At 42.1% G+C, this 1153433-nt stretch overlaps 10 protein-coding genes, 1 long non-coding RNA gene and 1 other non-coding gene across 29 annotated transcripts; 6 read left to right on the top strand and 6 right to left on the bottom strand.

Moving 5' to 3' along the window:
- Nucleotides 1-8440: 8440 nt before the first annotated feature.
- On the top strand, nt 8441-138902 carry tbc1d12b (TBC1 domain family, member 12b). Of its 5 annotated transcripts, XM_041210269.1 has the most exons (15): nt 9029-9162; nt 48779-48858; nt 49458-49485; nt 82465-82588; nt 108588-108703; nt 116328-116410; nt 118213-118330; nt 118772-118878; nt 119858-119938; nt 128440-128534; nt 130668-130739; nt 132586-132714; nt 134411-134520; nt 134799-135057; nt 137068-138902. In XM_041210269.1, exons 5-15 carry the CDS (start codon nt 108603-108605, stop codon nt 137134-137136), a joined length of 1224 nt encoding a protein of 407 aa, XP_041066203.1. In that variant the 5' UTR covers nt 9029-9162; nt 48779-48858; nt 49458-49485; nt 82465-82588; nt 108588-108602; the 3' UTR covers nt 137137-138902. The 5 variants fall into 5 exon arrangements, with proteins under 5 accessions (XP_041066201.1, XP_041066202.1, XP_041066203.1 ...); XM_041210267.1 differs by lacking the exons at nt 48779-48858; nt 49458-49485 and adding an exon at nt 99460-99516 and having other exon boundaries at nt 8441-9162; XM_041210270.1 differs by lacking the exon at nt 49458-49485.
- Nucleotides 138903-158935: 20033 nt separating this feature from the next.
- On the top strand, nt 158936-226759 carry noc3l (NOC3-like DNA replication regulator). 4 transcript variants are annotated; one of them, XM_041210530.1, is made up of 21 exons: nt 158936-159173; nt 165970-166177; nt 169974-170100; nt 175103-175260; nt 177181-177243; nt 179440-179582; nt 181881-182042; nt 186496-186589; nt 198133-198308; nt 203252-203380; nt 216638-216769; nt 216904-216984; nt 217939-218039; nt 218226-218298; nt 218413-218476; nt 218648-218719; nt 223236-223417; nt 224582-224710; nt 225220-225317; nt 225671-225755; nt 226140-226759. In XM_041210530.1, the coding sequence occupies exons 1-21, from the start codon at nt 159165-159167 to the stop codon at nt 226266-226268; spliced, it is 2415 nt and encodes an 804-aa protein (XP_041066464.1). In that variant the 5' UTR covers nt 158936-159164; the 3' UTR covers nt 226269-226759. The 4 variants fall into 4 exon arrangements, 3 of the variants coding, with proteins under 3 accessions (XP_041066464.1, XP_041066465.1, XP_041066466.1); XM_041210531.1 differs by having other exon boundaries at nt 226143-226759; XM_041210532.1 differs by lacking the exon at nt 165970-166177.
- Nucleotides 226760-228693: 1934 nt separating this feature from the next.
- On the bottom strand, nt 228694-647424 carry plce1 (phospholipase C, epsilon 1). Of its 5 annotated transcripts, none has more exons than XM_041209226.1 (34): nt 647266-647424; nt 571960-573612; nt 404170-404455; nt 360249-360565; nt 327378-327523; nt 324806-325064; nt 320530-320738; nt 316720-316764; nt 312569-313250; nt 308886-309068; nt 308674-308791; nt 301327-301486; nt 299163-299285; nt 298841-298977; nt 297091-297323; nt 295305-295366; nt 294558-294723; nt 293254-293361; nt 293035-293151; nt 292786-292944; nt 289441-289570; nt 276813-276961; nt 275462-275579; nt 272681-272794; nt 268910-269206; nt 263326-263486; nt 260898-261159; nt 257350-257468; nt 257092-257220; nt 252878-253087; nt 249125-249295; nt 245797-246015; nt 244345-244556; nt 228694-231701 (listed from the first exon to the last, which is right to left on the bottom strand). In XM_041209226.1, exons 2-33 carry the CDS (start codon nt 573232-573234, stop codon nt 244380-244382), a joined length of 7041 nt encoding a protein of 2346 aa, XP_041065160.1. In that variant the 5' UTR covers nt 573235-573612; nt 647266-647424; the 3' UTR covers nt 228694-231701; nt 244345-244379. The 5 variants fall into 5 exon arrangements, with proteins under 5 accessions (XP_041065160.1, XP_041065161.1, XP_041065159.1 ...); XM_041209227.1 differs by having other exon boundaries at nt 647271-647352; XM_041209225.1 differs by having other exon boundaries at nt 647237-647344.
- On the top strand, nt 449283-449407 carry LOC121290281. Its single transcript, XR_005945755.1, has one exon. It is a non-coding gene; the product is annotated as a U6atac minor spliceosomal RNA (small nuclear RNA).
- A 46400-nt stretch (nt 647425-693824) lies between the features above and the next one.
- Nucleotides 693825-737933, bottom strand: slc35g1 (solute carrier family 35 member G1). Its single transcript, XM_041210091.1, has 3 exons — nt 737566-737933; nt 705745-705925; nt 693825-700221 (listed from the first exon to the last, which is right to left on the bottom strand). The coding sequence occupies exons 1-3, from the start codon at nt 737819-737821 to the stop codon at nt 699438-699440; spliced, it is 1221 nt and encodes a 406-aa protein (XP_041066025.1). The 5' UTR covers nt 737822-737933; the 3' UTR covers nt 693825-699437.
- Nucleotides 737934-800751: 62818 nt separating this feature from the next.
- Nucleotides 800752-838365, bottom strand: lgi1b (leucine-rich, glioma inactivated 1b). 2 transcript variants are annotated; one of them, XM_041210387.1, is made up of 9 exons: nt 838330-838365; nt 832935-833052; nt 832492-832563; nt 827953-828024; nt 827789-827860; nt 815392-815463; nt 805472-805641; nt 803263-803427; nt 800752-803175 (listed from the first exon to the last, which is right to left on the bottom strand). In XM_041210387.1, the coding sequence occupies exons 3-9, from the start codon at nt 832554-832556 to the stop codon at nt 802355-802357; spliced, it is 1437 nt and encodes a 478-aa protein (XP_041066321.1). In that variant the 5' UTR covers nt 832557-832563; nt 832935-833052; nt 838330-838365; the 3' UTR covers nt 800752-802354. The 2 variants fall into 2 exon arrangements, with proteins under 2 accessions (XP_041066321.1, XP_041066320.1); XM_041210386.1 differs by lacking the exon at nt 838330-838365 and having other exon boundaries at nt 832935-833406.
- Nucleotides 838366-839257: 892 nt separating this feature from the next.
- On the top strand, nt 839258-928523 carry fra10ac1 (FRA10A associated CGG repeat 1). Of its 3 annotated transcripts, none has more exons than XM_041210453.1 (14): nt 839258-839354; nt 842060-842139; nt 843745-843840; nt 844187-844232; nt 849730-849806; nt 852815-852898; nt 853736-853820; nt 854926-854971; nt 858182-858295; nt 858762-858804; nt 861171-861280; nt 862131-862178; nt 864778-864862; nt 926096-926180. In XM_041210453.1, exons 1-14 carry the CDS (start codon nt 839319-839321, stop codon nt 926148-926150), a joined length of 1005 nt encoding a protein of 334 aa, XP_041066387.1. In that variant the 5' UTR covers nt 839258-839318; the 3' UTR covers nt 926151-926180. The 3 variants fall into 3 exon arrangements, with proteins under 3 accessions (XP_041066387.1, XP_041066388.1, XP_041066389.1); XM_041210454.1 differs by lacking the exon at nt 926096-926180 and adding an exon at nt 928431-928523 and having other exon boundaries at nt 839266-839354; XM_041210455.1 differs by lacking the exon at nt 926096-926180 and adding an exon at nt 867791-868521 and having other exon boundaries at nt 839266-839354.
- Nucleotides 881654-914734, bottom strand: pde6c (phosphodiesterase 6C, cGMP-specific, cone, alpha prime). 2 transcript variants are annotated; one of them, XM_041210450.1, is made up of 22 exons: nt 914239-914734; nt 907474-907626; nt 907291-907380; nt 905833-905973; nt 905627-905701; nt 905459-905523; nt 905299-905365; nt 897280-897327; nt 895976-896125; nt 894155-894298; nt 894005-894070; nt 893746-893892; nt 893023-893130; nt 892798-892907; nt 890902-890989; nt 890674-890774; nt 889330-889437; nt 889173-889236; nt 885669-885743; nt 885294-885377; nt 884035-884188; nt 881654-881934 (listed from the first exon to the last, which is right to left on the bottom strand). In XM_041210450.1, the coding sequence occupies exons 1-22, from the start codon at nt 914713-914715 to the stop codon at nt 881852-881854; spliced, it is 2598 nt and encodes an 865-aa protein (XP_041066384.1). In that variant the 5' UTR covers nt 914716-914734; the 3' UTR covers nt 881654-881851. The 2 variants fall into 2 exon arrangements, with proteins under 2 accessions (XP_041066384.1, XP_041066385.1); XM_041210451.1 differs by having other exon boundaries at nt 881852-881919.
- On the top strand, nt 928434-954978 carry rbp4 (retinol binding protein 4, plasma). The gene is made up of 5 exons (XM_041210456.1): nt 928434-928571; nt 928651-928784; nt 928914-929020; nt 933519-933731; nt 954792-954978. Exons 1-5 carry the CDS (start codon nt 928449-928451, stop codon nt 954803-954805), a joined length of 591 nt encoding a protein of 196 aa, XP_041066390.1. The 5' UTR covers nt 928434-928448; the 3' UTR covers nt 954806-954978.
- LOC121290191 (free fatty acid receptor 4-like) lies at nt 954979-969351 on the bottom strand. The gene is made up of 3 exons (XM_041210452.1): nt 968472-969351; nt 960250-960378; nt 954979-955857 (listed from the first exon to the last, which is right to left on the bottom strand). Exons 1-3 carry the CDS (start codon nt 969009-969011, stop codon nt 955444-955446), a joined length of 1083 nt encoding a protein of 360 aa, XP_041066386.1. The 5' UTR covers nt 969012-969351; the 3' UTR covers nt 954979-955443.
- A 22203-nt stretch (nt 969352-991554) lies between these two features.
- cep55l (centrosomal protein 55 like) lies at nt 991555-1029646 on the bottom strand. Of its 3 annotated transcripts, none has more exons than XM_041209058.1 (8): nt 1029409-1029646; nt 1022414-1022692; nt 1018880-1018933; nt 1017055-1017181; nt 1011347-1011663; nt 1006301-1006372; nt 995952-996077; nt 991555-994219 (listed from the first exon to the last, which is right to left on the bottom strand). In XM_041209058.1, exons 1-8 carry the CDS (start codon nt 1029577-1029579, stop codon nt 994031-994033), a joined length of 1335 nt encoding a protein of 444 aa, XP_041064992.1. In that variant the 5' UTR covers nt 1029580-1029646; the 3' UTR covers nt 991555-994030. The 3 variants fall into 3 exon arrangements, with proteins under 3 accessions (XP_041064992.1, XP_041064991.1, XP_041064993.1); XM_041209057.1 differs by having other exon boundaries at nt 1017022-1017181; XM_041209059.1 differs by lacking the exon at nt 1006301-1006372 and having other exon boundaries at nt 1017022-1017181.
- Nucleotides 1029647-1030105: 459 nt separating this feature from the next.
- On the top strand, nt 1030106-1048834 carry LOC121290083. Its single transcript, XR_005945698.1, has 4 exons — nt 1030106-1030164; nt 1044207-1044374; nt 1046627-1046743; nt 1048571-1048834. It is a non-coding gene; the product is annotated as an uncharacterized LOC121290083 (long non-coding RNA).
- Nucleotides 1048835-1153433: the final 104599 nt, after the last annotated feature.

Raw genomic sequence — 1153433 nt, forward strand, 5'->3', positions numbered from 1 at the left:
TCGCTTGGGAGGGAGCGGCCAGTTCCATGGCTGGCATCTCTCCAGCCACCGCAGCCTCATCTGATATGACGGTCCTGGCAGAGGGATGGAGGAGCTGCAGCCGACATCCAGAGTGCCCCGAAGGAGCCTGCAGAGACAAAAAGCACCTCGTGTGAGGTTGCTCTGGTCCTCTCCGCTCACCACTGATGGATGGGCACCTAGCTGAGAGACTGGTCCTCTCATCCATCTCCTACACTGTCACTGACCACCTGAGGTCAGTGCCTGTGTTAGGGCTTGCAGGTCCGAGCGCAGGAACCCCAGGAACCCCTGATTCTGTCCTTGGAGCTCCCTTTCTGTCAGAGTCGCCACTCTCTTGATGGAGGGAGCAATGTGCTCAGCCATGAGGGTCAGTGCAGTGCTCATGCTCCGCATGGACTCCTCCACAACGAAGACCACAGCATACAGACCCTCATGGATCTCTGCCAGATACTCCTGCACATCCCGATGGGCATTAAGCATCTGCCACCTAAAGGACAATTCCAGAAGCACATCATCTGCCTTTGACTGAGCATCGGCCTGGTCCCCAGCATTTCTCCAACTGCTGGCACCCTGGGCACTCTGCCTCCGCCTGCACCTCAAACGAGTGTGAAGTGCCTTCACCAATGTGCACCGATTTTCTAGTCACTGCTCTAATGCCCACTGAGGTGCTGGTATCTGTGCTGGTGCCTGGTTCAGAGAGCGGGTGTGACACAGGTATAAGTGAAGCCTGGTGGTTATCCTGCATCAGGGGTGGCCCTTCGAGGTCCAGAGAGCGAGTGCATGCTGGTGAACCTAAAAGGCAGAACAAGGACATGTCAATAGTTAAATGATGCCGCACACTGGCACTGTGCATGCCAGGCACCCTGGTGAGACAATGGAGATCTGCATCATGGTGCCATCATCTTTCAATGATCAATGGGGACTCCAGGTTTAAGGCTCCCATCAATGAAGAGACTACACTAGAATCGTTGCACAATCTGAAAGTCTCACCTCAGTGCACTGTGCTCTTACCTTTGTCTGGCACTCCCGCCTCTCCATGCCCAGTTGCACATGGTGCATATCGGCTCTTGAGTTCAAGGGCGTCCTACTTGCGCCTGCTGAGCAGCAGCAGGTTGGGTGGGCCTCCTCCTGTATGTGCCCTCTCTGCTTGGTTATGGCTTGTCTTCTCCTGATAGGACAGAGGAACATTGACTAGTCCACTCTCTACCTGCTGCGCCATTACAGCCTGGCCAACCCCAGCTGAGGAACACCTTGCAGGGCAAATCCAAGTCATGGCCCTCGACCTGCAAGGCACTCAGTCCAAGCAGCCAGGGCTCACCCTCTTGGCCAGCTCTGGCGTCATTGACAGTCGTCAGTCAAACCCTAGCATCCTAAGGTCCAAGGGGTGACGGCCACACCTTCACACTTCCGCACACTGACCATGCCAACACAGTACTCACCCTTCCTGAGCTCAGCAGGTCACTGAACTACTTCCAGCACTGCACCGACTTGTGCTGCACCGCATCATGGCTGCTCACCAGCACTGCCACCTCCTCCTATGCCCTTTTTGTCAGGTGCGGTGGACTCTTCCTTCCATCTCTGGGGACAAGGGTGTCTCTTCTGGCAGCCACCTTTTCCAGCAGAACTGTGAGGCACTCATCCGAAAAGCGAGGTTGTGGGGGGGGGGGGGGGGGGGGGGGGGGGGGGGGTGGTGGTGTGGCCACCCAACCTGCCTTCCCACCTGAAGACTCCATCAATTCAATGCAGAACAGGCGTCCTTCCATGACAGCCTTTCTTGGGCTGTCTGGGCCATTTTTAAACCGGGTCGCCCTTGGACCCGGCGGCTGACAGGCCCCCCTCCCGCTTGGTTCTTCCATACCAGTGAGGAGCCACGTTTTATGCTGGGCATGTCTTAATTGGCCCGCCAGCATGAAATCGTGGAATCGGTCACGGGCCAATCGCGGGGTATCGGGCCATTTCCTGGCCACTCCCGGTCCCACCAACTGCGTCCACCTGCTGGCCTCAAAATGCTGCCCTATGAGTTTGATGCACATTTTGTATCAACTGTATTGATAGTCAACCAGGTAGCATTAACAGAAAAAAGCAACTGCACTGCTTCATATGAGGCAAAGCCACCTATACGAAATGCTTTCACTTCACCCATAACTATAAGATGTCTAGTAAAAATAGAATGATAGATTCATAGGATGGTTACAGCATAGAACAGGACATTAGGCCCATTGTATCTGGCTCTTTGCAAGAGTGTCTGAGCTATACCCACTTCCCTGCTCTTTCTCTGTATCCCTGCAATTATTTTCCTTTCAGTTGCTTATCCAATTTCATGATTGAATCTGCTTCCACCACACACTCAGGCAGTGAATTCCAGATCCTAACAACTCACACTGTAAAAACATTTTTCCTCATGTTGCTGTTGGTTCTTTTGTATTCATCTTGTAGCAAGCCCTCTAGTTCTCAACCCTTCCAAAGTTTCTCCCTATCCACTCTCTCAGACCTCCATTGATTTTAAACACCTCTCTTAAATCTCCTTTTAACCTGCTCTTCTCTGAGGATAACAATCCCATCTTCTCCAATCTATCCACAAAACTGAAGTCCCTCATCAGGGAATCATTCTTGTAAATCTTTATCCACCTTCTCTAAGGCCTTCACATCCTTCCCAAAGTGTGAAGTCCATATTAGAATGTTCCAGCTGAGGCCAAACCAATATTTTATAAAAAGTTTCATCTTAAACCTTTGCTTTTATATTCTACGCCTCTATTTATAAAACCCAGGATCCTGTATGCCATATTAACTGCTTCCTCAACTTGCCCTGCCACCTTCAATAATTCGTGCGTTAATTGACTAGAGATGAGATTCTGCCCCTCATTCGGGAGTATGTCTCATCTCAAACAGCTGCCAGCAAATCTGATTGACCAGCAGCTCTATAGCCTTCAGATTCTATGGGCAGGGTCTTCTGGTCCCACTTGCAGTGGGAATCATCGTAGGCGAGGTGAAAAATTTGACAGACCAGCACAAGGTCCACTTACTTCAGGCGGGGATTTCAAATCTTGGTCTATGTTTCAGAGCCATGATGGAGGTAAATGTGTGGGTCCCACTAGCCCCCTAATAAAATTGAGGACAGATTGGGGGTGGGCAAGAAGGACCCACACCCTTACCTCCTCCAGAAAGGCCATCCAGAGAACTTTACGGATCTGCCTGCCTGCAAACCAACCAATGGGGGCCTGTAAAGTTTCGCCTGTCAATCATTGATTCCAATTTGCCTGGACCAGATTTATTCTCACCCCACTGAAATAGGTCTTCCTCCAAATAATTATTTTTATTCAAGATTGCTCCTTGTTCTTTCCATGGCTAACCTAAACCTGATGATACAATAATCACTGTTCCCTGTATCATAATGCTTGGCATATGATAAAGAAAGTTAGTTTCTTCTGGAAGTAATAGGGAACTAACAAAGTGACAGTTTGCTTTCAGAATATATACTCTGGTACTGTACGTCATTGTTATTATAAATATTCTCAAACAGAATAAGATGATGTTAATATATGTGTTAATACAACTCATTTAAATGGATTACAAAATCAGCTAAGATGATGCACTCTAGAAATTTAGTCAGGAGCTGGTGGAGACCAGAGAGGTCCATGCTATAGATTTCAGAAATGGGATTTAGGCTTGATTTTAGCCCAGTGATTAAAGGGACAAGTGGTGTAAGGAAATTGCATAACAAAAACAGAATTACCTGGAAAAACTCAGCAGGTCTGGCAGCGTCGGTGGAGAAGAAAAGAGTTGATGTTTCGAGTCCTCATGACCCTTCAGCAGACCAGGAAATTGCATCTTTGCTTCTGAATACAGTAACTGGTTAACACACAAAACTGTCTTCAGATATTGCACACTGGTGGAAGTAAAAGCGAACGTCCATATTTAAAAAGTAAAACAGATTAGACAGGTGGAAATAATTATATGAATTGTCTGCTATCTTCTAAATGCACTGATATGTTAAGGCACTGAAAGTCATGCATAACTGTAAAGAGCAATGAGCTTGTTAGGAGTTGCCTGTAGGTGAGGTGGTTGTTGTCATGTGGAAACTATAACCTTCACTCACCTCTTTTGAGAACTGCTCATAGCTGTGAAATGAACGTATATAAAATCGAACATAAATGTCACACTCCTATTACAATTAGAATTTTGGCAAAAGCATTTACTTTGTGGGAATTTAGAAATATGCCTGTGAAAATCCAAAACCAGATCACTGCTGTAATGTTGTTGCTTATGTCGGAATCGAACAGAGAACAATCAGTGCAGTATGACCTCCAAATGTAAGAGCATTAGAAATTTATCTGAGTCTCCACTGGAGGCACATTTCCACAGCATCTCAACCCACAAGAAAAGTCAATTTTGGTTGTCCTGCCTTACTGGCAATAACCCTCGAGTAAACTCTAGGAAGAGGTAGTTGTAGATAACTGGGTGGGTTGGCGGAGGATCCTGAGCAGGACATGATTACTATCTGTCTGTTGCAACCACAGCTGGTGTTAATTGCTGGGCAAACCAAATCCCAGAGGGAGACTTGGCTTATGGGCCATGCCTCTTTTTATGCATTCTGAAAAAAAGATGATGTACCGACCTCAGCAGTAAGAGGTCCAGTATACTTTTGGGATTTTAAAAATTAAAAGTAAAAATTTTATTAACAAGAATGAAAGAAAAATTAAGCACATAAGATTACAGTTGCATAATTAAGGTTAGTCTTACAAAACTTTCTCCAAAAGACACTCTACCCACAAGCAGACACCTTCAGGCAACACTCCCTCATAGGCAAAAACAGAATTACCTGGAAAAACTCAGCAGGTCTGGCAGCATCGGCGAAGAAGAAAAGAGTTAACGTTTCGAGTCCTCATGACCCTTCGACAGAACTTGAGTTCGAGTCCAAGAAAGAGTTGAAATATAAGCTGGTTTAAGGTGTGTGTGTGGGGGGGGGGGCGCGGAGAGAGAAAGAGAGAAGTCCACTTCTCTCTCTCTCTCCGCAGCCCCCCCCCCCCCCGCCCCCCCCACAACACTTGACTTGAAACGTCAACTCTTTTCTTTTCCGCCGATGCTGCCAGACCTGCTGAGTTTTTCCAGGTAATTGTTTTTGTTTTGGATTTTAGCATCCGCAGTTTTTTTGTTTTTACTCCCTTATAGGCGTTAACTATAGACGAAATCCAGTAATATTACACAAGTCAGATTCCTGTAGCTCCAATAAAGGCATACCACATAACCTCTACTCTCATCCACCCTGCTGTGGAATCCACTTCAGAATAGAACTGCTTGTTGCAGCCTGAGACTTTTCTGGTTGATTCAAACTGCACCACACCCCCCCACTCCCCCGCCCCGCCCCACCCAGTCCCCAGTCTAGAGCTAACAATTTCCAGCTCAGCTCCAGCTATCCCTCAACAGCTCTAGCTATCCCTCCACAGTAACTCTAAAAGACTTTTTTCCCTTTCATCTCCAGTTGCATTATTCCCACATCTCTTTGAAACTCAAATCCTTCCAAATATAAAATCTTTTATGTCTCTATCTTGTCTTTGCTTTCAGGTCAATAAAATATAATATCCCCATTGCTATTTACCTATGGAATTCCTGCAAGATGTAAACATGTTTCTTGTTACCTCTGACTGCCTTTTGATATTCAAACAAACTCTCAACTTATCTAAAAATATAATTATTTGATCTAACCTATTTACTTGTACCTCAAATTTAACACATCTATCCTTTTCATGTTTTAAACTCCCCAGACAACCTGACCCCTATTAAACTCTGCCCAGCTTAATTAAAACACACACACAAACAGCCTTCTTTACAGAATAACACAATATTCTCCAAAACATGTAAAAACATATTTTCTCACACTGCCCCACACATAGATTTACAGCACAGAATGAGACCATTCGACCCATCGTGTCAATCATTAAGTAATCTTGTTGGAAGGTCTTTCCACAGACATTGATCCTCTTGAATATATTAACACATAGAAGCAAGATCCCAAAAAGTGGGTCCCACCAATTTAGTAGTGGAATCAGGCAGTCCTAGTGCTAAAATGGTGTGCTTTATATCACAATGCATACCATTTTCTATCCTAGTGTATTGAAACTTGGATATTACTCAAACAGTACAGGCTAACAGTAAACCAGGCTGGAACCTTTATGAGGTGGCACTGAGTGCACATGTTTCAACTGGTGATACGTTTTTTAAGCTTTCAGTACTCCAGTTTAAAAATCACTGCAATACAAAAAAAACCAATAATGTCAGCATCCTTTGATTATTTCCATGTGGTTATGTATGTTTTGCTTAAAAAGCAAGAAGAATGAGAAGATTAACTTTGAATTAAATCAGTAGTCACTTTGTAGTACAGAACTTGAATGTTGTTGAAAAGAGAGACATGTTGTTGAAGCTTTTTCTCTTACATTCATTAGGACAAATACAAGAATGCCAAATTTCAAATGATCACAACAATTTATACCACAGGAGAAAAGGGTGCTAATTGATTGGCAAATTAAAACTGATTGGCCAGGCTATTGCCATGGAGAAAGCAACAGGAAACTATAGGCTCCCCAAGCTCCTAGGTAATTAAAAAAAGGTGCAAGGCTTGAACATATTCCTCCTGTTTGCAGAAAATTGGTCCCTGCTTATGAATGTACATCACTTCTAGAAAAATGTTATGGAACTAATTGTAATGGTGTGTGATTTGGAGGAGAACTGGAGATGACAACGTTCCCATGATCATACTGCTTTTCTCCTTCTCAGTGGTGTGCATTTTGGAACTGGGTACTGCTGTTGACGTAATCTTGGTGAGCTGCATTGTGCCTTCAGTAGATGATACATACTCCAACCACAGTGTAGGGCCGGTGAAGGGTTGGATATTAAACCAGTGGCAGCAAGACTGATTGTTGTCAAAGAGGACAGTGTCTCGATCTGGGCACAATAACCCCTTGATAAATTACCACCCTCAGAGGAGGAGAGAAGCTTAATAAAGCAGAATTTTTACTGCTGTATATGGTTGAAAAACGCCACTAAAGTAAAACAAAGTTCCTGCATTAAGATAGCAGCGTCTAACCTTAAGATCAGGTAACATTCCAAACCATCTTCTGCTGCTTCAACAGCGACCTTCCTTCCATCATAAGGTCAGAAGTGGGAACATTTGCTGATGATTGCACAACGTTCAGTAGAATTTGCAACTCCTCAGATACTGAAGCAGTGCGTGTCCATATGCAACAAGACCTGCACAACATTCAGGCTTGGACTGATAAGTGGCAAGTAATATTTGTGTCAAACAAGTGCCAGGCAAAGGCCATCTCCATAAGACCATAAGACGTAGGCCATTGAGCCCACGGAGTCCGCTCCACCATTCAATGAGATCATAGCTGATCTGATAATCCTCAACTCCATTTTGCTGCCTTGTCCCCATAACTCTTTATTCCCATACTGGTTAAAAATCTGTCTATCTCAGCCTTGAATATACTTAACGACCCAAGAGATGATCATCTCCATCTAACCATCTCCCCATGACATTCAATGCCGTTAACATTGCTGAATCACCCACCATCAACATTCTAGAGGTTACCATTGGCCAGAACCTTAACTGGACCAGCCAAATCAGAGCAGGTCAGAGGCTGAGAATTCTGCGGCAAGTAACTCACCTCTTAACTCCCCAAAGCCTGTTCACAACAAGGCACAAGTCAGAAGTGTGATGGCTCCACTTGCCTGGATGAGTGTGATTCCAACAACACTCAAGAAGCTCAACAAATCCAAGACAAAGTGGCCCCCTTAATTGCCAACTCATTCACCACTATAAGCCTTCCCTCCCTTCACCACGGATACACAATAGCAATAGTGTGCACTATCCACAAGATGCACAGCAGCAGCTTGCGAAGGCTTATTCAATCTCTACCACCTAGAAGGACAATGGCAGCAGATGCATAGGAACACCACCACCTGCAAATTCCCCTTTCAAGTCACACACCATCCTGGCTGGAAGTATATTGCTGTTCCTTCATCACCATTGGGTCAAAATCCTAGGACTCCCTTCCTATCAGCACTGTGGGTGTTCCTGCATCAGGTGGACTGCAGCAGTTCAAGAAGGTGGCTCACCACCACTCTCAAGGTCAGTTTGGGATGGGCCGTGAGCGGGCGCTGCTCTCCATTGATGCTCACATCCCAGGGAAGAGTTAAAAAGAGTGGAGCATAAGCCATAGCATGGGATCGCCTCCGGGAAAGAGCCTCAGCGAGAGGGTGAATAAATACGAGCCGCCGACAAAAGTAAACAATCGCCTAAGGTGCTCCCTCACAGACAGAGGAAGCGCTATGGTGCCAAGCTGAGGAAGGGGGGGCGGGGCTCTTGTTTCAATCACGTGCCCGCAACGGCGACTCCGTCATGTGACGGCGGGACCCGCCTCCCCTTGCGTCTCGCTCCGGTTTCCGGCTGGAGGGAGCAAGGGAGCGGGCCCGGGCGGTAGGACCCGGCTGTAGCCGAGCCCAGTGCGGTGGGTGCAGCGGGCGCTCCATGTCGGGAATGATCTATCTCCACAGTAACCATGAGAGCTGCCTGCGGGGCCCCGACACACCGAGAGCGGCCACGGCGCGCTTCCACAGCTGCCCCGAGCCGGCCTTAGGGGACCTCTTCAACGGTTGTTGCTCCATGGGAGAGGCAGCCAAGCGGCGGGAGGCGGGCGCTGCTCTCCAGGCCGGCCCGTCGGGGGCTGTGCGGAGCGGGGACTTGGTGTCCAGCCCGCTGGCTCCGGGCGGCGGCTCCGGATCCTCCTCGGCTCCGAGGGAATCAAACACTAACACTCCTGTCAGCTCTACCTCGGCGCCCGATGGACTCGGCAACCAGGAGGGCGACTCTCCCACTGCTCCTTCGCCGGGGCCCCGGGCCGATGGGAACAGCGGCGAGGAGACGAGCAGCCCGGAGCCCGAGGCGGCCGATAGCCCCGGCCCCGCTGACACTAGGGTGCTGGAGTTCATGGACGTCAGCCTGAATTCGAGGAACTCCTTCGAAGTGAGCCGGCGGCAGAGCGCACCCGAGCAGCTGGCGGACGGGCTCGACTCGCCGGCACCAACACTAGGCAGCGAGCAGGGGGCCAAGCCCAAGAAACTGGGCATCGCCGACTATATCAGCAGGTAAATCTGCAGCTTCACGCACACATACAGAGAATGGGACTCTTTCCCCCATCACTGTAGAGCTGAGGGTGAACCTCTCTCCCACCCTCTCACACTGGCATCACCAGCCCTTTCAAAGTTAATACTTGGACCTGCAGTTAACAACCACACAACCTCTTGTCAGTTCAACAGTATTGAGTTATTACAACACCTACCGGGCATCAGAAATGCTTAAAGAAAACTAGAGAGACACCTCGATGATTTTAAATTAATGATGCGCCAGTATTTGTTTAATTGTACGTCTGAAATAAGGGGAACTTGAACCCCGTGCTTTTCTTGTGGAAATATCTAATGTTTGTTTCAAATGTTAATTTTTTTGTCTTTTCTATAGATAAATCATAGATTGTAGTTCTGTTTGCTTAATTGTAACAATGAAGGTCAAGGTGAGGTGCACAGGAATTTCAAACACCCAAGACTCTTGTTTTCAAGATTGCGTATCTCAAACCTCAAATTACGGGAAAAACACCTTTCGGAGTCACTTTCAGCCCGATATTTTCACGATGATGTAGAATTTGCCTTTTGGCAATGCTGTGTGAGGTGCATTGTCTGCTCTTTCCCCTGTGTACCAAGTGTTTTTTTTGGTTACTTCCTTTCCAAAAGTATAATGTTAAATATTAACAATGGTGTGTCTAAAGCATCACCCCTTCCGTCAGCAGTGCATTTTATATGCTCTGGTTAAAGAAATACGGTTTATAGATGCTTCTTTGTAACAAATTGTTGAAAATATTCTTGGACATATAGAATAAGGAGAGAGGTTCTTTAAAATCCAGTTATTGCAGGTTTTTAAATACTTTCAAATGTTATTTGAATATTATTGAATTGAACTTAGACATTTTATGAACGTATATCTTTTAGTATATATATTTTTAATAGAAACATAATGTGATGCAGTTTGGAAGGAAAAGTGAGGAAAGGCAGTGTGAACTAAATAATACAAGTTAAAGTGAGGAGAAGGATTTCATCTGCCCATCTGTTGAATTTGCTGTGCCCATGTGGCAGCTTGGTCTCGCACAAACTGTCCAGGTCGATAAAATAGAGGCACATGCTCAGATAGATTGATCTTAGGTACTTTATGTACCAGTCGTGTGACAGCGATCTTCATGCCCCAAAGCTCAAAACTCTACAACAAGGAGAGTTAAAATTTGTACTAAGTTCAGAAAATCCCTTATGCAATCTCCCCAATTTCAGAACTGGTTAACTCCACTATGCTCAGAGCAATCAAGGAAACTCAGAAGTTCAACTGACTTCAACCCTGTAAGATGCAGGACAGAAAGGTACTGATATAGCCCTATTCCTTACATGATTGGGGTCTTCAATTCAGTACTTAAATGGTGAAAGTTATATGTATTCCAGTGGCTGTTATGTAGAAATTGTGTATTGTTTTTTAATTTTGATATAATTTTAATTTAATTATACTGTTTTAATATCCTGCTAAATTTTTGTCTATTGTTGCTCCCCGATTGCTACATGTTTGCATGTTTTTAACCTAATTACTTGATCTGTATTTTAATTTTTTCAGTGTAAACTACACTGCAATTCAGGCTTTTTGCTGTGAATGCGCTTCTTGAGTAAAACACCATTATCATGTACGCTTAAGAAAAAAATGTAAATACCTTGGAGAAGGTGTATCCGAGACTCACTGAATGGCACCAGAAAAGTGGGGTTTTGGTTAGGTGGAGAGACTAGAGAATTTGGGACTTAAAACAGAGGTTGAGGGGAAAACTTTTAGAAGTGTTCAAAATTGAGAAGTTTTGATAGAGTGGATAGAGGTAAACTGTTTTCTGTGGCATATGGATTGGTAATTCAAGGATGCAAATTTAAAATAATTAGCAAGAATTCCAGGAGATGAGGAAAAATATTTAATTCAGTTAGTTATGATCGGGATTGCATTGCCTGAAAGCAGATTCAATAGTAATCATCAAATGGGAATTGGATCGCAACTCAAAAGAAAATAAAATGAGGGATTGTGGAAAGATGGGGAAGAGGACTGAGTAGTACCTCTGAGAGCTGGCATGATGCCACCTCCTGTACTGTTGAATTTTATAAAAGATTTTCAGATGTATTTTAATAAATTGACTTGAAAGTTGTTTTTTAACTGGCATCCTGACAACTTTTGCAAGGGCTTAGGTTTTCTATCCCAGTTTGCATAACAGACATCACTGGGTGAAGAATGTTTGTTCTTTGCTGTGTCACTAGATGGAGCATTTTGTGGGACCACCTTATGGTTGGGAAAACTGAGGATCCAATCTGTCCGGCATAAGACATGTTGGAAAGCTATGGAACAGTTGTGCAGCTTGTTGTCTTCTGTCATTTGGAAAGGAACTATTCATTAGGTTTAAGTGCCTTCTAAATATGCATTTTCTCATCTAGGATGTTAAATGGTGGTGCAGTGCATGAAGGCCACGGTGTGTACTGTTTGAGTAGCAGACATATTGGCTGTGCTGTTGGGAAGATGTTAAGCAATTGTCAGATACATCTATACAGGAAATAGAAAATTAGAGCTTGTCACTCAAATCCATGCTCTTTAGTACATGGCTTGAAGGGCACCAGTAGGTGCAGATTAAAGACAAGTTATCAGCTCCTCACCTGGTGAGGAAAGGTATACGATTCAAGAACACAAAAAGGGGAAAATGTTTAGTATGTTTCAATAAGGTTAGTGGGCTCATTCTGTGTAAGGAGCACTGGTTAAAGATGTATGTTACAATGCTATGTATTCTGTGTACACCAGGGAAAGGATACTTATTTTAAGTGGTGAGATCCTTTGGGAAGCACTTCTCTTTAATGTAGACATAACCGGTCACGAAGTAGGCTCGCCACATTTGATCTCCAAGTAAGTGAGTGCTTCGTGATTTTTCTTTATTTGGTGTAATCTGTCAGGGAAGCAGATCTCAGAAAAATGAAGATGCTTGCCAAAGCAAATTCTTATGCCTTTATAATGAGTACAGTTTAGCGCTCTCTGCCTATTTTGTTTTATTCTGTTTTTCAATTGAACAACAATTGAGCATTTTTTGGAGCAATGATCCAGATGAATTTAGCTGCCATGCACAAATAGTAATCTGTTTTATTTGTTTATAGTTTTATGACCACACATTCCAGTACCCACCTACTTATTAACTACAGTTGTCAAAACATTTCTTTTCCCAAACTACAGTGAAGTGAAGATAATTATCTTCCACATCATCGTTTTTGTAAAGCAGCTGACTTATAATTACAGGACATCAGTTTTGTTTCCACTAAATGTGAAAATAGTTGTCCTTCCTTCATGCACCATCACTGACTCTACCATAATGGAAGAAAATTTGCCTGCAGTTTGAGTTTGTTCATCAAAGATAGAAGACTCTATCATTAGTAGAGCAATAACATTTGGGAAAAAATGGTTAGAAATGAGCCCTCCACAAAGTGTAGTTTAAGATGTTTGTTAACTCAGGCTTCACTAAATGCTGAAAGATTGTTGCTCTTCCAATCCATTGACATTGGAGTGTGGCAGTGGTGTAATTGTAGAAGCAGAGGATCTAGCCTCGCTACTCAGTATTTGAACAGAGAAGCAAAGCCTGATATTAAGGCTTGCAATCCTATATCGATTATCAAACATTTAGTAGGCCAAAAGCTACAGCTCCAAATTATTTATAAATTGCAGTAATTGGCATTTGGAAAAACAAAAAATTGGCAAATCTTTGAAATTAAAATACACGTACTATCTTTGAAAATGGATTCTATATTCTAGGTTACTTCATTTTTATTTGGATTGTGGTGTGATAGTTTTTGAAAGGCAAGTTCAATCAATTCCCAACTTTTTAACTATTGATTTCTTAGCAGTTTTGGATATTGCTAATTATTAAAATATATGTAAACATATGTAGTATTAGACGGGAGTGGTGAGAGACTATTCCTTCTGACGACTCTTCCTCTTCTCCACTCCAAAGTCAGGTTAGATTTGAAGACTGAATATAGTGTATGGTATTGATCCTTCAATTGCCAGGCTTGGTGTGTGTTATGCTAATTGTATTCCATTGCATTAGATTAGAACCTTAATACTTTCTTGGTTGTGCTTGATCAAATTTCGTATTTAGCATTGGCAAACTCAACATTGGGAGTATGACGCTGATGGATTACTGAATGTGTTCCAAAGTATATTATGTGCACTGTACATTGGTTTGCAGTAAGTTTCTTTACTGTTTTATAAGACATTTGTCTATAAAGTACTGGAAATATTTTTGAGTTTTATAATGGGCCAGTGCTTTTTTTGCTGCAGTGTCAAGCCTCTTTATCAGCTGTGAAAAGTGTAATTCTGTTTTTACTGCAGCTGTCACTGTGCAAATACCTGGATTTAGGGTAAATAGTTCCCAGTCGTGCCAGCAGCCAAAAGGTATTCTATTTATAAGCTGCTAATAATTTATAGTACACATTTTTTCCCTCCCAAGTTTGAATCTTCTTGAAAATGGGATAATTTTTACCTTTTACAGGGAATATTCATTTATGTGGGGCATTAAAAAGTGGGGTTGTGTCCTCTAACATGATCCAAGCTTTTTAACTGAAATATTTACACACAAGCTTAATTTTCATAAGTTTTAAACAAAACTGATTTTTCTGACCTAAAATTTTGTTTCCTGCAATCCTGTGTTCAAGATTGTTGGAAAATTTTTGCTTAAGCCAGCATGTATTAATATTCTTCCATTTTGTGAAATACATTCAATTCATTGCTTCAAATCATTCTATTCAACTTCATATTATACTTCTCAAAAGGTTGTCCTGATACTGTCTGGGCAAAATCACTAATTGTTGTAATATCATTGTAAGGTGTGTAGTCTAGATAGGCATTCTGTGGAAGATGTGAAATCCTAATAATTACACTGCGATAAGCTAAAAATGGGCAATAGCTGTCTCCTACTTTTTCTGTAAATGCAAGCCATTTTATTTATTTTCAAAATTATATGTCTTGATTTTTTATTTTCTTGCTTTAACCAGTTTTTGCCGTAAATGTCTGGAACTTGAAAAATTTATTAATTTTGCTTCCAATTTCCACCCCTCCATCATTTTCACATGGTCCATCTCTGACACTTCCCTTCCCTTCCTTGACCTCTCTGTCTCAATTTCTAGTGATAGACTGTCCACCAGTATTCATTACAAGCCTACCGACTCCCACAGCTACCTCGACTACAGCTCACACCCCGCTTCCTGTAAGGACTCCATCCCATTCTCTCAGTTCATTCGCCTCCGTCGCATCTGTTCTGATGATGCCACTTTCAAAAACAGTTCCTGTAACATGTCTTCCTTCTTCCTTAACCAAGGTTTTCCACCTACAGTGGTTGACAGGGCCCTCAACCCTAACCGGCCCATCTCCTGCGCATCCACCCTCACACTTTCCTCCCTCCCAGAACCATGATAGGGTCCCACTTATCCTCACTTATCCCCCCACCAGCCTCTGCATTCATAGGATCATCCTCTGCCATTTCCACCAACTCCAGCATGATGCCACCACCAAACACATCTTCCCTTTACACCCCCCCTTCCCCCCCGACGGCATTCCGCAGGGATTGTTCCCCCTGGGACACCCTGGTCCACTCCTCTATCACCCCCTACACCTCAACCCCCTCCCACGGCACCTTCCAATGCAACTGCAGAAGGTGCAACACCTGCCCCTTTACTTACTCTCTCCTCACAGTCCAAGAGCCCAAGCACTCCTTTCAAGTGAAACATCATTTCACTTGCGCTTCCCTCAATTTAGTCTACTGCATTCGTTGCTACCAATGCGGTTTCCTCTACATTAGAGAGACCAAACGCAGACTGGGTGACCTCTTTGCAGAACACCTTCGGTCTGTCCGCAAGCATGACGCAGACCTCCCTGTCGCTTGCCATTTCAACACTCCACCCTGCTGTCATGCCCACATGTCCATCCTTGGCCTACTGCATTGTTCCAGTGAAGCTCAACGCAAACTGGAGGAACAGCACCTCATCTTCCGACTAGGCACTTTACAGCCTACCGGACTGAATATTGAGTTCAACAGTTTTAGATCATGAACTCTCTCCTCCATCCCCACCCCCTTTCCGACCCCTCCTTTTTTTCCCAATAATTTATATAGATTTTTCTTTTCCCACCTATTTCCATTATTTTTAAATGTATTTCCATCCATTGTTTTATCTCTACCTTTTAGCCTATTTTGATCCCTTCCCTTCACCCCACCCCCACTAGGGCTATCTGTACCTTGCTTGTCCTGCTTTCTACCCTTAATTAGCACATTTCTTAGATAATATCACCATCTTCAATACCTCTTTGTCCTTTTTGTCTATGACATCTTTTGGCTGTCTCCACCTATCAGTGGCCCTCTATCCAGCTCTATCTGTCCCACCCCCTCCTTAAACCAGCTTATATTTCACCTCTTTTCTATTTTTACTTAGTTCTGTTGAAGAGTCATATGGACTTGAAACGTTAACTGTGTTCCTCTCCGCAGGTGCTGCCAGACCCGCTGAGTTTTTCAGGTACTTTTATTTTTGTTTTGGGTTTCCAACATCTGCAGTTTTTTGCTTTTATCTTTGCTGTAAACCTGTTGGATACACAGTGGTGGTGTTGTGCAATAGTTTTGTTCCAAGAAATCGAAATGTTTTAGTTTTGTGTCCATTCCTCTTCATTTTTTATTAACAACCTAGATTTGAGAGTAGGTAAATAGCATTATAAAAAATCGTAGATGACTTGAAACTTGGCAAGGTAGTAGATAGTGGTAAGGGTAGTTATAGACTTCAGGATCTCACAGGATGCTGAAATGAGCAGAAACGTGACAAATGGAGTTCAGTGCAGAAAAATGTGAAGTGATAACTTCTGGAGGAACATGGAAAGCCAGTATACTATAAATGACATGATTTGAAATGTAGAGGGGCAGAAAAACCTTGGTGTCCATGTACACAAATCCTTAAAAGTGGCAAGGCAAGTCGATATTGGTAAAAAAGCATATGGATTACTTGGCTTATAATTAGAGGCAGGGGCGGCCATGCGCCCATTCTTGCATTGAAACCCCCCCCCCCCAGTAGGTAAAGATGTTCTGACTTAGGAATCCTGCTGATAGCAGCATCAAGCTCCTCATAGAACTGGTATTTTGCTTCTGTTGGAACACAGCATTTGAGCATAGATACTGATGAGGTTAACTGGCCCTGTTTGAGCTGAAAACGCAATCTGAACCATTTGTGTAGGGCTCTGTCATCAAGAGTAGCAAGTTCCTTACAGCAAAGCCTACACTTTGCTCACTTGTTTCCTCTGAATTCTTCCACTGGCAGATGAGCGTCTAATATTTTTCTTCGTGACCTGCTCTCGGCAAGCTTAGTCTCTTGTAGGGAGTCAGTGACAATGTTCAGCTTATCAGGTTCCATGTGCATCACAACTGTCTTGCATGTTATCAACCAGCTGCAATTTGTCTATCAGTCCTGTGCACCTGTCGTTCCAGCTTGCCAGCCGAAGATTTGGCATTATCTTTCTTTTCGTTTGTTTGCCTGGTGTGATGGATTCTGTCCATTTGTTGAGCAGAGACTGTTAAATTCCAAGCAATCGTTGAAGCTGCTTGATCAGCACCTTAGTAGTCAAGGGCTGCCTGACTTAAATTAGTCTGTGGCTGACATGACAGCCCCTCCCACCATTGGAGACAGCCCATAGTAAGCATTATGTACACCAATTGAATTAAGCTTATCATTCATAACTATTGTTTCCCATATTTTAACACTTTTCAGGGTAACTGGAGAAACTAGGTAAAAGCCTGAGGAAAATTTATGGAGTTCCTCGGCTGCCCAAACGCCAGGGTCTCCCTCTCGACCTCTCCAGTTGTCCAAAGGAAAGCGCAAAATGCTACATTTGGCACAGGCTTGAATGCAGGATTTGTCAGAAAGATGATATATTTAGACATCAGCCCACCTTTGGGCTCCACTTTTAAGGATTTGTGTACATGGACACCAAGGTTTTTCTGCCCCTCTACATTTCAAATCATGTCATTTATAGTATACTGGCTTTCCATGTTCCTCCAGAAGTATCTACTACCTTGCCACACATTTGTCTCTGTCTTTCAATTGGCTGAAAATTAGAAGCAAGATAGCACACAAGCAGAAAGCACGCTGATTCTCTTCATCCACCTACTAGACACATCACAGTGACCTGTTAGACACACGAACATTCCAAGCTGGCATTCAGCTCTCTTGGGGTAGCTGCAAAGCATTGGAGCTATTCGCCCAGAGTTGGCAGTTTGGTTTATGAGTGTCAGGGCATGTCTGCGTGACTATGGGCTTGCACACTGCATATTTGTGGGCCAAACCACCTCAGTTCCCCTGAAGCTTTAGCCAGGGACCCAATTTCCATGAGTTGCCATGAGGAAGCACAGCTGAGCACTTGCCAATGGAGAGGCTCTGTACTGATGGAGAGATTGACACATTTGTCTCTGTCTTTCAATTGGCTGAAAATTAGAAGCAAGATAGCACACAAGCAGAAAGCACGCTGATTCTCTTCATCCACCTACTAGACACATCACAGTGACCTGTTAGACACACGAACATTCCAAGTTGAATTGGCTGTTTGATCATGAACTGGGCACCATACCTCTGTTACAAGGACACCTGCAAACAAGATATGAAGATGGCGGATGTTGACATTGACAACTGGGAGACAGTCGCTGATGGCCATGACCTCTGGAGGCTGACTGGAAGGGTATTGGAAGAGGTGAGCAGAAATGAAAAGCTCAGTGAAAACAGAGGCCAGCGACTTGTGCATCTCCTCAGTCCGCTGTCTTCCTCTACAAAAAATGGGGTGCAGACTTCCATGTCAGAGTGGGACTCGTGAACCACATCAGGCAATGCTTAACAGAGTTGATCACCATGGCACAAACCATCAACTTACAGCAAAGCTGCCATAAAATAATTAGGGGAATAGAATATAAAAGTGAAGAGAACAGGCTATTCTTTATAAATCATTGGTTAGGCCTCAGCTGAAGTATTATGGCCAATTCTGGTATGACACTTCTGGAAAGATATAACACCTTAGAAAACGTACCTTGGAGATTTAACATGATGTTGCACAGGACGAGGGACTTCAGTTATGAGTTGAAAAAGTTAGGATCTCCTGGGAACAGAGACGGTGAAAGGCTGACCTAATGGTGGTTTTCAAGGTAGATTTTTGATAGGGTAGATTGAAAGTAAAGTATTTCATCTAGTGAATGAATGCACATCATAGCAAAAGTTCAAGGGGGGATGAGAATTCCTTCACTCGGTTGTCAGGCTCTGGAATGCTCTAAATGAAGAGGTGCTGGAAGCTGATTCCATTTAATTTGAAATGGGAGTTCGACCCATGCTTGAGGGTGAGGACCTTACAGGGTCAGAAACAAAAAGCAGAGATATGGCACTAAGAATGACTGCTTTTTCAGAGAACTAGCGCAGGTGCAACAGGCTAAATGACCTCCTCCTGTGCTCTTTCTATGATCCTATGATATGGATTTAGGGCCTTTTGACGAGATTCTGATTTGACTTGATTATTGTAGAGAAATAAAAGCAACCGGCCATTGTAAGGTCAGAAGTGGGGATGTTTGATGATTGCACAATGTTCAACATTTGTGATGACTCATACTGAAGCAGTCCATGTCCAAATGCAGCAAGACCTGGACAATATCCAGGCTTGGGCTGACAAGTGGCAAGTAACATTCGCGCCACACAAGTGTCAGGCAATAAGAGAGAATCTAACCATCGCCTCTTGATGTTCAATGGCGTTACCATCGCTGAATTCCCCATTGTCAACATCCTGGGGGAATTACCATTGACCAGGAACTGAACTGGATTAGCCATATGAATATTGTGGCTACAAGAGCAGGTCAGAGGCTAGGAATCGTGCAACAAGTAACTCACCTCTTGATTTCCCAAAGCCTGTCCACCATTTACAAGGCAGAAGTCAGGAGTGTGATAGAATACTCCCCACTTGCCTGGATGAGTGCAGCTCCCACAACACTCAGGAAGCTTGACACCGTCCAGGACAAAACAGCCCGTTTGATTTGTACCACATCCACATACATTCGCTCCCTCCACCACTGATGCACAGTAGCAGCACTGCTACTGCTACGAGGTGCACTGCAGGATTTCACCAAGGCTTCTTCGACGGCACCTTCAAAATCCACGACCACTATCATTTGGAAGGACAAGGGCAGCAGAAAGATGGGAACACCACCACTGGAAGTTCCTCTCTAAGTCACTCATCATCCTGACTTGGAAATATATCACCGTTCCTTCACTTGCTGGGTCAAAATCCTGGAATTCCTTTCCTAACAGCACTATGGGTGTACCTACACTACATGGACTGCAGCGGTTCAAGAAGGCAGCTCATCACCACCTTCTCAAGGACAACTAGGGATAGGCAATAAATGTTGGTCCAGCCAGCGAAGCCCACATCGTGTGAATGAATTTTTTAAAAAGGCCCACCTCGCTGTCTACTGCATTCGCCGCTCCCAATGTGATTTCCTCTACATTGGAGAGACCAAACACCTTCGGTCTGTCCGCAAGTATGACCCAGACCCCCCTGTCACTTAACAAAAACAGTATTACCTGGAAAAACTCAGCAGGTCTGGCAGCATCGGCGGAGAAGAAAAGAGTTGACGTTTCGAGTCCTCGTGACCCTTCAACAGAACTAGGTGAATCCAAGGAGAGGGGCTCCCTGTCACTTGCCATTTCAACACACCACCCTGCTCTCATGCCCACATGTCTGTCCTTGGCCTGCTGCAATATTACAGTGAAGCTCAACGCAAACTGGAAGACCAGCACCTCATCTTCCAACTAGGCACTTTACAATCTTCTGGTCTGAATATTGAGTTCAACAATTTTAGATCATGAACTCTCTCAATCATCCCCACCCCCTTTCCGATCCCCCCCCCCCCCCCCCCCCTTCCAATAATTTTATATATATTTCTTTTCCCACCTATTTCTATTATTTTTAAATGTATTTCCATCAATTGTTTTATCTCTACCTTTTAGCCTATTTCAATCCCTTCCCCCCACCCCACCCCCACTAGGGCTATCTGTATCTTGCTCGTCCTGCTTTCTATCCTTTAATGTCACCATTAGCACATATCTTAGCTAATATCACCACCATCAACATCTCTTTGTCCTTTTGTGTATGACAACTTTTGGCAATCTCCACCTATCACTGGCCCTCTATCCAGTTCTACCTCTCCCCCCCCCACCCCCCCAACACCCCCACCTCCACACGCCCAATCTGCTTATATTTCACCTCTTTTCTATTTTTCCTTAGTTCTGATGAAGAATCATTCGGACTCGAAACATTAACTGTATTCCTCTCCGCAGATGCTGTCAGACCTGCTGAGTTTTTTCAGGTATTTTTATTTTTGTTCACTTCGTTATACTGTCTTTTGCAGAAAGATGTCGCTGTCCCTATGGTGAGAAATGATTTTACTGTCATAAGGTGAAATATTTTCCTGCGTTGCAACCAGCAACAACATGTCACTTATATGTGGTTATGGCCAGATGAAGTGCAAATGTCACTATGTTGTGATTGGATGTGCAGGAGTTTTTTTTCTACCTAAAGAGTTTCTGAATTGATGCCCATTAATGCTAAAATTGAGTGTTTTTTCTGCCGTTGACTAATGTACAATTGGTAGCTACATCGGCAACTGTCCAAAGACTCTTGAATCTCTTCCACTATTGGATGTTTGTCATGAAATCAATTATTTTTTTTTCTCCATGCTTTGTAAGCTAGCATCTGTGGAGATTGTAACATTCAAGGCACAGGATATTCTCATACTTGATATACTTGATCCTGCATAGAAACAAGGGTGGAACCCTATTTGGAGTGTTTTGATAGGCCACCCAGATCAGTTCAAGGGTCAGTCAGTTTTAGTTGGATTCAGGAGCAAGAGAAGAAGCTCCATGTAGCTGAATACTGTTAGCTTTGAGGAACTAGGTTGACAGGCTCCAGGCAGTGAGGTCTCAGGAGAAGCCCTGGAGAACTGAAAAGGCAATGGAAGGCCTTGACTCCATGTTGCGGAATGTTGGGGCAAAGGTAACCCTTTGGAGCAGTGGTATTCTGCTTGGTGTGGCTGAAGAGCTGGAGTTATATCCATGAGTGGGTGCTGGAGCATAGGCTTGGGAGATGAGATTGAAACCTTGGAAGGTGAGTAGTTGTTGGGGTAGTCAGAGTCTAAGCGGCTTTGAGGGAATTTGGAGACTTAATCCTCGAAAGTGAAAAGTTTGGAACCCCGTGAGGGAAACAGATTTAATGAGATTGTGCAACTCTCAGTGGATGCTGACACCTCGGTGGGTTCCTGAGAAATCCGTGGGATCTACCTTTGTTACATTTGCTATTTAATGTGCAATGTGGGTGTTCAACCACAGTTTGCCTGTTAATTCACATTTACCTCATGTTAACCCTGAATGTTAAGAGTATAAGATGGATGTTATCAATTGTTTTACTCTTCTAACTTTGCATAGTAAAGTTTATTCTGTTTGTTCAAAAACTGTGGAAGTTTGTGGCTTTATTCTTAGTAGCTGGGTTCTCAAACTCTGTCTACTTTAAACAAAGGTTTACTGGTCCCTAACCAGATGAAACCAAAAATTTTGGAGTCTGGTCCAGGATCATAACATGTTCATTATTTTTTTCTTTATGTAGTCCCCACTTTTGGTGTGGTGTCTTATTTCTCCTGTGACATCTTGTATGTCACTGTGTAAATGCAAGCTACCATCTGATCTTTGTAAAGGCGATATACTTTTTGTCTACCTGGACTATGGTGCTATTTTCAGTAGGAAGATTTATTCAATAATAAACTTTTCAGTGTTGACAACATCTGCCTTTAATGTGCCAGGAATTGCCCTAAGACAATTGTTTAATTGGAAAGCAGCTGCTAGCAAAAACTGGTTATTTCAGTGAAGCTTTGCTCCATGAACACTTGGGACTCCCGACTCTAAAAACAGCTCTTTTATAAATAACTTCAAAACCCCAAATTGAAAGAGTTGTGATTTTTCCATTTAAAAGGAGAAGTAAAGCTATGTGCTGATAAATTGTCTGGGGGTAACTCATCAGCTGAATTTGCTCCCTCCATTGGCAATCCAATAGACTCCAAACTTTTACCACAAAGTAAATTACTTTGCTACAGATGAAGTGACATGTTTGCACAATGTGACCTAATCATTTCAAAGCTGTAAGTAGTAGGTAAATCAAGTCATTTGTCTTCATAATGCACTTTTTTATACTTTCAGTCAGAAATTAGGTATGTTTAATTATAACTATGGTGCAGCATGTCCTTTTATATTATCGATCCAGTGCATTTTAAGCTGTGTGAATGCTTGTTCAACTGTATGGGGTGGGTGTAGAACGTTCTATGTTATCTTCAGTTGTTTTTTGGAGTGGCTAATGCCTGAAGGGTTTGTTATTGAGAGGATTTCCCAGTAGAAATTGTCTTAAGGCAGATGTACATACACCTACAGGTCCAAAGTTAGATCACATCTTCTGATCTGAAGGTCCACTTAGATGTCTTATCCAGCTATCTGTTACTGAAATCATTACTATACTTTTTTCTCCTGAATGTTCTTGCAGTGCATGTGAAGGACCCAGAACAAGTAGGATCAACACCTAGTCAGTGGAAGCTCTTTGACATGCATTTAAATGCTGCACTTTGCATCCTAGTGCAAGGATGCTGATCCTTGCTTTGCTCAGCAGCAGTCATGCATAGAGGGATTTCATGGATACATTATTTTTAGACAGTTTCACTTTGGAGAACAGGTGCAAAAGATATATTGAATCACTTTTTAATCTTAGGCCTTGTTTCTCTTTTCCTTCACTTAAATGTATGACGTGACTGTTTAGTAACTTAATCTTTCTTAAAAACGCCTAACACTTTGATAGCATTCATATGAAATACTGGTTTGCACATATTGATTCCTATAACTTTAAATATTAGGATTGAAAATTGTTTAGTTCTGAAATGAAGTAGTGTATGTCAGTAATTTAAGTTTGCTTTTTATAGAATCTTTATTATCAACTCCTATACTGACTATTTACTCAACATCCTTATTTTTGTACTTGTCAGTTCTACTCAGTTTGGGCTTGACCATATAAATTTAATTTTCCTCAAAATAAAAATTGAAATTGCCCTAATTTTAAAAGATCAATGTTATGGAAAAGATATTGCCATGTCTCCCTGGATATTACATTTTACTTGCGCTCCTTTCCATTGTGCTTTTTTTTGTTTAAAAGAAAGTGTTCAAGCTGTATTTGATGTACCAGATTTTCATTTAATTTTTGGGTCTTGAAAACATTGGATCAGTAGTGTAATCGATAATGGAAGGTCACAGTGGTGAACCTAATATATCTTTATACCCGCATGCACATTTGCATAAATAACTTGAAGAATGATTGTGGTTCGCTCTTATGAAATCAAATTCTAAGCTCTTGTTTTGTGTTTTTTTTTAAAAACTGTCATGAAATTTTGCATATATCAACAAAATACTATATTTTTCCCTACTTTGTAATATTACATTCAATAGTGTTAAGTATAATTTATCAAGATTTATTTTATAATTGAGATGAAAGAAGTGACTGATTTATTTCAAGATTATATAATTTTGATGTTTTCAGTGCTAAGTGCAATGAACTAAATGGACCATAAGAGCAAAGAAGACATTAAGTTGGACTGCGCATTATGAAAGTATTGTATTTTAATGGATGGCTAATTTTTTTAATTTTATGTATTACAGTAGCTGTTCTTTTTTAAATTTACTCAGCTCTTAATTTGCATTGCCCTGATAGCTTATTTAATGACATGAGGCTTGGCCAGAAATACTGGATACAACACATACTCTAATATGTTATCCTGATCGAGTGCCTGGAAGAAAACTTCCAAAGCAAAAGCATACAAGATTACAGTCTGAATTCATAAAAGACAATAAATGTTGGAATTACACCAGCTTCAGCAGCACCTAAAAAGAGAAAAGTGCCAATAGGTAACATCTCGGGTATAAGCCAATGTCGGAGTTCCAACTTTTTTTTTCAGTTTTCTATCATTAGCTGTTTTGTAATTTCAATTTATAATTGAGCAATCAGTGTTTTCACCCTGCATTGATTTTCTTTGTAATATGCTATTAATGTACATCAGTCCAGATTTGTTTTACTTGCCGGACATTTCACATGGATTTCACCATTAATGCAGCTTAAAAGCCAATTTCTGTCTTTATTCTCAGCCGAATCAAGTTAGAGAATGTTTCCCATCTCCCACTATAAAATTTTTGACAATGCTGTACTACTTTTCTCTGTCCTCTGCATCACAGTTGGCTGAAATGCTTGACTGTAAACACTGTACATTATTCTTGCTGAGAGTATTCAACATATTGTTCTCATTAACATAATACAGCTGATTATTGTTCAATCATTTCTGGAATTTTAATAAAATGGTGTAATTGGTGGTGATTGTAATGAGAACAATGTTAATGCCAGTAGTTGAAAGGTAGCAGGTAACAAATTTACCAAAGCTGTGCAGTCTGCTATTAGCACTGGATAACCAAGTGTCAAATTCTGCATTTAAACTCCTGTGTACACGTGACAGACTTCTAGCTTGTTTAGAAAGTAGATGTAAAAGATATAATAGAGCTTTTGAAAGGATGCAGATCGTTGCGAAGCTGCAGCAGCTTTTGTATACTGTATCTAATATAAACCTGGAAGGCCTGGCTTAAATGCTTAACTAATTGAAGCAGTATCATCATCTTATGAGAAATGACAGCATTAGTGTAGTATACTTAAATGCTCCCTACTAAAAACCCCCCCTAGCGAAAACCTAAATTTGAAAGGGTAAACGCTGCAATCGTGAGCTGAATGTTTTTATTTAATGATCTTGAGTGTCCGTTGCATGAAAGCTTTACACAAGCATTGTGATTTGCTCAAGCCCTGGTTATAACATTGATCATGTATATTTGATTATGAAGTCGAACAGTTGAATGTTGGTGATTGAAGGAAGCTGGCAAATATTGTAATTTTGAATTTGGAATTTGTCAATATAATGGTTTTTCTTGAGGTACTGATTTGCTGGTTTGGTATTTAGCTGCTGTCATTATTGAGGCTGTTTTTAAAAAGTGCTTGAATTTCAATGTTTTGAGAGGCTAGGTCGTTCCAGTTTTGTTAATACATTTGCTGGGAGCTGACAGGGCCTAATACAATGTGTCTAAACACAAAGCTGGGCGAGTCAGATTTGCAGTTACGTCATGCAAGTACAGTACTGCTAGCTAGCCTAAGAGATATCTATAGCTTATGATATTTTTTTTTCCAGTTACATTGGCGACACCAGTCAATATAACCTCTTGTTTGCCATCAGCTTCTCACCACCAACCTACCCTATCCTACACATTGCTCCAGACTGCCTCGGTCTCAAACTTTGCCTGTTGCTACACCCTAGCTGAAGGGCTATTTCTCCATGCTGTAACTATTTGTGCTCTCCTCTCAGTAAAGTAATGGGCCCTTTTGGTTCTTGATTATTGTCTTGTCCTCATTTCAATGTTACAGTGTGATGATCAAGCCTAGGCTCAAGCTCTTCAATCAGTACCATATTATCAATCAAATGATCCCTCTTTACAGATTGCAATCTCCCACTTATTTCCCTAAATCTCTAGGGTTAGTTACAATGTAATACTTTATATGATTCATCACCCTTTCTCTTATGCTATCCTCAACAGTCTCAGCCACTCCCTGTTTTGGCCCGAGGTAAATGAATTTTCAAACTTAATTTAATCAATTGCTGAGTGCCTTTGTCTTATAATTTGATCTCTCATATCATATGTCTGAACTCTTTTCTGCTCATTATTAATTTGACTTTTTCCTTCCCATATCTAAACTCCCTGCTAGATTGTACTGGTTTGCTCTTCCTCAGCCTGTGATTTTCAATATTGCTATATTGCAGTGGTTACCACTCTGCTCTATCCTGCTCCCACAGTACTATCAAATCATCTCTTCACATTTTTCTGGACTTTTTCTGGTCTGTGCCTGGCATGATCTGTAGTTACGCCCCATCCCTCCCTTGCACAATGCCCGACAGAAGTTTTTTCTCTTGCAGGAAAGATTTTATTTGAGACTTCATCTTTCAGGAGCATACCAACATCTTGGAGCTAGCAGCGCAACTCCTTTCCCTTTATTGTAGTGCCCCACCTTGCTTAATGTTCCACCTCATCTCTTATCTATGCAGTAAGTCCTCTCATAAAGTTGTGGCTGCATTCCTGAAAATCACGACTTTAAGTGAAACGTTGATTCCCATGAGAATCAGTGTTAAAACAGTAGCTTGGTTCGGTAGGACCTTCTTTATTAGAAAAAAAATGAAACATTATACCCTCTAAGTTAAAATATTTTACATTGCTGAATTCCTACATTGGTAAATGAAAAAACTTTTAAAATAATAAAAGAAAAACGTCACTTCCTGCTTAGTGCCTCCTGCTCAGCATGGATCCTGCTTCCCGAACGTCCTGCTCCCTGATCCTCCTGGTTCCTGCAGATCCTCCCCCTCTCTGATACTCTAAGTTGTGGCCTCTCTCCTCTCCCCGACCACCGGGTTGCTGCCTCTCCCCCTCTCGCCACTTCCCTCTCCTGAACCTGCATTCCTGCTAAAGAACCAGATCTGAAGTCAGCTCCAATGTTGTGGAAGTGCGAGTCAAAATGGTGCAGATGTGGAGATGCTATTATGTGTTTCCTTCCAAATGCTCGTGTCTCGCTGCTCTTCTCCTGAGCCCAGGAAATACTGAGAAGGTGAGTCAGGGAGCAGGAGGTCGGGGAGGCGGGTGGGTAGCTGCAGCTTGGAGTTTAGGGAGGGAAGACCGCAACTTGGAGGTCAGGGAGCGGGGCGAGGCCGCTCCAAAATGGCACCAGTCGGAATATACAAGAAATGATGTTAAAACGAATCTTGTGGCACTCGACGAGATTACAATCCCATTAAACTACCAATTTTAAAATAAAACAATGTTAAACAGGAATTGCTGCATTATGGCATTAGTGGTTTAGCAATCATTTTTTTGATTCTAGCTTGACTTCGCTTATTCTTCTGGCACCTTCTCTATATTTGAATAACTTTCATTTTGCCCTTCTAACTTCTCTTTCAAGATGATCAGTTTACATTTCAGATCTGTGACCCTTCATGGAAACTTGATGAAAGATCACATCTGGTTCTTTTTTTTTTTATTCTTTCATGGGGTGTGGGTGTTGCTAGCTAGACTAGCATTTGTTGCTTATCCCTAATTGCCCTTGAGAAGGTGGTGGTAGGTTGCCTTCTTGAACTGCTGTGGTCCATCTCCTGCAGGTACACCCACACTGCTGCTGGAAAGGGAGTTCCAGGATTTTCATCCCATTGACAGTGATGGAACTGGGGTTTAGCTTTGAGTTAGGATGGTGGGAGGCTTGGAGGGGAACTTGCATGTGGTTGTCTGCTGCTCTTGTCCAAGGTTGTAAAGATTGTGGGTTTGGAAGGTTCTGATGAAGGAGCCTTGTTGAATTGCTGTAGTACATCTTGTTATTGTACACACAGCTGCCGGTGGTGGAGAAGTGAATGTTTAAATTGGTGGATAAGATGCCGATCAAGCTTTATTCTGCGTGGTGTTGAATTTCTTATATTGTTGGAGCCGTAGTCGTTCAGACAAGCAATGTATTCTATCACGATCCTGACTTGTAGATGGTGGCCAGGTTTTGGGGAGTCAGGAGGTAAGTTACTCACTGCAGATTTTTCAGCCTCTGACCTGCTCTTGCAGCTGCAGTATTTATATGACAGGTGGAATTCAGTTTCTGGTTAATGGTAACCTCCAGGATGTTGATAGTTGGGGGTGGAGGGGTGCGTCCAGTGATGGTAATGGCATTGAATGTCATGGGAAGATGGTTAGATTCTCCCTTGTTTGAGATGGTCATTGCCCAGCACTTCTGTGGCGTGAATGTTACTTGCCACTTAGCCCAAGCCTGAATGTTGTCCAGGTCTTGCTGCATGTTGTTACAGACTCTCAGTATCTGAGGAGTTGCGAATGGTGCTGAATATTGTGCAGCCATCAGCAAACATCCCCACTTCTGACCTTATGGTGGGAAAAACCTTGATGAAACAGCTGAAGATATTACGTCCTAGGAGACTATCCTGAGGAGCGCCTGCAGCAATGTCCTGGAAATGAGATGTTGGCCTCCAATCCCACAGTCATCTTGCTTTGTGCTGACTATGACCCCAACCAATGGAGAATTTTCCTCCTGATTCCCATTGTCTAATTTTGCAAGGGCTTCTTGATACCACACTCTGTTAAATGGTAATCACTCTCACCTTCCCTCTTTAGCTCTTTTGTCCATGTTTGGACCAAGGCTCATATGAGGTCAGGAGTTGAGTAGCCCTGGGCAGAACCCAAAGTGAGCATCAGTGAGTAGAAACAAAAACAGAATTACCTGGAAAAACTCAGCAGGTCTGGCAGCATCGGCGGAGAAGAAAAGAGTTGACGTTTCGAGTCCTCATGACCCTTCAACAGAACTTGAGTTCGAGTCCAAGAAAGAGTTGAAATATAAGCTGGTTTAAGGTGTGTGTGTGGGGGGTGGAGAGATAGAGAGACAGAGAGGTGGAGGTGGGGTGGTGTGGTTGTAGGGACAAACAAGCAGTGATAGAAGCAGATCATCAAAAGATGTCAACGACAATAGTACAATAGAACACATAGGTGTTAAAGTTAAAGTTGGTGATATCTAAACGAATGTGCTAATTAAGAATGGATGGTAGGGCACTCAAGGTATAACTCTAGTGGGTTTTTTTTTATAATGGAAATAGGTGGGAAAAGGAAAATCTTTATAATTTATTGGAAAAAAAAAGGGAAGGGGGAAACAGAAAGGGGGTGGGGATGGGGGAGGGAGCTCACGACCTAAAGTTGTTGAATTCAATATTCAGTCCGGAAGGCTGTAAAGTCCCTAGTCGGAAGATGAGGTGTTGTTCCTCCAGTTTGCGTTTGGCTTCACTGGAACAATGCAGCAAGCCAAGGACAGACATGTGGGCAAGAGAGCAGGGTGGAGTGTTAAAATGGCAAGCGACAGGGAGGTTTGGGTCATTCTTGCGGACAGACCGCAGGTGTTCTGCAAAGCGGTCGCCCAGTTTACGTTTGGTCTCCAATGTAGAGGAGACCACATTGGGAGCAACGAATGCAGTAGACTAAGTTGGGGGAAATGCAAGTGAAATGCTGCTTCACTTGAAAGGAGCGTTTGGGTCCTTGGACGGTGAGGAGAGAGGAAGTGAAGGGGCAGGTGTTGCGTCTTTTGCGTGGGCATGGGGTGGTGCCGTAGGAGGGGGTTGAGGAGTAGGGGGTGATGGAGGAGTGGACCAGGGTGTCCCGGAGGGAGCGATCCCTACGGAATGCCGATAAGGGGGGTGAAGGGAAGATGTGTTTGGTGGTGGCATCGTGCTGGAGTTGGCGGAAATGGCGGAGGATGATCCTTTGAATGCGGAGGCTGGTGGGGTGATAAGTGAGGACAAGGGGGACCCTATCATGTTTCTGGGAGGGAGGAGAAGGCGTGAGGGCGGATGCGCGGGAGATGGGCCGGATACGGTTGAGGGCCCTGTCAACGACCGTGGGTGGAAAACCTCGGTTAAGGAAGAAGGAGGACATGTCAGAGGAACTGTTTTTGAATGTAGCATCATCGGAACAGATGCGACGGAGGCGAAGGAACTGAGAGAATGGGATGGAGTCCTTACAGGAAGCGGGGTGTGAGGAGCTGTAGTTGAGATAGCTGTGGGAGTCGGTGGGTTTGTAATGGATATTGGTGGACAGTCTATCACCAGAGATTGAGACAGAGAGGTCAAGGAAGGGAAGGGAAGTGTCAGAGATGGACCACGTGAAAATGATGGAGGGGTGGAGATTGGAAGCAAAATTAATAAATTTTTCCAAGTCCCGACGAGAGCATGAAGCAGCACCGAAGTAATCATCGATGTACCGGAGAAAGAGTTGTGGAAGGGGGCCAGAGTAGGACTGCAACAAGGAATGTTCCACATATCCCATAAAGAGACAGGCATAGCTGGGGCCCATGCGGGTATCCATAGCCACACCTTTTATTTGGAGGAAGTGAGAGGAGTTGAAGGAGAAATTGTTCAGCGTTAGAACAAGTTCAGCCAGACGGAGGAGAGTAGTGGTGGATGGGGATTGTTCGGGCCTCTGTTCGAGGAAGAAGCTAAGGGCCCTCAGACCATCCTGGTGGGGTATGGAGGTGTAGAGGGATTGGATGTCCATGGTGAAGAGGAAGCGGTTGGGGCCAGGGAACTGGAAATTGTTGATGTGACGTAAGGTGTCAGAGGAATCACGGATGTAGGTGGGAAGGGACTGGACAAGGGGAGAGAGAAGGGAGTCAAGATAACGAGAAATGAGTTCTGTGGGGCAGGAGCAAGCTGAGACAATCGGTCTACCGGGGCAGTTCTGTTTGTGGATTTTGGGTAGGAGATAGAAGTGGGCCGTCCGAGGTTGGGCGACTATCAGGTTGGAAGCTGTGGGAGGGAGATCCCCAGAGGAGATGAGGTCAGTGACAGTCCTGGAAACAATGGCTTGATGTTCAGTGGTGGGGTCATGGTCCAGGGAGATCAGTGAGTAGGCTATTGTTCTGTAAGTTCTTTCTCCATTGTTGTGGCCTGACCTGAATATTTCTAGCATTTTCTGTTTTTATTTCAGATTTCCAGCATTTGCAGTATTTCGTTTTTGTCTCTTTTAAGATACTCTGTCTGCTGTCCAGCTCCTGAGTCTTTGCCTTGCTGCTGTCCGACCTTAATCCTTGTACAGAGCAGACTCACATTGGTGAAGACAAACCTCTACCTGAAAATGCCTACTTCCACCTCTTTTTTCTGCCTTGTTCTGTTTGTCTCTCAGTTTGCACCATAACTATGCTTGTCATCGTACAAATCTAACTTTTTTTCCTCATTTGACATATGACTGAGACTTTCAAGGTTTGTATAGCTGTTGAGATCCTCCCCCTCTAGCTAGTTTCTCAATTCTTCACCTCTGATTATCTGTTTCAGACTCTTTTATGCACTCAGTTTTCTTCATGGGGGAAATGAAACAATTCTTTTACATACACATCCTCAATCCCTCAATTTCTAACCACCCATTTCTTCAGTCTGCCACCTGCTATTTTCACTGCAAGGGCCTTATACACTTCATGTCTAATTCAAGGCCATTCCTTCAACCTGCCACCCTCCACAGATTACAAATTATTCAGAATACCTTGGCCTGTTTCTACATCTGCATCAGATTCTGCAATTTCACCCTTCCTTTCCCATCCCTTCCAAACTCTTCTAGCTCACAAGCCTTAGTGAATTGACTTTGGGGGGAGGCGATGGCATAGTGGTTTGTACTAGTGGACTAGTAATTCAGAGACCCAAAATAAATGCACTGGGACTCAGGATCGAATCTCGCCGCGACAGATGGTGGAATTTGAATTCAATAAAAATCTGGAACTAAAAGCCTAATGATGACCATGAAACTATTATCAATTGCCATAAAAACCCAACTGGTTCACTAATGTCCTTTTTTGGAAGGAAATCTGCTGTCCTTATCTCGCCTGGCCTATGTGTGACTGCAGACCTACAATGTGGTTGACTCTTAGATGCTCTCTGAAATGGCCTAGCAAGCCTCTCCATTGTATCAAACTGGTACAAAAGTCACAAAAAAAGGAATTAAATCAAACAGACCATCCAGCATCAACCTAGGCACTGGAAACTAAATGGCAATCTCAGCCCAGTCGCCCCTGCAAAGTCCTCCTTACTAACATCTGGGAGCTAGTGCCAAAATTGGGCGAGCTGTCTCACAGACTAGTCAAGCAACAGCCTAACAGTCATCCTTACGGAATCATATCTTACCGATAATGTCCCAGGCACCACCATCATCGTCCCTGGGTATGTCCTGCATCACCACAGAGGTGGTGGCACAATGGTATAAAGTTGGGAGGGAGTTGCCCTGGGAGCCCTCAACATCAACCCCAGACCCCATGAAGTCTCATGGCATCAGGTCAAACATGGGCAAGGAATCCTCCTGCTGATTACCATGTACCCACCCTCCCTCCAGCTGATGAATCAGTGCTCCTCAATGTTGAACACCACTTGGGAGGAAGCACTGAGGGTGGCAAGGGCACAGGCACAGAATTCTGGGTAGGGGACTCACCAAAAGTGGCTCAGTGGCACTACTACTGATGGAGCTAGCTAAGTCCTAAAGGACATAGCTGCTAGACTGGGTCTGCCGCAGGTGGTGCGGGAACCAGCAAGAGGGAAAAACATACTTGACCTCATCCTTACCAACCTGCCTGCTGCAGATGCATCTGTCCATGACATTATCAGTAGGAGTGACCACCGCACAGTCGTTGTGGAGACGAAGCCCCGTCCTCACATTGAGAATACCCTCCATTGTGTTGTGCGGCACTAGCGCCATGCTAAATGGGATAGATTTCAAACAGATCTAGCAACTCATGAGGTACTATGGGCCACCAGCAGCAGCAGAATTGTACTTGAGCACAATCTGTAACCTCATGGCCCGACATGTCCCCCACTCTACCATTACCATCAAGCCAGGAGATCAACCCTGGTTCAATAAAGAGTGCAGGAGGGCATGCCAGAAGCAGCACCAGGCATACCTAAAAGTGAGGTGTCAACCTGATGAGCCTATAAGACAGGACTACTTGCATGCCAAACAGCATAAGCAGCAAGTGATGGAGCTAAGTGATCCCACAGTCGATGATCAGATAAGCTCTGCAGTCCTGCCACATCCAGTCATGTATGGTGGTGGACAGTTAAACAACTCACTGGAGGAGGAGGAGGCTTCACAAATGTCCCCATCCTCATTGATGGGGGAGCCCAGCACATCAGCGCAAAAGTTAAGGCTGAAGCATTTGCTACGATCTTCAGCCAGAAATGCAGAGTGGATGATCCATCTTTGCCTCCTCCAGAGATCCCAACATCAGATGCCATTCTTCAGGCAATTTAATTCACTCCACAAGATATCAAGAAACAACTGAAAGCACTGGATAATGCAAAGGCTATGGCCCCTGACAATATTCCGGCAATAGTACTGAGGACTTGTGCTCCAGAAATTGCTGTGCCCCGAGCCAAGCTGTTTCAATCTGGCTACAACACTGGCAAGCACCCTGCTATGTGGAAAATTGCCTAGGCATGTCCTGTGTACACACAGCAGGACAAATCCAACCTGGGGTCAATCACCGCACCATCAATCTACTCTCAATCATCATTAAAGTAATGGAAGGGGTCATCAACAGTGCTATCAGGCGGCACTTGCTTTGCAATTATCTCACTGACGCCCAATTTGGGTTCCGTCGGGGCCACTCAGCTCCTGACCTCATTACAGCCTTGGTTTAAGCATGGACGAAAGAACTGAAATCATGAGGTGTGATGAGAGCCCTTGTCATCAAGGCCGCATTTGACCAAGTGTGGCATCAATGAGCCCTAGCAAAATTGGATTCATTGGGAATCGGGGAAATTCTCCACTGGTTGGAGTCATACCTAGCACAAAGGAAGATGGGTGTGGTTGTTGGAGGTCAGTCATCTTGGCTGCAGGATATCACTGCAGAACATAAGATCAGTTTATAGCAGTTTGTCTCACAACCCTATGCTCTAAGGGCAAAAGTAGAGCAAGAGCTGAAAACACTTGAGCCCGAGAATATAGAACAGAGTAATTAGGCTTCTCCCATAGTGGTCAAATGGTAGTGTAAGAATATGTGGTGGTTATAAGGTAACTGGGTACTAGAATGTAATTCATCCGGTACTTTGAAAAACATCTGGCCCCCGAAAACATTGTGAACAGATCCTCCATTTTTGACAAAGTTAGATCTGACAAATGCCTATGTCTACCTTGAATTAGATGATGAGTCAGTCTTTTTTTTTTACTGTTAATACACACATTTAATCTAATTCAGTTTCATAGGCTGTCATTTGGTGTTTTTCAGCCCTTGGAATTTTCCAAGGGACAGTGAACTAAATTTTGCAAGTAATTCAGGGAGTAGTGGGCTATTTGGATGACATACCTATTTCATGACAAAAGCTAAATTGGGACAAGCTTTCTCATGTCAAAGCAAAATTTACATTGCAAGACGATGTGATTGACAAGTACCCTTAGGTATTTAGTGAAACCAGCTCTTGTAGCCACAGTATTTATATGGCTAGTCCAATTCAGTTCCTGGTCAATGGTAACCCTCAGGATGTTGATAGGGGGATTCAGTGATGGTAATGCCATTGAATGTCAAGGGGCAATGGTTAGATTCTCTCTTCTTTGGAATGGTCATTGCCTGACATTTGTGTGCCACAAATGTTACCTGCCGCTTGTCAGCCCAAACCTTGGTATTGTCCAGGTCTTGTTGCATTTGGACATGGACTGCTTCAGTATCTGAGGAATTACGAATGATGCTGAACATTGTGCAATCATCAGCGAACATTGCCATTCTGATCTGATGATGGAACAAAGGTCATTGATGAAGCAGCTGAAGATGGTTGGGCTAAGGACACTATCCTGGGGAACTTCTGCACCTACTCTAATGCCTTCAAGTCCTTCCTAAAATGTGATGCCCAGAACAGGACATGATACTCTAGCTGAGACTGAACTATTGGCTTGTACACATTCAACATAACCTCCTTGCTTTTGTGCTCTCTGCCCCGTTAGTAAAGCCCAGGATGCGCTCTCAACCTGTCCCACCACCATCAATGATTTATGTACATATACACCAAGGTCCCTCTGCTCCTGCATACCCTTTGGATTTGTGCCCTTTATTTTATATTGTGTCTTCCTACCAAAATGAATCACTTCAAATTTCTCTGCATTGAACTTCATCTGCCACCTGTCCGTCCATTCCCTCAACTTGTCTATGTCCCTTTTGAAGTTCTATACTATCCTCCTCACAGTTCACAACGCTTCCAAGTATCATATCGTCTACAAACTTTGAAATTGTGCACCCTATGCCAAGGCCTAGCTCATTAATATATATTAGGAAAAGTAAGGGGCGCAACACTGGCCCCGTGGGGGGACTCACTACGAACTTTTCAGCACGAAAAGCATCCACTTCTTAACCACTTCTGTTTTCTGTCGCTCAGCTAATTCCGTATCCATGCTGCTATTGTCACTTTTATTCCATGAGCTATAATTTTGCTCTCAAGTTTGTTGTGTAGCACTGTATCAAATGCCGTTTGAAAGTCTATGTACACCACATCAACAGCATTGCTCTCATCAACCCCCTCCGTTAACCTCTTCAAGAACCTCCAGCAAGTTAAATATAATTTTCCTTTAAGAAATCCATTCTGGCTTTCCTTAATTAGCCTGTATTTTTCCATGTGACTATTCATTTTATCCCGACTTATTGTTTCTAGAAGTTTCCCCACTACTGAAGTTAAATTGATTGGCCTGTAGTTTCTGGGCTTATCGTTACACACTTTTTGAACAATTCTCCAGTCCCCTGGGACCATCCCTGAGTCTAAGGAAGACTGAAAAATTATAGCCAGTGCCTCTGCAATTTCCACTCATTTCCCTTGGTACCCTTGGATACATCTCATCCAGTCTCAGTGCTTTATCAACTTCAAGTACAGATAATGTATCCAATACCACCACCTTTTCAATTTTAAATCCGTCTAGTGTCTGAATTACCTCACCTTTGACCATGGCCTGGGTAGCATCACCTTCTTTCGTAAAGACAGGTGCAAAGTATTAATTTAATGGCTCAGCAATGCCCTCTATCTCCATGTGCAAGTCCCCTTTTTGGGCCCTAATGGACCCTACTCCTTTTACCACTATTTTACTATTTAAATGTCTCTCGTGCTCAGGATATCTGCGCTCAGATCTTTTTTGCACCTAGTGAATTGCTACAGTAAATTCACACAAAATTTGGCAACCTTGTATCCATTGAATGATCTCTTGAGGAAGGGTGCTCTGTGGAATTGGACAAAGTAGTAAGGCAAAGCATTCAAATTGTGTACAGTGTTTGTATGTTACGATAAGCTAATATTTGATGCTTTTCTATAGAGAGTAGGTGCTGTGATCTCATGTTGGATGATTGTGAGGAGGGACCAGTGCATTTGCCCCACACCACCTCAGTCCCAGAGCGAAATTATGCTTAGAAAGTGAAGCATTGTCTTTGATTTTTGAAGTTAGATTTCATAAATACTTATATGGTTGTAGTTTCACAATTGAAGCTGACCATAAGCCACTGAATCCAAAGTCTCCTGTACCTGCTATAACTATAGCCCGAATGTAGAAATGGACTTTCATTTTTGTCTGCTTATCAGTATGACGATAAGTACAGACGATCGGAAGATCATTGTAATGCAGATGTGATGTCGAGATTACCATCCCCATCCGAGGGAGAGCCCCATAGAAAAGATGGTATTTTTCTTTTTGCACGTAGATGAGTTGCCAGCCACAGCAGATGAAATTGATAGAACGACTTGTAGAGACCCTATATTGGCAAGGAAAAACAGCAAATGTGTGGCTAACACAGATACTGGATTTCGACATCAAGCCATTTTTGTGTGTAAGAAGGAGTTGTCTGTTGATAAAAGTTGTGTTATGTGGGGAGCAGAGTGGTAATTGCTGAAAGGTACAGATCGCAGTTGCTATATGATCTTCGTGATCTACTTACATTTGGAGATGAGCTTGACAAAGAAGCTAGTGAGAAGTTATCTTTGGCCAGGTCTAAGTAAGAAAATGGATGCATCGCTTGTCAAGCTGTAGAAAAGAAACTGCCATCGGTACCTTTATAATCTTGGAAATGACAAGCTAGAGTGTGACGGAGGTCTCAAATTTTGCAGAATTCGAAGCGCAACAGCAATTCGTTGTCATAGCTATTCGAAATGGGTTCAGTTTTCGATGAGTCTAACAACAACCAGCAAAGCGCTAGATATTCTACATAGTTTGTTTGCTGCTTTTGGATTTCCAGAGGAAATTGTGCCCCAACAATGGACCTTAGTTTTGTTCAGAAGAGTTTGTAAAATTCGTGAGAATGAACGGCGTAAAACACACTATAGAGTTTGATTGTATCATCCCTGCTTCAAATGGAACAGGAGAGAGCACAGTACAAATTGTGTGCTCTTGTAGCCAAATGCTAGATACAAATTGGAAAAAAACATCAGTTATCTTTGAATCACCAAACCAGTGATTTTTTTGTTATCGTAACACACCTCATACTACTACTGACAAAACACCAACTGAATTGTTTCTTTAAAAGACAGCCTAAGAAGGAGGTTTTCATTGCTGAAGCCAGATTTAACACAGTCAGTAGAAGAGTAACGATTCAGGCAGAAAGAGAGCCATGATAGGGATAGAGTGAGAGAAAGAAGTCTGAAGTTGAAGTAGAGGCTTAAGGTGAAAGATTATCATCAGTTTAAGTGGCTACCAAGAAGAGGCGTGGTCCTCGCACATATTTAGTCATGATGTTTGGTAGTCTAATGGTTTGTTCATAAAGAACACATTTTACTGTCAAGGGATTCATGAAGGAGGAAGTTGGGAATAATCAAATGAGTCTGATGAATGCATAGTTGGGATATGAGTAGAGTACCAATAGTTGCTTCAACACAAGTTGTGCCTAGTTCAGATCCAAGTCAGTCAAGCGGGCATGTTTGATGAAGTGGAAAATTTAGTTGTAAGTCAAGGGCAAAATCAGTCTTGAGAGAAAACTTCTCTTCAGACTAAGGCCAAGATTGATCAAGGTTCTTCCCCAAGTTTTGAAAGTTTGGGTCAAGAAAGGAGGTATCCTCTTAGGAACAGGAAACCAGTGGTTAAGTTGTATTTGTAAATAAATGAAAAACAAATGCATATAAGTTGAATAGAATTTGAACTTCTGTGTTACCTTTTCAGGAGGGAGGTGTGTAATAGCACCTTGTGTGACCATTTGTGCATATGAGTGTATATAATCCAAAGTTAGAACAAACTAGTTCAGTTGGAGTTAATAGTACTCTTTGTGTATGCAGCAGTGTTTTTGTCCAACCAAGATATCACACTACCCTGACTGTCTTTTGTGCTCCTTCAGCACTAGTGATCACTATTAACCAGTTCCCCTCTGTCCCCTGAAACTCCTCTTGATCTTACATCCACCAACTTGCTTTTATATAATGTCTTTACATAGAAAATAGGAGCAGGAGTAAGCCATTCAACCCATTGAGCCTGCCCCGCCATTCAATATGATCGTGGCTGATCCTCTATCTCAATGCCATATACCTGCCCTCTCCCGATACCCCTTGATGCCTTTAGAGTCTAGAAATCTATCTATTTCCTCCGCAAATATATTCAGTGACTTGGCCTCCTGTGGTAGAGAATTCCACAGGTTCACCACCCTCTGAATGAAGAAGCTTCTCCTTATCTCAGTTTTAAATGGCTTACCCTGTATCCTAAGACTGTGAATCCAATCATTTCCCTTGATATTCAATGGCATGATCATCGCTGAATCCCCCATAATTAACACCCTGGAAGTTACCATTGACCAAAATTTGATCTGGGCCAGCCATATAAATACTGAGGCTACAAGAGCAGGTCAGAGGCTAGGAATTTTGCAGTGAGTAACTCACCTCTTGACTCCCCAAAGCTTGTTGACCATCTGCAAGGCACAAGTCTGGAATGTGATGCAATACTCTGTACTTGCCTGGATGTGTGCAGCTCCAACAACACTCAAAAAGCTTGACACCACCCAGGCCAAAACAACTTGCTTGATTGGCACCCCATCCACCACCTTAAACAGTTCTTCCACCATTGATGCACAGTATCTGCAAGATGCACTGCAGCAACTCACCAAGGCTCCAGCAACCTCTACCACCTAGAAGGGCAAGGGCAGCAGATGCATGGGAACACCATCACCTGTAAGTTCCCCATCAAGCCACACACCATCCTGACTTGGAACTATATCGCCATTCCTTCACTGTTGCTAGGTTGATCCTGGAACACCCTTCCTAACAGCACTGTTGGACTGCAGTAGGTCAAGAAGGCGGCTCACCACCACCTCCTCAAAGGCAATTAGGGATGGGCAATAAATGCTGGCCTAGCCAGTGGTGGCCACATCCTGTGACTGAATGAATAAATAGAAAAAAGATACCCTGGATACGATTAAATAAATAAAAATGGAATCAGGCAAGTGGAGTCCCACCCAGCTGGACGACAGTGGAGAAGTATTAGAGGAGAATGGTCTGGTTTAGTGGAAAAAGGGTCAAGGGAGCTGGAGGCGAGTCTCAAGAATAAGCTTTAGCTTGAAGAGAGCATGAGAGGCAGTAGGAGAGGAACTAGAAAAGCTTAGAACTAGGGCAGGGGTAACTTTCGACGAAGTTAATCCCAATGAGTATGAGAGAACTACCCTAAGCTGCTGTATAATGCTTTCTCCCCATTTTCAAAAACCTCCTCAGAACCCTCTTACCAAGCCTTTAGGCACCCCTTAATTTTCAGTTGCCCTTCCCTCCAGCCCCGACCTCCAGCTATTAGCTACATTCCTAATGCTGCTTTCTGTACTTAAGTACTAAAGAAATGTTTCCTATGGCTCCTGAGAATAGATTTGTGCTAAGGGAGACTAGCAGTTGACACACAATTGAATATGCCAAGAGAACCTAATGATTCAACTATTGTGCATTTTCAGTTGTCTAACCACTTTGGTCTTTTTGAATGAATATATGTATCCCTGGGTAGCCCAGTTGTATGTCTGTTGAATTATTAGTCCCTTGCATATTGAAAATAGCGCCCTGAACAGCTATGAAGCTCCAAATTGAAATCTATTGATGTTTTGGATTGCATTGCATTTAACTGATTTGAAACATAAATTATAATGCCTCACATTCCAGTCAAAAATTGCTGAGTTGTGACTTTCTCTGTTTCACACCTGATTTTTAAAATAACATACAGCATTCTCTCCTTACACTCCCCCCTTTAAAAAAAAACACATCCTGGTTCATTTTAATATTTTGTTTCTTGTCCACCTTTGTATTTATAAAGTGAATGGGACTATGGTCCTTGCGCTTCATTTTGATGCAAAGCCAAATTTTCTTCTGCAGCCTGTACTTAAATGTTGCAACTGTTTTTATTTTATAATGTTGTACAAAGGCAGCAGTGTAGTTGCAGCTTGTTTAGTGTTTTATTTAAATAGAGAATTTACGACATTAACACTGAACACTGTTCCTCTTTTTGTGGTGTTTTGCTCTTTGTTCACTGTCAAGCTGAACACAGTAATTTATATAGAACTATACTTGCTTACAGCACAGGAGGCTGTCATTTGGCCCATTGAGTCTGTGCCAACCCTTTGCTAGCAGACTTTTGCAGAACTACTTCCTCTACCCTATATTTTCCCCATGGTACTGCATCTTCCTCAGCTTTAAATATTTATCTAATTTTCTCTGAAAAGGTATAAAGGTCTCTACCTTAACCACTCTATGGCAAATCATTTCAAATTTCAACAAGCCTCCACATAACATCTCTTTCTAATGTTTCTCAGTCTCTTCGTGACCATCTTAAATTGATACAACTTTGTCGCTGACTTCACAACCAGAGAATGTTCACTTTTGCAAAATCCTTCATAATTTAAAAAAAAACTTTTTATTACCCCTCCCCATCCGCATTAGTGTAAATAGCCCAGTGGAGTCTGTTTTCCATCTCTGATATAATCCTGCTGAATCTGTTCTGCATGATCTCTGTGGCTTTAATGTCCATTTTATACTGGGGCATACAATTAAAACATTATTGTAGCCTAAGCTCTTAATTATAAAACTCCAAATGTTGTGGCCTTAATGAGTTTTTCAACTTGTCTTTGAGTTTGCAGCCTTCAGCATCTTCCCTGCCATTCCTTGTAATACACTTTGGAAGGAAAAACCTCAACCTTATCTGCACAATATTATATTTTTCACCCATTTGTTCACGCTGCTAACCAGCCTGTCTTCCTGAAGTCATTTGCAGCTCTTGTCAATGTTTGCTAAGTGCTAGAGCAATGCCACAGAATGTCTACTGCTGTATGACATTGGAGAGTATTTAGAAATGCATGGGTTAATCAGGGACAGCCAGCATGAATTTTGCTCTCTATGCCCAAGATCAAATAAATAAATAAAGATTCAAAAATGGATCTAGCACTGAACCATGTGGTACCCCATTTCCAATCCTTTGCCACTCCAGCCAGTGCACATTTGTCATGTTCCTGTCCACCGACCAACCCTCCAGCCATACTGCAATCTTTTCCCTTATTACATACACCTCAGTGTTTTAAGCAAACCTTTGAGTCAACGTATGAATCACATTCTGAAAAATCATGCCCACCACAGCCACGTTCACTGCATCTATCTAATTGGTTGTCTCTCAAGCCTCTGATTAAATTTGTCAGACAAAGATTGCTTGCCTTCAGTAGATTTGTGCTGGTTGTCCTTGATTAATCCACACACATCTAAAATGCTCACTAATTATACCCTATTTGATGATGTGATGTTGCCTATTGAAGACAAAGCCCAAAAGCATGCTTTTGTTTAAATTTTTATTTTTCCCATTGTATTTATATTTGTATTTCAAACATAATTGTTCCAGATTTTTTTGCACCTTTTTAAAATTTAAATTCTGCCTCATCATTTGCAATGCCCAGAGTCAGGATTAAAATACTGTATCAACCTGGACCCATGGCTACTTCCCCTCAGCAGCAACACAAGAATTCTCATGTTGAACTATGCAGTTCACTCCATTTTTATTTGATGGCTTAAACATGTTAAATTGTATAAATTTTCTGCAAATTTGACAGTACACTCTGGGTATTCCAGTTTTCAGCCTGTTCCTATGGCACAACATCTCCCAAGGTACATCGTTCACAGATGGAGAATTATCAACAGCAGCTGGAAATTGCATCTCCAAGGCACGAGTGGAACATCCACTCGGTTCCAAATGGAGAGGCAAGCCAATGTGGAGGAAGATTGGCCATTTATCTCATTAATTGCTGTGGGACTTTTGCTGTACGCAAATTGATTGCTGCATGCCAACAGGGACTTCACTCACTTGGTTGCAAAATGCTGTAGGCATTCTGAGGATATCAAAGGCATTACAAAAATAAAATCACTTCCTTCTTTGTATTTGTTATCCACAGTTGTATGGATAGTTCTAGTGATTTTCTTCTTTCCCCAGAAACAGCATAGTTGTCAGAATCGCACATGGTCCAAGCTATCAGCATCCAAATAAGCACCTTAAAAATCTGATGAGACCATTGTAGATGCACCCTGCTCATCCAAAACAAAAGCAGCGGCAACTCTGAAGATTAAACATTTCTGTGAGCTGCATTTGATACTTGATTTGAGAACGAAATGAATGCTAATAAGGATTGTCAGAAATATTCGATCCTTTTGTTCCAGTCATATCATTTGTGATGTTTGCTGGAATGAGATTTTTTTCTTATAATTCTACCCAAAACAAAATCAAGCAACATGTAGTAATTTGAAAGCAATTTTATTTGTAACATTTTAGTCATCTGGTTGAAGTAGAAACACGAATAATAAGGTTTCCAGACCAGAAAATGTCTATTTCAGGACCAGTGCATAGTTGTGGTTTTGAAGGCTCCTCGTTTGAGTGAATGGGCTTGTATTTCAGCTGGAACTATAGACAGATTGGACCTTTGAAATAAATTGAATTGCGCAAGAAGCTTGAATTTAATTAATTTGTCTGTATAATCTCATCTCAATACTACGAACAACAGTAATGCATCGCTCTTGGAGAAACTGCTATAGCCTGCAACATGCATGTTTATTTTTCTCTGCCTGGCTTGCAGCTGTTTGTATTCCTTTTGATGTACTCTAATCATTTCCTGTGTCTGATTTCAAGGCCCGTGGAACAGTGTTCCAACTTTCCAAAGCCTTTGTTTTGAGAACCTGTTTCTATGTCTCAAAGTTCAGCTTCTTGACTATTTCTTCAGAACAAGTTTTTTCACTTAGTGATGTCTGCTCACTGTTATGTTATGTTCCAGTTCTTAATAGTCTTTTATAAGTATTGTCTAATGTTGAGCAGCTGCCTAGTTTGTATGATTTCACACTTCAGCAAATGCTCTTTTCTGCATTCCTATTGATTGCATTTTCAATATTGCAGATCTTTGCATTATTGCAGAAAGGCCATGTAAGGAAATTGGTGCGTAATGAAGCAGTAGCAAAAACAAATAGTTCTAGGTCTCAAAATTGATATTTGAAGTTAAAAGGAGAATATTTTTTTCCAGGAATGATGGTGAAATTGCATTTCTGCAAAATGTCTTTGTTCAATGTCATTATTTTTGTTTTGAGTATTGTGTAAGTGAAGATATGTAACAATTTTTGATTTGTATGTTTTGTAAACTATGGCATAGTACTGTGTTCTCCTTACTGATTAATTGAAGAGACAGAAAAGCAGAATTAATTGGCTTCTTTTTCAGTAGAACTATTTGCAGATTTTTTTCATTCTTGTGGGTAATATAACCAGCTGAAGTATGCTGGTCTAAGGTCTGTTTGTCATTTTCTTTGAACAGGAAATAAAATTTTGGACTAGACACTTGTAGCTACTATGAATAAATAAGCATATTAAAAATTGTGTAAGAAAGTGTTCAGTCTTGCAATGCAGAGCAGTGCCAATGTATATGCACTACTGCCATGTGAAGGAATAGTCACTCAGAACCAAATAAAATAAATGAAACGAAAATGTTGACTTTCAGGAAGATTTGCAAGATGTCTGCTTTCTGAGTACACACTTTAATTGAGTCAACTTAAGACATTACAGCTCTCTGCAAGTGTCTGTAACACTTGATGGGCTCAACAACAGCAAATCACAGACCACAACTTCAAAATGCAATCAAAATGGGATAAGTGGGAACAATTCACCATTGCGAATCTGCTTAAGGCACTGAACAAAAAATCAATAAGTATTAAAGTATACCAGTGGAGAGAAGAACACTGAAGCTAGTAAAATCACCGAATATTTTTGGGTTTTTTCTGCTTTTTTACTTCTTCACTAAGCTAAGAATATGTTTTGTAGCATAAACTGAAAAACCTTCAAAAATGATGATATTTGCCTTTGCAAAAATGTCATTTGAAATGCCTGCAGTGTTTTCCATCAGAAGCTTGTGCTTCTGAGATGCCTGAACTTAGTTCTTGAGGCTATCAAGTTTTCTGTAGTTGTCAGTTTTAAAAGATCCAGCATGCATTTGTATTTAAAGATCCCAGAACTTTATTGATTGAAAGGAATATGAGTTTGTTTTATTGGCTTATAAATTGGCAAATACCTCACTGTGTGAACCATACATTTTCAGAGTTAAGGTCATTTTTGAGTAGAAAAATAATTTGCATTCTAGAGATCGCTAGGAGTGTGTTTATTTACTATTTCAAGGATTTTCCAACCCCAGTCACACACCTTTACCCTCTTTCAGGAACGCCACAGGACTTGCTTACAATTTTATTCCCAATAAAGGCAGGCCTCTGCAGGTGTTTTGGAGTCTTTTTGGACATTTTGCATTCTCGTTCAGATTGATCAGGAAATGAACACATTGACCATTTACCACTATGCAGTTACATACCACACTCCAGTGGATGAAAGAATTACCCAACTACAAGATTTTGAGCCACCCTACTTCTCCACACCTTCTGAGGCTCACTGCCGTTTTCCTGTCTTTTCCTACTTCAGCTACCCTTTCAGTAACCTATTTCCATTGCATGGAGGATAGTTAATACTTTTACTATCTTGTAATACGCTTTATATTTACTCCTCACAAAATATATATAGTAGCATTTTTACATTACTAAGGAAGAAGATATATTGGTGAACAAGATTGAAAATTTCTACCTATTGTGCACAATCTGTGCACATTACTTAATCTCAACCTCCTGAAAGACAAATTAACTGTAGAATTCTCCGCCGATGCTGCCAGACCTGCTGAGTTTTTCCAGGTAATTCTGTTTTTGTTTTGGATTTCCAGCATCCGCAGTTTTTTTGTTTTTATAACTGTAGAATTGTTGCCTGGATGGAATGGGCTTGACAGCTTTTTACCTTCCTTTTGCTATGTAATTTTACTGTATAATTGGGCTTGAAACTAGTACTTATTAATGCAGTTCATATATCTAACCTATACCAAATGCTTTACGATAGGGTGAGTTAAACACCATAAGTATTGTTATAAAAACAAAAAAACTGCGGATGCTGGAAATCCAAAACAAAAACAGAATTACCTGGAAAAACTCAGCAGGTCTGGCAGCATCGGCGGAGAAGAAAAGAGTTGACGTTTCGAGTCCTCATGACCCTTCGACAGAACTTGAGTTCGAGTCCAAGAAAGAGTTGAAATATAAGCTGGTTTAAGGTGTGTGTGTGGGGGGCGGAGAGATAGAGAGACAGAGAGGTGGAGGGGGGGGTGGTGTGGTTGTAGGGACAAACAAGCAGTGATAGAAGCAGATCATCAAAAGATGTCAACGACAATAGTACAATAGAACACATAGGTGTTAAAGTTGGTGATATTATCTAAACGAATGTGCTAATTAGGAATGGATGGTAGGGCACTCAAGGTATAGCTCTAGTGGGGTTTTTTTTTATATTATATAATGGAAATAGGTGGGAAAAGGAAAACCTTTATAATTTATTGGAAAAAAAAAGGGAAGGGGGAAACAGAAAGGGGGTGGGGATGGGGGAGGGAGCTCACGACCTAAAGTTGTTGAATTCAATATTCAGTCCGGAAGGCTGTAAATTCCCTAGTCGGAAGATGAGGTGTTGTTCCTCCAGTTTGCGTTTGGCTTCACTGGAACAATGCAGCAAGCCAAGGACAGACATGTGGGCCAGAGAGCAGGGTGGAGTGTTAAAATGGCAAGCGACAGGGAGGTTTGGGTCATTCTTGCGGACAGACCGCAGGTGTTCTGCAAAGCGGTCGCCCAGTTTACGTTTGGTCTCTCCAATGTAGAGGAGACCACATTGGGAGCAACGAATGCAGTAGACTAAGTTGGGGGAAATGCAAGTGAAATGCTGCTTCACTTGAAAGGAGTGTTTGGGTCCTTGGACGGTGAGGAGAGAGGAAGTGAAGGGGCAGGTGTTGCATCTTTTGCGTGGGCATGGGGTGGTGCCATAGGAGGGGGTTGAGGAGTAGGGGGTGATGGAGGAGTGGACCAGGGTGTCCTGGAGGGAGCGATCCCTACGGAATGCCGATAAGGGGGGTGAAGGGAAGATGTGTTTGGTGGTGGCATCATGCTGGAGTTGGCGGAAATGGCGGAGGATGATCCTTTGAATGCGGAGGCTGGTGGGGTGATAAGGGGGACCCTATCATGTTTCTGGGAGGGAAGGCGGATGTGCGGGAGATGGGCCAGACACGGTTGACGGCCCTGTCAACGACCGTGGGTGGAAAACCTCGGTTAAGGAAGAAGGAGGACATGTCAGAGGAACTGTTTTGAATGTAGCATCATCGGAACAGATGCGACGGAGGCGAAGGAACTGAGAGAATGGGATGGAGTCCTTACAGGAAGCGGGGTGTGAGGAGCTGTAGTCGAGATAGCTGTGGGAGTCGGTGGGTTTGTAATGGATATTGGTGGACAGTCTATCACCAGAGATTGAGACAGGTCAAGGAAGGGAAGGGAAGTGTCAGAGATTGACCACGTGAAAATGATGGAGGGGTGGAGATTGGAAGCAAAATTAATAAATTTTTCCAAGTCCTGACGAGAGCATGAAGTGGCACCGAAGTAATCATCGATGTACCGGAGAAAGAGTTGTGGAAGGGGGCTGGAGTAGGCACTCTGACACTTCCCTTCCCTTCCTTGACCTCCCTGTCTCAATCTCTGGTGATAGACTGTCCACCAATATCCATTACAAACCCACCGACTCCCACAGCTATCTCGACTACAGCTCCTCACACCCCGCTTCCTGTAAGGACTCCGTCCCATTCTCGCAGTTCCTTTGCCTCCGTCGCATCTGTTCCGATGATGCTACATTCAAAAACAGTTCCTCTGACATGTCCTCCTTCTTCCTTAACCGAGGTTTTCCACCCACGGTCGTTGACAGGGCCCTCAACCGTATCCGGCCCATCTCCCGCGCATCCGCCCTCACGCCTTCTCCTCCCTCCCAGAAACATGATAGGTCCCCCTTGTCCTCACTTATCACCCCACCAGCCTCCGCATTCAAAGGATCATCCTCCGCCATTTCCGCCAACTCCAGCATGATGCCACCACCAAACACATCTTCCCTTCACCCCCCTTATCGGCATTCCGTAGGGATCGCTCCCTCCGGGACACCCTGGTCCACTCCTCCATCACCCCCTACTCCTCAACCCCCTCCTATGGCACCACCCCATGCCCACGCAAAAGATGCAACACCTGCCCCTTCACTTCCTCTCTCCTCACCGTCCAAGGACCCAAACACTCCTTTCAAGTGAAGCAGCATTTCACTTGCATTTCCCCCAACTTAGTCTACTGCATTCGTTGCTCCCAATGTGGTCTCCTCTACATTGGAGAGACCAAACGTAAACTGGGCGACCGCTTTGCAGAACACCTGCGGTCTGTCCGCAAGAATGACCCAAACCTCCCTGTCGCTTGCCATTTTAACACTCCACCCTGCTCTCTGGCCCACATGTCTGTCCTTGGCTTGCTGCATTGTTCCAGTGAAGCCAAACGCAAACTGGAGGAACAACACCTCATCTTCCGACTAGGGAATTTACAGCCTTCCGGACTGAATATTGAATTCAACAACTTTAGGTCGTGAGCTCCCTCCTCCATCCCCACCCCCATTCTGTTTCCCCCTTCCCTTTTTTTTTCCAATAAATTATAAAGATTTTCCTTTTCCCACCTATTTCCATTATATAATATAAAAAAAACCCACTAGAGCTATACCTTGAGTGCCCTACCATCCATTCTTAATTAGCACATTCGTTTAGATAATATCACCAACTTTAACTTTAACACCTATGTGTTCTGTTGTACTATTGTCGTTGACATCTTTTGATGATCTGCTTCTATCACTGCTTGTTTGTCCCTACAACCACACCCCCCACCTCCACCTCTCTGTCTCTCTATCTCTCCGCCCCCTACACACACACCTTAAACCAGCTTATATTTCAACTCTTTCTTGGACTCGAACTCGAAGTTCTGTCGAAGGGTCATGAGGACTCGAAGCATCAACTCTTTTCTTCTCCGCCGATGCTGCCAGACCTGCTGAGTTTTTCCAGGTAATTCTGTTTTTGTACCATAAGTATTGTGTTGTATGATTTAACAATCTCAAAAGTTTCAACATTTCTGCACTTCCAGTAGATTTTACTGTAAATTCAGAAATATAATAGTTTATTGGATTACTGGTTTTGATCTTACTGGTGTATGATAAATAATAGTTACTGGAGAATATTCCTTTTAAATGGTTGACAAAACTAGATGAAGGGCTAAGGCCCAAGTACAGAAGACCAAGTATATTAAGTACTATTTATTTGGTGGGAGGGAGAGAGGATTGAGAGAACTATGGAGCTTGACAGATTTAAGACCCTGGAAACAAATAAATGTTCATAATTTCAAACTCTGTAGGACAATATTTTTGAGCTGAAAAGGTATAGGAAAGAAAAGTTGAGAGGAGCAATAAGCATAACGGTTTTGACTAAAGCAGATCAACTTGAAAGGCAGTGACTACTGTAAACTTATTTGAACTTGTTCTCCCACAGGAAGCCTTGCAATTCATTTGAGGCAATTTGAGCCATCTTTGATACATGCCAAGATCCTAAAAATTGATTTGGCGAATAAGGTACATTTTTGTTCATGCATTTAGGAAGTCTGTGGGTATTTTGAAACATTCTTGAAATTTTCTTGCAGTTTTCCCAATATTGTACATACCACAAATCTCAATGCTTTGAAATTATGTTGGACAAATCTAGAATGCCAACATATTTATAGATAATTTCTGTCTATGTTGACAGTGGGATTACCCTGTCCAGCTGAAATGGATTAATACTTTATAGAATAGGGACCAAAGAAATTGCATGTATGGTATAAATGTATAATTTCAATTTAGGGATTGATTTACTAGATAATTTATATCTGAGACACTGGTAAAATAAGGAATTTGATCTTATGCAAGTATAATTTGATTTTAAAAAGCCCACAAAAAGCAAATATGGAGCATTCAAACATCTTTAATGTGTCTTAGGAACTTGATTGGCTCTAGAACAATGCAGTTTTCCTCAGCCTTTATCAAGGCTGCCCTTTATGTGATAACTGCCTCCAGCCCCCACCCACCATTCGTGCCTATATAAGAAGCCAAAGATTTGTGTAATAGCTAATTCTTTTTGATCTTTAGTTGTACAAAATTTCTTTAAACTAGCGTTGTTGCTTTTTGACTTCCAGAGTCAGGCCTGCTGTTTCATTAGAAGAGGTAAGTACAGTTTTTAAGCTATTTTAAGCACTTGGTTGTACTCCTTCTACTTGGTCCTTTGTGTGCACCCATACTTTGTGAATTATGTATTCCTTCCTATTTCTTTTGCTTCTGGTGTCTCTTTAAACTAATATGAATTGAGTTGTCTATTTGGAGCACTAAATCCACTGTTCTCACACTCAGTACTAAGTCCTTGTTTGTTCTGCAGGCCTTATCCATAAAGCAATAAATAGATGGGATTTTCTGATAAACTAGTGGGCTTTTGGTTACACAATATCTCTGGAATATAACAGTTTTTAAAATTTAAAAAATGTTCACTTTGCCTCAGCAGTGCTGACATTCATTGGATAATACCCCAATTTGATGCGTCATCATAAGGGAAAGAAAAATCATACAGATTAAAGAAAAAACTATAAAATTAGATTAAGCTTAGATGTTAGCTTCTTTAGTTTATCAAGTGGCAAAATAATCTCTTTAACAGACTAGCTGTCTAACATTTGTAAATGTACATTGCTTGCAACAGCGACTATATTTTCAAAGTGCTTAATTGGCTGTGAAGCACCGATAGAGATTGACCTGAGGTCATGAAATATGCAATATAATTAAGTTTGGTCATTAAATAATAGTGCTTTGTACAGAATATATGTATGACTTTCAGCATGGTGTGTTAGGAAGAAAAAAATTAGCTTTTTCACTGTGACTGGAAGTTATTTATATTAATTGCTCAGATTGGTTAATTGGCAGCACTGAAGACTTAAATGTTATCTTCCCACAGTTTAACACTGCACAGACGTTTTTCAGATAAGCTGATAGTTTCTTAGAGTTGTGATTAATTGAATGCTCATTGTGTTTTCTTAAATTAAACAGCAATCTGATAAAAGCACATTTTAAAAAATCCTCAGAGGAACTTCTTGAAGGATGGCTGATAAGTGTTCTGATACAAAAGTTCATTTTCTTATTGTTGTAGAAACCGCTTTAAGATGTGGTACTTTCCTATTGTGAATAATTTAGCAGGTTTACTTGACCATCCCTGTCACTGCATTTGCAGAGTTACTCGTTCTTGAAAATGAGGAACAGTGAAGCTGAAATGGTTAAGAGTTCTATTTCATTTACTGTTTTACTACATGAAGACAGCAGTCTGCTGGTTTGTGGTCAAGTTGTAGGACGCAGTAATACTATATAACAGTGAAGAATGCATTTTGGCCTGTTTGCGTGCTTGCTTGGAGGGGTTACACTGCTATTGTGGGATAATTGAGAATTGAGCCTGCACCATCTTTGTTAAAGTGGTCAGCATCCAGAGAGGAATTGGGAAGGTGTCACTTTAACAGTAGGGGTATAATAGATTGCAAACCCAGTCACGTCCGCTTAAGTATAAAATTCACTCTCCCTAATTCCTGTAGGTCATACGTTGAGCATTTTACTTTTTTAAAAATTAGTTACATTGCAATTATTTTTATTTCCAGTGCAAGAAAATAAACATTTATGACAGTCAAAAGAGCATCATATATTAAAATTCCTGTTTTTTGTAATAACTAAAGGTCAAAAATTAAGGTGATTTTTTGCTCTACCTGGTAGTTAAATGGAGAAAACTAACCAATTTATTTTAGGCAAACTCCATTGATAAAGTAGATAAATCTTATGCATTCAGCATTTATCTGTTATCACCAGAAATTTCTATCCCCATGTTGGAAATGTGTCACAGCTTGATCACCTGAAAGAGAAGGCTGATTACGGTTAACCACCTTCATAAGAACTCGCTTCTAAGGTTCAGTTAGTGATATTACTGCAAACTCTACTCTAATTTTTTTTCCTCCTATAAAAATGACCTGATGTTGAGTATACCTAGTTTGACAATTTTATGACAAACATGTGCTCCACTGCTCTTTCATTCTAGCTCCTTGTTTTCACATGTCATTAAACCTATAGCTATGGCTGATTTTAAACTGTAAGCAATTTGGTGGCAATGTCAGCTTTGAAGCTGTGGGCATTTGCCAGTTTCCTAGGTTATAATGTCAGAGTGAATTTGGATATCTCAGTTGCTCCTTCATATAATCTTAGCTGCTCCATCATGCGGTGCAGCCTAGTTACTGTTTACTTAGTATCTATAAAAATCAAGAAAATTGCTGTGGGTATGAGGTGTGGAAACAGCATTTGCAGCACCATCAGTGATGGTGTGGCATTACGCTGCTAAGAATTGCTTCAAGCTTAGATTTCAATCTTAATTTGTTTACAAGGTGTTACAGATTATGACAATTTAATATTCCCTTATGACCTTTACCCCTTCAAATTTCACTTACCCAATTAAAAACTGCCTGGCCAATTTGAATTTTGTGCATTACACTGCAGCTGAAGTGTTCAAAGTGATCAGAGAGCATGTGGTTATCTTGTAAATGTAAATTTATAGTAGTGTTGTATTTTGTCTTTTTTAAAATAGGCATATCAAAGTAAATAAACTACAAAAGTGTTTCTTGCATAAAGCATTTAATATTATTCCTGATACAGGCAGTCCTCAACTTTACGATATTTGAGTTACGACGAATGACACGACATTTATAAATTTCCCATGTTGGTTTTAACTTTACGACGCCACGTCAGTGAACAACTTCAAACATTCATATGTACACATAGACGTTCTGCGCCACTCATCTCCCTGACTCCAGATGCTCAGTTGCTTTTCTGACGCCATTAGTACAGTACTGTACTATATTTCTATTTATTTTTGGCTTGTGATTTTTTTTATATCAATGTGATTGCTATTTACAACATAAATACATAAATTTTGCTGTGTTACTTGTCTATAATTGATTAAGTACAAAATTCTGGGTTATTTTGGTGAAAATAGACAATCAGGCCTTGGTTCAGGAACGAATCCCCCATTTATAATGTTGTTTTCTTATGGGAAAATCGGTTCCGAGTTCAGATGTTTCAACTTAAGATTTGGTTTTCAGAAACCAATTGTGTTGTAAGTTTGAGGGCTGCCTGTATCCTTACTCAAGCTGCCCAGACCCTAAACTCTGGAATTCCCTCCTTTAATGCTTCTGCCTCTTCATCTCACTCTCTCTCCTCTAATTTGCTTCTTAAAATATACCTCTTCGACCAAGCTTTTTGTCACTTGGCCTTGGTGTCAAGTTTTTGCATGATAATGCTCCTGTGAAACACCTTGGAACATTTTACAGTGTTAAAGACACTATATAGATGCAAGCTGTTATTGAAATTGGGTTATTTCATTAAAGCAGATTTTATTGTGAGGCACCAGAAGAGAGGTGTTCAGACGGAAACACTGGGCCGGTGAGAGCTGTTCTTTTAACAATCATCTTGTAGTGTGCTGTTGGTCTCTCCTAGACATGTGAAGGGTCAGGAAATAAGCTTAGCTAATTTACCATTATTTCGCAGCAATGATAGTTCACTTTACCAAATTATCAGTTTGTTGCTCTGATTAATAGTTCTAAATAGACAATGAATATGAGGGGTATGCAGGAAGGTGTAGTTAAGCCACATCGGATCAGCCATGATCTTCGGTGGCAGAGCTGATGAAGGGCTAAATGACCTACTATTTCTCATTTTCTTATACACAATGGATCCGCCTAAATCTGTTTTCTTTTTAAGACATTAGCCCGTAAGTTCCGAGCTTCGGGGCATTGTAGATGTGCTAGGGATGCCACCCCCACCCCCCCCTCCCAACCAGAAGCTCCCAGGCCATGTTTGCATGGCAATTGCCTTGGAATTGCTGATGGAGAATTTCCCTGCACTGGAAACCACCTGAAAATGCGATTTTAATCGCAAACTTCGGATGGTTCTGACTGTATTAAGCCAATTTTTCCCAGAAGAAAGTTAAAAGAAGTAAAAGCCACTTCTAGTTTCTATTTTCTGGGTGGCTGCTGTACAAACCCACATTGACACCCAGGGGACTCCCCCAATCACCAACCCCCCCCCCCCCCCCCCCAAACACACTTTCCTACTTTCCTTCCATCCCCAAAACCCTGACTATTCCCCCACAGGATTCCCTCCCAACTAACCTCCCAGTACTGACCCACCACCCTGCCAACTGTGTGACCCTCCCTCGACTGTCTGCCACAAATTTTAAGCACTTATGTGATAAACCTACCTTCTCCCCGGCTAAACCTTTAAACCTACCTGATTTCTGGCAGCCAGAGTCATTTTAAAACAAGGGGGTCAGCAACGCTCAAATAAAGGCCTCCAGCGTGCTGCCCTGCACAGCTCTTGAGTCAGACGGTTGGGTGAGACAGGATTGAAAAGATTCCAGGGTAAAAAAAAGTGGGAGTGGAGCAGCAAGCTGACCCTGCTGCTCCGCAGGAGCTCATGCCAATTAATACTTCAAATGCAGATCCTTTGTCCAAACATACTAGTTTTAAAGATTTCCCTATTGAGTCTCTGGTATTTGAGTGCCTAGCTACCAAAAGCCACTCTTATAATGGCAAAACATCTGTGCCATGTTTGTCAACTATATTATAACAAAAAGCGGATAAACTCCATGCTTCTGCACCCCTGTCATAGCTTTCAATTTACCTCAGGGTAAGCTGTTGGAAATATGGCAAACTCACTAGGTTTTTGCTGGCCCTCCCATGGATATCATTGAAAAGAGTAGCAATGCTTTATGCTCATCTACTATTGCAAGTTGTTTAGTTGAATATCTAGTGTTCCAAATAACTAGGTTCTAGCAGAAATATGGAAATAATAATGGGAAATTCTGGTCAGTGTTCACATTTCTTGAGCATAGGCAGTTGGTATTTTTAAACTCTAAATGGTTTTATCTCTTTGCATAGTATTTCTGTACTAATTGGATATTCTAGGATTTTTATAAATTTAATGATTTGCATTTTTAACTTAGTAAGTGCATTCTCCATCGGAGTCGACTGGCCGGCCAATGGGAGTCGACTGGCCGGCCAATGGGAGTCGACTGGCCGGCCAATGGGAGTCGACTGGCAGGCCAATGGGAGTCGACTGGCCGGCCAATGGGAGTCGACTGGCCGGCCAATGGGAGTCGACTGGCCGGCCAATGGGAGTCGACTGGCCGGCCAATGGGAGTCGACTGGCCGGCCAATGGGAGTCGACTGGCCGGCCAATGGGAGTCGACTGGCCGGCCAATGGGAGTCGACTGGCCGGCCAATGGGAGTCGACTGGCCGGCCAATGGGAGTCGACTGGCCGGCCAATGGGAGTCGACTGGCCGGCCAATGACCCCAGAGCATTAGCCTGAGCCCCTGAGCCCAATGACATTACCACTACACCAATGTCTCTCTCGAAAACTGAAATAGCTTTTGAGACTTTGTGGTTTCTCCCTTTCCTATCCCAAAGTACAAAACCATGTTGAAATTGCTGACTAGTCCACACCAACAAACTGATGCAAGAAGTTGGTTCGTGACCGGTATTCCCTCATTTTGCAAGTTCTTAGTCATGGCTGGGCACAAGCTCAGTGGGTGAATGGATTTCCAAGTAGCAGGTTCAACCAAAGGGCCAAAAAGATCTGAGACCATAGTTAAATATTGTATGCCAGATTTTTAAAAATTCATCATGGGTTGTGGGCTTCGCTGGCTGGGCCAGCATTTATTGCCCATCCCTCATTGTTCTGGAGAAGATGATGGTAAGCTGCCTTCTTGAACCGCTGCAGTCCATGTGGTGTAGGTACACCCACAGTGCTGTAAGGAAGGGAGTTCCATGATTTTGTCCCAACGACATCGAAGGAATGGTGATACATTTCCAAGTCAGGATGGTGAGTGACTTGGAGGGGAACTTCCAGGTGGTGGTGTTCCCGACTACCTGCTGCCCTTGTCCTTCTAGATGGTAGTAGACATGAATTTGGAAGGTGCTGTAGAAGGAGCTTTTGTGAGTTCTTACAGCACATCTTGTAGATGGTACACACTGCTGCTACTGTGTGTCGGTGGTGGAGGGAGTGAATGTTTGTGCATGTGGTGCCAGTCAATTGGGCTGCTTTATCGTGGTGGAAGCTGCACTCATCCAGGCAAGTTGGGGGGAGTATTCCATCACACTCCTGACTTGTTCCTTGTAGATGGTGGACAGGCTTTGGGGAGTCAAGAGGTGAGTTACTCCTGTAGGATTCCTAGCCTCTGACCTGCTGTTGTAGTCATAGTATTTATATGGCCAGTCCAGTTCAGTTTCTGGTTAATGGTAACCCCCAGGCTATTGATAGTGAAGGATTCAGTGATGGTAATGCCATTGAACACCAAGGGGCGTTGGTTAGATTCTCTCTTTTTGGAGTTGGTCATTGCCTGACACTTGTGTGGCACGAATGTTACTTACCACTTGTCAGCCCAAGCCTGGATAATCCAGGCCTTGCTGCATTTGAACACGGACTGCTTCAGTATCTGTGGAGTCACGAATGTTGCTGAACATTGTGCAATAATCAGCAAACATCCCCACTTCTGACCTTATGATGGAAGGAAGGTCATTGTTGAAGCAGCTGAAGATGGTTGGGCCAAGGATATTACCCTGAGGAACTCCTGCAGTGATATCCTGGAGCTGAGATGATTGACCTCCAATAACCGCAACCATCTTCCTTAGTGCCAGATATGACTCCAACCAGCGGAGACCTCCCTGATTCCCATTGACTCCAGTTTTGATAGGACTCCTTGATGCCACACTTAGTTAAACATGCATTACTTAGAAGCTGCAATTGTATAAATATCCTGTACATAACAGTTTATATGTGATTATGCAGTTTAAAAAAAACTTTAGATCATTGTTCATTTGTTTAAAAAAACATTCACAACTGGATGGGGCAGGACTGTAGAGCTTAGACCTGATTGGTTGTTTGTTGGGTCGCTTAGCTCTATCATTTGTTGCTTACGCTGTTTGGCACGCTGGTATCCCTGTGTTATAGCTTCACCAGGTTGATGCCTCCTTTTTAGGTATGCCTGGTGCTGCTCCTCACATGCCCTCCACTCTTCATTGAACCAGGGTTGATCCCCTGGCTTCATGGTAATGGTAGAGTGGGGGATATGTTGGGCCATGAAGTTGCGGATTGTGGTTGAGTACAATTCTGTTGCTGCTGATGGCCTACAGCACCTCATGTATGTCCAATCTTGTTTCTAGATCTGTTTTATTTTAGCACGGTGGTCGTGCCACACAACACGATGGAGGGTATCCTGAGCCTGACAGCAGGACTTCGTCTCCACAATGACTGTACTGTTGTCACTCCTACTGATACTGTCATGGACAGATGCATCTGGGACAGGCATCTTTTTCCCTCTTACTGGTTCCCTCACCATCTGCCGCAGACCCAGTCTAGCAGCTATGTCCTTTAGGACTCAGCCAGCTTGGTCAGTATTGGAGCTACCGAGCCACTGTTGGTGATGGACATTGAATTCCCCCTCCTAGAGCGCATTCTGTGCCCTTTCTACCCTCAGTGCTTCCTCCAAGTGGTGTTAGCATGGAGGAGCACTGATTCAACAGCTTGAGGGAGGGCAGTACATGGTGATCAGCAGGAGGTTTCCTTGCCCATGTTTGCCTTGAGACTTCATGGGATCTGTAATCGATATTGAGGACTCCCAGGGCAGTTCCCTCCCAACTGTATACCACTGTGCCACCACCTTTGCTGGGACGTTATCTGTAAGATATGATTCAGTGAGGATCATTGCATAACTAGCCTGTTAGTAAGGAGGACTTTGCAGGGTCACCGAGGCACCAATTAATGGCCAACCAGCGTGAAAGGCACGCTGAAATGCTCAGTACTGCTGGGGTGGGAAGAGGGCAGGCATTGACATCACCGCGGGTGTGGATGAGCGCTGCGATAGAGCTCCCTGAAGGAAGACAGCTGCCTTAGGGAGCTGCAGACCTGCAAATATTGAAATAAAGCTGCAAAACATGTCCATGCATCACAATCAAGCACTTGAAAGATACCTCATAAAAATCAGTCCACAGATATTTATTTTTATTTTATGTCTAAACAGAGATTTCATCCTGCCCTTGGATGACGTTTGATGAAAAATGTAAAGGCTGCCTGGCCAATTCGCCTATCCAGCAACCAACCATCATCGCAGGCAATTGTGCCGTTAATGGGCTTAATGGCTCGCTTAATTGTTGGCGGGCACGCTTCTGACTTTCATGCACAATATTTTGCTTTGCAGGAGGGCAAGTGCGCGATGAAGTCAGGACACATGCCGAACATCAACTTGTGTGATTTACGCCTGATCAGGTTGGGTGCGTGCCTACCCACGGGATGTAAGATTCTCCCCCATGGGATTCTGCTGCAAAGCAAGATAACAATCAGTGGCAGAAAAATTATTTAGGACATTGGAATCACCTACGTTCAGTGTGTTTTTGAAAGATGTTAAAATGAGGTAGCTTCTGTGCCTTACTATCTGCTCCACTGTATTAACATTTGCACATTTATACATTTGGTCAGGCATGCAAATAAGCTTTTTCCTTGAGGGACACTCTATTCATCAACATGGGGAACAATTTTTTCTATAACTGTTGTAGATTTCATGCGAATTTTTTATTTTTCCATTCGTATTTTGTAAAAGTGAGTTACACACAGTTGTACTTTGAAAGGTATGCAATTTCCTTTGACATTGTGTTTGCTGCCTTCATATTCTCCCATTATAGCCACCAACAAAAATCTCTAACCACTTTCTATTTGGAACACTGCTGCACACAATCTGTTGAGATTTCTGGGTATTCACCAATCCGTTATACAGGCTAGTCCAAAATGATTGGCAGCACCGAAGTAGATAAAACCATTCTGGAATGAAAACAGAAAATGTTGGAAATAATTGAGTCAGGTAGTGTCTGTGGAGGGAGAAAAATAGAGTTAACATTTCAAATTGCTAATCTTTTTGTTAGAACTGGAAAAAGTTAGAGATGTAACAGGTTTTAGGCAAATAAAGAGGCGGGGGGGGGGTCAAAGGACTAAAGGGAAGGTCTCTGGGTAAAATGCAGGCAAAATTAAACATCAAAAGGGTTGATGGTGCATGGGAGATGCTATTGAGCCAATTAAAGAAACGAGATGGGTCTAAAGGTGGTTTAAATCATCACCAACTGTTGCCATCCAAACAAAAAATGGGTAATGAGGTTATGACCTGAAACTTTTGAAGCCAGAAAGCTATAAAGTGCCTAATTGGAATGAGGTGCTGTTACTTGAGCTTACGTTGAACTTGGAACAGTGTGTTAGGCAAGGAAAGGTCGGAGTGGGAATGGGATAACGAATTAAATTGACAACAACCAGAAGCTTGGAGACATGCTTGCAGACGGAATGGAGGTGTTCTGCAAAGTGATCACTCAATCTGCGTTTGGCTTCTCTTAAGTAGAGGAGATCACATCATGAGCAGGAAATCCAGATAAATCGCTGTTTTATTTGGAAGGAGTATTTGGAATTTTGAACAGTGGGAAGGGAAGAGGTAAAGGGCAGGGGTGCAGTTCCTGCACTTGCATGGCAAGGTACAGTGGAAAGGAAGAGGCTGTTGGTGATTGAAAGGTGAACCAGGGTGTTGCGGAGGGAACAGCCCCTTGGAATGTTGAAAGGAGAGGGTAAGATGTGTTTGGTGATGGCAACACATTGGAGGCGGTGAATGATGCATTAAATGTGGAGGTTTGTGGGGAGGAAGATGAGCACAAGGAAAATCAGATTGTGGTTCTAGGAGGGACTGTTTTGGTACTTGCATTCCATTTGTTGTAGGCAATGTCACCCAGGCTATTGGGTCTCTGCCAGACAACCAATTGCCTAATGGTAATTTATAAGAAATACACATTGCACTATGTTACAAATTTATGTTTTCCATAGATATCTTCAATACCATCACTCATTACTGTAAGTGGATCCCAAGTCCTTTGTGTCAAAGTTGATTCACATGGTCTAATAACTTGTTGCGCAACAATGCAGCCTAGCCGTCCCTCCTTGTTATTTGAACCAGTTAGCCGTGACTTTTGCATGTGCCTGCACGTGCTTTTCTAATCTTTTTGAATGCAAATGGTGAAAATATTTGCTAAGACAAGGCTAAATGCAAGTTAAGCAGCTTTACTTAAATAAACGTACAGAGCAACAGTTAAGAATCAGACTCACTTAAATCAATCAGTACAACTTGTGTCTCAATATATTGAACACGCTGTGTTTTTTCACATTAATGGGTTGCCTTCCTTGACTTAAATGTTGTAAGTTCCAACATTGTGTGCCCAGTGAAAGCTTGACTTTGTGGCCTTCTGGTTAAACACCTGACTCTGTCTCCATATCTGTTTTAAAATCTCCATTTGTTCATAAACATAGGGAGAAGTTATTCTCGGCAAATTGTGTCACATGCCTTAGACCAAGGGCCTCCCAAAAGAATGAGTGCGTGCGGTATTTGTTGATACTGAGATTGCACCTTTTGGGAAAATAATTTTAAAGCTTAATTTATTTTAACAGCTTTTGTCTTTTTTGAAAACTTGTTGCAATACACTATCTTTAAAACATGGTCCTTAACGATAAGTTTTTCCCACAAATAGTTTCTGTGGATTAATGATCAAGAGTATTCTGAAGCATAACTAATACATCCTTTTTTGGCAGAGGGAAGTACTTTGAGCAGAAAGTATTCGGAAGTACTCCTTTAGTGCTGGTTAATATTTTAGCTTGCCTTTCAGCTCGTATTCTAATGATTTGACTGATTGCACAATGAAGGGAAAACTGTAGTACAAAATAATTTTTATGGACATCTTTGCTCTGTTACCTCATTTAGTTGCTTGCTTTCCAAGGTGTGAATAAGGTTTTTATAATAGCTAGTGCACATGGCTAAGATAGTATTGCTGTAGCCATGCTTGTGGCTATTCAACAATGGGGTATTCAGATTTTATACAAGACTGAAGCTGACCATGTTCATGAAGTATATGAACTTGATTAAGTGATATTTCTAACTTCCTTGTGATGTCATGACAAAAGGATAGAAGACTACAAACACTTTGAACATTTGACAAAGCCTGTGATCTTCTAAAGAGCTTTGAACACTGGCAGTTTCCCTGGTCTTTGGAATACTGGTGATATAAAACCAGCAAGCAATTTTAGAGACTCCTGTTAACATTGCCCAAAAGATAAAATACTGCAGATGCTGGAAATCTGGAATAAGGGTAGAAATTGCTGGAATAGTGGGGAACAGAGGATATCAAGGTGAAAGCAGCGAGTACTGTTACATTATTGCGGGACGGGGAGAAGGCAATGGTGCATTTAAGAAGCGAGTGCCACTGACTGGAGCACAGTGCGGGATGGGGAGGGTTGTGATATTGTCCAGGTTGATAAAGCATTGTAAAGCATATTACTCATCTGCAGTCTTAAGCGCTCCAGCCAACTATAGCTATTTTGAGGAGTTTACATCACCTTATGGCTCTAGCTATTCCAAAAATTGGGAGTACCTACATTTTTGGTGCAGCAACAGCAGCCCTTTAAATTTTTTTTACTTCCTAGCCTTGCCTAACATCACCTCCAATCTAAGGTTGCCTGTCGTGAAGCTATTAATGTATATAATATTATTGGAAAATATTTTTCTTTTAAAATAGAGGTTTAGTCTGTGGGTGTGTCTTAACTGGATTAAAGCCAGCTAGTCTGGGTGCTTTGTGTACTAGTTTTGATCTGTAAGAGAGATAGTGTGCATTTGCATTTTTTGAATATATCATCCAAGAAGGGTGAAAACTGACACCTATCTAACAGATACCAAGCAATATGTTTATATTACTAATAAAATTGGTACTATGAAAGGGGTTTTATTGTTAGAAAATGCTGGTGACACAATGAGAATTTACATTCAGTGGGCGGTGGTAAGTATAACTTCAGTGTTGTATGTGCAGAGCAGAGGCAATGTGAGATCAAAAGGCAGCTGTAAGCCTCCAACTGTCTGCACAGGAACCAAAGTGAAAAGAACCTCATTTTGAATTCATACAGTGAAAATGCTTTGCCTGGTGTCTGGTTAAGTGTATGGGTTGCTGTTGCCTTGATGGAGATTAGTTTGGGAATTTGTTAAAAGTTATGATCATGGTAATTTGTAGCCATTTGTATATATATTTTAATAAAATGTTTAATTTAGTTTAATGTTAAACCATGAACTGGTGGTCTGATTCCTGAATTTAGAGTCACATCTCAAACATAACACTTAAAACTATAGGTTATGACAGTTGTTTAAAGTTTCCCTCTAGGATTTTTAAATAACTCAACTTTACCAACTGTATCAGTCATAAAATTGCCTTTGCCATTATGTAAATGATTACTGGGCACTGCTGAGCAAATTAGTTTTTCCTTCATATCCCCTTCCATCAAGTTTGTTATATGCTGTACCACATGGCATTTATAATGCCATAATTTCTGTACTGAACTAAGTGTGTGGTGGCAGCTCTGGAATTCAGGCTAACAATTAGAATGTGGGAGTTGGTCTATCAATTAAATTATTTTTCGATTTGAGCCCTGTTTGTACTGGTTGCAGCAGCATGTTTTGGTAACTTGAATTTTATTGGCGTTTGCAAATGAAGAGTAGAAACTTTTTTTAAGAAATACAGAACATACCCTCTAGCCATACAAACAGTCCCAGTAATCTGATTAGTTCATTCAGTGAAGCTTAGAAGATAGCTTGAATGTGGTATAATGATTGACAGATTTTTGGGTCAACTAGGTTTAGATATTTAACATATCTTGATCTGATGCTCTCAACCACCCATCTGGTTCAGTAATGTCCTTTAGAGAAGGAAATCTGCTCTCCTTATCCATTCTGGCCTACATATGACTCAAGGCCCACAGCAATGAGTTGAATCTTAACTTCCATCTGAAATGGCCCTGCAAGCTATTCAGTTATATCAAACCAATACAGAAAAGTTAAATTATAATGGTTGGGCTTTTTAAGCAAAGAAAGTGAACATTGCAAGCTCCCCTCTAACCATGCTCGCAGACCCTTGTAGTTCCTCCTTTGAGCACTTCTAAGCTAAACCCACTCTCCTCCCCAAGCTCCAACCCTAGACTGACCACTTGCTTCTGCTGTATCTTCAACTCCTTACTCTTACCTAACCCTCTAATTTTTTGCTTGTTCATGTTTTTAGCTGGTTCAAAATCCTGGATCCCTGACAGCACTGTGGGTGTGCCTACAGCACGTGGACCGCAATGGTTCAAGAAGGTGGCTCACTGTTACCTCAAGGGCAATTAGGGATGGGTAATAAATGTTGGCTTTGTCAATGACGCACATCCCTTAAACGAATGAAAACAAATGGAGAGACCATGAAAAAAGTGTAACCAACAAAGGGAAAGACATGGAAGGGTGAAACAAAGGCAGAGAATGATGCAAAGAAGAGAAACCATTACAAAAGGCACTTTTTGTCTATGGTTAGGATGCAGCAGTGATAGTACTGTCATACAAAGTGATACCTAGAGTATGCTTATTTAAGTATATAATGTACAATATATCTCCTGCAGGTAGGAAATAGCATACTATAATTGATACTGCTTGCAAGTGAGACATGGGCATTGAATGTGAAACATAGGCACTCTTTATTTCCAAACAGCAATGCAGGAAATCAAATAGGAACAAATGAATTATTTGATGAATATTTCCATGAGTGAAGTAAGTACAATGAGACACAAATTATTATGCATTTTCTTGAGCAAAACAAATATATTTTTGACAGATGGTTATTGCATTTATTTTTCTTTCTAAGTGGAAGTATTAAAAGTGAAGAACACTCTTGACTGCCTCCATTACATCGACAATTGTTATACAAATGTTATTTTTGGGAGACTTTCCAGTGATGGGGAAGGAAATGCTTTTGTGTTTCAGCTTTACTAGCCGGTGTATAAAATTAGATATCTCCAGTTCAGATAAAGTTTGACTTGGCTACAGTAATTTGCTTTAGAAAGCCGCCTGTTAACTTGACCAGTAGGAATTTACCCTTTTTCAGAGCAGCAAACATTGTGGCATCTAATTCAGACTGGGCAGTTTTATGCTATTGACTTACCTGATCTTATTTCTTGTATGACTCTTACAGTAGTAGAGAAAACTGCAAATGTTGGAAACCTAAAATGTGAACACAAAATGCTCACAGTAAATAGCTGGTTCATTACCTGAAAAGAGAAATATGGTTTCACATTCTGTCCTGACCAAAGCATTATACCAAAAATTTAGCTGAAGATGTCGACGGAAAAGCCTGTTACATATTCGTGTAAAAGTTGATCTCGTAAATATCGGTGTTTGGCTTTCAGGGATCAAATGGTGTTGTGATTATTAATTACATACCGATAATTACTGTAGTTCATTAATTTAAAGGCATGTGCAGGAACCTTTAAATTTTGCCTCCGCCAATTCTAGCAGCAATCTTCCAGCCAATTGACAGGACTAATGTGTACTATGTGATCTTTCACAATGCCTTCGAGAAAGAATAAAAAGTTTGCAGTTCAACTTAAATTGGAGAAAAAAGTGACAGAATGGATTAACAAACTGGCAAAATGGTCATTATCACATGCAGAGCCACCTGACTCTGTCAACAGAGAAATGAAGAAAAATGGCATCTCAGGATTCAAGGCCAGTGCTAGGTGCTGCACAAGATTCATGAAAAGGGGCAATTTGTTAGCATTCCGCCAGAAAATGAAAATTTCACACCACATCTGCCATTTGAACTCTGCAATCAAATCATCAAATTCCACTGTTTTGTCATCTGACATTGAGACCAGAATTCATATCGATTAAGCTCTATTGGAAATATGGATGAAACAGTGATGAACTTTGACATGCTGGCAAACAAGGCCACTCCCAAGATTGGTGGAAAATATGTCCTTGTAAAGACAACTGGCCACAAGAAGACGCAGTTCAGTGGTTCCATCTTGCATGGCAAGCGGCACAAAATTAAAGCCAATGTTGATATTCAAGCGCAAAGCTCTCCCCAAAGAGAAATTTTAAAGGTGCTGTCATCCATGTTCGTGAGAGAGGCTGGATGGATGAAAGTAGCAAGAAATGGATCAAAGTGCCAGGTGGCCAGGATGAGTTGTGCAAAGAAAAATGGTTTGCTCATTTGGGACTTGTCAACAAAGTGGGGTTTGAACAATGTAGTTCGTCATGTGAGATCAACCAACACCAATGTGGCAATTATTCCCGCTGGTCTCATAAGTGTTGTCTAGCCCTTGGATGTGTGTATAAATAAATATCTCAAGGACAGTATCCAAAAGATGGGGAACAACTGCATGTTGGAACGAAGAAAAACATTCATTAAAGGCAGAAATCTGTGAACACCAGCAGCATTGTCCCGATGGGTCATAGCTGCATCTCAACATTGTCAAAAAAAAAACTAATTTCCAAAACTTGGAATAGCAAATGTGCTAATCAGCACTTGGAACAATTCCTTGTGGAATGAAGTTGCTGACGTTACCAGTAATACCAATGATTATGATTAAGATGTGGAAGATCCATATGATCATATACAACCTGGCTATTGGGACACATTGATATAAAAGCAAAATACTGCGGATGCTGGAAATCTGAAACAAAAACAAAAATACCTAGAAAAAATCAGGTCTGACAGCATATCTACGGAGAGGAATACAGTTGACATTTCAAATCCATATGACTCTTCAAAACATCAGTTCTGATGAAGAGTCATATGGACTCGAAACATCAACTGTATTCCTCTCCGCAGATGCTGTCAGAACTGCTGAGTTTTTCCAGGTATTTTTGTTTTTGTATTGGGACACATTGGTGATTCAGATGGTGTTCAGTGATTTCAAAGGACTTGAAGTGAAGTGTTGTAGTTATTTCATTATGCTATATTTTTATATTGTGTTGGATGAAATGCACCACATTTATGATATATCATTACAAATGAGATAAATGTTAGAGAATGAGCTCTTTATAGTGTTGCTGGTTTTTATTTTATTGCAATGGCCTTTATTGGCCCAAATCAAGTATGCATGTCAGTCCATCAAAAACATCACCCATGTAAAAGTCAACCCCATGAATTTTGATCTAAAATATTGGTGTCTCAAATTTGACTTTTACACTAGTGTATATGGTATTTCTAACCAAGAACTTGAATCAATTGGACCAAGATTCCAAAGGTGAAAAGATAATGTATTGGGTAAATATGCCACCCAGACCTTAATACCTCTTATCTTTTTAAATGCTCTACAGAGCAAGTAAGTTGCAATTATGCACTCACCTTGGCCCCCGAGTACTGCTTATTTCATTTGCTTACTCCTGAATTTAGTGTGATTGTTTATTCAAGTTATATTTGTAAAGCTCCATTAATGTAATAAAACATCCCCAGGTGCTTTACAGGAGCATTTTATAGCAAAATTTGACACCAAAACACAAGGAGATATTAGGGTAGATAATCAAAAGCTTGGTCAAAGAGTTAGGTTAAATTTAAGAGTATCTCGAAAGAGAAAAGTGAAGTGAAGAGGTTTAGGGAGAATATTCTAGTGCTTCGGGGCGCTGGCAGCCGAAAACATGCCCACCAATAGTGGGGCAATTAAAAACAAATTTATACATTGCTGCATTGAAATAAACTTGGATTTACAACATCAGTTCAGTACAGAAGCCTGCCACCCAACTGAGTACTCCAGATGTCTAAGCTTTCTCCAACTGTCTAGAGAAAAGAAAGGCTAGGGAATATTTTGGTTGTAGGGGGCAAGTGGAAAAGGATTTTGTTTCAGTCCTGTACGGTATTCTATAAACCCCATGCAGTCAGAAAAATAGACCTTTGCTAATTGGGGCATTTTCCACCTGTTGAAAATGAATTTTGGCAACTAATAAATGTCTGTGGAAGAATTCGAAACTTTTTATTTCCATATTTCTTGCATTCTCTTCTGAAGTTGCTGAATCCTGCTGCAGCACAATTCTGTAGGAGGAAATGATTCCCTGGTATATTATACAAAAGGTCATTCTTTAACTTTGAGCCTACACAAGGAATGGACTTGCATTTCTCGAGAGCCTTCTATATCTTTCGGAAGTCCCAACATATCTGTTAGTCAGTTAATTAGCTTTGAAGTATAGTCACTGCTATTTTGTGGATAGTCATTGCAGTCAGTTTGTACACAGATTGCACAAACAGCAAATTAAATAAATGGCTAATCTATATGTGGTTGTGTTGGATGATGGATAAATGATTAAGATACCAGAAAAACTCACCTGTTCTTCTTTAAAATAGAGCCATGGGATCTTTTGTGTCCATCTGATAGGGAAGATGAAGATTTAGTTTAACATCTTGTCCAAAAGGCAGGACTTCTGACAGTGCAGCACTCCCTCAAAGCTGCACTCACTCGTGAGCTTTTCATCAGTGCTCAAGCCCTTTACTGGGGCTTGAACTCTTAAATTTATGACTAAGGCGAGAATGCAATCCAATGAGCCAAAACTGACACCAAGTATATTGGATTATTTGTCTATGAAAGGTGTTGAGTCTGTTCTTGTTCTCTCCATCATTCACACAACTTTGCAGCAAAGGATATTTTTTTTCCTCCACCCCGGTCCGGGGATTAGTTAGGTCTGAACAGTTGCCCCCATAAACTTGTGTTTACAGGGAATCAAATTTAAGACCTAATCTTTTTGATATAGCCATAAAATTAAACAGTTGCTGAAGCCCTCATGCTGGAAATTGTATAAATTGTTCTGGTCTGTTGTGGCTGGTACCAATTCAAACTGTGTTGCTAACCACATTTTTTATTAATGTAGTGCCTCTAATAGAATAGGATGTCCCAAGGTGCTTCAAGAGTGCAGTAAAACAAAATTTGGCATTGTGTTACATAAGGTAATATTAAGGCAGATGATCAAAAGCTTGGTCAAAGAAGTAGGTTTTAAGAGGAAAGAGAGGTAGGGGACCAGGGAGCTTTAGGTAGAGAAATCCAGAGCTTGGGCTTTAACAGCTGAAGGCACGGCTACCAATAGTGGAGCAAGTAAAATTGCGAATGCTCAAGAACAGAATTATATGAACACATACATCTCAAGGGATGTGGGGCTAGAGGAGATTGAGAGATGGGTAAGGATGAGGCTACAAAGAGACTTCAAAACAAGAATCAGAATTTTAACATTGAGGGCTTACTTGACTGGGAGCTAATGTAGGTAAGTAAGCACAGGGTGATGATGATCAACTTGGCATGTGTAAGAAGTGCGCAGCAGAACTTTGAATGACGTCAAGTTTATGGAGGATAGATTGTGGGAGGCCAGCCAAGAGTCGGCTGGAATAGCGAAGTCTAGAGCTAATAACAGCACGGATGAAGGTTTCAGAAGGGAATAAGCTGAGGCAAGGAAGAGATAAGCATTCATGGTGATGACACGAAAATGGTATGTGGTCATAAGCTCATTTCAGGCTCAAAGATGACACCAACGTTTCAAACTGTGTGGGTCGACCTCAGACTGTTGCCAGGGAGAGCAATGGAGTCAATAGTAGGGATTGGAATTTGTGGCAGGGGCTGAAGACAGTAGTGTTCGTATTTAATTGGAGGAAATTTCTGTTCATCCAGTACTAGATGTTGAATAAGCAATCTTGGCAATAGTGGAGGAGTGTCATGAAGAGATATTTTCTATAATTTATTTTTTGAAATAGAGTTTAGTGGTGTGTGTGTCTTAATTGGTTTAAAGCCACCTGGTCTAGAGGCTTTGACGTATAGAAAGAAGTAGGTTTGAAATGGTAATTAGATACACATGGAGAAATTTAGAAACATAGGTGTCAAGGGAGCAATTTGCATTTTTAAATAAAGCATCCAAAAGAATGGGTGAAATCTTGCACCTAGCTAGAAGACGTCAAGCAATATTTATTTTTTTCAGCTTAATAATAAAATTTGTGGAATGAAAGGAAGTTATTGTTAGAAGAGGTAAAATTAAAAGCCTATTGATACAATGGAAAATTTACATGTAAAGAGAAAATAATTATAAAGGAGATTGTGTATAAGAGATCCATCAAGTGTGAGAAGCCTCCAGCCTGTAAACCTCAAGTCTCTGCAAGGACCCAGAGCTGAAGGAAATTGATTTTGAATGCGACAGATTTAAAGTGACACCTGGCAGAGCACAATCTAGACTGAGTTTTAGTGTTGCCTTAACGGGGGTATAACTGGGAGTCAGATTAATTTGGGGATTTTTGTAGTTGTTATGGTAATGTTGTAGATGTATGTATGTGTTTACAATCTTCCTTGTATTAATAAATGTTTAAGTTTTATAAAACTCTCAAGACTTGGTGGTCTTTTTACTACTGAATTCAAAGCCTGCATCTCGAAACATACAAATTGCAAAAATGGGTTATGACAGTTGTTTCAAATTTTCCTCTGGGATTTGAACAACTCAGGCTGTGCCATAATAATTGGGGGCTCATCCGGAATATATTTGTAATTCCTTGGGTTTTTTTTTGAATCTGTGAATCTTAAGGCTGCGAGTATGCAAAGCACTTTGAATTCCGGAGTGGGTGTGAGTTATTTTTGAAGTAGTGAGACTGCAAAAATGGCTGTATCCATGGCTAAATCTTTTTTGGAAGTAGAAGATATAATTCTGGTTGGGCTACAAAAAGTATCCATGAGTAATTTAACAGTTGGTGGTTAAATTACAATTGGGGTTACCTGCGGAGGCTAGGAAATCAGACATAATTGAAGTGATAGCACAGCATTTGAAATTAGAAGGAGTTCCTGAGAGATGGTTCTCCAAGGGGTGGTTTATTGGAATGGGCTCAAATTCAGTTGGAAATATTGAACTGAAAAAAATGAAAGAGGGCAGTCAAAAAGGAACAGGCAGAAAGGCAGGAGAGAAAAAGAAAACAGGAAAAGGAGTTAGAAATTGTGAAGATAGGGAAGGAGGAAAGAGAGAGAGAGAATTCCAACTGAAAATGTTGGCAGTTAAAGAGACTCCAGGAGGTGAGGAAGGACTTATCTCCAGAGTAGGAACTATTGGGAGATGTTTAAATTTGTACAAGCTCTTCCAAAGTTTTAGGAAAAATATATTGAAACATTCTTTATTTCATTTGAGAAGACAGCTAAACAGATGAAATGGCCACAGGAGAACTGGACATTATTGTTACAATCCAGGTTGGTGGGTAGAGCGCATGAGGTATATGCTTCACTTTCAGAAGAAATATTGGTGAATTATGATGTGTTAAAAAAAGGCTATTTTGAGTGTCTATGAGTTGGTTCCTGAAGCATACATGCAGAAATTTAGGAATATGAGAAAACAGCCTGGGCAAACTTATATTGAGCTTGAAAGAGTAAAACAAAGTAATTTTGATCGGTGGATATGGGCATTAAAAATAGAGACAACATATGCAGCTCATAGACAAGTAATTCTTTTGAAAGAATTTAAAGATTCAATCCCTTCATTAGTGAGAATTCATGGAGGAACGGAGGATTAATTCTGTAAGGGAAGCAGCAGAGCTAGCTGGAGATTTTGAGTTAATGCATAGAGCTAAACCTTTTTCTCATCATCCTTTTAAATCCAATAAGGATAGAAAGTGGGAAGGTGAAAAGAAAGTAGGTAGTCAGGGAAGAGGAGGAGTAGCTGGAAATTCCCAGGAAGTTTTTTCTCAGAATAAAAAGGAAGGTGCTGAGGGTAGAAGTGACACTTGAAAGTTGAGCCACTTTTATTATAATAAAGCAGAGCACATGACGTCAATATGGTGGAAATTGCAGAGAAAATCTGTTGGAATTATTGGGGTGCAGAAAAGTTCTGGAAGTATAAGTACAGTGGGTTCTGAGGTTCAGGCACAGGAAAAACCAGTTTGTATACAAATAAAACAGGGAATCAGTGATAGGTAAAGAAGTAGGAATGTGTTCACAATTTACACAAGGGAATTCTGAGGAGCAGGTTGCAGAAATGTTTAAAGATTTTGTGTGTGAAGGAAAAGCCTTTCCATGTGTACAGGATGGAGTAGGTAAAGATGTTAAAATTTTAAGAGACACGGGCTAGTCAATCCTTAATGTTATGGGATAGTGATATTTGTTCAGAGGGAGTTTTGCAGGAACAGGTGATAATAAGTACAGTTCATGGAGATGCTAAACCTATTCTATTATGGAAGGTAAATTTAAAGAGTAAGTGGAAAACTGGCGAAGTGACTGGGATGGTGCAAAAATTGTCCATTGCAGGGGTTCAATGTATTCTAGATAATGATATAACTGGTAAACAAATGAGGCTGATGCCTACGGTAGTTGAGTAGCCTGTAGAAGTGTTTTCAGCAGAGGTGTCACAGAGAGCATCTTGTTTCCAGATTGTGTGATAATAAGATCACAGGTTAAAGCAAGAAAAACAAGGAGGACAGGCATTTCAAAGGCAGGAAGAAGGTATTGAAATCCAATTAGCAGACACTGTGACAACATTGTTTAGGGAGAGACACGAGAGGATAATTCGGCTGAAGTGTTTAACTCAAGGCAGTTAATTGAGCTGCAGCAAAAGGATTTGCAGTTAAAACAGTTATATCAGACAGCTTACTCAGAAACAGGCAAATGCATTCCAGAATGTTATTACCTTGAGGGTGATATTTTAATGAGAAAATGGAGGCCGGATCATGTCTCAGCAAATGACAGTTGGAGGGAGGTACATCAGATTGTTATCCCATTAGGGCGTAGAAATGAGATTCTGAGGATTGCTCATGAAATTTGGATGGGGGGACATTTAGGAATTAGAAAGACGCAGGCAAAAGAACAGAAACATTTTTATTGGACAGGATTACATAGGGATGTAGTCAAATGCTGTAGAACATGTTGCACATGTCAGGTAATAGGGAAACCGCAAGCAGTGATTAAGCCGGCACATTTAATCCCAGTACCAGCATTTGAAGAACCTTTTGCTAGGGTCATGATTGATTGTGTAGGACCCCTCCCTAAGACTAAAAGTGGAAATCAATACTTACTATAATGGATGTGTCTACCAGGTTTCCCGAAGTAACACCTTTAAGAAATATTACCACTAAGAAGATTGTGGAAGAGTTAACAATTTTTTTTATGAGATATGGTTTACCTAAGGAAATACAATCAGATCAGGGTTCAAATTTTGTGTCACAGCTGTTTAAGGAAGTAATGATCGATTTGGGGATCAAACAATTTAAGTTAACAGCTTATCATCCAGAGTCTCAAGGGGCTTTGGAAAGATTGCATCAAACTTTAAAAACTATTTTGAGAGCGTACTGTCAGGATAATCCACAGGATTGGGATAGGGAAATTCCATTCTTCTTGATTGCTATTAGAGACCATCCTAATGCGTCAACTGGATTTTGCCCTTCTGAACTAGTTTGTGGTCATGAAGTGAGGGGATGACTGAAATTGATTCATGAGAAATTGTTGGGTCAAAATCCAGAAACTACTCTTCTGGATTATGTATCAAACTTCAGAGAGAGATTAAACAGAGCATACGAATTAGCTAGGGAACACTTAAAGATATCACAGCAAGTGATGAAAATGAAGGCAGCAGTTTTATTGCTGGAGAGAAAGTGCTAATTCTGTTACCTGTACTGAGTGACTCATTAAAGACAAGGTTTAGTGGACCTTACAGGATTAAAAAGAAATTGAGTGAAGTAAATTATTTAATAAATATTCCAGATTAGAAGAAAGAAACAGTGTGTCATGTAAGTATGCTTAAAAAGTATTTTGATAGAGAAGATGATCAAAACGAGGTGCTAGTGGTTGTAGATAATGAGAGAGGCAGGACTCTGAAATTGATTTTCCTCTAATCAAATTGGATAATGAGGGGGTACTTGAAAACTTAAATGTAGTATTGAGTTACCTTCCAGACAAGTGTCATAGTGATTTGGAAAACAATTGCAGTCACACAAAGCTATCTGTAGGAATAAGTTGGGGAAGACAGATTTAGCTATACATAAACAAAAATACCTGGAAAAACTCAGGTCTGACAGAATCTGCAGAGAGGGATACAGTTGACGCTTAGCTATACATGATGTCTCTAACAGTTTCATCTTCGATAAGGCAACATCCTTATAGATTAAATCTGGCAAAGTTATCACAAGTACAGAAATAAATTGATTTCATGCTCCAAAATGATATCATCGAGTCTAGTTGCAGTAACTGGAGTTCACCTATTGTACTGGTACCAGATGGAACACAGATTGTGTGTGAACTATCAAAGGTGAATGCTGTGACAAAAGCGGATTCATATCCCATACCACGGTAGAGGATTGTATTGAGAAAGTGGGACAATCAAAATTGCTCACAAAGATTGACTTGCTAAAAGGGTATTGGCAAGTACTGTTACCATAGAGAGCAAAGAAGAATATAGGCTTTTGTGATGCCAAATGGACTTTATCAGTTTAAAGTTATGCCATTTGATATGAAGAATGGACCTGCGACATTTCAAAGACTGACAAAGCAATTGCAGTTATAAGCAGTTGTGCTATTTATATCTATAGCTTAATAGTTTTTCAGTCAAATGCAGGAGGAGCATTCTCAGCACCTGGAATAACTATTTACATAATTACAAGAAGCTAATTTGATGATGAACTTGGCTAAAAATGAATTTGCAAAAGTGCAAGTTACTTATCTAGGCCATACCTTTGGACATGGTAAGGTGGCTCCAAGAGGTGTGAAAGTCAAGGCTATCATGGATTTCCCAGTGCCTACAACAAAATGAGAAGTTTTTAGATTTCTGGGTTTTATCGGAAATTTGTACGAAATTTTAGCAGTGTGGTTGCTCCATTGACTCAGCTATTACAAGAGCAAGAAGTTTCAATGGACACTGGAGTGTCAGAAGACATTTGATAGTTTTCAAACTGTTTTAATCACAACAGTTTTGGCAGTACCCAATTATGCTAAGCAATTTAAGTTGGCCGTTGACATAAGCGATATAGGCATTGGGTCTGTCCTGTTACAAGAAGATGACACTCGAATTAAAAAATCAATAGGGTATTTATCACGGAAGTTGAATGCACAACAGAGAAAATATTCAACGATTGAAATGTTGGGTTTGGTGTTAGCATTGCAGCATTTTGACACCTATGTGGCAAACAATTTGTCAGAAACAATTGTTTATACAGACCACAATCCTTTAAAGTTTGTGGACAAATTTCAAGACGAGTGCAAGGCTATTCAGGTGGAGTTTATTACGACAACTGTTTAATCTACAGGTAATGCATGTTGCTGGACGAGAGAACTTGTTTGCAGATGTGTTATCAAGAGCCTGAAGTTTAAAGGAAAAATTGGACATTTTAAAACCTGGACACTGAACTGGAATGATTTCTGCTGATACCAAGGATTTGGATATTTATTAATGCATGGATCTGCTAATGTAATAAGTAAGAGAGTAAGATGGGTTAATAAAAAATGAAGCCGTCTTTTAACATTATGAAAGTTCATTACTCGATGAGGGGAGTGTCATGAAGAAATATTAATGCCTATAATGTTGGAAATTAATTTTTAAAAGTTGTGGAGTCTGTATCTGTATGTGTCTTAATTGGATTAAAGCCAGCTGATCTAGAGGCTTTGATGTATAGAAAGTAGTATGTTTGAAATAATAAATAAACATGGGGAAGTTTAGAAAGGTGTCAAGGTGGCAATTTGGATTTCTAAATAAAGCATGCAAAAGAATGGGTGAAATTTTACACCTAGCTAGAAGACACCAATCAATGTTTTTTTTTTTAGCTTGCTAATAAAATTGGTGGGTAGAAAGGAAGTTATTGTTAGAAGAGGTAAAATTAAAAGCCAAGTGATGCAATGGAAAATTTACATTCAAAGAGAATAATATGTATAAAGGAGATAGTGTGTGTATAAGGGTGAAGCATTTTAAGATTCATCAAATGTGAGACATCTCAAGTCTGTCTGCAAGGACTCAGAGTTGAAAGAAACTAATTTTGAATGCAACTGTCCAGGATGTGCTCTGCCAGGTGCCTCTTTAAACCTGAGTCTAACTGTTGCCTTAACAGTCAGATCTGAGTCAATCTGAGAGTCAGATTAATTAGGGGATTTTTGTAGTTATGATAGGAGTAACTTTGTAGATGTATGTACATGTTTACAATCTTTCTTGTAATAATAAATGTTTCATTATGTTTCATAAAACCCTCTTGAGACTCGGTGATCTTATTACTACTGAATTCAAAGCCTGCATCGTGAAACATACAAGTTGCAAAAATGGATTACGACGGTTGTTTCAAGTTTCCTCTGAGATTTGAATAACTCAGCCTTTACCATCGGCTGTGTCAGAGGAAGAAGTCATAGAATCATAGAAAGTTTATGGCACAGAGAGAGGCCACTTGGCCCACCGTGTCTGCACCAGCTGAAAAATGAGCCACCCTGCCTAATCCCACAGAATTTGTTCCATAGCCCTGTAGTTATCGCGCTTGAGGTGCATATCCAGTCACTTTTTAAATGAGTTGAGAGTTTCTATCTCTACTACACTTTTGGGCAGTGAGTTCCAGAGGCCCACAATGCTCTGGGTGAAAACGCCTTTCCTCATCTCCCCTCTAATTTTTCTACCAATCACTTTAAATCTATCGCCCCCCCTAGTCACTGGCCTCTCTGCTAAATTAAATGTGCCTTTCCCATCCACTCTATCCAGACCCCTCACAATTTTGTACATCTCAATCAAATCTCCCCTCAGCCTCCTCTGTTCCAATGGGAATAACCCCAGCCTCTCCAATCATTCCTCATAGCTGCAATTTTCCAGTCCTGGCAACATCCTAGTACAACTCCTCTACCCCAATTACGTCTTTTCTGTGATGTCATGTGACCAGAACTGCACACAGTACTCAAGTTGTGGCCAAACTAATGTTTTATATAGTTCCACCTTAACCTTCCTGCTCATATTTTATGCCTTGGCTAATAACAGAGGTTTTTAATGTCTTCTTAACCACCTTATTAGCCTGTCCTGGTACCTTCAGGCATCAATGGACATTCACTCCAATGTCCCTCACTTCCTCTACTCCTCTCAGTATCCTTCCATTTATTGTGTGATCCATTGCCTTGTTTGACCTCCCTAAATGCATCAAGTCATACTTCTCTGGGTTGAATTCCATTCGACATTTTTTTACCCAATTGACCAGTCCATTGATATCTTCCTGTCATCTGCAGCAATCTTCCTCACTATCTACTGCATGGCCAATTTTTTTGTCGCCTGCAAACTTGATCATTTCCCCTACGTTTACATCCAAGTCATTAATATATATCTCAAAAAACAGGGGGCCTAGTACTGAGCCCTGCAGGACCCCACTGGAAACAGCTTTCTAGTCACAAAAGCATTCATTAACAATTGCCCTTTGTTTCCTGCCACTAAGCCAGTTTAGTATCCAGCTTGCTACATTCCCCAGGATCCCATGAGTTTTTTTTAACCAGTCTGCCATGTAGGACCTTGTCAAAAGCCTTGCTAAAATCTGGTGTAGACCACATCAACTACACTGCCTTCTTCAATCCTCCTTGTTACTTCCTCAAAAAAAAACATTAGCCAGACATGACCTTCCTTTAACAAATCTATGCTGATTGTCCCTGATTAATTCATGCCTTTCCAAGTGACAGTTTATCCTGTCGTTCAGAATTGATTCCAATAATTTTCCCACTACCGAAATTAGACTGACTCGTTTGTAATTATTCGGGTTATCCCTCGATCCCTTTTTAAATAAAGGTACAACGTTAGCAGACCTTCAGTGCCCCGACATCTCACTTGTATCCGGTGAGGATTGGAAAGTGATGGTCAGACCTTCCACTATTTCCTCCCTGGATCCTTTTAACAGCCCAGTGGTACATTTCATCTGGCCCTGGTGATTTATCCACTTTCAAGGATGCTAATTCCCTCTTAATACTTCCTTTCCCCCAATGTTTATCATATCCAATACTTCATACTCCTTCTTCTTAACGACAATATCTGCATTGTCCCCTTCTTGTGAAAACAGGTGCATAGTATTCATTTTAAGAACCATACCCTCTGCCTCTACACAGGTTACCTTTCTAGTCTTTTATGGGCCCAACTCTTCATTATCCTCTTACTTTTAATGTATTGATAAAACATCTTTGGGTTCTCATTGATTTTGCTTGCCAGTATTCATTTTTGCCCTCTTGGCTTTCACAATTTCCTTTTTCATTTCACCTCTCCTCTTTCTATACTCCTTGACTTTCCATAGTATTGAGCTCCTGGTGTCTGACATATACTTTCCTTTTTGCCTTATCTTACCCTGTAAGCTCCTGGACATGCAGGGGGCTCTAGATTTGGCCATCCCACCCTTTTTCTTTGTGGGTACATGTTTCCTCTGAACCTCTTGAACCTCCCCTTTGCCTCCCTCTGCTCTGATAATGATTTACCTTCAAGTAGCTGTTTCCAGTCCATTTTTGCTAAATTACTCTCGGATTAGTAAAATTGACCTTGCCCTAGTTTAGGACTTTAATTCCTATTTTATATTTGCCCTTTTCCATAATCATGTTAAAACTAACTGAATTCTGATCACTATCACCAAAATGCTCTCCCACTGTCACTGCTTCAAGAGAGGTAGAGCTGGGTGTTGTCGGAACACGTGAAAACTGATGCTGTGTTCTTGGATGATGTTGCCGAGGGCAGCATATAAATGAGAAATAGAAAGGGGCCAAGGATAGTTCCTGGAGGGACACCAGAGGTAGCATTATGGGAGTGGGAAGAGAAACCAATGCAGTTGATTCTTTGGCTATGATTATATAAGAATGGGACCAAGCAAGTGCTGTCCTATCTAGCTTGCACAACAGTGGCATGAGGCCTTGGAGGGGGGATGTTTTTTTTTCCGCATTTGTTCATGGAATGTGGGCATTGCTAGCTAGGCCAGCATTTATTGTCCATCCCTAATTACTCTGAAAAGGTGGTGAGGAGCCACTGCAGTCCATCATGCAGTCCAAATGTGTAAATGCAAGGAATATAGCAAATAAAGCTGAGGACATAGGCAGATGTGCGACAACATGATATTGCTATAACGGAACCTTGGCTTAAAGAGGGGCAAAAATGGCAGCTCAACATCCCTAGATATAAAGTTTTCAGGCAGGATAGAGAAGGAGTTAAAAAAGGTGGGGGTGTAGCATTATTGATTGAAGAATCAATTACAGCTGCGAGGAGGGATGATATACTAAATGAGGCCTCAAATGCGGCCATGTGGGTTGAACTCAGAAATAAAGGGGCAGCCATACTGCTAGGAGTGTACTGTAGACCCCCAAATAGTGAAAGGGCATTAGAAAAGGAAATATAGAAACTAGGAGCAGAAGTAGGCCATTCGGCCCTTCGAGCCTGCTCCACCATTCATTATGATCATGGCTAATCATCCAACTCAATAGCCTGCTCCTGCTTTCGCCCCATACCCTTTGATCCCTTTCGCCCCAAGAGCTATATCTAACTCCTTCTTGAAAGCATACAATGTTTTGGTCTGCTACTTTCTGTGGTAACGAATTCCACAAGCTCACCACTCTCTGGGTGAAGAAATTTCTCCTCATCTCAGTCCTAAATGGTCTACCCTATATCCTCAGACTGTGACCCTTGGTTCTGGACTCCCTCACCATCGGGAACATCTTTCCTGCAACTACCGTGTCTAGTCCTGTTAGAATTTTATAGGTTTCTATGAGATCTCCCCTCATTCTTCTGAACTCCAGTGAATATAATGCTAATCGACTCAATCTCTCCTCATATATCAGTTCCGTCATCCCAGGAATTAGTCGGGTAAACCTTCGCTACACTCCCTCAGTAGCAAGTACATCCTTCCACAGATAAGGAGACCAAAACTGCACACAATATTCCAAGTATGGTCTCACCAAGGCCCTGTACAATTGCAGCAAGACATCCCTGTTCCTGTACTTGAATCCTCTGGGTATGAAGGCCAACATACCATTTGCTGCCTTTACTGCCTGCTGCACCTGCATGCTTACCTTCAGCAACTGGTGTACAAGGACAACCAGGTCTCGTTGCACATCCCCTCTCTCAATTTATAGCCATTCAGATAATAATCTGCCTTCCTGTTTTTGCTATCAAAGTGGATAACCTCAGATTTATCCACATTATACTGCATCTGTCATGCATTTGCCCACTCACTCAGCTTGTCTAAATCACATTGAAGTATCTCTGCATCCTCCTCAGCTCTCACTCCCACCCAGCTTTGTGTCATCTGCAAATTTGGAGGTATTACATTTAATTCCCTCATCTAAATCATTAATAAATGTTGTGAATAACTGGGGTCCTAGCACCAATCCCTGCGGTACCCCACTAGTTGCTGCCTGCCATTCGGAAAAAGAGCCGTTTATTCCAACTCTTTATTTCCTGTCTGCCAACCAGTTTTCTATCCATCTCAGTACACTACCCCGAATCCCATGCACTTTAATTTTACACGCCAATCTCTTATGTGGGACTTTGTCGAAAGCCTTCTGAAAGTCCAAATAAACCACACCCACTGGCTCCCCCTCATCAATTCTACAAGTTACATCTTCGAAAAATTCCAGTAGATTTGTTAATCATGATTTCCCTCTCATAGATCCATGCTGACTCTGCCCGATTCTGCCACTGTTTTCCAAGTGCTCAGCTATTAAATCTTTTATAATGGACTCTAGAATTTTCCCCACTACCAATGTCAGGCTGATTGGTCTATAATTCCCTGTTTTCTTTCTGCCTCCCTTTTTAAATAGTGGGGTTATATTAGCTCTCCTCCAATCTGTAGAAATTGTTCCAGAGTCTATAGAATCTCGGAAGATGACCACCAATGCATCCACTATTTCTAGAGCCACTTCCTTAAGTACTCTGGGATGTAGATTATCAGGCCCCGGGGATTTATCGGCCTTCAATCCCATCAATTTCCCCAACACCATTTCCCTACTAATACTGATTTCTTTCAGTTCCTCCCTCTCACTAAACCCTGTGTTCCCCAACATTCCTGGTATGTTATTAGTGCCCTCCTTTGTGAAGACAGAACCGAACTATGTATTTAGTTGGTCAGCCATTTCTTTGTTCCTCATTATAAATTCCCCTGTTTCTGACTGTAAAGGACCTACATTTGTCGTCTTCAATCTTTTTCTTTTCACATACCTATAGAAACTTTTACAGTCAGTTTTTATGTAGGCAAATTTCTGAGTGCAAAAACAATAGGGCAGTGATAGTTGGTGATTTCAGCAACCCGAATATCAGTTTGGATACAAACAGTATGAAGAGCACAGAGGGCACAAAATTCTTGAATTGCATTTGAGAATTTTTTTTAGCCGGCATGTAACAAGCCCAATGAGAGGGGGCAGAATTCTAGACTTAGTCTTAGGAAACGAAGCTGGGCAAGTGGATGAAGTAGCAGTGGGGGACCGTTTTGGAGATGGTAACCATAATAGTTAAATTTAGCATAATTATGGAAAAGGACAAAGGTTTTTAGTTGGGGCAAGACAAATTTTACAAAGCTGAGAGGTGAACTGGCGAAAGTTGACTGGATACAGCCACTAGAAGGGAAAAGTGTAAAATCAGAGGGAGGCATTCAAAAGCGCGATTCTACGGGCACCTTTACCTTTCATCTTATGGTTCCCACAGACGAGCTGTCTTTACTAACCTCCACCCACCCCCGCCTCCCCCCCAAACCACCACCAATTTAATTAGTCAACACACAGCCTTCTTTACAGGATACCACCATATTCCCAAAAATATTATTCAGATTCACATAGAGCAAAGCAGCTTGAATGACATCCCACCTTAAGATTCACTGCCTCCACCACTGGCACACTGTAGCAGCAGTGCGCACATATACAAGATGTGCTGCAGCAACTCACCAAGCCTCCTTTGACTGCACCTTCCAATCTTTACCACTTAGAAGGACAAGGGCAGCAGACGCAAGAGGCACCGCCACCTGGAAGTTTCCCTCCAAGCCACACACTATTCTGACTTGGAACTATATTGCTGTTCCTTCATTGTTGCTGGGTCAAAATCCTGGAACTCCCTTAACAGCACTCTGGTTGTACCTGCATCACATGGACTGCAGCAGTGCGGAAGGTACTCACTATCAACTTCTCAAGGGCAGTTAGGGATGGGCAACAGATAATCACATCCTGAGGACGAATAAGAAAAAAAATGACTGTGGGGCATTTTGCCTCATAACACAGTTTTGAGAACATATTGCAAAATTGGTAGAATCTGCACTCAAATGTAATTTAATAAAATATCTAGGTTTGATATCCAAAATTTTTGTAGTTATTTTTGGGGTTTAGTCGCATTGTTTATACTAGTTATGTTCTTGTTTTCTCCAGTGTGATTCCATGTATGATGGCAGCTTGTTCAATTGGCAGTTGTGTGTTTGGAGTCTGGAGAGTGAATCTTGATGGCGTTATTCAGTGAAGGTGGAGAAATTCTTGTTGCAATATCGTGGTCAAGCCAAATCATGATGTCAACGTTTGCATAATTTGAACAAGTAACAAATTGAGTAGTGTTCAGGAATGGGAACTTTAATATTTCTCCGCCCACCCTCTCCCCAAAATAAACCTGTGGATAAATATGGTCAATGTGTTTCAATCTCACTGCTGAGTCAGAAGGTCATGGGTTCAAGCCTGGTTCTAAACATTGAGTACAACATCTTGGCTAACACTTTAACTAGTGCAGTACTGGGAGCTGTGAACTACTAAGTAGAGAATATCTGACCAGTCATGACGTTGTTCCTAGGGTTTTGTTGTGTACAACTTGGCTGCATCATATGCCACCACAGTGACTATGCTTCAAGATAATTCATTGAATGAAATTCTTGGGCTATCCTGGGGATATGAAAGGCATATAAATGCAAGTTCATTCATTTTTTTAAATTGTCACTTTGGAAACTTCATTGGCTGAATTCAGCTATGGCAAAGTGAAACTTTTCTGTCTGCCTTATAAATATCCATCTTGTGCTGTGCAAGCTGTTCGAGTAGTTCCCTTTATGTTCAAGAATCTTGAAATGGATATAGAGTAAATGAAATTTAAAATGCCTCAATGGCTTGTTCTGTGTTATAGCAGAAAGCTCTACAATGAGATTGTGATCTCATTCAGCTGTACCTCTTTGAGGGCTGTGGTAGAATTTTTGTATTATACTGTTTTATATTTCTAGGAAGTATCGACACTAACTACTCAGTATGCTCCTTTGGTTTTCTTTTCATTCCAGTTCTGTAGTAATTCACAATATTCATAGTTTAAGAGAAACATCCTGTGTTTGAAAGCTGCAGTGGATCTGACTACCTGGTAGATTGGTTGCTTGATTGAATATATGTAACCAAATGACTTGTTGATGCATGTGCATAAAACAAAAACTTACAACTTTTAAGTGATAAATATTACCATTAAAAGTGTAGCACGTAGACTTCACCTTGTTTAAGCGTGTTTGCATGTCTTGATGCTCAAATGAAGACAGTGTCATTGCAATTGAACACAATTACAGCACTGTATGAACATTGTTACTGAATCCAATGATTTTATACTTTATATGTATTTGACCACTGTCCCGTGTATTACTGTAACTATGATGAAATATTGCAACACTTCATGAACTCTGTAGGGCTTCACCCATGAAGGGTCTACAGTCGCTAAGATAATATTTGCCCTTTCCTGTAGAGTTCCTCCTAATCTTTTAATTATTCAACTGAGAGCCCAGATCCTGATCAGAAACATAACATTCTCTTAAACTGATGTGCAAATAAATTTGCCTTTATACTTCATTGATACTGGCTGTCCAGAGTGATGCAAGATTCAGATGCTGCCCTTTGAATCAGTCTTATTTGAACAAAATCTGTTCTGTATCCAAGTGAAACTTTGTCATCACTAACTTGAATTGTTCTGCTGGTTTGCTTTTCCTTGTTATGTGACCTCTACAACAGTTGTCAAAACCTAGTGCTATATGAGTGGTTTGATATGTTTAGATTTCCTTAACAGTATAGTCATCAAGTAATATGACATTTCTTTGTATTCTTGATATGTACGTCATTGGTGGGGCCAAAGACATAAACTAATATACATCCATTATTTAAAGAAATTCTTACAGGGTACAAAAGATACGTGGAACTGTGTTGAAACAATTTGATATTGCCTTCTACGTTTGTTAATGTAGAACAAATCTGAAATGTTCGCTAATACTTTTCTGAAGTGAGTGAAATCACTGATCGGTGTTTCCTTACTCTTGTTTCTTAGAAGCTTTTTTACCAAGAAGACAAAGGAACCCATTCCTTCTGCTTTTAGTGCTCCCGGCTGGAAGTTATTTGGGAAAATTCCACCAAGGGAAAATTCACAGAAGGATTCCAAAACAATACAACAGGTATACATTTAAAAGAAAATTCTAAGTGTACCAATGTGTCTTGCAGAGTATACCTGCTTAGATTAAAGATGTTCTGTTCGCTGCCTGGCCTGTGGTAAATAGCTTTCAGTAATTTGAAGTTAATCTGTTAATCTGTTGGTTACACGTGCTTTCATTACAAAACATGTGATCTGCTGTAGCAATGACAAACGTAAATGATAAATATTTTATATGAATAACATCAAACGTTTTAAAAAGTATGAATATTAACAGAAATTTGTATAGATAGAAACATGAAGCATGAAAAGTTAAAATTGTAAAGTTAAAAACAAAATCATTGGAATAAGGAGCAGAATTGTTAATGGGTAAATGGAGACAAACTGCACAATTTGCCATGTAGCTAAAAGACCCATTGGTAAGGAAACAATAGAAATTGAATTCCAAATGTGCTGTAAGGCTTTTTCCATAATGTGTTGCACTCGTATAGTGGAATTCTTTTACATGGCTACAAGGGTTGATTTATCTGAAGTCAAAGTGGTGTAAGATGGTAGCAGCTGATCTTTCACAGCAATGATTCTTCATCTTGCACTGAGTGCTTTAATTCCAATGCTGTGAGGTGTACTTGAGTTGTTTCCAGATCACTTATCCTCATAGTTCTGTAGGTGGAAAGGTTTTAGTGTTATCTCCATGTTTCTGTTTTATTTGATGGCCATTGGCAAAGAAGTTGGGGAGGAGTTTCCACTTTGGATGCAGTTAACAATCTGGGCACAAAGTCCATCCACTTTGGGAAGTTTTTTTTTGTTTCTGCTCAAACTTCTTTGTTTATCCACAAACTCAATTTGCTATGAATCAGTGCATTTTAAAGCCTAATTTCAAAAAATATCCTTCATATTTAATGGCAGTAAACTTGGTAAAGTTGATCCATTCTGGATGCATGGCCAGTTTCGTGGGTGGACCGGCTTCTAGCGCAATGTTTTAAATTAGTGCAAAAAATTATGGAGACTCAATTTCTATTGAATGCAATTTGCACCTAAAATTTCATATCTTTTGATTTTTTTGATTTTGGGGGAAATTGCCCTGAAAAATGGAAGTGCGACTGAGTGGAAAACTACACGCTGTCTTTAGCCTAATTGGAGCCGAAATAGCATTTCCTTCTTCTGACTTCTGAAGAATATTAATTAATTTTACTAAACAGGATTAGAGAGGTAGCATTTCTTTTTTTTTCATTTCTTAGGAAGTGAGTGTCACTGGCAAAGCCAAAACTTTGCTCATTCCTAATTACCCTTGAGTCCGTGGTGGTGAACCACCTTCTCGAACTACTGCAACGCATGTGATATAGGTACAACACAGTGCTGTTAGTAAGTGAATTCTAGGTTTTTCATCCAGTAACAGTGAAGGAATGCAGGTGTGTTCCAAATCACGACAGTGTGGGGTTTGGAGGGGAACTTGCAGATGGTGGTGTTCCCATGAGACTGTTGCCATTGGCCTTCTAGGTGGTAAAGGTCATGAGTTTGGAATGTGCTGTCAACAGGGAATGGCAAGATTCTGGCTTTGATGATGTTTAATCTGTCCAACTTTCCAAAACCCGCATGTAAAGTCTGTGTGTGGCTGGTACAGTGATAGATTAATAGAGGACAGTCAGTGAATTTGGGTTTACTGTATGCAGTAGAGTTTAACCCACCCATTAGTGACTTATGGGCCTTGTTCACTTCTTTGAGTTTGGCAAATATGTTACTTATGTCTTGTTGGAGCATTTTATTCTTTTCTGTGTAGAATTTAGTTACACACTTAGTCACGTAGAAGTCACAATTGTACAAGAGAGGGAAACAGTAGCAAGTATCGCGTTCAGGTGAGGATAATTTCATTATGGAATCTAGTTCATCAGTTATATTTGATCAAAATCTAATTTTCTATCATATAAAATGTATTGCTGTATGTAAAAATGGATGACTTTTTAATTGTGCTATGCTGTCTGCTGCAACATAAAGCTGCACCATGTTTGGAAAGGTCCAAAATATGTTCTTTCGTCTGCTGCATATCGAGCTTTTCTGCATGTGCTTCCCTGTGCCCTTGATTTGTATGATCTGCTAGCTCCTTTTTTTTTATGCACAGAAATCGTTCTCATGTGCTACCCGTACGCTTTGTCTGTGTACGAAGGTTGCAAGGGTGGAGGAGGTGATGGATGGCTAGCACATGGAAGCGCTCACTGGACATAAGGCACAAAACAAAGGATACTGCATTAGTCGTCAGTGATACTACCTCTAATCACAGCTGAGCTTGACAGCACTGCGTAATTATACAATTGAAGCAGTCAATCAGTTATTGCAACACAAGACCACATGGTGCACATGACTTCATGCAGCTTCTATGAACCTAAAACCCATTGATATCATTTATGAGATTGGCGACTGTATTACTTCAATTATACAACTAAAGTAGTTTACCTATAAATTGTAGCATTGAGTTATAAGCGCACAGCTTATCAAAAGCAGCTATTCTAGTGTTTGTGCTTGTTTTGCGTAAGATGCATCCAAATCAGTGGCCTTGACGGAGTGAGCAAGAAAGAATGAGAAAATTGGGAATTTATAATTTGGCAGAATTTGGGATTGGAAGGCAAAGGCCCCTCGGCACCCAGAGAATTGTGCCTCAGATAAAGGATGAGTAGGCAATCCAGAATTGTTTCCTAGGGTGGAATGGTGACAGCTTGTTTGTTAGTGTTACCACCATATGTTATACCTTACCTGAACTTTGGGAATTGTTAGTGCTGTATATTCTCTGAACGAGGGAAAGCACTGGCAGTGTGTAATGTCTAAACTCGAGTGGTACTGTTCACGGTGTGTGTTGTCTGAACTTGGGTATGCCTGCACCTTAAATATATGTTGGTAGCTAGCTCTGTATTGTAAAGCAGGGCTTGAGTGTTTTACTACCTGCCTCTTCTCTGACACTGGATCAAGTTACACATTCCAGCCAGAATTCTAGGTAGCTGGTGCCCAATTTTTTTATTTGTTCATGGGATGTAGGTGTTGCTGCAAGGCCAGCATTTATTACCCCTGAGAAGATAATGGTGAGCCATCATCCTGAACCCCTGCAATTCATATGATATAGGTAGTACTAGAGTTTTGGATTTTGACCCAGCGATAATGAAGAAACCATGAAATATTTCCAAGTCAGGTTGATGTGAGTCTTAGAGGAAAACTGCATCTGCTGCCCTTGTTCTTCTAGGTGGTAGAGACCATGGGTTTAGAAGGTCCTGTTGAAGGAACCTTGGTGAGTTGCTGCAGTGCATCTTATAGATGGCACATTGCTACCACTAGCCTTAGAGGGAGTGAGTGTTTAAGTTGGTGGATGGGATGCCATTCAAGTGCGCTATTTTGCCCTGGATGGTGTCAAGCTTCTTGAGTGCTGAAGCTGCACTCATCTAGGCAAGTGAAGGGTATTCCCTCACACATGAGTTGTACCTTGTAGATGGTGGAAAGGCTTTGGGAAGTTGGGAGCTGAGTCACTACCTGTGGAATACCCAGCCTCTGACCTGCTCCTGTAGCCACAGTATATGTGTGGTTAATCCAGTTAAGTTTCTGATCAATGTTGACCCCTAGGATGTTGGTAAGGGATTCAGCAATAATACTATTGAATGTCATGGAGAGTTTGTTAGATGGTGGGAATGTTGCTCGGCACTTGCCAGCCCAAGCCTGAATGTCCAGATTTTTCTGCTTATGTGCTTAGACTGTTTCATTTTCTGAATGCAACTGAACACTGCAATCATTAGCATGCTTCACCACTCCTGCCCTTATGATGAAAGAGCGATCATTACTGAAGCAACTGAAAACGGTGGGGCTTTGGACACAGTCCCAAGGACTGAGGTGAGCCCACCACAACGTCCTTTTTCCTTTGTGCTAGATATGATCCAGCCAATGGGGAGTTTTTCCCCTGATTGACTTCATTTTGCTAGGGCTTCTTTATGTGACACTTGATCAAATGTTGCCTTGATTTAAGGGCAATAACTCACTCTCACCCCTGGAATTAAGCTCTTTATTCATCTTTTGAATCAAGGTTGTAATGTGTTGTGTAATCAAGTTTGGCAGAACCCAAACTGATCATCAGTGAACAGGTTATTGGGTACCAAGTGTCCCTTGATAATGTGTCAACAATGCCTTCCATCACTTTAATTGAGAGTAGACTGATGGGGCAGTAGTTGGCTGGATTGGACTTGCCCTCTATTATGGACAGGACATAGCTGGGCAATTTTACACATTGTCTGGTAATGACAGTGTTGTAAATGTACTAGAACAGCTTGTCTGGAGGCGTGGCTTGTTCTGGAGCTTAAGTCTTCAGCTGAAGATGGGATATTGCCACCTTTGTTGTACCCAGAGCATTTAGCTATTTCTTTATCAGTTGGAGTGAATCGAATTGGCTGAACACTGGCACCTGTGATGTTGTGGACCTCAGGAGGAGGCTGAGATGGATCATCCAATTGACACTTCAGGCTGAAGATGGTGCAAATGTTTCAGCTTTGCCTTTTGGACTCACAAGTTGACTCCACGGGGAGGTTCATGGAACTCCCTCAACTATTTGCAACTGTATGTGGCAAGACATCAGAGTTTTTGACCAGATTATTGGTTGTGGAATTACATAGTTTGTCTAGGGCATGATGCTTCCACTGTTGAACATGTATGTAGTCCTGCATTGTAACTTCACCAGTTTGGCACCTCAGTTTTAATTATGTCTGCTACTTCTGCCATGTTCTCCTACGTTCTTAGTGAGCAGGGTTGATCCCCTGGCGTGACTTTGGCAATGTGAGAGATATACCAGGCCATAAGATTACAGATTGTGCCAGAATGCAATTATGCCGATGGCCCCCAATGTCTCATGGGTGCCCAGTTTTGAGCTGTTAGATCTGTTCTGAATCTAACCCGTTTGGCACGATGATAGTGCCACATAACACAAATGGAGGTTGTCCTCAGTGTGAAGACAAGACTTCATCGCCACAAGGACTATGATACAACTGAGTGGCTTGCTAGGCTATTTGAGGGCAGGTGAGAGTTACCCACATTTCCATGGGTGTCAAGCTGCATATAATCCAGACCATCTAAGGTCAACAGATTTTGTTCCCTAAAAGTCAATAGTGAATCAAATTGATTTTTACGACAATCTCGGAATTTCTTGATCTCCAGATTCAACAATGATTTTCAAAAGGGAATCGGATAATTATCTGAAGAGAAGTTGGCAGGTCTACAAGGAAAGGGCTCAGGAGTGGGACTAGCTGAGTTCTCTTGCAGAAAGCCAGATCAGACATGAAGGGCTGAATGGCTTCTTTCCGTGCTGACTGTACTTGCGTTGCTAAACGCTCCACTTCCTGTGTAGTCTGCACAGCTGTCTTGTTTGTCTCATTCTTCCATGATGTGTTTCAGACCTGAAATGTAACTATTGAAACAAATTTACATTGTCTAACACTGTCTGCTTTTGAGTAAATTATCTCCACAGACCAAAGAATAAACAGAATCAAACTTTTGTGGATCTGTTACTATAAATCTTTGACTTTTCCTTCCTGCAATTCTCTGAAATATACAGTATTCTTCCTTTCAACTTATTTGATTGATCACCATTTAAGTGAGTTTTTTTTAAATTCATTCATGGGATGTGGGCATCACTGGTTAGGCCCATTCCTAATTGTCCTTGAGAAGGTGGTTGTGAGCTACCTTCCTGAACTGCTGCAGTCCATGTGGTATAGATGCACCCACAGTACTGTTAGGGAGGGAGTTCCAGGATTTTGACCCAGCAACAGCGAAGGAATGGTGCTATATTTCCAAGTCAGGATGGTGAGTTACTTGGAGAGGAAATTTCAGGTGTTCGCATGTATCTGCTGCCCTTATCCTTCTAGGTGGTAGCAGTCGTGGCTTTGGAAGGTGCTGCCTAAGGAGCCTTGGAGTTCCTATAGTACATCTTATAGGTGGTGCACACTGCTACCTTTATGCGTCGGTAGTGGAGGGGGTGAATGTTTGTGGATGGGGTGCCAGTCAATGGGCTGATTTGTCCGGGGTGGCATCAAGCTTCTTGAGTGTTGTTAGAGCTGCACTCATCCTGGCAAGTGGAGAATATTCTATCACACTTCTGATTTGTGCCTTGTAGATGGTGGACAGACTTTGGAGATTCAGGAGGTGAGTTACTCGCCGCAGGATTCCTAGCCTCTGACCTGCTCTTGTAGCCACAGTATTTACATGGTTAGTCCAGTTCAGTTTCTGGTCAATGGTAACCCCCAGGATGTTGATAGTAGGGGATTCAGCGATGGTAATGCCGTTAAATGTCAAGGAGCGACGGCTAGATTCTCTCTTGTTGAAGATGGTCATTGCATAGCACGCATGATACTTGCCATTTGTCAGCCCAAGCCTGGATATTGTTCAGGTCTTATTGCATTTGGACATAGACTGTACAATATTTTTCAAAAATCATTTCTCCCCTGAAGACTCTGACCACTGCTGAAGTACAACATCACAGATACACTTTCTATACTTGTTTCCCATATGCTGTATGATGTGCCCTTGCTTTTACCCCTGTCTATACAATGACTTTGGGGCCAATTTTATCCACAGACTATTCCTGTACTGTCTCCCCATTATTGTCGTGAAGTATAGCCAGTTGATCCTTAGGCTTGGCATTCCTCTGTATGAGTAGCACAATTTCTCAAGTGTTCATTCATCAGCCATGAACATACCATGTGCAAGAGACCCCTTTCTAAACTGTGATTTTCCTAAGGCTCACTTTATGCCCTCAGGAGTGACTACATCTTCCACCCAAGCCAATATTTCAGGCTAAACTGGACTGTGGTCAACCTTGCTGTCCTATTCCACATGAGTTGAGTTTCAAAGTCCATATTCTCCTGTCACCTAGACTGTCTGCTCCTCCCTCTGTAACATTGCCTGTCGCTGACCATACCTCAGCCCTTCTGCTGCTAAAAGCTACATTCATGTAAACTATTGCAGCACTGTCCTGTGCAGCCTCCCATCTTCCAGCCTGCATAAACTTAAGCTTGCCCAAAATTCTGCCAGTATTCTAACTCTCACAAAGTCATGTTCACCCATCACCAATGAATTAGTTGGCCTACACGGCTCCTGGACCACCAATGCCTCCACTTTAAAATACTCCATCTTTATGTTCAGATCCTGCCACGTCCTTGCCCCACCCTATCTCTGTAACTTCCTTCAGCATTCCAACTCTGTGTTCCTCAAGTTATGGCCCATTATACATTCCCCAATGCCTTCAACCATTAAAGCTCTTAGATCTGGAATTCCGCACCTCTACCTCTCTCTACCCCTTTAAGCTACTTAAAACCTACCTCTTCAACAATCTTTTGGTCGTCTGTCCTAATATCTCCTCCTTTGGCTCAGTTACATTTTTATATAGCACCTTAAATGTAGTAACTTAATACCCCTAAGACATCATGTTCTTCTCCCATCAACCTAATCGTCTACTTTTGAACCTAGACCTGGGTTGAAATCTATGGTTCCCCATCAGGTGTTCAGGACAGTTTACTTGAAACAATTTTGTGACCCCCACTGAGAAGATTCTCCTGGAGTGTAAGATACCTTGAAAGAAAGGTGAAGACAAACACAACATCAGCAGGGTAAAACTAAACTCATTTAATTTTCATTTCTGGCTGTAAACACTCCTAAATGTGGCTAGGTCCACTCAGTGCTTGAGGAGGAAGAGTTATGTGGAATGCATGACTCTTGATGGGTTGTTTACGTGCAAAACACAGTGACCTTTAATAACCATGCTTTGTTACTGTTCAGTCAGTTCTCTCGTGTGGTATTTCATGCTACTTTTATGACAGGCAAGGAGACCAAGTTCTTGCTTTGTATTATTATTACATTATTATTTTGACTTTGATTTTAAATGAAACTGCTGCCTTCTGTAGATATCATTACAATTGGGGTGCTTCAGAAAACAAAGTTATGCCTTTGGGCTGAAATATTTAATTTCGTCAACACAAGCATGTGATTCAATTACATCTGTTATACATTTTTCTCATTTCACTGAAATCTTGAGAGTTAAAGTTTTTTTTAAATTCTGATGGGAAAACCATTCCAATAATTAAACATTAATTTTTGTATTTTCTTGTGGCACTAATTTTTTTAAATTCATTTATGGAATGTGGGCATTGCTGGCTAGGCTAGCATTTATTGCCTATCCCTAATTGCCCTTGAGATTGTGGTGGTGTGCTGTTGCCTTGAACCGCTGCAATCCAGTGTAGGTACACCCACTGTGCTCTTAGGAAGGGAGTTCCAGGATTTTGACCCAGCAACAGTAAAGGAATGGCAATATACTTCCAAGTCGGGATGTTGTGTGGCTTGGAGGGGAGCTTCTAGGTGGCGGCGTTCCCGTGTGTCTGCTGCCCTTGCCTTTCTAGATGGTGGTGGTCATTGTTTTGGAAGGTGCTGCCTAAGGAGCCTTGGTGAATTTGTGCAGTGCATATTGTAGATGATGCACATTGCTGCCACTGTTCATCAATGGTGAAGGGAATGATGTTTGTGGAAGGGGTGCCAATCAAGCGGGCTGCTTTGTCCTGGATGGTGTCAAGCTTGAGTAGTGTTGAAGCTGCACTCATCCAGACAGCTGGAGAGTATTCCATCACACCCCTGACTTGTGTCTTGTGGATAGTGGACAGGCTTTGGGGAGTTAGAAGGTAAGTTAGTCACTGCAGGATTCCTAGCCTCTAACCTGCTCTTTTAGCCACAGTATTTATATGGCTAGTCCAGTTCAGGTTCTGGTCAATGGTAACGCCTGGGATATTGATCGTGGGGGATTCTGTGATGGTAATGCCATTGAATGTCAAAGGTTGAAGGTTGTATTCTGTCTTGTTGGACATGGTCATTGTGTGGTACTTGTGCGGTGCAAATGTTACTTGCCACTTGTCAACCCAAGGCTGGATATTGTCCAGGTTTTGCTGCATTTGGACATGGACTGCTTCAGCAAGACCTGCTGACAAGTGGCAAGTAACATCTGCGCCACACAAGTGTCAGGCAATGACTACCTCCAGCGGGAGAATCTAACCGTCACCCTTTGACATTCAATGCACACTGAATCCTCCACTGTCAACATCCTGAGTGTTACCATTAACCAGAAACCAAACTAGCCAGATAAACCTCCAGTCAAAGTACAGTATCTCTCAAAAAGAAAACCTTGTCCTTTTTATTGAAGCTAATGAAGGAACTATGGAAGAAACCACAATGTAATTTATTACAGATGTAGATTATAGCACTGTCGGTATGACTAGTCGTGAGCCAAGTTCATCATAGGTTTGGATACATATAAGTCTAAAATATTGAGCAGGTAATTTGCTTTGAAAATTGGATGTGGCTGAAGATCTCATACTTTGTGTAAACTGGAGCCTTTGCTTTAGGTCTCAATTGAAAGATATGGAGCGTGTCTGCGAACCTTAGCAAATGGAAATTTATTTACCAACTCTTTAGAAACTTTTTTATTCATTTTAGGGCAGGTTTAAGGTTAGAATAGTTTAAAACAAATGCCTAGGCTGAATTGTTAAGATTGGCTTTACATATTGTGTGTCTGTAATTTACAATAAAAGCTGTTACGAGAGGTTTGGATGTGATATTTTGTTGTTCTGATTGCTTACACCTTCCTCCAGTTGCCAAACACTACAAGCACAGGCACCATATTGAGCAAATCTTCACCTTTAATGTTTGGTTGCAAATCTCCAGATACTGTCAGAGCCTAAACTTATCAGTCTATAAAACATTTTCCCTGTATAGTTTAGTCAGAGAATCAACTTTCTCAATGGACATATTGTTGTCAGTTTTCCTTTTGCATGTCTCACCAATAGCTGCCACTACCTACTTTTCATGGCTGCATCATACATGCAATCTTAAACAAGCACCAGCTGATCACCAACTTCAAAAAAGCTGAAAACTCTACAGTAGCCTTGAATGTAAGATTGACATTTGAAAACACTTAATTGCACTAAAGTACAGCGGGGCATACCTAAGCTGTACATACGCCAAAATTCCTTCACATATTTATGGTTTATTTTGACCAGTGCATGAAAACCTGAAAGAATTCACGTGTATGAAAGCACAAGGTTTAATGTCTAAAACTGTAAGGGCTAGTAGCTAAATACGGCTTTTGCAAATTGCTGTGGCACTTCCGACCACTTAACAAGGAAACAATTTTAAATCTGATGGCAATCCTTCTCTCTCCTGCAATCTAGGTATTTTTTTTTAGTTATCTTATATAAGCATTATGTGCATTATTCCATTGAACTATTATCTGCATGTGAAGCCACTAACCATTGTTGCAGTTATACTCTAGGCACATTACTACACATCTGGAATGCCAGCTTGTATCAGATCTTCTCAGTGACCTGCAGCAGGTCTCTACAAATCAATCCTCTGACTCAACTTGCAGTACAAAAATAAGCATTTTACAAATACTTAAAAAATGTGTTTAGTTGGAACTCACTTGTTTGAAAATTCCAATTGGATTTTTAAAAATGTCGCTGGCTAGGTTACCATTTGTTTCCCATCCCTAATTGCTCTTGAGATGGTGGTAGTGAGCCACCATTTGAACCGCTGCAGTCCATGTGGTGTAAGTACACCCACAGTGCTGTTAGACAAGGAGTTCCAGGATTTTGGCCCAACGACAGTGAAGGAACAGCAATATGTTCCAAATCAGAGTGGTGTGGGGTTTGGTGGGAAACCTGCAGGTAGTGGTGTTCCCATGTATCTGCTGGCCTTTTTCTAGATGGTAGGGTCGTGCTTTTGAAGGAGCCTTGTTGTTGTACAATTAGATCATTTTTTTTCTTTGACTTCATTGCAGCAGTAAATTAAAAATTAGAGCCTTCAGAGTGTGAAAAAATCATACACTGATTGCTTTCCTTGTGATAATAGCAAGATGGAAAATTCCACAATTGCCAGCTATTATCTCGTGCATTCTTTTGACTCCTTTGTGCAAGTTGAGTTTAACTTCTGTCTCACTCTTAGTGTAGTGCACTCCAGCAGTCAATTTAATATGACCATTCTACAGTGAGATTTATTTACACTGATCTTTACTAAGTTAAATGGCGGAGTAATATAAACTGACACCTTGATGTTGAATGTATTCCTCTTGATTGCCTTGTCAAATGTAATTAAATTCATGAGAAGCAGACAAGTAATGTTTCCCATGTATTTATATATCTTTCAGTTGTGTTAACATTCAAAAAGTGGGGGCATTGTATTGAAGTCAAAAACAGGAGGGAAAAAATGGTTCATTTTGAGTACCTTTTGTCTGAATTTAATGCCTGAAATATCCAATTAAAATGTATAATTAATCTTGTACTGAGGTTCTTAGAAGCATAATTTTTTAAACTTCTTGGAGAAGAAAAGGTTGAGGCGAAATTTGATAGAAGTGTTCAAAATCATAAGGAATCTAGACAGAGTGGATAGAGATAACCTGTTCCCATTGACAAAGATTGAGAATCAAAGGACATAGATGTATAGTGATTGGTGAAAAAGCCAAAGAAGAAGTGAAAAAAAATTTACATAGCGAATGGTTGTGACCTGGAATGCACTGCCTGTAAAGGTGTTGGAGGCAAATTCAATCATGATTTTCAAAAGAGAATTAGATAAGCACCTGAAGGGGGGAAAAAGTTTACAGGGCTATGGGGAAGTTGTGGGAATGAGACTAGCTAAATTGTTCTCGTAGGGAATGGCCATGGGCTCAATGGACCGAAAAGCCACCTTCTGTGCTGTAACCATACTATGATTACAAAATCCAATTTGGCCTGACAGGGTTATGTTGTGAATAATAGGAAGATCTAATGTGTTTGTCTGCTGGCCATTCGATTCATACCTTCCCTACAAGTCCATGTGAAGATACAGAACCGTGAAAAGCACTAAAAAAAATGAATAATAAAGGACATTTGAAGCTTCATTTCCCTAATGACATCATAACGCTATCCTTGTGTTATCTGTTATGGTAACTTTTAATTTGGAAAACAAGGTGCAATGTGCAGAGCTCAAACAAGTTTAACAAAAATAAGAGATGATCAGCTAAACCAGGAAGAAATGTTAGGAATTGGCAAGCCACGGTTTAATAGCCGGAGTACCCTAGAATGAAGCAAAAATTGAGGGAGGCTACAGTTTTTTATTTATTTGTTCATGGGATGGGCAAGGCCAGCATTTATTGCGCATCCGTAGTGCCCTTGAGGTGGTGGTGAGCTGCCTTCTTGAACCACTGCAGTCCATGTGGCGTAGATACACCCATATGCTGTTAGGGAGGGAATTCCAGGATTTTGATCCAGCGACAGTGAAGGAAAAGTGCTATAGTTCCAAGTCAGGCTGGTATGCGGCTTGGAGGGCAACTTGCAGGTGGCGGTGCTCCCATGTGTCTGCTGCCTTTGTCCTTCTAGGTGATGGAGTTCACTGGTTTGGAAGGTGATTTAGTTAGTTGGTGCAGTGCCTCTTGTACATGGTATATACTGCTGCCATTTGCTTGGTGGTGGAGAGAATTAATGTTGAAGGTGGTGGATGGATGCCAGCCAAGTGGACGCATTGGCTTGACTGGTGTCAAACTTCCTGAGAATTGTTGGAGCTGCACTTATTCAGGCAAGTGAAGAGTATTCCATCACATTCCTGGTTTATGGCTTGTAGATGATGAACAGGCTTTGGGAGGTCAGGAGGTGAGTTACCCTCTGCGGAATTCCCAGCCTCTGACCTGCTCTTGTAGCCACAGTACTTGTATGGTTGGTCAACTTCAGTTTCTGCTCCGGTGGTAACCCGAAGGATGTTGATAAAGAAGGATTCAGTGATGGTAATGCCATTGAGTGTTAAGGGGAGATGATTAGATTCTCTCTTGCTTTAGATGGTCATTGCCTGACATTTGTGTGGCACAAATGCTACTTGTCACTTTTCAGCTCAAGCCTGGAATGTAATCCAGGTCTTGCTGTATACAGACCCAGAATGCTTCAGTGTCTGAGGAGTCGCAAACAGCGCTGAACATTGTGCAATCATCTTTATCCCACTTCTGACTGTATGGAGGGGAGGCCAGTCATGAAGCAGCTGAAGATAGTTGTGCGTCGGAAATGACCCTGAGGAATTCCTGCAACGATGTCCTGGGCGGAGATGATTGACCTCCAACAACCTTAGCCATCTTCCTTTGGGCTAGGTATTACTCCATAAGTGGAGAATTTTCCCCTTGATTCCCCTGGACTTCAGTTTGTTAAGGTGGCTTGATGCCACACTCTGTCAAAGGCTGCTTTGGTGTCAAGGGCAGTTACTATCATCTCCCCTCCTGAGTTCAGCTCTTACTGGACCAAGGTTGTAATGAGGTCAGGAGTTGAGTGGCCCTGGCGAAACTAAACAGAGCTTCAGTGAGTAGGCTATTGCTAATTGAGTGCCATTTAACAGTACAGTCGATGAATCCTTCCATCATTTTGCTGATGGAGTGTAGACTGATGAGATAATTGGCCAGGTTGGATTTGTCCTGCTTTTTGTGTACAGGACATACCTAAGCAATTTTCAACATTGCCTGATAGAAACCAGTGTTGTCATTGTACTGGGACAGCTTGGCTAGGGATGCAGCTAGTTCTAGGTTACAAGCCTTTAATACTATTGCCAGAATACTGTGAGGGCCCATAGTCTTTGCAGTATGCAGTACCTTCAGCCATTTGTTGATATCACATGGAGTGAATCAAATTGGCTAAACACTAGCAACTGTAATGCTGGGGACCTCAGGACGATGCCGAGATGGCATTTCTGGCTGAAGATAATTGCAAATGCTTCAGCCTTGTCTTTTGCACAGATGTGCTGGGCTCCCCCATCATTAAGAATGATGATATTTGTGGAGCTACCTCCTCCAGTGAGCTATTTAATTGTCCACCACCATTCACAACTAGATGTGACGGGACTGCAGAGCTTAAATCTGATCCATTGGTTGTGGGATCACTTAGCTCTATCGTATGCTGTTTAATTTGTTTAGCATGCAAATAGTCCTGTGTTGTAGCTTTAGTAGGTTGACGCCTCATTTTTAGGTATGCCTCAGTTGCTCCCAGCATACCCTCCTGCACTCTTCATTGACCAAGGTTGAGCCCCCGGCTTCATGGTAATGGTAGAGTGGGGGATATGCTGGGCCATGCATTCCAAACTTTGTGGCCCTGCAAAAGAATTTAGTTGGAGCAGCTGTCCATGTAATAAATCCTGATCTAAAACAGTGAGAAAAGCTTGTAGGGTGGTAGATTTGGTGCCCGAAAGGGGCGAGAGAGAGAGATGCATTGAAACCCCAGCCCATATCATTGATAAAAATTAAGAGTGACAAAAAGAGATAGGGGAGGAAAATAGAGGCTCAACATCAAGCTTTGTTGTGTCCAAGAATGTGGGTAATGAGTTTGAGACTCTCCAATATAAAGTATTATTCATGTTGTGATCAAACCTGAGCTTTAGATAGCAGCAAGGGAAGAATTTGAAAAGCGTTTCTTAGAGGGAGATTCAGCATTATAGATGTGAGAATCCCATTTGAGGTAGGAGGTAGTGAGGTTACGGAGGTCATTAAGTTGTTTTGATTAAAGAAACATAAGCCTTCATTGAATAATTGAAAGAAATTTGATGTTGATACTCATTCAAGGAGCATGGCGAAATCCAGACCACATGATTCAGCCATTGCATTGAGAAGGGACCTGGAGGATGTGTACAGTGGCCTTTGAGTGGAATAATCAGCAAAGGACTGGGTAGGTTTGGATGATCGATAGAAAAAGTCATGACCTGAAAGAACAGAGTGGGAGAGAGGATAATGTTCAGTGGAATTAATTGAACAAGAACCAGAGAACAGTAGAGCAACTTGAGATAGCGATGGATATAATTTGGTAATGGACCATATGGTAACTTGTTCAGAGTGCGCTGGGTCAGATCTGAAGATGCCCATCACATTGACCAGGGGGTACCTCTAACATAAGCAGTAGAATTGTCAGTGAAGTAGTCATACCATGAAAGTGGAAATTACTGCTGCAGCAGACTATTATTCTAGCTTCAAGGCATGTTATTAGATTAGAGTAGCAGAGCTTTGCTTTGGGCAAAGCCAGGCATGTTAACTGATTTGGGAATTCCTGATGCTGGGCGGCAAGATGGGATAAGTGTTCTCCTCTCAGTACTTGCATGCTCCCCTTTGACATCTACAAATTCACTGCCCATCATTTAACTCCAATTGTCTTAACCATTTTAGAGCAGTGGTTTTTTTTAAACATTTGGGTAACGACCCCTGCAAATATTGGTGTAATTCTGCAGACCTTGTGTCCCAATTCCCAAAGATAGTATTAGTAGCCCAAAGGTGAACAGAGCTGCCTTTGCACAAAAAGACTTGGCATTAGTGCTGGTAACAGAAACAATGTTTGACAAACAAAAGAGTACAGAAAAGACATTAAATGTAAAATTCTCAAGACATGCTGGTTCAATTGGGTACAGTTGTGCTGTCAGTGGTGAGATGTGCATACTTCACCTTGCTTGATAATCCTTGGGGCACTGACTGACTATGGTAGCAAATCAGAGTTAATTTTTTCAGTATTATCAGAAAAGCTCATAATGATCATAGTGGCCCGGCCCATACATAACTGGCAGTCTGTGTGACCCATTGCCGCCATTATGGATTTTATCTTGCACTCCAGGTTTTATTTTTATAGGCTGCTTTCTTCACAGCAGGATCATCAACAGGCACTGGAAACAATTTAATGCATATACAAAAATAAGTAATTTGCAATCCTAGCCATCAGCACAATGCCTAGAATAATACACAACTTTAGCACGAAACACTGTTTGACACCATTTCAAATTGGTTCCTAATTGTTTTCTGTTCTGCAGTGTTCTTGCACATTGAGATATTTAACTTAAGTAAGATTCTCTCCGCCTTGTTTCCAACGTAGTACTGAAATAAAGAATTAATTTAAGAAAACTTAACAAAAGGAATTGTTTTAAAAGTATTGACCAAATCATTTAATCAATTTGTAGCCCAGTGGTGATTTGAGCTAGGTCTCCATACGGTGAAGTACAGTGGTATGGAGTTTACAGATTCAGAGCAATTCACTTATTCAAAAAAAAGGCAATGATTTTAACACCAAATGTATGCTGAAAGCAGTGATTGTTTATTAGGTCCAATTTCACATACTTGATCTTCTCTTGAGCCATAGGTCAATGTGGGTGTGCTGATTTGTACTGTCAGCCAAGGCAAGTGGTCTCCCAAGCGCCTGAAAAAGGGGTTGGTGGTGCCATTTGTCCTAGAGTGCTGAATGGCAATATTGGCAAATTTCACCCTCTCCCCACCCTCAATCAAATTGGTAGATAATATGAAATTACCTGAAGTGCTTTTTGAAAATCTGATTTAGATGAGTTAACATTGCATTTTGTCTTATGCCTATTGTGTGCTTTAATGAATAAGGATGAATTAATACATTTTATAATCTTTATTACATTTTAAAGATTATAAATTATGCAGAAAGTAGAAATATTTAGTGTGATGTTGCCATTCTATGATAGAATCATTGCGTGGATGATACAATAATCTCGTCAGGTAGCCTTTCGGGAAGGCTGCTTAAGTCTGTGCTTCAGAATTGTCTTTTGGGCTGATTTGGGCAGTAGCGGGTCACGCTTAAAGATCGAATAAAAACAAAAAATGTAAGTAAAGCTGTGTTTTAATTATACACATTTATGGCTATTTCATGAATTCTTTTTATGGACACTTGGTCGTTTTAGATTGATTTGTAATGAGTCATCCTGTTGTAAAATGGACTTTTAATTCTTGCAGGATTTTAAGAACAATTGCATTTTTATTTTTAAAATTATATTTTTTGAACTTTGATTGTCTATCTGTATTTTTTGTTGTTGATGACTAAAGTTGGACTCTGTTTCTTTCATCAGGACAGCTATGGTTGCAGTCTTACGTCAGTGTCTGCACCTAACCTGTTCAGTACAGGGGTATGAAATTACTACATTTCCTTCCAGTCAATTTTGAAACCATGCATGACACTATGTTGACCTGTGCTTGTCTTTCACCTGTACATCTTTTTATTTGAGCATGCTGAGCACAATTCATATTACTGTACTGACATTAGAACGTTAAAACACCCATTTGATTGCAATAAGGGAATGCATTTGAACTCTCACTTGTCTTTAATCCCTAAAGCACATTTACCCAGTCATTTAAGCGCTTTGCATTCATAGCAGAATAGTAGATCAAATATTCCAATGAGACCTTTTTAAAAAATGTTTATAATTTGCCTCAAGTTGGTCATTATAATTTTGCCAATGTTTAGAAAGTAATTACATTTAACTTAAAGGTAGATTTTTACATGACTATTACAAACTGAATTGGGACAGCCCAAACTCATTTTCATTTACTGGGCTCATTTGGTGTATTGGTATAAATATGCTATAGGAAGTGTTATATTTAAATTGGTGCACTTTAGATGTTCCAGTATCTTTCTTGTGTGAGCTTTTGATTCAGAAACAACTCAAGCTTGGAAGAGTTAATTCAATAAGCTAATTGGAGTACTAGATTTTTTTTCCTTCAATTTAGCATGAAAATATCTTCATGTACCATCAGAATTTGCTAATATTCTAATGGCAGTGCAGTGTAGGATTCTGTCTGCCATTAAACAGAATAAGGAGACTTTCATCCTATCAGTTTATGTTGGATATGAACCCAGGTTCCAGAAATGAAAGCCCACTGTCTAACCTCCTGTATTGCTCAGTAACCACAAGCTGCTGTCAATTGTAGCTCCTTTATCTGCATAAGTACAGTAATAATGAAATTTTCCCTGCTGATGGGAAGAGAGCAGTTCACTTTCCCACCTGCTACTTTAGCTTGAAACCACACTTGTTAATTTAATTTATCAAATGCAGTTGAATGAGCTTTTCTTGGATGTTGGAGATAATATTTCAGCTTGACTGCATTACTCCTAAGTAAAATCTACACAAGGGTTTGCATGTGCTATCATTCTGTGTAATTGTACTACATCTTAAATTTAATTTACAAAAAAAATCTCATTCGCAAAAAATAATCCTCAGTAGTGCTAATTAGTGAAGTTAAATGCCCAATCCCATCACATTTTATGGCAGACCATTCAACATAGCTGTTAAAGGCGCACAGTGGCTCAAGATGAGCCATTTTGACATTTAAGGCTTTTTTTTGTTGAACAGAAATTTGAAATGAGTTCTTGGTGTTTAACAACAAATCTTGTTTTCTAATTCCAATTCTTTAGCTTGGGATTAATGACCTTTGGCCTACCAGTCAAGTTTAGGTCTCATTCTACTGAGCATTAATACATACTAGCAGCTTCTAATTCGAGGTCATCAGCTTTATTTTGTCTTGCTTGCAAATTATTCCAGATTCAGAATGTTGAAGAATATTATAAATGTATTTATATTAGAAAGGTGTTTTATATTATAAATCCATACTTAAAATAGAATACACCAGGCACAGAAGGTTCCAGGAGCATCCGTGTGTATTTTTGCTGATGTGTTTATTATGTAAATACAATATTGTTTAGGCTATATTATTGGAATTTCTCAGCTAAGGTTAGAGGAAAGCATGATACCTAGTAACTCTTGAGCTGAAATTCCATTGGAAAGATTTCTGGCATATATCTGGTTTAACCATCCATCACCAGAAATTGCTAGACCAAACGTTAGTTCAGGGTCATCCTGGAAATTAAATATACCTTCCCCAGCTCCCACCACCCCATCTTCCCCACCCCCCACAAGCTTCTTCACTCCACAACCACAACTGTCTTTTTTTAAATCCCTTTTCCATGCTCACTTCCAACATTAGGTACTCAAGGACTTATTTGTCATTGATTAAATTGCCTGCCCCTTCCCCTCTTCCCCATGCCCAGAAAACCAGGGCTAAGCTAAGATTCCCCTTGTCCTAGCCTTGAAACTGCATAATCTTCTCTCCCATCTCCATTTATGCCCTCGCCTTGTACAGGCTCTCATGCCCCCATTCTCATTAATTTTTCAACTGTTGGCCTTACCTTTCTAGCAGGTATTATAAATGCTTCTCTGCTTTTGGGTACTGTTCTTTTCCCTTTCGAAAATATCATATTCACACACTCCTCAAAACCATCAATTTCTCTCTCCTTGCAAACCACTCCCCATCTAAAACCTCCCTTCCCTCCCAAACCCTTGAATGCTTTGTCGCCTTCCATCTTTCATGCCGCCCCAATGTTTGAATATCTTCCATGAGGTTTTCATCCATACCTCAGCATTGAAGAAGCCAGATTCAGTCACAAATGACAGCTTCTGACAGTGACAGTGTACTGTATCCATTCTTGACCTTTCTGTAGCCTTTGTCATGTTCAATCACCCTCTCCTCCTTCAGTGCCTTTCCTCTGTTGGCCAGTCTATGGGACTGCCTTTCCTTGTGTCATGACCATGGATCATAGCCCTGAATTACTTACGGACATATTGAACTTTTAAGTAAGATGTTTTTTTTTTAAATAAGGACATACAAGCAAAAGCTGGCTGAGATTGTAAAGTAACCACTTTCTGGAAAATTCCTATGTGGATTACACTTGACCAACTAGTCCAGAGAATGGAATGTCACATCTAAAAAGGTATCAAGGCCTACTTCAGATAGAGACACTTCAAAGGAAAAGATGTAATGCAAAAACTGAACGTAATCTCTTGTGGTTGGGGAGATAATGAAGGCTGATTACCATCTCAGCAGGAACCATTTCCTGTGAGATTCTAGACATGATGCAAGTTGAAAAGGAAGCAGATCTAGGCAAAAGACATGTTTTTTTCCCTTCCAACAATACACAAGAAAAGGGGTTAAAAAGCAAACTGCAACCCTAGTTGTATGTGCTGGTTTTGGTGTTCCAGGCCTGGTGTGCGAGGGTGTGCTGGGAAGGTCACAGCTGAAGAGCATCAACCAGGCATCCCTGCACTTGCCGGTAAAAAATTCTCTGCCTGATTGCTGGAAGCAAGTCACAAACCACAGTCAAAAAAGGAAACAGGACAACTCCTTTCAGCTAACCTGCAGAACCAAGAATATCCAATTGCCCAAAGTCAGCTGTTCCAGAATCATCCAATTTAATGGCTTGCAACATTTCATCATCTACTCCTCATGGATCAGCCAAAGACTGATCGTATATCTTTTTAACTTTTATTTCTGGACTCACTTCTCATATCTAATCTGTGTTTTTATTTTTTTTTCTCATGTTTTAGTAACTGATAAACTCACTCTTTCTTTAACTCAAGAAAGCCTGGTTAAATTGGCTCCTTTTAAAAACAAATACATTTAGACTGGGAAAAGGTATGCACAAGGGAAGGGATCCTTTTTGAATTAACCTTGTTGTGACCAACCAAGGTAGTTGAATAAAGAAGGGGAGCCTGTTTGCTTCACCCCTCACCTGATAGCATAACAATTTTGGGTACCTTGCCTAGGATCATAAATTGGGGGAACCTGTCCTGGGGACTGGTCATAACGCTTGGTTCCACTCTTAGCTATCCAATTGTAGCCAGAACATCTCTTGCAATGGCTTCTCTCACCCTTGCACTGTTACCTCTGGAACTAAGGAGCTATCTTTAGTTCTGCCTTTGACCAAGCTTTTAGTCACCCCCCTCCTAATATCCCTTCCTTTGACTCGGTGTCTATTTTTGACCGGTTGCCCTTTCGTGAAGCACCATGGAACTTTGTTCTACATTAAATTGTTTTATCATTGTATGTTGTTGCTTTGTGTCTCTGCGGACCGATTTTAGGATCTTCAACATTTTGCCATGCATTGTTTCTAAATTTACAGGCAAATAAAGCCTGGTCACAATTTCCTAGACGTTAGCATATGCTATGCTGAATTATATACCAATTTCCTTGATGTTCAGGATGATTATATTATGTAGGAACTTCCAGTATTCGTTGTTTAGCATTGGTCTGAGCAATTTAACTTTCAGTCTAGACATGCCATCTCACTGCTACTGAAATTGTGCCATTATGTAAAAATACAGCCTTAATTTCAGCTATCTGTGCAGTCATTCCTTTAGAGATGTTTTAGTATTAATTCGAATGTTTCAAATGGATAATAGACCACAGATGTCCATTGAAATACTGCAGTTCCAGTGCCCCAGCTGTCCAATTGTCACATTTAGTAGTTTCTCTCTCCTGAATGGTCTTTTGACCTGTATTTATGAGGCTTCATATTAGGAAGTATAAAAAAAGTGTAATTTTAAAAGCTGTGCTGTTTTCCATTGAATGGAAGTGAATAGTAATCACCAGCTGACTGGCACCGTACGCTATAATGCGACTCAGTTATTGTGCCATTGTTCAAAATGCTGTTCGTCACATCAAATCATGCTGGTATTTCTGTTTTTGAATAGTTCCTAAATGGCATTATTATTTTAACTATTCATCTACAATAGCTAGTAGGCTTTTTTTGAGGTAAGTCTGAATGTAGAGACAATATTATTCCTGCATTTTTCTTTCAGCTAACTTGACCGTTAGTTCTCTGAAGAGTTTAAGTGTTCATAATATTAACTGTTTAATACCAATTAATATTTATAATCTGTGTATATCTAATTTATAATTTATTTTAGTATATCTTGTAAAACAAACCAGAAAAACTTGCTCCTATATGCTACGTTGAGTGATTCAAGTTGTTCATTTTAAAATTTCTTTGATCAGACCTCTTAATTGTGTAATCACACCAAACAGTGCTAGTAAGCTTTTTGTGATGTATTCTAAATTGTTGCACTGGCTGTATTTCTTCAGTTTGATTTCAGATTTCCAAAGTGATCAGGAAAACAGTAGATGCATATTAAGAGGGGAAAACTCAGGTGTTATGACACAGCAGTTAGCAAAGTCTGAGTTGTTTAAATCCCAGGGAAATTTAAACAACTGTCATAACCTATATTTTCAGTTGGTATGTTTGAGTTGCAGCTCTGAATTCCGTAATAAGACCACCAAGCCTCGAGAGGCTTATTTTATATGAAACTAAATTAAACATTTATTAATTTAACAGCTAATTAAACACGCACATGTCTACAAATTACTACCATAATAACTTCTAAACAAATTCCCAAATTAATCATTCCAAGGTAAATCTTCATTAAGGCAACAATAACCCATAGAATTTAAACAAACACTAGGCAAAGCACATTTGATCTTACGAATTCAAAATGAGGTCCCTTGCAATTTGGTTCCTTTGCAGACAATTGTAGGGTTTCAGGCTGGTTAGATGTTAAATGCCTCTGACCTGCACACACACAACTCCTTTCGGTTTATACCTAACTTCCCCTATGAATGTAAATTTTCCATTGTTTTACTCATTCTTTTTTTAATTTTACATCTCAAGAATCCTTTCATTCCAATTTTATTGGTAATATAAACACATTGCTTGGTGTCTCCAGTTGGGTGCAAGATTTTACCCATTTTTTTGAATAATTTATTCAACAAATGCAAATTGCACTTTACCTCCTTACATTTATCTAATTAACATCTCAAAACTATAATGCATCAAAGCACTCGGACTAGCTGGCTTTAATCCAATTAAGCCGCACACAGACGCACCTGTACACACTGACCCTACTACATATCCAATTTAAAAATAATTTCCAATAATGTTATACACATTAATATCTCTTCATAACTCAGAGAAGTACTGTTATTATTCAGGCTTAGAGGGAAATTTTAATGAAAAATCCTGAATAAATAACACTAAAAATTGTTAAAGTAATATTTTCTACAGAAAACCATTCTTTATATACACTTCATGACCTTCAATATAAAAGTCACAATCTAACAAGGTAAATGGTAGAGAGTTGAAACCTCATGTTACTAAGGGTTGCAATCTCAATAAGGGGTGGTCCCATTTAATTAGGACTGAAATGAGAAATTTCTTCACTCAAAGGGTTGCGGATCTTTGGAATTTTCTATCCCAGAAGGCTGTGGGTGCACAGGTATTTAATATATTTATGACAGTGCTTTGATAAAGGATATGGGGAAAGTGCAGTAAGGTGCGGTTGAGGTAGATAGTTATTATTGTGTTGAATGGTGCAGCAGGCTCAAGAGGCTGATGCCCTACCTCTCCTGTAACTTATTACAATGCAGCATTACAATGATGTGAAAGTGGTTTGCTACTGTGTCATTAAAACGTTTTAATATTTAATGATTGTTAGCACCTTAACATTACTTCTGTGCTATCAAATGAAAAGCATTATTGGGGAGAGTGGAAAAATCTACTGATTTACTCTAGCTCAAATGAAACAAAAATAGTTGTTCCAATTGCTACAGCCACTACCATATTTCAACCAGGCATGGCAAATATTGGAATCTGCACAAAATAGTATCGTTCTTTGCAGAGATAAAGAAAGTAGGCTTATAATTGCAACTGTCTTGGGGCCAGCATACCGTGCTTGATTGACTACTGTCAGAACAAATGTCTTAAAATATTAATCCTTTTTAGTCATCCACGGCTATTCTTTGTGGCAAGTAGTTCTCTTCCCCCTTAAGGGTATAAACTGGCTCTGTATCACAAATTATTTTTGAACACCTAGAATTGATCACCTGTCATTTTGCCCATTAACAGATTTGTTCACTTTACTTTGGGCAGTCTGTCTCATCACATTGAAGTCAGCCTTGTCTAAATCTGAAATCTTGGTTTTGCATTTCTTTCTTTCAAAGAATACATTGAACTTGAACATGTTATGATCACTATTGATAAATGTTCATGTAATGGTAGGTTGTTCAATAAATCTGGCTCATTATTCATTGCTAAATTAAATCTGCAGATTTATGGCTTGTTCCCTTGTTCATTCTAGGATATATTGTTGCAGAAAACTAACCAGAACACACAAGAAAAAGCTAGTCTGCTTTTCCCAATCTATATGCAAGTTAAAATCCCCCATTAAACCCATTCTGTTTTTGCTCTATGCTTATCTAATCTCTGCATTTCTACACTGTACCATTTCACAGCAGCTACTGGGAGTCTGTACATAATTCCCACTATGGTCTTAAATGCTTTTCTATTTCTGTTTTTTAATTCTGTCTGTAAAGTTTGCTTCCTATTTATTTCTGAAGATTTATAGGTAAGATGGAAATGACCAAATAGTATAACAAAGCAGTGCATCACAGCAAAAATTAGGAGGAAACATGTCATAGTATGTCAGTGATATCACAAAACATGCAAGCATTGGTACTAGGGCAAAAGTCACCACCAATTAACATGGCACAAAGAGATTTCCTTGGATTCATTTGATGTAGAAGAGAACTAATTCTGACAACTCCCGAGTATACTTACAATGTAGCTCAGTACATCTTTTAACCATGGAGGCTAGCTCATCCTGTTGTCTAAAAGAAGCACTAACCCAAGGGTTTAAAATCCCTTAAAAGTTGCACCCCAAAGGTAAGAGACAGCCTGCATGCCAAGGAAGAAAGATCAAACAGAACCTCATAAGCACTATATTGTAACCTGATCACGGAAATTTCCCAACTGACTGCCCAGAACTCCATCACAAAATCATAGAAATCCAAAGATATTTTTCATAATTCAAAATGTGTCAAACATCAATTGTTTTGCATTGACTATCTATTTTCTGCGTTAATTATGAGGAAGTACTAAACATAGAGTTGAGTTTTTTCTCCTACTTTAGTAATAAACCTGGTCTTGACTTGCAGTGCAGACTTGCTGTGAGAGAGCCTAGGCTCTAACTTTGCTCAAATGATAGATATGGAATCAAATAAACCCACATTCCTATCAAGACCATGAGAATCGGTTAATGGTTACAGCTGTTTGATGTGGCTTGGAATTTGATTATTTTAAACAAATGCAGCAATGTAACTTTCACTTTGTTTGAATATTCTTTGTAAGCCTTTCCTATATTATTCCTCTCATTTTAAAAAGAAAAGGTGAATCTATCTTGACTCTACAAAATGTCTATCCAATGTAGTTCTCTACCAATCTCCACCATTCTGTTCTCTCCAGGAAAATACTTATGCTTTTTGTCATTATGTGTATGCTTGCATGTTTTTCCCCATTGAACCTGCTTATGTTTCCACTTTTCCCATTTTTCTTGTTGATTTATTTTGCTAAAATTCACATTGGGAAGTTGAATATTAGTAATAACCTGTTGAAGGAATGTCCAAAAACAAAACAAAAAACCCAAGTTATTTCCTATATTCTGTGTTCTGCAGTTTTCTTTAAAATATAGCTTCAAGCTTAAGGGTTGAAAAATAAATCGTCAATCTGAAAAAACACTGCCTTATTCTCATATATATCTAATTAGAGTCTACTCTGGATTGGAAAATTTGTACTTGATTCATATTGTTACCTAATTTAGCCAACATAAATAACACAACATAATGTAATCACTTAAAAAAATACTTAATTCAAGGTTGCTTAATTCTAATTTAACAGGATTGGCCTTGGTGTATATTTGCAGGTTAATAGAAAATTGAAGACGAGCAAAATATTTTATGAAGCACGTTAAACAGATCACATTACTTTCTGTTTTTGAATTATTGCCCAAAAAAACGAACACAATGAGTTATCTGCTAAAATGTCCCAAAGAGAGCACCATTAAATTTAGCATGCTCTTGTGACGATTCAAAACACAATTGTGCTATAATCAGTGGAATTAAGACTGACTCAGAGTTATGCTGCTGAACAAAGAACATATATGCCATAATTATTGTAGAAAATTTGGGGCAGGGGGTGATGCTTCTTGAATTGGATATTTTTCCACTTTCAAATGAATTTATTTTAATGAATGCACCTTGACTATTCATTTTCAGGATACATTTTATCAGGAAAAAATAACGATATGTCCTGTTATTGAAAGAATGGTACCTTAAGACAAAACTACAGAAGTGATTACAAATTTTGACTGTGACTGTCAGAAATTACTGGTCAAACTTTTGGTCAATTTTTCCAAGTCCATGGTTGTTTTCATTTTCTTTTATTTTAAAGGGGGGAGCTAAGCTCTTTGATCAATTTGTATTAAATTGTTAAAGGTATGTTTTCAATGTGTTGATTTCTTCTTTCTGCTGAAAATAGGAATATGAAGCCCGAATGGGCCGAATGACCAAAGCTCCACTCCAATCTGCACGGCGGCGAAATCTTGAATTTGAGCCACTGTCTACTACAGCACTTATCCTAGAGGATCGACCAGCGTAAGTAAAGTTTGGTATACGGCCTGCAAAAATGATTGGTGCAATTAATTCACGTTTGGGCTTGTATTCCATAAATGTTGCCATATAAACTATGCTAAGGCTCTGCATTTTAGTATCTAATCCTGTTATCACTGTATCTACTTTTACAAGACTTTTTCTGGGAGAGGATGTCAATTCTTGCAAATCTCAAACTTGACATTACTGTGAAAATGTGGCTGTGTTCGTAGCATTCAATCCAGATTCTATTCAATAGTTATATATAAAGAACCTATTTCATTCATTAGTTGGTTCATGGAACACACGCCATTTTAATGTCTATCCCTTTTGGGTTTTGTTTCTTTTTTACGCATACTGCTCACCATATACAACAAGTAAGCAGAACCTCATTCCAAGTAGCCTTGTTATGATTTTAGCTAGGGACATCCTTACAACTCTGCACAATCTTAAAACTTTGAAGACTTTCCATCTTCCTCCGCTCCAACTATTCTGAGGTAAAATTTTCAATTACCATCTCTTGACTGTGGATCCCTCAGTCCCTTGGTTCAGGTTACTTTTCCAATACTTCCAAGCTAGCCTGATGGCTTTCATTGCCACAAGGCTCTGTGGAGGGACCACTGTAGATTCTTCCACTAGGTTCAAACTAGGCAAACTTGCAACTTCTGTTCCCTTACAAAATTCAAACTGAGATCAAGCCTTACTCGCATTCCACATGGCAAACAATGAACTTACTTTTTTTACTCTACTTACAGTGCAGGTCTATCTAACTGTCATTTACCTTGACTATCTTCTCTGTGAGCTGCAGACTGCACACACCAGTTCCAAGCTGCAGCTACTACTTGATGGCTTTGTGTCCATTTATATGGCCATAACTAGTTTCAGTCTGCCCACAAGTTTTGGTTTCCAAAGCTCAGGTTCAGTTTTAGTTTCCTAAGTGACTGGGAGGGTGAGTTTCCTTACTATGTTTCTCTTTTCTGTTTCCAGTTAGGTCATGCATTGTTTAAGTTTCTCCTCTTGTTTTATAGCTCTATCTCTCCTACTCTTACCTTTTAAGTGTAATAATCTTCCAACTTGTTTATGTTGTATTGATCTCATTTTCTACAATTATACTAAAAGGTATATTCTGAAACACACAAATCATGAGCTAGATATTTGGAACAACATCATGTCAAATGGTATGAGTAATTATAACAGACAAACTATTTGCATAAATAATCTGAGTACAATTCCTCTGTACAAACGTGCCTTGGTAATTGGCCCAATTAATATGGAAATTTAGCCCTGTCCTGGTTGTATTTACTTTAAAGGACTACCTCAAGATGAAAGTTGTGCTGGATTTTAAAACCACAGGATGGAAGCAGTTTGCTTTAATTTCTGTACTTTTTGATTAAGCTAATTTAAAGTAAAGTTTCTTTTATAACAGCCTGTTTAAAATGCTAGTGTTGTAAAGTACCAATAGTCTACCAATGCATTAATAACTTTATAGATTGAACCATTGTATTATAAAAGTATCCGTCAACTATCTCTAGTGGCCAGCTCCTATAATACTGAATTTTGATCTTGGAAAAATGATGGATATGTAAGAAGACAATACAGCTTTGTTACTTTATCTGTTTAACTAAACTTGATGCCTTCAGAGAAGCAAGCATTTTGAGCTCCATGGGCTCATGTTGACCAAGTCAGAAGAAAGAAGCTCCATAACACAAAACAATCTTACATTATTTCCATGGTACAGGACTTGACACAATTGAAAATATGTTGCAGTTGTGTAAGCTTTAAATGAAGGATGTCTAAAAGTTAGAAGGGTAAATTATCCAAATGTGGACTGTTTCTACATTGTACAGTATAATACTTCATACCTTTGCTTTCGTAAATTGTGAATAAAGTTGAATATTTTAGTCCACACAAAGTGGGTTCAGACTCCACCTTCCAGACTGACAGACCAACAGCTTTGCAGTTAAGTAGGATCACTGGTAACCCTGAGTTATGCAACCAAAGATGCAGACTATTCAACCACAAAGGTTGTGGTTGCTTACAACTATTGAAATAAAAATACTTTTTAAAAACCCCAACAGTACAGCAAGTTTAACTTGTATATGAAAAAAGGTATCAACCTGATGTGGGAAATGAAGGGTTAATATGATTACTATGAGTTACGCTCATGAAGCAGTTTCACTGTAATTTTCCATAACCTTAGCTTATACACTTGGCCTGCCTTTTCAAGATGTGTTTTGCTAGAGATGAAGTCACTGTAACCAATAAGCCGGAGCTGTTTTCTACATTTCATGCTGTCGCACTAGCATGCTTACCTGTGAGAATATGATCGGACATGTTTACCTGTGATACATGGACGGCCACGAGCAGACAAAGCACGTTCAGGCATATGGCCAGCTGAAGTTGAATTGTGTATAAATGTATGTTACTGTAACTGCTCTTTGAGAGATTCAGCAGCTTGAATCTTCCCTGCATGCTTGTAAAAAAGCATCTGACTTTAACCATCTCTGTTGTGCCACAACAGAACCTATGCATCCACTTTGTGGAAACAATAATAAAATGACATGCTTTACTAATAATTGTCTTGAGGACTTATTAGATAATGCCATCAGCCAATAAAACTTGGCTTCTTTTGCTTTTTGGTGCCCCCATGGTCTTTTGGCCAAAGGAAGAAGATGCTTCCCAGTTGAATTGGCCTGGAGATTTTCATCAGCATTCACCAGATAGAGAAAAAAAATCATGTTTGACTCTCAGTTTATGAATTAGCAATCTGTTATTTAAGTCATCCATGGGCCTTTCAAAAAATGTATGAAAATGGAATTTAAAAAAACACACTTCCAAGGGTGTATGTTTTTTCATATTTTTCATTTACAATCATTTATGGGCCTGAATTTTGCAGTCAATGATGCAACAAGGGTGCTCACCACTGACCTTGTTGAGAGCTGTCCACAAAGATCTAGTGATCTGAATTGTGTGGGTTTCCCTAAACCCATTGGCATTAAATTGGCAACCCCATTAAATGTGGTACCAAGACAAGGGGATACCTTCATGTACAACAGCAGTGATGTCAGCAAGCAAGTAAGCAGCCAGTTGCATTGAATATTCTCTCACAGGAAACCACAAAGTTAAGAGCACTTAATCTCCTTCACTTTTGATTTATATTTTCAGAGAGTGAAATAAATAATTCATTAGATTAAGATAGAAGTTTCAATAAACTTTTGAAAAAAGAAACTTTTAAACAAATATATTTTACCATTATGGAAAAAATTGACACACTACAAATGTAAAATTAGATTTTCAGGACCAGTGAGGATGTTTAGCAGTAATTAGGAAGTTGGTAGGCTATTAAAAATTCAGTTACACCTCATTCCATAAGATGTAACTTTTTCAAGGGATTTAACAGCGAGACTAACAATGCAAGAGTGGAAGTTCTTGTCAAATCAATGGTTTCCATTGAATATATTCTGGGAGTGCCTCAACAGTGACCTTCTGAAGAAGCATAGAATCACTGGCTGCAAATTCTGGATTTCTGCATTATTCCGCACAAGTGTGGACTCCCGAAGCTGCAGTTAGTTTCAATGGAATAGTGAGGCGGCTGATAGTTTCACTATCATTATCACCATGCAAGGCGCCCAGTAACTTTATTGCTTTAGCCATTGAATTTCTTCTTGAAATTTACAAAATCAAGATCATCCTGCATTACGAAATACATCCAGATTTAGCCTTATTGATGTATGTAAGTCCTTCTGAAGCCCAAAGCTGGTTGAAATTTGGGCCTGACTAAACCTGTGCAATGAAGTTTATAGTCATAAGTCCTATTATATGTAATGAATAGCCTGATAACCACAGTTTCAGAGCCTTAGGTTCTCAATTAATATTTACATTTTGTATCTTCAAGGATGGGGAAATGACTGTTCAGCTTAAATCCAGCCCTTCACAGGCTTGTGTGGGATTCATAATCTTAGGGGAATAAACAGTAAGCATGGAATGCAGAAGTTTATTTGGCCCATCAAACTTACTTGATGGATTCAGAATTCAGACAACTCAGAAAATTTTTCTCCTGACCAATGAATTCTCCAGAATATTAATATTTATATGATTCAATCCTGTCAGTTTGCTTTATCCAGAAGACCATTCCCATGATCTTGGCAATGGAAAAACCATCACCCATTTGTGAATAACTTGAAGCAATCACTATTCACCTTCAGTCACATTCCTAATATTCCAAATATTCAGTTGTTTTAATAAATTAATTGATGCAGCATTAACTATATTTGTACTTATTCCACACATACACATGTCTGTGAGGTAAGAATTATCTAGTCTCATATATCTTTTTTAAACCTTTTTATTTTTATACTTGTCTCTCCTAGTCTTGCATCCACAATAAAAGCCAGGGAGCCCACTTGTGTATCTATTATCTATGCTTCTAATCATTTTTAATAACTATATTCCCAATTAGTCATATTTCTAACAAAGAAAGGGTATTATAATTTTCCCCTTAATTTGCAGCTATCGTTAAGCCATGAATTCACCCTCTCCTCTGAACCGTCTCCAGTGCATCCTTGTTTTGACAACAAGGAGCCCAGAATTGCACAGTATTCTACATGTGGCCTCAAAGATATTTGCAAGATTAAATATTAAATATTGAACTTCATTAACATCATTAACAGATTTATACAAGATCCTGACTGTTAATAATCAATAATAATACCCAAATCATACTTTGCCTTTGCTAACAGACGTATTTTGTGTTCAATTTTGGTGTGGATTATTTCACATTCAAAACTAAAATACCTTAACTTAAAATAATTGAATAAATTCAATTAACTGACCCAGATCTTATCCCTTTCAAAGTAATGCAAGAAAAATAATTGCAGATAAAGTACATCTTAAAAATAAAACTCAGTGGATGGTGCAATTATACATTGGAATGCTAACTTTTCCTTGCTTGGTGCTTTAAAACCCCTTCTCCCCCACAGTGAGTGTTATTTGAGAAAGTGCGCTGACTTTCAATCTTTTAATGGGATGCACTACAAAAGTAATAGTTTTTACAAAATATCTGCATCACCTTTGTAGTGGACTTCATTAAAATATTTGGTGAGAAAATACTACCTATTTCAAAACTCTTCAATTGAAAAAAAAACTGCCCATGTTCAAGTACCGAATTGAAGATGATAAATTGAGGTACCGACTGGTAGAACATATACATCACTTAGAAAAGTTGTGCTATGCATTTTTTTCTTTTTTTGCAGGCTAACAAATTAAGGCAGAGCAACTATAAACAAAGAAACTTAGAGTGAACAGGTGCATTTATATGAATCTAGCTTACTTATATAGAAGATAATAAAACTATCAGTTGTGGAATTTTAAGATATTTCTTAAGATGTTTCTGCTTGTAGAGAGTCCAAATTTATTGGTCAGAAGTATAAGACTGTCACCAATAAATCCAATTGGGACTTCAAGCGCAACTTCTTTATTCAAGTGGCAAGGATTTAGAATTTGCTACCACACTGGGTAGCTGAGGTAAATGATATTGATGCATTTAAGGGGTGATAGGAACATGAGGGAATTGAAGGATATGTAGATGCCGTGAGATGAAGTAGGGTCGGAGGGTCCCGTGGAGCACAGGCTCTAGGCACAGATCATTTAGGTCAAATAACGTATCTCTGTGCTGTAACTCCACCTAATAAGGAAAATTCACAGGAAGTTTGGAATCTATCAATATGGACTTTCCCTACCTAAAAGCACTAATGCCAAACTGATAGAGTTGTTACCAACTCTATTCTAAAACTCAGCCAGCAGGAACCTGGGTAATACCATTTGTGCCAGTGTGCTGCCCAAGCAGTTCATGGTGCACTGCCAGCTGCTGCCTGATTGTGACTGACTTGATGGATATAATACCTGGTGAATAGAAAGGTCAGCTGAAGAATTCATGAATTAATTGGAGGCAAAGCTTCTTCCTAAAACCCATGACCCCACCTAGAAGGACAAAGGCTACATGCATATGGGAACATTATTACCTCCTTCCCCTCCAAGTCAGGCACCGTCCTGACTTGGACATATATTTTCCTTTATGGTTGCCAGCTTAAATTCCTCGACCTCTACCTAAGAGCATTGTGGGAGCATATTTACTGTATAGACTGAGTGGTTCAAGAAGGCCCGCCACTTGGGATGGGTAATAAATACTGGCCTTGTCAGTGGCACCCTAATCCCAACAATGCATTTTTTTAAAAAACTGCCAGTGGCTGATTTCATTAACCAAGAAGCTGGAAAATATCACTATCAAACCTGATCCAGTCTTGTTATCTATGTGCAGCCCAACGATATTTTCTGCAAAGGACATTGAGCTTATCTCATGAACAGCAACAATTGATTAAACAGTTACCAAAATGTTGCAGAAATTTATGAAAGTGAGTGAAACTGGTACAGTTCAAATATTTAAATCACCAACAAAATGTTGATGTGTTCATTTGTAGAGTATGTGCAGCCTGACTGATGAAATGTTGCTTACCCTGATGTGGGAAGTAGGGATTGAACCTGATAAATGTATGATGCATATTTAAATTACTAATATTGTGCAGCCATGTAGCTTTGAAATGTTGTGGAAATGAGTCCTATTCCAAATGTGCTTGAGTTTGAGGCAGTAATTTAAAATCCAGCTCAATTAAATGCTGTTTATTTTCATTTCGCATCATACTTGTTATGCTGTATGTCACATTGCCAGGGCGGGGAACAATATCCATGTACTTCAGGTACTGGATGAGCAACATAGAAGCCCTGTTCACGTGGGAGATACTGGAACCTATATAAAAATAGTTGTGAGGAGGATCTCCCACTCCTTGCCAGGTGCCATGACCAAGCATGTGGCCTGACTTGGAGATTTTTATTGTTTAGTCCACAGCTCTATTATGAAGTTATATAGAAGCAAAATTATAATTTTTTGCAGCATTATCCAATTTTATGGAATTCTTAAGTGAATTTTGACAAGTATTTGACAAATTTATTCTATCAGAGTTGCTAAGACTCCATGTTTGAAATAAAATTTAAAATTCAAGGGAATGTGCTCATGTCTCAAGTACTTATCTAGGTCCATGCCCCTGGTGAGATAAGGTGGTGTTTGAATGCATTGTGACACTGTTGTTTTGTTTTTGTTTTGGATTTCCAGCATCCGCAGTTTTTTTGTTTTTATCTTTGTGACACTGTTTGACTGACTATTTGGAATACAGTTTGAGCCCCTTCCCCAGCTATTATACTTAATGGTAACAAAAGCATGCCTGTGACAAAGTGCATGCAGTCTTTTAGAAATAGCTTGCCTCTCATAAAAGGTTCAATTGGTTTGAAAGAGGCACTGTCCCAGTAAATGCTTGTATAACTTATACTTCTAGCATGTAGACGAGCAGCAAGGTTTGGATATTGAGGCCAGTTTTATAATTTAAAAAAGTCAGGTCATGGGTAGATTTTGTATAGCAGGGAGATGAAATTCTGAATGTATGTAGGTGATTTTGAAGAAGTTTCTGTTCTGTAATTGGAGGAAATTACTGTGTATTTATATGTGGAGCGCTTCTCATCCTAGAATTTGACATTCAAATTTTTACTCCTGTGCTTACCAGAAACACTTTTTTTTTTGCAGCCACCTACCTGCCAAGTCTGCGGAGGAGGCTCAACGGCACCGACAAGAATATGATGAGATGGTGGCAGAGGCAAAGAAACGAGGTGCTGTTGTTGATTACTGGATTACTTTACTGAGCAAGATGTAATGAGATATGTGAAATAACCTGATTCATCCTCTACTACTAAATGCAAATACCATACAAGAATATTCTTAGGTTAATTTTGCAAATGACCATCATATCTGCACGGTTTGTTTTGTCATCTTAGATTTCTAATCAACAAGCATTTGCAGCCAATAAAAATGACCAGGCCTTGGTAATTTTGTCATTGCACATTGACTGAGTACATAATTGAGTTATCATAAAATTACATCAATTAGTGGTTAGTAGGTTGATGCCCTGGAGCTTAGCCACAAAGGTCAGAATTTACTAGATTTAATCCTTAGCCTATAGTGAATTAGCTCATCTCATTCAGAGTAACTGGTTTCCGTTTTCCTGGGTTTGGGCAAGAAAATTGAGCAGAGCTTTCCTCTTTTGGGGGTAACAAACTAATTAAACAGGTTGATACGGCAGATGATCAAAATAGACTTTGTGTAAGCACCAGCTGAGAATTGCAGTGATCTTATGACTTTAAAGGAATAACTGTAGAGCACCAATAGTCAGTAATTTGGATGGGTAAAATGCAAATTCAGCTCTTGATCCAAGCCACATTATGCCTTGTGAAGACAACTGTCTGCCCATGGTTAGGGGATGGTGACAGATAAGGGAGATCAGAGGGAGGGTAACCTCATGTCTCCTCTTGCATGGTCAAGATGAAGGAACTGAGGGCATCCTGGCTAAGTTTGCAGATGATACAAAGATAGGTGGAGGGACAGGTAGTTTTGAGGAGGTGGGGAGGCTGCAGAAGGATTTGGACAGGTTAGGAGAGTGGGCAAAGAAGTGCCAGATGAAATACAACGTGGGGAAGTGTGAGGCCATGTACTTTGGTAGAAAGAATAGAGGCATGGACTGTTTTCTAAATGGGGAGAGAATTCAGAAATCTGGAGTGCAAAGGGACTTAGGAGTCCTAGTCCAGGATTCTCTTAAGGTTAACTTGCAGGTTGAGTCGGTAGTTAGGAAGGCAAATGCAATGTTGGCATTTATTTCGAGAGGACTAGAATATAAAAGCAGGGATGTGCTGCTGAGGCTTTCTAAGGCTCTGGTCAGACCACATTTAGAATATTGTGAGCAATTTTGGGCCCTGTATCTCAGGAAGGTTGTGCTGGCCCTGGAGAGAGTCCAGAGCAGGTTCACGAGAATGATCCCAGGAATGAAAGGCTTAACATATGAGGAACATTTGAGGACTCTGGGTCTATACTCGATGGAGTTTAGAAGGATGAGGAGGGATCTGATTGAAACTTACAGAATACTGAAAGGCCTGGATAGAGTGGACATGGGGAAGATGTTTCCATTAGTAGGAGAGACTAGGACCCGAGGGCACAGCCTCAGAGTAAAGTGAAGACCTTTAGAACAGAGATGAGGAGAAGCTTCTTTAGCCAGAGAGTGGTGAATCTATGGAATTCATTGCCACAGAAGGCTGTGGAGGCCAGGTCATTGAGTGTATTTAAGACCGAGATAGATAGGTTCTTGATTGGTAAGGGGATCAAAGGTTATGGAGAGAAGGCAGGAGAATGGGGTTGAGAAACTTATCAGCCATGATTGAATGGTGGAACAGAGTCGATGGGCCGATTGGCCTAATTTCTGCTCCTATGTCTTATTGGCTTATGGTCAAAGGTGGAAAAGTGTCAGAGCTCTGAAAACAAATTGTTTGAACCCTCAAGGTTACGAATCTATTTAAATGTACTAGAAAAATTTGTCACTTATGAACAGTAATTAGAATGTTTTGGGAATTTTGATTTAATTCAGAGATAAAAGAAGCACAACGAAGAAAAAAAATTATGAAGGAGCGATTCAGACAGGAAGAAAACATTTCTCATGCTATGATCATTTGGAACACTGATATTCTTCCCAACTGGGAGACCATGTAAGTAGGTTATTATTGAAAAGCAACTACAGTTGAGTATCCTTTATCCGTAAATCCGAAAACTGAACACATCCAAAAACCACACTTTTTTGAACCTTATCAACCTTTAGCATAGGAAGCCTAGCTGTTTGTCTTCACTCTTTGCCTTGTGATTTTTTCAAATTCAAATTCACATTTCAAAAAGAAAGTTATTACAGGTACCCTGTATTTATTATTCAGTAATACTTCTTACTTTTCTCGCCATTTTATTTACTTTAGACTATAGGTAACTTAGGATTAGGCTATTGTAATGTAAGCTTATACATGGCATCCGAAAACTGAAATTATCTGAAAACCAAAATGGAGACAGCCTGAGGGTTTCGGATAAAGGACGCTCAACCAGTACTTTATAATTGTGATAGTTGTGCATGTCTATAACACCTTTTTGTTTCTTGTACTTAGTCGAAATACGCGGAAGGTGCGTGAATTGTGGTGGCAAGGTATTCCGCCAAGTGTTCGAGGAAAAGTATGGAGCTTGGCTGTTGGTAATGAACTGAATATTACTCATGGTATGTGCACTGCCTGAATCTTTACATAAATTACTTTGTTAATGAAAAGAAAGAAAAAATGTTCTGCTTCAAAAATGTTGTGGCAATTGCACTTTTCTGACACTTATTGCTTATGTAAGCCTAGTGAGTTTGGCAGGCGATGGACTGAATGTGACAACAATGGTCTAACTGACTCTGACCTTGCTTTATTCCAGCAGGGATCACTGAAGTTAGACCAGGAAAACAAACTCTTGCTGATTGTCTTCCCCAATAATTTCAGGGATCTAAAATGAATTATAATATTCCTGCTGCCACCCCAACCGAGATCCTCTATGTCGGTGCAGATCAAGATTGAATCTGCAACGGCTATATGGCTCAGAGTCCAAGGGAAGAGGTTATTAATTAATTGAGCTGCTTATAGTTAGTGATTACTGAATTAAATATTGGTGCTTTCATGGTTACTATCTTGTGCCAGCATTGGATATGTTACAAAGTCCGCAGACAACTATGAGTAAGATTTATTAAGGAAGTAAATGTAGTGTCAGTCACTTCTCAGTATTACAGAACATAGTTGTGCAGCTTCAGAAATTATTACAACTACACTAGATTTAATTTTAGCCTATTTATAAATACCACTAGACAGTGTTTAAGAAATTAAGCTCTTTCAAATTGAACTAGATTCAGAAGTGATCTAACATTCCCTTCACAATATTCAGATCTTTTAACTGAAACGGCAAGCAGAAAAAAACGTAAAATTGAAGCTTTTGTTCCCTCAGGTAACTAGCTCCCGATTTCAACTATACTACTGGGGCGATAGTAAATGGAGGGCCATGGCTTCCCCAAGGAACCTCTTCTGGGCCACAGTCACACACATCCTGTAGTGACGTTTTTAAAATAGTTTTTGTTAGCTATCCATGATCAGGTTGATTCAGTTGGAAAGGGAGAAATTAACGTTTTTTTCAAATACCTTAATTGTTTATAGTGTCTTTCCATTTCATAGAGCTTTATGAAATCTTCCTGTCTAGAGCTAAGGAGCGCTGGAAAAACTTCAGTGAGATTGGATCAGAGAATGAGACTGAAGGTAAATTGACTTTTGAATTACCTCTCATGGAACAAATCATTAAATTGTCAATGCAGAAAAGCAAAGCGGTCCTCTTCACTCTGGTTGGTATTAAGTTCTTGAATGTTGTTGGAGCTGCACTCATCCAGGCAAGTGGAGAGTATTCCATCCCACTCCTGATTTGTGCCTGGCTTTGGGGAGTCAGGTGGTGAGTTACAGGATTCCTAGCGTCCGACCTGCTCTTGTAGCCACAATATTTATATGGCTAGTCCAGTTTGGTTTCTAGTCAATGGTAAGCCCCCCAGGGTGCTGATAATGGGGGATTCAGTGATGGCAATGCCATTGAATGTCAAGGGTCGATGGTTAGATTCTCCCTTGTTGCAGATGGTTATTGCCTGGCACTTGTGTGACACGACTGTTAAATGCCACCTGTCAGCCCAAGTCTGGATATTGTCAAGGTCTTGCTGCATTTGGACATGGACTGCTTCAGTATCTGAGGAGTCATGAATGGTGCTCAAGCTTGTGCAATCATCAGCGACCATCCCCACTTCGGACCTTAGGATGGAGGGAAGGTCATTGATGAAGCAGCTGAACATGTTTGGGCCTAGGACACTACCCTGCAGTGAGGTCCTGGAACTGAGATAATTGACTTCCAACAGCCACAACCATCTCCCTTTATGCTAGGCATGACTTCAACCAGTGGATAGTTTTCCCCCAATTCCCACTGACTCCAGTTTTGCTCTGGCTCCTTAATGCCACACTCGGTCAAATGCTGCTTTGATGTCAAAGACAGTCACTCTTGCCTCACCCATGGAGTTAAGCAGCATTGTCCATGTTTGAACCAAGGCTGTAATGAGGTCAGGAGCTGAGTGGTCCTGGCAAAACCCAAACTGAGCGTCAATGGACAGGTTATTGCTAAGCAAGTGCTGCTTGAAAGCACTGTTGATGACCCCTTCCATCAATTAGAATACAAGAAATAGGAGCAGGAGTAGGCCATTCAGCCCTTCAAGCCTGCCCCGCCATTCACGAAGGTCATGGCTGATCTGCCCCAGGCCTTAACAACTCTTTCATGCCAGCTCCTCATTGCCCTCAACTCACCAATATTTCAAAAATCTATTTACCTTCTCTTTAAGTACTTTGTGATCTAGTATCCACAGTTCTCTTGGGTATAGAATTCCAGACATTCACTAACCTCTGAGAGAAGAAATTCCTTCGCATCTCAGTTTTAAATGGGTGCCCCCTTATTCTGTAACTATGTCCCCTAGTTCGAGATTCCCCCACTAATGGAAATATCTTCTCAATATCTACCCTGCTAAGCCGCCTCAGAATCTTGTATGTTTCAATAAGATCACCCCTCATTCTTCTAAACTCTAATGAATAAAGACCTAACCTGTTTAACATTTCCTGATAAGTGAACTCCTTCATCCCAGAAATCAACCTAGCGAATCTCTTTTGAACTGCCTCCAGTGCCGGTATATCCTTTCTTAAGTACAGCTACCAAACTGCACAGAGTACTCCATGTAAGGCCTCACCAATACTCTGTACAGTTGTAACAAAGCTTCCCTATTTTTAAACTCCAACCCCCTGGCAATGCATTCCATTTGCCACCTTAATTATTTGCTGCACCTGCATGCTAACTTTTTGTGTTTCATGTACAAGAACACCAAGTTCCCTCTGTGCTGCACTTTTTTGAAGAGTATGTCCATTTAAATAATACTGTTTTTTGATTCTTTCTACCAAAGTGCATGATTTCACACTTTCCTACATTTAAACTCTATCTGCCAAGTTTTTGCCCACTAACTCAACCTGTCTATATCCCCTTGCAGATTCCTTATGTCCTCATCACAACATGCCCTCCCACCTATTTTTGTATCGTCAACAAATCACACTCTGCCCCCTCCTCCAAGTCATTAATATAGATATTTAGTAATTGAGGCCCTAGGACTAACCCTTGTGGCATTCCACTAGTTACGTCTTTCCAACCTGAAACACACCCAATAACCCCAACTCTGTCTTCTGTGTGTTAACCAATCCTCAATCCATGCTAATACATTACCCCCAATACTGTGAGCTCCTATTTTGTGTAATAACCTTTTATGTGGCACCTTATCAAATGCCTTCTGGAAATCCAAATACACTACATCTACCAGTTCCCTTTATCAACTTTGCTTGTTAAATCCACAAAGAACTCTAGCAAATTTGTCAAAGATGATTTCTCTTGCACAAAACCATGTTGACTCTGTTTGACTGCAATAACTTTTTTAAATGTCTTGCTATTTCTTCCTTAATATTGGACTCCAGCATTTTCCTGATTACAGATGTTGAGCTGACTGATTTATAGTTTCCTGTCTTTTGTCTCCCTCCCTTCTTGAACAGGGGCGTCACATTAGTGGTTTTCCAATCCATTGGGACCCTCCCAGAATCCAGAGAGTTCTGGAATATTTCCACCAAAGCCACTTCTTTTAGAACCCTTGGATGCAGGACAACAGGTCCTGGTGACTTGTCTGACTCTGGTCCCATTAGTTTGTCAAATACTTTGCCCCTTGTGATAGAGGGGGAACAAGATCTTTCCTCCCATTAGCTCCTTGCTTATCTGATATCTTTGGAGCGTTTATAGTGTCCTCCGATGCAAAATATTGGTTTGAATTATCTGCCATTTCCCTGATCCCTGTTATCAATTCTCACTTTAGTCATGCTCTTTTTATATACCCATAGCTCTTGCTGTTTGTCTTTATATTTCTTGCCAATTTACTTCCTTAATCAATTTTCCCCCTCTTTATTCGCTTTTTAGTCATTTGCTGCTGTTTCATTAAAAAATTCCCAATCCTCTGGCCTACCACTAGTTTTCACCACTTTGTATGCCTTAGTTTTTGATCGGACACTCTCCTTGACCACTTTTGTTAACCACACGTGGTTCATCCTTCTTATCAAGTCCTTCTTTTTGACTGAGATAAATTTTTGCTGAGCGTTATGAAATATCTGCTTAAATGTCTGCCACTGCTCATCCACTGACCTTCCCCTTACTTTAATTTCCCAGCCTGTTTAATTCCCAGCTTTAGACAACTCTTTCTTCATACCTCTGTAATTGCCTTTGTTTAAGCTGAGGACGCTGGTTTGAGACCTGAGTTGCTCGCCCTCAAATTGAATTTGAAATTCTACCATGTTGTACTACCCCCAGAGGATCCTTAACTATGATAGCTCTTACTAATCCCGCCTCATTGCACATTACTAGGTCTAAAATAACCTGCTCCCAGGAAGGTTCTGCAATGTATTACTCTAAGAAACAAAACCTGATACACTCTACAAATTCATCTTCCATGTTATCCCTGCCAATCTGATTTATCCAGTCAGTATGAAGATTAAGATCACCCATGTCAATTGTAGCGCCCTACTTACACGCCTCCATCATTTCCCCATTTATACTTTGTCCTACAGTAAGGCAACTCTAGAGGGGCCCACCGGTGACGTCTTCCCCTTGCTATTCCTTATTCCCACCCAAACTAATTCCACATAACAATCTATTGCAGCTATATATCATTACTCACCGCCACACTGATGCCTCCCTTTATTAACAAAGCTACCCATCCTTTTCCTTTTAGCCTATTTTTCCAGAATGTCGAATACTGAGTTCCCAGTCTTGGTCACCCTGCAATCACGTATCTGTAATGGATATCAAGTCATTTATTTCTATTTGTGCCGTCATCTCATCTATCTTGTTACAAATGCTGTATGCATTGAGATAAAGAGCCTTAAGCTTTGACTTTTTACCATTATTACTCATTCTGGTTCTAATTTCTGCACTCTTCTGCTTATATTTTCTGCCCCTTCCTGTCACACTTTGATTATTGTTCACCTCTTCACTACACCACATCTCTGTTCTTTCGTTTCTTTTTGACTTTTTAAACTTCCCTTCAATTGAACCCTCCCGTCCACTAATTACTTTAAAGCCCTATCTACAATCCTAGTTATATGATTCGCTAGGACACTGGTCCCAGCATGGTTCAAATGAAGCCTGTCCCAACAGAACAGCTCTCTCCTTCCCCGTACTGGTGCCAGTGCCCCATGAGTCAGAACCCATTTCTCTCACACCAATCTTTGAGCCACACGTTTACCTCTTTAATCTTATTTACCCTACGCCAATTTGCACATGACTCAGGTAGTAATCCGGAGATTATTACCTTTGTGGTTTTGCTTTTTAATTTAGTCCTGAGCTGCTCGTAGTCCCTCAGCAGAACCTAGTCCTACCTATGTCATTGGTACCTATGTAGACCATGACAACTGGATCCTTCCCCTCCCACTCCAAGTTCCTCTCTAGCCCAGAAGAGATGTCGTTAACCTTGGCACCAGGTAGGCAACCCAGCCTTTGGGACTGCCTGCCTTTGCTGCAGAGAACAGACCTATTCCCCTAACTATGCTAACCCCTGTTTACTACTACATTTCTCTTTTCTCCCCCCACTTGAATGGCGCTCTGTACTATGGTGCTGTGGTCAGTTTGCTCATCCTCCCTGCAGTCTGTGCCCTCATCCACACTGGAAGCAAGAACCTCTTACCTACTGGCAAGATCACTGGCTGAGGCTCCTCCAAAGCTAAATTCTGGATCCCTATACCTGCCTCGCTTGCAGTCACACCCTCCTGTCCCTGACCATGGTCCAAATTTGATGTAATTAATCTAAGGGGTGTGACAATGTCTAGGTAACTCTCCCCCTCCCTGATGTGTCACAGTGTCCGCAGCTCAGTCAACTCTGAGCCGAAGTTCGTGGAGCAGCCAACACTTGCTGCTGATGTGGTCACCATGGATCGCACTGGCGTCCACCAGCTTCCACATACTACAGCTGTAACACATCGCCTGCCCAACTTTACTGATGAGGGAGGGTAGACTGATGAATCGGTAATTGGCCAGGTTGGTTTTTGTGTACAGGACATATCTGGGCAGCTTACCATATTGCCAGGTAGATGCCAGCATTGTAGCAGTACTGGAACACCTTGGCAAGGGGTGTGGCAAGTTCTGGAGCATGAGTTCTGGAGTGCGAGTTTTCAGTACTATTGCCAGAATGTTGTCAGGGCCCATAGGTTTTCCAGTGTCCAGTGCCTTCAGCCATTTCTTGATAGCACAAAGTGAATCGAATTGGCTGAAGACTGGCATCTGTAATGCTGGGGACCTCTGGTGGAGGCTGATATGGATCATCCACCTGGCACTCCTGGCTGAAGATTGATGGAAATGCTTCAGCCTTAGCTTTTGCACTGATGTGCTGGGCTCCCCCATCGTTGAGGATGGGGATATTTGTGGAGCCTCCTTCTCCAGTGAGTTGATTAATTGTCCATCACCATTCATGACTGGATATGGCAGGACTGCAGAGCTTAAATCTAATCCATTGGTTGTGGAATCACTTGGCTCTGTCTATTGCTTGCTGTTTGGCACACAAGTAATCTTGTGTTGTAGCTTTACCTGATTAACACCTCATTTTTATGTATGCCTAGTGCTGCTTCTGGCATGCCCTCCTGCACTCTTCATTGAACCAAAGTTGATCCCCTGGTCTGGTGGTGATGGTAGAATGGGAGATATGCCATGCCATAAGGCTACAGATTGTGGTTGAGTACAGTTCTGCTGCTGATGTTGACCCACAGTGCCTCATGGCTGCCCAGTCTTAGTTGCTAGATCTGTTTCAAATCTGTCCCATTTAGCATGGTGGTAGTGCCACACAACACGATGGAGGGTATCCTCAATGTGAAGACGAGACTTTGTCTCCAAAAGAGCTGTGTGGTGGTCACTCACAGTGATACTGTCATGGGCACATGCATCTGTGGCAGGCAGGTTGGTTAGGATGACGTTAGGTATGTTTTTCCCTCTTTTTTGTTCGCTCATCGCCTGTTGCAGACCCAGTCTAGCAGCTATGTTCATGGGACTCGGCCAACTTGGCCTGTACTGGTGCTACTGAGCCACTCTTGTTGATGGACATTGAAGATTACCACCCAGGGTCAGTTCTGTGCCCCTGCCACCCTCAGTGCTTCCTCCAAGTGGTGTTCAACATGGAGAAGCACTGATTCATCAGCTGAGGAGGTACGTTACATGGTAATCAGCAGGAGGTTTCCTTGCCCATGTTTGACCAGATGCCATGAGACTTCATGGCGTCTGGAGTCGATGTTGAGCTCTCCCAGAGCAACTCCCTCCTGACTGTGTACCACTGTGCTGCCACTTCTGCTGGGTCTGTCCTGCCAGTGAGACAGGACATACTCAGGAGTGATGCCTGGGACATTGTCTGTCAGGTATGATTCTGGGAGTATGACTATGTCAGGCTGGCTTGACTAGAGTGTGAGGCAGCTCTCCCAATTTTGGCACTAGGCCCCGGATGTTATTGAGGAGGACATTGCTCGACAGGGCTGAGATTGCCGTTATCATTTCTGGTGCCTAAGTCGATGCCGGGCGGTCTATCCGGGTACATTCCTTTTGGATATTTTAGTGGTTTGATACAGCTGAGTGGCTTGCTATGCTATTTCAGAGAGCACTTAAGAGTCAACAACATTGCTGTGAATCTGCTGTGGAGCCACATGTAGCCAGACCAGGTAGGAACACCAGATTTCCTTCCCTAAAGGACATTATTGAACCAGATGGTTTTTTACAACAATTGACTGGTTTTATGGTCACCATACGACTTTTAATTCCAGATTTTTATTTAATTTAAATTTCACCATTTGGTGGGGTTTGAATCCGTGTCCCCAGAGCATTACCCTGGCCCTCTGGATTACTAGTCCAGTGACAATACAGCTACACCACCGCCTCCATATTTTATCTTTCATTTTTCCATTGTTTCATATTTTATTTTTCCTACTATTCAGGGGAAAAAGTGAAGGCTCTAGATGAAAAACTTGCATAATCTTTGGAAAGTAAGGGAACCTTGAGCACTTGTATGGGATTAACTGAAATTTATGCATTATTCAAGCACGCACTTTTTCTTCAAGTGGTTTGTAACTGGAAATCACTGACTTTTCAGTACAGCTTGGGCAGGAGTGCACATATAAACCTTTCTGACATGTAACTGAGAATCTTCACCAGAAGTGCTGAAGCCAGCAACTGACTGTATGGATCCCTGTCCTTGCACATATCTTGCCATGATCTATAAGAGGAAAAGCAGCTTCAAGCAGAGAACATAACCAGGCCAGATCTGGCAACCCAGATCTGCTTGTTAATGATGCTCCTGAGATGCCACCTGAAGTTTAAGAACTTCTGATTAGCAACGGAGGCACTCAAAACCTTAGAACTTGCAGCTAATGTCAGGTTGTGGGGAACATGGAAAATGGAGTGAAGAATCAAGATCTGATCATGAAGTCCACAGGTTAACTACTTGGCTTCACCATGCAGCAAAAAAATAGGAGGCACTGAACCACAGCATAATTTCATATAGGTGCTGCAGCCATGTGCTATATAAAGGGAAGATGAAGTGACATGCAACTGGAGAAGCTATCCAAACATGCAAGAATAGCTTCAACTCACTCCCTAACACTAGAGGCCATAGAGTGGATGACTAATTTGGATGTCAGTATTTAACCTTGCTTTTCAGCCTGCAATACCAAGCAACTACAGCATTGGGCCTTTTTATTTAAACATTAAATATGTTGGTAGTGCATTTTAAACAGTAAATTAAATCAGACCAAACCAAAGGATAGATAATCAACACATCAAGCATTTTACTCAAAGCTGTTCAAACTGTTGGAACTGCTCCATTTCCTTTTTATAATCCAGTAGTGATTAAGAATGGTATTTAATATCCATGTTTAGTTGAGTTATTGTTGCTTCTTCATTAAATAATTTCTGTTTTTTATGTACTAGAATGTAACATTCTGTTCCTATTATGTCTTGATGTTTTAAGCTATTGTGTAATTATATATCATTATCTTTAAAGGTTTTGAAAGCAAATTATACCTTTGTATGATTCAGAACTGTGGGTAGTGAACCATTATTGACTTGTTCTCCTTGATTGTGCATATAATGTCATGCTGGCTTATCTGGTTGTTTTAGTCTTATATGTGGGCATTATCTGTGCAGTATCATGATTTTGCATTTTCCTCTGGTGCATGGCAGCAAATGCAAAATTAAATATGATCACTGTCATCTGTAATCTGTTTCTGCTGTTGTGTAAATTTAGGTTGATTTTATAAAATGAAATTTCTAGTGAATACTGCTAGTAATGTTCTATCTGCTGCAGATACCAGGATTCCATGTGGCAGATGCTGGAGCTATGACAAAGAAAATAAATCCCTCTAAGTCAAATATAAGCTGTAACCTAAGTAAATGTTTCCTTTTAGCATTTTTGCCATAAGTATGAGAAAATAATTCAAAGACCTGGGAAATTGTGCACATATAGAATATGATGATCTAATTAAAATAGGCAGCCAACACATTTTTGACCATTTTACCAACTTCATGTAGAAAAATGCCATCACATAAAATAAATTCTATTGTCAGTTAAGACATAAAGTGCAATGCCAGCTACAATCAGTAATGATTTATTACTGCTGATTTCCAGAATCTGGAGCACCACAGGCTGATCGAGAGGCCAGTCTTGAACTGATAAAGCTGGACATCTCCCGTACATTCCCTTCTCTCTTCATTTTCCAAAAGGTTTGCAAATTTTACTGAGTATAATAATGACAATAACTCCCAAGTTGTATTGTTACAAGCCAGCTTGAAATATAGCAATTGACTGAAAATAATTTGCTTATTAACCAAACAGGATGTTCCAGATGTGTGTACATCTGTCAAACAGTTAAAAAGTACATAAAGCCTCATAACCTTCCTTGTAGCAGCAGCTTATGGTTAGGGATTTGCAATGAAAACCAACTGCTGGATAATTATTTTGACATTAATTCAATATTTTAGTGAAAACTATTTTGAGTAAATTGTCTGGACAAAATGTGAATATTAGACTGATTCTGAAAGAATGCATTCAAAGAGAACTAAGCACATCAGTTAAGATTGAACTCAATTTGTCAGACCTCATTTTTAAAAGTAGATTGTTTTTAATCAAATTAGGAAGGACTTGCACCACAATTCCCTATCTTTGTAATTTTCTGTAACTGTCAGATATAATATGCAAAGTAAATGAAATATGGAGAAATGATTTCTGATTAGAAAAAGGTCAATTCAATTTCCAGATAATTCTGACACAGGAATGGTTTGTTTAAATGGGCACTATTTTCATGTGAATGTGTTGGTAAAATCTCTTTGCAGTGGAAGAGCTAAAACAGTACAGCCACACAATGATAGAAAGAAAGACTTGTATTTCTGTAGCACATGTCACAATCTCAGGGCATGTCACAGCGCTTTACCATCAATGAAGTACTTTTGAAGTGTAGTCACTGTTGTAAATTGGGAAATCTGGCAGCCAGTTTACACATAGCAATCTCCCATAAACAGCAATGTGACAGTGCCTGGATAATCTGGTTTTGTGATAGAGATTGACAAATAAATATTGGCCAGGACAAACCCACCTGATCTTTGAAATAGCACCATGGAATCTTTTACTTCTGCCTTAGAGAGCTGACTGGGTCTCAGTTTAATGTCTGATCTGAAAGATTGTATCTCTTGTGTGTAGCACTCCCTCAGTACTGCACTGGAGTATCAGCCTAGATTTTTATATGCAGAGCTGAGTGTGCTATGGCTGAGATACAATTAAATTGGTTTACATTATATCATCACTCAAGGTTAATCATTGATATCTCCCTTATAAAATCATCAAAAAAGTAATTGATTCTGTAATTTGGCCAACAGTTTTTTTTCTGTTAAACTGTGAATGATAATCCTGTGAAAGAAGCCTTGTAATTGCATATTCCTGTCCCCAGGGAAATGAAAGTGAAGAATACATTCTACATTGCCAGTCTGATTCCAGGGCATTTCAATTCGATCTTAATCACAATTCTTTGGACTTTTGATGAAAGCGTATTGTGAGATATTTTTGAATTTGAAAAGTGTTCACTGTGCAAGTCATAAACATCATAAAATGGCAAGCACCAATATAGCAGTTAAGCCATGTTGAAAGACAGAGAGAATTCACGATGGTGAATTCACAACAGGGGAATGCCTATTTCTTTAATGTATCGACAAAGCAAAAGAGCAATCGAAGTATCAAACTTGGGATGTTGCAACACGGAAACAGGCAATTTGGCCCTCTAAGACTTTGGCAAAATTTTTCTCTCAGCCATCCAGTTCAAGCCCACATTCCAGCTCACTTCCCAAGCCATTTCGTATTCATATTAGGTTGAATGTTGTTTAAAGTTAAGCCTTGCAAACTTTTAGCTTCCATAAATCTAGCAGGCTGGCTGAATTTTTTTGACATTTATGGCGTACTACTAGCCAGCTTTTTGTAGCTTTGCACATACATCGTCGAGATCAATTTGAATTATTTTTCAAGTCAAATAGAGAGGTGGGGGGGCAGGGAGGGATAGGGTAGAAGAGGAGGAATGGAAGAGAAGGGCACAGGAGGGCATGCTATCTCTGGTTGCAAAATCCTTGCAATTAATTTGGACGTGCCAATGGCTGCCAGTATTGGGAGAGTGAGGGGCGAAGTTGCTGAGAGAAATTCAAATCAGTAGTCATGGTATGATTGAGGCATGAGCCAGCCATTGGGGAGGGTAGTGTCAGCCAGTTTCAGGGAGGGTGAATGGGAGAATTTTACTGTACCAAAGAAATAGTGTTTGTTGTATTTTTCTGTAATTCATGTTAATAAGATCTGAAAGCCTTGTGTTATATTTGAAGGGTGGACCATATCACGATCTCTTGCATAGTGTCCTTGGGGCATATACCTGCTACAGGCCTGATGTGGGATATGTAAGTATTTGACCTTTTGCAATAATATATTTGTATTGGTTTACAAGTCACACCTATTTGTAAAGCATTCTCCTATTTGTTAAAATAGAGCTTTAGTGAAGCAGTGGCATTGGTACGCATACGTTTTTATTTTGAGGACAAACTCAAGCACAAAGGTAATATTTGCAAACCACTTTTGTACCATCTAAATTCCAACTAATAGAATGCAAAGATTTTGATATTTTTGATCAATTCTAAAGATCCGTGGCCTTTAGAAACCATTGCCATATTATTATGGTTTTGTAAGGCTTCCTTAATATATTATTTATCATAACTAGAATGTTGCTAGTAGACCAGTGAAGCTGCTTGTTACCAGCTTATTGTTTACCCCTCCATGTGTTCAGAGGCACCAGCTACCCCTGGTCAACTCCTTTATAAAATAACCCATGAATCTTGCATTCTGGAATTAATTCACTTCTACTCTTGGAGTCGTATAGTATACCCTTGACATATTGTAAACTCGTATGAGTTCCTTTAATCTTTTGAGAAGCAAAACTTATACTTATTTTCATTTTTATTCATTTATTCCTTTTTATCCCCTTTTTTTACCCCCCTTTTCTATCCCTTTTTTACCGTTTCCGCACCACCCCCCCCCCCCCCAAAACGGGCCATCTGCCACTCGTTCTATGTTGTTGTTTCAGAATGCTGATCCTTGTTCTGCTATTAACACATTCTGCTTTCGTACCTTTATGCCACTATCAGCACCTTAAGTCGTCTTCATGACCATTAACACTTCCTTTGTCTTCTATCCATGACATCTTTGTCAATCTCTCCTTAGCCCCCACCTATCACTGACCTATCCTGCTTTACCTGCTCCGCCCCCTTAAACAGTATAAATTCCATCACATTTCTACTTTGCTTTAGCTCTGAAGAAGAGTGATAAGGACTTGAAACATGAACTCTGTTTCTCTCTCCATAGATGCTGTCAAACCTGCTGAGTTTTGCCAGCATTTTATGTTTTTATTTCAGAATTTCAGCATCCGCAGTATTTTGCTTTTAACCTTTGTAATAATATGGGAATGGAATCACACGTGGACCAAACCAGGTAGAGATGCAGGTTCCCTTCCATGAAGGATATTACAATAATCTGGCATTTCCCGTGATCATTTTTTTCTGGTGCTTGTCCACAAATTGCCATATTTATTGAATTGAATCTGACAATTTTCTGTGGTGGGATTTGAATTTGCCATCTCTGGGTTGCTAGTCCAGTACCATAGCCGTTACTCTGCCATATCTTGAAGAACATTATTGTAAAATGAGTCTGATGGTAAATCATAAAAGAACTGGTGAATTTTGCTGAATGGCTGAACATAAGCAACAATTCTTAGTACCAAATCAACAACACCATGCTATGATATCCTGAGGAGCAGGTGGAATATTAAGGTCTTAATTTGATGACTTTTCAGGTCAGCTGCGTCTTAATTCTTAAATAGAGCAAGATCTGCCACCTTACAGCATTTGTTAGACCTAACTGACCTTGAACATAGCTCTGCACTGTTGCTAGATTTTTCTCAAAGGCACTGAGATATTCCCTGTGACTATGAATGGCGATTACCTCCCTCCAGTCTGTAACTCCCGTTGTGTTCCCCAGGCTAGGAGAAAACAGACCCTTGGCTGCCTGTTGCTGGAACAGATTATAAGCTACTTTGTAGCAGAAACATAAAGGGAAATGCAACTGGTGAAATCATCTATGAAGGAAGGAAAGTGATTGCATGAAATTCTGTACATTACCAGCAGTGCAGAAGCCAGCTCATAAGTTCATAAATTTTAATACAACAATTAATCATAAGCATGCTATTTCCTGCAGGTCCAAGGAATGTCTTTTGTTGCTGCTGTGCTCATCCTTAATTTGGAAGAAGCAGATGCTTTTATAGCTTTTGCAAACCTATTGAACAAACCCTGTCAGCTGGCATTTTTCCGTGTGGATCATAGCATGGTAAGGGCATTGCAGTGCACAGATGTCTGAAACAGATGACAGGATTACATGCTATTTGTCTGCATGTGGAAAGACTGATGCAGCATCAAATCAACTGTGGAGCTACTGACAACTGGTCTATGACACCAGAGTTGTGTTTGTTTCAGAAGTACTATAGGAAAAATGTCTGCTTAAGCTGTAGAATCTTAATAGTTGTAACATGCACAGTTGGATCAGTTTAAAATGGCATTTTAAGCATCAGTGTCTATCCTTTTTCTTAAAGTTACAATATTCCTTATCCATTCCCATGTTTCAACAAATGTCTTAAAATAGTCAAGTGTGTAAGTCCAGCAGCGGGACCAAACAGCACCACAATTGATAATTCAGAAGAATTTATTACATGTCTTACTTGTGACATAATTGTCTGTTAGAAAAACCTGCACTCATTTCTCTGCTGAGGAGCCACAAGGTGCTTTATGCATTTATTGTGCTTTTTCTCATTTGCTTCATCCCTGTGGGAGGAAGGATGCTAATCTATGACTTATTACTGCTGTTGTGATCGGAGGTGCACAGCATGGGAAAACCCACCTGGAAGCACATATACTACATCATGAAAAAGCATGTATTGAACATGTCACCCAAATATTAATGAATTCATCATTTAAAAACTTAATTTGCATGCTGGATATTAAGTGGAGGGAAGGTAAATTGGATTGCAACAGGTCACAGTGATGAAAAATACTTGGGGAAAAATCCTTGAAAATTGAAAGAACATGGCTTCCCTAAGGCTCAATAACAACATATCCAACACAATGAAGTAATGGAGCATTAGAACAAAGAGGTTCCACTTCATTCTTTGTTTATCTTTAAATTTGTAGCTGTTTGCTGTGGTAAAAATGGGGATGCGATAATGACCTATGTATCCCTGGGCTAGGGGGAATCAAAATCAGGTTTTCTTCCTCTTTTTTTTCTACTTCATGACCTCTCCTGGAAAGTATGAGAGAGAACTCCAAGCGGGATCATCCCTCCCATAAGTCAACTAGTGTGACAACACACTTATTGTCTAGGTCCAGTAAAAATTAAGCAAGGCACCTGTGGAAGGATACCTCAAAGAGGTGAACACCTTTGTGGGACAGGAGGAGAAAAGCTGCAGAAAAATAATCCAAGGAATACTCCAAGGAACATTCGCAACTGAATCTTATGATTGTGCACTACTTTCCCAATGTGAACTCTATTCATTTAACGAAATGAACTTCCCACAATGTGTGATTATTGTAAGTGCTCGAGTCAACTCAGTTTTACAATGAACCTGGTATCTAGCATTCTTATGTCATTGTATGTTGTTTTTGTGTACTTGTAACTCTTTCGAGTACAAACACGTTTCCATCTGTTCCTATTCAGATGAAATTACATTGTTTCATAATTTGCCATGGTGAGATTTGAACTCTTGATCTTGGGGTTACAAGCCCAGTACCATAACCACTTGGCTATTTCGGCATTCTAGCTATAATCACCCAGTCTTAATTGGAATTAAAAGCCAAATAAGATAAAGTTTCAAAGCTTGGTTAATGTGAGCTAATGCTGAGTATTCCTTTCGAGTCAAATATTTTTTTAAAAGTATTTTTTTATCATGAAAATGATAAAATTGGTTGACAGATTTTTTTTTAAATATTGTTTACTTCAACAACTGAAATCTTAAAAAAATTCTTCTCCTCAGATGCTGAAATATTTTGCATCATTTGAAGTGTTTTTTGAAGAAAATCTTCCAAAGCTCTTTGCACATTTTATGAAAAATAACTTGACTCCAGATATCTACCTTATAGACTGGTAAGTGCACTAATCATTTGTTTGTGTTTTGAATTTCCAGTAATACTTTTGCAGTTTAAGATCACTGAGTAGTATATTTGTTTACAGATTGATGTCCAGAGTAAAGGTTTAACCTTTGAAATCGTTCAGTGAAACTAATCACCAAATTAGTATACGTTGCCTGCATGCATATATATACAATTTATAATGCATAAAACAGACTACTTCATGTAGCAATTGTTAGAATTGTGACTATAGCAGCCACTGTATTAATTTGGATTCTACTCTTTAAATTATAGGATATTTACACTCTATAGTAAGTCACTGCCTCTCGACCTAGCTTGTCGAGTCTGGGATGTCTTTTGCCGGGATGGAGAAGAGTTCCTTTTTCGAACAGCATTGGGCATCCTCAAGTTGTATGAGGACATTTTAGTGCAAATGGACTTTATTCATATAGCTCAATTCCTTACCAAACTGCCTGAAGATATCACATCAGAAAAACTTTTTGCTTGCATCACTACTGTTCAGATGCACAGCAGTAACAAAAAATGGACACAGGTGAGGAAACGATTAACTAAGAGATGGAATATTAAGTTTAACACTTTTACTAGTACAGAATGCATAATTAATGTGGAAAATGTTTGATATGTGAAGGCCTTTATTTCAGCAGCAATACAGGCTTTGATGTGTCTCAGCAATCGGCAGTCACTTATAACAAACTATAAGAGTAAAACTTAATTTATATATTCTCAAGAACAAGATATGCTACTAGTTTGGAATATATACTATTGTGTTATCTGTTATGACACAGCAGTTGGTAAAGGCTGAGTTGTTTAAATCCCAGAAGGAAACTTGAACAAGTCATAACCTATATTTTAAATTGGCATGTGGAGTTGAGCTCTGAATTCAGGAAGAAAGCCACCAAATCTCGAGGTTTTTTATATAAAACTAAATTAAACATTTAAATTAACAACACATTAAACACATATGCACATTTCTACAAATTACTACCCTAAAACTTTTAAACAAATCTCCAAATTAATCACTCCTAGGTAAATCTTCAAGGCAACGATAACCCATAGATTTAAACTGACACCAGGCAAAGCACATTTGACCTTACGAATTTAAAATGAGGTTCCTTTGCAGACACAGTTGTAGCCTTACAGGCTGATTAGATCTTAGATGCCTCTGACCTACACACACAAACTCCTTTCTGTTTATACCTAGCTTTCCCTCTAAATGTAACTTTTCCGTTGTATCCTAGGCTTTTAACTTCACATTTTCTAACTATAATCCTTTCATTCCACCAATTTTATTAGTAATATAAACACATTGTTTGGCATCTCCCAGCTAGGTGCAAGATTTTACCTATTCTTTTGAATGGCTTATTCAACAAATGCAAATTGCACTTTACCTTTTAGCTTATGTTTATCTAACTAACATCTCAAAACTACTATATACCAAAGCACCCAGACTAGCTGGCTTAATCCAATTAAGACACACACACACACACCCTACTACAAGTCCAGTTTAAAAAATAATTTCCAACATTATAGACATTAATATTTCTTCATGATATGTCTAAATTGTGGATCAATTTCTGAAGTTTTGATGCTGTAGTGAAATCTACATAATATGACCTCACTTCACTTCTATGAACATTAAAAGACCGGCAATCGCTTATGCCACCATTTTCATGCTCCCTCTTAAGGTTTTTGTATCTATGTTCTGCTGGTTAGCTTCTGACATTATTTTAACTCCTTGACAAACTCTTACATCTCTTCTATTAATTGAAGAGGCTGAAATTTCATTTGTAACAAGGTAAATAAATTGCTAACACAATAGAGATACATGGGTATGATATGATAGTCATTAGAGAGATGTGGTTGCAAGGTGACCAACACTGCAAACTGACTATTCGAGGGTATTTGACATTTCAAAAGGATAGGAAGAAAGGAATAAAGAGGTGGAGTAGCTCTGTTAATCAGAGACGAGATCAATACAGTAGTGGGAACTGATCTTGGTTTGGAAGATCAAGATGTGGAATTAGTTTGGTTGGGATAAGAAATAGCAAGGGAGGAAGTCACTGGTGGGTGTAGCTTATAGGACCCCTAACCATGGTTTCACTATAGGACAGAGTATAAATCAAAAAATAATGGGGGTTTGTAAGAAAGATACAGTAATAATTGTGGGTGATTTTAATATTCATATAGATAGAACAAATAAAGTTAGCAAAGGCAGCTTTGAGGATGAATTCATAGAACGTATTTGTGACAGTTTCTTAGAACAATATTTTGTGGAACCAACCTGGGAGCAGGCTCCAATATTGCCTAGGGTAGACTCTAGCAAGGGTTAGACTTTTTTCATTAAGTTCACTGTATTGTTTCTGAGTCTGCTAAACTCAGGATTGACAGAAGGTTTTATCTTCCATTTTGAGTCTGTAAGTACACAATTACAGAAACATTAATGCACCAGTACAGTTCCATTCTCCAGTTAATTTGAAAGTCAGACTCAGAGTTTTGGGTCATTTGTAAATAAAACCTCATTCTTTCCTTTTACAATCTGCAGGTGTTTGCTTCACTGATGAAGGAAAACAAGGAAACTGAGAAAAATCATTGTCCTGCCTTGAAAAGTTAATGTTACTTTGAGGACATTTGATCTTTGTGACAGTCAGCGTGAAAGAGTTTGTTAGAATTAATGGTGTAGCAATACTTTATGGAAATTTCTTCAGTGCATCTCCTTAAAGTTGATGGCTGTTGGAGTTAAGGGACTGAATATTGTTGGACTGTGAATGACCCAAAGATCTGTGTGTGTTATCCCCATTGATGGGAAGAGTGTTATGGTGCAGTTGATCCTTCATGACCTACGTCCAACAAAATGAAGAAATGTTTACACTAGTGTCAGTATTAATGGAAAAATTGAGTTCTGTGCAAAGTAGTTCATTTATTAGTGAATGGAAAACTGATATGTAAAATTTCTGAGCACTTATCTGTACCATGTTTCTGGTGCGCGGAGTACCTCTGAAGCCAGCTGATTCCCAGAAACTACCTAATGTGGACCAAATAGATTTTGAATTACTTTCCTCCATTATGTGTAGCGTTTTAGTGATAGTCCTATTTGGGAAATAGCTGGTTTTTACTACTTAATGTGGTCATTTTGCTTTTTAAGATTCTGAAGTAAAAGGACAAAGATGAGAGAGAGCATCAAAATCAGTACTGTTCTACTTTACAGAACCACCAGTTCTGTTAGCAGCCTTGGAAGTGCTTGGTTTTGAAATATTCCACAGCATCCTCTTTAATATTTCCAGGCATTTCCTGTTTCTTGCAAACCTGAGAATGATCTTTTATATTCAATTACTGAACTGTGGCATTTTTTATTCAACTACTGAACTGTACTACAAATATTTTTATTGACCTTCATTTCAGTAATTTGCTGCTTTTCTGGTGCTTTCAACAATGGGGATAGCAATGTATCACTTCCAGGACTCCAGGGTGAACTGCATACAGAATGGTAGAATGTCAAAGTTAAACTTCCAAATATTGTACTACGACAGTTAAAAGTCAGTGTCTCTCAGCTAATGAAGCCTTTGTGATTGTCCTCAGACAGGTGCTGTGGGCTTGACTTTCGTAACTGTATATGTTTTATGATGTGCAATACAGAAAACTCCAAAATGGCATAGTGCTTTGCACAAGTCTTGGAATGTAACCATGATAACATTCAATAACTTTTATTTCAAATCAGGTGATGAAAACTGATGACAGCTACAAACTGTAGCAGTGTGTACTAATACATTGCTCAGGACTGTTGTCTGCTCACAATGGAAAGATAAAGTGAGATTATTTGTCAGTAATCACAAAAGGGCAGAGGGCTAATTATCAGGCTTTTTTTCTAACCTGACTTGTAATTTCTGCAGTGAATTTGGTGACACATTTGTGTAAATTTGAGATTTGTCTCTGTGTGCAAATTACAAAATATACTTTCTTACACTTCTGTTTCTTTTTTTATTTCAAAGGATTTGTACTTTATTTTCTTGTATTCTTAGCTAAACCAGTTCCTGTATTCCCTGTATTCAAATTATCTTATTGGAGTATAAAAATGAATTGTGTAGGAATTTTTATCTTCTAGTTTGTTTTGAAGTCTCTACTAAAGGAATTGGCATGTTACATAAATAGTGTACTACAAATTGAGTGCAAAATACTTTGAATTATAAGATTTTTTTTTTATTTATATATCCTTTCATTTGATTGAATGAAATTCTTTACCTTGCTTTCTATTGTACAGATTTCATACTGACTACAGATGTAATGTATATGAAAATGAATTGTAAATAGCAGGGAAACAGTCCACAGCTAATACCACTAGATACCAGTTTCATATGTAAATAAAGTATGAAGTCAAGTGCCTTCAAATGTGTGCTTTTTCAGTTTTACTTTACTTTCAATTGGGTCATCTTTTTGATCTCTAAATAGGACACTTCGCATTATATGGGTAAGTGCTCAATAGTTGATCCTGTGGGGGAACAAGCAAATAGACCCAGTTGTCATCAATGTTCCCTTTAAGGTGGGGTAATTGTGTATAATCTAGAACGTAATGCACAATGCCACAAACAACTGTGCACAACGACTGTTCCCATTAAGATACACTTGTGTGGTTGCACAACAATGTTAAAGGGACCTCAGTGCAACAATAAGGTCACGCAAAACAAATAAATTAGAGGGAAAATTGGTTGTCATTCCCACTTAGGGGTAGTGCATTGGCATTTCTTCTTGCCTACATACTTCTCCCCATCTATTTTATTGTGTAGGGTTGATCTATATTTTTAGGCAAATGCTATCAAAAATCAGTAATAATTAATAAAGCTATGTTTCCTTAGTGAATTTTTTACACCTGTGTAGAGGTTTCTAGTGTACTCAACAATGTCTTTGCAGAGCTTTCTGGTGTACTGAACAATGTTTTATTAAAAACCATGTGGCACTGGACGTTTCTTCAATAGCTACCAGCAGACTGTATTGTGGTATGGAATTTCTATTGATTTAGGTATTAGCATAACTCTTTTGTCTAATGAAAGCAGGTGCAATGAATTTTAATTATTTCTTTTTTGGAAACATGCTATTTGAGTCTTTCTGGGCACTCCAGCAGGAAGTATCAGATACATGACCATCCAGCTGTTCAGGCCACTACCAAGTAGACTTAGGGTGATCTGTCTTGGGAATTCCCCTCTGTGCAGGGAAGCCCTGAAACGAACTTCACTGAAGCACCTAATAACTCAACAAAATTCAGCAGCACATAGATATGAATCTGCTTCCTGCCACTGGCACAGCCTGCAGGGATGGGGCATCGGTTCACTGGACTTAAGTGGATCTCCCACAAAATCAAAGCTAACAGCCCATAAGGTCCTGGTTCTTGAGACCTAAACAGCATACAGCTACCTTTCACTTTTCCAGTGACCTTCCACATATGCTAGTCCTTGCTCCAGAATATCCTTGAGTCATGTAAATGACCTAAGTCAGGAAATCCAACCCCTCCTGGAGAGTTATATTGCAGGAAAATCTTGCCTTTAATGTGGATGAATATAGCACATGTGTAATTCTTAAGATGTCACTGGAGTCCAGATGTCCAAACTGTTAGACTTTGTTATAGATGTAAAAAAAACATTTTATACTGGGGTCCTCTGACCCAGATTCACATATTTACAGACAGTTATAATTATTGTGATTCAGACTCTCTTTTCTGGTGCCTGGCATAAAGGATCAAGTCCACAGGTGTACACTTCACATGTCCACATGATTTATGCACTCAAAGTAATCTGGGCGTAATATGTTCAGGGTAATCAATGAATCCTTTATGCTGCTGATGATATATTGTTATATTATTTGAAAAGAGCTAGGAACTAATTGTTATTTAAGTATAAATCCCAGGAGCCACATTGACTGCTGCCGTGCAATAATCTGCTGAGTGACAATGAACCAAAACTTCTGAGGAGTGGCATTCACAGTTGGATTGCCACTCACTCCTTTTTACTTACACTAGAATTCAGCTTCACCTTTCTTGCCCGACCTTCTGACTCGGGCTGGGTGAGAAATATGCAGTGCAGCGGGTTGCAAAGGCCTTCTGTTGAGTGAGTCAGAGGAAAGGAAGCCACGTTCCCTTTTTTTACGGCACTAGCAGCTATAAAGCAGGTACGTTTAAATGCCCCTATCACTTTTGAGAAGCCAGGGAGAAGGTAAGTGGGTAATATGGAGGGAGTTTGGGGTCAGGTGGTTATTGTGGGGGGGTGCAGTCGGGAGGTCAGTGGGGGAGGTAGGATGGGTCAGGAGGGAGTTGTAATTGGGGGATGGGGGCAGTTAGTAGAACTAGGAGCAGGAGTAGGTCATTCAATCCTTCAAGCCTGCTCCGCCATTCAATATGATCATAGCTGATCGTCTACCTCAATGCCATATTCCCGCTTTCTCTCCATACCCCTTGATGCCCCTAATATCTAAAAAAATTATCAATTTATTTCTTGAATATACCCTCTGACCCAGGCTCCACAGCCTTCTGTGGTAGAGAATCCCACAGGTTGACCACCCTTTGAGTGAATTTTTCCTCATCTCAGTCCTAACTGGCCTGCCTTGTATCCTGAGACTGTGGCCCCTGGTTTTGGACTCCCCAACCAGGGGAAACAACCTCCCTGCATCCAGTCTGCCTAGCCCTGTTAGAATCAGATCCCCTCTCACTCTTCTAAACTCTAGTGCATACAGGCCCAATTGAACTAATCTCTCCTCATACTACAGTCCTGTCATCCCCAGTATCAGCCTAGTGAATCTTCACTGTACTTCCTCGATGGCAAGTTTATCTGTTCTTACGTAGGGAGACCAAAACTGCACGCAGTACTCCAGGTGTGGTCTCACCAAGTCCCTTTTTAACTGCAGTAAGACATCCCTACATCTGAACAAATCTTCTTGCAATGAAGGCCAACATATCATTTACCTTCCTAATTGCTTGCTGCACCTGCCTATTTACTTTCATTGACTGGTGGACAAGGACACCCAGATCCCTTTGTACATCCACATTTCCCAATATATCACAATTTAAATAATACTCTGCCTTTCTGTTTTTCACACCAAAGTGTATAACTTCACATTTATCCACATTATACTGCATCTGCCATGTGTTTGCCCACACACACAACTTGTCTAAATCACCCTGAAACCTCCTTGCATTCTCCTCAACTCTCAATTCCGCCCAGTTTTGTGTCATCAGCAAACTTGGAAATATCACAATTGGTTCCCTCATCCAAGTCATTTATATATATATATCGTGAATAGCTGGGGACCAAGCAATGATCCCTTCAGTACACAACTAGTCACCACCTGCCACCCTGAAAAAACCCATTTATTCCCACACTGTTTCCGGTCTGTCAACCAATTCTCAATCCATGCCAGTATATTATCCCCAATCCCATGTGCTTCAATTTTGCCCTTTGCCTCTTATGTGGGACCTTATCGGAAGACTTCTTGAAATTCAAATACACCGCATCCACTGGTTCTCCCTTATCTATTCTACTAATTACATCCTCAAAAACTCTAGTAGATTAGTTAAGCATGATCTCCCTTTCATAAACTCATGCTGACTTTGTCTAATCCTGTTAATGCTTTCCAAGCACTCTGTTACCACGTCATTTTTAATAGACTCTAGCATTTTCTCCATGACTGATGTTAGACTAACTGGTCTGTAATTCTCTTTTTTATTTCTTTCTAGTATAGCTACCCAGGAATTGGAAGTAGCTTTAATTCTTCTAACTTTTCCCGGATAACTATTTTTGGTAAGACAGTCGGAGCCATCCAAAACCCCCAATCCTGATGCAGGGTAATTACCCATCAGAAGTTTGAACTTCCCGGACAGTCCTTACATGGGAACTTCTGGGTGGGCCCCCCAAGCGCATCTCCTGGTGTACCTCCAGGGTACCCCCCCCCCCCCCCCCCCGCGGAGTTCGGAAGTTATGGGCCAAGGTATCAGTCTACCAGTCACATGGAGAGCTGAAAGAAGTATAGTTGATGAAGCTGCGTTTTGAATCTAAAGTGTGATCATTTTTAACTTATGGGAACCAGGAGACACAATAGAGATGCTTTACACACTTGTAATCTTGCCATCTGATGGACAAGTAACAGTAACAGATCATATATTTCAGGCTATAAACTACTAATCAGGTTATTGCAAATTAAAACTAAACAGCTGGTCCAAACACAGATTTCAATAATCACAGTAGAATAATTATTTATATGCATTTCAAAACCAGTTTGCATCTCAACTAGTAATTCTAACTTGGAACCTTGGAAAATGCATCCATGACGAAAAGCTTCTGCTGTATGTCAATTCAGATACTCGCCTATTAACCCTAGCTCATTCAACAACCTTGTGAAGTGATCATTTGTTAAAGATACTGGGCAGTTATAATTCCTTCATTGATATGAAGTCCAAACTGGTGCCAAAATAGGGGTAGCTTCAGAATAATTACAGATATCAATCAAAATAGGATTGAAATGTATAATCTGCATCACTGGTTTTCCTAATAGGTTTACACATGAACAAAGTAATTCTAGGCTAAACAGCAATCTCGAATGGTTGGCTCTATTTTTCTTAGCCCAGTCAGTAATCAATATTATCTGTTCCGGCATTAGGGAAACCCTGAATCTAACACTCGTACAGCCCACCTCAACCAGGGGCATTGAATGTATTGCCTGTAGAACAACTTCATCTAGTCTATGCTGTGTTTAGAATTGTAGAGTTTCCTGAAATGGGCTCTGAAATCTTTTGAGTATTAATAACATTGCTGGAGAACTGTTTTTAAATTTTAACAGCACCTTTACCTCCCTGCCCCCACTTCTATGAGAAAATCAATAGTCACTTGGGCAAATGTGGATTAATTAAGGAAAAGCAGAACAGATTTGTTAAGGGCAAATCATGTTTAACTAACTTGGAGTTTTTTGAAGAAGCAACAGAGAAGGTTGACGAGAGTAATGTTGATGTGGCGTTCATGGACTTCCAAAAAACATTTGCTAAAATATCTCTCAGACTTGTGAGTAAAGTTAGAGCTCACGGCATAAGAGGGACAGTAGCAACATAAATACAGAATTGGCTGATGATGAGAACCAAAGTTGTGGTTAATGAATGTTTTTCAGACTGGAGGAAGATTTATAGTGGAGTTCCCCAGGGGTCAGTGTTAGGACCCCTATATATGCTAATGACCTAGACCTTGACATAAAGGCCACAATTTCAAAATTTGCAAACGATACAAAACTTGGAAGCATTGTGAAATGTGAGGAGGATTGTGTCGAATTTCAGAAGGACATAGGCTGGTGGAATGGGACACAAGGGACAGAGGAAATTTAATACCGAGCATTCTGAAGTTATCGTTTTGGAGGAAGAACATGGAGAGGCAATATAAGGTAAATGATTACAATATAAAATAAATGATTCTGAAGTGGGTGCAGGAGCAGACGAACCTGGGTTCCTCTGTGCGTAAGCCATTGAAGGTGGCAGGACAGGGTGGAAGAGTGGTTAATTAAGTTTGCAGCATCCTAGGCTTTATTAATAGGGGCATAGAGTACAAAACAAGGAAGTCATGTTAAGCTTGTACAGAACACTAGTTCGGCCTCAACTAGAGTAGTGTGCCAAGTTCTGGGTGCCACACTTTAGGCAGGATGTGTAGACATTAGAGAGTATGCAGAAAAGACTCATGAGAATGAAGTTCCTCATCCCCGGAATCAGTTACGTAGGTAAATCGGAGAAGTTGGGACTGTTCTTCTAGGAGAAGAAAAGGTTGAGAGGAGATTTGATAGAGGTATTCAAATCATGAGGGGTCTGGGAAAAATTTCCCTTGGGCAGAAGGATTGAGAACAAGAGGGCACAGTTTTAAGGTAATTGACAAAAGAAACAATGGTAACATGAAAAGCTTTTTAATGCAGCAAGCGGTTAGGATCTGGAATGTACTGCCTGAGAGTGTGGTGGAGGCAGATTTAATTAAGAGGTATTCAAGAGGTAATTGAAAACAAGAATGTGTAGCACTACAGGGAATCGTCAAATAGTGGCACTAGGTAAATTGTTCCTTCGGAGAGCCAGCTCAGACACAACGGCCTGAATGACAGCATCCTGGCCTCAGAGATTGGTCAGGGGCTTGGGGAAGGAGGTGGAAGAGATAGGATAGAGGAATAAGGCTATGGTAGACAGTATTTCCTACAGAGCCAGGAGCAGCAGCAACATGGTGAATGGCAGTGTGCCAAGAGGAGCAGCCAGTAAGGATGAGTAAAACCTGGGCCTTTACTGTGAAAGCAATGAAAGACTGTTTCCACTGCTATGTGAATGGAGAATAAGAGGATGGAAATTGAGGCTGTATGCATTAATTTTATATCGCAAGCTCTGCCCGCCACTGCTCATGTCAGGCTGGGAGATGAGGAGAGGCATGCACAGCATAGGCACAGCCCCATACTCTCAACAATAAACCCCCAAAATAATGGCAGGCCTGACACCTCTGCATTTACTGTCAGAATCCTCACTAAGGATTTCACAGATTTTGTAGTCCAGACTGAGCTTCAAGCATGCAGAACAGCTGAACGATGAGATTTCAGCTGTTTCAGTACAGCTACAACATTATTGCCTACCCATCAATATGGAAAATTGCCCAGGGATGTCATGTACACAAAAAGCAAGCCAAATTCAACTTGGCTGTTTATTCTCAATTATCAGCAAAGAGATGGAAAGTGTCATTGACAATGCGAACAAGTGGCATTTACTCAGCAATAACCTGCTCACTGATGCTCAGTTTGGGTTCTGTCAGGCCCACTCAGCTTCTGACCTCATTACAGCCTTGGTCCAAACATGGACGAAAGAGCTGAGCTCAAGAGGTGAGTTGAGTAGGTAGGCGAGGGGGTAGGGAGTAGAGATCTCCACTGCTTGGAGTCATACCTAGCACAAAGGAACATGGTTATGGTTGGAGTTCAATGATCTCAGTCCAGGGACATGCTGCAGGAGTTCCTCAGGATAGTGTCCTAGGCCAAACCATCTTCAGCTGTTTTATCAATGACCTTCCCTCAATCATAAGGTCAGAAATGGGAATGTTCGCGAATGATTGCACAATGTTCAGCACCATTCACGATGACTCAGACACTGAAGCAGTCAGTGTCTGTTGTAGTTCACCTCGACAAACCATCAGCAAACTCGGGTACAGGCCATGATTGTTTATTAATCATTCAAGTATATGTAGGGAGAGACAGCCTTGGGCAGTCCAAGACCGTACTCTACAAAGTTACATGTGTTCCCTCCTTATATACACTTTGAGTCACATACACATTCTAATCTTGTCAATTTACAATCACATGTCTCTCCAGCCACATGCTTCTCCAGTCTCAGTTACTTGTTTCCCCTGTGTACCTGTATCAAGCATTATTCTCATTCATGCAATTCCACCATATCTTGCTGATTGTGCAGGGGTCTGTGCCTCCCTGATCTCAACACCCACTCCCTGGCCCTGTTCTTTGTTTTACTAGCTTACCTTTCTCATTTCATATCCTGTCTAAATCATCTGCTATTCTCCCATTCTGTTTTTCTGTTTATATTTTATTTTTGCTAAAAGACACTTCTAACTAAAATCGTTTAACCCTTTCAGTGTCCATATGCAGCATGACCCAATCAACAGTCAGGCTTGGGCTGATAAGTGTGGTAAGTGACGTTCGTGCCACATAAGTGCTAGGCAATGACCATCTCCAGCAAGAGAGAATTGAAATATCTCCCCTTAATGTTTAATGACATTACCATTGCTGAATCCCCCACTATCAACGTCCTTGGGTTACCTTAACCAGAAACTGAACTGGACCAGCCATATAAGTACTGTGGCTACAAGAGCAGGTCAGAGGCTAGGAATTCTGAGGTGAGTAACTCACCTCCTGACTCTCCAAAGCCTGTCCAGCATCTACAAGGCACAAGTCAGGAGTGTGATGGAATACTCTCTACTTGCCTGGATGAGTGCAACTCCCACAACACTCAACTCCCACGACACCATTGAGGACAAAGCAACCCACTTGAGTAGCACCTCATCCATCATCTTCAATGTTCACTCCCTCCATCACCGCACAGTACTAGCAGTGTGTACCATCTACAAGATACACTGCAGAAACTCACCAAGTCTCCTTCAAAAGCACCTTTCAAATCCACAAACCCAACAACTAGAAGGACAAGGGCAGCAGATGCATGGGAACACCACCACCTGGAAGTACCCCATCCAAGTCACACACCAGCCTGACTTGGAAATATATCATTATTCCTTCACTGTCACTGGGTCAAACTCCTGGAACTGCCTTCCTAACAGCACTGTGGGTGTTCCTACAACACATGGACAGCAGCGGCTCAAGAAGGCAGCTCACCACCACCTTCTCAAGGGCTATTAGGAATGGGCAATAAATGCTGGCCTAGCCAGCACCTCAACCCATGAACGAATATTTTAAAAAAGTTGGTGAGGGGGAATATTTTTCTCGATTATTTTTGAGTGTCATCTTTGCAGTCATTCATTGAACAGCATCTCACTCTTATGTATTCTCTTGTGAATTGACATGATATTGAGATGATTTGAATATTTTTTCCAAAATCTAAATCAGAGGATTTGATTATTTTTCTCGTGTGCCCATCAATCCTGCATAGACTGCTTAGAAAGTCAAACTAGCCTTTATTCTAGGCTTATTAGATCCAGGTATAAATTATTTTTGGAATAGGTGATAATCTGGATCCTACAGTACTTATTCTAAAGTATGTCACTTGCAGCATTTTGCCTCCTAGGCATTTCCTTTTTATGTTCAATTTGGAAGAGTAAGATAAGGAAAATCACACAGAAGGTCATCTCCGATCACCTCCTTGTATCATCCTCCACATATCCCCACTCCCAACTCCATTTTTTGCTTTGTCCACCCCTTGGGTGAAAAAATCAGTTAAAACTGCATTTTCAAAATCACAACTGACTTTAGCTCTCCATTTGCAATGACGTTTTTGCAGCTATCAATCTGCTCAACTGTATGCTCACCTCCACCTTTGATATCCCAGTCCCCTGTCCTGAAAAAGTCCTTCACCCCTTCAAACAACCACCCATCTCCAATCTTTTCTCTCAAGTCCTTGAATGTGTTGTCGCCTATCAAATCCATTCCCATCTTCTCTTTAATTCAATGTTTGAAATCCTCCATTAGGTTTCTGCCCATGCCACAGTATAAACAACTCTTATCAAAGTCACAAATGACCTTCTATTTGACAGTCACAAAGCTGAACTATTCCCCTCCTCCTCAACCTATCTGTAGCTTTTGACATGTTTGACCATGCCTCCACCCTCCAACACCTCACCACTGTCATTGAGCTGGGTGAGACTGCACTTGCCTGGTTGCATTCTTACCTATCCTGTCATAGCCAGAGAATCACTTGCAATGGTTTTTCTTTCTCCTGAACTGTTACCTCTGCTGTTCCCTGAAGGATCCGTCTCTCCTTGGCCACCTCCCGTATTCCCCTCAGCAACATCATCTGAAAACACATTAGTTTCCACATATATGCTGATAGCACCCATGCTTTACCTCACCACCACCTCTCAATCCCTCTACCCTCTCAAATTTGATGAATGAACAGAAATTTCCTCCAACTGGGAAGATCAAAGCCATTGTCTTCAATCCTCACCATAATCTCTGTTTCCTAGTCATCAATTCAATCCCTCTCCCTCACAGCTGTTTAAGGCTGAAGCAGGCTGTTTGCAATCTTGGTGTCATATTTGACCCTGAGATGAGCTTTTAAGTACACATCCAAACCATTACCAGGACTATCTAGTTCCACCTATGTAACGTTAACTGCTGATACCCTCATCTATGCCTTTGTTATCTCTACACTTGACTATTCCAATTCAATCCTAGCTGACCTCCCAAACTCTACCCTCTATAAGACATTATCCAAAAATCAGCTGTATGTATCCCAACTCTCATCAAGTCATGAACACCTATCTGTGCTCGCTAACCTACATTGGCTCTCTGTTAAGCAATCCCTTGATTTTAAAATTTTAATCCTTGTTTTCAAATCCCATCATGGCCTCACCATTCCCGATTTCTCTAATCTCCTTCAGCCCTATAACCCTCCGAGTGTGGTCCTCCAATTCCAGCCTCTTGTGCATCCCCAAATTTAATCACACCATTATTGACAGCCATGCCTTCAGCTGCCAACATCCTAAACTCTGGAATTCCCATTGTAAATCTCCCAGCCCTACTACCCCCTGTTCCTCCTTTAAGACACATTAAAAACAAGCTTTTGGCCAATTGCTTTAATCTCTCATTATGTGCCTCAGTGTCAAATTTTGTTTGATAACACTCTTGTGAAGTAGCTTGGGACATTTTACTATATTGAAGGTACTATATAAATACAAATTGTTGAGAAGGTTTTTAAAGTAAGTCCATCCAGAAAAGGCTGAGCTAAAACAATTCACTCTTCAAAATAGAAATAAAAGCAGAAAATTCAGCAAATTAATATACGGAATGCTGTAATAGCACTCTGTAATTTGAATGGAAAATTCTGATTTATCAATGATTTTGCTACAACTACATAATTATTGTGACTGTAACTGTGGTCTAGGGGTATCCAAAATGGAACAACTGAAAAATGTGGTTGGAGGAATGACTGTCTTGCTGACTGGAATTTTAATGATACAAATCTGTGAATCTTGGAGATGCAGATGCTTTAATTCAAAATATTTTTATTTTCACCATCTCCTTTACTAATCGTGATGGGAGACTAACAATTCAAAGTTTTAATTTAAAAATATAGTAGCTATTTTTCCTCAGCCGAACTCATGCCATCAATTCACTTGAGAAACAACTACGGTTAGCTTCAGGACTTTTATTACAAAGACCCTAGCTTTTACCAAAAATAAAAAAAATTCATTTCCAACAATTGCCTCCACTGTAACATTTGTACTTCCCCCCTTAATCTGTGCAGTTGATAATCCAAGTCACACTGTGCTAAGTTGGTAAATACTGAGCATTCACATGAATTATTAAATTAATTTCCTATTTTTTTGTGGACATGAAGGAAGACCCACATGCTTGATTTGTAAGCAACTACTTTGCTGAAAGAATACAGCATTCAAAGACAAAATGAAGCAAACCATGGTAAATGATTATTTGTACGTAGGAAAATTACATAAAGATAACATTTCTGAGTTAGCACCATTGTTCAAAAAATACCAATCGATGTTTATGCTTACCATATATGTGTTGCTGCTATTAAGAAATGCTATGGTTTTGGATCATAAGATGGTTTTGATAACAGATATGTTTGGTGCTGTAGATAGCCATGTGGGAATATGATGTTGTGCCAAAAATTGGAGACCTGACTCAAAAAGAACAGATGGTAAATATTCCTGGATACAAGGTGTTCAGAAGAGATAAGGAAAGATAGGTGGTGGAGTAACAGTAATGATAATGAAGATCATTACAGCGTTGGAGAGAGAGGCTTCCTAGAGGAGTCAAGGACATAATCTATTTAGTTAGAGCTAAGAAACTGAATAGACGTATCATTACACTACTGGATATATTCTATAGATCACCAAGTACTGGGAAAAATATAGAGGAATGAATTTGAAAGGGAATTACAGAGAGGTGCAAGAACTATAGAGTTGTGAAAATGGGGGATTTCAATTATCCTAATATGGATTGGGATAGTAATAGGGAATAGGGCAGAGAGGGAGAAGAGGTTATGAAGTAAATTGAGGAGAATTTCCCAGATCAATATTTTCTTGGCCAACAAGGATTGCTGATTCTGGTTCTGGGGAATGAGGTGGGTCAAGTCGATCAAGCATTAGTAAGGGAACATTTAGGGTGCAGTGATCATAGTATCATAAGATTTAGGTTGGTTATGGAAAAGGTCAAAGAGTGATCCAGAATAAAAATACTTAATTGGGGGAGGGCCACTTTCAGTGGAATAAGAACAGATTTGCTCCAGGTAAATTTCAATTAAAAATTACTCAGTAAATATGTACCAGAACAGTGGATTGCCTTCAAAGAGAAGACAGGGTGAGTATAGTTGAGGTACATTCCCACAAGGGGAAAAGATAGAACAAACAAATTCAGAACTCCCTGGATGATGAAAGTGATAGAGAGTAAGATAGAGCAGATGTCAGGTGGATAATACAATTGAGCACCAGGCTGAATCTAGAAAGTTCAGAGCGGAAATGAAAAAAAACTGAGAAACAAAGAGAAGGGACAAGAAAAGACTGACAGCTAACATAAAAGGGAATCCAAAAGTCTTCTTTAGGCATATAAATAATAAAAAGTAAAAGGAAGAGTGGAGTCGATATGGGACCAAAAAGTGGAACCTACTCATGGAGGGAAACAGCATAGCTGAGATAATAAATGAATACTTTGCATCTGTCTTTACTGAGGATGAAGATGCTGCAGAGGTAATGGTGAAAGAGGAGGTAGTTCAGACACTTAAGGGTTAAAAATTGATAAGGAGGAGTTATCGGATAGGCTGCTGCATTTAAAGTTGATAAATCACCAGCCCTGGATGAGATGCATTCAAGGACACTGAGGAAAGTAATGGTGGAAATTGTGAAGGTACTGGCCATAATCTTCAAATCCTCTTAGATACAGTGGTTGTGCCAGAGGACTGGAGATGTTAATGGTACATTCTTGTCCAATAAAGGGTGCAAGGTTAAACCCAGCAACCACTAGCCAGTCAGGTTAACTTTGGTGGTGGAAAAGTTTTTAGAAATGATAATTCAAAACAAAATTGATAGTCACTTGGACAACTGTGGACTAACTAGGGGAAAGCCAACATTTGTTAAGGGCAAATCACTAACTTGCTTGAGTTTTTTGATGAGGTACAGAGTGGGTTAATAAGGGTGATGTGGTTGATGTGGTGCACTTGGATTTCCAAAAGATCACATGAAGTGCCACATAACAGGTTTGTCAGCAAAGTTGAAGCCCATAGAATAAAAAGGACAATGGCTACTTGGGGACGAAGTTTGTTGAATGACAGGAAATGGTGTGGTATTGAAAAGTTGTTTTTCGGACTGAATGAAGGTTTATAGTGTAATTCCCCAGGGGGCTGGTGTTAGGACCAGTGCATTTTTGATCTATATTAATGACATAGACTCAGATTTTCACCACAATGGAGAGCCTCACCATCATTGTGAAAATTCATGAAATGGCCATTTCTCAGCTTCCTGGGAGCAGGACTGCAATCAGGTCGGGGTTTGCACAAGCATGATTCACAGAGGCAGCTGGCCGTTTAAATCACTAAAGTGGGATTTGGGAAGAACAGGAGTTTGGAAAATGGAGTGTGCAGATTAGAACAGGTAAGTTGAGTTCTGAACTATGTGGATTCTTATGGATAGCCAGGATATCCCTTTGGGGAGGTAAGACATCCTTTGGGATTGTTAAAAATGAACATGATTGTGCTCTTTGTAAACACAAACTCATTGGAACTGTCAAGTTGTAAAAGAACTGTTCAGCTGTCCAACAACTGTCTAGCTGTCCAGGAATGGTCCAGCTGTCAAGGATATGTCAAGCAGCTGTCCAGCTGTCAAGGAACTTCCAGCTGTCAAGGAAATGTTAAGGAGTTGTCCAGCTTTCAAATCTGTCAAAGCTGTCTAAGCTATCCAGGTAGTGTCAAAGCTGTCAAAATTATCCAGGAAGTGTCAAAGCTATCAAGGCAATGTCCAAGGATACTAGGTGAGTTGGCATAGTGGGGGTAAGGGCAAAGGATGGCAAGTGGGAGTCATGGATTGGCACTAAGTTGGCATAGCGGCCAGGGGGGGTCAATAGAGGGTAACTAAGTTGGCACAGGAGTGTGAGGACCATGGGGGTGAGTGAGGGCATCGGTTGGCATTGGTCTCCATGGATGGGCCATAGGGAGTGTGTGGGGGTGGATGAGGAGTGACAGCTTGAGGGATGTTTTTGTTTTATTATTATTTTTTATCTATTTCAACACAGTGCCGGGGCACAGAGGCAGGCCTTGCACCCAGCCTGCTTCCTCACCTAGTCAATTTGTTCTGGGGTTGCCTGCCCCAACTTGTTTTCCAGACTCCCTTGACTGAAAATCCAACCTGCAGGCAAACATTTTTAAAGGTTGGGTTCACCAAACCAGGAAATCACCCGGGCATGAAAATCTGGGCCTTAGACTTTGATACACAGGGCACAATTTCAAATTTACGGGTGACACAAAACTTGGAAATTTGTGAATTGTGAGAAGGATAGAGCAGAACTTCAAGAGGACTCAGACTGGTTGGTGGAATGGGTGAACAAGTAACAGATTAAATTTAATGCCGATAAGTGTGAAGTGATATATTTTAGTTGGAAGAACAATGAGGTAATATAATGTAAAGGGTACAATTCTAAAGGGAGTGCAGGAGCAAAGGGACTTGAGAGTATTTGTGCACAAGTCAATGAAGGTGGCAGGACAGGTTGAGAGAGTGGTTAATAAAGCATACAGGATCTTGTGCTTTATAAGTAGGGGCATAGAGTACAAAAACAAGGAAGTTATGATGGACCTGTATAAAACCTTGGTTCAGCCTCAAGGGGAGTGGTGTGTCCAATTAATGCCATGAAGGACAAATTCCTGGAATGTATACAAGATGGTTTTCCAGAACAGTATGTTGAGGAACCAACTAAAGAATGGGCTATCTTAGATCTAGTATTGTGCAATGAGAGAGGGCTAATTAATAATCTCATTGTTAAGGAGCCTTTAGGGAAGAGTGACTGTTAAATGATATAATTTTACATCAACTTTGAAAGTGACACAGTTCAATCTGGAACTTAAAACTAAAGGGTCTTAAATTTAAACAAAAGAAACTATGAAGTTATGAGGGGTAAATTGGCTGTGGTAGATTAGGAAACTACATTAAAAGGTTAGGCAGTGGACAGGCAATGGCTGGCATTTAAAGAATTAATACATGGTTTACAACAAATTTACATTCCATTAAGGCACAAAAACCCAACTGCAAAAGTGATCCAACCACGGCTAACAAGAGAAGTTAAGGATTGTATTAGATTAAAGGAAGAGGCCTATAGGTTGCCAAAATAAGTTGGAAGTCTGAGGATTGGGAGTATTTTAGCAAAGGAGGACTAAGATATTGATGAAGAAAGGGAAGACAAAATATGAGAGTAAACGTAAAAATAGACCATAAAAGCTTTTATCGGTATGAAAAAAGTAAAAGATTAACAAAGATGAGTGTAGCTCCATTGCAGGCAGCGATAGGGAAATTTATAATGGGGAGTAAGGACATGGCAGAGAAATTAAACAAATAACTTATCTGTCTTCACAGAGGAAGATACAATAAACCTCCTAGAAATATTAGAGAACCAAGGGACTAGCGAGATTGAGGACCCGAAAGAAATTAGAATTAGTAAAAAAAAAAGGACTACTGGAGAAACTAATGGGACTGAAAGTTAGTAAATCCCCTGGATCCGATTATCTACTTCCCAGAGTTTTGAATGTGGTGGCTGTAAAGATAGTGGATGCATTGATGATCATTCTCCAAGATTTTTTAGATTCTGGAATAGATGCTGCAGATCGGAAAGTAGAAAATGTAACTCCATGATATAAGAAAGGAGGGAGAGAAAAAACTTTGTTAGGAAAAACAGAAATGCAGTGCATTTCTTAAATGGTGAGAGATTGAGAAGTGTTGATGTCAGGAGTTACTGGATGTCCTTGTTCATAAGTCACTGAAAGCTAACATGCAGGTTCAACAAGCAATTGGCCATTATTGCAAGAGGATTTGCGTTAAGGAATGAATAAGTGTTGTTGCAGTTATATAGAGCTGTGTTGAGACCGCACCTGGAGTATTGTGTACAGTCTTGGTCTCCTTATCTAAGGAAAGATAAACTTGCCACAGAGGGAATGCAATAAAGGTTCACCAGACTGATTCCTGGGATGGTGGGATTGTCCTGTGAGGAGAGATTGAGGAGACTGGGCCTGTATTCTCTAGAGTTTACATGAATGAGAGGTGATCTCACTGAAGCATACAAAATCCTTACAGTGCTCAATAGGTTAGATGCTGGAAGGATGTTTCTCCTGGTTAGGAGGAATTTCTTCACTCAGCGGCTGGTGATTCTTTGGAATTGTCTACCCCAGAGGGCTGTGGAGGCTTAGACATTGAGTACGTTTAAGACAAAGATTAATAGATTTCTACATATCAAAGACATCAAGGGATATGGGGATAGTGTGGGAAAATAGCATTGAGGTAGAAGATCAGCCATGATCTAATTGAATGGTGGAGCAGGCTCAAGGGGCTGAATGGTCTACTCCTGCTCCTATGTTCCTAATTCTGGACACCACACTTTAGGAAATATGTGAAGGCATCAGAGAGTGTGCAGAAAAGATTCACGAGAATGTCTCCAGAATGAGGAAGTTCAGCTACCTGGATTGGGGAAGCTGGGGCTGTTCTCCTTGGACAAGAGATTAAAAGGAGATTTGATAGAGGTTTTCAAAATTATGAGGGGTCAGGACAGGGTAGATGGGGAGGAACTGTGCCCACTGTTGAGAGGGTCAAGAACCAGAGGGCACTAATTTAAGCTGAATGGCAAAAGAAGCAACAGTGACATGAGGAACATTGTTTTTTTACGCAACACTTGGTTATAATCTATATGCTCTGCCTGAAGAGGTGGTGAGGCGGATTCAACCGTGGCCCTTCAAAAGAGAATTGGATAATTATCTAAAGTGAAAAATTTGCAGGCCTAAGGGGAAAAGACAGGTGAGTTCCTCTTGTAAAGAGCTGGTAGACATGAGTCAAATGGCCTACTTCTGTGCTGTAAACGTTCTATGATTTGCTGATGTTCTGACAAAGAATCGTGGAATTGCATGCTAAACCCTGAAGAAATACTGGGGTGCAAATTCAAGCATATGCTAAAGTCTGGGCCCAAGTGTCTTCCAAAATTGGACCTAGGGCCTCACTTCAATGGAGCTTAGCAGTCGGCACCTGTCACACCTCCAGAAGCAGCTCAACTGACTTTCAGAATCAAATTTCTGTCTGCTGCATTGCTGATAAATCATGAAAGGTGGAGGTTGAGAAAAATGCAAAAGATCCCAGCATGGGCTAGCAGTGCCCCAGAGTAATAGCTCTACCAATAGTGAAGTTTTCGAATAAAAAGTTTCCCCACTGTTTATTGAACTATCTAAGCTACTGAAGAGCCAGGAAAATACTAGTCAGGGTTTTTATAGTGCTTGGTTCACCCAGTTTTCACATATTTCTCAGGGTCCTGAAACAGGGCATTTCTTTGCCTATTTAAATTAATGCAACGCTGATTTCAGGCTTGCTATCGGGTATAGCTAGAAATACTGAGGGCCATTATGTCGGCAGCCATGCACTGGTGTAGACTACATGAACCATCTCAAATGTTGGCTTGGATGTGGCGGTTTATATGGGCAAAATGTACACTGATTTATGCCTGTGTCTAAATAATGTTTACTGAATATTGCTGATGCCAAAGGGATCTGTGACATCTGTGAGCAGGACAAGGAACTGAGTGGTTCTTCAGCCAAGCAGATTGGTGAATTCTTATTGAGACACACAAAGGCAAAACCAGGAACTACAAATTAGATTTAAATTGTGTATAAAAAGCAGAATAAAGATTGGAATATACATATGGGATTAAGAGAGATGAAAGAAACGGAGACAGAAAAAGTATTCTTTTATTTTTAAGAGAAATTTCCAACACTAGCTTCTGAAGGAATAAGGCTCCATACTTGTAAAATTAAATTTTCAGAGCCAGAGAGATTATTTCACAGTAATATTTTTTCATTCATGGGATGTGGGCATTGCTGGCTAGGCCGGCATTTATTGCCCATCCCTAATTGCCATTGAGAAGGTGGTGGTGAGCTACCTTCTTGAACCGCTGCAGTCCATGTGGTATTAGTATACTCACTGTGCTGTTAGGAAGTTCCAAGATTTTGACCTAGTGACAATGAAAGAATGGCAACATATTTCCAAGTCAGGGTAGTGAGTGTCTTGGAGGGAAACTTGCATATGGTGTTGTTCCCATGTGTCTGCGGCCCTTGTCCTTCTAGATAGTACTGGTTATAGATTTGGAAGGTGCTAAGGTGGCTTGGTGAGTTCCTGCAGTGCATCTTGTAGATGGTACACACTGCTGCCACTTTGTGGTGATGGAGGGAGTGAATATTTGTGATGGGGTGCCAATCAAGCGGGCTGTTTTGTCCAGGATGGTGTCAAGCTTCTTGAGTTTTGTTGAAGCTACACTTATTCAGGTAAGTAGAGAGTATTCCATCACACTGCTGACTTGTGCCTTGTATATTATGGACAGGCTTTGGGGATTCAGGAAGTGAGTTACCCACCACAGGATTCCTACCTCTGACCTGTTCTTGTAGCCACAGTATTTATTTGGTTAGTCCAGTTCAGTTTCTGGTCAACGGTAACCCTCTGGACATTGATAGTGGGGGATTCAGTGATGGTAATCGCATTGAACATCAAGGGGCGTTGGTTAGTTTCTCTCTTGTTGGAGATGGTCTTGCCTGGCATTTATGTAGCATGAATGTTACTTGCCACTTGTCAGCCTGGGTATTGTTCAGATCTTGCTGCATTTGGACATGGACTGTTTCAGTATCTGAGGAGTTGTGAATGGTTCCGAACACTGTGCAATTATCAGTGAATGTCCCCACTTCTGACCTTATGATGGAAGGAAGGTCATTGTTGAAGCAGCTAAAGATGCTTGGGCCTAGGACACTACCCTGAGGAACTCCTACAGTGATGTCCTGGAACTGAGATGATTGTGGAACAACCACAACCATCTTCTTTGTCCCAGGTATGACTCCAAACAGTGGAGAATTTTCCCCCTGGTTCCCATTGACTCCAGTTTTGCTAGGTTCCTTAATGCCACACTTGGTCAAATGCTCCCTTGATGTCTACCTCAAGTGTTCAGCTTTTTATTATTACTCAATGTATGATGAAAAATTAACTTATTCCTGATGTTCCAGCTCTAACTTTTTCTGTCATCTTTATAAGGCAACTAGTGGGCCATTAATCAAGTTATCGCAGTTCATGCCATTGCATTCATTTCAGTGCCAAGTCTATCAGAGATCTGCAAAGGGAGGACTGCACAAGCATGCTGTGAAGGAGCAGGGTATTTGACAGCAATTTTTCAATGTCCATGTTTGAATACAAATGATTGGATGCTAGAAGTTTGTTGTCTGTTAGCCTCCCTTTTATTCCCCCATGTAAAGTTCCCGCCCCCACACCCCCAGTAAAAGCAGATGAAATTACCGCTTTTGATTGCAAATGCAAAAGATGAAGAGTTTTTGAAATGCCTAAAAAATATACCAATGCTTGGGTATCTGACTCTGAGATATCACAGCAGCACAAATTGTCAAAGAGTAGATTCTGCTTTGTGATTTCTTCCCCAGAGATAATGTCCTGGTGACAGAGCACTCCACTGAGGCAGATGGATCCTGAAGAAGAAAAAGCGGTGTGGATCTCATTCTAAAATTCTAGGTACATCCAACATTAGCTCTGATTTTTTTCCAATAATTTATATAGATTTTTCTTTTCCCACCTATTTCCATTATTTTTAAATGTATTTCCATCCATTGTTTTATCTCTAACTTTTAGCCTTTTTCGATTCCTTCACTCCACCCTCACTAGGGCTATCTATACCTTGCTTGTCCCGCTTTCTACCCTTAATTAGCACATTCCTTAGATAAAAACAAAAAAACTGTGGATGCTGGAAATCCAAAACAAAAACAGAATTACCTGGAAAAACTCAGCAGGTCTGGCAGCATCGGCGGAGAAGAAACGAGTTGACGTTTTGAGTCCTCATGACCCTTCAACAGGACTTGAGTTCGAGTCCCTACTCGAACTCAAGTCCTGTCGAAGGGTCATGAGGACTCAAAACGTCAACTCTTTTCTTCTCTGCCGATGCTGCCAGACCTGCTGAGTTTTTCCAGGTAATTCTCATTCCTTAGATAATATCACCACCTTCAACACCTCTTTGTCCTTTTGTCTGTAACATCTTTTGGTTATCTCCTCCTATCACTGGCCCTCTATCCAGCTCTACCTGTCCCACCAACCCCCGCCCCCTTAAACCAGCTTATATTTCACCTCTATTTTTACTTAGTTCTGTTGAAGAGTCATACGGACTCGAAACATTAACTGTGCTCCTCTCCGCAGATGCTGCCAGACCTGCTGAGTTTTTCCAGGTATTTTTATTTTTGTTTCTGATTTTTTTCTAATCTGCTTTCTGAATGGTCATGGCAGCCGAAGGCAGTACCGCTGTCAAACTTCTTAGGCAGTTTTAAAACGTTGAGTCTTTTGTCATCAGATGTTCCACAAAAAAAACCCGCCTGTTTTGTCTCCGAACACTGGCCCCTTTTTTCAATTGCTTTAAAACAGTTCCTACGCCGAGACATGCCATGTACGTCGGTCCTCCAACGAGAGGCTCTGGTCCTCCGGCGGAGGAGGTGACGTTCGGCGTCGCGCCGCTCTTGGCGGAACTTGTCATTGTTGGCGCCTCCGTGGAGCAGGCGGCACGTGGGATAGTGATTCCAAACCGTTTGTCTTAAGAGAAACTTCCAGAGAGCGGGCGACAGGAATCGAGAGGTTTCCGTGCCGGGCCGCTGGTGGTTGAAATTTGGGAAACCGGCCGAGCGAGGAGAGTCGGTGGATCATGGGGCCGGTAAGGGAGCGAAGGAAGCTGCGGGTCCGGGTCCGGGTCCGGGTCTGGGTCTGGGTCTTCAGTGAGTCCTGGGAATTACAGGCAGGATAACGTGTTGCTGCTGAGAGGGACCCCGGGGACACATCACCGGGTCCGTCCCATATAAATCTGAAAGTTACCGTGTACCAGCCAACAATCCTGAAGCCCAAACAATCCCCATCCACCACTACTCTCCTCCATCTGGCTGAACTTGTTCTCACACTGAACAATTTCTCCTTTAACTCCTCTCACTTCCTCCAAATAAAAGGTGTGGCTATGGGTACCCGCATGGGCCCCAGCTATGCCTGTCTCTTTATGGGGTATGTGGAACATTCCTTGTTCCAGTCCTACTCCGGCCCCTTTCCACAACTCTTTCTCCGGTACATCGATGATTACTTCGGTGCTGCTTCGTGCTCTCGTCTGGACCTGGAAAAATTTATTAATTTTGCTTCCAATCTCCACCCCTCCATCATTTTCACATGGTCCATCTCTGACATTTTCCTTCGCTTCCTTGACCTTTCTGTCTCAATCTCTGGTGATAGACTGTCCACCAATATCCATTACAAGCCTACCAACTCCCACAGCTACCTCGACTACAGTTGCTCACACCCGGCTTCCTGTAAGGACTCCATCCCATTCTCTCAATTCCTTCGCCTCCGTCACATCAGTTCTGATGATGCTACCTTCAAAAACAGTTCCTCAGATGTGTTTTCCTTCTTCCTTAACCGAGGTTTTCCACCCCCAGTCATTGACAGGGCCCTCAACCGTGTCCGGCCCATCTCCCGTGCATCCACCCTCATGCCTTCTCCCTCCCAGAAACATGATAGAGTCCCCCTTGTCCTCACTTATCACCCTACCAGCCTCCGCATTCAAAGGATCATCCTCTGCCATTTCCGCCAACTCCAGCATGATGCCACCACCAAACACATCTTCCCTTCATCCCCCCCCGGCGGCATTCCGTAGGGATCGTTCCCTCCGGGACACCCTGGTCCACTCCTCCATCACCCCCTACTCCTCAATCCCCACCTATGGCACCTCCCCATGCCCACTCAAAAGATGCAACACCTGCCCCTTCACTTCCTCTCTCCTCACCGTCCAAGGGCCCAAACACTGCTTTCAAGTGAAGCAGCATTTCACTTGCATTTCCCCAACTTAGTCTACTGCTTTCGTTGCTCCCAATGCGGTCTCCTCGACACTGGAGAGACCAGATGTAAACTGGATGACTGCTTTGCAGAACACCTGTGGTCTGTCCACAAGAATGACTCAAATCTCCCTGTTGCTTGCCATTTTAATATTCTAACCTGCTTTCCTGCCCACATGTCTGTTCTTGGCTTGCTGCATTGTTCCAGTGAAGCCCAACGCAAACTGGAGGAACAGCACCTCATTTTCCGACTAGGCACTTTACAGCCTTCCGGACTGAATATTGAATTCAACAACTTTAGATCTTGAACTCCCTCCTCCATCCCCACCCCCTTTCTGTTTCTTCCCCCTCCTTTTGTTTTTTCCAATAATTTATATAGATTTTTCTTTTCCCACCTATTTCCATTATTTTTAAATCTTTTATGCCCTGCTAGCCTTTCCACCCCACCCCCACTAGAGCTTTACCTTGAGCGCCCTACCATCCATTCTTAATTAGCGCAATCGTTTAGATAATATCACCATCTTCAACGCCTCTGTTCTTTTGTTCTTTTGTCTGTGACATCTTTTGATTATCTGCTCCTATCATTGCTTGCTTGTCCCTACAACCACACCAATCCACCCCCCCACTTCTCTCTCTCTCTCTCTCTCTCTCTCTCCCCCCTCCCTCCATACCAGCTTATATTTCACCCTTTACCTAAGATTCACTCAGTTCTGTTGAAGGGTCATGAGGACTCGAAACGTGAACTTTTTTCTCCTCCGCCGATGCTGCCAGACCTGCTGAGTTTTTCCAGGTAATTCTGTTTTTGTTTTGGATTTCCAGCATTCGTAGTTTTTTGTTTTTATATGTTTTGATAATCCTGAGGGTTCATTCCTTTAAACAGCAAATAGAGAACCTGGCTAATTGCTCACTTATTACAAACTAACTACACTTCAACACTTTTAGAAATATGTTTCCAGAGGAAAGAAGCCTCCTTTCAACTGGCAAATACTTAATTAGGAGGCTTGCGCCAGGAAGCACATTTTATAAGTTAAAATTAATTTACTTTAACCTGAAGCTTTTTAAAAGTTTAATCCAGTTAAAAAGCAAAATCTTTAACTTTTTAGCACGTTATCTAACTTTAAATATCACTTGTTAATGATTTATGTGATCACATTTATATTTTTAAGCAGTTGCTTTATGCAGTTTTTGGGGTGCAGTGATAGTGAGCCAGGGCCACAGATACCTGCTGTTTTCTGTCCCGCCTACATAGTGCTGCTGGGCCTTGCTGCAGTTGAATCTGGGAGGGATTCTCTCTCCCCCCCTCCCCACCGCCACCATCGACCCCTTTCAAAGCAACCAAAATTCTCATCATGGTGATGTCATTGGATTCATAGAATCATGTAGAATGGTTACAGTCCATCATGTCTGTGCTGACTATTTGAAAGAGCATTCACCTAGTGCTTGTACATTTTTCCTTTTCAGATAATAATTCAATCCCCTTTTGAATGCCTTGATTGAATCTGTCTCCAACACACTGTCGGACAGTGCATTCCAGATCCTAATCACTTGCACATGAAAATGTTTTCTTCATGTTGGCACTTTTGCCACTTACCTGAAATCTGTTCTCGATCTTTCCACCAATTTTGTGAACTTTTCTCCCTATATACTCTGTCCAGACCCCTCATGGTTCTGAATACCTCTATCAAATTTACTCTTAACCTTCTCTCCTCTCAGAAAGACAATCCCAACTTCTCCAATCTATTACATAGACTGAAGTTCCTCATCCCTAGAACCATTCTTGTGAGCCTTTTCTGTAACCTGTCTAATATCATCACAGCCTTCCTAAAGTGTGATGCCCAGACCTGTGTTATATACAGTTTTAACATAATTTTCTTTTGTACTGTATGCCCCTATTGATAAAGCCCCGGATGCTGTATTCTTTAGTAACTGCTCTGTCACCCTGTCCTGCTATGTTTAATGACTTGTGCACATATACACCCAGGTCCCTCTGCTCCTGCACCCCTTTTAGAATTGCATCCTTCATCTTATATTGTCTCTGTTCTTTCTACGAAAAGAAATTACTTCACACTTCAATGCATTAAATTTGTTTTGTCACTTGTCTGCTCGTTCCATCAACCTGTCTATGTTGATTTGAAGTTCTACACTATCCTCCTCACAATTCACAATACTTCCAAGTTTTGTGTCGTCTTCAGTTTTTGAAACTCTGCCCTATACACCAGGGTCAAGGTCCATAATATATCAGGAAGAGCAGTAATCCTAACACCAACTATGGAACTCCACTATAAACCTTCAAGTCTGAAAAATAACTTAACCAATATGCTTTGTTTCATATCACTCAGCCAATTTCATATTGATGTTGCTACTGTGCCTTATATTCCATAAGCTGTAACTTTGCACACAGATCTGTTGTTTGGCACTTTACCTTGGCCTTTTGGACGTCCATGTACACCACAACAGCATTGCCCTCATCAGCCGTCTCTGTCACCCCTTCAAAAAAACTTCAAGTTAGTTAAACACAATTTGCCCTTAAATTGTGTGATAGCTTTCCTTAATTAACCTGCATTTATTTTTTTCTAGAAACATGAGGTTAAACCTGCTGGCCTGTAGTTGCTCATCTTATCTTTACACCCTTTTTTGAACAAGATTATAACATTTACAATTTTCCAGTCCTCAGGCACCGCCCCTGAGTCTAAAAAAAGAGGAAAATTATGGCTAGTGCCACCACAGCCTTCAGTCTCACCTCCTTCAGTATCCTTGGATGCACCTCATCCACTCGTGCCTTATCAACTTTGGGTTGTAACTTCCTAGCTCCAGGGCAGTGTTTGTGGGGGTACTCCAAGATGTGCTGGGGCACCCCATCCCCAAGCGTTTTGAGTGTGTGTAAAAGAAACTAACCCTTTCCGTTTACCCTATCTCGAATTTGCTATGGGGTTATTAACAGAAATTGGATCATACCAAAACTGAGTTGTTGGGAAATAGGTCACTATTTGCAAAGGGAGTAATCAAAAATTTAAAACACCTTTCTGTTTACAGATAAGAGGAGAAATCAGGGCTGTTTAAATTAAGCCCACTCATGTCCATTACTATAAAGATTGCTCAGGCCTCCGACCACCCCCCCAACCCTCCCACAAACACCCACCCCACAACCCTCTTCCACCTCCTCCCTCCCCCAAGGCCTGACCCAACCTGATCCTGATCTGGCTCCCCTCCTCAGGCCCAGCCTGACTCGCCTCCCCCCAGGGCGAGTTTAAACCCTTCAAGTGTCTGCACTTCCTCCTCTTTACCATGACCTGGGTAGCAGCATCTTCCTTGGTAAAGGTGGATGCAAAGTATTCATTTACTATCTCAGACATGCCCCTTGCCTCTAGATGCAAGTCCCGAATCAGCCCCTTTTTTTAACCTCCTTTTTACTATTTATGTGCCTGTAGAAGACTTTTGGATTTCCTTTTATATTAGCTGCCAGTCTCTTCTCATACTCTCTTATTGCTTCTCTTATGTGCTTTTTCAATTCCCTTCTGAACCTTTTCTATTAAGCCTGGTTCTTTGTTGTATTATCCACCTGACATCTGTCATAAGCATTGTTTTTTTTTCTTCATCTTAATTTCTATCTCCTTTGTCAGCTAGGGAGCTCTGAATTTGTTTGCCCTCCTTTTCCCCTTTCTGGAACTATACCTTGATTGTGCCAAAATATCTCCTGTTTGATGGCAGCCCATTGTTCAGTTACAGTTTTTCCTTCCAACCTTTGATTCCAGTTTGTCTAGGTCAGATCCATTCTTACCTCAATTTCCCTTCAGTTAATTATTCTTACTCTGGATTGTTCCTTGTCCTTTTCCAAAGCCAACCTAAAGCTCATGATATAATGATCGCTGTTTCCTAAATGTTTCTCTTCTGACATTTGATCTGCTTTGCCCACCTCAATCCAAAGAACCAGGTCGCTCAATACCTCCTTTCTCGGTGGACTGGAAACACGCTGCAGTAGAAAATTCTCCTGCGCACAGTGTAGGAACTCTTGCCCTCTTTGCCCTTTACCACTATCCTAGTCTGTATTCAAATAATTGAAGTCCCCCATTATAACTACTCCAGAATTCTTCACATCTCTAATTTTCTTGCAAATATATTCCTCTATGTCTTTCCCACTATTTGGTGACCTATAGACCACATTGAGCAATATAATTGCAGCTTTTTTGCTCCTTATCTTTAGCCAAATTGGTTCTGTCCTTGACAGCTTCCACCCCTCTGGGACATTCTCAGTAATCAATACTGCCACCCCTCCCGTTTCCTTCCTATCCTATCTTTCTTGAACACTTTGAATCCAGCAATATTTAATACCCACTCCTGCCCTCTTTGAGCCAGGTCTCTGTTATTGCTACAACATTTTTCTAAGTGACTATCTGCACCTGCAACTCGCCAATCTTATTTACCACGCTCCATCATTCACATCTGTGCAAAGTAACCCCAATTTAGACTTTATTACTTGCCCCCTTATGCTGAACCCACCTAATGCCTTACTGTTTCTATTCTAATACTATCTGTCTCTCCAAGTATTCTTTGCATCTTGGCGTTCCTCTCGAGCAACATATTTAACAAACATTTCAGCAAACGGTAGAAGGGATGGTTAAAGCTCTATCAGTGCTAATGTGTCACCTGCAATCATTTACAATTGCCATTATAAACTGTCAGTATTTTTGCAGGTGTTCTTCCACCCATTCCTTACCTGAAGTTGTTGGATGTTTGATTGGCAGTGTCCCAAGTTACTGTTATATCATTTTCCAAGTAAGATTATTCACCTCTGGACCACATTGACCCATTTTTGGCCGCTGTTTGGCCTCGGCAGGCATCACAGCTGAATTTAATCTGGCTCTCGCACAACACTCAACAGGAGTCACTGAATAGTGATTAGATACATGAAATCTGTTCCCTTTCTCCTTTGTACCTCAGGCATTGAGTGTAGTTTTAGTATCCCTATTATTGCATCGGCTGCAATAAAGTCACTGCACAAAATGAAAACCTTCCTGTTCTGTAAGGTTACTGAGTGAATAAACTTGCTGAGACATCTGTCTGTATGTCTCATTTTTAATCTTAAATCAACCATGACCAGGTCAGGGCAGGCCTGGGCCAGACAGCCCTATCAGGGTTACAAGATGACACCCTTAGACAATGAGCTGTACCAGCATACCAGATTGAACAAGTGAGAACCCCACAATACCATGATCATCGATGGTCACAGCAAGCACACCTTCGCTATTAATGGGAACTGATGCTTTGGATCATGTGCAGTGATTCCACAGGCATTACTACAGTGGGATGTTGGAACCTACAAAGATACAAGTGAGGACAGTCTTGCTCTATTTTACATACTGGAACTCAAAATAGAGATTCTGGTTTTGGGTATGGGTGAAAGAATTCAGAGGCTGTTTATGAAGAGCAAGGGGATTGCTGTGGAGGTACAGAATACGCCAAATGTGCGACCTTCAACTTCCTAACGAGTGAGAAAAGATGCACAGCAGCTGCAGTGATCCCACCTCACTACCTCTCTGGAGAGCAGGTGTAACTCACAGCAATGTCTGAGGAACCTTTCTCAAATTGTACAGAATAATTAAACTGTGTTTGCGTCAAAAAAAATATCTTCTGTTGCAGAGAAAAAACACAAAGAGAGTTCCAAGTTTTCGCAAGCTGCTGAAAACTAGCAATGTGAAGCTTGCAAATAAATTGAAGAATAAGCAATATAAGCAGCAAAGTGCGGCAAAGAAATACAAGAAAGAACAGAAACAGCTTCGACAAGCTGCTCGAGATGTTTCGGCCAAAATGGGAACACCATTGGATCAGCCAAAAAGGAAAAGATCAGGCAAGTTCCATTGCCCCATGGTGACTTATGACTTCAATGCAGCACATAGTATAGGCAGGACTATTGGATTATAGTGGCTGAATAAGTCACGTTCAATTTTTTATTAGTGGTATTGTAGGGTTTACTACTGGGTTGGCAATTATATTCCATGATTCCATCCATGTATTAGTATAAAAAAGCACATATAGAATGACCCTTATCTTTGATCATGTCAATCAATTAGGTACATTTAAAATTGTTAATTTCACTCACTTGAGGATTCAATTCAATCAGTCCATGCTTTTGCTATTTAGTTAGTAGGCGCAATAATATTATACTTGTTGTAGTGACAGCTCTGTTCTCATTTCTTCTTTATCACAAAGTAAAAGTGCAAAGACTCGGTTCCCATTAATAGTGAAACCGTGCTTGCTGTGGCCATCAATGATCATGGTATTGTGGGATTCTCGCTTGTTCACTCTGGTGCACTGGTATAGCTCATTGTCTAAGGGTGTCATCTTGTAACCTTGATAGAAGAACAATTTAGTATAAATTGAACTATACCAATTCATTTGTATGAGAAATAGTTAGTGGGTGTTTGGTTTTTAAATACTGCAAATCGGCATTGTATAACAGTTTCCTGGTTCTATGAAAGCTAAAATAATTTAAGTGAGTTCAGTGAAGAGACTTCAAATAATGATTTTGGTCCTTAGACATAGCAAAGAATAATGTTAGTTATTCAATGGCCTGAGTTCACTGCAGTTAGCAGTGATGGAGCGACATTCACTGTTCAGTACACTTACAGTTGCCCCATAGACTTTTATCGGCCTTTTAAGTAGCAGCTTGTTATCGTTGAGCATTTGACCCAGTATGCGCCCTCTACAGTGGATTTGTGGCATGTATTAACAAAGCATGCAACTGCATGACTGTTGAGTAGGATTGTAGAATTCATACTGAAACAGAGTCTAAATCAGAAAGTAAAAGTTGAAATATTTAATTTGTTGTAAAATAATGTACAGAAGGCAAATGGGAAAGAAAGATGGGGTTACGAGAGAGACAAAACCGACAGAAATGAAAAGAAGTTAACCTGAATTTTTTAGAATATCCATCAATAATTCTGAAGGAATGAGATCAGACATTTGTTAAAAATAATAAAATTTTCATTGTCAGAGAGGCTGTTTGCAACTTACTGAGACTAATCATGGTAGAATTTGAAATTCAGTTTGAGGGCAAGCAACTCTGATCTCAAACCAGTGTCCTCAACTTAAATAAGGGCATTTACAGAGGTATGAAGAAAGAGTTGTCTAAAGCAGGCTGGGAAAATAGGCTAAGAGGAAGGTCAGTGGATGAGCAGTGGCAGACATTTAAGCAGATATTTCATAACGCTCAGCAAAAATTTATCCCGGTCAAAAAAAAAAAGGACTCGATGAGAAGGATGAACCACTCGTGGTTAACAAAAGTGGCCAAGGGAGGTATCCAATCAAAAACTAAGACATACAATGTGACGAAAACTAGTGATAGGCCAGAGGATTGGGAATTTTTTAGGAACTAGCAGCAGATGACGAAGAAGCTAATAAAGAGGGAGAAAATTGATTATGAAAATATATTGGCAAGAGATATAAAAACAAAGAGTTTCTATGGGTATATAAAAGGAGAGTAGCTAAAGTGAGTGTGAGATCCTTGGAGGATGCGACTAGAGAATTGATAACGGGGAACAGGGAAATGGCAGATAATTTAAACCAATATTTTGCATCGGTCTTCACGGTGGAGGACCCTACAAACATTCCAAAGATATCAGATAAGCAAGGAGCTAATGGGAGGAAAGATCTTATAACAGTCTCTGCCATGAGGGACAAAGTATTTGACAAACTAATGGGACTAAAGTCACCAGGACTTGATGGCCTGCATCCAAGGGTTTTAAAGGAAGTGGCTGCAGAGATAGCAGAGGCATTGGTGGAAATATTCCAGAACTCACTGGATTCCAGGAGGGTCCCAGCGGTTTGGAAAACCTCTAATGTGACACACCTGTTCAAGAAGGGAGGGAGACCAAAACCAGGAAACTATAGGCCAGTCAGCCTAACATCTGTCATTGGGAAAATGCTAGAGTCCTTTATTAAGTAAGAAATAAGGCATTTAGAAAAGTTTAACGCAATCAAACATGGTTTTGTGAAAAGGAAATCATGTTTGACAAATTTGCTAGAGTTCTTTGAGAATATAACAAGCAGAGTTGAAAAGAGGAACCAGTAGATGTAGTGTATTTGGATTTCCAGAAGACAATCGACAAGGTGCCACATAAAAGGCTATTGCACCAGATAAGAGCTCACAGTATTGGGGGTAACATATTAGCGTGGATTGGTTAACACACAGAAAACAGAGAGTCAGGATTAATGGGTCTCTTCAGATTGGAAAGACATAACTAGTGGAGTGCCACAAGGGTCAGTCTTAGGGCCTCAATTATTTACTATCTGTATTGACTTGGAGGAGGGGGCAGAGTGTAATGTATCCAAATTTGCTGACGATACAAAAATAGGTGGGAGGGCATGTTGTGATGAGGACCTAAAGAACTGCAAGGGGATATAGACAGGTTGAGTGGGTGGGCAAAAACTTGGCAGATGAAGTTTAATGTAGGGAAGTGCGAGGTTATGCACCTTGGTATGAAAAATCAAAAGGCAGACTTATTTAAATGGAGAGAGACTTCAAAAAAGTGCAGCACAGAGGGATCTGGGTATTCTTGTGCATGAAACACAAAAGTTATTATACAAGCACAGCCAGTAGTTAAGGCAGCAAATGGAACTTTGACCTGTATTGCCAGGGGATTGGAGTTTAAAAATAGGGAAGTCTTGTTACAACTTACAGGGTGTTGGTGATGACATACCTGGTATAATGTGTACAGTTTTGGTCCCTGTATTTAAGAAAGGATATACTGGCATTGGAGGCAGTTCAAAAGAGATTCACTAGGCTGATTCCTGGGATGAAGGGGCTCGCTTATCATGAACAGCTAAACAGGTTAGGTCTTTATTCATTAGAGTTTAGAAGAATGAGGGGTGATCTTATTGAAATACACAAGATTGTAAGGGGTCTTGACAGGGTAGATGTTGAGATGATGTTGCCACTAGAGGAGAATCTCGACATAGTTACAAGGGGACATAGTTACAGAATAAGGGGACACTCATTCAAAACTGAAATGTGAAGGAATTTCTTCTCTGAGGATAGTATATGTCTGGAATTTTCTACCTCAGAGTTCTGGAGGCTAGAGGACTGAAAGTATTTAAAGAGGAGATAGATAGATTTTGGAAATATCGGTGAGCTGAGGGCTATGAGGAACTGGCACGAAAGAGGAGTTGAGGCCTAGGGCAGATCAGCCATGATCTTAGTGAATGGCGGGGCAGGCTTAAAGAGCTGAATGGCCTACTCCCGCTCCTGTTTCTTATGTTCCTATATTCAATCGTGCTTTAAAAAATCATTTAATATTTGAATTACCAGCCCTAACATTTAAGCATGTTTAGTGGGTAACTAGTGGGTAAGTTCAGCAGCTTAGATTTGGCATTGAAATCTAAGCTATCAACAGGCCACTAGAGAAGCAAAGCTTGTGGAAGAGCAGGATAGATTGGACAGCAACGTGCAGATTTCTGCATTTAACTGCATGTGTGCAGACTCTGGAATTTGCTGTCTGATTTCGTCCATGATAACGGTGAGTGCCGTTAACATCATTGTTATTATGCAAGATTCGTGACATTGTCTTGTATACATAGTTCCTGCAAAAATTATCTTGCATCACTGCAAATTATTAACCAGTTGTGTTGTCCATATACATAAATAGATGAAGAAGAAGAAGAGGAAATGGAAGAGGATGTTCTTCCTTTAGATATGCTAGAGAATGATGACTTAGAATATATGCAAAGCATGGGTCAGAGGGCATTGTTTCTCACCAGGGACCTTCATTCAAGGTAAGATTTTTATAGTTTCATTTTTCACAATTTATTGCGCTGTTCACTATATTTCAAAGACAATTGTATGAGCTATTATTGTATCATGAAATTGTTACTAAAGTAAATTGAACATAAACACTGGCAGATTTTTGGGTGCAAATAAGATGCTAGTCCTTCATTTTTAAAGGCACTATTGTGTTTTTTTCTACACTATTTCCGAACTCAATGTATAATCCTTAATCAGGAGATTGGAATATTTCAGTCTGTGCATTTCCACAAACTGTTCTTTGTGTACATCTGACATGATGTCTACTTGAGCAACACTGGAAAGGATCAAGTGCTCAATTGACTTTCCTCTTTTCCTCAGATAATATGGGAAGCACTTTCAAATTTCCTACATCTTTGTAAACATTTATGACTAGCAAGTTAGGATGGTAGAATGATACAGCATTGAAGGAGGCCATTCAACCCATTACATCTCTTTAGAATAGCTATCCAATTAGTCCCAATCCCCAGCTCTTCCCCATAGCCTTGTCTTTTTTTTCCCTTGAAGTATTTATCCAATTCTCTTTTTTGAATGTTACAATTGAACCTCTATCTATCATCCTTTTAGTCAGTTTGAACACCTCTAAGATTAGCAAAAACAAATCTGGGTCCATTACAAGTAGAGTCAGGAGAGTTTATAATGGAGAATAAGGAAATGGCAGAGAGACTAAGCAAATACTTTGTTTCTGTCTTCATGGAGGAAAATATTAAAAACCTCCCAGAAAAGATGGAGAATCAAGGGATTAGTGTAAACAAGGGAACTGCAGAATATTAATATTAGTGAAAAAGAGTACTAGAGAAATTAATGGGCCTTAAAATAGATAAATCCCCTGGACCTGATGATCTAAACCTGAGTGTGTTGAAGAGATAGTAGATGTATTGGTGGTCGTCTTCAAAATTCTATAGACTCTGGAATGGTTCCTGTAGATTGGAAGGTGGCAAATGTAACCCCACTATTTAGGAAAGGAGGGAAAATGGGGAACTACAGACCTGTTAGCCTAACAGTAGTAGAGAAAATGCTAGAATCTATAATAAAGGATGTGATAACAGGACAGTTAGAAAATAATGGTCGGATTAGACAGAGTCAACATAGACCTATGAAAGGAAAACCATGTTTAACAAACCTGTTGGAGTATTTAGATGATGTGACTAGCCAAATAGTTAAGGGGGAACAGACAGATGTTGCATGTTTAGATTTTCATGTTTGCAGATGACGCAAAACTAGGTAGAAGTGTGAGCTGTGAGGAGGATGCAAACATGCTTCAAGGGGATTTGGAGAGGCTAAGTGAGTGGGCAAAAATTTGGCAGATGGAATTCAATGTGGAGAAATATGAGGTTATCCACTTTGGTAGGAAAAACAGAAATGCAGAGTATTTCTTAAATGGTGAGAGGCTGGGAACTTGAAAGGGACTTGTGTATCCTTGTTCATAAGTCACTGGAAGCTAACAGGCAGGTACAGTGAGCAATTAAGAAGGCAAATGGTATGCTGGCCTTTATTACAAGAGGATTTGAGCATAGGAGTAAAGATGCATTACTGCAATTATATAAAACCTTGGTGAGACCTCACCTGGAGTATTGTGTGCAGTTTTGGTCTCCTTACCTCAGGAAAGATATATTTGCCATAGAGGGTTTGTAAGGAAGGTTGACTAAATTAATTCCTGAGATGGAGGGATTGCCCTATGAGGAAAGATTAAATTAGACTGAGCCTTTATTCTCTGGAGTTTAGAAGAATGAGAGGTGATCTCATTCAAACATAGAAAATTCTTATATGGCTCGACAGGGTTGATGCAGGAAGGATGTTTCCCCTGGCAGAGGCGTCTAGAACCAGGGGACAGTCTTAAATAAGGGGCAGGCCATTTTGGACTGAGACGAGGAGGAATTTCTTCACTCAAAGGATGGTGAACCTTTGGAATTCCCTGCCCCAGAGGGCTGTGGAGGCTCAGTCTACATATTAAAAACATCAAGGGGCAGAGGGATAGTGCAGGAAAATGGTGTTGAAGTAGAAGATCAGCCATGAAATCATTGAATGGCGGAGTGGGTTTGAAGTGCTGAATGGCCTTCTGCTCCTATTTCTTATGTTCTTAAATGTTCTCTTTACTTCTCTGCTCTAAGGAGAACAACCTAGCTTCTCTACTCCCTTTACATAACTGAAGTCCCCTCATCCCTGGTATTTTATTAAATCTCTTCTGCACCCTCTACAAGGCCTTGACATTCTTATTAAAGTATGGTGTCCAACATTGAACACACTACTCCAGCTAAGGATTAACCAGTGTTTGATAAAGATTTAGAATAACTTCCTTTTGTATTTTATTCCTCTTAATAAAGCCAATGATCCCATATGCTTTTTTTTATTAACAGACAACTCAACTTTTCCTGCCACCTTGAAAGCTTTGTTTACATAGGCCCCCAGGTGTTTCTGTTCCTGCACTTCCTATAAGAACATAAATCAGAGCAACAGTAGACCTTTGAGTCTGCCCTCAATTCATGACAATCATGGCTGAACTTCGGCTTGAATTCCACTTTCCAGTCCATTCATAACCCTTGATTCCCTGAGAGACCAAAAATGTAACCATTTCAGTCTCAGTCTTAAATATACTCAGCCTTCTGGGGTAGAGAAGTTCAAAGATTCACAATCCTTTGAGTGAAGACGTTTCCCTCATCTGAGTTCCAAATGATTGTTCCCTTATTCTGAGACTGTGCCTCCATGGTCTAACCTGTTTGTCCTGTCAAGCCTCCTCAGAATCTTTTATGTTTCAGTAAAATCACCTCTCATTCTTCTAAACTCCAAAGATATAGATCCAAGTTACTCAGCCGCGAATCATAGGGCAAGCCTGTCATCCCAGGAACAAATCTAGTGAACCTCACCTGTACTGCCTCCAATGCAAGTATATCATCCCTTAAATCTTGAGACCAAAACTGGGCACTGTCCTGCAGGTGTAGTCTTACCAAACCCTGCACAATTGTAGCAAGACTTCTTTATTCTTGTATTCCAATCCCCTTACAATAAAGGCCAACATGCCATGTGCCTTCCTAATTGCTTGCACTACCTGCATGCTAACTTTCTGGGTTCTTTGCATGTGTATACCCAAGTCCATCTGAACTTCAACGTTTACCAAAGTGAATAACCTTATGCTTTGCCTACATTATACTTGATCCATTCACCTAACCTTTTCATATCTCTTTGCAGCCTCTTTGTTTCTTCCTCACAGCTTGCAATCCCTCCTAGCTTTGTATCATCAGAAAACCTAGTTGCATTTCTCTCAATATCTTGGTCTAGGTCATTAAAGTAGCTGAGGCATCAGTGCTGATCCTTGCTGTACCTCACTAATCACAGCCTGCCAAGTTGAAAATGCCCTGTTTATCCCTACTGTTTTGCTTCTTATCTGTTAGCCAATCCTCTCATTAATCTGTGCAGAACATTCTCGGATGCCTTCTGGAAATCCAAGTACATGACATCTACTGGTTCCCCTTTATCTACTGTACTAGTTACATCCTCAAAGGAACTAATAAATTTGTCAAACAGGATTTCCCTTTTGTAAAACCATGTTGACTCTGTCTGATCATACTATAATTGTCTAATTGCTTTGTTAAGACTTTCTTATTAATAGATTCTAGCACGTTTCTAACAATTGAAGTCTGGCTAACCATCCTGTTCCCTATTTTCTCTCTCCCTTCTTACTTGGATAGCAGTGTTGCATTTGCTAACTTCCAATCTGCTGGGACTGTCTAGAATCTAGGATTTTGGAAAATCATAACCAGGGCATCCACTGTTTCTGCAGCTATTTCTTTCAAAACCCTAGGATATAGGCCATCAGGTCTTGGCGATTTGTCAGCTTTTAGTCCCTTATGTTTCTCCAGTACTTGTTCTCTGATTCCGGACTAACTAGGCCAATCCCTTTTTCAACCCACTGAAGTTAGCCTTCCTTCAGTTAAGTAATTTTATGTTTGATTATACCTTGCCCTTTTCTCATAACTGTTCTAAGCTTAGAGATATGATCATTGTTCCCCAAATGCACCTTACTGAAATATGCTGCAGTTGCCCCACTTCAGCCCCCAGAACTAAATCTAGCATCACTCCCTTCTTTATTGGTTTGAAAATACACTGATCAAGAAAGTTCTCTTGTACACATTGCAGGAATTTCTCCCCTTTGTTGCCCTTAACACTGTTGTGATCCCAATTGGGCAATTGAACTTTCCCATTATAGTTACTGTATAGATCTTGCATATTTCTGCCTTGCAAATCCAATCCCCTTTTGCCTTTCTGTTAATAGGTGACTTATAATATATACCCAGTAGTGTAACAATTTCTCTATTGTTCCCTAGTTCTAATTAAATACATTCTGCCTTTGGCCACCCAACTACCTCTCTCCTGTGCTACAATATTTTCTTTGATCGATACTGCCTTGACCCCTCAATTTTTTTTCCTTCCCTGCCTTGCAGCCAGGAATATTAAGTTCCCAATCCTCTCCTTCTTTGAGCCAGGTCTTAGGTCATGGTCCCATGTGGCTACTTTTGTCTGCAGCTTACCAAACTAATTCGCCACATCCATGTATTCACATAACTGTACTGCAAATCCATCTTGGATTGCTTCACATTTGCCCTTCTCTGAACCCTCCTATTTCTGAACAATCCTTTAATGCTATTCGTCTTTCCTCTGCACCTTGTTTCTCTTCTCCCACATTTCATCCAGTTGCCCAACCCCCTACCAAATTAGTTTCAACCTTCCCCCTTAGCAATAGTTAACCCTTCTTTGAGGTTAATTTTATATTCAATAATTAAATAAGTTTAGTTTTTGTAAATATAAAGCACTGAAATTAATACCAAGCACTGTCTATGGAATTCCTTTAACTTAATATATTTAGAATGTTTGTCTTTTTATTGTAAGTGCAAATATTTTGTATTTTCTCCCCAATGCTGTTCTCTCTTTTACACTAAATATTGGCCCTGATTGATGTAATTATTTGTTTTATTGCAGTGAACCAATCCATGTAAAAAAACGGAAGAATGAAAATACAGTGGAACAGTATGAGAAGGTGCCAAGGTATTTACATAATGAACCTGAGAAGGAACTCATCCACCTATTGCCTATCAAAGACAAACGGGGTATAATTCCTCAATCAATAGAGAGACCAAGTAAGAAAGTACTATTTTTATTTGTGCTTCTTTAATGCAAACTTGATAGTGTTGCACTTTATTTTTACTAAGTGCATTGGTTAAATATAGTGATCACTGGCAGATGTAACTCCTGAATCACTGATGGTCCCCAACACTGAGTTCCTTTGTGAAGTATTATTTATTATCATTAAGATTAATATTGTATGGTAAATTTTAGGTAATGCATGATCTTCAAATTAATGGAGAAAAATCCATTAAATTGTAACACGGTATTGCAAGGGAGTAGCTCCAGGACTACTAGATGGATTAACAATGGAAAAATTGCTTTCTTAGTGAATTGTGTTTTGATTGTAAATTAGGATTTATGTTAGTAATGTGAGAAATACTAATTTTGAAATAAAATTTATATAGATCGTAGCATTGTCAATGCTTAAAAATATCCAATGTGCTTAAATTGGACATTGAACCAAGAAGCAGAAATTAAGTGTGGCTAAAAGCTTGATCATAAATGGGAGCTTAAGGATGCTCTGAAAGGAGTTAAGGAAAGAGATAGATGAAGGGGTTTAGAGAGAAATTTCAGAGCATGGGTCCCTTGGTGGCTGAAGGCATGGCAGCCTATGCTGTAGCGAAGAAAGTGGTGGGATGCACAAGATCACAGTAAGGGGAACAAAAGATTGGGGTGAGGTGGTTGTAGCACTGGAGGAGGTTACAAAGATCGCCATGCTGCGATTTAAATATGAGGATGATATCTTTTTGAGGCATTGGGGAACAGGAGCCATTGTAGGTCAGGGAACATTAGGATAATAGGTGAGCAAGGCCTAATGTGAGGTGGGATATGGGCAGCAGAGAATGAGATGACATTTAAGTATGGAAGATAGGAGGCCAGCCACAGGTATTGAAGTAATCAAGCCTAGCAATATCAAAGTTGCATAAGTATTTCAGCAGCAGATAGTCTACCATAGTTTGAAGTAAACTGTCTTTTTGGTGATAAGCATATGGGATCAGAAGCAAAAAAATGACAAGGTTGCTATAATTTATTTCTATTTGTGACTATGGCTGAGGAGGAAAAAGATGGATTGTCAAGATTGAATACATTGATTTTCACATTGTTTTACCAAAGGAAGCTACAGATCATGCAAGACTGGATTTCAGATGAGCACAGAATGCAGTGAATATAGGTGTCATCCACATACATATGGAAGCTGACTTTGTCTGTAGTTGATATTACCAAGGGACAGTGTGTGAAAAATTCAGGTCAATGCTGGATTCGTGGGGGCTGCAGAAGTGATAATACATAGGGTGGGAAGAGATGCAATTGGTGAACATATCAAATTGTAGCTAGAAGAAGATGAGTAATAGTGAGACAAAGCTGGCTGATGACCTAAACAACAGTGGAGAGGCATTGGAGGAAGATGTTATATTCAATCTGTTGAAGGTTGCTCAGAGGTCAAAGAAGGATTTTACACCGTGGCCACAGTCAAGGAGAATTTCAGTGCTGTGGGACTGGCACAAACCTGATTGGAGTGATTCAAGCTTGTAGTTAGAGAGTGGGCACAGACCTGGGAGGTGACATAACTTTCAAGGCCCTTAGAAAAGAAAAGGAGATTGAAATTTGCGCAACAGCAAATAAGACAGAGGGCTTGACGGTGTGAACATTTTAGGAGGAGATAATAGTTTTTGAAATACATGACTAGTATGAGGCTGACCAGAGTTGTCAGGGGATTTGGGAGAATGGAGTCAAAACTTAATATTTTATGTAACACTCACTATTTTGGTAATTTTGCTGGGTCAACGAATATTTGTCTTGTAGTCTACAAGTATTTGTACCACATGATCATTGTGCTTGCATTGCAATGATATCAATGTGTAACCTTTTTTAATATATTCTACTGTGCCTACATATGTTGTGGATACTAACTCTTAATATCCTTTCTCTAGTTTTAATGGAAGAAAGAGAAGAAGAGGAGGAAATGACTGAGGAAAATCAGCAGCATGAGGAAGGTAAAGTGATTTTACAAATCTCTCCTTGTGTGTCAAAAAAAGAATAATTCTGGCGAGTCCAGCGTGTTTCATTTGAACTTCACAAATGCGAAGTGTGTATCACACTGACACTTGATTAGCTTGTATCACATTCCTAAAACTACAACAAATCACAGGAAAGGCTTGCCAAGATATAAATATCGACTCATTTTTATATTACATTTATTGGCCAGGAATTTCTGCTTTGGGAGCAATTGGCAATCTGGGCCTAAATTATGCTCAAAATTATAATAATTTTGCTCCTGTTCCCCTTAAACTATTTTGCATATTGACAAATGTAAACTCTTTCAAGAACCAATCCAATGGGTAAACATTTTGCATTAAAACATCCCTTGATTACATTCAAGAGTGGCAACATGGTGCAGTTTTATTATTACACGTTTATAGGTTTATCACAAATGATAAGTATTTTTAATTGTCCTCTAGTCCAGTATCTGTGTGACCTGATTTTAAATATCTGAAAATTACTTTTAAAAAAAAAAGTCAGACAAAACCATTTAATAGTTACATTGAAGTACAGTAGTCAGTTTCTTAGTAAATTAAAAATAAAAGATTTTTTTTAAAGGTGCCCATTATTGAACTTGCATCAAAAAAGTGCTCCATTTTTAGAGCCTCTTCATAAGCCTTCAAACTAGTGTAATTAACAGAAATTCACAATGTGGTTAATTCAGTCCAGGACATGACCAGTTTCCTGGGCAAGGCTGGTTGCCACCATAATTTTTTTTAAACAGGTGCCAAAGATTGCACAAACTACATTTGCACTTGAAATTTCTCAACCTTTTGCGCTTGTTTGACAATTTTGGGTGAGCTGCTCTAGAAATACCAGTGCAACCTAGCAAAAATGCCAGGTCATTTGTGTTGAAAGAGAAAAGATTGCACCTTGTATATTCCAAAATGCTTCACATGTAAGTAATTACTTTTGAAATGTTTAGAGTTGTTTTTTGGCAGTTGCAGCGGCTGTTTCTGTGCACAGCTAGATCTCTCAAGCAGTAACAAGTAAAATGACTAGTTAAGCTGTTCTTCAATTGTAACCATTAATAAATGGTCACTGGTAGGCTCTTCTTTCAAAAATGTATGGAATCTTTGACATTCAACTGAACCAGCATTTCAAGACAGAGCTCCTGTTTAACATCTTACATGGAGGACACGTGTTAAACACTATAGTCTCCTTACCATAACCAACTGTAAGGGAGAACAGTTAGTACTAGCTCATGAAGTATAGCCCTAGCACTTAATTGCACCACCTACTTTGAAATTGGAACTTGCAGGTCCATCAGATTTCCAAATGCTATTGTAGTCAAAATTCTCTAATGCTCTTCTTGCATCCTTCTGACCTTCTTCTATTCTGGCAGTCATTTATCAGCTTTGGTAGAGAAGATAATTTTCCTCAATTGGGATTTGGTCACATTTTTTTAATAATGATTTGCTCTGAGCTTCAGAGCGGAAGTAGCGTGCGCGCGCACAAACACACCCATTGCTTTGTGACAGTCCAGCCCTGCCCTGATGCAGTTGTGTACATCAAGCTCCACTCGAATCTGCCATTACTGGAAGGACCAATTTCTGACCCGTCCAAATGCTTTTGGCAACCTTCCTTAAATTGAAAGGTGTCTCTGTATATTTATGTGAAAATGATTTGCAACATATATATATATAATATGGATCGCTGATTGCCTTTTTCTTTGGGGGATCTTTCCCTTTTGATAAAACTTGGTCCTGATTGGTCCAAATGACTGTAATTCAGCCTGCCTCAAACGCAATGATAATTCAGTGCCATTTGACTTTCAAATAGTTTTATTTTATCAAATAGCTGAAGCATTTCTACTTGAAAGGAAAATTTCATAATTGTGGATATTTTAAATGTGTGTATGAATGTATACAGATTTTCTTCTAAATCATAGTGTGAGATTGTCAATAACGTGCAGAGATTGTGGGACTAAGTAGTTTTCTTTCATTGCAGAAAATGGGTTTGAATCTCACTCGAGCTTAATTGTTGAAAAATTATTTCGTGTTGCAAATGTTGAACAATGTAAAAGAGAGTTACATGGAAAATTCTGAATTAAGTTTAAATTCATTTATCCTAATCAATTTTAAGACAAGACAAAAATTGCTGGTTACCTGCTGGGGGAAAAATTACAATAAAATTTTTAAAATGTGCAGAAAAGAAAATATTTGCTGGAAAGGGGCCTCTTCAAATATTGACCACTGAGGAGTTGCTACTGCTGAGAAGAAAGACGTTACAAGAGAAAAAGATCCACATAGCCACTTTGGCATCGTCCATCTTGACTGAACCAGATAACAATGTAAGAACGTCTGTGTTTTTTGGCGAATAATCTCAAACTGTAAGCAGATAAGTCAAGTGAGAACTGCTTTTGAAAGTCTGACTACTATCTCAGGAATGTGGGAGTGGTTTGGATAGACTTGGTGCAACTTGAAGCTATAAATATTTGTTTTTTTTTACTTTTATCACTTGATGGCATTGTAAATTAGATTGTATTTGAACTATTGTGTAATGATCCTCTGCAGGAACCTAACATCTAGTTACATCAATCTCACAAAATAATGTAATCGCTTTTATGTTTAACTTGTATAGAACCTGATATTTATGGTCCCTACTTCTGGTCTGCAAAATGAAACATCTGGCGGTATTTAATGCCCTTCCTGTGGCAAGTTTGATGGCTGGGGATATGGGGGTGCATTTACCCACTATCACCCTGATTAAATCCATGGCGGGAGTGCCCATGGACGTCCTCCCTGTACTGCTGCCAGTTGAGGCACTTGAGTGTGCAGATATTGCCTATTTAAGGGCCTCATCCCGCTGCTGCTGTTGCTTGAGGGCTCTTGGGGCTCCCTCGTTCAAAGCCATTTAGTGCCTGATCGACGTACCCAGCATTGGGGGCATAGGGCTCCACTGTTAGCCACCCCTGCCCCTACTGCTGGCCCTCACAACACAATCCCCATCCCGCCATCACTCACCTGTGGACTGTGATACTAGGCCTCGGGTGGGCGTCATACTGGCAGCAGCCATCGCCTTCCTGGTGGTGCTGCCGTTTAATAGAGCTGACTGTCCCTGATTGGCCAACATTTCTCGGCAGGTGGGAACTTTCGTCCCCAAGGCCCTTGCTCCCAGAGGAAAGGCTGCTGCAGTCTGGTTAAGTGCCTGAGTGACACAGGATGTGGTGGGCCTTTCCCAAAAGAGGCAACACGGGTCTCTTACTGGCTCTTCAGATTGAGGATGAGATCTCCTTCACCTCTTAAATGCCATCCTTCTTCACTGTCTGCTCCTATCAGACCTTTTTGTAATTTTAAAAACCTCTTTAAGGTCACCCCTCAGCCCTCTCCTCTCTAGAGGAAAGAGCCACAGAATGTTCAATCTTTGCTGACAGATATACCTTTCAGTTCTGACGTCACTGCAATAATTCTATTTCGTACTTTCTACAGTGCCTCCATTTTTTTTTTGTAATATGGAACTGTTCGGTGCTCCAAGTGGTAGTCTACCCGAGGTTCTATACAAATTAAGGATGCCGTCTCTGCTTTTCAATTCTATCCCTCTATAAATGTTCTTTGTTTGCTTTACTTATGGTGTTATTAACTTGCAATGCTGCTAGTTACACCTGCGGTCTTCAAGTTTATGAATGTCTTCCTGTATTTTGGTGCAGTCCTCCTCCATGTAATACACCCCCCCCCCCCCCCCAATTTGCTGTCATCCACAAATTTTGAAATTGTGTGTCTGATTCCAGACTCCAAGTGGCTTATGTAAATGTTCAACAGTGGTCCCAATACTGATTCTTGTGGAACACCACCTCTCACCCGTTGCCAATATGAGTATTTGCCTTTTAACCCCTATTCTCTATATTCTGTTTTGTAGCCAGCTTGGTCTCCATTCTGCTGTTTGCCTCTTAACTCCACATGTTCTGACCTTAGTCATGAGTCTACAGTGTGGTACCTTATTTAAATATCTTGTGTCTAGTCCGTTGCCTTTCTATTACTTCAAAGAATTCAGTAAGATTGGTTAAGCATGGCCCTCCTTTTTGGAATCTGTGCTGACTATGCTGTATTATATTCTCAGTTTCATAGATGTTTTTCCATTACTTCCTTGAGTAAAGATTCCATTATCTTTCCTACCACTGACATTAAGCCAATCATAGTTCTTTAGATTTGTTTTCTCTCTCTCCCTGCAGGAATCCCATTAGCTATCCAGTAGTCTTCTGGCACTACTCCCTTTTCATCATGATCTTATATATTTTTCAAAGTGCCTCTGTTATTTCTTCCCAACTTTGATTTGCGCTCATCATCTATAAGTTTGATTAGTTTATCAATTAGGATACCCTGTTTTCAGATTAAACATCCTTATCTTTTTTGTTCTCTTTTAATATCTTTACCATGTTAGTCTTCCTGGTAAATACTGAGGTAAAGTAACATTTAATATTTATGCCATTTTCTTGTCATTAACTGAGTTTATTGTGTATATCTAATAATGGTCCTGCCCCTATCCTGATTTTTCTTATGTTTCTTTAAAAAATAAATATACCTTGGAGCACTGTTTAATTAGGTGGACAAGATACCTTAAAATTGATTTAAAGCAGTTTCTCTATTCATAGATTAAAAAGCTGAAGGAACTGCGTTCAATGCTAATGGAAAAGGATCCAAATGTTGCAGTAACAGTGCGAAAACTAGTGATGGTATCTTTGTTGGAGGTCTTTAAAGACATCACACCATGCTACAGGATACGGTCTCTAACTGAAGCTGAGAAAACTACAAAGGTACTGAATAAATTTGGGTTAAACGTTCAAAACAATGCAGCAGTATATGCTTTATGTTGTTGTGACAGCTGTGCTGCTATAGTTTTGGTTAAATCAATATATACTCATAATTAATTAACTGGTATATAATTAGAAATCTCACATGTAGTTTGAATCAGTTGTCTGTGAAAATGTATATCCCACCTAAATCTTGCATGCTAGTGTGTTTTATTTGAACCTCATTGATACAAGTATCATGTTTGTAACAAAACAGGAACCAATCAATGTTAACTAAATAAAGCTAGGGCCTATAACATAACTTAAGCAGGTAGGAGATCTACTAATCGACAAGCAGCAAGCAGGTAGAAAAACCTCCAATGAAGAATTAGTAATCATTTATCAATATAGAACTGGAAAGTATGAGAGAACAAACTGATGAAGTGGTCTCAAAATATTTTGGATTTTTTTTTCAGCTGCCATTTTACTTTGTAATCTGAAAATATAATGCTGAAAAGTAAGGGTTGTAACATAGCATGTATAACAATTTACAAACCTTTAAATGTACTCCTGGAGAACTTGATGCCTTGATCCATCTCTGTCTTTGAATTTTGCTCCTTTTTTGGAATTTTGTTCGGTCAGCTGGAGCATATCCTTTCCAATGTTTTTTCAGGCCTCTGCAAAAATGAAATTTTACACACTTAAGAGTTGCCATTGTCTATAATTTGTGTGCGTATTCTGTGCAACCTTCAAAATTCAGCAAACTATCACTTTTTCCTCCTTTAAAATTTTTGTTCATTCACGGAATGTGGGTGTCGCTGACTAGGCCAGCATTTATTGCCCACCCCTAATTGCCCTTGAGAAGGTGGTGGTGAGCTGCCTTCTGGAACCGCCGCAGCCCATGTGGTGTAGGTACACATACTGCTGTTAGGGAAGAAGTTCCAGGGTTTTGACCCAGTGACAGTGAAGGAGCAGTGATATATTTCCAAGTCAGGAAGCTGAGTGTCTTGGAGAGGATCTTGCAGGTGGTGGTGTTCCCATGTGTCTGCTACCCTTGTCCTTCTAGATGGTAGTGGTTGTGAGTTTGGAAGGTGATGTCTAAGGAGCCTTGGTGAGTTCCTGCAGTGAACCTTGTAGATGGTACACATTGCTACCACTGTGCGTCGGAGGTGGAGGGAGTGAATGTTTCTGGATGGGGTGCCAATCAAGCGGGCTGCTTTGGCCTGGATGGTGTCAAGCTTCTTGAGTGTTGGAGCTGCACTTATCTAGGCAGTTGGAGAGTATTCCATCACACTTTTGACTTGTGCTTTGTAGATGGTGAACAGGCTTTTGAGAGTCAGGAGGTAAGTTACTCACTGCAGGATTCCCAGCCTCTGACCTGCCCTTGTCACCACAGTATTTATGTGGCTAGTCCAGTTCAGTTTCAGTTCAGTGGTAACACCCAGGGTGTTGATAGTGGGGGACTTAATGATGGTAATGCTATTGAATGTCAAGGGGCGATGGTTAGCTTCTCTATTGTTGGAGATGGTTATTGCCTGGCTTTTGTGTGGCATGAATGTTACTTGCCACTTGTCAACCCAAGCCTGGATATTGTCCAGGTCTTGCTGAATTTGGATATGGACTGTTTAAGTATTTTTTTTAAAATGTAGCCCCCTATAGTTTCTATTAGCATCTGATGTGCATACTTTAAAAAAAATTCTTCTCCCTCTCGAAACATTTTAGTATAAAGATTTTGTGCATAAGGGAATTATTCCAGTGCATAAAGTGGAATATCCCTGCTCATAATGTCTCTGACATGTTGTGGTAGTCTGGTATTCATTCAGATTTACCAATACATGTTTGTGTTAACTTTGGACAAAGTATTGAGTTCTGATTTTCAGAAATGTACATATTTTTCAAAGAATAGATAAAAAGAGAAAGTTTATTTAGAAATAAGTTACTTTTATTTTGGGTTTGGGATTATTTGAGCATTCATGTGAGTACTTGTTTCATGAATTGAAGTTTGCAAATACTGTATTGACATTGTTTATGCAAGAATGAATACTTTGCTCTATTCACCATCTAGTGGTGAAATATCAGTAGCTGTTGTGGGCACTATTCTGAGGATGGAACCTTTGCCAGTTTTTAATTGATTGTTTAGAATATGGTTTGCTTAGAGACCAGCAAAGACTCATCTGGGAAAACTTTTGCAGTATGAGATTGATTAACTATATTGAGGGCTGTGAATGAAATTTGTGTAAATCTCAATGTAGGTATAAGTATTGTACAAATTTGGAATTCCTCTTGCTGAACTGTTAGGTATAATGGAGTTTCTTCCAGGAAGTTTAGAGAATTTCATAAGAAAACAGCATAAGTTTGTGATGGATCATTGTTTCAATTTGTTGTCTTTTGAATTTGTAATGGCTGGGGAAGCTCTATAATATAATTGAATAAAAACAAAAAAATGCTAGAAATATCAACAGCATCTGCCTGTCTTGTTTCAGATGCAGATTGTTTTCTGTATTGACAACATTTACAATTATTTCTCTGATGATTGAATTAATATGAAACTGATCTTGAACCCAGCTATTGACTGTAGTTAGCATCACATTACAAGCTCTTTAATGATTATCAATCCAACAATCTATCAACCTATCATATGACCATTACACTGTCACTCTTTTTCTGTCACATTTTGGCTTGGAGCAAAAGAGCAGAAAATCAGAACGCTTGGCCGGACTCTCTCATTTTACCCTCCGTAAACTTGAGGCCATCCAAAACTCTGATGCCTGTGTCTTAACTCACAGCAAGTCCCGTTTCCCTATCGCCCCTGAGCTCGCTGGCCTACATTGGCTCCCGATCAAGCTACACCTTGACAGTAAAATTCTCATCCTTGTTTTCAAATCCTTCCTTGGGCTTGCCCCTCCCTATCTCTGTAATCTCCGCTCATGTCTGCCTAGCCCTCTTGCATAAACAATGTTATTGCAGTATTTGCAAAATTCAGTTCATGAAACAAGCACTCACATGAATGGATAAATAATCCCAAACCCAAAATAAATGTAACTTATTTCTAAATAAACTTCCTCCTCTATCTGTTCTTTGAAAAATTGGTACATTTCTGAAAATCAGAACTTGATACTGAGTCCAAAGTTTATTGGCAAATTTGAATGAATGCCAGACTACCACAACATGTCTCCTCCAAGATGTGTGGCTGCTCTAATTCTGACCTCTTGCTCATTCCCAATTGTAATTGCTCTCCCTTCCTTTGCCCACACCCCAAGCTTTGGAATTCCCTATTTGCACCTCTTTGCTTGCCTATCTTTCTTTCCTCCTTTAAGCCACTCCTTAAAATCTACCTTTTTGACCAATCTTTTGGTCATCTGACCTAATATCTCTTCAGTGTCATATTTTGTTTTATGTTCGTGAAGTACCTTGGGACATTTTATTTCATTAAAGGCATTATATAAGTGTAATCTGTTGTGCTCTAATCAAGATATTTTAAATAATTAAGGAATTTGATTGGGTTTTTTTAAACCTGTTCAGAAGATGAGGACACTGTTGGTAAGATCAGCATTAATTACCCATCCCTAATTGCCCTTGAGATGATGGTGATGAGATGCCTTCTTGAACCACTGAGGTCCATGTGGTGAAGGTACTCCCACAGTGCTGTAGCATAGTGTTCCAGGATTTTGACCCAACAACTGAAGAATTGGCAATTATATTTCATGGTCAGGATGGTGCATGACTGAAAGAAAGACGGTCGTGCATTTCATGACTAGCGCATGTCCTAGCGCCCTTTACAGCCCATGAAGCATAATCATCATTGTAATGTAAGAAACAAGGTAGCCAATTTGTGTTGAACCAGTGCCCATAAATAACAATGTAATAATGACCAGCCAGCCTGTTTTTGTGATGTTGAATGAGGGATAAATATTGGCTAGGACGCTGGAAATAACTCCCCTGCTTTTTTTCAAAATAGTGTCATAGGATCTTTTAGAGGGTAGATGGCTCCTTGGTTTAATGTCTCATCCAAAATACAGCACCTCCAACATTGCAGCTCTCCCTCAGTACTGCAATGGACTGTCAGCTTGATTGTTTTGCATAAGTCCTGAAGCGGAGGCTTGAAGAGGAACTTGCAGATGTTGGTGTTTCATATGCCTATTGCCGTTGACCTCCTAGGTGGAAGCTGTCAGGGTTTGGGGGGTGCTGTCAAAGAAAGGTAGATACAGAGAAACTTCATCTGGTGGGGTGTAATCTTAAAACTTTGAGCTCAGCCATTTTGGAGTGGAACTAAGAAATTATCCTCTGATTGGTCTGAGGAGATTCTGTTTACATGAGTTCGTTATACAATGCCAGTGGAAATCATTTTATTATACTCCATTTAGTTGCAATTCTGACATTATTGCAACAGTTAAAATTGAGTCATTCAGCTATGACCAACACGAGTGGTTGGAAAAAGATTTGCAAGCTATAAAAGTGTTGTATTTTTTATTTTCAGGTTAGAAAAGAAACCCAACATCTGAGGGAATTTGAAGAAGGATTAGTATGTCAGTACAAGTTTTACCTGGAAAATCTTGAACTGACCATTAAAGGTATTTAATGCTTACAATGTTATATATGTTGTGTTTCTTTTTAATTAATAATTTAGGTAATTTTCTAATGAGGCAAAAGAATCATGGCTTAGTTGATGGCATTCTTATCTCTGAATCATAAGGTTCCTGGTTCAAGTCCCATTTTGGGGCTTGAACACAAAAATCAAGGCAACACACTCCAGTACAGCATTGAGGGAGCATTTCACTGTCTAAAGTGGCGTCTTTCAAATGAGACGTTTAAACCAAGGTCCTATCTGCCTCCTTGGGTGAATGTAAAAGAATCCCATGGCACTAATTTGAAAAAGAGCAGGTAAATTATCAAAAAAACAGTTATCTGTTTATCACATTGATATTTATGGAAGTTGGCTGAGCACAAATTAGCTGCTGCATTTTCCAAATTACAGCAGTGACATAGATTTAGATTTAAGGTGATTGGTAGAAGGATTAGAGGGGACATGAGGAAAAGCTTTTTCACCCAGAGGGTGCTGGGTGTCTGGAATTCACTGTCTAAGATGGTGGCTGAGGCTGAAATGCTCAACTCATTTAAAAGGTACCTGGATCTATATCTGAAGTTCTGTAACTTGCAAGGCTACAGACCAGTTGCTGGAAAATCAGATTAAAATGAGTGGCTAGTTTATTTTTTCTCTTTTTGCCTGGCACAGACATGATGGGCTGAATGGCCTCTTTCTGCACCATAACTTTTCTATGGTTCTATTGCACTTCAAAAAGTACTTCATTGGCAGTAAAGCATTTTGAGATGTCTGGTGGTCATGAAAACGCTACATAAATGCAAGTCTTTTCTTTCAGAGAGAGCTGCCCAGGGAAGACTTGTACATTGATTCAAAAATATTGTATACCTAATAGTACTTTTAGACTGAGCAGGCCAGAATCTTGCCATTTGGAACAGAGAGGATATGTGCATCAGGTTAGACAAAACAGAAGCTGAATGAGTTTGGTTCACCTGGAGTTGGCTTACTTGCTCATTTACTATTTTACTGTGATACGATTGGTCCATTGCATCAGTGGTGCGCAAACGTTTTTGGTTGAAGGACCTCTTTTCAAATAGTTCAGTAATCGTGGTCCCCCAATCAAAACTATACTCATTAGGAAAGTGCTAAATGTAAAGAGCGTTTTAATAATGCTTTTAAGGAAACAGGTGTTTACTTAGAGTAGCAATTTAAGGAAAATTTCACTGATGTGATGAGACAGACCAAAGATCAGTGTGATTCCACTGACGCTCTAGTGCATACCAACTGAACTGCTTATAATGTGGTTAGACATTTCCTGTTAAAGGCGTATGTACCCAATCAGTTCACAGATCCGATCCAATACAACAGCTATTGATCAAATCAATATTACAGTAGTCACACCATATTTGGATGTTTTAACAGGTTCAAAGCAAGTTGCAATTTTAATTTAAAATAGATAACCTCCCATAAACAATTTTCCTTCCCTCCAATCCTATGACGGAACACTCAGTTGAACGTAACAGACTCAGGAATATTTTATGGCCTGTGCAAACTCAGCTCAGTTTCTCAGTGTTATTTAATAATTCAAGGAATCTACATCATTGCAACATTGTGGAAGATGTAAATAAGGTAAACCTAGGGCAGAATCGTTCCAGATTTACACTAAGTGCGGTAGCGACGTTTTACCTGCCGGCCATGATGGCAAGTTCGCGCCATATTGTCCCAAACCTGCCACATTATTTATGCATTCCCAGGAAACATGCTGTTTCTATGACGAGCAGGCTCTCATCCGCCCGCCTGCCATCACCTCTCTGCTTCATCACGCAGGGTGCCATATTTAAAGTCCAGCCATGCACATACATCTCAGTGCTTTCAGACCACGGGTGCTGCAAAGAAGACATGGCCCTGAAAGGCAAAAAGACTGCAGACCCCTGGTTCAGTGACACGTCACTGGAATGCATTTTGGATGCAGTGGGGGTCCTACCCCAGCACTGGCCGCAGGGTGGGCAGCAACTTCAATAATTTGGCTTGAGAGGCGATGGCAGTGGTGGTCAGCACCACCGCCCTTCAAAAGAGGACAGCCGTCCAGTGTCGCAAGAGGATGAATGATTATCTCCATTTCGCCAGGGTAAGTCACTCTTCTCATCACTCAACTCACACTCACAAGCCCATCACACATCCAAAAGGATCTCACTCACTGCCAGCTCATGGGATATCACCATTCACTCAGTTATTGTTCCCATCCCGTCCATGGGACCACTCACCACCCATACAGGCCAGGCATACTTATCATCTGGCCTGGCAGGCATCCTGCTTACGCTCTCTCCATTTCTATTCATGCAGGACAAGCTGCCATACAACAATAGGGAGAGGTCGCAGACTGGTGGAGGAATGTTTGAAATCAGGGTCCTCATTGACTTTGAAAACAGAGCCCATCCAGCTGGCCGACGATAATCTGGACCAGTCCTGTGCTGACGGTGAGGTTGGCGGGCTGTATCAAGTGAGGGTCCAGCAGTGCAACATATACCAGACACCTTGCTGTGAGTAATGTGCCTTGTTTCACAGGCCGTTGCCATGAACAAATTATCTCCCATTGCTTCCGCAGGCACGCCTGGGAAACGGCCAAGGGAGTCCATGACTCAGGGCCTCCAATGAAGCCCCAGAGAAACCTCTGAAGAGGAATCTGAAGGCACCCTCCTTGAAATCCTGTCTCAGCGCTGACCCACACCCTCCACCAGCGCAGAGATGCACACCTTGGTGGCACCTAGCTTTAGAATAGCCTTGTGATCACAATCTGGTGAGCACATCACACTGTCTGATCCACAGCATGTGGCAGCAGGGATCTCCCTGGCGTCCAGCAATCAAAAGGTCAGAAATTTGCTGAGCCCGATTCAGATTATGAACCTCTGGACTCGATAATGTCACAGTTGCTGGAGCCTCAGGCAAGCTCGGGAACATCAGGAAGGGATGTCCTCCGCAGTCCTCAGATTGCAAGGCACGATGGAGGAGTCTGTCCACCTTCAGGCTGAGGTGATAGCACCAGCATGCTGACTCACTAAGGTCAACACTGATAGGATGGCGGCCGCCATGGAAACCTTGGTCCAGGACGTCGCTGCTGCATTGCTATGCGGGCTCAACTCCATCACTGACGCCATAGCTGCCTCCAACAGTGTGTACGCAGGAAGGGTGCCGGGCAGCTCAATTTCACTCCAGCTACTCCTTCTCAAAATGTCAGTCTGGGGTCTTTGGGCACCCATAGGGAGGAGGATAAGCAGGTGCACATTCTGGGGCCATCCATCCAGGTGACTCCGTAAGTGTCTGGCCCATCCAAAGCCCCTCTTCCTGTGTCCTCAGCAGCTCCAGCTCCACAGGCCAAGGAGGGTGCCACTGCCACACAGCAGGACCCCGAAAGCAGGCCGGGGCCCTCCAATGAATGCCCGCCAAGGTCACCACAGGCAGGACGGTGCAGTCAGCAGGCTGTCTCCATCTCCGCTGTGGATGTCCGTGGAGCATCAAGATGTAGTGGCAGGGTTAGGAAAGTTAAGGAGAATTAACTCTTGAGTCAACCAATTAAACTAAATTAACAAAATAAGGGATAAAATAAACACAGCCCCTAAGTCAGGTGAGCTCTAAAACCAAGGACAAAGTTTAAAGGAAACTTACAAACATCAAATGAAAACGTGATTAAAGGGGTCGATAAAACACCCCAATCCCTGCGGTGCCCACTGGGCATGGAAGGCTTCGACGGTGCCGGCAGACACCGCGTGCTCCCTCTCCAGGGACACCCGGCCGCGGAAGAGGGCCAAACAATCAGGCGGGACCACCCCCTCGATCGCCCAGTGCCTGGACCTGTTAATGGCCAACTCGGCCAGGCCCAGGAGCAGGTTCACGAGGAGGTCCTCCTCCTTCCCGACCCCCCTCCGCGCCGGGTAAAAGGAGAATTAGATGCACAGCCTGGGCACGGGTGTTAATCACTTGTATGTACTGTTCACTATTGTCAAAAGACTCCCAAGTGTGTCTCCCTGCCTGTGGCTGCTTGTTCTGCTAAGCAGTATCCTTGTCACTCAGATGTGAAACCTTTCTGCACAAGATAAAGGCAGGTCCAGGGCTTCTTCCCTGTGCTCTGTGCAGCCTTCAGACCAAAGTGATGGTCTGGTCTTGCACTCCCTAGAAACATTACTGATGCCTGTAGTGAGCAGATGCCACAGAGTTCCCTCATTCTCTGTGTGCTCTCAGCACCTTTAAGGTGGGGCTGGCCCCCATCTCTTCAGCATCCGTGACCACTGATGCTGTGTACCTAAAGTCTCAGGTGCTGAAGGTGGACAAAGGATCAGATGCTTCTAAAGTTTAATGGCTGTGCCTCTATGAATAGATCCTGATCTTAGAGCCTAAGCGAACTGCCCTCAGCCAAACAGGAGTCAGACATTCTCAGAGGCTTTGTGAAAATCTATGGAGTATCCTCACTGCATGTTGTCATCATCTTCCTGCAATCGAACGACTGTAGAGCCTCCACTGCATCTCCATGAAAGGACAATTCTCACAGAGGGTATTCACGCTGCCATAAGCCAGACTGGAGTCAAATGTTACAGATGCAATGTGAGAATCCAAGGGGGTCACCTCACTGAATGTCGTCATCATCCTCCACAAACCTAGCAACTATGAGGGCTTCCCGAGCCTGCCTACCCCATTTAGCCAGTGCAAGGACCTTGCACCCTCGTCCCTGTCGGCATCCTCTTCATCGGAGGAGACTTCCAACTCCTGTTCCTCCTCCTCCTCAGCCAGCTTGTCTCACCATTGCAGCGCCAGGTTGTAAAGGGCGCAGCAGGCAATGACGCTGCATGACACCCTTTGCGGACTATATTGCTCGGCTCCACCGGACCGGTCCAGGCACCGGAACCTCATCTTCAGCATCCCAGTAGTTTGCTGCACCAAGTTGTGAGCTTCTGCGTGAACCTCATTATATTGTCACTGTGCTGCAGTCTGAGGCTATCGCACAGGTGTCATCAGCCACGGCCTCTGCTGTCCCCGAGGAGCCATCCCTGCAGCTTCTGTGGACCCTGGAAGACTTTGGGGATCTGTAACTGACTGAAGATGTAGGACTTGTGTGCACTTCCTAGAAACCATGTGCACACCTGCAGGATGAGCTTCTGGTGGTCGTACACCAGCTGCACGTTCAGTGAATGGAACCCCTTGCAGTCAATGTAGTCGACCGTGTGTTGTGACAGAGACCTGAGTGCCACGTGAGTGCACTTGATCGCACCTTGAACCTGTGGGAAACCCGAGATCTGGGCAAATCCAATTGCTCTTGCATCCCGGCTGCCCTGGTCCTGGGCGAAATGCACAAAGTTGTGTGCCCTTGCAAAGATGGCATCCGTGACCTCATAGATGCATTTTTGGTGGAGGCTTGAGGTCACCTGTGGAGCCCTGAAAGGAGCCGCTGGCATGGATATTGAGCACCACGGTCACTTTCACAGCCACTGGCAGTGGATGCCCTCCATGCTCCTGTGGCGCCAAATCATGCAGTAGCTGGCAGATGTTCCCTGGACATGCGCAGCCCTCGGCTACGCTGGTTCTTGATCATCTGCATGAATGACAGGCAGCATCTATAGACCCTGGGTGTCGCTAGACGCCGATCAGCGATGGCTCACTGTGGCTCTTGGCAGCATGTGCGGGTGCCCCAGCTGCCCCTTCTTCCTGAGGTTGCTGCTTCTGCCTCTGCATAGCCAGGAGCCTCAGACTCTCTCCTCTCTGTCATTTTCGCTGTCTGTAGGTCATCAGGCATACAGCTAGTTCACCAGGCTCCATGATCCTGATGATGTACTCCTGCAGGATGAAAGAGAGGGACACGTCTTTAGCATGGGTGTACTAAGGACCTGTCCTGGTTAAGTGTGATGGCCCCTTTAATGCTTCCCGGAGAGTGCTGGCCACCACTTGGATGGCCAGAGATTGGTGCACAAAACCCCACCACCTCTGCCCCACTCCACCCAACCGATTGGCGGTAGCTTTGCTGATTAGATTACATGCTGTGCTCTTGGCTCAGGTGCAGGCATTCTCCTAACCCACACTGCAAGGCTGCACTGTTAGCTTCAGCCATGGGGGAGACTGGTCCAAACTGGGATGTTGGCATTGCAAGGGTCTGTGAGCACCTCCAGCAGTGACTGCTCTATGGCCAGCTTTAGCGAGGTGATTGTACAATGTGTACAGTCATTCAACTCTCCTGCAGTCTACTAAAATGCTCATGACTGCAGACTTTGCAGTCTGTGCCAGGTGGGGTGAAAAGCTTTGGAGCATTTAGGGGCACTTTAATACCTCTGCATTGCTTAAATGGGCAGATAAGCTAGAAGCCTGGCTCCAGTCATGTCAATGTGGCTGCACTTGAACTGTCTCATTGTAGAGGAATGGTCATTTTTTTATATAGGTTTCCCTAATTCGTGGCCACTTCCCTCACCCGCCCTACTCCCACCCTGAATGCTTGTATGCTCTATATTCAAAAGCATGGCTGCCCTTGCGCTGCCCCCCCCCCCCCCCCCCCCCCCAAAACCCCCGAGCCACCACATACAAGCTGCCACAACAGCTGGGCTGCCCTTGACCCCAACACCCCCATAAGTTGCCTCAGTGGCTGGGCTGTCCTTAACCACCCCCCCCCCCCCCCCCAAAACGCCTCGCAAACTTGAAGTCCAACAGGTGACCCTGGCGAGTGCTGCATTCATTACTGTGTACTCATCTCAGAGTTCCCCTCAAAGTGCAGGCCACCAAGTGTGCACCTTTTATAGGTTGTTGTGAAACATGTCGGCATGCTTTCTCACTGACGTAGATGGACGATCCAGTGGGGGAGGGGGGCTGGGACCATCCCAGCGGGCTGGCCTAATAATTATATGCTGATGTATTATAATGAGGTTCCCAACGTCCGATGGTGGAAAACGCGGCCCACCATCAGTGGACTGAGTAGACATTCGTTAACAGGTTTTACACCATCGTGAAACTGATTGCGCCATAATGTCCACACACCACCAAACATGCCTGACGCCGGTGGGCAGATAAAATTCCACCCCTAGTGTCACAGCAGCAGAGGGTCTCCCACCTTCCTTCCCCTCCTGCCAAAATTAAATGCGAGACTCACTGCTGAAAGCCATAGCAGCCAAGGTATCCATCACCATGAAGAAGGCCAAATGCTCTGGAGTGGACATTTTGTTAGCTACTCATATGGAACTAACACTAACTCCTGTTAATATATACAAAACAGTCAACTTGCCTTTTTCCTTCCTTCCTCTTTCACCCTTGTATTTTTCTGTCTCTCACTCTCCAACTAGGGAGATTATTTCATGGAGCCCCTAGAAACACTCTCAACCTCCAGCAATTTGTGGATTTCTGTTTGAGAATAACTGCATTACAGACATGGGGAATTGGACTCAATAATAATAGTGTTAGAGAATGAGCAGCATTTCCTAGTCTCCAGAATTCTGGGCACTGATTTTAAAGCTGTTAGAGGTTGAATGTTTATTGTATAACATAAGTCAACGATTTGAAAAAAAAAATCTAATCAGCTGTAGGATATCAGTTCTGAATTTTTATTCCAAAACAGAGGGGGAAAAGAAACAGTAGTGATAACTTATATTTGTGCTGTGCCTTTCATAGAAAACGTCCCTTGGCCCTTCGTATCAGTGAAATTAAATCTCAGCAGCAGTTGAGGAGTTAGGAGGGATGGTCGAAAGTGGTTCAAAATTAGTTTTGAGAATGCTTTTAAAAAGAGAGGAAAAAAACAACTTTCATTTTATATCACTCCTTTCAAGTCCCAAAGCACTTCACAGCTAATAAAATACTTTGACAGTGTAGATATTGCTTAATAGACAAACATGGTGACAAGATGCTCCAAACAGAAAATGGATCAATGCCCAGTTATTCTGTGTTTATTTGAGGGATGAATGTTGACCGGGCCACCAGGAATAGTACTCTTCAAATCGTAACTTAGTGCTTTTACATCCATCTTAACAATCAAACAGGGCCCCAGTTTGATGTCTTATCCAAAAGAGAGTACCATAGATAAATGCAGCTCTCCGTCAGTACACATTGAAGGGGAAGAGAGTGAGTGAAACTAAGTTTGCAGTGAGAGTTCCTGTGAGTATGGCTTAAGACTTCGCCAGTGGAGGGAGCGGGGATATACTAGAGACAAGAGTAAGCCATACGGCTCTTTGATCTTCTACTTCAATTCCACTTTCCTGCCATACTTTTTGATTACCTTAGTATCGAAAAATTTCCTCCATCTTGAATATACCCAGTGACCGAGTTTCCACAGCCCTCTGGGATAGAGGATTTCAAAGATTGAAAGAGTGAAGAAATTTCCACTTGCCTCAGTTTTAAATGGTTGACTGGTTATCCTGTGACTATGACCCCTAGATTTACATTCTCCAGCAGGGGCAATAGCTTTTGGAGAGTACAAACCCATTCTGCTCAGCTCCTCCTTATAGGACAGCTCACTCATCCTGGGAATCAATCTAATGAACCTTTGTTGAATCTCTTCTAAGACAAGTATATTCTCCCTTGGGTGAGAGGAAAAAAACTGTACACTTTGCCAGGTGTAGTTTCACCAAAGTCCTGTATGATTGCAGCAAGACTTCCTTACTCTTATCTCAACTCCCTTGCAATAAAGACGAACATACCATTTGCCTTTCTAATTTCTTACTCTACCTGAATGTTAACTTGTATTTTGCGTGCAAAGACACCCAAATCTCCTTGCATACCAATATCTACCAGTCTCATCTAATTTTAAAAGATCTGCTTTTTTTCATTCTTCCGATGAAAATGGATAATTTCATATTTCCTAGCATTATACTCAATTTACCACCTTGTTGCCTACTTACCTAATCTGTTGCATCACTTTTTAGCCTCTTTGCATCCTTCTGGCAGCTTACTTTTCCACCTAGCTTTAAATCATTAATCATTTTGATACATTACACTTGTCCCCCCCAAGTCATGAATTTAGATTGTAGATAACTGAGGCCCAAACACCAGTTACACCCCAATAGATGTACCTTGCCATCTTGAAAATAATTAATTTTTTTCCTACTTTTAGTTTCTGTGTTCTATGTTAACCTATCCCCAGCCCAAGCTATTATATTACCATCAATCCCACAAACTCTAATCTTGGGTAACAACCTCTTGTGTGACACCTTATCGAATGTCTTTTGGAAATTCAAATATACTGCACCATTGTCAAACAGGATTTCCCTTTCATTAAACTGTGTTGACTCTGCCTAATCATATTATGATTTTCTAAGTACCCTGTAATTGCATTTTAACAGATTCCAGCATGTTACCCATTACTGAGCCAGTCTAACTGGCCATATAGCTCCTGGTAAGTGATTAGAGGAGTAGTTGGGCAGGGCAATTTGTAGAACATGATTTTAATGTGTTGCCAGACAGGTGATCACTGAGCACCAGCTTGATGGACTAGTGCAATTTAAGGCAGGATTGCATTTTCTGTATGGTGAAGCTCAGGAAATTAGCAGAGAACTCTGCAGAAGTCTGAAATTGAAGTACAGGAAGAGTGGATGGTAATTCAGCAGCAAGGGAATTGAGATAAGTGGGGGGGAGTCGCAGACGATTTTGGTGATAGACAGCACTGTTGGGTTTGAAGCTTAGTTCTGTGTTAAACAGGACTCAGGTTCTGTACAGAGATAAAAACAAAAAAACTGCGGATGCTGGAAATCCAAAACAAAAACAGAATTACCTGGAAAAACTCAGCAGGTCTGGCAGCATCGGCGGAGAAGAAAAGAGTTGACGTTTCGAGTCCTCATGACCCTTCGACAGAACTTGAGTTCGAGTCCAGGAAAGAGCTGAAATATAAGCTGGTTTAAGGTGTGTGTGTGGGGGGCGGAGAGATAGAGAGACAGAGAGGTGGAGGGGGTTGGTGTGGTTGTAGGGACAAACAAGCAGTGGTAGAAGCAGATCATCAAAAGATGTCAACGACAATAGTACAATAGAACACATAGGTGTTAAAGTTAAAGTTGGTGATATTATCTAAACGAATGTGCTAATTAAGAATGGATGGTAGGGCACTCAAGGTATAGCTCTAGTGGGTTTTTTTTTAATAATGGAAATAGGTGGGAACAAGAAAATCTTTATAATTTATTGGAAAAAAAAAAGAAGGGGGAAACAGAAAGGGGGTGGGGATGGGGGAGGGAGCTCACGACCTAAAGTTGTTGAATTCAACAACTTTAGGTCGTGAGCTCCCTCCCCCATCCCCACCCCCTTTCTGTTTCCCCCTTTTTTTTTCCAATAAATTATAAAGATTTTCTTTTTCCCACCTATTTCCATTATTAAAAAAAAAACCCACTAGAGCTATACCTTGAGTGCCCTACCATCCATTCTTAATTAGCACATTCGTTTAGATAATATCACCAACTTTAACACCTATGTGTTCTATTGTACTATTGTCGTTGACATCTTTTGATGATCTGCTTCTATCACTGCTTGTTTGTCCCTACAACCACACCAACCCCCTCCACCTCTCTATCTCTCCGCCCCCCACACACACACCTTAAACCAGCTTATATTTCAGCTCTTTCCTGGACTCGAACTCAAGTTCTGTCGAAGGGTCATGAGGACTCGAAACGTCAACTCTTCTCCGCTGATGCTGCCAGACCTGCTGAGTTTTTCCAGGTAATTCTGTTTTTGTCTCAGGTTCTGTACTGTTTGATTCAGACGAAGTGAAGAATGGGGAAGAAGGAATAGAGCTGGACATAAAGATTTGAAGATTTGGAGTTTTTGGCAGGAGTCAAATAAGAGGACTTTGGCCTTCCTAATGGTAATCGGAGGAAATCCTGGATGTGCTGTATCTTGGTATCAGATAGACATTGTAAGGAAGAGGCTGTTATTGGTGATTTTAACGAGGGTGATCCTGGTTGAGTGAATCCAAACTAAATTTGAATAGTGAGTTGTGTAAATTGAGCACACAACTGGAAGGTGACCATATTTCAAAAACCTTGTATTAACATACTCCACACCCAATATCCAATCAGCAGGATTATGTTACACTGATCATTCACCTTTTATGAAATAAGTCTTGCCCATCCCTTGTGTCATGAGTTTGATGGTTTCCGAGTGGCTGATAACATTTCCTCCAAAAATAATAGCCACTAGAATAGGGACTTTGTGAAATGGAAAGTTCAAAATAACACTTTGGAAAGGAGGAATAATTAGTTGTAGATTCCAACCTATATTTTGATTAGAACCAAATTAATGGATGTTGATTCAAAGCTTCAGCTGCGGAATAGTGTTCCAAGGATTTTGTGAATGGATTGTGCATAACTATATAACTCAGATCTTTAGCAGTCAGAGCTTAATTTAGTAAAGGAAAAGCCTCTCTTTGGACAGCATGAGTTGGTGAATTAGTTACTGTTGGGAAAGATGCTGTTTTTAAAACACATCTGGGGACATGTTTTGTACTGTGATATTGGTTGTTGCCACAGAAACTAGAATAGTGAGCAGTAGTATTAATAAAGAAAACAAGCTGAATTTAGCCTTCATTAGCATTTAGCCATTTTCAAATTTAAATTTTCCTTTTTTTTCATCCAGATTGGAAGCAGATGAAGAAAAAGAAGAGTGAAGTTGTTTCATTAAAAGCATACAAAGGCCTTGCAGAAGTGGCTGTAAAATGTCTCTGTGAACTGCTAGTGGCTTTGCCACATTTTAACTTCCATAACAACATTGCTGTGATGATTGTGCCACTTATGAATGATGCATCAAGAAAGGTAAAATCTGCTTTGTATGTATGTTTGATTGAGTCTAGTGATGCCATCATTTATGATTCATCATACATGCTGCACAATTATTAAATTTAAAAAATATATATAAACTGACTGGAAATTCACCTCCATAAAAGTATAGTGTGATTCCCTATTCATTTGTTGTAACTTCAGAAGAACCATAGAAAAATTTTGAAAATGGCCACCTTCCTGTGCTGCTGCAGCTCTTGTGTTGAAGTTACAGTGGGTAAATGATAGAATCCCAGTGGAAATTCACCCTACACTTTTAATAATTTCCAAATGTGTTAGTAGAAAACAAATTTGATTTTTATTATCTCTTATTTTGTCTTTATGACCACTTAATTGATTTACTTATTCATTGCCAGTCATTTATTAAGCAGTATTTATCTTAATTCTATCTGCAACCCTGAAGTAGCTAAACTCAAAATGAGGCTAGACTATCCAAAGCACATTATTTGCTGTGCAGCATTTAGAAGAGTTTGTGCTAATCTTCAAAGGTTATGGTCACAATTTTGTATCTAAAATGTGGAATTCAAACGAAATTTAGTACAGAACATATTAAACTGTTTGTTCCACTGTAATTTTCCTGTACAACAACAACAGCCTTTTATCTCAAGGATGTACAAGCTTTTTTCTTTGAGGGAAACCTAGATGCGTACCACGGAGCCTGGTGCACAGTGTAAATCTATGTTTCCATTAATTTGCATGAATCCAAAGCTGCTTGCCTTGATGTTCTGATGTAGGATTTTTCCACCAGTGAAAAAATTGTGCTTGAAATGGCCCTTTTCCAAATGTAGGACTAAGTTACTTGGACTTGAGGGTTACTTGTATCTCTGGGCCGCAAGTTACTAAACCTCTACTTTTTCATTACCCCCTGTGAAAATCTTGGAAGTTTTTAATTTCCAACTGCTATATCATAGTTGCAGAAAGTTATTTCTGTTGAGTGTTCAGTTAACTCCTTAATCATTTAAATTTACCCAAAAAGAATCGGAAATAAATCAGAATCTACAGGAATATGAATAACAGTCAATTAATTTCAGTCTCATGGCAATTGTTTCATTGATTGTTTGAAACTTTGTTCTCTATATTCTTAAAATATGAAGTATTTCTAATACCTCATTAATGTGCAGTAAACTTTGTGTTAGCTGGTACTCTACCAACAGGAATTCTCTAACTGGAATTTCTGACAGCTCATGGTTTTTTTTTGAAAGGTGATCACTGTGTTCAGATAAAAATCTAATAATGATAGATTGCAAATCTGCAGAAGTTGTTCTCATGCTCTGCATTAAAATTATTAAATTATTGGGCCAGTTTTGGTTATTGTGCCTGAACAAAGATATACCGCACCTTGTCTTATGTCCACTGGCATTATTAACTACCCATTTCCCGAACAGGCCAGATAACAGATTTTACTGTAATACTCATCCTCCAATATACTACTGTCTTGAGCTGGTTTGAAGATAATTTTGCTCATCATAGCTCAGCTACTCGTGCAAAGCTATGAAAACTCAGAATCACAATTGTTACAGTGCAGAAGGACACCGTTTAGCTGATTGCGTCTGCGGCAGTGTTTCAAATGAGCAATTCACTTAGTGCCATTCTCTCACCTTTTCCCTGTAACCCTGCACATTTTTCCTTTTTAGATAACAGTCTAATTCCGTTTTGAATGCTTTAATTGAACCTGCCTCCACCACACACTTAGGCAGTGCATTCCAGACCTTAACCACTTGCTGCGTGAAAGTTTTTTCTCATATCAGTATTTCTTCTTTTTTGGCGATATACTTTAAATGCCTTCCTGCTCTTGATCCTTTCATGAGTGGGAACAGTTTCTCCCTGTCCACTCTGTCCAGATCCTTCATGACCTTGAATATGTCTATCAAACCTCCTCTCAGCCTTCTCTTAAAGAAAAACAGTTCTATCTTCTCCAATCTTTGTAATTGAAGTTCATCATGCCTGAAACCGTACTCTTGAATCTTTTCTGCACTCTCTCTCCAATGCTTTCACATCCCTCTTAAAGTATGACACCCAGAACTGGACTTAGTAGTCCAGCAGAGGTTGAATTAGTGTCTTATACAAGTTTAAGATAACTTCCTTGTTCTTGTCCCTATGCCCCTATTAACAAAGGCTAGGAATCTGTGTGCTTTATACCACTCTCCCAACCTGCCTTGCTGTCTTCAATGACTTATGCACATATACACATGTCCCTTTGCTCCTGCACCCCCCTCTTTAAATTGTCACCTTTTATATTGAGTCGAATCTTCCGTGGAGTGGCAATCGCTGTCTGATTGCCATTCTGCTCCTATTTTCTTAACTTAGTCTGGAGCCCCAGACCTGCTGAGAAACGTGGAGAGTAGCTGCTCCTGGAGGCTTTCAGTGTAGTGTGGAAGCATCAGGACCACAAAGCCATGGCTCCTATTTATGGCTCTAGCTGGTTGGGGGCTGGGAGGGCGTGGTCAGTTACATCGTTCCCAGGAGTTAGAACTGGTTTTAATCCTCCTGACTTTTCCTGGGTAGTTATTTCTGTTAAGAGAGTTGGAACCATCCAAAGTCTCCAACTTTAAAATCAGAGTTTCGGAGTGTTCCAGACAGTGTAATTGCCCGACAGAAGTTGAAACTTGCCTAGCAGTTCCTGTGCAGTCCTTGCATGAGGACTTCAAGCACTACCCTAGCTTATCTTCTGGGAGACTTCCAGGGTGCGACCCTTGGAGAACAGAAGGTCTTCGGCCATGTCTCCATGTTGTTTGTACCAAAATGGATCACTTAACATTTCTCCACATTGAACATCATTTGCCACCTGCCCACCCATTCCATCAACTTGTCTATGTCCTTTTGAAGTTCTACATTATCCTCCTCACAGTTCACAATGCTTCCGAGTTTTGTATCTTCCAGAAATTTTGAATTGTGCCCTGTACACCAAGGTCTATGTCATTATATATCAAGAAAAGCAAGGATACTACCACTGATGCCTGGAGAACTTCACTACAAACCTTCAAGCCCAAAAAATATTCATGAATTAATACTTTGTTTCCTGTCACTTAGCTAATTTCGTAAACATATTGCTACTGTCCCTTTTATTCCATTAGCTAAAACTAGTGAATCTCAGCTTCAATATGCTGAATTAGCTTACCACAGCCACAATAGTAGTGGAGATATTACAGTTGGCATAGGCACACTTGGATTACAATGGAGAAAATTAAGCAGAGTTTTCATGGTTGATTATGCATGAGATATTGGATTAAAAAGGGATCAGGTTGGCAGTCATGTATCCCAAGATCAAGTAGTCTAACACCATTCACTATCAATGGCCATATATGAATATTGTCTATTGGAAATATAGTTGTTATTTCTGAGCTGAACAAATTTTATTTAAAAGTCTTACTCATATTCTAAGTGGGAGTATTATAGTTTGGCCATCCCACTTTCTAACCACTGGCTCTCACCTAAAGCTACCATCTAACAAGCTCAAGTGACGCTGTTGAGTTTGATGCAGGTGTTTCTCTTCAGCTGTAGTTCCAGAGACAGATTGAAGTGAGAGGTAACAACAAAAGATTAAGCAAGAGAAAATAAGAGAAATCAAGTAAAGGAAGAGAGACAAAGTTATGCAGAGTGTCACTGTATCTTATCTGCACAATTTATTTCAGCTTTGTACATCAATCTTCCTCCTCCTCCTCTACTGTTCAGCACCTGCTCTATCATCAGAGGCTATTATTATTTCAGCCATAGCGCCTCTCCCATTTGAAACACTTCCAAATCCAGTTTGCCTGGCTACTGCTGTCCCTTCCTTCAAAAACCTCCCAAATACATGTCTGTCTTTACCTTTGGTCCACTGCAGCATCCAAATCCTCTCAGATATTCTGTTCTTCTGTCCCACTTGCAAAACATTTTGAGACGTTCTGTTGCATGAGGAGTACTACAAAATGCAAAGTTGTTGTCAGACATTGCTTATCAAATGACCCAATGATTGCATGTATATATTGCACATAGGATATTGGGTTTTAGAACATAAAAGCAAAGTGGTAATGTCCAAATCATTGGTTAAGCTGCTGTTAGAATATTACACCTGGTTTTAGGCACCAGTTGGGAAGATGACATGGTTGTGGAGGCAGTTCTGATGCAGAAGACTCCTGGAGAGAGACTTTAATTTTGAGAGGCTAAGGAAATCCCTTTCATTAAGGGGGTGATTAAGAGGAGAGGTATTCAAATTTATGAAAAGTTTTGATAAGATAAATTGCCTTTCATTTATAGAGTACCTTGGCATCCCAAAATGCTTTACAGTGAATTAAACACTTTTGAAGTGTAGTTACTGTTTTAATCTAGGGAAATGCTTCAGCCAGTTTAAATTATTGGAAAGAATTGGGCAAAGAGATAAATGAACCGACCATCTGTTTTAATGATGTTGGTTGAGGGATAAGTATTCTCAGGACACCAGAATAACTCCCTACTCATCTTTTATGGCCACCTAACAGGGTGTGTAGAGATTCAGTTTAACATCTCATGTTAAAAGATGTGCATTGGAGAATCAGCCTGGATTACATGTTCAAGTATATGGAGTGAAGCTTGAACCACAACCATCTGACTCTGAGGTTAGATTGCTACAATGATCTAAGGCTAACATCTTGGTAAACCATGATACATTATTTCCACTAGTCAATGATTTGGTAACTAGAGGCATAATTTTAAGCCCATCAATTAAACACCAAAAACAAAAGTTAGAGGGGTGTTTTTGCACACTGTTGTTGGGAAATAATTCATGTTAGCTTGCAAAAGGAAACTGGATAAATAGTTGTAAAGAGAACTTACAAAAGGCATGGAATGGTACCACAGCGTGATGGAATGAATATCCCGTTCTGTGTTATAAAATTCTATGATGGGTTGTTTTATGATCCTTTGTTATTTTGTTGTGATGTTTGACAGTGATGTCTCTTCAGATTTCAGAAATGTGTTGTGGAACTGTGGAAAAGCTTTTTAAGCAAGACAAAATCGGACGGCCTTCACTTGCTGTGGTCAGAATAATTTCTGGGCTTGTTAAAAGCAGAAACTATGAGGTCAAACCTGAAGTAAGTTCTAATGAATTAAGCAATTGCAAGCTATTGATTGGTATTATTTCAATTACTACATAGTGGGGGTAGAGGAATCATGAGAGGGGAGATGTAATTTTAAGAGAAAGAACAAGGCAGGGTAGTGATATGGTAATGATAAACAGTGTGTGGCAGGAAGGGACAGAGCATATAAACTTAAGACTGCACCAGAAGATAAGGCCAGAATTTGCAAGAATGTTAAAAGGCAAAATTAAAGGCTCTATATCTGAATGTGTGCAGCATTTGTAACAAAACAGATGAATTAAAAACTGAAATAGAAGTAAATATGTATGACCTGATAGCCATTTCAGAGACATGGTTACAAGGTGACCAAGGCTGGGACTTGAATATTCAAGGGTATTTAACATTTTGGAAGGGCAGGAAACTAGGAAAAGGTGGCCAGGTGGCTTTGTTAATTAAGGATGATATTAGCGAGAGAGAACTTTAGTTCAGAAAATCAGGATGTAGAATCAGTTTGGGCAGACTTAAGAAATAGCAAAGGTAAGAATTCACTTATGGGAGTAGTATATAGACCCCTAATAGTAGCTACACTGCTGGATAGAGTACACAAGAAGAAATAATGGGGGCTTGTAAGAAAGATACTGCAATAAACGTGCGTGATTTTAACCTTTATATAGATTGTACAAAACAGATTGGCAAAGGTAGCCTGGAAGATGAGTTCATAGAATGTAATATGAACAGTTTTTTAAGAGTAGTACCCACCAGGGAACGGGCTATTTTTGACCTGGTAATATGCAATGAAACAGGATTAGCTAATGACCTCATAGTAAAGGAGCCTTTAGGCAACTGATCATAAATGATAGAATTTCACATTCAGTTTGAGGGTGAGAAGTTTAGATCCAAGACAGTGTCTTAAACATAATTACAAGGGTATGAAGACAGTTGACTAAAGTGAACTGGGAAAATAGTTTAAAAGGTAGGACAGTGGAGGAGCAGTGGCAGAAATTTAAGATATTTTATAACTTTCAGCATAGATACGTTTAATAAGAAAAAAAGACTCCATGAGAAGAATAAACCATCACCCATGGCTAACTAAGGAAGTTAAGGATAGCATCAAATTGAAAGGAAAAGTATACAATACTGCAAAGATTAGTTGTAGGTCAGAAGATTGAACAGATTTTAGAAACCAGGAAAGAGTAATTATAAAAATGAGGGTGAAATCACCACGTCTGAAAGAAAGCTAGCTAGAAATATAAAAACACAGTTTCTACAAGTATTTAAAAAGGAAAAGAGTAACTGAAGTGAGCATTGGTTCCTTAGAGGGTGAGACTGGGGAATTAATAATGGGAAACAAGGAAATGGCAGAAGCGTTGAACTGATATTTTGTCTGTATTTATTGTGGAAGACACAGAAAAAATCCCAAGAATGTTTGAAAACCCAAAGGTAAAAGGTAAAACAATCGCCTGGGAAAATGGTTAGAACTAAAAGCTGACAAATCCCTGGACCCGATGGCCTACGTCCTAGGGTCTTAAAAGAAGTGACTGCAGAGATATTAGATTAGTAGTGATCTTCCAAAATTCCCCAAGTTCTGGAAAGGTCCCAGTGGATTGGAAAATTGCAAAAGTAACACCTCAATTTAAGAAAGGAAGGAGACAGAAAGCAGGAAACTATAGGCCAGTTAGCTTAACGTCAGTCATGGGAAAATGCTGGAAGGGTAGGTAGCCTGTAGATGTGTTATACTTGGATTTCCAGAAGGCATTCGATAAGATGTCACATCAAAGGTTACTTCACAAAATAAGAGCTCACAGTGTAGGAGGTAACATATTAGCATGGATAGAGGATTAGTTAGCTAACAGGAAGCAGAGAGTGGGGATAAATGGATCATTTTTGGGTCAGCCAGCTGTAACTAGTAGAGTTCCACAGGGATCAGTGCTGTGCTCTCGACTATTTACAAACTGTACCAATGACTTGGATGAAAGGACTGAATGTATGCTAGCTACATTGCTGGTGACACAAAAATAGGTAGCAAGGTAAGTTGTCAGAGGATATGAAGGGTCTACGAAGAGATTTAGATAGGTTAAGTGAGAGGGCAAAAATTTGGATGGAATATAACGTGGGAGGTTGTCCATTTTGGCAAGAAGAATAGAAAAGCAGCATATTATTTAAATGGAGAGAGACTGCATAACTCTATGGTACAGAGGGATCGGTGGGTTTTGGTACATGAATCTCAAAAGGTTATTATGCAAGTACAGCAAGTGATTAGGAAGGCAAATGGAATGTTGGCATTTATTACAAGGGGAATAGAGTATAAAAATAGGGAAGTGTTGCTATCGCTGGTGAAACTACATTCTGGAGCACTGTGTACAGTTTTTATCTTAAAAGATATAATTGCATTGGAAGCAGTTCAGAAAAGGTTTACTTGACTGATTCCTAGAATGAAGGGGCTAGCTTGTGGCAAAAGGTTGAGCAGGATGGGCCTATACCCATTGGAGTTTAGAAGAATGAGAAGTGATCTAATTGAAACATATAAGATCCTGCAGGAATTTGACAGTGTGGGTGCTCAGATGATGTCCCCCAACTTGTGTGGGGGAGTCTAGAACTAGGGCTTGCAGTTTAAAAAAATAGGCGTCCCCCATTTAAAATTGAGGTGAGAAAGTTCCTCCCTTAGAGGGGCATTAACTTGTGGAATTCTCTTTCCTAGAGAGCAGTCAAGGCTAGGTCATTGATTTATTCAAGGTTGAGTTAGATAGATTTTTGATTGATAAGGGAGTCAAAGGGCAGACGGATAAGTGGAGTTGAGGCCACAATCAGATCAGCCATGATCTTATTGAATAATGGAGCAGGCTCAAGGGGCTGAATGGCCTACTCCTAATTCTTGTGTATGTTTGGAAGATTAAGATCCAAATTGAAAGGACACCAACAGAAACATTGTGTTGAATTTTCACTGCCCTTTAGGGTGGGCAGGAGTTTTCAGAAGTAGCAGGAAACCAAGTCTGGACAGTTCTCCAACATTTGTGTTGCGGAACTTTCCCAGAGTTAGGATGGGAAGTGGGTTTGCTCCAGAGAGATGGGCAGCAATTTGCATTGTTAAGGTCCCAATTAGGGACAATTTTGTGGCCTCTGTTATTTTGCCAGTGATGGAACCCCCACCCCCACCCCGCCACACTCCCCATTGTGTGCAGAGGCTGCCAGCTCATTGGAGTGGGAGGGCCCTCCCTGCAGCAGGCCAGGGAGGCGTGGGGGAGCAGGTGGGCCATGGAATCCAAAGGCAGCATGTCCCAATGAAGGGGCTGAATTCATAAAAGGCTACAATTGCTGCCCAGACCAATCCAATGGAGGGAGTTCTCCTCCAACATGATTCATCTGCTGGTTTCCATGTCAGTGATGACGTTTGAAGTGGAGGCCAGCAAGGTCATCTCCACGTTATGGTATCCTCATGGCGGCCTGTCAAGACCCTAGAGCTGCCCTCTGGTTCAGTCAGCAGTATCAGGAGAGCCAACCTTGAACTCAGGCAACCAGTTAGGAGGCTGCCTCCAGGAGAATTGTCAGCCATCTCGCTGCTGGCAAGTGTTGGCTCACAACCTCCATTTGGTTCTGATCTCAGGGCCCTGAAACTCACGGGAAAATCCTGGCCATGAATTTTTTTAAAGAAATTAAATGCCAAATTTAAAGTTGATTTTCATAATGAAAGGATTAAAAAAATTGCAAAACAGTAGCATTTGTAGGCACATAGGAGCAGGAGTAGGCTTTTCTGCCTGCCCTGCCATTCAAACAGATCATGCCTGATCATCTACCTCTACACCATTTTCCCGCAGTATTCCCATATCCCTTGATGTCATTAGTATCCAGAAATCTATCAGTTTCTATCTTGAACATACTCAGTGAATGAGTTTCCACAGCCCTCTAGGGTAGTGAATTCCAAAGATTCACCACCCTCTGAGTGAAGAAATTCCTCCTCATCACAGTCCTAAATGGTCTGCCCCTTATTCTGAGACTGTGTCCCCTGGTTCTAGACTCAATCAGGGGAAACATCCTATCCACATCTACCCTGTCTTACCCTGTAAGAATTTTGTAAGTTTCAATGAGGTCGCCTCTCATTCTTCCAAACTCTAGAGAATACAGCCCCAGTCTCCTCAATATCTCCTCGTAAGGCAATCCTGCCACCTCAAGGATTAGTCTGGTGAACCTCTGTTGCATTCCTTCCATGACCAGTATATCCTTCCTTAGATCAGGAGACCTAAAATGTACATTATACTTCAGGTGCAGTTCAACCAAGGCTCTATACAATTGCAGCAAGACATCTTTACTCCTGTCCTCAAATCCCCTTGCGATGAAGGCCAACATACCATTTGCCTTCCTGATTGCTTGCTGTACCTGCATGCTAACTTTTAGTGACTCAAACAAGGACACCCAGGTCACTTTGGACATCAATATTTCCCAACCTTTCACCAGTTAATAAATATTCTGCCTTTGTTTTTTCTACCAAAATGGGTAATTTCACACTTAATTACATTATATTCCATCTGTCATATTTTCGCACATTCACTGAACCTGTTCAAATCTCCTTGAAGCCTCCTTGTATCCTCCTTACATTCAACTTACATTCCCACCTAGTTTTATGTCATCAGCAAATATGGAAATATTACCTTTGTCCAGTCCCTTCCCACCTACATCTGTGATTCCTCTGACACCCTACATCATATCAACAATTTCCAGTTCCCTGGCCCCAACCGCCTCCTCTTCACCATGGACGTCCAATCCCTCTACACCTGCACACCCCCACTGGGATGGTCTGAGGTTCTCTCCGCTTCTTCCTCGAACAGAGGCCCGAACAATCCCCATCCACCACTACTCTCCTGCATCTGGCTGAACTTGTTCTCTCAGTGAACAATTTCTCCTTAAACTCCTCTCACTTCCTCCAAATAAAAGGTGTGGCTATGGGTACCCGCATGGGCCCCAGTTATGCCTGTCTCTTAATGGGGTATGTGGAACATTCCTTGTTCCAGTCCCACACCGTTCCCCTCCCACAGCTCTTTCTCTGGTACATCGATGACTGCTTCGGTGCTGCTTCATGCTCTCGTCTGGACTGGAAAAATTTATTAATTTTGCTTCCAATTTCCACCCCTCCATCATTTTCACATGGTCCATCTCGGACACTTCCCTTCCCTTCCTTGACCTCTCTGTCTCAATTTCTGGTGATAGACAGTCCACCAATATTTATTACAAAAATAAAAACAAAAAACTGCGGATGCTGGAAATCCAAAACAAAAACAGAATTACCTGGAAAAACTCAGCAGGTCTGGCAGCATCGACGGAGAAGAAAAGAGTTGACGTTTCGAGTCCTCATGACCCTTCCACAGAACTGAGCGAATATAAGGAGAGGGGTGAAATATAAGCTGGTTTAAGGTGTGGTGGGTGGGGGGAGAGAAGTTGGGGGGGGTGGTGTGGTGTGGTTGTAGGGACAAACAAGCAGTGATAGGAGCAGATAATCAAAAGATGTCACAGACAAAAGAATGCAGAGGTGTTGAAGGTAGTGATATTATCTAAACAAATGTGCTAATTAAGAATGGATGGTAGGGCACTCAAGCTACAGCTCTAGATGGGGTGGGGTGGAAAGACTACTGGGGCATAAAAGATTTAAAAATAATGGAAATAGGTGGGAAAAGAGAAATCTATATAAATTATTGGAAAAAACAATCGGAAGGGGGAAGAAACAGAAAGGGGTGGGGTTGGAGGAGGGAGTTCAAGATCTAAAGTTGTTGAATTCAATATTCAGTCCGGCAGGCTGTAAAGTGCCTAGTTGGAAGATGAGGTGCTGTTCCTCCAGTTTGCGTTGGGCTTCACTGGAACAATGCAGCAAGCCAAGGACAGACATGTGGGCAAGAGAGCAGGGTGGAGTGTTAAAATGGCAAGCGACAGGGAGGTTTGGGTCATTCTTGCCGACAGACTGCAGGTGTTCTGCAAAGCGGTCGCCCAGTTTATGTTTGGTCATCCAATGTAGAGGAGACCACATTGAGAGCAATGAATGCAGTAGACTAAGTTGGGGGAAATGCAAGTGAAATGCTGATTCACTTGAAAGGAGTGTTTAGGCCCTTGGACGGTGAGGAGAGAGGAAGTGAAGGGGCAGGTGTTGCATCTTTTGCATGGGCATGGGGAGGTGCCATAGGTGGGGGTTGAGGAGTAGGGGGTGATGGAGGAGTGGACCAGAACGATCCCTACGGAATGCCGCCAGGCGGGGTGAAGGGAAGATGTGTTTGGTGGTGGCATCATGCTGGAGTTGGCGGAAATGGTGGAGGATGATCCTTTGAATGCGGAGGCTGGTAGGGTGATAAGTGAGGACAAGGGGGACCCTATCATGGTTCTGGGAGGGAGGAGAAGGCGCGAGGGCGGATGCGTGGAAGATGGGCCGGACACGGTTGAGGGCCCTGTCAATGACCATGGGTGGAAAACCTCAGTTAAGAAGGAGGACATGTCAGAGGAACTGTTTTTGAAGGTAGCATCATCAGAACTGATGCGACGGAGGCAAAGGAACTGAGAGAATGGGATGGAGTCCTTACAGGAAGCGGGGTGTGAGGAGCTGTAGTCGAGGTAGCTGTGGGAGTCGGTAGGCTTGTAATGGATCTTGGTGGACGGTCTATCACCAGAGATTGAGACAGAGAGGTCTAGGAAGCAAAGGGAAGTGTCAGAGATGGACCATGTAAAAACGATGGAGGGGTGGAGATTGGAAGCAAAATTAATAAATTTTTCCAGGTCCAGACACGAGCATGAAGCAGCACCAAAGTAATCATCGATGTACCGGAGAAAGAGTTGTGGAAGGGGGCTGGAGCAGGTCTGGAACAAGGAATGTTCCACATACCCCATAAAGAGACAGGCATAACTGGGGCCCATGCGGGTACCCATAGCCACATCTTTTATTGGAGGAAGTGAGATGAGTTGAAGGAGAAAAAGTTCAGTGTGAGAACAAGTTCAGCCAGAAGGAGGAGAGTAGTGGTGTTCGGGCCTCTGTTCGAGGAAAAAGCTAAGGGCCCTCAGACCATCCTAGTGGGGGATGGAGGTGTAGAGGGATTGAACGCCATGGTGAAGAGGAAGCGGTTGGGGCCAGGGAACTGGAAATTGTTGAGGTGACGTAAGGTGTCAGAGGAATCACGGATGTAGGTGGGAAGTGACTGGACAAGGGGAGAGAGAAGGGAGTCAAGATAACGAGAAATGAATTCCGTGGGGCAGGAGCAGGCTGACACAAACGGTCTAACGGGACAGTTCTGTTTGTGGATTTTGGGTAGGAGGTAGAAGCGGGCCATCCGAGGTTGGGCGACTATCAGGTTGGAAGCTGTGGGAGGAAGATCTCCAGAGGAGATGAGGTTAATGACAGTTCTGGAAACAATGGCTTGATGTTCAGTGGTGGGGTCATGGTCTAGGGAGAGTTAGGAGGAAGGGACTGCGAGTTGACGCTCAGCCTCCGCGAGGTAGAGGTCAGTGCACCAGACAGTATTTAATACAAGCCTACCGACTCCTACAGCTCCTCACACCCCGCTTCCTGTAAGGACTCCATCCCATTCTCTCAGTTCCTTCGCCTCTGTCGCATCTGTTCTGATGATGCCATTTTCAAAAACAGTTCCTCTGACATGTCTTCCTTCTTCCTTAACCGAGGTTTTCTACCCACGGTGGTAGACAGGGCCCTCAACTGTGTCCGGCCGATCTCCCGCGCATCCGTCTTCACATCTTCCTCTCCCTCCCAGAACCATGATAGGGTCCCCCCGGTCCTCACTTATCACCCCACCAGCCTCCGCATTCAAAGGATCATTCTCCGCCATTTCCGCCAACTCCAGCATGATGCCACCACCAAACACATCTTCCCTTCATCCCGCCTGGCGGCATTCCGTAGGGATCGTTCTGGTCCACTCCTCCATCACCCCTACTCCTCAACCCCCACCAATAGCACCTCCCCATGCCCATGCAAAAATGTAACACCCGCCCCTTCATTTCCTCTCTCCTCACCGTCCAAAGGCCCAAACACTCCTTTCAAGTGAATCAGCATTTCACTTGCATTTCCCCTAACTTAATCTACTGCATTCGTTGCTCCCAATGCCGTCTCCTCTACATTGGAGAGACCAAATGTAAACTGGGCGACCGCTTTGCAGAACACCTGTGGTCTGTCCGCAAGAAAGACCCGAACCTCCCTGTTGCTTGCCATTTTAACACTCCACCCTGCTCTCTTGCCCACATGTCTGTCCTTGGCTTGCTGTATTGTTCCAGTAAAGCCCAACGCAAACTGGAGGAACAGCACCTCATCTTCCGACTAGGGACTTTACAGCCTTCTGGACTGAATATTGAATTCAACAACTTTAGATCTTGAACTCCATCCCCACCCCCTTTCTGTTTCTTCCCCCTTTTGTTTTTTCCAATAATTTATATAGATTTTTCTTTTCCCACCTATTACCATTATTTTTAAATCTATATCTTTTATGCCTTGTTAGTCTCTCTACCCCACCCCCTCAATCCTGTTCGATCCATATCCTGTGCATCTACCCTCACACCTTCCTCTCCCTCCCAGAACCGTGATAAGGCCCCCTTGTCCTTATTTATCACCCCACCAGCCTCCGCATTCAAAGGATCATCCTCTGCCATTTCTGCCAACTCCAGTATGATGCCACCTCCAAACACATCTTCCCTTAACCCCCCCCCCGGCTGCTCTCGGCAGGCATCGTTCCCTCTGGGACACCCTGATCCATTCCTCCATCACCCTATACACCTCAACTCCCTCCCAAGGCACCTTCCCATGCAACCGTAGAAGGTGCAACATCTGCCCCTTTACTTCCCCTCTCCTCACCGTCTAAGGGCTCAAACACTCCTGTCAAGTGAAGCAGCATTTCACTTGTACTTCCTTCAATTTAGTCTACTGCATTCGCTGCTCCCAATGTGGTTTCCTCCAAATTGGAGAGACCAAATGCAGACTGGGTGACCGCTTTGCAGAACACCTTCGGTCTGTCCGCAAGCATAATTGATTTCTTTGGTTAGCCATGGTTGATTTACTTTTCTTGTTTTCTGTCTCAGGAATGTATATTTGCTGTAGACCATGTAATACTTCTTTAAATACTAGCCATTGCCTGCCTACTGTCAAATCTTTGCATGTATTTTACCCAATCCACCATAGTCAACTTGCTCCCTCATACCTTCATAGTTTCCTTTGCTCAGATATAAGAGCCTAGTTTCAAACTTAATATAAAATTCCATCAAACAATGGTCAGTATTTCCTAAAGGCTCCTTTTTAGCAAGGTCATTAACTAACCCTTTCTTATTACATGATGCTAAATCTGAAATTGCCTGATCCCTAGTTGATTCTTCAACGTACTGCCCCAGAATCCATCTCGGATCCACTCCAGGAAGTCATCCTTCACAGCATTAGTGCTGATTGAGTTTATCCGATCTATATGTAAATTGAAGTTGACCGTTATTACTGTAACACCCTTCTTACTTGCAGCTCTGATATCGTGATTTATACCGTACCCACTACAGTTTGGTGACCTATTAACAACTTCCAACAAGTTTTCTGCCCCTTGCTGTTTCTTAGCTCCATCCAAATTGATTCTACATCTTGATTCTTTGACCTAAGACCCCCTCTCACTAATGTACTGCTCTTGCTCCTTATTAGCAGTGCTATGCCACTTTGTTTTCCCTTTTGCCTATCCTTCCTAAATTACAAATATCCCTGAATATTCCGTTCCCAGCCTTGGTCACCCTGTAACTGTGTCTCCATAATGGCAATTAAATCATAACCATTTACCTTTACTTGCGCCTTCAAATCATCTAACTTGTTGCAAATGCTGCTTGCATTCAGATAGTTTCCTTAACATGTCTTTTTAACATTTCTCCTCATTCTGATCCTATTTAATGCCTGCCTTCACTCTGCCTTCTAATTTCACCTACTACTTTTCTACTTCCAGTTTTGAGTTTTGCTTCGCTCCCTATCAGGTTCCCATCGCCCTGCCAATCTGTTTTAAACCCTCCGCAACAGCACTTGCAAATCTCCCTGCGAGGATGTTAACCCTGGTCCTGCTAAAGTGCAACCTGTCCATCTTTCACAAGTCCCACCTGCCTCAGAATCTGTCCCAATGTCTCAGAAACCTGATGCCCTCCGTCCTACATCAGTTTTCCAATTGCATGTTCAATCGCTCAATCCTGCTATTCGTGTGCTCACCAGCACACGGTACAGGGAGTAATCCTGAGATTTCTGCTTTTGAGGTCCTGCTTTTTAATTTCTTTCCTAATTCCCTAAAATCTGCTTTCAGGACTTCATCCCTCTTCCTACCTATGTCGCTGTTATCAATGTGGTCCACAATTTCTGCCTGTTCACCTTCCCCCAGAAGAATGTCCTGCAGCTGGTCCGTGACATCATTGACCCTGACACCAGGGAGGCAAAATACCATCATTGAGTCATGTCTACGGCCACAGAAACGCCTGTCTATTGCCCTAACTAATGAATCCCCTATCAGTGTTGCTGTTCCGCTCTTCTTTCTCCCCTCTTATGCAGCTGAGTCACCCATGGCGCCACAGAATTTGTTCTTGCTACGCTCCTGAGGAACCATTGCCCTCACCAGTATCCAAAATGGAAAACTGGTTAGTAAGTGAGGTCGATTCAGGGGACCCCTGCACTACCTGCCTGGTTGTCTTAGACTGCCTGGCAGTTACCCATTCCCTGTTCGTCTGCATTCTCCTAACCTGTGGTTTGACCAGCTCACTAAATGTGCTTTCCATGTAGTTCTCTGCCTTGCAGATATGCCACAGTGACTCCAGCAGCCATTCGAGTTCCAAAACACAGAGGTCTGTCTTCTGTAGCCAGTGACATTTCCTGCAGATGTGTTTGTCTAGGACACATGGTGAGCCCATGATTTCCCTCATTCCACAGGATGCACATTCCACTCGGCTGAGCTACCCTGCCATTCCTTAACCTTTACAAACTCTTTGTTATAAGTAGAATAACTGATAAGTTATTCACCACTTAACTTTTTCCCCTGCACCAAAGTTAGAAACCAAATACTGGAGGCTGAAAAAAGTAGATCCAGGTGCTGCTGACTGTCTCCAGGTTCTCCCTTCACCCGTTCTTTTGGATGCTGCTGACCGCCTCCAGGTCCTCCTTTCACCCACTCTTGTGGGTGTTGCTGTCTGCCTCCGGATCCCCTCTTCACCCAGTTTAACTGTTTAGTTCAGGTCTCAAATCCATTTTCCTACCTGTTATGTAGAAACAAAAATGTTTTGGCTTTTAATGCAAAAATAGAATATTTACTTAGATATAAACTGAACCGTTTTAAACCTTCAGGTTGTAATTTAGAAATGAAAACAAACTTTTATTTTGACCTCTATGCATCAAACTCTGGTTTAGCCAAACTTACAGAATGAAATGGGTATAAAAGCGGAATGTATATATATATATATGTATATATATATATATATCATTAAATTGACTAAGTCTTGTGTTATAAAGATTGTTGGCTATAATCTTAATGTCTCTATATTACTTGTGCTTTAGAATTACTGTTAGCCTGAGGATTGATATTTTATGTAAAATTCTTCCTCACATCATTTCTATTCTATTCCATTTATTGTAAATGGTTTATTACCTCATTGTTTATTTGTCGAAACATAACTAAAATTTATAAATTCCAAATCTACAGGGGAGTGTTTCACTTTTTTGCATCTTTTTCTTCCCTTCGCAAAAAGTTGAGGGGTTCTCAATTTAGGCCCTTTGGCACATTGAGCAATCAGTTTATCTGTGACAGCGAGGTGAGCTACAGGTTGCACCCTGGGTATGGGTATTGCTAAGTTCCAGGATGGTTCTGTAACTTAAAGATTGCATTTTTTTTTCCTTGTGTCACTTAATGAATTGCTTGATTTTTTTGTTGGGATAATCTGAATACATTATCCAAAAGGCATTCTGGAATTGTTGTAGGCAAATTGAGTTTGAAAGAATAAACATAGTGTCATCCCTATCCTGAAGTGTTTTGTTTATCATAACCTTTTCTGTGTGTGGGGCTAATTTAATTAGACGATTAGACTCCATGGTTTAAATTATCAATGTTGTGAGGTGTAAAACAGGCTTTTGAAATGGAGATGAGTAAAGCTAGGGTGAAATCTCAGCAGAGATGCTGTGAATAAAATTTCCATTTTTAGATAAGTAGGTAAGTGTTTGGTTTTCAGAGGGACAGGGAAAATATTTACAACTGGCAAGATAAATAAGGCAAGGTTATTACGTTGGTTTTTCGCATAAGTGCTGGCCATAATGAGAACATGAAAGATTTTTATATTCTGAGGAAAGTAACTTTTAAAGACAACTGGAAGCAATGGAATTTACAGATCAAAAAAGGAGAAATATATTTAAAGAAGGATGGAAGGCTGTGTAAGGTGTGGCCATGTGAGATCTTGGAAGGTGCACTGTGTGAAACAGACTTGGGAAAAGCCTCTAGCCACCCTGCAGAAGTTCACTGTTCCAGTAGCCAAAGTTGTGTTAAAAGGCTTTGGAAGTCCATTGACCAGTGGGTACTTGTGGTAAAATTGCTGGATGACTATAAATTTGTCACCTATTTGGATGTTGCCTTAAAGTGGGTGAGAAGTAGAGAGCCTGGTTAAGCAGAAATTTAGGAACTGTTATAAATGTAATCTTGTGTGTGTTTAAGTTTGTTCTTCTTTTGTTAATAAACATTTTAATTTAATCTTTAACGGTGGTAGAGGACTCATTACTTCTGACTTCTGTGCATAATAAATACAAATTGTAAAAATCGTTGTGATAGCATGGCCAGGTTTCCCTTGTGGATTTGGTCAGCCTGGCAAATACCACCTGCTATATCATAACAGTTGCATATCAATCTTCACAGCCTTAATGGTCATGGGTGGTGCACAAAAACGAATTTATAGAAATAATGTACTAAAGATATATATATAGTGGATTTCAGTTTGTTTGGTGCTGTCTGGCATCACACAATCCATGATGTAAAATTTATTGATTCACTAGGAAGTAACATAATTGTAAAATGTACAGAAATTTCAAAAGGTCTGGCAACCTTGTTCTCCTTTCCTTTTTATAAACAAACCCACCTACCTGCTCAGCACATCCTCCCATCCTTCGCTCTATAAAGATCCATTTAATTTTGCTGAGCCCATTTGTACTGTTCACTTTCAATGATCTTCCCTGGCAACGTATTCCACATCTTGAGATGCAAAATATCCAAATGACTTTCCAATCAGGTGCACCCTGTTAAAACATAATTATATTTCTCCATTCAGGTGCTGAAGACATTTCTTGCCTTGCGGATTAAGGAAGTGGAAATTAAAAAAGATTCAGAAGAGATCGCCCCTAAAAAACGATTCATGACATGCAAAGAGAAGAGGAAAAATCTTTCTAGAATGCAGCGAAAGGTAATGTTTTCACTATCAAATTCTTGTTGCATTGCCAAGCAAATGTGTGGAAGTGTTCTTTTATTCTGTTAAAATGATTATTCCTAATGCTTTGACAAGTAAATCAATTTGTTTTTAAAATGTGTATTTTTTAGTGGAAAAAAGCAGAGGAGAAACTAGAGAAGGAACTTCTTGAAACAGAAGCTTCAGAAAGTAAAGACAAAAAACTAAAACTGGTATGTGGTTTCTATGTTTCAGTTCTTCGTGCCTCTATATCTCTGGTTTGCACCTAAATAGTGAAAGCACACTACCAAAATCTCCCACGTACCCAAGTCAGAAACTAGATTTACAATAGATCGAAAAAGTACTGAAATCTAAAAAAGAGGCTGCTACTGTTAGTTTTACAAACCACTCACCTGCTGCTAATTTTGGTACTGGAATGAGGTCACCAAGATGAATTTAAAAGAGTGTGAAAAAGTGAAATATATGCCAAGTATATGATACCACAGTAAGATGCTAGAGTGTTTTGAGGAGGAACTGAAAGTTCCTGAACTGATGCGGACAACAAAGATCTAAAACATTAAAGCTGAGCTACAAGTGAAAGGCGGGTGTGTGTATTTAGCAAGCAGAAAATATAAATAATTATCAGACATCTCTGGGGGAGTCCTGTGCATGGTTGAGGGTATGGGGGGGGATGGTGGTCTGAGTCCCCTGGGTGGTTGGGGGTATTCAGTGGGGGGAGGACGTGGGGAAAGAGTCTCGGTGGAGGCGGTGGGGAAGGGGGGGTGGGGGTGGTCAGGGTGGTTCGGTGCTATGTTGCACAGAAGCTAGAAGCGGTTTTAATTCTTCTAACTTTCTCTGGGCAACTATTACTGAATGACAATCAGAACCATCTTAAGTTTGCGACTTAAATCACGTTTTCGATGGTTCCCATTACAGGGCAATTGCCTGAAGAAAGTTTGAACTGCCCAGGCAATTGCCAAGCAATCATAACCTGGCTTCTTCACCCTCCTCCCAGATCTTTGGGTACCCTGCCAGATACACTGCCCTGGAGCTCGGAAGTTATGGGCCAATGTTTATAGTTCTGTACATTATTCTTGTGCAAAATTTGTTGAACTTCCTCAATAGATTCTGTTTTTAATTAGTCCAAAGTAAGATTTTACTCATGGAGTTTTCTCCCTTGCTGACAGCACACAGAAACCCTAAACATTGTGTTTCTGACATACTTCAGAATCCTAAAGAAGGCACAGAAATCTTTACTTCTTCCTGGTGTTCTAGAAGGCCTTGCCAAGTAAGGGAACATTTTTAATTTATTTCTATAATGCAGGGGCACTATTTAAAATGAGAATTCCAGCATCAGTGTTTAAGTTTATGATTTGTCTCTTGCAATTGCCTATCACGCAAAACCACCTATAATCTGCTGTGTTTTCAGTATTCTTTCCAAATGTAGAAGCTAACCGTACAAATGTTCTCTCAGATTTGCTCACCTCATTAATGTGGAATTCTTTGATGACCTTCTGGTAGTTCTGTACTCTCTGATTGACTCTGGGGTGAGTGCAAGTTATTTCAATACATCAGAGATTTTATATTACATCAATCGGTCAGACGGTTTGCTCTTGTAATGATTGCTATAGTTTAGCCTGAACTTCACTTTCTTGTTACAGAGCCTTAATTATAGGGAGTGCCTTCACTGTATTCAGGCTGCCTTTCATGTACTTTCTGGTCAAGGTAGGTCCTTTAAGCAGATATTAAATTCAAAAGGTTGCCATCGTTTCTGTATTTCACAATACACCTGATCATCATTATGTTTCTCCTTTTTCTTAAACTATTCTGGATGAAATTTAAGGCAATTCCGCATCTACAAATTCAATTCTTTCAACTTTCTATTCTGTTCTGCAGGTGATGTGCTGAACATTGATCCAATGAAATTCTACACTCAGCTTTATAAGATGTTGTTTGCACTACATGCTGGTAAGTTAAAGTTTCTGTAATTTTAAAAAATTAGTAATTGATTAACAAGCAGCAAAAATGTGATAGGTTAAGTGCTTCACTTGACACCCAACCAGAATTTCATGAGCTGCATTCCCCAAGAGCGAAATCCAATGTAAAGTGGCTCATACCTCTCGAATTCTAACTCAATGCTTAATAAGGAAATTACATTGGAAGCAATCTTTACAAATTCCCAGAAACTGTGCCATAAGCAAATGAAAAGTTTGTGCATAAATTTTGGAAACTGATTAATGGACTATGACCATTAGTATTTATCCTATTGCATTGTTTATCTGGTTTTGTTTTTCAGGAAAAAATATGGTGGCAAAATTGAGAATGTATGGAGATAAGGGCAACATTGTGATATGGATTGGTAATTATTTAGAAAGTGGGAAGCAGGACATGGATAAAAATTTTGTTCTCAGATTAGCTGGATATCACAAGTAGTGTTCTCCAGGCATCTGTATTAGGGCCTCAGCTTTTTCACTGTGTACATTAATGATTAGGATGAAGAAGAAACAGAAGTATATCCTGGTTTGCAGATGATGCTTACGTTAGCAGGAAGTTGCAAAGGATATATAGACAGACTACTAAGTGAGTAAGCAAAACTATAGCAGATTGAATTCAATTTAGAGAAGTATGAGTTTTGTTTGGATCTGAGAAAGAGGAACTGGATTATTTTCTTAATGGTCAGAGCCTAGGACCTGTGGAGGGGCAGAAGAATTTTGGTATCCATATACACAACTCACCAAAAGCATAGGTACAAAAAGTAATCAAAAATATCTCAAGTGGATTGGTCAGATCCCATCTGCAATGCCGCATTCAATTTTAGATACGAAACCTCAGGAAGATACTACTTTTGGAAAGTGTATGGTACAGATTCACCAGAATGGTGCCTGAACTTTACAATAAACTTGGCTTGTATACCTTTAAGCTTAGACAGTTGTGGGATGATTGAAGAATTTAAAATGATTAGGTTCAGTAGTGTTATGACCACAGCCGTTGATATTTGCTGAGCAAGCCAAATCCCAGAGGGAAACTGGTCGTACTGATAATAACTTTTTTTATATTTTGAAAACTAAGGAAAGAACTACTGTTCCCAGAAGCATTGAATCCCAGTAGCACTGTTTTAGGATTTTAAAAATTTATTAACAAGAAGGAAAAAAACTTAAGCACGCAAGATTAAAGCTAGACAGTTAAAGCAGGTTTACAAAATATCTCCCAAAGAAACCCACTTGGTCAGAACACCATAAGACACAAGAGCAGAAGTAGGCCATTCGGCCCATCGAGTCTGCTCTTTCATTCAATAAGGTCATGACTGATCTGATAATCCTCAAATCCACTTTCCTGCCTTTTCCCCATACCCCTTGATTCCCTTACTGATTAAAAATCTATCTATGCCTTGAATATACTTAACGACCCAGCCTCTACAGCCCTCTGTGGTAAAGAATTCCACAGATTGACTACCTTCTGAGAGAAGAAATGCCTCCTCATCTCTGTTTTAATTGAGCGACCCCTTACTCTGAGATTATACCCTCTGGTCCTGGACTCCCCAACAAGAGGAAACAACCCCTCAACATCTACCCTGTCAAGCCACCTAAGAATCTTATATGTTTCAATAAGGTTGCCTCTCATTCTTCTAAACTCTGAGTACAGGTGCAACCTACTCAACCTCTCCTCATAAAATCCCTCCATCCCTGGGATCAATCTAGTGAACCTTCTCTGGACTGCCTCCAATGCCAGTATACCCTTCCTTAGATAAGGGAACCAAAACTGTTCACAGTATTCTAGGTGTGGTCTAACTACTATAGTATAGCCTTGTATAGTTTTAGCAAGATTTCCCTACTTTTATAATCCATTCCCTTTGAAATAAAGGCCAACATTCCATTTGCCTTCCCTATTACCTACTGAAATTGTATGCTAGCTTTTTGTGATCCGTGCACAAGGACCCCCCAAATCCCTCTGTGATGCAGCTTTCTTCAGCCTTTCTCCATTTAAGTAATATTCAGCTCCTCTATTCTTACTGCCAAAGTGCATAACCTCACATTTTCCCACATTATAGTCCATCTGCCACATTTTTGCCCACTCACTTAACCTGACTATATCCCTCTGTAGACACTGTGTCACCCTCACCACTTGCCTTCCCACCTATTTTTGTGTCATCTGCTAATTTGGCGATTTCCCTCATCCAAGTCATTAATATATATTGTAAATAATTGTGACCCCAGGACTGACCCACTACTTACAGGCTGCCATCCTGAAAATGCCCCCCTTATCCCTGTCTTCTCCTAGTTAGCCAGTCCTCTATCCATGCTAATATACTTATCGTATTAAGTAGTTTTATGTGTGGTGCCTTATCGAACGCCTTTTGGAAATCCAAATATATTACATCTACTGGTTCCCCTTTTATTTATCCTGCTTGTTACCTCCTCAAAGAATTCCAATAAATTTGTCAGACATGATTTCCCTTTCATGAAGCCATGCTGACTCTGCTTGATTATATTATGCATTTCTAAATGCTCTCCTATTACATCCTTTATAATAGACTCTAACATTTTCCCAATGACAGATGTTAAGTTAACTAGCTTATAGTTACCTGTTTTTTGTCTCCCTCCCCTTTTGTCAGTTTTCCAATCCTCTGGGACTTTTCCAGAATCTAAGGATTCTTGGAAGATTACTACCAGTGCATCCACTATCTCTGCAGCTATTTCCTTTAATATCCTAGGATACAACCCATCAGGTTCAGGTGACTTATTGGCCTTTAGCCCCATTAGTTTCCCAGTACTTTTTCTCTAATGATATTTATTTACCCCCCGCCTTTTGTCCCATGATTATTTTATATTTTTGGTATGCTATTAGTGTCTTCTACCATAAAGACTTACGCAAAGTATTTATTCAACTTCTCTTCCATTTCCTGAATCCCCATTATTATTTCCCCTTCCTCATTCTCTAAGGGGCCTATATTGACTTTGGCCTCTCTCTTCCTTTTTATATATTTAAAGAAGCTCTTGCTGTCTGTTTTTACATTACTTGCTAATTTACCCTGAGTTTATTTTCTCCCTCTTTATTACAGGTAAACTACTTGGCAACAGCTCCCATATAGATTTTTAACCAGAAAACACTATCAATATTACCCAATGCAAAACTGCTGTCACTTTAAAGGTATACCACACGACTTCTCACTCTCTTCCATTCTGCTGTGTTAAAAATCCAAGCAAGTTCAGAAAACATACTGCTTTCTGAGACACGTTTCTGGTTTGACTAGATGGCTGTTTCAGATTTCACACCTTTTCTCAGTACAAGGCTGGTCTCAGGACATCTCCCCCACACAGCCAACCACAACTCAACTAACCATCTTTCCTTAAATATCATTTCTTCCCCCTTTCATCTTAAATTTCTTTGTTCTTAAAAGCCTCTAACTCAACTTCTGCAAATATAAAAATCTTTCATGTTTTCCTATTGCCTCCGCTTTTGGGTCAAATAAAATGTAATAACCTTCCCTTTACTTATGAAATGTTTCTAAGTTGTAAAAGTCCCTTGTCACTTCTAAATTCCTTTTTGAAATTTAACAGCTGAAAAGTCAAGTCCTTACCTATCACCTAATGCAAATTTTAAAACCCAACTTATTTTCTTGTAAATCCACTTCACCAGAGCCTGTCATTACAAATGCATACATCGAGCACATTTACCCTTTTATCTATCAATTCTCATAGATAACCTGTCTTTACTAACCTTCCCCCAGTTTTATTAATCATGGACACACACACACACAGCCTTCTTTACAGAATACCACCATATTACCAAAAAATTTTTAAAAAATCCATTTTCAGAGTAAGGATATCAAAAGATGTGGAGCAAAAGTGGGGAAGTGGAGTTGGTGTACAGATCAGTCAGTATCTGATTGAATAGTGAAACAGGCTGGTGGGGCTGAAGCGCCTAGTCTTATTTCTGTGCCATTATGGAGAGCAAATATAGTAGTGAATATTTTTGTTGGACTTTCTTTTTATTTGCAGCATCTTCTGGTGCCCTCCATTACAGTGGTTTGAAGGATCATTTCATGGTTTGACACCAGTTTGAGTTGACTCACTTACAAAGTTCTTTCTTTGATTCCAGTTTTTATGCCATTTCTGAATTAAGATGTTGGTTTATCAATTTGAGTGGTTTGTGCTATGAGCCATATCTAAATATAATCTAGATTGAGAATGCTGATGCTAATTTCTTGGTGGATCCTTTGACAAGATCGAGAGGAAACTGTAATCCAACCTAGCACAAATGAAAAGACAGTTTGGTAATTCCCAACTCCTCTTTCCTGACTGATTACTATTGTCTCTGGGAACAGTCAGTAGTGATTTCTGATGCATTGTATGCAAAGGTCTTGGGGAACAGCAAATTGAAACAGTTTGGCCCTGCTCTCCTGCGTGAATATCACAACCTTAAAGCAGCTCTCAAAATGAATTGCTTTGATAGCTGTTTGAACATTATTAATTCTGTTTTTCAGGAGATACAAATGAAGATGTTTTGATTATGCTGCAATGTATAGATGTGATGCTGACAAAACGCCGAAAGCAAGTTTCTTTACAGCGTGCTGTTGCTTATATAAAACGTCTGACTATTCTTGCACTTAATGTTCTACCCAATTCTGCCATTGGTATCCTGGCAACTAATAGAGTGTTAATGAATGTAAGTGCTTTTTTACTGGGAGAATATTTAGTTATAACTAAGTTGAGTTTATGACCTGCTCTCCACCTAACACCTTAGCCATCTATTCAACTTGTTCATGCCTTTGTCACCGTCAGATGACTATTCCAGTGTTCCTGTCTTGCCTCCTATCCTGCACCCTCTGTAAGCTTCAGCTCATCTAAAACTCTGTTTCACATCCTATCACACATCAAATCTTACTCGCCTATTATCCCTGACTTTGCTGACTTTCATTGGTCTCTAGTTCCCCATTGTTATTTTTATTTAAAATTTTCATCCTTGTGTTTAAATCTTTTTATGGCCTAACTCCTTCCTATCTCCATAATCTCCAACCTTTATAGCCTCTCTTGTTTCCCCCTTCGTCCATTGAATACTCTCTGCCTCTGGTGGATTATGCATCTCCTCACTCTCCTTTCACCTCTACCATGACAACCAAGCATTCCACTGCTTGTCTCCACGTTTCAGAATTCCCTAGTTAATCCCCTTCGTCTCTCCAAAAACCCCTCCTCCTCAAAAGGCCTTCTTAGAACCTACTTCTTCAATTATGGTTTTGATCATCCCTCATAATATTTTCCTCTTACTCAGCATTTGTTGTTTTCTTTTTACCTGTGAAGTGCCTTAGGGTGAATTTATTTTAAGTTGAAAGCACTGTATAAATATATGTTGTTATTGCTATTAGGATATAAATTCTTGAATAGGGTAGTATGCAGTCCTCAATTTAGCAATATTAATAAGTAGATTATTTTTATATTTTTGTCAGGCATTGCTCAGTGAAGGTTTTTGTAGTTACTTGCAAGTTATAAAGTTAGCCATGCTTGTAGGTTCAGCATGATGAGCCCTCAATTAGTTGAAATGTTACCTTTGCCTATGACAGATAATTGAATGCCAGGATTTGCCTCTGAAGCTTGCACTTTGCTGGTATTGTATCCGCAAAAGAAAGATGCCCTTGAACAAAGTAGAAGTTAAAAGCATCACATTGTTGAAAGTGAAAACAAGTGATTATGTTACTGAGAAACCAAATTACATATTAATGGTTACAGTTAGATTGTACTTTATTTATGCAACTCATAACGTGAGAAACTGCTTCCTTATGGAAGGATTAAAGTTGAATTGCACCATATACAATGAAATTTTTATTTCCTCCAGTCATTTCCTAAGACGGATATTTTGCTGGACAGTGAATCCCATGGTAGTGGACTTTATCTCCCAGAGCTTGATGAACCTGAATACTGTAATGCACAGAATACTGCCGTGTGGGAGTTACATTACCTCCAGGTAAACTCATTTTGCATTGTATCTCTTACCACATATTTAGCCCTGTTGCTATCGCACAGGTAGGCAATAAATTGGAAACTTTCTGAAATATGATGCCAACCGTTAAGGCAAGTAGATATCTACATGAGTCATATAGAAAAATTAGATAACTCCTTTTCAATGTAATTTAGCAAAAAAACTATTTTCTATATAGTATATTAAATTTATAGCACAGCATAATTAGGACCCTTAAATATGTTTTATTGTTCATATTGTTTAATCGCACTACAATTAGATTTCTTTTGAAATTTGCATGACAATATTTGGAGTGTTCAGCGTTAAAATTGTTGATTTAAACATGCTATCGTCTGTAATATTTTCAGCTAGTACTGGAATAAATATACTGACACAGGCAAATTATCTATAATCAGTCTGTTAGTCATATCTTGTTAGTGCTGTCAGCATTGCATGTAACCAGAATCCAGGGTCACCACAAAATTTTCACTGACCTCCACCTTTTTCTATTGCAGAGACATTTTCATCCTGTAGTGCGGATGTTTGCAGCACATCTTAGTGTTGGTGCTCCATCAGAGGGTTCTGGAGCCCTGAGGGCAGAACTAAGCAGAAAGTAAGGGATTTTACACCAACAAAATGCAATGTCATTGTTAGTAACTCTGGCTGCACAACTTCAGCTTTGAAAATTGTTGTTTGCAATTAACAGTTAATTTCTCAAGTTGAGCATGTTTTCCTACTGCACACGTCTTTGAAGATGCTAAGTTGCATCTGTTGTCTGCAAATTGGCTGCCACATTTGCCCACATTATGGCCAATGAATTCATTTTGAAATGTAGTTAAGTGCTGGGGTTACCCTGACGACCTTTTAGGCGCTATATAAATTGTTCTTTACTCTTGTTATTGGGAATCCTTAAGTACTGAATTTTTAAGTTTGAGCGTATACTAAATGTATTTGTGTTCGATCCAGGCATGCTACAGAGCTTTTTGAGGAGTTCAGCATGAAAGAGATGACTTTCAATCCTCCAATCACATCTTCTGGATCAAACAAAAAGGTAGACAAACTAAAAATTCCATCTATACTTTATCAAGTTTGTAGCTAACAAAAGCATTTAGCTAGGTTAAAGTGTATACTAAAGTGATAAATTTTGCAATAGGATGAAAGATTTTGCACGCTGCTTCTCCTGCCTTTGGAACATGGTCCTTTACTTACGAAACATATGTTAGCTTTGGCAAATGTGCTGTCAGTATCTCAAGACAATTTCTGCTCAGTTTGCCTACAGTTGCAACAATTGTTAAATGCCTTTTCAGACAGAACCAAATGGCAACAAGAAGCCTCAAAAGTAAAGCACTTTTAGCATTGGTGTGGTGTATGTATTAGTTTGTTTAATAAGAGCATGTTCTTTTAAGAATTGACTGGCACTCACTTGTATTTTCAGAAGACTGCACAGCAGAGTGCATTCCTCGATTCAGATCTACATCACCAAATAAACCGGCTCCTAGAGAATCCCTCCATCACTGCTGATCTCAAATTTGCTGACAATTTCCAAGCAGAATCTCACGCATGATTGAAAAGTAGAAGATTGTTGCGTGTTTATTATGCAGGATAGTTTTCAAATGAAACAAAAATTCTGAACAGAGCAACTTGTTTAACTGAGTATTGAATTACCTGTATCAGTTCATTATTTTTGTGGTTTACTTTACTCATGGTATCCATGGTGAATATGTGTGTATATATGTAAACGCTAGTGGATCACCCATAGCCTTGCTCATAATTAAAGGAAATAGCACAAATAACAGGTTGTAATATTGTTTTATAGAGGTCACAGCACGATCCTGCGTAAAAAAAAAAAAAAAATTATCAGGAGCTACCAACTAATTTTCTTGGGCAAGTTTAATAACTGTGACAACATAACTTGAGTTTTTAATACAAACAGGTATTTGTATAAAGAATCTTGTCTGCTTAAACCCTGAAAATTTAAAATGGGGAGGAAGCTTCCAGCTTGTAATGCTTCAAAATGTTGATTTACTACTTTTGATTAATAAATAATTAATCAAACATTTTATTAGTGTTTCTTGGCTATGAAGTGATTTGACATCGAGGATTTTTATAAGGCACAATACAAATACTAGATTATTCTTTCAAAAGTTACTTAGGACATGAGCCAGGTAGATACAAAAGACAGACCAAATGCAACTGAATAGCATACTAATCTAACAATCATATTCTTTATAGAATACTCGATAATTTCAAGTCATCATTGGTCTGTTATTTTCAGACTGATCATTGTTTAAATATTTCTTATGCATTAATAGGAAACAAGAGGTACTGGGTATTTTCCTTTATAATGTTGATTACATACAAAATTAGAATGGAAAACCTTAATTCTCTTCTTCTTTCATAAACTCTCGAGTCTATATTTTGGTGTAATCAGGCCAACTCTGGAGGTTTTTAAAAACAGTGGGCAGAACCCAATTCCAGGATTCCCATCCCTATTCCTAGTGCTGGCAATTTCACTGGTGCAGGATAAGGGTGCATGTAATGAGACTGCAATCCCTACCTGGCCAGTTCCTTTGCAAGGGGTGGGCCATCTAATACCCAACTGCCCCCCACCCCCCAATTTTCGTGGAGTCCAGCCAACTTCTCAAGGACTGCAGTTCATGGCCCTTTAGAGCAGTTGTGAATCATGGTCAGGAAGCTTTTGAAAGGTAAGATGGAAAAGCTTTGACCTTGGCCCCTCATATCCTCCCATACCCCTTACATATGCCTTCCATTACCTCAGTGCACAGTGGGTGAGGAACTTCATTATGTATAGACTTAATGAGCCATATAATAATAGCAAGTACTGATTAAAATAGTGGATGTTTTATCCAGCTGGTGGTGCTGTGCACCATATAGACTCATTTGTGTTTTACCAGCAGACTGTCCAGTATGAGAAGATTGCACTAACCATATCTTAGATCTTTCCATTTAATTTTTAATCATTTTTAGTTTTTCTTCTGGTGTACAAACACTTTGCATCACCTCTCTTTGGCCAGCCACTAGCTGATGCATAAGCAGTGCAAGAGACACATCTGACTACCCCCCCAACCTTTAGGTTTGCACTCTGCTCAATTGCTCCCCTGTTAAGTACAGGCACAAAGTAATAAGTGCAATAAGTAGCTTAGTATGCTTCCCATTATTCAGGATCCAACAGTTTGTGGTAGCAGCTCAGTTTTTTAGATTCCTAACTATCAGAAAACAGGCCAAATCTTCGAAGGAGTGACAATCACCATTGGATGGCCGCTCCCTTTTTTATATACAAAGCTGGAGCTCTGCATTTCCAAACAGTGGACATCAGACATAGCGCTTACCTGTTCTTGCAGTCCTCGTTCATGGTGCAGGATTGTGGGAGGAAGTCTTTTATGGCACTAGCTGCTGTATTTTGGTAAGACTTCATTCACTAACGGTGAACAGTTTTGGACATTTAAATAGCTTTTCAGTATGTTAGTGAGTGAATGTGAGTGAGGAAGTGGATAGGATGCATGTTGTGGCAGGGTGGGTTGAGGTCAGGTCAAGGGGGAAGTCGGTGTTGGGGGGGGTGGAGTGGGAGAGAGAGATCACTTGTCTTGTTACCCAGGAGTTACACATGATTGGGTAACTGTCCAGGTGGAGTAATTATCCAGATAACTGAGTTGGAGACATTTCAGAGGGTTCTGGATACAGGGAATTTGCCCAGTAGAAGTTGAAACTTCTTCATGGGTAATTGCTGCAGAATCCTTGCGTTGGGACTCTTGAGAGGGGCCCCCAGTGCTACATCTGACCATCACAAGACCGGAAGATCTGGGGCATTATTTATTTTGTGGTTTAAATGCTGTAGGCCATTTTATTAGGGAAGATGGATAGATAAAGGAACCAAACAGTTTGAAACATCTTTGATTTTTGTGCTGAAACATTTCAGTCTGACCTCTATTAATCAAGTAAACTTATTTTCATTCAGACTTGTTCTTAAACATGATCCAATTTCATATTTATTCTGGTCAATTCAACATTAATACACATTTTTAAAGTAAGTTATAGATATAAATACATCCAACATTAATTCACAACACAATTCATATACAATCTGAAAACATGATTTGTATAAAAATGACATTTGGCACAATGTTTCAACCCTTAAAAACATAACATTGCACTGTTAAAATTCTTAGAATACCAACACCTTCAGTAATCAAGACATGTCCTTTGCATATCAATAGAACTAAATACAGTAAAGTTAATAGATGAATTGTGGGTTTCTCTCACACAATTGCTGACAATTGTAATTTACCCAATAGTTCAATCTGATAAATAAAACATTCACTGCAAGGAAAATGCATTATACAGTTCAACTGTAGTATTTACAAAACTTAAGACCATGTACTTATCAGCCTTTATTAAGTGAATGTACTTTGACATCAATCCATGGCACTAATATTTGTGCCACGTGCACAAGGCTCCATTAGATGTATATGTACAAATGGCTAGAGTGTACCATTTAAACTTATTTTTAATTGACGTTCACTAATCTTATAAAAAGGTATGGTTAAAACAACAGACTTAAGAAACAAAGTTAATTTATGAACAGCAAAACGTCTAGAAAAGAAACATAACCAAAATGTAAGAAGCACAAAGCTTCTGTTCAGATCGAGCAGCGGTCAGTTAGGGGAAAAAAAACATTAATCCTATAAACAGATCATGTGTTGGACACAAATGAAACAATGAAATGTTCAATCTCAATGTGGAATATTCATTCAACAACACTCTTCATTTTCTAACAAAAGACAATCTATTAACAGGAATTTTATGATTGTGATAATTGTTACCAATATCATAGTGTGATGTTAACACAAAAAAATTCAAAGAGAAGTAAATAAATAATTACTGCAATCTGTCTGAGGATATGCAAAATCAAACCAACTGAATTAGTTGCAGCAAATAGTGTTTTTTATGTCAAATGCCACCTGGAGATTTCACTTTCCATAACATTTTAATTTCATTTAAACATTTTTTAAAAAAAAGTATACCCATCTCCGAGGAAGAGATAAGACAGGACGGTAGATAAGCAAGTTATATTGAAAGTACAAAGAACTGGTTATATGACATATCTGCCAACTATGCTGATGTGCCAACAACAAAGTTTCAACTAAAAGTCTTGTCTAAATAATTAGTGTAGATGAAAATGGCCCAGTCAGTTAGTTTTTAACTGGGTCTTCTAGCAGAGTTTCTGAGATTATCTAGAGCAGAAATATTAATTAATATTGAAATTCAGCAAAGCAGAAATATCAGCTCTTCCCTTGAGCTTTCTTGATGGCTCTTTTAAACAAGAAAATGTAGGGAGCAAACTATATATTTAGGCTTTTCTTGTAGTTTATAATATATGAATGAAAATGCTGAAAAAATTAAAGCCCTTTAAGAGGCAAGTTCAAACAAAATTTTGAAACAGCTAGTGGCTGTTTCTTGACTTTATTCTTACAAATCTCAAAACAATTTACTTAATGCATACTATTTAGTATTTGTTACCAGTTTAATAAGTTACTGTCATATTCTTTTGTTGTCCAAGCTGCAGAATTGATGATTAGTTATCGCCCAGTCAGGCACATAGAAAAATAAAATAGCAGCTTTCGGAAGCTTTAAGGAGAGGAAGTGTTTTCTATCAGCCTCTGTTGCTGCTGTTACTGTTATTTGGGTAGGTTAGGTGCTTTGTACTTTTATATCATAGTGGGTCTTGTGGTCAATTTTTTGATGTGTCACAGCTGTAGCTCTATTTGAACAGTTGCTAAATGTCTTCTGTGTTTCAAAGTCATAACTCATTTAGTGAAGCGTTTAAACACGACAGCTGCTTAGTCACTCCATTAAGGTAAATTAAGTACACACAAGCTGCCAAACACTCGCAATTTTTTTGCACATTGATGGTATTTTTTTTAAAAGAATTTTGTCCTAACAGCACATAATGCATTAAAGTACATAGTCAACAGTTAAGGAAAAAACAAGGAAATTCTTTTCCTGTTTGATTTCATTTTTCACAAAAATTCAAATACACACACACATATATATATATATATATACACACACAATTATCAGATATGTGCATGAAAGTGGGCAATTGTAAATAAAAAATAATTAAAAGTTGTGTTCTATAGTATCAAAATAAGCTTACCACTTGGAACTTAAACATGAGAATATATAACTGCAAAGTGTTAAATCTCTGCTTAAATAAATAATTCAATCTAACAATTATTTTAATACAAACATGGCACAGTGTTTTACATACCTAGAAATTTACATGATTTCCTACTGCAGTAAAATTACATCATTAGCTTCTATATGAACACTGCTTTTCATCAGATTTTATGCATGGATCCAGCACATTCTATCAAGAATATCTCATTTTACTATCTTGTAAACATCAACAAAATGAAGGAACGTTGTGGGACAATTCAGCTTAATGTTACTACCAAAGCTGGCTTCTAGCATGATCCCAGTTCAGAAAGCATATAGGTACCTTTAAAACCTACAAATCCTTCAAATAAGTAATTGGGAAAGTGCACAATGTTTTACAACTCACAACTTGAAAGGTTCTTCGGGTTGTACCTGCATATTTCCATACCCAGTCTAACTGAAGACTGCATTTCGCTCTTGTCTGTGAAAAAGCCCAACAGTATTGGTGGCCGTTTGTTCACATGCCCTCTTCCTTGTTAAAATAAAGTACATCAAAACGAGCCCAGCTTGTTTGGAACTTGTTGCTGACCCATTTTCCTGTGTATCACCAGATGATCTGTTTCATTTCAATGATTGGATTTTGTTATTTAGAAAAGTTATTTGTGCAATTTCCAGTTTTTCATTAGAGCAAAATACCAGGAGGCAGAGGGAGGACTGACGTTACAAGGTTTCTGGTTTTCTCCAGCATTGGTTAAAAGTTCCTGTGCTTCATTTTGGCACAGTACCACAGAAGAATTATTGAGGTCCATTTTACGACAACCTGTGGGAAAAGGGATTTAAAAAAATGTTAAACTACAAGTAGGAACTAGAAAAAGATTCAGAACCATAAAGAAATGTCAATGAGAACTGTCATAATATGTCAATATACAATTAATGAAATATCTATAATCTGGGTTTCTTTTTTCTCACCCTGAATTTGTACTTTGCGATACATTTGTTGAATTTAAAAAATTATAGCAAATTTTAAGTATCACACTTGTAAGATATTTCAGGTTTTTTTTAATAACATCCTAATTTACAATATCCATTATGCATCACCAATGGGAGGAACAGTCTGATTACTGATCTTGGACTCCTAAGGTGGGTATATGAATGCTAACCATCTTCTGCTGAGTCTGACTTTTTTTTAGCTCAGGCCTCAAACAGTACTTTTGTGGGTTGGGGTCCTCAAAAAGTATGATAAGAATCTGTAAGAGGTGATCCAAAATGGTGGCCTTGGAAGCAGGGGAGGAATAAATGCTTTTAATTAGAACATGTGCTACAATGTGAAGATTTTAAACATTACACAGATAGGGAGAAGTATATTGCACTGAACATACTGTTCATGTTTAAGCTAAAATTTCCATTTGCCAGGAATGTGCAAAGAATAAATACAGTGATGGTCAAAAGCTATTATTGGAAATAATTTATCTTTTGTATACTTACTTATCAGTGCCCTTAACACAGTTACCTACATCATCCTCCTCCAACATCTCTCCACTATTATCCAGCTGAGTGTGACTGCTCTCACCTGGTTCCATTCTTATCTATCTAATCATAGCCAGAATATCAACTGGAATGGGTTCCCCTCCTTTTCTTGCACTGGAGCCACCCAAGGATCTATCTTTGGCCCCTTCCTATTTTTTTATTCATAGGCTGTCCACATCCGAATCCGTAGCATTTTCACATGTACGACACCCAACTCTACTTCAACACCACCACCACCAGGCTCGACTCTTCCGATGAAGTTAAATTATCAGACTGCTTATTCAACATCTATTCCTGGATGAGCAGAAATTTGCTCCAATAAAACATTGGGAAGACTGAAGCCATTGCTTTCAGATCCTGCTCCAAGCTCCATTCCCTAGCCACCAACTCCATCCCTCTCCCTGCAAAAATCTGAGAGTAAACCAGTCTCTTCGGAACCTTGGCACAAATCTGCTCAGAAGCACATCTTGGGTGATAAGATCATATAGGATATATGGCACAGAAACAGGCCATTCAGCCCAGCTCCAAAAGCCGCCTAGCAGCTTTTTTTCCCTAAATCTACCATCATAGCCATCTATTCCCTTCTCCCTTATATGCCTGTCTAGTTTCCCCTTGGAAGCATCTATATGATTTGCTTCAACCACTCTCTATGGCAGCAAGTTCCATATTCCCACTACTCTTTAGGTAAAGAACTTTCTGCTGAATAAATATGACATCATGACTATTGCCACCTATTTCCACATCCATGACATATCATAACCTCAGACCCGTCTCGGTTCATTTATGCCTCTGTTACCACCAGACTCGACTAATCCAATATACTGCTGACTGGTCTCCCACTTTCTACCCTCTGTAAACTTGATTTCATCCAAAATTTTGTTATCCTTCTCATTACTTGCACCAAGTCCCGTTCCTCTATCATCCCTATTCTCACTGACCAACACCGGCTCCCAGTCAAGCAATATTGTGATATTAAAATTTTTATCCGTTTTCAAATCCTTCCATGGCCTTACCCCTCCTTATTCTCTTTAACCGCCTCCAGCCTGTACAATCCTCTGAGATATCTGTACTCCTGTAATTCTGGCCTCTTGAGCATCCCAAGTTTTAGTTGCTCCACCAGTGGTGACCATACCTTTAGCTACCAAAGCCCTAAACTCTTATTCCCTCTCTGCACCTTTCTGCCTGTTTTATCCACTTTTAAGATGCTCCTTAAAACCTACCTCTTTGACCAAGCTTTTGATCATCTGGTCTAACATTTCCTTTGTATTTTATAATGCCTGCTTCTGTGACATTTCATTATGTTAAGGGTGTTATATTAGTTATTAAAAAAAATTAAAAAACCCCACTAGAGCTATACCTTGAGTGCCCTACCATCCATTCTTAATTAGCACATTCGTTTAGATAATATCACCAACTTTAACACCTATGTGTTCTATTGTACTATTGTCGTTGACATCTTTTGATGATCTGCTTCTATCACTGCTTGTTTGTCCCTACAACCACACCACCCCCCCCCCCCCCACCTCTCTCTCTCTATCTCTCCGCCCCCACACACACACCTTAAACCAGCTTATATTTCAACTTTTTCTTGGACTCGAACTCAAGTTCTGTCAAAGGGTCATGAGGACTCGAAACGTCAACTCTTTTCTTCTCCGCCGATGCTGCCAGACCTGCTGAGTTTTTCCAGGTAATTCTGTTTTTGTTATATTAGTTGTTGTTGTAATCTGTGCCAATATAGATTTAGTAGGGATTATATTCTGAGCTTGCTTTGCCAGTGGAGAATTTCACCTGACACTAGTGAACATCAGCAAGTTGTGTGTGCAACTGAAGTTCCAATCCACATTGACAGCAGGAAAAGTTCCTAAGAACATGAAGTCAGAAAACGCTTCCTGTGTACTTCATTGCCAAATTCAGGAGTGGCTACCTGATACATTGGGCAGAATTTAATCCAGGCAATGGGGGTCCCACCAGTCAGCTGCAGAGCTGACGAGAGCCCCATGTCACCTTCTTGAGGGAAGGCCTTTCATATCAAGTGCCAATCCTATCCCCTGAGCGCTGCTGGCCAGAGGCTTGTTGTTAGCACCACCAGGAGCGGTGATAGCTGCTGGCAAGACAACCACCAGGGGCCCAGGATCAGTGAGGGACTCAGGCAATTCGTGAGTGAGGGTGGAATGGGGTAGGGGTCGTGGGATAGGCATTGTGGGAGGAGGGGTTCAAAAGAAAGGGCAGGGGGGTGTAGCTCTCAGCAGGTCCCCTTCCCGATGATGGGTTCCTCAATCAGGCACTGAGTGCCTTTGAATGAGGGAGCCCCTTGACAGCCCACAGGAGTTTGCTTTTCAGGCTCCCCGCATGGTGACTGCCCCACCCACCACTAGTTGAATACCAATGGTGGCAGTATAGGCCCTTAAGTGGGTATTGCCCCCTTAAGGGCCTCAATTGGTAATGAGGCAGGAAGGCCGTCCACAAGCCTCCCACTGCTGGACTTAATTGGGGGCAGTGGCAGGGTCCGCACCCCACACCCTCTCTAGTCCGATTAAATGTACCCCCACCTACAAACTCACCTCAGGGCAGGGTAATAAATTCTGTCTATTTTGTGTTTGGTCTCATCCATTAATTGCCCCACTTATTTTGGAAAGATATCAGCCATATAAACATTGTTTACAAAACAAAAGTATCTTGGGTATCTTTACAAAGACTGTTCCAGTGTTTGCAAGGTTCTTTTTAAAAATAACTATACCAGTGGTACTTAAAATGGCATTTGAGTGGCAAGTTATTTTTATTCGTAGCTGGGAGGCTGTATCGTTTCAATTTGTAAAACAAAAGTATTGAACATTTGACTCAAAAGAGTAAGGGATTCACTGAAGTGAAAATTGCACCCATTTTGGCTGGATTGGGTGGAGAGTATATATTCCCGGTCTACATCATTGAAGGTAAAGCCAGCAGCTTCTTTTCCTGCACTATGAGAAAGTATTTATCTAGTGATTAAAAACATTGAAGAAACATTGCAGTTTTCTTCAAAAACATCAGGAAAAAAATGGACACTAAGCCACAGAAGGAAAGATTAGGTGGGGTATTGGAAAGCTTGATCAAAGAGGTGGGCTTTTGGAAGGCTTTTAAAGAAAGTGCTGGAAGTGGAAAGATAGAGAAGTGGAGAGAGTGGGATCCAGGTGTGCTGCATACATGATGCACAGAGGCAGCTAAGGAGTCAAAAAGATGGTGGAGAGGTTAGAGCTGGATATCATCAGCATACAAATGTAAGATGCACACCATGTCAGATGGTGTTGGCAAGGGGCAGCATGTAGATGAGGAAGAGGAGGGAGACCCAGAATGCATTCTAGCAGCACTCCAGAGGTGAAGTATGGGGACAAAAGATGCTCTGGCTGTGATCACTTAGAAGCGAGTCAAAAGTCAGTCTCGTCTAAATAAACATGCATAAGGGGCATTGATGAAGGATGCTGTGATGGGCCATGTCAAAAAATGCAGTGAGGCTGAGGAGGGATGTTATATTGCAGTCACAGAGATGTGGGAGAATTATGACTGTTTCTGTGCTATGAGAGGGGTGGAAACTTAATTGGCACAATTCAAATGGGAGATGCAGGCATGTACCTGAGGTGACAACATTCAAAGACCAGAGAGAGAAAAGGGAACTATTGAAGAATGTCTTATCAAGCGTTAACAGCCAAATTGTATATTGAAAAGGTGTGAATGAATGGAACACTATCCCTTCGCCTAGAATCAAATTGAGCCATGAGTTCTTAATTAATATAAATAATGAATACAAATTGACTTTGTCTGTGAGATGGTAGGGGTCCCAAATGAACAGAGTTTAAATGAGTGCAAGACAGAAAGCTTCAATAGCCTGTCGTTTTTTTTCAGCAATACTAAATACACATTTGAGTTCATGTACTGGGATCTAACTTAGACTTTAGAAATTATTGAGCATGTGTTCCTGTAACCTCAAACATATTGGCCACATAAGGGATATGAATAGGCTAAGTGAGTGGGTAAAACGTTGGACAGATGGAGTATAAAGTGGGAAAATGCGAACTTAATCACTTTGGCAGGAAGAATAGAAAAGCAGCATATTATCTGAATGGAGAGAGATTGCAGAACTCTGGTACAGAGGGATCTGGGTGTCCTGGTACATGAATCACACAAAATCAGCATGTGGATACAACTGATAGGAAAGCATATGAATGTTGGTTGTTATTGCAAGTGGAATGGAATATAAAAGTAGGGATGTTTTGCTACAATTTTCAGGGCATTAGTGAGACCACATTTAAAGTACTGTGTACAGGTTTGGTCTCTTTATTTAAGAAAGCAGTTCAAAGAAGGTTCACTCAACTGATTCTTGGGATGAGGGGATTAATTTATGAGAAAAAGTTGGACAGACTAGGCCTGTATCCAATGGAGTCTGGAAGAATGAGAGGTGGTCGAATTGAAATATAAAAGATCCTGAAGTCACCTGATAGAGTTAATGCTGAAAGGATCCTTTCCCTTTTGGGTGATACCAGAATTAAGGGATACAGTTTAAAAATAAGGGGTCTCCCATTCGAGACAGAGACGAGGATTTTCTCCTCTCAGAAGGTCATGAATGTGTGGAATTCTCCTCCCAAGAGAACTGTAGAGGAAGGGTCATTGAAGATTTTTAAGAGAGATAGATAGATTCTTGACTAACAAGGGAGTCAAAGGGTATCAGGAGTAGGCAGGATAGTGGTGTTAAGGCCACAATCATATTAGCCAATATTTTATTGAATGGCGGAGCAGGTTCAAGGGACCAAATGCCCTACTCCTGCTCCTAATTTATATATTTGTAAACAAGGTAAAGCATTTTCATACATCTAACTTGAACTATATTTGACCTGGGAATGTTTTGCTGACATTGGGTTAAAAATATTTTAACTAGGCCATTCCAGGCACCATTATCTTCAAAGATTAATTTAAAATGTATTAGCGATGCAATGTGCACACTAAATGAGACCTGTCTTCACCAAAAGAAATGTTTGGTAAACTTTGGCAGAGGCGGAGCCAGTGCCAAAACAGTTGTGTATGACTTCTGTTCAATTTATGCCACTTTCATGTTAGAGCTTTATAAACGAACAAAATAGCCTGTCCAAACAATTTTTCATAATGATTTTGTCATTTGTTACACATTTTCTATTACTAGTATACATTAAATCTGTTCTTCTAACTCTTCTGACCCGAGCTTTTGAAAGAAACCAATCAATTGTTACATAAATCCCAAGCTCAGGGAAGCTAGAAAGAATTTTTCTTTCAACACCCCACAATAAATGAAAATTATTTCAAATACACTACCTAAATAAACAGAGCCTAGTAACAGCTCAGATTTTATTTAGATTAAAAATACAGTCCTAAAACTAAAGGATAATGAATTAATGGATTAGATTAAAATAAAGTGGCATTTGGCATTAGCAGGTTTAATAAAGTATGCATTAAGAACAGATAGAGCAAGAGCAAACAGGAATCATGACAGCCATTCATTGAAAGGAAGGTGGCTCCCATTGTTACACAGCATGAAAGCCCATGTTCAGTTTTTCCTCATCTGTTCTCCTTCACTTTGTGCATTAAAGTGAAAAAGGATTCACACATATCTGTGTTTTATAATGTCATACAAAATTCTAAATGTAAGGCATTACATTTTTGATTATGTGCAATAGAGCTTTTCCATGTATAAAATGGAATGATTAATAATATGTACAGCTTTCAGAGTTATGCAGGTTGGTCAGATACAAACAGCAGCAAACTCAAATATAAAAACAGAAAGTGCCTGAAAAACTCAGCAGGTCTGGCAGCATCTGTGGAGAGAGAAGCACAGTTAACGTTTCAAGTCCGTATGATTCTTCTTCATCATTTTATGTTTTTATTTCAGGTTTCCAGCATCCGCAGTATTTTGCTTTCAGCAGCAAACTTGACCTGTTTTCATTAGATTACACTTGTTCTGTACTTCTGACTGACGTGCCATCTACATGTAACTCCAATCTGAAGTGTTAATGTCCAAAGTGCTTTGCTGAGTGCATGATACTCTTTCTGTACTGTCCAAACCATATTTTGTTAGATTGATGTACACAATTTTGGGCTTCAAATAAACACAAAGGGCAGGATTTTGCCCTTGGCGGGGGCAGTCAGGAAGCCGACTACAGCCCACGGCTGCACTGTGATTTCATGCGGGCTGGCCAATTAAGGCCGCCCCCCCGCATGGATCGCGAGCGGCAGTGCTGAGCGCTTCCTTGAGTGGGCCGGGGGAGGAGGGTGAGCCGGGCCTCGCGTGCAGTTTGCGCATGCGGGAGAAAGAGCGCTTCAATCTCCCTGAGGCACAGATTGAAGCGCTGTGTAAAAAAAAATGAAGAGAATAAAAATTTAATAAAACATGTCCCCTTGTGCGACTCTGTCACATGAGCTGGGACATGTTTTTAATTCAAAAATGAAGTTTTTATTTAATGTTTATTTGCATTAGGAAACCTCATCCCGCTCCTGGATGAGGTTTCCTAAAAAGTGTAAAGGCCGGTTGGCCTTTTCGCCTAACCGCCAACCTTTAGGTTGGACGGGCTGCGTAAATTTGAATTTAATTGGATTGTTAATGGCCTGACTAGGCCTTTTAGTTATTGACGGATGCGCAGCCGACTCTGGCGTGCATCCACCGAATGAAATATCGCGAGACTGCGCGATGATGTCAGGACGCACGCCCGACGTCGTCATGCGTCATTTTACCCTCGGGCATGTTGAGCGGGCACCCGCACACCGAGCGTAATATCCTGCCTGAAAGGTAGAAAGTGTACACAGCATCTACACTTCACAAAACAGTGCAATGGTGCAAAATAACTGACATGATCACAACTCATTAAAGGGCTGAGTTTCAGAAACTTACTATAGTCAGTGGATAGGATTTATTTCAATGTAGCGTTTCAGTTCAAAAGTTTAACTCATGGGTTTAATTTTCCTCTGCTGTTTTTGATTTATTGTTTAATGTCATTGTATAAAATCCTGTCCATGCTATTCTTTTTTGCAGTCTGTTATTTTAATTTAGTTTGTTACAAGTTTGGTTTACAAGTTTTCTTTAGATATCCTATCAGATATAGACCGCTTATAAGTGGTCTGAGTAATTTACATTTAAGGTATCTGGCAGTAGAATAATATAACGCAGGGGCGTAGTAATAATACCTCCTTATGATCTGAACCAAGCATCTACATATTCAGGCTTATCAAAGGTGGACCATGAAAGCATTTGGTGTGATGAGGCCAAATTCAAATTGCTAAGCTGCTTTATTTCATAGCACATGAATGTACAGTGTAACGGATAATCGGATTAATATAGTTCAGCTAGTACGAGTTCTCTTTGAGCTATAGAACAAAATAAACACACTATATTTCCCCATACCTATGTGTTACCTTACTTAAAATGACTCATAACTATCCAACTACATGCTAAATTTCTACACCTGGCCAAAATTTATCTTTGATATTCTCCATTTTAAAAAATGGACTCGCAGTGTTTGCTGCACTACCTGTTACTCAGTCTTTTGTTTTTAATCACCCTTTGTTCATGGCTTTAAAGGATTATAGACTTTCTAATGCAGTGGATGTGAGGTGTTTATTGATTACCAAGACAGCTCACTAATTGTATACTATTTATCGTCAATGGGGAAGTAACATCAAAGTTTGGTTCATTAACATTTTAACCAACTATCTTCTCCATGCATAATTACAAAAAAAACACTTGTGAATACACGTTTTAAATATCCTTTCTATGGGTGAAATGGTCAAAATTATCCCAAAATGTGACAGTGGATTAATGACTGTTAATATAGAGGAGCCAAAAATCTCACAAGAACACTTTAACAATGTGCTTAAAAAGTACAAAGAAAGTTGCACTGCGACCAAATGCTCTGTGAAACGTTGAGATGTTGAGTATTAACAGTGCTGTATTATGTAAATATCACTTCAAAGATAGTTTGCATACCTATACATGCCTAGCAACCATTCATGGCAACCTAGAAAACTAACAAAGGCTAACCAACTGCTAAAAAAAAGTTGATATAACTTTACAAGAAAAGCTGACAGCTCAAAAAAAGCACTTCTGGCACATGAAGACAAGGAGTTCAACTGAAAGATTTTTCATAATTTAAGCTGAAGGTAGGAACACCTGAGTAACATGATTTCAGTCCGCAAAATGGAATTCGCAGTATTGGTGGAATTAGGAATTAAGGGAAGATGAAACTGCTGATAATGTGAGATTCATTTTTCTGGGAGAGGGTTAGTCGACAGAATAATGTGTATAAATTTCAGTGTAATTTTTAATTTTACCTAAAGCTCATTATCATTCTAATCACACACATTTTCATTCCAATTTGGCAATTCTGCAAAGTGAAATTTCAGGAAAGCTCAAATAACGTCGGTTGATGCATTCATACCAAGGACATCATCCTTATCACAAAAAGTAGCTAAAACCACGAAGGAAATAAGCCTTCAAATATGACAATGGCCAGGTATGGCCAAGAAAATCTCAGAAAATGGTATTTTTTAAATTACATTTTAGCAGCTTATGTGTTTTACATAACTTATTTTGAGACAAACATTAAAGCACAAGGTATACTCTCAGAAACCATTATTTCATTTAAAAAGATCTGCCTTAAGTTCATGTGTGGCCATCACTGGGAGAAATTGTAAGTTGTAAATGATTGATTCAGAATAAATCAAAACATCCATAAAGATAAAATACTGCACATGCTGGAAATCTGAAATAAAAACAGGAAATGTTCAAACTTCTCAACAGGTCGGATAGCATATGTGGAGAGAAATAGGCCGGATTTTCAAAGCAAGGTTGAGAACCCCACATCCAGTAGGAATATGGGTCCCCACCCCGAGACACTTAGCTCTTGCAAATTATCTAATTGGCCGAGGGGGGAGTTTGCTGCCCAGTTAGAGGCATCACGTTGCTGGTTACAGCAGGTAGCTCCTTAAAAGGCCAGGAGCTGGAAAACACAGGGTAGTGATTATTCAAACAAGTTTAAAGTGAAACACTAGTTGGCACATTAAATGTCCATTTTAGAAAATAAATATAAAATTTCCAATATCCCTACAATGAACCTGACAGCTGGGCACTAATGTGCAGCAGATTTTTCAGACTCACTGGATTAAAGATAAAATTGCATTCCCAACTGCATATGCCCCTTTACAAGCTCCTTGAGGAGGTTAATGGCTGGATGAAATTGGGGAAGGTGAAAAAAAGAGAAAGTCTGTAATTGGGTGGAAGACAGGAAACATTAAATGACAAAAGAGTTGGTTGTTCTGAACCAAAGGAAGTAGCAATGGGACAAGTAAAGAAACAAATGATTCCAGAGAAGGTGTGAATGGCAGAATGATGAATAACTGCCATCCTAAAGCAATTATGGTGATCTTTCCCCCCATTCTATTTGCTTTTCTTTGCATATTGGTCTTAATCCTGTTTTTATCCTGTTTTGCTTTTGAACGGCAACAGTTCATTATTCTGCCATTCATACCTCCTCGGGACTCACCTTTTGTTTCTTCACTTGTCCCATTACTACTCAACTTTGGCTCTGCCGAACCAACCCTTTTCATGTCTTCCGTCTTCGACCCTATCACAGACATTCCCTTTTGTTCTTTTCTCATCCTCCCCCATTACACCTGCTTAAAACCTATTACATTTCTGATTTTTCTCAGTCTGATGAAAGGTCTCCAACCTGAAATGTTAACTCTGTTTTTCTCTCCACAAATGCTGCCTGATTTGCGGAGTATTTCCTACATTTTCTGAAGCTTTGTAACAATTTGATATAGATTCACATGTGTAATTAAAATACTCAAAATATTAATTATGGATGGTGTGAAAGGATAAATAAACATCGAGTGGCATTTGATATATAAAATATGAATAAAGAAAAGATTGCTTGAGCAAAAAGCTGACACTGGCATAATGGTTCACATTACCTCCTTCTGTGTTCTTTATTTCAATGGTTCTAAAGACCAAGAACAACTAGGAATGTTAACAGCCCGTGTATCACCAGAAGAATTTCTGTCTTTGTTTTATACAGTGATTCAAAATAACAAGGGTTAATATGGAAGTTGGTGCTCCTCAATTGGTTGCAAAATGGAGCATGGGAGATAGGTTATCAATGGAAACCACTCTTTGTTCTTAGTACAAATTAAATTGCACATTGTCAATCTACCTGGGGCCAGGGAAATGAGGCGAAAGAAAAGTCATGAACCTGAGGCAACAGGTCATTTCCTTAGAATTGTCATACTTTGTGCCTAAGGTTCTAGTACACTTAGTGTGGTAGGGTCTCAAAGCAAATCAATGATTCATGTGCTGTCAGTCCATTATATTCTTCACAGTGGTGCTAAATTAATGTATTTTTACTACTTAGTTGTAACCCAACTGCATGGGCTGAATTTTACACCAGTGGGATTTTATGGTCCCGCCAAAGTGGAATTTTGAAGGACTCACCGCATTCTATGGCCCCGCCCCACCACAACAGGGCCGTAAAATTTCCCCACATGAATTAAAATCTACTCTCAGCGACCAATAACTTATTTAAGATAAAAATCTTTCCTCTCAATGAAACAGAGCAAAATAACTGCAATTTTAAAATAGAATAAGCCCTTTTGTTTATTCAGTTGATAAAAGTGACTATTTCTATTGATCAGTGGGTGCAAGATGGCAGATTCAATAGTTTACTAGTTACATTTGGCTTTTTTTAAAAACCAGGCCACAAGCATTTCCAAGCACTGATAGCATCAGCATCTTTTATTCTCAGGTGAATAATACTATTGATATTTTGACAATGCATTTATATTGCAAATCCAATACTTGAAGCAGTTTTGCAATGCATCTGCAGCTCCTGTTACTAGAGAGCAGTTTTGGTTATATCCTGCAGCCATTTCTTCAGCTGGCAAATCACATGCATCCAATTGAATCCCATTATTTGTGATTAGTTTCCAAGAATCTTATGTTCCCCAATTTTGATTTATATTTTTTTCTAAAACACTTCAAAAAATAAATGGCAATATTGTATGACAAAAAAAATGACTTACAGCCAAAAGCCAATGGCAGACCTTTGAGCTATCAGAGGCAACTCTACTGCCAGATGCCTATATCAAGCCTCTTGCTCAGCACTGCCTCCATGGGCACTATTTACTTTGGGAGATGGTTGCCGACTTCAGGGTTAATATCAGCAATGATATATGGACCAACATATCATTAGCATTACAGCAATCATAACACACAAGAGGGGAGATCAGTCACCAAATACTACTGGTTAAAGTGAGGGGCTTGTTAAATGATATGCACTCCAGAACTCGTCATCTGAACTTAATTAAAGTACACACATTTTAACTTCTAGAGCCTTATTTAGCAAAACTGCCTGATTCATCTAATTTCAGTTACATATTGTAAATTTGTTATCTCAGAGTTTATTAAACTTGATAATTCACAGGAGTCCTGTGGAAAACTGTTTTCATAAACAACGGCTTAGCAATGCTTTACATTGCAAATATCTGGAGTATGATGTTACAGGCAAAGGTTCTTTCCCAAAACACAGCCTCACAGAACAGAAGCACAGAACTGGCCCTATAATGTTCAGACCTGACCTTGTCTAGTTAGGTTCCACACACAGAGTGGTGCATTGCAAATTAATCCTTACAACTCCAGTTTTCTGTTTGGGCCAATGAACAGTAGCAGAGGCAAGAGCCTCTTGATCCACAGCAAGAACCTGTCTCACTCAATTTTGAAACCATTTCTGCCAAGCACTGAACACTGGGGGAATGGGGTAGACGTTATTATCAGTATAAATGTGCCTCTTTCTGTTCTGTAGGCTGACCAGAGAGAAAACTTCAGTTACTCACTATTTTGGCAACTAACTGACGTGGTCAAAATCAACAAGAAGTGAAGTGCAAAGCCATACCTGGGCAGTCACATACTGCAATCACGTAACAGGTTTTACTCAGTGATCTCAGCAAATGGCACACTACATGCAGCTTTTTCATCCTTACTCTGGGTGCTTTCTGGGGAGGTTGCCTGAAGTGGAATTGAAAAGCTCCGGCTCTGTTTACTTGATTTTGTGAATCTCTTCAGTTCATTAGCAAAAGAAAGGCCTTTCTTCTTCTCCTGTGCAGCCTGCCAACACATTCCAGAGTTATTGATCATACTGAGCAATTGGGAACAGTATGGGAAAGAAATTAGTCATGTAAATATACACTGTGACATCTGGAGAAGGTCAACAGTTGTGTTATTTAAATAAAAGTTAAGTAGAAATTTTTTCAATTTTTTGGCATGAAAACAAAGAAACAATAGTTATCCAGGCTGCATTTGCAGATGGTACCATTTCTGAATTATCTTAAAAGTTATAGAATAGGATTTAGCATATTGCAGTTTATTGGGAAAATATTACACATAATGCTGAACATATGTAATGTCCTCTCCATTTTTGTAATATACACTGGGTACTGTAATTCTTCTGTATAATCTGAAATACAAATCCCCTTTCCAGGGTGTTCTGGTTTTCTTTCCTGTAACTCTGTTTCTTTGTCATTATTAATATATGTTAAGCTGGCACTTCCTCCTTACTTGCCCAAATCCTTAATTAAATGGACGCTGCCATTTTTAAAACTCAGCAGCAAAGCAAACATATGTTCAGATTTGCTTTCTGGATTTGGCTGATGCTGGCAAGGCTACATTTATTGCCCATCCCTAGTTCCCTGAGAAGATAGTGTTGGACCTTCTTCTTCAACTTGCTACTGTCCTTGTACTGGTTATGCCTCACACAATAATGTTGGGTTAGGATTCCAGGATATTGGCCTAGCCAAGAAGAAGGAACAGTGACATATTGATCAAAATGATCAATTTGATTACAATACAGGGAAGAAATTAGTAATTTTAATATAAACTGGAGAATGTGATTTAAATAAACTTGAATGTGTAGTACAAAATGATGGATAACTATAGTTAAAGTCCTTCAATACTTTGGAACACATGCATACATACAAAATGTCAGCTGTGGCCGAGTGGTAGCATTCATCTTTGAGTCAAAGGGTTGTGGGTTCAAATCCCACTTATGAGGCATGAACTCATAATCCAGATTGGCACTTCAGTACAGTACTGATCAGCACTGGTAAGTCATCTGCCACAACACTATTCTAAAGAAGAGCCGAAAGAGTTCTCCTGTCATCCTGGCCATCATTTATCTCACAATCAACACCTACAACTTAATTTGGTTGTTTATTTGTTGTTTGTGGGAGTTTGTTGTACCCATATGGGTTGCTGCGCTTCCCACATTACCACAATGACTATATTTTAAAAACATTTCATTGGCTGACAGTAATAACATCTTAGACATCAAATATTGCTGGCTACTTACCTGCACTTGCTCTTTCAGCTTGAGGATGAATTTTCCTGCTCCTTTCCATCTGCTCTGAGCTACAAACACACTCTCATGCTCAGAAAGGATCCGAAGAGCAGGCTTCGCCATTGACGATTTCTTGTTTAATGGCTCTTTGATGACCTCCTCCACGAGGACATAGTCACTGGGATTTGGGTTGCTCAGGATGCTGTAGGAATACTTGGCTTTACTTAATGCCTGTAGCATAAATCAAAACAAATTCTTTGTATTTGTAACACTGAATAAATATTCCATGTTGTCGGCATGCTTAAGCCTAAACAGATTCAGCCACAGTCTCCAGTTTTATTGTATCTAGTATAAGCAGAGTATATATGCCATCCCCTTGCAAATCCACTCATGCTCATATTGCCATTATATATGACAAGGTAATGCTAAAGTTACTTCAAACATTATATGAAGATGAATGGAAATGAATTAAAGGAATGTTCCTTTAGCAAAATATAATGGAGCATTCTCAGCATGTTATTGTTTGAGAGTAACGCCATCATGAGCACTCCCGAGTTGTAAATTAATTTTCCATGTCAACATTTCTAATATTGGATTCTCCTGTTAATCTACTGGGGAAAAATTCATAAGAACAGTTGGGCTGATTTTTAAGCTATTAAAACAGGCTATTTTGGCTTGGTTGGAGAGGTTAATGGGCCAGAACTTCCACATAAATGGTAATTACAGTCAGATTGCCACTCTGCTCCTTAGTCTGGAGCTGCATATTTCTTGGCCAGACTGCCACCCTGGCCTAGTGAGGAACATGCAGCATACCTGGTTCCTGAGTCCTTTCTGTGCAGGGCAGTGGCGTTGGGACAAAGGAAGCCACAGCCCCCCAGCTGACTTGAGAAGCCATGGAGAAGGATGTGTGTAAGGTGAGTGCGCGAGAGGTTAGGGTAGTCCGGGGTAGGAAGGGGCGTTCAGCATTAGGTGGTCAGGGTAGTCGAGGTGTCAGGGGTGGGGAGGGTAGTCAGCGTTGTGGGGAGGTTAGTCGGTGGGGGGGTGGGGAGAGTAGTCAGCGTTGTGGGGACGTTAGTTGGTGGGGGGTGGGGAGGGTAGTTGGTGGAATGGGGAGGTAGTTGGGGAATCAGAAATGCAGTCATGAGGTTGGGAGGGTAGTTGGGATTGTGGTGTGGTAGTAGGGGAGAGTCGCAGGGCATTCGGTGGGTTGAATGGGCAGTCCAGGGTGGGGTGTAGTGGGGGTGTGGGTGGGGTAATTGCACTATCAAGTGTATTTGGGGTTGGGGGGGGGGTGGTGGTGGCAGTGGTCGGAGGGGTGGTTGCGGTAACCCCACGTTACCGAAGACTACACTTGGGCCTTGACTCGCCCTGTGTCACAGCAGCTCACCTCGTATATGTTAAATATAACACTTGGACTAAAAGCTCAGTGGAGCTCTTGCTGTTTCCAAAATATATGGTCTGACAAAACTGAGGCCCTGTGTTCCCACCCATCTGTTGTCCACCCTGGTATGGTAACTGGAGGCGGCTGGAAGGAAGTAAGACTAAATGGGTTAAGACCACACTGGTAAAATTACTTTACAATTAATGTAAAATTATTGAAATACACCATAACATCCTTGACCAGAATGAGTACAAAACTCACAAAAAGTGTGAAAACACAAGCAGGATAGAGTCAGCGGGGAACAGATTCCTGCCAATGCTGGCTTCTCCACCACATTTAACACACCAAGGAGCGTTGTTTGGCTGGAGACGGGACTTCCGCCCCTCATTCGGGAGGAAGTCCAACCTCACAGAGCTGCCAGCCAATCTGATTGGCCCAGCTTTAGTCCCAGCAGTGCTAGAAGCAGCAGCGGCCAGGACTGGGACTGCAAGCAGTCCCCAGATTCTTAGTCCCAGAATCCAGGACCAGGTAAGTGGGGTGGTCTCACAGTGGAGTGGGGAGGTGAGACCTGGGGAAGTAGGGAAAGAAAGGCAGGAGTCTTCATGGAGAGGCCAGGTTGGAAGGGAACACACAGTGGGAGGAAGACCTTGTGAGGGGGTGCCCAATGTGGAAAGGAAGTCGTTGAGGGAGGCACATTCCACCAACCGCCTTCCTGTCCGAGGCCTGAGCTGGGTGATTTCCGGCCTCCCCCGTGTTCCTGAACTCCTCCCGCCTGCCTCAAATTTGAGGCTGAGTGGAAAACAATCTTTAAGTTGTCATTAGTTGCCTGCTTTAGGACTTCAATTGAGGCAAGAATGGGTGGGCCAGCCTAAGCCTCACCCATCCCACCTTAAAATTACAGATAGGTTGGGGCAGGCGGGAGGGTGATGGTGGGGGGAGGGGGGTGCGATCTAGTGAATTTTACAGGCCCCACCCATTGTCAGGGGAGTGGAAAATTCTACCCTGTATCCAGTCTGTAAAATATTAGCTTTCTGATGATTAGTTACAAAATGTAGAATTTTCCAATCCCACCAGAAAATCCCATTGAAGTCAACGGACCTTTTGTTGGCCCAACAAATTTTCCATCCCGCCTTCAACAATTCCTGCAGTGGGCAGGAATGGAAAGTCCCACCCAAAGATTCAGATTTACATCACAGTAGCATAACAGCACTAACTTAAATTTATGTAACATCTTTGATCTAATAAATTATCCCAAGGCGCTTCACGAGAGCATTATAAGACAAAATATAACACTGAACCACATAAGGAAATGTTAGATCATCAAGGAGGTTGGTTTTAAAGATTGTCTTAAGGGAGGAAAAGAAAGAGAATTCCAGAGCTGAGGCCTAGGAAATGGAAGGTCCAGCCACCAATGAGGGAGTGATTCAAATTGGGGATGCTGAAGAGGTCAGAATTAGAGGAGCACCAAATCTCAAGAGGGCAGTGGGACTGGGAGGAGATTACGGAGATAGGGAGGGGCAAGGCCATGGAGGGATTTGAAAACAAGGGTGAGAATTTTAAAATCAAGACGTTGCTTGACCAGGTGCCAGCGTAGGTCAGCAAGCACAGGGGTGATGGGTGAACAGAACTTGGTGTGAGTTAAGACACAGGCAACAGAGTTTTGGATGACTTCAAGTTTACGGAGAATGTGGGAGACCAGCCAGGAGTGTGTTCAAATATTCAAATCTAAAGGTAACAAAGGCATGAATGACCGATCAGCAGCAAATGAGCTGAGATGGGGTGAAGTCGGGCAATGGGAGATGGAAATAGGTGGTCTAGTGTGAGGCAACTATGTGGTTGGAAGCTCATCTTGGGTCAAATATGGCAGCAAAGTTGTGAACACCAGCATTGCCAGGGATTGCACGCATATACCCAGAGCTCACCCTGACCCATCATTTTTCTTTTCCTAATTTGACCAACCTGCAGAATAATGTCTTGGGCTGTGCTGAACTTTGAAGCCCTGATGACTGTACGAGGCTGTTCTGGGGAGACATCATGCACCTGAACCAAGAAACTATCGCCTTCTGTTGGAGTGCTGTTGTAACTCAGATCATCACGTTCTTCATTCATGGTGTTCCTTTGATTCAGCTCCTGCAACAGATGTTGAACGTCAGCAGACTTTCTGATAACTGTGTTACTCCACAAATTCTACTAATTATTCACCAGTGCTGCTTCTCCTCTCAGTTTCAAAATACAAAAGAGGTATCACCAACCCCCATTCTCAAACAATGTACGGAAAGTTTCCATAGCAACTCTCACCGAAAATGTTCAGAACTGGTTTCCAGTGTATCCAAGTTCTAGTTTTTCTTTAAATAGCTCTGGTATTCAGGTTTGATTCATTCTCAGCTAAGTATCTGTGCGCCTGAACATACAAGGGTGCTGTTTTATCACTGAGTTACTGGGTTGGATTCTCAATCCAGGGTTGGGAACCTGATACCCGGATTATTTCCGGGTCTCAATCCTCTGATGCTATTTTAACATGCAATGCCCCTCATTTGGCCGGCGGAGAGCTCGGTGCCCAATTACTGACAGCGAGTGCTGCCCTGGAGCAGGAGCTGGCTCTGGAATGCAATGCTCAAAGGTAGGTGGCAGCCATGACTGGGCTTGCTGTTGCTTTGCAGCTTGAAGGCGGGAGAGCAGAGGGGCAGCAGCCTCACAGTGTATACAAGTGGCCAAACAATCAATTGCAAGGCACTTGACCTGTGCTGTTGAAGCGATGCCAAGTTTGTGCCACCATCTGGGCACCTCAGTTTGAATAACCCTTTTTTTCATCACTTTAATTCAGCAGCAATATTAGATAATGGCTACCCGCAGTGTTCCTGGCAGCTGTGCACTAAAGTTCACTAGACTATTAATTCTTCCCTCTCGCCGCTTTGTAAATTTACTTCTAGCTCTCTCAAGGCTGTTGACAAGCTCCTCAACAGGATTAATGGGCAGTTATCGGAGGTGCGTGGCGTGCCAGCTCTCCCAACCCCTCCCCCACTTGCCCGCACTTTGAACATTGCAGTGCATTCCAGAGGTGACAGAAGACTGACATGCCATATGGCGGGGTGCTATTTTCAAAACACGCTCATGCTTGACCTTGCTCCCACAGGTATTTGAAAATCTGGCCCATTGTCTCTATTTCATTGTTGTACCCTACCCACGCACTAACTGCAGTCGAGAGGCCGATTCCCCACATGACCTTTGTCAATACCACTCCGAATTAATTACAAGAGATGCATGAGGAGCATGTGTTCACAATTCAGAAAATATATTTGATTTTTGTTTCTAAACAGCTACTTGCACGTGTTGTTAAGTGAGGGATTTCAAATTCTTGTGTTCCAACCCTTCCATAAGGTGCATGCATCCAAAAATGATGACCCCAATTAAATTCCTCCAATATGACTGTATTTTTGTGGCTCCATTTCTGGCAATGAAGGAACTGAAATTCCATCCCTGGTACCCAGTAGATAGAGCAGAAAAACTGGCTTCATAGTCAGTGCACCAGGTTTCTACTCGTCCCCAGTTTCCTGACGGGGCTTCACTGGTGTCACATGAATCTTGCGATCCAATGGCACAGGCCCCAGTACAGCATTTTTTGGCTGGGTGGTAAGGGCATATTTTCATTGTGTTGCAAAAATATGGTTCCAAATTCATAAGTTTTAGAACATAGACTTTAATTTTTTTTATTCATTCATGGGATTTGGCGTTACTGGGTAGGCCAGCTTTTATTGGTCATCGCTAAATTACCCTTTTTTTCTCCAGAAGGCATTTAAGAGTCAACCACATTTCTGTGGGTCTGGAGTCACATGTAGGCCAGACCAGGTAAGGACAGCAGATTTCCTTCCCTAAAGGACATTAGTGAATAATCGGCAATGATTTCATCATGAGACTTAATTCCAGATTTTTATTGCATTCAAATTTCACCATCTGCCACGGTGGGATTCAAACCCCAGGAGCCCAGAATTTCCAGGTCTCTGGAATACCAGTCCAGTGAAAATACCACTATGCCACAGCCTCCCCTTCCTAAAACTAAAAGTTAAGATAATTGGAAAAACCTGATTAAGAAACTGATTAGCAACCCTTGTGAAAAGGTAAATCAAATAAACCTAAGTTTAACTGACCTTATAAGAGTTGATAGTGAAAAAAGAACTTAAATAATGGGTAACCCATTTCTGGATCTCTTGTTAAAACAAGAGTGTATATCATTATCTCCATAAAATAAGCTAAAAGCTAGCGATTCTGGGAAAGTGTCATAAAATATAAGTTCTTCATATGGGTTACAGAATTGAAGGTAAAATGATTTGTTTAGATTCCTGTCTGAGCCATACCGAAGCATGCCACGTTGCCACAGAGATAGTGATTAAGGGTGGAGCTTTGGTTAGAAGGTTCTTTTGTTTAATTTATGTGTGTGTGTTTACTGAGAGAAACAAGCAGTCCAGTTTGGAGACAGACAGAGGCAGCTGCAACTTTGCATTGGTATAGATTGCATCTCACCAGATTGAGGAAGCCAACAGGAGATGATAGTCAGTTAGACCTGCCCTTTAAGCAGAGAAAATACTAACTTCATTGTTCACCACTTAGAATGTAGATGGGGCTCCCAGTTTGGGTTTCATGAAGGAAAAGCAGCTGTAAGGTTTGCTTATGTATGCAGCTAGTGGAAGAAATCTACAGTGGTCCTCACAGAGCCTTGTGACAGAAAGCAGTCAGCAAAGTTAGCTTGGAAGCTTTGAGAATGTAGTTGGGTATCTGCAAGGGGTTGAGACATCCACAGTCATGAGCCATAAAGCTAATGGAAGGATCCTCATAAAATATTACCCCAGGGAACAACTGGAACACTGAGGAGCATTAAAGTGAATTATAGAGGGCTGTGGCATATCTTTTGGATTGGTCCCTAAAGAAATGAATGAACCTTCAAGATTGTTGTGATATATAAGAGAATTCTTGGGTGGGGGAGGGGTGGTGGGGAGTAAAAAGTAGAACTGAGTTCATAGCATAAGTAATTACAAACCATAGTGTTAACTTAATAGTGTTTGCTTTGTTTAATTTTTATAAACAATAAAGTTTGTTTTTGATTAAAAACATGAAATCTTGTGGCGTAGTTCTATCAGTTGATTGTTGGGTGTTTGCATTCCCCTTTAAATGTTAATGGTCCCTAACGGAATCATAACAGTTGCTGCAGGAATTCCAACATGTTACATCCTTGGCACCAGCCCAGCATTATGTCCCTCCAGAAATTGCAACAAAGCAAAAGGGAATAGGTGTACAGCAGGGGGAAAAAAAACTTAAATCTCATTGTGCGGTTCAAGTGGGCTCACTCAGGAGGTATCAGGGAGATATATATAAATTGATTTCAGAAAGGGCTATCTCAGCCTTTCTTCATTCTAAAATAACACCCACATGGACTGGTTAGCTTCTAATGTATTTTCCAGACTTCTAAATGGGAAAATAGCACTTAATGCATGCACGGATGTTTAACTGGTATGTGCTGATTATGAGTGTGACTGGATATTCAAAATTACCCAGAAATCTCGAGTGGACATTTGTGAATTCAAAAGGGGTTGGGGTTAGGGGGTCAGGTTGCGGTTCCTCCATGATCAGGTTGAGGTGTTACAAAGTAGACCAAAACAAATCAGAAGAACTAATAGCACATTTCATGAAATGATAACTGAGGAAAAAAAATTGACATACCTCCTCTTTGGTTTTGAAGACAATTTTTCCTACAAATCCTTCCTCTGGGAACCAACACAGTGGAATTTTCAGGATCTCCTCCTCTGGACTTATGACTCTCTGGAATGGGGGCTTCTTACATTCATTTTTGTCTTTAGAAAGGGGAGTTTTCTCTTCCAGAAGGAAGTAGTCAGCGGTATCTGCCTCTGAGCCACCCAAAATGACTACAATCTGCAAGGATCAATTAGAGTAATTCAATCTCCAATTTCTTCGCAAGGAGAATGGCTAACATTAAAAATAAAAGACCTTAATCCAGTTTTGATTTTCAAGTGAATACTGCTATAAACCAATGTTCAGATTAGCTAGTTTCCTGTTTAAATGCCCCTTAGGTTGCAAATCATTCATTATGCTCAAATCTTGTTAAAACGTCTTTGATGCTCCAGGTATAATTGCTAATTTGTTCCCAATTGGCCACAGCTCTGGACTTGTACAATACAAATGTATACAGGCTTGGCTTAAATAGCCAAGTGGTTATGGTACTGGGTTTGTAACCCCAAGATCAAGAGTTCAAATCTCACAATGGCAAACTATGAAACAATGTAACTTCATCTGAAACAGATGGAAACGGGTTTGTACTCAAAAGAGTTACACATGTATACAGTTTGATAGCTTAAGTGAAACAAACATGGCTCAGAAGTTCACAGCAAATAGTTCCTCCAGTTTACTGTTCCAGTTTCTAAAAGCATTTGGGAAAATTACATTGGGTTGTACTCTGTTTATCACACCATGTTTCTGGTCTCTGAGCTTGTTGGATAACTTCCAATGGATTTTTTCCCCATGGGATTATCTCTAACAGATTCGCATCTGCTAGTGCTTTATAATAAAATAAACTTAAACAACATGTTTTCTTAGATATGGGGAAGAATTTTCTCCTGTCGGTGGGGAAGTGCAGGAGTGAGCGCATGCATGCGCGCCTCCGATTGGTGCCCCCGATTGAGGGTGCGCCACCGTTTAATGTGGGCCGGCCAATTAAGGCCCATCCAGCGTGACATCCGCCAGGAAGCGCTGTGCGCTCCCTGTGTGTGCTGGGGGAATCCCTCAGCCGGGAGTGTGCTCTTTTGCGCATGCGCACAAAACAGCGTGCTCATCTACCTGAGGCTAAGTGCTGCCTCAAGGAGATCGGCGCCAAATTTAAAAATGGTCAAGGAGCAGAAACAAAATTTCCCTGACATGTCCCCTCATGTGATACTGTCACATGAGTTGGGACATGTCCATCACTTTAAATCAAACTTTCATTAAATTTTTAAAACCTTCATGAAACCTCATCCCGCCCATAGATGAGGTTTCAGGCTTTTTCCAATGCCCACCAGGGTTCTCGGCCTGCTCGCCAACCCTAAGGTTGGACAGGCAGGTCCATTAATTACTTGAATTAGTTTGTAAATGGCCTCAATAGGCCATTGACAGGTCGGCGGGCACACAGCTGATTCGGCTGTGCCCCCGCTGACCTGAAAATTGAAATGACGCATGGTGACATCGGGAGTTCCGCCCAATGTCATCCCACATCGGCAAGTGAACCCCGCTCCCCACCCTAGATATCCTGACCATGGTTCTTTTAGATTTGTCCAGTACCCTCCAAAAATGTAGTGGGTCCCAGTAGATGCAATTTTTGTACAGCTTGGGAATTCAACATCAAATCGCCTGTGACTTTGTCAAATCAGATCTGCAGTGATCCTGCTGTGTATCTTTTGTTTAACTGGTATCTGCAAATTCAACTTGGTTTATCTGAACATCTTTCAAGATTCAAGATGTAACCGAAGTGGGACTGGAAAGGAATAGGACGGTACAATACTGCTCTTTGTCTTCTGTGTTCCAGTACAACACAGGCTGCTAGGAAACTTGTTTCTCTCTGCCAGGTTTATAGGACCTTCATAATGGACACAAAATGTCCACAACATAGCTCAGAAAGGGATGATGTGGGAAGCATAGTGGAGGCCACTCTCTGAGAATGGAGCTAAGGCCCACTTGGGTTAGAGGAGAGGAATCTCCATTCTGCATTTGACTACATTACTTCTGATTATGGAACAATTGTTTAATAAATGCCCTGAATGGCCCAAGAATTCTATTCTCTAGCACTGATATCCCACCTTGCTGAGAAACAAAGAGAGAGTATGAAAAGGGACTGGCAGTATAATATAAAAGGGAATCCAAATGTTTTCCATGGCATATAAATAGTAAAAGCATAGTAAAAGCAGGAGTGGGGCTGATTAGGGGCCTAAAGGAGATTTATACATGGAGGGAACGAAGCAGAGGTCCTATATGAGTAATTTGCCTTTACCAAGGAAGGAGGTGCTGCTAAAGTCATAGTGAAAGAGGAGGCAACTGTTGGGTTGGGTCAAAGATTGACAAAGAGGAGGTATTAGAGAGGCTTGCTCTACTTGTTGATAAAACATCAGGACCAGATGAGATGCATCTAGGATATTAAGGGAAGTAAGGGTGGAAATTGCAGAAGCACTGACCATAATCTTCCAATTCTGCTTAGATACAGGGGTGGTGCCAGAGGACTGGAGAATTACAAATGTTACACACTTGTTGAAAAAAGATGTAAAGATAAACCTAGCATCTGCAGGGCAGTGATGGAAAGGTGCTTAGAAATGATAATTTGGGACAGGAAAACCAACATAGATTGGTTAAGATTGTGCTCAGTTAGCCTGCTTGAATATTTTGTTGAGGTAACAGAGAGGATTGATGACGGTAATGTTGTTGATGTGGTGTAAATGGACTTTCAAAAGGCATTTGATAAGTGCCACATAACAAGCATGTCAGCAAAGTTACAGCCCAAAAAATAAAAGGAAGAGTAGGAGCATGCATATGAAATTATTGAATGACAGGAAACAGAGTCATGGTCAATATTTTTTTTGTACTAGAGGCAAGTATATAATGAGGTTCCAGGGGGGTCAGTGTTAGAACCTCTGCTTTTTCTGATATATAATAATGGCCTAGGCTTGGGTGAACAGGGCACAATTTCAATATCTGTGGATGACACAAAACCTAGAAGCATTATGGACTGTGAGGAGGATTAGTGATAGACTTTAAGGAAACATTGACAGGTTGGTAGAATGGGTGGACATGTGGCAGATGAAATTTACTGCAGAGAAGTGAGAAGTGATTCATTTTGGTAGGAAGACAGCAGAGAGAGAATATAATATAAAGGATACCATTCTAAAGGGAATTCAGGAGCAGAGGCACCCATGGGTCTATAAAGGTGGCAGGACAGGTTGAAAAAGTGGTTAATAAAATAAAGGAGATACTATGGGTGTAATAAGTAGGGGGAATAGAGTACAAAAGCAAGGAAGTTATCATAATCCTGTATAAAATACTTATTTGGCCTCAACTGAAGTACTGCATTCAATTCTGAGCACCACACATTAGGAAGAATGTGAAGGTATCAGAGAAAGAGCAGAAAAAAATCAGCAGAATGGAAGTTGAGTCGATAGATTGGAGAAGCTGCAGCTATTCTCCCTGGAGAAGAGAAGATTGAGGAGATTTGATAGGGATGTTAAAAACCACAAGGGATCTGGACAGAGTAGGTAAGGAAAAACTGTTCCCGTCGTGGAAGAATCAAGAACCAGAGGGCATCGATTTAAGGTCATTGGCAAAAGAAGCAATGGTGCCATAAGGAAAAACTATTTTATGCAGCAAGTGTTTAGGATCTGGAATTTACTGCCTGAGATTGTGGTGGAGGCAGATTCAATCGTGGCTTTCAAAGGAGAATTTGACAATGAAGAGAAAAAATTTCCAGGGCCCTAGGGAAAAAGCGGGAGAGTGGATCTAAGTGAGTTTGTCTTGCAGAGAGCCGCATGGCCATGATGAGCCAAATGGCCTCCTTGTATGGTGTGACCATTCTATGATAAAATAATATAGGAATATAAGTTTAAGAGGTGACCATCATCTTTTCCTGTAGTGAGCACACTTATGTTACAACATCCATGAACTGTCAAACTTGTTCCATCAATCTGCTGCACATCCTTTTGCTAAGATTTCAAATTAACACTTCTATGGAAAAGCACAAAATCTGGATTTCATTTCAGGCTACTATTTAAAAAAAAAGCCTAAATAAATTTAAAAATACACAAATGGATGCCCAGCAAACTTTCCATGCTAATTTTCTGTTCTAAGGCATAACTTTCTATTGGGTCCCTTAACCTTTTGGATGAGTTGACCATACAGTGACTCACTTTGTCCACTAACTGTCCAGCTGTGGTCTTCTCATTGATGGCAAAAACTGTGAATGGTTCAGGACCTGGCACTCCATGAATTGTAACCTGGTAACTGACTCCAGATCTGTGGTCCTCGTTATTAAACAACTGTTCAGAGTAAAAATATTGTTAGCTCTGTCTTGATATATTTCATAATCAAATTGTTCAACTGGATTCCAACTAAATTCTATGGTTCTTGAAGTGACAATTCTTAAGGAATTGGTTCATTCAAATTACCACTGATGAAGGTATTAGGTTCCCAGTGTTGTTTTCCTCCATTCTTCGACTGTAAATGAAGAGACTGGATATCTCCAGAGATTCATTATGAGAGTTTTTAAGTTGTAGATGTCTGTACCCTGAGGAAATTAAATACTAACAAAGTTAAATACTTCAGGTATTAGGTTTTATCTTTGTCATTAAATTTTTTTCATTACAATCTATGACTGGTCCTTCATAATATGAAAACAGAAGACAAATAACTTTCTCTTTGAGCCTTTTCACTCATCTTTCTTGAATCTCTTTAATATACTGACCACCCTAAAGGCTGACCACATAACCTGCCGACAGGCCTTAGTTAAAGCCATACCGAAGCTGGCTTTTGGCAGGATGAATCAGTATGACCCTGTCCTCCGATCAGTGAGTATACCCCAGCAGCAGCTCTTTAACATTTCACAGCATTAAACAATGCTAATTATTTTCATTTAACACAATTCGAGAGGAATTCTGAAGAAAGCAGCCATCAAGACCAGAATGGTTATTTCTGTGCCTGTAATTTGCAGTTCAACAAGGCACAGGCAACCAATTGTAAGGGAGATTAAGTAGTATAACGATTATAGTCTGATTCAGATTGCACATCACCTGTTGGCCTCAGAAATTTCATTCAACCTGAATGAGACAATTGATGAACAAACCATTTTTCACTTCTCCCTAATACATCAAGACAGGGTAAGTCAATACTGCGCCCAGTTTTAACTTTGTGTTAAATGTTGAATGAGTTTTCGGGTCCAATATCTCCAGAAGAGGGAGGGAATTAGAAAAGTAAACATAATTAATGATATTTAAATTATCTTTATTACTCTCACTGCACTCACTCAAGGCAACCCATGGTTAGGTGGACTTGAACAACACACAGTACTCCAAATGGGATCTGATCATATGAAGAAAAACTTTTTCATGCAGCGAGTGGTTAAGGTCTGGAATGCACTGTCTGAGTCTGTGGCGGAGGCAGGTTCAACTGAGGCATTCAAAAGGGAATTAGACTGTTCTTTGAAAAGGAAGAATGTGCAGTGTTATGTGAAGAAGGCAAGAGAATGGCACTAAGAAAATTGCACTTTCGGAAAGCTGATGCATACACGATGGGCTGCATGGCCTCCTTATGCACTGTAAAAGTTCTGTGATCAGCATTTTATTCAGCAATGATGCATCTTCATATGAAGAAAATCATGGGCAGGAAAGAGCAGCAAGCCTCTTTCTTAGATTTGTAATCTCACCCTTTGTTGAGGTGGCCCAGTACAGTGTCCAGCTGATTTCCAACAGACTGGTTTGTCAATATATGCTTCTATCTTTCATAAATGATTGTCCAATTTATCCCTTGCTGAGAAAATTTTATCTTGAGTACTATGATAATGGTTACTGGATTATGAACTACAGATTCCATATGAGGTACTACATACATAACTGCAGCCTATACTGCCAGCAATGTACAGCTGTATTTTGATTCACAGCCACAGAATGACCATGGTCAATAGTATCATTGCGATACAGCAGAGCCCAGGACTCATTTAAATTTGAAATGTGGAGGCAGCTTTAAAATCATTTCCAAGTCTGCCTTTTCTACTCGGCGCAACCAAAATATTCCATTTAATCACATACCTCAGCTGGTGAGCACAGCACATCTATAACCAGCTAAGGTTGCCATAAACATATCTTGCACTTACTGGCATCAGATTATATTTAAACTGGTTGGTCTGGTCCTGGCTGCATCAGTTCAGGCTTTGAGGACTGAGTGGTAAAAGTGAGATGTTTTGTCCCATTGAAATCAACCCTAATGTCTGCTTTAAACCATAGTTCTTACATTGACACAATAGGCAATGGTTTTGCTGTGAATTTGTACATTATAGTCACATTCAATACAGTTACAGACAACTGTGCCCAATGACATGCCAGTTAAAGCTAGGGAGTATGCTAATGATTTCATAGATTTGAGCATTATAACTCCCAGGTCCCTTTCCTGATCAGTATCCATTTAGCACATACTCCCTTTTTATATCCCTAACCTAAGCTTAATTATATTATAGTTATCTATATTGAGTAACCTGCCGCTAATTGCCTCAATTATGTAAAACCTTAAAATCCTTCTAAATCTGGTTATGTTGTTCCTCATTATTTGTTCCGACCTCATTTAAGTATCATTTGCAAACATGGACATGGTGCTTATAATCCCTCATCCAAGTCATTAATGCATATCAATAATAGAAAAGTTCCCAATGCTGATCCTTGAAGTGCCCTGATAATCACTTTCTGGCCTTAAAATTCTCGTTTGTGATTAGCTACCGTTTCCTGTTGCTAAACTAATTTTCTATCCAGCCTCTTGTTATGTAATTCTTTTATTTATCCATTAATTGCTGATACAGAATTTTGCCAAAATCTTTATCCAAGTGTACAATATCAGCTGTGTTCCCCTGTGTCCATGCCAAGAATGTCTCCAAAAAACTCTGGCAGGTTAATTAAACATGACATTCCTCTCCTAATACACACCAACTCTCCTTTAACAAGTTCTGTTTTTTCCAAGTGTCCAATCACCAGAACTCCAAAGAATGTTTCAAAGACTTTTCCTGCAACAAAGGATTGTCTTTTGACCCTTGTTTTAAAAAAAAATTCAGGTTAAGTTAGTTACTTTCCAACCTTCAGTAATTTCTCCTGAATTTACCGAAGAGTAATGGATGAGCTTGAACAGTTACAGGCCTTACATCCTGTATGCCCCAACAGTGTAAGGTAATCCTGAGGAGATATTATGTCTATATTAAGAACCTAAAGTAATATTTCTGTTTTCATACTACCCAGCTCATCCTCTGTTCTTCCTGGAAATATGTTGTAACTTCGCTCCTCTTCCTGGGACAAGATGGAGATGCTGTGACTAGTTATTAATTGTGCTATTTCTTTGTCTCTGGATTCCATCCTCCCATTTTTAGTGGAAATCCTTTTTTCACCCTTTGTTCAACGTTATATAACTTGAGAAACAATGAAGGAGAAATTAGTCTTGGGGAGTAGCACAAAATGTGTGAGAACAAGTCGACAGCTCAAATCTTCTGACCACCAAAGTCCTTTATCCATTTTGAAATCACTATGCTTATTGCTAATGTTACTCTTTGCATCCCTACATTGGTCTCCATTGTTTTTTCACATGGTCTGATTTGCTGGAATGAGATTTGAATGTAGCCTCACTTGCTTAAATAACTCCAACTTTCTACTGTGATCTCCCAAACATTATGTATTTTTTTATTTTATTTTGCATTCCTTTGTAGTCTGATCTTCTTAAAGAATTTGTAAATAGTTACAATCTTGTTCTTTTACTGTATAAAACAGAATGATGGTAAGAATATACAATGAAGTCAAAATTGATCTGCGAGATTGGTTTTTTTGACTATTTTTCATTATGAGAGATTTATGCAGCTTTAAACATCACAATCATTAACACTAATTCGAATCATTGTCCAATAATCAGCATGTTCTCAGCCCAATCATACATCTCAAAGAAGAGGAGTGAGGTTAGCGAGAAAGATTACCTCCTTTAAGCGCTTTTAATTGGATGACTCTTTGAGCTGTTACAGTGGAGCTATTATTCTCCACCACCACAAACCGTAAGAAAACAAGGTCTTCAAAGTAAACGTGGAAGAAGAACTGCTCATTCCACATAGGGTTCAGGGTGTTGCGATGAATGGGCTTGGTGCGAAAGTGGCAGCTATCCTGTGGCATACCAAGCACGTCAATCTCAACGCACGGACTCCCTGATGTATTGCTGGGACAAACATACTGTCCAGAAATGATCTAGGAAGAAGAAAAGAGCATAAGCTTCAGTATCGAATGGGAATGCGATGCTTTATACTTAACTTCAGTTCACTGTTAAGACACAAAGGGTTCAAACTTAGAGCTCAAATTGAGTGTGGGTCCTCATAATGGGCTCCTTATGGAACATGTCCACATGCTTTATGGTGGATCTATCAAATTCCCCACATGTTTTCCATTTAATATGTGGTGGGTGGCAAAAAGAGTAAAGTACTTGAATGGTTAAAATCCATAGACCTTGCAGTTGTTTTGTGATGTGGCCTTAGTTAATGGTAGGTCTAATCTGATACAATAGACGAGACAAAACAAATTTGTTACAATGCAATGGAAGTGTGTACGTTTGTCTGGCTCACTGCACTCAGGGAAGTTCTGGGTCAAGGAGATGCTGACATTGTTTTAAACATCTTTGCTCCAGCTGCCATGAGATTTGTCCAACCCACCACAGGCCACCTGTATATCTACAAGAAAGCTCTGATAATTTTATCCAAATATTTTGTCCGATTCTCATTCACCCTTTGAAAGAACGGTCATGTTTATAGAGCCCACATCCCAGTTTTTCTTCCTAACCCTGTAAGTTTCTCATCCTCAAGCACCTGTCTGACTTCCTTTCAAGATTATTTATGGAATCAGTTTCCACCATCTTTTCAGGCAGAATGTTCCAGATCCCAATGCCTTGAGTGAAAAAAAATCACCTCCTCCCTCCATAGATCTTTATCAATGGTTGGAACCTATAACCTCTACATATTAATCCATTTGACAGAGGTAGTACTTTGTCTCTATCTACTCCCTCAAAACTTCTCATCATCTTGAAAACCTATTAGGTCACCTCTTAACCTTCCCTGTTCGAGGGAGACCAGTGCTAACTTTTCCAACCTCTTCATATAACTGAAGTCCCACAACTCTGGTAACATCCTGGTAAACGTCCTCTGGATCCTTTCTAAGGTCTTTACATTTTTCCTGTAACATAGTGCCCAGAATCAATCACATTACTCAAGCTGAGGCTGAACCAGTGATTTATAAAGATCATGCATGAACTCTTCACTTTTACATTCAATGCCTCACTATAAGCTTTTTAAGCTATACCATGTTTAAAAATTTGACAACATGGACATCAAGGGCTGGATTTCATGGAGGTGCCAAAACATGCTGCTGGCAGGCTAAACAGGCTGAGTGTGGGACTTCCGCCACTCAGTGGGAGGAGGTACCGTCCTTCAGAGCTGCCAGCCAATCCGACTCGTTGGCAGCTCTAACAATCCCAGCAGCACCTGAACTGCGAAGTGGATGCTGCCGGGACTGTGAGCAGGCCCACACAGATCTCCGACGGATTCCAGAACCAAGTAAGTTCCTTGCTTCTAAGGCAGGGAGGGATTGAGCAGCTGAGGGAGGGAGGTGAGTGTGGGTGGGTTGGGGAAGGGGTCTGGAGCCCAAGCGGCGAGGAACAAAGGGAGGGGTTAACACCTTGGTAGGGTTTGCACCCAATACGCATAGGGCACCCCACCGAAGGACGTCCATGCCTTCCTTCTCCTGGTGTTTAAAAGGTGGCCGGCCCACTCCCGCCCACTTGCATTCACCAACCACTTCATGGCATGGGCAGCATAATATTCAGGTCAATTGGCTTGGGGACAGTTCGGGGGTGGATGGGAAGGTGGCAGGCTTGCCACCGCTGAAGACATGTACGGTCAGCCCCAAATTCGCTCTATTTATCCATACTTTTCAAATTCATGCCATTCATATTATACTGCTTTTCCAGATTAGTTCTCCAGAGTGCAGCACCTTACACCTCTCTGCAATGAACTCCATCTGCTATACATCTGCTGATTTCACCAGTTAATTAGTAAAGCACAGAAAAATGAAAGACTGTTCACTAAATAGCAATGGTGGTTAAAGATAGATTTGATTAATGTGAGTGAGGAAGAAATATAGCAGCTATGTAAACTCAAAGAAGTTAATATCTTTAAATAAGCTGGAGCAAGTTTTATTGAATTATGAAAAATAACATTCCAAAATGCAAAGTTATCCAATACACACTTAAACAAGAGGAAGAAACAACAAAATGATGGTCTGTGTCATGCTGGTTCCATCCCAAACCCAGTAAATCAGCTCAACGCCTGCCTCAGTATCTCTCAGGGAGAATCTCTCTCCACTTACTGTTAGACAATGTAGCGATGGACTCATATTCTCTATTCTTTCCAGGGGAGAGAACTGATTGTGCATTCGACAGTTTTTGTCCCATAAGACTGGCGACTTTAAGACGTAGCCACATCCACCATTGGCTTCAAACATGGCTGCATTCAGATGCATTGGAAGATCTAAGGGGAGGTGAAAGAGAATGTTGTTAAGCTCAATGATTTATATAATATTTTGTAGCCGACTCTGGAGTAGTTCCATCATTTTGAAGCCATCGCTCCACGAAAATCTATGTCTTCCATTCCTTGCAGTGATTGGTGACATGCTGTGTGAGATCATTTTTTATTTAATGTCCAATGATCAAATGAAACCCATCATGGAACACATTGAAAACAGGAGAAAGTGGATTCATTAATATTTCCATTAATGTCGCTCAGTTAGAAAACTGAGGAATTATGAAGAACTCTGAGACACTAGTCAATAAAATTCAACCTATGGGCGGAATCATCCCAGTTTTGCATGAAGTGTGGTAATGAACGGGAAAAACGTTTTTCCCCCGCTGGTCACAATGGTGACTTTTCACGCTGTATTGTCCCAAACCCACCGCATTAATTATGCATTCCTGGGATACACGCCATTTCAATGGCAGGTGGGCTCCGATTCACCTGCCATGCTATCACCTCACTGCTTCATCACGCCAGGCACCACATTTAAAGTACAGCCATGCTCAATGCTTCCAGCCCAGGACTGTAGTAAATAAGACATGGCCCCAATAAACAAGACGACTGCAGTCCTCGACCATCTTTTGGACGCCATGGAAGCCCACTGTGATGTCCTGTACCCATGCTTTGGCCACAGGAGGGCCAGCAAAATTACCATTCCGGCTTGGTAGGTGATGGCAGTGGTGATCAGTGCCAATGATGCACAGAAGAGGTTGCCTTCCAATGCAGATAGAAGATGAATGATCTCATCCATGCAGCCAGGGTATGGCAACCAACTCATCACTCTAAACTCACACACTCAAACCCATCACACATTCACTGGCATCTCACTCACTGCCAGCTCAAGGGACCACTCACTCTCTCACACACACCCTCACATCTCCATCTGGCCTTATCTCCTCTGGAGACTGCCTCCTCAGCCCTCACCATCTTGAGGTCACTTGCACAGATCAACATGTGCCCCCTGGGATACCCTCCTTCCTGAGCACAGCTCTTGACCTGCAGCCTCTTTGCTTGCCTGAGGCAACTTCTCCCCCTTCCTCAAGTAAGCCCTAGCTCTGTAGCCATTGAAAAGCCACCCACACATGGCTGATCAGGTAGGTACCCGTGAGCCCCCATCAAAGTGATGTGGTGTTATCTGTGAAGCCTGGCGCTGAAGACTGCAAGCACTGACTGAAGAAAGGTAGGCAAACAAACCTTGAAATCCCAAGTGAAGCGTAGCCCGCCAAATGCATACCTTATGAATGTTGTTGTGAAACACACCGGCGTATTTTCCATCCAAGGTGGGCAGACGATCAGCAAGGGTCGGGTGTGGGGTGGGGGGAACGAGTCTGGCGGGCTGGCCTTATAATGATACGCTGATGTATTACAATGAGGTTCCTGACATCTGATAGCAAGGAATACGGCCCACCATCGGCAGGCTGAGCAGACGATCACAAAATGGCTTCATGATGCCGTGAAACTGACTTTTGGCCTTCGCGCCATATTATCTGAACACACCCAATGCCAGTAGGCATGGAAAATCCCAGCCTATGATTATTTAATAATACAGCTTGTGTCATTATTAATCAGATTTTACATTTCTTAAATAGTAGATGAATGTAGCCAATGCTTTCACCACGAGATAGTTATTATCCTCAAAGCTCCCCATTAAACATTATCCTTAAAAATGTCTCCTGATGGTTTAAATCCTAAAGCACTGAGCTGCCAGTCTGTTGGACTGATAAATGTTTATTGTAAAGCTTTCGGAAAGTGTAGCTTAATGAGCCAGTCAGCCTGATTGCAGTGATTAGCACTGGAAATGCTGACACAAAGTGGATGTTATGTTTATTGCAGATACAGTTAGAGTACCTTAAATCTAGCGACCTGAAAACCAGCGGTATCCAAAATCCAGACACTTTTGCACCCCCCCCCAACGCGCACTCCAAGTGGCTTAGTGAGCCAGGGTCCCACTCGACCCACAGTGAAGGAAGATCATATTGTGTCCTCTGTTTACTGAACTAAAGCATTCCCAATTCTTCTTTTGAAAACCGGCAAGTTCCAAAATCCGGCATGGATCTGTCCCGAGGTTTCCGGGTTGCAAAACTGCCACAAACTTTACTGTAATAAACCTAATGAAACTGCAATAAACTTTTTGCAATTAAAGGTCACAAGGGAGAACAGTTGGTTCACTGTAGAGGAGAGGTGAATGGTTGAAGGGTGAGACTGGAAGCACTGAATTTTCAGCCATGTGCCTAACAGTTATGTAACCACATGTCCTTGATATACTAGTCTTTTGCACGGAGCACTGTCATAGTTAAGTATCTTTTGCCATTTCCCCCACAAATAAAACCTAAGATATATGAGCTCTCCTAAAATGTGTTTTGAGCAGAATTTTGCCTGAAGTGATTAGCTGCCCCGACAGTGTAAAGCTGAAATGTTAATCCAATGGTGGTGGAGGGGATTATGGGATTATGTTTTGAAGTGTCTCCAAAAAATGACCGATGTGATACTTTCTGGTCATTCTGGTGACACGCTGCACCTTGGCATTGGCAGAATTTTTTCTGTTCTGCTAATCTTTGAAGAGAGGCTTTTTAAGAATGGAATGAGTATTAGCACCACAATGTCAGCCAATCAGTTGGAAGCAGGGAGGAACTAGGGAAGCTCCAAACTTATGATCAAAACTACATAAGACAGAGGCTTGAAGTTTCACACTGATGTACAACCTCTCCATCATTGTGAAAATAGTGGAAGAGGCAAGAAATCTGGAAGTCCCCACCCCAAACATTGCATCTACCGTTTTTGCAAGGGCAGGATTTGCATATGTGCATTTCATGGAGGCAGTTGAAAATAAACCAGTAGCTGCCTCCAGTCATGTCTGATTTTCATGAGCCAGGAGTGGGAAACACAGCAAATGCAGACTAGATCTGGTGGGAGCAGGCTTAAACTTTGCAGAGTCCTTCAGAGAGGTAAGGTACCCTTTGGAGAGGTAGGGTTTACCTTTGGATATGGTCCCAGGGCTTCTTTGGGAGATCTAAGACCCCCTTTGGAAAAGGAAAGCTGCCCATTGGGATTGTTAAAAGTGGACATTAATTTGCATAAAAAGTGCATAAACTCATTGGAATTGTCAAGAGAAACTGTCAAAAGGAGCTGTCAAAACTGTCGAGAGGAATTGCCAAAACTGTCAAAAGGGCCAAAAGCAATGATCAAGCTGTCAAGGCCTTTAAAACACCTGCCCTTTAAATCTTTGGAAAAAAAACCCATCAAATGTTAAAAAAATCATTGTTTACTATTTAACTCTGCCTGTTGACATAAGCTTGAGGGTTATCATTATGGATTTGAGCTGCATGCTGATTTCACAATGTTCTAATATCACAGGAGGTTGCCACCCATTATCACAGTTTGATTGACAGCTCCAGATGGTTGTGGAATATTTGAAGTGGGACTATGGATTCCAATGTTTGTTTTTATAAAGGATTAAGCACTTGAATGAAACATCTGTTCTTATAAGGGATTTTTTAGTTGAGGGAATTTAAATACAGTGAATGGGCTTGCTTGTATGAATGAGAGTGCTATTTTTAAAATAAAGGTTGCAATAGATACTTAGAACTTAATCTTATTTAATTTCAGCATGGGTTCCTAACTTAACCCATGCTGGATACTGGGTGGGTTGACATGGTACATGGAAGGGCAAAAGGTGGTGGGTAGGGGATCATGGGTTGGAACTAAGTTGGCATGGTGGGTATGAGAGGCTATGGGGGAATAGAGTGCATGAGGTGGCATAGATCGGGCATGGAGTCTATTGGGGTGAGGAGGTATGGAAGGTGAGGGCTGTTTTTTATTTTAATGGTTTTTAAAAATCTTAAAGTGCCAATGTACCAAGCAGACCTTCCACACAGTCTGCTTCAGCACTTGGCAACCTCCGCAATCATTCCAGTTTGTCCAGCCTGACTCCTAGAGAATCCTGCCACCAAAATCCCAACTTCTGGGCATTCTCTCCTGGGTAGGGCTTGTGGAACTGGGAAATGTTCCGACTCTGTGCTCTAGACCCGAAAACAAAAATTCAGGCCAGAGTTTCCATTGTATAGCAAGATTACTCCTCCCACAAAATGCAATGAGCAGAGGCCAGTTACATAGCATAAATTATGTGGTTAAAATTAACCCCAGTTACTTACAACAGTATGGTCTCCAAGTGTGACTGTCAGGGGAATTGTACAATCATCTCGACCCTGGTCAAGATTTGTGTTGTCAATATCAACGCAAACACCAACAACTAAGGGCAGGCATAGGAGAGACATAGCTTGTGCCCTGGTTGTTAGGAGAAGTAGCAGAGATAGCAGGTACAAGGTGTCCAATGGAGGAACATTATGGTGACAAGAGCTGCCTCATAGAAGACGCCCCCCTCCAAAATTCTCTTCCCTTCACATCAGCCCCACCTTGCCAGGGCCTGCCTGACTGACCCCAGTGATTGCACCTCACTTAATTGTGATCTAGAACGGCAGCGATATCCTCCTCTCAGGCCTACTGCAGTACCAGCGTTGGCCATCACTTCCGGTGGTGCTGCCAGTGCTGGAGAGCTGCTGTCCTCTGATTGGCCAGGGAACTCCGATGGCAGCCAGCTGGCTGTCTGATTGGGATTGGGATTAAATCCTGCTGGGGCTCCCAGAAATGGCTACTGCAGTGGGCCCACCCACCAACTGGAGAGACCCTTAAATTCTGTCCAGTATGTGTACGGAGATTGTATTGATTATATCAAGTGACTGGCATACTCCAAGCTATGTATGCTTTGTCTACTCTGGAAATAAGGATCTTATGAACCAAGCCAAATAAAGTCTTGCCAAACAAAACAAAGTCTCATCCAATGTTAACTCAGTCAGCCTTGGGAGGATTAAAGGAGTGCACATGCTTAAAACAGATTCAGTTCAGATTACAAGGGAGTTTTATTGTTATACTCCCAGGTCCCACTGCCGTGCTGGCAGATACATGACAGCGTACATTGCATAAAAAAGCAGGCAGCCAACCCACTTGAGGGAGTGAGTGGCAGCATTGAGCCAAAGCCAGAATTGAGGCAGACCCGAATGTGTAATGAGCACTCAACCAACCTGTCCCTGCCCTGTGCTTGTGGTTAAATTCACCAGGATGTCACATATAACAGCGCCTGGCTTTCTTGATTGCATTCATTCTGATTTTGAAATTGAAGCATAGCTGGCAATCAGATTCCAACATTCCAAAATGAGATTCAAATAAAATGGTTTGTTTGAAATTTTAAAATTCTAAAAAAATTTTCTGAAGTCCTCAAATTATACTTAATCGTAAATCTCATAGATGTACTTAATGGAACCTCCAGTAAGCACCTCTAAGCAAATTGTGTTTCTGAATGCAGGTTCGTAAATCTAGTCACTCACCATCTGTTTGGTAATTGAGAGCAACCAACTGTATCCCGTGGAGCCAGAACATGAGAGGTGATGGGTTAGAGGAGTCGATCCGGGTAGCAGCAGGATATGTCCGAAGCAGCTGGCAAACTGTGTGTTGGATCAATTCCTGGGAATAACGCCTGCATAGCCGCTTGGCAGTGTTCTCATTCACTGACGAGATGTGATAACACTTGGGTGTCCTGATTATAGCGCTAAGGGAGGTGGTTGGGTTAAACGGAGGAGAAGATGGTTCTTCACAGTTCTTTCTTATGCCTTCAAAAGAAGTTGCTGTGTAAAAAAAAAAATTAGGGTTACCAAGGTTTTCTAACAAATGCAAACAAAAATCCTAAATATCTAAACCTTAACAGAATAGAGATTTAAAAGCATGCTTTCAACCACAATTCAAGTTGATTTTGTATCTATGATTGTTATTTTAATTAAACAACACACTGTCCCTTCAATAAACACCAAGTTGCCTGTGTGATGCCTACCACTGAAATTCAGCCATAAAGACCCAGAGCCATCTGGAAATGAAAGCAATGTTCCCATGATGGAGCTTATCTAGGACATTTGCTGACAATCTGCAAAATGGTTCTGGAATTTCAATTTGTTTTGGCTATTTTGGTTCAGATAGATAATTGAGGTAGTATTCAATTGTTCAGTGTATCATTGTGTGCATCTATCAGCTTCTCTGTTCCATGTGCTATTAGTCAAGCCAGGGTATGGGTACAAAGGAAGAGAAATTAAACAGAAAACAATAAACTGTAAGCATGAGAGAGTACATTTGAAAAATAAAACTCCTGTTCAGACACAGACACTGGTGTGTCATCTCTGAATATCTCTGAGGCATAAACTGCAATAATGGACAGGACTCTGATTATATAACCTTCCTCTCTAAGTAAAAGGAAAATTTTCAACAGGTTTAGTTTACTGTGAAACAAGATACTTCCCTTTTTATCTCCTCCTCCCGGTTTCAAACTCTATGGTGTCAAGCCCCTAAGTTCACATTTCTGTTTGTAATACAGGCCTGACAGAGCAGGGCAGAAGATGACACAAGTATGGCTGCTGCTGAACAGTCTCAATTACTGAAGCTCTTAAACTTAGTGATGCAAATGTCCGCTGCTACTAAGATGGTTCAGGATGGTGATGTTTATTATGAGCGTACATTTTGCTGGATTGTAGTGGATTCGGGGAGACTCCATGAACCTTTAGAAATGGTGGCCAGGACTTGATTCCAGGATTCCCAATCCTATTCTCAAGGTTTTCAATTTTAAGGGTGTGGGCTGGTTTGGGTCACGAGCCCGTACCCTGTAAACCTGATGTGGCTCGCTCCATTGAAGGGATAGGCATGTCCTAGTCCTTGCAATTTTCAAGGAGTTGGGCCAGTTTTTTAAAGAGCTGTGGTTCACGGCACCTCAGGGGCGTTGTGAAGCACAGGCCTGGGTTTTCGTCCGCAAGACAGGTGCAGAGAGTCTGGAGAATTCCCTGCCTGTCCAACCTTTCCTTGTAAGATAACTCTCCCCATCCCAGATATCAACCAAGTGAACTTTCTCTGAACTGTTTCTAACACGTTTATATTCTTGTACATGGTACTCCAGATGCGGTCTTACCAATGCCCTGTACAACTGTAGCAAAACATCCCTACTTTTCTATTCCATTCCCCTTGCAATAAATGACAACATTCCACTTGCCTTCCTAATCACATACTGTACCTGCTTACTAACTTTTCCTGATTTCATGTACCATGACACCCAGATCCCTCTGTACCTCAGAGTTCTGCAATCTCTCTCAATTTAAATAATATGCTGCTTTTCTATTCTTCCTACCAAAGTGGACAAGTTCACACTTTCCCACATTATACTCCATCTGCCAAATTTTTGCCCACTCACTTAACCTATGTCCCTTTGCAGACACCTTATGTCCTCTTCACAACTTATTTTCCTACCTACCTTTGTGTCATCAGCAAAGTTAGCAACCATACAGTTGGTCCCTTCATCCAAGTCATTGGCATAAATTGTAAATAGTTGAGGCCGGTAAATTGATCACTGTGGCACTCCACTTGTCACATCTTGCCACCCCAAAAAAGACCTATTTATCCCTACTCTCTGATTCTTGTTAGCTAAACAAACCTCTATCCATGCTAATATCTTACCCCCTATACCATAAGCTCTTATTTTGCATAGTAAACCTTTGATGTGGCACCTTATCAAATGCCTTCTGTAGATCTAAGTACTGCACATCCACAGGTTCCCCTTTATCCACATTGCTTGTCACTTCTTCAAAGAACTATAAATTAGTCAAACATGATTTCCCTTTCACAAAACCATGTTGACTCTGGTCGATTGAACTGAGATTTTTTAAGTGCCTTGCTATAACCTCCTTTAATAGATCCCGGCAATTTCCCTATGGCAGATGTTAAGGTAACTGGCCTGTAGTTTCCTGCTTTCTGTCTCCTTCCTTTATTGAATAGAGGAGTCCCATTTGCCATTTTCCAATCTGATGAGAAAATCTGATGCTCTTACCAGATCTACACTGTACATTTAAATGGGCAGCTACCTCCATGAACCACACATACATAAAATGCAAACCACCCCCATTCCCACCCCTGCAAAAATGGGAAGTGCTATTTTCAGGGACGGGACTTATAATCTTCAGGCGCTTCTGCCATTTTTGCCAAAATGGAGAAGCTCTCTGTCATGGCAAAGATCCAGGACGTAGTCTGCTGTCTGCATGAGGGAACCTTTTCAAAGTTCAAAAGGGCCTCCTCATGCCCTCAAATCCATGGATGCCCCCAAGCCAACAGATGTCCAGTCACCCACCCCCTATGGTCCTCATGTCCACATGCTAGGGATGCTCACTGACCTATGCAGCCAATTGCACAATACTTATTTACACAAGGTAAAGAGTGCTTGCAGTTTCTGCTATTGATACTTTAAAGGGTCTGAATAATTGGCTATAGTAAATATGAGGTTTTTTTAAGAAAACAAAGTTATTGATGAATGACTATTTTTAAAAGGTTTTTTATTCACGCATTGTTTTGTCACTAGGGGGTCCATTGCTTCTATACAGTGTATAGCGGGTGAATGGACAAATAATCGCCATGGCTTAGCATGGGGGACATGAGGGGCCATAGGGGTGTGGGGTGGGCTTACCTTGGCATGGGGCGCATTGGACAAGGGGGGCATACCCTTGCCTGGGGGTCCTGAGGAACCATAGGCAATGGGTGGGGGGCATGGGGAGTGCGGGAGAGGTGAGGGTTAGACGGCCTTAACTTTTTCACTATAATGGAGACAAAGTCCCAGAGCACTGAGGCAGGCCTTTTAAACAGCCCCCCTCAGCACCTGGTAGCCCCTGTGGCTGCCTCCAAACACTTTCCTGGGTCAGCTGGCTCGACTACAGCCTGCTCCTACCCCGCCAATGAAAATCCCATCTTTGTAGGCACTTTCTCCCAAGGCGGGCGGGCCAAGTCAGGAAAACTTCCTGACTCTTGCTTCCTGCCTCAAGGATGAAAATCCAGCCCATTATTTGCCAACCACCTGTCTGCTGTTACTAAAGAAGCTGCATGAGTGCAGCAAGATCATTAAGGATTTAATATGAATTTCTGATTATCCTTGACAGAACCTTAAAATTATAGCAATAGATTTAAGAATGAGATTATAGTTCCTTTTATATACACTTTAAATCAAATCAGATCATTCTGAATCAATTATTTTGTGACTGGACCCATGTTTGTTGTGGGAAACAGTGAACTGTGCTGGTTACCTCTTCCAGATGCCTTAATTGATGTCATTGACTCCCCAGGGCTCATTCTGTTAGATTTCCTGTTGGGTTTCACTTTGCCTCTACTTGATCCTGTTGCATTTAAAGTCGAAAGGCCTGTTCCCATTAAAAAGAGGAAAGGGTCAACACTAAAGAGTTCACATTTTTCCAAAAGATAATTTTTTTGATGTATATTTTAAGCTACTTGTGCCATTGCCCAGCAGCCTATGTGAAAATGTTGTTTCTTGCTGAGTTTCTTTATGTAATACTGTCGCATCAATGACTGGTACAGGAAAACAACTGTAGGTAGCCAAATCCATTTGTTTTCATCCTAGTATATGTGCAGGGTTCCATTTTATTTCTCTATCTTCAATGACAAAAACAGTGAAATAAAATCCCCAGTGATGTGCCATTATAGATGAGGTTAGGTTTCATTGAAGTGAACATTCACTCATACCTACAAGCATTATATATAGAAATTTGAAGGCTTTTCGCATAGATCTGAGGCAAGTACAACTGGGAACATTGTTAATTAATTGGTGACAGTGTAACTGTAGTGTGACTCCACTAATCTAATCCTCAACTTGTGCCTTGTACTGGAAAGTATTGGGCCAGATTTTGTGGTTAAAAATAATAGTGAGGTTAATGGTGCTCACTATTATTTATGTGCAATTCAATTAATATGGAATTGAAAAAAAAGCTAGTCTCAGTAATGGTGACACTGAAACTATCATCGATTGATGCAAAAACCCATCTGGTTCACTAATGTTCTTTAGGGAAGGAAATCTGCCATCCTTACCTGGTCTGGCCTAAATGTGCCACCAGACCCATAGCAATGCAGTAGGCTTTTAACTGCCATCGGAAGTGGCCTAGCAAGCCGCTCAGTTCAAGGGCAATTAGGGATGGGCAACAAATGCTGGCCTTGCTAGCAATGCCCATGTCCCATGGAATGAAGAAAAATTGGACAGCAACTTCTGTGGAAAGCACATGGTCAGTTAAACATGGAAATCTGGAAGCTGCTGTCTGAGATGCCCCGTTCCTCCAGAAGCTTACCAACAGGGCATCTCATCATCTGATCCATCATTGAAATACATTGAATGCCATGAAGCTTCTATGCTTAGCTCATAGCTAAGGTTAGGGATTATTAATTCCAATCTAAGTACCCTTTAATGGTATTTACTGAAAAAACAACTTTTCTGGCACTGACAAATAACTTTCTCAAGTGTGCAGTCTCATTCTTTCAGCTTTTAATAATTATTGGAGTTTTTTTTAAAGTAGGAAAAAAATGTGATTTTTAAAAACTTTTTCTTTCTGTCACTCTTCTCTCTTTCTCTTGATCCAATCTTTCTTTCCTTCTCTTTATTTCAATTTCTGTACCTTTTGATATTGGATCTATTATTTTAACTGACACCTCCTGGTTCAGACTCTGCACTATCCATTTATAACTCTACAATCTAATCAGTTAAGGATATATATTGGACTGAATTTTACTGTGGGTTTCAGAACCCCAACATCAAAGCAAAATGGGGATCCTGAGCTCACACTTGTCGGCACCAGGACTGGCTTGTCGATTTTACCGCAGGTGGCGAGCCGGTCGTCCAATTAAGCATGGTGAGAAGGCTCCCCATGATGTCAGCCCAATCAGAGGACTGCCAGCTCTGAAACCTCAACAGCAGCACCAGGTGAGGCAGTCACTGCTGAGGAATGAATAATGCAGGCACCTCCGGGTAACCAAATCAAAAATGAACCCCTCTAGGAAGATTCTTCCTCGGAGTGCGCAGTCTATCCACTTCGCAGCCTGCCGCTGGGACACTTGCCCAGCAGCACAACTGCATTGGCGAGCTGTGTTGGAACAGCTTCCACTATTTTACCAACCCCTGTTTTGCAGCCCGCCACCCAGTAGCCAGTAGAAGTCTGCCCATTGTTGCTTGCCTTGTTCACACAAGTCCAAGATCCCTTGTAGAGGACACTACACTGTTCATTATTTGGCTGACAACAATTTGCCATGTAAAAGCCAACAGACTGTTGCAAGTGTAATGAATGGCTGTCACTCTGTTCTCCATTCAAAACTGAAATCTGCTTCATAGCTTTTAGTTTATCTCATGCACCTAAATAAGGCTTTGTGTCTGGTGCAGCAGCTTACACAATCACTCTTTAGGAGTTCAAGATGTGCATCGGTCACGTGCACCAGAAGGTCAAAATGAGCTACCCTGTGCACAAGGAGTCCTGGATAAGTTAACATTTTGTGTTCTGAGATTTCACTATGTGCCAGTGTCTAGTGTACTGAGAACCCTGGGTTTACTAGTAAGGCTGGCTGGGAATGTGCATGATTCTTGTTCACTGGAAGACATGTTTGTGACTCCTGCACTACAGCCTGGGAACTATATTTATCAAACGTTTCAGTATATATATTTTTTAAACACGTAACTTTCTCATGCAGATTATTATGTAAATACACCTGATTTTTCAGAAATAATCATTATTAACATCATCTTTATTTTGGGCCAATTGGAGGTAATGCTCAGGACTATTATATCTGTTCAACCTCCAACATATCCCCAGCTTCTGTTCTCCTGCTGATTTGTGTATCATAAATAGACCCTCCCTTATCAGAATTCAAGTGGCTCGCACTTTTATATTAGCCGCTTGTTCATTCAGGGACTAGTAAGTTCTGATGATACCAGTGAATGAAACCACCACCTACAAAGGTTACTGGATAGACAGAAATGTATAACAAGCTGCCTATAAGGAGTCTCTAAGTAAGATGCACCAAAGTGTGCTAACCTGTGAATTTAACAGCCTGACAATAGATGACGAGGTCTGAGAGTTCGGGTGCTATCTGTCTGCTCTCCTTTTTGTTTTGGGGCAGGTAGAACTCTTCACCCAATTCCATATCGTAAACCTGGGAATTAAGCAAGCAACAAATAACACATGAGACAGCTCACCACTGCTGCCCCAAGTATGGTAGCAATGCCTCAGTTGAATATTTAGTAGGATTCACTCACCAAATAAGTAAAAGAAAGACCTACATTTATATAGTGCCTTTCACGACCTCAGGACATCCCAAGATGCTTTACAGCCAATGAAGTACTTTAGAAGTGTAGTCACTTCAGTAGGAAATGTGGCAACTAATTTGTGCACAGTAAGAACAGCAGTGAAATAATGACTAGTCTTTATTTTTAAGTGATGTTGTTTCAGGGATAAATATACGTCAGGATACTGGGGAGAAGTGCCCTGCCCCTCTTCAACTGGTGCCATAGGATTTAATTCCACTTTTGAGGGCCGACAAAGATTTGGTTTAAATTTTCATCCAAAAGGTAGGATTTTAACGGTCATGATGTGATGGTGAGGCTGTCCATTGGGCTGAAAAACCAATGGCTACCCTGGAATGGTTATTTCCGGGCGACCTTTGTAGGATTCAACTCCCAGCCGAGCATCTCCCTGATCAAAGTCAGGCTCTGAGTCACTGGGAAAAATGGCCACTAATGGTACTGCAGCTGCACCATGGATCACCCATCATCAGAGCCTCAGGAAAAAGGAGAGCAGGATAGGTTTGCTGAGGCAAGACAGAGGTGTCCTGACGAAGGTTGGGAGGGACGGGGGGGGCGGAGGGAGGGGGCAAGGGGGTAGATTTAAAGGACGGCGGGTGGGGGGGTTGATTTAAAAGGCGAGGGGTGGTCTCACTCTCGATCCGTCTGGCAGGTACCGCTTAAGGGCCTTAATTGGCCTCCAGGCAGGAAGACTGCCCTCGAGCCTTTGCACCCTGAACTAAATCGGAGGGAGGTAGTGAGACTTGAACTTCTTTCAGAGGCAAAAGTGCTACCACATATCACAGATGACAATTGATGCATTTGTATGATAAGCCTCTGCCTGCTATTTACCAATTTAAAACAAATGGGTTAATTTAAAAGAAAGCAATGTCATATAGAGCCATTAAGCACTTTCTACTATCAGTAATTTCTACCCTTCATTTTATTAGCTTCAAGCCCCATTAAACCTCATCGGAGCCCAGCAACTCCTGCACAGTGTTATTACATTCTTACATTGTTGTGCAGTTGTTTTCATCAGCAAGAGAGAAAAGGGCATCATTAAACGTGACTTCTAAATATAGAAATATAAATGTCTCATTTCTCACAATAAATCTTTTCTGCTTTGTCTTTTCTTTGCTGTGTAACACTGCGTCAGTCGATATTTTCTTAATTCTCCGTGGAGTTTCTTCTGTGTACTCAAAGTGGTATTTATCACTCGATGGTTTGTTTTCGGGCCTGTCATCAAGGATATTGTCTAGAAAGGAAAGAACAGGCACTTATGGGATAATTTTACTTAACTTAGAGTGTTTGCTAAGCAGCAGTGTGATTTGAGCAGATTGCTGTTAAGCATGAAAGATGCAACGATATTTGCAGCATATGGCAATTGATGTGAAGTTACTCTTAGAAATAATCAAAGTTTCCATGCGCTTATCTTGGACAGCTGTTCTCAGTCAGTCAGTGGACGAGCAGGTATGTTGACAATGGCTGTGCAATATATATTTTGTGAAAATTACAATTACTTAAAAGAGTTAGTTCCCATTATTCGACTTACAAATATTGTAATTCTACCTGATAGAATACCCAATTCTACCCAATAGAATAGAAAGCATGTTTTTCTTAATTCTTTCGCAGGATGTGGGAGTCGCTGGCTAGGCCAGCATTCATTAACATCCCTAATTGCCCTTGAGAAGGTGGTGGTGAGATGCATTCTTGAACCGCTACAGTCCATCTGGTGTAGGTACATCCACAGTGCTGTTAGGAAGGGAGTTCCAGGGTTTTGACCCAGCAACAGTGAAGGAACAGAGATAAAGTTCCAAGTCAGGATGGTGAGTGGCTTGGAGAGGAACTTGCAGGTTGTGGTGTTCCCATGCACCTGCTGCCCATGTCCTTTTTGGTGGTAGAGGTCATGGGTTTGGAAGGTTCTGTTAAAGGACCCTTAGTGAGTTTCTGCAATGCATCTTGTAGATGGTACACATTGCTGTCACTGTGTGTCAGTGATGGAAGGAGTGAATGTGAAGGTGGTGGATGGGGTGTCAATTAAGCAGGCTGCTTTGTTCTGGATGGTGCCAAGCTTCTTCAGTGTTGTTGGAGCAGCACTCATCCAGGCAAGTGGAGAGTATTGGCTTGTGTCTTGTAGATGGTGGACAGGCTTTGAGGAGTCAGGAGCTAAGTTACACTCTGAAAAATTCCCAGCCACTGACCTGCTCTTGTAGCCTCAGTATTTATATGATTGGTCTAGTTCAGTTTCTGGTCATTGGTAAGCCCCAGGATATTGATAGTGGGGGATTCAGCAATGGATGTATTTCAATTCAAAGTAAATAGAGTAACAATCTTGCATCTGAAGGGTCAGGATGGTGTGAGGTGTCGGGGGGGGGGGGGGGGGGGGTGGTGCAGTGGGGATCGGAGGATGCTGCTAAGCAAACTACAGCTGTAAAGACTACAGTTCATCCCACTTCCAGAGGTGCAGGGTCAAAGCACAGGGTACTTACGCCACATGGACTGCAGCGATTCAAGAAGGCAGCTCAACACCACCTTCTTAGAGACGATTAGTACTGGGTCAGAATTGATAAGCACGCTATCACATCTGTTATTCAAGCTATTTTGGCAGAAGGTGCAATTGGCTCAACTCAGTATACAAAACATTCCTTTAAAGCATTGTTTTGTTCAACCTACTACTTCATTCCCAGACAAAATCCATCACAAGTTTACTATTTAGGTACAATGTGAAGTAATACTGCTGTTAAAAACTGCAGTAAAACTGTTAGCACACAACAGCTGTCTTATATTCTACACGGGTAATCTCACAATGTGCTGCATTAAACTTTCAAGTGTTGGACAGTATTAACTTTATTGTTCCATTTGTTCATTTCATGCCTGCCGCATAATGACAATAAAACGGGTTTTCTGTTTCAAAACAAATGAGTCCATATAAAGCAGAAAGAATTGCTAAGGTTTCATCATGAGGTTTTTTGACCAACTTTCCCCCTCCTTCCCTCAGGATGTTCAGCCAAGCAAGGTCCCTTTAGTATCTAGCCCACATCACCGTTCACCATGTGTGATTCTAGACAGTTGACAGTTCTGTTAAAAGTTCATCGACTTGAAGTGTTAATTTTGTTTCTCTCGCCGCTGATACTGCCTGGCCTGCTGATTGTTTCCAGTATTTTCTTTTTATATTTTAATTTTCTGCATCTGCAGTATTTTGCTTTTATTTGAGTTTTACTGTGCTATTTGACTATGGGAATATCACATCCCAGTCCAACGCAGCCTCACTTAATGCCCATACATAGACACTCTTCAGAAAAGACGACTGTACGTTGTGCAGTTTCCCCTTGTCCTCCACAGCACAAATTTCCAGGTTAGCACATTATCAGTTACTCTGTCTTGTAACTACCAGCCATAAATATCTCTTTTACTGTATGAGGCTAATACTTTGTGCCTTTTTAACTGCTTTCTAAACCTGTCCTGCCACCTTCAAGGATTTGTGCATATATACTCCCGGTTCCTCTTTGTCTACACCCAAAAACTGTACCCTTAATCTTGTATTGCCTCTCCTTGTTCTTCCTAACAAAATGTATCCCTTCACATTGCTCTGTATTAAATTTCATCTTCCACATGTCTGTCTGTTCCAGCAGCCTGTCTGTGTCCTTTTGAAGTCTACATATCTTCCTCTTAGTTCAAAATACTTTTGTGTCATTTCCAAATTTTGAAATTGAGCCCTGTACATCTAAATCTATGTCATTAATTTATATCAAGAAAAGCATTGGCCCTAATATTGATTCCTGGGATAAGTACCTCCAGTCCAAAAAATAATTCACCACTACTCATTCTTTCCTGTCACTGAACTAGCTTCATATCTACACTTCCACCGTCACAGAATCAAACAGTGCAGAAGAGGCCCTTCAGCCCATCGAGTCTGCACCGACACGTGAGAAACACCTGACCTACCTACCTAAACCCATTTACCAGCGCTTGGCCCATAGCCTTGAATGTTATGACGTGCCAAATGCTCATCCAAGTACTTTTTAAATGTTGTGAGGCAACCCACCTCCACCACCCTCCCAGGCAGTGCATTCCAGACCATCACCACCCTCTGGGTAAAAAGGTTTTTCCTCACATCCCCCCTAAACCTCCTGCCCCTCACCTTGAACTTATGTCCCCTTGTGGCTGATCCTTCAACTAAGGGGAACAGCTGCTCCCTATCCACCCTGTCCATGCTCCTCATAATCTTGTACACCTCGATCAGGTCGCCCCTCAGTCTTCTCTGCTCCAACGAAAACAACCCAAGTCTATCCAACCTCTCTTCATAACTTAAATGTTTCATCCCAGGCAACATCCTGGTGAATTTCCTCCGCACCCCCTCCAGTGCAATCACATCCATTTAATTCTACGAGCTTCAACTTTACTGGCAGGAGTATTATGTGGTACTTTATCAAATGCCTTTTGGAAACCCATATATACCACATTAACCACATTACTCTCATCAACCCTTTCTGTTAGTTCATCAAAATACTCAATCAAATTAGTTTGCCCTTAATTAATCCTAGCTGTATTGCCTTAATTAATCCACATTTGTCCTGGTGACTATTCATTTTGTCCTTAATTAATGTTTCTATAAGTTTTCCCCATACTGAGGTTAAACTATCTGCCCGGAAATGCTTAGTTTATCCTTACACCCTTTTTTGAACAAGTATGTAACATTTGTAATTCTCCAGTCCTCTGGAACCACCGCTGTACCTAAGGAGGGTTGGATGATTATGACCAATGCCTCCACAATTTCCACATTTAATTCCCTCAGTATTCTCAGATGCATCCCACCCAGTCCTGATTACTTCTCAACTTTAATTAAAGACAGCCTTTCTAATAACTCCTCTTTATTAATCTTTCACCTCTCCAGTATCTCAATTTCTTCCTCTTTCACTGAGTTTGGATCATCTTCTTCCTTGGTAAAGACAGATGGAGGGGACTCATCTAGTGTCTCAGCTATACCCTCTGCTTCAATGAATAGATATCTTTTTTTGGTCCCAACCTTCCTCTCACTGCCTGTTTACTATTTACATGTCTATAGAAAACTTTTCAATTCCCTTTATGTAAACTGCCAATTACTTCTCATACTCTCTCTTTGCCTCACATTTCCTTTTTCACTTCCCCTCCAGGCTTTCTATATTGAGCCTGCTTCTCACTTGTATTATCAAGCTGATACCTGTCATACACATCTCTTTTCAGCTTCATCTTACTCTCTATCTCTTTCATCATCCAAGGAGGTCTGGCAATTAGGGATGGGAAATAAACGCTGGCCTAGCCAGCAATGCCCATATCCCATGAACGAATAAAAAAGTAATTTTGACAATGAAGGAAAGGTGATATAGTTTCAAGTCAAAATGGTCCATGGCTTGGAGGGGAATTTGCAGTGGTAGTGTTCTCATGCATCTGCTGCCCTTGTCCTTCTAGATGGCAGATATTGCAGGTTTGGAAGGTGCTGTCAGAGAGCCTTGCTGAGTTGCTGCAATGCTTCATGTAGAAAGTACACACTGCTGCCACTGTGCATCGGTAGTGAAGGTAGTGAATGTTTAAGGTGGTGGATGGGGTGTCAATCAAGTGGAATGCTTTGTCTTCGGTGACATTGAGCTTCTTGAGTGTTGGAGCCATACTCATCCAGGCAAGTGGAGAGTATTACATCACACTGCTGACTTGTGCCATGTAGATGGTGGACAGGCTTTAGGGAGTCAGGAGGTGAGTTACTCTCCACAGAATTCCCAGCCTCTGACCTGCTCTTGCAGTCACAGTATTTATATGGCTGATCCAGTTCAGTTTCTCATTAGTGGTAACCCTCACACTGTTGATAGTGGGGAATTCAGTGATGGTAATGCAATTAAATGCCAAGGGATGATGGTTAGATTTAATCTTGTTGGAGATAGTCATTTTCTGGCGCTTGTGTAACATAAATGCTACCTGCCACTCATCAGCCCAAGCCTGAATATTGTCTAGGCCTTGCAGCATATGGGCACAGACTGCTTCAGTGCCTGAGGAGTTGTGAATGGTGCTGAACATCGTGCGAACATCCCCACTTCTGACGTTATGATGGGGGGGAAGGTCATTGATAAAGCAGCTGAAGATGGTTGGGCCTAGGACGCTACCTTGCGGAACTCCAGCAGTAATATCCTGCAACTGAGATGATTGACATCCACAACCATTGTCCTTTGTGCTAGGTATGACTTCAACCAGCAGAGAATTTTCCCCCAATTCCTATTGACTCCAGTTTTGCTATGGCTCCCAGATGTCACAGTCATTCTGCTGCCTTGATGTCACTCTCACCTCACGAGTTCCGCTCTTTTGTCCATGTTTGGACCAAGGCTGTAATGAGGTCAGGAGATGAATGGCCCTGGCAGAACCCAAATTGAGCAGGTTATTGCTGAGCAAGTGCCATTTGATGGCGCTCAGTAAGGCTGGGTGAAGGGGGAGACAAGCGGAGTGAGGGGTTGAGAGTGGGCTAGCAGTGTCCACAGCATGAATGCAGACAGAACAGTCCTGTTCCTTCAGACTTCACATTAAGGATCACTGGATAGGCCACTCTGGAACCTGAAAAACTAGTTGGAGCTTCTGCAGCATAAGACTAGTCTTAATGTGTTTCCTGCAGAATTCTCATATCAATGTTAAAATGAGACTTTCACTCATTTCAGGCAGATACCAAGGCCAACTGATTCAGCAATGCCCAAAACACAGGGGCACATCTGGCACAGGGCATTGCTTGGACAAACTCAAGATAACTGCACCTTCAGTCTGCCTGTGAAACAGCGATGTTCAACTTGGGCCCCTTCATATTTTTAATTTCATGATTGGTGGTTTTCATTTTTGCTTTTTGCATGACTGATTCCTACCTGGCGAAATGTGATCTGTTGCTGTTTTAGCAATATGTAATTTGAGCGAAACGAGCACGCAAGTGTGCACATGAAACTTGGCACCTGCCGATGTAGACAGGATATGATACCTGAAGGGCAAAGGACAACGTCAAAACCATGGTTGCCCATGGCAAGTTAAGTGATGCACTGGTTTACAACGAAAGAATTGATATACCGCCTAATGCAGAACATGCTATTTTGCCAAGGGGGAGCTGTACCCCTTTAAGCAATCACAGTCTTAACTGTTGGAAAGTAAACACAGGCTACATAGTCATGTTGCTTTGTCAGATAATTTCGTGGATTAGAATGTGATTGCTCAGTATCCAGCAGCAGTGCAGGGCAGCCAGCATTTTAAAGTTATTCTGCGTCCGTAACAAAGCATGGCATCTGCAACGTGGTGTTTGGATGTGCTCAACCTACTGCTTTAACTTTTCTTTCTGCAAGTATTGTGGGTAAGAGCAGCCTATTCATCTGAGGAAAGGAAAACATTTGGATAACAGTTCTAATGGAAAACTTCCTTCGCTGGCACTGTTGGTGACAGAATGATTAATGTTGTGAATATACTGCCAACAATGTGCCAACTGAAATATTTATGTACAGCGGCTACGTTATTCTATGTCTGATTCAGCAAAATCCATTTCAGTATCATTCCTGGCCCAAACATATGGCGATCAAAGAGGAGCAGAACATCTGTCACTGACTTCAGGTGAAAAACAGAAACAGAAAATAGTAAGCTGAACACAAAAATGTAAAGAAAATTAGAATTTTACAATAATCAGACAGCTTTTTATCTATTAAGCATAAAACATCAGGGAAATAACCATAGAAGGGAAGATATTAATAAGCTGCTCACATGACATGCACACAGGATAGATTTGCGGTAATTATGTCACTATCATTGGCCATTTGGTCTGGACATTACCAAATTTTAATAACGTAGGTCTATAAATAAATAAATAAACCACCAACATTCTGCATTACAAAAATATTAGGCAATACACAATAGTTTCACCTTGCAATGCAGACAACCTGACAAGATAACCGTCTGGTAACTACTCCCATATATCCATTCTTATTCTCTATACCAATGTAATATCAGTCAATCAAAAGCTTCAAGATGATCAGCACTTCTGCTATTCGCTACCAGGAGGCAGCATTTAAAGTGTGGGCAAGGCCACACAGACTGTCACTATTTACATCAGTGCACACACGGCCTCTCTTCATTTCCAAGGTAAGATGTGACACACGGATTCTAGTAACAGGCTCATCAATCACATCCATCATAAATAAAAACAGAAAATGCTGGAAATATTCAGCAGATCAGGCTGCATCTGTGGGGGAAAGGAACAATGTTAATGGGCAGAATCTTTCTGGCGTCCAAGGACCTAGATGAGCTTCCCACTGAATGGAGATGGAGAGCCAATTACTAAATCTAAGGTCCTGATTTAGAAGTGTTTGGCTGGTGAGAGGCAAGAGGTAAATGGGCAGGCGTTGCATCTCTTGTACTTGCATGGAAAAACACATGTGGGAAGGGAAGGGGGTTGGGGTAATTAAGGAATGGGCCAGAGTGTTGCGGAAGGAGCAGTTCCTTCAGATTGCTGAAAGGGGAGGGGCAGATGTGTTCAGTGGTGCCAGCATGCTGGAGGTGGCAGAAATAGTGGAGAATGATCCGTCCAAGACCCCAAACATTCCCTCCAGGTGAAAATGTGCATGTACTTCTTTCACTTTAGTATACTGTATTTGCTCACAATGTGGCCTGCTCTACAATGGGGAGACCAAATGTATTTTGGGTGACTACTTTGCAGGACACCTCTATTCAGCTCATAATTGTAATTCTGAGCCTCTGGTGACCTGTCATTTTAATTCTCCACCTTACTCTTGCTGATCTTTCTGTGATCGTCTCGTGCAGTGTTCCAATGAGGCTCAGTACAAGTTTGAGGAAGAGCACCTTTCATCTTTTGATTAGGTACCTCACAGCCTTCCAAGCTCAACATTCAGTTCAATGATTTCTGACCATAATCTCTGCCCCCATTTAGTTTCCATTCTCTCTGTAGGTTTTGGTTTTACTGTCTTGTTTTTCCCCTGGGTTTTCTGACATCAGTAGTCCATCATTCTACCATTCATACCTCCTCTAGGTCGATCTTGTGTGTCCCTTTATCACTCTGACTTTGCAACACCAACACTGTTGACATTTAATCTCTCCTGTCTTCAGCTTATCACAGGTCTTCCTTTTCCTCTTATTCCAACTCTTCCCTCTTTCACCAGCTCAAAATCTATAACATATCTAGCGTTTCCCATTTCTGATGAAAGCCCAGAGATCTGAAAGGTTAACCACAGACGCTGCCTCTCCTGCTGAGTATTTCCAGAATTTTCCTGTTTTTATTTCAGATTGCCAGCATCCACAGTATTTTGCTTTTGGATCAGATCTAGCAAACCCGGAGAGAGGCTGGACTGGAGGATCGATTCCCCAATTATACCTTCAAAACGGTAAAGTATCTCCAAAATGGGAGATGCTACATCAAATTTGCATTTGGTAATACAGGAGTATTAAAGATAATATTGATGGCAAACCCACTCCAGCCTTCCCATCCCCACAGTGCAGCACTTAGAGTATCTTTGACATTAATTAGTGGCAAAACTGGGGCTTTTACCTTCTTGGTCATTCACAGCAGGACAGAAGGAAGCAATAAGGGCATCAGCTACAGGAGAAGAAAATAAGACAGAAAGGGAATAAGAGCAAAGAATCAGAAATTAGTTGGCACAATGAGTTTAAGCAAGATTAAATATTAGTCAACTGCAGAAAAAATGAGTAACTGCTGAAGAAGAACAACAACAACAACTTGTATTTATGTAGTGCTTTTAAAACAGTAAAAGGTCCCAAAAGCTCACCACAGGAACATCAACAAACAAAACTGGACAGCTGGTGAGCCACATAAGGAGATATTAGGGCCAATGACCAAAGGTTTGGCCTAAGATTAGGTATTGAAGAACATCTTGAAGGAGGAAAAGAGACAGAGAGGTTTAGCGAGGGGATTCCGGAGCTTAGGACCTTGGCAGCTAAAAACATGGGCGCCAATGGTGATGCGATTAAAATCAGGGATGATCAAGAGGCCAGAATTGGAGGAGCACAGATATGGCGGAAGGTTTTGGGGCTAGACGAGATTATTGAAATTGTAGGTGGTGGGCGGGAGGGGGAGTTTGGGAGGGGAGTGATGGGAGAATGGCATGAAGTAATTTAAAAATGTGGATGGGAGTTTTAAAATTGAGGTATTCCTTAACTGGGAGCCAATGTAGGTCAGGGAGAACACAGCTGATGGGTAAACAGGATTCAGTTCGAGTTAAGACAACAGGATGAGGGTTTTGGATTACCTCAAGTTTCAGGAGGGCACAAGGTAGGAGGCCGGCCTGGAGTGGAATAGTCGAGTCTAGAGGTAAGAAAGGCATGAACGAAGGTTTCAGCAGTAGATGAGCTGCAGCAGCTGCAAAGTTGAGCAATTTTATGAAGGTGGAAGTAGGTAGTACTTCAGTCTTGGCAAGGATGTGTGGTTGGATGCTCATCTTGGGATTGAATATGACACCAAGATCGCAAACAGTCTGGTTCAGCCTTAGACATTTGCAAGAGTAAGAAGGATAGAGTCAGTGGCTAGGGAATGGAGTTTGTGATGGGGAATGTTTGCAGAATGTATGAGGAACACACAACTGAGCAACACCATTGACAGTAGAGACGGTACGCTTTGAACATAGAACATAGGCAAGATTCCAATTTAATTAAAATACTCAATAAATCCTAGAAATCTATGCTGTCATATTTCTGCTTTCTGATGGCTAGTACAATGAGCCGTAGGAAGGAAAAACAGAAACAAAAGTTATGGACAGAAGGATATCAGCAATCTACTGTATATTCTACTCCTAACCTTTGCAATATTACCAGAACCAGTCCTTTGCTGAAAAAAGAGACTTGTCAAAGCTTTTCATCTTGTTCTGGTGACAGCAAAGTGAAAATCTTCAACGTCTCTTTTCTTTCAGCAATTACCAGAAATGTCCTTTTAATTAACTGACAACTGCAATCATGAGGTACCATTGAAACAGCAGAATGTGAAGTGACTACTGAGAAATTCACTGATGGCTGCAACTCCTAAAGAAGTAGGTCTCACACTGCCTATACGCAACTGTCATTGCTGTCTCTGTGAACACAATTTTTCTCCCCTTGCAAAACGCAGAACATAAGTTCGTTTTGCAGGAAAAACAGCTTGGATAAAAAAATGGCTTAAAGAGTGAGTTGTAGTAAATGATTGTTTGTCAGGCTGGAGGATGGTAGACAATGGTGTTCCCCAAGGTTCAGTGCTCAGAATGGGCAGACAAGTGGCAGCTGGAACTTAGTAAAGAGAAATGTGAGGTGGTACATTTTGGCAGAATGGATAAGGAGAAGCGATATATAATTAATGGCACAGTTCTACAGAGTGTGCAAAGAAAGAGGGACCCGGAGGTTCTTGTCCATAAGTCTTTGAAGATGGTAGAACATATTGATAGAGTAGTTAGCAAAGCATATGGTATCTTGGGCTTCATAAATAGAGGCATTGAGTAATGATGCAGGGAAGTTAAGCTGGACCTTTATAAAGCTAGAGTATTGCGTCCAGTTCTGGTCACCACTCTCTTCGAGAGGTTTCAAAGATTTATCAGAATGGTTGCAGGGATGAGGGAATTTAACCACAAGATTAGGTTGAGGAAGCTGGGGTTGTTAACTTCGGAGCAAAGGAGGTCGTGAGGGGGTTGATAGAGGCGCACATAATTATTACAGATTTAGATAAGGTAGACAAAGAAAAGCTGTTCCTATTAGCTGATGGTACAAGGACTCAGGGACACAGATTTAAGGTATTCGACAAGAGATTCAAGGAAAAGATGTGAGGAAGAACTTTTTAACACAGCAAGTGGTAATGACCCCCCGACTTGTAGCCTCTGAGGGTGGTGGAAGCAGAGATGATCAATCGATTTCAAAAGCAAATTGAAGTGTGCTTGAGGAAAATAAACTTGCAGGGCTACAGGGCTAGAGCGGGATAATGGCACTGACTGGACTGCTTTACAGGGAGTCGGCATGGATTTGATGGGCCAAATTGCCTTTCTGTGAACTTATGAGTCTATGACACTGGTGGTCATGCTTTCAGCTGCCTAGGCCCAAAGCTCTGGAATTCCCTTCCGAAACTCCACCTCTCTATCCCCTTTTAAAAACCATTTTCCAAACCTACCTCTTTCACCCAGCTTTCAGTCACCTCTCCTAACATTTCTGAGGTGACAATGCTCATCCAGTCCACACCCCTGTGGAGCACCATGTACCAATTTCCTAAATTAAAGACACTATTTAAATGCTAGCTTTTGTTGCTGTAGATTAGATTATATAAGGAAGGTGGAAAAGTAAATAATACTCCTTAGTCTGTGTATATTTTCATTTCTCCTCTCACTGACTCAGAGTTGGGGGAGGGGGGGGGGAGAGGGGGGCGAGTGTCAGTTATTGCTAATCTTCCTCAGAACTAGAGGAGAGAAGGTACTGAATTCTGCCTAACCTGCCTTTGTGTGAGGACGATTCATCCATCTATGGTCCTAACTGGCCTCTGACAGTGTTTCTGAGATTGGGAAAGTCCATGTGGATAACTGTGGGCATTCATTTTCTAGCACTACAGACTGTAATGTGATCATACAGTGTGCAGTGTGGTGAGAAATCAAGCCCTACTCACTCAGTTCACACTTATATTCATTCTGCATTGTGATCTTTCTAAAGCACCAATAATTCTCCCACTTTGCTTGATCTTGTTGGTAGCTTTATCATTAACTATCTCAAGGAGTCAGAGATTATTATAATAGCATACCAATATAATACACACAATTCCAAAGATTGTTAATCTGAACAAGCAATGTACCCCCCTCAGGTAGGTGAGAATGAGACAGCTCTTCTGGTTTAACCAAAGATATTGGGGTGAATTTTACAGCCCTCCCCCATGCCCTTCCCCAGCCCACTCCCCTGCCAGTGTACTTGAAGGCGGATGAGCACGTAAAATAAAACAGGTGGCCAGCCCAACGCCTTTTAGCCTTCCCTGACCTGTCCCCCATAGTATAAGGGGCAGATAAGGCCTCAAGCAGCCCGCCCAGCCTTAGGCTTAGTGAGATCCTTAAGTGGCCAATTAATGGCCACCAAAGGACCTCATTCCATCCCTGTCGCAAAAATACATGTGGTTGGGGAAGGCAGAGGAAAGCCAAGTAGCCCAGGCTAAAGGTGGGCAGGAGGCAGTGGGGGGTTATACCTCCTTTGGGGGAAGTGGGGGGGGGGGGGGGGGCAGGGCTAGGGGGTGTGCCCATCAGGGGCAAACCCCCAAGATCGTACTTCCGTTTTATGACTCTCTCTGGCCTCTAAAACCTGACACCCAACCCCCTCCCCTTCTTCGCTGGGGTCACAAAAAGGTCCCCAAACAAAATATCTAGACTTAGCTGAATCCAGTATCCATCTTCTCAGCACTCCCTGTAGTCCCAGCAGTGGCCACTACCGTTTTCTGGTGCTGTTGGGACTACAGAGCTGCCTGCCAATCAGATTGACCAGCTGCTCTCAAGGGTGGGACTTCCTGTCCCTGAGGGGCAGAAGTCCCACTCTTAACTCATTAAGGCTGCCCTAGTTTATTACTGCTGTGGTGCAGTCAGATTTTCAAGTTGATGTGTTGCCGGCTAACTTTGCGTCTGGGGCGGGGGAAGGCTGAGGAATACATCATCTTCACCCCTCCAAACCCCCTCCCCCGTATATTCACCCATCATTTCAAATCAAGAATAAAAGGATCCAACACAACATGCTTTGTACCGTCGGAGAGAGATTCATAATCATAGTCATAGTCATCATCTTCATCATCTTCCTCATCATTGTTGGGGGCAGCCGAGCCAGTTGGGCCACCATTACTGGCCTGCGCCTGCAGGTTTGCTAGCTGGTGTGCCTAAAGGATATAACACATCTGTCAGTACAGCAATATCTGCCACACACTTACAAAGTACGAAGACAAGCATAAAACACCAGCAAGTGGAAACCTGGAACTTTCTCCCCCAAGAAGCTGTTGAGGCTACAAGCACTTGAAAATTTCAAAGTTAAGATTGCTAGATTTTTGTCAGGTAAGTGTATTAAGTGTTACAGAACCAAGGTGGTAGGCTGTGTTCAGATACAGATCGGCCATGACCCAACTAAATAATGCCACAGCTTCAGAGACTGACTGGGCTACTCCTGTTACTATGCTGCAACAAAAGCTTCAAACGATGTCTCTTTTAGAGCTTGGATGGACTGAGAGAAACCCTGGAAGCAATGTAAAATCAGCAATCCCACAGTCCCTGTAGGGTAGCCAAACTGAAAGGGTGCAGGGGTCAGAGTTAGGGCTACAATGTTTAAGATGACTGAACTTGATATAGAGAGTTTATTTGTAAGTCATTCTGCATTTACTTCAAGTTCATTGGCAACGAGGGAAAAGCAGCACAATATCAAGACTATAAGAACTACGAGCAGGAGCAGAGAATTTGGCCCCTTGAGCCTGCTCCACCATTCAACTATGGCTGATCCTCTGTCTCAACTCCAATTTCCCACCCAGTCGTCCTATCCTTGGATTTCCCGAGACACCAAAAATCTGTCCATCTCAGCCTTAATTATGCTCAGTGATGGAGCATCCACAATCCTCTGATGTAGAGAATTCTAAAGACTAACAACCCTCTGAGTGAAGAAATTTCTCCTCATCTTTGTCATAACTGGCCAATACTGTTATTAAACAGTAACTTTATAGTCCCCAGCTAGCCAAGCCTCTTCCGAATCTTGTATGTTTCTAATAAAATCACCTCTCATGCCTCTAAACTCCAGAGAGTATAGATCCAATTTACTCAGCTTCTCATCATAGGACAATCCCATCATCCCAGGAATCAATCTAGTGAAGCTTCACTATACTGCCTCCAAAGCAAGTATATCATTAGATACGGAGGCCAAAGCTGTGCACAATACTCCGGGTGTGGTCTCATCAAAGGCGTGTACAATTGTAGTAAGACTTCCTTCTTCTTGTTCTCCAATTCCTTTGCAATAAAGGCTAGTTTGCCATTTGGCTTCCTAATTGCTTGCTATACCTGCATACTAACTTTCTCTGCTCCTTGTACAAGTATACCCAAGTTTCTCTGAAACTCAACATTTAGAAGTTCCACACTTTAAAAAAATATATTCTGCTTTTCTATTCTTACTACTAAATAACCTCACCTTTCCTCATGTTATACTCCATCTGTCACATTTTGTCTACTCACATAACTTGTCTATATTTCTCTGTAGCCTCTGTGTTCTCCTCACAGCTTACATTCCCACCTAGCTTTGTATCATCTGCAAACTTGGGTACGTTACTCTCGGTCTCTTGGACTAAGTCATTAATATAGATTGTAAATAGCTGAGCCCCCAGCACTAATACTTGTGGCACTCCATTATTTACAGCCTGCCAACTTGAAAAAGCCCTGTTTATTCCCATGCTGTTTCCTGACCATATTAATATATTGCACTCAACTCCATGCCCTTATCATGCATAATAAACTTTTGTGCGGCACCTTATCAAATGCCTTTTGGAAATGTAAGCATTCTACAAATACTGACATCTCCGACTCACCATCACCTTCTCAAGGACAACTGAGGATGGGCAATAAATGCTGGTCTAGCCAGCAATGCCCACATCCCATGAACGAATAAATTTTAAAAAAATGTTACATCCTCAAATAACTCTAATAATTTGTCAAGCATGATATCTTTTCATAAAACCACATTGACTCTGACTGATCATATATTGATTTTCTAAGTGTATTGTTAAGACTTCCTTAATAATAGGCTTCAGCATCTTAGAGGATTTTTGGGAAGGTCACTGGTCTAGAAATACAGGCGCCCAAACTAATGAATGGGACACGTATTCAAATCACAGCACAGCAGCTGGTGGGATTTACATTCAATTAATAAATGAAAAAAAATCTGGAATTGGAAGCTAGTCTCAGTAATGGTGCCATGAAGCTATCAAACGTTGTAAAAGCTCATCTGGTTCACTAACACCCTTTAGGGAAGGAAATCTGCCATTTTTACTTGGTCTGGCCTACATGTGACTTCAGATCCACTTCAGTGTGGTTGACTCTTAATGACAATTAGGGATGGACAACAAATGCTGGTCTTAACAGCAATACCCACATCCCATTAAGGAATAAAGAAAAAAAATTAAAGGCTTAGGCTGTGTGTTGATACTTAACAAAGTGTGAGCACTGGATGTGGAACACTTTTCCCAGTTGTCCTTGAGGATCTGCATCAATCACTTCCAAGTCAGATATAAACTGTCTGCAGAGTAAAGGTATCTTTCCTGTGACCCCTAATGTCCTCAGGGAAGCACTCCTAACAGCACCAGTGTGAGATTTTTCACTTCCTTCACAAGGCCTGGTCTCGAAGATTTATTGCTTTAGTAGGAGGAGTTATGGATTATGGACCCAAACCCGTTAAGTTGCATTGAGTTGTTCAAAAGTCCCAATAGCAACATTGGCCACCCTGAGAATTTGCTTCAGTTCCAGCTCATGTGACCAGCTGTTTGAAATAAATTTTTAGTAGGGAAACAGTGAGGCAGATTTTCCTGTTCCTTTGCCAGGAGTCACTGGATTCCCTGGATATGGAGCATGGGTGAAAATCAATGGAGGAGGCTTTGCCTGCCTTCCTCTTTGGTCCATTTCAATGAATGGATGTAAAATAAGATGGACTCGCATACTGGTGTGCAATCACTCCAGCCTGATTTTCCTCCATGTGTTGAGCCAAATTAATTCAATACATCCAAGCTCAGGAACAGGAAAATCTGTCCTGTTAGCTTCTGACGCACTGAGGTAGAAATTTGTCTTGGGTGGTATGGCACAGGGCACATGTTTTGCAGCCCACTAATTTTCAGTTCCATGAAACTTTAACCCACTTTGCGCTACTGCTCAAAGCAAATCTCTACTCCTCCATTTCCTTGTCTGATCACCCCATAGGGTGATAATGAGCATTTCCATGGTTTCATCTGGACTTTCAGAACAGCATCTGATATCAATAGATACAAAATACACCAACATGATGATTTTTCGAGACTAGCAGGTAATGTAAATTATCATTTCAATCCACCTGAAAAGTTCAAACAAAGTTTACCTTTTGTTTAAGAATATCCACTGGAGTCTGATGGGCTTTCAGTTTCTTGTTTTTGAGGAGGATTTTTCCTTTGAGTTGCCACACTGATGGGAGCATTGGATTATCCGCAAAGTCACTCTCAAACAAAAATTTTGTCACCAGCTTGTCTCCAAATATATTCTAAAGAAACAGAGAGCTCCGTGAAAGGAGGTTTGAGCTCAGCCAGCAGCTGCTACTGGTCACCTGCTCCTGGAGAGATGTCATACTTACCTTAACTATTTCTGCCATTTTCCGCTGCTGAGGCAGTGAGCAGTGATTCTCTATTGATAAAATAACTGGCATCTCAGAGTTTACAAAGGCACTGCGATTGATCGATTCGACAACATCCTGCAAGGGAAAACACAAAATTTGAATGGCTATGAGACTGATAATCATTGATGGATATTCATTTTTAACACACAAGCCAAAAGCAACCAAATCGAATTGCACCTTAAATGGGATCTTTGTGGTGAGAGTGTGCCCATGATATATGATTGGCATGCCATCATCTCCATCCCAGCAGTCCAGCTCTACACTCCGGCATCCCTGCAACAGCACCTGAATATGGGAAAGAGATACTAATTAACTGGGGAAGTCATGGAGTTTTCATGAAGTGCATGTAAACTGAGAGAGAAAGAGAGAGTGAGGGAGAGAAATAGAGGCAAGGGACATAGAGAGCCAGGGAGTAAGAACAAGGGGGTGAATTTTATGGGCGTGGGGGCATATTGCTTGTAAAGCGATCAACTCTAAAACAGGTTGTCTTGCAATGATATTAAGCCACAGGCAGCCTAAATATGATGCCATGAAGGCATTTGAAACCATGAGCAATGTTGGTGTGTTTGCAAGTGCGAAACCAAATAAATTCTTGCACAGGAAACTTGGAATGAGTGACAGGATTGCTCCTCCAATGCACACTGGGAAATGGAGACAAAAGGATATACTTCGTGAATTCTGTACCTGGTGTATAAATAAAACATTTAATTTTCTGACCATTAAAAAAAAGCTTCCACCCCTCAATCAAAGGAAGCCCCACCCTCAAGAGCAGCCAGCCAATCAGATTGGCCTGCAGTTCTTGCAGTCCTAATAACACCAAAACTCAGTAGTGGGGACTGCTGGGACTGCGAGCAGTCCTACAAAGAAGATAGCATGGTATCTGGACTTGGGCAAGTCTGGGATTTTTGGGTGGGAAAGGGTCAGGCACCCTAGGGAGGGATGGATGGGGGCTGGACAGTCGGGTTTTAGAGGCCAGGGAGGGAGGCATAATGAGGGGGAGGTGCACCATCTTGAGAGGTGCCTCAATACGCACAGGGCACCGCCCCCAAAGGAGGTTCACCAAAGTTAGTGAAAAAAATGGCCTGTCCACTCTCATCCGCCTTCCATTGCCAACTGTTTTATGGCAGTGGAGGCAGAATTAAGCCTTTAATTGCCCCTTAATTGGTCAGTTAAGGGCCTAATAAGCCTAAGCCAGGCTAGTGGGTGCTTTATCCACCTATCATATTATGAGGAACGGGTTAGGGGTGGTCAGGAAGGTAATGGGCTTGTCGCTCATCATATCTTACTTGCCTCCCACGCCAAAAACACGCCTGGCGGGTGGCTGTAAAATTCACCCCAAAAGATAGCCAGACAGAGGGACACAGATGCAGGAAACAGACAAAGGCAAAAAAGAGAGACTGAAATGTACATAGAAAAACCAAGTCGGAAAAGACATCGATACACTAGAGGAGGAGGAGAGACAGGTATTAAAAATCTGATACCTGGCTGTAAAGTTCCACTGAGGATTCTCCTTTAAGTTGATGCCCAGTGAGATAAGTGTTATGAGAGGATTCAATGTAATAATACGAAAGCGGATACTGTAAATCCTCAACATTAATTTGGGATTCATCATTCTTTGAAGCAACATTCTCCTTGTCCATTAGAAACCTGAATATAGTATTTTGTAAAATGTAAGTGTATACAATTAAAACCCAGTATATAAAAGTTACAAAGCACCTTTTATATAAACACAATAAAGTTGTTTTCAGATATTGTTAATGTTATAAAATATGTATAAGCATTACTACTCCCCTTGTTTCTCTTTCTCCATAACATTCCACCCAGCCCCCTTCTACTTCACACCTCATTCTCTGCTCTGGGGAAAGAACCATGAACATTGGGAAAATCCTGCACATGAATTATTAATTGGCAGCAGCCCATGCCAAAACACTGCCTAGCAGAGTGTGGGGCAATGGTGACCTCTTGGAATCTGAAAGGGAAGGTGTTTGGTGGTAGTGGGCGTGGTAATTTTGGAGGACTCCTTGACCAGGGCTCGACTTTTCATCCATTTACAGACAGCAGATGAAAAGTCAAGCCTTCAAGATGAAAAATGGCTAGAAAGATGATTGGTCAACACTGATAAAATACTGGTTAGTGCAGATGGCTGGAACCAGCCAAAGGATGCAGCCAAGTGTCTATGGGCTTAATGGCCTTTTCTCAAATAGCAGTCTAACAAAACCATGCATTACCTTGCAAAGCCCTCAAATGACATCAATCCCTGTTGGCGCATGTTGACTGATGGCTCAAATTTCTAAAAGGGAATGAATATATTATTTTTCCAATACATAGCACTGTTTATCTGATGGATAGAGTTACATCAAGTTTATACATTGTTGTATTCTACAAAAATAATCATAAAATGCATCATTTCATAGAATTCATTATCATGTCTGCTACTGCTACTGGATATCGTAATAGGTTAGTGCTGGATTTTTTTGTCTGTAGGCTCCATTGGTGTGTAAAGTGGAACTTTGAGGGCCTCATATAAATGTTTTTGTTGGTTATCAGAAGTCACCCCTACTCATACTGGCTTAACGGACAACAGTGCCAAATCTTCAGACTCACTATATTCCCAGCAGGACAAACCAGTGAATGAGAAAAATGTGTAAAACAAGATTAAGTTGCATGGACTTGAAGGGCTTGATTGCCAGCTCTCAGGGGCTTCAAGTTGGCTGCAGGTTACTGTTTGGACAACCCAAGGTTAACAAAACATCCTCTTTCTTGTGGGTTCTGGCTGATGGGGTGAGAGGATCTTCTCTATCTCTTTATCTGCTGTCATGGGTCCCACGTAAAATTAGTTGGCAATTTTCATCCAACTCCCAGGCGGCATAAATCTACAGAACAAAACTGCCTTCAGGTTAAGCACGATTTATGTTTATCTGTCAATCTCAATGTGATCGGCATAATGATCGGCTGAATAGAAAATTGAGAGCATCCACTGGAGCAACACGAGATGCTCTTCTGTAATCGCCTTGACTACATAGCAAGGGTAATTCTGGAAAAAGTTCCATTTCATTTCAAGCATCTTGTGTTGCCAATGAGTGCAACATGGAAAAGGACTTCCATTCACCACTCCTGTAAGCATTTCACCTCATAATACGACAGGAAAGTGCATAAACATGTAAATATCATCCATCAGGAGGCTAACACAGAAGATAAGAGGATAACAATAGTGTAGTAATCAGTGCATTTACATCCATTGCATTTTGGAGACACAACTTACACATGTGTAAAGTCAGTGCAACACTACTCAAATGTGTCCAGTTCAGATGTATGCTCCTGTTTTACATACATTGCTGAGGTATCTTTAAGGACATAATAAATAGGAGCAGTAGTAGGCCATTCAGTCCTTTGAGCTTGCTCTGCCATTCAGTAAGATCATGGCTGATCTTCTATCTCAACTCCGCCTTCCTGTACCATCCCTGTATCCCTTAATTTCCATGATACCCAAAAATCTATCGACCTCTATTTTGAATATGCTAAATGAGGCCTCTGGAGTAGAAAATTCAAAAAGTGCACAACCCTTTGAGCAAAGATATTTCTCATCATGTCAGTCCTAAATGGCTAACACCTTATTATGAGACTGTGACCCAACAGTTCTAGACTCCCCAGCTAGGGAAAACATCCTCCCAGCAACCTGTCATGACCCTTAAAAATTTAAAACATTTCAATGAGACCTTCTTTCATTCTTCCAAACTCTAGAGAATATAGGCCTAGTCTACTCAATCTCTACTCATAGGACAATGCCCCCCTAATCCTAGGAATCAATCTTGTGAAACTTCATTGCTCGCTTTCTAAGGCAGACACATCCTCTGGTAAGGAGGCCAAAACTGTACACAGTACTCCAGACATAGTCTTACCAAGATCCTCGATAACTGCAGTTTGATGTCTTATACTTTAATCTTTTTGTAATAAAGGTTTAACATATAATTTGCTTTCGTAATTGTTTGCTTTAGTTCAACAAATCTCTCAAACCTGGATAATGCTGAGGATCTCATCGTACGTGTGGTTCTCTCCTTGACAGTTTACCAGGAAGTCATTCAGTTGTTGAATTCCCATTCCGCTCTCTCCCAGGGAAGCAATTTCCACTCGATTGGTGACTATGCTAGTAGCAGCAATGTAATCCGAAATCTGTCTCTGATTGTCTGATATTTGCTGTCGACTCTTTATAAACAGACCAAGGTCAGATACGTTTCTTGTCAAAAGGTCTGGACAGACAAGATTAGAATTTATTATTCTTTATTATTAATTATACCTCAATGCTGACCACTAAAAATATAGTTTAAACTGCTTTTTAGTTAAACATCTGAACACAAATTAGAATCAATTCTTGTTAAAAGTTTTGTGACCTTTCTTCCTCAAAGTAACTTACTCTAACTAACTTTATTGATATTCATTTTATAATTCCTGTTCCAAGTGACTGAGATGGACATAGAGCTCAATCGAAAATGAAATGGGTTTAAAAGAAGAAGCACAGAATAATTATTGGCAGCAGTTATTACATGAACATTTAGCTACTGGTACCAATTTGCTCTGTTAACAGAATGTTTATCTTTTAAAATAGACAGATAAAAATCTCTTTTAAACACCAATGGGACAATTTTGGTACAATTGGGATAAGCGCTTGATAGTAACCTTACCAATGGCAGTTCCTATTCTTAAAATCATTGGGAAGTTCAACATTTAATTGTTTCCAATTATCTTCTGTGCACCATGCCACTTCCTATCTGTGTATTTGTCTCTCCTGCTCTTTCTTTCTCTGTATGTCTCTCTCTATCATTTTGTACATGTTGGTCTTTCTCCTCCTCTCTGTGTATCTGTCCCTCCTGCTGCTCCTCATTCAATGCATGTACCATTTCCGTTAAGTAATAAAGGGGTATGTATGTTAGACGAACACTTTTCTGAAGAGGATTGCTAGGACAAGAAATATCCCATCAGAAACAATGTTGGAAGCAGAAAATCCACAACAGCTTTCAAAAAGGTTAAATGTTTGGAAAATGAAGAGATAAAGGGTCATGAGCAAAGGATTGGATATGAAATTCCCTCTCTCAAAACCAAAGATGCTGATGCCAACTGCTGCCAAAACCCCACCCCCTCCAACCCCAGGCCCACCCCAGTGAAATCAGCCAGCCAGCAGGGACCAGTGCTCAAATCCTTGAGATGCTTATGGCTCATTAATGCACTGTGGGCTGCATTTAGCCATAGTGCCAAGGGAGATTAACTTGTTTGCTAGAAAGGGATATAATAGTCGGGCCATTCTCCCAGAAGCTCTGTCTGCTGAACAGGGAAAGTTTTTTTTGGAGATTCCCAATAACAACATTATAGCCAGGTCCTAATGTACAACAGAGCCCTTTGAGGATAAAGGGCAGAATTATCTGGCCCAGCTGGGATCATCCTGTCCTGCTGAAAGTCAATGACTTTTGGCTGGGCTGCCAAATCTCCTGCGGCGGGTCCCGCCATGACGGGGCCAGAAAGTCCCAATCAAATTGATTGGCAATTAAGCCTTGTATAAGAGTAAGAGCTGGAAGAGATCTACTTTTTGTATGTCAGGTGCAGATGATGCACTGGTCTGGGGTTTAACTCATTGTTTAATGTCTTGTTAAACAAACAAATATTCTGAACATTTCTGCCACAAAGTTTATTTCCCTTTAACGTTACAAACTTCAATATGGCATATAAAAGCACCAAGTAAATGATCAAAGTAATATTGCTAGAGATCACTGACCTAGGTCAGGCTGCAGCCCACTGATCTTGTCATCTATGGTTAGGTTTGTGTACAATGGGGTGGATTCCGAGCCAGAACGGTTACACGATACAGAGTAAATGTCAAAGAGATCCTTCAAGTCCTTCCGACTTCGTACACTAATTCCACAAACAAAAACATACACACTCACTAAGCACGAATTAACAATCCACTCAGATAAGAACATTTTTCAAACAGTTGGGTTTTAAGCCCAGTTACAGTGTCTGCTTTCTAACATTAATTAGCTTGTCATCAAAATGAAAATGATGAAAATATTTCAGTCTTACATTGTGATCATATTTACCTGAATGATTTGAAAAGTTCAACAAATTCAATGAAGCTCATGTTGCTATCAGAGACCATGAAGTCTTGGAATCCTTTCAGCCCTCCTTTCACACGACCATGCCAGCTATTACTCCCTCTTGTGCTAAGTGGGGTCCAAATAACAAACATAAAACAGTTAAGACAACAGCAAGTGGACAGTGATTATCTCGGAGTAAAAATCGTATTATCTTGGACTCTAAGCAGCATGTCAGCCTCAATGCATATTATCAGTGTAAAATATGCCTTCAGTTAGCTGTTGCAATGCCAGGTCAAGTAGGACCTGAAAGAATTCAGCACTGTAAAGCCATCAGCAGCTGATAACACTTGAGACTTCATCTACATGAAAGGAATTTGGTTAAGTTATTAATTGTTAAAGCTTCAGAGCTAAATTCAGCAAGGTATTTGTTAAACTATAAGATATTAATAACCTGTAACACAGGCCTGTTTGCTTTTGTTCTATTGTGATACATTTTCCATCGCATATAGTGGGTGAATTTGCATGAATAGGATTTTCCTGCTATATGTGATGGTTGGTACATATGTGGTGGCCAAAGTAACGTGCTAACTAAGATCTGGAGGTAGCCAGAAAAGCGATACTGCACAAGGAATCTGTAATTACAGTTAATCATTTCTCATTTATTCCAAAAATTGAAAAGCAGAGATTGCGTTATTGTTTGACATTCCATTATTGTAGGATGGGTGCATTTTCTGTGTGTTTACTCCTATGATTTACTGAAGTCTACATTCTACCTTATTGAATGGACCAACAGAGAAAGTCTGTAACCTTGACTTGTGGCTGTCAGTCTTCCATGTGAAAGAAAGCATGAGGCATGCTTTTCTTTCAAGGCAGTGCTGAGTTATAAAATAGAGAGGCAGGGAAGGGGGAAGGCTGGTAAAGAACAAAAGAAAGGGCCTGTGATAGGATGGAAGCCAGGAGGGGCTAAATGACATAAGAGATGATCTCAAAACCTGTTACATTTTCTTTTTTTTTCCAATTCTGATGAAAGTTCAAACTGAAATGTTAACTTTGTTTCTCTCTCTAGAGGCTGCCTGACCTGCTGAACATTTCCAGCATTATCTGTTTTAAAGAAGTTTTAAAGTACCTGCAGTATTTTGCTTTTTTTTTAAAAAATGAGCTTCTGTTGAGTTATTCTGGAGCTGATGTAATGGAATTCAATGCAAAGAAAGCCCAAAATCAGAGAGATCCTTGCTTCTGAGGAACTTCGCTTATCTGTTAGTTTCTGTTATCATATGGGGAGCTGCCTGCATTATGATGACTAATAAAATTTCTTTTGTAGTTTATCAGCTGTTTTGAAGAGGCGACTAGTTTGGCAAGGATAATCATGGTGACCTAAGATATAGTGCTAATAAGCAAGGATGTCATAATAGAACATAACTGCATTGAATATATTAATAACCATGTTCCCACATGACAAGTAGCTGCTGTTTCACAAATATATTGAAATATTGTTGAACTTTACAAAGTTAAATACAGATGATCTTGAGTTTTGTTTATACCTGATGCACAACTTATGGAGTCCTTTATCTATTGGCAGACACTATAATCATTTAACTATAGAAGCTTACAGCACAAAAGGCATCTGTTAAGTTCATCATGTCTTGATAAGGTCCTCCCACTGCAGTCTGTATTATATTCAGCTTCAAATGTTTATCTACTTTTCCATTAAAAGATGATAAGGTCCTGCGTGTGGACAATTGCCTGTGGCAAAGAATGCTATTCTTCAATAATTCTCAGAATAAAGCAATTTCTCCCAACTTCTTATCTACACTATTGATCCTTCATTGACACTTTAAACAAATGGGACAGTGATTCATATTTACCCTTTCAAAACATTTTATAATTTTCAAATTCTCAGTTCAAATCTTCTCTTAACCTTGGCTGCCCCCATGTATGTACTCTTAATATCTCAAGTCTCGCCTCATGACGCTAGCCTCTGAATAGCCACTGAATAATGAATTATATTTGCAAATAAACAATGACTTTGCAACACAATTGGTTTAAATTGCTTTGGCTTTCTCCGCAGTTTTTAAAGTTGTTTTACACATGAATTATTTAATCTTAGGATGTGTTGTATTAATAGCAAAATGTGAGAGCATATCATGACCATTTATTTTTCTCTTACCCAGCTTTGGCCTTGTTGACAGTTGACAGGACCGGAGAAGAGGCGGGCCTCACTGGAGTTGATGTTGGAGGGCCCAATGAGGCGGAACATGGGGTGGTGAGAGAACGAGCTCTTGTAGGGAGTGTATAGGAACCAGGAGAACCCATTGAGATGCTCAGATCTAAAAAGGCATTGAAAGGATAAACGTGTCCAATAGATTAAATAGATCATGCTTAATTCATTGTTTTCTAGCTCATATCATTTTACTTTCTTCAAGTTCTAACTTCAAACCTCACGAAATACAACAAGTTTTGGGAAACTTGATCGATTTTATTCATTCTCTGAAGCAACAAAACTTAATGGCTTTGTTAAAAACAGAAAAACTTTGACTTTAAGAATATCAATCTAACATTGCAATCAAATCTTGCAAATTAGCACTGAAATGTAACATTGCATTTCTGCACTAAACCCTTTTACTGTACTCACTGCCAACCAGCACAGGAACCATTGCCTTCCACAAATTATTCATAACTGCCAACCCCACACTCACCAGATATTTGTCCAATTTCTTATTAAAGGCCTTGATCTGAAAAGTTTTAATATCCACTGATGGAGACTAACTCCACATCCATCTTTCCCTCCATAAAACACTATATCCAGGAGGCAAGGTAAACAGTTGTGCACAGTGTGCGGAGTTTAAACTATAAAGTGGGAAGTAGACTAGCAGAGTTGGTATCAGAGCACAGCACAGAATCTGATGGAAATGGAGATGGAGGAATTAGATCTGTTGTTAGCAGAATAAAATTTGATAAAATAAGGCTTGAGCTTTAGGAGACAGAAAATGGATTAAAAGATCCATAAAATCAGTAATTTGCACTGTGCACAGGTCATTGATTTCAAATTAGACAGAATGCATATACTAGTAAGAGTCTATCGCTCCAAATTCCCATTGGTCCGGTTTACCTGTTCTGTGGTGTTTTTCCATCCAGTGGAGAACTCTCCTTCCCCCTCCCACTCCAGTCTCCCACACACAGCAACAGATGGCAAATCAGTAGCCACAGTTCAGCAAGACAAGTTTCTGCCTGGATTTCAAGGTGGCTCAATGCATTAAATAGGCAGTTATATCAAGTAACAGACAGTGACTGAAGAGGAGTCATACGGACTCGAAACATTAACTCTGTCTTCCTCTCCACAGATGCTGCCAGACCTGCTGAGTTTTTCCAGCAATTTTTGTTCTTGTAACAGACAGTGACTACTGGGCAGCTGTGAGGGTTAGTAGCAACCACTCCAGCTCTGAACGTGTCAAGCAAGCTCCCCTGTTCTGTTGAAGAGTCATACGGACTCGAAAAGTTAACTGTGTTCCTCTCCGCAGATGCTGTCAGACCTGCTGAGTTTTTCCAGGTATTTTTGTTTTTGCCCCTGTTTGATATGTTCACTTGCAATATTGACCCCTTCCCTTTTTAATGCAAAACACTGATCCTTCCCCTGTTTAATATGCAAATACACAACACTGAACCCTCCCCAGTTTAAATATGTTTCAGCACAACATTGATCCTTCCTTGCTGAATATGTCCATACACAACATTGATCTGTGCCTTATTGAAAAGTGGAAGAGCAGCAATTTTTAAATTAAAAAGACCCAGGTTTAAGGGAACAGCACTATATCTACAAATTATCAGCCATGGCTCAGTTCAGTTCGAATTCATGCTTGCCTCTGAATTACAAGTTTGTGGGTTCAAGTCCCACACAAGGGCTTGAGCACAAAAATTAAGATTGACCCTCCAGTGCAGCAGAGGGAGTGCGGCACTGTCAGAGGTGCCGTCTTCCAAATGAGATGTTAAACTGAGGGTCCACCTGCCTGCTCGGGTGGATGTGAAAGATCCCACTGGCACTATTTCGAAGAAAAGCAGAGGAGTTATCCCCAGTGTCCTTGCCAATACTGATCCCTCAATCAACATCCCTAAAACAGGTTATCTGGTCATTATCACTTTACAAGTTGTGGGAGTTAGTGGAATGTAAATTAGCTGCTGTATTTCCTGCATTACAACAGTGACTACAGTTCAAAAAGTCCTTCATTGGCTGTAAAGCACTTTGCAATGTCTGGTGGTTGTGAAAAGTGCTATATAAGTGCAAGCCGTTCTTGTTAACACAGACTCTCAGGTGGCAGCTACACAGAAAGCAGTACTGATGCACAGAGTACAGGTGCATAGAAACCTGGAACAGGTAACCAGCTAACCAGAAACACCTTGTCACAGCCAGCCAACCAAAGCCGCCTGCTACAGCTAGCCAATTGGCATAACCAATTAGCCAACCACAGCCCTCGCTAACATAAGCAGCCAACCACAGCATCCTGTCACCCCCGCCCCACATTACCAAATATAACCAGCCAACCATAGCAATGCCTTTGCTGAATAATATGTTAGCATTTGATACCTTTCAATCATAAGTACGGCCCCTTTTTTAAAAGAGTTTCTTTAATGTTAACTTCAGCTTTCTCCCTGATTTTCTTTAATTATTTTAGGCATGAGCTGCTTCATAGAACCCATGAGTTTTGTAGTGTATTACAAGGTCTGAGCATTTTGCTATATTGCCCTCTCTGCTGCCCTCTTTTGTTGGGGAGGTGTAAATAAAGTTAGGTCAATAATAGCTGTCTGCTGTTAATCCACATGGTGAGTTTTTCTCAGTGCAACATACAACAGAAAGATAGAAACAAAGATAGTATAGATCTTTTAAACATTTCATTTGAGAAATTAAGAACTGACGAACATTATGACACACTTTTTAAAACTCTTAAAAAGTTGATTTTGGGATGTTTGAAAGATCGCTTCGTTAGCACATCATATTCAGGTACAAAGTGAGTCAGCAGAGCACATAACTGAAAAAAAATGGCATTGAAGGAATATTTGGGTCAAATAGGTGGAATTCACCCCTAACAAAATGGACTGTCTAATTACAAATGAAGGTTATATATTTGGCTGAAAGCAAATAAAATAGGAGATGAGGTTAAAGTAAATATTTTCTTCACCGTGATGGGATCAGATGCTTTCGATCTGGTGTGTAACCGATGTTGCCCATGAGAGCCCAGTACTATGGACCATTCTGAAATCAAGGAGATTCTGGACTCATTATGGCATGGCTAGCAATGAAATTGCACAGAGTTACATTCCATGAAAAGAAGCAGTTGACAATTGAGATTGTTTCAGATACATTCTCGAATTAAAGAAGCTCTCTTGTCACTGTGCATATGGCACAATCTTAGAATTCAACCTTAGAGAGGTGTTCACAGGAGGCCAAAACAACAATAAAATCCAGGCCAAGCTTGTGAGCCAAGGCAATATGCTCATGTGAAGGAGGCCTGCAATGAGGCCACAGCCATGGAAATGACAGAAAGAGATCATCGCAATTTGCAAGGGAGTTCTTTTCCTGAGCCGGCAGGTCCACCAGATTTCAGAGAAATCCAGACCACGGCAAAGTTCAAAGTCTCAGAGTCAGAAATGTAGATGCTACTGTTGCCATGGTAGCCACCAACCATTTAAATGCCCCCATTCCCAGTCAAAGTGCTTTGCCTGTGGGAAACCCGGTCATATCCAGATGGCATGCAGGAGTAGAGGAAACAGTAATGCTCAAGGTCATGGTAAAGCTACAGGTCACAGCCATGCAGCAGGTCGAGGTCATGGTAGATCTAAAGTTAGTTCACGTCTAGAAACCCTCAAATGCACATATGGTAGATATGGAAAGAGAAGCTGATGTTATTGAACAGGAAGATCAAGAGTTGTATTCAGTCAGAGAGCAAGAAAAACAGCACATAGTAGATGAGAGCAATGAGATATAATCGCAGCACTGTTAGCAGAAATGAGTCAAAGATTCACAACTTACTCCCATCAATGATATAGCTGCAGTTGTGTCTGTTACGTCAGAATGACAGTACAAGTAGTCCCTAAATTACATTCCCCTCGAAAAACTAGTGTGAAACTAACTAGTTATTCCAATAACAGTATTCCAGGGTTTGGGTGGAATAAGATGATACATCCTATCACTTGCCATTGGCAGTAGTAGAAGGGAACAAGGTCTCCATGATGGGAAGGAATTAGCTTAGGTTAAACTGGGCTGAGTTATTTGCAATAGGGATCAATAAGTGTACGTCTGATATTGAGGAATACTAAGAGAGTACAAAGTGTTCTTTGAGCAAGGAGGACTAAATGATAAAATCAGGCAACACAAGGCTGCAGTCAAGATAAAGGACAATGTACAGCTGATATTTTGCAAGGCTTACACACAATTAGGAGCAGTAAGTAAAGTACCAAATAGATCAGAAAGATCAGGGGCAGTTAAAGCAAAGAGCAGTGAATGGACTGCAACCCATTGTAGAAGTTGAAAAAGCAGACATATCCGTTTGGATTTGTGAAGATGATAAACAAACGCTAAATAAGGTGATTACTTACCCACTGTCTACCAATGAAGATTTGTTTTCTAATTTAGCCAATGGAAAGGTGTTTAAGATAAATTTGTCAAATGCATATTTGCAAATAGAACTAACTCACAAGAGCAAGTAACTGTTTACCATTCAAACACAAAGGGTTATATCTGTATGTAAGGTAACCATTTGGGATGTCGACTGCTCCTGCAGTGTTCCATAGCATCATGGATCCGGTACTATAAGGGATGAAAAAAGTGTGCTTATTCTTAGATGACATTTTAATTAGCGGTAAGATAGAGAAGGAGCACATTGTAACATCGAATAAAGTCCTAGATCAACTTTAAGAATAAGGCATCAAGGCTAAACAGCACGTGTTGCTTCATGATGTCAAGTGTAACATACCTGAATCACCAAATAAATGGTGAAGGTATCCACCCAATGCAGGGGAAGGTCAAGGGGATTTTGAAAGCAGAGAACATAGAAGAACTTAGAACACTCATAGGGATTGTTTTGTACTATTCTAAGTCCTGACTTAGATTTCACATTCGCTCCACTGTATCAAATGCTCAAAGATGGAATAAATTGTGAATGGTCTGTGGAGTGTCAGAAAGCGTTTGAAGAAGTGAAGAAAGTACTGGCTAGAGATGTTGTTTTGACCTGCCAAAATCTGAAGAAAAAATTGGTTTTAACATGCGATGGCTCACCACAGAGATTAAGTGTGATGTTATCTCACATAATTGAAGACAGTGTGAAGAAGCCTGTCACATATGTTTCATGTACTTTAACAAAGTTAAAGTAAAATTACTCAAGTTGAGAAAGAGGCATTAGTGATCATATATAGTGTTACTAATTTCCACAAATACTTGTACGGTAGGAATTTCACCTTGTTAACTGAACACCAAGCCCTTACAATCACTTCTGCTTGAAAGAAGAGAGTACCAATCCCTAGCTCAGCACAGTTTCAGAGATGGGTGTTGATTTTCATGGTCCATCAGTACAATATTAAATATTGTAAGTTAGCAGATAATGCAAACGCAGATGTTCTTTTGAGATTTCCTGTGAAGACAGATTCGTTTCGAGCCACGGTGTTACCTGTGAGTAACTTCACACAAATGATATGCCAGTGTCTGCTAGAGAAATTAGTGAAGAAACTTGCAAGGATGTGATGCTTAGTAAAGTGGTCAATTATTTCATGAATGGCTGGTTTAAAGAGTTTGATGATAAGAAATTGCAGGAGCGTTTCACAAGTAGGAATGACCTGAGTGTAGAACAAAGCTGTGTTGTATGGAGTTTAAGAATCATTATTCCACCAACATTTAGAGAGAGATTTTTGGAGGAACTTCATCAAGAACACACAGGGAAAGTCCATATGAAAGCTGTAACAAGAAGCTACTTTTGGTTTTCAAAGGTAGACAGAGAAATGAAGAGTTTGTGAAAAGTTGTGAAGTGTGTCTCAATGGGAAATGATCCAACCAAGGTTCCTTTCATTTCATGGTCAAACACAAGAAAAGCATGGGAATGAGTACATGTTGATTTCTTTGAAATGGAAGGGAAAGAGTACTTCGTTTTGGTTGATAGTAATAACAAGTGGATAAATATTGAGTCTATTCCAATATGACAAGTGCAAAAACTACGGAAGTTTCAAGAAGTTGGTTTGCAATTTATGGGTTGCCATGAATGTTTGTGTCAGATAATGGTCTAGTTTACTTCAGAAAATTTCAAAATACTTCTGAGTAACAATGGTGTAAAATGCACTAATATCACCATATTACCCAGCATGAATGGTGCTGTAGAAAAAAGTGTGCAGATGTTGAAAAGGTCTTTGCAGAAGTATTTGCAAGGTGACAAGCTAGGCAGTAATTTCCATGTTTCTCTTTGACACAGGCTAGGCAATTTTTTATGTTCTCTTACAGAATAACCCCAGAGTCTACAACAGGTTGCTCATCTTACAAGATAGTGTTTAAACACACTCCTAGGACAAAGTTTAGTTTGCTTAAGCCTGACAGCAAGTAAGAGAAAAGCAAGACAGGATGAAGATGAGCATGAAACTTAGAGAGTTCAGTGCTGGTCAGAAGATCATGGTGAAAAAACTACTGAGGTGATAAGGAGAACTATGCGATTGGACTTGTGGTAAAGAGACTAGGTGCATTCACATATCCAGTGAAGACTGGAGAGAGACTCCATCAACGTCATGTTGATCATTTGCTTGAAAGATGAAAACTGACAAAGGGAGAGCATTAGAAACCTCCTATAGTCCAAATTCCTCCTACAGCACAAAGTGAAAGTCAAAAAGAAGCTGAAAGTTTGCCAGTATCACAGAATCCATCAGTAGAGCAAAGTGAGTCATGGTCTTTGATTAAGCCAAATCGATAAATGTCACAGTCCCAATCATTAAATGGATTTGGCAGTCAAAGTTCAGAGCTGACACAGTCAGAGATATTCAGGGAGCATGGTCAAACTAATAGAAATAGGAGTTACCTAGACAAAAAGAGAAAGAAGCCAGAATTGAAAGTATGTAGGAAGGTAGAAGAAATAAGTTGTTCTTTTCATTACTCTTTGTCAAATGATATTTTTGTTAAACACATGCTGTTGTTAAGGAAAAACATTTTTTTACATGTGAAACATTCTGGCAGCACCGGTCATGTGTGTTTTGGTGATTACAGTAGAAACAAGTATGCAACAGAACCTGTTAAATTTCAGAAATTGTTGATGTTTGTTTAGTAATATTGCATTTTAGGAATTACGTAAGTGTGCCATTTTACATTTTAATGTATAAGTATTTTTTTCCAGTGTGAATCGTATATTGCAAGATCTGAGCATTTTGTTTTATTCCCCTCTCTACTGCCCTCTCTGCTGGGGAGGTGTAAATAAAGTTAATTCAATAATGGCTGCCTGCTGTGAGTTTTTCTCAGTGCAATACACAACAGATATTAATGGTAGAAATGTGTTACCTGATTCTTCTTGTTCATCAAAGTCTGCGGGATCAGAGCCACTCCTGCTTCGAGATTCTTTGTAGCTTCGGGACTTACGTGCACAGGTTTCCTCATCAGTGATGTCCCCACTCTCTCCCTGCACAAAACAAAATGCAAGTTTTACAGTTACAGTAGATCTGTCCTTGAGCAGAAACACATGGACACTGACTTTGGGCAGTGCCGTCTCTTACCCTGATTAATGATTTCTTTATCTTTTTGGCTGTGCTCATTCCCAGTGTGTTGTTACGCTGCAGGCTGGATTTTTCAGTGTTTCGGTTTAAAGTTGCTGTGGTTGTGTTTCTGCTGATCCATCGCCTGCCTCCAAAGAGCTCAATAACCTGAGCCAGTGTTGGTCCTTCAAACTTGCCTTCCTCCTATATGAAACAAATACATTGAATTTTCTAGTGCAGCAACAGGTTTGGCACAACTGGTCTCTAGTGGTGAGTATGCTCCACCCACTTCAGCTCATCTTATCACCAGAGGGAGATAGTGGGGTAGCGGTAATGGTAATGTCATTGGGTTAGTAATCCAGAGACCTAGGTTAATGCTCTGGGCACATAGGTTCAAATCCCACCATGGCAGCTGGTGGAATTTAAACTCAATTAATTAAATCATCAATTATCATAAAAACTCACGTGCTTCACTAATATCTTTTAGGGAAGGAAATCTGCTGTCCTTGCCTGGTCTGGCCTACATATGACTTCAGGCCCACAGCAATGTGGTTGACTCTGAAATGTAAGCCACCTGGTTGAAGGGCAATTAGGAATAGGCAACAAATGCTGCCCTTCTCAGTGAAGCCCAAATCTCAAAGGATAAAATATTAGAAATAAAAAGAATCCTTCCATCCCTTTTTCCTCATGTACTAATCTAGCTTTCCCTTAATTTTCAATTTTCATGTTGCTCATATTACTTTGTAGTTTCACAAAGGCTAACCACAGGTAATTGTTCATAATTCCACCCCGCTGCTGACACTCACACAGAATTAAAGTTAACTTTCCTGATTTTACCCAATGACAGAACCAGAGTGTGACATCTTTATAGATTTCAAGTAACATTCCATATTAAGTCAAATAAATGAATAACCATTTTCAAACAGCTACAACTCCAATATCTTGCAGTTGATTTATCTGAATAATTGTTCCATACACACAAGTTTGGTACTGCTATCATAGATTTTTAAGTGGATTGCACATGACCCCCATGTGACACAGAGTAGAATTTGTAATGGTTCAATTTGCAGTAAAATTGTCATAAAACTAATCCTGTGTTTAGATTAGATTAGAGGACAATATTTAGATTATCACAGATTGCCTTTCACAATTGAGTCTGGCATGATTAAATCCCTCTTAAAATATTGGAAAAGGAGACTCCAGTCTTACTTTTGAAAAGAAGTTTAAAATAAAAATGGTGACTTGATCTGGAAAAATATCCCACATGTAGCTAATATCAATAGTGTGTGCAGCTGAACTTCAACTATTTATTATATTTACTCAAGTCTTTGAAGATTACAGCACGATCATATTGGGCTCATCCTCAGCTAAGGTAATGTAATTGTAACATGCAGTCCCTGTTGTAAGCACAACAAATAATGGCATTGACCTGCTGAAACTATGGAAGAAGAATTACAGAAACTCCTGTTGGGGAAATGTGTGAGACACTCTGGTCTTTTGCATCAGGGATCTGGGTTCAAATCCTACCCAAACTGCTAGGATGAAAGTCTCATCTGATTGCTTGATCTATATTTACTCATGTGATACTTGCGTTTTAAAGACCATCTTTCTCAGGAAATTTGCTAGCTAGTCTGTGTAGTCTCAATTTAGCTCTGTAAACTTAGACCTACTACAGCACAGGACTGCCACAAAGTGAGATTCTCAAAGACCAGAGGATGGCTGATGTAGTAAATGGAAAATGTATCACAATGATGCTGTAAAGGCTGCTCTTGTGAGACTGGCACTGAACACCTTTCTGAGATAGAGTAAAGCAAGCTTTATTTACAATGGGAAGTATTTGATGTTAAGGCTGGATGTTAAAAATGGGCGAGTTCAATTCGCCAGCACTGACAATGTTCACGTTGCTATGGGTACACACTTATCTATAAAAGGGAAAATCCTCTCCTCGACAGTAAACACTTAACCCTCATTACATCATTACAATGGAAGGAACAACTGCAAACAAAAATTTACAAATATACATACATCCTTTCAACATTGATTGACACAAACTTTATTTATCCCATTAGTATCTTAAACAACTCTAAGTTCCCTGCATGATGTTTCGTTTTGAAAAGCCTTCTTGTACGAAGCCACTTTTCATTAGCTCTTCCTCTAACATCAAGATCAGTTTCGTTTCTCCCCTCTGCACTACCTCTTGGGCCTTAATGATGCCATAGTAACCTGAACATTATCTGGTACTCCAAGTGTAGCCTAAACTGAACACCACAGTTCATGAGGATTTGAATTCAACTGATTTCATGGCTAGTTTATTTTCAGCTTCCCCTTTGGCAACTTCTGACCCACCCATTGAGCACACCTGGCTCCTGCTTTGGTTCTAAGGTGTAGTAATTTGCCTTTGACTGTAACAAATTTAAATCGCTTCTGATAAACCCAGTTGCGCTTTCTTTGTAATATCTTTGCTACTTCCTCTTTGCTACTTCCTCAGAGTTCATTGATCTTCTCTTTTTTTGGGCCGTCTTTGGAATTAACTTATTATTAGTCACGGACATTTGTGTATACCAGAAAAAGCAGAGATAGGTCTCTCAACTGCTCCACTCAATAACTCCCCTAATTTTAACTTTGCTATCTCCCCCTTAATTCTCTCCTCTTAGCTCATTACTATTTCACATCTGTTCTTTTTTCACCCACTGACTTCAGTTTGTGAAGGAGTTTCTTTTCAGTTAGTCGCAACGTGAGTTGAAAGCCCAACACCGGATGTTAAAATGACCAACCCTTTATCAGTTTTCTGTATGGTCAAATTCCCCTTTTCTTATAAGAACTTTGTCTCTTCACATCATAATACAAAGCTTTTGAAAGTTCAAAATAAAGGAATGCAAAAGATATTATGAAGAGTCAGATATCACACTGGTCAGAGCAGCTTCTTTACCTTCCAAATTCTATCACCATGAATAGTCTGAAAAACCAATCTCTGCCAGAGTGCAAAATTGAACACAATGCATTTAAGTTCAACATTCTTCGGTGATTAGAATTTTCTTTTATTTCTTTTTGTACATTTGATGCTGGGGCATCACAATCAATAAATGTACATACATATGCACATACGAATTAGAAGGATAAGGCTATTCGGCCCCTCGAGCCCGCTCCACCATTCAATAAAACCATAGCTGATCTGATTGTAACCTGACCTCCACAGTCCCTGCCCCTGATAACCTTTGACTCCTTACTCCCTTCCTAGTCAACAATCTATCTACCTCTGCTTAAAAATATTCATTGACCCTGCCTCCACTGCTCTCTGGGGAAGAGAGTTCCAAAGGTTTGCAACCCTCAGAGAAAAACATTGTTCTCATCTTTGTCTTAAATGGGAGACACCTTTTTTTCAAACTGTGTCCCCTAGTTCTAGTCTCTACCACAAGGAGAAACATCCTTTCAGAATCCACCCTGTCAAAATGTGTTGATAAAGAAAGATATTTTGGACTTCTAGTGTTAAAGTCTAGAACATTTATATATGAATGCAAAGTGAATTTGACAATATTAATGAACAAATGCTTCATGAATGATATTCCTTTATCCATTATTTAAAGTAAACAGACTAACACCAGCGTCATATGAATATGCTAAGTGTTTGTCCAACAGGAATTTCTAAGTCTACTTCATTGGGCATTGTTACAAAGATGAGAGACAGGTGATTGTTGTCCATGTACCTGATATAAGCTGACGTACTGCTTCCTCAACCACTGCAGTCTCTGGTCAGGAAACTTCTTCATTTTTCTCACAGCCGACATTAAATCCTGTAATCCATCATGCACCATCTTAGCAGTGTACTTGGGGGCCACAAAGTGCAGCAATCGGTTATCAGTTGTATGGACCCCATACAGCAGTGTCACACAATTGTCCTCCAGCGTCATATGGCACAGTTTGTTTTGTATGCATACAGTATTCAGATCAATTCCTGTATGTCCCATATAGACAGCTTTCACTGCAGACATGTCCAAGAAACCTTCCACAAGTCCATTTAGTGCTATGTGCCCATACAGCTGAAATTTGCTATTACAAAGGTCCACACTATTACCCAAAACCATGCTTTTTACCTTGGCGTTGGCAGGGCTGGCTGTAGGTGGTTTTGACCAGGTTAGAGTACAGTTGTCAGGTTGCAGTTTGAGAAAACATCGTGCTGAAAGGTGAGCCTCCTGGTCATAATGTATGACAGTGGCCCCTTGTAGGAGAAACTGATGGATGTCAGCTCTGATGGACAGCACATACCAAGGAATAAGTTCTGTCTCATGACAGAATGCCTTTTGCTGATCCTCTGCCCCACTCAGATCCCACTCACTGGTCTGCTCAAAGGAATCACTTTCTGAGTCAGACAGATCTCCAACAATGAACCTGCACAATTAAGGAGAAAAGAATTGAGAGTTGTATGATAATATTTTCCCTATAGTTTCCTTTGCTGCTTTTGATCAAGACTCTCACCAGCTCCTGCGACTGGGAATGGAGTCAGTGAGCTGTGGATTTCCAGTACAAGCACCACTTCATGCCTTGCTTACAGGGTCTAAAAACACAGCACTGGCAGTTGTTCCATATTCATTTTTTTAGGACACAGAGGCCACACAGGGTTATTATTTATTAAACAGCAATCAAGTTTCATAATTAGTTTATATATGGACGCAATTTAAAAATGCAATAATATAAAGAAGCAATGTTAAGTTTTTACTTGAAACCAGTCTGGCTTATTTTGTTACTTATTGTGTTATAAATACCAGCGATGGCAGGAAGACACACTGAACCTCACCATCCTCTCAAAATGACCTACAGCAACCTTTGTATTGTAAGTCACTTTCAGGACTGAACAGAACCAATTGCTTAAAACTGTTGAATCCACCAGACAAAATACTGAAACTGGAAGTTCTTAATCTAAACAGAATGACATGGAATAATATTTTAATTCAATTTTCAATTTTGGACCAGGTTTCACTCACACAGTCCATAAATCATTGATCTTTTCAGCTTACTCCTGTCATAGGCTTTATCTGAGATGCACATATAGGGTCAGATATTAGACCAGGGCCTCGACATGCTAGATCCAAGCTCAACATTGGAAGTTGCTGCTCCGCCTCCACCCGCCTCAAACAAGGAAAATTGTGTAGGTGGGGTGGGCTGTAGGTGGAAACTTACAACACCAGGATTCCTGCATTCCCAGCTTTGTAAATGCCAGTGATGGGATCAGTTGGCAAAACGTTCAGGAGGATGAGTCTCACTAGCCTCTGGAATATTGATTGTGGGCTTCCTTTTAGGGATATACTTTTGAAATATACCTTTTAGTCAGAAATTGTAATATGGTTACCACCAAATATGTACACCTGAAATCTCAAATGGGAAGATTGGCAGAATATCTGGAGAATTGATGTAAACACCCCTTAGCACCATCTCTCATGGTTTTGACCGATCACTACAGTTAATGGAAAGAGGCCAGAAGGACTCTGTGGGGATTATCCCCGTATAGTGGTCATAGATATTGCATCTTACACTTGTTCTTTCCTTCAAAATAAACATTAGAACACAGAAACATTAGAAACAGGAACGCCACGAGTCCCTCCAGCCATTCTTTTACTTATTCATTTACGGGATGTGGGCGTCACTGGCTGGGCCAGCATTTATTGCCCATCCCTAATTGCCCTTGAGAAGGTGGTCATGAGCTGCCTTCTTGAACCGCTGCAGTCCTTGTGGCGTAGGTACACCCACAGTGCTGTTAGGGAGGGAGATCCACTATTCAATTAGATCAATGCTGATCTGTACCTCAACTCCATTTTCCTTTCATAGGTAAAAGCATCAACGGATTTGGAACTAACAAAAATTTCAGTTTTCAAAGTTCTAATATGCCTAGCATCTACAGACTTTTAATAAGAACACAAGAAATAGAAGGAGTAGACCATTCAGCCCCTCAAGTCTTCTCTGCCATTCAGTGAGACTCATCTCCACTTCCCTCCTGCCTTTCCCAAAGGACTCCTTAGCAGATCAAAAATCTAACTCAGCCTTGAATATATTCCACGATGCAGCTTCCACTGCTCTCTGTGGAAGAGCATTCCAAAGACTAACAACCCTCAGAGAAGAAATTTCTCTCATCTCCACCTTAAATGGGAGACCTGTTATTTTTAACTTTGTCCCCTTCTAGATTCTCCAATGAATCTTGTCAGACCCCCTCAGAATCTTGTGTGTTTTAGTTAGATCACCTCTTGTTCTTCTAAACTCCAATGAGTATAGGCCCACGGGGGAGATGGTGGCGTTGTGGTATGGTCACTGGACTGGTTTTTCAGCAACCTGGGGTAATGCTCTGGGGACTCGGGTTCAAATCCCGCCATGGCAGATGGTGAAATTTGAATTCAATAAAAATCTGCAATTAAAAGTCAAATGATGACCACAAAGCCAAACCATTGTCAGAAAAACCCATCTGGTTCACTAATGCCCTTTCCTTTAGGGAAGGAAATCTGCCATCCTTACCTGATCTGGCCTACATGTGACTCCAGACCCACATCAATGTGGTTGATTTTTAAATGTCCTCTGAACAAGGACAATTAGGGATGGGCAATAAATGCTGGCCAGGCCAGTGATGCCCACATCCCATGAATGAATAAAAAAGAAAATCTGCTCAACCTTTCCTTTTTTGGGGGGAGAGGGTGATACAGCACAGGAAAAATCCATTTGGCCATCATACCCAAGCCAGCCTTTTGAAGAATGTCTACCCCCATTTGTGTGAAAATACCCTTTGTAGCATAGAAACTGCTGCCAGGGTCAGGAACCAAGGCCTTTCTGTGTCCTTGTTCATACTGAAGGCCCCAGTGCATATTCTGCTTTATGTGTCAATGAGAATGTTGTCTGCTGGGATTCAGCAATTTCAGATTACAGTTGGGCACTCCACACCTGGATCAACAGTTACACCAACTTGTCATATGCTTGAAGATCATTACTGCCAGTGCATTGAGTAGTTTTTTAAATCAGTGCTAATTTTGAGACTTCACCAATTTTGATTAAAAGCTGGTATGTCTCCTATGTAGGAATTCTGACTGTCTCTGACTTGTATTCCGCAATAATTTTCAATCCAACAGAATGTCTTCTCAAACCAAAGTAGATAGAAGCAACAATATTGAGTTTAGTTGGAATGTCATTGAGAGTGCATTCAAGCCTTGGTTTTAACTTGGGGCAACATGCAACAGGACTCGGAGCAGGCAGGGAGTGCACACTCTGGTGCTGGAAAGACTTTGTCTCCCTGGCTGCATTTCAATGCTGTAGGCAAGGTTCCTGCATGAATCTTGTGGTAATGGCTAATTTAGCAGATGGCACGGCTAGAATTTCAGGAGGTAGGAGGCAGCCACTGGGTTTGCCGTGAATGTTCCCCCCGCACTGAAGTGTGTGGTGATGAGAGGGTCGTGGGGGGCACTGTGGTCAGTGGAGGGAGGAAACAAAACGTGGGCCTTCCCTGCCCCAGATTTTCCTCTTCCTCTGGCCAGGAAACCCCATCACCAATTACCAGTGCCAGAGATCATTTCCACAAAATCTTAGCAACAGTCTCCTGTCACCTGAAACCTAGGAATTAAAATGGTGGCGGGCAGGAATGCGATACGTATGGGGAGTTAAATACTCCACTGCTATTTTAAACCTCCTCAATCCCCATATCTAGCGAGTGTGGGTGGTTAAAATCAAGGCTTCATTATGAGTACAACCAGCCCTTGGATATGGAAACACCACAAATTCAAATCCATGGCAGGTGGTTAAACAAGTCTGAAAACACTATTTCACACAAATTTGTTAGTTTTTTTTTTGTTTGCAGATGATGCGGAAAGGCAGAAGTTTAACTTACAACACTCGATTTGATTCTGAAGTTTTCTTCACTCTTGCTGTTGTGCTTCAGAAATAAAAGTATGGGAGAAGATAAGGTGCAAAAAGAGACCACTAGGATCTTGATGAAAGAAGAGTCAGTTAGACAGCCAATGAAGGTAAATAAGTGCAAGGTGAACAGCCGTTAAATAACAAATAATGCTAAACAGACAAAAAAACTATCAGAATTTTTTTAAAAAGCCTCTCAAGCATTTGGACAAGTATGTTTTACACTGGTCTCATTATCGGATGCCTGGATTCAATTTTTGTCCAGCTGCATATGATTCATAATCATTTGGCCAGAGGTATACGCAACATGAAATAATGCTTGTTCGGAATAGTTTAATGCTAATAGCCTTGCAGTCCAATGTCTTCATTTTCAAAGTTTTTGTCTGTGATCATGTTGTTGGACCAAACAAATTTCTGTTTTATTGCGTAAATCCTTAGTGACAGTCTGACATTTTTTTAATTTTCTCCCTTCCTTTGCAAAGAACCGTACTTGAATTTATACAGTGTCTTTCATGACTTTGGGACATTCCAAAGTGCTTTACAACCAATGAAGTACTTTTGAAGTATTACTGTTGTAACATAGGTAACTTAGTAGCCGAATTGCACACAGCAAGTTCCCACAAAAGCAATGAGGTAATGACCAGATCATCTGCTTTTCATGTTGGTTGAGGGATAAATATTGTCCAGGTAACCCCCAAAAAACATTCACTCCCTCGACCACTGACACACAGTGGCAGCTGTGTGTACAATCCACAAGATGCACTGCCTCACCAAGCCTCCTTAGGCAGCACCTTCCAAACTCACAACTGCTACCACATCTAGAAGGACAAGGGCAGCAGATACATGGAAACACCACCACCTGGAAATTCCCCGCCAAGTCACTCACCATCCCAACTTGGAAATGTATTGCTGTTCTTTCCCTGTCGCTGGGTCAAAATACTGGAACACCCTCCCTAACAGCACTGTGGGTGTACCTACTCAACAGGGACTCCAGCGGTTCAAGAAGGCAGCTCACCACCACCTTCTCAAGGGCAATTAGGGATGGGTAATAAATGCTGGCCTAGCCATCAAAGCCCATATCCCATGAATGAATTTTTAAAAATGGAGAACTTGTCTACTCTTCTTCAAAATAGTATCTAGGGATCTTTTATGTCCAGCTGAAAAGATAGTCAGGGCTTCAGTTTAATGTTTCACCCACATTATTCCCTTGGTACTGAGCTGAGTGCCAGCCTAGGGTTATGTGCTCAAGTCTCAGGAGTGGGAAATGAACCCAAAACCTACTGACTCAGAGGCAAGAGTGCGACCTGAGCCACAGGTGTAGCTCTGCATTAAGAGACAGAAGAGAAATGCTGTTACTTTTCAGCAGAAACACTCAAATACAAACAACTTAAAGACCAACAATATTAGCTTGCGATTTAAGAAATTAAAAATGCCCCAGTTATATACAAATTTAACTCAACATCAAGTATGCAGAATTCTGTTGGAATGGGTGACCTTCATTGACGTGTCAAAACTTATGAATATAAGAAATGGGAACAGAAGTAGGCCACTTGGCCTCTCAAGTCTGCTCCGCCATTCAATAAGATCATGGCTGACCTGTTTGCGTTTTGAATTCCTTATTCCCATCTACCCCCAATAACCTTAGAATCTACCTCCTTAAAAATATTCAATGACCCCGCTCCACCACCCTCAGAGAAAAAAAATTCTCCTCATCTCTGTCCTAAAAGGACGACTCCAAATTTTCAAACAGTGCCCTCTAGTTCTGGACTCACCCACAACCACCTTGTCAAGACCATTCAGGATCGTGTATACTTCAATCAAGCCACCCCTCGATCTTCTAAAATCCAGTGCAAACAAGCCCGGTCTATCTAACCTTTCCTCATTCCAGGTAGCAATCTTGAAGTATTTCAGGCTCAATAATCTAAATGCTAGATTTTATTCACCCATCAAACCCCCTTACTCCCAAAAAATGATACATGTTCTCAAGTTTTAAAAAAGGATGCAGGAAAGCCTAAATTTGCATTGGTTTAATACTTGCAGCAACCCAATTATTCTAATGCCAGTGGTAGCACTCTTATTTTAACACCAGTGGTGACTATGTTATTCTGAACCTTGAGTAATCCTGTTATTTTAAGCAGGTTGCTGCCTTCATAACAATTGGGCAAGTCCACCTGTGTATGAATGCATAGAAAATAACAAATGAGTTGCAGAATTGATGAGTTGGGCCAGAATATTGTTGGCTCAAACTAGGGTGTTTGTATATTCCTCGCATAGTTCTTGTCCCAGTGCCAGGTTAGAGAACTCTTGTCTCTGAAGGTTGTGGGTTCATGTCCAATGCCAGAGCTTTATGCTCAAAACCTAGGCTGACGTCAGTGCAGTACTGGGAGAGCGCTGCACTGACAGAAGTGCCATTCAGTTAGAACAGGTTCCATTCATTTGCCCTGATGAACATAAAAGTCCCAATGAGTGAGGGACTTAAGTATCTCTGACAGTTATCCCTGAAACAAATTGCGATACAATATGTTAGTTTTAATATCAAACTGGGTAACTTACAGCTGAAACATATCTACATGTTACTAACTTTTCCATTGTCATGCACTAGCAGAAATTTTCCAATTGGGTTGAGTGACAGATGCAGTTCCCCCACACTTTCAACAGTCCATTTGAAAAACTTCCAGAGTTCTCGGAACCAAATATGCAGAGCAAGCTCACTTATGGCATGCTGCCTATCCCTGGAAGGTCACTCAGTAGAAATCAGGGAGGGCTTGATGTTCCCTATGGTACTGCAGCTTTGCAAAAGCCCCTGAAATGGAACAAGCCCACTGAAGAGGCAAAATTACTTCTGGTTGCCCAAATAATCAGGATGGCAAAAAAAATAAAGGATGTGCAGAACTCCTTTGGCGGCAAAAATATTTCTGAAAACAGTAGATTGGTACAAACCCCCCCCCTCAAAGTAAAAACCTCACTTCAATGAAATAAAGCTGCCCCCCAATATCAATTTACCGTAACTCTACACATAGCATTAACATGTCCATACACCCAAACCCAAAGACCAAGTTCCCCAACCCTAACTCAGGATGTTTTTTTTTCCTGGCTCTACAAAACTTCTGCTTTAGTTCTGTTGGCATCACAGACTAATATCCCTATTGTGCCAACATTTATATGGATAGCGCTAGCCAAACCAGGCATGACCTGCTGGAATGGTAGTGCTGATAATGAAAACTTTTAAATGGAAAGTTTCAAGTGATGGGGCTGTGACTATTTCCTTTGGCAGCTTTTTCCATTGTGGGATTGTCCTTGGGGAGTACAAATGGTCTTTGTAGTTTGTGTTGATGGCTGCCTTGTGTTTTGCCATTGCCAAAGGGCACCAGGTATTTGTTCCTGTCAATTCCCACCAGTCTGTTCCTCCTTTGCTAGTGATTCCCATTCCAAATCTTTGATCAAGGGTGTGACATTGGTGCATTTCCTACACTACTAGAAGCAATAGGAAAGCTAAAGGGCGTGGCAATAAAGGTTGCCAGGAGTGATGGCAAACTGGGATGGAATGGTAGAATGGTGAGGTGGCTCAGCCCGAAAATCTTTGCAGAGCTTTGTGAGGTCCAACAGCCGATGAAAATTTACTGAGCAAATGAGACACCAGTACTATAAGTAACATGATTTGCTACATCATACTTTTATCTGTTGTTGGGTAGGGAAGTTGTTTGTTCTAGTTGTCTCATTGAGCTAAGCAGGAGTATTTCATTCATTGTAATGGATGTCATTAGGAAATTTTTCCAATACTTACTGATATTTGCCTCTGTCTTTGAAAGAGTTCTTCCGTGTAGTGCAACTATCACTGGTACCTTCTTCTCCTTCGTCGCACTCCAGGCTTCTGTTACAGCTTCGAATAGTCTGGAGAATGTTGTTTACTGTGGATTCTTTCTCAGTGTTGTTGAGTCCATCTTTTCCAAGCCGTTGAAAGAAATGGTCCTGGCCATTATAGTCTGCAACAAACTGGGAAAATCCCTTAGTGAGTGTCTACTGCTGATAACCCCAATGTCAAGTCCAGAGTAAATCTGGAAGTGACACCTGAGGAGGACTGGATGGCAGATAAAAACGAAATTCAGTTAGCAATCTCCCCATCAGTGGAGGTTAAAGCCTGGACCCCAAGTGTTTAGCAAATGTGCTGCTGCCTGTAAACAGTTTACATTCCATGTTTTATAAAATTTGCCATGAGAGGTCAGTGGAATCCTAATAGCCACACATAGCTTAAGAAAGTTACAGGTTACCAGTCTTATTCGGAATTAACCAGTTAGCCATACTGTTTATTACCACATGTAAGGAGCAAAAAGATATGGTAAACAAAAATTAAAACTACCATTCCAGTAATATCTCCCTTATCTTTCCTCCTGAAAATTTGGGCTAGAAGGTGGCAGAGACTGGTTAGAGGATGGGCAAGCTGGCAAATCCATGCTCGATATGCCAGTTGCCCAATCTTATAGCTGCCTCCGTGTAATTTTTCTGGAGGTGGCTTCTGAGAAAGGATGGCCACCTGCCCAGGAGTGGCAGACAGGTCATTATGCTCAGTAACGATCGAGGCATTTGCGAAATAGTCAAACAAGGATTTATTATTTTACCAGAGTTGTCAGAGCTCCACTCTGTGTCAGCCCCTCGTCCAAACAGATGAGGTACAGTGGAAGCCCTTGGCTGAAGTAGCAGACATTTAAAAATACATCTAAAAGGAGGAATCATTAAACAGAAGTTCATGCACATCCATTAAACTTTTGTTCTTGAAGAAGAGTTGCATGATTGAGATTGGTGACGGAGAGGGAGTGTCTTAATGTCTTTCACAAAGGTGTGGGGGAAGTTTGGCAGCTGAGTCTTATTCCCTGACTGTCTCTGATAATGGGGGCTACCTGCTCAGAGGTGAGTTTGGCGTAGTGGGGAGAAGCAGCACCCTCAGTCATAGAGGCACTCAAATGGTGCCCACAATTTCAGATGCTCGAGGGGCAGGAGGGGCCAGGAGGCGATAGTCATGGAATTGAGTGTACCACCGGAAGACCAGCTTCCTGAGCATGTTGGAGCAGCAGCATTTTGAAGGCAGATTTTGCTAAGTTATATGCACTGCTGGAGGACAACCTAATGCCTCAAAGTTCAGGGGGATACCCTATGCCAGTAGCTGTCAAGCTGACAATGACCTTGAGCTTTCTAGATTCAGGCTCTTTTTAGGAGTCAGCAGCTGGCTTCTGTAGATACTCGCAATCCCACAGCTGCAAATCTCAGGTGATGGATGCATTTTTTTAAGGGCATCTGACTGTGTTGCCTCCCACACAGATGTTGCCAGTCAAGAACAGAGGGCTGTGGGTTTTGCCACAATAGCAGGATTCCCTCAGGTGCAGGTTGTGATCAACTGTACCGATGTTGCCATCAAAGCTCCATCGTCACAGGCCGGAGCATTCATCCACAAGAAGGGTTTCCACTCAAACATGTTCAGGTGGTGTGCGTCCATTGTAAGCACTTACTTCAGGTTTGCACGAGGTTTCGTGGCAGCAGTCATGGCTCATTCATTCTGAGGCAGTCACAGGTGCTGCAGCTGTTCATCCCATTGGTCAGCCTCTGGGATGGCTCCTGGCGGACAAGGGGTAACCAGTGAAGAGATGGCGACTGACCCCTGTGTGAAACCCCGCAACTGAAGCATAGGAGCAATATAGCCATGTCAACATAAGGGCCATCATTGAGCAAGCCATTGGTCTGCTGAAGATGCCAGTGCCTTGACCAGTCAGGGTGGGGTAAACCTGCAGTACATCCCCTCAAAGGTTTCCCACATTAGTGTGGTCTGCTGCACTTTGCACAACATGGCTGTCCAGAGAGGACTGGAACTGGAGGAGGTCTACAAGGAAGAATGAACTGCATCATCAGAGTAGGAGGATTTCAAGGAGGATCAACTGGAGGCATGCCAAAGCAACCCAGAGATCAGATTCATGAGGAGACATATTGACCATGATGACAGCAAAGCCAGGGATGCCCTGATCCAGGAACCCTTCTCCTGAGTATGGCAGATTCCCCAATGGAAGACTCTAAATTGGACTGTCGGCTTATACATAGCAGCCCCTCTCCAGATCGAGTACAAGGACATATCCACTTCTCATAGGGTTTAGCACTCATAATGCATGAGTCATCTACAGGGGCACATAGCCACATGGCATTGACAGACCTCACACATAGTCAGAGCCACAACAAACAACATGACAAATATGACTTTTTGAACCCAGCCATTTTACTCAAATTAAAGTGCATGAATTTAACAAAAGCTTTAACAAATGCTAACACCTCTCTCTGCCCTCCTGCAAGAGCTCCTGCATGGTGCTCCCCCTGTGGCTGGAGCAGATGTGGAGGCAGTTGTCTGAGAAGATAGCCTGGTGGCTGAGATGCCCATAACATCCTTTCTCGGGGTCGCTGGGTGCATAATGGCACCACGACAGGCTGCACCAGCTGCACTTGTGCCAGGACAGCCTCAGACATAGGGGCATGAGGCTTATCATGCGTCTGAGTAAGAGGAATGCAGCAGCTGGCTTCAGATGGGGATCCATTGGGCAGTGGCATTATACAATCTGTTCAGGAGAGTCTGCTCCTCCTGCACCCAGCGGACTGCCGCCTATGACTGTCCCTGAGGGTGGCCATTCTTTCAATGGAGGAGCTCTTGCATTCATATGCCTGAGACATTGCAGTGCTTTTGTCATGAATAGACTCTTTCTTTGTCACCGCAAGGGACCAGACTTCCTCAGGAAGGATCGATGGCCACACATCTCCCATTGCTGTTTCATTAATACCCACTGTGTACATGGCCTCCTCTTCCATGAGCATCAAGATTGTCAGGTTGGTCCCTCCACCCTCTGAACGACTCTTCTTACAGGCATTGTATGTTTATTTCTCCTGCAATGTGAAGATGGAGAGGTCCTACGCTGAATCTTCCCTTTTGCCCATCTTAATCCAATATCAGAAGTGATGCTCCTGTCATTGCATTTGCCTAGAGCTTAATTACTATCTCTCAAACTAACATTGCTTTGCACCCTTCCCTCAGGTAAGGGTTGGCAATGGGCAATAATCTCCTGTCATGAGGCTGTCCTGCTCAGCGATGTGCCATCTCTATAAGATACTCATGGCTGACAGCTTGGTTTTGGTTCATACTCACCTTGCCAGGAAGTAGAGGATCATTAAAGCACTTCTTGGATGGGGCCTAAGTCCTGTTAATCACACTGCGGCTGCTGACCTCTCTGGCGACCTCTAGCCATGCCTCCTTTGTTTGGCTGGCAGGCCTTTTCCTGCTGCTCTCTGGAAACAATATGGTCAGCGTGGCTCAGACCGCCTCTATCGTCACCTCCAGGGAGCACTGACCAGCCTTGGGACTGTCCTGCCATGTCACTACCCTGATAGCCTGTTCCCTCAGGGCTGATCCCCTCTGGATACTTGAATTCTAAAACCAGGTCCACACCCTTTAAAAAGGGCCCACTACTTCTAGCTTCTGTTATTGGGCGGGTATCACAGAAGCAAAATTCAGCAGACACTGACCTGCAGTGGGGTTGGGACCTGGAAACGGCTCTGACTTTGCGGTGCCACCAACATCAAGAAAATCCAGCCCCTTATTGCTCTAACACCCAAATGTCTTTGGTTAATTAACTTAAATGGGTGGCTGTTTTCCAAGAAGCTCTAATTGTTCCGGGAAATGAAGATGCATGAATACTCCTCCCGCATTAAACAAAATGGAAAATACTGATTTTTAAAATAATATTTTGCATGCAAAAGCAGCAAAAATTAAACAATAGAACACAAACACATTCCTTTTCATAGTTTATTCATCAACAGCTCAGAAACTCTTTATTCTCAACTCAGATTTATCATCACTGTTGGTTGCTTTGGGTAGGAAATTGAAATCAGTCCCATGCATCACAAAATGTGTGAGGAATTCTTTTTGTTACAAATTTAATTTGCCTCCGCACCCATCAGGACAAATCCTGCAGTTACATGAAGGAAACTGATCAACACGCACCATTTGCTTCATTATCAACGCACAGAATGTTTACCTCAATGGTGTCTTCCTGAGAATCACAGCGTGAGTGAAATTTCATCAAAGTGGCAGCGCCATCCAGGGCATCACACAACTCCTTCAGGAACACTCCACAGAAGGGGACCACTTTACAGCCAGGGATGTTCAGAGCACGGCTTACGACTTTCCGATATTCGGACGATGATTCGTGCTGTGCCATAGCATCTTTCAGGCTTCTCATAGTTTCAATATCAGATTGGTCCATAAATTGCCACATCTTCAGAACCTTCCTGGACCTGAAATAGAAAGACTGCCAAGCTGTATCAAGTGATACAAAAAGCACCTTCCATCGATGGTAAGCTCCAAAATGTTGGTGAGCATAAAGGTCCGAACATGTGCTCCTCTAGAAAGTTATTGTCACAACTATGAATTAATGCTGGAAGTAGAAACTAATAATTCAGAGTTGTGTTATAATTATCTTAATTTTATGATTCATATGTTTTAGGAGTATAATTTTCAGGGTGAGCATTGGATTTTTTAAAAATGCATATTAAATGAAAGCACCTGGTTTGAAAAGCTGGTAAACAAACCTCGGGTAATCATAAATCAAAGGGTGGCCTACATTTGTTTAGTATATCATAGTGGGAAGTATTGGAAGCTAAGCTTCTTGGTGGATGGGATGTCTACAGCTGTCTCAATAAAGGGCTTAATTTATTCATATGTTTCCCCAGAACAAAGGGGAGGTTTGGGAATTAGAGATATTAGATTAAATCTCTATCTGGGATATGTCAAGTTGCCATGGGGATACATTGGAAGGAGTTTTTTTTCTTGGTTTTGGGTCTTATCTGGGTGATCTTCTCACTGAAATGAGCAATTAAAAATTGGGTCAGGGGCTGTAAAGCAGCTGAAACCTGTAGCAGAGGGCTACCAGGAACCAGGGGTGTTTTGATTTGGAGTCACTAAGCAAGAATGTAACGAGGCTCATGCTTGAGCTGGAGAGTCCACAATCATGAGGTTCGCCTAGCCGGATGCTAGTAAAAGGACCCCAAAAAATCTCATACCTCGGAGAATAATGGAAACACTGAGAAGAATCAAAGTGAATTCCTGAGAGCTGTGGCACCCTTCATTTGGTTTCAGGAGAAGTGAAGGAACCATCAAGATCCTGTAAAGTATAGGGGAACTCTTGGTGGAAATAAAAGTAAATCAAGGAGTGAGCTATTGAGATTTTCCGGTTTATAGCATAACTGTCTACGAAATATAGTATCAAGTTAGTAATAGTTGCTTTGCTTAACTCTTGTACAGTACAAGTTTTTGGTTAAAATGTGAAACCTTGTGACATAATTATTTCAGTTAGTAACTAGGAGTTTGAAATTCTTTTTAAAAGTTACTGGTCTCTACTGAGATTGTAATAGCATGTCTGAGTTCAACTCCATATTCAATGAACAAACTTGTACACAATCAGGTTTGGTTCAAATTAAGAGAACAAGGAAACTATAGAAGACCTCTGATAAGTTCAATGACATTTTCCCCAATAGAACATTACCCATAAGAAGGTATTTATATTGCATATAAGACTATACGCGATCAGGTTTCGGATGGGCAATAATTGGACTTGGATAATGGTGGACATGTTCTTGAACTAGGGCAGAGATGGGCCTGTATTTAAACTGGATGGTATAGATAGGTATTTGTGCAAAAAGATTTTTTCCTTGTCACTAAAATGATTGTGACATCGCAGTCACCATGGCTGATTACCTCGTCAGGATATGATTAGTCTTTGGCTGTTGCAAATTTTGTGCTATTGCTGATCACCATCACATTTTACCCCCTGTTAAACTTTCTTTATCATCACCTGTTTTACTCTATTGCCAAAGACCAGTTTAACTGTCATCATGCTAACAATTCATTAGAGCCTCTTTTCAGACCCAGTTTTGGAGCATTGAGACCATTGTACCTCTGGACCAAGTGGCCCAAGGTTCAAACAAAATTGGATCTCAGGCTCTGGCCTCAAAAACATAGCTGACCAGCAGGCATTTGGCTCCTCGTTTACATATTCAAGTATTTAACCTTTGTGATGTACCTAAAAAATTAAGCCATATGCAGATTGGGCACAGGCCATCCAACTGCTAACTGAAGAACATTTGCAACATTCTACTCCTATTATCTCATCTTTTCAGTCTTGGTGGTGTCCTGCACTATCACGATAGTTCCTTCAAAGAGAGCACAACCATACAAAAGTCATGACATTGGCAATATGATTCCTAAAACAAGGGGAAAGTTACTGGACTTGGAATGTAAGGATGGCACAGCAGAAACACAGCTTCTTTCCTGCATAATATATAATATTTGGGTTGATGGTAAAATTGTTTGGCTGTCACATAACACTGCTCCCTTTAATGCAAAAGTATCGAACAATCTATTAATTCTCCTAAATTCTTCTTTCAACTCCTGTCAAACAACTGGAGCTGATTTGACCTAACTTATCTAAAGTAACGTTTGAACAAGTGCCAAAGCCAACTCATGATCAAAGTGGCTTGTATATAATATGGAAAAATGCATTCTGATCTTAACTTTGAACCCACTTCAGCGGAGGAATGAATCAACAATACCTGAGGCCTGCCAGGAATTCCATCACTGCATTGTAATTACCCATGTTCCAGCAACACTTGGCCACATGAACCAAGAAAGAGAACACTTCCCTCTTCTCCTCCATGGAGCCGGCAGTCAGGATCAACCATGTCACCCAGGAGCTCACCTGAAACATGATGGGTTTGCTTTTAGTGAGGTGCTAAATACCCAAGCCGTTCCATCCATTATCCCATCTACTCATTCAACCATTCGTTGCTACAGTAATATTCACACGAACATATATACTTAACGTGTGATTCTGGTGATTCTACTTATTCTGGTGAGAGCACACAATTCAACTGATAATGCTTATAGAAACAAATCCTTTCAGAAAATTTGTGCTCAACAGTGTGAGGAATGGTGGTACTGGGGAATTGAACACTTTGCATTTAGGGCACTTGTTGTCAACAGGCTTATGTGTAGCAACAATAAATCTGACTGTCCTTTGCCCTGAACAACTCCACAAGAACAGCACTCCCTCCTTTGATTCCCACATCAGACATTTCCAAAATCACATTTTCAATTGAACGCTATACCATTGTAAGCCTATGCTGACTGGACATTGTGGTAATTTCATGCAGCCCCCTTCACATAGGCCAATTATATGCAGCAAACGGAGGTGTTTTCATTCAGCAGTTGAGGGGGGTCAAATTAAAACTCATGTCACACCAGTCTAAACTAGTATACTGCTCATTGCCCTCTTACTTAAATATTGATTGGGAAATATATTGTGAAGAATAATAGGAATGCAATTAACATAAAATAACCACATATTGTGGCAATATTATCCGGCTATGTACAGAAGGAGGTGGGGGGGTGCGATTTCCTTCCTTTGAAGGACATGAGTGAAAGAGTCGGGTTTTTAATGACTGTCCAATATGATCACTTTTACTGATTCCATCTTTTCATTTCCAGATTTTATTTTATTAAACGGAATTCAAATTCACATACTGCCATGTTGGGATTTGAACTCATGTCCTCTGGATTATTAGTCCAGGCTCTAGTATACTTGTCTCATAACATAACTGTTTCGCTATTATGTAGAGCTTTCATTCATTATGGCACCACATCACCCATTTGTTCTCCATTATGTCTTCTTCAAAGAGCTGTGACACATGTGATTGCCTCAGAATGACCCATTCTTTAGAATTGTGCAGTGGAGTAAGTTACTTTCCATATTAGTTTGCACAATATTTGCACAGATGGGATATACCTTTCGTATTGAGACAATGACTCACAACTTTTGCCTCTGCCCATTGCTAAATGTGTGTGGCAAGGTATATGGTAACATACACCCCACATGCCTGGATGAGTGCAGCTCCAACAACATTCAAGAAGCTCAACACCATCCACAAGGCAGCCCGCTTTATTGGCACCCATCTACCACTTTAAACATCCACCCCCTCCACCACCGATCCACATTACCAGCAGTTTCTACCATCTAAAAGATGTATTGCAGCAACTCACCATGGCTTCTTAGGCAGTACCTTCCAAACCCGCGACCTCTGCCTACTAGAAAGATAAGGGTAGCAGATGCATGGGAACATCACCACCTGCGAGTTCCCCACCAAGCCACACATCATCCTGACTTGGAACTATATTGCTGTTCCCTTCCTGTCACTGGATTAAAATCCTGGAACTCTCTTCCTAACAGCACTGTGGGTGCACCTACACCACATGGACAACAGCGGTTCAAGAAGGCAGCTCAACACCACCTTCTCAAGGGCAATTAGGAATGGGCAACAAAAATGCTGGCCTAGCCAACGACTGTGAAATAATAAAAAAATACACTTTCTTATTGGAATAAAACATAACCATGTCACAATGATGCCTAAAAAGTCTTTGTTACATTAACACTCATAGATCTAAGCACAAAAGACAGACAGACACTAAAGGTGCCATCTTTTGGATAAGAGGTTAAACCGAGGCCCCTTACAGGTGGATGTTAAGACCCCATGGTACTTTTCTACGGTAGTGCAGGTATCTCTCCTAGCGTTGTGGTTAATATTTCTCCCCCAAGCAAACCACTAAAAATAGATTATCTGGTAATTTTTCTTACCACTGTTTATGGAACTTGATATATGGAAATTGCAAAAATTGTGTTTGTTTAGATAACAATCATTAGATTTCAAAATAATTTATTGGCATTGAAGTACTCAGTGATGTCCTGAAAATATGACAGTTGCTTTTAAATTGCACGTTCTTTCTTTCCTCCTCCTGATCTTCAATGGCGTCGCCAGCATTGATTCCTCCACCAACATCATTCTGGTGTCACCATCGACCAGAAGCTTAATGAGCCCAGTCATTTCAACACTGTGGCCACAAGTGCAGGACGAAGGCTGTGTGTACTTAGTCCTGATTTCTTAAAGCCTATCTGGTGATCGACAAAGCTGAAGTCAAGAGTAAAGAAATGTTGGCCATTCGCCTAGATGGATGCAGCTACACACACACCATCCAGTACAGCTTTTTACTGGATCAGTCGCCTTTCCACTGAAATTTATTATCTAACCCCATGATCATTGGGATTGCAGTAAGGCCCACTGGATGCATTGCAGCTGTAGCATTCTACTAACCCTGCTTCAACAGCATGGCCCCACAACCTTTACTACCAAGAAGGACAAGAGAGTGATGTTGTAGGAACACCATCACTTCCAAGTCACACATTATCCTAACCTAGATATACATTGCTGTTCCTACATTTTGGTTGAGTTAGATTCCCTGTCTAGAACTAACATGGAAGCACAATCATAACAAAAAGTACAACAGTTCAAGGAGGCCAACTAGGGATGGTCATCACCCAAAAAGAAATAAAAAATATATTTGCTTTAATCGGTGGTTTTATTGAGGTGATGCCTGAAATCTTCCCTTTTGTTCAGCTAACAAACAACAGCACAGAACCAAAGTAAAAATATTTACTTCCCACCAATCCTTACTATTACTAAATTCTTTCCATGATTGACGCTTAAGAATTTAAATTGAACTTTTACCCTAATTTTGCACGAATCCACTATTGGTGGGATAGGAATCCTCAGAGTAATGCTAAATATGGACAAATTCAGCTAAAGCTTTCCAGCTACAATTAGCCAAGCTACAATTAGTCAAAAGTATCTCGTGCTTGGTGCAATTTATATATATATATACTTATTCGTTCATGGGATGTAGTCTTCACTGGCTGGGCCAGCATTTATAGCCCATCCCTAATTGCCCTTGTTCAGAGGGCATTTTTGGAGTCACATGTAGCTCAGACCAGGTAAGGGTTGTCACCCGATGTCCCTACATTAGTGAACCAGATGGGTTTTTACAACAATTGACAATGGTTTTATGGTCATCATCAGACTTTTAATTCCAGATTATCACTGAGTTCAAATTTCACCATCTGCCATGGTGGGAGTGCATTACCCCAGGTCTCTGAAATACCAGTCCAATGACAACACCACTGTGCCACTGCTGCCCCTCTGGTCTGGGGACCCAGATTCAAATCCCACAACGGTGGATGGTGAAATTTGAATTCAATAAAAATAAGAGAAATAAACAGACTAAAAAAAAACTAATCAGAAACCTCTCTCTAGATTAATGGATGCCAAGGGAGTCATTTCCAATTTTATAACCTGAAGGAATGGAGCACCCACCCATTGTAGAACCTATCAATTTTCATTCCGTCGATTTCAATGAGCTGAAAATGGGGCGGATTCTGCCATGGACAGGTGACCTGCTATGCCAGGTTACCACCCAGACAGCAAATTCAAAATTAATCCTAACCCACCTCCAGGTACTTTTGACAGTGTCAAACTGCACACAATCCTGAGCATTAATGAATTGGTTTACTTTCCACAGCTGAAGATTTAGTTTACCGCTCAGAAAGCAATAAGCTTGCATTGCAATTGGATCTGAAGGCACTGACAATAAGAACAGATAAGTTCCACACGAAGACCATAGAGAGTGAAATTCAACCTTCTGCAAAATGGACAGCAGCAGGTCAGCCATCCATTATACACTTTGCCTGGTTTACCTTTCCACTGGATTTTACCCCTATTCCCCACTTGTTCTGTGTTATTGTGGGTTGCCTCAGGACTGACCTTTCTGTATCAGTTCTTCCCAACAATCTCTTTGACTGCAAGACTCAACAATGTCCTGTTCATAAGTATGAGTTTGCATTCATCTTCATTCCTAAATAGCTCCCAGAACATTATTTTCTTTAAATAAGCGATAAGAAAGATCTCACACTTATTGGTACCTTTTGGATCCTCAGGGCACTTCACAGCCCATCAATTACTTTTGAATTGTAGGCATTATGAGGCAAACACAGCAGCTGGTTTACACACAGCAAGATCCCACAAACAGTTAATAAATTAAAGACCAATAGTCTGTTATTGATGGTGTTAACTGAGTGAACACATTGGTCAGGACATCTGGAGAACTCCCTGCTCATCTTCAAATAAATGGTATTGTAGAATATCTTTTTAATCTAGCCAGAGGGAAACGGTATTATGTTTCATCTGAAAGACGTTATCTTAACAATGCTGCACATCTTCAGTACTACAGGTACTAACAAGTAGACTCCTGAAACTATGAAGAACATTCATAAGAAAGTGGTGAAATTAGCACTTTGCGAAAGTTTATATCTGGCCCAACAGCCAACTCCAATGTGGAAAACACTCAGGCTCATTTTCCTCTGCCTAAAAATCTTTCAATGCCAGTTCCCAACACAATCAGCAGAAGAAATAGGAGTGCAAGCTGTAATGCAAGTTGTCTGCCATTGACAAACATTTCCAGGTGGCATTCCTGGTGTGGAAGGAAGGCTCCCACAGGCAGGCGCACTTACATTCCATTTTCATGATGCACGTCTCACATTTCTAGGGATTCTGCCTAGTGGACACTGCTCCAAACCTCGTCAAGTAAATTAAATATTGAAGGTTATGGGCTACTTTCAGATTGGAGGATCATAAAAGAAGCAGTCACTGACCTCCTGGTAATTCTGGAAAACATTCTCTCCTCATTCTAGGGATTGCACTGTGGGCTGGGGTCCAACAAACTAGTGTTTCTCAGAGCAACCTGCTGGCCAGAATATTGCAGGAGATTCGCACCACTATAGCACCTTAAGGCATGCAACAATGCACAAATCCATTCTCGATTTGGTGCCAGACGGTAGTCATATCCAGACCATGACCGTGTGCTCGCTGCCCAACTCACGCTGGGGAGGACTATTGTAGAAAATCAGGCCTCATCATTGTAAAGAAAATGTCATTTTTTTCCCCCAATATTACTGTGGGATACTGTGAAGCAGGCTTGTGGGGGCTGTGTGCATGTTATGCATTTGTGTGATTATTTTAATTAAACTGAAGACAGTCAGACCGCAAAGTTTAAATCATCAAAGGGCTTGGGTGTAAGAGCAGGCATTTTGAAGTGGAAATGGACAAGCTAAGGTGGGATCCCAGTAGATAAAGCCTGAATAGGAATTTTCATTAAGAGGTAAATGAGGAGGAATGAGCTGTTGAATTTCAAAGAGACGTAAAGGAAGTTTTACACCTGGCAAAGATCATAAATAAAGCAAAGTTATTAAGTTCATTTTTCCCGAAAGTGCTGGCCATAATGACAACATGAAAGCTTTTTAGATCCTGAGAAAGGTAACTTTCAAAAGAAGGTTAAGAACAATGGGTTTAAAAGATAAAAGGGGAGAAAATATATTTAAGGGAAGATTGAAAGCTGTATGAGGGGTGTGGCCATGTGAGATCTTGAAGGGTGGGCTATACGAAGACAGATCTGTGAAAAAGCAGCTTCTAGCCACTCCAGAGCAGTGTCTTGTTGTTCCAGAAAGCAAGGTTTTGTTACAAGCCTTGGATTTCCATTGTCGAGTGAGAGGGGGAAGAGAAGTTTGAGAAATACCTTCCTTATAGCCACAGTGGATGCCTTGCAGTAATATTACTGGATGTTTTTATAAGAATGTTTTAAGAATTTATAGAGACTGTTGCCTGAAAAATGGCTTATTTGTGAGTCTAGCTAAGTAGAAATCTTTTGGGAAATGTTATAAGACTAAATTTAATGGTGTAACTGTAATCTTGTGTGTTCAAGTTTTCTTTTGTTGATAAATGTTTTCATTTAATATTTAAAATCTCCAAAAGTGTTGGTGGAATCTTTCCTCCTGACTTCAGTACACACACCTTCTTGTAATAAAAATACAAATTGCAACTTGTTGTGACAGCTTGGCCAAGTTTCCCTTTGGGATTTGGTCAGCCCAGCAACTACCACCTGCCATATCATAACATCATTCATATTTGGGGAGCTCAAACCGCCTGCCATATGCCATAAATGGTTGGAGACTAATTTCTATGCAAATATATTTGGAACTTTTCTTTCCTAAGTTGAATAGGTATCCAGTAAATTTCCCAAGATGAATATGGCAACATTGTGAGTCTCCTGAGGTGAATGAGTACACAGTGAGTTTCTGGGAATGAACAGGTACACAGCAGGTTTCTGGGGGTGAACGAGTACGCAGTGAGTTTCTGGGGGTGAGTGAGTACACAGTGGGTTTCCTGGGGTGAATGACTACAGAGAGGGTTTCCTGGCATGAACGAGTACACAGCGAGTTTCCTCAGGTGAACTCAGGCGAGTTTCTGGGGTGAATGGGTACAAGGTCTGAATGAGTACACAGTGGGTTTCCTGGAGTGAATGGGTACACAATGAGTTTCCTGGGGTGAATGTGTACATAGTGAGTTTCCTGGGGTGAATGGGTACACAGTGAGTTTCCTGGGGTGAATGGGTACACAGTGAGTTTCCTGGGGTGAATGGGTACACAGTGAGTTTCCTGGGGTGAATGGGTACACAGTGAGTTTCCTGGGGTGAACGGGTAGAGTTTCCTCTGGTGAACGGGTACACAGTGAATTTAGTTAGCACCCTTTCACTTTTCTGAGCTAGCTTGAAATTTTGCCAAGACCTTCTCTCTCCAAGTGAAATGCATTCAGGCTTTCTGAAGACAGTGTGTAGTAAATTTTCTTCTCATTTGACCTCCCAGTTCCCAGCCAACCCTATCCATTCATGGCATGGAATTGAAGTGAACCGAAACAACAAAAGTGAACAATCTTATTGAGAAAGATATTCTTTGCAGAATTATAGTGGCGAGACTGGTTAATTTGAAGGTTTCGGACATTGTAATGGAAATTCTGATCAATGATACTCATGTGAAAACAGCAAAAAGCTGTTTATTTTAATTCTCTTCATGTCATTCGCTGTAACTGGATTTCAGCCCATGCTGAATACTGAGATGTTACCAAACAATTAGTTGAAGAATGATAAATTAGCATTTACAGAGGTGACACAGAGGGTATTAAATGCCGCACAACTCAAAGTTAAAGGAAAATTATCCACTTTAATGTTAACATTATAGAAGAGTCTGTGGTGGCAAAAACAGGGGGGAAATTAGCTTTTGAGGAGATCTTGTGTGTAAATGAGATAATATTGAAGAAGAGTTGTATTAGACGCAAAGCGTTAACTCTGTTTCTCTCTCCACAGATGCTGCCAGACTTGCTGAGCTTTTCCAGCATTTTCTGCTTTGATTTCAGATCTCCAGCGTCAGCAGTATTTTGCTTTTATTACAACAGGTGTTTCATGGACTCAAATCTCATGCAGCCCTCACACTCATCAATGGCACCACATTCACCTATTCAAGGAGTGCTCTACTGTATGACTTATCACTGTAAAGAGTAAAGTGGCTTTTATTTCGCTCTTGCTCCTGGTTCCCTACAGCTGCTGGATGGTTCTCTCCCCAGTCTTCAGTGAGGTAGGCTCTCATTGGGTCTTGCTGGCTGCCATCCAGGATAACGTCGTGAATTAGCGCCATCAGGGCAACATGACATTTCGCATCATCTCTGATCTCATGTCAATGATGTGATCACTCCATGCGGGCCCCCAAGTCAAAAGGTCGGACTCAGTCCTCAAGCAAAGATAGTTAGCAGCACCCCCACGACCAGCCTACCCAGCCCATACAGTGTTGCTCATTTACAAGAGACTGGCCAAATGTTACAAATTAAATGTGGGAGACACTGTCCTAGAATCAATGCCTCAAGGAGAAAGCAGCTAAGAAGGTTGTTCTTTCAAAAGCTGAATATATGGGCAGCGGTCCCCATTTTCATGTCAAGTACCACAAGCTGGCAATCACTCAGTTTAACCAGACAGACCTTACTCTGCTGGACCCGATAATCAACTCCACCATTTGGCATCCTCAAAGTATTTATCCACCACTATCAGCTTACAGGATCAGATAACTGAGCAAACAGATAAACAAGCTTCATGAATACTTAACAAACATACTGAAAGTCTGAATGGGCAGATCAGTTTTTAAGAGAACAGCTCATTTATGTTACGGTTTTTCTTTTATTTATTATTATTTAAAGTCAGTTGGGAACTGGGAGGTCAAATGAGACGGAAATTTACTACACACTTATCGTCAGAAAGCCTGAATGCATTTCATGTGGAGAGAGAAGACATTGGTCTTGGCAGGATTTCAATTTGGCTCAAAGAAGTGAAAGGGCAGTGACTAAATTCACTATTTACCCGTTCACCGGCAGGAAACCCACTGTGCACTCAATCTCCCCCTCCGCCCCCAGGAAACCCACTGTGTACTCAATCTCCCCCTCCGCCCCCAGGAAACCCACTGTGTACTCAATCTCGCCTCCCCCCCAGGAAGTCCGCTGTGTACTCAATCCCGCCCCCAAGGAAACCCTCTGCATACTCAATCACTGACAACCCCCCAGGAAGCCCGCTTTGTACTCAATCCCGCCCCCAAGGAAACCCTTTGTGTACTCAATCCTGCCTCCCCCCAGGAAGCCCGCTGTGTACTCAATCCCACCCCTCAGGAAACCTGCTGTGTGCTCAATCACTGACATCCCCCCACCCCCAGGAAACTCTCTGTGTACTCAATCCAACCCCGCAGGAAACCCTCTGTGCACTCAATCCCGCCTCTCCCCCCAGGAAGCCCGCTGTGTACTCAATCCCGCCCCCCAGGAAACCCTCTATGTACTCAATCCTGCCTCCCGCCCAGGAAACCCTCTGTGTACTCAATCCCACCCCTCAGGAAACCTGCTGTGTGCTCAATCACCGACCCCCCCATCAGGAAACCCTCTGTATAGTCAATCTCACCCCTCAGGAAACCTGCTGTGTGCTCAATCACCACCCCCCCCCCCCCCCCCCCCCCCACCTGCAGGAAACCTTCTGTACTCAATCACTGCGCTCCCCCACCCCAGGAAACTTGCTATGTGCTCAATCACCAACCCCCCACCCCGCCCACAAGAAACCCGCTGGGTACTCAATCCCTCACCCCAGGAAAGCCGCTTTGTACTCCTTCACCCCCAGAAACTCGCAGTGTACTCATTTACCCCCAGAAACTCGCTGTGTACTCCTTCACCCCCAGAAACCTGCTGTGTACTCCTTCATCCCCCAGAAATTCGTTGTACACTCTTTTGCCCCCAGAAACTCGCTGTGTACTAATTCGCCCCCAGAAACTCGCTGTGTATTCATTCACCTCCAGAAACTCGCTGTGTACTCTTTTGTCCCCAGAAACTCGCTGTGTACTCCTTCACCCTAAGAAACTCACTGTGTACTCTTTTGTCCCCAGAAACTCGCTGTGTACTCCTTCACCCTAAGAAACTCGCTGTGTACTCTTTTGCCCCCAGAAACTCACTGTGTATTGTTTCGTCTCAGGAAATTCACTATGTACCAATTTCATCTCTAAAAGCTTACTGTGTACCTATTCAACTTAGGAAAGAAAAGTTTGGTCTGCAACCATGTATGGCACATGGTGGGTGACCCCCAAACATGAATGGTGAGGGCCAAGGCTCTCCAGACACTGGTCCTGGGGAGATTGAATGGATTGAGTAGACTAGACCACGTCAGGTAAAATCACATGGAGGGAAAGTTTCATGAGCTAAACAGCCTGCTCTGCTTTACCGTTATAATTTTATATCATCATCGATACAGTTGATACATTATTTTCACACACAGCTCCTCATTCTGCAAGAAACTTTTTTCAGAGTTCCAGCAGCATTCTCTGCATTACTGGCAGCAATCTAGCCATTTTGAACATTGAGTCAGAGCATTTACTTGGAGTGACCACTGGTGTCACAAATTACATTCTTACAGACATCACCGAGTAGCCTGTGGAGCAGTAACTTAGTACAGCAGCTGAACAGACCCCACAGATGAGTGGCAGCATCAAGGCACATGGCAATAAATCCACTTCACATTTCATATCAAAATAGTTATAATCTTAATAGATAAGAACAAAAAAACTGCGGATGCTGGAAATCCAAAACAAAAACAGAATTACCTGGAAAAACTCAGCAGGTCTGGCAGCATCGGCGGAGAAGAGTTGACGTTTCGAGTCCTCATGACCCTTCGACAGAACTTGCGTTCGAGTCCAAGAAAGAGTTGAAATATAAGCTGGTTTAAGGTGTGTGTGCGGGGGGCGGAGAGATAGAGAGACAAAGAGGTGGAGGGGGGGTGGGGGTGTGTGGTTGTAGGGACAAACAAGCAGTGATAGAAGCAGACCATCAAAAGATGTCAACGACAATAGTACAATAGAACACATAGGTGTTAAAATTAAAGAGTTGGTGATATTATCTAAACGAATGTGCTAATTAAGAATGGATGGTAGGGCACTCAAGGTATAGCTCTAGTGGGTTTTTTTTTAATTTTAATATATAATGGGAATAGGTGGGAAAAGGAAAATCTTTATAATTTATTGGAAAAAAAAAGGGAAGGGGGAAACAGAAAGGGAGTGGGGATGGGGGAGGGAGCTTACGACCTAAAGTTGTTGAATTCAATATTCAGTCCAGAAGGCTGTAAAGTCCCTAGTCGGAAGATGAGGTGTTGTTCCTCCAGTTTGCGTTGGGCTTCACTGGAACAATGCAGCAAGCCAAGGACAGACATGTGGGCAAGAGAGCAGGGTGGAGTGTTGAAATGGCAAGCGACAGGGAGGTTTGGGTCATTCTTGCGGACAGACCGCAGGTGTTCTGCAAAGCGGTCGCCCAGTTTACGTTTGGTCTCTCCAATGTAGAGGAGACCACATTGGGAGCAACGGATGCAGTAGACTAAGTTGGGGGAAATGCAAGTGAAATGCTGCTTCACTTGAAAGGAGTGTTTGGGTCCTTGGACGGTGAGGAGAGAGGAAGTGAAGGGGCAGGTGTTGCATCTTTTGCGTGGGCATGGGGTGGTGCCATAGGAGGGGGTTGAGGAGTAGGGGGTGATGGAGGAGTGGACCAGGGTGTCCCGGAGGGAGCGATCCCTACGGAATGCCGATAAGGGGGGTGAAGGGATGATGTGTTTGGTGGTGGCATCATGCTGGAGTTGGCGGAAATGGCGGAGGATGATCCTTTGAATGCGGAGGCTGGTGGGGTGATAAGTGAGGACAAGGGGGACCCTATCATGTTTCTGGGAGGGAGGAGAAGGCGTGAGGGCGGATGCGCGGGGGATGGACCGGACAAGGTTGAGGGCCCTGTCAACGACCGTGGGTGGAAAACCTCGGTTAAGGAAGAAGGAGGACATGTCAGAGGAACTGTTTTTGAATGTAGCATCATCGGAACAGATGCGACGGAGGCGAAGGAATTGAGAGAATGGGATGGAGTCCTTACAGGAAGCAGGGTGTGAGGAGCTGTAGTCGAGATAGCTGTGGGAGTCGGTGGGTTTGTAATGCCCACGCAAAAGATGCAACACCTGCCCCTTCACTTCCTCTCTCCTCACCGTCCAAGGACCCAAACACTCCTTTCAAGTGAAGCAGCATTTCACTTGCATTTCCCCCAACTTAGTCTACTGCATCCGTTGCTCCCAATGTGGTCTCCTCTACATTGGAGAGACCAAACGTAAACTGGGCGACCGCTTTGCAGAACACCTGCGGTCTGTCCGCAAGAATGACCCAAACCTCCCTGTCGCTTGCCATTTCAACACTCCACCCTGCTCTCTTGCCCACATGTCTGTCCTTGGCTTGCTGCATTGTTCCAGTGAAGCCCAACGCAAACTGGAGGAACAACACCTCATCTTCCGACTAGGGACTTTACAGCCTTCTGGACTGAATATTGAATTCAACAACTTTAGGTCGTAAGCTCCCTCCCCCATCCCCACTCCCTTTCTGTTTCCCCCTTCCCTTTTTTTTTCCAATAAATTATAAAGATTTTCCTTTTCCCACCTATTCCCATTATATATTAAAATTAAAAAAAAACCCACTAGAGCTACACCTTGAGTGCCCTACCATCCATTCTTAATTAGCACATTCGTTTAGATAATATCACCAACCTTAATTTTAACACCTATGTGTTCTATTGTACTATTGTCGTTGACATCTTTTGATGATTTGCTTCTATCACTGCTTGTTTGTCCCTACAACCACACACCCCCACCCCCCCTCCACCTCTTTGTCTCTCTATCTCTCCGCCCCCCGCACACACACCTTAAACCAGCTTATATTTCAACTCTTTCTTGGACTCGAATGCAAGTTCTGTCGAAGGGTCATGAGGACTCGAAACGTCAACTCTTTTCTTCTCTGCCGATGCTGCCAGACCTGCTGAGTTTTTCCAGGTAATTCTGTTTTTGTTTTAGTTATAATCTTAATTGCAAGGAATAAATAAATTTACCGTAGCTGTTGTGTATAGAAAGTACATAGGTGCAAGAGAAGCCAAATCAATCAAAATCAAGCAGGGAATAGTCCCTGAGCATGGTAAGGTCTAAAATTACAATACAGCCTGTACAGCGTCCTGTAAACTCCATGACACAGTGAACTCCACTATAGTTCACAGCCCTTTGCTCAGACAACCAAACTGATGTTGCACATTTAGGCAAGCTCATCCAACTGGTGAAACTAGGCCTGCAGACTTAAAGCTACATCTGGTAATGATGATGCAATTTTCAATTATTAATGAAATAAATTGCTGCTCCTTGCAATTTTGGCATTTATGGCTTCTGTAGTTAAGGATTAAAGTACCAAAAATGCAGAAATTATTTCATCTCTGATACATAAGTCAGCTGCTTCGATAATCAGCTTGGCAGCTCACCCTGGAATAGATTTTAGTCTCGGTACATAGCCTTTGATTACTTCAAGCACATTTTCCATTCTGCCATTACACACAGCTTGTACAATACAACAACCTACAGAATCCAACCTTCCAACCATATGTTTTTCTCATTCCTTGTTTGCCATATTCATATTCTTCTTACAAATAAGTCAGAAATCCTAAAGTTTGGTCCAAATATATGAACGTCCACAGCAACATAGCCACATTGATCTCAGCATCCAATTGCACTTATAATAGCCCCTATGAAGCACCTCAAGGTGCTTCAAAGAGGTGTAATTTTAAATAAAATATGCATCATTGCAAAAGAGGAGATATTAGAATGGGCAGCTAAAATTTCAGTAAGAGCTGGGTTTTAAAAAGGATCGTAAAGCAGGATAGGGAGTTGGAAATGGAGGGGAAAAAAAAGGGAGGGAACTCTAAAGCCCTAAGTGGCTGAGGACCGACAATCATGGAGAAAGGGGTCGGTGTGCACAAGAGACCAGAATTAGAAGAGAGGATAGTTTGGGGGAGGGAGTTGTAGGTCTCAAGGAGGTTACAGAGGTAGGGAAGGGTGAGGCAATCTCATTCTGTGATGGCCGACGATAGCACTGCCCACTCAGCTAGATGGAATTTAGATTACATAGTATTTACCGCATTCAATCAGGCCACTTGGCTCATTAGGTCATGTGCTGTTCCACACGAACCTCCTCCCACCTTACTGTATCTCATACTTTCAACATGTCCATCTATTTCCTCACCCCTTAACTGCTTATCTGGAAGACGACTGAATTTTATTATGATGACAAATTGTTACAGTTTGACCAGGCTTCCTCCAGTATTGATTCATTCCAGCAAGTTTTTAAGGATTACCTCAGTAGTTTTCAGTTCCTTGTTCAATGCCAGCCGGAAGTTTGTTAAAGCCCACAAGCTCACACATACCTGGATGTTGGACACAAGTCACAAGCTCAGCCAACAGTTATAGCTGTTTTCTATCATTCTTTCTTCAAACTGTTATGCAACCAATGTTTCTATAAACAGATTTTGTTCCATTGATTTTCTCTCCCCATTACTCTTTCTTCAGAAGGCAGCAACTCCTGCTGACGTCCTGTTCCATGGCTGCTAGCTGTTTCCCTCTTCTGTTGAATGTGAGACAGTGATGAGCCTTGGCACTTGCTTCTACCTCAGGGGCATCACATTTGAGTCTGATCATGTGATCATGTCAGAGTTTACTAAATCAGTGAGGAGCAGCAATTCCTATCTGGCCTTTCCTTCACTATAGATTAGGGGCACTGAAGTCAATTATTGGGCCTCACTGCTGCATATCACTTGGCACTGACCAGGGATGGAAGCTGGGAACTTCTGGATCTGCATGGCTAATATTGTCACATTGTAGCTGGGTATTTATCCACTGAGTGATTGGGAGTGTCACTCAGACTGTTTGACTGTTTCTTTTGGGACTCCAGAACGTAATATGTAGCTACAGACTTTCAGACTCTGAGTTGGTTTCTGTATGGTGCTGTTTATTTAAACAATTGTTTAGTTTCCCCAGACAAAAGAGACAAAGTTCAATTTTTACTTTTTCATTTCTTTCACTACATTTTCAACTAACAGACTGCTTTCCAAGCAATGAGGACACACAAGTTATGTTTTAGGTCTTTGTGTTTTATGGCTTTTCATTAGTGTAGATTTTGTACCTGTGTTTGGGGGCTTTCTGTAAAATTTCCTGGTAATCAAGATGTAAACAGGATCTAAACTACCTTGGCTGGAAAACAAATCTGTTTAGTTTAGTTTCTTAAAGGAGCCCTGCGCAGAATTATCAAATTGTGTTCAGAATGCAGGATGAGGCCCAGATTCTTGCCGCAACCAGAGCCTCTCTGTTGTGGTGAAAATAGCAAAATTGACCAAAACTCATAAGTCTTGCCCCCGAACTTTTCATTTCCTTGGAGGTGGGGCACATTTCACACATGCACGTTTTAGAGAGGCAGCTGGCTATTTAAATCATCAGCTGCCTCCACTTTAGTCGGGTTTTGGTAGCCTAGGGGGTGGAACCCAAAGTGTGCAAAGCAGACCCAGTAAGAGCAGATTTGAACTTGGCGTTCCTCTTCGGACAACGCCTTTGGTTGGAGGGTAGGGGGTGGTGGGGGTGGGGGGGTACCCCTGTGGAATTCGCTTAAAAATTTTATTCACAGCCCCAGAAGTAGCACAGAACAAATTTTATTCACAGCTCCATGTTATGGAAGCTAGTCTTACCTTGGAGTTGAGAGTGGAGGTCTGGAACTCCAAGTCCCAACAGATTTCAGTGTTCCCGCGCACACATGGACTGGGAGTGAGCTGCACATGTGCGGCTCAACATTTTGGGTTCTTTGGGCCAAGGATGGGCGCAGTGTGCCTGCACAGAAAGCATGCCCGGTGCAAAACCCCACAGCATGTAACCAAGAGCAGAGCACCATTGAAGAGAAGAATCCCAGGCAAGGGACAAGGAACAGGTACAGGAAGAGATCCCAGTTAAGTTAAATACAAGAGGAGCAGAAAAAGAGGCTCCAGGTAGGAAAAGGGTTTTCAGTTAGCAGACATTAAGTGAAGATGGCTCAAGAAGCAGGTTTGGGAGAAACCCTGAAGGTCCAAGAAGGCAACAGAAGGTTGGTGACTCGGTGCTGCGGGCATTTGGGTGAAGGAATCCCTTTGGAGCAGAAGTGTTCTACAGCACAGCCAAAGAGCTGATGTTGTGCTTGAATCCAGATTTGGGAATTCAGGAGAACGGAATCTCAAGATTGAAATTCTGCAAGGAGGGCCATCATTGAGGCCTTCCGAGTTGGAGCGACTTGTGGAGAGAATTCCAAGATGAAATCTTCAAAGGTGAAGTTGGAATCTCTCATGAGAGAGGCAAGAGTTTCAGTGAGATTGGTTGACTCATGATGTTCAATGATGTCTGGGTGGGTTGTTGAGAAATCTGTGGACTCTGTCTTGGTCACATCTTCCATTTATTGTGCACTGTGGTGTGTTCAACCACAGTTTGCTCGTTAGTTCACATGTACCTCATATTAACCCTGAATGTTAGAATATAAGATAGAAATTGTTTTATGTTTCTGACCTTGTTTAGTAAGGTTTATTTTTGTTTATTCAAAACCTGTGGACTCTTGTGGCTTTACTCACTGAACAAGTGTCTACTCTAAGGTCCCTAACTGGATCTTATCAAAAGCTTAGGAGTCTGATCAAGGATCATAACACCCAGAAGCCCCAAAAGTGGCATAAAACAAATTCCAACAGTCTTACTTTAATCCAAGGCAGTAGGAGTGTGGGGCTCCTGGTGGCACAGGGCAACTGTTTTTGGCCCTACTGACTCATGCATCCATGAACCAGGAGGAGCTTTGTGCTGGAGAAGCGCACATAGCACTTTGTGTGAAGGAATATGGAAGATGGGCATGGCAGCCTTGCACATAGAGGCCATAGAAGCCGGTCACTGTGAGCAACCAGGGGCCAGAGGTGGGACAGGAGATCAGGAGGAAGAGGCTGCTGCCCACACACCAGGGAGGAGGAGGAGGGGGAGAGGCAGGATAACCAGGCACTACCCTGTGAGAGGGGTGTTCAAACCTAGGACATCCTACCTCAACACGACAGAGGACCAGTGCCAAAGGCGACTGAGGTTAAGCCGTGAGGTGCTGACAGACACATCACAGGGTCCAGCAGTAACTCGAGCCACAATCCATCGACCCCGATACCGTGCCAGTGGCTGTGAACATAACTGTCACCCTCAACTTCTATGCCTCAGGATCTTTCCAGGGATCAGGAGAACATCCCAGTCAGCAGAACACAGCTGCATTAAGGCTGTAACTAATGCCGTGTTTGCTCATGTGGAGATCGCATTAATTTCCCTGTAGGTTTGGTGTCTCAGACACAGAAAGCCATTACATTTGCCCAATTAACAGGCTGCCCTCAGGTGCAGGTAAGGCAAAATGATTTGTGAGCCAATCAGATTACAATACTCTCATTCACTTTTGTGTGCTTACATGCACTAACCATTTTCACCACATCATCAATGATTATTGTTAATGATCTATGCAAGTGCTTGGAGCCATGTAAGTTGTGGCTGTGGCTCCCAGGGAGCACTCTGTGCTCCATGACCACTGACAGCCCTACTGGTTTCCTCACTCTTAGTTACACTGTTGTGCCATGACAGTGTACAGCTGTGAGGGATCTGGTCAAGGATCAACAGTGTAGGCGTGTGCTGATAGATGGATGGCAAGAGGGAAAGTGAATGGGATAATGAACATGGCAATGTTCATCATTCATCCACCCACTGAATCTTGGCAGCTAACTGCATGACTGCCTAATATCTGTATCAGGTAGTGGTAGCAACACAATGACATCTCCACTGCTGTGTCTTGAGAATCCACTCCAAGCTTTCAGTGGTTCAGCAGAGCACATTTTGATTGGGCAGCAACAATGACCAGAGTTGGACAACATTTACAGCTTGGACACTCACCTGACAAGGCAATGAGATCCCTCCAAATTGTACCTTTTCTGAAGCTTCTTTTACATTCCTGGGCTTAAGGAACTGTATGGCCACTGGAAGTTTCCTGAGCCAAGGTTTGTCTTAACCTCCAGTTTTGCCCTGTTCTGTTTACAGATCTCTGTTTGTCTCACCAGATGTATTGCTTTACCTAAGGTGAGGACTTCCTTAGATTGCAATAAGCCTGATAGGAATTTTTCAGTAACAAGAATACGATGCGGTCTTGTATTAATTCTGTTTTTAGGTCTCTGTACTCGCATCCTTCAACTAGCCTGTAAAGGTCATTAATAAAAGCATCTACTGGTTCACCTGGTTTCTGCATTCTTTTGTTAAATTTGGCCTTTTTCAGAATATTATTGCTCCCCAGATTGAAATAGTTATCAAAGGATTTTAAAGCTTCTTCAAATTCACCAGAGGTCTCATTGATGCCCTGTCTTGCAATAACACCAACCGCTACTGTTCCCATGGAATAATGTACTGTGTTGACCTGTTCAGCTTCAGACATACTGTCCAAACTTGAAGTAATTCAGAATCTGAAGAATCTTATTCACCAAAGTGCCCAGTTCTGAGTTTGATTTACTCCTTCCATGTGTCCAAACCTGTAAGGTAGCATAAGGTGCCTAAGGTTTTAGGTGGGTTGCCCAAAATTTAATAATTTTCCTTCCAGTATTTGAAGCTTTCATGCACTATCCAGCCTCTTAGTTAAAAACTGCTTCGGTTTAAGTTGTTTCAATAATCTCTTCACTCCCCTGGAGCATCAGGTATTTACAGCTGCTCTTTTTTTGTGCTACCTCACGGTCGCCATGTGTAATGGCACCAAACTCAGACCCAGACAGCAGGGTTTTCCATAATTCGCCCTTGCTAGGGATCCAATTTTCTAAGTGCCACCTTCCCAGTGCACCGTTAAAATCAGTTTTCCCCTTTTTAAGGGTTGCTCACCAGCTCCACGTTTTTTGCTTGGTTCTCTGACTTGAAGCCTACAATCGCTGGATCGGGATTTTCTTCACAGACCACCAAGTGCTGTAGTGCAGCCCTGATTAACTTTGAAAGTTGATTTTCTGTCTCTTCCTGCCTCCACTTTGTCTATAGAGCAACTTTGGAAATTTTTAACTATGTCTTACAGAGTGCTGCAGTTTTGGCACCTATTTTACAGGTCTGGCATTTAATCTTCTTGAAAGTTGAATTTTTAGTGTGTTGGGGTCCATCACCACTGTTGGTTAGTCTACTTTGGAATAATTACTGAGACGTTGATATGTTTTAACAACAACTGGTTTATTTTATACAACTGAACTACGTACAGCTATCCATGACTAGATGTTACACTGCTGAAGCCATGAACATTCTCCCTTGCCTCACTTAGTCATGTGTTCTCTTAAATCATCATTATGGGAGGTGCTATTTACACAGTCCCACACATTAAACCTCACAAACCTAATACTAAAGGTCATAAGAATAGAAAGACAGAATATTTTTGAAAGTCATGAACCTTGTAAATGTTAATGTTCAGAGAGACTTGAGTGTCATACACAGAACACAGAAAGTTAGCGTGCAGGTAAAGTAAGCAATTAGGAAGGCAAATGGCACATTGACCTTTAATGCAAAGAGATTGGAATACAAGAATAAAAAAGTCTTGTTACAATTGTACAGGTTTAGTGAGACCACACCTGGAATAATGTGTGCAATTTTAGTCCTCATATTTAAGGAAGTGTTACGAACAGCAAAGTGAACTGAACCCCCAATTTCCTTCCCTTACTGTCCATAATCAGTGTAGTGTTTGAAAAGGAAAATGTATGGGTTTCTCAGTACCAGAGTGTGGTGGTCAACTGGAATAACCAGCAGCAAGCTCTCATGTGTTTAAATAAAGAGGATTATTTATTCATGCATTCACCTCAAAGGTATAATGCTATGATACACACACACATACACACACTCAGACAAGAAAATACAGTGAAAGAGGATAGTGCACTTTTACCAGTTACAAACGTAGGAACAGGTTGGAGTTCATGTTTTTGGCTCATCTAAGGAAAGAAGCATACTTTGCAGGCCTGGTGAATTGTTCAGCAGGTGTTGGAGTTAGTTACTTATAGTCTTCATACCAGGATAGCAAGTTTCTTTCTGGTGGAATTGAGAAGGAACAGGATGGAAGACTTGATATAGCAGTATCCAGATTTGAAAATGCATAGAAGCCCTGTCTGCTTCTATCTCTGCTGGGCTGTTTGTGGACTGATTAGTTTCTTTCTGATTCTTGGAGTAAAAGCTTTGTTATCTGATGACTGCTTTGATCAGGTGCCCACCTGATCAAATACTTGTATGATCCACCTGGAATGGTTTAAATCTAGAAGCCATTGCTATACAATGGAAAATGGGTGGGGGGGGGGGGGTCTCTTCACATCGACTTATGATGTACTGGCTTCTGATGCTTTCTTTTGTTAACTATCAAGCTCAGAGCCAAGGCATCTAAGGGTCTATAGATTCTAGTAAGTCCACAAACAATAGGTGATCCACAGATGGGTCGTCTTCGCATGTCCATTCAAGGGGGTGACCTCCGCCAATAGTTATTCGATTAGGAACTTTCTGGAGACATGTGGTAGTTTGTGCAGAAATTGTAAAAGTCACCAGGCCTTCGGCAGCCTCTTAGTCACCCATTTAATGTCCATTTTTAAAAGAAAAGGTGGTTCCAGAAAGTTCTATACGAATACAGTCCATGTTTAAAGTTATGATCTTAACATGCCTTTATTGGGAATGACAAGAAAGGTGTACTTGCATTGGAAGTAGTAAAGCAAAGGTTCACTAGATTGGTCCCTGAGATAAGAAGGTTATCCTATCACGAGACACTGAGTAAATTGTGCCTATATTCTCTGGAGTTTAGGAGAATGAGAAGTGATCTTATTGAAACGTACAAGATTATGAAGGGGGTCAACAGGATAGGTATGAGAAGCTGTTTTCCCTGGCTGGAGAATCTAGAACGCAGGGGCACAGTTTCAGGATAGGAGCTTGATCGTTTAGGACTGAGATGATGAGAAGTTCCTTCGCTCTAAGGGTTGTGAATCTTTGGAACTCCAACCCAGAAAGCTGTCGATGCTCCATCATTGAATATGTTTAAGACTGAGAAAGACAGAACTTTGGTACACAATAATCATGGGTGACTTTAATCCTCACATAGCTTGGACAAATAAAACTGGCCAACTTCAGAGTTCATTCCAGACAGTTTCTTAGAACAATACGCTGTGGAACTAACATTGCATCTCAAAAGAAGTACTGAGAAGGACATAGAAGAACAAATCTGCAGAGAAATTACAGAGAGATTCATGCATTCTAGAGTAGTTATAATGGGGGACTTTAATTACCCGAATGTAGACTGGGACAGTGGTAGTGTAAAGGGTGAAGAGCGGCAAAAGTTCCTAGGTTGTGTTCAGGAGAATTTTCTACAGCAGTATGTATCCAATCCAACAAGAAAAAACGCACTGTTCGATCTGGTTCTTGGAAATGAGGTGGGCAAAGTAGACCAAGCGTAAGGCAAAATACTGCGGATGCTGGAAATATGAAACAAAACCAAAAAATACTGGAAAAACTCAACAGGTCTGACAGCATCTGTGGAAAGAAAGAGTTAACGTTTCAAGTCCATATGACTTCTTCAGAGCTAGATCAACTGTCAATGGGCGAGCATTTAGGGGACAGTGATCATTGTATTGTACGTTTTAGGATGATGATAGAAAAGCACGAAAGACAATCCAGAGTAAAAATAATTAACTGGACAAGAGCCGACTTCAATGGGGCAAGAACGGAGCTGGGCCAGATAAACTGGAATGAAAGTTTGGCAGGAAGAACCGTAGCTGAACAATGAGCTACCTTCAATGTTCGAGCACAGTCAAGGTATATTCCATCAAAAGGGAAAGGCAGGGCAAACAAATCCAGAGCTCACTGGATGAAAAAGGAGACTGAAATTAAGATAAAGAAGAAAAAGTGTGCTTATGACAGGCGTCAGGTAGAAAATACAATTGAGAACCAAGAGGAATACAGAAGGTCCAGAGGGGAGGTGAAAAAGCATATTAGAGAAGTGAAGAGGAATTATGAGAAAAGACTGGCAGCCAACATAAAGGGGAATCTCAAAGTCTTCTGTAGACATATAAATAGTAAAACGTGGTAAAAGGTGGTAAAAGGAGTAGGGCCGATTAGGGACCTAAAAGGGAACTTACATATGGAGACAAGGAACATGGCTGAAGTATTAAATGAATACTTTGCATCCGTCTTTACCAAGGAGGTAGATGCTACCCAGGCCATGGTGGCAGACAAGGAAACTCTGTCACTAGAAGGGTTCAAAATTGATAAGCAGGAAGTGTTGAATAGACTGTCCGTACTTAAAGTTGACAAGGTACTGGGATGCATTCAAGGATATTGAAGGAAGTGAGAGTAGAAATTGCAGGGGCACTGGCCATAATCTTTCAGTCTCCCCTAGGCTCAGGGGTGGTGCCAAAGGACTGGAGAATTGCAAACATTATGCCCTTGTAAGGATAAGTCCAGCCATTACAGACCAATCAGTTTAACTTCAGTGGTGGGCAAGATTCTAGAAACAATTATTTGGGATAGAATTAGTAGTCACCTGGTAAAATATGGGTTGATAAGGAAGAGGCAGCATGGATTTCTAAAGGGGAAATCTTGTTTAACTAACTTCCTGGAGGTAACAGAAAAGTTTGATGAGGGTAATGCTGTTGATGTGGTGTACATGGACTTTGAAAAGGCATTTGACACAGTACCACACAACAGACTTGTGAGAAAAATTATTGCTCATTGAATAAAAGGGACAGTAGCAACATGGATACTAAATTGGCTGAAAAATAGGAAGCAAAGAGTAATGGTCAATGGATACTTTTTGGGCTGGAGGACAGTTTGTAGTGGAGTTCCCCAGGGGTCAGTACTGGGACCCTTGCTGTTCCTGATATATATTAATGATCTGGATCTTGGTGTGCAGGGGACAATTTCAAAGTTTGTGGATGATACAGAGCTTGGGAGTGTTGTGAACTGTGAGGAGGATGGTGTGGAACTTCAAGAGCACATAGACAAGTTGGTGGAGTGGGCAGATAGGTGGCAGATTAAGTTCAATGTGCAGAAGTGTGAGGTGATGCATTTTGGTAGGAAGAACATGGACAGACAATATAAAATAAGGGGTGAAAATTTGAAGCGGGTGCAGGAGCAGAAAGACTTGGGTGTATATGTGCATAGATCATTGAAGGTGGCAGGACATGTGGAGAGAGCAGTTAATAAAGCATATTGCATGCTGGGTTTTATTAATAGGGGCATGGAGTACAAAAGCAAGGAAGTTATGCTGAATTTATATAAGACCTCAGCTAGAATATTGTGTACAGTGCTGGGCGCCACATTATAGGAAGGATGTGAGCACATTGGAGAGAGTGCAGAGAGGTTTACAAGAATGGTTTCAGGGATGAGAAACTTCAGCTATGAGGATAGATTGGAGAAGTTGGGACTGTTCTCCTTGGAGAGAAGGTAGCTGAGAGGAGATTTGATAGAGATGTTCAAAATCATGAGGGGGCTGGACAGAGCAGATAGGGAGAAACTGTTCCCGCTCGTAAAAGGACCAAGAACGAAAGGGCACAGGTTTAAAGTGATTTGCAGAAGAAGCAAGTGTGATGTGATAAAAAAGTTTTTCACACAAGTGGTTCAGGTCTGGAATGCACTGCCTGGAATTGTGGTGGAGGTAGGTTCAATTGAGGCATTCAAGAGGGCATTAGATGATTATCTGAATGGAAACAACGTGCAGGGGTATGGGGAAAAGGCAGGACAATGGCACTAGGTCATAATGTTCGTTTGGAGAGCCAGTGCAAACACCATGGGTCGAATGGCCTCCTTCTGTGCCATTAAGATTCTGTGATTCTGTGAAGTGGCTGCAGAGATAGTGGATACATTGATTGTAATCGTCCAAAATTCCCTAGTTTTTGGAAATGTCCCAGTTGATTGGAAAACTGCAAATGTAGGGCCCTGCTCAAGAAAGAAGGGAGACAGGGAGCAGGAAACTATAGGCCAGTTTGCCTCACATCTGTCACTGGGAAAATCTATTACTAAGGAAGCAGTAGCGGGACATTTAGTAAATCAGAATATAATCAAGCGGAGTCAACACAGTTTTATCAAAAACAAATCACATTCAAAGAATTCTGAGTGAAGCATACACTCCAAACTATTGATTTTGAGTATTGTTAAAGGAGGATTTGCATCATTTAAAAATTGTGTTAAAGGCCACAATCAATAAACACTGGACCTCAGACACAACGGCTGAAGCTGATAACGAAACACTTCATACATGAATACAGCTGACTAAATATGAACATCAGTTCAATCAGTGGCATATCATAAGGGCAAGAGTTTTGCTATTTCGTACAAGTTAAACAAGTACAATGTTCAGCAGCCTTTGACTCTTTATTCCACACAGAAACTGGCAATGCCACATAATTGTCGAACTTCTCAAAATTCTTTGATATCCTTTATGTTCTACTTGCACTTCTGTAAAGATGATGTAGTACAGAAACCATCAAAGGGTCCATTTGAATTATATCCAGCTGTGCTAGAACATAAAATCCTATAACCTCATGCCAATAATTGAATTGGTGCTGCAGCACATGAGATATACTCAGGATTAGGATCCAGCTGAGACAGATAGAACAAAAATCTCTACTCTTGGTACACCACTTAAGAAAGGCCATCCATTCTACCCTAGTTCATTCATTCAGAAAACCCCTGAAGTCCACCTATCGCAACATCTAATTGTTTCTCAAAGTGGATTTTATCTCCACTAATCCATTGCAAATTCATTCCATATCTTTCACTCTTTGAGGAAAGAGATGCTTTCTGGTATCAGTCTTAAATTTACGCTTTTTCTTCAAACTGTTGCCCCTTGTCCACACTTGTAATTTGGTTTGAAGTATGTTACAGTAACAGTTTGAATCCCATCACGATGATTACAGTAACAGCAACATATTTGTATAGTGCCTTTAAAATAGTAAGACGTTTCAATGCACTTCACAGAAGCATTATCAAACAAATTTTGACACCAAGCCACATAAGAGGGTTTTAGAGCGGATGACCAAAAGCTTGGTCAAAAAGTTGTAAGGTTCTAAGGAGCATCTTAAAGGAGGAGAGAGAAGTAAAGCGAAGGAGAGGTTTAGGGAGGAAATTCTAGAGCTTAGGGCCTAGACAGCTGAAGGCACAGCTAGCTACCAATGATGGAGCAATTAAAATCTGGGATATGCAAGTGGTAAACGATCCCTATAAAGACCGATAATTTTAAAAAGAAATTCAAACTTCAAGCTAAAAGAATAATATGTCAAGGTTTCATGTTTTATGATGTTTACTATAACAAATGACTAGAAACACTATCTTTGTAGGCAATTTATACTTCAAACCACAGAAAAGAATACTTGCCCTTCCTTATTCTTAGCCCAACTGAAAAAAAACACACTTCACAGGAATACTTTATGCTGTCCTCTGTGTAGACAATCTATTTTCCCAGAATCAATCTAAAATGATTCTTACCTACAAAAGGTTTATTCCTGTTCTTTCCTTTTTTTTAGTCTGGTAACTTGCAATGTTAGAACTGTCTTTCAAAGTGAGGTTTTTCTTTCCTGAAGGCTGTCCCTCTAGCCCAGGCTAGATGACTCTTGCACCCCTGAATTCTCCACGAATTTCAGCTTTTCAATCTGAACGCAAGCTTCCACCTGCGTTCTTGCATGACAAGCCGCAGAGGTCCTTTTGGCCTTTAGCTGCTCTCTCTCTCCCAGATTGAAGCAGGCCAAAAACAGTCTGTGATATTCAGTGATATTCTAGGAAAATCTGTAATTGGTCTTTACAATGGCTTCCTCTGCATTCTTCCCCATGGCAATGTGAATCACATGGGCCTTGTAGCTAAGTATAAATAGTAATTAGCTATCCTTGATAATTCAACTCTCTTTTATCTTGGAACTAAATGGACAGTTTTAAGCACAACTGTTTACAACCCAACATCCTCAACACTTTGCTCAGAGTTTGGAGACTCCCAGTCTCTACTGTTAATACACAGGCTGCTGCCATTACCTCCAAGCATAAATAGTTTGCACCTTCTTCCTAGTAAAACAGTCTAAGCATTCCTTTGGTTTCTAACCATCAAGCCACAAAGGTTTACTATCAGGCAGACTTCAGAACAGTTCACATAACTCCCTTCATTTTATGCTACATTTAAAAACACGGTAGTCCCAAAATGTAATAATCTTATAAACCTCATAAATACAATAGTAGCCAGAATCAGAGCAGCACCCATTATCTTCGAGGGTTGTCAGGTTGGTGGAGTTACAGAGGTGGGGAAAGGTGTGGACATGAAGGGATTTGGAAACAAGGATGAGAATTTTAAAATCAATATGTTGTTTAAAGGGAACCAATGTAGATCTGAAAGCACAGGGATGATGCATGAACAGCACTTGGTGTGAGCTAGGATACAGACAGTGGAGTTTTGGATGACCTTAAGTTTATGGATAATGAAAGATGGGAGGCCATCCTGGAGTGCACTGGAATAGTCAATATTAGAGGTAATAAAGCATGGATGAGAGTTTCAGCAGCAGATGAGCTGAGGTGCAGAGTCAGACGATGTTACAGAGGTGGAAGTAGGAGTTCTTAAACAAGGAACTTACACATGTCAGAAGCTCATCTCAACAGAATTCACTGAATCTGGCCTTTGTGAGCCAGAACCAGATCATCTTCTTCAGTACTCTGCCCGGAGGCAGGTCCAACCCACAGCCACGATCTCCATCATGGGTACGGCAAGGAGGCAGGTCCCATATCCACCCTAGCCAGAATGGGATCGAACTCAATGATGCTGGCACCAATCTGATGAACACCAGTTGTCCAACCAACGGAACCAACCAGACCCAAAGGAGTACAAATTGCTGTGGCAACGTACACTTTCATAATCATGTTGTAGCCTGGAACTATGGATAGTGATGGTAGAGGCTCCAATTTCTTTCCATCACATGGCTGACCAGGAATCTGTCCTGCTCTTACCACCTGTCATTGGCGTATGTTGAAAGGATTTACAAGTTGATACTCAACCTGTTGACATGTTATGAACACACTTTCCTTGGCCATCAAATCGTGGAATAGGACTTGAACCTGGAGCTTCTGGCTCAGAGGCAGAGACACTACCCACTGTGCCACAAGACCTCCTCCCAACACCAGATAATAACCACAACATTTTCTGAACTGTTGTAAAATCTAACCAATGTCCTTTAGAGAAAAGACCCTGCTCTGTCCTAAGCATGACTTCAGTCTCACACTGTGAGGTTGATTCTTAAGGCTTTCAGGGATATTAGAGGTGAGTCATTAAAATATGCCTCGCCAACGTCGCTCACATCTTAAAAACAAGTTATAAAGAAAATCTTGCGTAACCAGACAGATCGCAGTTAAACCTTCCAGTTTAGTTCTCTGTAAATGCAAGATCAGAGGATAAAATAGTCCTCACATTTTGTACCAATTCCCAATTTCATTCAAAGATGTCAAAATGTAGAGTTTGGGAAATGGGAGTAACACGTTGTTTTAGTTAGATATCATTTTCTGAAGCTAGGTTCAGGAATATTGTTGGAGTGAGGAGCCATCGGTTGCATTTCATCATAGATGCCAAACTGAAAAACCAGGAAAATGCTAACAACTTCAAAAGAACGCACAAGTAAAGAACAGTCCTGAATATTGGCCTGCGGCCTGTAGTTACAATGAAAGAACAGTCCTGAATATTGGCCTGCGGCCTGTAGTTACACTGAAAGAACAGTCCTGAATATTGGTCTGCGGCCTGTAGTTACACTGAAAGAACAATCCTGAATATTGGCCTGCGGCCTGTAGTTACACTGAAAGAACAGTCCTGAATATTGGTCTGTGGCCTGTAGTTACACTGAATGTACAGCGAGAACGTGGCTCATTGTTACTTCAAAGATGTGCTTGTTCTTACAAGGACCTCCAGTTGCATCATATTGTGCAGTTACAAAAGGTAAAGCACATGCTCAGTGGTAGATAGTGTGAAATGGCAACATCTAAAACAATTAGATTATTTTCCTATTTTCGACAAATGATGGATTACAAGAGCAGTACTATAAGAAGCTAAGGAGCAAATCTTTTAGCAATGGGTGAAGAAGGCATTGTCATGACAAATAACTGTACAGGAAAATAATGAGGTGAACACTTTTTGTGTCTTTTAGCTGCCTGATGGAGGTTTCACAGTTGTTAAAAGGAACAGCAGTAAGGTTAAAGCAAGGATGAACAAATTATTATCGCCTAATTATAGCAAATCTGAAAAGTATGATTATAGCAAAGAAAGACCTCAAGTCCCATGCCTCATTTTATTCCAAAATCTAACCTACATTTGACAGTCAAAACCAGATGAATTGAGTGCATCAGATTGTTTCCAGTTTGAACCAAACTAACTGCAGGGGTGGTGCCAACCTTGATATACGCCAATATTTAAGCGAGAAAACATAAGACTGTATCCTTTAATATTGTCATTGCTTTCCCCATTTCGCCACTATTTTTCCAGTGAGGGCAATAAAAATTCATGTACTTCTGTCTGTGCCTTACTGACACACTCCGCTCCACACCACACACACTCTCACTCACTCTCTCTCTTTTGGCAAGACCTTCATTTTCCCAGTATTCCCACGTTCTTTATCCTAACTCACGAACATGCTCCCTCCTTCCTCCCTCATTTCTGAAGTGCTATTATGGAATCAAATTGAAACGTCAAAAAGTTCACAAGGAAGTTTCAAATTACTTTCTAAGTGGGAGACCAAAACCAAGTGGGTGGTCAGTGAAAATCAACTAGATGGCTCAGCTGTCAATTTCCTATCTGAATCCAGTCTTCCTTTCAAAGCTACTCTCCTTTTAGACAGCAGAGGCAACTAACTACCTGAAATCAGTAGGGCTGATGCAGTTCAAGAGTCTAACTGCATCATCAGGCTCCAACTACTATTTTCATTTTGGCCTGAGCAGGAAAGTTTTTAAAAAAAATTTGATCTGTGCTGCCTCACCAGGAACATTTAGGCATCCCCTTCCCCAACATCTTCCCCTTCTTTATTGTGAGATATCGTCTGGAAACACCAAATCCACATTTACCAGAGCGCCAGCTGATGGCTGAGGGCCACATTAATTTCTTCAGGCTGGCAAGCTCTTCCTACCCACTTCCTGCCCATTCTGGGTGGGAAGTCAGCCGGTGACATGTTAACTGAAGCCAGTGGGATCCCCATCGGAAAACCGCTGGCAGCTAACCCAGCTTCAATCTCAACATCAGCAAAATAATATTTGGCTTAGGCCCGTCATAGCAATGTTAAAAATACTTTACACCCAATGCCTAGGTGAAATTGAGGTGTTAAAGATGTAATATGTAGCTGCTGATATATTTCTGCCTCCTAGTAATTTGTTTATATGGGAGAAGACTTCCAAATCTTGCGCTTGGCTTGGCATAAGTTCTGGTTTGGAGAGCCAGAGCAGAGTTTTAACTGAACAAGCTCTGCTCAACCTTGAAACAGTCAATCTTTTCCACCTCACCCTTTGAGTGCTATTTAATGGTTGAAATTCATAAAAAGCTGACAAGACCTGAAAACTGGCCATGAAGAAAAGTTGGTAAGTGGAGAGTATAATATATACATTTACTCTCAGCTTCTAATTATCTAGGATAACAGTGGAGACTAAACAGATGTTAATTGTGCATTTGTTCAGAGAACAGAGTGTACTCCTTGACAGCTTCTTGGTGTTGCTGATTAATTTCCTTTTTTTTAAGGGTTTTAACTCAATTTTTGACAGCAGGAGAATGATAAAGGTGATCATTTGAATAATCTGTTGTGTTTTGTGTTTTAAGTTGCCTGGGAGAGATAATCGTATTTAGCAAATCCAGCTCAAGAACAAAGCACATCCAGGTCTGTTTCACTTGAATTGTTATCTGCTCAGAAGGGGAGGTAGAGTGTTAAAGAGATATTAAAGCTTGACTTTATTTACTGGGAGCAAGGGAAGAGATGAGAACAGGCTTAGTGCTCCTTCAATAGTGGAACTGTAAATGGCGGTAGTGGTGGGAAGGAGGGGAAAGAATCCATGAATCATCCTACATTGACCCCAGATGGAGCAAGCTTGGTGGGCTAACAGGACGTTTTCATACTCAAGACCTTACGTTCTTAATTACAGTGAAGAGTTAAGAAACAAGTCAATGTTTACGTGGTGAAGGGAGTTGTGAGAAAAAAATTATAATTCAGTCAGGTGATGCTTCAATATCTATATATATATATATATAGATATATATAAATATTTTCAATTTTATTTTCCCATGAAAAAGTTAGATCTAATAAAAATCAAAAAAACCCCTGAAAACCCTGGCACATGACTAGTCCTGCCATTCAGATCAAGTTAACCTTAATTACATTTGGACGTTACTGACTGATGAAATCACAATGAGTTTGGGTCATACTGACCCCCAACTGTGTGCGGTCAATCAGGGTTTATAACAAGAGTGACCTAATGTCATACAACAGGAAATTTTAATTCTTCCAGAAAAAGAGAGGGCTTTACTTTTCAAATTTTGTCAAAGGGCCAAACATTCTCCCACATTGAGTTACAGGCATCAAAGACTGACCTAATCACGTTGCTACATTTACGACTTCAACCAATTAAAAAAAAACCTTTTTATAAAAAAGATCTAGCCCTTCCCAAAAGGGCATTAACAAATAAAAGCAAAAAACCAGGTCGCAGGTTGGTTTTACACTCCATTGATTTTACTCTTCTATCAAATTCTACGAAGTCTCAAACAGGCATCAGACCTGACCCGTTCTCTTCCATTCTTGCTGGGAATAGAGGGTTAAGTTAAAATCAGGGCTTGGCTTTTTACTGGAATGAAGTACAGAAATAAAAGCTGCACACTAATAAACTAAAGTGAAAAATATAATCAGGACTTACAGAGTTAGGAGTGATGACACAACAGATTGAGCAGAATTCAACATTAAAATATTAATAACATTGTGTTTAGGTGGTCATATTACAGCAGTAAAGATATGCCTGACATTTGAGTAGCTTTTTTCCTTTAACATTAGTCTTTTGATGTCATAGTAACCATACCAAAAACATACAAACTGATAGGAAACACAGGATTTTTCCCAGGTTTGATAGCAGTCTAAGCTAAAACCAATTACTTGCCAATACATTATCCATTTCAGTTCCTTAGGAGATTATCAGTCACTCATACATACTTCGCCACCTTAAGCAAAACAGAGGATATGTAAGTAACCTCTTAATGTTTACATTTTCCAATTGCTACAATTGTGTTACAGACTGCAAATAAATGTGCGCAGCACAAGTGTTACTATTGTGGTACAAGATATAAAAGGAGAAATTACACAATTCACCTGGCACCTGCAACTATGGAATATAACCACTGCCAAGAAACTGGTAATTAGAAATTCATTACCAACTGTTATAGCAGCAAACAAAACAGCAGTAAGTTTATCATTTCCCCTTGTGCGAAGTCCCCTCTGTTGTAATTTCAGCCCGAACATCTGTAAGCTGCAAGATACCATTAATAGACAAACAAACCTTAACTCCCAGAAGGAAAAAAATAGTAAAAACCAGGAAATAAGAATACTGGTCCGAACTGGTCTTGTATACCTTAAATTGGAACACCAGTAAAAACTGGAAAATAAGAGTACTGGTCCAAACTGTTTTTTTCCTTCTGGGCTATAAAATTGAATATTAAACCAAGATTACTGCTAAGCGTAATGATAATAGTACAGTTAAATACAATCTACAATGTATCAGGACTTGTCTGATTAAATACAAAATATAGACAAGAACTCATCAGCTAGCAGTACTTTCAGTAGACATTAAGGCAAACCACTTGACTTCCATCACAACTGGGGAAGAAGTTTAGCCTTACTCTTTCCTAGTGGCTACTGCACAAAAAGTCGTTGATAAGCAAATATATTTGGTGACTGGTACAGAAATAAAGTAACCCAAAAGAAAACAGGAATTTGAGAGTCGATCAAAGAAATGCAAGTGAACCCAGCTAAAGTAAAAAAGACATGAACTATAATAACTAACAGGAATGTGGAAGATAAGCTGGAAAAAGTAAATAGAATGATTGAGAAAAAGTTTTGAAAAATTAAAAGAAAATGCAAAATAACGAGAACCACCTTTTCTTCACCATGGCTTTTCCTTCATTTTCTCTACATGCCTTTCCTTCTACATTCTTTCTCCTCCATTGTTTTTGCTCATAAAAATAAATCACTATCTATTTTTATTTTGAGACCTTCCTTGGAAAGCATTTGCACTCCAAGTTGTGGACATCTACCACTATTCATCACTGTGACTTAGGAAAGTAGTAAATGAAGTATGAAAGTACATAGTGTTTTGCACAGCAGAGTACAACAGAAAGATGCCAAATGCATGCCTTAATAAAACAGTATTATCATGCCATTCACTCAATCCCCTGGGCATATCATACCCAAGCAGACAGCAGCAGGAACAAAATGTGGCAGCATGAGTACAGGGTAAAGATGAAGTCCTCAGAAGCAGTGCAAAATACACATTGCCAAACCAGCAGTACATTTTACGCACACCTGATGTACTTTTCCAATGAAGGCCAATTTCACGTCTTGGGTGTTTTTAACTTGTGTTACATGTTCACTTTGCTAGCTAGTAACTCGCAGAAAGTCCATGGCTGCAGGCATTTGGTGTAGACAGGATTAGCTCTTCCCTTATTCCCAAGAACCTGCTGACACTCACACATGAATAAAAGCCATTTTAGCAGGATATGGTCATTGGCTACCAATGATGGAACCATACACTAGGAAAGGAGTCAATGACATTGAGATTGAGTGAAAGGGAGAGAGAATTGCCAAAAGAAGTACTGAAAAATAACCCAGCCATCATTACACTTCTAAGGTTTTACATTCTATGTTTGTATACATCATGCAAACAATGCTAATTTCTTTAATTCCTAATTATGTTCAAATGTTTTTGAGTGAAAATAATTATCACAAAATATTCCATGAATTGGAATTTCCTCAAAGCTCCACCACTATAGCTTTACTGGAAGTGCAGTCCAAACCCAATTACCAGCAGCAATGGAGACTCCATCACATTCATTAAAAAGTTATAGAGGTGGAACGGAAGCAGTTGCAAGAAAGTTCCAGGTCCGTGACTACAAATGCTGAAACTTTCAACAGCAGTAAGTCAAATTTGATCAATCAGCCTCAGCCACTTAAATGGAGTTGGACCTCTGTTGATGTTGAAGTTCAGCATCAACTTACCTCGTTGAATCTTGCCACCAGATCTTCAACTGCGTTGTGTTCCGCATTTTTGTTGCTGAGTACAGGTGCCGATGAGGAGGTTTTGAGGGGGGGGGACCTGCTGGAACAACTTGGGTTTGCCAAATCCCTGGTCAGAAAACAGAGGTAGTCAAGTGGTAGGACCTTGCGATAGAGTTCCTGCTCTTGCTCGGTCAGAATACTGGCAATCTCTTCAGGGAATTGGATCAGGTGTCGCAGGTCTGCCAGCTCCTTGCTGATGCCAGTTACATTGGATGGCAGGGTGCTTGAGCCAGCCATGGTTATGCAGAGTTGGCGCTCTAGAAAATAAAGAAAGTTCGCCATGAGCTCCATCATCTGGATAGAACATACTTAATAATAAATGCCTGAAATGCTCTTTCAGTCTCAGTTGGAGGATACTAAATAACATCAAAACTCAAGAGAGAAACAGTTTACAAATATATGTGTCATTATAACTAACAGTGTATTTCAAAGCAGCGAAGTATGAAAACACATTCAAGCACATACAATATAGCAGTGATACAGCTTAACTATCCTCCCCCTCCATGTACAAAGGCCTAACAAACCTTCAAGATATTTCAAACCAATTCAAATATGGAAACATTTGTAAAATATCTCACCATGCACAATGTAAAAAAATTAAAATAAAATATCCACGCAGGGGTACAGTAGTACAGTAGTTACATTACTAGACTAGTAATCCAGAGACATTGAGTAGCAGTAGGGACTAACGATCTGGAAATCTGAGTTCAAATCTTACCATGGCAACTGGGTGAATTTTAAGTTCAGTCAATTAAATAAGATCTGGAATAAAATGTTAGTATCAGTAACCGTGACAGTGAAGTTACATATAGTTGTAAAAAGCCAGCAGGTCCATTAATATCCTTTAGGGAAGTAAATCTGCCATCCTTACCCAGTCTGACCTATGTGTGACTCCAGAGATGGATATGGTTGACTCAACTTCCCTCTGAAGTGGCCTACAAACCAGTTCAGTTGTATTCAAGAAGGTTGTTCACTTCTACCTTCAAGGACAATTAGGGATGGGCAATGAACGCTGGCCTTGCTAGCAGCTCTCACGTCTTGTAAATGAATTGTTAAGAATTGCAAGGACATTTGTGTAATTGAATCTTTTTGTGCTTCCAATAACCACCAGGCATGAACAAAAAAACCCTCCATATTATTTCAAAGTTAGTTACTAAAATAACCTGTTCTGAGATGTCAGATTCTTTTCCGTAGGATTTGTAATTATTTTTGAGAGAATGAAATGGTGGCATGTTTCTAAATTTATTTGACTGGATTTGATATATTCAAGTTTCTCAGAAGCTTCTTCATTAAGTCAAATTGTACATGTGGTTTGGCATCTAGTTTAGATTAATGTCAATTATAGTTTCATTGCTGCAAAGTGGTAAAACATTTGAGTTCAGTAAATCACTTGCTATTGTGTAGAAAGCTTCATAGAACTAGTGAGGTTTACAGCACTGAAGGAGGCCACTCAGCCCATCATACCTGTATTGGTTCTCCAAACCTAATTCCATTTTGTCAGTTTCTCCTCATAGCATTGCATCTTCCTCTGCTTCAAATGTTTAAATGCCTCAGCTCCTAAAAAGCTGTGTTAACTAATTTTTGCACCAAACCATTGCATGCTCTAATAACTCTTTGAGAAAATAAGTTTCTCCTCACTCTCACTGCAGTAAATCTAAATTGATGATCCCTCATCATTGATTCCCCACCTAGAAACAGACTTCCCCTGAACACTCTTACAAAAAACCTCCATTATTTGAAAAATATCTCTATTATCCTTTCTGCTCCAATAGTAAGAATCTCAGGCTTTTATGTCTGACCCGATAACTATAGTTTCTCATCTCTGTTACCATCCTGATGAATTTGCAATTTACAACCTTTCAAGTCCCTTCTGCAATGAGGAATTCAAAACTGCACTCAAACTGGGGCCTAGCCATTGCCTTGTACAACTTTATCATCACCCACTTGCTGCTGTATTTCAGACCCTAATTTATAAAGACTAAATTGTAGCTTTATGTATGGTTTTCTCTATTTGAAGGAATTATGCTTGCATTTATTTCAGTGTTATTGACATCATTTCAGTACCAAAATGGCATCCACAATGTGTGTGCACATTTCTGGTGCAGTCTGTTTTTTTCTAATTCATTCATGGGATGTGGGTGTCGCTGGTTAGGTCAGCATTTACTGCTCATCCCTAATTGCCCTTGTTCAAAGGGCATTTAAGAGTCAACCATGTTGCTGTGGGTCTGGAGTCAGGTTTCCTTCCCTAAAGAACAGATGGGTTTTGGCAATGGTTTCATGGTCATCATCAGACTTTTTGGACAGGATTTTCCCCCCATTGGGGGGAGGGGGGGGGGGAAGTTTAGGAGCGGGTGCGTTGCGGCGTGTCTCCGATCAGCGCCCCTGATTGGGGATGCGCCGCCATTTTATGTTATGCACTTCCTGTGTGGGCGGGGGGGGTATTCCCTAAGCTGGGAGTGTGCTCTTTCATGCATGCGCACTCATCTCCCTGAGGCTAAGTGCTGCCTCAGGGAGATTGGCTCTAATGTACAAATAATTAAAAATAAAAAATAAAAAATTCCCTGACATGTCCCCTCATGTGACACTGTCACAGGAGTGGCAAAATGTCTGTAACTTTTTAAAAAAACTTTAATTAAATTTTTAAAAAACTACATGAATCTTCACCCAGCCTGTGGATGAGGTTTCAGGCTTTTTCTAATGCCCGCCAGGGCTCCCAGCTTGACCGCCAAGGTTGGACGGGCAGGTCCTTTAATTAGTTTAATGACTCTGTCAATGGCCTCAGTTGGCCACTGACAGGTCAGCAAGCGCACAGCTGATTTTGCTGAGCCCCATTCTACCTGAAAATTTAAATGGGGCACGGGCAGGAGTTCCACCCGACGTCACCGCATGTCATTTTGCCTGTCGGCAAGCGGGCCCCATGCTCGCCAATGGGAAAATCCTGCCCTTTAATTCCAGATTTTTTTTGAGTTCAAATTTCACCATCTGCCATGGTGGGATTCGAACCAGGGTCCCAAGAGCATTACCCTGGATCTCTGGAACATTAGCCAAGTGAAAATACCATTATGCCACCATTCTCTCTCCTCCTCCTCCTCCTCATCCTCCTCCTCCGCCGCCGCCGCCGCCGCCGTCCTGCTTTTGGAACTCCTGTCCCTTTAAGGGATGAGATGACACCTCCAAGAGCCATCAGCTAATTGGACAGTTGGAGGGCTGGCAGCTCTTCAATCCCAGCAGCATCACTGGGAGTGATGGCCTCCTTTGGGACTGCACCCAGCTGCGAGGTTCATCAATGGATGCCAGCCTCGCAGCAAGTTTAGTGAGGTCAGGGGTTGCCAGGACAAGTCAGGCAGGCCCCACCAAGGGGCGGGGATGGGGAGAGCAGTGATTGGTGAGTTCGCAGGATATTGTTGCCCTGGGGCTGGCCTTCTGGGGGCTACAGAGTGCCTGATTAGGGTATTGCCCCTCCCCACTTGAAGACTGCAGGGAGTCACTCGGATTCACCAGGTGGTCTCTCCACATGGTGGAGGGCCCATCCAATACTGGTAAAATGCCAGCAGCACAATTGGCCTTGGGGCAGGAGGGCCATCCTCCATCTGGCAAAATGGCATGGTAGTGCGAAGAAGGTGGGCACTCCAATCCTCCAGCCTCCATCCTGACTTTTCAGCCCCCTTGCCCACCAGTCCCCACCTTCTTTCGGCTCCTGCAGGCCCCATAAAATTCAGCCCGAAGTATACAGAGTAGCCAGATCAAGACAACAGTCAGCATCAACACTGATTGGACTGTAGCAGTGCCATTCTTAATAGCATCATTTCAAATTAATGCCCTCTCTTAAGCATGGAAGCAAGGGAAGTAGGTTGTGAGGAGAAGGATTAGGTGGAACCATATCATTACTTTCTATGATTCCATCCCCGCTGTTGGCCCTGGGAATGAGGACATGCAGCCTGTCCACTGTCAATCAAGTGTCGCTATCTGTGTTTATGGGCCACCTTGTCCTGCATAAGAGAGGGAAGTGTGTTAGCAAGTGTAGTGAAATGTGTTTGGGTGATGTGCCCAGTGAATAGCTGACAATGTGTGCAATCTGCAAGATGTGGGTGTGAGATTTGCAGAAGTACTAAGTGTGCGAGGGTGAGAGGACGTTATGATTGTGAGGTATGGGTCATGCTTGATATACAGTAGAATGTGGATAGGCAAGTGAAGCGGGTGTAGTGAATGGAGCAGAGTGTGAAGCTACTAGTTAATTTGTAAGGATATGGCATTTGAAGATGTATTCACTCATGTAAGGTCATTAGGCATTTTCCTGTGTAGCATCTAGTTCCTCAAGGCTACACTGCTTACACTGACAGCAATGGCTATCTATTTCTACTGCATCTATCTGTGGGCGGTGGGGGGGGATCTCTTGGCCTTCTGTGGGTAGAGGATGTCTCTCTTCCTACCCATCTCCTGCACCAAAGCCTCCAGCGCTGTGCCAAAACATCTCGGAGCATGCTTTCTGTGGCACCATTTTAACTCTTCTTCCTGCTCAGAATGTCTTCTGTAACCAATTCCAATACGTGCTACAGCCTGAATGCATCTCCCTTTTAAGAGGTGCAGGGTGGCTTTAATAAGTGCAAGCTACCCTGAATAGATTTAGTCATGAACAAACATGGGCCCTCTTTTAAGGCTTGCAGCCACTCAGCAGCACGTTTAATGCTATGCTGTGCACCATCATTTACATTAGCTATCTTCATTGGGTGGGGTCTGTTGTGTGGTCCCGTGGGTGCTGTGGCTGATCCAGGAGCCTTTGTTTGGGGGAGCATGGGCTGATGTTGGGAAGCTTGGGGGAGGGGAAGCACTCCTACTCCTCTTGGCCCCCCAGCAGTGCTGTAAAGGCACCTACCTTCCCTCTGAAGGTGTACTTACCTCCGTTCAGGTTTCCAGAAGTCAAGGAAACCTGGTTAGCCACTCCAAAATCAGCCAAGCAGGTTAACTCAGAGGCTGTCAGCCTCATTCAAATAATTAAATTGTCAACCCACCTTCTGGGAATGGGTTGTCCACCTGCTCCTAGTCCCGCCTCAATAAAAACAGAAATGGGTGGACTGAGGCCAGTGTTTAGATGTTTAACCTTTTAACACCTGACCCTCACCTAGTCCAACTATTTTTGGATGCTAAAATTCTCCCTATAAAGAAGGTTGTGATTAAGTAGAAAAGTTTACTTGAGGTTCTTTCGTCAGCTGGACAAATATCTCAAATGTAAAGCATTTTAAAGATCAGACCCAAAGATTTCTTTCCTAATAATGGAGTGCATATATTGTCCAACCAATTGAAACCACCGCTGTAGAGGGTAAGCTTTATCATTCTGTTCAGTCTGCAGTGCTAATTACTGTTCAACAGCAGTGTGGCAACAGTCCCTCAGTCAGCTGGCCTGTCATCCGTACCAACTAATAGAAAGGTCAGTTCAATAGCAGAGCTTGTTTGTGACAACCCTCAGTTACTTTGCCACAAAGCAAACTTGTTATCTATTGTGTAGTGTGCACTGTGGCAATGAATACTGCAATGCAAAGCTGCATTCATGATTAAGAGTAATATATTTAGGACAGAAAGAATAGATTAGACATAAAAATGAGCATAATTAGGCCATAAAATGTTGTTCAGAGATGAAAACCTATTTTATGAGAATAACTATTATTTTAGGAATGAAAGTGCTTTAAATGAGATCAAGGTAGCAAATGTGTGTGAAGTACAAAGTGGAATACCAGAGAATCAGTACGAATTTCCCCCTTCGGCTTCCAATTTATATCAATTGGATTGAACTCAATTCAATGCAAAGTGGTCAAGTTCACGGATGATAAACAAATGGAATGGGGTGGCCTGGGGTGGGGGCTTGTGGCTGATAATGTTTGTTGATGGGGTGGGGAGGCACAGGCACAAATAAGGCTCGAATCAGGAAGCAGCCAGGAATCTTTTACCTGGTGTCAGATAATAACTGCAGATGGTGTGGAGACTAATGGTACATGAAATGAACACAAACAAATGCACATTGGATTAAAAAAGAGCAATCCACATACATAAATGGCTAAAAATAAGGTTGGAATCGAGGAGCATTAATGGATTCAGAACCTAACAACCTGAGTTTTTTTGGTTTCCACCTATTAAATTGAACAAATGCAAGCTGCAGGCTGACAAGTATACGCCTGCATCAAGCTACAGGAGGATCGGCTAGTAAAGCCTGCCACAGTAATGAGAGAAGATGGTTCTACCTGTGATTGGTCAATATAGAGTGTAGCGGGTAAGTGGCCCAGTTACCCCCAGAAAATGGCACCAGCTTGGATAAATGCCTGGAGGAGGGGACTGGAACCCTTAATAGAGGAAACACTATCAAAAGGAGGATGGTTACACTTTGATATAGCCGATGGAGTTCATAGCCTAAAAGCGGTGGCACAGCTCTGAGGAAAGTTGACCAATGGTGATGAGATCACATCAAGTCACTGCGGTGCAGCAATCAATAAAGCAAATAAGAGCACTAAATTATATTATCAAATCAGTAGATCATTGGTCACAAGACACTTGGCTGAAGCTGAATATTGCTCTAGCTAGACCAGAGGTCAGAGGTCTCATTTCCAAGAAGACACCAGAAAAACATTCAAGTTGAGCAGCAGGGCAGAGAAGAACCAAGAAACAGATCCCCAGCATTATAGGACTGACGGTCAGTTGGGGGAAAATAGAGATTTTTAGTCTTGAAAGAAGGCATGTAACTTCAGAGGAACCTTTTGAAATTTAGAATGCACTTCTTATAGGGAATTAAGGGTTAAGGGTGAGAAAATAGAGTTAATGCAGAAGATCAGTCATGACATTGTTGAATGGCAGAACAGGCTTGAGATGGTTATATGGTTGATTCCTGCTCCTATTTTTTATGTTCTGGTATCAAGTTATTCAGAATAGTTGATGTAAAATCAAGGGTGAAGCTCAAAAGAATCTCTTCAGAGAGGAGTAAATGGAATGTATTTCCAGGTAGAGTAATGGAAGCAAAAACCTTGAAAAGGCATTTGGATGATGCTATGGGTAAGCTCCAGGTTTTTCTTTTTGAACAGATGACTTAAAATAAGCCACATAGTCTTCTTATCATGTGAATCTTAAGCTGTTTTCAACAGTATTATTGCTTCTCTAAATGGCTCATGATGGCAGAGTGACCTGGTTTGAAAACAAACAGCCATACCGCCTCACTGTAAGTGATAGCATCACCTGTAATACTACCTGAACACTAGACCATCCCACTTCAGCCTATGAGGCAAGCTACATGGTGATTAATGAATCATTGCCGTTACAACAGCTGCACATATCAAACTGGGTATTGTCTTTTATTGATGAGACAATTTAATATTACTCAACTAAAAATATGATCTTGAATTGGCATTTATTCACCACACTGTAAATGTTGCAAGACATATTGTAGAACATATTGTGAGAGGTGCAGAATATAATGGTATTCAGTGCATATGCTTTTAAAGTGCAAAGTAAGTTCCCACCAATCTCTATACATTTATTCAGCATAACTAGAGAACACTATAGTGCAAAACTAATATATTTATCTGCAGTATAAAAAAATATTGATTTGTGATTTGCTGTGACAGAGCAATAGCTCATGAACAATAATATATCAAACTCTCCCTATATAAATAAAATATAAACAGATTAACAATTACAAATGTGTAATCTGCTGCCAATTAGATTGAGCATATCAAAATAATCTTTATTCATTTTGTACACACAAATGCTGAATAGTGACTGTCATCATACACTTTGGAGGAGTTTGAAGAACACTATTGAAAGAGGGGAACTATTAGAATTTAGTTTTTTAAGAACTTAAACATTTGCATTAGGGACATATTTAACAGGAAGCTCCTTAAGTGCATCTAAGATAGTGGCAACTTTATTTTGCATGTTGTTTATCGTGGAAGTTGTTTTCATTAGAAGTAAAAACAACTTAAACACACAAACACTCATTTCGAGGTGCACAGATCTAATCTACTTTTGAGAATACTGTCAAAATAAGCAGGCAACCTCATGCAATGCAACAAAATCATACAGCCCATATCTATTTTGTTAAAAAAAAAGCAGAGGTTGGAAGAGTGAATAGGGATTCAAGTACAAAACTAATTCCAAGCCAGACTAATAAATTGCTGCTGAAAAAGTTAAGTGGACACATCCGAATGTATTGCACAGGGAATGATGTTTCTGAGCTATTGATGCAAGGATGTAATTATCTTTTTCTGCATGTCAGATTCAATCTGCAGAACAGGAAAAGGGATAAACATTGAATTTATAATTTAATTGCATACCGAAGAATCTCTCCAACCAACTTTCCACCCGGGTCTGAGAGTCCCAGAGCTGTCTGACACTTTAAAAAAAAAACCTGCATAAACACAGTCAATTTTCTGTCCTTTTTCTATGCCCATTATAAATGCCTATGCCCATATTTGTAATGGAGAGTGCCCATGTAAACTTGCCAATTGAGTAATTACAAACTCCCACTAGTGGTGGTGCTCACACATATATTGGGCCAGAAATTGCTGCCAAAGTAAAGGGGAGTTTCATGCACATCTTATTATTAACATGTGAATCCTCCAGTAACTTGCATCAAGGGATTGCAAATCGCGAACAGTTGCTGGATGATTTGCGCCCGTTCATAGTTAAAATTAGACTCGTACTTAACAGTATAAATGCATTTTAATGACAAGAGATATGTTCTTGCGATACTATTCAACCTCTCTGGCCCAGAAAGACAACAATTGAACCTGTGGATCTCATTCCTATGGATAGTAAAGTGCTTAGGAATTTTAAAAGTTTTGAATTTTATTTTTCCTTTTTATTTCTCTTTTCTCTCTGGCAGGGGATGGAAAAGGACAGTGCTTGACCCATGATTTTCCAAAGTGCAATCGCATCGTATGAGGTAGCTCACTACAAGAGGGAAAACTCAGAAGGTTTACCTTTATACTTGTCTCCGTAACCTACTCAATTTGTACCAATGAAACACAGGAACAAAATGAGGCAATTGAAGATCTTGAACCTGTTCTGGCTATTCAGTTAGATCAGGGCTGATCTGTGCCGTAACTCCATTTTACCTGCCTTTGTTCCATATTAACGTTCTTAGCTAAAAAAAAGTCTATCGATCAGAGTTTTAAATATTTTAATTAACCTAGTCTCAACAGTCTCCTGGGGGAGTGAATTCTAGTTTTCCACTCTGTGGGAAAAAGTGCTTCCTGATTTCACCGCTAAATGGCCTAGCCCTTATTTTAAGATTATGCCCCCTTGTTCTGGATTCCCCAACCAGAGGAAATAGTTTCCCTGTTTTTATCCTATTGAATTCCATATTTTTAAATACCTCAATTAGATCACCACTCAGCCTTCAAACTCAAGGGAACACAGACAAACCTCATACTCCCTCCCTAACAGCACAGTAGGTGTACCCACATGGACTGCAGCGGTTCAAGAAGGCATTCATCACCACCATCTCAAAGGGCAATTAGGGATGGGCAATAAATGCTGGCCTAGCCAGCGACGCCCGCATTCCATGAATGAATATAAAAAACGAATTCTTAAAGTCCTGTACAACACTACAACAATGTCAAAAAGTCTACAAAATATATCTTATCATTTTGCATTCACTTTTATGAAATATGCACTTAAAATGGAAGCATAAAGTGCTGCATGAAGAATAACTCATTTAAATAAATGTATCTTCATATTTACAGCAGAAAACAGTCAAAAGCTACTCAGTGATACAGTAAGAAATTTGCACTGCTGAGAGCTGCAGGAATCTTTTGGGGATGTCAACTTATTGATCTAGGGCAACAGGACTAAACCATGAATGTCACATGAACTTCTTATGAATGAAATATTTTACAAGGAATATGATTTCAAGGAATTGACAATGTCTTGCAGTCTGGTTATGACTATGTAGCACCGCTGAAAAATCAAATGGTAGTCTGGTTAGCATTTCCCCCTCCTCTCCTACCTCCCGCAGTGAATGAAATAAACCCAGTGAACTGGTGAATCTATAAAATGTGGTTTGTCAGGCCTGTATAAAATTCAAATTCAATTTTCACACAGCATGTAAATCAGGTGGGTAACCAATTCTAAGCTAGGCTAATAAATTGGTGCTGAAAGAGTTAAGTGGACACAGCCGACTGTATTGCACAGGGATGGAGAATGGTGGCTGGAGAGTGGAGGGCAGTGGAGGATGGGAGGTGGGATGGAGGGGAGAGGGCAAAGAGCACTGTCTGGTGGGTGAGTAAGTGGATGATGGGCAGGGCATCTGTTCTGTCAGCCCAATGGGAAGGATCCCACTCCCATCTTTATGATTAGATTTAATTTAAGTGTAATTGCTGAGCTGCCAGTACTGATTGTGGGCCATGCAGGCAGCTCGCTGATTGGGATGGCGAGAATTTCAGCAAGGCGGTGCTACGTACAGTAGTCTTCAGGTCCCCAAAGAGGAGGCAGACTTGTCAGTGATATTCTGGAGCAGCAGATAGTCAAACTTTCCCTGGAGCCCGAGGCTTACCAGTACTGCCAAGGGGGTGCTCAAAGACCAAGCCAGCAACAGAAAGGCAACTCATCTCCTTCTTTTACCAGAGTAGAATTGCCATCAAAAACCCCTGTGAAGAAAAAAAAATATGTTGCCAGAAACCTCTTAAGAGTTTAGAATACTCTTCAGCCAATACAAGCACTTTCAAATAGAGTAAATAGTAACAAAGCCTGGTACAATGCAAGCAAAAAGCATCAGAAAATTCTGTAGTGTTTCGCGCAAGAACAATGGAGAATTAATTTAAGTACCACTGGAAATGACCCCGCTCCTGTACTGTCCATGATGTGTGGATGGACAGAGAAACCGGCCAGAAATGAGAAAAACTTTCGGGATCTTTACACCATTTTGCTTCTGTTCATTAGGCCCCAGTCCTGATCCTCCTGGCTCCATTGGCATGTGTTTCAGGAAAAATAAATTTTGAAAAAAATTATGGAAAATCAAAATATCTTGGATGCTGGAAATCTCTTCCAGTTCTGACAACAACAGCAATGTGCATTTATAAACACCTTTAACAAAATGATTCTGCACAGGAGCATTATAAAGTAAAGTATGACACTGAGCCACCTTAGGAGATATTAGGTCGGGTGATCGCAAGTTGATGAAAAAGGTAGGTTTTAATGAGTATCTCAAAGGAGGAAAGTGAGGTAGAAAGGTGGAGAGGTGTAGGGAGGGAATTCCAGAGCTTGGGCCTTGGCAACCAAAGGCATGCCCAGAGAATTAGAGGAACACAGGGAGAATTACAGAGGTAGGGAGGGGTGAGGAAATGGAAGGATTTGAAAACAGGGATGAGAATTTTAAAATCAAGATGTTGCTCAGCCAAGAAACAATGTAGGCCAGTGATAAGAAACGGGACTTGCCAAGAGTTAAGATACTGGCGGCAGAGTATTGGATGACCTCATGTTTATGGAGGATAGAATGTGGGAGAGCAGCCAGGAGTGTACTGGAATAGTCAGGTCTAGAGGTGATGAAGGCATGAATGAGGTTTCAGCAGCAGATGAGCTGAGGCTGAGTGAAGTGGTACAATGTTACAGAGGTGGAAACAGGCAGTCTTAGTGATGGTACTAACATGAGGTTGGATGCTCATCTTGGAATCAAATGTGACAGCAAAGTTGTGAACAGGCAGGCTTAACCTCAGTGGCCAGGCAGAGGGATGGAGTCGGTGGCTTTGAAATGGTGTTTAGAGCAGGGACTCTAAACAATGGCCTGAAATGTTAACTCCACAGAGGCTGCCTGACCTGCTGAGCATTTCCTGCATTTCTGTTTTTATTTAAATTTGTCAAAGGGATACTTTAATAGGTGTACTGGCCCTAATTTATGTATTCAAGGAGTTTGTTGGTTGTTGCAACTAAAAACACGCCTTTCAAATTTAGTAATGTTTAGACTGATTGGTTGCATGTCGTCCCACTGTTACATGGGCCAGAACTGTTACCTTGATGAGCGGGTGGGCCCCACCGTCTCAGCGGCAGGCGGGCAGCTGAACTCCGCCGCCGAAACGGGGCCGCTGCCATTTTGAGTATCGGGCCAATTAAGGCCGGCCCGACAGGAAGCGCTATACGCTTCCTGTGCAGGGCTGGGGAGGGATTCCCCATCTGTCAAAGAGAGAACATCTCCCTGAGACTAAGTGCTGTCTCAGAGAGATCACTAACAATAAAAATCTTTTAAAATAGAAAAATATTACAATTATTAACATGTCCCCCTCATGTGACAATGTCACATGAGATGGGACATCTTAATAAGAAGCACAGAAACTTTACTGAAGTTTTTAAAAATGGACATGAAACCTCATCCCGCCAGTGGATGAGGTTTCATGTATTATCAGAAGCCCGTTGGGGCTCCTGGTCTGCCCGCCAGCCTTAGGGTTAGACGGGCAGGGCAGTTAACAAGCTTAATTATCCTGTCAATGGCCTTAATTGGCCATTGACAAGTCAGCGGGCTGACAGCTGATTTCGCTGTCCGCCCACCTTCATGAATATTTAAAGGGATCGGGATGACATCGGGGATTCCTTTTGATGTCATCCCGCGTCATTTTCCCTTCAGCCACTGGGCCTCGCCCCCAAATCGCCATTGGGAAAATTCTGCTCATGTTGTGCTTTGTGCCTGAAAATCAGATGCAGTACATATCCAAATCAACCCTGCACAGTTAAAGATGTGAAGTGACTTCTTATGGTTTCAACTGGTGCAAAAGCAAACCAATGAGAAATGTTTGGGGGCGGGGGGGTTAGAGAGATAGGGAAATCACCTCCATCATTTACAAAGCATCTGAAGGTTTACTGTGCGTCTCCCTCAACAACCACACACACACACACACACTGCATATTCCGAGCAGTTGAAGCCTTCTGATACCCCAAAACTGCAAGGCAATGCTGGACATTGTATTCCATACGTATTTCTGGTTCCTAACATGCAGTTCTGCCCATTTACTCTCACCCAAGAACAGTGCATGGGTAAGGAAAATCTCCCTTACATGTAACAGCAAACATTTCAGAAAACAGTAGATCTGGCATTACTATTGCAGCTGTTCCATCAAGAAAGATGATTAATTTATAAGCCTGATCTGTATTATGTGGGAAACCCTATAGCGAAACAAGAGGAGACAGTTTGAAGTATAATAAATACTGCCTGATTTTTCTGCACTGTAATCAGGTTATGTCATTGTCACCAGACTAATACGCATTTCTGCTTTATTCCAACTTCTCTGAAGCCTGAGAATCTGAACAGCAGCGGAAACCATTTTTTGGTTTGATAATAAAATGTTGCTGATAAAATGAAAAACAAAGCCTTGGCAGCGAACTTAAAAAACAAAATGCACATTTTTCAGCATGAGGAAACTTAATATCTAGAGAAAAATACAGCCACGCTGACCAGAAACTGCAAAAAATAAATTTTGCAGGTGGCCTTTAGGAGCATGCTTGAAGAGGACAAGCTCCAGGATTCTCAATGTGCCCATTTCAAATGGGTGAGCAGCAAATTGTTCCTTATCCACAGTATTGAATTCTGGCAAGGGTCCTAATTCCCATTAATATTCAATACAAGAAAGGCCCACACTGTCTGGTAACATGTCTTTAGTTTGGCTGCAAGCCAACCTGTGACTGTCCATTCAGTCCACAAGCATGACCCCAAACTTCCAGTCATCTGCCATTTTAATTCTCCACCTTGCTCTCACGCTGACCTCTCTGTCCTCAGCCTCCTGCACTGTTCCAATGAAGCTCGACACAAGCTCGAGGAACAGCATTTCATCTCTCGATTTGGAACTTTAGAGCATTCTGGACTCGACATAGTTCAACAATTTCAGACCATAACCTCTGTCCCTTTATTTTGTTTCCTTTTTCTTTGCAGGTTTTGGTTTTACAGTCTTGCTTTTATCTGTCTTTGCTTTTTGGTAACATCTGTTTATCATTTCGCATTCACACCTCCTCAAGGCTTATCTTTTGTTTCTTTACCTGTCCCATTAGCTCTCCCTTTAGCCTTGCACCATCAATCCCTTTGTCATTTAATCTCTCCTGCATCACAAGCTTTCCCTTTAGTTCTTTTTCCACCTACCCCCATTTCACTTGCCTGAAATCTATTACATTCCTAACTTTTGCCTATGCTGACGAAACGTTACTGACTTGAAACATTGGCCAGGATTTTCTGCTCCTGCCTGCTGCAAGACTGAAAATTCCTGCCCAGAGTCAACAGAACTTTGGCTGATCTGTCAAATTTCCATCTCATCCGCGACGATTCCCGCGGTAGGCGGGACCGGAAGATCCCAGCCATTAACAGCTTCTCTCTCCACAGATGCTGCCAGCTCTACTGAATATTTCCAGCATTTTCTGTTTTTATTTCAGATTTCCAGTATCTGCGGTGTTTAGCTTTTGTGTTGCAAATTGGTATAGCTTCAAACTTCAAACAACGATCCATCAGGAATAAAAACAGAAAATGATAGAAATACTCAGCAGGTCTGACTGCATCTGTGGAGAGAGAAACAGAGTTACTCTTTCAGGTTAATTACTTTTCCTCAGAACTGTAGGAAGATAGAAATGGAAAAGGTTTTCAGCAAATGAAGTGGAGAGGGAAAGGAAGAACAAAAGGTAAGGTCTGTGACAGGATAGAGCTTAAATGGCCAAAAGATTACAAGGTACAAAAGGTAAAGGGAATAGCAACGTTTGTAATAAAGAAACAAAAGATTTGCACAGAGTGGGTGCGAATGGCAGAATGATGAATAGCTCCATCTGAAAGCTAAAAACATGAAAAACAAGATGAAGACCGGCACATGCAAAACAAATCCCCTGTCTATGCACGGGAAGGTGCTGTCGGAAGGGGACGAGGTGTCAGGGATGTTTGAGGAGTGGGCCAGCATGTTGCGCAGGGAATGGTCCCTTTGGAATGCTGACAGGGGAGGGTTGAGGAAGATGCATTTGGTGGTGGCATCACACTGGAGGTGGCAGGCACGGCAGAGGATGATGCGTTGGATACACAAGCTGGTGGGGAAGAAGGTGAGGGCAAGTGGAACCCTGTCTTAGTTCTGGGTGGAAAGGGAAGAGGTTAGAGCAGAAGTGCAGGAAATGGGATGGGCACATGATGGGGGTGAATCCTCAGTTGAGGAAAAAATGAGATATATCAGAAGCGCTGTTTTAAAAAGCTGCATCATTGGAGACTAAGGCAGAGAAACTGAGAGAATGGAACAAAGTCCTAACAGAAAACAGGGTGTGATGAAGTGCATTCAAAATTATTAGTTGATAGCTTGCTTCATCAGGGCCCACTTAAAGAAATTGGTCTGCTTACATACACACTTACAAATGCTCTTTTATTCATACAGAAATCACAACAAGAATGCACTTAGCAGCATTGTTTTGGCTGACCTTGAACCAGCTCTTTGAACAGTTGGATCCCAGCACTCCAACTGGCTGGCAGCAAACATAATCTACAATTCTCCAAATTATAAAGATTCTTTTCTGCAGCCAATCACAATTAAATGCAATCAGGTTCCTGAATGTGGGATAAAAGTGCATAAATAAAGTGACCATTGTGCAAGTGAGTGTTTAGTATTTTGGCCCGCTGCTTTGCTACATCCTGACAATACCTTTGCAGCTACTGGTTTGTGTGGATAGCAGATTTGATTAAAATTATATCTTGGCTATTTACTTTCTACAATCCTGCATTATACTGCACTGCATAAAGATTTTGTTGGTAAGAAGGGCCCCAGTCATCACTTACCATTGGAATGATATTAGTTTAATACTAATCAGTGAACAAAAAAAATTACTTTCAATGTATTAAGGGCACCAGCATTTTATTGCACCTACTTCCCAAGAAATTGTTTTTCCAAACTGGTCCCGCATGGGATAGGACAGTTTTTTTATAACCAAGGATTGATGTCGAAGAATGTAGTCAAGGACACATATGGAAGAATATGGTCTCTGAGTAAAATTCTGGCCTATCCAATTCTGAAATGGTTCACTACAAACTTTTTCTGAAGGCAGCCTCTATTTGGTCTGTTAACTATCTCCTTCAACATACTTCAAAATTATGCTGTCTATGCTGTTGCTGACTCAGTTCCCCTCTATTTTTCATGCTCTTATTTAGATAACATATATTTATATGTCAATGAGCAAAGGTGCTGCCTCTGGTTGTATATAAAGCTTGTAATGAGGATTGCATTTAGCCATTAGATTCTACAGTTAAGAGCTGTGCATCCCCCTCTCTAGTGAAATGATTGCTGTACTTGTTGCATGCTGTATCTAAATTTTTGTCACTGTCCATGGTGTTTACTTGTTGTTCAATAAAATTGTTTTTCTTAAGAGTTGGATTGACTAAAGAGAAGGAAAACAAAACAGAAAAGGTAAATAGTTCAGTTGTCATGAAAACGTAACTTACAGGAAGAAGGATTATTGAGCTCCTAAATAAGCAGGAGACAGACTCTCGCTACCCCCTCAAAGGAGGTTAATATATGTTGTGCATTTATTGATTATATTTAATGATTTTGTTTCTCCCCTGCAGACTTTTTTAAATTAGCCAAAAGAAATAAGCAAGACACCCAATATAAATTGCACTGAAGACTGACTCAAGGTTCTATAGCAGCCATTATTGTTATCCAAAAGGCACTTTCTTTTTAAGATTCACACAAATGAAGTGATAATTTTTATTAAATGGCAAAACATGAATAAAGGTACAATTGTATGCTGCATTCCATATCTGGTGGTCCACATGTTCAGCCAGAAGACACACATGAAAAGCAAATACTGCTGCATATGCCAAAGCAGGTTATTAAAAATATTGGAATGCAGGACAGTTTGGAATCTGACTTTGACTATTAATTTATTATCTAATTTGTCATGCATTTGGCTTAACAACAAAGTGCTTTAGTCAAAACTACTTACATATGTTACTGCGGTGCTCAAAGAATTACTGCAATACACAATGTATATCAAACAAAAGATACTCTATTGGCAGGATTTTTCGCTAGGTGTGCAGGCGTGTGCTTGACACGCCTGAGCGTGAAATAGTGCACAATGATGCTGGGCAATTGTCCCGACATCATCGTGCACTTGCACAATATTTCGGCCAATGGGTGCCTGCAAGAGTTGGCAGCGCGCCCACCGACAATTAAGAGGCCTATTAAGGCCATCAATATAGTAATTGGCCTGGATTTTTTGCTGCCTGTCCAATGTTATGGTTGGCGGGCGGGCGAATTGACTAGGCGATCTTTGGGCTTTTGAGGAAACCTCATCCAAGGGTGGGATGAGGTTTCTGATATTAATTTTAAAAAAACTTTTGGGCAGAATTTTTATCATCAATATGTTTAGGTGAATGATTCTTATGGGGGGGGAAATGTTTTTCGGAATTTCATAATGTTTATTTTTGGCTTTAAAATTCTTCAGCTCCTTGAGGCAGCTCTCTGCCTTCAGGGAGCTTTCATTCCACGCTCCCCAGTACTCACACTGACTTCAGCTCTTGCCCTCCTCCCGCCCCCACCCTGGCAGTGCTGGGCCCTTCAGCGCGCCTTTCATGCTGGCCGTTAACTGGCCAGCCAGTGTGAAATCGCGGTCAGGGGCTGATTGTGGGCAGCGGCCTGTTTCCTGGCCGCTCCCATGCCTGCCCACCGCGCCTACCCGACAACTTGAAAATCCTGGGCTATGAGTTCTTGATAACTTTTTCTTCATAAAGTCTGGGCCAAAGGATCAAATTAAATATGGATTCATTAATGCTGGAATTAATATTATAGAAAGATAGTGGTCTAAGTTTGTAATAAATCTGCAGACTTGATGACAGTTGTTTTGTAGTGGAAGTGATATATCACGGCTTGTTCTTTGTTTTTAAATGTTACAGAATATTTTATACCATAAATTTCACTTTTTTGGCAATTTCGTACTTGTATCCAGAGTATGTATTAAAATCGATTGTAGTAAAGAATTACAAGTTATTTGTTTGCAGTTCAATGAAGAGAATGTCTTGGGCAAATGAAAATGTATTTATCCCAACAAATTATTTTGGATAAATATCTGCCAATTACCATTAGCAAAACTAAGAAGAGTGTGATTGTCCTGCTGCCGGTGTTGATTTTTGTGTCGCAGTGTTACAAAGCGTCCTTATTGTTTTACATGTTACAAAACAGGGCTTGAGAGAAACACATGGGAAACATTGCTTTGTAAAGAACTGTCAGCGTGGGCACATAATAGCTATTCACAATGGAGTAGATTGTGTAATGGAGGTTAAAAATATGTATAGTGAGAGATCGGTAATCACAATATTGCAGCGACTCCTGTCACTTACCTTAAACCCTCTACTTATCATTTTCTCATTTGTTACTAGGAACAACAGTCACCATGAAACATAGAACCCAATGTGATCTAATTATTACAAGTTTGACACCCTGTTACTTTACAGCGCTGAGCACCAGTATGAATTCCAGACGTTAAATCATACAAAATAAATCATTATTTTGGTTCTACATGAAAAAATCCAAATTTGGCAAATTCAGACTACTTCAGGTTCAGACTTAACTGAGAGCAAAAACAAGGCACGAAGGGTACATATAGGTACAAAGAAATCCTTTTGCACCTGTGAGGTAACGGTTATTTATGTTGCATTGTTTCTTTATGGTCTAACCTCTCACATTTTTTTTAAGTGCTCAGTTAAAGTGATGTTGATGAAGGCCTGGGGACAGGTCACTTGTTTGTAGAGGGTACAATGAATGGCACAGGGCAGGTCACCAGTTTTCTCAGGGTATAATAAATGGTATGGGCCAGTTTGTCCCACATCGCCAGAAAAAGACTGAATGATAATGATCTCTCTGTTGGATGAGAAACGGTTAACACATACTAATAGATACAGATAGCGGTGCCATAATCACTGAGCTACTGGGTACTGCATGCCCCTCTAATCATAGGATCTCCTCTCCATTATAGCACAAAGGATAAGATTCATATCCATTGTGAAACCTGCCTCTGTTGCTATGCTTACAGCTTTAGACCAAACACTCATCCCTGCCTAGCAAGTTAGGAATGATCTGGGCACAAAACTGATGTTGTGGCTGAATGAGAGAATCTTTCAAAAGAATATGTACCAGACACTAATGTTTCCAAATTGGAATCTTACACTGAAATGCCTACATTCAGACAAAATAAATCTAAATATCAAATTGGTATACCATTCTTACCCAATGATGATTGGCTGAAATGGTGCAGAAGTTAAGACTTTGCATTGTCTGATATCAGGTCACAGAGAGTTAAATTGGTAAAAAGCTTATTATTAATCAGACTGAAGCATCTACTGCTGGATTTCTGAAATCCTAGCCAGCCCCCACACTCTTGTTTCTCTCCTCCATCAGTTCTTGCCCTTCTCAACGTCCCTGCTTTCTTGCAAAGGTGTAGAATCACTAATCTGTCTACACATTGTGGGAGTGAAGCTATGTGACATTTTGGTGCTTCAGCCTAAGGGCGAAATCATCCACTCCCATTTACAATGGGGCTTGGGACTTTGTGGTTTGTTTGCCTACCTTGCTTCGGTCAGCGCTCGCGGTCCTCAGTGCCAGGGTTCACAGGCAGCACATCACACATCAGTTTTGGGTGGGTGGGTGAGGGCGGAGGGGGGGTGGGGGGGGGGGGGGGGGGTGGAGGGGTGCAGGCGGGCGGGGGGGGGGTGCTTATGGACAGGTCTTGTAAGGAGAGGGTAACTTTTCAACGGCAGCGCTGGGGCTTGCAAAGGAAAGGGGTGGGGGGGAGACTGCAGGGCAAGGGCTGTGTTGGGATGTGGATATCCCAGGTTGTGTGTGGGGGCACATGTTGATCTATGCAAGTGGGCTCAAGATGGTGAGGGCTGAGGATGTAGTCTCCAGAGGCAGTGAGTGAGATGCTAGTGAATGTGTGGTGGCCTTGTGAGTGTATGAGTTTAGTGTGGCAAGACGGTTGCCTTACCCTGGCGGCACAGAGGAGATCATTCATCTTTGGATGGCCAACGTTGGCACTGATCACCACTGCCTTCGCCTACCAAGCCAGAGTGGTGAGATTGCTGGACCTCTTGCAGTCAGTGCGAGGGTGGAGGACATCATGGGGGGGGCCTCCAAAAAGCATTCCTAGAACAGGTCACTGAACGCTTTTTGGCTTTCAGGGCCATGTCTTCACTGGAGCAGTCCTGGGCTGCCAGCATTGAGAACTGTGCGCGGAAACAGTGAGGTAAAGGCCCGCTATCGCACTTTGGATGGAATCGTCCCAGAGTTGCACTAAGTGTTTTGACATTTTAACTTGAGAGTCAGTCACTGGCACTGCCCTCCGAAGTGTCAATCGCCACCCTTATGCCTACATCGGGTGGTGTTGTGTTGCACATCAGAAGAAAGTAAATCAGTAGTCTTTTCAAAACCGCTTGTTTAGGGCTGTCATTTCTTCACTGAAAATACAAAATATTTGGAAAATGAACTCACACTGATGGCATTAATGGTCTAAATCAGAAACTGTCTCATAATCACCTACAAAATACAAAAGGAGGAGTGCAAAGAGCATTTGCTGAGGAGGCTCATGTGGAGCATAAATACTGAAAAGGACAATCTGGGCCAAATGGCCTGTTTCTGTGTTGCACATTCTATGTAATTTAATGTAGCATATACACAAAACATAAACAATGCAGTATTACAACCATGTGATAGCCACGAGTATATCCATTTTTTTTTATATTTGTTCATGGGATGTGGGCATCACTGACTGGCCAGTATTTATTACCCATCCCTCATTGCCCATGTTCAAAGGGTAGTTAAGAGTCAACCACATTGCTGTGGGTCTGGAGTCACATGTAGGCCAGACCAGGTAAGGATGGCAGATTTCCTTCCCAGAAGGACATTAGTGAACCAAATGGGTATTTACAACAATTCCAGATTTTTATTCAAATTTCACCATCTCACTGCCATGATGGGATTCAAACACAGGTCCCCAGAGCTCTGAAGAAGAGTCATACGGACTTGAAACGTTAACTCTGTATTTCTCTTCACAGATGCTGTCAGGCCTGCTGAGTTTTTCCAGCATTTTTTGTGTTTGTCCCCGGAGTGTTACCTTGGATCTCTGGAATACTAATCCATTGACAATACTACTATGCCACCCCATCCCCTGTGTGATCCCACACTATATTTACTCATTAATATTACTTTTGGAGTTGGACCTTACTTCAATGTTAACTTCATACTGAGGAAATGCTTCCTACTGTAGCCACACTTTGCCCTTTCTACAGTATTTATTTCCATTGTGACCAGTTTGTGATTCTCTACATTCTCAAACTTAATCTTGTTAAATTAGTTATTAGAAGGTTACCACAGAAACATGTATGTAGAGACTGTGGGGAAGCTTTGCCTTTTCTAAACTTAAAAAGGAGTCTCTAATAGTCAGAAGAGCTAAACACCAAAATTATTCCTTCAGTGGAATAATCAAACTGATATGAAGAGCTTGATGAATTGCATTTCATTCTAATGGCAATACTGCTGTCAGTGTTTTTTTTTACAGAATAGGTGTCACGGGAACAGTGCAGCAGATAAAAGAGTGAAGAGAGAAAAAGAGTGCCTCATTAGCTGGGTAAAATAAAAGTTATTTACTAGCACCCCCGAGGTCATGGGTTCAAAGCTCACTCTGACAAGTTGTGAATTTCTACCTGAAAGGATTACCTCTCTGCTTGGACTAAACACGCCAATGTCATGGAAGAACATCAATTAAAGACAGAATTTCAGAAAAGATGCCACATTTGTCGCAACACTTACTGTACTTTATATAGACAGGGATTTCTCCCTTTCAACAGGACAAGAAACCAAATCACAATTTGTTAGTAAAACATTTCCTTTTAGAGAGCAGTGTTGAGGATTTGTCAATAGAACGTCACAGATTACAAAACACAAAAGGAGATTTTCAATGAAAAACATAATCAACTCACTTATGAAGGAATCATCCATCTTGCTCACATGGCAAATCACTGCAAGTCACCGTTAAACCACCCAGTGGCAGGTACTTCTAAGTCACAGAATGATAACAAATAACACTTGTCCACGTTAGCTGTCAGGCTGCAGCTGCTTAGATCAGTGCATCACACTGTGACAAAAACACATATCTAACATGCTTCATGCAAACTATGAAGGAGACAGACATTCAGATGCCCTAAAGTAGATCAGGTTACCACCACGTACAGATAAGAGTGCAGATTGGGTGACTCCAAAAGAGGATATCACACTTCGCAACACTGACTCATGTCCTACTTAAGCCAGTGCTCAGTGTTGCAAGCTCTCTTCTACATCACATTATACTTTAAGCTATGCGTCACAGTTTGCAACTAATGTGCAGGCTGGTTAATTCATAATCAGCCTTGCCCATTTCTTTTAGCCATGCTGTTCTCTTCCCACCATCCCTTTCTGCTCCTGACATCCACCCCCAAAAAGTTGTAGGTTAGTTTTCCCTCAGCTCCCTAATTTTTCAATACCGAAAAACTCCGTGACCAAAGGGTGCAGATATGACTTGACCTCTCTTACTCAGCCATTATGACTTTACACAGTTCCTGGGATGAGGTTAGAAAGGGCTGACTCTCACTGTAATTTTCCATCTCTTTTTATAGAAAGGCCCTTGCCTGTCTTAGATTGTTTATATTTTGGATTACGTCAATTCTGATTGAATAATTCTCTCGGGATAAAAGACAAAGTTTGCACCAAAATAATGATTACAAGAAGATAACAAATTTCACTATGCAAAGAAATCCTACAAAGACATTCCAGGCTTTTTTGTTTAATAACAATACATGCAGGAAATTTATAAACTAGGGCACACTTGTGCTGCTCATATCTTTGTCTGTGTTAAATCTCACCTCGTCTCCCTTATTTACCTTCCCCAAAACGTAATGGTTTTAAAATCCTCTCCCTCATTTGTTATTACTCCATATTACCCCTGCAAACTCCTTCAGCCACATTCCCCTTTGCACCTGCTGCTCTTCCAATTCTGGTTTACAAATGTGTTTTCCTCTCCTGTGGCTTTTGCAGCCCCTACACCCCTGCACTCCAGAATTCTCCTCCTCAAACTCATCCCTAAACTCAGAATCTATCTCTGAGCACATCTTCAGGCCTTCCACATAATCTATAAATTTCAATGCCAAAGCCCCTTTGGGGCAATACCACAGAGATGAATTGGGTGGACAACTGCATTCAGTGAATTCTCCCTATCCCAGCAACTTCCAATCCCAACACTGCTCCCAACACCGTCCCTGTGCCAGCACCACTCACACATTAAAGTAATGAAGCTGACCCTGTGAATTGTGTTTCACGCTGATTAACAATTTCAATGCCTCACAAATCAATTTCTCTTGCTTCAATTATGGAAACTCTGTTTCAGGAGGGCATACATTACAGAATAAAATCTGATTTTAGAATAATGAAGGACGTTTTTAATTTAAATTATCCTACTGTATGTTTTAGAAAAATCTTATACAGGAAGGCAAGATTAAAGTCAAGTACTGATCAAACCCTCATTTGAAAAAAAACAGTTCTATTGAGACAGATGTTCTGAAGAATGGCTGTCATTTGACCATAGCAACTGGATAAATTTCCTCAAGCAATCATGGGAATTTGACAGGGCAACTGCTTTCCTGCCTATTTTGGGCAGCCAGTATTAGCACCAGGCACTGGGAGATCAGGCATAGCATGCCCAGATAGCAAGGAAAGGAAAGTTCCCTCTCTCCGCAACCAAAAGTTTACCCCAACTCCAGCCTCAAACAATACTCTTTCCAGAAACAGGGGGAAATACTTGTTTCACATGGTGCACGGCCTCTCTGTGGGAGGTTATTAGTTTAGTGCCATTTTTTGTTCCATTGCAAAAAGCTTTCATACTATGGCCAACAGTTGAGACTGCCCAAACTCTTTTAAGGGGGCCCCTTAGATCTGGAAAAGAGAAAGGAGGACTCGTATTTACATTATACCTTTCACCACCTCAGAACCTCCCAAAACACTCTACAGCCAATGAAGTGCTTCTGAAATGTGACCACTGCTTTAATGCAGGAAAATGTGGTAGCCAATATATGCACAGCAAGATTCCAGAAAATGCAGTGGAGGAATGATCAGATAATCTCTTTTACTGATGCTGGCTGAAGGACAAGTATTGATCAGGACAATAGGAAAACTCCCCTGTTCTTCTTCAAAATAGTGCCATGGGATCTTTTAAGTCTAGCTGAGAAGGTGGCCTATCTGAAAGATGGCACCTTTGACAGCACAGGGCTTCCTCAGTACTGCAGTGGTGTGTTGGCCTAGATTAGATGCTCAAGTTTCTGGAATGTGGCTTGAACCCACAATCTTCTGGCTCAGGGGCGAGAGTGCAACTACCTCCATCTGAGCACTTCTGCTGGATTGACAGTCAGAGGTAACAGAACAATGGAGTGATTTTCAAATGGCCTCTTGCTCACTTGTCAGCTGAACAATGGGGAATCAGCAGAGCCGAAGTAGATGAGAAGATTGGACACACATTTGGCACCCTTGCCAAATTTTCAGCCAGGCTTTTAAATGGATGACCAGTACTCCTACCCAACCCAGAAGGAAAAAACCGTTTCGATTAGTATTCTTATTTCCCAGTTTTACTGGTGTTCCATTTTAAAGTAAACAAGATCAGTTTGGACCATTATTCTTATTTTCCAGTTTTTACTGTTTTTTTTCCATGCAGGAGGCAATTTAAATATGCAAATCCGTGTCCTTCAACAGATGTAGGACCCGGATTGCAATTTTCAAACTCAAATGAGCAGGGCCGTGCACACGAGGGTACATTGCAACAGGCATTGAGCGGCCACACCAGTGGTCCTCAAAGAGGCAACGAAAGACCACTCTCATAGCGAGTTGGGACTTTTAGGGGTGGGTGCAGAATTTTGGTGGAGCTCAGAGGAGTAGAAGTGCTTCACTGTGCCCCACAAAATTAAAGCAGCCTTTCAAAAATCGTGAGCGACAGACGAGCATCTCCTTGGTGCTTACAGCTCAGCAGTTAAATCGAAATGAGGCCCCAACCTGAAAATGATCTGCTGCTGGTGGCTGAGGACAGGCGCCAAATGTGTGACCATTTTGGACCAACATTAATAATTACCCCCAACATATTGAGCTGTTCCCTCCACATTGACAAACAAACCTCGCTCAATTCTAATTGTATTTATTGTTCAAACAGACATAGACACAAACTCGCTGCTCCAGGGAGAACAGCAGGTTCAGGGAGGAATTAGCAAATGTCAGTCGATTTGAGAAGGAAAGGCTTTGACATGCACAGTTTATTAAATTATATCACAAGATGTTAGGCTGAATTTTATTTCAGATTACTGCATCTACCTAATTTAGTTAATTTGTCTCAATGACCCTAGACACTGCTTTGACTATTCTATTAAGTGCAGCTGAATTCTGTGCCATTCTGTTCCACAAAATTAACGTTAACTCTTATACTGCTATTTTCAGATGTACCTTTATATCAGTGAGCTGGTACCCCGTAAAGGAAATGCAGGAAACAGCACTACATTGACACTCAACACCTGCAAGGGTTAGTTCCTCCTTGGCACCAAAAACCAAATACAGAAATTGAATTGGAAAAAAAAATTGCATATAGTTATGCCGTTTATTTTTTCTCATATTTTCTGTGTCTCACTGTCCCAAAAGGTGCACATTAGAAAACTTAGCCTCTGAGTTCCTAAAATAAATGTCACCATTGGCCATTTTTAAGCAAATGCGGCACCAAAGATGCAAAGAGTTCTTGCAATGCCTCTTCCCCAGATTTCAAAGCATCTCATCCTTCACTTGAAAATGAGCAAAAACATTTCCTGTCTCACACTAATCACTCATGACCCCATTCCCCCTGACCTGCATTGCCACCCAGTCCTCCAACATATCTAGTTTAAAACTGTTGACTTTAAACTCCTCCATGCTTTGCCCCAGCCTGCCTTTGCAAATTTGTCCTTACACCCCTCCCACAACTTCCAGTCCTCCGACTCTGGCCTTTTGTGCATCCCCTTCATTCCACCATTAGCAGCGGAGCCTTCAATTAGTGCCTTGGCCCAACTCCCTTGAATTCCCACCCTGGCTTCCCACACGCGTTCTATCCTTTTTAAAACCTTTCTCAAAATTGCAACCAAGCTGTTGATCTCCTTTCCCAACACATGCAGCATTGATGTCGCTTCTTTCATTCCTGACATCCATTTTCCTCCCCCCTCTCTGATACATGTACTATGACATCTTTTGCACTAGACCCCACATAAACTCATGTTGTTGTTGAAGGACCTTCAGCACTTTTCCTGCTTGACATTTTATTTCGGTTAATAAGCTGGCAGCAAATCGGGAGTGTTCACAACCAACGGGAAATAAATTCCCTATCTGTTGGCTGGAATGAAATTGGTATACTACATATTCATAATTCCTACAGCATCCAGGTTTGCTACTAATGAGAGAGAGAGAGAGGCAGCAGAGTGGGTCAGAGAGAGAGAGAGAGAAAAAGAGAGAAACATGTGGCAGAGTTGGTCAGGGAGAGAGACAGGCAGCAGAATGGGTCAGAGAGACAGGAAGCAGAATGGGTCAGAGAGAGACAGGAAGCAGAATGGGTCAGAGAGAGAGAGGGACAGGCAGCAGAGTGGGTCAGAGAGAGAGAGAGAAAGAGAGAGACAGGTGGCAGAATGAGTCAGAGAGCGAGAGACAGGCAGCAGAATAGGTCAGAGAGAGACAGGCAGCAGAATGGGTCAGAGAGAGAGACAGACAGCAGAATGGGTCAGAGAGAGAGACAGACAGCAGAATGGGTCAGAGAGAGACCGAAAGCAGAATGGGTCAGAGAGAGAGAGGGACAGGCAGCAGAGTGGGTCAGAGAGAGAGACAGAAAGAGAGAGACAAATGGCAGAGTGAGTCAGAGCGCGAGAGACAGGCAGCAGAATGGGTCAGAGAGACACAGGGAGCAGAATGGATCAGAGAGAGAGACAGACAGCAAAATGGGTCAGAGAGAGAAAGCCATCAATGCATTTGGGGGCAGGGTGGTGGTGGTGCAGTGGGTGGGTAGTCAAGTGATTTGGGTGGGGTGGTCGCATGGTGGTTGTGGAGTTACCCAGCTATTACATCTCTTATTAAACTGTCTATACACAGGTAAATCCCACGTATGAAGCCAAAGTCTCCGCCCTAAGCTCAGGGTTGGAGACATTTGTGGAGGGTCCTGTGAAACAGGGAATCTGCCTATCAGGAGTTCAAACTTCCCTGGTAATTCCCACTGTGTGTCAGGGCTTATGCCACTAGCCCTGACACAAATCTCCAAACCTTTGTCCCTCTCCAACAATCTGGAGTCGGAAGTTTTGGGCCATTATTTATAAAATATTTGTCTTTGCAAAGGCAGTCCAAGCGCTTTTCTCAGGTATTATCTTTTAATTATCAGGCAGTTCATGTTAGGTAATTAATTGTAATTAATTATGCAATCTTTAGTATGTTTTCAAAGACTTCAGATGCGAAACTTCCCCAAAATGATTTCTGGAAATCCAAACACATTATATCCATTTGAAAGGCATCATCTGCTAATTTAGTTATCTTTTCAAAGAATTCCAGTAGATTTGTCAAACATGGGTGATTACGTCTTACTTCTAAATCCATGCAGATACTGCCTTTTTTGGATGACCTATGAAAGAACCCACATTATTCCTTTAAGCATTTCTGCTACCAAGAAGCTAAGTGGCCCAATATTCTCTGAAATAAAACAGAATTCCAGAAATGCTCAACAGGTCAGGCCAACATATGTGGGAGAGGAACAGTCTGTCTGGATGGTGTCTAACCTGTTGAGTATTTCCAGCATTTTCTGTCTTTATTTCAATTTTCCAGCCTCCACAGGATATCAAGATTGTATCCTCTAATTTTTCCATACTTGTTTATTTACTTCAGGATTTGAAAATATGTGCCATCTGTCGCAGGTGCTTCTTAAATACGTTGTAGTTTAATTTCTGTCACACAGGTTGCAGATTCCCGTGCCATACTGGATGTTTTGATATTTGAATGCTGCTCTAGTGTGGGATGGCCTGATAAAGCTTGTAGAGGCTTTCTCTTCCAGAAGCATGCAAGAGGACTCCACATGATGACATTGCAGAGACACAATTGACATCGTTATGCTAATTAAATTTTCTTTGTGTGTGTGATGTACTTGGTTTTCCACACAGATTTCTCGTTAGAAACATCGAACTTTATTTACAGGCTGCAGCAGCAGTTACATGCTTCCATCAAGCTCCACAACAAGAAGAATTCCCACTCTAAGGTTCCCGCACTTAGAGCTGATTCGTTTACACTGTCACATGATACTATACAACACAATAAGTCTTAAAGCTACAGTCACTGTATTCCTTAAAGCTATAACAACTACAGTGTGGTTATTGAATAAGTTGATCAACAAAGGAGTAAACTATCCACATCTCTGCCTTTGCTCAAAGTCATGTTGACTTTGGGCAGGTGATATCAGAACAACCACCCATCCCATCTAATTTTCATTTCTACTGGAGTCATTCAGACAGATTCCATATTATCTATTTCACACTATCTCCCAAAGTCAAAGTTACCCTCATTGACACTGGAACATATGATCATACGAATTAGGAGCAGGGGTAGGCTCCTTGGCCCCTCAAGCCTGCTCCCCCATTCAGTACGATCATGGCTGATCTGATTGTAACCTCCACTCCGCATACCTCCCAACTTGCCCGTAATCTTTCAACCCCTTGTTTATCAAGAATCTATCTAGCTCTGCCTTAAAAATATTCAACATCTCTGCTTCCACAAGCTTTTAAGGAAGAGAGTTCCAAAGGCTCATGACCCTCAGGGAAAAAAATTCTCCCCATCTCTGTCTTAAATAAGCAACCCCTTATTTTTAAACCATGATCTCAGTTCTAGATTCTCCCATGCCTCTCCACATCCACTCTGTCAAGACCCCTCAGGATCTTAAAGGCTTCTATCAAATCGCGTCTTACTCTTCCAAATTCCAGTGCATTCAAGCCTAGCCTGTCCAACCTTTCCTCATAAGACAACCTGCCCATTCCAGGTATTCCTCTGGGAAACTTTCTCTGAACTGCTTCCAGTGCATTTACATCCTTCCTTAAATAAGAGGACCAATGCTGTAAACAGTACTCCAAATGTGGTCTCACCAGTGCCCTGTATAACTGAAGCATAACCTCCCTGCTTTTGTAATCAATTGCCCTCACAATAAATGACTCTTAAAGCCAATACAAGGGTACTAGCTTCCATGGAACATCACGGATGCTACAGTCCATATTGTTTTTATTATTTCTGTAATCCAGCTATAACAATGTGTGCATTTTCTAAAGTGAGACACTATCACATCATTCCTAATGCTGCTCCATTATACTGTGCCATCCAGTAACACAAGTTGGAATAATGGTACATTGCAAGATGCTCTATTTCATATATGGCAACCAACTGCCAAAAGCCCGCACAGACACCATGGGCTAAATGGCAACCTTCAGCACTATATCATAGAATGATTCTATGCCCTGATCCCTGGGTAAAACAGTCTACCGTTCCTATTCTATTCTAACTGTCTTATACCCTTTTATTGGCTTTGTTACCCATCCACCACTGTTGTCTTTGCAAGCTCAATCTTTCCAATCTTTCGATCTTAGCCATAATCCTGGATTCTTTCTTCGTTAGTTGGTGGCAAATGTCCATTTTTGAATTTGGCCAGTCCCATTGAAGTCTGATCTGAGCTAAGCCACCTGCTGGTGTCACCACTCACCTTGCTGACGGCTTGCTTAAACTTGTATGCGATTCATTTAGGAAGGATGTCACGGCCTTGGGAGGGTGCAGAGGAGATTTACTAAAAGGGTACCAGGGGTGACAAACTTCAGTTATATGCAGAGACTGGAAAACCTCCTTGAGCAGAGAAGGTTAAGAGGAGATTTGATCGAGGTCTTCAAAATTACAAATCATAACAATTGATAAGCCACCAGGGCTGGATCAGATGCATCCAAGCATGCGGAGGGATTTAAGGGTGGAAGTTGGAGAGGCACCGGCCATAATCTCCCAATCTTCTTTAGCTACAGGGGTGGTGCCAGAGGACTGGGGAATTGCAAATGTTACAGTCTTGTTCAAAAAGGGGTGTAAGGATAAACACAGCAACTTGAAGCCAGTCAGTTTAACCCCAGTACTGGGAAAACCTTTAGACATGATAAACTGGGACAAAATTAAAACTTACTCAAACGAATATGGATTAATTAATGAAAGACTGCATGGCTTTCTTAAGGCAATTTATGTTTATTTAACTTGATTGAGTTTTTGATGAGGTAACAGAGAATTGTTGAGGGTAATGTGGTTGATGTGGTATACAAAAGGCACATGATAAAGGGCTACAGAATAGACATGCCAACAGAGTTAAACCTCATGGAATGAAAGGGATAATGGCGGTAGGGATATGAAGGTGGCTGAGTGACAGGACACAGAGAGTAATTGTGAATGATTGTTTTGATGACTGGAGGAAGGATTCCCCAGGGATCAGTATTAAGACCAGTTTTTCTTAATCTATATTGGTGACCTAGACTTGGATGTAGAGATCACAATTTCAAAATTTCAAAGTACAAAGCGTGCATGTATTGTGAACTACAAAGAGGGTAGTAATAAACTTTCAAGAGGACAAAGTGAAACAAGTGGGCATGTGGGGGAGGCAGTGGTATAGTGTCATTGTCACTGGACTGGTAATCCAGAGACCTGGGGGGACCAGGGTTCGAATCCTACCCTGGCAAATGGTGGAATGTGAATTCATAAACAATTGTTGATTGTTGAAGTTGTCCCACCGGCAGGACAGACCCAGCAGAGGTGGCAACACAGTGGTTGCACTGGGAGTTGCCCTGGGAGTCCTCAGCATCGACTCTGGCCCCCATTAAGTCTAATGGCATCAGACCAAACATGGGCAAGGAAATCTCCTGCTGATTACCACGTACCACACCTCCCACCCCGCCATCTCAGCTGATGAATCAGTGCTCCTACATGTTGAACACCACTTGGAGGAGGTACTGAGAGTGGCAAGAGTGCAGAATGTACTCTGGGTGGGGGGCCTTCCAGTCCATTATCAAGAGTGGCTCTGTAGCAGCACCACAGACCGAGCTGGTCAAGTCCTAAAGGACATAGCTGCTGGACTGGGTTTGCGGCAGGTGGTGAGGCAGCCAAGAGGGGAAAAACATACTTGACCTTATCCTCACCAACTTGCCTGCCGCAGTTGCATCTGTCCATGAGAGTAGCGGTAGGAATGACCACTGCACAGTCGTTGTGGAGATATTGAGGGTACCCTCCATCATGTTGTGTGGCACTGCCACTGTGCTAAATAAATATTGAATCGATTTCAAACAGATCAAGCCACTCAAGACTGGGCATCCATGAGGTGCTGTGTTCTATCAACAGCAGCAGCAGAATTGTACTCAACCACAACCTGTAACCTCATGGTCCGGCATATGCCCCACTCAACAATTACCACCAAACCAGGGACAAACCTTGGTTCAATGAAAAGTGCAGGAGAGACTGCCAGGTGCGGCACTAGGCATACCTAAAAATGAGGTGTCAGTCTGGTGAAGCTACAACAAAGGACTACTTGCGTCCAAATAGCATAAGGAGCAAGTAATAGACAGAGTTAAGCGATTCCACAACCAACAGATCAAATCTAAGCTCTGCAGTCCTGCCACATCTAGTCATGAATGGTGATGGACAATTAAACAACTCACTGGAGGAGGAGGTTCCACTAATATCCTCATCCTCAATGATGCAAGAGCCCAGCACATCAGTGCAAAAGATAAGGCTGAAGCATTTGCAACAATCTTCAACCAGAAGTGCCAAGTGGATGATCCATCTCGGCCTCCTCCAGAGGTCCCCAGCATCACAGATGCCTGTTTTCGGTCAATTCGATTCACTCCAAGTGATATCAAGAAATGGCTGAAGGCACTGAATATTGCAAAGGTTATGAAGCCCTGACAACATTCTGACAATAGTACTGAAGACTTGTGCTCCAGAACCTGCCGTGCATCTAGCCAAGCTGTTCCAGTACAGCTACAACACTGGCATCTACCCGGCTATGTGGAAAATTGCCCAGGTATGTCCTGTACACGAAAAGCAGGACAAATCCAATCCGGTCACTTACCGCCCCATCAGCCTACTCTCGATCATCAGTAAAATGATGGAAGGGATCATCCACAGTGCTATCAAGTGGCACTTGCTTAGCAATAGCCTGCTCACTGACACTCAGTTTTGATTCCACCAGGGTTGCTCAGCTTCTGACTTCATTACACCCTTGGTTAAAACATGGACAAAAGAGCTGAACTCTAGAGGTGAGGTTTGAGTGACGGCCCTTAACATCAAGGCAGCATTTGAATGAGTGAGGCATCAAGGAGTCCTAGCAAAACTGGAGTCAATAGGAATGAGGGGGAAAACTCACCACTGGTTGGAGTCATACCTAGCACAAAGGAAGATGGTTGTGGTTGTTAGAGCTCAATCATCTCAGTTCCAGGATATCACTGCAGGAGTTCCTCAGGGTAGTGTCCTCAGCCCAGCCATCTTCAGCTGCTTCATCAATGATCTTCCTTCCATCAGAAGGTCAGAAGTGGGGATGATCGATGAGGATTGCACAATGTTCAGCACTATTCACGACTCCTCAGATACTGAAACATATCCAAATTAAACAAGACCTGGACAATATTCAGGCTTGGGCTGACAAGTGGCAAGTACATTTGTGCCACACAAGTGTCAGGCAATGACCATCCCAACAAGAGAGAATCTAACCATCACCATTTGATATTCAATGGCATTACCATCGCTGAATTCCCCACTATCAACATCTTCGGGGTTACCATTGACTGGAAACTGAACTGGACTAGCCATATAAATGCTGTGGCTACAAGAGCAGATCAGATGCTAGGAATCCTGCAACAAGTAACTCACCTCCTGACTCCCCAAAGCCTGTCCACTATCTACAAGTCACAAGTCAGGAGTGTGATGGAATGCTCTCCACTTAGCTGGATGAGTGCAGTTTCCACAACACTCAAGAAGCTTGACACCATCCAGGACAAAACAATCCACTTGATTAGCACCACATTCACAAACATTCACTTCCTCCACCACCAACGCACAGTAGCAGCAGCGTGTACCTTTGACAAGATGCTCTGCAGGAATTCACCAATACTCCTTAAACAGCACCTTCCAAACCCACAACCGCTACCATCTAGAAGGACAAGGGCTGCAGACACATGGGAACACCACCTTCTGCAAGTTCCCCTCCAAGCCACTCACCATCCATCCAGACTTGGAAATATATCGCCATTTCTTCACTGTCACTGGGTCAAAACCCTGGAAATCCCTCCCTAACAACACTGTGGGTGCACCTGTATCAAATGGACTGCAGTGGTTCCAGAAGGCAGCTCATCACCACATTCTCAAGGGCAACTAGGGATGGGCAATAAATGCTAGCCTAGCCAGTGACACCCACATCCTGTATATAAAAAAAAAACGAAATGTAATGCATAGGAGTGTAAAGTGATACATTTTGAAAAGAATAATGAGGAGATGCAACACAAAGGATGCACATCTAAAGAGGGTTCACAAGCACGGGGACCTGGAGCTGTATGTGAACAAATCATTGAAGGTGTCAGGGCAGTTTAAGAAAGTGGTTAATAAGGCATACAGGATCCTGAGATTTATGAATACAGGCACAGAGAACAAGAGCAAGGAATTACGGTGAACCTTTGTAAAACATTGGTTTGGCCTCAAATAGAGTATTTTGTCTAATTATTTGGACCACAATTTAGGAAAGATGTGAAGGCATTAGAGAGGGTGAAGAAAAGATTCACGAGAATGGTTCCAGGGATGAGGCTAGATTGAAGAAGCTGGGGCTGTTCTCCTGGGAGAAGAGAAGGTTGACAGGAGATTTGATAGAGATATTCAAAATCATGAGGCGTCAGGGCAGAGTAAATAGGGAAAAACGATTCCCCTTGGCTGAAGGGTCAAGGGCCAGAAAACACTGATTTAAGATGAATGGCAAAAGAATCAAAGGCGACATGAGGTAAAATGTTTTTATGCAGCGACTGGTTAGGCTCTGGAATGCATTGCCCGACTGTGGTGGAGGTAGGGTCAATTGTAGCTTTCAAAAGGGAATTGGATAATTATCTGAATAGAAAAAATTTGCAGGGCTACGAGAAAAAGGCAGGAGTGTAGGACTACCTAATCTGCTCTTGCAGAGAGTCGGTACAAATATGATGGAGCGAATGCCTTTCTTTTGTGCTGTAACCATTCAATAATTATTTGATTCCTTATTATTGATTTAACTCAATTAAGCTCTAGTGTAATCGTATATTGCAGGAAGGACTTTCTACAGCTTTTAACACTCAGATATTGCTCATATTTATTTACCTGTCCTTGTCTCATAGCAGCTGTAGCATGAACCTAATGGACATACCATGCTCCATTTTACCTCACTGTCTGCTGTATCATGTCAGCCTCCTAAATGGAACTATGAACCATGAATGATGTCCTCTGAACTTTGGCCAGCAACATGTTCTGAAGTCATCAGAAAATTCATGCTAAAATTATGGCTAATTTAAGTCACTTTATTAAAAAAACTATGTTAATTAAAAATGTACACCATTATTACATGTACAAAAGTGTTAAGGTGTGTGAAATATATTTCAAATTTACCAGAGAATACTTACACAGTTAATCTATTACCTTATACTGGTTTAATTCCTACTCAGAAGTCTCTTCGTTTTATATTATTCTTTTAGAACAAACAAAACCATTGGGCTTAATTGGACTTGCTTGTAAAGCAAATTAGCTTTCATTTTAAAGTAAATCTGCACCAGAATATTTTGCTCATGAAGCACATTTTAAACATAATAAATGCCCATAAAAACATGCCAGGCAACAGCTTGTTTCATGACCAGTTGTGGGCAGCTCCATTTAAAGTCTGATAAGCGATCTGAAGCAGATTGCACAAGTAATCAATCACTCTCAATGCACAGTTGATAATGAATAGAAGCAAACATTAATCAACGAACTCTGCCTGCAACTAAACCACCATGAGACCCACTTTTGAAAATCTACACAAGGAAACAATGCCACTCAACAGCCAATCACATTCCAATACACAGGTTGTAACAGCAGGTCACGAACTAAGAGTCAGAGACTAGTGAGACCATATCTCGAATACTGTGTGCAGTGTCGGTACTTGCATATACTTGTATTGGTACAACAAAGGTTCAATAAATTGGTGCCTGAGATGAGGGGGTTGTCCTATAATGACAGGCTGAGCAAATAGGGTCTATTTTCCCTGGAGGTTAGAAGAATGAGAGGCGATCTCATTGAAACGTACAAAATTCTTAAGGGAGCTGATAGAGTTGATACTGAGAGATCGTTTCCACTGGTCAGGGAATCTAAAAGTGGGGGCACAGTTTCAGGATTAGGGGGCTGATCATTTAGGCCAAATGAGGAGAAATAACTTCACTCAAAGGGTAGTGAATCTTTGGAATTCTTTATCCCAGTGGGTTGTTGTTGCTCCATCGTTGAATATATTTAAGGCTGGGATGGACAGATTTTTGGTCTCTCAGGGAATCAACGGGGAATGGACAGGGAAGTGGAGTTGAACTCCAAAATCAGCCATGATCGTATTGAATGGTGGAGCAGACTCGATGGGTCATATGATCTACTCCTGTTCCTATTTCTTGTGTTCTTGTCAAGATCTTTTCTCGAGGAAATGAAAAATACATATATTCAAAAGCAAGATCCCTTTAGGGAGTTGTAGGTTCAGTTTAGCAGCTGCTGTCTTTAATGCGCGAATATTGCATTGTTCATGTATTGTAGCTTTCAGAGATGTCACAGAACAATATCCTGGTGATAGTACACTGCAATGCAGCAGGTCGTCTGTGCCAGAGTTGGCAAGTACTCATTGCTGTGGCACTAGCTCATGATTTCAAAGGGAATTTTATTTTGCCCAACTTTAAAAGAGCTTTGAAACAGGTTGCAAAACATCAGGGGTCAAGATTTACCACTGTGCAAATGACAGCACAATAAAGCTTAGCCAGGAAACAAAAACGATCAATTCCCTTATGAACTGCGTTGGTGCGATGCAGGACGTGGCCACAGCCTATCAGCACACATTTGTGATTGTTTACTGCTTCAGGTTATCCTGCTGCATATGCAGCCAAATAAGGTCAGGATTGGGACTTGTCACAAGAGGCCTCAAACCATCTGTTCAAAGACTTTTTAAAGTGAGAACTTTAAAAGGAGAATTAGACTTCTAACCCAATCCAAAATAGATCAATAAGATATTTCAACCTTTTGAAGGGGACATAAAATTTACACGCCATAGCCTTTAATGGATGAAAGAGCACAGGCCGAGAGTGAACGAGCTTACGATACTTGCCAGGGAGTGACACTGGGATTTTTACCTCAAATTTCCAAAGTGCAGGAGAAAGGAGCCAAGGAGGGTTAAAGAGGATGTAGATTTGATGAATTAACCTTAAGTGTAATGAAAGGAGCTACATGTCCAGCATATCTTTCATGGCACGGTTTTATTCAGGAAGTAGAGTCAGTCTAGGAACAGATGTTTAAGGGGTAATTCTATGTTTGCTGCAGGGAGCCACAATGGTAGAAAATGAAAGCATCAGGTTCAAGCTACATTCCCTGACCCATGCTCCTTAAGAGTGTGCTTCACTACCTGGGCAAGTGAGTCCAAGGAATTATCCAAACATCCCCTCCCAAGACATTATAAGGACCTGCGACGAATGGAGACAGTAGATTGAGGGTGGGCTTCCCCATTCACAATTCTGTCAAAATATTTGTTGTACAGATGCTCTGGAGAGTTTAAAATGTGGCCTTTTATACAGAGATTGCAATTCACTCAAAAACTCTTTTTATAAAAAGTGATTAATTTCTCCTCGCATTTAAGAACTGAAAATATTTTAAAATTCTTCATTTAAAAACTGAACTGCCGCACAACATCCCGCAGCCAGAAGTCCTGCATCAAAATTCCCACTTGGTCATCATACTGTGTTTACAGTTCAAATTACTCAGAGTGCCCTCCTTCATACAAATTTAAGCATATTGGAATCGTTTTGTATGTTAAAGGGACAAAGGGACAAGCTGTTGTTGAACAGTTACAGCATTTTCAGCAGGGAGTAATTAACCATGAACATGCTCAACTTAGAATGTAACGGGAAATACTCAATTACATATTTTGAAACATTTGAACGAAAAGCATATCATTCCACCTTCTTGTATGCATTTAAAAAAAAACCCTGAGCTAGAGGTTTCTGCAAAATCCCCTACGAGAAACAGGAGCTGAAAGGAACTGCCACCCATCCCCTAGATGTCCCCTGGACACGTTCCTAATCCTGCTGTTGGTATAGCATGGGATCTCATGCCTTTTTCAGCGCGATAGGTGAGCTCACCACAGCCTGGGTTTGAGGTATTAATACCGCATTTTGCCATAGCCTAAGTGGACAAAGTTTTGCCTGAGAAATTCTTTTTTGGAAATGGTACCGCTTTTCTGGTTGCAGTCAACTACTATGTGCTCTTGCCATACAGAACCCAAACCCTGAAGAAGCACCACTTCCACCACCCTCATGAACTGGCACACTAATACTCCTTCATGCAGGCACACACAGCATTGGAGGCAATTGGCAGGAATTCCAAGGTAACATCATTTTGCAAATCTTGCCTCTTTCTGTGGCAGCTGTATTTCAGAAGCAGATGACGGAATCACCCACTTCCATTTTGGCCCCAAATTTGAAAAGATAGCAAAATAAAGTGCCTGAGAGCCAGAGTAACTAGGAGCTGAAATACAGTCCCCACCTCATTCAGACAACAGGACTTGGATCACAGAATTTCAGCTCTCCTCTTATTAAACTATCCCCATGCCAGATAACATATGGGTAGGCAACTTACCCATATCTTACCATCTCAATGCACAATACCAACCCACACATATCACACAGTGCTAAATGCACACACCATTGTATCAGGTGATAATTTCTAGCACATCAATGAAGGTTTGCAGGAGTTTGACACCAGCAATGGAAGGCAAAATGAAAAAAAGGGTTGATTTAAAGACATTGGGAGTGTTTACCTCAAGTCAGGTGGCTGAAATAATTTGTTTGTTTTTACCTCATCAAATGAAACCTCACTGTCATAGGGTGGCCAAGTTGTACTATTAGTGATAGAGTTGATCTGCAAACACTTCTTGGGTGGAAACACTAAATTTATTTACACTATACTCAGCAGCAACTATACATGTACTTTCAACTCCAACTCTACACTGACTCTGAGGTGGCCCACACTACTCTCCTATAGGTTACTACAGATCATGTGATCTTCCTTAACAAGTATTATTCTTAAAGGTACATCACACACTAAATAAAACCATAGTTACTACATTCCTCTCCCTTTAACTCGGCTATACATATTATATTTACAAGTACCTATTATATTTTTCATGACAAAATAATATTTACACTGGGTAAGGAATTTATAAGTTCAGTGTTTCAGGTGGTTTCCTGGTACGTGTGGAAGGTCGCAGCTCCACAACTTCAGATTCTTTGTCAGGAACCTCCTTTTCCAGAGTTGTCTGAATATCAGGTGCTTCGGTGGGCACCTGCAGTTCTGTATCCTCAACTCTTACAGGAAAATCAGACACGTCAGTCCTGGGCTGAGTATCCTGAACAGGAAACACAGACCTGGTCATTATCACTGGTAGAACCAAAGCTTGATGATTTGTCTCTATCTTCCTTAAATGGTCCACATGTTTCCATATGATCTGACTTGCACCTCTGCGTAGTAAGATAGAGGTACAGTCACCGCTCTTATTTCATCCAGTAACCACCTTGGTCCTTCCCTGAAGTTTTTCACGTATACCCGTAAATCTCCCATGGTAAATTTCCTCTTGCAACTATGCCAGTCGTGTCCAGTTTTCTGGCTTCCCTGGCTCCTTTCCACCTTCCCCTCTAAATTCGGCATTAAGCAGCTCAATCTCATCCTGAGATGGCATTTCAACAATAACTCTGCAGGTATGACACCTGTTGTTTTGTGAGGGGTAGTCCTGCAACGAAAAAGAAAGTGTGCTAGCTTGGCTGCCAAGGAATCAGCAGTTAGCTTTTTAATGCCTGCCTTGAAAGTTTGAACCACCCTCTTGGCCAGTCTGTTTGAGGAAGGGTGTTATGGTGCAGATTTCACGAGTGATACCATTGAGGCTGATAAACCGTTGAAACTCAGCACTTGTAAATGCTGTGCTGTATCAGAAATGACTACTTCTGGTAGCCCATGTATGGCAAAACTCTGATGTAGTTTCTCAATTGTAGCGGCTGACATTGGTGACATCACCTCATATACAATCAACCAATTTGAATGGGCATTGACAATGAGTAGAAACAAAGGTCCAACACAGCCAATGGGCAACTGCACCCAGGGTCCACCTGGCCATTCCCATGGGTGTAATACAGCTGTCGCTGGCAAGTTTTGCAGTTGCTAATATTGTCCACAATGCTTTACCATACTCTCTCTTTCGCCATCCAACCCAGGCCACCATAGATAGCTGTGTGCTGTGGTATTCATTCAGGAACTTCCTGGATCAGTGCTGTGTAATTTAAAGAGGCTCCCTTCCCATTGGAGGAACTATCATGTGCTCTCCACAATAAGATGCCATCCTGGCTGGTTATTTCATGTCTTCTGTTGAAGTACAGTTTCATTTCGTCTGATCTGGGCTCCTGTGACCAACCATGTAGCACTTGCTCTTGTAACTGAGATGGGACTGGGTCCCGACTTGTCCAGTCTCTGATGTTGAGCGCATACCGGTGAAGAATCTTAGAAATTTAACAGTAAAACAAGTTCCTGTGGAACTGGGACATGCTCATGATTTTCTTGTAAAGGCAAACGACTAAGGGTATTGGTGTTTGTGATTTGATTGCCAGGCCTATGTCCGAAAGTGTATTCATATGCTGTAGAATTAAAGCCCGTCATTGTATTCTTGCTGAAGCTATGGGTGGTATAGCCTTTTCCTCACTAAACAAACCTAACATTTGTTTGTGGTCTGAAACTATTGTAAAATGGCGGCCGTGTACATACTGGTGAAATTTCTTGACACCAAAGATGATGGACGGGTCTTTATCCCTTTTCTGCTGTGTGAGCGTTCTTGATACGTAACCTATTGGCCGTTCAGTGTCGTCATCCATCCAGTGAGAGAGCACTGCTCCCACTCCATAGGGAGATGCGTCACATGTCAGCACCAATTCTTTCGACTGGTCATACTGCGCTAAGAGATTGGACGAGTGCAACAATTGTTTCATCTTTATGAAAGCTTCTTTCTGGGGTACCTCCCAAGACCAACATTGGTTCTTTATGAGTAGAGAATTTTTGAGGGGGGCAGCACTGTAGACAAACTGGGTAAGAACCACCCATAATAGTTGATCATTCCTAGGAATAATTTGAGCTCTGAGGCATTCTTTGGCACAGGCGCCTCTCTTATGGTTCTCGCTTTTTCCTCAACTGGGAGAAGGCCCTGTGAATCTACCCGGTGACCCAAACAGATTACTTGCCTTGCTTGGAACATGCAGGTTTCTTTTTTTAAATGCACTCCAGCTTGCAAAAAGTTTTTTAAGACTTGTTCTAGGTTTGCCAAATGCTCTTATTCAGTCAATCCTTTCACCATTACATCATCTAAACAGACCACAACTGGGGGCAGTCCCTGCAGTAGGCTTTTCATTGTTCTCTGAAAGATGGCACTAGTGGAGAAGACACTGAAAGGCAATCATGTATATTGCTACAACACTTTGTGGATATTAATTGTGACAAGTTCCTGGGAGGCACCTTCCAACTCTAGTTGGATAAGCATGACTCATGTCAAGCTTTGTGTACATTGCCCCTCCTGCCAGCTAGGCACATAGTTCTTCGATTTTTTGAATGGGGTGCCTGTCTAGCTTAGTACTTCATTAACTGTCAGTTTGTAGTCTCTACAAATACAGACACTTTGATCGTGCTTAAGGACGGGGACTATGGGTGCTGCCCAGTTTGAGATCTGAACAGGTTGGATAACGTTCAGTTTCTCTAGTCTATTCAGTTTAATGTTGACTTTTTCTCACAGGGCATGGGGTTGCTTCTGGATCCACATGAATCTTGGCCTGCAGGCCCTGAATTTTCCCCAGTTCATTCTTGAAGACAGTGGTGGACTTTCTAAATAACTCTGGTAGCCGACTTGCTCTCAACTGGAAAATTTCAGCCCATTCTAACTTAATCTCCTTTGACCAATTTCACCCCAGGAGGCCTGGTCCTTCGCCTACTACCACCATCATGGGTAGCTGTGTCAACTGGCTTCTATAATGGACAGTTACTCTGCTTATGCCTTTTATTTGAATTTCTTCACCCGTATCTATTTTTAGCTTGGCGGCTGTTTCTTCTAAACTGAATTGATGTTCACCATTATTCAAATATCTGAGGGTACGATCCCCAATTACTGTAGTGGAAGCTCCCGTGTCCACTTTCATTCTAACAGGTTTGCCATTTACTTTGACTGTGACAAATATTGGTTATGTCTTTCCAGCTTTCAGATTAAACAATGAGTAAGTGTCTGAAATTTGTTGTTTCAGGCTCTTCTATATTGTTGATTTCATTGGGCTTCTTTTGTTTACAAACCTGCTTGAATTTTTCCTTGCACTGCCTCATCATATGTCCGTTTCTATGACAATAATAGCATTCAATTTGTTTAAACTGCCAATTGCTAAAAGACTGATTATTTCCACCTCTATTAAAATTATTCTTCAATTTCGCTGCTAAGCTATTTTTCTTTATTCTTCGGCTAGCGGGGGCTGTTTCCCACTTCTTAGCGGAGTCTCGCTTTTTCGCATCTCTTTCGGCTGAGGTTTCCTGCCCGATGTGGAGGACAGCGCCATTTTGCACACCCTGTGTTGCTTTTGAATCTCTTACAGCGCTTTCCATGGCCAGTTCTATTCTAGCACCTTCTCGAAATCCAGATTCATTTTGGACACTAATCTTTTCTAGTGTCCTCTTTTACGCCACACACTAAACGATCTCTGTAGTTCAGAGTCAAACCAAACTCACAATATTCTCTTAATTGCTTCAAATTTGCCACGTGGCATGTAATTGTCTTACCCAGGGCTCTATTTCGGGAATTAAACTTGATCCTCTGAATCACGACTGAGGGCTTGGTTTGAAAGTGACCCTTCACGAGGTTCACCAATTCATCAAACTTTTTTGAATTGGGGCACTGGCTGCCATCAAACTTTGGATCAAGCTGTAGGTTTTGCTCCCGCAAGTACTCAAGAGGATTGCTTGCCTCTCCTCTTCACCCATAATCTTGATCACTTGAAAAAGGTGTTCTATGTATTGAGACCAATCATTTGTGAAAAGGATCAATTCTCCCAGATGTGGCATTTTGAGAGGGGTAACTTCTTCACTTCTAACAAAGCTTGCTACTTACAATGGGCGAGGTACAGTGCCCATTTCTTTTTAAATTGATTTCTTCTGTTCAATCCTGTTTGTTGCGGCCAAGTTGTACTATTAGTGATAGAATTGATCTGCAGACTCTTATTGGGTGGAAATATTAAGTTTATCTACAATATATTCAGCAGCAACTATCCATGTGCTTTTAACTCCAACTCTAACTCCACACTGAATCTGAGGTAGCCCGCGCTACTCTCCTATTAGTTACTACATATCATGTGATCTTCCTTAACAAATATTATTCTTAAAGGCACTTTACACACTAAATAAAACCATAATTACTACATTCATTAAAGCTTCCACCTTGCACAAAGATACAGCTTGCGGATTTATTCACCAAGTCCACTGAAAACAATGTTATCAAATCCTACAGAAACTAAATCTTGCTTGTAGTGTCTTGTTCTGTTGCACTGTGTGGCCAGATAGCAAAAACTCTGCTTAAAGAATTATTAGCACCTGCTAATGAACTAACTGCTTTAGCTGGCATTTTGCACATAAAGCTACAAAGGTCACATGAATAGCCTCTGCTGGGAAACAGGAAACAGTTTAGTTTAAGCCATTAAAAAGAAATGGGGTTTGTAGCAGGTGGCAAGCCACCACTTTTCAGATTTCACTGCGTTTCTCCTTGCAAATAATCATATCACGTTACTGATTCATCCTTGGACAGCATGCAGCCTGAAATACTTCGCTATTCTGTTGATCAACTTAGTGTCTCACAACGCACCGAGAACAACCCAATCATTAACCCCTTCATAGCTGAAATTTTTTTGAAGCCTTTAATGTTTTGATCTCAACATTTTCAGATGATTAAAATGTCACTATTTGCAATCACTAATACAAATTTCTTAAACAAACCAGCAATGGAACATGATGGATTCCATCTGTCATTTCATTAATAGAACTAAATGCTTCTTAGCTCCGTTTAGCACTGCATCTTTTGCAGGATTCCTAATCAACACCAGAAACACTGTCAGCAACTTTGATAAATTTACCAGTCGAATGCTTTTTGCAGCAACCCACTGAGAGCAGAAGGAAAATCTAAATAGCAAATGAATAGAAATCATGAAGGGGGTCGCCTCATTCTTCAGAAAGAAGACATTCAATATGCAGGAGAATCATCCCAGAAGAAAGGGATGAATCAGGATTATGCTGTTCAATCTCTATGTATGACCAATAAGAGTTCATTTAAATTCCTGCTATGTTAAAATGTAGAAATTCAGAATTATTTTAGAAGGCACAACAAAATTCATTAAAGTAAAGTGTAAAAACATTACCTGAGCTGAATTACACACTCACATCCCATCAATGCTCACACTCAGCATCAAGGAAGCAGCACTTTTTTCTGATACACTTACCTTTAAGCATCGCTCTTCCAGGGGGTGCCCCTAACGGACTGGGAAGCGCGCTCCTTGCCCCGGTGGCTGTGGTTGCTTCTAGCAGAGCGCCAGCCACGTGGTCAGAGACAGCAGTCCTGTGCAGGGTGGCACGGAGCTCAGGCACAGCGTCATGGACACACAGTTTAATGCAAGTCCCACCTCCACAGCTTCTGTAGACAACTGCTGAAGCCAAGATCTTTCTCGATGGATGTAGGAGGTAATCGAGTGATTCTGCTGTCCCCGCTCCTCTCAGTACATTATGGACCTGTAAAAAATTGTATCGCCAGGTCATTGCAGAAGGTTAACAGAAAAATTGATCGTTAAATAAAACTGAAGACACTGTAAAGCAGACACCATTACATAAAGATTTTAAAAACTAAAAACGTATAAAGAATCTTTCCTGACGGAGATCCAGTTTATAGATCCTCAAGCGAAGTGTAACATATAGTTTTCTGTTATATTCGTTGAAAATTACATGCCAGCAATAACATACTACCTTTTCAACTATTTAACACTCTCTTTGCTGTAATTCCCTCAGAGCTTCTCTAACTCTAAGCTAGAGCCTTGGAATCTTAGATGCAGAATGTACGGACACTCATACTGGAGGACAGGGGTTTCTCCACTAGAAATGCTTTGAAGTAGATCTCCACTAATCAGTTCCCACAAAGTGTTGAAGGGTTACTCTCCCTCTCCAGTGCAGAGTGACCCAGACTTGGTATTTTTCAATGACATTCCTAACTAATTGTGTCAAGACTGAACAATCCAAACCCTTGTCTTTTTATTTCTCTGTGCAGCTCTGTGTGGTAACATTTTTGTGTTACATCCAAAGAACAAAAGCAAAAAAAACTAAGTAATTTGTTTATACAAAATATATTTTTTTAAGTGCCAAATAATACATTTGGTCTAAACAAAGTGATTTGTAACCATTTGAGTTAGCAGTGTGGCTAATAGATAGGGGGAAGGGTTACTGAGGGCACAGCTCTTGCTACAGCAAGTGTGCACGTGACCTGAATGCACAAGTTAGCCAGCAATGTGACATTGAGTGAAGAGTTCTGAAAAAAATCATTGTTTTATTGTTAAAGTTTTCTATATATTTCATCATTATTTCTCTTTGGGAAATCTGAAAGCACATTCTGTGAAAAATAACATGGTCAAAGCAGGTTTGATCCATTACTGTGCTAAACGAAAGTGATAAGCAGCTTTTAGACACGTCCAATTTGTGCTCTTGGGAAATTGAGTACACAAGTGTTTGGTATCCTTTCCAAATATCCTACAACAGGGCTGCCCAAACTGGGGGTCCAGCAGCAATATGAGATTCTGGGGTTGTGAGCACCAAGGCAGCAACAATGGGGCTCTGGCTGAATGCTCCAATGGTGGGGCTCTGGCTGAATGCTAACAGCTGCAAGGCCCCTTTAAATCTTCACTTTTTAAAAAAAATTGTGGGCATAGTTCAATTGATCCATGTTTGAAGCCTGATTCCTGCTCCAAAAAGCCAGTGAAAAGGTAGGTTTTTAAAGATCCCTGAAGAATAAACACATGGGGGGGGCGGTGGTGGTGCACAAACAGTTCTTTCTCCCCCCCACCCCGCAACACAATGCCATCTCTCAGGTCCCAGTGAGGGGTCATGGAAATTTTCAAGCCTCAAAATGGGGTCACAGTGAGAAAAAGTTTGGGAAGCACTGCTGTGCAACAATGCAGCTTAAATTCCACAAGAATTATATCATCACTCTTATGTTGTTGTACATCCCTCTTTGTTCTGCGTTACTTGTCTTTAGAGTATTCTAATAGCAATGGATAAATGGTAGAGTCCTTTAGCACACTGTATAAAGATGGGTAGCAGAACCAGGAAGAATACTGTCCTATTATTTCAGGAATTGTTAGAATCCAGCTTGGACTGATGGAATAAAAGCCTCGCCAGTTCCAGATGTGCACATCCCAAGTGGAATGGGTTTCGGATGTCTCAACTCCCGAACTACCCCATCTCATACAGGTCCTTTGAGGAAACTTGTGTAGGAAGTGTCTGTAGGGTTTAAGGGGTATCTTTACAGGCTGGACAGAGCAAAAAGGAATTCACTCTGCATCCAACCAGCATTCCACTCAAAACTGACATTTGTTCCAAAAACTGGAAAGCTGATCCATTTTTCAACATTCACCACTCATGTCTTGGTCAGTGCAAAAGTACATCTCTTAATAAAACAGACAAATAGCTTCATGTGAACTGTACAGTCTGTCTTTTACCATTTCCGAAAAAACAGTAAGTGCTTCAAGTATTAAAAACTTCAAACAATCTCACATAGGGAGGCGCTCTGTACCACCTGTCTGATGTATTGTTGACAGCTGTTAAGTCATAATTACTCTCTCTACATTCTCATTTAGAACTGCACTTGGGGAAGAAAATGCTATTAACTCCCACAAAACCTGCCATCATCTTCATCTCACACTGAGCTAACAGCATTCCAAAACGAGACCAACAATGACTCACCAACATAAAACCAAAGCCAATTTTGAAAATCCTAGCAACGTTTCCTCAACATACAGAGCAATTAGACTATATTAAATTAGCAAGCTGCCTTAATTGAGTTGAGATCAATAAAATCAGAGCACTGAGATCATACCACCAACGCACTGCCAAATTACAAATATACATTTAATTCAAATTTTACTTAACCAGAGATAGAGAGCTGAGAAATGCAATAGACATAGGACACTGCTCTTCCCTCTAGATTCAAATGCAGCCAAGAATGGTGGGATGTACCTTCCTCTCTGTCTCATCTGCTTGATTGTCTCAAATTAGTCTTCAGTGGTTAAAAAACCAAAAGTAGAGACTTTGCTCCTACTTTACCGTTAACTGGATTATATTGACAATCCAAATCAGAGATGTCACAAAAGCAAAATACTGCAGATGCTAGAAATCTAAAATAAAAAGAGAAAATGCTGGAAATATTCAGCAAGTCAGGCAGCAGTTTATGTTTCAGGTCAATGGCCCGTCATCAGAACTGGAAAGCGCTACAGATGGAACAAGTTGTAAGCAGAAGTCAATAAAGGGCAGAGAGGAGGGAAGAACAAAAAACAGTCTGTGATAGGGTGGAAGGTAGAAGAGATTAAATGACAAAGGGGATGATGGTGCAAGCCAAAAGGAGATGGTAACAGGCCAAGTAAAGAAACAAAAGATGTGACTAGAGGAGGTGTAAACAGCAATAGCAGAATCATCACCAATAGCTGTTGTCTGAAAGATGGGGGCAAAGGTTATGATCTGAAATTGTGGAACTCAATTGTTGAATCATTGTTAAAATGTATAATTTTTCTATCATGGGGTATGACGGTCACTGGAAAGGTGAGGTTCTGTTCCTAGAGCTTATGTTAAGCTCCAACGGAACACATCAGGAGGCTGAGGACAGAGAGGCTAGAAGGGAGTGGGTGGAGAATTAAACTGACAGATCACCAGAAGTTCGGGGTCCTGCTTGCAGACTAAACAAAGGTGTTCCACAAAGTGTTCACCTCAGCCCAGGTTTTCACCATGATAGAGAGCATTGCTGTCTTGGCAAAAATCCCAGAAATTCTAAGTCCCGCTCCTAAACACACAATGTTCAATTTTTATGGGGGTGTGATGGAGTTGGGCTGGGGTTCTCACATGCGTGGTTTATGGAGGCAGTTGGCCATTTAAATCACCAGCTGCTTCCAATGAAGTGGGATTTTGGTAGGCCCGGAGCGTGAAATTTGGAGTGTGCAGATTACACTAGGTAAGGGCTGGCCTGAACTGGATTCATTTGGATAGCCCTTTGGATCTAGCCCTAGGACACCTTTGGGAGAGATAAGGTCACCCTTTTGGGGGAGATAAGAACCCTTTGGGATTGTTAAAAATAAACACGATTATATGTAAAAAAAGTACATGAACTTATTGAAACTGTCAAAGTTGTCAAAGAACTGTCAAAGGATACTAGGTGAGGTAGCATTGAAGGTGTAATGGAGAACGGTGGTGGGTGGGTGGTGTTGGCATGACTTGGCACAAAGTTGGCACAGGAGCTATAAAGCGCCATGAAAAGTGGGGGGCATGGGGGCTGGTAGAAGGGCATTGGTTGGCATATGGAGTATGCAGGGCCATGGGGAGTGAGTAGAGTGGCATAGGTTGGCATAGGGGTATGAGCAGCCATGTGGGGTGGGAAGGGGGCATGAGTTGGCATTGGTTGACATGGATGGGGCATGGGGAGTGTGTGGGGATGGGACGTGAGGGCTGTTTTTTGTTTTATTCTTTTTTAAAATTTAACTCAACACCATGCTGAAGCACAGAGGGAGGCCTCCCAATCCAGGAGAGACATTTTGGGCCCTAGTCTGCGTTTGGTCTCCCTTATGTAGAGGAAACCACATCATGAGCAACATGTACAACATACGTAATTGAAAAGTAAATCATTATTTCACCCAGAGGTGTTTGAGGCCCCGAGTAGGGTGAAGGGTAGGTGTTGCATCCTCCACATTACATACATTGCACTAATGATGAAACTTCAAAAAGTACTTCACTGGCTGTAAAATGCTTTGAGACATCTCATGGTCATGCCAATCGCTATATAAATGCAAATCTCTTATTTCTTTTGCTTGGGGCGGTGCTGTGAGGCGTGGGTGTTGAGTTGCAATTATGGAGTCAACCAGGATGTTGCAGAGGAAATGGTCCCTTCCAAATGCTGAAAGGGGAAGATACACTTGGTGGTGGCATCATGCCAGTTGTGGTGGAAATGGCAGAGGATGACTCCTATTGTGATTCTGTGAGGGAGGAGAAGGATTGAGAGCAGAGATGAAGGAAATAGATTAGGCACAGGGTGGAACCTTGTTAACCATTGTACAAGTTGTTTCGAAGAATTCGAAGAATTGTGCTTGTAGATGGGGAAAGACTGGACAAAGGAGAGAAAAGAAAATTCGAGATAGGAGAAAACAATTTCTGTTAGGCAAGGACAGGCAGATTTGAGGTGGCAGGTAGCGCTTCCCACTGCTTCATGGTACAGCACTGCACCTACTGTCGGGAGAGAATTATATAAAGCTGCTTATTGTGTCCCATCGAGTCCAACTTTCTCCTCATCTAAGGTGTTAGATATTGTTGTATTATCTGAAAATATCTGTAAAGAGCTAAGAACTAATTAGCTTGGAACTAATTGTTATGTGTAAGCCCAGGGGGCCACATTCCTCGGCTGCACTCGTGATGTGATGTGTAACAGAACCAGTTCAAGCTGGTCCTTCTATTCTACAAGGCAGCATGGCAAGATAAAGAGTTCTGATCTTTGCATGTTTGAACTGTGATTATTACCAACATCTGGGAATCAAAAGACAGTAAGAACACATAGCATGGCAGCAGTGAATGTCTGTGAGTAAACCTAAAATAAAGTAAACCTAATTTAGTGCTGATATGGAAAATCGACCCACATTAGTGCCAGAAGAAAAACTTAATGAATGTGCGAAAACAGAAAACAAAATGTCAACTGGCACAGCAATGAATTCACAGTTACAGCCCATAAAAGACAGTAAGAACCTATAGCACAAGGCATTTGTGTAATAATTTATACAAATTAATCAACATTAATCATTACAGTAATTTTTGGGCCACTTTAACAAACTTGAAGTCATCCAAGCATTTAATTTAACCTTGCTTATAATTATTGGTTGATAGCTTAGAAATATAATTTATTATTGCCATGTAAGTTTGAAAGTACTTCCTAAACAAGCTTAACTTTCAGCTTTCCAGGCTTAATGGAAACCTGTTGAATCATTTAAAGAGAATTTAATGCAGAAACAAAACATTGAGGTTTGCCATTTTGTTTGTTGCGTAGCAACTAAGGGATCTGTACATTTGGGAAATAAAGGTTAAAGAGCTGCCACCAGTACAATGTATCTAAAATAAAAGGAAACATTTTGATTAATACACTGAAGTAAAGCATTTCCAGGTGGGAATCCTTTTCTTCCAGCCAGAAATTTAATCAACAGATATGCATCAACATAAGGGAAGTTGTATGATCAATTGAGATTTACTGCCATAAAAACTTCTCAAATATAATAGCAGCTCTTTCATATAACAATCTTGCTCCATCAGTTCTACGAGAATTATGACAGAAGAAAATCACTTTGAGGTTATAAACAGCTTTTGTTGCAAAACTGCTCTTCCTATCTCAAATCTTTATCCCTCACCACCCCACCCCCCCAACCCCCACCAACTTGTCCAGTCTCGTCCCATCTACAAGCGCAATTCATCTGATGTCCTAAACAACTTTCACAATTTCCAGTTTTGTGGCCCAGTGGATGTTCAATCCCTCAGCACCTTGCACCAGGATGGTCTGAGGGCTCTTGCCTGTGCTGTCACCATTAGCGTACTGATGTACAGTTCTTTTGTCTAAAACAAAAGCGTATCCCAAATATTGTTAAAAATGCAAGGAGTATCCCAAAAATTCCTTTAATTTGGCCACTGGGAATTCAAATTTCTTTGAGAAAGTTATCAGTCTCTGAGGTATCGTAACGATTGTTCATGAAGATGGTAAATTTATAAGCATACAAATATTACTGTGTGTTAAATCTGCATTGCCTCATAATAATCACCATATAAAAGAAAACAGATGAAAACAGAGGAAATCATTAAAACATTTTTAAAAATCCAAGTTCTGGAGGATTTTTGCTTCTAAAGACTTCAGCCATTTTAACTGAACAAGCACTGGAGCATGAAGAATCCATATCATTTCATTACCTGCAACGCGGTGAGAGATAACAAGCCAGTTCAGGTATATCATGAAGATGGAAAGTTATGACAGCTCCCTGAAGGCTGCCAGGAATTGGTCAGGATCCGCAGGGAGCTGTCCACAAGAGACCTGAAGCTTTTTTAGTTGGCAGGAATTATGCACTCAGCAGCCGCTGGGTATGCCAGGCGGGAGGGCAATGCCAGTGGGCACTCTGCAGCCTCCCCATCCTCCCCGTTCTCTGACGGCTGCCTGTGCATGGAGGCAGTGAGTGCCCAGCGTGAGATTCTCATGTCGCGGAATGGCAAGAGGAGGCTACCCCACCAGATGAAGGAGGCCTGGATGTAGGTGGCTGCCCAGGTGAGCAGGCATGATGTTATGCGCCACACATGGATCCAGAGGTGGAAGACATTCAATGATCTTCTGCGCTCCACAAGAGTGAGTACCAACTTGGCATGGAACTGTGTATCGATGTCTTGGAGGGGGGCTATTCTTCGTGGCCCTCAGGGGAGTGAAATGCAGAGTGCCAATTGGCACATATCCCTGTGCCTGTCATGGCAGGGAGATGTGCCCACTTGCCTTGGGTGTGTACAAGGGTGAAGTGTGCCAATCTGATGAGCACTCAACCTGGGTCTCCTATTGGAGGGGGGTGGGGGTGGGGGGGAGGGACAGATAGCAAGGCTGCTATGGTGTGACAGGTAGAGGATGCACTAATGAATGCAGTTTTGTCCATACAGAAGATGCATGGACGGGTGATGGGGTGGCCGACCTCCCGATCCTTTCAAAGTTTGAGATGGATGCCCTTGATGTGGAATGCGAATGTGGAGCAACATCCACAGGTTGAGGAGAGGTAGGTGTCTCGAAGGAAGGTACGAATCTAGTGAGAGACACAGGGAGTATGTAAGAAATGAAGGATTGTGGCACCTCCAATGAGAAATTCAAATCAAAGAGCTCCCATTGCTCATCCAAGCACAATACCTCAGTGAGGCTGTTGTCCATCATGACAAGCAACCATCATACACACACAGTCACTTTGTAATGATGTTAACAATTGACATACTCTCTTCCTCCCTCAGACGCGCCATCCTCACAATGCCTGAGAGACCCTGAGAATCCTACTTTGACACCTGAGGAAGTGCCATGGACAGATGTACCAGTGTCAAATCCTCTCTCTGAAACAAGCACTAGCACACATACAGGGCATATTGGTGGACAATAGCGCGTCAGTTCAGATGGTAGTTCACTGTGGTGAGGACACATCACATTCGCATGAGGAGCTGGCAGAGGCAGAGTGCGCCCAGGGTGCTGGCAGCCAGACGACTGCTGGAAACCAGGACCATGCTGAGTCTGAGGCAGATGATTAGCCTCTGAAGTCATCAATCGGGCGGCAGATGCTGGATGTCCAGCGGGATGAATGTGAAGATCGGGCAGAGATCCCTGAGGATCTGCATGCCATGGTCTCCATCAAGGAGGAGTCCATGTGGAGCGTGAGCACTGTGTTGACCCAGAGCTCCAGGCACACAGCTTCCCCCATAGCGAGAGTGGCAACTCTCATGGAAAGGCAGCTCCAGGAACAGACTCAGGGGTTTCTGGGGTTGCAAGCCCATACACTGGCAGTGACCTGCTGAGGTCACTGCCACTGTAAGAGATGGATGAGGCACTTAGCAAATCTGCTAGGTGTCTGTCCGTCAATGGTGAACAGGGAGGTTCAAGCCAACCTCATACTGGTGGATGAGCTGGTTGTCGCATCTGGAGGCTCCTCTCAGGTGCTTCAGAAGAAGACGGCCGCTCCTCCTCCCTTCTGCCAGTGCCTATCGCATCTGATGAGGCCACAATGACTGAGGAGTGCCCAGTCATGGTGCTGGATGGTCCCTCCCAGATGGTGCCTACATGGACTCCGCCGGCCAGAGGACGTCCAGCAAAGTCATCAACGCTGCCAAGACATCACGGTCAGTAGGTTGCCCCCAATGCTGCTGCCAGCAAGGTGGGCAGGGGCACCAAGACGCAGCACTTGAAGTTTAAGGCACTGTAAACACAAGAGGGGTTATTACAGGTGATAAAACTTCAGTTAGTGTGTGTTCTCTGTACAAATTGTGTTAATAGATCCTCCATATAAAGATTTAATTATGTGTCATGGCCTGAATGTGCTTCATGTTTCTCATACGTGCTGGGCATGGGAATGGCTTGTGACAGATGGGAAGGGCTGCAAACTTCATTTCAGAGATCGTTACTAGAATCAAGACTAAATGTCACAAAGATAACAAAAAGACAAAACTATCTGAATGCGTGCAGCATTCATTATAAAGTAAACAAATTGATAGCGCACATTGAAGTAAATAAATATGATCTGATAGCCATTACAGAGACCTGGCTGCAAGATGCCACGGATTAAATCCTGAATATCGATGGGTATATGACCTTCAAGAAGGATAGGAAGTTCGATAAAGGAGGAGGGTAGAACTTTTAATCCAGGGTGACATTTGTGCAATAATTAGAGATGACCTTGGTTCAGGAGATCAAGATGTAGAATCAGTTTGGGTGAAGATGAGGAATAGTTGCGGAATGAAGTCACTAGTGGGAGTGGTCTACAGACACCCTAACAATAATCACAATGTAGGACAAGGTATACAAGAAGAAATATTGGGCGCTTGTGATGAAGGGACGGCAATAATCATAGGTAACTTTAATCTACATATATATCGGGAAAATCAGATTGGCAGTAGTAGCCTGGATGCAGAGTTCATAGAACGCTTTCAAGAGAGTTTCTTAGAGCAGCATGTTCTGGAAACAACCAGAGTACAGGTTATATTAGACTTAGTATTGTGTAATGTGACAAAATTAATCAATGACCTCAAGGTAAAAGAACCCCTAGGTAGCAGCAACCACAATATGATTAAATTTTATACCCAGTTTGAAAGGGAGAAGAGTGGGTCAAAAATTAATATTTGAAATTTAAATAAGGGCAACTATGTGGACGTGAAAGCTAAGCTAGCTGAAGTGAACTGGGATACAAGGCTAGAGGATAGATCAATAGAGAAGCAATGGCAGACACTTAAGGGGATATTTCAGAATACTCAGAATAAGTTTATTCCTACTATAACAAAAACTTCTAAGGGGAGGACCCACCATCTGTGGTTAACTAAAGTAGTTAGGGAAAACATCAAACTTAAGGAAAAAGCATATAACAGCACAAAGATGATTGGAAGGTCAGGTGATTGGTCAGAATGTAAAGAACGGCACAGAGTGTCTAAAAGGGAATCAGGAGAAAGAAATTAGAGTATGAGAGGAAGCTAGCTATAAATGTAAAATGGATAGCAAGAGTTTCTACAGGTATTTAAACAGGAAAAGAGCAGGTAGAGTGAGAGTGAGAATGGGGAGTTAATAGTAGATAATAAGGAAATGGCAGATGAAATGAACAAATGTTTTGCTTCTGTTTTCACTATAGAGGATACAAAAAAACACTCTATTAATGGTTGAAAATTGGGTGGTGGAGGGGAAGAGGGGAACTGGTGAAATTACAATCACTAGCGAACAGTACTGAGCAAACTGATGGAACTGTGGGCTGACAGGTCTCCAGGTCCAGATGGACTTCATCCCAGGGTCTTAAAGGAGGTGGCTAACAAGGTAGCAGATGCGTTGGTATTAATTTTCCAAAATTCCCTAGATTCTGGAAAGGTTCCAACAGACTGGACAGTAGTATATATAATCCCTCTATCCAAGAAGGGAGGGAGGGAAAAAACAGGAAACTTTAGGCCAGTTGGCTTGACATCTTTCATGGGGAAGGTGTTAGATTCGATCATTAAAGAGTTATTAACTGGGCACTTGGAAAAGCTCAAGGTAATTGGGAAGAGTTGGCATGGTTTTATGAAAGGTAAATCATGTTTAACCAATTTATTAGAGCTCTTTGAAGGAGTAACGTGTGTGGTGGATAGAGGGGAGCCTGTAGATGTAGTGGTACTTGAATTTCCAGAAAGCATTTAATAAGGTGCCACATCAAAGGTTATTGCAGAAAATAAAAGCTCATAGTGTAGGGGGTAACATATCAGCCTGGACAGAAGATTGGCTGGCTGGCAGAAAACAGAGCATGTATAAATAGGTCTATTTCTAATTGGCAGGATGTGACGAATGGAGTCCAGCAGGGGTCTGTGCTGGGGCCTCAATTTTTTACAATTTATATCAATGAATTAGGTGAGGGGAGCAAAAGCATGATAGCTAAATTTGCAGTTGACACAAAGCTAGGTAGGAGAGTACGTTGTGATGAAGGCATAAAGGGTTTGCATATGGATATAGGTTAGTTGAGTGAGGGGATAAAAATCTGGCAGATGGAGTGAGTATAATGTGGGAAAATGTGAAGTTATTTACTTTGGCAGGAAGAATAAAAAAGCAGAGTATTACTTAAATGGAGAATGACTGCAGAATTCTGAGGAACACAGGGATATAGGTGTTCTTGAGCATGAGTCACAAAAGGTTAGTATGCAGGTACAGTGAGTAATCAAGAAGGCTAATGGAATGCTATCCTTTATTATGAAAAGAATTGAACATAAAAGGATGTTACGCTTCAGTTATACAGGGAATTGGTAAGACCACATCTCGAATACCATGTGCAGTTTTGGTCTCCTTATTTAAGAAATAATGTAAATGCGCTAAAGATGGTTCAGAGGAGATTTACTAGATTGATACCTGGAATAAGCAGGTTGTCTTATGAGGATAGGTTGGACAAACTGGGCTTGTTCCCACTGGAGTTTAAAAGAGTGAGGGGTGACTAGTTTGAAGTATATAAGATCCTGAATGGTTTTGACAAGGTGGACATCGAAAGGATATTTCCCGTTGTAGGCAAGTCCAGAACTAGGGGGCACTGTTTTCAAATTAGGGGTTGCCCTTATAGGACAGGGATGAGGGGATTTTTTTTTCCTCCGAGGGTTGTGCAACTCTGGAACTTTATTCCTCAGAAGGCAGGTTCATTGAATATTTTTAAGGCACAGGTAGATAGATTCTTGTTAGGCACCACTGGTGCCTTTATGGCCACGAGTGCAATCTATGGCACCCTGGATGTGATTGCAGCAAAGCCTCTGGCTTGCTTAGCCTGGCTGGCTTTGTTGGTCCAGGAATGAATGAAGTTACTGACCCTGCTAAACAGAGCATCAATGACCAGCCTAACACAGCTGTGAGCAGCAGGTTGGAAAACACAACATAGATCTCCCACTGATCCTTGGAAAGAACCAGAGATGAATAAGTTCAGGGCCACTGTGAGCTTAAGAGCCACTGGCATAGGATAGCCACTGTTATGGCAGGTGGACAGTAAATGCCAAGCTGCTCAAATCTGGGAAGCTTGAAGCAGCTGCCACAACTATTTGCGATTTGTATTTATTTCAAGATACAGGCTTTGAATTCAGTAAAAAGGCCACATGGGCTTAGAGGTTTTTTTTACAAAACTAAATTAAACATTTATTAATAAAAGAAAATATTGTAAGCCCATATATATGTCTACAAATTACTGCTATAATAACCTCTAAATCCCCTTATTAATCTAACTCCCAGTTAAACCTCCATTAAGGCAACAGTAAAACACATAGATTAAAACATACCCAGGCAAAGCACACACCCTGGATAGTCAAATTCAAAATGAGTTCTTCCTCAGCTTTGGTTCCTTGTAGACAGCAACTTGAGGCTTTTCACACTCGTGTTAGATCTTACAACATGCCCTCCTTTGCACACAACCTTCTCTCCTTTATACATATTTCCCCTTTGAATGCAAATTCCTTTCAATGTGTCTTTGAACTTTATCTCTCTAATAATAAAAATCTATCATAGTACCAATTTTACCAGTAACCTTGGGAAAAATAAACACGCTGGGCAGAATTTTGCCCTTGGTGGGCGTGCAGGCCCCACCGGCTCGGCGGCGGGCTGACCACACCCTGCCCCCCGCCCCCCCACCCCACCACCGAAGTGGGGCCCGCCGCCATTTTGTGCGGGAGGGGGGAAGGGAATCCTCAGCTGTCAAAGTGCGCTCTTTCGTGCATATGCGCAAAAGAGCACCCTGCTACCTGAGACTAAGTGCTGTCTCAGGGAGATTAGTGACAGTGCACAAAAGTTAAAAATAGAAAAATAAAAATATTAACATGTCCCCCTCATATGACAATGTCACATGAGATGGGACATGTTAATAAAAACAACATAAACTTTATTTAAACATTTTAAAAATGGACATGAAACCTCATCCCGCCAGTGGGCTCCTGGCCTGCCTGCCAGCCTTAAGGTTGGACGGGCAGGGTACTTAATTATTTTAATTAGCCTGTCAATGGCCTCAATTGGCCATTGACAAGTCGGCGGACGGACAGCTGATTTCACTGTCCACTCGCCTTCCTAAAGATTTAAAGGGACGGGGATGATGTCGGGGGTTCCTCCTTATGTCATTCCGCATCATTTTCCCGTCAGTGAGTGGGCCCCACCCCAAATCGCCAACGGGAAAATTCTGGCCACTGTTTCTTAACTTCTCCAGGCTAGGTGAAGCATTTCACCCCTCTTTTGAATTCAAACTACTTTTGTTTATTTAAAAATGCAAATGTTCCCTTTACACCTCACATTCTAAAACTTCACCCATGTATACCTATTTAGCATTTCAAATCTTTTTACATCAAAGCTTTCCATCTAGTTGTCTCTAATTCAGTGAAGTCCCACACATACAGATACACACATATATAGACACAACCCCCCCCATTACTCTACAATAAATTCCAAATAACATTATGAAAATTATTATATCTTCCTGACATCCTCCTCCTTATTGAAAAAGGAACCGTCATTATTTTAAAAAGACAGCTTCATTTTATTAACCCATCTTAAACTATCTCCTATACTTAAACACATACTTACAGTATTACATTACTAAATGCATGCATTAACATAACAATCTATGTCAATTCTTCCTATCAACAGAAATCATTCCAATTCGGTGTCCAGGTTTTTAAATGTCCAATTTTCCCTTTAAGCTTAAAACTCCTGACAATGCATCTGCAATCAGATGTTCTCATCCAGTCACATGTATAATCTGTAGATCAAATGGTTGCAGTAATAAATTCCATCTGAATAGCCTTGCACTCCTGTCTCAAAATTTATCCAGAAACTTTGAAGAACTGTAGTCTGTATAAACAATTGTTTCTGACAAATCCTTTCCAACATAAATCTCAAAATGCTGCAGTGCTAACACCAAACCCAAAGTTTCTTTTACGATTGTTGAGCATCTTCTCCGTTGTACATTCAACTTTCAAGAAAAATACCCTACCGGTTTTTCAATTCTAGGGTCATCTTCTTGTAATAATATGACCCCAATGTCTCTATCACTTGTGTCAACATCCAACTTAAATTACTTGGCGTAATTAGGTACTGCTAAAACTGGGGTCATAGTTAATACAGTTTTCAAACTATCAAATGCCTTCTGATACTCTAGTGTCCACTGACACTTCTTGTTCTTTTCTAATAGTTCAGTCAGTGGAGCAACCACACAGCTAAAATTTGGCACAAATTTCTGGTAAAACCCACTCATGCCCAGAAATCTCAAAACTTATCATTTGTTATAGGCATTGGGAAACCCACAATAGCCCTAACTTTCACATCTCTTGGAGCCACTTTACCATGTTCAATGGTATGGCCTAGATACGTAACTTGCACTTTTTGCAAATTTACTTTTAGCCAAGTTCATCAGCAAATTAACTTCTCTCCTTTATACATATTCTCCCCTTTGAATGCAAATTCCCATTGTTTCACTATGTCTTTGGAATTTACCTCTAATAATAAAAACCTAAATTAATACCATGCACGCCTGTGGACTGTAATGTCATGCAACAGTGCGATGGTGTTGGGATGCCCGTCTGATATCTTATCACACGAGTTTGGGTCCACCACACATCAGCTCAGACAGCATAAAATTCTGGCCTTACTTTTGTTTGTTTTGAATGAAATTGTGTGTCCTGCAGCTAAGACCTCACTCTAAGCTTTTATAAAAAAATATATATATATCAGCATGGCTAATTTATAAAATCTTTTAAAAACTGGACAAAGGCTTTAAAATGACTGAATCTGTGACTAGCAATGACTCAAACAAAGGAATTTCTTGATGTTCAGAACAGCTGCCGCCTCGTGATCTCTAAAGAGGCACCAATGACCCCTGTGACTGCAGTGATCAAATCCCAGGGAATTGTACAAAGGCCATTTACATTTCTAAGGCCAGGCCTTAGCCAATCAAACGATCAGTCTGCGAAGACAAAGGAGCCCAAAACCTCTTTTGAAATGATTAATGGTTGAAACATTACTAATATCAAGATTCCCGAGAAGGAAAAACAGTTCAGACCAGTATTTTTATTTCCCAGTTTTTACTGGTGTTCCATTTTAAGGTATACAAGACTGGTTCAGACCAGTGTTCTTATTTCCCAGTTTTTACCATTTTTTACTTCTGGGTCCAGACTAAGGAATATACATCCTTTGTCCAAACCAAAATGGAGAGGTGGGAGTCACATAACACCACCCCACCCCCCGCAACCCCCCAAGCTGCTGGAACCTGTAATATTTCCTTGTGGAACTGCAAAGTTGAGACTGCAATTCTCCAACAACCAAGCAGCAACTCAGAATAAGGGCTCATTCAAGGTGAATGCCTGGCCCCCATTTACACATTTTTACTGGAATTTCTGTACCAGCACCTACAAGACTAATTCATCTCAATGTGCCCATCTTATCTTGGATATCATCGCTACTCAAAAAGTGAATTATCCAGCATCAGTCTTCAACCTGCAGACTCTGAAAGAATACATCATTTAACTTTGATTCTGGACTCTGGACTCACATGAAACAAAAATTCTTATCTTTGTAGTCTTTTCCCTGTACCTCTTTCTTTTCCTTAATCCTCTTTTATTGTATGAATGTACCAAGGGCTACATAGCAAAAACCAGAGCCCTCCCATCCTCGTGTTTTGTGTGTAAAATAAACTAACCGCTGATTTTACCTTGTAATTGTTAATAGAAATTGGATCACGCCAAAAACTGAGGGGTTGGGGAAAACACGCCACCACTTCTAAAGAGGGAAATCAAAATCAAAACACCTTTCTGTTTACAGATGGGTAGTGTGAGGAGAAATCAGGACTGTTTAAATTAAACCCCCTCCTGTCCGTAACATATGTTAAAAAGCTTCAGAAGTGACAGCTTCTAAATGCATCTGGAAGAACTGACCTGAACTGGTAAGAGTCACCTGCAAGTTGAGACCTCAAGTTCTGCAGCTCTTAGCTAATGAAACATATATTGATATATCCAATTAGGATTGCAATAGAAGTTTGAACAATCTGACATGAACTGAATGTGAGAAGCATTTGAACTTTGAGGTAGTTTTTATATGTAGATATGCAAGGAGGAATTGGCAGAATTTGTACTGTTACAACCTACAGGAGTAACTTATGCATTGTTTTACAGTAAAGTCCTGCCATTTGCAACTTCCTTGTTCACAAATTCATTTACCCATGCTGTCTACTCACAGCATCTCTAATTGTGTGAGCAATGCTCGCTTATCTGCAGTTTCTTCTCTCTCCCTTTTCTTTTCCCGGGAAGGCGGCGGCCATGAAGGAACATCCAGAGCTACAATAACAGCTCTATTCAATTTTAAACCTTCACTAGCATCTAATCTAACTCTATGCCTATGTGTTTTATAAACATGTCCTCTAGTTTTCCCATCCCTATAATTCTTAACAAACCCTTTAGAAAGAATTCAAGGAATCCATGCACATTGCATGCTTTAGTAATCTCTTGTCAAGAAGGCCCTCCATCTGTCCTACACAGGTACTGTACCACAATTTTGCTCGCAAGCCCAGTACTGCCCTCGCATGGCTGGAACAGATCTAACTGAATCCCATTCAAAAGCATGTTCCCCCTTCGCAATTTCGCCATTTGCAATATATCATGGGAACGTAATCCCCACAAATGGTGGGACTTTACTGTATTTCTTACTGCTTTTGTCCCATCTTCTTTCTTCCTATGTATACTCAGGATATGTATTAATATTAGCAACAGTTCCTGATGCTATCTACTACTGCATGCAAGTGATCAGTTTTCACCCGTGTTGATTGTTTGTGTGCTACATACACTCTGGAGCTTCAACACTGAGCCACACTTGCCACCTGAAGTCACTGGATAGTCAGTGAGAGCAGGAATCTTGAATGAGTTATTTCCCTCCCTAGCCCAGAGGAGCTCACTATGGTTCAGTGGCAGCTCTCTTGTCTCTGAGTCAGAAGGTTGTGTGTTCAAGCCCCACTCCAGAGTCTCAAGCATGTAAAATACTGAGAGAGTGCTGTACTGTCAATGGTGGGACATCTTTCAGGCGAGCTGCTAAACCAAGTCCATCAGCCCTCTCTAGTGGACATAAAAGATCCCATAACACTATTTTTAATCAGGAGAGTTCCACCCCGTGTTCTAGACAATATTTATCCCTCAACCAACATCTCCAAACAGATTACCTGATCATGATCATGTGCATATTCCTTTGAAGCTAAAGAACCAGAGAGGACATGAGGAAACCTTTTCCCCACAGAGCTATGATTATCTTGAATGCACTGCTTGAAAGGCTGGCAAAAGCAGATTCAATAGTGGCTTTCAAAAGGGACTTGAAGGAAAGACATTTGCAGGGCTCTAGGGAATGAACAGGGTAGTGGGACTAAGTGGATCATTCTTACAAGAAGTCAGTATAGGCACACTGGGCTAAATGGCTTATTCAGTTCTGAGCCATTCCATCAATACTTAGGCAGACAAGTTGGGAAATCAAACTGGAGGTATGATTCAATTCTACCTTGGTCAGTGGGGACACTGGGAAACACTGGGGAATCTTAGTTCCATCATCTCAAAGGCCATTGGAAATAATGGGGGAAACCAAGGGTCTAATAAAAGTGAAGAACCTAAAGTAATTAATATCAGTAAAGAAAAAGCACTGGAGAACTTAATGGGACATAAAGGTGACAAATCTCTGGACCTGACAGTCTATCCAATGGTTCTAAAAGAGGGGGCTGCAGAGATAGTGGATGCTTTGATTGTGATTTTTCAAAATTCCCAAAATCCTGGAATGATTCCAGTGGATTGCAAAGTAGCAAATGCAACATCACTGTCCAAGAAAGGAAAGAGAGAGAGAAAATCGGGAGCTGCAAGCCAGTTAACCTGACATCAGTCATCAGGAAAGTGCTGGAATCCATTATTCAGGAAGGGGTATCGGGTAATTAGAAAATCTTGTATGGTCGGGCTGTGTCAACATGTTTTTACAAAAGGGACATCATGTTTGACAAATCCTAATAGATTTCTGTGGATGTAACTAGCATGGTAAATAAAAGGGAACCAGTGCTTGTGGTATGTTTGAATTTTCAAAAGGAATTCAATGATGTGCCAAATGAAAGACTGTTGCATGAGATAAGGGTTCATCAGGCTGGGAGTAACATAGTGACATGACATAATGACATAGGTTTGGTTCAAAGACAGAAAACAGAGAGTAGGAATGAACAGGTTATTTTTGGGTTAGTGGAGTGCCACAAGGATCAGTGCTGGTGCCTCAGCTATTTATAATCTATATTAATGACTTAGATAAAGGGACAGACTAATATTTGCTAATGATACAAAGCTAGGTGGGAAAGTAAGCTGTGAGGAGGACACAGAATCCTCAAGGGGATATCAGTAGGTTAAAATGACTGAGCAAGAAGGTGGCAGATGGAGTATAATGTGGAGAAATATGAGGTTATTCACTTTGGTAGAAAGAATGAAAAATTTGAATATATTTTAAATGGTGAGAAAATATTAAGTGTTAGTGTTCAGAGGGATTTACCTGTCCTTGTACAAGAAACAGAGTTAACATGCAGATAGAGCAAGCAGTTAGGAAGGCAAATGATATGTCAGTCCTTATTACAATGGGGTTGGAGTACAAGAATAAGAAAGTCTTGCTGCCATTGTAGAAGGCTTCAGTGAGAACACACATGAAACGGTGTGCAATTCTGGTCTCAGTAACTAAGGAAGGATACAACCAGGGGCAGAATTTTCTGCCTGTCGGGTGAGTGTGGGCGCAGGCGGGCGCGGATCCGATTGCCGCCCGTGATCAGGTCCACACCGCCATTTTACACGGGCGGGCCAATTAAGGTGCGGCTCCCGGGACAGCGGGAGTGGGCCGGCGGCGGCAGGATTGCTATGACCGCAGGGTCCAATGATGACCTGGCAGCCTGTCTAAAAGCGCTCCTGCACCCTTGCAAAGACTATCAAACATGACCAGCAGGAGGGCTCCCCAGAGCGCTGCTGGTGAGCAGGCCAGGCAGGAGGGTAGGGAAGGGAGGCACTGTGCCTCTTGTTTCTCAGATGATTGCCTTGCTGCCCTCCTCGAGAAGGTGGCAGCACAGCAGGAGGTCCTCATTCCCAGGGATGGGAGGAGGAGGCCCCTCCACATGACCAAACATGCCTGGGAGGAGGTGACGGAGAGGGTGAGCTCCCATGATATGGTGCGATGTTCATGGATCCAGTTCCATAAGCGCTTCAACAGCCTCTTGCGCTTGGGAAGGGTGAGTACCATGTTGGCATTGGTCACTTAACCCAGTAGGTAGGCTTCCCCCCTCCCCCCAAGTCTGAGTGTAGTGGCTGCATTGAATCATTGACAGCAAGTGTCCTTCGCTGGGTGGGCCAGCAGATATTGCCCATGCCTAGGTCACCCTGAGAGGGTGGTGATGAGATGGGTTCTGCACCCGCAGCATGTGTTACACTGAGACCCACATTACTGTTTTGAGGGCAAGGAGGAGAATCTGCATCTAGGCACAGTGCTGGAACTGCAAAACATGTCAAAGCCAGGGTGCTGACATGCTGGGAGGGGAGCTTCCAGGTGGTGGGGCACTGATCGATCTGCTGCTCTTGGCACTCCACGTGCTTGCACCTCCTTACTTTGCAAGGTAAGACCATGTGATGCCAAATGTGATATAGGCAGCATTTGGCCAAGGGGGTTGGGGGGAACAGGCCTGGCATCTTTGTGTGAGTGTTCAGCAGCTGCGAGGTGAGGAGACACTGGAGCCCTGCAATGTTCCACTCTGGTTGGGGTGGGACGGCAGCGAAGAGATTCCAGGTACAAGTTGTATTAATCAACGCTCTTCTCTCCTTTTCAGGAGAAGAATGTTCATAATTCCGCCGAGCAGTTGAGGACTGGCGGAGGGCCAGCCCAGTTGGCAATCAAGTTCGAGCAGGAGGCCCTGGATCTGGAGAGGTGCCATGCGCCCAGATCCACCGGTGTCGGTGAGGCTGGGGTGTCATGGTAGGTATGTTTGCCCAGCATTGAGGTCACTATTGTTCTCCCAGTAGCCATGGCACTGCTGAATGTTCAGTGATTGAAGTTTGCAACATGGCTTGACCATTGCTTATGGAAGGATGAGCGCATAATAATCCGGGGGACAGGGATGCACATTGTCATTGTCTCCACTTTAACTGATCCAATATCCTTGTCCTTCCTTTCAGCATCAGCGGAGCAGAGCTGGGAGAAGGAGGCACAGATCCCCTCTCATACCTGAGGGCCCTGAAGTCTGACCCACCATCATCACACAATCTCTGCCAGGCAGGCACCAGCACAGATACTAGCACCTTGGTGGGAATTAGATCATTGGCTGGAGTCCCAGGGCACAGCAGTGAGGGTACTTCACAGTCGCTAGAGGAGCTGGTGGAGACAGACAGCGCCCATGGTGCCAGCAGTCGGATGACTGCAGGGGACAAGGCACATGCTCTGTCGGTGGCTGATGATATGCCTCTGGAGTCGTCCATGAGGCAGCAAACGCTGGAAGTCCAGCAGGGTGTGTGGGAGGATCTGGTGGAGATACACAAGGCTATGCTTGGCTTAGTCCCCGTGGTGGAGGGGTCTACGCGGACCATTGCCGATGCAATGAGCCTCATGGCCGAGCACGATGCATCCTCCGTGGAGAGAGTGGCGACTATCATGGAGAGGCTCCTCCAGGAGATCAGTCAGGGATTCGTAGGGTTGCGCTCGGACCAGCAAGGCCTCACATTGACCTCAGCTGGTCAGTGCCAGTGTGGGAGATGGTCTGAGCACCAAGTTTCCCAGCACAGTGCCCTTCCATACATGGTGAGCAGGGAGGTCAGTGCAGCAGCTGCCTGTCATCTCAGGGTGAGCTGGATGATGGCAGCAGCTTCTATGCCCCTCTGCCAGTGACCGTTGCATCCGATGAGGCTGCGACGACTTGGGAGATGCCAGCTGTGGAACTGGCAGCTCCCTCCCAGGCAGGGCCAGCACAGGCTCCACAGGCCAGAAGGCGCCCGCCAAGGCCATTGAGGCCAACAGGACAGCACAGTGAGCAGGCTGGCTCAGATACCAGTGCCAACGATGGGGGAGCTCCTAGATGTAGCACCCAAAGGCGTAAATTTAAGGCACCTTAGGCACAGCACAGTTTTCTCACTGGTGCTTTTGTGTTGCCCCACAATGAAGTCATGATTAGTTGGTGTGGTGTTTGACACCTTTGTCATTTTGTTTCCTTAAGTTCATGTTGTTATATCATTAAATTTAGACATGTGACCATGGCTGAGGGTGACCTTTTTCCTCTGCAGGTGGATGGTTACCCATGATGTTATGAGTGAGTTGTGTCACAATGAGCTTTATTGATAAGCTCCCTCGTTAATGTTCCTACGCAGTCAGATTTTGCTCTCAGGTATCGAGTATGGAGCCTGCAGCCCTGGCTTGTCCTGGAGGTCCATCTGTGGTGTGCTAGCTGAAGGTTCGTTGGATTAAAGCCTCCTGGGTGTCCCTGCCTCCCTGGAGTATGCCTGGGTCAGCATCTATCCCCGCAGCATTTCCCTGTGGGCGCTCATCCTCCGACTCACTGCTGGACTCATCGTGTGCAGCGGCAGCCACTGTGCCTACATCTTCTTCGTCCACAGTGTCGCCCTTTTCCAGTGCAAGGTTGTGCAGAGCATGGCATGCAACCACCATCAGCGTCACACGCTCTGGAGGGTACTGGAGTGCGCCCCCTGAGCGGTCCAGGCATTGGAAACGCATCTTGAGAAGGCCAAAGGCTGTCTCCACCACAGCCCTGGTGGTGCCATGGCTCCTATTGTACCGCTGCTCAGCTTCTGATCTTGGATGGCGGAGAGGCGTCATGAGTCACCTTTTGAGGGGATAGCCCTTGTCACCCAGCAGCCATCCATCCAGCTGGGCTGGAGCGCTGAAGAGTCCCGGCACCTGGAGTGTCTGAGGATGTAGGCGGTGTGGGAGTTGCCTAGGTACCTTGCACAGACTTGTAGGATCAGCATCCTGTGATCACACACTATCTGCACATTCATGGTGGAATCCCTTCCTGCTGACGAAGGCACCAGGCTCACCTGCTGGTGCCTTGATGGCCACACGTGTGCAGTCTATAGCACCCTGGACACGGGGGAAGCCAGCAATTGCTACAAAGCCTCTGGCTCGCTGTGTCTGGCTGGCCTGGTCCCAGTGGTAGTGGATGAAAGTCAAAGCACACCTGAACAGAGAGTCTGTCACCTGTTTGATACAAGCGTGGACAGCTGATTGGGAGGCATCGCAAAGATCACCCACCGAGCCCTGGAAAGAACCAAAGGCATAGAGGTTGAGGGCAGCTGTGACCTTTAGAGCCACTGGCATGGGCTGTCCACCCACAGTTAGCAGAGATCTCAGGGTCTATCATCAGACAGATAAAGTTGACTGTCTCCCTTGAGAGATGGAGCCTCTTTTGGCACAGCATCTCTGACATATTCAGGTAGCTGCTTTGCGACCTGTATACCCTGGCAGGAGAGTGGCATTTTCTGCGGCCCTTTCTGCCTTGGACTTCCTGTTGGCCCTGCACCCCTTATGCCTGCGCCTGTCCTCCCAAAGGTGGCTCCCCTGGGGACTGAATGTGCACTCCTCACAGCCTCCTTCTGGCCCTCCCTTCCTCCTCAGAGGAGGTGCCTCCAGGGGCGAGCACAACTCCCATTCCCAGGTTAGGGGAAGGCTTCCTGAAACCTGCAGGCCCCAAAAAGGATCTTCACTGCAGAGTGCTGACCTGAAGGTTGTGAGTCCTGTCTAAGCAGCTGGTATGAATTTTGAAGTATTTCTGCTCACACAGGCAAGTATCAGTAACTTTCCAAATTAAATATCTAAGCACATTCGTGACCCCACTGACTCCTCTTAGCCCCCCCCGTGGATGAGGTTTATACAAATGTGTCCTACCCACCTGCCTGTTGCGCCCATGTGAAGACCTGAAGATTGGACGGGCCTCGAAAAATCGCTGCATTTTGGTGCCTCAAGGGCCTTAAGTGGCCCGTTAATTAATGGTGGGCACGCATCGGAGATCATTGTGCGCCTGCCCACTGAAATATCGCGATGGCATTGGGATGCTCGCCCAACGTCACCGCGCGTCATTTTACGCATCGGTGTGTGGGGCCCACTCCCGCATGCCAACGGGAAAATTCTGCCCCAGATCGATTTCTGGCATGAGAGGGTTGTCCTGAAGAAAAATTGAATAGAATTGGCCTACACTCTCTGGAATTTCGAAGAATGAAAGGGGATCTCATTGAAACATAAGGTTCTGAGAGGGTTTGACAGGGTAGTTCTGAGAGGCTGTTTCCCTTGGCTGCAGAGTCTAGAACTAGGGAACATATTCTCAGAATAAAGGAGATCACCATTTTGGACTGGAAATAGGAGAGATTTCTACATTTGGAGTATTGGGAATTTTGAATGGGAACTGGAAATGGCTGTGGATGCTCAGTTAGTGAGTATCGATAGATTTTTGGACTCTAAGAAATCAAGGAATATGGGAATTGGGCAGGAAAGTGGAGTTGAGGTCGAAGCTTAGCCATGATCTTATTAAACTGTGCAGCACACTCGTGGGGCCACATGGCCTACTCCTGTTTCTATTTCTTATGTTCTTCCACTAATCCCATCTGGCCAGTGATCCACTTACCCACATTTACCTTCATTGGAACTCATGAGCGCAAATCAATTCATGGAAAGGGTGCAATTCCAATTTAGTGCTTCCATAAGAGTCATAATTATTTTTTAAAACAATTTCTTTAAACAATTCATCCAAGCCATAGGTAACCCTGTACCTAACTCTTGAGTCAACATCATACATCTACTAGAGCCAGATAAGTTTTTAAGTTAATCAGTGTTGAAACATTAGTTATAGTTTTTCAAAACTTGGTAGTTTTTAAAGAATTAAACCAGCATTTTAGTGGCAGTGATTACAAACAAGGAAAATATAGTGGGTCTATACAGTGCGCTAAGCCAGACAGTGCATGGAGTTTTATAATATTGCTTACAGACATTCTAAAATATAAACTGACATTTATCATATATAGAATATAAACAAGAATAAGCAGGCATTTACAGACAGTGAATGATGGAATGTAATTGAGAAGCAGTAAGTCTGCAACCTCTGACTCTAATGGCTGAATGGTTTGTTAGTTCTTAACAACATGCATTGTCTATTTTTTAGTAAACTGCCCCTCAGAAGCAATTTAACCAGTTTATGAATCGCACCAATGGAACCTGGAACAAAATTACTAGAGTAGAAGGAAGACAGTGGTGCTTGTGCTCTCACCATAGTGATAAAAAAGGGATCCTTCAAAATGCATGGAGTATTTGAAAAATAGGAAGAGACACTTGCACTTATGTAACATCTTTCATGAACTTATGATGCTCCAATGTTCTTTTTACAATCAATCAAGTACTTGTGAATTGTAATCACAGGTGTAATGTAAGAAACACAGCAACCAATCCGAGAGGGCAGACAGTCTCACCTGAAAGACAGTATACCTCTGACAATGCAGCACTCCCTCAGTTCTTTACAAAACTACCAGCCTAGATTTTTGTGCTCAAGTCCGTGGAGTGGGGCTTGAACACGCAACCTTCTGACTCAGAAATCAGCCGCGGCTGACACCCTAAATTAAGTTCAAACAAAATAACTTGCAGTGACACGCAAGGTATAAGGAACTAAGTTTAACTGCTTTAATGTTTCAACAACATAAAAAAAAAAATCTCAATTTACTGTCTGGGGCTCTTTGTATTGTTACAAGGATTTCTTTTAATTGCAAGAGTCTCTCGCTATTTTCAAAATCGCAGTGCACATCCCCTGCACAATTATTTCTTGGCACACAACTGAACAGTTAATATCCTTAGTAGTCCAGCAGAATAGCTTCTAACCATTTACAATATTTTTGCTAGCCTTTTGAATCATGCATGTTATATCACCTCTAATTGAGAGTTCTACATTTTAATCTCGAATCAAAATCTCTGTGTTGTTCCAATATCTGTTTTCTGAAGAGTTTCATCACCTAAAATCTATTGACTTTTTCTTCAAGTACTCAACAGATAACTTACGCAATTTTCCATAATCTACCTCTTCATACCTAACATGAAAACATTTAATGTCAGTTTAGAGTGGTGTAAAATTATGGAATTAGGATTAGTGGACTTAAATTTAAAAGTAGTGACATCTTATTGACTTTTGCAATTCTTATGCACTCTCAAGTCCTTCCTTCTAATATCCAACATTAAAAACTGATAGAAGGGAGAGTGGAGTTTGCAATAGGTTAGTATACTTTCCTTTCGAATCTCAAGCATGGATTGAATCTATTTCAGGGTCCTGAGCTGAAGGGTTCATCAATCTGTCAGCTGTAAGGAGTCCTATCAATCATGGCGTGGATTTAGCATCAATAAGAGTGGGGTAGGTATTTTTTGCATTGGTTGCAGGTAGTGCTGGAACAGCATGGTACAGGCTTACCATTAGCCTGAGCGAAAACATGACTAACTCTGACGTAGCTTTGTGAATCAACCCCAATTAGACTGGCACAGTAAAGTCATGGCGTATAATTCAATAGTTTTCCCGGACTGGCTGATCATAGCAGGATGCTATCAGTGCTCATTGTTAAGGATGGCAGAGAATTGGCGGGATGACTTTTCCCTTTTTCCTCACCCTTCGGTTGTGTGGAACAGTATTTTAGAAGGAGTATTTTAAAACTCTTGGAATGTTGTGATTTTTAATAATAAACACAAGACAGGCTTTCTGGTATGTTTAAATCAGAAGAAAAGATAAATGTTTATTCACACAACATCCCAAAATGTAAATGCAACAGAAGTACTCACTCCCTCAGATACACAGGCACATACACACACAAGAAAAGCTGAATTCTAAAGACAAAGCATACAAAGTTCTTGACAGAATAACAAGCAGCAAAATCATGTGCTTAAATCAGCCCTTTTTATAATGCAGCATTGCAGGTTTGGCTTATCCTTTGGGGATGAATGGAAGCTGGAGGTCTCTAGGTTTCCAGATGAAGTTGTGGCCTAGTTTGTGAAGGCAAATTAGTCCCCTTCACATTGCTTGGTTTTGACTGATTGTTTAGGCAGAATTCTGTTTTTCTTGCTGGAGAAATGGCCCCTCTTGTGTCCTGTTGGTCTCCAGACTGACTTGTCTCTGGCTGGTTCTTGAAGTAATAAGATATGTTATCCGAAGACAGTTTCAATCATGAGACCACATGATCACTACTTCTATTGTCCACATAAATGATTCAAAGGAAGAAGACATTGCTACATAAAGCAGGATGAATGATGGCTGTTCACAGCTACTTGTGATAAACTGGTTTCTCTGCACCTCTCTTTGTTAAGTTCAGAGCTCACATACACTGAGTCTGGGGGGAACCACTGAATTTGAGTTTCAGTAAATAACCAGGCAATAATAGATGTAATTCACAAGGGGTTTCACATCTAGCATGCCTATTCAAGGGATGGCATTCCACCCACAGTCATTCACAGTTTAACAACTTTCCAGAAACCTGAATTAATTATTTGTGCAGAAAAAGATCACTTGACCCTCTTGTCCATCTTTGCAGCACATTGTTCACTTTTTTAAAGTCAATTTCAAAATGTTTGCATTGACTAAGGTCCATATCTTGAAAGTTAGTAATATGATATCTTTACTGGGGATGACATCATAAAATATCACTGTTCCCCAATGCACAGTAGTTTGTAAACTTACATAAAAAATTATTACACAGAGTTATTACCGATGGCACAATGCAATAGGTTGACACACTTATTGCTATAATTTGTCACTGAGATATCTTAAATAACCCCATGTGCAAAATTAGATAATGGGGCATAAAATTGGTGATATTATCATATTTATTAATTGTTCTTAATATAGAAAGATCCTGATTTCCACTTCATTTAGTTATAGCGTGACTGGAGTTAACCTCTCGCTGTGTGATGTCTCTCTTCTATTGTACATTACGGGAACTTACTACATTGACATATCAGGCAGCAGCAGTCAAATATGTATTTATGAGAGAAAGAGTTAGATTGTGATCACTGGTTGCAACCACGTGAAATAATTTAAATCGTTGATCTGAAATGACAAACGGAAGAGACAATCAGAGGAGAAAAGTTATGGCCTCTGGGAAATAAATCCGACAGGTTACAAGAGGAGTTTGCAGCAGTTCAAATAATTCTTCTTGCTTAGCAACATAAAATGGGGCACTTCTCACAATGCTTCAGAACATTTAATTATCACAAAAAGCAAATTAAAAATGTGACCTCTCTCAGTGCCTCAGTTGATAGCAAACTTTCCAGTGTGAGCAATAGCAAAAATATTCAGAATGTGAACAAATGAAGTGACATTTTCAGGTATGGGCCTATCATCGCCAAGGAAAACATTTGCAGTAATGCCCAAAACGGTTGCCATGGCATCTTTGAATGATTCACAGCAAGATCATTTGGAGTTATTTAAAAACAAATACCTACCTATTTTTCTTAATGAAAGAAGGTGAGAGAAGGATGAGGAAAATGAGCCATTGACAGAGGAATACAGAAACAGCAATAAAAGAAAATTCAGTTAGTGGCTATTTTTGCATGTACTTTATTCGTATGTACTTACCAACTGTAGTTAATCTTGAAATCACTGCTATTGTCTAATGACTCAGTAGTTGAAGAGTTAGCACTGAAGTTATTACTAACACCAGAAACAAAAAGGTATGTTTATCAAATGCTGTCCAATATTTCAGGCTGAACATAAATTGAGTAGGTAATCTTGAATTTAGCACAGGTTATAAATCTGATTTCACTAGATTATAACAGCATTTCTAATTAGATATTTTAGAATCATAAGGCAGAATTTTACAGCAGCGGGATTTTATGTTCTCGCTGAAGTCAATGTTGAAACAGGGCTGTAAAATTCTGCCTATAGAATGGTTACAACACAGGAGGCCACTATATTACTGTATTACTGAACCATCAAGATACAATTGAAGGGAAAGACCTGGCTCAGTAAACCACTGAACCCCTTATCACTTATATCAGTATGGATCAGGTTTTCGTCATGTAAATGGTTTGACTACTATCAATAGCAGGAACCTCCCACAGGGGTTAGGCTCAAGATAGACATGTCTCACAGGACAAGACTCTATTTTAATCAGAATTACTGTCTATCCTAATGAGGAACAGTCTATCATCCAGCGTAAAATATCTTCACCAAACCTGTGGCTGTCAAACAATGGTAGGAATAATATAAATTACCAATTTATAAAACAAACCTTCAATTCTTATAGACATTGTCTGCAAAACGGTTTGTATGTTAACTTGGATGAAGTGCAAGGTAAATGTCCCTTAAAATTGAGGTTGTCATCATTAATACTATTCCCTAAAAATTTAGTCCAGAAGCTCACTCTCCAAATTTACAATAATATGTTTTCCTCTAAGGGGAAAATGATAACATTACATTACTCTTTGGAATAAAACTGTGCCGATTATGCACAGCCAGGCAAATTTAAATAAGATCAACTTCTACCAGAGCTGCTTTCATGTCCTTTCCAAACTCTTTTTATGCATCAATGAGATCATCAGCTGGACCAAAATCTTTTTACACACAGTAATGTTTTGCATTAAGTTCATTGTGATAGCCATCTTGCAAGGTAACAGTTTAGAGATGGTGCTTGAAAAATTATCCTATAAAGTTCTGACGAAGAAAATACTCTAAAGCAGCCAGTGGCTGTAAGAAAAAGACCATGTCAAAATAAGGGCTCAGACAACTCTTCACTGATTTCTCAAGGTCAAGGACCATGAAGCTGAGAGATATAGGTTTTCCTAAAAGACTTTGGAGCTTTAAGTGGGTCACGCATTCAGGCAATTCCGTAATGCCACCACTCCAAATTCTCTGGTTATGAAGTTCCAGCTCGGATTGAGAATGGAGAGTGACGGCTGTAGCCAGAATTTGCAGGCCTCGACAGAGGCGATTGTTTACTGTCCGCCTGGAGGTGAAAGGACTCCTTTCAGAAGAAAACAAGTTTATTTCTGTCTTTAGCGAGATCTATGGCTTACTGATGGCTTACTTATGGTGCTTCTGCTTCACCCTTCTCCGACCAACAGAGAGGCCCCTGCTGAACTTTAGTCTCTTGGTGTCCATGCAGGGATTGGATGGATCTAAAGTGGCCTATAACAAATCTGTTACTAGGATGTGCTGCAATACCCTTTGGTATTGTACACCCACAAACCAACTACATTTCTGACACAACAGATGTGGAACACAACATAACGGAGAGCATTCAAATTCTCTGAAAACGAGAGGGGTTAAAAGACCAAGCCTGCCCCATGCTCATGATGGCAAAAGATTATGACAAGGCACTTTTTAAACCCCCATCTCTCCCCCAGGACCCATGTACTCTCTTGGGAGAGGGAGGGAAAGAAACACAAAAATAACATAGGGCCAATAAAAGGAATAAAAATCTAGAAAATAAATGTCGGAAAGAGCAGAGCTCGAATTAAACTGGATTTGAATTAGAGCCTGGAGTTTTCCTGTCAGTGTTACTGAGATTTCATTTTTTGATTCATGTATCTACCTACAGTAGGATGTGTTCCAGCAGTTGGGTTCATTATTAATTAGAATAGCCTTTAGCCGGATTGCCTCTGTGAGATATTAAATAAAAACTGCGTAGAAAATTGTAGCCAGGAGTATTTCTTCCTGGCTTTGGCATTCAATTTGCACCATAGCAGCAGAAGACAATGGTAAATGTTTGGACTCATTGCTATTCTTCAATCCGTAGACTACAGCAATAGATCTCAGTCTGTGTACGCCTAGCAATCAGCTTCACAAATAATCTGTAGCTACTGGTAGCTAAATTAATTGCCAGAATGGCTACATTTGCATAACAATTGAAAGTATAGGAAGAGCACTGTCAAATCTAGTTCTTAAAAGGTATTTATATGGAACAACCCAGTATACATGAAAGTTTCTTACCCATGGCTGGTTAACAGGCACAGCAAAGCACAGAAAATAAAGACTATACAATCCAGATACAAAAAGATACAATCCACATCCGTAGGGTGGAACGTACTCACTGGGAAGAAAGGAAATGGCAAACCACAGCCTTACATTGCCCGTAAGTAGCTAACTGTAACAGGCAATCCCCAGAGTTTCTCTTCTCAGGACCACCCAGCCACATGCACACACATATAGAGTCTCTCCCAGCAATTCAGCAATTCCCACACAGCCTGTCTCCTGCTGCACTATCTTGTACCAATCCCCACACAGCCTGTTCCAATGTAATCTCTCAGCGCTACTATACAGCCTTTTGCTGTACTCCGCATGCTCATAGCTCCCATGTGGCTTCTCAATGTTCCATAAACAACACCTCCCCAAGGAGGAATTAATTTTGGACCAACCAGGATTTCAACTGATCAGATTTGGGAACAGGCAGTGGCTACGACTGTATCTCAAGTCATGGGGAAGAATTTCCCAGGCATCAACCCGCCCATAGTAACTTGAATGTACTTTACCTAGCTAATTTAAACTGTTCATATGATTAAATTTATGGGAGCTGATATTCCTGTGGGACCAAACTTTCACCCAAACCTGGCCTGTCAATGACTTCATTTCCTATAATCAAGGTTATTTACATTTTTAGGGTGAACGCTAGGGCCACTTACAGCTTATACAGATAGACGTGCCTTCTCAGGGCAAATTGAGACCAATGGTCTACTCCAAATTTGCACCAGATGTCCACATATGGATACTTTCCAACAGGGCTTACCAAATATGATCAGGAACAAGAGCCTTGACTCATTTCTTTCCCCTCTCTAATTCAGGGGTGCTGGGTTAAATGTAGCACCCTACCTATCGTCCCAGCTGTGAACAGTTAATTCACCACAGATCAACAACTGAAATTAGGGATAAACATGTGACACTGAGAAACATCCTTACTGGGGGTGGGGAATGGGCGGTGGTAGACAGGAATCTGTTGAATTTTGATGTCTTTTAATGTGAAGCAACGAGTGATGTAATGAGCTTAGCAAAGTTATTGACTCGCTTGTCACAGACAAAGCTCCAGGTGTATATGCTATACTGGCTGAACTTATCGAGCACAGGAAACCAACGCTCCTACAGCATCTGCATGAATTCCTCTGTCTCTGCTGAGAAAGGGGGCAGTGCCCGAGGATATGCAGCATGCAAAGATTGTGACCCTATACAAGAGCAAAGACAACCTCAGGGACTGCAACAACTATCAAGGCGTCCCCCTGCTGAGCATCGTGGGAAAAGTATTTGCCAGCGTTGCCCTTGTCAGATTGCAGATCTTGGCTGAATGCATCTATCCCAAGTCCCATTGTGATTTCAGGATTGGAAGATCTACAACTGACATGATCTTCTCAGTCCGACAGCTGCAAGAGAAATGGCGTGAACAAAGACCACTATATATCGCTTCATCAATCTCACCATGTCTATTTAAACTGCTAGAGAAAATTAGCTGCCTGCTGAAGCTGCTCAAATATGATCTCCTCTTTACATGACAACATGTAAGGTCAGCTATGATGGGTAACATCGGAGCCCTTTGAGATCCACAGTGAGGTCAAACAGGGCTGTGTTCTGGCACTTCTGTGGCATATTTTTATCTTTGCTGCTGTCACATGCCTTCAGGTAATCTACAGAGGGTGTCTACTTACATACCAGAACTGACAGGACGCTGTTCAGCTTTGCTTCTCCGAGATCCAAGACAAAGGTTTGCCAAGTCCTCAAGAGAGTTGCTGTAGGAAGATGATGCCAACCAGCATTCCATACCGAGGACCACCTTCAGTGGTAAAATAGACAGACTCTCTCACATCTCTAAAGACATTTGTCTTCTTGATGCTGATGGTCAAACCAATGTCGTGGTGCAGGATGTTACCATGCTGCCATCTGACCATTGACAATGTGATGCTGGAGGCTGTTGATAGTTTCACATGTCTAGGCTCCACAGTCACCAGCAATCTGTCATGTTGCTGAAATCAACACACACATTGCAAAGAGCTGCAGCTGTTAAGTCCAAGCTGAGTAAGAGAGTGTGAAACAACAGCAACCTGACTAAGAACACCCAACTGCAAGTAAACCAAGTCTGTGTCCTCAACCCGCTCCTCTACAGCAGAGAAGTGATACATGGACAATATATGCTAGACGGGAAAAGGCTGAATAATTTCCACCCTGGCTGTCTCAGATGTATCTTCGGTATCTCTTGGCAGGACAAGGTCACCAACTCAGGGGCCCTGAAGCATGCTAATTCCATCAGCAAACACTCATTGCTAAGCCAACGACATAAGCATTGGCTCAGCTACTTTCATTGGATGGATAACAGCCATATACCCTTCTGTGCAATGAATTGGCCACTGAGTCACAACCTGCTGAACATCCATACCTCCTCTAGAAGGACAACTGCAAGCAGGATATGAAGATGGCGGACACTGGCACTGACAACTGGGAGACAGTCACTGACGGTTATGGCCTCTGGAGGCTGACTGTTTGGACGGGCATTGGAAGAGGTGAGAAGAGGCCAAGAAAAGGTTCCAGGGAAAACAAGAGGCCAGCGAGTCATGCACCTTCTCAGCCCATTCCTCTGTAGAAAATGTGACAGGCACTGCCACACCAGAGTAGGGCTCTTGAGCCACACCAGGGGATACTTATCACAGAGGTGACCACCAAGTGCAAACCATCATCTTAAAGACAGAAGGCTGCCACAATAGTCAATAAGTAATTCAGTAAGAATGAAAAGACGAGTAACCCAGTATCAAGCAGCAAATTACTCTCCTACTTGGCTGGATAGCAGACGTGATTGGTAGTTCTGGAGTTGAACATGTGCTTGAAGAGGTGCTTGTTGTGCTTTCAAATATTTAGAGCAATTCACCATGTAAATCTAATATATAGAGATTTTGGTAGTACAGGTGCAGAACAGTGTTATGCACATCTTGTAGGATACACAGCCCACTCTTCAACGTCTACAATAGGAAGTCCTCAAGCCAGTCTCTCTGCTCACTAACTAGATTCGGTCCTCGCACATTAGATCTACTTCAGGAGCACCAGTGTGATACCAACTGAAAATTCTAAATGTTCCTTCAGACAGATTACCATGAAGCACAGAGTATTGTGTCAGACACCAAGAAATAAAGGGAGGCATCATGCAACAACAGCAGGGAGATGATTAATTTGCCATTGGCACATTTTAGAATCTTCTTTCTGCAGATTTCCTTCTGGGTTTTAAATCAGAATTGTTATATGAGTGAATACCCAGAAGCCTAATTTTAAATGGTCATATTTTATTCCTCTGCTTGTAGTGTAATAATCTTTCCCCCTTCTGCTCTTTTGGCAAGGCCACTGAAATCTAATGGTGCCATTGTGATTCGCACCATGTGTTCTTGGCGTAACTTACAATATTTGAGCAAAATGAACTTTGTTTAAAAACTCCCAATGGCTCCCCTACCGCGTAGAACATTGTTTAGGAATACTGTCACATTCATACCGTTTGAGCTAACAGTACATCTGTTTCAATGTTTTGATAAAAGACGACATCGTAATAGAAGACGACAAGAGTTTGAAACTGCATACTCAGCTAAACTGAGTATACAATACAAATTTAGGCTCCTGATTTCCTACAGAAATATAAATACTAATTCCCAATTTGTATGTATGGCCCTAACTCTATATATTACATTTACATGGTGAATTGCTCTAAACATTTGAAAGCACAACAAGCACCTCTTCAAGTACATGTTCAAGTCCAGAACACAACAGTACAGATTATAGTAGTGAAAGGTACTGCGTCTTCAAAGGGGATGGATCTGGAGCTAACTAACTAGTGGAGGGGGATTTTATGGAGCCCACAACAGTGGAAACGTGGCGTGAGAGGTGACTGAACTAGGTGGGAACCGAAATTTTAATTTCCTGATGGCAGGCTGAGATGCAGAGATTAAATCAATGATGTGTCGGGCCCCATACTGTCCCATGATTCATTCCTAATTGTAATATATTTGCATTCCAAGAATATTCATTAGCATAAAATGCTTATTAATTACGCCCCACCTTCAAGATAAAGTCAGTGGCACACGAGAATCTCATGACACCTGGTTCATGGTGTTTTTTTAAATTAATTCATGGGATATGGACGTCACTGGCTGGGCCAGCATTTACTGATCACCCTCAATTGCCCTTGAGAAGTGTGAGAAGGCCTTCTTGAATCACTGTGGTCCCTGTGGTGTAGGTACACCTACTGTGCTGTTAAGAAGAGAGTTCCAGGATTTCGACATAGCGACAGTGAAGGAACGGCGATATATTTCCAAGTCAGGATGGTGAGTGGCTTGGAGTGGAACTTCCAGGTGGTGTTCCCATGTTTCTGCTGCCCTTGTCCTTCTAGATGATAGTGGTTGTGGGTTTGGAAGGTGCTGTCTAAGGGGGCTTGGGGAGTTCCTCCAGTGCATCTTGTAGATGATACACATTCTGCCACTGTGCGTCAGTGGTGGAAGGAGTGAATGTTTGTGGAAATAGTACCAATGAAACGAGCTGCTTTGTCCTGGAGGGCGTCGAGCTTATTGAATGTTGTGGGAGCTGCGCTCATCCAAGCAAGTGGAGAGTATTCCATCACACTCCTGACTTGTGCCTTGTAGATGGTGGACAGGCTTTGGGGAATCAGGAGGTGAGTTAATCGCTGCAGGATTCCTAGCCTCTGACCTGCTCTTGCAGCCATAGCATTTATATGGCTAGTCCAGTTCAGTTTCTGGTCAATGGTTCCCCCAGGATGCTGATAGTGGAGTATTTAGTGGTGGTAATGCCATTGAATGTTAAGGGATGATGACTAGATTCTCTCTTGTTGGAGGTGGTCATTACCTGGCATTTGTGTGGCACAAATGTTACTTGCCACTTGTCAGCCCAAGCCTGGGTATTGTCCAGCTCTTGCTGCATTTTTATATGGACTGATTCAGTAGGAGAAGTCGCGAATGGTGCTGAACGTTGTGCAATCATCAACGAACATCCCCACTTCTGACCTTCTGATCGGAGGTCATTGGTGAAACAACAGAAGATGGCTGGGATGAGGACATTACCCTGAGGAACTCCTGCATTGATGTTGTGGAACTGAGATGACTGACCTCCAACAACCACAACCATCTTCCTTTGTGCTAGGTATAACTCCAACCAGCGGAGGGTTCCCCCCCCGATTCCCATTGACTTCAGTTTTGCTTGGGCTCCTTGATGCCACACGTGGTCAAATGCTGCTTTGATGTCAAGGGCAGTCACTCTCACCTCATCTCTGGTGGCATCCAATAGTCAGCTTGGTGCAGTTGTGTCTGTGGTCAGCGGATTTCCTTGTTAACTCTGCAGCACAAGCAGGAGAATGGCAACTTGCATGGAGGCTCAGCAAGGTTGAGTCAGTGATGAGGTCGGGGGTGGGGAGGTGGGGAGAGCCGAGGCGGGGTGGAGAAAGGGTGTGGATTTAGGTTGGGGGTATAGGGCAATAGAAGACGGATTCAAGAGAAGCCAGGACATAGAGGAGTGGAAAAGGGAAGAGCCTGGCATTCTGGGTGTAATGGGAGATGATGAGAAAAGTCAGCCAAGGCAAGAAAATGCAGGGCCTAAAGGACAGTGTCAGTATTGTCCACAAATGGGCCCATCTCAGCATGTTGTCTGGCAGAGTCCTTACAGGGCTTTGAGTTCACCTCCAACACTTCAATTATTCCCCGCTGAGAGTGAGCTCGGACAATATCCTTTACAATATATAGATGGGAGGGCCAGCTGAGCATGCAAGTTCAGCTATGTCTCACAGAGTGATGAATACAACACTGGACATTAACATGAACATTCAATAAAGTGAACAAAAAACACAACATTGTTTCTTCCACAATAAAGGAAATGTCCTTAACTCCCTTGTAACCATCAATGCGTGCTGACTGTGAGCCAGTGCCAACTATCTGGCTAAGTCTGAACAAATAACAATGATGCAAACACAAATAATGGGAAACCAATCTAACATAAAATAACATATTAGTGAAATTTTAATTTGAAAAACACCAATGCCACCTTTGTGTTCTTGTTAAGCCTTATGTTAATGGCAATGGAGTTGGGCAGGAAAAGTTGCGGTCATGATTAAGTCTCCCTATTTATCCAGGAGATTCTGTAGCCTGCCTGTATCTGCAGCAACATCAGCTGACAGTGGGTTTCACCATTGGGAAGTTTCCCCTGCCACGTGATCGTACATATCTCCTGCACACGCCGCTGGAATGTAAGGTTTAATTGGAATTGCGTGGGAACCAGGAAAAGGCAAGACAGTGGAAGTGACACGCACTTCCTGTTCCATCAGGAACGGCATGCCACGGTTAAAATTTCTCCCATTAAGTATGAATGAGAAGTCAGCAGCAAACACCTCAATACTTTAGATGTTGTAGCGTTTTATTTTCAGTAAAATATCACACCTTTTCCCTTTAAAAATGAAATAAAAAATAGAACAAAGAAAGGTTATTTGACCCACTAAACCCACTCTTTTCACGGACCCTCTACAATTTACTTTGTCTTGGTTTCTTGAGGGAAAGTTCTAATAAGTGCTTTCTGATCCATAGGGGTTATTATGTGCAATCCATCCTCAGATCTCCATTATTCAACCTTAGCTTGCTGTTCTCCACAAATAATTACTTCCCTCATCCAAAACCAGCAATGCAGGAACCATGAGGCTAACTTGCCTCTAGTAATGGAGGTCAAGTCTAAAAGTCGATGATAATGTGGCCTGGTCGGTAATATGCTACTAATGTTCAAATTTTCCAGTTTAGCTCATTTGACTGATTAAGGGCAATCTGTGCAAGTGGAAAATTGTAAGTAACTTGAAACATAGAGGAGTCAAAACTGGTCTATGGAAGCATTGCAAAATGGTAATAGTCAATTAACAGCCCTCTTTTCACACTGCCGATTTTCTTTTCCACTGGCTTCAGGGCAGGCTTGTAAAAGAAGCTACCAATTCACTATTACCCATTTTTCACTGTCGCCAAAAACCAACTTCACCTTTGGGTACACTTGATTGGGAGGGTCATAAACCTGCTGAAAGCCTTTGGAATAGTTCCAGAACCATCCCAACCCATCAGCAGCCTTTGCAATGCAGAAGTGGAAAGGCATTAAGAAGCGACAGCAACAAGTGAAGGAAAAGAAAGACCTAGGGCTTGGTGTCATAACTCAAGTTTAGTCAGCATCTGTGTCAACTCTGCTGTAGAATGTAACAAGGGCACCATGTCATCCCATAGAGGGCAGATCCATTATAGAACTTAATTGAAATGCTCTCCTTAAGAACAAGAGTATTAGTAATTGAAGCAACAGTGCAATCAGTAGTTTTCTTTTTCAAATTGGCCCATTTTTAAGATTTCGTGTCATATTTAGGATAAAAGTACTCATAATCACCTGGATGTCAAAATTGGAGTGACACAGCACAGACATACAACCTAAGGCAACAGGAGGTTGTGATCTTCCTGCATAATGAATGAAATGTGAATTTATGTTCATTTGTTCTGTAAGTTATATAGCCTTAGCAGAATGAGATAATTCATAAATGTACAAAATGAGAATTAGATGCTCAAAGAAAATACCACTTCACCAACAGACAGTAAGCTGTTATACTGCATCCATAAATAATTCCCAAAAAGTTAAAAACTTCTGAAACCAAAGCTCAATTAAAAAGAACTCCCTCAAAGTACTCCTGGCTTACAACAGCCCCCAATTTCCTCTCATCAACCTTACCAACTTCATTTTTGGAATTTCTATTGACGTAACTCCTCAAGAGCTTTTTGGGGATAAAGGAAGATCTTCTACTTGTGATCATATAATTTTTAAAAACTATCTCACATTTTAATATTTAAATGAAGGTCTCGTACCCACTTGTTTATACAGCACCTTACGCAGCTAAAATGCTGGCTGGAAGATTATATGCTGCCTGCAACAGGCGGGAATCTGGCGATTCTGATTTCCACCTGAATTCTCTGTTTCTTGCCCCTTCTAGACTGGCAACACTGGCTATTTAGAACAAAGAATTTGTCCTAAAACATTCAACAAACGAATGTTTCCCTTTGCTTTATTAAAGCCTACACTGTAGCGGAACAATGTTAACCGTTACGACACTAATTCAGAAGTAAGTATGAATCTGGGCCCTGTTTAAAATTATCTTGGAAGAACATGGTAATTTTCTATATCTAGATCTTTTACTTCATGCTGCAATTTTCTCATAGGGCTGACTCTGAAGAGGCAAGTATCAGGGTCCTTGAAACACTCACTACATTTCTAAGGTCAAGTCATCCCAATCTTCATTACCCTATTTTTTATAAAGGTGCGCACACAGCACATCCACTGACTCCATCGGCTAACAGCTAAAGCACTTCAATTCAAATATACTCCAAGTGTCAGCGAGTTCGAGTGTCAGCGAGTCATTTCAATGTCAAAGCAATGCTGCTTTCACTAAAATGGGCATGAAAGGAGATAAGGAAAAGTTCCCTGCCTCAACAAAGCATTCACTTAACATGACAATGCAGTAAACATGCACAAGCTTTTGGTTTTTTAATTAGAGCATTGCTGCTGCAATCATGGGGATCTGTAGTAGGAACTTGCAAATGAAAAATGTGCTCTAGCTGTAAGACAGTGTTTTAATGAGAATTAAATTTATGGTACAGGCACGCTATCCTCAGGTGGCAGTCGGTTTAAGTAAGGCAGACATCGGGCAGGATCTTCCCCCCGTTGGGGGGGGGGGTTGTGTGGGAGCGGGCACAAGCAGGCGGGTTCCTGATCGGCACCCCCAGTCAGGGCCACGCCGCCATTTTACGTGGGCAAGCCAACTAAGGCCCGTCCAGCGTGACATGCGCCAGGAAGCACTATGCTCTCCCTATGTGGGCTGAGGGGTGGGGGATTCCCTGAGCCGGGAGTGCACTCTTCTACGCATGCTCGCAAAACAGCGCACAGATCTCCCTGAGGCAGAGTGCTGCCTCTAGAAGATCGGCTCAGGTTTTAAACATTGAATAAAGATGAGAAAAAAAATTGACGTTCCCTCATGTAGCACTGTCACATGAGCTGGGACATATCCATTACTTTAACTTAAAAATTTCTGGAACATTCTAAATCCCTCATGAAACCTCATCCCGCCCATGGATGAGGTTTCATTTTTTCTGAAGGCCACCTGGCCTCCTCGCCTGCCCAGCAGTCTTATGGTTGGACGGGCAGGTCTATTAATTACTTTATTAATGGCCTTAAGTGGCCGTTGACAGGTCACCGAGTCGGCTGTGCACCCGCCGACCTGAAAATCTAAATGACACAGGGTGACGGCAGGACACACGCCCGCGGTCACCCCGTATCATTTTACGCATCGGCGAGCGGACCCCGCCCCTGCTCGCCAACCTAAAAATTCTCCCCATTGTCTCCTGACTTCTCTGATTGGTTCAACGTATAGCTCAATCTTGGAATGTACCTAATGTGGAAAGTAGAGACAACTTGTGACAATCAATTTAGCTTTATTTTATTGGTGAAAATTCATTTAACAATATTGGACTATAGAGACTGTATTTCAATTGAAGATTAACCTCCTGTAATTTCTGTAGGGTTTCTTCCAATCCCCTGCCATAACGTAGACAGAAAGTTGGCAAAAATTCAAGAGCATCAATGTAAACAGAAAGAGGAAGAGCACATGAAAATGAGAGAAAGAGAGAGGCCAAGAAATAGGAAGACAATAGGAGTGGGGTGTGGGTGGAGGGACAGCAAAGGAGACAGAATGAGGGGGTTGGGGTAGAGGGAGATAGAGAGGGAGAGGAAGGTAAAGGTAGCGAATGTCCTCAGTTTCTTTAGTTCAATGTTCCAAATTTCAAAATTATGTGTAATCAGCGCTTGCCATGTAGTGGCCAGTGCCTGACCCACGTATAGGACAGTATTTAATGGAGGTATTACCAGCTCCACATTGCCTCTGTTCAGGAAGGCTTGTCAAATTAACTGCCTCAGGCACTTGATTAGGCAGCAGCGGGCCATCCCTGGGATCAAGGACCCCAGGGTGGAATCCCCACCCTCTGAGAGCTGTCGGCCAGAAGCCAGCAGTTGTATATTGCTCAGCAACGCTACCAGTGGAACAGTGGCAGATGCTGGTAGTGCATCCACCTGAGGCCCTGGACTGCCAAGGGACATGGGTCTCAGGTGAGTGATGGCAGGATGGGGGTTGCAGGGTGGGGTTCTCAGGGGAGAGGGGGAGGAGGGTCAGCAACAGGGGCAGGCTTAGCAGGCTCCCCACTCTTGATGGCAAGTCCCTTCACCAGGGAATGAGGGACTCCAACTGAAAGCCAGCAAGCAAGGCTTCCTTTATGGCGAGTCCTCCACTCAGTGCTGAATAAATACCATTAATTGCCCACTTAAGGGTCTCAATTGGTTCCTTCCCAAAGGAAGGACGTCAGTGAACCTTCACACCCCAGACTAAATCAGGGCAGAGGTAGGAAGGCAGTGGGGTACCCTTCCTACCACCATCCCATCTGCTTAAACACCCACCCATCATCAAACTGGAGGGCATGAAATTATGCCCATATGCGATACCCTGGGAAGTCTACAAAAGTCTGCTCTGGAGGTCTTGAGCTTATCATTGTAATTAATGGCTTTGATGGAATTATTTTAGACCCTTGCAGATTACTTAGAAAGCAAAATTAAGTCAGTTATCCCAACAGCGTGCATCTCTGTCTTTCCTTATTTGTAAATAAATGTGTCTTTAAGTTTTAACCTGAGCATAATAGCCTGACAGTGTCATATTTATGGCCTGTCAGAGTAGACAGAAGAATATGACATCTCACATTCTCTCTGGTGTCTTATACCATAATATCTAGGTTAAGTACCAGTTGTGTGTCATGTATTCCTATTCATGCACATATAAGGCTTTGGTTCATTTCTTGGCCTCCTTATGGACAGTGACTTGCTGGTGTATATCTAAAGTATTGGGAGGAAAACTGTGATCCTTGCAAGCCTGGTGCAAATGAAGTCATCAGATTTTGTTGTGTGCTGTGTTGGTGGCAGAAGACCAATTAATTCAAATTCATTAATGTTTTCCCTCTTACATTTCCAGAGCTTGCTTAATTGCTTACAGTATTTCCCATTCAGCACTGTGATGGGTGGCTGGGTAATGACAAGATGGTCACAGCAGGGAAAGGAAAGGGAGATCTTAGAGAAGGGAAAGGAGAGAGGAAATTAAGAAAAAGAGAAAAGGGAAATGTGAAGTAAATGGATGGCAGTAAGTGAAGAGAGGAAGGTAAGGAAAGAAGGGCAGCAGTGGAGGGAGAAAAGAAGGGATGAGTGAGGGAAGATGGAAGGTGGGAAGAAGTGAAGAGGGAAATGAGGGAAAATGGAGAAGGGAAGGGGTACAGAGAAAAGAGATGGGAGGAAGGGAAAAAACGGAAAGGATAAAGGAAGAATTTGCATTTAAATAATGTTTAGTGTGTCCTCAGGAGGTTCAAAGCTCTTAGCAGGCAGTGAATTGCATTTAAAGCGCAGTCACTGCTGCTACCGATAAATGCGTCAGCCAGTTTGGACACGCCAGGGTGTCCCAGATAGCAACGAGATAAATTACCAGTTTTTAGAGGTGTTAATTGAAGCATAAATCAAAGGAAGGAAATTGGAAAAGGAAAGAAATTGCCTTTATACATCCTTCAGACAAGTGTAGAAAGCAACTGCGTAAGCCAATCGGTGAACCTTTTGCAAATCACTCCATATTGCATGAGGTCAGTTAGACAGGCTTAAAATCAGAAGCTCCAGCTAAAACTAAAGTAAATTGGGAAACAACGGGCAAATGTAAAGAAGCAGATTGTCCAAAATAAATGGTGCAATGTTTATGGATTGTAACCAGATATTCCAATAGAAATGGTACGGTATACTCATGTGGGAGCGCTTTGTCTTCCTTTAGTCTTTTTGTAGATGCCTTTTGTTTATTTCTTCACTTTATAAAAGCACAGCTGTAGTGGTGACAGAGTGAAAAGTTTCCTTGCCTGGTATTCCTGTTAAAATTTCCCATGTAGCTGCCTCACTCATAAGCCTGGGCTCTCGATTTTTTCAATGTTCAGAAAATAGACTAAACAATTTGTAAATTTGTCAGATTTCACCTGAGGGTAGCGGGGTGGTGAGGGTGGGCTGTAGTAAACCTGTAAACCATCCCATGGAATTGCCACAAGATAAAAGAGAGAATTTTCAAGGTCCCGGAGCTGAGCAAGGGCCAAACAAGTGACAGCCAGGAAATCCAGCAGCTTATCTATAGAGGTAAATCCAAAACTTAATATATGGTGTTGGGGTTGGGGGGGGGGGGGGGGGGGGGGGGGGGGGGGGGGTGGGCGCAATCCCAGGGTGGGGCAATGAAGGGACCAAGAGCAGATCCCAGAAGGAAAAAAAGTGAAAACTGGGAAATAAGAATGCTGGTCCAAATTGGTCTTCTATACCTTAAAATTGAACACCAGTAGAAACTAAGAAATAAGAGTACTGGTCTGAACTGCTTTCTCCTTCCGGGGGTGTGGGGGGTAGGGGGGTGATGTTGTGTCAAGTCAGGACGTGCACTCACGCAAGTCCATCAGTCCTACGGTGCTTCTTGGAGCAGCCTATAGGTGACTGCTTAAGGGCTGCGCCCAGTAGAATGCCAGAAAACAGGGTTGGCACCTGGCAGTCAGCAGGGGAACCTAATTTGCAAATTAAAGTACATTCATCTCTGTTTTGGGCAGGAAGGCTGTTTGCCTGTTTCCTGGTCCACTGTGGGAGGGGAGAGGGGCAACAGCGACAATGGGGCGGTAAGCACTACACTGTGGCTTTGGACCTTCTACTCCTGTCTGAAAACCGGGTCAGAAATTGGCCTCAAAGTGTCCACCAGTTAATTAAAATAATTTGTATCTTTGCTGTTTCCATGGTCATCAACATATTAATACTGACTTAAAACTGCTGCAACAATAATAAACGAAATGGAACTGGGCAGCACATTGCTGAACTTCCAAATTTGGAAACGTTTGTTGAATAAAGTGAGCAGGTCTCCGGACTACTGCGGAAGAAGTGGTGGAATCACATGTGGACATAACTGCTTTCTTTTGGTCACGTCAGGCCAATTGATTAAAGCAGCAAGAACCAATTACAAGGAAGAGAAATGTACAGCTACAAAGTCTTATAATGAATCAAATATGTTCCATTACCTCCCAAGCCAATTGAACAGATCCACAGACCAAATGACTGGAAGTAGGAAAAGAACACAGCCAGATTTTTCTTTCGGGAAGTGAGTGGGGAATTTCCTCGAAAGAGATATTTACAGACTAGGTAAACGTGCTTTTCAGACAATATCTCATAAGTAATTAATCAGTCTGAAGAATAATTTGACATGTATCTCCATGGAAGGTTAATTGTGTTATCTGGTAATTACTTTCATTTTCACATCATTGGTGTAATTGCATTAAACATTCGGGGCAGGAATTCCCCCTTCATGGGGAGCGCGAGTCGGGAAATTTGCGACATCCTATTCCTGACTTCTGAAAGCCAGGCCCATGCAGGATTTTCATCTTCCAGAGTCGGAGTCAGACTGAGTTGTGGCCGCCGCCTCCCGAAGCAGGCAAAAGGCAGAAACAGAGGAGGGCAGATGATGAAGCCAGCAGGTTAGAAGGCCTGCCATTCACTAGCACACTGGCCCAGTGCTCTACATGGCTGATAGGCTCCCTAGCCCTGACCTCTCGCCCCTTACATATTCCATACCTCCCATGAACCCCTCATATCCTTCATACCCACTGCATGCTCCCCATGACCTCTCCATGCAAACAATGCCCCTTCTAAGCCCCTTATGTATCCTCAAACCCCCATGGTTCCTCCATGTCCCCATGAATCTTCCAAACACCCCAAGCACCTCCATACGCATTCACCCAGCATCTACTACATATGGGATTCATGAGCCATATAATAACTCTGGGGAGTCTTTGAAATGCTCATAAAATATATTTTGGAAATCATCCATTCAAACTCCAGTTAACAAAGGTTACCCCTCTTAAAAGCTCATAAAACTTTACAGAGCCCTATAGTCAATTACTGAATTAAAACATATTTAACTTATCAAGCAACATATAATTATGGCACTTGAAGTTGGCAAGAGCTTTAAGCTTATTTGTCAAAAGGTTCCCAACTCCACTGCAGGCTTCACCCAAGGTTCACAAACTGACATACCTGATATAGTGCACACAGTCTTCAGGAACTCACCTGCCTCAAAGAAAATACCAATGTCAAGGAAAATTGCATTTACAGCAAGCATTCAAATGGTGATCGACGTCACTTTATTTGAGCAGTTCATGCCCTGGGATAAATGGCGTCTGTCGTGAATGGCCTGGTAAGTACAAATTTTCAGGCCACCACACCCCCCAGAGTGGGCCTCCCAATGTAGGTTTGCTCAGCGTCTGAAGGGGAAAATTCGGCTCCCGATATCAGATCATCTTTGTGTCAAGGTGTAGAAAGGAACAATCTGTATATGCTAAAAATTGGTACAGATATGGACTGAATTTGGTGTTTTTTGGATCCCAGTAATTACCAATAATGAACCTGTTGGGATTGCAACAATAGCAATCGCTTTCCAAGATTGTAATTAGGATTGCAACCCTAATGGTAATTACATCACAACCTTGAAAGTGCTGTCCAACCTGGCATTACTGAACTTCTACTACAGTTAATTTCAGAAAAACAGTTCTCACAGTTGTACAATTACGCATTCCTGTCAAGTTGACAAAAATTTAAATGCAACAACTTCAATAAGGCTCAAGTACAGAGCAGTTGGGACACCTTGTTCATTTATATCCTTTTCAGAGTCACAGGGTTCGACTTTCATTGTCGGCAGGTTTCAGGAGAGTCCCAACCAGCCATCTGACCATCCCAACAAGAGGGCCTGGAATCTCACCACCTCCTACATGTGGAAAACTAATTACCCGAAGTATGGTTACAAAGGCCAGTCGGTCTTAGGTCATAAGGTGTTTAATCTGTGGACAGGTCCATCACAGGAGTGGGGGGGTGGAGGGGCAGCAAAGATGGTGGCCCAGGTTCCCACACAAGAAATAAACTAAAACTAAAGCGCTGGGTTCCTGTTCGGCTGAAAGGAGAAAAGGTTAGCACTCCCCTTGATAGGGATGGAAGGGGCCCCAGTGGCCTTACAACGCACAAAAGATTAAGGCATTGCCATCTACTTAGTGGCATCTAACCATTTTTGCAAACCTTTTTTGTTTGCACTTCAGTACATTTTGGTTTAATGTTTGTAATGTTTCCTTTAAATGTTGTCTTTGTTCTTGCAGTCTCTAATTTAGGGGCTGCTTTTACTTTGTCCCTGATTTTATTAATTTAGCTTATTTGGTTGACTCAAAAGAGTTAAACCACCAGCTGAACTGTGCAGTGTGTGCATAGTGTATTCCACTCCCAGTTCTGTCTTAAACTAGCAATTGTGGTACTATGTATGTCACAGGACTCTGATTTGCATATTATAAGGGCCTATTACTTGATTCAGACTGGTGCTCCAGATACCCAGCAAGGGTAGAGACGGCCACACTGTCAGCAGGAATGGGGCACACAGTCACTCCTCACCATTTTCGGTATGCTACCACCCTGTTGCTGCCTGCTGGGAGGCTGCAAGATCTCTCCTGAATGCCAATCATACCTTAAATTACAAGGTGGGCAAATATAAAGCACAGTGCCAGCTGTACTTAGAGAGAGGATTGCAGAATTGGTTTCAAGTCAGTTGAAATTTATGCTTAAAGCCAAATTCCTCTTTGGTCAAGAATCCAAACCATTATATGGGTTCATGCTGACCTACTGGCAACACCTCTTCCCCGCCTTCCAAGCATGTGGTTGACAGGGAGATGGTGATGGATACCAGAGACAAAGAGATCTCTTCAATAGGGACACCAAAGGGTTTGCATGAAGGCCAATGGTTTGACCACCAATATTACTTTTCTAAGTTAGTTCAGAGGCAGCTCACGATATGGGAATGCTGCCGTGGCATTTCTCTGCTGAGAATATGAACCTTAACCAGTCTGTTCCTGAACACGTTAACGGATACTCTTAGCAACTAGTTACACTCGGCAAAATAATATTAAGATAAATTAAATTAGATTAAGAATTGGTCACACTACCTTGTATTTCCTTCTTTGGCTCAGTGTCTATTTTTATCTGGTAATGTCTCTGTGAAGTACCCTGGGACATTAAAGGGTTGATCTAAATGCTTGCTGCTTGTGTTTTCTGAAGGAGGATGTTAGGTTAGCCTGTAGAGAACGATGTGACTAGATGTGACTAGATTTACATTAAGATAAAATTCTCAAATGCTTATTCAAGCATGGGCATTAGTGAATCCTATTTCATGGACCTGTCAGGAAGATATGATAATGTTATTGGAATTTATTGTCAAATAGTCCACAGCTGGTCTGAAGGCTTTGATGCGTTAAAAGATATGCTAGGTTTGAAATGTTAAGTAGGTAAACATGGGGGAAATTTAAAATGTAAGTGTAAAAGAACTTCTGCATTTTTAAATAAACTAGACCAGCTTGAATTCAAAAAGATGGAGTGAAATATTGTACCTAGCCAGGGAAAGTTAAGAAACAGTGTGTTTATTTTATCCCAAAGATTACTGGTAAACTTTTAGTATGAGAGATTTTTATTATCAGAAAGGTAAAGACCAAAGACAATGGGGAATCTGCATTCAAAAGGGAAAATATGTATAAAGGAGATAAGGCTGTGTGTAAAGGCATACGAAGTGTGAAAAACCTTCAGTATCTATGCCTCAAGTTGCTGTCTTCAATTAACTAAAGTTAAGAGAATTCACTTTGAATTGGATTGCTCAGGGTATGTTTCTTTGCTTGGGTCTTTTAAAATATATGTGTCTTACTGTTGCCTTAACAGAAGTGTAACTCGGAGTCAGATTAATTAGGGGATTTAGAAGTTATTATCATAGTAATTTGTAGACATTTGTATGTGCTTAACATCATTTCTCTTATTAATAAATGTTTAATCTAGTTTTGTAAAAAGCTATAAGGCTCGGTGGTCTTATTACCACTGAATTCAAAGGCCGCAGCTCGAAACATACAAATTGAAAAAAATCATTGTGGCAGTTGTCTCAATTTTCCTTCTGGGATTTGAACAACTCAGCATTTACCTTCAGCTGTGCCATAACAGCCTCACTTCCCACATTTGAACAGCTGTGTGGAGGATCCAATGTTCATACCTTTATTCTGTTTTTGCCACCATCAATCACAATATTAGAAAACGTGATTTTCCCCAACTTCACTTTCTTGCCCTAAATCTTCTCTCCAGATGTTACTAAGTCAGTTTTCAGCCACAGTATTATGCAAAGAGCTTCCACGTATTATGGGACACTGCTCTAAATGCTGTTCCCTCCTTCTCAGACACACACACACACACACACACACACACACACACACACACACACACACACACACACACACACACACACACACACACACACACAGTCAGCAAAGCAGGTAAAATAGAAGCTGGGATATTTTAATGTAAAGCTCCCACATTACTCCCTAAAGTATTTTGATAAACTGAGCACAGTTTACGTAAAATCTCAGTTCTGAACACAGCCTACCCAGGGTTGTCACTGGAATTTTAATAAATCATAACAGTGGCTCTGTGAATAGTTTAACCAGCTGTACTGTGGGTGTTTTTGTCCACTGGATTTCCATAAATCATTAATTTCCACACTGTGTACACTATACAAAAACAATCTCACTGTACAATTATCAATTCTGCATTACATTTTGGCCTAAATCGTCCAGTCTCTGGATAGTCAGAGACCGGATGTACCACCCCAAGATGTGCTATGGAACCCCTCGGAAGTCCCAACACACAGACTCCATGGGAATTGCCCAGAAAGGCGAACTTCTGCTTGGCAATTCCCCTGTTCCTGGGACCTTCCGAAAGTGTCTCCAAGTTTGAGTCAGAGATATTGGATGGTTCCGACTTATTGACCTGAATAGTTACCCAGGAAATGTTAGACAGAAAGAAAAAAAAGCCTAACTCCTGGTAACTATGCAACTGACATCCCAAACACTCTCACTGACCTCCCTACCGACTCCCCCATCAACAGCACCCCCCCCACGACAAGTATCCATCCTGACCTTCCGATTAACCCAACCCCTGTATCCCCACTGATCTTGGACTCTCCTCGTCCCAACCTGACCCAACCCCAGCACCTATCTCCCCTTGAACCCTCGACCGATCCCACCGCCCAACTCCCTGCCCAATCACCCAATTCCACCCAAATCCCCAAAACTCCCAAACCCAACCTAGCCCCCAACCTGACAACCCCTCCTGACCTGACCCATCTACCCATTCACCCACCTGCCACCCTACCCCCCTATCCAACTACAGCCCCACCTCACCCACCTGCCACACTACCCACCTACCACCCTACTCATTCACCCACCTGCCACCCTGCCCACCTAACCCCGTACCTATTTACTTGCCACTCTACCCACTCACCTTACAAAGCCTACCCCGTTACCTGCCCTACCCTCTCGCCCACTTACCTTCTTGCATAGCTTTCCAAAGAAGCTTTGGGACATTTAAACTCTATTTGCCAGAATATGGAAGCTAGTGCCTCTGCACAGATTCTCTCCACTGCTCCCTCCCAGGTTTGCTGCACTGAGTCAGGATCCTCCATCAGAAGATTGGCCAGAAAAATCAGAGGGATGTAAGTGGGTACTTTTTTTGGCTGATCAGGGTCATAATATAAGGGCTTCAATCTTGTTCGGAAGAGTTGGGTCATTATATCTTTCCCAAAACTAATTTATTTCTGGAAAGAGCAGTTCAGGTCTGTAACTCTGAGGTGCAGTAATGCTGGTTATACTGGCCAGTTTGGACATATTACTGCTCATAAAGCAACAGGAGCAATTTGCAAGGAATTGTCTTGGAAATGAAGGTATCAACATGGTCCAACTTGTTATTCACATATTATTTGAGGTATGGGGGAAAAGGGTCTTGAGATGCACAACTATTGAGAAAAGGAGCATTCTTGGATTTGAGGGTACTGGAATGGTGGGAGAATTGGGGGGAGACGATGGCTTAGTGGTATTGTCGCTGGACTAGTAATCCAGAGACCTAGGGTAATGCTCTGGGGACCAGGGTTCAAATTGGCAGATGGTGGAATTTGAATTCAAAAAAATCTGGAATTAAAAGTCTAATGGTGACCATGAATTGATTGTTGTAATGCCCTTACCTGGTCTGGCCTACATGTGACCCCAGACCCACAGCAATGTAGTTTGCTCTTAAATGCCCTCTGAACAAGAGGAATTAGGGATGGGCAATAAACACTGGCCTAGCCAGCGATACCCACATTCCATGAATGGATAAAAAGAAATTAGCCAAGGAGTGAAATAGGGTTACTAACTTGGTTACCCTCACATGGTTGAAACAAATATGGTGATGAATGACTAGACTAGTCGTGGGACAGATGTGTTTGAAAATGTTTAAACCTGTCACAGTGAGACTTGCACATGTTCTTAAAATTACCAAGGTTGTAAAGAAATTGTCAGAGCAGAGACAATGACTAACCTCGTCATTGTACATACCTCTTTTTACAAACTTTTTGTATCTGTTCTCAGGTTGTGAGTGACACTGGTAAGGCCTCATGTATTACCCTAAAAAAGTGATGGATTTTCTCCTTGAGCAGTCTTTGAGGCACTGGTGTTCTGCATCATGTGGAGTTTTGTCTTTTTTAGAAAAGCTTAATATATAGTTAGAACTGTATCATTTAATTCAGATTAGTGTACTTAATCTAAATTATTGTTACCTGAAGCAACCATCAGTGCAGCAATACTGAACTAATCTTCTTGGTATTGTTCCAATTTTAGTGCATATGGTGCCCATCTCTGTCTCCAGTATGAAACCAAAGATGGCAGGGAATGCAGAAAGGATGATGAATGACAAACAGCTGTTAGAATGCACATGAAAAATGGACATTTTCTGCATGTCAAGACAGGAAGACATATGATTGGATCTCATCAGAGGCAGATTTTTCCCGGTATGCTGAGCTTGGAGCCAGGAGGGTGCTGGGGAAATTCAGGAAGTTTCTGGCATTGCAAGAGTATATAAACCAGTTCACTCTGGGCGTCTGGGAGGAACTTAGAGGGCCTGTGACTTTATTTTGCTGTTTTGGAAATAAACCTGTTTTTCAGCACAGGGCTAACTGCAGACTCATTCTTCCTCAACATGCAATTATTGAAATGAACAAGGGAGACAGATCGGCTGCATGCTGAACAGAGGTGGACAGCCACTTACCATAGTTAAATGCCCCCAATTAGGGGCAATATTACCAGCTTGGGAGTGGCCCCACTCTCCAACACATATGGAGGCCACCAACCTCATGCCTCACTGTGGCAGTCCAGAGGGTGAGGGTGGGGAGGTGGGGTCATCAGAGTCAGAAGCTCTGAGAAAGAGGAAACTGTAGACAGGGAAGACAGTCTCCGTGTCCTCAGTGAGCCACCTTGAAGGATTCTCCCTCCAATCCGCGGGGCTGCTGTTGTAGGGTGTTGGTCACAGTTCGATAAGTCTGAAGAAGTCATTGTAGGCAGATGTAGGTTAACTGTGTCTTTAATGACTCTAAGATTTATTTACAAATATACAGTAATGGTACAAGCTAGGAGCTGCCTCCATGCTTGCTGGTACACACAGATCTGTCCAAAACAAAAACAGAATTACCTGGAAAAACTCAGCAGGTCTGGCAGCATCGGCGGAGAAGAAAAGAGTTGACGTTTCGAGTCCTCATGACCCTTCGACAGAACTTGAGTTCGAGTCCAAGAAAGAGTTGAAATAGTGTCCAACACTAGACTGCCTCTGGTGTGGGTCATGTCCTCTTACTTCGGTGTGTAGGCAGTACTGTACTCAGTTCTACATTAACCCTATATGTCCCTGACTCTTATACTACACTTCCCCCCCCCCCAAGTCTTTATCTAATGTATTTTAAGTGATTACAGTTTACCTTATGCCTTACATCATTATTACTATTACACATTTACATTGTCATAACTACATAACCACCACCTCATCTCCCCCTTCAAGTCCTTAAATTCAAAGGTTCAGGCAGTCTGGAGACCTTATAACCTTTCTGTATCTCTTTGCAAGACTGTTGGAGGAGTGGCAGGCTCTGTCACAGCTGCTTCTCTCAGTAGTTTGGAAGTTGTTCTGAAACCTTTTCATCCTTTTCTTCCATTCTTTCATGTTGAACTTGGTCGGGTTGGCTGTTGTGCTGGTCAGTGATTGCTACCCTAACTCCTTCCTTGCAGGGCAGATGAATATTGTATTCGTCTCCTCGCCACTTTTTTCACTTCTTCCATCATTGTGTGGGTCGTCGTGACATATGTGGAAGTTTACATTTCAAAAATGAAACCCTCGTTCCCACTTGTTTCACAACTTTTCCCAAATTTTTGAGCACTTTCTTCTTTTCCAGTTGTTTTTGAGCTTATGAATCTTTTCATTCAGCTCAGCAACTACTCTGGTGAGTTGAGTTGTCTTTGTTATTTGCAGAACTTTTATATAAGTCTGACAACTTCACCTCAGGGAGAATTTTCTCCCCATTGGGTGAGCCATTCAGGAATAGGCATGTGTGGGCATGGAGCCGTTCGCCACCCGCAATCGGCTCCACGCCACCATTTTACGTGGACGGGCCAATTAAGGCCCATCCAGCTTGAAGCTCGGCTCCCGAGGATAGTGGGCGTGGGCGGGCGGTGCCGGAAGTGCAATGACCGCTGGGTCCAATGGCAACCTGGCAGCCTGTTCAAATAGAGCGCAGACAGCCTTGCAAAGGCTGTTTATCATGGCCAACAGGAGGGCTCCCCAGAGCACTGCTGGTGAGCAGGCCAAGCAAGAGGGTAGTGCAGTGAGGCACTGTGTCCCTCGGTTTTCCGCTGAGTGCCTAGCTGCCCTCCTGGAGGAGGTGGCATGACGGGAGATCTTCGTTCTTAGGGATGCGAGGAGGAGACCCCCCCAACTGACCAAACATGTCCGGGACGTGGTGCGCTCCCATGACATGGGACGACGCATGTTGGTCCAGTACCGCAAGCATTTTAATGACCTCTTGCACTCAGGAAGGGTGAGTACCATGTTGGCAGAGGTCACTTAACACAGCAGGTAAGCTTCCCCCCAGCCACCCACCCACCCCCAAACTCTGAGTGCAGTTACAGCATTGAATCATTCACAGCATGTTCCCTCGCTGGGTGGGCCAGCAGGTATTGCCCATGCCTAGTCACCCTGAGAGGGTTGTGCTGAGATGGGTTCTGCACCCACAGCATGTGTTAGACTGACACCCAGCCTACTGTTTTGGGAGCTACCTCAAGGATCTGCACCTAGGCACAGTGCTGGAACTGCGAAACATGTCAAAGTCAGGCTGCTGTCAGGGAGCTTCCAGGTGGCAGGGTACAAATCCATCTGCTGCCCTTGGTGTTCCACGTGCTTGTGTGTCCTTACTTTACAAGGTTAGATGGTGTGGTGGCAAATGTGATGGGGCACCATGTGGGCAAAGGGAGGTCTGCCCTGGCTTCTTGGTGTGTGCTGTAGGGTGACGATTCACTGGAGCTCTGCAATGTCCCAATCTGGTTCAGTTGGCAGGGATGCAATGGGAATCCTGGTACAGAGTGAACTAATCAATGCTTCTCTCTCTTTTTCAGGAGAAGATCGCATACAATGCCACCGAGCAACTGACTGGGAGTCTCCGCAAAGATCACCCACCAAGCCCTGGAAAGAACCGGAGGCATAGAAGTTGAAGGCAGCCGTGACCTTCAACACCACTGGCATGGGGTGCCCACCCACACGGTTGGCGCAGATCTTAGGGCCTATCATCTGACAATTGGAGGTCACTGTCTCCCTTGAGAGACGAAGCCTCCTTCGGCACTACACCTCAGACATACTGAGGTAGCTGCTTTGCCTACTACATAACCTGGCAGCAGGATAGTGGTATCTTCCGCAGCCCCTTCCACCTTGGACTTCCTGTTGGCCCTGCGCCCCTGGTGCCTGTGCCTCTCCTCCCAAAGGTGACTTCCCTTGGAGGCTGAATGTAGACTCCTGGCCTTCTCCTCCTTCTGGCTCTCCCTTCCTCCTCAGAGGAAATGCCTCCAGTGGATAGCACAAATCCCATTCCCAGGCTAAGGGAAGGCTTCCTGAAACCTGCAAGGCCCCAGAAATGATGTTTACTCTGGAGTGCAGACCTGAAGTCTGTTACTGCTGTCCAAGGAGCTGTGAAGAGTTTTGAAGTATTCCTGCTCACACAGGCAAGTAGCAGTAACTTTAATCATTAAATTTCTGACAAATAACACTCACGACCCCAATCACCCCTCTTATCCCAGTTTATAAAAATGTGGCCTACCCACCTGCCCATTGCGCCTGTGTGACAACCTGAAGATCGCACGGGCCTTGAAAAATTGGCATCAATTATTGGCTCAAAGGCCTTAAGTGGCCTGTTAATTAATGGCAGACGTGCGTTGGAGAACATCGTGTGCCCGCCCACTGAAATATCGCGATGGCGCACGCCCGACATCACCGCTCGTCATTTTATATATCAGCGTGTAGGGCCCGCCCCCACACGCCAACGAAAAAATTCTGGCCCTGGACATTTGTTTGGAATCTTTCTTCTGACTTTCTTCTGACTGCTCCTTGGTCACTTTCAATTCGTTCGTTAGATTGTCAATCTGTTCCATAGAATTTCTCTTAGTTGCTTTCGAAGTCTGGATTTGCTCTTCCATATTGCGTATCTCAACCTTCGTATTGTTCAGATTGGACCTGAGTTCAAGAAGGTCATCAATTTTGATTGTTAATTCTGCTTTCAAGCAACTGTTCTGATGCACCAACAATTCTTTCTCCTGTCCCTGGCGTTTTGCACAATGCTTACAAGAGGCTTTTGGTGCTTGAAGTTCATCTAGTTTTAATTATCTTTGTTGAATTTGCTTCTGCAAGTTCATCATTTAAGCATTTCAAGTCCTCTTTCAAGTGCTTGACGTCCTGTAAATGACATTCCAGTGTTCTCATCAGTTCTCATTTTTCCTTTACAAACACATCTTTTGTACATGAAAATTGGTTCTCTACACTGATCAGCTTTTCTTTAGCAGAGCATAATTCCTCTGAGCTATCCTTCAAGCTCAGATTCTATAATTGCACTTTTGCCAATTGTTTCCGAGAGTCTTCATGGTCTTTTGTGAGGAGTTCTACTTGCTCTTGCCATTCTAGGCTCTTGATTTTCATCTCTTCATCTAGATCTTTGGAAATGTAATGTTTTCCCAGGTGTTCTTCCATTTTATTCAGCTCTGTAGTCTCTTTCTTGTACCTCTTGGCTTCTTTCTGGAATATGACATTCCTGCTTCTTCAGTTCTTGCAAGGCCACAACTTCTTTGAGTGTATTTTCTGACTGCTGTTGTGCCTGGTTGTATTTTTGAGAAGAGAATTTCTAAACCACCAGAGAACATCATGTCTAAGTAGAAATTGTATTTTTGGTTGCTTTTCCCAACTCCCACTTAGAATTGCTAAAAATGGAATTCAGAGTTGTTATTCCTTCCTGGTACCTTTGTGACACCTCAGAAAATTGTTTGTTCAGATCTCAGACAGTTTGGTTCATTAAATACTTTAATTTATTGTGCCTTTTCAAAAGGTATATACGCAGTTTGAATTTTGTGTTTCAAATCTTCCAATTCAGCTTTGAAGCAAACATTTTCCACCTTTATTTCATTTTACTTTTGCAGGGTTTGTATATTTTCAATTTCATCAGATAGCTTTCCCTCATTCACACTCAGCTGTCCATTCTGCTTTGCCTTCTGCTGTTGCAATTCAGGAAATGTGTTGGGGTTTCCAAAAATATATATTTTTAGGGCTTCCAGAAAGTTCCTTGCCTCTTTGTTGCCCTTGTGTGGCTTACTCGAATAATGTCTTTTACCCTTTCATAGCTTTACTGGTGGTTTTCTATCCCTCTTTTTAATCTCTGTGTCCTTCATAACTTGAAAATCAAAATATTCATCAAAGGTTTTTAATATTTCACTGAGGCTGGTTAAGAATTCATTAATGTCTTGCATTTGGATTACTTTACCTGCAAATTCACCAAACCAGTATGAAAAGATATTAATCTGGGCTTTTTCTGAATTTCTACTTAGACATGATGTACTTTGGTGGTTTAGAAATTCTCTTCTCAAGGACACTAAATTTTCCCATTAGATTTGGCCCTTGGAGGAGTCCAAATTGTTGCGGATGAGTGGAATTCTGATCCATGGTTAAATATTTAAAATTGCAGATTCTTCTTTAAGAGCTTTCTGAATTTCAAGATGTCGTCGCCATTCACCTGGAGAGAGAGATTTCCCGCACTTGTTGATTTTGGTGGGTTCTGCTATAATGGCAATCATGCTCACCTTGGAAAAGTAAATTCTCAACAGTGGCTGCCCCGGACAGCTACCTACAGAGCTCTCTTACTCAGCATTTATGCTTAAAGTTGTAAATTTGTCAAATCCTGGCTGTAGCTTGCCTTTAGCTGCGTTTAAAAAGGCGTGATTCTCTCAGGGTATTCAATTAATAATTTATAAATCTTTCTGGAGCAAGTTTGGACACCACATGTTAAAGGTGCCGACTTGGGGATTGGGATTTTAGCAGCGATTTTTTTTCAAACCGCATTTCTGACTCTAAAATTTTTAACGGTTTCTCAGGACTTGCTGTCGCCTGGAATTTTAAAAGATTCAGGTCACCCTTGCTAGGTTCTGCTGACTCTGCACTCTGGGATTTCCGGCTGGACTTCCAATTGAAGATGCAATGGAGTCTTCTGCTGGAGTAAGGAATTTTAAATCTCTGCCTTCAGCTTCCAAACTTTACTTTGGAGACTGTTCTTGGCAATTTTTTCTCTGTGTCTGTGCTTCAAGAGTGTCTTTTCAGATCAGAATACTTGGCTGAATTTTTCAGCCTTCCAGCATTTTAGTTTTTCTCTGCAGTTCCTGCAAGGTTTTTTTTAACAAGCTACCACCATGCTGTAGGTGTTGGTCACATTTTGGTAGGTCTGAAGAAGTCTTCATAGTAATATGTAGGTTAACCGTAAATCTCTATTCACCCTTAGACCTATTTACACATATACAATAAAGGGTACAGGCTAGGAGCTGCCTCCATGCTTGCTGGTCTACATGGCTCTGTCCAACACTCGAATGACCCTGGGTGCAGATTCTGTGCTCTCTTAAACACCATATGGACGTTACTGTACTCAGTTCTACATTAACCCTATATGTGTCAGACCATTACACTATACCTACTTGCTTGGCCCCTCAAAATCATTTTAAACCTACCCCTCCAAGGGCACCATCATGTTAAGATGCCCTCTCGATCTTTGACCTGCCTCAGCATCACCTTCTGATTGGACCGGCAGCAGCAGGAGTCCACCAGCCATCCTTAATTGGACAACAAGCTCAAAAGTGGCCAACTAGGAGGGTATCTCTGAGAATATCCCTGCGGTAGTCTCGCTGCCCGCAAATGTAGACTCGGGACTGCCATTTGGTCTAGACATCAGAGTCCCAAAGCCACAGGAAAATTCAGCCCAATGAGTCAAATTTAGGCCATGGACTAACTATTTGTTTAAGGAAATGTCAGACTTCTGTAGGCCTCAGCTGGTAACATTCCTGTTCATCCCACATCTCAACTGAAGAATGTTTTGATACCCAAAAAAATGCATACAAAATGAATTAGGGGGTTTACGTGCAACTTATCATCTCAACTATCTGAAAATGTCATCACAGTACATCCTGGTAGATCGATAAACAGATTAAGTATTTAGACCACAGTACTTGAACCAAGGCATGAGAATAAATTTCTAGACATAAGTGCACACTGAGGTCAAATAACAGAACCAACTGGGACTTGGCCAAACTGGGTTAGGCCCAGAATCAACTGTTGCATTTATAAATTATAGTCATTACAATACAGGAGGCCATTCGACCTATCAGGTGCATGCCAGCACTCTGTACAGCAATCCATTTGGTCCCATTACCTCATTCGATTCCTGTAGCCCTGCAAGTTTATTTCCTTCAAGTGCTTATCCAACTTTCTTTTGAAATCATTGATCATCTCCACTTCCACCACCTCGTAGGCAGAGTGTTCCAGCCCATTACCACTCGCTGTGAAAAATGTTCTTCCACACATCTCCCCTGTAACTCTTGCAGAAAGCCTTACATCTATATCTACTAGTCCTTGCACGATCAGCTAATGGGATCAGCTTTTCTTTGTCTACCTCATTTAAACCTGTACACCACTATCAGATCACCCCTCAACATCCTTTGGTCCAGGGAGAATAATTCCAACTTCTCCAGCCTAACCTTGTTGCTAAATTCTCTCAGTCCTGGAACCATTCTGGTAAATCTCTGCACCCTCTCAGGCAAATGGGCTCTGGTTTTGGTCTAACCAGAGCTTTATAAAAGGTATAACTTCCTTGTTTTTGTACTCAATTTATTTGTGAAACTCAACATCCCAAATGCTTTGTTAAGTACTCTCTCAATATGTCCTGCCATTTTCACATCTCTATGCACATGAACTGCTGGGTCCCTCCAACTCTGCATACTCAAATGCATGATTAAATCTACATTGCTTCTGCCAAAATCCATCACCTCACACTTCACCATATTCAATTCTATCTGCCATTCTAATAGCCTATGTCCTGTGCTGGAATGACTCTATCATTTATAAATGCAACATTTGATTCTGGGCCTAACCCAGTTTGGCCAAGTCCCAGCCAGTTCTGTTATTTGACCTCAGTGTGCACTTATGTTTAGAAATTTATTCTCATGCCTTGGTTCAAGCGCTGTGGTCTAAATACTTGGTCTGTTTATCGATCCACCAGTTATCCAATTTTTATCATCTTCACTGTTTGCCACTCCTCCAAGTTTGGTATCATCAGCAAATTTTGAAATTTTACTCTATAGTCCAATACCAAGTTATTTAAATATACGAAAAATATCAGTGGTCCTAGCACTGACCCTTGGGGAACTCCACAGTCTACCATCCTCCAGTCTGAAAAACCATTTACCATGACTTTTCTGTCCTTAAGCCAATTTTTAAAATCCAAGTTGACACTGACCATTCTATTCCATGAATGTCAATTTTGTCAACCAGCCTTTTATGTGGTACTTTGTCAAATGCTTTCTTAAAATCCACATAGACAACAGCCACTCAATTTTCTTCATCAAACTTCTGTATTACTCCATCAGATAACTTAGTTAGATTAATCAAACACCATTTGCCTTTTATAAATCCATGCCGACTCTTTTTAACTCAAACCTCTCCAAGGGCTTGCTAATTTTTCCTTGATTATTGTTTCTATAACCTTACTCACCACTGATGTTAAACGGACTGGCCTGTGGTTACTAGGTCTATCCTTACACCCTTTCTTGAACAAGGTTGTCACATTTGCCACTTTCCAATGCACTGGCACCTCCTCTGTATCTAGGGAATGTTTGGAAGATTATAGCAAGATCTTTCACTATCTCCATCCACAATTCCTTTAGCAATCTGGGAGGCAAACCATCTGGGTCAGGTGACTTATCTACTCTAAGCATAGCCAGCCTTTCCTGTACATATTGCCTACTAATTTTCACCTTATCCATTACATCTAACACCTTCCCTTCTACCGATGCTTTGTCAGCATCCCCTTCCTTAGTAGATATCAATACGAAGTATTTAAGTGTTCTAGCCTTGCCCTGAGCCTCTAAGCATATGTCACTTTCTTTGTCCCTAATAGACCACACTCAACTTCTTGCCATCCACTTACTATTTACATGCCGATGGAAGATTTTTGGATCACCTTTATGTTAACTGCCATTCTATTCTCATATTCTATCTTTACCAGTGTTATGTTCCTCTTCACTTCCCCTCTCAACCTATTATATTTGGCCTGACATGCATCATACTTAAACTTTTTTTTGTTTCATCATATTCTCCATCTCCCTCATCATCCAAGGAGCCCTGGATTTGGTTCCATTTCCTTTCTCTCTTGTTGGAATATACCCAAACTGAACTAAAATATCTCTTCTTTTCAGATCACCAATTGCGCCATTACAGTTTCTCCTGTCAAACTTTGGTTCCATTTTACCCTGGCTAAATTCCCTCTCATCCCACTGAAGTCAACCCTCTTCCAATTTAGAAATTCTACGTTAGAGTGTTCCTTGCTCGTCGCCAGCACTGATCTAAATCTTATGATATGATAACTTTTCTTGCCCAAGTGTTCTCCCACAGACTTGGCCCACCTCATTTCCCAGCATCAGATCTAGCAATGCCTCCTTTCTAGTTGGAGGGAGAACATATGGTTAAGGAACTTCTGAACAACTTTCAAGAATTCCTCCCCTTCCATGCCCTTTAGTCTAACATTAACCCAATCGATATTAGGTAATTAAAATGACTCAATATCATCATTCTATAGTTCTTTTGCACTTCTCTCTGATTTCCCTGCAGATTTACTCTTCTATCTCTCTCACTATGGAGGCCTACAGAATACCTGTAGTAGTATGATCTTTTATGATCTTATCCTTTAAGTTTCTCAACTGTAACCAAATGAATTCTGTCCTTGCCTCTCAAGGATATCCTCTCCTTCCAACATGACGATATTTTTCCTAATCTGTACTGCTCCACCACCTTACTTTTTTGCTTCCCAATCCTTTCTGAACAGTTTGCATCCATGTACATTAAGTGCCCAGTCCTCACCATTTTTAAGCCACATATTTGTTATTATTGCTGCATCATATTCCCAGATGGCTATCTGCACTAGTAACTCACCAATCTTATTCAGCACACTTTGTGCATTTACATACATACATTCTAAACCCGTCTTTGTATTCCTCATAATCCTTCTTAGTCCACTCCTATCTAATATGGAACTACTTCCTTTTCTAGTACTGTCCAATATTCGTACTCCTTTATGCAACTTATTCCTCTTTTCTTCTCCTTTATGCTGGTGACCACCCTCTTCCAATTTAATTTAAATCCTTCCCAACACCAGTGAACTTCCCGACGAGGACATTGGCCCCAGTCCTGTTGAGATGCAACCTGTCCTTTTTGAATAGGTGCCTTCTGTCCCAGAACTGGTCCCAGTGTTCGAAGAATCTGAAGCCCTCCCTCTTGCACCATGCCTCAGGCCACACATTGATCCTCCACATTTTCCTATTTCTACTCTCGCTTGTGCGCGGCACTTGAAGAAATCCAGAGATTATGATGCTCGAAGTCCTACTTTTCAACTTCATCCCTAGCTTCTGGGTGTCTGATCTGCTCTCTCGATGTTGTTAGTACTATTATGTACCACAGCTTTGGGCTCACTCCCTTCCCCATGTAGAACATTCAGCAGCTTCTCTGTGATGTCCTTTACCCTGGCACCAAGGAGGAAACGCACCATACAAAAACATTTGTCTGTCACCCTTACTATGAAATCTCCTATCATGACTGCATTCCTATGCTTTGCTATTCCCCACACGCTGGGCAGTCTCTATTGGTACCATGGTTTGGACTTCTTTGAGATGTCATCACTCCCAGCAGCAAATTTGAATACCAGTTTCAGAGTGGCACACAACCCAAGGACTCCTTCACTTCATGCCTCTTCATACTCTTCTAGTAGCCACTCAGCTGCTACCCTGAACTTTCTCTGCCTGTAAAGTGGCTACCTCCTAGAACATATGATCCAGGAAACACTCGGCCTCCTAATACTCCACAGTGACTCCAACAGCCTGTCAAGGAGGGAAACCTTGGACTCGAGCGGAAGCAGCTGGAGACGCCTCCTACACAAATGGTTCCAAACAACACATGAGGAGCCCTGAAGTTCCCACATGGCACAGGAATTGCAAGCAACAGGTCTCAGCTGCCCATCCATGTTAAGGTTAGAGTTCAGTTCAATGCTAAATGCAAATCTGGACTCAATTTTAGGAAGAGATTAGCCTTTAAAATTCCCTCACTCACCAAATTCCTTAAGTACACTGTCGAAGAGGTACTCCATAGAATTGAATGTTGTACTGGCTCTCAACAAAGAAAATTGAAATAGTAAAATGTAAATCTATGCCCACAATTCCTTTCTGATCAACGACAGGTCCCAGGTGTCAGCTGATACCCTGCAATAATTGAATGGACATTCAGTTGGCAAGTCAGTCCAAACTGCTAGAAAATGGAGTGTGTGATATTTGCAGGGCCCTGTGAGCAGGGCAGCTGCCTATTCCTTCAATCATAAGCCGGTGAATAGTAACAGAGAAATCAGCAAAGCAGCGGGTAAATGTAAAAGGAAAAGCAGAGGGAAATCTCAGGCAAGCTCACCATTTCCCCGGATAAATCTTTTAAAGATGAAAGAAAGATTGCATATGATCACATCTCAGAAAAGTCCTAAAGTTCTCCACATACAATGAATTACTTTGAAGTAAAATAGCTATTGTTATGAACACAAATGCCCCAGCCATCTTTTTAATAGCAAACAAACAGCAATAAGAATGAGTAGTTAACCTGTGGGAGGAGAATATCAGGGACAAAAACAGAAAACACCCTCCTTTTCTTTGAAGAGAGCCATGGCATCTTTAACTGTCTAAATGATCAGACAGGGTCTTGTTTAATGAATCATCTACAAGGCAGCACCACAGACATTGCAGCTCTATCCCAGTACTGCACTGGAGTTTCAACCGATGTTATTTGTTCAAAAGGCTCTGCCCTAGAAGTTGCTGAGAAGCTTTGTCAGATGAAGCCTGCCCACGCCGCAGGAAATGCATAAAATGTTGACAAAAATGGAACTTTGATCAATGCAAAGTTGTTAGACTAGACAACGTGCAAATAAACATCTCATTAGAGGAAGTTTGGGACAGGAAGTCATTATCAAAAAGGTTGTAATGGGCAGAAAACCTTGGGGAAAATTACAAAAGTAAGATGGGTGGCATGCCTAAAGTTTGTGCCAATTGCATGTGCGGGTTAAAGTTCTTTAGAGCATCAAACAGTGGTTTGTGTCTGGAATCTTCCCACAACACTGTCTCTCAGCTGTGTCACATTGGGGTCATCCTTTTCATTCCCCCACAGATATGGAAGCAAATTTCAAAAGGAACAGTAATTACTGGCTAGTACTCTCCCTCATTCCCCTCGCAGCCTGCAGTTGGTGCTTTCCTTGGGTGAGCAGAAAAAGTGTGCATTGGAAACATTAGGGTTAGATGAAAATTGTAGATTCCTGTAGGCATTTTGACAACAGTGCAAGAAGACATAGTGGAAGAGGGGAAAGAAGTGCTGAAGAACCAATTGCCACAGTTATCTGAATTAGTATCAACTGCATCACTGACCCTTACATATTTTTTACAATAGCAAACTATTTATTTAATTAGTATAGAAAAACAATAGCCACTGCTGACACCTAGAGGGTAGATTTTACACTTTGGGGCAGGAATCGCTAGTTGGGTCAATTCCTGAGGTTGCATTCTCACCCACTATTCACCTTAACACTCACCATATTTTCACCCCGAGTCCAGGGTGGAGGGGTGGATGGATCTGGAGTCAGGGCTGCCACCTCTAGAAGCAGGCATGAGGTGCAAATAGAGGCTGGCATCTACTAAGGTGGGAAGGTTAGAAGACCAAGGACTGGCCTCTGTTCACTGGGACATTGGCCTAGTTCTGTACACAGGTGTTAGTCACCCTCGCCCTCATCCTTCACCTCCCCTCACTCAACCCCTTATACCCCTGCATGACCCCCCCCATACATCCTCCTTACCTCCATGCTCATTCACCCACTATCCACCATGGACAGAAATCATGATAAAAACACTGGAAAATCATTGGGATGCTCAAGAAACTATAAAGCAGCCATTTAAAAACATTTTCAAAAAATGTTAATCCTCTTAGGAGCTCATTAAACTGTCAAACACACAGCCTTCAACATCAATTTGTAAAAGTACACATAAAACTATCAAAATAAACAATCATTCAAAAACCTCTCCAAAAACTTTAATCCTATTAACTGCTCATAAACTGTCAATCAAAACAAAGTTCACCATCCCCTTGGCAGCTGCATCAACAATCACTGCTGAGCTAGATCCATTAGTGAGTTTAGAGCTCAACCAAGCATTCATAATAGCATTCCAAAGCACAGCTGCATCAACAAGGCCTCTAGAGCTAAATACAAAGACAGGTTTGTGAGTTGATCTAAATTTTGTTCTCTCTGCAACCGCATTTCCCCACCAACCCTCAACCACCACTGCCAACCACCCCCCCCCACCCCCCACCCCACCCCCATCCATCTGAAGCCAATAATTGAACAGACTCTAGAATTCACTCACCTATTTACTCTGTGCATTGAAGGGAAATTCGGAACTGAAGTACTGAAGACAAACTTACCATTTATTCACAAGCAGGTTCACATTAAATGTAACATCTTCACATGTTACAAACACCGTTATTGTGTATTATTTTAATATTACCTAGTATTCTCCTTTTAGTGGATTATATACCACGGCAATGAGAATTATATTGCAGCTGGAAAACGGGCTGTTGTTTTCAAATTATTACTGTAATTGGTGGAAAGGAAGATCACAAAAACAGGAACAGCAAAATCACTAACCAGGAAAAAAATCACTCACTCAATCTCTTCACCCTTTAGAAACACACCTAATTACCTCTTAAACCCATTAAGGCTATCCAGTGAGTGTCCTTGGAAATTCATTCCACAACTTTATTATTAGCCTTTTGCATAAATTGTTCTTGGCTTTCTCGGAGGCTGGACACCCTCCAGTACCTTATCCACATGGCCACTCTTCAACTGTTAGTCCAGACAGACTCTCAACAAGCTATTTCCTCACTGGTGGCTTCACAGTTGAGCCCAAACCAGTTCTCATCTAATGTCTACTCCGTGTTCTTTCCATCAAGAGTCCCACTCCAGAAACTTGAGAACAAAATCTAGGCTGGTATTCCAGTGTAGGGCGATGCTTGACCCACCCACCATATTTTCACCCCACAGAGTCAGGTGTGGGCTGGAGTTTGGGCCACCACCTCATGGAACAGGGCAGAGGAGGAAGATGAGGTGGGCAGTTTTGAAGGCCTGTCTCCATTAGCTGGGACATTGATTCAGTTCTGTAGATGAGTGTGAGGTCCCTTAACTCTTACCTCCTACCATCTTACCTACCCTTCACCCCCATGCCCCCTCTTAACTTACCCTGCTGCCAAGCAGGGGCCGGGCAATATAGGTCCCAGCATGTCCTGGAGCTTGCGTGCATCTGCAGATCTGATCCGGGCTGCACATGTGGAGGCCACTGTTTAGACAAGGGCTCCAGTACGTTTGCATGAAAAAGAAAATGGAACGTTAATATTGACTGCAGATCCCGGGGTGGCAAGAAAGGTAAGCCTACATGACCTGGGGCTGCTTAGTAGCAGAAGTAGTTGTTCTCAAGGCAGGAAAGCTGCTGCTGGCAAAAACTCCAGGTAGTCAGGGCGTGAGAAGACTGGGAGAGCTGAAAAGGCTATTGGCACTGAGCTGGAAGGAGTTAGGCCCATGGGGTCAAAGGCAAAATGGAATGTTGAATCCAAAACTGGCTGAGAGGCAGGAAGCAGAGGGCGATGGTGGAAGGATGTCTCTGTGACTGGAAGTCTGTTTCCAGTGGAGTTCCGCAGAGCTTGGTGCTGGGGCCCCTGCTGTTTGTGGTGTACATAAATGATTTGGACTTAAATGTAGGGGGTATGATCAAGAAGTTCGCGGATGATTTGAAAATTGGTAGGGTGGTAAATAGTGAGGAGGATAGCTGTAAGCTGCAGGAGAATATCAATGGACTGGTCAGATGGGTAGTGCAGTCGCAAATGGAATTCAACCCGGAGAAGCGCGAGGTAATGCACTTGGGGAGGGCTAACAAGGCAAGGGATTACACCATGAATGGGAGGACCCTGGAAAGTACCGAAGATCAAAGGGACCTTGGTGTGCATATCCATAGATCGCTGAAGGTAGCAGGTAGATAAGGTGGTTAAGATGGCATATAGAGTACTTGATTTATTAGCTGATGCGTTGAATACAAGAGCAGGAAAGTTATGCTGGAACTACATAAAATGCTGATTAGGCCACAACTGGAGTGCTGCGTGCAGTTCTGGTCACCACATTATAGGAAGGATGTGATTGCACTGGAGAGGGTGCAGAGGAGACTTACCAGGATGCTGCCTGGGCTGGAGGGTTTGAGCTATGAGTAAAGATTGGCTAGACTGGGGTTGTTTTCCTTGGAGCAGTGAAGGTTGAGAGGGCACCTGATAGAGGTGTATAAGATTCTAAGTGGCATAGAAAGCGTGGAGAGGAAGGCACTTTTTTTCGATCAGTGGAGGGTTCAATAACCATTGGACATAGATTTAAGGTAAGAGGTAGAAGGCTAAGAGGGGAGTTGAGAAGAAATTTTTTCACCCAGAGGGTGGGGGGAGTCTGGAATCCACTGCCTGAAAGGGTGGTTGAGTCAAAAACTCTTGTAGCATTTAATAAGTATTTAGATATTCACTTATGTTGCCTTGGCCTCCAGGGCTATCGGCCAAGTGCTGGAAAATGGGTTTAGCGTAGTCAGATCTTTGCTGACTGGCACAGACACAATGGGTCGAATGGCCTCCTTCTGTGCTGTAGACATCTATGAGTCTATAAGAAGTCCTGGGAATCATATATAGCTGGGTACAACCAAGGGACCGGAATGCAGACAAACCCAGGACAGTGATGCTTAGTGAATCCAGCAGTCCAATAAAGGGGTGAAATTATGGCAGTAAGTTAGAGGCTGGAGGGCAGACTCAGGAATCCAGGGTAGCGTAGTCTCAGGAGACGAGACTGAAACCCTATGAGGTGAACAGTCATTGAGGCATTCTGAGTCAGAGAGACTTTGGTGGGAATTGTGAGGTTAGATCTTCGAAGGTGAAGACTGGAATTGCCCACAAGGGAGACAGAGGGCAGAATTTTACGCCTCGTGGGTGGGTGTGTGCCCAACCCGATCAGGCATAAAATCACCTGAGAAGACAGCGGGCGAGCGTCGTGACATCGTCATGCACTTGCGCGATACTTCGCTCGGTGTACACTCAAACTTTGCCTGCTGACAATTAAGAGGGCAATTAAGCTCATTATCGGCACAATTGACTCCGATTTTTCATTGCCTGTCCAAGGTTATGGTTGGCGGATAGGCGAATCAGCCAGGTGGACTTTGCATTTTTCATCAAACCTCATTCTAGGGCGGGATGAAATTTCCGTGATGAAATAAAATTAAAATACATTTTTTTGAACAGCATGTTTAGCAGCTATATTTTCAGTGATTGATTATGATGCATGGACACTTCAGCTTTTAAAAACTTTGAAGGTCTCCAGCTCCTTGAGGCAGCTGTCAGCCTTCAGGGTGCTTTCTCGTGGCGCTCACCCATGCCCGCGGATAGGTCATCACCCGCCCTCTTCCCACTCCCACCCCAACAGCACTCAGCATTTCAGCAATTGGCCAGCCAGCATGAAATCGCAGTCAGGGGACAATTGCAGGAGGCGGCCCATTTCCTGACCAGTCGTGGGCCTGCCGATCATGTGCGCCCACCAAGGGTAAAATTCAGGCCAGAATTTCAATTAGATCAGAGTTTACTGATGTCTAGTTGGGTTGCTGACAAATTCATGGGATCTGTTTTGGGCACATCTGCCATTTATTGTGCAGTGTAGTGTGTTTGCCTGTTAGTTCACATGTACCTCATATTAATCCTGGATGTTAGCATTTGTCAATTGTTTTATCTTTCTGACCTTGTTATAGTAGAGTTCATTTTTTTTGGTCAAAAACCATGGAATCTTTTGGCTTTATTTTCTTAGCAAGTGTCTTGGATCTCAAACTTTGTCTACTTTAAACAAAAGTTACTGGTCCCTAAGCGGATTGTACCAAATATTTGGGGGTCTGGTGCAGGATCATAAATCCCTCAGCCTCGATGCCCTTCAGAGCCCTCTTATTCCCAAATCCCCCCATGACTCCATGGTCAGTTATCTTTTAAGAACAAATCCATATCCTCAATTACTGTATTAAAAACATGTTTAACTTATCACACAGCATTACATGATGACATGTAAAGTTGTCAACAACTTTTGAACTTGCCTGTCAGAAGGTTGCTGACTCCATATTACTGCTCCCCCATCGTTCACAACACCTCTGAGCTGGCGTGAACCACGTTGCCTTCAGAAGCCAGCCCCACTCTAACAAAATTGGAGGGGGATGCTGTTGGTTCTAAAATGCCGACACCCACAATGGAACCGGCAAAGTTGGGACTGCTGCTTGCAGGGTCATGGCCCACCCAGTTTCCCATGTCATTCAAAATCTACGCTAAAAGGAACTTAAAGGAATAGGGGCTGGACTTCCATGCAAGGGACCCACCCACCTCTTTCCTCACCCAGTCAACGCGGGTGGGACAATCCAGCCCACAGTCTTTTGGATGAGACTTTAAACTGAGCCCTTGTCTGTTGTTATGTACTGTTATGATCCTTGGCCAGATCCCCAAATTGTTGATAAGATCTGGTTAGGGACCAATAACATTTTGTGTTCACAAGACAAAGTTTGAGATTCAAAACACTTGCTCAGTGAATAAAGCCACATGATTCCATGGGTTTTGAACAGACAAAAATAAACTTTACAAGGTCAGAAAGATAAAACAATTTACAATATATATCTTATACTCTAACAGACAGGGTTAAAATGAGGTACATGTGAATTAACAAGCCAACTGTGGCCGAACACACCACATCACACAATAAATGGCAGATGCGACCAAAACAGATTCTACAGATTTCAAAACAACCCACCAGACTTTAGTAACGCTACAAGTCAACCAATCTCACAAACTCTGTCTCTCTCACAAGGGTTTCCAATCTTCACCTTCAAAGAGCTGGCGTTGGAGTGCTCTCCACAAGTTGCTCCAACTTGGATAGCTTCAATGATGGCCCATCCCGCAGGGTTACAATCTTGCCTCCCGAGATTCTTTTCCCCTGGATTTCCGAGTCTCTACTCAAACACCAACTTCCAAGCACAACTCCAGCTCTTCAGCCGTGTTCCAAAGGGGTACCTTTGCCCCAGTTGCCTGCAACGCGGAGTCCACCAGTTTTCTGCTGCCTTCTTGGCTCTTCAGGGCTGCACCCCCTTCAATTACCAGACTCAGGTGAGATCAACAATGGCCCACCTCGCAGGCGCTCAATCTCGTCTCCAAGATTCCACTCCCCAGGATTCCCGAGCAAACATTCAAATGCCAAATTACGGACATAACTTCAGATCTTTGGCCATGCTGAGCAGAACCCTGCTGCTCCAAAGGGATATGGGGTATCTTTGCCCCAACAACCCGCTGCAATTACTCAGGTTTTTCCTGATCCCTCTTTACTTAAAGTCTGTTCCCTGCAGCCCTCTCTATAATTTGGAGCGGTTTTTTCTACTCCACCTTTCTTTGTTAATTTAACTGGAGCCTATTTCTGTCCCGTCTTTCTCTCTTACCTGGGACTTCCTTTTGAGACCTCTCCCGGTCTTCCTCCCTTTTCCCGTCTGGGACACTTGCTGGCTATGGCACTTCACACCCGGTCACCTGACCTAGGTTTTTGCACCGTTTTTCCTTCGCACTAGTGCACTTGGACAGTCTTCAGTCCAAAGAACTTTAAGCTGCAGCTCTACACACGTGCAGCCCACTCCCAGTCTGCACATTTGCAGAAGCTCCAAAGGTTATCAGGACTTGGACTTCCCAACCTCTGTTCCCGACGAGCAGGTAAGTGTGGCTTTCATAACAGTATGTAAAAGATCTGATGGCATTACTTCGAAGAAGAATTGGGAAGTTCTCACCAGCGTCCTAGGCAATATTTATCCTCGTATTAACATCATGAAAACCAATCATCAGGGTGTGGAGACACACTGCCACATTATAACAATGACTATACTTCAAAAGTACTTCATTGGTTGTTCAGTGGTTTGGGACATCTTGAGTTTGTGAAAGGCATTATAAATCTAAGTCTATTAGTTCTTTAAGTGAACAGCAATTAGGAAACCCTTGGGGCTAGTGAACTAGTTCTGATGCCTTGAGTGCTATTCCTCTTGAGATGCGTTAATTCAGCACAGACCAGGGACGAAACTCAAAATCTTTCTCAACTATAAGGATTAGAATTGAAGCTCATGCAGCCATCAGGCCTTGCACTTTAAGTAAATTATTACATATTCAAATTACGATACTGTCAATCAAGACCTCCACCCCCTCACCTCCAGCAACCACCCCATCCTCACCTGGTTTGACTGATAACAATTGTGATATTAGCTCCCTCACACTCCATCGAAATAGTGCAGCACAGTGTATTCAGTTCTGTTTCACAAACTTTACTCCTTGACTCAAAACATTAACTCCATTTTTCTCTCCACAGATGCTGCCAGACATGCTGAGTATTTCCAACTGTTTTGGGTTTTATTTACTCTTTGGGTGTTGGCCTTGTGTTGGAGAAATTTCACTATGTCAAATAACTGCGAGGAAAATAGAGATGAAAAGTAACAGCACTGGGTTATCCTTTTGTGTGTCTCACTCCAGGCTACACTCCACAGCATGTTTAAAATATAAATCATAAAGTAAGTAAAACACTGCATTATTAATGCCAGAGTGAAAAGGTTTATTTATTTGTGAAAAAGCCCATTGCAAATCCCATGGACCTTTGGGCCATTATTTCTGACATGTGAAAATAGCTCCCATAATGCATGGTCAATGAGGCAATATGTGACATTACTTTGTGGAACCAACTCCACACAACCACCTACTCTCTCAATCATTTCATTAGCTTCTGTGTTTACAATTCTACAAAGATGACAAAAGAGACACTGATACACTTTGTGGAAAATGCAGGACAAATCCTTCAAATATATTCCTGCTTTATTAACAGTGGAGCTTGCGCTGTGTCAACAAGTACAATGTACTGCAGTGTAATCACATTCATCAGATTTGTGGTTATTTAATTCTTAACTAGAGTTAGTGCAGAGGGAGTGATTAAAGCAAGGGAACACTTCATCCTCACTGCCTTGGGAGACATTTTGGGGCTGCAAATCCAGCTGTCAAAAATCCTAATATAGGATTGCGCCCTCCAGTATCCTAGACCACTGTATCCATCCAACACTCTTGAATATACTGACCTCCATGGGCACATTGGATCCCAGCCTCAACGAAGGATTGGGATCTCCCAGTGCAGGGGGTCTCAGCTTCTGCTTCTATCCCATAATCATAAGTTGCCACGTAAGGGTCACTTCCACCCAATATAAGACAACCAAAAAATTCCTGACAAAATGGAGATAAGGCCTTTACCTTCATTCCACTGGCCTCCCAGCAGACTTATAGTGACATAATGACTGGAGCCTTGAAGAATTTTAGGGTTTTTGTTTATTACAAGAGGCGTGTGCAATAACAAAAACTCCAGGACAGAAATAAGCATGAAAGGTTGTGATCAAGACCAGAATAGGGTTAACAAAACCAAAATTGTGCCATAGTGTGAGGCCCCTCTAGAGTAACTACACATCTGTCTCACTAAAGTTACCTTGTCACAACAGAAAGATTTATAAAAACTGTTCCAGTATTTAATTCTGTAGCTTTCCCACTCTCATTAACTATAGCTACCCCATACTATACACATTTACCAAAGGAGAGGCTGAGATTTGATTCCACGCCTCAATAACCTGACATCAAAGAGTGTGCAAGTGTTAAACTCCCGATAACCAATGGTGAAGGGTGAAACCAGAGCCAATCTTTATCCATTTTAGACTTATTCACAGAGTGAAACATTATAAGTATACATCGCCTAGCTCAACCCTCAACCCAGTGTCAGTAAGTGTATCTTTATAAGTGCTCAAGTAACATCCCAACCAATGTCCTCCATCTGCATATAGTTAACCATAATTGATATAAATTAACAGCAAGAACAGCTCATAGATAGCCAAGTGGTTATGGTACTGGGCTTGTAACCCCAAGATCAAAAGTTCAAATCTCACAATGGGAAACAATGTAACTTCATCTGAATAGGAACAGATGGAAACATGTTTGTACCTCTTTCGAGTACAAACCCGTTTCCATCTATTTCAGATGAAGTTACGTTGTTTCATAGTTTGCCATTGAGAGATTTGAACTCTTGATCTTGGGGTTACAAACCCAGTACCATAACCACTTGGCTCGAAAGAGTTACAAGAGGTCACTTACGAAGTGTTGTGGCTGAATTCTCAGTGTGCATTCCTAAGCCAGAAACATGATTTAGTAAAATTAAGAGAAAAGTCTAGCGCTTGCCTGTTTGCTTCCCTAACACGCTGACTGAGATTGGTAGGCTTCTACATTTTTATATTTGTTCTCAAGAAGTGAGCAACACTGTAAAGGCTGGCATGTATTGTCCATTTCTAAATTACCCTGCGAAGGAATTGGTAGAATTTGATTCCACTTAATTTGCTGAAGTTTTATATTAGCCAGCACAGCTAAAAAGCAGACCAGCTATAGGCAGCCCAGGTAGTCACAGCCAATTGCAACACAATCACATTATCAACATCATAAAATGCTGCACAAGAAATACTGCATTATGTAAACTACAAATGCATTAAAGGTTTTGGCTTCCTGAGAAATTAACACTATTCACTTAAAGTGTTAAAGGATGTAAAGATTTATGACCCACATCTTCAGTCATAACAGGTCTAACTGCAATAATCTCCACAGACAAATGTCATAGAAGTGATACAGAGTAGTCCCATATTAGGTAATTTCCCTACCTTACCTACTACACAGCTCCTCCCTGCAATGTTGAGTGACAAGGTTACTTATTAGAGATTGCAGGGACTGCACTACTGAATTCTATACCATCATAGCTGCTGTTTGCTTTCACTTTAATAAACTCAAGAGAATTCTACCTAAGTATTATCTGCAACCACACTGCAGTAGTTCTTTTAACACGTGATTAATTTTTAAAAATTGGAAAAAAAATTCAACTTCTTAATTTTCATCAACATCAAATAAAAATACAAGTTTAATTGTTTAATAAGCTGGTCTATACTGCAGGGTCTTGTGTGGCCAGAAGCATTATTTGCACCTTAAAGGGATATTATCTTCACAAAAAACCTTTGGCCAAAAGTTTTGGAAGGAGTCAGGAAAAGTCACACATGATTTCCATCATGATGAGATCACACAAAAGTGTTGCATTTAGTGTGACATATCCCACTGCACCATCAATTTAAACAAATGTAAAAGGTTTGCCAATGCTTGCTTTCTCCAAAACAGCGCCCTTTAAGAATGTGCTGGGATACAAACTGCCACAAAAACTACTGTTTGAACTTATTTCCAGCAAATGTGAACAAGATCTTAATACCACTGACTCTTTTAGTACAGTGTACAGTCAAACTAAAAAAGAACAGACTCAGAAGATTAGCTCTGAGGTAACAATTCAACTTTGTAACGATCCAAAGCCAGAAAGTTTTAAAAAGATGCGATCACTCTAAGACTACACCAAATGTGATTAAACAAAGTGCTCCCATGGAGAATCGGCAGAATAAACCACAGAGCCTTTGGGTAATTGTTCCACTCAAAAGGGATTGCGAGAAAGAAATCACTTACTTACATCCCACATGACTGTTGTGTGAAAAGTCAGTTTCCTGAACTCTGCCTGACACAGACTGACGGCTACAAATACTAATTATAACAAAGACTGACCTTTAACCCGAATGATTTATGCACTAGCAAAATAAAACCCTACAAACCATTAGGACCAGATTCCTGTCAATTATAACAAGAGAATGTGGGGGGTGGGTTGGGGGAAGGGAGGGGGGTGGTGAGGGCATCACATTACCATTGTTAACTCTCACTGAATCATTTAATAGAAACCACTTTGAACACCTCTCAGTCCCTACTCAAAAGCATGCCCAGTACTTCAATTACAGCTTCAAAATATTTTTAGATTTGGTTTTCAACAGCAGAAGATGCTCTTAAAGTCACATTTACCTTAGCTGTTTCATCCTTGGTGATTGAATCAGAAAGTGATTGAATGCCCTGTTCTGAAAGTTAGTTCACATATTGCATCTTCCTGTTTAAGCTATGCTCTGGTTTGGGAGAAAGGGAGCGGGAACAGCATATCTCTCCAGTCGCAAACATCTGCAAACAATCAACTATAGCACAGCTGTCCAAAACACCCCTCCCCCATCCCCCTCAAATAATTCAACTTTCTGTTTTTTTGATTTTGCATGAAATAGCACATCTATTAAACATGCAGTAAATAAATTCGGAAGACATTACGATCAAGCTCTTCACACATTACAGTTAAGTCCAAAGGGAAGCTCACAACCCCAAGATAAATTAATAAAGTTTCCAGTGCATGCTTACACAAAAAAATGCACATCATCCATATAGCGAATCATTCAGGAACATAACTGAGCATCAGTGATGGAAATTTCTCTACCCACCCACCAGATAAATGGGAATGGGGGGGCGGGTGGGGAGGTGGATGTAAGGGTGGGGAGAGATGGATGGCAAAAAGCTCATCCTTATGATTTAGATGGGCTGCAGTGCAGATAAGTTCAAGTCCACTATAAGAAGTGTTGCAGCTTTTCCATCTGAGCTCAGAGTAAGCTCAAAGCGTCAGTTTGCTCCTGAACCTCTTCCATTTGGAACACTGACAGAAGAAATGAAGCACATAAATTGAAAAGTATGTTCAGGGTTGGGGGGCAGGGGGCCAGAGAGAATTACAAAATATTGGAGCAGTGTGTTTGAATCATTTCTCAATGACTTTCCACAGCTGATTCATCAGGAGTGAAATAATTAATTACATGCAACAGCTAATTAGTTGACAAAATTTTCAGAGTTTAAAGATTGATATTCCTTTGCCCGCTGGGGTAGTAGCTGAAAATTCAGAAATCACAATGCCCAGCAGAATAATCTTGAAATAATGTATTTTTGGGGAAAGAAGTTCCCTTTTTGTCCAGCTTAAAGTGACTGTGCAAAAGACCTCAAATAAAGAGTGAGCTTTATTTCTGAACATGACTTGGAACATGTTGTTCACTTCTGACAGCCCAAACCATACTTTGATCCACAGCTCACAAGTTAGCTCTTAGCGCTGTACAAAATCAAAACTCACCCAGATCAGATTATTGTAATGTGCCTGTGACCAGTATGAGAAAAGATCATTAGGACATCACTTCACAACCAATGGATTGCTTTGAAGTGCAGTCATTGTTGTTTGTAAGCAATTGATTGAGGGTGAAATGTTGGCCAGGACACCAGGAAAGCCTCCTTTTCTCTTCAAATGGTGCCAGGGAATCTTCTACATCTATCTGAACAGGCTAGGTTTAGGATCTCATTTGTCGGATGCTTTGAATTTTTAAACACAAATAAAAAAACAACTGCAACATAGAAGAGTCAAACCTGAAGTTCAAATTAGGGGCCTGAAAATACTGTAGCATCTCCTTTGCCCAAGCAGCACAGTTTGAATGTGGAATGAATGTTACACAGGTCCATCCTCGGGATACCAGCCTACGAGGTTGAGAGGGGGTTACAGATGCTAGGCAAGTCTTCACCTCCTGACCATACCTAGGCTATGGCTACTGCCACCATTCTACACAATGAAACACTTTATCATTCATTATACCAAGACCTTCACTAAACAGGTTCCCAGAATCTGAAGAGGGTAACAGCTGAATTCCTGAACGGACATTGCTGACCCCACATCTAACTCCCTTTGCCCTCATCATGCTGCTCCACTATTAACAACGGTGTCATACTAGCTAATTAGCACCAATTATTTAGCAAACATTTATTTGGGACTTTCTGGCCCCAACACCAATGGGCATCATCGCCAGCAGGATGGGAAAATTTGGACAGCTGCTGATTTTTAACAAATCTCCAAATTTTCCCGTCCCACCAGCGATGATGCCCGCTGGCATTGGAGCAGGAAAATTCCACCCTTTGTGTGAGCAGCCAAGAAAATGGTTAAATTCAGAGATCTTAAGGTGCCGGGTACTCTCACTGGCAGTGTAAGTGGGTGACATCCATATCAAACAGAATAACCAAACGTGATCTCTTGAAGACTCACTTATGAATTCAAATACACCTTTGCACCACACATGTTAAGCTTATTTATTTGAATATTTCAAAGAAGAATGGACTATTTGGCAAAAGTGAAATATAAGTAGAAAATACTATTTCCCAGTTTAATTTTCTTTATGCACATCTTAAACTTCTTGCATGAGCTAAGAACAACCATTTCTTTCTGAGGACAACTACTGACAGCTGACAGTCTTTGATTTATGGTCGTTACATTATTAACACTTATTTATGTGTTAACCAAAGAAGATAGATTGTTCCCCAAATTTTGCAAAGCATCCAAGGTTGCAGAGATTTTGGGGTCAGTATGGCAAACGTATTTGATAAGTTAGAGACACCGAGGACTAAAACCTGGTGAGCCATGGAGGAAATATGTCAGGTATTGCCCATCACTGGAAGAATTGCTAGCACTGGCAAATTTCTTCAGGAGTGGGAATAAGTAAACATTGCACTTATGTTTCAAAGAACCATAAATTTGACCTAGACAAGGGAAAAACAATTACCCTGAAAGCAATAGCAGGTAAAATGATAGAAACCATTTAACAGGCTTTTTAATTGTCAGCAGACACAGTGCCGACTCCGGCGCACGCCCGCCGACTGAACTATAGCGCAGCTGCACATTGACATCGGCACCCTCGGCCAACGTCAATGCAGGTCATTTCACTCTTGAGCATGTCAGGTGCGCGTGTGCCTGTTCGCCAAATGAAGATTTCTGCCCATAGAGGGGCAACATATTTTACGCACATACAATAATATGAATTCGGCGCAGTAGGTGGCCATTTGGCCCCTCGAGCCTGCTCCACCATTTGTTACGATCATGGTTGATCTGATTGTGACCTCAACCCCACATTCCTGCCTACCCCCAATATCCTTTCACTCCCTTGTTAGTCCAGAATCTATCCACCTCTGCCTTAAAAATATTCATTAACCCTGCTTCCACTGCACTCGGGGAAAAGAGTTCCAAAGACTCACAACCTTCAGAAAAAAAATTCTCCTCATCTCCGTCTTAAATGGGAGAGCCCTTATTTTTCCCTAGTTCTTGTCTTTCCCATAAGGGGGAACATCCTTTCAGCATCCACCCTGTCAGTTCCTCTCTGGATCTTATATATTTCAATAAGATCACCTCTCATTCTTCTAAATGTCAATGGATACAGGCCCAACCTGTCCAACATTTCCCTATAACTTAACCCTCACCATCTTATCTTTTCAGACAGATTTTGATTAGTTAAGCAATTAGATAGAAAAATGACAAATGTAATTGTAAATAAATGTAAAGCCTTGCTCAATGGTTGAAAAGATACATCACAAACACACCACGAACAGTTTTGGGAAAATGTTTGGCATAAATACAGAACTAACACAATTGAATTATTAGAGTTTTTAGAAATGGTCCTAGGAGAAACAGACCATCACATCTAGACAATGTAATAATTTACTAAAAAAATTAGTAGAATGCTGAGATATATAGCTAAAACTATAGAATAAAAATCTTCACAAATTATTCTAAGGATTTACTATGAACTGAACAGATGCCATTTACATTGTGTTGATCTCTGACTATCACACCAAAAACAAAAGAGACTTATATCTGCTTTGGAAAAGGTTTACCGGAAAATAGGCCAAAGGAATTAATCCAGGTCTAAAGGGCATGAGCTATGTGGGAAGATTAGCTAAGAGCAGGCTTTATAATCCGGAGTGAAGGTGGTTGAAGTGGAGAAAACGCCATTTGGTACATGAGTATTAAAATGGAATAGATAAGATTAAACACCCAAATTATTTCAAAACAACTCAGGAAACTAGGGCCCCAAAAATGCATTTCTTAATTACTAAAGAGAAATTTTTAAACAGATATCAGGAAAATATACTTGAAATGATCTGCTAGTGCGGTAGTGGAGACAAAACCTTGTTCACGTTCAAAATGCAGTCAGGCTCTATAATAAGACAACAATGGATTTCAAGGGGGAAAAAATGGCCTTTTCTCAACCTCAACCTTTTTCACCTGCCAGTTGTTCAAATTGAATACATGCAGTCAGAGCATTGTGATTTACTCTTGTACAGATTTAGAACATGTTATAATGGCAAATGGCACTGGACTTTTAAATGGCTGTGATTTATATTTGCCAGGACCATGAGATATCACACCAATTAGGCAATTTTTTTTCCAGAGGTGTTAGTCAATCATGCTCCTCTCCAGACCAGAATCCAAGGTTAGCCCAGTAGCAGTTGACATTCTTATAAGAACATCTATAGCAAGAGGTGTGAAGCAGTGGAACTTGGGCTGTAATTATAAAAAAGGAAGGAAACATCTATAGGGAATGACTGATAGGCCCACAGCTCTCAGCTTAAGAGAGGGCTTGGGGAGCATTAAATAGGATGATAAATTATAAATGCTTCTTTGTGGTGGAATACTGCCTCCTTTTAATTGTTTACTAATTGTATTTAATTGTATGCAGGTGGTGGCATTAACTGGTGATTCACTTGTGCCTTATAAATAAGAACAGACTGAAACTACAGTTGTTTATGCTTGCTTGGAATGTGCATCTCTTGTAAATAAACGTTTATAAAAATTGTGTAAAAATTGGTTCCAGTTCTATCCTTCACTACCTAGCTTTCTGGGGTATAACACTCACATCAGTATACATACAGAACACTTTTCTTATCTGATCCAATTACATTTGGGCTGTTAAAGAACTAACTTATAAAAGTAACTGTTGTGAAGTTACTTTAATAGTTGAATCGCCATTGCTTACCATATTTAAAGTTTGCATTGATTCTATTCAACCAGCTGCAGTTAATTTATTTGCTGCGATATGGACGGACCCTAACTGTTTGTTTCATGAAAGTGAGGCTAATGTTCAGATAGAAATAGCTTAGAATGACAATAAATGCCATGTAAACTACTGGCAGAAGGTAAAGTTTAGAACCAAACTCTTTATGAGGCTTAAGTTTTGACATTAATTGGGTGACGATTTACTCAATGATTTATCATTTTGATGAAGACTCACACTGAAAAGGGAGAATATAAATGCAGATCCAACACATGACAATAAGGCAATTTACACAAAAGGAGAAAATATATCATAAGAAATAAGAGAAGTGCCATAAAAAATGATTAAATATGTCACATGAAAGCATTGCCTAATCAGGCAAGAGCTGGTTTGCTTGAAGTGATCACCGGGAATGTTGCAAATCCATTCATCATGGTAACTCTACTGGTTACAGTCTCCCTTCACTGCATTGACACCACTGCACCCAGTGGACGGCACTTTCAAAGTCCATATTCCCAGTCTATCCGCGAGAGAGAGAAATGAGGTCGTGCGAGATGTGAAAATGATTTGGTGCTCAGATGTTGCATGTACCATAATATTGCGTGTTTGGCATCCCAAGGAATGTCAAGCATGTGATTGTAGCTCAATTAAAGCAGTTAGTTACTCTGTCACCTGGGACCAACCACTGCAAAAACACACATAAAAAGAAGAATTTGTTAACACACAGTCAGTCCAATCTCTGTTGGTATTTAGTGACTTGCCAATGACCCTTTGTTAGCTTTGGTGCACATTTATAACCAAAGCACAGAAGTATTGACCTGATGCAAATAACTAGGGGATTCACTGATACAAGCAAATATTGAGGGTTTCTTTGGTTTTTAGTACTAACATAAATGAGGAACCCATCCAGGTTATTAATTCTCCACAGATTAGTAAGTTGTTACTTTTGCTTCTGTTCATAGAGCTTCTTTCTACTCTCCAACATTGAGCTATAAAAAATCATTTGTTCCTGTGTCTTCTATGTATTGCATCAGGAAGTGCAAGGAAAGAATATCAAATCTGTCATTTTGATTTTTCATTGCAAGTCAGGTAGAGTTCTAACAGTCAAAAGTGATTGACCAAATGCCAAAATGAAATGCCCCAATGCTGCAATCCCAAATTTTGAAAACAATAGGAATGGTTTAATAAAAGCAGTGACAGTGATTATACTGGAGCAGAGAGAGGTTTTTTTAAATCAAAGAAAAGTGACTGTCACTAGGGAGGGCTGTGAATATTTATGCACACAAATGTAAGTTTTTCCGTGACCTGTCTAGTTCCAGATTGGAACTGCTGTCACATTTGTATATTTATAGAGACTGATAGATACATGCAAGCAGTTACAAGGCAGTAATCTGTTTGGAGGGGTTCAGATGGCCTTAGTCAAGAAAAACATCAGTGGTTGATTTGAACCTCAAGATCAGGTTACTGCCTTTAAATCGTTCCCAGGGTTTCAGAACATCTACGGCTTTCACTTTCTCGGGTAGTTTTATTCAGCCTGAGGTCTATTGCAGTGGTTATTGTTATTAACTCCATCTCCCACCCCCATGCTGTGAATACACAGTATCTGGCCCAAAGTGTCACACTGCCAGTTCTTCCCTGTGGAATTTCATTGTTTGCTCCCAGAACAAACTTAATAATTTCAAATTTTCCCACAACATCATTGAATTACCAAGTTGATTCACCACAGCTGCCACTACCTAAACCCATCCAGCTGTGGGGAAACGGATAGTCATAAGCAGAATATCACCATTCAAATCAATGTTGTCTCTTTGCCTGAGAACTTCCTACTTTCAGCTATGACTAAAACCACAGAGCACTCACTGCAAAATACCAACAAGACAGCTCCCTTTAAGAACATCGCATGCAATTTTGTCCCTTTGAACATATATTATGGTCTAACGATTCACTTCGAATATAAATCAGATTGAACGGCAGTTACAAATCCTAATTACTGGGAAGGGAAATCTTGCAGCAGAACAGATCAGTGTACTGTAATTCTTAATAAATGCCCCTTGCATTGATTTTATTGCTCAGTTCTAACTGTAGGAGGTCCACCGAAAATTCTGTTTGAGTAAAAATGATTTTTTTGACCAACTGCTGCATATTTAGCTTAAAGAGTAGTTCTGACCTGTGTTCAGACTGCTGCAGGACTGAAGGTCCCCGAGCCTCTCAGCTTCTCATAGCACCGTCTAACACCTTGCTCCTCAAAATATTCAAAGAACATTGATCTAATCCAGAAGGAAAACAACCATCCACGTCAGAGGCTGATTTCACATTAATTTTTAAGTGTCTGAGTGCACAGGACAAACTTAGGAAACAATACAAAAACATACTTATAACCAGAAAACAGTCAGAGTTCCACTAGTAACAACACAAACTCAATATCAATATAGGCCAATTAAAATGTTTGAGAAATTCAGGCTTGATTGTTTAATATATTTGACATTGACTGCCCTCAAACAGCAGCTCAATTCCAGGCAGAGAGTTAGACTTCACTTTCTACTGGATTTTCTTAAGCAAGTCCCTCCCTGTGTTAGCCAAAACCAGCAAGGTTCACTGCAGACATTCTAATAACTTTGTTTTTAACACACTGTATTACAAAGACTTAACTATGCTTTTAAACTGCAAGTGTATAACATTATGAAACCATTAGAAAGAGGACTGTGTTCTGAGCAATATAAAGAAATGAAACATTTTCTGTAGAGGCTTTGTTCAGTTCACACTGATACATTGATGTATATGGCAAGATACTGTTCAAGGAAAAGACCACCTCACTGTGGTAGAAATACAACAGTTCCTGACACCTGTCGCTTACCTGCCTGGTCCACACTGAAGCGGCTGGGTATTTCTGTTGCACAATCTTCTGGAGATTATTAAGAAGGCTCACAGATATTACTAAGCTGCAGTTCACGACACAAAGGCAGTGATCTTACTCTCCCTGCAGAGGCAGTTCTAGCAGCCTAGAGGGAAGTGAATTTCTTGCCAAGTTTTAATTCCATGCTGAATTTCACAAAGCACTGCCTCACCTCTTAAGTCACTGTGAAAAAAAAAATCATTTCTCCTAACTGGTCCCCATTAGGAGTTAGCCTGGAAATTTGAAGAAAAGTAGAAAATCAGGAAACCATCAACTGCGCAGTGGTATACAGCACCATTTCTTCAGAACTGCACTAATTTAATGCACTTTCATAAATATAAATCAGCGTTGCCAAAGTGATAATTAACTGCATGCAATTGTACCGTAAAAGCCTGTCATCGCCTTGGGTTCAAATGCACCTTAATCATTTTAAACAACTAGAGGGAAGCCACTTAGATGACTACTGGAGGCAGGGGAGAAAAAAAAATCACCAGAAAAGCTCAGCAAAGGAGACCATAAGATTTATGAAGGCTAAACTTCATGCTGTAAACAGCTTTCTCAAAGGCAAATGAACCTAGCCGCCACAAATCAAGACCATGCACAAGTCATAAGATGCAAAACAGAACAAGAATTAGGTCAGAAAATGAGAATTGATGCAATCAGATCTGGAGCAATTATTTTTTTTTCCCCAGAAAATAAAATAACTAATTGTGGCTTTCATCACTTATTTATGGATTGCCATTCCACAGGAGATTATATACTGTACTGAGCACCTGATTATCCACAGCACAAATTAGCTTCAGTTCACTTAACAGAGAACAGTGGAATTAGCAACAGAGCAGTAGATTCCATGGTTAATTCATATTCTCTGCCCTGCTACTATATGCATTAAATACTTTAATCCACTGATTATTTTGCAAAGCGCCTCTACTTATGTATATGAGGTGCACCAAGTGCATTCTTAAACAATCTTGTCTCATGAATGTGGCATCTGATGTTTGTGTCCATTTAGACTCTGTCCTGTTTTGAATTGCTTATGCAGCTTTTTTCCTTTCCGGCAGGTAATATTTTGCTTTCCTCTCTCGATAGAACTTGTCAGAGGGAGCATGAATGACTCTTTGGCAGGGATTGTCAGAAGGAGGCAGTTTGAAGTAAGAGGTTAAAAGAGGGATGAAAAGGAGGCGAGAGACATCAACCTGCTGGGAGTGTGATGGGCAATATGAATTTCAGGAGAGGAAATTAAGCAATTTGAGTTACCTCTTGGAGGGAGCTGGCAAGATTTGCTCGAGTGTAATGGAGATGCCCATGTTAGAACAGAGGAAGGCAACTATGCAGAGCAGGGAACTGAATACATTTGAATAATATCACTATAAGATGTGTGACTACAGGGCTTCTGAGCATTATCATCCAAGGCACAATTTACCCCTAATTACCCAATAAAGTTCTTATTCAGCAGGGAGAAATGTTGAGGATATAGTTATTTTGTGCGGTTAACATTAAATATAGAACATGCATAAATAAAGTATTCTACCTCTTTGTGCCTCTGCCTTATACTCAAAAAGGTATTAACTTCACAATGTACCGGTACATGTTTCCATTCCAAACAATAGCCCTCCTAGATTAAATTGTCACCTAGTGTTATAAGTTGTGAGCCAATGTGCAGTAGGATTGAAGTTGTCCCTTATAGCAAGGAGAGAGATGGGGACTCTTAGCTACATGTTATACCTTCGATTTATGTATATTTTGTATCTATTTTGAGTTCCATCATGCAGGAAGTGCTACCTTCTAAAGGTGACATGTGGGATTTATTGTATTGTGACTAAATTAGATCAGGCATTGATGGTGTATTGTAATTGTTTTCTTTGAATAGAAACAGTGTTGGATGATTCATTTTATCATTTGGCTTTTCTATCAAAAGAGGAAAGCTGAGGTTTTAATTTAAAACCAACATATTTTGTACATGCGTTTCCTCATCTGGTTCCCTAGTTGTTGAGTTCAATTGTCTTGGGTTGTCATTTTGGCTTTCATTGCTTGTGTGATATTTTGCCATAATAATGTTATATTCAGAACATAAATCTCCACTACAATTTAATACTCCTCAGCATCTGAGATATGTTACAGACTATGGTGAGGTCATCTAGGAACTTAGGGCAGAATTTTTCCAGCCCGCTGGAGGCAGGTTTGGAGCATGCGGGAGGGAAAAGTCCTGGAAAAGAAGTGGGTCAGGAGTCCGATGTGATCCTGGCTTATCCCAAGTGGCTTGCGAATGCAGCGAGTCTTGCAGGAAAGCAATTCAGCTGATTAAAAAAGCAATTGAGGCCTTTTTATGCCATGGAATCCTACTTTCCCCACAGCTCACATGTTACATTACCCCACAGCTCACATGTTACATCTATCACTCACTAATTTGGAAAAGGTAAGCAGACAGTGGGAACCCACCACAGAGCAAAACTGACTCAGTATGATGAATAGAAAGGATAAGCCTTTGGTCAGACATTGTGAAAGGCGCACGCTGACAGGAGCAGTGCCTTCAGCCTGAATTCAGTGATTTTTTTGTCGGGGACATCAACATTGTGTAATTTATACCAATTGCCTTGGGTACCAGTGAGGATGATTTCATCTTATTGCCTGTGAGGCTTCCCTGTGACATGGAATCCACATATCCTGTAGCTGCTTGGACCTTTCGAGGAGGCAGTGCAGCGTCCTCCAGCTCATTGGCCACAAAGGCAATACATCCAGCTGCAGCAGCTGCTGCATTCTTCAACAACACGTGCAGCTGGGCTGAGCAGAGGGGGTTGACGCAAGGCTGCACCTTGATGGAGGCAATACCCCCAGCATAGGATCTTTAGGCCACGGGTCAGCTTCCTTGACCTTTCTGAACAGCACTGCCTCCAAAGGCCCAGACCATTGCAGCATATGGTCGCGGATCTCTGCAGCCTCTCGGAAGAAAACCTCCACCCAAGAGGGATCATGCAGCCACCCATTGACCATGGTTGCCACCCAGAAGCACAAGGGAGCAGATGCATGGGAACACTACCGTCTGTAAGTTACCTTGCAAGTCATACACCATCTTGACTTGGGATCATATCACCGTTCATTCACTGTCGCTGGGTCAAAAACCTAGAACTCTCTTCTAAACAGCCCTGTGGGTGTACACCCCTCCAGCAGTTCAAGAAGATGATTTGCCACCTGTTCAATGACAATTAGATATGGGCAATAAATGCTGGCATTTTCAGTGATACTCATATCCAAAAATCAGAAAAGCGCAGTTTCACAGTGGTACTACTTAATGTCAATACTTTTGATAATACCACTGTTTTATTGAGTATCTGATACTCCCTTCACAGTGGCTCTTTATAGTGGATCAGTAAGGAGTCATTGCGAGTGTGTCAATGTCTACAGGAGTCGCCCACATGCAAAAACAATTTTCAACACCAAATCACTGATCTAGATTCAGACACGAGGAGCAGGACAGATTGTACCTGGGGGATGTGTTAGTGTCTTCAAGATATCAGCTAGAACACAAGATGACTGTAGGAGAAAACAGGAATATCAAATGACAAAACTTTTGATTCCCAGGAATAAGTGAAGATCTCTTGTTCTTGAAAAGTAAAAAATATGTGTGAGCATTTTCCCAGAGAGAAACAGGTGGAACATACATGTGGCATCACCACGATAGCAGCTTCCTAGAGCTCCCGTCAGTATTGCCTCTTCAAAACCAGTTCTGTATCTTTTCATAGCACATAGTTTCCAGATGACACCAACTTCATAGCACTTAGCTCCTGCTAACCAGTTACCGTTAATTCAACTAATATGTACAGTTGACCATGTGGCCTAATTATTGCACACACACTATCCACTTTCAGATGTTACATTTTGTTGATATGGGAAATCAATGTAAAGACCTCACTTAATTGTCTCATTGTGTGGTTGAGAATGTGAGATGATGAGAAGTTAGTTTTGTTCTGGAGTGACCCTTGAGTCATTTTGAGAAACAGTAAAGAATAAGGCCAGTGAGAATGTAGCCATGTTGGCTACTGTGTTGCATGATGGGATGTCTTCTGGCTGGGTATTTTGCAAGGGATCCAAATGTGGCCAGTCATCTAATCACAGCAGCAAGACAGTATGTTCTTATGAAGTGCAAGGGATCCAAATTTCCCAGGATTGAAGTGATTGGGGGGGTGGGGGTGGGGGGTGGATGGGTGATGCAGGGCAGTCTTTGGCGCATTGCCAGGTCAGAAAAGATAACACAAATCTGAGCTCTCAGCCAGCCCAGGTTTCAGGAGCTATGGGAAGATTGTCACTATTTGATTATCAGTCAATCTTTTTGTTCAGGATGGACCATCATCATTTTGCTGCTCCACCTACAGCCTGGTCAAAATTGGCTTAATGCCCAACATCAGTGACAACAACAACTTGTATTTATGTATTATGGTGTGCAATCAGAAAACAACTGACAAAGGAGTTGATACTTGGACAGATAACTAAAAGCTTGATCAAAGACGTAGATTTTAAGGAGCACCTTAAAGCAAGAAAGAGAGAGAGGCAGAATGGTTTAGGGAGAGAATTACAGAGCTTAGGCCTAAACAACTGAAGGCATGGCCCCCAACTGTAGGGCAAAGGAAGTGGAGGATGCACAAGAGGATGCAGAATTAGAGGAAAACAGTGTTTTTGGAGCATTGTCAGGGTTGAGGAGGTTAGAGAGATTGAGAGGGGCAAGGCCATGAAATATGTTTATGGAGGTTGCAAGTTGGGAGGTTGACAAAGAGACCATTACTGTGGAAGTGACAAAAGCAAGGATGATGGTTTTAGTAGTGGATAAGCTGCAAGTGTGCTCCAGCTGCCAGAGGCCCATGGTTCACTTGTGATTGGGCATCCATCCTCATTTTAATGATACAGATGAGCTGTCACACCGCCAGAGGTGACTGTCCAAAATTGGAAATTAAATGTAGGCCTACTGCCTTGCTGGAAATGGCCTTCAGGTAAATGCTGGGAGAAGGAGAGGAACAAGGAGGGTTGGATCACATGCCAGTGGCAGCCATATGGAATGCTGTGGAGCCAGGAGGAGCACTAGGTCCACAAGAAGATAAGTTAAAAAAGAAAAAGAACTTTTACTGGTTTGGTGGTAGCAGTTTTAACCACAGCAATCCCGTTTCAATCAGAGTGAAGCAACCCTCCTTTGCCTGGCACTGATCAATAGTCCTTAAACAGGCATTAGGCCTCTCATCAGTACATCCAAAACACTATTTCTGGGCAGTGTTGGCTGTTTTGCTTTTCTTTTGCTCGTTTTTTTCAATTGCCATTAAGTATTTACTGAAACATCTCAAACTTTCAGCAGAAAATGAAAAAAAACACACTCATTTGGTCTAAGAGGCCAATCAAACAGACTTCAGCATTCAAAAGTGGATGTATGCCAAGAAAACTCTCCTCTACTGAGATGGAGGATGTAGAGGATTTCACAAAGAAGCTTTGCAAATACAAATATTTATCCAAGTAACTTCCCAAAAATAATCTAGAAGAAATCATCATGAGCTATGTTTCCGATTACTTTTTGCTTACCCCGAATCTAAGTGTAGCATTTTTTTGTGGAGTCAATCTAATCCTGGAGAGAATTTTTTCCGAGGCTCTCCCACGCCATCAGGAGAAGAAATAAACAAACAACCTTAAGTCATCCCAAATCACTTTAAAACCAATGCAACATTTTCAAAGTGTACTCACTGTTGCAATGTAGGAAACATGGCGGCTAATCTATACGCTGCAAGGTCTCACAAATACGATGAGATAAGTAGGTGGTACTGACTAACAGATAAATGGTGGCCAGAATACCAGGGGCAAACTCGCTTGCTCTTGTTTTGAATTGTGCCATGGGATGTTTCACATCCACCCAATGGAGCAGTCAGGGCCTCAATTTCATGGCCTGAATCTTCTGGTCGACATGCGAGGGCGGGCCCCGCACGCTGACACGCAAAATGACGCACGGTGATGTCGGGCGTGTGTCCCAACGTCACCGCGAGTCATCCAGATCTTCAGTTTGGCAGGCGTGCAGCGGAGTCGGCTGCACGCCCACTGAACTGTCAAAGGCCATTTAAATATCAATTAAAAGAATTAACTGAGCTGCCCGTCCAACCTTAAGGTTGGCAGGCAGGCAAAGAGCCCAGCGGCCTTTGCATTTATCATGAAACCTCATCCATGGGTAGGTTGAAGTTTCATGAAGGACGCTGTCACATGAGGGGACACGTCTGAATAATTTTAAAAAATCTTTTATTGACTTTTTGATTATGAAATTAAACTCCCTGAGGCAGCTCTGTGCCTCAGGGAGATTTCTGCGCTCTTTCACACACATGTAAAATGGCGACATGCAGCTGATTCCGGGTAGCGATCAGCTGCTCACCCGCCTGGGCCCACTCCTGCTCAGCCTCCCTCCAATGGGAAGAAAATTCTCACCCATGTCTCATATGAAAGACAGCACCTGACAGTGTAGCACTTTCTCACTGTTGCACTGATGTGTCAGCCCAGGTTGTGCACTCAAGACTCTTGAGTGGTACTTGAACTGATGACCTTCTGAATCTGAGGCGAAAGTGCTATCAACTGAGCCCCAGCCGACACTATTTATGGGCATTCACAGGGCTTGCACCAAACGTTCACCAAAGTTAGAGGCCGAGCAAGAGAAACACCAAGGAAATTCAACCCTAAAGAATCTAACAGCACAAAGATGGCCATCAAACCATTGCATCCTAATTCCATAATTAAACAAAATGTATCCACTTGGTTGTTCAAATTATTGTGGATTTTACTTTTGTCATTATTTCTCATTGAGTATCTTGTATCCCAACAACTCCACCCCCACCCATATAAAATCTGTTATTCTGTCTATTCATTCTTTTACTCACAAAATTACATTTATGCCTTCCAGTGGAAATATTTCATTTCCTCTATTCATCTTACCAGAACCCCTAACAATTTGGAAAACTTCTATCAGATCTCTTCTTCTAGTGTTTTTCTGTTCTAGTGAGTGTCATAAAAGCCTGAATTAACTAGTTGTATTTGCTGAGCCTCCTGCCTGCTTCTAGCAGGATCAAACACACATTGAAGCTGCCTCAAAAGTGGAGTGGGATTCAGTAGGCAATTTAGCCATTCCCTTCCTTATGCTGTTTCCATCCCAATGCCTGAAAACTGGGAAAGAAAAACAACGTAGATCATTGCACTGGCATCCTTTTAATGAGCCTCCTCTATACTATCTCCATGGCCTTGAAATCCTCCCTAAAGTAGGATGCTCAAAACTCAACAGTGGTTTAATTGTGGCCTAAACAACAATTTGTAGAGGTTTAAGCATTATATTTTTGCTTTTGTATGGAAAATATATTTATATTGTGTTTGGCAACTAGAATGCAGCTTGCCTTTAAAAGTGTGTGGACAAATTGATAAAATTATAATTAAGGTTAAAGAAGTGAGAATGGCAAGAGATAATTTGCTAGACTACTAATCAAACTCCAAGTATAAATATTTTTAAAATAACTAAATTTTCATAAAGGATTAAAAGGAATTTTGGCAACTAACTGGGGAGTTGATGGTGAGCAAAATTAACGTTCAGCATTCTGGAGGCCTCCAAGGTCACTGACATCATCTCAGTCAAGCAGTTTACAATGATGTAACCTTTGCAATGGCATGGAAAGCAGCATCTAAAATAGTGATCCTGAAGAGGTCAGTGCCAATCTGCACACTGTAAACTGCTGGCTGTGCAATTGTTAAGCTCAAGAATTTTGGACTTTAAAACAGATATCCCTGGGCACATTCAAGGCCACTGTTCTACAGTGGCTGAATAAATCAAATTCTATTTTTATTACATTGGTTTTGGAGATTTTTAACCAGCATTTTGGTGAATATATTCCATGATTTTATCAATTTAGAATTAGGCCCATTGTTTTATGGATGACTGATTCAATCAAATATCTTGTTTTTTTTTAACCACTTATCATATTGGCCTGGATATTCTGGTCAGCAGCAAAGGAACAGTACTCACTGTTCACTCCACTTATAGCTGCCTACAGAATTCTCGTGGCCTTTTGAGCAGCAACCTAAGGAATTAGAAAGTCATTTCAGCTTGGTGCCCTCTACAGAGGATCCGGGATCTATGTATCTCTTCAATCAATCACACTAAAGAATCCTTACTAACACACCCAAAAGGGCAAGCTGGAATATTTAATGTAAAATCATATAGATAGAGTGAAATAAAGAGAAGGAACAACAGCTGGGATTAAGAGAGAAAGATAAAGAGATGGAAAAAGTATTTTAAATTATTTTAAATTTTAATTTTTAAAATAAAATCTCCCGACAATTATTAAAATCTGAAGGAAAGAGAATCCGCACTTGTGAAAGTTAATTTTCAGTGCCATGGAGGTTGTTTGGCAATAATTAAGACTTATCACCATATTAAAATTCACTTACACATGAAAGGATAAGCCCTCACCTTTTCTTGTGTGTTTAGTGGGTGTCTATCACCTAAGTACCTCAACAACACACCCTTCATGTAACTTAATCATGAATTTCCCAGTGAGGTACCAGTGTGGCAAAGCTTATGGAGGAGCTGAGCAACTCAGACAGTAACTTCCTGATTTCTGTGTGTATCTGGGCATGTGGCAGCAAAGGAAGTTGCTGTCTGATTTACACTGTAATAAAGCTGTACATTGATGGCGTCACCATTATGCTTAATACAAAATATGGCCCAATAATATTTTCACTAGTTTTCTGAAGATCATATTCTGCACTTCTTTTTTCAGAGGATTCAAAAGAAATAGGAGTCGGCCATTTGGCCCATCCAGCCTGCTCCTCCATTCAAGATGATCATGGCTGATCTGACTGTGGCCTTAACCGTGTTTTCCTGCCTACTGCCCAGACCCTTGACTCCCTTGTAGAACAATAATCTATATAACTCAGCTTTCAATATATTCAATGACCCAACCTCCACTGCTCTCTGGAGAAGGGAATTCCAAAGATAAATGACCCTCAGAGAAGAAATTCCACCTCATCTCTGACTTAAATGGGAAACCCCTTATTTTTAAACTGTGTTCCCTCATTCTAGATTCCCCCATGAAGAGAAACGTCCTCTCAGCATTTACTCTGTCAAGCCCCCTCAGAATCTTAGGTTTTCAAAAAGATCATTTCTCATTCTTCTAAACTCCAATGAGTATACCCAACCAGCTCAACCTTTCCTCACAAGACAGCCCCTTCATCCCAGGAATCAGGCAGTGAACCTTCTCTGAACTACTTCCAGTTTTCCTCAGCAAGGAGACCAAAACTATACAGAGTACTCTAGGTGCAGTCTTAATACAGTTGTAGCAAGTCTTCCCTACTTTTATACCCCATAACTTTACTCCTTGCAATTAAGGTCTTTCCTCATGAGAATCAAAGATAAGCAACTGTGGACAATTTCCAAATCTCATCATAACTCCACTGGGTATCTATTAGAATCTACTAGAAAATAGGATTAACCAGGGAAGAATCTCCATCTGTCCTTATGTGATAGCCCGCATGCTAGGAAAAGCCTCTATTTTCTTTTGTGTGATGTTCCCTTTCAGATCAGGGTGCAGTAGGGGATATTCTGAAAGAGGGTTAATTGGTTTCCTGATTATGACATCATTAGGTTTCAATAAATGTCCTTGTGACATGAAGTTGTCATGAGGATGAACAGCTAAGGAGCAAAGGGCAAATTGGAAGCCTGTATTTTCTATTTGGCAGTTTAGAGCACACAGAGAATTTGTGAGACACAAAACAAGCAAGGTTCTCTCCAAGTGAAACAGTTTTCCGTTTGGCAGTTTTCAAATAGATTCTTGTGGTGAAGCAGGTCTCTGAGAATAGACCAAAGACTGTATCACTGGGTGTGTTATACAGTTGGATAGGACAGAGATCTGAAGACAGGAAGAGCAAGATATTGTGGACTAGTCAAGACCCATTGAACATACATACGAACATATCAATTAGGAGCTGGAGTAGGCCACTTGGCCCTTCGAGCCCGCTCTGCCATTCAATGAGATCATGGCTGGTCTGATTGTAACCTCAACTCCGTGCTCCCTCCTACCCCTGATAACCTTTCACCCCCTTGCTTGTCAAGAATTTGTCTACCTCTGCCTTAAAAATATTCAAAGACTCTGCTTCCACCATATTTTGAGGAAGAGAGTTCCAAAGACTCACAATCCTCGGAGAAAAAAATTCTCCTCATCTGTCCTAAATGGGTGACCCCTTATTTTTAAACAGTGGCCCCTAGCATAGATTCTCCTACAAGAAAAAACACTCTCTCCACATCAATCCTGTCAAGGTTTCTCAGGATCTTATATGTTTCAATAAAGTTGCCTCTTACTCTTTTAAATTCCAGTGGATATCAAACCTAGCCTGCCTGACTGTTCCTCATAAGACAACCCGCCCAATCCAGGTATTGATTTAGTAAACCTTCTCTGAACTGCTTCCAATGCATTTATATCCTTCCTTAAGGAAGGAGACCACCACTGTACACAGTACTTCAGATGTGGTCTCACCAAAGCCCTGTATAACTGAAACATAGTCTTGCTACCTTTGTATTCAATTCCCCTCACAATAAATTATAATATTCTATTATCTTTCCTAATTAATTGCTGTAGCTGCATTCTAGCCTTCTGTGATTCTTCACTAAGACACCCAGATTCCTCTGTAAGCCTCAGAGCTCTGCAATGTCTCATTTAGATAATATGTTTCATTTTTTATTTTCCTTGCAAAAATGGACAGTTTCACACTTTTCACATTATATTCCATTTTCTAGGTCTTTGCTCATTTACTTACCCACATCCTATCTACATCCCTTTGTAGCCTTCCTGTGTCCTCTTCACATCTCAATATTGTTATGGACTGGAGGGGGTTTAACTTAAACAGCCTCGCTTTCTCCTCTCATCACCCGTCCATAAACAGAAAAGTGTTTTCAATTTCTCCCTTTATATCTGATGGCGTATTTCCCAATCCCTCAGTTTTGGTGAAATCCAATTCTCTGTTAATAACCCCACTTGAGATAGGATGAAGTAAAAGGGTTAATTTATCTGCACACACTCAAATGGAAGAGGAGGCAATGTGGCCTCCTAATGTCTTCTCCAAACAGCAACCAGCTGTTTCAGAGTAAATAGATCACTGCTGAGGATTTCGAGGATTACTTGGGAACATAGGAAATAGCAATAGGCCAACTGGCCCCTCGAGCCTACTCCACCATTCAACTAGATCATGGCTGATCTTCTACCTCAGTGCAATTTTCCCACAACTATCCCTATATCCCTTGATGTCTTTAATAACTAGAAACCAATCAATCTCTGTCTTGAATCTACTCAATGACTGAGTTTCCACAGTCCTTCCAAAGATTCACCACCCTCTGAGTGAAAAAAATCCTCCTCATCTCAATCTTAAATGGTCTACCCCTTATCCTGAGATTGTGTCCCCTATTTCTAGAATCCCAGCCAGGGGAAACATTCCATCCACATCTACCTATCATGCCCTGTAAGAATTTTGTATGTTTCAATGAGATCACCCCTCAGTCTTCTAAACTCTAGAGAATATAGGCCCAGTATCCTCTATCTCTCCTCATTAGACAAAACTGCCATCCCAGGAATCAGTCTGGTGAGCCTTCATTGCACTTTCTCTATGGCCAGTATATCCTTCCTTAGGGAAGGAGACCAAAACTGTACACAATACGCCGGTGTGGTCTCACCAAATCTCTATTGAATTGCAGTAAGATATCTTTACTTCTGTACTCAAATCCTCTTGCAATTAAGGCCAACATACCATTTGCCTTCCTAATTGCTTGCTGTAGTTGGATGTTACATGTTCATGAACAAGGATGCTCAGGTCCCTTTGGACATCAATACTTCCCAATCTCTCACCATTTAAGGAATACTCTGCATTTCTGTTTTTCCTACCAAAGTGAATAACTTCACATTTTTCCACCTTATATTTCATCTACTATGTTCTTCCCCCTCACTTAGCCTGTCTACAGCCCCTTGAAACCTTTCTGCATCCTCCTCACAATTCACATTCCCATCTAATTTTGTGTCATCAGCAACTTGGAAATATTACATTTGGTCCCCACATCCAAATCATTGATATTGAATGTGAATAACTGGGACTTCCACTACTGGTACCCCGCAAGTCACAGCTTGCTAACCTGAGAATGGCCCATTTATTCCCCCATTCTGTTTCCTGTCCTTTAAACAATTCTCAGTATATTACCCGCAATCCTGTGTGCTCTAATTTTGTTCTCTAATTTTGTTAACTAATCTCTTGTGTGGAAGTTTATCAAAAGCCTTCTGAAAATCCAACACATCCATTGCTTACCCCTTATCAATTCTGCATTCTCAAAAAGCTCCAACAAGTTTGTGAAACATGATTTTCCTTCTTATAATTACATATTGACTCTGCCCAATCTTACCATTATTTTCTGTGTCCAGGTATCACATCCTTTATTATAGATTCTAGCATTTTCCCTACTACTGATGTAAGGCTAATTGGTTTGTAGTTCCCTGTTTTCTCTCTCCCTCCCTTCTTAAATAGTGGGGTCACATTTGCTACCTTCCAATCTGCAGGAACTGTTCCAGAATTTATAGGATTTTAGAAGATGACCAGATGTGGACAGAGAACATGAGACCAGGCAGAGTAGCATCAACTGCTGCAGGGGAGAGGGACAAGAGGGTGAGGAGAGTGAGGTGGCATCCTTCCCCCCACTGCAAATACAGGTCATCCCACCTCTTTCTGGATCCCCTCCATCAGAATCTCCAAGGCCGTATTTGAAAAATTGTGTACCCTTGCCCTCGATTCCCGAGACATCCTTCAACATGCTGCTGTGTGCAAGCCAGACCACCCCACCAATATTACTCTAGGAAAATTGTATCTATCATTTCCGCAGACACCTCTTTCAACACTCTGAGATCATCGGGTCCAGGTGATTTATTAACTTTCAATCACATTAATTTCCCCAGTACCTTTTTTTACTTATTCTAATTTCTTTCAGTACCTTATTCTTGTTAGTCCTTTGGTTCTCTACTATTTCTGGGAGCTTTTCTGTATCTTCCCCCTTCCTCTACTTAAAGGGATACTCCTTATTTCATGCTCACAGGAGCTATGAAGATCTCTCTGAAACACAGGGGTATGCCTGGGACATTTTATCAAATCCTCCGGCAACATTTATTCTGAAAATTCTCTAAGGACTTCATCTAAAAGGGGTAAGTGCTTTGTTACTCACAGATAGGAGTCACCAGGAGAAAGGGAGTGCTTGGGCATGGGCATCTTTCCCAAGAGTCCCTCTGGGTCTGGATGTGGACAGAGAACATGAGACCAGGCAGAGTAGCATCAACTGCTGCAGGGGAGAGGGACAAGAGGGTGAGGAGAGTGAGGTGGCATCCTTCCCCCCACTGCAAATACAGGTCATCCCACCTCTTTCTGGATCCCCTCCATCAGAATCTCCAAGGCCGTATTTGAAAAATTGTGTACCCTTGCCCTCGATTCCCGAGACATCCTTCAACATGCTGCTGTGTGCAAGCCAGACCACCCCACCAATATTACTCTAGGAAAATTGTATCTAATCAGTACTTCAGTGTTAAACCTGCAGGGTTTAGCACCTCCAGGCAAGTTCCAATTATAGTAATTTGCAATTAGGGCCAAAATTTTGCGCAAAAACCAAACCTTCAAACAGGCTAAATCTTATTCACCCAACAGTACTTGTTTTTACCCTTTCTCTGAAATAACTCCCTATAGAATTTAGGGAGCAGCGTCCACATCAAAACCCACAAAGTCTCTTTATAATATCAAAATTAATCTCTGAAACAGCAAAATAGCAACATCCACAATCTTCCTCAATTTTTGCATCGGCTCATATTATTAATTGGCTGTTTGAAATTGCTGAAGATGAGAAGCTGTATAATTTGGCAGAGATTTGTGAATGAGCAACACAGAATGATGGGGCCAAGTTGAGTGGGAACTAAAGCTGTCCCAGGCCATAGTGTGATGGAGGATGTGAAATGCACAGTTAGGAGCTGACAACAACAGAGCCAGGCCATTCAGCCCAGTCAGCTATTCAATTAGATCATGGTTGACCTCTATCTCAACTCCCTTTCTTTACCCACCTTATTTAGGCATCCTATCAAAAATTCATATTTTGGATTTTAAATTTTTAATTGCCCTCCAAGTTTACAACTTTTTTGGGGAGAGAGTTCCAGATTTCCTTTGTAGGCCTAAACTGGGGTCCCACAACCTAATATTCATGTTATGAATCTCATAGGCCGGACTTTGCAGCCAGCGGGGCAGCAACAGTGCTTGCCACAGGCATCAAATAAATCCTAGCACGAATCCACTGGGATCTTCATGGCTAGAACTTTGGTTGCCTTGAGGGAGGATTCCCTCCCAGCCCCAGCTGCAGAAAGGCTCAGAACATGTGAATTGCAAACAAAGCTGTAGGCATTTGTGGGTCTGGTTTATAGTCAGTACACCACAAGAACTGTATAAAGTAGCTGCTCAGTAATAAGACATTGGAAAATCAAATTTAATAGACATTAGTTTTACAAAAATTTAAAATGTAGGTGTATTTTTGCAAGTTAAAAGTTTAAACTTTTTTTTTAAAAAGTAGAATAATTTTGATCAGATAAATAATTTCAACAAGTGATGTTTAAAAAGTCTGATAAATCATGCTAAGTCATGCAGCATAGTTCACAGCACAAAAGGAGCTCATTCAGCCCATCATGTCCACTCTTTGCTAGTTCAATCTAAAACTAATCTCCACCCCAACCCATCCACCTACTCCCACTCCCAGGCCACCACTAGCTGACCTCACCCATAACCCTGTATCATTCCCTTTTCCAAATATTTACCCACCCTTCCTTGAATGGTCTTTCCCTTCACCCATATTATTGCAGTCTCACTGTCTCTAAGATAGCTAACAGAAGGCTTGTTTGCATTATGAGATTACCGGTTGGATTTCAGACTGCAATCTCCTGTTTAAGTATTGAATAGTACAGGGCCTGTTTACTCTGGAAATCACAGCACTAGGCTGCTTTGCAGCCTGATTGGATGCATAGTTTTCCCTGAATTCTGGTGCGTGATTTGCTGGGACTCCCGTTATACAAAAGGAATTAGGCTTTTCCTGTTATTATGTCTTTACTTTCAGAAACTTGGTCCCAGTCTCTAGTTTATAGCTGCTAGTGCCAACTCAAACTCATTCGAGATATCAAAAGCAAGGCCTCCCCAGATTTTCTCCTTCTACCAGCCACTGTCCAGTTCCAAGCTAGGCTTCAGGGCAGAGGAGGAGCTTTTAGCTACCCGAGAGATTGTGACATGATCCACACTCACAATTTTGATTAAGCACATTGATTTGTTTAAAGGATAGCCAAAAGTGCTCGTTCTCTTTTTAAAAAAATGGTGTTGCATATATGCAATTCAGAAGGGAAATCACTTTTCTGTCTGTGTATGAAAAGGAGCCAGGCATTGGGTCCTATTGATACAATATCCACGTGGGTGAAATTAACCTAATCCCAAGAGATTGCCAACACATTCAGGGCATGGAACTGGCATTGAAGGAACATTATAAGCTTAATGGAGGAATTAGATTGGGATCAAGTTAGCATGCTTTATTCCAGTTTTTATATGATTATGGTTTAATATAGAATAAGGACATAGTAGGGGTGACAGTCATGTTGGCAAACTGTTCATTGCGGCTAGGCTGTCATGTTTGAATGGAGTAGTGTCATGCTTTGGTGAGAGGTATGGTAGCTTAATGGTTATGTTACTGGACTAGTAATCCAATGTTCAACGCTAGTTACTAGAGGCCTGGACATGATCCAGAGATATGAGTTTGAATCCCAACACAGCAACTGGGAAATGTAAATGGAGTTCATTGAATAAATTTTATATTATTCAACATTATTTAAATGAAGTAAAAAATTAGAGAGCATGATGGTGACAACGTAACACGAGATCATTGTAAAAATAAATCCATTTAGTTCACTACATCCTTTAGAAAAGGAAATCTTCAGTCCTTTTCCAGAGCTAACCTCCAGAACCACAGCAATGTGGTTACCTCTTTGAAATAGTAACTCAGTTATAAAAAACCATTAAGACAAAGCATAATGTTATAACTGTCTCAATTGTAGGTTAAGGATGTTGAGTTTTGGTTTACATTTAAGGCTAATTGGGAGTCATTTACTTTTGGTTTGGTTTAGTATGCCTATGTTTACAAATGATTCATAAACTTTTGACCCATTGAGAAGCTTTTAGAAGCAAGAAAGCCCTGAGGTTGCTCTGGAGAAATTTGCTGAGGGTGGAGCTATGCACTAAGAGGAATACTGGTGGGTTTGGGTTTTTTCTTAGAAATAATTATAAGAGAAGCTGACCCGGAGACTATTGTGTTTAACCAGAGAACTCAATCTGTATTTTTAGAGAGGAAAAGAGAGAGTTATAGAGAATTGGATAGGTCCAAGTAGCTCTGTAAAGAGAGGAAAAGTCCAGCTATTCCGTGGGAGTGATTACAAATGTCTGGTGGGTCATGGCGTGAGACCATCAGCAACAACGTTACTTGGACCAGGAGATCATATTGGTAGGAATATACCATAGAACCGAGTGTGACCTGTGCAGCCAGACCCAGAGAAAAAGGAACTGCCTTCCAAAGCATGAGTGTGTTTAAAAGCCTATCAGAGTGAAAGTTGCAGTAAAAAAGTTAAGCTGGGCTAAATCTATTGGATTGAGTTTAAGGTAGAAGCTCATATTGTTTAGAATCGTTATCTTATTTGCTCAGTGCACCTACTTAGTCATTATTGCTTGTGTTTGTTTTGTTCAAGTTTTTTTGGTGTTTCAATTTAATCTTGGAGTTCTGCCATTTATTTCCTTACTCGCGATTCTTCCACACATTATATTCTTTAAATGGTTATTCTCTATCAAGTCAGATCCTAACAAGTGTCCAGCTTGTCCAGTGTTTTCATAACCGGGATCATAACAATAATCATAATAAAACTGAAGAAACCAGCTGGCATCAACCGGAATTGAACATGAGAAAGACACATCTGGCCCTGTTGCCTCTGCAAAGTCCTCCTAAATAATATCTGCATATTTGTGCCAAAATTGGAAGAGCCATCCCACAGACAAGCTAAGCAACAGCCCCACTTAGTCACATTCACGGAATCATATCTTTCAGCCAAGAAACCCAGATTCCTCCATCACCATATCCGTCTCACCGTCAGGACAGAACACCAGGAATGGTAGTACAGTGGTGTACATCCAGGAGGGAGTGGTCCTGGGAGCCCCCAGCACTGACTCTGGATCCCATGAAGTCTCATGGCATCAGGTCAAAAATGGGCAAGGAAACGATTGCTGATTACTATCTATTACCTCCCCTTGGCTGGTGAATCAGTACTCCTCCATGTTGAGCACCACCAGGAGGAAGTATTGAGTATATCAAGGACACAGAATGTTAATCTGGGCAGTGAACTTCGATGTCCGTCACCACGAGTGGCTGAGTAGTACCACTACTGACCGAGCTGGCCAAACCCTGAAGGACATAGATGCAAAGTTGGGTCTGTGCTAGGTGGTGAGAGAACCAACACGAGGAAAAAACTCACTTGACCTGCCACAAAGGCAGCTGTCCATAAGTCCATAAGATAGAAATTAGGCCATTCGGCCCATCGAGTCTGCTCCGCCATTCAATCATGGCTGATAAGTTTCTCAACCCCATTCTCTCGCCTTCTCCCCGTAACCTTTGATCCCCTTACCAATTAAGAACCTATTTATCTCAGTCTTAAATACAATGACCCAGCCTCCACAGCTTTCTGTGGCAATGTATTCCACAGATTCACCACTCGCTGCCTAAAGAAGTTTCTCTTCATCTCTGTTCTAAAAGGTCTTCCCTTTACTCTGAGGCTGTGCCCGCAGGTCCTAGTCCCTTCTACCAATGGAAACATCTTCCCCACGTCCACTCTATCCAGGCCTTTCAATACTTTGTAAGTTTCAATCAGATCCCCCCTCATCCTTCTAAACTCCATCAAGTATAGACCCAGAGTCCTCAAACGTTCCTCATATGTTAAGCCTTTCATTCCTGGGATCATTCTCATGCACCTCCTCTGGACCCTCTCCAGGGCCAATACATCCTTCCTGAGATATGGGGCCAAAAATTGCTCACAATATTCTAAATGTGGTCTGACCAGAGCCTTATAAAGCCCCAGCAGCACATCCCTGCTTTTATATTCTAGTCCTCTCAAAATAAATGTCAGCATTGCATCTGACGTTCCTAACTACCGCGTCAACCTGCATGTTAACCTTAAGAGAATCCTGGACTAGGACTCCCAAGTCCCTTTGCACTCCAGGTTTCTGAATTCTCTCCCCATTTAGAAAATAGTCTATGCCTCTATTTTTCCCACCAAAGTGCATGACCTCACACTTCCCCACGGTGTATTCCATCTGGCACTTCTTTGCCCATTCTCCTAACCTGTCCAAATCCTTCTGCAGCCTCCCCACCTCCTCAATACTACCTGTCCCTCCACCTATCTTTGTATCATCTGCAAACTTAGCCAGGATGCCCTCAGTTCGTTCATCTAGATCATTAATATATAAAGTGAAAAGTTGTGGTCCCAACACTAACCCCTGCGGAGCTCCATTAGTCACCGGCCGCCATCCTGAGAAGGACCACTCTCTGCCTCCTGCCAGACAGCCAATCCTCTATCCATGCTTGTCTCTAACACCATGGGCTCTTATCTTACTGAACAGCCTCCTGTGTGGCACCTTGTCAAAGGCCTTATGGAAGTCCAAGTAGATAACATCCATTAGCTCTCCTTTGTCTAACCTGCTTGTTAACGCCTCAAAGAATTCTAACAGATTTGTCAGGCATGACCCCCCCTTGATGAAACCATGCTGACTTTGCCCTATTTTACCATGCACTTCCAAGTATTCTGAAATCTCATCCTTAATAATGGACTCTAAAATTTTACCAACGACCGAGGTCAGGCTAATGGGCCTGCAATTTCCTGTCTTTTGCCTCACTCCCTTCTTAAACAGGGGGGTTACATTAGCGATTTTCCAGTCCTCTGGGACCCTCCCTGACTCGAATGATTCCTGAAAGATCACCACTAATGCCTCCACTATCTCTTCAGCTGTCTCCTTCAGAACTCTGGGGTGTAATCCATCTGGTCCAGGTGATTTATCCACCTTCAGACCTTTCAGTTTTCCCAGCACCTTCTCCTTGGTAATGGCCACCATACTCACCTCTGCCCCCCGACTCTCTTGAACTTTGGGGATGTTATTCGTGTCTTCCACCGTGAAGACTGACGCAAAGTATCTATTCAGTTCCTCCGCCATTTCTTTGTTCCCCACTATTACTTCTCCAGCGTCATTTTCCAGCGGCCCAATGTCCACTTTTGCCTCTCTCTTACTCTTTATATATCTAAAAAAATTCTTGCAATCTTCTTTTATATTACTGGCTAGTTTACCCTCATATTTAATGTTCTCCCTCCTTATTTCTTTTTTAGTTGTCCTCTGTTGGTCTTTATAGGCTTCCCAATCCCCTGGTTTCCCACTGCTCTTCGCCGCATTGTATGCTTTCTCTTTAGCTTTTATGCTATCCCTGACTTCCCTGGTCAGCCATGGTTGCCTCCTCCTCCCTTTAGTATGCGTCTTCTTCCTATGGATGAATTTTTGCTGTGTCTCCCAAATTACTCCCAGAAACTCCTGCCATTGCTGTTCCACTGTCTTTCCTGCTAGGCTCATCTCCCAGCCAATTCTGGCCAGCTCCTCCCTCATGCCTCTGCAGTTGCCTTTATTCAACTGTAATACCGTTACATCTGATTCCAGCTTTTTCCTCTCAAATTGCAGGGTAAATTCTATCATATTATGGTCACTTCCTCCTAAGGGTTCCTTCACCTTAAGCTCCCTTATCAAATCTGCCTCAATACACATCACTAAATCTAGAATTGCCTGTTCCCTAGTGGGCTCCACCACAAGCTGCTCCAAAAAGCCATCTCGTAGACATTCCACAAATTCCTTTTCTTGGGAGCCACTACCAACCTGATTTTCCCAGTCTACCTGTATTTTGAAATCCCCCATGATCACTGTAACCCTGCCTTTCTTACACACCTTTTCTATCTCCTAGTGTATCTTGTGCCCCACATCCTGACTACTGTTCGGAGGCCTGTACATACCTCCCATTATGTTTTTTTTACCTTTGTGGTTCCTCAACTCTACCCACACAGATTCTACATCATCTGACCCTCAATGACGGTGGAGTCCAACACCTAAGTGCAAAATGCAAGACTGAAGCACTTACAACCACCTTTAGCCTGAAGTGTTGAGTGGATGATTCATTTTGGCCTCCTTCCCAGGTCCCCATCATCACAGATGCCAGTCTCCATCTGTTTCAATTCATTCCACATATCATCAAGAAATGGCTAAATGCACCAAATGCAAGACCTGGACAACATTGGGGATTGTACTTTTGAGCAGCAAGTAACAATTGCAGCGCACAAGTGCCAGTAATGACTATCTCCAATAAAAGAGAGTCTAACACCTCCCCTTGACATCTTGACATTCAACAGCATTATTATCTAATCCCCCATCATCAATTTCCTGAGGGTCACTATTGAACAGAAACTGAACTGTGATCTAGAAGAGCAGGTCAAAGATTAGGTATTCTGCAGCAAATGACTCACCTTTTCACTCCCCAAAGCTTGTCCATCATCTACATGGTAAAAATCAGGAATGTGGTGGAATCCTCCAATTGCTTGGATTAGTGCAGGTCCAACAACGCTCAAGAAGAGCAACATCCTTCAGGACAAAACAGTCAGTTTGCTTTGCAGCTCATCCACTACCTTAAACATTCACTCCCTGCACCACCAGTGCACAGTGGCAGCAGTGTGTACCATCTGCAAGATGCACTGCAGAAATCGCCAAGGCTTCTTCAACAGCTCTTCCCAAACACACAAGCTCTACCACCTAGAGGGACAAGGGCAGCAGCTGCAAGAGAACATCATCGCCCCTAAGTCTCCCTCCTCAGGTCACACATCATCCTGACTTGGAATTATATTGCTGTTGTTTCATAGTCACTGGGTCAAAATCCTGAAACTCCTACTTAACACGAATGTGGGAGCACCTTCAGCACATAGATTGCAATGGCTCAATAAAACAATTCACCGCTACCTTCTCAAGGGCAATTAGGGATGGACAATAAATACTGGCCTTGCAAGCGATGCCCACATCCTATGACTGAATAAAACAAAGGGTGCCATGTTTGGTGAAGCAGGGGCAGAGTTGGGTGGGAAACAAAGGATGGGAGGTTCCTCCAAAAGAAAGGAAAGTTTTACCTGGGGTTTCTCTCAAGTATCATCTAGAAACCAGTTCAAAAGAACAGTTCACACTATCTGGGAGCAGATCTGGGAGGGATGTGATTTTTAAAAATTCTTTCATGGGATGAGGGAGTCACTGGCTAGGCCAGTATTTATTGCTCATCCCTAATTCCCTTTGTTCAGAGGGCATTTAAGAGTCAGATTTCCTTCGACAAAAAACCGAGAGAACCAGGTGGGTTTTTACAACAATTGTCAATGGTTTCATGGTCATCATTAGATTTCTAATTCAAGTTCCACCATCTGCTCTGGCAGAATTCAAACCCCGGTCCCCAGAACATTACCCTGGGTCTCTGGATGACTAGTCCAGCGACAATACCACAACACCATCGCCTACCCTTTATGTGAAGTGACAGGGCGGAACTTGATCATAAGGACAAAATGAAAGAAATTTCAACCAGACTGTCCATAGTAAATATTATACTACGAAAAAGACCATAAATCTGTTTATGAAACTGATTTGTAATCAAGAAAAAATATGACTGACACAATGATTTGGACCACAAGTTATATAGGCAGTGAGTGCCATTTAAAAAACTATCCCTTGTAAAGAATAATGCATCCGCTCTCAAACCTTTCTGAAATTGTACCTTCTTAAAACAGAACGCTCAATATTACACAAAGGGGACAAGCCACGGAACATTGCTATTTATAATACACAAGGGAAAACGTAAAAAGCCTAATTCTATGTCACCATGAGATGTTATTTATAAGATGCACATCGCAAAGCTGTAAAATTTTTCTGGCTATTTAATCCATCCCTAAGGCTCAGTGTATATCTTAGATTGTGTTGACACATTGCTCACAAATTGCAGCGGTTTAGAACAGATTGTATAAAATATGCCTCAAATTTCCCAGTCCTAACAATTCATCCATACCAGGGAAGTGAGCAGTACTGAATGGCTACGGTTTCCTCCAACCTTCAATGAAGCCTGTGTAATATGGCTGCATCACACTTTATCAACTGTGACGTTTTCACTAACAGCAATAAATAGGTAGAAAAAGCACATATCTCCCTAGAGTTGCTGATTCGTGCAGCACTGTTGATGGCCAGTCAGCCCATCATGCCTGTTCTGGCTCTTTGAAATACTTAGCCATTGGTGCCATTTCCCTGCTTTTTCCCCATAGCCCTGCAAACTTTCCCCCTAAAGTATTTATCCAAATTTATTTTGTAAATTGTTATTCAGATCTACGTCAATCACCTCTTCAGGCAGGACCTTTCAAATCATAACAACTCACTGCACAAGAGAACAAAAATTCTCAGTGTCCCTGTTCTATTTTACAATTCCCTCTGGTTACCTATCCTTCTGCCAATTGAAGCAGTTTCTGCTTATTTACACTACAAGATGCAAAATATCTGTAAATTTGGGCCTGAATTTTTGTGAGGACAGAGAGGGTCTCCAATTTGGCCAAAATAGCGCTGGAGCACCAATTCTGGAAGTCCCGCCCCCAAACCTATGATTTTCATGGGGGCGGGTTCTAGTTTGCACATCCTATGGCTCATGGATGCAGCTGCACATGTAAAAATACAGCTGCCTTCAGTCAAATACAACTTGTGGGCTTCACACTTTTCAGGAGAAAGCTTAAACTTACCGGAGTTCTTTGGAGAGGTAGGTATACATATGAACATACGAAATAAGAGAAGTAGGCCATTCAGCCCCTTGAGCCTGCTCTGCCATTCAACAAGATCATGGGTGATCTGCTTGTGTTTCAAATTTACAGTCCCGTCTGCCCCGATAATGTTTGACTCCCTTGCCTAACAAGGATCTAACAACCTCTAGCTTTAAAATATTCAGAGACCCCTGCCTCCACCGCCTTCTAAGGCAGAGTTCCAAGAGTTCCAAAGTTGCACAACCCTCAGAGAAAAAAATTCTCAACTCAGTCCTAAAAGAGCGACCCCTACTTGAAAATCAGTGTCTCTAGTTCTGGACTCACCCACAAGAGGAAACAACCTTTCTACGTCTACCTTGTTGAGATCATTCAGAATCCTATATACTTTAATCAAGTCACCCCTCAGTCTTCTAAACTCCAGTGGAAAGTGCCCAGTCTGTCCAACCTTTCCTCATAAGACCACCTGCTCATTCCAGATATCAATTTAGTAAACCTCCTCTGAACTGCCTCCAACACATTTTCATCCTTCCTTAAACAAGGAGGTCAAAATTGCACACAGTATTTGAGATGTGGTCTCACCAAGGCCATGCATAACTGAAGTATAACATCCTTACTTTTATGTTGAATTCCTCTCGTAATAAAGGATAGCATTCCATTAGGCTTCTTAATTGTTTGCTGTACCTGCATACTAACCTTTTGTGACTCATTCACTAGAACACCTAGATCACTCTGCATCTCAAAATTCTAGTTGTTAACCGTTTAAACAATACTCTGCTTTTTTATTCTCCCTGTGAAAGTGATCAACTTCACATTTTCCCACATTATACTCCATCTGCCAGATTTTTGCCCATTCACTCAACCTATCTATATCTGTCTGCAGCCTCCTTATGTCCCCTTCACAACATACATTCCGAAGCATCTGTGTCATCTTCAGATTTAACTACCATGCCTTCACTCCCCTCATCCAAATCATTGATATAAATTGTAAAAAGTTGAGGCCCCAGCACAGACCCCTGTGAGACTTTACTCGTCATGTCCTGCCAATCAGAAAAAGACCTATTTATGCATACTCTGTTTTCTGCCAGCCAATCTTCTACCCACTAATATGTTACCCTTTACACCATGAGCTTTAGTTTTCCACAATGACCTTTGACGTGCCACCTTTTCAAATGCCTTCTGGAAATCCAAGTACAGCATGTCTACTGGCTCCCCCTCATCCACATTCCATGTTACTCCTTCAAAAAACTCCAGTAGGTTGGTTAAAATTGGTTCACAAAACCACGCCAACTCTTCCCGGTTACCATGGGCTTTTCTACGTGCCCAGCTATAACCACCTTAATGGTCGATTCTGACACCTTCCCCACAACAGACGTCACGCTAACTGGCCTATAGTTTCCTGTTCTCTGCCTCCCTTCCTTCTTGAATAGAGGGGCTATATTTGCTACTTTCCAGTCTGATGGAAACTTTCCAGAATCTAGCGAACTTTGGAAAATTAATTGAATTACTTTCTTAAGTAACTTAGAATAATTCCTATGTATACTACACTTCACTGTGCTTAATAAAAGCTAGTACCATCTACACCTAAAAGTTTTGTTATTTAATTACACAGCTTACAATTTAGGAATTTATTTTAATTATTTGATTTATTTTATTTTAAAGTTTTATATATACTTTTTTAATTTATTTGAATTAATAATGCCTACCTACATCCAACACTGTCGCCCTCCTTCTCATGCTCTTACCTCTTGACTCCTCTCTCTGTCTCCCTCCTTCTCACGCTCTTACCTCCCGACTCCTCTCTCTGTCTCCCTCCTTCTCACGCTCTTACCTCTTGACTCCTCTCTCTGTCTCCCTCCTTCTCACGCTCTTACCTCCCGACTCCTCTCTCTGTCTCCCTCCTTCTCACGCTCTTACCTCTCGACTCCTCTCTCTGTTTCCCTCCTTCTCACGCTCTTACCTCCCGACTCCTCTCTCTGTCTCCCTCCTTCTCACACTCGTACCTCCCGGCTCCTCTCTCTGTCTCCCTCCTTCTCACTCTCTTTTATCTCCCAACTCCACTCTCTTTCCCATTCCTTCTCACGCTCTTACCTCTTGACTCCTTTCTCTGTCTTGCTTCTTCTCGCACTCTTCTACCTCCCAACTCCACTCTCTGTCCCACTCCTTCTTGCGCCCTTTTATCTCCTGGCTTCACTCTCTGTCTTGCTCCTTCTCACGCTCTTTTATCTCCCGGCTCTACTCTCTGTCTCACTCCTTCTCATGCTCTTTTATCTCCCGGCTCCACTCTCTGTCTCACTCCTTCTCACGCTCTTTTATCTCCCGGCTCCACTTTATTTTGCACCTTCTCATGCTTTGTCATCTCCCGGCTACTCTCTATCTCACTCCTTCTTGTGCTTTTTAAAAAATCTCCTGGCTCCTCTCTCTGTCTCACTCCTTCTTGCGCTCTTTTATCTCCCAGCTCCTCTCTCGGTCTTGCTCCTTCTTGCGCTGTTTAATCTCCCGGCTCCTCTCTCGCTCCTCTTCCTTTTGGAGAGGTAAGGGAGTCTTTTGGATAGGTCCAGGGCCACCTTTGAGAGATCAAGTGCCCGTTTGGATTGTTAAAATTAGACATGGATGTGCATAAAAAGTGAATGAACTCATTAAACCAGTCAGACTGTCAAGGCATTTAAATCTCCTGCCTTTTACATTTAAAAAAAGTCTGAAGTTTATAAATTAAATCAGTGCTTGCTATTTTGCTCTGAGTTCCAAAGGTGCCCAGCATTATGGGTGGCACCTATTAGTATTGCTGGTAGCTTTGACAGCACTATTGGTGGTGTTGAGAACTATTGGTTTTCTATTCTGTTTACATTGTCTTGATTTGTTTCCCTCTGTCTTGATTTGGGATTATGTAACTTGTTTATGCTTAGATATGGAGATAACCCTGGTCACAATGCTTACAGACCGCATTAAACAGTGCAATTCAGTAATGTTTGACTTATCAACTTTGATCTACACAGTGAAACAATTATCAGTGAAATCAGGCATTACAATGTAATGTGGAATGAATATTTTCAAGTACAAGTAACATTTAAAGTATGCATGCTAGCACAAGCACAACAGAATAAAGGACAGCCATGCATACTACACAAGAAAGGTATGCTATCTCCTAAGTAATTCATCAGCTTGCACTGATGTCACTAAATGAACTTCAAATATTACCATCTGGCAAATGGTAAGTAAATGGTTTAGGACAAAGCTGATTAGTCAGATTAAAAGGGCTGGGTGCACTCTGAACATGGAAAGGTTTCTCTTTCGCTCACACACTCTGATAATGCTGTAACCTCCATAGTATCTCACCTTATTTATCACATGCCAAAAAATCAAGATGAGTTTCAAAATGCAGTTGTACCATTGCATTATTTTATTGTGAGACATATTAGGAGTGGTGTTAGCCTTGCGAATGGAGGGACAGAATCAACATATTGACATCCAGTAAAACATTCCCCCTAACACTGTCATCGAACAAAAACCCCATTTCCCCATTTTGTCTGCCAGGAATCTCACCGTTGTCCAATTATATGGCTGAATACAGAGCAACAGGCTGAGATCTACCTTTATGCTTCTGTAAATGCTTGCACCAATCTCAGATCATTTAGAACTGGGGAGGAATCTGGCAATGAGTAATTGTGTAGGTTCCTAGTGAGTGAAGCAATGTGTGACCAACCTTGGTCTGTGGCACCCTCAATGTTTAAATTCCAGTTTCCAAGTCTGAATTTATCTAAAACCTTAACCTTAATGCCATTTCTAAACATGATTTTCCCAACAGTAGGAAACAGAAGAACATGAGGTCAAACTGCAAATGTAAATTAATTCCACCTTGTTGCCTTCCTCTGCAGGTTGCAACCACAACAAATACAAATTTTTTACTCAATAGTCTTCAAAAAACATGCCTGAACTAGAAGTCAAGTTTTTCGAATGTCTGTTACCTCATCAACAAACAATTGCTTATTTTATGAAATTATCATTGCAGTTATCTGTGTTGTAGGATTTTTAAGAGAGATTTTGTACCTGAAACAGACATTTACTGTACAGACAATTCTGATCGTATGACAAGATTTAAATGGCAGACTGTTTTATTTCCTTGTAATATGCAGTGAACTAAAACCAAATATTTCTTCAGCTCCAATTGGACAATGCAATTGCACGAGTGGGTCTTTATTGCTGTAAGACAGAACTTTGCTGCTAGAGAAACAGGTTGTAGAAACAGCACAAACTTATTCTCCCCTCCCCCTCCACATTCTAACTCCATTTGGTGCATTATGGAGGTAACTGCAGGCTCGTTTAAATGGCACTGATAAATTGCTTAGAGGGTTGTTATCATAGTCAATTACATCATTTAAATCCCTCAAAATGTCACTGCCCTCGAATATGCCAGCCAACAACAACAACTTACATTTTCTAGCACCTTTAATGTGATAAAACAGGAGCATTATAAAATAAATATGAGACAAAGTCAAATAAGGAGATATTAGGTCATTTGACTGAAAGCTTGGCCAAAGAGGTCTAAAAGGAAGAAAATGAGGTAGAGAGGCAGAGAGGTATAGGGAGAGAATTCCAGAGCTTAAGGCCAAGGCAACTGAAGGGAGCAATTACCAACGGTGATGCAATTAAAATCAGGGATGCTCGAGAGGCCCAAATTAAATGAGTGCAGATGTGAGACTGGAGGAGATTACAGAGACAGGGAGGGGCGAGGTCATATAGAGATCTGAAAATAATGATGAGAATTTTAAAATTGCTTGACCGGGAGTCAATGTAGGTCAGTGGGCATCGGGATCAGTGATCAGGACTTAGTGTGAGTTAAGACGCGGGCAGCAGAGTTTAGATGACCTCAAGTTTATGGTATTGGAATAATCAAGTGTAGTGGTAACAAAGGCTGCCTTCAGCAGCAGACCAGCTGAGACAAGAATGAGGTTGGGCAAGGTTATGCAGGCCTTAGAGAGCATAAAAATGTGGTCAGAAGCCTCGTCTCAGGGTCAAATAAGGCATTGAGGTTGCAAACAGATTGGTTTAATCTCAGGCTTTTGCCAGAAAGAGGGATGAAGCCGGTGGCTGAGGAAAGGACTTTGGAGTAGCGACCAAAAGCAATGGAGTCAGTTTTCCCAATATTTGATTGTAACAAATTTCTGTCCATCCAGTACTGGATGTTGGATAAGTAATATTGCAGGAGTCAAGAGGGGTGGTGGTGAGGTAGAGCTGTGTGTTGTCCACATACATGTGTAAACTTACACTGTGCTTTCAAATGATGCTACCAATGGGCAGTATGTAGATGAGAAATAGGAGGAGGCCAAGGATAGATCCTTAGGGGACAGCAGAGGTGATGCTGTGGGAGCAGGAGCTGAAGACATTGCGAGCGATTCTCTGGATATGATTAGATACATAAGAATGCAGTCATGTGACAGCAGTTCCACTCAGCTGCACTACTTTCAATGAAGTCATTGAAAGAGAATGGTGGGGTCAACTGTGTCAAAGGCTGTAGGCAGCTTGAGAAGGATGAGAAAGGAAGCTTTAACTGTCACAGCCACATGGTGCAAATCTGGGATGATTTCGCCCCAAATGCGGCAGCGGGCAGGATAAAGAACGTTTCACCCGCTGACTGCAATGGCAAATTTTCATGCCATATCGTCCCAATCCCATCTCATTAATCATGCATTCCCTAGAAACATGCCGTTTGGATGGTGGGCAGGCTCTCATTTGCCCTTTACCTCGCTGCTTACTACGCCAGGTGCCATATTTAAACTGCAGCCCGGCAGACACCTCTCAGTGCTTCCAGCCTAGGACTGCTGCACAGAAGACATGGCCCTGAAAGGCAAGACGACTGCAGCAGCCCCCCAATTCAGAGATGCATCCCTGGGACATCTTTTGGATGCCGTGGAGGCCCGCCATGATGTCCTCTAACCCTGCTCTGACCGCAGGAGGTCCAGCAATCTCACCAATTTGGCTTGATAGGTGTTGGCAGAGGCGGTCAGTGCCAATGCTGCACAGAAGAGGGTGGCCATCCAATGCAGATAGAGAATGAATGATCTCATTCATGCTGCCAGGGTAAGCAGGGTAAGGCTATCATCCCATCAATCTAAAGTCACACACTCAAGCCCGTCACAAATTCACTGGCATCTCGCTCACTGCCAGCTCAAAGGACATCACCAATCACTCACACAGACCCTCACATCTCCTCTGGAGACTGCCTCCTCAGCCCTCACCACTTTAAGGCTACTTGCACAGATCACCTTATGCAGCCCCCCCCCCCCCCCCCCCCCCCCCCCCCCCCCCCCCCCCCCACCACCACCACCACCACCACCACCACCACCACCACCACCACCACCACCACCACCACAGACCTGGGATATCCCTCTTCTCCTGTACAACCCTCATCCTGCAGCCTCTTCCCTTGCCTGATGCCACTTCTCCCCCTTCCCCAAGCAGACCCTAGCCCTGCAGCCATTGAAAAGTCACCCCCACCTTCCGGCTGGTCTAGTAGGTAAAGACCTGTCCATGAATCCTTCTAAAAGTGATGTGGTGCTGCCTGAAAGCCTGGTGCTGATGAACACGAGTGCTGCCCGAAGCAAGGTGGGCAAACAAACCTCAAAGTCCCGAGCAAAGTGCAGCTCGCCAGATGCAAGTCACTTATAGTTGTATGGTTGAAATACGGCATCACATCGACATGCTCGGCTGATCCACCATGGGGGGGAGGGATGATTCCGGTGAGCTGGGCTTATAATGACATGCAGATGTATGACAATGAATTTATGAAGTTCCCAACATCTGACGGTGGGAAACACGGCCCGTCATTGGCGGGCAGAGCGGACAATTGTAAACTAGTTTCACAATGTTATGAAAACAATTTTTGGCCTTGCCATATTGTCCCCTAATGCCGCCAAACATGCCCAACGCCAGCAGACATGGAAATTTCTAACCATAGGTTGTAATTTGGGATTTTGATAAGCACTGTTTCAGTACTGTGGCAGTGGGAGAAACCTGACTGGAGAGATTTAAAGATGGGAACGGATGTTGGATGTTGGGAACTTCATAACTTCATTGTCATACATCTGCATATCATTATAAGCCCAGCTCGCCGGAATCATCCACCCCCCCCACCCCCCAGCCATGGTGGATCAGCTGAGCATGTCGATGTGATGCCATATTTCAACTATACAACTATAAATGACTTGCACTTCGCTCGGGACTTTGAGGTTTGTTTGCCCACCTTGCTTCAGGCAGCACTCGTGTTCATCAGCACCAGGCTTGCAGGCAGCACCACATCACTTTTAGAAGGATTCATGGGTACGGATGGGGGAGGCAACAACACAGTCATGGGCCTTGGGAGAGGAAGCAGAGTTGGAGATTGGGTGGTAGTTTGTAAGGATAGCGGGCTGTTTTTCTGAGGAGGGGGTAATGACGGCAGATTATGAAGGAGGGAGGGAGAACATTGGAAGAGAGAAAACTGTTAACAATATCAACTATCATGGAGGCTAGGAGGAGAAGTTGGGCAGTCAGCAGTTTAGTGAGAATAGGGTCAAGGGAGCAAGAGGTGGGTCTTATAGACAGGATGAGTTCAGAGAGGGCATGAGTGGCGAACAAGAGAAAACTAGAGACAGGTGCAAGTTCAAGGATAAGACAGGAGGATTTTTCTAGGATGCTTGGCCTAGTGGAATGGACTGGTGTGGCAGCTGATGGATGGTCTCAATCTTTGTGACAAAGATGTCCATGAGGTCCTTGCACTTATTGTTGGAGGAGAAGGTGGAGGGGACAGGGAAGAAGGGTTTAAGAAGATGGTTTGCAGTAGAGAAAAGAAGCTGGGGGCTATCTTTGCACTCCAGGATGATCCTGGAACAGTGAACATTTTTACCAATGACAGTAGCACCCAATCATGTTTTATCTGATTCAACCAAATCTGGCTAAACCAATTGTCCATCATATCTTTCAAGCCTGTGTCCCTAGATGTGATTTAACAGCATATGGTTTAAGTGAGGCCACAAGATTGAATCTCCAGGTTCATGATTGCCATCTGAACCTAAAATGTTTTGGTGGGGGGGGTGGGAGGTGGTGAGGAGGGTGGGTGGGGGAAGCCAGTGATAATGGCTTTACTTACTGAGGTGATGAATGATGTTTCTGAAGAAAGTTAAATCTTTCCAACTGTTGCTTCTCGAGTCACAATCAAGCATTCCTATATCAGGCAAAGCATGGATTATACTCAAGGTGAAGCTACTGCTGCCTTCCAACAGTTGCATTCCTTAAACTGAATGTTAAAAGCAGTGTCACATTTCTATGTTCCACATCAGCAACATTTTGTTGGTTTCACTGTGCGAGGTCACAGCCAGTTGAGGCAGCATTGCTGGGAGGTACTTATTCTGGGAGCTAAGCAGCAACCAATTTCATTTGTTCGTCAACACAATCTGGACTTTACTAGCTTTGAGGTCAAAAGACAATGTTCATAACGCTGCACCACCCATTCCTCCTTCAAGTATCTCCCTATGCATCATTATTAAACATAAATGCAACCGGGGCTGTGTAAGGTAGAGCCGAAATGATAAATGTGAACATGGAGGAGTTTAATGAATGCAGAACTAGTCAGTAGGAACTTTGTGGAAGTTAGGTATGGAAGTTCAGAATAACTACAGAGATATAAGTCATGCTGGGCATCCTAGGCTCTCTCACAGTTTGAAATGGGCAATTCAGTGCCACAAGTCAGCAAGTGAGAAATCCCCTCAAAGGCCACAGATCAAAACCAACCTCCAGCAAATACTTATTCACACAAATCTCTGGCTCCATCTAGAGGCTTACGGTCCCCTCTTCTTTATACAAATATTTTATTCCATCCCGCTCCATAGTGAGTCACTCAGTCAGTTTCATTTAAACAATGAGAATTGCTGTGAACTCATTGACTTGAATACAGCCATATTTATTTTAATGAAAACACAAACTGGCAGCTTTTAATAAAAAACAAGTTGAGAATAATTGAGTTTGCATGAAGTTTATCCAAATGAGAATCCATTTTAGTTAAGTGGTGAATTAAATCCAAAAATTTCAAAAAGCCTCTTTATTTACTAACATGGTCAAGATTAGGGAATTTGGCAACAAGCTTCAAATTCATATGAGTGATTCATCTCAACTTTGTCGAACAAATTCGGACTGTTTAACATGGGAAAAACATGTCTGTATGTTTGTTTCCCTTATTGACCATGTTTTATTTTTGCCTTTCTGAGGAGATTACATGGCTGCAAGGGTTTAGGAAATGATGCTCCTGCCATCACAAATACGGGGTATGCTTGATGACCAGCCAGCCTTATTCACATCATCATTTTTGTATGTTCAGCTGCCAATTCTGAATTTTAGGTCTTACACTCAAAAAGATCCCACCAAAACATTTTCCTCCTGCTCAGAAAGTGAGCCCTCCACATTCTGTTTATTCAGTGCCCACTGGTGCTGGCAGTGGTACTCAGACTGTGAAAGTGTGTGAAATAGTGTAGGAGCTGGTAGCAAAGCTTTAGCATTGAACATGACCTGAATCTGTCCCTTCCTCAGCTTTGGAATCAAACTTTGGAATTCCTTCCGCAAACCTCTCTGCCTCGCTACCTCTTCCCTCCTTTAAGATGCTCCTTAAAATCTACCTCTTTGACCAAGCTTTTTTGCCATCTGCCCTAATATTGCCTTTGTGGCCCGTAATCAAACTTTGTTTAATGATTCTCCTGTGAAGCCCCTTTGGACATTTTACTATGTTAAAGGCAATATATAAATAAAAGTTGTTGTAGTTGTTGTAAGTTAAAAATGCAATACAATAATAAAGGCTACAGATTGAGGTGGTTTTTTACTCATTCCTAAATCAGGGGTTGAATAATTATTAAAATTTCTCCTCCTATGAGTTTTATCCTGATGCACATGCTCAACTTTGGCTCTCCAGTCTGAAGCGGCGTTAGGAGTTACTTTGCCAAGATAAGAAAAGCATTTGATTTTAATTTGCTTTTTATAATCTATTTGGCTAGAAGTTAGGATTGCTTGAATTTCTTAAGATTCTTGCTAGCTGTCACCCAAAGAGAGTCAGGGAACTGAAAAACAATCAATTTTCACATTCAAGCAGAGTCAGTTTTCAAGAATTGACAAACTACATGTAGTTAAATAGAATGACAAGAGCAGATCTACCTATTATAGCCACTGGTTGCACACCAAAGTCACTACCCCATAAAAATACTAAAAGTGGTTTTGCTTTACACTTAAATTACATTCAGGTATTTAAAAGGATAGAAGGTTTCAAGACGACTTTACTTGAACAAGCATTTCCATACAAGTGAACATGATCTCACTTACCTACATTTTCCTAATATCAGGCTTAAAATGTCCTTTCATAGAAAGGGCTTGTATTATACAGCAACATATCACATTTCTCTAAACTATCCTAACAATGTTTTACATAAAATGGCTTGCCTTGAGCTACAGTTATTGTTGTTACAAGTGTGGCAACAACAATGAAATGAATGGCCACTTAGTCCCTATTTTTAGTATTATTGGTTAAGGAATGAACTTTGGCCAGGACCCTGTGAGAGTTCCCAGTATGGCTTTGAGTAGTGCCATGGGGCTGAATTTTATGCTGACTGGGCTGACGTGCACCCAACCCGATAGAGTGTGAAATCGCACAAGATGACATCGGGTGAGTGTCCCGACGTTATCCCACGCTCGCACAATATTTCAGACAGCAGGCACATGCAAAAGTTGGAAGCGCACCCGCCGACAATTAAGAGGGCAACAAAGCCCAGTAACAGTGTAATTGTCTGTCATTTTACTGAGCCCATCCAACCTTAGAGTTGGCAGCTGGGCGAATTGGCCAGGCAGCCTTTACATTTTTCAGCAAAACTCATCCAAGGGAGGGATGAGGTTTCCATCATTAAACAAAATAAATGTAGAAATTGATGGACACTATTTTTATAATCTATATGTTCAGGTGCCTGATTGTGATGCTTGGACATTTCTTTCCTGATTTTAAATATTTTATTTCCCGGGTTTCGGGCCTTCAGCTCCCTGAGGCAGCTCCCTGCCTTCAAGGAGCTTTCTGACAGCGCCTGACCACACCTGCCGTTAATTGGCCAGACAGCGTGAAATCACGGTCGGGGGCCGATCATGGTCAGTGGTCCATTTCTCGACCACACTCAGGCCCGCCGATCGCACCCACCCACTGAGCTGAAAATTCAGGCCATGGAATCTTTAAAATTCATCAGTTTGCCTTTAATCATTCCTGAGATCACCAGAAACTGAACTAGATCAGCTACATAAGTACTATGGTTACAAGAGCAGGTCAGAAGCTGTGAATTCTGAGGTGAGTAACTCATATCCTGACTCCCCAAAGACTGCTCACCATCCACAGGGCACAAGTCAGGAGGGTAATAATATTCCCCATTTACCTGGATGAGTGCAGCTCCAGTAATATACTCAAGAAGCTCAACACAATCCAGGACATAATGGTCCACTTGACCAGCACCTCATCCACCACCTTAAACATTTACTCCCTCCACCACTGGCACACAGTGATAGTAGTGTGTACCATCTCCAAGTTGACCTGCGGCAACTCAACAAGCCTTCTTCAATAGTACCTTCCAAACCCACAAACTATATCACTTGGAAGGACAAGGCAGCGGACATTAATAGGATCCAAGTTAGTTGGTGAAGCCAAAACCAAGATAAAAAGAGTATTTCTTTATTCAGAGAGTTTATTGACTTGTTCAGCCTCACAGCTCTCCACCCACTCAACCCAGTGCCCCAGCTATCCCCTGTTTATACTATTTACTGAGTAAAAGATCAAGAAAGAAAAAAAATCAATAAATCAGAGGGGTAAACAGCTCTAATGGTGCACTGTACAAAAATTAAAACATCAAAGGCACCTTAACCAATGTAAACCAAAATATCATTTCTGGGGTGATGATGCACCCCAGTTCCCATGGTGCCCACCAATTGTGGAAGGCCTCCAGCACGGACACTGCATGCTCCCTCTCCAGGGTCACCCAGCCGTGAACACAGGTGCGGAACAGGGGCAGATAGTTGGCCAGATGATCCCCTCAACTGCACGCTGGCTAGATCTGTTGATGACCACCTTGGCCAATCACCTGTTTATATGTACTCGAAGACAATTAATACCTATCGCCTGTTTCTCGAAGCCTTAACAACACAATTGACAAAATGTTAACAGCAGATACATGGGAAAACTACCACCTGCACGTTCCCCTCCAAGCCACACATAATCCTGACTTAGAGTCATAGAAACTCTAGGAGACCTTTCAAAATGGTGGTTAGGACTTGGATCTGGAAGTTCCCCCCACCATTTCATCAGACAAATTCTATTTTCTTTGAGGGGAGGTGGGGTAAGAACTCTGCTAGATTTCTATGGAGCTAAGTTGGAATTTTAATGTTAAATATGGGGGTGGGAAGGGGGAGGAAGCAGTGCAGACAGGTTGGCTAGGGGCCAAAGGGCTTTTGTGGGGCCTGGAGCAGCACTCGTTCGGCAATTTGAAAAAAAAGTGAAGAATCTACCCGTTTCTTATGTGGTCCCTTTAAGATCACTAGTTGCACTAACCAACGCGTAGTACATTCCACCACACACCAGCAGTGAGCAGTTTACCATTAATACCTCTAACATTGCATCAGGCTCCTACAACCAACAAAGGATCCTGATCAGCATTTTACAAATAGGATCCCCCACTGATCATCACATCCATGCTTGTTGCCCAGTTCCACAATGGGCCCAGTTGGAAGCAGCAACACGGTAGTAAATGGCAAACCAGCATTTTAACTTCCAACAGGCTCATCAGGCTGAGGCCTCCTTCCCATCAGAGTTCCATGGACATGCTGGTAACTTAGCATCCAGTACACCCGAGAAGCAGAAAATGAAGCAGTGCCATTCCCCGGCCCCTTTTTAAATGGAGTACTAAAGCTCCCATCTGCCCTAACCCAAGTGAAAAATGCAGTGGGGCCCAAAACCAGCAGGAATCTGACAGGACTCATCTCCATCAGATTCAGCAATAGCTAACGCCCCAGAAACACCTGAAAGTGGCAACACAAGAATCGTATAAACCAGCCAAGTTATTTATATAAACAGCTCTGCACTTTATTCCTCTTTAAACTGTTATTCAATAACTAGGCTCTGGAACATGTTGCCCAACCTGTTAACTTTGTGTTATCTTCTGATACTCATTGCACATTTCAAAGTGTCATTTATGACTCTGTCTTTCACATGTCAGTTTTTTATTGGAGGTTGTTTTGAGATATGCCAGTATTGTTGAAACTAGTTATGCTAAAGTGGAGTGCTATGTAACTTCAAGAGAATGTAGTTAGTTGACCACATGACTGTATTAACCAATCGCTACACAGCATGGGCTTGTTGGGTAACTGTAAGTCTAGAGCTGGAGGTGATTGAAGAAGCACACATGGTGTTATAGTGCTCTTTTCTTAGTTCAATAAACTACTAGTGTTTGTTCAGTTAATCATATGGCTGTCACCTTAGACAATAGATGGAAATGTGGCCCTAATGACCTGCTCATTATTACACCTCAGTCCCTACAACATAATCAGGTCTGGCTTTGTGCTGGAGAATGGCTGACATATTGAAAGTGCAGAAGGAGAACGCAGGCTATATTCCCTCCTGCACTGCATGCAAAACAGCACGCAGACACTAGTGGAATATGTACTATGGAAATCCCTGCGTACCACAGTGCCCAGAGAATTTCAAATGCCATTTCAAATGGTTGTTGAGCTGATTAAAGGAAATGTCAATTTGTTGTTATTACCTGAGTTGATGCATTCACAAGATCACTAACAATGGGGATTACTGCGATGACACAAGTGCTCTGTATATAAAGTTGGACACCAAGAAGAACATTGATTACATATTATATTGCTGGACATAATTAGTAGCTCATACCTTTCATCAAAGTAACTCAGGGTGGTTGTGCATTTGTGTTATTAATGCACATTTTATAATACAGCACATACATTTATAATCTGATAATTTAATTTCATTCATTTTAATTTCAAATGGTTACCACATAAATCTGGAATGTGCTGTTTGTGCTGTATTGAAAGGTTAACCAAGGATACTTTAGGTTTTTGAGGATTACAAAGACAGCCAATTTCAGTCATGGGGCTAAAAAGTGGGCTTTAACTCAGCAGACAGGCTAATGAAAAGGATAAGCCTATGATTTACATAAGCAAAACAAAAGCAAAATACCACAGGTGCTGAAAATCAAAAATAAAACAGAAAATGCTATAAATACTCACCAGATTAGGCAGCATCTGTGGCAAGAGAAAGAGAATTAAGGTGCGGTATTTAATGGAGGCGGTGGGGGTCTCGCCTGCTGGGGAGGGGAGTGCGGGGATGGCTCTCAGCGGGTCATCCCTTTTCCTAATGCCGGGTCCCTCGATCAGACACTGAGTGCCTGACAACAATGGCACACCAGCCAGCCTGCCTCCCCTCCCACCTCAAAAGCCTACAAGCAATCCCAACAGCGTCTGCTTTTCAAGCTAACCACATGGTAGGTCCCCAGCCGCCACTGAATGAATACCAACAGCAGTGGGATGTGATGCTTAGTGCTCATTTAACGACCTCAATTGACGGCAGGGCAGGAAGGCTGTCCACAAGCCTTTCTGCCCCAGGCTTAATGAGAGCAGAAGCGGGAAGGTGGAGGGTGCAGAACAAAAATTGCAACATTGAAAATCTTTCATGGCACGTACTGAATGGCATTTTTCAAAAAGTTAGCTATCGCAATTCACATTCTCAGTTTCTTTTTCATTCCCTGTGTGTTTGTATGCTCGCTGAAAAAACGACAAGTTGGACAAGTTCACACAAACAAGCACAAGATCTTGCCATTCGCATCAGAGAACAGTATAAGCACTTAGTAGGACTGCAGCAATAGTATTCTTTAAAATGAATAAGTTTAGTAATAACCACAGGCCTTGCATGCAAGCATGGATGGAATCATTCAACAACTTGCTCCAGCTGAGGGTCTAGTTGCATTGTTGTGCCGGTTTCCACTATTGGATACGAACAGTATTGAGGTGTAGCAAGAGACTTAATGGCTGACTTTGGCTTTTCATTGGTATGCAGCATTTATCGATAGACATTATTGTATAAATTTATGAACACAATGCCAACAGGAAAATTGCATTCTGTAACATTGAGTTTCAAGGATAGCCACATTGATCCCTGCGCTCAACGCTGGTCATTCACTGCACTAATATTTTCAGCGCTGTTCCTAGACAGGCACACATGCCATTTCTAAGCATTTTATTCGATACAAGCTCCAACTCACATCCCTTTTATTAAAACAGAAAATTGTGTGTTAGACACAAATGTATGTGAATTTTGCTGGACTCAGGATTCAGCTCACAGTGAAACCATTGTTAGCCTTTGAATCAAGTTACTATGCATTAACTGGTTTATGTCCTTGGGAAAAATTATGCTACCATTAGTTCTTTGAAACTGAAGTATAATTCTTACACTATAAGCAAAAGGCAGCCTTAATTGGGTTTCACGACCATTGATATAATGGTGCTCTTTGTATTGATTTTTTTTATAATATTACTGGTTATTCATCTAATCCAAATTACTCCAGAAACTAAGGAATGAGAGAGAGAGAAAAAAAGAGAGACATGAATCATTCTTGTGCCTTACCATAGAATATTTAATTTTATTGTGAAGACAAGTCCTTAGATAATGACTTAGTTAGTGAATTAAATCCACTGCTGGGTCCAAACATATTATGGAGAAAAAGGACTCTCACAGCAAGACTTTATGATTATTTTTTCAACATTAGTTTACCATCCAAGAAATCTGAATAATGTGTGAAGGCATTCAATAATAATAATGCCGTGTCAGCAACAATTGATAAACTCTGAACTAATAAAGAGCCTAAGTGAAAAAAAAACAAAAATACCTGGAAAAACTCAACAGGTCTGGCAGCATCTGCGGAGAGGAGCACAGTTAACATTTCGAGTCCAAATGACCCTTCAACAGAACTAAGTAAAAATAGAAGAGAGGTGAAATATAAGCTAGTTTAAAGGGGGGGGGGGGAGACAAGTAGAGCTGGATAGAGGGCCAGTGATAGGTGGAAATAACCAAAAGATGTTACAGACAAAAGGACAAAGAGGTGTTGAAGGTGGTGATATTATCTGAGGAATGTGCTAATTAAGGGTAGAAAGCAGGACAAGCAAGGTACAGATAGCCCTAGTGGGGGTGGGGTATGGTGAAGGAATCAAAAAAGGTTAAAAGGTAGAGATAAAACAATGGATGGAAATACATTTAAAAATAATGGAAGTAGGTGGGAAAAGAAAAATCTATAAAAACTATTGGAAAAAAAAGGGGGGGATCGGAAAGGGGGTGGGGATGGAGGAGAGAGTTCATGATCTAAAATTGTTGAACTCAATATTCAATCCGGAAGGTTGTAAAGTGCCTATTTGGAAGATGAGGTGCTGTTCCTCCAGTTTGCATTGAGCTTCACTGGAACAATACAGCAAGCGAAGGACGGACATGTGGGCATGAGAGCAGGGTGTATTGTTGAAATGGCAAGTGACAGGGAGGTCTGGGTAATGCTTGAGGACAGACTGAAGGTGTTCCGCAAAGCGGTCACCCAGTTTGCGTTTAGTCTCTCCAATGTAGAGGAAACTGCATTGGGAGTAACGAATTCAGTAGATTAAATTGAGGGAAGTACAAATGAAATGCTGCTTCACTTGAAAGGAGTATTTGGGCCCTTGGATGGTGAGGAGAGGGGAAGTAAAGGTGCAACACCTGCCCCTTCCCCTCTCCTCACTGTCCAAGGGCCCAAGTACTCCTTTCAAGTGAAGCAGCATTTCACTTGCACTTCCCTCAATTTAATCTACTGCATTCGCTGCTCCCAAAGCGGTTTCCTCTACATTGGAGAGACCAAACGCAGACTGGGTGACCGCTTGCAGAACACCTTCGGTCTGTCCACAAGCGTTACCCAGAACTCCCTGTCACTTGCCATTTCAACACTACACCCTGCTCTCATGCCCACATGTCTGTCCTTCGCTTGCTGTATTGTTCCAGCGAAGCTCAATGCAAACTGGATAAACAGCACCTCTTCTTCCAACTAGGCACTTTACAGTATTCCGGACTGAATATTGAGTTCAACAATTTTAGATCATGAACTCTCTCCTCCATCCCCACCCCCTTTCCAATTTCCCCCCTTTTTTTCCAATAATTTATATAGATTTTTTCCCCACCTACTTCCATTATTTTTAAATGTATTTCCATTCATTGTTTTATCTTTACCTTTTAGCTTTTTTTGATTCCTTCACCACACCCCACCCCCACTAGGGCTATCTGTACCTTGCTTGTCCTGCTTTCTACCCTTAATTAGCACATTCCTTAGATAATATCACCACCTTCAATACCTCTTTGTCCTTTTGTCTGTAACATCTTTTGGTTATCTCCACCTATCACTGGCCCTCTATCCAGCTCTACTTGTCCCACACCCCCTTAAACCAGCTTACATTTCACCTCTCTTCTATTTTTACTTAGTTCTGTTGAAGGGTCATTTGGACTCGAAACGTTAACTGTGCTCCTCTCCGCAGATGCTGCCAGACCTGCTGAGTTTTTCCAGGTATTTTTGTTTTTGTTTTGGATTTCCAGCATCCGCAGTTTTTTGCTTTTATATTCAAGAGCCTAAGTGATGTGGAGGATGAAAGATGTGCAAGTGAGTTGGGGAAGTCAAAGTAAGCGCTTATATGGAGCACATATTTTTAAATTTGAACACTGATATGTTTCACTTCAATATATCTTATTGCTATGGTAAGAGGGCAAGGTTTTCTGCCTGTCCCTATCACCCCAGTGACTTGTACTACACAGTGAGCCATAACTGGAAGGTCTTACTTTGATCAAGACATTAGTGAAAATGATGCTACAGGCCTCAATCTCCCAAAGGTGGGGAAATGCATATAATGAGCAAAAGTTCCTGTACCTCATTATAGTCCAATAATGGCTGATTAAAGTGCAAGTGTGTTGATGGGAGGAGAGGGTAGAATTAGGTTTAGCTAAATGACTTCAATAGCTGGATTGCTGAGCAACACTCACTACCAGGCTCACAATTAGGGTTTGACCACTTTCCCCCAATTACTGTAAAATTGCTGCCCCCAGTGGTACTATATATTCTATTCTTGGAGGAGACGAAAAGTAGAGAATAAAAAAATGTTCCTTCCTCAGGTTTATTCTCTAACTTCTGTGTTTTAAGCTTCTCTATATTTTTCCAATTCTACTCCAGAACACTCCACAATAATGCTTCCAATGTTCAGAAGTTTGAAATTTAATTTTCAAATTCTTCTTTAGAATCATCAGTTTGGGCAAGTTCAGTGGAGTGCTTTTATTTAATGTCAACTATTGTCCCATTAAGTTATTAGTTATTAGTGCACTTTCCATTGTCATAACAAGATTGTGCAGGGCGCTGCAATAACTTTAGTTTGGCTAAATTGGGTATGCTAATTTTCCTTCTGCATATATAAATCTACCCCAGATTCCTGAAGACATTGTCTCTTGACGTACCATGTTACATGGGGCACCAGCAGCCCTTTGGTACCACATCTCATCACATCTTTCAATAAATGAAGGTGTCACTGAGTAGTTATGGGGATCCAGAATTCCTAGGACATTGGGGCCTATTTCTGCCTCAGCTGAAATTGGTGAACTCAGCACAGGTTGGGGGGGATGCAGGAATTGAGTGTGAACCTCTTAGCAGTAAGGCTTAGTGCTATATCAGCTGATCACAAGAGGGCCATCAGCCTGAGTTCATCATTAATTTTAATATGCAATTATCTTTTCTTATCTTTCTGCCAATTGTGCTGGTATCTAGTGGGAATCCAACTGTGTGGAAGGTCTATTAATGGAGCCCTTTCACAGGTTCACTACCTTAACTGGCATTGTCACTATTTGAAACAATCTTTCCTTAAGTCATGCATTAAAAAAAGTTAGAATTAATTAATGTTCTTTATAATCCTTTGAGTTTGATAAGAGTGTTTAATTGTATGGTAACAGCAAATCTTGGATATTTATATAATTTATGCAATTGAATAAACAGAAAGCAAAATCATATCTTGTCAAAGGGATAGCTCCACCTAATGCACAAGTTGCCTTTCGTGCCATTTACAAAAAGCATTGCAATTTGACAGCATTTGGCTGGATGAATATAGAGTTTGTAATGCGTTACTTTGTACAGTACATCTGTATCATGTTCACACATTTGGCATCACACAAAGAATTATGGACCATGTAGAGGAATATTACTATGAATGGGCCATTTATATGGACAGAATGTTAATTAAAGCCAGATCCTAACTGATTTCAAACTAGCAGCTGGAAGAGTGCGTGTTTTTTTGATTTATGTTTGAATTATTCAATTCAGCTCTATTTTCTGAGCATAGATTTCTCCAAGGCAGCTGTTAATGTTGCAGAATCCAACTGCCCAGATTTCCGGAGTCTAACTGTGTGAGAGATCTGATGGTGGTTGTAATTTGTCCAACACCACTCTCTCACTCTCCCTCACACACACACACAACATTGCTGTATTTTGGAATATTTTAAATCCTACAAAAAAATAATCATCTTTTCTACCATTTCTGATACATCCAGGGAAAAGTTATATATCAATCAGCAATAGCTAATAGAAACTATCCGAATGCAGCGGCTGTGTGGAAAATTGGATCACTAAACCAGCAGCGGCCACTAAAAAAATCAATTCCTGCTTCGGCTTTATTTCAAATTTGACACACAAAAGAAATGCCCATGAGTGGAACTTAAAGCAACATGACCAGAGGAAGGTCTATTCTCACCATGATAATTTGTCTATAAACATGCAAAAAAGAACCAGCAAAAAAAAGGGCAGCCCATCCCCCCATCCCCAGAAACTGGCTATTAACCTCTTGTAAATCACAGTGTTGAGAGGCCCAAGATTTGCTTGTCATGTGTATGGACTTTGCTGGGATTTATTTTGTTATACCCAGGAAACGCTTATTATTTTGAATGTATTTTGCTGAAAAATGGGATTCATTTAAGATGTCTTTCCTTTATCTGAATTGGTGCTCCCTTTACTTTAGGATGATTAAATGCATCCTTTGCAAACAATAATGATCCTTCAGAAAAAGCTCAGCCAGCACTTTCCCTAAACCCTTTCCTGCTAGGAGTATGCTTCACAAACAAATATTTCAACTTGCAGATATCAGCTTATCCGCGTAACAGCTGCTGCTTGCTAATTAAATGTCACTATCTATGGGGGAAGCTTTGATTTAAATTGGCACAAAGACTCAGAATTCAATTAAAAGCATTTAAAAGCACTTTTTAAACCAAGAAAGGGCTTCTTACCTGTTAATCAATCATGCTTACTGACATCTTCTCCCAGCACAGGTCTCTGGGTTGAGGACTGTGTTGCAGTCCGAGTAACCAAGACTGAGTAGGGTTTGTATAAATATTAACACTGCAGGTGCACAGCCTGGGATGGGTGACGTATAATCAGGAACAATACACACTGCATTAGACAGTGACAGAAGATGCACATATAGAATGATGCAAAATTCAAACTGTAGTCCAATGCTTATCATTTCAGAAAAAAAATCACATGTTTAGCACTGAACCAAAAAAAAATCAATAATTTAAAAGGTGGCATTTAGTTCCATAACATTTATTAATATTGCAAAGCACTAAAGAAGGATTGTCCTTCTGGTAGAGGCCCTGGGTTGGATAGTGTGTGTTCAGGGCCAGTGATAACGGAGAGAAAAAAACCCAAAAAATAGACTCGCGTGACACTTCTGGGATGATCACAATGGGGTTCCAATGTCGCAGAGGAATAAAACAATGGTCAGGCTTAAGTAAGAATGTCCACAGAAAAATACCCAAAAGTAATACTGAAGTATAGGCAATAAACTGATGTACGTTGTTGGGGAAAACTCCTCAGCAGTGAAGACAAAGGAATCTCTAGGTAAATTTCGGCTAAGGTTTGCAGTGCCATGACACTAAAAATGCAATTTTAGTGGATTAACAGGCCATTTTTTATAGTGGGGTGGGAAAACAGAGAGAGCAAGAGGAGAGAAAGAGAAAAAGAGAGACATTCAGACAGAAAAAGAGCATGAGAAAGAGAAAAAAAAGCAAGACAGACAAAGAGAGGGAGACAGAAAGAGAGACACTGGTAGAAGTTATTGAAGACAGGTTAATGTTTTTCTCACTGCCACATTTATTTTTCTGGCAGCAGGACACAAGGTTCAGTTTCTAGTAATTAATCCTCTCTGAAAACTGACTGATTTACTAGGATAGGAAATGGGTTTATTTGGTTTATATGCACAATTTGAGCTTTCCTAACTGTTGGCTGACATTCTTGATGGATGCAGTATGCACTGAAGCTGAAGAATTGTAATCTATTGAGCTGCATTTCACAAAGAATCACTGCCTTTCATTTATTTGGATAGTTTCAAAGGGTGATGGGAACAGCAGTAGTCAATAGGCTTCCATTGAATACTGGGAAAGCAGGTTACAAAGATTGATTAGAAGTCCATAGATACAGGAACATTTTACACTTGCCTAAAAGTTCTTTTCATGCGGCTTCTTGTCTTCAGGATTTTCAAATGACTGGTATACTGGTTGTTTATAAGGTCTCATTAAAAATGTCTAACGAGGTATGTGAATGGTAAGAATATAATTTTGGAATCATTTTTGCCTTGACCAGCCAAGCAGGAATCTCTCCATGGTGGAATCCTAACATTAGGTTAATCCTACTGACTTCAATCAGGTTGAAAATCAGGCAGGTTCTACAACAGAGGGCAGATCTGCTCCATCAGGTCATTGCCCAATCAGTAATGGTGAAAATTATACCCAATATTTTTGGTCTGCCATCTTAATGACCAATATCTGAAAGATTGAGTGGACTGGCAATAATGCCAAATTTTGCAGTAGGAATAACAGTGTGGCTAGCAATGCCACTGTTCCCTCTAAACTGCTTGCATGCGTGGACATGCAGCTTAGAGGAAAGGTAGCATGCAGGTTATTCACAAGGTGTTCCTTTTAAGATACTGTGCGTGCGTGGACTGGCACAAAAAAGTTTAAAGGTGCTGCACATTGAAGTGAACAGATTGCACACAACAAAAAAACTGTTAGCAAGCACATTGATCAGCACTCACTGTTATTAACATGTAATGTCTGGTAACTATACACACAAGATTTAAGAAGTTGTTATCTGAGATGCCCTGGTCCTTCCGATGCTGTGTGAGAATCGTAACTCAGAGAAACCCGCCTTTGAAATATATAGAATGGTGTGAAGAAGTTCCTGTATTTAACTAATATATATGCAGTAGCCTCACCAGAAAAAGTTACAGCTTACCCATTTGTCATATCACAATATAGTCTGACCTTCAAACTAATTTTTATATTTTAAAAACTGATCACAAAAGGATGCCTACCCAAAGATCACCTGACTTTTTTGTGGATTGAAACCAGTCCCGTCTCAAGAAAGAAAAGGAACCTCCCAGCCTGATGTTGACTCAATGCCCTTTCCTGAATCTAATTCAAAAGCGTATTATGGATTGAATGAGTATTTCAAATGCAAAGACACTGGCTGTCTCAAATTCTCAAGGTGTGAAATCCAAAACACAGGTTGCATAAGTGAACTAACCACCCACCTCATTTAGGAAAGGACTTTGGACTTATAATGGTCACGTGATGAGACAGCCATATTTTCTATTTGATCCCTGAGGAGCATGCTGCAAGTCATCCAAGCAGCCAAGGTAATAAACAGTAATACCTTGAAAGTGGGGGAAGGACACCGCCCAACCTCTTCCAATCTCAAGTTCACCTGAGAACTAAGTTCCTGGAAATTTAACGAGGTCATTTTGCAGCTTACTGAGTATTCTCTGATTTACAAGGCCTTCACTTCAACCAAAGCATCAACTTCATTGAAGAAACTACAAGCCCGCCACAAAAGAGGCAGTGATAATTATAAATTGCAACCATATTATTTTACCTTCATCTGTATCTAATTTCTTTGAGAGTGGGAGAGAGGTAGGTGAGTGAGATCCTAGGTTTTAAATTCGGGGTAACCTCCTTTACTTTTAAACTTGCACAAAGCTTGCTGCTGGAAATTATTTAAATGGATTTCACCCTGAGAATAAGAAAACTGTAATAAACTTGGGTACCAGACAGGTTTCTTGTTAGAAACAGTAAACTTTATTTACAAAGCTCCTGATGATGTTACATGCTTGTACCAAGACCTAGGCTAGAAACCTCCACCCCTAAGATTACCCATACTTAGGGCTGATTCATCTGTACAGTCACATGATCCCCGTAACAGTAAGAAAAGCTTTACTTACAATTGCTACATTCCTCCCCCTTTAATTTTGTTTTACCACTCTTATTTACATAAAAAATCTTAACCCATATAATATACAATTATATACAGTTCATGCAATTATAGACTTAGTCTTTGAGGAGGTTTTCAGATTCAGGTAGAGCGATGCAATTCTACGACTTGGGATTCTTCCATTGGATTGACTTAACCAGAAACTGCAGCATCAGGGACATCCGGCAATTCAGAGTTATTTACTTCAACAGAAATATCAGATCAGGTATGTCTATTCTTTGTCAATCTGGCACCTTAGGGATCAAAGGTTCGATTTCAACTTCAATTTCAGGTGGAGTAACTAATTGTTGGAGTGTTTCTCTGCTTCTCAGATGATCCATGTGTTTCCTAACAATCCTGTTTTCCACTTCCACTTGGTATGATAAAAGGTCCTGATTCAGAGACGATTATACCAGAAATCCCTCTCGGTCCAGTTGCAAAGTTTCGCACAAAAACTCTCTCCCACACTAAATTCTCAATCTTTACTGTGAACATCATGATTCACTTTCCGATTACTCTGGTTTTTCTCCACCTTCCCCTCTAAATTAGGGAGTACTAGGCTCAATCTTGTATGAAGGCGGCGTCTCATTAGTAATTCAGATGGTGTTGAACCCATTGTTGCATGAGCAGTCATGCAACAGTTGAAAAGAAATCCTGAAATTCCTATTTCTAATGTTCCTTTGGATAGTTTCTTCATGCCTGTTTTAAAAGTTTGTACTGCTCTTTCTGCTAACCCATTGGATGAGGGATGTTATGGTGCAGTTCTGATGTGTTTAATCCCCTTTAGGTTTATGAATCTCTCGAGTTACATATTAGTGAAAGCAGTGCCATCATCTGAAACAATGACTTCTGGTAGGCCATAAAACATTGGCACAGCTTTTTAATAGATGCACATGATGTAGGTGAACTCACTTCATACAGATCCATCCACTTTGAATGTGCACTGATGATCACTAAAAACATGGTACCTAAAAATGGGCCCACATAGTCTATATGTAGTCTAACCCAGAGTAGACCAGGCCAATCACATGAATGCAGTGGGGCTGATATGGGCAACTTCTGCTATTGCTGACACTGGAGACAGTGTTTCACCATTTTTTCTATATCACTGTCTATAACTGGCCACCAGGTATAATTCTGTGTGAGCATCTTCATTTTCGAAATGCCTGGATGCGCACCATGAATCTCTGTCAAGAGTGGTTCCCTTCCTTGTGAAGGGACGACAACTTCTTGCTCCCCACAACAAGATACCATCTTGACAAATTAATTCAGTTTTATGGACATAGAATGGTTTTAATTCTTTGGAGACTTGTACATTTGACCATCCTTGCAATATATCTGTTCTCGGACTCTTGATAAAATTGGATCATGGTTTGTCCAATTCTTTATCTGCTTCGCGCAGACCAGTGAGTCGTCCAGGAAATTCAACACAAGTACAACTTCTTGAGGTGCTGGAAGATGTGTAATTCTATCTGGCAAAGGGAGACAGCTGAGAGCACTGCATTTGCTATATGCATACCTGGCCAGTGTATAAAGTGTATTCATATGCCGACAAAATTAAAGCCCATCTTTGAATTCTAGCAGAGGTATCGGTGGGATTGCTTTATTTTCACTAAATAAACCCAACAGTGTGATTTAACACTATGGTGAAATATCAACTATGTAAATATAGATGGAACTTCTTTACTCCAAATATGACCAAAAAGCCTTCTTTTTTAATTTGAGAGAATCCTTTCTTGGCTGCACAAGGGGTTCTGGATATATATCTTATTGGCCTTTCAGTTCCATCTTCCATCTTGTGTGACAATACTGCTCCTACTCCATAGGGAGATGCATCACAGGTGAGTATCAATTCCATAGGCAGATCATAGTGCACTAACAGACATGATGAGTGCAAAAGCTTCTTGACTTTTCTGAAGGCTTCTTGCTGTGCCTACCAGACCCTCTGTTCCTCTTAAATAATAAGTGTAAAGAGCTAACACTGCAGTTAAGTTAGGCAAGAAGTGACCATAATAATTTATCATGCCCAAAAAACATGAGCTCAGTGAAGTTGGTAGGAGAGGGCACCCCCTTAATTGCCCTTACTTTCTCCTCTAGTGGATGCAACCCTTTGGCATCCACTTGATGATCCACATACATGACTTCCGTCACTTGGAAAGTGCACTTCTCTTTTTTCAAATGTACGCCAGCCTCCAAAAATCTCTTCAGAATCTCTTCTAGGTTGGCCAAATGTTCTGCTTCTATTGATCCTTTGAGTTCACCAATGGTCCTTCGACAGCACCTCTTAACCCATGACTACTACCATCTAGAAGGACAAGGGCAGCAGATAGATGGGAACACTACCACCTAAAAGTTCCCCTCCAAGTCACTCACCATCCTGACTTGGAAATATATTGCCATTCCTTCACAGTTGCTGGGTCAAATCCTGGAACTCCCTCCCTAAAAGCACTGTGGGTGTACCTACACCGCAAAGACTGCAGCGGTTCAAGAAGGCAGCTCACCACCACCTTCTCAAGGTCCACTAGGCTTGGGCAATAAATACTGGCCCAGCCAGCGAAGCCCACATCCCATGAATGAATTTTTAAAAAAAGGATGTTATCCAGGTACACTATAACTCGGGAAGTCCTTGCAGTAAGCTTTCCATGGTTCTTGGAAAATCGCACAGGCAGATGACACAGCAAAGGGTAGGCGTGTACATTGGTACAGGCCCATGTGCCTGTTTATGGTGACATACCCTCCAGATGTGTTGTCCAGCTCTAGCTGACAGTATGCATGGCTCATGTCCAGATTAGTATATGATCTTCCTCCTGCAAGTTTAGTGTGCAGATCGTCAATCCTTGCGATTGGATATTTGTCTAATTTCGCAGCCTTGCTCACAGTTAATTTGTAGTCTCTGCAGATGTGAATGGTTTGATCTGGTTTCATCACAGCAACTATGAGTGCTGCCCATTCTGAAAATTGGACTGGCTGGATTATTCCCAACTTCTCTAAGCGGCACAATTCTGTATCCACCTTCTCCTTTAGGGCGTAAGGCACAGGTCTGGCCTTAAAGAACCAGGGTGTTGCTTCCGAATCCACGTATATTTTAGCATGTAGGCCTTTTATCTTTCCCAACTCATCTCAGAATACTCTGTCATACTTTTTTAATAACTCAAGAATTCCTCCTGTTTGGACTTGAAAAATTTCTGACCAGTTGAGTTTAATTTCTTTCAACCAATCATGGTCCAGAAGGCTTGGTCGTTCACCTCTTCCAACAATCACTGGCAGCTGGGCTGCCTGTTGCCTGTAGGATACAGGTACAGAGGTGATGCCTTTCACCTGTATTGTCTCTTCAGTATATCTTTAAATCTGCAGGTCTCTGGTACATGATTACCCCATATCGGTAACACTTTCATTTCTGAATTACTGGTGAGCTGCTTCAAGTATTTCTTTTTGTTTTTCAAGGGGTAGGGACTGTGACAGTACCTTCCAATCCTACAACCTCTATCACCTAGAAGGACAAAGGCAGTAGATGCATGGGAACACCATGCATGTTCCCTTCCAAGCCACACATCATCCTGACTTGGAACTATAATACTGTTCCTTCACCATTGCGAGGTCAAAACCCTGGATGTCCCTTCCTAACAGCACTGTGGGTGTACCTGCACCAGACAGACTGCAGCAGTTCAAGAAGGCAGCTCACCACCACCCTCTCAAGGGCAATTAGGAATGGGTAACAAATGTTGTCCTTGCCAGCGATGCCCACATTCAAAGAAAGAATTTTTTTAAAAGCATCAGTTTTTTATGGGCCCAGTCACACCTTCTCACTTTCACAAGAAGCGAAAGGCTCATTTTCATGTGGACAATTCAGACAAAGGTTTGGAGGCCATTCCTAGAACTCTTCTGCAAGAAGAAGTCTAACATTGTTTGCAAGCATACTGCATTCAGGAGAGGTTTGGAAGAGGTTTTGATGAATGGCAAGTGGTATTTAATGTGGATAAATAAAAGTCATGACATTAGAAAAGTAAAATATACAGTGGGGATATAAAGGAAATGACTCAAGGATATGGGCATAAGACTACTAGAACTCCCTAACTAACAGCATTAGGAGTGTGGCTTCACCACAGACTGTACCAGTTCAAGAAGACTATTACCAACACCTGGCCAACATCATGGGCAACTGGAGGTAGAGAATAAACACCATCACTGCTAGCAACGCTCATAACTCCAGAAATAATAAAAAAATACACAGGAGAAATATCTGGGATATTTATGGATAGTTCAGAAAACCAACTGTCAAACCATAATAAGAAAACTAACTGAATCTAGAGATGTTGCGAGGTAGAGCACAAATAGCAAGAGATAATGATGATCCACTATAAAACCATGGTTTAGCCACATGATAATTGAGTTACTACAGCAAAAATATTCAGGCATAGGAGGCAGTGCAGAAAAGTGCAGTCATTGAGACCCAGCAGTAGGCAACTGAGCTAATTAGGAGAGATGGGAAAGTCTAGGATTGTTTATTCTGAAGTAGAGATGATTCAAGAAAGGTATTCAAGGGATTAAGTAAATTAAAAAAACTTGAGATTGCAAAAAACATAGGATATAGCCTGAAGCTTAAGAAGGAGGAATGCTTGCAGACAGTGTATATGTAAATATTTCATGCAGTAGATGGTGAATGTGAGGAGCGGACTGCCCTGGGAGCCAGTAGAGGCAAATAGTTTTAAGGGAGAGTTGGGTAGATATTTATGGGGAATTCAGAGTGTTAGATTTTGGAATCAGCCAGGTGGACCCCAATTATTTTTTCCTAGTTCTGTACAGCCAAGCACCAGACTGTCTGCACTTCTGATAATTTCAACTTTCTAACATGCTGGCCATGTTTGACCATATCAGCACCCTTTTGCACATTTTATGAATGTATTCCAGGAATCTACAAAGATTAAGTTATGATTTTGAATATAGCAAAGGTGATCACAGGTCTTAACAATTGAATCCAACCTACCCCCTTAAGTGCTGGAGCACCCATGGAAATCCTCTTATGTTCGAGTTTAGGACATCAGAACTATTCACTGATATATCACAGCATTTTGCTGTCAGGCTGCTATGCCTCTGCAATCCAGAGAGATCACGGCAGATAGTCCAATTAGAAATAATCTTGTCTTTTGTTAAGAGAAAGGAGTGGCAGAATGCCCAGGTTATGGTCAAAATGTTCTGTTTTGGTGGTCCCTTGAAGTTATGAGTGGCTCTCGTTTCATTGTGACCCAGTTACAGGCTTACTATTAATTGTGTTTCTTGATTTGCTCTGTGCTGTTACTCCCTGTGCCAGCCCCAAAGGGCGCTTCATCGCAGTTGTTTCCTTTCTTCCCTGTGATGTTGAGACTCTTCTCCCCATTTCTTTTGCCACCTGTTCAACTCACATCATCCCCTTGGTTTCCCAGAACTTTCTTTAAGCCTGTCGTAATCCGCACTATTCCTGCTTCATCAAGACTTCTTCCTATTGTGGATATCCGGGGATATCCAACTATATGTATCTTGTTTATCGTTGCTAAACGATAATGAGTTGCCCGCTTCCTTCTTTGGTTTGGAAGTGGTTTGGAAGTTATTTGTAAAGACAGACATTTTTCCCCAACTCTATTTGTTCCAGGTTTACTTTTGTAACATTTCTATAAACTGTTTATTAAAATACTTCTAAGGTTTACATAACAATTCTTAATAGCATTTAAGTGAAAAAGCCGAGTACCACAATTTTAAGAAAGAACAAGTCACTAGTCATATGAAAACTGCTATTGGGGAAGACATAACTTTAGTCAGTGTGCAGATTTTCTATTTTTAAAGACAGCTTATGGTATTTAACTGATTAATGTTTATTACACATCAACTTACATCAAGATCAACATGAACAATTTGCTGGTTATTAAGAAGGTATGAATGCCTCTGTATAATCTCAAATATCATTTGGTCTCACCAGACCACCTCTATATTAAGAAGGTAAGAACTAAGAGCAGGAGTAGGCAATTCAGCCCCTCGAGCCTGCCCCGCCATTCAATACGATCATGGCTGATCTCATTTTGGCCTCATCTCCAATTTCCCGCCCTCTACCCGTTACTAATTAAAAATCTGTCTATTTCCTCCTTAAATTTATCAAGCGTCCTGGCATCCACTGCACACTGAGGTAGTGAACTCCACAGATTCATGACCCTTTGAGCAAAGTAATTCCTCCTCATCTCTGATTTAAATCTACCACGCCTTAGTTTAAAACTATGGCTCCACGTCTACTTTGTCTATCCCCTTTAGCATCTTATATACCACAGTTAGATCACCTTCATCCTTCTAAACTCTAGCGAGTATAGGCCTAAACTGCTCAATCTCTCCTCATAAGATAAGCCCTGCATTTCTGGATAACCATGAGGACAGGCAATAAGGCAACCTGCTCCCAGATCTCCGTCAAGATCACTGTTCAGCCGATTATTGGAAGGTGCGTTAACAGCAGCTAGCATTCGGTCTTCTCCATTTTCTCCCCTCCTGCAAGGGGCCTCTGTGTTTCATCGTCAGCTTTCCAACCCAGAGTTCACCAAATGGGGACATTGAACCTATGGCACTGTGCACTGGTGCTCAAGCCAGCTGTGCATCAGTCCACCCTCAATTGTTGTTAACTCTTGCACCTTGGTAGCACTGATGCTGAAACTATGCCACACAGGAAAAATATCGAATGCAAGAGCTAGTCAAGAATTCAGGCCTAACTTAGTGACACATTAGTCCAGCACAGATCAGTTGTTCTTGCCCAACTCTGCCAGAGAACAGTACATATAATACTTTGCAGATAAGCAATGATTTGTTCAATCATCTGAACATATTGATTAAAGACAAACACATTTCCATGGAACATGACACAAATGTTCTGGAACCTCTGCTGGACTGTTAAAGGTCAGAAAACAATTCAGCACTTTGCTCAATCAAACCTGTACACACAGTAAATCAATCACAGAAACTGGCAGTTTAATAATGCAGTAACACAATACCTGTACCGTGATATAGCAGACCAGATCTGCGACCCTTTTTTACAATGGTTATGGACTCAGGAATGGCATGATAACATCAGTACTTTCTTGCTTCCTCAGAATGGTTTTCACTACTTGGTGTGCTATCATAGTGTAACTATCAGTCTCATTCAATTGCCAATACTTGTGTTTGTATGCAAATCTACCAAATAAGGAAAGTGGGGATGGAATTCATGCTGGGCACCAGCACAAAAAAGGCACTAAGCCTGTTTTACACCCAAGTCAATTAAGTCCATGGAAGTAGTAATTGGACAGTGGCTGCTGATTCGCTGTACTGTTACATCACCATGTAAGACATATTTCACCCTCATTGTTTCTCTGATCTGAGTGAAATCTGTATACTAAAATAATAATCACATTCAATAAGTCACTGCAACAATCATTTAACTTGAAAAATGAACAAAGATCATCTCCCACAAGCAACATACTACAATCATAATCCAATAAAACAGCTTACTGACAGCATGCAATGCAATATTCATCCTCAGCAATAGAGACAAAAAGCAAAATATTACAGATGTGGAAATCTGAAACAGCAGGGAATAATGCTGAAATACTTAAACTCGTTCATGTTTCAGGTGTAGACTCTGATGGAACATTCTCATGAAATGTCTATACTTAACACATTAACTTGTCTATTTGCTCCTCAGAAGCCGATGAACCTGCTGAGCATTTCCTTGTGGCCTTCTGCTTTTAGTTCATTCTCCACCATGGGTTGTATTTTTTTTAATCTCATTCATGGGATGTGGGCTTCACTGGCTGGGCCAGCATTTATTGCCCATCCCTAGTTGCCCTTCAGAAGATGGTGGTGAGCTGCCTTCTTGAACCGCTGCAGTCCATGTGGTGTAGGTACACCCACAGTGCTGTTAGGAAGGGATTCCAGGATTTTGACTCAGCCATAGTGCAGGAATGGCAATATATTTCCAAGTCAGGATGGCGAGTGACTTGGAAGGGAACTTCCAGGTGGTGGTGTTCCCATCTATCTGCTGCCCTTGTCCTTCTAGATGGTGGGACCATGGGTTTGGAAAGTGCTGTCGAAGGAGCCTTAGTGAATTCCTGCAATGCATCTTATAGATGGTGCACACTACTGCTACTGTGCATCGGTGATGGAGGGAGTGAATGTTTGTGGATGTGGTGCCAATCAAGCAGACTGCTTTGTCCTGGATGGTGTCCAGCTTTTTGAGTATTATGGGAGCTGCGCTCATCCCGGCAAATGCGGAGTATTCCATCACACTCCTGACTTGTGCCTTGTAGATGGTGGACAGGCTTTGGGGAGTCAGAAAGTGAGTTACTCATCACATGACCTGCTCTCGTAACCACAGTATTTATATGGCTAGTCCAGTTCAGTTTCTTGTCAGTGGTAACCCCCAGGATGTTGATCGTGGGGGATTCACTGATGGTAGTGCCATTGAACATCAAAGGGCAATGGTTGGATTCTCTCTTGTTGGAGATGGTCATTGCCTGACACTTGGCAAATGTTACTTGCCACTTGGCAACCCAAGCCTGGATATTGCCCAGGTCTTACTGCATTTGGACATGGACTGCTTCAGTATCTGAGGAGTCACAAATGGTGCTGAACAGCGAACATCCTCACTTCTGACATGATGGAAGGAACGTCATTGATGAAGCAGATGATGGCTGGACTGAGGACACCACCCTGAGGAACTCCTGCATTGATGTCCTGGTACTGAGATGACTGACCTCCAACAACCGCAACCATCTTCCTTTGTGCTAGGTTTGGCTCCAACCAGTGGAGAATTTTCCTCTTGATTCCCATTGACTCCAGTTTTGCTAGGGCTCCTTGATGCCACACTCTGTCAAGTGCTGCCTTGATGTCAAGGGAAGTCACTCTCATCTGACCTCCGGAGTTCAGCTCTTTTGTTCATGTTTGAACCAAGGCTGTAATGAGGTCAGGACCTGAGTGGCCCAAAACCCAAACTGAGCATCAGTGAGGTCATTGCTAAGCAAGTGCCACTTGATAGCACTGTTGATGACCCTTTCCGATACTTTACTGATGATTGAGAGTAGAATGCTGGGGCAGTAATTAGCTGGGTTGGATTTGTCTTGCTTTTTGTGTACAGGGCATACCTGGGCAATTTTCCACATGGCCTGTACAGTAGCTGTACTGGAACAGCTTGGCTAGGGGCATGGCAAGTTCTGGAGCACAAGTCTTCAGTACTATTGCAGGAATATTGTCAAGCCCTATAGCCTTTGCAGTATCCAGTGCCTTCAACCATTTCTTAATATTACGTGGAATGAATCGAATTGGCTGATGACTGGCATCTATGATGCTGGGGACCTCCGGAGGAGGCCGAGATCGATCATCCACTCGGCATTTCTGGCTGAAGATTATAGCAAATGCTTCAGCCTTATCTTTCGTACTGATGTTCTGGGCTCCTCCATTATTGAGGATGGGGATATTTGTGGAGCCTCCTCCTCCAGTGAGTTGTTGAATTGTCCACCACCATTCACGACTGGATGTAGCAGGACTGCAGAGCTTAGATCTGATCCGTTGGTTGTGGGATCGATTAGCCCTGTCTATCACTTGCTGCTTGTGCAGTTTGGCATGTAATGTGTCCTGTGTTGTCACTTCACCAGGTTGGCACCGCATTTTTAGGTATGCCTGGTGCTGCTCCTGACATGCCCTCCTGCATGCTTCAATGAACCAGGGTTGATCCCCTGGCTTGATGGTAATGGTAGAATGGGGGATATGCCAGGCCATGAGGTTACAGATTGTGTTTGAGTACAATTCTGTTGCTGATGTTGGCCCACACCTCATGGATGCCCAGTCTCAAGTTGCTAGACCTCTTTGAAAGCTATCCCATTTAGCATAGTGGTAGCACCACACAACACAATGCGGGGTTGTCTCAATGTGAAGGTGGGACATCATCTCCTCAACGACTATGCAGTGGTCACTCCTACCAATATGGTCATGGACAGATGTATCTGTGGCAGGCAGGTTGGTGAGGATGAGGTCAAGTATGTTTTTCCCTCTTGTTGGTTCCCTCATCACCTGCTCCTGATCCAGTCTAGCAGCTGTGTCATTTAGGACTCAGCCAGCTCAGTCAGTAGTGGCGCTATGGAGCCAATCTTGGTGATGGACATTGAAGTTCCCCATCCAGAGAATATTCTGCGCCCTTGCCACCCTCAGTGCTTCCTCCAAGTGGTGTTCAACATTGCCAAGTTAGCACACTTTAGCACCTTCATTTTATTTTATTTTTTAAACATTAAAATGGGACATCCATTTTATAAACAGACTGCACAGGCCATGACATAATATCAAATATAAAGAACTCACAGACCTGGCATTTGTAGCTTTTATTGGTCATGTGTCAGTCGAGCCCTTGTCTGGTGTCCTGGCTGCAATCTAGAGGTTGCTATAAACTGTAAGCTGAACTATTTTATTGCTCTCATATCATTTGTTGTGCTGCAGTAACACATTATAATGTCCTGGAACAGCACACATGCTCTGCACTTTTCTAAAATTGCACTTCCAGTAGGTTTAGAGCACCTTCATTAAATATTTAAAACAGGAAGGCAGTGAATCCGAAATCTATTATGATCTTATAAGGAGTTATAGAACTTAAAAAAACTACTGGCATCATCACCATCGCTTCTCCTTGAGAAATCAAATTACAATTGTCCCTTTATTATTTATGCTTTTATGCTAATAAAGAGGGAATCATCAACACATCATCAGGGAACATTAAGCCCAGCAATGTGAGGATTCTTATAATTTTTCTCATTCCTTTTTACCTAGCTATATTTCCTTTCACAATGTGTCACCTGCCTGTCTTAGGGTAGGAACTGTTACCTGCAGTCAGGTTCCATAGGAATCAGCAGTCTCCTATTCCATTCCATGGCCATCCTTGATACATGAGCATGGGCAGTGATTGCTATTGTGGTGCTATGACAGCCAAGCACAATTCTGTTCTCACCCAGTATTTCCACACACCTCACCAGGTAGTGAATAGGACTAGAAGCTTGACTGAATTCTCTCTTCTCCAGCCTAGGGGACTGAGGTAAATTGCAACTACCTTCTCCCCAAGAACTGCCAAGTGATCAGAGCAGGCAATGAACCTGGACTTTTAAATTGATTTCATTTAACATCACAGTGCATGGGTCATTCGCAGCATTAAACCATTGAGGGAAATCACAGCGCTAAGTTTAATCAGACGAAAAACAGAGTTCTTTTTACAAAATATTGCCCATCGCTCAATTGTGTGCAATATCCAGTTGTAGATTCCATAACCCATTCTATCAAGGTTATCAAGTACAATTCATTCAGACTTGCGGCTTTTGATTGTTTGACCAAAGTGAACTTTCAAAGGTGATGGCTGTGACAAGTACATTGTGACAAGTACATTGCAATGCTGAATTCTCTGACTGTCAGCTGAGACACTCAGTCAAAACGAGAGGCAAGCACAGAATCAGTGACAGGACGATTGGTTCTTTGTTCCATGGCAAAAACAAAAATATGCTAACTAAAAATAACATGGACTGTTTGATAAAGGCATTGTACTACCTTCTCATGTGTATTCCTTTAAATGTCTTGCAGTGGGGTATACCTTTAAGTGAGGGCTCCGACATGTGCTTGTGGAGCATGCCCTAAATAGTGACTGGTTTGTGAATTAAGTCGGCCAAAGGCCTCAGAAATCTAGGAGCGTTATCTTTGCTCCCACTTCTCTAAGCCAAACTGAATGTCGTTGGACAGCAGCACCTCTGGACTCCATGGCAAGAATCTGAACCAAACAATCACCAGGTACTTTTGAATGCAACCATTATAGAAATGACAAATGTCTTCAAATTATCTCATACCAATATAATGTAGCTTTTTGTTGGCATATTGAAGGCAATATTATAATTTTTAAACTAAATAAGGTCTAAAATACTATATACATGGATAAATGGTAGTGAGTGGGCTGGTTTAATTCCATCTTACTAAACACGGGCCTGTCTAAATGCCTCAGTTAAAGAATGAATGACTCAAGCCGCAGTCATTACAACACCCACACATTTATAGAACAGTTTGATTTCTGCTAACCCTGCTCTTCACAGTGGCCCTGAATGAATGAGGCATCATGTTGCTTGAACAAGAAAAGCTGAAAGAGAAAAAAATAAGACCTACAACTCGAATCAGAAAATTACTGAATTGTCGTTGCCTTGTACAATCCCAGCTTTAGAGGGAGGAGAATGAACAAGGGCAACTGAATGCTCAGACTGCACAATCTTTAAAGCGAGAGACAAATTGCTTGGAAAAGCAATTTATGGCAGGAAATAAATAAAATAGAAGGTGAAGATCACACAGAACAATTACTGAGAAACAGTAGCATTGATCAAAGTTGACCAACACACTTGCACTTAATAAATCAGGTTCTCTTTTCAGTCACAAAAGTTTGAAAATTGTTCCAAGGGCATTCTTCATCATCAATTGTGTTTTAGGATACTGTAGTGACTGCATATGTTGCTTCTGCAGTTCGATAACATGGAAAGGATTTAGGGTTTTCGAAAAGCATTTAAGTTTTAACATATATTTTGCAAAATATAATACTGAAAAAAAAGACATGCTGTTGAAACTTTTCATCTTGCAATCAGCAGGACGGATGCAAAAGCACCAAATTTCAAAGGGAACAACAGTTTGCACTGCATGATTAAAGGCTGCTGATTGGTTGACAAGCAGATTCTGATTGGTTGAGACATTGCCATGGGGAATGCACCAGAGAAACATTGCCCCCATGCTTTTGTTTAATTGAAAACGGTGCAATGCCTGGACATTTTTTATGTTTGCAGATGGACAGGGCCCTATGTATGGATATATGTAGCTTCTAACAAGTGCAAGTGAACCATACTGCGAGCCTGAATGATAATTTTTAATTGGTTGTTTGTGTAATTCTTAGCACACTCAAGATTGTTCAGTAAGTGCTGTCCAATTGAGGAATGACATCTAATGGTGGACACCATGTTCTGAGTTTTGCAAGTATGGGCTGGTTGAGTTCAATCAGTACCGTGCCTCTTACAAACAGCTGATGGGATATGCTGTTTGATCTAATCCACCAGTCATTAGGATGTAAGGCCTACATATCAGGCATCACACTAGCACTGAAATTCATATACCACATTACTCATTTCTGTGGTAGGCAGAATGTCTTTTAAGCTTGATGGCAGCATCCTGGTGCACTCCCCATGGCAACACCTTGACCAGAGTCAACTTGCCTTCTTTGAATTTAAACAAAAGCTTGTACCACACAGACAAGCACCAAATGTTCCACGCTAAATAAGAGTCACTGTGTTAAATCTGTTATAAGAGTCCAAAACAATCCCTGAAAAGTGTACAGAGAGAAGGTCAGCAGTCATGGGGTCATCCAGAGAACCTGGTTACAGTGTTGTAAAGGCTCAGTGACATCTTAAGAGCTGCCAAGGTGAGTGTGTAACCATTTTGGATCTGGACCCATTTGGAAGGGCACGAAGATGTGATATAAGTCAAATAAGGGATTGCCTAGAGTATTGCCCAAGCTCAGAAGGCAGCACGAAGCAGAAATGCCACTCTGCATGGCAACAGGGGCTTTTTTGGGGGTGAGGGTTGAGCAGGAGGGTTCTGAACTGCAACATCTGTTAGTTGGCAAAGAGCATTGAAAAAATGTTAATCGCCAAAGATGATGTTGGCCGCACATTTGAAAGTATGATTGTAGCACAGCATATTCATTACAATGTTCCATTTTATTAGCAGGAGAAGAGGGCACATAATGTCAGAGAATACCAGGACCAGAGGTGGCCAACCCAACATAGCCATTTTCACCCCGATAGAGTTGGTGGTGGAGCTGTCCGCAAATCAATGGAATCAAACCAATGGGCAAGGTGAGGTTGGAAGGGCAGTGAGATTCCAAGAGTGCACATCTCTCTCCTGCATACAGTGTTGAAGGGGGTGGGCAAAGTGTTGGAAACTGGAGAAGGGAGTGAGAAAGTAACATTGATGGCTTTTGACTTGAAAACTTGCAGAATTCAGGGAGGAACTTGTTTCTCAATGATGAAGGGCCCAAGGTTCAAACACAGGTCACTATCATACGTATATACACCTCAGTGGGAATGCGTGAGTCAGTGTGCGAGTACATTACAGTTACAGTTACAATTCCAGCTGACAAAGACTGAGATAGTGCAGGCTCCTGGCACTCAGAGGAGTCTTGGAGGCAACCTAAATGCTCAGCTTCAAGCTCATGACGAACCTTTGGAGTCGGCAGTCAGGTGAAAGATGCTGGAGATACAAATGTGAAGTATGTGGTGATGTGGCAGAGATTCCAGAGGGGTTGCGCACACTGACACAGGCAGTGGAGGAGCCTATCCAGGTAATGAGCATTGCGATCATCCGCTCTTCAGAATGCATGGATTGCTCCACTGAGACACTGGTGAGTGTCACGGCTGGCCAAACCCAGCTGCTCAGTAATGGGATAGTGGGTATCCAATGTCCAGATTCAGGGCAAGAGAGTGGGATGAGGAACCTGGAGCCCTTGTCCCTCTCAGGAAAGCAAGGAGGGTCAAATGGACCTCACAGAAGCAGATAAGCAGCCTCGGATGCCATCATGGGGCAGCTCTCAGGGTGCCTCTGTTGGGGACAGTCTCTCTTCCACCCCTCTGCCATTGACACAAATGCCTCCTAAAGCTGCAGTGACAGATGAGCCTCCTGCCATGGGTGCAGGAGACTCCCATCATGTCAGGGCCCTTCCGGCCTCTGGCAGAGCTGGCCAAAGTCATCCCAGGCAAAGGGGCATAAGGTTCAGCAGCCTGTCTGCAACACAGCTGGTATTGAGGGGGGAGCACCACACCATAAGCACATGTAGATCAGTTAAAAAAACACCACGGTCGCCACTTAAGGGATAGTGTAAAGTATAACTATGGCACGGGGATTTTCTGTTATATGAAAAGTCACGTGGGGGATCTTTTCTATTGTTTAATGATTAAGGTGCTTACTAAATGGTGGCTAGCCTGTTCAGTTTGTTTATTAGTGCAAAAGTCTTAAAACTTGAAATCTGGTCATATGATCCTTCCAGCCTGTCAGAATTCAAATATGTTCGACAAGGTTAGTAGTCTTTATGGGAACCATACCATTTTCAAGAAAATAATGTCCCTTTTCTCTTTCTAAACCACACTACTGACTCTAGGGAAACTCAACTACAGCTCTGTGATAAAGCTGAAGAAGAGAGAACCCTCCCCCACTCACACCTGTACCACACAGACAAGCACCAAATGTTCCACGCTAAATCAGAGTCACTGTGTTAAATCTGCCAAGATTGCAAACCTAATAGATTCATTGATAGGTCATGCTGTCTGAGTAAACAACTGTGTAATAAACAGAGAAGATTTTAAGAGGACATTAATGTCAGAAGATTGTTTTCTTGTCATAATTTAGGTGCTGGGTTAGAATTTATGGCAGCTGACTAAAAGGACTTATCTTCATCAAAATACTTCAAATTTGACAACTGCAGTATCTGACCTGCTCTGTCCATTTGGATAACACCTTAGGATAACACATTTGGAGTACTGTGTACAGTCCTGGTCTCTTTATTTAAGGAAAGATGTAAATGTTTTGGAAACAGTTCTGAGAAGGTTTACTAAACTAATACTGGAGTGGGCAGATTGTCTTATGAGGAAAGGTTGGACAGGCTAAGCTTGTATCTGCTGGAGTTTAGAAGAGTAAGAGGCGACTTGATTGAAACATATAAGATCCTGAGGGGATTTAACAGGGATGTGGAAAGGATGTCTCCGCTTGTGGAGAATCTAGAACTAGGGGTCACTGATTCAAAATAAGGGGCTGCCCATTTAAAACAGAGATGAGGAAAAGTTTTTTCTCTCAGAGTTGAGACACTTCGGAATTCACTTCCTCAAAAGGTGGTTGGGGCACAGTCTTTGAATATCTTTAAGGCAGAGGTAGATAGGTTCTTGATAAAAACAAAAAACTGCGGATGCTGGAAATCCAAAACAAAAACAGAAATACCTGGAAAAACTCAGCAGGTCTGGCAGCATTGGCGGAGAAGAACAACGTTGACGTTTCGAGTCCTCATGACCCTTCAACAGAACTAAGTAAAAATAGGAGAGGGGTGAAATATAAGCTGGTTTAAGGTGGGGGGGGTGGATGCTGGTTGTAGGGACAAGCAATCAGTGATGGGAGCAGATAACCAAAAGATGTCACAGACAAAAGAACAAAGCGGTGTTGAAGGTGGTGATATTATCTAAAAGAATATGCTAATTAATAATGGATAGCAGGACACACAAGGTACAGATAGTTCTAGTGGGGGTGGGTGAAATAAGACTAAAAGGGCATAAAAGGTATAGATTTAAAAATAATGGAAATAGATGGGAAAAGAAAAATCTATATAATTTATGGAAAAAAACAAAAGGGAGGGGGAAGAAACGGAGAGGGGGTGGGGATGGAGTTCAAGATCTAAAGTTGTTGATTCAATATTCAGTCTGGAAGGCTGTAAAGTGCCTAGTTGGAAGATGAGGTGCTGTTCCTCCAGTTTGCATTGAGCTTCACTGGAACAATGCAGCAAGCCAAGGACAGACATGTAGGCAAGAGATCAGGGTGGAGTGTTAAAATGGCAAGCGACAGGGGGGTCTGGGTCATTCTTGCGGACAGACCGAATGTGTTCTGCAAAGCAGTCACCCAGTTTGTGTTTGGTCTCTCCAATGTAGAGGAAACCACATTGGGAGCAACGAATGCAGTAGACTAAGTTGGGGGAAATGCAAGTGAAATGCTGCTTCACTTGAAAGGAGTGTTTGGGCCCTTGGACTGTGAGGAGAGAGGAAGTGAAGGAGCAGATGTTGCATATTTTGCGTATGCATGAGGAGGTGCCATAGGTGGGGGTTGAGGAGTAGGGGGTGATGGAGGAGTGGACCAGGGTGTCCCAGAGGGAACGAACCCTACGGAATGTCGCCGGGGGGGGGGGGGGTGAAGGGAAGATGTGTTTGGTGGTGTCATCATGATGGAGTTGGCAGAAATGGCGGAGGATGATCCTTTGAATGCGGAGGCTGGTGGGGTGATAAGTGAGGACAAGGGGGACCCCATCATGTTTCTGGGAGGGAGGAGAAGGCGTGAGGGCGGATGCGTGGGAGATGTGCCGGACACGGTTGAGGGCCCTGTCAACCACTGTGGGTGGAAAACCTCGGTTAAGGAAGAAGGAGGACATGTCAGAGGAACTGTTTTTGAAGGTAGCAGAACAGATGCGACGGAGGCAAAGGAACTGAGAGAATGCGACGGACTCCTTACAGGAAGCGGGGTGTGAGGAGCTGTAGTTGAGGTAGCTGTGGGAGTCGGTAGGCTTGTAATACATATTGGTGGACAGTCTATCACCAGAAGTTGAGACAGAGAGGTCAAGGAAGGGAAGGGAAGTGTCAGAGATGGACCATGTGAAAATGATGGAGGGGTGGAGATTGGAAGCAAAATTAATACATTTTTCCAGGTCCTGATGAGTTCTTGATAAGCAAGGGGGTGAGGGGTTATCAGGGGTAGGCATGGACATGGAATTGAGGTTAAAATTAGATCAGCCATGATTTTATTGAGTGCGGAGCAGGTTCGAGGGGCCGACTGGCCTACTTCTGCTCCTAATTCATATGTTCGTATGAAAGTTGTGTGCGACAGTTCATATTACTTTCATTGATCATTAATATACACGCTAATCCATGTGGGATATGCTTAGCACAAATAAAATATAAATGGTCATGGGTAACAATTTAGTGTACAAATGATGAAGCAGCTAACAGTGCTTACCCATTAATTATACACAAATCTGACAGCAGCTTTTCACAAACACACATGCTGTGTGCGATGAACTGCTCCTCCGAAGGCTATGTGAAAACAGCCATTTTCTGTCTGGCTTTCCATTCAGCATAAAATTTCTGCAATTGCATCAGAGATATGGACTAAACTCACCATCAAAAGTTATATCAAGTCATTCCAGAGTAAGTATTGTTAACTGAGAGGTAAATCATAATTATTGCTAAACAACCCCTCTGGTACCGAAAATTAATTTTATCAAGTATCATTCCTTCAGAATTTAATTGTTGTTGGAGATCTTTAAAATTTAATATTTTTTACTTCTTCCTTGTCCCTTTTATCTTTCACTCTCAATCCACTCCTTTATCCCCTCTGTTTATTTCGCTATCCTGTATCTGATTTCACGTTGAATTCATTGAGTCAACATGTATATCCTGCTCATTAATGATTCTTTAATTGGATTGGTTCGGGAGATACAAAAGTTGCTTGCCCTATTCACACAAGTCCCAGATCCCTTGGAGAGGGCACTGTTCCATTTGGCTGACAGCAACTTGCCAGGTAAAAGCCCATAGAAAGTCTATGGGAAAATATAAGTGTAATGAATGGCACTGTTCGTTCACTGCTCAGAGAAGCTCAGGGTAGATTGATGAACAATAAAAGTCATTGGACATAACACTCAAGTAGAAAAAGAAGAATTAAAGTTGAAAGGGTAAATTTTAAATCTGACAAATGCCATTTAACAACAAGTCTTTAAGCCTAGTGTTAGAGTAAAAAAGCAGTATAATAATACAAAAGAACATTCTCTTCAAGCTATGATGCGAACACAGAGACTGAAGAAATATGACCAACAACTGCAGGAACACCACCTCACAGGTCTCAACAGAGGTGAGGCTCAGCAGCCATATGAAGGCAAGACAGCCAATCTATGCAAAAGGCAAAGCTGTATATCTCTGCCCATATGACAAAGGGTTAACCTGAGCACTCAAAATTGAAAATTTACCAATGATATGTTAAATACAAACTGTAGGGCTAACTTGCTAAAGGGTCAGTAATTTTAGGAATTGAAAATAATGTCATTATACTAGAATTAACAGAAGAGGGTTAATGCTGAGAAATTGTGATATATTTATGTTGCATTTGTGCCTAAATGATCTGGTCTCGGTTATTTAAAGAAAAACAAGCTTAACTTTGTATTGTTATTAGCTACGTATCATGGATTTTGTAAAATAAAATACTGTGTGATGCTTCACAGTGTCCGATTTTCACACCTGATGATTCTGGCAAGAAGTTACATATGAACAATGACATATAGGAAAAGACCCAGTCATTGACCCATCCACCCTGTCCCACACAATTACGATGCCTTCTGCATTACAATATATACACTCTCCAGCCCATCAGAAACCAATCTCCTGGGAAAGGTGACAATCAAGATTCAAAACCTTCAGCCAATTAGGCAGGAAAAATCTGGAAAATTCCCCTCTTGCCTCTTTTGGTGATTTGGTCTAGTATAATCAACTACCTGCCCACAATTAATGTCATGCAGTATTTACCTTTCGTACAAGGCGATCCTTGTAGCAGCCAGAAACCAATCCAGTTCTCACATGAAGTAGCTCAGTGAATCAGCGTTCAACAAAATTAACTGACTTAATTCAATGTTGTCATGGCTTGTGGTATGATAGAATTGGCTTTTACACAAATATCATCTGAATTGGGTAGTAAAAAGTGATCTGAAAGTATGCTAATTAAACTATCGTATAAATGTTAGTTTGAACGGCAAATTCAGTTTTCCTTACAGGTAAATATTTTTTAAAAGTGGCAAATTATTGGCCTGTTACCTATCACGTGAACAGACTAGGTATTGGAAAATAAAATATATTCCTTATGCATTGGACAGAATTAAGTGTTCACAGAATATTAAAAGACAGACATTCTAGGATGGCAAGGATTACTAATACGAATGAACCAGGTGAGGACCAGGTAAATCCACGTAAAGTAGTGCGGTATTATAATTCCCAATCAACTTGCAGCTTAAAGACACTGTAGATCTCATGCATTCTTTGAAATGACTCAGTTTAAGACAACTTATCCCAAACCTCAGTCTACACACCACAGTTATTGAAATATGTAATTCCCCAGCATCAAATACCATTGACACCCAAGCTATAAAAATCAGATCTCCATTAGAATTGATTTAGATAAATAACTTTTCAAAAGACAAAAGACCAAGGGAATAATCATCTAGGTCCCCCTCTTCTCATTGACAAGGTTTTACTGAGCCAGGACTTTGTATGTTGAATTTATTATTATGTCATGCTAATAAGACCGTGGTTAAATATTGCAGGATTATTTAAACAGCATTTCTGTCACATTTCAGATTGGCTCACAGAACTGCCATACTTTGGGACACTTAGAAGAAACCTCAAATCAGAAGAGTTTGATAAATGATTTTTCTCCCTATTCCAGGATCACTCTGGAATGCAAAAATAACCCCGTCTTATTTGCTCAACTGCAAACTGTCGTCTTAAACTTCTGTCGCCTTCAATCTTACCTCAAACCACAAACATGAGGAGCTCATGGACTTCTTTGTCTATAATTTTAAGACTGTCTAATTAGCTGCCACTTCTCTTTCTTCCAATAGCCCACCAGGCTAAACTTCTCCTAAAAAGATCCTTGCTGCCCCAGCTCTAAACTCACTGTTCTCTAGCTTTACTCCCATCTCCTCTCTCTGCACTCATCTTGTCCATGAGACCCACCTGCTCCCTTGATCCTATTTCCACTAAACTGCTGACCACCCAACTTCCCTTCCTGGTTCCCATGTTCATTGGCATCATTACTTCCTTTCTCCCTTCAGGTACTGTCCCATATCAGGCTGCTATGTCATCAACCTTCTCCTCAAAAAGCCAACCCCTGACCCATCTTCAGCTTCCCTTTCCTCTCCAAAGTCTGTTGTTGCCACCCAAATCCATGCTCATCTTTTCCAGAACTCCGTGTTTGAATCCCTCCAAAAAGGTTTTTGGCCTTGCCACAATACTGAAATGGCTCTTATCAAGGTCACAAATGACATCCTATGTGACTGCAACAAAAGTAAACAACATTTCACCATCCTTATTGATCTGTCTTTAGCCTTCACATAGATAACTACTCTATCCTCCTCCGATGCCTCTTGCCTGGTTCCATTCATGTTAGCTAATTGCTGCCAGAGAATCAACTGCAGTAGCTTCATTTGCCACTCCCACAGAATTACCTTGGGGTGTCCCCAAGAATCTTTCCTAGGCCCCTCCCCATTTCACATTTACATGATGCGTCTCAGAAACATCACATAAAAAGTAGATAAAAACAAAAAAACTGCGGATGCTGGAAATCCAAAACAAAAACAGAATTACCTGGAAAAACTCAGCAGGTCTGGCAGCATCGGCGGAGAAGAAAAGAGTTGACGTTTCGAGTCCTCATGACCCTTCGACAAAACTTGAGTTCGAGTCCAAGTTGAACCCAAATAAAAAATCTGCTCACACATGAACGCCACCACTAAGACTACCTATTTCAACCTCCGTAATATCACTCGATTCTGTCCCTCCCTCAGCTCATCAGCTTTTAAAGCCCTCATCCATGTCTTGGTTACCTCTAGATTTGATCATTGCAATGTGCTCATCACTAGTTCTACCCTCCACAAAATTGAAATCATTTTAAACTCTACTGCCCATAACCTTATTCATAGAATCCAGTTAACTTATCACCCCCATGCTCACAAACCTATATTGATGCCCAACTAAGCAACACTTTGATTTTTAAATTCTCACCTTGTTTTCAAATCCCACTATAGCCTCACCTCTCCCCACCTCTTATTTCCTACAGCGCTATAACCAACCAAGATATATGTACTCATCTCATCCTGGCCTCTTATATATCCCTGAATTTAATTGCTCCACAATTAGTGGCTGGGCCTCCAGTTGCCAATACCCTGAGGTCTGAGATTCCCTCCCTAAAACTCTTTACTTCTCAAGCTCTCTTACCTCCTTTAAGTTGCTTCTTAAAACAATAGACCCTGGATTTAATCCAGCCCATTGTGGCTGGAACCATGGTGCTGGGCCCACTTAATGGTGGGAGAGGCCCTGCCTCGGTCACCCAGCAGCACCATGAGTAAGTTGGACGATAGAAGGGGCTGATGCAGGCTATCTGGCCACCAGCAACGGGATGTCGATTAGGTTCATTAATGAGCCAATTTACGCCCACTAACCCTGTGCCCACTGCAATGCAGTGGTGACTTGGGGATTAAATGGGAGCTGCGAGACTTTCCCGCTCCTCCTGAAGGCCGCCCTTGCCAAGTATGCCAGTCTCCTGGGAGGAGGTTCTTCTTTATCAGGCACTCAGGAACCCAGCTTCAGGAAGGGGGTGATCACTGAAATCCATAACCATGCCCTTGCTTCTGACCCTCTCCAGCCCACCCATCCCATAACTCCCACCCTACCACCTTCATTTGGCCCTTGGCTCCCAATGTTGCTGATTAGCAATGGAAAGCTGCCAGCAACTTTTGGCAGATAGGACTTCCTCCGCCAGGGTCCTGAATCCCTGGAAAGGCCCAACAGTGGGCATTTAAGAGCCAGAAGGGCACTGCATACCCTCGAGACTCCCCCATGGAACTGAAAGGGATTCCCCGCCAGTTCTTTGACCAGTGGGCATGATCCATATTAGGCTAACTAAATCCAAGGCAACCTCTCTAACCAAATTTTTGGTCATCAGCCCTAATATCTCCCTATGTAGTTCAGTGTTAAAACATTGCTTTATAATGCATCCATGAAGTGCCTTGGGATCTTTTAATACATTATAGATGCTACATAAGTACAAGTTGCTGTTGTAGGGCATGCATTTGCTATGACATATAAACACCAGGATACTTGCTGTGCTTAGCAAGGACCTCTCATTAATTGAGATATGGTATCTTTTTCCACAAATCTTTACTATTTCAAGGTGTTAAGTGGGCTGCATCAGTTTTAAGGTAATCACTTTTCTATGTATTATTAAACTTATGTAGAATTAATACTCATTCCACTGATCTCCTCATTGGAATGACATTACAAACAATATTTTTTGTTTACCTGGTGCCCTCAATAGAAAAATGCCCCATGGTGTTTCAAAATGGCATAATCAGAACCAAAGATGAAGATATTAGGTGAAGGTGGTTTTAAGGAAGTCTTAGAAGTAGAAGGATGTGGACAGGTGATGCTAGAGTATGGGGCATAGGTTTCTAATTTTAATGTGCTCTTTAATGGGATGCGGACATCTCTGGCAAGGCATTTGTAGTCCATTCCTAATTGCCCTTGAATTGAGTGGCTTGCTAGGTCATTTCAGAGGACAGTTAAGAGTCAACCACATTGCTGAGAGTCTAGAGTCACATGTAGGTCAGACATTATAAAGGAGAGCAGATTTCCTTCCCTAAAGGACATTAGTGAACCAGATTTTTAATAACAATTGACAATGGTTTCATGGTCACCATTACTGAGACTAGCTTTCAATTCCCAATTTCATTAATTGAATTTAAATTCAATTTAAATTGAATTTGAACCCATGTCCCCAGAGCCTGGGCCTCTGGATTACTAGTCCAGCAACATTGCAACTACGCCACTGTCTCCACTAACTGCTTCAACATCACTATTCATGCCAAAGAGAGGGAGGAATGCAAAGAAAGGCCAGAGTCAGAGGTATAGAGCTCAATAGGGGGTGGTTGCAGGGCAGAAGAAGGTTATAGAGGTTACAGAGACTCAATGCGGGCAAGTTACACAGGGATTTAAACAAGAGCACGAGAATCTCAGATTAAAGGTATGAGGTGGTAATGCTACTATGGACAGGTTGATGGGTGAGTGGAAGTTGTTACCAGACAGAATGTAAGCAGAGTTTTGGTTGAACTGAAGTTTCTGGGGCGGGGTGGAGGATTGGAGGCGTGAAGTCTGAAGTTGACAAAGTCACAAATGAGCAGTAGGTGGGATACGGTAGAGAGCAGGGGTGGGTGATATTATGGAGGTAGAAGTAGATGGACTTCATCTTGCTGGGGGTACAGGTTCACTAGCTCAGCTCAAAGTTAATAAGATACTAAGAATGTGCAGAATCTGGTTCAGCCTGAGACAGAGGCTGGGATGGAGTATCGAAACAGTGACAAGTATATGGCGGACGCCGAAGGTGATGACATTTATCTTCCCGTTGTTTAACTGGAGAAAAATATGGTTCACCCGAGACTGGATATCAGACAAGTAGCCAGACAACAGAGGAACTGTTGAAAGGTGGCGGAGGTAGAGCTGGGCATTATCAGTGTACATGTGAAAATTGGTCTTATGATGTTACCAATGGCAATGTGTAGATGAAGGGGGCAAAGGAGAGATCCATGAGGGAGCTTCTGAGGTAAGTGTGTGAGGCTGGAAGAGAAACCTATTGCAGGAGATGCTCTGGCTGCAATCAAATATGGAACCAAGTGAGGGCAATCCTACTGAACAATGAAAGGGAGACTTTGCAGGAGGATGGTGTGGTCAATTTTGTCAAAAACTGAAGTGACCTAGAGGAAAAGGAGGGGGAGGAGGAGGAGGGATAATGCATCATTATGAAATGGAAGAGGCAGCATTAGGTGACTGAGAAGATGCAGGAAAGGCTGGGGATCAAGCAGCAGAAACTAGGCTGAGAATCAAGGTTTCACCACACTGGACTAAGCTTCAAGTAACAGCTGAGGAAGCACATCCTCATTTTTGCCCACATTAAGGTAGGGAAAGTTTTGACTTAATTAAGATTTAATATTGAGCAAGCAGTCAGAGGGCTTGGCAGCAGCCTTGAAATCAAGAGGGGAGAACTTGGTTAATACTGTGCAGAAGCAGAAAACACATGGAACCTGAAATCCTGCTGCTGGATGACATCGCTAAGGATCCAACCTACAAAGAGGAAAAACTTGTACACAGAGCAGCAACAACTGTGACCTTGCAAGGATGGCGGGAAGAAATCTTTGGGATAATTCTGAATCAAACCTGAGATAATGCAGTGACATAGAGTGGCACTGGGTGGAGGTTAGAATAATAAACAATGCCAAAGACAATAGGGAGAACAAGGAGGAAGAGGAGGGACAGACAGGGACCTGTTGTCATAGTCTAAAGGATGGATTGAAGGGTTTGAATCTTGAAATAAAGGCAGTGGATGAGTATCTAACAAAGGTTATACATGCTGCATTTATATTAAAGCTGCTGTTCTAAGCGTAACAGATGAAGCGTGGGTCTCAGCCAACCACAACCCTATTTCCACTATCTGGCTGGAACTCAACTGGTGAGGAGAGTGCTTTACATGTGGATAACGACAAGCATGGAAAACTTACAACTCAAATCTTTAAGTAATGTGCATGGCAACAGCAACATTGTCTCAACATTGAAATTAATTTAGAGTCAGTTCAATTAGTGCCCCTCCCTTGAGAACAAAGTGTATGCCCTTCATACATAAAATTTACACAGAGCCAAACAGACTGTGCGTTAAAAATGTCACTTCACTTTTCAGTGTCACAGGATTTTGAGCAGATGACAGGATGGTGTCAGAGTTCATCCCCTCCATGCTTTAATGTAAATGTATAGCGCAGCAAAGACTAAAACTTCAGCAAGAATTGAAGGCCTAGAGTATTGTCTCGTGATGCTTGGTTCAACAGTTTTTTTTAGAAACTAAATACAAAAAAAATTATTTAATAACAAGTTGAAAAAAGTGAAAAGGTGCAGGTTTCTGATGCGGATTACTTACCAACATGACAGTGTCTGTTCTTTCAGTTTCACAAATCTTGAAAAGGCCTGAATTTTTCAAGTTATGTTGCATGCATACTTCAATTACTTTAGTCCAATTCAAGTAATCTGATGCTCCAGGAAGAGTTTTGGGGTTGCTTTTAAAAGTTTTCATTCTAAAGAGTCTGTGAGCTGCAAACTTACAGAGACCCAGCACAGAATGAAATTGTGATCTTAACATATGCAGAGTTTTGCAGTTCAGTATTTCTCAAAATCAAGTGACTACAGATTGTCTGGAGACACCATTCTGTGACCGTGTTGCACTGTGTCTGGACACAAAATGCTTTTTCTCAATTGGCAGCTGGAAAATATTATGAACCTAACCAGAAATCCCTTTCAATGAGAGGGGCTCCATTTATGATTCATAGCTTAGCCAACGTAGGCTTTCTTTTAGATCCAAATGGAAGCACAGAAGGGTGTTCAGTACTTTTTTTCTGGAGAAACAGACTTCATTACTGATAATTATTATATGGATGCCTTCATATACCTATAGACAAAAAATTCCAGGAGACATTTCATTTATTGTTCCATCCTAGAACTTTTTCTTTGGCTCTGTTCCCACACAGCTTGTTACTTGGTGTGGAGGGGGTTGGGAGGGGGGAACACAATCTCTGCTGTAAAGTTTACAACTAGGGGTGTTCCACAATCAGCAACACGACTTTACTTGTCAGAAAGTAAGATGAGGCACCGTTTGTTTCATCTTGAGGCTGGGCATTTGATCAGCAGCTCAGTCTAGCTCATTACTCCTGGATTTGTTAAGTGATCCTTTTCCCATTTAGCATGTTGATCAGTGCTGTGTTTGTTGGTATGTGGGCCAAATGTGTGTGTTTATAACAGTGCAATTGGAAGTGGAATGAAGGAGAAAGGCAGGCTGTGACAATGTTTTTTAAAAGTTCATTTATGGGATGTGGGCTTCACTGGCTAGGCCAGTGTTTATTGCCCATCCCTAATTGCCTTTGAGAGTACTTATTACCAACAAAGTTTCTGACAAGGTGTCTGGGCAATGCGTGACTGCCCTTAGAGGGAGATTTCATCCATTTCACTAACATATACCCATATCAGTGCTGAGTCTTTCTACAACTTATTGCACTCCAAGTAGAGTGACATCATCCAAGCCAGTTGACCTACAGCTGTGCGATATTACTTTCCACGAAGTCTTGGCTCAAAAAAGAATAATAAATATTATTTTTAATTTAAAAGCCAGAATTCTGTGGAAAGTTATATAGCACCATTACAGAAAACAAGGCAACCACTGTGATCTCTCAGACTTGCAAAGCAGAATGGAGCAGAGGTCTCATGCAGGGAGAATGTTTTAGACTCAGAGAATCTTTGTACACTCTTGACTAAGCAAACATGTAATTTTTTTATTGCTTCCTTTCCCATCCCCCTCATTTTTGTAACATTATATTTTCTGCTTCTCTTGATCTCGATTGCACCCTACATCATTCAAAGAGAGCTCTCACGCCCTGTACGATGTAAGAGTACTACTGACCATGAATTGACACTACCTAAAGTTTTCTTACTTTGATACAAACAATTTAGCAGGATTCAGTTATCCTGCATCTTATCTCAAACACTAACCATTTAGAGACAAAATAATTATTTAAATGATTGGGATAAATGTTTCCAGCTTAACATAATCCATTTACAATGCAGCCCAGTACAGGTAAACATTTTCTTCCCAAGAGAACGTATTAGCTAAATTTGACCACGAGAGAAGAAAAGAAATGAGAAAAAGGCAGAAACCCTGGAATGCATTTCCCACCATCACCACCAACTCCCCAACCATTTTATTGTCAAGAGGCTTGGGCAATTTTAACTCCTAAGCCCCATATGCATGCTGCTGGTCAGCTGCCTGTCTGAAAGGCAGGATGTGCTAGTGGTCCACATCAAGGGCTGAATGGCAGAAGGTGGTAGGCACAATAGTTGAAAGATTAAGGTAGCCATCGGCTCATGGCAGCTCCAGCTCCTGACCTGGAGCCAGCTCTGGATGGTAGTCCTGCACAGACTGGTTTCACCTCCTACATTCAATGAGTGCTGAGGGAGAGGACCAATATCCTGGTATGTGCTACTGTGCTGCATGATACTGTTATCTCAGAAATGACCGCTGGCTGTCCTGGTTCTAATCGTTCTCTTCATTATCCTCCTCCTCCTCATTTGCTGCCCATTGCTATGCTAGATTTGAAAGAAAGGAGAGTAAAAGAATAGGCTTTTTCTTAAGTAGTAAGGAGTCAGAGGATGGGATAGAAGTGTGTGTGGCTCTCTAGTATTTCATAGGGCTGCTTAGGAGACAGGATTTAAATCTGAAGTTTGTGGGTCCAAGCCCCACTCCTGAGACCTGAGCACATGATTAGGCTGAAAGAGTGCTGCACTCTCAGGGGTGCTGACTTTCAAATGAGGCATTAAACCAAGGCCCCATTTGCTCTTTCAGGTGAATGTGAAAGCTTAGAAGTCCGGCCCTCCGCCGCTTTGGACCAACTGTAGTATTTTGTCACTCAATTGTCTCATCTCTCCATTTCACCTGCCACCTTAGAATGCATCTTTTCAACCACATTCTCAAATCTGCTATAACTCATCTCTCATGGTTCCGCATCAGCATATATTTGTTTTCCATCTGTGAAGTGTTTAGGAGGTTCTTCTACATGAAGAACTTTAATATAGCAATATTAAAGCAAGCTGTCATTTGTTGTTGTTTAGTGTGCATGCATTCACACACTGCAGTTTTTTTTTGCCTTGTTGAGTATTGCACTGCCAAAGAGCTCACAAAGTTACTGCAGTTGCAAGTAATTACTGCACTAGATTGGTTCCAGATCAAAACATATATTCAGCCCATTGAGTCTGCACCAACTCTTCCGAAGAGCAATTCAGACAATCACACTCCTTCACTTTTCCCCAATATCTCTGTAATGTTTTCTTCTTTAGTTATTTATTACTGTCAAATCGAAATCCATCAGCCCAACCAGGCAGCACTTTCCACAAAACCTAACCACTCATGGACAACAGATGATTTCTTCATCTTGCCTTCAGTTTTTTTGTCAATCATCTGAAACCTATGTCTTCTACATATTGACCTTTCAACCATTGGAAACAGTTTCTCTATTTATTCTATCTAAACCCTTCATGATTTTAAACCCATCTATCAAGTCCCCCCTAATCCTCCACTGTCCCTAAGGAGAGCATTCTCTCATCCATCTGCCTATCTGTAATTCCTCTTCTCTGGAACTATTCTGGTAAATCCCCTCCAAAGCCTTCACTTCTTTCTGAAAATGTGATGCCCAGATTTGGACACAACAGACTGGATCTTAACAAGGTCAAGCTGCAGAGGCTAGTTACGAAGTTTGTGTCCTCCAGATGCACTGCAGGAACTCACCAAGGCTCCTTAGGCAGCACCTTCCAAACTCACGTACCACTACCATGTAGAAGGACAAGGGCAGCAGACCCACGGGAAGACCATCAACCTGGAAGTTCCCCTCTAAGTCACTCACCATCCTGACTTGGAAATAAATCACTGTTCCTTCACCGTCGCTGTTTCAAAATCCTGGAGCTCTCACCCTAACAGCACTGTGGGTGTACCTACACCACATGCACATTGCAGCAGTTCAAGAAGGGAGCTCACCACCACCTCCTCAAGGGCAATTGGAGGTGCGCAATAAATGCTAGCCCAGCCAGCAACTCCGACATCCCATGAAGGAAAATGAAAACAAGTTGTGGTGTTTGGACTCTAAAACATGTCGTTTCAAACTGAGCTTCTACTTACAATTACTGGACGAGGTACAATGTCGATTTTGTTTCACTTGATTTCTTCCATTAACCTTGTTTTATCTCATTGTCAGTTTGTTGTGTGTGGTGGCCGAGTTGGGACTGTTGATTGAGTTAATCAGCAGACACTTCTGAGGTGGAAACTTTTATTTATTTACAAAGGTACTCCGCAGCAACTAAACGTGTGCTCTTACTTCAAACTAACTACAGAGGTAGCCCGTGCTACTCTCCTATTGGGTACTAAATATCATTCCTTAACAAGCATTATTCTTATAATTACCACAGGTTCAAAAGTTTTTTTTTATTCATTCATGGAACGTGGGCTTTACTGGCTAGGTTCAAGTACCAAGTATCTCTACCAGATGCACTGCAGCAACTCTCCCAGGCTCATTTGAATGCATTTTGCAAACCCTCAACCTCTACCACATTAAAAGAACAAAGGCAGCAGGCACATGGGAACACATCCCCTCCAGGTCACACAACATCCTGACTGAACTATATCACCATGCCTTCATTGTCATTGGGTCAAATCTAGAACAGCACTGTGGGTGTACCCACAACACATGGACAGCAATGGTCCAAGAAGGCAACTCACCACCACCTCCTCAAGGGCAATTAGGGATAGGCTATCCTAGCCTTGCCAGCGACCCTCATCCTGTGAGCAAATAAAAACACTCCAGGAACATTCCTGCACTGCCTGCCTCTTCCTACCCCTCCGGGTAGCCACCCTTAACTCTCAATTAGGTGTGGTGTGACTACCTCTTAGTAGCTGAAATCCAGGAATCATTCAGCCACCCATTCGTTCTGCAGTGTATTCAGCCGCCTCTCAAACTCAGAAACCCTCAGCTGGAGTTCATGCAGCTCCTGCACACATGGGTCGTCGGGACACGTGTCCTGAAGTTCCCACATGACACAGGAACAGCAGTCTGCGGGTAACTGCTGTCTCTCAATCCTAATTAGAAACTTAAAATAAACTCCTTAGATAGAAGGCGATTTATATAATTGCTGTTAATTAGGTCTATTTTAATGTATTAAATTACAATTACTATTTTTCAATTCTCTAATTCCAAAGTCAATTAATCACAGACTAATTATTTGCTCAAGTTTAACAAGAATCTTAAGCTTGCCAATGATTACTAACATTTTGAGGAAAGTATAGATAGTTTGCATAAAGTTGACCCTGATAAGCACGTGAGACTTTGTAGCCTATTCCATTTAATCAATAGGGACTAAAGATACAAAGATATGCCTTGCTGAGAACTTTCCATTTGTGCAGAAAAAGTAGCCTGCAGATTTCCATCTTTCCCCTTAAAACAAGCAGCAAACCAGACAACTGAGCACATCCCAACAAGTTCTCTATTGCTGCTGCTCCCAGTGATGCAATAATATGAATATTTAGTGCTTTTAATGTAAATTTCAGAATCCTAATGAACTTCGATTTTGAGAGTCATGGACTCTGTGTCCGCTGTAGATCATTGATATTTTCGAGAAACAAGTGGTAGTCAGTCTGCATAAAGTTAACTTCAGGTAAGTACAGGGGATGCAGCATATTCACAGAGCATTTGAATCCCAGGAGCTTTCACATGCACCACATGGAATCTGTTCACATAAAACTTGTGCTTGCTCATGGGATTCTACATCTGGAAGTAACACCAGGATGGATAATCTCCCAAGCGTAACATTGTTTGATGGAGAACACAACATACATCATCATGGCCTGATTATACCTGAAGTACCAGGTCAGGGACCTTGAAGATTACCACCACATTTTTTAATCATAAGACAAAGCTTTGTGGTTTAATGTAATTGAGCTACATAATGAATTATTGCAAGAGGATATAGGAAAAGTAATCTTGAATAATGGTCAGGATATTAAAAAATCCATTCAGGGCAATCTAACGACAAGCTGTTTGAGAGTTGGGAATCCAGTTTGAAAGCCAATTCTTTATCTTTGCACACATCCTAGACTTTCCTGGAAAGACGACAGTTTATTTTATAGTCTTTTATTATTTACTGATGTGAATTCCATGCTAAACCAAAGGGGTCTCACAAAAGGTATTCACTGACAGAGGTGGTATCCAGGAATATGGGGTGGATTGAAAAAGTTAAATTCCAGCTCCTTAAACTTTCACAACACCTTTGTCAGATCCTTTAAGTGGGCTTAATATTAACAAACAACAGACATCCTATGGCTCGTTTTAAATGATCGTCATTGCACACAAGCACCCACTGTACAGGAAAAAGATCAGGGGCCAAAAGGGACCTGACTGATCTTTGCTCTATACTCCCCCATACACGTACACACAATTACCAGTGATATTTAATCATTGATATCACTTTCCTTGTGATTTTCATTGAGAACAATTCAAAATGCAGGTCACATGAAAATGACAAAAGCCTATTTGCGCAACATACAATAAGCAGTCTATTTGTTGATAAATGGCAATGCTTACATAGATTCCAAATTCTTACATTTTAATAATAGCTTACATCAACAATAACAAAAGATGAATGTTCTTTATCAATGACAAACAGCTTCATCTGAAAAGGCACAAATAATTAGTCTAAATGAACAAAGAGCTTGGTGCTCGCGCTCAAATATGATTAAAGAGTTTGCTTCTGGAGGAAAACAATGTTTCTGCAGCAGAGTAAGGGCAGGTCACAGTGAATTGCTGGAAAGTCACAGCATTAAATTAGTTTGATCTCTATGAGTCTTGGTGAGCAAAGCAGGTCATAAGCATTGGGCAAGTATTCGGACCAAGACTGACAAAACGAATACGAAAGGGTTCAAAACCATTTAGAAAGAAAGAAAAACTATTTATATATGGTGCCTTTATTGACCTCAGGATATGGAGGGCCCTACAAGTCAATGAAGTATTTCTGAAGTGCAGTCATTGTTGTAATGTAGGAAAATGCAGCAACCAATTTACAAATAGCATGCCTCCACAAACAGCACTGTGAAAATCAGATTATCTGTTTTAGTGATACTGCTTGAGATAAATATTGGCCAGGACATGGGAGAACTTCCCTGCTTTTCAAAATAATTCCATTGGATATTTTATGCCCACTTGAGGGGACAAATGGGGCCTTGGTTTAACATCTCACCTGACAGCGCAGCATTACCTTAGTACTGGACTAGACGTCAGCCTGAATTTAAGTACATGGTACTTGTAGAGTAAAGGGTTAACATCAGAAGCACATGATGATGTAATGATGATGTAACATCACATGACAGAGAGATCTGGACGGAGAAGTTCCAACTTCTAGAAGAGTACCCAATACGTACATTCTAAATATAAATAAAGAGTAATGGTTTTAAGAAACTAAAATCTCGATCAGCTTACTTTGGGAGAATAGACAAGCCCCAAAGAACCCAGTTGACCCCAACTGGGGGTTCGAGTTCAACTACTCAATGAAGCATGTTGGCAGCAGTTGTGGCAGTGGACAGTGAGTAAAAGACTCAGCAAACTTTAAAAAGAAACTACAGATTTGAAAAGTCAAGAGATCTTTGAAAGAAGGACAAAAGGAACAAATCTGACAGTCGCCACAGAATCAGAGCATCACGGGTGCAACAGATATAAGTTGAGAGACAGACCGAGGCATCAGTGGGCACAGACCCGAAGCAACAAGCAGCAGCATAGAAGCAGGAAAAATTCCAGGACTCAGTAGAAGCATGGAATCCACACTACTACTCCCAGAACTATTTTGGAGCCCTGAATGCTTGCAACAGGCCTAAAACTGGGACAACTGGGGAAAGAGGTTTACAAGGTACAGAACCACTTCTAGCTTACACAAAAAAAAATCAAAAAGACCAGGTCAGTATACTACATTAAGCAATTGGATCTATTGCTGACAACTCGATAGCAAGGCAGGGGGTTGATGAGACATCAACTTCGTCCTGCAAGCTTTCAATTCATATCTCAGCATCCGTCGGAATCTAGTATTCGAAAGGGCTAAATTTAACAAGAGAAGCAAAGACCAGGCAAAAACATTCATTCATTAACAAACCATGCAGGCTGACAGGAAACTGAAATTATGGAATCTTAAGGGACGAGTTAATTCATGTAGGGGTCTTAGATGGAGCATGATCAGATCCCTTGCAGATGAAAGAATTTAACATTAACAAAATAAATACAAATCATGAAGCAAACTGAGCTCAGAAAACAGAATAGGGTTTTGTTTGCAGAGAAGCAGAGATCCCAGGGAGACGATTGAGTGAGACCATTCCATTTTTAAGTCATAAAAAAGAAAGCATGCCAAAGCCCAAGCCTGCCAAAACAGGCAAAAGCGGGCCAAACTGCTATCTCAAAATATCATTGGTGTGGCAGGCACAAGTGAAAAGAGTGTCCAGCAGGAGGAGCCAAGGCCACTAAAAACACTCGTTTAAAAATGCTGACAACCTGTAAGACGAGGGAGAAAATTTTAAACCAAAGCCACATACAAGAAGTGTAATAGCTACAAATAAAGGAAGTATCCTTCCTAGAAGAGTTAAACAATGCTGCAAATATATATTGAAGTACTAACGTTGAAGTAAATGGACACTCCACAGAGTTTAAATTAGACACAGGAGCAGGTGTTTCTGTTTTCTCAGATGACGTCACATAGCTCAAGCAGATGACATTGCAACCCATATCTATCAAACTACAGGGTCCAGGTGGGATTACATTGAAAGTCAAAGGCCAACTCGTGACAAAGTTGATAGGGGAATCTTTGAACCTCTATATGTCATTCAAAATCAAGAATGCTCTCTACTGAGTGGAAAGGCATGCTTAAGATTGAAGCTGGATGAAGTTGCTGATGAGCACTCCAGCAATACATCCAGGAATCAATTTCCAAAATTATTTACCAACCTAGGGAAACTAAAGACCAAGTACCGTATCACCCTGAGCTGATGTTACACCAATTTGCCTTTTTTTTAACAGTGAGGGAAATCCCTCACCCACTCTTGGACCAATCAAGGGTAAAATTGAGAGGATGCAACAGCAAGGAGTTCTCTCACCACTAACTATGCCAACAAAGTGGTGTTTGGGAATGGTTACAGTCCCCAAGCCAAATGGATCAATTAGAATCTGCATAAAATTAACTCAACTAAACAAATCAGTGGAACATGCGATCCACCCAAACGCCTCAGTTCTTGAGAGTCTTGCCAAACTAGCCAAGAGTACTCTATTCACTAGATAAGATGCAAACAGCAGATTTTAGCAGTTGCCTCTGGACAAAGAATCCAGATTGCTGACCACTCTTATAACACCATTTGGTCATCATTGCTTTAATAGGTTACCATTCGGAATTGTGTCTGGTCCTGAGATTTTCCAGAGAACAATGCCTCAAACCCTAGAAGACACTGAAGCAGTAATACACCTTATGAATGACATACTTGTACATGGCTCCATAAGAGAAGAGAATGACAGTAGAGTTTGAGCAATCCTGAGTGTCTTACAGGATGCAGGCCTAACACTGAATGAAAAATATGAGTTCGCCAAACATATGATCAAATTTCAAAACACAGTGCGGACCTCTGGAATAACAATCGACCCACGAATAATAAAAATTATCAGTTTCCACTACACAGGAACACCACTCAGCTTCAGAGTATCCTCAGGATGGCCAAGCAAGTGGGCAAGTTCCGACCAAATTTGGCAGAGGTTAATGAGCCTTTTGAGACAGGGTCAACAGTGGTGCTGGAACATGGACCAGAAAAATGCTTTTGAAAAGCTTAAACAACTTCTAATTTCCTCTGAAATTTTGGCACATTGGCAGTGGGTTGACAGGTGGGAGGGCAATGAAATAGCATGAAGGCCACCCTGCTGCAATTTTACCAGTGATGGGAGAGCTGATAGGCAGTGCTCCCATGGGCAGCACCAGGAACCAGGGTGGGGGGGGTGAGAAATGGTGTGAGGAGTGCTTCCTTAGAGCCCCCCAAAATGTCTTCCCCCACACTGGTTCCCCTCATTCCTCCCATTCCCCAGCTTATCTATACCAACCCCTCTCCTACTTTTCCAGGGCTGCAAGAACCTCAGACTTAGCTCTGGTCCCAGCTCCAGCACAGCACACCTTCCTGCAGGCCTTGCTGCAGTACTAGGTGGCCACTGCTGCCGGTGGTGCTGCCAATATTGGAGATATACCGGCCTCTGATTGTCCGACAGTTAAGGTGGAACTTGCTGTTGTTGAGGGGTAGAAGTCCCAACTCTAACCATTTAATGGCCAATTGGCCTGAGTAATTGATCCACTAACCCCGACATAAAATCCAGCGCCCCCATGTTCTAGATTCCCCAGCCAGGAGAAACAGCCTCCCAGTATCCACCCTGTCAAACCCTTCAGAATCTTATATGTTTCAATGAGATCACCTCTCATTCATCTAAACTCCAGAGAGCATAGGCCCAATTTACTCAGCCTCTCATCATGGGACAACCCTCTCATCCCAGGAACCAACCTCGTGAACCTTTGCTTTATTACCTCCAGTGCAAGTATATCCTTCTCTAGGTATGGAGACCAAAACTGCGCACAGTACTTCAAGTAGGTCTCACCAAAGCCCAATTCAATTGTAGCACTTGTACTCCAATCCCCTTACAATAAAAGCCAACAAGCTATTGGCCTTCTTAATTAGCAGAAATGTTGGTCATATTTATATCCAAAATAAATCAGTTTCATTCGATTCAATAGGCTTAAAGGCTCCACTAAGAAAATGGCCACTGAAATCATTTTTGCTTAATAAGTACTACAATCGGGACTATGCAGCCGGAAAGGTCAGTAGCAACAGATTGAATGGTAACTTTCAAAGGGGAATTGGAGGGAAAAAAAGGACAGGGCATTGTGGAAAGAGTAAGGTGGTGAGACTAATTAGTTTTGCTTTATCAAAAAGAGGCACAATGGAATAAATGACCTCTTTTGTGCTGTACATGCTATGACAGGGTGACCAACCATGCCAGAGTTTCCATAATTGTCCTGGTATTCGGCTTCCCATGGGTGTGGGCTTCCTGGGATGCCATTTCCCAGTGAGCGAGGAGACTGCCCAAGGTCTTGTCTTGCCACCGTGCAGGCATCTTGGTGTCTGCATATGTACACTGTGCTACTGCACAGTCCAGAGAGACAGCATAGTGTGCATGCGTATACTGGAGTCCAAAAAGCCACATGGGAGCACTCTCCTCAGAGTTATCTTGCTTCAGCAGGCAGGTTGTTGCATTGGCATTAGGGGTCCAGTGGCAGAGGAAGATGGGGTGGGGTGGGGGTGGGTGTCCAGGCAGCAGCGGCACTCTCAGGCCTGAGTCCGTGAAGTCGAGTCCGGCACAGGCCCAGTGATGCTTAGGCAGGCCTGAGGCAGAAGAAAGGTCTGACAGGCCTTTGACAGGGGGGTCTGACAGGCCTGAGGGGATGAGGAGGTCCGAGCAGGCCTGAGGGGCAAGGGTGGCAGCAGCAACCACCCTCCACTGCTACCCAGTGGCTCCTCCAGCCTCATCAGCCCCCAGCACACCTCCCCACCACAGCCCCTCCAGCAAGATATCCCTCATTTTCACCCACCCCAGAGTTGGTCACCTTGTGCCATGAATCATCATTGCTACAATATGTGAATAAAAATAATTCAACAGGACCATAGAGAAATTCAGGGGGATGAGACATGAAAGGAAACCAGGCTGAGCTCTGGAATAGCCAGTGAATATCAGAGCAAGTGTCCATTCACATAAATTACATTCTTTTCTCATTGATCACTTTGCTGTGTGCTTATTGGTTTTCATTCCTGCCAAGGCTTATCTTGAAGCCTTTTGCCAGCCCTTTTTTACAGTGGTTAGCTGCACAGAGGGAAGAATAAGGGAATTGATTTTAACTGAGGGCTATTAATCAGGCCTTCCTGATAACTACCAAGCCTCACTTCCGGCTTCACTTCCACTCCCAATGTCAACCCCACCCAAAACCAGCGGGTAGGATATGGAGCGCAGTGAAAAATCGACACATGCTCCTCTTGTCCCACAAGGAACCATTTAAAAAAAATATTTTCAAAACTTATCTGGGCCTCTTCAGGCCTTGATGAAACCCTGCTGCCACATTTCACTGGCAAGCCCAGGAATGTTACAGCCCTTAGTTGGTCCACAGCTAAAATGGCATGTGCACCTGAACGATGTTAGGGGAACACGATTTCATCATTGAACTTAGTTCCCAAAACCAAAAAACTGCCTTGTAAAATGGCTATGCAGTAAACACTGGGGAAAGTTCCCAAACCTGATCTTAACTTTACGCCCGCACTGTTCCCATTGGGTCAGCAGTGTTAAAATTGGCTACAAAATCTTAGCATCTTGGTGATGTGTAGCATACAGTTGAAACCTTAAGCAAAGTATGGGCAATTGTTTTTTAAAGTGGTGTTGAATGATAAATAATCAATTTTCCCGCTTGAAAAAAATTATCCTACTTCATTTTTTTATGAAAGGAAAACATTTAAGTTTCTACTTTGACAAGAGCATAGCAAGTTCATGTCAGTTGCATCACATAACTGCATTTTATGCATAGTTGAGGTCCCCTCAGATAACTACACTCACAAACATTGGACAGAGACCATAAAAAGTGGCAAGCAAAGGGAAGAGAGATAAAGGTTTGTTGTGTTACTGCTGCACCCATCCTAAAAGCAGCTATCTCAGAGCTGTCACTTCTGTCCTCAGTCAATCATGTTAGTCTTTGAAATATTCATACAACAGTTAGTTTACACTCCACAAACCATTATACAATGTATTGTTCTTATTGTTATTAAAAATAGATTCCAAAATGGAACATAGCGGCAAGAAATGTGAACAGACTGGTTCAAAGTAGAAACAAACTTGATTTGTTCAGTGACATTAAGATTATGGAGAGAAGGACAGTGTGTTTACACTCCACTAACCATTATACAATATGTTGTTCTTATCTTCATTCAAAATAGATTCCAAAAATGAAAAACAGAGGCAAGAAATTTAAAGTAAAGTTCAAATTTGTTTAGTGACATTAGGAGTGTAGAGAGAAGGGGAGCTCAATCTGGTTATAAGGCCAAATTATTGATATAAAATCTACTGCTGCCTCTGTCCAGTCATTACTGTATTGTATAGATCACAGGGACGTTGCCGCATCCTATTGAACCAATGGAAAAGATGTTGAGCTTCGTGGATGACATTTGCCCCTTCAAGAAAGAATAGTTCTCCATTAAAATACTGGCTGTAGCAGGCTAAAATTAACACATTTTGTTTCACTTATGGACAATTTTACTTGATGTTTCTCTGCTCAGAAAATATACCAGTGCTGGGAAAAGGGGCACTTTCCACCTCAATATCCATTGAGGATATCAAAAGATCCATGACATGATGCAGTGTGGTTATAGTTTTATCTATAGCTACCTTAAGAGTGTCTCAACATTTGGAATATTGCAACTTCCACTGCTAAACAGCCTTACACTTGCATATTGTACATTGCCTTTCCTGATTATGGTCTGTGTGGCACTGATCAGGTTTGTCTCATGTCTGCTGTTCAACAGGTAATTCTCTCACCTCTGGATTAGCAGGGCTTGGAATTCAGAACATGATTGTGTGGGGTCCAGATTATTCATCTGGTGACTTCAGCCAGGTGGATTTGGTGCTGAATGGAATGGAAACCCGACTTGGTAAACTTTGGATAGGGTGTTAACTCTCAGTTTAATTCTGTTCAAATTACCCATTCCCTTGGTTGGGTCATTTCTGAAATTTTTTAATACTTGTTTTTACTGTAAAAACTAAAAATACAGCATTTTAAAATAGTTCTGAAACTCTTCACCATCCTGCGAAGCAGAATCAGTTGAGCCTTTGCAGATATCTGAAGTCCAAACTTAACGTAACTAAACAACACAAAAACTGTTTGCTGCAGTTTCGTAAAGCCTTCCGTTATAATTTCTACATATTTGAGTCAGTTCTTCCTAAACAAAAAAATCCAACAAATGACCTTTCTGTAGTTGCAAAATAAGCTGATCAGGCCTGCGTATAATCTTTCAGATCAATCTTCTAAGGCAAGTAGCCCTGTATGTAAATATGGATGAACAATAGCTACTCAGCATAGTTACTGTGCTAGTTCAGGTGGGATACAATCTGAAAAAACACCAACAAGCAAAGGTCAATACAAGGGCAACACACATTCTCTTACAATTCCAGGAATCAAATACATATTAACAGGTGTTCCTTTAGTACAGAAAGTCCAACTATAATCAATTTTGGATACAAATGGAAGAAAGGAGTTAAACCCAATTACATAAAGAACATTCCCACTCTGTGATCTGTTAATAATTTTCATTTAAACTGTGTTAAAGTGACTCTCTTCATCACCCTCTCTCCCCACTACTAATTAATTCAGTTATGCTGATAATTGAATTAATTAGTACTAAGTTATGTTGATAACTCACTACTAATTAATTCAGTTAAGCTGATAATTGAATTAATTAGTACTAAGTTATGTTGATAACTCACTACTAATTAATTCAGTTATGCTGATAGAGTGAGTGAGTTATCATCAGAAAAACCAAACTCCTCCTCCTACCCAACACAAAGATTATTTTAAAAATAAAAACAAAAAACTGCGGATGCTGGAAATCCAAAACAAAAACAGAATTACCTGGAAAAACTCAGCAGGTCCGGCAGCATCTGCGGAGAAGAAAAGAGGGTCATGAGGACTCGAAACGTCAACTCTTTTCTTCTCCACCGATGCTGCAGGACCTGCTGAGTTTTTCCAGGTAATTCTGTTTTTGACAAAGATTATTTTACTTGGATAAAGGAATAAATTACTGGGAAATTCACAAAACAAGTTTTCATTACATGTGGAACTAATTCAAAATTCCTTCAAACCCAAGCCTATAATAAACAATTGCTGCAAGTTTAACATTCCTAGACAGTCACTGCTAAGGTGTTCACATGCATTTTACACTAATACTCCCAATTTACCTCAGTATTTACACAAGTGTTTATGATAAAATGTAGATATTTTAAAAGCAAAAGATAACTGCACTATACTTAGTATTTGTTTATTAAATCGTGTGCAAGCCTGGATTAAGGTTAGTCATTTGAGCTCTCTGTTCAGATACACGTAGTGTGTTTTACGACAGATTCAGGCATGGGAATTTTTGAAGACCAAGCTGACATTTATTTTTCAGTTCCTGCACTAGAATTGACCTGCATGGACAAGGAGAAACATCTCAAGCCAGTGAGGCTAATTACTATCAAGCATTGACTCCTCAAACCTTTTGCAGCAACACCTCAGTGTAGATTGTCTAATGAGCAACTGGATTCTTTGCATCTCTTCCCAAACACAACAAAACACAACAAATTTGAGCACCACTGTATACAGATATCTTACCTCACACCTGCTGGAATTGGTCCAGGAATGAACCCAGTCATCTCCCAGCAACATAGCTTGACATATCATCAGCTTCTCATCAGGAACACTAGGAAGTTTGGCATCAAGATGAATGTTCTTCTTTTGGCTGATGGCCTTCCTGGCCTTTGCACCTATATAGCCCGATGGTAATCTTCTTGTCCATGCCCTGGATCCAGTATAAACTGATTTCTTCACCTCTCGGTTATTCTTATTGTATCTTCTAAACAGCAAGGTAGAGCGCTCCTTTTTGTTTCGTTCAAACTCATCACCCGTCCCTTCTTCAAAGCCATTGCCTAAATCTTCAGGATAGCTAACGGAAGGTTTCATGGAAAATCGGTTCATCGAATGACCTCCCTCAGACCTATCAGTTAAGGTTTTCTCCTTTAGCTTTCTCTGCAGTCTGCCTAATCCAACCTGTGTGGCATGCAAACCTGGGCAGCCATCATTATTGTTGTGCACTCTTTGAGCAACGTAGTCCTTTCGAAATTGTAATAGCGCTTTTGATGTACAACTAAAGGGTGGGGATCGATAGTTATGTTCTACATTGCAAATTGAAGTCCCCAGTGAACATTGGCCAGGACAAAATGCATGGTACCTTTCATTCTCACAGCTGACATGGTGTTTTATCTCCAAAGCACCGTGTGGATAATTGTCTTCCATTCCCTTTTGGTTGTATAATGATGGCAGCTCTATTGAAGACCTTTCCTCTGTTGAATCTTTATCCTTTCCCTTGATCCCTCCTCCCAAGCAAGAGGGGAAACTCTTGGGCTTCCAGTGCATGTCTTCATCGGTTTGCAAATGCCATGATTTATTAAGTTTCTCTGGTGATTGATCCGAAAACAGGCTGGAGTTACAATTTCCCTGGCTAGACTTGCAGTTGTTTACATTGTCATGTCCCACTTTTGAGCTTGAAGACCCCATTTCGCTATCCTCGAATTCTCTTGCACTTTTAGCATTGTATTTTGCAGTCAGTTGTGCTATAGACATCACTGGCAGCATACCCTGCAACTCTAAAGGAGCCTCTGGAGGACCCTGAATGATTGACATTGGATCCACATCCAGTATTCCTTCATCGACAACATGTCTTATTTTATCACAGCCTGAACTACTCAGCCTATTTTCATCTTCAGCTGACTGGGCTGATATCATCTTTCCTGGCCCTATGGTCGCAAACACAGAAGCAGCTATTTCTTCAGAGGTCATCTTGAAACAGCAACAGTCAATATTCTTCTGATTCTTTTCTTTGACTGTCATAGCATGGCCTGAACAGTGACGGATGCCTGGAAATCTCCTTAGTGAAGTTCTGGAAAAGGGAGAAAGCGGAACTCTAAGTGAGCTTTTCGCTTCACAAATGTCTTAAGAACAGAAAAACTTTGCCAGCTGATAAAGCCCAGAAGAGAACAATGACGTTTAAAGTGAGAGCAGCTGGACTCTCAAATATTGTCCAATATAAGAAGTGTTCTGCTCAGCACATTAGGGATCCTTTATTGTGAATAAGCAGTTGGAATTCCAGCCCCGCCAATTCATCCAAGATGGATGTTACAAGTAACGTGGTGACAAAGTATTTTGTTGCACTGTAGTATAATAAAATGGTTTACTCCAGATCAGCCTCCAAATTCAGGTTACCTTTCTCTGCAAAACAAGGAGGAAAAAGATTAATGTGAAGCCTTACAAACATTACCTAGAAAGTTTACATCTTCCAAAACAGAATGGTAACAAGGAGCATTGTATTATATGAGGGAGAGTTTCCACTTCAGACGCAACTGGCAATTCAGGCACAAATTGTGCCAGTTCTCCCAGTTGAATTTTTGCTAAAGTTTACTCAACCTCATTTGTGTATCTTCAAATGCAAAACCTATGATGACCCCATCACAATTGGGCAGCATTTTAGAACGTTATATATTTTTTTAAAGATTGCAGATTGCTTAAAAGAAAAAAAATCCTTGATCTATTGTATATACCAGTGTAAAAGTCAAATTTCTGAGAATTTTACTGGCAAAAGGTTAAGGGTCAATTCTTACATCAGTAATATCTTTTGAGGGTTTTGTGTGTGTGCTTGATTTGGGCCCACACAGCATCCTGGGCATGGATTGGCTATCGCGGTAAGTGCACTGATTGGCCAGCTACTCGTCCTGTTGTTATACCATGGATGGGTGTACCCTGGTGAGGTCTGGTCTGCCACGGTTGGATAGATTGCATTACTTAATTCCAAGCCCAGGTTGGAGATTGTTCAGCCGCTATTGTCCCGGGAGAGTGCTGTGATTTGGGCTGTCCACGATATCGATGTTGGTGAAGCATTAGTTCAAGCAGCTCCCAGCAGACAAGCAGATCAATAGAAGTGCTTTCCTGAACAGTGCCTTCTACCTGTCATCTTTTTTCAGTTAGTGTGTGAAGGAGTCCTGGGCAGAGATGGAGAGGAGAGGGGCAGAACAGCCCATGGCTTCAATCCTTGAAAAACTATGGTCGACTTTTACATGAGGTTTATAAAAAATTACAAAAATTTAAGCCAAAAGTCATGGGTCAACTTTTATATGGGGTATTTAGGGTATTTAAGGGTGATAACCTGTTCAGTTTTAGTAATACAGCTAAAAATGGATGCACCATTAAAACAAAGCATGCTTTATCAATCTCGTCCACCATTGCTGCATGACCTGATTTTAAATAATGGATAATGACTTTAATTATATAGAATCATTTAACAATTACATTGGGTGCAGTCAGTTTAAGTGAATTAAATATTTTTTAATATTAAAAGCTTTTTAAAAAGGTGCCTATTAGGGTCCTTGCAACTAAAATAACCACGTTAATTTTGAGCTTCCTCAAAGGCCCTCAAATGGGCACAATTAGCAAAGGCTCACTTTGGTGATTAATTTAATCCAGGACATGGTGAGTTATGTGAAGAGGACCAGCACCCAGCACCATGTTTTTTTTTAAACCAGTGTAAAACAGTCAATACTCAATTTGCACTGGACATCACTTGCACTCGAAATTCCTTGATCTTTTGCATTGGCTTGGCCAATTCTGGTGAATTGTACTACAGCCTAGCAGATACTCCAGACTCATATGCTTTATGAAATGATTGCCCATTGACTGGTGAACTAACATTGTTGTTTATTTAATTGAAGGGGTGTGCTTGATGGAATGTAAAATCTTTTAGTTTCAGAAATTTTCAAATCTTTTTCCATGTGTAGTTAATCCTCCTTTCCAGCCACTTATCTCCCATCAAAAAGCACAAAAACAGACATTAAGATACAAATTTCTACCTGTCCAGTCAGCTTCACTGTGCCCCAAGGCTCCATGCTTGGCTTCTTCCTTTTCCCACTACTGGTAGAGGCTGCCCACCAGACATAAGTGGGCAGCCAATCAACAGAATTAATGGCCCATTTGTGGGCTGACTGGGGATGGCACTGGGATCTTCCCAGGAAGAGACAGCCCTCGGTGGGTGACCTAAGACCAACAAGTGCCTGGGAGGTGGCAGGTGGGGGCCTGCAAAGCTGCCTATATTCACCCTCCCTTACCAGAGCCACAGCCATCAGCAGACCTTGGCGAGGCTATCATCTGTTCTGTGGATGGGTGACTTGATAGCTGCGGCCATTACATATTTTACTAAATTCTAACCTCTTCAGAGGCACCCTCCCCATGCTCTACCTCAGACAATGGCAGTTCCCATGGTGGTGGTGGTACTGCTGTCCTTCCAAAGCCGCAGAGTCTTCAGCCTTAGGAACTCGCTAACCATCCTTACTTGGATGGCTGATCCAGAGGTGACCAATTGAGGTCCCCCAGGTGGGTACCTCAATAGCCAGCGTAGGATCAAGACCCAGAACTTGATTATTTTTCAGAGCTCTCAAGATTCCACCTATCAGCTGTTGTTTTTCAACATTACAACAGAGATTACACTTAAAAAAAAACACATGATCAGCTCTAAAGCACTTGAGGACATCCCGAGGTCATGAAAGGTGGCATATAAATGACAGTTCTTTCCTCTGCAAAGTTATTCCTTTATTTGGGGAGCAAAAACATTGGCCTGGTTTTTCATCCTCAGAGAAGGAACTTTGAGACTGTTGTACAACACTTCCTTCCCAGCAGTGCCTCCTCCGTGCTATTTTCATTGTGGGGTGGAAGGGACAGACTGGAGTTGAGGCCATTGCCTCCAGAAGCAGGCCTGAGATGGGTGGATGTTGAGATTGGCAGGTTAGAAGGGGCCCCCTTCATTTACTGGGACATTTCTAATGTTATGCACCCTAACCCTCACTCTCCACAATCTCCATCCACTCCATTCCCTCTCCATACTCCACATTCTTCCTCTTATCGCCTATGCACCCCCCCATCCCTCGTGGCCCCTTCATTTGCTCCAAGCCTTCTCCATACAGCCCATGCCCCCTCATATCCTCTATGCCCACTCACCCAGTATCCACACTGGACAGAACTCATGAGCTCTATATAACATTGGGAATTCTTTGAGATGCCCATAAAACTGTCAAAATAAACAAAGAGTCATCAAAAATCGCTTCAAAAATCTTTAATCCTCTTAGGGGTTCATAGAACTAACAGCCTCGACTTGGAGAAAAAAGTTAATCCTCTTAAGTGCTCCTGAAATTGTCAAAATAAACAAACAGCCATTCAAAACTTCTTCTAAAAACTACAATCCTCTTAACTGCTCATAAACCTATCAAAACAGTGCTCAGTCCTCTTAAAAACTCTGTCTTAACATCACCTGTTGAATCTAATAGTGGCGAATGGAACTCAACCTAGCATTCATAATGGGATTCCAAAGCATAGCCATGTCAACAAAGCCTCTAGAATGCATTAAATCCTTTTGAAGCAGTGAAACAGTTGCTCTTCTGTTGCACCACTTCAAAGGCTAAACCGATGATTGAACTGTCAATCAAAAGGAAAGATTAAATCACAGGGGAAAATTGACACATGATAATCTTAATCTCAATTCTCTTGCATGTAGAAGAGCATTTTATCGACTGGCAAAAGTACTCTAATGCATCAGAATATTTTCTCAATGCTGGCCAATTGAAAAGTCATTTAGCTTTATTTTAAACAAAGCTCTATCATTAAAAGCAGCATTAAAAACATATTTAACCTATCTCATGATTGACATGTAAAATTGTCAATAACTTTTGAACTTCTATCAAAAGAGGCCCAACTCCACAATAGGCTTCCCCCCCATGATTCAGAACTCTTTTCAGATGCTGTGAACCACATATCCTATCAAAACAGCCCCAACTCAATGAAAACAGAAGGTGGGGGTCTAAAATGCTCACCCCCAGAATGGAGTAGTCAGGGTGAAACTGCTTGCTACCTGCACCCTTGTTCCGTGGCTATAAAAATCCCACATGATAGAAATGGGGGCGGAAATCCCAGAATTGGCTCTCGCCTGCCATTTTTAAATCCCTGCCGGCTTTATTCCGACATAGACGGAGGATGAAAATCCGGATTGTGATGGAGCGCGAGTGGAAAGTAGGTTAACTCGGCCCACTTAAAGACATTATGCGAAAGGTGATGAACTTCAATTATTGTCAAAAGACCTCGCACATCCCACCCAATTAAACTTCACCACTGTAAACAGATTGTTCATATACAAGCATATGCAATTAGAGTTCTTCCAATCAGTGTTAATCCAAACTTTAAAACACAACAACTGCACAGCTCCAAATTTTTGGCAGAACACAAGAATGCAGAAGGGTGTATGAAAACTCTCTTTACCATGTGACTTACATGTTCCAAAGGGACTCATGAATTTCACCTTTGCGCACTGATCATAATCAGTAGCTTATGAAGTGAGTCAGAGGATCGATTAGAATGATCTACATGACATTGCAAAGCTTACAGTCATGTTCTGAAGCAAACAGGCTATTCCATATGCCTGTGGTAAGGAATGTGATATTTAACACACATTATTTTAAGAGGTTTTTTTGTACAACCCAAAGGAAATTATAAAACTTCAGGTTTTTTTTTTAAATCCACATGGGCAGGCAGTGAACTGATTAATCAGAGCCTTCTTTAGCAAACATAATCTCACGTTATACATAAACACTACCTGTGTAATAAAAATCTCTGTAATTAAGCACTCCCATGATGAGGTGCAATCGTATCTAAAGGTCCACTAAACACCCGGGAGATACAACTTTTCACAACATAAAAACGACAGCACTGTGATAAGCTAGTCTTGGAGATGATAATGTTTCAAGTAATTTTGTAATCAGTGATTTAACCAGATGGATTAGTGGCTTTTACAAGCCTCGCCAATGGCTTCGCAATGCCATAGAGTCACAGGCCTGGATTTTAAAATCCAGACAGGTTTCGGAAGCAGGTGGGCCTGGAATTTAACACCGCCGGCTCTCTTGCTTGTTCGACACCACAATCCTGGCCCCAAGCCACTTTCAAGGTGGCTGGGTATAAACTGGATATTGGAATGGCTACCTGCCTGCAAGTGGAGAGTAGCCATTTGAGGCTACTTAAGGGGCTGATGAAGGCCCCTTTCCCAACAGGCCCCTCGTCTGTGCCAACTGGGATTTTCCAATCGGCATGCAGACAACGTACAGTAGCCGAAACAAGGTCAGTGCAATGAGGCGGCCGCCCATGACAGGAGGTAGAGGGGTGGGTGGGGGGGGTCGGTGAAAAGAGATGCTGCACTTAATCTCATGGTTGCCAGGCCCAGATGAGATCGCTGGCCATTCCTTGGAGTGGTTGTCCCTCCACAACCAAGCAGCTTATGGCCTTTTTAAAATTGTAAAAAAAATACTTATCTTGTCTTGAGAGTGCCTCCATGTTGAGGTGCCTTTCTCTTGACCTGCATCGGCAGCTCCCGCCTTGGTCAGTGGAGCAGCTGATGAGGCACTGCTGGAGGGCCTCCCATTGACTGTCCAGCCTCAGGGGCAAGCCCATTGTCCTTAATTAGACAGTGAGCCGACTTCCTGGCCTGATGGTTTGAAAATAACTGGGCGTGTCAGCCCCATGAAGTGCAGGGTTAAACCAGGAAATTTTCTCGATGTCAGGGCCCCAATCCCAGAATAAAAATCCAGCCATTCAATCATTATGGCACAGGAAGTGTCCATTCAGCCCATCAAGCCCATGCCAACTCCATGTAGAGCAATCCCAGTTGGTCCCATTGCCAGACTCTATCCCTGTAAAACCCGAAAACTTATTTCCTTCAAGTGCCCATCCAATTTCCTTTTGAAATTGTTTGGCATCTCTACTTCCACCACATTCAGAGTTCCAAGTCATTACCCATCTCTGTGTAAAAAAGTTCTTCCTTGCATTCCCTCTGCACCTCTAACCCAGAACATTTAGTCTGTGCCCCGGTCCTTCTACCATCAGCTAACGAGTACAGATTTTCTTTACCTAACCTGTCATAATATTGTACACCTCCATCAAATCTCACCCCAACCCACTTTATTCCAAGGGGAACAATCCCAGCCTCTCCAACCTAACCTTGTAGCTAAATTCCCTCATCCCTCGAATCATTCAGGTAAACCTCCTCTGTGTCCTCTCAAGGAAATTCACCTCTCAGAATCAGAATCACAGAATGCAGAAGAGGCCCTTAGAGGTCCTCAGAGCTGCTGGCCATCGATTCTGCACCAACACCTGAAAAACACCTGACCTACCTACCTAATCCCATTTACCAGCACTTGGCCCATAGCCTTGAGTGTTATGATGTGCCAAGTGTTCATCCAGGTATTTTTTAAAGGATGTGAGGCAACCCGCCTCCACCACCCTCCCAGGCAGCGCATTCCAGACTGTCACCACCCACTGAGTAAAAAGGTTTTTCCTCACATCCCCTAAGGAGGGGTGTGACCACAAGAACTGGATGCAATCCTCTAGCTGTGACCTAAACAAGGCTTTATAATGGGTCGGCATAATTTGTACTCAGTCCCTCTGCTTACGAAGCCCAAGATCTCATATGAGTTGCTAATCACTTTCTCAGTATGTCCTGCAACCTTCGAAGATCTCTGTACATGAACTCCCCAGGTCCCTCTGTCCCTGCGCATATTTTAGAACTGTGACATTGTGTATAAATTGCCTCATCCTATCCTTCTGTCAAAATGCATCACTTCACAGTTCTCTGTAGCGGTACCAGACCCAATTGAGTACATGCGAAGCTGACTCCCTGGGTATCAGTTTGAATAAAACTCTCTTTATCTTTATTTTTATATTTTATTTCTTGCATCATAAGAACATGTTAGGTTTAGGATTCAAAATCCATAAAGTTCCCAATCCAGCACACATCCAGTCCCAAGCTTCCCGGAATGGGATCTGGTACCTGTATAAATTCCATTTACCACATGTTAATGGGATTCTTTCAAAAAATGAAAAGCCCATGGAGAATATTATAGGAGGAATTTAATCCAGGAGCAGGTGTCTTGCCCAGTGGGCCTTTCCTGGGATTAAGGATCCTGGGACCAAAATCCTGCCTCCTCAGAGCTGCTGGCCAGAGGCCGGAAGTTCCTCATTGCCAGCAGAAAAGCGGCAGTAGCTGCCAGTAAAAAACTCACCAGAGGCCCAAGATATATATATCCAGGCTACACTGAGGGCAGGATGAGGGTCGTGGGAGGGAGGGTCACTGGTTAGGATAGGTGCAGGGGTATCAAAAGGAAGGACAAGAGGTGGCTTTCAGCAAGCCTCCAGGCCCCAATGCCAGGGCCCTTGTACAGAGGGACGCCCCCAGGAACTTGCAAGCAAACACAACAGGATTTGCTTTTCGGGTTTCCCACATGTCAACTGCCCCACCCACCAATAGTTGAATACCAGTGGCAGCATGAGACCCAAGGGCCTCAATTATCAGCAGGGCAGGAAGGCTGTCCATAAGCCTTCCTGGACTTAAATCGGGGCAGAGGCAGAATGGTAGCAGGGTCCCCACCTTGCACCCACCTGCCCAATTAAATGCTTCCCTCCTCCAAACTCACCTCAGGGGGAGGGCATTAAATGCTGCCCTATGAATCTAATTCCTGTCTTCTGTTGGAACATCAAAATAATATTTAACCAGATTGTTTGTACAACAGCGACAGTACGTGACTAAACAGAAATTATGAAATTTGTCAATCAATACCTTTTTAAACTGTTTGTGCTACCTGACCATTTCCTTGTACAGAAGCACCACATTCTTGTCGAAGCAACAAACGTGAAATATATAAAATTCTCAAAAATGGCAAAGCTGTAGTTCTGATCTTGTGGTGAATTTTATGGACGGTGTCTGAACATTTCCCAAGATTATACGTAACTTATTTTACTTGCTTCCCCATTTTAACTAATTTTCTCACTTTCCTCCTCTCTCACTAGACTATGGTACCCAAATACATTTTAAAAAATAATTTGCAGCAAATATATGATTTTAGTTTCTCATTTCAATCATCTGGGACATTGAATGCATGCAGTAATGTTTGTTTCCCTTGCTGTTTCTGGAACATTCTGCAAAAAGCTGAAAGTATTATTTTACAAGGTGTAAAGATTCCCTTCCTGAAGGGAAATGCAACAGTGAAGGTATTCCTGATCCTTATCCTCACTTGACATCCTCGTATGCACATGATGAATGCACTAGGAAGTGATTGACATCCAGCACAATGGATGATTTTGCCTACTCCTAACCCAGGGGCTCAGGCCAATTGTGACATTCTTCCTTAGAATTATAAAAAATTTGTTCATGGGATGTGGGCGTCACTGGCTAGGCCAAAGTTTATTGCCTACCCCTAGTTGCCCTTGAGAAGGTGACGGTGAGCTGCCTTCTTGAAGCGCTGTGGTCCCTGTGGTGTAGGTACACCCACAGTGCTGTTAGGAAGGGAGTTCCAGGGTTGTGATCCAGCAACAGCAACTGTACTTGGGACTTTTCTGTACAGCGCAGCAATTCACTTCTTTAACCAACTGGGCGATTGGGAAAGCGCATCCGTTTTTCACCAAAGGATAATTAAGTAGAGTGATCCAAACCCAATGCACAGGGATTACAGGAGCCTCGTATGTATTTGTGGGGTGCATCTATGAATGGCAGCTATACTAGGTAACTCAATAACTGCTGAGTAGCAGTGCTGTCTGGCAGAGATTACATATTCTGCCATAGAAAATGTCAGAACATAGGACAGGAGAACATGAATATTATGGAGGGGTGTGAAAAAGGCTCCAATGGAAATGCTGAAGTTTGATAACACTTCTAAAAAATTCATCCATGGGATATGGGCTTCGCTGCCTGGGCCAGCATTTATTGCCCATCCCTAGTTGCCCTTGTTCCTGAGCACATTCAGCTAATCTCAGATAAGGAAGCATCATAGCTTGCAGTCCCAAAAGAAGCAAGTTTTCTTCAATGCTGCTTTTGTTGTACCTTATGTCTTGTCTATCACCAAGAGCCTATTTCAACCTTCACAACATCTTCTGTTGTTGCCCCTACTTCACTCATGACACCGCCAGCATCTCATCACTATTTCCATTACCTCCAGACACAATTTCTTCAATATTGCTCCTTGCTGGCTTTTTGATCTTTGTCCATTCAGGCTTAGAATCTAGAATGATGACAGTACAGAAGGAGACTAGTCAGCCTGTTGTGTCTATGCCATCTCTCAGGAAGAGAAGCTCAGCTTGTCCCACTCACCCACCCTTTCTCTGTGGCCAACAATTTTTTCCACTTCCCTTTTGAAAATTCTCCACCACCACTCTCAGGCAGTGCATTCCAGATCACAACCTACACATTGTGGGTTTTTCTCTCATGTCACCATTGCTTCTTTTCCCATCACCTTAAATCAGTATCCTCCAGTTCTTGAACCTTCTACCAACAAGAACAGTTTCTGCCAAGCCTAGGTTATTAGCATCTATCAGGAAAAGCACTGATTGTAACACCAGCCACTGAGCGATCCCACTGTAAACCATCCCACTGTAAACAACTGTTCACTACACTGTTTCCTGTCACTCACACAATTTCACATCCATGCTGCTCCTGTCCCTTTTGTTCCATGGGCTCTAGCTTTGCTGATAAGTCTATTGTATGGCATAGCAAATACCTTTTGGAAGTCCCTGTACATTACATCAACCGCATTACTCTCATCAATCTTCTGTTACCTCAAAAAAAACTGAGTCAAGTTTGTGAAACACCATTTGCTTTTAATCAAAGCTATGTGCCATACAGCTCTTTTTCTGATTCATTTTACTGTCTCTGTCATTCAAGGAGCTCTGGCTTTGGTAGCCCTACCTTTCCCCCTTGTGTGAATGTACCTCAACTATAACCCCAACTTGTCCAAATCCTGTCACTTGCATCCTGTCCTGCTTGCCTATCACTCTAATTCCTCATTAATCTACAGTGGCTGCCTACGTTTCAACACATTAGGATTTTAAATTCAATTTCAAAATATTCTCACTTGGGCCCATCTCCACAACTTCCTCCAAACTTGTATCCTCTGTGCCATCAAACCTTCTGTGTATTTTGTTCATGGTGGCTGAGTCATCAGTTATCTTAGGATTCCCTCCCTAAACTTTTCCCTCTCCACTATTAAAAGCCTCATGAAAGCATATTTTTGTGAGCAAGCCTGAATGTTAAGACTCAGCATCTATCCCTTTCTTCCTTGTCAAAGCACTTTGGGAAATACCAACTATATTAAATTCACTAAATAAAAGTGCATCATTGCATTTATTCAAATGAGAAAAGGAGCTTTCCCAAAAAGATGCACGATGCTTGCATGATGCTCTCATAAGCCCATAACCCAAATTGAAGTCTGTTCAGTCCTTCTCAGCCTTTTCACCTCCAGAAACCTCAGAATATGAACTAAATTGATAAGCATGTGTCTTGCCACTTTCTCTCCTCATAAATGCTATGAAATGTTCCCACAAAAGACTGCATACAACTGAAACTGTTCATATTGCACTGGTTTCCATTTAGAAAAGACACCATGAAATTCTAGCATATGAGCATTTTACACTATTATTTTAAACAGGGGCATTAACCTATTTATGTTAAATGCTTTAATAGATCAATGGCAGGAGGAATTCCCAATAATGCTTTCATTATTCCATGGTATAATTTCAGCCAATTATATTTACTATAAAAGCTTGTCATGCATTCAGACTTATTATATAGTACATGACAAATTCATGGTTTACAGTATCTGACATTATTTAGTATACAGCCTAGCCATACACTGAAGCACATAACTAGAATGTATGAAGTACAGGGCAATAAGAAAGGCTTCCATAAGTGCTTAAGGCAGATTCTACTCATGTATATTTTAATTGCAGCAATTTTCATGTGTATTGGATTTTGTTTTGCTCTGTTATTATAACTTTGTGACTTTACACAGGATCTAGTCCATTTTCTCTCGAGTGCTTGGCTTATCTGAAGACTGCAGCTGGTGTACCAGCCAGTCATTGGTAGTTGGCCAAGAATGAGAAGCAACTTCTGGAGGATTCATCCTGGTTCAGCCTGTGTGCGCTGATGGTGTTCTGGTTCTAATGTCATGAATCAGTTGTATTTTGAAACAAGGACACTTTATTTAAAGCATTTTTCCTTGCTGTATCAGGCACTGCTTCCAGCTTTTATAACCTTTAGGCACATGATTTAGAACTATTGAGATGAACATATAAATAAATTAGTGTTATTCTAGTGATTCACAGCAAAGCTAGTTGTTAGCTGCTGAGGTCCATTACTTTTCTGCAGAGTAAATGATTTTGCTCTGATTTGGTTATTTCTGTAGCACCTCAAACCACACTGTCTAGGTGGAGGAGTCACCTGCCATCACCTATGTAAGGCTCGAGTACGAGACTTTTCTATGGAGCCCTGCATCTAACTTTTGCTGACTGCAATGCTATTCTAGGAGGGGCATCAAATGGCTGATTATCCACATTACTGAAAGACCGCAAAGACAAGTCACTGGATTTGGTTTCCTTGTGTTTTTCCTGTTGATTACAACCAGCACATTTTGCCAGCAAGAGTAGATCGTTGGGTATGACCCAGAAAATGAGAAAAGAGTGTTTTCCGCTCAATGACCTCTCTAGCATTCCACAAAGTATTGGAAGGTGGGGGGATTTGTGCAGATGAGCAGATTTGTGTTAAATATCAGGGTTGATTTCAAGTTCTTTTCCTTTTTAAATTCTTGCAAGTGAAAACAGATGAACTCATGGCTGGATAGGGCTTGAAGATCTCTCTTCCTGACAACTGTTGTGATATTTTTACTACCAGGAGATTAAAAAAATACTGCACATTCTGAATTCGCTAGTTTTTAAGTTTCACAGCACTGAAACAGACCATTTGAGAGCCTCCTCTCGCCTTGCTTCATCTCATGTATAAACCTATCTGCATCTTATCCTATCTATTCCTTTCTCCCTCATGCACTTAGCCAGCTTTCCCTCAAATGCTTGCATCCTGTTCACTCAACCACTTCATATGGTAGGGAGTTCCACATTTTAACTACTTCCTGTCAAAAAAATGTTTCTCCTGAATTCTTTACTGAATTATTGGTGACTATCTTATAGTCCTGAGCCCTAGTTTTAGACAGCTCCATCTACCTATTGAACACCATAAATTTAAAAGGCCCTTATTAGATTATGTCTCAGTCCTCTCTTTTCTAGTTTGGCCTATTAATATTGCAATCCTGTTATATTAAAGTACATGCTTCAGTCAAAGTGAGAACAGCTGTTACTAATTCGGGGAAAGTTAGGGCATTTTTCATAAGTAAATATAAGAACTGGTTTGCACCTGTGTGGGGGAAGGAAAAGGAAAAGGGAGTCTGTGCCCTCTGGGTTAGGAGATTAAACCTACGTTAAGGAAAAACTGGACCCCAGATTCCTCCTTTGCTCAGTGAATGATAATAGGCCTAGTGTCTTGTTGGCACTCTCTTTAGGAAGAGCCAATCCACTCTTATCAAGTGTTTCTCAGCATCCTGTGCCAGGGAAGCTCTGTTTGGATAGCCAGGGGACCTCTTCGGAAAGGTAGGATACCCTTTGGAAATAGGTTAAACTTGTCTTTACTGTTCCAGGATTGGCACAAAAATCAATCCCAACTGCCTGCCCTTAACCCAAGGGAGGAGGGTGGTGGGACTGCTGGTCTCACAGGACAATGTTTTCTCCCCTACTTTTGTTATTGTGGGTTTGTCTCACGATTCCTTCATTTCTTACTCTAGAAGAGATCTTGCTGGAGGTAACTGTCTTTCTTTGCAAAGTAACTATTTACATCAGTAACTATTTACAAGGTTATAGAACATCAGGACATAGTTACATCTTCTCACTGGTGCTTCTCACTCGTCCCTCACTGAGAGAAGTTATCAGTATGACAAGGCTCCTCATGCACATGCTCAGTAGCTATGAGTTGATCCTTTATTCTAGATCCCTCCTCCTCCCAGCCCAAGTCATAATTCCCATATTATATACACATCCTCCTACACTAGTGACCCGTGCACCCAGGTACCAGGAAGAACTTTGTGGAGATGCATAGCACTTCATGCATAGGGCATGGCACCCCTTCCACAGAGGCCACATAAACCAGTCGCCATGAGCAGCTTGGGACCAGAGAGAGGAAGAGGAAGAGGAATTACCCTGTGGGAGGGGTGTACAGACCTAGAACATCCCACCTCAAGAAGAAGAACAACCAGTGCCAAACTGAAATTAAGCCGTGAGGTGCTGCAGACATGTCACATGGCCCAGCAGTAACTCGAGCCACAATCCATCGACCCCGATGCCCTGCCAGTGGCTGTGAAGGTAACTGTCGCTCTCAACCTCTATGCCTCAGGATCTTTCCAGGGATCAGGAGACCTGTCCGGTACATCTCAGTCAGCAGAACACGGCTGCATTGAGGCTGTAACTAATGCCGTGTTTGCTCATGTGGAGATCACATTAATTTCCCTGTAGGTTTGGTGTCTCAGACACAGAAAGCCATTACATTTGCCCAATTAACAGGCTGCCCTCAGGTGCAGGGTGATATTGATTGCACCCATGTTGCCATAAAGGCCCCAGCTCAACATGTGGACACCTTGTCAACTGGAAGTCCTTCCACTTGATCAATGTACAGATAGTTTGTGACCACAACAAGGTCTTCCTTCATGTGTGTGCAAGGTTCTCTGGCAGCTGCCACAGCTCCTTCATACTAAGGAGTTCCCAACTTCTTCAGCTATTTCAGTCACCAATGCAGATCTGTGACTGGCTTCTAGGAGATAAGGGCTGCCTCTTCAGAACTTGGTTAATAACTCCCTTTAGAAATCCACAAACAGAAGGAGAGCATAACCACATTGTCATCAGGAGTACCATCGAGCGGGCAGTTGGCATTTTAATGATGCACTTCAATGTACGTCGATTGCTCAGGTGGCGCTCTGAAATATGCCCCAGCAAGAGTATCAAGAATAGTAGTGGTGTGCTGCCTGCTGCATAACATTGTGCAGCAAAAGAGCAAACAGATCGACAATGACAAGGGCAGAGTTCCAATCTAGCACCAGCAGAAGTGCAAGGAGCAGCAGGAGGGCAGTGGTGAGGAGCAGCAGCAGGAGGGCAGTGGTGAGGAGCAGCAGGAGTGCAGTGGTGAGGAGCAGCAGCAGCAGGAGGGCAGTGGTGAGGAGCAACAGCAGGAGGAGGGCAGTGGTGAGGAGCAGCAGCAGGAGGAGGAGGGCAGTGGTGAGGAGCAGCAGCAGGAGGAGGAGGGCAGTGGTGAGGAGCAGCAGCAGGAGGGCAGTGGTGAGGAGCAGCAAGAAGGGCAGTGGTGAGGAGCAGCAGCAGGAGGAGGAGGGCGGTGGTGAGGAGCAGCAGGAGGAGGGCAGTGGTGAGGAGCAGCAGCAGGAGGGCGGTGGTGAGGAGCAGCAGCAGCAGGAGGAGGGCGGTGACGAAGAGCAGCAGCAGGAGGAGGAGGAGGGCGGCAATGAGGAGCAGCAGGAGGAGGAGGAGGGCGGCAGTGAGGAGCAGCAGGAGGAGGAGGGCGGTGGCAAGGAGCAGCAGGAGGAGGAGGAGGGCGGCAGTGAGGAGCAGCAGGAGGAGGAGGGTGGTGATGAGGAGCAGCAGCAGGAAGAGGAGGGCGGTGGTGAGGAGCAGCAGCAGCAGGTGGAGGAGGGAGGTGGCGAGGAGCAGCAGCAGGAGGAGGAGGGAGGTGGTGAGGAGCAGCAGCAGCATGAGGAGGAGGGCGGTGATGAGGAGCAGCAGCAGCAGGAGGAGGAGGGCAGTGGTGAGGAGCAGCAGCAGCTGGAGGGCGGTGGTGAGGAGCAGCAGCAGGAGGAGGAGGAGGACGGTGGTGAGGAGCAGCAGCAGGAGGAGGAGGAGGGCGGTGACGAGGAGCAGCAGCAGCAGGAGGGCGGTGGTGAGGAGCAGCAGCAGGAGGAGGAGGAGGGCGGTGACGAGGAGCAGCAGCAGCAGGAGGGCGGTGGTGAGGAGCAGCAGCAGGAGGAGGAGGAGGGCAGTGACGAGGAGCAGCAGCAGGAGGAGGAGGAGGGTGGTGGTGAGGAGCAGCAGCAGGAGGAGGAGGAGGGTGGTGGTGAGGAGCAGCAGCAGGAGGAGGAGGAGGGAGGTGGCGAGGAGCAGCAGCAGGAGGAGGAGGGAGGTGGCGAGGAGCAGCAGCAGGAGGAGGGTGGTGGTGACGAGCAGCAGCAGCAGGAGGAGGAGGGCGGCGGTGAGGAGCAGCAGCAGGAGGAAGAGGGCGGTGACGAGGAGCAGCAGCAGGAGGAAGGCGGCAGCGAGGAGCAGCAGCAGGAGGAGGAGGGCGGCGGCAGTGAGGAGCAGCGCGAGGAGGAGCAGGAAGACCCTTTCCATTTGGAAGATTCCAAAATAGACAAGGATGAGGCTGTCGCCAATGGCTGAGCAGCTGGGAGGCATGGTCATGTGGCCAGGGCTAACTGTGTAGGAGGGGGCTATCACACGATCCTTACGATCACCAGATGGGTCTTTGTGCGAAATAGATTCTCACAAGGTCTTCGAATATCAACTGCCATAGCCAGGCCCTGGTGACATACTTCCACCTAAAGTACCTTGTGCAGTAACTCCAAAATTACTCAAGGGACTGCCCATCTCCCACAAGCGGGACAATAAACATCAAAGAGTTGGACTAAGTCACATTCATATTGTTGAAACTCTCATCATAACCATTGGCCTCATGATATTGCAAACAAACATGGTCATAAGTCATTCACAACCTGGCCCCTTACATGAAATGTCAATGACTGTTAACGAGGGGCCCACAGCATTGCCCAAAATCAAACCACACCCACAATGCTGAGAGTAACAATAGAATTCAAACCCTATACATGTTGACAGCAACATTGATGCAGATAAGGCACTTATGCATGATGAGCCCACAACTACACAACAGCTCTTTGAAAGAACTTGCATACCATCCATTCTGGCCAATGGTCCAGTTTCTGAAGTGGGACCACACACACATTCCAGGTTCTATATACCTTTGCTTGCTGCAAAATGCGCATCCTGTCACACCTGAAATGCAAATGCAGCCAAAGCAGTGGGCACAACAGAGGCCAATATCACCTGCACGATACATGGCCTCTCGAGCTGTGGCCAATGTGTAATACTGCAGTGAAGATGAATGCCTTATACCCAGCACTCATGTGTGAGATGCATCTGCTGCCCAGCATCTCCTCATGGAGACTGATCAGTGAGCTCCCCTTGAAGTCAAGCTTGAATGGACAATGAATGATACAAGGAGCATTTAGTGCTTTAAGCTTTCAACATCTGGATTCTTGTGATACAGAGAAGGGAGAAGCCCTCCAAAGCATCAAATCAGACGACAGCCTTGCTCCTATTGACAGCAAGTCAAGATAGGCATGCTGCCCTCATTATTTCTTGTAAGAACCACGTTCATAATCTTTTTGAGCTCTCCGGTATACAAACACACACCAAGTCATGTACAAGTGAAGTAAATATATTCAAGAAGTGCTCAAATGTGCTATGTACAATGTGAAAAATGTAACCACTGTGAACTCATTAGTGCTTGGGGAGATGGCGTCCTTCACTCTCACACCATGTTGCCTTGGAGAAGGTGGACACAGGCCTGCCTAGTCATGCAGTCCTCCTTAAGATGGTGTCCTCTACATCTCTGTATGGGTAGCGTGGTCACCATGCAGATGAGACTCTGGCAGAGGGGTAGGGGAGGGTGGTGGGTGGAGGAAGATGAGGATGTTGAGGATTCTTGGTTCTTTCTCCCTCCACAGGTGACCTGTGCAGCCCTAGGTTGGCTTCAGGTGGGGTTATGTGGCTGGTTGCTCGTGCATAGCAATCGTTCATTCAAGCAACCACTGTGCCAACAGTGTGACTGCCCTGTTAAGGGTATACTGCTCCTCACATTCCATGGATGTCAGCACTCACTCTGAACAGACTGATCCAGGCTGCTGAGGGAGGCTTGAACCCTTTCCTGGCTGAGATGCTGCTCTTGCATCCACTCCAAGTGCTACTGTATGTGTCACTCCACGAGAATGGCCATTCTCTCATGGTCAGAGCTCATGGAGTTGGGCCCCCAGGACAATGTGGAGCTCACGATGTTGATGGACTCCTCCATTCGCAGCCCAAGAGTTCCCACTGCCTCAGGGAACTCTGCCAGGTGACCACACCTCTGCTGTTGATTGTTTAAATACTCTGCCCCAAAAGGTGACTCCTGAGGCTCCAATTTCCTGCCACTGGATCATCATCGGGACTTTCCTCCCTTGCTGAGGGAGACTGCAGAGATATCTCTGACATTTCCTCCTGCACTCCGGTGCAGTGACTTTCACCCTGTCCCACCAACTCTAAATACATGCTACATCCTTTCAAAGTGCTGGCATCTGAGTTGGTGGCATGGGCTAATGAGATGTGACGTAGCCTCCTTGGACATCTCTTCCTCCTCTTGATGCGCAAGGAATAACGTGGCTCAGGGCTGGTGGTGGGCAGCAGTGATGAGGGAGAGGAGCTGGGACCTGTACAAGAGAGACAAAAGGAGTTACTTAAGTATAGCCCTTCCCATTGTGAATGCACACTCTGATGCACGCCATTGCCTTAACCATGCTCACACTGCCCATATGACACGACCCAATCCTTACACTCACTGTCATGATAACATCACCTTGCGTTCAGTGAACTGACATCATGACTTCCACCATTACCACCATGTACCAATGTGATTCCATCATTGCCTTTATCAGCTGCTAACAGTGATTCAGCATCACCAACAGGCAGCTGTTCAGGCACCCTGGCAATCTCCATGGCTGTCTGTTCAGAGCGTAAGCTCTCAGTCAGGCTTACCCATCCCCAGTCTGGGCCGTCTCCATTATGTTCTTTACCCTTTTGGTCTGCAACATGAATTTATGTTAGTCTGATATACACTGCATGGAGGGATATTACTCTTCACTGTGTCTGTATCACAGTGCTCATTCACATATGTTCTGTGCACACCTACAAGAGCTATGTACACATACAAGCCTCAATGCTGAAGCAGGGGTATGTGCCATGTCCCGCACCTTAGCTGCAACCTGCAGATGTGACCTTTCTCTTGGAGCTGCGTGTGGATGAACCAAGCTACTCACCTTGCTGGAGCACAGGAAGTCATTGAACCTTATCATGCACTGAATCCATGAGCGCTGAATCCAGGCCTTCTCGATTGCAGCAGGTGGATTGTGGCGGTCGGCTAGCAGGGTAGAGGACTGCTCTCCTCCTCTGGGCCTCTTCCACCAAAACATGAAGGTCCTGATCAGAGAATCGTGGGGCAGCTGGACCCGTCCCTTCACCCATGTCCCCTCTGAGACACATTCTAACAATAAAAATGTAAGTCAAAAAGGGTTGTGAGCCAGATTACAATGCTCTCATTCACTTGTGCGCTCTTACATGCACTAACCATTTTCACCACATAAATTATTATTGTTAACAGTGCAGTGGAGAGAATAGCTCTGTGCAAATGCTTGGTGCCATGTAAGTTGTGGCTGCGACTCCCAGGTAGCACGTTGTGCTCCGTGACCACTGACAGCCCCTCCTGGTTTCCTCCCTCTTCATCAGATATTTGTGCCGTGACAGTGCAGCTGTGAGGGTCCTGTCCAAGAGTCAACAATATGGATGCAGGCTGATAGATGGGTGGCAAGAGGCCAAGTGGATCGGATAACAAGCATGGCACTGTTCATCATTCATCCACCCAGTGAGTCTCGGCAGCTACCTACATAACTTCATAACATCTATGCCAGGTAGTGCTGGCAAGTCAATGCCATCTCCATGGCTGCATCTTACAAATCCACTCCATGCCTTCAGCAATTCAATGGAGTATATTTTGATTAGGCAGCAACAATGACAAATCTTCCACAGGGAAAGCCCACGATGATCCTTCTCTTCAAGGGTCAGCTAACAGTTGGACAACATTTACAGCTTGGACATTCACCTGACAAAGCTATGACATCTCTAGTTTATTATTGAAGATATACCTCTCCAGCCTTTCTGAAGGCCTGCTTTATCTGCCCAAATCACCCAACCTGTGCCAGGCCTGCCTCCAGCCCCTTACTGCTTCTAGGGTCGGCTGCCCCATCTTGTAAATCTGCTCCACCCCTAGACCAAAAATTATAAATATGGGCAGCCATTTTTACAAGGTCGGGTTTGCACTGCTGGGAGTTCTCCTGACTGTGCATGCCCGACTCACGGGTGAAAATCCAGGCCACAGACAAGATGAGCATCAGCTAGTCAGAGATGCCATTTGTCAGGTCTTTGGCCTACTCGTGAATGAGTGAGGCATTTGCAGCACAAATTCTTTTGGGAACATCTAAGTGCTAAAAACATGGTTCAATGATAGAGCTTTAAAAATAAACTTGCTGTAAAGAACCCATTGGGGTCCTGGATTTTGCAATTCCCCATGGCCTATATTACTTGCATTAACACTTCTTGGTAGCTTGGGGGGTGTTCGTCAGATAGTTTTGCCCTGAGCCAACACTGTGGTCATGTAGTGTAGATTTCTGTCATTGTGAAAAGGTTCTGGCCCTACAAAGATGTCACTTTTACCTAAATCAATATTATAGATTTTTCACCTCTGAAAACCAATAATCAGGATCTGATTTTAGAATCTCTGGGAAATATTTATACTCGAGTGCTTCACATTCCAAACATCAAATTATTGCTGGACCTTCCCAGATGTGATCAAATGGATGTGTTAGTTGCAATGGATACATCTAACATTCGCATTTAATCCTTTGATCTTCTTAGCATGACTGAATGTGATGGAAGTCTGTCAAGTATTAATTTAATCATTTGCATTATTTAGTGACTTTTTTTCTTCATCTTTGCTTCCCTCCCTAATGGCAAAGAACAAGCAGTAATCAATTCAGTGGAATCAAGCTATCTTCACACACGAAGAAACTCAGTGCTTGTTTTTTTTTGTTCTTTCACGGAATGTGGGCATCACTGGCTAGGCCCGCATTTGTTGCCCAGCCCTAGTTATCCTTGAGGCAGTGGTGGTGAGTCACCTTCTTGAACCACTGCTGGCCATGAGGTGTAGGTACACCCACCGTGTTGTTAGGAAGGGAGTTCTAGCATTTTGACTCAGCGACAGTGAAGAAATGGTGATATAGTTCCAAGTCAGAATGGTGTGGGGCTTGGAGGGGAACATGTAGATGGTGGTGCATCTGCTGCCCTTCCTGATGTTAGAGGTCCCAGGTTTGGAAGGTGATGTCAAAAGGAGCCTTGGTGAGTTTCTGTAGTGCATCTTATGGGTGGTACACACTGCTGCCAGTGTGCATCATTGGTGGAGGGCATCATTGGTTCAAGATAGCAGATGGGGCGCCAATAGCAGGCTGCTGTGTCCTGGATGGGCAGTCATACCAGTGGAATATTTGAATTATTCAGCCGATCTTACTAATACAGTACAAGATGCTTTAATTTTCCTCTGTTTTCCTTGATTAGGAACAGATTATTCACACTCATTTCCTTTTCCTACCCAGACAGTTAGTCATTTTTACACAGTCTGAGAAGAAAAAGCAGAATATGCCCAAAAAGCCATTCTCTTCAACCCTGTTCTGTACCAATGCAAACATGGAAACAGTTTTTAAACTTCACTTTGAAACACAGGCAGCTTTTCAGATCAGGACACATTAGTCAAAACAGAATCTGAAGGGACAGAGTTTAGAAAAACAAGTAACTGTTTCTGATAGAATACAAGACTTTAAGAAGCTTCCATGGTTGATTTTTGAAATGTTAATTTTTCTGTGATATATCATTCAACTTACTGTTAAACTTTGTTTTTGGCTAATCTATGACTAAGGACTGGCCTGATACTCTGTGCCTAAGAGCTGACAGTTTGTTCTGTGCCTCTTGGCTCCTTAGCTAAGTGAGTAATTTGGTCCATGATATGCTTTACAAAATCACTGCAGTAAACCTAGATGGTCTAAATGGACCAATGAATCTTAATCCCATGTTGAATTATCTAACATGCTTTACCAGAATTAACGGAGTTCCTTTGGTTTAATTATTCTTCACTGTGCTCGGTCACTTCAATAATCGTGGAAGTAGTGTTAGAACTGGTGATCCTGTTAATTTCTGTTAAAAGATGCAAATATCACACTACCACCACCTCACCAGCTCCGGCACCCACCCCCCCCCACCGCCCCCCCCCCCACCCCCCACAATCCCCCCCCCCCCACTCCCACCACCACCACCACCACCACCACCAATCTTCAACAGTTCTTTACTCAGAATTCTCCTCAAAATTTTTACATAGTATTTACAAGGACATGTATGAGAAGCATGCTATTTAATGTGCTGTAACCTTATGTCCATAGCACCATGCTGTACCTAATGAATCTAAAATAGCATCGAGGCCCATCACATGAAATATATGAGAGCAGTTCATTAAGTAATTCCCTAAATGAAATCATCACGTTTATAATGCTAAAAGTAAATCACTCTCAGATATCAGCTTTTTTATCACACCAACACAATTGGAACTAGCATGCTATGTGTCTTACTTACCTCAGGAGATACTGCTCAAATGGTTTCTTACGGAACAAAACTGCTACTATTTTCAAATTCATTCTCGCTGAATGTTGCTTTTTAAAATGCCATGAAGGGCCAATATTATTTATTGGCTACTGTACCTAGCAAAAATGATCATCCATGGAACCAGTCATTAGCCTTCATGACTTTGTTGACTCTTTATTCCGTTTCCATGCATCTCAGTAATACTTTATTATTACTTTATAGCACATTAAATAATGTCTCTAACTCTTGTCAATTCAGACCATTTCCTGAGCTTGAATGTGAACATCTGCCATCCAGTCCCAGTCTTCATTTCATCACCATCCCCACAGATAAACCCCTCAAACAAAGCAAATATTTCCACAAGATAGCCGAGAAACATGGCCCAATCAGAGGTCGTTTAACGTTTTTGGAATGTTTAACTATATTAGACTAAATATTTGAACACCACCATTTGCACAACCATTTTTATCACTGAACAAGGTCACTGAAAACTCTCAACGTGAACAGAAACAAAAATATACCTTTTTAAAAAAAACTGGATTAAAATTGCAAGAATCAACCAACACAGTTCCCTAAATGTGATTGTTAACATTTGCAACAACTTGCGCAATTTGTGGATAATGGATAATTTGCGTTCCTCTTTGTCATTGTAGTTTAGATTGTTTAGTGACATCTATCAAACTGATTCAAAGTTATCATGAGGTGTTTGTACATTGATAGCAAACACCTCAAAATAATCACAATGACTCAGTGGATATGGGTGATAAGATATGAGCTCAATGTATAGACAGCACAAGTTGTTGTAAATATTAACAATAACATTTATGTATGTGAGTAGGACCATCCCAGTCTAACCTCCAAAGTCAAACTCTAGAGAACGGTCAGAATAGCACATCTCTTCCCCCTGGAAATGGATTAGTTTGGACAGCGAGGGGTGGAAACCCAAGTGAAATAGATTCTGCTCCAAATACAATGACTCACTGCCCAAACTGGGATCCAATTTGTAGGCCCAACTTTATAGCAGGTTAGGAATTGTTACAGCATTCAAGAGAAAAGCACAATGTTTCTTGAACCAAAAATGTCAATAGACGAAAGGTAACAAGCAGGACTATAATAAGTGATGACTGCTAGTTTGGCGAGCAAGCAAACGTTGAAGGATTTAAAGTGGCAGAATTTTCAATGCCACAATGAGCATGGAAAAGAACAAGATGTAACAATTCAACCATTGTGTTTCAAGTGGATTGGAAGTGGTGTACAGTGAGGGTGTGTGTTCTGAAGGAAATTGATTAATGTAGAATAGAAACAACAGAAAAAACAAGTAGATGAATGAGTGAACAAGGTCACTGATTTGAGAAAAGAACAGAGTGGCAGCCAGAGTGGATGCCCGGGAGACTCTGGAGTTAATCAGAAAAAAGTCAACTGCAGCACACAAGAGTAATTTGAAAGTTCTAAACATGAATATTACTTTGGTATTCAAAGGCTTTGGTAATACTCCTCATCATTTTTTAATTGAGTTATATTAATTGCTTTGTCCAATTTTTTTTATATATTTTGACTTTACCTCAGGAGCTACAATGGGCTTTATTTATTAAACATTATTAAATAGGCTTTTAAAATAAAGAGCTGTGCAACTACTTCCCTGGGATATAAATCTCCTCCAAATGTATGAATGAGGTTTTAAACCAGGTCCTTTCTAAGCAGTTTACAAGACTGCCGTTTCTTTCCTTTGTCTCAATGGCCTTCAGACTCCACACTTTCTCCACAAAGATGAAGGAATGGGTTTCTTTTAGCTATAATAAAAAAAGCAAAAAACTGTGGATGCTGGAAATCCAAAACAAAAACAAAAATACCTGGAAAAACTCAGCAGGTCTGGCAGCATCTGTGGAGAGGAGCACAGTTAACGTTTCGAGTCTGAATGACCCTTCAACAGAACTAAGTAAAAATAGAAAAGAGGTGAAATATAAGTTGGTTTAAGGAGGCGGGGGGGAGGGGTGAACAAAAAGAGCTGGATAGAGGGCCAGTGATAGGTGGAGATAACCAAAAGATGTCACAGACAAAACAATAAAGAGGTGTTGAAGGTGGTGATATTATTTAAAGGAATATGCTAATTAAGGGTAGAAAGCAGGACAAGCAAGGTACAAATAGCCCTAGTGGGGGTGGGGTGGGGGGAAGGGATCGATATAGGCTAAAAGGTAGAGATAAAACAATGGATGGAAATACATTTAAAAATAATGGAAGTAAGTGGGAAAAGAAAAATCTATATAAATTATTGGAAAAAACAAAAAGGAGCGGGAAAATCGGAAAGGGGTGGGGATGGAGGAGAGAGCTCATGATCTAAAATTGTTGAACTCAATATTCAGTCCGGAAGGCTGTAAAGTGCCTAGTGGGAAGATGACGTGTTGTTCCTCCAGTTTGCGTTGAGCTTCACTGGAACAATGCAGCAAGCCAAGGATGGACATGTGGGCATGAGAGCAGGGTGGTGTGTTGAAATGGCAAGCGACAGGGAGGACTGGATAATGCTTGCGGACAGACTGATGGTGTTCTGCAAAGCGGTCACCCAGTCTGTGTTTGGTCTCTCCAATGTAGAGGAAACCACATTGGGAGCAGCGAATGCAGTAGACTAAATTGAGGGAAGTGTAAGTGAAATGCTGTTTCACTTGAAAGGAGTGTTTGGGCCCTTGGACGGTGAGGAGAGGGGAAGTAAAGGGGCAGGTGTTGCACCTTCTGCGGTTGCATGGAAAGGTGCCATGGGAGGGGGTTGAGTTGTAGGGGGTGATGGAGGAGCGGACCAGGGTGTCCCGGAGGGAATGATCCCTGTGGAATGCTGCCGGGGAGGGGGGGGGGGGGGGGGGGGGGGGTGAAGGGAAGATGTGGTGGCATCATGCTGGAGTTGGTGGAAATGGCGGAGGATGATCCTTTGAATGCGGAGGCTGGTGGGGTGATAAGTGAGGACAAGGGGGACCCTATCATGTTTCTGGGAGGGAGAAGAAGGCGTGAGGGTGGATGGGCAGGAGATGGGCCGGCCACGGTTGAGGGCCCTGTCAACCACCGTGGGTGAAAAACCTTGGTTATGGAAGAAGGAGGACATGTCAGAGGAACTGTTTTTGAAAGTGGCATCATCAGAACAGAAGCGACGGAGGCGAAGGAACTGAGAGAATGGGATGGAGTCCTTACAGGAAACGGGGTGTGAGGAGCTGTAGTCGAGGTAGCTGTGGGAGTCAGCTTTCTGGTGATAGACCGTCCACCATTATTCATTACAAGCCTACCGACTCCCACATTCCTTTAAATAATATCACCACCTTCAACACCTCTTTGTCCTTTTGTCTGTGACGTCTTTTGGTTATCCCTGCCTATCACTGGCCCTCTATCCAGCTCTTCTTGTCCCCCCCCCACAACCAGTGTTTTATTTTGGATCTTTTGTGCGTCTCATTTCCCTTGATGCCATAAAGGTCACCACTGACTAGAGCTCCTCTCCCAAGCACATAGTGATTAGGATCAATTGCTCCTCCCCCCCGCTATTATGCTCTACTACGGGGTCGCTTTGCTCGCTTATCTGTCGGCAGGTGAGTCAATTACAATATAATGCAGAAGCAGAGACTAATTTGAAATGAAGCACATGCTATTTATTTACACAAACAGAGCACTAACATGAAGTGCGCTTCTCCAGCCAGACCCTACACTAGACTAACATTAACATCGTAGCCTGCACTATACAGCATTGGGTCTTATAGTCATGTGGTCAATCTGCTCAAAGATGTATTACATCTCAGATCCCTTCCCCCTTTACTTGAAAGCACATTTTACAATATAAATATTTACATAAATAAACTACTTACAAATTCAGTCTCTCAGGAGGCATTTTCAAAAGAGTTGACCTTCATAACTCAATGCTCAGATGGTTTATCTGATGCCTCCCTCAGGAATTCTCTAGGCTCCCCAGTATGAACCTGCAAGTTTGCCTCTTCAACTCTCTCAGGCTCAACCTGTCCTACAGGTACTTCCAAAGCAAGAGGAATTCCTTCTACCTGTGGTGCAGACTCCAATGGGAATGTTTGGCAAACCTTTTCTTGTGGATTTGCTTCCCTTTTCCTGAGGTGATCTAAATGTCTCCTGATTATCTGACCTTCAACTGGATGTATGGTAGGATAGGGGTCCTGTCACTGCACTGACTTTACTTGATAGCCATTTGGGCCCACCTCCAAAGTTATTTGCAAAACTACTTCTCCTGCAGCAAAGTTTCTTTCACGACTGCGGTAATCATCTTCATTATTCTGGGCCTCCTGACTTCTCTCTACCCTCCCCACTAAATTCGGCCTTATGAGGCTCAAACGTGTCCTGAGGCCTCTCTTCATTAATAACTCTGTGGGGGCAATATAGGCAGTTGTATGTGGTGTCATCCTATAGCCGAGTAGGAAATGTGATAATTTCATTGATATAGAGTCCTTGAAGGTCTGGACTGCCCTCTCGGCCAAACCATTGGGTGCAGAGTGGTATGGCGCAGTTTTGACATGTGTTATGCCATTGAGACTTGTAAATCTGTGGAGTTCCCCGTTGGTGAATGCTGCTCCATTATCAAACACTATTATCTCTGGTAAGCTGTGTATCGCAAAGCTCTGACGCAATCTGTCTATGATGGTGGCAGATGTGGGTGATCTCACCTCGTATACATCCATCCATTTGTAGTGAGCGTCTATAAGTAAGAGGAATGTTGTGCCCAAAAAAAGGCCCACATAGTCAACATGGAGGCGAACCCATGGCCTTCCTGGCCATTCCCAAGGATGCAGTATAGCAGGAGGCAATTTCTGCACCTGTTGCTACTGCATGCAGCTCTTGACCATTCCTGGCCACCATAAGTAGCTGCACGCTAACATTTTCATTCTAGAGGGGCCAGGGTGAGCGCTTTGCAATTCTATCAATAATGGTCATCTTCCTCTGGGAGGCACAATGACTCTCATTCCCCACAGTAAGATGCCATCCTGGCAGGTGAGCTCGTATCTCCTGTTAAAATAAGGTTTCACTTCTTCCAACTCTATCTTGTTAGACATTCCTGCAAGACTTGTTCCCAGACATGAGGTAAAACTGGATCGCGGTCTGTCCATTCTCTGATCTGTTTGGCATTCACTGGTGACAAATCCAGAAAGTTTAACAAGACAAGTTCTTGAGCAATGGGGACGTTCACATTGCTGTCCTTTAAAGGTAATCAGCTTTGCGCGTTGGCATTGGCAATCTGGCTTTCCTGCCGGTGGATAAAAGTAAGTAGTTAGAATCAGCGCCCACCTCTGGATGCATGCCGAGGCGACTGCGGGTGTTGTCTCATCTTCCCCATACAAGCCTAGCAGTGGCTTATGATCAGAACGATGGTTGGGATTTTCCAGCCCCTCCCACCACCGGGATCATCCAGTTCAGCCAAAAGTCAATGGTCTTTTGGCTGGGCTGCCAAATCTCCCATGGTGAGTCCCACCACGACAGAGTCGGAAATCCCAGCCAATGGTGAAGTGGCGACCATGGATGTACTGTTGGAATTTCTTAACGCCAAATACAACGGATAGGCCAACTTTCTCTATTTGTGAGTATTTTTGTTCTGCCACAGAGTGTTCTGAGGCCTAGCCAATGGGCCATTCGGAGCCATCCAATGGGAGAGTACTGCCCCTATATAGTAAGGGGATGCTTCGCAGGTTAAAATCAATTCTTTGGGTCAAAATGTACCAACAGGGCCAATGAATGTAGTAATTGCTTCACTACTGTAAAAGCCTGTTGTGGGACTTGCCAAGTCCACCTGTGGTTTTTCTCGAGTAATCCATATAATGCAGCCAGTACTGTTGACAAATTTGGGAGTAAACAACTGTAGCAGTCAATCATTCCCAAGGAGGACTCAAGTCCTGTGGCATTTTTTGGGGCTGGCGTCTCACGAATAGCTTTCACCTCGTCTTCTACTGGGTGAAGGCCATATGACCCAGGTATATCATTTCTTTTACTTGGATAATACATTTTTCTCTTCTCAAACGTACTCCAGCTTGTGAGAAATGCTTCAATACCTCTTCCAAGTTAGCCAGGTGTTCTTCATCAGTTATTCCTGTTACTAGGACATCGAGATAAACCACCACATGGGGTAGACTTTGGAGCAAATTCTCCATAGTCCGTTGAAAGTGGCACAAACCGACGAGACTCCAAAGGGTAACCTGGTATAACCCCCTGTGTGTGTTGATAGTCACAAAATCCTGAGAGGCCTTTTCTAGCTCGACTTGCTGGTTAGTTTGGCTGATGTTGAGTTTCCTTTATGCGGTTCCCCCTGCCAGCTTGGAGTACGATTCATCAATTTTTGGTATAGGGTGCCTACCAAGTCTGACCACTTTGTTAACAGTCAACTTGTAGTCCCTGCATATTCGCACACTCTGGTCAGGCTTTATACTGGAACTATGGGTTTTGCCCCTTCCGAAAATTGTACAGCTCATTAGACACCCAACCTTTCCAATTCAAAACAAAAACAGAATTACCTGGAAAAACTCAGCAGGTCTGGCAGCATCGGTGGAGAAGAAAAGAGTTGACGTTTCGAGTCCTCATGACCCTTCGACAGAACTTGAGTTCGAGTCCAAGAAAGAGTTGAAATATAAGCTGGTTTAAGGTGTGTGTGTGGGGGGCGGAGAGATAGAGAGAGAGAGGTGGAGGGGGGCGGTGTGGTTGTAGGGACAAACAAGCAGTGATAGAAGCAGATCATCATTTCTATCACTGCTTGTTTGTCCCTACAACCACACCCCCCCCCTCCACCTCACTCTCTCTCTATCTCTCCGCCCCCCACACACACACCTTAAACCAGCTTATATTTCAACTCTTTCTTGGACTCGAACTCAAGTTCTGTCGAAGGGTCATGAGGACTCGAAACGTCAACTCTTTTCTTCTCCGCCGATGCTGCCAGACCTGCTGAGTTTTTCCAGGTAATTCTGTTTTTGTTTTGGATTTCCAGCATCCGCAGTTTTTTTGTTTTTTTCTTTCCAATTCAATATCCACTTTTTCATAATGCATAGGGGACTGGCCTTCAAATATCTGGGGGTTGCTCCAGGATCCACGTGGATTTCACCTTACAGCCCCCGAATCTTCGAGCTCTTCCTTGAATATGGAGGCATATTTCTGTAATACTTCTTGCAGATGTTTCATTGAGTTGAAAAATCTCAGTCCACTCCATTTCCTTAAGCCAGTTCCAACCAAGTAGAGTTGGACCCTCCCCTGCAACCACTGTCAGGGGCAGGTTAGCAGACTGGCTTCCATATTGTACTAGAACCTTGCATATACCTTTAACTCGTATCTCTTCACCAGTATATGTCTTCAATCTGACATCTGGGAGTTTGAGTTTTAGTGAGTGGCCTCCTCCATTCAGATACTTAAACACGTGTTCCCCTAGGGCTATCATGGGTGTGCCTGTATCCACCTCCATTTGTCACATAGATTGGCTCTCCTTTACCTATTTTTAAGTTCTGTAGCGAGTAAATATCTGACTGTTTCTTCTGGTTCCTCCTGGCTTCTGAAATTTTGCCTCAATCTTTCTTTACAATAATAGCATAATGTGCCCATTGCAATGGCAATAAAAACTCAGTTCTTTTAAATGGTCATTTGTTTGTAGGTTGTCTGGTTCCAATTCTGCTATTATGACTATGTTTTTTATCTGTTAAGCCATTGCTTTTTGCTGGTCTATTAATGGCAGCTGTTTCCCACCTTTCTGCGGAGCCCTGCGCTTTCATGCAATTTCTAGCCGGTGCATCCCTCCTGACGTGAAGAACGGTGCCATTTTGTGCTCCCTTGATTTCTTCTGAGTCCCTGACTGTGCTTTCCATTGAGAGCACCAACTCCAGGGCTTTGCTGAAATCCAAATTTGTTTCTGACAACAACCTTTTTTGAATGGCAACCTCGTTAATCCCACACACGAATCAATCTCTTAACATGTCATTAATCAACATCCCAAACTCTCGGTGCTCTGTCAATTGCTTTAAGGCTGCTACATAGCAAGTGACTGTCTCTCCAGGGATGCGACACCTCGGATTGAATTTAAAATGCATAGCTGTTACTGAGGGTTTCAGCCAAAAGTGGCCTTTTACAAGATTCACTGACTCAAAGCTCTTGGAATCTGGGGCGTTGGGTGATGTTGGATTACAAATTGTGCCGTATTTTTTACTGCCACATGTCAATAAGAGGATCACCCGCCTCTTCTCCTCCCCCGATATGCTGTTGGCCAAAAAGAAAAACAATATGGTGACCAGTCATCGGTGGTCTGATCAAACAGTTCGATACAGCCAAATTGGGGCACACTGTAGGGTGATAGCTTCAACAACTATGGTGATGGTTTACAATTGTAATAAACTTATAATCGGCTTTCGCGGGTTTCCTTGGTGTTGTCGACTGGTCGTGTTTTGCCTCGTCGCCAGTTATGTTCTACTATGGGGTTGCTTTGCTCATGAACCGGTTGTACGCTTATCCGTCGGCAGACGAGTCGATTACAATACACTGCAGACGCAGAGACCAATATGAAATGAAGCACATACTATTTATTTACACAAACAACAGAACACTCACATGATGTGTGCTTCTCCAACCAGAACCTATTTGAGACTAACATTAACATGGTAGCCCGCGCTACACAGCTAATGGGTCTTACAGCTATGTGCTCAATCTGCTCAGTCTCTTAAAAGGTGTATTATACCTCAGATTATCACACCAGCATATCAACTAACAATTAGCTCAAGCCAAGAATTTTTTTTGTCTATATAGCGCCTTTACCTACTAGAATATCAGGTACGTAATCATATTGGGAGGAATCTCTCATCCTTAATGTTGCATTATGGCTCTTTGTTTGCACTCTTGCTTAATTCTAAATTTTCCTCATGTTGATGGAGTCAGGTTATTTCTCCACATTTAGCATCCATTGGATCCCAAGTCAGATAAACAATTGGCTTTCTCTTAATTGTAATTCTACTGGAATTGGCAATAAGCTTGCCAACGTTTAAAATGTGCAAAAACTGCAATAGCTCACATGTACTCTGAACACAACAGGACAAAGCTGCGCAGGGTGCATTAGCACTATGACAATTGCTGCACGATTGATTCTCAGATCCAATATTTACTACTTTGCTAGAATGTAAAATCCTATGCTCCACTAGAGATAGCAGTGGTTTAGAGCGATACAATATAATCATTTCAATTTTCAGATAGGAGTTATGCTAAACCAATATGAAGTAGTGTGTCCAATTCAGGGCACCAGGTTAGTAAGGAGGTGAAGGCTTTGGAGAGGGTACACAGAAGATTTATTCAAATGGTTCCAAGGAATGAGGGATTATAGTTACATGGAAATGCTGGAAAAGTTGGAGTTCTCCTTAGAGCAGAGAAGGTTAGGAGTAGATTTGATAGAGGCGTTTAAAATCATGAAGGATTTGCATAAAGTAAATGAAGAAAAACTGTTTCTAGTGGTTGAAGTGTCAATAACCAGATGGCATAGATTTAAAATGAATGACAAAAGACCAGAGGCAACATGATGAATAACTTTTTATACAAGGTTGGGATTTGAACTGCACTGCCAGATAGGGCAGTGATAAAAGGAGGCTTTCAAAAAGGAATTGGATAAATACTTAAAAGGAGAGAAAAATTACAGGGATATGGTGAAAGGGAATAGCACTAACTGGATTACTCTTTGACAGTGGACATAGAATCATAGAATAGTACAGCATAGAAGGCGGCCCATTATATGGAGCAGACCATTTGATTCGAAAAGTAGATTGGGAAATATCAATGATGCATACATTGTTTTAAAATGGAAATTCACTATTGAAGGCCTTTTCTGTAAAACATCAGGGAGTCAGAATAGCAGCATGGACTGGTAAGTCTGTATACTGCAGCTGGGTGGAAGGGCCCACAGAAACAAGCCAATAATATCGCATTGGCATAACGGGTCTGAGAGAGTATAGTCATGGGGTGCTTCTGCTGTTTAAATATTTTGTAGTGCATCATATTAATGTACCAACAATCTATTTTAGTGGGTATACTAAATAGAGTGATATTCATGATATTTTAAGCTTTCAAAAAGCTATTGGCAAAGTTCCACTGAACTAATTAATTTAAATGGGACAAGAATCCAGTGTAGGACAAGGAACTAGATTTTTAAAAATAGTGAAATAGTATCAGAAAAATACATGAGAGAGCACTTAAACGAGTTTTTAACCATTGGTAGGAAGAGGGAATGGGTGTGTGCTGGATGGAGTCAAATGCTTAGACGTTAAGTCTCATTCATGGGAATTCAGTCCGTTAGCCAGAATCCTCATCACATTATCCCCAGGTCACAGAGCCACCTCCAAATCCTGTGATGGGGTAATTTGTTTGGCCAGATGGCATTATTGGGCCTGCAAGCATGCAGTGACACCTACCCCGAAATCAACCACAGGGATACTGCAGCAGTGCTGCTTCGACAGTGGCAGGGAAGCTCAGCAAGACCCTGAAGCTTCCTCAGACCTGCTGTTCCCAATGGAGCAAATTGGCCATTTTGGAAGGGCAGCTGATTATCTCTGGGCTCTATTGCTTTCCCCTAAACCTCTTTACAGCCCTCAATTCCACTGATGTCCAAGGAAGATGTAAAGGATCAGCCTTCCTCAAAGACTGAAACCTTCCCCAGACACTTGCCCCTGGCAGGGCAATTTTACTACTTTAAAGGCTCTATATAAATTATGATCCCAGCTGAATATACTACTGGACAAGCCTGATGCCAGGGCAGAACCTAGCTTGATAGACCCTAACTTTTATTTTTTGTTTAGAACATGGAGTGGCTACTGAACAGTCACAGGAGTCAGCTGATTAACTTTTTGTTAAAGAGAAAAACATTTATTAAACAAAAAACAAAAAACTACATTACAATACTCCTTCACCCACACCTATACCTATATAGGTATATACAGATAACAAGTTACAAAAGCAATCTTATACTCCATTGTTCACTGTAAGTATACAGTCCATGTAAACCAATAGATGAATTGTGGTCAGTCACATCACACCATGAAACCAAGTGACAGATGCCACCTCAACCAGATGCTATGGATCTCTCCTACACTACCCCCAGATGCTCCTCACACTGTGAGCCAACCGGTCTCACTGAACTCCGTCTTTCACATAAAGGTTTCCAACCTCCACTCTCACGGAACTTGCTCTGAAAGCTTCTTCCAAACGACACTTTCTCTCAGACGCCTTCTGCAAGGGTCCACCTCCAGGGTTTCAAACTCTCCTTCCAACGTTCCTCTTGCCTGGATCATCACATGCATTCTTTCCACGCATTCTCTCTCAAATGCTCAGCCATGCCAACAGAATACCCTTGCTTCATATGTCAATAGTGAAAAGGGTTACAGACCTTCAGCTGTCCCCTTGGATCTTCTGGCTTCTTGCTTTAAATCCACTTTCCGCAGCTTTCTTCTCATTAAGCTTAAAGCTTCCCTCTCTGGTCCTTACTTTCACTTCCATAGAACGGGTCCTTTTCCAGGCTCCTGTTCTTCCTTTGACTAGAAGGTCTTCTTGGGAACTTTCCTGTTCCACTCCCCTGGATTTGGGGGACTTTCTTCTTTAGCTTCTGGAACCTGCTCCTGCAGTCCCTTCTCCCATCTCCAGCTTCTCCTGGCAGCTGGCTTCAACTTTAGTTTGGGACTTGCTATCTGTCTCTCTGCTATGCTACTTCCAACTGAACTCAAACTGCTTTTCTAGTTTTCTGTCTCTGTGGATCCCTCTCTCTAGACCCCTCTTGCTAGGCAACAGCAGTTTTTTAAACCCTGTTTTAACTTCCATAAACCACTATCTCTTTGATAACACAGCTCTCCAATTCAAGTGTCATAAAACTCATTAGGTTGCAGGCACACAAACAATGCCTTAGACTGCCTGTCCCCACTCTGAAATGAAACTAGATCCCTGGTTTCACCTTTTAACCCACAAATAGAAAAGTATACATTAAACTTAAAGCTAAAACTTAAACTTAAAGATATAACTTATTTCCAACACACCCAAATACACATAACTTACTTGACGATCTCTATTTCCTAACATTGTTGGCTGGAAATCCTTTTTTAAGCTCATCAGCATCAAGCTCAGTATGTGAGGAACATGGGTTATATCAATACCTCATCCCTCACACCAACTAAGCACCCTAGTGACAGAATAAGGCATTCCTATTTTGTACAGTTATTGTTATATTATTTGAGGCAAATTTATCAAATGACATCAAGTTATAGATAGGTCAGGTATTGTGGACAACTTTTCATGGATATCTGGATTAAACCTATATTAGTGGATTTGGTTGAACCTTTCATGCCTTTTACCTTTGGCTGACCATGTCTTAGAAGTGAAATGGCCAATGTTCACACCTCATGTGGCACTCAACTAATGAGTTGATGTTCTCTAAAAACTTTCAAATGTTTTGCAATCCTAAGCTGTACTCCACTCCATTTTCACACTCACAAGTTTCAGCACAAAAACAATAATGGTACAAAATAGGAATACCTTATTCTGCCAATAGGGTGCTTGATTGATGTGAGGGATGAGGCATTGATATAACCATATTGCTCAAATACTGAGCTTGATGATGATAAGCTTAAAAAGGAGGAAACAAAATCTACTTCCTTTCATCCCACACCCTGATTAAAACAAAATTTATAAGAACAAAGTTTGAATTAACAAAAATTAGTTAAGCACAGGGGATACCAGGCAATACTTGAGAAACATTTGAAGGACAGCAAAGAACAGATATTGATTAGAGGAAATTTATATTAGAGATGGAATACCTGTACATTTTTTTTTAAACCATCTCCCTTCTCACCGTCCAAGATCCCATCCAGGTGAAACAGTGACTTAATTGTAGTTCCTTCAGTTTAGTATTCTTGTGAGCAGTGGTGCTCACCATGCAGTCTCCTCTACACTGGGGAAACCAAAAGCAGCTTAGGTGACCGCTTTGCGGAACACCACTGTTCAATAAAAGTGACCCTGAGCTTCCTATCACTTTTCAATTCTCCAGCTTGCTTGCACTCTGACCTCTCTGTCCTGGCCCTCCTGAAGGGTTTCAATGGAACAGCACCTCCTCTTCTGATTAGACACTTCACAACTTTTCAGGCTCAACATTCAATTTAACAATTTGAGATCATAACCTCTTCCTCCTTTTTGCTGGTTTTGATTTCTCACTCATGTTTTTCTCCTTTTTTTGGCTTTCAGGTAGTAGCTGTTTATCATTCTGCTAGTCACAGCTTATTTGGACACTTCTTGTTTCTCTACTTGCCCCATCACCACTCCCTTTAACCCATTAGTCATTTGATCTCTCCTGCCTTTCACCCAATCACAGGCCTTCCCTTTTGTTCTTTATCCCCACCTCTCCGCCCCACCAAAAAATGATTACTTCTCCAAGTTTTTACAGTTCTGATGAAAAGTCACACCCTTGATATGTTAACTGTTTCTCTATGACTTATCACATCTGTTGAGTATTTTCAGCATTTTCTATTTTTATCACTCATTGGAGAAGATGGGAAGCTGAGTGGGGGCAGATAGGAACAGGAGATGTTCAAATGTGGCTAAGAAAGAAGTTGAGGGAGACCTAAGGCATATTAGTAAGCTCAGTGGCAAACATGCAGCCAATGCGGAGCAGCGACCAACAAAACAAATAGATTCATGTTCTACGTAGCTAACAAAGTAAAACAATAGTTAGGAGAAGCCGTAAGCAAATGTATAGACACACACGCACACACATATTAGTTTTAGTTTGTATAGTACAGTTTGATGTATATAGATCATACCTTCCAAAACTTTGTGCAGTTTCAATCACTGGAATGCTAGAAGTTATGCAGAGAACAAAGAGACCGATCCTAATTGTCAAAGTCTGATTTATGAAGAGACCTTGGGAGAACTCTAGGCTTTTCAACCATAAAAGGCGACATGTGAGAGGAGATCTCAGAGGAATGACAAGGAAATGATTCATCTGGAAAATGACTTCAAATTGAAATGCAAGGAGACCCAGGTAAACATGCAAAAAGTAAAGATTGGACTGTTATCAGAAAGTTCTACACAGTGATCAAGCATTGAAACAACAAAATGGAATGGACTCCCAGATAAAATAGTTGAGCAGCAAACCTGACAATCATCGCCGAAATAACTGGATGAGGAAATGGGAGGGGGAGATGCATCTTTATGGTCTCTCTGAATGGTCTTCCTCATCTATAGTCACAATACTTTAGCTAATCTTATTCACTGGTCTATATAAGCACTTATGCACTTTTAATAGGGAAAAACATTCCAAGGCAGAAATTAAGTTACCTGTTTAGTTATCCATAAATTTAATCTTTCACGTTTTGTTGATTTTTTGATGTTTTGGAGAGTTAGATTCCAAAGGAACAAATGAGATTACAATCATTTTTGTATGTGATTCATTTTTCTTAATGGTACTTTTCATTGACTTGTTGCCATAAAATGAAATATTAAAGGCATAGAATATTTGATCTATTGTTTTAAAGTTTTTGGAGGGGTTCTGTTGGAGTGGGAACACTAGTGCACTGTGTTCTGTAAATAGTGCTTCCCATAGCAACAGTTCACAACACATTCCGACTCCCAACAATGGGCTGCAGTTCACACAGCAGTAATCGCAAGTCATATGACTCATCCAGCTGTGTTCTGTAATAACTTGTCATGGCAAATTCATCAATAGCCCCGCTGCTGGAGCTTATTAACTGGTTGATTGTTACTGTGACAACACTCCATTCACCAGAGTCCACTCTAGCAAGAATCTGGATTGCAACCAGTAACCATTGTTTGCCATATTTTACAGCCCATCATTAGATTGGGAGATAAACACCAACAAAAATCACATCAGTGACCACATGACTCAGCATTTCTCAAGTTACTACTTATAAAATGACCTACTCTCCACTGAATGACTGCCAGTGAGGTTCTTAGGATTGTCAATGTAACTGACTCAGAAAAAAACAGAAAAAGTTAGCATGTTAAAAATGTTTGTACAGTGCAATAGTTTAGACTAACTGCATTTACAACGACAGTCAAGTACAAAACCAAAAAAGATTAGTGACTCAGGACTTAAAACAGCCTACTTATTGTACATACTTACAATTTTTTTTAAACATGGGCCAATTCTGCAGGAAGTCAGGGCCAATGAGGTACAGCAGAGACAGAGAAAGGAAAGAACTGGACCAGCCCATGAAGACATAACTCGGTCCCCGTTTTAAAATTATAATATAGCATCAAATTTTCTATTTATTCATTTTCAGGTTATGGTTACTTGCTGGGACAGTTTTTGTCCCCATTTCCTTTGAGGTGGTGGTGCTAACCTGCCTTCTTAAAACACTAGTTTCTGTGATGTTGATACTTCCACAGTGCTATCCGTTCCAGAATTTTGACCCAGTGGCAATGAAGGAACGACGATTGATTTGGAAATCAGAATAGCACATAACTTGGAGTGGTGGTGTTCCCATGCGTCTGCTACTCTCGTCCTTCCATGTGGTAGAGGTTACAGATTTGGGAGATGCTGTCAAAGGCAGCTTGGTGAATTGCTTCAGTGCATCTTGTAGATGGTACACACTGCTACCACCGTGCATCAGTGGTGGGGAGAGCAAATGTCTAAAGATGGTGGATAGGGTACCAGTTGAACAAACTGCATTGGCTTGGATGGTGTTGAGCTTCTGGGGCAGCACTTATTGACTTGTGTCCTATAGGTGGATGGACAGGCTTTGGGGAGTTAGGTGGTGATATCCTGGGGCTGAGACAAGCGGCTCCAACAAAGCATAGCTATTGTCCTTTGTGCAAAGTATGATGCCAACTGTGGAGGTTTCCTACTGACTTAAATTTTATTAGGGCTCCTTAGTGTTATGCTACACTCAATCAAAAGCTGTTCTTATATCAAGGGCCGTCACTCTCACAGCACTTCTGGAATTCAGCTCTTCTGCCCATGTCTGGACAAATAGACCGTAATACAGTCTGGAGCTGATTGACAGTCCAAATTGAGCAGTAGTGAATAGATTATTGGTAAGCAAGTGCCACTTGACAGTATTGTCAATGACTCCTACCATCACTTTACTGATGAGAGTAGGCTGATGAGACAGTAATTGGCCAGATTGAATTTGTCCTGTTTTTATGGACAGGACATACATTTTCCACATTGTCTGGTAGATGCCAGTGTTGAAGCTGTACTGGAGCACAAGGAATTCAGCACTAGAGCCAGGAGGTTGTCAGGGCCCATTGCATTTGCTGTATCCAGTGCACTCACCCATTTCTTGATATGATGTGGAGTGAATCGAATTGGCTGAACACTGGTATCTGTGATTCTTGAGGTCTCAGGAGGAGGTAGAGATGGATCATCCACTTGGCAGTTCTGGCTAAAGAGGGTTATAAATGCTTCAGCTTTGTCTTTTGCACTTGTGATGGGCTCCATCAAGGTTGAGGATGGGGATGTTCACAAAGCCTCTTCCTCCAATTAGTTGCTTAATTGTCCCCCACCAACCATGACTGATCAAAGCTCTTGCTACATTCAGAGTTGTTGGCTATGGGATCACTAAGCTCTGTCAAAAGAATGCCAATTCCAGAGTTTAGCATTCACGTGGTCCTGTGTTGCAGCTTCACCAAGTTGGCACTTAATTTCTAGTTTGTGCCTGTTGTTGCTCCTCGTTTGTTTTTCTAGATCTTCTCATCGAACCAAGGTTCACCACCTGGCTTGATGGCAATGTTAGAGTGAGGGATATGCCAGATCATGAGGTCACTTATTATGGTGGAATACAATTCTGCTGCTTCTGATGGCCCACAGCACCTCATCGATGACAGTTTTGGGCTGCTAAATCTGTTCTGAATCTTTCCCATTTAGCATGATGGTAGTGCCACATGACACAATGGAGTTTGTCCTCATTGTGAAGATAGGACTTCTCCACAAGGACTGTGCACTGGTCATTCCTGGACAGACACGTTTGTAACAGCAAAATTGGTGAAGATGAGGTCAAGTAGGTTTTTCCCTCACATTGGCTCTCACACCACCTGCAGTAGGCCCAGTCCAATAGCCATGTCCTTCAGAACTCAGCCAGCTAGCTTGGTAATGATGCTATAGAATCTCACTTGGGAGATGGACATTAAGTCTCCCGTTTTATGACATTCTGTACCCTTGCTACCGTCAATGCCTCTTTCAAGTGATTTTAAAGATGGTGAAATCCCAATTCATCAGTGGAAAGAGGGCAGTAAATTGTAATCAGCAAGACCTTTTCTTGTTTGTGTTTGACCTGGTGCCACAAGATTAGACTGGAACTGAAGGGCAAAGGGAGAGGGCAATGGTCTCATCCCAGTTCACTGACATGAAACCCAGGATTTGACTCGTTGGCCTAATTTATATCCACCAGGCTCAATTCCAGGCCTAACACAGTGGCAATAATATCAAGTGGAGTTGGGCATGCACAGTCAATGACCCATGGGAACAATCCCCAGTGGTCAGGTAAATGGCAAGCAAAGGGGGAGATATTAGCTTTCTGGGGTGAGAAATCTGTGGCTCTAGGTCTTCTTGTGGGTCCTGGAGGAGCTACTTCTGACACACAATTTTTTTTTGTTAAAGGTTTGCTTATGTTTTCAGCCCTCTTCTTTCCTGGTGCTACCAGGAAGGCCAGCTCTAGGCTCCAAACTCAGTCACTGAGAGTGAAAATAACATTAGGTTCTGAATGACCCCAACTCTTGAATTTCCACAAGGCAACGTCTACCTCTGGTGAGAGCCTTGTTGGCTGATCAGAATAAGCCAGTTAAATTTGAATATGATGCTCGGCCAATGAAAATCAGGTGAATTAATCACTGAGCAAATAAATGCCAGTTCCCACCTCCTCCACTTCAGGCGTGGCAGGTGCAGTTTAAACAAGGTTCATGTCTTTACTTTTATATTACCATTATAAACTCCCATAACCACCTTAATTATGGAAGTTGCTTATATTTTCCATTGACATCAAAACCAACTTTAGAATTAACTATTTGAGGCCTCTTCCGTGCATGCTGGTGGAGCCTGCATGGGGTATGACTGTCCAGTGGGAGCTTGAAATTGCATTGAGGTCTTAGTCTGTCATAGGGCATTCCTTTGCATAGATTAAATTAATGAGGCTCCCAGCCAATTCAGGCTGGAGTTAAAATGGCTCAGGAGCAGGAAGTGTAGTAAATTGACCACCCCAATTTTAACTCTACTGCAACCTCATTTCCATTAGGCAGAGGAAGTTAAAATTGTTCCTAATGAATTTCTATGCTGTTGTATAAATGCGGTACAAAATCAAGGTTAATTCACATTTAATAATCATGACTAATCTGTGGCTTCTGCAGAACTGCTATCAGGCACAAGCCATTCTGAGCAAAACATTAACTTTTTAATCATGGGCTGGATTTTACAGGGGGCTATTCTCCACCCATCTGACTAAAACGTCAGAGGATGTTATGGATCCAGACTTTTGAGGTAAATCCAGGGATATCAGAGGGGTCTGGATGGCAGACCCCAGTGAGGGGATAGGGGCTGGGTATGATAGGCAAGGGGGAAGGGTTAAAGAGCAGGTATGACCTTGGGCTGGTGCCTCTAATGGGCACAAGGGACCCCCCCAAAGGAGGTTTCTTCCCCCACTCCCAGACTTGCCTGACACCAGCCTGCACAGTGAAAGCTGCCAGTCTACCCAACTGGCTGGGGCCTCCCCTTGCCATGGGTAAAGCAGTAACAGAGGGGAAATGACACACTTAAATGACCATTAGATGGTCACATGAGGGCCTCAATGGGCCCAAGGACAAGCAGGTTGGGGACACAAATCAGGGGCGGGTGAAAAGGTGTGAGGGAGGGAAGTGGTGGGAAAGCCACACGCTGCACTTTACAAGCCCACCCACCTTCAAACACGCCAGTGGGGCGCTGAAAAATCCAGCCTGATGTATTTGGCAGCATGCATTCTCTGTTTATCATACCTGTTATAATTAGTTTGCCACAATATAATTCCAGTTTTGCTTTAAAAATCAAGGAAAACCTGACAAACACAAGTTACTAAATCCAGAATGTATGTAACCTATCAGTGGATCTGTGAACAAAACAAAAACAAAAATACCTGGAAAAACTCAGCAGGTCTGGCAGCATCTGCGGATAGGAGCACAGTTAACGTTTCGAGACCGAATGACCCTTCAGTGGATCTGTGTATGGTCTTACTCAATGTTACTAACAATTAGCTGCTATAACTTTAAAAAGACACAGACCAGCACTTTTAAAAGAAAATAATGCTACCTTGAAAGTCACAAGGTATGTTCCTGTCATTTCTGCCAGCAGTGAACACAGATGTTACTGTGTTATAGAAACTTTAATTTATGCACAGCTTCTGCCTCCCACAATTTAGATGTATGTCACACATTGTCTAATGCAAAATTCATTCACACTTTTTCTCAATTCACTCAAGTTTCATAGTCATGAAACATCTCAACAAAATGCTTCCTGGCCACTTTGTCGCTGGCTCCTAGCCTCTGAAGAGATGTGGCCACACTAAAAACTGTTTGCTTTTCACCTGCACTTCTGGCTCAATCCCCATCCAAAGTACGTGCGAAGAGCAAGAATATTCCTCCTAGCTCCACAGCACTCTTGCCTGGTGCAATCAATCCCCCTCCCTCTGTACAATTTCAAAGTTGGTGCAGGAAGAGACAAACCTACGAATATAGGTGCACAAATCATTGCAGGCCAATGCTAAACCAAAATCAGAACTAAAAGTGGCCCGATTAGAAAGTAGATTACCTCACTGAACGTCTTAAATGTTTCCCTTTATGATAGGTGAGACTATTCTACAGTTGCAAAGAATGATTCCATCTACACCAAGGAATGTGGACAAGAATTGCCACACTTTCAGCACATGCACCACTGACCAAAAATGGAAACTTTTACTTTCAGGCCCTTCAAAACTCAGTAGAGCTGGAGATTACTCCGATGATCATCCTTGCAGGACAGAAGATTTGTTTTGAGTGCAGCAGAAAATAAGAAAACAAGAGAGACGGGTAAAGTATTTTATTTCATACAGGGCTTGCTCCAATGTAAAACTACATAGTAACAAATGAATGGGCACCAACTAAATGCAGAGGAAGAGAATTCACTATCTAAAACAAACCAACATAATCATTGACAGGCAAGCGATTTTCTGACCACTAATTTCGAATGAGACAGGTGGCATCTCCTCTGGCACATGAACATAAAACACCCCATAGCTCTATTGGAAAAACACCCTATATCTCCATTGGAAAAACAGGAGGTGAGTTCTCTCCCGTGTCCTTGCCGATACTTATCCCTCCATGAACAACTGAAAATAAAGGATCTGGCCATCTATCTCATGTTGTTTGTGTGATTATGTTGTGTGCAATTTGGCTGCTGCTTTTCCTACTTTACAACAATGACTACACTTCAAAACAACTTCATTGGTTATGGAGCATTTGGGATATCCTGAGGTTGTGAAAGCTCGATATAAATCAAGATCAGAGTTACAGCTATGCCTAAATAAACCAATAAGCATACACATCAAATAAAAACGAACAAAAAGGCTCCATTTTAGGAGGGATACAACTGAGAAAGGACTAAATAATGAAGACAAAACAAAGGAAACTTATAAACTTAAATATTAAAAGTTGTTTGAAGGTTTTCATCGAGGGAGTGGCAACATTATGTAACCGTAAAATCGTCTTACTTAATGTAAGGTTTGCTCTGAAAACAGCAGTGGTTACCTTAGAAGAGTTCCTTAGAAAAAGAAACAGTGTAGGCCTCAATGTTTCAGGCAGCATATTCTGCCTGTCTTCTGGAGGCATGAACAGGTGAAAGAGGTGGTTATATAGTTACATATTATATGCAAAGATATAATATATAATATATAAATATTTATACATTATTTATAGATTAAATATAGTGGAGGATGAGAAATATGGGCAGGTTCTTAATATTACTACCAAGATCCCAGCCTCTAACCTATGTAGTGTCCAATGGTGACAGGAGGTCTCAAGCAGAGACTGTGTGCACCTTCCACACGGCCACCCAAGCATATACAAGGCTAGGGAAACAAGGCAGGCAGCCAGAGTACCTAACCCTAAGATCCATGTCCAACCTGGATTTTTGCATGGTCAATCTGGACAACCCAAAGGGCAGATCCAAGAGGTGGTTTCCAACTTGTCTGCATCATCGCCCCTCCCCCTCCTGCAAGCCCTGCTTCCCTTTCCTCATCAGGTGGCCAAAGATCCAGAGCATGAAGTGAAGCCAGAAAATGAGTAGCTGCCTGTACACAGCTTGGCCTTGTGCAACAGGGGTTCAGAAGCAGAACGTTCACCCTCAGTCTCCCTGGCACTGGGTGACCTGCAGCCACACTAACCGGAGCACATTGCCTAATCACAAAAACATTAAGGTCCACCAAGAATAACAGAATAAAATGCGCAAAATAAATTGAATGATCAAAAAGGCTCTAATCAAAGCCAGTTATGCCCATCAATAAGGACATTAACATAATGAGAAAAATCCACAAAGAAACCATGATCAAAGTCACTGGATTTCAAAAAGAGCAGCTACAATACAAATATGGCAATGAAAATACTACAGCCAAGCTTTGGGCAATAAAACATATGCCTCATGCCATTAAAAGCTGTCAGATATGTCAACACTGTCCTTCCTCCCTCACTTCATTTTCATAAATCTATAAAAGGTTCCTTCAGCTGATTGTACCAATTGTAATGGAGGGTCCCAGTTCATACATAGCCTCACTTGTTCTGCTTCTCCAGCACTTCATGTATTTTTTAAACTGCAGAATTAGGGTTTTATCATCACAGATGAATAGCTCCATTGTATCAGTTTACAACTTCTCTTGCAGTAATGCAGTACTGTGAAGAAGATGCAAGTCCACACCAATCTCACTGTCTAGAATGTAACTGTGTCCCTACAGTGCCTCCAGAATTGAGGAAGGATTGGATTTGCTTTACAGACAGACAGACAGACAGACTATCTGTCTATCAAGTGTCATGAATATCATTTAATTTGAATATATTAGTTTTCAAATTCCAATCTTTTAAACAACAAAGAGATTAAATATTTAAAGAAGGGGTCAGAAATGTCATTTTCTATGATCGAGGGCATAAGGTTGAATTGGTGATTGCTAGTAAGGGTAAGAGGGGTTATATGAAGTGAGAGCTTAGGACACACATGAAATTAGAAATTTCAGAGGGAAGCCAGGATGAAGACTGAATTCACCAGAGAGGTGGAATTGCTCAGGTGCAGAGGGAGGAAGAATAACTCAGTGAAATACTTAGGGTGGAACTTTGGGACGGAAGACAAGGATTTTAAAGGAGGCAAGGAGGGGGAGAAAGGGATATTCAAAAGAGGAGAAGGGAGCCTTGGACCTTGGCCTTTGGTGATGAAGGTCACATCCATATAGAGTGATTGGGCTGTGGCGGAAAGTACAGCCAGACAGGAATGTTTCAGCGAGGGGCAACATGCCGCACTGCCCATCAGCAAGTTTCAAAGCCAGAAGGTTCACTGCAGTCATCCATAATGAAGTCATGGATGGTAAGGGCCTTATTCATTAAGTCCATCGTGGCCTTCTCCTGAGGTCCCCAGGATCACAGATGCCAATCTTCAGGCAATTTGATTCACTTTGTGACATCAAGAAATAGCTGAAGCGCTGGATATTGCCTAAGGCTATGAGCCCTGACAATGCCCTGACTTTGTGTTAAGGACTCGTGCTGCAGAACTAGCCACATCCCTAGCCAAGCTGTTCTAGTACAGCTACAACACAGGCATCTACCTGACTATGTGGAAAATTGCCAAGGTAGGATCTGTCCACAAAAAGTTGGACTAGTCCAATCCAGCCAATTGCCAACCCAGCCTATTCTTGATAATCAGCAAAGTGAAGGTTTGCCAACACGAGATACTACCAGCTGGCACCTGCTCAGCAAGATCTTCTTCCACTGAAGTGTGGTTTGGGTTCCACAAGGGCCACTCGGTTCCAAACCTCATTACAGCCTGGGTACAAACATGGACAAAAGAACTAAATTTCAGAGGTAAGGTGAGAGTGACTGCCCTTGACATCAAGGCAGCATTTGACCAAGTGTGGGCAAAATTGAAGACAATGGCAATCAGGGGAAACGTCTTCACTAGTCAGTCATACAAAGGAAGAAGGCTTTGGTTGTTGGAAGCCAATAATCATCTCACTCACAGGATATCGCTGCAGGAGTTCCTCAGGATGGTGTCCTCGGTCCAACCTTCTTCAGCTGTTTCATCAATGACCTTCCCTCCATCGTCAGAAGTGGGGATATTCGCTGATGATTGCACTATGTTCAGCACCATTCTTGACTCCCCAGATACTGAAGCAGGAGTGTGATAGAATGCTCTTCATTTGCCTGGATGAGTGCAGCTCAAGAAACTCAACGCCACCTGGGAGAATGAAACCCAACTGATTGGCACCCCATCCATTACCTTCAACATCCACTCCCTCCACGACCCATGCAGTGGCATCAGTATCTACAAGATGCACTGCAGCAATTTGCCAATGCTCCTTTGTCAGCACCTCCCAAACCCATGCCTTTACCGCCTCGAACAACAAGGGCAGATGCATGGGAACACCACCACTTGCAAGCTCCCCTCCAAGCCACTCGCCATCCTGTCTTGGAACTACATCACCGTTCCTTCACTAGTCACTGGGTCAAAATCCTGAAACTCCATTCCTAACAGCACTGTTGGTGTACCCACACCAGATACACTGCAGCGGTTCAAGAAGGTATTTCGCCAGCAGCTTCTCAAAGACAATTAGCGATGGACAATGCTCACCTTGCCAGTGATGCTCACATCCCAGGAACAAATTTAAAATAAAGTGCTTTAATGGTATTTCCATAAGGAGGTCAAGATTAGCCGTGGTGAAGAGTTGGAAAGGGGTGGGGAAAGGGTGGGTGGGCAGATGTTCAAGCCTGCAATGACAATAGGAGAATAAGCAAGCAGAGGTGTAATGATGGATTGGGATATAGAGATTGATGGAGGGCAAAGTACTCAAGAATGGAGAAATGAAAAGGAAAGTAACAGTGATCACAAGGGAAAAGGCTCAAGAGAGGGCTACAGTAAAAGGAAAGAAAAATAGAAATAATTGGTTCAATTGAGAGCAGCCAAAAAATATGCCTGACTGGATAATGTTATGCTTTATTTTGCTTTTTGATTGCCCATTCTAATTTCCTGTTCCTCCTTTGATGTCCAGTGATGCAGTTCCATGGGTGCTGACATTATTCACCAACTTGCAGAGCATCAACTTTTGTTATCCCTTTTCTAGGGAGATTGTAGCCAAGACAAACCATTTGCACATGATTTGTATTCAATCAGAGGCCTTCCTGTTTTAATACAAACTCACCAATGCTCAGTTTGGGTTCCTCCAAGGCCACTCAGCTCCTGACCTCATTACAGCTTTGGTTCAAGCATGGACAAAAAGAGCTGAAAACCAGAGGTGAGGTGAGAGTGACGGCCCTTGACATCAAGGCAGCATTTGGCCAAGTATGGCATCAAGGAGCCCCAGCAAAACTGGAGTCAACGGGAATCAGGGGGAAAATTCTCCACTGGTTGGAGTCATACCTAGCACAAAGGAAGATGGTGGTGGTTATTGGAGGTCAATCATCTCAGTTCCAGTAAATCACCAGAAAAGTTCAAGGTAATGTCCTAGGCCCAACCATCTACAGCTGATTCATCAATGACCTTCCTTCCATAAGGTCAAAAGTGAGGATGTTCAGCACCATTTGTGACTCCTCAGGTATGACGCAGTAGCAGCAGTGTGTAAGATACACTGCAGGAACTAACAAAGCCTCCTTAGGCAACATCTTCCAAACCCACAACCACTACCATCTAGAAAGACATGGGTAGCAGACAGATGGGACCATCATCACCTGAAAGTTCCCCCCCACAATCTACTCACCATCCTTATCTGGAAATATATCATCATTCCTTCACTGTCACTGGGTCAAAATCTTGGAACTCCCTTCCTAGAAGCACTGTGGGTGTACTTAAAACACGAGGGCAGTTCACCACCACCTTCTCAAGGGCAATTTTGGATGGGCAACACAAATGCTGGCCTAAGCAGCAATGCCTATATCCCATGAATGAATAATGTTTTAACTGCAGTAATTCATAGGTCTCTGTCCTGCAAAGGTAAGTTCACCATTACATCAACTACCATTATGTAATTATTGACATGCATAACAGTACATTTCCCAATAGAGAAAACTTATTCAAAACCATAGAAAAATGTGCTGGGTATCTCCATCGTGTTTTACTCTGAATCTTAAATATCCATCAATCTTTAGCTTTGAATAATAATGGCTCTGCTATTGAGTGTTAAATAAAAACTAAGCACCTGCTGCACTCCATTAATTGACAGGCAATCTGTTTTAAAATGGAAATGGAACACCACCTTTAGCTTAACAAAAAGGCCATCTTGTATTTCAGCTTCAATGGACTCCATTGCTGACACCATCCAGAATTTGTTTTGACAGCTGGGACTATAATGAATGTTTGGCTGAGTTTGAAAAGGTCCAGAACCACTTATCTCAGTAAGGAGGATGTGTTCACATTTTTGACTGACAATTTTATGAGGTATTAAAGGATTTTCTTTCTTTGGTGTTGCAACTGGATAAGTGCTTGTTTTTACAACAGATTGACCACTTGAGGGTAATTACATTTTTTGAATGGGTTTTATATTTTTTTACAGTATTAAGTGTCTTTGAATATGACAGCTCTTTTAGATTGTCAGTTTTTTTTTCAAACATCCATTTCAAAGATATCCTGAGGTCGACCCATAGTGGCTATTGGGTGAATGGTTATAGAGGATGCGTGAGAGACATGGATGGGGTGTGGGTCTATAAGAGGGCATATGGACTATGAGGGACATGGAGTTGGGTGGGAGAGTAAGGGGGTGAGGTGTGAGGGTTAGGGTGCATAAGAACCACGTTGGAAAGTTGGGCCATTGTCCCAGCAAACCAAGCAGCCTGCCTCGGAACATGTTTTCCTCCAACACAGCTTCAGAACTCTGAAAACCCAAACCCTGCCTGCCCATGTCTCCACGAGATGAAAATATGGCAGGCACGGGCAGAGGTGACAAGCTTGGCTTTCCGATCTCAGGAAATGGCCTGACTTGCATCTCCCAAAACCAACACAAAAATCTAGCCCATTAACTCTTTCTCTTCACAGCTGCTGTCTGGCCTGCTGAATATTTTCAGTATTTTGTTTTTACTTCAGATTTCCGGCATCCACAGTATTTTGTTTTTGCCTTCCTGGTTTATCTGATCTTAGAGCCATATAATATTACAGATTGCTAGAGTTTACCATTTTTTTTCTGGAAATTTAGCAATTTTTTTTTGCCTAAAGAGTAAGTTTTGTGATTATAAAAACAGAACTCTTTTGACGAAACGTGGACTAGGCAATACTTTGTTCTAGACAAAGCAGCCCCATTACTTCAGACACTCTCAACTCCATTCCAAGATTCAGAAATCAAGAGTGCGCCAGTGGAGCAGGTATTTTCAGACAGTAATATGCTCCAAACTGCTATGCAGAGAAAGCAGGCCTGTAGGTTAACTTCCAGCTCAGTGGTTCCTGCTAATTCCTTAAAAAAAAAGACTGCAATAGTCATCAAAATAGATGCACTTGAGAAAGTCTGCACTTACATGCCACATCATCAGTTTTCACATCATTTTGGCTATTAACACCACCTACATCACAAAGACTGCAGTGATTCAAGAAGGCAGCTCACCACCACCTTCAAGGATAATAGGGGTTGGGTAATAAATATTCACCTTGCCAGTGACATCCACATTCCCCCAGTGACACCTACATTCCCATAAGTGAATTGAAAAAAAGGCTCAGATTCCATAAGCTGCATTGAGCCAGATTGAACACACTGGTGGTACCCTGCAACATTCGCCCTCCACCTCACGTCCCACCAGAGTCTGTGGGGTGACCAAGGGGGTACTTAATTTGCACAAGGCGGGAGAATGCGTGTGCCACTTTGGTCACAGGTTTGGCTACCGCACTGCTCAATGTGCCTAGAATCCCAGATGCCCAAGTCCCTCCCAGCCCTAATCATGCCCGAGCAAGGTCATGAGTTTATGTTATAGAAAATATTTATTTTAAAATGCTCCCTTAGTGTGTCCAGGCCTCGATTTCACCTGGCCAGTACTGCTCATGTGTGCTCCCATGAAGACCAATTTGCCTCTATTTCACTGTGTACTAATCAGGTTTCCTTTCATTGTCAGGAATGGGAATTCCTGGATTAGGCAATCATCACACCCAACTCTGTCTCAACCTGCTATTATTTTTGAAAGATGGAGATTTACACACTGTTTCAGGAACTCAAATGGGGAAAACCTGAGTCTTCCCCTTTTTTGCAGCAATTCCTCTGGTGACCAGCCACAGTTTCAGCAGAGACTGGTGGAAGGCTGAAGGAATTTCAAAGCCAAAAGGAACATTAGAACAGGAAAAAGGGCATCCAACCTACTGAATGAGCCATTCACATTTGATCTCTCAGACTGCGTGAGAAATTGAATAACAGCGGCCTACACAAGCTGGGCACGGGAATAACCGCAGCACCAGAACACAGGCCTGAGATCCACAGTCTTGTGGCACCAGCCAGGCCTTCTCAGGCAGCTTGCAGGCAAAGCCAATGTAAAATTCAGGCCACTGCATCTTTGGCAGCTGCCTTCAGGTGTCTCCTGGGAGGGGATAGAGTTGAATTGCGTGAGGTGAAAGCAAATTGGATGGGTCCAAGTGGCTGATGGCAATGGTCCTTGGGAGTGTACTCCCGCTCCTCATTCAAGAAAGTATAAGCATTGTTGGTTAGGCCATAATTGGCCCAGACACTTGAGCTATAAGACCAGCTCCATTCAGGCAACCCAATTTCAGAAAGGGGTCCAGAAATCAGTCACCCTGTTTGCATATGCAAAAATATGAAGCCTATATCAAACATGGGCCCTGGACACCTATACCTGTCTTTACCAATATGTTGATCAGTCTCTTTCTGGGCAAAATGCAGGTACACATGTCCACCAAAGCACCCATTTTACACCTGTAAAACAGATGTGACACATTGAATAGAAGCAGCAAGCCCAGACTAAGATTGAATAACAAGCTTAACATTAAGGTCAGATTGACACTCAAATAGCAAATCAAACAAGTCCAGACCAAGACTTAATGTAAAACCTAACACCTCATAACCCAGTTACACTGTTCTAAAATTGGCTTCAATTTTTCTTTTCATTAATCCACTTGCAGTTAAGCCTCCCCACATTTCTGGCTGAAAAGCCAAAACATACCAAACAGGTTGTACAAATCCACAAATTAACGGGACATAGGACACAATTCATCAAGAGATTTACTGCAATAAGAAGCATCTCCACCTTTGGTGATTTTCTAAAACATAATGTCTAAAACAACTCAATTTATGCTGAGGCTGCCCCTCACCAAGGAAGCTATAGATGAAGTATACCGTCCCTTAGAACCAAACTAGGAACTGAAGATCAAAATCAGCACTACATCAAGTGGAAATATGACAACGGTGCTTTTAATGCAAGTTTGTTGACTGATGTTTTACTCAGTCGATCCTTTTTGTTATAAAGTACTTGACAGCAATGACAGAAAACTTGATAAGATCAGCTGTTGCTCTACAGAGCAGCAAACTCTTTCACAAAATCATCCAACTGTGCACATCATCCTCTGTAGTGACAAAGACCCTGACACACCTGTTCATGTTCCCAACAAGTAGTCTCCATTTTGTAGCTGACTCCTCGCAGCCAGAATCGCAAAATAACAATACTGCCCTCTGACAAAATGACACTCTTGCCGCCCTGCCACATTCATACCCATGAGCAGGTTCATGCTATGTCAGTGCAATTGGTTATGTTACTGGACTAATAATCCAGATGTCTGAACTATGATCCAAATATAGTTCAAATCCAATCCAATTAATTAAATAAATCTGGAATATAAAGATAGTGTCTGGAATGGGGACCAGTAAAAATGCGTCTGCTTCACCAATGTCCTTGACCTGAGAGAGACTCCAGGCCCATTCTTAACTTGGTTCTGAAACACCCTCTGAACCGGCCTAGCAAGCCAATCAGTTGTATTCAGAGTTATGGCTCACCACCACCTTCTCAAGGGCAATTAGGGATGCACAATAAATGCTGGTCTTCCAAGTGACACCCACATCCATGAATGAATATTTAAAGAAAATTTGGAACAATGTCTTCCAAAATCACAGACTCACGAATGTCTGTGGGGATGATGTGCTTCAGATATTGAAGGTATTGCTTGCAGTGGTGAGGCTCACCATTGCTTTACAATTGCTGAAAAACAGTTATAACAAAAGATTATGGGATGATAATTACACAAGCCTCAAATATATTCATCTCTTGTAGTCTTAACCTGCTGAACTCTGCCATCTGCCTGCCGTTTATGTCTTTTATTAAAGGCTGCCATTTGCAGCCTCAAGATAAATATTCAGCAAGTGAATAAATGTTTTATGCTGTGGGCTTTAGGCATCAGTTTTGTAGCTTTATACATAACCTGAATGTAAAGTGCCCTGCCTAGGGGAACGTTGTGATGACACAAGAGTCTAGTGCAATTTAGAGATGATTCTGTATTTTGGTCAACAATTTTTTCAGCTATATTACTCAGTATTTCAAAGTACTTACAAATGAGGAAGGTCATTCAACCCATCCTGAATTATTCATCAAGAACAGCCAGACACTCCTCCATTACTATGTCCAATTGTTTTTCAAATGTTTCCAGAGTTTTCCACTCCAGTATTCCCGTGAAGTACATTTCAAATGTTGATCATTCACTGCATGAAGAACAACTTCTAGATATATTGATCCTCAAGTTACCTTTCACTCATTTGAATCCATATTCCCATTGTCCCATAACCATGTGTAACTTCCTTGCTCTTATATTTATTGCCTCAGCTAATAAAAAAGTGACCTGTATGTCTTAACAACTTTATCGACCCATCCCGCTACCTACAGGGATGTGTGCACCTGCACTCCAAGGTTCCTCTGTCCCTCTACCACTTCCCACTATCCTACCACTTACTGTTTATCCTCTTGTCCTCCCTATGCCACACTTCTCCAGAATAAATTTCACTTCTCCCCACCTGACCTATCCATTGATTTTTTATCTGCAACCTAGAGCTTTCTTTTTTTAAAATTCATTCATTGGATGTGGGCATCACTGGCTAGGCCATTATTTATTACCCATCCCTAATTGCCCTTGTGAGGGCTTTTAAGAGTCAACCACATTGCTGTGGGTCTGGAGTCACACGTATGCCAGACCAGGTGAGGAAGGCCGATTTCCTTCCTTAAAAAGGACATTAGTGAACCAGATGGGTTTTTATGACAAACAACAATCACGGTCATCATTAGACTTTTAATTCCAGATTTTTATTAAATTCAAATTTCACCATCTGCCATGGTAGGATTTGACCCAGGTCCCCAAAGCATTACCCCAGACCTCTGCAATACCTGTCCAGTAACAATACTATGCCATTGCCTCACTAACAACCACAGGCCCGATTTGTATCTTCTGAAAACTTCTTAATAATATCCCTTATATATCAATCATTTAGTTTTAAATGCATCACAAAAGCAAGGGACCTAATGCTAAGGCCAATTTCCCTTCTGGAAACAGCCTTCCAGTCACAAAAACACTCAACCATTATTCTTCATTTCCTAAGCTGAGCCAATTTTGGATGTAACTTGCTATTTTCCCTTGGATCCCGGGGGCTTTAATTTTTCTGATCAGTCTGCCATGTGAGACATTGTCAAAAGCCTCACTAAAATCCATGATGTGCTATCTTCATTGACTTTCCTGGTTACCTCCTCCAAAAAAAAATCAAGTTAGTCAGGCATGACTTTCCCTTAACAATCCTTGCTGACTGTCCTTAATTAATCTGTGCCTTACCAAATGACAATTAATACTGTTTCTCAGAATTTTTTCTAAAAACTTGCCCACCACTGAGGCTGGGCTGACTGAATCATAATCGTTTGGTCTATCCTTTTCTCTTTTAAACAGCATTAGCAGTCATCCACTATTCTGCCTCATGCCTAGAGCCAAAGGAAGATTGAAACTGAAGGCCAGAGCCTCTGCTTTTTTCTCCCTTGCTCCACTTAACAGCCTTGGATGCATTTCATCTAGGCCAGGTGATTTATTTAATAAAGACAAAATACTGCGGGTGCTAGAAATCTGAAATGAAAACAAAAAATGCTGGAAAAACTCAGCAGGTCTGACAGCATCTGTGGAGAGACAGACAGAGTTAACGTTTCGAGTCTGTATGACTCTTTTTCAGATCTAAAGGGAGGTAGAGATGTAGTGAAATATATACTGATTAAAGTGGGGTGGAAGCAGTGAAGCCGCATAGAAGGCCAGTGATAGGTGGAGGCAAAGGAGAGATGGCAAAAGATGTCACAAACAAAAGATCAGAGTTGTTAATGGTGGTGGTACTGGCTAAATGTGGTGCTAATGATGACATTAAGAAAACAAAATGTGATAATGGCTGGACCAGGGTAAGCACTCTGGAAGTGACAGATGGCCGTAGTGAGGATGGGGTGGAGGGAGGGGGCGATAGTAGTAAAATAGATCGAAAATAGGCTAAAAGCTGGGGATAAAACAATGAATGAAAAAGGAAATAAATCTTAAAAAAACAATAATGAAAATAAGTGGAAAAAATAAATAAATAAAAATGAAGATGGATAAAAGGAGAATGAAAAAGGGGTTGGGGATGGAGGAGAGTGTTCATGGTCTGAAGTTGTTGAACTCAATGTTAAGTCCGGAAGGCTGTAAAGTGCCTAGTCAGAAGTTGAGGTGCTGTTCCTCCAGTTTGCGTTGAGCTTCACTGGAACATTGCAGCAGGCCAAGGACGGACATTTGAGCATGAAAGCAGGATGGAGTGTTGAAATGGCAAGCAACAGGAAGGTCTGAGTCATGCTTGCCCTTGTGATTGCATGGGAAGGTGCCGTGGGAGGGGGTTGAGGTGTTGGGGGTGATGGAGGAGTGGACCAGGGTGTCCTGGAGGGAACGGTCCCTATGGAATGCCGACGGGGTGGGGGGTGGTGGGGGGGGTGGGGGGGTGGCGGTTGAAGGGAAGATGTGTTTGGTGGTGGCATCATGCTGGAGTTGGCGGAAATGGCAGAGGATGATCCTTTGAATGTGGAGGCTGGTAGGGTGAAAAGTGAGGACAAGGGGGCCTTATCATGGTTCTGGGAGGGAGAGGAAGGTGTGAGGGTAGAGGCACAGGATATGGATCGGACAGGGTTGAGGGCTCTGTCAACCATCATGGATGGGAAACCTTGGTTAAGGAAGACATGTGAGAAGCACTGTTTTGGAAAGCGGTAGCATCAGAACAGATGCGACGGAGGTGAAGTAACTGGGAGAATGGGATAGAGTCCTTACAGGAGTCAGGTTGTGAGGAACAGTAGTCAAGGTAGTCAATGAATATTGGTGGGCAGTCTAACACCAGAAATTGAGACGGAGAGGCCAAGGAAGGGTAGGGAAGTGTCGGAGATGGACCATGTGAAAGTGATGGAGGGGTGGAAATTGGAAGCAAAATTGATAAATTTTTCCAGGTCCAGACGAGAGAATGAAGTGGCACCGAAACAGTCATCGATGTACCAAAAGAAGAGTTGTGGGAGGGGGCCTGAGTAGGACTGGAGCAAGGAATGTCCCACATACCCCATAAAAAGAGACAGACATAACTGGGGCCCATGCAGGTACCCATAGCCGCATCTTTTATTTGGAGGAAATTAGACAAGTTTAAGGAGAAATTGTTCAGTGAGAGAACAAGTTCAGCCAGACGGCGGAGAGTGGTGGTGGATGGGGATTGTTTGGGCCTTTGTTCAAGGAAGAAGTGGACAGCCCTCAGACCATCCTAGTGGGGGATGGCGGTGTAGAGGGATTGGTGGTTAGGGCCAGGGAACTGGAAATTGTTGATATAATGTAGGGCATCAGAGGAATCACGGATGTAGGTGGGAAGACACCGGACAAGGGGAGAGAGAACAGACTCAAGATAGGAAAAAATGAGTTCCATGGGGCAGGAACAGGCTGAGACAATCGGTCTACCAGGACAGTCCTGTTTGTGGATTTTGGGGAGGAGGTAGAAGCAGGCCGTCCGGGTTTGGGAGACTATGCGGTTAGAAGCTGTGGAGGGAAGATCTCCAGAGGAGATGAGGTCAGTGACGGTCCTGGAAACAATGGACTGATGTTCGGTGGTGGAGTCATGGTCCAGGGGGAGGTAGGAGGAAGTGTCTGTGACTTGGCGCTCAGTCTCTGCAAGTTAGAGGTCAGTATGCCAGACAACAACAGCATCACCTTTGTCAGCAGGTTTGAATACAAAGTCAGGGTTGGACCTGAGAGAACTGAGTGCAGCAAGTTCAGAAGGAGACAGGTTAGAGTGAGTGAGAGGAGCAGAGAAATTGAGACAGCTGATGTCACGCCGACATCAATGAAAAGATCAAGGGCAGGTAAGAGGCCAGAGAGAGGGGTCCAGGTGGAGGGAGAGTAATGGAGGTGGGTGAAAGGATCCGTTGAACGGGGAGAGGAATCCTGCCCAAAGAAGTGAGCACAGAGATGAAGGCAGCAGAAGAAGAGTTCGGCATCGTGCTGAGCCCGAAATTCATTGAGATGAGGGCGCAAGGGTATGAAACTGAGTCCTTTGCTGAGCACTGAATGTTCAGCATCAGAGAGGAGAAGGTCAGGCGGTATGGTGAATACATAGCAAGGGCTGGGATTAGAAGATGGGATGGGGTCAGAGCAATGGGAAGGGGTGGAGGTTCCTGGATGGGTGTTGGTATCAATGACTTGTTTGAACTTGCGTTCCTTAGCATCTGAAAGAAAGAGACAAAGTTGCTGGTTAAGGCGTCAGATGAGACGAAGAATAAAATGAAACGGAACAAGGACAGCTTTGAGATAGAGTGAGGCAGTGCTGCTGGAGGGAGAGGTCGAGCGTGTTCATATGGCGGTGCATGGCACTGAGCGTGGATCTCAGGATGTGACGAGAACAGCAGTCCAAGGAGCATTGTAAATCCGGGAGATACCTGTAATCCTGGGTGGGTTCGAAACATGAGGGATGGAACTTCAGTTGGAATCCATGCAGGGTAAGTCGGAGATGGAGACACAGTCACTGAGGAAGGAAATATGGCTGTGAAAGCGAGTTTTAGTAAACACCATGTCAAACACCAGGAGAGAAATGGAAAGCAATGAAGGTGAACAGGACAAAAGAGACAAGCAGAAATCCTAGTAATTCATTTACTTGTCCAACCCGCTGGGCAGAGTTTTTCAGAGGCAGAGTTTCCCACTCCATCACCTGGAGAGTCAGTAGGGAACACATCCCACTAATGCCAGCTGTCCCATTGCCACTTGATGTTTGGCTGGGCATTAATTGGCTACAGGTGAGACTTCTGCCCCCATCTGCGGTGGAAGTCCTACTTTAGAGAGCTGCCAGCCAATCAGATGGCTGGAAGTTTTGTAGTCTCAGTCATGCCAGGTTCAAGCAGTGGCCACTGCTGGGATTATAGCTAGCTCCCAAAGAAGAGGGGCCAATGGAGGCCACACAGGAGGTAAATCCAGGGTATCGGCAGGGCCTGGCTAGCTGGCCCCAGCAAGGGGAATAAGTGCTGGGTTTGGGAGGGCAGTTGGGGAGGGTTAAAAGGAGTATGACCTTGGAAGGGGTGTTTCCAATGGGCACAGAAGGCCCCCAAAGGAGGTGCCCTCCCTGTCCTTATCCAAAACCAGCCAGTGCAACTAAAGCTGCCAGGCTACCTGCTTGGTGCGAATCTCCCCCACCCCTTTTCATTCCATTCGTAAAAGGATCAAGAACGAGAGGGCACCGATTTAAAGTGACTTGCAAAAGCAGCAAAATGTGATTGAGTAAAAACTTTTTCACACAGCGAGTGGTTCAAGTCTGGAATGCACTGCCTGGAAGTGTGGTGGTGGTAGGTGCAATTGAGGCATTCAAAAGGGCATTAGAAGGTTATTTGAATAGAAACAATGTGCAGTGTTACGGGGAAAAGGCAGAAGAATTGCACGAAGTCATACTGCTCATTTAGAGAGCCGGTGCAGACATGATGGGTCAAATGGCCTCCCTCTGCACCATAGCAATTTTGATTGTAACCACGTTATTTATATGGCTAGTCTAATTCAGTTTCTGGTCAATAGTAACCCCCAGAATGTTGAGAGTGGGGCAGTCAGCGATGGTAATGCCATTGAATGTCAAGGGCCGATAGCTAGATTCTCTCCTGTTGAAGACTGTCATTGCCTGGCACTTGTGTGGCATGACTGTTACTTGGCAGCCCAAGCATGAATATTGTCCAGGTCTTGCTGCATTGTTCTCTACCTTAAAGGCATTAAGCCATACTTTCCCAGAGCTTTGAACTTAATTAGTAATATTTTGGATGGACCTTTTTGAAAGGAATATCAAGTTTGGAGTCTAAGTAAAGTGTTCTCGAGATTACCACAACTGATCTGGGTCATCTCCTCCTCAGAAAAATCAGGAGGTTGCCCAGGCAGGATCTTTCCCTCCTCCTCTAAGATTGCCTTAAAACAAAGCAATTTGGCCAAACTTCTACTCACTTTTCCTCATATTTTCCTCTTTGGTTCAGTGTCAGTTTTTGTCTCATTATGCTCAGTGCTATGTATGTTGTTGTAAACATTCGACTCATGCTTACTAGATTAGTGTTGTACAAATAATCATCAAGTTTACTCTTGACAAATTATTTTTATTTTATGTAGAGATTATGTAGAATTGAAAAGGGCTAATGAGTCACTTGGTTTAGCTTTGTTAGCCTTTTTGAATATGGGTAACACATGAAAGCCATAGAAATGCCTGTTTCCAATCTACTGGCACCTCTCCATTATTTATTGACACTCATAATAATAACAACAATTATAAATCTCCTTGCTAGTTTCACTTAACGGTGGGATAAACACCATCTTACACAGGAGAGTTACTTGTTTTAAACCATTTGAGTTTGTCCAGAACTGGAGCCTCATTTATGTTGAAGTACTTAAATCTGCCCTGCTACGCGGGAGGGCATATGGCTAACATCTTTCCTTGCAAATACTTGGGAGGAAATAAAATCTCAGTGGAGCTCTCAATGACAACTCTTGTAGAAGCTGGTGCCTCATTGTGATGCTCATCTGCTGCCTCTCATTGTGGGATCATTATTTGTGAAAGGGGATAGTATTTATCATCTGCAAATTATCTATTGACATGAATGTCTTCCCTGAAGAGATCAGGGAGCATTGAATATCTTGCTTTACCTGTCATCATGCATTATCTGTATATTCAGAGTGCAAAAACAGAATGCATTTACACCCTGAACCTTGGAAAAGCCAGCAACGCCATATAACTAGATGCTAACTTATGATACCAAAGATAATGAATTCCCCAGCTCTACTGTGAGGAGCACTAAAAATCAAATTATATCCTGTACTTCATACTGACTAATTTGTGTCTACCTGAATAAAGCCTGTACTGTAAAAGTTGACTGCAGCTGTCACCTTCAGGGCCAAGTGCAGAAAGGGTAGACTGTCTTCATACAGTAAAGGGTTATATGATTGTCAGGCTGTGATGACCTTTGACCTGGAAGCAGTAACTGTAATTTGGAATTAAAATGTTTTGGAATCTGTAATTATTTCTGAAAATGTTTGAGAGGGACTCAAGAGTTTGTATTACTTATAAAAGGGATCAATTATAATTTTTTAGATAAGAAATATTGGTTCAGCTGATCTGGTAGCACTTGACTGAAGCAGTACAAACAGGATGGAAATTAAAAATAAGAAATCGGTGTGACACACAGATAGAAAGAGGAAAGGGTAGAGCTAGAAAGGAGAGGCGGTTGAAAAGCAGTGATTGAATGCCCAGAATTGGCCACACCAAGCAGAGATAAAGATGGTTTTGATATATCCATGTTGCCACAACTGATTGGGGCTGAGAACTGAGGTGGTTCTGGAAAGAAGTACACCATACACGAAGGTTGCATAGGCAGAACCTTGTTTACACGGAACCTGCTGCCTGTGGAGAATTGGCTAAGCCCTTGAAGGAAAGGAACTAGAATTCTGCTTGGAAGAACTGTGTGGCTGAAACTGAGACTATACAGGCTGCCTGGATAGAGATAGTCTCTGTTGTATCTGCTATTCTATGTGTAATTTATAGCTCATAATGACTATGATTTGCCTGTTAATTTACATTTAATTTATCCTGATTCTGACTCATACTAAAGTCAAATTTATTAAAATGAAATTTTGTCTAGTAATTTCTTCAAGGGTGGGAAGTAGGGGTGTTGGGAACATTAGGTAAATTTGGTTATTTTGGTTTAATGATCCCCACGAGGACCTCAACAAGACAAGATAGAGAGGGGGAGAAAAGAGGGGAGTCACAATATTGATTAAAGCAATGATTATAGCTGTGAGAAGGGATGGTATGGCAGAAGAATCATCAAACAAGACTATATGGGTTGAATCGAAGAATATTAAAAAAAACATACTATTGGGGAGTATACTATAGACCTCAAAACAAAACAAAGAGACAGGGAGATGAAAGAGCAAATGTGCAGGCAAATCTCTGAGAGGTGCAAAAAAAAACAGGGCTGTAATGGTTGGAAATTTCAATGGCCCCAATATTAACTGGGATAGAATTAATGGGAGCGCCGAATTCTTAAAATGCATTCTGGAGAACCTTTCTTGTCCAGTAAGTAGCAAGCCTAACAAAAGAAGGGACCATTCTGGACTTACTCTTTCACATGCCCAGCTTCATTCCCTATAAGCCTTCAGTTGGGAAGTACTTTGGAAGTAGCGGAAGAGATCATAACTCAGTTAGATTTAGGGTAGTTACAGAAAAGGACAATGACAGACCAGGAATAAATGTTCCCAATTGGGGTAAAGCTCACTTTACTGAGCTGAAATGTGATTAAGCTCACATGGACTTGATACAGTTACGTAGAGGTAATTCAGTGTCAGGTATCAAGAAAGATATGTTCCCTTAAAGAAAGTGGGAATAACCAATCCAGAGCCTCCTGGATGTCAAAGGACTTAAAAGAGAGGATAAAGAAAGAAAGGGAAGTTTACAGCAGATACCAAGGGCTCAATATTGCCGAGAATCTGCAGGCGTATAAAACGTGTTGGTGTGAAATTAAAAAGAAAATTAGGAAAGCAAAGAAAGGGCATGAAAAAATATTGGCAAGTAAAATCAAGGAAAACCCAAAGATTATTTTTATCAAAACATAAACAGCAAGAAGATAATTAAAGAAAGAGTAGGGATCATGGATAAAGCTGGGTGGGGAGGCACAGGGCCTGGGTATGATTCTTAATACTTGCATCTGTTTTCAAAGAAATGAGGCAATATAGGCATTGTAATCAGGAAGAAGGAGTGCGAACATTAGATGAAATTAAGTGTGAAATGAAGTATTAAAGTGTTTAACACGTGAAAATGAATAAATCCCCGGGTCCTGATGAAATGTATCTCAGGCAGTTAAGGAAAGCAAGAGAAGAAATAACAGAGGCTCTGACTGACATTTTCCAATCCTCTCTGGTACAGCTGTAGTGCCTGAGGACAGGAGGACTACTAACATTGTACCATTGTTTAAAAGGGGAGAAAAGGATAAATCAAGTAATTACAGGCCAATCGTGGATAGAGGACTGGCCAACTAACGGAAAACAAAGTCAGGATAAATAGGTCATTTTCTAATGGCAAACGGTAACTAAAGGAGTGCCACAGGGTTCAGAGCTGGGACTTCAACTGTTTACAATCTATATTAATGACTTGGATGAAGTGGTGAGCTGTATGGTAGCCAAATTTGCTGACAATAGAAAGATAGGTGGGAAAGCAAATTGTGAGGAGGATAGAAAGAGTATGCAAAGGGATGCAGATAGGTTAAGAGTGTAGGCAAAAAATTGACACATGGCATATTATGTGGAAAAATGAGGTTGTCCACTTTGGCAGCAAGAATAGAAAGCAAAATATTACTTAAGTGAAGAGAGACTGCAGAATGCTTTCCAGTACAGAGGGATATGGATGTCCTTTTACATGAATCACAAAATATGAAAGGTGCCATGGGGAGGGGGTTGAGCTGTAGAGGGTGATGGAGGAGTGGTCCAGGGTGTCCTGGAGGGAACGATCCCTGCGGAATGCTGCCAGGGGGATGAAGGGAAGATGTGGTGGCATCATGCTGGAGTTAGCGGAAATGGCGGAGGATGATCCTTTGAATGCGGAGGCTGGTGGGGTGATAAGTGAGGACAAGGGGAACCCTATCATGGTTCTGGGAGGGAGGGGAAGGTGTGAGGGCAGATGCGTGGGAGATGGGCCGGACACGGTTGAGGGCCCTGTCAACCACCGTGGGTGGAAAACCTCGGTTACGGAAGAAGGAAGACATGTCAGAGGAACCATTTTGGAAAGTGACATCATCAGAACAGATGCGACAGAGGCGAAGGAACTGAGAGAATGGGATGGAGTCTTTACAGGAAGCAGAGTGTGAGGAGCTGTAGTTGAGGTAGCTGTGGGAGTCGGTAGGCTTATAATGAATATTGGTGGACAGTCTATCACCAGAAATTGAGACAGAGAGGTCAAGGAAGGGAAGGGAAGTGTCAGAGATGGACCATGTGAAAATGATGGAGGAGTGGAAATTGGAAGCAAAATTAATAAATTTTTCCAGGTCCAGAAGAGAGCATGAAGCAGTCATCGATATACCGGAGAAAGAGTTGTGGAAGGGGGCCGGAGTAGGACTGGAACAAGGAATGTTCCACATACCCCATAAAGAGACAGGCATAGCTGGGGCCCATGCGGGTACCCATAGCCACACCTTTTATTTGGAGGAAGTGAGATGAGTTTAAGGGGAAATTGTTCAGAGAGAGAACAAGTTCAGCCAGACGGAAGAGAGTGGTGGTGGATGGGGATTGTTCGGGCCTCTGAATGAGGAAGAAGCGGAGAGCCATCAGAGCATCCTTGTGGGGGGTGGAGGTGTAGAGTGATTGGACGTCCTTGGTGAAGAGGAGGTGGTTGGAGCCAGGGAATTGGAAATTGTTGATATGATGTTGGGTGTCAGAGAAATCACGGATGTAGGTGGGAAGGGACTGGACAAGGGGAGAGAGAATGGAGTCAAGATAGCAAGAAATGAGTTCCATGGGGCAGGAACAGGCTGACACGATCGGTCTGCCGGGACAGTCCTGCTTGTGGATTTTGGGTAGGAGGTAGAAGCGGGCCGTCCGAGACTGTGAGGTTGGAAGCTGTGGAGGGAAGATCTCCAGAGGAGATGAGGTCAGTGACAGTCCTAGAAACAATGGCTTGATGTCCAGTGGTGGGGTCATGGTCCGGGGGGGAGGTGGGAGGAAGTGTCTGCGAGTTGACGCTCAGCCTCCGCGAGGTAGAGGTCAGTGCGCCAGACAACAACAACACCACCCTTGTCAGCGGGTTTGGCGAGTTACCAACATGGGTCAGCTAGACATCACATGAATGTGAGGCTCCCAAGAGGTGATCATGGAGTGGGAGCCCAAGTCACCCTCGCAATAAGAGGCCAAACGGATGCATATGCATGACACATTCAAATGACGAGACCATTGTCATGAACAGCAAATGTATTTATGAAGGTGCCTGAAGCACACAGTGAGTAATCACCCATGACCCAGAAATGATGTTAAAGTTGCTGAATCTTTCTAACCCTGCCGCTACGTCTTGGTGCATCCCTGACATTCGCAGCAGAGGTGGAGGCAGCCTGCCGACTGCCAAATCTTGTTGTCGGTGATGATTTTAATGGGCGTACTGTAGAGGGCCAAGAGCTGGAGGGCCCCAGTCTGCTTTGGGTGCTCTGCTGCAAGGCAGCTGAAACCCTCCTCAGCTTGTACAGCTGGAGGCGATGGGCTCAGAGAGAGAGAGGGGATTATAATCAGCTGGACACTCGCTAAGTCATCTGCGTGGATGGCCCAGGGGTGCCCAACTCCTCCCTGTGGGTACCCTGCCTGACTCCTTGAGAAGAAGGGGCACCTGGAAGGAGGCCGAGGTGCCCAGCTACCGATGGATCCCACCAATGCCTATAGCGATGGACTGAAGCTCCAAGTGCAAATCCGCTAAAATCTGTTGGACCAAGATCTTTAAGGTGGCCACCAGTTTCCATGGAGACAGAGGTGCTCGCATGTTGGAGCCACAGCACCAGACAGAACACAGTCAGATTACTCCAACCTTCACTCTAGTCTGTTGACTGCCTCTTGCAATTCTGCTTGATGTTTCACTGCCTGTTGTTGCATCTCCAGCAAGTTTGCGATGGCCGCTTCCAGGGTCTCATCTGACTTGGACTCAGCAGGTGGCTGTTCCCTGGCAGCCCTCAGAGTTCCAGAGACCTGGACTATCACTGCCTCTGCATGTTGTAGAGATATGTCAATGAGGTGTTCCCCGGAATGTGACCCCAAGCCTAATCTAGATCTAGGACCCACAAGGGTGTGTCTCTCTGCACTGGTGGAGGGTGCGGGTGAATGCAGTGATGGGTCTTCTTCAAATGGCTCATCATCCTTCTGAGATGGCCTAGGGCTTATGTTGCCTGCGCTGGTCTGTATGGCCCGCTGGTGCCTGTTAAGAGAGAGAAGATTTAGTTCATGAACAGGCAGAGTACAACATTCCATGTCACTCACTGTGAATGTCAGATGTGATTAACTTTTGGAGGACTCATCTGCACTGGCTTGCTGGGAGAGGCTGATCTCGCCTTCCCCACAGGAGCAATCTTTATCCTCCCGTGCCAACTCGGCTGCAGCCTCCTTGAATTTAGAGAGCTCCCTAATGTTGGCTTTCCCTCTCCCAGTCTTGGTTCTCTCCCTGTTGTGGGAAAGCTTGGCCTGCATGAAGACAAATGGATGGGATGTGATAAGAAGGGATGGAAGAGAGGTTGATAAGGATACATGCTGAGCCCTCTCCAATAAGGGCTGAAGATGCTGTTTGTGCAGAATGTTAGACAAGATGTTGGTCAATAGGCTTTCAATGCTGATATCTCCCCCACTAATATTCTGCAAGATCCCTAAGCTGTGTGTCGCTTTGAGTGCAGGGTTCCATTTTGAATGAGAGATTTTGGCGTGAGCTGAAGGTTGACTTACCCTGACAGAGCAGATGAAATCATTTGTCCTCTTCCTGCGCTGGATTGGGTGTCTCTCTGGCAGCTGCCGCGGAGCTGACCTTGTTCTTCACGACTGCATCCCAGGCTGGTGAGGTGAGGTTGGTGGGCCTCCTGGATCCATCCCTGGGAAAAATAACCTCCCAGTGCAGGTGGACACCTTGAATTAAAGCCTCCAGGGCGCCATGGATAAACACTGGTGCAATCGTCTTGTTCCTTGGGGCCATCCCCAGAGCTTCCGACCACACAGCTGGGCTGTAGAGAGTAACGTGTGTGTGTGCGGGTGGCATTTAAATATGGTGCCAGGAACTTCAACCCCATGAGGTGACGGTAGTTGGATGAATCAGTGCCTGCCCCACAATTCAGCGAGCAGCTCGCCCATACAGGAATAATGAGGTTTCAAGCAGAAGATCCTGTGCGAGAACCTAACCTGCCAATCAGCTGGAAACTCACCGCTAATCCTGCCCACAACCCCATTTAGTCTCCAGAATGGAAAATCTTGCCCTATATTTTATTTTCTTACGCACTTAACTCTTACCAAGAACACCTCCACCACCCTGTAATATGCTCTGTTTTGCATACTAACGTACATGGATCTGTTTTTATCTTTTTAAAAAGTCGTCTTTTACCTGAGTGAGTTTTTAAACAATCAAACAAACTCCTAACTTGATAATTGAAGAGATGTGGCTGGCTTATTTCCTCATATAGCTTTACATATGTTCAAGTAGATACTGAGTTGAAAAATCACAAGATTTAAACTCTGTTATAGCTAAGCAGGGGTGGAAGATTGGAATTTATTCATCTCTCTGGACTTGGTCGTATCAATTGAAAGATCTGAGCATTTTGTTCTACTGCCCTCTCTGTTGGGGAGATGTAAATAGAGTTGTTCAATAATGACTGCCTGCAATTGAGGATAACTAGTCTTACTCTGCAGTACACAATGGCTAAAAAAAGCAAGGGAATGCACAAATGGTAGGATATTGAGATATTTGGAGGAACAGGGGGATCTTGGAGTGCATGTCTACAAACTCCTGAAGATGACAGGTAGCTAAGGTGGTCAAGATGACATAGGGATACTTGCCTTTATTAGCCAAAGCATGGAATATAATGCCCCTGCTTTTATGTTGAAACTGTAAACTCCTGAATAGGCCACAACTGGAGCAGTGTATGCAGTTCTGGTCACTGCACTCTAGGAAAGATGAGACTGCGCTAAAGAGTGTACAGTGGAGATTCACAAGAATGTTAGCTGGACTGGAGAACTTCAGTTACGAGGAAATATTGGATAGGCTAGGGTTGTTTTCTTTGGGACAGAGGAGTCTGAAGTGGGGGGGCCGAGTTGAAGTGTATAAAATTATGAGGTGTCTAGGTAGAGTGGGCAGGTTCAGGCCCTATTCCCTTTGGCTGAGGGGTCCATAGATTTAGGATAAGATGTAGGAGATTGAGAGAGAATTTCTTTCACCCAGAGTATGGTGGGGATTTAAACTCGCTGCCTGAAACCTCACATTTAATAAAGTACTTAAACATGCATTTGAAGTGTCAGAATCTATAAGGCTACAGTTCATTTGACTGCTCTATTTCAAATGTGTGATTGTCCTGATGAGTGAAAGACAAAAAGCTTCGACAATATGTCTTTTTTCAGCAACACGAGTTCTGTACTACCAAATGACTATACTATGGTTCTATGATTAACAGGTGGCAGTGCTGCTCCTCTGCCACTTTTATGTGGCACATTCTTCTCAAATGTTAAGGCTCTCCTATGCAGCCTGTATATTTCATCTGGTGGAGCCCATCCTCTAAGTGCTGAGCAATTGTCTTGTCCATCCCGTCTTCCTCCATGATATTGTTACACAAGGATTTGGCCAAACTAGCTCTGGAGAATCCCTCAACATGGGTAGGGTTGGGGGATTGGGGAAGTAAAAGCCTCCAAGCAGTCTCACAATCACAAGATAGGCCAGGTCTGAATGGACTGAATACCAAACAAATTGCTCAGAAAAAAAAAAGTATTTTCCAGCTGCGGGAATCAGTACTGAAAAATCTTCACGTTCTTCAGGCTCAAATTATTCACTTGTCCCAGCTGATGCTTGCAACAGTCTATCTTACAATTCTCATTCTAACTCACCCAAGTGATTTGCAAGTGTACAGCATGTACACAGCACCATTCATTACTTTAGGATGTCGCTAAAGGCAGAATGTTTCGTCCCATGGGTGGGCACATGCCTAACCTGAACGGGAGTGAAATAGGGCATGATGATGTTGACCAAGCATCCAGACGTCATCGTGCACTCTCGGAATCTTTCAGTCGGCGGGTGCGCACGAGAGGCAGCAGTGCACGCGCTGACAAAATTAAGAGGCCTTTAAGGCCCTTAAGCATTTAATCAGGTTGCACTCTATCACTGCCTGCTCAACCGTTCAGTTGGAGGGCGGACAAATCGGTGCATTTTTCACGAAACCTCATCCACAGGCGGAATGAGGTTTCCAATGGTAAAAACTGTAAAAAAAGAAGTAACATCCTTTTATATATGTCTCCCTTCATGTGACAGTCACATTTTATATAATTTACAAAAAGTTTATTTTTCTATTTAAAATTCTTCAGCTCCCTGAGGCAACTCTGCGCCTTCAGAGGGCTTTCAGTGAGCGCTCCTCATGCATGCGCACACTTCAGTGCTCGCGCTCCTCATGCCCCCACAACGGCAGCGTTGAGCATTTCAGCACTCCTTTCATGTTGGCCGGCCGTTACTGGCCAGCCAGTGTGAAATCGATGTTGGAGCCTGATCGCAGGTGACGGTTGGTCTCACGGCCATTTCCAGGCCCACTCACTGCGCCCACCTGATGAGAGGAAATTCCTGCCCTACATGCTTTACAGCTAATAAACTACTTTTAGAGCACACAAGTCCTAGAAGCAGCAGTATGATAATCTGTTGCGATGATTTTGGCTTAAGAAATTGATATTGACCAAGGCACTGCAGAGAATTTTCCTGTTGTCATTCGAAATAGTGCCATAGATCTTTTAAATCCTCCTGAGAAGGCAAATAAGGCCTCGGTTTAATGTCTCTTCCAAATGAAAACATCACCAACAGTGCAGTATTACTTCAGAAGTGTCAGTTTGCATTTTGTCGTCTTGTATCTGGAGTGGGACTCAAACACACAGCTTTGTCTCAGAGGAGACAATGCCACCACTGAGTCAAGGCTGACACTCACAGCTGCAGCTCCATTGGCCCTTGCTAATAGATGTTTTCTCATTCATAGGATGTGGGTGTCACTGGCTAGGTCAGCATTTGTTGCTCACCCCTAATTGCCTTCAAGAAGGTGGTGGTGAGCTGCCTTCTAGAACCACTGCAGTCCGTGTGGTATACGGACACCCACTGTGCTGTTAGGGATGGAGTTCCAGGATTTTGACTCAGCGACAGTGAAGGAACGGCGATATATTTCCAAGTCAGGATGGTGAGTGGCTTGGAGGGGAACTTCCAGGTGGTACTCATATGTGCCTGCTGCCCTTTTCCTTCTAGATGGTAGTGGTCATGGGTTTCGAAGGTGCTGTTAAAAGAGACTTGGTGAATTCCTGCAGTGCATCTTGTAGATAGTACATGCTGCTGTCACTGTGCATTGGTGGTGGAGAGTGTGAATCTGTATGGATTCGGTGCCAATCGAGTTAGCTGCTTTGTCCTGGATGGTGTCAAGCTTCTTGTGTCGTGGAAGCTACATTCATCCAGGCAAATGGGAGTATTGCATCATGCTCCTGACTTGTGTTGTGCCTTGTGGGCAGCAATGGAAATGCCATTGCATGTCAAAAGGGTGATGGTTAGATTCTCTTTTGTTGCAGATGGTCATTGTCTGGCACTTATGTGGCAAGAATGTTACTTGCCACTTGTCAGCCCAAGCCTGAATATTGTCCAGGTCTTGCTGTATTTGGGCATGGACTGTTTCAGTATCTGAGTCGTGAATGCACAATGTTCAGCACCAATTATTGGCAAACATCTCCACTTCTGACCTTATGATGGAAGGAAGCAAGATTGATGAAGCAGTTGAAGATGGTTGGGCCTAGAACACCATCCTGAGGAACCCTGCATTTATGTCCTGCAACTGAGTTGATTGACATCCAACAACCACAACCATCTTCCTTTGTGCTAGATATGACTCCAACCAGCAGAGAGTTTCCCCCCACCTGATTCTTATCGACCCCAGTCTTGCAATGGCTCCTTGATGCCACACTCTGTCAAATGCTGCCTTGATGTCAAGGGCAGTCACTTTCATTCACCTCTGGAGTTGAGCTCTTTTGTCCATGTTTGGACCAAAGCTGTGATGAGTTCAGTGGCCCTGGTGGAACCCAAACTGAGTGTCAGTGAGCAAGTTATTGCCAAGCAAGTGCTGCTCGATTGCACTGTTGATGACCCCTTGCATCACTTTACTGATGACTGAGAGTAGATTGATGGGGCAGTAATTGGCCAGGGTCACAGCAAGTTCTGGAGCACAAGTCTTCAGCACTATTGCCAGAATATTGTCTGGGCCCATAGCTTTTGCAGTATCCAGTGCCTTCACTGTTTCTTGAAAAGGCGTGAAGTGAATCAAATTGGCTGAAAACTGGCATCTGTGATGTTGGGGACCTCCAGAGGAGGTTGAGATGGATCATCCGCTCAGCACTTCTGGCTGAAGATTGTTGCAAATGCTTCAGCCTTATCTTTCAAACTACTGTGCTGGGCTCCTCCATCATTGAGGCTAGGGATATTTGTGGAGCCTCTTACTCCAGCAAGTTGTTTAATTGTCCACCACCATTCATGACTGGATGTGGCAGGATTGCAGAGCTTAGATCTGATCCCTTGGTTATGGAATCGCTTAGCTCTGTCTTTCACTTGCTTCTTACACTATCTGGCATACAAGTAGCCCTGTGTTGTAGCTTAACAGGTTGACACCTCATTTTCATGTATGCCTTGTGCTGCTCTTGACATGCCCTCCTGCACTCTTCATTGAACTAGGGTTGTTCCTCTGGTTTGGTGATAATGGTAGAATGGGGGTATGCAGGCCATGAGGTTACAGATTGCGTTCGAGTGCAATTCTGCTGCTGATGGCCCATAGTGCCTCATAGATGCCCAGTCTTGAGTTGCTAGATCTGTTTGAAATCTATCCCATTTAGCATGGTGATAGTGCCACACAACACGCTGGAGTGTATCCTCAATGTGAAGGTTGGACTTCGTCTCCAGAAGGACTATACGATGGTCACTCCTACTGATACTGTCATGGACAGATGCATCTGCAGCAGGCAGGTTGGTGAGGATGAGGTCAAATATGTTTTTCCCTCTTGTTGGTTCCCTCACCACCTGCCACAGACCCAGCCTAGCAGCTATGTCCTTTAGGACTCAGCCAGCTCAGTCAGTAGTGGTGCTATTGAGCCGCTCTTGATGATGGACATTGAAGTCCCCCACCCAGAGTACATTCTTTGCCCTTGCTACCCTCAGTGCTTCCTCCAAGTGGTGTTCAACATGGAGGAATATATTCGTCAGCTGGGGGCGGGTACATGGTAATCTGCAGGAGGTTTCCTTGCCCATGTTTGACCTGATGCCATGAAGCTTCCTGGAGTACGCATTCGATGTTGAGTACCCATGGGCAACTCCCTCCTGGCTGTATACCACTGTGCTGTCACCTCTGCTGGGGCTGCCCTGTCAGTGGGACAGGACCCACACAGGGATGGTGGTGATGGTGTCTGGGGCATTAACCGTAAGGTATGATTACATGAATATGACTGTGTCAGGCTGTTGCTTGACTAGTCTGAGAGATTTTGGCACAAGGCCCTAGATATAAGGAAAACTTTGCAGGGTCAACCAGACTGAGCTTGTTGTCGTCATTTCCAGTGCCTAAATCGATGCTGGATGGTCTGTTCGGTTTAATTCCATATTCAGATTAGTTCTCTCGGAACTGAGTGGGTGGTCACTGGAAGGACTCAGGAGCGCAACAGAATACAGGAAGGTCAAACTTGTGACAGAATATTGGTGTAACCAATAGCCATCCCATTTTTGTGTCGAAAAAAATCTATTTGCACCAACTGCATACAGAGAGGACACAGAAAGCAGTGTGGAACTGAGGCCGCAGGCTTCATGTTAAAATGTGAAAACTAGTTGTTCATATGGCGATGCAAAACAAAAATCAAGCTGCAGTTTATACTGCACAATTGCACCCTAAACATTCAGCAAAACAGCAGCATATAAACCAACCTCAGAAACTCTCAGTACTCAGCCTGGGTTACGCACCAAGCCTTACTGTAACCACAACATAAGGATCAGGCTTAAGGACCAGAACCCACAGTCTAAAGAGTTCCCATAGAACAGCTCTTTCCCCCAAGAATGTTTGTGGAATGGATCAGAGCCTGAACAAATTCTGCCTTTAAATAACACTCCTTTAACAGGAAACAACAGGAAAAACTGTCCAGCCATGGCTAGCAAAAGAAATTAAGGATAGTATAAGATCCAAAGAGGATCTATAGAGTTGCTTGAAAAACTAACAAGCCTGAAGATTGAGATCAGTTTCGATTTCAGCAAAGGAGGACCAAAAGATTGATTAAGAGGAGAAAAATAGGAGTATGAGGAAAAAACTTGCAAGGAACATACAGAAGCTTTTACAGCCCATCTTTAAGTAAAAAGACAAAGATTATTGTAGGTCCTTTACAGTCTGAAACAAGAGAATTTATAATAGAGAACAAGGAAATGGCGGAGCAATTAAACAACTACTTTAGTTCCGTCTTCAGGGAGCAAGACACAAATAACTTCCCAGAAATACTAGGGAACTGAGAGGCTAGTAAGAAGGAATTGAAGGAAATTCGTATTACTAAAAGAAAAGTGCTGGAGAAATGAATGGGACTGAAAGACCAAGATCTGATAATCTACATCCCAGGGTACCATAGGAGGTGGCCATGGAAATAGTGGATGTGTTAGTTGTCATCTTCCAAAATTCTGTAGATTCTGGAACAGTCCTGATTGGAGAGTGGAAAACGTAACCCCACTATTCAAAAAAATGAGGAAAGGATCAATGGGATTAGACAAAATCAACATGGATTTATGAAAGGGAAATCATGTTTGACAAGCTTACTGGAGCTTTTTTTGAGGGCGTAACTAGCAGCATAGATAAAGGAGAACCAGTGGATGTGGTGTATTTGGATCTTGAGAAAACTTTTGATAAAGTCCCACGTAAGAGGTTAGTGTGCAAAATTAAAGCACGTGGAATTGGGGGTAATATATTGGCATGGATTGAGATTGGTTAGCAGGCAGGAAACAGTAGGAATAAATGGGTATTTTTTTTATATAGGTTGGCAGGCAGTGATTAGTGGGGTATCACAGGGATTAGTGCTTGGGTCTCAGCTATTCACAATATTTTTCAATGATTGGATGAGGGAACCAAATGTTATATTTCCAAGTTTGGTGATGACATAAAACCTGGGGTGAATACAAGTGGTGAGGAGGATTCAAGACCATTTAGGCAAGTTGAGTGAGTGGGAAAATACATGCCAGATGTAGTATAACGTGGATACATGTGAAGTCATCCACTTCAGTAGGAAAAACAGAATGGCGGAGTATTATTTAAATGGTGATAGATTGGGAAATATTGATGTCCAAAGGGGCCCGAGTGTCCTTGTACACCAATCACTGAAAGCAAGCACGCAGGTGCAGCAAGCAGTTAGGAAGGCAGATGGTATGTTGGCATTTATTGTGACTGGACTAGAGTACAGGAGCAAGGATATCTCACGGCAGCTGTATAGGACCTTGGTGAGACCACACCTGGAGTATTGGTCTCCTTACCTAAGAAAGGATATACTTGCCATAGAGGGACTGAGGTGGCAGGATTATCATATGAGAAGAGATTGGGCCGACTAGGCCTGTATACACTGGAGTTTGGAAGAATGAAAGGGGATCTCATTGAAATGTATGAAATTCTGACAGGCTGGAGAGACTGGATGCAGGGATGATGTTTCCTCTGGCTGGGGGGTCCAGAGCAAAGGGTCACAGTCTCAGGATACAGGGTAGACCATTTAGGGCTGAGGTGAGGAGAAACTTCTTCACTCAGAGGGTGGTGAACCTGTGGAATTCTTTACCACAGAAGGCTGTGGAGGCTAAGTCACTGAATATATTTAAGAAGGAATTAGAAACATTTCTAGACTCAAGGCCTCGAGGGATATGGGGAGAGAGCAGGGATATGGCGTTGAGATAGATGATCAGTCATGATCATATTGAATGGCTGAATGACCTACTTCTGCATGTATTTTCTGTTTCTATGTCTTTAACAGGTGTGTGTGTTAGGATCTTGCTAAGGATTCACACTCTTAATTGCCCTCTACAGCCTTCCAAAGGGCCCATTTTTATGGCTCTAACATTGAGAATCAGTTTTTGTAATTTTATACATTAACTTACATTTATACACATCTTCAAAATAAAGTACACGACAAGGGACGGAGTCAGCTTTGAGCAGAGGTGAGACCGGACAGGTTACAAACTATTTCCAAGTCTATAACATTCTTTGAATAAACTACCAGAATGTGTTTCAGGAAGACTATTTTAGCACTCAAAGTGAAACAACATTGCCAAAAATTGACAATTCTTTGGAGGAGGAATAAAGTTTTTTCCTTAACTGTTCTGTTCTAGTCAGCATCCTGTTAAGAGTGTGACTAACTCCTTTATATTGAGAGATGAATGCCAATATCTCCAGTAAGATATGAAAGTGAGTCGTGGGTAATGGTACATCCTTAAAAGTGAAACATCAATTTTTCTGCCATCTACTGTCAAGCCACTATCTTGACTCCTGTTTACTAGGCATGGGGATTCAAAACAATCCTGCTGTCACAAATTCCACACTGTATTGTTGCAGAAAGGTTTCAGACTGGAAAATTCAAACAATCCATTTACAAATGGGTGGCTTTGGCGCCACAGAGTTTATTAAATGGTCTCATTTCTCCTTAATTGCTTGGGCCACTCATACAAGCAGTAATAACTTATCTGCCATGCGGGGGGTGTGATGTTAAAAGGTGCAGGTCAGTGATAAAATGACTACTCATAAACTCACGAGTTTAACCATGATCAGTGAAAAAGGGTCAAACTAGCAGCTCCTAAACAAGATCAATCTAAATCATCTCTCCTCAAAAATTTACAACACTAAGGGATAGCAAGAATCCCAGCTCTTCCTTCATCAGTGTACCAGATGCATCTTCTTTCCCCACCTGCTGGAGGGGTTCCTTAATTTGTAAACAGCTAACAAGAAAATAAAATATTTAAATAGGCTCCATTTCTGTCAGGTTTGAGATATATTTGCACAGAAGATGGTAGTTATTTTCTTATAACCAATCAAAAGAAAATGCTACTCCCCTTTCAGGGAATTGAAAAGGTGGTTTCACATTATTCTAAACAATAGCCCCTACACTCTCAGTACACACCTTGGCTTTAGTTTAGCAACACTAAGGGACATATTTCAGATTGTAAAAAAATCCATTGCGTGTCAAGCGGGGTTTTATATGGGCTAAACCATTTTAAATCCTTCTTAGGTAAAAACTAGCAGGACAAAGTTGCTAAAAGACTTTTTCTAAGATTGCAGCACTGCAAAATGTTCACCTCTATCCCCGAATATCGCAGCTCAACAAGAGTAAAGCCAGTGACATGTCAGTAGCAGCGAAGAATAGTTTGAAATCTGCCGTAACTCCAATAGAGACGAATAATAGTGAACTTTCCTGTGTGGGCTTAAACAATAGCACATGACAAATTCGGACGAGTTAGCGACAGCGGTGTCTCCAGGCTTACATTCCAGACGCTCATTGCGCTGCATTATCGTAAGCTCTTTTATCAGAATGGCTGTTACATCAGCAACTGGCTGGATATCTATAGGGGACAAGAAACACTCCAAATTGTCAAGCAAACCCCGATAGAAGCAGACTGACAGCCAGAACTGAAAATTCTAAAACTCTGCAAGAAAAAATTATACACACACAATCATAAAGTACAGAAGGAAGCCATTCAACTTAATGTGCCTGTGCCATTTCTTCGAGAGAGCTATCCAAATAGTTCCAGTCACCTGCCCCGCAACTTTTTCCTTCTCAATCATATATCCAACTTCCTTGTGAAAGAAACTACTGGATCTGCTTCCGTCAGCCTTTCGGGCAGTGCGCTCCAGATCATAACTCTGCTTTAAGATAAAACCTCATCACTTATCTAGCTCTTTTGGCAATTATCTTAAACCTGTAAATCTTACGTCCAAAACTTTTCACCTTATAACATGACATCAGAGGTTGTTTACCTTACTGGAACAAAGCATTATCTCACTGCTCGCCACTTGCAACCCCCTACACACCACCTTCCTGTGCAGCAATATACGCACGGTGAGATGTCACAATCGCAAATGGCAAAAGCTGAGAATCTGTGAGGCTGGGTGTCACAATTCCAACAACTACCTTCTACAGTCACACGCCCGTCAATTTGGTGTAAGCTGATTGTGTAAGAAGACAAATCAATTAAGTGCAGAACAAGCTGAACACTTAAAGGGGCACCGTCTTCATTAAAATCTTTTTAATAATTTTTGTTTGAGAGAGAGCAAGCAACCAGATGAGATGTGCGGTGTTTCTTTTTCACAATTGGCACCTCATGCAAGTGGTGTGTTTACATTACTGTGCTGGATGCTTGTAAGAGCTGAAGTGGCTGTTCAGACAGTGCCCCTTTAAGAACTGACGCTGAACACACTAGAAATGTGTGTGCAAAAGTATCAATTAAATTTAGTGCGCAGTAATTTATCAGTAGCTGGTAGCCGTTACCAAAGCTGCCAAGGTGAAACAATGCTTGTTCGGTTATTACAAATACCTCCTGCAGATCCCATAAAAGCCGAGGGGGAATATGAATCCATCCAGCGAATACTCTGTACAACCATTCTGTAAAAGTTTCGACTGTTCTTCAGTGCTGTTTCTACATCAATTTTTCTGTTCTGTTGTATTATATTCTATATTCCCCTCCACACATGCAAGAAACATTCCGTTTTTCATTGATCCTGTAGTTAACCAGATAAAATTGGGTGGGGCGGGGGCAGCAATAATTACATCGGACATTTTTCACACATCCTTGCAATTGCTGCAAACTCATACCAAATGATACTACGGGTTGGTTAAGAATAGCAAGCGGAAGATCTGCACTTGTAGTTAAAAGGATTATTGACAGTTACAAAATACTATACACTTTCGGTTGTGTTGCTGGAGTGATGCTCTAAGAGAACATAAGTATGCTGCCTGAACACTAATTTAAAATGATTGATGTTAACAGTTGTGCCTGTGGTGAAATAACTGGATCATTGCATGTCGAACTCTTAATATTCAAAAAATTGGGCCACTGGTATTAGGTGGTATGATGTTCAACACTGTAATTTTGCAATTTTTTCACCATTCAACATTGATTAATCAGAAGCCTAATAAGTTGTTCCTCTTTGATAAAAAAAGTAAGGTCCAGAAATCCTTGTCATGTACATCAGACTAGTTTGATATATTTTGTATTTACAGTACCCTGTTTGTCCACCATCCATGCAACAAACAAGCAACAGGTCCAGAATCTGAGAACAATACTAAAATCCATCTCCGGTCACAACCATTCAGCCTCATCCGCGCACGAGCCTTTCTCTTACCTTCCAACTGTAACCCATTTTATACAGAGTACTGCTATGTCCCTCTGTCCGGGGTGACTGCTCTGCTTTCTACAGCCGGTACAATGCAGACCGAGCTGCAGCCATTGTACTAGAGTGAGTGAAAGTTCAGTGGCAGATTCAGCATGTGAAATACCAGGCTAACCTCAGATAAGCTGTGAAGCAGAGTTCCCTGGGCTGTGTCAGAACTTTGGAATGTCTGAGTTAACTCCACTTGCGAGGGGCTCTGAATAGTGATCTGCGCTGGGCTGCCTAGACCTTATTCACATCGTTTTCGCTTCCAATACTCCGCCAGCAGTTGCACACAAGGTGCCTTTTTTACGCCTTACTCCCCCTGTCCAGTGAAAAATGTATGATATCTCAAGAAAACAATGCGTCGATTCAAGAGTTTCCTCAGAAGTACAACACTGCAGCCTCTACTCCACTCAGGGTTGCCAGCCATTCTCTCCCGACAGAAAGGCTTTTAGTTTAGGGGGGAAATAGAGGGGGCGGGGGGAACGTCTTGTGAATTAGGAAACAATTCGCTCAATTGCACACTTTTTTTTAAACTGGCACTTGCAAAGAAAAACTGAATTTAAATTAGCTTAGCTGTTACAGTTAGGGTTGCACAGCGTCACAGCATCAAGTACATTTTTACTGCTTTTAGTTGAATAAGATCTATCTGCCCAGCACAAGAGGTTTATTGTCAGTTGCTTTGGAAATCATACTCTAAATCTGTTCTCGGCAGAAAGATATCAGAAATTCTGCACCTGTATTTGAAGTGGGAAGAAGCTCCTCTCTACATGCAGACTGTTTAGCAGCTCCGCCGTATCAATACGAACATTGTTTTCTGTCAGGAATGTTGCACACACTATGTTTTCATTATGAATCCATCAAAGCTAATCACTTCAGAAAAATGTGTTGTGTCTGGTCTCAGCTTTAAAATAAATTAGAACAGATAACTTAAGTAAGTAGTAGTTTTCAAATGCATCCATTTTTTTGCAGAAATAAAACTGTTCCATTAGCAAATATCTTGCTGGTCAATTGACCTTAAAAAGTGAGATGAGGAACAATACAGAAATCAGCAGATTGCTGGAAATTAAAGCATTGGATGTCCTTAGGACTGGAGAACTCAGGAGGCAAAAAAAAAATTAGATAATTGACATTGAGATTGGATAATGCATGAGATTATGGAAAGCATATCACACTGGATGATATCAAGACTGGGGTAATCTCTATTCCTTAGTGTTTCAATCTCGAGTGCAGCATTAAGACTGATAACTGTACAAGAGAGGACAGGAGTGGGTAATAGACAAGATTGAACACAGTGTCATTTGTAGAGTAGGATTATTGAACATTGAAAGTTTCAAAAAACTGCCATGAGCACTGGCTAACACACAAATCTGAAAGAAGTGTGATAAACAAGTCATATCATCTCTGGGTAAACCATCAGATTGAAGTAAATATAATCTGCATGGTGACATCAGAATTGGCTAGTCCATAGATAAATGTAGCTCACTGAGTGATATCAACACTAAGAAGTCAAAAATCGGACATTCCCAATGACTGAGTAAAATATATTAGCAATTCAATTCAACACAAGTAAATGAGGAGCGACTTGGTGCTGGAATTCTATCCAATAATGAATGAAATGGCTGGCTGGACAGTGTTTTCTCAACTCTCGTATTTCCCATTCTATTTCCACTCAATTGATGACATCACCTTTCATTTCTTGGGTTACCTCATTGTTACACATTATTCTATCCTTGAATCCTAGATATATGAAGCCTCAGTTAGTTACCATTCATGCACTTAAGCTGCTGTCCATGCCCAGAGTTTTCCAACAACTTGCATTTATATAGTGCCTTTAGTGTGGACAAACATCCCAAGGCACTTCACAGGGGCGCAATAGGACAAAGACTGACACAGAGCCAAAGGAGGTGATACTAGAGGGCATAACTAAAAGATAGGTTAAAGGGGTAGGTTTTACAAGGAGCATTGAAGAGCGAGAGAGAGAGGAAGAGATTTACTGGAGGAATTCCAGAGCTGAGGGACTGAATGGCTGAAAGCATAGTTGCCAGTGGTGGGGCAATGGAACTGGGGCTTACACATTAGACTAGAGTTAAAAAAACACAGAATTCTTGGAGGGTTGTAAGGCTTGAAGAGGTCACAGAGATTGGAAGGGGTGAGGCTGTAGATGGAAATGAATAAAGGATTAGAATCTATAAAATCGAGGTGTTGGTGGAGCACAGTCAATGCAGATCAACAAGCACAGAGGTGATTGTTGCTGGTTAGGATATGGACCTTGTTTTGGATGAAATCTTGGATGAAATTTTGGAAGTCTGTACTCAAGAGAGATGTACCTGCTCTGTAGCTTATCTTGTATATAGTGTTAATAAAGTAGTTTAAAATAACCTACCTGAGTCAGACCATAATTACTCATGGTAAGAGGGAAACCCCCCAGTATAGATTAGGCCACGAGACCTAAACATGGTAGCAGTGGTGGTGACACCAATCTAACAATGATTTGGTGCCATTGACAGAACACCCACAGCTACAAAGTGGAAGAAAACCTGTTAGTAGCAAGAATCTGAAAACTTGCCTGCGAGGAGGCAGACTGAGATTCGGTAGCGATGTCAGAACCTGGTGAGCAGTCACTGCCCTTTCCGCAGTCATTCAAAAACCTGCAGGGCCCACAAAGAGGCCAACATTGGGAATTGTGGAAGAAACAATTCCTGAGGTATCAAGCAGCAGTAGGTTTGCATAGAAAAGAGCAGAAACACCAGGTTAGTTCATTCCTTTGGGACCTGTCACTGACCGTGTCCTCTTGAGACAGGGGGTGGAAGAGACCTCGACAGACTTCAAGATCATTCTAAAAGCACTCAACACATACTTAAGTCCAAAACGAAACCTCATAATTGAATCAGCGAACCCAAAGGCCAGGATAATCCACTGAAATGCATCTTACTGACCTATATCACCAACCTGTTCTTGCGGGTATGATGCATTGAAAGATGAACTTAATCACGACTGCATTGCCATCGGACTCTGTGATGAAAAGCTGTTAGTTTTTTACAAACAAAAGACAACTTCACACTCGATTAAGCGGTTCAGTACACTAGGCAGGCTGAACTCAGAAGGCTAAATTGGGCTATAATCTGTGGCTGGGTAAGCCCAAGGGTGGCAGCTTCACCCACTCAAAAGCCTGCCAAAATGGGAAAAATGGCATAAACTCTACAGCAGCTACCTTGGGGTGCTTACACTGCAGCGCAAAGGAGCAGCACAAATGGCAAGATTGCCCAGCAGGGGATGCTGAGTGTTTCCAGTGCAGAAAGACCAGACACTTCAAGCGGTTCTGCAAGTCTAACAGTTTCAATACAGGAAGAAGATAGGAGAAAATTTATGAAATGCAAACTATTCAATAAATTGGAAATAATAGCAGACATAAAATTAGAGTTCCTGGCAGAAGCCAATGTTCATGATCAAGACTATAGGTCAGTTACTGTGGAAATTAAAGGTTTTAACACTAACTTTAAAATTGACACTGGGGCTGGTGTTACAATACTAGCTGATCATCTGAACTGGCTCCAAGCAGTACGCCTCTATCCAGCAGACATTAAGTTACAAGGTCCAGGTAGGACAAACCTTCAAGTAAAAGTTTGGATAATCACTATCCTTCGCTCAAAGGGGGGAACAGATTGTTGAGACCCTCTGTGTTGTCTACAATCAAGTATATCTTTAATGATTGGAGATGTCTGTATACAACTGGGCATTCTGGAAAAAGCAGGTGATAACCTGCAGCAAGACTTTCATAGAGGAATTTCCAAAGTCATGTATAGAACTGATGGATTTTCATCCCACAGCAACTGGTGAGTTTATTCATTGCGCGGTAGTTCACTCTCCGTCACGGAGACACCATCCACTAAACACCAGGCGGAGACTATGATTGCGGATCTCTCAGTTCTCTTTGAAGTTAGACCGGAGGATGCAGACACAGAAGGCACTGCAGCAGGTGGTGACCATCCACTAGAGGACCTTTGGACCTGGGTTGGCTCTTTGCTAAAGAAGGTTGTGAGAAAGAAGCCATGGTAGCACTGAGTGATCTGCCAGCAAATGAGTTCCTAGAGATTGTTAAGCTATTTGAAGCTACTGCTGAAGTATATGAAGTCTCCTTTGTTTTGTGAAGTCAGCTGTGTTTGCTGTGGAAGAGCAGCTTTCGTATCTTTGTCCCACTGCAATGCAATGCCTTATATATCGTTTGTTGACCAGGGAGAGTTGTCCAGGGAGGACAAAATGCTTGATTCTCTAGAGGATCACACTGCCAGAGTTTTGATACAGCCTATTAGCTTAGGTGAAAGTAAATTGACGCCCACACTTCAATCTCACCAGAAAATCTTCTTCTCACTAAAGCTGTCCTTCAGCCAGGGTCAAATCTTCAGAGCTTCTACGACTGAGGGATCCTGTACAAGAATATTGTCTTGATGTCATTCTGGAGATTCATTCCATTGCCAAAAATGGTGTTGTCTTATCTTCTTATCCTGACATAGTCTTTCCATTCCTAGAGTGGAGCAGCCTCGAACTGAGAAAAGTCGGGCAATCTTACTACTATCTATGGAAAGTGAAAGTAGTTTCTGAAGTTTTTGTGGAAATTATATAATTTTCATTTCCTGCAACATCTACAATTTGTTATCTTTCTTCTCATCATTCAGATTCGTTCGAATCTCAGCGCTCGATACCTTTTTCATCCTTGATGCAGCAGTGCAACTCTTTGTTGGAGCTGAAAATACTTCATCTCCTCAGGCCTTTCTCCAGTGTATTAAGAGGGAGCAGAAGACTCCTGACCGAATCCTAATCTATCCTCTTCCAGTTCAAGAGAGTGCAAATGTTGAATTTTCCTTCTATCTTCTTTCTTGGATCAGTCTTTCTTTGAAAAGGTTCCATGGGCCTTACAGTTCAGCTCTCCCAAAGATCACATCCCAATTACCAGCAGTCCTGGAAAGCTGCTGTCCCACTTCCCTGATGATGAGGTCATCCAGGGAACAGAGGAGCCCCCGCCTGTGTCCATGATGTCCTCCCAGAGAGCCAAGAATACTGTGGGAGACTGAATCTTTTGTAACTGTGGCTTGGGTGGATGGGGGTGGGGGGTGGGCAGATGGAAGAGTAGCACTTGGAGTTTGATAGAATCTGTGACAATAATGGAAGTTACAGAAAAGTAATGTAAATAGTTTAAGAAATAGATTAATGTTATTATTAAAGAAGTTGACATTGTTCTTAGGGGGAGGTGTAGTATAATGGGTTAATTGTTATGATAATGAGTTAGTGATATGTATCATGATGTAACAGTGACATCAGTAATCACGTGCTAGAGACTCGTTAGAGCTGATGGGACAATCGGTACTCAAGAGAGATGTACCTGCTCTGTAGCCTATCATGTATGTAGTGTTAATAAAGTAGTTTTAAGTAACCTACTTGAGTCAGACCATAGTTACTAATGGCAAGAGGGAAACCTTCCCAGTATAGATTAGGCCATGAGACCAACACACAGAACAACCCAAGTGCTAATCCTTACATTACCGGACTAGTTACAGCCTGGCAACCCGAAAATGCCTCTTTTATTCTAATCTCTAATTTCTGTCCATTAGCCAGTTCTCAATCCATGCTAGTATATTACCCCAATCCCATGAGTTCTAATTTTGTGCCATAGCCTCATGTGTGCCACCTGATTAAATGCTTTTTGAAAATCCAAATGCACTCTATCCATGGTTTCCTGTTATCCATCTGACTAGTTGCATCTTCAACAAACTCTTAGCAAATTTGTCAAACACAATTTCCCTTTCATAAATCCCTGTTGAGTCTGCTTAATCATATTGGTCCAAAACTTTCAATCTGGGTCAGAATCCCTATTTCCTACACAGGTTAGACAAAAAGTTACCTACTTACCTCCCTACAAACTTTCAGGCCCGTCTTCCAATGTCGAATCCTTCCAAACTCATGCAGGTGAGTGGGTAAGGGGTTATGGTAGGTACATGAGTGCGGAGTATGGAGGCAGGTGGGTGGGTGAAGGGGTAGGATGGATCGGTGAGGGGATGTTGAGTCATGAGGTATTGGGTGGTCAGAATGGGTAGTTGTGCCGGGGTTATTTGGCGGTGTCTGTGGGGTAGTTAGGTTGGTGGGTAGTCGGTGGGGTAGTCAGGGGGCTTGGTGGGGTAATTGGATCGGTGGCGGGAGACAGTGTGGAGTCAGGAGGTCTGGAAGGTAGTTAGCTTGGTGGGTAGTTGGGGGTTAAGGAGGTGGTAGGGTCAGGTGGTAATCGGGGGTCAGGGTTTAGTCGGGTGTAGCCAGGTTGGGGTCAGGGAATCAGGGGGTAGTCTGTTGGGTATCAGGTCAGAGGGTAGTCAAGGGGGTCGGGGGTGTCATGTCATGGAGTCAAGGGGAAGTAAGTGTTGGGGGCAGTCGGGGGTCAAGGGCAGAGGAGTCAGGGGGATTCGGGGGGTCAGGGAGGGTGGTATGGTCAGTGGGGGAGTTAGAGGGTAGTAAAGTCAGAGGGCTAGTCAGGGGCTTTGGGGGTAGGAGGATTGGGGGGCTAGTCGGCAGTTAGGGGTTAGTCCAAGTCAGTGGGGTAGTTGGGGACTCAGGAAGATATTGGGTCATGGCCTAGTCAGGGGGGTAGTAGGGTAGGGGGGCTAGTCAGGAGTCAGGGGGATGTTAGGTTATGGGGGTAGTTGGTGGAGGGTTTGGGGGGGCAATTGGGGAGCCAATTGTACAGTTACCCAGTAGTATAGCTACCTACAAGTTAACCAAGAACTGGTGTTAATCCTTCTAACTTTTCCTGAGTAACTATTCTGGTAACTGAATTAGAACCATCCGAAGTCTCCCATTCTAGCTCAGAGTTGGAGACTTTTTCAGAGAGTTCCAGACACAGGGGAATTGCCAATAGGAAGTCTAAACTTCCTGGAAAATTACCATGTAGTCTTTGCATCAGGACTTCCGAGGAGTCCATTGGTGCATCTTGGGGTGGTACCTCTGGCGTATGACCATCTGGAAATTAGAAGTTCTGGATCAATATGATTTTCTAAGTATCCTGATATCCAGTCCCTAATAATTGAGTATACCATTTTGAGTATTACTGATGTTAGGTTAACTGGCCTATGATTCACTGTTTTCTAGATAGGAAAATTTCTATATTTTACTTCATATAACTAGAGTTTAAAAAGTTGTTTTTGCTTATCCAGCTTCAAATTGGAGACCCAGAGATGAATGCTAATAGCAGCACTTCAGTTTGATTAGTCCAAAAATTAGTCAGGATACAGGGATTTTATTCTGTGAGACAATCACATGGCCTAGGCAGGAGTGAAAGACCGGGATGAATTTGTGATTATGGGCTCATTAGTATGATACATAACTTCCCCTAACATTATGTTATTAATCATTGATAAGTGACAAGGCTGATTTCTGAGCTATTTGCACTTTTAAGTCTGGGAAATGCTCCACAAATAAAGTCCAAATTTCCAGTCAAAACTTGAGTCCAAGGCTGGAAGTAGGGACTTTACAGCTGGTCAGCCAATTTACAGCTTCCAAGTCAATGTTATTGTATTCTGAAGGTCTGTGAAAGAATGTTCCACCTACAATCCGATCATTTTTCAAGAAACGTGCAAGAAATACACTCTGCAAATGGAAGTATAACCCCCAGTAGACAAATTGCATATATTTTATTGTTTGTAAGTGTTATGATCTCAGTATTTTGTGACCTCTGCTTCTATGTAGTATTCCACCTGTAAATAAATTTGAACAGTGGTTTTAACCTGTGTGCATGGTGTTACACTTTTCAATGGAAACAGAAAAATGTGCAAACATACCAATGATCTCCAGTGATCATATTAATGCATGCTGCCTTAGAGAGGAGACATACAAAGTTACACATTTCTGATCATTGGAAAAAATCTTAAATTTATTTGGTGTCTTTCATGGCCACAAGATATCCCAAGTGCTGTACAAACAATGAAGTACTTTTGAACTGTAGTCCTTCTTGTAACATAGGAAATGCAGCAGCCAAATTTCACAGAGCAAGCTCCCACACTCAGCAATGTGATAACCTGCTTCCATGATATGATTGAGAGATAAACATTGGCCAGGATACCAGGGATAAGGGACTTGCCATGGGGTCTTTTACATCAACCTGAGAGGGAAGTTGGCACCTAGATTTAACATCTGAAAGATGGCACTTCTGACAGTGCAGCACTCCCTCAGTACTGCACTGAAATGTCGGCCTAGATTTTATGATCAAAATCTGCAGTGGGACTTGAATCCACAAACACCTGCCTCAGAGTTGTGATTGGTACTGCTGAGGCTGACACTAAAACTGTAAAAAAATAAGCACAATCACTTCTAGAGGTCTGCTTTCAGTGTCATTATTTTTCAACTATGATCCAATTGTTGGCAATAGTGTAGCTAGGTAGACCTGCACATCTACATGTTAAACCTGTTTTATCTTGTGCACCATTTGCAAGAAGTTTTTTGTAGCTTCTGTTTGTGAAAACTGAATGGTGTGTCAGAAGGAAAGTTAGAGAGGAAACCATCTCATTTACATTTCTGTCAATCCATTTTAAATAATTAAATTGAGATAAATAATCCAAGTGTAACTTTGTTCAAATATACAATCTCAAGAGCCAGTAGGCTTCCCATTCCCTCCCATTCTATCAAGCTCTAAACAAGTGAAACTTCATCCTATTCTTTAATTTTCTATAAAGTCCTCAATTCACACAGCAAAACACCTGAATATCAAATCATGATCCAAATAGACAATGATGTGATTAGTACTACTCATCAAGCTGGTTGCAGTGAATCCACTTCACCAAAAGAAGGTAACGATGTTCAAGAATTCAAATCACTTCCCTGCATAAGTTTGGCTCTGCATTCTCAGTATTTTTGATTAGATTCACTGTTGAGTACAAATTGGCTCTTTCCATCATTTCTTTTCCTAGAAAATTCAGATTCAAATATAATCCTCAGTGAAACAACCATTTCAGTGTTTAGCCAGATTCAATTAGACACTTACAATAAAAAAGTTATGTCTGTGACTGTCATTTGAAAAGAAAAGATATAAAGAAAAGGTCTTTCAGTATGGAGAGCAGACTTGAGTCATTGCAAGTGAGAGTCCAGCTGACAAAGAGCTTTAAATTTTGGCACTCTCCTGCTATTTCCATCCAAAACAATCAAAAGGTTGATTTTATGGAAGTTATTAAAAAATCTGGTTGATATATTATTGCCTGCTAAACGGTATTTGGAGTGGTCATATGAGTAGAGCACTTCGCACTGGCTTTGAAGAGATGGAATAAAAAAGCTTGGGATGCTGAAAATTGCTATTTCACTTTGGCATTTTCAGCAAAATTAATTATTCTGTTCACCCACACACATTCTTGAGTAATTCATTTATGCAGATAAAAGCTTTTTATCTCCGTTTCCAAGCGACAAATATTCTATTTTGCATTATACCATCAAACTGTGCCAGAAAATGTTCTTTTCTTCACAATTTTTACTCATGGCAAAATAGCCAATGTCTGTTAAAAAGCAGAAAAGTATTTCATTTCTCTCTTAAAAGACCTGTAGGCATTGCTTCTGGAGAACAGAAATGAATGAATAAGCATTTTATTGAAGTTTTTCTAAAAAAAAACTGTAAATTATCCGTGAATGAAATGAGGAAAGTTAATACTAATGTGAAGGATGCATAAATAAATTCAGACTTTTCAGGATGTTTGGTTTGTGGCAGCATATGGTTTCCCTGCTGACTAGTTCTGTTTAAACAAGACCCCAGTGTGCTGATTATCTGAGTTCATGGTGTCATTTCTGAGCCTGGTGTACACCAATCATTAGAGATTGATTACCATTATTATTCAACAACTCCATTATCATTGTATATTGCTGCTATCTGGATAGTCAAGGCAAACTAGATGGCCTTTGTCTTTTGTTGTCCAGCAATTCACGTGACAGTGGAGATGATCTTCTGAGCTGTGGGAAACTTACATATAGAGAAGTCACGAGTGCCTGCCTTCCATCCATCAAAATTAACAGGACAGGAAATTGTGAGCAGTATTCCCTTGATTTCCCATTACACAGTGCCCATGGGAGAGGCTTCTCACTGGCATCGCACCCTCAGAAAATTACTCTCATCAACTTGGGTCAATTGGTAACAGTTGGCTCTCATTCATTGGTTTATAGGTTTGAGCCTCACATGAGGACTTTAGTACAGAATCTAGACTGATTCTGCACAGTGCTGTGGGAAGTGCTGTACTGTCAGAAGTGTCATTCTTCAGGTCAGCTGTTAAATTGGAGCCTTGTCTGCTTGTTTCAATGGTTCAGGTAGGCATTAAAGATCCATCGGCACAATTTGAAGAGCAGGTAGGTGTCCTGGCCAACATTCCTCATTGAAACAGTGCCATCACAACAAAACACCAATGGCTGTGAGATTTTACTGTGTATAAAATTATAGTTGAGTTGCCAACGTAACAACAGCCACTGCACTTCAAAGCTTATTGTATGTGAAGCTTAAAATATGTGATAAGGTGCCATGTAAATATTTCCTTCAAATCCTGCTCTAAAGGCTTTAAGGTAAAATGCTTTGCTGATCATTTGACAGACAAGTCTTGTGGTGAAAAGGGGTTTGTTCATAAGGGACATCAATTCTCACACCATGTATTTTGTAACCATTGTGATCCCATCCAAACATTCAACTTTGAATAAAAATCAGTCAAAAATAAGGGAAATTAAGTGTCTTTTTTCAGACTGGAGTCTAATTAGAAGAAATGAGAGTAGTTGACATCGTGGTAGATTGAACTGGTTATGACACCAGGAAGCCTAGTGGTTAAAGGAAAAACTCTCCTGTGGCTGGAGCAAAATGGCACTGAGCAAGATGGTTGTAATTGTCAGATTCTAATTATCACTGCTCCAGTTTCCTCAGGAAAGTGTCCTCAGCTGTTTCATCAATGACTTCCCCTCCATCAGCAGGTCTATGTAGGATAGTTTGTTGATGATTTGACAGCATTCCCTTCTATTCACAATTCTTCTGAAAATGAAGCAGTCCAGGCCAGCCTATGGCATGACCTAGAAAACAACCAAGCTTGAGTCACCAACTGGCAAGATTCACGGTACCTAAGTACCAGGCAATGACCAGCTACAATTGGAGAAGACTACAACCCCTGACCTTCACCAGCATCACAGTCTTCAAATTCATCACAGTCAACATCTAGGAGTTATTGTTGAGCAGGAGCTTAAAATAATCAGCTCCATCAACACTGTGACTACAAGGAGGACAATGTATGCACATTCAGTAATGAATGGCTCAGCTCCTGATTCTTCAAAGCCAGTCTGCCATCCTCAACAAAAGTTTGTATTTATATAGGACCTTTAACGGGAGAGTTATCAATCAAAATTTGACACTCAGCCATATTAGGAACCATTAAGGCAGGTGGCCAAAAGCTTGGAAAAAAGGTAGGTTTTAAGGAGATATTACAAGAGGAGAGGTAGAGAGGTGGAGAGGTTTAAGGAGGAAATTCCAGGCAGCTTAAGGCACATCATTGGTGGAACAATTAAAATCAGGGACATGAAAGAGGCTAGAATTGGATTAGAGATCCCAAAGTCTTATAGAGCGGTTAGAGGTTAGAGAGGTAAGGAGAGGCGAGGCCATGAATGGATTTGAAAGCAAGGATGAGAATTGAAAAACCAAGGTGTTACCAGATCAGAAGATAATGTTGGCCAATGAGCTCAGGAGTGATGAATGGACAGTATTTAGTGCATGTTAGGGTATGAGCAGTGGAGTTTTTGATGAGCTCAAGTGTATGTGGGGTGGAGATGGAAGCAGTGAAATAGTCAAATATGGAAGTAACAAAAACAGGGATGAGAATTTCTGCAGCAGGTAAGCTGAGGCAGCGCAGATTTGGGTGATGTAACAAATCAATGTAGCAGCAGTCTTGAAGGTGAAGTGGATGTGTCGGGAGCTCATCTTAGAGTCAAGTACGATGCCAAAGTGGCAAACAGCCTGGTTCAGTTGCCAGAGAGAGAGGGTTGGAGTTGGTGACCAGGAAATAAAATTTGTGGAGTGGATTGAAGGCAATGACTTTGGTCTTCTTAGTATTTATCTGGAGGAAATTTCTACCCCTGCAGTACAGGATGTCAGACAAGCAAAGACAGACAAGTCAAAGACAGTGGAGCAGTCGAGAGTGATGAAGTAGAGCTGGGTGTCATCAGTGTACATGAGGAATCTGACGTTGTGTTTTAGGTTAGTCACCAAGGGACAGCATGCAGATGAGAAATAGGAGGAGACCAAGGATAAATCCTTGGGGGACACCAGGCGTAATGGTTCCACAGTGGGAAGAGAAGCCATTGCAGGTGATGCAACTGGATATATGGAATGGAACCAGGTAAGAGCAACCCCACCCTGATAGAGAAGAGGCATTGGAGAGGATGGTGTGATCAACCATGTCAAGGACCACAGAAAGGTCAAGAATTATGATGAGGAATAGTTTGCGACAGTCACACAGGATGTCATTTGTGACTTTGGTAAGAGCCATTTCAATATGGTGGCAGGGACAGAACCATGTTTCGAGGGATTCAATTATGAAATTAAGGGAAAGATAGGTTTGGGAGGGCACAATATATTCAAGGGCTTTGAAGAGGAAACATTAGTGTTGGGGTGGCAGTTTGTAATGGCAGAGGAGTCAGAGGTGGAGTTTTTGAGGAGAGATGTGATGATGGCAGATTTGAAGAAGATAGCATAAGTACCTGAAGAGAGGAAACAATTATCAGTTAACATGAAGGCCAGAAAGGGAAGTTGGGTGGTCAGCAGTTTGGTGGAAATAGGATAAAGCAGTAGGACAGCATGAACTTGGAGATAGCATAAGGAAGATAGGAGAGAAACAAGTGAAAGATGCTGAGCTAGAACAGGGAAGCTGCAGAGCAAATCTCAAAGCAAGACTCAAAGCAGAAGAATTATTAAACTGTCACCCTTCACCTAATAGAATGTAGTCACAGCAACACAAGAAACTCAACACAAACCAGGACAGAGCAGTTTATTTGATCAGTATCCTTACCATTTGACTTGGTATCAGATGCACTGTGACTGTAACAAAATCTAAAGGATGCAACAAATCACTAAGTTTACTTCAAAAGCATCTCCTTGTTCCATGATCTGCATTACTGCGTAATACAACATCAGCAATGTTGTAGATCTCCACCATCTTCAAGTCACACATCATTCTGACTTAGACCTATATTGTTGTTCTTTGATTGTCAATGCATCAATATTCTGGAATTCCCTACCAACATTCCTGTGGGAATACCATCAGTACAAGGACTGCAGGCATTCAGGGAGGTTCACCACCATCACCTTCTCAGGCAAACTATGGCTGAGCAACACAACCTTGCCTAAACAAAAACAAAAACAGAATTACCTGGAAAAACTCAGCAGGTCTGGCAGCATCGGCGGAGAAGAAAAGAGTTGACGTTTCGAGTCCTCATGACCCTTCGACAGAACTAAGGGTCATGAGGACTCGAAACGTCAACTCTTTTCTTCTCCGCCGATGCTGCCAGACCTGCTGAGTTTTTCCAGGTAATTCTGTTTTTGTTTTTGTTTTGGATTTCCAGCATCCGCAGTTTTTTTGTTTTTACCTCTGTTTTTTACAACCTTGCCTAAATTGGCCATGGAAATGTAGTGCAGGGATGTAATATGGGGTTTAGGTTAAAAGTAACCACACTGTACAGACACATAGCCTAACCAAGGTCTTCAGTCTTTTGTCAGTAAATATGTTGACTGTGGGATTTGAGAGATCCTTACACATTTTTGTACAGAGTTCAAGGTCTTATTCAACAAATTACTCAATGATCGCTGCCGCAAGAGTCTTCTTTTTTAAAAAAAATTACAGCTCTTCTTTGTTCTTACCTCCCCACCAGCTAGAAATTACGACTATCCCTGTTCCTTAAATTAGCTAACAAGAAATTCCCCTTTGAAGAAGACAAGAAAGTAACATGTTCCCAGGCAAACAGAAGGACTGTGCAGTTTGTCCTCTGACAAAGTTTTTTTTGCCTCTCTATCTTCATTGAAGTAAGAGAGCAAATATAGAACTAGTATTTGCATTATGCTTTTGGTATTCTCAGATGCTTCAGAGTCAATGGATTATTTTTAATATATAGTAACTATTCACAATGTAAGCACAAAGAGCAACCAATTTGCAGACAGCAAGATCCACAAATAGCAATGAGATAAATAGCCAAATAAGTGTTTTAGTGATGTTGGTCGTGGATAACTATTGGCTAGGCTGACTCTCCTGCTCCTCCAAATAGTGCAATTGGATCTTTAACTTTCACCCTTAGCAGATGGGTCTTCCACTTATGCCTCATCCAAAAGATGGCAGCCATGGGAGAGCAGCATTCCTTTGGTACTGTGTTGAATCAACCTAGGTTCTGTGTTGAAGTTTCTGGAGTAGGACTTTAACCCACGCTTCACAGGCAGAACTGCGACCACTGAGCTAAGCCTAACATTCTCACAGCATGTAAAAGCACCAACCTATTGTTCCACCAGTGTACCGTCATATGTTGATGATGTTATAGCAAATGCTATGAAGTGATCAGCCTTTCACTGAAAATGTAGCTGGAGTTATTTCCTCTATTAATCTCCAAGCATAAAGGAGTAATGTGTAAATTGATTTATCTAATCCAATATAACTGTTTTTTTAAAAAATCCTTGAAACAATTCCAGGCTGTTCTGAATTTCTTTTTCCGCTCTGTGGCTGTTCTCAGCTTCTCACACTGCCTTCCATGTATTTTGGCCCCTCTCCCTCCACTTGGATATTTTCAATCTCTTTCTCAACTCCCCAGTCACTCTCGTTCACTCTCACCACTCTTAAGCCTGATTTAAGTCAGAATGCAAGATAGAAGGGAAACTCCGGTGGTGAGCTGAATTTGAGGCCTGGGCCCTCTTTAACTTCAGGGTCTTATTTGCTTTTGGCAGGTCTATCATCCTGCCGGATGGGTAGGATCAGGATTACACCAAGAGACCAAAACTACAGAGTAAGTAACAAACTCCAGCATAAAGTTTGCTGCTGGGAGCAGTGTCTGAAAGGAACTGCTGGTGGTGGAAAGCAGGGGGGTCGTTGGGGCTGAGGCCTGCCCGAGGACTCTTTGCAGAGAATGGTCCTGTTCCTTCAGCCCTACAAGAAATCCTCATCAAAAGTTATCAAAATTATTTATTTTGGCCTCTTCTGGTCACTCTGCAGTCTCCCACCAGGTTTTGCCGCCAGGGTTTGTGCCTCTCCACCCAACATTTTAGGAACTTTAGCATTTTAACCAGGCTCTCTGCCTGCCTAGAGTGGTCAGCCCTCCTGTGTCTGAAAAGTCATTGATTAAAATGATATTGGGAAGGATCATGTCAGGATCATGGTCCACATCCCCGTCTGCCATTTTAGCCATCTGGCCATTCTGTTCATGCTGGGTTGTATTAAATCACAACTTCAGTGTCTCTAACCTGGACTGGACCCTACAGATTTACATTCATTTGTTCATGTTATGAGCATAGCCGATGTTAATTGCTGCGCAAACCAAATCCCAGAGGGGAACTTGACTTACGGGCCTTACTCTTTTTTTTGTATTCTGAAAACGAAAAGGGGGTGAACTGAACTCAGCATTAAGAATTCCAGTAACACTTCTGGGATTTTAAAAATTAAAAGTAAAAGTTTTATTAACAAGAATAAAAGAAAACTTAAGCACACAAGATTACAGTTGCAGAATTAAGGTTAGATTTGCAGCACATTCCCCGTGCAGTACTCTCTATTGCTCAGACTCACAAGTAAACAACTTCCAGGCAACAATCCTAATAGAGGGTTAACTGTAAAATCCAGTAATATTACCCAAGGCAAACTGCTGTAGCTTCAATAAAGGTATACCACATGACCTGTAACTCTCTTCTACTCTGCTGTGAAAATCCAAACTTCAGAATAAAACTGCTTTTTGCAACCCTAGACTTTTCTGGATTGACTGGATGGTTAATTCAAACTGTATCCTTTTTCAGCCATAGTTCCTGCCAAAACCCCAGCTGCTACATCTCACACCTCCAGCTCAACAGCTCAAACAGCTTACCTCCAGTTCAACAGCTACACCTCAAACAACTACCACCCCCCTAAGCTCTCCAGTAATTCTAAAATGCCTTTTTTCCCTTTCATCTCAGATTCCATTGTTTTCACACCTCTTTGAAACACAAGTCCTTCCAAATATAAGAACTTTCATTTTTTCATCTTGCCTTTGCTTTCGGGTCAATGAAATATAATATCCCCCCTTCTATTTACAAATGGAACTCCTGCAAAATACAAACATGTCTCTCAACACCTCTGACTCCCCTTTGATAGTCAAACAGACGCTCCACTTATCTAAAAAATGCAAATTTTAGATCTAACCTATTCAGTTGTACCTCAAACCTAATACCTCTATAATTTTCATATTTTAAACACCTAACATCCATTTTTCACAGTTCATAAAACATTCTTTACACAATTCCCAAAATCTCTCCCCACTTGAAGACTGCTTAGGATCATTGGAGCACACAAAAGCAGACTGTAAGTGATGGGAGATTTTGTGAATTATGTTCTCTCGATAATCCACTGCACTCTCCATGCAGTAATATCAGTTCCACTGCCCCTGCCTCCCCCTCCCCGCCACCACCCCCCCCCAGCACCCCCCCACCAATAAGCATATCAAGGAATCTGGAGATAAGGTAGCCTGTTCACGTTCACTCCTTCCCCACCTATTATTAGGGCTGGATTTTCTGGATCCACCAGGAAGCTTCCTCTTAATTTTAAATCGACTGAAAATCTGGGGCTGAAAGCGGGTCATTTCCTGATACGTGCTGGATACATCAGGTGTTTTGTTCTCTCATCTTGTATGCTATTAAAAGATGTCTCCTTGTGTTGCAGATGGTTGAGGCAAATTGACTGGATCAGAATTCAATGGATACATCAGGCAGATAATTTCACACTTCCCTTGTGTAAAATGAGCCCTGTTAAAACTTCAGATTAAATTTAGTGGGAAAAGTCATTTAACTGGTCAGTTCACCCTGACCCAAAGTGAATGCAGTCCCTGCAGGATGAGGAACCACACATCAATCAGTGCTTGAAGAAAAAGACAAAATAACCTGATATCAAAGGACAAGAATGGAGAACACAGCATCATATATTCCATTAAAGGAATTTGAGTGTATGAGCTTTGATAGCAAAACTCCTTCCCTTCTTTGCTTGCTAAGCCTGGCATGGCATTGCCTCAATTTTCAAATTCTCATCCTTGTTTTCAAATCTCCCATGGCCTCACCCTCGCTACCTCTGTAATCTCCTCCAGCTAGCAAAGTTCTCAAGATCTCTGTGCCCTTCCAATTCTGGCCTCTTAAGCATCCCTGATTTTAATCACTCCACCACTGGTAGCCATGCTTTCAGCTGCCAAGGCTCTAAGCTTTGGAATTCAAACACTTACCCAATCCCATTTAAATGATGTTCTAGACCAGGGGTGTCTAACCATTTCACATGAAGGGACACATTCCAAATTTTTTCGCACTCAAGGGGCCATTGAGCAAATTTCAGAAAGATAACATTTGGCACATTTTAACATGAATTTAAAAAAACCAAATATCAAAGCAATAAATTAATCATTTTAAAAAAGTAAATAATAAAAATGATCATTAAAAGGTGTCGAGCAGCAGAGCTAACCAATAAAACATTTTTTGACTTTTCACTCAAGAAGGAGAGCCAGCGAGACAGACTAGGCCCCAAGTCCTGGTCACCAGGGAAGTGGGTGGGGATCGAGACCAAGCTAAGGATTTGGGTTTAACTAACACTGACCTTGTGTTTGCCTCTGGTGGTGCACACTCCAAGCTGGCCTCAGCAGAATTCATCCAGGGTTAGAAGCAGGTTGCCTTTCAGCCTGGGTTTGCTCCTCCCATGGCCTGCTTTATGGATAGTTTTTGGGGAGGGAGGAGGAAGGGAAGGGTGTGTGTGTCTGGCTCACTCCAATTCTCAGGGTTCTCAATCTAACGTGCACACACATATGCCCACTCTCTACCTCACACAAACAGGTCACTCGCTCTCTCACTTACACACACACTCACTCACCCTCTCATACGCACAGACATTGGGGGAGGTGATGGCTTAGTGCTATTGTCGCTGGACTAGTAATCCAGAGACCCAGGGTGATGCTTTCGTGACCTGGGTTTGAATCCCACCACAGCAGATGGTGGAATTTGAATTAAAAAAAAACCTGGAATCAAAAGTCCAATGATGACCATGAAACCATTGTCGATTGTTGTAAAAACCCATCTGGTTCACTAATGTCCTTTAGGGAAGGAAGTCTGCTGTCCTTACCTGATCTGGCCTACATGTGACTCCAGAACCACAGTAATGTGGTTGACTCTGAAATGGCCGAGCTAGCCACTCAGTTGTAATAAACCATCACAAAAAAGGAATGAAACCGACGGACCACCCGCCATTGACCTAGGCACCGGAAATGACAACGGCAATTGCAACCCTGCAAAGTCCTCCTTACTAACATCTGGGGCTAGTGCCAAAAGTGGGAGAGCTGCTCACAGACTAGTCAAGCAATGGCCTGACATAATCATCCTCATGGAATCATACCTTACAGATAATGTCCCAGACTCTACCATCACCATCCCTGGGCATGTCCTGTCCCACTAGCAGGACAGAGGTGGCGGCACAGTGGTATACAGTCGGGAGGGAGTTGCCCTGGGAGTCCTCAACTTCGACTCCAGACTCCATGAAGTCTCATGCATCAGGTCAAACATGGACAAGGAAACCTCCTGCTGATTACCACGTACCACTCTCCCTCAGCTGATGAATCAGTGCTTCTCCATGTTGAACGTCGCTTGGAGGAAGCACTGAAGGTGGCAAGGGCACAGAATGTACTCTGGATGGGGGACTTCAATGTCCATCACCAAAAGTGGCTCGGGAGCACCACCAAACTGGCCGAGTCTTAAACGATATAGCTGCTAGACTGGGTCTGCGGTAGGTGGTGAGGGAAAAACATACTTAAACCTCATCCTTACCAACCTGCCTGTTGCAGATGAATCTGTCCATGACAGTATTGGTAGGAGTGACCGCCACACAGTCATTGTAGAGACAAAGTCCCGCCTTCACATTGAGGATACCCTCCATCATGCTGTGTGGCACTACCACCGTGCTAAATAGGATAGATTTCGAACAGATCTACCAACTCAAGACTGGAAATCTATGAGGCGCAGTGGGCCATCAGCAGCAGCAGAATTGCACGCAAACACAGTTTGTAACCTCATGGCCAGGCATATTCCCCACTCTATCATTACCAACAAGCCAGGGGATCAACCCTGGTTCAATGAAGAGTGCAGGAGGGCATGCCAGGAGCAGAACCAGGCATACCTAAAAATGAGGTGTCAACCTGGTGAAGCTATAACACAGGACTACTTGCATGCCAAACAGCATAAGCAGCAAGTGATAGACAGGGCTAAATGATCCCACAACCAATGGTTCAGATCTAAGATCTGCAGTCCTGCCACATCCAGTCATGAGTGGTGGTGGACAATTAAACAACTCACTGGAGGATGAGGCTCCACAAATATCCCCATCCTCAATGATGGAGGAGCCTAGCACATCAGTGCAAAAGATAAGGCTGAAGCATTCGCAACAATCTTCAGCCAGAAGTATTGAGTGGATGATCCATCTCGGCCTTCTCTGGAGGTCCCCAGCATCACAGAGGCCAATCTTCAGCCAATTCAATTCACTCCACGTGATATCAAGAAAGGGCTGAAGGCACTGGATAATGCAAAGACTATAAGCCCTGACAACATTCCGGCAATAGCACTGAAGACTTGGGTTCCAGAACTTGCTGCGCTTCTAGCCAAGCTGTTCCAGTACAGCTACAACACTGGCATCTATCCAGCTATGTGGAAAATTGCCAGAGTATGTCCTGTACACAAAAAGTAGGACAAATCCAACCCAGACAATTACCCCCATCAGCCTACTCTCCATCATCTAAAGTAGTGGAAGGGGTCATCAACAGTGCTATCAAGCAGCACTTGCTTAGCAATAACCTGCTCACTGATGCCCAGTTTGGGTTCTGCCAGGGCCACTCAGCTCCTGACCTCGTTACAGCCTTGGTTCAAACGTGGACAAAAAGAGCTGAACTCCTGAGGTGAGGTGAAAGTGTCTGCCCTTGACATCAAGGCAGCATTTGACAGAGTGTGGCATCAAGGAGCCCTAGCAAAACTGGAGTCAATGGGAATCGGGGGAAAACTCCATTGGTTGGAGTCATACCTAGCACAAAGGAAGATGATTGTGGTTGTTAGAGGTCAGTCATGTCAGCTCCTGAACGTCACTGCAGGAATTCCTCAGAGTACTGTCCTAGGCTCTACCATCTTCAGCTGCTTCATCAATGACCTTCCTTCCATCATAAGGTCAGAAGTGTGGATGTTTGCTGATGATTGCACAATGTTCAGCACCACTTATGACTCCTCAGATACTGAAGCAGTCCATGTCCAAATGCAGCAAGACCTGGACAATATCCGGGCTTGGGCTGACAAGTGGCAAGTAACATTCCCGCCACACAAGTGTCAGGAAATGACCATCTCCAACAAGAGAGAATCCAACCATCGGCCCTTGATGTTCAATGGCATTACCATCACTGAATGCCCCACTGTCAACATCCAGGGTTACCATTGACCAGAAACTGAACTGGACTAGCCATTTAAATACTGTGGCTACAAGAGCAGGTCATAGGCTAGGAATCATGCAATGAGTAACTCACATCCTGACTCCCCAAAGCCTATCCACCATCTACAATGCACAAGTCAGGAGTGTGATGGAATACTCCCCACTTGCCTGGATGAGTGCAACTCCTACAATACTGAAGAAGCAGGAAAAAGCAGTCTGCTTGATTGGCACCACATCCACAATTATTCACTCCCGCCACCACTGACACACAGTAGCAGCAGTGTCTACCATCTACAAGATGCACTGCAGGATTTCACCAAGGCTCCTTAAACAGCACCTTCCAAACCCATGAACACCACCACCTAGAAGCAGATAGATGGGAACACCACCACCTCTAAGTCACTCACCATCCTGACTTGGAAATAAATCGCCGTTCCTTCACTGCTGCTGGGTCAAAATCCTGGAACTCTCTTCCTAACAGCACTGTGGGTGTACCTACATCACATGGACTGCAGTGGTTCAAGAAGGCAGCTCACCACCACCTTCTCAAGGGCAATTAGGGATGGGCAATAAATGCTGGCCCAGCCAGCAAAGCCCACATCCTGTGAACAAATTTAAAAAATCACACTCAACTCACTTTTTCATAAGCACACCCACACGTTCATTCTCTCATACACACACACACACACACACACACACACACACACACACACACACACACACACACACACACACACACACACACTCATTCATTCTCTCATACTCCCACACACACCCACACACTCATTCACTCTCTCATACGCACACACATAGGCCAGGATCTTATGGCCCCTCCCGCCGGGCTGGATATTACGGTCCCGCTGAACTGAATGGGGATTTAAATGGCTCACTGCATCCGCCGAGGGATACATACCACGGAGGGACCATAAAATCCTGGCCATACTCTCTAATGGGCACACACTCTCATATGCGCAGACACACACTTACATATATACACACTCTTACTCGCACACACTCTTACTCACACATACACACTCTATTACACACGCATATGGTGGTGTACAATCAAACAACTCACTGGAGATGGAGGCCCCACAAATATCCTTATTCCCAAATAATGGGGGAGCCAATACATCAGTGTAAAAGATAATTTGAAACATTGCAACAACCTTCAGCCAGAAGTGCCAAGTGGATGATCCATCTTGGCCTCCTCTGGAGGTCCCCAACATCACAGATGCCAGTCTTCAGCCAATTCGATTCACTCCATGCGATATCAAGAAACAGCTGAAGGCACAGGATACTGCAAAGGTCATGGACCCTGACAATATTCCAGTAACAGTGCTGAAAGCTCGTGCTCCAGAACTTGTCATGCTCTTAGCCAAGCTGTTCTAGTACAGCTACAACACTGGCATCCACCCTATAATATGGAAAATTGCCCAGATATATCATGTACACAAAAAGCAGACCAATCACAACCCCATCAGTCTACTCTTGGGCATCAGTAAAGTGATGGAATGGATCCTCAACAGTGCTATCAAGCAGCACTTGCTTATCAATGACCTGCTTATTGATGTTCAGTTTGGGTTCCGCCAGGGCCACTCAGCTCGTGACCGCATTACAGTTTTAGTCCAAACATGGACAAAAGAGCTGAACTCCCGAGGTGAGGTGAGAGTGACTGCCCTTGACATCAAGGCAGCATTTGATGGAGTGTGGCATCAAGGAGCTACAGCAAAACTGGAGTCAATGGGGAACAGGGGAAAAGCTCTCCACTAGCTAGAGCCATGCCTAGCACAAAGAAAGATGGTTATGGTTGTTGGAGGATTCCTATGACTACAAGAGCAGGTCATAGGCTAGGAATCCTGTGGCAAGTGATTCACCTTCTGACTCCCCGAAGGCTGTCCACCATCTACAAGGCACAAGTCAGGAGAATGACGGAATACTCTCCATTTGCCTGGGTAAGTGTAGCTCCAACAACACTCAAGAAGCTTGAAACCATCCAGGACAAAGCAGCCCATTTGAATGGCCCCACATCCACAAATATTCACTCCTTCCACCACTGACACATAGTAGCTGCACTGTGTACAAGATGTGCTTCAAGAACTCGCCAAAGCTCCTTCGCCAGCACCTTCCAAACCGATGACCGCTACCATCTAGAAGGACGAGGGCAACAGATGTATGGGAATACCACCACTTGGAAATTCCTCTCCAAGCCACTCACCATCCTGACTTGGAAATATATCACCGTTCCTTCACTGTTGCTGGGTTAAAATCCTGGAACTCCCTCCCTAACAGCACTGTGGGTGTACCTACACCACATGGATTGCAGTGATTCAAGAAGGCAGCTCATCACCACCTCCTCAAGGGCAATTAGGGATAGGTAATAAAAACTCTGGCCAGGCCAGCGATGTCCACATCCTATGAATGAATTAAAAAAAACGGACTCACTGACATGCACAGTCTCTCAATCTGTCACTCACACACACACACACACACACACACACACACACACACACACACACACACACACACAGACCCCACCTTCCCCCAACCCCCAACCCCCAGATTTTCATCATCGACACTTTCCGTCATGATGAAAATGGCGGATGAGACCGAAAATGCTAACGCTCTCCCCCAAACACAGCATTTCCTATTTTCACGGGGGCAGGACTGGAGTCTGGCCAGGATCCACACATGCGCAGTTTACGGAGACACCTGGACATTTAAATCATCAACTACCTCCACTGAAGTGGGATATACTCACTGAAACTGTCAAAGCTGTCAAAGAAATGTCAAGCTGTCAAAGAGCTGTCAGAGAACTGTAAAAGGATACTAGGTGAGTGGCATCAAGAGGGCAAGGGGATAGGGTGGTGGTTGGTGCCATGTGTTGGCACCAAGTTGGTATAGGGGCTATAAAGGGCCATGGAGATATCAGGGGCATACAGGCTTTGAGGGCCAAGGGGTGGATAGAGGGGCATGGGTTGACATGGGGGTATGAGGGACCATGGAGCATGGGTGGGAATGAGGTGGCATAGGTTGGCCTGGAAGGGAATGGGGAGTGTTTCGCTAGGAGGGGTAAGCTGAGGGGGTAAGGGTTCAAGTGTTTATTTACTTAATTCAACACAGTGCCAGAGCACAGAGGCAGCCCTTCTGCCCAGCTCACCTCCACGTTCAGCAGCGTCTGCACTTGTTCCATGGGTGGCGGGCCTTCTCCAGCCTGACTCCCCAGAATGAAAATCAGATCTGTGGGCAGACATTTTTAAAGGTCGTGTTAGCAGAGCCAGGAATTCACCGATCTCAGTGTACTGGACCTGAGAGCAAAAGTCTGGGCCACTCTCTCACATACACTCATTCACACACACACACACACACTCTCTCACATGCACACACTCTCACGTTCACACACATGCACGAGCACACTCCATCACTCACACACTCACTCTCACTCACTCTTGCACACATACACACTCACATTCACACATGCATGCATACACTCAATCTCACACACACTTTGTCTCACACACACTCATTCACTCTCACAAGCACACTCAGTCACACACTCACTCATGCACATACACACTAACACACACACACTCTCATACACACATACTTACTTACTCACACACACATACACACAACCCACCCGGAGCCTGGGAGTTTGACATTTTACCACTGTGGAGGAATTTGGGATGTCTGTAAAGATGCCAGACTGTGCTTCCTCACTCTGCCCTGTATGAGACTCCAGCAGCCCCAGGGGGCCAGGTGGGCGCTGTTGCTGCGACTGCTGTTCCCGGTGGCCACTTCGGCCTATTCCACCATCTTGAATCCTGTGCTCCTTTCGGGGGCCGGTGCCTGCACGGAAGGGCAAGAGAAAGAGAGAGATAGTGTGATTAAAGGTGGAGAGAGAATGTACCACGGCTGTGAAAACAAAAGAGAAGTCACCCACTTTCACACTATTTGCCACTCCTCCAATCATGGACTGTTCCTCTCTTGTATTTGCTGCTGATGGGCTCACATGAGCGAGAAACAGCCTGTGATTGAGGAGCAGCCTGTTACAGACCTGTCAATTCCACTTACCTGTATTTTGAACATTGAGACTGTGGGCCGGATAGAGAGGCACAGAGGGCTGGATTCTGGTCTGCGGGCCATAGGTTGGACAACCATGTTCTAGACTGTCTCAATAGCCACTTGTGGTGAAGTATTCCATGGTCCCGTAACCTTCAGTTTACAGACTTTCCTTGCTCCTTGTGTCTTCCAGTGGGAATCCTTGTTTTCCATTCCCTAATTCCGCATTATCCACTGTAGAAACAATCTTTCACTGTTCACTACCAATAAGAAACCAAGTTTTCTCTCATTCCATTACTGGCTACTCCTCTCTCAGAGCTACTCCCACTTTGCTGCTGCTGCCGACAACAGGAAATTCTGGACCCCATCCCAATCCACAACCCCATTCCCCAGCCCCCCACTCCCCTTAAGCCCCCACTCTCCCTTTCCCACCATTGAGTTCCCATTCCCCATCTCCTGAATCTCCATATCTCACCTATCCCCCAACCCCTGAGTCCCAATCTCATCCCCTGAGCCATTCCTCTCTCACCCCTCCCTAGGTCCCATTTCCTCTCTCCCTCCCTGGCTCCCCATTTCTCAGCTCTTCCCAAATCCCTCAGAATCCCCAATTTACACCCATTCTCATTTCTCCAGCCTCCAAAAGTTCCCATTCTTGACATTCCTTCCCATCCACCATATCTCTCTTCCCCCATATTACTATTCACCCTCCCCACATTTCACCCCCACTCCCATTTTGCCCCCATCCAATCCTATTCCTCTCACTCCCTCCCTCCCATCCCTTCCCCAGTCTCCTCTCCCCAACTGTACTTCTTTTCTCCCTGCTCCACCTCCTCCCATTCTCCCCACCTCTGCCTCGTCCCCAGCCCCTCCACCTTCTCCTCATCCCCCTCCCTCCTCCCCTCCTCGCCTTTTCCCACCCCTTTCCCCCCCACATCTGCCCACATGTCATCCTCCCCACCCCTCCTCCCTTCTCCTTCCCAGCTCCTCCCCCTTCCTCACCGCTCCTCCCGTCCCCGTCATCTGCCCACATGTCATCTTCCCTTCCTTTCCTCCCCCCTCTCCTCCATCCTCAACAGCTCCTCCTCTCTTTTCCTTCCCTCTCCTCCCCATCGCCATTCTCCTCTTCCTCATATCCTCCTCCCTCCACCCTCCTTCTCCTCCTCCCTCATCCCCTTCCTCTCTCCTCCTCTCCCTCCACCTCGTCACTCCTCCTTTTCCTCAGCCCCCTACACTCTCACCCCCCCACATGTCACCACCACACATTATCCTGCCCCTCCCTCTCTCTTGCCTCCCACCTCCCCTCCCTCCTCTCCTAACTCTCCCCTCTTCACTCCGCCCCCCCCCTCACAATTTGCAAACAGGAATAGTGTGAAAGAACTGGGAAGAATGGAAGGGGATAAAAAGAATACAAGTGGCAAAAAGTGAAAATAAAAATGGCTTTAGAATAGTACAGCTTGACAAAGAATATGTTGCAAGTTATCAGTAAGTAACAACATTACAACCAGATTTTGAGTTTGCTGGTGTTTCCAGTTTTCTATCAGATTTGTAACAACCATGGAGCAAAATGTGCAGCATAAGAATAGAGGCTAAGCCAGCATTTATTGCCCATCCCTAATTGCCCTTGACAAGGTGGTGGTGAGCCTCCTTCTTGAACCACTGCAGTCCATGTGCTGTAGGTACACCCACAGATCTGTTAGGGAGGGAGTTCCAGGATTTTGATCTAGCAACAGTGAAGGAATGGCGATATATTTCCATCAATGGTGATGGTTTGGAGCAGAGCTACCAGGTGGTGGTGTTCCCATGTGTCTGCTGCCCTTGCCCTTCTAGATGGTAGCAGTTGTGGATTTGGAAGGTGCTGCCTCAGGACCCTTGGTGAGTTTCTACAGTGCACCTTGTAGATGGTGCACACTGCTGTCACTGTGTGTTGTTGGTGGAGGGAGTGAGGTAAGGTGGTGGATGGGGTGCCAATCAAGTGGGCTGCTTTGTCCTGAATGGTTTCAAGCCTCTTGAGTGTTGTTGGAGCTGCACTCATCTAGGCAAGTGCAGAGTATTCCATCACATTCCTGACTTGTGTCTTGTAGATGGTGGACAAGCTTTGTTTTGGGAGTCAGGAGGTGAGTTACTCATTACAGAATTCACAGTTACTGACCTGCTCTTATCACCACAGTATTCAGGGGGAGATGGTGTAATGGTAGTGTCAATGGATGCATAATCCAGGGGCCCAGGGTAATGTTCTTGGAACATAGGTTCAAATCCCACCATGACATCTAGTGGATTTTAAATACAATTAAATAAAACCTGGAATATATAAAACTTGTCTCAGTAATGGTGACCATGACAGGCCATCATCAATTGTAAAAACCCATCTGGTTCACTAATGTCCTTTAGGAAAGGGAATCTGCTGTCCTTATCTGGTCTGACCCACATGTGACACAAACAGCAATGTGGTTGAATCTTAAATGCCCTCTGAAATAGTCTAGCAAGACACTCAGTTCAAGAGCAATTTGGGATGAGCAAAAAATGCTGGCCTTGCCAGTGATGCCCACACCCCATGAAAGAATATGGGAAAGAAAGTTATATGGCTAAACCAGTTAAGTTTCTTGTCCATTGTACCCCCCAGGTTGTTAATGGTGGGGGATTCAGCAATGATAATGCCATTGAATGTCAAGGGAAGATGGTTAGATTATCTCTTGCTGGAGATGGTTATTGCCTGGTGTGAATGTTAGTTGCCACTTATCAGTCCAAGCCTGAATGTTGTACAGGTCTTGCTACATACAGACACAAATTGCTTCAGTATCTGAGCAGTCATGAATGGTATTGAAAGTTATGCAATCATCAGTGAACATCGCCACTTCAGACTTTATGGTGGAGGTAAGGTCATTGATAAAGCAGATGAAGATGATTGGGCCTAGGACACTGCCCTGGGGAAATTGCTGCAGTGATGTTCTGAGGCTGAGATGATTGACATCCAACAACTACAACCATCTTCCTTTGTGCTGGGTATGACTCTGACCCAGTGGAGTGTTTACCCTGATTTTCATTGACTCCAGTTTTGCTAGGGCTCCATGATGACACTCTCGGTCAAAGGCTGCTTTTATGTCAAAGGTAGTCACTCTTTCTTCACCTCTTAAGTTCAGCTCTTCTGTCCAGCAAGCAAATAATGTGGTCAGGAGCCAAGTGGCCTTGGAGGAACCCAAACTGAGCATCGGCGAACAGGTTGTTGCAGAGTAAGTGCCACTTGATGGCACTGTTGATGTCACCTTCCATTATTTTCTGATGAGTGAATGCAGAATGATGGGTTGGGAATTAGCCAGATTGGATTTGCCCTGCTTTTTGTGGACAGGGTGTACATGAGCAATTTTCCACTTTGATAGATGCCAGTGTTATAGCTGTACTGGAACAGCTTGGCTAAGGGCACAGCTAGTTCTGGAGCACAAGTCTTCAGTACTATTGCTGGAATTTTGTCAGTGCCCATAGCCATTGCAGTAAGCAGCACCTGCAGCTGGTTCTTGCTATCACGTAGAGTGAATCAAATTGGCTGCAGACTGGCATCTGTAATATTGGGGACCTCATGAGGAAACTGAGATAGATCATCCACTCGGCAGTTCTGGCTGAAGATGGTTGCAAATTCTTCAGCCTTATCTTTTGCAAAGATGTGCTGAGCTGCACCATCTTTGAGCATGAGGATATTTGTGGAGCCGCCTCCTTTGCTGTTTGTCTGTTGTTTGTGGTATTATCTTTAAGGTATGATTCCGTGAGTATGACTGTGTCAGGCTGTTTGCATAATTTGCGGCCAGCTCTCCCAATTTTGGCACAAGCTTCCAGCTGTTAGTAAGGACTTTGCAGATATGATAGGGCTGGGTGTGTCATTGTCATGTCGATGCCTATGTTGGGTGGTCCTTCTAGTTTTATTCCTTTTGGACTTTTCCATAATGGTTTAGTACAATTAAATGGTTTGCTAGGCCATTTCCCTATCTGTGGCGGAATTAAGGTATATATAAAAAAAAATAAAAACATGAATTTCACCTCCTCAGCCTCGCTATTGCTTCCACACTCACAATCTCAATGGTTCTGTCTTCATAAGGAATTAAGTTTGGTGAATCTTTTCCTGTCCAATAGTACTGGCCTCCTCTTACAGCGCAGCCACCCCTGCAACCAGATCTAAAAACATGTAAGAAAGAGGATTGTGAGACACATTGTAACAAAGAGCAGCCACCTTATATGAATGCCTGACTATGCAGTTGGATGGAACCTCGTGTCAGCAACTACTTGGTGCTTGATACTTGCCACATGCAATAGTCAACATAGGCAGCACCATAATATGGCAATATGGCCAAGTGAAGTAGAAAATAATGACCATGGTTGTGCTTTCATAAGAATTAGCAGTTGGCAAATTGCCCAACATTCTCCCTTTCTGGTGCTGTACCAAGTTTACAGCAACAGGCAATAAACAAGCTTGCCACATGTGTGCTTACTTACTCTGGCATCCTTGTGTTGGCCACAAAAATATTACACAACTGTGCCCAGGTTCAGGCAATCAATGTGCTTCATCATCTTCATCCATGCTGCCCTGGCTGAACTCTCGAGATTGATGGCTCCCTCCAAATAGGGCTACATATAGCTATACGGGAAATCTAACAAAATCGTCCCATTGTGTGCCCAGTCATTTTCAGTAGTTCAATATTAATTACAACTTTAAGGCCAGCCTGTAGCCCTTTGAGTGCGAATGGTGTGGGAAATCCCACTTGTGAGTTTGGTGTGTTCCAAGTACATTATGCATTACAAGTGTTGTAAACATTTGCAGCTGGGCCAACATTGTATTATGGGTGAGTCACATGGGCACACAGTGTGCCAGTCCTACCACTAGTGCATAGGAAACAGAGTATCATCCCCAATGCTGAATAATTTTTCAGCAATCTATTTTTCTTAGCTTCTTATAGTAAATTTGTCTCAAATACAGTATTTCATGATTAATGTGTGCAAGCTTAAAAAAAATGACATGCTATGGAGATCCGCAGAAACTGAATCAGACCTGTAGACCTTGACAGAAAACAACTGCTTCGGTTTGGCTGGGACAGTGGGGAGCCAGTTGTAGGAACAGAATTGCCACTGGGTGGCCAGGTCAGACTGCACACAGCTGTTATATCTGTGACCCACTCCTGGTTGCCACTGCAATCTCCGCTAACGCATCACTCAGACGTGCATCAAACAGACAAACTGATGTATTGGTCAGCATATCCAGTGCTGTCCTCTTCTTTCCCTCTGAATGCTGAGGCATGGTTACCCACTCAAACTGCACCATTACAATTTTCCCAAGTCCCGGTCATCGGACCAAGCTGAGGCCAATTCTGGGTGTCAGAAGGTGAGCATATTTGAATTCCAATAGCTTGATATTGGATACACTGGAAGATGTGAATATTGTCAAACTTTCCATTGTACACTGCAATAATCTTGGCGCATATTTCAGAAACTACAACCTAGATTTTCCACTGGAGTTACACACAGAAATGTCTTCAAGGCTGCTCTGTCAGTTTCCCGGTTTCTGCTGTTACCTCTGGCACCTTTCACTAGAAATTATGCCAGGCATTTAAATCTTCCCAAATATGTGTGGGTGTATTACAATGAGATGATAGGATTTTGACGTAGGACTTATTTGTTGCTTTAGTGATGTTGGTACAAAGAACACCAAAGCTAGGAAGACAAACTTAAAAACTAAACAGCCAGAAAGAGAATCTAAATTGCTTTATAACATGTTTCACAGTCTGCAGCCCTTGATTTTCTGTTCATTTAAATTAATGGAATGATAACCAGGTTCAGGCCAATGCTTTGCTAATCTGTACTCCTTGTGAGCACGACTTCACATCTGAAAAGCCCAAATATAGAATCAACCCTCAATTCTGTTATACACCAAAGTCTTTATTTTCTGCTGGACATGGATTAGTGCAAGACAAGTCTCACCTTATACACAACTACAATAAATTGCGTAGTGAACGATATGTGTGAATTATTGGAATCTCGTTATAACGTTAGCGTATACTGCTCGGCTGTGTAGAATACTAGTATAGATTTTATTAACCATTTAAAAAAAAACAAAATAACATAACAGTATAGGTTCATTAAATTGGTCCCTGGGATGAGAGGGTTGTCCTATAATGAGAGGCTCAGCAAATAGGATCAACTTTTCCTGGAGTTCAGAAGAATGGGAGGCGATCTCATTGAAAGCAAAAGGTTCTGAAAGGGCTCGATAGGATAGACGCTGAGAGATTGCTTCCGCTGGTGAGGGAATCTAAAAAACTGATCATTTAGGACTGAGATGAGAAGAAATTACTTCACTCAAAGGGTTGTGAATCTTTGGAATTCTCCACTCCAGAAGTTTGCTGCTGCTCCATCACTGAATATATTTAAGGCTGGGATAGACAGATTTTAGTCTGTCAGGGAATCAAGGTATTTGGGGAATGGGTGAGAAAGTGGAGTTGAAGACCAATATCAGCCGTGATCGTATTAAATGGCAGAGCACGTTTGATAAGCTATAAGGTCAACTCCTGCTCCTATTTCTTATGTTCTTATGTATACTAATCCGTTTCAGATAGGAACAAATCATTATCTAGTTCAATGGTTTATAATAACAGAAAGGCAGAATTCAGATTTCTTGTTCAAAGTCCTGTTCACACAATTCCAAGGTTGATTTAAATTAGGTGGTTGCTCGTAGAGTTCCCATATAGGTGGAGTAATTAAAAGATGAGAGATCATTATTGTAGCAGTGATCTGCATAAGGGCAAGTGCTCTGCTCATTTCCCTATGCCTTGTAGTCTTGCACTTTCCTATCCAGTTGCTTCTAAGAGGCTCCCATTTTTTATTTCAGTGAGTAATGAACAATATGACTAGGAAAATAATATGAGGTGGTTTCTCATTGCTTTCCTCATGTGTTTAAAAGAAAAACAAGTCCTCTTCTCGAAGCATTCTCTGCCTCCAATCAGCCGTCATCCCTCAAGATTCCAGCTCTTCCATCAAAGCCACCAGGTTCAAGCCACTGAAAATTGGCTTGTTTCGCCAAAGGATAGCTCTTAACTCAGAGCAAGGGATCCTTATCTGAGCCTGGGGCAACTCGCAAAGGGCAAGGGTGACCACCCCGAGGTCCCAAATGACCCCGTTAACTCTCTCGTTTAAAAGGAAATTCTTTCACTCTGATGTAAAAGCAGTTCCTTTGAAGATTTTTCTCAACAAACAGTAGCCATACGGATGCCCATCACAATGAATTATGGTCCAGGATGTTTCCTCTCTCAGCTGTGTACACACCTACACTCAGCCTGATCCATTGACACCTGGTAAAAAAGGCAATCACACTTTTGGGAAAGCAACCAGCAGGAGCACTGGACAGAGTAGCAGTGCAGACCAGCCCATTGACAGCAATGGACAGAGTAGCAGTGCAGACCAGCCCATTGACAGCAATGGACAGAGTAGCAGTGCAGACCAGCCCATTGACAGCAATGGACAGAGTAGCAGTGCAAAACAGCCCATTGACAGCAATGGACAGAGTAGCAGTGCAGACCAGCCCATTGACAGCAATGGACAGAGTAGCAGTGCAGACCAGCCCATTGACAGCAATGGACAGAGTAGTAGTGCAGACCAGCTCATTGACAGAAACAATGTATTTTGTGTACTCCAAAATGGAAAGACAGTCTCATTAAATATGCTGACAAGATCTGCTTGCAATGGTCACCCACAGACTAACCTTGCCACAGAACAAAGGAAGGTTTAACACAGACATTCCAGACCACAGCTGCCATGGCCATTTCAGTCTGACCATTTCAAATCACATAAGTTAAAGGCAGAAAGTTGCACAGGATAACTTGAAGGCCCTAGCCATCAAGCTTTATTTTCTGGTAGATTTAACCCGGGATGGAAACAACCATACAACCATCATAATACTGTAGTGCTGTGCTAAGTACTGCTTAAAATTCCATGAATATCTATTGTTGATTCATACAATGGATCTCATTTAAAGCCAAGTCTATAAATCGCAGCTGCATAAACTCATTAATGTTTTCATGGTTAGAAGGTGGAAGGAAATTGTTGTAGATTATTAAAGAGTGGAAGTGGTTGTTTAGAATGAATTATTCTTGCCCTCCTGCATTACATTCTATGAATAACTGATTTAATGCTATTATTGCTTGGTCTTACGTAGTTTGCTAAACACGTTGTATTTCTAAAGAGCAACAGCTGGAATATCATTTTTTCCCCTAGGTCTGCCTGACTGTTTGCAGTTTACCTGGGCTCCGTAATTGCCTTACTTGAACAACAGCAGTGAGATGGCACCAGTGATGTCCAGACATCATCACATATGCACACAGTGAGTCCCGGTGTAAATAAGAAAAATTCAGATGTTATATTTTTCTGGCAGATAATTCTCCGGATAATTCAAGAGGATTGGTATTCCATTTCTGTTTTCAAATGCTTTATACACTGCATTAATCTTATTAAATACTATCACGAAGACTGAAACTTATACATAGCAAAATCCATTTTGTCTATTCCACTTATTGCATTTGTTTGCCTCTGTCTCTTGAGTTCACTACACCTTGGCTGCACAATTAAGCTCTCCGGTGCCTCAAGAGCCTGTATCTAATGCTGATATTGTACCCAGCTTACCATTTTGGACCCCAGAAGTTAATGCCCTCTCTTAAACACTCAATGGGTCATGCGTTCAGCTGCGTGCGGGACCTATCCACTGGCACTATTTAAAGGCATCAGCATGGACAGATGAAGTGCTTTTGATTTTCTTTTGTTGCTGGAAGTACTGTGTTTAGTGTTGTTGAAGGAGACTGAAAAGTCGTTAGAGTAACAAGAGAGTATTGCTGAATTTCTCTAAGGAGTTCAAAGACCTGTCAATAGACCCTTCTATTGTTAATTGGTCTGCAGCATAGGGACAAGCAGTACAGGCAGCAGAGATGGGAAGCTGTGCACAGAGAGAAGTAGTGGAGGAAGTGTGTACGCGCCTAGGATTTTCACGCAGCACTTGTTGTAGTTTCACTTCAGCCAGGATCAGTGCCTGAGGTGGCTGCGATTCACCAAGGATGTGGTCTTCACCAAGGAGGTGGTCACTGGACTGTGCCATTTCCCCCGCCCAGATTGGTAGCCTCAGAACAGGGTGAGGATGGCACTGCCAGTGGTAATAAAGATCACTGTGACTCTCAAAATCTATGCTTCAGGATCATTCCACGCTGGACCAGCGGTACTGTCAACATTTCAAAGGTTGCCATGCATTGCTGCATCAAGGAGGTAAAAATACAAAAGAAGAAAGGGCATCATAATTTTCTCTCTATCCAGACAGAAGCAGGCGGAATGGGCATGTTGCCTTTGTCAGGGTAACAAGATTCTCAATGGGGCAGAGAACCATTAGCAGAGAGATTTTCAGAGTGGAGCTTCACTGAGTGAAACTCAGTGATCAAAAACAGCAGAAACCAGTTAGCAAGTCCTTGGATACCCATGTAGCCCATTGGAGCCATTCAGACTATCACACAAATAAATTGGTCAAAGTTCTTTCAGCAGCAGCCCTGGGCACCGGCACTGTCCATCTGATAATTTCTCACTTTTTTCATGCCTTTAGAATCACGATTTCAGACATTAATACTGAAGTTGGTTTTTAAAAAAAATTCAGCTGGACATGAACTTAAAAATAAACTATATAACACCTCCTTAGGACATCCCAAAGCATTTTACCATCAATGATGTAGTTTTTGAAATGCAGTCACTGTTGTAATGTGGGCAAGTTGCAAGAAATCCAGTCACATTTTACAGTTCCACATTCACTATTGCCAGTCAGCAGCCCTGATTGAAAAGTTTTCAGAATGAATGGTAATCTTGATAATATACTGGCCACCAGCGCCATCTAGAGACATGTTGAAGTATGTTTCCCTGATATTTTTCATTTGTTAAATGAAATGGGGCTGTAAGTGCAGCAGAGCAGGAGCCCTATCTGCCCGCAGACAATACTGTGGAATTAAAGTGGGATTGCAGTTAGTGCCATGATAAGGTTGGGCTTGGAGTAGATGATAGAATGTACTCGCTGGGTTTGGGGAGGGCATTAATTTTAATACCAATATCATGGGGCCTGCACGCTGGGGCACATCTAAGGTGCCTGCCTTTTCCCACTGGTTTGGCAAACCCAGAGCAGGTTGCTAACTCCAGTATGGTAGGGGTAGGGGCACCAGGTCCTCCCTGACAACTCCACTAGCTTCCCCACCCCCCTATTTATAAGGGAAACTGGGGCCACTTGCAACCTTAGGCCAGGCTAAACCGCCCAGTGCCCCATAGAGTCCCTCCGAGGTGCAGCAAATTTAGTTAATTCCCAACATGAGGAATCCCTGCCCTGAGCCTGACCACTCTTGTGTCAAAGGTCTTGTTTGGGCTGACCCCAAATAGGAGACTCTGGAGAAAGGCTATGGCCAAGTGTTACGGGGTCTTCACCTAATTTGTGGCCTGCAGTTACTGTAACAGTGTGCCAGAAGGATCACAGTTTCAATAGCAGCGTGTCTGTTACGAGTTGATCAATTTAATGCTTTGGTTCACTAGATTATAAGGCAGGAGGTTAAATAAAGTAAAAGTCTAATGAGTTGGAATAGGCTAAAGGAGTTAAGTATTCTAGCCTTAAAACAGGCATATACAAGCTCTCTGCCAGCAGCTGCAGCTAGTTAATTAGAAAACTAGCTTAAACTGCTTTTCAGAAGCTTGAATCAGTTGTTTTTCAGGAGCATAAAAAAAAAATGCCTTCCTTAGTGCTATTTGGTCTGCCCTGAGTGCTGCTTTGGGTACACAGAGTGTAAAACTCGAAAGAGTTACACAGAGTGTAAAGTGGGAGTTTGGTGAGTGAATGAGTTGTGAGGGAGGTGTTTCTTTCCTATTCTATATTTTTCTGCCTCCAGTAGCTGGCTCTTACTTTAGTATAGGGTAAGAAGCGGACTGGAAAGTAACTGGTAAGTTATTCTACTTATTCTAATTGTAATAAATAGTTCTTGAAATTAGGTTAGGTCAGCTCAGCCAAATGGAATGCACATCCTGTGGTATGTGAGAAGTCATAGACGCACCAGGTGTCCTAGACAAACACGTCTGCTTGAAGTGTCACCGGCTGCAAAAGCTTCAGTTCTGGGTTTCTGAATTGAGCGGCAGCAGGAGTCACTGTTGTGCATCAGCAAGGCAGAGAACTACTTGGATAGCATGTTTAGGGAGGTGGTCACACTGCAGGTTATGAGCGTACAGGCAGAGAGAATGGGTGACTGCCAGTCTAAGAGAACCAGGCAGGTAGTGCAGGAGTCCCCCGAGTCTATGTTGATGGCTAATCAGTTTTCCATTTTGGGCACTGGTGAGGGCGATCTGCAGCCAGAGCCAGGTTTATAGCACCTCCCCACAGATGGCTCAGCTGCACAGGAGGGGAGGAAGAAGAGTGGAAGTGCAATAGTGACAGGGGATTTCATAGTCAGGGGGACAAACAAGCATTTCCATGGCAGTAAACTTGAGTCCAGGATGGTGTGTTGTCTCCCTGTGCCAGGATGAAGGGTTCCATCAAACGGCTGCAGGACATTCTTCTTCTGAGCATGAGTCCCAAAGGCTGTGTTGCCTGCCCAGTGCCAGAGTTAAGAGATAGGTTAAGAGTTAAGCTCAGGACTAGAGAGCAACATAAAGTGGGAGAGGAGGGATCTAGTTATCAACGTCCATGTTGGTATCAACGACATTGATAGGACTAGAGGTTCTCTGAAAGAATTTAAAGAGTTAGGAGCTAAATTAAAAAGCAGAACCTCCAAGGTAATAATCTCGGCATTACTATCTGAGCCACGGGCAAACTGGCATAGGGTAAATAAAGTCAAGGAGTTAAATGCGTGGCTCAAAGATTGGTGTTGGAGAAATAGGCTTCAGTTCATGGGGCACTGACACCAGTACTGGGGTAGAAGGGAGCTGTTCTGGTGGACGGGCTTCACTTGAACTGTGCTGGGACTAGTATCCTCGTGAATCAAATAACTAGGGCTGCAGAGAGGGCTCTAAACTAAATAGAGTTGAGGAGGGTGGTGGTGGTGGAAGTTCTGGAGAGGGGATACGTATGCTTACAAAGCAAAAAGATATGGCAGCCTTGCAGGGCAGCTATTTCGGTAATGATACCCAGAGTGTGACAGGAAGGGACAGAGTGTACAAACATATAAAGGCAGCAAATAGGGTCAAAGGGGGAAAAATGGTAAAAAATTAATGGCTCTTTACTTAAATGCACTTAGTATTTGGAACAAAATAGATGAATTAACGGTACAATAGGGGTTAATAGGTATGATCTTAAAGCCATTATGGAGTCATGGTTACAAGGAGATCAAAGCTGGGAACTAAATATTCAGGGCTAGGTGATTTTTCGAAAGGACAAGTAGGAAGGAAAGGATGGTGGGGTAGCTTTGTTAGTACAAGATGGAATAACTACAATAGCAACAAATGATCTTGGATTGGAAAGTGTAGAGTCCATATGGGTGGAGGTAAGAAATAACAAGGGGAAGATGACACTGATGGGAGTAGTCTATAGGCCCCCTGACAGTAGCTATACTGTAGGACAGAGAATAAATCAGGAGATAATGAGGGAATTTAAAAAAGGCAGTACATCAATCATGGGTGACTTTAATCTTCATGTCAATTGGAAAAATCAAATTGGCAGAGGCAGCCACGAGCAAGAATTCAGATTGTATATGGGACAGTTTCCTAAAACAATATGTTGTGGATGCAACCAGGGATCAGGCTATTTTGGATCTGGTAATGTGTAATGAGGCAGGTTTAATAAATGATCTGAGTAAAAGATCCCCGAGGAAACAGTGACCGTAACATTGTAGAATTTAACATTCAGTTTGAGAGTGAGAAACTTGGGTTGGAAATAGCCGTGCTAAACTTAAATAAGGGTAATTAAGAAGAAATGAGGGCAGAGTTGGCTGGAGTGGACTGAGAAAGGAGCCTAGCGGAAAAGACGTCTAAGCAAATAGTTCATGACTCACAACAAAGATATATCCCAGTGAGGAAGGAGGATTCTAGGAAGGGGATAAATCAGCCATGGTTGACCAAGGAAGTTAAGGATAGCATCAAATTGAAAGAAAAAAACATACAATGTAGCAAAGATTAGTGATATACCAGAGGATTGGGAAAGTTTTATAATCAACAAAAGATGACCAAAAAAGTAATAAAGAAGGAGCAAATATACTTTGAGGGTAAACTAGCAAATAGTATAAAAATGGACAGAAGAGCCTCTTAAAATATATAAATAGGAAGAGAGAGGCCAAAGTGAACATGGGCCCCTTAGGGAATGAGGCTGGGAAAATAATAATGGGGACCTATGAAATGGCAGAGGAGTGGAATAAATGCTTTGCATTAGTCCTCACAGTAGAAGGCATTATTATTATTCCAAAAATACTAAATAATCAAGGGGAAAAGTTGGGGGTGGGGGAGGGTGGAGGGGAGGGAGGATATAAAAACATAACTATCACTAGAGAAAAAGTACTAAGAAAACTAATGGGGCAAAAGGCCAGTAAGTCCCCTGGACCTGATGGATTGCATCCTAGGATATTAAAAGAAATAGCTTCAGAGATAGTGGATGCACTGGTAGTAATCTTCCAAGAATCCTTAGATTCTGGAGAAGTTCCACAGATTCGCAAACTGCCAATGTAACACCCTTACTCAAAAAGGGAGGGAGACAAAAAAAACAGGTAACTATAGGCCAGTTAACTTAACATCTGTTATTGGGAAAATGTTAGAATCTATTATAAATAGCAAAGCATTTAGAAATGGATAGTATAATCAAGCAGATTCAGCATGGCTTCATGAAGGGGAAATCATGCCTGACATATTTATTAGAATTCCTTGAGGAGGTAACAAGCAGGATAGATAAAGGGGTACCAGAAGATGATATATACTGGGATTTCCAAAAGGCGTTCGATAAGATACTGCACTTAAGGCTACTTAAGATGAGACAGGGAGTTGGGATAAGGGGGGGCGTTTTCAGGATGGCAACCTGTAACTAGTGGAGTACCACAGGGATTAATGCTGGAACCACAATTATTTACACTAAATATTAATGACTTGGATGAGGGAAGTAAATGTGCTATTGCCAAGTTTAGGGAGGACACAAAAATAGGTGGGAAGGCAAATAGTGAGATTGACAGTCTACAGAGGGATATAGACAGGTTAAGTGAGTGGGCAAAACTTGTCATGGAACATAATGTTGGAAAATGTGAGATTATGCACTTTGGGAGGAAGAATAAAAAAAGCTGAATATTATTTAAATGGAGAAAGACTGCAGAAAGCTGCAGCACAGAGGGATTTGGGAGTCCTTGTGCATGAATCCCAAAAAGTTGGCGTACAAGTTCAGCAGGTAATAGGGAAGGCAAATGGAATGTTGTCCTTTATTTCAAAGGGAATGGAGTATAAAAATAGGGAAGTCCTGCTAAAACTATACAACACACTAGTTAGACGGTACCTAGAATACTATGAACAGTTTTGGTCCCCTTATTTAAGGAAAGATATACTGGCATTGGAGGCAGTCCAAAGAAGGTTCACTAGGTTGATCCAGGTATGGGGGGAATTTTCTTATGAGGAGAGGTTGAGTAGGTTGGGCTTGTATTCATTGGGGTTTAGAAGAATGAGAGGTGACCTTATCTAAACATATAAAATTCTTCAGGGGTTCGACAGGGTAGATGCTGAAAGGTTGCTTCCCCTTTCTTCTCACAGGAGGGGAGTGAATCTGTGGAATTATTTACCAGAGAGGGCTGTAGAGGCTGGTTTGCTAAATATATTCAAGGCTGAGATAGACAGATTTTTAATCAGTAAGGGAATCAAGGGTTATGGGGAAAAGGCAGAAAAATGGAGTTGAGGGTTATCAGATCAGCCATGATCTCATTGAATGGTGGAGCAGACTCGATGGGCCGAATGGCTACCTCTGCTCCTGCATCTTATGGTCTTATGTGTAGCATGGGTTGTACAGTAATCATACTGCTCCAACAACTCGACACCAACACCCATCTAGGACCCTCCACCCCTGCCTGTCCCTCCGTCCCCACCCCATCTTTCAATTGCAGCCCCAGCCGTGTATTCACTATACCCCCTGACCTTCCCCTCTCCGATGCTGAACGTTCAGTGCTCAGCAAAGGACTTAGTTTCATACCTCTACGCCCTCACCTTAATGAATTTCGGGCTTGGCACGATGCTGAACTCTTCTTCCGCCGTCTTTGTCTCCAGGCTCACTTCTTTGGGCAGGAGTCCTCTCCCCGTTCAACGGATCCTTTCACCCACCTCCAATATTCTCCCTCCACCTGGACCCCTCCCTCTGGATTCTTACCTTCTCTTGATCTTTTCATTGAGAACTGTCGGCGCGACATTAGTCGTCCCAATTTCTCTGCCCCTCTCACCCATTCTAATCTCTCTCTCGCTGAACTTACTGCACTCCATTCTCTCAGGTCCAACCCTGACATCGTCATCAAACCCGCTGACAAGGGTGGTGCTGTTGTTGTCTGGCGCACTGACCTCTACCTCGCGGAGGCTAAGCGTCAACTCACAGACACTTCCTCCTACCTCTCCCTGGACCATGACCCCACCACTGAAAATCAAGCCATTGTTTCCAGGACTGTCACTGACCTCATTTCCTCTGGGGATCTTCCTCCCACAGCTTCCAACCTGATAGTCGCCCAACCTCGGACGGCCCGCTTCTACCTCCTACCCAAAATCCACAAACAGAACTGTCCCGGTTGACCGATCGTGTCAGCTTGCTCCTGCCCCACAGAACTCATTTCTCATTATCTTGACTCCCTTCTCTCTCCCCTTGTCCAGCCCCTCCCCACCTACATCCGTGATTCCTCTGACACCTTACATCACATCAACAATTTCCAGTTCCCTGGCCCCAACCACTTCCTCTTCACCATGGATGTCCAATCCCTCTACACCTCCATCCCCCACCAGGATGGTCTGAGGGCCCTTAGCTTCTTCCTTGAACAGAGGCCCGAACAATCCCCATCCACCACTACTCTCCTCCGTCTGGCTGAACTTGTTCTCACACTGAACAATTTCTCCTTCGACTTCTCTCACTTCCTCCAAATAAAAGGTGTGGCTATGGGTACCCGCATGGGCCCCAGCTATGCCTGTCTCTTTATGGGGTATGTGGAACATTCCTTGTTCCAGTCCTACTCCGGCCCCCTTCCACAACTCTTTCTCCGGTACATCGATGATTACTTCGGTGCTGCTTCGTGCTCTCGTCAGGACTTGGAAAAATTGATTAATTTTGCTTCCAATCTCCACCCCTACATCATTTTCACGTGGTCCATCTCTGACACTTCCCTTCCTTGACCTCGCTGTCTCAATCTCTGGTGATAGACTGTCCACCAATATCCATTACAAGCCTACCGACTCCCACAGCTACCTTGACTACAGCTCCTCACACCCCGCTTCCTGTAAGGACTCCATCCCATTCTCTCAGTTCCTTCGCCTCCGTCGCATCTGTTCCGATGATGCTACCTTCAAAAACAGTTCCTCTGACATGTCCTCCTTCTTCCTTAACCGAGGTTTTCCACCCACGGTCGTTGACAGGGCCCTCAACCGTGTCCGGCCCATCTCCCATGCATCCGCCCTCACACCTTCTCCTCCCTCCCAGAAACATGATAGGGTCCCCCTTGTCCTCACTTTTCACCCCACCAGCCTCCGCATTCAAAGGATCATTCTCCGCCATTTCCGCCAACTCCATCATGATGCCACTACCAAACACATCTTCCCTTCACCCCCACTGTCAGCATTCCGTAGGGATTGTTCCCTCCGGGACACCCTGGTCCACTCCTCCATCACCCCCTACTCCCCAACCCCCACCTACGGCACCACCCCATGCCCACGCAAAAGATGTAACACCTGTCCCTTCACTTCCACTCTCCTCACCGTCCAAGGGCCCAAACACTCCTTTCAAGTGAAGCAGCATTTCACTTGCATTTACCTCAATTTAGTCTACTGCATTCACTGCTCCCAATGTGGTTTCCTCTACATTGGAGAACCAAACGCAGACTGGGTGACCGCTTTGTGGAACACCTTCGGTCTGTCCGCAAGCATGACCCAGACATCCCCATCGCTTGCCATTTCAACACTCCACCCTGCTCTCTTGCCCACATGTCTGTCCTTGGCTTGCTGCATTGTTCCAGTGAAGCCCAATGCAAACTGGAGGAACAACACCTCATCTTCCAACTAGGCACTTTACAGCCTTCCGGACTGAATATTGAATTCAACAACTTTAGATCTTGACCTCCCCCCTCCATCCCCACCCCCTTTCTGTTTCTTCCCCCTTCCTTTTGTTTTTTTCCAATAAATTATATAGATTTTTATTTTTTCCACCTATTTCCATTATTTTAAAATATTTTTAAATCTTTTATGCTCTCCCTACCCGCACTAGAGCTATACCTTGAGTGCCCTACCATCCATTCTTAATTAGCACATTCGTTTAGATAATATCACCAACTTCGACACCTATGTGTTCTTTTGTTCTGCTGTGACATCTTTTGATGATCTGCTTCTATCACTGCTTTTGCCTACAACCACACCACCCCCCTCCACTTCTCTCCCCCCACCACCTTAAACCAGCTTACATTTCACCCTTTTCTGGGATTTGCCTAGTTCTGTCGAAGGGTCATGAGGACTCGAAATGCCAACTCTTTTCTTCTCCGCCAATGCGGCCAGACCTGCTGAGTTTTTCCAGGTAACTCTGTTTTTGTGTACAGTAATCATGGCTGGCTTCAATCTGCATATCGATTGGGTAAACTTAATGAGCACTAACGCTGTGGAGGATGGTTTTTGCAGTGCGTTAAGGATGGTTTTCTAGAGCAGTATGTTGAAGAACCCACTAGAGAACAATTACATAATCTAGTATTATGTGACGAAAAAGGGCCAATTAATAACCTTGTTGTAAAAGAACCTTTAGGGATGAGTGACCATAATATGATAAAATTTTACATTACATTTGAAAGTGAAATAGTTCAGTCTGAAGCCAGGTGTTAAGTTTGAACAAAGGAAATGATGAAGGTATGAGGGGCAAACTGGCTGAGGTGGATTGGAAAAATATGTTAAAAGGTATAATGGTACGTAGGCAATGGATACTCTTTCATGAATTATTACATAATTTACAGCAACTATACATTCCTTCAAAAGACCAAAAAACTAAAAAGTCAACCATGGCTAATAAAAGAAGTTAAGGATTGTATAAAATTAAAAAGGCCTATAAAGTTGCCAGAAATAGTAGTAAATCTGAGGATTGGGAGGATTTTAGAATACACAAAGGAGGACCAATAAACTGAAAAAGGGAGAATGCAATATTAATGTAAACTAGCAAAAAAACCCAAAAATGGACTGTAAACACTTCTAATAGGTATGTAAAAAGGAAATGTTTGGCTAAGACAAATGTGGGCCCAATACAGGCAGAGTCAGGAGAATTTATAATGGGGAATTGAGAAATGCTGAGAAGCTAAATGATTACTTTATGTCTGTCTTCACTGAGGAAGATACAAGAAATCTCCCAGAATTAGAAATCCAAGGGACTAGGGAGAATGAGGAATTGAAGAAAATGAGTATAAGGTTGCATTGGGACTGAAAGTTAGTCCCCAGAACCTGATATTCTACATCCCAGAGTGTTGAAAGAGGTTGCTATGGAAATGGTGGGTGCACTGGTGATCATCTTCCAAAATTCTATAGATTCTGTTATGGTTCCTGAAGATGGGAAGGTAACAAGTGTCACCTGTTATTTAGGGATGGAGAAAACAGGGAATTACAAACTGGTTAGCCTGACATCAGTATTAGGGAAAACGGTAGAATCTATTATAAAAGGATGTGATAAATGGACACTTGGATAATAATGATTGGGCATAGTCATTATGATTTATGAATGGGAAATCATGTTTGACATGCCTGTTGGAGTTTTTTGAGGATGTTACTAACAGAATTGATAAAGGGGAGTTGATAGATGTACATTTGGATTTTCAGAAAGTTTTTTTATAAAGCCTCCCACAGGAGGTTAGCTCGCAAGATTAAAGCACATAGTATAGGAGGTTATATACTGGCATGGATTAAGGATTGGCTAATAGGTAGAAAACAGTAGGAATAAATGGTTATTCTCACACTGGCAAGCTGTGACTAGTTGGTTACTGCAAAGGTCAGTACTTGGGCCCCAGATGTTCACAATATATATCAATGATTTGGATGTGTGGATCAAATGTAATATTTCCAAGCTCGTGGATAACACAAAGCCAGGTGGGAATGTGTGTTGTGAAGAAAATGCAAAGTGACTTCAAGAGGATTTGGGCAGACTTAGTGAGTGGGCGAGAACATGGCAGATGGAATATAAAGTGGAAAAATGTGAGATTATTCACTTTGGTAGGAGAAAACAGATGTGCAGAGATTTCTTAAATGGTGAGATTACAAAGTGTAGATGTACAAAGGGACCTGGGTGGCCTCATCAATAAGTCACTGAAAGCTGACATGCAGGTGCAGCAAGCTGTTAGGAAGGCTAATGGTATGTTGACCTTTATCGCAAGAGAATTTGAGTACAGAATTTGAGAATTTAAGTCTTGCTTCAATTGTACAGAACCTTGGTTAGACTGCACCTGGAGTAATGTGTGCAATTTTGGTTCCCTTACCTTAGGAAGGACATTATTGCCATAGAGGGAGTTCAAAGGCTCACCAGACTTGATCCCAAGATGGCAAACTGTCCTGGGGAATCTGGACCTGTATTGTTAGAGTTTTGAAGAACAATAGGTGATTGAAACCTACAAAATGCTTAAAAGGGATAGACAGGATAGGTGCAGGTAAGAGGTTTCCCCTGGTAGGGGAACACAATTTCAAAATAAGGTTAAGCCACTTAGAACCGAGATGAAGACTTTTTTTCTTTTTTAATTAGAGGGTCGTGACTCTTTGGGATACTCTACCAGAGGGCTGTGGAAGCTGAGTCGTTGAGCATGTTTAAAGCAGAGATTGACAGATTTCTAAATACCAATGATGTAGAGGGATGTGAGGATAGTGCGGAAAAAAGTGGATCATCAGCCATGATTGTACTGAATGGCAGATCAGGCTCAACAGGCTGAATGGCACCTACATTCCTTTGGCTCCTGAGTCCAGTGTTCTGAAGAGAGGAATGAGATGGAGGGCAGAAAACATTTGAAGGGGTTTCAGCCTTAATTCTGCAGGCCACGTATTAGCTGCTGCTGGACAGAGTCACAGAGCTGAAACAGAGGAAGTAACTCAGAAGGAGCAGAATACAAATGATGCAACAGCAAGGAAATGTTGTAGTGCAGAACATCAGAAGCAACATTCCAACCATGTGACAACACAAACAAAAGCAGTCAAATTAACCACACACACTTCTATATTAATGTTTCATATTTATTGAAACACACATTTTATTACAGATATTTATGTCCCGTAATTAGAAACACATTTCTCATATTGAAATATTCAATTCAAATATAGAATCTTCTAATTAAGTGAAAATACATCACATTTGCCTTAAAAAAATATTTGAATATATTTAAAACTGTTGGAAATACCTAAAATAACTTTAATTACATTGAATTTATAGCATAAAATAGGCCATTTGGCCCAACTGGTCTAAAGCTGGTGTTTACACTCCACATGAGCCTCCTCCCACTTGACTTCATCTAATCCTATCAATTATCATAACTAAGTTAGGAAACAGTATTATTAAAAGCTTGATGTCTATTGTAAAAAAGTAATGAGTCTATGATGCTAAAGAGCTTTGTGCAACTTGTACAATTACCATGCTGTCAGTCAAATGGTCAGCACAGACTAATCATACCTACAACACACCTGTAGCCATTTCATTCTCTGCTCAATTTCCCAATCCTGTTTTCAGGCTGCACCTTCCTATTCTTTCACTGAGCATCCTCCTTCAATGGGCCTCACCCTCCCCTTTCTGCCCCGAGATCCCAAGCTTACCTGGTTCCAAACTCCAAAGACTTAAGACTTTGGGGACTGCTTTAAATCCCAGTTCTATCCACTATAGCTCCTGGAGCTGCTGGGGCTAGAGACCTGCCAACCAGACTGACCAACAGCTGAGGTGGGACTTCCTCCCAAATGAGGGGCAGAAACCCCATCTCCAGTCAAATAATGTTTGTTGGAGTATTAAATGACTGCAGGGCAGCCAGTATCAGTGGCCAAGTGTGCACCACTGACTCCTCAGATGGTGGGAAGGGAAATCCCACTATCCTAAAAATCTTGTCCAGAGAAACAGGAAGAAGTAAAACTTTCACTGTGTCAGCTACTGGCACAAATGGAGAACACAAAAACAGGAAAACTATGCAATCGTATTCTGTGATATTTCGATCCACTGAGTTGATGGATACAGAGTCTTTACCCGCTATAGGTTAAATTTCATTGTCTAACAGCTTACTAAGAAACAGTTTGGGCAATACATTTTGCCCTTGGCAGGGGTAATTGGCAAGGGCGGTCGGGAAGCCGACCACTGCCCACGATCAGCTCCGCGATTTAATGCAAGCGGGCCAATTAAGGCCCACCCTGCGTGGATCGCTAGCGGCAGTGCTAAGTGCTGCCTGCGCGGGCGGGAGGATGGGGTGAGAAAGGAGGGGGAGCCGGGCCGAGCGCGCAGTTTGTGCATGAGCAAAACAAAGAGCGCTTCGATCTCCCTGACGTATGGAGCTGCCTCGGAGATTGAAGCGCTGTGTAAAAAAAAATGAAGAGAATAAAAATTTAATAAACCATGTCCCCTCATGTGACTATTACATGAGCAGGGACATGTTTTTAATTCAAAAATAAAGTTCTTATTTAATATGTTTATTTGCTTTAGGAAAGCGCATCCCTCTTGTGGTCTTTTTTGCCTGCCCACCAACTAAGGCTGGACAGGCAGCATAAATTTGAATTTAACTAGATTCTTAATGGCCTTACTAGGATTTTTAATTATCGGCAGGCATGCAGCCACATCCAGCACGCACCTGCGAAATGAAATATCGTGAGACTGTAAGACGACGTCTGGACGCACGCCGGACTTCATCGCACGCTCGGGCGTGTTGGGTGCACGCCCACGTGCTGAGCATAATGTTCTACCCACTGTCTGTTGGAAGCTGCATGACTAAACAGAGGATACAGTGTGACTCAGTGTCTAACCAAAACTAAACCATTAACTGTCATTCCGCATATGTGGGACATTTGATGAACTTGAGTCTCGAAAGGCACACCTTACTAGTTTCAAAAGTTTACAGCAAGGCATTTTTTAAAATCAGCTTTCTCCCCCCCCACAATAACGCTCCCGCATGCATTTGTGGATGCTGGAAACCTTTGCATGTAACTGCATATTGTAATTTTTAATGTGGAGGGACTTCAGCTGCCTAATTTAAAGTGAACCAACCAATAAGATTAATGCTGAGTCACCACAGTGTCACTAACAGAAAGGCAACCGTACAGTGGCCCCTCAGATGGAGGTGACACCATTCATAATTAACCATAAAATCTAATCAAGTTTATATAAACTCATACTTTAAGTTACAGTTTTATGTGTTAATGGATGATATTCCCTATAGTGTCCACCAGTATTGAGAGTCCACAATTTACACATGCCTTCTCCAAGGGCACCAGTGTTGCAGATCAGACAGTGAGAGAGAGAGCTAGAGAAGGACAACAACTTGCATTTATATAGCATATTTAACATCTGAAGACTCCTCACAGGAGCATCAGTCAAAACTGACACCAAACCACATAACAAGCTACTAGGGCAGGTGACCAAAAGTTTGAGAAAGAGGCAGGTTTTAAGGGATGACTTAAAGGAGATATATGTAGAGAGGCAGATGGGGTTTAGGAAGGGAATTCCAGAGCTTAGGGCTAGGTAACTGACAAGGCTGCCCAAGGCAGAGTGATGAAAACTGGGATGCACAAGAGGGCAGAATTGGAGGAGCAGAGTGTTTGAAGCCACATGTAACAAGAAGCTTTGCAGAAATGGCATGGCCGAAAAAATGGAAAAGGCAGCTGGGCAAGCAAGAAACAGGGGCAACAGAAACAAATAAAAACTGGTGGTTAAACAACAGCAGTGAAAGGGGCAATGGTATACAGGGGATAGAACGGACAGCAGCATGAAATCAAGATCAGAGGAATGAGAGATAAAAGGGAGGGGGAAGAAACGTTTTCTCAAAGTCTTCGGAACTCTCTTCCCCAGAGAGTGGTGGAGGCAGGGTCAATGAATATTTTTTAAAGGCAGAGGTAGGTAGATTCTTGACTAACAAGGGTGTCAAAGGTTATCGGGGATAGGTGGTATGTGGAGTTGAGGTCACATTCAGATCAACCATGAGCAGGGGCCAAGTGGCCTATTCTTGCTTCTAATTCATATTCTCATAAGCTGCTAAACTGTCTTGGAGAAAATCCCTTGTGGAATTCAAGATTAGTGATGGCTTTTTCAAAAAATATAAGGGTGCAAAATCAAAGCTTTGACTCATAAGACCTGTAAATAGTTTAACAGTCAAAAAGTATGGACATCAAAATCCACCGAAAACTAACCGCTGATATTTAACCCACAAACTGTGGCAATGAAAGAATGTGCAATTACTCTATCTGGCTGGATATTTGGCAGCAGGAATATGAACTTTAGTGATTACAGAATCCTAGGCCTAAATTTTTCAGTCGGCGTGAGGGGACGGGCCCAACACATTGGCATGTAAAATGGCACGCCATGATATCGGGCGTGTATCCTGACGTCATCACATTCTCTCATTCGGTGGGCGCACGCCAGAGCCGGCTGCATGCCCGCCGATAACTGATTGGCCTATTAAGGCCATTAACAATTTAATTAGTGCCATTGTTTATGCTGCACGCCCAATCTTAAGGTTGGCGGGCAAACGAAAAGGCCAAGTGGCCTTTACGTTTTTAGGAAACCTCACCAACGAGCGGGATGAGGTTTCCTAAAGCTTTTATAATCAAATATAAAATTTTCTGAAATATAAAAACATGTCTCATCTCATGTGACACAGTCACATGAGGGGGAATGTTCAATTAAATTTTTTTTCTATTTATTTCAATAGCGCATCACCTCGAGATGAGATTGGGCTGGCCCCAACTCTCTATCCTTCCCCCGCCCACAGAGATAGCGCTCAGCGCTACCGCTTGCATCTTACGCTGGGCAGGCCTTAATTGGCCCACCCACGTAAAACGTCGCGCGGAGCTGATTGCGGGCGGCGGTCAGCTCCGTGATCGCCCCCACCCCTGCCACCGAGCCTGCCCACCAACTGAAAAATTCAGGCCCTAGAATCTTGCTCCTCTTAACAAGTTCATCACACACTTTTCCTCTATCTGCTAAATACTGTTTTCTTGTTTAGCCTATAAATGAATAAATTTATAGCAGACTATCTCCGAGACACCAAAGCCTGGAAATGTTATCATGCAACAACTTAGCAAATTCGTACCAAATTCCTTCCACTGCTATTTTAATGGAGGAATTAGCTGCTTATTTTAAAGGATTAATACGTCCATTGAAAATAGTGGAGGGGGGAATTTGATATAATGTATTAGACATCTGTATGATAAACATCACTTCCGGTCATTGCAAGCTCATTGGCAGGATCACTTCAAATTATTGGGGGTGGGGGGGAAGAGGGGAGAGAAACCAGCAAAACAATTGCACAAGACTTAAGTTCTTTTACCCTTTAAGACCCGCATATATTATTGCAATTTACACAAAACAAAACTTTTGTCTCATGTTCTAAGAAATGAAGTTATTTAACACTACAGGAAATAAATAAATATTCATATTAAGTTGCAGCTCAGGTATAAATATTAATTCAATATTAAACATTGGCCCTTCATGTGTACATTTTGGTATTTGCTACAAAAGATAGTTGCAGAATTGGCCAAAACTAGTGACATACTCTTTTGCAAATTCAACAGTCCTTTTCTATGTGGACCACAGTGGCCTGATTATTTCAAATGCACTGTATGCTGTACTGTTGTGATGACATTTGGTGTTTTATACGGAGAAAACTGGAACATCATAACTGTGTACTCAGCAGTTCTGGTTACTGTTTGGAATGTGCTGCAGAAGGCAGAAGTTTAGCACCTTTAACCATTAGTTTTTTTAATCAGTATGTTTATATGTTGGTGGATAACAGTTGGATGTATGCAGAATGGCTGTGTTGTGTGAACAAAATTAATCTGGTTCCTTAACAGCTGCATTATATTTCATCCTCTCCCCTGTGCAGTACTGAAGTTTTGTTTGTTTTTAAGGATCTACTTTTATCAAACATTTAGAAGGCTAAATAGTTCTGTACGTTTTACGGAACATCACACATCTGCTGTTCAAGAGCTCCATCAGAATACTAAGAAAGAAAGGACTTGCATTTATAGAGTGCCTTTCATGGCCTCAGGATGTCCCAAAGAGCTTCATAATCAATGATATACATTTGAAGAACAGTCATTGGCAGCAGCCAATTTACATAGTTAGTTCTCACAAACAGCAAAGCAATAAATTACCAGATAATCCGTTTTCATTGAGGGATAAATGTTGACCACAATACCAGAAGTCGCCTGCTCTCCTTTGAGCAGCGCCGTAGCATTTTTTGCAGCCACGTCAGAGGGAAGACAGGGCCTCGATTTATTGTCTCATCCACAAGAAGGCACCTCCAACAAGCAGCATGCCCTAGACTGTACTGAAGTGTCAGCTTAGATTATGTAATCAAGTCTCTGGAAGGATGCTACATCCCATGAGCCTCTTGAGTCAGAGGTAACAGTATTACCACTGAGCCACAGCCAACACCCAGATAGGTCTAGAACAGTCAAGGACAAGTATAAAATATTACAAAATATTTAATCTTTAAAATAATTTTTTTTTTGATTTAATTGAATTTAAATGATTGCCCTTACTACTATATCATCCTGAGAAAATCTTAGTTAAGGGTATGAATATTTAATCAACGTATTCAGAAAGCAGATCAGCAGCTACCCTTTCACTTTCTAACAAGTTGTTTAAGCATTCCATAGCAACTATGTTCAAATTTCAGCGGTGCTTCTGAGACCACGCAAACTTTGTTTTCCTTGGCCTTTCTGGTTGCACCATTTTCGGATAGCAACTCCAGTGGTGCCAACTGTCACGCAAAGTGCTCCTCCCAAACTCCACCAGCTAGGGGTGTAATTGAGGAATAAATACTGAAACAGAAAGGCTAGCAGCACTTCCGTGGTCTTCATAAGAGACACGGGCCCAGCCTTCTCAATCTGCAAGGCTTTTGTTAGAAAGACCTGCCCTCCTATTCCGCAGATGGCGATCAGGATTAAAAATGCTCGATCCATTCCGCAGAAGGGCAGGCTCCATTCCTGAATGGCTGAGACAACGATCACAGACATAATTAATCCAATCAGTGAGTAATACCAGATGGAAATGATATAACTGACGGATTTTCCCATTTTCCGGATCACAATCAGAGTCAGTGCTGCACAGATTGCACTTGCAAAAGCAGCAGTGGTGCCTTTGATGCGATTCTTGTAGTCGACTTCAACTCCAGATACTAGAGAGCCAAAGATAAATGGAGGCCTGGCAATAAGGATTACCCCAGTTAAAGTAAACACAATAAAGATGGGATCCCACCAACTGCATCTTTCCTTCAGAAAAATCCATGCAAATATGGTAACAAAGACCGGATTACTAAACATAATAACAGTGGCATCGGCCAAAGGCATCTGTTGAATTGCATAGAAGAGCAGCATCATGGCAGTAGAACCAAAGATTCCTCGCATGAAAACCAAAACTCTTCGACCTTTTGGTCCCAGCAAGTCTAGTCTGCAAAAAAAAAGACAGATTTTTTAAGTGTTTAAATTTAGTGCAGGTGTTTCTTTTATCCATAATACCTTTTTTTATTTAAAACTTTCAGTTTCTTGATTTAGTTAAGGACTAGATGGTAAATATTTATTGGCTTAGCTATACTTGCCAGGGCTGATTTTCCTAAATTTCCCCTGCCAGCTGTTGGAATGAATAAGCTTTTCCCCCCATTGGAGGGGGAGTGCACAAGCGGGCGCAGGCAGACACGCCTCCGATAGGTGCCCCCATTGGGGGCGTGCTGCCATTTTAAGTTGTCGGGCCAATTAAGGCTCGCCCAGCGTGATATCCACCAGGACGCGCGATGTGCTCCCTGTGCGGGCAGGGGGGATTCCCCCAGCTGGGAGTAAGCTCTTGCGCGCACGCTCATCTGAGGCTAAGTGCTGCCTATGGGATGTCACCTCAGAATTAAAATTTTTTAAGACAAATGTTTAAAAATTTTCCCCGACATGTCCCCTCATGTGACACTGTCACGAGTTGGGACATGTCCATCACTTTTACTCAAACCTTTATTAAATATTTAAAAACCGTCATGAAACCTCATCCTGCCTATAGATGAGGTTTCATGCTTTTACCACCAGGGCTCCTTGCCTGCCCGCCAACCCTAAGGTTCAATGGGCAGCCCTGTCAATTACCCAAATTGGTTTATTAATGGCCTCAATAGGCTGTTGACAGGCACACAGCTAACTTGACTGCGCCCCCGCCGACCTGAAAATGGAAATGATGCGGGGTGACATTGGGAGTTCTGCTTGATGTCATCCTGCGTCATTTTACACGCTGACGTGCAGGGCCAGCACCCCCCGCATGTCAAACAGAAAATTCTGCCCTTATTTCTGAATAATCCACGGAACGAATGGCCTCCTTCTGTGCTATAACAACTATGTTCAGAATTTTGCGATCCCAACACAGCATCTCTCCGCTCCAGATACGATGAGCCATTTAAATCTGCATTCAGTTAGGCAGGACCGTAATATCCTGCCAGGCGGGAGGGGCTGTAAAATCCTGGCCTATGAGAACTGCTATGAGTCTGGCATTCTAAAAATATGCTCTGGTGCAAGAAGGAATCTGCCCCACCATGTGGTGCTTCTGAGTACTGCAGAATAACAGCAGCAGACACCAGGAAGGGGAGATTTTAACTATAAGGGGAGGGTTTGACTGGTGGAGCATCTGATGGAACTGGAAGGAGGAACCGTCCGTCTACAGCCTCACAACCATGCCACCTGCAGTATGCACTGGGAAACAGGCATCCACCATGACTCTGAGCTTTGGCCTAACAGCAAGGTCGGCCCAGTGGGAGGGCAAGTGCAGAGAAAGTGGTGTGGAAGGTTAGTTGGAATGGCAATGGTGCATATTATTCTTGTAAAGCCTGGAGGAGAAATTCAGTTAGACCTGATCCAATAATAGTAGTTTTAGAGTTACTGCTTTTGTTCCCTGTTGTATAAAATCAGGCAGAGTTTGCACACTGCATTTTCCACCTAGGTGTATCCCAAAATGATGATTAGCGTCGTAAATATGTTGCAGGACCCCAATTTGCAAATAGGTGTTCTATGTGAAGCCTAATAGAAGGCCCCTTTCAAAGTGGTGTCAGCTGGATGAGGAGCAGTACAAGGCACTAAGATTACCTTTAATTTTTGAGGCATTTCTGCTTTGTGTAACCAGTGAAAACCTCCCCCTAGAAAGGTACCTATCAATGGGCCTATTTTGTAGAATATGATAGACCAAAACAGACAGTAAAAGAAGCTACAAACAACTGAATGTCCCACAAACTTGAAGGAGCAATAATGTAGGTTTATTGCTAGACTCTGAATGGCAACTATTGCGCCATTACATCTGGAGTCCCCAAGGGTTTGTCCTTGGGCTCCTCCCAATTCTTCATTTATGTGCTGTACCTTTCCAACATCATAAGGCCAGCTTCCACATGTATGCTGATGGCACCCAACTCCATATATAACACCTCTTTCATCCCTCCCATTACCTTGGTATTGTTCAAAATTCAATTTTGGCTGAGCTGTAAATTCCTCCTCAGTTAAATAGGCAAAACCAGTCCCTTTAGTCCACGACCCTACTTCAGCCCATGTGCTGATGAAGCTCTCAAACATGTCTTTATTACTCCAAGACTCAACTAGTCCATTAGTAGAGAAAGAGAGGAAAAGAGCAAAAGAAAGTGTGAAAGAGAAAAGAAGAAAAATATTTGCACACTCCTTTTACAACCTCAGGACATCCCAAATCGCTTTAGAGTCAATGAGGTACTTTTCAAGTACAGTTGTTGTTTTGGGAAGTGCAGCAATCAAACTGCATACAGCAAGGTCCCACAATCAGCAATGGTCAAATGTATTCTTTTGAAAGGTAATACTGATTACAGGATAAATATTGGCCAGGACACTAGGGAGAATTCCTAGAAATAGTGTGAAGAGATCTTTTATGTTCACCTGAGAATGCAGCAGAGCCTTGATTTAACATCTCAACTGAAAGATGCCACTTCCATCAATGCAACACTACCTCAGCACTGCTCTGCAAATGCCAAGTTTCTCAAGAAAATTAACTGGAGGATATCGGTATTGAACTGTGCATTTTCAACAGAGTTCAGGGGTCAGCTTTCTTGGGAAGTTCTATTCTTTTTAAAAATAATTAATTTGTCTTTAGATTTCCACAGACAAGCCAATCTGCAAGTATGATTACAAGAACATTACAGTAGAACTCCAGTAGTTTATTTGCCATCTACAGTGCAATGCCACCACAAAACACATCTTTCCCTCCCCTCCCATTTCAGAATTCCAAAGAGACTGGTCTCTCTGTGACGCCCTAGTCTACTATTCCCTCACCACTAATACCCCATTGGCCTTCCTATGGTATCTTCCATGCAGTGGATTTCCTTTCACCACTTCCCTTCCCACTGTCCAGGACCCCAAATACTCCTTCAATGTGCAACAGAAATCATTTCTACTCCCTTCAATTTAGTATTTTGTATTTGCTTCTTACAATCCAGTCTCCCCGGCATTGGGAAGATTAAATGCAGGTTGGGTGACTGCTTTGCTGAATTCCTCTATTCAACCCATAAGTGTGACACTGAGCTTTCAGTTGCCTACTATTTTAATCCTCCATCCCACTCCATCCTTGATCTCCCGCACTGTTTTATGAAACTTAATGAAAGCTTGAAGAACAGCATTTCGTCTTTTGATTAGACACTTTACAGCCTTCCAGACTCAACATCGAGTTCAACAATTTAGATCATAGCCGCTCCCGCTTTTTCAGGCCACATGTTCTGGTAATGATCCTGCTGTTGACTAAATTACTCCTGTCTTCCTCCCTACCACACAACTTCCATTTTGTTCTTTCATCTGCTCCCTTCTTTCCTTTATTTGCTTTAAGCCTGTAACAGGTTTCCAGTTATGATGAAAGGTCACAAACCTGAAACATTATCTCCATTTCTCTCTCCATAGATGCTTTCAGGCCTACTGAATATTTCAGCATTTGATGTACAGCTACATTTTAATGACTTTTATCATCATGGTTGGATTGGGAAAAAGGGTGCAGTGATCAGAGCAGTGAGTTATAGGGGTTATTCTGTAATCATTATCAGGACCTAATGAGACATTCAAAAGTCCAAAAATGGCTTAAAGATCGAAAGGGCCTTTTGGGAAAGTGAGAGTTGTAATGAACAAGTCAAAATCTGACCCAAGATGATCAAAATCCAGGACTGGAAACATTTGAAGCTGTCTGCAGGTTAAGATCTAGCAGGGATAAGCTGTCTCTTAAGATATTAAATTATTTTATATTAAATTGAAGTAACTTAATATAAGTATAATCAAATTAAATTATTCCCTGATGCTCCTCTTTGACCTGATGACGTACTTTGCTGTTCTCTTTTCAAGTAAGAAAATAAGCAACTCTAGGAAGATTTTACTTGAATATATTTACTTCTGTTGTGGTCTCCAGTTTTGAATGTCTCCACCAATTAGCTGGTACTTAATGACAGCCTTAATTTAAATACTGCAATTACTGTTGTTTAGTCCATATCTTTGGCATTGAACTGACAGGATAATAGAATGTTTTAAGATGGAAAGAGTTAGCCTAGACCTTTGGTACCCAAACACTCAATAGATATTCCTGCGAGTTGCCAGAGTCTCATTGTAGGTTTAGCAGTAAGTGCTTAGTTCGAAGTTGTTTACAATATTTAAGCCAAAGTGTTATCCCAATAAACAACATCTACTCTGCTGTATGGTTCAGTAACACAGATTAAAATACAATTACCCAATGAAGGTATCAGGAGAGCTTTGCATTACAAGATAGAACAAAAATTATGTTTTACCTGTTTGTAACCGAAATCATTTGTCTAAAGCAACATTACACAAAGATGCCAACAGTTTAAAACAAAAATTCTGCTTTAGCAGCGTCTTAGTTCTTAGCTAACCAAATTGGTTGAATTTGATTCGCGTACATGTACAATATAGGCAAACAAGTATTAAAATGTTTATATTACTAGTAAAGGACAGTTTGATAATTTATGGAATCTTGAGGGTTGTAAAAATAATAACATGCTCATTATAATAGTTATTACACAAGTGACACATTGCTTCTTATATAGGGTATTCTACATATATTGCCAGGAAGATATAATAACTCTCAATGTTGTTGGAACTTATTGTAAAATAATGATATCTATGTGTCTGTGTATGAGAGAGACTTAATTGGATTAAAGGCAGCTGGTCTAAAGGCTTTGATGTAAACGTGGGGAAGGTACAAAAAGGATATTTGCATTTTTAAATAAACTAGACTAGATTGTTTTCAAAGGAGGGAAACGTGTCACCGAGCCAGGCGAAGCTTAGAAACAGTGTTCATTTTCCCCAAAGATTACTGGTAAAACTTACTGCTTATCAGGAAGGTAAAGTCCAAAGATATAGTGAAACAATGGGAATTTGCATTCAAAGGGGAAAATATGTATAAAGGAGCAAAGGCTGTGTGTACGGGTAGGCATTTTTAAGATCTAATAGGTGTGAAAAGCCTTCAGCATTTATGCCTCCAGCTACTGTTTTCAAAGAACTGAAGTTAAGAAAACTCACTTTGAATTCGACTGGTTCAGGGTATCATGTTAAAGCCTGGGTCTTTTAAAATCTGTGTTTTACTGTTGCCTTAACGAAAGCATAACTGGGAGTTAAATTAATTAGGGGAATTATAAGTTATTATAGTAGTAATTTGTAGACATATGTATGTGCTTACATTCTTTTTTATTAAAAAAATGTTTAATCTAGTTTTGTAAAAACCTCTAAGACTTGGTGGTCTTATTACTACTGAATTCAAGGCACTCATCTCGAAATTTATTCAAATTGCAAAACAAGTTGTGGCAATTGTTTTAAGTTTCCCTTTGGGATTTGAACTCAGCATTTACCAATGGCTGTGCCATAACAATATGCATTACTTCATGCTAATGATAACTTCAAACATAATACACAACATATACAAGCCACAGGATATCTATGTTGTACTTACTCACTGTATATAATGGCAGGCCATGTAAACAGGCACTGAAACAAGCATCGAATCCCACTGATTTCCAGAGCATGAATGCCTTTAACCTTCTTCACCAAGAGTGAAGTGACTGAAAAGAACACACAGGATAACAAGACATAGCATAATCCGAGCCACACCCATTCACGCTTCTTCTGTTTTGCTGCAAGGAAAAAGAAAACAAACAGACCAAAATGTTTTTGCAATAAATACATAACACTGACAGTATAAGTGGATCATTGAATTAAAAGCACAGGAACAAACTGGTCTGTGCTGCTGCTTGTGTTCCACACGAGCCTCCTCACACACTGTCTAACTTCACCTACATTATTGTGTTCCTTCTAAACTAGTGGCCTTACAGTACATTTATAAAGATGGGCTCCAGTCAGACAGTATCTCAAACCTGCTACCCAACTCGAATTCCAGTTCTCCTAACCTGAGCTCACCTACCAGCCAGTAAAACCTAAATCGTATGTGGGTGCAGGCAGACACATCCACACTTGTAACATTTAAAATCGACTCCAAGTTAAGTTTGAAAGTGCTCATGGGGTGCAAGGACCTGATCTGTTCCAACTTGCATTCCATATGGGATCAAATTCAATGGTGTGTCGAGTGTGTCTTGGCTTCTCACTGGTTTCATTCTGGTCTCTGAGCTACACTGAAACCACTTAGCATTGGCGCTGAAGTTGCATTATGAACTCATACTTTGTCTCAACTTGAGTTAACAAAGTTCCTGCTACTTTTTCATATGTAAGAGTTTTATATTTAAATAATGATGTAAATGTTAACACATTTCTTTGGAACAGAGAAGACTGAGGGACGACCTAAACAAAGTACATAAAATTATGACAGGTCTAGATAGAGTGGATAGGAAGATCCTATTTCCCCAGATTGAGGGGTCCATAACCCGCCCATGGATTTAGGGTAATGGGTAGGCTGCTTACATGGGATTCAAGGAGAATTTTTTTTTATACAGAGGGTGAAGATCATCAGGAACTCTGAAAGGGTGGAAGAGGCAGGGATCCTCATATTTAAAAATGTATTTTAATATGCACCTTAAGTGTCATAACCTACAAGGCTGCATACCAAGGCTAGAAAGTAGAATTAGTTTGGATGGCTGCTTGTTGGCCAATGCAGACATGGGCCAAAAGGCCTCCTTCCATGTTGTAAATTTCTATGAAGCTCTATATCTAGGTTAATAAGTAAAGGGATAAAATATAAAAAGCAAAGAGACCATGCTAGAACTTTCTAAATCATTGGTTCAGCCTCAGCTTGGGTAATGTGAACAATTCTGGGCACCACACTTCTGGAAGGATATAAAGACCTTAGAAAGGATACAAAGGAGTTTTAGCAGAACAGGGATGAGGGCTTTCAGTTATGAGGAAAGATGAGGATTGTCCTCCTTGGACCAGAGAAGGTTAATAGGCCACCTGTTGAAGTTTTAGAAGATTAAAGATTTTGATAACAGTAGATAGAGAAAAACTACTCCCTCTGGCAATTGGGTGAATAACTAGGGGTCAGTTCAAAATTATTAGAAAAAGATCTTGAGGGGACTTGGGAATGCTTTGTTCAGTTGGAAAGCTGTTCGAGGATGAGGAACCGTTACAGACAAAAAGCGGCGACGTGGGTCAATGTATAACTGTGCTTTCAAAGAGCTAGCACAGGCATGACTGACTAACTGACCTCATTCTGTGCAGTAGGTTTCTACGATTCTACCGATTGAAGCTTTAACATGTTACTAATAAAGCTCATTGCACAATAACTGCTACAAAACCGACTTCAAGTAGTGAATATGGAACAGTTGCAATAAGCAAGATATCTAACAAATACTGGTGAATGATCTTGAACCCAGTCCAAAAATTTCAAAAAGAATTTTAGGGAGCATCTCAGTTGTGTGTCTGTTGAAGTTATTTACAGTTAGAGCTAACCTGTCTCTCTGCAGCATATAACAGTCAAATGATTTGGGGATTGTTGTCTTGGTGAAATTCTCAGCAGTGCACGGAGTGGCAAATAGCCAGTGGGATTGTACAGTGCATAGGATAGAGCAAACATCATACAATGTAATAATGTCAACCATTTTAGGAGGAAGGAACAGAGGGAAGTAAGGAGGGGATGGAATGAAGGAAAGAAAGATACTAAAAGTGTTTTTCATGACTTGAGAACAATCCAAGACTTCTGAATTGTAGCCACTGTTGAAATGCAGCAGCCATTTTAGAAATATATTTTTGAGTGGTAGGTGTTGCTGGCTAGGCGTGCATTTTATTGCCCATCCCTAACTGCCCTTGAGAAGGTGCTGCCTTCTTGAACCGCTGACATCCATGTCGTGTAGGTACACCAGAGTGATGTTTAGGAGGGAGTAGGATTTTGACCCAGCGACTGCGAGGAAATGGCGATATAGTTCAAAGTTAAGATGGTGCGTGTCTTGGGAGGGGAACTTGCGTGGCGTTTCCATGCATGAGACCCTTGTCCTCAGGTTTGAAAGTTGTTGTCAAAGGAACCTTATTGAGTTGCTGCAATGCATCTTGTAAATAGTACACACTGCTGCCATTGTGCATCAGTGGTGGAGGGACTGAATGTTTGTGTATGGGATGCTAATCAAGTGGGCTGTTTTGTCCTGTATGGTGTCCAGCTTTGAGTGTTGATAGAGCTGCACACATCCAGGCAAATGGAGTATTCCATCACAGTCCTGACTTGTGCCTTGTAGATGGTGGACGGGCCTTGGTGATTCCGGCAGGTGAGTTACTCACTACAAGATTCCTAGCTTCTGACCTGTTCTTGTAGCCAGAGTATTTTAATAGCTAGTCCGGTTCAGTTTCCACTCAATGGTAACCCCAAGGACATTGATAGTAGGAGATTCCATGATGGCAATGCCTTTGAATGTTCAGGGGAGGTGGCTGGATTATCTCTTGTTGGAGATAGACATTCATGCCACACAAGTGCCAGGCAATGTTACTTGCAACTTATCAGCCCAAGCCTGAATGTAGTTCAGGTCTATATGGGCGTCAGTATCTGTGGAGTTGTAAATGGTGCTGAACATTGTGCAATCAGCGAACATTTCTGACCTCAAGATGGAGGGAAGGTCATTGTGAACCAGCTGAAGATGGTTGGGCCTAGGACACAACTCTGAGGAAGAAGTAATGCCCTGGGGCAGAGATGATTGACCTTCAACAACCACAGCCATCTTCCTTTGTGACTCCAACCAGCTGCGATTTTCCCCTTATTCCCATTGACTTCAGTTTTGTTAGGGCTCCTTGATACCACGCTCATTCAAATGTGGTCTTGACATCAAGAGCAGCCACTCTCACCTCACCTTGGGAGTTTAGCTCTTTAGTCCATGTTTGAACCAAGGCTGTGATGAGGTCAGAAGCTGAGTGGCCTTGAAGGAACCCAAACTGAGCATCGGTGAACAAGTCTGAGTAAGTACCATTTGACAGCACCGTCAACTTGCATTACTTTGCTGATGATCAAGGGAAGGCTGATGTGGCAGTTATTGGCCAGGTTGAACTTGTCCTGCTTGTTGTGCATAGACCATACCTGAGCAATTTTCCACTTTGCTGGGTTGATGCCAGTTTTGTAGTTGGACTGGAACACCTTGGCACACAAGGACCAACAAAGCAATAAAATGAAGGATGGGCATGTTTTAGTGACATTATTTGAGAAATAATTGTTGGCCAAATAACTGACAGAACTCCTTCTTCTCCACCGATGCTGCCAGACCTGCTGAGTTTTTCCAAGTAATTCTGTTTTTGTTTTGGATTTCCAGCATCCTCAGTTTTTGTTTTTATTTTTTAGAACTCTTTAGGTCTTCGTTGAGGGGTGCCTTTAATTTCTACCCAGGAAGGCAGCTGAAATCCTGATTTAATACATCACCCAAATACGACGATGCTCCCTCAGTATTCCACTGAAGCGTTCAAATTTCTGCAGTCTCTTCAGGTTCGGGAAAAAAAACTGCGCGAGAGATATTGGGAGTGAACTGTGGTTTCCCTTTGTGAGTTTGGAGAAGGCTCATCTGGTTTGAAATAGTGTTTTGTAGCCCCATATATTCCTGCTTTTAAAACCCCTAATGAAAAAAAAAGACCTGAAAAAAAAATTCTAGAATTGTTCATCACCCCAAAGGCTGTTCTAAAATCTTACATTGATTATTTTTCCCTCTTCCATAGTCTTCAACAAATGCGAAATTGGATATTCAATCCAGGTGCTCATGTACTTACAATTGTTAAATCAATTCTGGTTAACTCCCAATACATATTTGCACCAATTTCCTGTCTTAACTTGCAGTAAACAGCAGGCTCAAATTCACTCAAGGAAATGACTCATCGTTTTAACCACTCTTGGGAATTCCCCACAATCATCAATTGCAACTTTCCCCATTCTCTATTAAGCAGCTTACAACATAACCATCCACAGTGAACCACCAAAGGGTTACATTGCCTCATTATCATTACTTCTGCTGACTCCCTTTCCTCCTAATTATTCAGCTGTTAGGTTTCGCTTACTAACAAGGTTTCATCTCCACCCATCTTAACAGACCTATTCACGGAAACCATTGGAGCCATCCCTCAACTCCATTTACCCATCTTCAATTCATTGGTTATTGTGACATCAATATTTTTGCTTGCACCCCTTATTCTCAGTAATTATGTACAATAATTAGGCTTTAAGTGCTGTATTTTTCTCGTAATGTTTTTTACAAGCAGTTTCTAAAACATTCCAGTAATTTTCATATCTGCATCTTTACGGAGAACAATACTTAATGTCTTGAAAACTAAAGGCTTTGCCCATAATCATTTGTGTTTGAAACAAATTACATCAATGCCTTACAGTAAAACAGCTGATCAAGGACACAAGTCATTTACTCAAAATCCTCCCTCAATATTTCTGCACATAATTCTCCCAAATCCTCTCATGTCATCTTTATGGCTAATATTTAGTATAAGTTTTGCATATTTTAAAGTGAGTTTTGGTCCTGTATTGGGTTAAGCAGTTGAACAGCTGAACCTTTTGGCACCTTGCAGTAAACATGGCGGACGAAAAGGTGTTCCTATCACCTTATGTCCATTAAAAGGCTGTCATTCTAATTATATTCATGCACTTGAAAATAGCATAACAGCGACGTAACTATTCAGGAGTGTAGTGAATCAAGTTCTGATAAATGATTTAATTAAATGTGATCTGGGTGGGGTGTTGTCATAAGCAGATTCTCAGAAATGTCATCATACTATGGTATTGAGCAAACAATGTAAATAATCTATTCGGGATTCAGGCTAGACATTGATTTCTACACTGAGAAACTCATCACCACAAACTTTAGTTCCTATATTCAACTGTATTTCCACTGAATTCCCCCTAACAATTTTCAGACTTCAATAGCTCATATACAGTGCCAAAGACATTCCCATAAACAAACCCATTAGGAAACAAAAATATCATGCATTTTTATATAGCATCATACAGCCCTAGGATGTCCCAATGTTTTTTTATCCATTCATGGGACATGGCAAGGTCAGCATTTATTGCCTATCCCCAATTATCCTTGAGAAAGTGATGAGCTGCCTTCTTTAACCACTACAATTCATGTGGTGTGGACACATCCTCAGTGTTGTAGGTGGGTGTTCCAGGGGTTTGACCCAGGAATATTGAAGAAACATTTCCAAGTCAGTAAGGTATAAACAAAGGAATGAAGAGACTACTTTCTAAATAGTGAAAAACTAGAAACAGCAGAGGTCTTTTCTTTAAAAATTCATTCATGGGATGTGGGCATCGCTGGCTAGGACAGCATTTATTGCCCATCCTTAATTGCCCTTGAGAAGGAGGTGGTGAGCTGACTTTTTGAACTGCTGCAGTCCATGTGCTGTTAGGGAGGGAGCTCCAGGATTTTGACCCAGCGACAGTGAAGGAACAGCAATATAGTTCCAAGTCAGCTCAGAGGGGAACTTCCAGGTGGTGGTGTTCCCATGCATCTGCTGCCCACCCCTTCTAAATGGTAGTGGTCATGGGTTTGCAAGGTGCTGTCTAAGGAGCCTTGGTGAGTTCCTACAGTGCATCTTGCAGACTGCACACACAACAGCCTCTGTGTTGATGGTCGGGGGGGGGGGTGCATGGAGAGTGAATGTTTGTAGATGTGGCGCCAATCAAGCAGGCTGCTTTGTCCTGGATGGGGTCGAGCTTCTTGAATGTTGTTGAACTGCACTCGTCCAAGCAAGTGGAGAGTATTCCATCACACTCCTGACTTGTGCCTTGTAGATGATGGACAGGCTTGGAGGAGTCAGGAGGTGAGTTACTCTCCATAATATTACCAGCCTCTGACCTACTCTTGTTGCCACATTATTTATAAGGCTAGTCTGGTTCAGTTTCTGGTCAATGGTACCCCCGAGGATGTTGATAGTGGGGGATTCAGCGATGGCAATGCCTTTGAATGCCAAGGAGCAATGGTTGGATTCTCTCTTATTAGAGGTGGTCATTGCCTGGCACTTGTGGAGTGCAAATGTTACTTGCCACTTTTCAGCCTGAGCTTGGATATTGTCCAGATCTTCCTGTATTTGGACACAGATTGCTTCAGTATCTGAGGAGCTGCAAATGGTGCAGAACATTGTGCAATCATCAGTGAACATCCCCGCTTCTGACCTCATGATGGAAGGAAGCTCATTGATGTAACAGCTGAAGATGGTTGGGCCGAGGTCATTAAAACATCATGAACATGTACATAAAATAATCAAAGGCTACTGGAATGTGGTCCTTTATATTTAGCGGAGTAGAATACAAGGGAATACAAGCCGTGCTTTAGCTATACAAAATTGCTGGCAAGGCAACTGCAAGAATACTGTAAGAGTACTGCAAGCTGCTCTGCGCACCACACTAACAGCACTAACAACATTTACTAGGATGGATTCCAAATTAGGGTTGTATTCCCTGGAATTTGGAAGGTTAACTGTTAATTTGATTAAAATTTATGGGAATAGATAGGCTAGATTGTGAGAAATTGTTTCCACCGGTTGGGGAACCAGGACTCGGGGCAGAACTAAAAATTAAAGCCAGACTTTTCAGGAATGAAATCAGGAAAAACTTTTTCACACTAAGAGAAGAAGAAATTTGGAATGCTCTTCCACAAATGGCATTGATGCTGGATCAATTGTTAATCTTAAACTGAGATTTATAGATGTTTGTTAGTCAAATAGTATTAAAGATGGGTATATGGAGTTAGGATGTAGGTTATCCATAATCTCATGGAATAACGGAACAGGCTCAAGGTTCTAAATGACCTACTCCTGTTACTATATTCCCAGGTCTGCAACTTGAAGGGAAATGTGAAGGTCATGGTGTTCCTATACATCTGCTGACCTTGTAGAGGTTGTGGGTTTAGATGTTGTATTAAAGAACCTTTGGTAAGTTGCTGCAGTGCAACTTGTATATGGTACACATTGCTGCCACTGTGCATCAATAATGGAGGGAGCAAATGTTTTAAGGTACCCATCAAGCGGGCTGCTTTGTCCTGGATGGTGTCAAGCTTCTTGAGTGTTGTTGGAGCCGCACTCAATGTTACAGCACAGCCAATGGTAAATGCCGAACTGCTCAAGTCCCAAATGGAAACTTGAAACAACTACCACAACTGTTTTGCAATTTGTATAAATTTTGAGATGCGGTCCTTGAATTCAGTAGTAACAAGACCACTGAATCTTATAGGTTTCTTACAAAACCAAATTAAACCTTTATTAATAGAAGAAATTATTTTAAGTACATACGTAGATCTACAAATTACATGATAACTTCTAAATCTCCTAGTTGATCTAACGCCCAGTTACTTTCGTTAAGGCAGCAGTAAGACACAGATTTTAAAGACCCAGGCAAAGAAATATGATACCCTGAACAATTGAATTCAAAGTGAGTTTTTATAACTTGTTCTTTGTAGACAGCAGCTTGAGGCTTAGATGCTGTAGACTTTTCACACTTGTTGGGTCTTAGAATGCCTACCCTTAAACACAGCCTTCACTCCTTTACACATATTTTCCCCTATAAATGCAAATTCCCATTGTTTCACTATGTCTTTGGATTGCACTTCTAATAATAAAAATCTATCATAATACTAATTTTACCAGTAATCTTGGTAAAAGTAAGCACACTGTTTAAATTCACCTGGCAAGGTGAAATATTTCACTCCCTCTTTTGGATTCAAACTAGTCTGGTCTATATAAAAATGCAAATATTCCATTTACACCTATGTTTACCTACTTAACATTTCAAACCCAACTCATCTTCCGTTACATCAAAATATTCAGACCAGCTGCCTTTAATTCAATTAAGTCCCACACACACAGACCCTCAACCAGGCAAGTGGAGAACATTCCATCACACTCCTGTCTTATGCCATTAATCATGTGTCAGTGGCAGAAAATCAATGCAGCAGACTTCACTTGAATCTCAAGCCCAACTCTTCATTAAAGCAGTTAAGTGGAGGTCTGAGGGGTGTTCAGAATGGAGGATTTTACTAAGATAATCAAAAATCATAAAATTAAAAGCACAAAAGGAGGAGATTTATTTTATTGCAGAGCATTATTGGAATATGGACTCTTATCAGAAACAGTGGTAAAAACAGACACCACAAAACAGGAAATGGATAAATACTGAAAAAGAAACCTTAAATTTGAACATGTGCCTCGGTTAAGGAAGAAGGAGGACATGTCAGAGGGACTGTTTTTGAAGGTAGCATCATCAGAACAGATGCGACGGAGGTGAAGGAACTGAGAGAATGGGATGGAGTCCTTACAGGAAGCGGGGTGTGAGGAGCTGTAGTCGAGGTAGCTGTGGGAGTCGGTAGGCTTGTAATGGATATTGGTGGACAGTCTATCACCAGAGATTGAGACAGAGAGATAAGGGAAGGGAAGTGTCAGAGATGGACCACATTCCTTGTTCCAGTCCTACTCCGGCCCCCTTTCACAACTCTTTCTCTGGTACATCGATGATTACTTTGGTGCTGCTTCATGCTCTCATCGGGACTTGGAAAAATTTCTTAATTTTGCTTCCAATCTCCACCCCTCCATCATTTTCACGTGGTCCATCTCTGACACTTCCCTTCCCTTACCTCTCTATCTCAATCTCTGGTGATAGACTGTCCACCAATATCCATTACAAGCCTACTGACTCCCACAGCTACCGCGACTAAAACAGTTTCTCTGACATGTCCTCCTTCTTCCTTAACCGAGGTTTTCCACCCACGGTCGTTGACAGGGCCCTCAACCGTGTCTGGCCCATCTCCCACGCATCCGCCCTCACGCCTTCTCCTCCCTCCCAGAAACATGATAGGGTCCCCCGTGTCCTCACTTATCACCCCACCAGCCTCCGCATTCAAAGGATCATCCTCCGCCATTTCCACCAACTCCAGCATGATGCCACCACCAAACACATCTTCCCTTCACCCCCCACCCCGGGCGGCATTCCGTAGGGATCGTTCCCTCCGGGACACCCTGGTCCACTCCTCCATCACCCCCTACTCCTCAACCCCCACCTATGGCACCTCCCCATGTCCACACAAAAGATGCAACACCTGCCCCTTCACTTCCTCTCTCCTCACCGTCCAAGGGCCCATACATTCCTTTCAAATGAAGCAGCATTTCACTTGCATTTCCCCCAACTTAGTCTACTGCATTCGTTGCTCCCAATGCCGTCTCCTCTACATTGGAGAGACCAAACGTAAACTGGGCGACCGCTTTGCAGAACACCTACGGTCTGTCCGCAAGAATCACCCAAACCTCCCTGTCGCTTGCCATTTTAACACTCTACCCTGCTCTTTTGCCCACGTCTGTCCTTGGCTTGCTGCATTGTTCCAGTGAAGCCCAACGCAAACTGGAGGAACAGCACCTCATCTTCCGACTAGGCACTTTACAGCCTTCTGGACTGAATATTGAATTCAACAACTTTAGATTTTGAACTCCCTCCTCTATCCCCACCCTCTTTCTGTTTCTTCCCCCTTCCTTTTGTTTTTTCCAATAATTTATATAGATTTTTCTTTTCCCACCTATTTTCATTATTTTTAAATCTTTTATGCCCCCCCACCCCCACTAGAGCAACACCTTGAGTGCCCTACCATCCATTCTTAATTAGCACATTCGTTTAGATAATATCACCACCTTCAACACCTCTGTGTTCTTTTGTGTGTGACATCTTTTGATTATCTGCTCCTATCACTGCTTGCTTGTCCCTACAACCACACCACCCCCCTCCACTTATCTCCCCCCAGCCCCCACCTTAAACCAGCTTATATTTCACCCCTCTCCTTGGATTCACCCAGTTCTGCTGAAGGGTCATGAGAACTCGAAAAGTCAACTCTTTTCTTCTCCGCCAATGCTGCCAGACCTGCTGAGTTTTTCCAGGTAATTCTGTTTTTGTTTTGGATCTCCAACATCCACAGTTTTTTGTTCTTATCTCTTTGTATGGCACCAACCTAACCTTGCATGATAGCAGTCTGGTACTCCACTGCAGTACCTAGGCATTGAGTGACTGCCGTTTGTGCCGCAATGAAAGCTGCGATGTTGGCCATCAGATGCAGCATCACAGTTAGATCCATAAACGTGTAAAAGAGCCGGCCACTACTTCCACGCCAGCAAAGGTAGTCTCTAAAGTCTATGCAAAACCCTCTGCCAAGTTGGTACCAGAATTTCCCACGCTCCTTGAAATTGACTGCATATTATCTGGGAGGATTCCCAATGCACCAATTTCGTTATGCATACTCGGCGTTCTTCTGCGAGCTTCCCCATCAAAATAATGATCAAGTCCTCTGCAGGGGAACCTGTGTGCAACTTTGCCCTCTAACGAGCTGGCACCTATCCTCGGTGTACGCATGTCCAGTGTCTCACTGTGTGTACATCCTATCATCTAAATTATGTGCGATATCATCTGAGCCATCCGCTCAGATAACGAAAAATGTGACGATATCTTTATCATCACTCTCTTCTTGCTATTCCTCCACTGCCTGGCTGGATATAAAGGGTAAGGTTGTGGTATGGGGAGCGCCTGGGGACAAAGTAAAGAAGGCATATGCTTACACCATCAGCCACTTGTATATCAGAAGATAGTGGGAGATGAAAGGGCAGTGGGATGTGGAAAAAGGATTAGGATGAGAATGTCATCTTCAATGGTTTCAGCCCCAGTGCTGGCCATGGCCTCAGCAACTGGCGTCTCAATAATGGCCAACACCACTCCTCTATGGGGGTTAGGAGGTATAGTTGTACCTGTCCCCTCTGGTTAGCTTCTTTGCCTCTAGTTGTCCTGCTAGAAAGAGGGAAAGGCATCAGTGAGTCTCCCATAACCCACTTGGCTGTCACAGTTGAATAGCTGACGCAACATTTGAAAGGTGGCTGTGAGGCCTTCAGCAGTATTATGGGTGCAAGGGAGAAGTGAAGCTATAAATATGGGGTTTAAATTCTAATCAATAGAGATGGTAAGTGAGTTATGGGGGTGAATTGGAGCAGCGTAAATAGTATACAGGGTTAATAGATGGGATATGCTAACATATAATGTAACTGATGACATACTACTGACTGTGATGCAATTTGAGAGAGGGGGAGAGAGGGGCACAGAGAGGGACAGACAGACAGTCAACGGACGAGGGTTAATCACACAGATTCCTCATACCTGTTTTTTGTCAGAAATCAAAGGAAGGCTTATTTATCAGAGAAATTAATTTTATTTGACCTTGTGTGGACTGATGCAGCAAGTTCCTGATCTACTGATTTTGTAGAAATAGATTAGGACAAGTTTATCCCTTCAATAATGTACGTTATTTTGTGAACCACATTAGGTTCACATACTCTGAAATATCACACATACCCCATTAAGGCACAAGATAAAATGGTGGAACTTAAGAGCTACAGTATACTTTGAAGACATCAAAGACCAATCTCACAGAAACACTTGTCCCTTATTTCAATCAAGCTGGGAGGAGACAACTGAAAGCTGAATATGTCCTGAATGGGAGGGATAGGTCAGTCACTAATAACTGGCTCAGGAGCAGATTTGTCGAAAGACTGCAAAAAAAAAAACTCATCACCACCTGCCCCCACACCCACACAAGAAAGCAGCCATTGTGCAAGAGAACACGAACTAACTTTCAAGGTTAGGAAACAAAATAAAACATTTCATTCTATGAAATGAGACATTTAAGTTGTGTGAATGATCAGCTATCAATCTTATCTGTAGTGTAAGCACCGTACAAGACTTTTACAGTGACAAAAGGAGTAATAGTATACTTAATTACCATGGCAATTCTCTATATCTAGAGTTAAAAATTAATAGTGTTAATATTTATTTAAAACTAATGAATCTTAGAGATAAGCTGAACAACTTGGTTTCAGCGAGGCCTCACACTATTCTCAAGATTGGGAATGAGCATGAGTAACAGAATCATGTATAAGGTACAATTATTAATTTACAAGGTAGGTTGGATCAGTTTTGGACAGAAATTCTGATACTTTTGACACAAAACTTAGAGCAGGTGCAATATCCAAAGTGACAGTGGAAGCAGACTGCAATTTCTAAAGCTATGTTTGAACACTTCCTGTTTAATTTCCATTTCAAAAAAGGACCAGTATGCCCAAGGACTTTTGTTCTTAATACAACTCTGAAATTAAAAAATGGTTATAACAGTGCATCTATTATGTTAAGATTTTGAAAGCATTCATACATAGTTCATTTTAAGCTAAGCATTGTGGACTTCCATAACTCACAAGATACCAGAATATCATTGACAAGCAGGAACTCCTTGTAAAAGAAGTAATATCAGTGCTTAGACTTGACGCTGCATAGGCAAACATTCACTTCCAGTTCTAGTTCTGTCGAAGGGTCATGAGGACTCGAAACGTCAACTCTTTTCTTCTCCGCCAATGCTGCCAGACCTGCTGAGTTTTTCCAGGTAATTCTGTTTTTGTTTTGGATTTCCAGCATCCGCAGTTTTTTTGTTTTTATTCACTTCCACCAATCGGTTCTGGTAAATTCTATTCCAAATCAAGTATAAAGTGTTGCTCAATAATTCATACAATGCCAGAAAGCTTAAGTTTGTATTCAATATGCCTTAAGGATGAGGAAATTTGGGCTTGAGTAAGATTTTATACGGAAGTATTTAGGAAGGATTTCCAACCTTCAATTTTAATTTTGTTGTAACAGGTGCAAACCAAACTCCTTTATGTTCTCGCTGTCTGTAAGCAGAACTGTTTAAACTTTTGAAATAGGCTATGGGATATTGCCCCAAACCCTCTGTTTGTGAAGTCAATTTTAAAGTGACTCACAGCAAACTTTCTTTAGGGTGAAATGTTTATTCATTCATTCAAACCTGGGAGATGACTGTCGCAACTACATGCGCACACAAACACACAAGGGGCTAGGAAAGAAGAGTTTACAACTAGGAATAACAGAACAAAGAAGAAAAAACAAAGACATGGATATTAATTCACATGAATGTCAGAGTCCAGTGATGGTTCCTTCACAAAAGGAGTTAAAGTTCAGGCAAGCTCAGCTAGCTGAAAGCACAAGTTGCCGAATTACTTCAAAGTTGGTGATGATGCAGCAAGATGATGTTGGTATCCAAAGACTTGGTTCACTCTACGGGTGATGGCAGGAACCTTCCAAAGAACCAAGCTTTGAGAAGGGTTAGACTTGAGGCAGGCTTTGTTGTCAGCCTGGAATCCAGCTTTGACGTTGAGGGATTCCAAGAATTCAGCATTAAAACTTTCCGAAGGCCAGAGGAGCTTAGGTCCTGTGACTTTGCCCATTTCCACCATCCTAACTTGGAAATATATTGCCGTTCCTTCATTATCACTGGGTCAAAAATCCTGGAACTCCCTTCCTAACAGCACTGTGGATGTACCCACACCACATGGATTGCAGCAGTTCAAGAAGGCAGCTCACCACCACCTTCTCAAGGGCAACTAGGAATGGGCAATAAATGCTGGCCCAGCCAGCAAAGCCCACATCCCATGAATGAATATAAAAAAAAAACTTTGCCCACTAATGACTCAGTTTTAGGTTCTGTGCCTCTGGTCAAATCTATTGTTCCCTTTAGGAGATAGGTGGTGGCTATTAGTGCCTCTGCATGTATAACGAGTTCCATTGGCTCTCTGTTAAGTTGAGACAGACCGTGTGCTTGCTCCCTTGTTTTGTTGATTGTAGTGGGTCCACACAATGACGGGTGAGAGATTCCACAAGGATGAGGGTTGAGCTTTGTCCTGTAATTAATGTTAGAAGTTTCCAGAACTGTAGCCAACTTGCAAATCATGTGACCTGCAGCAGCTATGTTTTTGGTCCAGCAAAGCCCATTTTTAAATAAGCAAAAATTAAGGTTTGATTTAAACAATTTATAATCTTTTTCATGTTTTATGGACATGACAGATCAGACTACATCATGGTAACACACCGTCAGCGTTTCACAAGTTCTGTTCACCATCAATATGTCAATTAAAATCGCTCTGGGCTACAAACGTCATCATACAGGATCAGCAGCCAAGTGGTTATGCTACTGGACTAGCAACTGGAGGTTGTGGGTTTACTTCCAACATGACAAAAAGCAACACTAAACTGAATTCAATACATATGGGACTACAGCTCAGGGAAAAATGATTAGGGAATGACTGGTATCTCGCTATTAAAAAACAGCATGTTCATTAATGTCCTTTGGGAAGTGGAAACTGCCTTTTCTCTGCCTACGGCAGTGATTGATTCCAGGTTCTCACTATGTGGCTGGTTCTTAATGCCTTCAGGGCGAGCAGGGATGGTCAACAAAATGCTGCTTGGATGCCAACAAATTCAAGAATAATTCTTCCTCCATTCTGAAGTATAAAGGTCTGGCACATATAGAGTTAATGTGGTGCTGAGTACAGTACCCACCCACCCCCAGTGATGTAAGATAGCACATGACCCGCACCCAGGATCAGTCTTGTGTTGGACAAAGCCATGTGTACTAGCGTGGAGACAGCTTGTACCCTTTACTGTACATTTGTGAATAGTTCTGAGTCAGTAAAAACTTACAGTTAACCTATGAAAACTTCAGACCTATTGAACTGTAACCAACACCCTACAACACATTGATCCCCTCAGTTTCCTCCAGAACACTGCAGAAATCTAGGTATGTGTAACAAAACAATTAGCTGGCTCCTATGCTGACTCATAGTGAAGGCCTCCAACCGCAGGTGAGTAAAGTGAAATTGCTGAACTGCCGGACACAGATTCTTCTGTGCAGTATTGCTCTTCAAAAAAAAAAATTAAAATCACTGCCCCGACAAATGTGAATCTGATTCCCACAAACTGGGAGTAAAGCTTTAACCATATCTGGGTATAGCTGAATAAAAAGATATTGGAGAAACTAGTCACTACACATTGGTCCAGATCTTCCATTCTCCAGATGGTTGTACCCTGGGCATACCCCAGAATGTGCACTGGGAGACCCCCTTGGAAGTCCCAATGCAAGGACTCCGTGGGAATTGCCCAGGAAGTTTCAACTTCTGATGGGTGGCTCCCCTGCATCCAAAACCCTCTGAAAGTTTCCAACTCTAAGTAAGAGTCAGAAACCTCAGGAGGATTCCAAATTACTTACTTGGATAGTTACTCAGGAAATATTAAGAGAAAAAGACACATCTAACTCCTGGGTATCTGTACAACTGACCCTACTCCCCACCCTCAACTCGACTCCCCACTGAAACCTTCCCCACCCCGACTCACCGATTCCCCCCAACCCTCCGACTCCACCCCACTATGACCCAACCACCACACCCCTCCTGCCCAGCTGACACCTAACCACCCTTCCACCTACCACCCTACCAAGCTGACACCTTATCCACCTTGTCACCTACCGCCCCACCCAGCTAGCACCCTACTCAGCTGACTACCTACCACTCTATCAAGCTGTCACCATACCTACCTTGCTACCTACCCACCCCACCCAGTGCCACTCTACCCACCCTGCCACTTACCACCCTACCCAGTGGCACCCTACCAATCCTGCCACTTACCACCCTACCCAGTGGCACCCTACCAATCCTGCCACCATACTGACCCTATCCATCCTGCTACCCTATTCACCCTGCCTCCTGCCACCTAGTTGGCACCCTACCACTTTACCATCCTATCCACTTACCTCACTCAAACTCACTCACTAACAAACTGAAAAGCTATTCATATGCCCCAAGCTTTTCACTCTGTTGGTAAATTAAGACTTATCAAAATATGGCAGCTATTGCCATAAAAATGGGATATGGCTTCTCCCAACATTCCTGCACTACAAGGAAAGGCTCGCAGAACAGGTATTTCTGAAAAGGCCTGGTTCAAAAGTCTGGGCCAGGAATGCGGAGCTCCGGTGTGGGATCCAAGTAGCAATCCAATGGTGATTGCCACTCCTCAGAGGATTCAGCCCAACATTCCAGCGCCTGAGGCATGGTCAGATTCCTCCCAAAGATTAAAATTCACTTTTAAATACAAGTGTTCATCTCATAATAATATAACAGGATTCAGGACTATCACAATGGAAGAGAATTAAATCAAACAAATGTGAATGAGTAAAGAGAAAATGCTTATAAATTGAACATATCCTAGGCAATGAGAAGAAAATACAAGCTGTGGGCAATGTGTCAATGAGGCTTTGAATCAGCAAAATACTGCAGATGTTGGAATTCTGAACTAAAAACAAAGTGCTGGAAATACTCAGCAGGTCAGACAACATCTATGGAGAGAGAGAAAGAATTAATGTTTCAAGTCAATGGCCTTTTATCAGTTCTGCAGGAAGCTCATTGAACTGAAACATTAACTCTTTCTCTTTCCACAGGTGCAGACTTTAAATAAAGATGAGATTATCAAAAAGTCAAGATTATAAACACGGGCATAATCGCTTCTAACATCCTGAGCTTAATTTCTTGAAGGTGACACTAATGCTCAGATAAAAGTCTTACATGGTCATTAATTCCAATTCAGTTGTGCTCTGGTCAGCACCAAATATAAAACAAAGTTCTTTAATTTTCAGAAGATTTGAACATTGCTCTGGAAAGCCAAGTTTAAATGAGGGCTCATAAAAAGTTGATGATTAACCCTCAACAATGTCTATTAAATTCAATGATAGTTGTGCAAGAGAACGTTTGAGATATTTTACAAAGCTGGAAAATGCTCCTGAAGTGGAAGAATCCAGATAATCAGACAGGATTTATCATTAACACTGATCACAACCAATTGTCAGTGTTTCTCACTGTCGACGATCTGTGGGTGCTGTCTGTTCATGAGCATTCGATTTAAACTTCTTCTGTAGCCTGCTCACTTCCCTCAATCAGCTCAGAACGCTGCTCAAATATCTTCCACGTTACAGAGATGTGTTGATGCAAAGCCACCCATCTGGCTGGTTCCTGCATGAGGTCATAGGGATACGATGCACAAGCAGCAATTATGGACCAAATCAGTACCAGCAGCATAGATAGAAAGAGGGACCAACAACTCCAGGCTGAATTTAGTTAGCTAGTAAGCAGGACCTCAAAAGGTAGCAATCCCTGGATTATTCCAGCACCTTCTGCTTGTGAGAATAGAAATAGGAGGAGAGAGCAAATTACTGCATGGCTAGAGAAACAGGACAAGGAGGGGGGGTTTAGATCCTTGGAACATTTGGAATTGGTCTGGAGGAGCTGGGGGCCTGTACATGATGGACAGATTGTACCTCAGAGCTGGGACAAATGTATTTCTGGGGCAGTTTGCTGGTCCTATTGGGAGAGAGTTTAAACAAATTGACAGAGATGGGAACCGATACGTAAAATTATGAAGAAAAAACAAGGTGTACAATTGAGGGTGATGGATAGCACTAAAGTAAGAAATATTATGAAGGGTTAGATTAAGAGGGAATGCAATATGGTCTAAATTAAGTTTACAATGCATGAATGCGATTGCACAAAGTGTGATAAGATTAGCAAAAGCCTGGGGTGGGTGGAGAGGGAGAAAGAGAGGGAAAGGGGGAGTCTTCATCTGCACTCAGTTGAATATCCCATCATTGTGTCAACGGAATAGGGAATAGGATTCATTCACATTCTTTTGAGGTCATTGTATTTGATGGGTTTTGCAGACATGCTGTGCCAATCTCAATGAGGTTGGAATTTGGAAAGTACAGTAATGCTAATTAGATAGCCACCATGGCTGAGAGTTCAAGTCACTTCATTTTGTGTTTTAAAAAGTCTGTTTTTATAAGTTCAATTCATGTTTCTAGCAAGTGGGTTAAAAATTATTTGGCACAAAGCACATCTTCATGACACTACTCTAATATACAAGGATATTAATAGTATAAAAAGCAAAGATGATTCTGAAGTTTGTTCAGGGGAATTTTCTAGATCAGTATGTTTCCTGCTTAAAGAGGAAACAGGCATTGCTAGATCTAATTCTGGGGCCTGAGTAGGGGCAAGTGAATCAAGTGTCAGTAGGGAAACACTTAGTGAACAGTGAATATTGTATCATAAAGTTTAGGTTAACAATGGAAAAGGACAAAGAACAATTCAGAGTAAAAAATAAGCAGGAGGGCCAATTTCAGTGAGTTAGAACAGATCTGGCCCAAATAAATTTGAATCAATGATTAGCAGATAAAACTGTAATGGGGAAATGGGCTGCCTTTAATGAGAAGATAGTTTGGGTACAGTCAAGGTATATTCATTCCCACAAGGGGTAAAGGTAGGACAAACAAAGCCAGAACTCCCTGGATGAAAAAGGGACAGAGAGAGCTAAGAGAAGCAGAAAAAGGATATATATGACAGATGGCAGGTTGAAGATACAAGTGAGAACCAGGCTAAGTATATAGGAAGTTTAGAGAGGAGTGGAAAAAGAAAGGAGATGCAAAGAGACTATGAGAAGAGGTTGGCAGCTAACATATGAAGGGGATCCAAAAGTATTCTGTAGGCATATAAGTAATAAAAAAGGTAATAGAAGGAAAAATGGAGCTGATTAAGGACCAAAGAGATTGACATATTGAGGCAGAGGGCATGGTGGAGGTACTTTTATCTGCCTTTACCAAGGAAGAAAATGCTGCCAAAGTCATAGTGAAAGAGGACATAGTTGAGACACCAGATGGGCTTAAAATCGATTAAGAGAGGGAATTAGAAAGGCTGGCTGTATTTGAAATTGATAAATCACCAGGGCTTGATGAGATGCATCCGAGTGTCTGAGAGAAGTAAGAGTGGAAATTACGTAGGCACTGGCCATAATTTTCCAATCCTTCCAGGATACAGGGGTGCTGCCTAGTGGACTAGATAACTGTAAATGTTATTACACCCTCATTCAAACAAAGGTGCAAGAATAAACCCAACAACTACCTGCCGTCAGTTTAATCTCAGTGGCGGGCAAGCTTTTAGAAACAATAACCCAGGGTAAAACAATGGTCAGTCAGACGAATATCCAAAATGGACAGTGGTAGCATGGATACAAAGTTGACTGAGTAATAGGAAACAGAGTTTTGGTCTATATTAATGATCTTGACTTGGGAGTGCAGAGCACAACTTCAAAACTTGGCAGTATTGTGAACTGAGAGGAAGGTAATGTTAGACGTCAATGGACCTGGACAGGCTGGTGAAAAGGGCGAATACTTGCCAGATTAAAATTTAAATGCAACGAAGTGTGAAGCGCTAGCTTTTGCTAGGGAGAATAAGGAGACACAATATTAATTAAAGGGTATAATCCTAAAGATGATGCAGGAACAGAGGGTCCTGGAAGTATGCATGCACTTAATTATTGAAGGTGGCAAGGCAGATTGAGAAAGCGGTTTCTAAGACATACGGAATCCTGGGTTTTATAAATAGAAACATAGAGTACAGAAGTGAAGATATTATGGTGAATGTTTATAAAACACTAGCTCAGCCTCAATTTATCATATCCAATCTGGGCACCACATTTAGGAAAGGACGTGAAAGCAGAGAGGGTGCAGAAAAGATTTACAAGAATGGTTCCAGGGATGAGAGGCTTCAGTTACCTGAATAGATAGGAGAAACTGGAAAAGCTTGAGAGAAGATTTTACAGAAGTGCTCAAGTCATGAGGGGTCTGGACAGGGTAGGAGAGAAACAGTTCCCACTGGCAGACAACTCAAGAAACAGAAGACACCAATTTAAAGCTGTTAGGCAAAAGAACCAAAGGCATAATGAAGAAAAGCTTTTTATGCAGCAAGTAGTTAGGATCAGAAATGCACTGCCTCAGAGGGTGGTGGAGAGAGATTCAATCTTGGCTTTCAAAAGGAAATTGCGTAATCTGAAGAAAAAGTATTTGCAGGGCTAAGGGCAAAAAGGCAGGAGGCTGGGATTAGTTGAATTGCACTTGCAAACAGCCAGCATGGACATGACGATCCAGATGGCTGCCTTCTGTGTTGTAACTATTCCATGATTTTAAGAGTGACACATGACTACTTCCAACTTCCTGTAGGTGGGAGGTTACACTGAAGACTAAAGACAAGTTGTACTGAAATTATGACTTCAGCGATGAGTTGGCAGCACTCTTGGCTTAGAATCAGAAGGTTGTAGATAGAATTCCACACAAGCATAGACTGCTCTATTATCTGAGCTGCAAACTGCACCATAAGCAAACATCTCCACTTTTGACATTATGATGGAGGGAAGGTTATTGATGAAGCCATTGAAGATGGTTGGACCTAGGGAACTCCTGAATTCAATATTTTCCTTGCTTCTTTTCTGTTTCTCTCCATTTTCAGACAGAGGTGACAGTAACAATAACTTGTATTTATATGGACCTTTAATATAATAAAATGTCCCAAGGCACTTCACAGGAACATTAACAAAATTTGACACCCAGCCAGAAGTGGAGATATTAGAGTAGGTGCCCAAAAGCTTGGCCATAGAGGTAGGTTTTAAGCAGAAAGAAAGTTTGAGGGTGTGGGGAAATTCCAGAGCTTACAGCCTCGACTGATGAAGGCACGTCACAGATAGAGTGCTGGAATGCAGAAGAGACCAGGTTTGGAAGAACGCAGATCTCAGAGGTGTAGGAGATTAATAGATTTGAAAACAAGGATGAAAATATTTTTTTTAAAAATCAAGACATTGCTGAACCAGGAACCCACGTAGGTTAACAAGCACAGGAGTGATGGGCAAAAGGCACTTTGCTCTCTGCAGCCCGTATCCTAACTCTCAAAGTGCAGCCTGCCTGTTTCTTTTTGATTAATTCTGAGCATACACATCCAGAGAAAATGCCTGAAAGTTAACTAACAGGTCAAGATAGAGGCTGCCAAAATATCTCAAATCTGTGCCATGGCAATCCGAAGAACCACTAAGAGAGTCACCTTCTTTAATACAATTTAGATTACTCTCGCGAGCATATTGTACATTAATCACTGATGCAGATCTCACCTACATAACATTTACATGAAGAAAAGACATTCATTTCTATAACTCCTTTCACAACCCCAGGGTGTCCCAAAGTTTTACAGATGAAGTATTTTATTGATGTGTAGTTACTATTGTAACACAGAAAATGTAGCAGCCTATTTACACACAAGGGATCCCACAAATAGCAATATGATAATGCACAGATAATCTGTTTTAGTGATGTTGGTTGAGGGGTAAATATTGATCAGGACACTGGGAATAACGCCCCTCCTTTTCTCCAAAATAGTACTTTTGGATATTTTACGCACATTTGAGGGGATGGACAGAAACTCTTGACATTTCAGCACTCCCTCAATGCTGCACTGGTGTCAGCCTAGATGATGCATTAAAATCTCCAGATAGAGAGTTGAACCTTCTGACTCAGGAGGTGCAAGTGCTACCACTGAGCCACAATTTGTATCATAATCTCAGTACAACTTGTCCTTCAGTCTCTCACATAACCTCACCAACAGGAAGTGGAAAGTAGGCATGTATCACTTCATCATGACCCATGCTGACTGGGTGACACTGGATCAACACATGTTCTCTGCAGCACAGAAGATACTTGAACAGTGTTCTGGGGTGACTGAGGGAAGTGACCGACACCACAGGAAGTTTAAAATTCATGAACAGACGTGACCAACAGAACAGTGACAGCTAAAAAACACTGATAGTTGGTCATGCTCAGCATTAATAATGGATCCTGTCTGACTCTGTCTGGATTCTTTCAATTCAGGAGCATTTTCAGCTTTGTCAAAGATCTCAAACAAACACTCTCTTACAGCACAAGTATCATTGAATTTAATAGATTTAACAGGGTTAATAATCAACCCTTTATGAGCCCTCATTTAAACTTGGCTTTCATGAGTAATGTTCAAATCTTCTGATAATGAAGGAAGTTTGTTTTATATTTGGTGCTGACTAAAGCACAAACACGAATTGGGATTAATGACCCTGTGAGACTTTTATCTGAGCACCTTCAAGAAATAAAGCTTGGGATGTCAGAAGCGATTATGCCTGATATATAATCTTGACTTTTTGACAATTATTTAAAATCTGCACCTGTGGAAAGAGAAATAATTACTGTTTCAGTTCAATGAGCTTCCAGCAGAACTGACAAAAGGCCATTGACCTGAAACATTAATTCTTTCTCTCTCTCTCCCCACAAATGCTGCCTGACCTGAGTATTTGCAGCACTTTGTTTTTGAATTCCAACATCTGCAATATTTTGCTGATTCAAGCCCCATTTACACATCGATTGCCCACAGCTTCTATTTTTTTCTCATTGCCTAGGATGGGGGGGGGGGTTTCAATTTACAAGCATTTTCTCTCATTCACATTTGTTTGTTTTAATCCTGCACATACCTAGATTTCTGCAGTTTTCTGGGGATAACTGAGGGAGTGGTGCAGCAAGAATTATTTCTTGAATTTGTTCCTGGTACATGACAACAACAACAAGGCAGAACTTTGTTATCCATCCCTGCTGGCCTAGAAGGCATTAAAAATCAGCCATATAATGAGGGCGTGGAATTACACCCTGCCATGGGCAGAGGAGAGGCAGGCTCCCTTCCACACAGTATATTAGTGAACAAGTTAGGTTTTTAGCAGCAAGATACCAATCATGCCAGGCTCCTGTGGGTTGGAAAAAGATCCACTGGAGTTGAAACCAAAAAGCTGCATAACGGATTTGTACGCCTCTTGGGAATTAAGTTGGCTAAGCCAAAATCTCAGAGGACAGTAAGAGTTAAGAGATTTGGTTCAAGGAACCAATGGAAGTTTCCAGAAGTCCCAGGATCCATGGGAAAGACAGTCCAACATGTGTTGAACTTGTGTATCATGCCATGCCTCAGCTAATGAATTAAGCATCAATCCTTATTGTTCAGTAAGCCTTGTTAATTTGCATTCTAAATTAGTGATTGTCCTTTTTTGCCAATATAGTCAAAAATTTCTTACTCTGGGGTTCTAGTGTAGAGTTCAAATCCAACACCTGTCTAACATATCTCTTATGGTGGCTCTGTCAAATTTTATGATAATTCACCTGTGAAATGCCTTCGATTGTATCAGTCCTTTAAAAAAAAGTATAAATAAATAGGTGTTGAACGTGTATAACAGGTGTGGCACAATTACAAAATCATAAAAAGATGCATATCAAGTTCTTTTACATTATTAGAACCTTGACTGCACTTTAATGCTGTTTATTCTTTCATGGGACATCGGCGTCACTGGTTAGACCAGCATTTTTATTGCCCAACCCAAATTGCCCTGGAGGTGGTGGTGATGGTGGTGAGCTGTCTTCTTGAACCGCTCCATGTGGCGTAGGTACACCCACAGTGCTATTTGGGAGGGAGTTCCAGGATTTTGAGCTGGTGACAGTGAAGGAACAGCGATATATTTCCAAGTCAGGATGGTGTGCAGCATGGAAGGGATTTTCCAGGTGGTAGTATTCCCATACATTTGCTGCCCTTGTCCTCCTACGTGGTAGGGTTTTGGAAGGTGCTATTAAAGAAGTCTTGGTGAGTTGTTTCAGTGCACCCTGAAGATGGTACGCACTGCTGAAACTATGTGATGGTGGTGGAGGAAGTGAACGTTGAAAGTGGTGGGATGGGATGCCAATCAAACAGACTGCCTTATACTGGATGGTATCAGCTTCTTGACTGTTGTTAGAGCTGCACTCAGCCAGGCAAGTGAAGTGAAGAGTATTCCATCACAGTCCTGACTTGTGTCTTGTGGATGGTAGCCAGGCGACGAGTTACTCTCCACAGAATTCCCAGCCTCCGACCTGCTCTTGTAGCCACAATATTTATATGGTTGGTCCAGTTCAGTTTCTGGTCCATGGTAACCACAGGATGTAGATAGTGGGGGATTGAGTGATGGTAATGCCATTGAACGTCAAGGAGAGATGGTTGGATTCTCTCTCGTTGGAGATGGTCATTGCCTGGCACTTAAATGGCAAGTAACATTCATGCCACACATCAGCCCAAGCCTGAACGTTGACCAGATCTTGCTGCATATTGACATGGACTGCTTCAGTATCCGAGGAGTCACAATCGATGCTGAACATTGCTGCTGATTGCGCAAACATCCACACTTCTGATCTTACGATGGGGGTGGTCATTGATGAAGCAGCTGAAGATGGCTGGGCCTACCCTGAGGAGCTCCTGCCATGCTGTCCTGTGATTGAGATGATTGACCTCCAACAATCTCAATAAATTTTCCCTTTCTGCTAGGTATGACTCCAACCAGTGGAGAGTGTTCCCCCGATTTCCTTAGACTTCAGTTTTGCTAGGGCTCCTTGATGCCACACTCGGTCAAATGCTGCCTTGATGTTAAGGGCAGTCACTCTCACCTCTGGGAGTTCAGCTCTTTTGTCCACATTTGGACTAAAACTGTAATGAGGTCAGGAGCTGAGTGAACCTGACAAAACCCAAACTGAGTATCAGTGAGCAGGTCATTTCTGAGCAAGTGCCACTTGATAGCACTGCTGATGACCCTTTCCATCACTTTGCCTATGATCGAGAATAGACCGATGGGGCACTAATTGGCCAGGTTGGATTTGTCCTGCTTTTTGTGGACAGGACATATATGGGCAATCTTCCACATTGCAGGGTAGATGCTTGTGTTGTAGCTGTACTGGAACAGCTTGGCTAAGGGTGCAGCTAGTTCTGGAGCACAAGTCCCGAGTACTATTGCTGGAATGTTGCCAGGCCCATAGCCTTTGTAGTATCCAGTGCCTTTAGTTGTTTCTTGTTATCACATGGAGCAAATTGAACTGGCTGAAAACTGGCATCAGTGATGCTGGGGACCTCCAGGGAAGGCCAAGATGGATCATCCACTTGGCAATTCTGGCTGAAGAGACTGTTGCAAATGCTGCAGCCTTGCCTTTTGCACTGATGCGCTGGGCTTCCCTATCATTGAGGATGGGTATGTGTGTGGAGCCTCCTCCTCCAATGAGTTGTTTAATTGCCCACCACCATTCATGACTGGATGTGGCAGGACTGCAGAGCTTGGATCTGATCTGATGATCAAGAGATCATTTAATTCTGTCCATCGCATGCTGCTTCTGCTGTTTAGCATGCAAGTAGCCCCATGTTGTAGCTTCACCAGGTTGCCTGGTGCCGCTCCTCTCATGCCCTCCTGCACTCCTATAACCAGGGTTAATCCTCCAGCTTGATGGTAATGGTACCGTGGGGATTATGCCAGGCCATGAGGTTGCAGATTTGTGGTTGTATACAATTCTGCTCCTGCTGATGGCCCACAGCAATTCATGGATGCCCAGTTTTGAGTTGAGTTGATTAGCATGGTGGTCGTGGTATCTGACATGATGGAGAGTATCCTCAATATGAAGACAGGACTTTGTCTCCATAAGGACTGTGTGGTGGTCACTCCTACCAACTCTGTCATGGACAGATGCACCTGCGACAGGTAGATTGGTGAGGACGAGGTCAGGTATGCTTTTCCCTCTTGTTTATTGCCTCGTCACCTGCCACAGTCCAGCTATGTCCTTGAGAATGTGGCCAGCTCGGTCAGCAATGGTGTTACCAAGCCTCTCTTGGTGATGGACATTGAAGGCCCCCATCCGGAGTACATCATGCCCTTGCCATCCACAGTTCTCCAAGTGGTGTTCAACATAGAGGAGTAATGTTTCATCGGCTGAGGGGGGTGGGTAGGTCAGCAGGCTGTGGTGCAGTAGGTGGTAATCAGCAGGAGATTTCCATACCCCATGTTTAACCTGATGCCATGAGACTTCATGGGGTCCATAGTCGATGTTGAGAACTCCCAGGGCAACTCCTTCCTGACTGTAGACCACTGTGTGGCCACCTCTGGTGGATCTGTCCTGTTGGTGGGCCAGTGCAAATCCAGGAATGGTGATGGTGGTGTCTGGGACATTGTACGGTGTGATTCTGAAGTATGACTTGACTAGTCTGTGAGACAGCTCTCTCAATTTTGGCACAAGCCCCCAGATGTTACCAAGGAGGACTTTGCAGGGTCAGCAGGACTGTTTCTGTGCCTAGGATGACGTGGGTAAGGTTTCCGGTTTCATTCCTTTTTGTAGACTTCATGGCGGTTTGATACAACCTTGGCTTGCTTTCCAATTTCAGATGGCATTTGAGAGTCAACCACATTGATTTAGTACTGAGGTCTGATTTGGGTCTAGAGTCTCATGTAGGTCAGACCAAGCAAAGATGGCAAATTTCCTTCTCTAAAAAGGACATCAGTGAACCAGATGGTTTTTTTAAAAATGAAAATTGACAATGGTTTCATGGTCATTATTACCAAGACTAGCTTTTTAATTCCAGATTTATTCGCTGAATTTAAATTGCACCAGATGCCGTGGTGGGATTCAAGCCCGAGTCCCCAAAGCATTAGCGCAGGCCTCTGGATTACTAGTCCACTGACATTACCATTGTACTAATGCTTCCCCCTCACTGGCACCTAACAGGGAAGACTGTGGCTTTCTGCCTATATCAGGTAGGTAACTACTGAAACCTGGGAGGTCAAGTACCCCAGGTGACAAACTTAAGCCAGAAAGCTAATCACCCTATTCCCATCCATCTGGAATCACCAGCCTTACTCATGTATTGAGGAGAAAATGTTCAGCTATTTGTTTTTAGGTTTTTTTTTAAGCTCATCACTCGCTCATACCCCTCCAACATTTCTCTCACTAAACATCCATCCAGAGCTCCTGCACCTACTGGCAGAGTCTGACTCCACTAGTGCCCTGGACATAGTATTTCACACACACATGGCACACTCTGTATAAAGCAATGCTTCCCAAACGTTTTCCCACATGACCCCATTTTCAGGCTTGAAAATCACTGTGACCCTAGAGTGTTTGCTAAGAGCTGGGAGGAGGGAAGGTGCAGAGCTGAGAGAGTGGAGGAGGTGGGGATGGTGGTTGTGGTTTGGTGAGCTTCAAGAGCAGGAGGTTGGGAGGGGTTACTGAGAGAGCAGCAGGCTATTTAAACTGCAAGGTTTTTAAATAAGAAACACCTATGTTTTCTCTGGCTTTTCTGGAATAGGAATTGGGCCTCAAAGATTGGCTGGTCAGGCCACACCCACCATTTTAAAAAGTGAAGGTTTAAAGGGCTGTTAACACTTGATCAGAGCTCCACAACAATCACTGCTGCCTTGGAACTCACGACCCCAAATTACATCGTGACCTCACTTGGGGCGGGGGGCATGACTCAGTTTGAGAAGCCCTGGTATAAAGCAACTTCAAATAAACCTTCTGGACAGGTATCCAAAAAAAGTAATTTTTTTGAATTACTATTCAAAACATAGTAATATTTGAATATTACTATTCAAATATAGTGAGCGTAATCAATCTCCCACACCTTTTCTCAAGATTTACGTATCTGCTCAAAGCTTGAGCTTAACTCTAGGTTGTCATCTTTTCCTGTGCTCTCTCCAAAGCCAACATTTTCGCTAGAGCAGTAGGAACGTCAGAGCAGGATGTGTAGTTGATCCAATGTGTGATTAAAAAGTATGATCACTTGTGAAATATACTCTAAGCTTTTTATAGCATTAGTGGTTTCACTAATCTAACTACCAGTATCTTAGGTCACTCTCCCAAGCTGCATTCATATCTTTAATCTCAATCTACACTTCTCAAAACTGATGTCATTTCCCACTTGTTAATTTAATGTCACGATCTAATTAAGCTATATTTTGTCAGTCTTTTCCCCATTACATTAAACCTCTCTCCCCACCCAGGTTCAGTGAATTTCAACAATTTTCTTTTCAAAATCATTATCAACAATGGCCCAAGAGGCCCCAATAGTCAACTCTGTCAGTGCATCTGCAAGTACAACTATTTTTTGCTTTCTCTAATTTAACCAATTTTGGATCCACTACAGTAGCTTCCATTAATCCTGACCTTCAAATCTTGTGGCTAGATCTCCTGTGTAGATGTCTATTAATCTCTCTCTCTCTGGATGCCATCAACTATATTACTTACCGTAAACATCAGGCTCAAATCTATAGTTGCCAAGGCTATCTTTATACCTCTGTTTTTGCTAACCACTACTGGCTCTATTTAGATCATTCTTAAAATAGGTTTTCAAACAAAAGCCCATGGGGCAATCTAGGGGGTCCCTGAAAATCAGACTTCTGTTCATTTGCTACCACAATTTATGGAGAGAGAGGGAAAGACTCACTTAGAGACTGGGGTCAGAGAGAGACTCTCAATGAAAAGGAACAACTTTTGTCTAATTTATGAAGCTTGCCTTGTGTGGTGCCTAAGTGTTTGAAGTTGCTGATCCAGTAATGTTTGGTGCCTTTTGGTTAAATAGGTGTTGTAACATTTATTGTACTGAGTATGCACAAATGCAACAATTGTTAAACTACAGCAGATGGCGAGGGGGTGAGGGGAGAAATAGGATCCTCTATTTACCACCAGGACATGTCTAATCTAACTTCTGTCATGTTTATACTATGCAAATTCCCTTTGCGTCCATTCACATGCACATTTTTAGTGTTGCTCCAGACTCATTAAACTCATTAATTCTGTCCCCTTTTTCTTCCCTTGGTCCCTTTAAGGCCATTTTTCCAGCCTACTCTTAATCACCAAGGTCACATTGCCTTTCATTACTCCCTTTTCAGGGAACATTTAGACCCTTCAAATCACACTACTCCTCCTACCTTCCCTACTCCCCTGCACCCATCCTGGGCTCAAATCCCTCTTGAATAAGCTCACAGCTTCCCTCTGAACCACTGAAGGATGCCAGGAGAGGCCCATCAAGGCACTCACAGTCAGCTCCTTTCAAGCAGTAACCTCATGTGTCTCATCCTCTCTTTTGCCGACTTTCCTTCTGTTGGAGGTCAACATCATCAACCTCCTCCCCAGCCTGCCCATCCCACTTACCACTACTCCTTTAGACTCAACAATCACCCCTCCTTCTCTGCATTTCTTCCAGAATATCTGTCCACTCTAAGCTAGTCCTTTGCTGTCCATCACCTTATTATGCATGGCGTTGCTCTCATCACCAAGGTGCACTGCCACTCTGCTCCCCCTCCTCCACCAGCAGCTTCTTTAAGCATCTCAACTTGTTTCACCCCCAATCATTCCATTAAAATTTTCCTTGTCTACTACCTGTCCAAGCCCCATCCTAGATTGCTCCTCATATATGTTGTCATTCCTTTCCTCCTCCAGTCTCTGCACTAAGCAACTGCTCAGCCATAGAAATTTTAATCTCTAACTTAGGTCCACTTGCTGACTCACCCCCCTCCCCCCCACCCACCCCATCTCTGAATTCACTACTATCTTCTGTGCTCCCCAAACCTCTCCTTCCATTATAAACTCTCCTACCCATATCAGACATTGACATGCTCCCATAGCCTCTTTTCCCAACGCTTCGATCACAGGCAAAGCCATTTCTGACCACTGTCATGTACATCCCCCTACACCATTCAATCACACTTCTTTCTGCAACTTACCTTGGAAAAATGATCCTCATCAAATTGCTTTCAAACTCCCAATAGTCATGATACTTCTGCAGCCAATGATTTTCTCAACCATTCTCTCAGCTCTATCTTTGATGCTCATATCTCCTTTACTCTCACACATCCTGGCCATTCCATCTTTTATGGCCCCTTCATCCCTCCCTCAAGTCCAAGGGTTACAGACTTCAGCATATCTGGCACACATCAAGTTTAACCATCCATCACGTCTGGCTTGACCACACACGAGGTGCTATCAATCCTCACTTTCCTCTGCTAAAACCACCCACTACTCCAGGATCATTCTAATAATCAAGTATCATCCTGGAGAGCAAAGATAATCCCAGAGTTCTTATCGTCACCGCCAGTCATCTCCTTAAGCCCATCCCATCTCCCTGCTCTCACCTCTTAAGTATTTATAGATCATGGACTCCTGTGACAAAAAGGCTGAAATCATCTATTCAGATACTTCTGCTGCTTCCACTCAACCCCCCTTTATCTGGTCAACCAAGCAAATCCTACATCCCTTCTGTTAAAAATACCTCCTACTTCCAACTCATTGCCTCCTTCCATCCCTACTTCAACCTACCTGCAACTGAAATTCTCGTCTACATCTTTTGTCAGCTCCAGACTCGATTATTCCAATGATCTTCTGGCTGGACTCCCATCCTTCACTCTCCATACAAGTCCAGCTCACCCATAACTCTGTTGCCTGTATCCTATTCAGCAGAAAGTCCTACTCACTCGTCAACAGCAACTTGCATTTATATAGTGCCTTTGACAGAGGACATCACCACTGTCCTCATTAACTCATATTGGCTCCATTCCCCTATTACTCAAATTTTAAATTCCCATCCTTTCCTTTGATAAATCCGTTTAATGCCTCATCACTCCCCATCTCTGTAATCTCTTCCAGTCCTACAACAACAAAGCCCTCAGCCCACCACTCACTCACAAACACTAAGCTTGTTTGCCTTTGGGGCCTTCTGCATCTCCCCTTCCCCTTTGCCCCACTAGTGGCAGCTGTGCTGTCAGTCACCTCAGCCTCGTGCTCTGGAATTCCACCCTAGGTGTCAGCCATGACTCAGCTGGTAGCATTCCCACCTCTAAATCAGAAGGTTGTAGGTTTTCCAAAATTTCCTGTTCTCCACTTTCTTTTAAGCCCACCTTAAAACCCACCCCTCTGGCCAAGTTTTTATCCACCCCTGCTAATACATCTCCCTTTGGCTTGATCCCATTTGTTGGTTACATTTTTTGTCATGCCTTAGAAGATTAACAAAGTTAAAAGCAAAAAACTGCAGATGCTGGAAATCCAAAACAAAAATGTTATGAACATAAAGTTGTTGCGGTAGTATACTAACAAAACCTTTTTTTTTAATATAATGAAGGCAGCATTTTCCATTCAGTAGTTGACAGCCTTTCAAACATTCTGACTGATGTCCTGAGGAAGCTTTTAGAATTGAGAGAGAGGTCCCTCTACACAGACAGAAAAGTGCAAAAAGCGTTATGAACTGTGGGGCAATTGTGCTCCCAGCAGTCACTCTAATAACGGAATGAATAGGGAAAGGTGGGTCATTAAAACCTGAATACGGATCAAGCACCTGCTGACCAAACACTTTAGGGACAGCTTAACTCTGTATCTGAGAAGAAAAAATATATAAGAGGGAATGGGTGCAGGGAGGAGAATTGATAAGACAAAACGTGATTTGAGCTTCCTTCAAACGCAGGAAGCTACAGGAGTATTTTAATGTTAGTGACATTACAAACGTGTTCTTCTGAGCACTAGCAATCCCCACAGCAGGCTGGTAACCTAATCCCCAAAGACTCTTTGCACATCATGAAATTCATGGTTCATTGCCAAAATGCAAAACATTTTGCCTAGTCATTGTGAGATGTAGAAGTCAACATCCTTAAAATAACCTGAGCACTAAAACAGCGCGTTTAACTCTAAAATAAATGAAGATTACATCTAAACGAAAGAATAAAATGAAAAAAGAGAAACAGTACCTGGCGGGCTTTCCTCACTAACACTTGGCGGGTTTCGCTCATCAACTGAGTCTTTGACTCTCTGAGACTTATAGTAAGGAAAGTTGAAGCATGTTGTTGATGCTGCTCGGTGTCCTGTGTCTGAGGTCCCATTGCACTCGGGGCGAGCAGCTTCGCTCCTGGGCTTTTCAAATGCATGCGGCTCAGGCCCGGAACCAATAACAACAATATTATCCCTCTTATCCTCCTCTTCCTCTGCGCTATGATGAACGCTCATTTCAAACAGCACGCACCTTCATCCCCTCCACAAGACTCGCTGCTTCCGGAGCTGTCCTCTTCTCCGATGGAATAAGGCTGCCTGGCTGTCCCACCCGCCGTTAACTGCGGGGCTCAGGGGAGGCGGTGCTTCACAACAAAATGGCTCCTGATTGCACGACGCTGAGGGCTGGAGGAAGCCGGGCCCATAAATGGAAATCCACAAGTTAATACTTGAGAGAAACATAAATGGAAATAAAGAAAAGCTTTCAAATCCATTGACAGCCTCAAATTCACGCAAGAGGCTGCCCACAATAGTTGGAATTGTGCCACTGCACCAGGATATGCTTCCTCAGTCATTTTTTAGCTTTATTATTCAATTTTTTTGGAAAAATATACTTTATTCATAAAATATCTGAAAGAACATTACAAAACATTTCTAAATGGCCATCACAAAAAGGGCAATCATGTTCAACCTTTACACAAGGGTCACGAGGTGCTTCAATACAATCATTGTATAGTACAGTCATGTCAATATGGTCATTACAGACAGTCAGCCAGACAGTGCAATGGGATTGGAGTTATCGACATACATCATGTTGCACTATGAGGTGCTTCAATACAACTGTAATACACTTAGTGTTCACTACATACATTTATCGTGAGTCGTGCAGCCTGAGGGGTCTATACAATTCCCAGCCCCTCGGTGCACTATGTCAGAAAGATCTTAGACAGCGACCCTTCCCCATTGTGCCTTTGCGGCGGCTGCTCCAAGCTTTAGTGCATCTCTCTAGCACCCAGTCCTGGACCTTGGAATGTGCCAGTCTGCAACACTTGGTCAAGGACAATTCTTTGCACTGGAAGAAACTTTATTATTCAATAGTGCTGCACTATTATACCATACAATAAATAATAAAATACTCTGGCATTAAAGTGTGAAAGTGTGTTAAAGGAGTGCCCTTTTTAAGGTGAAGTATAAGAAGTTAATGCCATCTGTAATATGCTAATCAAATTCTGTGTGCGTTATCACAGGAAACGATGCAACATTACAGGATCTTGCACTGTCTTTTGTACAACCTCTTGGTAAGAAAAATCCACTGTAAGATGTGTCCCAATAAAGATTAGTATTTTACCCACCTCAGCAGTCCCCTTAAATATTTGGTATTAGTCTAACAATATGAAGAATATTATATGGTAGCAACGAGTGAAAGAACAGTTGTGGAAAAGTCTCTGTCTTTACGGAAAGCTTCGAGCAGATCACAGGCCTCAACCAAGCAGAGGCATGGCTGAATTGGTGCTGAAGATTTGCCAGATATCACACTGCCTTGGGCCTTGCTGCAAATGAGAGCAGTGAGAAGATCAGTACACTGTTATACGCAATGGGTGACTGTGCAGACAACATCCTAGTCAGACAGGAGATTGATGATAAAAAAGCCATGTTGAAGTAGAAATCAAAGCACAAAGCACGTACTTCAATCAGAGAAAGAATGACATTGTTGTTCAGGCTAAATTTAGCAAGCGTAGCCAACAATAAGGAGAAAGCAGGTACATTTATAAATGAACTGTATAGACATGCAGAGAACTGTGAATATGACTGCTTGAAAGATGAGCTAATCAGGGACAGAGTGTTGGATGAAGTCTTGTCTGACCACTTGCAGTTGAGAGATGATTTAGCCTTAACAAAGGCAATCTAACTGAGCAGACAAACTGAGGTCCAGCAGCAAAATTGATTGGTGTTCGGAGGTGACAGGGACAACCATATCCCAAAAGCAGCTGACTCCTTCAAGTATGTTAAATTTAAAAGCAGAGAAGCGGTTATGAAAAAGCAGGGGAGACAGTAAGAGTGTTCATCAACATCCCTAATTAACTGTAACTGGTGTGTCAGGGAAAAATACAGGTGCAAAAATTGCCCTGCCAAATAGGCTGAATGCCATTTATGCAGGAAGAATGGGCCATAGCAAGAAGTCTGAGCAGAAAATGCACAAAGGGAAGACTTCAAAAGGTGGCAAGATCTATGGAGTAAATGATATACAAGACATTCAGATGCTATTCTATGGAGAGGTCCAGGAATCAACCAGAAGTTACTGAGCTGCTGATATCAGAGTAGAGGGAAACAAGACATGCTTTAAGTTAGACACAGGTACAGCAGTTTTGATGCTGAACCGTGGTTAGAGAGAAGCTTTCTTCAGCCATCAGGCAAATAACTATACAGGCCAGGAGGGATTGAATTCAAGGTCATAGGAAATTGAATGTAACTCTCCAATATTAAGAGAATGAAATCACAGAAAAGTTGTATGTAATTCAGAATCAGAATTGCTCACTTTTGAGCAAGACAACCCACAACAGCTTGCATTTTATTTGCAGAATAGAGGAACTGAAAAGCCAAGAAGATCAGTCCAAAAACATCAGAGCTGAATTCCCACAGCTGTTCACAGGACTAGGAAAGCTGAAGAAAGTGTACCACGTAATTCTACATCCAGAAAAGAAGCCAGTGTGTCTGTGTACACTCAGAAAGGTTCCTGATCCACTCTTGCCAAAGGTAAAGAAGGAGATGGTTCTATGTTGAAGCAAGGGGTTATTTCATCTGTGACAGAATCAACAAGCTGGTGCTCAGATATGGTCTCAGTGCCAAAGTCTAATGGATCTATTAGAACTTGTGTAGGTCTTACATAGCTGAACAAAGCTGTTTAACACAAAATTAATCTGTGGATGAGAGCTTAGCTAAATTGGGAAAGACCTCAATCTTCACAAAATGAAGTGCAAATAGTGATTTTTGGCAACTAATTCTCGATGGAGAGTCTTAGTTGCCCCCAATCTTCATTACTCTATTTGGGAGGTTTTGCTTCAATACATCACCCCTCAACATCACATCAGTGCCAGAAACCATCTAGATGTCAAGCATCCTAGAAGGACTGGATGGAGTCAGATGCCACATGCATCTCGTGTAAGATGTAACCACAGTAGGATGTGTTCTAATAAAAGTTCGTGTTTTACTTGCTTCAGAAGACTCTGTAAATAGTTGGTATTCGTCAAACAAAAATGATAATATTTTACAAGCTGTGATGCGGCACCTTCTTGGGCCATTGAGGCTAATTGTTTTCGGGAGGATTCTCAGGTCATTCGGAAGTTTTTGCTTATTTTTATTCTTTATGGGACGTGGGCGTCGCTGGCTAGGCCAACATCTTTGTTCCCATCCCTAATTGCCCTTGCAAAGATGATGGTGAGTTGGCTTCTTGAACTGCTGCAGTACATGTGGTGTAGGTACATGTTGTTTGGAAGGGAGGTCCAGGAGTTTTCCCAGCGACAGTGAAGGAATGGCAATACATTCCAAATCAGGATGGTGAATGGCTTGCAGGGGAACTTCCAGGTGGTGGTGTTCTCATGCATCTGCTGGCGTTGTCCTAGGTGATAGAGTGGGTTTGGAAGGTGCTACTGAAGGAGCCCCAGTGAATTGCTGCAACGCATCTTGTAGATGATACACACTGCTGCCACTGTCCGGTGGTGGTGAAGGGAGTGGATGTAGGAGGTGCCAATCAATTGGGCTGCTTTGTCCAGAATGGTGTCAAGTTTCTTGAATGTTGATGGAGCTGCACTCATCTAGGCAAGTGGAGAGTATTCCATCACACTCTTGACTTGTGCCTTGTAGATGATGGACAGGCTTTGTTTGGGGAGCCAGAATGTGCGTTACTCACCACAGAATTCCTAGCCTCTGACCTGCTTGTGTAGCCACAGTATTTATATGGCTAGTCCTGTTCAGGTTCTGGTCACTGGTAACCCCCAGGATGTTGACAGTGGGGGATTCAGCAATGGTAATGACATTGAATGTCAAGTGGAGATGGTTGGATTGTCTCTTGTTGGAGACGGTCATTGTACTTGTGTGGCACAAACGTTACTTGCCACTGATCAGCCCAAGCCTGAACATTGTCCAGGTCTTGCTGCATATGAACATGGACTGCCTCAGTGTCCAAGAAGTTGTGAACCCTGCTGAACATTGTTCACTGATAATTGCACATTGCCACTTCTGGCCTTATGATGGAGGAAAGCTCATTGATGAAGCAGCTGCAGTTGATTGGGCCTAGGACATTACCTTGCGGAACTCCTGCAATGATGTCTTGGACCTGAGGTGATTGACCTCCAATTACCATAACCAACTTCCTTTGTGCTAGGTATGACTCCAGCCTGCGGAGAGTTTCCTCCCTGATTCCTATTGATTCCAGTTTTGCTGGGGCCCCTTTGTGCCACACTTGGTCAAAGGCAGCCTTGATGTCAAGGGCAGTCACTTCTGGAGTTCACCTCTTTTTCCATGTTTGGACTAAAGCTGTAATGAGGTTTGGAGCTGAGTGGCACTGGCGGAACCCAAACTGAACATCAGTGAACAGGTTATTTCTGACTAAGTGCCACTTGTTAGCATTGTCAACGATCACTTCCATCAATTTTCTGATGATTGAGAGTAGACTGATGGGGTAGTAATTGGCCAGGTTAGATTTGTCTTGCTTTTTGTGGACAGGACATACCTGGGCAGTTTTCTACATTGCCAGCTAGATGACAGTGTTGTAGCTGTACTGGAATAGCTTGGCTAAGGGTGCAACAAGTTCTGAAGCACTAATCTTCAGTACTGTTGCTGGAATCTTGTCATAGCCTTTGCAGTATTCAATGTCTTCAGCCATTTCTTGAAATTAGCTGAAGACTGACATTCGTGATGCTGGGCACCCCAGGAGGATGCCTAGCTTAGAACCATAGAAAAGTTACAGCACAGAAGGAGACCATTCAGCCCATCTTGTCTATGCCAGCCCAAGGACACTCAGGTGCCCTTTCTAATCCCACCTTCCTGCACCCAGCCCATAGCCCTGCAGCTTACAGCACTTTAGGTGCAGATCCAGGTACTTTTTAAAAGAGTTTAAAGTTTCTGCCTCTACCACCAACTTGGGCAGCAAATTCCAGACATCCACTACCCTCTGCGTAAAAAAGTTCCTCCTCATGACCCCTTTACACCTTCTGCCACTTATCCTGGTTCTTGAATTCTCCATCAAGGGAAACAATTTTATCCTGTCCACTCTATCTATTCCCCTCATAATTTTGTACACCTCAATCAAGTCACCTCTCAGCCTTCTTTGTTCTAAGGAAAATAATCCCAACCTATCCAATCTCTGGCTGATGATTGTTGCAAATGCTGCAGCCTCGTCTTCTGCACTAATGTGCTGGTCTCCCCCATCATTGAGGATGGGGATATTTGTGGAGCTGTCTCCTCCAGCTAGTTGTTTAATTGTCCGCCACCAGTAACAACTGGATGTGGCAGGACTGCAGAACTTAGATGTGATCTGTTGGTTGTGGGATCACTAGCTGTGTCTAACGCATGTTGCTTTTGCTGTTTGGCTGTAAGCAGTCCTGTATTGTAGCTTCACCAGGTTGACACCTCATTTTTAGGTATGTCTGTTGCTGCTCCTGGCATGCTCTCCTGCACTCTTCATTGAACCAGGATTGATCCCCTGGCTTGATGATAATGGTAGACTGGAGGATATGCTGGGCCATGAGGTTACAAATTGTAGTTGAGTACAATTCTGTTGATGCTGATGACCCACAGCGCCTTCTGGCTGCACAGTTTTGAGTTGCTAGGTCTGTTCAAAATCTATCCCATTTAGCACAGCAATAGTGCCACACAACATAAAAGACGGTGTCTAAGCTCAATGTGAAGACTCGATTTCAACTCCACAAGGATTGTGCAATGGTCACTCCTACTGATACTGTCATGAACAAGTGCATCTGTGGAAGGTAGAGTGTCGAGGATGAGGACAAGTATGTTTTTCTTTCTTGTAGGTCCCCTCACCACTGACCACAGACCTAGTCTGGCAACTATGTCCTTTAGGACTCTGTCCGCTCGGTGCTGCCGAGCCACTCTTGATGATAGACATTGAAGTCCTCCATCAAGAGTATATTCTGTGTCCTTGACACCCTCAGTGCTTCTTTGAAGTGGTGTTCAACATGGAGGAGTACTGATTCATCAGCTGATGGGGGCAGTATGTGGTAATCTTCAGGAGGTTTCCTTGCCCAGGTTTGACCACGTGACATGAGACTTCATGGGGTCCAGAGTCGATGTTGAGAATTCCTAGGGCATCTGCCCCCCAACTATATACCACTGCGCAGCCATCTCTGGTGGACAGGACATACTCAGGACTGTAAGGTATGATTCCCATGAGTACGACTACAACAATCTGTTGCTTGACTAGACGGTGGGACAGCTCTCCCAATTTTGGCACAAGCCCCTAAACATTCGTAAGGAGGACTTTGTAGGATCGATATGGCTGGGTTTGCCATTGTTGTTTCTGGTGCCTAGGTCAAGCCTGGTGATCCATCCGGTTTCATTGCTTTTTGTGGACTTTGTAGAGGTTTGATACAACTGATTGTCTTGCTAGGTCATTTCAGAGGGTGGTTAAGAATGAACCACAAGTACACAGTTTTTGATTTTATTGTAATTTTTTTAAATTACTGCCTTAAAGCTGAAGTAGAAAGTATTTTCTGTAGGTGGGGAATTATTTTTCTTTACAATGGAAATCATTGGCTTTCTTTTCCTGTTGAGCATGCCACAGAAATTTGCATGTGACAGTATGACACCAGCAACTGAATATTCCCTCCGGGGGCAGGAGCAGAGGTCAGGGCTATTTACACCTCCAGGTGTAAACAATCACTAATTGGGATTATTACAACAGTACCCTCTCCCCTCTCCTCAATTATCACAGTGACAGGTTGTTTGTCCAATTAAGGATAGCATGTGGGTTCTCAAATCTAGAGGGCCCTCGACAAGGAGGCACGCTCTTTCAAACTTTTTGAACTCATGTATTAAAGAAGTGCCTCTTGCAGCCAGGCCAACACTGTGGGTGGGGGTGGTTCTCAGGTGACAGGGAAACCCCTCTATAGGACATCCTGTGACTGCTCTCACACCCAAGCAGGCAGGGCAGACCTTTCAGGATTGCTGGAAAGCTGCCACATTGCCCGATGCCCACCTCCAAGCACCAAAACTTGTCCCCGCTGGTGGGGGAGCCTGGAAGCCAACAGGCTCCTTTAATTGGATGTGATAAGGCTCTTAACGCAGCTAATCATCTACTGCCTGTAAAGTTAATTATGTAGTTAATTTTACTTCCTGGATTTTTTTAAAGCTCAGGTTACAGAGGAATGTGGCAGCAGAGATGTCTCTGGTTACACATAGTTAGGTGATAGGTTGCAGCAATGGTATATAACACTACTGGGGAGTGATGTGTCATATGGGCTCCCAAATTTGGGATGTGGGAGCATTAGGGATATAAAGATCTAGACAAATGAAAAGGAAGCTGAAGGAAACTATCTGTTTTAAACATCCCTAGCGACAAGAAGAACTTTAACACAAAAGAGAACTTTAATGATGACTAAACCACATTAAACTGGAATCTGAGACTGGGAGGAGTGTGAAATGAAGCAGGTCAGGATCATTGTGAAGCAGATTGGGAAGAGTGTGAAGCAGGTCAGGGTCAATGTGAAGCAGACCGGGAGGAGTGGGCAGCAGGTCACGATCACTGTGAAACAGACCAGGTGAAGTGTGAAGCATGTCAGGATCATGGTGAAGCAGACTAGGAGAGTATGAATCAGGTCAGGATCACAGTGAAGTAGCCTGGAAGGAGTGGACAGCAGGTCAGAATCTCTGAAGCAGACTAGGAGGAGTGAGCAGCACATGTAAAGCAGACAGATCACTGAAGTGAGAGAAAGAAGAAAATCTCATCCCGTAACATCATAAGAAGGCTGTGAGTTCTAATGAACAAAGAAAAGTACAGCACAGGAACAGGCCCTTCGACCCTCCAAGCCTGCGCCCATCATATTGCCTGACAACTAAAACATTTTGCACTTCCGGTTGATTGGCAGGTGAGTATTGTAGCTTTGTTTGCCTTCCTCCAAAGTTAGGCAATTAGTCTAAGGAGTCAGGAAATTTTAAAAATTCAATTCTTTTGCTAAATGTTAAGTAAAGCATTGTAATTCACCTCCCTATGTTTAGCTGACAACAGAACAAAAGTAAGTAGCTGGTGAGTAGCAGGTAGCAGATTTTATTACCTAATAGATAGAGGAATGGCAGGACAGTTCCAACCCTTGGAGTGCATAACCTGTTCCATGTGGGAACTCCAGGACATTTCCTGTGTCTCAGTGAAAACATATGTGCAGGAAGCAGTGTCCACTTCAACAGCTCAAGTTCCATGTTTCGGAGCTTGACAGCAGCTGGCATTATTGTGGCATATCCACAAAGGTGACAGCTTTGTGGATAGCACATTTTATAGATGTGGCCGCTTCACTACTTATAAATATGCAGAGAGGAGGGAATGGGGGAACCAACAGGCAATCAGGAAGAAACAGGTAAGTAGAGCAGGAGTCCCCTGAGTGCAGCTCACTTTCCAGCCAGTATTCAGTTCCAAATACTGATGGAAGTGACGGTTCATCTGGAGAGTGCGGCTAGAGCCAAGTCCATGGTACCACAAATGCATGACTGCCACCCGCTGTACAGGGGGCACAAAGAAGATGGAAGAGCAATAGTGATAGGCGATTTGACAGTTAGTGGAACAGGCAGACATGTCTGTGGCTGCAGATGATATGTTGCCTCCCTGGTGCCAGGGTCAAGAATGTCACTGAACGGCTGTAGAGCATCTGAGTGGGAAAGGGTGAACGGTTTATGGTCATGGTCTAAATCGGTACCAATGACATAGGCAGAAAGAGGGATGTGGTCCAATGGTCAGAATTTAGGCAGCTAGGTTGGAAAATAGCAAACAAAACCTCAAAAGTAGTACTCCCTGTCCTAGATGCAAGTGAGTATAGAAATAGGAGGATAGAATGGATGAATGTATGGCTGGAGACATGGTGCATGAGGCGAGGGCTTTCAATTTTTGGGACATTGAGATCAGTTCTGAGCGAGATGGGATGCATACAGCCCAGATGGATTGCACCTAAACAGAGCCAGAACTAATTTTCTTGCGGGGCGATTTGTTAGTGCAATTGTGCAGGCGGGGTATGGGAACCAGAAGGTAATACGAGAGAGGAATACCAAAGTGCAAAGAATGTTGGGAGCAACAAATAGTACTGAAGTAGGAAATAGTAAATTATTATGTGGTGTCAACATAAGAGGGGAAGTAATAAAGGCTAACTTAGGGTTACAATGCGTGTGTGTGAATGTGATAAATAAGATTGGCAAGTTGCAGACTTAGATAACCATGTGGAAATATGCTTTTGTGGAAAAGAGCAAGGGAGGCAGTAATCATTAAGTAGAACAATGCAGTCTGGGGAGAGAGAGAGAATGCCCCAGAGGAGTCAAGCACAGAATCTATTATCAGACAAACTCCCAAGCCAAGTTGTGAATAAGACACTGAGACAAGGATGATTGGTGGAGACTGCTTATTGCTTACCACAGAGCTTACTTCTCCACTCTAACAATCTCCCCCAGTGCTTTTCTTTTGTGAAACCAATTGAAATAAATTAGGAAAAATCCCCCCCACCAGGGAGGGGGTAAAAGAGGAGAAGGCATTGCATTATTAGTTAAGGAGTCAGTTACTGTAGTAAGGAGAGACGATATCTTGGATGAGGCATCGAGTGAAGCTTTGTGGGTAGAGCTTAGGAATAAAAAAGGGGCAGCCACGTTATTAGATACTTATTATAGACCCCCAGATAGTCGGTGGGAAATTGAGGAGCAAATATGCGTACAATTTGTGGAGGTGTGTAAAAGCAATAACAATAGGGTAATTATATTAGGTGATTTCAACTTACCCAACATTAATTGGGATAGACATAGTGCTAAGGGCTTGAATGGATTGGATTTCTTGAAATGTGTACAGGAGAACTTTTTAAGTCAATATGTAGAGGGTCCAACAAAGGTCGGCGCAGTGCTGGACCTAATTCTGGGGAATGAAGCCGGACAGGTGGCTGAGGTGATGGTGGGCGAGCATTTTAGTGATAGCGACCACAATATGGTACAGTTTAAGTTTGTTATGGACAAAGAAATAGACAAGTTGCAAAAAAATGATTTGGAATGGGGGAGAGTGGATTTTAGTAAAATAAGGCAGGATCTGGCCAAGGTAGACTGGGAACAGTTACTTGTGGGGAAATCTACAGAGGAGCAGTAAGGGGCATTCAAAAAGGAAATGGGGAGATACAGGCTCAACATGTTCCCTCTAGGGTGATAGGAAGGAGTAACAAGCCCAGAGAACCATGGATGACCAGAGATATTCAGGATACTTTGAGAAAGAAAAGAGAGGCTTTTAGCAGGTACAAGGGAAGCAAATCAGCAGAGGCATTAGTGGAGTACAGAAAGTGTAGGGTGGAGCTTAAGAAAGCAATTAGGAGAGCAAAGAGGGGATATGAGAAAGCCCTGGCTGGTAAAAGTAGGGAAAATCCCAAGATATTCTATAAGTATATCAATGGGAAGAGGATAACCAGGGAAAGAGTAGGGCCCATTTGCGACCAAGGGGGCAATCTATGGGTGGAGCCAGAGAGCATTGGTAGAGTGTTGAATGAATACTTCACATTTGTCTTCACCCAAGAGAATGAGGATGAAGGTATAGAACTCGGGGAGAGAGACTGAGAGGTTCTTGAGCAAACTGTTATAGGGAGTGACAAGGTATTGGAGGTGTTGGCAGGTTTAAAAGTGGACAAATCTCCGGATGATTTGTGTCCCAGACTGCTGAGAGAGGCAAGGGAGGAGATCGCAGGGGCTCTGACCCAAATTTTTAATTTCTCTCTGGCCACGGGGGAGGCGCCAGAGGACTGGAGAACAGCTAATGTGGTTCCAATATTTAAGAAGGGTTGTAGAGATAAGTCAGGGAACTACAGGCCAGTGAGTCTCATGTCAGACCATTGGAGAAAATTCTGAAGGAGAAAATCTATCTCCACTTGGAGAAGCAAGGTTTGATCATGGATAGTCAGCGTGGCTTTGTCAGAGGGAGGTCATGCCTAACAAATTTGATTGAAATTTTTGAGGAGGTGACCAGGTGTGAAGATGAGGGTAGTGCAGTTGATGTAGTTTATATGGATTTCAGCAAAGCCTTTGACAAGGTCCCACATGGGAGACTTATAATGAAGGCAAATACGCATGGAATACAGGGTAATTTGATAAGGTGGATTCAAAATTGGCATAGTTGTAGGAGACAGAGGGTGATGACAGAAAGATGCTTTAGTGACTGGAAGCCAGTGTCCAGTGGCATACCACAGGGATCTGTGCTGGGTCCCCTATTATTCGTCATTTATATAAACAGCATAGATGACTATGTGGGGGGTAGGATTAGTAAGTTTGTGGATGACACAAAGATTGGCCAAGTAGTTAACACTGAAGTTGAGTGTCTTGGGCTACAGGAAGATATAGACGGGATGGTCAAATGGGCAGATAAGTGGCAGATGGAATTTAACCCTGAAAAGTGTGAGGTGATACGCTTTGGAAGGAGTAACTTGACAAGGAAGTATTCAATGAATGGCATGACACCAGGAAGTTCTGAGAAACAAAGGGACCTTGGCGTGTGTGTCCATAGATCTCTGAAGGCGGAGGGGCACGTTAGTGGGTTGGTGAAAAAGGCATATGGGACACTTGCCTTTATCAATCGAGGCATAGATTACAAAAGTAGGGAGGTCATATTGGAGTTAAAGAGAACCTTGGTGAGGCCACAGCTGGAGTACTATGTGCAGTTCGGGTCGCCACATTATAGGAAGGATGTGATTGCACTGGAGGGGGTGCAGAGAAGATTCACCAGGATGTTGCCTGGGATGAAACATTTAAGTTATGGAAAGAGGTTGGATAGACTTGGATTGTTTTCGTTGGAGCAGAGAAGACTGAGGGGCGACCTGATCAAGGTATACACAATTATGAGGAGCATGGACAGGGTGGATAGGGAGCAGCTGTTCCCCTTAGTCAAAAGGTCAGTCACGAGGGGACATAAGTTCAAGGTGAGGGGCAGGAGGTTTAGGGGGGATGTGAGGGAAAACCTTTTTACCCAGAATGTGGTGATGGTCTGGAATGCACTGGGAGGGTGGTGGAGGCAGGTTGCCTCACATCCTTTAAAAAGTACCTGGATGAGCACTTGGCACGTCATAACATTCGAGGCTATGGGCCACGTGCTGGTAAATGGGATTAAGTAGGTAGATCAGGTGTTTCTCACGTGTCGGTGCAGACTTAATGGGCCGAAGGGTCTCTTCTGAACTGTGATTCTGTGATTCAATGCTGACTGACTCGTCATTATATATACATCTGATTATAATTAAGAAATCAATACCCAATACCTGTTCACCTATGACCTTAAACTACTAGGTATTTAACATCCATCAACAAAACCTATGAGATATGATCAATTATTTGGCTAGAGCTAAGGAACGAAACAGGTGCAATTACATTGCACACAGTAGTTTATAGGCCACCAACAAGTGGGAAATAGGTAGAGGAACAAATTTACAAAAAATGTTCTGAGAAGTGCAAAAGTTATAGAGTAGTTAAAATGGGGGACTTTAATTATCCAATTATAGTCTGGGATAGTAGTAGTGTAAAGAGCAGAGAGGGGCAAGAGTTCCTGGAGTGTGTTCAGGACAATTTTCTACAGCAGTCTGTTTCCAGTTCAATGAGAAAGGAGCATTTCTGGACCTGGTTCTTGGGAATGAAGTTGGTCAATTTGATCAAGTTTCAATAGAACATTTAGACATGAGGACTCAAAACGTCAACTGTACTCTTCTCCGCCTATGCTGCCAGACCTGCTGAGTTTTTCCAGGTATTTTTTATTTTTTGTTTTTGATTTAGCGACCAGTGATCATTGTATCATAAGGTTTAGGTTAGAAAAGGATGAGGAGAAATCCAGAATAAGAATAACTAACTGGGGGAAAGCCAACTTCAATGGGGTAAGAATGGATCCGGCCCAGATAAATTGGAATCAAAGATTGGCAAGCAGAATTGTAACTGAACAATGGGCTGCCCTTAAAGGAGACAGAGTTTGCATATGGTCAAGGTATATTCCCACAAATGGGAAAGATAAGGAAAAGAAATCCAGAGCTCCCTGGACGATGAAAGAGAAAGAAAGTGAGATGAAGCAGAAGAAGGGTGCTTATGGCAGATGTAAGGTGAATAATACAATCAAGGTTTAGGCTGTATTTCGAAGGTCATTGTGGAATTGAAAAAGTAAAAAAAGCAAAGAGAGGATATGAGAGACTGTCAGTTAACATAAAAGGAAATCAAAAAGTCTTCTATAGACATAAATAGTAAGAGTCGTAAGAGGAGGAGTGGGGCCAATTAGGGACTCAAAAGGGGATTTATGCATGAATGCAAGGGGCATGGCTGAGGTATTAAATGAATACTTAGCAGATGTTTTTACCAAAGAAGATGCTGCCCAGGTCTTGGTGAAAGTCTTCGGACTTTTGAAGAGTTTAAAATTGATAAGGAGGAGATATTGAATTGGCTGGTCTCTCTGGACTGGCCTCTCGTGGGACGAGCAATGAAGAAAGTGGGGAATAGGAATCAGTGGAGAAATATTGCTCATAATGTGGCCAACCTCAGAATGAGGGTGGATGAAAGACATGACAAGATTTTGGATAGACTGTCTGTACTTGAAAGTTGATAAGGCACCAGGACTGGATGGGATGTATCCAGGGGTAATGAGCGAAATGAGAATGGATATTGTGGAGGTACTGGCCATAATTTTCCAATCTTCTTCAGACTCAAGGGTGGTGCCAAAGGACTGGAGAGTTGTAACTGTTACATCCTTATTCAAAAAAAGGGTGTAAAGATAAGCCCAGCAACTACAGGCCCGTCAGTTTAACCTCGATAGTGGGGACGCTTAGAAATGATAACTCAAGACAAAATTATTAGTTAATGGAAAAATATGGGTTAATTAAGGAAAGCCAGTATTGATTTGTTCTGGAAAAATCATTTTTAACCAACTTGCTTGAGTTTTTTGATGAGATAACAGAAAGGATTGATGAGGGTGATGCTGTCCATGTGCTGTAAATGGACTTCCAAATGGCACTTCATATGTTGCTGCACAGCAGACTTATGAGCAAAGTTAGAGCTCAAGGAATAAAAGGCACAGTAGCAACATGGACACAAAATTGGCACAGTGACAGGAAACAAAGCGGGGTGAACAGTTGTTTTTCAGACTAGAGGAAGGTTTATAGTGGAATTCCTCAGTGATCAGTGTTAGCATCCCTGCTTTTCCTGATATATATTAATAGCCTAGACTCTGGTATACAGGGCATAACCTCCAAATCTGAGGATGATATGAAACTTGGAAGTGTTGTGAACCATGAGGAGGATAGTGTGGAACTTCAAAAGGACATAGGCAGGTTGGTGGAATGGTTGGACAAATGGCAGACGAAATTTAATGCAGAGAATTGCAAAAGTGATTCAATTTGGTGGAAAGAATATGGAGTGAGAATATAAAATGAATGGTGCAATTCTAAAGGGGGTGCAGGAGCAGAGGGACCTGGGTGTATGTGTACATAAGTCATTGAATGTGGCAGAACAGGTTGAGAGCACGGTGAATAAAGTATACAACATTGTGGGCTTTATCGATAGGGGCATAGAGTATAAAAGTGAGGAAGTTGTGTTAAACCTATATAAAACATTGGTTCAGCCTCAACTGGAGTATTACATCAAGTTCTGGAGACCACACTTTAGGAAAGGTGTGAAGACCTGCCAGGATGTAGAAAAGATTTACAAGAATGGTTCCAGAGTTGAGGAACTTCATTTATGTGGATAGATTGGAGAAGTTGCGATGTTCTCCTTGGAGAAGAGAAGATTGAGAGGACATTTGATAGAGGTATTCAAAATCTTGAGGGGATTGGACAGAGTGGACGGAGAGAAACTATACCCATTGGTGGAAGGATCAAGAGCCAGATGAGACAGATTTAAGGTAATTGTCAAAAGAAGCAATGGCGACATGACAGAAAACTTCTTCACGCAGAGAGTGGTTAGGATCTGGAATGCATCATCTGAGAGTGCGGTGGAGGCATGTTCAATCGAGCCAATCAGAAGCGAATTGATTCATTATCTAAAAAGGAAAACTTTGCAGGGCTACAAGGAAAAGGCAGGGGTGTAGCACTAGATGAATTGCTCTTTCAGAGGGCCAACACAGGCATAAGGGATTGAATGGTCTCCTTCTATGCTGTTACCATTCTTTGATTCTGAGAAACAAAAATATAGAGGACCACTTAACAGACATTTGTTTGTTATACAAAAACAGCTGGTAGCCAATGACACATCTTCTGTTGTTATGGGGTTAGCAGAATTGGCTGGTACTATCTTGAGATAAGACCTCTTTACACTTCATGACATGTACTGAGGTAGCACCACTTAACTTTGGGCCGACCATGAGAAATAAGGGGAATATGCATGCCCGCAGGAACCAACCATTGGGACATGCATTTGTAAATCACAGAGGAAATTTAGACATAGAGATAATTTAATAATTCCAGCTCCTTTACTTCCATTGCCTCGGACAAACCAATGGATAGAAGACATTTATAGATTCAACAGGTGATCGTTGGTTAGGCCACCTGGTGCATGAAGACTCCAGGACAGATCTAGATGTATTTTTGTGTTTAATCCATGTGTCAGTGGTTAAACAAAAGCTCTCTGTGAGAACTAGTGCATTTGTGTGCTTCTGTTAAGATGGATTCAGGTCCATGAACACCTCCCAAACACCAAATATGTGTAATGCGAAATTCCCACCATTAGGCCACGGCTGGCACATGATAAAAAATAGAAAATAAGACTTACAAGTGTTTAACAGCTTTCACAACATCAAGATATCACAAAGTGCTTTACAGCCAATGAAGTATCTTTGAAGTGTAGTCACTGCTGCAATGTAGGAAATAGTGGCAGAGTGTCAGAGCACAGGAGTGATAGTGGCAGGTGAATAGCACCAGAAAAGAGGACGAATTTATAAAGCATCTTTTGTGACCACAGGGCATCCTGAAGTGCTTATAGTGAAGGTATAGTATGGACAATGAAATACTTTTTGAAGAGTAATCACTCTTGTAATATAAAAAATGCATTAGCCAATTTGCACACAGCAAACTCCCACAAATAACAATGTGATAATGACCAGATAATCTGTTTTTGGGATAAATATTGGCCAGGACACCAGGGATAATTCACCTGCCCTTCTTCAAAATAGTGACAAGGAATCTTTTAAGTCTATCCAGAGAGCATTCTCGGTCTTGGTTCAGCATTTCATCCAGAAGACAGCATCTCCAACAGTGCAGAACTCTTCAGCACAAGTCTTGGAAAGGGACCTGAACCCACAACTATCTGATTCAAAGGCAAGAATGCTATCAACTGAACCATGGCTTGCACATATGATACAATGGTGATGATTGGCAGAGGTGGAGTGCAAGAGCTTTGGCGAGAAGCGTCTCGGTTCATGTAGTAACAATGGGTCAAAGCTCTAGGGTGAGAATAACGGGAGGTGCATTGCACCTGACAAAAACACAAGAATAAGGATTTTCTTGGGGGTAGCTCAGCAGACAGGAGCAGGGGAGAAGACATGAGCAGAGGAGAAAGTACGGTTGATTAGCATAGGGAGATGAAAGCAGCAAGAGGTGGAAGGAAAAACACAGCAATCAGAGGCAGGAAAAACACCAGTACATGAGTAGTAGGACTAGCACAGAAGGGAGAGAAGAAGAATTATTTGCCCCCATTCTAGAACTGTAAAAATGAGTTTCCTTAGCAATGATCTAAGGAAATCTCTGTTATTTAAACAAGATAATGCTTAATACCTACCTTAAGCATCCTCAAATTGAACTTGCTTTTGACTTGATGGGCTGTTTTAATGAGCTTAATTAGCATTTGCAGCAGTGTAAATATGTTCCATAACCAGCAATCTGAAATTGAATTTCTATATGTGAAACTTTGTTGTGAAAATAGGATCATATTCTGATATGCAGAAACCAGAATGCCATACTTTTTACAATAACTGTTATATATCCTGGGATAATTCATTATTAATTGTTAAAAACAACATTATACTTTGAGTTTTAAACAGGAGAGAACTAATAGGGAATAAAGATTAAAGAGAAAAATGGATAAGAGAACAGAGAGAAGTTGTTACGATCTAAGTGGGAAGACCATAAACCAAAATAACCAAAGTTACCAAACAACCCCAACTGAAGAAATTAACAAGATTCCACTTTTTGTAACTTACTTTAATAATAATCAGAACCAACACAAATTAAACATGAATTAACAGGCAAAGATACTTCAAATAAAAAGGTAAATTTCACTTTAAATGGTCGATACAACAAAGATACGTCTTACACAAGCATGAACACCCACATGTCTCCCTGCTGACATGTGGTGCTATGTAGCTACACAGTTCCACAATATGCTGTTCTTTGCAGAGTAGGTCAAGATTCCTATCCAATAACAGCTTTCACCTTCAAGTTTCATGGTATGATTATCATCAGCAAGGCATAATCCTACAAACCTTCTGTCCTTGGTTCACAACAGCCCTGATGACATAGCTTTGAGTTTCTTTTCAACTGACCAACCAATAACACCCCGGTCCATGGGTTGGCTACTTTTGGATGACATTAGTGTCTCCAAGCTATTCACACAGCTTTCCAAGCTTTAGACCTTTTAGCCAGCTTGCAAAGTGCCTACAAGTATTCCTGTCTACTTTTCTAAAACTGACCTCTTCCTGAGAGTGATTCTCCTCGCAAGCACTTGGTGTGTTCCTTTTTCTGTCTGTCTCTTTCTCTTTGTGACTGCATCTGTGCCTTCACCCTCCAGCTCCTCTGCTTGTAGTTCTCCTTTGTGTCTGCAGCTCCTTTCCTGTCTGCCAGTCACATGGCTTCTGGTCTTAACTTCCTCACTATTGGTACTGCTTCTAGGTTAAGATCGGCAACTCATAAGGACCAATACTTCTTATTATCTATGGAAATTGCAATTGGTCCCTTTATAATTAATGTAAACTCTTACAAGTCTTATTCAAACATTCTTAAAAATAATTCCAGATCCCAAAAATATTTAAAGTTAAGTTTCCTTACAGTACTGTTTCCAGGTCAAAGGTCAATGCATTACCCACAGCTTAGTTCTATGCTTCTATTAACCTCTTATTAACCCATCTGTTTATTACTGGCACTGGAGTTAGTGGGGGGTGGGGGGTGGGGGGGGGGTGGGGGTGGGGGGGGTGGTGGTGGGGGGGAACAGCAACAGGAATGACCAAAGCTGGCAGGCTCTGAGCTCCCACCTGCCCCCTTGTACTGTACATATGGAAATATGGCCGCTTATTGTGGTTCTGAGACATGTGCCAACAATATTCCAGGCAAAAACACTATCAGCTGCTCAAAGCTAGAGAAGCACGGGCTGTCTGGCCACACGTTACTCAAAGAGGGGAGAAATAGACTTCAGAGCCAGTTCATGCAAAGTGGAGAATTGCTGATGGTGTTTGGTTTGAAAGTGCAGATGCAGCCTCTGCCGATAGCGAAACTTGTGCATACGTTCACTCACAAGATTCACATTAGGTAAATCAAAAATGATACCAAGTACATGTGTTTAATGGTATGATTGATTTTTTTTTTACAAAGTGCTTGTGCTGTGTTACAGAGGGCCTGTGAAATTTTTATAACACAGAATAGGGGCCCCATTATGAGAATTGGTGTAGGAATAGGCCACACAGCCCAACAAGCCTGCTCTGCCATTCAACATAATTATGGTTGACCTTCAGTCTCAACTCCATCTTCCCACCAGCTCCCACTATCCCTTGATTCCCTGAGAGATCAAAAATCTAACTATCTCAACCTTAAGTATATTCAATGATGGTGTATTTACAACCCTCTGAGGTAGAGAATTCCAAAGATTCAAATCCTATTGAGTGTAGAACTTTTTCCTCTTCTCAGTCCTAAATAATAAGCCCCTCATTCTGAGGTTGTGCTCCCATGTTCTAGGTGTCCCAGCAAGGGTAAAAAAAAGACCTCTCACTGCCTACCCTTTCAAGCACCTTCAGAGTCTTGTACCTCTCAATGAATTTATCTCACATTCTTCCAAACTCCAGAGAATAAAAACCCAATTTACTCAGCCTTTCATCATATGACAATCCTTTTATCCCAGGAACCAGTCTAGTGAACCTTTGCTATACTGCCTCCAATGCAAGTACACCCTTCTGCAAATACAGCACACAGTGTTGTAGGTCCCAGCAATTGTAGCAAGACTTCTTTATTCTTGTACTCCAACTCCCTTACAATGAAGGCCAGCATGCTGTTTACTTTCCCAATTGCTTGCTGTATCTTGCTGCATGCAGAAAGGGTGTGTGAATACAAGACTATGTCTGAGCAAGACATAGATTGAGTGAGGAGTTGGGAATTTGGTTCAGGTGGGAATTCAGGGCAGAAGGAGAAAGAGGTGCTTCTTTACCTACTTTTTTGCAGCCTCCAGCGATTGGTGAGTTTCCTTCCTTGTCTCCAAGCTAGGTGATTGCAACTTCCTATTACTTTATCTGTATAAATTGTTAACCAATTGACTAATTAAATAAATAAGGTTGGACAGAATTGGCAGGGCTGCTGGTGTGCCATGGCTGCAGTAATTGGGGATCTGTGGAATGCACTGCAATCCCAGACAACTATACCTGCAGAAAGTGTCTGCAGCTTAGGCAACTTCGGCTCCAAGTTGCTGAGCTGGATTCTGAGTTGCAGAAAGAGGTTCTGCATAAAGAGTATGAGGAGCTAGGCACTAAATTGAAAAGCAGAACTTCAAAGATAATAATCTTTGCATTTGTAACAAAACAGATGAATTGTCAGCTCAAATAGAAATTGATAAGCATGATCTGGTAGTCATTACAGAGACTTGGCTGCAAGGAAACCAAAGCTGGCAGCTGAATATCCAAGGGATTGTGACATTCAGGAAGGACAGGAAGCTGGGAAAAGGTGGCAGAGTAGTGCTGTTAATTAAAGAGAGCATTAGTACTGTAGTGAGAGATAGCCTTAGTTCTAAAGATCAAGACATAGAATCAGTTCGGGTGGAACCAGGAAACAGCAAAGGGCAGAAAACATTGATGGGTGTTGTTTATAGACCACCAAACAGCAGTAGTAATGTAAATCACAGTGTAAATCAGGAAATTAGAGGCGTGAGTAGTAATGGTAATACAGTCATCATGGGGGATTTCAATCAACATATAGACTGGGTAAACCTAATTTGTACTAATGTTGTGGAGGACGAATTCTTGGAATGTATGTAAGATGGTTTTCTAGAACAGTACATTGAGGAACCAACTAGGGAACAGACTATTTTAAATCTAGTATGGTGCAGTGAAAAACGGCTAATTAATAATCTTGTTGTAAAGGAGCCTTTAAGAAAGAGTAACCATAATATGATAGAATTTTACATTAAGTTTGAAAGTGATGTAGTTCAAACAGAGACTAGGGTCTTAAATCTAAACAAAGGAAATTATGAAGGTATAAGGGGAAAATTGGCTATGGTAGATTGGGAAACTATGTTAAAAGGCATGATGGTAGACAGGCAATGGCTAACATTTAAAAAACTAATACATAGTTTACATCAAAAATACATTCCTTTAATGCACAAAAACCCAGCAAAGAAAGTGTCCCAACCATTGCTAATGAAATAAATCAAGGATTGCAATAGATCAATGGAAAAGGCACATAAAATTGCCAAAAAAAATGGCAAGCCTGAGAGTTGGGTGCATTTTTAAATTCTGCAAAGGGGGACCAAGAGAAAGGTTAAGAAGGGGAAAATAGAATATGAGAGACAACTAGCGAGAAACATAAAAATGCACTGTAAAAGCTCCTATAGGTATGTGAAAAGGAAAAAAGATTAGCAAAAACAAATGTGGGTCCCTTACATGCAGAGTCAGGAGAATTTTTAATGGGGAATAAGGAAATGTCAGGGAAACTAAACAAATACTTTGTGTCTGTCTTCATGGAGGAAAATACTAAAAGCCTCCCAGGAATAATGGAGAATCAAGGAACTAGTCTAAACAAGGAACTGCAAGATATCGATATCAATTAAAGAAAAGTACTAGAGAAATTGATGGGACTTAAAGTAGGTAAATCCCCTGGACCTAATGATCTACACCCTAGAGTGTAGAGGTGGCTGTAGAGATAGTAGATGTATTGGTGGTCACCTTTTAAAATTCTATAGACTGTGGAATGGTTCCTACAGATAGGAAGGTGGTAAATATAACCCCACTATTTAAGAATAGAGAGAGAGAGAAAACGTGGAACTCAGACCTGTTAGCTTGACATCAGTGGTAGGAAAAATGCTAGAATCTATAATAAAGGAAATGATAACAGGACACTTAGAAAATAATGGTAGGATTGGGCAGAGTCAACATGAATTTATAAGAAGGGAAATCATGTTTGACAAACCTGTTGGAGTTTTTTGAGGATGTAACTAGCAGAATAGATAAGGAGGAACCAGTGGATGAGGTATATTTAGATGTTCAGAAAGCTTTTGGTAAGTTCCCACACAAGAGGTTAGTAAACAAAATTAGAGCATATGGGATTGGAGGTAATATACTAGATGGATTGAGAACTGGTCAATGGACAGAAAATAGAGAGTAGGAATATATGGGTCATTTTCAGGTTAACTGGCTGTGACTGGTGGGGTACAAGTACAAGGATCAGTGCTTGGCCCAGCTATTCACAATCAATATCAATCTATACCAAGTTTGCAGATGACACAAAACTACTTGGAAATGTGAGTTGTGAGGATGCAAAGAGGTTTCAAGGAGATTTGGAGAGGCTAAGGGAGTGTCAAAATTTTGACAGAGAGATTACAATGTGAAGAAAAATGAGGTTAACACTTTAGTAGGAAAAACTGAAATGCAGAGTACTTCTTAAATGGTGATAGGCTGGAAAGCATTGAACTTCAAAGGAACTTGGGTGACCTTGTTCATGAGTCACTGAAAGCTAACATGCGGGTACAGCAAGTAATTGAGAAGGCAAATGATATGCAGGCCTTCATTACAAGATAATCTGAGTATAGAAGTAAAGATGTTTAAACACAATTATATAGACCCTTAGTTAGATTGCACCTGGAGTATTATGTGCAGTTTTGGACTCCTTACCCAAGGAAAGATATACTTGCCGTAGTGGGAATGCAACAAAGATTCACTAAATTAATTCCTGAGATGGAGGGATTGTCCTTTGAGGAAAGATTAATAGACTGGGCCTTTATTCTCTGGACTTTTTAAGAATGAAATGTGATCTCATTCAAACATACAAAGTTCTTACACGGCTTGATAGGGTAGATGCAGCAAGGATGTTTCCCTTGGCTGGTGGATCTAGAACCACAATCTTGGAATAAGGAGGAAGCCATTTAGGACTGAGATGAGGAGGAATTTCTTCACTTAGAGAGTGGTGAATTTTCAGAATTCTCTGCCCCAGAGGGCTGTGGAGGCTCAGTCGTTGAGTACGTTCAGAACTGAGATCAATAGATTTCTACATGTTAAAAACATCAAGGGTTATTGGGCTAGTGCTGGAAAATGGTGTTGAGATAGAAGATTAGCCATGATCTCATTGAATGGCAGAGCCAGCTCAAAGGTCTGAATGGCCTACTCCTGCTCCTATTTCTTATGTTCTTATGTACCTGCATGCTAACCTTCACGTGTTCATTATATAAGAACAGCTTCTGATCATTAATATTTACAAGTTGCATGCCTTTTAAAAATGTTCTGCTTTTCTATTCAAATGACCAAAGTGAATGACCTCACACTTTCTCACACTATTCTCCATCTGCCACCTTGTTCCCCACTCACTGAACCTGCCTATGGGCAGGATTTTCCACACCCGCCTGCCGCTGGGATTTTCTGGTCCTGCCGTAAAGTCAATGGACTTCAGGCTGGGGTGCTGCCTTGCCTGTGGCAAGTCCTGCCTGCGACAGGGCCGGAAAATCCTGGCCTACATCTCTTTGCAGCTTCTTTGTGTCAGCCTCACAACTTACATATGTACCTAGCTTTATATTGCCAAACTTTGATGCATTACGTTCATCTAAATCATTAATATAGAATGTAAATAACTGGGACCTAGCACTGAACCTTGAACCAAAAGGTTGGGAACCCCTGCACATGAGGGTAAGACTTTCTATCAGAAAAGGTCACATTTAAAAAATAATTGCTTGACCTCCATAAAAATGCACCTACAAGAATTTGGTGCAAGTGTGTTAAACTTCACTTTACTGATCAGGAATTATACCTTCAGATCTTGCTACTGCTACGTGATTTCCAGCTTTCGTCCTTCTCTAATCATTTTTTAAAAATCATTCATGGAATGTGGGTGTTGCTAGCAAAGCCAGCATTTATTGCCCATTCCTAACTGCCCTTGAGAAAGTGGTGGTGAGCTGCTTTTTTGAACGTCTGTAGTCCATGTGGTGTAGGTACATCCACAGTGCTATTAGGGAGGGAGTTCCAGGATCTTGACCCAGCAACAGTGAAGGAACGGCGATATATTTCCACATATAGCCACATAAATGCTGTGGCTACAAGAGCAGGGCAGAAGCTAGGAATCCGGCGACGAGTAACTCACCCTCTTAATCCACAAAACCTGTCCACCATCTACAAGGCTCAAGTCAGGAGTGTGATGGAATACTCTCCACTTTCCTGGATGAGTGCAGCCCCCACAGCACTCAAGAAGCTTGACACCATCTTGCACAAAGCAGCCTACTTGATTGGCACCACATCGACAACAGGGTGTACCATCTACAGGATACACTGCAGGAATTCACCAAGCCTCCTTAGAATGCACCTTTCAAACTCACGACCACTACCATCTAGAAGGACAAGGGCAGTAGACAGATGGGATCACCACCACCTGAAAGTTCCACTCCAAGTCACTCACCACCCTGACTTGGAAATATATCACCGTTCCTTCACTGTCGCTAGGTCAAAATCCAGGAACTCCCTCCCTAACAGCACTGTGGGTGTACCTACACCACAGCGGTTCAAGAAGGCAGCTCACCACTACCTTCTCAAGGGCAACTAGGGATGGGCAATAAATGCTGGCCCAGCCAGAGAAGCCCACATCCCATGAATGAATTTTTAAAAAAAGTCAGGATGGTGAGTGGCTTGGAGAGGAACTTCTAGGTGGTGGTGTTCCCCATGTATCTGCTGCCCTTGTCCTTCTAGATCGTAGTGGTCATAGGTTTGGAAGGTGCAACGATTCCTAGCCTCTGAACAGCTCTTGCAGCCAAAGTATTTATATGACTTGTTGAGTGTAGTTTCTGGTCAATGATAACCTCCACGATGTTGATAGTGGGGCATTCAGTGATGGTAATGCCATTGAACATCAAGGAGTGATGGTTAGGTTCTCTCTTGTTGGAGATGGTCATTGCCTGACACTTGTGTGGTGCAAATGTTACTTTCCATTTGTCACTCCAAGCCTGGATATTGTCCGTATTTTGTTGCATTTGGACATGGACTGCTTCAGTATCTGAGGAGTCGTGAATGGTGCTGAACATTGTGCAATTATCAGTGAACATCCCCACCTCTGACCTTATGTTGGAAGGAAGGTCATTGATGAAGCAGCTGAAGATGGTTGGGCCTAGGACACTACCCTGAGGAACTCCTGTGGCGATGTCCTGGAACTGAGATGATTGACGTCCAACAACACAATCATCTCCCTTTGTGCTAGGTATGACTCTCATTGACTCTAGTTTTGCCAGGGCTCCTTGATGCCACACTTGGTTAAATGCTACTTTGATGGCAAGCGCAGTCACTTTTACCTCACCGCTGGAGTTCAGCTCTTTTGTCCATGTTTGAACCAAGGCTGTAATGAGGTCAGGAGCTGAGCGGCACTGGCGGAATCCAAACTGAGCATCAGTGAGCAGGCTTATGCTAGGCAAGTGCCACTTGATTGCACTGTTGATGACCCCTTCCATCATTTTACAGATGAGCACAAGTAGACTGATGGGTCGGTAACTGGCCAGGTTGGATTTGTCCTGCTTTGTGTGCACAGGACATACCTGGCCAATTTTCCAGGTTGCCGGGTAGATGCCAGTGTTGTAGCCGTACTGGAACAGCATGGCTAGGGTGCATGGCAAGCTCTGGTCTTCAGTACTGAGCACAAGTCTTTAGTACTATAGCTGGAATATTGTCAGGGCCCATAGCCTTTGCAGTATCCTGTGCCTTCAGTCATTTCTTGATATCACGTGGAGCGAATCGAATTGGCTGAAGACTGGCATCTGTGATGTTGCGGACCTCTGGAGGATGTTGAGGTAGATCAAATACTCAGCAGTCCTACTAAAGATTGTTACCAATGCTTCAGCCTTGCCTTTTGCACTGATGTGCTGGGCTCTCCCATCATTAAGGTTGGGGTTATTTGTGGACCCTCCTCCTTCAGCGAATTGTTTAATTGTCCACCAGCATTCACAACTGGATGTGGCATGACTGCAGAGCTTAGATCTGATCTGTTGGTTGTGGAATCGCTTGCCTCTGTCTGTCACTGCTGTTTTGACATGCAAGTAGTCCTATGTTGTAGGGTCCCCAGATTGAGACGTCATTTTTAGGTGTGCCTAGTGCTGCTCCTGGCATGCCCACCTGCGCTCATCCTTGAACCAGGGTTGATCCTCTGGCTTGGTGGTAATGGTAGAACCATAGAACCCCAGAAAAGTTACAGCACCGAAGGAGGCCATTTGGCCCATCTTGTCCATGCCAGCCCTAGGACACCCAGATGCCCTTTCTAATTCCACCTCCCTGCACCCAGCCTATAGCCCTGCAGCTTACAGTGCTTAAGGTGCAGATCCAGGTACTTTTTAAAAGAGTGTAGAGTTTCTGCCTCTACCACCAACCTGGGCAGCGAATTCCAGACACCCACTACCCTCTGCATAAAAAAGTTCTTCCTCATGTACCCCTTACACCTTCTGCCACTTATCTTGAATCTTTGTCCCCTGGTTCTAGAATTCTCCATCAAGGGAAACAATTTTATCCTGTCCACTCTATCTATTCCCCCCATCATTTTGTACACCTTAATCAAGTCACCTCTCAGCCTTCTTTGTTCTAAGGAAAATAACCCCAACCTATCCAATCTCTCCTCGTAGCTACACTTAGCTAACCCTGGCAACATTCTTTAAACCTCCTCTGCACTCTCTCCAGAGCTATTACGTCCTTCCTGTAATGTGGTGACCAGAACTGCACACAATACTCCAGTTGTGGCCTCACCAGTGTTTTATACAATTTCTACATTATATCCTTACTTTTATATTCTATACCTCTACCAGTGAAGGACAGCATTCCATGTGCCATCTTTACAACCTTGCCAACTTGAACTGCTGCCTTCAGGGACCTGTGTACTTGTACGCCAAGATCTCTCACTTCATCTACCCCTCTTAGTATATTCCCATTTATTGTGTAATCCCTGTAACTGTTTGACCTCTCTAAATGTATGACCTCACACTTCTCTATGTTAAAATCCATCTGCCACTTTACTGCCCATTCCACCAACTCATCTATATTGTTTTGGAGATTATGGCTATCGTCTACACTATCCACTACTCAGCCAATCTTTGTGTCATCTGCAAACTTCCCAATTGTGCCCCCCATGTTCACGTCCAAATCGTTAATAAATAACACAAACAGCAAGGGCCCCAACCGAACCACTTGAGACAATTTTCCATTTGCAAGGGCACCCATCGACCATTACCCTTTGTTTCCTGTTTCAAAGCCAACCTTTTATCCAGTTTGCCACATTGTCCTGGATCCCATGGTTTTTACTTTCCTGACCAATCTGCCATGTGGGACCTTGTCAAATGCCTTGCTAAAATCCATGTACACAACATCCACTGCACTACCTTCATCAACCCTTCTTGTCACTTCCTCAAAAAATTTAATCAAATTTGTGAGGCAAGACCTTCCTTTAACAAATCCACGCTGACCATCCCTGACTAGTCCATGCCTTTCCACATGACAGTTAATCCTATCTAGAGTGGGTGGGGGGAGGGGGGGGGTGGTGCGGTTGGGGGGTGGTATGCTGGGCCATGAGGCTACAGATTGTGGTTGAGTACAGTCCTGCTACTGCTGATGGCCTCATGGTTGTCCAGTCTTGAGTTGCTAGATCTGTTCGAAATCTATTCCATTTAGCACGGTGGTAGTGCCACACAACACGATGGAGGGTATCCTCAATGTGAAGATGGGGCTTTGTCTCCACAAGGACTGTGCAGTGGTCACTCCTACCGATACTGTCATGGACAGATGCACCTGCGGCAGTCAGGTTGGTAAGGATGAGGTCAAGTATGTTTATCCCTCTTGCTGTTTTCCTCCCTATCTGCCGCAGACTCAGTCTAGCAGCTATATCCATTAGGACTTGGCCAGCTCAGTCTGTAGTGGTGCCACCGAGCCACTCTTGGTGACAAACATTGAGGTTCTCCACATTCTGCACCCTTGCCACCTCAGTGCTTCCTCCAAGTGGTGTTCAACATGGAGAAGTATTGATTCATCAGCTGAGGGAGGGGTGGTATATGGTAATCAGCAGGAGATTTCCATGCCGATGTTTGACCTGATGCCTTGAGACTTCATGGGGTCCAGAGTCAATGCTGAGGACCCCTAGGGCAACTCATTCTCGACCTTATACCACTGTGTCGCCACCTGTGATGGACCTGTCCTGCCAGTGGGACAGGACACACCCAGGGGTGGTGATGGTGGGGTCTGGGTTATTGTCTGTAAGGTATGATTGCGTATAACTGTGTCAGGCTGTTGCTTGACTAGCCTGTGACACAGATCTCCCAACTTTGGCACTAGCACCCAGATGTCGACAAGGTGGACTTTGCAGGGTCGATAGGGCTGAGTTTGCCACGTATGCAAAGATACTTCTTTAAACAATGATTTTTGCAGTTGAAAATTAAACAGTAAGGAAAATATAAATCAAGATGCCCTGTCATGATGATATGCACTTTTCAATTGAAAGCAGTTGATGAAATGAAACAGGAACTGTACTTGTTGCAGTGTGGCAGATGGTCAATGAGCAGATTTCATGGCCAAACATAATCTGTGATCTTGAACATTTACAAAGATCAGAAACAGTATTGTGGTGCTTTCAAACAAAAAGAATTATATGTATTGTACCCTGCTCATAAAAAGATAATGGAGATTATTGTTTGTCACCAACTCCCACTAACCTGTAATTCAATAAACAAAACTCTCACCGGTCTTTGTGCATGTAATACATACACAGTCCAGTACAGTAGAAATGAAACTGGAGCAAGCTGTTTTGAATGACAATTCTTATAGTGCAACAACAGAATCTCACTGATGTGTCCAAGATATCTTGTTATTATCTTATCTGTATCACTGATAGTCTTTAATGGATTATGAAACCAGGTAAGTGAAATGACTCACACTGTATCAAAGGCTGCAGATAGGTTGAGCAGGATGAGGAGGGATAGTTAACTTCTGTCACAGTCACATGGAATGTCATTTGTGATTTTGAAAGCTGCTCAGTATTGTGGAAGGGGCGAAAATCTGATTGGAGAGATTCAAACATAGATTTCCGAGAAAGATTAGAATGGTTTTGGAAGGCGGCAACATATTCCAGGATTTTGGAGAGGAAAGGGAGGTTGGAGATGCGGTGGTAGTTTGCATGTATGGTGGAATCAAGGGTTGTTTTTTTGAGGAGAGGATTGATGACAACAGATTTAAGAGAGAAAAGAACAAAACCTGAAAAGAGAGAACTGTTAATAATATTGGCCAACATGGGGGCCAGGAGGGGAAATTGGGTGATCAGCAGTTTAGCAGGAACAGGGTTGAGGGAGCAGGAGGTGCATCTAATGGATAAGGAGAGCTCAGAGAGGGCATAAAGGGAGATAGGAGAAAAACTAGAGAAAGATGGGAGTTCAGGGTCAGGGCAAGGGATTGTTAGAGGAAATTTGGCTCGGTGGGCTAATGGAAGGGAGAGATGCAGCAGAGGCAGCTAATCGAATAGTCTCAATCTTAGTGACAAGGAAATTCAGGAGCTCCTCACATTAATGGTTGGAGGTGGGGGTGAATGAAACAGGGGATGGGCGGAGGGGGGATTGAGTAGAAGGATTACATTTGAGAAAGAAAGCCGGAGTTACATTTGCGTTCCAGGATGATTCTGGAATAGTGAGCAGTTTTAGCAGGTTTTAAGTTGTCCCACCGGATCTGGCAGTGGATGACCAAACCAGTTGTCCACCATGTCCTGTCAAGCTTGTGTATCTTGGACTGAAGGGAGTGGAGATGAGGGCCATAGAAGGGGAATGGTCAAGGTGAGAGAGAGATAGAGTAATGATTTTATTTGCGAATGGAACATCAGAAGTGGCGGTGAGAGTACAGCTGAGCAAATCATTAGCTGCAGAAACATTGTTCAAACTGAGGTCCAAAGACTAGATGGGTGGGATTTTGATAGTACAGTAGTAGGTGAATTGGGGGAAATGTTTTTTCCGGGGAGGGATACAGAATGAGGTAAGGGTGGGGTGTGAAGGGGATTGTGGTGGAGAGTGATGCAAGGAAGTGGTCAGAAATGACCTTACCTGTGATTGATACGATAGGACCAGCAAGACTACATGAGACAGCAAGGTCAAGGGGCCGGCTTGGCCAGTTTACATGAAGGGAGATTTAGGGAGGAGAAGAAGGCAGTGTTGGCTTCCTTTAATATGACAAGAACTCCAACACCATATGTTCAAAACTTTATCCTTATTGCTATTTAAAAAAATTGACTTTTTGCCGAATCAAATAGATGGCTTCTACAAGTCACCTGACCACATAGTTGGCCCTTTGTCTGAGAACCACCGTCAGGAGTTTCAAGAACAAAAGAATTCTTATCTCAGCTTCTGAAATCTTACATCTCATTGTGCAGACCCCATGCGACCACAAAAACCAGGAGGCTTGCATATCCAACTGTGTTATGCCTCGAGAGCTGCTAACATACTTGGGACTGTCCAGACCCACTTCAAAGGAAACCAGAGGGATCTTATTTGCATATGATAAGTTCACCTTGCTAGCAGAGTCAGTGCACCTGCCTAGACAAGGACTTTCCAAGGACAGACCCTCAACATAGGTGGTATCTCTTTCAACAACTAATGACTGGGACACTATCAGCTCTAAAATTAAAGCTAATTCCAGACACTGGGTAAACATCCCTTTTTAAAGCCATTGTGGAGAAGCTTTATAAAAACCTATAAGGCTCTGTGGTTTTATTACTACCCAATTCAAAGGCCGCATCTCAAAACATACAAATTGTAAAAACAGTTGTGGCAGTTGTCTCGTTTCCCTATGGGATTTGAACAAATCAGCATTTACTATCGGCTGTGCCATTACAGGGATGCAGCCATCACAGTAGACAGCTACGACCTCACCCATAGGCCTGCAAACTCAGGCAGACTCTTTCCAAACCATCCCAATGACTATTAAAGATAAGCAGGGCGATATAGATAGGAAAGGCCTTCTACCCTGAAAGGAAAACACAAATGAGGATGGGAGCAGCCCTCCTGCAGCCAGAAAAGAGAGCACCTGGCAAGTGGTGTGCTCCCATGCAATAAAATAGGCCACTCCAGATCTGAATGCTTAAGGTTGAGAGGGAAATCGTGGGTCTTATAGCCTGAAGGACACCCCAATGAGTAGTGCAGCAAAGCAAGCAGGCACCCTCGCTCCGGAAACTTAGAGGTCATGGCCCTATGTGTGGCTGAGCTGGACAAACTCCCAGAGAGCTTTCGGGTTTCATCCTTTCAGGCACAGTGTCCCTGCACCTGTCTCAGGATGTGAGAAGGTACGTTGTACTTCTCCAGGAAACAGGGGCCACTCAGTCCTTAATGTTCAAGGGAAACATAAGCCTACCCCTGAGTCCTCCCTGAAGGCCAAGACACTGATCAATAGAGTGGGAGGAGGATCCTGTTTGTCCCCCTCCATAGGGTCCACCAGAATGTGACCTAGTCTCAAGCCCTGTACCAGTAGGAATTGTCCCCCAACTACCAGTAGCAGGAATCAATTTCCTCCTCAGAAACGATTTGGCTGGCAGTGAAGTGTGAGCTAGTGAAAGAAAAGAGGCCAACATCAGCCGGCAGGAATCTGCAGGAGTGCGTGGAGCTGGAGAATGTTCTGAAGCCCTAAAAAGCGAAATAGAATTGCCAGAAGTATGGCTGGCAGAAACCTTCTTTCCAGATTTAAATAGGAACAAAAGGTGTTCCCAAACAGACAAGCAGATAGTGAGTGAGACACCTCACCCAGTTGAAGAGCCATCAGGGAGTACATCAGGTGCTGAACCTCCATTTGGGGGCAGAGGTGTTTCAGAAAACATGGAACAAGTTAGGGGAATGCCCATTCCCAAGCCAAAAGCACAAGCTAATGAGCCAATGATTGGTATAGCCAATAGCTTTATGGCAGATGTAAATGGTGACCAGGGAAATTCCCAAAGAGATCAAAAAGAATGAAGGTGATAACTTCTTTAGTTGAAGAGCAATAGAGGGTTACAGCAGGAGCTGAACATCCACCAGAGGGCAGTGATGTTCCAGAAGATAGGGAAGAGCTCAATGGCTGCAGTTTAATGGTTCTACACAGTTCAATGTCTCCATGCAGTTCAATTGCTCCATAGAGTTCAATGGTTCCAAAGAGTTCAATGATTCCACATAGCTTCAGCTATATTCAGAGTGCTGGCAGCACTTTATATATGATGCCAGCACCTCCAGCAGTATCACCTGATGCTGCTGCAGCCACCTTACTGCCCATCTCAATTCCAAGACCTATCACTGCCAACCACCACCGCTCCCCCCCCCTCCCCCCCCCCCCCACACCCCACCACAGCCTGCCTGCAAGCTCTTAATTAGTTGGCTGGCATGAAATTGCGTCTCCCAGTCGATCAACTTGAGATCAGCAGCAGCACCTGCTTCCAGTCCCAGCAGTGGGACCACAAGCCAAATTCCAGACAATGATTAAAAATAGAAAATGCTGTCATTCGTAGTTTCAATAACAAATACTGTACCCCAGTTCCAACTCCTAATCTTGACAAATAAACATTGAGACATTGAAAAAACAGATCAAAGAAAGAATAACATTATAACCTCATAAAGATGTCAATCAATCAGGTGTCTGATTGACACTTTGATAAGGTTGTAAGAGCAGCAGTTCTCCCAAAGCAGATTTCTGAATGGATTTTATTTTCATGAGCATTTCAAGACTTGTTATTATATGGCTTATTGGTTCCGTACATAATATATACAGGGGGAGGGGCATGGGGGGTCAGGGAGGAGGCATAGAGGGCATAGGGGTATGGAAAGGCATGAGTAAGACCTCTTAAACATACCTTTCAGACTATGGTTCACGATTCCTCTGAGGGACCATGAACCATGAGACATGAAGAAGCTGGCCAGACTCCACGAAAGTTGCAGGGAGGTGGTCTGAGTTGCTTAATCCCCTAATGGACCCTGTCAGGTTGGGACTGCAGGGTGCAAGCTTGCCAGTGCAGCCTAGGGTTTGGAGGCTCTCTACTTGCACTCATATCTCATGTCAGCGAAAATTGCCAGCATCGGGAATGGGGCGGAAATCCCAGAATCGGATCACACCTGCCATTTCTAAAGGCCTCCAGAATCAGAATGGCAAGGTGGAAGGACAAATGCTGCTTTCCTAAAGGATGACAAAAGGTACATGTTCCACCATGCTTCTTGACATTGAAGGTGAGGTGGGGGATTGTTGGTGAATGGGGACTGGGAATTGCAGTTACTGGTATTACACCCAGATGAATTCCTCATTGACAGCATAGGCAAAAAGGGGCTTTCTATGTTACCCCCTTTCCTCTTCCTCCTCCTCCTTCTTCTCACCCTCCTCCTCAGCTACCCACTGAATAAATGTTAAGGGCTATCCCCTCATTATGGCAAAGTTGTGTAGCATGTAGCAGGCAAAGTCTTTTCAAATGTTAATGGTCCATAAATGGATCGTAACATTGTGCATAGGTAAATTTGAAAGAAACATGAGCCTCTCTGATTCTGGAATCGATGTAGCTTCTAAGCTTCTTGTCACTTGTTTCAATATGGACATAGTTGAATCAGGGGAAGTGTCAATCAACTGCTGTTGCAATATTGATAAACCCCAACACCAGTCTGAATTGATGTTCTAAGTAAATATTTGCAACCAGCATAATCATCTGGAATCTACTTTCTGGCAACCTCACTTGGCTTTTGCTACCCACTCATGTACTGAGATAAAAATATATACACTGAGAAGCTGTTTCCCCTGGCTGAGGGATCTAAAGCACGGGAGCGCAGTGTCAGGATAAAGGATTTGGGGAGGTGGGCAAGGAAAGTGGAGTTGATGTCCATGATCAGCCATGATCATAGTAAATGGTGGCGCAGGCTCAATAAGCTGTATGATCTACTCCTGCTCTCAACCGTTGTGTTCTTGTGCTCTTCCATAGAGAACAAGGCAATGGTCAGAACTTTACAAAAGTGCATGGACATTGATTGTAAGGATTTTTTAAAGTGAACTACAAATCAACTGGAGCATTGGATTAGTAGGAGCAATGAAACATTCAACTGCTGAGGGACATTTTCAATTTAAGAGTCTGCTCTTGATGAGATTGTGATTTCACTCTTTGAGTAAATAAGAGAAAAATGCAAATAAACAGCATAAGGCCTCCCCGTGAGATTGCTGGATCTGTCAGCAGATTTTATAATCAGCCTGTTTAAACTGAACTCTGTGATTGCAAATTTGGCCAATCGTATGAAAAATTCCAGAGTTAATCTTACATCATAAATAAAGTCTATAGAACTTGTTTTTGCCACTCACCTGCCAGAAACAAATGTAAGTTTTAACAATTCCGTCACAATATCCAAGTACCATTGAACCACCAAACATTAGACATGGACACCATATGCTGACCTTGCCTATGTTACCCACATCCCATGAAAGAAATTTTTAAGTTGATTGCATCAATGACTGAAACACAGGCCGGAGTTTTCCAGCCCTTCATGTCGGCAGGATATTCCGGTCCTGGAGGTTTCAATGGTTCACCGGCCCTGTTGCGCGAGAACCTGCCATGGAGGTGCTAGAAAATTCCAGCCACACAACCTAAACAATTGTTCAAATTAGTTTTCAGATGAAATAACACAGAGAATCATAAAGACGCTGTCAAAATACCACACTGCACAATCTTCTTCTATGATAGTCCCTTGGATTGAGGATGACTTGCTTACTCCAGTTCGATGGGTTCTGAAATGGCTGATAAAAAGCCAATGTGCGATCTGCAGACTCTGCCACGTGTGGGGCTGGTGGTGTTTGGAGTAACGGGTAGATGGGCTTGTGGTAATTATAGTTTTGATAAATGTAGGACTGTAGATTTAAGAATAATCTTGTGTTGTAAGGTCACATGATCTGTCTAAACCAATGAGTTAGCAGCGCAGGGAACCTTTAGGGGAGAGTTCTTTTCTCGTTATAGGCCGGGATTTTCTGGTTCCGTCGTGGGCAGGACCAGCTGTGGGTGAGGAAGCGCCCCAGCCAGAAGACAACTGACTTGTAGGGCCAGAAGATCCTGGTGGAGGACGGGTGTGGAAAATCCCGCCCATGGAGTTTGATGCACACATGTAGTTGCTGCTGCTGTCTTGTAAATAAAGTTAAATGTTTCCACTAAGAAAAATTGTCTGAATGATCAACTCTATAACAGGGCTGTTTGGAGGTTTGTGCACTACCTCCAACACTTTGACTTTGCCTTTGCACATTCCCGATGAAGTTTCTTGATGTGTTCGGTGCCTTCCCAGATGAGTATTCTCCATTTTGATTGGTTATAAGCTAGGGACTCCTATGAGTCAGTAGGAGGTTTGACCTCTTCAGGGAAGCGTCTCCGTTGTCCCCCTGTAAGTCTCTTGCCATGGCTGAGTTCAAGTTAGAGTGATTGTTTCAGGAGTCTGGTGTCAGATATATGAACTACATGTCCCACCCAGAAGAGCTGGCTTTGAGTGATTAGCGCCTCAATGCTATGCAAGTTGTCTTGGGAGAGGACGTAACTGTTGAAAAACCTGCTGCAAAATACCTACACGAGAGAATAAAGGGCGTTAAGTGTCTCTTTCAGAAAGTGGCTTTTTTACAACCTGTTTAAATGCTAAGTTCCTTTGGATGAATGGAACACAGCTTTCTCTTGAACAAAAACAAAAATACCTCGAAAAACTCAGCAGGTCTGACAAGCTGTCAGACCTGCTGAGTTTTTCCAGGTATTTTGTTTATGTTTTGGATTTCCAACATCCGCAGTTTTTTGCTTTTATCTTACAGCTTTCTCTTGTCTTGGTATCCAGACCACAGTCTTTCAGGGAGATGAGGTATTACAGAAAGAATATACGAGTCTCAAATTACTCACATAAACTGGGTACCTTTGTGAGAATGTGCAGACAGCACTAGAATGTTTTACTCATGGACTCCTCTACGTTGGGAAGTCAATTATTTGAATGGACAAGCAAACAAAATGTTAGCAGGCTTCATAATGGTATATAACTCCTGCTTCATAATTATCCACCTGCCTTCCTGCTTCACATTAACCTGCTTCTAACTTTCAGCTTCCCCATCACAAAAACCTGTTTGCAACTATTCATTTCTCTCATCAACTGTTTCACACTAGACGGTCATGGGACATTGCATACTTGCTTAACAAACCAGATACATGTAAATTGTAAACATCCATCCAAGCCATTAAAGTAACTTCACTTTACATGTCCGTCCTTGGCTTGCTGCATTGTTCCAGTGAAGCTCAATGCAAACTGGAGGAACAGCACCTCATCTTCCGACTAGGCACTTTACAGCCTTCTGGACTGAATATTGAGTTCAACAATTTTAGATCATGAGCTCTCTCCTCCATCCCCACCCCTTTTCCAATCCCCCCTCATTTTTTTTCCAATAATTTATATAGATTTTTCTTTTCCCACCTACTTCCATTATTTTTAAATGTATTTCCATCCATTGTTTTATCTCTACCTTTTAGCCTATTTTGATTCCTTCACCCCACCCAACCCCCACTAGGGCTATCTGTACCTTAGATAAAAACAAAAAAACTGCGGATGCTGGAAATCCAAAACAAAAATAAAAACAGAATTACCTGGAAAAACTCAGCAGGTCTGGCAGCATCGGCGGAGAAGAAAAGAGTTGACATTTCGAGTCCTCATGACCCTTCGACAGAACTTGAGTTCGAGTCCAAGAAAGAGTTGAAATATAAGCTGGTTTAAGGTGTGTGTGTGGGGGGCGGAGAGAGAGAGAGAGAGAGAGGGAGAAGTGGAGTGGGGGTGTGGTTGTAGGGACAAACAAGCAGTGATAGAAGCAGATCATCAAAAGATGTCAACAACAATAGTACAAAAGAACACATAGGTGTTAAAGTTAAAGTTGGTGATATTATCTAAATGAATGTGCTAATTAAGAATGGATGGTAGAGCACACAAGGTATAGCTCTAGTGGGGGTGGGGAGAGCATAAAAGATAATTAAAAAATTTAAAAAAAAATTTTTTTTTTTAAATTTTTTTTTAAAATAATGGAAATAGGTGGGGAAAGGAAAATCTTTATAATTTATTGGAAAAAAAAGGAAGGGGGAAACAGAAAGGGGGTGGGGATGGGGGAGGGAGCTCACGACCTAAAGTTGTTGAATTCAATATTCAGTCCGGACGGCTGTAAAGTGCCTAGTCGGAAGATGAGGTGTTGTTCCTCCAGTTTGTGTTGGGCTTCACTGGAAAATGCAGCAAGCCAAGGACAGACATGTGGGCAAGAGAGCAGGGTGGAGTGTTAAAATGGCAAGCGACAGGGAGGTTTGGGTCATTCTTGCGGACAGACCGCAGGTGTTCTGCAAAGCGGTCACCCAGTTTACGTTTGGTCTTTCCAATGTAGAGGAGACCACATTGGGAGCAACGAATGCAGTAGACTAAGTTGGGGGAAATGCAAGTGAAATACTGCTTCACTTGAAAGGAATGTTTGGGTCCTTGGACTGTGAGGGGAGAGGAAGTGAAGGGGCAGGTGTTGCATCTTTTGCGTGGGCATGGGGTGGTGCCATAGGAGGGGGTTGAAGAGTAGGGGGTGATGGAGGAGTGGACCAGGGTGTCCCGGAGGGAGCGATCCCTACGGAATGCCGATAGGGGGGGTGAAGGGAAGATGTGTTTGGTGGTGGCATCATGCTGGAGTTGGCGGAAATGGCGGAGGATGATCCTTTGAATGCGGAGGCTGGTGGGGTGATAAGTGAGGACAAGGGGGACCCTATCATGTTTCTGGGAGGGAGAAGAAGGCGTGAGGGCGGATGTGCGGGAGATGGGCCGGACATCTGTTCCGATGATGCTACCTTCAAAAACAGTTCCTCTGACATGTCCTCCTTCTTCCTTAACTGAGGTTTTCCACCCACGGTCGTTGACAGGGCCCTCAACTGTGTCCGGCCCATCTCCCGCGCATCCGCCCTCACGCTTTCTCCTCCCTCCCAGAAACATGATAGGGTCCCCCTTGTCCTCACTTATCACCCCACCAGCCTCCGCATTCAAAGGATCATCCTCCGCCATTTCCGCCAACTCCAGCATGATGCCACCACCAAACACATCTTCCCTTCACCCCCCCTATCGGCATTCCGTAGGGATCGCTCCCTCCGGGACACCCTGGTCCACTCCTCCATCACCCCCTACTCCTCAACCCCCACCTATGGCACCACCCCATGCCCACGCAAAAGATGCAACACCTGCCCCTTCACTTCCTCTCTCATCACCGTCCAAGGACCCAAACACTCCTTTCAAGTGAAGCAGCATTTCACTTGCATTTCCCCCAACTTAGTTTACTGTATTCGTTGCTCCCAATGTGGTCTCCTCTACATTGGAAAGACCAAACGTAAACTGGGCGACCGCTTTGCAGAACACCTGTGGTCTGTCCGCAAGAATGACCCAAACCTCCCTGTCGCTTGCCATTTTAACACTCCACCCTGCTCTCTTGCCCACATGTCTGTCCTTGGCTTGCTGCATTGTTCCAGTGAAGCCCAACGCAAACTGGAGGAACAACATCTCATCTTCCGACTCGGCACTTTACAGCCTTCCGGACTGAATATTGAATTCAACAACTTTAGGTTGTGAGCTCCCTCCCCCATCCCCACCCCCTTTCTGTTTCCCCCTTCCTTTTTTTTCCCAATAAATTATAAAGATTTTCCTTTCCCCACCTATTTCCATTATTTTAAAAAAAAAAAAATTTTTTTTTAATTTTTTTTTTAAATTTTTAAAAAATCTTTTATGCTCTCCCCACCCCCACTAGAGCTATACCTTGAGTGCCCTACCATCCATTCTTAATTAGCACATTCGTTTAGATAATATCACCAACTTTAACTTTAACACCTGTGTGTTCTTTTGTACCAATGTTGTTGACATCTTTTGATGATCTGCTTCTATCACTGCTTGTTTGCCCCTACAACCACACCCCCACTCCACTTCTCTCTCTCTCTCTCTCTCTCTCCGCCCCCCACACACACACCTTAAACCAGCTTATATTTCAACTCTTTCTTGGACTCGAGCTCAAGTTCTATCTGTACCTTGCTTGTCCTGCTTTCTACCCTTAATTAGCACATTCCTCAGATAATATCACCACTGTCAACACCTCTTTTTCCTTTTGACTGTGACATCTTTTGGTTATCTCCACCTATCACTGGCCCTCTATCCAGCTCTACTTGTCCCACCTCCCGCCCCGCCCCCCAACCCCCAACCAGCTTATATTTCACCTCTCTTCTATTTTTACTTAGTTCTGTTGAAGGGTCATTCGGACTCGAAACATTAACTGAGTTCCTTTCCGCCAGACCTGCTGAGTTTTTCCAGGTATTTTTGTTTTTGTTTTGGATTTCCAGCATCTGCAGTTTTTTGCTTTTAACTTTACTTTAAGTGATCCCTGATCAAAAAGCACTTCGACTCCTCTCATTAACTAGGTGTTTCCTCCTTTCACTTGGTAACTAGCAAAGGGCTTCTATTTAATGCCTAAGTACTTGAAACTATGTAAGAAATCCCTATTTTTGACATATTGACATCCTATTACAATATGCTGAAAATTTAATGAAATACTGCACGCTCATTAAATCATAGAATCATAGTGGTATTGCAGAGAGTTTTAAAACAATGGGATCTACTGGATCTTCTCCCCAATCCTGAGAGATTCCAAGTTGCTTGTAATGTATATGTTTAGGATAACAGGCATAAGGTGAGATGAGGAATTTTTTTTTTTGCGCAGCAAGTTGTCATGGTGTGGAATGCACTGCCTGAAAGAGTGGTAGAGGCAGAATTAATACAGCCCCCATCCTTAAAGCAGCTGCTCATGATGGCCAAAGTGCAATAACCATTAGCTGGTTGCATTAAAGCTAGTTCAAAGTTGCCATTTAATTACTCCATTTATTTTGGAATTACTTTACCATATTAAATCTAAAGGGATCAATTTCTTCCTGTGCCTGCAGGAGCCAGTTTCTATTTATTAAGTTATTTTTGTGGCAACAATTTCATGTGTCAACTGGCTGCTCTTTGAGAAGATCACTCCCTAGCTGAGCTCCACTGTGTCATATAGGGGCATGATTGCTGTACTGCTAAACCTGCTTGGGAAAAGAGACACACTTTTACCAATGCATGACTTATAGGTCCTCATTTTCCTGAATTTACGTGTTCTGATTTTTTGCAGGTTGTTGGATTACTTACCATAAGGCAGAATTTAGCATTCCATGGGTGGGTGCATGCCCGACCCAAACGAGCGTAAAATCGCGCAGGGTGACGTTGGGCGAGTGTCCCGACTTCATCTCGCACTTGCGCGATATTTCACTCGGCGGGCACACATAGCAGTTAGATGAGCACTCGCCAACAATTAAGCGGGAAATTAAGCTCATTAACGGCACAATTGTAAGCGATTTTTCACGGACTGTCCAACCTTACGGTTGGTGGGCTGGCCAATCGGCCTTTACATTTTTGATGAAACCTCATCCAAGGGTGGGATGAAATCTTTGTTAGTATATAAAATAGAAAGAAATATCTACTTTCAGGTGAGCATCTACTTTCAGGTGATTGACTGTGCTGCATGGACATTTTTTGCAGTCTTTTTGTGCTTTCCTTTATTATTTGGAGGTCTGCAGCTCCCTGAGGCAGCTGTTTGCCTTCAGGGATCTCAGTGGAAGCGCTCACCAGCATCCACGGTGACATCAGCACCCACACTCATCCCGCCCCCACCAGCAGTGCTGAGCCTTTCTCTGGGTGCATTTCATGCTGGCTGGCCATTAATTAGCCAGCCGGTGTGAAATTGCAGTTGGGGGCCGATCACGGTTGGGTGCCCATTTCCTGTCTGTTCCCAGGCCCACCAATCGTGCGTGCCTGACAAGCGCAAAATTCAGGCCCGTTTGTTTATACGTGGAGTAAACCAACCTGCTTATAGACCTTTTCAAATATATCCATTCAATGGCTCAACATATTAGTATATATAACCAATTTTGGCACTGGGAAGCTTTCAAAAAATGTATTACATTGCAACTGAAAGGATTTTAAATTTTGGTTACTGCTACCATGTTATACAGATCATTGCACCCAGCATAAGGAGTGGGGCTATTGTAAATTTCAAAAGGGAATTAGATAGATACTTGAAGAGGAAACACTTGCAGGACTATGAGAAAAGTGTGGTCCTCCATCTGGGCTACAAGGTTCTCTGATTCCACAACCTTTTCTTCTGTGAGTGCATCAGCTTAAAGTGCTGCAGTGCAGTGGTTGTCAAAACTATTAGTATTTCAGTGACACTTTAGCTCTTTATTTTTGTCTGTGGTGTGCACTGTGTGGGGAATGTGTGGGGCAATCACAATGCCTGCCTGATATGGTCAGTGAGAGTCCATTTTGATGCTTAAATGTCATTTACATTGAATCTGCCCATCTGTTTTGAACATGTATAGACAGTCATAGGAGGGCTGTAAGTCCATTGATGCAGCCACAGAGAATACACCTGCAGCAGCATGTTAAATGGAAGAGCTGGGCAGGTTAGGATGTTGAATGATGGAGGGGATTAATTATGGGGCTGAGGTACTCTGATGGAGGTACAAAGAGAGGATGCGAAAAACTTCCCAAACCATCAATTATTAAAACCGCCACACCAATTTTCAGCAATTGCTGGCTCAGGTTGTTTCCTACACTGCACCGTGGACAGGTTTAACCCTGACCAGCTGCCTCACTGATAGTTACCAAAATGACATTGGCGTCCTACCTATATAAGTCCCAATGTGAGTACAGCAAAAAGACCCTGCCCCTATCTGATGGGTGCACTGGCCACCTAAATCGAGGCCTGCCCCAAAATCGTGACAGGAAGAAGGCTTTAGTTTTGCCAGGTGTATGGCTAGAATTTTACCGGCTCCTGTGTGGCAAGCTAGGTGGCTCGGGGCCAGTAAAATAGTAAGAGCTGCGTTGGTACAGCACCCTAATGCAGTCCCGCCACCAGGGACGTTTCCCAATGGCAGGCTGCAAGGCTGATGGGGCTGCCTGCTCCAAGGAGATGGGCAGCTGACCTCCATGATTAAAGGCGTTTTTAAGGGTAATTCCAGAGGGCTGTTGGCATTCCTGAATTGGAAATATATCGTCGTTCCTTCACTGTCAAAATACTGGAACGCCCTTCCCAACAGCACTGTGGGTGTACCTACACCACATGGACTGCATTAGTTCAAGAAGGCAGCTCACCACCACCTTCTCAAGGGCAATTAGGGATGGGCAATAAATGCTGGCCAAGCCATCGAAGCCCACATCCCATGAAAGAGTATAAGAAAGGGCTGCGTGCCCCCCTCCCAAACCGCACCCCCCCCCACCCCCACCGCCTTGCCATAGGGGGAGGCTGCCAGCTTCATGGCAGCAACCTCCATGTGGCAGCCCAGGAAGCCATCAAGCGGAGCCAGGGGCTCCATGGCACAAAGATGGGGAGGTGGGCAGAAATGGCAGTCCCCATGGCCCTGCTGATTCCTCCCCTCACCACCCCGAGGGATTTCCCCCACGACCGTTCTGTCAGTGGGTCAGCTTTGCAGTGCATTCACTGGTTGTAAATACTATTAGTACCTCAGTACTAAAAGATTTTTTATTCTTAATTTACTTACCCGTTGAAGGCTCGAGAGTTCCTGCCTGCCTCAGTATTGCCCACCTCTCCCAGGGTACTGCTGAGATAAGCCCATAAGACCATAAGACATAGGAGCAGAAATTAGGCCATTCGGCCCATCGAGTCTGCTCTGCCACTCAATCATGGCTGATAAGTTTCTCAACCCCATTCTCCCGCCCTTCTCCCCATAACCTTTGATCCCCTTACCAATCAAGAACCTATCTATCTCGGTCTTAAATACACTCAATGACCTGGCCTCCACAGCCTTCTGTGGCAATGAATTCCATAGATTCACCACTCTCTGGCTAAAGAAGTTTCTCCTCATCTCTGTTCTAAAAGGTCTTCCCTTTACTCTGAGGCTGTGCCCTTGAGTCCTAGTCTCTCCTACTAATGGAAACATCTTCCCCACATCCACTCTTTCCAGGCCTTTCAGTATTCTGTAAGTTTCAATCAGATCTCCCTCAGCCTTCTAAACTCCATCGAGTATAGACCCAGAGTCCTCAAAAGTTCCTCATATGTTAAGCCTTTCATTCCTGGGATTGTTCTCGTGAACCTCCTCTGGACCCTCTCCAGGGCCAACACATCCTTCCTGAGATACGGGGCCCAAAATTGCTCACAATATTCTAAATGTGGTCTGACCAGAGCCTTATAAAGCCTCAGCAGCACATCCCTGCTTTTATATTCTAGACCTCTCGAAATAAATGCCAACATTGCATTTGCCTTCCTAACTACTGACTCAACCTGCAAGTTAACCTTAAGAGAATCCTGGACTAGGACTCCCAAGTCCCTTTGCACTCCAGGTTTCTGAATTCTCTCCCCATTTAGAAAATAGTCTATGCCTCTATTCTTCCCACCAAAGTGCATGACCTCACACTTCCCCACGTTGTATTCCATCTGCCACTTCTTTGCCTATTCTCCTAACCTGTCCAAATCCTTCTGCAGCCTCCCTGCCTCCTCAATACTACCTATCCTTCCACCTATCTTTATATCATCTACAAACTTAGCCAGGATGCCCTCAGTTCTTCATCTAGATCATTGACGTATAAAGTGAAAAATTGTGGTCCCAACACTGACCCCTGCAGAACTCCACTAGTCACCGGCTGCCATCCTGAGAAGGACCCCCTTACCCCCACTCTCTGCATCCTGCCAGGCAGCCAATCTCCTATCCATGCTAGTACCTTGCCTCTAACACCATGGGCTCTTAGCTTACTGAGCAGCCTCCTGTGCGGCACCTTGTCAAAGGCCTTCTGGAAGTCCAAGTAGATAACATCCATTGGCTCTCCTTTGTCTAACCTACTCATTACCTCCTCAAAGAATTCTAACAGATTTGTCAGGCATGACCTCCCCTTGACGTAACCATGCTGACTTTGCCCTATTTTACAATGCACTTCCAAGTATTCTGAAATCTCATCCTTAATAATGGACTCTAAAATCTTACCAACGACCAAGGTCAGGCTAATCGGCCTGTAACTTCCCCTCTTTTGCCTCACTCCCATCTTAAACAGGGGGGTTACATTAACGATTTTCCAGTCCTCTGGGACCCTCCCTGACTTGAGTGATTCCTGAAAGATCACCACTGATGCCTCCACTATCTCTTCAGCTATCTCCTTCAGAACTCTGGGGTGTAATCCATCTGGTCCAGGTGATTTATCCACTTTCAGACCTTTCAGTTTTCCTAGCACCTTCTCCTTGGTAATGGCCACCATACTCACCTCTGCCCCCTGACTCTCTTGAACTTTGGGGATGTTACTCATGACTTCCACCATGAAGACTGACACAAAGTACCTATTCTGTTCCTCTGCCATTTCTTTGTTCCCCACTATTACTTCTCCAGCTTCATTTTCCAGCGGTCCAATGTCCACTTTTGCCTTTCTCTTACCCTTTATATATCTAAAAAAATCTCTTGCAATCTTCTTCTATATTACTGGCTAGTTTACCCTCATATTTAATCTTCTCCCTCCTTATTTTTTTTTTAGTTGCCCTTTGTTGGTCTTTGTAGGCTTCCCAATCCCCTGGTTTTCGCCGCTGCTCTTCGCCGCATTGTATGCTTTCTCTTTAGCTTTTATGCTGTCCCTGACTTCCCTTGTCAGCCATGGGTGCCTCGTCCTCCCTTTAGTATGCTTCTTCTTCCTAGGGATGAATTTTTGCTGTGTCTCCCAAATTACTCCCAGAAACTCCTGCCATTGTTGTTCCACTGTCTTTCCTGCTAGGCTCATCTCCCAGTCAATTCTGGCCAGCTCCTCCCTCATGCCTCTGTAGTTGTCTTTATTCAACTGTAATACCGTTACATCTGATTCCAGCTTTTTCCTCTCAAATTGCAGAGTAAATTCAATCACATTATGGTTACTTCCTCCTAAGGGTTCCTTCAACTTAAGCTCCCTTATCAAGATCTCAGAGCTTCCCACTCTCTAATTGAGCCAGCAGCATCAGGACCCCGCCTGCCACCTTGGACAGCTGGCCTCCTGTGGTAAGATTGCCAAGCCAGTCCTGATGCCAGCCAGTGTGGACTCAGGACCACTTTCTGCCCTAATGTCGGTGTCCTGTAACCCGTAGTAAAATTCAACCCTTATTTCACACTACCTCCCCATTCTCAATGTAAATGGGGTGGTAGACAGATGACAATCGGGGCTCAGGTTAAATAATGAATAAAAAAGATTTTAATGGTATAAAATAACAACCATGCAGAAAATGTTGTTTGGTTTAAAATAGTTAATTTCAAAAAAGGTTGGAAGGACAAATCAAGGTTAAAGTTTCACTAGAGGGTGTTGTTTCTCCAGAGGATTTGTAGATTAAACAATAAAACATTCATTTGGCTCTTTGTTTTCAGACAAGAATAAGATTAGCCAGGGTTCATTTTAAGATCACTATTTAAAGTTTTACGCCAATACTATTGTTCAGGAAACCACAAAAGGTACCATGGGCTGTCCAACAGGAACAATTACTTGATATCAAGCTAGCAAGTATCCAATAATTTATGTGTGAGCCTTGACAATAGCATCAGCATGGTTTTCTTGCCCCGGTGTTAATATAAATGAGTGCAACCCTGTCCCCAGCCTGCTGAAATGTTGTGCATTGCCTTTAGTTTGGCTATATAGAATATTATCTAAGATTTATCTATACCATTATTTAGACCCTGATTTTAATTCTGTGACACGTTGGGCGCAGGGGGTTATCAATAGTGAGCAGGAAGCTCAGAGGTAAGCATGTCAGTGGCTTTTAATACAGCCACTTCATTATAATTTTACCTCCAGGCTTCCTGTTCAATCAGAGGCAGCAGGCGTGATGTAGATTCCCCATGATGCAAATTCAACTCCACTATTTAAAGGGACACTCCAAACATGCAACTTGAATGAGTTTGTGGTTGTGAACTAAAGGGAAGCAAGTGCCCCAATAGAGTCCAGATAAGCAAAGTCTGCATATCGTTTCAGTGAAGCCTCCATGATTGTGCTGCTGTGGACTGTGAGGAGTTGGAGAGATATACTGTTCCATAGCAACAGGAGAAGGAGCCTTCAGCGGGGACCAAGACAGTGTGGTTGGAGGTTCCCAAAGAGGTTTACAGCAGGAAAGTGGTGCCACACTCCTAGATTCAGTGCAGAAGACCCAAGCAGGTCAGTAAAGATGAGTACAGTGGCACATTCACATACATTCTGCTGTGCGCATCACCAGGTCAACACCTCATTTTTAGGTTTGCCTGTTGCTGCTTTTGGAATGCCTTTCTGCACTCTTCATTGAACCCGGATTGATCCCCGGCTCGATGGTAATGGTCGATTGGGGGATATGTTGGGCTTGAGATTGCAGATTGTGGTTGAATACAATTCTGCTGCTACTGATGGCCCACAGTGCCATCTGGATGCCCAGTTTTATACTTGTACAAGAATATGTCATTTTCTTTCACAAGATATAGCCACCACTGGCAAGGCCAGCATTTATTGCCCATTTCTAATTACCCTTGAGAATGAGGTGGTGAGCCACCTTTCTGAACCACTGTGTTCCATGTGGTGAAGTGCTGCCAGTGTTGTTATGGAGAAAGTTCTGGCATTTCTTTGCACAGGTGTTGATGGAATGGTGAAATATTTCCATGTCAGGATGGCGTGTGACTTGGAGGGGAATGTGCAGGACCTGGTGTTCCCATGCACCTGCTGCCTTTCTTCTTCTAGATGGTAGAAATTGTAGGTTTGGAACGAGCTGTCAAAGAAACTGCCGTGAATTACTGCAGTGCATCTTGCAGATGGTACATATTGCTGCCACTGTGCATCAGTAGTGGAGGGGAAGAGTGACTTGCATGGTGTTTTCTGGTGATATAGATATACTGGTGCAACCTAAGTGAATCTTACATTAATATGGGCATCCCAGGCAAATATGTGATCAGCTGAGGGTACATCACCCTGCGCTGCCTCTTCTTCCTCTTCCTCTGAATTGTCCGCGAGGAAATCAGAAGCTGCGAGACTTGAATTTAGTGGAGTTTATTATAAAGTTCAAGGTCAGGAAATGAACACGGGAAAAGGGAACCGAGAAGTCATCCCTCAAATTGATGACATTAACAAGGGTTTCAACAACAGTTGGGAAGTGTCATGGGTAAAGCAGGTGATGCTTCGGAGGTTTTGGTACTAAGCCATTCAAGAGGAGAAAAAGTTCAGTTTGTGCAACATGAGATTTAGCTTCAGACGGTGATTACAGTTCCAGCCCATTCCAGATATTGTTTCTTGTGTGAAGGATAAAAGTCTACTTGCATTTGCAAAGCTTCACTGACTATGAATTGAAACATGACCTTATGCACAAAGTAACCCGGTAAAAGCATATTCCAGGCAAACAATGAGCCTGTTATTCAATACCAAAAAGTATGTAGGAGTTCCACTACATCTCACATTACTTCAACAAATGGATGATTCAGATATGCCAAACACTTCTCATAACAGATTTTGAAATAAATTCTTAAGATTTGGATGACATGGACAAGGGTACATTTATTGCCCATTTTGTAGCCACTCTGAGAAAGACAAAGGGTGGAATTTATTGTAGGCAATGGGGAGTCTCGCCCGTTGGCTGGAGAACAGGCGAGAGCCCCACGTCACCTTTTTCCGGAAGGCCAGCTTCATTAAGGGCCAATCAGGCAATTAACTGGGCAGTGGCGGAGCTTCCCTAGGATCAAAAACTTCGGGGATGCAAGTCCCGCCATCCCCCACCCCCCCAACCCCAGGAGCTGCTGGCTGATCACCCAGCCAAGGCCTTTAATCATCACTGGATCCCTGGCCACAGGTGACTGATGGCGGGCGGGGAATTGTGGGGTGGTGGTCACAGGGGAGGGGGAGGGGATTAACAGCAACAGCAGGGAACTGGATCACAGTGAATCCCTCCTTCCTGATGCCAGGTCCCTCAATCTGGCACTGAGTACCTTTAAACGAGAGACTGCTCCCCTGGAAGCCTGCAAACAACCCCGACAGGCCGACTCCCCGCCCACAGCTGCGTGAATACTTAAGGGCCTCAATTTTCAGAGAACAGTAAGGCTGTCCATGAGCCTTCCCACTACGGACTTAATCAGGGTAGATGCTGGAAGGCAGCAGAGTCCTCAAAGGCCACCCCCCTGCCCACCCGATTAAATGTCCCCCCCACTCCAAAACCTGAACTGGAGGGAGGCATTAAATTCCGTCCAAAAAGACCAAATTAGCAACAGGATAGAGATTTCACAGAAACAGCAAGATATTGAATCTGGAGACTGGAGACAGTTCACAGAGTTAAACAGACAAACCAGTGTTCTCTGGAAGGAGAGGCATTTAGGAACTGGCAGGAGAGATGTGTGGGTGCTGGTAGGAACTGAATAATGTGACTATGATAGTCCAACATGAAGCTAAAGGAAATTATTAGGTAGTCAGAACTTGATGTTAGCTGTGCTGTTGAAAAGTATTATAACAGCCTTAAGTCAGGCATGGGGGCAAAGGTGTAGAAATTCAATCAAGCCTGTTAATGTTATGAATATGAGGGTGTCAAAATTTGATAGCACCAAATAACAGGCATGAGAATCATGTTGTACGATTAACTTGCACTCATTCCTTGCAATGAAAGAGGCACACAAACTTTGTGCTGCCTGCTCATTTTAAATGATTGTAGCGCGCAGCCAGTGCTAACCGCACTGAAGGGCTGCATGCCTGAGCAGAGGATGCAAAGACGTGAGAGGTAGCATGGGTTCAAGCCAGCCTGCACCAATTAAAGAGGAGATGTATCCTGGCTGCAGTAGCTACTGAAAGTCAATCTAGAAGTCATGCTTGACCTGGGAAGGACATAGAAATGATAACATAACAGAGACCAGGGCCTGAACTTTTTGGATGGCCAAGTCTCACTTCCTGCCGTTCAAAGAGTTGGTGGGGGAACAAGTCCCCACCAATTCTGAGTGCCCCGCTGCCATTTCACGCTGGAATGAGCGTTAAGTGGCTGCAGGCAGGACTTCCGCCCCTCACTTGGGAGGAAATCCCAACTGAGAGAGCTGCCGGCTAATCTGATTGGCCAGCAGCTTTCCAGTCCCTGCAGTGACAGCACTGCAGTGGACAGAAGAAGGAATGCAGGAGGATGTCGGAGCCTAAGTCTGGGCACTGGAAGCCCAGGTAAGTTCAAGGAGTCCCAGGGTGGGGCGGGTAGGGAAGTCCTTGGGGTGCATGAAGGGGGAAATCTGGAGGCCACCAGACCTTAGAGGGGGCAGTCACCCAACTTCAGAAGGGGGCTTCCGATGGAGGCACCCTTCCCACCCCACTTCCTGTCCGAGATGTAACTTCTTTTTTGGGCCTCCCCACAGAAGTTCAATCCTCCACCAACCTAAATTTTGAGGCTGGGTGGTAAACAGCACTTAAGTGGCAAAGGCCTCAACTGGGGCAAGGCCAAACTTCCTGCCCGAGGCCTGGCCCGCTGCAGCATAAAATTGCTGTGTGATTGGAGCGGGTAGGAACCTGGAGGGAACCCTGTCCCTTCGAATTCACGCTCCCACCCTATCTAAAAACACACCGCTGGAGGAACTTCAAATTCTGGCCCATATTCCAATCTCTCTGACACAGTATTGGTGGCTTTGGTGCAGGAGGTGAATATGAGGAGAGGGTCCAGGGGGCCAGACAAACCCTGAGAAGGCAGCGGGAGTAGATAGCCATGCAGGGTGATGCCTGCAGTGATGTTGCATGGACCTGGATGTAGTATTGAAAGCTGTTCAATGACCTAACATAAACAGTCAAGATCAGTGAAGTCCGCCTTCTAATTCCATATCCCACCAACTGCACCATTAGACTCACACATTCCCCAATGCACCATGGCCCCATCACTTATCTACCAATTTTTTTCCATCATACCTCATTCACAGCTTCACCTTACCCTCACATGAACAGTGCTGCTAAGCCTCACACCCACATCTGCACACATTGCAAGCTGTTCAAGCATGACACTCACATCACCCAAACGTATTGCAACACACTCTCTCACTCTTGCAGTGGCTCACAACTGTAGACAGTAGCACCTACCCAGTGTAGGACAGGTATGCTTCCATTTCCTTACTCCTATGAAGGAGAAAATGCTCGGTATGATTGAGGAGTGGCCTGCAGAGGGACTGAATGCATTGAAGATGATGATATGCCCATACCTCCTTCTCACATCCCACTTCACCTTTATCACAGAATCACTTTTGCGATATGAGCTGCAGATGGTGTAACCATGTATCTCTTGCTTGCCTCACCACAACCCTAGCCTTGTGCCTTTCCCCTTTTAAATGCCCAAGAACTGTCACCTTGTCAAGAAGTAGTGCTAGGTGCGCAGTGCAAGAGGAATAAAAGGCTGATGGCAATGTACCACCTTCACTTGATCCACTAGATCTGATATTGACACTATCTACTTTAAAGTGTTCATAGAGTCCGCCAGTGTTCAGCTGTTCCCAATCCCCTCTGCCTATGACCCCCTCAGCTCCAGCTCCACAGGCCGAGGAAGGTGCATTTCCCTCAAGGCAGGACACCCCAAGCAGGGCGGGACCCTTCAGGCCTCAGCCCTCCAGGGGATGCCCTCCAAGATCATCACATTCTGTAGGGTGTAGCAGTCAGCAGCTGCCTCCACTTCTGCCGTGGATATTGGGGATGCACCAAGTCTAGCGCCAGGGTAAGAAAAAGTAAGAAATCCTAAGAGCACAAAAGTGACACACAATCTGTATATTATTTACACATATGTAAGTAGAATTTGTAACTGTCAACTTCTTACCTAGTGTATGTCTCTTCAATCTGATGATATGCTCCATGGTCAGCCAAGTGTAACAGATGCCTCCTTCCTCAAAAATATCCCGTTGTGTACCTCAGGTATATTGTGTCTTGCACCATCTCATACAGTGCCTGATCGTTCTCTGCGCAGCGTCGACATGAATGAAGCCTCTGGCTCTAAGAACTTGGTGGTTGGGCAAGGCATTTCTGAAATCTGCTTCAAAGGTTCATATCATCTTGCCTCATGAGTTTAGAAGTTGCAGGCTGGTTTTGTCTCCTGATGCTTCTGCACTGAAGAGTGCTCAATGTGGATCTTAGAGGATTGAATGATGACACGCATTACAGTCAATCTCAGTCAGTGCATCTTTCATTGGCCTACATGTAATGTCCATCAGCTTTAAGTGTGGTTTACACGTGCACCAAAACTCAGGGCTGTTATGCACTTCTAGGGGCCTGCAGCATTATCTCATTTCCACCTAGACATCTAAACATCACCTCAAAAGTAGTCCCCACTTTTCCACCTCCACGCTGCAGAGCTATGGACCTCACTGACACATATTAAGCCTTGAGATTCCTGCTAGAGGGTTAAAACTATGCAAGATTGGAGGTGTGTGTAAAGGCCACAATTGCCAGACTTTGACATTAGAGGATGCTGTGCTAGGCCAGAAGGTCTGGCTAGTGTCTCTTGGCATTAACCCTGGGCCAGCTCTCAGATGTTCAGTCGACATGTTTATGTGCGAGTTACAATGGCATCAGTGTGCCTGGTTTCCTTGTGGATATGTCAGACTGGTGGAATGAAAATGTGGAGGCCTCAAATGGGATCAGAATGAAGTTCCAATACATCTAATGCATGCACTTTATGATCAAAGGTTAGAGAATTCAATGCCTAAATAGAGTGTCAGCACTTTTGTGCTCACAGATGCCAAGGCTAAGCTGTACAGGAACTTGGGAGACTCCTAATAAAGGCATCGTCATAAGTGCTGGACAGAGATTGGACTATGATGCTGCTGAAGCTTTCACAGTCCACTGAAAGGTGAGCTGAAGTGCAGGCTCACATCCATGACTGAGAGTTACAGATAATTGCATCCTGAAGATAGATCTCACGCTGGGGACTCAGTATGATGATGAACCTAAACACTTCTTTTGCATGAACGAATGCCTGTGCAGAGATACTGCAGTGTGGATTCAGATTAGACTTCACACATCAGGATGAGAACCACTGAGTGATGATTGTCCTCCTAGAGGTGCCTTGCTACACTGCAGGCAAACTGCCATGAGTGCACTGAGGATTGTTGTGCTGCTCCTGCTTCTTGAAGGCTCTGAGGTATTGAAATGTTGGCGAGATGCTTGAAGAGGCTGCGCTCAAAACGTACTGTTGGAGTTATTATGCCATAACAGAAAGGCCACATGCTCCAGAGGCTGACTTGCCTTCCAAGGATGAGGACATTCATGATGCAAAAGTGTAACTACTCATTCAGAGATTGATTTGCTTTATTGAGGTGATGAGGGTCACAACAAGGGTGTTAAAGTAGATCCAGCATGGAGGGCTCTGGTGAAAGAGGCTCGTATGAGCTAGTCATCATTATCCTCCTGGAACTTGGTGGCTATAAGCATCTCACATGCATGTCTGTCTCGTCTGGTCTGTGCTGTGGCCTCTTCCTCTGGAGCCTCAGCTCCCTCGCCCTCATTGAGCTCAGCCCTCTCAACATCCTCTTCATTGGAGGAGACGTGCAGCTCCCCCATCTTTCATGCTGCCAAGTCATCCCCACTTTGGAGTGCCATCTTGTGTAGAGTGCAGCAAGCCACAATGGTACAGGAGACCCTCTGGGGAGAGTATTAGAGCACGCTGTCTGACCTGTCCATCGAAAATGCATCTCAAGATGTCAATGGTCTGCTCAATCAATGAGCGTGTTGCAGAATGAGCAGTGTTGTACCCCTCCTCTGAAGCACTTTGTGGCTGCCGAATGGGTGTCACAGCCATGTCTTTGCCTTTGTCACTGAGGAGCCAACCCTGGATGCACTGAGGGCCTTCGAAGATCTGTGGCACTAGCAAGGGACTCAAGACATAGGAGTCATGGGATCTTCCAAGATATCTTGCACATACCTGCATAATCTGTTATTGGTAGTTGCAGACCAGCTGCACATTGAGATAGTAGAACCCTTTCCTGCCAGAGACCTCTTAAAATCACATGTGTGCAGTCAATGGCACCCTATACCTATGGGAATCTGGAGATTGCTGCAAATCCCACTGCTCTGGCAGCCTGGCTGTCTTCACCTAGGGAGACCTGGGTGTAATTTTGCACCTTGCTAAATAGAGCATTGGTAACCACTTGGATGCATTTATGAGTGGATGCTTAAGAAATCCCACAGAGGTCCCCAGTGGAGCCTTGGAACGAGTCACTCGCAAAAAAGCTCAGAGCAGCAGTCACTTTGAGAGCCACCAGCAATGGATGGCCTCCCAGTCCCTGCGGTGTCAGATCCTCCCGGAGAATGTGGCAGATTTGAGCCACCAATCCACTGACAAACGAAGGCATCAATGGCACTGTCTCTCACTCATCTGCAAGTATGAGGCGTTTTCAGTACACCCTTGGCATGCCAAACACATCCGTTGAATGGGTCTGTCAGCCTCAGTTTCAGGGTCGTGAGGGAGCCCTGCTGTTGCCTCTTCATCAGGGTGAGGTTGTTGCCCAGCCTGAAGGCGATGGTGGGGGGAGGTGCATGCAAAGCCTGAACCTGGCAGCTGTAAGTTTTAGACCTTTTTGGGCTATTAGGCATATGCATTTTTGGCCTGTTGTCCCTTTTCAGTTGGATCCTTCTGACACTCGCGATTTCCTATGAGAGGGAGAAAGGATCTTTGGAAGCCAATCCAAAAATGGCACCGATTGGGAATAGGCTCTCGCAAGGATGCGCAGCATGAGTTAAGGCATCACAATCCCTAAGTTGGCATTTGACTGTTTCTAACATTTCTCAGTTGTGCCTTCCTCTCCAATTGGTAAAGCAGACATTAGTTGGGTACCCCTTCAATCAACCCACAAGTGCTGTGATCGGCTCCTCTCATAAGTCCTGATAGCCCTCTCCTGGTGATTTTTTTCATCGTTTGTTTTCCAACTGTGTCATTGAGTCAATTTGAAAAATGGTGGTGCTGAGGTATTACACCAAGACCAGATTCCACCGCTGTCACTCCCCATGACAGTGGAAGTCCCTCCCATCATACTGGAAAAGCATCAAGAATAGATTTCCCTCCCTCCAATCACTCTTTCCTCCCACTCTAATCTTTGATCCAATAATCATTGTCATTGATATCTTTGTCCTCCCCCATGAATCATTTGATGTTGATGTCCCAATGCCCCATCTTGAGGCTCAAAGCGCTCTGACTTACTGAGATCCCCTTGATGAGACCATCAAGTGCCCCTCCCTCCTACACTACCTGTTCCCTGTATACAGACTGCAGATGCCTCCCCTGACTGACTGTGCCCATCTGCAACCTAGTATCACAGAATCACAGTGCAGAAGAGGCCCTTCAGCCTATCAAGTCTGCACCGACATGTGAGAAACACATGACCTACTTACCTAATCCCATTTACCAGCACTTGGCCCATAGCCTTGAATGTTATGATGTGCCAAACGCTCATCCAGGTACTTTTTAAAGGATGTGAGGCAACCCGCCTCCATCACCCTCCCAGGCAGTGCATTCCAGACCGTCACCACCCTCTGGGTAAAAAGGTTTTTCCTCACATCCCCCCCTAAACCTCCTGCCCCTCACCTTGAACTTATGCCCCCTTGTGACTGTCCCTTCAACTAAGGGGAACAGCTGCTCCCTATCGACCCTGTCCAAGCCCCTCATAATCTTGTACACCTCAATCAGGTCGCCCCTCAGTCTTCTCTGCTCCAATGTAAACAACCCAAGTCTATCCAACCTCTCTTCATAACTTAAATGTTTCATCCCAGGCAACATCCTGGTGAATCTTCTCTGCAACCCCTCCAGTGCAAGCCACCAACCCCGAGGACCAACGTGTGTGAGGGACTGACTATGCCCTGTGCACCATGCTGTGCACGACTAACAAAGGAGTGACAGATCCTCCCGCTCCCTGGACTGGGACTGGGACATGCATGCCATGTTATCCCTCTAATTGCAGTGCAAATCCACAGGACTGATTATGCTTTCTGGCCCCAACCACCTCTTGCACTATTGCCCAGGACCTACTTGCCTTCTGGCCCTGCCTAATATCCCTCCCACCACCCCAGTCATGTGCCTGTGTGCTCTCTTCCCCAGTCATCCTACCCTCCTCCACCATCAAGCCTTTGCCTTTCAGCCCCCTTTGCCTCTGTCTTGTCTCACTACCCCAGTCAACCTTTGCCTTCCAGCCACTTCCTTTTCCTCTCTTTTCTCACTCCCCCAGTCAAGCCTTTGCCTCCCAGCTTACCTCTCACTGTAAGAGAGGTAGGCGAGCATTGCATACACACATCAAGGTCAGAGTGAAGTGCAGTTCACCAGGTGCATGTCACTTATATCCGGTCATGAATCACGCCGATCTAATTAGCCGGTGGTGTGGCCATTTGATCTGGCACTGGCGTGTGGTTTCAGCAAGCTGGGTTTTTAATGAGTATGAGATTCAAATGCATGCAAATGCGATTCCTGACATAGTGCAGCAGGCTACCTGACCTGCCATGAAAGTCAGGAGTGGAAAATTTCAAACCATTTTTATGTTGGTGGGAAACTGGCTTTTGGATGTTCTCCAAATTTTCTGGTCCTGCCCGCCATGACACCTACCACTGACGGGACCAGAAAATCCCTCCTTTTGTGTCTGTCTTCACAGAGGAAAATATTAAAAATATCCCAGAAATAATGGAGAATCAAGCCTAAACAAGGAACTGCAGGATATTAATATTGGTTTAAAAAAAGTACCAGAGAAATTAATGGGTCTTAAAGTAGATAAAACCCCTGTGCCTGATGATCTACATCCCAGGGTTTTGAAAGAGGTGGCTGTAGAGATAGTAGATGTATTGGTGGTCATCTTCAAAATTCTATAGACTCTGGAATGGTTTCTGCAGTTTGGAAGGTGGCAAATATAACCCCACTATTTAGGAAAGGAGGGACAGAGAAAACATGGAACTACAGACCTGTTAGCCTAACATCTGTAGTTGGGAAAATGCTAGAATCTATAATAAAGGATGGGGTAACAGGATACTTCAAAAATAATGATAGCATGGGCAGAGTCAACAAGGATTTATCAAAGGGAAATGATGTTTAACAGACCTGGGGTTTTTTGAGGATAAATCTAGCAGAATGGACAAGGGGGAAACCGGTGGATGTGGTATATTTACATTTTCAGAAAACTATTGATAAGCTCCCACACAAGAGGTTGATAAACAAAATTTGAGCACATGGGATTGGGGGTAATATACTGGCAGGGACTGAGAACTGGTCAATGGACAGAAAAGGGTCATTTTCAGGATGGCAGTCTGTGACTAGTGGGGTACTGCAAGGATCAGTGCTTGGGCCCCACATATTCACAATTCATATCAATAAATTGAATGTGGGGATTAAATGTAATATTTCCAAGATTGTAGGTAACATGAAACTAGGTAGAAGTTCTGAGTTGTGAGGAGGATGCAAAGATGCTTCAGGTGGATTTGGAGAGGTTAAGCAAGTGGTCAAAAGTTTGGCAGATGGAATGCAATATGGAGAAATGTGACATTATCCACTTTGGTAGGAAAATCAGAAATGCAGAGTATTTCTTAAATGGTGAGAGGCTGGGAAGTGTTGAATTTCAAAGGGACTTGGATGTTCTTGTTCATGAGTTATTGAAAGCTACCATGCCAGTACAGTGAGCAATTAAGAAGGAAAATGTAATGTTGGCCTTTATTACAAGAGGATTTAAGTATAAGAGTAAAGGTATCTTACTGCAATTATATAGAACCTTAGTGAGACTGCACCTGGCATATTGTGTGCAGTTGTGGTCTCATTACCTAAGATATACTTGGCATAGAGGGAGTGCAACGAAGGTTCACCAGACTAATTCGTGGGACAGAGGGATTACTCTATGAAGAAAGATTAAATAGACTGGGCCTTTAATCTCTGGAGTTTAGAAGAATGAGAGATGAGCTCATTCAAACATACAAAATTCTTACAGGGCTTGATAGGGTAGGTGCAGGAAGGATGTTTCCCTTGGCTGGGGTGTCTAGAACCAGGAGGCAATCTCAGAATAAGGGGCAGGCCAATTAGGACTGAAATGAGGAGGAATTTCTGGTGAACCTTTGGAACTCTCTGCCCCAGAGTTGTTGGCTCAATTGTTGAGTAAGTTCAATGCTGAGATCGATATATTTCTACATATTAAAGCTTCAAGGGATACAGGGATAGTGCAGGAAAATGGTGTTGAAGGAGAAGATCAGCCATGATCTCATTGAAATTTTTTATTTTTTATTCACTCGTGGATTGTGGGCTTCGCTGCCTCGGCCAGCATTTATTGCCCATTGCTAATTGCCCTTGAGAACTGAAATGCTTTTCAGAGGGCATTTAAGAGTCAACCACATTGCTGTGGGTCTGGAGACACATGTAGGCCAGACCAGGTAAGGATGGCAGCCAGGCCTGCTGAGTTTTTCCAGGTATTTTTATTTTTGTTTTGGATTTCCAGCATCCGCAGTTTTTTGCTTTTATTTTTGGGTTTTTATGACAATTGACAATGGTATCATGGTCATCATTCAGATTTTTATCGAATTCAAACTTCACCATATGTTGTGGTGAGAATCTAACCCTTCCCCAGAGCATTACCCTGGATTGCTGGACTCGTGACAATACCACTATGCCACTGCCTCCAGGGTGGGGAGCAGTCTCAAAGGGCTGAATGGTCTACTCCTGCTCCGATTTATGTTCTTATGAAACAAAAAGATGGTTGCTGAATGGGAAATTGGGTTTGTGTTCATTGGCACTGCTGTCAGGTGAGACAATCATGGACAGCCCAGCCAGACAGGGCATGTACTAGTCATCTTTTCCTGTCCTTTTCCTCAGCTGTCTGCAGCATACCAGTTGGCAATAGCTGTGCCCACATAATGGGGAGGTTGTGCAAGATAAAGCAGATCACGATGAATCATGACACATGCTCTGAAGAGTACTGCAGGGTTCCTGCAGAAAGGTCCAGACAGCAGAACCATTGGCTAAGCATTGAGATGGTCTACTCAATGACATTCCATGTGGCAGCCTGGCACTCATTACACATGCTGTCCGTGTGTGCATGGGTTGCACAATGGAGATCAGGGAATAGCCCTCATTGCCCAATAGCTACCACATGGCTTCTCTTGGTTGCTCTATTGTCAATGGTACAGCAGATTAATGCAAAATAAAGGCACAATGACTGCTGCCAGGACAGCGTGCATTAACCTGTGCACTGTGCATGGTCACACACCAGCTGCACATTGAGGAAGCAGAAACCTTTGTGATTGTAGTGCATCTCCAAATCTAGATGCAATGCCTACAAAGCAGCGTGAGCAGTCAATGGCATCCTGCCATGGAAAAGGCCGCTACCCTGTCTCAATTCAAATCAAATTCCAACAAGTGGGAGCACAGTGTGCTCACGCACTGCATCAATCTCAGTCCCTCCATTCTGTCTTCATTCATAAATAATTGAAATATCAGCACAGCCTGATTTTCATAAACAACGCTGACTTGGCCAATGCTGGGCTGGGGAATTAATGCTGGCTCCCATTTAACAACCAGAAAATAAAAGTTATCCCAACAGTTAAATCAACAGATAAAAATTGCATGTGAACTGCAAAGAACACTTGCCCACAACACATATTAAATCTGGCTTGACAGTACATTGGAGTTATACTACCCTGTTAACTTCTTTGCTCTTCTTCAAAATAGTGCCATGGGATCTTTTATATACATCCAAACAAGCTGATGGGGACTTGGTTTAATGTCTCATCCAAAAGACAGCATCTCCAACAGTGCAACACTTCCTCAGTTCTGCACTGCAGTGTCAGCCTTGATTTTTGTCCTCAGCCCTGGAGTGGGACTTGAACCTGGAACCTTGTAACTCAGAGGTGACAGTGCTACTAACAGCCACAGCTAGGAGGATGAAGGATAAAGGGTTGAAGGGATACAAGACTGCCACCTCCAAGAACCATAGAATGGTTACAGCACAGAAGGAAGCCATTTGACTAGTCATGTCCCATGTTGACTCTCTGCAAAAACAATCCAAGTAATCCCACACAAAAACAGAATTACCTGGAAAAACTCAGCAGGTCTGGCAGCATCAGCGCAGAAGAAAAGGGTTGACATTTCGAGTCCTCATGACCCTTCAACAGAACTAGGTGAATCCAAGGAAGGAGTGAAATATAAGCTGGTTTAATTTCGGGGGGGGGGGGGGTGGTTGGCGAGTGGAGGGGGGGTGGTGTAGTTGTAGGGACAAGCAAGCAGTGATAGGAGCAGATCATCAAAAAATGTCACAGACAAGAGAACACAGAGATGTTGAAGTTGGTGATATTATCTAAACAAATGTGCTGATTAAGAATAGATGGTAGGGCACTCAAGGTATAGCTCTAGTGGGGGGGCATAAAAGATTTAAAAATATTTAAAAATAATGGAAATAGGTGGGAAAAGAAAAATCTATATAATTTATTGGAAAAAAACAAAAGGAAGGGGGAAGAAACAGAAAGGGGGTGGGGATGGAGGAGGGAGTTCAAGACCTAAAGTTGTTGAATTCAATATTCAGTCTGGAAGGCTGTAAAGTGCCTAGTCGGAAGATGAGGTGCTGTTCCTCCAGTTTGCGTTGGGCTTCACTGGAACAATGCAGCAAGCCAAGGACAGACATGTGGGCAAGAGAGCAGGGTGGAGTGTTAAAATGGCGAGCGACAGGGAGGTTTGGGTCATTCTTGCAGACAGACTGCAGGTGTTCTGCAAAGCGGTCGCCCAGTTTACGTTTGGTCTCGCCAATGTAGAGGAGACCACATTGGGAGCAACGAATACAGTAGACTAAGTTGGGGGAAATGCAAGTGAAATGCTGCTTCACTTGAAAGGAGTGTTTGGGCCCTTGGATGGTGAGGAGAGAGGAAGTGAAGGGGCAGGTGTTACATCTTTTGCGTGGGCATGGGGAGGTGCCATAGGTGGGGGTTGAGGAGTAGGGGGTGATCGAGGAGTAGACCAGGGTGTCCCGGAGGGAACGATCCTTACGGAATGCCAACGGGGGGGTGAAGGGAAGATGTGTTTGGTGGTGGCATCATGCTGGAGTTGGCGGAAATGGCGGAGGATGATCCTTTGAATGCGGAGGCTGGTGGGGTGATGTGAGGACAAGGGTGACCCTATCATGTTTCTGGGAGGAAGGAGAAGGCGTGAGGGCAGATGCGCGGGAGATGTGCTGGACACAGTTGAGGGCCCTGTCAACGACCGTGGGTAGAAAACCTCAGTTAAGGAAGAAGGAGGGACATGTCAGAGGAACTGTTTTTGAAGGTAGCATCATCGGAACAGATGCGACGGAGGCGAAGGAACTGACAATGGGATGGAGTCCTTACAGGAAGTGGGGTGTGAGGAGCTGTAGTCGAGGTAGCTGTGGGAGTCGGTAGGCTTGTAATGGATATTGGTGGACAGTCTATCACCAGAGATTGAGACAGCGAGGTCAAGGAAGGGAAGGGAAGTGTCAGAGATGGACCACGTGAAAATGATGGAGGAGTGGAGATTGGAAGTAAAATTAAGAAATTTTTCCAAGTCCCGACAAGAGCATGAAGCAGCACCGAAGTAATCATCGATGTACCGGAGAAAGAGTTGTGGAAGGGAGCCGGAGTAGGACTGGAACAAGGAATGTTCCACATACCCCATAAAGAGACAGGCATAGCTGGGGCCCATGCGGGTACCCATAGCCACACCTTTTATTTGGAGGAAGTGAGAGGAGTTGAAGGAGAAATTGTTCAGTGTGAGAACAAGTTCAGCCAGACGGAGGAGAGTAGTGGTGGATGGGGATTGTTCGGGCCTCTGCTCGAGGAAGAAACTAAGGGCGCTCAGACCATCCTGGTGGGGGATGGAGGTGTAGAGGGATTGGACGTCATGGTGAAGAGGAAGCGGTTGGGACCAGGGAACTGGAAATTGTTGATGTGACGTAAGGTGTCAGAGGAATCACGGATGTAGGTGGGAAGGGACTGGACAAGGGGAGAGAGAAGGGAGTCAAGATAATGAGAAATGAGTTCCGTGGGGCAGGAGCAAGCTGACATGATCAGTCTACCGGGACAGTTCTGTTTGTGGATTTTGGGTAGGAGGTAGAAGCGGACCATCCAAGGTTGGGCGACTATCAGGTTGGAAGCTGTGGGAGGAAGATCCCCAGAGGAGATGAGGTCAGTGACAGTCCTGGAAACAATGGCTTGATGTTCAGTGGTGGGGTCATGGTCCAGGGAGAGGTAGGAGGAAGTGTCTGCGAGTTGACGCTCAGCCTCTGCGAGGTAGAGGTCAGTGCGCCAGACAACAATAGCACCATCCTTGTCAGCGGGTTTGATGGCAATGTCAGGGTTGGACCTGAGAGAACGGAGTGCAGTAAGTTCAGAGAGAGAGAGATTACAATGGATGAGAGGAGCAGAGAAATTGAGACATTTAGACGACTAATGTCGCGCCGACAGTTCTCAATGAAAAGATCAAGAGAAGGTAAGAATCCAGAGGGAGGGGTCCAGGTGGAGGGAGAATATTGGAGGTGGGTAAAAGGATCCGTTGAAAGGGGAGAGGACTCCTGCCCAAAGAAGTGAGCCCGCAGACAAAGACGGTGGAAGAAGAGTTCAGCATCATGCCGAACCCAAAATTCATTGAGGTGAGGGCGTAAGGGTATGAAACTAAGTCCTTTGCTGAGCACTGAACGTTCAGCATCGAAAAGGGGAAGGTCAGGGGGTATAGTGAATACACGGCTGGGGCTGGGATTGGAAGATGGGGTGGGGACAGAGGGACAGGCAGGGGTGGAGGGTCCTAGATGGGTGTTTGTGTCGATGAGTTGTTGGAGCTTGCGTTCCATAGCACTTGAGAGAAAGAGGAAAAGTTTCTTGTTGAGGCGTCGGATGAGACGAAGAATAAAATGAAACTGGGGGAACGCGCAGCTTTGAAAAAGGGTACAGTGGTGCTGCTGGAGGGAGAGGTCGAGTGTGTTCATATGGCGGCGCATGGCACTGAGTGTGGATCTCAGAATGTGACGGGAACAGCAGTCCGAGAGAGAGATTAGAATGGGTGAGAGGAGCAGAGAAATTGAGATGACTGAGGTCGCGCCGACAGTTCTCAATGAAAAGATCAAGAGAAGGTAAGAATCCAGAGGGAGGGGTCCAGGTGGAGGGAGAATATTGGAGGTGAGTAAAAGGATCCATTGAACGGGGAGAGGACTCCTGCCCAAAGAAGTGAGCCCGGAGACGAAGACGGCGGAAGAAGAGTTCAGCAACGTGCCAAGCCCGAAATTCATTGAGGTGAGGGCATAAGGGTATGAAACTGAGTCCTTTGCTGAGCACTACATTGGAGAGACCAAACATAAACTGGGCGACCGCTTTGCAGAACACCTGCGGTCTGTCCGCAAGAATGACCCAAACCTCCCTGTCACTTGCCATTTTAACACTCCACCCTGCTCTCTTGCCCACATGTCTGTCCTTGGCTTGCTGCATTGTTCCAGTGAAGCCCAACGCAAATTGGAGGAACAGCACCTCATCTTCTGACTAGGCACTTAACAGCCTTCCGGACTGAATATTGAATTCAACAACTTTAGGTCTTGAACTCCCTCCTCCATCCCCACCCCCTTTCTGTTTCTTCCCCCTTCCTTTTGTTTTTTTCCAATAAATTATATAGATTTTTCTTTTCCCACCTATTTCCATTATTTTTAAATATTTTTAAATCTTTTATGATCCCCCCACCCCCACTAGAGCTATACCTTGAGTGCCCTATCATCCATTCTTAATTAGCACATTTGTTTAGATAATATCACCAACTTCAACACCTATGTGTTCTTTTGTCTGTGACATCTTTTGATGATCTGCTCCTATCACTGCTTGCTTGTCCCTACAACCACACCACCCCCCCTCCACTTCTCCCCCCGCACCCAGCACCCCCCACCCCACCCCCACCTTAAACCAGCTTATATTTCACCTCTTTCCTTGGATTCACCTAGTTCTGTTGAAGGGTCATGAGGACTCGAAACGTCAACTCTTTTCTTCTCCACCGATGCTGCCAGACCTGCTGAGCTTTTCCAGGTAATTCTGTTTTTGTTTTGGATTTCCAGCATCCGCAGTTTTTTGTTTTTATCCAAGTAATCCCACTCCTGTTTCCCTGCAATTCTTAGCTCTTCAGGTCCTTATCCAATTCTCTTCTGAAAGCCACAATTGAACCTGCCTCCACCACCCTCTCAGGCAGCACATTCCAGATCCTAACCACTTGTCGCATAAAAACATTGTTTCTCATGTCGCCGTTGGTTCCTTTGCCATTCACCCTATACTGGTGTCCTCAAGTTTTTGACCTACTAACCAACCTAATGCCAATGGGAACAGTTAGAAGTCTTATACCACTTCTCTATGGAGTCAGCTCAACCTTATATCAAACATTTCACTGTTATTTTAGTGTTACTGAAAAATAACAACCACTTTGCAAAGACATTAAGGGTGTGTTTATACTACAATTCAATAGTATAGGAAATTCTTAATCCAGTATTTGGTAAAGAAATCTTGTTTAACTTACTTCTGTGTATTTTTGATCATAAGCAAATTTGTTTGTCTGTGATTACTTTATTATTGAACATTTTTTAATAAAATGCATTGGTAAATTCATTTATTAGACAATTATTTTGAATTTGTACAACACAGTTACACATAGAATCAAAAATGGGCTAACATTTTAATGTTTATCACTGTAATTGATAAGTTACTAAATATTTACAGTCTGTATTTGCCAGGTTAGCAAGCATTTGATCATTGAGCAGTTATGAGTAGTTTAGTTCTTCAAAGGTCACTGTTATTTCTTAAGTAGTTCTTTAATTATAGTTCTCTAAATTCAACTTCTGAGGGGGCATCTTTCAAAATGATGTGAACTCCAACTCAAAATCAGCATAAGTATTATCATTTATGAGAGGTTTTTTAATTTATCAGGATTTATCAATATCTCTTCTGAACAAATGCAGAATATTCCAATTACATGATAAGGATATTTGGCGGTGATATCTGAAGCTCACAGGAAAACAGCTGTAAATATGGCAGATGTTGGGAATCCCCTCTCTTCAGAGGAAAGCATATATTTTTAAAACTAGCGATCTACTTATAACTTTAAAAGAAGCAAAGGCAATGGATTTGTAATAAGGCTGAGATTTTACATATACAGCATACACAACATATACAGCAATCTTAGAAAATTATTACAATTCCAGTTAGTGAATTTCCACTGGTCTTTCCCATTTATCCAACCATAACTTCAGCAGAAGAGGCATTCAAATTGCAGAATAACAGCAGAAATTGAACCCAGTATGTTTAGACATAGATTTCTATAATAACTTACATGCTAAAAGCCTATTTGTGATATCTATGGACTAACATTTAATGCAATCATAAGGCAGTCTCCATCTTTTATTTTAATACAGAACTAACATGATGTTTTAAGTGTGTTAGTCTCTCTTAAAATAGTAAACAGATGAATGTCACATGAATGCATTAACCATTCATCCACTGATAATATCAACAGTAATTTCTGGGCTTAAGTCATGGCAATGACTGGGAATGAGGAAAGGGGATGTGAAATGGTGAAGAGTTATTCTGGTCCATGTAAGTGACAATATAAATCAATTCAGAAAAGCATCATTATGATTTCACTACATAAAGTGACCTAAGCAATTTGATCCTTGTTATATTTAGTCTTACTATCTACAGTAAAAAAAAGTGATATACATTTAATATCTGATTTGTGCATGTAACCATAAACATGGTGATGCTTCAGTGGCCATTTTACAGACCTCTAGTAACTCAACACATCTGGGGATAAGATGTGGTTGCATGAACTAAGGCAACCTTAGGTGACCAAGCATAACTGATCATATATTAACACGATAATACCAGAAATTTTAATAGCCATCCTTGACATGTCCCACCCACCTATGGTGAGATTCTGCATAGAGGTGCCAACTGAGTAAGTATAAATTCTTCCAATGATGATCTGTTTTAAGAGCTGCACATGTTACTTTACTGTAAGATTAGGAAAAGTAACAGCGAATATTGTTCTTCTTGCAATGTTAATTACAACAGCTTTCATTTTAAAATACAGCATTACAAAATCATGCATGGACTTCATTAACAAATGCAGTTATACACGTGCATTTACTGTTGTTTCAAGAAGTCTTCTGGTATGTGAACACCTCTAAGTCAGTATTCTTATGTCCCACTTGTGTCAATTATGATGTGTTCATATATTTGTGTATTTCCTTTAAAACTTGAGGCAAACAGAAACTCACGGTTATCTGCCAATACAGAAGTGAATGCCCTTGGAGCTTGGATGATGACTTCATTAAATTTCATAAATTTTCCTTTGGCGGTGTCCCATTGAAAAATCTCAGTAAATGAATAGTCATTTCCCAGAATGGCATACTGCCATTTATTTAATTTAAGTGGCTGCAACACCATGGATCCTCGTGATGGAAATGTCTGTACTTCCACAAACATGGAGACATTCCACTTCATTATTGTGGAGTCACCAAGGAATCTTGTTAAACAAATATACAAATTGTCTTTAATTTTAAAATGTTTAACTGCATATACATTATCTGTCTCAGGAATATCAATACGCCAAACAAATTCTTTCTTCCCTTTGTTCCACTGATAGATAATAGGACGTTGGAAAAGACTTAATAAGATTAAATGTGGTTTGTTAGCTATTTCAAGGTACTCCACATCTATATCTTTGTACCAACGATGCAATGATTGGTGTGAGTAAAATCCATTTCCACTCCATTTATATACAGTTGTAGTCCCACCCTTGGAGCTATCAGCAATAATGAAGAACCATTCTCCATCTATTTGAAATGATTCAATGTCATTTGGCTTTCTGATTTTTAAAGCATCTATATCCTGGATTTTAATAAACTTGTTGGCAGAAATATCCCTTTTGTATACATGAGAGCCACCAAAGAGCCGGGCAACAATTACAAACAGCTGACCCTCAATGATCAATGGTTTACAGACCACTGTGGAAGAGCCTGTGTAAAGAACCAAAAAAAAAATCGGAAACAATGCACAAAGAGACAGTAATGATCTTTTCCATGTTAAATGAGAGGCATTCATACCAGTAATGTTGTCGAAACTCCTGAAGACCATTTCTACATGATCCCATTCAAGGATGCCGCAGTTCCCAGCCACAGGTTGTGCAATTGCTACATAAATATCGTCCATGTAAGTGAAGCTTTCAATTGACAAAGACTGAAATTTTAAGGTCTGGAAAACAACAAAATCTATGAAAAAGAAAAAAAACAATTATAAAATGTATCTATTTATCAGAATTTAACTATTCATACATAACTGAAGCCAGGATAGGAAAATTGAGCTTTGATCTTCTCCGTTAATTAGTTCAACAGCTTAAAATATTCAGGATGACTGAAATTTACCTTTTAATGAAATTAATTTTTGTAATGCTGTAACCAGTTGGCCCTAAGGGAAGGCCATTAGGCACTCGCAAGCACCAGTAGGCACTAGGGGATGGACCACTCAGGATAGCACCAATAGGCACTATGCACAACCGAAACCTTTACTGCAACAAACTTCCCAGCCACTGACTTCATACCTCTTCCTAACAACCATTTGAGCCTGAACCAGACTGTTTGCAATCTTGGTGTCTTATCTGACCCAAGATAAGCTTCCAACCACATATCGTCACTGAAACATCCTGTTTCCACTTCCGTGAGATTGCTTAGCTCAGCCACTGCTTCAGCTCATCTACTGTCGAAACACTCATCCATGCCTTTGTTACCTCTAATCTTGTCTAAACCAATGCACTCCTGGCTAGCGTTCAACCACCCATAAACCTGAGATCTCCAAAACTCTGTTGCCCGTGTCCCCACTTCCATTCACCAAAAACCCTTAGATTAGTACCCAACTAAGCAATGCTTAACTTTAAAATTCTCATTCTTGGTTTCAAATCCCTCAATGGCTTACCCCTCTGAAATCTTCTCCAGGCCTACAACCTTCTGGATATCTGTGCTTTTCCAACTCTGGCCTCTTGAGCATTCCTGAATTTATTTGCTCTACCATTGGCGGCCATGGCTTCAGCTGCCAAGACACTAAGCTCTGGAATTCCCTCATAAACTTCTCCACCTCTCGACTCTCTTTCCTCCTTTAAGATACTCCTTAAAACCTACCGCTTTGACCAAACCTTTGATATTTGCCTGAATATTCATGTGGGTCAGTATAAAATTTTGTTTGGTAATGCACCTTGTGACATTTTACTACATTAAAGGCATTACATAAATAGAAATTGGTGTTCTTGGTACTGTCTAACAAAGTATAACCCAAACTGCAGTCCTATGGTGAGAGAAATGTAAAATAATCTTATAATTATATAAATATAAGTAAAATAAATAATTAATTTTTCAAAATTGAAAGAAAAACAAAAGGTTTGCTCTAAGAGTGTTAGACTCTGGAGGGCATGAGTTCAGACAAGTGGAGAGCAGCTCTGAACAATGGGGTTATTTACAACTAATGGGTGCGGTTTTCCTAACCACTACATCATCATAAAGGGTAGGTAGAGCTCTTCAACTTTAGCTACATCCCACCTAGAAGGTACTGAGAAGGTAAAAGCCATGAGGTAAGAATAAAGGATTTTAGTTTCTCTTCCATAGTAAGTGGCTCAAGCATGTCATCCCTAGGGCAAAACACAATAGATAGGTTTGTAAGGTTATGCATATTAGAATGAGAACAGAAAATGTGCATGCTGAAGAGGCTGTTTTTTGAAGCAAGCCAATCTAAATGTCGGGTTAGGCAAGCCTAGTCCCACAGGGATATCCCCCCAAAGGGGCGAGGCTACTAGAATTTTCTGACGATGCTTTGCCTCAACCAAACAGATGTTTAAAACAAAATTAACTAAAATGATCAAACTGAATCAAAATGGTAAATTAAGAAACAAATTATTTAAGAATATCATACAATAGCAAACTACCTCATCTAACGTTGCATGAGGGAGGAAGAAATACTGAGAATCAGATTGACAACAGTGTACTTCCGTTGATCAATCATGTCAGCATTAATAATTGCCAATGGCGACATCTAGAGCCCAGATTGGTCTGCCTCCCACCAGAAAAAAGACCAATGGTGGAAGCCAACATCAGGCATCTAGAGATAAATAGTAGAGGGGAAGCATAATAAAATTTCTCAATCAATTTTTGTTCACCCAACTTTGTCTGAAATTTATAAATTTTGAACCAAATGGGTAAATAAAATTTGGAAATTCCAAAACTAGCACTGTTCATAATGCAAGGATATCTTTGTGTCTTACTGAATCACCTGCAGTCAAGCAGTCAAATTCTTTCAGTGGAAGGTGGTTTATTTTTGTTTCATTATACTTCCCTGGACTTGCACAATAGGTCTGATCAACTGTTGCGTTGGTGCTATTCAACCATCCTACCAACCATTTCAGTTTGCAATCACAGTGGAAAGAATTGCCTCTAAGATCTCTGTGAAGAAAAGCAGTTTTAATTGGTGGCTTATAAAAAATGCACAGTGAAATACTGCCACAATAATGCCTGATAATAATACATGATCTTATTTATTTTCAAAATAGCAATAAGAATACTGCATTTATTTTACGAATTAAAATATCCCAAAATTTTGTTTCATATATGTGTCAGCCATGGTTCGGTGGAAGCCGCTCATCACATCCCTGCCAGACAAAGAGCAGCCAGCCTAACCACACCTTCCAGCTTTTGGTCCATAACCATGTAGGTTACAGCACTTCAAATGCACGTCTAAGTATTTTTAAATGCAATGAGGGTTTCTTCCTCTACCAACCTTCCAATCAGTCAGTTCCAGACCTCCACTACCCTTTGGGTGAAAAGAAATTACACATCAACTCCCTTCTAATCCTTCTACCAATTACTTTAAACCTATGCCCTCTGGTTATTGGCCTCTGTTAAGGAAATGGGCCCTTCTGATCCATTCTATCCAGACCTCTCATAATTTTATACACATCACTTAAATCTCCACTCAGCTTTCCCTGCGCCAAAGGAAACAGTTCCAGCCTATCAAATCTCTCTTTATAGCTAAAATTCACCATTTCTGGCAACATCTTCATAAAGCTCTTCTTTACCCTCACTAGTGTGACTACGTCCTGTAATGAGGTGGCTATCATTGTACACAGTACTCTAGCTGAGGTCTAATGAGTATTTTACCGTTCTGGTATAACCCGCCTGCTCTTATACTCTAGGCCTCTGCCAATAAATGAAGGTTTCCCATATGACTTCTTGTCCACCTTATCAATCTGTCCTGGTACTTTCGGGGATCTGTGGACATGCACTCCAAGATCTCTCTGTTTCTCTACACCTTCCAGTATCCTACAATTTATTTTGTACTCTCTTGTCTTATTTGCCCTTCCCAAATGCAATACCTCACATTTCTCTGGATTGAATTCCATTTGCCACTTTTCTGTTCACCTGACTAATCCATTGATATCTTCCTGTAGTGTTCTTCCTTATTATCAAACACACAGCCAATTTTGCATCATTTGAAAACTTCTGAATCATGCCCTCTTACATTTAAGTCTAAATCATTGAGCAAGGGATCCAGTACTGAGCCCTCGAAAACGTCACTGGGAACAATCTCTCAGTCACAAATTCACCCACCAGCCTACCCTTTGCTTCCACCTCTGAGCCAATTTTGGATCCAACCTGCTACTTTCCCTTGGATTCCATAAGCTTTTTTTTTTTGATCGAATTACAATGTGGGACCTTGTCAAATGACTTGTTAAAATCCATGTAGATTACATCAAATGTAGCACCTTCATCAACCCTGCTTGTTACCTCCTCAAAAAATTCAAGCAAGTTAGTCAGACTGCTCCTAACAAATCTGTGCTGTCTTTGATTAATCTGTGTCTTTTTAAATGATGATTTATACTGTCTCTCAGAAATGTTTCCAATAGTTTGCCCAACATTGAGGTTAGGTTGACTGGCCTGTAATTGCTTGGTCTATCCCTTCCTCCATTTTGAAACAACAGTACAACAGCAGTCCTCCAGCTTCCTCACGCCATGCCTATAGCTAGAGAGGATTGCAAAATGATCTGAAGAAGAATCATGAGAACTCGAAACATTAACTCTGTTTCTTTCTCCACAGATGCTGCCAGACCTGTTGAACTTTTCCAGCATTTTCTGTTTTTTGATTGTTCAGATGAGGATGTGAAGATGTGCCTGCAGAGACAAGATGTATTGGTCTGAGGAGTGCTGTGCAGGAGATTGCTGGGAAAATCAGAGTATAGAGGTTGGCACCTCAAAATGAGATGCCACTCACCTTTCCTGCCATTTATTAGATCATTGAACCTCTTGGGGCACTGTACCCAGGTTCAAGGGACCACGCTCATGTTGCTCACTTCCTCGGCCACTTCCATCCACACTTGCTTGGTTTAAGAGACTGGCCTCTTCCTTCGTTCCACAGGAAACAGCACTTCACTTCAGTCCTCCAGATCCCACAGCAGGACCTCCAGGGAAGGGTCAGAAACTGAGATACTTTTAAGTAGAAAAACTTTCCTTGGACAAATTCAGGACGTTATCATGTGATTGGTCAGGAAACCCAGAAGCGGGGTGCTAATGCCACGGCTGAGTTAAAGAGTTATGGCAAAGCTGACTACTAAATGAAGCAGGTTCCTGAGTTGCCATCACAGCCCATGCCGCCAGCAGCAGCACCCCACCCCACCCCCCACCCCGCTCACCCACCCGCATCCTGTGCTGCAAATGAGTCTATTTCAATAAGGTTCTGCCTACAGTAACCAATCCCCTCACTTCTTCTCAGAGGAATGGAACAAAGGTCTGGAAATTGGCGCACATTGCACCTTTTTTTCCCCAAAAACATACTTCATTCATAAAATTGTAAACATACATTACGAAGTATTTTAACTTGAAAATTACAGAAAATACAATGTAATTTGACTTGTGTCATTATTGCTGATAAAAGAGACATATCTAAGCTTTCCATCTTGCACTCACCAGGACACTTGCAAGAATATCAATGTAAGGGGAAAACAACAAGCTGCCTAGTTTAAATTTCAAACAATTGTTGGCATTTAACTGTCAGTCACCATCAGAGGTGCATTCTCCATGGCAACAGCACTTGCCAACCAATCAACCACTCTCTTCACATACAGTATAAGTTGTTGTTTTCTCCCTTATATTGGTATTCTTGTGAGTGTCCTGATGAGTGCAAGGTGAAAAGTTTCAACATGAGAGACAGAGACAGAAAAAGAGAAAAAAGGAGAGAGAAGAAAAGGGAGAAAAAAAGAGAAGGGAAGAAGGAAAGAAAAGCTTAAATCACCTGCACAAATGAGGTGAATGCTACCCCTCACAGCTAGTGTACTACTCATATCTATCTTACCAGTGTGTCTCAAAAGGACAGTCCACATTAAAGCAATATACAATCACACATCCCCGACAAAAGTATTATAAAGCTCAGCCTATGCTAAACAGCCTATGCAGAATCTATCCAAAGCAACAGTTTTGTAATACAGTACTCAAAAAGAGAGGAAGAATATAAAGTGGGATTCAACTCTCAAAGAATTCAATTGCATATGTGGTAAAAGGTAAAAAAATAAATAACCATAGGGTTTATGTAAAACTTCCGACGATTAGTGCAGTTTGGACATAAGATGCAAAGATATTGACATAACCAACAAAACTTATTGTGTAACAGAACCATCAATATAGTTACCTAATTAAGCATTGAGCACCATTTTGTCCTGGGTGAAGTCACGATACGACTTATTAAGAAAAGGTACAATTGTGTCCTTGAAAAGGGCTGAACCTTCTAGTGGTGTGTTGAAAATCTAATTCACTCCGTTGCAAGTTACATGCAGGCGAGCAGGATGGAGAAAGCCATATTTAAGTCCAGCTTCATGAAGTTGGGCTTTAACAAATTTATATTCTCCACAATACCAGGCTAAATCCACACTAAGGTCAGGGCAGATGAATATCTTGCTTCCACAAAAGTGTAGTTTACCATTTTCTCTACACAGACGTAAAATTTCCCCCTTCACTCCATAGTGATGCAGTCTTAGTATTAATGGCTATTGGGGGCTTGCCATGCTGTGGCCGCGACACCAAAGAGCAATGGGCTCGATCCACTACCAGCGGTGAATTGAAACTCTCCTTGCCAAAAACCTCCAAAAGAAGTGTCTCAGTAAAAGTTGCAGGGTTTCCCTATTCCACACCCTCAGACACCGAAAGAATCCTTAAATTATGCCTTCGACTGCCATTCTCCAGGTCATCTACCTTAGTCAACAACTTAGTATTTTGGGCTTCCAGCGGGGTGCAGCAGGTCTCCAGATCTAATTGGAAAGCTTTCCAGTTCCCACCCATTGATTGAAACAGTGCTACTGATGTTTGTGTAGAGCAATTGAATCCGACTGCAGAGTCTCTCCTCAAAACCTATTTTGGAGAGCACATCCATCATGTAGGTGCGCAATATTCTGTCAAATGACGTCTCCTGGTCCAGGTTGATGAAGGGTGTCCACACCCCTGTCCTGTACCTAGGCAATCACACCCCTGAGTAGCATGAGGCTATCAGAGATCTTCCTGCTGGACACCGCAGGTCTAGCCAGGGTGATTCACCAAATCCAGAGCAGTCTTGGCCTGATTGGTAAAGACCTTGGATAGAACTTTATATTCCACATTCAACAGTGAAATGAGTCACCAATTTATACTTATCTCCCTTTCCCCCATCTACTTGTAGGTGTGGGCAATGATGCCTTTCCTCGTGGATTCTGACATGCTGCCAGCCAGAAGCATATTTTTACACACTTGCAGCAGGTCTGGGTTGATCCAGTTCCATAGAGCTGAATACAACTCAGCTGGTAAGCCGTCGCTTCCGGGAGCTTTTTTCTTCTCAAAGTGCTTGAGGGCCTTAGTTAGCTCATCCAGAGTTAGAGGTTTGTCCAGACTCTCCTGCATACTGTCATCTAAGACCTCCACGATAGAGGACAGGAAGGACTGGGAACCCATGCTGTCTGTGGGCTTCACGTCATACAGTTTGACATAAAAGGATATGCCGATCTTCAAAATGTCAGAGATGACGTTACCGAGCCATCTTTTTCCGTCAGGCTGCTGATCACAGAGCTCTCTCTGTATACCATTTAGAAGAAGAAACGCGAGCACGTCTCATCCTGCTCCATCGAGCAGACTCTGGACAAGAAGATGATCTTGGAGGCCTCTGAGGCAAAGAACAAGGGTTGCTGACTTTTCACCTCTTGGCGATTCTTCTTGACATTGACAACAGCCGGAGCAGATTCTGCATGCTTTTCTGGAGTTGTGATATTTCCTTCTGTTCCTTTCTAGCCTTCTGAACACCTTTGAGGATGAAAAACCTCTTGATGCTCACCTTGATCACTTCACACGACTCAAAGAGGGGTTTCATTGTTCTGAAACCTTTGTAATTCCTTTTGAGTTTCTCAATGTTTTCTGGGGTCAACAGTTTCACATTCAGCTTCCATGTCCGCCTGCCAACCCTTTAGTCATCCTGTGAGTGACAGTTAGCCAGTAGGAGGCAGTGGTCAGGGAAGAACACCAGCTTGATGTCAGTGGATCTGACTGTGAATGCTCAGGACACAAACAGGAAGTCTATGCTGGAACGGATGGACCCGTCTGGTCACGGACAAGTGTATCAACATTGCACTGCATCTGCAGGGTTGCTGAAGACATCATGCGGCTTGGTATCTTTTACTGTTTTCATCAGGAGTCTGGATGTGGCGTCCAGTTTGTTGTTGCTCCTGCCAGATCATCCAGCCACATCAATGATGCCGTTGAAGTCACCAGCCAGAATGACCAGCCTGGCTATTGCCAGCAGCTGTGGGAGATGCTGAAGGATGTCCAGCCCTTCACTGTTTTGAGCCAGGGTGTACACGTTAATTAACTGGAGCGGAGCATTATTGTACATTACATCTACTATGGTGAGGCGCCCGCCCGCCACCTTCTTAACTTCAGGGATGGTGAAGTTGCCTCCCCGCAGCATAATTCCCAGGCTGGAGGAACGTGAGTCATTTTCACCCGACCAGATTGATGGCCCATGGGATCACAATCACGACCATTGCCTGTAGGGCTGAACAGTGGTATCTCACCCATAAAAATAGCTGGTCAGCTTTTACCTTGGCAAGGTAATCCAAGGTCGCAACACATAGCATAGTATAATTAAAGCTACGCACATATTTGGAAACAATCTCCACACCCATTTTAAAGCGTTTTATCGCTTACCAAACCTGTTATCTTTGAAAGTTCCAGTTCTTGCGTCTGCTCCTGTAAAGCCACAGTGTTCACAAATTGTCTCACTTGTGATGGGCTGAGAAACCCATTAGAAATTTTTTGCTCAGGTGACATCAGGGGGTTCATGCAGGAAGCAATGGTTGGACTGTTTTCTGTTGAAGAAGTCTTTCCCATCCATTCCCCCTTGGGAGCATTACTGCTTCCAGCTTCCTGGAGCTGGGGTATGCAGAGTGCTTCACTGCTCCTGGCTTCTTGGAGCTGGGGTGCATTGGCCTCCTCACTTTGAGGTTGAAGTTGGGGTGAGCTGGCCTCTTCGCTGTCTCCAATGTTTCGGAGCTCGGATGTCTCCACCTCCAGCTTCCTAGAACTTTGCTGCACCTTCTGTAGGTGCCGCCCTTGCCCTTCCTCCACCGAAAACGGCAGCCCCTGTTGTCTATGTCAGATGGGAGTCGCCTTTTACTGCTTGGCATCTAATTTACTGGTGCAAATTTGGCACTGAAGAGTCCAACATGGCAGGCAGCATGTGCACGTTCATTGCACGACACAAGAGTGCTACCTGCCTTATTGGTGAAAGTTCCTCCATCAGTGTCCAGGCTGCACAACTGAAACAGGCGTTAAATTTCATTCATACACAAGTAGGGGGCCTAATCTTATTTGTGGCAACCAGTTAGCTCAGTTGGCTAGATGGCTACTTGTGGTTCAGAATAGTGTGGGTTTGATTCCCAATCCAGCTGAGCTAGACTTAAGACCCATCTCTTTGCCGTGCCCTGAGAGTAGAAGGCACCACCACTGACAAAAACTGCCAATGGCTTAGGCTGAAGCACCAGCAGACAATGAGCCAAGAACCTGTCTTCGAGTAGAGCACTCATGGAATGGAATGCCTGATTGTGGCCCACTATGTAAAATAGTTGTGGAGACTGATATGATATGCATTGATCTTGAAGTAAGATTGAGGACAGTGACTGGGATCCTGCTTTTGCCAGAGTGCTGGATCATATGCATGACTGTTGTGCATTGAATATTTCAGGCACTAAATTTTGGATTTCTTAAATGCTCTCTGAACGAAAGGTTTATTCTACAGATTTCTTTTTTGGCTCCTGGTTGTGGTTCATTTCTCCACCAGGCTCCCAGAAATAGTATAAAATGGAGTAGACTGTAGAAATACGGAATAACTTGCCTGGGCTATACAGTGACTTTCCCTAAATGGATCAAAGCATCTTAACCTTTGTCTCAAGATTTCAGGGTTCTCCGCAACACAACATTGATAAATGTGTATACCTCATTGTCTTTCTTCAGGTTTGACCCTGGATGTGTTAAGAAAAATATGAACTGGGTTCTTGGGAATTCCTTAGTTTCCTAAGGGGCATCCATAGGGAAAGTAATGAAATTCACAGAAACACAAAATCACACAGTGCAGAAGAGGCCCTTCGGCCCATCAAGTCTGCACTGAGATTGCATAGACAGGCAACAATTGATTGGAAAATTTGTCAGGTATCTTCTGTTACTTTAAATGATTAAGTGGCAAAATAATTTCAAGACAGCAGCAGCTCTTGGCCCCAAAGAGGTTTCAAGACCTGGCTGCAGGAGATCATAAAAGTAAAATACTTCAGATGTTAAAATTTGAAGTACGAAACAGAAAATGCTTGAAACACCCTGTGGGTCAGAAAGCAGCTGGGGAAAAAAGGTAGGATTAACATTTCAGGTCTATGATTCTTTATCAGCTCTGATGTTGACCCAGCCTGACCTGGCCCAACTTGAGTGTTTCTAGTGTTTTCTGCTTTAATTTCATATTTCCAGTTTCTGGAGTATGTTGCTTCTTGCTTTTTTGGTCAATTCACTGTCGCATCCCTTCCAGGGATATCCACCTCGAAGAATCTCTGCTCTTCTCTTCAACATGATTTTTATTTGCTTTTTTTGAATTCTTCACCTTTATTGCTACTTATATCTGTTTCTGTTTGGCTTCTGACAAAGGGTCATGGATCTAAAAAAACCACCTTCCTTTCTGTGCAGATGCTGCCTGATCTCCTAAAACACAGAACGTAACCATAGTTTGCTTTGTTAACTGAGTGCACCATGAACAGAGTGGGAAGTTTAGAATTTGCTAAATAGTCCATGAGTGACTAAGACTGAAATCTAGACTTTACGAGCCAAATCTTCCTCTGGTCTCGGGAAAGCCCAACCACATGCACTTTCATGGCTCACAAACTGCACATCTAACCCATGTGACTTCATATGCTATTTTTGTCTTTTCACAACAAGATCGGGTTTGCAGTGCAGCTTGCAAGGGTTTAAAGGCCTGCCTCAGTTCTCCAACACATTATCACTGCTCCCAACGATGCTAAAGGCACCCTAAACTTCTCCCTTTGCTTCTCTCCCATCCCCCTGCCAGCTCATGTACCTTCAGATTGCCTATGCCACCCCATGCAACCTCTTATGTCCCTCATATATCCTTCATAGCCACTCATCCAGTACGTACCATGTTCAGTCCTCAGATTCCATGTAATATCAATGAATTTTTTTTACATTCCTTGGAGGAAAAATAAACCTCTCACCATCTAATAAAAGCCTCCATTTCATTGATAATGAGAAAAATGCATTGTGCTGTGTGGAAAAAGAACCTTGTATTTGCAATCCTATTAGCTTGTGTCAACAAAACAGAAACCACATTAAAGTCACATTCTGTCATTACAACTTCTTTAAACTGTCATTCATGCTCAGATGAATGGAACACCTACTGTGCTGAAATCCATTGGCACTTGAAACTCAGCCAAGCATTCAGAATGGCCACAGCTGTCCAAACAATATACTGCCCACTAGTAAGGAAAGAACTAAAGGTGCTCATTTCAATTTCAAGGCAGAGTGCCTGTCAATCAACGTAAGTGAACAGGTGGTTAGATTTTTTCAAATGTAGATTTTTTTCAATGTCAAAACCAATCTTTCTTTAATCAGCTAGAGCTATTGAAATCACAGTAGAAAAGATGACAGCCCAGGCTGACGGGGCATTTTGTAACACTTTTCACTGCATTATTGTGTTAAGCATGTGAAAAAATACACAATACAAGTCAATGTAAGGGTCAACTGATTTGCCAGTCATGATCTAGTTGAACGGCAGAACAGGCTAGAGGTGATAAATGGCCCATCATGTTTCAATGATCCTGAATTATTTATTCCTTTGAATAAATCACTAAGCCTACAAGCAGATCTCAGTCATGTGACTTGGCCTGTTGCCATGGGCAGCAGCATATAGATAGCTTTTTCTTGAATGCCCATGGTGAAAAGACCCTTGCCTTGAGTGCCTCCACTCATCCTCTTCTTCCAGATAGAGATGACTCTGCAGTGGGCTGGGAACAATTACAGTTCCCTTGTCAAATACAGCAGATGAGAGATGGGTTGCTGCTTCAAGAAAGTGTGCACACCTTCATAACTGAAAGCAGAGAAATACAAAGAAGAAACCCAAATTGTTGGGTCAAAACATGTGTACATCTCACAATGAGGAAGCAGATTCCCATTTGAGGAAAAAGCCCAGGCATGGTTGACTTTGGGGCTTAGCATTTTGCACCTGTTTCATGTGGCTGCTAAAATCTATTCAGGCATTATAAGGCCAGCACCTCAGTAACATTTTTTGAGCCTTTAATGAAACTACAGCATCTCTGATCTACAGATCTTCGGTTTATCGACAGGAGGTCTGCAAGCTTCAGTACTTCATAATATGGATAATCCGTACCTGATGTACTTACCACAACTGACACAGGTATATTCACACCTATTGATAAATATACTATAAGCATTTAATGCACATCATTTCTCTCTCCAGAATAAAGCTGCCCTTAGTAGTGCTGAGTTAACAATTGAAGATCCATTTTAGAACATTAATAGGGCTCCGTTCAGCAACACTGAAAATTTCAATATACTCGAGACTTCCTGTATAAAGAATATACAAAATATTATGGAATGAAAATATAACTCTCTTACATATTAGTTAATGCATCCAAGCCTTTGAATAAGTCTTTAGGAAGGGTTTGAAGATTGTTATTCGCCAAACTTCTGTTGAAAGCAAACAAAAGTGAAAGACAATATATTAGTAATATATAATTCTTAAACTGTTACCTCAGCAAATTTTCCTTCAACACTCATTAAAATGGCTTAAGACAGCAAGGGGAAAGTATGAACAATTATGTTTCTCATTCTAACGTTTAAAATTTTGAAAGAACAGTTGATCTCCTGTTTTTACTGCATTCAGGTTTTTTTTAAATTGAATTTGTGTCGGACCCAGCAGCTAGCATTTGTTAACTCTGCCTGTTCATAAATTCAATCTTGGGTAAATCAGGAGTCTAGGCCTTCAAGTTAGCTGGAACTTGATATCTTAAATGTGTACTGTTACTTTAGCAAAGTTAAATGTTGTTATAGCAGCTAAATGGTTAGACTTATTTCTACCTACTTAAGTTTCCAGCTTTGGTCCAGAACTTACATAGCTGCCTTCTGCACTAGTTGTGAAGTGCATCCCTAATAATCATACGATCAACAAAACTACTTTGGTCAATTGGGAAGCAAAAGAGATCCCTAATGTCATGCTTCAAGGCTTTTGACGTTTGTCATAGATTTAAATAAATTACTTTTTTAATGTTTTGTTTTTAAAAGGATTAATTTTTTTAAGTGTGCTTACAAATTTTTTGGTAAAAGGTCTTGAGGAAATGGGCAATTAAAACATTATTTTTTTCCAAAAATAACTTTATTCATAAAATTTGTAATAGTACATAACATAACAGTTCAAATTTGACATTACATAAAGTGCAATAAAGGTCAGTTTCTCTCATTACAGTACATGAGATGGCTCAGTAAGCCTGCCATTACAAGTTATATTTATAATGTACATTTACATTTCATGTCAAATATTCTCTGGTGCATACCATCCCAGGTTTCCAGTCCCTCAATATACAATGGCAGGAGGGCCTTAGATGCAATTAAAACTTTAATGAGCTAGCATTAATGTGGTTTTCCTTACAGGATGTGAATAGCAACCAACTCATCAGATCATTTTGGTCATCAAAAAATGCTTCACAGCCAGTGACATATTTGATACCTTTTCTGGCTGTGAACAGTGGGATCAATGCAGTTGAATCAAGTAATAAGGGAGATTTTGAAACAACATGCTGTGAGACAGTCAAGCAGCAAATGCTAATAAAAGGTTGGTCTACAGGAGTAAACAGGTGGCAGAGTGTTTTTAAAATGGTGATAGTTTGGGAAATGCTGATGTACAAAGGGACCAGGGTGTCCTTGTTACACCAATCACTGAAAGCAAGTATGCAGGTGCAGCAAGCATTGAAGAAGGCAAATGGTATGTTGGCTTCATTGCAAGGGGATTTGAGTACAAGAGCAAGGATGTCTTACTGCAGCTGTACATGGCCTTGGTGAGACCACACCTGGAGTACTGCGTGCAGTTTTTGTCTCCTTACTTACGAAAGGATACACTTGCCATACAGTGCAGTGAAGATTCACCAATCTGATTCCTGGGATGGCAGGGTTATCATATGAGGAGGGATTGGGTCGTCCAGGCCTGTATTCACTGTAGTTTAGAAGAATGAGGGAATCTCATTGAAACGTTTAAAATTTTGACAGGGCTGGACAGACTGGATGCAGGGATGACATTTCCCCTGCCTGGGGTATCCAGAACAAGGGGTCACAGTCTCAGGATACAGGTTAGGCCATTTAGGGCTGAGATAAAGAAAAATTTCTTCACTCAGAGAGTGGTGAACCTGTGGAATTCTCCACCACAGAAGGCTGTGGAGCCAAGTCACTGAATATATTTAAGAAGTAAACTGATAGATTTCTGGACTCTAAGGCTGTCAAGGGGTTTTGAGAGAAAGCAGGAGTATGGCATTGAAATACAGGATCAGCCATGATCACAGTGAATGGCGGAACCGGCTCGAAGATACGAATGACATACTCCTGCTCCTATTTTCTATGTTTCTAAATAATCATGTTTAACTCGGGTCAGATAGCCCTCCGATATGACGAAGTATGAACGTTCTTCATTTTATATTATGTTAACATAAGTTGTATTGTCTTAATAGACTGCTGTTCTGCAGCTTTTTAGCTTATTAGTCCATATCAGGGCCTGTCTCAGATTGAAGAAATGCACTTACAAAAGACATGAATATTCAGTTCAGGTCACAGAGGGTACTATTGTTACACTATAAAGTATATAGGGCAATGTGAGTCATGTTCCACAAAAATAAAACTCTTGACTTGACTTAATGCTGATTTTAATGTTCAGCTGTTTCCTTATACTCATTAAGCACTGTGCGGACACTGCTCCAACAGATTTTAATTTATTTTTATTTGTTCATAGGATGTGGGCGTCGCTGACTAGGCCAGCATTTATTGCCCATTCCCTAATTACCCTTAAGAAGGTGGTGGTGAGCTGCCTTCTTGAATCACTGTAGTCCATGTAGCGTAGGTACACATACAGTGCTGTTAGGGAAGGAGTTCCAGGAATTTGATCAGTGAAGGAATGGCGATATGTTTCCAATTCAGGGTGATGAATGGCTTGGAGGGGAACTTCCAGGTGGTGGTGTCTGCTGCCCTTTTCCTTCTAGATGATAGGGCTTGGAAGGAGCTGGCTAGGGAGGGTTGGTGAGTTCCTGCAGTGCATCTTGTATATGGTACACGCTGCTGCCACTGTGCATCAGTGGTGGAGAGAATGAATGTTTCTGGATGAGGTGCAAATCAAGTGGGCTGCTTTGTCCTGGATGGTGTAAAGCTTCTTGAGAGTTGTTGGAGCTGCACTCATCCAGGCAAGAGGAGAGTATTCCATCACATTCCTGATTTGTGCCTTGTAGATGGTGGACAGGCTTTAGGGGGTCAGAAGTGAGTTACTCGCTGCAGGATTCCTAGCCTCTGACCTGCTCTTGTAGCCACAGTATTTATGTGGCTAGTACAGTTCACTTTCTATCAATGGTAACCCCCAGGATGTTGGTAGTGGAGGATTCAGTGATGGTAATGCACTGAATGTCAAGGGGCAATGCTTAAGTTTCTCTCTTGTTGGAAATGCTCATTTTGTGTGGCACGAATGTTACTTGCCACTTCTCAGCCCAAGTCTGGATATTGTCCAGGTCTTGCTGCATTTGGACATGGACTGCTTCAGTATCTGAGGAGTCGTTAATGGTGCTTAACATTGTGCAATCATCAGCGAACATCCCCACTTCTGACCTTATGATGGAAGGAAGGTCATTGATGAAGATGATTGGGCCTTGGACACCACCCTGAGGAACTCCTGCAGTGATGTCCCGGAGCTGAGATGACTGACGTCCAACAACCACAACCATCTTCCTTGTGCTAGGTTTGACTCCAACTAGTGGAGAGTTTTCCTCTGATTCCCAATGACTCCAGTTTTGCTGGGGCTCCCTGATGCCACGCTCGGTCAAATGCTGAATGCTTGATGTCAAGGGCAGTCACTCTCACCTCACCTCTGGAGTTCAACTCCTTTGTCCATGTTTGAACCAAAGTTGTAATGAGGTCAGGAGCCAAGTGGCCCTGGCAGAACCCAAACTGAGCATCAGTGTGCAGATTATTGCTAAGCAAGTGCTGCTTGATAGCACTGTTGATCACCCCTATTTAGCAAACACAGCAGAGAATATTCTCATTAGCTGAGGCTGTATTCAAACCAAAGGTTCAGCTTCCAGAAGTAAAATTATAGTGTACTGAGTCAGAGGATACTGATTTCTAATTTATGCTTTACTCATAGCTTGCGATTTCTCCTCTAAATTTAAGGCTGTACACCCATTTGTATTGTAGGTCTAAATCTTGAGACTTTTCTTTTGCTGTATTGCAATGAATAAGTAATTTATTTGATTTCTGAAATGAACATATTACTGATATAGAACAAAACATGAGGCATAGCATAGTTACTGTTAGTTGTGAATTAATCCAACAGAATATAAGCAACTCAGCTGAGGGTAGCATGGACTGGGCAGAAATCAGGGGATATTTCATTCGTGAACTGATCCCTAAATATTAAATGTCTGTCAGTAATCTTCTGCCACCCATGCAGTATTATGGAAAATGTTCTGTTACGTTACTCGGTTTAATGTCTTAACCAGGAAATGGTAGCTCTGACAGTGCAGCACTCCCTCAGTACTTCACTGAAGTACTGGCCTAAATTATATGTTCAAATTCTGGTCTGTGACTTAAACTCATGGTCTTCTGGTTAAGAGGTGAGAGTTGCACCAAGCTGACATGCAGATTTTGCATATCATGATTTTCAGAAAGCTTTTACAACATGCTGCATAGACAACTACTAGAAAAGATTATATAATATGGTATTGCTGGTCAAGGAGTATGCTGGATTGGTAATTGATTGCAACTTTGTAGGGAGAGAGTTGCTGCCTATGTGGGGGACATCAGGAGTGGAGTTCCGCAGGGCTCCAAATTAGGGCCATTGCTGTTCTTGGCCTTTTGAAGATTTGGATTAGAATTGAATCTTTCACAACTATTCAAATGACAAAAATGGAATTTGTACAGGTGTTGGGAATTCAGTCCAGATCAATAGGTAGCTGCAGGATTTAGGGAGGGAATGGGCTCAAGTGCAACAGATGACCTTGAATGTGGCAAAAATGCAGTGTTATGTACTTGGTTTTAGGAAATATATAATTGAATAGCATGATGGGGTACCTGCTGATGGTTGTGGATCAGGAGGGACTGGAGGATCATAATTTATAAGTCATTAAAGATTTACAAGCTACATAATAAGACTATTAGATAAGGCAAATATAATTTTAGGCTGTACTGCTAATACAGTACTGACCAAAGAACACTGGAATACTGTGTCCAGTTCCGATCCCTACACATAGTGGGGAAGCAGCCTGGAGAAGATAGAGAAGATGGTGACCAAAATTATATTATGTCATAGCTATCAGGATAGGTTTAATGAATTGGGACCATTTTCGCTAGAGAAATGCAGAAATAGAGAGAATATGACTGTAGTCTTTAAAACAATGAAAAGTTGAGATTCTGACAGTTGGATTGGCCATTCAAAATTAATGTACAACTAAAGGGTCTGCACATAAAGGCAAAGAGTTAGACATTAGGAAATGTTCCTTCAGAGTGACTGCACTCAGGGGCAGATTTCCTCATGTCTATTTCATTAATTATAATTACACCTTTTAGGGGTAAAGCTTCTACTTGCCCAAACAAGATCAAAAGATCTCCCAGTCTAGATGTTTCATTATCCCTAGCTGGATGAAAATAAGCAGATTTGTCATTCACCTTGCTTGGGGGAGAGGGCACAAGCCTGGAACTCAACCTGACACTCCCCCCAATCCCATCTTTGTAACCTGGACTCATGGGAATAATGTGGAAATGCTTCCCAAGGTATCCTGGCAACCTGTCGCCTCCTGAGACATACACCTGTCACTATCCACATTTTGAGGCAACTTTCCTTTGGCTGACATTGAATATGCACCCATAGTGGTGCAATGCTGAGCTCCATCCTGTTTATGCAAACTTTGTCAGAATCGCCAGTGGTTTTGCTGGGGATCAAAAGCCCATCAGCATTTAGGTCAACCTCATCAAAGAAATGTAGTGAAGTGATTTGCTCCTTCTGCAGCTATCCTAATTGCCTAGTTAAAGTGCTTTTCTAAATGATCCCTTTTGCTATTCATCAAAGTCTCAAACATTTGTTTCATGTTCAAAGGAATTAAGGCTCACATTTAAAAATTAATTTGGGTGCGGTCATACTTGGTACATGAGGACTAATGGAATGACATAATACAACATGGTGGGATTTTTCCCCCTATAAAGTTGACATATCATTAAGTGAATTCTATTCTGAGGCAAATGCCCACTTGAACTAGCCAAGTTATTAAGAAATATGGGTAAGGATGCATCAAACACACTATCTTAGAACTCTCAAAAGCATAATTCTAATATTGTTGCCAGTTCATGAAGAAACATAGGACAGGATTTTATGTATGACATGTGGGTGGCGGAGCCTGCACGTCAGCGCTTAAAATGTCGCGCGCTGCTGTTGGGCGAGCGTCCCGACGTCAGCGCATGCCATTGCAATATTTAGGTGGGCAAGCGCGCTATAAAGCGTGACGTGCGCCTGCCATTAATTAAATGTCTTATTAAGGCCCTTAACTCGGCAATCGACGCCGAATTTGAGGCGCCCATGTGATCTTCGGCTCGGTGCACGGGCAGGCAGTTAAGTGATTTTTTAACAAACCTCATCCACGGGCAGGATATGTGGGCTCAGAGGGGTTGTTAATGTTTTATCTGAAGTATTTATTGCAGAAAGTGTTTTAAACTTGCCTGTGTGATTGTTAGCAGTTCAGATCGATTTCCAACAGCTTTCTCTGTACTTTGAAGCTTCAGCTCAGCAGTCTGCAGGCAGTAATCTTTCTCGGGCCTGCAGCTTTCCGGAGGCCTCCATTTAGCCTGGGTATGGGTTCTGACATCACCACTGGAGGCAGCTCCTCTGAGGAGGAAGGGAGGGCTAGAATAAGGAGGAGGCCAGGGGTGGACAATCAGCCTCCAGGGGAACCACCTTCGGGAAGCCAGGCGCAGGTACAAGGGGAGCAGGGCCAAGAGGTTGTCCAAGGTGAAAGGGGCCGCAGAAGACGCCACTATCCTGCTGCCAGGGTATACAGGAGGCGAAGCAGCTACCTCAATATGACCGAGGTGCAGTGCCAAAGGAGGTTCCAACTGTCAAGGGGGACAGTGAACTATATCTGTCGGATGATTGGCCCTGAGATCTCCCCTAATTGTGTGGGTGGACACCCCAAGCCAGTGGCTCTGAAGGTCACAGTTGCCCTCCACTTCTATGCGTCTGGCTCCGTCCAGGGCTCGGTGGATGATCTTTGCGCTGTATCCCAATCAGCTGTACACACTTGTGTCAAGCAGGTTACAGACGCTCTGTTCAGATGGGCAGTGACCTTCATCCACTTCCGCTGAGACCAGGCAAGTCAGACACAGCGAGCCAGAGGGTTTGCGGTGATTGCTGGCTTCCCCCGCGTCTAGGGTACAATAAACTGTACAAACAAGGCCATCAAGGCGCCAGCAGGTGAACCTGGTGCCTTTGTCAACAGGAAGGGTTTCCACTCCATGAACGTGCAGATAGTGTGTGATCACAGGATGAAGATTCTGTAAGTTTGTACTAGGTACCCAGGCAGCTCCCGCTATTCCTACATCCTCAGACACTCCCAGGTGCCAGGGTTCTTCAGTGCTCTGGCTCAGCTGGTTAGATGGCTGCAGGGTGACAAGGGCTATCCCCTCAGAAGGTGGCTCATGACAGCTCTCCGCCATCCAAGAACAGAAACTGAGGAGCGCTATAATAGGAGCCACGGCACCAAAGGGGTGTAGCGAAGAGACCCATCGGTCTTCTCAAGATGCGCTTCCATTGCCTGGACCGCTCAGGGAGCGCACTCCAGTACCCCCTAGATCGCGTCTCTGTGATAGTGGTAGCATGTTGCGCTCTGCACAATCTTGCACTGGAAAGGGGGGGATGCAGTTGACAATGAAGACCTTTACGCAGTGGATGAGACTGCACATGATGAATCCAGCAGTGGCTCAGAGGATGAGGAAGCACAGGGCAATGATAAGGGGCAGCACACTGACCTGCTACTACACCAAGGAGGCAGGGACATCCGGGACACTTTAATCCAATGAACCTTCAGCCAGCTCCACACACATGGATCAGCAGGACCAGCATTGCCTGTCGCTTCCACACGTGGCACTTGGGTATTACATCTTCCACCTCATCAGCTGCAACTAAGGGCTTGGTACAGAAGCATCAATGTCCACTGAAACACTCATGAGATGTCTATGAAACACAAATGCAGCACAAAGGAAACACCCTCAGTCATGGTCAGAAATGTGGACTTTATTGACACCAAAATAAACAACAAACGTTGCTCTGACGCAGATAATGAAACATTCCCTAATCTAGGGCCAACACACAATCACCAGTGATATACCCATGGCGTGCCTCACATGCCTTATGCTTACATTTGCGGGTGCTACATCTAGGTGCCGCCCCATCACTCAGAGTGGCTTGTGAGAAAGCCTGCTGACACTGCTGTCCTGTTGGCCTCGATGACCTTGGCGGGCGTCCTCTGGCCCGTGGAGCCTGTGATGGCCCCGCCAGGGAGGGAGTGGCCAGTTCCAGAACTGGCACCTCCTCAGTTGTCGCAGCCTCAATGGATGCAATGGTCACTGGCAGAGGGTTGGAGGAGCTGCTGCCCTCATCCGGAGCGCCCTGAGAGGAGCTCGCAGCGATGACAGGCAGCTACTGCACCGACATGAGGTCACATTGGAACTCCCTGCTCACCACCGATGGATGGGCACGGAGCTGGGACACTTGGTGCCCAGAACATCTCCCACATTGCCAATGAACACCTGTGGCCATTAGCGCTGCGAGGCTTGCAGGTCAGAGCGTAACCCAATCAGATGATTCTCAATCTGTTGGAAGCCCCTCTCCATGAGAGTCGCCAATCTCTCAATGGAGGAAGCCTGAAGCTCTGTCCTGAGGTTCATGCCATCACTGAGACTCTGCCTGGATTCCTCCACCACAGAGACCAAGTGAAGCACACCCTCATGCAACCCTGCCAGATGCTCCCACGCACCCTGCCGCTTGTCCTGCAGCTGCGGCATGGCTGATATCTCCAGAGACACATCATCACTGCCCGAATCAGCATGTGCCTGGTCCCCTGCAGTTCTCCAGCTGCTGGCGCCATTGGCACTCTCTGTCCCTGCCATCTCCTCCAGCAATTGTGAAGTGCCTTCTCCACTGTGCCCTGGGACACTAGCTGACGTCATAATCTCCACCGATGTGGTAGTCGCTGCGCTGGTGCCTGGTTCGCTGAAATGATTTGACGCAAGTTGCAAGTGATGCCCCTCAGGTTGGAGGGGGGGCTCTGGACTTGTTCCTGGCAGCCATGCGGTGGTGATGCTGAAATTAATAACAAGGACAGTGCATCAGTTAGCATTCAGTCAGTAACATCGTTCATCCCTTTCCCCCCAGGCTCAAAATGCACTCAAGCTTCAAGAACCTAAGGAGACGAACATTGGTGCGGTGGTAAGTAGTCAAGAGGAGGCCCAAACATTACACGTGCATACAGACAGGTGGTCAGATGGCCTAAGGAATGCCACATGGATTAAGCACTTGGGCAAGACAAACAAGGTACGGGAATACATGAGTAATGGTAGGACCGTGGGAAGTCACGACAATTACATGGACCTTGGTGGGCAGACCCATTAAGGTAGCAGAACAGGAACATAAGGCATTTAACAAGGTCATAGCCAGACTTGCCTTTATTAGCCGAGGAATAGAATGTAGGAAAAGGGAGGTCATGTTGCAAGTGCAGAAAACGCTGTCGAGGCCACAGCTACACTTCTGCATTCACTTGTGACCAGCGCTTCATGGGAGGGATGGCATTGGAGTGGGGAGAGTGCAGAGGTTCCTGACCTGGATGCATGCTGGCCTGAAGAGTTGATGTTATGAGGAAACATTACATACACTTGCGTCATTTGCCGTGGAGCACAGGAGATTGACAGGTCACATTATTGACCTTCATACCGTTATGAGAGGCATAGACTGGGTGGACAGAAGGCAACATTTCCCCTTGGTGCAGGGATGACTCACGTGGTGGCATTTATTTAACTGAGTGCCATGAGGTTGACAGGTGAGGTGCTGAGGACCTTTTAGACAGAGTAATGTGAGACCCATTGGCTGAAAGGGTGGTGGAGGTACAAACCCTCCTAAGATGCAATAAGTCTTTGGATGTGCAGCAGCGATGCCATGGCATGTTAGGCCATGGGGATAGTGGTCACAAATGGAATAAGGCGACATTGGAAGGTGCTAGAGATGCGCATCCTCAAGGAGCCGAGGGACCTTTGTGTATGACCCACACGTCTGACTGTATCAGTCTGTGAATGAGCAGTGTTGCTGCATTAACGATTGCGGCAACCATCAGTGCTTTTGGATGGTGGGGAGACAGAGTGGATGGGACTGTGGCCCTCAAACACCTGGCCACTGCACCCCAACCTCGCCAACATCTGCCGACCTGGCCACCTGCCTCCTCCCCAGCTCCATGGCCTGCTCCTCATATGTGGTTAGGTGCTGCAGCACGGTGTACCCACCACCAGTCCGCAAACGGTCCTGGCTATTGTGCTCTGTTTTTGTCTGCAGAACAGAGAAGAGGATTTATTGGGGCTGATCGCTCATGTACTCTGCATGCGCATGCCGCACCCCAACCACAGTGGCCCACCTGAGGCCTCCAGCGGCTCCTGTCCACACTACTGGTGATCAGTCACCAGAAGATAGTACAGCTGTTCCCAACTCCCTCCCCCAACAGCCACCTTGGACACATTTGGCATCCATCACTTTGAATAACACATGGGTCTTAGCACCCATGGCAAGGAGGCACAACTAGATGTGGCGCTGATGCTACCAGATGGCTCTCGGCCACGACACGTTGAGGCTTCCCTTCCACCATCTCATCACTATCAATAAGGCATGTGTTGGAGTTCTGAGTATGTGGCTAGCTGCCTCCCCTGCAGGTTGCCCCCAGACTACTCAAATGCGACAAACACCAACATATTGGAGAACCCATCTTCTCCTCAACCACTAAGGCTGATGTAAGCATGGTCACTATCTGTTTGCCCACACAGCTTTCGCCAAATACCCAATGCAGTAACTACACTAAGATGTGGGGCGGGGTGGGGGGGGGGCCTCAAAGGTTAAGGCTGCCTGCTGGGATAAATGGCCAAGGCCGACATGGTACTCACCCTTCCAGAGCACAACAAGTCATTGAAGCGTTTGCAGCACTGGGTTCCTGTGAGCTGCACAGCATCTTAAGAGCTTACAGCCTCCACCACCTCCTGCCACGCCTGCCAGGTCACATGGAGGGCCCTCCTCCTCCCAACATCGGGAAACAACACCTTCTGACGATGTGACACCTCTTCGAGGAGGGCAGCAAGGCAGGCATCGGAGAACCGAGGAGCACATTGGCCCCCCACTGGCCTACCCTGCAGCCTGTCCCCCTCCTTCTCTGCCCTGACCTCCTCTGGAGCCCGGTTGCTGGCCATAGTGAACTGCCTAAAGGAGGCTGCCTGGCCTTTCTTTATACAGACTGCCGGTTCCCCATTGGAACGGCGGTCTGTACACGCCCGCCGCATATTTGAATTTCCCGCTGTATACCGGAGTCTGAAACGTGCTGGGTGGGCCTTAATTGGCCTGCCCGTGCAAAATGGCGGCATGGCCCGTTTTGCCGGCGGAAATCGGCTATGCGCCCACCGCCGATTGGGTTGGGCCCGCCCGCCCGACAAACATAAAATTCTGCCTATAGTGACTGGCCATATGCTACATAACTAATCCCTTTCTGTGGCCAGCAAAAGAATCACGCTACCAAAGAGCTATCCATATCATAGTTGGGCAATTTTCAACTTCACCATCTGGTTGTGAGGTGCTGGGGGTTGGGGGGATTAGTGGGTGGATCAGTTTTCTAAACCAAACTTGCAGATCATTTAGCTACTAGAAACAGCATGCAGATGCAAACAACTTTTGACACCAACTGTAAAACCTGTTCTCCTGCATTATACTTTGCCTGAAGCTTTGGGATGCTTCTACCCTACTTCATCCTGCATGGTTGATCCTTATAAAGTAGCATACAACACTTTTCCCTTCACATTTTGCTTCACTTGTCTCAATTAAACGGATTACTCCCATTGGACTTCTTATTCAGAGCTAAAGCAAACCTAAAGCCTAATTTAAGGGCCATCTGCCTATGACACCTAGGGATGGCGACTGGTAGAAAGGTGACAATTTTATTGCTAATTTTGAAATCTATGGTTAATTTTATTTTTCCAATGTTGACTGCCCCTGTGTGCCAAGTATCATTTTGTGGCTCTTGCTTTGCTATTCACCAAATGCCAATAGACCTCTGTTGTAAATGAGCTATTCCAAGTAAATAAGGCTACTCTGTTCAAAGATAATAAAACTGGATTTAGGGCCCCTTAATCCAATAATGAATTCTCTTTTCCTGAACTCAGCAGCATTAAAAGCAGAAAATTGATCGATCTGGGCAAAGCATTTCACCACTTGAATACCTGCTGTAATAAATTATATGCTGACACTTTAGATTTAAAAAATCAATTAGCATAATTATGTATTTCCAGATCATTCAGTGAAAGGCAGGGACTATTTGGCAAATTCTCAGAACACAATATAAATAAATAATTTAATGTAAAATATTAAATAAAGGTGAAACATTAATCTAATGACTTCAATGGTTTTGTATTCATTTAAAATACTAGAACCAAGGTTATTTGGACATTTACTAATTAAATAACAGCAACATATTTATATACTTACAAATGAGTAAGTGCCCTGAGGCCTCGGAAAGCGTGCCTTGAAATGGACTGGATTTTATTGTTCTCTATAAAACTGGAGAAATATTAAGTATTATACCATATTGAATATTACAAACAATCACACTTATGTGCTTAATTTTCATTCCAGTAGGAACATTTACTTACAGATATTTCAGGTGATCCAGACCTTTGAATGCATCATCAGCAATCGAATAAAATGTGTTTGAAGTAAACAAACTGTCAAAAAATTAATAACTGATTAAAGTTTATAAAACCAAACATAATTTTAAGCTTAATATTATTCATAACCAATAAACTATTCCTATTTCAAAGCTACACCAAGAAGAATTTAAAGTTGACAAAAAAAGTGTATCATATGAAACATGATGGTAAATTTGTGCTTCCTGACCAAAACCTATACAGCCTAAAAAACACTGTTATGCACTTGTACACCATTTTGATGGTAGTATATTGATTAAATTTCTCCCAGTTTTGTGATTCTTCCCCAAACCCAGCATATTCTTTATTGCTTCTGCAGCAAATAGGCATGTGGCCTATTTCCAGATCAGTGAAGCCAAGTAAGGACCACCCAGGTATAACCATCCCCTCACACCGGCTAGGCATCTCTTGCTTATTCATGCAGCTCAGATCAACAGCTGAGTGGAGTGGGGCCTGTTACTTCTGTTACTGCTCTGTGGCTTTCCATCTGAAGATTCAGCATCACCAAGCCCATCGGACACTTATACTATGCAATGTATGCATTGATAATGACTCGTTTCCAGAAATTGTAGCTTTATGTAACTTTATGCAAAAAGAACATCACTGCTCAAAATGTTAAAAGTAGATTGGAGTATCCAAACTATTTGATGTTAACAATTATTTGACACCAGTAGAATTGACTTTAAATGAACTCTACTGATGATCAGATCCACAAGTCTTAAGAAGCCCCATAACAACTGAATAAACAGTATCTTAAATAAATGAGCTGTGTTGATTACAAATTAATTTTAATGGCTTGATTAGATAGGTTCATTACAATAACTGAAATTTAGATAACTTTAATGTTAAAACATTGCTTTTCATACCAAGATAGGCTCAATGTAATTACTTGTGAAGTACTGTATTTCAAACAGCTGGCATTTATATAGTACCTTTAATGTAGGAAAATATCCCAAGGTATTTTACAGAGCAGTAAGAAAAGATAAACAGATGCTGATCTAAAGAGGGAGATATAAGGAAGGGTGAACAAAAGGAAATCTGTAAAAGAAAAGCTCACATAGTCCTTATAAGAGAAAAGATGGCAGGAGGTGCAAATGGAGCATAAACACCGGCATGGACAGGTTGGGCCGAATGGCCTGTTCCTGTACCATATATTCTATGGATTGAATGCTGTTACAATCTACATTTTAGGAAAACAACAAATTAATGCTACTTTTGTATAATTCCATATAAACACACAAGGACTGATATAGAATGGAAGACACCTGGCATGCTCAAACATGTTAATTCTCACCGATCAAAAGATTCTTGAATAGAGATGTGAGACCTCTGTGGCCCCAGTGAAGCCAGAAAGTGAAAAGGAAGACAGGAGCCAGGGCATAAGGTGTACACTGTGTCCATTAGACCCTATGTACTAAAATTGTGCACCTTCTATTAATAGTATATTAATTATATCTAACTGTATGCAGGTAGTGGGCATTAACTTGGGATTCACTTTGTGCTCTTATAAATAGACATCTACTTGAACTGGTGGGGGTGGGGTTAGGGTGCATGATTGTAATGTGTAACTCTGTAAATAAATGTTTATAAAAGTGCATATAGGTTGGCTCCAGTTCTAACATTCACCAACTGGCTTTCTGGAATATGAACATAGTAACAAAGAATGATTGCCTAAAGATGACAGTTGCAAACTTAAAAAAAAAGGAATTTTCAAACAGAAAACTAAAATCCTAGGGGACATCGTGGAAAACAACTGAAAACAAGTGTAAATTGAGAGGGTCTCAGAGTCTGAACCATATGACTAGTGGAAGAATAAAACTGATCTATGAACATAGGTTATGTTCTTCTAAAGAGGAAACAAGGTATACCTTGATGTTGTTGCCAAAAGCAAATTCAAAAGTAAAGTATTTTGTGAGATGGATAATGATGAAGGTCTGGACCTTCTACCAGAGCTTATGGATGAAACCTGCAAGAAAGATGACGCGTTAAATGCTCACGTGTTTTGCGATGTAGGTCCTGAGGAATAGAATATGGTAGATCAAGGGCTGGAAAGTGATGATGCGGGTAATCATGGCACTCATAACAGAGATATCACACACAAAGGTCAATTGCCCAGAGTGAGTGCTCAGGTGACATACATTCCAGAGAGGTCTAGTGAATGGAGAGATGCGACAATTATGGGACGAACAAACAAAGCTACTGGCAAGTTTAAAAACTGGCTGAATATTTAGACTGAGGCCAAGAAGCAAGGTCAACGGACTGGCAGGAAGGGGTGAAAGAGTGCAGAGTAAAAAAAGCATAGAGCAAGGATTGATAATGGCTCTGAAGTGACTCTTGCAATAGAAAACTATCATGGACGGGAGAAAGGACCTCCACTAGTGCGAGGGGGAGATCTCTTGGTAGTAGTCCTGACAGGTATAAAATTGTAAGTAGAGGCAGTATGTTGAATGGATCAGACAGTGAAATAAAGACCACAGAACAGTCTCTGAACAGAACTAGATGCAGAAGTCCTCATGATCGTGAAGTTCTGGTAATAAATAATAAGACAGGCAAAACACGGGGAATTAAATAATTGGGGAGAGTTTGGAGTTTATTCTGAAGTACCATATAAGGGTCAACCAGTTTTGTCAAATAGATAGATTTGTACTGAAAAAATCCCTGTAGATGGGATTTCTGAGACTAAAGCATTACAATAGTGACTACATTTCAAAAAGTACTTCATTGGCTGAAGAGTGCTTTGATACACCTTGGTCACGAAAAGCGCTATATAAATTTAAATCTTTGTTTTTAAAGCGAGATCCTAAGGATTTTAAAGAGCAACTAAATGGCACAGGTGTTACAGTGGATTCCCCTACTCTCCATTACAAAAGTAATCTTGAAAATCTTTTTTAGTTCTTTTGGCCAGATAATCATGGGATTGTGGGCCATTCAACTTAAAACCCACATTTCTGCAGGGCAATGCTTTTCAGAGAGAAGTGTTTCTGAAGCCGCTCAAAAAGGCAGCAGATGTAGAAGAAATTTCTATGGAAACTAAACAAATGCCTTTATGGTCTGAATGATGCTTCCAAGCTGTGGTATTTTTTGGTATGGTCTGTTTTGCTGAAAATAGGCTCTGTTCAACGAAAAGCAATGTGTTAATGATATCATAAATGGAAAACTTTCAGGCATCTTCATGATGCATGTTGACAATTTCTTATGGGATTGTACTGTGGAAGTTGAGAAATGTGTTATTAATAAGATTAGAGTAGAATTTAAAATTGGGATTCAGGCTTGTGAGGCTTTTAAATATATCAATTTAGATTTTAAGTGGAGTTTCTCTGGAATAATTTTAAATCAACAATCCTATTTAGAGCGTGCTCTAACACTGGCTATTATGGAGACAATGGATATGGGATTCTATTTGTCAAAAAAATTAAGTGAAATTCTGTACAATGGGTGTACTTCTTGAATGTTTTGTAGATACTGGTTCATTGTGGGATAATGTACACTGTACGAAAAGTGAGTGAGAAATGTTACAGGTTGACCTTGCTGGCTTGAAACAAATGCTGGAGAGAAAATAAATGTCGAAAAAGGGCGGATGTAAGTCATCAACTGTCTGATTGTTAAACAAAAAGAAATTCTTGTACCAACAAATTGTTAGGGGTCCTAGAGGAGGGATGCTCACAATGTAAAGTTTTGTACAGAATATGGAGGTTTTTGATTTAATTTGTTTTGAAATTTTGGTTGTACGTATAAACTCTATTTTCATTTAAAGAGAGGGAAGGGAATCTGTTAATTGCATATTAAATGTTTGTAGGCTGTGGGCGTTAACTAGACTCACTGTGCCCCTATAAATAAACACAGGTGGAAATTGTGGTTGTTGGGTTAAGATTTGTATGATTGTACATAACTCTAAATAAATGCTTATAGATATTTGTAAAGATAGGCTCCAGTTCTATCCTTCATCAACTATCTTTCTGGAATATTAAGAGCTACCCCATAACTTGATTCTTGATTGCTGCACCTAAGTTGCAGCTTCTATGCTTGTGTCCTCCCTTGAAACCCTACCTATTGGTCTGTCCCCTCCTCACAACAAAAAGACAGTCATGCCTAGTACCCTTCTCGTTCACACAGGGTAAGTACCCCACATACAACAGGCAGCAAGTAACCATTCACTGGCCTCTACTGCCTAATATCACATCCCTGGGATTCCCAGTATATCACAAGAATGGTACTGAGTGACAATAAAGTAATGCGCTAACCTCACATTATCTACTGGGTCACGTAGAATCTGCATAGTGCTGGCAGCAAAGCACTCACCAGCTTTATAAGATCCTGAGTAAACTGATTGGCAACGGTAGGATAATCTAGCCCCAGAATGAAGCATTAGTAACTATAGGTGCAGCAATGCTGAGCCATTACCAGATAATTCATTCTTATTCTCAAAGAGCACATAGATCCACTTCAAAATGACACCAAAAAATGCAACTTAAGAATCACTCTCACAGAAGCTGGAGGAATTTTATGTTCACAAAACTTCTTTCTGGAATTTCACTGAAACCGGACTTCATGAATGACCTAAAAACAAAATGAATTCATAAATCAGAACAGATACTTGCTGCAACTAGTAAATCTCACTGCACTGGAGCATCATAAATCTAAAACAAAATTGCACACAGTATCAAATAAGGTGGTTTGGAAATTTCAATAAAATGTCTGTTCTTTCATTGATTTAAAATAACTCAACTCTAATTGTACATATTCCTTTCCAAAGAAAGCAGCTATCAGTACATTTACTATTTATTGCACATACAAACCAAACCAAACACCAGGGATTCTCCACTTACTAAATGTTAGTTACATGTAGAGATACATATGTACATATAGATAAGTTTCTTTACACTCAGATTATAACAAAATTAATGCAGTTCTGGAGATGTAATACTTACAAATGAATTATTTCAGGGGGAAAACTCAGAGGAATCAATTTTCCGTTGTCACACTGGGCGGTTTCTTCAGTACATATACAACTTTCAGGGCATTTCACCGGTCTAGGTCTTCTTGCACCTATTTTAAAAAAAAGGAGGCTCAGTATCCATAATAAGAAAGTGAATCTTACTGCAGATTTACTAGCACTTTCCATTGTGAATCCACTCAGCACAACGACTCTGCCAAATATTCCTGAACATAAACAATGTTGATGTTTTCTATTTCTTGCTTTCTGGCAAAGCAACTCTTCCTTTGAATGTTTTGATCAATCTGCAGTAGTTGCACAATGCACTATGCACACATTAAGCTCCCGTTAGCTCCCTCTCCGTTATGATGCACAACTTATGCAATTGAAATTTTCTCTCCTTATAGCACAGGGGACTTTCTATTCACAATTCCTTGCATATAAAACCAGTTATGTGAACATGCGAAAAAAAATAGCCCTTATCTCAGCCAATGTAAATATCCAGAACCACCCCCAGTTTTTGTGTCAGTTCAAAACTCTGGAATGGATCACAGAAATTGTAACTGAAAACTTCAAGCTGGTTTGAAAACTTGGAAGGTACAATGGAAAAATAAAATATACAAGTCTGAATGTGATTTATTCTTTTGGATCTCCTCAAACAAATAAAATCACATTTTTCTTATTTCTAAACTTTCAGGTTTATTTTAAAGAGTCGTTGTTTCCTGTAAATTTATTTTAGTGTGGTCTGTTGAACGGACAAGTCAAATGGGAAGCCTGATCACAAAATGTACGACAGTTCCCTACTACCCTGATCATTTATTATTTTCTACCACAACTTACAGCTCAGTCAGCAACCAAATGGGAGTAGATGCAGTGAACTACTCTAGAAATTATTCAATCATGGCTGACCATATACAAGTCAAGGTTACTGGTCTCAAATTGCATAAACCTACACTGAATTGGCAATAACAAACAGAATGTTTATCTTCATCAGCAACTCCGCCTATTGCTTTATGATCTAAAAAATCCACTAACATTTTCACAAACAAGGGAATAATAAACATTGCAGATTACTGTTTTGTCACCAAGTTCAGTTGCTGAAACATGGACCTGGCTGATGTGAGAAGGGTATTTTCAACTGCTAATACCTAACAGGCTCATAGGGGAATCACATGAGTGAACTACATCCCAAAAAGGGAAAATTCCCTTACACAGATGCTATTAATTTATTTTTTTTAAGTGTAATTACACATCATTCCTTTGGCAGTGTTTTGAAATTAACAAAAAAATCTGAGAGTGGTTTTCAGAATAAACATATATTTGGCATCTTCTATAGGTCCATTATATACAGATGATTTTGGTAACCATTGCCCTCAATCCATGCTGATAAAGGATAGCTTTGTAAAACTCTACATTAACACTCCTAAATTATTTGAAAAGTAATTTGCAAAAAACCTCCAAAGAAACAATAATTTGAAAATTGCTGCTGCAATGGAGGGGTTAACTGATGATTATTTTTGATTTTTGAAAGTTGCAAAAGTGTTTAACTTACAACTTTACAGTTTTCAGTGAATAAGCAAAAGGTCATTTTCCATGTCTGGAGAACAAATAAGGCAAGAATACAGAAAAAGCAATAGTTCTCATGAATGAAATATTGGGTAAGGATGTCGGCAGAAAAGGCAGTTCAGAAACTATAAAATTATTTGGGCAGGATAATGGTGTATGAAATGTAATTGTTACACAGAGGAAAGGAAAATAAGTGGCACACCTGTTCCATGAATGGTACAGAAATAGCTAAAGACTTAGTATCAACATATTCAAGCCAGATAGAGCAGCAACCAAACTATAAGCTGATCCTAATTACAGAATGATACTTATTGTACCTGTGTTTTGCTTCAGTTTATGGTCATTCTATAATAAGGTTGTTCAACATACGGCCCACAGGCCACAATCCAGCCCACCATGTCTCTCTATCCCGCTCGCGCACTTGTTGTTCAAAGTTTAAATGAAAGATCTGATAGGAGCTGTTCCACCAATCACAGGCCAGTTCTCTCCCACATTTTGTGCTAATAAGGTCACCCATAAGCCTATCAGCAGCAAATGTGGAACAGAAACAGTCTGCGATTGGAGGGACAGTATGAAGGTGAGTAGCCAGGCTGCATTCTCTCTTCACCTTTGGTCACGTTCTCTCTCTCATCTTTCCATGCTGATGCCAGCCCGTTAAAGGAAAACAGGGATCAAAATGGTGGAGCGAGGCAGGGAGGCCATGAGGAACAGCAGTTGCAGCAACAACACCCGCCTGGGGCAGCTGGAGTCTCAGAGGAGAGGAAACGGGTCTCAACACCTTCATAGCATTCTTGAATTCTGCCTCGGTGGTAAAATTTCCAAACCACGCAGGCCCAGGCGGGGAGTGAGCGTGAGTGATTGTGCATGTGAGAGTCTGTGTGAGTGAGTGAGTCTGTGTGAAAGTGAGATCCCTGCAACTGGGAGTGAACTGGACACATGCACACCCTTCCCCTCCTCCTACGTTATCCCCAAAAACCTTTCCACAAAGCAGACTGGAAGAGGAGGAAAACCTAAGCAAAGACAACCATCTTCTGACTCCCACTTTCGTATGAATTCTGCTGAAGCCAGCTCACAGTGTGTACCGCCAGAGACAAACGCAAGGTCACTGTTAGTTAAACTCAACTCCTTAGCTCAGCTCCAGTCCCTAAGCCTTCCCTGGTGACCAGGACTTGGGGCCTAGTCTGTCTCTCTGGCTCTGCTCCTTAAATAATAAGGCAAAAAAGGTTTTATTGGTTAGCTCTGCTGCTTGGCACCTTTTAATCACTATTTTTATTACTTTTTTTCTTAAATTATCAATTGACATTGGGTTTTTTAATTCATGTTTAATGTTGAGCCAAACCTTATCTTACAGAAAATTACTTATCAGCCCCCTGAGTGAGAAAAAAATTAAAATGCAACCCCTCACACAGAAAGGTACGTTGGACAACCTTATTCTATAGCTACTACGAGCCGTGGCTGCTGAAGATTCTTTTGAAATTCCTTTAAGATTTTCTTCCCTTGCAAATAAGTTTGAGATATGAAGCAAAGTGTAAAGTGGGCATTCAGTATTACTGTCTTCAGCTGATCCAACACCAGCTATACAATAAAATGTCTTTTGATGTGCATAAAGCAGTAACCCAAATGACAACATGCATACATCTGTTAAGCCACTGAGCTCTGTAAGCCAGCAGATCTGCAGGGTTGCATTGTTTCTACATTGCTGTCATTGGTCAATTGCAAAAGGGATCACTGGCCTTGTTGTATAATGTACCGACTGTCAGGAGAACAAGGCATTTGGGTGACTTTGGTAATTTCCTGTAGGTGTCAGATGTTGTTTGGTAATCTTCCTAAAGATGGTACAGTTCATCAGTCTGTGGGTAAACTCCAGCCCCTTGAAGACACATTTCTGCTACCATTTTTAGGTAGCAATGACTGGTAGGTATATTTACACAGCATCAGTATCCATTTTTCTTAAGTTTCTCAGAGATTTATAAGGTGCACCTTGACTTCAAGGCAGCATTTGACTGAGTGTGGCATCAAGGAGCCCTAGCAAAACTGAAGTCAATAAGAATCAGAGGGAAAACTCACCAGTTGTTGGACTCATACCTAACACAAAGGAAGATGATTTGTGGTTGTTGGAGACCACCCTTCTCAGTCCCAGGATATCACTGCAGGAGTTCCTCAGGGTAGTATCCTAGGCCCTTAATCCCCTTGACAGTATTGTGAAATTAACAGCAAAATCTGAGAATAGTTTTCAGAATAAAAATATATTTGGCATCTTCTGTAGGCCCAACCATCTTCAGTTGCTTCATCAATGACCTTTACCCTGCAATAAGGTCAGAAGTGAGGATGTTTGCTGATGATTGCACAATATTCGGTGCCATTCGCAACTCTTCAGATATTGAAGAAGTCCATATTAATATGCAGCATGACCTGGACAACATTTAGGCTTGGGCTGAAAAGTGACAAGTAACATTCGTGACACACAAGTGCCAGGCAATGACCATCTCCAACAAGAAAGAATCTAACCATCCCCTTTGACATTCAATGGCATTACCATCATTGAATCCCCCACTATCAACTTTCTGGGGGTTACCATTGACCAGACACTGAACTGGACCAGCCATGTAAATACTGTGGCTTCAAGAGCAGTTCAGAGGCTGGGAATTCTGAGGCAAGTAACCCACCTCCTCACTGCTCAAAGCCTGTCCATCATCTACAAATACTCTCCATTTACCTGGATGAGTGCAGCCCCAACAATACTCAAGAAGTTCAACACCATCCAAGACAAAGCAGCCCTGATCGACACTCCCTCCACCACTGATGCACGGTGGCTGCAGTGTGTATCATATACAAGATGTAGTGGAGCAACTCACCAAGGCTCCTTCAACAGCCTTCCAAATCCACAACCTCAACCACTCAGAAGGACAAGGGCAGCAGACGAATGGGAACACCACCACCTGCAAGTTCCCCTCCAATCCACACACCATCCTGACTTGGAACTATATCACCATTCCTTCTCTGTTGCAGGATCAAAATCTTGGAACTCCCTTCCTAACAGCACTGTGGGTATACCTACACCAGATGGACTGCAGGAGTTCACGAAGGCAGCTCACCACTACCTTCTCAATGTCATTTAGAGATGGGCAACAAATACTGCCCTTGCCAACTTTTAAGCAGCTTGGGTTGTAAAGCCTTACATTAAAGGTACTGTATAAATGTAAGTTGTCATTGTTACAATGATATACTGCAATGCTTCCCAAACTTGTTCCCAGTGTGATCCCACTTTAATGCCCCAGTAATAACATGGCTCCAGAGTGAAAATTTGGGGGTATGAGAGTTGTTGAGAAGGGGGTGGGGATGAGTGGCGAGGGCATGGCTGCTTCAACTGCTGAGTGAGGCGGTGGGGGTGAGATTGAGCATGGCAGATTGAACATGAAGTGTTTAAACTGCAGGGTTTCTTAAAAAAACCCTACCCTTTCACAGCCATCTTTTTGCAGCGGAATCAGGCCTCAAAGATCTGTCCATTAGGTCACCCACCATTAGAAAAAAAACTCAGAGAGTTTAAAGGGGCTTGCAACTGTTGGCACTTACTCCAAATTCCATGGCAGCCAATGCTGCCTTGGAGCTTGCGACCCAAAATCTCATCTCGAAATCCCACCATTGGTCACGACTCCCAGTTTGGGAAGCCCTGATATACATATCTGTCCTTATAAAAAGCACATTCTCTTACTTAAGGCACACAAGGCCATGGAATATCCATTATTCTAATGAATTGAGACACATCTGAATTATTTTCACGAGGAAGAGGGTGAACAACTCATCCATCCAAAATAAAGAATTACCCCTGTAATCTGTCTTCTCTTAAAGGCCAATCAATTACAATCTCATAGTAGACGTGTCAAAGCTTTTGATCACCATGCACCCCTTGGATGTGTATCACTGTGCTTCATAAATCATGGAGTTTAGATCAATGTTCCTGTTAATTTGCTTAGAACCTAAACTGCTGCAACTAACAGAAGCTGCATTCTGACATCGCATTTATCAATTAATCAGGCAATATCATTAGTCACAACTGTTTCCAAACATGAAATTCAAACTGGGCAAATTAAATGAGGGTGAAATACCAGCTCCATCAGCCAGTTTCCGGGGACTTGGGGGGCAGAAATGGATCATGAAGTACAGTTGGGACATTCTGCCATTGACCACCTATACCATAGCCATGATGTAGGCAAATCCTTCAACGCTGAGAGTTGCGTATCTGATGTGTAGCGACTTAGGATGTTTTGACGCATTTTAGGGGGAGTTGGACAAGCACGTGCGAGAGGAGGGAATAGAAAGGAGTTAAATTGATCGAATTAAATGAAGAAAGATAGAAAGCAGCTCGAGTGAAGCATAAAAGCCGGCATGCTGGGGCCCTGATAGCCTGTGTAAACACAAGTTGTTATTCTGTTGAAGGGTCATGAGGACTCGAAACGTCAACTGTGCTCTTCTCCGCCGATAGTGCCAGACCTGCTGAGTTTTTCCAGGTATTTTATATTACAAGTTGTTATTGTGTGGTCCAGGATTGTCACCTCTCTAGTTCTGGAACAGCCAGGGAAATGGGACGGGGGTGTCTAGATGGTAAAATACAGCCCAAAAGTCAGCTTTCCCATTAAAGTCTCTCCTGGAACGACAAAGATCGGCGCGCTCCCGCGAGACCGGTTCCCGCCGTCACCGCCCGCCGCACGCGCGCTCCTGCCTCAGCACCGGCCGCACGCGCGCGCTCCCTGTCGCGGATCGATGACGTCACCGACGGCGCCAGTGACCGCGCCGCCATTTACCGGAGGGGGCGATGAGCGGCCAAAGAGCGAAGTTGGATCTTGTTCAGGTAGTGAGGGTTCACGGATTGTCTGGGATGGATTGGAGGCAGCGAGACGATAAAGGGACCTGACAGTTATAGGCTTAGCCTGGAACAGCGCTGGGTTTGCCGCTTTAATGACTGGTCTCATTAATTGATCATTCCCCGTTCAGATAGTCTCCCGAAGGTTACTACTTGGAAAATAGAAGCAGAAAGTGCAGGAAAAACTTGGAGATCTGTGGAGAGAAACAAGAGTTAAAGTTTCAGGTTCAATTTGATACTTATTATTGGACTCTAAAGGTTAACACTGTTTCTCTCTGCACAGGTGTGGCCTGCTGAATTTTTCCAGCGCGTTTTGCTTTTATTTTAGATCTCCAGCATCCGCATTATTTCGTTTTTATTTTACTATTTGGAAAGTCTGTTTTCAGACAGTTATAGGGAATTTCCAGGAGGAAGAGGGCTGTGCAGCCTTGGAGGAGAAAATATGCAATTTCTTATAGAGTTAACTAAAGTACATAATACCACAGCTGAGAAGAAGGAACAGCTGTGTAAAAAATGTATGTATTTATTCTTAAAAGTTGCTTAGTTCCAATTAGTGGATAACTTTTTGTGCCTCAATTATCAGACTTGTACTATGTACAAAGTACTAACTCAACTACAGTTCCAGAAATGTTAATCACTGCTGCCTTTGCTTGCCCCATTTCAACTTAATAAATTTGTTTGAAATTTTAAAGCCTAAAATATGGTCTAGTGTGGAGTTACTCTGCCTTTTGAAAACCAGAATGACCAGGGAGGTACCATGGAATCACTAACTGAAATTATCTAGAAAGGACTATTACTCTGGGAGTGATGTGAAGCTTACTTAGATATCTGGGGTATGTCAGCACTCTTGAAGATGTAGGGAATTGACTCCTCTCCCAAGAGAACAATCTAGAACCAAAAATATTATAAAAGCAAAATACTACAGATGCTGGAAATCTGGGGGAAAAAACCCCAGAAAATGCTGGAAAAACTCAGCAGGTCTAACAGCATCTGTGGAGAGAAAACCAAAGTTAACTTTTCAAGTCTGTATGACTCTTCAGAGCTCCAGGGCCAAAAGCTCTGAAGAAGAGATGCTGCCAGACCTACCAAAAGTATTATGGTCAAAACTGAAAAATGTAAAATTTTTGTATTAAGCAGTAGTAGTTTTAATCAAATGTTAGGGGCAAACACTAATATGCTGAGAAAGCTATATCATGTCAAATTGCATCGCAAAAATATAATTGTGTTCAAAGTGAAATGCTTGTTCTCTCTTCCCATAGACCATGGATCGATTTTAGTTTGCTGGAAATGTGTTGACAAGGCTGATGTGTTTGCCTGTTACAGACAATAGGCTTTTTTTATTATGCAAATTGGGATCCGATGGCTTAAAATGGGATCTCTTGCCATTTTAGGAGTATGCAGCTTCAGACCAGTTTCATGGTGACGTTGGTTCTGAAAATCCAAGGTTTAAATTATTTTTGTATGGTCAGGAGGAGTTGGAAGCCTCACAAATGTAATCTGGGCTGCTGCTAATGGGCTACCTCGCTGTCATATTGCTGGACTCCATCATGCTCCTCAACCCCTGGAGCTAACTTGCTGCCAATGTGATGTCCAGGCCAGTTTGAATCTGGCATGTTGTGTTAATATACCCATCTGGAACAATTGGTTTGCTGGTGCCATTTAAATTAGGTGTCATTGGGCAGGCTGCTGGTGCGCTCTGCCAGTCACCTGCCTAAAAATTGAAATGCCTATTTAGGGTGCTGCCTCTTTTTGTTTTAAGTAGAGTGACTATTTAGAATGAAGACATCATTCTTTCTTATGAACTAACTGCAGTCTTATATGCAGTTTTATAACTTTCATCCTATATGCAGTTAGAATAGCAATCAGAAAATAATTTATAGACAAGATATTGCGCAATATAAATAATTTTTAAACTGAAACAACAACAGCTTACATTTATACAGTGCCTTTAACGAAGCAAACTGTTCTAAGGCACTTCACAGGAGGGTTATCAAATAACGTTTGATGCTGAGCTACATAAAGACATATTACGACCTAGGGTCAAAAGCTTGGTCAAAGAGGTAGGTTTTAAAGGGTGTCTTAAAGAAGGAAAGCGAGGATGAAAGATTTAGGGAGGGAATCCCTAAGCTTAGGACCTAGGCAGCTGAAGGTACGGTGACCATTATAAAGTGATTGAGATGCAGAAGAGGCCAGAATTGAAAGAATGCAGTGATCGCAGAGATTTGGTGGAGGTGACAGATGTGGCGAGGCAAGACTGGAAGAATTTTAAAATAAGGATGCGTGTTTTAAATTTGAGACATTGCTGGACTGGGAGCCAGCGAAGGTCAGCGAGCACAGTGATGGGTGAATGATCAAGATTTTGGGCAAAGTAGCACCAGTCTTTACTGAAAAACTCTTCGAATGAAATATCAAGGAAATATTGAATGTTTCTTAAATAAATGTTACATTCTTTAAATTCAACTTAATACATGTTTATAGCCTTATCGTGATTTTATTTCAGATAATTTGAAGAAATATCTATTTTGGTATTAAAGCATGGTGATGGAGACTATTAATCAAATGAACTCAAGTTTGAAACTTATATGCACATAATAAACAAAGCTTTAAAGTCCTAAAGACAGATATGTGATAATGAAATTAAACTATGCAATACTGCATCTTTGTTGAAATATTACTGCTTTTCTTTTCAACAGGAGCATGGCCTCGGGGGCTATGATTCAGAATTCAGTGAGGATGAAAATGAAGCAGAGACATCCAACTGTAAAAGTCAAAGGTACAGTGTGTTTTGACCAAAAACACACAACATTTCTTGAGCTTATTTTAATATGTTAATTAATAACAAGTAATTAGTTTAGAAGTTGCAAGCCTCAAGCATTTATTTTCAAATGAGAACATAGTTTTGGTTCTAAAAATATTCTCGAGTTTTAACTTCTCTTTTTTTTATTTAGAAGACATTCTTTTGACCGAAGAATGATGGCTTGAACATAACTGAATTATAATATGCAAGGAAATCACATGTTATCCGGATAGTAGTTTATGACATCTTGTCTTGGCTTTTTTCTATTAAATAACATAAAAGACAATGCTTGCCAGATTTTCTTTTAAATACCAAAAAAGATTGAAAGTAAATGAGAAGCACTGAAAAGGAAAGGAGTATAAAGAGGTGTAAAAGGAGATAAGAATGAAGTAAAGCCATGTGTACATATGTAGACAGTTGTTTGTTTGAATGCACTGGGGAGGAAAAAGAATGATGGACAAATATTGTTGAAGACGAGAGGGAGAGAGAAAAAATCCTTTTGGCACACAGCTGGAGGGAGATATATCATATTTCATTGTAACTGCTGATGTTGAACTGGAGAACAACACATTCCCACATGGCACCTACTCTGCTTACACATGCACAGTTTTTCCCTCTGCCATCGCTGTGCGCCCATTATCCACTGCCCCCTTGTCGCCCCTCCCCCAAGCCCTCGTGGTTAGTGGCAGCTGAGACTTGAGGGGTAGAGTGCAAGGTGGCGAGGGGTAGTGAGCGCTCAGGAGAGGGACAGCAAGGGATTAGGAGAAGGGCAGTGAATGGCAGACAGGGAGGACATTTCTGTTCCAGCGGAGTTTGGTCTGTGCCATCTTTGATGGAGGCACTGCAATTGCCTGTGTAGGGAATGTGCCTTCTGCAGTTGTGGTGTCAGCAAACACAGCCATCGTATTTGAGCATTAAGAAAACCACTGTAGAGAATTTAAAACTTCACCTGAAAATTGAGAGTTTTACTATAATGGTAAAAGGGGTAATTTTGGAAGAATTCATTTTTTTAGAACGTTTTGATTTTATTGCCTGATGAAATTAGTCAAGTGCCCATACTTTTATAAGTTTCAACATCTTACCAAGAGTTTCAATGCATCAAACGCTTGATGTATTGTCAAATACATTCATCTTTTAGAATCTCTACTGTCAATATCTGATGATTTTTATTTATACAACATCATTCATATATATTTATAGTCGCTTTAATATAGTTAAATAACCCAAGGTGCTTCACAGGAGCATTATCACTTTGCCACTTTGTTCTAAGTAAAATAAGTGATTTTTAAGCCAAAATACTCTTTAAGACCCTGGAATTTATTGTGCCTTAATTATTTAGAAAAAGAGTGATTTTAAGCTATAGACATTTAGTTCTCTTTTATATGGCTGCAAATATGAACAAAGTAGTGCTTATGATTTATCTTAAAGCATGCTTTTCCTCAAATCTTGCTGAAGATTTGTAGTAACCAAGTTTATTATTGAGTTTAGATTGTATTTTTTTCAGTTTCATTTCTTCTGTGCTTTATCATCATTCAGTGTGATCTATTAAGTAGTTTGACATATTTGCTGTTTGCATTCTAGGGCAAATAAAGATGCTGCACTACTTACAAAGCCATTCCAAAAGGAAAAATATGCCCGGGTGGCTCACAAGCAAGTTGCAGCTCATGAATGGGACAGGTAAAGATAGTTTTGGAACTTTGGAGATGGCTTCAGTGCTGCATTGTTGGAGGAAACCTCTTTTGAACACTCTCTGCCTATACTGGTAGATGTGAATGATTCTGTAACACTTTGCCAAAGAGCAGGGAGTTCTTCCTGTATCTTGGCCAACATTAATTCCACAGTCAAATTCAGTAAAACAGATGAACTGATTGCTGTTTGTGGGAACTTGCTGTGCACAAATTGGCTGCTACATTTGCCCCCAAAACCAGTGACTATATTTCAGAAGTAATGTTTTGAATATAATAATATGAAAGGCCTGATATAAATGTGTTCTTTCTGTAATTTGTAATTTTTTTTTTAACAGGGAGGAAGCAAGAAACCGTCGTTTCCACCTTATTGCCATGGATGCTGTATCCTTGAAATTGGGAGAAACCCATCAGAATACAGGAGGGGCAAGGGGAATAGCTTAAGAACATGGAGCCTTGCCCTCAACAGAAAACTAACAAAAATATGTCAATCTCATATTCCCATAAACATGGGTATTTACAACTGCTTCAATGCATTTTATTTTACAAAAGCACAGTGAAAGATCCAGGCCTTGTTGCAGGACAAGCAAAATGAAAAGAGTAAAGAAAATTAGGCAAATCAGGAAATAATGAGATTTGACAAGCTTGAATTTTTCAGAACCCAAAGATTGTGGGTTTAAAAAAGATGAGATTGGTAACTTGGAGATCCTAGTAGAAGATCAACAATGATCTCATTGAATGGTGGAGTGGGTTTGAAGGGCTGAATGACCTACTCCTGCTCCTAGTTCTTATGTTTTTAATAATTTAAAAAGGAGACTTCAGTTTCAATCTATTGTGGATATGAGCTAGAAGAAGAAAGCTCAGAAATGCATTAACTGATTATAGTAGTATTGATATGACAAGAAGGATTATGACAGAGAAAAGGGTGGGGGAATGGCAATGGGAAATTGTTTGCCAGGTGACCATTTTTTCTTGTGTCTTGTCCAGGTAAATAGGTGCTATAAGAGTTATTATAGACCTGAGAGTAGTAGGTGAGTCTTGGATATTCTTGTGCTTTTTGGATTTGACATAAATGAGGCTGGAAGATTCACCTAGCTTGTGCTAGAGAAAGAATTACCAGGAAAGAAGCCTCACTGTGAAAGACAGTTCTGAGATTAAAAGTTCCAAGGCTGAGAAAGGAAAATAACATAAGTTAACCCTTGGGAGCTAAGAGCTTTAGACTGGCCCCAGGCAAATGGAATATCTACTTACAAGACAGTGTAAAGTATATATGCCGTGTGTTTTTGGTTTTTCAAAAGAAAAAGGGGATATTGTGTTTTAAAGTATAAGTTGCCTAGTATTTAGTGAGCAGTGATTTTAGTCTTTTGTTGCAGTAAAAGTCTTAAAACATAAAATCTTGTGTCATCCTTTCACCTATTAATTGGAAGTTAACATTTCTTTGTTTTTGGTCTCTGTGGAGATTGTAATAAATGTCAAGAGGTGAAGAAGGCAGAGAATTGACTCATCAAAGATATGAGGTCGTAGCTGTCGGTTAGACTTACATGTAAGGATTGAAATAAACAAACTACTTTGCCCTATTGCAGACCATGGAGGAAACTAAAATTTTAGATTGGGATCTTGACCAATTTTGTGGATCCAAGCTCCTGTGATTTGTAGCTTCGGACCCTCCAAGAATTTGAAATTATGGAAGTAATGCAACATTGAACGAAGTTCATTAGAGCATAAACAAGTGCACTTTGGACCTTGTTGGATCTCCTTTTGTGAAGTTGCTTGCCACCGTCTAGGATCTTTTCACTCAACATCAATTAGTGCAAAAATAAAAACAAAAAACTGCGGATGCTGGAAATTGATAACAAAAACAGAATTACCTGGAAAAACTCAGCAGGTCTGGCAGCATCGGCGGAGAAGAAAAGAGTTGACGTTTCGAGTCCTCATGACCCTTCGACAGAACTAGGTGAATCCCAGGAAGGGGTGAAATATAAGCTGGTTTAAGGTGGTGGGGGGAGAGAAGTGGAGGGGGGTGGTGTGGTTGTAGGGACAAGCAAGCAGTGATGGAAGCAGATCATCAAAAGATGTCACAGACAGCAGAACAAAAGAACACATAGGTGTCGAAGTTGGTGATATTATCTAAACGAATGTGCTAATTAAGAATGGATGGTAGGGCACTCAAGATATAGCTCTGGTGGGGGTGGGGGGAACATAAAAGATTTAAAAATATTTAAAAATAATGGAAATAGGTGGGAAAAAGAAAAATCTATATAATTTATTGGAAAAAAACAAAAGGAAGGGGGAAGAAACAGAAAGGGGTGGGGATGGAGGAGGGAGGTCAAGACCTAAAGTTGTTGAATTCAATATTCAGTCCGGGAGGCTGTAAAGTGCCTAGTCGGAAGATGAGGTGTTGTTCCTCCAGTTTGCGTTGGGCTTCACTGGAACAATGCAGCAAGCCAAGGACAGACATGTGGGCAAGAGAGCAGGGTGGAGTGTTGAAATGGCAAGCGACAGGGAGGTTTGGGTCATTCTTGCAGACAGACCGCAGGTGTTCTGCAAAGCGGTCGCCCAGTTTACGTTTGGTCTCTTCAATGTAGAGGAGACCACATTGGGAGCAACGAATGCAGTAGACTAAGTTGGGGAAAATGCAAGTGAAATGTTGCTTCATTTGAAAGGATTGTTTGGGCCCTTGGACAGTGAGGGGAGAGGAAGTGAAGGGGCAGGTGTTACATCTTTTGCGTGGGCATGGGGTGGTGCCATAGGTGGGGGTTGAGGAGTAGGGGGTGATGGAGGAGTGGACCAGGGTGTCCTGGAGGGAATGATCCCTATGGAATGCTGACAGTGGGGGTGAAGGGAAGATGTGTTTGGTAGTGGCATCATGCTGGAGTTGGCGGAAATGGCGGAGGATGATCCTTTGAATGCGGAGGCTGGTGGGGTGATAAGTGAGGACAAGGGGGACCCTATCATGTTTCTGGGAGGGAGGAGAAGGCATGAGGGCGGATGCATGGGAGATGGGCCGGACACGGTTGAGGGCCCTGTCAACGACCATGGGTGGAAAACCTCGGTTAAGGAATTTAATATGTAAAATTGGGTGATGCAGATAATACAAGTATAAAGAATACAGTTATTTAAAAGATTGACGATGTCTCTGTTCTCTTTAAAGAATTCAAGTCAAAACAAATGAAGTACTTTAAGAGAAATGAATGGTTAGCCTTGTGTAAATTGAGAAGAAAAATGCCACCAAATCTTGAAAATCAGTGACAATTCTTATGGAGAGGAAAACACTTATCTGTTCTAATGTTGTTGATGGCTATTCTGGAGGCTCTACCATTTGTTGCATAACTTATAAATATTTTTCAAGCAATACTTGGACATATGATAGAATGAGATGGTTTGCTATTAAGGTTGTGTTGCTCAAATATCTACCAGCAATGTTACAAGTAAAAGATGAGCTTTGCAAAAGTTAGCACACGCAATGATGAAAACTTGGAAAGGATTTTTTGTAATGTTTGGTATACTGCTCACAGGGAAAATGGTGGAAAGTTCATCCTGGATTTAAGTGAATGGAATTCAATGCACAGAGAATCACAGAAGATATATTAATGTTAATGCTTCTACAAAATCAAAACTATCCAGCTGCTTGAAGTGAAGTTAAAATCATCTGACCTCTGTCAATTGGCATTGTTTGCATCACAACTTCAGTTGCAATACTTGTTCAAAAAAGGATGTAAGGGTTAACCCAGTAACTACAACTAGCCAGTTCAATCTTGGTGGTGGGAGAGCCTTTAGGAAGGGATCATCCGGTACATAATTAACTGTCACTTAGACAAGTAATTAAGGAAGGCCATTTGTTAAAGGCAAATCCTGTTTAACCAACTTGATTGAGTTTTTTGATGAGGTTGAGGGTAATGCAATTCGTGTGATGTATATGGACTTCCAAAAGGTGTTTTACAAAAGCTGTATGGTAGGCTTGTCACCAAAGTTGAAGCCCATGGAATAAAAGGGGCAGTGGCAGTGTGGATCCAAAGTTGTCTGAGTGACAGGAAAGTGAGTAGTGGTGAACTGTTGTTTTGCAGATTGGAAGAAGGACCAGTGATGTTTCCCAAGGTTCGATACAGGACCCCTGCTTTTCTTGATATATTACTGAGTTAGACTCGACTGTACAGGGCACAATTTCAAAATTTGCACCTAACACAAAACTTGGAAGTTTTATGAAATGTAAGGAGGATAATGATAGACTTCAAAAGGACATAGATTGGTGGAATGGGTGGACGCGTGGCAGATAAAATTAAATGCAGAGAAGTGCATTGTGGTAGAAAGTACAAGGAGAGGCAATAAAAAATAAAGAATAGAATTTTAAATGAGGTACAGGAACAGTGAGACCTGGGGGTTTCTGTGCGCAACTGTTGAAGGTGGCACGGTAGGTTGCGAAACTGGTTAAAAAGGCATACGGGATCCTGGGCTTCATACATAGAGGACAGAGTACAAAAGCAAAGAAGTTATGGTGATCCTTCATAAAGCACTGGTTCAGCCTCACCTGGAGCATTTTATCCACTTCTGGGCACTGCATTTTAGGTAGGATATGAAAACTTTAGAGAGGGTATGTAAAGATTTGCAAGAATAGTTCCAGGGTTTCTGTTATGTAGGCAAGTTAGAGAAGCTGGAGTTGTTCTTTGAGAAGAGATATTGAGAGGAGATTTGATAAAGATGTTCAAAATCATGAGAGGTCCAGGCAGAGGTGATAAAAGAGAAACTGCTTCCATTGGTGAAAGGGTAGAGACCAGAAGACACAGATTTAAAGTGATTGGCAAAAGAATCAAAGGTGACATGAGGGAAAACATTTTTATGCAACAAATGGTTACGATCCAGAATGGACTATCTAAAGGGTGGTGAAAGCAGATTTAATTGTGGCTTTCAAAAGGTAATTGGATAGCACCTGAAGAGAGAAATTTGCAGGGCTATGGGAAAGGGCAGGGGAGTGGAACAAGCTAAATTACTCTTGCAGAGAACAGCATGGGCCTGAGTGACCAAATGGCCTCCTGCTGTACTGGAGCCATTTTGGATGCTCGGAAAATATCTGTTGTCAAAGTCCTTGCTTTGGTTGTAAGAAACGAGATGAAGCAGCACTGGTTTAAGGATTGAAGTAAAATACTGAAGAAAGCAGAAGTCATTTTTCAAACACAGTTGTAGATACTTTTCTGCCTGCAATTGCTATTGTCAAAAAAAACTAATGTCCTTGTGATTTTGAATCTGACATTTCCAAATACTTCAGCTGCAACAAGTGAGCCTGATGGAATACTACTAGATGGAAGAGATAAAGCTGGCAGTGCAGACAACTATTTCACAACAGATCATTTGCCTCTGCATGCACAGCACTAGCAGTTTGGCAGTGGTAGAGTGAGCAATATAATCTTTCGCAGCAAGCTTTGGCAGACATGGAGATCTTAGCTACAGAGATTGTCTAATCGTCTCTTCGCACTTCCAAATCTCCAGCTCAATTGTGCCTTTTCAGCAGCTAGAATAATTTTGCAAAACACAGTTTGCAATTGGATGATGAGATGCTTAAAATTCTGCTTTCTGAGGAGCTTTGTCCTACTCCAAAATAAACTACTATGGATACCCTGTGTTATTTTAGGTGTGTTTTTATGATTGATTGTTAACATTTGAAAATTATTGTTTACTAGTTGTATTACCCAATAAATGTATGTGATGGTATTATACTTCTTGGTAAGCTGCCAACCTTGGCTCAGTGGCAGCATTCATGCCTGAGTCAAAAGGTTATGGGTTTGAGCTCCATTCTTGTTGCTGTGTGTTGCATTCTAATTACAGAAGTAATACTGTGTGACATTTGCTGCCATCTGCAGAATTGTGACATTTTTCTTAACTTTGTAAGTATGCACGGCACAAGAAATACATCAATGACTATTTGCTATATTACGGTGGCTCAAAAGAAGACTTAAAGAGATCAACGTAAGTAATCATATTTGTAACAACTCAATTCTTTCATAGAGGATAATGCTTGGCCTCTAATGTGTCCTGACATGTCAACAATTTGAAATATTATCAACTATGAGAATATTGAAGCTGTTCAGCAACATCATCCCAACTCCCTAAATGTGTTACTACCTTAGAATGCATTTATTTTCATTTAATAAGTTTTGCACAAACTTGACATTATTTACCACGTTTTACTGTTGGCCCTTTGCTGGTGGAAATGTTATTGCAAACTGCACAGAAGATTTATTAGAAAATCCATCATCAGGAATCATTTCCGTACATATTACAGGGAATATCAAGTTATTTATTTGTATTATGCATACCCTAAGGGTGTATAAAATTCTAACTTCGCTTTGAATTACCAGCATTAGTTGGCTAAATATTTGGCTTAGTCAAATCCAAAATTATGCTTTGTTTAAAAAATGTAAATGATATTGTTTACTATATATCTTTCAGTAATTAATCTGTAAAGAAATACAGAAGAAATAAAAATAATGTTGAGTATGCTAGGAACACAGGAACAGATGTAGGCCTTTCAGCCCTTCAAACCTGTTCCACCATTCAATTAGATTATGGCTGATCTATTTGTTAACTTCATCAACCAGCTTGGTTCTGTGACCCTAAATACCCATGCCTAACAAAATATATCAAGTTGAGTTTTGAAATTTTCAATTGACCTAGCCTCAACAATGTTTTGGGGGAGAGAATTTCAGATTTCTACTACATTTTGTGTGAAGAAGTGCTTCCTGACATTATCCTCGAATGGCTTAGGTCTAACTTTAAGGTGATGCCCCTTTTCCTGGACTCACCCATCAGAGGAAATAGTTTCTCTCTATCTATCCTATTAGTTACTTATCTTAAACACCTCAATAAGATCACTGCTTAACTTCAAGGGAATTAAAACCTAGTTTATGCAACCTGTCCTCATAATGTAATCCTTTAAGGTCAGGTATCATCCTGTAAACCTGTACTGCACCCACTCCTAGGCCATTGTCTCCTTCCTCAATCGTGATACTGCAAACTGAATGCAGAACTCTAAATGGGGCCTCACTTAACATAACTTTTGCCCTTTTCTATTCTAGGCCCTGAGAGAAAAAAAAGGCTAACATTTCTTTAGCCTTTTAAATTATTTTTCGCAGCATTAGAGCTTGAATTTAAAATCAATTGAATAATAAATATATATATATTTATTTGCTGGTCTGCAGCAGAAACAACTAGATCACCAGCAAATTGATGAAATCAGAAAAAAGTTATGTATGAATCATGTTGCAGTTTATTTGTTTATTACTAATATAACAATGTGTAATTGATCTGAATTGAAAATTACTGAGGAGGAAGGAGTGTATTTTGTAAACTTTGACGTCAGTCACCGCAGTCTGTGCAGATAAAGTTCTAAAATAAAAACTTCACCCAAGCAGACACTGTGTCTGGTGCTAAGATGCTTCAACTCAACATCTGAAGGATAATTTACCTTTGTCACAGTCACATTGGCTGTCATTTGTGCCTTGGTTAAGTGTTAGGGACAGGGAAGAGAGAGCAACTGAATTGCCTTTCCCTTCTGTTTATAATCAGTGTAATTTAATTTTGATAAGGCTAATGTATGTTCCCAAACCCTTTATTAGTGTGTGGTCAATTTCAAAGTCAGCAGCAGCATATTTTCATGGTTTTAAACATGGAGTATTATTTATCCATAGAAAGTCTAACATTGCATCAATTACTTATCACACAAGAAAGATGCAATTAAAGAAAGGAGTGCATTTCTACAAGTATTAACAGCAAACAGAACAGTTAGCAGTTCATGTATCTTTGAGAGTCCAGTGAAGGAGGAAGCTTTTTCCACTCTGGAAATTAAGTTCAGGTGGCTGGTGTCAAACCCAGATTAACTGCAGGGTTCTTTCGAGGTATAGATTGTTCAGCAGGTCGTGTAGACAGGTCCTGATGGCTGTTGTAAATGGAGGTCCAATTTCTTACAGATGAACTCGGAGTTGTCCTAAACAGATTGGAGGAGGCCTTTAACAGACTTGAAGCCTCACAAGCCCTGAAAAGGCAAGATGACACAGCCTTTTCTTTGTAGATGTGTTGTTGTTGCTGGTGGTATGCAGACTGCCCAGTCTCTCACTCAGTTTTTGGATAAAAGGATTTCAAAATCAGAGGGCAGTTTCAATCACATGATGAATGACCATTGATACATGATGGAAGGCAAATGAAGGTCTTTCATCGTGAAAAAGGAATTTCATTCACATGGTCAAAAGCCAATTATATACAATAGAAGGTAGATCGTGGTCTTTAGCACTTCATTGTGAATACTCAGTCTCGATAGCCCTCCTTTGTTACATGGTGTACCTGGACTGAGAGAGCCTGGGACTTTAATGTCCCTGTATTTTGGAGTAAGCCTTGACAGTAGCAGGTGTGAAATTTCACAGAAGTATGCTGTTTAGCCTTGTCCATTCAAGCGAGACCCCTGCCCAGTATCACCCAATTTGGAGCTTTCCAGAAAGCTTGCTAGGTTGTTGATGTTGTAAAACTCAGGTGACCCCCTTGGCAGCCATCTCACAGTTCATCAGGGTACATTTTCAAAAGAATACTTTTTTTAACGTATGTCTTCATGCCTGCACTGGCATGAAATTAAGACTAAAAGAAAATGTTCTAATTTAATCTTGTGTGAATTTCTAACCTAAAAAGAATGGCTATGGAAGGATAAATTTCAAACTTCAACACTTGAAGATACTTGACATTACCAGTGAGATAAAATAAGCAAAACCTTAACTACCAATGTCTTGTAAAGACATGTGTGTACCAGAAATCTTGCAGGGCTACATTTGACTTATGTTGCTGGACAAATTAATCTGTTTCTCTACTACACTCCTGTGGCCTTGATGTAATGTACCAGTTCTGTTTTTGAACCCTTCAATACGCTTTATTTTGTTTTTGCATTTTAAGCCTCCATGATTACTGAGTCCACTGTAAATTTTTGTTTGCAGAGTGAATGATAAAACAGACCTGGACGTGATAAAAGAAAACCATAGATTTTTATGGACAGAAGATGATGAAACTGATATGACTTGGTAATCGATGCTTTTTACCAAATGCTTATAGATAGTTTTTGTCTTTTAATCTTTTATATTTACTGCTTTAGTTACTGTTTATACTCTGCAACCTGCTGGAGATAACACATGCTTGGGATAACAAATGTAAAGGGAAAAATAAGCATTTTGTGCCATTTTAGCTTGAGTTGTGAATTGGAATTTTCAATCATTTAATAACATTTGATGTACTGATATATCAGTTCTGGTACTGAAGCTGTTGGGCAGTTCCGTTGTTTGTAACTGGAATTGTAATCTACTGATCTCTTCAACAAGCTCCTAGCATACATTGCAAACTTGACAGTAGAAGACAGTTGGTAAAATCACACTGCCATGTTTCATGATAAATAGCTTAATAGTCAGAAATTAAAATAGGCAATACGCTAGCTACCTTTTATTGCTGCTTCAAGCTATTTGAAATCTAATATAAATTATTTCAAGATTCTTGATCTCTAAACTGAGTTTTTACCTAAGTGTAGGCCTTGATAGTGCCTCATCACAATGACCTGATAATACAGTAGACCTGATTTAATTATAGGCATAGCCAGTGGCATCTTGTATTTACTCCTCGAGCCCTCAGGAAGAGAAGGTCTGGGACCAGGCATAACTTGGTTTGCAGTGGATTGAAATCTGATAACGTTGGAGAAAGAGACTAACTTTAATTGTATAACTGGTAGGATATCTGCCTGCTTTAGATCGGGGAACTGAGGGAAAGCATATTGATTTGAAGGACATTCTAACTTTACACGGAAGCTTAAAAAAATAAAATTGGTTTCCTTTTGCTTTAGATTATCTAAACAAGATTTCTCCATCTTTTAGGGAGAAAACACTTGCAAAGAAATACTATGATAAATTATTCAAAGAATATTGTATTGCTGATTTGAGTCGATACAAATACAATAAGGTATGGATCTGAAAACTGTGATAGTTTTGTTTATAAATATACATAGGTTGAAAATGGTCATTTGGAGATTATAATGGCCTGAATTTTACAGTTGAATAATGGTGATGCTGTCAAATAGCTCAATAAGGATTCTTCAGACTGGTTGATTAAGGAGATAGGCAAGAACAAAATACTGTGGATAAAAAAATAAAAACAGAAAATGCTCAGCAGGTCTGGCAGATGTTGGAAGGAGAAACAGAGTTAACATTTCAGGTCTGTGACCTTTCGATAGACAGTTGTTCACCAAGTTCGCACAGATCCCAAACCCCCAGTAGAGGGCACTGCACCATTTTGACTCTCAGAAACTTCCATGCAAAAGCCTGTAGAGATTATTTGGGTAAGCATAATCAGAGTGGTGCCATTCATTCACTACTAACTGCAAAATGCGAGCCAATCACTTTATAGATAGAAATAAAAGTAACACTTTCATGCTAAAACATTGTTATATTTGAAATGTTTGATAAACTGAGAGCAGAAAATGACTCAGAGTAAATAAAATTATAAAATCTGTATCAGCAAAGCTGATGGTCTCTGGGAGGGGGTTCCAGGGTTTTGATCCAGATATAGTGAAGTAACAGCAATATATTTCCAAGTCAGGATGGTGAGTGGCTTGAAGGGGAACTTCCATGTGGCGGCGTTCCCATATGTCTGCTGCCCTTGTCCTTCTAGATGGTAGCGGTCATGGGTTTAGAAGGTGTTGTCTAAGATATTTACACCTACAACATAAGCATTTCCCTGCATCCTCTGACTGTGTGCTAGATACAAGATCTTTGCCAATATGGAAGATGGATATCTAATGGTATTAAACCTTTATACCCTACAATGAAATATCTTATCCCAGTAAAGCTAGCCCTAGGACTGTGCCACTAAGCAGTAATATTGCAATCAAAAAGTCACACTTAAATAGAATTGTGATAACGCTGTTTAAATGTGTATCAGTAGTCAAATGGTTTTAAGATAACCTTTTTAAATTCAGTCAATTTAACCAGTATGCTCTTCTCGTGAATGTTAAATATCTACACTACAGTATCGTCCATTTTACTAATATAATTTCCTTATCTGACAGTTTGGATTTCGATGGCGAGTAGATAAAGAAGTAATTTCAGGGAAAGGTAATGTTTTTCCAATGTTAAAACAAACAATAGGGCTTAGTTTTTTATTCATTCATGGGATGTGGGTGTCAATGGCTAGGCCAGCATTCATTTCCCATCCCTGATTGCTCTTGAGATGATGATGGTGAGCTGCCTTCTTGAACCACTACAGTCCGTGTGGTGTAGGTACATGCACAGTGCTGTTAAGAAGGGAGTTCCAGGATTTTGACCCAGCAACAGTGCAGGAACGGCAATATATTTCCAGGTCAGGATGGTGAGTGCCTTGGAGGGGAACTTCCAGGTGGCGCTATTCCCATGTGCCTGCTGCCTTTGTCCTTCCAGATAGTAGTAGTCATCGGTTTGGAAGATGCTGTCTAAGGAGCCTTGGTGAGTTTGTGCAGTGCATCTTGTAGATGGTACACACTGCTGCCACTGTGCGTCAGTGGTGCAAGGAGTGAATATCTGTGGATGAGGTGCCTATTAAACAGGCTGCTTTGTCCTGGATGGTGTTAAGCTTCTTGAGTGTTGTTGGAGCTGCATTCATCCAGGCAAATGGAGATTATTCCATCACACTCCTGAATTATGCCTTGTAGCTTGTAGACAGGCTTTGGGGGATTCAGGAGTTGGGTTACTCACCACAGGATTCATAGCCACTTACCTGCTCTTTTAGCCACAGTATTTATATGGCTAGTCCAGTTCAGTTTCTGGTCAATGATAACCCACAGGATGTTGATAGTGAGGGATTCAGCAATGGTATTGCCATTGAATGTCAAAGGGCGATGGTTAGGTTCTCTCTGGTTGGAGATGGTCATTGTCTGGAACACTTGTGTGACATGAATGCCTCTTGCCACTTGTCAGTCCAAGTCTGGATATTCTTCAGGTCTTGCTTCAGTATCTGAGGAGTCACAAATGGTGCTGAACCTTGTGCAATCATCAGCGAACATCTCCACTTCTGACCTTATGATGGAGGGGAGGTCATTGATGAAGCAGTTGAAGATGGTTGGACACTACCCAGAGGAACTCCTGCAGTGATGTCCTGGAACTGAGATGATTGACGTCCAACAACCCCAAACATCTTCCTTTGTGCTAGGGATGACTCCAACCAGTGGAGCGATTTCCCCCGATTCCCATTGACTCTAGTTTTGGTAGGGCTCCATGATGCCACACCTGGTCAAATTTTGTCTTGATGTCAAGGGCAGTCACTCTCACCTTGCTCCTGGAGTTCAACCCTTTTTTCCATGTTTGAACCAAGGCTGTATAGCCTTTCATTTCTGAGATCCAATTCAAGTACAAAATCCAGAAGGCTAACATTCTAGAAAGTAGACTGGGTAACTGCTTTGCGGAACACCTCATTCAGTCCACAAGCATAACCCAGAGTTTCCTGTCACTTGTCGTTTTAATTCACCACCTTGCTCCCACTCTGGCCTTTCTGCCCATGGCCTGCTCAGTTTTCCAGTGAAGCTCAATGCAAACTCAAGGAGCAGCATCTCATTTTTTTATCTTAGCACTCTACAGCTTTCTGGACTCAATATTGAGTTCAACAACTTTAGTTCATAACCTCTGCCGCCATCTTGTTCTCTGTATTTTTTCTGAAGTTTTTTTGCTATCTTGTTTCCTTATTACTTCATGTTGCTTTCACACCTCATCTGGACACAGCCTTTATTTTCTTACTATAACCATTCCCATTCCCTTTGGCTTTTGCATCAAGGAATCGTCTGCTAGTTAATCTCTCCTGCCTTCCATCCTATCACAAACCTTCCCTTTTGTTCCTCCTGCTCCCTCCTCCTGGCTCAACACTCTTCTATGCTGATGAAAGGTCATCGACCTGAAACATTAACTCTATTTCTATCCCAAGATGCTGCCTGACCTGCTGAATATCTCCAGCACCTTTTGCTTTATTTCAGATTTCCAGCATCTGCTGTATTTAGCTTTTATATTGTCCTGCAGTCTTTATGTACATTCACATCTTTTCAATATAGAAACAAAAGCAAGAAAAGATCTCTGTCAGCATACAGTAGGCAATATAAAAAGGCCCCAACACTGGCATAGCCAGAACCTCCCTCATGTAGAAGTTCTTAAGAACAGGGAATATTTCTGATCTATCAGACAGTAGATGTAATGCACAAGTGCTTAATCCGACCACTTTTATTTCCATTTACCATTAAAACCAGTGCTGCTTTTACATGTGCTAATTTGTTTTACATTCATAGAAATGTTCCTGCTCATATTTGTGTTAACACAATTTTAAGCTATATCAGAGCCATATTGAGTTTATATCACTGCATTTGTTTTATGTTATATGTCCTGCAGGCCAAAAATTCTTAAATTTGCATCGCTTAAAAAAAGAAATGACTCCAGCAGTAGTCCTGCATTTTCATTTTCTTAAAGTGGCCTCAAAATTTGAACTTAACATGTTAATAAAGTTGGTAGATTTAACGGTAATCTTATTTGTTCGGTGATTTGGGGACAAGAATGTGTTGTTAAAGTCAGTGATAAACCCAAGAGTAATTTGAAATTGGATTGGCACTACTTGTAGCACTAGAATTAAATGAAGATTTACAGCAGAACCCTTAGATATCCAAGGACAAGAACAAGCCAATAATTGGCAGCTTGCAGCTTATATAAACGCAGGAGTCAATCTGGGACAAATTCAGTTTGTGCTGTTCGGAGGGTTACTGAAACCTGATGACATACAGCCTGCTAAATGCTATTAATGGACATTTATGCTCAAATTAGTCATTAGAAATATTTACTTAATATAAATTTAGTTCTGGTATATAAAAAATGTTAATGCCTTCTAAATTATGCACTTTTACAAATTTACTCAAAAATCTGAATGACCATAATCCCTAGAGTGGCAGTACAGGAAAATTCAAAGTTAGGTGGAGATAGTTGGTCTGTGCATATAGTAAAATGTATGTTCTGAGTAAACAGTCGTGATATACATGTTAGCAGAAATTAATGCTACATGTGTTTGATTTAAAAAAAGTAGAAATTGATTTTCTAGCACTTGTTTTATATGCACCTGAAATTAATTGACAGCTTTCAATTTTGGAAATGTCTCAATTCTTCCAACTTAATTATTGCCATTGTAATGTCAAATATCATGACCCCATTCATTCTACACTTTTGAAGTACTGATTCTGTTTCATGTCTACAAGAGCAATCGAGAAAATAACAATGTTTTTGTGAATGAGTTAAAGTTTGTTAATATAATTTCTTCCACTGCAGGTCAATTTTGCTGTGGTAACAAACACTGTGATGAGAAAGAAGGACTGAAAAGCTGGGAGGTTAACTTTGGTTACATTGAACATGGGGAGAAAAGAAATGCCCTCGTGAAACTGAGTAAGTCACATCTTTATCATTTTGTTGGCTGTGACAGGAGTTTTATTAGTCTAATTTGAGATCTGGAAATAAATCTGTTGCGCTGATCCACTTAGTTAATCTGTGGGGCCAGGTGGTCATATCTTGTTTATACTATTATTTGCCTGATCAGCTGAATTCGTGCTGTTAACCATTATACTTGGTTGATTTATCATTGCTTACAAATTTGATTATTCGCTTAAATTTAAAGTGCAAAAATATTTAAGCTATGTGACTTTGACTTCCAGTACCAGGAAAAGGTAACAACATGGTCTTCTCTGGTTTCTAAATTCATGTGGATTAGAAGACAATATGTAACATTATGTATTAAGCTCATGAAGATCCATGTAGACTAAATTTGAAATTTGTTAATTTTTCTATTTGATAGTCAGTTTTGTCAAATCTTTCTGAAATTATATTTTAACTGAAGTTTATATTTCCTCTATAGGATTGTGCCCAGAATGCTCCTATAAACTGAACTATCACCACGGGTAACATAACTTATTTAACAGCATTGCTTGAAATAAATTCAAAGGAAGATCTATATTAATTACCATACTATACCTGCTGTTTACAAATTACCAAAATTGATAACTTTTGAATAAACATAAGTTGGTTATATGATTAAATTACCAGTTGCAATGAATTGGGAGTTATTTGCATATACTTTCTCGAATCGGCATTTTTTTGTATGTAAACAAAAATATTGAAATGCCATCTATATATCAAATTAACACTGTTGCATAGGCCATGTGATTAATTGAAACCTGTGGGAATTTCAGTTTTAAAATATAAACACACTTATCTGTAACACTTGCCTGAAACTATTATTGAAACATTGCTAGTGTGGGCTTTAATGGGAATTCTGCTGATAAATGACAGCAATGACCCGGAATAATTATCTGTCAAACCAATACTTGCTGTTATAAATTTTTTATCACAAATTACTCAACGTTTTCTGGAAAAGTGTTTATCTGGCTTTTTTCCTTTAGCTAAAATTTCTAATGTACATAACGTACTTTCTAACCAATCGCTCATTTCACAATATAATTATGCTTTTCCATTGAATACTTTAATGCTTAAGTCTCTCACTAAAGCCTGAGCTTGGACCTGATATTTTTGTCTAGATTTGTGACTATTTGCTTGATACAAATTATGAATTTTGAATCTGTACAAATTACCTAATTTTCCATAGGTACCTTTTAGTCAGTTAAGCTGCTAGGACATTTTTCTTTAGCTGCTAGCAGCTTCTGCTCAGTTACTTTTTAAATGATATAAAGGAAAGTTGGTTATAAGGCCTGCTGCCTCTTGTCTTGCACTCTTTATCCTACAACCCAATGATGCCCATTACCTCTGGCTGTGCATTCTTCCTATTGAGGATGGAAGTGTCCCCTTGAGTTTCCTGTTGCTATGCTGACACGCACTTTTGTTTCTATCTCACATTTTTTCCTGTTGTACTCCCAAACCTGCAGCCATCCACTAAAGTTGAAAGTGCCCTCTTGAAGTTTCAATATTATACTCAATTTCAAACCAGACTCCAATCCGTATCTCTGTTACCGGCTAACACCAGACCTGTATCTCTTTGCTCAGCCCTCTCACATACCATCCTCCCAGTTGTCATTCTGCCTTGTCATTCAAGGCTGAAAATGACCTCTTAAGTTTCACACCCCTGCAACCCCGACCTGCCAGCGAAGCCCTAGGCCCTGACTCCTACCCAACCTCTACCCACATCTGTGGAGAATTACTTCTATAATTTCAAAGTAGATTGCAAAGTAAAACTGAAATCTAGTTTAAAGATTAAAGACAAATATGGACATAAGCCTAATAAATTATAGTGATAAATCTAACTCGAGGGAATGTGAGTCTGCAACCTGAAACTTTCACCTTCTGCCTTGCAATAAAATATAATCAAGTTTAAAAACACTCATGCCTCCCAAATCAAAGGGCTTCTGTTTCTTTGGAGTTTAAGCCATGTTGAGAAACTGCCAGAGGCTATGAAGTTTTCAGAAATGAAGTTAGTAATGTTTGGATAAAGAAAACCCTGGTACCCTTTTGACTTAGCCGAAACTCACGTTCCAGCTCTAATTCTGCTAAACTTCAGATCGTCTCTTAAGCATGATTTAAAAACTTGGATCCCCAGTGAGTACTTACAAACAACAAGACTTTCTTCAATGCTTCCAGAGCACGCAAGAGGTGTCTCTCAATCCTGCTTAAGAATAAACCCCTCCTTGTGCTTACTAAATCCCATCTTCTTCATAGTGCTTCAAGATCATAGAAGCCCCATAAGTCTACTGCCAAACTTCAGGATCACCCTTCCTTAGTGCTGCAAAGTCACTGTCATTATCTCAAACGTTTCACTGAAAACGAATCACTTTTTGAAATGTCGTCACTGTTTCAAATTGTTGACCAATTTGCGCAAACAGCAAGGGACCCACAAACATGAGTGAGATAAGTGATCATGATTTCTTTTACAATTTTTCTTGAGGGTTAAATGTTGGCCAGGACATTCAACATCTCCCCTGTTCTTTCTTGAATAGTGTGATGGGTTCTTTCCTGCTCACCTGAGAGAAGGGACTGGGGTTTAACAACTCACCCAGAAGATGGCCCTCTGACAGTGCAGTGCCTCCTCAGTGCTAAACTGAAGATCCAGTCTAGATTATGCACTCAAGCCTCTGGAGCCAAACTTGAACCCATGGCCTTTTGACTGAAGCAAGGGGCTGCTACCTTGGCTCAGTTGTAGCACTTTCATCTCTAAGTAATAAGGGTTTTTCTTTTATATGTTTAAAATGTAAACCGTGCAATTTTTGCAGAAATCAGTATTTTTATATTTTGCTATTATTGCTAAAACTTGATGAAGGAAGAAAGAAGTGAAAGCTGTAAAAAGGAAACACAGAGAGGGACACCACCAAGATGTCCCAGCAGAAAAGAGAGCCAAGACCACAGAGAAGCACAGTTGTAAAAATAATGGTAAGTGACAAGAAAATTATCCTCCGTCAGAAATTTTAATTGAAGATAATCTTGTACCAAAGCACAGGGTGGTTGAAATTTGATATCTGAGCTGGAAGTACCATCTGCAGATAATTTCCACAACGGGCACAGAACTGACAGTGGCAGTCATATTCTCATGTTTGGATCCTTGTGATGTTACAGGCAATTTGCGGTCCACAAATGTATTTAATTGCTGACTGAATTGTCCAGCAGAGCAAACGTTTTCATTTACTTTCCCATACTATAGCAATTTGAGGGGCTGCCCAATTTTACCAAGTTGTTGGATTTTCAAGAGTCCAGGGAACATTAATATCCATGTGGCCACCTGGGCCTAAAGGTACAGTGTTATGGTCTTTGTGAGCAGAATGGAGGTTGATTTCGTCAATGTGAGACTTATTACTGACCAGTAACACTGTCAAACAGGTCAGTGCTTGATTCCCAGGAAACAGTCACGACACATTCATTTTTGGACTGTGTCCAGCTTATTTGAAGGCAAAGACAAAATGCAAGGAAATCAGGGCACTCCCTTCTCTTCTGGCTAACGACAACCTTGCAGCAGTCACTGACGGATGCAGTATATAGATATAGTAAGATCCATGCAGTTGCCAGGATTACTATAGAGCATAAGACTATTTAAATAAAGAATCCCTTTTGGAGAAGCTCAAGTATGAATAACAGTTCAAAGTGGGATTAAAGATCTGGTCTCTTGGTTGAGAACCTACAGCATAATATAGGCAGAGGCTTTGCCCTGTATCTTGTTAAATTATGTAACTGAATCTCATATTGAAGTGGTTACCAATTGATGCAAATGATTTTTTTTTCTATGTAGGCAAATCTTCCACAAGCAAAACAGAAAACAATGACGATACTGACCAAGGTATTTTTTTAATAAACGGTGCCTGCTCTGCAGCAATAATTTGTTGAATTTTTTGCTTTTAGTATTACGTAACTCTTTTGAAAGGTCATCAGTTTGGAATGTTGACTCCTTTTTTCTCTTCATATGTACTGCCTGATCAGTATGATGAGTATTTCCATCATTTTCTGTTTCTATTTTTGATTTCAACAGAACCCTGTAAAGGTTTAATCTGTTAAAGCAATTTGTGTATAGAATGTCAGCTTTGCTTCAGTGGTAGCATACTCACTTCTGAGTTCAAGGACTATGAATTGAAGCCCTACAACAGGACTCAAGCATATAATCTACTAGGATTTCCCCTAGTGTTCTGACCATTTAATCCTGACCCAACATTTCAAAAAACAATTAACTGGTCCTTCGTATCACTGCTGTTTGTGGGGCCTTGCTGTGCACAACCGGGCTGCCATGTTTGCTAATGTAACAGTGACTATATTCCAGAGGTACTTCACTGACTGTGAGGCACTTTGGAGAAATCTGAGAAAGATAATGGGAGCTAAATATCTAGCAGTTTCTACCCACTGGTATTTTTACAAAAAAAAAATATCCTAGGTATGTGAAAAAAATTGAAATATTTTGCTTGTGTAGTCTTGGTTTGGTGGTTAGTCCTTTATAGCCAGTCATAATACATAAGCAGCTTTCAGAAAGTTCAAGTTAAAATTCTTGTACAACGCATAAATCAGTGCAATATTTCTCCTAAATCTTTTTCATTTTCTTCCTGCATCTTTTCTCCTTTTTCTCTAATCATCTGACATATTCTGTATGGACCTTTGCCTGCCTTTCTCCACCAACTACTGATAGATATTTTTATGCTTTTAAAATCTTTTCAGTAACTCACTGAGATGATATGTTATGCCATCTAACAGATTCCTGCTCTTCTGTTCAACCTATTAACAGATATTCTGATCACAGCACAAAATTCTTATTTCTCGCATGGCTTCTTCTCTTTTCCCTACTGCTCCTCTGTCCCCCACTTTATTTCTCCCTCTCCCTTCACTTGCCTCTCCCCCCTACTCTCCCGGCTCCATCCCCCACATGGTTACCCCCTCCCTGTTTCGTTACGTTACCCGTCCCTGGTTCTATTACCTCTGCCGCTCCGTCACCCCTCCCATCCTGCCCCCCCCCCCGCCCCCGGCTCCATCACCCCTCCCACCCTGCCCTCCTGGCTCCTCTCAGCTAATGGAAATAGTTTTTCCTTGTCTACCTTATCCAAACCTGTAATAAACTTGTACACCTGTATTAAATCTCCCTCAATCATCTTTGCTCCATGTAGAAAAGAAGAACAACCTTAGCTTCTCCAACCTAGCCTTGTGGCTACAATCCTCCATCCCTGGAACCATTCTAGTTGCAGCCTAACCAGAGCTTTATAAAGGTTCAGCATAACCTCCCTGCTTTTGTACTCAATACCTCTATTTATGTATACCAAGATCCCACATGTGTTGCTAACTACTCTCTCAATATGTCCTGCACCTCCAGGTCCCTCTGTCCCTGCAGACTTTTTAGAACCGTGCCCTCAAGCCCATATTGCCTTTCCTTATGCTTTCTGTCAAAATGCATCACTTCACACTTCTCTCTATTAAGTTCCATCTGCCGCTTTTCTAACTATTTGCTAGCCTATTGCCATCCTGTTGTAACCAATTTGTATCATCCTCCCTATTTGCCACTTGTCCAAATTTGGTATAATCAATTTCAATTTTAAAATTTTATTTTATATTCCAATATCCAAATCATCTATATATATCAAAGAAGCAGTGGTCCTGGCACTGCCCCTGTCTACAGCACTGTCTACCAACCTCCCATCTGAAAGATAACCATTAACCATGACTCACTGTTTTCTGCCTTTAAGCCAGTTTTTTATCCAAGCTGACACTGACCCTCCTGTTGCATGTGCCACAATTTTGTTAACCAATCTTTTGAGGTATGTTGGCAAAAACTTTCTTAAAATCCATATGGACAACATCCATTGCATTCCCTTCATCAGCTTTCATTGAAACAAAAAAATTCAATTAGATTAGTCAAACACAATCTGTCTTTTACAAATCCATTCTAGCTATCCTTAATTAACTCAAACCTCTCCAAGTGTCTATTGATATTTTTCTCTGATTAGTGTTTCTGAAACCTTACCCACCACTGATGTTAAATTAATTGGCCTGTAATTAACAAGACTACTTACACCCTTTCTAGACTGTGGATGTCACAGTTGCCACTCCCCAATCCTCTGACATCTCCCCCCATATCCAGGGAAGATTCAAAGATTAAGGCAAGCTCTTCTGCTCTCTCCACCGCACTTTCTTTAGCAATCTGGGATGCATGCCATCCAGACTAGGTAACTTATCCACTTTAAGTATAGCTAGCCTTTCGGTACCTCCTGCCTCTCAATTTCGCCCCATCCAAAACCTCTACCAGTTCTGCTTCTACTGATATTTTGTCAGCTTTCTTTTCATTAGTAAATACTGATACAAAGTACTTATTAAATCCTGTTGCTATTTCTGTCATGATATACTATTGAAATGTGACTACTCAGTCTGTTCTGGTACTTAGTTGTGAAATATAATTGTTAAATCAGAAACAGAAGATAAGCAGGATGCAGATGATCCCTCAGCGACTGAATACTGGAAAGGGCCAGCTCAGGATGTTGAAGATAAAACCAAGTATGTTTTGCTATATAAATTATTATATATATTTAAAAAGCAAGGAGCTGACATTAACATTGCATTTCAAATTTTGCTCTGGTTTATCTGAAAATAATGAAACTAAAAGCCCGGAGTTAATGATAATTAAAAAGGATGTGAGCCATGCAACAATTCAGAATGATCGCATAAGCATGAAGTTGTCACAACTGTTTGCCTTCGCTGCCCCCCTAAACAGTCTTCTTCCCCCCATTCATTACCTTGTGTGGATGGAAGTTAAATCTAAACTGTCTGTTCATCTTCCCTCTTTGGAGTTTTTGGTTTTGCCAAATAATTTATTAGGGTTCAGATTTTATCTGCCTCGGAATTTTGAATACAGTAATAAGATCTTCTTCTTCCCCAGTGTAAGCATTTTCAGTTGCATTTATCTTTTGAAGCTGAATGCCCAAATCCTGATATCAGCTTAGCTACTTCGTTCTGTACCTTCTCCCAAGCCGGGAAATCCCCCCTGCAATATGGTGACCAGTATTGCACACAGTCCTTTATGTGCAGCTGAAATGGTTTTCCTATACAAGCACAGTATTAACATTTTGTTAATATATTTTTTCATGGGATGTGGGCGTCGCTGGCTAACCCAGCATTTATTTCCCATCCCTCATTGTTCACTGCCACCTGGAACCGCTGCAGTCCATGTGGTGCAGGTACACCCACAGTGCGGTTAGGAAGAGCATTCCAGGATTTTGACCCAGCGACAGTGAAGTGCCAGCAATATTGTTCCGAGTCAGGATGGTATGTGGCTTGGAGGAGAACTTGCAGGTGATGGTGTACCCATGCATCTGCTGCCCTTGTTATTCTAGGTGGTAGAGGTCACGGATTTTGAAGGTTTACTGCCACTGTGCATCAGTGGTGGAGGGAGTGAATGTTGAAGATGCTGGGCGGGGCGCTAATCAAGTGGGCTGTTTTGTCCTGGATGATGTTGAGCTTCTTGAGTGTTGTTGGAGCTGTACTCATTCAGGCAAGTGGAGAGTATTCCATCACACTGCTGACTTATGCCTTATAGATGGTGGACAGGCATTGGGGAATCAGGAGATGAGTTACTCGCCACAGAATTCGCAACCTCTGGCCTCCCTAAAACTTGTTGCCAATGTCTTTAGTTAGCTCTGAAGAAGAGTCATATGGACTCGAAACGTTAACTCTGTTTCTCTCTGCACAGATGCTACCATACCTGCTGAGTTTTTCCAGCACTTTCTGTCTTTAGTTATATCCCCTGAGATCTTGTTTGTTTTCTTCACTTGTTGTATGCTGCACTTAGTTTTAATGAACCTGTGCATTCAGCAGAAGTAGATACCACTAGTACCATAGCTACTATTGTGCCAGGCACAGGTAGCTGAATATTCTTCTTCTGTCACAAAATTTCTTTTAATCTTTGACATACAGACTGATGCTAATTGTTCACTGTTTTCCTGTGTGGATTGGTAGGTTTTTTTAAATAATTGCCATCAGATTTATTCCTGCCATGCTTTTATTTAAGGAAAAATGTACAGGGAATAAGTTGTGTCCAAACTATCAAAATTGTTATTAAAGCTGAAAAAGGTTTATGACACAGTGAAAAGAGCATCTTAGATACTGTTAACATCAATGCGAGATAAAAGAACTGAGAATAATTATCCAGGGACTTGCATTGTGCAGAAAAGGAAGAATCAAGCAATTCTGTCTCTGATGTCAGTTCAAAAGAAAGGCTTAATGGGAACTTTACCTGGTTTGATCGGTAAGCTGCCAGTGTGTCAGTTGTAATAAATGGAGAAAACATAGACAACATTTTTCTCCACCCCCGCCACACCAGCCACAGAAATCAACTTATCACCCCCTAAACAAATTAATAAAATAAAACTGGATGAAAACTATTGTAGCTGGTGTGTACCCATCTTAAAAAAGATTGTGTATTGTATCCAAACACCAATGGATCTTGGGAACCTGCTATATTCTTCACTATTAATATATTATTGGTCATGCCGTTACTGGGGCAAATTTCCTACTCGCAGTCAAAGTCTCCACTGTCAGCTTCTCCCCATCCAAATGACCTCGGTGAGGAGCGTTATGCACTCCTGCCTCTTCACAGTCCCAGCCAGCTGATGGAGCCAACCTGTCTTCTAATGCAATGACAACCTCGGTGTGAAGCCATATGTTCCTCAAGTGGATGCAAAAGTTCAGTTTGAGTTCACAGCAATCCCAGGTGCCGACCTCTCCCATCAACCTTGTCAGTGTGGATGAGTGTATTGTCCCTCTCCCCATCATATCCTTCCCACATCCAGCAGAAGCCCCAAGCCCTGGACTCCTTTTTGCTTCCCAGCCCACCGGTTTCTTTCTCATCTGCCTGTTCATACTACTTTTTTTTAAGCACTGTAATACTGTTCTGGCTGAAGATTCCACATGCAGCCTGATATCTACAAAAAGACTATCAAGTCTGAAGTGATGCTCACATGTGCATTATCTCTGCCTGAGCTTTTCCTTTATCCCAGTCATAGACCCTGACCCTCTTGCTCAAACCAGATTTCACTGGGAGGTGCAAATCTTTTCAGTGCTTTTCAGAAAGGAGCAAGCAATGGGTGGGACTGCAAATATATAGAGAGGAAAATGGAAAAAGAGTGACGTAGATGTATAGTAGAGAAAAGAAATAGTGGGAGACTGAGAGGTGATCAAGGGAAAGAGAGACCTTAGAGCATGAATGGCAGTTGGAGAGAGGCACAGTGATGATAGCTAGAGTACGAGATAAGCGTGGAAAAAGGCAAAAAGCATGGAGGCCAAAAAAAGCAGTTGGAAACAGAAATAGAACAGAGGTGAGTAGAGACAGGTGCAGGAAGAGTGTGACTTGTTCCTGTTCATGAACAATGCCATAAAAGGTTCAGTTATAAAGTGAAAACTATAATGAATCCTGTCCTTCATCTGCAGGGAGGATGAATTTGATGAATATTTTGAAGACATGTTTCTGTGAGCTGTGCTTTGAAGAGGATGTCAAAGATTAATCACTTCATACAATATGTCCCAGAAGAAGTTTCCTCAATTGTTACTTAAATATCTAATTTACCTTTTAGGAATCAAAGTTAATTTTTACAGGCAACAAATTTTATTTTTCAAATTTAAATCTAAACATTGATAAACCCAGGAGAATATGAAATTTGAAAGCTGAGAATCCAAAACACTCAATTGTGAACATGACTATTATAGCAAAATATTTCTAGTTAGCTATATAACAATTATCACAGAAGAAGAGCTTCCATCTGCTACGTTTAGTAATTTGGTGCAGTCATCTTGGGAAATCAAAGACATCTCCAAGTTGTCAATAATCCACTTTGAATTGTTAAGTTTTAATTGTATGAATACTCCAAATGACAGAAAATGTTTTTGTTTATTAAGCAGGGCAGCAAGATTAAATTATTAACTTACTTGCTTACTGTTTTTAGTTGTTCTGGTGTGTGTGGATAAGGGATTTATCAGTGAAGTCCTATAACATAACCGGTGATGTGTCAGCTTATTCTATAAAGGGAGCATTAAATTAGCTTCTTTATTCTTTTAAATGAAGAACTGATTTATATAGGTGCAAGCATTTTGTTTCTTTGTATTTTATTTTTATTTTACTGTTATATGTTCCCTAAATAAACCACACATTTGAGTTTTTTTAATTAAATGAATTTTTCATAGTGTATAGCTAATCTATTTCTCATCTGTTGTCCACAATCTCATGAGATAAAACTCTCTTTTTCTCTATGCCCACAAATGATTTGGCATCAAAGATGGAATTACTGATTGCCAAATTAGAGCATGGCAAAATGTGAAAGATTTTAGCCAAATACACACACGTTGAGTGACTTGGTGTGTGTGTGTGTGTGTGTGTATGTATGTATGTATATATATATATATATATATATATATATAGTTCAAACCTAGATAAATGTAGAGCAATATGCTTTGGGGGAAGAAGAGCGGAGAATATAATTATGTCCTGAGTTCTGATATTCTCACTGTAGTAGAGGAACAAAACAGCCTAGTGAACTTTCTCTGAACCGCTTCCAATGTAAGTATATCCTTAAGTAAGGAGACCAAAACTGTACACAATACACCAGATGTGGTCTCACTGATACTCTCTACAGTTGTAGCAAGACTTCACTACTTTATACTCCATCCCCCTTGCAATAAAGGTCAACATTCCAATTTCCTTTCTAGTTACTTGCTGTACCTGCATGCTAACTTTTTGTAATTTATGTACAAGGACACCCAGATCCATGTGTACTGCAGCACTCTGCAGTCTCGCTCCATTTAAATAATAATCTGCTTTTCTATTCTTCCTGCCAAAGTGGACAATCTCACATTTTTCCACATCATACTCCAAATGTATGTGCCCGCTCACTGAATCTACTTATATTCCTTTTGCAGACTCTTTGTATCCTCCTCTCAACTTGCTTTCTTACCTATCTTTGTATCATCAGCAAATTTGGCTAAAGTACAGCCAGCCCCTTCATCCAAGTCAAAGAACTCTAATAAACACAATTTCCCTTTCACAAAACCATGTTGACTCTGCCTGATTGTATTCTGATTTTCTAAATGTCCTATTACTACATCCTTAATAATGGATTCTAGTATTTCTCCAATGACAGATGTTAGACTTATTGGCCTATAGGTTCCTGTTTTCTGTCTTTGAGTAGTAGTGTTACATTTGCGACTCTCCAATCTGCTGTGACGTTTATAGAATCTAGAGAATTTTGGAACATTATAACCAATGCATTCACTATCTCTGCAGCCACTTCCTTTAAAACCTTAGGATGCAGGCAATTGGGCCCAGGGGACTTGTCAACCTTTAGTCCCATAAGTTTTCCTAGGGCAGAATTTTCTGGTTGGCGAATGGGGGCGGGTCCTGCTCGCTGACAGTAAAATGATGTGTGGTGACAGGTGTGCATCCCGATGTCACCGCGTACCATTTAGATTGTCAGTTCGGTGGGAGTGCAGCTGCATTGGCTGTGCACCCGCTGAACTGTCAAAGGCTTATTAAGGCCATTAAGAAAATAATAAAAGTTGTTAAGAATGCTGCCCGTCCAACCTGAAGGTTGGCAGGCAAAGAGCCCAGGAGGCCTTTGCATTTTTCATGAAACCTCACCTACGGCAGGATGAGGTTTCAGGAAGGGTTTATTAATTAAATTTAAAAATTTGAAAGAATTAATGGAAATGTCCCAGCTCATGTGACAGTTTCACATGAGGGGTCATGTCCTTAAAAGTTTTTTTTTTCCTTTATTAAATTTTTCAGAACTTAAACTAATCTCCCTGAGTCACCATGCCCCTGCGCAACACCCCCCCGATGGGGGGAGAATTCAGCCCCTAGTACTTTTTCTCTAGTGATCATGATTGTTTTAAGTTCCTCTCTACTTTTTCACCCCTGCTTTTCTATTCTTGGGATGCTTTTTGTGTCTTCTACTCTGAAGACAGATACAAAATACTTGTTCAAAGTCTCTGCCATTTCCTTGTTTCCCATTATTAATTCCCAGTCTCGCCCTCTAAAGGACCAATGCCTACTGTCACTGCTCTTTTCCTTTTTATAGTGGAAGCTTTTGCTATCTGTTTTTATATTTCATGCTAGTTTTTTCTCATATTCCAATTTCTCCCTCTTTATGAATTTTTTAGTCATCCTTTGCTGTTTTGTAAAATTTTCCCAACCTTATGGACTACCACTAATCTTTGCCGCATTGTGCATCTTTCAATTTGTTACCTTCCTTAACTTCCTTAGTTCTGAAATATCAAATACCCTTGAATATTCAGGTCCCAGCTGTCGTCGCTTTGCAGCCATGTCTGTGTAATGACTATCATACTCATTTATTTCTAATTATGCTATCAATTCATCCATCTTTTTACAAATGCATGCATTCAGATGAAGAGCCTTTAAATTTGTCTTTTTACCATTTTTTCCTACTGTGACCTTATTTGCTGGTGCATTCTTACGTTTGTACACTTTGTCCCTTCCAGTCACACTTTGGTTATCATTACCTACATCCCTGTCTGCACTATTGCCTTGTCCTTTTTCATTAACTTTCCAAATCGCCCCTCACATTCCTCCCCTAGCTATTTAATTTAAAGGTCTATCTATAACTTCATTACTTGCCAGCACACTGATCCCAGTGCGGTTAAGGTGAAGACTATCCCAACTGTAGAGCTCCTTTTCCAGTACTGATGCCAGTGTCCCATGAATTGAAACCCATGCCCCCACACCAATCTTTGAGCCATGCATTCAACTTTTTGATCTTATTTGCCCTTTGCCAATTTGCTTGTGGCTAAAGTAGTAATCCAGAGATTATTACCTTTGTGGTTCTGCTTTTTAATTTAAATCTTGGACTATATTTCACTGTCAATGAACTGTCTTCCATAATCTTTTATTTCAAACACGACAGTTAATTATGACGTGATATTGATGGTAACCAATATACTTTAAATAATATTTTATCACTTTGTTGTACCATGCATGTGGATTAGCACTCAGCTATGATATTTCTGATCTACTTAGCACAGAAAGGTAAAACTAATTCACTAGGCCCTTCTTAAAATGTAATCCTATTGTGGAAGATTCAGAATAAAAGCGCAACATATTGTGATACAATATTATCATGTTGCTGTAGTAACAGCAATTCTGTGAAGTTCCTTGGCATGTGACCTAGTGTTCACCAACATGGATAGAGCAGAATTGCCACCTGACATGTTTTCAGAATATTACTTTTAAGCTTTTTCTGTGTCTGTTGGTGTGCAGAATGAACCATATGTGTAATTAAAGGACAGCAATTTGGAGAACTGGCTTCCATAATAGGATTTTCCTCATAAACCTGTCTAGAAGATTGATATCAGAAGGAACATATTTATTAATTAAATTAAGACAACCAGTAGCCTTAAAAACTATGCTGTAAAAATAAAATATATTTCTGAAGGGCAACTTATAATAAAACATCTTCCTATTTTTCATCAAAAAACATTGTCTCATTCAACAGTTTCTATACATTTATTGCTAATATATTAAAAATCTTAGACTGTGAACACTTTCCATCTACAAAGTCTTTCTCGTGTCATGTTTCTTTTGCATTTTGTGTTGACTTTTTCCATCACAAATTCCTCTGTTCCCTTTTAGATTAGAATGCCTATGTAAATTTGGCACACTGTATTTACATATTCTACTTGTCGTAATTGCATCTCCCAGCCCTTGAACCTGTACTCCATAGAAGCCAGAACCAATTACGGCTTCCTAAATTGTTATAACTTATGCTATTTCCTTGAAAGTATTAAAATGAAATAAAACTATTTTCGATCCAGATCTTCTTAAAAATCCAGTCTGTTGAACTTAGGAAGGGTAAACACTGGTTGTTTACAGCTGAGAGTCGAGATTCTAAATTCTAACACGTTATGGGTCAGAGAGATGCAGACAGAGATTCAGTCAAACAAGTCTTTCCTTGTTCTACTTTTTAAAGTACAATTTGAATATTGAAGGCAAACAAGCCACCTTGAAAGAAAGGAGGAAAAGGAGCATAGAAAAACAGGTTAAGAATGACAGAACATCTAGCCCTTTCTCACCTGCTTTTGATGAGGATTGAATGGGGGAATGGATTGAGGGTTAAGGGTAAGGTAAATGACAGAGCAGAAGGAGAGAGTACAAGGATAGAGTACGTAGTTGAAGTGATCTTAGCTAGGGGAATTAATGGCATTGAGGAGTGGTAGAAGCAAGATGAAGGGGTTGGGATGATTAGAGGGTGAGATGGGAAGGGAGCCACAGAAGATCACTTTTTCACCAGCAACACCAAACCTAACTGCAACCTATCTTTTAATTAACATACAATGCCATGCAATATCCCCCACCCAAAAAGGAACAAAATAAGAAAAATACAAATTGAGGCAAAAATAAAAGTTGTGGGGAGAGAGAAAAAAGAAAAAACAGAAGAGCTGAGACAGAAAAATAGCAACACTAGACAGGTAAGAAAGACCATATTATGGCTTAAAATATGTAATGTCATGGGAGATTGACTAGTAGACAACAACTATTATAAATTTCTATGCCTACATTTATAATGGAAAATATACCTATAAAAATGTTATGCTGTAATTACTTTTTTCCTGCTACTGGTGGTATTGTTACACCTCAGTTTTGCGGCTCCCAATTCATATATAAACTTGGATTGCATGCCATGAACTTGGAATAGTCATAAGTTAAAGCAACTATATCAAATTACTCATCTATGTTGTAATTTATAATAACAAGACTATAAAATCTCAATAATCCAATTTGCTGGCTGTTGGAATTGGCACAAAATTCTTTCCTTTGCATGAACATTTTTCGGAGCCCAAGTGTAAACATGATGACTCTGTTCTCCTACAGTGCTGCATGTTTTAGACCAAGGAAAAAGTTTAAAAAAGAAAATTAACCTTACCTTTCTAGCCAAAATCAATACTGCTTCAATGGATTTCAAATACAGTTATTAAATAAAAGGTGTTGTGCACTATTAGCATGGCTGAGAATGCCAGAAGCATATAGTGGTTATAGATCAGGCTCTTGGAATGCTTTTGTTTTCCTGTTCAAATGCAAATGTGCATGTGCATATGAAAATATGCTGTGTCCCTTATGATTTGATCACAATCTCTGGGTATTTCTGTCCTTCCGTACAATAACAAAGGCCAGATTTAGTAATCTGACAGCAGTAAATGTGTACTTTATGTAAGGTTCCTAAATAGTGGAAAGTACTGACCTTCAAACTAGATTCATCCAGGCTAAAACCATAAATCACACATATTTATACTTTAATATATAACAGCAAAATTTGAAGTCCAAACAATGTTTTAAACTACACATATCACAGAGAGGATCAATTAGGTCTCGCTCCTCATTGTGCCTTTGAAGAATCTCTTGAAGTGAAGAAATCTCTTGAAATTAATCTCTTGCCATGCACCTCATTAGGGAACGTTGCATGATATATATAAGGTGAGCAGGCATTAAGCTCTTTACTGGTTAGAATTTTGCTTAAGGACTAATGGACCAGTATCCACTTTAACTCCTTTAAAGAAGGAAAAATTCAATGATTCACTCACTGTTAATTATGCAGTGATGGGAGACATTTTTGTGAAATTAACAGAAAGTTATTTTAGTGCTGCCAACAAGCAGAAACCATATTCTGCCTGATATTAAATGCATGTTATTAATAAAGCTGTATATACACTTGTAGGATGCTATTTGTAACAGGATGTAAATTTTCATACTGTCAAAGACAATTCTTTGCCTTCAATGAGACACCCATTATGTTAAAAAAGGGGTGACAGTTGAGACCCTTTTCAATAAAATAGTAACTAAAAGCTCAGTCCAAAACCAGTATCACGTTCAAAATACAGGGAATGATATCACTGTGGAAGTCTGCTGTTGTCACTATAGAATTTGTAAGCTAATCTTCACTAGTTCAAAGGCCATTCTTTGATATGGGAAAGAAGCAGTCACCTTTTCTATACCTTCCTATGTTAAGTAGGATGGATTTCGTGCATAATTTGGATAACAGTGAAATGCTTTTTCTGAAACGCCCTTGAAGATAAATATCACCAACCTTCTCCATGAGATTAGGTTATATATAGTGTACTTTGGGTAAGCAGGAGACTTAAAGACTAAATCTAAGTCCATATTTAAAGCTTGGTTAAATTCCCAATCCATTGCAGAGAAATCTGCTTATGTCCGCACATGTATATCTCAATTACTTTGATACATCCTATTCCACAATATTATACACACTTTCAAATTTGCAATAAGCAGCAGTCCTAAGACTGTCATCAAATCAGAGCGCTGAAGCCAATGCTATTTTAATCTGACAGACCTAGGCTCTATCATCATTACTTTGGTAATGAAATTGTCCGTCGCTCATTGTTAGATTTTCCCAATTTTGCTATGTAAATGTGAGCCATGATTTTATGCTTCTGTTAAAAATTGGGGCTGTGATCACTCCTGGCAGGGTGTATCAATTCTGGGATAGGCTGCAATGAATTCTGCAATCTAAGATCAGTATAATATACCTAGGCACCCTGCAAACAGTGTCCATAGGGAATCAAACCTATTAAGTTAAATTTCTGACAGTCACAAAATCTGGCCAGCCAAAGTATCTAAATGTAAGATAGCACCCCACTCTCCCGCCTAATTGGGTTACATTTTCTTCCAAAAAGCAACATTTGCACTGCTGAATAACTGCTGGAAATATCAATGTGGACAAAAAGACTTCTTCAACTACTACAACTTGCATTTACATAGCATCTTTAATAGTAAAAATGTCACAAAGAAATTTAAGGGGGAAAATGGACATGAGAGGGGCGATCAAGAGCTTGTCATGGGTAACCAAGGAGGCTCCTAAAAGGAGAGAGGGGAAATTTAGGGATGGAATGCCAGGGAAAAATCCTAGGAAAGTGTTGTCACCAATGGTGGGCTGAAGAGAAGGGGTAAGGTAGGGAATGTACAAGAGCCCAGAGTCAGAGGAACAGGCAGTTTAAGGTAATGGGTTGTAGCACAAAAAGTAACAGAGATGGGCTGTGGTGAACTCATGAAAGGGGTTAAACACATGGAAATATTAGTTTTATGGCCTCAGAGTTAATATAGGTCAGCGAGCACAAAGGTGATGGATGAGTGGGATTTGCTGTGAGACGGGATATTAGCAACAGTTTTTTTGGACAGGTTGAAATTTATGGAGGTTGGAAGGACAACCATTGCAATAATTGAATCTAGAGGTGACACAGCAAAGACGAGAGTTTCACTGGCAAATGGGCTGAGCTTGGGGCGGAGATAGTCACTGTTACAGAGGTCAAAGAAGGCTGTATTTGTGACAGAGAAGACATGAGGCCGGGAGCTCAGCTGAGTCAAAGAAAATATGAAGTTTTTAAACAGTCTGAGACAATAGGTGGGGGAACCAGTAGCGATGGTACAAAGTTTATAATGGGTCAAGAATAATGATTTTTGTTTTCCCTGTGTTTTCCAATAGCTGGATGAAATTGTTGCTCATCCAAGACTATGCTGGGCAAGCAGTCTGCCAGCCCAGAGCAGTGGAGAGGTCGAGAATATGTGGATAGGTGGAACTGAACTTCATGGATGGATCCATGTTAACAAATGTTGTTGCCGTGAGGCAGATGAGGAAGGAGGGAGCCAAAGATGGATTCTTAGGAAATTCCCAAGGTGATGGTGCAGTGATGAAAAGAAAATTAATTGGTTGATAATATTCTAATATGTTTGGATAGATTAGACTGAAACCACACAAGTGCACTACTAACAAGATAGACACCTTGTAGTAATCAGGGTTCGGATGCCTAGGTACAGCAAAGGAGACGCTAAGTCAAAGCGGACATCTTAACAAGGCTGACACTTCCATAACTACCATATGATCTTTAACCATCCACATTTCAGACAATCATAAGTGTTTCTGGCACCAATTACTACTGTTTTCATTTGGGCGTAGAATTTTAAACTGCCTACCAATGTATTGTGGAATTGCTGCAAAGTGTTAGGAAATGGAAACAGTTTAAGTATGTTATATTGGTATTTGTGGGCATTAGGAATGAGTTTTAGCTTTAATGTTTAAGTTTGATTTGTATTTCTGTATTTGTGTTAAGGTCAAATTGAATTTTAGTTTCATTTTTAAAAGGTGCCGGCATTTCTAAAGAGGTTTTTTACAATTGTTGCAGCTAGGGTAAACAAGCAAAAGTAGAAGATTTGGACTGTTGCCTAACAACAGGGGTCCAGAGAGGCAGGTCTCTCCCACAAACACACACACACAGACTGAAAAACAACAGCTTTAAGTTCAGCTTGAAACCAGGACCCCAGAGAGACTGGACACTGGGAGAGGAAGCTGCAGATTTCCGAAAAGAACCAAAAAGTCCCAACGCCAAAGGAGTGAGATGGAAAAAGGGGAAAGTCCCAAGCGGACTTTCTAGTCAAAACAAGGATAGGAAACTGGAAAAGGTCCTGTCAATGAAGTCAAGAATGAGGGCAGAGAGGAAGGCTCCAAGCTTCAGTTTAAAGAGACAAAAGCTGCAGAAAGCAGATTTAAAGCAAGAATGGCTTGTAAGAGGCAGGAAGGTCCAAAGAGACAACTGAAGGTCTGTAACTCTTTGCTATGGGATGTGAAGCAGTGGTACTGTTGACGGCTGAGTCGGTGAGAGTGTGTGGAAAAACAGCTTGAAAGCATGTGGTGACCCGAGTAAGAGGAAGATCAGGAGAGTTCGAAACTCTGGAAGTGAACCCTTGTCGAAGCTGTCTCAGAGAAAGTGTTGGTTTGGGAGAAGATTCCAAGGAGAGTGGAGATTGGAAACTCTCATGTGAAGGGTGGACTTCAGTGATACCAGTTGGCACTCAGTGTAGCAAGCACCGGGGGGTGGGGAGTTGATGAGAGATCCATAGCATCTGTCTGGGGTGGCATTTGTCTCTTGGTTTCAGACTGTGGTGTGACTGAGCACAGCGTGCTTTTTGGTACATGGACTGTGTACTTACTGTAGACATTAAAGCATAAGATAGCTATTGTAACCTGTAAACAAATCTGTATATTTCTGTAAAGGTATAATTGTGGGTGAAGGAGTATTATAGTTCATCTTTTCTTGTTAAATAAATGTTTTACTCTTTTGTTAAAAGTTCATCAGCTGATTCCTGTGACTGTTCAGTAACCACACTCCACATTTCTAAATAAATAAAAAAAAGTTAGGATCTATCAAGCTGGGATTTGGGATCAGACTTGTCCAGGGGTAATCTCAGATGGGATTGTAACAATAGGCAAGATGTGACTACATGTGAAGAGGAAGTAATATGTGCTGTGTTTTGGAGAAATTCGATTGTCCCAATATCAGCATGTGACCAGCTCCTACACAATTATTTTCTATTGTGTAAGATACTTGCATCTTCAAAAAGCAGCATATCTGGTAATCAGCAGAATTCCCTGCCTAGTATTCTTTGTAATCAACTCCTTTCATGTTTCAAGTAAACCTATTGTCTCCCTTAGTCTGCTTGATGGCTTTCTGTGCAGGATTTTTTATAGCACATAAGTTATGCCCAAATTAAAACTCTATTTGTTGTCTATTGCAGTGTTTTTTTACTGGTATCTGGCTATCCATGCAAATGAACTTTATTTTGAACAATTGTTTCTGTATTACCGCAGCACACAAGTCAGATCCCAAATATAGTTAAAAGCAAAATACTGCAGATGCTGGAAATCTGAAATAAAAACAGAAAATGCTCGAAAAACTCACCAGGTCTGTATGACTAGTCATATGAACTCAGAATGTTAACTCTGTTTCTCTCTTCACAGATGCTGCCAGACCTGCTGAGTTTTTCCAGCATTTTCTGTTTTTATCCCAAAATAATTGTTTAATAAATGTCTTCAACATGAGAAATTGGTGCACAATACCATTTTTGTAGGTAGAAAGCAAATACTGGGTAATAATTAATATTGACAACACAACTTTTTTTTTACTTTCACATCTTAGAGTGTACTTGTATTTCTACAGATGTATCTTCATCTCAGCTGATACAAATGTGCCTATATAGTCATAAAATGGGCAGTGTATCTTCTGCCCTTATATTATCAGCTGCCATTCTCCACTGTTTGTTGTAAATAAAAGCACATTATTTACTCAACAGGTCAGCTTCTGCATACAGGTACAATGAATGTTAACTTGGGAAATTATATTATTGCAGTAAAATGCATAGAATTGCTTTGAATGTGGAGTTTGCTGATCATAACTGTTGATAGTGATGTTACTGCCAAGAGCAGAAAACCGGTGTAATTAGAGAGAAAAGTGCTGGCAAAAGTCTCCAAAACCAGCTTAGCTTTTTGAAAGACAGTGCTCAACAAATTTATTGGGATTATGTCTATAATGTAGAGGATGCGATATCTGTAGTATTCAGAAAATACAGTCAGTCATTGGTAGGGTTCAAAATATATTACTTAATGATTTTGAAACTTTGCTATGGATTGTTGTTCTATTGCCCAGCACCAGTTTTACATAGGGACAAGGGTAGACTATTGAGTCCCTCAAGCTTGTTCCAGCATTCCGTCAGATCATTTCTGATCTATACTTCAACTCCATCCTTGGATCCATTTCCCTTGATACCATTAGCTGACAAAAATCTACGCTGTCAATTGTGAAAATTTCAATTCTCCCAGCGCCTGTCGGTTTTTAGTGGAAAATGTTCCTGCTTTTTACTTAACTTTGTGTGAAAAGTGCTTCCTAATCTCACTCTTAAATGGCCTAGCTCTAATTATAGTACTTTGTCCTCTTGTTCTGGATTCCACCAATAGAGGAAATATAGATCAAGTTTATATAACATGTCCTCATAATTTAACCCTTTAAGCTCTGGTGGTATTCTGCGAATTTGCACTGTACTCCCTCCAAGTCAATAAATACTTCGAGGTGTGGTGTCCAGAACTATACAGTCCTCCAGATTGGGCCTGACCAAGGTTCTGTACAACTGAAACAAAACTTCATCCCCTTTGTTTTCTGACCTCCTTGAGAGAAAGGCCAACATTTTCTTAGATTTGTCATATCTGCCCACTAGATTTTAATGATTTCTGTACATGGAACCAAGTAGGTTTGTTCTTCCACAGTTCCTAGTCTCTCATGATGAAGGAAACATGCTAGTTTTCTTTTCCTGGATCCAAACCTCTCACTTCCCCACACTGAACTCCATCTGACATTGTTTTACAACTTCCTTAATTTGTCTTAGTCCTTTTGCAATGTTCTGCTTCCATTCTGCACAATTTACTGTCCCTCTTCCTTTAGTTCATTGGCAAAAGTGGATACACAGATCACTGTGGAACACCACCTATCATACCCTGCCAATCAGGATTCCCTTCATTCTTTTCGCTCCTACCTGCAATTACTAAATCATGGCACAAAGCTACCTCTTAATTGTGGAGTTTTATATTTGCTAATAATCTGTTATGTGGAACCTTATTAAAAGACTTCTGGAAATCCATATAGACAACATCCATAGACAATCCCCATCCGTCATATTAGTGGCCTCTAAAAAAAATTTAGCTAATGTAATCAGACCTTTCACCTAACCAATCTGACTCAGATCAGCTCATACTTGTCAAGTGTTTCTTTTAGTACCCTGGTGTAAAAACCATTAGGTCTTGGAGGTTAAAGTTCCATTCTTTTCTCTGCTACTATTTTTTAAAACTTAAATTAATTCCAATAAGCTCCCTTTTACTTATTCTTAGGTTCCTTTGTACATTTTGTAATGAACATTGTTGAACACTGTCTAGTCAAGCGTAGAATACCAAGCCATGGTGTAGAACAAAGCTTTCAACAATGTGCCTTAACCCTAATTTCACAAGTTACTGCTTCCGTGTGACATTTCCACTTCCTACTTAACCATTCTTAATGGCCAGTCTGACACTCAATTTAACATGCTATTTTTTTAAAAATTAAAGCACAATTTCTGAAATTCATGATGTTTAATTCATAATGCAACAGAAGGAATATTGGATTTATCTGCAGCTTAAATCTTAGCAAGTTCATGTCCCTGTGCACTCCCATTATAACTTTTTTTTGTTATATATGAAGCCATTAGGTTTTAGATTTCATGGACAAACAAATTGAATTATGGGATATATTCCCAAAATGTTAATAAAAATCTTGAAATCCAATGTAATAAAAAATAATTGAACTTATTCTGTTACCTTGGAACAGATCTGTTGCTCTTAGGATTTTAGTCAGGGTTCTGTTCCAGTTATAAATTGTTTTTAGTTTTCTTAGTGTGTGCCAGCTCTTTCATGCTTTGTGGTGGTAGTGGTGGTGTGTTCCAGATTACTCAGGAAGTCTAAGTTGTTGTGGCAATATACACTTTTACATGCATGTTGTAATCTGGAACTATGGATAGTGATGGTAGAGGCTACAATATTCTTTCTATCATATGGCTGACCAGGAGCCTCTCCTGGTCTTACCACCTACTATTGGGTTTACAGGTTGACACCCACCCTGTTTGGCCATGTTATGAATGCAACTTCCTTAACCCACTGAATCCTGGGGTGGGACTCAAACCCACTCCTTCTGGCTTAGAGGAAAGGACACTACCCACTGCACCACAAGACTGCCATGCTTTGCAGGATGTCATAAATGCAGATTCAATAACACTCCAATGCATCTATCAATTAGCTTTAAACCTCGTAACTATAAAGTATATGCCTATCAACTTACTGAAATTAATAGATTCCAAAGGCTGAAGTGCTGATGGGAAGGTTTACTTTCTGATGTGGATAATTACACCACATATAAATAATGGACACAATCAAATGAAAGTTCATTGATTACTTGACTGGAGTAGGATTGGATTTTTGTTACAGTGAAGTAACGGGTTGTTTGTTATTATTTATTCTTGGTAGGGGGATGGCAGTATAGTGGTAATGTTATTGGACCTGTAATCCAGAGGCCTGGGCTAATGCTCTGGAGACATGAGTTCAAATGCCAGCGTGGTGGCTGAGGTATTTTAAATTCAATCGATTAATAAATCTGGAATAAAATAGCAATCTCATTAATAATGATTATGAAACTGCTAGATTGTCATAAAAACCCATCGGGTTCACTAATGTCTTTCAGGGGAGGAAACTGGCCATCCTTACCCAGTTTGACCTATATATGACTGCAGACCCACAGCAATGTCATTAATTTTCAACTGCCCTCTGAAATGGCATTGCAAGCTATTGAGTTGTATCAACTGCTACAAGAAAAAAGTACTGTGGGTGTACCTACACCACATGGTTCAAGGAAGCAGTTTACCACCAGTTCCTAAAGGACATTTAGGGATGGGCAATAAACACTGGCCTTGCCAGCGATGCTCACACCCTAAGAAAATATTTTTAAAATTATTGCTTAAAAGTTTGTTGAACATGTGCTAGTAAGCCAGTGAATCTTCTGGTGGGTCATTGTTAAACAGTTTGTAATATGCCTAAGATGTGAAGTTGTGAATGTTCATTCACAAAGTTTTTAAAATATTTCACATGTTCTGGATTTTCCTCCACGTTTCCCTTCATTTCCTTCGACTCCACCTCCTACTTCTCCATTTGCTGCTGCAGGAAGATAAAGTGAGTGAAATCTCAGTTTTGTTTACATTGAGCTTTTTAGAACGAGTTTATGTATAAAATTAAAGTGAAAACATCCTGCAGCAATATGATTATGAGATATAAACTATGTAATTAGATAGATCTAAAAAGACTTCTTCATTCGTTCTGGGGATGACTGTGTCGCTGGAAAGACCAGAAATAATTGCCTATACCTATTTATCCTTGAGAAGCTGGAAGTAAGCTGCTATTGTGAACCATTGCAATCTGTGTGGTTTAGGCAACCCATTATGCTGCTAAGGAGGAAGCACCAAGTTTTTGACACAGTGACAGTGAAGCAATGGCAATGTAGATGCAAGTCAGGATGGTGTGTGACTTGGAGAGGAACTTGAAGGCAGTGGTTTTCCCATACATCTGCTAGATGGTAGAGGTTGTGTGTTTGAAAGATGCTGTCGAAGAAGCCTTGGTGAGTTTCTGCAGTGCATCTTATAGGTGGTACACACTGCTGCCTTTGTGTGCCAGTTGTGGAGAGTGTGAATGTTTAAGATGGTGGATGAGGTGCTGATCAAGCAGGCTGTTTTGCCTTGGATAGTGTTGAGCTTCTTGAGTGTTCTTGGAGCTGCACCAATGCAGGAAAATAGAACAGAGGCAGTGTTACTGTGCGTTATATAGTTTGAAAGAATAGAGGACTGAAGATGGGAAGAGCAAAGGATTGTGGATTGCTGCTGTCTCAGTGTTGCCAGAGCCAGCTAGACCATTTAAAGGATATGGGAGCCTCTGGGGATTCTGCGTCATCAGGACCTTTGTGAGTCAAGTGAGAAAGGATTCATAGATATGCACCCTGTCGGTGTGAAAAGTGTCTGGGGACTTCAGATTGAATATGGCTCCTGGTGAGTGTGACTCAAGGGCCAAAATGATTAGATGGGAAGTGAGAAATCCTACAAAATGGAGGCCGAGTTGAAAAGACTGAGAGATTGCACATGGTGCTACATTTGTGTGGGAAGTAATGCAAGTGCTTGTAACCACGTGAGGCACAACTTTGTTGCATTGGCTATTTTAAAGTGAAATTTACCTTTTGATTTGAAATATCTTTTGCTTGTTAATTAATGTTTGAATCATGTTGGTTTTATTTGGTTTTTTGCAGTAAAAGTTTTTTAAAAATGAATCTTGTCCATCAATTTTCTTTCCATTGACATTGTGAGGATTCCTTTCTTTTAAAAGTTATCAGTTTCTACAAGGATCCTAACATACCTAATAAAACTTCTCTAAACAATAATTGTACTTTTCACGTAACACTCCTGATTTATCTGTTTTTTGGGTTCTGCTGTTACCAATGCTGAGACAGTTTGGGTCTCTGTCACAAAGCAGAAAAAATACATTTTGATTCAGCAATTCACTCTTAACATATTGTGTTTGTATTAAAGAAAAATTGTATTCCATCACCCTGCTCTTATATTTTCAAACTTACCTGTGTTGAAATGTATCACATAATTAGTCATGCTTTCTCTGTCTCTGTCTCCTACTCAACTCTGTGACCACTATTAAAGTATGATCAAGAATTTGACCTTAACTTTTTTCTGTCTATTTATAAACTATTTTCTTTGCCTCCTCACTTCACACCTTCATGCAGCCAGGGAAGAAGGCATCAACTTTGCCTGTCATTTTCTACTGTTTTCTTCTGGACATAAACTAACTCATTTAATGCACCAATTAGCACTTAAGCAGTTCACACTAAAACTGTGCAGTGCACAAGTCTCCCAGGATCATAAGTCCCACAGAATGAAAGTAGGAAGTTCTTTTAAAATATCGAGACCACTGGCTTTACAGAAAAAATTACTAACTCAGCAAGTTGGCCTTCTTAACGCATATTCTCTTTGGACTTCCAAGTTATGCTGTGATGTTAGTCTATGGTAAATTTATAATAAACCTACAAATCCCAAAGTATTTCCTCAATTTCAACATTGCTAGAGCAATAGGTTCCTTTGTTCAAAACAGCAAAGTAAAAATATACCAATTTGGGTAAATTAATACTGGGAGCTCTTAACTAAAGTGAGTCTCATTGGAACTCAATGGGAGGAAAAAAATTAACAAATTGAAGAATCTCCTAACCCTTTTTGACAGCCATTTCTTCTTGTTCCTTCCTTTGTTCTTCAATCAGCTTCATCTTTTCATCATACTCATCAGCTCGTAATTTCCATTCAACTCTGTTGTTTTGGAGTCCATCATACATTGGTGTTATTTCTTTATGGAATCTTGAAAATTCCTGCAAAAGGCACCCAGCTATCAAATGTCAGTTTAGTGATAATTTAATGGTGTTAAAAATTTAATGGATAAGTGTGCATTATCATGGTAACTAAAACAGAGATCTGGCTTAAAAAGGGCAGGACTGGGTACAAAGTATTCCTAGATATTAGATGTGCAGAAAAGATAGGAAAGGGAAGAAAGAAGGAGAGTTTGCAGCATTGATCAAGGAGAATATTGTAGTGCTGGAGAGAAAGGATTTCCTAGAGGAATCAAGGACAGGATTTATTTGGTTAGAATTAAGAAACAATAGAGGTATCATTGTACACCATGTGCATTCTAGAGGCCACCAACAAGTGGGAAAGATGTAGAGGAACAAATATGCTACGAAATTACGGAGAGATGGATGGAGTACAGAGTAGTAATGATGTGGGATTTTAATTATTCTAATATAGACTGAGACAGTAATAGTCTAAATGCAGATAAGGGGAAGAGTTTCTGAAATGTGTTCAGGAGAATTTTTTTGATCAGTATGTTTACAGCCCAATGAGGAAGGGGCATTGCTAGATCTAGTTCTGGGCATCACACTTTAGGGAGCATATGGACACTTTAGAAAGGGTGCAGAAAAGATTTATGAGTATAGTTCCAGTGATAAGGGACTTTAGTTATTTGGATAGGTTGAAGAAGCTCGGATTGTTCTGTGGAGAAGAGAAGGCAGAGGAGAGATTTGATAGAGTTGCTCAAAATCATGAGGGTCTAGATAGAGTAGAGAGCGAGAGTGGAAAGTCGAGAACCGAAGGACACCAATTTGAGCTGAATGGCAAAAGAACCAGAGGCAGTATGAAGAAAAACATTTTAACGCAATGAGTGGTTAGGATCTGGAATGTAGTGTCTATGAGAGGGTGGTGCAGCCAGATTCAATCATGGCTTTCAAAATGGAATTGGATAAACAACCGAAGAGAGAAAATTTACAGGGCTAAGGGGAAAGGGCTGAGTAGGACCCTAATTAAATTGCTCTTGCAGAAAGCTGACACAGATATGATGGGTTGTTCGTCTGCCTCCTGTCTGTAACCATTTCATGATTCTAATTCAGACCAGATAGAGAATAAAACAACCATTGTACTTACCTTATACACAAAAGTACACACAAAGTCGATGAAACCAACTTGTAGTTTGGGGAGTTCATCCCCTTTGTTTCTGTCCATCATGGGCTGTTTAAGGAATAAGCCAAGATTTCAAATTTGACAGTTATTTCATTAGTGAAGCTTTATTCATTGGTATGAAACATAATACTACATTATGCATTCTCAAAGTTATATATGCTGTGCTGCTATATTAGTGTAGTATTATAAAAGTTTAATTCAGAAATGTATAAGTTGTGTTTTGTTGCGTTTTTCGCAGCTAATTCTTCTTGTAAGCATATATCACTAATTATCCAAGAAATCTAACTGTTAATTTGAAACAAACTTAAGTTGGCATTACTTTAAGTATTGAGATCTTACAATTGGCTGTTGCTGTAAAACTGTTCGTTCCAGATCACCCTGCTCCCAGAATTCATTAGCAACCATTAACGCAACCTGGAATGAAAACATTGTATGAAAGACAAGTGAAGAAAATATTTAATTGCCAATTTGATGGTATAATGCAAGTAATACTCTTGTAGAACATGGTTTTAATTAGGCTTTAAAGTATCACATAGCAAAGAAAGGACATATTGAGGGCATCTTTACGCTAATTTGGCACAAATTAAATTCAAGGCCATTTAAATTCAAACAATACATAAGATTCTTTGTTACTTTTCCATACATCAAAATCTGAAAGCTTGAGCTTCTTTTTAAATTCTTGATTCACAATTTCACGAAGAAGTGTTTGGCAAAACATCAATACATTTGTTTGTAAAAGAGATGTAAATTACAACAAAATGCATCATCCTGGCTTTAGTAAAGGACACCATGATAAAAATTAAGAGCTCTTTATACACATACTTCTGTCTAAAATACAAAATGGTTTGCTAAATCTCTACGATTCTAAGAAATTCTGGTTTATGAAGATTAGAGAAATTTTCATGGAATAAGCTCAAGGCAATATTTTTTTGAAATTTTCTTTCACCATGAATTCCTGTCAAAAAACACTGACATCCATGTAATCAAAGATGGGCATTGAGATATGCTAAAACATTTGAAAGAAAAGTAAATCTTTAAGATAGTTGGGGAATTTCAAAATAAATATAAATGCTCTCCAAGTACTTTTATTTTTCATGTTGTTACACTCACACAGTACAATCTTATAAACTATAAATATGAACTTCTGAAGTATAAATCAGAAATGGACACTTTCCTGTAACACAAAATGGAGTTGAGAGGTCCGGTGACCTCTTTTGCCAACACATGGAACTGTAAGAATACTGAGCTTATTTGCATTTCTGACCAAGTCTTTATGAACATGCAAACGACCCTTCCTGTGATAATGACTCCATCTAATTAAAAAGACTTCAAACTTGAAATTCAGAAACAATGAGTGTGAAAAGCTCTATTTTATCAAGATGGAATGTGCATGAGTAATATCTGGACTCCACTGTCTGACAATGGCCTAACCATCAGAAACTATTTATGAGCACAATGGGAAGAGATATTCTGGTCACATGACAGAGACAAGGTTGCTAGTAAGGATTTTAATAAGACACTCATGCTCTCATCTGGACCTGTAAAAAAATTATCAATTTTGTTTCCAATTTCCACCCATCTGTCACCTTCACATGGTCCATCTCCTACCCTTCCCTTCCTTGACCTCTCTGAAATATTTTCTGGCAATAGACTGTCCACCAATATTCATTACAAGCCCACCGACTCCCGCAGCTACCTCGACTACAGCTCCTCACACCCTGCTTCCTGTAAGGATTCCATTCTATTCCCTCAATTCCTTCACCTCCGTTGCATCTGTTCTGATGATGTCACTTTCCAAGATGGCACTTTTGACATGTCCTTCTTCCTTAACCGAGGTTTCCCACCCACTGTGGTTTACAGGCCCTCAGCCATATCCAACCCATCTCCCCTGCCTCTATCCTCACACCTTCTTCTCCCTCCCAGAAACAGGATAGGGTCCCCTTGTCTTCACCTTTCACCCCACCAGGCTCCACATTCAAAGGATCATCCTCCACCATTTCCGCCAACTCCAGCATGATGCCACCACCAAACACATCTTCCCCTCACCATAGGGACTGTTCCCTCTGGGACACCCTGGTCCACTCCTCCATCACCCCCTACATCTCAATCCTCTCCCACGGCACCTTCCCATGCAATCACAGAAGGTCAACACCTGCCCCTTTACCTCCTCCTTCCTCACCATCCAAGGGCCCAAACACTCCTTTCAGGTGAAGCAGAGCTTCACTTGCACCTCCTTAAATTTGGTCAACTGGATTCGCTGCTCCCAATGCGGTCTCCTCTACATTGGAGAGACCAAACGCAGACTGGGTGACCGCTTTGTGGAACACCTGCAGTCTGTCTGTAAGCATGACCCAGACCTCCCTGTCGCTTGCCATTTCAACACTCCACCCTGCTCTCATGCCCACATGTCTGTCATTGGCCTGCTGCAATGTTGCAGTGAAGCCCAATGCAAACTGGAGGAACAGCACCTCTTCTTACAGTTTGGTACTTTACAGCCTTCCGGACTTAACATTGAGTTCAGCAACTTCAGACCATGAACTCTCTCCTCTATCCTCACCCCTTTTTTCAAAATTCATTTTTATATTTTATCCACTTATTTTTATTTATCTTTCTAAACTACTATAACTGTTCTTAAGTGGACAAAAAGGATTACAGGCCTGTATCATTTCAAGTCTTCATCCCAGGGAAAAGCAAGTGTGACAAAGAATTCTTGAAATCATAAAATATAAACACATGCTACTTTTATAGTCGTGATCTTTTCCTGAATGTGTGTGTATCTGTATGACTGTGATACAGTTCCAGTGTTGAACAATAAATATTTACCTTTCTTTTAAAACTTATAAAAACTTCTCATTTGCCTGTTCCTGAGTTAAAACACCATTTTTTAAAACTCGCTTTCTTCAGTCAGTGGTTAGATGAATAACAAAAGGTAGTCATGCTTATCATCACTCCATCTGTAACAATGTTGACATTTCCAATACAAGTCATTTATTGATTTAGGCAATTGTTAATAACTTAAAATGTAATATTTTGTTTTAATTGTGCTAAATGTTCCAATGTCCAGTTCATTGGAGATTGGACATATAACTGATGATGAATGTCAACACCAAAAAGAAGTCCTGACACATGGACCTTTGTGGGAATTGCCCATGAAGTTTAAACTTCCGATCGGCAATTCCCCTGTTCCCTGGGACCCTTTGCGAATGTCTCTGACTCTGAGCTGGAGTAGGAAATATTAAACAGATTAAAACCTGGTCTAACACCTGGGTAACTGCATAACCAACCACCCCACCAACACAACCCCCATCACTTCCTGAATCCCCGACTACCCCCCAACACCCCACTCCCTTCCCAACCACCCCCCAACCACTCCCCCGCTATGCCTGAACAGATCCAACTACCCCCTGACCATCCGAATAGTGACGTGACCCAACTACCTTCCCTGCCCTCACCCACCTACCCTCTCACCCAGTCACCCCCTACCCAACTACCCACTTCACCCACTCATCCATTCACTAACATTCACAGATCTGGATCTTTAAACTTACCATACAGCAGCTGATACTGTAAAAAGCAGGCATGTTCTGTCTTCCCTCAACTCTACTCCCAACGGAGTTCACAAGGGATGCTGAGCTGCATATTTCTTTGACAGCCGGGATTGAAAGATCCTGGAAGAAATGCAGCAGCATCGGGTTGGGAGAATCTTTGAGCACAGCAGCAATCCATTGCCACTGCTCAGAAGATTCAGGCTATTGTCTCTTCAGACATGTCAACGTTGTTTAGAAATTCAGAGTAGTACATAATGTCAACTGCATTCCGAATAAGGTTGGCATTTTTGCATACCTTACTTTGCACTTCCCAAGGCTTGGTAATGGCAGACAAGTCACATCCTGTCATCATCATTGCCCTGCAACAGGATGAGAAGGTATTGGGCCAATAAAGCCATAAAAAACAAATTTGGAGCAAATTAAAAAAAAAGTATGAAGAGCAAAATACATACATAACTATTTCTTTCTTGGTTGGGTCGGAAGAAATGTACTTTATGGCCTCTTCTTCATTCTCTGTTTTTTCGACATGGTCCACAATCTTTTGAAACATTGTCCTTTTCCTATTAAACATTTCAAAAATTATATTGTTAAAGTAGCCTATTTTTCAATTCGACTCCATTTAATTTGTTTCCACTGAGAGGATGCCTCAATGTATAGATATCTGGGAGTCATAAATGATTCCATATTCTAGTCATTTCTTTCAACAAGATGGTTTTTTTAATATCTTCTAAATTTATTTCTATTTGTGTCCTCTTTTGTTGGTTTACTTTGAAGTAATTTAGTTTAATTTATCTATACTGTTTAATATTGTTTATACTCCTGTGAAATCCATCTTCACAACCTCTTTCCAGGTTTGTGCTTCTTCTATCTTTTTTCATAGCTCATCCCCTCAAACTTAGGATCAGTCTTGTTGCTCCTTTCTACACATATTCAAATGTAAGCTTTTTTTTCTGTGGGGAGGATAGTGAACAAAGCTGAACATAGTGTTCTAAGATTAAAAAGAAAAATGTGACATTTTGGAAATAATAGCGGGTAAGTCGGTGAAGAAATAGATTGTGACACTGGAGTATGCAAACCATCAGAACAGTATTCTAAGTAAGAACAACTACTGCAATGCAACACCTTAATATAACTTTTGTAGAGGTTATATTTATATTCTGAAATACATATTCCTAGAGTATGTCCTTTTAAGTTGTTCCATCTGATTGTTTAAATACAGATCATGAGTTGCCTATTGATTTTTTCCCAACTTTCGTTGTTCTAATTCAATGCCTTTCCTAAGTTTACTTTGTCCATTTTTTTTCCATTGACCATTGATAAACTGTGTCTACCAATTATTCGACCATTGAAAATTCTTTTGCGAATCCATTCCCAGGCTCCAGCAGGGTTTGTGAACTATGCTTTAAATTCCACATCATACCCATCACAAAAAATGCTTATTTCTACATCAGTAACATTGTGCACTTTCACCCCTACCTTGGCCTCTCCATCGCTAAAACCTTAATATATACCCTCAACATCTCCAAACTGGACTCTTCTAATGCTCGGGATCGGGTCGTCATTTAGCTATCGACCCATTGCCAGAGCACTGCTTCGTGCGTGTCCAAAAAGTTTTGATTTCCTGCGTGTCCAAAAAGTTTTCGTTTCCTAGTAGGATCATTCATTAGAATATATTTTATGACTAAAAGAAATGTTTAGCTCCTACAATCTCCAGTCATCTGAAAATAAGGCTCTTGCACCACTTCAGCTATCGAATTATCGAGTAACAAGAAAAGGTAACAAAAATAAGCGCTTACTTGAAATACAAGGCCAAGTCAGTCGCAATTATAGCAACTTCCATCAAATGGATGACTGTTTCATGTTGACGTTGATTCAGGTTCTGAAAAATGTTTAAGCTCTACCCATTGAGAAAGGAAAGGAAAAGCAGTAACATCAAGATGTTAATTCAGTGAATATTTAAGATAAATAACTTCACTTTTGTTGTAAGATATCCTAATATATTCAGAAATATTTGGCTTACTGACCTCATCCTGAAGCAGCGTTTTACTGTATTCAAGGTGATGTCTTTCCAAAATAGAAGACCCATGCAATCTTGCTAGAGGTGCTTGAGATCTGTGGTTGAGGATCATTTTAATGTATGATTCAGGATTTATAATATGCTTCATATATCTCAGTATTGTTAATCAGTAATTGATTAGAATATCCTGGCAAAGATCCATGGCAAACATTTTTTTGTGTGTTTTGGAGAATAGGAAAAGAATTTGGAAGCTACTGGCCTGGATTTTGTGGTATGCATAATAGTGAGGCTGTCAGCACTCACCATTATTGAGGAATAAATCGGACAACAACCTCTGGTATCTGCACGTGTTTGATTAAATACTGATATGATGAGGTTGCTGTTTGAGTTGCCCTGATTCTCCACAAGCATTGCGTCATGGATACCTTACCCAGAAACTCTCCATTAAAACACGTGGAACACTTCAGGTTATGATATTTACCATTAGTAATAAACCTGCCAGAAAAGTTAGGGCTTGTCCATGAATGTAAGTGATTTTTTCTTTTACGGTATCTTAATTACTACCAAACAACCTCTCTAGCACTAAAAAATGAGGAATCTCATTCCTTCAGATTTTTCAGCTTGTTGAATAAAGAATTTAGAAGGTATTGGCCTGGATTTTACAGTAAGAATAATAGTGAACCATTATTGAGGTGTAAATCCTCATGTAATTTTTTAAAAAAGTTTTCTTTCTGTCTCTTCCATCTTGTTCTTATTAACATCTTTCTTTCCCCCCCTTCATTTTTCTTTCTGTATGTGATTTTACATTGAATTGAATTTTTTAACTTACACTTTTTGGTTTACACTTTACATGTGTCAGTATGGATTATTCAATGTGTTTAGTGAAGAAGTTTGATAAAGGATAGATATTTTCTTCTTCATTAACATATTTATTTGTGCTTACAATGAAGATTCTGTGTATATTTTGAGTATACACTAAATCACCCATGTACACCCAGTCTCAGGCCTATCTTCAGCTGCTTCATCAATGACTTTCCTTTCAGCATATTGCCAAAAGTGGGGCTGTTTGGAGCCGAACACTGAGTATTCATCAGCATTCACAATTCCTCAGATAATGAAGCAACAACAAACTTGTCTGATAAGTGACAAGTAAGGTTTATGCCACACAAGTATTAGGCAATGACCAATTCCAACAAAAGAGAATGTAACCACCTTCCCTTGACATTGCCATCTCTGAATCACCTGCCATCAACATCCTGAAGATCACCATTGACCAGAAACTGAACCGGACCGATCACAAAAAGCTACTACAGCAGGTCCAAGGCTAGGGATTTTGCAGCTAGTGGCTCACATCCTGACTTCCCAAAGCCTCTCCATCACACTCTTGACCTGCCTTGTAGGTGGTACAAGGATGGGTTTGGTTCCAATAACACCCAAGAAGGACAAACAAAGCAATCCATTTGATTGGCACCCTATCGACTGGCTCAAACACCCAGTTCCTCCACCATTTGTGTACTGTGGCTGCAGTGTGTAATACTGGCAGCATGCACTGCATCAAGTCACCAAGGCTTATGTGGCAGCATCTTTCAAACCTGTGAGCTCCACCACTTAGAGGGGCAAAGGCTGCAGGTGCATGGGGACACCGCTACTTCCAAGTTCCCCTTCAAGTTGCATACCATCTTGACTTTGAAGAAACTATTATATATTTCTTTATTGCTGGGTTACAATTCAGAAACTGCCTACCTAATAGCACTCTGCAACCACGCAGTTCAAGAAAGAGGCCCACCATTCACATTCTCATGGGAAATTGGGGATATACAATAATACTGGTCTTATCAGTGACTCTCACATCACAAGCATGAATTTTTAAAAGCCATTAGAAATTAACATCAGTTCCACTTACTTCAACTGGTACAAATTATTGGTGCCTCGGTGATCAATATCATGGCAAAATGCTGCCGTAATCATAGCGAAAGCTTCTAGATCTGAGTAGTACTTCTTGATTTTACCTGTCTGCAGAGTGGATTTGAAAGTTTTTAGAACATAATGAACACTAAATTAAAGTAATATCCTTAATGGTTGTGGTTGAAATTGCCAACCCTGATCCATCTGCAGCATGCTTTCTTACCATGAGAAGTGTAAACATAGTTTGTCCCACATTGAATCCATGTCGCCAGTTATGGTAGGTGATATCACGGTAACCTTTTCTGACAGTGTACATCCATCGAGTCAATACCTGATGCAAAACATAAAGCATTTCTAATGAAGATGTTAAGTGATATGAAAAGACAGTGTCTGAGAAATTCAGGCACGCCCATCTTTGGCCATGCAGGGAGAGAAACAGATTAATCCCTCTGCCTGAATGATGAGGCCCAAGGCAACCCCAATATTAGTCTTCAGCTTCATTTACATTAAGCTGGTGAGCTGCGGAGAGCAACAGGCTATAATTGCTGTTCTCTAGTTTCCATTAAGGAATCTGCAGAAAAGCAGAATCAAAGGATAAGTAGCAATCGATCATCCCTTTCTCAATAACATCTAAATGTACAAATAAGAAAACACCAAATCCACTTTTATGATGATCTTCTAATTCAGATTCTTAGAGTTTTGTCTATTTGAGCCAACTCCTGGTGTTAAATCTGTAGCCTGTAACAAACTCACTGACCCAGCTTTATCTGGATTTAAGAGTCTGCCAATGGACTGCAAGATAACCCAGAATACGGACCTCTGACCCCAGAGACTGGGGCCTCAGAATCCAAATTAAAAGATGAAAGTCAAAAGCAGATTAGATCTGGCCTTCCAAAGTAACTAGTCACATGAAGAGGTACAATAAAACTGGACTGAAAAGACTCACATCTGCTGGTATTTTGAATTTTACAACCGCATTTATTTCAAAGAAGCACCGAATTCCACTCTTGATTAGGTCAAATTCTGAAACATCCAAGTCACTGAAGTGGAATTCATAGAGCTCAACATTACTTGGTTCAGGTAGTTCTTCTTCCTGCAGGTAAAATTCAAGCTACGATGAGGTATTTGAAGAAGGTTCATGTCCTGCTGTTCCTTTATGCTACTGGACAGCTGGTTTTGTACAAGAGATTACAAATCCAACTTACCAAGATCCTAATCATATCCTTCTGTTCACAATCTGCAACATCCTTGTCCAACTTCTCTTTTGTTTTCTGTGAAAAAAAAATGTCGCAAAGATTTCAATCTCCCTTGTTCCTTCATACTAATTAATGCAAAGAGGCCATTGCTGCACTCACCAAAATGGTCTGAAGTTCTCTGTCGGTGCACTTTGAATGATACATTAGCATTTCCGAAGCAATATCTTTCCTGCTTTCCAGTTTATTCATTTTATCATAAGTATCTGTGTTAAGGAGTGACCATCCCAGGAATTGTGTTAGGGTCTGAAGCAAGCGAAAAACTACATTTAGTAAAACTGATTTACAGTTCAAGCATTCTCAAAAGACAACGCCTAGAATTTCCTGTGGAGAGGCAATCAGCAAGTTTACATAAACTTCACACGCATTTTTCCATCAGCAATTTACAGCAAAATGTTAAAGTTTGAAGCCATCTAAACATTTATTCACATTAGGCACAAAGCGTGTTTAAGAAATATTAATTAATGACAGTGTTTTAGTTTTTAAGTCTGCTACAATCTGATGCCATAAAAATATTCAAAATGCAGGTTTCACTGGGAAGAAAAAGAAACATAATTTTTGGGAAAAAAAATCACCATTAGGTTTCAGAAATATGATTGTGGATCCTGCTACATTTAAAAAGTTGGGTTTAAATTTCCATGCACTCTGACCCATGTTACTTTCAGAAAATTCCCATTTTTCACCTCTTATCTGGGGAACAGGACAATAATAATGAATAGTACAGGGTTTTGATGAAGTTTATGAAGAACTGGTGGAAAAGATTAAGGAAATTTGGATGTTATGAGAGAACACGCATAACTTCACTTAGAGTCTTCAGAGCTGGAAATTGTATGAGCACAAATTTACAGGAAATTTCAAGCCAATATGTTTGATTGTGCTTATTGATCTTTATATATCAAAATTTGTGTTGATACATTATGAGCATTTCTTGATTCCCCTTACTTTAATATCAGGATTCGTCTTAGTTCTTCAGAGGTGGTCCTTATCATTTAATATCTGACAATGTATAAATTACGCAATTAGTTTTGTCCATACTAGACCAGTCAGGAGCCTGCATGGTGGACTTTTTAGCAGACACCAAAGTTATGTATAAAGTTGTTCACAATTGTAAGCAAATCATTCCCTTGTATTCAATCTTGGATTTCAATGAACAATGAGTTGAAATAAAAATTGTACATCTCCTTTTTGGTTCAATAATGCTACACACTGTTCCCAGTATCTCCACTGTAATTTCACAAAACATCTGAAAAGAGTTTTATTTAAGTACATAGCTTCCGAAAGGTACGATAGCCTGGGATACAGTGAAATTGATCACTGCCTCTTTCTTGTCGCCCCAGGATTTCCAAAGCTTTTTGGGAGGGGCAGTCACAATGCTCCTGCAAGTTTGGGGCCCGGGCAAAGAGTGCTGAAAGAATGTGGAGGTTTGTTCTGTGCCCAAGCCCCCACTGACCAAAGGACTGTGGGAGTCCAGAGAGGCAAACTGAAGATTCCAAGATCAGACAATGATTTTTAAAGTTTCACACTCTCTGCCTTGTGCACATGCCAGCAGCCACCCCACTAGATTCCCCCCCACCCCACCAACAATTCTGTCTGATTGGGACCTTCTGTCTGCTGATCTTCATCAGAAGAATTCATTCTCAGTGGGCTGTCATGTAGCTGCAGGTTCATGTTTCAATTACCTTCTAATTCCATTGACACTAAATCTGTCAATGGGTGGGCATGCCCCCCACCACGACCACCCCAGGATCATATTGCTGGATCAGGATTAGAAAAGACAACATTTGTGGACCTCATCATGAGCAGACCTAGACCCTTGCCAACTAGGGGGAGGTGTCAAGAAAATGTGCCCTCTGAACTCTGAAGCGACAAAAAATGTCATCATGATTTTATAAGCTACGTTAAAACATATTCAGTGGTACCTACTTCAGTGATCTGTTCATCATACTCGTCAAATGGTTTTCCATCCTTTCTGTTGTAAAATGTAGCTATGCCCACTACCTCTTCTTTCTTATTTACAATTGGCAATGACAAGACATTTTTTATAACCCAGCCTGTTTCATCCACTGGTTCTTTCTATCAAAGAAAACCATGAGAGATTCAGCAAGTGATTGTACAGTAATGAGTTCCAAATGATGAAACGTGAGAAATAAAAACACGTAAGCCTAAATAATAAGCCCAATCTTTACCATCAGAACTTTAATAAATCATGACACAAATGATCAAGTGCACTATTATTTTCATCTGTTATGCTCAACTGGCAGTCAGTAAAAGTTAGTAACTTGTGTGACAGAAAATAAATTTAATGTACACTTATTTCAAATTGGAAAAATGCTATTATAGAATAAGAAAAGCTGCAAATGTTGAAACGTTTGCTACAATTACAATTTCATTATTTCTGTAATGCCAATGACGAGTTCAGTAGTGGAAGAGAATCATACCAAATGTACTCAATACATGGATACATCTGTTTAATCTATCTGTTTAATTTGAATATATTTTGCCCTTTCTAGCTTAATGCAATATAGACCTGTTTCTAATTTTAAACCATACATTACTTCATAATTGGGATGTTTTACAGTCCTTCATGACACATCAAAAATAATTAAAACATGAAGTGTGGGAGGGACAGAACCATTTTGCCCAATCCGCTCAATACATTTTGTATGGATCTGCACAAAATGGAATCTGACCTCCTCAGAAAGTTAAGATCCAGAGATAAAATCTCTCTCTGATCCGCAAGATATAATCAAGCAAAAATGCTGCCTAGCATTACAGGCTGTGATATTCAACCATGAGTGATCCTATTGATTACATGACATTCCCAAGTTCCTAAGAGGATTGGATCCATAATTGATCTTGTCATAAAACAAATCATCCAACTCCATGTTAAATGAGTAATTGACACAGCATTAACCATTAATGATAGGAAACTATTGTGTGTGGAAAGACATGTATTTAATTTCTAATCAAATTGAGACTTTTATGTTTTGATCATCAAGCTTACCATTCATTTGCATTTGTCTACATTACAAATCCCTTTGCATCTCAAAGTAATTCACTGTATGTGAAACACTTGGACCCATTACTTTGAGACATAACAAGGTGTTATATCAACAAAAATGTTTTCTGATTATTTGGTTCAATTTCTTGAAATAAAACTGCATGAATTTTAATGACATACAACCATCTGACATAAGAACATAAAACAAACATATTCCTCCACTCACTTGGAAAGTAAAGTACTCATCAGCTGGGGCATTCATCATGTTGCAGATCTGCCAGAGTTCAGATTAATGACAATTAGATAAGGGTTCATACAATGCTGTGTAAAGATGACTATTGCATTTTTATTGCAAAATTAGTACCTTGAATTAGCATTTTGTAAAAGCACGATAATTTTGATAAATTTACAAATCTTTGTTCGGAATCCCTGTGAAAAAAAGAATTGTAGCATAGAACAGGAAGGTTGTGAATGTGAAAACCCTTCCCTCCTGCCTCAAACATTAAAGGAGAGCAGGATAAATCAGGAAATTACAGACTGTTGATCTCACTTCATTTGCTTAAACTATAGAGTCATTAATACAATAATGAAATTAGCAAGTATTTAGAAAAGCAAGACGAGTCAGTTCAAGTTTCTAAAAGGTGCTTGGCTAAATGTATAAAATCAACAGAAGAAATAGCAGAAAAGATAAAGAAAGGAAATACAGTAATGTGGTTTATTTGGATTTTTAACATGAGCCACCACCTGAAAGGCTTCTGACAAAAATAATAGCAACAAATTAAGAAAGCAGTAGCTACATGCGTAGAGAGACAATTGGAGGAAAGTAAACAAAGGGTAGAGGTAAAAGGAAGATTTGTTAGACTAGAAATATGTAGCAGGGGCTGGTATAATGCAGTGACAAAATCTGGATGTAGGAATTGAGGGAATATCTGTGCTATAACAATCTCTTTACTTCTCATATGAATGAAGGTAAAGAATTGAATGCTGTCTGGTTTGGGCCCCCAATTACAGCATCAAGTACTCTTATGCCATGTACAGCAATGGCAGGAAGCTGAGTGAGCTCCCTCTACTCTGTGCAGCAATAAGCCTCAGAAAAGCTGCATCTAATTGTTGTTTTTGTGGGTCCCCCCCCGCCCCCCACCCCCACTGGCTATACATATAGGATCTTTGAGAAAAATTGGGACTTAGTTTTGAATTATGAGCAGTTTTAGGCGGTGAGCCCATGCACATGAGGAAATGTACGAAGGCCACAGAAACTCAATAGCTTTGCTAGTAGCCTTTAGAGGAAGGACATTTACATTCTGTATATTTGTATTAGACAGGGCTGCTTTCAGGCTGAGTAATGGAAAGGAAATCTTCTGACTCACTCTAATTCACATGGTCCTTTATAGTTTTAATCTAGCAATAAGAGGAAATAAGGTGGACACTTTTTCTAATTGATTGAGCACTGCTGTGGTTAGTTGTTTGTAAACCACTTTCAAGTAAGCCTTTTTTTTAACAAGGAGATATCACAGAATTAGTTTGTTTAATAATTTTGACTTGTGTTTTGCTGTAATGATATCTATTCATGACTTATACTAGCTACATTTCAATCTGAGTAGATTCATCTTGTTTAATTGAAGGGGGGCTGCTGTATGTCTCAGTATAAACATAGTTGTTTTTGCGATAGGGTGATACATTGTAGATCCTGGGTACTCTTCCATAAAGTGGTGCACGTAGATCAATGTCTGTAACTTCCCAGAAGTTGAGAACTCATTCTCGGCCATGGCATCCCTGTCAAAGTCAGGGATATTTCTTTGTCGAGAAATAGAGAAAATCAGACAATTAATCTCCTGTACTACTTTATGTATGTAACACTTGAAACTAGGAAGAGGAAGTTATAAACAAAATTAAAAGAAATAGTTTAGCTTGGGAAACCACAAAAAACAAATGGAAGAAAAAACCTTGCAAAGAAAGTAACATATGATATTTTTCATATGGTGTGACAACACCATGAATGGAACGGTTATTCCCCAAGCCCCTCACTTTACAGTTGGTGTTTGCTGGAAGTGTCACACTCAAAAGCTGCAAAATGTTGATTTAGCACCATATTTTAATATTTTGCTTTTTGTTTATGCATATCAGGAATCATGGAATGGCAAAATACCAGTTGACCCAACCGTCCATTCATTTCAAAGATCTAGTGGCAGGGCCATTTGGGGATGGGGTGGTGGGGGCAGGGGTGGCGGGTGATGATCTCCCCTCAATCCTTTTGAGGTTGGCCAACTTGGAATTGGAAAACACTGTTGTCACTGGATGGATTCAATTTACAGATCACTGGACAGGCCTCAGGTGACGTATTCTGTACAATTCTAAGCACCACACTTTAGGAGGAATGTCAAAGTCTTGGAGAGGGTACAGAGGAAGTTTACTAGGATGGTACCAGGGATGAAAGACTTCAGTTATTTGGGAGATATTGGAGAACTGGGATTCTGCTCCCTAGAACAGAGTAGTTTAAGGAGAGGTTTCGCTAGAGCAAGTAAACCAAAGCTATTTCTCCTGGCAAGTGGGGTGATAGCAGAGGTCATAGTTTTAAAATAACTGGCAAAGATACTGGAGGGGAAATAAGGAGAACTTATTTCACACAGACGGTTGTTATCATCTGGAACACACTACCTGAAAGGGTGGTGGAATAAGATCCCACAGGAACTTTCAAAGAGCAATTGGTCATGTATTCAAAGAGAACTAATTTGTCGGATAAAGTTGGGGTGTGGGATAAATTGGACAAAGAGCAGGAAAAGACATGATGGCCAACTGACCCCCTTCCATATTGTAAGATTTTAAGATTCTAATTGGGAAGGATAACCTTTAGTTAAAAGGGAAGGAATATTGGAGGTTTGGAAAGGGGAAAAGGAGTAATACTGGAGGACAGAAGGATGCAGGAGGTTGTAAAGGGTTTGTGTTGCCGAAAATGCAAGTGATGGCAAGAGAAATGCAGAAAGAGGTATGTCTTGGCTGCAGAGAGTAGAATTGGCACCAGTCGAGCAAGAGTGTGGACGGGTGATAGAGATAGTGGGAGAATAAGGTTTTGGGGAGATCAGCCCACCCATGGGCCAGAGGTAGCGGGAGAGGGATATTAAAAGCAGCCAGTCATCAAATGTGGACAGAAATGAAATGATCTCCCAGGATGCAGGACTTCACTGTGAAGGACCAGGAATTAGCATGGAATGCACAGCACATAAGGGCAGTCAGTCAGGGGCTGCAAGGAGAAGAAGGAAGAAGCTGAAACTGCAGAAGGCACTGAGGCAAAATAGAAGGATTCACATTATTGGCATCAGTAACCCAAGGCAAGAGAAGGGAGAACAGACAGATTGGAGAAGGAAGAGTCTACATAATGGAGATCACAGATAGAACTGTGCCTTTAGGTGGTGACCTCCATGGTATCAGTTAATGTGAATGGGCTGAGGGGGCAAGATAAATTGCAGCAAATAGTTCAACACTTTAAGAAGGCTGACTTGCAGGAAACATTCCGGGAATTGGACCTCACAACCTCTTGACACTGAAATAATACTACATGGGAGCACAGAGTTAGAATCACGTGAAAACAAGGGGTAGCAATAATAGAATGGCATAATGAAAAGACCAGAGGGTATTAAACTTATACATTTAGGTCAATATGTAGAGGGTCCAACAAGTGACAGCGCAGTGCTGGACCAAATTCTGGGGAATGAAGCCGGACAGGTGGCTGAGATGATGGTGGGCGAGCATTTCAGTGATAGCGACCACAACATGGTACAGTTTAAGCTTGTTATGGACAAAGAAATAGACAAGTTGCCAAAAAATGTTTTGGATTGAAGGAGAGTGGATTTTGGTAAAATAAGGCAGGATCTGGCCAAGGTAGATTGGGAACAGCTACTTGTAAGGAAATCTACAGAGGAGCAGTGGGGAGTGTTCAGAAAGGAAATGGGGAGGGTACACTCATCATGTTCCCTCTAGAGTGATAGGAAGGAGTAACAAGCTCAGAGAACCATGGATAACCAGAGATATTCAGGATACGATGAGAAGGAAAAGAGAGGCTTTTAGCAGGTTCAAGGGAAGCAAATCAGCAGAGGCATTACTGGAATACAGAAAGTTCAGGGTGAAGCTTAAGAAAGCAATTAGGAGAGCAAAGAAGGCATATGAGAAAGCTCTGGCTGGTGAAAGTAGGGAAAATCCCAAGATATTCTATAAGTATATCAATGGGAAGAGGATAACCAAGGAAAGAGTAGGGCCCATTAGGGACCAAGGGGGCAATCTATGGGTGGAGCCAGAGGACATCGCTAGAGTATTGAATGAATACTTCACATCCGTCTTCACCCAAGCAAATGAGGATGAAGGTATCGAACTCGGGGAGAGAGACTGCAAGGTTCTTGAGCAAATTGATATAGGGAGTGCTAAGGTATTGGAGGTGTTGGCAGGCTTGAAAGTGGACAAATCTCCAGGTCTGGATGATTTGTGTCCCAGACTGCTGAGGGAGGCAAGGGAAGAGATCGCAGGGGCTCTGACCCAAATTTTTAATTCCTCTCTGGCCACAGGGGAGGTGCCAGAGGACTGGAGAACAGCTAATGTGGTTCCGCTATTTAAGAAGGGTTGTAGAGATAAGCCAGGGAACTACAGGCCAGTGAGTCTCACATCAGTCGTAGGGAAACTATTGGAGAAAGTTCTGAAGGAGAGAATCTATCTCCATTTGGAGAGGCAAGGTTTGATCAGGGATAGTCAGCATAGCTTTGTCAGAGTGAGGTTATGCCTAAAAAATTTGATTGAATTTTTTGAGGAGGTGACTAGGTGTATAGATGAGGGTAGTGCAGTTGATGTAGTTTGTATGGATTTCAGCAAAGCCTCTGACAAAATCCCATATGGGAGACTTATATAGAAGGCAAATACACATGGGATACAGGGTAACTTGATGAGGTGGATTCAAAATTGGGTTAGTTGTAGGAGACAGAGGGTGATGACAGAAGGGTGCTTTAGTGACTGGAAGCCAGTGGCCAGTGGCGTACCACAGGGATCTATGCTGTGTCCCCTATTATTCGTCATTTACATAAATGGTATGGATGACTATGTGGACGTAGGATTAGTAAGTTTGCAGATAATACAAAGATTGGCCGGGTGGTTGACAGTGAGGTTGAGTGTCTTGGACTACAGGAAGATATAGACGGGATGGTCAGATGGGCAGATAAGTGGCAGATGGAATTTAACCCTGAAAAGTGTGAGGTGATACACTTTAGAAGGAGTAATCTGACAAGGAAGTATTCAATGAATGGCATGACACTAGAAAGTTCTGAGGAACAAAGGGACCTTGGCGTGTGTGTTCATAGATCTCTGAAGGCAGAGGGGCATGTTAATGGGGTGGTGAAAAAGGCATATGGGGCACTTGCCTTTATCAATTGAGGCATAGATCGCAAAAGTAGGGAGATCATATTGGAGTTGTAGAGAACCTTGGTGAAGCCACAGCTGGAGTACTATGTGCATTTCTGGTCGTCACATTATAGGAAGGATGTGATTGCACTGGAGGGGGTGCAGAGGAGATTGGGGTGCCTGGGATGAAACATTTAAGTTACGAAGAGAGGTTGGATAGACTTGGGTTGTTTTCATTGGAGCAGAGAAAACTGAGGGGTGACCTGATCGAGATGTACAATACTATGAGGGGCATGGACAGTGTGGATATGAGCAGCTGTTCCCCTTAGTTGAAGGGTCAATCACGAGGGGACATAAGTTCAAGGTGAGGGGCAGGAGGTTTAGGGGGGGATGTGAGGAAAAACATTTTTACCCAGAGGGTGGTGACGGTCTGGAATGCGCTGCCTGGGAGGGTGGTGGAGGCAGGTTGCCTCACATCCATTCAAAAGTATCTGGATGAGCACTTGGCACATCATAACCTTCAAGGCTATGGGTCAAGTGCTGGTAAATGGAATTAGGCAGGTAGGTCAGGTGTTTCTCACGTCTCAGTACAAACTCGATGGGCCAAAGGGCCTCTTCTGCACTGTGTGATTCTGTGACTTCAGCTTGGTATATATTTCCCCAGGGAGGTCTCCTGTTATCACTTTTATATTTTGCACACAACCAGTGAAAGATATGAACAGACTCACAAGAGACTTTCTGCAGCCACTCAGCTATGTGCGGTGATCTCTTAAAGCTGAGGTATTTAAGTTCTTTGCATTTTTTTTCAGACCTGGGTTTCTTTGCTATTCTTGGGGTTCTTTTTGCCAAATGATTGTAATTGCAACAAGCAGTTAGCAAAAGTTATCCAATAATAGGAAAAGAAAAGCCAAATAAATTGTTCCATGTTTTTTAAAATCCTTTTGACTAGTTGAATTCTCACTAGTGTAAGGAAAATAGCACCGGAAATGAGGTTTGTAACATAAAGACAAGAGAATTATTAAACTGACCTTTTTCATAGCATTTTCTCTGTTTAAAATGGGTCTAGCTGGGCTTTCACTGGAGCCATTAAAAGCAAAGACTCAAGTTCATAGTTCAAAGGCACTAAATGTTTTTGTTTAATTTTGTGACTACAGGCTAATGAATGCAAAGATCGGCATAGGTTCCTAATCTTGATTAGTATCCAGTGATCCTTGCTATGGACATGAGTAAGCAGGATCCAATTCTTTTGTGGTGTGGTGTAGTAAAATAGGTTGTGGGCATTCATTGGGCGGATACACACATGAAAACAGCTACTTGGATAAGACACCAGGGGATGGCTAGTGCCCTTAGCAACTGTAACTCAGCAACCCACAGGAACAGAGGAGAGAGGAGAAAATTGACAGGAATAACATTTTGAAACCTTTGATTTAGAAAAAAAGAGTGCATATTCCAGTACCCATGACGGGATTGGCTGGAAATAAAGGGTAACTTTAACCTACCCAAAACGAGTTTCACACACCACCTGATTTTGTTCTCCATTAACTTCAATCAAAAGTAAAATTGCTGAGGGTGAAAACCAGCTTTGAGCCCAATCCATTCAGTCTGGGCAGGTGGGGCTAAAATTGTCCCCATTAGTCTTTGCTGTGGAATGGTCCAGGATGTAGGGCAAATCCTCACAAAAGTGAAATGTAAAGGATGATTGAGAAAACCTCTTTCAAACTTAAGGGAAACTTTACTTACTGACTCAAAGATAGAATATGACCTCTTTATAAGCAATTGGAGCAGTCAATCAAACTGTGAACTTACAGACCACCCCAATGTGATAATGATAGGTTGTGGAAGCAGTCAAGCAGCCCTTATCCTATAATGACAACTTTCAGGCTTTGTCAATAGACAACTAGTGAAATTGCAAGCAGAGTCACGGCAGGCCGCTTTTTTTTTTCCTCAAAAATTTAAAGGGTGTGGGGATTTAAATGGCTTGACAATTCCACGGAGTGTATCCACTTATGCACATTCATGTCCACTCTTAAGGCACCTTACCTCTCCCAAAGAGGCACCTTAACTTTATTCATTCATGGGATGTGGGCTTTGCTGGTTGGGCCAGCATTTATTGCCTGTCTCTAGTTGCCCTTAAGAAGGTGCTGGTGAGCTGCCTTCTTGAATCGCTGCAGTCCATGTAGGTACACCTACCATGCTCTTAGGAAGGGAGCTGCAGGATTTTTACCCAGCAATAGTGAAGGAATGGCGATATATTTCCAAGTCAGAATGGCGAGTGCCTTGGAGGGGAACTTCCAGGTGGTGGTGATCCCATCTATCTGCTGCCCTTGTCCTTCTAGATGGTAGTGGTTGTGGGTTTGGAAGGTGCTGTCTAAGGAGCCTTGGCGAATTCTCCCAAAGGGGTACCTGGACCTTTCCAAGAGTACCCTATCTCTCCAAATAACTCTGGTAGCTTTAGACTTTTTCCTCTGAATCCCATAAGTTGTGCTTTAGATTTTCCAATAACAAAAATTGTATCTGTTTGAAGGCAACTGCCCACCACGGACCCCATAGATGTCCAGACTAAAACCTGCACCAGCCCACACCCTTGCACACCCCGGTAAAAATGGTGGATGTCAGATTTGGGAATGGGACTTCTGGAATCGGGGCTCTGGCACCATTTTCACGAAAATTCAGTCCTTAGCTCTCGTCCAGTTTTATCACACTACAGTTCTCGTAACAGAATAATGCAAACCTCTTTTATACAATGAGCTGAATATTTATTGTGAATGCCAATGGCTGTTGTAGTCAACATTAACCCATGGATAGGACATAGAAAAGGAAAACAAATAATACCAACCAAATTAATTATTGCCTTTATAAATTGACTTACAAAGCCATTTTCAGCAACGTAGGTTGGCAGCCCACTCACAAGGGACCAATGATCCATAGGAGGTGACCTTCAAGAACAAAATGAATTAAAGTTATGACTTGTTAATGACCTGCTGAATAAAATATGCTTCACCAGATCATAAACATCTGGTAGTACTTACGGGATGACTTTGATTTCCTCTTTCCCGACCAACAAATAGTCAATGATCTTATAAAAGTTGATTTCCTGCACAGTTTGAGAAAGAGTTGTTTGTTAGTGGTGCAAAAACAAAACAATGTGTTTCAGGGATTGTGCGTGATCTGATGATGAAATATGTTTATAAACTTACTCTGCCATCTGGGGTCTTTGGGCCTTTGTAAGGGGGGACTTCACCCATCAGGATTGGCCATTCATCAAAGAACTCCTAAGGTAGCATTTCATTAGATTTTATTTATTTAATCAAACAAAGTGTAATCATCTATTTTAACTGTGGTTCACATTTTTAAATAACAAATTAAAAGAAAGATATGACATTGTGACTGGCAGTTTATCTACCTTCTGCTTGGTCATATCCAGAAGAGCAACTGAATATCTTTCGACATTTAAATAGATTCGGACTGTGTACATGGCTTTGTGAAACTGGCGTTCAATGTCTGTAAGTTCTTCAAATACCTTGTTGGCAGACCACAACAGAATCTGTCGATGGGAAGCAAGGAGAAATTTACAGAACCTAGGGGAAAAAGGCATTTTGTCACACTCAATTTGATAATTGCATCTTTTAATTCTTTCATGGGTTGTGTGCATCGCTGGTAAGGCCAGCATTTGTTGCCCACCCCTAACTGGCCTTGAGAAGGTGGTGGTGAGATGCTGAGGGTAAGTACACCCACTGTGCTGCAGGGATGGGATCATACAGTAACTACAGATTGAAGTATCAGTATATAGACCTAGACACCTCTTTACAGTGAGGGCATTGAGGTTGTCTGTTGGGAGTAATGCATAATCATATGGATACTGAAGGAAGCAAGATGTGGAAACATGGGAACAGGAGTAGGCCATTCAGACCCTTGACACTATTCTATCATTCAACTGGATGATGTCTCATCTGCACCTCAACTCAATTTACTGCCTTTGATCCATATCCTCTGAACCTTACCCAAGAATAGATGACATGGTGCCAACATAAGATCTAACCGCATCCACCCACTTTGGCAGATTTGATAATCTGATGCCCAAACTGGGAAGTCTGCAGTCAGGTGAAGTACTAGGGATGACTATAACACTCCAACGCTTGTCTATTAGCAAAAGGTGGAATTTATGCAGCTGATCTGGGATATGAGACACTTAATTTATAATTCTAAATTGGCTCTCTTGCATCCTGCTCCCTGTACAGTAATAAAGGTAAGGCTCACACTACATAGCACCAGACAACTCAAGTTTCTACATGTGGAGCAGAGGGAGAAAATTTCTTGGTGAGGAGTTTTACTTTTGACCGAAAAATGATAAAATAGAGCAGTTTCTACAACACATAGCCCAGTGAACAATTGGTCATGCTTGCTCCTCCTGGCCCCACAAAAATAAAAGATAAAAAGATTCGGAGCTTTTTTGCAGAGCAGCCACCAACAGTGCTTTTAAGGATCACTCACCTCTGCTCACCTCAGAACCAATGAGCAAAGAGGTCACTGAACATTGAAACACTGAGCATGCTTATTAGTGTGTTTAATGATTTGATAGAGGACATTTTTGTTAATTTGTATTGAAAGTCAAGCGAGGATCCCTCAGATAATTCTTGAGCAATATGAATGGAGAATAGTTGATCCCTGAGAATGATTACATGATGATTATATTATATTATTTACAGTTTACATTACCAACTGCAAGAGTGAAGTTTCAGGTGTTACTACTCTGACCTGGACCACCATCTCCATTGGTGAAGAACATCAAAATGTAATGTGTGGGTATTTGAGAAAGAATTAAGTTTTCAAAGAACTTATTTGAATCTAACACAAATATTACCTGGGACCGTCGTAATTCCACATTGTAGAGGTAACTTATATGAGAGTATCTCAGTGCTAAAGATGCAAAATTAAGATATTCTGTAAAAACCTAGAAATATAAAATGAATGAATAGGTTACCGCTCAATAGATTTGATTTTCTTTAAACTTGCACAAAAATCTAAGGTAGTCATTTCTAGTTACCTCTTGGTCTTCTGTTGTGAAATGTGGTTCTCCAATTTTGTTGATCACTATCAAGACTGCTAAAACCTCCTTCCCCTGCACCACTGGGGCAGCTAGCATGTTCAAAGTTGTATAGCCAGTCTGTTTATCAACAAATTCAGAAAAATGGGCATCCTAGGACAGAACCACAGAGTCACATTTCTATTTGTCTCCAACACACGTTATGGGTCATATTTGCAATAGTGGTGTCCTCGTAATTAGGTGTCTAAGTAAATGTTCATGTACTTCATTTAATTATGTTGGGAAAACCAGGAAGTTGTCTCTGTTCGTGATGTTTGATAACACAGCCTTTATTTTTCTAATTTTAGGGCAAAAATTGGGTGTGTGCTAAATCTCACAGGAATCTGGTATTTTTAACTAAAATACATTAATTGTTGAACTGCACTCTATGAAATCTCTATTAAAAGCTTGCCAGTTAAAAATGGGAAAAGTCAGTCTATTAAAACCTGGAACAGACCTGCTTTGCTGATGGAATGGGTGAGACGTTAATCAAGGGAAGCCGGCAATGCTGCACCCACTTACATCCTGGGTGAGATGAAGTGAAACTTCTTTAAAACAGTTGCTGTTGATTGAAAAACCACCTGGATCATCTCAAACAGAAATTAAACCTCAGATTTTCTTTGACTCTCTTTACATGCATCAATGAGAATTTTCTCATACTTCCGGAGAAGTTACAGTGCACAATAGTAGAAAATCCAAGGAAATTCAAGGCCACAGTAACAGATTTCAGATTTATTGGCCAATTATTAGTGTGACAGCTTTTCCACAGCTTAAATTACAGAAGGGCTTCTATTATTTGCTAAAGCACAATGCTCAACTTGTACATAACAGGCATTGCAGATAACTGAACGTTTTCCATAGTAATTTTAACTTTCACCAATAGTCTAAAGTGGACAATATTCAATGGGCCATGCATTATACACCAAGCTCAAGTCTGCATTCCAATGAAGTCAATTGAAAACACAATCAGGGCAGGGTATATAACTATCCAATGCTGTTTGTTTTATATCTTTTCCAAGAATTAAAATAACCAATTTTCTTCTCAGATATATGACAAATAATAGGTAATCCACTGCATTAGTAAACACCAGAATCAAAGACTAAACGCTTTAGGTACCAGTGTGTTCCCATCTGAGAAGTTGCTTCGTACGTTCTGACCATGTGACAAACAGAAATTGCAAGGGCAAGGCAAGTCCTGAGAAATGCATAATTTTGTGATCCTTCTCGATCTTCCCCTCAATCAATCTTATGAGTCTAGAAAGGTTATCCAGAGTCTTGATATAGCAGCAAGTGTTTGACTTGGATAGTTATATATCCTGCCCTAACTGTGTTTTCAATTGACTTCAGTGGAAAGCAAACTTGAGCTCGGTGTATAATGCATGGCCCATTAAATATCATCTGCTTTAGACTATTGGTGAAAGTTGAAATTACTATGGGAAATGCTCAGTTATCTGCAAATGTCTGTTATGTTCAAGGTGGAACGGCTCTTCCTGATGGAACATTAAAAAGACCTGTTACGCAGTTATGCATATAACTGATACTCTAATTATATCATGTTTGATTATTTATCTAGTCTTGTACATTTACATTAAACATGAACGTACACTAAACATGAATATATAATTATGTACATATACCCCTGAACATATGCTATTCACTATACGTACACTATGCATGCAGCTACATAACCTATTTGAATGTTTGCTACCTTGTGCACATATATTGCCAATGCAAACATGCTATCCACAAAAATATACTACCCATATAGATAGCTGTCCATGCATATACCTAAACACACACATACACTACTTTTATAAAGTATAAGAGTTCCAATGGTTGCCTGAGCACTTTTTAAGTCGAGCTTGATACAGGTTTGGAGCCAAAAACTTTGCACTTGTAGAAAATAAATACACCCAAAATGCACAAAAGTAAAAAAAATGCATACATAAGTATAACTCCATTAGACAAATCTATTCCAATACAACTGAAAAGTGTTCTTAATGATATTTTGGTTTTAGCAATATGGACAAACATCGACTGAACCGCAATACAAAAGGCCCTGGCTGCTGTGCATTTTTTCAACAATAGTGAGGGCTCAAATCTGAATTGTTGATTTAATGAAGAAAGTACTGCAGCCTCGCATTAATAATTCTTATCCTTATGTTGAAATCCCTCTATGGCCCTGACCTCCAGCGCTACAACTCACCGAGATTTCTGTGTTGTTCCAATTCTGGCCTCCTGTGCACCCCCAATTTTCAGGGAACCACCACTAACGTCTATGCCTTCAGCTGCCATGGCATCAAGCTCTGGAATTTCCTTTGTAACTTCTCTACCTCTCCCTCCTCCTTTAAGATGCTCCTTAAAATCTACTTCTTTGACCAAGCTTTTGCTTATCTGACCTATTATCTCTTTAGGTGACTCAGTGTCAAATTGTGTTTGATAATGCCCCTCTGAAGTGTCTTTTATTCTATTACATGAACAACATTATATAAATACAAGTTGCTAATGTATTTCAAACTACAGGGTATATCAAAGAAAACAGAGAGAAGTATCACGTTGCAAAAATGTTACAATATATTATATGTGAACGCCATCAGTGTCTGGAGGTGCTTTGTGCAGATAAAGCCCATCTATTCTAAAACACTGTTGGCTATCAATGGTGGACTTAAAATGGCATTTGAAAAAATATTACTAGTGATTCAGAATAGAGCTCTCATCTTTCTCCAAAAAGTCACAATTATCAGAATCCTCTGTATTGTGATAAAACCTTTCAGTTCTATTGGATAATGGTTTTCTAATGGAATACTACTTTTGGATGCCTTTCTATTACCACTATCATGTCAATGCAAAGCACCTTCCACAATGTGTAGTTCCATTAGAATGTCAACTGGGTTTAAAAAGAGCCTGCTCAGTCAGTCCAATGGAGCCCCTGTGGGTTGCAAACTTCCAGCACTCTATTTAAAGTTGTGAGAGAGCAGACACATCCACACTTGTACTGTCACAACTTTAAAAGTTCCAGCTAGTGGGCAACATTCTGCACATGCAACATTCAACACACTCGAGTTAAAATTACTTTATTGGCAAGACCAGGGGTTGTTTATTTTCTTGGAGAATTAGATTTTGTGCAGTTGTGCCTTATATTATCATCTATCTGTAATGTAATTAAGTTCTGCATTTACTGTGCATTTCTTGAGCAATTTCCATCATGTCTGCTAGCTAGTTTTAATCCTTAAGATATACACACAATTACAATTACACCAATCTTTCAGGTTTCTCAATCAGAGGTGATGATGTTGCTCTTCCAAACTCGAACCTCACGGGTGCAAACCTCCTGACACTAGGTGGCAGTGCTGTTCCTTCCTGAGGTCCATTATTGTACTTCCAACTAATGTTGGTATGTTTTATTTATTTTTAATAATTTCTTTTCCAGTTTTATTTCTACTTTCCCTATTGTTTCACACCTGCAGCATCCCTCTTCACAGCCGCCTCCAAGAACATATGCTTTAAGCTGCAGTCACAAGCACAGGCCTGAGGTGTCCTTTCTCCTCTTCCTGCCAACATCCCACTCCCAATTCCCCCGACCACTTTTGGACCTACTGCCCGTTTACTCACTGCTCCCACAACCTCTCTGTCCTCGTTGGTACAGAATTTTTCCTTAAGGCCATCCTCCTAGTCAACATGTCAGCACCTTTAAGAACCAAACTGCTGATTTTTCAACTCACTGCTAGGAAATTGGTGACATTGAAGGTCTAGGGAATTGATGGGGATGGGTAGGGGGATTTGGTGGGGAGTTGGGAGGGGCATGAGAAAGGGAGTGGGCAGTTCTGAAATAATTGACAGTGCCAAAGATGGGAGGACAAGGTAGGGTCGTAGCTGAGGGGACACGAAGCTTAGGGGAAGCTGCAAAGAGGCAATGTGGATGAAGAGAAGAAGCGTAAAAGAATTGAAGGGAGGAAGATTTGAAAGATGGGAGGGTCGGGAAGGGGAAAGGAGTGAAAGAGAGGTGCACCGAGCAGACAGGAGATTGGAAGAGAGCAAAAGGAGACTGGGAAAAAGAAAATAAGGGAAAGGAGGGAATTGTGAAGGAGGAAGAGGGGGGTAAGGGAAATAGGATCAAGGAAGGGATGTGGTCAGGAGGCATGGTGAGATTATTGGGCATGATGACTGTGAGATGTGGTAAAGATGGACAACACAACAGCGGATGAAGACTTTGAGAAAATGTGAAAGGGAAAACAGAAATGAGATGAAGTGATACAGAATGACCCCTTTCACACTGCTTTCCACTCAAACTCTGCACCAACTCTCACCTAAACATTGCCCACAACTCCCTGTAACTCTAACCAAAACATTACCCACAATTTCCCTGTAACTCTCACCTAAACATTACCTGCGAGCTCCCTGTAACTCACCTAAACATTACCTGCAATCTCCCTGTAACTCTCACCTAAATATTACCCGCAATTTCCCTGTAACTCTCACCTAAACATTACCTGCGAGCTCCCTGTAACTCTCACCTAAACATTACCTGCAAACTCCCTGTAACTCACCTAAATATTACCTGCAAACTCCCTGTATCTCACCTAAACATTACCCGCAAACTCCCTGTAACTCTAACCAAAACATGATCCGCAAACACCCTGTAACTCTCACTTAAATATTACCCGCAATCTCCCTGTAACCCTCACCTAACCATTACCCGCAATTTCCCTGTAACTCTAACCAAAACATTACCCGCAATGCCCTGTAACTCTCACCTAAACATTACCTGCAAACTCCCTGTAACACACCTAAATATTACCCGCAAACTCCCTGTATCTCACCTAAACATTACCTGCAAAATCCCTGTAACTCTAACCAAAACATTACCTGCAAACTCCCTGTAACTCTCACCAAAATATTACCTGCAATCTCCCTGTAACTCTAACCAAAACATTACCTGCAATCTCCCTGTAACGCTAACCAAAACATTACCCGCAACTCCTTGTAACGCTAACCAAAACATTACCCGCAATCTCCCTGTAACGCTAACCAAAACATTACCCGCAATCTCCCTGTAACTCTCACCTAAACATGATCCGCAAACACCCTGTAACTCTCACTTAAATATTACCCGCAAACTTTCTGTAACTCTCAGCGAAACATTACCCGCAATTTCCCTGCAACTCTCACCTAAACATTACCCGCAACTCCCTGTAAATCTCACTTAAACATTGCCCACAAACTCCCTGAAACTCTCAGCGAAACATTACCCGCAACTCCCTGTAAATCTCACCGAAACATAACGAGCAAGCTCCCTGTAACTCTCACCTAAACATTACCCACAAGCTCCCTGTAATTCTCACCTAAACACTACCTGCAAACTTCCCATAGCTCTCACCTAAACACAACCTGCAAGCTCCCTGTAACTCTCACCTAAACATTACCTGCAAATTCCCTGTAACTCTCTCCTAAACATTACTCGCAAACTCCCTATAACTCTCACCTAAACATTACCCGAAACTCCCTGTAACTCTCACCTAAATATTACCTGCAAATTCCCTGTAACTCTCACCTAAACACTACCTGCAAACTTCCCATAGCTCTCACCTAAACACAACCCGCAAGCTCCCTGTAACTCTCACCTAAACATTACCTGCAAATTGCCTGTAACTCTCTCCTAAACATTACCCGCAAACTCCCTATAACTCTCACCTAAACATTACCCGAAACTCCCTGTAACTCTCACCTAAATATTACCTGCAAATTCCCTGTAACTCTCAGCTAAACATTACCCGCAAACTCCCTATAACTCTCACCTAAACATTACCTGAAACTCACTGGAGCTCTCGCCTAAACGTTACCTGCAAGCTTCCTGTGACTCTCACCTAAGCATTACCCACAAACTCCCTGTAACTCTCACCTAAGCATTACCCGTAAACTCCCTGTAACTCTCACCTAAGCATTACCCGTAAACTCCCTGTAACTCTCACCTAAGCATTACCTGCAAACTCCCAGTAACTCTCACCTGAACATTACCCGCACACTCCCTGTAACTCTCATGTAACCATTACCTGCAAACTCCCTGTATATCTCACTGAAACATTACCCGCAAGCTCCCTGTAACTCTCACCTAAACATTACCCGCAACTCCCTGTAACTCTCACCTAAACATTACCCGAAACTTCCTGTAACTCTCACCTGAACATTATCCGCAAGCTGCCTTTACCTCTAGCTGAATCCCACCCTGATCATCCACTATCGCCACCAAATGAAAACGGACAGGGAAGTCCAATAACGAAAGACAAATCACAGAGAAAGGAGAAACAGAAAACAATCACGGAAAGATCATAAGAAAAGAGAACACAAAGGTACAAAGCACAGGGAGAGAATTAAACAAATAGAAGAGGACACAGTTAATAAAAACATATGGGGGATGCACACAACTCCCAGCATGAAAAGACACCAATTGATGTTCAAAATGGCAAACTCCAAATACACAAGAACGCCACTAAAGATCCATTCGGATTGCTTTTCCACCTTGTCCTGTGCACCATCACACACTTTGCAGTGTTCGTGTGTGGGTATAAATGTAGGATAATTCAAACTTCTTAAACAATAATTCCTAGCTAATCGTTTCAGGAATGCTACCTTGTATAAATCATACTGATCAGATGCCACTTCGAATTGCATTAGAATGTAGCTGCTAAATATTATTGAATGCATGTCATTTGTTCAATAGCAATGTACCTTCATAACATTAGGAACATTCTGCACCTTCTTCGTACGTGCTGTCCATCCCACTAGCCCCACATCCAATGGGAAAACTATCTCACTCTGTGGAGACACAAGATTATTCTCAAAACTGGAGTCTCTGGTCACATTAAAAAGTCTCGTGGCCATTTCTGCTATGCCATTCCTCGACCTGAATATAAACATGCTGCCTCTATCTGCATTGACCAGGGTGACAATCCTCTGGAGTACCTTGTGCATCTGCTTCTCCACATTGCAGTCATCCTGCATCTCTTTGACCAACTCAAACACAATGTCAGACTCCTCCAGCTTGCACAGGTCTTTGAAGGAGGCCCCGTCCTTTAACTCTGCTTTTGCATCCCTGAAGATTGCACCAATTGTCTCTGGCCTGAGTTTCCTGTTAAAATATTCCTTGGCGAATTGTGGGTTGTTCTCCAAGTATTTCTCAACAGCTTCCTTGCTAGTGTCTCCCATGTTTGCTGCTACTTTTCTTTTTAGATTTGAAGGTTGGTAGAGAAAGGGTGAAATCAGCAGTCCCTCTTTGGTAGCTGCAGGACAAGGTTAGTTCGAGGCATCATTTGTCATGGCAAGTCTGGCCAGTTGCTTCCAAGGTTGACAGAAGGCAACGATTAATGATTGTGAAAACTTCCAGACTGCTCCTCGCCCTGACGTCAGGACTTTAAATCCTGATGAATGCATTAGATCGTGAATCCTTATCTTCATTCGAGAATGAGCAATCCCGTTACTGAACCCGATTAATACTTCCAAAGATCACTGCTCCACGTGAGACAACCACAATCAGTTTAGAACTTCTTTTCGCCTCCAAAGCTTATTATGTGTGCAGTGTCAGCTGACTTTTAACGTGTGCTGTGCCGTTTGGGAACCAAGGCCTTTAAACGCCCGCAATGTTGTGCTTTATGAAGTTTCAACTTTAATTAAAGTGATGTAAAGATAAATGGTTAACATTGTGTGTGAACCAGAAGCGTGTGGATACCGGCTGCCTGACAATGCAGCTGTACTTAGGCTTCATTTCGTTCCATTGTTTATCTATACAACTTTAATATCAATTTTTAAAAAGGCGGTTCGCTTTTTTTCCCCTTATAAACTAATCTGTTCACGGAATATTCAAGCTACTGCTTTCAAGAATAAATATGTCTGTTAATTTTGAGTAGGTTGCATTTTGGGCCCACGTTTACATGTATTGTCATCCAGCATAGTTTGCTGTTAAGATTGCAGATGATTTCTACCCCATCATAAAACAACATTTTGCAATTGTTAAACGCATTGGGCTGAGCCCAGGAGCTTTGAAAGGAAATAAAAAACAGAAAACGCTGGAAAGAGTCAGTAGGCCAGGCAGCATCTGTGGGGAGAGAAAGTTAATTTTGCAGCAGGACCTCCGGCTAGAACTGGAGAACGCTCAGACTTGAAGCAAGTACAGAGGAAGGGAAAGGGTACATGATTACATTTCTCTCCACAGATTCTGCCGGACCTGAGTTTTTCCAGCAATTTTTGTTTTTGTTTCAGATTTCCAGCATCCGCAGTATTTTGCTTTTAACAAAGGAGGGGATACGTGATTGGGTGGAAAGCAAGTGAGATTAAATAATAAAAGGATGATGGTGCAAGACAAAGGAGGGATGGTAATGGGACTAGTAAAGAAACAAAGATGTGTCTAGAAGAGGTGTAAATGGCAAGAGCAGAATCTGCACCAACAGTTGCTATCCAAACAATGTGAGTAATGGTTATAATCTAAAGTTGTTGCACTTAATTTGGAGTCTGGAAGACTATAAATTACCTAGTTAAAAGATGAGGTGCTGTTGCTTGAGCTTATACTAAATTTCATTAGAACAGTGTAGGAGGCTGAAATCAGAGTGGGAGTGGGGCAGAAAATTAATAAGAGGGTGACCGAAAATTCGGGATTACGTGTGTAGACTGAACAAAGGCATTCCGCAAAGCAGTTACTTAATTTGCATTTGGTCTTCCACATTGGGAAGACCACTTTCCACCCTATCACAGGCCTTCCCTTTTGTTCTTACACCACCCACCCTTTACCTACTTCTGCACTTGTTTAAAACCTGTCACATCTCCAACTTTTTAAAAATTCTGATGATAAGTCTAAAATATCCTAAAATGTCTGTTTCTCTCTCTGGGGACGCTGCTTAACTGCTGTGTGTTTCTGTTTTTATTTGCACTTGTTTGCATCTGCGCTATTTTGCTTTTGTTTTGAGGAGAAATATTGGCGAATGTTACAGCATTGGGACAGTGGAGGAGTCACATTGTGAAAGAGATAAAACCTCTTGCTTCCTGTAATTCCCCATAATACGATCAACAGTGTTGCTATTTGCACCTTGGATAGTAGAGCTTTCCTTAATGTACTTTCTGAATTTAAAGGATTGGAAAATATGTTTAAATTTAGCTCGATGCCTTTCTATTGTTGGGAACCTATCAGGAATCAAGAGGAGTTAAAAAATGTTGTAAATATTAAAGAACAATGCCATAAATTCAGTGGTTCTGATCAGCACTGTTCAGGTGGAGACTGTCTCCAAAGTTAAACCTATTTTTAAACTTGTTCTTGGGATGTAACGCTCTTACGTAGTAAGAATAGTCCAATAGGACAAAATTATTCCCACTGAGCCAAGTTGCAGTTGAAGGCAAAAGAATTTCACCAGCCAGGTGGCTGAAAGCCAAGCACATAGTCCTTGCAGTAATATGATATATGAGAAATGAATATGAATAATGTTCTATCTCATGGTTGTTTTCACCATTGGATAGCTGGCATTTTACTCCATGTATTTTCTACTTGGTTTCACATGGGTTTTCATCACTTCTCTGAAGATACTAGGTGCAGGAATCTGGGAAGTTCGGGTGTGACTTTTATAAATGTGTATGAGCTATCAAGCATGGCCAAGCATGTCTTTTATCCAAATTCCATAAGTGCTTTCTGTATTCAGTATTGCACAACTAATTCAGTAGGTTTATGTGCATGTCAATGCCCAGGGTCAATGGTCAAATGGATCTGTAACCTTTATGAATAACAGTATGTATGATTAAAATGTATACAATGACAGAACCATGCCATAGTAACAGGAATAGACTACCCAGCCCCTCAAGCATGTTTCAATGTTCAGCTGGATAATGGCTACTCAACTCCTTCTGCCCACATTGGTTCTGTAACTCTTTGTCTCCTTGCCAAACAATAATCTATTAACTGCATAATCTGGCAAAGGATCTATACTTGAAATGTAAACTGGCCTCTTCTCTGCATAGATACTGACAGAGCTATTGAGTATTTTCTGTTTCTGTTTCAGATAGCTAGCATCTGCAGTTTTGTGCTTATTATAGTTTTCTCACAATTGGTTTTCCTTTAGTTTTCTTCTAGGAGCTTATAATATTTCATTCCACTCCATTACATATGTAATGATATTTCAGAAGGATTTTTGTAGAGAATCTGCCTAGCCTTTTTCAGGCATTTTCATTATTCGCCTCAATAATTAATATTCCAGCTAAATTAAACAACCTAGCAAAACTGGAATATAATTTCAGTTAATATAAGGGATGAAGGTAGGGATGTTAAGTTAAAACAAATTTTCCCCAATTATGTCTGGAGTTAAAGGAGCAGCTTCTACATGACAAGTACTTTGCAAGCTTTTTCCATTTCTTACCAATGGAAACAATAGCATTGTCTTTGTGTTACTGGACTAGTAATCCTAATCACAGAATCACAGTGTAGAAGAGGCCCTTTGGCCCATCGGGTCTGCACCAACAGGTGGGAAACACTTGACCTACCTACCTAATCCCATTTACCACCACTTGGCCCACAGCCTTGAATGTTATGATGTGCCAAATGCTCATCCAGGTACTTTTTAAAGGATTTGAGGCAACCTGCCTCCATCACCCTCCCAGGCAGTGCATTTCAGACCATCACCACCCTCTGGGTAAAAAGGTTTTTCCTCATATTCCCCCTAAACCTCCTGCCCCTCACCTTGAACTTATGTCCCCTCGTGACTGAACCTTCAAGGGGAACAGCTGCTCCCTATCCACCCTGTCCATGCCCCTCATAATCGTATACACCTCAATCAGCTCGCCCCTCAGTCTTCTCTGCTCCAATGGAAACAACCCAAGTCTATCCAACCTCTCTCCATAACTTAAATGTTTCATCCCAGGCAACATCCTGGTGAATCTCCTCTGCACCCCCTCCAGTGCAATCACATCCTTCCTATAATGTGGCAACCAGAACTGCACACAGTACTCCAGCTGTGGCCTCACCAAGGTTCTATACAACTCCACATGACCTCTCTACTTTTGTAATCTATGCTTCGATTGATAAAGGCAAGTGTCCCATATGCCTTTTTCACCACCCCACTAACATGCCCCTCCGCCTTCAGAGATCTATGGACACACACACCAAGGTCTCTTTGTTCCTCAGAACTTCCTAGTGTCATGCCATTCATTGAATACTCCCTTGTCAAATTATTCCTTCCAAAGTGTTCACCTCACACTTTTCAGGGTTAAATTCCATCTGCCACTTCTCTGCCCATTTGACCATCCCATCTATATCTTCCAGTAGCCCAAGATACTCAACCTCACTGTTAACCACCCGGCCAATCTTTGTGTCATCCGCAAACTTACTAATCCTATCCCCCACATAGTCATCTATGTCGTTTATATAAATGACAAATAATAGGGGATCCAGCACAGATCTCTGTGACTCGTCACTGGACACAGGCTTCCAGTCACTAAAGCAGCCTTTTGTCATCACCCTCTGTCTCCTACAATTAAGCCAACTTTGAAGCCACCTTATCAAGTTATCCTGTATCCCATGTGCATTTGCCTTCTTTATAAGTCTCCCATGTGGGACCTTGTCAAAGGCTTTGCTGAAATCCATATACATCAACTACACTACCCTCATCTACACACCTGGTCACCTCCTCTAAAAAATTCAATCAAATTTGTTAGGCGTGACCTCTCTCTGACAAAGCCATGCTGACCATCCCTGATCAAACCTTGCCTCTCCAAGTGGAGATAGATTCTCTCCTTAAGAATTTTCTCCAATAGTTTCCCTACCACTGACGTGAGACTCACTGGCCCGTAGTTCCCTGGCTTCTCTCTACAAGCCTTCTTAAATAGCGGAATCACATTAGCTCTTCTCCAGTCCTCTGGCATCTCCCCCGTGGCCAGAGAGGAATTAAAAATTTGGGTCAGAGCCCCTGCGATCTCTTCCCTTGCCTCCCTCAGCAGTCTGGGACACAAATCATCCAGACCTGGAGATTTGTCCACTCTTAAGCCTGCCAACAACTCCAATACCCTGTCATTCCCTATATCAATTTGCTCAAGAACCTCGCAGTCTCTCCCTGAATTTGATACCGTCGTCCTCATTCTCTTGGAAGAAGATGGATGTGAAGTATTCGCTCAACACTCTATCGATGTCCTCTGGCTCCACCCATAGATTGCCCCCTTGGTCCCTAATGGGCCCTACTCTTTCCCTGGTTATCCTCTTCCCATTGATATACTTATAGAATACCTTGGGATTTTCCCTACTTTTACCAGTCAGAGCTTTCTCATATCCCCTCTTTGCTCTCCTAATTGCTTTCTTAAGCTCCACCCTGCACTTTCTGTACTCCCATAATGCCGCCGTTGATTTGATCCCCTTGTACCTGCTAAACGCCTCTCTTTTCCTTCTCATCGTATCCTGAATACCTCTGGTCATCCATCGTTCTCTGAGCTTGTTACTGCTTCCTATCACCCTAGAGGGAACATGTTGAGCTTGTACCCTCCCCATTTCCTTTTTGAACGCCTACCCCTGCTCCTCTGTAGATTTCCCCACAAGCAGCTGTTCCCAATCTACCCTGGCCAGATCCTGCCTTATTTTACTAAAATCCACTCGCCTCCAATCCAAAACATTTTTTTGCATGATCTGGAGACTTGAATTCAAATCCTACTGTAGCAAGTGTGGAATGTAAATCCTGTTAATTATATACATCTGGAATAAAAGGCTAATATCAGTTATACTGACCATATAACAACCAGATTGTTGTATAATACATCTACAGGATAACAAAAGGTTAAGTGGTTAAACCATAGTGGAATACTACAATGAAGTGTCCTTGCACCAGTAGCAGACAACCTGCACTGTCAGCTATTGTGGAGGAATGAAAACAAGCACATGAGACAGGGCCTAGTCATGCTATCTGTTGTCTGTCCAGATGACTAATCGCCAGATGGGCTACTCATGGTTTTTGCGTAAGGTTCTGTGTAATTATAAGCTAAGATAGAACAATTGTATGCATTCCCAAGATAAAATTTCAATGTTATTAATAACTAAAGGTCAAGCAACTTTGTGATTTGTATGACCTCTGTTATGCACGCTTTTGCTATAACTATGTGTGTACTCTGATGCTTCCTCAGAGTGCCGGCTAGTTCCGTTGTATGCTGCTGGGCTCTCCGTGATATCATGATTCAATAAAGACTTCCGAGACAATCCTCCTGGGTCTGAGTGTTCACTCTGTTTTCCGCGAGACTATGTCCTATAGGGAAGAAAATCTGCTGTGCTTACCCAGTCTGGCCTACAGCAACATGGTTAACTCTTAACTGCTCTCTGAAGTGGCCGAGCCAGCCAGTCAGTTGTATCAAACCGCTACAAGGAAATATAATCAGAAGAAAACTGATGGACCACCCAAAATTTGACCTGAAGGAAAACCCAATAAAACTTTGAAATGACTAGTACCGGTCTGAACTGGAATGCCATTTTAAGGGGTACAGGACCAGTTCAGACCAGTATCAGCCATTTCCAAGTTTTACTGGGTTTTCCTCTTGGGTAGTCATCAGATTTGGACTTGAAAAAGACAAACCCAGCCCAATCTACCCTGCAAAATTCTCCTCACTAACATCTGGGGACTTGTACTAAAACTGGGAGAGCTGTACTACAGACCAGTCAAGCAACAACCTGAAATAACCATACTGACCAAACCATACTTTACAGCCAATGTTCCAGGCACCACCATCACCATGCCACATGTATGTCCCACCACACCTGCAGGATAGAACCACCAGAGCTGGCAACACTGTGGTATGAAGTCAGGAGAGAGCGGCCCAGGGAGTTCTCAACATTGAGCCCATCTCTGCAAAGCCTCATACATCAGGTCAAACGTGGACAAGGAAACCACCTGCTGATTGCTACCTGTTGCCCTCAGCTAATAATTCAGTATTCCTCCAATGTTGAACATCACTTGAAAGAAGGACCAATGGCAGAACGGGTACAGAGTATAGACAGGAGGACTTCAATGTCCATCTCCAAGAGTGGCTCAGTAGCCCCCCTTTAGGACATATCTGTCAGACTGGGCCTGCAGCAGATAGTGAGAGAACAAACAACAGAGTCTGTCGTCTTGACCAATTTACCTAAGACAAGTGACCTGCCCACAGCACAGCACGGTTCTATTGGAGACAGAGTCTATCTTCACGCTGAGGACACCCTCCATTGTGTTGTGTGGCACTATCATCATGCTCAATGGGATAGATTCAGAACAGATCTAGCAGCTGAAAACTGGGCATCCTGAGGTGCTGTGGGCCATCAGCAGCAGCAGAATTGCACTCAATCACAATCTCTAATCACATGGCCTGGCATATCCCCCAATACCATCAAGACAAGGGATCAACTCTGGTTCAATGGGGAGGTAGAAGAGCATACAAGGTGCAGCACCATGCATACCTAAAAATGAGATGCAAAGCAGGTGAAGCAACAACCAGGACTACATGCATGCTAAACAGCAGAAGCAGCATGCTATACACAGAGTTTAGCAATTTTGTAACCAATGGATCAGCCCTGCAGAATGGCCAGATGCTGTGTTAAATGGCCGTGGACAATTAAACAACTAAGGTGGGGGGGGGGGGGGGGTTGCGGGTGGCAAGGTGAGAGGATCCATGAACATCGCCATTCTCAATGATGGCAGAGCCTAGAAGGTCAGAGCAAAAGACGAGGCTAAGGCTTTGGAACCATCTTCAGCCAGAAGTGCTGAGTGGATGATCCATCTTGGCCTTCTAGTGAAGTCCCCACAATCACAGAAGCCTGTCTTCAGCCAATTCAATTCACTCCAAATGATGTAAAGAAATCATTGAGTTCTTCGGATACAGTGAAGGCTATGAGCTCCAATGACATCCCAGCTACACTGCTGAAGACATGTGCTTCTGAACTAGCCCATACACCTAGCCAAGCTGTTCCAATACAACAACACTGGCATCTACTCAACAATATAGAAAATTGCACTGAAATTTCCTGTTCACAAAAAGCAAGCCATATCTATTCCAGCCAGTTACCACACATTCAGCCTGCTCTCACTCATCAGCAAAGTGATGGAAAAGATCGTTGATGGTCCTATCAAGTGACACTTACTCACCAATAACCTCTTCACTAATGTTCAGTTCTACCAGGACCACTCATCTTCAGACCTTATTACAACCTTGGTCCAAGAATGGACAAAAAAGCTGAATTCTAGTGGCTACCATTGACATCAAAGTAATATTTGACCAAGTGTGGCATCAAAGTGCCCTATTGAAGTCAATAGGAATCAGTGGGGAAACTCTCCGCTGGTTGGAGTCATAGCTAGCACAAAGGAAGATGGTTGCGATTGTTGAAGGCCAATCATTCCAGCCACAGGACATCGCGGCAGGAGTTCCTCAGGGCATCCTAGGCCCAACCATCTTCAGCTGCTTCATCAATGACTTTCATTCCATCATTAGATTAGAAATGGAGATGTTTGCTGATGATTGCACAGTATCCAGTGTATCTTGGTCCAATTGTATTAGTGGTGTCCTCCTCATAGAAGGAGGCACTTATCAGTAACTGATGGTTACTTTCACAACTTCTCCGATAATGACTCCATGCCCACATGCAACAAGATCTGGACAATATTCAAGCTTGGGCTGGTAAGTGGCAAATAACACCCACACCACACAAGTGACAATGAAAGAAAGACCAAACTCCTCCCATCGTATTCAATTACATTATCATAGCTGAATTCCCCACCATCAACATCTTGAGAGTCACCACACTGCAGCAGTTCAAGAAGTTGACTCACCACCACCTTCTCAATGGCAAAAAATGCTGGTATTGAAGACAATGCCCATATCCTGTGAATGAATGAAAGACGAAATGCAAACCATACTATTGACTAACAATATCAATATGCAGGCTCTAGTAACTTACCTCAAAGAGACAGAGAGTACTAGCTTTATTTTGCTGCATCCAGTAAACTGGCATCAGTTTCTAATGAGTGCCCCCTTCTATGAGGAGAGCACTACTAATACAATTGGTCCAAGATAAACTAATAGTATATGAGGGTCCCTGAATGTAAACCTGAAAACTCTGTGGAATAATCAAGAACATCTGCAAAGGCGATCCAGTATGTTCTGGGATCAGGAAAGTCACTGGGGAGATGAATGAGGATCAATAAATTGTCTTTATCCAATTACAGTCACTGATCTTAAAGTTGTGAGAGTTTCTGATGAAGTAAATTGGAAGTTACTATTTCCATTGGTCATGATTAATGCAAGAGCATAAATTTCACATCATCGTCAAAAGAAAAAAGAGAGAGGTTAGGACATTTTTGCTTATATGCAGAGCATGTTTAGAAACTGAAAGACCCTACCAGAAGCAGTGATATTTCAGTAGTATAATAGCGTTTTAGTAGTGTAGTTTAATAATATCTTTTAAGAGGGGAAGGGATAGAAATATGAAAAATAGGAATTTTAAATGCTAGCAGTTTTGGGACTGAGTGGATAACTCCTTAAGAAACCTGGAATAGGTGTGATAGGCTGAATGGTCCTCTACTACTCAATAGAATTTTATTATTCTATATTATTTTTCTATTGACTAAAGCCTGTGCTCTGTCACAACTAAACCTGGACTAGAGCCAACGGTTTCCATTGGAGGGCAACTACACAAATGAACTGCAATGATACCAGGACTTAAAGAGTTCAATTACGCAGTGAGCTTGAACAATCTTAGCTTCTATTTTCTTGAATTTAGAATGTTAAGGGATGATCTAATCAAGGTGTTCAAAATGATTAAGGAATTAGATAGGGTAAATGCAGAGAAACTATTTCCTCTGATGGAAGGATCCAGTACAATAGGGCATGATCTTAAAATTAGAGCAACACAATTAATCCAATGTGATGTGGTGCATGTACCCTATTGTCATCAAGGAATGGTAGCAATGGATTAATGGGCTGAAGTTTTAGGATGGTGAGGTGCGCGGCTCCAATTTTACAGTCTAACGAGCGTTGACTGGCATAAGGTGGGACTTCTGCCCCTCAGTCGGAGGAAGTCAGCCTTGGGGAGCCGCTGGTCAATCAGATTGACTGGCAGCTCTCCAGTCCCTCCAGCAACAGCGCTGCAGTGGCCGGAAGAAGTACCCCACAGAACTGTCAGACTGAAGGAACCAGGGGCCCAGGTAAATGTCAGAGGTCCCAGGGTGGGGAGGTCAGAGAAAGCCTGTGGGGGTTGCAAGGTTGGTGATCGGGGTCTTGTTGGATAGGCCGTGGGGAAAGGGCGGTCTTGAGATCACCTTAAGGGGAGGGCGCCCCCAGTCAGAAGGGGGCTTCTGATGGAGGTGGCCACCTCCCCAACCTTCCCACCTGAGTTCAACCTTTCTTCATTTCCTACTTCTCCGCACCCCTCCCCTCCCAAGCTGTCATCTGCCCGCCAACACAAAAATTGAGGCTGGGCAGGAAATGGCTCTTAAGTGACCATTAATTGGCCACTTAAGAGCCTCAATTGGGTCACGGGCAGGCTTCCCATCTGAGGCCCTGCCCGCTCCAATGTAAATTCACTGCAAGGTCGGAGTGGGCAGGAACTGGGAGGGAATCCTGTTCCTTCAATTTCACATTCCCACCACCAACCCCACCGCCACGAACCCCCCCCCCCCCCCCCCCCCCCCCCCCCCAACTTTGAACCTCACCTCCGAACCTAACGCAGTGGAAGCATAAAATTCTGGCCAATGTACCTTATGATGAGTTGTACTACTTATCAGATTTCTCATAAGAAGCTCCTTGTGTCTGCTGCCTATCAAATTCACAGATGCCTGCTGAACAGCTAATGGTTATCTTCCTTATGTGTGGGATAGGGGCAAGTGGAGAAAGTGAGGGAAGTGAGGTAATTTTGGCTCAAAGATGACGTACCAGGCGATAGAATCTCAGAACCATGTCAACTTTCTGTAATAGACCCAATAGTCCAGTGCCTGTACTGGACAGGTCTATAGTACATCAGGACATTACTAATAAGCCAGCCAAGCTAGCTCACTAACAGAACATGGAGTGGTAAGCCAGATTGTGCTCTAGATACAGAAAGAAGAAGGAACTTGCTTTTATATAGAGCCTTTCAAAATAAAGGATTATACCCTGCAAACTTAAACACCACTGTTAAGATGATCCTAGTTGCATGGATTATTTGATTATTTGATGCAGTATCCCTGTGCATATTGTGGGATGACCAGAAAAAAATCAACAACACTGCAGTGACGTATTTAAATGTAGCGTTCCTAGGGTCCAGGCTTCTTCTTACTTGGCTCCAGTTAAGCCTCAAGCCAATGTTCTAACAGGTAATGGTGGTACTAGATGGAAAAGTAACAGCATTATGAAAATGATGTACAGCTCTTCTACATGTTTCTCTTCTACATAGAGAAATGGGTTCACCTAATATGTTTTCAGGAAGGTAATATAACCTTAATGGGTTAAATTTAAAATGCATTATACTTTACTGATTTTTTAAAATTTGCAATAGTAACACACAGTCATACTTCCATAATTTATAGTTTGCAATGTGTCTCAGTAATGCATGCTACTCTTTTTTTCTTCTTATGCACAGTCTCCAGTCAATGAGTCTCATACAGCTGCAATATCCACACATTAAATTCATCTGATTTTTTAAGACTGGCAACATGGTCCAGAAGGTGAGTTTTTCTTTAGGTCAGTCTTTCTGACTGTTACTATTTCCAGTAAACAAAAACAGCCTGTGTTTATATACAGCTTTTAAGAAGAAAATTACCAAAGGAATCCTACAGATTTAATTTCATTTAAGTAGATTGGCAAAAAACCAGAGTCAGCACAAGGAAAAACCTTTTTTCTCTTCAAAAGAACTGGCACAGTCTCGATGGGCTGAATTGCCTCCTTCTGTGCTGCACTGTTCTATTCTATTCTATCAGACTTCACAGACAAAATCAGCCAAGAATTGACACTGAGCCCGAACAATAGATAACAGGACAGATGATCAAAAACTTGGCTAAAGAGATTGGTTTTAAAGGGGGCCTTAAAGGAGGCGTGAAAGTTGGAGAGGTGGCATGTTCAAACTAGGCATTCAAGAGGGCATTAGATGATTATTTGAATGTGCAAGGGTGCAGGGGAAAGGCAGGAGAATGGCACCAATTCGTGATGCTCATTTGGATAGCCAGTGCAGACACGATAGGCCGAATGGCTTCCTCCTGCACTGTAACAATTCTGTGACTCTGAGATGTTTAGGGAGGGGATTCCAGAGCTTAGGGTCTAGATAGCTGAATCCGCGGCACCAATGGTGGGGTGAAGGGAGTGGGGGATAGACAAAAGGCCTGAGATGGAGGAATGCAAAGTTCTTGGAGGGTTGTAGGGCTGAAAGACGTGACAGAAATAGGGAGGATCAAGTCCATGCAAAGCTTGTGCTGTTCAGTGGCAACATGATTCCTGTAGTAGCATCACAATGTCAGAATATACTATATACTGGGATCCATATGGAGACCAGACATCTTGTTAGAATATAGGCCTGGCACCTTGTGGCATTACATGAATTCACATATTATCTACATATATCTAACTGGAAAATCTATGCTTCACTATCCAAGCTAGGCTATGAAGAGCAACCTGACCAATGTTCTGCAGCACTGTTGGGATCTGTGGTCCAGCACAAATTACCACCTTCTCAACAGGAAGGATGAGGAGAAAATATAGTTGGAGAAAAGCATGACCCATGCAGGCTGTCATTATGCCGTTAAGGTACAAAGATAAAAAAAGGAATTCTTCAAGATGCTCTTGTGGGCTGAGGATCCCAGTGTTGCACCAGCATGTTAAGGAATTATAAATATTTATTCCAGAGAAGCACTTCTGCCCTGATGAAATAACAAACAAAGGCCCAGTTACATAAAAAGCAAAACACTGCATATCCTGCAAATCTGAAGTTATATCATTTTATGATGGAGATCCAATTTAATTAATGAACTAAAATGCTTAGGTATAAACTCAGCAGCACAATGAACTTAATAAACCTTTTGTTCCAGAGTGCATTTACTTGCACAAACTAAAGTCAGTGTGCAAATAACATCCCTTTAACAAATATTCCTGGTACAAAGTGCAATAACATTTCAGCATATGGCACTGACCCAGTTTCCAGCAAGTCCCACAAACATCTGTGACCACTGCACAGCCAGGAGCTGTCAACATGAGTGCCGATTATTTGTGGAATAGGGAATTGTGCAAGGGAAAGGCAATGTTAGAAGGAAAACAGTTATGAAAGCAACTTATAAAACCATCCCAAGCATTTGGAGTGCATCTGCGTTCTGTTAAGAAGTAGACGCCTCCCCATTCCTTTGTTGATGGCTGCCAGATGTGAATTGTACAAACTGAGCTGCTTCAGGACTATCTGGGGAAGCAGAACTTTACTCAGCAATGTAGCTTCACTTTGACAATCTCTCGTCGAGTTAAATGAATATGAAAAAGTAAATCAGTAGTCTCTGTGTGTTTGTGTGTGTTGTGCGTGGAGAATGAGCTGGTTCTGGATAGACTATGATTGTGCAGTTATGTAATTATTGAGAATAGGGTCTCTGTCAATGATTTACATTCCGAAGTCTTTTTCTGTTTGGGTGGAGGAGGGGAGGGTAGATTACGAAAGATAGATGACACAGGATGGTGGGGGGTGGTAGTGATTGGTGTATATATAGATGTGGGTAACTTTTCGCGAGTTGCTTCCAGCGTTTTACTCACAATTGTATGAAAGGTAAATTCCTATTTTGATCGAGACTTGAATCCGAGTGAATTGAGATTTGTATCACACGCTGTTGACGGTAAGCAGAACCTGAGTTTGGTGTTTGAGGACATTGCCAGCAGTTGAACCAGGCTGCCTAAATAAAGCCCAGGAGGAGTTTGTCTTCTGCGCTTAATGTGTGTTTGTTTTATAGTAGAGAATCTGAAGGACGATGGTGCAGTGCAAGATCTTGGGGCTCCTTGTAGTCGTCCTTTTTTCCACTTCCAGCTGCTTCGCCAAGTCCGACTGCATAGTGAGCAATTTCCAAGTGAAAGAAGACTTCAACAAGACCCGGGTAAGTTGATGCCTTTGGTGTTATGAGGAGTAGGAGGAGATGATCTCCCCTAGCTGACCGTCCGCCCTGTCTCTTGCAGTATGCGGGGAAATGGCATGCTTTCGCAAAGAAGGATCCAGTGGGCATTTTTCTGGAGAGTAACATTCACGCCGAGTTCAAGGCTGAAAACGAAACGATGACCGCCAAAGCGACTGGATTGGTCACCTTACTGCCGTAAGCACTGGTGCCCCAGCCCAGCCTTTACTGAGCGCCTGTCTCCACTTTCTACGCCCCCCACCTCCCCCCCCCCCCACCTCTCTCTCTCTCTCTATTCTAACTCGGTATTTTATTTTATTCTTGCAGCGAATGGATCGTGTGCGCCGAAATGATGGGAACGTTCAACAATACCGAACACCCCGCCAAGTTCAAACTGAAGTACTGGGGAGCAGCCGAGCACCTCCAGCAAGGCAGTGAGTAAGCTATTTGCACACGAGAGGGGGAAGCTCGCCATACTGCTTGGTTTCACAGTGAAAGTCAAACCGTATTTTATCCTCCCCCAGTCCGCATTGAAAGTTTAAATCCGTGTTCGTATTTATTTTTATAGCTCTCTAGTTGCTGGTTTTAAAGGATCCAGGCATTCCAAAGTACAACCCTTTCCAAACCTTCCCACCCCCACCACATTCAAACAGAATAAAGCAGTGAATAGAATTATAGAATTACAGCACAGCCGCCACTCGGCCCGTCATATCTGCTGGCCCTCTGAAGGAGCAATTCACCTAGTGCCACTTTCCTGCCTTTTCCCCACAGCCCAGGCAGCGCAATCCAGATCCTAACCAGCACTGCTTTGTTAAAGGCGCATCATGTTTTTAACTAATTTTCTTGAATTTTTTGATGAGGGAACAGGGAGGGTTGATGAGGGTAATGCTGTTGATGTGGTGTAAAAAGACTTCCAAAAGGCATTTGATAAGCTGCTGTGCAACAGACGTGAGCAAACTTAGAGTTCATGGAATAAAAGGGATATTAACAACGTGGATGCAAAATTGGCTCAGTGACAGAAAACAATGGGTGAATGGTTGTTTTACATGCTGGACAAAGGCTTATAGTGGATTCCCTAGTGATCAGTTGGGGCTCTGCTCTTCCAAATATATATCAATGACCTAGACCTTGGTGTACAGGGCATAATTTCAAAGGCTGCACATGATATGAATCTTAGATGTATTGTGAACCAGAGAAGGGTAGTGTAGAACTTCAAAAGGATGTAGACAGGTTGGTGGAATGGGTGGACAAGTGGCAGATGAAATTTAATGCAAAGAGGATGAAGTGACTCATTTTGGTAGAAAGAATGCAGGGAGACAATATAAAATAAAGGTTGTAATTCTGAAGGGGCTACAGAAGAGGGACCTGGGTGTACATGTGCATAAATCATTGAATGTAGCAGGTCAGGATCAGAGGGCAGTTAAGAGAGCATTTTAAAAATATTAATTCAGGAGATGTGAACATTGCTGGCTAGGCCAGCATTTATTGCCCATCTCTAATTGCCCTTGAGCAGATGGTGGTGAGCTGCCTTCTTGAACACTGCAGTCCTTGTGTTGTAGGTACAGCCACAGCACTATTGGGGAGGGAGTTGCAGGAATTTGACCCAGTGACAGTGAAGGAACAGCGATAAAGTTCCAAGTCGGGATTTGTGTGGCTTGGAGGCGAACTTCCAGGTGGTCGTGTTCCATGTATCTGCTGCCCTTGCCCTTCTAGGTGGTAGAGGCCGTGGGTTTGGAAGATGCTGTCTAAGGAGCCTTGGTGAGTTGCTGCAATGTATCTTGTCGATGGTACACACTGCTGCCACTGTGCGTCAATGGTGGAGGGAGTGAATGTTCATTGTGGGTGCTAATCAATCAGGCTGCTTTGTCCAGGATTGTGTCGAGCTTCTTGAGTGTTGTAGGAGCTGCACTCATCCAGGCAAGTGGAGAGTATCACCCTCCTGATTTGTGCCTTGTAGTTGGTGGACAGGCTTTGGGGCATCAGGAGGTGAGTTACTCTACATAGAATTCCCAGCCTGTAACCTGTTCTTGTGGCCACAATATTTATATGGTTAGTCCAGTTCAGTTTCTGATTAATGTAACCCCCAAGATGTTGAAAGTGGGGGGATTCAGTGATGGTAATGCCATTGAACGTCAAGGGGAGCTGGTTAGATTCTCTCCTGTTGCAGTTGGTCATTGCCTGACACTTGTGTGGTGCAAACGTTACTTGCCACTTATCAGCCCAAGCCTGAATGTTGTTGAGGTCTTGCTGCATATGGTCACAGATTATTTCAGTGTCTGAGGAGTCATGAATGGTGCTGAACATTGTGTAATCATCTGCAAACATCCCCATTTCTGACCTTATGATGTAGAGAAGGTCATTGATGAAACAGCTGAAGATGGTTGGGCCTAGGACACTGTCCTGAGGAACTCCTGCGGTGATGTCCCCTGCGGTGATGTCATGGGACTGAGATGATTGGTGTTCAACGGCCACAACAATCTTATTTTGTGCTAGGTATAACTCCAACCAGTGGTGAGTTTTCCCCCTGATTCCCATTGACTTCAGATTTGCTAGGGATCCTTGATGCCACACTCGGTCAAATGCTGCCTTGATGTCAAGGGCAGTCACCCTCATCTCACCTGTTGAGTTCAGCTCTTTTGACCATGTTTGGACTGAGGCTGCAATGAGGCCAGCAGCTGAGCAGCCCTAGCAGAATCCAAACTGAGAGTCAGTGAACAGGCTATTGCTGAGCATTTGGCATCCTGGGCTTTATCAATAGGGACATAGAGTATAAAAACAAGAAAGTTATGTTAAACCTCAATAAAACACTAGTTTGGCTCAACTGGAATATTACATTCAGTTCTGGGACCACACTTCAGGAAGGTTGTGAAGACATTAGAGAGGGTGCAGAAAAGATTCACCAGAATGGTTCCAGAGATGAGGAACTTCAATTATGTAGAAAGAGTGGAGAAGTTGGGACTGTTTTCCTGGTAGAAGAGAAGGTTGAGAGGAGATTGTATAGAAGTATTGAAAATGATGAGGGTTCTGGATGAAGTAGATAGGGAGAAACTGTTCTCATTGATGGAAGGATTGAGAACAAGAGGGCACAGATTTAAGTTGGGTGGCAAAAGAGGCAACAGTGACATGAGGAAAAACTAATTCACACAGCAAATGGTTAGGCTCTGGAATGCACTATATGAGAGTGTGGTGGAGGCAGGGGCAATTGCGACTTTCCAAAGGGAGTTGGATCATTATCTGAAAAGGAAATATTTGCACAGCTGCAGAGAAAAGACGGGGGAATAGTGTGCCTTTGGAGGGCCAGCACAGACATGATGGCAATGCCTCCTGTGCTATAATCATTCTTGGATTCTAATCTCCTGTGATACATTGTTAGTGATAAACTGGACAATTATTAAGCATTTTCTGTGTGCTTCACCCTAATGCTGTGTACGGGAATGATTTTAATCACCATGATGTTGCAATGTTTGAATCCCACTAAACCTGTTCACTTTTCTAATCACCGCTGCACATTGTATACATAGCACATGTTATTAAAGGGCCCACACACCAACTTAATTCTTAAAGGAGTATTTTAACTTAAAACCAAAGGGATAAATTCACAAATGGCACTTATGCCAGAGAGTCCTTCGTGTTTGTCCCTGGTTATTTGCCTGCCTTTTTGTTATTATTTTATGCAGTGTATTTGCCTGCATATATGAAGCACTCCAGTTGGCTTATATTAAAAAAGATTATGCTAGTAAAAAGGAACAGAGTCTCTTTTGTTGTGTTGTGCAACACTTTAAGAGATAGCAACAAACTTCTCCTTTACCAGATTCACTTAACAAGCGTGTATTAATAACAATGCCCAAGAACACCATGTCCAACCTGTAAGGCCATAGTCCTAGTGATATATTTCCTCACTGCTAGGGTAAGCCACTTAAAATTGGCTGAATAATTTCCACAATCAGGTTCATTTACAATACTGAATGTGGACCTTACATTTGCAAATAAGACAAATTCCTATATCCTGTTATTCATTGAACTACTGACAGAATCCGTCTTTACATTACCATATGATAAACTAAAATTCTATGCGTTTTCCTTGTTTTCCTTTACCTAATTCCTGTGTCATTTTCTTTCTTCCTGCTATTTTACTTTTTAAGAACAAAATAAAAAATACTTTGGTAAAGTAATGATGAAACAGGGAATAACTGACAGACGCTTAGTAATGTTGGATTTTCATCTTTATGGACTTTCTGCTCTGCAGCAAGTGGGGATGGGCCTTTGTACATGTGTCGCAGTAAAGAGCACACATCAGAGGACTTCTGGGAATCCTGTTCTCCTGCTACTAGAATCACTTGATCTGGCTTTACAGCTTCACATATGTGAACTGGAATCAGGCAAACAATCTGAAACTAGTATCAGTAACTTGCATTTATATAACATCTTTTGACACAATGAAATGTCCAAAGTGCTTCACATTATTAAAAAAAAATTTGAAACACCTGAGGAAATATTAGGACAGATAACCAACAGCTAGTCAAGCAGGTTTTTAAGGAGTATTGTAAAGCAGGAGAGAACAGCAGAGAGGTTCAGCAAGAGAATCCTAAGGCCCAGGCAGCTGAATGGTGGAGCAGTTAAAATTAGGGATGCTCAGGAGGCCTCAGTTGGACTGGCACAGTGGTCTTGGAGGGTCGTAGGGCTGGAGGAGATTACAGAGGTGGGAAGGGGGTGAGGCCGTGAAGGAACTTGAAAACAAGGAGGAGAAATTTAACACTGAGGCATTGCCAGAACACGAGCTCATGTAGGTCAACAAGTACAGGGGTGAAGAGTGAATGGGGACTTGGCTGTGAGAGTGCTGGAATAATCAATCACTTTTGTAAGTAAAGCAGCCTAAGTTACATTGTTATTCATTAGGGTAAAAAAAAATACTTCATAACTTGTTTCTTTCAGATGATGATCATTGGATTATTGACACGGATTATGATAACTATGCCATCACATATACGTGTCGAAAGCTGAATGATAACGGAACTTGTGCAGACAGTTACTCATTTGTATTCTCGCGGGATCCTAAAGGACTGACCTCTGAAGCACAGCGCATTGTCCGAAAATGGCAGGATCATCTCTGTCTGGCTTACAAATACAGGCGTGTTGCTCAAACAGGTAAATGCAACAGAATTCTAGAGTCATCTTTGAAAGAGAAGTTGTGCCTTGTCCCACATCCCCGCTGTTTGTCTGAAATGCTGTAGGTTCCTCATTGTCAAATATCTGTTCAATACCTTTTAAAATTATTTTTGAAATTGGCCTCCACTGCCTACTCAGGGAGAACATTCCAGATCTCGACAATTCTCTGAGTGAAAACATTTCTCCTCATATTTTCTCTAGGTTTTTTTCAGTGATTTTGAATCCATGGCTCCTAGTTATTGATCCACTCTCCAGAGGGAATAACTAGTTTTCCCCTATTTACTTTACCAAAACCTCAACAAAACCTCTTAACCTCCACTGTTCCAAGGAGAATAGTCCTAACTTTTTCAATCTCTCCTCATCCCTGGTAACCTCCTGGTAAACCTTCTCCAGGTCCTTTCTAATATGTTTATATCTTTAGTATTGCTGAAGAAAGAGACATGTTATTGAAACTTGTTGTCTTGTACTCATCAGGACAAACATATAAATTAGAAGCAGGAGTAGGCCACTCGGCCCCTTGAGCCATTCAATAAGATCATGGCTGATCTGACTGTAACCTCAGCCCCACATTCCTGGCTACCCCTGATAACCTGGATCCCTTTTGTTAACCCTTTTGTTAATGAAGAATCTACCTAGCTCTGCCTTAAAAATATTCAAAGACTCAACTTCCACCATCTTTTGAGGAAGAGAGTTCCAAAGACTCACAACTCCCTGAGAGACAAAAAAATTCTCCTCATCCCCGTCTTAAATGAATGACCCCTTATTTTTAAACAGTGACCCCTAGTTCTAGATTCTCCCACACGAGGAAATATCCTCTCCGCATCCATCCTGTCAAGACCCCTTGGGATCTTAAAGATTTCAATCAAGTCGCCTCTTAATCTTCTAAATTCCAGCGGACACAAGCCTAACCTGTCCAACCTTTCCTCGTAAGACAACATGCCCATTCCAGGTATTAGTCGAGTAAGCTTTCTCCGAACTGCTTCTACGTCTTTCCTTATATGAGGAGACCAGTACTGTACACAATAGTCCAGATGTGGCCTCACCAGTGCCCTGTACAATTGAATCATAACATCCCTACTTTTGTAATCAATTCCTATCACAATAAATGATAACATTCTATTAGCTTTCCCAATTACTTGCTGTACCTGCATACTAACCTGTTGTGATTCATGCACTAGGACACCCAGATCCCTCTGAATCTCAGGGCTCTGGAATCTCTCACCATTTAGATAATAAGCTTCTTTTTTATTCTTCCTGCCAAAATGAACAATTTCACATTTTCCCACATTATACTCCATTTGTCAGTCGTTTGCCCACTCACTTAACCTATCTATGTCCCTTTGTAGCTTCCTTATGTCCTCTTCATAATTTACCTTCCTTCCTATCTCTTCGTCGTCAGCAAATTTAGCAACCATTCCTTCCATCCCTTCATCCAAGTCATTTATGTAAATTGTAAAAAGTTGAGGACCCAGCACTGATCCCTGTGGCACACCACTCATACTGCATACTGCAACTGGAAAAAGACCTATTTATGCCAACTCTCTGCTTCCTGTCAGCTAGCCAATGTTCTATCCATGCCAACATTTTACATCCTACACCATGAGCATTTATTTTTCATAATAACCTTTGATGTGGCACTTTATCAAATGTCTTCTGGAAATCTAAGTACAGTACGTCCACCAGCTCCCCTTTATCCACAGCATGTGACTCCTTCAAAGATCTCCAATAAATTGGTTAAATATGATTTCCCTTTCACAAAACCATATTGAATCTGCCTGATTGCCTTGAAATTTTCTAAGTGCCCTGTTAAAGCATCTTTAATAATAACTTCTAAATTTTCCCTATGACAGATGTTAAGTTAATTGACCTGTAGTTTCCTGCTTTCTGTCTCCCTCCCTTTTTGAATAAAGGAGTTACATTTGCTATTTTCCATTCTAATAGAACCTTCCCTGAATTTAGAGAATTTTGGAAAACTAAAACCAATGCATCAACTATCTCACAATTCAAAAGATACCAAATCTCAAAAGGAACAATTTATACTGCATGAGAAAAGGGTGCTGATTGGTTGGAAAATGGAGTCTGATTGGTAGAGGTGTTGCCATGGAGAATACTCAAGGGAACAGTTATCTGCCAAGCTGTGTTTAAATTCAAAACAGGCAGATCAACTCTGGTTGGTCAAGACATTTCCATGGGGAATGAACCAGGAAATGGCTGTCCCCAAGCTTTTGTTTAGTTGAAAAAGGCACAGTGTGTAGACATGTTCTTTCTGTTTGCAAAAGACAGAGCCCTGTATGTGGATATATGTAGCTTCTAGCATGCATAACTGAACCACATTGCAAGCCAACTGATAATCTTAAATTAGTTGTCACTGTCATTCGAAGTGTCATGTTGGACACTATGTTTTGAGTTTTGCAAGCATTGGCTGGTTGGTTATGGTCAGTACTTTGCCTGTTATGAACAGCCAAAGGGACATGCTGTTCTTTCCTGAAGTGTTGTGTCCAGAATTGTCCACAGTATCCAAACTGAGGCATACCAGTGATTTATAAAGTTCTAGCATCACGTTTTTGCTTTTATACTTTATTCTTCGATTTATAAATCCAAGTAATCCATATGCTTTTTAACCACCTTATCAACTCGCCTTCCCACCTTGAAGGATTTGTGTATATAGACACCAAAGTCTCTCTGCTCATCTACACTTTTCAGATTAGCTCTATTCATAGTTTACTGTCTTTCCAGATTAGTCCTCCTAAAGTCAATCACTTCACACTTCTCCACATTGAACTCCATCTGTCATGCTTTTGCCTAATTCACCATTCTGTCTGACATCCTAAAGCCTGCAACTATCCTTATTATTTACTACTTTTCAAATTTCATATTAGCTGCAAGTTTTATAATTTTGCTTCCCGTCTAGGTTGTTTTCAAAAGTTAAGAATAATGGACCCAAAACTGACCCATGGAGAATACCACTGCAAACCACTCCCCAGTCTAAAAATTATCCATCCACACCACTACTCTCTGCTACACGTCACTGAGCCAATTTTGTATCCATATTTTCCCCTTAATTCCATGGGCTTTAAGCCTTGCAAATAGCACTTTTTTGAATGCCTTTCAAAAGTCAATATACAATATCTTCTACAGTACCTCCAGCAACCTTTTCTGTTACCTCATGAAGGAATTCAATCAATTTATTCAGATACAATTTGCTTTTTACAAATCCATGTTGGCTCTCCAAGATTAACACATGCCTTTCCAAATGAAAGTTCATATTAATCCTGATAATGCTTTCCAGTAACTACATCATCACTGATGTTGGGCTCACTAGCCTGTAATTTCCTGTCTTATCCCTCTCTCCTTTTCTTCAATAGTGATGTAACATTAGCAACATCCAATTCTTTGGCACTGCTGCTGTATCCAATGAGGATTGAAAGATTGTGACCAATGCCTCTGCTATCTCTACCATTGCTTCTTTCAGCAACTGAGCTTGTATTCCATCCAGACTGAGTGGCTTACCAATGTTCAATAATTCTAATCCTTTTAGTATGCCTTCTCCCACTATTACAATCCAGTCTGTAATTTCCTTCTCCTCTTTTAAGTGTAACTTTCACATCATCCATTTTCTTTGTGCTCATTTAACACTTTTACCCAAGTCCTCTGGTTCTACGTGAAGAGTTTCCTTTGTGTCCTTCATAGGCCCAGCTTTTTCCTTAGCAAACTGCTTACATGTCTTATGTTTATAAAATGTTTTTGGGTGTAATTTAACATTGCCTGCTAATCCGTTCTTGTAACCTGTCTTTGCCTCCTGTGTTACCTTCTCAATTCACTTCTGTACTTTCCATAATCTTCCTGGTTATTAACTGAATCTTGCTCCACACACTTGTCATAAGCCTCACCTTACCATTTTATTTTAACTTCTATTTCCTTTGTCATTCAGGATGCAATAGCTTTGGATGCTCCAACGTTTCCCTTCAAAAAAAAGTCTAGTTTTTACCTTAACTATCTCTTCCCTGAATGTTCTACATTGCTCTATTACTGCTTTACCCTGAAACCACCTTTTCTACTCTATGTTATCGCAGCTCAGGCTAACCCTGGACAAGCCTGATTCCAGAGTGGAACCCAGTTTGATAGATCCTAACTTTTATTTGTTTGTTTAGATATGTGGAGAGTATATCACAGTAGTCAGCTGATAAACTTTTAACAAAAGAATAAAACATTCAACAAAAAAATGAACTATATTACAATACTCTTTCACCAACAACTATAGCTTTACAGATATATACAGATTTGTAAAGTTAACACAAGTTACAAAAGCTATCTTATACTCTAATGTTCACAGTAAGTACACAGTCCATATACCAATAGAACCCTATGGTCAGAAACACCACACTGAAACCTTGGACAGAATTTTCCCCCCATTGGGGGGGAAGTTCAGGAGTGGGTGCGTGGAGGTGCGCCTCTGATTGGGGGTGTGCCGCCATTTTACGTGGGAATGCCAATAAAGGCCCGCCCTGTGTGACGTCCACCAGGAAGCGCTATGCGCTCCCTGTGCGGGTGGGGGTGGGGATGGGAATTCCCTGAGCCTCAGGGAGATTGGCTCCACGTTAAAAAATATTAAAAATTAGAAAAAAAAATTTCCCTGACATGTCCCCTCATGTGACACTGTCACATGAGTTGGGACATGTCCATCATTTTTAGTTACACTTTTATTAAAGTTTTAAAAACCTACATGAAACCTCATCCCACCCGTGGATGAGATTTCATGCTTTCTCTGAAGTCCGCCAGGGCTCCCGGCCTGCCCACCAACCTTAAGGTTGGATGGGCAGGTCCATTAATTACGTTAAGTACTTTGTCAACGGCCTCAATAGGCCATTGACAGATCGGCGGGTGCACAGCTAATTTGGCTGAGCCCCCGCTGACCTGAAAATTGAAATGAGGCGGGGTGACGTCGGGAGTTACGCCCGACATCATCCCACATCATTTTATGTGTCGGCGAGCAGACCACACCCACCCGCTCGCCGACCGAGAAATCCTGGCCCAAGTGACAGATGCCTCCTCAACCAGAAGCGATGGGTCTCTCATCAACTCTCCTCAGACATTTGTCCCACTCTGAGCCAACCGGTCTCACTGACCTCCGTCTTTCACATGAGGGTTTCCAATCTCCACTTTCCAAGAACCCGCTTTGGAACCTTCTCCCAAAGCAACATTTTCTCTCAAGGGCTTACCTCCAGGGTTTCAAACTCTCGGCTGGGTCACCACATGCATTCAAGCTGTCTTCCACACACTCTGTCACTGACTCAACCGTCCGCAGTACCACTGCTCCACATGCTCATAGCAAAGAGTTACAGACCTTCAGTTGTCTCTCTGGACCTTCTTGCCTCTTACAAGCTGCTCTTGCTTTAAATCTGCTTCCTGCACCTTTTGTCTCTTTAAAACTGAAGCTTATAGCTTTTCTCTCTGCCCCTCATTCTTAGCTTCATTAACAGGATTGTCATGAAGCTATTAATATGTAATATTTTGGAAAATATTTTTCTTTTAAAATAGAAGTTTAGTCTGTGGGTGTGTCCTAATTGGATTAAAGCCTGGGTGCTTTGATGGGTACTAATTTTGACATGCAAGGGAGATAGCATTCAAGAAATGGGGTGAAAACTTGACGCCTATCTAGCAGATACCAAGCAATATGTTTATATTACTAATAAAATTGGTACTATGAAAGGGGTTTCATTGTTAAAAGGTGAAGTTCAAAGAGGCTGGGGGGACAATGAGAATCTGAATTCAATCAATGGTGGTAGATATAACTTACTCAATTTTCGGGTGTGCAGAGCGGAGGCAATGTAAGATCAAAAGGCAGCTGCAAGTCTGTAACTGGCTCCACAGTGAAAAGAACCTCATTTTGAATTTGGAAAGTGAAAATGCTTTGCCTGGTGTCTGGTTAAGTCTATGGGTTGCTGTTGCCTTAATGGAGATTAGTTTGGGAATTTGTTATAAGTTATGATAATAATTTGTTGCCATTTTATAAATATTTTTAACCTGTGTAAATTAATAAATTGTGTCAATTAGTTTAATGTAAAACCTCAAGAACTAATGGTTTGATTCCTGAATTTAGAGTCGCGTCTCAAACATAACACTTAAAGTGATAGGTTATGACAGTTGTTTAAAGTTTCCCTTTGGGATTTTTAAATAGCTCTGCTTTACCAACTGCATCAGTCATAACAGGACCTTTTCCAGGTTCCTGTCCTTCCTTTGACTAGAAGGTCTGCTTGGGACTTTCCCCTGTTCCACTCCCCTGGATTTTGGGATCTATTCTTAAGCCTGGGCGTGGCTATCTGCCCCCTTTTCTCCAGTCTCTCTCTGGAAGCTGCTTTCAACCAACTTTAGCTCGGGACTGGCTATCAGCCCCTTCTAGGTTGCTTCTGCCTGGCAGCTGTCTTCAAAACTGCTGAACTCCATCAGCTTCCAAACCAAAACTGCTGTCTCTAACTTTTCTGTGTATGTGCCTGTGGGAGGGACTTGCCTCTCTGGAACTCTGTTTTTTTTCCTACTCTTGTTTGCTTAACTTACAGTCGTAAGCCTCATTAGAAATACAAACACCTAATAAAGTGAAACTAAAATTCCATTTGACCTTTCTTAACACACAAATACAGAAATACAAATCAAACTTAAATTTTACAGCTACAACTCATCCCTAACACTTATAAATAACAATTTAACTTACTTAAACTATTTCTGTTTCCTAATGTCTGTCAAATAATTGAACTTTTCCCCAGTTGACCAATTTTACCTTGGCCATTTTCTGGTTTCTTTCTATAATTACTCTAAACAAATAATGTGGTCGCTATTTGCCACATGATCTCATTCTATGATGCACTCCACTGGTCTTTCTTTCCCAGAACCTGATTCAAAGTGGCTTCCTTCCTTGTTGGACTGGTGACACATTGATCAAGAAAGTTCCCCTGTGCACATCTTAAAAATCCTTCTCCTGCCTTACCTTAGCACTATGTTTTTTTTCCAGTTTTTTAGGGTAATTCAAGTCTCCTAACATTACCACACTCTTGATGTTGAATACTATTGGAACTTGCTGATAAATTTGCTCATTTATCTCCTTCTCACTGTTTGAAGTTTTATAAAAAAAACTCCCAAAAATATAACAGCTGCCTTTCTGTTCCTCAACTCAAGCCAAAGGTTCAGTCCTAAAACCCATCTGCCAAATACTTTCGATTTAGAACTATAACTGTAAGAGCTTGCAGAGGGATTAAGATGAAGGGTTAATTGAGTGGCAAACATTTGGTAGATGGAGTATAATGTGGGAAAATGTGAGGCTGGCCATTCTGGCAGGAAGAAAATAAAATTATTTAAATGGAGCGAGATTGTAGAATGCTCTGGTACAGAGGGACTTGGGTGTCCTTGTACATGAATCGCAAAAAGTTAGCATGTAGGCGCAGCAAGTAATTAGGAAGACAAATGGAAAGTTGGCTTTTATTGCAAGGGGATCGAGTATAAAAATAGGGAAGTTTTGCTGCAACTGTACATAGCATTGTACAACCACATCTAGAGTTGTCTTTTATTCATTTACGGGATGTGGATGTTGCTGGCTAGGCCAACATTTATTGCCCATCCCTAAATGCCCTTGAGAAGGTGATGGTGAGCTGCCTTCTTGAACCGCTGCAGTCCACATGGGAACACCACCACTTGTACAGAGTGTTGGTGAGACCACAGCTAGTGTACTGTGTACAGTTTTGGTCTCCTTACTTAGAAAAGGATATAAATGCATTAGAAGCATTGAGAAGGTTCACGACTGATACCTCAGATGGTCGGGGGGGGTGCGGTTATCTTGCAAGGAAAGGTTGGACAGACTGGGCCTGTATTCGTTGGAGTTTAGAAGATTGAGAGATGATCTTATTGGAACATATAAGATCCTGAAGGGATCTAACAGGGTGGATGCTGAAAGGATGTTTCCCTAATTTGTCTGCATATTTCTTCCTCCAACTCCCTTCCACTATTAGCTGCTCCTTAGACTGTACCAATTAGTCTGATTGATCCTTTATTATCTTTTAGCTCTAGCCATATGAATTCTATTTTTGTTTTAATGATAACTGTGTCCCTTTTTTTTGCTGCTATTATGTTATCCCTGATAACTATAGGTACTCTACCTTCCCTCTTTCCCTCTATATCTTTTCGAAATGTGTTATACCTGCAGTGTTTAATTCCCAGCCCTGATGTTTTTGTCGCCAAATATCAGTGATCCCTACTATGTCTGATTCCACCCAATGCATGACTGCCTCCAGCTCCCCCGTTTTATTATGGACACTGTGCACAGGCATTTTAACTCATTTTTATTAGGATTTCCTCCACCTTTATGTTTAACCATCTTTTCAGACTCCTGTTCTACAACTCTATTACAATGCCACTAATCTGTGTCCTCCTATGGCAGTTTGCACATGACTCACACACTAATCCAAGGTTAATATGCTTGAGATCCTGCTTTTTAATTTATAGTCTAACTGCTGATACTCTTTCAGCAGGACCACCTCCATGGTGTTTGTTACAATATGAGCCATGTCAACTGGATTTACCTTTTCAAGTTCCTCTCCAGCCACCATGAGATACCCATACTCTGGCAGCGGGTAGGCAACACAACTTTTGGGATTCTCATTCTTGGCTGCAGAGTTTGCTATCTAGCTCTCTAATTAAAGAGTCCCCTAAAACTACCACCTTTCTGTTCTACTCTCTCCCTGCCCCCACCCCTGCTCCACTCATCCTGGACTGCCTTCTGAGCCAGGGTGCCAAGGTCTGCATTCTGTTGTCCTCCCCGCAGCCTTTCTCCTGGTCCTCACAGGTAGCAAGTACATTGTACCTGTTGAACGGAACTAGTATATGCAGGACTTCATTCTCAACCTCCCCTAAATTCCTGCTACCCAGCTCCCCAACAGTCACATCCTCCCTTTATTGAACCTGTTTTCCTGTGGGTGTGACTATATTCTGGATAAAACTTTCCAGGAATTTCTTCCCCTCCGAGTCTGTAACTCACACTCTAGCTCAATGACAATACGTTACAGTGATATATCTTTACATTTCTTTCACAGATTTCCATGTTCAGCTCTTGCTCGCTGACTTTCTCTCTTTGCTCTCACTGTCTCTCTCTCTGCTCTTTGTCTTTGTCTCTCCTCCATCACTCTCTCTCCACTCTCACTGTCTCTCTCTCTCTTTCTCTCTCCTCTCTCACAGTCTCTCTCTCTTCTCTCTCTGCTCTCACTTTCTATCTCTGCCCTCTGACTGTCTGTGTCTCTCCTCTCCCACTGTCTCTTCCCTCTCTGCTCTCACTGACTCTCCTCCCCTCACTGTCTCTCCCTGTCTCTCTCCTCTCACTGTCTCCCTCTCTCCACTGTCACTGTCTCTATCTCCTCTCTCACTGTCTCTTTCTCTCCGCTCTCACTGTCTCTGTCTCTGTTGTCATTGCCTCCCTCTCACTGCTCTCACTCTCTCCACTCTCAATGTCCCTCTCTCTCTCCTCTCTCACTGTCCCTCTTTGATAAAGTGCCACAGCAAAGGTTATTGCAGAAAATAAAAGCTCATGATATAGGGAGTAACATATTGGCATGGATAGAAGATTGGGTGGCTACCAGGAAGCAGAGAGTAGGCATAAATGGGTCTTTTTCAGGTTGGCAAAATGTAACAAGTGATGTGCCACAGGGGTCAGTGCTGGGACCTCAGCTGTTTACAATTTATGTAAATGACTTAGATGAAGGGATGGATGGAATGGGTGCTAAATTTGCTGATGACACAAAGATAGCTAGGAAAGTAAGTTCTGAAGAGGAGGCCATAAAAAGATATAGATAGGCTAAGTGAGTGGGCAAAGATTTGGCAAATGTAATATAATGTGGATGTTATGGCACAGCTGATGGCAAGTGCTGAGTTGTACAAATCCCAAAGGGAAACTTTAAACAACTGCCATAACTTGATTTGCAATTTGTATAAATTTCGAGATGTATGCCCTAAATTCAGTAGTAATAAGACTACCAAGTCTTTTAGATTTTTACAAAACTAGATTAAACATTTATAAATAGAAGAAATGACTTTAAAATACATACATAGATCTAAGAATTACTGCTATAATAACTTCTAAATCCCCTACTTAATCTGATTCCCAGTTACACCTTTGTTAACGCAACAGTAAGACACACATTTTTAGAAGACCCAGGAAAAGTAAACAATACCCTGAACAGTTGAATTCAAAGTAAGTTCTCTTAACTTCAGCCATTGAAGGCAGCAGTTTGGTACATACAGGCTGAAGGAAGTTCACACTTGTTGAATCTTAGACTTCCTTGCCTTCTTCCTTTATACATATTTTCCCCTTTGAATGCAAATACCCATTGTTTCATTGTCTTTGGGCATCTTCCTGATAATAAAAATCTCTCATAGCACTAAGTTTTACCAGTAATCTTCGGGAAAAATAAATAAACACTATTTCTTATTACTTCTGCTGGCTAGGTATATATTACACCCCCACTTTTGAATTCAAGCCACACCACTTTGTTTAAATAATGCAAATTTCACCCTTTACACTTCACATTTTAAAACTTCCTCATGTTTACCTAATTAACACTTCAAACCTAACTTCTCTTCTTACATCAAAGCACCCAGACCAGCTGCTTCTAATTCTATTAAGTCTCACACAGACACATATAGACACAGACTCTATTTTACAATAAATTCCAATAACATTATGGACACTATTATATCTTCCTGAGAGGTGGAAAAAGGTGAAGTTGTCCATTTTGGCAGGAAGAATAAAAGAGAAGAATGGTGAGAGATTGCAGAGCTCTGAGGTACAGAGGGATCTGGGTCTCCTAGTGCATGAATCACAAAAGGCTAGTATGCAGGTACAGCAAGAAATTAGGAAAGCTAATAGAATGTTCTCATTTATTGTGAGGGATATTGATTACAAAAGTAGGGAGGTTATGCTTCAGTTGTACAGGGCACTGGTAAGATCACATTTGGAGTACTGCGTACAGTATTGGTCACCTTATTTAAGGAAGGATGTTACTGCATTAGAAGCAGTTCAGAGAAGGTTTGCCAGACTAATACCTGGAATGGATGGGTTGTCTTATGAGGAAAGATTGAACAGACTAGGCTTGTACCCACTGGAGTTTAGAAGAGTAAGAGGTGACTTGATTGAAGCATGTAAAATCCTGAGGGGTCTTGACAGCGTGGAAGTGAAGGAGATGTTTCCTCTTATGGGAGAATTTAGAACTAGGGGTCACTGTTTAAAAATAAGGGATCACTCATTTAAAACAGAGATGAGGTAACATTTTTTCACTCAGAGGGTCATGAGTCTTTGGAACCCCCTTCCTGAAAAGGTAGTGGAAACAGAATCTTAGAATATCTGTATGGTAGAGGTGGATAGATTCTTGGTAAGCAAGGGGTGATAGGTAATCGAGGTTAGGTGGAATGCAGATTTTACTATCAGATCAGTCATGATCTTATTAAATGGTGGAGCAGGCTTGAGGGGCTGAATGGCTTACTCCTTGTTCAAATGTTCGTCTGTTTGGTCTCATTGCCTCCCTCTCTCTCTCTGCTCTCACTGTCTCTCTCCTCTCAATGTCTCTCTCTCTCTCTCTCTCTCCACTGCCACTGTCTCTCTCTCTTCTTTCACTGTCGCTTTGTCTGCTGTCATTGCCTCCTCCTCGCTCTCTCTCCCTCTCCACTCTCATTCTCTCCCTTTCCACTCTCACTCTCTCTACTCTCACTGTATCTCTCCGCTCCCACTGTCATTCTCCACTCTCACTGTCTCTCTCTCCCTCGGCTCTCATTGAGTCCCTCCATTCTCACTGTCTCTCTCTGCTCTCACTGCTTCTCTCTCTTCCCTCTCTCACTGTCTCTCTCTCCATGTCTCTTTCGCCTCTCTCTCTCTCTCCGCTCTCACTGACTCTCTCTCTCTCCACTGTCACTGCCTCTCTTTCTCCTCTCTCACTTTCTCTGTATCTCAGCTCTCAATGTCTCTTTCTCTCTCTCCAACCTCACTGTCACTGTCTCTCTCTCCTCTCTCACTGTCTCTCTGTTTCAACTCTCACTGACTCCCTCTCTCCTCTCTCTCTGTCACTCTGCTTTCGCTGTCTCTCTCTCTCCGCTCTCACTGTCTCTCTCTCTCTCTCTGTTCTCACTGTCTCCTCCGCTCTCATTGACTCTCTCCATTCTCACTGTCTTTCTCTCTGCTCTGTCTCTCTCTCTTTCCTCTCTCACTGTCTCTCTCCATGTCTCTTTCCCCTCTCTCTCCACTCTCACTGACTCTCTCTCCACTGTCACTGCCTCTCTCTCCTCTCTCACTTTCTCTGTATCTCTGCTCTCAATGTCTCTTTCTCTCTCTCCGCCCTTACTGTCTCTCTCCCTACTGTCACTATCTCTCTCCCTACTGTCACTGTCGCTCTCTCCACCCTCACTGTCTCTCTCCGTACTGTCACTCTCTCCTCTCTCACTATCTCTGTCACTCTGCTTTCGCTGTGTCTCTCTCTCTCTCTCCGCTCTCACTGTGTCTCTCTCTGCTCTCACTGTTACTGTCTCTTTCTCTCTCCTCTCTCACTGTCTCTATCCCTGTCTTTCTCTCTTCTCTCTCTGCTCTCATTCTCTTTCTCTGCACTCGCTGTCCCTCTCTCTCCACCCTCACTCTCTCTCTCTCTGCTCTCATTCTTTCTCTCTCTGCACTCACTGTCTCTCTCTCTCTCTGTTCTGTCTCTCTCCACCCTCACTGTCTCTCTCTCTACCCTCACTGTCTCTCTCTCCACTCTCACTGTCACTCTCTCCACTCTTACTGTCTCTGTCTCTGCTCTCATTGAGTCTCTCCATTCTCACTGTCTCTCTCTCTGCTCTCACTGTCTCTCTCTCTCTCCCCCCTCACTGTCTCTTCCTCCGCTTTCATTAAGTCTCTCCATTCTCACTCTCTCTCTGCTCTCACTCTCTCCACTGTCACTGCCTCTCTTTCCTCTCTTTCTCTGTATCTCTGCTCTTCAATGTCTCTTTCTCTCTCTCCACCCTCACAGTCTCTATCTCCCCTCTCATTGATTTTCTCTCCACTCTCACTGTGTCTCTCTCCATCCTCACTGTCTGTTTCTCTATTCTGATTGTCTCTCTCTCTCTACTCTGTATCTCTCTCTGCTCTCACCGTCTCTCTCTCTCTCTCTTTCGCTGATGCTCTTCTCTCTTGCTCACCCTCTCCTCTCTTGCTGACTCTCTTTCATTGACTCTCTCTCGCTAACTTTCTCTCTTGCTGGCTCTTTCTCTCTCTCATTGCCTCTCACTCTCACTGTTTCGCCTTTTCTTGCTGACTCTCTCTCGTGACTCTCTTCTCTCGCTGTTTCTCCCTCTCTCGTTGACGCACTCTCTCTCATGAATCTTCTCTCATTGAATCTCTCTCTCTTGATGAACCATTGCTGACTATCTCCTATATCACTGACTCTCCTCTCTTTCTGATTTTCTCTCTGTCTCACTGACTCTCTGTTCTCTCACTGCCTCTCTGTCTTGTTGACTCTGCCACTCCCGCTGACTCTGCCTCTCCCGCTGACTCTCATCTAAACATTCTGCCGCTTTTAGCTGTTGTCCTTTTGCTTTCTGTTCTCTAACTAACAAATCTTTATGTGAATTCTGCGCCATTGTAAAATGTTATGTAAACACTCCTGTGGAATCTATATCTCATGTAAAATGTCTACAGGGAGCTGTGATGTTTCACTCATGCTCAGAGCTACTCTAATAGGATTACCAATGTTAATCTGATCACTGAGCTATAATGGCAGCCTGGAGCACCACACTTTAATCAAATTCCTTCCAGTCTTCAGCATGGAGTTGCAGAGTTTCCACCATTGGGGGTACTGTAAAGTCTCTGTCCTGTCTACCATCCATCGGAGTGCTGCTGTAGGGTTCCATTCATCAATACTCAATCCTGCTTTGCACAGAAATAAATAGGTTTTTCTTTTTGAAATTCATTTTTTAAATACTCTTTTGGCATTTTAGGAGAGACCCGACCCCTGCACCTAAGAAATTAGCTGCCAAAGCTGGAATCATGGCTGCCTCCAATTACTCACATAACCTCACCAGAAGAAAATTCCACACATCATTGGCACCTTCCTTTTCCCACTCCTCTCCCCTCAGCCAGTCCACTCATTTCCAATGGCTCCTGCAGTAGCCCCTGGCCTGTTTCCTCTGAGTTGACTGCCCCTTGTGTCTGCCTCCACCATTCTTTCCCTCTCTTCCACACCCCACCCCCAACCTCCAGCCATGCTTCAGCTTGGCATCTACCAGTACTCGTCCTCTATCCGGCCTGCCCCACCCCCTGCTCACCTCAAGACTGGCCTTCTGACCTCCCTGTCTTTTGACCTACAACTATGCTCCCTCTCCCTGCAACCCAGTAACCTGCCAGTCTCTAACTATGGCCTATAGTCTCTAACCCTGGTCTCCAGCTCTCTCAAACTCTGAAATCACAATTAAACAGGTTCAGAACATAGCAGTCCACGTCTGATAAATGGGAGTGCAAACCAACAATTAAAAATTGCTACTTTGAGAATAGTTTCCAGTCAAAGTATAGCCAATCAGGTAATTCAAAGAATATTTTTGAAAATAGTTTTGGTTACCATTTTGTTTGTCTGTTTGCCTGAGCAACACTGCACCAAAGAACATTTTCAATATCCCAAACACATTAAAATATATAATTCAGAACAAACGTCATTAAGCACATCCATATCTGTTTCATGCCATTGTAGAATTCTGCACAATATGCCTCCTATTGCCCTCACCAGGCCTATCTGCTTTCAGTATAACCAAACCATTGGGACCTCTCCCTGCCCAGCACTCTGAGTCTGGGTTTCTCTCCATAAGGCTTCTGGATCTTGGGTCACTCCCCCCGCATCCAGGTGCTTCCAGACCCATGATTCCCTCACTGCTGTTGGGTTCCACGAACTTCACCTTGTTTGCAGATGCTGAGTATATCATAAATATTCCCAGATTCTTAAACCCCTTCCCCAGCACTTCCAGATTCAGGAACTCTTCTTCCTAGTATTTCCAGACAGAAGGATTCCTCTCACCCACCCATTCACCCTCCTCTTCCCATCTGTTAGATCCCATCCCCTGCGCCCTATACAATTAGACAATAAGATTGACCAGTGTAGCCAAGAAAGAAATCTACCAAAAGAAACCAAAGCTGAGCTCATCAAACAACTCAATGTCTTTTCAAAAAAATCTTTCATTTGCTATTTTTCATCACCTCAAATACCCAGAGCTCAAAACAGCATCTTAAGAAACTTAAAATTTACATTTTTCACCAAGTAGTTATTGTGTTTTTTGATGTTTTCATTAGTCTTTTTACTCAGGGCCTCAGGTTCCCTCAAAATCCTAAAATCGAGATTGATATCACTCATAAGTTGATATGAGTTACTAACTGCCCCTATGCCAGCAGTCCCTAGGATGTCACTGTCTACATGTAATGCAATGTGAAATATTTTCCAGCGTGCATCAATGTTATTCTCTTAGGACATCTGGAACTGAATCTTTTCACATGTTGTAGAAATAGTTTCTATGTTCTTCCAAATGATTTGACACCAACTTGAAGAAAGAATATGAATAGCTGGAAGAAGATAGATCTGGTGAGGGCAGGAGGAGGCATATTGTTCAGGATTCTACAATGGAATGAAACATACATGAGCATGTTTAATGATGTTTGTTCTGAATTATATATTTTTATGCATGTGGTATATTGAAAATGTTCTTTGGTGCAGTGTTGTTCAGGCAAACAGACAAATAAAATAGTGCCCCACAGAACTCGTTTCTCATTATCTTGACTCCCTTCTCTCTCCCCTTGTCCAGTCCCTTCCCACCTACATCCGTGATTCCTCTGACACCTTACGTCACATCAACAATTTCCAGTTCCCTGGCCCCAACCGCTTACTCTTCACCATGGACGTCCAATCCCTCTACACCTCCATCCCCCACCAGGATGGTCTGAGGGCCCTTAGCTTCTTCCTCGAACAGAGGCCCGAACAATCCCCATCCACCACTACTCTCCTCCGTCTGGCTGAACTTGTTCTCACGCTGAACAATTTCTCCTTCAACTCCTCTCACTTCCTCCAAATAAAAGGTGTGGCTATGGGTACCCGCATGGGCCCCAGCTATGCCTGTCTCTTCATGGGGTATATGGAATATTCCTTGTTGCAGTCCTACTCCGGCCCCCTTCCACAACTCTTTCTCCGGTACATCGATGATTACTTCGGTGCCGCTTCATGCTCTCGTCAGGACTTGGAAAAATTTATTAATTTTGCTTCCAATCTCCACCCCTCCATCATTTTCACGTGGTCCATCTCTGGCACTTCCCTTCCCTTCCTTGACCTCTCTGTCTCAATCTCTGGTGATAGACTGTCCACCAATATCCATTACAAACCCACCGACTCCCACAGCTATCTCGACTACAGCTCCTCACACCCCGCTTCCTGTAAGGACTCCATCCCATTCTCTCAGTTCCTTCGCCTCCGTCGCATCTGTTCCGATGATGCTACATTCAAAAACAGTTCCTCTGACATGTCCTCCTTCTTCCTTAACCGAGGTTTTCCACCCACGGTCGTTGACAGGGCCCTCAACCGTGTCCGGCCCATCTCCTGCGCATCCGCCCTCACGCCTTCTCCTCCCGCCCAGAAACATGATAGGGTCCCCCTTGTCCTCACTTATCACCCCACCAGCCTCCGCATTCAAAGGATCATCCTCCGCCATTTCCGCCAACTCCAGCATGATGCCACCACCAAACACATCTTCCCTTCACCGCCTTATCGGCACTCCGTAGGGATCGCTCCCTCCGGGACACCCGGGTCCACTCCTCCATCACCCCCTACTCCTCAACCCCCTCCTATGGCACCACCCCATGCCCACGCAAAAGATGCAACACCTGCCCCTTCACTTCCTCTCTCCTCACCGTCCAAGGACCCAAACACTCCTTTCAAGTGAAGCAGCATTTCACTTGCATTTCCCCCAACTTAGTCTACTGCATTCGTTGCTCCCAATGTGGTCTCCTCTACATTGGAGAGACCAAACGTAAACTGGGCGACCGCTTTGCAGAACACCTGCGGTCTGTCCGCAAGAATGACCCAAACCTCCCTGTCGCTTGCCATTTCAACACTCCACCCTGCTCTCTTGCCCACATGTCTGTCCTTGGCTTGCTGCATTGTTCCAGTGAAGCCCAACGCAAACTGGAGGAACAACACCTCATCTTCCGACTAGGGACTTTACAGCCTTCCGGACTGAATATTGAATTCAACAACTTTGGGTCGTAAGCTCCCTCCCCCATCCCCACCCCCTTTCTGTTTCCCCCTTCCCCCTTTTTTTTTCCAATAAATTATAAAGATTTTCCTTTTCCCACCTATTTCCATTATATAAAAAAACCCCACTAGAGCTATACCTTGAGTGCCCTACCATCCATTCTTAATTAGCACATTCATTTAGATAATATCACCAACTTTAACTTTAACACCTATGTGTTCTATTGTACTATTGTCGTTGACATCTTTTGATGATCTGCTTCTATCATTGCTTGTTTGTCCCTACAACCACACCACCCCCCCCTCCACCTCTCTGTCTCTCTATCTCTCCGCCCCCCACACACACACCTTAAACCAGCTTATATTTCAACTCTTTCTTGGACTCGAATGCAAGTTCTGTCGAAGGGTCATGAGGACTCGAAACGTCAACTCTTTTCTTCTGCGCCGATGCTGCCAGACCTGCTGAGTTTTTCCAGGTAATTCTGTTTTTGTAAATAAAATAGTAACCAAAGCTATTTTCAAAAATATTCTTTGAATTACCTGATTGGCTATACTTCTTTTATTTGAAACTATTTTCTAAGTACCTATTTTTAATTTTTTGTTTTTCACTCCCATTTATTAGTTGTGTTTTGCTGTGTTCTGAACCTGTTTCATTGTAATTTGTTGCTATTTTATGAAAACAATACTTAAATAGAGCAATTACAAAAGTGCTTCCCACTTTTAGATCTGATACTTTGAATTATGGCATGAGATATATAAAAGTGTGTCAAATGTATGCTAAACATGCATGTCTCTGTGACATTGCTAATGTCTACTCTAGTGAGGATTGTAAAGTTTAGCTGCAAACCTTGCTACGGCCATGGTTTAACTATTCCCTTTGAAAAAATGGGTCCAGCTAATTGTAACAGTTTGAAAACTTGAGGTCACTCAGAGTACAATTGTCACAAATTATACATTTCAGATTCCAAGTTACTAACTGTTTTCTTTCTCTTCATTTTTGATTGTTTTTCATCCTCAGTAAATTGTGTTTTCTGAAGTGTGATACCTGTGTGCTGATGTGCCATTTACAAATAGAGTAGACATAGCTATATCCACAAGGTTTCAGTCAACATTGTTCCTTTAAAACGGGCTGCATTTTACAGGATGCCATGTTCCCTATCTCCCCAACAAAAAGTTGGTTGGGAGCCCACCCCTGCCCTGCAGCCATTTTACATGCAGCTGGGTGTTAACTGGCTCAGGGATGAGACTTCCACCCCCTCATCTGGGGAGGAAGCCCCACCTTAAAGAGTTGCATGCCAATTGGTTGGACTCAGTGCTTATGTGTGCATTTCACTTTCATGTCCTGAATCTGTTATGGAGAAAGTTCCTTTTCCTCATTTACAGGCTGAATAAATAAACAGAATAGTATCAGTTATTCACTTATGGTAATTCATCATTTAAATACTGTGTTTTCAAATTGCTGTGACTGCTGAATTCAATAAAAAGTGAGGCTGATTTCATCACTACGTTTAAATTTTCTTCATTGTGGCCCACTGGCAAATGATGTACTAGCCAACATCAGAACATTAAAGTGATATATGTTCCCTATTGGATCAGTGACATTGGGCTGGATCTTAGACTCCTCCACTGGTGTGTTTGAAGGTGGGGATTACACTATGAAATGTACAAGTTATGACAGTTGCATTCTGAGTGACCTCAAGTTTTCAAGCTGTTACCATTAGCTGGATTTGTCCATATGGACCCATTTTTTTTCAGAGGGCATACTTGAACCATGGTCTTAGAAGCTGTGCAGCCCCAGCAGTACCAGGTTTGAGTGGTGGCTACTGCTGGGACTACAGCCAGTCCCCGAAGAAGAGAAGGTAATGAAGGTATGTCTGAGATATTGGCAGGTGTAGCTGGCAGACTCCAGTGAGGGGGTGAGGACCGGGTTTGAAAGACCAGGAGGAAGGGGTAAAGGGAGATTATGACTTTGGGGTGCCTCCAATAAGTGCAGGGACTCCCTCCAAAGGAGGGGTTCACCCCACCCACCCTTTGCCTGCTACCAGCCTGCCCAATAAAAGCTTGGCATCGGCCTCCCCCGTCACAGGTAAAATTGTGAGGAAGAGGCACTTGAATGGCCATTAATTGGTCATGTAAGGGTCTCAATAGGCCCAGGAGTGGGCAGGGTCCCTGTCGTCTCCACCATCCTGCCCTTAAAAAGGGAGACAGCTCAGGTGCAGGCGATGAGAAGCCCACGCACTGAATTTTACAAGACTTCCACCTTCAAGCATGAAGGTGGGGCAGTGTGAAACCCAGCCCAACATTGCAAATGTAATAGGGAACATATATCCCTTTAACATTATGACATTGGCTTGTCCATCGTTTGCCAGCGAGCCACAATGTGGAGAATTGAAATGTGGTGATGAAATCAGTCTCAATCTTCATTGAATTGAGCGGTCACAGCGATTTGAAAATGTAGTATACATCAGTGAATAACTGATTCTGTTTATTTATTCAGTCAGTAAGGAAAAGGAACTTTCTCCAAAATAGACAGAGGACTTGACAGGGATACACGCACAAGCAGTGAAACCAACAATAAAACTCACCCAAACTGACAACAACCTAATAACAACTTCAACTCACAGTTTCTCTTACTAATTGCTCTGACTATTCATGTAGCTGCTTTGCTAGCTGTCTCTCTCTGTCATTCTCTCTGCTCCTTCCATCCCTTTCTCAGTTGCCTTTCTCTCTGGAATACTCATTTTCTGCAATCTCTTTCCCAATGATCCTTTTTACATCTGATTGTATCCTAATATCCTGTCCCTGCATTCTGTTCTGTTTAATGATTCTATTCTCACTCTCAGTTTGTTCAATGTTGAAACCTCTATGAATAGATTAATTTTTTATATTTAGAAATTCTTTTTACTTTACAAGTTATTTCATTTAGGTATTTACTGTACATGCATGATATTTCAACTTAAATTTTTTTTCTGATGAGAAATGACCAAAAGAACCTAAATCCAGTTTATACATTAGTCCCAATGGGAAATCTGATTTGCTTAAAGTCTCAGGAACATGACTAGGGGTATTAAGTGAGCAATTACTGTATAATATATAATACTTCTGAATGCATGCGTTTCTTATAGATAATTGTCTACATATATATAAAGAAACATTTTTGTTATATATGTTTATATTCTGTTTATCAGTTTTTCCTATTCCAAATTCCTATGTCTATATTGATAGTGGAAATCGCCAATAGAAACTTGTAATGCTGTCATTATACCCAGTGGGATCCTGTGACTCAGCCTGTGTTACAAAGAAAAGCAAAATACTGCAAATGCTGGAAATCTGAAATAGAAGCAGAAAATGTTGGAAATACTCAGGTCTGGGAGCATCTACGGAGAGAAACAAAGTTAACATTTCAGGTTGATGGATCCATCTGAATCATTAACTTTGTTTCTGTCTCCACAGATGCTACCAGTTCTGCTGAGTAATTCCAGCATTTTCCAATTTTATTTGTTGAAGAAGAGGAAACTTCTCTGCTCCAACCATTGTATTTGGTTTCACATCTGCCAGAGCATATAGAAATGTTCACAGGTTGCACTATTAAATGTTTTTTTGATTTACCTGTTTGTTTTGCAGTTTCTTAACTTTCAATGCTTATATCTTTATTGAAAGGAATATTCACTGTTAACTGGAAAAGTCCATCAGAGTCTGTGCTTGTGGTTGCTGACTTTATGATTATGGTATTTGACTGTACCTTTTGCTTCATGTACAGGTGCGTGCCCTTAGATCCAGTGGATTATTGTAACTTTGGCAAAGGCTGTGACTGCAAACATCAGTCTGCAGCACTGCACCAGGACCAGCTTTCGTCACCTTGTGAATATATTTTTCTAAAACTCACATTTTAAATACAAGCGGATTTCCAGTCATGTATTGCTCTTCCAATAAAGTTATGACAAACATTTGTGTATAAATCTTCTTACAGTTTTAATTGTTGAATCAATTTTGTGGGTCTGGCCAACTATAGAAGGAAGACAAATGTTTAGTAAAAGAATTGTTTCATTTTTTTACATTGTCACAGAATGTGATATCAGGATGGTAGAAGGGAAACCACATCATCTTTTTTCATCTTGCAATCCTAGCTTCCCATATAAGTTGTGTAGGGAGTTGTCAGATCTGCCATTAATTAATTTGTATTAATCCTGCAGCAAAAGTGTCACAAAGAACTTAGTGCCGTACAGATTTAACAAGAGTAAAGAAAAACTTAAAGCACCAAACACAATACACACAACAATTTGTGCCTTTGGGGTCCATGTGACTATTATACTGCACCTGGTTCTCCCACCTAAATACGTAATCAGAATCCCTTGATCCAGTCATAAATTTACTCCATGAAGTTCCTTTTCTATATTTCCCTTGTTGAAAATTTAGCCACAAATAACAGAAGGTGCTGCCTGTGACTCTTGCACTCTGACACTTGTACGTGTAAGTTCCATAGCTGTTTTGCCACTGCTCTTAAAATGGAAGAAACAAAGCACATGTCGCCATTCGCCCCGAAATTGAGTGGCACCATATAAAATAGGATTCAGAGCTGAGTTGGTGAGTGTAAAGGTACAGACCCAGAAAAACAAGGTGGGGGTGAGGAACAAGACCTTTTTAAAGTTCTGTGCTAGAATCAAGAAGATAATTAGATAAATGGGTGTCCACATGATAAAGAAAGATATCATGAGTATCAGGAGAGTCCGGAAGAGCCAATATTCCTGTTTGGAAACTCGAATTTGTTGTTGGTCAGCTGAACACGTCCTGCTGGCCTGCAATCTTTTGCTGGCGGCTTTGGTAATCTGTGTGTGGAAGAGATCATATAATTACACTGTCAAAGAGTTAAAGGGAAATCTTACACCCAATGTGCGGGTACAAACACTATCCATGTCTTCTCATTTAAATGCAGTTATTGACACCAATAGTGTTATTACAGTTACACTAATATCATAGGTCTTGCAAACAAGGCAACATTGAACAGTGCCACCTCATTCTCATTTGACAAGTTACATTCAATTTCCTCTGAAGCACTGTGTGTATTCTTAGAATCAAAGGAAACCAAAGTACAGAATGCATGATCAATGTATGATGTGCCTGCATGCCACTGTAATGTAAAGATGCTCAGCAGAGCAAGGGTTAACGTGGGGCTGGAGAATAGCAACACCCACAGTATTGTGTATAGAGTCACATGGTAATAGATCGAGAGAACAGTCTAGAAAGAAAACTCTGGAACCACCTGCATGGAAGTAACAGCATAAGCATGATACAAGCCTGGGATCTGTAAATAGTTGAAGGTTAACAATAAACAGATCATGTTAAAATATACAAGTCTCAAGATTTAATCACTGAGACTCTAAAGAACCCATATTACAACACAGTGACAGCAGTGGGATATCAGCACTATCAGCATAGTGCACTGCGGTTGACAGTGGCGATCGCTTCTACAAGAGATAGTACCACAATCCGACATGGTGATCCAGAGTGATATGAAAGGTGGCAGCTCAATGCATAACCCCAAAACAGCATCACAAGGTATGAAAAACTAGAAGCAACTGAAGCCTAACTAGAGAGATGCACACCTAAGAAGAAAATTTGAAGAAAGCATTGAAGAAGCTTCACTACATACTTGGATGTGAGGAATCCATCAGAATGAGTGGAATCCATTACAGAAAATTGCAAGAGCCTGAGTGACACAGTTCATGAGACGGTGAGTGAAATGACAAACAAATGTAGCTGTACTTACATTTTAGAATAGGTGGCAGTCTCAAGGGCCCAGCATCCAGAGGGCAGCTGGAAGACAGCTGCAGTTAAAAAAAAAGTTTAAAAGGCTGGCAGAGTTAAATAGAGAAGCCTGAAGAGCATAGTAAGAAGAAAAAAAGACTGCAGAATTTAAGAAAAAAATGGCTGCTGCTCTGAAGATTTTTTACAAAGGCAATCAACGCATAAAGAAATGCTGTCCCTTCAAGTTTTAAAAAAAGTGCCCTGATCGGACCTTCAGCCCAGCAAAACTCCCAAAGCATTAAAAAAAATGGAACTTGCAGAGTTTGAAAAAAAGAAAAGAAATTACTGCAGTGGCTTTAAAAAAAAGGAAAAGTTTTCAAGCTTTAAAAGTTTAAATAAAACGAGGCGGCCAATCAGTGGTGAGCCTGCCAAAAGTACAAAAGTGCGGAAAATTCACTACAAAGAAAGCTGATCGCTGCCGACAGCCTGAATGTTAAAAAAAGGTTACTGTACTCACAGTCATAAAGAGGCAATGCAATTTAAAGCTGTAACTACAAGAAAAGAAAACAACCATGGACAGAAAATTGGAACAGACCCCAGAGTGAGGGCAACTCCACTGAGGCCAGCAAGATACCCCAGAGAGAGGGCAACTCCACTGAGGGCAAAAGGAGACCCCAGAGAGAGAGGGCAACTCCACCGAGAGCAACAAGAGACCCCAGAGAGGGTGCAACAAAAGACCCCAGAGACAGGGAAACAAAAGACCTCAGAGAGAAGGCAACAAAAAGCCCTAGTATAGGAGCAACAAAAGACTCGAGAGTGAGGGCAGCAGAAAACCATAGAGGGAGCCAAAAGACCCCAGGGCGAGGGAGATAGATGGCAGTGCAGAGTGAGCAGATGGCTATGAATGAAGGAAAGCTATCTGAGGTACCTCAAACAAAACAAAATGCGCACAAGGTGAATGAATCTGTTCTACAGGAAAATGTTTACATAGAGCTGATCTGGAAGATTTGAAATGCAAAATTCAAGCTGAGTATATACCTTTGAAAACACACAATAAACTGAAGTCTTCAATGAATCAAGCTGTTCAAGATCTGAACAAACAAATTTCAGAGATGACACAAAGGCACCAGGAGGAAATAACGATCTTCAATTCCATAGTTAGTAAATCAAAGCAGGAATTTAGAAAACTCAACCAAATGTACAGCCAGGCAAAACAGCAGGCAGAAAAGGCATGCAAAGAAATTGTAACCCTGAAAGATTCCTTGAATCATATGTGGCCATGGAAAGACATGAGCTACAGGGGATGTTGAATATTACTTGAGAAAAAAGTTGCGTTGGAACTATCAATAACAATGAAATGGTGCACTAAAGCTCAGCTTGAGTTGGCAAGAGGTCAACAAGAAAATAAACTTTTGAAAGAACAAGTGATTATCATTTAAGATCAAATGCAAAAAGAATGAATAACTATTCAGCAACATGAAGAAATGAAGACTGCCTGAAACAGCAGAATGGAAACACGGCAGAAGAAACTTGAAGAGATTCTATTGAATTATTGGAAAGCTCAAGATGAAGCAAATGAGCTTTGCAAAGAAAAGGAAAATTTGTTGACAGACCTACACATGCTACAAAAATTCCTTACATCAAAGTTTATTCTTCTGGCAAATTACAAAGAGAAGGAAAATGAATTTAACACCACTGTGATCAAACTGAGGATCCAATTGGCAGAGAAGACTCAGCAATGTTCTCTATTCCAAGAGGAAGCTGAAAGCTACAAGAAAGAGACTGAAGAGCAGAAGAAGCAGTTGAATGGAAAAGGGGAGGCATTGAAAGGAAAAGCCATACAACTTTCCAAACTGTGAGAGCACAATGAAACCATGAGTAGCACAATTACAGAACTGAAACAAGTTAAGACTTCACCGGAGTTAGACCTGGCCAACAGTGAAACCAAAATGATGGATAAGGGCAAAGTTCTGTTGCACACAGAGAAAGTAAAGACAGAAATGAGATCAGAAAATGTAAATACGGCACTAAAGTGCAAGGAACTAGAAGAAGAAAAAGCACTGGATGCCTCAGAACCATTGAGCTGAATTAAAAGATTTGTAAGCTGCAAAACAATTTGAAAATAAAACAGCAAATAAATGTTTGGCTGAAATTGTGAAACAAGTGGAAATCAAGCTTCCATTTGCAAAACATCCATGTCAAGCATGAATATGGCAGACATCACGGAAAAAGAAAATTCGACTCAACTCTAGGAACAAACGGAATGCACATTCCCCTCAGAAGGAATGGGACAAACCCACAGTGTCCAAAAAAGGGAGACAGCTTGTTAATAAAGTGAGACGCAACTTGAAGGAGCACAAAAAGCAAATCAAATGGGGGATGACCAAGTACCAGAAACACAAAATACCACTACCATCCCTTCAAATGTGACAGACTGAGATGTGGAAGAACTGTCAAGACTCAAGACCATCAGAATTTACAAAGTCAGAGACTTGAGATGGGGGAGCAGGGATAGCAAGTAAAGATTGCATTAAAAATTTACTCCGTTGGAAAGGAAAGTTTTCTTTGGAGAAGAAGGAGGGATTTTGTATGATGTGCCTGCATGTCACTGTAATGTAAAGTTGCTCAGCAGAGTAAGGGTTAACATGGAACTGGAGAATAGCACCTTACCCCCCATGGTATGATGTATAGAATCACATGGTAATAGACTGAGAGAACAATCTAGAAAGAACTCTCTGAAACCAGACTGCATGGAGGTAATAGTACTATGCATGACAGGAACTATTTACAGATCCCCGGTTAAAGGTTAACCAGAAAGGGTTCACGTTTAAATATACAAATTTCAAAGTCTCATAATTGAGACATCTAAAGAACCCATAATACAGCAATCCTCATTTTTATCAGACCACACTTATGTTCCAGTAAGAATTTTTTGGGCTGGAGTAAACTGACTAAAAATCATTCTGGTTGTGCTGACTTAAGCTGTTATGATGGAGCTGATACCCCATATAAATACATGGCCAGGACTTCACTTTGTGTTGGTTCTACCAATTTTCTCCTCTTCCTTTTACCTCTGCTGATTGCTCGCTCAACAAGAAGAGTACCAATGTCAAACCTGATCCTGCCCTCAACCAGTGTGCAAATGGACAGATTAGTAGCAAAGGCAAACAATGCTTTGCGAGCACAGTAATTGTACTATCTGAGCTGGAAGCTTGGAAAAATCAACAGAAAGATGATAATTTCTTTGGGCCTGCTGACAACCTAAGAATGACTTTCAAAGCTTTTATGTTCCTAGTACATAACTAAATTCTAAAGTATAGTGTATTTATGCTTTTTGACTTCTAAGCTCACTAAGAAATCCATCACAAAAATCATTCGTCATTAAAATAAACAAGTGTTTTGATAGAAATCTTAGATGCCTAAACACATTTAAATGTGACAGGAATTAGGTCAGTTGAATGAATAGCAGATACCTTTAATATCTTTGTGTAATTGATGACAATGATCAATCCTGGAATGGTGAAGATCAGCAGGCCATAGGACACATCCCAGATGATCTCTTGCACAGTATTTGGCCACACCAGCGTGCAAATCTGATACTCCTGTTTAAACATCAAAAACAATGCTTTACTTGCAAAGTGGATTTATTCCACTAACCGATGAACCTTAAGATAGACAATGATGAAAAATATTAACATTGAGACTACTGTTGGTGCCGTGCAGCTATAAGCAGGCAAACTCACCTCAGCCTGCATAAGATAATAATGACTACACTTAATGCAGGGAAGTGAGAAGAATATATTCAATACTAGTAGATCAACCCTGGTGTTACTGATGGATAATCCTAAGACCTGATCTCCAATTTCTGATACTTATTACAGTCTAAACTTGACAGTGGTCTGGTTTCACTGTAATGAAGTCAATTTATTGAAGCAATTCATCATGTGACTAATAGAAAATATGAAATGTTACCAATACCAAAATATACACTCACTGATATGACACCAAAGCACTTTTAATTTAATACTTTATAAAATGTATTTAAACGCAAGCTACATTTCTGTTCTTCCCTCACCAGTATTATTTTGTTATTTAAATTGTAAAATATATTTCTGCCTGATCTCCTACAGTGGATTTGAAGTATTTACTGAAAAATTAAATAACTTTATTTAATTCTTTATTATTTCTTCCTTACCATAAAATTTTCTCAATTATTTACATGATTTATAAAAGTTATTGTTTCTCCTACTTCTTTGGGTGGGGTTGCAGTTCTTACTGAAACACCCTGCTGGAGCACTGAATCAAGGAGGTTTTTCCAATAACCAGTACTTTAACTCAGTTCACTAACTGCGTGCAGCCTGAATTTAGCACTGAACAGCAATAAATAACTCCCTGTGTCACCACTGTAAATATCAGTCCTTTTCAATGACAAGAGAAACCTCACCAATGGTAACCACTTAAAGATCGCCACGAAAATTGTTTGAGCAATTTGGTTGGTAGGTTTTGTGATACTTACCAGTTGTGAGTGGCAACCGTTAAAAATAAAACAATTTGCTGGCTTTTAGTTTTTCTTACTTGTCCAATGAATGGAACTCAGTTTTTAGGTCTCTTCACGTTTAGCCAATGAGAGATTTGATTTAATTAATATAGCTAACATAATCGACAAAGACTATTTGAGCTGATTTTTAGCCTTCAGACATTATGAGCTATTCCATTTAAAGCACAAGGAAATATAAGTGAATAGCACATGTAAATTGAAGAGAGACAATTGAATTCATGGTTGAGTTAGGTTGATATTCATCAAAGCACTTACTAATTAACCCCTTTAGGCTGTGGATACTGTTTTGTCATTAATACCTGGGTAACAGAAGTGCCAGCTAGCAGCAATGATATGTCTTATCAGCTGCACATCAGTCTGTGCTCTGGCAGAGGTTGGTGTGTATTTAAACACAGGCCTAAAGCTCAACTCATCAATATCCAAATGCCAGTGACACTTTTAATGTTCCTGGAGAAGTTACAGTCCTGTCAGGTCTTTAATATTAAACATGTAAAAACAGCCAAACTACCCACCTAGCATCTTATTGTGGTTCACTTTTATAGTTTAAAAACATAACTTTACACTGGCTGCAATTATGCTGCCAAATTTGAAAGCAGTTTCAATTGTAACATGAACAAAGCTATATTGCTGTTTCTGAATCAAAGCAATTTTTACATGTCAAATCAATGCACAAGCTTCAGAGTTTTATTTTACAATTCAGTGAAACACCTCAGGTTGAATGTGTCTATGAATACCAGTTGTTGTATAACTGTCCTGTTAAATCATCTTACAAATAAATATGTTACTGTGTCACTATAGCCAACATGAATGGGGGACAATCAATTGATCTCCAATTAACTCTGGATGGGCTCCTTCATATCATAGGCAACAGCATAAGTCTTAGGCCTGAAAAGGGTTAGCCGGGTACTCAGAAACAACGGGCTGAATTTTACAGAGTGAAAGTGGGGCTGCTGTGGTCCATGGAAGCAGAATATCCTGTGTGTTGCACCACACTGGCCTGCAATAACACGATGAGTGTGCAGGCTCTGAAATCAGCAGCCCACCCACCATTTTGAAATTGATTATTAAGGGCCATTTAAAACAGTTAGCAGTCTAATTAACAGTAATAATACCTTCCCAAAGCGATAAGGTGGGTGCTCATGAAGCACACCCAGTGGGAAGCTCAGTTTTTTCCATGTTCTCCTGAAAGGATGGATTTCAAGGCTGGAGGTGGGTCCATGCCTGACTTTTTAAAAATTTATTCTTTGATGGGACGTGGGCATCGATGGCAAGGACAACATTTGTTGTCCACCCATAATTGCCCTTGAGCTGAGTGGCTTGCTGGGGCCATTTCAGAGGGCGGTCAAGAGTCTACCACATTGTTGTGGGTCTGGAATTAGATGCAGGCCAGACCAGGTAAGGAGGGCAGATTTCCTTCCCTAAAGGACAGTAGCAGGAGAAGCTACTGACAGTTATTTCATTAGGAAATCTTCATAAACCTCTAATTATAATTGGAGCTATCCCTCAGTGGAGTGTCCAGAAATGTGTTGATCCTATCATTTTTCATCACTGCAACGCTTGTGCTGAAGAACGGTGTCCACTATAGGTATTGCACATCTTTGGGAGATACACCTTCCAGTGAGGAGGAGGAGGAGCTGGAGGTGGCCTACTGTCCAGGGCTAGGAACAACGTGATTTGGAGGAAGGTGGCCAAGCTGCTGAAAGTGAGGAGCTGTGGAAGGGAGACAACAGCAGGCACTGGGAGTCACCTGCCTGTCATGTTTACAGGGTGCAAATGTCATATTTTCAGCTTACAGTGTCAACACAAGCCACTGTCACATCCCTATGTGACATGCTTGCCCCTGAGATAACCTCCAATTGTGTGGGTGACCACCTGATGCCTGGGCATTAAAAGTCACAGTGGTGCTGAATATTTCCACCTCTGGATCATTTCAGGCTGCCTGTGGAGACCTGAGTGGGATCACCCAGCCTGCAGCTCATCACTGCACAAAGCTTTTCACAGATGCCATGTTTCACCATTTCTTCCATTACAGACAACAGTTGTCAACTGGAAAAAGACTGAGGCTTTGTGGCCATGACTAAATTCCCAAGGGTGCAAAGAGTCATTGATTGCACCCAGGCAGCAATCGAGGCACCAGGAGTACAGCCAGGGGCATATAAAAACCACAATGGGTACCGCTGCATCAATGTATAGATACTGTGTGACCACCAACAACAAATCATGCAGCTTTGTGCAAGGTACCCAGGGAGCAGCCACTGCTCATATATCCTCAGGCACTTCCAGGTGCCAGGGATGCTCACAGGCCTCGATGTATTGGATGGATAGCTGCTTGATATTAAAGGTTATCCCCTCAAGAAGTGGCTGATGACTCCTGAGGTTCAGATACCTTGACAGATCAGATGGATCTCTCCAATATGCACCAGCCAGGGTCTCTGTCATGGTCTTAGTCTGCTGTGTGCTACACGACCTGGCCATTCAGAGAAGGGAACCCCTTTCAGAGGATGAGTCAAGGGAGATGGCCCATTTCTCTGATGAGGAATCAGAGGAAGAGGAGGCTAAGCCACTGCAGGCAGATGTTCAAGCCTCTCCCAGGGAAGGTCTTGATGGCTTTGAGACACATGTGGCTCTCATCATGAGATGATTCCAATAGATGAGTCCCACAGCTTTATCCGAATCATGGCCAGTGGTTACTTCTCTGTGCTTCACTATTACATGAAGAGCAATCCCTCATATGGGCAACGTCAACCAGCCAAATAACATCAAATGCCAGGACACACAGAACCATATAATCAAATAAGACAACCAATTGATTCCTTCTCCATAGATACAAACACATATTTTATAAATGAATGCAGCCAGGTAAAATGTGAATAACACTAATCATTTGTATACACAGAAAGGCAGAAAAATGTGCACATTTCACAAATGATGCAGACACTCATGCACCCATTGTGACTAATGTGGGTTTTTTTTAATCTTTTCCAGATATTGTGGCATGGCACTCCCCCCTGGCCACCTGCTGTGTTTGAGACAGGTTTCTGACCATTACATCCCCTTGTCTGAGATGATTTTGGTGGCCATTCTCTGGTCATGAGGATGTGAGGGCCTAGCATGGTGGGAATCTCCTGCACAGTGGAGCATGCCCATCTGTCAATGTGGCACTCGATGGTATCTGTGCTAATGGCGGAAGTGTGGAGGAAAGACTGTCCCCATCAGAAGCACCCTGAGAGGTGCCCCCACAATGGCATCAGCTGCTGCTCACCCTCCGGCATGAGGTCTGTTTGGTCCCACCATCCCACTTTCCAGAAAGGGCCTGGAGCTGGATGTGTCTCCAGGCTCCTTATCCCCTTCTCATCATGGCTCTTGGCCCCTGAGCTGAGGGACAAAGGCGATGGAGTGTAGGCCAGAATGCATTCCCACTATTGCTTCAGTGAGCTGCTGGGTTTGGCCCTCCATGACAGATGCCAAGCTGCCCATGGAGGAAGTCAAGTGTTCTGTTGAGTTGGTGATTGCAGTGCTTATGGTCTGCAAGGACTCCTCCAACGTCCATGCCAGTGCACACAACCCCTCTGGTATCTCTGTCACATCTTCATGAACCTCACGCTGGACAACCAGCATCTGCCACCTAACCAACGACTCCAGAGGCTCATCATCAGACTTGGATGAAGCTTCTTGGTTGCATCCACCACTCTGCCGACTGCCAGAGGCCTTCTCCATCTCAGTCTCCAGCAGCGGCACATGTGAATGTGATGCGCTTTCACCAGTTTGTTATCCCTTACTGCTGACGATGCATACCCCCACCCCCCTCCGAAGTGCCTGTATCTGCACTGGTGCTGGGTGCAGAACAAGGGTGTGATACTGCACCCTGAGGCTCCCTCCTTTACCTCAGAAGTTAATGCGGGACTCTGATGGCTAGCAGCAGCTGCTGTGATGTTGCACCTGTGTAGAAAACAAAAGTAAGCAGTGTTAGCGGCATCTTCAATCATCAAGGTGAGTGCACTATACTCATCCTTCCTCATTAAAACCTCTGGAACCATTGTGAGATGTGACTCGGTGTTTGAACATTGCATCTTTGAAAGTGCATTCACACCTTCTTCTTCAATGCATGAAAGTTTTCAAAGTCACCAACCATCAATGCTTCATTCCTGTCAACTTTTCAAGCCTCATGCACCCTCCCCTCCCTAATCCTCTTAACACATTTGTTGGTATTATTAAAATGTTCCCTTGCAATCTCACCACCCTAGGGCCTTCCCCCTATCTCGCCCTGATCAATGGCCCAATTTCAGTTGTAGGCAGCCACTTGCAGCTCCTCATCCTCAATGGGAGTAAATATGGCTAAGTTTGGCATACTGCCTCCGGTTCTGTTTCCCTCCTTGGCATTTGTGCACCCTCTTTTCCTGCAATTAAAAAGGGACATTGTGATGATGATGATTCTGTGCTCCAAACATTCCCTCACATCTCCGGCCAATATCAACTCTCTCGGCAGCACACTTTTCTCAATGTCCTCTGCAAACTAACTGGTGTGGTAATTCCCCACCACCATCACCATCCCTTCATAGTGTCCCTTGCCATGCAGCCTTACACTTTTGGGTAACACACCAAGACAATCCCACAATGGAGTCAGCACACATCCTGCCATGTATTTCCATCTCTAGAATGGTGGCACACTCACACGGACATTGTGCATTTCCAGCACTGAAGCCAGCATGGAACCTAGCCTCAAGGCAGCACACCTTCCCCCCAGCTGCAACTTCCATCCAGCCTGTTTTGGTCAAGTTGGGTGGTCTCCTCTTCCCATCAGCAGGAATGAGGACATCCCACTGATCACTCACAGCCTGCAGGAGGACTCACAGGAAGTCATCATCGAACCTTGGGGGCATCCTTGATCTTTTTTGTCCTCCCCAGCTCATGGCTCCATACTCTCAGGCATCTGTGGAGAGAGACAGAGAGTTAACAACCTGATATTCAATATCTCCATAAATACTTGCTATTCATCAGGGGAATAGCTCAGCTACATTCTAATAATGTTATTTTTTCTCTGGCAAAGGTGCTGAATGCTTCCCAGCTATAAGAACAGTCATACATATTTATAAATAATTACTTACCTTCTGCAATGGTTTAAATAAATTCAAATTTACCAACACAACATTCTGCATTGCAAAACCTGTTTCCTGGTTCACCTGACACAGTTCTGTGCTGGGATCCCCTTTAAGTGAGCGGCAGTGACCTCCTCCTGAGTCACAACCTGCCCCCTCTGTACCTGGACTTCATTTGCCAATTGGGCACGCTGCCCGCCAACTCATGAAGCTTTTGGCGAGATCCATTTGTCCTGTCCCCATTGATAAAGTTGCTTCATGTGAAGGGTTGTACCATCATATGTACTACCCAGAGCAGAATTAACTTTCAGAAAGCTGCAGAGGCAAGAGACAAGACTTTGCACATTGTCAACAAGATGCAATTTAGTACTGGGCTTTAATTTCTATCCATGCATGTATTTACATATTTTAGCACTTTCACCACAAGAAAACATTTCAAAATAGTCTGCATTTAATGTTTAATAAAATGTGAGATTTTGTGACTTTTTAATGGGAATAAAACCATGGATGATTAATAAGACCTTTTGGATTATGCATGTCAAAAATACTTGTAGGGAAATGAATGCTTCTGAATTAATGAGTCATTGAATTCAAGTATGTCAAACAATTCACAAATTGAGTTGTTACGAAATAGACCATGTCACTGAGGTGATAAAGACTATGGCCCTTCCATTTTCCCCACTCTCCTCCCTATGGGGAACAGTGGAAATGGTTATTTCTACAAAAGGGACTGGGGGTGTTTGCAATGTGCCTCAGTCATATCCACCTTCTTCTTCCAGAAGTTGATGCCTATAAATTAAAACAGAATGTTGGAAGTAAACATCAACTCACTTAGCACAGGGAGAGAAAACAGGCTCATATTTTGGATTTTTCATGCAAATTTGATTTTTCCCTTTTTAAATCTGGATAGACTTTAAAGTATTTCTAGAGTTTTCAGTGTTTATTACAGATTTGCAGCATTTCGATTATTGTAGCCCTCCACTAAAATCAATGATTTTCCATTCTCACAGAAAAATGGACAAATTCTTATTCAACCCCCAAAACACCACTAACAATTCTGCGACCCAATGCAATAAAAACTTGAATTTGACTTAGTCCGACACAGTAATCCAGTTGTCCTGGCAACAGCCACTGGTTTGGATCCCTGCTACAGACATATGAACATACGAGCTAGGAGGAGGAGTAGGTCACTCGGCCCTTTGAGCCTACTGCGCTGTTCAAAAAGATCATGGATGATCTGACTGTAACCTCCTGCCTACCCCCAGTAACCTTTCAACCTCTTGTTTATCAAGAATCTATCTATCTCTGCTTTGAAAATATTCAAAGACTCTGCTTCCACTGCCCTTTGAGGAAGAGAGTTTCAAAGACTCTACCCTCTGAGAGAAAACATTTCACCTCATCTCTGTCCTAAATGAGCAACCCCTTATTTTTAAAGTGACCCCTAGTTCTAGATTCTCCCACAAGAGGAAATACCCTCTCCACATCCATCCCGTCAAGACCCCTCAGGACCTCATATCTTTCAATCAAGTTGCCTCTTCCCCTTCTAAACTCCAGAGGATACAAGCCGAGCCTGTCCAACCTTTCCTCATTAGACAACCACCCATTCGAGGTATTAGTTTATCAATCCTTTTCTGAAAGGCTTCTAATGCATTTAAATTAAATAAGACACAGATAAGAACAAAGTTAGTCGAGCATTTCTGCTTCAGAGGTCATCAGTTCCTGTCACTAACAACCTAAAAGCAACAAAATGTTTGGGATTGTTGAATTCACCAATATATACAGAGTTTTTAATATAGAAAATCAGCCCAAAGCACTGCACAGAGGCTTAATCAAAATCTGTAGTTTACTTCAGGAAATTAAAGAGTTTCGAAGTGAAAAGAGAATAAACAGGTCAGGATTGGTCCGCTTGTTTATCTTCAACAACAGTAAATGTTTCTGTGTTTATGTGGAAGTTTTCTGAAAACGAGGCAGGAAAAAAATGGTTTAAATCCACTGGTTAAATTTTGCTTCGTGTTTGACAGATTCGTTAGATTGGTCTTACCTGGTCTTTAACATGAATGGTGATCACCTGAAAATACATGCAGAGGGGCAGAGATGTAAGAGCGGAGAACAGCCAAATGGTCAACACAACTGCTATCACCGACTTCCAATGCAGTGGAGCTCTTAGGCGCATTTGGTGAATGGAGATAGACCGCTCGATGCTAATGGCAGCTAAAGTGATAATGGTCACACCGCCACTCGTGCCCATAACATAGACAAGAGCGTGACACGTAAAGGCTCCAAGAGTCCATGATTCAGTCCAGCGAATGGTGATAATGACTGGAATGACCCCCACGAACACAATGTCTGCCGAGAAGAGATTCAGCACAAAGCACTGAAAATTGACGAGTTTCTTGCCCTTTATAATGAGCGCAATCATGCATGCATTGGTCAGCAAGGAGATCAGGAAAACCAACACAAGGACGGCTGTCTCGATGCTGACGGTGAGCATTTGGCCGGAGTACCTGAATTCAGAAAAGTACGTGAAAAAGGACCCGTTCACCGCATAGCTTCTGGGTGCATTAAAGAAACGAAATCCCATCTTTGGCTTGCTATGCACAGCGTTATACCTGTACTCAATTCTAGAAGTGAAACCAGCAAGTATTGCCTCGGAAGTGACAAAGTTCTTCAGGTCCGTTCTGAATTAAGATCAGAAGAGCTGCGCCTTCGATTGGAATCCGGACAGTTTCAACTGATAATCTACCAACACTGCAGGTTAAAATATCATGAGCATGATTCCCAAGAGTTTTTTTAATGGATAATATTTCATATGCTAGTTCTTAGGATATTGTCTTCATGCTATTGCCCAATGAGGAAGTAAAAGTTGAAATAATCATAAATTAACTTGACAAACAGTGAGTAAATCTATTCATCATATTCATTAAGGATTATGACCCCCGATTGATAAGAGGCCTTTCCCTGGCTCTTACCCATTTAAGTAGAGCCGCCCAGTAACATTTGAATGATGATATAACCCATCAGGACCTGCTTGTATTTATAGTCAAAACTTAACAGCAGTAAACCATGAATAAAAGGTCACGGCTTTAACTTTTAGAATACATTACAAGATACAAAGACATCCTCAGAGTCTTTCCACACTCGTTATATCTGTGTTCGTCCTCTTATTGCACTTACTGACTGCATGTGCAGGACATTAGCCCTTATAAGGCAGGTTGTCCTTGATAAGTGTTCCACTGGGGGTGGAAGGACTTAATTGTTGTTGTATGAATGATCAGTCCGCCTGTCATAAAAATCTCTAGAAGTTCTAGGCATGGGAGCTGCAGCCTCAAGATTGGACCTGCTAATTATGATTGCTTATGAACTCTGCATAAAATTGCGGCTCACACTTCTGACAAGCGTACAGGCCTCACACAGTAAACATTGTTCGAATCATTTGAAACATAGAAAATGCTATTGCATTGGTTATATTTATAAATGTTTTATTTTTAATGTCATTCTTCTGTTATACTCTTTCAGCTAATAACTGGTCATCGTTGTGGGAAATTAAGGACGTCAGCCATAGTGATTTGATTCCATCCTTTTGTTGGCAAATTTTGCATGCGGTTCATGTTTGGTTTGTTGCTTTAATAAATCCTTAGTAGTTATTCACTCCTCTTTTATTTATAATGCCCTACCTCTAAATGTTGTTGTATGGCTGATTCAAAAACCATACATTGGCTCTGTGATCTGCGTATAATACCTTCATTTTGAGCCAAGGTAACAACTGATTTTTTTTAAAAAATCCCATCAAATAAATTCCAGGAAAGTCAACAAATAGTTCTCTGTGAAGGAAAGGGTGAAAATAATACTGAAAATCAGTGGTTTGTCTCCCTCATGAAAATCGGATGGAATCGTAAAATGCTAACCCAAAATATTGATAATAAATCTCCAAATCCCCTGCTCCTCTATGACAAGAGAAAATGAAAAGTACTCAGCTCTCTTGGAATAGAGAGCCTCGGTAACCCCCATTTTGAAACAGACAGCAAACTGGGAGATGCTACAAGTATTGCCAACTTCAAAAGCTGCCCATGCATTAAAGTCCATCAACATGGTCACATACACAACCACTGCAATGCTGTCCTGGCCCTGCTCTGAATTTGCAGTTATTCCTGCAGCAGGTAGCAGATGTCATTGAGGACCTCGCTGTCCTTAATGAAGCACCAACAGCATACTGTTCCTTGCTGAGGTTTTAATGGGAGAATTACTCTTTGAGCACCCTTGGCAGGTATGGTCTCCTGCTGAAAGCCCTTCTCCCCATCTTTCTCCTTTCTCTTCCAGCAGCTTGTCTGCGTTGCCTCTGCTCATTCGCCTAGTTACATGGAAATGCAAACTACTGCATCATGGTCCATGAGCAAGTGGTTTGTGCAGAATCCTTGAAGCCAGGACAAAGTTCTTCAGCAGGTACTCAGAACTCTCCATAGATTTCGGCAACTTTAAACAAATCTCAAAACCACCAAACACCCCTATAATCAGAGTAACAGTGAGTAGAAATCACTCTTTGACTAATCTGAACATAGTTGATGATTACTTCATAAAGCATTGTTGATGGTAGTGCAGAGGTGGTGTTCCTTCCTGCTGCTAAACATGTGCTCAGCTAAGTATGCTTAAGTGACTGTGTTAAGCGGGAGAATTGAGCTTTAAAATGACAGTGCTGCGTCAATCCAGTGTAACATGTTGATTGATAGCACAATCTACCTCTTTGTGCCTACACTGTATACTTCCAACAGACATTTCCTGCATACGTACTAACACCTTCACCCATGGCATCCGGCAGAGTGTGCATCAGAAATGTGAGTGAATAGCTGATGCCATTTTGTGGTTAAATTGGCACTCAAAGCACCAAAAAATAACTTTCACTAAGAAGCCGAATTTTGCAGATAAATATTGGCACAAAAATTGGCTGTTGGTTGATTGTGAAGAGGATAGCTGTTGTCTCCAGAATGATATCAATGATTTGGTTGAGTGGGTGGAAAAGTGGCAAATGGAATTCAATCCAGAAAAGTGTGAGGTAATGCATTTGGGGAGAGCAAACAAAGCAAGGGAGTACTCAATAAATGGGAGAATATTGAGAGGGGTTGAGGAAGTGAGAGACCTTGGAGTGCATGTTCACAGGTCTCTGACAGTGGCAGGGCAGTGGATAAGGCAGTAAAGGAAGCATATGGAATGCTTTCCTTTATTGGGTGAGGTATTGAATACAAAATCAGGGATGTAAGGATGGAACTGTATTAAATGCTGGTTAGGCCACAGCTGGAATTGTGCATACGGTCTGGTCACATTATAGGAATGACATAATTGCTCTGGAGAGAGTACAGAGGAGATTTACAAGAATGTTGCCAGGGCAAATTGTAGCCATGAAGAAACATTGGATAGGCTAGGGTTGTTTTCCTAGGAACAGAGGAGGCTGACATGTGACATAATTTTTTTGTGTTTTAAAAACTGTTTCTCCCAGGCCAGATACAGAAGTAGAAAAGACAACAAAGTGGCAAGACCCCTGTTTGGGGCTCCCTCTCTCTCCATCCATCTTGTAAGCTTGGACCCTGTCTGCTGTTTGACAATCCATGTGTCATAGGCAGAAATTATTTAAAGCACTTAGCCCAGTAGCTATTGTCTCCAAAAGGACAGACAACTGTCTGTCTACATCTTTACATGACCTTAATGCTGAAATCAGAAGGACCACCAGGCTAGCCTGGAACCATCCAAGTCATCAATCTACAAGATCCATATATCTTTAACTTTCATTAGACTCTAAAAAGTTCATCCTTCCACTCGGTAATTCATTGGTGTCTGTATGTAAACTTCAAGTGTGTGTGTGTGTGAATTTACTAATTTTCTTAGACCAGGTTAAGCACAACAAATGCAATCCTTTTTTAAAACTTACAGAGCTTGTCTTACCCTTTTAAAAACCTGTTGCAATCAAACAAGGAGTGAGAAAAGAGCCATCCCACCCCTCCTTACCTGATCCTAACAATAGTAACAATAACAAATGAATAGCATATTACTAGGGTTATCTTTTAAGATTCATGTTGGTTAAATTTCACATAAAATCATAGAGTTATACAGCACAGAATCAGGCCCTGTGGCCCATCGTGTCCATGCCAGCCATCAAGCACCTATCTATTCTAATCCCATTTTCCAGCACTTGTCCTGTAGTGTATGCTATGGTGTTTCAAGTGCTCATTTAAATACTACTTAAATGTTGTGAGAGTTGCTGCCTCTACCACCCCCTCAGGCAGTGTGTTCCAGATTCCAACCACCCTCCTGGTAAAAAAAAATCCTCAAATCCCTTCTAAATCTCTTGCCCCTTACCTTAAATCTATGTCCCCTGGTTATTGACACCTATACTAAGGAGAAAGGTTTCTTCCTATCTACCCTCTCTATGTCCTTCATAATTTTGTATACCTTTATCGCATCCACACTCAACCTTCCCTGCTCTAAAGAAAAGAACCCTCGCTTATCCAGTCTCTCTTCATGGCTGAAACGCTCCAGCCCAGGCAACATCCTGATGAACCTCCTCTTCACCCTCTCCAGTGCAATCACATCCATCTTACAGGGTGGCGCCCAGAGCTGCACACAGTGTTCCAGCTGTGGTCTAACCAGTGTTTTATACATCTCCAACATAACCTCCCTGCTTTTATATTCTATGCCTTGGCTAATAAAGGCAAGTACCCTATATGGCTTCTTAACCAACTTATCTACCTGTGCTGCTGCCTTCAGGGAACGATGGACATGTACACCAAGGTCCCTCTGATCCTCTGTACTTCCTAGTTTCCTACTATTTATTGTGTATTCTCTTGACCTGTTGGTCCTCCCAAAATGCGTCACCTCACACTTCTCAGGATTAAATTCTATTCGTGACTGCGCTGCCCATTTTACCAGCCCATCTACATCATCATGTAATCTAAGGCTTTCCTCCTCCTAATTATGACATGACCAATTTTTGTGTCATCTGTGGACTTACTGATCATGCCTCCTATATTCACGTCTAAATCATTAATATACACTACAAACAGCAAGGGTCCCAGCACCGATTCCTGCAGTACACCACTCATCACAGGCTTCCAATCATAAACACAACCTTTGACCATCACCTTCTGCCTCCTGCCACTACGCCAATTTTGGATCCAATTTGCCAAATTTCCTTGATCCCATGAGCTCTTACCTTCTTGACCATTCTCCCATGCAGGAGGCATGTTTTGTGTAGACTTATTAAAAGATGAAGCCCATAAGTAACTGGGGGCTACCCCAAAGATACGCTGGGTAAGCCCCCCCCCCATAACAGACTGCCCAACCTCCAACCTCAATGAGCAACAAAAACCTCCCCGCAGCACAGCCCCACTCCCGGCCAACAGACGCCGCCCCTGCCACCTCCTGCCACATAATCCTACCCACTTACCTTACAAATTTACTGTCTCCCTGACTTCTGAAAGTAGCTGGACCTTTAAACTTACCTGATTTACAGCTGACTCAGATTCTGCAGCCCTCGACTAAAGGCCTCAGGAGTGCACTGCCCTACACAGTTCTCACTTGGCCTGAGTTGGAAGGTCAGGTGACAAAGGATTGGCTGGATTTCCAGGTAGGATACTAGGAGTGGAGTGGCAATCCAACTCAGATTCCCACTCCACTGAAGCTCAGGCCCAATAAATCAAAAATAGATAAGAGATGGCATGTATTCATTTTATAACATATTTTTAATAACTAGAACCATATCCATTTGAACAGGGGAAGGTTAAAGAGAGACCTAATAGAAGTGTTTAAAATTATGAAAGGGTTTGATTGATTATTTCCACTTTCTGATGCCTTAGTAAGAAGAGGGCATAATCTCAGGATTAGTAGAAAAATAACCAGGATCTTACAAGACATTTGTTCATGTGATGGGGTTAATAAAATTTAGAACTCATTACCACAAGTTGCTCCTGAAACCGAGTCAGTCATAATACTTAAGATTGAATTAGATAGATACAGGAAAAGACTAAATGGAATGCCGTGTAATTTAACTCTTGAGCAGCTTTAATTCACTATTCCAGCTTTTGAACTGATCAGTTCTCATCAGTTTCAATCAATCTATAACTGTGTAAAGAAATATATAAGCTTTTTCACTATTACTGTGAGATGCTGTGAAGCAGGCTTGTGGAAGCTGTGTGTATGTGTGTGTGTTTGTGTGACTAATTTTATTAAACTGAAGACAGTCAGGCTTCAAGGTTTAAATCATCAAAGGGTTAGGTGTCAAAGTAGGCATATTGAAGTGGAGATGAACAAGCTAAGGTGGGATACAAGTAAATACAGCATGAAGAGGAATTTGCATTAGGAGATAAACGAGGAGTTGAATTCTTAACTGTTGAATTTCAAAGAGAAATAAAAGGAAGTTTTACAACTGGCAAAGATCATAAGTGAATAAAGCAGATATTAAGTTTATTTTTTTCCCGAAAGTAGTGGCCATGAAGACAACATGATAGATTTTTATATTCTGGGAAAGTCTCAAAGAAAGTTAAGAACAATGGACAATGGATTTAAGGATGAAAGGGGAAAAACATATTTAAGGAAGTTAAATGGGTGGTGTGGCCATGTGATATCTTGAAGATTGTTCTGTGCGAGGACAGACCTGTGAAATAGGCAGCCTCTGCCCACTCCAGAGAAGTGTTTGTTTGTTTTGGTACAAGCCTTGGATTTCTATTGTTGAGTGAGAGCGAGAGAGAAGCCTGTGAAATACTTCCCCCATAGAAACAGTGGGTGCCTTGCAGTAATACTACTGGATTTTTTTTTTATAGGTTAAGCATCTATAGGGACTGTTGCCTGAAAAAGGGTGTTTATTTGTGAGTCTAGCTAAGCAGAAATCTTTTGGGAAATGTTACAAGACTAAATTTAACTGTGTGTTTAAGTTTTTCTTTTCTTCTGTTAATAAGTGTGTAAATTTAATATTTAAAATCTCCAAAAGTGGTAGTGGAATCTTTCCTTCTGACTTCAGTACACATACCTTCTTGTAATAAAAATACAAATTGCAAATCATTGTGGCAGATTGATCAAGTCTCCCTTTGGGATTTGATCAGCCAGGCAATTACCACCTGCCATATCATAACAGCTGTTAGCTGTCAGAGGGATGTTGGTTCTCACTGAGCTGGGAAGATATCACATCTAATATGTATGCAAGTCCATCATGGAGTTTTGCTGTTGCCAGTTTCGTCATAGTCTTGGATGTTGTTCAAATTTGATCTATTATATTGCCACCTTTGGCCTTATCACTCTGATAACTGACAAACAGGTGAGAAAGATTCAGAGGTATTAGGGGCATGCACAGTTTGTCTAGAATGTTGGAATCCATACATCCCATGCAAAAATAATTCACTTTTCATCAACTGGATATTGGACACACAGAAAAATGCCTTGCAATATTTAGAAATCTCCAAACTAACAGCTAGCTGGAGTTTCAATTTGCCCAACTTGCCCTCTTGACCTGGGAACACATCCTACCTAACCAAGTCCCGTCCAATGATTGGAAGAACCATAGTTTAGTGGTGCCCAAAATGGACAGGGACACTGCTAGACTTTAACCAGACATAATTTTGAAGTTTAGCAGCACAAATCATTGATAAACTTCCCACTGTTTCTCATGCCAGCACAGCCTAACTGTTTATGCATTGTCTTTTAGCTGAATGCGATGAATCACAGCTCCTGTTGATAGGGCTGCCTTCATGTGCCACCATTGAATTTGACATGTTGGTGAATCATCAACAATGCCTGGCCTGGATGCCAAATTACAGAATCTGCCCCATAGAATTAACTTGGTTCTAATCTCTCATTACATGGCATATTTAGAGCCGGCTTGATTTCTTAGAGACCCCATTTACATCCCTCCCATTTTCCCACACAAGCAGAATTGTCAAAAGCTGTTCAGTGTTTGTTGAATTTGCCATAATAGGAGCAAACAATTGTGCAAAGATGCAACTTAAACCTGTTGACATTGTATAGCTAATGGGTAACCAGGGTAATAATCCCTCCTTCAAAAGGTGAATTGGGCTGATTGTCCATTGCATCTTACTTAGAAGAATTTGTGGTTTTAATAACATTGTCTAACTTTGCAATAGCATCTTCATGTCACCTCCCATGAACGTCACATAAGGAGTTGTAAGGGCAGTCCACCTCACAGAAAAGCCCGCCTCACAGAAAACAGTGATGGATTTGAATAGTTTTATTACATCCTATTGAAAAGGTTATCCACCAGAATAAACAGCACAGGTGCAGACTGCCGATGATGGTGCTCCAAGCTAATCTGCTGACTGCAAGTTTACAGATAAGGGTTTATGGATATTGTGCTGTAAATGTAAATATATTTAGGGGTAGAAGAGGGTGGAGAAACACGCATCTATCCCAGAAACAACTGGACAGGGCCTTGCTGAGGACCTGACCTTAACTTTGCAGAGGTTTATAATCTTTACACAAGATCTTGCCAGAGTTTTAATAAGAAACATATGAAGCTGATTCTGCTCCAAGGTCCCAAAGTTCCCATCACCTCTCTCAGCTGCTGGGTTGCAGAATTTCAGCCTTCTTTTGATCCTGGTTCAATTCTCAGGGTCACCGGCATATCAATAGGTATTGTGCGAAAGGGGGCTGTGGTGGTGGACTGAGGCCATTTCGGGTGCTACTTAGGACTTGGCCTCACAAAGGGAAGAGGCAGATAATTGCTGCCATGATCTGCCAGAATTCAAGGGGGCCTGTGGTGCGATGGGAAGGTGAACAATTCTTTTCTCATTTGCTGATTTCCCAGGAAGCCAGTTCCCACAATTCAATTGTCTACTCTGCCTTAAAAAAATTAAATCTGGTGGAGCAATTAAAATGAGGGAGGCCAGAATGATATGAGCATAGAGATCTCTGAGGGATGTGAGGCTGGAGGAGCTTACAGAGACAGGGAGGAGGTGGGGTCATGGAGGGACTTGAAAACAAGGATGAAAATTTTAAAATCAAGGGAGCCAATGTGAGTCAGAGAGCACAGGGGAGATGGGTGAACAGAACTTGTCATGAGGTAAGACACAGGCGGCAGTTTTGGATGATCGCAATTTAACAGTGTTGAATATGGAAGGCCAGCCAAGACTGCACTGGAATATTCAGGTCTACAGGTAACAAAGAGGTAAGTCCTTACAGGAAATCTGGATGTGTACCTCATAGACTTTTATATACTTCAAATTCACTTATATTGTAATAAAATTACCCAAGATACTAAAATGCTTATCCTTGTTTTCAAATCCCTTTAAGGCCTTGCCCTTCCTCTTCTCTGTAACCAGCTGCAGCCCTACAATGCTTTGAGATATCAGGCTCCTCTAATCATGGTCTCTAGAACATTTTAATTGTTCCAGCATTGACAGTTGTTCCCTCAGCTGCCAAGGCCCAAACCTCTGGAATTCCTTCCCATGCCTCCTTCCTCCTTTAAGATGCTCCTTAATACCTACCTCTAATCAAGCTTTTGGTCATCTAAGCTGATATCTCCCTATATGGCTCTGTGTGAAATTTTGCCTGATAAGTCTCTTGGAATGTTTTACTATGTTAAAGGTGCTGCATAAATACAAGTTGCTGTTGTTTCTATTTTTTCCATCAAAGTTAGCCAGTTGCAATGGAAATACTTATAGCTGAAACAGTCCATGTCGATATGCAGCAAGACCTGGACAATATTCAGGCTTGGGCTGATGTGTGGCATGAATGGTACTTGTGACTTAGGTGCTAGGCAATAACCATCTCCAACAAGAGAGAATCTAACCATCTGTCCTTGACATTCAATGGCATTCCCATCATTGAAATCCTCATTATCAACATCCTGAGGGTTACTGTTGACCAGAAATTGAACTGGACTAGCTATTTAAATACTGTGGCCACAAGAGCAGGTCAGGGACTGGGAATTCTGAGGCGAGTAACTCACCTCCTGACTCCCCAAAGCCTTTTCACCATCTACAAGTTACAAGTCAGGAGTGTGATGGAATACTCTCCACTTGCCTGGATAAGTGTGGCTCCAGCAACACTCAAGAAATTCAACACCATCCAGGACGAAATAACCACTTGATTGATACCCCATCCACCGCCTTTCACATTCACTCACCACTGTTGCACAGTAGCAGCAGTGTGTACCATTTACAAGATGCACTGCAGAAACTCACCAAGGCTCCTTCGACATCACCTTCCAAAGCTGCAACCTCTACCACCTAAGAAGGACATGAGCAGACACATGGGAACACCACCACCTGCAAGTTCCCCTCCAAGCCACACACTATCCTGACTTGGAACTATGTAGCCATTCCTTCACCATCCATGGGTCAAATTCCTGGAACTCCCTTCCTAACAGCACTGTAGGTGCACCTACACCACAGCGACTGCAGTGGTTCAAGGAAGCAACTCACCATTACCTCCTTAAGGGCAATTAGGGATGAGCAACCAATGCTGGCCTAGCCAATGATGGCCACATCTCATGGGGGAGAATTTTCCACTCACTGGGTGGGCACGTGACCGACCCAGCCGAGCTTAAAATAATGCGTATTGGCATCAGGCGCGCATCCCAACGTCATATTTCGGTTGGCAGGCACTCTCCAGAGTCAGCAGTGTGCCCACCAACAATTAAAAGGGTAAATGAATGAAATTTTTCACTGCCCATCCAACCTTGCAGTTGGCGGGCATGTGAAAAGGCCAAGCGCCTTTGCATTTTTTAGGAAATCTCATCCATGGGCAGGATGGGGTTTCCAACAGCAAATAAAAATAAAATAAAAAATTTAAAATTTAATTAATAACATGCACCTGCTCACAGGGTCACATGAGGGGACATGTTTTATAATATTTTAGAAATCTTTATTTTTAATTTTCAAAACTTTTCATCTCCCTGAGGCAGTTCTGTGCTTCAGGGAGCTTTACCAATGTGCACCTGCACCTATGCGGGAAGTTTGTGCTCACCCTCCTACCCCTCCCTCCACACAGGCAGCGCTAAGCGCTGCCACTCGTGTTTCACGCTGGGTGTGTTTTAATTGGCCTGCCAGCATGAAATCACGGGGTCTGGCCCCAATTGCGGGCAGTGGTCGGCTTCCCGACAGCCCCTGCTCACCCCCGCCGAGCCCACCCAACAAGGGAAAAATCCTCCCTATGAAAGAATTTTTTAATTTTTTATTTAGATCCTCATGGAAGCAGCCTCTTCAGGGCCAGTATAAATGCCTACTCGGGTAACCAATAAAAAACTGGCACTGGAGAAACATTTCTTGGTGTTCAAGAACAGCTGTGACAGAAGAGAAATTTGTTATATCTTTAAAATTATCAACAACAGTCTTTAAATTGCATGATGTGCAGTAAATTTCTCCCTAATCCCGAATCTACTGACTTTCTATTTCTCAACTACATTTCTGAGAATTCGTCATTGACAAATGGAGGCATTAAATACACTCTCAAGATTTACGAAGTAACTGAAACTATATGAAGGATCACACAGGGACATGGTGCAAAACAATAAGAAATATTAGAAACAGACATTTAAATTACAAAAGCAACAAACAATAAAAAAGGCAAATGAGCCATGAGATGCTCATTAATAACAACAAAACAGCAACCTGGCATTCACTGGGAATTACTTCACTCAAAAACACATTATGAGCATATCATTTTGCATTCATTAAGCTCACTGACAAATGGACTATCTCTCATTTTTAAAGTCCCTGTAAACATTGAATATTAGACAGCACCAGTTAAGATAGATGCAGTTTAGAACTGCATTAATGCCCTTTATCCTCAGCCTCAGAACAGTACCCCTGACAACTATAACATGGCATTTCCATTTCCCATATCAGCAATCACTGGACGTACAATTACTTATGTATAAATATGGAAAATTTAAAAGAAAAAAAACCTTGCATTCATATGGGACCTATCATGACCAGTGGACATTTTAAAGTGTTTTACAACCAATGAGATACTTTTTGAATGTATTGTATGTATGTAGGAAACATGGGAGTCAATTTGCACAGAGCAAGCTCCCACAAATAGCAGTGTGATAATGATTAGATAACGGGCCGAAACTTCCAACTAGTGTCAGAAAGAGATGGCCCGCAGGAATTAGGAGAAATAAATTTACACTCACCTGCCCTTGAAAATTACGCTAGTACTTCTGATCGCCAGAGCTGCTTGGGGCCGGCATTGTCAGAATCCTCACAGGCCCCAGCAAAGTGCAACTCCAGCAGATTAAAGGAGGTCAGGCCCTTTTTTTTATGTCACTTGCTGCCGTAAAGCGGGTAAGTTAAAAGCCCAGGGAAATTAACAGACCAGGGAGAAGATGAGTGACTATGGTAAGTGGATAGTATTTGTGGAGGATGGGGGGTGCTGGGGGAAAGTTGGAGGGGTTGGGGGTTGAGGGGGTGAGGGGTTTTGGGAAATGGGAGGTGTGGGGTTGGGGAGGGGTCGGAAATCTAGGAGGATGGGGGTTGGTTACGATCCGAGGTACAGAGGGGTGGAGGGGTGTTGGAGGTCAGGAGTGGTCAGGGATGGGGGGCCCGGAGGTTGGGATGGAGGGGGTGTGGGGGTAGTCCTGTTGGGAGGGGCTTGGGGGTGTGGGCGGAGTCCTGTGGAGGGGGGTTTGGGGTGTAGAGGAGTCCCTTGGGGGAGGGATGTGGGTGTTGGTGGAGTCCCATGGGGGTGTCGGGGGTGTGGGTGTGTCCCCTGGGGTCCGTCTGGGTGTTTACAACAGTTACCCAGAAGTTAGAAGCTTTAATTCTTCTAACTCTTTCTGAGTAACTATTAGTGTAACACAGTCGGAACCATCCGAAGTTTGTGATTTAAATAACATTTTCAGATGGTTCCCAGTGCAGTGCAATTGTCCAGAGGAAGCGTGCACTTCCATGCAAATGTTTACCTGGAAACCTCCGAGAGGGATTTCCCAGCTCATCTTTAGGGTGTCCCCCAAATCTGACACTGGGGAGCTCAGAGGTTAGGGCCCAATTTTTTTTTGCAATATTGATTTAGGGATAAATATTGATCAGGGAATCAGGGATAACTTCCCTATTCTTCTCCCACATAGTGCCATGGGACCATTTACATCCAACTGAGAGGGTAGTCGGGGCCTCAGTTTAACATCTCATCCAGAAGGCAGCATCTCTGACAGTGCAGCACTCCCTCAGTACTGCACTAGAGTGTCAACCTAGGTTTTTGTGCTCAAACCCGGAAGCTTGTGACTCAGAAATGAGACAACAACTGTGACATGGCCGACATTGAGAGAAGGCCATTCAGCCCATCATGTCCATGTTGACCAAAAAAGAGATGTATAGCCTAATCCCACATTCCAGCTCTTGTTCCATAGGCTTGTAGATTACGCCATTTCAAGTGCATGTATGTTTTTTTTAAATACAATGAGGTTTTTTAACTCTACCACCAGTCAGACTGTGAATTCTAGACCCCACCACTTCCTGGGTGAAAAAAACATTCTGCCGATAAATTTAAGTGCATGCTTGCTGTTTATTGACTTCTCTGCTGAGAGAAATAGATCCTTCCTGTCCACCCTATCTAGACCCCTCATAATTTTATATACTGCAATTAAATCTCCACTCAACATCTAAAGAAAAGAACCCCAGCCTATCCATTCTTTCCTCATAAAGTTCGCCATTCCTGACAACATCCTTGTAAGTCTCCTCTGTGTCTTCTCTAGTACAATCACATCCTGTAATAGTGACCAGAACTGCATGCAGTACTCTAGTTACAGCCTAACCAGTGTTTTATAGCATAGTAGCATAACTTGCCTGCTCTTATATTATATGCCTTGGTCAATAAAGTAAAGAATCATATCATTTTTAATTCATTCATGGAATGTGGGTGTTGCTGGCTGGGCCAGCACTTATTGCCCGTCCCTCATTGCCCTTGAGGTGCCTCTGACCTTATGATGGAAGGAAGGACATTGATGAAGCAGCTGAAGATGTTTGGACCTAGGACATACAATGAACTGGTTTATATTGTCAATGGAATGGGGTCAAAAATGAGCACTCAGATTAATTGAATTTAAGATCATGTTACTGACAGGAGACTTACAATCAATTAATCTTGCTCAGTTCAAATCCAGGTTCCAGGATCTAATGTACCACTCTTTGTCCAGTTTCCTTTGACTTTTACAATACAGTTCAGCCTAGTAGTCAAAACTGTTGCTTTTAGCAGCTCGAACCACTTGCTTCTAAATTAAATATGCTTTGCTTTACCATATGAGGCAGTTAGAATTGATAAAGAGATCAATAACATTTTAATAAAGAAACAGTCATGATTCATTACTTACAATAGACAGCTAATAGACAGCATATATAGCAGCTGTTGTCACTATGTAGAAATACAGCTGGCACAAAACACAAAAAAATGAGCACAAATAAAGATTAATGCTTATAACATTGCTTCAGAGATAAACAAAGCAGTTTATTGGCTTCTTTCCATTTGATCTGGATCTGTTTCTTTTTAAGTTGAATTTTTTTTCAACATTATGGGAGGTGGGCATTACTGGCCTGGCCAGCATTTATTGCCCATCCCTAATTGCCCTTGTACAGAGGGCATATTTAAGAGTCAACCATATTGCTGTGGGTCTAGAGTCACATGTAGGCCAGACCAGGTAAGGATGGTAGATTTCCTCAGTGAACCAGATGGGTTTTTACAACAATTGACAATGGTTTCATGGGGCTTTTAATTCCAGATTTTTAATTGAATTTAAATTTCACTATTTGTCATGATGGGATTTGAACCCTGAGTCTCTGGAATACCACTCCAGTGGCAATACCACCACTTCCCCATATTTATACTAATATACTAATCTGTTCATGTGACTAGGTTTTCCTTCAAATGGTTCTAATTCTATTGCTTTCAGTAAAGGATATGGACTGCGGTTGCACAACAAAGATAACATTTGTGGTGTCCATGTCATCATTGCTGGTCTCAACAGGTGGCTTCTGCATACTACCAGTTTATAGATTAAATCAGCAATGTGTGCACAAATAATCACAAACACAAGTATTACATACCACAATACACAAAGCACAATTCAGTCAACAGGGTTAAATCCTCCATTTTTTCTCTCAGGTATGAGAACAGCATTTACAACAAACATATTAAGAGCATACAAAATTTCCTATTTTCACATGATTAAACTTACCTGTGAAATTATCTTTTATGTTTTGAGCAGCTTCCAAAATATTTTCACTAGAAGAATTCAGTCTCCCCCAAGTGCCTGAGCTTGGACTTTGATATTTTCCTTTCAAAGTATCATTCTGTAACCTGAAGGAAGAAGCCACAGACCGAGTACAAACACTGGGCACAACTCGAGGATTCACCAATAGAACTTTCTCAGTGCAAATGGAAATTAGATCTCCTAATGGTTTAATACAGCTGAGTTTTCTTCAATTACCTAAAAACAATTACAATATGAATATTTAAGTTTCATATTTACTTTCAATAGTAGTTGAATTTTTTATTCATTTATAGGATGTGGGCATCATTGTCTGGGTCAGCTTTGTTGCCCATCCCACATTGCCCTTGAAAAGGTGGTGAGCTGCCTTCTTGAACCTCTACAGTCCGTGAGGTGTAGGTACACCCACAGTGCTCTTAGGGAGGGATTTGACCCAGTGACAGTGAAGGTACGGTAATATATTTCCAAGTCAGAATGGTGAGTGGCTTGGAAGGGAACTTCCAGGCAGTGGTGTTCCATGTGTCTGCTGTCCTCATCCTTCTAGATGGTAGCAGTTGTGGGTTTGGAAAGTTCTGTCTATGGAGCCTTGGTGAATTCCTGATGCACATTTTGCAGATAGCACACACTATTGCTACTGTCCGTCAATGGTGGATGGAATGAATGTTTATGGATAGGGTGCCAATCAAGCGGGCTGCTTTGTCCTGGATGGTGTCAAGCTTCTTGAGTGTTGTTGGAGCTGCACTCATTCAGGCAAGTGGAGAGTATTCCATCACACTCCTGACCTGTGCCTTGTAGGTGGTGGGCAGGCTTTGGGGAGTCAGGGGGCGAGTTACTTGTCGCATGATTCCTAGCCTCTGACCTGCTCTTGTAGCCACAATACTTATATGGCTAATCCAGTTTAGTTTCTGGTCAATGGTAACCTCCAGGCTGTTGATAGTGGGGGTTTCAGTGATGGTAATGCCATTGAATGTCAAGGGGTGATGATGAGATTCTTTCTTGCTGGAGATGGTCATTGCCAGGCACTTGTGTGTCACAAATGTTACTTGCCACTTATCCGCTGAAGCCTGGATATTGTCCAGGTCTTGCTGCATTTGGAGATTTTTTAAAATTCATTCATGGGATGTGGGCTTCACTGGTTGTGCCAGCATTTGTTGCCCATCCCCAGTTCCCCTTGAGAGTTCCCAGGTTTTGACCCGGTGACAGTGAAGGGGAGGTTCCATTTGGGGGGCGTTCCCATCTATCTGCTGCCCTTGTCCTTCTGGATGGTGGTGGTCATTGGTTTGGAAGGCGCTGTTGAAGGAGCCTTGGTGAATTCCTGCAGTGCACCTTGTAGGTGCACACACTGCAGGAATTCATGGGCTGTTTCAGTACCTGAGGAGTCGCAAATGGTACTGAACATTGTGCAATCATCAGCAAACATCCCCACTTCTGACCTTATGATGGAAGGAAGGTCATTGATGAAACAGCTGAAAATTTTTGGACCTAGGACACAACCCTGAAGAACTCCTGCAGTGATGTCGTGGAGCTGAGATGATTGACCTCTAACAACTACAACTATCTTATTTTGTGCTAGGTATGACTCCAACCAGCAGAGAGTTTTCTCCCTGATTTCTGTTGACTCTAGTTTTGTTAGGGCTCTCTGATGCCACACTTGGTCAGATGCTGCCTTGATGTCAAGGGCTGTCACTCCCACCTCACCTCTAGAGTTCAGTTCTTTTGTCCATGTTTGGACCAAAGCTGTGATGAGGTCAGGACAACCAAGTGTCTGTAAGCAGGTTCTTGCTCAGCAAGTGCCGCTTGATAACACTTGATGACCCCTTCCATCACTTTACTGATGATGGAAAGTAGACTGATGGGGCGGTAATTAGCTGGGTTGGATTTGTCCTGCTTTTTGTGTACAGGACATACATGGGCAATTTTCCACATTGCTGGGTAGATGCCAGTGCTGCAGCTGTACTGGAAAAGCTTGACTCGGGACGCAGCAAGCTCTGGAGCACAATTCTTCAGTATTATTGGTGGAATATTGTCAGGGCCCATTGCTTTGGTAGTACCCATGCCTTCAGCCGATTCTTGATATCATGTGGTGTGAATCGAATTGGCTGAAGGCTGGCATTTGAGATTGATCATCCACTGGCTGAAGATTATAGCAAATGCCCTGATATGCTGGGCTCCCCAATCATTGTGGATAGGGTTATTTGTGGAGCCTCCTCCTCTAGTGAGTTGTTTAATTGTCCATCACCATTCATGACTAAATGTGGCAGGACTGCAGAGCTTAGGTCTGATCCCTTGGTTGTCAAATTGCTTAGTACTGTCTACTACTTGCGTTCCAAAAAGCATAAGCAGCAAGTAGTCCTGTGTTGTAGCTACACCAGGTTGACAGCTAATTTTTGGGTATGCCTTGTGCTGCTCCTGGCATACCCTCTTGCACTCTTCATTGAAGCAGGGTTGATCACCTGGTTTGGTGGTAATGGTAGAATAGGGGATATGCTGGGCCATGAGGTTACAGATTGGGGTTGAGTACAATTCTTCTGCTGCTGATGGCCCACAGCGCCTCATGGGTGCCCAGTCTTGAGTTGCTAGATCTGTTCAAAATCCATCCCATTTAGTATGGCAGTAGTGCCACACAACACGATGGATTTTATCCTCAATGTGAAGACAGGGTTTCATCTCCACAAGGACTATGCAGTGGTCACTGCTACCAATACCATCATGGATAGATGCATCTGCAGCAGGCAGTCAGGTGAGGATTAGGTCAAGTACGTTTTTCCTTCTTGTTGGTTCCCTCAACATCTGCCGCAGGCCCGGTCCATCAGCTATGCCCTTTAGGACTTGGCCAGCTCAGTCTGTAGTGGTGTTTCCGAGCCACCTTTGGGACAGACACAAGTCCCCCAGAATACATTCTGTGCCCTTGCCACCCTCAGTGCTTCCTCCAATTGGTGTTCAACATGGAGGAGCACTGATTCATCAACTGAGGTGGGGGTGGGGGGGTGGGTGGGTGCATCAGGGTATGTGCTAATCAGCAGGAGGTTTCCTTGCCTATGCTTGACCTGGTGCCATGAGACTTCACGGAGTCCAGAGTCGATGTTGACAACTCCCAGGGCAACTCCCTCCCAACTGTATAACATTGTACTGCCACATCTGCTCACAATGGTGATGGTGGCATCTGGGACATTATCTGCAAGACATGGTTCCATGAGCACAACTATGTCAGGCTGTTGCTTGACTAGTCTGAGACAGCTCTCCCAATTTTGGCACAAGCCCCCAGTTGTTAGTGAGGAGAACTGCAGGGTTGACATGGTTGAGATTGTCATTGTCATTTGCAGTGTCTAGGTTGATGCTGGGTGGCCCATCCGGTTTCATTCCTTGACTTAATTTCAGAGGGCATTTTAAGAGTAAACCACATTGCTGTGGGCCTGGAGTCACATGTAGGCCATACCAGGAAAGGATAACTAATGTCCTTTCAGGGAAGGAGATCTGTGAACCAGATGGATTTTTACAACAAATGACATGGTTTCACAGTCATCATTAGATATTTCAGATATTTTTAAATTAAACTCAAATTCCACCGTGATGGGATTTGAACCCAGTTGCCAGAGAATTTCCCTGGGTCTCTAGATTACTAGTCCAGAGACAATACCACCATACCATCCCCTCCACTATGCAGAAAGAAAGCACAAGTCACAGACAGGTGAGAAAGAGGACAAAGTAAGCAACTAAGTTTTACCGTGCTAGAAATTGGGAAGTGTTTTGAATTTGAAAACAATAGCCAGGATTTTGTAATCAATGGCAAAGGAACAGTACTCACTGTTCACTACACTCTAGAGAGGCCCTCAGGCTTTACGTGGATTTTTGAGCAGCAACTTGCTGTCATTAGTTGCCTAATCCAACAGATGCCCCCTATAAAAGATCTATCACATGAGTAGAGCAAGAAATGGTGTGGCTCTTCCACCAGATTGAAAAGTCTTCACTGAGACACACAAAATCTAAAACAAAATACAAATTAGTGTATTTAATTAATTATAAAATGATGTCCAGGGAGTGAAAAAAAGAGAAACAAAGGTCAGATTAAGGGAGAGGTAAGAGACAAAAAGAACTTTAAAATTATGATAATTAAATGCAAAAGGAATGAGGGCTCTACACTTGCAAAGTTAAATATTAAGGGTCAGAGAGGTTGTTTGATGATAATTAAGACTTGTCATTGCATTAAAAATTAATTTACACCTGACCCAGCAGCCCCAATTTTTCTGGAAAGGTTGATTGGTAATTAGCAGGCGAGTACAATATATTAAAATGTTCCAAGGAGTTTTATAAAACTATTATAAAGCAAAATTTGACACCAAGCCACATAAGGAGATATTAGGGCAGATGATCAAAAACTTGGCCAAAGAGGTAGGCTTTGAGGAGTATCTTAAAGGAGGAAAGAGAGATTGAGAAGCAGAGGGAATTTGGGAGAAATTCCTAGAGCTTAGACCCCAGGCAGCCGAAGGCCTGGCCACCAACAGTGGACCGGTTAAAATCTAGGATGTTCAAGGTTAGAATTGAAGACTGCAGATATTTCCAAGGGTTGTCGAAGATTGCAGAGATAGGGAGGTATGAGGCCATGGAGGTACTTGAAAACAGGGATGAGAATTTTAAAAGTGAGGTGATCAGCCAATGTAAGGCAATGTACGGTCAAATTACAGCAACTTCATGCCCTCACATGAATTTCAATGGTGAGTCAACTGCCCAGGTACATGTGTAGCACAGGTTGTAGAGTAGAAGAAATTAGGCAACAAATTTGGGATTCCTGAGTTTAACTGCAAGTATGAATTCCAGAAGTTGCTGTCCAATTTAGGGATAATTGATAACTTCACCATTATTGTCAATGTAAAATCCAGGTCAATGACTTTATTTTAGATAAATTGGTGTAAAAGAATCATTGCTTTTATCACCCCAAAAAAGTATAGAATTGAATTCTGCAATGTTAAGGGAAACTGGGCCTGGTGAATAACATGCAGCTGATTTGATTACTAGTTTTCTGCCCCATCGAGATTGAAAATGACCTCTTATCTTCAGAACTGACTCCTGCTTGGCACCACCACCACAGCCCCCTCCCCCATGCGTCTCCAGTTGCTTTGGAAACAGACAAGAATGTACTTGGTAAAATGAGACCAGATTGTAAATCATTAAAGATAGCAAGTGAACTAAGAAAGTAATCAGAATCACTGAATTTAATAAGTACAATTCTTTTTGGGAATTATTACATAGAGGACAGTACAGAAACAGGCCATTTGGCCCAACTTGTCTATGCCCATGTTTATTCAACATACGAACCTCCTTTCATCCTAAATCAACATACCCTTTGATTCCTTTCTGAGTAATGTTTATCTAACTTCACTTTAAATGAATTTCTTTCGGTAGTACGTTCCACTGTGTAATACAAAATAATAAGCACATCTCATGCAGTGTATCATCTTGACTTAAAAGGATTTTTTAACCTTCAGAAGCTGGTGAAAGCCTCTCTTTGCAGCACTTTTATTTAAAGACCGACAGGATGTGTTTTTCCCTATTTTCCACCAAAAACTCCATCCATTCCCACCCTACCTCCTCTCATAGCTTTTCAAAGAAGCTTTATGATATTTAATCTCTTTACTTGGAATATGGCAGCTAATGCCGTGAAAAGGGAGAGTGGCTATTGCACAGATTCCCTTCGCTGATGTCTCCAAGGTTTCCTACGTTGAGTCTGGAAGGATCCTATATCTGAAGATTGTCAAGAAAAAAAAATGGAGGAAGGCAAGTGTGTATTTTTTTTGGCTGAGCGAGGTTGGAAATAGCGGTTCCGTCCCTGAACAGAAGATTGGGACCGATAGGTGATTATCATTTACCAAAAGTGGCTGTTTTCAGCATTTGAGTAAACAATTTCAATGTTTATTTTGTAACATTTTAACCACGTTTTGCTTCTACTTTTTGTAAAAAAAAAGCTGAGCAACTTTGTCTCACGTGCTTTATGAAATAAAGTAGTAAAAATAAAAATCAAGCTAAAAGTACAGCAGCAGGACGAAGCAATCATTGTCAATGGCAAGTGTTAAAGATTTGAAGATGGCTGTTTGAGAGTCTCTTTGAGCAAGTTCAGCAAGGCACATATCCAACCTGAGATGCCTTAATGGATGGTGTCCATTGGATTGACAGTATTATTTTACTCATCATATGCAAAAAAGAACTTTAGGTAGCACAGAAAATTACTGTTTTACATCTATCACACTAGAAAAAATATGGTTAGGCTAGTCAGCAAAGCTTTTATTTAGGTCTTGGGTAAGAGTTCGTTGGCCAACTGAACTCTAACTGCACGCCTTCCTATGTTTTCCTCAATTGCTGCTTGCAATCAATAATGGGGAGAGGCTGATGTAAGAATAAACAGTGATGTTGTATCGAGACATAGGGCATTGCGCCAGATCATACATGCTCAAATAGAAACCTCCAGAACTAGACTTACAGATCCCAGTTGCCTGCACTGTAGTGATTCGTCAGTGCTGTCTCATGATCAGTACACTTGCATTCTCTTAAAGGGACAGGGTACCTCACTTTACCACAGCTTTTGGCTGCATGAATAAAATCAAGTTAGTGGAAAATTGTGCAATATTGTCCTTCAAACAAATTCTAAAGAAAACCTATGATCAAAAGCATTTATGCAAGAAGTTTTTATCAGTAATATTGACTAGTTAGTCATGAATAATACAACAGCAGTCATCCAGAATATACATCATTAGAATGTGAGATATTGCACTCAACAGTGGGGCTCTGCAACCCATCATCTAAAAACCGATATCAAATTGCAGTATTAAACTTATTTACAAAAGGAGACATTAGGTGCATTTGAAGAAATGTCTAAGTAAACAATAAATTTCAACATGCTTTTGGTTTTGTTCCATTTCTTATAACTGAAGTGTTAAAATTGTGAACTTAGCGAATTGAGGCAGAGCAGAGGTTGAAGGAAGCAGAACCAGAATTACTGAAGAGAGAAACATTGTTGACGTAGACTGTGGTTCCTCACACTATATGCCTCAGGAACCCAGCTTTCAAAGTTGAATTGATTTTTGTTTGTTATTTAAATAAGCAGTTTGCAAATACATAATGCTATTTAAAGAGCTAAAAATTACTAAAGTGACTTAATTTATTCAGTTAACTGTACTGAATGCTTTAAAAGTTAAAATTAAATTTTTGCACAATCTTCCCACCCCTTATTTGAGATGGACGCTTCCAAAGAAGCAGAACTGACTTGATATTTCGCATAGATCATCAGTGGCACTCTCTTCAGATATCCATAATGTTTCTGTCTATCAATGTGGAAAAGTAATTTTTACCATATCCCTTTGTGCTCAAATGTTTATGTAGCATATATAATAGGGATTGTTTAAAATATTTCTATGATCCAGAGGACGAGACACAAAAATTTAAAAACTCCAGGAGTTACTAAACATAAATGAAAAGTAACTATCCTGTGCTGATATGTGGAGTGCACTTTGTAGGACTTCGAAATTTTGCTGTGGGCTTTCATTCACAGGCACTAAGGAGCATCAATGAAGTGTTAAGGTGTCTTTCCAAATTTCTCTCTGCTGCAATATCCAGGATATTAAAACATTTTGCCTGCCCAATAAGGAAATTAATCTCATCATCATCTTCTGAGGTACATTTCAAGACAGCAAGATAAGCAGATAGACTGCAGTCATCACTTGTTTTCATCAGTAATGCTGCTAGAAGTCTGCCAAACAGCAGATAATAAACAACTTGGGCTTGTTTAGCCAACACATTTATTCATAGCCAAATCATGAATAAAATAGCTAGAAATAGCAGATTCACAGAACTTATCATCAGTTCTTTAGATTGCCTAGAAATGAACCAATTATTTTCAAGATCTACATTGACAGCAGGAAATAAAATGAGGCAAAAATTGCATATTGAATCGTCTGACATTTATTGAAAGTTACATATAAATGGACTGGCAATGTTTGGTTTTTACAAATAAGAGGATTCCCATAAGCAAAAAGACGACAAATTGTCTGGAATTTCCACCACTCCAAGTACATAGTTATAAAAATAGACAAAGAGCTAAAAAATGAGAAATAAAACTTTATACAACCTTTCTGATCTCACCTAAAATAACTTAAGTATTGTAAACATATTGGATTTCTAGGATGTTACTGGTTTGTGTTTTCAAATTTCAGTATTCAAGCTTTAACCATGAATTCAAACCAATTTACTAGCACCATACCCACATTTAGCTGCTCTGGGGGGGGGGATTTTGGGAGAGGTATCTGAAAATTTGATTGGGGGGAAGGAATAAAGTGCAGCAGCATAGTGTATTAGAAATCACTATTCACATATGCAATGTCTTCCCACTTTATCAAAGAGTTTTTTGGCTTAGCTCTGTTTTCAGTGAGGTTCCAGAGGTTTCCCTGCAATATTGTGCAAGGAAGGTATTGGAAAAAGTTTTCACTCAGCCACTAGCTCAAGAATACCATAAGTTTAGGAACTGATTGGCATCCTATCCTCTAAACTACAATGGGTGGTGACAAAAATTCTTAAAAATATGCACTTTTCAAAATGTTTATAAAATGATAAATATTCAAGAGAATGGAAGGAAACGATTGTAGTTCCTGCCTTGGCCCTGCAATAAGCTGCATTAGATACAGGTTAAATTTTAAGCCATTCTACATGTTGCCTAATTCAGGCTTAATGTGCAGTGCAAACAAAGTAGAACAGATTCAAATTCTGATGTATCCATACAATAGATGGAGTGTGGTGAAGAATGAATATGGAAAGAGAAACCTGCACCATTACTTTTCCAGAATTGGCCAGTAAGCCCTTTGCCCAAGAGGTTGTATGCTTGTATCTTAAACCAAACAAAGCATTTGAACACCTTAAAATCAAAAGATAAAGTCTTAAATTAAATTCTGAAATTATTAAAATACTTTCAAAAGAAGCATTTATCCAGTAGGATTTGTCTCAATATCTTGCTGTAACTTGAAAAAAAAGCTGCAGTAAGCCTTCCATCAGTGCTACCTGCAATAAAGATTTATATTTGAAACTGCGCTGTACTTAGTAATCTGTTCTTAGTTCTGAACTAATACTAATTGGACCTCAAAATTTAAGGTTCCTGCAATACTGATTTCATCCACACTTCAGTTGATTTGTTGCACTGAAATCTCTATACACTATATACGTCTGTGCCAAACTTATTACTTTTATAAGGTGATCTACTGCAAATGGATGGGTAATAATTGTGAAATTGCTGGTTTTTTTTGAAGAAGAAAAAGGCTTCCAAAAAGAATTGACTGACCAAGACAGCAGGCAGCCATATAAACGCAGTGGTATATATACCAGGCTTCTGAATTAACTACCGTGTTGTCTAGGCAGGTTTTGCAGTTTTTCAGATAGCTTTGCATGAGGTCAGGAACATTAACATGAAGGCAGAAGACACATCATTGCTTTTTGTGAGGTATATTAATACGCTTGAAAGAATGGAACACAATTGTCTAAGTTACACAGGTTTATGGAGTAACAGGAAGTACTCCACTGCAGCGCTTCAGGTTACAATAAACTTAAAACCAGCAAAATATATTCCATCAAAATATTATATTTCTAAATATGAAAACAAGCACAACTGACTAGATTTTAGATGCATAGCAAATTTAACGAATGAAGTAATATGAATTCTATCAAGTGCAAATAAAATAGCAAAATGCCTGGGGGTGGAAGAGAGAAAGAAAATCTGAATGTTTCTACTCTGCCCAAGAATATATCATGTGGCAGCAAAGCTCAGTAGTGCTAATCATTCAGCAAAGCTTTATTCTGGACATAATAGTACACCTGCTGCCCCAATGTTACTTCACCCTACCACCCTGCTTTAATAACTGAACTTATTTCAAGGCTACACTGGTTGGCAGGGCAGAAGCCTTAACCAACATTATCACTGGACTACCCAACATAGCCTAAAACAAAATGTCACAAGTGAGCTCTGTTTATGCAGTTTAGATAGGGGCATTGAATTTTATAGTCTTAAATGCTCTGACTTTCTTTTGTTAAAGGTAGGAATAATTTTTTTAGGCATGATATACTTTTGACAGTTCCCACTTGATTAATCCAGAGAGCACTGAAGCAAATGTAGCTCAAATCTTGTAAAAGCTTTATGAGATAGTCAATGCTGCCCCAAGAAACAGTGAAAATTAAGTTGAATTTTCCCAGATGTACTTAAACTGTAAAAATCTAAATGCTCAGTTGAGCCAGATTGATCAGAGTTGCTCAGCTTTCTGAATTATATTCTTATTAAATCAAATTCATTTAATGTACCAAAGTTTCTTTCCATGCCATAGCTTTCAGATTACAAATGTGTGAGCAGAACAAGAGAGGAAAAAACAGCATGGATTTTAGTAATTGCAGAAGTCAACATGGTCCAACAGATCACGGTGCTGGCTAGTAGGATACTGAGCTTTGCACTTAGGACATTCCAAGAAGCTCTCATCAAGATGATTGTTGGATTTTGGCAAAGGCAATCTGTTTTCATCATCGCCATTTCTGCACAGCACTGGCTCTGAGAGGCGGATGTCTTGAACTTGCTGAAAGAAGATGTATTTTTAAAAATCAGTTATTCAAACTTGTTTAAAAAGCATTCCAGCAGTTTTAAGAAGCAAAATATTTATCAAGTTTAAGGCTAGTCTCATATTAAAATACTCAATCTGGATTCAATGAATTGAAAAAAAAAGCCAGAAACCACAATTCAGTAGTTTTAGGGAATTTATGGGGAGATGGTGGTAATGTCGCTGGACTAGCAATCCTGAAGCTCAGGCTAATGCTCCGGGGACATGGGCTCAAATCCCACCAAAGCACCTGGTGGAATTTAAATTCAATAAATTAAAACTAAAAAGTTGAATTGAAAGCTAGTCTCAGTAATAGTAACCATGAAACCATTGTCAATTGTCATAAAAATCCATCTAGTTTACCAATGTCTTTCAGTGAAATAAATCCGTCCCTACCTGGTCTGGCCTACATGCGATTTCAGACCCACGGCAATGTGGTTGACTCTCAACTGCCCTCTGAAATGGCCTAGCAAGCTACGTAGTGCAAATGATGGTCAACAAATACTGGCGAGACTCAAATCCCATGAAAAAATAAATTTTAAAAGAATACAACCCATTTAGATATGGGAGGCCAAGATTGCAGTGATTAGAAAAATTTGCAAGTCAAATTTTACAAGCTAAATATTGTTCAGATAACTTTATAATTACCTACAAAGTAGCTTCAAATTCAGAAAATATTTTTCAGTTGGCCCACCAACTCACCAGGGAAAAATAGAAGCAAATACTAATAAGAAACGTAACAGAAAATCATATATTTTCATGGATCAAACAGGCGAAGAGGAAACAGAAGGAAAAGATTCAAATTCCAAGTAGTCTTAACTAATACGTTTTTTTTCCCCTAGTATTTTTCACAAAACCCCCTGCATAGATTCTTTCCAAGGTGAAGCTGACAATAAGCTGAAATGGTTACCATAAGAAAACCATAAACAGTGTTAGACCCAAAATGAGAAAAGTTTGGAAAATTTAATTGTGGTGTTTGCATTAACCTGGTGCAGATAGTTAAGTTGTTGTTAGCATAATAACCAACATGTGTAGGAAGCACTGGGAAGAGGTCGTGCATTTACACGTGATGCTGAAGAAACCCCTACACATAAAAGCTAAAATATGTCTTAATTTTACCTGCTGAATAAATTTCATGTATAACCTGGTGGGTGCAGAATAATGCTGTCCATGAAGTTCCTAGGATTTTAGGGATCTCTATCTCAAAGGGGCCAAAGTTCAAGGGAGCATTCCCTGCAAACACAGCAAGTCCTCTATACAGCATAAAATACGTAGGCCAAAAATATATATCAGATGCACACTAATTAACCAAAAGGTCTTGTTGTGATTAATAAATGACAGCAAATTAATCTTGCACCATCTTCACTATTAAGTTGCAAATGCCTGTTAAAGAAGCACCAAAAAAAAATCTGAAAACTTTGGATGAACATTCCTCTCAAAAGTGATAAAGCATTACATTAAAAATAAGTCAAATTAATCCCACAATAATTTAAATTGCAGCACATCCACTCATCAGGATATAAAACACAAAGTCGATGAACTGTGGTCTTTGATTTTCTAACAATCCTTTATGATCCTACTTGGGTTATAAAACACCATGATGCATGTCTCCTGATGTTTCCCTCACTGCCCACCTGATATGCATCCAATATGAAAATCAACCACGAAATCTTTCCAATGGATCTTATTCAAATAATTTCTCAATCCTTACTGTATTCTCCAATCTTGTGATCTGCTCTCGTGCCTTTTGCAGTTCTTTCAAGACTTTCTGTAACTGATGTTGCAGCTTTTGACGATCATGTTTCTCGCTCTCAAAGTCTAAAGTGAGGTTCTGCATCTATAAAAGATTCAAAAAAATTTGGTTATATAAAAGTAAATTGGTAACTTCACAATGAAATTAATTTACAATAAAGCAGCACATTTTACCTGTGCTATCTCCTGTTATGTCTTGCCAAAAAGCAGGTAATTATAAAGTTATCCAAGTATGAAGAAAAAATTTCTTTTTAAAAAAAAAATTTAAAATATGCACAGCCATAGCACAAAACAAATTTCAGTTTATAATTTGGGTCATTAAGGGGAAGGCTGCTAGTGACCAAGAATAGGACACTACTCCCCATACTAATCATTGCTGTGACCTGTGTTACTTGTAGTTTTGTGCTGCAAACCCATGACCAGTTATAATAGAATGGAGACCAACAAAATCCATTCTTGGAAAAGAGACATAATGATGTCAGCTTCTGTGACTATTCTCTCTTGCATCAAATATTAAGGTCAACCGTCACAAGTAAACCTGGAGTGAGACCTGCGCTACAAGCCCACATTTACTTTAGATGACAATTCAAATCACTCATGCTTGGATAGATCAACCAACAAATTTATTAACAAGGTTGGGTCATTTACAAAGCATGCAACAGCAGCCAGGTAGTGAGTAAGTTCAAATAACAGCACTTTTGAACCGGTTTACAAAAGGGTTAAATCAACAGATTGGTCAGTGGAATTCCTGTAAACTAATTTCCTTATAAATGCTTTCGAACAATGAATAAATAGGTATTGGATTTATGTCAGCCTCCTGATCCATTTTGGCAAAGTTTTTGTCAGGTGTGGCCAACCACTTTCTATGGAGTTACAACTTTCCACCACATGTACTGTAACCAGATCAAATCCAAGCCCAATATATGTCAAAATGTGAGAAATGCCTTTGAGGAATTACTTAATCAACATGCAGGAAGGTCATAAATAAACAGAGGCAAACAAATAGTCACATGTAGTGTATAACAAGTGGTGTGTAGATTGTGCTGTAGTTTAATAGCCTGGTGATTAGTGTTAATTTTTCTAGCTCTTGGGCGCGTTCAATGATCACTGAACAATCAGCATTATTGGCCCTGATAGCTTCTGAAAAAAGGTGTGCACACCCGAGACATAAACAGATAAATTGGGTGTGTTGCCAACATTTTCCATTTGTTTCAGATTTTCAGTATCTAGAATATTTTACCTTTTAAACAGGATTAGCTTGACTGGTTTCCTTTTGATGTACATCAGGTAGAACTACATAATAGCATCCAACTTCCTAGCATACAACTGCGCAAGCTGTTTTGAATAGGCTATATTTCTTAAAATAACATGTTTAAACTTAAACATTGCAGTACAAAGTATCCAAGAGATGCAAGCTCTTTACTCCAAGCCTATCCTGCACCTTTCAAGTTAGTGAAGTAGGATTCAGATTTTTCTACGTTCCAATTACTCAAGTGATCCGAGGACACCAATTGCATTAAAAGATCTTGCATCTTGTTTTTCACAAGCCTCTTTTCCACACTTTGCATGTTTAACATGTTAACTATGCCTCTTTTGACCAAGTTGACCCAACCACAAAAATTTGAGGATATTGAAAACAAGAACTATATGTTTATACAATTCTCTCTGAACACCAGGAGCCTTTTCAACACTTGGATTAAGAGGGTTGGAAAATGTGTGATATCTATATCTACTTGTGTGGTACACATGTATCATGTACTAGAGAAATCCATTCTCAGCAGAGGCTTGGCCATTATAGGGTATAGAGTTAAAACATTGATACTACTTTGATTTATGCAAATAACCATTTGACTGCCAAGATGCTAGCAGAGGATAGCAGCGAAGGAAGAGATGGAGGTACAGAGCTCTGGTAGAGTGGCAGTGGGAATCACTTTCTGTGTTGATAAGACAGTATCCAAACCCACCTGAGGTGCATTGAAAGTCTACTTTCACACACAGCTCTATTATTGTTGCTACATTTAGGGCATGTCATGCAATAAAAGATTAACCCTGGAATAACTTTGAAGATTTGGGAACATGGGTATTTTGGGAATAACTAGAGGTTACAAGAGCATGACACAAGGCAACTGAAACAAGAGCATGCATTAATTTGACCTTGATTGTTGCTGCAACAAGGAAATACTCCACTAGGCAGTTAAGAACTCAACAAGTGATGATCAACCCTGCATTTGAACTTATATTAAATGAACAAAGCTCTATTTGATGTCAGGAATAGCATCACAGATAAGAGAAGTAGGGTGTAAAAATTCCACAGAATTCAGCAGTGTTCAAGCTCCGGGCATGAGCACTGAAGGCTGGTTTAAGCTTGAGATTCTTCTGGAGCAGGTGAACAGCTTAAATGGCCCACAGCCACACTGTCTCTGGTTGAAACTGCCCACAAAGCGGAAAGGTTGTGCATGTATAGAAGAAGCAAGTGGCTGTTCTTTTGGGACAAATTCAGCCATAGCTAGAAAACCATTGATGGGAGCTACAAGTAAATAGCATCAATAATAACATTAAATAATTAATTTGAATTAATACTCAATAACACCTTCCCCCCATCTAATCTTCAAAGAATGAAACATCTCCCATGAAATGAATGCTGACTGATACTAAAATCTGTTCTACTGTGAACTCCATTCATGCTCACCCACTCTGGGGAATCTGCTGGGAAGAGGAAAAACTGTAGGGATCAAGTAGAAACAGCTGGGGTAGCTCAGCAGTGGAGTGATTTAATTAACTAATACACTGGATAATCTTTTAAATGAAAACCAAATCAACAAAATTGGGATAAATCAGGCACAGCCCCTAATTCAGGTCAGCTGTAAAACCAAGGACAAAGTTTAAAGGAACCTTACAAACTTTAAATCAAAATGTGATCAAAGGGGTCAACAAAACACCCCAGTCCCCGCGGTGCCCACCGAGCACGGAAGGCCTCGAGAGTGTCAGCAGATACCGCGTGCTCCCTCTCCAGGGACATCTGGCAGCGAACGTAGCCGCGGAAGAGGGACAAACAATCGGGCGGGACTCCCCCATCGATCGCCCGCTGCCTGGGCCTGTTAATGGCCAACTTGGCCAGGCCCAGGAGCAGGTTCACGAGGAGGTCCTCCTCCTTCCCGACCCCCTTCCGCACCGGGTGCCCATAGATCAGGAGCGTGGGGCTGAAGTGCAAACAAAACATCAATAAAAGGTTTTTCAAGTAACTAAAAAGGGACTAATACACTGGATCATGCATTATAGCCAGGAACATCAGTGAACACCTGAGAAAGAGCATAATTAAAAGGAAACAGGGTGTTTAAAAAGTAAAAGTGGCTCAGTTAAGGAGCAAACTTTAAATTAAAAAGCAGGAAGTGTCTAATTTAAAGAGAAATTTAGTAAGGAGATTTGGCCTAGTTATGAAGTGTGTTGGAGTATAAAAAAAACAGGTTCAATCATTAAGCTGACTTCTATCCAAGCTATCCCCTTTAATAATTTATACATGTCATTTCACGTCCTTTCTAATCTAAGTAACTGAAATGACCTCTATGAACACAAAGTTTCCTATTATTTTAAACACCTTTATTAATCACTCTGAAGCATGTATTTCTCTAAATTAAACAGACCCAGTTTCTTGTACCTATTGGGAACTGCAATGTTCTCAACTGGGTATCATTCATGTGGCCCTTTGAATCTTTTCCAAAGCCTCTATACCATCCACCACGCGAGGGCACCAGGATAGGCCACAGCTATTATAAAAGTGAGGTCTTACCAAAGTCTTATACAGGCTCAAATGTGTTTTGTATTGAATTGTCCTAGTATTGCAACCCAATTCTCTTGACTGTTCTGCCAAAGAGGTCATTGGCCTGAAATGTTAACCCTATGATTTCTCTCTGCAGGTGCTGTTTGACACGTCGAGTGTCTCCAGTTTTTGTTTTTATTATAAATTAGCAACAAGTACACTAGTTTGTTTTGTACTGCCCAATGCTCTACTTGCTTTAAATTATCACTTCAAGGTACTTGCCCTGAAATGTAAAAGAATTATGCACAATTACAACTCACCTTGTCCAGGCACTGTGCAGCACTGTTAGCCACAATATTTTAATTTGGACTATTTTCCAGTTGCACTTTTGTTTTTGAGTTACCAACTTACAATGGGGCTGTGCTGGCTTTTTCTTAAGCAATTTATAAAGTTACAAGTTTTATAGTTCGGTATGTTTACTCAAAAGCATCTTTAAGAAAAATGAGTGAAGTTCTTCGAATATGAAGATCACTGGTTAGGCCACCACTGCAGTCCATCTGGCGTAGGTACACCAACAGTACTGCTACGGAGGGAGTTCCAGGATTTTGATCCAGGGACAGTGAAGGAGCAAGAATGCAGTTGCAAGTCACCATGATGTATGACTTGGAGGGGAACTTGCAGGTGGCGGTGTTCCATACATCTACTGCCCTTGTTCTACCAAATGGTAGAGGTCACAGATCTGGTTGGTGTCATGAAAGGAGCCTTGAGGAGTTACTGCAGTGCATCTTGCAAATGGTAGAAGCTGCTGCTACTGTGCACCGGTGGAGGGGTGTCAATCAAGGGGACTGCTGTATGCTGGATGGTGTCGAGCTTTGAGTGCTGTTGGAGCTGCACACATCCAGGCAAGTGGAAAGTATTCCATCACACTCCTGACTTGTGCCTTGTAGATGGTGGATAGGTTTTGGGAACTCCGGTGAGTTACTCACTGCAGAATTCCCAGTCTCTGACTTGCTCTTGTAGCCACAGTATTTAGATGAGTTAAATTTACGGTTAAATGGTAATTCCCAAGATGTTGATCATGAGGGATTCAGCAATGGAAATGCCATTGAAAGGGGAGGTGGTTAGCTTGTCTCTGTTGGTCAATGCCAAGCACTTAAATGGCAAGTAACATTTGAACCATACATCAGCCCAAGCCTGAATGTTGCCCTGGTCTTGTTGCATGCAGGCATGAACTGCTACAGTATCTGAGGTGTTGAAATGGTACTGAAAACTGTACAATCTTCAGTGAGCATCCCCATGCCTAACCTTATGATGTAAACAAGGTTGTTAATGAAGCAGCTTAAGGTGGTTGGACCCTGAGAAACTCCTGCAACAATAACCACCTTCCTTTGCAAGAGGTAGAACTCCAACCAGTGGAGTGTTTCCTCCCCCAAACTTTCCATCGACTTCAATTTTGCTAGGGCTCTTTGATAACACACTGTCAAATGCTGCCTTGATATCACTCTCACTTCAACACTGGAATTGAGCTTTAAGTCCATGTTTGGACTAAAGTTGTAATTAAGTCTGGAGCTGAATGGCTGTAATGGAACCAAACTGAGTATTTGTGACCAGTTTGATGCTGAGCTAGTGCTGCTTGATAGCACTGTCAACGACACCATCCATCATTTTGCTGATGATCGAAACTAGATTGATGGGGCGGTAATACACAGTCAAGGAGATGCCAATGTTGTAGCTGTACCAGAACAGCATGACTAAGGGCCTGACTAGCTCTGGAGCACAAGTCTTCGGTACTACAGTTGAGATGTTGTCGGGCCCCATCGCCTTTGTGTATCCAGTGTCTTCATCCAATTCTTGATATAACATGAAGTGAATCAAATTGGCTGAAACTGGCATCCTCTGACGGTGGGACCTCAGGAGGAAGCGGAAATGGAGCATCTACTTGGCATTTCTGGTTGAAGATGACTGAAAATGTTGCCAGCCTTGTCTTTTGAAATGAGGTACTGAACCCTGCCATCACTAAGGATGAAATGCTTTGGAACCTCCACTTCCGGTTAGTTATTAGATTGTCTACCACCATTCATGGCTGGATGTGGCAGAACTCCTCTGAAGGACATTAGTTAACCAGATAGATTTTTACAGCAATCTGGTAGTTTCATTATTAATAATGGGATTTTGTTTTGACATTTTATTCCAGATTTATTAATGAACTGAATTTAAATTTAAATGTTGTGGTGGGATTTGAATCCCTGTTGCCAAAGCATTAGTCCAGATCTCTGGACTACCAGTCCAGTAACATGACCACTACTCATGATTGGTCAGAAACAAAAGGTTACTTTTTCTACAATGAGACCAAAGCATTGCAAAATAGTGAAAAGCTTACAAGTCTCCACCCTAGCTGCTTATTTCAGTATCTACGTGCTTTTAGACAGAGCATCTTTTGATTGTCTGAAAAGGAAGCAGTTTATGCTGGCTATATTAAACAATGTTGCACATACTGTGTCAATTTAAATTCCAACAACAACCAATATTATTACATATTTAAATTTATAGCATGGTCCAAATACTACATGTATATCAAGCAAAACAAAGCAAATTAGACTTTCAATTTACAGTTCAATAAAAATAACCAATAAGCCACAAAGTGTGCCTATTAAATGAAACATTTTAAACATCAGCACTACAATTATTTAAACACCTACCTAATCACACACAGCTGGTTTCTTTGATTTTAGTAGGGCTTGATTGATTATCATGTTGCTTTAATGCAGTTTATGTTTCATCATTTCCATGTTATACATTGAATGTTTGGTTTCATATTTTTCAAAAGGTCTGATTACAATATTGCTCCAAAACGGTTTTAACATACCAACTGGTTGCTACTTAATAGTGTTACCTTCTCTGATCATTTCTGGCTCAAGTTGAAGAGCCGATAACGAGGTTAGAGCTTCACAATAAAATCTGTTTGCTCAGGATCCCTTTAAAAACATAGAAAATTTATGCTACAGAAGGAGGTCATTCATCCCATCTTCAAGTACATATCGAAGTATTTTTGAAATGTGTCAAGGGTTCCTGCCTCTAACATTTATTCAAGCAGATCCCCACCAGACTCAAAAACTTTCCCCTCAACTCTCCTCTAATCCTTCTACCAATTAGTTTAAATCTATGCTTCCCAGTTATCGGTTTCTCTGCTATGTGAAATAAATCCTCCCCAGCCATTCATAACTTCCTCCCAGGGCATCAGTTTTATACACCTCAATTAAATCTCCCCCCAGCCTCCTCTGTTGCAAAGAAAGCAACCAACCCTGACCCATTCAATCTTTCCTCAGCTAAAATTCTCCCATCCTGACAACATCCTCATAAAATCTCCTATGTACCCTCTCCAGTGTAATCACATTCTTACTATAATGCAGTGACCAGAACTATATGCACTACTCTAGCTATGGTCTAAATAGTTTTTTTATGCAGTTCTAGTATAGCTTCCCAGCTTATATTCTATTCTTTGGTTAATAAAGTATCCCATATACCTGCTTAACCACCTTATCTACCTGTCCTGCTACCTTCAGGGAACTGTGGACATGCAAAGGTCCCTCTATTCCTCTACATTTCTATGTCTTACCATTTATTGTGTATTCCCTTGCCTTATTTGCCCTCCCCAAATACATTACCCCACTTCTCTAGGTTGAATTTCATTTGCCACTTTTTTGCCCAACTGACCAATCCATTGAGACCTTCCTACAGATTTCTTCCTCACAACCCTATGGCCAATTTCTGTATTTATCTGCAAACTTATTAATTGTGTCCCTTCTCAGGAGTGCTGAGTTTGGAGTGCTGTGTTTGCTTGCAGTAGAGAGCTTCAAATCCTTGCCAACTGGCCTTAATTAATCTGTGCTTCTGTAAATGACAATTTATATTCCCCCTCAATTTTTTTCCAATAATTACCCCAGAGGTTAGACTGACTGGCCTATAATTACTCAGTCTATCCCCCTCCTCCATTTTTAATCAATGGTGCAAAAGCAAAATACAGCTAGAAATATCTGAAATAAAACAGAAAATGCAAAATACTCCAAAGCTCTGGCAGCATCTATGGAGGGAGAAAAACAGTGCTAACATTTCATGTTGATGATCTTTTATTGGAAGGCAGACATTGTTACAGTACTCCAGCATGTGCCTGTTGCCAGATACAATTGGAAAATGGTCAGAGCCTCACTTATTTCCTTCCTTGCTTCTCTCAGCAGCATGGGATACATTTTAAACAAAATTTCAACCAGACATGGTAATTATCAAAAGATGCTCAATCCCTTAATATTTCTTCTCTCAATATATTTATCCCATCCAGTGTTTCGGTCAACTTAATGTCCCCCTCTTATGTAAAATAAAAAACAAAATACTCATTAAGAACTGTGCCCACATCTTCCATTTAAATCACGTTAATATGGCGTTTAATTGCATCCAGGTGGCGAGCACCAACTGGGGATTCAATTGTGTTCCTATATATATGAGCAGGACAGAAACTGTTTGCTAGTTTTGGAGGTACCTACTTGTAATGTGTGGCTCTGTAAATAAAAATATGGTGTAAAGGCTAGGCTGCAGTTCTATCCTTCACAGCTTAATTATCTTTCCACCTCCATAATAGGTTCTCATTTTAGTCTAATAGATCGTTATTCTTTCTTTCGTTATTCTCTTGCCCTTTATAAAACAGTTTGGTTTTGATTTTATTTGCCAATATTTTTTCATGCCCTCCCTTACTTTCCTGATCTCATTTTTAATTTCACCCTTCCACTTTCTATAATCCTCAAGATTTTTGCAGCATTGTTCTCAGTACTGACTGAAACTTCCCTTTTTAATCTTATCCTAACTACGTGCCCCTCGATATCCTGAAAGGTCGGGATATGGAAGTCCCATCCTTTTTCTTTGTGGAAACATATTTGTTTGGGACCCACTCTTAAATAATTCTTAAATACGGGTTAAAAAAAAACTGTACACAGCACTGCAGGTGCGTCCTGACCAACAATTGTTTTTGTATATTTATATTTAAATTATATTTGTAATGTATCCAAATTTGCTGACAATACAAAAATAGTTGCGAGTGCACGCTATGATGAGGAGATAAGGAATCTGCAAGGGGATATCGATAGGTTGAGTGCGTGGGTGAAAACTTAGCAGATGGAGTTTAATGTAGAAAAGTTTGAGGTCATGCATTTTGGTAGGAAGAATCAAATGGCAGACTACTACTTAAATAGAAAGAGACTCCAAAAAATGCAGCACAGAGGGATCTGGCTGTTCTTGTGCGTGAAACACAAAGTTAGCATGCCGGTACAGCAAGTAATTAAGAAGGCAAATGGAATTTTGGCCTGTATTACTAGGGGTTGGTGTTTCAAAATAGAGAAATCATGTTACAACTGTACAGGGTGTTGGTGAGGCTGCACCTGGAGTACTATGTACAGTTTTGGTTCCCATATTTAAGAAAGGTCATACTGGAGGCAGTTCAAAAGGGTTTCACTAGGCTGATTCCTGGGATGAAGAAGTTGACTTATTAAGAACAGCTGAACAAGTTAGGCCATTATTCATTCGAGTTTAGAAGAATGAGGGATGATCTTATTGAAACATACAAGATTCTGACGGCGCTCGACAGGGTAGATGTTGAGAAGATATTGACATAGCTACAGAATAAGGGGAAATCCATTTAAAACTGAGATACGATGGAATTTCTTCTCTCAGAGGGTAGTGAATGTCTGGAATTCTCTACCCCAGAGAATTGTGGAGACTAGATCACAAAGTATTTAAAGAGGAGGTAGATAGATTTTTGAAATATCAGGGAGTTGAGGGTTATGAGGAGTTGGCATGAAAGGAGTTGAGGCCTGGGACAGATCAGCCATGATCTTATTGAATGGCAGGGCAGGCTTGAGGGGCCGAATGGCCTACTCTTGCTCCTACTTCTTATATTCTTTCACACCTCTTGAATGCCTCACATCACTGTGATACTACTTACTTTCAAGCATCCATTTCCAGTCCACTTTCCCCAGATCACATCTGATTCAAGTAAAACAGGTCTTCCCCGAATTTGAAACTTTTGATTTTGGTCCTTGTCCTTTTCCATAACCACACTAAAACTGAACCGAACCCAACCAGCATGTATACATACCAGTCTTGACTCCTTCGACTACAGTGGCCAACCTTAAATACACCTTCTTTAAAGATAACAGCTGAACAAATTTATGACTTTATATCTCAAGTTGACATTTTAATTGAATTTGAAATGATACTTCAATATTTGTTAACATACATTTTACAAGTCAACATCACTTTCCATTTGCCTACTAACCTCTAGTCACTCCAGAATTTGCAGTATGAGAGAAATTTGTTTGAAGTCAAATTGCAAGTTTGGAGCAAGATATATATCAACTAAGCTATTTATCAACCATTTCCATATTTGGAGCAAGTTCAATGCTCCAAATATAGAAAAGGTTGATAAATATGATGTTATTTTAGATTTCAAACAGTAGATCAAAAATATTTGTGCTGTGTAAGAATATCACTGTTCATTGCCACACCTGTTGTTCCATCACTCTCTTTCTTGTCTGTTCTTCTTGCTGGTTTATAGACGACTTTTGAAGGAACTGGATCTACAGAAACAATATTTTTAAAATGTAACTTGTTAAACTAGGTTGATTTTTAAACAAACCACTTCAGTAGTTTTGAAACACACATCAGTACTGGGTTCAAATAGAACCAAGAAGCAACTGAAAATATCAGATTTGCAGAATGCATCAGCGGCATATATTGTTGCTTTTTAAGGAATTTAACTGAAGTTCTGTTAATAAGTGGCCAACAAAAAAGAAAATCTCAAACTGTGGCCTGGTTATAAAGAGATTCCTATGACCCTGTGCTGGGTCATTAATATATTTTAACCATCTTGATGTGGACATTAATAGTTCTACTATTAGGGTTATTCATTTCAAACAAATTCACTTCAAGCAAGTTCATAGATCTGTTTTATGTTTTTTAAATTAAAGCGTTAAATGAATAAGATTTGAAGATGTCAAAAATTGATAGTGGTAGCACTACAGGTGCTGCCTACTAAATACATGGTGCATTTAAATCCTGTGTTAATGGGTTCCTAGATTTAGGCACCATATGCTCTAAATCTATTTCATGATCATTCTGTATTGCCTCTTTTAGCTGGACTTTTATCCAATATGCAACCCTGTATCACTCCCTTCCCACTCATGCGTTAATGTTAATCTCTTTCAGGAAAATAAGACTTTTTTTTAAAAAAGGACTGCATATTCATACTTGCAACATTAATTTGATATGAGGAAGCATTTCTTCTCAAAGTTATTGCCCTCAGAACAGGTCGATTGCCAATATACTACTGGTAAGGAGCATATCTCAACAACAATCACCAACTGTTTTTGAAACATGTTCATAGGCTGATAGAAAATGAACATAATGATCTTAATTTTATTTTTAGATTTCGGCTTTTTTTTTAATTGTGTCCCTTAATATACTGAGGTAGAAACCCAAGTGCTATAATCAGCAGTAGTGCAGTGGCAGGACAGCACTGAAGTAGCATGCCACACAGCAATATCATCTTATACAGTAAATCAATTGGCTGTGCTAAATTGCATCTTTAATGCAGAGCAATCATTTTTTAATAGCAATTTGCAAAATACTAGGAGTAATCTTACTAGTCCTTTACTGATAGGTGCAGATGTACATTTTTACAATAACCAGCTATTCCTACTTTCAGAAGATTCTCATTTCACAAGTATGCTCCATGACAAGTTCCAAGCTTTAAATATGATGATGGATTCAAACATAAAACAACAAAACTATTAAGAAAGGACGTCAGGGGACATTTTTCATCCAGAAGTTTATCAAGCTGTGGAATAAGTTACCAAGTTGAAATAAATAGCAAAAATGTGTTCAACAGGTTGCAGTTCTGCAGAGATGGGATATGGAAACATGGTGAGATGACATGTAGTTAGAATTTAAGAAAATAATTAAAATAGGGTCACACTCGACTTTGTACTTTGGTGATTGGGTGAAAAAAGGCCCTAAATGGGTGCAGTGCTAAGAGACAATTGTTTGACAGTCCAGATTTAGCACATAATTTTGGCCCCAATTACTGATTACTATAATTTGAGCTTGCTCGGAGGTGATTTAAAAAAAACCAATTCATTGATAGGGTGTGGGCGTCGCTGGCTTTTATTGCCCATCCCTAATTGCCCTCTTGGTGGTGGTGCGCTGCCTTCCTGAACTGCTGTGACGTAGGTACAATCACAGTGCTCTTAGGGAGGGCATTCCAGGGTTTTGACTCAGCAACGTGAATGAACGGTGATATATTTCCAAGTCAGAATGGTGAGTGGCTTGGAGGGGAACTTCAAGGTGGTCATGTTACCATGTGTCTGCTGCCCTTGTCCTTCTGGATGGTAGCACTCATGAGCTTGGAAGGTGCTGTCTAAGGAGCCTTTATGAGTTCTGCAGTGCATCTTGTAGATGGCACACACTGCTGTCACTGTGCGTCGCTGGTGGAAGGAGTGAATGCTTGTGGATGGGGTGACAATCAAGTGGGCTGCTTTGTCCTGGATAGTGTCAAGCTTCTTGAATGTTGTTGGAGCTACACTCATCCTGGCAAGTGGAGAGTATTCCATCACACTCCTGACTTGTGCCTTATAGATGGTGGGCAGGCTTTGTGAAGTCAGGAGATGAGCTCGTTGCCTAAGGATTCCTATCCTCTGACTACTCTTGTAGACACAGTGTTCATACAGCTAGCCCTGTTCAGTTTCTGATCAATGGTAACCCCCCCCAGGATGTGGATAGAGCAGGATTCAAAGGTAATTTAATTGAATGTCAAGGGGTGATGGTTAGATTCTCTCTTGCTGGAGATAGTCATTGCCTGGCACTTGTGTAGTGCAAATATTACTTGCCACTTGTCAGCCCAAGCCTGAATATTATCCACGTCTTGCTGCATTTCAACATGGACTGCTTCAGTATCTGAGCAGACATGAATGGTGAACATTGTGCAATCATGACTTCTGACCTTATGATGGAAGGAAGGTCATTGATGAAGCAGTTGAAGATAGTTGGGCTTAGGACACTACCCTGAGGAACTCCTGCAGTGATGCCCTGGAACTGAGATGATGGGCCTTTAACCTTCCGTTGTGCCAGGTATAACTGCAACCAATGAAGAGTTTTCCCCCTGATTCCCATTGATTTGCTATGGCTCCTTGATGCCACACTTGGTCAAATGCTGCACTGATGTCAAGGGCAGTCACTCTCACCTCACCTCTGGAATCAGCTCTTTTGTTCATGCTTAACCCAAGGCTGTAATGAGGTCAGGAGCTGAATGGCCCTGGTGGAACCCAAACTGAGCGTCAGTGAGCAGTTTATTGCTAAGCAAATGCTGTTTGATGGCACGGTTGATGACCCCTTTCATCACTACTGATGACGGAGATAGTGATGGGATGGTATTTGGCTGGCTTGGATTTGCCCTGCTTTGTGTACACAGGACATACCAGGGCAATTGTCCACATCGCCAGATAGTTACCAGTGTTGTAGCTGTACTGGGACAGCTTGGCTAGGGGCGCAGCAAGTTCTGGAGCACAAGACTTCAGTACCAATGCCGGAATATTGTCAGGGCCCATAGCATTTACAGTGCCCAGTGCCTTCAACCATATCTTGACATCACGTGGAGTGAATCGAATTGGCTGAAGATTGGCATCTGTGAATCTGGGGACCACCAGGAGGCCAAGATGGATCATCTACTTGGCACATCTGGCTGAGAATTGTTGTAAATGCTTCATATCTTATGCATATCTTAACTTATAAACAGACAACCACAGGTTTAACACTCGAGTGCTGATTAAACACAATTTTTGTGGAGTAGTATACGTGGGGTCCTTGCACCCACTTCCATTGAAGATGTCTGGCTGACACACAGTGCATTGGAGGTCCTGGTGACAGAAGCCTGGAGGAGAGATGTAAGTGCATCCAAGGTGGTGGTGGTAGGAAAGGACCAACCTTGTCCTCCTGTAGTTGGTGCTACTCTACTTGGCTCCTCCCATTTCTTATGCAGAGCAAGATTCCCATGCCCAAGCACACTTTGCCTGGTGGCTCTTCTAAAGGTCTCTCATAAGATGCAGCAGCACAGTATTTACTCTCTAGTGAAATCCTCACCCAGTTTCTGGAATAAAATGTTGCTCTTGGGTTAGTTCAGTCTTGACAACGTGTTCCTGAAAGTCTCCACATGTTTCAGAGGTTCTCTTCACAGTTCCAGCAACAATGAGCCAGAAATGATAAGTATCCCTTTAAGCAGCATTTGAAATTAACATCAATGCCAAGCTTACACCCAAATGGCTGGTCACTGTTTGGAGGGGGTGTTAGTTGAAGCGCTGGCCAAAATGCCATGAAGCCTCTTTAACAGTCAAAAGCACGTGCTTTAAGTGGTAAATATCAACTTAACAAGTCTCTGCATGCACATTCCTAGTGCTGGTTTTAATTCCATTATCAAGATAGCATCTTGTGCTAAACAGAGGCTAAACTAGCATTTCAGCTCAAGCCATCTTGGCCATCTCTTTACCACCTAAAGTCTTTGGTATAAAAAAAATCCCCCACCCCTGCCACCCCAGGTGTCCTACACCAGCAGAATGCACCAACCATAGTACAGAAAAGCCCACACTGGTGGAGCTCCACCTCACCAAGCTGTGCGCATGCTCAGGTCTGGACTGCAATCTGATCTTAAGAAATCAAAATGGCGGCAAAGGACTTACATGTATAAGGGAGTTAAGTTTACAAAAAAATTAATCAGACTGAAAACAAATAAAGAGGGCACTCAGAGCGCATATCTCTGTCACATTGTATTAACTCAACATTATAACAATTATGCAGCTCTTTCTTGAGGCTTTTCCCTGTCCTATTGATGCTCTAACTACAAAGCTGAAAAAAGAAATCCTTTTATAAGAGTGTACATCTCACTGAGGCAGCTACAGGCCAACTCACATCTAACAACCTGCTCTGAAAGCTCTGCTCACATTTTGACAGCTGTGACAAATTGCCCCACAGTAGCTAAAACAACCCATAACAAAGTCACCCTATCTTCCAATATTAACAGATCCTTTAAGTTCCAGGATCTAAATTCGGATCCCCATCTTAGCCAAAATCTAATCAGCTCTTCCTTGGGCCATACCCTGTGTACCATGTTTTGTTGAAGCCGTCTATTAGCTTTTGTGATATACTGTTTTCAGACAAACAGATTAACAAAAGGGGCCGTAACATTACCTCTGCCTACCCTTAGCAGCAGAGGCAACCAGAGCAATGAGAAATAAGTGCATAGACACATACACATCATTCCCTGCAACACCACCCTCCCCTCAACAAATATACATCCAAATGTTAAAGGCCAGTCAAAGGTTACATGCTCAACAGCTCAGGTGCATTACTTTGGGAAATGCAGTTGTCAACCCAGGTTAAAGAGGTATGCACAGACAGTGCAACTCCATGCTATGCACTCTCACCTCAAAGTTTTAATAGTATAGCTATCACACAAAAAGTCAGATCTGACCAGCATATTAAAAAAAAATCAACTGAATTTTTACCTGGTACAACAGGTCGGCTGATCTTTTTTTCTCCTCTTCATACTGGACTTCTAAATTTTCCAACTCAGTTTGAAGTTTCTGTATTTTTTCAGCTAAATACTTCTTTTCTTCATCAGCCTTCCATTTGCTACATCCTTGTTCTGTCTGTAGTTTGACATTTAGGGCATTGACTTCCAAGCACTTTTCTTCATAATGCTTTTTCATATCGGAAAGATCCGATTTAAGTCGCCCTGCAATATCACGCTGTGCTTCAAAATCCTTTTTAGCAGTTAAAAGACGTTGGTCATAATACTTCTGTTTATCTTCGAGCAGTTGACCTGCCATGAACATCAAAGCATGTAATTTAAGTCTAAGGTTCATGAAAAATAAACTTTAAAATCAAGGTTCTTATCGTCACAGGGACAAAAATATCTACCACAGCCACTGCCCAATATTACATGTATCGCTAGCCCAATACTTGAAGGAATATGCTGTAATAGTATGCGAAAGATACATACTTAGGTTAGATTAGAATTAGTTTAGATGATGATTACAGGTATAAAGCAAGAAAAATTGATCTCAAACTTTCAAACTCAAAGTAAACAGTGAAAATGTTAGACATGGATACAAACTAATCAATGATTTCTTAGTACATAACTTAAATATTGCTGAAGAGAGACAGGTTGCTGAACATAAGAAATAGGAACTGAAGTAGAGCATTTGGCCCCTCAAGCCTGCTCTGCCATTCAATAAGATCATGGCTGATCTTGTGTTTCAATTTCCACATTCCCATCTACCCCCAATAGCCTTTGATTGCCTTGCCTAACAAGAGTTTATCTACCTCAGCCTTAAAACATATTCAATGACCCTGCCTCTACCACCTTCTGAGGTAGAGTTCCAAAGTCGTACAATCCTGAGAAAAAACTTCTCCTCATCTCCATCCTAAAAGGGCGACCCATAATTTTAAAACAGTTCCACGTAGTTCTGGACTCACTGACAAGAGGAAACATCCTTTCAACGGTCACCTTGTCAAGGCCATTCAGGATCTTGTATACTTCAATCAAATCACCCCTCACTCTTCTAAACTCCAGTGGAAGCAAGCCCAGGCTGTCCAACCTTCCCTCATAAGACAACCCATTCATTCCAGCTGTCAATCTAAGTAAACCTCTTCTGAATCGCCCCCAATGGATGTATATCCTTCCTTAAATATGGAGGCCAAAACTGCACACAGTATTAGAGGGGCGGACTCACCAATGCCCAGTATAACTGAAGCATAGCATCCTTACTGTTATGTTCAATCCCTCTCGTAATAATAGCCTTAATTACTTGCTATACCTGCATACTAACTTCTTGTGACTCACGCACTAGAACGCCTAGATCCCTCTGCACCTCAGAATTATGTAGCCGTTCTCTATTTAAGTAATACTCTGCTCTTTTGTTCTTCCTGCCAAAGTAAACAACTTCACATTTTCCCACATTAAACTCCATTTGCCAGATCTTTGCCTACTCATTCAACCTATCTATCTCCATCTGCAACCTTCTCATGTTCTTTTCACAACATACTTTCCTACTTATCTTTGTGTCATCTGCAAATTTAGCTCCCATATCTTCACTTCCCTCATCTAAGTCATTGATGTAAATCGTAAAAATTTGAGGCCCCGGTACAGACCCCTGTGGGACTCCACTCATCACATCTTGCCAATCCAAAAAAAGACCCATTTATGCATACTCTTCTGCTTTCTGCCAGCCAGCCAATTTTCTATCCATGCTAATGTTGCCCCCTACACAATGCGCCTTAATTTTCCATAATTTTTGATATGACACCTTATCAAATGCCTTCTGGAACTCCAAGTACAGTATGTCTACTGGCTCCAGTTTATCAACCACGCATGTCGCTCCTTCAAAAAACTCCAATAAATTGGTTAAACATGATTTTCCTTTCACAAAACCATTCTTCCCGTTTGCCTTGAGCTCTTCTAAGTACCCAGCTATAACCTCCTTAATGATCAATTCTAACAACTTGCCCACGACAGACATCAATGTTTCCTGCCTCCTTCCATTCTTGAATAGAGGGGTTATATTTCCTACTTTCCAGTCTGATGGAACCTTTCCAGAAACTAGTGAATTTTGGAAAATTAACACCAGCGCATCGACCACCTCTTTTAAGACCCTAGGATGTAGTCCATCGGGACCCAGAGACTCACCAGCCTGCAGCTCCAACAATTTACTCAGTACTGTTTCCCTAGTGATTTCAATTTCACCAAGTTCCTCTCTCCCTTTCACCTCCTGATTTGCAGCTATTACTGGAATGTTTTTGTATCCTCTATAGTGAACACAGAGCAAAATATTTGTTCATTTCTTCTGCCATTTCCATATTATCTACTATTAACTCCCCACTATTATCTATTAACTCCTCACTGGACTTACTATGTTCCTTTTAAATATCTGCAGAAATTCTTGCTACCCATTTTTACATTTCTAGCTAGCTTCCTCTCATACGCTAATTTCTTTCTCCTCGTTAACCTTTTAGTTATTCTCCGCTGTTCTTTATATTCTGACCAATCATCTGTCCTGCCACTCAACTTTGCTATGTTGTATGCTTTTTCCTTAAGTTTGATGCTTTCCTTAACTTCTTTTTTTAACTGCGGATGGCGGGTCCTCCCCTTAGAATCTTTCTTTATAATAGTCTGAAATATCCCCTTAAACGTCTGCCACTGCTTCTCTATTGATTAATCCTCTAGACTGGTTTCCCAGTTCACTTCAATTAGCTCAGCTTTCATCCCCACATAGTTGCCCTTATTTAAGTTTAAGATACTAGTCTTAGACCTATTCTTCTCTCTTTCCAATTGGATTTAAAATTCAATCATATTGTGGTTGCCACTTTTACTCCGATGCCATTAATTAATCCTGCCACATTTACACAATACCTAATCTAATATAACCTGCTCTTTGGTTGGTTCCAGAACGTGCTGCTCTAAGAAACTATCTCGGAAGTATTCTAAGAACTCCTCATCCAGACTACTCCTGCCAATCTGATTTTTCCAGTTTGTGTGTAGATTAAAATCATCCATGATTATTGCTGTCCCTTTACCATGTGCACACAATATTTGCTCTTGAATACTTTGTCCTACACTGTGGCTACTGTTCAGGGGCCTGTAGACCACTCCCACTAATTACTTTTATTGCCTACTATTCCTCATCTACACCCAAATCGATTCTACATCCTGATCTCCTGAACCAAGGTCATCTCTAACTACTGCACAAATGCCATCCTTGATCAACAGTGCTACCCATCTACCTTTACCTAGCTTCCTACTCTTCTTTAATGTCACGTACCCCTCAATATTAAGCACCCAGTCTTTGTCCTGTTGCAGCCACGTCTCCGTAATTGCTATCAGATCATATTTATTTACTTCAGTGTGGGCCATCAATACATTTACCTTATGAATGCTACGCTCATTCTGATAGAGAGCCTTCAGTTTTGTCTTTTTCTTACCGTTGTAACATCTAGTCTTGACTGTTGATGTATTCTTAGGATTTTTCTCTTTGTCCCTTCCTGCCACTCTGACCCTCATTTCTCATATTACTACTTTGCTCTCCTGTCTTGGCTTGACACCTTGAATTGTTACCTTTACCCAAGCTTGACCTCTCACCCTCTCATTTAGTTTAAAGCCCTCTCTGCTTCCCTAGTTATGCGATTTGCAAGGACACACGTCCTAGCATGGTTCAGGTGTAAACTATCCCAATGGTACAGCCTCCACTTTCCCCAGTATTGATGTTGGTGCAGCACAAACTGAAACCCACTTCTCCCACACCAGTCTTTGAGCCACGCATTTATCTCTCTAATCTTATTTGTCCTATACCAATTTGCACGTGGTTTAGGTAATCCAGAAATTATTACTTTTGAGGTTCTGCTACTTAATTTGGTACCTAGCTCCTCATACTGACTTTGCAGAACCTCTTTCCTAGTTCTACCTATGTCATTGGTACCTACATGGGCCAGGCAACTGGACCCTCCCTCTCCCTTTGCAAGTTCCTCTCTAGCCCTGAGCAGATGTCCCAAACCCTGGCAAGGGGCAGGCAACATAGCCATCTGGACTCTTGCTCTTTGCTGCAGAGAAAGCGTCAATCCCCCCTCACTATACTATCCCCTACTACCACTACATTCTTTTTGCTCCCCCTGCTTGAACGGCTTCCTGTACCACAGTGATGGCCAGTCAGCTCATCAACTATTCAGACCTCGCTTTCATCCACACAGGTTGTGAGCACCTCAAACCTGTCTGACAGTTGCAAAGTCTGCAAAGAGCCCGAGGCTCTTCCACTACTGTCATCTAAGTCCCATTACCTGCCTCACTGACAGTCACATCTTCCTGTCCCTCACTGTTGACCAAAACAGATGAGCCTCTAAGAGGTGTGACTGTCTTCTGGAACAAACTATCTAGATATTTCTCCCCCTCCCTTATGTTGTGCCAGAATTCCTCAAGCTACTTACACTTCCTGTAGATGTGTTTGTCATGGATTGTCTTGGCATCCAAAAGCTCCTACATCCATTTTCATATTGCACTCATCGGCTCAAATGCAAGAATACCCAATTTCAAACAATCGCAACAATTTATACTGCAGGAGAAAAAGGTAATGATTGGTTGACAAGTCAGCCAATTCCTTTCTCCATGGCAATGCCTCAGCCAATGTGGAACCACAGGCTACAGCCTATAGTTCCCCATTGCTTTCTCCATGGCAACACCTTAGCTAGAGTTGACTTGTTAACCAATCAGCACTCTTCTCCTGTAGTATAAATTATTGTGATTGTTTGAAATTGCATATTCTTGCATTTGTCCTGATGAGAGCAAGATGAAAAGCTTCAGCAATATGTCTCTCTTTTCAGCAATAGACAAATCAATTAATTCATGAGCTAGAACTCACCCAAAAGTTCATGAAATAATAATGTGTGATTGCATTAACATAAGAAAAATGACAAAGGACTTGCACCTTGACCCTCATTTTAAGAGAACAGAGGACTCTTGGGACAATGAGAAGCAAGATGTAGAACACAGATGTTACTGTTAAGCTTATTTGATACAATTAAGTACATACCCATAGAGGCACAGATTGGATGGTTATTGAGCACAGAGACATTTACTGACACAGAAGTAGAGTCAGGAAATATATATCTGTAATGTTTCACTGTTAAATTTATTTCAAGTAAATACTGGCTCTGGTTGCTTCCTTCACTAATTGGATATCAGGAGTACAACAATTACAAGCAGAGCATTTCAAAGGTTTTTTTTCGGACAGTGGGCCTAGTATTAAACTAAGAGGACAAATGAACCAAGTGACACTTCAAGAAATAACAGAGCAGCAATACAAGTCAAGCAATTCAGATTCCTGTAAAACAGCGGAGAAAGTTCAGTTATTTGTACTGGGCATCCCAAATCCATTGGGATATTGTCCCATTATTGATGAAAGATGTGTACTACTTAGTGTTTACAAGGTTGTAAATTTTCTTTGAACTAGATGCTGCCATTCACATTTCTATTTGAAGCGAAAAGTGCCATGTGAAATAGAAAAAAGGTATGTCATTTTTAGGGCCTGAAGATAAATTTGTCTCGTTGGACATGACTTATGCAAAAGACCCTATCATGCATGCACATTACAAATATGCATTGAAGGTGCTGTGTGATGTTACACGTGGTTACTTTGTTTGTTAGAGGAATGATGCAGCTCCATACTTTCTGCTTTGGAGTCACAACACCGACTATTGTGTTGCTCCAGCTCAAATATCCGGGCCAGCAGCCCCCTGACGTAGGCCTCTCGTTGCTGGTCATAAACCAGCCACTGCTGGTTTTTCTCGAGAGCCTAGAAAACCAAAAGCAGTTGTTATCTATGGCATGCATTTCCACCAAGATATGCATTTCATCAAGTTACAAAAAGGATGCATACGCAAAAACCTTTGGGTTTAAATACTATGAAATCAAAAAGGAGAAGTCCAGAGGTTAGCTTTTGAAAGACAAGATTCAAGTGAAAACAGTCCTGTATTGCTCTCTCAAAGGCTGACCAGTAACCGTACACTGTCAAGATTTTTCTGCATTTGCCCCTTCGGGTCTTAGCCAGCCACACACCATATGTATTTGTGTGAACAACTGGTTGCAACAAGCAGTAAAGTTTTTCAATATCTATTAATATTATAAAGTCAAGCCGGCCCATAGGGCCAAGATGCTACTCTGTGCTAAGAATATTTGGATTCCCTTATTTGTAGGTCCCAGTTAGACAAGTGGAAGTGAAGCCTTGGAACAGAGAACTAAACAGCAGACCCATTTAAGCCAGATGTCAGATGGGAACTGAATGTCTAACTGCTGAGAGAGAGTTTACCAAAAAAGGAACAGGTCATGCACCTGCCTTGGGTCAGAGAAAAATAGCTTAGTAAAATTGTGAAAACATGAACAATGGTGGGAAGGATTAATATTTGTAACAAACAGTAATTTAACTGGGCATTTGATGACACCTTGCTAAGAGACCCTAGAAAGTCATCTACACGAGTTCTTTTTCATCTAGCACTTCCTCATATTTACCACATCATACTTCAAAAGCAGTGCCATTCAAAACTACAAATATTTGGATAAGACCGGCTACACTTAGTGTAAAATAACTCATGATATCCTTTTGTGACATCTAGTGGAGATTTTAAGAAATGTTGCAACCATAGGTGATTAAACATCGTTACCTTTTACACTCATCCAGCGACAAAGAAGCATGACCATTTCTATTATTGCAGTCCCCACCAATTATAGTAGGCATATTAATTTTGAGTTATGGTGATATGGCAGGAGCTGTGGCAATTCTGTTAATGAAACTAAAAACTTGTAACTTTTTAAAGGAGAGGGGAAAAAGTGGGACAGCAATTTTGACAGTAGGAAGAAAGCACGTTGATTTCCAATTCACTGACACATACAACTAAAGCATCTGGACCTTCAGCATGCCATCGATGGATGGTACTGGTTTTTCCTCAAGCATGTTTAATCAGATTTCCTAAGTACATTGAGGGATGGTTGAAGAATCTTTCAGACCCCCTAATTACTTCTACAAGGGAGCAGGTGCTGAAACTAATGCAAAATTTTCTTCTAGGACTTGATTATGTGCCCGAGGAGAGGAATTGTCAGTAATTTTATGAAATCTACCAAATTATTTTCTCTGTGCCCAGATTTTGCTCCCCAATAAATTGCCAGCAACCCTTTATACAGCTGTTTCTGCCCGAAGTAATTGGAGCATTTCAGACACTAACTGGCAACTTTGGAACTGACATCAATGTAAACTGATAATGGTTATTGTTTCTTGGATGATATATGGGAGCGTCCATTTGAAATTCGAACTGTTTAATCTGTTGGGGACTGTACTTTTGAGGTCTTGTTTTAATATATAGTAACTTCTTTTTTCACTACTTGGATGCTTTACCCGATCCTCCACTCATCTCATTTTTCAAATTATTTTCAGAGGCATATAACCAACAGCTCAATTAGTATTTCTATTGTTATATATCAATGTAACCAGAGTACTTACATCTTTTAGTTGAGCCTGGAGTGTTCCCATTTCATGTGACGATCCACTTTGACTCTACAAGAAATGAAAACAAAGTTATTGTATTAATTGAGGCCGGAAAATAAAAACTACAACAGAAGTGTTCTATCAGCACCTCTAGAAATTAACAATGACACTTCATCTTGTTTTTTCTCAATTTAAAACATCATTCAAACATAATTTCAGATAATTAATTCTGATGAGGGGGATTAGACAAAACACATTGAAACCAATCAAAAAAATAAAGGCTGGAAATTGCTGCAGCAGTGCATTTTGAGATGTGCACAGGTTAAGCGTTTTCCCTGCACGCTTCAGCTCATGTTAAGTTGCAAAACTGGTATAGAATAATGGGTGATTTTTAAGGAAATGTTTCAGGTAAAGGCTTGGTACTTTTCAAGTAGGATGCAAGATAAGGGACCTAAAGCCAGGAGTCTTTGGATGACAATGGAAATAGAGAATATGAAGAACAAGTGGAGGCAGATGATGCAGGTCAACTGAATTCTTCAAGCAAGAATCAGGCCAAATACAATAGGTTGAGACACAAAGTGAAGAGAAGAAAAAGACTGGCAAAGAGAGAATACGAGAATAGAATGGTAGTCAATGTAAAAAAGGTAAACCAAAAAATCTTCTACTGGCATGTAAAAAGTAAATGGTATAAGAGGCAGCGTGGTACCTATTAGGGACCAAGAGGGTAATATATGCTTAAAGCCCCAAAACAAGCCTAGAATACACCAGTGCTTTTTATCAGTGTTTATTATTGAGGAAGAGGATGCTGACAAAACATTGATGGAAGTGAAGATAGCAGAGGTAATGGATGGGATGTAAATTGATAACCAGGATGTACTGTCAAGGCTGGCTATGCTTAGAATGCCTAAGACGCCTGGTCCAGATGGCTTGCATTCCAGATTGTTGATGAAAGTTGGTGGGTGGGGGGAGGGGCAGGCTGGTGGAGATAGCACAAGGGCTTGCCATAATCTTCCAGACTTCTCTAGACACAGAGGAAGTGCCAGTGGATTGGAAAGCAGCATCTGTGACACCCTTGTTCCAGAAAGAGTGTAATGACATTCCTAGTAACTGCAGGCTGGTCAGTTTAATGTCAGTGGTGGGCATGGCTTTGGAATCCATAATCAGGGGGGAAAACCAGACGCTTGGAAATATGAATTAATTAAGCAGAGTCAGCATAGTCTGTGAAAGACAGGCCATGTTTGCCTAATTTAATTGAATTTTATGAAGTAACAGAAATGGTTGATAAAGGGAATGCAATATAAGTTGACTGTATGATTTTTTTAATGAAAGCTTTTAATAAAGTACCACATAAAAGACTAGTTAACAAAATAGAGGCTCATGGAATGATAGTTCATGTCAGCTTGGACAAAAAAATTAAGGCTTAAGGACAGAAAACAGCAAGTCATGGTAAATAGTTGTTTTTCCAGACTGGAGGATGGTACAGCAATGATACCAAATATGGAGGTGTGGCAGATAATAAGAATGATACCAACCTGTTACAACAGGATATGCATAGGCTAGCAGAATGGGCAGCTAAGTGGCAAGTTGAATTTAATGCAAAGTGAGAGATGATGCACTTTGGCAGAAGGGATTGGGCGAAGCAAAACAGACTTAATGGCACAGTTTTAAAGAATGTAAGGGGCAGAACGACCCAGGGCTTCTCATGCATAGGTCTTTGAAGATCGTAAGGCACATTAAATCATGAGCTTCCAAAATAGAACTATCGAGTATAAAAGTAAGGAAGTGATGCTGAACCTTTATAAAAATGTGCCCAACTAGAGTACTGCATCCAGTTCTGGTCATCACACTTTAAGAAGGATGTGAGCGTTCTTGAGATGGCGCAGAGATTTATCAGATGGTTCCAAGGATGTGGGACAAGGTTAGGTTGGAGAAGCTGGGGTTGTTCTCCTTTGAGCAAAGGAGATTTGATAGAGGTGTACAAAATTAAGACAGATTTAGATAAGCTAGACAAAGAAAAGCTGTTCCCATTAGCTGGTGGTACAAAGAAATTAGGGAATTCAAGGTTTTGGGCAAGAGACGCAGGGGAATGTGAGGGAGAACATTTTTTACGCGACAACTGGTAATAACCTGGGACTTGCTGCATACGAGGGTGGTGGAAGCGAAGACAATTAATGATTTCAAAAAGCAATTAGCTGAACATTTGATGGAAATTAACTTGCATGGCTATGGGGATAGGAATGGGGGAATGCTAAGTCTATGGGCTATAGTGAATAATTCTATGAAATGCCCACAGCGGTTAGCTGCAATAAGATATTTTGTTGCACTAGCAGAGGGGTGGATACAGATCTAGAGAGCTGAAGTTTTACTGTTGTTCTCACATGTGGCCAGACTTCACCCGAAGCACTGAACACTGTATTGCTCACCTATTCACAGGAAAGAGATTGCTTCTTGGAAAATAGAGATGTGAGCATTCCAAATGTGTACCAGGAATTTAATTTTTGATGAAAGCTCAAAGAAATTGGACTGGGTTTCTTTGAAAGAAAAAGAGGTTATGAGCAATGAAAGCTTTGAAGTCAATTAAAGTATGTTGAACTGAACCTTATCCACCCAAAGGGTAGAGTTGTGGAATCATCAGTGAAGGACATTGAAGGACAGTATAAATAATAGCCCTTCAAGACCCCATTGGACACAATTCCAGAAAGTGAAATGGCTGAGAAGGTGAATCAATCTTTGGAAAAAGGACAGACTTATTTGGGTCCAATTACATTTTCCTGTTCCTAAAGTTTTTATTACTTCATTAGTCAGCAAAAATTGTAAGATCGTTGCTGAAAAACATTATCTATTGTTTTACAATAGGTTGGACATTTTCATTGATTTGCCCATAAAGCAATAGAATTTTTTGAATTCAATTTCACATGCCAAGATCTGGTTTAATAAGATAATGAAAACAATCCTGTAAAGTAATCCAGCTCCAGCAGCAGACGCATAAACCTAGCATTGGGCAATTTCCTAATCTTTGGGCTGTAAACTCAGTACTAAATCATGGCATTGCTGCAACTCAACTGCAAAGAAAGAAAATTACGGGGCAGCACAATTCAGGTCCCTCCAAGATTGAATTTAGATTGTTTGATTCAAAGACCCAAGCACTAACCATCACAGATGCCATGATAACAATAGATTAACAATGGGCAAATCAAATTCTATAATTTTACTCATGCTTACCCAAGCACATAACTGACAAGTGAAAGTCCCAAGTGTGTTGTGCAGTGATCAGATAATGGAATATTTTGCATACATTACTAAGTATTGTTCTCTGACCATATTAAGTTTATGTACAAAAATATTGTATTCAAAAATGCTGGGCATTTTTCCCCATCAAGCACCCCCTTTTCAAAAGATGGAACACCACTGTACATGCCATCACCATAGTCCATTATCTAAAGCCCAACAAGGTACTATTGACAGGTGATGGTGCTTTGGAGGATTAAATATATACATTATGTAAAACTGAAGCGTATAAAATTGGGATGATTTAATAAACCATTCTACCTGAGGCAAAAGAGTTGGAACGTTGCTTTCAAGTTCTTTGCATTTTAAAGTGATTGCAGACAGTTTGTTTTTCAGATTTTCAGTTTCCTCACTCAAGGACTTGAAGAGTTGTTCTTTTCTCTTGATATCATTATTTTTATCTGCAAGCTGACTGCGCAGGGCATTCATCTCATTACCTCCAGGTTTCAATGGCTGATCTTTCATCGTCTGTAGCTGCCTATCCTTCTGTTCAAGTTCTTGGATGTGCTTCTGCTTTGTAGTTTCAAGTGCAAGAATTTTCTGTACAAAAAAAAAAGTTTGTAAAGATATTGCCTTGAAATTTCCTCTTTAGTAAACAACAAAAATAGATAGCTAAATATTTCTTTCAATTGAGCATGCCCACAAATGGAGAAGTATTGTTAGAAAGGGTCGGAATTATCCACAAAGATTAAAGGGCTAAATTGTTGGAATTGAAAGTACAAATGGATACCATTGTAGAAATTTGGGAGATTTTAGTATTATGTTCTTCTGCCAGGCCAGGAGAACTCACTTGCACTTTAAATAGTATCGAAGCATATTTTATGTCCACCTTGCCATATGCTAGAAAGCCAGTTGAAGAAGTTGAACTGGAGCAGATCTTTACACACTTTTATAAGCATTTATTTACAGAGTTAAACATTACAAGCATGTGCCTCCGAACACAAAGTTTCAGTCTTTGCCCACTTATTGGGCCACAAGTAAATCTATAGTTAATGCCCACAATCTTCAAATTACAATGGACAGACCTAACGGGGCAGACTGCAACTCAACTCAAAGGTTCATTGGAAAGACAGTACCTCCGACAGTGAAGCCTTCCCTCAGTATTGCATTTACATGTCAGCCTGTATTATGTGCTCAAGTCTCTACAGCAGGTCTTTTTGACACAAAAGTGAGGGAGAACCAAGATGATACCAAGGACTGTTGAGTTTCGATTCCCCTCTGCTGAGTTTGCCGATTTTGCCTGCTGTTCCATTGGAAGACTAATTTTGGCCTCAGTACCATTACTGCTGATTAATTTCCAGGTGCTCATGTAAATCAAGATTGGCTGCAATGCACATGCGGTTGAATGTTCAACAATTTGCTCGACTGTTTCTGAAAAAATGGTTACTTAGAAAAGATCTCCAGTGCTCATGGAAATATTTCCCAGCAAATAGACAGCATTTTAGTGATAGCCACCACAACATGGTACAATTTAAGCTTGTTATGGACAAAGAAATAGACAACTTGCAAAAAAATGTTTTGGATTGGGGGAAGAGTGGATTTTAGTAAAATAAGGTAGGAGCTGGCCAAGATTGACTGTGAACAGCAACTGGTAGAGAAATCTAGAGGAGCAGTGGGGGTTGTTCAAAAACGAAATGGGGAGGGTACAGGCTCAACATGTCCCCTCTAGGGTGAAAGGAAGGAGTAACAAGCCCAGAGAACCATGGATGACCAAAGATATTCAGGATACGATGAGAAGGAAACGAGAGGCTTTTAGCAGGTACAAGGGAAGCAAATCAGCGGAGGCATTAGTGGAGCTTAAGAAAACAATTAGGAAGCAAAGAGGGGACATGAGAAAGGTCTGGGTGGTAAAAGTAGGGAAAATCCCAAGATATTTGATAAGTATATCAATGGGAATAGGATGACCAGGGAAAGAGTAGGGCCCATTAGGGACCAAGGGTGTAATCTAAGGGTGGAGCCAGAGGACTTCGGTAGTGTTGAATGAATACTTCACATCCATCGTGACCCAAGAGAATGAGGATGGAGGTATCGAACTTGGGGAGAGAGACTGCGAGGTTCTTGAGCAAATTGATATAGAGAGTGACAAGGTATCAGAGGTAAAAGCAAAATACTGCGGATGCTGGAAATCTAGAACCAAAACTGTCTCTTTATGGGGTATGTAGAACATTCCTTGTTCCAGTCCTACTCAGGCCCCCTCCCACAACTCTTTCCCTGGTACATCGATGGCTGCTTCGGTGCCGCTTCATGCTCTTGTCTGGATCTGGAAAAATTTATAAATTTTGCTTCCAATTTCCACCCCTCCATCATTTTCACGTGGTCCCTCACTGACACTTCCCTTCCCTTCCTTGACCTCTCACTGGTGATAGACTGTCCACCAATATTCATTACAAACCTACCGACTCCCACAGCTATCTTGACTACAGCTCCTCACACCCCACTTCCTGCAAGGGCTCCATCCCATTCTCTCAGTTCCTTCGCCTCTGTTGCATCTGTTCTGATGATGCCACTTTCAAAAACAGTTGCACTGACATGTCTTCCTTCTTCCTTAACCGACGTTTTACACCCACGGTCATTGACAGGGCCCTCAAACGTGTCCGGCCCATCTCCTGTGCATCCGCCCTCACACCTTCCTCTCCCTCCCAGAACCATGATAGGGTCCCCCTTGTCCTCACTTATTATCCCGCCAGCCACCGCATTCAAAGGATCATCCTCCGCCATTTCCAGCATGATGCCAACACCAAACACATCTTCTCTTCACCAACCCAATGGCATTTCACAGGGATCGTTCCCTCCGGGACAACCTGGTCCACTCCTCCATCACCTCTTACACCTCAACCCCCTCCTACAGCACCTTCCCATGCAACCGCAGAAGGTGCAACATCTGCCCCTTTACTTCCCCCCTCCTCACCGTCCAAGGGCCCAAACACTCCTTTCAAGTGAAGCAGCATTTCACTTGCACTTCCCTCAATTTAGTCTACTGCATTCGCTGCTCCCAATGCGGTCTCCTCTACACTGGAGAGACCAAAGGCAAACTGGGTGACAGCTTTGCAAAATACCTTCGGAGTGTCCGTAAGCATGACCCAGATCTCCCTGTCGCTAGCCATTTCAACACACCACCCTGCTCTCATGCCTGCTGCAATGTTCCAGTGAAGTTCAACGCAAACTGGAGGAACAGCACCTCATCTTCCGACTAGTTACTTTACAGCTTTCCGGACTGAATATTGAGTTCCACAACTTTAGATCATGAACTCTCTCCTCCTTTCCCACCCCCTTTCTGAACCCCCACCCCCCTCCAATAATTTATATATATTTTTCTTTTCCCACCTATTTCCATTATTTTTAAATGTATTTCCACCCATTGTTTTATCTCTACCTTTTAGCCTATTTTGATCCCTCCCTCCCCCCACACCACCACCTGGGCTATCTGTCCCTTGCTCGTCCTGATTTCTACCCTTAATGTCCCCATTAGCACATTTCTTAGCTAATATCACCACCGTCAACACCTTTGTCCTTTTGTCTATGACATTTTTTGGCAATCTCCACCTATCAGTGGCCCTCTATCCAGCTCTACCTGTCCCATTCACCACCCCCCCCCCCCCACCACCCACCCACCCACCCACCACCCAAACAAGCTTATATGTCACCTCTTTTCTATTTTTCCTTAGTCCTCATGAAGAGCCATTCGGACTCGAAACATCTCTATGGTTCTATGGTTAACTGTGTTCCTCTCCGCAGGTGCTGTCAGACCTGCTGAGTTTTTCAAAGTATTGGAGGTATTGGCAGGCTTAAAAGTGGACGAATCTCCAGGTCCGTATGACTTGTGTCCCAGACCGCTGAGGGAGGCAAGGAGGAGATTGCAGGGGCTCTGGCCCAAATTTTTAATTCCTCTCTGGCCACGGGGGAGGTGCCAGAGGACTGGAGAACAGCTAATGTGGTTCCGCTATTTAAGAACAGTTGTAGAGAGAAGCCAGGGAACTACAGGCCATTGAATCTCACATCAGTGGTAGGGAAACTATTGGAGAAAATTCAGAAGGAAAAAATATATCTCCACTTGGGGAGGCAAGGTTTGATCAGGGATAGTCAGCATGGCTTTGTCAGAGGGAGGTCATGCCTAACAAATTTGATTGAATTTTTTGAGGAGGTGACCAGGTGTGTAGATGAGTGTAGTGCAGTTGATGTATTTTATATGATTTCAGCAAAGCCTTTGACAAGGTCCCACATGGGAGACTACGAAGAAGGCAAATGCACATGGATACTGGGTAATTTGATGAGGTAGATTCAAAATTGGCTTAGTTGTAGCAGACAGAGGGTGATGACAGAAGGATGCTTTAGTGACTGGAAGTCAGTGTCCAGTGGCGTACCACAGGGATTTGTGCTGCGTCCCCTATTATTTGTCATTTATATAAATGACATAGATGATTATGTTGGGGGGGTAGGATTAGTAAGTTTGCGGATGACACAAAGATTGGCCGGGTGGTTAACAGTGAGGTTGAGTGTCTTGGGCTACTGGAAGATACAGACGGGTCAAATGGGCAGATAAATGGCAGATGGAATTTAACGCTGAAAAGTGTGAGGTGATATACTTTGGAAGGAGTAATTTGACAAGGAAGTATTCAATGAACGGCATGACACTAGGAAGTTCTGAGGAACAAAGGGACCTTGGCGTGTGAGTCCATAGATCTCTGAAGGCAGGGGGGGCATGTTAGTGGGGTGGTGAAAAAGGCATATAGGACATTTGCCTTTATCAATCGAGGCATAGGTTTACAAAAGTAGGGAGGTCATGTTGGAGTTGTATAGAACCTTGGTGAGGCCACAGCTGGTGTACTGTGTGCAGTTCTGGTCGCCACCTTATAGGAAGGATGTGATTGCACTGGAGGGGTTGCAGAAGACATTCACCAGGATGTTGCCTGGGATGAAGCATTTAAGTTATGAAGAGAGGTTGGATAGACTTGGGTTGTTTTTGTTGGGACAGAGAAGGGTGAGGGGTGACCTGATGGAGTTGCACAAGATTATGAGGGGCATGGACAGGGTGGATAGGGAGCAGCTGTTCCCCTTAGTTGAAGGGTCAGTCACGAGGGGACATAAGTTCAAGGTGAGGGGCAGGTGGTTTGGGGGGATGTGAGGAAAAACATTTTTTATTCAGAGGGTGGTGACGGTCTGGAATGCGCTGCCTGGGAGGGTAGTGGAGGCGGGTTGCCTCACATCCTTTAAAAAGTACCTGGATGAGCACTTGGCACATCATAACATTCAAGGCCACGGGCCAAATGCTGGCAAATGGGATTAGGTAGGGAGGTCAGGTGCTTCTCACATGTCGGTGCAGACTCGATGGATTGAAAGACCTCTTCTGCACTGAGAGATTCTGTGATTTACGAAAAGGAACATCGGGGAAAAAAGGGTAAAAATTGTGTTTAACCAACTCAATCAAGGTTTTTAAACAAGGTAACAGAAAGGGTTAATGAAAATAATGCAGTTGATGTATTCTATAGGAGTTTCCAAAAGATGTTTGATAAAGTGCAACACAATCGATTTGCAAAATTGAAACCCATGAAATAAGAGGGACAGTAGGGACATGAGTACAAAGTTAGCTGAGGGACAAGAAACAGTGCAGTGGTGAACAATTGTTTTTCAAACTGAAAGAAGGTATATCGAGGGGTTCCTGAAGGATAGGTACCAGGGCCACTGTTTTTCTTGATAAATATTAATGACATAGACTCGGGTGTAGAGGGCACAACTTCATCATTTGCAGATGACATAACCTGGAAACCTTGTGAACTGGAGGAAGATAGTGATAAACTTCAAGAGGACAAACATAAATTTAACACAGAGAAGTCGGAGCAATACATTTTAATTAAAAGAAATTGGAGAGACAACATAAAGGATATAATTCTAATGGTGTTGCAGAAAGCTAGCCGGGGTAGGTATATGCACACAAATTGTTGAAGGTTGGCAGTACAGGTTGAGAAAGCAGTTAAAGCATATGGGATCGTGGGGTTTATAAGTAGGGGCACAGAGTACAAAAGCACGGAAGTTATGATGAACCTGTACAAAGCACTGGTCCAACTGAGGATTGTGTCTAATTCTGAGCACCGTACTTCAGGGAGGATGCAAAGGCTTTAGAATGAGACCAGAAAAGACTCACCAAATTTACCAGGGATGAAGAACTTCAGTTATGTAGACAAGGTTGAGAGGAGAAGAAAAGAGTTGACGTTTCGAGTCCTCATGACCCTTCAACAGAACTGTTGAAGGACTCGAAACGTCAACTCTTTTCTTCTCTGCTGATGCTGCCAGACCTGCTGAGTTTTTCCAGGTAATTCTGTTTTTGTTTTGGACTTCCAGCATCCGCAGTTTTTTTTGTTTTTATATAAGGTTGAGAGGAGATTTGACAAAGCACAAGAGCAAGAAATTGAAGGCACAGATTTAAGGTGATTGGCCAAAGAATTAGGAACAAGAGGGCATTTTTAGAAAAATACAAGTACTTAGGATCTGGAATGCACTGCCTAACAGGGTGGAGGTGGCAAACTCAATCAGGGCTGCCAAAAGCAAATTATATAAGTACCCGAGGAGAAAAGGTTTGCAGGGCTAGAGAAAAGGCAGGGAAAGGGGACTTGGTGAGTTGTCTGGCACAGACAACAGGCCAAATGGCCCCCTTCTGTACTGTAATCATTCTATGACTCTATTCCATTTACATCACCATCACTGCGGTACAAGACACTTTTCCTTTGAAACCAAACACAGGAAACTTGGAGCAGATACCTAAACTGCCCAAAATTAGGATGTTCCAAATTAAGACAGCAAAGTTTGACATTTACACCAACTGATTTTCTTGTTAGTTGATCTTCTTCTGAAAGGCACAGGCAGCTAGCCAAGGGAGCAGGCCAACAGGCGCCTGAAAAACCTGCATTAACGTAGCCCGAGGCTTCACATCTGAGCCTCTCGTGTCAGTATTGCCAACTATTAAAATAAGGAAAATAAATCACAGCCAAGCACAATCCTGAAACTCATGCAAACGCCATGATGACAAATTCCACAATCGGTGGACACCACCAGACATAGATAGTGTTGTCTTAATTGGTAGTAAGCGTACCTTTATTTAACAGGGACACTTGTGTTGCCTTGTTAGATGACACTATTGGTCCAATGAGAAAAGCCCCACCCGGATGAGAATAGCATCAATTATCCCGTGGTCCTGAGGTCAATTCTAGCACACACTGGGAATGGGGTGAGAGCTCTGTTGGCTTTGCCGTTCTTGAACCCACCTCCAACAGCCGGTTCCTCTCCCGTTCCCACGTTTGGCCTTTGCTGAGCTCCTCCAGGGATCTCTTGAGCTGCGCATTTTCCTTGCGGAGTCTGTCGGTATCGCTCTCTGACCGGGACGCAGCCGCTTTGTGGAGGCCGAAGCGGCTGCTGATGATGTTCCTGGAAGTCATGTCACTCACTCGCTCTCGGTTACGCCAATCAACGGAACCGGAGCCGTGGCCCAACCGCCGTCCCAAGCGGAAATATCGCCAAAACAATTTCAAATTCCCCGCGCATCCGGTCCCTCCCCGCGAAGCGTGTCGGGAGATGGCTGCAGTGCGCATGCGTCAGAGCGGGGGGCGCCCTGATAGTAGGCTGTAATAGTGCGCAGGCTCCAGAGGGGGGGGGTTGGGGTAGCTGTGACAGGGGACTGCAGCAGTGTAACTTGGAGGGAGGAGAGATTGTAGCATGTTCCATTTTAAATCAATAGTGTAACTTGGAGGCAGCATGTTCCAACAGATGGCGCTGGTGAGAAGTGACTGTAACTTTCTGGGAGAAGTTATCTCAGACACCGCGACTCAGGAGGGAATTGAGGAGGATCCACTGTCAAAGAACGGAATAGCCCCAAACATTACATTGCTGTAGTGTTTCCATCCCTCCCTCCTCCTCAAACCTAAAAAAAAGAAAGAGAGGAAGAGGCAGTGCCTTCAGGAGTGCACCAGACCTGCGAGAGACACTCTTCTGAAAGTGGATTTTAAAGAAAAAGCAGCTGATTGGTGAGTAAATCCTGGGAGCTGACTCGGAGAGAGGAGCACCGGAGTGGTGACCTCGGGGCACAGAGTAACTGAAGCCAAAACTGAAAAAGTGACATCACAGGAAAGCTGTGATCTGATTGGTTGGTAGGAAATCTGCACCAAATTTGAAACAAAAACACTGCAAAACTAATTAATAAATTAATTATCTAAGTAGAGATGACTGGGCAGCAGATGTGCTGTAGCTGTATGATGTGGGAGCTGGCAGATCCCATTGCAAGTCGCAGTGACCACACCTGCAGTAAGTGTTGGTTGCTGGAGGAACTCCGGCTCAGAATTGATGAGCCGGAGTCCGAGCTCCAGACGCTGCGGGAGGGGGAGAGTTACCTGGACGCTTTGTTTCAGGAGGCGGTCGTACCTGGTAGATTAAGTACCTCAAGTCCGGTCAGTGGTCAGGGTCAGCAGCGTGTGACTGCAAGTGAGGCAGATAGAGGGATCCTGTGTTCAGGAACAGAGGAGCCTCAGCCCTTGACCTTGTCCAACAGGTACGAGGTACGTGCTCCCTGTGTGGATGAGGAAGAGGGCTGTAGGGAGGATGGGCCAGCTGACCACGGCACTGTGGCACAGGAGGCCATTCAAGAGGGGGGAGCAAAAAGACAAGTGGTAGTTGAAGGGATTCTATAATTAGGGGAGTTGATAGCTTTCTTCGTAAGCAGGATCGAGAGTCCCGCATGGTATGTTGCCTGCCTGGTGTCAGGGTGAGGGACATCTCTGACCGGAAAGGATATTGGAGATGGAGGGGGAGGATCCAGTTGTTGTGGTCCATGTCGGGACAAATAACATATGTAAGACTAGGAAAGAGGACCTGTTTGGGGATTATCAGGAACTAGGAACTAAATTAAAGAACAGGTCCTCAAGGTTTTTAATCTTCAGATTACCACCCAAGCCACGTGCAAATTGGCATAGGGACACGAGAATCAGGGAAGTAAACACGTGGCTAATGGAGTGGTGCGGGAAAGAGGGGTTCCATTTCGTGGGGCACTGGCATCAGTATTGGAACAGGAGGGATCTGTACCGTTGGGATGGTCTCCACCTGAACCGATCTGGGACCAATGTTCTAGCGAAAAGGGTAAATAGGGTGGTCAACAGGACTTTAAACTAGAAAGTTGGGTGGGGGCCGGGGGGTGGGGGGGGGGGGGGGGGGTGGGGGGAGGTGCGCGTAGGGAAGGGTAAAACTCCAAGAAGTATGACTAATGGGAAACAAAGCATCAGGTTAGCGTGTAGGGGGGTGGATTCAACTTCATGGAAAATTATGAAAAAACTGAAAAGAAAGGAGAGCCCAGGAGAGGCTATTAAAGTCTCCAGAACACAAAATAGGACAGAGCGTTTGGAAAGGGCTAGGAATCTAACTTCAAGCACATCAGATAAAGGGACGACAATGAGAAAGGGGACGGGAAATACAGGACTGAAGGTGTTGTATCTGAATGCACACAGTATACGAAATAAGGTAAATGAGCTTGTGGCGCAGATTGAAATTGGCAGGTATGAAGTGGTGGGCATCACGGAGACATGGCTGCAAGGGGATCAGGACTGGGAGCTAAATATCCAAGGATATATATCCTAATGAAAAAATAGGCAGGATGGCAGAGGGGGTGGGGTTGCTTTGTTAGTAGGAAATGAAATTAAATCAATAGCAAGAAATGACGTAGGGTCAGATGATGTAGAGTTGAGGAACTGCAAAGGTAAATAAACCATAATGGGAGTTATGTACAGGCCTCCGAACAGTAGTCAGGATGTGGGGCACAAGATACACCAGGAGATAGAAAAGGCGTGTAAGAAAGGCAAGGTTACAGTGATCATGGGGGATTTCAAAATGCAGGTAGACTGGGAAAATCAGGTTGGTAGTGGATCCCAAGAAAAGGAATTTGTGGAATGTCTACGAGATGGCTTTTTGGAGCAGCTTGTGGTGGAGCCCACTAGGGAACAGGCAATTCTACATTTAGTGATGTGTAATGAGGCAGATTTGATAAGGGAGCTTAAGGTGAAGGAACCCTTAGGAGGAAGTGACCATAATATGATCGAAGTTACCCTGCAATTTGAGAGGAAAAAGCTGGAATCAGATGTAACAGTATTAGAGCTGAATAAAGGCAACTACAGAGGCATGAGGGAGGAGCTGGCCAGAATTGGCTAGGGAGATGAGCCTAGCAGGAAAGACAGTGGAACAGCAATGGCAGGAGTTTCTGGGAGTAAGTTGGGAGACACAGCAAAAATTCATCCCTAGGAAGAAGAAGCATACTAAAGGGAGGACGAGGCAACAATGGCTAACAAGGGAAGTCAGGGACAGCATAAAAGCTAAAGAGAAAGCATACAATGCGGCGAAGAGCAGTGGGAATCCAGGGGATTGGGAAGCCTACAAAGACCAACAGAAGACAACTAAAAAAGAAATAAGGAGGGAGGAGATTAAATATGACAGTAAACCAGCCAGTAATATAAAAGAAGTTGTTTTAGATGTATAAAGGGTAAGAGAGAGGCAAAAGTGGACATTGGGCCGCTGGAAAATGTCGCTGGAGAAGTAGTAGTGGGGAACAAAAAAATGGCGGAGGAACTGAATAGGTACTATGCGTCAGTCTTCACAGTGGAAGACACGAGTAACATCCCCAAAGTTCAAGAGAGTCGGTGGGGGGCAGAGGTGAGTATGGTGGCCATTACCAAGGAGAAGGTGCTAGGAAAACTGAAAGGTCTGAAGGTGGATAAATCACCTGGACCAGATGGATTACACCCTAGAGTTCTGAAGGAGATAACAGAAGAGATAGTGGAGGCTTGAGTGGTGATCTTTCAGTAATCACTGGAGTCAGGGAGGGTCTCAGAGGACTGGAAAATCGCTAATATAACCCCCCTGTTTAAGAACGGAGTGAGGCAAAAGATGAGAAATTACAGGCCGATTAGCCTGACCTCGGTCGTTGGTAAAATTTTAGAGTCCATTATCAAGGATGAGATTTCAGAATACTTGGAAGTGCATGGTAAAAGAGGGCAAAGTCAGCATGGTTTCATCAAGGGGAGGTCATACCTGACAGATCTGTTAGAATTCTTTGAGGAGGTAACAAGTAGTTTAGACAAAGGAGAGCCAATGGATATTATCTACTTGGACTTTCAGGAGGCCTTTGACAAGGTGCCGCACAGGAGTCTGCTCATTAAGATAAGAGCCCATGGTTTTAGAGGCAAGGTACTAGCATGGATAGAAGATTGGCTGTCTGGCAGGATGCAGAGAGTGGGGATAAGGGGGTCCTTCTCAGGATGGCAGCCGGTGACTACTGGAGGTCTGCAGGGGTCAGTGTTGGGACCACAACTTTTCACTTTATACATTGATGATCTAGATGAAGGAACTGAGGGCATCCTGGCTAAGTTTGCAGATGATACAAAGATAGGTGAAGGGACAGGTAGTATTGAGGAGGTGGGGAGGCTGCAGAAGGATTTGGACAGGTTTGGAGAATGGGCAAAGAAGTGGCAGATGGAATACAACGTGGGGAAGTGTGAAGTCATGCACTTTGGTAGGAAGAATAGAGGCATAGACTATTTTCTAAATGGGGAGAGAATTCAGAAATCTGGAGTGCAAAGCGACTTGGGAGTCCTAGTCCAGGATTCTCTTAAGGTTAACTTGCAGGTTGAGTCGGTAGTTAGGAAGGCAAATGCAATGTTGGCACTTATTTCGAGAGGACTAAAATATAAAAGCAGGGATGTGCTGCTGAGTCTTTATAAGGCTCTGGTCAGACCACATTTAGAATATTGTGAGTAATTTTGGGCCCCGTATCTCAGGACGGATGTGCTAGGCCTGGAGAGGGTCCAGAGGAGGTTCACGAGAACAATCCCAGGAATGAAAGGCTTAACATATGAGGAACGTTTGAGGATTCTGGGTCAATACTCGATTGAGTTTAGAAGGATGAGGGGGGGATCTGATTGAAATTTACAGAATACTGAAAGGCCTGGATAGAGTGGACGTGGGGAAGATGTTTCCATTCGTAGGAGAGACTAGGATCCACGGGCACAACCTCAGAGTAAAGGGAAGAACTTTTAGAACAGAGATGAGGAGAAACTTCTTTAGCTAGAGAGTGGTGAATCTATGGAATTCATTGCCACAGAAGGCTGTGGAGGCCAGGTCATTGAGTGTATTTAAGACTGAGATAGATAGGTTCTTTATTGGTAAGGGGATCAAAGGTTACAGGGAGAAAGCGGGAGAATGGGTTTGAGAAACTTATCAGCTATGGTTGAATGGCGGAGCAGTCGATGGGCTAAGTGGTCTACTTTCTGCTCCTATGTCCTCTGGTCTTATGGTTCCATTTTAAACAAAAATAGCTGGAAAAATTCAGCAAGTCTGACAGCATCTGTGGAGAGGAATACAATTAACATTTTGAGTCTGTATGACTGTTCAACAGAACTAAGAAATATAGAAATGAGGTGGAATTTCTGGTTGAGGGTGTTGGGATAGGTAGAGGTTTAAATCCATCCATCCATACATCCATCCAGCCATCCATCCATTCATTCATGGGATGTGGGTGTCACTGCAAGGCCAGAGTTTATTGTTTATACCTAATTGTTTTTGAAGAAGATGAGCTTCCTTCTTGAACCACTGCAGTCCATCTGGTTTAGGAAGGGTGACCATCTTTCCTGTATTTTCAAGGGATTGTCCATTATTTGCAGCAGGCTAAGGATGGACATGTGGGCATGAGAGCAGGGTGGTGTGTTGAAATGGCAAGCGACAGGGAGGTCCCAGACCTCCACCCTGCTCTCATGCCCACATCACCGTCCTTGGCCTGCTACAATGTTCCAGTGAAGCTCAACGCAAACTGGAGGAACAACACCTCATCTTCTGGCTCAGTACTTTATTCCGGACTGACTATTGAGTTCAACGACTTTAGATCATGAACTCTTTCCTCCATCCCCACCCCCTTTCCGATCCCCCCTTTTCCAATAATTTATATATATTTTTCTTTTCCCACCTATTTCCATTATTTTTAAATGTATTTCCATCCATTGTTTTATCTCTACTGTCGGAGATTAATCACGCCAAGGCATCATTAATACATAGAAACCCCATTTGTTACTTGTGCACAAGGGAGAACAATACGAGAGCTATTGTGACAATTCCAAGCAGAATACACAAACACTTGCTAAAAAGCATTTTACAACCAATCAGTAAATTTTGCACATCTCAATCCACTTATTTGCATACGTTAACTGACCAATCCATGTTTTAGTTAATTTCCATTCCTACACAACAGGTGCAGTTGTTTATAATTTGGCTATCACAACTTTGATTACATTCGGCCTGACATTACATGGAATGTCTCAGGGCTCATCCTACAGTAGTCAAGCAAGATGGTATTGTTCTTCAAGGTTGCAGTATTTATCTCTAGGGTTCAAGTGTTTAATTCAATTGCTCCATTAACCTTTTCAATACTGAGTGGGCCCCCCTATAGTTGTCTTTAGGCCACCACACTACCTTTTAGCCTATTTCGATCCCCCCCACCCCACCCCCACTAGGGCTATCTGTCCCTTGCTCGTCCTGCTTTCTACCCTTAATGGCCCCATTAGCAGATTTTTAGCTAATATCACCACCGTCAACACCTCTTTGTTCTTTTGTCTATGACATCTCTTGGCAATCTCCACCTATTACTAAAACAAAAACAGAATTACCTGGAAAAACTCAGCAGGTCTGGCAGCATCGGCGGAGAAGAAAAGAGTTGACGTTTCGAGTCCTCATGACCATTCAACAGAACTAGGTGAATCCAAGGAAGGGGTGAAATATAAGCTGGTTTAAGTTGGGGGACAGACATGTGGACAAAAGAGCAGAGTGGAGTGTTAAAATGGCAAGCGACAGGGAGGTTTGGGTCATTCTTGCGGACAGACCGCATGTGTTCCACCTATTACTGGTCCTCTATCCAGCTGTACTGTCTCACGCCCCCTTAAACCAGCTTATATTTCACCTCTCTTCTATTTTTACTTAGTTCTGATGAAGAGTCATTTGGACTCGAAACGTTAACGGTATCCCTCTCCGCAGATGCTGTCAGACCTGCTAAGTTTCTCCTGAAAATCCTGGAACTTCCTCCCTAACAGCAGTGTGGGTGTACCTAATTCACATGGCCTGCAGTGTTTCAAGAAGGTGGCTCACCACCACCACCTTCCCAAGGGCAATTAAGGATAGACAATAAATGCTGGCCTAGCCAGCAATCTCGCAACCCATGAAAGAATAATTTAAAAAAATTGATCCAGCAACAGTCAATTGCTGTTCTTGAACCCACTTCTAGCAGCTGGTTCTTCTCCCGTTCCCACGTCAGGATAGTGTGTGGCTTGGAGGGGACATTGTCAGTGGTAGCTGCCCTTTTCCTTCCAGGTGATAGAGGCCGCAGGTTTGGAAGGTGGTGTTGCAGGAGGCTTGGTGATTTTCTGCACTGCATCTTGAAGATGATACACAACTGCTGCCACTGTATAGAGAGTGGTGGAGGAAATGAATGTTTAAGTTGGTGGCTGGGGTGCCAATTAAGTGGGCAGCTTTGTCCTGAATGGTGTCAAGTTTCTTGAGCGTTGTTGGAGCTGCACTCATCCAGGCAAGTGGAGAATATTCCATCACAGTCCTGACTTGTGCCTTTGTCACTTGCTTGCAAATACCTAGCTTTTGACCCACCCTTGTAGTTACAATGTTTATCTGGCTGGCCCAGTTAAGTTTCTGGTCAATGGCAATCCCTAAGATGTCGATGGTGGAGGATTTGTCAATCATAATGCCATTGAATGTCAAGGGGAGGTAGTTAGACTCTCTTGTTGACAATAGTCATTGCGTGGCACTTGTGTGGTGCAGAAGTTCCTTGTCACTTTATTAGTCCAAGCCTGAATGCTGTCCAGTTCCAGCAGAATGTGGGCCCGGCCTGCTTCAGCATTGTAGGAGTTGAACACCGCAATCATTGAAACTGAACACCTCCACTTCTGACCTTATCATGGAGGGAGAATCATTGATGAAGCAACTGAAAATAGTTGGGCCTGTCATGCTTCACTGAGAAATTCCTACAGTATGTGCTGGGACTAAGATGATTGATCTCTAACAATCTTCTTTTGTGCTAGGTCTGACTGCAGCCAGTGGAGAATTTTCCCTCTGATTCTCATTGATTTCAGTTGTACAAGGCCTCCTTGATGCCACACTCTGTCAACTGCTGCTTTGTTGACAAGGGCAGTCATTCTCACCTCGCCTCTGGAATTCAGCTCTTTTGTCCATATTTGGACCCAGGCTGTAATGAGGTTAGGAGCAGAATGGCCTTGACAAAACTGAAAATGAGCATGAGTGAGCAGGCTTTTGGTGAGTAAACATCACTGAATAGCGGTGTCAATTTGCAGAAGATTGAGAGTGGGCTGATGGTGCAGTAACTATCTAGATTAGATTTGTCCTACTTTTTATAGACATGGTAAACCTGGGCACTTTTCCACTTTGTTGGACAGATGCCAGTGTTGTACCTGTGCTAGAATAGCTTGGCTAGATGTGTGGCTGGTTCTGGATTCCAAGACTTCAGCACTGCAGCCAGGACGTTGTCGAGATGCATAACCACTACTGTCTCCCTTGTGCTTAGTAATGTTGTAATAACACAGGGAGTGAATTGAATTGGCTGGAGATTGGCTTCTGTGATGGTGGAGGCCTCAAGAGTAGGCTGAGATGGATCATCTACTTGGCACTTCTGGCTGAAAATGATTGCAAACTCTTCGTTCTTGTCTTTTACACTGATGCGTTGGGTTCCCAAACTATTGCTGAGTTGGAGATATTCGTGGAGCCACCTTTTCGGTGTAGTTTTTAATTGTCCACCACTATTCATGATTGGATCTGGCAGGACTGCAGAGCGTTGATCTGATCTGTTGGTTATAGGATCACTTAGCTCTGAATATAGAATGCTGCTTCTGGTGTTTAACTTGTATGCCCTGCTGTAACTTCACTAGGTTGGTATATAATTTTTAGGTATGCCTGGTGCTGCTACCGGCATGCCTCATCGAATCAGGGTTGGTCCCTTGGCTTAGTGGTAAAGTAGAGTGAGGGATATGCTGGACCATAAGATTACAGATTGTGGGGGAATAGAATTCTGCCACTGCTGATGGCCGACATCGCTTCATGGATGCCCAGTTTTGAGCTGCTTGCTCTGTTCTGATCTATCCTGTTTAGCGCAGTGGTAGTTCTACAGAACACAATGGAGGGCATCCTCAGTGTGAAGATGGGACTTTTTTCCACGAGCAATGTATGGTGGTCACTCCTACCAATACTGTCATGGACAGATTTACATGTGCCAGGTAGATTGATGAGGATGAATGTGATTTTCCCTAGTGTTGGTTCTCTTACCATCTCCCCTCAAGCCCTGATTGGCAGCTATGCCCTTCAGGACTCTGCTAGCTTAGTCACTAATGGTGCTGCCATGCTACTCTTGGTGATGGACATTGAAGTTCCCCATCTAGAGTACATTCTTGCTTTTTCCAAGTTGTGTTCAATGTGGAGAAGTAATGATCTATTAGCTGAGGGAGGGCAATAGGTGGTTATCAGCAGGAGATTTCCTTGCCCATTTTTGACATGTCTAGTCTTGTTTGCATGACACCCCCCTGTGGAGGGGGGGGTGGGGGGGGATGTTGGGTGGGTGGTGTGGGAGAGGGGTGGTGGTGGTGGTGGGGGCGGTGAGTGGTGCTGGTGGGGGCGGGGGTGCTGGCGGTGGGGTGGGTGTTGAGAGAGTTCCAAGGTTTATGTAAAGGAAGCAATAGGCATTTCCCCTCAAAGTCAGCAGTCCTTTAGATAACTAGTTAATGTCTAAATGACTGCAATATGGATACTGGCCCTTCTGAATGCAGCAGGCCCCACTGCTGAATGAGATGTCGTCCTGTACTGTATGTTTACTTCATGCAACTGATGTGAGCATTCCTGTCCATCCACACTCTGCTGGATGTTATTAGCAGTGAGGGTGGGTGCTTTAGTCTGAGGAAACCTGGGGGCTGAAACAGGGCAGAGACTTGGATAACAAGATAAATCTATCCCCACTGCACTCGGAGTCCACTTATCCTATAATTGTACATGTTTCAACATTGTTTACAGTTATTTGGAGTCTGGTAGGCTCCTTTGTAAATTAGCTTTGGAAAGAAACCAAGGTCTGGAGCATTTGATGAAATTCAGTCAATGCAGATAGCAGCCAAGAAAGGGTGGTTCTTGATGTTAAAAATCTTGCTGTCACCATTTTCTTTTGATAGACTTTTAATCTTATTTTCTGCACTCTATTTTTAAAGTACAGAGATTTTCCCATCTTTCCTGTGAAGAGAAGCTAGGCTTCAAATTCACGTCATTGCAGTGAGAAGCCCATCATCAACCATATGAAGGATTGCGACCACTTATAGTGCCGTCTCTTAATGTATGCACCCATTGTTACCACAAAAAATAGAACAAGAAGTTGTATCTGCTTGACCTGGAGATTGCCCACATCCTGATACTATTTGGCATTCATGAGGAAGAGGACAAATGACTCACTCTTAAGACGTCTGCCAATGTTATTCTTGACTCAGAGATAGTCACTCCAATATATGTGATATTATTTTTCATATCCTCTTTCACTATGAACCTTCTGTTCAGACTCCCTATCTGCACCATGTATTCTCCTCTAACCATGCTTTAATTGGTTTTGAAAAACCTAAAAGTTAGAAATAGAATGTATTGGTGCACAAAGAAATGATAGCCATGTTTATTTATCCTTTTGCATTTTAACCAAGATGGTAACTCAATTTTTAAAAAAAGTTTTAAAAAATTAACTTGTGATTGGAATGACTTCCTGTTGAATCCTTTTCATAGTTGTCACCTTTTTCAGTAAGTAATAATGATCATAATTAGTAACAAAGAACAGCTTTTATGCACCATTAAACCAAAATGAAATATTAATCCTTTTAAAAGATGACTGGCAAAGCTCCCAAGTTATTGCTCACATTGAATTGGAGGATATGCAATTTTATAACAGGAATTCTAACATCTAATGCACGTTGTACAATATCTATGATCTGTTGTGCTGCTTGTGGAAAATAATGATAACAATATTGCCTGTTTTGATAATTGTGCTTTTTTCTTTCATACTCTAATTCTTTGCGTCACTTTTTTCCTCCCAGTATGGCTTTCATACACTTTTCTCACTCTTGTGTAACTATCTTCTTTGCTGACAGTCATCCCACTTGTGTGTCTCAATCTCTCTCATGTGGTCCTCACATTTTCCTTCACTCTTGTATTACATTTTAGTATCTCAACCTCTTTTTTTCTAAAAGCAAGGGTCTGTGGCAAGATAGACAGCAGCTAATATACTCGGTTGGAGGTTTATGTTTGTGTTGGATAGGGAAAAGCTTTCTGGAGGTAGTGGAACACACATGGGTAAGAGACAAAAAGGCAAACTATCAGGAATCTGAGCTTAGTTGAATTGCTCCAGTTACGTAAACAATCACAACTCAAGATGCACGCTGATGAAGGGTAGGTTCAACACAAGGAAAATGACGGCAGAGATTTACAAGATTTTATGGTAAGTTTATACACAAGTGGATGTAAAGATCCCATGGCTCTATTTATTCCTTAATAACATCACAAAAACAGATTATCTAGCCATTCTCATATTGCTGTTTGTGGGAGCTCTCTGTGGTTTGTGGCTACCATGTTTCCTCCATTGCAACAGTGAATGCACTGCAAGAATACTTAATTGACTGTAAAATGCTCTGAGATATTCTGAGGTCATGAAAGGTGCTATATAAATGCAAGCCCTTTTTTTATAGCAAAGAGTGCTAAGGGGAGAACAAATAGCAGTATTGAAAATTATGAATGGTTTTGATAGAACAAAGAGGGAGAAATTGATTCCTCTGGCAAATGAGTCAGTAATCAGAGGTCATAAATTTAAAACAAGTGGCAAAAGAACTAGAGGGGGAATGAGGAGAAATTTTTTTCACATAGAGGGTTGGTAATAACGAGAAGGCAATACCTGAAAAGATGGGAAAAGTGGATTTGTATTGAAAAGAAATTTAAACTGGACAGACCACCCGGCATTGACCTAGGCACCGGAAACGACAATGGCACAAACTAATTCAGTGGACCCTGCAAAATCCTCCTTACTAACATCTGGGGCTTGTGCCAAAATTGGGGAAGCAGTTGCACAGACTAGTCAATCAGCAGCCTGACAGAATTCTCACTAAATCGTACTATACAGTCAATGCCCTAGACTCCTCCATCACCATTCCTGGGTATGTCCTAATGTATAAGTAATTACACTGCATGGTAATCATCTTGTTAAAGATAATTGCTACTTAAATAGGTGATGGGCTTTGATTATCCCATCTAAACAGAATAAAAAGATACAGCTGGAACACTTTGTGTGGAAGCTGCTTGGAAGTCAGTAGCATTGTCTTGAAAATAAACCAACTTGAACCAAAAGACTAGATTAATTCTTCCACTACAACTATTTATTGTGAGCAACATGGTAACAGAGGCTGAACTTTAAGCTTTGATGATTGATTGCTGTATATGAAGCTTTTTATCTCAATCCTCTAAAGGAAAAGAAGTGTACTGTTGCTGACATTTTGAGTTAAGGAATGGCGGTAGGATGGTGCACTCTCAAGCTTTGACTACCCACGAATTTTTTCTGAGTCTGAACCTCATCAGCAATGGAAGGCTGAAGTTGGGTTGTGGACCCGGGTTCCATACCCTAAAAGAAGCAAGGTATGGCTTTGGTGTTATCATTACCAGCCAAAAGTAAGATAAGGAGTGTAAAGTATTTTCAGAGTGGAAAGTGGATGATCTAGTTCCTGGAGAGGGAATTGAACCTTCTGTTACAATTTTTGGATAAGTTTTACAAAAAGGATAAATTATTGGAAACATGAAGCTTGGACAATCTTTGTTAGGTTTAGAAATTCAAACGATCAGTCCATGGAAGAATATATCATGGATTATGATAAATGGTACAGGAGAATACAGAGATTTGAACTTGAAATTCCGGAATCGGTATTGGTGTTTAAATTACTGGACTGTGCTCGCATTTCCCACGTTGGTAGTATTTTAGTACAACTAGGCGTTCAATTCTGGGGGACAGAATCTCTCCTATTTCAAATGGCTGCTGCCCTAAAATTACTTCTGGGGAAACAGTTATTCCCAGCCACTTTCTTAGCAAATACGAGCAACTATGCTGTGAAACAAAGGATAGAGGATTCAATGGTGGCCAAGTTTTGAGATCGACTAAATAATAGATGAAGTTTCCAATACAAAAATGAGGTTAATGACAGGAGGGCTGAAAATGGTCGTAACCCTAGCCAAGTTGAGAGCCAGGACAAAAAGCGGATCTGGAATGGTCACCGTAGATATTTAAACCCAAAAAATGCAGGGGGATTGGTTAATTGATGTTTTCAGTGTGATTCCCAGTATCGTTATGGGATGAACTGCCCACAACGAAGGAATCACATTTTTGAAGTGACCCACAAGATAATTCATTGGAGACTAAAAATGTTGATGGCGACTGCCATGATGGAATTGTATTGGTCACTGAAAGTTTGAACCCAGTGATGAGTATCTTGATGGTAGATTCCTTTAACTGTGCAGTCCTGGACAGTGGTTGCACTTCTACAGTGTGTGGGATAGATTGGCTTGACTGCTCTCTGGAGTCTCTCGATGAGGCAGACCACCGGAAGGTCAAGGAGTATGAAAGCTGTACCTGCTTCAGGTTTGGAGATGACAATACATTAACATCCTCCAAATGGTTGGCCCTCCCTTGTAAGATAGCAGGGATCAGTCTGTTTATCAGTACTGATGTGGTTTCTAGTGAGATACCGCTATTGTTAAGTCGATCTGCGATGAAGAAGGCTCAGATGATGCTAGACATGAAGAATGATAGCGTCATCATGTTCGGAAAAAAGTGTGGATCTACATTTTACTCAGGCCATTACTGCCTGCCACTAAGAAAGACAGAGATTTCTCAGCAAAAAGTTCATGACGTTTTGTTAACTTCTGGAAGTAAGAACTTGGTGGACAAAATATCATTTGGAAATTACATAGAGAGTTTGCACATCTAGTGCCGCAGAAACTGAAGACTCTACTTGAGATGCGGGAGTGGTTGATAAAGGATACGATGATCTAATTGAACAAATCACTGCTCAGTGTGAAATTTGTCTTAAATATTGCAAGACATCACCGCATTCTATTGTGAGCTTGCCACTAACCAGGGAGTTTAATGATGCAGTGGCAATGGACTTGAAAGTTTGGGACAAGGATGGGGTTTTTGCTTTTACTACACTTCATAGATATGGCAACCAGATTTAGTCTATCCACTGTAATACATAATAAAGATGAAAGGACCAATATCAATAAGGCCATGGAGAAATGGGAAGGAACAGGTTTAGGAACACCAATGAAGTTCCTGACAGATAAGGGTGGGGAATTTGCCAATGAGGAATTTTGAGATATGTGTGAAAATTTAAGCATAAATATGCACACTGCAGCTGAGAGCCTGTTAAGAAATGATCTTTGGAAAAGAAACCATGCGGTAATAGAAGACATGTTACATAAAATATTGGCTGATCAACCAGATTGTAAATTGCAAACAGCACTAGCATAAGCGGTGCATGCAAAGAACTCTTTGCAAATGTTTGAGGGGGGAGAGCGGGGGTGTACAGTCCATACCAGTTGGTGTATGGAAGAAATCTGAAGTTGCCTTCGGTGCTATCAGATGCTCTCCCTGCTCTAGAAGGGCCTCCATTAGCTCCACTTACTCTGCTCATCTGAATGCTTTGCATGTGGGCAGAAAAGCTTTTATTAAAGCTGAGGTTTCGGAGAAAAATCAGTGAGCCCTGTGGCACCGCATAAGACCATCGGGAATGCAGTTTAGACAAGGAAACATGGTATATTACAAAAGGGAAGGCCGGAAAGAGTGGAAAGGACCTGGCAAAGTGATAAGGAGTGATGGGAAAGTAGTAATTGTGCAACACGGCTATTAAATTGTAAGAATACGTTCTTCAAAGTTAATTGTTACTGACTATACCTTTACGGTTCTGATCAGGACAAAGAAAGCGAGGAGGGCACCATGCACTTCACGTGCGCACACACTGGACAGTTATGAGGAACAGACAACAGCAGATACAAGGTTGACTGACTATGAACAAAGTACACTGTGGTACAGGATAACACTATTCATCCAGAAGGACAACTACCAAAAGTAGGAAGAAAGGTAACAAACATGCCCAAAATGGACCAGTGTGTGGAGAGATGCCACCAACATAGGGAGAGCAGGAAAGGCTACTGGTAAATACAAATATTGGCTAAATGTTCAGGATGAAGGACAGGAGACAAGACCCATGAATTGGCAAACCAAGGTAAATATGTGGAAACCCAGAAAGTGCAATATGAGTTCTGACAGTGGACCAGAAAGTGGTCGTGATGCCAGAAAAAAAAATCACAGACTTGCAAACGGAGTTTTGCTCGCATGGGAGAAAGATCATATAGTAGTAGCCCAGAAAGGCAGAGGAATGTGAGTAGAGGCCATACCTTAACAAGAACTAGGACCAGAGAGCAAGCTAGGAATCTCAATAGAAGTAGAAGTCCTTATGACTGAGAGATTTTAGCAGCTGCTAAAAGGCTGGAAAATAAGCTGATAAAGGAAGCCAAAACGGAAAGAGTTAAAAAGCTGGAAGCAATTTTGGGTATATTCTGAAACACGTGACAGAGGACAGCCAGCTTTATCTCACAGATGGATCTGTACAGAAAAGATAGTCTCAGACAGCAGATATAAGGCCAAACTGAGACTAGTAGCCCGAGGCTTTGAAGAGAGACTCAGGGATCAGGATGTCAGGGTGGACTTGCCTACTGCGGAGAAAGTGAGTTTGAAGATTTCTTTCAGCTATTTTGGCATCCTATTCTTGGGAGTGCAAATTGGTTGACATAAAGGCTGCATTTTTGCAGGGGGAGAAGTTTCAAAGGGAAGTTTTTTAAACCGCCCAAAGAAACCAATGATGTAGAAGGAAAGCTATGGAAATTGAACAAATATGTTTATGGATTGGATGATGCATCAAGATTATGGTATATTAGTACCATAAGGAGAAACTAGCTGGAATCTTTATCATGCATGTTGATGATTTTCTGTGGGGATGCTCTGTAGAATTTGAGCAATAGGTAATCGATAAGATTAAGAAGGAATTCAAGGTCAGAAGTCAGGCTTCAGGGGCCTTTAAATACATAGATTTAACCATTAAGTAGAGCAAGTTAGGAATGACACTGAACCAACAATCTTATCTATAAAATGTTAATTATATCCCAATAAGTCGGGTTAGATCCTCACAAAAAGAGGATCCTGCTACCAAGGAAGAAACAGAACAGTTGAGAAGTTTGATTGGGCAGTTGAACTGGTTCTGCACTCAGACTAGACCTGACGCTAGTTATGATGTGTTGGAGCTGAGTACCATGCTACAGTTAAGGAAGTTCTGAGAGCAAATAAAACACTAAAGAAATTAAACTCAGAGAGATGCGTGCTCAAGTTTCCAGCCTTGGGTGAACCAGAAGATATGAGGTTGGTCATTTTTAGCGATGCTTCACATGCCAATCTTCCAGATGGGTATTCTAACACAGTAGGGTTTATCATATTCTTGGCAGGAAAGAATGATAAATGTTGTCCACTGACTTGGGAGTCAAGAGAATAAAAAGAGTAGTAAAAAGCACTTCAGCTGCTGAAATACTGGCATTAGTAGAAGTGAAAGATCTGGGGATTTACTTATCTGATATATTGACAGAAATATTATATAAGGGGCAATGTCCCCATGGAATGTTATGTTGATAATTGGTCTCTTTGGGATAATGTTCATTTGATGAAAAGTGTCGCTGGAAAAAGGCTAAGAATAAACAGAGCCAGAATAAAATAAATGTTAGAGAGAAGAGAGATCTCTAAGACACGTTGAGTTGACACAAGTCACCAACTATCAGACTGTTTTACAAAAAGAAGTGCCTGCTCTGAGAAATTACTAAATGTATTGGAAAAGGGGTGTCTTATGTTATAATGATTAAATGGGAAAAAAAAAGCTTTTTGTTAATTGTTTATATATATATTTGGTAAAGGAAATGTGGGATCTATAGATGTGGAAATACATGACATTATTTCCTTCTGTTTGTTTCAAAAAGAATGTTCTTTAATTTTTTTTCAGCTTTAATTTAAAAAAAGGGGAAATCTGTCAATGTGTAAATAATCACACTGCATGGCAATCACCTTGTTAAAGACAATTGCTGGTTAAACAAGTGATGGACATTGATTATCCCACCTAAAGAGAATAAACAAATGCAGCTGGAACACTTTATGTGGAAGTTACTAAGAAGTCAGTAGCGCCCAAGAGCTGTTGTAAAAATAAACAAGCTTGAATCAAAAGATCAGCCTGGATTAATTCCTCCACAACAACCACTCATTGTGAGTAACAGTATGTTTTATCCCACTGGCAGGACAGACCTACCAGAGTTGATGCACAGTGGGAGATAGTTAGGAGGAAGTTGCCCTGGGAGTCCTCAATATTGACTCGGGACCCCATGAATTCTCATATGGCATCAGGTCAAATACAGGTAAGGAAACTTCTTGCTGATGACCATCTACCGCCCTCTCTCAACAGATGAATCACAGCTCTTCCATGTTGAATGCCACTTAGAAGAAGAACTGGGGGTAGCAAAGGAACAAAATATATTTTGGATAGGGGGGCTTCAATATCCATCACAAGTATTGGCTTAGCGGCACCACCACTGACCGAGCTGGCGATTCCTGAAGGGTATATTTGCCAGACTGGGCCTGTGGCAGGTGATGAGGGAACCAACAAAAGGAACAAAATTTATTTGACTCACCCTCACCAATCTACATGTTGCAGATATCTATATCCATGAGAGTATTGTTAGAAGTGACCATCGCATAATCCTTGTGGAGATGAAGACCTGTCTTCACAGCAGGAAACCGTTGTGTACCATAATATGATAGAATTTTTAATTAAGTTTGAATGCAATATAGTTCATTCTGAAACTAGGTCTGTGAATCTGAAACCAGGAGACATAACCTCAGGATAAGGGGTAGGCTATTTCAGACTGAGATGAGGAATTTCTTCACTTGGAGGGTAGTGAATCTTTGGAATTCTCTATCTTAGATGGCTGTGAAGCTCAATCATTGAGCATGTTCAAAATAGAAGTTGATAGATTTCTGGAGACTAATGACATTAAGGGATATGGGGATAATGTGGGAAAGTGGTGATGAGGTAGATGATCAGCCATGATCTAACTGAATGATGGAGCAGGCTAGACAGGCCAAAAGGGCAACTCCTGTTCCTGTGTTCCTACTAGTGTACTAAATGGCATAGATTCAGAACAGAAGGACTGGAAAGGCAAAATGGCTTACTTTGCTCCTATTTCTTCTGTTCTAATGTTCTGACATTTTTAAATATGCACATGAATGTTTATGATAAATGCTACCTTTTCTTTACAGTGCATCTTTTGTTGTCTCTCCATACTATTCGTAAACCTCCCTAGGTGGCTTGGTGCTACATCTAGGTACAAGCTGAGGGCCAGGGACATTAGCGATCAGAAGCACCTTGGGATGTTTTACTATGTTGAAGATATTATGGCCAGGACTTTCCCCTCGGCGATTTGGGGGACGGGGCCTGCTCGCCAAGGGGAAAATGACGGGATGACGTCGGGAGGAACCCCCGATGTCATCCTGGTCCATTTAAATCTTCAGGAAGGCGAAATCAGCTATCTGCCCGCCGGCCTGTCAATGGCCAATTAAGTCCATGGACAGGCTAATTAACCTTGTTAAAGACCCTGCCCGTCCAAGCTTAAGGCTGGTGGGCAGGCCAGGAGCCCTAGCAGGCTCCAGATTATTCATGAAACTTCATCCACTGGCGGGATGAAGTTTCATGTCCGTTTTTTAAAAATTTAATAATAATTTAATAAAAATTTGTGTTTCTTATTAACATTTCCCATCTCATGTGACATTGTCACATGAGGGGGACATGTTAATAATTTTAATATTTCTCTATTTTTTGACTTTTCTTACCTGTCAGTAAACTCCCTGAGCCAGCACATTGCCTCAGGGAGCAGTGCGCTCTTTTGTGCGCATGCGTGAAAGAGCACACTTTGACAGATGGGGAATCCCTCCCCCCACCCTGCACAGGAAGCGCAATTCTTCCTGTCTGGAAGGCCGCTGGGCAGACGTTAATTGGCCCCCCCACTCAAATTGGCAGCTGGCCCCATTTCGGCAGCGGAGCTCGGCTGCCCGCCTGCTGCCGAGCTGGTGGGGCCTGCCTGCCATCTGAGGGCAAAATTCTGCCCTATATAAATATAATTTGTCGTTACGTGATTGCACTATTGAGATTCTTGAGACAACTAATGTTTATCTCTTTCTATTCTGAGGTTCAACCACAAGTATTATGTGCTTGATGATACTTCAATTGAAAAATGGCAGGGGTGAATGTGGAGCTTATAGAGCAGCTCCTGAAGAATTTCCGGACCCATTATGCCAAAGTTACCTTAGGTAGCTAATGTCACTCAAGTGGAAAATTCTGCTCTGTCTTTGTGTGATTGGAAATTGCCATTGTAGAGGAACTGTTCACAGCGAATTTTTATTTGTCATTTGCAATTGCATTTTGATTAAAAAGCAAGATATCACCTAACACAGACTGCTGGCTTTATCCTGAGACAAATCAATTTGAAATAAAGAAGAGGATCATGTGCTATTAGATTTATGTCTCACATCTATTGTGTAGCTCAGACCAGGTGCAATGTTGTTTGCAGCACATGGATTGACAGTTCAGATGTCTGTGAGAACTGAAATGAAGTCTCTCACAACACAGGGTATTCTAAAAACTGTCTCTGTGACAGAGGTCAATGGACAGCTCTGTATCCAAGCAAAGGCCTATGAGTCTCTTGCATTCTTTCTTGCACTGAGAGTTTTGTTTTATTCATTCAGGGGATGTGGGCTTCGCTGGCTAGGCCAGCATTTATTGCTCATCCCTATTTGCCCTTGAGGAGAGCATCAATAAGTAAAACTTTAACCATTCCTGATTTAATGTTATTGACTAACGTCAGCTTTTTGTCTCCAAATTGTGATTTCACTGTTCTTTTATTAACAATTGCTAATAATTTTACCTATTTTGATGATTTATCTATTTTCTTAATGATTAAGTCCCCTATTCTATCAAACAGATTTTTCAACTTCAATAGCGCAATGTGATTTGTCTGCTTCTGTATATAACTGGGTGAACTTGATTACAGATTATTTTACTCTTCTCAAATTGCTTCATGACCCACTTCACTTTGAGCCTTTTCAGTGAGTCCATCTTTAACTAAATCAATTTCCTCACAACCACTCAAACCTAAAATTGGCTGTAAATCTTTGGACATTACTACAAACAATATCCTTATATGCAATGTAGGCAACCACATTCCTATGTCTACTCCAAATATCCCATCATTTTTTTTTCTTCAATTTATATGTTTGTGGTAATCTCACATGGATATGACATTCACTTGTATACTGTTTCTATTTTAAGCCATATTGTTAAGTCATTCATTAGTAATGTTTGCACCCCATCATTCTCATTTAAGAAATATTCATGCCACACAAATGCCAGGCAATGACCAGCTCAAACAAGACAGAATCTAACCATCTTTCCTTGACACTCAATGGCATTGCCATTACTGAATCTGGCACTATCAACATCTTGGGAGTTACCATTGACCAGAAAGTGAACTGGACCAGCCATTGAAATACTGTGGCTATAAGAGTAAATGGGTTGAGAATTCTGCAGTGAGGAACTCACTTCCACACTCCCCCAAATCCTGTCCACCATCTACAAGGCACAAGTGAGGAGTGTTTTGGAATACTCTCCACTTGCCTGGATCAGTGTAACTCCAACAACACTCGTAGCTTGACACCATCCAGGACAAAGCAGCCTGCTTAAATGGCACCCTATCCACAACCTTAACCATTCACTCCCTCCACCACCAATACACAGTGGCAGCAGTATACCATCTACAAGATGCACTGCAGCAACTCACCAAGTCTCCTTCTACAATGCCTTCCAAACCCACAACTGGTACCTCGTAGAAGGATAAGGGCAGCAGATGCATGGGAACACCACCACCACCTGCAAATTCCCCCTCAAGCCATACACCGTTCTGACGTGGACCTATATCGTCGTTCTTTCATTGTCACTGGGTCAAAATCCTGGAACTCCTCCCCTCCCCCCTGCCTCTAACAGCACTGTGGTTGCACCTATACCAAATGGACTGCAGCGTTTCAAGAAGGTGGCTCACCACCACCACCACCTTAAAGTCAATTAGAAATCAGCAATAAATGCTGGCTTAGCCAGTGATGCCCACAATCCAGGAAAGAATAATTTTTAAAAAATTACTTGATGTGCAACTAATACTTCAACATAAAATTCTATGTGATTTTTTACATAGCATGTATTTGATTTGACCCATGGTACAACTGGGGGCATCTTGGAGAGTGGTTCCTTTTGCTATTTTAATGCCTGCTTCCTGAAGGGATGTGTAATATTTAAGTCTATACTGCAAATTATCCTATTCACCCTTTGTCATCCTATGAATTCCCAAAACTCACAAATCTTTCTTGAAGTGCTAATTTTGGTTGTATACTGTCCTGTTCTGCACATATATATATATAAAAAAATCAGTGCTTTTCATATGATGTATTTTATTTTGGGAAGCAATATCTTTCAAACATATTTTTTACATCCAGCATTAAATTCTCTGTTCAGTCTCCAGAATTTTTGCTTCCTTGAAGTTGAAGTTATGAAAAACATTTGATGCTTCTTTCCCAACAATGAAACAAATTTAGTGTCTGCAGTTTTTCCACTTTTACATCTCCTCAAGTAGCCACAAAATGTTGTATAAACTTCTAGTTTTCTGCAAGGAATTCGACAACCTCATGGCAACATAGGTATTGCAACTTCTTCATTTTATTCTTTTATTTTACTTTTGGCACTTTTCATAGGATAAATTGTGAGACAATGTGACAAAAAGTATTATTTAAAGCTTGCAGCAGTCCCCTTCTCCTCCTCCTCTAGGTACCATGTCTTAAGAGGGCATTGGCAACCATGGACTTTCATTAGATTGCTCCCTGATTATCCTTGGCAAAGTACTGCAGTGGTTTGCTGTTGCCTCCTGCAATATGGAAACTCTCCTACTCTTACTCTCTGCCATCAGGCGCATTGGAAAGATTTACAATCTGATAATCAATCTGTTTTGGTCATGTTATGAATGCACCTTCTGTGGCCATCAAGTCCCGGAGTGGGACTTGAACCTGGCCTACAGCTAGGGACACAATCAGTGCCACAAGATATCTCCCTGCAGCCCCCTTACTTCAGTCAAAGGACACAAAGTTTAAAAACCAACTGCAGCCAAAATGATTGGATACAAATGTGAAGGTTTGTTCAGTTGTCTTTGCAACTTTGGACTTGAGAAAAGAACTAAATCACAAAATTCATTGTTAGTTCAGCATGTGTCTGACTGGCAGCTTATTTTGATTCAGTAGGCAGTTATTTAACTATTACCTAACCTGCATGGATTTAAGAGTGGAATTGTTAGAATCATTGAAATGGTTTGAATTTTCAGAGAATAGATCAGGCAAGTTATCTCCATACACATTATCAGACTATGAAGAAATCTGCATGCTAACTGTCAAATAATAGCTTAGCATGGAGATTCCAAACATTATTATCCCTTAAGTAGTTGGTTTAATATCCAATGCAAATATAATTACTTATACTAATGTTGCTTATTTACTTGTTCACCCATCACTAATTAGTTCAATTGATAGTCAAGTCTGAAACAAAGTCAGTGGTATGATGTGAGGTGAAAAAGCCCAGCTACTTTAGGCAATTCTTTAGTAATAAACAGATGGATTAATAGAATCATGGAACAAAGCTGTGGGTAATGGCTTCTGGGCCAAAGGACAACCTTTGACCCAGAAGCAATACAGGAAGGAAGATATGTAATTTCTTTAAAATGTCTGTAGAATCTGTAATTGTTTTTTAAGGATGTTTGAAAAGAACTTAAGAGTTAGCATCAATTGTAAAGGGATCAATTGCAATTTTCTTGGATGATGAGCAATATTGGTCCATGTGACCTGGGGACCCTTGACCTGGAAGCAGAATGAACAGGAAGAAAGTTAAGACTAGAAGCCATGCGGCTGGCAGACACAAAGTAGAGCTACAAGCAGAGGAGCTGGAGGGTGAAGGTAAAGATGCAGACACCAAGAGAAAGCAGATAGAGACAGAAAAAGGAACACAGAATTTTTGTGAAGAGAGGAAGCAAATCACTCTGGAAGCCATTAGTTTTTCTTTTTGGCAGAAAAGGAGTCAGAAGCACTTAGAGATACTGTGCGAGCTGGCTAAAAGGTCTAAAGCCTGAAAAGCTGTGTGGAGAGCTCAGTGTTTGGCCAGAAGTGGTCAAACCATGAACTGGGATGTTATTGGCTGGTTGGTTGAAAAGGAACTCTGGAAAGCTACATCATCAAGACTGTCATGATCCAAGGGAGAGGGGGTTTATAAAAGCATGTTGGTAATCATACTGTTGAAACTCGTTATTGGAAAGGACTCCTGACCTACTGTGCATGAATTAAAGACAACATATTGTGGAACTGTGTAGCTATGTAATACCATACATTCTGAAGAGGAATGCTTGTGTTTGTGGAAGAGTAGCTTAGTTATATATAAATTTAAAGTGAAATTCACCTTTTTATTTGAAGTATAATTTTCCTATTAATTCATCTATAATTTACATTGATTCTGAGTAGTGTTAAAGTAGAAGTTCTAAAAAGTGAAATCTTGATGGTAATTTCTTCTTTGGATGTCATTTAGTAAATCTGGTTCTTTTGCTTTACAATTCCCCCACAGAAGTCATATCAGTAAGTTAGCATAAGGTGGATAATATAGGCACAGGCAAGAACATGGAATAGAGCAAAGCTAGCTGTATGGGAACCTAGGTCAGTTATAATGTTGTAAATAGGAAAAGGAGAACTGGTACCTCTGTTAAAGCTTAGCATAATATGTGCTTCACATTAAACATCAAGGACACCATATGTCCCCAGTGTAAAAACATACACATCTGTGTGCTTGATAACAGCCCCAACAGTGAAAATAAATGTAAGGGGCTCCAAAGATCAAAACTTGCACACGCATTTGTACTTGTATAATGGGTTTTGGGTGCAAGCTGGTTTTGTAGGGCTAAATGGTTTTTGAATTGCAGTAAGGTTCAGGGTGGTTCTGTGCATGCATGAGTGAAAAGTCATTTATGTTATGACGTGGCAGATGATGTGTGTCAGGTGGACCAAATCCATGAGGGAAACTTGGTCACGCTATCACAATGGTTTTGCAATTTGTATTTATTACAAGATGTGAGCACTGAATTCAGAAGTAATAAATCCACCAAGACCTTGAGATTTAAAAAAAAAAAATATTTAACAGAATAAAAGATGTCAAGCACATACATAAGTCTACAATTACTACTATAATAACTCCTAAAATTCCTAATTAATCTGACCCTCAGTTACACTCCTGCATTCTGAAATAGATTTTAGATTTAAAACAGACTCAGTAAGTTAACATAATACCCTGGGCAGTGGAATTCCAAATGGTTTTTCTCCAGCTTCCGTTTCGGTAGGCAGCAGACTTATGCACATATGCTGGAGGCTTCATTAAGGCTATTTCACATACACTCCTTTGTCATGAAAATGTAATAATTTTCATAATATTGTGATTTATTGTAAAGTTAGGCTAATGGCTGGGTTTGGATAGTGTGTGTGAGATTTAATTGAATTAGAGACAGCTGGTCTGGAGGCTTTGAGTTATTAAAAGGGAAGCTATGTTTAAAATGCTAAATGCGTAAACGTGGCTGAAGTTTTAGAATATGAGGTACAATGAAAATTTGCATTATTAGATAAACTAGTGTAGTTTGAATTTCAACGAGATGGTAAGATGTTACACTGAGAAGAAATTAAGCCAAACGGTGTTTTTTTTTCCCCAAGGGTTACTGATAATATAAATCCAATCCTTTCATAGTATTAATTTTATGAGAAAAGTAATGTTGCAAAAACATATGGGAACAATGGAATTTGCATTAAAAGGGAGAAACATGTATAAAGGAGATGATGCTATGTGTAAGGGGAAGGAATTCTAAGATCTAACGTAAGTGTGAAAAACCTCCAGCCTCTATACTGCTGTCATTAGGAACCAAAGCTAAGAAAACTCACTTTGAATATCACTCTCCAGGGTATTGTGTGCTTTGCCTGGGCCTGTTTAAAACTATTTGTTTTTACTGTTGCTTTAATGGATGTGTAACTGGGAGCCAGATTAATTAGGGAGTTTTAGGAGTTATTATAGTGGTAACTTGTAGACTTATGTAACTCTTTCGAGTACAAACCCATTTCCATCTGTTTCAGATGAAGTTACATTGTTTCATAGTTTGCCATTGTGAGATTTGAACTCTTGATCTTGGGGTTACAAACCCAGTACCATAACCACTTGGCTATTTAGGCCAAGCCCTAGACTTATGTATGTGCTTAAAATGTTTTCTTTTAATATATGTTTAATTTAGTTTTCCAAAACCTCTGAAATCATGGTAGTCATGTTACTACTGAATTCGGGGCATGCAACTCAAAATAAAAATACAAATTGCAAAACAGTTGTGGCAGCTGTTTCAAGTTTCCCTCTTGGATTTGAGCGGCTTGTCATTTACCATCCACTGTGCCATAACACCTTTTAGATGTTACATGGCTTTCTCCTGACACATAGCCTTTCATTCTCCTTCAAACATGTAAACATCTTTTTAATATGTAAATTCTATTGTTCCAAATGTCTTTGAAACTGTACCTCCCTCAAAATATAAGAACTTTCATCATGTCACTATATATTGTCAGCAACCTTTGGGAAAGATAAACACCATTACTTAGCCTGCTTATCTGGCTAGTTTTAAACAGACTGAGATCCTTTTGAAATCCAAATATCCCTTCATTTATCTAAAAATGCAAATTCCCATTACACCTTATATGCTAAGGCAGCAACCATGGGAAATATTTTCCCCCCATTGGTGGGGAAGTGCAGGAGTGGGCATCCCTCCGATTGGCGTCCCAAATTGGGGGCGCACCGTCATTTTACGTGGGCGGGCCAATTAAGGCCCACCCAGCATGACGTCTACCAGGAAGCGCTATGCATTGCCTGTGCAGGCAGGAGGGGGATGGGCATGGGGGTGGGGATTCACTTTCCGGGAGCGCTGCCTCAGGGAGATCAGCTCTGAATTAAAATTTGTAATACAAATGATAGAAAAAATTCCCTGACATGTCCCCTTTTATTGAAACCTTTATTAAAAATTTAAATACCCTCACGAAACCTCATCCTGCCTGTGAATGAAGTTCCATGCTTTTTCCGAAGCCTGCCGGGACTCCCAGACTGCCCACCAATCTTAAGCTTGGATGGGCAGGTCCATTAATGACTTTAATTAGTTCCGCATGACGTCATCCTGTGTCATTTTACACGTCAGCGAGCGGGCCCCGCTCCTGCTTGCCGACCGGACGATCCTGCCCAATGTTTACTCATTGCTCATGTCAATTACTCATGTCAAGCACCTAGCTTCTTTTGATGATTTAAACTTGCAGTCTACTTGACTCCAAATGTAATTAAATCACACACAGACAGACCCAACTATACTTACCCCCTTAAAACTACTTCGTAATAAACCAGAAAAATATTATGAAAATTATTATACTTAGTATTTGTGTACACCTATGCATATAATGTAATGCTTTGTCCGAAGAGTATACTCTGGAGAGATTGGACAGATGATCTGGTGCTGAATGTAACAAATATGTTTGAAAAATACTGCTTCCCTAAACAAAATACAACATTTACATTTTCAGTTGCAAGCAGAACACAGGAGAAAACTATTGGTCAGACTGGAAGCAATTGAAGACTTTGAGAATGACTTGTGAATTTTGGGAACAATAAAGACGATACCTGAAAATGATGACCACTCAGCACCCTTCATATCTACTTTCTCCTCACAGAGGGGTCAGATCAAGGTCACTGGTGAGCCCACCAACAGCCTGATACCAATTAATTCAACACTAGAGATGGTCAACACCGGACTGCTGTGAAACCTGCAGCATTGAAAACTTGGTTAAGTATGAATCTCGGTTCAGGAGGTAGATGACTTCTGTTATTCTCCAGAAAGCCGGGCAGTGAATGATAGAACTGGAGCCAATCCTTACTCACTTTTATAAGCATTTATGTACAGAGGTAAACATTACTAACATTCATCTCCTAACCCAACAACCACAGTTTCAGTCTGTTCCTATTTATACTATTTTGAGTAAACCAAGTTGCCTCTATAGCACAAGTGAATCCTCAGCTAATGCCCATCACCTAGGTACAATTAAACACAATTAATGTACAAATAAGGGCTGCCAACATCAACAATTCATAAAGTCTGATATTTAGTCCATAAAATAAAGCACCACATAAGATATGTGAATAGTTCCTACCTTAGTTAAGGATACAGACACCAAAGTTTCTACATTCATTTATGGAATGTGGGTATCAATGGCTATAGCATTTATTGCACATCCCTAACTTCCCCTGTTCAGAGGGCATTTTTAACAGGCAACCACATTGCTGTGGATCTGGAATTACATGACCAGGTAAGGACAGCAGATTTCTTCCCCTAAAGGGGCGTTAGTGAACCGAATGGGTTTTTACAACAATTGACATCTTTCGACTTGTTATTGAATTGAAATTCCACCATCTGCTGTGGCGGGATTCAAACCCAGGTCCCCAGAGCATTGCAGTGGGTCTCTTGATTACCAGCCTAGCGACAATACCACTACGCCATCACTTTATATAGTATCATGCTACAATATGGCAGTTCAAGGGCTGCTGCATGGGTTGCATTGTTCTCAGCTTCAATTGGTGTCTCTTGGGGAATGAGCAAGGCCATTACAGTAACAATTTGTTGTATAAATTGTATTATATGTGTAAATATAAGTCATCAGTATGCATGGTGACAATAAAGAAATCTCATGGAGGGTGTGGGTGGAGAACTATTAAAAAAAACATGATTGAAGGCATCTTGAAGAGAAGAAAACACAATCGGTAAGTAGAGATCTCTGAAATTTGATAGATAATCCAGGACAGTAGCTTCTTTTTGACCCACCAATTTCTCATTAATCAATTTCAGTGGTCCCCTTACCTCATGATCATGAACTAGTTCAAAAGGACTAAAGCCAGTCGATGCATTAGGAATGTCCCTAATAGCAAATAACAAGAATGAAATTCCTCTACTTCAACCCTGTGGATTATCCTGACTATATGCTCTCATCATATTTTTTAAAGTTTGATGCCACCTTTCCAAAGCCCCTTGTGACTCCAGATAGTAAACTGTTGACTTAACCTGTTTTATCCCCAAACTGTTCATTACTTCTTTAAACATCTGTGATATAGAATTTGAACACTGATCTGATTGTCTTTCTTTCGGTAAACCATATCTTCTAAAAAGTTTAGTTACCTCTTCCACAACCTTATTAGTTGTAATATTTCTCAAAGGTATTGCTTAAGGAAACCTGGTAGACACATCTATTATTGTCAGTAAGTACTGATTTCCACTTTTAGTCTTAGGACGGCACAGTCAATCATGACCATAGTAAAAGGTCCTTCAAATGCTGGTATTAGGATTAAAGGTGTCGGCTTAATCATTGCTTGTGGTTTCCCTATCACTTGACACATGTAACATGTTCTACAGAATTTGACTACATCCCTAGGCAAGACTGGCCAATAACAATGTTTCTGTACTTTTGCCTGTGTCTTTCTAATTCCTAAATGTCCCCCCGTTGGAATTTCATGAGCAATCCTCAGAATCTCAATTCTATATCCTAATGGGATAACAATCTGATGTACCTCCCTCCCACTTTCATCTGCTGATACATGATCCAGTCCCCATTTTCTTATTAAAATATCACTCTTAAGGTAATAACATTCAGGAATACATTTTGCTTCTGTTTTCAAGTAAGCTTTCTGATATAACTTTTAATTGCAAATATTTTTGCTGCAGCTCAATTAACTGCCTTGAGTTAAACACTTCAGCTGAATGGTCCTCGACTGTGTCTTCCTGAATAAGGTTATCAAACACAGTGCCTGCTTATTGGCTTTCAATACCTTCCTTCTGCCTTTGAATTGCCTGTCCTTCTTGTTTCTCTTGTTTCAACCTGTGTGCTTATGATCTCATTATCACACAATCTGGAAACAATCCAGAATGCTCCTTGTTGTGGTCACTTTGACAAAAGGACCACAGGAGACTCAGGTATAGGTTTCAATTGTTTATTTGAGCAATTGCAAGGAGGGCACCATCTTAATATAGCTTGAGACAGTACTCTGCTAAACTACAAGTATTCAACATATTTATACATTATTGGTCACGTACAAGAACAGTTTCCAGATTCTAATCTCGTCAACATATAGGTTTACATTAAACAGACATCTCTGGTAACAAGTACATGCACCTTATGTCCCTATTTGTTTTAACCCAGACAGAGCCCTCCTACCTAAACTAGGACCATCTGTTCTTCCCCTATCTATTGAAGAGCACACTTAATCTTAGTTTGTTATTGCCATCTTCTGACTACAGTCCGGCTCCAAGGCCTTTCTGTTGTTTCCAGGCCCTTAAGGCTCTGCAAGGTTCATCTGGTAATCTTTAACTGCCAATGTGCTTGGAGATTTTAAGTAATTCATTCCCTTTCAATAAGTTCTTACTGTACCCCATATTCCCCCTAATAATTACTGTATCGCTTTATTTCCCCCTAACATTCCTTCTGTAACAAATCTGTTGAAAACACTTCTACAGGCTGATCAACTACCACAGGCATCACCCACATTTGTGATTCAGCTATATCATTACCAAGAATAAATTGAACCCCTGCAATGGGCAATTTTTGCACCACCCCAACAGTCATTTCGCCAGTTTTCCACTTACTCTTTAAATTTACTTTTCATAATGAAATAGGTTTAGCATCTCCATGAACCCCACTTATTATCACCTGTTCCGGCAATACGCCCTCAACAACAAATACACTATCCCACAACATTAAGGATTGACTAGCCCCTGTGTCTCTTAAAATTTTAACATCTTCACCTACTCCACCTTGTACACATGGAAAGACTTTTCCTTCACACACAAAATCTTTAAACATTTCTGCAATCTGCTCCTCCGAATTCTCTTGGGTAAACTGAACACATTTCAACTTCTTTACCTATCATTGGTTCTCTCTGTTTTACTTGTACACAAACCACTTGTGCCTCAAATGAAAACACCTCAACTTTCGAATGTCACTTCTACCCTCAGCACCGTTTTATTCCGAGTAACAAAACTTCCTGGGAATTGCCAGCTACTTCTCTTTGACTAGCTACTGTCCTTTCACCTTCCCACTCTCTATCCTTTTCGGATTTAAAAGAGTGATGGAAAAAGAGGTTTAGTTCTATGAACTAACTCATAATCGTCAGCTATCTCTGCTGCCTGCCTTACAAAATAAACCCTTTGTTCCTCCACATGAGTTCTCACTACTGAATGGATTGAATCTTTAAATTCTTCCAAAAGAATTACTTCTTTAAGAGCTGTGTATGTTTTCTCTATTTTTAATGCCCGTATCCACTGGTCAAAAGCACTTTGTTTTACTCTTTCAAACTCAATATAAGTTTGCCCAGGCTGTTTTCACCTGTTCCTAAATGTCTGCTTGTATGCTTCAGGAACCAACTCACATGCACTCAAAATAGCCGTTTTTTTAACCACAGCATTATTCACCGATACTTCTTCTGATAGCAAACCCACCAACTTCAACTGTAAAAATATTGTCCAGTTTTCCTGTAGCCATTTTAGACCATAAGGCTATAAGATATAGGAGCAGAAATTAGGCCATTCAGCCCATCGACTCTGCTCCGCCATTCAATCATGGCTGATAAGTTTCTCAATCCCATTCTCCCGCCTTCTCCCTGTAACCTTTGATCCCCTTACCAATCAAGAACCTATCTATCTCGGTCTTAAATACACCCAATGACCTGGCCTCCACAGCCTTCTGTGGCAACGAATTCCACAGATTCACCACTCTCTGGCTAAAGAAGTTTCTCCTCATCTCTGTTCTAAAAGGTCTTCCCTTTACTCTGAGGCTATGCCCTCAGATCCTAGTCTCTCCTACTAATAGAAACATCTTCCCCACGTCCACTCTATCCAGGCCTTTCAGTATTCTGTAAGTTTCAATCAGATCCCCCCTCATCCTTCTAAACTCCACCGAGTATAGACCCAGAGTCCTCAAACGTTCCTCATATGTTAACTCTTTATTCCTGAGATCGTTCTCGTGAACCTCCTCTGGACCCTCTCCAGGGCCAGCATATCCTTCCTGAGATACAGGGCCCAAAATTGCTCACAGTATTCTAAATGTGGTCTGACTAGAGCCTTATAAAGCCTCAGCAGCACATCCCTGCTTTTATATTCTAGTCCTCGAAATAAATGCCAACATTGCATTTGCCTTCCTAACTACTGACTCAACCTGCAAGTTAACCTTAAGAGAATCCTGGACTAGGACTCCCAAGTTCCTTTGCACTCCAGATTTCTGAATTCTCTCCCCATTTAGAAAATAGTCTATGCCTCTATTCTTCCTACCAAAGTGCATGACTTCACACTTCCCCACGTTGTATTCCATCTGCCACTTCTTTGCCCATTCTCCAAACCTGTCCAAATCCTTCTGCAGCCTCCCCGCCTCCTCAATACTACCTGTCCCTCCACCTATCTTTGTATCATCTGCAAACTTAGCCAGGATGCCCTCAGTTCCTTCATCTAGATCATTAATGTATAAAGTGAAAAGTCGTGGTCCCAACACCGACCCCTGCGGAACTCCACTAGTCACCGGCCGCCATCCTGAGAAGGACCCCCTTAACCCCACTCTCTGCATCCTGCCAGACAGCAAATCTTCTATCCATGCTAGTACCTTGCCTCTAACACCATGGGCTCTTATCTTACTGAACAGCCTCCTGTGCGGCACCTTGTCAAAAGCCTCCTGGAAGTCCAAGTAGATAACATCCATTGGCTCTCCTTTGTCTAACCTACTCGTTACCTCCTCAAAGAATTCTGACAGATTATGTCAGGCATGACCCCCCTTGATGAAACCATGCTGACTTTGCCCTCTTTTACCATGCACTTCCAGGTATTCTGAAATCTCATCCTTAATAATGGACTCTAAAATCTTACCAACAACCGAGGTCAGGCTAATTGGCCTGTAATTTCCCCTCTTTTGCCTCACTCCCTTCTTAAACAGGGCGGTTACATTAGCGATTTTACAGTCCTCTGGGACCCTCCCTGACTCCAGTGATTCCTGAAAGATCACAACTAATGCATCCACTATCTCTTCAGCTATCTCCTTCAGAACTCCGGGGTGTAATCCATCTGGTCCAGGTGATTTATCCACCTTTCAGTTTGCCTAGCACCTTCTTCTTGGTAATGGCCACCATACTCGCCTCTGCCCCTTTGAACTTTGGGGATGTTACTCGTGTCTTCCACTGTGAAGACTGACGCAAAGTACCTATTCAGTTCCTCCGCCATTTCTTTGTTCCCCACTACTACTTCTCCAGCGTCATTTTCCAGCGGCCCAATGTCCATTTTTGCCTCTCTCTTACTCTCTATATATCTAAAAAATTCTCTTGTTATCTTCTTTTATATTACTGGCTAATTTACCCTCATATTTAATCTTCTCCCTCCTTATTTCTTTTTTAGTTGTCCTCTGTTGGTCTTTGTAGGCTTCCCAATCCCCTGGATTCCCACTGCTCTTCACCGCATTGTATGCTTTCTCTTTAGCTTTTATGCTGTCCCTGACTTCCCTTGTCAGCCATGGTTGCCTCATCCTCCCTTTAGCATGCTTCTTCTTCCTAGGGATGAATTTTTGCTGTGTCTCCCAAATTACTCCCAGAAACTCCTGCCATTGCTCTTCCACTGTCTTTCCTGCTAGGCTCATCTCCCTGTCAATTCTGGCCAGTTCCTCCCTCATGCCTCTGTAGTTGCCTTTATTCAACTGTAATACCGTTACATCTGATTCCAACTTTTTCCTCTCAAATTGCAGGGTAAATTTTATCATATTATGGTCATTCCTCCTAAGGGTTCCTTCACCTTAAGCTCCCTTATCAAATCTGCCTCATTACACATCACTAAATGTAGAATTGCCTGTTCCCTAGTGGGCTCCACCACAAACTGCTCCAAAAAGCCATCTTGTAGACATTCCACAAATTCCTTTTCTTGGGATCCACTACCAACCTGATTTTCCCAGTCTACCTGCATATTGAAATCCCCCATGATCACTGTAACCTTGCCTTTCTTGCACACCTTTTCTATCTCCTGGTGTATCTTGTGCCCCACATCCTGACTACTGTTCGGAGGCTTGTACATAACTTCCATTATGGTTTTTTTACCTTTGTGGTTCCTCAACTCTACCCACACAGATTCTACATCATCTGACCCTACGTCATTTCTTGCTATTGATTTAATTTCATTTCCTACTAACAAAGCAATCCCATCTCTGCCAACCTGCCTATCTTTTCGATAGGATGTATATCCTTGGATATTTAGCTCCCATTCCTGATCCCCTTGCAGCCATGTCTCCGTGATGCCCACCACATCATACCTGCCAATTTCAATCTGCGCGGTTCAAGCTCATTTACCTTATTTCGTATACTGTCTGCATTCAGATACAACACCTTCAGTACTGTATTTCCCGTCCCCTTTCTCATTGTCGTCCTTTTATCTGATATGCTTGAAGTTAGATTCCTAGCCCTTTCCAAACACTCTGTCCTATTTTGTGTTCTGGAGACTTTAGTACCCTCTCCTGGGCTCTCCTTTCTTTTCAATTTTTTCATAATTTTCCATCAATTTGAATCCACCCCCCCACACGCTAACCTGCTGCTTTATTTCCCATTAGTCATACATCTTGGAGTTTTACCTTTCCCTCCCTCCCACTTCCTAGTTTGAAGTCCTGTTGACCACCCTATTTACCCTTTTCGCTAGATCATTGGTCCCAGATCGGTTCAGGTGGAGACCGTCCTGTTCCAATACTGATGCCAGTCCCCCATGAAATGGAACCTTTTCCACGCCACTCATTTAGCCAAGTGTTTACTTCCCTTATTCTTGCTTCCCTATGCCAATTTACACGTGGCTCGGGTAGTAATCTGGAGATTATAACCCTTGAGGACCTCTTCTTTTATTTAGTTCCTGGTTCCTGATAATCCCCAAACAGATCCTCTTTCCTAGTCTTACCTATGTTATTTGTTCCGACATGGGCCACAACAACTGGATCCTCCCCCTCCCTCTCCAATGTCCTTTCTATCTGGTCAGAGATGTCCCTCACCCTTGCACTGGGCAAGCAACATACCATGCGGGACTCTCGATCCTGCTTACAAAGGATGCTATCAATTCCTCTAATTATAGAATCCCCTACAACTACCACTTGTCTTTTTGCTCCCCCCTCTTGAATGGCTTCCTTAAACCATTGTTTCTAGGATTGTCACTGACCTCATTCTCCTCTGGAGATCTTCCCTCCACAGTTTCGAACCTCATAATCTCCTAACCCCGGACAGCCCACTTCTACCTCCTCCCCAAAATCCACATACAGGACTGTCCCAGTAGACCTATCATGTCAGCCTGTTCCTGCCCCACAGAACTAATTTCTTCCTACCTTGATTCCGTTCTCTCTTCCCTTGTCCAGTCTCTTCCCACATACATCCGCAATTCCTCTGATGCCCTATGGCATATCAACAATTTCCAGTTCTCTGGCCCTAACTGCTTCCTCTTCACCATGGACATCCAATCACTCTGCACCTCCATCCCTCACCAGCAGGTCCCCACTTCTTCCTTGTACAGAGACACCAACAATTCCCATCCACCACCACTGTCCTCCATATGGCTGAACTTGTTCTCTCATTGAACAATTTCTCCTTAAACTTGTCTTACTTCCTCCAAATATAAGGTGTGACTATGGGTACCCACTTGGGCCCCAGTTATGCCTGTCTCTTTATGGGGTATGTGGAACATTTCTTGTTCCAGTCCTACTCATGCCCCTGAACCCCACCCCCCCCACAACTCTTTTCTTGGTACGTTAATAACTGTTTCAGTGATGCTTCATGCCCTCATCTAGACCTGGAAAAATTAATCAATTTTGCATCCAATTTCCCCCCCTCCATCACCTTCACATGGTCCACCTCTGACACTTCCCTTTCCTTCCTTGACCTCTCTGCCTCAATTTCTGGTGATGGACTGTCCACCAATATCCACTACAAGCCAACCAAATCCCACAGCTACCTCGACTACAGCTCCTTACACCTTGCTGCTTGTAAGGACTCCATCCCATTCTCTCAGTTTCTTCGCCTCCATCACATCTGTTTCGATGATGCCATTTTCCAAAACGGCGTTTCTGACATGTCTTCCTCCTTCCTTAAATGAGGTTTCCCACCCACTGTGGTTGACAGGGCCCTCAACCATGCCCAACCCATTTCCCGTGCCTCTGACCTCACGCCTTCCTCTCCCTCCCAGAAGCACGCTAGGGTCCCCCTTCTCCTTACTTTGCGCCCCACCAGCCTTTGCATTTAAAGGATCATCCTCCGCAATTTTATCCAACTTCAGCATGATGCCACCACCAAACACATATTCCCCTCACCCCTCCGCCAGCATTCCATAGGGAACGTTTCCTTCAGGACACCCTGATCCATTCCTCCAACCCCCCCTCCATGGCACCTTCCTACGCAATCACAAAAGGTGCAACGCCTGCCCAGTTACCTTCTCCCTCCTCACCACCTGAGGGCCCAAACAATTGTTTCAGGTGAAGCAGCACTTCACTTGCACCTTCTTCAATTTGGTCTACTGCATTTGCAGCTCCCAATGGGTTACCTTCTACAATGGTGAGACCAAAAGCAGACTGGGTGACCACTTTGTGGAGCACCTTCGGTCTGTCTGCAAGCATGACCCAGATCTTCCTGTCGCTTGCTATTTCAGCACTATCACTGGCCTTCTATCCAGCTTCACCTGCTTCAGCCGCCTTAAACAGTATAAATTACATCACATCTTTACATCGCTTTAGCGCTGAAGAAGAGTCATACGCACTTGAAATGTTAAATCTTTTTTTTCTGTCCACAGATGTTGTTAGGCCTGCTGAGTGCTTCCAGCATTTTCTGGAGCCAAACAGAGCCTGGCAGAGAAAACAGAGCCAAAGAGCCAAACAGAGACTGGCAGAGACAAAAAGAGCCAAGCAGAGCCAGGCAGAGCCAAACCAAGCCCTGCATTGGCCTGACAGAGCCAAACAGAGACAAACACAAACAGAATAACCTGGAAAAACTCAGCAAGTCTGGCAGCATCGGCTGAGAAGAAAAGAGTTGACGTTTTGAGTGTTCATGACCCTTCCACAGAACTGCTTTTTTTGGGTTCTGTGGAAGTGTCATGAAGACTTGAAACATCAACTCTTTTCTTTTCCGCCGATGCTGCCAGACCTGCTGAGTTTTTCCAGGTAATGCTGTTTTTGTTTTGGATTTCTAGCATCCGCAGTTTTTTGTTTTTATCTCTGAGAAGGCAAGAGTGAAACTTGAGCCCGGCAGAAACTGGCAGATCCATACAGAGCCTGGCAGAGCCAAACAGAGCCTCGCAGAGGCAAATAGAAACAAACAGAAAAAAACATGCCAAACAGGGCCTGGCAGAGACAAACATAGCCAAACAGAGCCTGGCAGTGCCCAACAAAGCCTAACAAAGCATGTGGAAGCCATGCAGAGCCAGCCAGCACAAAACAGAGTGAAGCAAAGCCAAGCAGATTGTCGCAGAGCTGAAAAGTGCCAAACAGTGCCTGGCAGAGCTAAACAGAGCCAAGCAGAGTCTGGTAGAGCCAAACAGATTGAAACAGAGCCTGGCAGAGCAAAACAGAGACAAACAGAGCCTGGTAGAGCCCAACAGAGTATAGCAGAGCCCAACAGAGCCAAGCAGTGGCTGGCGGAGCCAAACAGAGCCTAATGGGTCCAAACATAGCCCGACAGAGCCAGACAGAGCATGGAGGAGCAAGCAGAGCCAAACAGAGCCTAATGGGTCCAAACATAGCCTGACAGAGCCAAACAGAGCCAGACAGAGCATGGGGGAGCATGCAGAGCCAAACAGAGCCAACCAGACTATGGCAGAGCTGAAAACAGCCAAACAGAGACTGCAATAGCCAAACAGAGGCAAGCAGAGCCTGACAGAGACAAACAGAGCCAATTAGAGCCTGCCAAATACAAACAGACCCTGACAGAGCCAAGCAGTGCCAAACAGAGCCTTGAGGAGACAAATAGAGCCATACAGAGCTTGGCAGCGTATAACAGAGCCAAACAGATCCTGGCAGAGCAGAAATGAGCCAAATAAAGACTGACAGAGCAAAAATGAGCCAAACAGACACTAGCAGAGCCAAACAGAGCCTGGCAGAGCCTAGGAGAGCGATACAGAGTCAAACAGATACAAACAGTGCCAAACAGAGCCTGGCAGAGCCAAGGCGAGCGAAACAGAGTCAAACAGATACAAACAGAGCCTGGCAGAGCCAAGGAGAGTGATACCGAGCCAAACAGATACAAACAGTGACACACAGACTGTGGCAGAGGCAATCAGGGCCAAAGAGATCCAAGCAGAGCCTAACCGAGCCAGACAAGGCCAAAAAGAGCCTGGCCGAACTTCACAGAATCAAACAGATCCAAAGAGAACGTAAGAGATCTGGCCGAGACAAACTGAGCCAATGACAACCAAACAGAGCCAAATAGATACACACAGAGCAAAAGGGAACCTGGCAGAGCCTAACTGTGCCAAAGAGAACTTAAGAGATCCAAACAGGGCCCACAGAGCCTGGCAGAGCCAAACAGAGCCTCGCAGAGGCAAATACAAACTCACAGACCCAAACCGTGCCAAATAGGGCCTGGTAGAGTCAAACGTAGCCAAACAGAGCCTGGCAGTGACCAACAACGCCAAACCGAGCCTGGCAGAGACAAACAGAGCCTGGCATTGCCCATCGGAGCCTAACAGATCCAAACTGAACCTGGCAGCACCAAACAGTGACTAACTGAGCATTGAGAAGCCATGCAGAACCAGGCAGCGCCAAACAGAACGTAGCAAAGCCAAGCAGATTGTTGCAGTGCTCAAAGGTGCCAAACAGTGCCTAGCGGAGCCAAACAGCGCAAAGCAACACCTGGCAGAGCCAGCCAGAATGAAACAGAGCTTGGCAGAGCCAAGGATTGACAAACAGAGCCTAGCAGAGCCCAACAGAGCATGGCAGAGCCCAATAGAGCATGGCAGAACCCAACAGAGCCAAACAGAGACTGGCAGAGCCAAAAAGAGCCTAATGGGTCCAAACATAGCCTGACAGAACTAAACAGAGCCAAGCAGAGCATGGGGGGAGGGGGCATGCAGAGCCAAACAGACTGTGGCAGAGCTGAAAACAGCTAAACAGAGATGGCAATAGCCCAACAGAGGCAAACAGAGCCTGACAGAGACAAACATAGCCAACCAGATCCTGTTAAATACAAACAGACCCCGACAGAGCCAAGCAGTGCCAAACAGAGCCTTGAGGAGACAAACAGAGCCATGCAGAGCTTGGCAGCATATAACAGAGCCAAACAGATCCTGGCAGTGCAAAAATGAGCCAAACAGAGACTGGCAGAGCCAAACAGTGCCAAACAGAGCCTGGCAGAGCCAAGGAGATTGATACCGAGCCAAACAGAAACAAACAGTGCCAAACAGACCGTGGCAGAGCCATTCAGAGCCAAAGAGATCCAAGCAGAGCCAAACCGAGACAGACAAGGCCAAAAAGTGCCCGGCCAAACCTGGCAGAACCAAACAGATCCAAAGAGAGCGTAAGTGAGCCTGGCAGAGGCAAACTGAGCCAATGACAGCCAAACAGAGCGAAAGGGAACCTGGCAGAGCCTAACAGAGCCAAAGAGATCCAAACAGGGGCCAACAGAGCCTGGCATAGCCAAACAGAGTGAAGCAAAGCCAAGCAGATCATCGCAGAGCTGGAAGGTGCCAAACCCTGCCTGGCGGAGCCCAACAGAGCCTGGCAGAGCCAACCAGATCCAAAGCGAACCAAGCAGAGCGAAACAGAGCCAGACAGGGCCAAACAGAGCCCGGCCGAGCCTGGCAGAAGCAAACAGAGCAAAAAAGTGCCTGGCAGATCCAGGCAGAGCCACACAGTGTAAAACAGTGCCTGTCAGAGCCTAACAGATCCCGGCAGAGACAAACAGAGACCAAAAGAGGCAAGCAGTTCCAAACAGATCAAAACAAAGCCAAACTGAGCGTGACAGAGTGAAACTGAGCCCGGCAGAGCCTGGCAGAGCCAGAGTGAAGCAAAGCAGATCGTCGCAGAGCTGGAAGGTGCCAAACCGTGCCTGGCGGAGCCCAACAGAGCATGGCAGAGCCCAACAGATCTAAACAGAGCCTGACAGAGCCAAGCGGAGCCAAACAGAGTCTTGTAGAGTCAAACAAAGCCTGCCAGAGCCAAACAGAGCCATACAGAGTTGGCAGAGCATAACAGAGCCATACAGAGCTTGGCAGAGCTGAACAGTGCCAGAAGACCCTGGCAGAGCCATTCAGAACCAAAGAGATCCAAGCAGAGCTAAGCAGAGCCAATCAGTGCCAAACAGAGCCTGGCAGAGTAAAACAGAGCCAAACAGGGCCTGGCAGAGCCAAACAGTGCCTAACAGAGCCTGGCAGAGCCAAGGAGACCAAAATAGACACAAACAAAGCCAAACAGTGCTGAACAGACCCTGGCAGAGCCAAACAGAGCCAAAGAGAGCGTAACAGAGCCTGGCAGAGCCAACCAGATCCAAAGCGAACCAAGCAGAGCGAAACAGAGCCGGATAGGGCCAAACAGAGCCCGGCCGAGCCTGGCAGAAGCAAACAGAGCAAAAAAGTGCCTGGCAAAGCCAGACAGATCCAGGCAGAGCCAAGCAGTGGAAAACAGCGCCTGGCAGAGCCTAACAGATCCTGGCAGAGATAAACAGAGACCAAAAGAGGCAAGCATTTCCAAACGGATCAAAACAAAGCCAAACTGAGCAGGACAGAGTGAAACTGAGCCCAGCAGAAACTGGCAGATCCATACAGAGCCTGGCAGAGCCAAACAGAGCTGGCAGAGGCAAATAGAAACTCACAGAAAAAAACATGCCAAACAGGGCCTGGCCGAGACAAACATAGCCAAACAGAGCCTCGCAGAGGCAAATAGAAACTCACAGACCCAAACAGTGCCAGAAAGGGCCTGGCAGAGTCAAACATAGCCAAACAGAGCCTGGCAGTGACCAACAACGCCAAACTGAGCCTGGCAGAGACAAACAGAACCTGGCAGTGCCCATGAGAGCCTAATAGATCCAAACAGAACCTGGCAGAGCCAAACAGAGACTAACAGATCATTGGGAAGCCATGCAGAGCCAGGCAATGCCAAACAGAACGAAGCAAAGCCAAGCAGATCGTTGCAGAGCTGAAAGGTGCCAAACAGTGCCTGGTGGAGCCAAACAGAGCCAAGCAATGCCTGGCAGAGCCAGCCCGAATGAAAGAGAGCCTAGCAGAGCCAGACAGAGTGAAACAGAGCCTGGCAGAGCCAAGGATTGCCAAACAGAACCTAGCAGAGCCCAACAGAGCCAAACAGAGCCTGGCATTGCCCAACAAAGTCTAACAAAGCATGTGGAAGCCACGCAGTGCCAGCCAGCACAAAACAGAGCGAAGCAAAGCCAAGCAGATCGTCGCAGAGCTGAAAAGTGCCAAACAGTGCCTGGCAGAGCTAAACAGTGCCAAGCGGAGCCTGGTAGAGCCAAACAGATTGAAACAGAGCCTGGCAGAGCCAAACAGAGCCCAACAGAGCCTGGCAGAGCCCAACAGAGCATGGCAGAGCCCAACAGAACCAAGCAGAGACCGGCAGAGCCAAACAGAGCCTAATGGGTCCAAACATAGCCCGACAGAGTCAGAAAGAGCATGGAGGAGCAAGCAGAGCCAAACAGAGCCAAACAGACCATGGCAGAGCTGAAAACAGCCAAACAGAGACTGCAATAGCCAAACAGAGGCAAGCAGAGCCTGTCAAATACAAACAGACCCTGACAGAGCCAAGCAGTGCCAAACAGAACCTTGAGGATCCAAACAGAGCCATACAGAGCTTGGCAGCGTTTAACAGAGCCAAACAGATCCTGGCAGAGCAAAAATGAGCCAAACAGAGACTGGCAGAGCCAAACAGATAGAAACAGTGCCAAACAGAGCCTGGCAGAGCCAAGGAGAGTGATACCTAGCCAAACAGATACAAACAGTGCCACACTGACCATGGCAGAGCCAATCAGAGCCAACGAGAACCAAAGAGATCCAAACATGGCCCACAGAGCTTGGCAGAGCCAAACAGAGCCTCGCAGAGGCAAACAGAAACTCACAGACCCAAACAGTGCCAAACAGGGCCTGGCAGAGTAAAACATAGCCAAACAGAGCCTGGCAGTGACCAACAACGCCAAACTGAGCCTGGCAGAGACAAACAGAACCTGGCAGTGCCCATCAGAGCCTAATAGATCCAAACAGAACCTAGCAGAGCCAAACAGAGACTAACAGATCATTGGGAAGTCATGCAGAACCAGGCAGCGCCAAACAGAATGAAGCAAAGCCAAGCAGATCGTTGCAGAGCTGAAAGGTGCCAAACAGTGCCTGGAAGAGCCAAACAAAGCCTGGCAGAGCCAGACAGAATGAAACAGAGCATGGCAGAGCCCAACATAGCCAAACAGAGCCTGACAGAGCCAAGCAGAGCCAAACAGAGCCTGGCATTGACCAACAACACCAAACCGAGCCTGACAGAGACAAACAGAGCCTGACAGAGCCAAGCAGAGCCAAACAGAGCCTGGCATTGACCAACAACACCAAACCGAGCCTGACAGAGACAAACAGAGCCTGGCAGTTCCCATCAGAGCATAACAGATCCAAACAGAACCTGGCAGAGCCAAACAGAGACTAATAGAGCATTGGGAAGCCATGCAGAGCCAGGCAGTGCCAAACCGTGCGAAGCAAAGCCAAGCAGATCGTCGCAGAGCTGAAAGGTGCCAAACAGTGCCTGGTGGAGCCAAACAGAGCTAAACAAAGACTGGCAGAGCCAGACAGAATGAAACAGCCTGGCAGAGCCAGACAGAATGAAACAGCCTAGCAGAGCCAAAGAATGCCAAACAGAGCCTAGCAGAGCCCAAAAGAACATGGCAGAGCCCAACAGAGCCAAGCAGAGCCTGACAGAGCCAACCGGAGCCAAACAGAGCATTGTAGGGGCAAACAAAGCCAGGCAGAGCCAAACAGAGCCATACAGAGTTGGCAGAGCATAACAGAGCCAAAAACACCCTGGCAGAGCAAAACAGAGCCATACAGAGCTTGGCAGAGCATAACAGAGCCAAGAACATCCTGGCAGAGCAACACAGAGCCATAGAGAACTTGGCAGAGCAACACAGAGCCATAGAGAACTTGGCAGAGCCAATCAGAGCCAAGGAGAGCAAAGCAGAACCAAACAGAGCCAGACAGGGCCAAACAGAGCCTGACCGAGCCTGGCAGAAGCAAACAGAGCAAAAAGGTGCCTACCAGATCCAGACAGATCCAGGCAGAGGCAAACAGTGTAAAACAGCGCCTGTCAGAGCCTAACAGATTCTGGCAGAGACAAACGGAGACCAAAAGAGGCAAGCAGTTCCAAACGGATCAAAACAAAGGCAAACTGAGCATGACAGAGTGAAACTGAGCCCAGCAGAGACTGGCAGAACCATTCAGAGCCTGGCAGAGCCAAACCAGAGCCTGGCAGAGGCAAATAGAAACACACAGAAAAAAAGTGCCAAACAGGGCCTGACAGAGACAAACATAGCCAAACAGAGCCTGGCAGTGCCCAACAAAACCTAACAAAGCATGGGGAAGCCATGCAGAGCCAGACAGTGCCAGACAGAGTGAAGCAAAGCCAAGCAGATGGTCGCAGAGGTGAAAAGTGCCAAACAGTGCCTGGCAGAGGCAAACAGAGCAAAGCAGAACCTGGTAGAGCCAAACAGATTGAAACAGAGCCTGGCAGAGCCAAACAGAGCCCAACAGAGCCTGGCAGAGCCAAACAGAGCCTGGCAGAGCCCAACAGAGCATGGCAGAGCCCAGCAGAGACTGGCAGAGCCAAACAGAGCCTAATGGGTCCAAACATAGCCTGACAGAGCCAAACAGAGCCAAATAGAGCATGGGGGAGCATGTAGAGTCAAACAGAGCCAACCAGACCGTGGCAGAGCTGAAAACTGCCAAACAGAGACTGGAATAGCCAAACAGAGGCAAGCAGAGCATGACAGAGACAAACAGAGCCAGTCAGAGCCTGCCAAATACAAACAGACTCTGACAGAGCCAAGCAGTGCCAAACAGAGCCTTGAGGAGACATACAGAGCCATACAGAGCTTGGCAGCATATAACAGAGCCAAACAGATCCTGGCAGAGCAAAAATGAGCCAAATAAAGACTGACAGAGCAAAAATGAGCCAAACAGACACTGGCACAGCCAAACAGAGCCTGGCAGAGCCAAGGCGAGCGAAACAGAGTCAAACAGATACAAACGATGCCAAACAGAGCCTGGCAGAGCCAAGGAGAGCGATACCGAGCCAAACAGATACAAACAGTGCCACACAGACTGTGGCAGAGGCAATCAGAGCCAAAGAGATCCAAGCAGAGCCTAACCGAGCCAGACAAGGCCAAAAAGAGCCTGGCCGAACTTCACAGAATCAAACAGATCCAAAGAGAACGTAAGAGATCTGGCCGAGACTAACTGAGCCAATGACAACCAAACAGAGCCAAATAGATACACACAAAGCAAAAGGGAACCTGGCAGAGCCTAACAGTGCCAACAGAGCCTGGCAGAGCCAAACAGAGCCTCGCAGAGGCAAATAGAAACTCACAGACCCAAACATGCCAAACAGGGCCTGGTAGAGTCAAACATAGCCAAACAGAGCCTGGCAGTGACCAACAGTGCCAAACTGAGCCTGGCATAACCAAACAGAGCCTGGCAGCACCCATCGGAGCCTAACAGATCCAAACAGAACCTGGCAGAGCCAAACAGAGACTAACAGATCATTGGGAAGCCATGCAGAGCCAGGCAGCGCCAAACAGAACGAAGCAAAGCCAAGCAGATTGTTGCAGCGCTCAAAGGTGCCAAACAGCACCTGGCAGAGCCAAACAGAGGAAAGCAACGCCTGGCAGAGTCAGTCAGAATGAAACAGAGCCTGGCAGAGCCAGACAGAATGAAACAGAGCCTGGCAGAGCCAAGGAGTGCCATACAGAGCCTAGCAGAGCCCAACAGAGCATGGCAGAGCCCATTAGAGCATGGCAGAGCCCAACAGAGCCAAGCAGAGACTGGCAGAGCCAAAAAGAGCCTAATGGGTCCACACATAGCCTGACAGAGCCAAACAGAGCATGGGGGAGCATGCAGAGCCATAAACGAGGTGGCAGAGCATAACAGAGCCAAAAACAGCCTAGCAGAGCAAAAATGAGTTAAACAGAGACTGGCAGAGCCAAACAGTGCCAGTTGGAGCCTGGAAGAGCCAAGGAGAGCGATACAGAGCCAAACAGATACAAAGAGTGCGAAACAGTGCCAACCATTCCCTGGCAGAGGCAATCAGAGCCAAAGAGATCCAAGCAGAGCCAAACCGAGCCAGACAAGGCCAAACAGAGTCCGGCTAAACCTGGCAGAACCAAACGGATGCAAAGAGAGCGTAAGAGCGCCTGGCAGAGGCAAACTGAGCCAATGACAGCCAAACAGAGCCTAACAGATCCACAGAGAGCCAAAGAGATCCAAACAGGGCCCGACAGGGTCTGGCAGAGCCAAATAGAGCCTCACAGAGGCAAATAGACACTCACAGACCCGAACAATGCCAAACAGGGCCTGGCAGAGTCACACATAGCCAAACAGAGCCTGGCAATGCCCATCAGAGCTTAACAGATCCAAACAGAACCTGGCAGAGCCAAACAGAGACTAATAGAGCATTGGGAAGCCATGCAGAGCCAGGCAGCGCCAAACAGGGCGAAGCAAAGCCAAGCAGATCATCGCAGACCTGAAAGGTGCCAAACAGTGCCTGGCAGAGCCAAACAGAGCCAAGCAATGCCTGGCAGAGCCAGCCAGAATGATGCAGAGCCTGGCAGAACCAGACAGAATGAAACAGAGATAAAAACAAAAAACAAAAAACCGCGGCTGCTGGAATGAAACAGAGCCTTGTAAAGCCGAACAGAGCATGGCAGAGCCCAATAGAGCCAAACAGAGCCTGGCAGAGCCAAACAGAGCCTTGCAGAGACAAACAGAGACAAACAAAGCCTGCCAGAGCCATACAGAGTTGGCAGAGCATAACAGAGCCAATAACAGCCTGGCAGAGCAAAACAGAAACATACAGAACTTGGCAGAACCAAACAGTGCCAAAGGACCCTGGCAGAGCCAATCAGAGCCAAAGAGATTGAAGCACATCTAAACAGAGTCTGACAGGGCCAAATAGAGCCCAGCTGAGCCTGGCAGAACCATACAGAGCAATAAAGGGCTTGGCAGAGCCAGACAGATCCAAACAGAGCCAACCAGTGCCAAACAGAGCCTGGCAGAGCCAAACAGATCCAAACAGAGCCTGGCAGAGTCTGACAGATTCTGGCAGAGACAAACAGAGCCAACAGGAGGCAAAGAGTTCCAAGCAGATCCAAACAGTGCCACACTGAGCACGACGGAGCGAAACTGAGCCCAGCAGAGCCTTGGAGAGCCAAACAGAGCCTGGCATAGCCAAACAGAGCCTCGCAGAAGCAAATAGAAACTCACAGACCCAAACACTGCTAAACAGAGCTTGGCAGAGACAATCATAGCCAATTAGATCCTGGCAGTGTCCAACAAAGCCAAACTGAGCCTGGCAGAGACAAACAGAATCTGGCAGTGCCCATCAGAGCCTAACAGAGCCACAACGAGCTTGGCAGATCCAAACAGAATCAAACAGAGCATGGGGAAGCCATGTAGAGTCAGACAGCACCAAACTAGTGAAGCAAAGCCAAGCAGATTATCGCAGAGCTAAAAAATGCCAAACGGTGCCTAGCAGAGCCGCACAGAGCCAAACAGAGCCTGGCAGAGCCATACAGATTGAAACAGAGCCTGGCAGAGCCACACAGACCCAACAGATCTTGGCAGGGCACAACAGAGCATGGCAGAGCCCACCAGAGCCAAGCAGAGACTGACAGAGCCAAACGGAGCCAAACAGAACATGGGGGACCCAGCAGAGCCAAACAGAACCAAACAGAGCATGGCACAGCTGAAATGAGCCAAACAGAGACTGGAATAGCCAAACAAAGGCAAGCAGAACCTGAAAGAGACAAACAGAGCCAACCAAAGCCTGTCAGATACAAACAGCCAAACAGAGCCTGGCAGAGCCAAACAGTGCCAAACAGAGCCTGGCAAAGCCAGGGATAGCAAAACAGAGCCAAACAGTTACAAACAGTGCCAAAAAGTGCCAAACAGACCCTGGCAGAGCCAATCAGAGCCAAAGTGATCCAAGCAGAGCCAAACAGAACCAAACAGGGCTAAACAGAGCCCAGCCGAGCCTGGCAGAACCAAACAGATCCAAAGAGAGCGTAACAGAGCCTGGCAGAGGCAAACTGAGCCAATGACAGCCAAACAGAGCCAAATAGATACAAACAGAGCTAAAGGGAACCTGGCAGAGCCTGACAGAGCCGTAGAGAGCTAAAGAGATCCAAACAGGGCCCAAAAGAGCCTGGCAGAGTCAAACAGACCCTGGCAGAGGCAAATAGAAACTCACAGATCCAAACAGTGCCAAACAGGGCCTGGCAGAGTCAAACAGAGCTAAACAGAGCCTGGCAGAGTGAAGCAGTGCCAAACAGAGCCTTGAAGAGACAAACAGAGCCATACAGAGCTTAGCAGCGCATAACAGAGCTAAACATAGACTGGCAGAGCCAAACAGTGCCAAAGAGAGCCTGGCAGAGACAAAGAGAGCAAAACAGAGCCAAATAGATACAAACAGTGCCAAACAGACTCTGGCAGAGCCAACCAGAGCCAAAGAGATCCAAGCAGAGCCAAACACAGCCAGACAAGGCCAAACAGAACCCGACCGAGCCTGGCAAACCAAACAGATCCAAAGAGAATGTAACAGAGCCTGGCAGAGGCAAACTGAGCTAATGACATTCAAAGAAAGGCAAACAGAGCCAAAGACAGCCAAATAGATACAAACAGAGCTAAAGGGAACAAATCCAAATAGAGCCTGGCAGAGCCAATCAGACACAATGAATGCCAAACAGGGAAAACAGAGCCAAACTGAGCCAGACAGAACAGAACAGAGCCGATCAGAGCCTGGCAGAGACAAACAGAGCCCAACAGAGCCTGGCAAAGCCAAATGGAACCAAACAGAGCCAAATAGTGACAAACAGAGCCTGGCAGATCTTAAAAGAGCCAAACAGAGCTAAACAGAGGCAGCAGAGCCAAAAAGAGCCAACAAGATCCTAGCAGAGCCAATCAGAGCCTAATAGAGTCAAACAGAGCCTGGCAGAGCCAAACACTGCTAATCAGAGCCAAACAGAGGCTGGCAGAGCCAAGCAGGGTCTAGCAGAGCCAAGCTGATCCAAACAGAGCCCAATAGAGCTTGGCAGAGCCACACAGAGTCTGGCAGAGCGAAAAGAGCCAGACAGAGCCAAGCAGAAACAACCGAGCCAAACAGAGCCGAACAAATACAAACAGAGTCAAACAGATCCTGCAGAGAAAAATAGAGGCAAACAACCTGGCAGAACCATAAAGAACCAAACGGAGCCTGGTGGTGCCAAACAGAGCCTGGCAAGATGAACAAATCCAGGCAGAGCCAAACAGTCACAATGAGGGCCAAACAAGGAAAACGGAGTCAAACTGAGGCAAACAGAACAGAACAGAGCCGATCAGAGCCTGGCAGAGCCAATCAGAGCCTAATAGAGTCAAACAGAACCTGGCACAGCCAAACAGTCCCAATCAGAGTCAAACAGAGGCTGGCAGAGCCAAGCAGGGTCTAGCACAGCCAAGCAGATCCAAACAGAGCCCAATAGAGCTTGGCAGAGCCACACAGAGTCTGGCAGAGCCAAAATAGCCAAACAGAGCCTGGCAGAGCCAAGCAGAAACAACTGAGCCAAACAGAGCCAAACAAATACAAACACAGCCAAACAAAGAGCCTGGCAGAGAAAAACAGAGGCAAACAGCCTGGCAGAACCATAAAGAACAATGGAGCCTGGTGGTGCCAACCAGAGCCTGGCAAGACGAACAAATCCAAACAGAGCCTGGCAAAGCCAAACAGACACAATGAGTGCCAAACAGGAAAAACAGAGTCAAACTGAGCCAGACAGAACAGAACAGAGCCGATCAGAGCCTGGCAGAGACAAACAGAGCTAAACAGAGCCTGGCAGAGACAAACATAGTCCAGTAGAGCCAAACAGAGCCCAACAGAGCCTGGCAAAGCCAAATGGAGCCAAACAGAACCAAATAGTGACAAACAGAGCCAAACAGAGCCTGGCAGATCTTAAAAGAGCCAAACAGAGCTAAACAGAGGCGGCAGAGCCAAAAAGAGCCAACAAGATCCTAGCAGAACTAAACAGAGCCTAACAGAGACAACCAAAGCTTGGCAGAGCCAAGCAGAGTCTGGCAGAGCCAAGCAGATACAAACAGAGCCCAATAGAGCCTGGCAGAACCACAAAGAGCCTAGCAGAGCCAAACCGAGCCAAACAAAGCCAAATAGATCCTAGCAGAGCCAATCAGAGCCTAATAGAGCCAAACAGAGGTTGGCAGAGCCAAACAGAGCCTGGTAGAGACAAACAGATCCAAACAGAGCCTGGCAGAGTCAAATAGAGCCAAACAGAGCTAAACAGAGCCTAACAGAGCCAAACAAGCCTGGCTGAGCCAAACATAGTGTGGCAGAGCCAAACAATGCCAGACAGAGAGAAACCGAGCATTGTAGAACCTAGCAGAGCCAGATCCAAGCAGATGCTAAAAGAGCCAAACCAAGCCAAAAAGAGCCTGGCAGAGACAAACAGAGCCTGGCAAAGACAATCAGGTCCAAACAGAGCCTAACAGAACCCAGCAAAGCCCAACAGAGCCAAAGAGAATCTGGCGGAGCTTAGCAGAGCCCGATAGAGCCAAACAGAGGCAAACAGATCTAAACAGAGCCTAACAGGGCCAACGAGAGCCTGGCAGAGCTAAACATAGCTCGGCAGAGCCAAACAATGCCACACCGAGACAAACAGAGCCAAACAGAGTGTGGTAGAGCCTAGCAGAGCCAAACAGAAACTAACAGAACCAAACCAAGCCAAACAGAGCCTGGCAGAGCCAAACAGAGTCTGGCAGAAACAAACAGATCAAAACAGAGCCTGGCAGAGCCAAACAGAGCAAAACAAAGCCAACCAGAGCCTGTCAGAGCCCAGTAGTGCCAATCAGAGCCAAACAGAGCCTGGCAGGGCCTCGCAGAGGCTAACACAGCCTGGCAGATCCCAGCAGAGCCTGGTAGAGGCAAACACACCCAAACAAAGCCAAACAGAGCCTAACAGAGCCAAACAAAGCCTGGCAGAGCCAAACAAAGCTTGGCAGAGCCAAGCAGGGTCTGGCAGAGCCAAACACAGCCAAGCAGACACAAACAGAGACAACCGAGCCAAACAGAGCCAAACAGAGATAAGCAGAGCCTAACAGAGCCAAACAAAGCCTGGCAGAGCCAAACAAAGCTTGGCAGAGCCAAGCAGGGTCTGGCAGAGCCTGGCAGAGCCAAACACAGCCAAGCAGACACAAACAGAGACAACTGAGCCAAACAGAGCTAAACAGAGCCTAACAGAGCCAAACAAAGCCTGGCAGAGCTAAACAGAGCCTCCCAAAGCTAAACAAAGCCTGGTAGGGCCAAGCAGAGCCAAACTGAGCCACACAGAACTAAACAGAACCAAACAGTTCCAAAAAGAACCTGGAAGTGCCAAACAGAGCCTGGTGGAGCCTAGCAGAGCAAGACAGAACCAAGCAGACACAAACAGAGCCAAACACAGCCAAGCACAGCCAACCAGAGCCTGGCAGAGACAAACAGAGCCAAATACTGGCAAAAAGAATGAAACAGAGCTTGGCAGAGCCAAACAGAGCCACACAGAGACAAACAGAGCCTGGCAGAGCCAAACACAGCCTGGCAGAGAAAAGCAGATCCAAGCAGAGCCTGGCAGAGCCAACCAGTGCCATTCAGAGCCAAACAGAGCCTGGCAGGGCCTGGCAGAGCCGGGTAGAGGCAAGCATACCCAAGCAGAGCCAAGCAGAGCCAAGCAGAGCCAAGCAGAGCTAAACAGAGTCTAACAGAGCCAAAGAAAGCTTGGCAGAGCCAAGCAGGGACTGGAAGAGCCAAGTAGAGCCAAACAGAGCCCAACAGCGCCTGGGAGAGCCACACAGAGCCTGGCAGAGCCAAACAGAGCCTGGTGGAGCCTAGCAGAGCCAGACAGAGCCTGGTGGAGCCTAGCAGAGCCAGACAGAGCCAAGCAGATATAAACAGTTCCAAACTGAGCCAAACAGAGCCAAACAAAGCCAAACAAAGCCTGGCAGAGCCAATCAGAACCAAACAGGGAAAACAGTCAAATGGAGCCAAACAGAGACACACAGAGCCTGGCAGAGCAAAACGGAGCCACACAGAGCCAAATACATACATGCAGAGCCAAACAGAGCCTGGCAGAGACAAACAGAGCCCAGCAGAGCCAAACAGAGATAGCCAGATCCTAGCAGAGCCAATCAGAGCCTAACAGTGCCAAACAGAGCATGGCAGAGAAAAACAGAGCCTGGCAGAGCCAAACAGAGCCTGCCAGAGCAAATCAAAGCCAATCAGAGACAAACAGAGCCAGACAGAGCCAGGCAGACCAAACAGTGCCTGGCAGAGCCAAACAAAGCTTGGCAGAGCCAAGCAGGGCCTTGCAGAGGCAAGCAGAGCCAAACAGAGCCCAACAGAGCATGGCAGAGCCACACAGAGTCTGGCAGAGCCGATCAGAGTCAAACAGATCCAGGCAGAGCATGGCAGAGCCAAACAGAGACAAACAGAGCCAAACAGAGCCTGGAGGAGCCAAAGTGTCTGGCCAGGCCAAGCATGGCCAAGCAGAGCCAAACTGAGCTTGGCAGTGCCAAACAGAGGCATCAGACCCAAACAGAGCCTGGCAGAGCAAAACAGAACCAAACAGAGCCAAAGAGAGTGTGGAAGAGCCAAAGAGAGCCAAATAAAGTCAAACAGAACCAAACAGAGCCAAACGGTGCTTGTCAGAGCCAAACAGACCCAAACAGAGCCAAGCAGAGCATGGTAGAGCCTGGCAGAGACAAACAGAGGCAAACAGGGCCTGGCATAAACATACAGCACCAAACAGAGCCTGGTGGTGCCAAGCAGAGCCTGGCAGAGACATGCAGATCCAAACAGAGCCTGGCAGAGCCAAACAGCGCCAAACAAAGCCAAACAGATCTTGGCAGAGTAAAACAGAGCCAAGCAGAGTCTGGCAGATCCAAATAGGGCCAAACAGAGCCAAATAGATACAAACAGAGCCAAACATGGCCTAACAGAGCCTGGCAGAGCCAAACAGAATCAAGCAGAGCCAAACAGAGCCTAGCAGAGACAAACAGAGCCAAAGAGACCCTGCCAGAGAGAAACATTTTTGCTTTGTTACAGGCACTGGTTGATTTGTTGAGTTGATCTAACAGGTTTTGTTTCAGATTTCCAGTTTCTGCAATATTTTGTTTGAAATGAGCATTTTAATTATGGATAGAAAATGGGCAGTGGCCTCAATTGCGGGCCCCGGGACAGCCGGGGGATGGGCCGCCACCTGCGATCGGCCTCTGACCATGATTTCATGCTGGCTGGCCAATTAACAGCCAGTCAGCATGAAAGATGCACTGAAAGGCTCAGCGCTGCCGGGGTGGGGGCGGGAGAAAGGTGAGCACTGAGGTTAGCGTGGGCGTGGGGGAGGGCAGAATGAAAGCTCCCTGAAGGCAGGGAGCTACCTCAGTGAGCTGAAGAATTTAAAATCAATAAAGACAGAATTTAAAATCCGGAAAAAATGTCCACGCATCAGAATGAATCACTTGCGTGTACACATTATAAAAATTCTGCGCATAAATTTATTTTTATTTAATTACAGAAACCTCATCCCATCCTTGGGTGAGGTTTCCTGAAAAATCCAAAGGCCACTGAGCTGATTCACCCGCCCACCAATCGTAGTACTGGGCTGGCAGCGCAAAATACCTATTAATTGATACTTTAATGGCCTTAATAGGCTTCTGAATTGTCACCGGGTGCACTGCTGACTCCCGCACATGCCCACCGACTGAAACATTGCGTGAATGCGCAATGACATTGGGATGCTCGCCTGACGTCAACGTGCGCTATTTCACGTTCGAGCGTGTCGAGCACACGCCCACACGCTGAGCGAAAAATTCAGTCCTATGTTCTTGAATCTTGTTTATAACTAATTTTACATTAATCTGCTGCTGAAAATCTCACCCATGCTTGAACAAATACCATACTTAAAATTTCAAAATTCTGTCCCGTTCCTATCATATTGGGCTGGAATTTGCTGGAGCAGAGGATCTTGCTGGGTGCCCGATTATTTGGATTTTATTCTGCACCATTCAGCTCAAAATATTTTAGTCCAATAAGTTGCTGGTATTGTGAGTTAATTACAGTGCATTGAGGGCATCAGGTGGTCTAATGAACAATGAGACCAACAGTGCATCTCTTTAATCAATGAGAATTAATGATTGAGAAATAAATAGAGGAAGGGCTGAGAAAGAAAGTAATTAGAGTGGGTGAACTGAATGTCAAATTGTGTACAGAAAGAGGAATAAAGAGAGAGATAAAGAAAGATTGGATTAGGAGAAGGAAAAAAATAAAGTGACAGAAAGGAATAGTGAAATTTTCTTTCGACTTTTTAAAATTTTCCAACAATTCACTACTTGAAGGAAAGAGACTCCACACTTTTAATTGTTTACTTTGTGGGTCAGAGCGGCTGGTTGACAGTCATTACTAAATCCTGCAGCTGCTCGTAGCTACTCCTGCCAGGAGATCTGCTGTTATTGTATGTCACCCACGGCTGCCTTGCACCATCCTCACATGTCGTTTGCAACCGCTCTATGTCCGTAATCCAACTATGCACAGGTCGACGCCTCTTTCTGCTGCCCTCTACATCTCCCTCTGGAAGAAATCTCTGTAGCTTTTCGGCTCAGATTAAATTCCCAAAATACTGGCACTTTCTTCTCTGGATGGCACTTTTCAGAGTTCTTTTTTGCTCTTGCAATTTCAAGCACCTCTTCATTTGTCTTATGGTCTGTATATGGAATTTTAAGCATGCATCTTAGCATCCAAAGGCCTCTAGAGATTTTCTTCCACAGATCTTTTATTGTCCAGGTTTCTGAGACATACAGGAAGATGGGTAGAATGTAGCAACTGAGGATCCTTTTTCCTTGTTTCAAGCTTGAGTTTTCTTGTCAACACATCATCTTCACAAAATTACTTCTGGCTATCCTTCTGACTTCGGCATTGCATCTACCATCTTCTATTATAATTTGTTCTAGGAGACAAACTTATCTACTTTTTCCAGTGTGACACTACCCACTTCAACCTTCAATCTAGTTTATTCTAATGCACATCTTCTGACTACCATTGTTTTTATCTTTTTTGGTATTCATACTCAATCCATATTCTCAACTTCTAGGTTTTATTTAATCCATGGCCTCTTCTGATTCTGCAAGTAGACTATGTTATCAGTTCTGTTGAAGGGTCATGAGGACTCAAAATGTCAACTCTTTTCTTCTCCGCCGATGCTGCCAGACGTGCTGAGTTTTTCCAGGTATTCCTGTTTTTGTTTTGGATTTCCAGCATCCGCAGTTTTTTGTTTTTATCTCTATGTTATCAGCAAGTTTATGTTCTTGCCTCGAATTTTTATCCCTGGAAGTACATCTACTTCTCTGAATATTTGTTCTGTATACAGATTGAAGAATTTTGGTGACAGTACCAGCATTGTCACTTCTCTAATATAAAAGCAAAATATTGCCGATGCTGGAAATCTAAAACAAAAACAAAAATAGCTGGAAAATCTCAGTAGGTCTGACAACATTTCAAGTCCGAATGACTCTTCATCAGAACTAAAGGAATGTAGAACTGTGGTGAAATGTGGTGTCTATGACATCTTTGGCAATCTCTTCTATGCCTCCACCTATCACTGGCTCTCTATCCAGCTCTACCTGTCCCACACCCCCTCAACCAGCTTATATTTCACCACATTTCTATATTCCTTTAGTTTTGATGAAGAGTCATTCGGACTCGAAACATTGGCTGTGTTCCTGTCCACAGATGCTGTCAGACCTGCTGAGGTTTTCCAGCTATTTTTGTTATTGTCACTTCTCTCTTTGCTTGAAACATATCTGATTGCAAATTTCTCACCATTAAAGGGGTAATAATGCATTTGATTACTAGCCTTAAGTTTCTGTAGTGAATTTATAGGACAATTAATGTGCAACTGCAGCAACTTCATAAAACACACAACAAGTTAAAGGGTGAGAAGTCAATTTCACAAAGTGACAAAAATCATCCAGCAACTTATGGTTCTTCGCAGGTTCTTCTTCTTCATCACATTTCTAGCTAATTTCTACATCAATACCAATGTGTGCCATTCACACGGTTATTTTTCAGAAAATTCCGGCACATTATCAATCTCACAATTAATTCAAGTAGCCTAAATAATAAAACACAATTCTGCTGGAATCAAGACCTAAAGTCCTGAACACTCCATGCAAAAGATGAGTATGACAGGGTGTAGAATATTGATTAGAAAACAAATAATATATGGATTCTTAATACTGTAATGTGCATGTACCATAAAATAATGATTGTCTCAGAACATAGTTTATCACATTAGTGGCATAATTCATTTTGTAAAATTAACATGTGTTTTTAATAGAAATAATTCTTTGCAACAACATTTTACTAATATAACTAATTGATCCCAAACTGATACATTTTTAATCCCATGCTTTAAATAGAAATCGAGAGAGTGGAGCAAAGTAATTTTCTAAAAGGTATAACAAGAATTATTATTGGATAATTAGCAGTTCAAACGGAGGGCAGCTGAGCTAATTGAGTAAAGACTTGGAGTTTGGTGAGAGGGGGAGTTCAGTGAAGGGGGAGTGGAAAGTGTTTGTTTCCTTTTTCTATCTTTCTCACCCCATAGGAATTGCTCTACAACAGGGAAAGGAGCCAGCTGTTTGGTGAGTATCTTGTAAGTGGTTGAGTTCTATTCTATCCCTAAGATTTGAAAAATTGGTGGTAAAGTTAATAAAATATGTAAGAAAGCAGCATTAAATAAGTGATTAATATAATTAAGTAACTATTTTAAACACATTGAGGATGGCAGGACATGTGATGTGTCAAGGCTGCAGCATGTGGGAGCTCCTGGATAACATTATGACCCGGGTCGAATACCTTTGCAATAAGTGTTTATGGCTTGAGGAACTTCTGCCCAGACTAATTGAGCTGGAGGCTAAGCTGCAGACTCTGCGACAAATCAGGGAAGGGGAAAGTTACCTGTATGCTTTATACCAGGAGGCAGTCACACCATTTAGGATAGGGTCTTCTGATTTAGTCAGGGACAGGAGGGTGTGACTGCAAGTGAGGCAGGTAAGGGGACTAAGAGGGCAGATGTATCAGCCTCTGCAAGTGTCCAATAGGTTTGAGGTTCTCTCAGCTTGTTTGGATGAGAGTGGAGGCTGCAGGGCAGATGTGCAAACTGACCATGGCACCATGGTACAGGAAGCCATCCAAGTTCAAAAAGGAAGGTTGTGGTAGTAGGGGACAGCATAGTGAGGGGGATTGGCACTGCTCTCTACAGCAAAGAAGGAGAGTCCAGATGGCCGTGTTGCCTGCCTGGTGCCAGGGTTTGGGACATCTGCTCAGGGCTGGAGAGAAACTGGAAGTGGGAGGGGGAGGATCCGGTGGCCGTGGCCCAACTAGGCATCAATGACATAGGCAGGACAAAGAAGGAGGCTCTGCATAGTCAGTATGAGAAACTAGGCACCAAATTAAGAAGCAGAACCTCAAAACTAATAATTTCTGGATTATTATGTGTAACTTGTCACAGGACAAATAAGATGAGAGAAATGAATGCGTGGCTCAAAGATTGGTGTGGGAAAAATGGGATCTGGTTTGTGGGGCACTGGGACCAGTATTGTGGAAAGTGGGACTATTGGGACACTCTACATCTGAACGGTGCTGGGGTTGGTGTCCTTGCAAGCCTCATAACTAGGGGAGTAGAGAGGGTTTTAAACTGAATATTAGGGGCTAGGGATCAAATTTGGGAAGATGTGATAAACCAAAGAGTAGACAAGGCAAGAGAGAAAGGTGTTAATATGGGAAATGATAAACAGACCATTAAAGGAAGGGACAAAAAGTACAAATCTAAGAATAATTTAACAAATAAGGTTAGCTGTTACAAAAATAATAAAAGGACAAAACTAAAGGCTCTGTATCTAAATGCACATAGCATTCGAAACAACACAGATGAACTGATAATGCAAATAGAATTAATAAGTATGATCTGATAGCCATCACAGAGAAATGGCTACAGGATGATAGATTGGGACCCGAATATTGAAGGGTACGTGACATTTTGGAAGGACAGGAAGTTAGGAAAAGGTGGAGGGTGGCTCTGTTAACTAATGAATGTATTAGCACATTAGAGAGAGATTACCTAAATTCAGGAAACAGGATGTTGAAGCGGTTTGAGTTGAGATGAAAAATGATAAACGCAAGAAGTCACTTGTGGGAGTGGTGTACAGTTCCCCTAATTGCAACTACACAGTAGAACAGAGTATAAAAGGAGAGATAATGAGAGGTGGTCAGAAAAGTACACAATAATCATGGGGGATTTTAATCTACATACAGACTGGAAAAATCAGATAGGCAAAGGTAGCATAGATGAGGAGCTCATAAAATGTTTTGGACTAGTTTCTTAGAACAGCACATTCTGGAGTCAACCAGGGAGCAGGCTATACTAGACCTGGTATTGAGCAATGAAATAGGATTAATTGATCACCTGATAGTGAAGGCACCCCTAGGTAGCAGCAATCTAATATAATTGAATTTTATATTCATTTTGAAGGAGAAACGAGTGTGTCCAAAACTAGTATTTTAAACTTAAATATGGGCAGTTATGAGGGCATGAAAGCAGAGCTAGCTAAAGTGCACTGGCAAATGAGGTTCAGGGATGTGTCAATAGAGGTCCATTGGCAGATATTTAAAGGGATATTTCAGAATACATGGAATAGATACATTCCAATGTGAAAGAAAAATTCCAAGGGGAGGGCCCATCATCTGTGGTTAATTAAAAAAGTTAAAGACAGTATCAATCTTAAAGAAAAAGCATATAATTACGTAAAGACAGGTGGCAGGTCAGAAGACTGGAAAGAATATAAAGAGCAGCAAAGAATGATGAAAAGATTAATAAGGAGGGAAAATTAGAGTACGAGAGAAAGCTAGCTAGTAATATAAAGATGGATAGTAAGAGTTTCTATAGATATTTAAATAAGAAAAGAGTTAACAAAGTGAGTGTTGGTCCTATGGAAAGTGAGTCTGGGAATTGATAATGGAAAATACGGAGATGGTGGATGAATTAAACAGGTATTTTGCATTGCTCTTCCTTATAGAGCTCACAAGTAACATCCCAGAAATAGCTGTAAATCAGAAATGGAAGGGAGGGAAGAACTTGGGAAAATGACAATCACCAGGGAAATGGTATTGAGCAAACTGTTGGGGCTGTGGGCTGACAAATACCCAGGTCCAGATGGACTTCACCCTAAGATTTTAAAAGAAGTGGCTAGTGAGATAGTTGATGCGTTCGTTTTAATTTTCCAAAATTCCCTAGATTCGGGGAAGGTTCCATTAATTTGATAATTGCAAATGTAACACTTTTATTCAAAAAGGGAAGGAGACAGAAAGCAGCAAACTACAGGCCGGTTAGCGTAACATCTGTCATAGGGAAAATGTTAGAAGCTATTATTAAAGATGTTATAGCAGGGCACTTAGAAACATTCAAGGCAATCAGGTAGAGTCAACATGGTTTTGTGAAAGAGAATCATGTTTAACCAATTTATTGGAGTTCTTTGAAGGAGTCACATGTGCTGTGGATAAAAGGGGAACTGGCGGATGTCCTGTATTTAGATTTCCAGAAGGCATTTGATAAAGTGCCACATCAAAGGCTGTTGCGGAAAATAAAAGTTCATGATATAGAGGGTAACATATTGACAGGGAGAGAAGGTTGGCTAGCTAACAAGAAACAGAGAGTTGGTATAAATGGGTCTTCTTCGGGTTGGCAGGACGTGATGAGTGGTGGGACACAGGGACCATTGCTGGGGCCTCAACTTTTTACAATTTATATGAATGACTTGGATGAAAGGGCCAAAGTAAAGTTTGCTAAATTTGCTGATGACACAAAGATAGGTAGGAAAGTAAATTGTGAAGAAGACTTCATGAAGATTCGTGTTATGCAAGGGAATCAAAGGTTATTGGGGTTAGATGGGGATGTGGAAATTGAAACACAAGAAGATCAGCCATGATTTTATTGAATGGCAAAGAAGGTTTGAGGGGCCGAATGGTCTATTCCTGTTCCTATTTCTTATGTTCTTAGGACATAAGGAGGCTACAAAGAGATTAAATGAGTGGGCAAATATCTGGCAAATGGGCTATAATGTGGGCAAATGTGAAATTGTCTATTTTGGCAGGAAGAATAAAAAAGAAGCTCATTATCTAAATGGTGAGAGATTGTAGGGCTCTGAGATTCAGAGGGATCTGGGTGTCCTTGTGCATGAACCACAAAAAGCTTGTATGCAGGTACAGCAGGTCATTAGGGAAGCTAATAGAATGTTATCATTTATTGTGAGGGAAATTGATTACAAAAGTAAGGAAGTTATGCTTCAGTTGTACAGGGCACTGGTGATACCACATCTGGAGTATTATGTACAGTACTTGTCTCCTTAAGGAAAGATGTAAACATATTAGAAGCAGTTCAGAGAAGGTTTACCAGGTTAATATCAGGAATGGGTGGTTTGCCTTATGAGGAAAGGTTGGACAGGCTAGGCTTGTATCCACTGGAGTTTAGAAGAGTAAGAGGTAACTTGATTGAAACCTTTAAAATTCTGAGGAGTCTTGACAAGGTGGATGTGGAGAGGATGTTTTATCTTGTGGGAGAATCTAGAACCAAAGGTCATTGTTTGAAAATAAGGTGTTGCCTGTTCAAGACAGCGATTTTTTTTTCTCTCAGATGGTGGTGAGTCTTCGGAACTCCCCCAAAAGACAGTGGAAGCAGAGTCTTTGAATATTATTAAGTCCGAGCAAGATAGATTTTTGATTAACAAGGGGGTGAAAGGTTATTGGGGGTAGACAGGAATGTGGGGTTGAGGTTTCAATCAGATCAGCCAGGGCCGAGTGGCCTAATCCTGCTCCTAATTCGTATAAACGTATGTATGTTCGTATGTAGTTCACAAAATTATTCAGATGGTCCTTGCTCAATTGCCAACAGTCTGGTAATGTTTTTCCAAAATGATTTTTTAAAGAGGAATCACTTCCAGATTGTAATCTACTTATACTTCGGGTGCACTTTTGTGCTCAACAGCTGAGGAATGAGAACGACCACTGACTGAGAATGGGGCACTTTTCCATTTTTGGTTGTCCATTATTATGAAGCATTTCCAAGTCAGATGTTGAAAGATTTTTCTATTTTCCTCAAACAATTAACATCCCTATTCTGATGAAAGCTCATTGTACTGAAATGTTAACCCTGTTTCTCTCTTCACAGGTGCAGCCTGATCTACTGCGAATTTCCCAGCATTTCCTGTTCTTTTTATCTATGCCTCAAAATTGATCCCAGTAAGATACGAAAACATCTCCAACCATCTCTTTCTGCTCTCTCAGTTACTTTAATCTCTGGTTGAAATAGGAATAATTAATACAAATAAGCACTGTTGGAAATTTTGCACAATTAATATGTGAAAACAGTATACCAGCCCATGCATTACTGAGTTTCAGAGCCCGCATCTGGTCTAACATATTAAAATCATGTCCTAAATATCAACTACCAAATATCCTTCATCACTTCCACCTCTGCTGAAGACCACATTATGGCTTAATTGCCTCAAGACTCTCCTCACACAGAGCCTAGGCTTCACCTTACATAAAGTCCAACTCACGCAGCACACTGCCACCCGCATCCTATCCCATACAAAGTGTTACTCCATAGCCTGGAACCCACCAACTGTTCTTCTGGCTCCCGATGCAATGATTTCAACATCCTCTCCCTCATTTACAATCCTCCCACCCTCCATCCCTTGTCACCTTTCATCATTCTTCCCCTGCAACTTACTCCAGCCCAACATCCCTCCTTCTGCTCCACGCCTGCCAACGTTTTCGGCTATCATTCACTACACCTTGCAATTCTCTTCTTAATCCCTCCTGATCCCTTCTGCCTTGCTATGTTGTTTCCCACCTTAACAAGACTTTTCACAGCCTATTTCTTTGGTCATGCCCCCCCCCCGCCCCCTCCCCACCAACAAAACTCTTCTCCCAATGTCTGATCTGTGTAAAGCACTGTGAGACAGATTGATATGTTAAAGGATGTATATGTACATGTTCTTGTGCGTTTGGCTATTTTGCTTGCATTCGTGATATTAGGGGCTTGACCTTAAGCTTTCTCACAACAAGATGGTAGTTGGTGCATTACAGTTTACTCAGGGAGCCTGAGTAGCGGTGACAATGTATGCTTTTACATGCATATTGTAGCCTGGGGCTATAGTGAGAGTAGAGGCTCCAACATTCTTTCCATCACATGGCTGACCAGGTACCTGTCCCGCTCTTACCAGCTGCCATTGGTGTGTTCTGGAAGGATTTACATTGATACTCAGCCAGTTCGGCCATATTTTGAACGAACCTTCCTTGGCCACCAAGTCCTGGGCTGGGGCTTGAGCCCAGAACCTCTGGCTCAGAGGCAGGCATGCGACCTGCCGCACCACAAGATCTCTTATTAATATATATAATAGATGTCTGCTCCTCCTTTTATCATGTGCACTATCGCTAACTCTCAAATGTAAATTGGGCCCCATAATTGTTTCAAGAAAATCCTCAAATTGTTTGTCATAGTCAATCCATAGGCTTTGGATGCCATCCTGTGGTTAGAAGAAATGCTTTAATGTTTGTGCGAGCAGAAGAGATTGCGGAGGGACAATTTGACAGAATTTTGTTTTAATTAGGAAGGGATTGGACAACACGGACTAATTAGGCCAAAAGATCTATTGCTGCAATTCACTTTCTTTGTAGTTCTATGTAACATAAAAATAAATTCTGTTCTCATTATATTACATCTTGGGGAAAATATTTATACTTCAGAGTCCCCAATGCCAGTGGAGTTTAATGGTCGGCGGGGGTAGGGGTCAGTTTGACAGAAGCTGTAAAGTTGGTTTCCCGTGACTCCTGCCCATCATGGTGGATCGCCATTCCCGCCAGAGGCGTGAATCCATTTTGCACCCTGCTAATAGGACGCAGTTGAAGGTCCGACTGGAATCTTCCCCACCCCACTGCCCAATCATCCATGCCGCCAGCAGGTTTTCACGCCAGAGCACATCTGGGCCAACGTGGTGTGCGAATGTGTCGGCACTTACTTGAAGAAGGCCTGGGGCAGCCTGTGCAGATCGGGATGGAGGCCTCCAGTGACCGTAGACCCTGGAACACCATGTGCAGCAATGGGTGGGTAGAGCATCAAACACATGGGTCTTTTCAGCACAGCAGCTTCTAGGGTTTGGATCTTAAAACAGCATCTTCCAGGGTAGAGGGGAAAGGGGTTCAGATAGAGGGGTTTGTAGTGTCAGTTCAGGGGTTCTGGGGGACATACTCAGGGAATCGGTGAAAGGAAATGATGGTGAGTGTATAGGGGGCAGTGGGAGCTTGTAGGGTGGGTGGATGAGGGTCCTGCGATGGCTGGTGAAAGGGCGCTGAGGGTTGTTGGAGGGGATGCAGAAGGAGAGATGGATTCTCGGGGTCAGCAGAATGGGGGGGCAGATCTACAGTCGGGGAGGGTGGGCTCCTCAGGAAGTTAGGGGATGTGGACAGTCACCTGTGTTATGATGTGGCAGGTGATATGTGCCAGGAGGACAAATCCACAAGGAAAACTTGGTTGTGCTCTCACAATGGTTTTGCAATTTGCATTTATTACGAGAAAACGTGTGCACTGAATTCGAAAGTAATGAGTCCACCAAGACCTTTAGAGATTTTAAAAATTAAATTAAAATATTTATTAACAAAAGAAAAGATTTCAAGCGTATGCATGAGTCTACAATTACTTACAATAGTAAGTATTATAATAACTTCTAAAATTCCTAATTAGCTTGACCCCAGTTTACCCCCTTTAAAGCAACAGTCCAAAATAGATTTTAGATTTAAAACAGGACCATCAGGTTAACACAGTACCCAATCGACAGTAGAATTCCAAATAGCTTTCTCCAACTTCAGTTTCATTGTATAACAGACTTATGCACGAAGGCTGAAGGCTTCATTATGCCTCTCTCACACACTCCTGTTAGATCTTACATGGCCTTCTTCCACATAGCCTTTCATTCTCCTTTATATATGTTTCATTCTTTTTAATAGGTAAGTTCTATTGTTCCATAAGTATTTGAAGCTGTATGTTGCTCATAATATAAAAATTTTCATGTTGCCAATATTGTCAGTAACCTTTTAGAAAAACAAACACACTCCTTAGCCTTGCTTATCTGGCTAGTTGTAAACAAATTAAAACCCTTTTGAAATCCAAATCCCTTCATTTATCTAAAAATGGAAATTCCCTTCATACTTTACATGCTAAACCAGCTTCCATGTTTACTCATTAGCATGTCAAGTACATTTCTACACCTAGCTTCCTTTGATAAGTTAGAGCTTGGCCAGTCACCATGAATTCGCAATCGGGGGCCGATCGCAGTAGGAGGTCCATTTCCTGTCCACTCCCGAGCCCGCTGATCACACGGCCCGACCAGCGAAAAATTCAGGCCTAAGTAACATTTCTTGTTCTGTATGCGTGGTTATATGTCCAGCTCTGGTGCAAATAAACCTGCCTCACACCAATCCTCTTTTTTTTCAATTCTAAAATAAAGGGAAGTATTCGATTAACACTCATCTTAAGAAATTAGTTTTAATTAGAAATTAGCTAAAATCCAACCAAACAACTTTAAGTAGTGATTTTTAGTGCCATATGAACTGGTGATTATCACATTGCTGCTTGCGGGACTTTGCTATGTGGAAATTAGCTGCTGTATTTCCTCTGCAGGCTTTCAACAGTGATTATTCTTCGAATGTGCTTCGTTGGAGGTAAAGTAATTTGGGATGTCCTGTATATAAATGCAAGCCTCTTTCTTTTAGACATGCCTTCTAATCATACAGGTAAGCATTGCATACTCTCTGCAAGAATACCAGGCAATCGTGTGACCTCATTTCAATACCACCACATGACATTATATTATTAAACTGAAGCTGTTCCACAGAATGAGACTGAGACATTAGATCCCATGTGATTCAAGCAAGGATCATACAATTTGCCTAATCTCCCATCCCTTGCTATCCTGTAGGATGTGAATAATCGCAGTGTGTACCATCTATAAGATGCACTGCAGCAACTCACCAAGGGTCCTTCGACAGCACCTTCTTAAACCTGTGACGTCTACCATCCAGAAAGACAGGGCAGCAGACACATGGGAACACCACCACCTACAAGATCCCTCCAAGCCACTCACCATCCTGACTTGGAAATATGTCGCTGTTCCTTCACTGTCGCTGGGCCAAATTCCTGGAACTCCCTCCCTAACAGCACTGTGAGTGTGCCTACACCATATGGACTGCAGCGGTTGAAGAAGGCAGCTCACCACCATCTCAAGAGCAATTAGGGATGGGCAATGAAAATGCTGGCCTAGCCAGCGACACCCACATCCCATGAAAGAATAGTAAAAAAAATCTGAAAACACAGCAGAATGTTTCTGCGGATGGCTACCTGCAGAACTTTTACCCTTGTCCCCCCCTACCGACTCCCCCCACCACCCACCAGCCCCCCTCCCAGATGGAACATAGCCAAATAAAGCAGGAAAGGATTAGGAGGAATCAATCAATTGTTTAAAAAAAACTAAAATTCAACAAAAGAAGGGCAGATAAATGTTACAAACAAGTAAAATAGACACAGAAGCAAGGAGGTAAAATAAAAATAATTGCACGTTAGTTCAAGCCAATAAAAATTAAGGAGACAAGGTTTTCTAGAAAAAATCTCAAAAGACCAACATACTTGTGTTTATTTTACTTTTTATTAAGATATTGATTTACTCTTCATGCTTCTGGGAAGTTTCTCCTATAATGAGAGTAGTGAGTGAAGGCACTGGGACCTTCTACATAAGATAAATTGTGATGAAGGATTAGAATCTCAAACCCGCCTCCTTCCCATTAAGCTGTTTCTTCGATAAGAAACAAAGACTCAGCTTCTTACTCGGCTGCCCAACCTTTCAGCTGTTAAAAATGTTCCAGGAAATTGTCATAAACTTTTCCTTTGCATCCTTATCAATGGCACTCATGGATTTATAAATAAGCACTCACACAAGATGTACAACATAAAATATAATGTATTAGTATGGTTACAGTAGTTATAAGAATTATATTGCTTTTACTTAAAGCAAATGAACAGTGCTGTGATTAATTTAAATCTCTGCATTAGAGAAGGTGCATCTTGATTCATGTATCTTGTCTGCCATCTCGTGGGCATAACATAAACTTCCCTTCAAACTAATTCTTAAAAATGGGAGGTGGAATGGAATCATTATAGGCTGCGTTTTCTGCCAATGACCACATGAGCAGTTGTACTCCACGACATCATTGCGAGTGACGGAGTAGGTGGGCAGTGGCCAGGAGCAGAGAGGCTTATGAAACAGTTATTGAAGCAATTTTCCCATGAATTTTGTAAGACATTTTAAATAAATACAGACACTATAAATAAACACTGGGCAAGGCCCTGTCTCCAAATCAGTAAAAAAAAACCTCACATTGCACCCAATAATGTTTGTCCCACACAACAAGCATTTAAATGACTTTCAGCACCTTCCCTGCTCCTTAGGTCAATGTGTCCAGTTTCACGAATTTGAAAATGCATCAATTTATTGCAATCAATACTGGAGAAGCAGCTATTTACCCTAATTACCCTGAACTATATTGCGCCAGGACTGTTTAGTTGAAGGAGAACTCCTGCTCTGGCCATCTCCACAGAGGTTTTTTTTAAAGGCGGGTTTTGCTGGCACTGTGACATCATTTGTTTACTGCACGTGCGCGGACGGGTATTGGTGGCCATTTTGTGTGGCCACCTTGCATTGGCAGGAGACAGTGATCATTTATAAGCAACCTGATTAACCTAATCAAAACTTCTGTCGTAAAAGCAAAACACTGCGGATGCTGGAAACCTGAAATAAAACAGAAAGGGCTGGACAAGCTTAGCAGGTCTGACAGTACCTGTGGAGAGAGAAACAGAGTTAACCAATTGAGACTGTATGACCCTTCTGACAGATGCTTTTAATGACATTGGATTAGAAAGTCTGATATGGCTGTAGAGATAGCCAGAACAGCATAACAATGTAAAAGAAAAGTGAAATACAATTAAAAACTTCAAACAAGACATGGGCTTTGAAGTTAATTATTCAGTTTTAAAGTTTTGTTTTAAATCATTATTGAACTTGGACTAAACACATAAGAAGTGAAAGCCAGTTAATATTTTAACACAATGAAGGCAAGTGATTTGATTTGCACAAAATATACCTATTAGTCCAATAAATCAAATAAAACAAATACCTTTTAGAGCTTGTCTCAGTTTAGGTTATTTCCTTTTTGCTTGAGTGCAATTGGATTGAAATCTATTGAACTTGCTATATAAACCAGAACACTATTAAATGTGTTCAGTGAGAAAAGTAAAACATTAGCAATCTAATATTAACACAAATAAAGGGTTATTATACTAAAAAGGACTGCTGCTTGATGTCAACTATATTCATCCTTAATCATTCTTTAACTCTTGTAAGCTGGGCTCTGGTGATCCTCTTGCCTCTGTGCTGCCTCAGTGTTAGCTGTGGCTTGGTTGGTAGCACTTTCACCTCTGAATCCAGGAGGCTGTGTGTTCATAGCGCATGTCAGAGATTTGAGAATAAAATTCTGGGCTGGCGCTCCAGTGTAGTACTGCAGAAGTGCTGCATTGTTAGGGATGCATTCATCTACATGTTACCAACTTATACTTATGAGTCTTGAATAAGCGGTATCAGTGTAAACCAGTGCACAATGATGTGACAAAAAAATCACAATTAAAAATAGAATAATCTTTCTGTCATTCTGTTAGCACTGTGTATAGAATAAAACAGAGAAGATCATTTTATAGATAAAGTCATAACTGATAATATATACATTCACAAAAAAAGACTGATAATCCCCTTCTAAAATTCTTGGAGGTCATTTGGAAATATAGGCTGGGATTTTCCAGCTCTGTTGTGGATGGGACCTGCCACGGGGCGAGGCGGCACCCCTGCCAGAAGTCCATTGACTTGCGGCAGGACCAAAAGATCCCAGTGGCAGACGGATGTGGAAAATCCCGCCCATAAGGTCATAAATGGAACGATGAAGGAGATTGTCCCATAATAATTCACGTGTTTTTAGTTTCTGAAATACTGCTGAATGTATAATATGATTATTTAGTTTTCTATAATGTTGAGTTCCCTAATCAGTAGACAATTACAATAAAAATAAGAGACAACTAGGATGGTGACAGTGAGCTGAAGGTCCAATGCATTATACCATGTTGTGAAAGAGGCTGCTCATGCATTTGAGTCCAGACTCATAGGCTAGAATTTTTACTTTGTTGGGCGGGTGCACAACGACCCAAATGAGCGTAAAATGAGGCACGATGACGTTGGGTGAGCGTCCCAACGTTGTCGTGCACTCGTGCGATATTTCAATCAGCACCAGGTGCAAACGGCGTGCCCACCGACCAGTTAACAGGCCTGTCAAGGCCATTAAAGTCATAATTAAATATAATTTTTCACTGCCTGTCCAACTTTATGGTTGGTGGGCAGGCGAAAAGGCCAAGCGGCCTTTGCACTTTTTAAGAAACATTATCCACCGGCAGGATGAGGTTTCCAACAGCAATTAAAAATGAAATAGAAATTTTAACATTTCATTAATAACATGTCCCCAGCTCATGTGAGAGTCACATTGGGGGGGGGGGGGGGCATGTTATTTTTAACATTTTACAATTCTTTATTTTTCATTTTCAAAACTCTTCATCTCCCTGAGGCAGCTCTGTGCCTCAGGGTGCTTTCCCTGCACGCGCATGCGTGAGCTTGTGCGCTCGTCCTCCCCCTCTCCACGAAACCCCCCCACCCCCCCCACACACACACACACACACACACACACACAGACAGCGCTAGGCGCTACAAAGTGCACTTCATGCTGGGCCGGCCTTAATTGTCCCGCCAACATGAAATTGCCACCACGGCCCGACCGCAGGCAGCATCAGCTTCCCGACTGCCCTGCCCACCCCAACTGTGTCCACACGACGAGGGAAAAGTTCTGCCCGTAGACTTCTGAGTCTCATCCTGCTACCAAGAAGGAAGCCATGAACAGGGAACAGGTGCTTTCCTATATGAGGAAAGAAAAACTGGAAGCCCAAAGTGGAACAATAACAAAAGCCAAAATATTGGTTTTCCTCAAGTGAAGAGTGTTGAATGATGGGACGATACTGCACTAAAACTGTTATAGAAAAGAACAAAGGATAGATAGCGTTACAGATATAATATGTCATTATTTACCTGGTGCAGCCCCGATGCATATGTAACTTGCCCATTTTGTGATAAGACTGTGATAAACCCATTTAGCGTCTGAAATTTAGAAAGCATTATAATATATAAAAATTACATTTTACAGCAATAAAATATGTTAAAGATTTTGAATTTTATTGAAAAGTAAAACTGCATTAAAATGTTGCTAAGTATCATAATTTTATTGTCTCAAAAATAGTTCACATTGGTAAACATAGGCATTTATGTAGCACCTAATCACATTAGAATATGCCGCAGTGTATTACTTCTGAATCATAATATCTGTTATGTCAGCAAAGTTACAAATATAACACATGCTTCCCATAAATAAATAAAGCAAACAGCCAAATTAAGATCTGGTACATACTTAAAACAAAAACAGTCCATGGTTAATGAGATCATAACATTGGGATATCAACAGCAAAATGGAAGAGTCATGGTGATGTCACTGGGCTAGTAATCCAGAAACCCACACTAATGCTCTAGAGGCATGGGGTTCAAATCCCACCATGACAGTTGGCGGAATTTAAGTTAAACTAATATAAAAATTGAAAGCTAGTCATTAAACTACATTGATTGTCTTTAAAAAGTCCCTTAAGGAAGGAAATTGCCATCCTTACCTGGTCTGGCTTACATGTAACTCCAGACCCACAGAAATATGGTTGACTCTTAACTGCCCTCTGAAATGGCCATGCAAACCATTCAGCTCAAGGGCAATTAGGGATGGGCATCAAATGCTGGCCCCATCAGACATACCCACATCCCATGAAAGAATAAATAAAAGGAAATCTAGAATGGTAATACTAATGAAAATCCAACTACAGTGGATGCTGAAAATCTAATATTAAAAACAAAAAATGTTAGGAATACTCAGCAGGTCTGTCAGCATCCGCAGAGAGAGAGAGAGATAGAGATTAATGCTTCCCCCGCCAGTGGGATTGAAGGCTGGGATATCCCTGCCTAGGCTGGTGCCTGGCTGGCTGGGGTGGGGGTGGGGGTGGGGGTGGGAGAGGGGGATTGGGGGGAGGGGTGCTATGGCACACCATTAAATCCAGTCCAATGTTTCTGGTCCGTGAGCTTTCATCAGAACTGGGAATAGTTAGAAATGTCATAGGTGTTGAGCAATCAAAAGGGGTGGTGGGTAGGGTGGGAAGTAGAACAAAAGGGACAGCTTGTGATTGGGTGAGTGGCAGGGGGGATTTAATGTCAAAAAATGATGCAAGGACAACACGAGCAGTAATGGGCCAAGTAAAGATGCAAAATATGAGCCTAGAAGAGGTGTGAATGGCAGGATCCTGAGTAGCTGCTGTCCAAAGGCAAAGGAAATATGAGAAAAATGAGAAAAAAAAACAAACCAGTAAAGAAACAGGAAACAGAAAAGAAGCAGAGTTTACAATGTAAAACTGTGGAACTCATGAACTGATAACGAGAAATCACACTATATTTTATTTTATATTGTATTCATCGGAATTAATCACATTTTTTAATTTAAAAAGTCTTTTAGAAAATATGTATTTTTCCTATGATAAATCTGCAGTAAGAAGGTAAAGAATGGTTAAGTTCCCCCATTGCTTAATACTTCTTTCATTTCAAAATATATATCAAGACCAGCCAGTGTTTAAATGCTTATGGGTATTTATTAATAATGGCTTTCAAGATGACAAAGACAAGAATCAAAAATACTTCCATTAGTATAAATAAGTGTTGATCCATTTATTTATTGACAGAAGCTTTTCGCTGATGAAGAATGGACTTTGTATCCAGTTTAGAGAACATCCATCTTTCCTTTGGGTTGGAGCTTGTCATCCTCCAAGTGCTCATCCTCTGTATAGAGTTGGTACAGTTGCAGGAACCCTTTATATATATAAACAAACATTAGGAAGATGCCTGAGATAATAGTTGCAGATCGATGTTTCAAAGGATTTATTTTCTCAATACTTTCTACTTGACTGTTTTGAATACAATTGGTCTTTTTAAAAAAAAAGTTTGTAATCTTACCTGTTGGAACATGCCTTTAAGGAATATCAGCATGACATCACTAGAGGGAAATGTGCATGTGATCCAGTCTTAGTTTCACTTTTGATTCGAGCAGAGCACCCACAAATCTCAGGTGTCTTCAAGCTTTATACCTATGTATAACCATTCTCATGTGCCTAGCCTTATTAAATGTATGCACAATGTGTTTACCAAATCCCTTATGAATGGCTGGTGCCTATTAAACCATTATAGCAACACCACAATAACTACTATAAATAGACTGCACAGTTATTGCACAACTTTTACAACTTTTTAAAAATTGCTTTAAACACATTTGTTTCTGTAAGTGATGGAAGCTATCACCTCTCAAGCATGCAAAATTATCAAAAGACATTGATGGTAATGTTAGATTATAACACATAATTATAACACATATTGTGCCTTATGGTTTGAAGCATTTCAAAGTGCTTTACAAATGAATTGTTGATGGGCAGTGACATGTCAGTAACATTTAGTGTTAGCATTTTCTATAGTGATACCAACAAACCCCATTTGAAGTGCAGCTATTATATCCTCAACTCACAAGACATGAATCCATAAACATCTCTATTAAATCGCCTCAGCCAAACAGATCTGGAGTATTATCGGTATCCTCAATAAAGCATCCCAATTGAGCTGCTTTGAAAATAAGTGAAAAAATGGATGTGTATATAAATCGACTGTAAAGATAATGGTTTATAAGACGTAATCACATTGAGTTAAACGTAATCAATAATTGGTGCCTGTCTGCCGCTCTCCAATGGTGTTTGATGGTTTCTTTCCCCTACACCCGGACTCACATTCTTGAGTGCAGTTAATTCATTTCTGCAATTCCACTGCCTGAAGAAAGTCTGATGTTAATACGGAATCATTTGAATCCTGAATACTTGTTCTCCTAAATTTGCAGTTGCAATCACTACATATAAATGATTTATTACCTAGAATACAACATTCCATCTCATGCTATTTCGCACAATTGTCACTCAGAATGAATATATTTTTGTAACACATTACAAACATATCTAGCATAGCAAACAGTGGGCAACTGTATGTTTTCCAATTTTACTGTTTTACTTTGAAAACAAATCATTCAAGTTAATCCAGAGCAGTTTAGTTGTTGAAAATTAGTTACATGTGCTATGTATTTCTTAAACCATCAGAATTACATGCTAGAATTACAGTACTTTTGCAAAGATATAGTGTATACAGTAATATTTAACAAGATATATTTAGATGAACACGTTTTTAGTGTTATTTGATGTCCCTTGTCATCTTTCTAATAGACAATTTTTGCTGTAACATGAAAGCAAATTTTCATGAAATTATCAGTCGGAACACAATCTGACTTCCGTTGGAAAGGTGTTCTGCCAAGGGAAAGCATGCTCTCTAGATCTTTGATTTGTTCTCAGAGTTTGATCTGGTATTTGGATTTGTATCTGAAAAATAACTGAACAAACCCAGATTTAACCATGGCATTTAGCACATTTTGAATTAATCTGGAGCCTTACTGACCTACAAGCATTCTGGTTGGGCGAGGGAAGTGGCCACGCATTCGGGAAACCTGTAGAAAGTGACCATCCCTCTGCAACTGAGACAGTTCAAATGCAGCCACATTGCTTATCTGCCCACTCAAGCACTGCAGAGGCATCAAAGTGCCACCAGTTCTCCAGAGCTCCTCCACACCACTGTCCCACTGGCACAGACTGCATGGTCATGAGCATTTTAGGGGACTGCAGAGCAGTTGGACTGCACACATTGTACAATCTCCTCACTAATGCTGGCCACGTAGCAGTCACTGACGGAGGTGGAGGTGCTCACAGCCCCTTGCAATGTCAGCATCCCGGTTTAGACCAGTCTCCCCATAGTTCAAGCTAAGAGGGCAGCCATAAGCACATTAATCTCTGGCCATCCAAGTGGTGGCCAGCACTCTCCAGGAAGCATTAAGGGGGCCATCACACTTATACCAGGACAGGTTCTTAGTACACCCATACTAATCACATGTCTCTCTCTTTCATCCTGCAGGAGGAGTACATTAGGATCATGGATCCTGGTGACCTAGCCTGATGGCCTACAGAGTGCGAAGAAGACAGAGGAGAGGGCAACTGTGCAGAGGCAGGAGCAGCAACTTCAGGAAGAAGGGGTGGCTGGGGCTCTCACACAAGCCACCCAACAGAACATCTAGCATGCCTAGCGACACCCAGGGTCTCTAGATGCCGCCTTTCATTCCTGCAGATGACCAAGAACCAGTGTCGCCAAAGATTGTGCATGTCTATGGAACTAGTCAATCACATCTGCCACCTGCTGCAGGATTTGACGTCACAGGGGCATAGAGGGCATCCGCTGCCAGTGGCCGTGAAAGTGACTGCTCAATTTCTATGCCAGTGGCTCCTTTCAGGGCTCCGCAGGTGACCTCTGTGGGATCTCTCAAGCCTCCACCGACAAGTGCATCCATGAGGTCACGGATGCCATCTTTGCGAGGGCACACATCTTTGTGCATTTTGCCCAGAACCAGGGCAGCCAGGATGCAAGGGTGGTTGGATTCACCCAGATTTCGGGTTCCCCACAGGTTCAGAGTGTGATTGACTGCACTCATGTGGCACTCAGATCTCCTTCACAACACATGGTGACTCCATCAACTGCAAGGGATTCCATTCGCTGAATGTGCAGCTGGTGTGCAACCATGAAACGCATCTTGCAGGTGTACGCACAGTTCCCAGGAGTGTCCACGATTCCTACATTCTCAGTCGGTCACAGATCCCTGACGTCTACTAGGGTCTACAGAAGCTGCAGGGATGGCTCCTCGGGGACAAGGACTACCCACAGAGGACGTGGCTGATGACACCCGTACGGCGGCCTCAGACTGCAGCAGAGCGACACTATAATGTGGCTCATGCTGCAGCTCGCACCCTGGTGGAGCAGGTCATCGGGATGCAGAAAATGAGGTTCCGGTACCTGGACTGGTCTGGTGGAGCCCTGCAATATAGTCTGCAGACGGTGTCATGCATCATCGTCGTTTGCTATGCCCTTCACAACCTGGCGCTGCAATGGGGAGAGGAGCTGGCTGAGGAGGAGGTAGAGGAGCTGCACGTCTCCTCCGATGAGGAGGATGCTGATGGGGATGAGGGTGAGGGGGTCCTCGGAGGTGACGATGATGAGGATGAGATTCTCACACTGGTTGACGAGGCAGGCGCACTGGGGAGGCCCTTATAGCTGCTAGATTTGTGGAGGGTGATGACGACATGCAGTGAGGAGACACCATAGATCCTCACATTGCATCTGTGAATGTTTGACTACAGTCTGGCTTATAGCAGTACAAATACCTCCTGTGATAATGCACCAGTCATGGATTTGCAGTGGAGGCCCTAATAGTCATTCAATTGGATGATGGCGACATGCAGTGAGGACACTCCATAAGTCTTCACATAGCCTTTGAGAATGTCTGAATCCTGTCTGGCCGAGGTTAGCTTGCTTGCGCTCCGTGATCAGCGTCATATCATAGAGACACAGCCATGAAACTTTAGAAGCATCTGATGCTTTGTCTGCCTTCAGCACCTGAGCCCTTCAGGAGTACAGCATAGTGGTTACAGATGCTTAAGAGATGGGGGCCAGCCCCTCCATAAATGTGCTGAGAGCACAAAGAGAAAATGAGAGAACTCTGTGGCACCTGCCCACTACATTCTGGCAGCAATGACCAGCACTGCCGAGGTGCAGGCATCAGTAATGTGTCCAGGGAGTGTGAGGCTGGACCATCACTGTGGTCTGAAGGCCGCACAGAGCACAGGGAAGAGGGCCTGGACTGAGACACCTGCCTTTATCTTGTGCAGAAAGGTTTCACATCTGAGTGACAAGAACACTGCTCATCAGAACAAGGAGCCATGGGCAGGGAGACATTCTTAGGAGTTTATTGACATTAGTGAGCATTATGTACACGTGATTAACACCTGTGACCAGGCTGTGTAACTAATTCTCCTTAACTGTCCTAACCCTGCCGCTGCGTCTTGGTGCTCCCTGGACATCCACAGCAGAGGTGGAGGCAGCCTACTGCTTGCTACGCCCTATCTGTGATGACCTTGGCGAGCATTCTCTGGATGGCCAAGAATTGAAGGGCTCCAGCCTGCTTTTGGGGTCCTGCTGTGTGGCAGTGGTACCCTCCTTGGCCTGTGGAGCTGGAGTTGCTGAGGTTACAGGAAGAGAGGAGTTGGATGGACCGGACACTCTTGCAGTCACTTGGATGGATGGGCCCGGAGTGCGCACCTGCAGATCCTCCTCCCTATGGGTGCTTGAGGGTCCCTGTCTGACTCTGTGAGCGGAAGGGGAAGCTGGAGTCTGTTCAAGCTGCCCCACACCCCTCTCGCGTACACACTGTTGGAGGCCAACTATGGCATCAGCAATGGGGTTAAGCCTGCGCAGCAGTGCAGGAGTGACGTCCTGGACCAAGATCTCCATGGCAGTCGCCATCCTACCAGTGTTGACCTCAGTGCATTGTAATGCTGGTGCTATCACCTCAGCCTGAAGACGGACGGACTCCTCCATCGTTCCTTGCAACCTGAGGAGTCCAGCGGACATCCCTTCCAGATGTTCCCAAGCTTGACTTTGCAGCTCCAGCATGACCGAGTCCAGAGGCTTGTCATCTGACTCGGACTCAGCAACTTTCTGGCCTCCAGCAGTCCTTTGAGTGCCAGGGACCTGGGAAATCCCTGCTACTGCCTGCTGTGGATCAGAAAGTGCGATGTGCTCACCAGATTGTGATCCCGAAGCTACTCTAAAGCTAGGTCCCACTGAGGTGCATGCCTCTGCACTGGTGGAGGGTGTGGGTGAGCGTTGTGATGGGACTTCAGGGAGGGTGCCTTCAGATTCCTCTTCAGAAGTTTCTTTGGGGCTTGATCGGAGGTCCTGGGTCATGGACTCTGTCGGCTGTTTGGCAGATGTGCCTGCGAAAGCAAGGGGAGATAATTAGTGCATGGCAGTGGCCTGTGAAACAGGACACATCACTCATTGCATGGTTGTCTGATGGATGTTGCACTGCTGGATCCTCACTTGGTAGAGCACTGACAACCTCACCGTCAGCACATGGGATGCCACGGCATGAAAACCCGTCATCGCAGCGCCACCTACCACAATTAGTACAAAATTCCACCCCCTTTCTCTCCCACACTGACTGCTCCAGCTTCTCCAATTATAGACTCCCTCTCTCTCCCAGTCTTGCTGTTCCTCCAGCAAGAGCAGGAGGGAGGGAACCTGTCATTGGAAGTTGATGAGCAGTTATTCTTATTGATCACATTGTCAACATGCAATTCTATTCAATTCAATTTATTGTCTATGTGGACTTTGATTAGGTTACATTGCTCATATATTAAAAAGCACGCATAAATGAATAATAACACTAAAAAGAAAATAAATTACCCTGTCACAAAAGTCTAACTTTGATTAAAATATATTCAACATTATTCCAGTGCATTAAAATAATTAGTCGGTGAGTCCTATCATGATTGCATATCCTCACCCATTCGTTAAACTCCTGTTCAGGGTATTTACAGAGCAGGGTCTTGTGGCACAATGGGTAGCATCCAGATATCTAGCCCCAGAAACTTTGAGTTCAAGTCCCATTTCAAGACTTGATGGCCATGATGGTGCATTCATAACATGGCCAAACAGGTTGATTATCAGCCTGTAAATTATTCTACTATGCCTGATGGCAAGTGGTACAAGCAGGAGAATTTCCTAATCAGCCAAAAGGCAACAGCAAACCACTACAGTGCTTTTTTTTCTTATTTATTCATGGGATGTGGGCTTTTCTGGCTGGGCCAGCATTTATTGCCCTTCACTAGTTGCCCTTGAGAAGGTGGTGGTGTTGGTGTTGGTGAGCTGCCTTCTTGAACTGCTGCAGTCCAAGCATAATCATGAACCAATCCAATGGAGGTTTGTAGTTACCAACACTCTCTTTGGGCAGGGTACCTAAAGGAGGATAAAAACAAAAAACTGCGGATGCTGGAAATCCAAAACAAAAACAGAATTACCTGGAAAAACTCAGCAAGTCTAGCAGCATCGGTGGAGAAGAAAAGAGTTGACGTTTCGAGTCCTCATGACCCTTCGGCAGAACTAGTCTGTACTGGGCCAGCTATTGCTCTGGATGTGCAGGGCTCTCTGTGTTTGAGAAGTCCAGTCAAGGATTGTCATGGCAACAGCAGGGTCCCCTCCCTCTTTTTAATAGGATCCCATGCGCACACATTTGAACGCGGAACTATGATGGACCGCGTGATATGTAAAATTGTGAGGGATGATACACAGTTGGAGAACATGGCTACCCTCATTCCCACAGTGTTGCATGAAACTGACACTTTAGAGGCAGGATTTTACAGCGTGTCTGCCCCCGGCGGATGCGGCGAGCCATTTAAATCTCCATTTAGTTCGGTGGGATTGTAATATCTCGCCAGGCAGGCGGGGCTGTAAAATCTTGGCCTTGAATGTGTTGATTCTGGGCTGTAACATAGTTCCACCGAATCAGTCAAGGTCAGTCAGTTCAACAGAGATAAGCAATTGAATCTGGGAGCATCTTGACTTGTGAGACTAGTAGATAGATTGCGGGGCCTTTGGGATCATGACTGCAAACTTTAAGTAAATGAACCTGAGGTAGTGGGTGAGGAGGCAATGACAAATAAGAAAAAAATTATCAAAATGCAGTAATTCATTTGGTTTGTCACTGGCTTTCATTTGCATCAAGCTGTTGAAATTTGAGATGAGTCTGATCTTAGTTTATTATTATTATAAATTGGGAATTGTCGAGAGAATTTGAGAGAAAAAAAAGGAACTAAGGAAGAATAGTATCCTGAACTCCTCATGTTAACTGCTTTGAATAACTGGGACTGACTCATCCTGTCTTTAAAGACAATGAATAGAGATTTTTCAGATGGCAACCTTAGCTCATGGCTGACACCTCAGGCCCTTGCTGAAGCTTCCCTGCCTATGATGTACATAGACTAGCAAGGCCATGTTCTGTAGCTAGTAAGGATTTCATCCTGTATTACATGCAAACTACATGTAAAGCTGACATGTTGGAATGCTGAAGACACTTTGGTGATTTTATACAAATGCATTGGTCCTCAGTCTTGATGGTAATAGAAGGTAAGCAAAAACAGCACTAATGTTTCTACTCTCTTGAAGTCTATTAATTTCACCCATTTAAAGTGGTCTAGAAGCACTAGCATTTCACTGTCTATCATAAAAAATGTTATAATTTCCAGCTCTTCACACTGCAGTGACTTTGTCACTTTGTGCTATAATGTGTACTTGATTCCTTGCCACAAACAAATTTCAGACATTCTTGTTTTTGGCCAATAATTTTCAGACCTTTTTGATTTCGGCCACTCTCACCTCTTGAAACTACATAAGTAAACACACTAGCTTCAGTAGTGGGAATGAAAGGTCTAGATCTACTGATATGTATGCATCCTGCCAGACATATAGATTCAGATTGCTGTCCTTCTCAAAATTTCATATTGTATGCCGCATTCTGTCTATGCAACAGTTTTACTCATTTGTACATCTACGTGACTATTCCAAAACTGTGAACCAGTAAATAAAAGCAAAGAACATAATTTAATCTAGCCCACGCTAATTATTGATTGTGTAAATTGTGCGTAAAATTATCTCATAGCTGTTGCAGCAACAAATAGTATTATATGAGCCACAATACACATTATAACGTGCATTCCTTTTAGTATTGCACAATATTCCTTTTTGAAAAGTTAATTGTGGTGGGTGCAAGGGTGGGTTGGGGTGGGGGTGGGGGAGTGCGCGTAGATGTGGTAATGCAAGGCTGAAGGTTCTCTTAGGGCGCCAAATACTCTTGCACCGGCCCGGATAAGGGCCACATAATCAAAGGCTACATCCTCGATTGTGGCAACCTAGAACGAAAAGATCAAATGTCAACCTGAGATTCTGAAGAGAAGCGGGGAGCAGTGACCCTCGATGAACCTGCTGGATGGTGAACCTCATGATCCCCAATTCTATGGACAAGATCAAAGCTGACAGGGAACTAATTGAGAGCCAGGCAATTACAGGAAGGGCAGAGGTTGCTCAGTCCCTTACTGTGGAAAGATAGATTGCTTTCAGTGCGGCAATGCATGACAAGGAAATTGCAATGGAAGTGACCTGAACAGGGCAGCAAACAGTGCACAGCTCAAGAAGGGGACAGTGTCTCAATTTTAAAGCCACCCTGATTCAATGGTTACCAACAAAAAAAGTCTGAATAAGCCATTACTGGGATCAGCTCGGGATATTTTCGATCGTGTGACGTTATTGTACCAGTTTCTTCCCTCTCAAGAGAATCAGCAGCCTCACATGACACAGGGTTGGAAGGGAAAAATGAAGGTGAACAGATAATTTCATGACAGCAGCATAGCAATCATGCAGTCAAGAGAGTGTAAGTCTCAATGGACGAATAATGCACTCTCTGCGTTAAATAACCTAACAAATTGAAACACACTTTTTGAATAACATGTGTGCATAATGTACAGAGTAAGATAGACTGGAGAGAAAAAGAAACAGACAGTCAGACACTATTAGTCAAGTCCAAACATTTCAGATTTCTACATTTATTTAGAGAACATCGACTTTAAGCTAAAGTCACGACCTTCAGCATTAGTTACCCACCTCATTTGATAATGACATTCAAAAATGGCCAAGACTGAAATTATAGAAATATATCAAATTCGTTGTCTCATGAGCAGCTTGTGCACTGGTGAAAATGCCTGGCTCAGATTCAGAGTGTGATTGGCTGTTTTTATGTTTGTCCTTTGCTAATGTCTGGCTACTTGACAGAATAAAGATTTTGATTGACACAATTTCCAGGTCAGTGAGGAGTGGGACCACCTCAAAAGATCTAGATATTGTGCATAATTAACCAGCAAGCGACTCACTTCACTGAGAATTTACTTTCATTGATTGTTATTCTGGAATCCTGAAAAGAATCACTCACTTTTATAACTGCATTTCATCCTGTTGCAGATGTTCTGTCAGAGTTCAGCCGCTACACCATTGACATAGAAACCGTGAACAATTAGATTGAACAAAAAAGCAGCAGTGCTATGGGGCAGAATTTGACACTGATAGGACAGGCTTGCGCCCGACCTGATCCGGCATGAAATCGTGTGAGATGAAGTCAGGTGAGCGTCCCGATGTCATCCTGCACTCGCGCGATATTTCGATTGGCAATTAAGAGGTTAATCAAGATCATTAACAGCAGAATTGTTTTTAATCTTACGTGGTCCATTCAACCTTATGGTAGGCAGATGGGCGAATCAGCCAGGCGGCCTTTACATTTTTCATGAAACCTCATCTAAGGGCAGGATGAAGTTTCCGTGATGAAATAAAATAAAAATAAAATTCAGTGGACAGCATTTTCATCATGTATATTTTCAGGTGCCTGATTGGGATGCTTAGACTTTGTTTCTGCTTTTCAAAACTTTATTTCTAATTTTCCAGGTCTTCAGCTCTCTGAGGCAGCTCTCTGCCTTCAGGGAATTTTCTCTTAGCGTTGGCCCACATCCGCGTTGATATCAGCGCCCACCCTCATCCTACCCCCACGCCGGCAGTGCTGAGCTCCTCAGCGTGTGCTTCATGCTGCTTGGCTGTTAATTGGCCAGCCAGTGTGAAATCGCAGTCGGGAGCCAATTGCAGTTGATGGTCCGTTCCCTGGCCAATCCCAGAACTGCCGAGCCCGCCTGCCCGCTGACCTAAAAATTCTGCCCATGGGGCTTAATCTTTCAGCCTCCGGTTGTCAGAGACCGTCCGGCTAAGATACGTGTTGGGACCCTGTGGAGGTCCTGAAGCACTGACCTATGTGGGAATTGTTTTTGAAGTTTCAACTTCCGATAAGCAACTCCCTGCTCCCTGGACCCTCAGTGAATGTCTCCGACTTAAGTTACAATCAAACACTTGGAAGAGATCCACAGTCCTTACCTGGCTAGTTTCCCAGGAAATGGTAGACGGATTAAACCTAGTTTACCATCTGGGTAACTACAAAACCGACTCTCCAGCCACCCTTTCTTACCATCCAACTAGCCCCCTGACACCAATGTCTACCCTTGATCATCTGATTACCCCCCCAACCCAGCCCAGCTAACCCCCGGCCACTGGACTACCCCCCGACCACCTGACTATACCTCACCCGACCCGACCCGATTGCCCTCTGCCCGATCCGCTCAAACAACCCAATTACCCCCGATCTGTCCTGACTAGCCCCCCACCACCCCCCCGACCAAACCCCTGACCCGACCAACTAACCCCCCTGACTCAACTACCCACCTACCCTCTATCAGCCATACCCGCTACTCACCTACTGATTTACCCAGCTCACCCGCTTACACACCTCACCCACCTACCCACCTCACCCACTTATCCATCTAACCCTCTACCGCACCTACCTCCCTACCCCACCTACCTACCTAACCCACTTAACTGCCTCACTCACTCACCCATTCACTAACATTCAAACTGGACCTTTAAACCTACCATATGGCAGATAGTGCCATAAAAAGTGTGTGCGTCTTCTGCTCTTGATGTGTTGTGATTGAGCTATTGGCTCATTGGGAGCAAAAAGGACAGAGTAATGAGAATAATCCAGTGTCAAAGGATATGTGTTGTGTCAAAGAAATACATTGGCTGAGAAATTGCTGGAGAGTCAATTTTTTTAGCTGATCCTTCAGGCCTTGTTATTTTTGTGCTAATTTCTGGAAATGAGAATTGATAATAGATGGAGAACAAGGCATCTGGGACCTCCTGAACATTGGTCCAATAATTTAATCTCCATTACCAACGGATCTTAAGCATAGAGAAAGAAACAGAGTGAGGGAAATAGTGTCCAATTAGAGTCCAATTAGATACAGAAAGAGAAAGTAAAAGGAGGGAAGAGAGTGGATGAAGAAAGAGGGAAAAAAGAGTCAGGAAGAAAGGGACAAAGGATTAAAATATTTAAAATGCACAAAATTTAAGAAAAAACCTCTAGGAACAATTCACTATCACAGTTTCAATTTTTCCGTCTGAGTTTCTGAAGTTGAGTGGCTTGTCAGGACTATAAATCAGGTCATTAACAAGGCCTTTACAACACGACGTACCAGCCCTAAATGAATGCAATGGGATACATTTTTATTTACAATGCAAATCCAGCAATTTCTTGAAACACATGGGGAGGCTGAAGATGAGCTTCCATTTTACAAGGACAAGAACAGCCTGGTGATATTGTCCAGCATTTTGCAGTGATTGACAACTCACAGCACATCGCTTCCTCTTCACAATTTGCTGTGTTTTTAGGCACTGATAGTCGTGGTAACATGAACTCACCATTATTTTTTAAACAATTTCTAGGCCATGATATTTCCTCCCATTATAAAAGCTGTTCAATTGTAACTAACTTATGTGTAATATAAACAAAGTATGTTGTTTAAAATAAGAGATCTTGATATGTTGCATAAATTTACTGGGATTTTTAACACAAGTATTGCAGCATACTCTCTGGAGTCACTCAAGCACATGATACAGTTATAGGTAAGAGAGTCTCATCAAACACAGCTAATTATTGGAAAACAGGATCAGGCGTAGGCCATTTAGCCTCTCAAGCCTATTCTGCCACGCAGTGGGATCATTCTGTGACCCAATTACATGTACCCACCTTTGCCACATGTTCTTTAATACCTTAATATAGTTGCTTAACAAAATCACCAATCTCAGATTTAAAATTAACAATTTTCCAAGCATAAATTTCCATTTGCTGAAGAGCTCCAAATTTCTCCCCCCACTTTGTGTGTAGAAATGTGACTCAACTTCACCCCTGAAAGGCCTGGTTCTAATTTTTGAACGATGACCGCAACCCCCCCCCCGCCCCCCAAATCCGACTGCCCAACAAGACGAAATAGTTTCTCTCCCTAACTACCCTATCCCGTAACATCTTGAAAACTTATGGTGGGATTTTCTGCACCCGCCCACTGCCAGGATCTTCCGGTCCCACCACATGTCAATGGACTTCTGGCTGGGTTGCCGCCTTGCCCGCCCACGATGGAGCTGGAAAACCCCAGCATTAAATCAAATCATCCCTCACCCTCCTAAATTCAAGGCAATCCAATCCTATAGCTTGTGTCGTCTCTCCTTGTCATTTAACTCTTGAAGTCCAGATATCACTGGAAAATCTACCCTATTCCCTGCAAGGCCAGCGTATCCTTCCTAAAGCATGGTGCATGGAACTGTTCACGTTACTCGAGGTGTGGTCTAACCAGACTTTGTATAGGTGAAGCTTGTCTTCTAATCCCTTGAATTCTAGTCCATTAGCTATAAAGGTCAGCACTCCGTTAGCCTTTTGATTATTTTTTTGTACCTGCCCATGATATTTTAATTACCTATATGTATAGAAGAATAGAAATTGACTGACCAGAAACTGGCCATTTGGCCCATCATGCCTGTGCTGGCTCTGTGAAAGAGAAGTTGTGCTTAGTCCCACATTGCTTTTTGTCCTAGTGATGTATGTTCCTCATCCTCGAGTTCCTATCCCACTCTCTTATAAAACTATTCATGGAATCAGTTCCCACCAGCTTTTCTTGATCCTTTGAATGTGGAGACAGGTGGGGTGAAAAGTGAGGACAAGGGGGACCCTATCATGGCTCTGGGAGGGAAGGAAGGTGTGAGGAAGTGTGGGAGAAGGTTGAGGTCCCTGTCAACCACTATGGGCGGGAAACCTTGGTTAAGGAAGAAGGAAGACATGTCAGATGCACTGTTTTGGAAAGTGGCATCATTGCAACAGATGCGGCAGAGGCGAAGGAACTGAGAGAATGGAATGGAGACCTTACAGGAAGCAGGGTGTGAGGAGCTGTAGTTGAGGTAGCTGTGGGAGTTGCTGGGTTTGTAATGAATATCAATGAACAATGTATCACCAGAAATGGAGACGGAGAGGTCAAGGAAGGGAAAGGAAATGTGAGAGATGGACCATGTAAAGGTGATGGAGGGGTGGGAATTGGAAACAAAGTTGATAAATTTTTCCAGGTCCAGACGAGAGCATGAAGCGGCACCAAAACAGTTATCAATGTACAGAAAAAAGAGTTGTGGGAGGGGGACTGAGTAGGACTAGAATAAGGAATGTTCCACATACCCCATAAAGAGACAGGCATAACTGGGGACCATGAGGGTACCCATAGCCACACCTTTTATTAGGAGGAAATGAGACAAGTTAAAAGAGAAATTGTTCAGTGAGAGAACAAGTTCAGCCAGGCACAGGAGAGTGGTAGTGGATGGGGATTGTTCAGGCTTCTGTTCAAGGAAGAAGCAGAGAACCCTCAGACCATCCTGGTGGGGGTTGGAGGTTTAGAGGGATTGGATGTCCATGGTGAAGAGGAGGTGGTTAGGACCAGGGAACTGGAAATTGTTGATTGACATAGGGCATCAGAGGAATCATGGATATAGGTAGGAAGAGAACGGACAAGGGGAGAGAGAACGGAGTCAAGATAGGAAGAAATGAGTTCCATGGGGCAGGAACAGGCTGACACAATCGGTCTACCAGGACAGTCCTGTTTGTGGATTTTGGGGAGGATGTAGAAGCGGGCTGTCCAATGTTGGGAGACTATGAGGCTGGAAGCTGTGGAGGGAAGATCTCCAGAGAAGATGAGGTCAGTAACAGCCCTGGAAACAATGGCTTGATATTTGGTGGTGGGGTCATGGTCAGGGGGAGGTAGGAGGAAGAGTCTGTGAGTTGGCACTCAGCCTCTGAAATGTGGAGGTCAGTGCGCCAGACAACAACAGCACCACCCTTGTTGGCAGGTTTGATAACAAAGTCAGGGTTGGACCTGAGAGAATGAAGTGTGGCAAGTTTAGAAGGAGACAGGTTAGAGTGAGTGAGAGGAGCAGAGAAATTGAGATGACTGACAGTTCTCAGATCAAGAACAGGTAAGAGGCCAGAGGGAGGAGTCCAAGCGGAGGGAGAATACTGGAGGTGGGTGAAAGGATCCATGGAACCGACGGGGAGGAGGACTCCTGCCCAAAGAAGTGAGCACGGAGACAAAGGCAGCAGAAGAAGAGTTCACCGTTGTGCCGAGCCCGAGATTCATTGAGGTGAGGGCGTAGGGGTATGAAATTGAGTCCTTTGCTGAGTGCTGAGCGCTCAACATCAGAGAGGGGAAGGTCAGAGGGCTTGGTGGATACATGGCAAGGGCTGGGATTAGAAGGCAGGATGGGGTCAGAGGGACAGGAAGGGGTGGAGGATCCTGGATGTGTGTTGGTATCAATGAGTTGTTGGAGCTTGAGTTCCTTAACACCTGAAAGGAAAAGACAAAGTTTCTCATTAAGGCGTCGAATGAGAAGAAGAACAAAATGAAAATGGGGATAAGGACAGCTTGAGAAAGGATGAATCAGTGTTGCTGGAGGGAGAGGTCGAGCGTGTTCATATGGTGGTGCATGGCACTGAGTTTGGATCTCAGGATGCAGCAAGAGCAGCAGTCCGAGGAATGTTGTATGTCCCGGAGATACATGTAATCCTGGGTGGATTCAAAACATGAGGGATGGAACTTCAGTTGGAATCCGCGTAGGGTAAATTGGAGACGGAAACAGAAGAAAATATGGCTGTGAAAGCGAGTTTTGTAAACACCTTGTCAAACACCTGGAGGGAAATGGAAAGCAATGAAGGTGAACGGGGCAGAAGAGTCAAATAGAAATTCTGTCGGAGAGAAGAACAGTACTTCTTCAAGGTAGGCATTCCTGGAAGAGAAGTGGCAGTGAATTAAATACTAAGATAAAAGCAAAATACCATGTATGCTGGAAATCTGAAACAAAAACAGAAAATGCTGGAAAAATTCAGCAGGCCTGACAGCATTTGTGGAGAGAGAAACAGACTTGATGTTTTGAGTCAGTGTTATGACCAATGCAGCTGGTAAAATGGAGTTATTTTAAAATCCCAGAGGGAAACTTTAAACAACTGTCATAACCTATAATTTTAAGTGTTATGTTTGAGATATGATTCCAAATTCAGGAATCAGACCATCGGTTCTCGAGGTTTTACATTAAATTAAATGAAAAATTTTATTAATTTACACAGGTTAAAATATATATACACATGACTACAAATTGCTGCTATCATAACTTTTAACAAATTCCCAAACTAATCTCCATTGAGGCAACAGCAACTCCATAGACTTAACCAGACTTAAGCATTTTCACCTCACAGATTCAAAATAAGGCTCTTTTCACTTTGGTTCCTGTTGGAACCAGTTGGAGGCTTACAGCTGCCTTTTGATCTCACATTGCCTCTGCTCTGCATACCTGAAAACTGCTAAAGTTATACCTACCACCACTGATTGAATGCAAATTCTCATTGTATCACTAGCCTCTTTGAGCTCCACCCTTTAACAACGAAACCACTTTCATAGTACTACTTTTATTAGTAATATAAACCTATTGCTTGGTAGCTGCTAGATAGGAGTCAGTTTTCACCCCACTTCTTAAATACTCTGTTCAAAAAATGCAAATACACTCTACCTCTCTGTTTACTTCTCAAAACTAGTACATATCAAAGCACCCAGACTAGCTGGGTTTAATCAAATTAAGACATACCCACAGACTAAACCTCTATTTTAAAAGAAAAATATTTTCCAATAATGTTATATACATTAATAGCTTCATGACAGTCCGTATGACCCCTATGAGTTTCTGTATGAGTTTTTCCAGCATTTTCTGTTTTTGTTTCAGGTTTCCAGCATCCACAGTATTTTGCTTTTACCCACTAGCTTTTCAACTGGAGCAGATCCCGATAAATCTCTAAAGCTTGGCTGATGAAAGCTGGCTCCAGTTAGCTGTCAGAGATTGGATTTAAACTTGTGTCCTGCATTTCATTTCACTACCTTAAAATAAGAATCACGAGCTCATTTCTTCCAAAGAAGCAAGTCAAAGCAACTTAGGCTGCGTTATAAACCACTAAGACTATAGAGAAAAGAAATCTGCTATTAAGATGATAGTCAACTTTGAAGCATATAAGTTAAGAGGCATTGAAAGCTGTGCAGATGGAAGCATAACAACAATAAGTTGTGCAATGTAGGAAAATGTCCCAAGGCATTTCACAGGAATTGTGCCACAGAAGGAGATATTATGACAGATTTTGCTCAAAGGAGTATCTTAACGGAGAGTGAAAAGATTTCTTCTCATTGCCCCCTTGATCCTTTTCCAATGATTTCGTATATATGACATGTAGCTATTGATCCACTTGCCATACGGAATATTTTTCCCCTATCCACTGTATTTCAAACCTCTCATCATCTTGAAAACCTCTATTAGATCACCTCCTAATCTTCACTCTTCCAGGAAGAACAATGCTATCTTTTCGAACTTTTCCTCATAATTAAGGTCCCTCAAAATCTGGTGACATCCTGGTAAGCCTCCTTTGTACCCTTACTAATGCTCTCCTGTAACAAAAACTGAAAATGCAGGAAAAACTCAGCAGGCCTGACAGCATCTGTGGAGAGAAAAACAGAGTTTTTCGAGTCGGTATTACCCTTCTTCAGAGACAAAAGACAATGGCTTACATCAAGTCCCATTCACTCATCACCCCAGTGCTCCCTGACCAACAATGGATCCTGGTGAAGCAATGCCACAATTTTATAATTCACATCCTTATTGTTAAAGACCTGGTGGCCTCACTCCTCCCTACATTTGTAATATCCTCCAGCCCTACAATCCTTTGAGATTTTTGTGCTCCTCCAATTCTGGCCTCTAGAGCATCTCCAATTTTAATCATTCCATCATTGGTGGTTGTGCTTTCAGCTGTCAAGGCCCTAAACTCTGGAATTCCCACCTTAAACCTCTCCACCTCTCTATTTTTCTTTCCTCCGTTAAGATACTCCTTTGAGCAAAATCTGTCATAATATCTCCTGTGGCACAATTCCTGTGAAATGCCTTGGGACATTTTCCTACATTGCACAACTTATTGTTGTTATGCTTCCATCTGCACAGCTTTCAATGCCTCTTAACTTATATGCTTCAAAGTTGACTATCATCTTAATAGCAGATTTCTTTTCTCTATAGTCTTAGTGGTTTATAACGCAGCCTAAGTTGCTTTGACTTGCTTCTTTGGAAGAAATGAGCTCGTGATTCTTATTTTAAGGTAGTGAAATGAAATGCAGGACACAAGTTTAAATCCAATCTCTGACAGCTAACTGGAGCCAGCTTTCATCAGCCAAGCTTTAGAATTTCTCCAGTGAATTACTACATGAAGCTTCTTGTGATATAACTGAAATAAGTCGTGAAACTGATTGTGGTTTGGAAGGGATACAGCCTCCGTGTCAGATTTTTTATTGCCTGTTGTAGAATGATAGCTCAGTGACTAAGGGGCTGAAAGCAAGAAGTCAAAAATGGGACATAAAATGTTCTGTCCAAAACCAAGACAATAATACCATTTTCCATGAGTCACATTGATGAGTCCAGAAGTTCTGCTAACCTAGAGCTGGGTTTCATCCCTAAGTATATAACTTTAAAACTAATCTCAACGGTTTAACTGTAGGCTGCAGCAGTGCCTCGATGGTAACACTCTTGCCTCTGGATCAGTAAGCTGTCAGGTCAAGTTCCACTCTAGACACTTTAGCACAACGTCGAGGATGAGACTCCAGTGCAGCACTGAAGGTGTGCTGCAATTGTTGTAAGTGCTGTCTTTTGCATGAGACTTTAAACCAATGTCTGGCATCTCATGTGGATGTAAAAGATCCGATGGCACTATTTCAAAGAAATGCAGGAGAGTTTTCTCTGGTGCCCTGGTCAATATTTATTCCTCAACCAATGTCACTGGAACAGTTTATTTGGTTGGTATCACTTTGCTATTTGTGAGACATTACGGTGGCCAAATTGACTGCTTTGCCTTTTACATTATAACAATGACAATTGAAAATTCTTAATTGGCTGCAGAGACTCTGGGATGTCTGACATTGTGAAAGGCTATATAAATACAAATCTTTTTTTCCTGTTAGCATTTGAGAGCATCACAATTTCCTTTTATTGACTGTCAAGAGCGAAAGAAGTGAAAGTTTTGTCTAGTACCTTACCATGTCTCTCAGAAACATTTCAGAACAGTTCTTGTATAATGGATTATTTTTTAATCCAGTGACTATCGTAATGTGGCAAATGTAGCACCTTGTGTCCTATAAGATACCACAAACAGAAATTATCAGTTATTCTGTGTTTGGTAGCGCTGTTGAAGGAAGGAATGTTGGTCAGGAGACTAGGAGAACATCCTGTTCTTCCTTGAATATGGATTTGTAGCAGTTATTGTAACAGATGCTGCTTACAGCACCTCCTCAACACTTGACTGTCAGTTTAGATTATTGTGTTCAATCCTGGCTCAAACCCACAATCTTCTGGCTCAATGACAAGAGCATTACCAATTGAATGAAGCTGCCACTGTGTGGAGGAAATGAAGCTGATGAAAATCTTTCAACTGACTTGACAATTAGCACTTGGAAAATTTTACGCACTATAAGCCCTGCAGGCCCTAGACCAGAGCTCATCAGGAGAAAGAATGAAACTATCAAAATCTGTCATCCCACACAAACCCTGAATAGGAATTTGGATCAATCTATTATATCATCGATGCCAAATGTGCCAAATGATTATGCAGTGATTAAATAAGGTGGAGCAAAGAGAAGATCTGGGTGTTCCAGTTGAATAAACATGGAAAATGGCACACTGAATAGGAGCTGCTGCCAAAGAATGTTAAATGTTAGGGTACATGCATGACATGTTGAAACACAAACCTGCAGCAGTGGATGCAAAAGGTTTGAATACTTATGCCATCCTGTCCCTGATTCTAACTGTATTGCTGAATGAAAGCAACATAATGGTGACCAGCCAGGTTCAAGGTGCCATTGTTTTCCAAAGGCAAAATTTTGCCTTTGGTGTGCAGGATCGGCGGGGTGTTTGGAGGCGGTTGGGAAGCCGACCGTTGCCTGCAAACGGCAACGCACCGCGATTTTACTGGGGCCAATTAAGGCCCTCCCAGCATGAGATACGGCTGCGGAATGAACGCAAAAGGGCGGGGGTGGGTGCTCAATGTCTGCCGGGTCCAAATTCAAATGCAGCCTCGGCAGCCCTTGGAAGGCTGTCACCGAAGGATGTGGAAGTCATGATTGTGCGTTGCGGGTGGACACAGCAGGTAGGAGGGCAGGTTGGCAGGGCTGTAGGAGGTGACAGCATGGAGAGAAACCCCTGTCCCCAGAGACAGGAGAAGGAGGCACCTTGCACCTCACCAAAAAGGCCTGGGAGGAGGTGGCATCCACGGTGAGCAGCCATGATGTGGTGAAACGCACATGGGTGCAATGCCGGAAGCGCTTCAATGATCTTCTGCAATCGGGGAGGGTGAGGACCGTGTTGGCATGGGTCACTTTGCAGAGCAATTAAGAGGTGCCCATACTCCTGTGGACCTCAGAGATGTTAGAGCGTGAGTGGCAAATGTCAATGAGACAGGAGCTGGCCAAGGGAGTGAGCTGTGGCTGCTTGGACTGAGTGTCTTGCAGCTTCAAAGCCACGAATCGGCTGAGCCCTGCGAGGTGTTCCTCAGGTGGGGTTGGCCAGGCTACAATGGCGTTGCAGGTAGAGAGGGGACTAATCAATGTTCCTCTATCCTTCCAGGAGAAAACATCCCATAACAATATTGAGAGGTTGCAGACTGTGGGGGATCACCACCCCTACTAATCTTCATTCATTATGAGCAGGAGGCCCTGGAGCTGCAGAGGCATCATGCACCTCGGTCAAGCGACCGCAGTGAGGTTGGGATGCCAGATGTAAGTAAGAGCGCAGTGCACTGAGGTGAGAATGTCGGTTTGCAACCATTCCGCTGTTGTCTCTATAATGATGTTAGCCTCAAACCTGGAATCCCCATTGATAATGGAAAGATGAGGGCACCCTGATCTCTGTCTAATGAGGCTGCCAGGCATGCACAGTAACTGTGTGATGACTCCAAATAATGATATGTCCTTGTTGTTCCTTTTAGACTCACCACCAGCCCTTTGTGATGAGGAGCCTGAAGGCCCACCCCTGGCCCCTAAGGACAATATCAATCAGAACGCACCTGCATCACATCCGCTCTCTCAAGCAGGCACTAGCGCAGATACCAGCATCTCACTGGGCATTAGATCGCCGGCTACTATCTTGTGCACATTCTGAGGGCACTTCATATTCGCTTGAGGTGCAAGCGGAGGCAGAGAGTACCCAGAGCACTGGCAGTCAGAGGACAGCTGGGGACCTGGACAATGCTCAATCAATGGCTGATGCGCCTATGGAGTCGTCCATGAGGCAGCAGATGCTGGGCATACAGCAGGGTGTGAGGGAGGATCTGGCAGAGATACATGAGGGAATGTGTGCCGTGGTCTCTGCTGTGGAAGAGTCCTTGTGGAACAAGAGTAATGTGTTGACTCTCATGGCCAAGTGAAATGCCTCCTCCATGGAGAGTGGTGACTCTCGTGGAGAGGCTTCTCCAGGACCTGAATCAGGGGTCCCTGGGGATGCGCTCAAGCCTGCAAGCCCTCACACCAGCAATGACCTTAGGTGGTCAGTGTCAGTGTGGGAGATGGATTGGGCATCCAGTATCCCAGTTAGGTGCCCATCCATCAATGGTGAGTAGGGAGGTCCAGAGCAACCCCATGTTGGTGCACCAGCTGCTTGTTGTCTCTGTGGGCTCCTCTCAGTGCACTACGGATGAGGGCAGCAGCTCCTCCATCCCTCTGCCAGTAACTGTGGCAGCTGATGAGGCTGCGGCGACTGGGGGGATGCCAGTCATGGCACTGGCCACTCCCTCCCAGGCAGGGCCAGCACAGGCTCCATGGGCCAGAGGACGCCTGCCAAAGTCGTCAAGGTGAACAGGACAGCAGAGTCAGCAGACTGCCTCCAATGCCAGTGCCAGCGAGGGGGGAGCACCTAGACCTAGCATCCGCAAGCAAAAACGTAAAGCACCTTAATCACAACATGGCCTGATCACGGGTGATATTTGTTTCCCCCATTTTTCTGTTCAGTGTTTAATGGTGTGATGGAAAACACCTGTCAATGTTAATTTATAGAATGTTTGGCAGGCACCATTTAATTAAACGTGTTTTTATGCAACTGAACTCTGAATGCTTCATTTGTTCTGTAGGTACAGGGTAAGCCATGATGTTATGATGGACGTATGTCTCCTTAAACTATGTGCCATTTCAATAAAGTTTATGTTGTTGACCGAGGAATTGGCCCTGTCAGGGATTGAGTAAGGAGTCTGCAGCCCTGGCATGTGGTGGTGGCTCTTATTTGGTAGGCTAACTGAAGGAGCGTTGGTTCAAAGTGTCCTGGGTGTCCCTGCCTCTCTGGAGGTTGCCCAGGTCAGCGTCTATTCCCTCAGCGTCCTCCTGACTGTGCTCATCTGCGGACTCACTACTGGACTCATCGTCTGTTGCCTGAGCAGCTCCATCAAGACCTTCTTCCTCTTTCCCCTTTCCAGTGTCAGATTGTGGAGAGTGCAGCAACCACTATCAGTGACACTCGCTCTGGGGGTATTGCAGTGTGCCCCCTGAACAGTCCAGGCATCGGAAGCACATCTTGAAAAGACCTATGGTTCTCTCTACCACTACACTTGTGGAGGCATGGCTCCTATTGTACCGCTGCTCGGCCCTCTGTTCTTGGATAGCAGAGAGGCATCATGAGTCACCTTTCAAGGGGATAGCTCTTGTCACCCAGCAGCCATCCATCAAGCTGGGCTGGAGCACTGAAGAGCCTCGGCACCTGGGAGTACCACAGGATGTAAGCATCATGAGAGCTGCCTGGGTACCTTGCACAGACTTGTAGAATCTACATCCTATGGTCACACAAGATCTGCACGTTCATGGAGTGGAATCCCTTCCTGTTGACGAAGGCACCGGGCTGACCCGCTGGCGCCTTGATGGACACGTGTGCAGTTGATTGCACCCTGGATGTGGGGGAAGCCAGCTATCGCTGCAAAGCCTCTGGCTCGCTCTGCCTGGCTGGCCTCGTCCATACAGTAGTGAATGATAGTCAATGCACGCCTGAACAAGGCATCTGTCACCAGCTTGACACAACTATGGACAGCTGATTGGGAGACTCCACAAAGATCACCCACTGAGCCCTGGAAAGAGCTGGAGGCGTAGTAGTTGAGGGCCACTGTGACCTTCAGCACCACTGGCATGGGGTGTCCACCCACACAGTCAGAGCTAATCTCAGGACCGATCATCTGACAGATGATGGTCACTGTCTCCCTTGAGAGGTGGAGTCTCCTTCGGCATTGCACCTCAGACATATTGAGGTAGCTGCATCACCACCTCTAAACCCTGGCAACAGGATAGTGGCGGCTTCTGTGGTCCCTTCCGCCTTGGACTTCCTGTTGTCCCTGCGCCCCTTGTGCCTGTGCCTCTCCTCCCCTGGAGGCTGAATAGGGACACCTGGCCCCCCTTCCTTTCTGACGCTCTCTTCCTCCTCAGAGGAGGTGCCTCCAATGGAGGCCACAATCCCCATTCCCAGGGTAAGGGAAGGCGATCTGATACCTGGAACGTCCCAAGTGGTATGAATCCTCCTGGGGCCTGGAAAACAACAGTTGAGTTTCGAACTGAAGCCTCTTATTTCTGTCAATACAGCTCTGAAGCAAAATTAAGATGTCCTGTTCACACAAGCAAGTAGCAGCAAGTTATATCCTAAACTACAAACTGCTCGCATTTACAAGCCCACTGACCCCTCTTATCCCGCCCGCGGATGAGGTTTTTGAAATTGTGGCCTGCCCGCTTGCCCATTGTGCCTGTGCGACAGCCTGAAAATTGCACGGACTACGAGACAATTGGTGTTTCAAGGGCCTTAACTGGTCACTTAATTAATGGTGGACACATCTCCATCTTCATTGCGCGCCCACCTAGTGAAATATCGTGAGAGTGTGTGTTGATGTCGGCATGCTCGGTGCTTTTATTTCATGCTGAGGCATGTCAGGCGCGTGCCCACACACCGATCTAAAACTCCTGGCCCAGGAAACTAAATGCTTTCAAAAGCAAACAGGTTAGGTTCTCAGCAGCCGAAGAAATTAATAGCTATCACATTTTATAAATAGCATGGGAATGCAGCAGGAAAGATAGGTAATAGGTCAGAAATATTCTATTATGATGTTGTTGGAGACCAGGAAGTAAATTAGGCAAGTGTACATTAGGGTTTGTATAAATTTGCAAACCCAAAGGTACCGAGGAAAGGTAAAAAAAAAGTAGATAATTAGTTGTAATTAATGAAATGATGGCCAGGATTTTACAGTCAGCGTGTGGGGGTGGGCCCGACATGCCGGTATGTAAAATGATGCGCAATGATGCCGGGCATGCGTCCTGATGTCATCACAATGTTTCGTTCGCCGGGCACGCACTGGAGTCAGCTGTGCACCCGCCGGTAATTGAAAGGCCTATTAAGGCCTTTAACTAGGTATTAATTTCAAGGTTACGCTGCTTCACGAGCGGGATGAGGTTTCCTAAAGCTTTTACGAATGAAATAAAAAGTTTTTCTGAAAAGTAAAAACATGTCCCATCTCATATGACACAGTCACATGAGGGGCCATGTTTCATTTTTTATTACATTTGTTTATTTTTTTGATAAGTGCTTCAATCTCCCTGAGGCAACTTTGTGCCTCAGAGAGATTGAAGCGCTCTTTCGTGGGAAAAATTCAGGCCGGTGTATCCTCTCTGTAAAGCACCAGCAAGATCGCACTTCAGAGTATTCAGTCAGTTTGGTTACTAGAAGTAGATAGAAGAAGGAATACAGACATAAAGTTGTATTTATAGAGCATCTTCAACGTAAGAAAATGTCCCCAGGCACTTCACAGGAACTGTGCCACATCAGGAGGCATTATGACAGATTTTGATCAAAGGAATACAGACATTGTAAAGGCTGCATGTAAGGGCAACAAGACTGAAATGCACTTCTAAATTAATGTGCTATGAAGGTAGAAAAGTTAAATATTTTCTTCATTAAGGAAGATAGGGAGCTCGTCTAAAAATGAACTTGACTATGGAAGAACATCCTGGTTAGATAGAAGACCCATCTTGCCAATGATAATAGATGTTTAAGTCACGAAGACAGCTGGAAATAGAATCGTTCTTTATGCAACCTTACAGAGGGAACAAGAGAGCATGATTATAGGATTTGTACATCACATTGTAAATATTACTTAAGGAATGACTACCTCACGCTTAGGGTTGTGAAAGTTAGGAAATAATTGTTCACTTACAATGATGGGTGCAGATGTAATTGAAGCATTGAAAAAAGAGATTAACCAATTCCAGACTCATGAAGGAGATCAGGTAACCAAATCAGTGTCTTGAGAGGAGTAAAATAAAAAATATCTACACATGTCCTGAATGTTGTGGTAAATGATGAGGTGAGCAGAATGGCTTTTCTTTACAGCAATACTCTGTTTCACTCAACAAGTTTAATTTAGTAAGGATAAGTGTTTGCAACAGAAAATGATAGACCTTACACAAAATTGGTATTGGTTGAGTTAACATAATACGGATAGGAATATTGTAATATTATGCAAACAGCATAAATACAACAACTGATGTGTTTTCTGTGCCACAACAATGCTAATTATTAAGTAAGGTAGATCAAGAAAAGGATCTGGGTGTTCTGGTTGAGCAAACATAAGAAAGTGGCCCAGAGAACAGCAAGTTTTGCCAAAGAATGTGAGGGCGTTGTTATGACCAGGTGAGCAAGGGTCAAACGGCTCGCCTCTTTGCCCTTTCCTCATTTGAACGCAACTGATGTTTTTGTGTGCAAAGGTGATATTCGCCAATCATAGAGCACATAATTGCTTATGCACTGCGATCATAAAAGGTCCAATATGACAGGTTTTCTTGAGTTTAACAAAGAAAAGGGTTAGCTTTATTAGACTTAAACTGATCTAAGTAAAATAACAAAATATGTAACAACTTCCACGCACACGAGCACACACACACACGCACAGAGACACACTAACACTTGAAGTTCACACACACAAGTGCAGATTATAGAGTGGGGAAGGCTAGGTTGGCCAAATGAAAGTCCATAAAGAAAAGTAAAAGAGTATACAGTCTGTGGTTTTATGACTCAGCTGACTTCGGGCTGAAGTTGATGGTCTTGACGCTTCTGATTTAAAGATGTAGATGACTGAGTTGCTAGCTCTTTGGGAGACTGTAGAGCTGGGTTGAATTCCTTTAAGAAACCTCTGTCTGCAGCAGGACGTCCCTGGATGGTCACAGTCAGCAAACAGGGCTCCAAGCTCACCAGGAGGGTTGGATAAAAAAGGAGGCAGGATGGAACTCATTTGGGTATTCTCCCTAAGCTGCTTGTCCTCAGTTTTTCTGAGAAAACATGCTTAAAACAAACAAGGGGTTGGCTTATCATGTGACCTTCCTTCTCCTTCTGCCGGGAGATTCAAAAAAAGATACTGCCCATGTTTTTCAAAGGTGACTTGATTAGCTCATGTCTGGAAGCTAACTTAGCCAAGGTCCAATTGTCCAAGCGATTCGTCTTTAATGGCCGGTATCCAGAGTTGAATACTGCAGGTGATAGTCGTAGATGCCTTGTTAATGAGGCAGGAGATATGAGTCCTTCACCTTCCCCTGACATCATTGTCTTTGATGGGCTTCGCAGACAGGCTGACTCCACTCCAATGAATTGTAATGTTGAATGTGTAGTAATGCAAATTGGGGTTAGCCATCTTGCGCTTTGAGTTCAAATCACTTTAATTTTTTGAGTTTTTAAAAAGTTTGCTTTTGAAAGTTCAATTCAGGCCTCCAGCCAGTGGATTAAAGATCAGTATTTGGACACAAGGCACATCTTCATGACAGTGTACAAATGACTTGATGCGTTGGAATCCAAACATGCAACACTGTGGCAATGAATACAAAGGATTAAATCCTGGCATCAAACAATACTATGGCAGATGGGTGTACCATTTCAAGTAAAGGGCAAAAAAGCCCCAAGCAGTCAGACACAAAGCACTTTCTAACATTTTTCAAACCAGCACAGCTTTGTATTATAGGGTGCATTTAGACTTTACAGCCACAGCACAAACTATAACTCTTCCACCCATGTAGGTGGTGTCAGGGAGCTCCTCTACAAAGGCAAATGAACTTGGCTATGGAAAAGCAACCAGGGTCAGGGGGATGCTGCTGTAAAAGACAGAAAACTGGCCCTGTTAATGATGCACTCAGCGGATGATCCAGTCTAAACATTGCTAAATGCTTGACATCGGAAATAAAGGTAGAGACCTAGAAATTCTGCAAATTTACGATGGGTGTCTACAAGTATCCAATATGGTGGATGAGGTGCACGTTCTCATTCTGCGTCAGAAATGTCATAATGGATAAGTCGCTTCTGCTGGCATACAGGTGCACGTTGAAGGCATGAAAGATGTTCACTATAATACTGAAATCAGGATTCTAAGATTGGCAGAGGACCTTTTTGTAAAATTGGACAGACCCCCAGCGCTCCAATATAATAAACTCGTAAATCCTGACACTAACAGGTAAGAGCCCTGCAGCAACACTACTTAAAGGACTCATCCATCACTACCAGGTTTGTCCTTTCTGGCTGCTTGTGTGCCATTTTATGGCCTATTTTCTGCCTTGTATAACTGAATCCTGCTTCTTGCTATTAACTAAGAACAGCCAAAACTTTGTGAACAGATTAACTCATTCGGAGGCAAATGGCAAATGTTTGCCATTAAAGTTGGAAGACTGATTCCAAGCCATTTATTTTCTTGAAGTTTTATTTGGGATACTGTAAAAGCTTTGTATTATGGAGTGCATTTACATTTTACAGTCACAAAATGACCTAAAGAACGTAAGAAATGCAGCCCTTGGGCCTATTCTGCCATTTAATAAGATTAATCCTCAACTCTTTTTTCCAACCTGATCCCCATATCCCTCACATATTTCGCACCGGGGTAAATATGTTAGGGATCTGACTTCAAAGTGCAGCAGAGACTTCCTCCTTTAGGAAGTCTCATGCTGCTTCGCACCCATGCTAAGTTGCACCTGAGTCAGGTTTCAGGTACATTTCCAGTATTGCTGCTGGTGCTAATATGGGCCTGGATCTTCCGTGGAGCAACAATCATCATTGGATTGCTGCTCCCTTGAGCTTTTCCACACCTCGACGCTGCTCCATATCCCTTGTCAGGTGTTTGGAGCCTGCAAAGCCTCCATTACAGCACTGTCATGTCAGGGCCAGGGTGGTGGGGAGGGGGTGGTAAGACAAGATGGCACTAGTTGCAGTATGGTGAATTTAAATGTACAGTATAAATGTTAGTGAATGGGTGAGTGGATGAATATGCATGAATGGGCAAGGGTGGTAGGACAGGTAGGTGGGTGAGGTAAGTGGGTGTGGTGGCAGATGGGTGAGGTGGTAGCTGGGTAAGGTGACAGGTGCGTGAGCTGGCAGGTGGGTAGGTTGATATGTGGGTAGGGTATTTGTGGGTAGGCTGGCAGTTGGGTTGGGAGTAGTCTGGTGGTGGCAGGAGGTATAATCAAGAGATGTAGTCAGGTTGGATTGGGGGTTAGTCAGTTGGGGTGGGGGTGGGGGTGGGGGGTCGAAGTGGGAGCCAGAGGGGGACGATTAGTGTGAGTGATTGGGAGTCAGTTCTGTAGTTACCCATGAGTTAGTCTAGGATTTATCTGTTTAACATTTCCTGGATAACTATTCAGGTAAGTACATCAGAATTGTCTAATGTCTCTGACCTTAGATCAGAGTTTAGCTCAGAGTTGGAGACTGTCTCCAAGGGTCCCAGGGAGCATGGAATAATCCATTGGAAGTGCAAACTTCCCAAGCAATTCTCACAGAAGTCAATGTACCAGGATTTCTGCAGGGTCCAGATGTACATCTTGGGTAGTACGCTCTGTCTCCGATGACCCAGAGACTGGAAGATCTGGGCCATGGCTTCACTTTGCGCTAATGCTACAGTTGTACTGCCATTATATTCTGAACCCATGAGAAAAGGAGCTGAGAGAAAGGTTTTTGTGAGAGACCTGTTAGTAATGACACTGATGTACAGACTTGTAATTATAGCTATGGAATCTTAATCTTGAAATGTGAAAAATTAATGTGCCTTTGTTTAAGCATTCATCTGAAAGACCATAGGGACATTCTCAATTGCCGGCTGTCTGCTTTTCATCTCAAAACAAGCAGATAGCAGTAGTAAATTGGGTGCCCAATGCCAATCTCTGAGAGGCTGTTTAAAAACTCAATTTGTAAGATGTATTTACTTGTTCATGGGATTTGAGCATCACTAGCAAGGCCAGCACTTTTTGCCGATCCCCAGTTTCTCTTGAGAAGGTGGCGGTGAGCTGCCTCCTTGTACTGCTGTGGTCTATGTGGTGTAGGTACTCCCACAGTGCTGTTAGGGAGGGAGTTCCAGGATTCTGACCCAGTGACAGTGATAAATTTCCAAGTCAGGATGGTGTGTGGCTTGGAGGGGCACTTGCAGGTGGTGATGTTCCCATGCATCTGCTGCCCTTGTTCTTCTGGATGGTAGAGGTCGTGGGTTTGGAAGGTTGAAGGAGTCTTGGCGACTTGTTGCAGTGCGTCTTGTATATGGTACACACTGCTGTCACTGAAGGACATGACCTCCCCTAACTGTAAAATCATAAGATTTCAAACCCCAAAACCATGGACATGACCTTGAACTGTAACTAATAAATCACAAAACCTCAACACAATATAGAGGTGAGCTAAAACAAAAATAAAAATATCTGGAAAAACTCAGCGGGTCTGACAGCATCTGTGGAGAGGAACACAGTTAACATTTTGAGTCTGTAAACTCTTCAACAGAACTAACTGTTTTGGATTTCCAGCATCCGCAGTTTTTTGCTTTTATCATAGAGGTGAGCTGTACAGGTATGAAGGGGTTAACTGTAATATTGCAGAAGAGTCTGCCAGCTGAAACTCTAGCTCATTTAGAGGCTGGAAGAAAACATTATCAAAAACAATGGTGCAAGGTTATTCTCGTGGCCGAATGCAATTAAAGGAGTAGAAGAGACATTGGCCGGAATTCTCTGTCCCCGTTGGCGTCGGACATCATGACGGTATGAATGGACAATACGTGGGAGGGCCAAAAATTGATTTCACGGCGTTGTGAAACCAGTTTGCAATCATCCGCTCCACCTGTCAACGGAGGGCCGCGTTTCCCACAGCTGGATGTTGGGAAAGTCATTTTAATACACCTACTCATAATTATAATCCCTGGCCGCCAGAATCACCTTCACTTGATCATCCTGGCACATCACATTGACATGTTTCACAATTGGACATAAGTGATGTGCACCTGGCGAGCTGCACTTCACTCGAGACTTCGAGGTTTGTTTGTTTTGGGGAGCACTCGTGGTCATCAGCGCTAGGCTTCACAGGCAGCACCACATCACTTTTAGGGGGGACTAATTCATAGGTCTCTAACCATCTGACTAACTGTAAGGTGGGAGTAGCTTTTCAATGGCTGCAGGGCTAGGGCTTGCTTGGGGAAGGGGGAGAAGTGACCTCAGGCAAGGGAAGAGGCTGCAGGGTGAGAGTAGTACAGGGGAAAGGGGATATCCCAGGGTGTGTGTGGTGGCACAAGTCGATCTGTGCAAATGGCCTCAAGATGGTGAGAGTTGAGGAGGCAGTCTCCAGATGAGATGAGGCCAGATGGAGATGGGAGAGTGTGTGTGAGAGAGTGAATGGTGATGTCCCTTGAGTTGGCAGTGAGTGAGATGCCAGTGAATGTGTGATGGCCTTGTGAGTGTGTGAGTTTAGAGTGATGAGCTTGTTGCCTTATCTTGGTGGCACGATCAGATCATTCATCCTCTTCCTGCACTGAATGGCCAACATCTTCTGAGCAGCATTGGCACTGACCATCATTGCCACCATGTCCCAGGCTGGACTGTTGAGATTGCTGAACCTCCTGCAGCCAGAATGGGGATGGAGGATATTGCAACAGGTCTCCAAAAGGCATTCCAGTGACAGGTCACTGAAGGTCGTGGCTTTCAGAGCATTGTCTTCACTGGAGCAGTCCTAGCTGCAAGCATTGGGAACTGTGTGTGTGGCTGCAGTTTAGATATGGCACCCGGAGTGAGGAAACTCTGTGGTAATGGTGTGGTGGGCGATTCAGAAGCTGCCCATCAGCAAGATGGCATGTTTCCTGTAGCTGCATAATTAATGAGGCAGGAAGCAGACGATACGGCTTGAAAAGCTATCATCGTGGCCGGTGGGTAAAACGTCCTTTTTTCCGCCAGCTACAGCACTTCTGAGACAATTCCGCCCATTATCATTAATAAAGCACAGGACAACTGCCATCGTATAACTCAGTTAAGAAATTGAGAATGCTATTATCATAAACAAATGACCCTGGACAATGGCCATTAGCCCCTACCAGGAAGGGAGGAGCATTCACACATCCGTCAAACCCAGAGCTAGGTATCCCTCACTGTGGCAGGAACTGTATTGTTTTCTATTATGGAAACTACATGAGAACTGGTTTTGTCCATCCACCCTGTCTAGATCAGGGCGTGGAATAAGCTAAAGATGTAGAAAGCGTTAATCACCGGATAATTGAGCAGGATGGCAACAGGAGGTATGTTTGTGACATTGTGATATGAATCATCATAAAAGGAGGATGACACCAGAGCATGGATACTGCAATCAGAAGAAGGAGGACGGAGATTGGTCATCTCTAGGTCCTGGCCTACAATCAACACTGGTAATCACCAGCAGTGTGAGTTCCAGCCAAATTGTAGAGAGATCTGTATTGTGGTAATTTTGTAAGTTGTAGTCAAATCGCGGAGGGGTTTGAACTTGTATAGGGGTTTTGTGCTGTGGGTTTGTACAAATCCCGGACAAGTCATAGGAGGATCTGCAGCTTATATTTTACCCCTCTTCTATTTTTACTTAGTTCTGTTGAAGGATCATGAGGACACGAAACATCAACTTTGTTCTTCTCTGCCGATGCTACCAGACCTGCTGAGTTTTTCCAGGTATTTCTGTTTTTGTTTTGGATTTCCAGCATCCGCAGTTTTTTGTTTTTGTTTTTATATTTATATTTATATAGAAGGATCTGTACTGTGGAGGGAACTTGTGAGTCAAATAAACAAACAAAGCTGAGGTTTAGCCAAACTCTGTGCCCTGTGCATTTTGCCCTTGCAATTTCTGAGGTTGAAGAACTATCATAAGGAAGAACAGGAATGGGAAACCCCCGCAGCACTGTGCATCAGTCTTGAATGGGACGAATGCTGAAGGTAGTGAATTGGGTGCTAGTCAACTTGGCTGCTTTGCTCTGGGTGGTGTCAAGCTTCTTGAGCATTGTTAGAGCAGTACTCATCCAGGCAAGTGGAGAGTGTTCTATCACACTTTTGACTTGTGTCTTGTAGATGGTGGATAGGCCTCACTTGCAATTTTGAAGTACAAATGGGCAAATTGCCTATGGCACAGGCTTTGTCCATGTGTACCAGGCAACGAGTGCCCTATTCAACATGCCTTAAAGGAACTGGTAGTGACTTAAGGGCTCTCCAAAACATTTTCCTTTTACTTTTATGTACCAGGAGGAGCAAGAGAGCTCCTTGTACTCCACAATAATATTGCAGCCGCTTCCTCTGTCAGTTCTTCTTTAGGCCCTTGTTGGTGACCAACTCTGCATGGGAATGACCAATTTCCCGCACCCTCTACAGCTGGTGAGTGGCAATGCACTGCCTGTTTGGTGCCTGCATTTTGCTGGCTACATTCAAATAAGACCAAAACCTGAAAATAGTTTTGACTTCCCAACATTGGCTTCATGCAGGTGGTGTAGCCAGTCTACCAAACCCGCATTGGCTTTTGGATGGTGGTCAAAAATCTCCTCGTGTGTCAATAGAGTCAGTAAAATAATATTTGTTTCATAGGGACCGAAATGATCCAAATGAGACTGGATCCCAATATACTGCAGTCCAGAGTAAAAACTGGAATATACAGATGTTTATTATAAAATGCTCATTTTGCAACAGAAATAATGGTGAAGCTCCAACAACCTGCTTTAAAAAATGAAGACTTCAGGGCGCCCAACGTGCTTTACAATCAGTGAAGCACTTTTGAAGGATAGTCACTGTTCTCACGTAGGAAACATGTACTGAAAGGTCCCGCAAGTAGCTGTGAAATAAATGTTTAAATAATTTGCTATCTTAGGTTTGTTTGTTGAAAGGCATCTGCTAAAGAAGCCCACATTATGTGCAAACTGATGGACCTCAACAGCTCACTGCATGGGCTGGTTTTCTTGGATAGAAGATGCCGAAATCATCCCGAAAATGAATTACTGCAATTTGAACCCAGTTCAGTGATCACACAAATAAGTTTATATTGCAAGATTTATCAACAGGGATTTGCCAGTTTCCCACATTCCTTCCATCCTTCGTCCTGCCTCAATCTTCGGCTGGAAGATACTTATAACAATACAAGAAATTTCAAGGCTGACTGATGGGTAGAGTTTGCAAAGGAACTAAATCAATCAAATTAAGTTTAAATTAAATTAAACTTTTGCGCTAATTTTTTTGGTTTATTAAATTTTTATTGGGCAGAATTTTGCCCTTGATGGGCAGGTGGGCCCCACCAGTTTGATGGCGAGTGGGCCACCCGATGGGAAGTGCTATGTGCTCCCTGTGCAGGCGGGGGCGGGGGGGGGGGTTTGTGGGGAGGGGGTGGATTCCCCAACTGCCAGAGTGCACTTTTCTGCACGTGCGCGCGAAAAAACGCACATCTCCCTGAGACTAAGTGTTGCCTCAGGGAGATCGCTGACAGTGTTTCAAACTTCAAAGATAGAATAATAAAAAAATATTAACATGTCCCCCTCATGTGAGAATGTCACACGAGATGAGACATATTAGTAAATATCACATAAACTTTATTAAAGTTTTTAAAAACCGACATGAAACCTCATCCCGGCGGTGGATGAGGTTTCATGTTTGCTCTATTTGCCAACGGGGCTCCTGGCCTGCTCGCCATCCTTAAGGTTGGATGGGCAGGTCCTGTAATTGTATAATTGATCCTGTCAATGGCCTCAATTGGCCATTGACAGGTCGATGGGTGGACAGCTGATCGCGCCCCCACCTTCCTGAATATTTAAATGGGGTGACATGATGTCATCTCGCGTCGGCGAGCAGGCCCCGCCCCCAGCTCACTGACGGAAAAATTCTGCCCATTAATTATTTTACATTTTTTTGTTTATTAACTTTTTATTAACTCTTTTAATTAAGTTAATTTTTTTGTTATTTTTGTTTATACCTCAGTCAACAAAAACATTCACAATAAAATTTGCCTTTAATTCTTGGCCACTAAAATATATTATGATAAACCAGATGGGAATGTATGTGGACCAAAAGGGACAAAGGCATAATGATCATTTGAGAGTGAATTAAATTATGAGAATAGTGAGGAATGAGGTTTATATTCTCGATAAAGTAAATAATAACTCTAAAGAAGTATTTTGAGTACAAAGGTTGTAAAATCCAGATCCAAACCTCCATTTTATGTACTATGAGTGCCCTTAGAGGTCCAAACTGGAGCTTGCGCTATGCAAGCATACTTTGGATGTGAATCGCACTGGATGCCATATTGGTAAGGGCATTAGCATACACAGTGAGCATTCCCCAGAAGTATGCAGCATGGACAGATCATAATGTCAATCAGTGTATAATACTGATTTGATGCTAGCGCTGCTGTTTTGGAGCTTAGTGCTCCTGCTAATGTCCTCTTATGTATTCCTGAGCATGAGTTCAGCAGCAGGAAGGATTCCCCCACCAGTGCCATTTAAAGGGATCATCAGCTACTCATTGGTTAATTGCTGATTGATTTCTAGTGGCAGTTGTTGTGATTTCAATTTCTGCTGCAGTTTTGAGGTTTCCCAGTCCTTGAAACACTTTGGAAATTCACCCTCGAGCATTACTCCATTGTCTTCTATTGCTACCTCATCAGCCTTTCGTAGAAGACCAAGCCCGAAACACACTGCCCTGCTGAGCGGAGAAATTGGCAGGTTCTGTAAGATACAAGTGCGGGTTATTTAAGGAAAGCCAGCATGGATTCATCAGGGAAAATCATGTTTAACCAACTTGCTGGAGTTTTTTGAGGAGGTAACAGAAAAGGTTGATAAAGGAAACGCTATTGATGTGGTGTACATGGATTTTCAAAAGGCATTTGATACAGTGCCACACAACAGACTTGTGAGCAAAATTCTAGGTCATGGAATAAAAGGGAAAGTAGGCACTTGGTTAAGAAATTGGATGAGTGACAGGAAACAGACAGTAGTGAAAAATAGTTGTTTTTCAGGTTGGAGAAACGTTTGCAGTGGTTAGTTCCTCAGGGGTCAGTGTTGGGACCATTGCTTTTCCTGATATATATTACTGACCTAGACTGTTGTGTGCAGGGCATGATTTCAACATTTGCAGATGATATGAGGATTGATGGGGATAGTCTTGAACTTCAAAAGGACATCGATATGTTAGAGTATTGGGCAGACAAGTGGCAGATGAAGTTCAATTCAGAGGAGTGTGATGTGATTCATTGTGGCAGGAAAGATATGGTGAGACAGCATAAACTAAAGGGAGAGCCCCTAAAGGAGGTGCAGGAACAGAGGGACTTTGGTCTTTTCATACATGGGTCATTGAAGATGGCAGGGAATGTTGAGAGAGCAGTTAATAAAGCATATGGTATTTTAGGCTTTATTAAAAGGGGCATTGAGTACAAGAGTATGGAGTTCACGTTGAATATGTATAAGACACTAGTTAGGCCGCATCTGTACTGCGTACAGTTCTGAGCTCCATATCTGAGGAAGGGTGTGAAGGCATTGGAGAGAGTGCAGATGAGATTTACAAGAATGATTTCCAGGATTGAAGAACTGTAGCTATGAGGATAGATTGGAGATGTTGGGACTATTTTCCTTGGGGAAAAGAAGGCTGAGAGTAGATTTGATAGAGATATTCAAGATCCTGAGGGGTATGGACAGGGTAAATAGTGAGAAACTCAAGACTCCCACTCAAGAGAACATCAAGAACCAGAGGGCATAGATTCAAATTAATTGGCAAAAGGAGTAAATGTGATATGAGGAAAAATGTTTTCACCCAGAAGGTGGTTGGAGTCTGGAACAAACTTCCTGAGAGGGTGGTGGAGGCAGGTTTGATTGAGGTTTTCAAAAGGGAATTGGATTGCTATCTGAAAAGAGAGAATGTGCAAGGTTAACGGAAAAGGGCAGGGGAGTGGGACTAGGTGGAATGTCCTTTCAGAGATCCAGTGCAGACTCAATGGGCTGAATGGCCTCCCTCTGTACTGTAAAGATTCTGTGATAAAAGAGTTTTGTTAATTTCTTTACCTTCATGCCTCAGGATAGTTGTGAACTGACCCTTCACTTTGAGGTTCCACCACCAGCCCCTCCCCCCACAGGGTCATCTGTTATTTGTTCCATGTTTTCTTTCACACAATAAAGATATTTGCGAGAGCTGGGCCTAAGTGGGATCCCATGGCAACACCATCTATTTGGGCATACATAGGGCAAGGTTTTCTATTCGTCGGATGGGCACAGCGGGTGGGACCAGGAGCGGCTGGTGAAAGGTCCACCGCCCATAATAGGCCCCCAACAGCAAATCCATCAATTAAAGGTGTGCTGAAGACTCAGTGCTGCCAGGGTGGGGGCTGGAGGAGGGCAAGCGTGGAAGTCTGCGCATGTGCGGGGGAGCGCACGCTGAAAGCTCCCTGAGGGCACAGGACTGCCTCAAGGAGCTGAAGAATTGTACCAAAGAAAATAAAGGCTTTAGAAATTATATAATCATGTCCCCACATGTGACTCAGTCACATGAAGAGGGACATGTTTAAAATGAAGTTGAACATATTTTTCTGGTTTTTTATTTGCCGTTGGAAACCTCATTCTGCCTGTGGATGAGGTTTCGTAAAAATGCAAAGGCTGCCTGGCCTATTCGCCCACTTGCCAACCATAAGGTTGGACAGGCAGTGAAACATACAAATTAATTACTTGCTCAAGGGCCTTAATAGGCCTCTTAATTGTCAGTGGGCACACTGCCAACTCTCGTGCACACCCGCCAAGTGAAAGATTGCGTGCATTTTTACCCCTGATTGGGTCAGGCGTTTGCCCACCCGTGGGACGTAAAATCTTGCCCATGGTGTCATTAAAACTGAACTCAGCTGCACAAATTGCTGAGTTCACAAGTTCAATGAATACTGATTCACACAATGGCGGCAGGTCTAGATCAGCATGCTATAGTGCTACTGTGCAAATGTTATGGCTTCCTTGAGTGTACATTGGTGAATAGGCTAGCAATGTCAAATGAGCACATGGACACGATATCACTATTGCTATGCAAGCCCTGTATGGTCTTTGTAAATGTGAAGTCCTTCACTGTATATATGGAAACCTTGTTCAAAACTGGCTGTAGCAAATCTCCCCACCAATTGGCCAATTCATGTTGTGCGGAACCAGTCATAGATAAGATAGGGTATAAAGGGACACACTTTTGTGTGTCTTGGGCAGCTCATACATATGCAGATACAGTGAACCATGAGGACAAATCCTATCATACATATTACATATATGTATGTATGTATAATTTTATATATATATATATCACTCGGCAGCTTGTTGCTCTTATACAAGTTCAAGTTCCCTGAGAGTGCATTAAACCCAAGGTTGTGCCAATTTTTGATAATGCTAAAGTGAGACACAGTCTCATGATTGAGCAAGTATTTATGTAAGATTAGGTTGAACAGATTGTTAATTCAGTTTCTAATTTATGCCCTGCCCTCCACTGCGTTCGGCCTGAGGTGCGAAAATTTCCTTCATTTTTTGATTTGATCCTTATGTTGCTATACTTCCTCAATAGATAATCACACCATAAACAATATCTGTTTGAAACACGGCTGCACTCTTATCTCACTTAAGGAAATCAGTTTGGCAACACAATTAACAATGCCACCAAACATGCAGTAAATGTATTCTCAGGCAGCAAGGAGTTTTTTCTTTGCACATGGATTCAATTTTTGTGTGTCTTCATACCACACAAAACAGAAAGCGGTATTAGCTGAATTCAAACTCCTCTATACCCTACTATCCCACCACAAATCAACATCCACTGAAGGCGCTGAATCTTTGAAAGTGCGTCTAGCTGATCTAGCACACGCATATTGCCATATTCCGAATAACTTCGCTGATTTTCACATGCAACACGAATGTCTGGTCACGTTGCAAGGCAAGAATGTTAATCCAGACGTACGTATTTGTAAACCTGACAAAAGGACTGGAATTGTCATCCTTAACAAGTGTGACTATGTCAACAAAATGCACGCCATTCTTAATGACAGGTTCAAATTCGGATCCATTGGACCTGCTGCTCAGCATGGCCGGACAGCCTTGCTTGAAAGGAAGCTAAAAAAGAGCCTTGTTGGACTTAATTGTGTAAGAACAACAAACTGCCTTGGTGATAAGATTTGTCCTCATGGCTCACTGCATCCACGTATGTGTGGACCGCCCAGGACACACAAAAGTAATACCCCTTTACACACTATCTTATCTATGACATGTTCTGCACAACATGAATTGGCCAAATTGTTGGGCAAGTTGCTATAACAAGTTTTGAGCAAGTTTTTTACACACACAGTGAAGGATTCATTCACATTTGTGAAGATCATATAGGACTTGCACATCAATAGCGATGTGCTCAATTAACATTGCTAGCATATTCACCAGTGTGCTGTTCAAGCAAGCCATAGGGGAGAATTTTTAGCTCAGTGGGCAGGTGCGTGCCCAACCCAACTGAACGTAAAATGACGCAGGATGGCATCGGGCAAGCGTCCCGCATCATCGCGCACTCGCGCGATATTTCGGTCGGTGGGTGCATGCTGGAGTCGGCAGCTCGCCCACCGACAATGATAAGGCCTATTAAGGCCATTAAAAATGTAATTTAAAAAAATTTTCATTGCCCATCTAGGCCAAGTGGCCTTTGCATTTTTTAGGAAACTTCATCCACAAGCAGGATAAAGTTTCCAACAATAAATAAAAATAAAATTAAAATTTTAAATTTAATTAACAACATGTCCTTGCTCATGTGACAGAGGCACATGAGGGGACCTGTTTCATTATATATTAGAAAGCTTTATTGTTTATTTTGAAAAATGTTCATCCCCCTGAGGCAGCTCTGTGTCTTAGGGAGATTTTCAGGCGCGCACCTGTGTGCATGCACAAAGTTCGTGCTCGCCTCCCTCCTCCCCTCCTCCCCCCCTCCCCTCCACCACCACCGCCCCCCCCCCCCCCCCCCCCCCCCACCTCCCGCCACAGGCAGCGCTGAGCGCTGCAGCACGTATTTCACGCTGGGTGGGCCTTAATTGGCCTGCCAGAGTGAAATCGCGGTCGGGCTCCAATCGCAGGTGGTGGTTGGCTTCCTGACCGCCCCCACCCGACCCGCCAAGCCTGCCGACAAGGGAAAACCCCTCCCTATAGATATTTTCACCACATAATTATGTCATGACAATCTAGAACCACCACCATTCATTGAACTTATGAACTCTGCAACTCACGCAGTTGAGTCCAGCTTTAACGACACCATGTATGGCCAAATAGATTGTGTTGCCCATCCCCTCTAGGCCAAACTCTCTCAAACATCTTTGTTGGGCTCCGCAAGAAACATGTCTTTAATAGAATGACACCCAACCTCCTACCCCTTGTATATTTCCGATATGTTTTATTGATACGTTTACTATATTTGAATCCTCAGCTACATGTAGGAATTTCCTTACACACCTTAATGGGCTTCATCCTGCGCTCAAATTCACCTTTGAAGCGGAGCAGTCAAATTAGCTCGCTTTCCTTGATGTTCTAGTTCTGGGATCTGCGAGGGGGTTATCTACTACTGTTTACTGCATGCCTATCTTCACTGGTTAATATAGGCATTGGGATTCCTATGAGTTTGGCCTTATTGGCAACCTTGTGAATAGGGCCTAAGCCATTTGCTCACCGTGCAATCTTGATGCTGAAATAGGGCATATTAAAGACATCCTGCAAAATTACGGCTACCCTGTTTATTATGCAAACTCACAAATGGGCCTAAGGCCGCCACTTTCAGTCCTGATAAATGCCCAGTCTACCTCAGATTACCCTGGAAGGGCAAGGTATCTCAAAAATTTGAGCAACAAGTGGAGCCAGCCATTTCATTCTGCTACTTTGCAGTAGCAATATGAGTCATGTCTGCCATTAACAGGGTGCTGCTGTCAAGCCAAAAGGACATGCTGCCTATCACGCAAATGGGTAATGTGATACATGAATTTCAGTGACGGTGTGATGTCGGGTATGTAGGCCATCTCAAAGATTGGCAGATTGTATCAAACAGCATATCCCTTTGGCTGTTCGCAACTGGCAAGGTACCAACTATACCCAATCAGCCCATGCTTGCAAAACCCAGTGTCCAACATTAGATGTGATTCCACAATTGGCCAACATTTGCTAAACAATCCTGAGTGTGCTAATTAATTACACTTACAACCAATTTAAGATTATCAGTCAGGCTTACAGTGCGGCTCACTTAGACTTCCTAGAAGATACATATTATTACACAGGGCCCTGTTCTTCGCAGAAAGAAAGAACATGTACACACATTGTGCCTGTTTCAACTAAACAAAATAGACAACAGACATTCTCTGGTTCATTCCTCAGGGCAATGCCTTGACTAATTAGAGTCAACCTAGCCAGTCTGAATTGAAATAAAGCTTGGCAGTTAACTGTAAGTCATCAGTTAACTGGTGCATTTTCCATGGCAATGGCTCTACCAATCAGAGACCACTTGTCAGCCAATCAGCACTCTCTTCTTATGAAGTATAAATTGTTATTGCCTTTATATTTGATATTCTTGTGAATTGTCCTGATGAGTGTTAGGTGAAAAACTTTGACAACAATTTTTCAGCAATATTTAAAGACATCGTGGTGAGCGCATTGTTTTCTGGAGACAGTCTGTGTCATGTCTTGCTCCCCTGGAGCCCCTCGGTCATCTGACCCGGATGTCATGCTTCCATCATCATTAACACCATTGTCTGATTAGCATGACCATTAACCCTTTACTCTACAACTGGCATTAATGGCCACGTCTTTGGCTCATTATGTCATCAGGGGTTGTGGCTTCACCTGAATGTTGAGCCTCCTGTCACCAGCTGCAGCAGGAAGCTTCACTGCTGATTGTAAAATCCAAACCAAGAAATTGCTTATAGGCAGATGTACAGGAGCTCCTGTACCTTTCCCTTTGAATCATAAAATCATAGGGAGGAATTTTCTGAGCCAGCTGCCAAGACAATGGGATGATTAGTAGATCAGGAACCCATTTGTTTAAATAACAAGCTTTGCTGTGGCTCCTTAACTGAACATTACCATCTTGGCGCCGAGTTCTCTGACCAGTCAGAGTGAGAGAGTGCGCTGGATATGTTAAAAGAAGGATTTTCAATTGGAGATCCCAACGTGAGTTACAATGACTCACCTGCTTAGACGTTGAGCCTGCAGCAGTCACAGGTATGTATAAGGGAGCTGAGAAGGCTGCTCCCTGGCTCATTCACTCTTACTTGGCAGTCTGGCTGTGGGATCTGAGGGACTGCAGTGAGGTGAACTCTCCCAAGGATGGGAGGAAGAGGACAACCTTTCTAACCAGGCAAGGATGGAAGTCAGAGGCAGGAGTAAGCTCCCTCTACCGTGGAAGCTGTGCATCAAGAAGAGCCAGGACCTCGGGTGTTCAGGAAAGGTGAGTGGCATAACACCTTCAGGTACCCAGCTCCATTCTCTGACCTTTCCAGAATTCTTCAGCATAACACTCCTCAGAGCAACTCATTTTGCAGCTCCACTCATTCCCCACTCTTCACGCAGCTTCTCATATCCCTATCTGGCCAGCAAACACACGCACTCACCATCATTCCATTGCCCTCTTGCCACCCATGCTTCACAGTCATTCTCCACAAATGTTATCTTTTCCTGCTACCCACACAAGACTTTGCTAACATTCATAACTCTCTCTGTTTTTCTTTCCCTTGGAAGGGAAGAAAGCAAGACAGAGAGAGGGGTTGGGGGTGGCCCTTCAGTAACAGGCACCTTGATGGTCATTGGCAATAGGTGCCCTCCTGGCCCACTGGGAAAGAGGTCTTGTCCCAGCAGGCTGTAAATGTCAGTAATGACCTGCTGTAAAAACCTGAGCCTCCTGAGACACTGGTGCTCAAACATATCAAGAGAAATAATCCTCTGCCTGTAGACCCTGTGCTAGGTGTCTCTCTGCCTTTCAGCTTGATCTCTGTGTCCATCCTTTGCCATATGAAGTGACATGTGGCTGAGAAAAGGCAGCTGCTATCAGTATTGGTGTTGCTTCTCATCTTCATCAGAAGTGTAAGATAGAGCTGCATAAGCTGCTCCCATGCTATGGTGAAGGCTGACAGCAGGGAAGTGCAACTGAAGGTGAGTGAGGTATCAGATAGGCAAAGTGCCTTCCAAGACATTGGAGAAAGTGTGCTGTGAACAGCAGTCTCTCACCTGGCCATGACTGGAGCTCTTCAGTTTTCACTGATTAAAGGCTTCCAATCCTGTCAGTTTCACTGAAGAAGCACTCTCCGCTGTGGACTCAACTTGACCACTCTGGTGAACTGCTGACAGGTCAGGAAACAGGAGCTCTATTTGTTAAAGACAGAATGGAGGGTTAAACAATACTTAATGAGCTCCTTGATTATTTTAATTACTTAGCTGACGGCTGCTCAGGGGTTTCCTGCTCACTTTCAAACCCCCAGCATCCTACTCCCACTCATGCTGAAACCCAAAAGACGGCGGGATGATGTCAGATTCCTGACCTGACATCACTTTTCAGGGATTTAAGCCCCTTTATGCATCTGAATCTGCCAATTCTTACCTGGAAAAATGTCCCCATGGAGTATTACAGCACAGAAGGAGACATTCGGCCTAAGATGCCTGTGCTGTCTCTTTGAATGGGCTGGTTAATCTAGTCCCTTACCTCAGCTTTCTTCCTCAAACCTTGCAAGCTTAATATATGTTCTTCCTACAGAATCTGCTTCCACCACTCTGTCAGGGACACACCTTCAATGTATTAACAACCCTCCGTGTGCAAACATTTCTTCTAATTTCTTTTGCCAATTATTATAATCAATGACCTTTGATCACCAACCCAATTACCACAGGAAAGTTTTTCCCTGATTTCTCTATCAAAAATTCTCATAATTTTGAACCTCTCCCCTTAACCTTCTGTCCCCTAAGGAGATCCCAACTTTTGCAATCTCTCCAAATGAGGTCTCTCAACCCTGGCATCATCCCAATAAAAGTCCTTTGTATCCTCCCATCCCTTCATTCGGAACAGCTCCAGGACAACAAAATAAACAAGTAAACTCCCATATTAATGTGTGGTTATTATTATGACCAGTTGAGAAGGGGTGAACTGGCTCCCCTCTATTTAGCTTCCTCGGTTGATCACAACAAAGGTTTAAGTTTCTTTTTCACGAGGATATGCCTTTTCCAAATCAGAATACGTTTAACTATTTAAGCTGTGAACAATAAGGGGCCAATCAAACAAGGTTTTCTTGAGGCAAAGAAAGAGCAAATTCACTAACCACTAAACCTGAGAAAAAAATAATATAAAACACGACGTCACATGCACACAGGTATCAGAAATAAAGGAAGTTAGAGTCCAATTTTAAAAAAGTAAAGGAACATATTGTTAAGTGTCCTTTGATTGTCCTTGAGGCATATATTTTTAAACACTGCAGCCAATTTAAGTTAGCTGGCTTCTTGGATGGGGTCAGATGTAAAAGATGTTGATATTATTACAAGAACTCAGTTCGAACCGGGTGTCACACTTATTCCAAAAGAGAGAGAGGGAGAGAGTGCAACCCTCAGCTTGTTTCCTCTGTTGAAGACTTTCTTGACACCCTCTGACTACTGACTAGGATTTTATAGCCCCCTCCCACCCAGCGGGATATTACAGTCCCGCTGAACTGAATGATGATTTAAATGATTTAACTGGGTTGCCACATCTTCCGGGGACGGGCTGGGTGGGGGCGGGGGGGGGGGAGGGGGGGGGGGGTGGTGGTGGTGGTGGTGGTGGTGGTGGGGTGATACACCACTGCAGGGCTGTAAAATCCAGGCCTCAATGTCACTTGTAATTTCTCTCTAGGGGCTGGGCAGTCTTGCATTGAAATACTTCATCCATTGTGTATTTCCAAGAGGTTTGGGTGTGTCTGTCTGTGGCAGCCATTGTTTTGATATCCAATACTTTGCATTTTTAATGTCACTTCCTTAAAGTTATGAGTTTTGATGGGTGTCTGGATTATAGGAAATGAATACTCCTCATCAGTATTCACCAAAGAGAAGGACTTAGTAGTCGATTTGTCTAGGGAAGAGTGTGTAGATAGCCTGGATCATGTTGAGATCAAAAAAAAGGAGGTGTTAGGCGTCTTGAATATTAAGGTGGATAAGTCCCCAGGGCCAGATGGGATCTACCCCAGATTACTGAGGGAGGCAAGGAAGGAGATTGCTGGGGCCTTGACAGAAATCTTTGTATCCTCACTGGCTACGGGTGAGGTCCCAGAGGACTGGAGAATGGCCAATGTTGTTCCATTGTTTAAGAAAGGTAGCAGAGATAATCGAGGAAATTACAGGCTGGTGAGCCTTACGCCAGAGGTAGGGAAATTATTGGAGAAGATTCTTTGTGACAGGATTTACTACCATTTGGAAGCAAATGGGCGTATTAGTGAAAGGCAGCATGGTTTTGTGAAGGGGAGGTCGTGTCTCGCTAACCTGATCAAGTTTTTTGAGGAAGTGACAAAGATGATTGACGATAGAAGCGTAGTGGATGTTATATACATGGATTTCAGTAAGGCCTTTGTCAAGGTCCCTCATGGCTGACTGGTACAGAAGGTAAAGTCACACGGGATCAGAGGTGAGCTGGCAAGATGGATACAGAATTGGCTTGGTCATAGAAGACAGAGGGTGGAAGTGGAAGGGTGCTTTTCTGAGTGGAGAGCTGTGACTAGTGGAGGTCCGCAGGGATCAGTGCTGGGACCTTTGCTGTTTGCAGTATACAGAAATGATTTGGAGGAAAATGTAAATGGGCTAATTAGTAAGTTTGCAGATGACTAAGGTTGGAGGAGTTGCAGATAGTGAAGAGGATTGTCAAAGGATACAATGGGATATAGATCGTTTGGAGACTTGGGTGGAGAAATGGCAGATGGAGTTTAATCCAGACAAATGCAAGGTAATGTATTTTGGAAGGTCTAATACAGGCAGGAATTATACAGTAAATGGCAGAACCCTTAAGTGCAGAGGGATCTTAACGGGCAGAGGGATCTGGGTGTACAGGTCCACAGGTCACTGAAAGTGGCAACGCAGGTGGATAAGGTAGTCAGGAAGGCATATGGCATGCTTGCCTTCATTGGCAGGGGTATTGAGTATAAAAGCTGGGAAGTCATGCTGCAGCTGTATAGAACCTTGGTTAGGCCACACTTGGAATATTGCGTGCAATTCTGGTCACCACATTACCAGAAGGATATGGAGGCATTGGAGAGGATGCAGAGGAGGTTTACCCGGATGCTGCCTGGTCTGGAGGTTATTAGCTATGAGGAGAGGTTGGAGAAACTCGGATTGTTCACACTAGAGTGACGGAGATTGAGGGGTGACTTTATAGAAGTTTACAAAATTATGAGTGGCATGGACAGAGTAGATAGTCAGAAGCTTTTTCCCAGGGTGGAAGAGTCAATTACTAGGGGACATAGATTTAAGGTGAGAGGAGAAAACTATAGAGGAGATTGCGGGGCAAGTTTTTTACGCAGAGGGTAGTGGGTGTCTGGAATTCGCTACCAGAGGAGGTGGTGGAAGCAGGTATGATAGTGGTGTTTAAGAGGCAGCTTGACAAAAAATGAATAGGATGGGAATAGAGGGATACGGACCCCAGAAGTGCAAAATGTTTTAGTTGACGGACAATGTGATCGGCGCAGGCTTGGAGGGCTGAAGGGCCTGTTCCTGTCCTGTACTTTTCTTTGTTCTTTGTTCTTTGTCTCTCTCTTCACAATCCCTGAGGGTGATTTGTTTGTTTTTCACCTTCACCTTGGAATGTTGGCTTGCATATTTGAGCAATTTGCTCTGTCTCAGTTCAAACTGCAACATTTCCAGTCAATTGAAAGTTGAAAAATCATATTTTCAAAGATAAAGGGTCATAGCCTCATGACAGTATGATATTCAGTAACTGGGGCTCTGGAATATCAGTCATAACTCTGTTCACCAATATTTGGGCTCAGCTGTTACATAGGTGGACTATTATTGTATAGGTTTGCCTCTATGACCCTCTTCAATGTCCATTCTGACTTCTCAATCTGGAAAACCACTTTGCGGTTAGAATGGGGTACTCACGTAGCAAGTAGCTTAGAAGCTATCAAAAGGAAACTAAGCAAGTACATGAGAGAAAGGAGAATAGAAAGATGTGCGAAAAGGCAGATGGAATGGGAGGAGACTTGTGTGGAGTATCAAGTCCAGCATAGATTATTTGGGCCAAATAGTCTTTTTCTGTGTGTAGGTTCCATGTAGTTCTAAAGTATGCGGCCCACAAATATATACAAGTCACTCTATTTTTCTTTCGTTCTTCCAGTGAGACTCACGGTTTTATAACTTATGCCAGAAATGCCTCGACATTTCATGCATTGCTGACCCTTCGTCTGTCATAGAATGTTTATTTTCATGTTGTAGTGCTATTTTATACACAGCAGTGTGAGTGCTTTTATATAGTATTTGCATAATTTCTACTTAGTTAAGCTGATTAGCTGGGTTGTTGGTAAATTACTTCTCATTGGCTTGCATCAAAGACAGCAAGGATAATTACCTCTACACCATGGAGAAAAATGACGTTTATTCTCAATAGCTGTAACTTGACAGATTAACCAACTAAGACACCACTAATGCATACTGACAAGACATTTAGTCAAACTGGATTGGATTTTCTTTAATACTATAGACTTAACTTTTCCTAAGTTCATATCATTTACAGTTCTCTTTTCCATGCTTCAAGATTGTTAAACTGGGCCTTCCAATTAATTCATAGGATCATAGAATCGTTACAGCACAAAAGGAGGCCATTCAGCCCATCGTATTCCTGCAGGCTGTCTGCAGGAGCAATCCAACCAGTCCCACTTCATCACAATTTCCCCGAGCCCAGCAACTTTTTCCCTTCAAGTACATATGAAGCCACAATTGTATCTGCCACCATCACCCCTCCAAGCAGCGTGTTCCAGATCATAACCACGAGTTAAAATAATTTTACTGGCAATCAAGTAGTCAATTAGGAGCACAATGGGTATAATTTTAACTTTGAGGGAGGTGCAAATTGGGCGATAGTGAATTGCCCCACCATTTTACATAGCGTCTGACTTTTCCTTTCTATCAATGCCAATGGAGCTAAGTTCAGCTGAGGTCTACAATGAGTAGCCAATTCTACATCACGAATACTGTGCCCTCACTCAAAGCTAAAATGGCATCCCAAGAATCTTATACCTAAATACACACATAATAGAACATCTCCAGGATTGTCCTTATTACATAGAATCATTTAGATTCTAGTTACAGCACAGAAAGAGGCTATTCAGTCGGTCATGCCCATGCCAGCAACTCACCTTGTTCCACTCCCCTGCCTTTTCCTCATAGCCCTGTAAATTTTTTCTCTTCAGTTAATTATCCAATTCTCTTTTGAAGGCCTCAATTGAATCTGCCTATACCACACTCTCAGGCAGTACATTCAAGATCCTAACCACTCGCTGTGTGAAAAGGTTTTTCCTGATGTCAGTCTCCCCTGGTTCTCGATCCTTCTGCCATTAGAAACAATGTCTCCTTATCTACTCCATCCAAAGCCTCCATGGTTTTCACAACTTTATTAAGTTTCCTCTTAGTCTACATAGAAGCTACATCACAGCAACAGTCCATTTTGTCCAACTGCACTGGCCTTTATACTCCACATGGGCTTTCTGCACTATAATTAGTTATTTCCATCTACTCCTGTGTTCTTCTAATCCCTTCTGCTTCAGATATGCAGCAGATCTCTTCTTAAATGCATTGAAGTTTAGACATTAAAACAAGGGGCTGGATTTTACGCTGGGGCAGGGTCCCCACAGCCCCCCTTCCCGCCAGTGGAAAAATCGGGGGTGAGCCATCCTCCCTTGCCCTGCAGGCATTGAATGCCATTGGGCTATTAATTTGCTTGAGGCGGGACTACCGTCCCAATCTAATGGCTGGCAGCAATTTGGTCCTAACAGTGCCACCAGGAGTGGTGGCCAATGCCGGGACTGCAGTGAGTCACAGAGAGAAGCATGATGTGATGGGGCCAAACTTGAAGGTAAGTTAGTGATCTTGACAAGGCCAGGCTGGCAGGCCCTGGCGAAGTGGGTGGGTGGAGCTGGCTGAGGTGAACATAGCAGGAGGGGGCAATGCAGGGAGGGAAGGGAATATCTTGAAGGGTGCATCCCATTGGGTACAGGTGTCTCAAAAATGAGGCACATTCCCCTAGCCTGGTCACCAGTTCAGCAGTTGGCCAGATTTCACTTGGTAGTCTGGGTATATGACGCTGGCCTCTCCCTCCCGAGGTAAAATCCAAGCGGCAGTGAGAGGAGGCCCTTAAGTGACCATTAATTCATTAGTTAAGGACTTCAATTGGCCCACGGGCAAGCGAGCCCCCCGATGCCTCACCGATGCTGGTAAAATTGCATCAGGGGCTGGGGGTTGGTGAATAGGCAGTAGGTACAGCACCGCTGGCCCTGCGCCCAATTTTACAGCTCCACAACCTCTCCTCCTGCCCCTGGAGGGGGGCATAAAATTCTGGCCAAAGTGTGAGTTCAAGTCACCCTGGAGTTGAACTTGGACACATAACCTCTGAGTCAATTATGAGCATATGGTGATTAAAGTGACTGAGGTTGGCTACCTGTGGACCTACTCCAGCATTAGGTTGCAGCTCCTAGGAGGGAACATCGACAAAAAAATGCAAATAATTGTTCTTGTAATGGGAGAAGAAGAGCTGCCCCTTGACCTCAGCCAGCTGGTATGTCAACTTCCATGGATTACCCACTGGCTTCAGCAAGTAAGGGTTGATCTCCCGGGCATTGCTGAGGACAATCCAGGACAAAAACTACAGGGCCACCATACATAAAAAATGTGCTAATTTTCTTTGATGACTTTTTGTTTATTGGTTATAAAATATTGGTGGTCGGAAAAGGTTGTTTGAGCAGGGTGATTGGAAACAAGGAGATTGTGTGATGAAATCTCGCAGGATTTGTCCAACCATAGTTGGCAGTCAGCACTCAGAAAACCTGTCACGCCAGGACTGGGCAAAAGGACAGGCCAAGTGAGTGAAGATAAAATAACTGACTAGTCAGCCATAGTCACCCGGAATGCACTTGACTGGAGTGATTTAGTGGTCATGACAGTGGTGACTGTTGAGCAGGCAACAACATTGGGGCGGCCATTTCCAGGAGACCCGTTTGGGATTAAGTCCCAATCAGGCAACCTGCTTGCTGCCGTCAGGGTGCACGGCTCCACCAGAGGCAATTTTATGCTTTACCTGCTGGTGCAACTTGGATGTCCCACTTCCGAGGCCTGCCGGCCAGTCAGAGGCCAGCAGCTCTCCAGTACCTGACACATGACCGGGAGTGGAGGCCAGTTGGGCCTATAGTTAAAGGATCATCACTGGAGACCCCGGACATTGGTGAATGGAGCGAGATTGCCAAAGCCAGTCAGGGAATCCCTGGAAAAGGGGAGAGGGGAAGGCGGGGTCATTGTCAAGGGTGGGGGTGGTGGTTTCTGTAAGGTCCCTCCATTTCTGCTGGCGGGTTCCTCCAAAGGGCTTAGGATGCTTGAGAAGGAGGGGCTCCCACCTCCACCCCCCATCCCCCACCACCCCCAACCCCTAACTGGCCAACAGACATGTTTGCCAGAGTTCACCTGGCTCTTTGCCCACATGGCATGTCCCCCACCTGCCACCAGCAGCAGCGGGATGACACCCTTAAGTGGCCCTTAATTGGCCACATAGGGGGCTTCCATTGATATCTGGGCAAGAAGGCTGCCCTCAACTCTTCCCGCCTTACTTTTAATCAGAGGGAGACAAGAAGGTGACCTATCCCGGATCTTCTCGCTCCATGATACAATCTCCCCTCTGCTTTCCAGCCAGCTCCGGGGGAGCATTAGATTCCATCTAGTAAGAGAGATATACACTTTTTCTGATGATATTATTATGAGAACAAGCAGTGGGTTAGCTGTGTAGCTTTTATGAACTAATGATCTGGAGACATGAGTTCAAATCCCACCATGGCAGTGGTGGGATTTAAATATAATGAATTAAATAAACCAGGAATTAAAAGGCTAGAATCAATTATGGTGATCATGAAACTGCTCACTAATATCCTTTAGGGATGAAAATCTACCGTCCTTAATGATTTGGCTTATGTGTGACTCCAGACCCACAGCAATGTGGTTGGCTCTTAACTGCCCTCTTACATGGCCTAGCAAGCCACTCAATTGTATTCAAGGAGGCAGCTCACCACCACCTTCTCAACTGCATTTAGGGATGGCCAAATGGCCTCCTTCTATACTGTAAATTTCTCCAATTCTGCAATGGTGCTGGCTTTGTCAGTGATGTCCACATCCCATGAGTGAATACAAACAATCAGTTTGATAAGGAAAAGCTGGAAATAAAAAGCAAGTATCAATAAAAAGTGATGATGAAGCTGGTGGATTGTTGTTAAAACCGAACAGGCTCACTAATGTCCTTGAGGGAAGGAAACCTGTCCTTGAATGTGGTTGATGCTGCCTAGCATCTCACTCAGTTGCTTCTAACCGCATGCACTGATTCAAGTAAAGGGCCCACTGCCAGCCAGAGCAACCTGAGATGGGCAATAAATGTCGACATTGCCAGAAATGCCCACATCCCAAGAATGGATTTTAAAAATGCCATTTTTGTTTCCATTAAAAATACCCAGCTCTGTCAACAATCCATTACACCGTTACATGCATTAAATACAGAAGTTTGAAAGAATTCCTTGTATATTTGCCAGTTTATCACATGTCCTAGATTATGAAAAACTTACTCAAATCATACGTTAGGATTAAATACTTCAGTTTCATGTTATTTGATGGAGAAACACTAGCTATGTTTTACCACTGCAATTTTAGGTGTCCTGAGTTATACTATGCTAATCCACCCTGAATTTGAGTGACAGGTTTAAAACAAGGAGAAATAATTGAATAGAGCCATCAAGCACTTGAAAGAAAGCTGGTTGTCAAATGTGAGAACACAAGATCCTACTACAAATGTGAAATGTCAGTACTAGTGTCAGAAATCTTGGTTTCACAGTAGTCTAAATGAATACTTTTCATTTATCACTTAGGAGAAATACTCAAGATGTCAACTTAAACACCCTGAAGCAAATAAATTCTGCACACCATTTATTTAGTCCATCAATCATACACCTCTATTAACCTCCTGAGGGGGAACTTGTTATGGCTGATTGAATTCCTATTGTGGACCATTTTGCACATTTTAAACATTTCTAAGTTGCCACTTACTATTTTGAAGCAAGAAATCATTTGGTGTTATATTGAAGATAAGCTGATAGCTTGTTAAATATAGCTTTTTGTCATGGATGAGAAAATAAACTATTTAAGACACTTCCATCTTTATAAAATGTCGGCGAACAGTCAAATTTTTCTTTTGCTGGGAATGCACAATCATTTGTGATAAAGGTACAGAGTTTCTTCTAGGCAGTTTCAACCCTGCAGTACCATTAGGTAATACAAAAAAATCACACTGCATTTTGTTGTGGCTATCTCTTGCCCTATTGAATGTAAACTAATGTAACCATGGTACGTCCATGTTTTTAAGTAGGTGGACGAATTACTCTGATACCATCTGACAGCAGTGTGTCCAAATTGTTATAGCCATGATTCTATTGGATTAAATAAACTTCAATATTCTTAATATTCTTTGTATTACATATCATTTTGCTGCAGTCTTGAAAAAAGAATGTATGGAAGAGGATAATAATTACTTTCCATGCTGTGAAGTCAAATACTTGTCTTTAATCAGTAACTTCTTGCAGGGCTTCAGCATTCAAACTAGGCTTGCACGCCAGTGCAGTAATGAGGGAGTGCTGAATTGTTGGAGGTGCCATCGTTTAGATGAAATCAAAGCACTATTTGTCCATTTCCTTAGTGCTCCTGGTGTCATGGCCAACATCCTTCGATAAACAGCACCAAAAATACTGTTATCTGTTTTGCTGTTCCTGGGATCTTGCTGTGCACAAAACTGTTGCAATGTTTCCTTTCACACTGAACTTTGAAGGGAATTGTTATGTTTTCAGATATTTCTGAGTGTTGTGATAAGGGACTAGATAGATGCACATCTTCTTGCCTTTTTAATGTATTGTGTTAGCTGCAGTTAGCTAGCATAACAATTCCCTTTAAAGTTCAGTGTGAAAGGAAACATTGCAACAGTTTTGTGCACAGCAAGATCCCAGGAACAGCAAAACAGATAACAGTATTTTTGGTGCTGTTTAGCGAAGGATGTTGGCCATGACACCAGGAGCACTAAGGAAATGGACAAATAGTGCTTTGATTTAAAATTGACGACAGCTGCAGTGTTATGATAGGAATCCAAGCAGGATGGAAAGTCCCCCTAGTTTCTGACAGGTTAATTTTAGGTTGGATCGGTTGGAGGCATCATTTTGCCCAGTTTTATGATCTTTCCACCAACTACATTGCTCCTGGACATTCAGTGAACACACATATTTAAAACCTATGTGGAGAAGAAACAATCTATAGAATAATGTAGTGGTAGGGGACAGTATAATTAGGGGGATAGATGCTGTTCGCTGCAGCTGAGAGCATGAGTCCCAAAGGCTGTGTTGCCTGCCCAGTCCCAGGGTTAAGGGCATCTCCTCGGGGCTGGAGAGGAACTTGGAGTGGGAGAGTAGGGATCTAGTTACCGTCGTCCACGTTGGTACCAATGACATCGATATGACTAGGAAGGAGGTTCTGCTGAAAGAATTTGAACAGTTAGGAGCTAAATTAAAAAGCAGAACTTCCAAGGTAATAATCTCTGGTTTACTACCTGATCCACAGGCAAATTAGCATAGGGTAAGTAAAGTCAAGGAGTTAAATGCGTGGCTCAAAGATTGGTATGCGAGGAATGGGCTTCAGTTCATGGGGCCCTGGCACCAGTACTGAGGTAGAAGGGAGCTGTTCTGGTGGGACGGGCTTCACTTAAACCGTGCTGGGACCAGTGTCCTGGTGAATCGAATAACTAGGGCTGTAGAGAGAGCTTTAAACTAAATAGAGGGGGGAGGATTCTGGAGAGGGGATACATAGGCTTACAAAGCAAAAGGGTATTGCAGCCTTGCAGGGCAGCTATTTAGGTAATGATACCCAGAGTGCGACAGGAAGGGACAGAGTGCACAAACATTAAAAAAAGCAGCAAATAGGTTCAAAGGGGAAAAAAATGATAAAAATCCAAAATTAATGGCTCTTTACTTAAATGCACGTAGTATTCGGAACAAAATAAATGAATTAACGGCACAAATGGAGGTTAATGGGCATGATCTTATAACCATTACAGAGGTATGGTTACAAGGAGATCAAAGATGGGAACTAAATATTCATAGGTATGTGACTTTTCAAAAGATAGGCAGGAAGGAACAAGTGGTGGGGTGGCTTTGTTAGTATGAGATGAAATAAGTATGATAGCAAGAAATGATATTGGATCGGAGGATGTAGAATCCATATGAATGGAGGTAAGAAATAAATAGGGCAAGAAAACACTGGTGGGAGAAGTCTATAGGCTGCCTAATAGTAGGAGAGAGAATAAGAGCAGAATTTTATGTTTGTCAGTCGGGCGGTCCGACCGACTCGGCGGCGGCTGATTGCCGCTGGTGAAATAGGCCGCGCCGCCATTTTCTGTGGGCAGGCCAATTAAGGCGCACACCGCGGCTTTGCAACTCCCGTGGAGAACGGGAAAATAGTCACGGGGGTGGGTGGCCTCAGACTGCTGGTTCCAGTGGGGAGTCAGCAGCCTATATAAAGAGTGGCCAGGCAGCCTGCTTGAGGCAGTGCACCATGGCCACTCAGAGAGGTAGAAGTTCTCCAAGGAGGGCAGAGGAGGAGGAGGTGGCGGAAGAGGGGGGCAGGCTGCAGGAGGGACCAGCTGCGGGGCCACTGCGCACCCAGATTCTCGGATGCATGCCTTGCTGTCCTCCTGGAAGAGGTGGGCCAGCGACATGATATTCTGTATCCTGAGGATGGGAGGAGGAGGTCCCCCCACATTACCAGCCAGGCGTGGGAGGAGGTGGGTGAGGCTGTAAGTGCCCATGATGATGTCAGACGCATTGGCACACAATGCCGAAAACGCTTCAATGATTTGCTGCGCTCTGGACGGGTGAGTACCATGTCTGTCTGGGCTATTTGAGGCAGGAGGCAGCCTTAGCCTTTGCCCCCCTCCCCAACTCCCCCCACATGTATGGCTGTCATTACTGCATAGGGCATCTGTTGCACGCTGGCTGGGCAAATGGGTACTGACAATCAGCCTTAGTGGTTGAGGAGAAGAAGGGCTTTCTGCACAATATATGTTGGTTTCTGTGGCATTTGAGTAGAATGTGGGTAAGCTGCAGGGGAGGCCACACGACACATACTCAGAACTCCAACACATGTCATATTGATGGTAATGACATGGTCCAAGGGGTGCCTCAAGGTGTTTTGGGCAAGTCCCATTGCTGGCATCGGTGCCGCACCTATTTGATCCTCCTTTCCATGGGCGCTAGGACCCGTGTGCTATTCAAAGTGATGGACACCGAATGTGTCCAAGGGGACCATTGGGAGAGGGGTTTGTGACCAGCCGTACTATCTTCTGGGGACTGATCACCAGTAGTGTGGACAGGAGCCGCCATTGGCCTCAGATGGGCCACTGTGGTTGGGGTGCGGTGTGCGCGTGCAGAGTACATGAGCGATCAGCCCCAATAAATCCTCTTCTCTGTTTTGCAGGTAAAAAGTAACCACAATGCCCGGGAGCACCAGAGGACTGGAGGTGGGCGTGCTCTCTTCCAGTGCCTCACTCCATTTGAGGAGCAGGCCATGGAGCTGGGCAGGAGGCAGGAGGCCAGGACGGCCGGGGGCAGTGAGGCTGGGGTCCAGCAGGCAGGTATTTGAGGTCTACAGTCCCATCCACTCTGTCTGCCCACC

Source organism: Carcharodon carcharias, chromosome 17 (assembly GCF_017639515.1).
Source record: "Carcharodon carcharias isolate sCarCar2 chromosome 17, sCarCar2.pri, whole genome shotgun sequence".
Taxonomy (NCBI): Eukaryota; Metazoa; Chordata; class Chondrichthyes; order Lamniformes; family Lamnidae; genus Carcharodon; species Carcharodon carcharias.

Bases quoted from the DNA above. Each gene is read 5' to 3' on its own strand.
- tbc1d12b (XM_041210267.1), top strand. From the start codon at position 8,546: ATGTCGGGAATGATCTATCTCCACAGTAACCATGAGAGCTGCCTGCGG. The intron at 118,331-118,771 runs GTAAGTAGGTTA...TCTTGTACTTAG, and splicing joins CTTCCCAACTGGGAGACCAT to TCGAAATACGCGGAAGGTGC. The intron at 130,740-132,585 runs GTAAGTATTTGA...TATTTCCTGCAG, and splicing joins ACAGGCCTGATGTGGGATAT to GTCCAAGGAATGTCTTTTGT.
- noc3l (XM_041210530.1), top strand. The intron at 175,261-177,180 runs GTAAGAAAGTAC...TCCTTTCTCTAG, and splicing joins TCAATCAATAGAGAGACCAA to TTTTAATGGAAGAAAGAGAA. The intron at 216,770-216,903 runs GTAATGTTTTCA...TGTATTTTTTAG, and splicing joins TTTCTAGAATGCAGCGAAAG to TGGAAAAAAGCAGAGGAGAA.
- rbp4 (XM_041210456.1), top strand. From the start codon at position 928,449: ATGGTGCAGTGCAAGATCTTGGGGCTCCTTGTAGTCGTCCTTTTTTCC. The intron at 928,785-928,913 runs GTAAGCACTGGT...TTATTCTTGCAG, and splicing joins GGATTGGTCACCTTACTGCC to CGAATGGATCGTGTGCGCCG. The intron at 929,021-933,518 runs GTGAGTAAGCTA...TGTTTCTTTCAG, and splicing joins CGAGCACCTCCAGCAAGGCA to ATGATGATCATTGGATTATT.
- lgi1b (XM_041210386.1), bottom strand. From the start codon at position 833,128: ATGGAAAGTGCTAGTAAATCTGCAGTAAGATTCACTTTCTTATTATGG. The intron at 828,025-832,491 runs GTGAGAGTGATT...ATTTTTTGACAG, and splicing joins ATAAAATTCCTCCAGCTTCT to TTTGTTTACTTCAAACACAT. The intron at 815,464-827,788 runs GTAAGTATATAA...TGCTTTCAACAG, and splicing joins CTCAGGGCACTTACTCATTT to AAGTTTGGCGAATAACAATC.
- cep55l (XM_041209057.1), bottom strand. From the start codon at position 1,029,579: ATGACTTCCAGGAACATCATCAGCAGCCGCTTCGGCCTCCACAAAGCG. The intron at 1,018,934-1,022,413 runs GTAGAATGGTTT...CATTTCTTGTAG, and splicing joins TTCCAACTCTTTTGCCTCAG to AGTCAAAGTGGATCGTCACA. The intron at 994,220-995,951 runs GTAAGGATTGAG...ATCTTCTTTCAG, and splicing joins TCACAAGATTGGAGAATACA to CAAGTTCAAGACATCCGCCT.
- slc35g1 (XM_041210091.1), bottom strand. From the start codon at position 737,821: ATGAGCGTTCATCATAGCGCAGAGGAAGAGGAGGATAAGAGGGATAAT. The intron at 705,926-737,565 runs GTACTGTTTCTC...TTTTCCTTGCAG, and splicing joins TAGTGAGGAAAGCCCGCCAG to CAAAACAGAAGAAGCGTGAA. The intron at 700,222-705,744 runs GTAAGTACAACA...TTTTTTTTGCAG, and splicing joins CCTGCCATTATATACAGTGA to ACTAGACTTGCTGGGACCAA.
- plce1 (XM_041209226.1), bottom strand. From the start codon at position 573,234: ATGACAGTCAAAGAAAAGAATCAGAAGAATATTGACTGTTGCTGTTTC. The intron at 298,978-299,162 runs GTAAATATGATC...TTGTGGAATTAG, and splicing joins GAACTTTTCAAATCATTCAG to TGTACGAAGTCGGAAGGACT. The intron at 261,160-263,325 runs GTAAGTGGAGAG...TCTTCTTCCTAG, and splicing joins CATCGCTACATTGTCTAACA to ATCATTTCTGGACAGTATGT.
- pde6c (XM_041210450.1), bottom strand. From the start codon at position 914,715: ATGGGAGACACTAGCAAGGAAGCTGTTGAGAAATACTTGGAGAACAAC. The intron at 893,131-893,745 runs GTGAGTCTTTTC...GTTTTGCATCAG, and splicing joins AATTCAAAATACCAGCAGAT to GTATTGACTCGATGGATGTA. The intron at 884,189-885,293 runs GTAAGTACAATG...TGCCTTTTGCAG, and splicing joins TGTGTACTTTTGTGTATAAG to GAATTTTCAAGATTCCATAA.
- LOC121290191 (XM_041210452.1), bottom strand. From the start codon at position 969,011: ATGGGATTTCGTTTCTTTAATGCACCCAGAAGCTATGCGGTGAACGGG. The intron at 960,379-968,471 runs GTAAGACCAATC...ATGTTTAAACAG, and splicing joins CCATTCATGTTAAAGACCAG to GAGTATCAGATTTGCACGCT. The intron at 955,858-960,249 runs GTATCTGCTATT...TTCCACACACAG, and splicing joins ATTACACAAAGATATTAAAG to ATTACCAAAGCCGCCAGCAA.
- fra10ac1 (XM_041210453.1), top strand. From the start codon at position 839,319: ATGAGCGGCCAAAGAGCGAAGTTGGATCTTGTTCAG. The intron at 844,233-849,729 runs GTATCCTTGAAA...TAACTTTGTAAG, and splicing joins ACCTTATTGCCATGGATGCT to TATGCACGGCACAAGAAATA. The intron at 849,807-852,814 runs GTAAGTAATCAT...TTTTGTTTGCAG, and splicing joins GAAGACTTAAAGAGATCAAC to AGTGAATGATAAAACAGACC.